General features: G+C 44.6%; 12 protein-coding genes, 1 long non-coding RNA gene and 2 pseudogenes across 22 annotated transcripts; 9 read left to right on the top strand and 6 right to left on the bottom strand.

The window, feature by feature from the left end:
• Nucleotides 1-2502: 2502 nt before the first annotated feature.
• Nucleotides 2503-4816, bottom strand: LOC147906356 (uncharacterized). Its single transcript, XM_087378730.1, has 7 exons — nt 4686-4816; nt 4465-4515; nt 4161-4358; nt 3949-4054; nt 3500-3541; nt 3343-3399; nt 2503-3183 (listed from the first exon to the last, which is right to left on the bottom strand). The coding sequence occupies exons 1-7, from the start codon at nt 4814-4816 to the stop codon at nt 2503-2505; spliced, it is 1266 nt and encodes a 421-aa protein (XP_087234856.1).
• Nucleotides 4817-110587: 105771 nt separating this feature from the next.
• On the bottom strand, nt 110588-112386 carry LOC147906355 (putative aquaporin NIP5-1). Its single transcript, XM_087391191.1, has 5 exons — nt 112291-112386; nt 111681-111905; nt 111294-111488; nt 111005-111066; nt 110588-110828 (listed from the first exon to the last, which is right to left on the bottom strand). Exons 1-5 carry the CDS (start codon nt 112384-112386, stop codon nt 110618-110620), a joined length of 789 nt encoding a protein of 262 aa, XP_087247317.1. The 3' UTR covers nt 110588-110617.
• Nucleotides 112387-141055: 28669 nt separating this feature from the next.
• On the bottom strand, nt 141056-143164 carry LOC147906354 (uncharacterized). Of its 6 annotated transcripts, none has more exons than XM_087384325.1 (8): nt 142753-143164; nt 142551-142644; nt 142352-142473; nt 142037-142213; nt 141857-141955; nt 141669-141744; nt 141483-141547; nt 141056-141405 (listed from the first exon to the last, which is right to left on the bottom strand). In XM_087384325.1, the coding sequence occupies exons 1-8, from the start codon at nt 143056-143058 to the stop codon at nt 141361-141363; spliced, it is 984 nt and encodes a 327-aa protein (XP_087240451.1). In that variant the 5' UTR covers nt 143059-143164; the 3' UTR covers nt 141056-141360. The 6 variants fall into 6 exon arrangements, with proteins under 6 accessions (XP_087240451.1, XP_087240457.1, XP_087240458.1 ...); XM_087384331.1 differs by having other exon boundaries at nt 141483-141532; XM_087384332.1 differs by having other exon boundaries at nt 141057-141342.
• A 9510-nt stretch (nt 143165-152674) lies between these two features.
• On the top strand, nt 152675-153186 carry LOC147906353 (uncharacterized; annotated as a pseudogene).
• Nucleotides 153187-173636: 20450 nt separating this feature from the next.
• Nucleotides 173637-181227, bottom strand: LOC147906352 (oligopeptide transporter 4-like). Its single transcript, XM_087384315.1, has 7 exons — nt 181210-181227; nt 178537-178968; nt 178342-178439; nt 177648-178211; nt 177140-177392; nt 176825-177007; nt 173637-174263 (listed from the first exon to the last, which is right to left on the bottom strand). The coding sequence occupies exons 1-7, from the start codon at nt 181225-181227 to the stop codon at nt 173637-173639; spliced, it is 2175 nt and encodes a 724-aa protein (XP_087240441.1).
• A 21209-nt stretch (nt 181228-202436) lies between these two features.
• Nucleotides 202437-214196, top strand: LOC147906351 (uncharacterized). Its single transcript, XM_087384305.1, has 6 exons — nt 202437-202626; nt 203395-203685; nt 204662-204796; nt 207146-207202; nt 207328-207462; nt 213925-214196. The coding sequence occupies exons 2-6, from the start codon at nt 203416-203418 to the stop codon at nt 213988-213990; spliced, it is 663 nt and encodes a 220-aa protein (XP_087240431.1). The 5' UTR covers nt 202437-202626; nt 203395-203415; the 3' UTR covers nt 213991-214196.
• Nucleotides 214197-228954: 14758 nt separating this feature from the next.
• Nucleotides 228955-234502, top strand: LOC147906350 (uncharacterized). The gene is made up of 2 exons (XR_015540876.1): nt 228955-229459; nt 234063-234502. It is a non-coding gene; the product is annotated as an uncharacterized LOC147906350 (long non-coding RNA).
• A 43525-nt stretch (nt 234503-278027) lies between these two features.
• On the top strand, nt 278028-882620 carry LOC147906348 (uncharacterized). Its single transcript, XM_087391025.1, has 31 exons — nt 278028-278147; nt 297815-297898; nt 315039-315110; nt 315220-315279; nt 359703-359948; nt 360402-360488; nt 365741-366034; nt 401326-401397; nt 402079-402258; nt 438065-438254; nt 460083-460181; nt 460278-460576; nt 460738-460798; nt 460911-461254; nt 473416-473579; nt 488810-489572; nt 507316-507388; nt 565053-565165; nt 565443-565511; nt 565611-565730; nt 686381-686566; nt 730870-731098; nt 783512-783603; nt 784049-784177; nt 836310-836415; nt 837105-837293; nt 837377-837499; nt 880553-880633; nt 880792-880960; nt 881481-881592; nt 881792-882620. The coding sequence occupies exons 1-31, from the start codon at nt 278028-278030 to the stop codon at nt 882398-882400; spliced, it is 5535 nt and encodes a 1844-aa protein (XP_087247151.1). The 3' UTR covers nt 882401-882620.
• Nucleotides 696374-696992, top strand: LOC147906349 (uncharacterized). The gene is made up of 2 exons (XM_087378726.1): nt 696374-696505; nt 696605-696992. Exons 1-2 carry the CDS (start codon nt 696405-696407, stop codon nt 696990-696992), a joined length of 489 nt encoding a protein of 162 aa, XP_087234852.1. The 5' UTR covers nt 696374-696404.
• Nucleotides 882621-899029: 16409 nt separating the features above from the next.
• On the top strand, nt 899030-938834 carry MKK6 (MAP kinase kinase 6). Of its 2 annotated transcripts, XM_087378217.1 has the most exons (8): nt 899032-899305; nt 899672-899756; nt 899894-900028; nt 900114-900338; nt 900533-900715; nt 900818-901041; nt 937218-937263; nt 938251-938834. In XM_087378217.1, exons 1-8 carry the CDS (start codon nt 899043-899045, stop codon nt 938332-938334), a joined length of 1245 nt encoding a protein of 414 aa, XP_087234343.1. In that variant the 5' UTR covers nt 899032-899042; the 3' UTR covers nt 938335-938834. The 2 variants fall into 2 exon arrangements, with proteins under 2 accessions (XP_087234351.1, XP_087234343.1); XM_087378225.1 differs by lacking the exon at nt 899894-900028 and having other exon boundaries at nt 899030-899305.
• LOC147906347 (uncharacterized) lies at nt 922151-923628 on the top strand. Its single transcript, XM_087378715.1, has 2 exons — nt 922151-923113; nt 923602-923628. The coding sequence occupies exons 1-2, from the start codon at nt 922166-922168 to the stop codon at nt 923626-923628; spliced, it is 975 nt and encodes a 324-aa protein (XP_087234841.1). The 5' UTR covers nt 922151-922165.
• A 22848-nt stretch (nt 938835-961682) lies between the features above and the next one.
• On the bottom strand, nt 961683-1035138 carry LOC147906344 (glycosyltransferase-like At2g41451). The gene is made up of 11 exons (XM_087384269.1): nt 1034703-1035138; nt 1012239-1012388; nt 1011822-1011874; nt 1011574-1011682; nt 997398-997532; nt 997265-997309; nt 983396-983583; nt 970799-970940; nt 965944-965990; nt 962598-962685; nt 961683-962423 (listed from the first exon to the last, which is right to left on the bottom strand). Exons 1-11 carry the CDS (start codon nt 1035030-1035032, stop codon nt 962091-962093), a joined length of 1620 nt encoding a protein of 539 aa, XP_087240395.1. The 5' UTR covers nt 1035033-1035138; the 3' UTR covers nt 961683-962090.
• On the bottom strand, nt 1013724-1019265 carry LOC147906345 (uncharacterized; annotated as a pseudogene).
• A 19901-nt stretch (nt 1035139-1055039) lies between the features above and the next one.
• LOC147906343 (guanosine nucleotide diphosphate dissociation inhibitor 2-like) lies at nt 1055040-1088302 on the top strand. The gene is made up of 13 exons (XM_087378208.1): nt 1055040-1055350; nt 1055793-1055855; nt 1055951-1056034; nt 1058297-1058404; nt 1058570-1058742; nt 1065174-1065285; nt 1065438-1065518; nt 1065795-1065857; nt 1065940-1066041; nt 1087301-1087425; nt 1087566-1087776; nt 1087916-1087990; nt 1088102-1088302. The coding sequence occupies exons 1-13, from the start codon at nt 1055264-1055266 to the stop codon at nt 1088150-1088152; spliced, it is 1335 nt and encodes a 444-aa protein (XP_087234334.1). The 5' UTR covers nt 1055040-1055263; the 3' UTR covers nt 1088153-1088302.
• A 30008-nt stretch (nt 1088303-1118310) lies between these two features.
• LOC147906342 (uncharacterized) lies at nt 1118311-1125562 on the top strand. Of its 4 annotated transcripts, none has more exons than XR_015541421.1 (9): nt 1118311-1118497; nt 1121866-1122174; nt 1122395-1122573; nt 1122660-1123120; nt 1123240-1123327; nt 1123450-1123756; nt 1123945-1124033; nt 1124261-1124349; nt 1124901-1125562. XR_015541421.1 is itself a non-coding variant. In XM_087378199.1 (8 exons), the coding sequence occupies exons 2-8, from the start codon at nt 1121925-1121927 to the stop codon at nt 1124267-1124269; spliced, it is 1383 nt and encodes a 460-aa protein (XP_087234325.1). In that variant the 5' UTR covers nt 1118326-1118497; nt 1121866-1121924; the 3' UTR covers nt 1124270-1124882. The 4 variants fall into 4 exon arrangements, 2 of the variants coding, with proteins under 2 accessions (XP_087234325.1, XP_087234311.1); XR_015541420.1 differs by lacking the exon at nt 1124901-1125562 and adding an exon at nt 1124492-1124883; XM_087378199.1 differs by lacking the exon at nt 1124901-1125562 and having other exon boundaries at nt 1118326-1118497; nt 1124261-1124882.
• Nucleotides 1125563-1153433: the final 27871 nt, after the last annotated feature.

Genomic DNA, 1153433 nt, shown 5'->3' with positions numbered 1-1153433 from the left:
TTTAAAAAATTTCCCCATGTTACGTTGGCCCTATGGCCATTGGTTGAGAGCTATCTTTCATTTTGGCCAAAAGGCTCTAGAATGAACTCACTTTTTTCCCAATGCATTATTTAGCAAATATTTCACAAGATAGTAAGAGTTGGAATTTCCATATCGTAAACCAAATGTATCATGAATTACTAATTATCTAAACAACTTGGAAGATCTCAAGAAGTACAACTACAAATGAGCAAGAAATATAATGACCTAGATGTTAATAGCCTGAAGTTGAAGTTTTATGACAAGATATTAAGAGTTGAATCTTTAGATCGTAAGCCAAAAGAATTACGAAATAAAGAATCAAAAACTACAAATGTGACTTTGAAAATTGTTTGAACTTAAACTACAAAGAGCAGGATATATAATGCAAGCTAAAAATCTGGATTTTTGAATATTAAGAGCATGAAATGTAAGGTTTGCAGCATCATCATCGTCGGCTGCTGGTGATCACTAAGATGGACTTACCATTTGAAGCATGATCTAGAGTCCCAGAGGAAACATTTTCAACCCCACGATTCCCTATATGCAGGGAACATGGAATGAGCAAATCTGATACAAAAATTTAGAAGATTAAGCAACCTATAGGAGAGAACAATGAGATAGAGAGCCTTAAAATGATGATTAAGTAAACCTATAAACTCTTGTGTGGTGTGAACGACAATGTCACTAGGAGAGACTTATCACTAGCTCCATGGCTACAAACAAGTCTTTATCAAACATTCTTGGTAGCCCTAGACTAAGAGTCTTAGTAATCTTTAATAGACAAGTATGAATCATGTCTAAAGGGAATGGCCCTCTCACAATTTGAAATCATTTTGAACAATTTCCACGATCGATTCCAATGATTCTCACACTGTAGTGACTCTTCTTGACCCCAACAGCCGCACACAAGCTAGCAATGAACTCCCATGTTGCCTTTTTGGATCGCATCTACTTCACGAGGGAGCCAAAATACATGTCCTCTAATAGCTTATTTCGTGCATCCAAAAGGGCTATTATTTCAGACTTCAACCACATAAATCCCAATGCAATTCTTAGAGGCCAACTCATTAACCGTATCAAGAGAGGCATCTCTTTAGCCTCAACAGAGTTTCCCACACTATTCCCCTAGTGCCCTCTTCAAGCAGGAGATGCATTTGGACATAGGTGGACGAATGTCTGTCACACATGTGAGTGGAGAGATTAGGTTGGGACGTGGGTTACCACGGAGCTACAGGATAGATTAGCAGAGCAAGGCCAACAATAGCACGACGAGGACTCAATGGGGGGAGTAGAAAGCATGGATAGAGGAAGACCAAATGGATGAACACCAGCATGATGAGGGGAAACCTGGGGGTTATGGAAGACATGGATAGAGAGAGCCCAAGTGGAGCACGGTTGCTACTGTCATCGAAGCCCTCAAAGATGAACAAGTGGCATCGTTCAAGTTGACAATGCTCAAAGCCTCTTGACTCATATGAAACATCAGGTGACCACCAGGAAGCCAATATCAACATAGGAAAGGAGGAGGCATGCAAGATGTGAAAGAAAGCACCCGACATTTTATTTGACAGCAACAAAAGTTGTATGCTACATGTTAGTCTGTCACTGTAACTTCTATCCATCTCCAACCAAGCTCTTGGAATAAATGCTCTACTCATGAGCATGAATAACATTAAAGAATTGCAAAGGTCCAATGCAAGGACAGGAAGCTTAGGAGGTGGGAATGGTGATGAGGGGGTGAGCAAGAATGGAGGAAGGAGGTGTGGTGAAGATGGAGGTGTGATGAAGAGGGAGGACAGTCATCCTCACGCGACAAGTGGAAAAGAAGGGGGAATGGGTCTTTCACCATGATGAAAAGCATGTTACACCATGCAACAAGATTGCCTACAGTCAGTTAAATGCACAGTCAGCTAGCAAGTATCAGTTCCACGTATCAGTTCCACATTGCAAGCTCCCTTATTAACTACATTGAACTGACAGTTCGTGGCAGCGTCCCTCCTCTAGAAGAGAGGGGCCATTATTCAAAAAATCAAAGACTTGATTTCCCCCCTGTGCGAATTGAGTGTCCTGCGTGACCACCCTGTGTCCAAGTGCAACTACTCTCTAAGATGTTGCATTAAATTTTACAATTTTACATTTTCGCATCCAAAAACCTACAAAATTTTCTTACTTTTTTGTTTTTATTTACGTTTTTAAAAGTGGATCTTGTAAAGAATCTTTATCCAAAAGTACTTATAAAAATGAATTTGGAGAGGGCACCACTCGAAAATTAATGAAATACATGTCGTTTTAAATTATTGATACTTTTGTGGCCAACACGGGATGATATGTTGAGAATTACCACCCAACAGCTCATTTAACTACTCAACTTCTCATTTCACTTGTTGTATTTTATGTACAAGTAACATTTATCACATATTAATAAAAAATATCATGTTAACCAATCACCAATGAGGTTTTTTATTTTAGAGAACAAATATATCAATTTAAATCATTGGATAAATCAAACGCTTTAAATCCCTCACCAATTCCCGGTCCTGTTGGTGCATCATGGGAGTGTGCCCCCATATTTTTACAAAGCGACGAGCTACTGGCGGCTATGACGGAATCCATGGACGCGGCCTGGAGCACAACAAGCGAGCTCGAAGTTGTCCGATTTGGGCAAGGATCTTGATGCGAAGCCCTCAGCTGCGATCTCACGAGCTGAGGTGAACCGGCAAGAGATCGAATTTGGCAAGCACTAGAAGAGTTTTCAGATGGCAACTTCGATAGCAAAGCTTGCAAACTTCCCATGGAAGACATGCGCACGGATCCTGAGCTCCGTTTCGTCTCCGGTTCATCTTCAGCATTCGGCGAACTCTTGTGGCAAAGTCTCCGTATATGAGCTGATCCAGCATGCGAGATTGACATATCATTGTTGTAGCTGCTCTCCTCCATCGACCAGTCTGTTCGGCTTACATCCTTGACCGATCCACTCCATGGCAAGCGTCGCTCTAAGCTCCTCCGGAACAATAGCTCTTCTTTTTCTTCTTGTCTGCCGTGTCTAATCTTATTCTCGAAGCTTGATTCAGGAGATGATTGTGCTGCTTCTCCCACCAGGCTGCTCTGCAAGCATTTGAACTTCCTTTGTAGCAGGTTCACAAAGTCGAGATCCTCGCGAACCTGCCAGGAACTAGAATCCGTTATCCGAACGTCCGTGAAACACCATATGAATCCCTCTTATAGTGAGAGTGTGGGAGGTATGTTCTCAACTTTAACGGGAGACTCTAATGTTCTTGTAGAAGTGCCAAGAATTGACTATGAAAGCCAACAGAAACTTACGCTCTGGGTCGATCCAAGCTGTATCAGTCCTTCGTGCACAGCTATGACGGCTATCGTCTGCAAGGAGGAAGCTAATTGATATCAACTTGACACAGCTAATGAATCAACCTGTCCGAACCTGGGATGCTGAGCTCCTCCGTTGTATGATGCATACTACCTGAACGCCGGAGTTGAATTGTGCCTTCCATGTACGAGGATGCTGGATAGCCAAACGAGAAAGACAAAGAACCTCGTCAGGTCGCTGATTAGCATCTGAGTTTGGAAACTCAGTGAGATATCTACATGTATGCAGGAAACTGTCGATTTCTACAACAAAACTTGTACATAATCGACAGTTTCCTGCATACTTGTAGACATCACACTGAAAATGCGGGAGTCCGGCATAGCTTAATGCGCAGATATGGACACAAATTCGCAGGATAGCAATATAGGTTATGCGCGTCCAGTAGAATTTAGGTATTTATCAATTAATAGATTAGAGCGTAGGAGCGATTAGTATTAGAACTTACTAGAATCGTACAGTCGACTCTCGACAAGATGAACCATGCCAGAATGAGCAGCTGGCAGATGACAAACGCTTAAAGCGTGGACGTGAAAGCTACTTACCGGGTCGATGGAGCTTTGCCACAACTGCATCACACCATTGCCACGTTCCTGGGGATCCTTGTACACCCATTTGTGCCCATTGTCTGCAGCGACTTTGCCCATCAGCCTGTCCACATACTCAGGCAGCACAAAACAAGCAACGATTATCCCAGTTTCAGCATGGCTGAACGCAAGTCCTGAACCGACAACAGGCGCAGAGATGCTAAACATACCCTTCCCCGTAGTTGTACACTTCATGCGACATTTTAAAGAAGACTTCCGGTTGCAAACCAGTTGTTTCTTCAGTGGAGCTACACACCAAACTGCTGAACGTTTTGCTGCTCACTCCGCCAGACTCAGCCAAAGAGATTCTCGGCATGATCGAAGATGCTCGTGCAAAATCACAGAAACCGTCTTCCCAAACCAATATCCTGCAGGAAAAAATATTGACGGAAAATCAGCATTTGACCTTTATCAGCTCTAAAGATCATGCTTATTTCTTGTCGAACCAATATACTAAGCAGATTCCTGAATTACCAATTCCTTTTGTTCGCTTTGGATCTATCAAGATATCCGCCTATCTCCCACCTAAAAACGCAAAATGACAGAGTCTGATAAATACGTCGAGAGAAGTTGTATAGCTTCATGCTGATGATCACTACCTCGCCACATCCTTTACGAGACACTTCTTCTTCTCTTTGATGAAAATAAGAGCCACATAGGACATTCATGCTCATCCTACACAGAGTGCATCTTACCTAGGCGGAGGAAAGTTCCTGGGTAAGATTCTCCAGAAAACAGCGTATACCCATTGCGATTCCATACAAACGCTTCGCAAGCCTTGCTGCAAAAGGTAGCTCGACAGCGGAAGTCTGTGAATACTGTCCATGAAGGAAAAGATCGTATCTTGTGAGCATGTATGGGTGTGTCACATAAACGAATGGACTCTTCGTTGAGCGCGCGAGCAGTGCCAACAGTCCCTAGTACCTACGTTCGGCCGGAGCAGTCTTTGTGCGTTGGACATTCCCCTCTCTGCTGAGGATTGGTTGAGGCTTTGGGCCCTCATCCCTGACCGGTGCCATGCAAATGCGTGCCACAACACCCGTAGGGCCATAGCATTTCAGAATAGAATTCAAATATCTCAAAGTCTGCACCTGCATAGACAGATCAGTGCATGCATCTTTGACTCTGGTGGAACTCGATATGTTGATTCTTTCGAACTTTTAAGTTTGTAGTTGATTTTTGAATAGATTGAAATTTTACTGGGGCCCAGCTGCAAGAGCACCAAAGTATCTTTCAATTTTAAATCATCCCGCAAATTAAACCTGTAGAGCCCTCTGCCGTTGAGACTGATCTTGGTTATTTCTAAGTCAGAAGCTCCAGGCAAGAGTAGCCTTTCATAGAGCCTCCACACGAGTCCAGACTCCATACATAGTTGTTTGTTATCGGTTCTACTCGCAGGGTTGCGCCATCGTTTTATGTCAGCAATTGTGCACTTAAATTTTTATTGAAGCATCTTCTTGGACGAGACTCCAGACAGAGCACACAGCGTCAACAATTGATGATCCATGATTAAATGGATGGATATGGCAGCGGCCAGTGAGAAGAAGGAAGCCACAACCCACGTCTCAATTGCTGCGATCCGATACAAAAGACTCGGTTGTTCTAATGTTGACCGGGAATTGGATGGATGAATCTGGAGAGGCTGGATGGACATTGTCGTGGCGACTATAAATTGAAGCATCTTGAAAGTTGACAGTGGCGATCAGATCGCAACGCGGTGACAAAGAAAGTAAGCTATTACTGGGTCACCACGTGAACACTAGTGCAACAAGCTGGCAATGATGAAGGATCCTACACTAGTAGAGCCTAATCTATTTTCTCTATTAACTAGAGGTTTGGGAAAATATGGACCATCCGATCTAAAATGCACCATTGGTGAATCTACAATCGAAGCGTTGCTTGGATGGGAAGTTAGAGTTGCTGATAGAAAAGCACCAAATGTTACCTCATCGAGATTGTAATTCTACGGGCAGAATGCAACAAACGTACACATGGCTTCCCTTTGCATCCCCCACCCAAACTCTTCTTTCGTGTTTGCATCCCTCACCCCATGGATGTCTCTCTTCCTAGCCACCAAATTGAAGGTTTTCATCCATAGCAACATATCTCTCTTGCGATCCAAGAAGAAACCTTATCATTTCTTCGATCTTTGCAACATTGTTATAGGTGATCACGAGTCTAAGATGGAGGATGAGGAAGGCAGAGTGTAAACAATGTCTTCACGTCAATGGGAGTGGCATGTGCTGCAAGAAACACAGAAGCATTTCTTTCAATGAGCATCCCTCGCCAGTGAAACACTGGATTAGGTTGGTGCCCTCTTGATGCCATGGCAGTTGGAGCCCTTCTGGGTATAGTCATCGTTGCCGGCCCACAAGACATAGCCTGGTCCATAAGTTCACCTATCCTAGAGTACTAAGTTAACGTCTTGCCACTGCATATTGGAACAAGACAGAGGGCAGAGACCATTTCTTTGTGACTTGCGATGATTGGGACGAATATTTTGCAACATTAATTTTGCGGAAGATGACTTAGCTTTGTCTATGCAATTCCTAATTGCTCCCTAATGTTAAGTCGATTGTTGGAAACGTTCTTAGATACAGGCATTGACTTCGGACCACAACGTCTTGCAAAAGAGTATGGTGGTTTGCAACGTTGATCTTATAGAGGGGTGAATTCCTAAATGGGCTTATAATCTTTAGACTTATAGTAGGGATCATGGGTTTGAAGAAGCTCCGTGGCTTGCCACTGGCTTCCCACTAGAACTATATATTAATGAGAGGTTTTAGCTCAAAAGGGTCAATCATAAACATGTAAACATTGCATGTGGGTTAAACAAGAGGAGTTTTATTAATTCCAATTTTTACGATTTTTCACATACAGAAGGGTATCATATAAAGGGGTACGCACAGATTGAATAGAAAAAGGGTGTGTTTTAATCATTAAAATTCTATAAATAATGGGTTTTACAAATAGGCCTTGAACACATGTGACATGTACAATTTATACATAGTGACCCCCCAAGGGTTTTAGTTACTTGTGCTAGGCCAATTGAAGGATTTTGGTCTCTTGGATTCTTGAGATGCAATAAAGCCGTTGGATGTATGTCTCACTATGTCAATCCTAGGTTGATCCATTTCCTCTTTCACTACACTTTGGCCAACTGCAAGATTCTCCTCTTCCATGCAACATTCTCCTCTTCCATGCTCGAGTATAGCTACTCTGAAAACCTCTAGCCTCTACTTTGGTATCCTCCACTTGCATCAACAATATAGATGTGCTCATATTCACTCACACTTGTATAATCTGGCACCACAACTGCAAGTATAGATCGAGTGGGATGAAATTTGAGACAGTTAATTTGTTGAGTGGTGCTTCTGGAGCTATAGGAGTAAGTTGCGAAATGTGAGAAATGGGTCATTGATAACCTCAACAAGGGGAATGGCAACAACACTTTCACATGTCAAGACTAGTCAATCTCCAAAGGACCAATGTCTTATAAGAGAATCAACATCAGAACAAGATTTTTGGTTGAAAAAGTGAGTTTCTATCTCATGTACTCTTATGTTCTCGAACACCCATTTTAATCTAACAAATGGTGCTTACAAACCGGTTTTGGATGAGGACACACTTGTGTACATCATAATTGGTGATGGAGAAGATGTGAAAGGCCTCGCTTTGCCGTAAGAAGTTCATCGCCTCTAAATCTGTAATTTCTCCTTCTTTAGAAGGGAAACCACCCACTCATTAGTTGGCAAATTTGGTCCAGGTACATTGATCCTCAACCTGAATACTTGGCTTTCTGATGAGAAGCTAGCTTTGATCACAGCATTTTGGATTGTGTACATCGTAATTGGTGATGGAGAAAATGTGGAAGGCCTCACTTTGCATTAAAGAAGTTCATCGCCTCTAAATCTGTAATTTCTCCTTCTTCAGAAGGGAAACCACCCACTCATTAGTTGGCAAATTTGGTCCAGGTACGTTGATCCTCAGCCTAAATACTTGGCTTTCTAATGAGAAGCCAGCTTTGATCATAGCATTTTGGAGATCATGAACCAGACAAATGCCTTTTTCTCTTGGCATCACAATCAAGTTGGAGAGTCTGTGATTGCAGATTCCTTTTGGTTCCAAAATCAATACTGGAAATCGGCAACCATTAGTCATGAGTTCCAATCTTGTAGTGAGTAAAAAATACCAATCTTCTAGCTATAACTGTAAAATTCTCAAATGACGGTGGCAACTAAAGTTGATAAATGGCTATTTCATAACCACGAACGTGGCCCACAAACACAATGCCAACCTTGTATTCTACAAACGAGGTTTTAGAAACATTCCACATGGCCTCTCCCTCGAGATAATGTACCGAGTTGATATTGTACAATGGCACATGCATGATAACAATCATCCATGGTGTCTTCATTGTATCCACTTTCGGCAGCTCATCTATAAGCCAATAATACTATGGATTGTATTTCACTACGTGCCGAGACATGAAAATATAAGCATGCAGTAGAATTGTTTACTAAAAAGTAGAGGAGTATGCAGGTGGTTTTACGGCATGTTTCCTCCCACATGTCTATTGTAGTCTATTCTGCTATTGGAATGGTATCTTTTCATTCCAAGTGTTGTTGCTTTAGTGGAAGCCCATAATGTGCTCTCTACTAGGGTACGTATTATTAATTTGATTGTTGTGTTGACACGGTATGGCATGAAGTCTCCTCTCATATGTTTACATTGATTTATAGATATAATTAGTTGCTTATACTTGAAAATATTGTAGTTTTGAAAGAATCGTGGTCAGCAAAAATCCAAAGCAGGGAGTAGGAGCCTTGCATTGGCTATTGACAGGCATTGACACTTGAATATGTTTGTAAACTATGAATAAATTATGACGAAGGATTAGGAATTCGGATCGATTGTATGCTAAAATCGGGGGCTGTTACAAATCCTACAATCAATTTTGGATGTGGGATATGGTAGTTGGGCATGGGGTTTTGGTGTATCAAAAGCACCCATGGCCATGTCCATAGTAATTTTCTTGTGCCTCTTTGAGAAGCTTTACTATGTGGCTTGACACAAGCTTCCCACTAGTCAATTCTCATAGTAGATAGACTCTCTCTAAGTGGCTACACGTATCGATTCATGCAAGGTCCTTATAAAAGTCTTTTGTCTATGAAACTCTGGGTGCTCCCATTGTCACGTGACACATGAAAATATCTCCCACTACTCTATCCTACAAATTTGAGGCTCCTTATATTATGAAGTGCCTATAAGGTCTGAAAATAATGTCTCATCATTGCATCTAGCACCCGGGGGGTTCAGTCTCAATAAAAGGGGGACGTCACCTGTGTGCATGAACTTCAAGAAAACCCATATATATGGCCCACGTAGGAGGATAAAACACCCCTATTTAAGCTTATAAGGATCATACTATGTCCCCCCCTTGTCTTAAATCTACGCTATTTCTTAATCATGTAGATTATACCATAAGAATTTATCAAATAGCATTATAAGAATGTAAAATATAGACTGTAAGAACGTAAAATATAGATTATTCCTTGATATGGATTATAAGAACGTAAAATATTTGTCAATGGGCTATCCAATCTTATTTTTTACCCCTATTATGGCCCTCTTATGGCCTAAAACTAGCCATAGTTTAGGCTTGGTTTTCTCATACACTTGGTACATGACAATTATAACTAGCCAAATGTGTATGTGCGTGTCCTTTTCATGTGTAATTTGTAGTGTCCTACCCCCTTCCCTAAGATGGCATGTCCCTCTTAACTTAAATTTAATCTTGGGAAAAAGTAAAAACAGCCCCCACCCCTAATGTATAAGCTTATGCCTCATCTAAAAAAAAAACCCTATTGTACACTCACGTTATATCATAAGGTGCCCCTTGTGAATCCCCCAGGATCCAGCATAAGATCAAGGCCCCATGCCTTTGAGAACCCAACTCTATCGAGGTGCTTCCTCACTCTAGTGGCTATTCCAATAAGCAAGTCGATTTAGTTGCTCGTGAAATCTCAATGTGGAAATCTCATCATTGCAAAGCGATTCCTCTATCAAGTTCTCATGTACCATTCTCTCCTTCCACATTTACTGCTCATTGGCTTGATGCCTTTAATCATTTGCTTCCTATGCCAATCATTTGCTCCATCCATATTTTTTAAGAGTAGACTAATTCTTAAGCTTTTACTCACCATTTACAATTCTATGATCATGCTAAGGTTGGTTCTCAAGGGTCATTGTTTGCTTGCGTGTAGCCATTTTTTGTGAGTTTTGGGGAATCTTCTATTTATAGGTATCTTGCATGACCCATAACTTATGCATTGCTCAATGGTATTTGGTAAACTTTGTCTTCAAGTTGTAGTACGCATTCCAAACTTGAACATGATACCAAAAAATTATGGAATAATGATATGGAATGATAACGTTAAGTTATTACAAGTGTTTTGTTGCATGTGAAGCATGCATCCTGAAGACTATAAGATATAGCAATTTATTCAAAAACATCAAAATTTTGTTATGTACATACATGCAACCAAGTAGTCATTCAAAACTACACCATGTGAGCTTCTCCTCAACCCAAGGACACACCTAAATGAGAACATTAGGTATGGGTTAACGGGCCTCCAATGTTGTGCTAAAGTGATGCACACCCATTTGAGGGCCCACTCCATAGCTTTTTTTTTATTTGTTGAAAACCAAAATGGATTGAAAATTTGGAATCCAAAATAGTGGGACTACTGCATGGTGGTCTTAAAACATTGATAGTTGTTGATACTGGTATGTAGATTCACCCTAAAATAGAAGAAGTTGAAAATGCACAATTTGTGTATGTGCAAAGATCTTTTAATAAATATAACACTATTTATAATTTTGAATTGTTTCTTTTTCCATGCACTTGCTTGTTATATGGCAAAAAGCATGCCAAAGGTCATTACATTTCATAATACACATCATCAAACCCAATAGCGTGCCCTTTGGCCTATTTGTGTTTTGAAGCACTTAGGCCACATTGCACTTGTTTGGGATATCTAATTCTACTGAAGTGTATCGCCCTCATCAACATGGAAAGATACATTAGGAGACGATTGGGGTCTCAAAAGGGCCTCATAAGGAATGGATTAAGAAATGGATTAGTCCTAATGAAAGGGCCAAGGTAGGTCCCAAAAAGTCCTAACCCCCCCTCACCTAGGTGGGTTAAGCCCAAAAGTGACCCCACCTCTTACACAACTCTTACTCCTAGGTGGGAACCAAAAAATTCAAAATTCAAGATTTGAATTTTGAATTCCCTCCCTCCTTCTCTCTCCTCCCTCCCTTCCTCCCCCTCCTCACTCCCCCTCCCTCCCTCCCCCTCCCTCCTCCTCCCCCTCCCTCCCTCCCTCCTCCCCCTTCCCCCTCCTCCCCCTCCCCTCCTCACTCCCTCCTCCCCCTTCCTCCTCCTCCCCCTCCCTCCCTCCCTCCTCCACGCCTGCTCCTCTTGTCCAGAAAAGGCTTGGAAAGATCTATATATAATCAAGTTCGATGAGCAGTAGAGAAGGAACGAAAGATGGCAAAAGAACGAGTGCAAAAGATCAAAGAAACGCCTTTGGGATTGAAGGATACGAAAAGAAGGTACTCACATAACATGGATGCATTGGCACCCACTGGTGGTGCTAGAAAGAGGAGAGTCCAGGCTACAAGGTTGGTTATCAAATGTTCCAGTGAAATTACACTCTTTTGTGCTACACTATTTGTGACTAAGTTTTTCTTATGATCCTCTTTAGGAACTTCATGAAAGATGTGATGGGAAGAACGGACAGGGATGATATTGACTGTTCATATGCTCTAGCTAGTTTATTGAAGTCAAGCAATGTCATTGGGATACTAAGGGACCCAAGACACAAGCACCTACATGTGCAAGTTGCTAAAGAGGTGATGAAGGACTTCAAGGATATTGTGGATGCAAAGGAGATGCTTGTAGCTTGTGATATTGTCGGTGTAAGTCATAAAGCTTACACATCTATTTTTAAAATTTTCAAGTCTACTATTTTGGGAAAGTATAAGAAGTCTACAGTGCCCCTACCCACACCTTGGTCTGTGAGATGTGCACGGTGAGAAAACAAACCAACATGCAAGAGAAATGCTTATAGGGTACCATTGCGTAAGGGGCACAATGACTTGGAAGAGTAAAAGGAAATCTGGCTGGCAAACCTTTGAGATGAATGCTTTCAACAATGTCTGATGCTGAGAAACTGCAACAAGTAATGGTCAAATTCTATGGCATGAGAGAAGATGGTAAGAGGAAATCCATTATAGCATTGCACTTTACTTTTCCATTTCCTATATCATGTTTATCCTAACGATTTCTCTCTTTTGTTGTACAGATTGCAATGGAAAGCTCATATTTGTCATCAAAATGGATGAAGCTCAATTGGTGAAAGAACACAAGTTAGAGAGAGTGAGCATCTACATTATGAATAAAGCCTTAGCCTATGTTCAAGGGAATGAATAAGCAGAGCAAGATTTCTTAGTGCAATCAAAGAAAGATATATGGTGGCTTGTAGCATTTGAGACTCCGAAAGAGTGCCATGAGACATTGAAGTGGATTCTTGATAGAACAGGAATCCCATCGATGATCCGAAGGCAACAGCAAGGGCAAACATTGATAGTTAATGGCCATGGAACATTTCGAGTTGAATGGCATCTTGCTGGTGATTTGAAAACCCTCAAATGCTTGCATGGTTATGATACAGGGGCAAATGCAATGAAAACATGCCTTTATTGCATGTGTTCACAATGTAAGCAAAAGGCTGGCTTACAGTGGGAGAATGGCATTCTATCTTGCAACCAAATGCAAGCTCCCAATCATGACAAGAAGGATCCAAAGTGGGATCCCATCTTGCCCATCCCACTTGAGAGAGTACACATATGTACTTTACACGCAGAACTACGCGTACTTGATAAGTTGTATTTGCATCTTGTTTATGCTTGGAATTTAATTCTCCAAGAAGTATCTGCACGGTGCATTGCAAAAGCTAAGAAGTTGCTGTCAGAGATGGGATTCCATCGAGGACATGTCAAACTTAAGGAGGATAAGAAAATGTCTGGGGCAACACAAAAACTTCCTGCAAAAGTGTCGATGGGTGGAGGGAAGGCAAGGAGATTCCTATCGAACCACAATCTCGACAAAGACAAACATACATTGTCTCAAAGTAGTTTGGGTTGGGAATACTAGAAAGCATTGTGTGAATGCACGACCAATAAGGCTTCTCATCCTCAAGTAGCAACTTTGAGAGCTAAAGTATGGACAAAGGTAGATGCATTGATAAAATTGCTTCGCCAGGTTCAAATCAATGAGATGTGTTATGAAAGGTTCAGGATGGCTATGAAAGAGTTTATGCAATTAATGGTGGTGAAAGCATGGGGGGAGTCACACATTACGCATTACATGGTAATCTTGGCACCATCATAATATTTAGCACTTGCTTTATAAACACTTTTTGTGGCTAAAATGATTTTCATCATGTTTGCAGCATATTCTCTGTGCACACGGACCATGGTTTGTACAAAATTGGGGCCCTTTGTCCATTTGGAATACACAAGGCATGGAGAAGTCGCATTATAGAGCCAAGACAGCCTACTTCAAGAACTCAAGGCATGGTGGTGGTGTCACTCGCAGTAATGCATTAATGTTCGATTGACTTTTTAGATATTTACTAGGAAGGACTTTGAAGTCTGAAAAGGCAACAAATATGAAATAAATAAATTGCTTATTTTGACCAAAATTTGTGTACTCTCTTTAATATCTTGCTTATTTTGACCACAATTTTTGTACTCACACGACGTTGGGGAAAGTGGGGACATGGTGAAGGAGGGGGGAGAGAAAGGAGGGGTGTGGGGCAGGGCAAGGGGAGGGGTGGAGTGGTAGCAAGGGTGGGGGGAGGGCGGGAGGGGGGGTATGGGGGAGGGCGACGGGTGTGGGCGGGGCAAGTAGGGGGAGGGCAACGGGGGGGACGGCGATGAGGGTGGGGGGGTTGGAGGGGTTAGGGCAGGGGTAGGGGGCATGATGAAACCCTAGATGTAATTAAAAGTGGTGTCAAAACATGATGGGCCTATATAAAATGTTTAAAAATACCCTAACTCTCATTATTCAATGGCAAGACTGAAGAACACTACTAGACCCATGGAACGCCGCCTCCACCCTTCCTCCTCTAGCTCCACCACCTCCATGGCATTTGCACACACGAACCTATATGGGTCTAGTGGCCCCCTCCCCCGAATCTTGTGAGCCCTCCCCCAACTCTTGTGAGGTCTCCCAAGACTCTCATAATCCCTCTCCCAACTCTCGTGAGTCCTCCCCCAAGTCCCATGAGCCTACTCCCAATTCTCATGAGCCTTCTCCTTCTCCCAAGTCCCGTGAGCCCACTCCCAAGCCCCAAGAGCATGAGCCTTCCCCTCTACTTTCCCCTCTACCTCAACCTCAGCTTGACCCTCAACCTTCCCTTCGTTCTTCCCCTTAGCCTTCCCCTTAGCCTTCCCCTTGGCCTTCCCCTTCCCATGAGAGCACTCCCTTGATCAAGCAACATATCTTTGAGAACCTCTCTTCCCCTCAGCCTTCCCATGAGAGCACTCCCTTGATCAAGCAACATATCTTTGAGAACCTCTCTTCCCCTCAGCTTGACCCTCAACCTTCCCTTCGTTCTTCCCCTTAGCCTTCCCCTCAGCCTTCCCCTTGGCCTTCCCCTTCCCATGAGAGCACTCCCTTGATCAAGCAACATATCTTTGAAAATCTCTCTTCCCCTCGGCTTTCCCCTCCCCATGAGAGGACTCCCCCGCACGAACAAAATGTATTCAATAACCCCCTGGACATAGAGAGGCTTCTTGAGGGCCAACAACCTACTAGGAAGAGCACAATCTTCCCTCTCCCGATGATACATCCCATCGTAGAAATGGTACCTATGCCATAAAGAGGGTAAAGCAGACACCGAGGAAGCCCAATCCCAAAGAAGGAAAAAGCTCAGGACATCCATGAGAGGAGGATTCAAAGGAGGATCAATGTAGAAAAGAGCATCGCAAGAAATTCAAGGCAGACACGAGGCCATGGGACCGTGTTTGGGTACTTGTAAAGCCTCCACCAAGAGTTAGGAAGCCATATAGAACAAAGCCAAGAGTGCGGGCCCTAAGGGAGATTAGAAAAATGCAAAAGACCACCGACAACTTGATCCTGCATGCTCCCTTCCAATGTGTGGTACACGAGAGATAGCATAGGGATACAAGGATGACATGTGATTCAACACAGGAGCTATGGGGGCACTCTAGGAGGCTGCGGAGCAAGTGACCACCACTCTGTTCAAGGACGCCAACTTGTGTGCCATCCATGCAAAGCGCATCACAGTCAGGGACAAGGGCATGGCTCTAGTGAAGTGGCTATGGAGTTGAAGCCCTAGATTCTCTTGTAGCCCACTCTTAGGACTTAGACCACCCGTTGCCCTTGAGGCACTATCTTGTATCTAAGGCCCAAGGGCCGATATTTTTTAATAAAATATATCCACATTCTCTACACTATCGCATTGTTGTGTATTCTCCATGTTTATGAGCCTGAAGTAACCGATCATTTTAATGTGAGTTTTGAATTCTGTCAAATCTTGAAGGAATTTCACTATCGCACAAAAGGGAAAAGTGTCCGAGACATCGCCAAGTCTAGAATGCCCAAATTCACACCACGGCAAGTTTTAGGCTTTCTAGGGTCTTGGCGACATCCCAGACACTTTTTCTTTTTGTGCGACGATGAAATTCCTTCAGGATTTGACAGAAATTAACTTTCGATACCCAAAATTGGTGAAAATAATACTAAATTGGCTAGAAATGTATTAAATTAACACAATTAAAATGATGGAGAAAATATATCATCAACTTAAACAAAATACAATGGAATTCATGACAAGCAACGATAACTTAAAACAAATAATAAGTACATGTAGTCATGTGTCCATTGAAATATCCATTTAAATATATGTTTATATATACAAAAGGCCTCACAGGTTATCTTTCTTCTTGGCTAGTTCTAATACATTGAGAATAGGGGTCTTTGAATCCCCTAGTGGATTCCTAGATATAAATCTAGCCGCAACAGCACTAACATCCTCCTCTCTTGCTGCCAAAGACATGGCCGTTGCTGTCAATGCCCTACCATGAATGTTGCATTGATAGGAGCCAGGCCGTGTACGGCTTTGTCGACATTCTAAGTAATGTTGGAGTATCCGATAGCGCACAACAATGCCTTGCACTTCAGCAGCTCTGAAGGACCTCGAGGAGAAATTTTGCTATGAAAGACCACGATATGCTCTGCGACTTTGCTAAGGTAATGGGCCAAAGAATGATCTCACCCAAATGCGCTGCGAACATTACCCCGTCGAGATGAGAATTCGTCAAGCTCAAACGTGTCCTGCAACAATTCAACAAACATTAAAAGATCAACAAAACAAATTATACCAAAAGAACATCAAAATAAGAAACATTGTTTGAACTTACCACTACAGTGTCGTCGGCTTCTATCCCTTCCTCATTTGCAATGTTTATGGAAGTAGGTGCTGTGTGATGTTCCATTTGGGAGGTGGATGCTTTCTCTTGACCTGTGTTGGAGGTGGAAGCTTTTGCATGAGAGGGTTGTGCACCATATACGAACATGTCTACATCCCTCATTGAAACTAGCATCATCAAGAGAAACTCTTCCATTGTCTGGTCTTTGGAACCTAAAATCCTGGGATCTTTGACACTTGTGTCAACATCGAACCCCAATAGGACTTCGAGTGCCTCATCCTCTCATAGTCCAAAAAGAACCTCTATGTCATGGAGGAATACGTACTCTTCTCCATCGATGATGAGGGGGGACAAGGAACATAATTCTGATTCTGGGTCAACGATCTCTGATGCAGATTCTTGCTCTACTGGGGGCTCTTGAAGTAGGCTCAATGCTTGAGCTGCTTCCATCTCCTCTACTGCATCATCAAGATTCTCTTCCATGTACATGTCTAAGTCTAGTCTAGGGACAACCAGATCAACAGTTCTACTAAGGGGGTGCTATCCAATGAGGCTTCTTCCTCTAAATTTCCTTCTTAGAGAAGGAAGATGAATGTCATCTCCCATGAAAGGAATTTGGTGCATGTATTTCCTGTGATCCCTGCATCTAGGATGTCTTGAACTTTGACTGTCCTAAACCCTTCCTTTGTAAGGTTGTCACAAAAGTGGGCCAAGCGCTTTACAAACTTGGGTTTCTCTACGAATAGGTACTTTATGTAATCTATGGGAACTCATCTCTTTCAAGAGTGGTCAAGTGTATAAGCAAAATTTGAGAAATTATCTTACATGTAAAGGATGAGATCTGAGAAGTCATCCTTGGCTCGCATATATGTGCCTAGGACATCTAAAGTCCTATCAAACACTAAAAATAGCTCTTCCTGTGACGATCTGCAAATGCAGTTCATGAGATGAAGTCATGGAATGTAGTTCTAGCTGAATCCATGGCAAATAGCCAGTTGATGGAGGAAGTAACTATTGAGGATGGGAGTTTCTATGGCTCCCTAAACGTGAAAGTGAGAATGTGATATAAAAAGGGCTCTTACCCCTTAATATATATATATATCAAAACCCTAAATTTTAAAATTAATCATAAAATCCCCCAAAAAAATTTAAAACATTTACCATGAACTGAAAGGAGAAAACATTAAAAGAAATAACATTTTAATTTAATTGTCCATCATCTTTTGAAGCAATAACTAGGATTTAACAGACAAAAAATAAATGTTGCACTAGTCAAATACATTGTTAGCAATCTTCAAAGTTGCAGGAGGAATGAAATTGGCACTATGCATGCACTTCTCCACACGGCGGCTGATCTTACCACCATTTAATGTAAAGTAAAAGGACTCTGACATGCCATCCTCCATGACCAATAGGTGTTCTCGCACATCCCTTAGAGTCCATTGCGATGTGACATTCACATTCTTGACATCTCCTTCTTCAACATCAATAGACAAACTTAGGGGAAGCGACCGGCCATTTGTTTTCTTCCAGCGCCTATACTGAAAAGCTAAATACAACATTTGGCGTGACAAATGGTATCTAATAACCACATTGTCTTTACATGTGTGACATTGAAACACATTAACCTTTTGGTCACCTGACGTGGTTCCCCAATTCATCCCAAGTAAATCTTCAAGAGCATTTTCATCTACATGCTTGCAGGACCACATAGTTTTTGTTCTATGCATATGTATATTCTGAAATAAAGAAGAAAAAATGTGCAGAGGCATAAACCAAGATAACCTTGCCCATTTGGATCCAAATGTAAACTTCATGGCCATGCCCACATCCTTTGCAATCTTGTCCTTGTACAATTGCAATGTCCTCGAGTCCACATTGCTGCAATCTATATCTCGAAGTTGTGGTGGTGAAATGGTTTGCAAACGGCCATAGCTTGATGATGTTGTTGGAGTGATGTATGTTGCACTATACCAATACACATTCTTCATTTGCAAGGAGGCCAACTTCTCCCTGACATGCATTTGCTTACCTAAGTCCTCATGAATTGCAGTGAACTTGCCTATGAATGATTCAACTAGTTCCCACTCCTTGAAGTCAAAAGGGAAAAAATTTGCCACCATCAATAAGAGCTCTTAAAAACCAAACACAAAATTTCCAAATGGACTCATTACACTTACAGGTGAAAAAGGTACATAGATAGAAATGCTCATAGTGTGATGGTATCCTAGATTGATTGAATGATGGAGGAAGTCGCATATCTTTTCCCATGTAAACATGTTGCACTTTTGCAAGCCATCCTTTCTTCCCAAACTTGAACTTCAAGATGCACCCCTTCCACTCATGCAAGATGTCACCTCTCTTGCTCTTGGGAAGCTTATGTGGCATTTAAGCTGTAGGTGCAAGGGATCCACTCATCCAATGCATTTTTGGTGTTGTGGATAACACAAGAGGTCACAGCATTGCATGGTCTTGTAGCCTTGCTCCTCACCATGCTTGCAGAGGTTGCAACAGTAAGAATGGGACTCCTACACAGGGCAATGCAGCTCCAACAAAGGCACAAAAGAGGGAGAAGGAGAGGGACACAGGAGCAGCAAACAGAGGCATAGGAGAGGGAGAAGGAGAGGGACAGAGCAGCTCCAACAAAGGCACAAAAGAGGGAGAAGGAGAGGGATAGAGCAGCAGCAACAGAGGCACAGGAGAGGGAGAAGGAGAGGAACAGAGCAGCTCTAATAGAGGCATAGGAGAGGGAGAGGGGAAGAGAGAGAGAGAGAGAGAGAGAGAGAGAGAGAGAGAGAGAGAGAGAGAGAGAGAGAGAGGAGAGCTCTACCAGCAAGTAGGCCAGAGCAGGAGGGAGCAGAGAAAGAGGGGAAGAGGGAAAATGCATGGGATTTGGAAACACTAATTGGAGGCCCTTTTGAGACCCCATTTCTCCCCTAATGTCAACAAAGAAGAGGAAGTCACAAGCCTACTATGATGGGTGAAGAGGAGGTTGCTGCTTAGAACATAGAAGCAAGGTTGCAAGATAAGGCAATGTAGAACGTAGATGAGGATGCAAGGGGCTGAAGTAATCAAAGAAATACTTGAGAATCCATCTTGACAGAAGTTCTAACATAGAATTAGGGAAACAAAGCCTATGAGCATTAGACTTGTCTAGCCAGGAGAGTATCATGGAAGTTTTTTTTTCCCAAAAATGAGGATGTGTGTGTTTATATTATGTTAGAAAAGAAATGATTACAACTTTATATCTCTTCCCTGGTACACCAAAAAGGGAGGAAGGACATATGATACGAACTAAAGTCAAAGTTATGAGCATAACTTCCAACTGTCAACTTAACAACAAACCAAATGAGAGGAACATTCTTAGACATCATCTTCTTCCTTGGGAGCCACTGTGTCAAGCCAGCAAACTACTCCGAGGATTATTGTGCTTGGATAGCCAGAGGGAGTAGATGGCCTTGGCTAGAGTGGACTCTTCATCAATAGAAAGCATTTGAGCATGATCTTGTTGTGCAGCATCAGGGGCATTATGAGGACTAGGTGATGTCTAGTAGTATCATGTTTTAATCAATAGAGAATGTGAGTTGAGATTGATCATCAAAGGGTAGCAGGAAGAGAAGCAGTAGTAAAGGAAAAGTGGAGCAATGAGTGAAAAGTAATGTCAACTAATCCATACGTAAAATTAAGGTTGGAACATCCTTAAGTGACAAGATTAAGAAATTAAGAGAAGTTTGGTATAAATAACATGTATCAATTGTTATCCATGTCACCCTATCTTATTTGTATGCATTACCAATGAATAACATGTATCAATTGTTATCCATGTGTGTGTGTTACCAATGAATAAAGAAATTAGATAGGGTGACATGGATAACAATTGACACATGTTATTTAATCAGTTGTTAAGAAATTAGATAGGGTGACATGGATAACAACTGATACATGTTATTTATACCAAACTTCTCTTAATTTCTTAATCTTATCACTTAAGGATGTTCCAACCTTAATTTTATGTATGGATTTGTTATCCATGTCACCCTATCTAATTTCTCAATAAATGCTGACACACAAGTGTTATCCATGTCACCCTATCTAGATTAGCATTAATAAAATCTTAGCATCTTCATATTCCAAAGATAATTAAAGGCTGTTAATAATCAATGTCAATCTCAATTTCGAGGAAAGAGAAGTAGTAGTACTTGTACCAAAGAAATTCTTACCATACTCCAAAAATACTAAGGGGGCACTTTGGAAAAATTCATGTGCCTCATAAAAGTGATAGATCCTTGAAGGGCCTAAAATTCATTATATTCTTACCATGGGCCTTATATTTCATCATATATGCTTAAGAAATCCATAAAAGAATATCCTTGATTCCTCAATGAAATTTCGAGTAATAACTAGGAATCCCAAGTAAATCACAACTTTTGGCTATTTTGATAGCATCATAACTTTTGTTATAAATGTCAGGCGGGTTTGCTTCCAAAAGAAAAGTTGAAGCTTATTCATAGATCAACTACTTCTCAATTGGACTATACTACAAACCCTCAAACATAAAGAGATAATCGAGTTGCAAACTAGCTATCCAAAAAATTTTGCAATTTCCAAGCATTTTTTTGGTTGTAGCAAAAACAAAGTTTGGCTAATTTGACAGCACCATAACTTTTTCTATAAATCTCGGATGGGTTTTCCTCCAAAGTAAAATTTGTTTCTTATTTATACCTCTACAACTTCTCAATTGGACTAAGACTATAAATCCTCGAGGATTGAAAGATATCCAAGCTGCAATCTAGCTGTCCAAAAATTTCTACAATTTCAATTCAAGACTCAGGAAATATTGGAGTAAGATAGAGAGTTGGGAAGGCTCCTTAGAAATCCCACTCACCTTGAATATTAAGGTGTCAAAGCTAACAGGTGAGGATGAGTCTTCTCTCCAAGTGAGCAAGCAATAGCCGCAACCAACATGGGCCCTTTCAACAAGCCTTGTGTAGTTGCATGACTATCAAGGGAAGGAGATAGAGCATTGTAGAAGTGGATGATGTGTCTTTCTGCATTCCACTCTATGATTTCAACCAAGAAAGATACATTCCAACAATATATGCATAAAAATAATGCACCTGAGGATTGGAAGCTCAAGTTACAGTTTTAGAATGCAAAGGTAAGGAAAAGGGCTCTGAGTGATCATAGTTTTGAGAAAGAGGTCAGAGAACAAGTCATACATTCCTTGAATGGGCTAGAGTCATCACAAAAATAGAAGATTGACGTACTAAGATGACTCCTATGACCCATTTTTCAGAGATAGAGTTTGGTGGCAGTGTATAAAGCACATCAAGATATGCATGAGTTTGGTGGCACTGTATAAAGCACATCAAGATACGCACGAGCTGTCTCAAATATTTTCTAACAAAAGAAAACATAGAAGCATTCCATTGCAAAACCTATACGAAGAAAAGAAAGCTCTCCTATGCATCTAGCAGATGTGAGCTCAAGTCTTCACACATGGCAATTATCGATATCTCCTTTGACCCATTGGATTCCTCAATGGGCCTCCAACCCATCTCAATAATTGGGATCTCAAGCTATGTTTTGTTGAAATCGATAGTCAGAGTGCTTGAAAGTTCTTCGAATGTATGTAGAGTCATCCAGCAACATCCTATGATGAGGGGAAGCACTTAGCTTCTCCAAGCTTATCGTTTATTGTCTAGAAAGGATACCAAGATTGAGATGGCATGAAACATGTGTCATGTGCTCTTGTTATCCCATGAACAGTTACCTTTGCAAGTGCTATAATGTTTGAAAAGGGCAAGCTTGCCAAAGTCTGAGTATCTTGACCCTACCTATTGGAGAAAGTTGAATTCAGATATGATTAGAGCTTTTGGCAGGTGCCCAAATGACTTTCTTCCTCCTTAGACTATGGCGTTATGGCATATGCTCCAAAGATCCACAAGATCTTCAATACTGAGGCATCTTAAAATTTTTGAGCTACCTGGAACTCCTAGTTTCCTTCCTCTAGTAAAGTACTCACTGAAGAATCCCTTCTCGCTAAGTTCAAAGTAGCCATCTACTAAGGAAGGCTGTGGCTCCCAAAAAGTGGTCTCTCTCACATTCAGGGGCAATGAGCTATGTAGTTATCTAGTTCGTCCACTAGCATGAAAGTTCAAATCCCTCTTAAACTATGTGAGAGCCATCTATAAAACAACATACCATTTCTTGCATTAAAGGGACATGATCTCAACACCCCCCATCTCTAAGCTGGGCCTTCATAATCTTTGTATCATGCCACTACCTCCATCTCTTATCAATAATGTAAATCAAATGTTAGAAGACCCCCTAGTAACATATTAGCAATCAAAACTAGAAAAAATGCTTGTAGTGCTCCTTGAGATTAGAACCTGAGATTATGGATATTTCATCTCTTCTAGTGCAAAGGTAATTTTTATAAGTGATATGGGGGGCAAATTACAGGCCAAGGTAATTACCATGGGAAGACCAACATCCCACTAAGTGAAAAAAGTGTCATTGCTCCTTAAGAAGAACATTAGCCATCTCATGACAGTCGCACATAGGGAAATATAAGGGTCCCCAAGGGGACCTCTCTGTGTGTGTGCGCGCGCGCGCGCGCGTGTGTGTGTGTGTGTGTGTGTGCACGCATGCGTGTGTGTGCACGTGCATGCATGCATGCATGCATGCGTGTGTGTGTGTGTGTTTAGATTAAAAAGTCCCATCAATAATTGTACCATACAATTAATTCCATCAATTGGATAAAAAGTTTAGAAAGAGAAACATATAAGGAAAAAATTTTTGAGACATCTAAGTTGAAAAATCAACTAGAGTTTGCAAAAAATTCTATCAAAATTAAGAACTTTTAATAATATTGAGTTTGACAAACATTATATTCAAAAAAGATGTCGAATCGTCAGGCAGTCTAGGTTCCAAGGTCGGGGTCCACTTACCTACCACCATCCAAACAAACTAGGTGTTAGAACATCATAGTTACGTTTAGGTAGACAGGTAATGCATGTTTTCCCTGACTTGTTCTTTCTTTATCTAGGAATATAGACAACCATATGGATTCTTAGATAATTAAAATAACAATTTAGCCACAAGTGAAGTTTAAGTCACAACTAGAGTAAGGAGCGAATGAGTGCATGGGTTAAGAAGGGATTAGAGGAGGTATGAGATGATTAGTGGACTTGGCATGTGGGATGCTTAAAAAGAAAGTGTAAAGGGAAGATTTCACGAGGTTACATAAAATAATAATTCATAGTTAGGAAAGTATTCATGTGTGTGTGTGTGTGTGTGTGTGTGTGTTCATGTGTAAAGAAACAAGTGTCTATGTGTATGAGATACATTTACTAATCAAATTTTGTGCGTGTGTGTATGTGTGTGTGTGTGTCCTATCAACTACACTACTCAATCAATTTTCAATGTACAAGTAAACCAAATGCAACCATATACCATTTTCCTTAACACTGCATGTGAGAATAATCCATTACCATACCATCCTTTCTAACAATGTGTCAAAGTGGGAGTAAATTTACATACTCACATTAATATCAGTAAATTGCAAAAAAGTACAACAATACTCATGACTAGTCTCCACCAAAAAGTACAATCCTATTTATTAGTAGTTGGAGATAATCTATCGTAGAATACTCCTCCAAGTTGCCAACACCATATCTTCATGCCTTAGATTTCTCAATGTAAACCCGATGGAGAGGTATCCTAACTCACCTAGCACCATCACAACAAAAATGAAGATTATAACAATACATTTTTAATGTGGAATACAGGATTCAGTGCCAGCACACAGTTGTTATCCATGTGACTCTATCTAGATTAGCAATGCACACATCCTAGCATATCAATATTCCAAAAGTAATCAAAGGTTAGTTGCTAAAAATTTCATGGAATATTTATAACATGCTAGAAAAATTCCCAAGGGAGTAACCAAAATCTCCAAAATTCCTTGGGACCTTAAGATAAAGACATTATTCATGAAATGGAACCCTATCATTTCCATATCAATTCTGCAAGATAATTTTAAAAGGGTCCCTAATTCCTACTTCAACATGGTCATTCTATTCATAAGTAGAAATGAATTTCCCCCTAAGGGATGTTGTAATGAATTTAGAATCAATAAAAATATGTATTCATGACTAATCCTTGCATCCTAAATTTCACAAATTAGTCTTAATGTCTCAATGTCCATTCTTGGGATCTACCTTGTCCAACTAAGATTAGTGAAACCATACTCACAATTTCCCTTAAAAGAAGATTCCCCATAAAACCCTAAAGGTATATCTCCTTCTTAAGAATTAATGAAAATGCTCCTTTTTATTAGCATAGCTCAAGGATACTTTCTCACAATTGAACTAATGCTTAGGAAAATAAAAAAGTAAACACATGAAAAAACATTCCTATGGTGCTTGGCCCCTTGGCAATATCACTAAAATGCTTAGAGGCATGAAATAATGCCTCATATAAAACAAGTCAAAGGCCAAATAATCGAAGATCATCTTAAAGGTACAATATTGTAATAGAAGCCCCGTGATAATTTACTTTCCATTCATGCTAACGCATCATGAAAAAAGTTTTGCCATAAAATAGAATTCTATGTGCTCATTTTTGCATTATGGGTCTCTTTTTCCTATCCCATATATCTATCTCTTATGAACTTAGGGAGTGAAAAAATCCACTCTATAACCCAATGAAGCTAATCACTACCCCATGAGGTTCACATCATAAACTTATAGAAATATCCAAGCTCAAAGAGGTCATTCCCTCACAAATAATTACCACAATTACCACTTAAAGAGTCATTCCCTCACAATTAGTTACCACTAACAAGCTTAAAGAGGTAGTTACCACTAACAAAGAGGTCATTCCCTTACAATTACCGCTTGAGCAGTTATAACTTAGCAAATGCTAAATAATGCTCGAATCGAGAATAGAGCTACGTTCTCCACCAGCTGGTAACAGATAATGTCGCTCTATTCATTGCTTAGACAATGAGCTAAGCCCAAAATAGGAAATATAAGGCAACAAGTTTTGCAGGGCTCGCCTCAAGCTTTGCAAGCCAAGTCTTATGAGTAGTATGACTATGAGCATGAGTCATCTTTTGCTCTTTTTGCCAATAGGTATAGTACCAACAAGTCTCGAACAAATGCAGTCCCTTTTGCCTTGGTTCATCTTATTTTGTTGCACCGTGTTTCCATTGCTTGCATTGGAAAGGAAGCGTAAGGTTTTTTCCATGTGGTGCCAGGAATGATCAGCTTCCCTAGTTCTAGGAACTGTGTAGGCGTCACATTGCTCAGCTCAAACAAGAGCTAGAGAACTACAACTACTGCATCGGGTTAGTCTTCTGAGCACTTGTATAGAATCCACCATAGGTCTTTGTCCAAATCTAAAGCTCACTGCTATCACTGTGTCTTATCAAACCATTTGCAAAGGAAAGTGAATACAAGGGGTCATGGGCGGCGAATCTTGGGTGGTCTCTCTTTTGAATACACTCGTTCACATTTTCAACGAGCCAAACATTCAAGCACACGCTTACAATCCTACAGACATTGCTTCTACTCCAAAACTTTGTGTCCCTTAGTGTGATACAACCTCAAGGGAGTACAAATGCTAGCAACGTAGTTGAATGAATAAAAAGGAAGGGACATGGAACGTATGCTTTTGGAGGGCATCAGTGTTACCAAAGATACATCAAACACTTTTGTGTGTAACACACAGTATCTTCGGGTGACAAAAGCTTCCCCAAGTCGAATGAAGTGATGCATCTTCAAGTTTTTGGCAACCATATAATGTTGTGTCTATCATGGTTGCCATCCTTCAACCTTTGAGGGCATGTGGAAGAATATATTTGTCACAAGAACCATGAATCTATTGAAGCAAACTAGGGCCCCCCTCTTTGCAACAAAAAATTTGTAACAGAGTGTATGTGGAACAATTGTTTAACCCAATATATAAATCAGCTAGGCCAGACGAAATCCGAATTCTCAAGGACACACATGGACTATTTCCACAGTCCGAGGCTTCTAGCACCATCGTAGTATGCATTCATTTTGCTGGAACCCAGCACCCATCCTTCAGCATGAACCGTGGGGCACGTAACCCCTTAGAACTTGAAGCAGCTTCTCATCCCGGTGCCTACAATGACCAAAATCCACCTTCCACGTAGGCTGCTCACCAAGTACTATCTTAACAAAAAGTGGCATCTATATTCAACTTGAGCATTACATATAGATACACTATCGAGGGGTTCTCTTCAAACGTGAGTAGAGCCAAGGACCTCTAGACCATAATATACACAATTAATGAAATACATGTCGTATGTTAAATGCCAACCTTATCTCACCTCTAACATGCAAAGATTGAAGGCATAAAAGTAGTAGTCAATTTGCTAGTTGTATGAGCTCCTCCAAATCTACACACAAGTCATTGTCTGCTCAAAGTTTCATCTCCTGTGATTCTTAAAACAATTGTAGTTCCTATTTGAGAGGGGAGGCCGTGAGAGTTTTCATGAGTATAGAACAGTGATAAAGCCAATCAAAAGGAAATCTAACCTAGCAAAAAGACCTCAGTTTGTAGCAATGTTTACATATGCTCAAGGACTTCTGCAAGGTATCGAGTCTACTGATTTAGCTTGAAATTTCTGAGCTACCTCCATTCTCTACCCTAATAAAAGTGTTGGTTAAAAAATCCATTCTCACTAGTCTTTCCCTCTTTGTGAACAAACCAAAGCGTCTTCCCTATTCTCTTAAGCAGTCTTGACTAGACCAAAGTAATCATTTCTTCTTTTTCCTTTACCCTTAAGGTGCCTTTAAAGTGGGCAATTGTGTGTCCTCCATCACATTTAGTGCATATCTTTGTCCTTTCAACTATATCTAGCATTACATACCATATTAGCATGGGACATGGTGTTCTAAAATACCGGTCCTTAGTTCCAACTAGTCCGACATTATATACATCCACCTCCATGTATTTTAATCCATACCAAGATTTCCCTTTGAGTTTCATATTTTGAGCATATAAAAACCATGGCAAGGTTAGTCATTTGTATATCATTTTTAGCCCAACCATGGCAAGGTTAGTCAAGGTGTATGCACACCCAATAACCATAAGGGTCCTCAAGACTACTCTTTCTCATAATGTACGTTGTCCCCATTATTCCATCAGGGGATCAGCCATTAACAAAGGACTTAGTGGTCCAAACCATCTTTACATATAGTTCTTGGTCAAATAAACCATGCATATAGTCTTTCTATCCCTTCCAGTAGATCCAAGGAGGCCTATCATTCAATATCCTTTCAAAACATGGTGAAATTTTCCAAAAAGACCAAAATTTTGTACACTAGCCATACCATCACAATCTAAATATGGTCTTTTGTGAATGTATAAATGACATAGGCAAATGTCAATACAATTTGCATGGGATATAAGAGTATAACATACAATTTCCAATACATACAACCCAAGTCACAACCTCAATCAAGATCAAACAAGTGTGGGCTCTGATAAGCCCATAGATCATAAGCATCCCCAAGGGGATGCGCATGCTCGTGTGTGTGTGTGTGTGTGTGTGTGTGTGTGTGTGTGTGTGTGTGTGTGTGTGTGTGTGTGTATGTGTGTGTGTGTGTGTGTGTGTGTGTGTGTGTGTGTGTTTTTGTGTGTGTGTGTGTGTTTCCCAACCACGTTCTCGCAAGTTTGACACACAATCCGAGTGAGTCCAGTAGTCTGCCCATCACAATGCATTGGGTCAGACTACTGGTTTATATAACAAGGTGTTGGGACGAAGGTTTCGTCTCCTCTCTCAGAAGGTTGCTTGATACTCCAGCTATCATTAAATTTCCTGGTTTTCTCTATCTATGTGGTGTCAGAATGCACTATGCCTTATGGATTGTCCTCCATTACTCCTTTCACTATCCAAATCCTCCTCCAAGTCACATGTAAAATGTGGCCTAAGGTCTACAATGCAGGCCTCCATCATCTTCCATTGATGGATACAATTCATAATGAACAATGTGGTCCCTATACCACACTTTTACTAGGCAAGGAAGGCATTCATATACCCAAGTACTATATAGCCATTCAAGTAGTAGTGGATGATCCTATGAAGAAGGTTGACCAAGGAGCTTCTGTTGGGCCTTTTCCTCGTACACCACCTTCTCTTCCAAGTTTTGATCTCGCCTTTGCTCTAGTACTTGAACCTTTCTAGGCTCATATTATTAGAATCAAGAAGTTCTAACTTCTACTATAGTTTTGGCTCTCAAGTTACAGCAATAATCAGCATTGTAACTATATTTTTTATTATTTACAAAAAACAACGGAGAATCGGTTTCTTTGCTCTTGTAACACTTTTTCATTCAAAGTTTGGAATACATATATCCATATTCATGAGTCAAGTCTCTCTCTCTCTCTCTCTCTCTCTCTCTCTCTCTCTCTCTCTCTCTCTATCTATCTATCTATCTATCTATCTCTCACACTCTCTCTCTCGTGCTCTCACTCTTTCTCTATGGATTACAAACTAGAGTCTCGAATATAGATGAATTTCATTAAATGTCATTATGCATTACAAACTTGCAAGAGTACAAATTGCCTCAACTCAACTAGGAGGCTCCAAAGTTTGTAAAGGATTATCAGGTCCAACATCAGTAAATGGATGGGGAAGGGGTTCACGATCCTTAGGTCCAGGCTCAGTAGTTTGAGGGGTTGGAGGAGGGGCCTCATGTCCAAGTTAATATCCAAGTTCAATGGATCATGGAGGCATCCAAGGTTGGGCCTCACAGTCCTTTAGTCCTATCAAAGGATCCTCATCCTGCTCTGGAGTGAGGTCTTCCATCACTTTTGAGCTCTGTCCCTCATTTAATTTCTTAGAGCTTTCCTCCTCGGTGCTTTTCTCTTGTGGTAACGAGGATGCATATTTAAGGAGATCTATGATCATCCTAGCTTCGAAGTTTAACACAAATTGATCATCATAGCTTTGTTCTATCATCTGTAGAAATGCAAACAAAACTTTAGTTTCAAGTTCTATGTTATATTATGTTATGTATAAATTTTAAATGCATCAATAATGTACTTGCCTCCACTGTATCTCCGACAAAAAAGCCTCCAAAATGTACTTGCTATTTATAAGGACCCTCCATCCATAAGAGTGGGCATCGTATTGTTGTGGTGTCTGTGAACCATCCAGTCGCTTGTAAGCATAAAATTATTCTAATTAATTTTAAAAAAGTACTGAGAGAACAAAGGATTTGATGTCTTATGTCCAAATGCAGCGGTTCAATTGCTCCCAACTTCAATTTTTTTTTTTGCAAAAATCGAGTGCAAAAGATACTCTTCAGACCACTGCAAGTTGCATATGTGAGTGTGAACAACTTTCTACAAAATAAATACTTTGTTATTTTAAAAAATTACGATACTTATTTTATGCATTCAAAAATTCACTTATAGATTGTTCTCTGGATGAGTATATGTAACTGAATTGAAGCAAAAGCATCCTTTTGATGGCAGATGGATACAAGCTAAGCTCCAATGTCGACTTCATTTGACAAATGTGATAACGATTAGCATTTGTGGATTGAAAATAACAATCTAGCTCCTTATGCAATGTACTTACTAATCACTTACTCTGAATGGTAAGGGATGATAATTAGGTTCACAGATTCAAAATTGCAATATGTGGACCACTTCGCAAGCTTGTCCACTGGCTCCCTGGGATCCCTTATTTTAAAGGAGATAGCTGGGTCCACAATATGAACCATACCTTGAATCTCCTCATGTAACTTTTTTTTGAGTAAGCTACAAATCAACAGAGGAATTTAGAATAGTGTTCAAAATAAGTGGTTGTCTAAATCTATATACAAAAAGAAAAACCTACCTAAGTCCTGCAAGGATAACTATATGAGTAACTTGTCCTGCTCTGTCTTTGATTGCTTTGAGACAATCTTCTGTTAGGATAAACTCCTTGATTGACTCTACATCTGCAAAACTTATCCTTACAGCAGGTCCCAGTGTATGTAGACCCTCAAGAACATGTAGCTCTAGCTTTGCAGTATCTAGATTAGTGGATGAGGTATCAAGATGCTTGGTTTCCTTATATTTATTCCTCTGCACCTCCTCGAAGGCTATTTTTACTCTTGTTTTTATTCCATGAGTCACTTGAGTGACTTCCTCTATAGCCACCTCATCTTGTTTTGGCATTCTAGCAAGTGGTATAAGCAAAATGCCTCTCATTTTCATGTCTATCATATCTGTAGCCTTCAGGAGTTTGTTGTATCTCCATCTCACCATCTTTTAAGTGGCGATATCTTTTTCCATGATTGTCACCCTATGGCTATGGGCTGTAAGAAGAAATGTATCCATGAAAAACTCTATGGAAAAAGTCCTCGACAACTACCTGCAATGCCCAAATAGATGTTCTTTGCCACCATTATCCAAGGCCTATAAAGTTCATATCATCAAAAACTTCCCTAACAAGCCTTTGAAAAGGAGTCTTGGTAATGCACAGTCCCATGACTTTTTGGGCCCTTCTTATCTCCATTAAAGTATTGACCTTCTATGTAAATCTTCTCTTTTTTGCTTGTTCGAGAAGATGCATTGGCTTCCCTTTTCTTGGATGTGAATCCTGTCCTCTAGATGTTGCCAATTTTGCTATCGAGGGACCCCTGTCCATCTTCCTGGCAGTAGCCTGCATCCGTGCCATTGGAATTTATGCTAAACTACACATTAGGGAAAAAGGGAGCTCATTTTGGGGCCCTGTAAGAAATTCACTATTTTTTTATTTATTTCTCTCCTAAAAGACCTCAAAAATAGTAAAATATGGAAACGTGGCTCAGAACTATCAGTAAGGACTACAGAACTGTCAGTTCAGAAAGGAATAAGATAATCTTTTGTCTAACTAACACGATTTTGCATTAAATATCTCCTTAGTTTTTTTTTTGTTTCCCGAAGATTCCACATCTCTGTTGCCGACGTGTGCAGACCTTTCATAAAGAATCCACCACTGAACTTAGTGATTGCAAGTTTTCAAAATATTTACATGAATACTGCCACACTTCCACGATTCATGTTACAAAACGACTATGAGATTGACAAGCAAACTTCGCAACCTTAGAAGCACAAAAAATGACCGATACTAGTGAGTCACTATCTCAGAAGAAGCGATTACACCATCTTCACATCGACTTAGAAGAACAATATGCTCCAGCATAAAAAAGACGAAAGGATACAGTGCTGAATGCTCAACTACGAGAAAATATGAGAAGAGAAGGGCTTCAACATATTGACTTATGGTGCGATGGAAGCATATATCCAAAATGTCAAGTAAAAAACTCTACACCTCCTTTTGTCAATCCCACCACATTACTGAGGTTTGCTGATGATGGAAAAAATGGACTTCTTGGTTATATTTCAGCGCAGTCTGCATTTGTAGAAACGTATAAAATGATGTACCTATAAGAAAAGGGGGCCAGGATGCAGGAGATAGCCATTCGTGCAAAATTGGAGCAGCAGTTTCAGAATGAAATTGAGGAGCATTCAAAGAGTAAAAAAGAGTTGACAAGAGCAAGAAAGAAGAGAACCATGCTTGGAGACAGACTACATAGTAGGAAGATTAAAAACATTGCAAATTTGAAGGCTAGGACTAGTGGATGCATGCAAAGAATTCAGGAAGCAAGGTTAGATTGAAATTTATCATTTTGTATACTCAAAAAGGCTCTCAAATGACTATATCTATTTCGTCCATTACCGTAAAACAAGCATGGAGGTGTTGAATGATATAGGCATATTGTGTTGCTACTATAGGAAATTATTGGAGCCTGTAAAAGAAAATATGGATCCGAACCTTCTTCCTGTTAAACAAATGAAAGGATTGCTTTCTTGTGGTGTAGCAAAAGGTTTGATTGAGGAAAAAAAATACAAAATAGTCAAACGCAATGTTGTAGAGGACTTTGTATCCAATAATCAAGTTGATGGCACTACAATATGAGAGGATCTTGATGTTAGTGGAGTTAGCAGGAAGGGATATAGTTCGATTTTCCATGCGATATCCTCAACTTTGAAAGATCAAAGGATTAAACGAGTTTTACTGCCAAATCCAGCAACCGTGTGGAGGATAAAAGGTCATTTGAATGAAAGTATAGATGAGTTTATTGGGCAATATATCCATATTGAAGAAATATTTCATGGTGGTAAAGGAACCACTGTGTATGACCCTTAGAACAATATATTTTTAGATCTACAACAACTTCAAAGAAGAATGGTCGAGTTTTATGGAATAACATTTGAGGAGTGCAAAGGAATTTTGAAATTTGTTATCAAACTGGATGAGTGTGAGGTTGTAAAGGAAAGAAAATGGAAAGGGTTACTATTACATTGATGAATGGAGCACTTGATACATCATTGACTGAAGCGAGTTCGAAGTATTTTAGTGTGCAGTCGGAGAAACACATATGGTGGTTAGGCTCATTCCAGGTATGATCATTTTTTGTTTCGTACTTGATTTTGGTCATTGTTTTCAAATCTGTTATAGTAAGACTTTTGTTTTCTATAATCTGGCAGGTGAAGACAGAAGACCATGAAACACTAGATTGGGTGTTTCACCACACGGAAATACCAAGAATAATCAAAAGACAAGTGCAAGGAGAGAATCTCCATGTTGCAGGAAAAGGTGATTTTCAAGTAGAGTGGCACATGGCAGGGGATCTTAAAACACTTAAGTGCATGTATAACGTTAGTAAAGGAGGCAACTCAAAGTCTCCTTTTCTTTACTACAAAGAATCAGCTCAAGTAATGGATTCCAAATGGTGGAAGAGAGCACCTAATAGTAATGAAGTTGACCCTGACTTCAAGGCCATTCTAGACATTCCACTATGTAATGTTCACATCTGCACATTGCATAGTCTATGTCGAATTATTGAGAAATTGGTATTTTTGTATATTACATTTGCTTGGAAACTCCATCCCGAAAAAAATAGAAAGGATGCTCTTCAAGCATTGGAAAAAGTGTTATCCGATATAGGTCTGCATGGAGGAGATGTTCAAATCACAAAGGATTTTAAAAAGTCTACCACTGGCAAGGAGGTACCAATCAAGCCCTCTATTGGTGGTGTTAAGGCAAGAAGATTCTTGTCTCGACCCAAACACAGTAAGCAAGTAAGGCAAGGTAGAATAGTTTCAAATATTAATTATGGATTGTGGAAGCAAGTCCATAATGCCGTGAAAGATCATGAGGCAGATGGGGAAGCATGAAATGTGAAGGCAGAGGTGTGGAGGTCTCTTGATCAATTCTTCATGTTCTGTGACAAAGTAACATGGACAAAGAGTGATTACAACAACTTTGAAGAGGCAATTAAACATTTTGGGAAGTCAATGAAAGACGCATGAACAGCCTGCAATATAACTCACTACATGGTAAGGTTCTGTCTTCTTCTTTTACTTAAGTGTGATCCTCTTTTTTTTTATTACTTACTATGCATTCTTATGTCTTACAACATATCATCTACAACCACCTTTCCTATTTTGTCAAAAAGTATGGATGCCCAACAATTTGGTCTACCCAAGGCATGGAGAAGTCTCACTACATGGCACGTAATGCATTTTTCAGACACACACAACACTATGGAGGGAGTCAAAAGGCAAATAGCCTGAAGGAAGTCTTCCAATGGTTTTACCGAGGCATACTACAGAGGCTGCATGCTAAAAGAAAAGTTGCTAGCTCCAAAGTCAAGCTTGCTTTTCTTCTAGCCCAAAAGCAAAGACGAAGACAAACTCTAGACAATTCAATGGCAGCAGAGAGACATAGACAATGGAGGGAATCGAAGATATTTAGAAACCATAAATAGACAAGTAAACATGAATAGCAGTTTGTAACTTATTGGTGTTATGTCCACATGTTTTCAAACTCAATCAATAGAATTTTTTTTTGTGGAACAAGTGACTCTTGGTGTTATGCCTATATGATTTGAGACTCCATCAACAGTATTTCTTTTGTGAAACATGTGATCTAAATGTAATACAATTGTTCACAATTTCAATATATTGTTTGTTTAATATTTAATGACACCACTCTATCTATCCCAAGGACTTTGTACAAATCAGTTCATCTTCAACTTATTGTTCATTTATACAAGATCATACTAGACATCAAAGACTTTGTACAAATCAGTTCAACTTCAATATAATGTTTGTGCTATATTTGATGACTAAATCCTATTTCTCCTAGGGCCTGTCGATCGGAACTCTCTTTTTGATCTTGATTCGACTCTTTTTCTTCCTTATTGGCTTGATGTCGACTGTCTGTTTATCAATGCTTGCCTCTATTGCTTGTCTGGGAGGGGTATCCTTTTCTTCAGCTATCTCCACGTGTTCTTCTTCTTGGATTGTGTCACCTGATGCAATCATGGGTGGCTCTCGAAACCTTATGAGCTTGTGTTTTCCATAGCCCTCCAGACATTTGGGCTCCTTAACACCACATGCTAATGCATAAGAAGTGTAAGACAAAAATTAAGAGGCCCTGGAGGCCTGCTTATTCACATAATCCCCAAATATATCTCTGGCAGACAACCTCTCTATCAAAATGATCTTTTCCTTTTGCCATGAAAGATCATGTCCACCTCAAACCCTGGACAAACATTTTAAGAAGTAAACAATGGCTTCTCCATTGTTGCTCAACTGCCTATGGTAAATCAAGATCTTAGCACTGCCTAGATCATGAATATAATGAGCTAGGCTTAACAGTTTGCCAAACCCAACCAGCTTGCTTCCACTTGTTCTTTGGAGGAATGTGTCATCCTCAATTTGTAGCTGCCACATATCAAAAGATTGGAGTGAGACAATACACAACCTACAAAATGTTTAAGCAGAAGACAAAGTATTTGATTTGAAGTAACAAGATCGTACCTTCTCATTTTCATCAGTAACAAGCAGTTCATCTTTCCAAAGATTTATTCCTCTCCCCTCCAGTCTAGCCTCTTCTTTAAGCTTTTCTGTGTATAGTGGACACATCATCAAAAGCCCTCTTCTTCATAGAAACTTTGACAAGCCGTAACTTCCAATCTAGGAAGTATTTGCACACGCTCCGAAAAGGAAAAGTGATTGTGTTTTCAAGCTCTACGTGCCTGTTAAGTTAGAATCATTGTTAGCAATTAGACACTGCCATTGAAGCAAAATAAAGCTCATGGTAAGACCTTTGCAACAAATGGAAAAGCAACGCATGAATGCAATAAGCATGCCAAAAGCACAACTGCATGAGATGACCATAGCACAGTGCATGGCATCCACATAGAAAGCATTAAGGCACATGGAAGAACAAAGCATCATGCATCAAGCTACGTCAAGCGGAGAAGTGAACGCCATTGACATGAAGCATTGAAAAGTAAAATCCATCTTCAGCCCATATGTTTGTAAATCAAGCCTGACCACTTGAGAGTAGCTATGAAAGCACCTAGGGGAGGTATTGACATGTAAACCACACTTGACCACCTTAAGTAGCAATGCATGCACTAAGGGGAAGTGATGGATTTGTAACTCACATCTGACCACCTTGCAGTAGCCAAAGGATCATGGCACCAAGGGGAGGTGTTGAGAGTTGTGGTGCCATGAGCACATAGTTAGAGGCTAAGGTATGGTATAGGAAAGAATTAAAGTAGCCATCCTATGATGTGGACTACATGATGTGGAGATGTGGATTGACAATATCCACAAGGAGAGATGTGGATGAGAGGATCACACAAGTGTTGACTATTCTAAGGGCTCTCTCTATAAGAAGCCTATCTCTTGTATTGCAAAAGCATAGATTTGGAATGGATTGATTCATAGTTGCTCATCATCTCTTTCATGGAGTTTCTTCTATGCTTTGAGCCTCCGTAATCTTCTGCTCAATAAGTTGCACTAGGTTTAGCATGATCTTACATTCTTTGATAGACCTGTGGGATAGGGCTATGGCCACAATTAGTAGGATAAAGTTAAAGCGACGGTCGATGGGATAGAGCTATGGTAAACGACCAGCGGTATATGGTTATGACACTAGGTCAACTTAAGTTTGACTAGTGAGATAGCCTTATGGCATCGAATCAACTCAAGTTTGATTGGTGGGATAGCTGATTGACAGTAATTAATTCAGGCGGAGGGTTAGATACTGACATATGTCAGTTCGATGGGATAGAGTTAAGGCAACAACCGACGGGATAACTTTATGGCATTGGGTCAACGCAAGTTTGACTGATGGGATACGATTATGGCACCGGTCAGCGCAACTTTGACCAGTGGGATATGGTTATGACATCGGTCAATGCAAGTTTGACTGGTGGGATATGATTACGACACCGCTCAATGCAAGTTTGATCGGCAGGATACGGTTATGGCACCAGTCAATGCAAGTTTGATAGGTGGGACACGGTTTGGAACCGGTTGGCGGAATAAGATTTGGCACCGATCGGCGAGATTGGTTCCAACTTAAAACACTAAAAAACATTGAAAACAAGCTTCAAATCCTCCAAAATGATTTTCCAACAAAAAAAATAGTTTTTCTACTTTTCCGTCCAAACCTCTCACTTGCTCCCTCTTTCCTTTGCTACAACTCCACTAACAATCTCCTTGTGCAATGGGTAGATATTGAAGGAAGACAAGTGCAAATGCAAAAACATACCTCCATTCCTTGGCAGCGGTGCCAAAAATGTGGTGTGGTCTTAGTGGTGACTCACGTGTCGTGGGGTAGTTGAAGATATGCCGACGGAGCTTCCTCCGCCGGCTCTGCTTGTGGGAGCAATGCATAGCACGAGCCATCCGCAAGTGTCACTCAAGTGGCCTCTGGATTGTTGCAATGTGGTTTCACATGAGAAAGAGGGAAGGGGAAGAGGGGAGGGGAGAGGAAGAGGAGGGAGAAGGGAGGAGGAGGAAGGGAAGAAGGAGAAGGGAGGGAAGGGGGATAGAGTGACAACTATAAAGGCTCTACAATGGAAATAAGAGGACACCCAAAACACTCTCTTGGAAGAGAAGAGGGAGCTTGTATTCAAACTTGTGCAAACAACAATGAAGACCAAAGTCAACCATTTAGCCTTTTATACAAGCCACCTTTTGAAGAGAGGGCCAACCCTTATCTCTTTATATCACTCTCCCTTCTCATTCTTTTACCATCCTCTTGGGCCCATCTAGCTCCAAGACAAGATCCTGGCTCTACGAACTTGCCATTGTCCCATCAAATCACATCACTTAACCAGTGGTGGCATATTGTTAACCATTTTGTTAATAACAATATATAATTGTGATGCAATAGATAAAAATTATACATTATAATGTCAAACAAATGGATGATTCTCAGACAATTGCTATTGTTAAGGAGATGGTGGATCGTATGAAGGGTCGGCATCCAATGCCTAGGATGATCCTATGAAGAAGATTGATCAAGGAGCTTCTGTTGTGCCTTTTCCTCATCCACCAACTTCTCTTCCATGTTTTGATCTAGCATCTCTCCCAGAATAGCTTTTGTCCTAGTAGTTGAACCTTTCTACGCTCTACAATATTGTTGGAGTTAGAGAAGCTCTACAATAGTTTTGGCTCTAAAGTTACAGCCATAATTAGCATTGTAACTATATTTTTTATCATTTACAAACAATAATGGAGAATCACTTTCTCTAGTATTGTAACAATTTGTGGTTAAAAGTTTGTAATAGATACATCTATATTCATGAGTCAACTCTCTCTCTCTCTCTCTTTGTGGATTACAAACCAGAGTCTCATATATAGATAAATTTTATTAGATGTCATTATACATTACAAAATTCCAAGAGTACAATGTGCCTCAACTCACATAGGAGGCTCTGAAGTAGTTAAAGGATTCTCAGGTTCAAGCTCAGTAAATGGATGGGGAAGGGGCTCACGATCCTCAAGTCTAGGCTCAGTAGTTTGAGGGACTAGATGAGGGTCCTTCTGCCCAAGTTTAGTAGTTAGAGGAGGAAGTTCAGTGGATGGTGGAGGCATCTAAGGTTGGGCCTTAGGGTCCTTTAGTCCTATCAGAGGGTCCTCATCCTGCTCTCGAGTGAGGTCCTCCATCAATTTTGATCTTTGTCCTCGATCTAATTTCTTAGAGCTTTCCTTCTCCCTGCTTTTCTATCGTGGTAATGAGGAGGCATATTGAAGGAGATCTATGATCATCCTAGCTCTGAAGGTTAAAAATTGATCATCATAGCTTTCTTCTGTCATCTGCAGAAACACAAACAAAACTTTAGTTTCCAATTCAGGGTTAAGATTAATGTTATGTATAAATTTTAAATGCATCAATAATGGTACTTATGGGACCCAGTGTATCCTCTAACAAATAAGCCTAAAAAATGTACTTGGTGTTTATAAGGACCCTCCATCCACAAGAGTGGGCATTGTATTGTTGTGGTGTCTGTGAACCATCCAGTCGCTTGTAAGCCTAAAACTATTTTAATTAATTTTAAAAAAGTATTGAGAGGGCAAAGGATTTTATGTCTTACGTCCAAGTGTAGCGGTTCCATTGCAACCAACTTAGATGATTTTTTTTTGTAGAAATCGATTGCAAAAGATACTCTCTTCAGACACCTATAAGTTGCAAGCATATATGAGTGTGAACAACTTTCTACAAAATAAATCATTTGTTAGTTTAAAAATTGAGATACTTATTTAAGGCAATGCAAGTTCACTTACAGATATATCTCTTGATGAGTATGTGTAATTGAATTGAAGCAGAAGCATCCTTTTGATGGTAGATGTAATATAGCTAAACTCCAATGTCGACTTCATTTGACAATTGCTATAAAGATTAGAATTTGTGGATTGAAAATAACAATCTAGCTCCTTATGCAATGTGCTTACTAATCACTTACTCTGAATGGTAAGGGATGACAATTAGGGTCAAAGATTCGAAATTGCAATATGTGAACCACTTCGCAAGCTAGTCCACTAGCCCCCTGAGATCCCTCATTTTGAAAGAGATAGCTGGGTTCACGATATGTACCATACCTTGAATCTCCTCATGTAACTTTTTTTTGAGTAAGCTATAGATCAACAGAGGAATTCAGAATAGTGTTCAAAATAAGTGGTTGTCTAAATTGATATATAAAAATAAAAACCTACTTGAGTTCGGCAAGGATAACTATGTCTATAACTTGTCCTGCTCTATCTTTGCGATAATCTTCTATTAGGGTAAACTATCTCATTGGCTCTACATTTGCAAAACTTATCCTTACAGAACACTATATTAGAGAATTTGGGAATCGCCCAAGTCCCACTTTCAAATTATGGGTTAAGATTTAACCATGTGGCCATATCTTGACCCCTTATTTTAAAGTGGGGCTTGGGAGGACTCCCTAATACAATGTTTAGGGTGGATTACACTACCAATGATTGGATTAAGATTTGACCATATGGCCAAATATTAACCATGTTGGGAATTCCCAAAATATATGAAAATTCCCAAATTCCCTAATATAGTGTTTACAGAAGGTTTGAGTGTATTTAGGCACGTGTGTGTGTGTGTTTGTCTCTTAGTTCTACATGTGCAACTTTAAAGCTCTCCATGGGCAAGTGAAAGCTCTCCATGGGCAAGTCGGAGAATATCTATAGGGTCCTCTAGGGGCTAGCTCATGTACCGCAAGGCTAGGGCCAATCAAGGCAAAAAAGGGGCATATAAAGGCGATGGATAGACCAAAAGCTGGCCCAAAAGGTCCTTTAATTGACAGTTCTAAGCAACTCTTATGCAACATGCATTCTAAGAAGGTAGCACATAAAAACTCCCTCCCTCCCTCCCTCCCTCCCTCCCTCCCTCTCTCTCTCTCTCTGTCTTTGTCTCTCTCTCTCTCTCTCTCTCTCTCTCTCTCTTTGTCTCTCTCTTTTTGTTCTCTTTGTTCTTTCTCTCTCTCCCTCTCTCTCTCTCTCTCTATTCTCTCTCTGTGTGTGTGTGTGTGTCTTTGTGTTTGTCTCACAGTGTTCTCCCTCTATCTGTTTGTCTATCTCTCAGTTCTCTCTCTCTCTCTCTCTCTCTCTCTCTCTCTCTCTCTCTCTCTACACAACATATAGAGTGTACAAAAGAAAGCGATATGGAGGGTTTGGAATTTCCCAACCCTCTTGATCGCTTTCTTTTGTATATCTCTCTCTCATGTCTCTTTGTCTCTCTTTATGTGTCTCTCTCTCTCTTTCTCTCTCTCTCTCTCTCTCTCTCTCCCTCTCTTCCTCCCTCTGTCTCTCTATTTCTATCTTTGTCTCTGTCTCTCTCTCTCTCTATATATATATATATTTGTGTTCTCTATGTGTGTGTGTCACGTGTGTGTACACACCATATAGAGTGTACAAAAGAAAGTAATTAGGATGGTTGGGAATTCCCCAACCCTCCTAATTGCTTTTTTTTGTACACATGTTACTCTCTCTCTCTCTCTCTCTCTCTCTCTCTCTCTGTGTCTCTCTCTTTCAAGCTCTATTTCACCTCAATTGTTTAAACACACATAGTCTGAAAGCCAAAGGGTGTGCCCCTTGTGCTCTTATACAATCAATCTTCTTCATCTTCTTCACTCTTAAAGAGCGAGTCCCTTGTGAGCTCTTACTTGTACAAAGCTTGTAGCTCCTTCTCCATATTCCGTGTTGCTACTAGAGTGGATATTACAAGCATTGCCCAAAATAGATTCCTCCTGCCTCCCTTGCTTTTCAAGATCCTCTAGACATCTCTCCTGCAAATTACTCTCTGCCATTTCTCCACTCCTAGCATTCACCTCCCCCTCACCTCCCTCTCGCTCCTCTTCCTCTTCCTGTTCTCCTCCCCCTCCTCTTTCTCCTTCCATTCCCTCCTCCCCCCGATAACCTGCTCCTGTTTGAATAGAGATAGATAGATAGATAGATAGAGAGATAAAGATAGAGATAGAGATAGAGATAGAGATAGAGATAGAGATAGAGATAGAGATAGAGATAGAGATAGAGATAGAGATAGAGATAGAGCTAGAGATAGATAGAGAGATAGAGATAGAGAGAGAGAGAGAGAGAGAGAGAGAGAGAGAGAGAGAGAGAGAGAGAGAGAGAGAGAGAGAGAGAGAGAGAGAGAGAGAGAGAGAGAGAGAACCTAGAAGCAAACAGATGGATGGGAGCGACGTAGGTGGCAAATAGGTATCATGACAGATGGAGCTCCTTGAGCGAATGGATATTGGGAGGCAGATTTTGTGAGTTATATGGCTATTAAGGCTAATTAGGGAGTCATTCGATATAAATAGTAACTGCTCAAAGGTTTTTGCATCTATTAAATTGTGATTAATAATCACACGTGTGGTATAAATACATCTCAAAAGTAGTGCGAAAGGTCATCATGTCCTCCCCAACAATCCTCATCTTTCTTGTTTGCTTTCCTCAAGAGAGTCACATCTGTCATGCCACCACCACTGTCAAGTTTCCACGCTAGTGACTTTCACGAGTTCCCACCCCACAATGGAAGAGAAAGGTCTCTCTCTGTCTCTCTCATGGTGTGTGTCATGCTACTCTCTCTCTCTCACACATTCTTGTGTATAGGTTTTTTCAATATAAGACAATCATGAAGGAAAGAGAGAATTAGATGTGGAGGGACATGGGGAGGGGGAGGGAGAGGGAGAGGGAGGGGGAGAGGGAGAGGGAGAGGGAGAGAGTGTACAAAAGAAAGAGATATCTGTTTGATTAGGATGACTAATACCAATTATTGAGTATCATCATATGACTATGCAGAGATCAGTATGGTTTATAATCTTGGTTACTAAGAGTTTATATTGCTATTTTGCTGAAGATTTTTACTATCATTTATAAAATATCTTTACTGCCATTTAGGAATTGTGTAACATCTATTGAATATTTTTGGAATTTATGTGCCATGATGAAAATTAATGCAAATCAAGTTGGGTGACATGGATAGCAACTACATGTCAGCATGGAGGCCTATAGCCCCACATTAAAAGGTCCTAGTCCTAACTTACCCTTTTTGTGGATGGATGCAGGTGAGCTGATATGTTTCTCAACCAGATTTACAGCTGAATGAATTTGATAACATTGGCACACTATTTACCACTGGAAGATTGGAGCACCACTTCAAAAATCTACTAGAAATTTAGTGGTTTCCTTTTTTTATAAAACTATTGGGTATAGCATTGAGATTTTGGCTATCAGACAATATTGTTTATGGGTATACCATATCCATTTCAATTTTGATGTAACTGCAACTGAGACTGTTTAGAAGATAGCTTTATCCTTTGACCCAATTATCTAATCCAAGAACTGGTGGCTTGGAAGTTTTGAATATGAGAGAATAATCTCACAAGATTGGGACATCGTATACTCCAATGCAAACTAATATATGGATACTTATTCCACTAATATTTTGAATTTTGCAGTGATAAGATTACTATGGTTTTGATAGATACATCTAGAATGGTCATTACTGGGATGAATAAGGAAAATGGGAGATGAATTTCAGATAAGAATTACAGAAAATAAAAGAGTAACTATTGGAAATATGAAGGGTGGATTAAAATTGATGAAATAACTTTGCATGAAATTATTTGAGGGTATATAGAGATGGATAAGTAAAGGATTCTAAATTGTTTCAAAGATAAGTTTACAGGAATGATTAGAAAAATAGTTGCAATGTAGGTTGAACACACACTAGCCTAACCATTGTGAGATAAGAAAAATCTCATGACTTATGGTTGTGCTTGACATTGGTTAATAGGCCTCCTTGCGGCACAAAAGTCTGATGACCCTCGAATATATGGATCCACTGCCTGCTCCATCACTTGGATGCCAGGCCATAATGACTATGCTGAATAAGAGAGTCCATGACAGAATCATTGCCCTAGACATGCAAGAAATCAAGGAACACCATGAATCCAATAAGTTAATGGTTATGCAACTGTCCATCAATGATTGGCGCAAAATTCTAGTTATTGGCAAGGGAAATAAAGAGAAAATTTTGGAAGTTATCAATCAATTGTCAATGTCCTTGGATCAATTAATGGAGGAGGATAACGTTGCGCTAGTGGAATTTGCTGAGAAATATCATGATACTATGAGGAACCTCTTTATATATTCGAACCTCCCTCCACCAACAGGGCCATTGTACCAAGAAAGTTTGGGGTTCAAATGCTTCTCCCTACTAGAAGGATCTTCCTCCAATACTGCACACCATAATTTTGGGATCTAGAAGGGATTTTAGAAGATCTCTAGGAAACAATTTTCTTAGATCAACTTATCAGCAGCAGTGATGCCAAAGAAGAGTTCCGCACACACATATACCAATCCCTTCTTCCCCCATGAGTGTTGGAAGTAGAGTTATTAGCATATGACAATAGGGTTTGGGAACTCCATGATATGAATTTACTGGCACCTTTTGCACCAAATATGTGGCTACTTTTAGCAGACCTAGTCGATTCATGTAAGACACTGAAAACAGAAGCAAAAAGGCAAGCACAAAACTTTAATATTAGCATCACACATAACCATCCCCTCTCCAAAATTTGCCCAATGTTAGCCTTTGCTATAGGCAAATGCCCTTCCCTGGTAGGAGTGTTTGGGAGATGTAAGAGCCGGTTTTCAAAAGTAGAAAAGAGGACTCCCAAATACTTGAATGATATCTTTAATGTGGGAAGACCATATATAAAATGCAAATGATTAGAAGAAAAGATTGATTACAAAGCATAGCCACTTTGGTTTGATCATGGCATTTGGTATATGCTACATAATCTGCCAGCATTCTTCCCCAACCGACCATTGAAAGCTACTTTCAATTCCTTCCTTTTATTTATGAAGGGAATTTTATTCAGAGCAAGTCTTATTATCTTCCACTTATTGGTTTTTTATCCATTATTATACTTGAGATAAGATCATCATTAAGATTGAGGAGACTAATGGATTTGACCTTTGTATGTATGAAGGTTAGTGACACGGTTGTATTTTGTAAGGCTTCCCTCACTTTCCATTATATGAGGGAATTGGTCCTATCAGCAGCAGTCAAAAATTGGTCCTATCAGGGTACTACTTGTTTGGGAGAAGAATGAACTATAGATAGGTGACACAAGAAGAAGTGATGTCTTATACATGATTTGTGCATGGAGAATGTAATACATTTGCTTTGCTTTAGCTTGGATTGTTTCTTTCTAATGTTGGGTAGTGAGCTTCTATGGTTGAGTGGTGTGTTTTCTTTACTTGATTTGGTTGTGGATTGTAATATCTCTATGGGGTGATACTCTTGCACAATTGAGCAATAAAAACATTATGGTTTCTCTACCTTCATGATGGACCTCAATTGTATTGAAAATCTTCCATGATTCTATTCAAATACTACAAATTTTCCTTGGGGACACCTCAAAGTTATGAGAGGCTACAAGTAGAGGATCCATCCAATAATTTTATGAAGTTTTCCTTCTGGAGACTATGCGTTAGAATTCTACATTGTATATTGTAAACTCATATGTTGTTGTATTGCTTGGTGTGCTTGATAGTATTTCCAATAAGGTTGTATTTGCCCTCCCTTTATATATAATCTAATGCCTTGAATTTTTTGTTTGAGCTTATACTTCATCTACATGGCTATAGCAAAGCTAGCTATTGCTTAACACACTATCAGATTGACATTGTATGGATGGAATAATGTGGGCACATAAAATTTTGACTTAGATGATGATAAGATTTGGTTTTAATGAGTTGGGTGATGATCTACCTATATTGGGAATGACTTGGTTGCCTACTCGTCTCCCCTACATTGAAGCACCACCTTATGACGTGGCAGGATTTCCCTACCCTCTTACTATTCTCTCTTGCTTGCAAGCCTCACTTTCCTAAGTCTTCTCATGACTAATGTGCTATAGCAGTTAGAGTTGCTGTTGCATCTTTACCTTGTTCTACTCTTGATTGCTAAAGGGTTTGCTGCTCGACCTACATCCTCCCCCACTAGATTCCTAGTGCTTATATCTTCAGTACACTTCCCTGTTTCAAGTCACTCAATGGCGACTTCTTAGGTACGGGCCTCTGCATGGCTATGGTTTCATCTTACGTACTATTATTTTCATTGTGCTATAGTCCTCTTACTTGCTGACTGCATCAGTGTTACGTGATTCCATATTGGCTACTAGATGGGAATGTCTATGGACTTACTTGGCAACTGACTGCACGGGATATTCTTTCTGTTCGATGTGTTGTCTCAAACGTGAAGCCTTCTGCTGTTTAGTTTTATTAGCAATGATACATGTATATTATACTCTTTATCTTGTGCTATTGGCCTCTCATGCTTTTGTTGTCTTCCTGGTGCTTAGCTTTTGCGCTCTCATAGCACTAACATGCACTAACATTTACGGTGATGGCTGCTCTATTGCTTTGCTATGTGCACTTACGTACATGGTTTTGGCTTTGCTCACATTACCTTGGCACACAAGTTCCTATCTCCATGACTCTCGCCTGGCTCCCTATTCTCTGGTAGCTGCGTAGCATCTCCCTTGTACTTTTTATGTTTTGGTGTGTTGCTTGGCCACCCTCTACACTCAAGACTACCTACCATTCCCTTCACGTACTCCCTTTTCTTTTCTAGGTGATGATCTACAAGGCCAAACTTGTTGGCATTATTCCTTCTCTAGAATCCCATAGTGAGTGTTTCTTAGCCACTCTAGAGTACCGCACTGGCACTTCGCTGCTGTTCTTCCTCCTCTACGTTGGGTACTCGGTACAACGACTTCAGGCGACATGCACAAACCTCTAGACACCCCTACTCTACAATTCCCTTGCTGCTCTCATTGACTATTATACTCAAAGCTGGCTTGGTTTGCTTCTAGCCAATTTGTTGGCATGGTGACAGATAGTAAATGCTTGGTATATATTGCAGGTACTCTTGCCAACTTTCGGTTAGATTGTTATTCCCATGCATGGACTCTGTCTCCCCCTGTAGATCATTTCTTTCTTACGAGCTTTGCCTCCCATACTTGGTTTTCCCATTGTCGTACTTCGCTGGCGAGATATAACCTCTTCTACATCACAACTATTATGTAGGAGTATGGGAGAGGTAGATTACATAGCTCTGATTTCCGCTTCTACATCTAGCTATTATGCTTAGGATTTCCTCTAGTTGTGCAGACTAGATGGGCTGAAACGCTAGCGAACCTTGTTGGGTTGCACTATATACGTTTGGGTGACTTCTCTACCTAAGTGGTGATGTAAGCCAAAGGCCCCCACATGGAAGGTTCCTTTGATTTAGGCCAATCCCACTAATGTAGGGACTGATTGCCACTGATATAGGGGAGGTGCCTACACCATCCTCTGTGTCTATATAATGGAGGACTTTCCTTCATTCTAATACATGGATTTTGCCTCACTTGTGCTCTCTCTCTTTGTGCCATGATGCATCTCTTCTACCCCACACTCTTCTACATTTGGTATCAGAGCTGGTAGCCTTTGGAGATTTGGTAGTGCCACCTCATCATCTTCTCCATCACCTCCTTTTGAGCTTCCTTCCTTCTTCCTCTTTAGAAATGGCTTAGCTCTGTTCTCCTCATCCCTTGCATCTTTTGCCAAGACCTCCTAGTTGAAGACTCTACCCTATGAACTGATCATTTGGCCCAGAGCATTTCCCCTGAAATGGAGTATATCACCTGTGCTGTGATCTAAGGAAGGTCTGATGAGAAAATCCGCAATTCCGTCTATCTACTCAACCATTGCTAGAGCCCTTATAGCACAAGTTGGTCCATGTCTAGAGCCTATTGTTGGTGAATTTTGAAGGCCAATGCATGCTGGAGCAAGGAGAAATCAAGGAAAAGATAGTCAAAGAAGGTGCAGCTCTCCCAGACAAGAAGGCACACTATTTTGCCTATGCTCTATGTTCAAGCTACCTTGGTATTCATGCTTTAGATTTGCTCAGAAAGCCCTCTTAAACTCTTTTCCAATTGTGTGAATTATGCCCTCCAAGTTGAACTAGTCTTTTGCAAAGCATTTTTGACAGTTTTGAAAATTGGATGCTAGAGTAAATGCTAGCTGAGTGATGTTTGAGGATTGAAGTAATGCTAAATTACAGATCAGGGAATGCAATCTCAGATTGAAATTCAGTTGGGACTGATCTCTTGTCAAAATGAGGTCAAAATGCTAGGCTCTGAAGGTTCTTCTAATGCTAAGCACTTGAAGAAGACTACAAGAAGGACAAAGTTCAAAGTGAAGAAGACCCTAGCCAAGAAACCTTGGGAGAAGCCAACTGGGTATGAATATGCTAAGCAATTAGGCTTTTTTGAATTTATCTCTAGCAATCTACATTTGTATAGTGAGGGAGATTTCTTTGTTCAACAAGATTAGTCATTTTGTAAGAGAGTAGACATTGCCTGAAAAAGGTAAGACCCTTTCATGGCTACTTATAAAATTGACAAGTTCAATGGCCAAGGCTTCTATAAAAAATTTGATAGTTTTGGAACCCACATATTATCTACTGATCCTACCTTATGTAGACATCCTTGTCTTCAAGAATTTATGAGAAATAAACTGAACCATATCCCTCATGTTCCCATTAACCCCTATCCGGTTATCAAGGAATGGTCAAAACTTTGAAAATGGATGTGCATTAATGAGATCAAGAACACTTTAGTTTTATTAGAAAAATTGTCTTAACAGACCTTAATGATCTCTTCCCTCTACATAGATTTAATCAAACACCATAGTTTCTTAACCTTGATATTATGGATGAAATTAGCTATGTCACTAACCACCTTTTCATTTGTGGTCTTGATAAATCATCTCAGACCCCTACCTTCATTCGTAAATCCCTCATTAGAAATGCTGCTCTATAATGACTTAGTTCCTTTGAAGTTTCTCTTTCCTCTATAGATGAAGATCAAGTTGTGAATCTAGTTTCCTCTTTTTCTCATTCACTTAAGATTAACATTCCCACTAGTGTCTTTATCCCATAAATTATGGGCACGTACAAAGTACATACAAACTCCTTTAGATGGCTAACTAATGCTCATAATTATGTATTCTCTAACATCACTGATCCTATCACTAAACTACTTAAAGCCTTGGACATTGGTATCCAAGAGTATAAAGATAGGCTCCATAATGATTAATATACATTTTCAAGAGTGAGGACTAATAATTATTGGATAATTCAAAATCAATATGATTTCCTTGTGAATCTGCCTAAACATATTTACTTTATTTTCACATTTGATGTTACAGGCGAATACCAAGAAAAAGATATGTGCCTTCTGTGGAGTACCCAATCATACTATGGAGTATTGCCACCTAAAAAGGTTTTCTCTACAGCTGCTCTCCAAGAGACAAGCCTAAGAAGAGGAGAGGAATGACTCCCAAGAGAATGAAGCATTTCATGTGAAGAAGAGCTGCATCAACAAATAAAGAAAATTTTGCTGAAGGAAAGACTCCATCAACAAATGAAGAATCAAATTTTGTGGTAGAAGATAAAGACTATGCCTTTTGAGCAACTTGTCTTTGAATTTTTGTTTATCATCACTTGGTAAAATTTTGATGTTCTCTACCTGGAGTAGTACTCCAAAAAGAATTTCATGTGTTTTGTAAATCACCTCTAGTCACCATATGATGTAGGCCATGTGATATGTGTTTGCTCTATCCCATTTTTGTAAACCTTGACCCTTGGGCACCTTTGGTAGCATGAGATCCTAGCCATAGATTTATCCTTGACCACCATGGAGTGGCATGCATGACCACCATGAGATGGCATAAGAAACTATGTGACTAGATGAATCCTTGACATAGAAGAGGCAAACCCTTGAGGGGGGGTATGTTGGAATATGTGTGATCAAGGGCTTGCTAGGAGCATGTGTGCATCCACTAGCAGTCATATGGTTGTGTGTGCGTGTGTGTGTAGAAGAGGCACACTTAGTGCCATAGGCCATGACATAGGTGATGATGTAATGCAAAGGCCCCCACATGGGTTGGTGCCTATGATTGTGGAGTTTCTATGATTTAGGAGTTACCTCCTTTGATGTAGGAGAGGTGCCATTGATTTAGGACACCCTCTCTTCATTTCTATAAAAGAGGGACTTTCCTCTCATAATGAATAGAACACCCATTTGAATATCTCATGTATTCTCACTCACCTCCATGATGAAGCTCTCCTCTCTCCCCAAGTTCCAACATAAGGATGTTGGAATTGAAGACGATGAATTAATCGTACTAGAAGACACATTTGATCCCAAGGAGGCGCTCTCAATGTGCTTTAAAAAAACTATGGATGAGGAGGATATGGATGATGAGACCTTAAATAAGGTCAAATCACAAAAGTTGGAGGAGCATAAGGATATTCAGCCAAAGATGAAGGAGCAAAGGAAAACACAAAGTAGCGTGGAAAGAAGCACTGATCTTTGGACCTATAAAATTTTGGAGGATGATGAGAATATGAAGGTATGCTATCACTATTTTCTCTGCTAGATCTTTTTTATCATGACTTGTATATATTTCTTATTGCTTCTTTTTTGATACTGTAGCTCTATATTGAAGATGATAGTTTTCTGAGAAGTTCCAATGGGAGCCGAGAAAGGGGACTTGGACAGTTGTCTTCCCTTGCATAGTACGTGAAGAAGATGTTGTCTACCAAGATTTTGATATGCCACAGACAATTAAGTAATGAGAGAGAGACATTTGTCTAGTTTTTTAAATGTTTGTCAAAGTTTCTTGGTGGGTACCAGGTAAATTGCCAGAATGATAAAGTTATATTAATTGAGAAATTATCTGCTTTGGACATTTTTGTGGCCCAGGCAAAGAGTACTCAAGGGTAGGGTACTTTTTGACATACACTGCTTACGCTTTAGCACTTGGCATGATTTGATGATTAGGTTTAGAGAGCCGCTTCAACTAGATTCTGAGGCTAAACAGATCGAAGGAGAGCAGATCGATGTAAAAGAAGTACAAGAGTAAACTCAAGTATATTGTATTGTCAAAAGTTACAAAGGACACAAAGACCTACAAGAAAAGATAGTCATCTCAAAATTTATACTCATTTTTTTTGGAAAACATTACAAAGTCTCTGCTTCATTGTTATAAATGTCCATAAGGTTTCCAACCCTATCAATCCACTTGTGATTCACAAAGACCTTTGACTACCTCCACTCTGCGTGTTTCTATGTAGCTATTGAATTATTAGGGATCTTTCTTCTTCTTTTCTTTTGTGCCATATTAAAGGCAAGTTTAACTTTTGATAATGAAACTTTTTTTGGATTTGCAACCTTTGAAGTATATCTCTAAAAAATGGCTGAAAATACTTCTTTGAGACTATTTGCCATATGTGCTTCTCCAAAATGTTGTGTATGTCGAAAAAAAGCATTTCTTGCTGTGTAATGAGACTTTTCCATTCCTTGTGTGGACCATATTGCAGGGCATCCATACTTTTTAACAAAATATGGAAAGTGGTTATTTAGAATATGATGCAATTACAGAAAATATTAAGCCACTATTTTGTAAACCATGTTTGAAAGTACAAACTATGCATACAAAACAAATTAATTCAACTTACCATGTATTGTGTTATATTGCAGCTTGTCCATGCCTTTTCATTGATTTTCCAAAAATTGTTAGCCCCTCTTCTAATGCACGATGATCATTCTTGTTCCATGTATTTTTGTCACAAAGCTAGAAAAGCTTGTTTAAGGATTTCCATACATTTGCTTTAACATTTCAAGCAACACCATCTGCCATATCATCTTTAACTGCATTATGCACATGCTTCCAAAGGCCGTATCTCACCCTAGAGACATATCTTGGTCATCTACCAAGCTTCCCTTCTCTTTGTGGTTCTAATAAAAATATTCTTGGTTTGACTCCACCAATTGATGGTTTAATATGATATGAACATCCTTTCCATTTGAGGACTTCTTGATGTCTGTTATGATATGAACATCTCCTCCATGGAGACCCATGTCCAATAATACTTTTCCTAATGCAACAATTGCTTTTTTTCTACTTTTTTCTGGTCGAAGCTTGCAAGAAAATCCAATATATAAAAAGACAAACTTTTCAATGATTCTACATAAAGTATGCAATGTGCATATATGTACATTGCACAAAGGAATATCAAGAACTACTTTGAATTTAGGATCAATCTTGTCTCTATTAGGATCTTTTCTCCACCATTTAGGATCCATGACATGGGCTAGCTCCTTGGAGTAAAAGCATGGAGATTTTGAATTACCTCCTTTGCTTATGTTGAACATACATTTGAGGGTATTGAGGTCCCCTGCCATATGCCAATCAACTTGAAAATCACCCTTGCCTTCAACAGGAAGTTGCCCTCCTTGAACTTGGTTTCTTATGACTTCTGGTTATTTTTTTATGGTGAAACACCCAAAACAAGATTTGGTGGTCCTTTGTCTTTACTTGAAATTAAGACGAAACTCTATTGAATCATCTAGATCAAATAAATGTAATCAAACAACAATATTTTAAAAAAATGAAAGTTCACTCTTACCTCAAATGCTCCCAACCACCAAATGTGCTTCTTTGATTGTACACTGCAATGCTTTGAGTTTTCTTTTGTGATTGATGTATAAAGTGCCCTATTCATAAGTGTGATGGTCACTCTTTCAATCTTTTTCTCTTTAACAATTTCACATTCATCCAACTTTATGACAAACATAAGTCGTCCTTGACATTCTTTCAATGTGACATTTCTTTAGGAAACATGGTCTTTACACTTTTATTTTCACTAGAACTAGATCCCTTTATCATAAAAACATATAGAATTGCCACTCATTCAATTTTACATAACACAAATTTTCTTCTTCATAGACATCCTTTGTACCCTTGCCATTACCTTTAAAAAGTGTTGAAAAATAATTCCTTTAAGAAACATCCCTCATAATCACTCTCAATGTGATAATATTATACATATATAATTACTTATTAAACACATTTATATCAATATGACAAGAGCTTTCTAGTATTTCAATAGCATAGATAACTAGATATTTATGGAATGTTTCTAAGGAAGTTTAAATTACTATAAAAAAGTATCAACTTGGGCTTATATATCACTCTCATATAATATATGTAATATTTAATACTAAAGATGAAATATTTTTCAAAATATAACCCCATAGATGTCCTCTAATGGGATTTTCTGATAATTTGAGTGGTTGAATGACTATATTTGGACATTGGATGTGAAAGTTATGTCACTTTTAAAAGTGCTATCCATGGTAGTTTCACCAGTGAAACTACCTTGGAAGACCTACTTCAAAGAGGTTTCGTTGGCAAAACTACCTTGATGGCTTACTTCAATGAGGTTTCTTTGGATAAACCCTTTCATAGGCTAGGTTGAGAGAGGATTTTAAATGTCACCCCCTATTAAGTAAAAGTTGTAAGAAGGATCATAAGGGAATTTTCATAGAGAAGTCTACTCTACACATGGGTTTCTTAAAAATCCATCCCATTTTCTTACCATTCCCAGAGATTCATGTAAATTTTTGTGTATAAAATAGATATTGCTATAATACTTGCATATTTCTAAGTGAAACTAGGTTTTGTTCTGATCTATTTTTGCCATATTTTTACATAGTTGGAAGGTTTTTTTTTCTACTTCGCTCAGACGCTCGGAAGATTTCACTCGGAAAATGCTCATCCCTGCACTAGCGGTAGTTAATATCCTAGTGCACAACCAACATCCGAGCTGCAACCAACCAATGCTATTCTACTAGAATGAATTGCATTGTTGCAAAGTGTTATCCTAAAATAGATACATTGCCCAAGTAAACTCTAGAGAAAATTAATAATTCAATAGATTACACACAGATTACATAGATTACATCTCAAAGACTCCTTTCCTTCACAAGGCCAGTTCCACATTGCTTTGAGCAAGTCACCTTTTTGAGCTCCTTGATTATTGTAGGCTCGGCCCTCCTTGCTGTTTTCTTGAAGGGGGCTGGTTCCTTCCTTTAGGGGCCCGACCCCTCCCTTCATGTCGCTTCCTCTTTCCTTGCTTTGAGCTTCCTAGTTGCAAGCTCGGCCCTCTTCTTGCTCCTTTTCTGAAGGGGGATAGTTCCTCCCTTCAAACTCCTTTTCCTCACAGTTTCTTCAATTTGAGCTCCTTGTCTTTTGCAAATTTTTCCCAAATGGCAAATTGAGCTCCAACATCTCCTTTCTCATGATAGATTGCCATATCAGGTAGGAACATTTGATCTGTCCATGACTTGAGCAATGAAAAAGAACATTCTATATATACCAAGATTGCATACACAAACACCCCAAAGCAAAAAATGTGCACAAGGTGGTAGCATGCAAGCCATTGGATGATGCAATGATCTATGATGGGGGTATGGCAGACCATACATTTGGACCCTATTACATAGCAGAATAGACAATGTTCGATTTAACTATTGCAGCTATCAATACCATAGTCTTGCTTTGTACATGATGAAGTTGCTTTGATTACTTTCAACCTCATCCTAAGGATGTGGATGTTCTCCTTCAGCTCCTCCACTCTTTGCTCACTCCATGCAATAGCTTCATCTGATTCCCTCAGCATCTCTTGAAGCTGCTTAAATTACTAAAAAACATAAACATGGGCCATTTCCAAGACTTCCACTCTAGTTTGGAAATCTCTCACAACGACGAACTGGTTTTCAAAACTTTCGAAAGCCATTGCAAGCTCGTGCACAACCCTATCATAATCTTGTTGCAGGTTCTTGTAGCTTACTCTTTGAGCTTCCAATAATGTTTTAATTTAACAATCCCCACAATGGTTGTTGCAACTTACTCCACCGTGGCTGCTCTCTGCATCCTTCTTGGCCTAGAGCGCTGCCTCATTGTCTTCTCAACCCTAGTTGCTCTTTGTCCCATCCTTCCTGGCCTAGAGAGCTACCTCATTGTCTTCTCGACCCTAGCTTCTCAACCCTAGCTGCTCTTTGTCCCATCCTTCCTACCTTGAAGCTCTCTCGCAGCTCCTGCATCATTGGTCTAGTTTCTGCATTCTCCCTTTTTAGTTCCTCCATCATCTAGTCTTTTTCAATGTTTAATGCATTCTGCATGTTTATATATACATATAATAATATATGTATATGTATATATATGCAATATTATAATATTTTAAAAGTTATTGAAGTGATGTTTTCTCAACTATGTGACTAGATAGTTTCCTTTGACAAGTCAAGGACCATAATGTGAGACAAAAGATTTTGATTACATGGAGTTGAAGATTTGAAATAAAGTGGTTGGATAATGCTAATAAGAGAGGAAGAGACATCTCTATGATGATGGTAGCACTTAATACGATAGGAAAACGCTCTATGTTTGGAAAGTGTCAAGACACACCAAGGACCGTAATGTCAGACCAAATATCTACATATATTTATATGTCTGTATATATCCAATTTTATAGAAGAAGTGATTGAAGTGATGTTGTACAAAGCTTCAAAGTGATTGAAATGCTGTTGTACAAAGCTCCAAAGTGATTGAACTGATCCTTTACCAGGACAAGGGCCATAATGTCAGATGAAAGATTTTGAATATCTATATACATCTAGATGTCCATATATTGTAGAAATATCGCTAAAATTTGCATGATCTTCGATACAAGCTAGTGAAGGAACAACGAAGGAACATAGATGGAAAGCCACTATAGCAATGACATTTCTTTAGCCTATTGTCCTAGGGAATATGAAGCCATTTTGCAATGGGTCCCTCGGCAACCTAGGATTGTTGAACAAGTGATTGATCAATTGGAGGAGTTACTTAGTGTTCCATGACATTGACCCAAGATTTTCATTTGGAATATGGATTGATTGCAAGAGGAACTGTGGGAAGGCCTTCAATATTATAAGGACCCACAGATTGTGAATTACATTGCTGAAAGCTCCCACTGTGCTCTATGTTGTGCCACAGTCCTAAAAGGCTTGTGTGAATATAAAGTTCTTCAGAGATGGCACACTTGATCTCTTGGCTCTTTGACTACTCTGTTTTTTTGTTTTTGCCCACTTTTTTTTGGTTTTGACTTCACCCTCAGAACCACTTTTTCATTCCAAGTGAAACCAATTCAAAATGTATAAGAGTAAATCTTGGATATAGATTACTCGAGTTTTTTTTAGGGGATGACCACCCCTCTAATATAGGATAAGTGGTTGCTAGTGTGGTGGTTGGTTGCACACTAGGATATTAACTACCACCAATGTGGTGGTTTTCTTCTATTATAACTAGTATTATTCTACTCGCACATTGTCTTTGCATATCTTTGCTTTAGAGTTCCAACTTATTGACAGAGAAGACTACCCACCTCAATCAAATGATGAGAGGTGGACATGTCAGGTTGTATGAAAGAAGATTGAGAAGGTGGGGCTCAATGAACACTCTCCCTCTTTAAGTGTAGTGTAGACACAACTAAGAGTCCATTATGAAATTCAGCCCCAAATTGAAGCTGCTTAAGTTGCTAAAAAACATCAACATGGGCCATTTCCAAGACTTCCACTCTAGTTTGGAGATCTCTCACAATGACAGACTGGTTTTCAAAACTTTTGAAAGCCATTGCAAGCTCGTGCACAACCCTATCATAATCTTGTTGCAGGTTCTTGTAGCTTACTCTTTGAGCTTCCAACAATGTTTTAATTTAACAATCCCCACAATGGTTGTTGCAACTTACTCAACCGTGGTTGGTCTCTGCATCCTTCTTGGCCTAGAGAGCTGCCTCATTGTCTTCTCGACCCTAGCTGCTCTTTGTCCCATCCTTCCTGGCCTAGAGAGCTACCTCATTGTCTTCTCGACCCTAGCTTCTCAACCCTAGCTGCTCTTTGTCCCATCCTTCCTACCTTGAAGCTCTCTCGCAGCTCCTGCATCATTGGTCTGGTTTTTGCATTCTTCCTTTTTAGTCCCATCTTTTTTTTGGTTTTGACTTCAACCTCAGAATCACTTTTTCATTCCAAGTGAAACCAATTCAAAATGTATAAGAGTAAATCTTGGATATAGATTACTCGAGTTTTTTTTAGGGGATGACCACCCCTCTAATATAGGATAAGTGGTTGCTAGCGTGGTGGTTGGTTGCACACTAGGATATTAACTACCACCAATGTGGTGGTTTTCTTCTATTATAACTAGTATTATTCTACTCACACATTGTCTTTGCATATCTTTGCTTTAGAGTTCCAACACATTGATAGAGAAGACTACCCACCTCAATCAAATGATGAGAGGTGGACATGTCAGGTTGTATGAAAGAAGAATGAGAAGGTGGGGCTCAATGAACACTCTCCCTGTTTAAGTGTAGTGTAGACACAACTAAGAGCCCATTATGAAATTTAGCCCCAAAACTCTATACACCGATCCATGTACTACAAATTTATGGCATACCTAAAAGACTTGGAATGCTCATGTTCTATGTGAGAACAATGTTGAATGACCTCCTCACAAAAATGGACCCGAAGACGAGGTAGGAAAATAGCTACAAGGAGGACATGCTTCATAATTGGTTGTTTGATATGGAGATAGCATATATGGTGAATATTCATTTTGATGGCTATAATTTTTCCTATTCCTTTAAGGGACTTGCAAAGATCACGATGTATGTTTCTTTTGGTAGGACACATGGCGGAGGCTCGATGATGTATACAGTGTCAAGAGAAGGATAAAGAGGACCTCCAATGAAACAACTATGGGCATACAAGTAGGTAGAGAGTACAAAGCAATCGGTGAGAAGCATGTGTGCTGAGGTATATGATAGTTCATCAGATTTGCCTAAAGAGCTAGGAGATGCTTGCTATAGAGAGGTTGATAAGATAGTTGAGAGTTTGGTATTAAAAAAAAGTAAAACTCTTGCAAGCATTTCTTGGACTTATGAACTTTCTCGGACTACAAACATCCATGATCTATGGTGGTCGTAATAACTGATTTTGTGTCGATCTGCATCCATGTTAATACTTAAATTTTTAAAGTGGTCTTGTGGTTGAAATATGACAATTAAAGATAACTAACCTAAAGGGGACTATCTTAGTGTAGCACTATGCAATGAAATTTAGGATAGCATGGAGGTATTGTAGGATAAGTGGTCATGCCAGCATGGTGGTTGGTTCGACACTAGGATATTAATAGGCACCAATGCAGTGGTTTGCTTCTATTATTACAAGATGAATGGATTTGTGGATTTGTTATGGGATTTATTAAAACCAATGCAGTGGTTGTTTGGTAAAAACAAGCATGGGATTTATGGTTTGGAATTTACAAAAACAAGTGTGGTGGTTAGTTTGAGATTTACTAAAAGAAGTCTAGTCTCATATACATTTTCCATTTTCTAGGATAAGTGCAATATTGTTTCCTTTGCAATGAGACTATATTTTCTTAGTACTATCTTAGTCATCCTTGTCCATTGCTCCAAGACACCCCAAGATATTCTCATGCATGTCTAAATAAAATTTGAAGACACTCTTTCCCTTCTTTCATTGTGGCACAGGTTGCATTTGGAACCTAATAACTATTACTAGATGAGAGTACAAAAATGTTTGTGGACTCTTATGTAGTAGTTCGTAATTATGGACTCTCTTGGACATTTTTTTGTACCAAAAGACTCCAACTACTACATCCCACTTCTCATAGGTTGTTTCCCAATTATCCTTAAATACTTCCTTAACCTTGTGCTTAGGTTTTGTGCACTGCAACATAAAGTATGGGTCATTTTCCTCCTTCTCCCTAGAGGTAGCAACAACTACAAAGTTATTGCCCTCTTCCATATAGTTAGTGAGGTCATCAAAACTCTCCCCAAACTATAGTGAGTCATTGTTTGTCTCTCCATCTGAATGTAGAGGAAAAACTTGAACTCACTCCCATGTCTTCATAGTGGCAATGTTCTCACAATCGTTCACGATCCCCTATGATGCATGCAAGGTAGAAACAAGAAATTTTTCTTATTTTAATCAGGGGGTTGTTTAAAAATCCCCATATGTTGTGCAGACCATGAACTCCTTTAATTTTCTCGCGATCATGCCCGCTTCTCCTTTTCACTTCACGGAACACTTTGCATACTACACTATTCTTAAGGCTTTGTTTACTATATGTTGATTGTGCACTTATGGAGAGGTTGGATGTAAGCCATGTCATAGCATCATGGGCATCATTGAGTTTTTCTTGAGGGCATGTCAATTGGTGTTTAAATAGAGCTTGCTTAATAACAACACCACATCCATCATGTTCACCCTTGCCATGGCTAGACCCAAAGAACTTCCACATCATGTCTAGAGCGGTCAAGGATTTGAACCTTGAGACAAAGTAGAATCCACGAGCTAATTTAGATTGAGAAGTAGCACCATCTGACCATACCCTATGTTGTTTTATATTTTTTGCATGGGGATTTTCCTTTTTTCGCCATTCCCAATGCAATAGAAAAGCATGTTGCGCAAATAAGGTGTCATGTTCCCTATCATCTGAAATGTAGAAATGGTATGTGCGTTGCACTAACCTGGACTCTTGTGAGTCAACAACAAGCTAATTGGCATCAGTTGTAGAAGAATAAAGCAAATGACTATACATGATATGTACAAGAATTATTATCTACTTGTTCTACCCAGTGAGCACTTTGTGTCTCATTTTCTTCTTGAAATGAATAATTTTAAGCAAAATCTATGACAAAGACAATAGTGTCATGGGGAAAATTGGCAAGGCATGCCTTGAACTACTTATCCTACCAGTTGGCCGTGAAATTATGAAGCACATATTTTGGGATGGGTTGAAGCACATGACCCATAAGCTCCCTCGGCTAAGTGCTCTTATGTGGTAGTAGCCATCTCTTTTTATCAGATCCTTCAACATTGATATTTTAAAATCTCCTCCATTTTAGAGCAACAAGGTTGTCTTCCCTCATTTCATTTGGACAGACATGAAATGTCTTCTTCTTCAGCTCTAGACTACAATGCTTGCATGTGCCACGAATGCATTCAATGTGGTTTCACTCATGGTCTCCCTTTGGACAAACCACTGGCTTCCACAAAGACCTTAGGCTACATAACCTGCTCTCCCTTACAACACATGGTGAAGATCTAGGCGGCCTGTACAGACTGCACATTCATCGGGGAGACATGGGTATCAATCCCCATGGAGCAATGCTCCAACACGACCAGATCTCAGGTCATTCATAGCTTCCAGGTTAGGTCAAAGTTTATGTGTGTTTTGCAACAACAAACATTTCTATCTTTGAGTTTCAACACTTATTTCATTAATTTTAGACTCATACATCTACATTTGTTCTAATCCTAAAACTCCTTCCCAAATGAAAAGTTTACTTTATGAAAATGTTGTTTGAGAATCAAAAGTTTACTTTTTGGAACTGTCATTTCCATATAATAAATTTCAGAATCTCTCTCTATAATGTTGCCCTTAATAACAATTTAAATTAATAATTTAATAAAAAATAATAGTTTAATTACATTTAAATTAATAAAAGAAATTTAAATGTATGAAAAAATTATTTATATGCATGCATGCATGCATGTATGTATGTATGTATGCATGCATGCATGCATGCATGTGTATATGTATGTATGCATGTATGTATGTATATATGTATGTATGTAGGGCCCATGCATGACATTAATTTACCATAAGAGTCCTCTAAAATCTTCAAGATATCATAACGGTATTAACAAACACCTTCTCAGAGTTTAAAAACTCTAAAATCTGGTAGATAGGGAGTCACACATGATGCTGCACATGCATGCACAGAACGTACATGTCCTTGGTTCATCGATGGAAGGCCATTGATAGATATGGTGGGACCAGTGCATTGCACTTGTCCATGTGGCATGGGCATGCCCATAAGGCTTTTATATTTATATTTATATAGTTAAGGTCCATGCATGAGATTAATTCACCATTAGAGTCTTCTAAAATCTCAAAGACTTAATAACGGTGTGAATAAACACTTTTTAGAGTTTTGGAACTCTAAAATCATCAAGACTTAATAATGGTGTCAATGAACACCTTTCAAAGTTTCAGAAATTAACATCGATATAATCTCAAAGAGCATTATAAACACCTTGCAATGGTTACAAATGTTTTTAAAGATGTGTTTACACTGAGTGTAGCGCACATCTTCAAATGACACATCTTGATGGAGGGAAAAAGAGAGGGAAAGAAGGAAAAGGGAAGGGAAGTGGGAGAGACATGGTATGGAGAGGGAAAGAGAGGGGGAAGCTTTGGGGAAGCAAAGATGGTAAGGGAAGATTGAGTGAGAGAGAGAGAGAGAAGCAAAGAAGGTAAGGAAAGAGAGAGAGAGAGAGAGAGAGAGAGACAGAGAGAGAGAGAGAGAGGGAAGGGGAGGGGAGGGGGAGAGACAGAGGGAAGGGAGGGGTAGGGTAGCTCTCTAGATGCTGTGGCAACAAAAGAAAATGGGAACCCCTTGCATTGCCGCAGGAAGGAAAGAAGAGAAGGGGAAGAGCGAGGGGAGGAGAGAGAGAGAGGAGAGAGAGGGGGAAGAGAGAGAGAGGAGAGAGGGGGGGGGAGAGGGAGAAGAAGAGGACAGGGAAGGATGGGTAGGGTAGCTCTCATGAAAGGAAGATCTCTCTCTCTCTCTCTCTCTCTCTCTTCTCTCTCTCTCTCTCTCTCTCCTCTCTCCCTCTCCCCCCCCTCCTTTCCCTTCCCCCCCTCCTTTTTCCTTCCCACCTCCCCTTCTCCCCCCTCTCCCTCCCTTTCCCCCCCCTTGCCCCCCCTTTCCTTGCTTCCCGCCCCCTCTCCCACCTTTTCCCCTCCCCCCCTATTCCCCTCTCCCCCCCCCTTTCCCTCCCCTCCCCCCCTTTCCCCCTCCCCCCCCTTCCCCCCCCCTCTCCCTTTCGTCCCTTGCCCTTCCCCCCCCCTTTCCTTTCCTCCATTCCATTAATTCCCTTGTTTCCCTACCCTCCCTAAGATAATTTTTTAAGGGCGAATATTTTCCCAAAGACAATTTTAGGAGATTCTCCAAGCTAGTGGCTAATATTTCAATCTTGAAATTTGATAAATTTGCCCAAAAATTAACATAACTTTCTCGTATGAGGTCCAAATTTAGCCCTCCAAGTAATCAAATCGATTAGCATAAGCCATATAAAGTCATCTATAGGGTTAGAATTTTCAAATTCCAGCTTATTAAAAACTTGTGAATGAAGTTTAATTATACTTAAACCAATTGAAGCCTTAAAAATGGTAGCATGGCTAATATTTGTAACTCTACCCCATACCCTAAATCCTAAACCCTAATCCCTATAGCCTAAATCCAAATTCCTATACCATAAACACTATTTCCTAAAACTTAAACCCTAAAACTTAAACCCTAAATCATACCCTAAATCCTAAACCCTAAACCCTATGCCCTATATCCTAAACCTTAAGCCAAAACATAGTATTTGAGGTGTGTTATTCGATCGTGCACATAACCAATGGGCACGATCCTTTGCACATGTGTCAATAAAATCTATGTTAAAGCACGTGCAAAGTATCATGTCCATCGGATATGCTTTTGATGGTCAAAGTCCCCACAAATCCCATTTTTTACTGTGTTATGCACAACTGTCAAAAAATAGTATTTGAGGTGTGTCATTCGAACACGTGCACATAACCGATGGGCATGATACTCTCTACACACGTGAATCCAACCTATGTTAATGTAGGTACAAATTATTGTACCCATCATATATGCTTTGGATGGTCAAAGTCACCACAAACCCCATTTCCCATCAAGAGTTATGCACAACCATAAAAAAATAGTATTTAAGGTGTGTTATTTGTACACGCACATACCCGATGGGCATGATAATCTTCACTTATGTCAATCCAATCTATGTTGAGGTTTGTACAAAGTATCATGCCCATTGGATATGCTTTGGATGGTTAAACACCTGATTTTTCACTAAGTGTTATGCACATCCACCAAAAAAATGCTCTGCGGCGTGTTATTCAAACACGTACATACCCAATGGGCATGATACTTTGCACGTGTATAAATATGATCTATTGTGAGCTATTTGAAAAGTATCATGCCCATCAAATATGCTTTGGATGGTCAAAGTCACCACAAACCCTGTTTTTCACCAAGTGTTATGCACAATCGCAAAAAAATAGTATCTAAGGTGTGTCATTCAAATGCGCTCATACCCAATGGTCCCAATACTTTGTACACACATCAATAAAATTATGTTAAGGCATGTGAAAAATATTATGCCCATCAAATATGCTTTGGATGGTCAAATGCACCACAAACTACTTTTTTCACCGTGTTATGCACAAGGTTGCCAAGAAATAGTACCTGAGGTGTATTATTCGAATGCGCTCATACTAAAAGGGTATGATGATTTACACAAGTATGAACCAAACCTATTTTGAGGTGTGTGAAAAATATCTTTCCCATCGGATATGCATTGGATGGTCAAATGCACCACAAACCCCATTTTTCACCAAGCGTATGCACAACTGCCAAAGAATAGTATTTGAGTTGTGTTATTCAAATGCGCTTTGTACATGCATAAATACAACCTATTTTTAGTTGTGTGCAAATTATCATGCCCCATTGGATATGATTTGGATGGCAAAAGTTGTCACAAACCGCCTTTTTCATCAAGTGTTATGCACAACCGCAAAAAAATAGAGTTTAAGGTGTGTTATTCGAATGCTCACATATTGGATGGACATGATACTTTGCATTCATGTCAATCCAATATATTTTGAGGTCTTTGCAAAGTATCGTGCCCATTGAATATGCTTTGGATGGTCAAACGCGCCATAAATTTCATTTTTCGCTAAGTGTCATGCACAATCGCCACCAAAAAACACGCTTTGAGGTGTGCTATTTGAATGTGCACATACCCGATGGGCATGATACTTTGAAAGTTCCTCAATACAACATATTTTGAGCTGTGTGAAAATTATCGTGCCCATCATATATGCTCTGGATGGTCAAAGTCACCACAAATCCTATTTTCCATCAAGTATAATGCACAATTGCCAAAAAATGGTATTTGAGGTGTGTTATTCGAACATGCACATATCCAATCGGCATGATACTATTGATAAAAGTCAATCTTGCACCAAGTATCATGCACAACTGCCAAAAACACATGTTCTGAGGTGTGTTATTCAAATGCGCACATACCCGATGGGCACGATACTTTACATGTTCATCAATACAACCTATGTTGATCTGTATGAAAAGTATTGTGCACATCAGATATGCTCTGGATGGTCAAAGTTACCACAAACCCCGTTTTTCACCAAGTGTTATGCACAACAGTGAAAAAATAGTATTTGAGGTGTATCATTCAAACGCCCTCATATCTGACAGGCGCTGTAATTTGCATACACATCAATATAATATATGTTGAGGTGCGTGCAAAATATAGTGTCCATAGGATATGTTTACGATGGTCAAAGGTGCCCCAAATTCCATTTTTCACTAAGTGTTATGCAAAAGCGCAAAAAAATAGTATCTAATGTGTATTATTCGAATGATCTCATACCCATTGGGCACAATGATTTGCACATGAGTTGATATAACCTAATTAGAGAGGCATGAAAAATATTGTGTCCATCAGATATGCTTTGGATGGTAAATTGCACCACAAACCCCATTTTTCACCAAGTGTTATGCACAACTGCCAAAGAATAGTATCTGAGGTGTGTTATTCAAATGCACGCATACCCCTATATTAAGGTGCTTGCAAAGTATTAGGATTTTGAAACTTATATTGAGGTGCTTACAAAGTATTACTCCCATCGTATATGCTTTGGATGGTCAAAGTTGGCACAAACCCACTTTTTCATCGAGTATTATGCAGAACCGCCAAAAAATAGTATTTGAGGTGTGTTATTCAACTGTGCACATACTGGATGGGCACGACACCTTGCAATCATATAAATTTCACTTGTGTTGAGTCCTGTGCCAAGTATCATGCCCACCAGATATGCTTTGGATGGTCAAACTTGCCACAAACCCTATTTTTCACTAAGTGTCATGCACAACTGCCAAAAAACACAATCTGAGGTGTGTTATTCGAGCATGCACATACCCAATGGACATGATACTATGTGTTGGCATCAATTTTTCATATTATGATGCATGTAAAAATTATCATGCTCATCGGATAGGCTTTGGATGGTCAATGTTGCCACAAACCCTATTTTTCACCAAGTAATATGCACAACTGCCAAAAGAAACTATCTGACGTGTGTCATAAGAATACCGCACTCATACTTGATGGATATGATACTTTAAGCATGTGAATCCAACATATGTTGAAGCGCATGTAAATTATCATGCCCATCGTATATTCTTTGGATGGTTAAACTTGCCACAAACACCTTTTTTCACCAAGTGTTATGAGAATCTGAGGTGCGTCATTCAAATGTGCTCATACTTAATGGGAACGATACTTTGCACACGTTTTCTATAAGCTGTAATTTGAAAATTCTAACCATATATATGACTCTAGATGGCTTATGTCGACTGATTTGAGTAGTTGGAGGGCTAAATTTGGGTCTTGTAAGAGGAAGTTATGTTAATTTTTGGGTGAATTTATCAAATTTCAAGATTGAAATATTATTAGCTAAACTAGTTTGGAGAAGCTCCTAGATTCTCCTTTGGGCAAATAATCTCGCTTAAAAATATACCTTGGAAAGTTAAGAAAAAAGGGGAATTAATGGAATGGAGGAGAGGGGATTAGAAGGAAGTACGGTCACATTGCACTTGGAAAGTTAAGAAAAAAGGGGAATTAATGGAATGGAGGAGAGGGGATTAGAAGGAAGTACGGTCACATTGCAAGGAAAGTGAGGAGAGGGGAGGGAAGGGAAAGGGGGGAAGGAAAGGGGGGGGAAAGGGGGGTGGAGGGGGGGGGGGTAAAAGGGCAGGGGGGAGATAAAGGAGGAAAGGGGAGGGAGGGCAGAAAAGGAGAAAGGTGGGAGGGGAAAGGGGGGGGGGGGGGGAGGGGAATGGGAGGAGAGGAAAGGGGAATGCGGGAATGGGAAAAGGGGAGAAAGGGGCAATGGGGTGAGGGGAAGTGGGGAATGGGGGAAAGGGGGGACAGGGAGGGGGGAGAGGGAGACAGGAAAGAGGAGAAAGGGAAAAGCGGGGAGAGAGAGAGAGAGAGAGAGAGAGAGAGAGAGAGAGAGAGAGAGAGGTGGGGGGAAGAGGAGCGGGAATTTTGAATTCTATAGCGAGAAGTTTGAATTCCTAGAGGGAAGTATATTGACTCTCACCTCTCTTATAACTCATTTTCAATCACCCTCCCTCTCGTCTTGTTCCCCTTTCTTCCTCTCCCTTGTGTTGCACTCACTTTCCCCTCTCCCTCTCCCTCATGTTGCGCTCCCCTCCCCCTCCCCCTCCCCCTCTCCCTCTCCCTCTCCCTCTCCCTCTCCCTCTCCCTCTCCCTCTCCTTTCTCTTCCCTTCTCTCTCTCTGTCTTTCTCCCCTCTCTCTCTCTCTCTCTCTCTCTCTCTCTCTCTCTCTCTCTCTCTCTCTCTCTCCTTCTCCTCTCCTCTCTCCCTCCCTTTCTTCCCCACCCTTTCAAGTGTCCTCTTGACCTTACAAAGTCAATCAATTGCATAGTATGCCCAAGGGATTACACTGCTGTGGTAACACGATCTCTTCCCCTCCTCATCACCCACCTCTCCCCTCTTATCTAATTAAATTTGTTTTTAAAAAATTATTTCTCCCCTCCCTCTCCCTCTCTCTTTCTCCCCTCTTATTCCCTCTCCCATCCCCCTTCCTCCTTTTTGTGTTAAAATTCTTGCTGTCGTGGTGGCAATACAAGAGACCTCTCCTTCCTTCTCTTCCCCTTTCCTCTCTCCTCTCTCTTCCCCTTCCCTCCCTCCCCCACCCCCCCCCCTCTCTCTCTCTCTCTCTCTCTCTCTCTCTCTCTCTCTCTCTCTCTCTCTCTCTCTCCCTTCCCCTTCCATCTTGCCTCCCCTATCTCTCTCTCCCCCCCCCCTGCTCTCTCTCTCTCTCTCTCTCTCTCTCAAAATTGTAACATCTAATTTGAGAACTGTAACCTCAAAATGAGAACTCTAGAGGAATCTTTCAAAGATTCCCTTCTTTTCATGTGAATTTTACATATTTTTTAAAGAGATGGCCATTTTGCACAATGTCTTTTGACAAAAGACATAAAAACCATCTTTATTTGAAAAAATTTCGACAATGGTTTTTTAGAAAACAGGCATGAAAACCTTTACTTAGAATACAAAATCCACATAAAATACAATAATGTCTCAAAACCATTACAATATGGACCTATGCATCCAATGCAAATAAAAGGACCATGGCATGACATATTTCAAATATCTAATATGCTAGAAATTACATTGCTTCAGAAATATACATGCCATTGATTGTACAAAGAATAGTACTCATCCTCGAATCTTATACCTTCAAATTCACTAGAGCTAAAGATTTGTGGGTTCAAAGTTGTATGAGCCTTCTTCCTCCAAACTATCCACTAGAACATTCTCTGAGTTAACCTAGCCAAGTTGAGATGCCACCCTCTTTCTTGCATGGCATGTCTTGGCTTTAACTTGTGCACTGCATCCAATCAATGTCTCTGGAATCTTTCGGGATAATGTTATGTATTGTGTCATCTTTGGCAATTGCCCTGCTTGTCTCAATTGAAATGCATATATCAAAATATCTAACCCAATTTCTCAGTCAATGATATCATCTACCAAGCTCTACCTTGCTTGATTTATGCAACCAAGCTATATGCTTGGTCAATGATATCATTGACCGAGAGCCAAAACCTTTGAAAGCTCTAAATTATTTGCAAAAACAATGTAAATTTTTTGTAGATTCATATTTTGGTACTTTTGACATAAAAAATGAGCTCGGATGGCCCCAAAACCCTAAAAACGACTACAAACATGGATACCTTCCGATGATTTTTTGAAAATTCCCAGAGAGAAATGCATGTGCCCATGTGCTAGGTCGATGATATCATCCACCTGGTGCACATTTGGTTGATGATATCATCGACATAGCACGTGGGCGTATGCGTTTCTCTTTGGACATTTTTAAAAAATCATTGGAAGGTATCCGTGTTTACAGTCATTTTTAGGATTTTGGAGCCTTATGATGTCAAAAGTACCAAAATATGAATCTACAAAAAAATTACATTTTTCCTCAAATAATTTAAAGGTTTTGACTCACTCAAATAAAAGTTTTCCAAAAAGTTTTCCATTCTTTCTATATGTGATCTAAAAAGTAGGTGAAAAGTCTCGTTTGGACAATAATGAGTAGAACATGCTATTAGCTGCAACAAGTTAGGATAATAAAAGTTATTTTTTGATAAAAATGCGAAGGGCATGGGAAGGTAAAATCTTTAAGACTTTGAGAATATAGAAAATCGAAAGATATTTTGTGATATAGTGGAGGCCCTTTTTAATTTATAAGCATGATGTTTGATGTATGAATTCTGTAAGTTTTTAGTTTTTGACTACGCAAAATATAGCTTTTTTCTAAAAAAGTTATAATTTTAATGAATTTTTTAGGGAATCTAGGGGGAAGGGAGAGGGAGAGCAGAGGGAAGGGCCGCATTGTCGCGACAGTAAGAAATTTAGAAAAAGGAAGGGAGAGGGAGAGGGGGGGCAAGCTCTTCAGCTTGCACTGTGTGTTCTTCCATGGTACAAAGCTGGACTCTACCTCATCATCCAATTGGTCCATGAGGGTGTTGACTAGGGATTCAATGGAAGAAAGCTCATCCTTGAGCTTGGTGAGGAATACTTCCAGCTCTTCAATCCTAGCTCGACATTCCTCCACTCTGTCGAGAGGTTGTGAGGCGACCATAAGCGTGTAGCTATCGCATGCATTGAGTGTGCTTGGGGGAGAGATTGGGAGGCGTGCTCTACCTCCTCTACAAAATTGCTTGTGCCACTTGTGGATGCTGGGCCATTGCATCTAGCAGATGGAGCTCCATTTGATCCAATTGTGAAAGCTGCTCGATTGACATGGTGCTGTAGCTACCTAGGGTTAGATACTGGGGTGCGCTACAAAATTGGAGGGCTTCTGTGAGCCCGGCCCATGGGGACAAAGAGCATCTAGTGATGAAGGAGGTGGTCTCTTGGGGTTGGGTGAAAGGAGGTGGTCTCTTTGGGGGAGGCGATCTCTTGCAGTTGGGTGAAAGCTATTAACATGATGTGGGTAGAAGAGGGGGTTGCTTGAGTGCCTTGGGCTGTGGGGTGGAGGCCAATATGTATAGTATTGTCCCCCAAGAATTCATCAACGTTGATGGAGTCTTGGATGGCAACCTTGCCCTTAGAGTGCGTAGCGGCATGCACAAGATGATATCACCTTCTTAGGAATTCTTAGAGTGTATAGTGGCATGCTTGAGATGGTACTACCTTCTTAGGAATTCATGCAGCTGGCAGTCTTCATACTGGACGTGCAAGTGGATGTCAAGGGGTGTTGAGCGGGACGACTGGAGGGGATGGCACTCGGATTTTTGATCTTGATCCTTTTGGTATGGCCACTATCTCCTCTTCTTCTACTGTAATTGGTCCTATAGCTACTTTGTCGGCCAGCCCATATCCAATCGGTGACTATTGCCCTAGCATGTGGTAGAGCACTTGCATATACAACATGGGGTTGCCTAGGACCTCACTGTGCATCTTGAGGTCTTCCCCCATCTAGGTGCAGAAGTAGTCCACCTAGTTGGTTACCTGTGGTGCTGCCAACCTTACCAGGATGTTGGGCATGACCAATTAATGGTGGTCCATGTGTTTGACCTTTGTCAGCTGCCACTGGAGCACACGTGCTAATCCTCCTTGATGTGTTCCTTAATCTCCTCAACTTCAATAGGAAGGTTTTTGCTCTTTTCCATTTACTTCAGCTTCTTTCCTTCTACAACCAACTTGGTTGTGCATGTCCTTTTTTATAAGCTTTCCTTTTTACTTAGTTGGAAAATTTATAAAGAGAAACTATAGTTTGCATCAAGATAGAAGATCAACTAGATTACCCAATTTAGATAGATAGAGCTTGCATATTGTTTGCTTTCTTTGGTTTCAAGGGCATGAGGCATGTTCAAGGGAGCTTCCATGGCAAGAATCTTACTGTTGGTGAGAATCCCTATAAGAGCTTGGCTATAAAACTCTTTAGATTTCTTGGAGGTTACAAAAGTAGAGATTTGTCTTCTTGTCAAGACATTCCACAAAAAATAAATCAAGTGACCCAAAATAACTTAGAAGCTGGGTGGATCTGGAGCATTGGATTTCTATTCGTATGTAGACGGCTTTTTTTGACAAACATACACCATCTATTGAAAAGCACTAATCACCCACCCAATAAGGTTTATAAACATATCCCACATATATGTTAAGACTCTTTCTCCATATTGTCCATGCCTCATAGACTCCTTTTCTCTTCACCTAAACTGTCAACTCTTCCTTTTTGTGACTCATTATGGTCTTTTTCTCTCAATGCCTCAATGGCTCATAATTTAGCCACCATGGAAAAATTTCAATAGCCCATTTGATAGGCCATGTGGTATATCAATATTCCCTATGTGAACCAAACATTTGACATGCCCATATTTTCCATAGATAAAGATATTTTCAGACAATTCACACACTCCTACCTACCTTTGTAAGAATACATTGTTTTTGCAGAGTCGTCGATGTCTCTTAGTGTTGCAATCATTTCTAATCTCTTTCTCCTTTAGCATGTTCACATGCATTCATACATAATGACAAATAGATGGAAGAAACCATAAAAATGTTAAAGAAATGAGGAGGACAAACAATAAGGATCTAGTCAAATTGTTTTGTCTCATTGGCAATATCTCTATGTTTACTAGAGATTACCCAAAGATTAAACTAGACATAGAGAACCAATAGTCTACAGATACCTAGAAAGCTACCCACAAGATTACAAGATGGCATTAAGAGAGTAGTAATGCAACCCCTTCGACTAATCTCTAGTATAGGGGCTACCAGCCATGTGGGGGGACTATACAACTAATGAATCCATTGTGAAGTGAAAATGTTGAGAACTCTTGTAGGCCAAGCCTTGCAGAAACATTCGTGCCTTGCAATAGTCACCCTAGAGCCCAAGGTCCTATGCTTCTAGGTGGAGCATAGGCTATAAATGATATCTTGCCAAATGGTGACAAAGGTAGCCAAGGGTGGAGCTAGATGCTCACCCATCACCAGACTATAACAACCCAAATGTTCCATGCCATGACACTAGCTACTACCTCCCACATGCTATCCTCTAGAGGGGAATGAGGATCCAAGCTAGAAGGAGGAACTAACTCATGAGATCTATCTTTTGAATGCTCTGACCCTGTATTCAGTAAGTTGGAGGGACCTCATCAATTTAGAATGCATGACCTCCCACAGTTAAACAAGCCACCATCCCCAGGTGAAGTCTCTCTAAAGGCTCAGCATCATGTGGGTCATAATCCTAAGGCTCCCATCTAGATCCTCATTGTGCTATGATAGCTCCGAAGGTGGTGAGGGATCGTCATCTCTAAAACTCTAGCAGATCATCAACAACAACATTGCCCCTCCACCCACATCTACTCCAACCATGGGCCTATGGGCAAGCCTTCGGGCAGCCAGCCAAAAAAAGCAGGAGATCTTCCTCGACCACAAATTAGACCATAGGCATGTCCAAAACCTAGAATGGACCTCCTAGGGCACACCCAATGCCTCTCCCTTGAAGGGGTGCATGTCAAAGAGTCCACATCTAAAGCCTCCTGCTGCCAATCTGTGTGGTATAGGAAAAGAGAGGCACCTCGTCCACCTACTCTATGAGGTTGACCCTGGAAGGACATAACCACTCTTTTGGATCCCACTTGACCTTCCTCAAGGGCCTACCTTCCCAAAGCCAAAGGTGCCATCTAGGGGCATCCTGCTCTAGAATGCTAGGAGGATTGATGGGCCACTCCTTGCCCAATCGGCCCACAACTCTTATCATCTACCAATGAATCCCATCTAGAAGAAACCAAGTTGGTTGCAACCTTGCTGGATCATCATCCTCAAGGGGATCCCAATCTAAGAAAACTAACCCAACCATCTGTTGTCCTTCCACATGTGGAGCCATCATCTTTCCCAAATGATGAGGACTATGACCTACTACCATTAGAAAATTGCATGCATTTGGGAAGGACTATGACCTACTGCCATACCCTATGTACGCTATGGCTCCTTCCCAAATGCTTGATCATCATCCTATGTCCCTCTGCCATACCCTATGTAGGCTCCTCATCATGGGGGAACCCTTCCCTGTAAGGGGGACCTCTAAGAAGATCCATCTGTGTGATTGTTGCCACTGCCACCCAGTGCGTGGGGTGTTCTTGAGAAGCCCTCATTGTAAGAGGAGCTTCCAAGGATCTACATCAAGGGTGAGGCTACGTACAACCAACTTGCCCAAGAGGGATCTACTCTACCTCTCCTGATCATGATACCCAGGCCTCCCAATGCCTATGGCATGATAACCATCTGCCAAGTGACTCGGGCTCTCTGATCCATTTTCTCTATTCATTTTTGTTTTCACTTCTATCAGCAAATTGGCCAAAATCTAAATAATCAGAAAGGAGGCCAAAGCACTTCGCAATGATATTTTGATGACTATCAACTCCCTCTCAGCTTTGTTCCTGCTCATGCTATACTGCAGTAGGTCATAGTCCTTCCCAAATGCATGCAATTTTCTAATGGCAGAGTCCCATTTAAGGAAAGGATCTAGTATCTCTTTGATAACCTCCTATCACATCCTCCTAATGTCTACACAAAATTACAAGGGACAAATTAATATTGTTGAATTTGAAGGGGATGTTGTGGGACCATCCACCACTAATCGATAAGTTGAACTTCTAGACCATAGGCACATGGTCAAAAAGGTTGGTTCTCATTACATACTTGCCCTGCATCGGCCCCACATTAACCAGCCCTCCTCAAATCCATAGAAATGATCAATATGGCTTGCGTCGAAGTTGGAATCCCTCCTTTTGTTGTTCCACAAATACCCTCTAGCCCTTCTTGGTCTAGCTCGACACAATCACTAGACCTTGGGATAAGAGTAGATCCCCCCAAGCTTCCCTCTCGATGCCAATCTGGGGTCTTTTTGGGTGCATCCTATCCCTACAATCCTCTGTAAAGTTTTAATCCTCCTCAATGGTCCAAATATTACCATGCATTTTCAAATGCAAAACTTGTGGTAATTACCCCTCTCGTGATAGTTATCTTGGACATAAACAATTGTATCCCTAAACTCAAAACCATCCATGGTGATTGGCATCGATCCCATGGGCTATCAACCTTAATGATATTCTAGTGGGTCTGGACCCACGGGTTCAAAATATCAAAGAACAATTTTAGCCAGACTGCTCACTATGGATGAACTAGAAGATGCATTCACAAGGCTATGCACAACAACAAGTCCTCAGCTCCCAATGGACTCACAGTGGAGTCCTTGACTCCCAATGGACTCACAGTGGAGTTCTACAAAGCTTCTAGAAGACGATAGGCTAGGACTTCTCCAACATGGTGAATTCTATGATTGAAAGAGGGTCACTATAGAAGCTGAAAAATGACAAAAAACAGAAGGTCTCAGACAAACCCTTTTGTGCACTATCCGATTCATGGATAACACCCACAAACCTTCTATGCCAAAATTGATCCTCTATCATTGCTTCCTTGAGATTTACCATCTCTATCATTGTCATAAATGATAGCAATACATACTGTGACGGAGTGGCAACGGTCTCCATCAAGCCACACAGCAACTTCTTGAAGGCATCCTTATCCCAACACATGCCTTTGGCAGATCCCTCTGAGGTGTCAAGCACACACAAGCTGATTGGAAGTTGTCCCTTGGAGTGACGTGTTAGAAAGCTCTCCCCCTCCATCTCCATGTTCACTTGAATAATTGTCCAAGGAAAACAAGACTGTGATGTAGACTTGTTACCCTCTATTGAACTAATCACCCAATCAACATAGATTGATGCGGCTTTTGGGAAATCAGGTGTGGACTTGCCAACTTGCAGCTTCTCTTTGACCCATGACTCACATGAACCCTTGAAGCTTTGATAAACAATTGAATCAATTTTGAAGTAAGTTGCAAGGGCATCCCATGTTTGATGTTGGGGCGAAGGGTGACGTGAGTTGAACTCCTTGATGAGCGCTTCTTTCAGGGCTCTATCATGCTTAATCTCCATTGCCCGTTGAGACATTTCAATGAAGTCCTTGTCTTTGCTTGACTTGACCAAGACTATTTCTTTAGACTCAATCTCTGCTTGAAGTGCACGTACATCTTTGTCTTCCAATCTTAGTAGACACCTCATATATGTTATTGTGGGATTTCGACCCTCAAGATCACCCTGTTTCACCAATGTCAAAATCCTAATCCATTGTTCGTAGATGTCATCATCATATGTGACCATGTACATGTGTGTCCTTGGTAGCAAAGTTTGCGCCCATCGATACGCTTGCAACTCCTACAAAATTCTATATAAAAAAATCAAGATCATCTTAGACATTCTTCTAATCCAAATCATGTAATAGAGATAATAATGACACTAGTGCGATTCTCCCAGTACCATGTCAAAAGCATGACTTGGTAACTAGAAGAATGGCACTAGCGCCATTCTCACATCAGGGAATTGACACTACTATCGTTTCTTTTACAAAGCCATAAACATTCTTGAAATAAAAAATGCATACAAAACAAAGTTTATTACTCACATCCCAACTTTGTCGATCTTTATGCCCTTTGACAAGGCCTTGGGCTGGTTTCTTTGGTCGTCCGAATGCAATCCACTGTGCCCTTAGGTGTTGTAAGATATCGATATATGGTTCATTTTTCAAAACGGTCTGTGCCTTTATGTTGGCCATTGATGATATCTTACAACTTGCTTCAACTGGTGCATTGACAACAATTCTCGCCTTCCTCCATGTATAGAAACCTTTTCGTTGATTGAAGGCTTCTCCATGTGCTTTAGTTATAAACATCCTTGTAGCATAAATCGAATGCTGCCCTGCGAGAATTCAATAATTATACTCCTTTAACTTTTCCACCTTTATCTCTTCCTTGCACATCGGAGTATTTGTGCCTATGTGGTAAGGCATAAGATATGCACATGTTGCAGGAGGTCATGCATTCATTGCAAAACTCTTGACCAAGTCACTGACATAGCTGAGGGTCAATGTCCTGTACACATATTGGCTTGGTGCTCTAAAGCAATTCATCATTGGGATCAACATCTCAAACTCCAAACCAAATGGGAAGTACTCTACGTACTCCGTCAAGCCTGTCATACTTGTGTCCTTCCTTTCCAATTTCTTTTGTAATGCCTTAAAGTCAACATTTGGCTGGATTTTCTTATACAGGATGATAGTTGCTTTAGATGATTTCTCACCATGTCTTGTTATATGTGTCTCACCACTCCCCATTGCATCACCTCCACTTCCAGTTCCATCAGTGACTATTCCCGTACCTCCCTGTTTTCCTCCTAAAGTTGTCTCTTTGTCTTTAGCCTCTAGTTTATCCCCAATGCTTGTTTTTCCATCTGACCTTATTTCCTTCTCACCTGTTGTTTCCTCCTCATCGGTCTCTCTAGCCTTCTCTTTCAATGTGTTCTGAGACACTTGAGAGTTTGATCCCTCAACATCACTTTTCTTGGTTCTTTTCGAAACTTTTCTACTCTTTTTTATATCTTGCTTTATCCCTTTTGTTACTAAATCAAAGCTTTCTAATATCTGTTGATTGGTATAATTTTCTGGCTCATTAATCTAACCCCTAGATATCATTGTGTCCTCCCCAGTAGCATTCATCCTCGCATGATCAAAATAAGCAGGATCCAATTGATACACATTGCCTCCCAATGTATGAATTTTGAGACAAGGAACGTTGTCTTTCTCGGTATCCTCCATCTCTTTAACTTGTCTAACATCTTCAAAAGTTGTTCCTTGGTGGATGTTCACAAAACAATGCACTTTATGGAGTTTTTGGAGTTCGTTATTGTATATATCCAAAAACCATCCTCTTCCAGAACTAACTCCATCATAAACTGACACCTCTCGAACCTTTCTCTTTCCCTTGCTAGCCATTCTTGCAATGTTCTGTTAACAAAAGGACCAAGGACACAATGAAATGTATAATAGAAAATCATAACTGTAGTAGGAAATATTACAACCACAATGCAACTTCTATTAACAAAATAACCAAGGCAAAGCAACTTATATATGCATTATGAAAAACTACACCAACACAGTAAGCAAATATACACAATATCAAATTTAAGATGGTTATAATAAAGAATGGTATTCGTGCCATTCTCCAACATAATATGATGTTAGAAGAGTGTCACAAATGCCATTGAACACATGGACTGTGAGTTTGTTTAGAATGGCACAAGTGCCATCCTCCGTGAGAGTTTGAGAATAATGCCACTGGTGCCATCCTCCATGATGTTAAGGAGAATGGCAGAAGTTCAATTCATCACATGGCACCACTACCATTCTCCACTGGTGGCATTCTACACAGAGATTGACACAATTCCATATGATCTCTACACAATGGAGACAGTGATCACTACATAGAAGAATGCACATTTGAGTTTAGGATTCCTTATGCATGTTTTCAGGTCACGGTATGAGATTGGCACCACTGCCATTCTCCACTAGTGGCATTATCCACATAGATTGACACAATTCCATATGATCTCTACACAGCGGAGATAGTGAACACTACATAGAAGAATGCACATGTCAGTTTAGCATTCCTTGTGCCTGTTTTCAGGCCATGGTATGAGATTGGCACCACTGCCATTCTCCACTAGTGGCAGTCTCCACAGAGATTGACACAAATCCATATGATCTCTGCACATGTGAGCTTAGGCTTATCAATGCCATTTCTTAGGGCCTAATAAGAGATTGGCACCACTGCCATTCTCCACTTATACAGATGTTTACCCTACTATTCTAGGAGGGGTATTCCAATGATCATAGGAGAGTGGTGTCCTATTCCATTCCACATGTGTGTTTGATGATCTCAGTGTCATTATGTAGTTGCCAGCACGAGATTGGCATCACTGCCATTCTCCGCTAGTGGTAGTCTAGACAAACTGAACCTATAGATTGACATTCCACAAATTTTATTGGCTGCAGCAGGATAATGGCAAAAGTGCCAATGCACATGTGAGTTTAGGATTCCTTGTGCATGTTTTCAGGTCATGGTATGAGATTGGCACCACTGCCATTCTCCACTGGTGGCATTCTCCACAGAGATTGACACAATTCCATATGATCTCTACACAGCAGAGATAGTGATCACTATATAGAAGAATGCACATGTGAGCTTCGGCTTCTCAATGCCATTTCTTAGGGCCTAATAAGAGATTGGCACCACTGCCATTCTCCACTTGTACAAATGTTTACCCTACTATTCTAGGAGGGGTATTCCAGTGATCATAGGAGAGTGGTGTCCGATTCCAATCCACATGTGAGTCTGATGATCTCAATGTCATTATGTAGGTGCCAGCATGAGCTTGGCATCACTGCCATTCTCCACTAGTGGTTTTCTAGACAAACTAAACCTATAGATTGACATTCTGGGGCCTAATAAGAGATTGACACAATTCCATATGATCTCTACACAATGGAGACAGTGATCACTACATAGAAGAATGCACATGTGAGTTTAGGCTTCTCAATGCCATTTTTTAGGGCCTAATAAGAGATTGGCACCACTGCCATTCTCCACTTGTACAAATGTTTACCCTACTATTCTAGGAGGGGTATTCCAGTGATCATAGGAGAGTGGTGTCCGATTCCAATCAAAATGTGAGTCTGATGATCTCAGTGTCATTATGTAGGTGCCACCATGAGTTTGGCATCACTCCCATTGTCCACTAGTGGTAGTCTAGACAAACTAAACCTATAGATTGACATTCCAAGGCCTAATAAGAAATTGATACAATTCCATATGATCTCTACACAACGGAGACAGTGACCACTACATAGAAGAATGCACATATGAGTTTAGGCTTCTCAATGCCATTTCCTAGGGCCAGCATGAGTTTGGCATCACTGCCATTCTTCGCTAGTGGTAATCTAGACAAACTAAACCTATAGATTGACATTCCACTAATTTTATTAGCTAGAGTAGGATAATGGCAAAAGTGCCAATGCACATGTGAGTTTAGGATTCCTTGTGCATGTTTTCAACTCATGGTATGAGATTGGCACCACTGCCATTCTCCACAGAGATTGACACAATTCTATATGATCTCTGCACAGCGGAGACAGTGATCACTACATAGAAGAATGCACATTACCACTAGCGGAGAATGGCAGTAGGATAATGGCAAAAGTGCCAATGCACATGTGACTTTAGGATTCCTTGTGTATGTTTTCAGGTCATCACTACATAGAAGAATGCACATGTGAGTTTAGGCTTCCCAATGCCATTTCTTAGGGCGTAATAGGAGATTGGCACCACTGCCATTCTCCACTTGTACAAATGTTTACCCTATTATTCTAAGTTTAGGCTTCACAGTGCCATTTTCTAGGGCCTAATAAGAGATTGGCACCATTGTTGTTGTAAAGTCCATGTTTGGTACCATAGTGCTTCTCTCCACAAAGTATAACCATTTTCAAGAGCGGAGAGTCCGTGATTCTAGCCATGTAAAGCTCAAGAAATTGAGCAACTTTTCCTTCTGTACCTCGGTCAAATTCTTAATAGATAAAGAGTTTTGAGGCTTGGAAAGTTTGATGATGTGACAGTTTTGTTTCTATGCAGAACCTGTGCTTAAGAGGCACTGTGCTGAGCAGGAGATATCTGTGATCACATGCAGTAGAATAACTGTGCTTGTAGAGACATGTGTGCCACGTGGCTGCTGATGTGACAGCTATGTTCCTATGTAGAGAAAAGCATGCTTCACTGGAGGTTCTTGTGTGCCAGGTGTCAGCAATCTGGAGGAAAAAGGATTGCACAGAAAGAAGACGACGCGATGCGAAACGAATCCTTACGGGCGACGAAGCAACGATGGGTGACTCAGTCACATTGGAACACAGGCGGCAGAGACTCAGCTTCATGTTCACGTTAGAATAGAGGCTGGGCAGGAGAGTCGGTTGGTGACGCGCGTGAGTGTCAAGTCGGTAGTAGCAGCTTGGACAGCTTGGACGTAGGATTCGTGGATCTTCAAGGGCAATGGAGAGGTAGAGGTAGAAGAGGTAGAATGACAGGGAGAGAAGAATGGTGGACTGAGGTGCTGGGGTGGGCTACTGAGCGATGTGGGCAACAGCGCTGCTTTCAGCAGAGCTATGTTTGGAGCATAGCTACGTGGAGCAGATATTCTGCTGTAGATCACGGATGCAGCATGCAGAATCAGGGTGGAATGGTGACCAGTGGGAGCGCCAGTATGAAGAGGTATGAGAGGGTAGCAGAGGAGTAGGAGAGGGTAGGCTAGAAGAGGTTGCTGGAAGGAATGTCGTAGGCTGAGGACTTCCTCCATAAGGATGGCAGGCTGCTGCAGGTAGGCAGCTCAAACTACGAGTTCCTTCCAAGGAGAAGGAAGGATGGAGGAGAAGAGCATGAGGCGAATGGTAGGCTAGAGGAGTAGGAGAGCTTGGCTCTAATACCACATGAAGGTACCAATACCACATGAAGGTACCAGGGTGTGAGAGAGAGAGTAACGGAGAGTTCAAGGAGGATGGACGCAGAGATCCATGGTTGAGAGAGAGAGTATACAAGATAGAAGCAATGGCAAGTTATTGTATTCATGAATAGAGGGCCATTATATAGACACCATGTTATATCCAGGGTACATCATATGTGATGCCACAACAAAATCCATCAAGATCCTATAATCAAGCCATCACCTCCGTGAATCTCTCAATCACACACCACACACCCAGATTTACTCAATCACACCAATCCTTACCCACTTTAGCACACCTACACTTACACACTCCTTATATAGGACTCCAAGCCCACAAGCGCGTGCACACACACACACATACATCAATTTGTCCTTCACCCCTCCCTTTTCGTCTCCTTCCTTTCTCTTTCCCTCACTTTTCTTCTCCTTCTCCTCTTTTGTTCCCTCTGCCTCTCCCTTCTCTTTTTCTCTTTTCTTCTCCTTCTTTTCTCCCTTCTCTTTTCCTCTTATTTCTTCTCCTTCCCTTGTCTTTTCCTCACTTTTCTTCTCCTTCCCTTCTATTTCTGCCTCCTTTTTTTTTTCTTCTCTTTTCCTTCTCTCCTTTTCTCCTTCCCTTCTCTTTTCCTCTATTTTCTTCTCCGGCCCTTCTATTTTCCTCTTTGCTTCTCCTTGTCTCTCTTTTCATCTCCTTCCCATGCCATCTCCTCTCTTTTCTTCTCCTTTCCTTCTCCTTCCCTCTCTTTTCATCTCCTTCTCATCTCTTCTCCTCGCTTTTCTCGTCCTTCCCTTCTCCTTCCCTCTCTTTCTTTCTCTTTTCTTCTCCTTTCTTTCTCTTTTCTTCTCATTCCCTTCTCTTTTCCTCTTTTCTTCTCCTTTTTGTATCTTTTCTTCTCCTTCCCTTCTCTTTTCCTCTCTTTTTCACATTCTACACTATGCATTCTACATTCCCTCTCTTTTTCATATTATGCACTCCACATTATGCATTCCGCATTCCATGTATTTTTCACAATTTGCAATCCCTCTCTTTTCCACATTCCCTCTCTTTTTTGCATTCTACACTCTGCATTCAAGATTCCCTCTCTTTTCCACATTTCTCATTTCACATTCCCTCTCTTTTCAACATTTTGCATTTCACATTCTCTCTCCGTCTGTGCATTCCGCATTCTGTCTCGTTTTTGCATAACGTCTCTTTTTTGCATTCCGCATTCTCTTTCTTTTATGCAATCAGCATTCTGCATTCCCTCTCTTTTTGCATTCCCTATCTTTTCACATTCCATATTCCCTCTCTTTTTGGCATTTTGCATTCCCTCTCTTTTTTGTATTCCACATTGAACTACATTATCTCTATTTTTTACATTCTGCATTCCCTCTCTTTTACACATTCTCTCTCTTTTTTGCAATGCAAATTTCATGTAATTGGTTTTGTTAATTCATCACATATTGATTCAAGTGTTTTTTTCTTTTATTTGTGTCACATCAATGTAATAGATAGGTCTAGTCACATATCATCAAGATCAGAGACTAGCCAGAGATCCATGTATTCATGGCTTGTAGATGAGTCCAGCCTAGTTGAATGAGTTTGGATAAGTAGACATACAACACTAGGCCCTCCAATCTTGTTAGAGACATTGAATGAGCCTTCTCCAATGACTCAAGTGATCAGTATCTACAGTGGCCACCTCATGGTGGCCAAGAGTCACCACCTTAGCACACATCATCAGCATTTCATGGTGATTGGTGATGTCATCATCATCATAGATCAGGGTCACTTTGCAAAAATGGTGGAGACAATGTAGTAGAGTTTGCACATATAACCCTATCTTGACGTCCTATCTCCACATCACCTAATACTCCTTCCACCATAGCCAAAGCCCAAACACGTACACCAAGATGATTGGGAGCATGACATATCCAAGGGATGGAAGAAGAAGTAGAAAATAGGCAAAAGAAGATCAAAGCGGCTTGAACCCACGTACGAAATAGAGGTGCTTTGCCCCTTAGGAGTGATGGGAGGTCTAAAACTAGGCAGTTGATTGCTAGTATTTACATTACAGTATTCTTCTAGCTTTATCAGAATACATTGGTTTGCTCATAGTAGAAATTCATCTAATGTTTTTTATTTGGGTTCGCAACCAATTGAGGATTGGTGGGATTTGATAGAGGATGAAATGGACTATGCATGGAGCCATGGCACGTATGCTATTTTCCAAAAGTAGGACAGGGAGGGAACCACACTTAGTTGGATGGTAGCTGCATGCCCGCATGTAAGTCTTTGATCCTCCTTCATCTCAATCATTTTTAAAATAAATATTTAGTTTTAAATTATTACATGTAACATTCTTAGGGTGGCACAAATGGACTAAGTGACAACATAGCCAAGGGCTTGGGATCAGGAGCTATAGGCAAGGGTTTTGATGAGGGGGTAGAGATTATAGAGATCCAAAGGACAAGGATGAGGGTGATGAGGCTGACAAGGACAATTACTAGAAATTTTTGGTTGACCTGTATCTATGATCTTGTACTACATAGCCATCTTTTGGCCATCTTGTATTCATTTTTATACTACTTGATGTGAGATTTATGTAGTATTTTTGCCATCATGTAGCTATTTTTTGACATGTACCTATTTATTTTGGGCCGACCCTCTTTAGAAGGGAACTATAATGTGACAAATTATAGTGGGGAAGAATGGGGCTGAAATAATCCCTAATCTTCTCCACAAAGAAAAAAGATTATGAAAAGGTAGCATCGGTATTTTCCTACAGACATATCAAGGACAATAGTGGTGATAAGTGGCTGAAGATTACCCATGAATATATTGATATACATAATGACAAGCATATAGATGGATATACTAATGCGTATGTTGATGTTCTCATTGCAACGGACATTTTGACTAACGTACCCATATTTTCAATGTTAGAAAAACAATTCTAGCATAATATATGTCATTATGTATGTCAATAATTGGTTGGCTCCTTGTAGTGCCCAATACCCACAATTGATTTATAACTGCATATCTTATAATGTGATGAACAAATTAGATCATGAGTTCATGTTAGCATGTCCATTGTGAAATGATATAGGAAGGCATATGCAAAACGTTCACCTAACAATGGAGCGAGGTTCCCCTCCTCACTATGTACATATGTGTGTGTGTGTGTGTGTGTGTGTGTGTGTGCATGGGTGCATGTGCGAATGTGCACACATGCGCATGCAGTATGCATGCACATGCACAGGTGTGTGCATGCATGCATGCATGCGTGTGCACATGCTTGTGCTTGTGTCCACATGCATGTGCGAGCACGTTTGCATGCGTGCGTGCATGTGTGTGTGTGTGTGTGTGTGTGTGTGTGTGGAGACTAGATCATGCAATGTTTGGGATTTGGGAAAAAAATGCAACATGTTATATATTGGTAATTGTACTACAAAAGAAAACTTGTCTACACTTTCTTTGGAGATCTGTCTCATCAATGGATTCTCCATCATTCGGTACAATAGAGATGCTCTCTTAGTTTTTTGTTGTATGAAATAGCCACTCTCCTATCAAGGCCAAGTTGGATCAACTCTTGCAAGTTGGATTTATATATGCTATAGACCAAAGTGATTCGATTTTCCCTATTGTAGTTGTGCCTAAGAAAAATGGAAACTCTAAGTCTATGTGGATTATCAAAAATGAAATGCTCAAACAATTCCAAACCCATCAACTCTTGCAAGTTGGATTTATATATGCTATAGACCAAAGTGATTCGATTTTCCCTATTGTAGTTGTGCCTAAGAAAAATGGAAACTCTAAGTCTATGTGGATTATCAAAAATGAAATGCTCAAACAATTCCAAACCCATCTCCCATACCTTATGGAACTTTAGATCAGATTGTAGGCCATGAGATGTACTCATTTATGGATGGTTATAGTGGGTATAATCAGATTCTTAAAGATCAATCAAAGATTGCTTTTATTATAGAGTGGGGTGCTTATGCTACCAAAGTGATGCCGTTTGGATTGAGGAATGCCCCCTCCACTTTTCAGAAGTTTATGGTGGAAACCTTTCAGAGATTACCTCATTGAATTCATTGCAATTTACTTGGATGATTTTTGTGTTTACTCCTCAGATATCGACCAACTGGGATATCTTGAGAAGGTTTTTTGGAGATGCAGAAAAGAGGGTATCTCTTTGAACCCTAGTAAGAGGGTATCTCTTTGAGAGCTCTTTGAACCCTGGTAAGAGTGCGTTTTGTTCTCAGTTTGGTTATGTTATTTCTAAGGATGGAATCAAAACTGAGCCAAGGAAAATAAAAGCCATCCAACAGATGCCTGAACCCCTGAATTTAACTCAATCACGTTCTTTTGTGGGGTTTATCGGTTTCTATCATAGACCTGTTGATCAAGGACTTTTCTAATTTTGCTGCACCATTGTATGAATTGACCAAAAAGGATAGCAAGTTTTTTACTGGGATGCTGAGTTAACTATAGTTTTCAATGATATGAAAAATCAAGCAATGGCCAATCCAATGATCAAACTAACCAAATGGGATGTCGTTTTCCATGTGCATGTGGATGCACTTCTGGTTATCCATTGGGTATTATTTTAATGCAGCTGAATGGTAGACTGGACTATCCTATATATTATGCTAGCAAGTTACTTACACCTATAGATTCAAACTATAGCACCACCGAGCGAGAAGCTCTAGGAATGGTAGACTGGACTAGTATCTTGTATATTATGCTAGCAAGTTGTAATGTGATGATGTGAAACCGTATGTGAGCATAGGGACTGACTCCGAGTAGGAACTGGTTGAGAATTTTGAGCATGGCTTAGATTGGCAACTTGGGGAGATTCAAAGTGTCCTCTCTATGGCAATCTAGTCTACTTTGATCTAGATCTATACCAACCTTCGATCAATGAAAGAGCAGCAAATATTTTTTTTTCTTTGGTTCTTTTTATGTGATGGGTCGAATGCATTGATGTAGAGGCTGATGTGCATGTAGGAAGTGGATTTTTTGGCAAGGCTCAAAAGTGAGTGATACTTGTGTCAAAATGTATGCGTGATGTGACGAGCGCGTTGAACACAAAAAATCGATCGTTTCACCTTTTTGTAGCCGACTTGATCTAGGTCGAGGGGCAAAAGGAGTGCAAATGTGCTCAATGATGATGTGGCAGTCAAGGGGTCACATGTAGTGATGATGTGGCACTGTGCTTAGCAAGAGGTGTGCTTGTGGAGAAGTGATGAGGTGGCATTAAGGTGCACATGAAGTACCTGTGAAGAGGTAACTATGCCTGCAAGGGTTAGTGTGCCACATGGCATTAATGATTGGATTGATGATGTGGCAGTCCATGTGGACTTAGTGACATGGCAAATGATGTGTCATAGATGAAATGGTAGGTGAGTTGGGTCTCTTGATGTGGCACTTTGATGATGTGGCTAGATAAGATGACGTGGATGCCATGTGTTATGGATTACCCTACCACGTGTCTTCTGGTTACCCAACCCTATCCCTTGTTTGACTAAGGTCAAATAAACCTAACTATGGTTAGCTTTAGCCTTATCTGCCACGTGTATTTTACAAAGGTATGAGACCTTAGACTTGGAGAGAAACGCGATGGCTATGCAGAGAAACGGCTGTTGGTGAGCGTTCATGCAGGGTCTCTTGGAGCCGTGAAGCGCTGTTGGAGTGTTGTTGTAGGAGGGTCGGCTGTAGAGAAGTGGCTGTGTCGTATGGAGGCGCTGGGCGGCCGTCACGACATAGGAAGATGTTCCGTCTTACCTTCCATGGCGTAGGTCCGTCAAGGCATTCCGTCGTTTGGAGGAGGCCCGTCGGGCATTGCGGATGGAGCTTTGTTGCAGGAATGTAGTCCGTGGCTGTTAGCAGAGCAATTGATGGACAACGGCTCGTGGAGCATTGCCTTAGTCGGTTGAGCCACCTTGCTGGAGTCGACGGCGCTGTTGAGTTCCTTGTTGCAGGGAAGTGCTTGAGATGCGATGTGGAGTCGCTGTAGTCGTTGAAGACGCTGTTGGCTGGTGAGCGGTCCGTGAAGGAGCTTATATCTGTTGGAGCGTTGGTGGTCCGTCGTCAAGGACTTGTTGTGGCGCTCGTTATTGCAGAATAGTGTCGTAGCGTGCCGGCCGTCGTTTTGGCCGTTTCTTTCGCGGGTGATAGTTGAAGATGCTGGCTGTTGCAGAGAAGGTGTTGCAAGAGCCTTGGTCACAGAATACCATAGGCCTTGGATCCTGTTGTTGGAGAGTCGAGCTAGCACACTGTTGGCCTTTGCTGTAGAGGGCGGCTAACTGCCTGTAGATTGAGAGGCTGTTGGAGTCGGCTTTCTTCTTTGTAGACTGCAAATGTTGAAGAGAGGCTTAGTTGCCTCTTCAGTAGGCCATGACTTGGACCTTGTAGAAGCTTAGAGTAGGGAGTATCTGACCTTGTAGAAGCTTAGAGTAGGGAGTATTTTGAAGACACATGTCTTTCTCTCGTTCTCTCTCGGCTCTTTCTTTCTCACAAATCTCAAAGCTCTCTCTCACACAAATATAAAATAGATCTATCTAAATCTCTCTCTTCAAAGAGAAGAACAACTCTCACTCTCAATGAAATGAAAGTGAAATTTTCTCTCAAAGGAATGGATGAATCTCAATCACTCTCTCCTGAAAGAATGAACGGAAATCTCACACATGAAATGAATGAAGTTCTCTCAACGAAAAAGAACACTCAAGCTCACAATCTCTCTCACACTCTCAGGAATCGCAATGCCTCAGCGAAAGGCAAGGGAGCCGTGATACCATGACAAAATATGAAGAGGGGAGAGGAGAAGAGTGAAGATGAGGAGAGAGGGCACAGCTAGAGAGCACACCATAAATGACTAGTTAGTGTACACTAGATGTAGTTGAAAATGTAGAATACATACAAACCCATTTAGGGTTAGGGTTAGGGCATCTAACCCTTCCTTTATAGCAGTCTATTGGGTTAGTGCTATGCACATATGATCACATGATGGTGCTATGTACATATGATCACATGATGTTGAGCGTGAAATCTCAACAAGGTTTTCTTAATGATAGACATGGGTTTCTTAATGGTTGGTCATACCCATGAAGATATTGATGCATTGTTTAGCCATTTTTTAGAGCAGTTGAAGACAAGTCATTCTCTCACTCTAGCACATCTTATGAAAACCTTCAATGAGTACACAAGCTCATGGCCTGTCCCTTTTATGATAACAAGGGTTCCAGACTTTAAAGGGTTTATTGATGGTTACTTATGTGAAGGTCAAGATAAACTTATTGGACATTCAAAACCAGTGCATTTTCATTTTTTCATGCAAGATGACATTCTAGTAATGCAGTACAAAATGAATCACATGCAAGATCATTAGATGCCAAAGGGTGGTGGCATAGAGTTGTGGAAAAGAGATACTTTAGAAAAACCTTTGTTGCCAGTCGGGGAACCAACAGTGCTTCCAATGTGTGAGTACTTAAAAGAGAGTACTCAAGTGGTGAATGGCATAAAGGACTATATAAAATAGTAAGACAAGCATCACAGTGACAAAGGCTCACTAGATCCTTATTCTATATACATTACGCTAGTGATAAAGTATTGGGAATACATGATCAATGCACTGTCAGAATCTGCATCAATTATGCAAAGTCAAGATGAAACAGACAACACATGGAGTAGAATAGAACACCAGCACAAAAAATGAAGGTTTCATGGGTTTAAAGGTACTAGAAGACCACTACCATGGTCCACAACGTAACAAGCCCAAAGATACATTCCAACCTCTTGAAGATGTAAAAAAGCATGACTTTGTTCTTGTGAGGCCAAGCGACAATATACATCCAATTTGGTTGGGTGAAGACGAGTCAGACATTCAACCAAACACTTCCTCTGAAGAATACAACATGGTATTGATACACTATTGGGCACCATGTTCTTGTAAGAAGCAAGCGAGGAAGAAGTGTATGCAAATTGTTGGGAGAAATTTTGCAATGACAAAGATCTTACATGTTGGGAGCAAGCAGAATCAATAGTATGGAGTTGGACAAATAAAGGAGGGAAGAAGCCCAAGAAGATCAAAATTCCACCTACCATATGTGAGAAAGAAGAAGCGAGCCTAGTAGGGGACAATCAAGTAAACCACAACCTTAGTAGGGGTCGATCAAGTAAATGACAAGAGCGTAGATTGAGCTAATACTGAATGGTCTTAAGGTGTTTCTTTGTTTAAATATTGTCTTGTTAGAACAAGAAGTTTAGCTCATTGTCTTCCTATTGGTTGAATGTTTAAGAGTTACCATTGACAATGCCATGATGATGATAACATGCCATAGCTTCACTCAGGTCACTACTTTAAACAAATGGCATTATATCTTTACACCAACTATTGTATAAATGTGTGGATAAATCAACAAAGGTAACTCTCTTGTATGGTATTGCAATGTTAAATTTGAGGTTTTCATTGTGCATTGCAATGTTTTTCAAGTTTTCATTGTCAAATACTAAATAATTTAAGGTGAGTTATTGTAGGTGGCTTGTGAAATCATGTTGCAATTGAACAAGATTTTGAGTTTATATAAAAAATACTTCATTTCCAAAGTTAATGAAACATCTCACTTAATTTGTCATTAAAATGACATCAATGAGATACAAAAAGATCATATGCATCATTCCCAAAATTAATGAAACACTCTAAATTAATCTATCTAAAATAAAATAACCAAAATTTATAAAATTTGACATTCTTAGTCCAAGAGCCACTATAAATGCAACAACTGACTCTGAAACTTAATGAAACAATGGACACAGCCACAAATCAAAGATCCATAGTGTGACTATGTATGAAACAAGAGATCCATTGTGGTTGAGCCAAGATGAAGATGGGTCAGAAAGTTGAGAAGATTTTGAGGAAGGGATCCAATATTAGTCTAAGAGCCACTATAAATGCAACAATTGACTCTGAAAATTAATGAAACAATGGACACAACAACAAACCAAAGATCCACAGTGTGACTATGTATGAAACAAGAGATCCACAGTGTGACTATGTATGAAACAAGAGATCAATTGTGGTTGAGCCAAGATGAAGATGGGTCAGAAAGCTGAGAAGATTATGAGGAAGGGATCCAAAAATGGGAGAGTCTCAGGTTCTCTCTCCCAATTTCATTTTCCCAAAATATCAAGATTTTCCCAAAATTACTAATACAACATTTTATGACCTTGAGCTTCGTTTCCTACATAGTAGACCTTTCCTAATGACCACGTGATTGTAACAAAGGTCATAGGCCTCAATGAGCTTCATTGTTATTATATACCCTTGTTAACATCCATGAGTTTATCTAGACATGGCTAAAGAGGTCCTTCAGTGAGCATTACTAGGAAACCCTACATACATCATGTAATATGTTATCCCCTCCTTACACATGGGACCTATGTTCCCTTTAAAAAAATAAAAAATGAATGTTATAAAATTTTCGAAACCCTACTATATGTACGATTTAAGAAATTTTTAGATTAAAAAATCCCTTATGTTGAAACCATGTTTTATATCTACATATTTTTCTATGCACCCCTTGAGGGGAACAACCATTTGGTTGTTAAAGAGATCATATGTCTCTCCAAGCAAATTAGAAAGCTAAAAGGGCGGTGGGTGGCAACAAAAGGGGGAGTGACCTAAGATTGGTCAATGGATCAAGAGAAGGGGTGGGAAGTGTGGGTATAGTGAGAGTAGAAAGCTGAGAGGGGGGCTGGTGGTCCAAAGCAATCACAATGTAAAAATGCCCTGCATCACATCCATTCAACAAAACGGGTTTTAAGCACCCCTTATATCTCTTATGTATGTATATTTTATGAAACTCTGCAAGAAAATACAACCCTTTTTTTGAAACTCACATGTTGTCTCACATATCCCTTAGTGACCTACCCGAGGAGGGTGGGCAACATCAAGAGAGGGGTTGGAGAAGTGTGAGAGGGTCATGGGCTAGAGGGATAAGACTATGGCTGAGAAAGGGAGTGTGCGATAGCAAAGGAGGGGCTAGAAGCATGGGTGATTTTTTCATGTTAGTTTTGTTAAGAAGTGACACTACAAGGCATAGACCCTTTTTCGACGAAAATACCGACGCTTTTTACATTAATTTTTTTTTTAAATGGGCACAAATATCGTTATTAAAGTTGTTAAAAGCATCGAAAAAGAACGGTTTCTATAAACTGTCGCTATATAGTGACACTCATAAACATCGCTATATAGCAACACTGATAATCATCGCTATATAGCGACACTGGTAAAGGTTGCTATATAGCGATGATTAATAGGACTTTAAAAAAAGCATTAGTGGGGCTAATGTTTTTTTTTTATAATTACAAAAAAAAAATTATTACAAAATTTCCCTTGCGAAAAGGGTGATACAAAATCGCTCAAATGAAATGATCGAGCAACAAAAGCATATACATGTCGAACATATACAACATTGTTTGTTACAAAATTACCCTTTCTAAAAAGGTGATACAAAATCACTCAAACGAGTGGATATACAAAACAACATACATGGTGAAGTATATGCAAACTGCTACTACTACTACTACTACTACTCATTCGGATCGTCCTCGTCGTCCTCATCCTCCTCCTCGTCTTGTTGGTATGATCCTTGGTCCTCGTGAACTGTGCCTTCTCCTCGACCCTCGTCACGTGCGTCTAATCCCTGGCCCTAGTGATCACTCGCCTCCGGTGATGGGACACTCGAGCTTTGACCCTAAGAGTGAACCATATAAATTGAAAATTAGATTGGAACTTAAAGAATAAAACAATTTAAAAAGTGAGATTACAAGTAGAAGTAGACTTATACCATGCGAGCAGCCACCTCAGCCCAATCGACCGTCGCTCCCATTGCCTCTTGCTCAATAAACCATGGCTTTATTCCTATGCGAAATGTGCATCGCGTCTCTGCATGTGTAGGAAGACGGTCCATCGCAGCTTGCTATGGATCTAATTTACGAGAGTTAGAGTTAGATAAAGTACATGTAATATGTAGTAAAACAAATAGAACAATACATTAAATGAGAAGAAGTAGACTTACCATGGTTACCTCGAACGCTAACCGTCCGCCTGCACCAAAGTGCGAAGTACCTATGGTGTCCAACCGTCTCCTCGCAGCCCTCCTCTGACCCTCGAACATTTCGGGATGGTCCCTATTCTACTTCTTGAAGAACTTCCGATCAACTTTGTCTGCCCAGCTGGGTTTAGCCATCTCCTTTGCAATGGAAGTATGCAAGGTTGATCTACGATGCTTCAAGACCAAACCCATGTGCTCTCACATATAATTCTCATTAAACTCCCAATTTGACGGGTTAGGGTTTTTTTTTTTAAATTCATCGATGACCGCCTGCTTCTTTTGGTCATCTTGAGACCACCAATCGGTAGCAATGTCGCTCTTGAAGTGATGGCTCATCAACTGCCTCATGGTGGCCATCACTGTTTTGCCCTTTCTATCTTCTATTATCTCTCCAGTAGCCGTGATTTGATAGGAGAGATCCTCGTCTTAGCAAGGAGGACTAATGGTAGTGGCAGAGTCAGAGCGACTGGAAGCTGTGCGAGCGCTTTCGGAGCGAGGAGTAGCAGTGGGAGTAGGAGAGGGCAAGGGACCTGATTGATACTGTGTCTCAGGACAAGTGGAGACCTGTAGGGATATGAGTGTGCTGACTCGTCTACATCTCCTGAGTCAGCACAACATAAGCAGCCCCTCCTACTCTTCCTTCCCTTATGATAGGCATGCACATGTGATGACCCCTCGGTCAAAGGGGCACGAGGGGACGGCTTGGTAGTAGGTCCAACCATCGGTGTAGGAGAGGGAATGGTTGAGGTCCTCTAGGATAGCAGAGAGAAGAATCTCGCTACCTCCTCATCGGTCATCTGCGCTACAAACTCGTCGGGAATCCTAACAAACCATGTGCTGCTAGCAAAAGAGTTTCCCGACGGGTAGTCGTAGTGCTACGTCTGAGAGGAGTCGGACTAAGGGTAGTCGTAGTGCTAGGTCCGAGAGGAGTCGGACCAGGGGTAGTCACAGTGCTACATCCGAGAGGAGTCAAACCAGGGATAGTCCCCTTAGGTGTCGCCTGAGAGGAATCAAAGTCCTATGGAGCATAGAGATCGTGATGTCTCCTCTTGCGAGGCTGTCCATACTCGTCGGACATGCGACGTGATCCCATGTCTAATATAGACACAATCACAAAAACAAAAAACAAAAAACAAACATAAGCATAGGCATAGGCATAGGCATATGCAAATACATATGCTTATGATCGAAAGAGGAAAATGAGATGCTCATGAGAGAACAAAAAGAGGGAAAAGAGGGAGGGAAAGTGAAAAAGAGATTGAAAGGCAAATACATATGCTTATGCATGAGCATAAGAGAAAGAGACATATGCTTATGCTTATGCATGAGCATAAGAGCATGAGCATGAAAGAGGGGAAAGAGGGGGGAAAAGAGGGAGGAAAAGAGAAAGAAGAGGGAAAGGAAGAGAGATTGGAAGAGGGGAAAGAGAGGGGGAAAGAGAGAAGAAGAGGGAAAGGAAAGAGGGAAAAAGAGACATATGCTCATGCATAAGCATAAGCATAAGCATAAGAGAATGAAACATATGCTCATGCTTATGCTTATGCATGAGCATAAGAGAAGGAGACATATGCTCATGCTTATGCTTATGCTTATGCATGAGCATAAGAGCATGAGCATGAAAGAGGGGAAAGAGGGGGGAAAAGAGGGAGGAAAAGAGATTCAAAGAGGGGAAAGAGGAAAAGAGGAGAAGGGAAAGAAGAAGGAGAAGGAGACATATGCTCATGCTTATGCATGAGCATATGTCTCCTTCTCTTATGCTCATGCATAAGCATAAGCATGAGCATATGTCTCCTTCTCTTATGCTTATGCTTATGCTTATGCATAAGAGGAGACATATGCTCATGCCTAAGCATAAGCATAAGCATAAGAGAAGGAGACATATGCTCATGCTTATGCTTATGCATGAGCATAAGAGAAAGAGACATATGCTCATGCTTATGCTTATGCTTATGCTTATGCATGAGCATAAGAGCATGAGCATGAAAGAGGGGAAAGAGGGGGGAAAAGGGGGGAAGAGAGGAAGAAGAGGGAAAGAAAGAGAGATTGAAAGAGGGGAAAGAGGGGGGGAAAGAGAGAAGAAGAGGGAAAGGAAAGAGGAAAAAAGAGACATATCTCATGCTTATGCATGAGCATATGTCTCCTTCTCTTATGCTCATGCATAAGCATAAGCATGAGCATATGTCTCCTCTTATGCTTATGCTTATGCATGAGCATATGTCTCCTCTTATCCATAAGCATAAGCATAAGAGAAGAAGACATATGCTCATGCTTATGCTTATGCATGAGCATAAGAGAAAGAGACATATGCTCATGCTTATGCTTATGCTTATGCATGAGCATAAGAGCATGAGCATGAAAGAGGGGAAAGAGGGAGGAAAAGAGGGGAAGAGAGGAAGAAGAGGGAAAGAAAGAGAGATTGGAAGAGGGGAAAGAGGGGGGGGGAAGAGAGAAGAAGAGGGAAAAAGAGACATATGCTCATGCTTATGCTTATGCTTATGCATGAGCATAAGAGCATGAGCGTGAAAGAGGGGAAAGAGGGGGGGAAAGAGGGAGGAAAAGAGGAAAAGAGATTCAAAGAGGGGAAAGAGGGGGGAAAAGAGGAAAAGGGATTCAAAGAGGGGAAAGATGAAAAGAGGAGAAGGAGAAGGAGAAGGAGACATATGCTCATGCTTATGCATGAGCATATGTCTCCTCCTCTTATGCTCATGCATAAGCATAAGCATGAGAATATGTCTCCTTCTCTTATGTTTATGCTTATGCATGAGCATATGTCTCCTTCTCTTTCCCCTCTTCCAATCTCTTTTCCTTTCCCTCTTCTTCCTCTTTTCGTCCCACTTTTCCCCCCTCTTTCATGCTCATGCTCTTATACTCATGCATAAGCATAAGCATGAGCATATGTCTCCTTCTCTTATGCTTATGCTTATGCTTATGCATGAGCATATGTCTCCTCTTATGCATAAGCATAAGCATAAGCATAAGAGAAGGAGACATATGCTCATGCTTCTGCTTATGCATGAGCATATGGAGACATATGCTCATGCATAAGCAGAAGCATGAGCATATGTCTCCTTCTCTTATGCCTATGCTTATGCTTATGCATAAGAGGAGACATATGCTCATGCTTATGCTTATGCATGAGCATAAGCATGAGCATATGTCTCATTCTCTTATGCTTATGCATAAGAGGAGACATGCTCATGCTTATGCATGAGCATAATGCTTATGCATGAGCATAAGAGCATGAGCATGAAAGAGGGGGGGAAGAGGGAGGAAAAGAGGAAGAAGAGGGAAAGGAAAAGAGATTGGAAGAGGGGAAAGAGGGGGGGAAAGAGAGAAAAAGAGGGAAAGGAAAGAGGGAAAAAGAGACATATGCTCATGCTTATGCATGAGCATATGTCTCCTTCTGTTATGCTCATGCATAAGCATAAGCATGAGCATATGTCTCCTTCTCTTATGCTTATGCATGAGCATATGTCTCCCTCCTCTTATGCATAAGCATAAGCATAAGCATAAGAGAAGGAGACATATGCTCATGCTTATGCTTATGCATGAGCATAAGGGGACATATGCTCATGCATAATCATAAGCATGAGCATATGTCTCCTTCTCTTATGCTTATGCTTATGCTTATGCATGAGAGGAGACATATGCTCATGCTTATGCTTATGCATGAGCATAAGAGAAAGAGACATATGCTCATGCTTATGCTTATGCTTATGCATGAGCATAAGAGCATGAGCATGAAAGAGGGGAGAGAGGGGGGAAAAGAGGGAGGAAAAGAGGAAGAAGAGGGAAAGGAAAAGAGATTGGAAGAGGGGAAAGAGGGGGGGAAAGAGAGAAGAAGAGGGAAAGGAAAAAAGATTGGAAGAGGGGGAAAGAGAATGAAAGATTGAAGGAGAAGGAGAAGGAAAGGAGGGAAAAAGAGATTGAAAGAGCGGAAAAAAATAAGAGGGGAAAAGAGATTGAAAGATTATAAAAAGAAGAGAAGGAAAGAGAGGGGAAGAGAGGGTTCCTATGCCCATCACTGTAGCTAGCACTTAAGGCACTAGCTGCAAGCCAATGCAAATAACAAAAATAACAAAAGAGAAAAAGAGGAAGCACTTTCTTACCTGGAATAGTACGTCCCGCTCGATGTTTTGTGGACTGGCCCTACAAAAGAGAGGAAACATACTATTTTTCAAATAACTAGTTAGATGAAGGAGGAGTTTAAAGAAGCAACTTCTCAAAGAGATTGGATTGAGGAGACAAGGAGAAAGAGAAGGAAGAGAAATACAAAAAAGACTAGAAGAGGTGAGTCTTCTATCTTTCACAAAATCTCGTTTTTTGTCTTCAATCCTTTGAAATCAAGCACGAAAACTAGCATATAGCCTTAGCAATACAAGGAGAAACATGCTTTAACACTCACAAAATGAAATCTCACAAAAAATGAACCTACATTATTCAAAGAGACTCAGCTTCTTGAAAAACTTCTTTTCAAGAAAGCAAAGAGGGAGAAGGGTGGAGAGGGAGCACAAGTGTTAAGAGAGGGGTGAGTAGTGGTGAGGAGTGGAGAATAGAGTGGGAGGTCATTGGAAATAGGTGGGAGGAGAGATTATAGCTTACAGTAGATATTGCTAAATAAAGCGCCGTGCGTCGCGAGGTTCGGGTTTCAACCCATAGCGTCGCTATATAGTGACACTTATATTTAAAAGCATCGCTATATAGCAACGGAACATAGCAAATTGTCGCTATATAGTGACAGAACAGGTCAAAACATCGCTATATAGAGATGCTTCAGGACACTTTATGTTTAAAGTTAAAAAATAAGCTCATAGATGCTATTTTATAACTTAATATATTTCCTTGCAACTTATGTTGTGATTTTATAAGTACAGATGGAAGGGATGAGTGGAAGCTCGTCCGATGATGCGCCAATGCCCAGGAGCACAAAGTGGCTTACGGAGAGGTTATATTGTCATTGCACTCATTGTAAGCAAGAAGTACGACATCAACGTCATATTGTCATGTGCCACTTGTGGATGTATGGGGAGGAGCCCGAACCAGTACCCACCATTGGTGTTGCACGTGTTGATGGATTATCAATAAGTCAAAGCTATTTAAGTTTGCGGTTAATACCATTATGGTATGAAACCTTGAGAAAAGATCTTATATTTACACGAAATCTTAAAATAGGATGAGGAGACTGACAAGGGTATGCATATACCTTCACACTTTGAGCAAGACTGTAGTCTCTCGGATGATGACGAGGGTATGGTCAACATGATGGATTCTATTTTTAGGGGCACTACATCCCATGTACACGTGATGTTAGAGTTTGAGGTCAAAATGCAAGAGTTGCAATCAACACAATTGTACGAGGGTGCTAGGATGTCTAAACTACGTGCTTGTCTCTCAATCTTGAATCTGCAACGCAACTAAAGTATGGGTGGTCGGATACAAGTGTCTCAGCCTTAATGAGGTTAGCTCTTGCATTAATTTGACTCATTATTTGGATATTGTTTATTTTGAGAATCATCATGTATGGATTAGTGTACTGAATCATCATTATTCGAAGCCTATGTATGTTTGAATTGTGATAGGTTGCTCTAGAAGATGTTGCCTACACCAAATACCATGCCCGCATCAAGAGATGAAGCAAAAAAGATGCTAACAATGGTGGGTATGGATTATGATACCATCCATGCTTGCCGTAATGATTGTATTCTCTTTCGTCATGAGCATGGAGATTTGGCTAGTTGTCCAAAGTGTGGGGAATAATGATATAGAGATGACTTGCAAGGTGAGCAGATACTGACCGGTAAAGGTCTTGAGACACTTTCCCATCATTGCAAGAATACAGCACATGTTCCGATGCAAATCCATAGCAGAGTTGATGACATGGCATGCATCTCATCAGTCGACTGATGACACATTGAGGATTCCCACAGATTGTGTAGCTTGGAAGCACATAGACAATCAGTGGCCAAACTTTGCGAGGGAGCCATGCAACTTACATCTTGGGCTCGCCATGGATTGTGTGAATCCTTTTGGATTACGCCCAACATCTTGGTCGACATGGCCCATAGTTGTGGTGAATTACAATATCCCACCATGGCTAACAATACAAAAGGGGCACCTCATGCTTGCACTACTTGTGCTAGGGAAGTACAAGGCAAAAAATATGGACGTGTACATGGCACCTTTGATAGAGAAGTTACAGATATTATGGAGAGGAGTGCATGTCTTTGATATTTCCAGAGCTCCTAGACATACCAATGATACTTTGGTCAGGGGTATCTTGATGTGGACCATGCATGACTACCCAAGATATGGAGAGTGCGCAAGTACGTTGTTGTGTCTCTACAAGTATAATGTAGGATTATGCTTTTATGACTCTCTTTTGCACGCATGTCTTATACTAACACATTCATGCACGTGTGCAAGACTTGTTACAAGTGGGTAGCATGCTTGTTCTCTTTGTGGACTGGGTTTCAAATCGCTTGCACGATACTCCAAACATATGAGGAAAAATGTTTATGAAGGACATGCTCGATACCTTCCGCTGGACCATCTCGCACGTGGAGGTCAGCTTGATCCACCACCATTATATTTGAAGGCAAGTGACTAGATTCAAGCTTGGAGGGTGAATGGAGAGGAACGTCCTCTTTGGTATGAAGAGGCTATCGATCTTTCACGAGCTTCCTTATTGGGGTCAGTTACAAATCAATCATCTCTTGGATCCCATGCATATCTTCAAGAATGAGGGGGCTACTATTTGGGCACACTTGGTTGGTTCCAAAGACTCGAGAGGAGTGCGAGAAGACTTTCGTGCTATGAATAGGATGTCTCGTGTGTGGCCCCAAGTACATCCTTCGGGAAAAGTTGTCCTCCTGAAAGCAACGTGGATCCTCTCTACGAGGGAGGAGGCAGCGGTCAAGGCAGACATAACCTCTTTTTAAACACCGACAAGGTGCATCCATTGCTTGAAAGGAGCATTTTTAAAGGACAAGAAGCTTAGTGGGCTCAAGTCCCATGATTGGGACAAGGTCTTACAGGTATTCTAAGCTGTAGAATTAGTGTACCAATAATCATGATGTGTTAGCATAATTATGATTATGTTATATTGTTGACATGACTTCTTTGTTGCTTTGATAGTTCATCCTCCCAATTATAATAAAAGAGTGCTTAGAAGAAGATGTTAAAAATGCTATATTCAAGATCAGTGGTATTGTGAGGTATGCTTACTATCAAATCGCATTGATTGCATTTTCTTCAATTTAAGCTGATTAATCTGTAGACTGATTATGAAAATATCTTACATGGACATGTGAAATAGGTGGATATCTCAAAAAGAGATCTCCATATCGAGCGTGGAGAAAGCTAGGGTGGAATCCATCGAAGCCGTATGCTTGCTTGAGAAGCACTTTCCCTCGAGCATTATGACAACTCAAGTCCACTTGCTTGTGCACATAGTTCATGAGGTGGCTATTGCAGGTACCATTCATAGTCGATGGATGTTTTTTCTCGAGCAGTTTATGAAAACTTTGAAGGGATTTGTAAGACAAAGAGCAAGACGAGAAGCAAGCATGGCAGAGGGATGGCTTGTGCAAGAGTCATTAGTATATATCACGGAGTTTCTTGCATCCACGGATCCCGATATGCCGCAAGCTTGGCATAACAAGGATGATGATCAACATAGGGCTCCACTGGCACACCTCTTGCTAGGCACAGTGCCACATCACACTGCATGTGACCCACAGTGACACATCATCATTGAGCACCATTTGCACTCCTTTTGCCCCTCCACCTAGATCAAGTCGTATCTCTTGATCTAGGTTGAATTTGAGGGTGCTCCAAAAAGGAAAGTCGCTCATTTTTTCATGCTCTACATGCTGATCATGTGTACATTTCGGTGCAAGTTATACTCACATTTGAGCCTTGCCGACAAAGCCACTTCCTTCATGCACATTTGCCTCTACATCGACGCATCTGACCCAGCACTTAAAAAGAACAAAAGAAAAGGAATTATTTGCTGTTCTTTCATCGATCGACGGTTTGTATAGATCTAGATCAGAGTAGACTAGATTGCCATAGAGGGGACGCTTTGAATTTCCCCAAGTTGCCAATCTAAGCCATGCCCGAAATTCCCGACTAGTACCTACTCAGAGTCCAGTCCATACGCTTACATACGGTTTCACATCATTACATTATTTGAAACTTTACGTTCATCAGTTCAGTGAGCAGACTTCAGAGAGTATAGAGGCATTGCAGATTGTTTCAGTGGACAGATAGCACTTGATTTCACACACACATGCCCCCATTGTAAAGCCTATTTGGTTATCTCACAGCATCGTGTACATCATTTCAGCCTTGTAAAGCCTCTTGGCTATTCCCGGCATCATTGCCACAAGCCTTGTAATATAGATCAGATTTCATATATTGTAGTTCTATCTTCACCGATGGTACAGAGATTTCACTTGGCGTAGTCAGTGTATTTGCAGTTAATTCATACAGAGATTTTCACGACACTTTTGAGTACATTTCTTGCACCATGTCTATGACTAGCAACCTCAATTTGGAGGCATATACTAAGTTAGACAACTCCAATTACGGTACATCGAAATATTGAATGGAGACCATTCTTGTACTTCAGGACAAATGGGAGTATGTCGATGGGTCTACACCTAGACAATTGGCTAATCTAGCCACAACTAGCTCTACTCCATCTGTTGTCATAGCACTAGTAACGGGATCTACGACATCTACAGCTACACAAACAGTTTTTGCACCAGTAGCAGATCCTGCCATTGCCCAAGCTCAGGCAGAATGGGATAAGAAAGACAAGTATGCCTATCATTTGATCAAGCAGAATGTGCAAGATGTCATGCTAGGACAGCTCAACACAGTCAAGACATCGAAGGAAGCATGGGATATGTTCGCAGCTCTCTATGAGTCTAAGAACATATCCAAGATTCTCACCCTGAGAAACCAAATAAACCAGAGTTTCCGCAACAGCAGTGAAACCGATCATGCTTATGTACTTCGCATAAAAGACTACAACAATCAACTTCTTGCAGCAGCAAGAGAGACTATGAACCCTGCAGAAATGGTTCAAGTCATTCTGAATGGACTAGGATAGGGATACGAGAATCTAGTCCAGAGTATTGCCATTCAACGACAAATTCCGACACTAGAAGAACTTCAGTCAGTCCTACTTGGTGAAGAACTCAAGACTCAGGCCATTCAAGCACGTAAAGGTCATTCTAATGATCAGGCATTCATAGCTTCAGACAGAAGCAGAAGCAGAGGCAAAGGCAGAGGTAGATCATATCAGAAAAGTGGTCATCATCAACAACAAAATCAAAATTAGCATCGACATCAGCATCATCATCATCCTCAGCAACATCAAAATCAACAAAGAGGAAATCATTCCAACCAAGGAAGATTTACTCGACTAGATTTCTATGATTAAGGCTTAGGTATAGGCTTAACCCACCAGTGTTTTTGGGCATTGGCAAGGACTTTGTATAAGTTTTATGTTTTATGTCAATTGCTTATTACAGGATCCGAGAAGGGAAGTCGAGAATTTCTATGAAAGAGATTGCCACAAGAAGCAGTACGACCAAGGCGGTCAATCCAGCAGTAATCGAGGGAATTCCTAAGGCAGAGGAAATCATCATGGTGGACATTCTAGTCACAGTCATTTTGCAAATGAACATGGTAATATGTTTCTTGCAAGCGAGGAATTGCATCAGACTGATACAGTGTACCCAAACACTAGTCACAATCCCAAAGAGGATTACAGCTATCAAGTCGACCAAGTGGAATAGGATCCTTGGTACATCGACAGCGGTGCATCATCTCACATGACAAATCGTCAAGAATGGTTCACAGAAATGAAACCATTAGAAGGTCAGAAAAATGTCATCTACACAGCAGACAATACACCGAATCCAGCTCAAGGGACAGGCGTTATCCCTATGAACAATTTCACTGGTACGAAAGGATCAGTGAAAGATGTGCTCTATGTTCCAAAGCTCAGCAAGAACATTTTGTTAGTAGGTCAAATGATGGAACACAATTATCGAGTCATCTTCGACAGTGATGAATGCACTATCAGAGATAAATCCAAAACATGTCAGCTAGTAGCAAAAGGTGTCAAGGAAGGACACTTATACAGAATGCTAGCTACAGTACCAGATAAGCATGCCATGTCAGCTCAACTGCAACAGATGCCACTATTTGCAAATGGCACAAGAGATATGGTCATGTCAACTTCAAGTACTTGCTAGATCTCAGAAATCAGAATATGGCAATTGGGATTCCGAAGCTAATGTTTCTTGGAAAAGTTTGCAAAGCATGCTACTTCGGCAAACAAAAGCGAACCAACTTTGTCAAAAGTGCCTCTCGTGCACGAGGTATTCTTGATTTGATACATATAGATGTATGGGGTTATGCCCAGACCTGCAGCATCAATGGTTCACTTTATTACTTGACTTTCATTGACGACTACAGCAGATATTGTTGGGTCTACTTTTTGAAAGAGAAATCTGAAGTGTTTTCCAGATTTCAAGAATTCAAAGCCATGGCAAAAAACCAGACAGGTAAAAAGAACAAGGTCATGAGATCAGACAGAGGAGGTGAATACATGTCTTCAGCATTCATGAACTTTTGTAAAAATCACGGCATTGGAAGATAATTCGCATGTGCAAATACTTCTCAACAGAATGCAAGAGCTGAAAGGAAGAATGGGACTTTAGCAGACAGTGCTAAAGCAATGCTTAGTGAAAAGCATCTTTCGAATTAGTATTGGGCAGAAGCAATAGCCACTGCAAACTATTTGCTTAATCAGCTTCCTATCGAACCGATATAGGGTATGATTCCTTATCAAGCATTCGCTGGACACAAACAGTATATTGTTGTTGGCTTAGACTCATCAAAGTAATTTGTTTCTGACAATAGTCTTCTGAGCCATATAGCCTCACATGCACCTATAGTGAGTGCTCTATATTCTACTTCAGTCGAAGATAAAGAAACAGTTGGTTGTTTGTTTGACAACCATGATATAGCACCTTGACCAAGGAAAAATGCATATCCCTGTGTCAATCTCTTGGTCTCATGATCTCTGGCATAGTCACTATCACAGTATCCATGCAACTGTGGATGACTTCCTTTGTATTCTATCCCAAACTGCTGTCTTGTATCTCTAATGTATCTCAAGATTCTTTTGGCTACATTTCAGTGAGACTATTTTGGATTTGCCATAAACTGTGCTAGTGAGCTTACTGCATAACAAATATATGGCTGTGTGATTGTCAGATATATAAGAGATCCAATGAGCTGCCTGTAGTATCTATCATTGACTGTAGGCTTTTCTGAATCTTTAGTAAGTTTCAAACTCTGTTTCATGGGAGTGGCTGCGATCTTGCAATCTACCCTATGAAACTTCTTTAGGAGACTGTCAACATACTCGAGCCGGACTCATGAATGTGCTATCTGAATCTCTCCAGAACTCAATTCCAAGACAATAGTGCATAAGTCCAAAATCTTTCATGTCAAACTCTACAGATAAGTCTTGGTTTGGTTTTCTTATAAAGCTATCCTTGCTTCCTGTCACAATTAGATCATCTACATACAAAAGTGCAATAGTAATGTATTCCCCTTGAACTCTGTAGTAGAGAGTTGATCTGCATTGGACTTCATGTAACCAAGATCAGCAAAATACTTGTTGATTCTACTGTACCAACTTCTGGGTGCTTGCTTTAAGCCGTAGAGACTTTTCTTGAGATGGCAAACCTTATTCTCCTTTCCTGGTTCAACATAACCTGCTGGTTGTTGCATGTAGACTTCCTCGTCTAGATAACCATTGAGAAATGCATTCTTGACATCGAGCTGATACACATTCCATCTGCTGAGTGTCGCTAGTGATATCAAGAACCGTATGGAATCCATATTTGCTACTGGAGCATAAGTCTCATCATAGTCTTGACCATATTGTTGTGCAAATCCATTTGCAACTAGTCTGGCTTTGTATCTCTGAATACTACCATCTAGATTGTACTTCACTTTGTATACCCATTTGTTTGCTATGGCCTTCTTTCTTGGTGGAAGGTCACATAATTCCCAAGTGTTATTTTTATACAAAGCATCCATTTCTTCATTCATAGCAGTTTGCCATTCTAGCTTGTCTACTGCGTCTTCAAAGTACACTAGCTCTTTTGTAGCCATGATGGTAGTCATAAGAGCATTTTCCTTATTCAAGTTTGCCCTGCCTTGTAGAAAACCTAGTAGAAATGGGGGTTTCTTTAGCATGGCCCTTCTCACCCATTTTTGAAATATAATCTCTCAACGATTAATCCTCATCCCTTACTGAAGACATTCCTACAGACATTCCTCGAAGATTCATCCTCTCATCCCTTACTGCAGACATTCCTACATTGCTTTTATTCCACTTTGTGAAGTGGCTGTCAAAATAGCCACTCTTTTGCAACTCCTCCATGTGCTGTTTAGCAAAAACTACCCAAGCAAACACAAGTGAACTACCTTGCTTAATTGACACTAGGCTAAACTCCTTTACATATGCCCTGGCAAAGGCTGCCATCACCTCCATGTTGGTAGGGCACTGTTTTTGGTAGACTTTATTGTGAAAAGGGATAAAATGTCTATACGCATTAGGACAAACATTGTTGCATTTTATTCTATATAGGGACAGATCTATAGGTGTTTTAAATACACCCAATCACTCCCTCTCTAACATTTCTATCTCCTTAATACTATAGGTCTGCCCCCTTTCTCTGCTCCTCTGCTCTGGTCCAACTTCCCTCTCCCTCCATTGTGGGACCTTTTGGATGAATTCCTTTTGTCCTCTAGCCTACTGCAGGCCTACCCCCTCTCTCTCTTCTCCTTTGCTCTAGTCCAGCTACTCTGTCCCTCCATTTTTCAAAATTTGGGTTGCAGCACCTCCTGTAGTTGGTCTTCTCTCTCTTGCTCTTCTCATTGTTTCTGTGCCTCCTCTCCTGTATCCCCTTATGCTCTCCCTCTACCTTCTCTTTCCTCTCTTGATCTACCCTCGTGGAAATTTTTAGCATGCCTGAGAGATATGCTAGAAAATAACATGCACCATCTTTCTTCTCTCACAATCATTCTAGCTGTTTCTCTCGCCTTTCTTCTTTCACACTCATCCAATTGCTCCTAATAGATTTAAGACTCTGTACATTGAAGGTTACTTGAAGGCCACACAAAATTTGGGAATGTTCTATGGTGATAAGTCTCCATTGGTCTTGCATGCTTTCACAGACATCTTACTCCCATGTTAATACGTAAATGTCTCTGGAAAGACAGTTGGTTTATTCTTAGTGTCAATAATATATGAGCATAATAAAAGCTTCTTGCTTTCAAAGGCTACTGGCCTTCCCTCTTGGAGGAGAGCTGCTCCTACTGCAATGCCCCTTCTGCAAGCACTTCTCCTTCTGGTATAGGTGCTCTTTTCCCTCCTACAGGCACTTTTCCTTCTACTACAACAACTCTTTGCTCTCCTACAGGAGCTTTTTCCCTCTTTCTTTTCCTTCTCATATAGGATACAACTGCTCTTTCCTCTCCTCCAGCTATTGTTTTCCCAACAGGCATGGTTTGGAACACAGTGACACAAGGTGGTAATGCTGTGAGCTCATGTGTTCTAAAGGCATGGTCAGGAAGAAAGTCACACAAGCTAGCAATATTGTGAGCTCTAGTGTGTTCTAGAGGCATGGTCAGGAACAAAGTGACCAAAGTGGCCAAAGATGGCAATATTGTGAGCTCTAGTGTGTTCTAAAGGCATGGTAAGGAAGAAAGTAATAGAAGTTGATAATATTGTGAGCTCTAGTGTGTTTTAGAACATGAAAAATGCATTGGATGACTTGAACTTACAGTTTGACTAACTAGATAGTCATGGAAGGTTTTGCCACGGGTCCACATAAGCTTCCCAAAAGGAAGGACGTATTTCTTAAACTATGTACCTTCCTTGCCTATCTTCTTTACAAGATCCTATTTTAACATAGGAGTGGGATGTAGTGGAATCTTTGATATAACAGACAATGGACTAGTGTCTGTAAGTTATGTGTAGGAATACCTTTTAGTCATGGAAAACGAAATGTTTAGTCCTTCAACTTTATTTGAAATGGTGAAATAGTAGGCAAGAATCTAGAGAAATGCATGAAAATGTCCATTTTATCCCTCGTGCAACATCAAACAATGTGTTTGACTAGTACAAGCTGTCCATAAATTGTAGGTTGGGCATTTTGAAATTTGCATAGGTTTTCTTCGTGACTTGGAGGAAATTAAAAGAATTGATGGTTTTACTATGTGGTTTCATGTCCAAAGTTTTCAGGTAATATGTATAAAGTTTTCATGCCTAAAGTTTTCATGTCTAAAGTTTACAGTTTATACCTATTTGCCTTGCTTGCATCATTAAAGGAGACAATGCCATGATGGTAAGCATCCTATGTATTGATTTATATTTTATGGTCTTTTAATGTAATGTGCTTTGTTAGGTTTGCTAATGTAATGGTTGTTAAATTGATGCAGGAGGCATTTGAGATCACTCATTGGTGCACTATATTAGTCGAGTAGGAGGATACGTTGTGGTCTTCCACATCCGATTTTTAGAATGGCCTACTTAACTACTCAAGTGCATCAAAGTATTGATAGCTTGATCATTGTGATCCACATCACATGGCTTCCCCTATTGCATTGTATCACATTGGCAATGGTGTAAAAAAGCTTTGTGCCAGGCTACCCTGAGAGGAGAGCCTTAATGGTATTAGTATTAGGATCTTACTTGGGGATTTCAAAAGCCTCTTTTTATTATTTATTAGAGGTAGTAAAGAGGAGGACATGCTATGAAGAGTCTTTGTATTTGAATGGAGAGATTATAATACAAAAATGTACATTTTATCACATTCTCTTCCTTGCAAGATACCATGTCATAAGCAATAATTTTGATTGAGTCATGATTGAAACTATGAATGTGTTGTTAATTCACTATAAGGTAATGTCACTTTGAATTGTAGAGTATTGAATACACCACCTCCAAGTTTGTTGTGTAGAGAGGTGAACCTTTTAGATGCAAACTTGTCCCTTTTCCTTCATTTGTATCCAAAGTAATTACAAATTTATGACCACTTCTTGTGACTGATTTTTGAAGTTCTTCTACATTCAATTTGAACATTCGGGGAAAAATAGGGCAGTAGACCATATTTCTCTAGTCAAATATCATAGAGGTACTCATGCTCTCGATTTTGAACTAAAAAAATTTACAATCGGAGTTATAGCGCAAAAGTTATAGCTATTTACTATTCTCTTCATATTCCATGCAAGTAAGTTCTATTACTTGTATATATATTTTTGTAAAAATAATTTAGGAAAATATTATGAATATTCCAAGTTAAAATAATACTCTTTACCAATTTTGGTAATTTTGGTGACCATTTTTGGCAAATGTAGGAGGAATTTGGCCACGGTGCAAAAGGCAAAGTTGATCAGGACATCATGGGGTGTCCAAAAAAGGGTTTGTGCATTTTTGGACACCCCATGATGTCCTAACCAACTTTGCCTTCTGCGCCATGGTCAAATTCCTCCTTTATTTTTGCCAAAAATGGACATCAAAATGGCCAAAGTTGTCAAACTCCTTCATCTACCTCTTCAAAATCTATATTTCTTCATAGGAAATCATGAAGTGCATCAATCCTTCACAAGGTGATATAGTAGCAAACCTAAAAATTAAAATAAAAGATACACGGACATAGCCAACCTCCATGACTAAGAAAACATAGAAAATAAAAATTTTAGATTCCTCTTCAAAATATATATTTTCTCACGTAATGCATCAAATTATTTCAAGGTGATTTAGTGATATGAAATCAAATATTTCATTGACATAGCCAACCTAAAAGGTGGCTCCAAAGGCAAGATAAACAAAGAAAATTAAAATTTACAAGGTGATGTAGTGGAAGATCAAAGTCTTCTGGATTAAATTAAAAATTACATTGACATAGTCAACCTACAAGGTTCCTCCAAAGCGCAAGAAATTATATAGAGAATATATTGCCTAAGGTTCTTACCAGAGCTGTGCTACAAGGCACATAAGTTGTCATATTGACCAACTATCATTTGCTAAGTTACTTTGTGAATATTTTCTTTTCCATGTTTATCTATGTTGAAGTTGATGCATCTCATGGATTTCAATTAGGTAGATGAAGGAATTTGATGATTTGGGCCATTCCAATGTCCATTTTTGGCAAATGTTGAAGGAATTCGACCATAGCACTGAAGACAAAGTTGGTTGGGATGTCATGGGGTGTCCAAAAATGCAAAAACCCACCATGGTGCGAATTTGGCCATGTGGAGGGTGTACAAATGGCCAAATTCGTGCCATGGTGGGTTTTGGCATTTTTGTTGAGATATAACTCCGTCTGTTGACCCAACATGCAGGAATAACATAACAATGAGCCCCCTTTTTGCTACTATTAAAAGACTACAAAACACAGTCTAATTAACGTATATAATGAAGCAAAACAATTTTCAACCACTGCACTGGTTTAGGACAATCACAATTTTAATCACCAGGCTAGTTAAGGACATGTTTAGGACAGTCATAATTTTAACCACCGGGATGGTTTAGGAAACTATCACAGTTTTAACCACCAAGATGGTTTATCCTGGCGGTCTCAACTTCACATATTAGACAATAACAAGTATATTGCTTTTCATTTGTGAATTTCACCATTAGAAAATAATAATATATTTCTTTTCAGTTCTAAATTCCACAATTTAACAGTGGTATATGACCCGAATAGAAGGAAATGAAATTTAACGAATTTAAGTACTAAGAAACACAATAATTTGAACCACCGAGCTGGTCAACAACTAATGTCTATTCAACCACGCTGGTTTAGGACAATCACATAACTGGTGATTGAGCTGAAGCAGCCACGGCTGCATGATGTTCAAACCACCGAGCTAGTTTAGTAAAATAATAATATATTACAAAATTTATTGTTGTTAATTTTTGCTCAACCATGCCACCCAATTGGACAACAACTAATGTCTATTCAACCATGCTGGTTCAGGACAATCACATCACTGGCGATTGAGCTGAACCAGCCTATGGTAGCATGACGTTCCAACAACTGGGCTAGTTTAGGACAATCACATTTAGTCCAAGCCTAGTTTAAGAAAAGAAACAAGTAAACTATCCCAAAGCTCCAATCACAAACAACCACTGGGCTGGTTTAGGCACCATTGACCTGCGTTGTATCTAGCATGTGTGTGATGTGCTCTTCAAACACATTTCATCCTATCTTTCGTACAGATGTCCTTTCTATTTGGAGAAACTCTCGTATTTTCGTGCCAAAATGTCACCACTGTAGCAATGACTTTTGCACCTAGGTTGTAACTCCTTTTCTTGCATTATGTTGAAGCCCATAGACTTCTCGGATCAGGATGATCGTGCATTGCTTCTGCTCTATGTTCAACCGCTAGAGCCACGGTGGCCCTTTTGATTGACAACATCTTCGACATTATGCGCCCAAGCTGTTTCTCCTTTGTTTCAGGGGACACCAACATAGCTAATGTCACCCTCTTTGTAGCTAGTTGATCTAAGCTGTGTACCTCTTTCACTCTTTGTAAGCCATTTCTCAGGTTAGAAAGCATCGCTTCTTGGGCGTTCATCTCCCAAGGTGTTGGTAGGGTTGTAACTCTATGAACTTTAGGGTGCAGGTTAAAGCTTGTGAAGACTCGAGAATGGTAATCCCCTAAATGGCATGATGTTACTGCCTCAAATGCTCCCACCAATCGTGATACCATAGCTCGTGTTCTTTGCTCCGATGGCAATGATCGAATGTGTGCATCTACAACCGCTTCTTGCTATTGCTGTGCAAGGAGTTTTCTTTGTTCTCATTGTTTCTCCCTTTGCAGATGTTGCAAAAGTGTCTAATTCCATTGTTGATTTGATACCATGCCAATGCTTTCCTCGACCTGCACTCTATTCCTTGTGCCTTAACCTTGCTTTTTGGCTTTCTTGTTTTGTAGCCTCTGTCTGCTTCTCTTGCAAGCCATGGCAAGCTGCATATTTCCATTGATTCCATGGCCACGATCAGTCTAGAGAGAGAAGCTAGCTGGTGAGGCAAACAAAGAATAGAAGACAACTTACCCGAAAGAAGACAATGGCAAACCAAAGTCTATGCAAGGTCACATCAAGGTGCGTGCGGGTTGCAGGGCATTTGTTGCAAGGTGAATGCAGGTTGCAGGTACTCAAATCTTCCAAGATTTGATGGGCGCAGATGATTCCGAATGAGCTTATCGTAAATGTATTCATGGATCTTGTAGATGATTCCAGGCATGTAATTTCCTCATAATTTCTCTTATTGATTCAAGTTATTTATTTATTTTTTTGCATCTTTTCAATATAATAGCTATGTTTACCAGTCATTGCCTCTACATTAGAGTCGAGCCAAAGATCCATGTATTCATGGATCTTGTAGATGATTCCAAATCAGCTAATCTCTATATTCATGAATCCAGGCAGCCTTGGATATGTCTTGCTAGACGTCCACTTATGTCTCTCCTTTGAGTCCAAACGGTACGTCATCTCCTAATGGAGGGAGAACCTCATAGTCAGGCATAGTCAGTAGGGGCCGGCATCGTCATCGTAGAAGATCAAGATGAGATCAAGATGTTGTGGATTTGGTTTAGATGATGTGGTAGAGTGCACAAATTAGAGCTTGCCAAACCATTGTGAGACACAGCCTGCTAGTAGAGTCACCTCTAGCCTCATGGGTATGCCCACCTCCATGCCATCTAGTACCCCTAGTGCTACTATATGGCCCATGCCAGCTGCTACAAGAACCACTACCATGCCATCTACCACCATAGGCCCATTGACAACCCTCGAGCTGCCATATGATGTGGATGAGTCATCACACGAGATCATTGAAGATGTTAGAGTTTTGCTAGTTGTATCTCACATGAGGCAGCTCATGGGTGTGACCTTTGATAGAGATAGATCATGGATACATTGCCAAATTGGCATGTATGTATGTATTCATTTTCATACAACCATCTTTTGAAGGGAACTTCTAAAATACATGATGTGATAGTTTTCAATTATAGTGGGGCTGAATAGGACCAAAATGAGCCCCATTCTGTTCCATGAAATTTTTATTTAAACAATCCAAGCATAAGTCCCCAATGGCTTTACTGACATGCATACCAATGGGCCCGCTATTGTTCACTTTTATCGAGGCTCGATGCATATATCGATGGGTCTATTCCAACAAACATAGCCCAGACACACCATTAAACAAAAGTGTATAGCTCAAGTTTTAGTAGGCTAAGATTTCTTTGAGTGAAATTCTCATCAGCTAAAGTACCTCGCAGTTTATCACTCAAGTTTTAGTAGCTTTCTTTGTGTGTCTTTCTCATCAGCTAAAGTACAATTAATTTGAGCTTTCTTTAGCCTCACATGTACTAAAACATTATATTTAACTATTGTTCTAGGCAAGGGTCTTTCAAATAGTGCTACTTTTCTAAGGTCAATGTCTTAATCAAAATATGAATGTGCTAGTGTTTGGGCTTGTTATTGATTGGAGGTTTCATTAGTCTTAACTTGGGATTTTGTTAGTGATTAGTCTTCCCCAAGGGATGCACTCGAGGTTGTTGGCCTATGTCATCATGACTCTTGAGTTTTGCACATATTCTATACACTCACATTCTTACTTATTTGGGCATCTTTGCATTATTAAAGCTACTCTTCCACGATCTGTGAAAATGACCAATATAGCTGGCAATACCTTTTTAGCCTTGTGACATCTGATCCTTGTATAGTGTGTAAACCTCAATCTTGTGTTATTATCCATCAAGTGCAGTTTTCATATTATGGGCATCAAAAAACCTTGCATATAACTTGCATAAGGGCTAATATTTAAACCCGTTCTTATACAAGGGATTGCATGCATTTGAATTTATTTATAAAAACTTGTTTTTTTTCAATTGAAAACCCCCTCATATATGTATATTTATGTGAGTTTTCTAGATTAAAAGCCTCTTATGTTGAACCCATATGCTATGGACGTATTTTTAAGTGGACCACTCGGATGGTTTTTAAAGGTTTCGAGGGCATCCTCTCTTTCACTAGTAGCTAATGGAGATATGATTTTATTGTTTGAAGGCTATAGTGTAGATGATAAAAGTCCCATATGACCATAAAAATCGATTGACATCAAACATAATTTGTTAAAGCATTAAAAACACTACTCACAAGAAGAGGGTGATATTTGTATGCCAAAGCAAGGCGTACATGTATGCATTTTCAATACCTTTCTTCCTTTGCCCGGATGGTTCGAGTTGTTTTACCACCTTGTTTCATTCAACACACTTGAACACAATTCTAAGGAAATTGCCTTCGGCTTAGTGATTTATGCCACCCTTGTTTGTTGACTTTGTCACATTCTAAGGAAATTGTCTAAAGCTTGAGATTCTCACTGATTCCTCTCCTCCAGCTGGATGCTCTTTATAAACCCTAATAAAGCTGTAAGCTGCTGCTCCTACTATCGCGCCACCTATTGGACCGGTGATGTACACCCACAAGTCCTTGTAGTTGTGGGCAGCTACTGCAGGACCCAAACTTCTCGCAGGGTTCATTGAAGCTCCCGATATACCCCTGCGATCTCAGCGTCAAACAATCACACAGGAATCAGAACTGTCTGTGGATGATGGGAAACCATAGCATCACTCTTCACCTGCAGATTGGTCGAATTTGCCCCTAGTATCGAACAATCATAACATAAGCATGTCAGCCGGCGATGTGTTTGAGGCTTCAGCGTCTTCTGGACTCACCCGGCAGCAAGGTTGTTGAGGATTACAGTGACTCCCACGGCTATGCCTGCCAATTCGCCAACCTGCACATCTCTACTATCCTTACATGTGTCGGAGAGTTTCAAAAGTGACTTGTGTACACTGATGAGATTGCATTAAATCTGTGCATATTTAAGAATTTAGAAAGCGTGACAGGCAGACCACATTAGAATGCGTCCAATTGCTTCAAATTATTAGAGCTGAACGCATTGAATGATTTTCATGGCTTTAAGACGTTGAGTTTTTCTCCAGCTAGACGTTAGAGTTTTACAGCGCGGGTATCTGTAGAGACAGCGGTCACCACGAACATAAGGATAGAGGTCAAAACAAACTCCGCGAAGAAAGACTGCCACACAGATCCTGATGGAAGACTTACGCCTCCATGGTGATCGGGCTTAAAAAGGAACATTAGAACGAACGATGAACATATAGAGCCAGAAACCTGAGCCGCGATGTAGAGAGGCACCTGAAATTCGATAACAACGCGTTATTAATAAGAATGAGTACAAAATCACAATGATGTGGCCTTCCAGATAGTTCTAGCACAATACAGTCATGCAAAGTCCAAGACTCCGGAGTTCGGAAATGTCGTCCTACTGAGATACTTTAGCTGCATAAGATAGTTCACCATGGAGCCTCAAGAAGCCGTTCCTATTACCTGTACCCAAGGAAAATGTTTAAATGTCGCGAAGGCAATCGTTATTGCTGGATTTATGTGTGCTCCAGATATGTGCCCCGTTGCTAATATCACTGCCATAACAACTAACCCGGCTCCTGCTGCAAGCCCCATGTACGTAACCTTGCCATTGGTCTTTTCATTCATGATACTTGATCCGGCTGCCCCAAAAATAACTATGAAGGTGCCAATGAACTCAGATGCAAGCTTCCATAAAAACGAAATACCGAGTGTTAGCTCCAAATGTGCTACCTGCTTTTGAGATGAAGCGAAAATTAACGGCACAGCAAAAACCGATTAGACGCATGCATTATCCCGACTTCGGTAAGTTAGCAACCTCGAGATATTGTCTATCAAGTCCGCATAAGATTATCCTATGGCTAAACCTTTGCTCATACCGCATACACAACGTCTTCAGATCCGTGACTATTTCTACCATGCGAACTATAAAATCTAGCTCCAGTACTTGAAAAAAATCCACAGCTAGCTTCGGCTTCCACCTCTTTTACTAACGAAACTGACACAGCAAATACTTTGTTGGAAGTTGAAGGCATCATTAATATTGATCTGGCAGTCTACCAGAAGTAACAACCTTCTTCACAAGGTCTGGAGTCCTGATTGGCCAACTCTCTTTCGAGAAAGATGATGCGCTGCCTAGCTTTGGCTCGCCAGCTTGACCCTCCTCCATTAGTCACCAGCGGGTTTGGTGGAGCAGCAGTACTTCTACGAGTACTTCTACAAGATCAGCGTGCAGCGTCTTTGTAGGCTGAGCTATCCGCGACGATGGTTCGATAACTATCCTGTTCGTAATAAAAGGGTTGGAGGCTTGGAGCTGACGAGTGTCCACTAAGGGGCCGTGGCCCGTAGGGCATGTAAGTATGGAGCATGTCGGGCAAAAGCCTGACAGGAATCCACGAATGAACATAAGAAAAGGCAACGTGCAGGCTGCGATTCTGGAGCCACAATACGCCAAGGCATGCTCACTTACTACGTACCTAGCACCAGTCACTCCGTGACTCTCCGTCAATTGTAAAACTATTATAAAGAGAACAGTATCATTGAAATAACGACAGCACAACTTTTGCATGGCGTCCACCATGACATGCTTTGCAAATTGTTTTAAGCTGCCTTTCAACCCGCGCTCGATGCAACTTTCTAGAGGAATGCTCTTTTCGTCCAAAATGCATTGTTCCCTGAGAACACCTTTTGTGGAGTCCTATGTTCTCCTGTTTATCCCTCTCGCTTGACAAATACTCTCAACAGATGCCAGGTGTGAGACTAGGGGCCGTTTCCAACGTCGAGTCTCATCTCTCCGGCATTTTTTGTTTCTAGCTCGGAGCACCCGGTCACCTCTCTGAGACTGTGCTCCTTATGCTATGGCAACTTTTCTGTCAGCTTTGTTCACTCCAGCGCAAGAATTACAGCCCATGCCATACCATGCTATCTTGCACTCAAGGCATCAGGTAGCAAAGCAACGACTACGTACTGAGATTAAGAGAGGAAGTATTCCCTCATGTGCAGAGGATTTGATAACCTGACAACCCACCATAATAAACGCAAGATGATTCGTTGAAAGGTTGAACGAGCACATCGTCATGGCCCCCTAGTGTAGGTGGCCTTCTTCGATTCCTTTTCTTAATCAAATGCGCATGCGGAATACATTGCATCATTGGTGGGCACAAAATTAGGGCAGGTATGACTCGAGAATAGGTTACGCACGGGAAGAAAATTCAAGTCAAACTAGCTACTACGAGATTAATTTGGCATGTGATTGAGATAAGTAATTGGGCACTCTCTAATGTGTATGTGCGTGCACTCTTGCATGCAGGACTCATGTTTGTGTACCTCCACACATGATGCATGCATCGGGTGCGTGCACGCACACGCACGCGCACGTGCGCATGCGTGTGTGTGTGTGTAAGAGAGAGAGAGAGAGGGAGAGGGTTGCACACATGATGCATGCATCGGGCGCGCGTGCACGCACGTGTGTGTGTGTGTGTGTGAGAGAGAGAGAGAGAGAGAGAGAGAGAGAGAGAAAGAGAGGGTGCGTACATCTGCACATGCATGTACACAAACAATGAAGTGGTACTCATACATATTCACATTTGTGTGTGTGATCCACATCGCTTAAAAGTTGATACTTCCATGAAATTAATACTACATGGAGCATTTATCTTCTATAATTTATTGGATATCATATGTAATTGATTTTTCCACCCTAGTACATGAACTCAACCACTATAGTCTCTCACATTTTAAAACAAAGCATTCTCTTTTCTTTAGTGCTTAGCTAGATCACCTATTTGCTTAGTATTTAAGATAATAATATCTTCCACCATGCAAGAAGTGGTATTCCAAATCAATCTCATAAAAATTTCCCACGCTTCCTTAGGGTTGAAAAGTAATCCAATCTATCTCCTAAAGCTATACTTAAATAGGTGCCCTTTACAAATCCTCTCTTCGATAAACACAACAACACAATGCATCCATAGATGCATTTTCAGACATGTTTACTGAATTTTTTTTTTAAAATGATGGGTGCGTCTATAAGTGTGTCTATAGACTTGCATCTAAAGGTGCATCTATATAACAGAGAGATGCAAGGCACACTTATAGACGCTCTGCAGATTTATTTATTTTTTAACAAAATGATATGTGGTTGAACAGAATGCTATGTGGTTGCAGGAATCCCATTTCTACAGTATGCAATGCAATTCTTACAGCCAACAACATTTTAATTTGCACAATTCCATGCATGTCTATAGCTATTGGTAATTCATTATATATTATTAAACGAGTTAAGGGACGAAGTACTGGAATTTGAAGTGCATGTATTATTGAATGATCATATACAAGCCGACTATTACAATTCTGAATAAAACATTACAACTCCAAAACATTTACATCACAAAGCATTCATTGATAAAACATTGCACAAGAAAATTGAATGCCAAAATAATAATTGGAGTGTATTAATTCACAACCCAAAAAGTGCTTGTATATACATATAGCAGGAAGCCAAGCCACCTGTGGCTTCAAGTACAAACACGAATACTAGCTAGCACTCACTACTTCTAACACTACTTCTATGACTAATCGGAGGCATCCTCGTCCTCACTCCCATTATCACTCCCGCCACCCTCAAAGCCCTCTTTGTCGCCTTCCTCCTAAATATCCCCAGAAGCCTGCAAACCAGGGAGAACATGTATTAATGTATAAAAAATCAAATTTTTATTTACAACATTGACATTTTTAAAGTACTTTTAAATACCTACAAGGGTGCTCCAGTAGCCTGGATATGCTGGCCCTCTGTAATCAACCCCTCATCATATAAGTGCCTCCAAGTATGTCGCCTGCGATGTCCATGATGGTAGGCTATCTCGGCAAGAGTAGGGTAACTACACATGATATCAAGCTGCAAGATGACACAATTTACAGAGGGGTTAGTACAAAGGAACAACCTCCTAAAAAACACATAAACACAATATAATTTGAGATCGATACTTACAAATTGGGCCTCCTATGACGCAATATCCCTTGCTCCATCATGCACGTTTCCATATTGCTCCATTTGGATCCATTGTGCCTCCATGTGTTGTAGACTGAGGTCCTCTTTCACTACCTTCATGGCTTTCTTCCTTTCAAGCTTATGAGAAGTGTGTGGCTGGCCCCTTGATGGTTGTCCTCCCTCTCTCCTGGAAGTCTCGGTTAGTGCCTGCCTCTTAAGCAAAGACCTCTTATTGGCAACAATACTGGTAATCCTTGTCTTTGCCCATTTGTCAGTGAGCTCAACACGTTCTGGATTGGGATACCTCATGCGTATAGTCTTGATGCTATCATCAGCCAAACTTTTTTTTTGCTCTTTACATGGAACAAAGCAATCTCTATAGTTGTTATGAACTGCAGAGCGCATGAAGGATATGACGTGCATCCTGCAAGATGTCGCCCATCTCAGTGAGGTCATAGTAGATCATACCATCACCCTCTAGCATGTCTGCATCTGAATCATCCCCACCCCCAAAGAACTATCCCTCATGCAATCTCGTGATTCTCCTCATGCAATCCCTTATTTCCATCATGCATGCCCTCTTTCCATATGCATATATAAAAGAGTTATGCATATACATAAAAGAGTTATGCATGTACATATGCATAAAAGAGTTATGTTGTATGAAACATATGGCACATTAAATCTTTATTCGTATGAATTTATCATGTGCTTATTGCTTTAAATTTTTAAAGCTTCATGCATGAAGACTCAATGCATGACACTTTCTGCATGACCATCAACTAGAAGGAAGGAACAATGCATTGCTACCTACCCCATCTCATGAATGCTTAAGGCATTGAAAATTTAACTTAGACATGCATGCAAGGAAAAGGAGAAGGAAAGGATCCAGAAAGAGAAGGAGAAGAAGAAGGAATGAGTATGGGAAAAAGGAGGAATGAGTATGAGTTGGATTACAAGTGCATCCATGCATGCGTCAATGCTTGCGTTCTATTTCGTGGAGCACATAAGAAGGCTCGAGAGCATCCTACTTGTGGCAAGGCAAGATATAGAGTAGATTTCAAAACTTTGGATGTGCCTTGAAAGGTTTGCGATATTTTCCCATAATCCCTTACATCCAACATATGTTCAAGTGTAAATCCATTGTAGAGCTCATGTCATGGAATTCCTCCCATTAATCAACCGATGGCAAGTGGAGATCTCTTACAAACACTCCTGCGTGGGAGCATATTGAAGACACGTGGCCAAGCTTCAAGGAAGAACCTAGGAACTTGAGACTTGGATTGGGTATGGACAGTGTGAACCCATTTGGTCTCAAAAGCACCACTTACAGTGTATGGCCAGTGATATTGATGAATATAATCTTCCACCCTCTATGGCAATTAAGAAAGGACATGTTATGTTATCCCTTCTAATTCGAGGGAAACATAAAGTCAAAAACGTGGATGTTTATCTGGAGCCTTTGATTGATGAACTGGATATACTTTGGAGAGGTATCGAGGTGCATGACATGCGCCTCCCTCTTCACTAGACTTCACATGCAACGCAATGTTGATGTGGATGATGCATGACTTCCCAGGCTATGGTGAGTGTTCAAGTAAGCATTGAACTTTTAATTATGAGTAGGCAATCAATGTGGCATTGGAAACCCACCTTGCTTATGCAATTGCATTTATTGTTTAGGTCTCACTACATTGGCTTCATGGCTTGAGGGCATGAAGAAGGTCATTTATGAGAATCACCATCGATTTCTCCCACCTGACCATCTTAGATATGTCCCACCTTGGAATGAAGTCCCCCCACAATCACTCACTGCAAGAGATTGGAAGCAAATTTGGGACCTATCCACAACTCCTCCTCCACATGGCATGAGCCTATAAGGGTTCGTAACTATTGTGTGCTATATTGAATGAAAATAAAGATTGCATGCTAACACCATCTTTTGTTTAGATACTCCATCTTTTAATGGCTACCATATTGGTCCCACCTAAAGATCAATCACTTACTTGATCCCATGGATATCTCCAAGAATGTGGCGTCTACCATTTGGGAACATTTGATTGGGACACAAGATTCCTTGAGCATAAGGGAGGATCTTTGCACAACAAGGATGATGTGTGAAGATTGGCCACAAGAGAGGCCAAATGGGCGTGTCTTTTTATCCCGTGCACCATGGACATTATCAAAGAAAGAGATGGTGGCAGTGAAGCGGGCTATCACTACAATTCATACTTCCACTGGATGCATGGGGTGTTTGAAGGGGGCCTTCACAAAGAGCAAGAAAAGAGGTGTAGAACAATTATACGGCTTGAAATCTCATGATTGGCACAAGATGCTCTAAGTAAGTATGACTTGGCATAATCTCTCTTTCCTTCCAAATTTGTGAGTGTAGAAGCAACTAATCAACCATCGCTCATGTGTTCATTTCATACTACCTACTAGCATTTCTCATAGTGCATCAAAGGACGTGAAGGATTGTATTTACAAGATGGGCAAGCTTGTGAGGTACTTCACACTATACAAAATGTAAGGCATATCAATGCATGATGCAAGGTTTTCATATTGCTAATGTGGTGCACTTTTTTCTTTCTAGGTATGTGAGCTCAAAGGAAATAGATCCCACCATGCTTGAGGATGCTTGAGTTATGTCAGTGGAGGTGGTTTGTTTAGTGGAGGAGACCTTTCCACATTCTATTCTCACAAGCTAACTACATCTCATAGTGCATTTGGTGGATGAGATTGCTATATGTGGCACTATACATGCACGATGGTAGTTCTTCCTCGAGTGCTTCATGAAGATCTTGAAGGGTTTCATGAGGCAAAATGCAAGGCCCGAAGGTAGCATGGCTGAGGGTTGGTTGGTACAAGAGTCACTTGTATATATTTTTGAGTTTCTTGCTGATGTGGATAGCTCTCTCCCATGACTTTAGAGAGATGAAGAAGACCTAAGGATGACTCTATTGTGCCTCAAGGGAAAGGACAGAGCAAAGTAATGGATAGGGAGTTATATAGTATTGCCTTAAGAGGAGATGCAGCAAGTGGTTTATGTTGGCATTGAGAAAACTACTTGCACCATCGTATCAGATGGATGGAAGAATGTTAGCAAGCAGCACTTGATTAACATCATGGTTGTGACGTTCAAAGGGGAGGATTTCCAAAAATTGATTGATATAAGCGGTGAGGCTAAGATGGGAGAATTCATTGCAGAGCAGTTAAGTAGATGTATTGAAGATATCGGTCCTCACAATACTATTCAACTGATTAAGGCTGGGAAAATTATAAATCGTAGATATCGATGTATTTGGGCATTGCCATGCTCGTGCTACTATTTGGACTTAGCCTTGGAGGATTGGTACAAAACACCTGAGACAAAGTTCTTCAAAGTTGATGTGGATGAGGCTCAAAAGGTCGTGTTGTACTTTCTTAACCATGAGCGATTAATAGCCATTTTTAGGAATCATCAGCCTGTGAGTCACGCGCTAGAGCTTCTAAAGCGAGGTGAAACACATATTGGTAGAAACTATATAATGATGGAGTGGTTGTTAAACCAGGAGGCTCTTGTAACCGAGACGCTATTCAGCACAAAAGCCGTAGAGTGGATAGCCGAGGCATACTCAAACAACTCTCATAATGAATTTGGAGACCTAAAAGTGTTGGTTAATAATCCGATGTTTTGGAAGAGGGTGTCCGATGCAGTGGAAGCTATGAAGCCAATTTGGTTTGCAATCCGTAGGTTGGATGTAAAAGGGCCAAGCATGGGAAGTGCTTATATGGCGTGGTGGACTATTGAGAGGGATGTTTTGAAGGAAGATGCCAGGCTAGGCGAAGGTGGATATAGCATGTCTAAATGAACCGCGTTGCAAAAGATGGTGTGAGAATGATGGAATCAACCTGACAACTCTTTGCACCATGCCACCCATATATTAGATCAACAATGGTGGGAATATCGCACAAAGACTGATGTATAGATGATGCAGTCATGGCATGATCTTCTTGGACGTCTCTTTGAGGATAGGACAGAGTATGCCTCTGTAGTTAGGGAACTGTCAACTTTTCAAAATAGAGAAGGACTATGCATTTTTGTTAAAATTGCTCCCATGGAAGGTCACTCCTTTGGATCAATCTTGCATAGCACATTCCCACAATTAACTAAGGGCTTGATTGCAATGTCGCCCTTCACAGAGTTATCACTAAGAGCATCTGCAACATCTATGAGAAAGTTGGCAATTTGCCTAAATAGCCATCTAATGGCAAAGCAATCTAACTCTAGTGCCCATGCGCCCTTGGGATTTGCTCATGTAGTTGTACTGGCATATAATTCTGGTGCTAACCATGGAAATGCCCTAGGAGGAGCAAAAGTTGGGTCTTGCGGATATCGACTTTCGGTCTAGTGGAGGCTTCTTCCCCAATCAATAATCCCAAATGTGACAGACATGTCATCCGTCGTGAAGTCCAGCATGTAGTTGGTTGCTTGCAGATCGGTGTACGCATATCTTTGTTCATGAACTACTTTCAAACCACTGTCAATAGCAGCAGCAATGGACAATCCATGATGACAAAATAACCTTACTTGCAACCTAGTGAGTGGAGAGTTCCAGTCAAAGCGAGGTTCTTCTCTGGGATGTGTGGTCTTAACCCATCTCACATATGTCCTACATCGCTGTGGGAGACACATCAACACATCGTGTAGACTTCCACCATTAAAAAAAGGAGTGATGACCTAGAGCTCTTGGGTGTGTGAGTACCCCAATACTCAACACACAGCTCTATGGACAACTGTCATCGCTAGCTCATTCTTTAGTGCCACATGAGCATGGGCATCATCTCTATTACTCCTCTTGCCAGCATACCATGTTGTTGGCCTAAGACTTGGGACACCCACAACCTGTATCGTGAATACCTTCCGTTCTCCTCCCTTGCCCACTGGTTTGTGCAAGGTCAACGCTTGCAATGGAAAGTGTATTGTGTGGGAGCACAAGATTGACACTCTGTCTATGTTACTAGCCACGTGTTGTGCCCTTTGAACCTCATCACCTCTCAGTGGTTGAGAGGGTATAGAGGCTGGCTCCTTTTCAGTTGTAGCTAGGGACGTAGCCTGCTGCCCATAAGCTGATGTAGCCTTCTTTGCACAACTCTTAGCCACTACGACACGACAATCTAACGCAACGACCCTACTCTTGTGTTTGGCCCATACACCCATCCATTGTGTTAATTTGAAGACATCAAACTCTTGTGCAAGAGTAGGGTCTACATTGCATGCTTCGTTGAAGGGGTCTCTATATTCCAAATAAAGCTACTAACCTAAAGCATGGCAGTTGTCTCCCATTGCACCCGGCTCACAAGGTCATCATGACCTTCAGACTACAACTGGTCTTAGCATCATCAAGAATCCTCCTCTTCATAGTGCTAACTCCCTCTAAACTAGACAAGGTTGATTCCATCTCTCTCCTCCATGTTGCACACCCTAATAAAAAAGCCATCCCAAATGCTTCTCATCACTCTCTTGCGCTCGCCCTTACTTAGCTCTTTCCCTACTTTTTGTTTATTGTCGAAGATTGAGGCCATGCTTGCGAGTACCTCTTGCTGTGTGTGTGCGGAAAGCTTTCTCACTTGACACTAGCAAATAGTTGCAGTTGCCACACAATAGTGAGCAGGCAGACAAGGCAGACATCTGATAATAACTCCTACCCTATGCATTCTTTTTTTTTTTAATTACAAGAAATGCAAACGAGTTATCATGCATTAATGTAAAAGTTTGAAGATTAATTACTTTCAATGCAACAAATGATTCTTTCAATGCATGCATGCAACATGCAAGGTAATTTCTTTGAAAATCTGACCCCCCCCCCATCTTTATGCGGAGGGCCGAGGAAACCTAGTTCCAGGTCGTGGTTCCGACTAGGCCCCTGTCCTATTCAAGATGCGCGACCAGGAACCACTTGGAGAGAGGAGGATTTTTACCTCTTCTCAATCCACTGTTAGTGAAAATGAAACCGGCAGTTGGCATATATCTTGGGGCGGTAGTACTACCACTGGTAATTATTGTATCACTACTAGTAGTAGTAGTACTACCGGTGGTAAGTGACATACTACCATCAGTAGTGCTACTATTCCTGGCGGGAATACTTTTACTACCGGTGGTAATAAAATTATCGACAGTATGGTTAATACTACCACAAGTAGTATAGTGTTAAACTACCACCAATAGTGTTGGTACTACTGCCGATATGTATTTGGTTTCTAGGTTAGGGCCACCTGATAGAGTAAAGGCATGATTGTATATGTGAATGTGTGAAATACATCATCACGACACGTAATCACAAGAAAATTCACATGATTGCGTGAATATGCAATCCTTATCTTTAAGTTTTGTGGAGTAAGGCCCCATACCTTTTTTATCCACCTATTTTAGCCAAACTGTCTCACTATTCTGTATGCCTACTATTTCAGCCCACTATACATGATGGGCATCTAATTCTAGCCCATTATTTCAGCCCAAAGTTAATTTCTCAAACCATTATTTCAGACCAAACTTATCTCAGCCCACGTCTTGTCCACTTATTGAGCCAAAGCTTATCTCAACCCACTTATGTTAGCCAACACTTATCTGTAAGTTAAAACCAAAACTTCCTTCAAACCATATGCACATAAAAAATGTGAACTTTTTTCAAAAGTCTTGGAAATGTAATCTTCTTCCAAAGAAGTTTGACAATGTAATCATATTCCAAAAATTATAAATGGGAAAAATGAACATGGAAGTAATGATAATAGCCCGAATGCAAAAGTTATTTGTATAACACATTCATAAGCAGCCTGAATTAAACACTCATGATCTAATAAGTATCGTAGCAAATTGAAATGCAATGGGTTGAAGCAATGGTGTGGCATTGCAATTGGCTTAAGGGGTTCCACAACCATTGCAATGGGCTAATTTGGGGATCCAATACTACCCATATGATGAACATAAGGCATTAGGACAACTAAAATAAAGCTATTTAAAGGCATGCTGGCCATACTCCAAAAAGCTATCCAAAGCGTGTATTTCAAAATGTAAAAAGAATGTTGAAATGTTAATAATGGGCTAAAAGATAAGTGGGATGACATAAATTTTGGCAAAGATAAGTGGGAGGAAAAAATAATGGGCTGAAAGATAAGTTAGTTTGGGTACAAATGAAGGTTTGGGCTGAAATAATAAATTTGGCTTGACATAGTTTGGGCTGAAATAGTATGTTTGGGCTGAAAGAGAAAGGTTGGGGTGCAATAATGGTTGAAATAATAATCCTGGATGAAACAATAATTTATGGAGAGGTGGGAGCATGTGCAACGTAGGAGTGGTGATCATCCTCCAACCCATGTATCTGTCATCCTCCTACCCATGCACTTATCAATGCTTTCTCAATTTTACATACTTTAACATCAAAAGAGGTGGAAGCATGTGCAGCATAAGAATGGTGATCATCCTCCTACCCATGTATCTGTCCATGCTTTCTCATGCTCATCTTTTCATACTTTAACATCAAAAGAGGCTATAACTTGTGGAAGTGAGAGTGTGAAAAGTTTTACTTAATGCAACCATTTATACCTCTCAGACGGAGTCATATATAAGTCATGTGCTTACTTTGTGACCATATTTGTGAACATAACAGAGTCTTATATAACCACTCATTGCAATCACATATAGTTGGAATATTCAATTGGAACATTGATGAAGGACATAACAGCCCAACAAACACTGTAGGGGTGATGGATGTAACCACTTCCCATAATAAGGAATCTAATATAATGTTAATTAGTCCAATAAGAAAACTAGAAAATATAGTAGTAGTGTATATGGTCATGCTACTCTCTATACTCTCCAATGGTAGCCTCATATAGCCTTTGTTGCATGGTCGTCTTCCTTTTGCACCTTCTTATTTCATTTGGGTTGTTTGGGAATGTACGATTAGGCTATCTATGAACGTCTTTTACAAAAATCTTTTACATTTGTTACCATTAGTCTCATGTTTGTTTGGGCTGAGATGAATTCGCTCAGTGCTCCTACATTCCCTCATTCATTCAATACAACCCATGCACTTGTTGAAATCAAAGCTTGCAAAATATGAAGTTTGCATGCAATACTTCTCCAATCATGATATTTTGTGGTAAACTGTTTGGATTAGCCTGTCAATCAATGTCTATTACAGAGAACTTCTACATTCAGGTGGTTGTCATTAGTCTCATGTTCGTGTGGGCTGAGCTGAATTCATTCTTTGCTTTCATGTTCTCTCACGCTAGAATGAATTCACATACTATGTCTACACTCCCTCATTATTTCTTAAACCCATTGCAATTATGTTTGCTGAAATGTAAGCTTGCAGAATACAAAATATCACATGATGTTTCAGAATCCAAAATATCTCAATGTTTAAGAATCCAAAATATCACTTAATGTAATGGAAGCCATACAATGTTCAGAAACCCAAAATATCACATAATTCCATAATATGGGATCCAACATGCTTTGATTGAGTGGCATCAAAAAAGGAACCCAACATAATGCCAATAAGGAATCCAACTGAATTCCATTGAAAATATTGCAATTAAAAAATCCAGAAGTAGTATTGTCATGCTACCCTATAATGAAAGGCTATTCTTCAACAGTAGCAGCATCCAACCTTTGTTGCATGGCTCGCTTTCTTTTTTGCCTTTCTATTTGAAATGAAGGTGGGTCAAGCAAGGCTTCAGGTGGTGGTTTTGGCCTTCGAGAATGCATTTACTCTCAACACATGAATGTCGTGGACAAGTTTGGTCATCATGCTAGAAAGATGGGCACGTAACATGGCTTCTTTACCTATTCATCATGTAGTGAAAGCACCCATCACACTCAACTTTCAGCAACATTTAACAACATAGCAATTTTAAGACACTTGCAAAAGGCAACCTATGTATGCAATTGCAGTAGTGAGTTGGGCTTGTAGTCCAGCTTTGTAAGCATCTGCATGAATCAAGTAATTGCTTGAGCAAATGCAAGAAAAGATAACAATAGAGCAAAGTGATCATGTTAAATGGATACATCCTTTGAATCTATCTTCTCCATGTCTCGTTCCCCCTACATTTCATCCTCGAGGTGCCAAACCCTTTTGAGACTAGTGCATTTAATGTCATTGGAGACTACTCTATTTTCATCATTACCTACTCCATTGTTTCCTTTTGTGATTTGGTCTTGAGCCTCTACTACTCATAGATCATAGGTCATTGCTTGCTTGGGTGTAGCGATTTTTGGTGAAGTTCAAGGCAATTTTTGTATATAGATACCTTGCCTAACCCATAACTTATACATTGCTCAATGGAATTTGACAAACTTTGTCTCCAAGTTTTACTACACATTCTAATCTTGAACATGAGACCCAAAAAATATGAAATAAAGATTTGGAACAAGACCGTTAAAGCATTACAAGTGCTATGTTGCATGTGAAGAATGCATCTTAAAGAGTATAGGATATAACAATTTATTCAAAAATATAAAAATTGTATTCTATACATACATGCAATCAAGTAATCATTCAAAAGTAGACTACATGAGCTTCTCCTCAACCCAAGGACACGCCTGATTGAGAATCTTAGGTATGGTTTAAGGGACCTCCAATGTTGTGCTAAAGTTACACACATCCATTCAAGGTCATGCTCCATAACTTTTTTTTAATTTGTTGAAAATCAAAACAGATTGAAAATTTGAAATCTAAACTAGTGGGAATACTATGTGGTGGTCTTAAAACATTAATAGTTGGTGATATTGGTATCCTAAAATGGAAGAATTTGAAAATGTATAATTTATGTATGTGCAAAGATCTTTTAATAAATCCAACACTATTTACAAGTTTGTATTGGTTTTCCATGCACTTGTTTGATATATCAAAGATCAGTGCATTTCATCATACATAGCATCAAACCTGATAGCGTGCCCTTTGATCTATTTGTGTTTTGAAGCAATTTATGCCACATTGCACTTGCTTGGGATATCTAATTTTACTAACGTGTATTGCTAAAGGAGAGAAACACTAGTGGTTGAAAATTTTTATACTCTCCTAAAGTTTGAATTTTCACACCTCTCGCTTGCAAGTCTTTGAATAATGCAACCTGCACTACCCAGCAACCTGCACTATAATCCCTACTCATCAACCCTACCCTTGAACATGCACCCAAAATCTCCTACACCTAAGGAGCATCGACATACCCTACCCTTAAACATGCACCCAAAAACTCCTGCACCTAAGGAGCATCGACATTGAGATGTTGAATGCTGAGATGTCCCTTGCAACCTAGAGGACGTGTAGCAGCGGGCGGTGCATAAAAGCATTGAGGTTAGATGACTCGAGTAAGCTATCTTCCATTCATTGCTCGTCTCACAAACTAGTTGGTCTCTATTCTCGGGATTCTAATTTGGCAGTTCAATGATCGTTGCCATGGCATTAATAGCAAGATGCATCTCGTCATGACCTGTAGGACAAGCGAATAGAGACTGCGATATAGAAAAGATGAAAAGCTTGGTCAAGGCACAAGGAAAAGATTGCGAGTCAAGGAAAGCAATGACACGGTATTGAAACAGCAATGGAAGACACTTTTGCAACATTTGCAGAGAGAAAAATGACAAGAAGAAGACGTCTTGCAAAGCAACAGTAGGAAGCAGTTACACAACTACACACCATCGAAACAAAGAACATGAGCATACATCATCTAGCTGCAAAGAGGGTGACATTAGATATGTTGGTATCCCTTGATATGTTGGTGTCCCTTGAAACACAAGACTCTGCAGCCGGGGTTGCCATATTTCTATGTGTTTGTTTCTCCTGCAACAGATGTCCTACCAACTCGTGAAAGGAGAAAGGATTGCTGCCCCCCCTCAATGACAAATTCAGCGAGGTGTGGAAACCGAGATAGGACTCAGGAAGAGAGTTCAGAGTGGTGGAGATCATTTCTGAATCCAGAATGACTTCATCAATGTTAAGCAATTGTTCCCTGAGGTCCTGAAGCTTTGTGAGGTGAGAGTTCATGGAATCTCCCTCCTCCATATTTGGGCTCGGGCACACAATGTCGAAGATGTTATCAATCAAAATTATTAGACAGAGTGGAAGCAATGCACAATCATCTTGATATAAAATAAGATCATCTACAAAAAGTGGACAGGACGCAAGAAGTTGGATTGTCCTAAACCAACCCACTGGTTGTCTGTGATTGAGTTTTTCGAATAGTTTAATTGTTTAGTTTTCAAATCAAACTGGCTTAGACTTAATATGGTTGTCCTAAACAACCCGATGGTTGGAACATCATGTGATTGTCCTAAACCAGCTCAGTGGTAGTTAGTGATTGAGTTTTGAAATGTTTAATTTCTACATAAGGTTATCTCATACTTAATGCAATTATCCTAAACTAAGCCTGTGGTTGAAACATTAAAAAAACCATGGCTAGTTCAGGTCAAACACCAGTTATGTGATTGTCCTAAACCAACATGGTTGAATAAAAATTAACAATATGTTTTGCAACAAAATAACAATATATTGTTATTGTCTAATTGATGACCAACCCGTTGGTTGAAATTGGTGTATTTTTTAATAGGTAAATTATTTAAATTTAATTTTCCATTGGTTCGAGTCATATATCAATTAAATTTCTAAAGTTGATTGCCCTAAGCCAACTCAGTGGTTAAAACATCACCGAGCTGGTTCAAGTCAAATGGCAATTACGTGATTGAAATTGTGGTTGGACAAAAATACAAAAGTGAACAGCAATATATTGTTATTGCGTAATTGCTATATATCACCGAGACCTGTTCAAGTCAAACACCAGTTATGTGATTGTCCTAAACCAACCTGGTAATAGAGCTTATTTTATTTTCTAATAGTTTTGATTAGTTTAATAGACTCTTTTTTATACATACAACAATCTATTACCGAGCGAGTTTAGTTTAGACACCAGTCTAGTGGTTGAAATTGTGACTTTCCTAAACTAGCTTGATTGTTTTTCTTTACTAGTAGCTTGATTAGTTTAATTAATGAATTCAACTATTAGCTTGATTATATGTGACTATCCTAAACTAAAATTATTTTATTTTCCTAGTAGCTTGATTAGTTTACTTGGTTAGCTTAATTATTCGCTTGATCATATGTGATTGTCCTAAACCAAGCTAGTGGCTGAAATTATTTTTTTTAGACGACATTTTTGCACATACTGCATTTTGTTTTGTTTTTTCTCATAGTAGTGCAAAAAGGAGGCTTAATACGGTTGTTTGCGCATGTTAGGAGAGCATGATCAGGACCATCTCATTCGAAAAGATGCACATTGTAGTACCATCCTTCAAATGGACCGATGTCTATTCCAAGTTGGTAGCTCTAAGAGACCATCTAATTCGCAGGCTCAAATTTTGAAGATTAACATTACAGACTCGAGACCATCTAATTTACAAGCTCAAATTTTCAAGATCCACATTGCAGCTTGAAATGTTCTTGAAATGGACTGATACTTTTTCTTGGACAGCTCTAAGATTATGGATGTCCGAAGTTCATTTGGACAATTATAGCCACCAGATATACATCAGCCTTGCATGAGAGCGGTCATGACCATCTAAATTCAAATTGTTACAACAATGTCAAGACCACAGACTTGGATTAGCATTGAGCCGAAATCAAACTGTAAGAACAATAGGAAATCACACTATTAGAATTTCAGAATGTCTAATTATAATGCCATTTAAATTGGTAGTTTGTTTGCCATTGAATTATTATGATCTTGGCTCTAAGGACCGAGAAATTCTCCCATGACAACCATGTAATCGCACGTCATGGGTGGCTGTACGATGATGTATATGACTACCTATGCTAAACTAGGCTACCACCAAGGTGGGTGCTGACTGGAATATTTAATTGGACTCTTCATGTACCACCACTCCTTTCCCCTCATCCCAACAGCCAGTATTACGATTGTCTGATCATAGCAAAATTCAAGGGTGATTTTGTGATTATAGCAGCTATAGCTAACCAGAGTTGCAAGATTTGACGTTAAAAAATGAAGGAAAAAAGAGTGGGAGGGAGGCAAGTCCTGCATCCTAGTTATATAAAGGCCTTAAGCTTGCAAGGGCGTGTGTTTTAATGTTCTTTTTCATGTCTTTTCCATTCACAACTCAAACAAAGCTTACAAAAATTTAAAAAGATCGCATGCAAAGCTCACAAAGAAATATCCCCCCCTTTGCTAGAAATTAGCCAACAGAGACTACGCATAGCGGAAGACTGGTAGTGATGCCCAGGAGCTTACACAGTGTGCATGTGGGGTGTGGAATCACAGACTTCTTAACTTAATCTGCATCAATGTGCAAGCCAGTAAATAGACAATGCTCAGAAACAAATATAGAAGCAACTCTTTATATTTTCGTCCATCCACAAAGTAGGACAAGATACAATACCAAAAGGTCCTACTAGATGTCAAGCACTTCTAGATCTCTGAGCCCGTGTGCTCCACCTCGAGCAAATGTAGACTCTCTGTCTAGAGTGATCCTCTCCTCCTTGCTGTCCGGAACCTCAGCCTAGGCAGGCAGCCCTTCTCAACTTAGTCTGTAGCTTCTCTGTACCTCCTTCACCTCCTGGATATAGGCCTAAGGTAGGTCTAGTGCTTCTCCTATCAATTGGTTGAAGTGCTGCTCCAGAAGATGTATATTGATGATCACAACACCTCGCTGCCCTAGAAGACAGCTAAGGTCCCAACCTCTAGGGAACTCAGTCTGCAACACACCTTCCACTCTCCTTCACCCCTAGTGTGAGGCCCAAGGGAGTGGCTTCTGGCTGCTCCTGTCTACTCCTATCCTTGCTGGATGTTGGATATGAAATGAGCCCTGAGGCCTCTTCTTTTATAGGCCCCAAGGGGGCTAGCAAAAACCGACCATCCTTTCCCATTCTGGCCGACCAGTGGTCTAGCCCTATTAGGTGTCACAAACTGAGGCTTTTTGGGCCCACTCTTCTAGGGCCTTGGCCCTCCAATCAAGGAAAGGACCCAACCCTATATAAAGGTAGGTTCCTGCCTCATAGCAACCTCTTTTGTTGCTCCACCAGGCCTCATATAGCCCCGTACAGCTTTGTACCCTACTCCGTACACATGCTGATGTCAAGATGTCAACGCCACCTATCTTAGGTCTGCACAACCTTGTACCCTGCCGTATAGACAACCCTTGAAGTGCCTCTGACAGGCTGATGTACTGCCCACATGATAGCTCATGTGTTGCCCATGTGGCGACCCCTTATGGCTGTCCTTTCCCAATGAGGTGCTGCCCATGTGGCAGCCCCCTCCCTTACCTTTTCTTTTGGGCACATGCCCTAGGTCTCCCTCCCCCATGCTCTCCTCATATGGGGGCTTACAGATGGGGAGGTGACCTTTCCAACACCCTTAAACATTGCTATTATTATTTTTAGTGTGGTGGCACACTTCTATGTCGAAACCTATCAAATCATGTACTCATAGTTGCACCGATTAGCTTTACATGCAAATGCTTCTTCGTTGGTAGAACTTCATATCCCAATACTTTAGACACGTTTAGCTCACAATCATACAGTCATTCATGTAGCCATCTTACCATTTTTTTATCCAAATAGACTTCATTCTTTTTGGCATTGTTTCCTAATTCCTTCAGCCTATTCTCTAGTCTTTGTTCCCAAAGGTGAAGGATGACCTACAACTTAAGGGAGGGGGAAATGCACATTTATGTACAGGATCTTGTAAAGTTATACTCATTGTATAGACTTCCACTACATAGTCACTATGCTCACACATGCACATACTATGATTTTTTCAGTCTTTCACATATGCAATAAATGAAATCCAAAAACATATTGTACATGCAACCTCTACTTACCTAGTGCAACTTAAGAAAGTTTCTACACAAACAAAGGTAGTGTACAGTAGAGGACAACGTCTACTCTCACCTCATACAAAAGCAGACTTTCGGACATTTGACGAGATCAAAGGCACAACGCAACTCTGACACAACGCAAGAGGCGGGCATTCCTCTCACATAGGATGATGAAGTGATTCGATCTTTTCGAGGAGGTGATCCCGCCTTCGCTTGGGGACTCTCCTGACCTTGATGAGCTCTTGACGAGCCTTCGTCCTTCGTACTTTCCTCTTTCACCCTTTCTCCGCTTTGCACTTCTTCTTCGGAGTCCCAATCTGACCACAAGGGATCCTGCTGATCCAAATCAATGAGAGCTTCGATGAAGTTACTTGCTCTGACTGCTGCTCCAATGGGTTCACTCTATGCTCACTCTGAGGACTTCAAGAACTTTCGTCGCACGTAATGCTTCTTACATTGACTTTGGTCAACCGAAAAGCTTCTTCCAATCTCCTTAAGTACCTCCTAGTTCTCTAACTAGCTACTTCAAGGTATCAACACTACTCGGCATAAGACCTGTCTCCTCCAGGACCCTAGAATACCACTTCACTCTTGCTACTCAAGACCAACAATGTTCCACCGTGATCGCCATAAATTGTCTAAGGGGGGAGTCCTTCCACTTTTGGAAGTGTTACCGGAGGCCTAAGGCCACTAGTACAAGAAGCAAGTAGGATGTGAGAATGAGAGCATGGAATGAGTAGGAGACGATGGTGTGAAGTCTGGACAATGGTGTCCATGATAGAACGAGCAAGGGACGATGGTATCGCCGATGCTGCGTGGTGAGAGCGATAGACGATGGTATCAACGATGGAACAAGGGGGGATGATGGTGTCACCGATGGGGTGAGCACGGTACGAGGGCAAGAGTAATGTGAATGAGCAAGTGGAGCGTAATCACAAATAATCTTCAACATGAATGTAACATAACTCAAACCACACGACACAAGGTCCGTTGTGCTAGGTGAACAAGGATGAAGAGAGGGACATACAAAATGAAGAGGACTTGAATTACGACCAGAGATGAAAAGAAGCATAGTGTATAAGTGCTTAACTAAGAAAATACACCAACAAGACACCACCATACACCAGGCGAGCTCGTGACTCAAGCCGTTCTCTCACTCTCTTCTCCTCAATCATCAAATACCCATTCCCCTTCTTCTCCTTTGCTACCTCATGGAGGGTCCCTTCTCCTTACTGATAATCTTCTTCCGTTCTCCCAATTGATGGTGTCTCCATCCCCCTTAGCCGTTCCACCGCTTCAACTCTTGATGGCTTCAACCACTTCTGGCTCGCCACCTCCTCCCAATTGGTAACATAATTACCCTATGCACACCTCCCGATTGGTCAACTGGTCCATGTGCACAACTAGCCTTCTCACTCCTAGGGGGTGCGAACTAAACTTCTCCATGTGTAGCTCCTGGTTGTTATCACTACTCCACCTATATCTCTTGGCGCTTGAGACTCCTAGTTGGCACAAGGAGCTGCCCTCTGCACAAGTTGTCGCATATATGTATTTTGACTTTTCCACAATTCAAAATCATCTAATACTCTTCATCGGAACCATCTCTTGATCCATTGCAATCGCCCAACACATAAAATGATAAACTAAATTTTTATTTGCTACATTTTACGATTGATGTGTAGCTTAACTGTAGACTAGCACATCCCTAAAGTAGATTGAACTTCACCAATCCAAGTGAGTTAGGAAAATCATGAGATGTGTTTTCACTAGCGCCATTCCTATATTAGTGTTCACACTCGTATCTTTGGCATATTACCCAATCTCTTTGTAGTTGGCACTTCGTCACATTTTGTACACTTTTGTGATACTTAGCACAATTCTCTCTCTCTCTCTCTCTCTCATTCAAGACAATTGCGCACATTGCTACCCATGTGCAATCACATCTGTTGACTATTTTGGCATTGGTTCTTTCGCACATACATCAACCCTCTACATCCTCTTGCCTAATCATGACACATTGTTATCATTTTAGTACAAGCTTGATCTTTGGCATACATTGTTCTCCACATGACTTAGTTCACACAATTCCTAAGTACTCTCAAATCCACACGATTGGATCACACTCCATTTTGAGAGACAAGGATCAGAGTATTGCACATTGACAAGTTTAACATAAGTCCCACAGCAAGAGAGCTCAATCAGAATCCCCATAGTGGCACATCCTCATAGTTCTCTCATGGTTAGAGGCTCTCGACGATACACAGGAAAGGTTTTAGCATAGAGCACTAGACTACCTCTAGCATGGAGCCATATATCCTCACATCATAGTGATGATATATACCAATCATGACTTCAAATGAAATCTGTGAATGAAAGAGAACCTACTTCATTCATTTTTAATTAATTGCTATATACCAATGCGCGATTTCATTTCTCATCTTATTGCTCTCGAGAGATTGGGCACAATTGTCCCATGTGCTATAGTGTGGATTAGCCTTCATATTCTAATCATACATATTTCATGATAAGCCCTCTTCATAGGGAGCGATTGTCTTCAATGTCCATGTGGGTGCTCTATTAAGCACATAGTTGGTGCACACAATTGCATCCAACCAACAACTGTTGGGCAAAGACTTAGCCTTAGGTATAGGCTGACCATTTCCATCAAAGTTTGATTCTTCCGCTTTGCAATTCCATTCGCATAGATGTATAAAGCTCCCAACCGCTAAAGAATCAAAAAATTTCATGGGACATGTACTCACCCCCTATCAATGCAAAGGGCCAAGAGCTTGTTTCTACTCTCATTTTCTAGCCATGGCAAGGGAATGCTTGAAACAAGCAAAGACATCAGACTTGGATTTCAAGGGATAAAGGTGATTAGAGATGCAATTCGCATATGTTTGCATATATCACTATGCCCCACGTGCAACTTCTTGGATGCACCAACAGTCCCATTCTTGGGAAAGGAGAACCGATGCATTTAGCCCAGTAAGTACCACGCTTTATCATGCCAGTACTCATAAGCATCAAGATGATGCAACCCTCAAGATAAGTCTTACAGTAAGTACTATGTTGTTATCATGCCCGTCGTCATACACAACACAATGACCATCAAAAATAACTCTGAAGCCCTTTGAAGAAATGGCTGAGATCTTTTTGATATCTGGAACATACAATATTTCCAACAGTATAACTGTATCTCCCAAAATTGATGTGACTTCCAATTGACCAATCCCTGTCACAATATAAGCTGCATTATTGGCACATGTGACTGTGCCCCTCGAAGATACATCATCCAAGGACTAAAATAACTTTTCGCAAAGGTATTGTGCTCAAAAGCACCACTATCAAAATACCAATCAAACATAGAAGCATAAACTAATAAGCTGCTGTTAGAAAATACCCAACAAAGGGTACACGCAGCGGAAGACTGATAGTAATGCCCAAGAGCTCACACAATGTGGTGTGGGATGTGGAATCACAAACTACCTTCATTATGTGCATTCAATAGACGTGCAGACTCATCAATAGACAATGAACTAGCCAGATAGAGAAACCACCAAAATATACATTTCCGTCCAAAAACTATGGACACAATACAAAAGAGATAGATCCAGAGTCCCACCAATGGTGTGGTCCTCTTATCTTACCACAAGGTCCTCCTATCTGCTGGATATCTCTAGACTCGAGCCCGCGTGCTCCACCTCGAGCATAAGTAGACTTTCCGTCCAAAGATCTCAGCAACTTGCTGCCCTAGTAGACAGCCTAGGCTCAGCCCCAAGTGAGCTCAGTCTGCAGCAACTCTGGCCCTGCTTTGCCTCCTGGATGTAGGCCCAAAGATCAGGCTTCTGCTGCTCCTGCTGCTCCTCTGTTGCTGACTTGCTGGATAGTTGGATAAGAAATGAAGCCACAAGCCTCTCCTTTTATAGGCCTAGGGGCCTGTCAAAAACCCGACCAGTCTGTCCCAATCTGGGCCGACTGGACAGACCAGGTTGGCTGGCCCAACCAACCTGGTTGGCTCAGCCCAACCAGCCCTTTAAGGGCTCACAAAACTAGGACCCTTTGGCCCACACTTCTAGGGCTTTTGGCCCTCCAATCAAGGCAAGGTCCCAGCCCTATATAAGGGCCCTAGCCAGGCCCTTTTGGACTGCTGCTAGGCTGCCCTTTGCTGCTGCTGGAGACCCTATTGCAGGATGTACTCCTGCCCATAGCCTCTGCCATCTGCCCCGTATCTTTCTTCATGCAGGCACCTTCCTGCTGCAGCATCCTTGCCTCCTGCCAGGCTTTCCCCAGCCCCGTACAGCCACGTATGCATACCGTACCCTTCCGTACTGTTGCGCCGTCTGTCCTTGCTGGAAATCCCTGCGCAATCAGGCTGTTGTACGTCCCTGATGTCCACATGTCTGCCCTGTACATCAGGAGATCCACGACTTGCCACGTACCCTTCTTTCTTCTTTTGGGGCACATCCTGCCCTAGGTCTCCCTCCCCCACGCTCTCCTCATTTGGGGGCTTACAAATGGGGAGGTGACCTTTCCAACAGCTGCATCATGCTTCAACAAATTGTAGTGGCATGCGGCAACAAATGCCCACTCATCATGATGTAGCAAGACCAGCAGTATTTGCAAGTCCTTGCTACTGCTTCTTTTTCTCTGAGGCTAAGAGAAGATGAGGTAGCAAAAGTAGCTTGCTAAAACTTTTACCACCCTTTCCTTTGCCTTGGTAACCCATGGCATCCATGGCAAGGCTTGGTCTGCATTGATGAAAGCAGTCCTATTTGAGCGGCTTTGTTTCTCCTGCAAGAGAAAGGCGGCAAGTAATCAAAGGTGTAGTGGTTGGGGTAACCATGGCCACTAACCTCAATGTCGTTGCAAATCCCTGATAAGAACTCAAGCGTACTAGACACAACTTCAGAATCTTGCACAATCTCATCAAGATTTGAGAGCTCCTTTCTTAAAGTTCTTGACTTTCGTGAGATGGGCATGCATGCTATCCCCTTCTTCCATCTTGATATTGTCCAACCACCTACACCAGAAAGTAACCTTAGCCTGATTCCGAATCTAATAAAGATTGCAAATGTATCCCATGCAGCCTTTGCAATCTCGCAAGACCAAATATGGGGTATAATGAACATCTTACAAGATAAGGCAATCAATGCATGTGCATGTGCATCTCTCTAATCGCATCAAATCTGATCCTGTGTGGGAGGCACTGCAGCAGCTAGATGTAATAACAATAGCACCACCCATGGAAGCAATGTAATGGCAGTGGATGCCGAAGAGAGAGGTTTAACCTCTATCTTGTAACAATACCCCAAAATATTAGCAACCAACAATTGACGCACCATGTACGACCACATGGGATAGTTGGTGCCAACATTGCAAGCCAATCATTGTTTTCCATTGCAAAAAAACCCAAAAATAAATGTGTTGTCACGAGGACATGAATTTATGGAACTTTTGATTCGCGACTCCTAATTTACGTGTGACTGCCTTGAGCCTCTGGGGCGTGAGAGTCTGGCCACATGCATGAGACTTGGGAAATTAAAATTTCTAACGGGCCCTTGGAAATTGTGAATGTCGCCTAATTACTAGGCCCTAGGACCAAAGTGTGCAATAGGGGGCCAAAAGGTGGTGTAATTAAAAATTGCTATTTTGGGCATAGGACTCTAAAATCAACACAATACACCTATTTGGCATGCAAGCAAAGGCAAGCAAAAAAGTCGACTTTGCTTTAAAAACTATTTTCTGGACCACAGAAGAACAAGGAGAGACAAGTCACAGGCTGGGAAAGTGCTCCAGAACTATTCTATCACATCGCCTTACTGATTTTTTACTACCAAGGCAATCTCTGGGCTGTTGGTGGGCTGTCAAGGCTACCAAAAGCTTAAAAACGAAATTCGTTTTTATGCCAAGAGCCTCCAGATACGTTCGTTTTTGCTGCTTCTAGGCTGCATAGATGCTGTTGCAAGTGTTGTGGGCTGTTTTGGAGCTAGGCAGGAGCTTCTACAGGGATTTCGATCTGTTTTTGGTTGTGCCAAGGCAAAATCAACTATTCTTTGCAAGATCTAAGGTTTTTCAGCCCAGGTGACCCAATTTCTAAGGATTCTAAGCAAAGGAAGACTAGCTTTTGCCTACTTTTGCCGTTTCCGCACTAGTTGCTCGTTGGTTATTGCGTTTGAGATTTATTCCTCGCCAAGAAGGGTTGGTTTTTGCTATTGGGTAGTGGCCAGGAGGGCTACAGATAAGTGCAACTTGTTTGAAAGTGCTTGGTAGATTACTTGCACAAAAGTTTGGCTGTTTGGGGCTTTTCTACAATTGTTCAGCTGTTTCTAACTAGTTGGGCACTGGGTTGTGCAGGTGCAAGAAGTGCACAGTCAGTCACGCGTGAATACCTTGAGCCTCTAAAGCGGGAGAGTCTGGCCACGTGCACAAGACTTGGGGAATTAAAATTCCTAGTGGACCCTTGGAAATTGTGAATGTGCACCCAATTACAATTCCTAGGATCAAAGTGTGCAATAGAGAGCCAAAAGAGTGATGCAACAGAGAGCCAAAAGAGTGCTATTTTGGGCACGGGACTTTGAGGGCTATAATCTGGACCACAAAAGAACAGGGAGAGGCAAGTCATAGGCTGGGAAAGTACTCTAGGGCTATTCTATCACATCGCCTTGCTGATTTTTGACTACTAGAGCATTTTGTGGACTGTTGTTGGGCTGCCAATGTTGCCAGAATTTTGTGCTAAGAGCCTCCAGATCAATTCGTCTTTTGTTGCTTCCAAGCTGCATAGAGGCTCTGCAGGTGTTGTGGGCTGTTTTGGAGCTGAGCAAGAGCTTCTACAAGGATTTCGACTTGTCTTTTGTTGCTTTTGGGCTGTTGCTGCTGGTTTTGGAGCTTTCCAAGCTTGGGCGACCTCTTCTAAGTTGCTTTTGGGACCGTGCCAAGGCAGAATCAACTATTCTACAAGGATTTCGACTTGTTTTTTGTTGCTTTTAGGCTGTTGCTGCTGGTTTTGGAGCTTTCCAAGCTTGGGCGACCTATTCTAAGTCACTTTTGGGGCTGCGTGAAGGCAGAGTCAACTATTCTTTGCAAGATCTAGGGCTTTCCAGCCCAGGTGAACTGATTTCTGTGGATTCTCAACAAAGGAAGACTAGCTTTTACCTGCTTTTGCCGTTCTTGGACTGGTTGCTGGTTGGTTATTGCGTTTGAGAGTGATTCCTCGCCAAGAAGGGTTGGTTTTTGCTGTTGGACAATGGCTAGGAGGGCTACAAATAAGGGCGACTTGTATGGAAGTGCTTGGTGGATTGATTGTACCAAAGTTTGGCTGTCTGGGGCTTTTCTACAAATGTTCAGCCGTGTCTAGCTGGTTGGGCACTGGGTTGTGCAGGTGCAAAAAGCGCAGAGTCAGTTGATGCCTTTGGGGTTTTGTTGCAAACTTGGTTGGCATGGAAAATGCAAGATTGCCTAGTAATTGGATGCCTATTCGCCATATAAGATTGAGCAAGGATTGCAAGGTGTGCAGGATATTGGAAGTCTATGGGCAGTGGTTTGCCAGTGGAGCAACTTTCAGGAGACCTTGTAAGAAGCCGCTTCGAAAAATATTAAAGAAATACCGCGAGGAGCGCCAACGTTTGGGGCCAATCGGTGTCATTGTTTCTAAGTAGGAGCACTCTAGCTCCCTTTGATAAAAAATCCCCAAGACAGAGCAATGGGAGCAAGAGCCCTAATTCTGGCAAACCGAAATGAGCAAAAAATGGAGGACAAGGCCTTACCAAGCACTCCTTGCAATCCTGATTGCAAATTTGGATAAAGCCCCAGATTTGTGGAGAGCAAATGAGCCAAAAGAAATCCAAAGAAAACCCCACAATTTTCAATTCTGATTGCAATATGCTGTGAATGTACTTAGAAGCCCCAATTTCTCACATTTCCAGCACTCCCAAAGTCAACTTTCTTGACGAACCTGCAAATACAATCTCCAAACTGCAAATGGGAGCTTGAAAAGAGCCTGTTGCAGAAACTCTCAACTAAAAATGAAACCAACAGTGTGTAGCACCGTATGGACTGCTCAACTCAGAGCTGAACTAACAAGCAGTGGCACAAATGACCACGCAATAGTACGAACAGAGGCAGCCAATGATTCCATACAGTGTAACGGACATGAACCTGACCAAACAGTTCAAGGACGTGATTGCACTTGTACAGAGCTGCTGTAGGCAGTCTTGTAGCTGCCAAATAGAAGCGCAAATGCAAAGAAACAGTTGTGACTGGCTGCGCACTGTTTGGCAGCTATTTCCAGTGCAGTTTGGTTGCACAATCAAGCAACAATGTCTTGGAGAGAACTTCAGCAACACCGCGCACGATAGGCGCAACCAACTAGAGCTGAAATGGCGAAGAAATGAGCTGTAGAAATGAAGCCAGGACTTCCAGCACGTCGCAGGTGCAATGCAGATGAGATGAAGCTATTCCAAGAGATATCTCTCTAACAAGTCAACGCAGACCTCTAAAATGGCGACACAAATGCTCAAGGAATAGTCACGGAGCTGTCTAAGCTACGTGGAAGCTTCAACAAGTGATAGGAGCTATGTGGAGCTGAAGTCGAGTTGTAAGCAAGGGGAGCAAACTGGGGGGCAGCTTCATGTGCGCACAAGAACAGGATAGAAGCTGCTCTGAAACCACTGTTGGATGCATTGGAATGGAAGAAGAAGAAGGCAAATCATTGTAGGCTTGTGAATTCCAAGCTTTTGGAAGGCAATTTGTGGTTCAATTGCTGCGCATAGACTGGTAGAGCCCTAGGAAGTCAGTGCCATCTAGGTTAATGATGCCAATAGGGGGAGCAGACTGAATCGCATACTAATCCCTCCTTTTTGGGCCGAATCTGGCCGAGAGTCCTTTTAAAAGGCAAAGGCTTTCCACAGTTTTTAGGGAAAAAAGCATCCCAAAAGTTGAGTTTTCCAAAAAACTGTTAGCTTTTGGAAGGAAAGCAATGTTTATTGGAAAGGAAAGAAATAGCTTCTCTGGGAAAGCTTTTGAAATAAATGTAGCCTTTGAAGGAAGCTTTTGGGAAAAGCAGTGGTTTGTTGGAAAATGCTTTCTAAAAGCAGTTAGCTTTTGGAAAAAAGCACGTCTTTAGGGCCAGCATCTCTTTTCACTTCTACATCAGTCTATACTCTTGGCGCAGTACTTCCATCCACCAAAGTTTCTCCTACAACTATTGCGATTCAGAGAATGTATCTATTACACAGAATTCAACTGATTTCCAGCTCTTCCTCTTCATTGTTTCACCCCTTGCCCACTGGATTTGCTGTTCTAGACATCCCTCTCTTGCTCTCACGAATTGCAGTTCTCCCTCTTTAGGGTCCCATTTCAGATTTTGCTTACCTCTTCCAAGCTCCTAATTTGCGCCAGACTCGTTTGCTCCTATTCCCAGGCAGTTTTCACATTTCAAAGTTGAAATTTCTGCCCAAAACAGCTGATTTCAATCTCTCAGCCTGCAACCTTCCAATTTCAACGATTTGCAGAAATTTCCTATGGCTGAATAGAATCACTCTCCCCAGAACGAAATTCAGGGTGCATATCATGGTATGGACCTATCTGGGACTGATCTATATGAAGATTTGATCACAAAGGACACTTTCAATGATTTCTTGACCACTTTGGATGCGAGATTTGATGGAGTCACTTTGAATTATATATATACCTTTGTAAGGCTAGAATAAGTCCAATCATACAAATTTAGAATTTTTGTTGTTCTAAAGATCAAAAATCTACAAAGAAAATAAAAGAGAAAATGAAAGCGAAGAAAAAAGAGGTAAACAAAAACTTTTATGACAAACAAAAGGAAGACATACTTAGCAAGCAAAGCAACACTTATGTCGTCGTCAGTGCCAAAGCATAAGCAGCTATACTGGAGTCACTTTGAATTATACCCAGTTAGCTTAGTAGGCTGTGCTCCAATGAAGCTTACTAGGCTGGAAAGATCCTGCTCCAATCGACTCTTCTTCCTGCTAAAGATCTGCTACTGCAGAGACTTTCCCTGACATAGCCTCGGCCCCCTTGCTGCTCTGGATGCAGCCCAAACTTGAGGCACAGGATTATATCTGGACCCCCAATGGGGCCTATATTTATAGGCTAGAAGCCCCTAGATCTGTCCTCGATCTGTCTGACCCAAACTAGGATCTACCTTACCAGACCTACAAACTGGGCCAACAGAGTCTGTAGCTGCCAACCAGTCTCCAGCTGTCGGCCGATTGGACTGCCACATGGAAGCAACCTACTGGTTCAAGCACCTCCTGTACTAACCCAACTGCTGTCTGCAGTTGGCCTTCCTGTCTTTTGCAGACTGTGCCTGTGTAGGCCTGACCTGCTGTCCTGCCGTCCAGACAGGTAGACCTGACCAGCACCTGCAGTCTGACAACTTGTCCTAAGCAACCCCTGAGCAGCCAGAAACCACTGCTGCATATGCCGCACCCACTGACTGCACTTCTCTCTTCCAGGGACTGTGCAACAGTTCCTTTATATGCACTGAGATCTGCCCATGTGGCAGCCTTTGGACTTCCGCAAGTGGCCTCACTCTGACACCTAATATGCTGTGGGTACACCTCCCCCATGTCCTCATTTGAGGGCTCACAGATGCGGAAGTCTCAGGTGACCCCTAATAAACCAACATATACACCATACACTTCACATAAATGAATTCTCTGACATGGTATCCGAGCCATTTCTCTGAGGTAGTTGAGATTCTCTAGCAAGACAGACACTGCAGCTTTGACATAATGACCATAAACTCAGTGATGCATAGCAGGGACTAGCTACAATGACATAGTAGCACAGGCCCTTTCGCAAACAGTTGACACAGTACCACAGGCCCTTTTAAAATCTGTTGAGACTCCAAAATCAGCAGTTTTGATTGTCGCATTGTAATAATCAGAGTAAGAATTCTCTGATTATCGTGTAACAATATATCAGTCATCAATCACTGACTTTAATCTTGTACATGGCATCAACAATTTTGATTCCATATCGCTTTGGAGGGCACCTTTAAGACAAGATCCCATGCAGATAGTTTTTAACCACCTGCTTGTTGTTCACAAGCATGGCATGATATGCCCTAAACACTCGACCTTAAAACCCAATGTTCGTTTCAGTCCTTGCAAATTCACCATACATATTATTGGCTGGCAGAGTCTCTATGGGAGGCCGATTGTCAAGTCCTCAAACCCACAGGCTATAAGCATGAGCAGCTCCATAGTTTTTCACAATGTGCAAACAACCACCTGGAGCCAACTACCAAGTCAAAGATCCATTGATCTCTTTTTTGAAAATGCATTCAAAGATCCCTGAAACCAAATATCGTTAGCCCTTCGTTCTTCTTCAAAATCTATAATTGCAATTTGCATCTCTCAAATTTCCTTACATTTCTTCCAAACATACTAAGCCCATTGATTTGGATATGATACATGGCGCCTGAAATTGGCAGACCTTGCATGAATAATGTAAATAATTATTGTCCAATACAAAGAGGCTCGATGTGCATTGACATGTCTTGTAAATATGTACAACCTACATAGTACAGGCCAACTTCAAGGAGTGCAAAGTACACCTGACTGAGAGTGCGTTTTGTCAGAAGAGATATCCATTGACCTTGCTAGCGGCCTCTCTATCAGAACTTCGATCCTCTGTTAAGAGGAATTGCAAGCAGTGTAAACCGGCAGCATTTCCCCTGATAGTTGTATGAAGTACAAAATCTAGCTTTAAGAAGAAAAGAACCCTCAAATCAGATCTCCTTACCTTGATTGAATTTTCGATTTCGTCCAACCGTTTCATGAAAGCACCTCCATAAACAGTGGGATTCTCATATAACACTTCATTCACTGGCGCGTAAGACATCTGTAACGGCCCAAACGAATATTGTAATCCATGACAGTAAGAGCTCAGGAACGAACAAGATAAACTCACAGAATTTCCCACCTGCCAAGATGACAATCCCGTTCCACCTTGCTGCCACGCCCACCCCAGCGATGGAGTCCTTTCAGATAGCGATGTGGGCACATCAACATGAACATCCTCGTACGCTGATTTTCCAGGAACGTGACCTCTAACGGTTCCCTGTTCCCGTCTTATATTTGAAAGAGCCATAAGTACCACCTACAGATGGAAATGGTTGTTAGCGTTAATGCGTGGGGCCACCAATGTCCTTCGAGAGCCATGTTTCGAAGAGACGGGCAGCGGGTTCCGTTCACTTCAAATGGTAGCCCCTGACGCCCCTGTAGGTTTGGCACGCACCTTCCGAAACATTCTGGGGTTAACAATCCCAAGAATCTGTAGATCGTCGCCTGGAGGAGGCCTCCTCTGACTGGCGTTTTCAATCTTTATAGAATATATGCCATAAGAAGCCTGCAAACAACCTGATAGATGGACTCTTATCTACTGGCAACTCAAGCGAGCACAACGTGCAGAACAGCACCAAGCTCAGAATTCATACCTTGCTCGATCGCCACATCGGTGACCAAGGGTAAAAGTATATGCTTCTCCCGCCTAGAAAATCCAAAACAAGGAAGAAAGACTGGCCTTTTAACCTGCATAGGGAAGTTCGTACCACGCATCAGACAGGAAGCAAAAACCGGCATGATCGGAGAACGAAAAATCCAAGCTTCGGAACGCAGTGATACTCCACGATGACCAACCTTGTACACAATAGCATTTGTGGTCACATAGAGTTTGCGGGAGCGAATGTCCTGTCGAACTGCATACCTTCGTAAGGGCAGATAGAGCAACATCAAGATGCCAACACCCCAGGCCAAGATCAACATCAAAGAGAGCAAAACCCATTGTGCAGTCTCGTAACCAAGAATGTTTTCTTCGAGCTCTTCGAAAGACGCCCTGTACAAAATTCGTGCACCGTCCCCGCTTTCTTCATCGTCGTTGTCATGGACGTAAGAGACAGGGTCAGAGAGGAGCTGAGCGTCGAGGCCGAAGCCTGTGTCAGCCATGAATCCAGATCCAAAGGAGATGGCCAGCCAAAAGCTTCATCAAAGCTCTGGATTTTGCATCAGTTCCTTGTTTACAACGCTTTAGTTCATAGTTCTCTAGCCTCTAGCCTCTAGCTTTCCATTTGTAATTTCTCTTGTCCTCCATGAAGGATTGAGGGGCCGTTCACACCACCTGGGGGCCAAGACGCTCTTAAGGAAATGCCCGTGGCACACTTGCGTCGAGGTCCCGATGGCACTGAGCTTCTCTGACACTGAAAGCGATGGCAAGCTCATCGAGATTCCGTGCCATCTTCCAAGCCCAATGGCAACAAGATAGATGAGGACTCCTCGGATGCTCAGATGCAACCTATATCAAAGTGATAATTGAACATAATCAAATAAAATCTATAATAGTAGGGACAAATATAATGGTAAAGGGCTGAAGCAATTAATACCCAATCACTCCAAAACTATAGCTCATAGATTTTCCCAAGTTTGGAAAGGGAAAAGTCATAGCTAAAGGTGTGTCAAGTCAAGTCTAGCCAAAATTACTCATGTCATGTAGGGAAAAAGACAACATAAGGTAGGGAAGTAGAAGCTAGCATAACTGCACAAGAAAGAGAGTAGGGAGTAGTGAATATTCCCAAGCCTTGATGTGGCTATTCAAAGTTACCATCTCGAGTAGGAAACATCCCCTAGATTTGGTCATCAAGGAGGCCAATTGAGCGCTCCACCCCGCTTAACTTTAAGAAAAGAGGCAAGAGCTTCTAGAGCTGATGAAGATGCTCATTCTTCAAATTTTGAGACTTCTAAGAGGATGATCAGTGAAAAGAAAGAATCATAAGGATGAGTACATTCTCAAAACAAGACTCTACCTTCACTATCTTCAAAGCTTCCATAGCATGCACAAGATAGCTTCACTCAATCTCATCAATTTGCTTGTATATTAGCAATATAAAATCTAATGGTCACCACAGTTTGTAGGCCTCTTGAGGACATCATGATGCAACTTTCACTCAAAGGGTTTGAGCAAATGCACCTCTCCTTGGTTTGGGCAAATTCACCTCTAGCAAGGAGCAATGAGGGTGACATTTTGGCTATCTTGAAACAAGGCAGGTTTGAGCAGCAACCTGATAGAGCAACCACCATGCTCCATATAAGCAACATCTAGGGAAAATACCCATAGAATTTATTAGCCAAACTCTTCTTTTATTAAGAGAACTAGCTCATTCCTCTCACCACTATACTATAGTAGCTCAAAGTTGCTCTGAAATCTTTAAGAAAGGACTGCCAAAATTAGTTAGAAAATAGCCCACTATCTCCCCAAAAGTTGGGTAAAACTTGTAGACAAACCACTTCACAAATGTAAACTGAAAAAATAGGAAAAAAGATTGAGGAAATAAATGGAGAAATATTATTGAAATGTTGTCCTGAAACTAGCAAGAGTACAAGCTTGCTGATATCTACTCCAAAAAGTGGAAGGGAACAGTAGCATACTAGTTGCCAAAATAGTATAGTTGCCCAAAAATCTAAAGAGGCAAGGGATTATTCTACCCAAGAAGCCTTTGCGAGCTGCTTAAGCATCCAAAAAATGGATCTAAAATCCAAGAAAGAGTAGGAAGGAGACTTGTAGACAAACCACTATCTCCCAAAATCTTGGTACAACTTGTAGACAAACCAATTCATAAATGTAAAGTGAAAAATTAGGAAAAAAGATCGAGGAAAATATTATAGAATGCTATGTAGAAACCAGTAGGAGTATAAGCTTGATATCTGCTCCAAAAAGTGGAAGGGAGCAATAGCAAACTAGTTGCCAAACAGTATAGCTGCCCAAAAATCTAAGGAGGCAAGAGATTGTGCAGCCCAAGAAGCCTCTGTGGGCTGCTAAGCAGCCAAATAATGGGGCTTTGGATCTTGAAAATCCAAGGAAGAGTAGGAACAAAACTTAGTTCTATCTCCCAATCCCAAAGCGTCAAGGTCAATGAAGGCCATTTGATAAGTAGATGAGTATTTGTTTTGTGAGGTATGAAGGTTAAAATGACCCTGATTTGATTTAAAACTCCACATCAAGAGATGATAAGAATGTGTGCAAACACTCAATGGTGAGGAGTTATTTGCTTATAGCCACAATTCTATAAAGTTCATGCCAAAGATGTGCAAGTAAGGAAAATTTCAAGGAGTTCTCTTAGAATCAGCATTCTAATGCCAAATGGATTGCTTAAGGCAACCTTAAATTAGATATGCACACAAAATGAAAGTATGAACACATGGAATTACAACAAGAATGAGCCTAGTGGCTCACCGAGAACTCTAAGTTATTTCTAGAAAATTCTCAAGCTTCCTTTCCAAGGAATGAAGGTATTCTCTTTTAACTATTGGGTGACATAGTTATAGTTGTCTACAAGGCAGCCTCAGCATACCTGAGAACAAATGAGGAATAAACGGTCCTCTACAAGGCATCTTGATTCTTGCCATCGAATATCCAAGCTCATAAAAGTGTATGGGCTAGGCAAAACTTTGGTTAGCTGGGCAAAATGAGAAAATGGAAAAATATTGAACAGGTTGCATCTCTTAGGATGATCACTACTAGCTGAAGAGTAGCCAAGTCAGCTTATGTCTTTCCTTCTCCCTAAACATTGAGAAGTGTGCTAGACAAAAGTAAAGAAATTTTGTACAATTCAAAGGGAAAATGCCTCAAGAAGCAGTCAAGATAGCACTTGGAAGATTCGTATAAAAATGCTACTTATTGACATAGTTCCAAAACCTTCTTCCAAAAACTGCCATGACTTTGAAACCAAAATCTTGAAGGATTAATCACCATATTTGGCCATCAACTACTCTACCACCCCCATATATGACCATTACAATCCTTTATGGACCAATATTCCTTACAATCACATGTATCTAACCTTAGACCTTGTATATATCCATCCAAGGGTAATAAAGTGGTAGTCTAGTTTTCTTATAGTATCTAAAGGAGGATCTAGTGCGTCTATTCCAACATAGATTTGTATTATCTCAAATCCTTGTAGGGTGGAAATATGGCACTAATATATTCAACTATATCCCCTCGTCATGATATTCAATGCAAAATGGGGATCCAATACCACATAAGGAATTAATAAATTCAAATAAAAAGGATTATGGGCCCAATATAGAGCACATACTCGTCACCATCCATACTTGTAACATATGATGTGAGAAAATGCCAATAATCTTTGCGAGGGTCCTCCAAGTATAAAGATCACAAGGGTCCCAAGGAGATGTGTTTTTAATGAGCAACTAAACGTCATAGGGAAAGTGCTAATGATGTTTGCCAAGGTCCTCAAACTACTGATAACCCCAAGAAATACAAGGGTCCTCAAGGGGATGGGTGTGTGTGTGTGTGTGTTTCCCAGCAACCGCATTCCCACAAGTTTGACACACAATCCAAGTGTGGGTAGCAATCCACCCATCACATTGGATTGGGTCAAACTACTACCCAATAAACATTACACTACCCTCAAATGAAATTCTAATGGGTCTTAAAGCACCCATTAAATATGGTAGTGAATCTAAATTGGTGTTAAAATTTAAGAAGTGAAGAACCTGAGAGGCTCGGCATCTGAGGCAACCACCATCTTCCTAGTGAATGTTTATTTTCTCAAACTGCACAGAGCTTCCTCGAAGAGGGTCCCAGCTACCTCCTCCAAGCTTACTACTTTTGCCAAATCCTTGTATATCCTATGTAAAGCCAGGCACCCCAAGGGTGTGGGAAAGATCTTGTATATCCTTTGTTGCCCATCTCTTACTTCACATTCATAGTTTTGGGACTCCCACACTTTTTACCCAAAAGGCTCAATGTGTCTCAAGGGTCCAATATTCTTCACTGCCAGTTTTTCCATGGCTTCCCACCAATATTGGTCCATAATTTTTGCAAAGGTGGTCCAACCTACTCATGAAGCCTCCGCTTTCCCCATGTTCTTCAATATGGTGAGGAAGGGTATATGTGTTTAAATGCAAATTTCTATACTGGCTTGGGATGGGAAGAAGGGATGATAAATATAAGTTGCATGTCTTGCTAACTAGATTGAATGTTGATTACCTGGGGAGGACTATTTTTTGCAATACCAACTTACCTGCAAAATGGGTAAATGGAGTGACACTCCTCCAGACTAGTATTCTCTCTACCCTTGGACTTTGTGTAAGCTAGTCAAGAAGCAATCCAAACATCATGCGGCTGGCCACAAAAAATGCATTGTGTTATGATCCAAAACCTTCTTCCAAAAACTGCCATGACTTTGAAACCAAAATCTTGAAGGATTTATCACCATATTAGGCCATCAACTACTCTACCACCCCCATATATGACCATTACTATCCTTTATGGACCAATCTTCCTTACAATCACATGTGTCTGACCTCATACCCTCGATAGGATCTAGTGGGCCCCTAGTGGGTCTATTCCATCATAGATTTGTATTATCTCAAATCCTTCTAGGGTGGAAATATGGCACTAATATATTCAACTATATCCCCTTGGCATGATACTAAATGTAAAATGGGGATCCACAACCACATAAGGAATTAATAAAATCAAATAAAAAGGATTACGGGCCCTATATAGAGCACATACTTGTCACTATCCATACTTGTAACAAATGGTGGGAGCAAATGCCAATAATCTTTGTAAGGGTCCTCCAAATATGAAGATTGCAAGGGCCCCAAGGAGATGTGTTTTATGAGCAACTAAATGTCATAGGTAAAATGCTAATGATGTTTGCCAATGTCCTCAAAGTACTAATAACACCAAGAAATACAAGGGTCCCCAAGGGGATGGGTGTGTGTGTATTTTTCCTAGACCGCATTCCCATAGGTTCGTCATACAATCCAACTGTGGGTAGCATTCCACTCATCACATTGGATTGGGTCATACTACTGCCCAATAAACATTACACTACCCTCAAATGAAATTCTAATGGGCCTTAAAGTACCCATTAAATATGTTAGTGAATCTAAATTGGTGTTAAAGTTTAGGAAGTGTTGGATCTCTTTGACCAATCGGTGGAGGATAGCAATATGATGTAATATGAAAGAAGGAAGAGATAAGAGAGAATCGATCTTCTCAAAGAACTTGAGAGGGCTCGAGATCTAAGGCAACCACCATCTTCCTTCATAGTTAATGTTTATTATCTCAAGTTGTGTAAAGCTTCCTCGAACAAGGTTCTAGCTACCTCCTCCAAGCTTACTACTTTTGCCAAATTTAATGTATATCGTCTATGAAGCCGGGCACCCCAAGGGTGTGGGAAAGATCTTGTGTATCCTTCATTGCCCCTTTCTTACTTCACATTCATAGTTATGGGACTCCCACCCTTTTTGGGGCCACACCTTTACCCAAAAGGCTCAATGTGTCTCAAGGGTCCAATGTTCTTCATTGCCAGTTTTTCCATGGCTTCCCACCAATATTGGTCCATAATTTTTGCAAAGGTGGCCAACCTACTCATGGAGCCTCCACTTTCCCCATTTCTCCATATATGGTGAGGAGGGATACAAATGAAATCACCACCATTAGGATTGTTTCCATTCAAGCTATGGGAGCAAATGTCTCATCGTTGACAAGACCTTCTGTTTGTGCAAACCCATAGACTTGTTCTTGATCTTGTATATCCAGTTGGTTCCTATGACCTTGGGTTAGGTTGATCTTGGAACCAAATCCCAATTGTGGTCCCTCTCAATGGATTCCATTGCAAATTGCCAATTTTGATCGTCCTTAACCTGTCAAAGTATCTCAACCCCTTGATCAACTTGACCTGAGCCGTTAGATTGCACTTTACTATAGGCATGTTTCAAAGTCACCTCAGCATATGCACTACCTTAAAACTAACCTTCATCAACATCTTAGCATTTTGCCTCAAAGGAGGCCTTCAATGGGATCCTTGTTTTTGCTCAGGTTGTAGCTGTTGGCTACTCCAACTCACCCTACAAGTTGTGACTAATTTGGCTCACTCATAGCATGTGACACCTTGAGTTTGTTCTACTACTCACTCCTTGAGTGACTTCGCTCAAAAGAGTCAAACTTCATTTGAGTGCTTGAGCTCCTAAATTGTTTGAGTGACTCACTAAGTTCACTATGTGACCTTAGTCCTAAATTAAGTTTTTAAGTGCTTGAGTGTGTGCAAATGTGAAAAAATAGGGAAACGTCAAAGCTACATCTATAATATATAATAAAAATAGGGAAAATGAATTTGTTGAATTGAGAGCATTTAAAACGTTAATAAGCAATCACTAACAACAACATTTGCCATCTATCTTCTGAGATGTAACATGTTGATTACTATTTCTCATCAAACATGCATAATAGACATTTGAATATTATATTTCTAGACTTTTAGACCCAAAAGTTCTCTTTGGAGGAAGATTTAATTGCATCTTCACTCATTAACATATATTTTTTATCAATTATACTTGAAAATTAGACTTGATAGATGCTTTGTAATATGATTCATGACTTGGAGCAATCACCACTTGTAGATGCTTTGTATTGTGATCTCATGACCTTGTTGAGTCATAACCACTAGTCTGATTGACAATCATTTTATGCCCTAATTCTCTTTCATTTCAGAAATACTTTACAACATAGCTCCATGTGAATATACTTCCTTAAACAAACATGTATAAGTATAGAATATTGTAGCAAACTACACTTGTAATCATAGACAATCAACATTCCATGGCCGCTTATAGCCTTCCATACTTGCAAGTGGCTCTTTGAAGCAAAGGCCAAAAAGTTCTTGTCAATGCAAATGCACTCAAAACCAATAACAAAATGGAAGAAATATTACAAAGAAAACAAGGGATAGGTTGTTCCCAAGCTCGAATGGATTCTCATGGCGTGGACTGTTGGTATGCAGAAACTACTCATTATTTCTTTTCCAAAAGGTAGACCTTTGATGTGTTCTAATCACCAAAGGCACATTTCACAATGCAAATAATGTTTCCATTTCATAGCCTTGGTTTGATACCATCAAAACAAAAAGGGTAAACTTTCATGCCATTAAATTCACCAATATCAAAAGCATGAATAGAATGTCATTGGAATATCAAAGTCAATTGCCCCACCTATTAGTCCCCCAAATGAGGACATCAATGCATCTTGACACGGTATGTTGGGTGTGGATTCTATTCCATGGGATAATGTAGGGGGATGAGAGCGGCTACCATGTGCATAGTAGACAAGCTGAAATGTTGATATCAATTATACATCCTTCTTGACCTAGTTCTAGGATAGCCACATGGGCCCCTAAACCCACCTGAGTTGGTTGTCCTAGAAGGCTAATAGGTATAGGCAATTGTTTGCATTGGTTGGTTGGTAGTATAGCAGCAAGTATAGGTCATTTGGGACGAGTACAAGTCGACAATACTAGTAATATTGTTCAATAATGTAGTACAAAAACTGCAAAATGTAGTCAATAGTCCTATAATTAAGACATATTGCCACATCATTTAGTTTTCCAATACTAAAATCCTTATCTAGACATTGGTGGGTTGGCATAGTCTATAAGGTTAGTCAACTACAACAACAATCTAGTCAGCCAAATTGGGGGGTCTCAAGCCCTTTGAAAGGTCCCCCTTAAGATGATATTTATTGGTTCAGTGTTGCAGTAGACATTAGGCTACACATGGTACATATATATAGCTTGTAGGAGAGTACATGTGTGTGCAAGAGGGATTGACATGTAAAGCTCACCCTAGAGTGAGCTCCAAAGCATATGAGAGGCACATAGACATCTAGAGGAATTCTAAAGTAGAGGAATTCCACAGTAGAGGACTCATAAAACAAATCTTGTATTGGTGCCATACCTTAGAAGATGTTTGCTAAACATCTTAGAAAAAATATTCCACACCTATAATGCTCTATGTATCTTCTTATAGATTCACAAGTCCTCAAGAAAAATAAATTAATATAGTTAATATTAGTACTAGTATAGGTTAAAGTCACCTTAATATAGCTCATATGAATAAAACCTTGATTTTTTTAAATTTGTTAATATTTTATAAAAAACAAATAGTGTGGTTAAAATTATCTTAAAATAACTCATATAAATAATAACTCAAACTAGGTATTAGTTTTTTTTAAATAATATTTTTTAAAAAAAATTTAAAAAGTTTTTTTAATAATAAATTTTAATACCTTAATCGAGGAGGGCTTAGCTGAAGGTGGAAGTCTCTCCATTTCTCCCTTGTTGGTTGGAATAGAGAAATTTGACATAATTGACCTTGATCTACTTCATTATTGTCTTGGGCTCAAACTTTGGCAAGAGCAACAAGATGTTCATCTCGTAAGAGAAATATTGCTTGAAGATACTAAAGAGATTCCAAAATGGAGGATTACAAAATGGTAGTCACTCTAATGAAATTGTGGTGAAGTTGAGCACCAAAGATGTTAATTAGCCTTGTTGTAGGTAGACTTGGACCATTATCAACAACTCATCAAGAGTCTATTCTATCTTACCAACTGACATCACCTTCTCAATTTGGTTTTTGTGTCAAACCAGCATGGTATCACCTTCTCAACTTGGTTGTTGTGTCAAACTACATTATGCATCAAGGGAGGCACATTGGAAAGCATGTTGTCATGTGCTTTTGTCCTTCAAGGGTACCAGATCTGGTCGCCATGGACTTGCGATCCCTATTCGTCTAAGATTATCTCCTTTTTTTGAGTCCCCAAGTGCACTTACAAAGTAGACTACCATGCGATTTTTAGAGCCTGGTGGATGGAGATTTGCATCCACTCAAGGGGTGGGCAAGGGCACCCCTTGGGGCCTAGAAAATCCCACTCTAAGAGTTACGTGCCTTTTTTTGGGCTTGTCAAGTATAGCCGATGATTGTTAGGTGCAGTCGGTGCTATTTGTAAGGTGGGCACAGAGTGGGTGAGTTGAATCAGGCTTCCATGAGGCCTCAATTCTAAGTTTGATGCTTCCCAACGCTTATCTCAATATCATGGGGACTGGCTTCAAGGGATATGGTTAAGAGGTGTGGGCAATTGGTTTTGCACTATATAAAAAGTCTAGGACATGCAAACAACAAGCTAACTAAAGAGAAACCTTCTTGCCAGGGCGGCTAGCCCCTATGAGTTGGCCAGTTTTTGTAGTTGGGTCATTTCTCTTTTGCGGGGTTGACCCCCCCTTTTTCTAATAAACTAGTCTATTTGATTTTTTTATAAAAAAGGGAGAAACCTTCCCTCCCATTGCTAACAAATGTGGAAGAGGGTGTGAAGCAAGCTAGTGAAAAATATAAGAAATATGGCTACATGTATGTCTATGTCTTTCTTTCTTGCACAGCCTTCTTGTTCTTCTTCATCAACAATTAGAGCTTGCTACTACTTCTTCATCTTCTTCTTCTTCATCTTCTTCTTTATCAACAATTAGAGCTCGCTATTGCTTCTCCCCTCGTCATAGCCATCTCTACCTCCTTACATCCCCCTTCTTCCCTCCTCGCTGACTCCTCCCCCCTTCCCCACCTCCTCCCCACTTCCCCTCCAGGACCTCCTCCCACAGGAGCCCTTGCTCCTCCATCCGTGGCCTTTCCCATCGCCCCCATCCCTTCTTCTTCCTCACCAATTCCCTCCTCCTTTCCCAAGCATTGGGAAAAGGTGCTCATGTCAGTAGCTTGCACTACCTGGTTGATGCTTCTTCTGTCAGCGCTTCGCAATGGTATCTGGTTGGTTGGCCTCTTGTCCTTGTCTACTTGAATATGAATTGCCTCCTTATGAGCACTGTGATCATGTGGCACAAGTATGGAGAGTTTAGTCCATGATCCGAGGAGGAGAAATAGTTGAGCATAGCTTAAGTTTCCTCAATATTTTGTGTAGTTGCTGGTCATTGGCTCACAGCCTTTCAGCGTCCTCACTTGTACATTTTCTGGAACTAGCAGTTGTCGAGCCGTATTGCTACCGCTCTGATTGTCTTGGCAATGGTGGTCCATCACACTGTAACCTATTTCTTGGACAAATACTTTGACACGCTCATGAAACCGAAGCCCTTGAAAGTTTTTGGACCTAAAAGATTTATTCCCCACCCCATTTATGCCAGCTACTTACTGCTTCTATTTGTAGGGTATTGTGTTGCCCATTGCCCTTTTGCGCTCAGTGGTACATGCCCTTCCTGCTAGCTACTTGTTTCTTGTACTATTAACAATGGGTCAAGTTTGAGGAAGATATGCTAAACTTTCAACGACTAGTACAAGGCTTACAAACATAAAGTTAGTTTCAAATATTTGCCCATTCTATATTAAGAAGTCAACAGGGTAGTTTGTCATCGCTTACATTCCTATCTAGAATACAAATTTCCTTTACTAGCTTTCAATGACTACTTTAGTTGTATGCTCCTTTCTCTGTAAGAGCCTATGTCTGATTCGAAATAGTCTAAAAACTATGCATGGTGCAAGTTGGATTCTTTCTTGTATAGTTCTTTGATAATTTTGCCTAGTGAAGCTCCAGGCCTCAGATAGGTAGATGACACTCTTTTGCTTGTGAATCTTTGGCAAACTATTTCTTGAAACTTGAGGCAATGCCAAATGGTAATCTCTTCACAGGTTTCTCTTTGTCCCTAGGACAGCCTAAATATTCAAGATAATTTAAGGCTGATAGAGCAAGTATTTCCTTGTGTTTGCCTTGGTGTTTCATTTATTTTCTTATTATGGTGTTTCATTTGTTTTCTTATATGTACCAATGGTTTATCTTTGTTCCCTTTTGTTAGCATTAGTTGTTGTTCCTTTCTTTCTTATTTTTCTTCTTCTTTTGGGGTGTGATTGTGTTGTTGAGGAAAGTTAACCTAATCTCTCTCTCTCTCTCTCTCTCTCTCTCTCTCTCTCTCTCCCCCCCCTATTTCTTATTCTTATTTTTTGTTTTGTTCCTTCCTTTTTGCTATCAAAGTTTTTGTTGTTTGGTTAGGATTCCAAAGCTTAATAAGCACTAGGTTTACTCAAGAGTTTTCAAAATCTTTCAAAACCTAGATGGTATCTTATGCTTGGATAATGATGAGAACATAAGTACAGCTTTGCTTACTAAGTTATTTTTGTTTTGATTTTTACTTTCTAATTTATTTATTTAAAATTTTTTATTTTTACAGTTTTATTTCTTATTTTTCTCATTTACTCATGATTTTGTTGAAGTCCCTATCAAACTCCCTTCTTCTTATTCTATACAAAATTATAATTTGTAAAATTGGACATATTCTAGTCTTATGAGGTGTATATAATTTTAAGGGCTCTTGCTTCAACTTGTGGACATTCACATTGTGATGTTGTTGTCTTTGTTACATTAGTCCATGCAACTTGATGGAGCAATGTGCAATTGTTAAAATTTAAAAGAAAATAGCTATGGCTTAAAATAACTAGGCCTTAAATAAAAATGTCATTACAACATTAGAATGAAATACTCTGGTGATGTTCACACTAGTCCACGGCTACTAGATGGAGCAATGTGCAATTGCTAAACATTAAAAGACAATAGTTATGGCTTAAAATAATAGGCCTTAAATAAAAACTACATTATGACATTATAATGAGTTGAAGGTTGGCTTGAAAATTCCTTGGAGGTTCAGCTAGATGCAACACTTCTAACAATTAGGTAGATGAGATATGAAAGGGTACTAGAATGAGGGCTAAGGAAAGTGCACTAAATGCTTTGCTTGAGCAATTCCTATGAATAGTAGTTTTGGGGGAAGCAGAGTCTCTTCCATGAAGAATGTAGTTGATCTCCTTGAAAATAGTTGTAGGCCCCTTAGAATTCATGGGCTCCCTAAGTATAGGATTTTGTGAATACAGCCTTGAAAATAGGCCTACCCTTGGAAAAAAAGCAAAAATAGGATCCACGTAGAATATTATCTATATTGAGGAATATTATCTATATTAAGGAATATTATCTATTAAAAGGGGAGATGTAGAGACAAGGTTATTGTAGAGAGAGAGAGAGAGAGAGAGAGAGAGAGAGAGAGAGAGAGGTACTCCTTAAAGGAGAATCTAGCCAATTTTTCACATGCAACTTTGTGGTGGAGTCAATAGCATCCCTCACTTATAGATTCTCTCTATAGCACAAGGCCAGAGTGCTTGCACAACCATTCTCTTAGACCATGTGCTTTGATGTCAGTTGCAAATATCATCTAAAGAGATGGTATTATCATCATGTTTTACCTACACATTTCTACATTAACTTGAAAGAGAGGATGAGACTTGAAAGAGAGGGAGAGAGAGGGGTAGGGACTCTATAAAAATGCTACAAATTTTTAGCAAAGGGAGGGGCTAATAAGTGAGCACTTGGAAGAAAAGGGGGCCAAACTTTGAAGCTTGAGAGTAGGGCATTGGGGCCACATGGTGAGGATAAGCAGAAGCCCGAGGGGGGGGAGGGTATTGAGAATGGATAGGCTAGAATGGAGAGGCTACAAGTAAGGGCTAAGAGAACAGGGGCCTAAGACAAGGGTGCTAAGGCTATAGTGAGTTAGGGTTGGGGGTGTGAGGGCTAATAGGCTAATAGAGACTAGAGTGACACAGTTGAGTGGTTAGGAGAGAGTGGATTGAGGGCTGAGAAGGTAGTCTAGGTTAGAGTGAGGGTCAAGAGGTAGTGAAGTAGGACCGAACACATAGCTTTGGGCTATTTTAAAAGTTGCATGCCATGCCAAACACAACAAGACAAAGCACCCATAGACGTGCACACATACGCATTTACTAAACTAAATAAAAAACTTACGAGCACGTCTATTTGCATGTGTAGAGACCCGCGTCTAACAACACGTCTATATAGCAGACACGCGCATATAGACACGCATTTAGATGCTTAAATAAATGCTCTGCTTAAAAATTTAAAAAATAGACATATGCATCATTAACCACGTGTATAGACGTGTTTTTAAATGGTCTTATAAACGCATTTATAGATGTGCAAATAGATGCTTCTCGAACAGACAGACACGTATATAGATGGGTTTATGAACGCATTGATAGACGCGCTTTATAGTATTTTTTTAAAAATTTACAGAATGTTGTGTATGTTGTGTGGGTGGTAGCAAGCTAAGGGTGTCCACTTCCGGACCACTTTTGGGTGAGTGTGACACCCACTCGAGTGAAAATACAAAGGTTTTGCTTCGGTCTGCAATACCTCGATCGAGGTATTATCTCCAATGAAAATCACACACGAGGACAACCAAGCCAAGCCGATACCTCGATCAAGGTGCTGGGCTTTTTTCACCGAACCGAGCCTATACCTTGATCGAGGTTTGCTGGCATGCCACCTATACATGCCACATATACCTCGTTTGAGGTATCGTGGCAATCAAGCTACACCTCGATCGAGGTAGTGTGGCATGTCCAGCTATACCTCGATCGAGGTATGTGCCATCCGACAGGGCAGCTGACATACCTCGATCGAGGTATGCTGGACCGATGACTTGGCCGCATGTCGAATACGTCAATCGAGACATGTGGCATCCAGTTGCTGCTGACATACCTCGATTGAGGTATCATGGCATGTCAATACCTCGATCGAGGTACATGTACCGGTACGTATGGGCATGTCAAAATACCTCGATCGAGGTATCGTGGCATGCCTATACCTCGATCGAGGTATGATGGTGTATGTTGCATGTGAAATACCTCGATCGAGGTAGGGAAACCCTAAATTTTCTTATAAAAGGAGAGCGACCCCCCTCATTCTTCATACTTCGATCGAGCTCCTCCTCATCGATCGATTTCGGATTTGTGGAACGTCGACGGAATTACGACAGCGATGGAGAGCGACCGACGGACAGCGACGGAGATGAACGGAGCAGGAGAGTCCAGGTAAGGTTTTTTTTATGTAGCATTTTTTTTTTGCTAAAATTTATTTAAAATTTAGTTTATAGGGATAATTATAAAATATTTCTAAATTTCAAATGCATTTTAAAGTTTTTTTAAAATTTTTGAATTACGATATTTTTTATTTAAAATGTGAAAATGTAAAAATTCTGTTTTTTAAAATCATCTTTGAAAAAAAAGAGATTAAAGTTATTTTTTAAATTAGAGCTATTTTTATTTAAATAAAAAACGTTTAAATTTTAGTTCATAGGAATAATTATAAAATATTTCTAAATTTTAAATGCATTTTAAAGTTTTTTTAAAATTTTTGAATTACGACATTTTTTATTTAAAATGTGAAAATGTAAAAATTTTGTTTTTTAAAATCATCTTTGAAAAAAAAGAGATTAAAGTTATTTTTTAAATGTATCTAAATAAAAAAACGTTTAAATTTTTGTTCATAGGAATAATTATAAAATATTTCTAAATTTCAAATGCATTTTAAAGTTTTTTTTTTGAATTACGATATTTTTTATTTAAAATGTGAAAATGTAAAAATTTTGTTTTTTAAAATCATCTTTGAAAAAAAGAGATTAAAGTTATTTTTTAAATTAGAGCTATTTTTATTTAAATTAAAAAATGTTTAAATTTTAGTTTATAGGAATAATTATAAAATATTTCTAAATGTGAAATGCATTTTAAAGTTTTTTAAAATTATTTTTGGAATTAAGTAATTTTTTATTTAAAATGTGAAAATGTAAATATTTTGTTTTTAAAATTATCCCTTTAAAAAAAGAGATTAAAGTTATTTTTTAAATTAGTGCTATTTTTATTTAAACAAAAAAACGTTTAAATTTTAGTTTATAGGAAGAATTATAAAATATTTCTAAATTTGAAATGCATTTTAAAGTTTTTTTAAATTATTTTTAGAATTACGTAATTTTTTATTTAAAATGTGAAAATGTATATATTTTGCTTTTTGAAATCATCTTTAAAAAAAAAGAGATTAAAGATATTTTTTAAATTAGTGTTATTTTTATTTAAATAAAAAAACGTTTAAATTTTATTTTTAAAAATGATCTTAACAAAAAAAGAAAATAAGAGTTTAAGGTAGCTTTTATGTTATGTAAGTTATTTAAGTTAGTGAAGTTTTTATTTAAATGTTAAAAAGTATATAATTTGTTTTTTTAAAATCATCTATTAAAAAAATTTATAACTGAAGTTTACAAATTACTGAAGTTTTGAATTTAATATAACGTTTAAATTTCGTTTTTAGAAATCATGTATTAAGAACAAGAAAATAAGAGTTTAAAGTAGCTTTTATATTATTTTAGTTTATAGGAATATGTAATCTAATTATAAAATATTTCAAAATTTCAAATGCATTTTAAAGTTTTTTCAAATATTTTTTTAAATTACGTAATTTTTTATTTAAAATATGAAAATGTATATATTTTGTTTTCTAAATTCATCTATTTAAAAAAAGAGAGATTAAAGTAGGTTTTATGTTATTTTTGAAATTGGTGCTATTTTTATTTAAATAAAAAAACGTTTAAATTTTAGTCTTCAAAATTATCTTTAAAAAAAAAAAGAAAATTAGAGTTTAAGGTAGCGGTGTGCATTTATCAATCTTTATGTGGAATATTATGGATTATATAGTTGGTTAAGAGTTGTTTCATAATTTAGGTAGAGTAAGTAGGCTGTATAAAACACCACATGGGCATTATTCCTAAAACACCACACCACATGGGCAAAGACCCCAACACTAGAGTGGTTAGATGCATAAGCGTAATTGGATCTTCTAAATGCATTAGCGCATGGAAAACACATACGTAAATGATTGTCCAAAGGTCTCCTCTCTCCCCAGGCATGGGAACCAAGTGATGATCTATAGGAATGGCCACTAGTTTAGGTGGATTGCCCAACCAAAATAGATACTATTGAAAAGGCCTAATTATTTTCTAGGATATGTCTAGGGTAGCCTAAGAGCCATGTGAAGTTTCATCCCCAATAGGGTTTAGGATCTAGGGTTCAGGGTTTAGGGTTTAGGGTTTAGTCGTGCTAGTAGGAATTGTAAAAATGTACGCATTATACCTTCTACGTGGCGCAAACCAAATCAGTTGGAGACCAAATCTTGCGTGGATGTACGTCTAGGGTAGCCTAAGAGCTGTGTGAAGTTTCATCCCCAACAGGGTTTAGGGTTTAGCGTTCAGGATTTAGGGTTTAGTCATGCTAGTAGGGATTGTAAAAATGTATGCATTATACCTTCTACATGGCGCAAACCAAATCAGTTGGAGACCAAATCTTGCATGGATGTACGTCTAGGGTAGCCTAAGAGCCGTGTGAATTTTCATCCCCAATAGGGTTTAGGGTTCAACGTTTAGGGCTTAGGGTTTAGTCGTGCTAGTAGGGATTGTAAAAATGTATGCATTATACCTTCCACGTGGCGCATACCAAATCAGTTGGACACCAAATCTTGCATTCTAGTACGTCTATGGTAGCCTAAGAGCTGTGCAAAGTCTAATCTCCTACAGATAAGTCCACATGCATATTTCGTTAGTACGTGCGCCATTTTTCATACATAGTCGTGCTAGTAGGGATTGTAAAAATGTACGCATTATACCTTCCATGTGGCGCATACCAAATTAGTTCGAGACCAAATCTTGTGTGGATGTATGTCTAGGGTGGCCTAAGAGTCTTGCGAAGTTTCATCCCCAACAGATAAGTCCACACACGTATTTCATTAGTACGTGCACCATAGCTTTGCCGCAGTCATGCTAGTAGGGATTGTAAAAATATATGCATTGTACCTTCCACGTGGCGCATACCAAATCAGTTCGAGACCAAATCTTGCGTGGATGTACATCTAGGGTAGTTTAAGAGCCGTGTGAAGTTTCATCCCCAACAGATAAGTCCACGCGCATATTTCATTAGTACGTGTGCCATTTTTCATACGTAGTCGTGCTAGTAGGGATTGTAAAAATGTACGCATTATACCTTCCATGTGGTGCATACCAAATCAGTTGGATACCAAATCTTGTGTGGATGTACGTCTACGGTAGCCTAAGAGCCATGCACAGTTTAATCTCCAACAGATAAGTCCACATGCATATTTCGTTAGTACGTGCATCATTTTTTACACCTAGTCGTGCTAGTAGGGATTGTAAAAATGTACGCATTATACCTTCCACGTGGCGCATACCAAATCAGTTCAGACCAAATCTCGCGTGGATGTATGTCTAGGGTGGCCTAAGAGTCGTGCGAAGTTTCATCCCCAACAGATAAGTCCACACGCGTATTTCGTTAGTACGTGCACGAATTTTCTTAGTCACGTTTTTAAAATGTCCTAAAGCACAAAAAAAATTACAACATTTCTACTAATAAACAATTTTTTATTTTACAAACACAACAAATCCCATTGAGAAGACATCGGACATCATGTATAAAATAGAATCTAATACAATGATGTGTATGAATGTGTATACAACCATCAGAGTGAAATACAAAATATGAGTCCATGAAAATTACAATGGTACGGTCACACAGTGAGCCTATACATATCGAATACAAAAATGTGTAATCAACTAGTGATACCCAACAAAAATCAATCTGATCAACTGATGATCCCAAAAAATATGATATGTAATGTGCTACTCCTCAGGATCAGCTCTCATGCCAATAGTTGCAAGTATGCTCTCGTGATCCACCACTGCAAGGCGCCATTGTGGAGTGGATGTCACCTTGCGAGTGTGAACACGACTCAAAGTAATCTTGATCCCAACAACAAGATGAGAATACATGTACGCCTCCTGATCCGCCATGTACTCCTGGAACACAATATAGCGACCACGCCTCTGTATCTATTGAAAATAGTGGCCACATATGATCATGCTATGAGCATTGAAGTGCATCCCATGCCCATCCATTATATCCTCATTCAGCACACTCTTCAGCATAGAGCATCACAACAAGTAATAATCCACACCCTCCTCATTGCCCTCCGAAGCAATAACCGCGAAGATATCACCAATACGCAAAATATCTGTAAGCTGGTCATAATCTCTAGAGGAACTGAATCCTGCATCTTGATCATCATGTACCTCCTCCCAAGGCTGGAAGGGAGAAAGCACTCGCCGTACCCATGGATCGGCCCATGGTATCATGGAGCACCCTCCCCAATCATCATCAATGCATGCAGAGCAAAAACATGCAAACCATCGAGAAAAGATCGCGGGGTGAGACTCACCTATGCTCCTGATGGAATGGAAATCAAGAGTGCCAGGCACAGAACGACAATCAAAAGGCCTAGACCGATCAAGACTCCCAATGTCCATGCACCAAAAATACCGGCTCACCACCCTATTGTCACGCGACTAAAACGAGGAGATAGCACTAGTGGATAAGTGCTGGCTGCACCACCGCACCACATCATGTGCATCCTTGAAGCAATCGGCACTGTGACGCAACTGGTATCGACGCAAAGCACGCTTCATGCAAGCACCTACACCATCGTGCTCTCCCTTACTGTGCCCTGTCTTGAAGTAGCTCCATGTGATCGGAATGCCTGTCTCATGGTGCCATCTGCAGAACCAATAAAACTGTCTAGCGGATTTGAACTGACCACCGCAGCCATCTGACCAGATCCAGCACCGCTGCCATGTGACACCATGATCCCTCAAGAAACTATCATGCAAATGAAGCAATGCTGCACAAAATGGGCATCATGTGATCGATCATCACTAATGTAGAAGTGATACTCTCGCACAATGACGCGTGAGTCCATGGTGCTATCAATGCCATCCACATGAGCCTGTGCATGACGATAGCTAATGTGCACAAATATAGCAACCTGCAATATGGCATTGAAAAAGAATATGACTATTGAAATAATTCAATATAATGAGGTGGGGAAAAAATCAATACTCAATCACACGTCACCTGTTCGGAGAAATGATACTCCGATTGGATCTCATGCTATGCTGCAAAGGTGTAATTCTCTGCAAAGTCCACCACTGAGACAACCACCCCTATAGGAAATGTCCTCAAACATGCACGGAACTGACGATCCTCCCATTTCGCAGTGTGCGAGTGGCGTATGTAGCGGTACAGCTTCCCTCGAAAACTGTCAATGAATACAACACGTGGTGTCTCCTTCCCCACAAGCTACAACCTTCTCGACTGTGCACCACCATCTAATGTCAAGGTACTGTACTCATACTGCTGCCAACGAACCATCTGCACATCACAAGTATCTAGTGCAACTCGTGGCACTCTAGCAAAGAATTCGCGAGGGCTAGTAGGAACCACTCCCCTATGACCATCAAGGGAATAGAATACGTCATACATCAATCCAAAATCCACATGGTAGTGACAACACCATGTGTGACGCTCCTGAGAGCATCGCACAAACCATGGCTTGCATCGCTCAAATGACCTCTGCCCAATCTTGAACTCCAGGTGCGCCTCTATAAACTGAGTGTACAACTCAGTCTGGGTACACTCCAAAAAACATGCACCATGCTCAATGTACACACCGCATGACACCCTCTTCCACAATGCCTTCTTGAACACCGGGGATGCTCTGCAATGCTCCTCCCAAAATTGTTGTATGAAGGACCTAGTGGAATCATCCAACAATCGATCGCTGCGAGGTGCACGACCACTCGAAGCCCAAAGAGCATCAGTCTCACTATCCTCTAGACTCTGCCTCCTAATGATGCCTTCTCACAATGTGCATGGTGCAATCTGAAGAAGACGTGAAGCGGTACACACATGGCCTATCATATGAGGTCTATTAATGGCAGCCACAATAGCACGACGTGCTGCCAAGGCATCATTGGAGTTCCTATGCTTAATAGAAGCCTCATAGAAGCATAGGAACGTCGAACACTACTAAGGACCTCACTAGATACAACCTTATCTCTACATGCACCAAGACCAGCAAGCCTCCTACACTCTACCAAGTCAGGGTGATCAATCAGGGACGTGAGAAGAGAAGACTGCGAAGCTGGCGTGAGGTCACAAAAAAAATACTGCACAATCTTGCTAGTATGACGACAGATAGTGGACTTCGGCAAGTCATGTCATGAAGCAACACTGCTGCTGCAAGGTGGGGCAAGGGGATCAATGGGAGATGGTAGGGTGGACGGGGGAAGGGAAGCACCAAGGGGAGCGAGGGGAGGGGGAGGGGGAGGGGGGAGGGTGGAGGGGGAAGAGGTAGAGATGGAGGCCCAAATGTAGGTGGCTAGGGGAAGGGTGGAGGCTAGAGGTAGGGGAGCGGATGAGGATGGGGGGACAATGGAGGTGGGGGTGGGGGTGGGGGTGGAGGTGGGATGTAGAGGTAGAGGTGGAGGTGGATCAGTGGTGGTAGCGCGAGCTCTAGCTCTAGAGGCTCTCTTGCACTCACGAGCCTTCCACTTGCGCTCCTCGTCAATGAGATTTGGGGGGGGGTTCCTACATCTTTCACGTCTACTAGCTCTATGGCTTTGAGAACCCATTCTCAATGAAAGTAGGATGGAAGGTGTGACAAAGTGATGAGGAGGCAAGAATGGCTAAGAATGGGTGAAATGAACCAAAACGTGGTGTCTTATAGAGAGCCTCAACTCATCCACTAGATTGCTCTTCATTATTATTGGTGGAGAGGTGCTAAGATTGAAACTAATTGGCTAAGTTTTGTACCTTCAAATACCTCGATCGAGGTATGCTATGCCCAGATCATATACCTCGATCGAGGTATTCAATGCATCACGCAGGTATAAACCTCGATCGAGGTACCCCTCGGTCATAGCACATACCCCTCGGTCATATACCTCGATCGAGGTATTGTATGCCTCACGTAGGTCATATACCTCGATCGAGGTATTCTATGTCTCGCACATCATGATGTGTATACATGTGGCTGATGTGGCACCATGCATGGTCATGATGTGGCAATATAGTCTCTTCCATGATGTGGAAAGGTGATGTGGCATGATGAGTTGGCATTCATGAGGTGGTAGATTGACATGGCAAATTGAGGTGGAGGGATTGGTGATGTGGCAAGGTTGACGAGGTATGCCAAGGTGGCAAGGTGTGATGACATGGCTCATGATGTGGAATGATGTGGCACATGTGGTAGCACATGTGGCAATGTAAGGTGACATGGCAAGGAGTGATATCACATATCCTTGATGACATGGCACCACGTGGTCTAACAACGTGGCATGGTTTTAATGACTCAGCCTTCCGCATGGGCAGCATGCACACTCCAAAGGCTTGCCACTAGGGTCGGTGATGCTCTTAGCCTACCTCACCAAGCCTAATACCAAGCCTACCTTGTCTTGGTATTAGGCTTGGGTGCCCTTTTTCCCCCACAAAAGGAAGATTTCAATCTTGGAGGCCATATCGTAAGTTTCCCTTACTCAAATTTAACCAAAATTTTTTCCTCTTATTCATCATGTAGAGGACTAAAAATATTGACATTTTTGAAATTTTTGGTCATGTTTGAGAATTACTAGATTTATTTTTAATATTCTTTGTTGATCCTCTAAGGAGTAAAAGTAAAAATTAAACTTCAATCTTCCTAAATCTAACCGTTGGATTTGGGATTTGATGATTCAACCACACACCTAACCTTCCACCGAATTGGATTTGCTTAATTATTCAAAATACTAAAAAAATGTGGTGTGCTACTCAAATGCATGTATTTTATGACTTTATTTATTATAAATAATTATTTATAATTAGATAAATCATTCAAAAAATTACCAATAAATCAAGTTCAGCTCTACATAATGCAAAGAGACCACTTACAAAGTTTCAATAACATTTAATCTAAAATGAGTGAGAAATTTAGAATTTAATATGACACTCTTTGTTCATGACAAACGTGTGACCACCCTGGAACCATGCCGTGTGACACAAAGAAATTTTGTCTGTGTGCATCGAATTTTCGATCAAACTATACGATTTTGTGCACAATAGCAAGTGTGATGTTGTGTCAGAAGACTTCAAAGACTAGATCGATAGGGAAGTAGGTGAGATTTGCATTTTTGTGTGCTAAAAAGCTTGTTTTTCCACCTCCTAAGGATTGGGGAGTGAACAAAAAGTGCACACCCTTAGCTTGCTACTTCCCGTGTATGCTATATAGTTACAAGAATCCCATTTCCACATTGTATAATTCAATTCTTACAGCCAACCGCATTTTAATTACAATTCCAAATAAAACATTACAACTCCAAAATGCAATAAAATTGAAAGCTCAAAAAGTGCTTGTATGTACATATAACACGAACTAAGCCACGTTATGTGGCTTCAAGTACAAAAAATAAGAGGAGTGTATATACAAGAGGCACGAAGCCAAGCCAGTGGCTTTAAGTACAAAAAAGAGTAGCTAGTACTATTTCTACGACTAATCTATGTTCTCCACGTCCTCGCTCCCTTCCACGCTCCCTCCTGCGCCTCCTTCCTCATCTTCTTACTCGTCGTCTTGTGCACGGGCCTGTAAACAAGGGACAACATATATCAATGTATGAAAAATCAAATCTTTACTTATAATATTGACATTATTTAATTACTTTCAAATACCTCGGGGGCCGCTCTAGTAGCCTTGATATACTGCTCCTCAGTAATCAACCCGTCATGATAGAATTGCCTCCATGTATCTCCTCCACGATGGTGGTGGTGGTAGGCTATCTCGACAGGAGTAGGGTATCTGCCCATGATCTCAAGCTGCAAGACAACACAATTTGTGGAGGGATTAGTACAAAGAAACAACCTCCTCATAAACTACATAAGCAATATAATTTGAGATCGATACTTACAAATTAGGCCTCCCATGATTCAACACCCCCTGCTCCAAAATGCACACTTCCATATTGCTCCATCTGGATCCTTCGTGCCTCCACGTGTTGCAGACTGGGGTCCTCCCTCGCTGACTTCATTGCTTTCTTCCACTCAGGCTTATGAGCGATGTGGGGCGGGCCCCTTGGTGGTTGACCTCCCTCAAGCCTGGCAAGCTCTGCTAGTGCCTGCCTCTTAAGCGAAGATCTTTTATTGCCAAGTATCCTAACAATCTTTGACTTGGCCCATTTATCTGTGAACTGGCGATTGGGGGGGTTAGGATACCTAGAGCAAACAGCAGCGAGGGTCTCATCAGCCAACCTCTTTGGCTGGTCTTTGAAGTGGATAAAGCAATCCCTGTAATTGTTAGCAATTACAGAGCACAGGAAGGCCATGATATCCTTCCCCCATGCATCCATCAAGATGCCTCCTGTCTGAGTGATGTCATAGAATATCGTACCATCACCCGGAGGCACGTCTAAATCATCTGAATCATCATTGTCCCCACTGCCACCCCTCCCAAAGCACTGTGCCATGCATCCCCCACCACTCTCCCTGCTACTATGCCTGCTACCGTGTCGTGTCGAGCTAGTACGCTAGCCACTCGTAGCTGGAGACTACATGGGACTACGTGGACCACTCGTAGATGGAGAATTGAGTCTCGATTGCACAGGAGTACGCCAACGGCTCTATGAGACAGAAGGACCTCCTGACGGCATGGGGGAAGGGGCATAAGATGACATGGGAGATGCCCCTACGTTGTGTAGCCGGCTGGGCTGTGTTGACTCCATTGAGGTGATCTCAGCTGGTGTGGGGTGGTTTGGAGTTTGTAGTGCTGACTCCTGGGGGGTGTTTAGAGTACCCGTCATATACCCATAAAACTCCGTAGGACTAGGAGGGTGTCCTAAAAGGTTATATTAGTCGCTAAAAATAGACTCTCGGAGATTAGGTGAGCCCGAAGCGCTTCCTAGCCTCATGATGAACTGGAAAAAAGAAGAAAAGACGATTACTAATGAGCTGAGAAGAAAGGGGAAGGGAAGAGAGGATTACTGTTGGAGCGCATCTATAGACGCGTCTATTTTTGTGTATGATAGCGCATCTATAGACATGGCTGTCTGTGTCTGCAAACAGGCTAGACGCACGTCTAGACGCACTTGTAGATGCAGTTTTAGACGCACTCTGAGATGCACCTATAGACACGCTCTGACAGACAGACTTTTCTAAAAAGTAGAAAAGGACATTCGCCCAACACAAAAATATAACACTGATACCAAAATCATGCGTTTTTTGGATACGAGAAAGTACAAATCCAAAGAGAGTAAACTTCTAAGAAAGATCAACTACAAAAAGACTTACCTTGGATAGAGGTATGGAAGGTTCTTCTCCTTTTTCAAAGTTGCTTCTCTTCCTTGTTCGCCCTCTTCTCCTTTAAGCTTGGAAGTAAGTGTGGGTGCCTTCCTCTTATGTGTAAGCTTGGAAGTAAGTGTGGGTGCCTTCCTCTTAAGCGTGAAACTGTGGATCTGCTAATAATGAAGCAAGCAAGCTGCGTGAAGTATAAGTAATGTGAAGAAAAGCAAAGTGAGCATGCTAAAAGCAGGTTTAAAAGCTACATCTATAGACACGTCTAATAGCGTGTCTATATATGCATCTAATTACACAGATCAGATGCAGTTTTAGACACGCTTGTAGACACACACCATAGAATGAACAGATGCAATTTTAGATGCACTTTTAGACGTGCACCACAGAACAGACAGATGCGGTTTTAGACGCGCCATAGAGTTCAAAATTAAATATTTGAAGAAAAGCAAAATTTTTTGGGTTGTTTGTTTGTAGGATGTCTTCATCTTCAACAAGTAGCTCCAGTGAGGGTGAATCCCTCTGTATCCACCATCACGAAATGTGGTTGGAGCAAAAAATCAAATGTATGTGTGATCGATGTCGAGGAAACATGTATCGCACATGTAGGATTACACTCAATCGCATTGAATAAGGTCATCTATGAGAATCACCATCAATTTCTCCCACCTGATCATCCTAGATATGTTGCCCCTTGGAATGAAGTCCTCCCACAATCACTCACCGCAGGAGATTGGATGAGAAATTGGGATGGTTCCATGACTCCTCCACCACTTGGCATGAGCCGGTAAGGGTTTGTAACTATTGTGTGCTATATTGGCTGGAAATAAAGATTGCCTGCTAACACCAACTTTTGTTTAGATACTCCATCTTTTATCCGCAGGCATAAGGGAGGATCTACGTACCATAGGGAGGATGCGTGAAGCTTGGCCACAAGAGAGACCAGATGGGTGTGTTTTTTTACCTCGTGCACCGTGGATGTTATCAAAGCTAGAGATGGCGCCGGTCAAGTGCACTATTACTACAATTCGTACTCCCACTGGATGCATGAGGTGTTTGAAGGGAGCCTTTACAAAGAGCAAGAAAAGAGGTGTAGAGCAATTATATGGCTTGAAATCTCATGATTGGCACAAGATGCTCCAAGTAAGTATTTTATGTGCATAATATCTTTTTCCTTTCAAATTTGTGAGTGAATAATTATAAGTAACTAATCAACCACCTCCTCGTGGGTTCAGTTCATACTACTTACTAGCATTTCATGTAGTGCATCGAAGGATGTGAAAGATTGTATTTACAAGATGGGTGAGCTTGTAAGGTACTTTACATGATACAAAATATGATGCGTATCAATGCTCCATGCAAGTTTGAATGCATATTGCTAATATGCTATACTTTTTCATTTCTAGGTATGTGAGCTCAAAGGAAATAGATCCCATCACACTTGAGAATGCTCGAGTTATGTCACTAGTGGAGGTGGTTTGTTTAGTGGAGGAGACATTTCCACGTTCTATTCTCACAAGCCAACTACATCTTATAGTGCATTTGGTGGATGAGATTGCTATATGCGGTACTATACATGCACGATGGTTGTTCTTCCGCGAGCGCTTCATGAAGACCTTGAAGGGCTTCGTGAGACAAAATGCAAGACCCAAAGGTAGCATGGCCGAGGGTTGGTTGGTACAAGAGTCACTTGTATATATTTCTGAGTTTCTTGTTGATGTGGATAGCTCTCTCCCACGACTATGGAGAGATGATGAAGACCTAAGGATGACCTCTATTGTGCCTCAAGGGAAAGGATGCAACAAAGCAATAGACACGGAGTTGCATAATAGTATCAACCTCTATTGCATGCTTAATAGTGATGTGATGAAAAGATGGGTGACAAGATACGAGGATGCAAAGGCAAGAAGACAAGAAGAAAGGGCCCTCTTTCGTACACACCACGGATCTCGTGTGCCATACCCTCAGTATCTAAGAGCACTTCCAAAGGATATTCATGTGGATTGGCTACTTGATGAAATGGAGAAAGCAGAGAAAGACGAGGGGATGCATATCACAATGAAAGAATGGGAGTATGTTAGGGGATGCATGAGCAAGGTCGGTATATAGAATGTTATGCATAAGTTAAGAGCTTTCAATAATTTAGATTGCTTATTTAATTGATTTTTTCTTAGTGTAGTGCACTATGTTCAATGCTATATGGTGTGAGGGTAAGCATTTTCGAACACAATGGATTGATGATAAGAGAAACACACAAGATTGTGGCATCATTGCTAGCTTTGAGGGAGCCAATGGAGCCATGGATGATTATTGTGGCATAATCCAAGATATTATTAAGCTTGACTTTCGATGCTTCTTTGTGTATGTTTTGGATGTAAAGTGGTTTAAGGATGTGGTGGAAAGAGGCCCTAATGCAACAATCAAACGCCATGCAAGTGGCTTTGTAACTATTAACTCCACAAAGTTTTGGCAAAGTAGGAAGGACACACTAGTACTACTGCAACAATGTGAACAGGTACTGTGCACACATATAAAAATACTCACTTTTAAATATTTGATGCAAGACAAATAACATGATTGTATTTGTGTTTGAATTAGGTTGTCTATCAACCAATGGTGGATAATAATAGATGGTGGCATGTCATACCTATTATGCCATGTTGCAAAGTGATGTATAGTACATTTACTAATATGGAGCAATATATGGAGGATGATCATGGCCATGGACGTGATGATGACCGTGATACGAGAGAGGAGGATGATCATGAGATAGAAGATATAGATATTGAGGCCATTACCCATGAGGACAAGCCTACCATTGGTGATGCTGATTTCGATGAGCACATGAGTAGCACAAGTAGTAGTGGGTTGAATGTATTTGTAGATCTAAACACTTGTTTGGATTTTGAAGTAGATAGTTGGCAAGGGTTGATCTCATTGAGGATGAGATTGAACCGTAGCCCATCATTGATATTGGCAAAACTATTTTACATATTGTCTCATTCTCCTCACCTCACTTAATTCTTGTACATGTGGGCTTGCAAAAAAGCATTGATGTTTTTATTAAAATTATGTGCTTTGGTAATCATGGGCAATGTTTGGAAAGTAATGATGTACACCAAAATCTCACTTTTTGTATTCTTTGGTTTGCATCTAAATATGCATCTAATTCCCAGTGTAAATGCCCAAATAAATGCGCTAATACACGTGCAAATAGACACGCTGATAAACACAATGTTAGACGGGCCAGTATTTTCTCAGTTTAGATGCACAAATAGATGTGTTAATACATGCGCAAATAGACGCGTTGATAAATGCAATGTTAGACGGGCCCGTATTTTCTTAGTTTAGACGTGCAAATAGACCTGTTAATACACGCGCAAATAGATGAGTTGTTAGACACGCTATTAGATGCACCCGTAATTCCTGTACTCAAGCAATGCCTATAGACGCGCCCGTTATTTTGCACGTCTATAGTTGCTTTGTGTTGTTGTGAAACACTTGATTGCATGGGAATGTGTTCCGTAGGCATTTGGAACTTGATCAATATTTTGGGAACATTTGGGGCATTGAGATTTTCCCAACCTACATGGAAGCACATTCCCCTTGTTTTGAAATGGGAAACGACATCCCTCGTAACTATAATTTATATCCTATATAATATTCTGCATTTCTTTGATTATGTACATTGCAAAAATCTTCATCAATGTACATTTTAATTGTGCAATTTATGATTTGTGAGGGCCACAAGCTAGAGGGTAGTAGTTAGATTTACTCAAGTCTATGTGAGCCTAGCCCATAAGCTCAATACATAGGTATGAAGCATTCACATGCAAATTCACTCTTTTGGCAAGCAGTCTTCACAACTTTCACTTTGTTAGGTAGCAAGGACAGGCTTGTAAGAAGAAAACAACTTACAAATTTGCTATGATATTGGCCTACATCCATGGGGTCTCTTGTTTTGTGGTTTGAGGTGATGTTTACAGTCAAAGAAATGGTAAAGCCTTTGTACAAAGATTTTTGGAATACCTTGGCAAGCATGAGGTGATTGTTTCCCAACTAAAGAGTTTTGAGTGAAGGCATTCTTGATGTTTCTCCTTTCCATTTTGTAGCTTTGTGCATGCTTATCTCTACCTCATATTGTGATGCATGGCTCTAAATGTGATTGGGAATGTATCCTAAAATAGTTTGGAATGTGTACCCCTTCTGGTGTGCAATTCTCGTCTTAGTGTTTAGTTCAATATGTGTAATTATGTCATGTTAGGAGGCTTTCCTTTGGGTTTTTTCATGATGATATCACTAAAATGCAATAGAAAAGCACAAGATGTAGAAGGGAATGGCAATCTCCTTCAATAATAATTATAATGAGCCTTCAACTGCAACCTTCAACTTTGTAACGTGAAAGCCAACTTGTCACATGGTAAATAAGCACAAGGCAAGCTTGCTAGGTAAACTCATAAGAGGGGAAGGCACATATTGTTTTCTACTTTGCAAATAGTTGGTTTGTGGTCAAAGATTAGGAAGATCACAAGGTTTTGCAATCACAAATTAGGAAGATGATGTTTGCATGAAGTTCTTGTATGGATTGAAGCAAGGCATCCTAGCACATTGGGTCATGTTATGCACAAATTGATAGTTTCCTTTCAACCATGAACATGTTAAATTGATTTCAAATTATATGTGTTGAATGTTGAGGATAAATGTTGTTGCAGCTATTATGTGTGTTGATGATTAATGATGCTTAAGATGTTAAATTAGGAAAAACTCCATTGCTATTGGGGCATTGAGGTTTCTCAGAGAGAAGAACTAGTTTTGTAATTAGTCCAAGTTTGAATGAACTTATCGACTAGGGCTACCTCAATCCTTGGGTTACTCTCATCTTCAAAAAATGTTTGTATCCATAATCCCAAAATAAGATAAATGAAAGGTATGGCCGAGATATTGTGATCAATTAAGCATATGGCTTATTTAAAGCTATCAACATATCAAACTTATACACCATGAGCTAGACAATGATTGCAATCTATTGAAATGTAACATCACTATGATACCATAGCTTTGCAAGAAGTCCATTGGATTATGAGAAGTGCAAAGCCTAGCTTGCTAATGGACATACAAAAAATTGGGGTCACTTTGTTCATTAGCTTAGTTACACTTGATATTTGATGAAATAGAATTTATTTTCGAAAGTGCATGAGTTGAAAACACACACAAGTGAGATTTAATTATGTTCATTGGAATTATTTATTTAATAGAATAATGTTTGTTTGGAGTACATGAATAATAATTACAATGCATGGCATTTCATGGGACGAGGTTAAACGACAGTGGGGCACTAACAGTTGAGAGGCAACTAGGCTGATTACTGCTTAGGAAGCTTAGAAAATAGATGAGCTTGCTAGCTTATTGCAAATTGTAATGGACGTGCTTCAAGCTTGATGATGGTGGCGAGGAAGGGGAGGAATGGTGAGATTGGGCTCCACAACTCCACAAGGGGGAAGAGTAGCTTGGAACACATGTGGGATTCCATTCAGGGGGCGATCAACTTGGAGGGAAACGTAGGCCGAAGGTCAAAGAAGAGCGCCACTACCAGAAAAGAGAAAGTTGAACTAAAGGAAAAGGCTGCATATGGTTAACTTGAGCCCTCATCCAAAGAAGAGGAGAGTCGACGTAGCTATTTCTAATAGCCAAAGGAGAGTTGACATGCAAAAGGATAAAAGATCCTCAATTTTAGGAACCTTGAATGTTGGTTCATTCCAGTTTGTACATGTCTATTCACTCTCACTTTCTCTGCTTTTGTTGGTTGTTGTGAGCAGCTTGACTATTGTCTTATGAGAGTAGCTTGGCTGTTGGCTCCTTCTCTATGGTGGTTGTCTCCTTCTCTATGGTGGTTGCCCAGTCTATGGCTATTCTCTTTCATAGCATAGCGAGTTAACATATGCTTCCCTTCTATCTATGTGGAGGGCAGTGGAAAGGTCCAAGAGTTGTGTATCCAAAGTAGTCAAAGTTGTGCTCGAAAAGAGAGGAGTTTCATGAGGAATATGGTCTCAGTTTAGTGGGAGTTGATCCCAAATGTAAAGGTCGAGCCCACTTCTAATATGATTAGCTTACACAATTTCTCTTTTAAAAATTATACTAACCTAAGGGGAAAAAACTCATGGAGCTGCTATTCTTTAGCTCTTTTTAAAATTTATATAAAAAAAAAGGAATTTGATCAAAGCTTATAGTCAAGTTCATGCATTTTTCATTTTAAAAATAACAAGAATTATAATAAATGTTAAAAAAAGAACCGTTTCCACACTATGAGCTCATACGCTCTATCTAGACAATCATAGGAGCACATGGTTGGCAAACATTGGTACCAATTGGTACGCATGTAGCTAGGCACCATGAGTACTGGATTTTCAGCTTGAAAGAGGAAATTTAAAGGAATAGCGAACAAAATGCATGTTCCATTGCAAAAGACTACTTTTGATGCAACATAATAGTAATACATATATGTTTACAACAGGAGGGGTATATGCGTGTTTCGAACGATCAAAAGGCTGCGGGATCTTTATGAAGCCATGGAGATATGGTAGGGGTGATCACAAACATAGCAACTAACGATTAATTCAAGTCTGGTATGGGCAGTAGTCTGACTTGATTCCGGGGACAGTAGGGCATTGCGCGAGAGGACAATGCTCGCCCAGGTTTTGATCGTTTCCCCACCAGTTCACTTGAATGTTTTCAAGCTGCAAGCAGAAGTATACGGCCACTGCCATGAAGGCTACTCCGGCATCCAGAGCAGCAGATAAAACATAGTTATACCGTCTCCACCAGGCCTTGCGATACTTGAAAACAAAGAAGTTGAAGATAGTTCCCACAATAATCCATGACGTCAAATTTACAGCACTTGCTGGTGGCATCACCGCTGTTGCGCCGAGGATTACAGGCATGTTGATTAAAGGAATCCAGCTTACCTTGGGATAGGCCAAATGAAACAACCATACCACAACAGGGGCCACTAGTCCTCCCAGAAAGAACCAGTTCAGAGCTGGGTATACTCCGTCACTACCAAAAATCCTCCGAGGCCCTACGAGACCCCAAATAACTGAAGCGTCGAAGAAAACGTTATCACCAGGGCATTGCCAAGGGCTGGTCTGTGGAAGTTTATTTTGATCACAAATATTCGTGATTGAATGCAGCAACCACCACGCAACAACCATGTTCACAGTTCCAGCAATTACTGTACCAATCACCTGATCCACTAGCATGTTTAAATCTCTCTCTCTCTCTCTCTCTCTCACACACACACGCGCACACACACACACACACACACACACACACACACACGCATACTCACTATGAAAAGAGATCCTCAAGATGAAATATTAGGTTTGCGTCGATTGCATCAGATATTAGTTAGTTCCGACAATTGGCCGCGACGAGTAAGAAGGGAGGCTTAATGAAAACATGGGAGATTAGTGAAGCGGGGAGGAGGGAGAGTCGAGGTTATCTTGCCATCAACTGCAACGTAACGGTCGCATGGGGAAGAAATTGGCTTGCAAGGTCCTTAATGCCAAGCTTTCGCGAACCTCCTGGTGGTGAGTATGATTTCATGCAGCTTGGTTCCTGAAATCAAGCACAGCTCCTACCTAGTTGAGGTACATTTATGCCTGATCTAGTTAGCTCATCTAGCAACCACCAGGTGGAGGTTTGGGAGACGATTTCCAGCTCATCTTTTGCAATGTTTCTGTTTTTTATCTATGTTGGTAGAACACGACAGGACAGAAAAGGATCCGGGTTCGACTCTCTCACAACAAAGATTATGTGATAAAGTTTTTATCCATGCTCAATTAAACTATCATAGAATTATGGAAAAATTATTGGCATGTGGAAAGATAATCTTGATCATGATTAAATTATGACAACTAGAGGCTACTATGAGAAAGGACTAGAATTAAGGAACATTTGGGGGAAAAAACATTCTCTAAGGAAAAAATTCATTTGGGAGTATCCTTGACTAGGATTAATCTACATGATCAAGACATCATGGAAAAGTTGTGGACATGGGAAAAATTCTTATATATGTCATTACAACATCCTTTTTATCCCTCTTAGCATTGATAGGCAAATTTTAAAATTGTTTTTCAAATTTGGCATATGTTTCTCGTATCAGAAAGATACCATGTATTCACATACTGAACAAGGCATACACAACATATTTTGATGAAACTCTCAATATAACAAGATGAAGTACTAGAGAATAGTTTTTTGCAAAGCTAGACCATAGCAAAAGATTGAATCAATGTTAAATCACTTCTCTAAAAAGGCTTAATTTGCTTTTATTAGAAAGAGGATTCTTATTGGGTCCATAGATCAATTTGATCAAGAATTATAGTTGTAGGTTTGTTGCAAAAGTTTTAATGATGTGATCTTTTTTCACTTCTTGCACTCAATAGCAAAGTGTACTTTTGTTGTGCATTGGACCAAGTGAAATTACATGAGAGACAATGAGCTACATGATTAAAAAATGGAAATCTTTAAAACTAGTTTGTATTGGGACTTTTTTCCAAACTATAGTTTTGATTGTTGGGATCACTATTGAGAATCATGCATGCCCTCCACGCGAGATTGGCACCTAGCAAGAATTGGTATGGGTTAATCTGATAGGTAGAGTTATGGCCGGTTTTAGAGCCCATACATGGATGAGTAGTCCCCTTCCTTCTCATCTCCTAAGGGGCCTTTTGGGGTAGCTATGTGGGAGGTCATGATGGCCTCTCTACCCAAGAGTGCATGTTTGACTAGTTGCAAGAATTGTATAGGCTTATCTTAGGCACAACAAACGTGGTTAAACATGAAGGAGAGGGTTGGGAGTCGCATTGCCCTCCATGTGTTAGATTTTAATCAATCGAAGGATGTAAAATGGTTCTCTATTTTTTTCACACATTATAGGTGATGATCTTATAGATGATGGATGACTCAAATATACAAGTCCACCATGATCGATTGATCGATTCGAAAAACCCAATATGTAGTGTCCATGTTTGAAACATATGTCTCCATGAAGTAGTAATCAACATAATTTCCATGGGACAGCTACTATTATCTTTTAGGATGCGGTCTAGTGGTTAGGGGAGAGGCTGTGATGCACCCCCCCACGACCCTGCTGCCACGTGTGCATGAGTGACTGGATATAAGAATGTTGACGTTCACAGTTTCCGTAATGCCGTTTGCCCGACTGTCTATTCTGATGTCGCTGAAGTTCTAGTCGGACAAACAATTCCATAATGGGTAATTTACAGTAATATACAGCGCTCCTAAATAGCCGTTTGCAGCAGCTCAGTCGATCTTTCAGTTCGCGAAAAACCTATGTGCCTCTTCTTTGCTACTAGACGAATAGTTGAGTAAGTTGCATGCCACTATGCCATTAAACACCACACGCCATGGATTCCCGATGGCTCCATCAGCGACATGAAGACAAGCTGCCTTGAAGGAACTCAAAAAGTAAGGCTATGCTAAAGCCTTGTCTCATTGCTAGTGACAATAGCAACAAACGACTCTTTACAACCAAGGAATTGCTTTTTTGATTCACACGACTCAGAAAACAACGAAAGTTCAAAATGCATGTTACTGTCATTCTGTTTAGAGATTGCGGTTCTAGATTCTGTCCATTTTTTTTCAAAGGTTTAAGAGCCTGTGCAAACGGTAATTTTTGTTACGAGAGAACATGCCACAAGATCAGGCGAATTAGTACAGAAAATTGATTGCCTAGTAAAGCTCACTTCTACTTTCAATGCTATGAGGTTGATCAACTCACCTGCACCAAGAACATCGATCTTGGGGGGATCTTCATGTAGTGGCCTAACTTGAAGTCTTGCAGAAAGGAAACTGCTTGGGTCATGCTCATATATCCATATACTTTGAAGGCGACATTAGCGATCGGACTGTTAGGGTTTATGTAACCCCAAACGTATTCGGTGATAACATTCAGTCCAGGTGTCTGCAAGCAGGGTGAGAATTGTAAAAAATATACAAAGCAAGACAGACAGTCCATTCTAAAAGGAAGAGCACCGGAACAACTCGCGCGGTAGAATAAACACATCCAAATGAAAACCTACAGGAGAAGTCCGACCTGATTTGTGGTGGCAGTAATCACCCCTATGGGTAACGTGAAAACGCCTGCCATAAACCATGCCAGGAGCAAACCCCCGATTGGCAGTTGGATCTTTTCTGCATAGACCTTGCACAGAACTATTGCGATGACGAGAGTTTTGACCAGGAGGACAGCAAACCACCATTGGGGTATATCCGCATACTTTTGCATCAAACGAGTGTGCACGTCGGGTTTTGCCCTCAGGGCAGCCCTGCTGCGTTGCCATATCTCCCTGTGTACAAGAAACTTACGCTCTAATTACGAATTCGATTCTTTCGAGATGGAAATACTTGGGTGTGTGTTCTCGAAGAATATGTCTTTGTATCGGTAATGAAAGAGCATATGAGAAGCAACTTATTCTGCACCCTATTCTGCTACCCTTTATAGGAGGCTGAAATTACATCATTTTGTCTATAATACAATTTTTGGTTTTGCGAAAAAAAAAGAGAGAGCTATAAAATGCTGGAGTCTAGGTAAGGGAGCTCACTTTCCGTAAAAGCAGAGGACATGAGTAAGAGTGGCAGCAATAGTTGCGAAGCTTATCCCGTATGTAAGAGCAAACCACACGCTGAGATGGACTTGACCTTGCTCGTTATACGCAGTCTTATTTAGCTTAAGGCTACTGTCTGTTACGGCGTGAATATCATACGTGCCCCCGTCTTTTGTGAAGAGATGATACGAATAGATGGGAAATTTCTTCGCATTGTAGAGATTGTTCCAGTACGCGATGGGCATGACTATGTAGACGAAGACGAAGAATCCCGCGGCTATATTTACTGTGGCGAAAAAGGGCGAGACGAGAGGACTCTGCAGAAAGGAAGAAATGCCTGCCCAGTCCAAGCTGAGAGCACCCAGACCAAGTCCCCGGTAACCAGAGCCGATCTGTTGCATTGTCACGGAGCGAGGGAAAACCCAGCATACCCACGAGAAGGTTGTCAATATAGTCATGAGATAGCCCGGCAGCAGGTAGTATGTAAAACTAGCAATCATAAATATCACGAAGAAGGAACTGCGGGACAGGCCTCTGTTGCTGTCCTTCTCATGAAGAGTCCTACGAAACACAGAGATGAGAGGATCAAAACACAATTTGCAACATGAGGCATTCCTTGTCGACAAGAGATAGGCCTACGCTTATTCGCGAGTTACAGCGCGCGGCATCGTGGAGGAGGAGGAGGAGGAACCTGAACAAAGAGACCTGGACGAGGGTGCCCGGCCACCACATAAACGCAGGCTCCACTAGGTACTTGCGAAATAACCCAGCCCAACCGTATCCTAGAACCTGCGCCAGCACCACCTCTAGAAGATGAGTATCACTTTGAGAACCCGGCCGGCAAAGGAAGAATTGCGGCGGAAGCAAACAGATCAACAACGTTTACCTGTGTAGAGGTGATCAAGAGCAAGCCAGCTACGAAAGGAAATCTATGGTGGTACAGCGCTATCACGATGTTGACGATGCCAACGGCGTAGGCCGAACCGTTACCGAAAGCGCTGCCGGCGTTGGCAAAGATGGTGATCAAAACGTGCTCCTTGACGTTGAAGGGTCCAGGATTCAAAGAGAAGGAGATTCCCGGCAACCGAATGCGGTAATCGGGGAGGACGGCTGCCATAAAGCGGCCGATGGGCACGCAGGCGACTTGCACCGTGATCAAGGTGATAGTGAGGGGCTGCGCGCGGTAGGAGAAGAACTGGTTGAGGAAGGAGAGGAGCACGCAGGAGAGGATGCCAAGCGTCCACATGCGGAAGGTCCAGACGGGCAGGGAGGGATCATCGAAGGTACTAACGGTGAGGGCAACCTGCTCGACGGGGGACTGATCGTCAGGAGAGCCAGCGAATTCGAGGGCGAGGGTGGATGGTTTGTCGAAGCTGTGGATGTGGGAGAGGTGGGCATCGGGGGAGGGGGAGAGGGGAGGGAGGTGGAGGTTGGCATCGGGAGAGGGGAGAGAGGGAGGGAGGTTTGTGGAGTTGGAATCGTACTCAGAGGGGGAGTCTACGAGAACCATATTGGATGAGCTGTCTAGAAGCTCGAGAGGAGCTCAGGCTATGGCGACGAGCAAGCTGCAGCATCAACGAGGACGACGAAGCTCAGGCTATGGCGATGAGCAGCCTCCTTGCATGCGGCCCGAGTTCACGTCCGTGAGACCTTTTGGCACAATAGATATATTGGCGGCCGGCTCGCTAGCCGGCCACCCTGGGCGGGTATCACACATCCCCCTCTTGTTGTCCTCTCTTGTCGAGTTCATCGCCACTTCCCCATCCTTCGTCCCCTCCTCGCTCCTTTCCACCATTTTCTCTCACCTAGACAATTGATTTTTGTACGCCATCTTTCCAAGGCTATGCCACATGGTGAGAAAATGGTTTTTATGGAAATAAACTTATTCGTGGAGGGCCCATGCTAAATATCGTTATGTTGAACTCAAAAACCATTTTCAACCCCCACAAAGGAGGGACATGATCTCAGAGAACCATTCACATACAGAGCTTACTGTGTTTGTAGGGGAAAAATAGGAAAAAAGGTGGGAACCGCATGCCACCTTAATGTAATAAGGCCTTAAGTTACTTTTAAAAAAAACGAAACTCCCTCTCACTCATAAGCAAATTTTAACTTCACTTCTTGATCTTTCCACATCCTCCAAATCCATAAATTCTTAACTTCTTTAATAATAATAAAAACATCAACATGCCGGCTTTTATTATATAGAAAGGTAAAGATACAAAAAGTGGTCATACAAATAGGCAAACTACCCATGACCTCCACCACATAGGTAAAAGACAAAGATATGATTCTCAGATCCCTCAAACTCATCCCCACCAAGACATACCTCCTTTCCATAGACTAACTCATATTTGCTAGCATTGATTCAGTTAAGACCAGCACAATAGATCCTCTCTATACCCCACCCCTACCCCCACTTTAAGGACTAATTCATTGCAAATACTCCACATCTAAAGAAACACAATAGCACATTCATGTTGCTAACAAGTTGTCAAGGTCAATGCAACCCCTTTGTATAATCACCCAACCTCGGGGGGTTCACTCTATCTAACTATTCTATATCACATGTTTAAGGACTAATTTAAAAGTCCCTTATCTATGAATTTTTCATGACTAAAACACACCCTTTTCTTATTCAATCTGTGAATACCTCCATTAAATGGTACCTCGGGGGGTTCACCTCATAAAATTTTAGTGTACCACATGCATTCAAAAGGAGGGTTATTTTAATTTAAAATTTTAGAAAAAATTGACAGGTTTACAATAAGAAGAGGGGTTTAATAGAAAAAAATCACTTAATTCATAAGTAAAGAGGGGGGTTTTTATTGGGGAGAAAATTTTAGTTGAGGGGTTTTTTAAATACCCCTTGAACGCATGTGATACATAGGGTTTCTAAGTAGTGCACCCGCCAAGAATGGTACTCTTTTGTATGTAAAAATGGTGCAAAAGAGGGACATAAAAACCCCTTCTGTTGACACTACTACACACAGATCCTATTGCAATACTTAAGAACCGACGTTTGCGTGCGCGGGGCGCTAATCGTTGGTATTGGAAGCGGGCTTCGTTAAGGGTCACTACATAGCGATCCTTATCAGATTGGTAATGGTCATTATACAGCGACACTAGGATACTTTTCTATAGCGACATTTTACAAAGATTTTTTTTTCCCATACCGACCTTAAAAGATAGTTTTTCCCAATGATAGATTTTTTTCATTTTCATACATGTTTGATCCTTTGAGTAAATAAAAGTACAAGAGTATGTATATCAAGCCTTTGAAATTCATATATTCATGTCAAGTTTGAGATGAAAAAAATCAATGAAGAGCATTTACATCAACGGCTTCATCCTGAGCCAAGTCTAACGTGCCAAACAAGTCTATCTCTAACTCTATACCGAGTTGATCTCCTATATCATCATCATACTCTAGCATCATACGTTCATCTAAGAGTACTTGATCATCTTCTTCAATAAAGTGTGGTGATTCTTGATGATCGTCATCTTCTTCCTCAATATCGTGATCTCCATCTTTCTCCTGTATGATGTCATTATGCGCATCTTCCTCTTGGCTCATATTGTGATCTTCATCTTCTTCGCTAGATCCATTTGGATCAATTGGATTCGACATTGGTAGTGGCATCTCCATATCCACATCTCTATCTTCAAAAATTTGCTTACTTCGTGGTGCAACTTGGATCACATACCACCATCTTGGATCAAAACGATTCGGATGAAAAACCACCTATATTGAAGATGGGTGCCAAATGCCATCAATTATATATATGAAATTATGCTTAAGTACATGTATCAATGGATCTTTAAAAATGAAAGCTTAGATTAATTAAATCATCAGTATGAACATGCTTACATTGCTTGGGAAGAACAAAAGTATCACTTTCATCGGTCCAAAGTTTGGCGGAGTCTATTGCAAAGAAACCGCTACTATCTTTTCTCACTCTCGCATGGGGACCGTTGTAAATAGTTCTAAACCATTTTACATCAAGAATGAAAATACTAAATCGTCTGAAATTAATTTCATAGATTTTGTGTATGGTTCCACAATAATCCAATTGTGAGAAGAGAAGATTGGTATCCGAAGCACTTGCTTGACTATCTTGTATGAAGTTAGCCATGACTCCACAATCATATGTGACTCTCTTTGAATCGATGCGTTCCACATGAAAATGTCATCCATATGACCATAATGCACTGTACTTTTTGTACTGTAAAAGAGCATCATTAAAACAATAAAGATGCATCTATTTTTATAGCGTATATTGTCACAAATAATTACTTAATTACGTCAAGACATAAGAAACTTACATGCATCATACATCTAGATGATAACTCTCGATCGCGCTTGTTTATTGTCTCTCCATCGCATTCAGCTTTACGTAAAGCCTGTTGTAGCCAATCAAGTGACATGTGAGTGGGGAGAAGGGAGAGATCCCATGGATATGGTTGCGATCGCCTGCACATTACTCTGAATCTCATCCTTGCATTTATTCTTTCTACTTTGGCCGCTTCATATCTCTCAATCCACTTCTGCATCTCCTTACTATTGAGGATACAAAACTTATTGAATTTCTCCATTTACTCTTCGCTCATCTTTCTTTCAATCCCTTTTCCTTGGGGAACCTCGCCAATGATGCGATCATCATCCTTGTTATGCCAAGCTTGTGGCATATCGGGATTCGTGGATGCAAGAAACTCCGTGATATATACTAATGACTCTTGCACAAGCCATCCCTCTGCCATGCTTGCTTCTGGTTTTGCTCTTTGTCTTACAAATCCCTTCAAAGTTTTCATAAACCGCTCGGGAAAAACATCCACTGACTATGAACAGTACTTGCAATGGCCAGGTCATCAACTATGTGCACAAGCAAGTGCACTTGAGTTGTCATTATGCTTGAGGGAAAGTGCTTCTTAAGCAAGCATATGGCTTCGATGGATTCCACCCTAGCCTTCTCGATGCTCGATATGGAGATCTCTTTTTGAGATACCCACCTATTTCACATGCCCATGTAAGATATATTCATAATCAGTCCATAGATTATTTGGCTTAAATTGAAGAAAATGCAATCAATGCGATTTGATAGTAAGCATACCTCACAATACCACTAATCTTGAATATAGCATTTCTAACATCTTCTTGTAAGTTCCCTTTTATTGTAATTGGGAGGATGAACTATCAAAGAAACAAAGAAGTCATGTCAACAATATAACATAATCATAATTACACTAACGCATCACGATTATCGGTACACTAATCCTACAGCTTAGAATACCTGTAAGACCTTGTGCCAATCATGGGTCTTCAGCCCACTAAGCTTATTGTCCTTTGAAAATGCTCCTTTCAAGCAACGCATGTACCCTGTGGGTGTTTGAAAAGAGACAATGTCCGCCTTGACCGTTGCCTCCTCTCTCGTAGAGAGGATCGATGTTGCTTTCGAGAGGATAACTTTTCCTGAAGCATGCACTTGGGGCCACAAACGAGACATCTTTTTCATAGCACGTAAGTCTTCTCGCACTCCTCTCGAGTCTTTGGAACCAACCAAGTGTGCCCAAATAGTAGCCCCAACATTCTTGAAGATATGCATGGTCGAGTGTAACCCGAAAGGATTCACGCCGTCCATGGCGAGCCCAAGATGTAAGTTGCGTGGCTCCCTTGCAATGTCTGGCCACTAATTGTCTATGTGCTTCCAAGATGCACAATCTGCGGGAATCCTCAATGTGTCACTTTGAGAAGTTGCTTCTCTAAACTTCTCGTTCCTCTAACTAGTTATTTGAAAAATGGTATGTTTCCTCTCTTTTGTAGGGCCAGTCCACAAAACACCGAGCGGGGCTATTCTAAGTAAGAAAGTGCTTCCTCCTTTTTCCTTTTGTTATTTTTGTTATTTGCATTGGCCTGTAGCTAGTGCCTTAAGCGCTAGCTACAATGATGGGCGTAGAAACCCTCTCTTCCCCTCTCTTCCCTTATCTCTCCCTTATTCCCTCTTCTTTCCCTCTTTTCCCCTCTTCCTTCTCTTCTTTTTCCCTCTTCTTTCCCTATTTTCCCTTCTTCCTTCTCTTCTTTTTTCCTCTTCTTTTTCTCCTCTTTTCCCCTCTTCTTTTTCCCCCTCTTTCAATCTCTTTTTCCCTCCTTTCCTTCTCTTATTTTTCCCCTCTTTCAATCTCTTTTTCCCTCTTCCTTCTCTTATGTTTGTGCTCTTTTTCCCTCTTCTTTTTCGCCTCTTTCAATCTCTTTTCCTCTTTTCCTCTCTCTTTCCTCCCCTCTTTCCCCTCTTTTAATCTCTTTTCATAAGCATATGTATTTTCCTATGCTTATGCTTATGCATGAGCATATGCTCATATGCTCATGCATAAGCACAAGCTTATGTTTTCTCTCTTTTTCTTTTATGCTCATATGCTCATGCATAAGCATAAGCATATGCTTTCTTTCCTTTTCTCTTATGCTTATGCTCTTTTTCCCTCTTTCTTCTCTTATGCTTATGCTTATGCATGAGTATATGTCTCCTTCTCCTTCTCCTTCTCCTTCTCCTCTTTTCCTCTTTTCCTCTCTCTTTCCCCCCCTCTTTTCCCTCTTTCAATCTCTTTTCATAAGCATACGTATTTGCCTATGCTTAAGCTTTCTCTCTGTTTCTTTTATGCTCATATGCTCATGCATAAGCATAAGCATATGCTTTCTTTCCTTTTTTCTTATGCTTATGCTCTTTTTCCCTCTTCCTTCTCTTATGTTATGCTTATGCATGAGCATATGTCTCCTTCTCCTTCTCCTTTCATTCTCTTCTTTTTCTCTCTCTTTTTCTCTTCTTTTCATAAGCATATGCCTATGTCTATGCCTATGCTCATATTCCTATGCCTATGCCTTTTCATATGCCTATGCCTATGCTCATATCCCTATGCATAAGCATAAGCATATGCTTTCTCAATGTATTCTCTTATGCATTTTTATTCGCTCTTTTTTCTCTTATGCATATTTGGTTATTTTCCCCTCTTTCAATCTCTTTTCCCCTTTTATTTCTCTTCTTTTCCCCTCTCCTTCTCTTATGCTTCTCCTTCTCTTTTGCTTCTGTTTGCTTTCCCTCATATGCTTTCCGCTTCTTACTTGCTCTTGTTTTTTGTTTTTTGTCTTCGACATGGGATCACGTCGTACGTTTAACAAGTACGAAAACCCTCGTAGGAGGAGACATCATGATCTCTATTCTCCAAAGGACTTTGATTCCCCTCACGCAACACCTCAGGGCCTACCCCTACGACTATCGACTCCTCTCGGACGTAGCACTGTGACTACCCCTCGGGGAACTCCTTTGGTAGTAGCCCATGGCTTTGTCGAGAGTCCCAACGAGTTTGTGGCGTAGATGACCGATGAGGAGGCAACGAGATTCTTCTCTCTGCTATCCTAGAGGGCCTCAGCAATTCCCTTGCCTACATCGACAGCTGGACCTACTACCCAGCTGTCCCCTCTAGCCCCTTCGACTGAGGGGTCATCACCTAAGTGTGCCCATCATAAGGGAAGGAAGAGTAGGAGGAGTCGCTTATGTTGTGCTAACTCGAGAGATGTAGACGAGTCAGCACACTCACATCCCTATAGGTCTCCACTTGGTCTCGAGACCCAGTACCAGTCAGGTCCCTTGCCCTCTCCTACTCCCACTGCTATTCCTTGCTCTGAAAGCACTCACACAAACACCACTCGCTCTAACTCTACCACTACCATGAGTCCTCCTTACCCGGTCATGGACCTGTCCTCACAAATCATGGCTCCTGGAGAGATAATAGAAGATAAAAAGGGTGCAGGAGTGATGGCCACCATGAGGCGGTTGATGAGCCACCACTTCAGTAGTGGCATAGTTACTGACTAGTGGTATCAAGATGACCAAAAGAAGCAGGTGGTCATCGATGAATTGAAAGCAAAATACCCTAAGCCCCCAAATTGGGAGTTCAATGAGAATTACATGCAAGAGCGCATGGGTTTAGTCTTGAAGCATCGTGGGTTAACCTTGCGTACTTCCATCACAAAGGGGAGGACTAAACCCAGTTGCGCAGACAAAGTTGATTGGAAGTTTTTCAAGAAGCAGGACACGGACCATCCCGAAATGTTCGAGGGTCAGAGGAGGGCTTTGAGGAGATGGCTGGATGCTGTAGGTACTTTGCACTTTGGTGGAGGTGGACGGTTGGCGTTCGAGGCAACCGTGGTAAGTCTACTTCTTCTCATTTAATGTATTGTTCTATTTGTTTTACTACATATTGCATGCACTTTATCTAACTCTCGTAAATTGGGCCCACAACAAGGTATAATGGGTCACCTTCCTATAGAGATAGAGACGAGATGCGCATTGCACATAGGAACAAAACCGTGGTTTATTAAGCAAGAGGCAATGGGAGCGACGATCGATTGGGCTGAGGTGGCTGCTCTACTCCTACTTGTAATCTCACTTTTTAAACTATTTTATTCTTTAAGTTCCAATCTAATTTCCAATTAATACGGTTTCACTCTTAGAATCAAAGATCAAACGTCCCATTAGGGAGGTGAGCGGTGATGATGAGGGATTAGGCTTACATGGCTTTGATGAGGGCCAGGGATCTCACGCGCAGCTCACGAGGGCCAGGGATCAAGCGCAACTCACAAGGGCCAAGGATTAGGCCAACAAGAGAAGGACGACGATTCGTATGAGTAGTAGTAGTAGTAGTAGTAGTAGTAGCAGTAGCAGCAGCAGCAGCAGCAGCAGTAGTAGTAGTAGTACTTTGCATATACTTCGCCATGTATATGCTTTTGTATATCGGCTCGTTTGAGCAATTTGGTATTACCCTTTTCAAAAGGGTAATTTTGTAACAAACAATGTTGTATATCTTCGACATGTATATGCTTTTGTCGCTTGATCGGTTCATTTGAGCGATTTTGTATCACCCTTTCCACAAGGGAAATTTTGTAATAAAAAACTTTTTTTTGTAATTACTAAATAAAAAACATTAGTGGGGCAAAACAGGGCTTGTTGTGGCCCTATTTAGCTCCACTAATTTTTTTTTTTGAGCTTCTGTTAATCGTCGCTATATAGCGACATTTAACAGTGTTGCTATATAGCGATGTTTACCATCGTTGCTATATAGCAATATTTATTGGTGTCGCTATATAGTGACACTTATATAGCAATTGTTCTTTTCTGATGCTTACAGTGACGTAAATAACGACCTTTGCACCCGTCAAAAAAAAAAAATTGTGTAAAAAACATCGGTACTTTCATCAGAAAAGGGCCTATGCCTTGTAGTGTGAACCCATGTGTTATGATTACATATTTATGAGTGACCCGCCTTGAGCATCCAACACCAGCATCTTCTAATTAGTTTTCAATGATAATCTACTCACCAAACCACCAACTTCCTTATCCCTGTAGCCATCGCACACCAGACCCTTGTGGTAACAACACATGTCCACATCACATGAATAATCCCTTCAGTGCCTACCAACTGCCTCATTCTACCTCTTCATTGGAATGCAAAAGAAGAAAGAATTCCTCCCGGCCAATGGACCTTTCCAAATACTCATAAATCTTATCCTCCACTATTTCAGAGATTACATCAGCCTCCATTTCTCATTCCATTTATCCCAAGGTTTTAAGTAAGCCAAGAAAAAGATATATATAGTCCTAACCATGACCTTCCTCATGGCTGAGGTACCAACCTTCCACTGGTTGATTCTCTAAGTTGAGGATGACATCGAATTTGTTGGCCATCGCATCAAGATATTACCTAGAATTGCATTGACTAGTGCCACTTCCCTATCTGATAACCCATACCAATCTCTCACCCACATTATTAGCCTGCAACATGCCCTTCTATAATCCCACAGATGCATCCAATACTATAGCCCTTTTTTCTATGCCAATCTAGCTGCCTACAAATCAATCCATGCCATGGCCTCATCTTGAAAGTTCACTACCCAACTCCATCAATCCCCCCATTCAAACTTGCAACACCCCTTAACCCAAATCTCCTTTTCATCTCATTAGCCTTCCACAAAGTTTTCACGCATCAATCAACCTCGAAATTAAGTCCAGACCATAAACTTTTAAGGGAAACTGACAGAAAATTTTGAATAGATTCCTCCACCTCCCCACTACCTCGTCCTTTGTTTTGTTCCACAAACCATCTCATTCACTCCACCCATGGGGCTCTACACTCAAAGTTTTTGGGCATGCATTTACACAACAAGGATAGGTTCTTAACATCAATGTCAAGCACCAGTCAACCATTTCCATCCCATGTCACATAATGCCATTGCCTATATTGCCTATTCTCAACCTATATAAAGGCCCTCAACATTTAACATATAAACCCTTGTCTATAGATATTTTTTCCATCATGGATGTAAAATAAAATTAGATCCAGCTTAAAGCTTCAGTTCTCTCTCTCTCTCTCTCTCTCTCTCCCTCTCATTTCCCATTTGACCAAATTAGCGCCAATTTGAATTGAATCTTAGTAGCACAAACGTTCTACTAATGTATAATCATTTCCAAGTTTATTAGCAAAGGTAGTATCAAAGCTAATAAAAGAATCATTTCTTAGAAATAATTAATCATTAAGCTATTCCTCAAAAATCAACTCTAGCTTGTGTTATCACGAAGTGATTATGGGAGAACCCATATAATGTCATTGGCACTTTATAAACTGTTTATTGAAAATGGTATAATTAAATTTTGTACTACATAGTACACACCATTACTTATCTTCTCATGTTTCATTTCATTTCATAGGTAAAATATAAAAAATGGTGATTGTTAAAAACCCTATGTTTGTAGAAGAAATATTACTAAGGGTCAAAATATGGAACCCAATGGTGGCTCATAATATCAACTTTCAATTCATAAATAAAGTATGTTGGTTGAGTATCTAGGCACACTTTTGTATCCCTTATCCTCATACACAAAGATGGGCATATATCCAAGTAAAGGCTTTCATATTTGTCAGCTCTATAAATATCCTTCCCATGAATCTCCTTGAGGCATAGAAATCATATATAAGACTATGCCAAATGAAGCATGCAAATTAACCAATATACTTAATGGAATTCTTGTAATGCTAAATTTCTCATTTTCCCCATCAATTGACACATCATATATGCCATATTTAGTCACATGAGAATTTTTAAGAGTAAATATTGGCTAAGTGATAAGAATAAATTGTAGACAAGGGCACATCGTCAAATACTTGGTGAATTATCAGTAGTTGTTATCATGTTTAACAAACTTTTAGTCTATAGAATACAAAAAAGAAGTTGAACTTTTAGTCTCCTTTGTCATTGGAGAGAAATCCCATACAGAGATCCCAATAAAGGAGAGCAGGTCCATTCACCAAATTGTACTATGATGAACTTTAAAGGGCCTCTCAACATATCCCAATCCATAATAATTAACATCTACATAAAATAAGAAACAAACAAAGGCATAAAGACTAAATGCAAAAACTCATTTAGAAGCATTAATCCAAGAATGAACAAAGCAATAATCTTATTAAAGTCTAAACCATCACTGGAAAAATTGTCAATTTTTCATAAAACATAAGTACACAAGAACATATGCTCATGCTTATATGAAGGCATGAGTATGCATGCTACAAAAAGTAGCATGCCATAGGCATGAATTCTACATGCATGCTTATATGCTAGCATACACAGTACTAAACTAACCCATAACCATGTGATTGTGAACCTACATGCATGGTGTCATTTTTAATTATAACATGCATGTAGCTTGATGAACATTCCATGTTTGTGAGCCCATGCGGCATGCTTTTTTTTGCAATGTGTTTGTAACTTCACACCCATACTAAAATAGCAATGTGTCTTATTTATACCATGTTTCTTTTTGCAATGTTCATGATACTTTAGCATGGCACAAAGAAACATGCAATTTTTAACAGGTTTTATTTGAGCATGCAAAAGCATGCTTTTGCTTTTACTCCCAAACCTCCTTTCTTAGTTCTCTCCTCCCAGTAGACCACCACCAAACCGATCCTCTCTTAATATAGTCCACCTCCCCACTCATGCTCTTCCATCAACTCTTTTGCTATCAACCTATTGTAGACACACATAGTCATGTCTCTTATAGCCTGTGATGCCCTAACATGACTCTTCCACACCCTCTCTTGCTGTTACAGTATCCCTCTTAGCTTTGTACTATCCCCTAAAGGAAATTGCCTATGTAGACTATTCCTCAATCATTCTCTTCTAGCCATGGAGGTTTTTATCAAAGCTATACTTATGTATTAATACAGAATCTTGGTGAAAGTTTATGGACCTAGTTTTTTTAGTTTCACAATATTAAAACATAGTATGCTTTAATATATTTTGAAATTTAAAGTGAAACATGTAAATCTTGGTAAAATTTTATATTTTTTGGCGTAAAAATTTTAAATCCTAGCGAATGTTTCAAACATTAACTTTTATTAGGGCATACACATTTTTGACACCAATATAGAAGTTTCACACTACTACACACGGATCCTATTGCGATGTTTAAGTACCAACATTTAGCGCGCAAGGGGCGCTAATCGTCGGTATGGGAAGCACGTCCCATAAAGCATCGCTATATAGCGACTTTAAGCAAACATCGCTATATATCAATGATTTCTAAAGTCACTATATAGCGATGTTTATCAAAAATGTAAGTGTTGCTATATAGCGACACTGAGATACTATTTTATACATTTTCCACAGAGCTTTTTTTACTCATGTAGGCCTTAAAACTTAGTTTTTTCCAATGACAAAATTTTTTAAATTTTCATACATGTTTGATCTTTTGAGAGAATAAAAGTATGAGAGCATGAACATCAAGCCTTTGACCAAGCAAGTCTATCTCTAACTCTATACCGAGTTGATCTCCTATATCATCATCGTACTCTAGCATCGTACGTTCACCTAAAAGTATTGGATCATCTTCTTCAATAAAGTGTGATGATTCTTGATGGTCGTTGTCTTCTTTCTCAATATCATAATCTCCATCTTCCTCCCGTGCAATGTCATTATGCGCTTCTTCCTCTTGGCTCATATTGTGATCTTCATCTTCTTCGCTAGATTCATCGGGATCAATTGGATCTGGCATTGGTAGTGGCATCTCCATATACACACCTCTATCTTCAAAAATTTGCTTACTTCGTGGTGCAACTTGAATCATGTACCACCATCTTGGATCAGAACGATCCGGATGAAAAACCACCTATATTGAAGATGGGTGCCAGATGTCATCAATTATATATATGAAATTATGCTTAAGTACATGTATCAATGGATATTTAAAAACAAAAACTTTGATTAATTAAATCATTAGTATGCACCTACTCATAGTGCTCGGGAAGAACAAAAGTATCACTTTCATCGGTCCAATGTTTGGTGGAGTCTATTGCAAAGAAATTGCTACTATCTTTCCTCATTGTCACATGGGGACCGTTGTAAATAGTTCTAAACCATTTTACATAAAAAATGAAAATACTAAATCGTATGAAATCAACTTCATATATTTCGCATATGGTTCCACAATAATCCAACTGTGAGGAGAGAAGATTGGTATCCGAAGCAATTGCTCGGCTATCTCGTGTGAAGTTAGCCATGACTCCACAATCATATGCGACTCTCTTTGAATCAATGTGTTCCATGCAAAAATGTTGTCCATATGACCATAATGCACTGTACTTTTTGTACTGTAAAAAAGAATCATTAAAACAATGAAGATGCATCTATTTTATAGCGTATATTGCCACAAATAAAAATTACATCAAGAGGTAAGAAACTTACATGCATCATACATCCAGATGATAACTCTCACTCGCGCTCATTTATTCTCTTCATCGTGTTCGGCTTTACGTAGAGCCAGTTGTAGCCAATCAAGTGACATGTGAGTGGGGAGGAGAGCCAGATCCCGTGGATATGGTTGCAATCGCCTATACATTACTCTGAATCTCATCCTTGCATTTATTCTTTTTGCTTTGGCCACTTCATATCTCTCAATCCACTTTTGTATCTCAGGGCTATTGAGGATACAAGACTTATTGAATTTCTCTATTTGCTCTTCGCTCATCTTTTTTTCAATCCCTTTTCCTTGGGGAACCTGAAGTGACTGTGGAGCACTGTGTGTGCTTGCAGAGGTCAGTGCTGACTGGATAGCTAAGGTGGCACTACTGATGTCAGCAGATGACATGGCAATGATGATGTAGCAGATGATGTGGCACAGGTGATATGGAAGATGATGTAGCTCTGCTGATGTGGCACTAATGATGTGGTTGCCACTATGGTAGATGATGTGGCAGATAAGTATGACATGGCACCGACAGATGATGTGGCAGATAGAGTGCCACATGGTAGTTCAGTGACCAAGCTTGAGGATGACCTTAGGATAAGGTTGGGTTGAGAGTGGGATGCCATGTGGCATTACACAGAGGACCGAAATCTCTAATGATTCTGACAGAATCTTCGGGATTTCGTCATCTTCTCTGTCTTTGGCCTTGCAGTCTGTGAGCTCTTGGAGGAGCTTGAAGGAGATGATGCAAAGGAGATGGCTAGCTGTAGGAGCTTAGCTAAGGCATATGGAGGAGCTCCTGTGGAGGTCTAAGTCGATGGAGAAGCCGCGGTTACTATGAGAGCTTGAGCGCTAGTGGCTGGAGCACGGTGCTCGTTGGAGACCCAAATGGAGATCCGGTTGCGTAGGAGTCTTCTGGGTGCAGGGTCCATCACACAGGTCATTGAGGGCGTTGGAGCTTGGAGCTATCGTTGCTGCAAGCTATGGATGGAACAGTGCTGGAGGTGCAAGCTATTGGATGCACGGGCTTTGCAGGCAGTTGTTGGCTAGTGAAGGTAGAGGTTTGTTGAGGAGCATCCGTTTGTGGTCGGTTGAGGCAGATGTTGCTTGATTGCTGCCATTTGCTATTGGAATGTGTGATGGAGCGTTAGAAGCTTCGAGTGGAAGGCCGTGGGTGGCGTGCAAAGAGGTCGCTCGAGGAGAGCATTTGGAAGCTGCGAGTAGAAGGATTGGCTCGGCCTCTACAACCTCAACTTTGGCTAGCAGCAGCAAAGCAAGAGCAACCCGGTCGAAAGTTGGGCCTTCTCCAAAAGCAACCTTGGCTATGTTTGACTATGGCGAGGCGTGTTGGAGAAGCTTAGTTGTGCTTGTATGTAGAGGCTCGTTGCAAAGCCGATGGTTAGCCAGCCGCATCGAAGCTCCTAATAACTAGAGAACCTTAGATGTCGATGGAGTAGATGCACTTGTAGTAGCCTTTGAAGAAGCCCGAGAGCTGGGAGTGCATGTTTGGAGTAGCTTCTTTTGGATCCTCCCACCTATCTCTGTCTCAGAGATCTCTATTTAATCTACCTCTCTCTTAATGAATACTAAGCTTTCAATGACACTCTCTTTCATAGTAGAATTCACAGCAAAGATCTCTCTCTCTCTTTTACACAATCTCTCATATCACAATGAATGGAAATGAATGAAATTCATGAAAATCTCATGAACATAAGTCTCTCTCTCCCTCACAAGAAACTATCATAAGCACTCAAGCAATGAACGAAAATATGGACGAAAACTATTCAAATGGATGGAAATTTCTCTCATCAAAGGATGGATGAAGATCTCTCACCGGAAGTGGACTCTCATGGAGAACACTCAAGAGAACTCTCAATCTCACAATCTCTCTCACTCTCTCAAGAATTGCAATGCCTTAGCGGAAGGCAAGGGAGCTCTAATACCATGACAAAATATGAAGAGGGGAGAGGAGAAGAGTGGAGATGAGGAGAGAGGGCACAGCTAGAGAGCACACCACAAATGACTAGTTGTACACTAGATTTAGTTGAAAAAATAGAATATATACAAACCTATTTAGGGTTTTTTTGCCTAAAAAACAGTGCTAATTATATTACTTCGAGAACAAGATACAAGAGGTCAGCTTATAGCTGACGGGCTGCGTTCACAAACCGGACGCAGCCCAAAAGGTAGCATAATAGATCATACTCTCACGGAGGGATATGCTGAGTGTGAATGAACAGCCATCGGGGTGGTGAGTAGTGCCACCGAAGGCCCTGCGTAGTCTGCTCGAAGAAGAGGCTCTGTGTGGCCCAAGCCTGGAGGAAGCGTCTCCGCTTCTCCTGACCGGCCCGGGAGTCTCCCTGAATCTGGTCCCACTGGCCTCTGAGGGTATGAATAATCTCACTCCAAATCTCCGCCATGATCTGGGCAGTCGATAAGGAGGTGCCACCGAGGATCTGCGCGCAGCGCGAGGTCCAGATGTGCCATCCTGTAATGCTGCTGATAATCTCCCAGACTGGCTGCCTCTCCCGAACTCCTGTATCAGCCTCTGCTAGGTGCTGTGGGATACCCTCGAGCGGCCCCCACGTCCCCTGTGTGATAAGGAAAGTGGGGTCCTGCTGGCATGCCTCGAACAAGTGATGAAGACCAGGTGCGGTGCTGCACCAACAGAACGCGCCCCAAGTGATCACTCCTAGCTCTGGTGCTGCACGAGCAAGAAGCCCGAAAGTCCACCTCCACACTTCCTGGGCGCGCGTGCAGCTCCACAGGCAGTGTTTTGGTGACTCCTCATCCGCATGGCAAATCTGACAGCAACCGTCCTGGCCTATCTGCCTCAACCAGCTCCCCACTGGAAGACCTTTGTGGGTAAGAAGCCACAGGAAGTATGAGATCTTCCGCGGCCGCCAGCTCTCCCACAAGGCCTTCCAGAATGCCTGCAAAAAGAACCTGGAAATACCCTGTGCGTACCAGCTAGGACGCTGGGTGGGGGGGCGGCTCTGCATCCTCCCGAGAACTCGCCTGCCCAGAGTCGTGCTGTAAGCGAAGAAGGAAGTCGGCCCCTGTCCTGTCACAATCTCTGGCCACCACCACTCTCCTGGGTCCCACTCAAGTTCTGACAAGGCCCGCCCCTCCCAGAGCCAAAGACGCCAAAGCTGCAACTGGTCCTACTCGATACTAGGGTCGGTATGCCAGACCTTCCCCAGAAGGCCTACGACCCTAACCCTCTGCCACGGGAGTAGGGGGTCGATGAGCGCATCCTCTCTCCTGAGTCGTCCATCCCCTGAAACCGCGAAGAAGGCGATAGAGGAGTCATCCAAACGTCCTGCGACCACCAGTGGGATGCCACGGGGGGTGAACTGTCCCAGCCAGTGGGTGTCTCCAGGCATGAGGACCTGAGGCTCAGGTGGAGCCAACCAAGCGGCTGGGATCGCACCGTCGATCTCCGTGCGTCTCGCCTGGACTCCGCGTGCACCTCCAGCTGCGTCTGCAAGATCGGCCATCTCCAGATGTCTGTACGTATCCCTCCAAACTCGAAGGGACCGGGCTGGCCCCCTCATCCAGCCGTCCCACCTGATATGTGATCTCTCCCCCAACTGAAGGCCCTCGGCGTCTCTGACCTGCCCATTCCAGACGAGCGGCTGGCGATCGATCTCCTCCTGACAGCTGGGCTGGGACTGAATGAGACTGAGACGGAGCCGCCTCCAAACCATGAGGAGGCTACGAACGAGTGGGGAGCGGGGCTGAGTGAGCGGGGCGGAAGTGAAGATCCACTTGAAGGACGGTAGCCACTCTCCACCTCGGCGCGGGACACAAGAGCCGACTCCCTGCTGAAGTAACATCTTCCACGTCTGCCCCCCTGGGGTCAAACCGCGGATGATAAGCTTGCCTAACAAGGCCTGACTCTGAAGCTCTGGATCAATGACCCCCAGACCGCCCTCAGCCTGCGGAAGAATGACTGTCTGCCAAGCAACCCTGGCTCTGGTATCTCTATGCCCATCCTCCCCAGACCAAAGAAAGTTCCGAACCAACCTCCTGAGCTTGCCACGCTGGATCTCGAGAAGCACCAACAGGAAGCCACATACCAAGCCGTGGCTAGAAGGACCTGGTTAACTACCAAAGCACGACCTGCAAGGGAAAGCTTAGCAGTGCTCCAGAAAGCCAGCTTCCGTCGGATGGAATCTAGCACCGGGAGAAACTGCTGAGCTGGCGTAATGTCTAGGCCAACCTGGAAGCCAAGGTATCTAGCTGTCTGTCCACGTGGAATCCATCTGAAGCCCAGAAATCGCCCCCACTGAGAACACGCCCCCGGGTCTGTGAGAAAACCAACTGATTTGTTCCAGTTGATTTTCGCACCAGCGGCCGAGCAGAAAACCTCCAGGGCCATCCGCACCCTCTCTAGCATCCTCTCATCGTCCTGGACATAAAGGGCTGTATCATCTGCGTACTCTGAGTCCAGAAGCTCCGTGTCCTCCCGGAGTGGAAGGCGAACACCCCTGAGCCCTGTGGACCTCGCCCGAAGGTAGTAAGTCATGGCCTCGGCGAAGAAGAGAAACAGATAAGGAGCCAGGGGACAGCCCTGACGTACTGATCTCTCCAAGCTGAATCGCTCACCCATCCTGCCTCCAATGATGACTCTGCTGGACGCTGTCCTGTACAAAGCTGAGATACCCTGAATCCAGCCTGCCGGGAAACCTAGCCGCTCCAGAGTCCCCTCCAAAAAGGACCAATCCACGCGATCGTAGGCCTTCTCGAAGTCGAGAAGTAAAATGGCAAGGTGTGATCCGCTGTACTGAGCCCACTCCGCCGCCTCTGAAAAGGTGAAGACATTATCCAGGATACTGCGATCCTGGACAAAGCCTGTCTGAGTGTCATGGACGAGGTCTGGAAGTAGAGGTCGAACTCTGGCACTGATCATCTTGGCGAGGATTTTGTAGGCAGTGGTAAGGAGAGTGATCGGACGCCACTGGCGGATCTCCTGTCTATCTCCTCCCTTCGGGATGAGGCAAATCAGTCCCGAGGAAAGGCTCTCTGGCATCTGACCGCTGCTGAAAATCCCCTGCAGAGCTGCAAGGAGGGGCTGATGGATCTGGTCCCAGAAGGAGGTGAAGAAAGCTCGGGATAGCCCATCCTCACCTGGGCATTTCTGCCCATCAATGGCCATCAAGGCCTCCAACATCTCATCCAAGGTGAACGGCGCCAACAACGTCGCCTGCATGCTAGGCTGGACAAGGGATGGAATGTGCCTCCACACCTCCTCACGGTCACGACTAGCACGAGGGGCAAGTGGCTCCTGCTGGAAGAGGGTCCTGTAGAAGTCAGTGGCCAACCCCAGGACCTCCCCCGGGTCCGTAACAATGTGACCATCCGCTGTCCTGAGACTCCGTAGCTGATCCCCTGCAGCTCTCTGGCCGTGTGTCCTGAAGAACTCCTTGCACATCCGGTCACCCTTCCGGGCCCAGAAGGAGAGAGAGGCGTGATAGGAGAACTCGGAGCGACGCTGGAGGGTCTCCTCCAAGAGGGCTCTGGCTCGAAGGGCCTGGATCCGAAGCTCCTCCGAGCCCGGGGAAGACTGCTGAAGTCGCTGAATGGAGGCGAGGTCCCTCCGAAGAGCTCTCTCTCTGCCCCACCAATCCTGTCGAACCTGTAGGGCTGCGAGCTGGCAGATCTGGCTGGACTCCTGCAGAGCCTGCGCGACCGAGTCTACCAGATCCACGCCCTCCCCCCAGTCTCTGTCCCAAAGACTGCAAATGCTGCTACGGACGTCCACCCTCGAGAAGATGGAATCGGGAATCCTGCATGATCGGGGGGGGAGAGTCTGGGCTGCCGAATCTAATGAAAGGAGCACAGGCGCATGGTCGGAGAGTGTCGTCCCTGGAACAATGCCCGCCTGGCCACCTCTGCTGATGGCCCAATCACTGACATAAAACCTATCAAGCCGCTCCAGGAGTCTGCCTCCTTCCCTGCGGAAGCCCCAAGAGAAGTCCAGGCTCCCGTGCCAACGCCGGAAGGACGGGTCTCTCCAACTGTCCCTCCCTCCTGTCGCGAAGATGAAAGAGTCCCAAGCTGACTGCTCTGCCTGAGCCATACCTGTGAACTCCGGATCTCTACCCTGCTGGTCCTCCAAGGTCTCCAGGTTGTTGAAGTCTCCTCCAACAATCCAGGAATCCATGTCTGGAAGAATCCCTGTAAGTGTCCTCCAGAAGGTGGCTCTGCAACGGAGGTCTGTGGGAGCATAAATGTTGAGGATTCCTATCGTGGATCCCTCCAAATTCAGGCCTACCCAAAGGGCTCGGCCTGGGATCAACGTGCCGTGACCGAAAACTATCTGAGCTAACTGCTCGCACACGGAGGTACAGACCCCCCCGCTCCTCCCCTGTGCGCCGATCGAAGGCTCCCAATAAGTGTAGGAGCGTCCAGGGAGAACCTTCCCGCAGCTGCGGGCATGAGCCGCAGAAAGCTTGTGATCCTGGAGCAGCAGTACATCCAATCGACCAATCACTGCAGGCTGAAGTTCCTGACGCAAAATGAGCTTCCTGGGACCACGGGTGCTCGAAGAGTGAAACCCGTTCACATTCCAGGATACGAGGTGTAGGCTCATGGAGAGGGATGGGGGGCTGCGAACAGCTGTCTGCTCGCAGTCGAAGTCGAAGAAGAAGCAGACATATCGGAGTGGAGGCGCTGCCGCTTGTGAGAAGGTTTGGAGGGGGAGACGGGGTCGTCCTGCCCGTTCTTCAACACCTTCAGCAATGGCGAGAGGCCTCTAGTGCCATGGGCAAATGCTTTCTCGAGCCAGCTCGAGATCTCTGAAGTGGTCATCCCGTAGAAGGTTCGGAGTTTCTGTTGGGACCAAGCTCTGACATCCTGGGGAAGAGGCCATGCCAGGGGGGGTCTGAGGATCACGATCAATCGGAAACGTTTGGCAGCGCAACGCCACCGCAAGCGCACATCGCCCTCGGACCACTGAGTCTCGAGGAGCTGCCCACCGGACGGGCCTATCCAGGAGCAAATCTGGGCGTGTGTCTGCTCTCTGAGAGCCTCCCACACCGAGTCGTCTGTCCAGGTCTCGGTGCCATCGCTGAGGAACGTGAAGGCGAAGCTAGGGCCATCCCTGGGAGCCAAGGCAGCAATCTTCCCATCCGCCCCTTTGCGGAGCATGAAGATACTAATGTCGAGACAAGCCGGGAAGGTCCCAAGGTCGGCCACATCCAGGTAGTCCCAGGGGCCAGATCTGTAAAAGTCTCGCGGGAGCTCTCTCTCCTGGAGCTGAGACCCAGCTGAGTCTGCCACTGAGGGGCTAGCGGGAAGGGAAACCTGCTCCATTGGTGGTACAGACTCCGGGTGTCCTACAAGCGGGGGGGGAGGGGGAGGAGGCTGCGGGATAGGCGACTCGGGCTCCACGGAGGCGACTGGCGGAGAAGGTGGAACGGAGGCTGCACTCGGCTGGGAAGGCGACGGTGCAGCTAACTCTGTAGGAGGGGCGAGGGGAGCAGGGGGGGGAGGGGGATGGGGATGCATCTGGAACTGGGGCTGAGGGGGAGGGGGAGGGGGAGGGGACTGAGGGAAAGGAGGCGGGGGCTGAAACTGCGGGGCGGGCGAAGGGGGGGGAAACTGGGGAGAAGGCGGGGGGGTGGGAGACAGGAGGATCTGAGGCTGTGGAGGGCGGGCTGCCGTCGAAGAAGAAGCTCTCCCAGGTCCCTGGGGCATCTGCCTGTCAGGTCTCTGGAGTGCTGCTGCAGGAAGGGTGACCTCTGCCTCCTTGCCTTTATCCGAGATCTTCTTATTCTTTCCTCTTTTCCTTCGAACCTCGGTCCAACCGCCCACTACCTCTGGCCCAGGCTCCGACTGCCTCGGCTCCTCCTGACGTGGCTGTTCGGGGGGGGGAGGTGGGGGCGGAGGGGGCGAGGGCGGGGAGGGTCGAGACGAGCTGGCAAAGCGTGGACAAGCAGCCGCCAAGTGCCCAAAGCCATGGCACCGCAGGCACTGACCTGGCTGTCCGGTGACTATCATGCTCTGGGTGATACTGCCGGCACCTGTCACGATCTCGATCACTGCAGGGAGAGTCGCAGGGTCCGCCACAGCCACACGGACTCGGGGAGCTCCTGCCGTGGTCACCGCGTCGGCAAAGGTGTCGTGCATAACCCAGCCAAAATGGGAGCCCAAGTCCCTGACAATCGGCCGCAGCTCAGTAGCAAGCCCTGGAAAAACTAGTGTCACTGGGTGGCGAGGTATACGGAACCGAGTATCGAAATCCGCTGCGCTGAAACCACGGTACCACGGGACTATCATGATGATCTTCCCATCCACCGATGTGGGGGAACCGGCAATCAGATTGCTCGCAGCTTTCTCACTGGAGAGTTTGAGCCAGAAGATGCCCCTTCCCATAAGGGCCACCTCCTCAATGTGGCCATCCTCTAGCAAGAGAGTGGACTGGAGCCAGTCCCTGATGGTAGACCTGGAGGGGGAGTGTCCAATGACTCTACCGTAAACAGAGGTACGAGCAAAGTCACTGGCTACCGCCTGAACACGGGATGATTGTTGCTCTGTCAGGATAACGCGGTAGGCATCTGGAGAGGGAGGGTCCGACTGGGCCTCCGGATCCGGGCTGGGGGCCGCCATACCGCCAAGACTAACTGCAAGCTTCCGATGAAGAAAAACAGGCTGCCACCCAAGAAGGGGATGAAGCGGCGGTGGAGCCTGGGGGTGAGGCGGGCGAGGCGAAATGAAGGGTCGGAGGGGTCGAAGCTGAGGGCGGGGCGAAGGCTGCGGGGTGCGGGGAGTACGGAAGGGGGCGAGAGGGCGGGGGGGGGGGGGGGTGAAGTTGGAATGGCGGGGGTGGAGGGGTGAAGCGGGGGGGCGAGGGGAGCGGAATGAGGCGGAGGCGGGTGAAGCGAGGGGGTGAAGGAGCAGCGAGGGGGCGGGTTGGAGCGGGGTGGATGGCGAGGGAGCAGCGAGGGGCGGAATGGCGGAGGTGGGGCGAGGGCGAGGCGGGCTGGAGAGAGAGAGAGAGAGAGAGAGAAAAAAAAAAAAAAAAAAAAAAAAAACGAGGCGAGGCGACGCGGGATGGAGCGGAGGGGGCGGTTAGAGCGGCGGCGAGGGGGGGGTTAGAGCGGAGGCGAGGGGCGGGTTGGAGCGAGGGGGCGGGATGGAGCGGAGGTAAGGGGGCGGGATGGAGCGAGGGGGCGGGTTGGAGCGAGGGGGCGAGGGACGAGGGGCGGGTTGGAGCGAGGGGGCGGATTGGAGCGAGGGGGCGAGGGGCGGGTTGGAGCGAGGGGGCGGGATGGAGCGGAGGCAAGGGGGCGGGATGGAGCGAGGGGCGGGATGGAGCGAGGGGCGGCTGGAGCGGAGGTGAGGCGAGGGGTAGCGGGAGGGGTGGAGGTGGAGGCAAGGGGGCGGGATGGAGCGAGGGGCGAGATGGAGCGAGGGGCGGCTGGAGCGGAGGTGAGGCGAGGGGTAGCGGGAGGGGTGGAGGTGGTCGCAGCGAGGGGGGGGGGGGGGAGCGAGGGGGGAGGTAGGGGCTAACGGCGAGGGGGGGAGGGGAAGCTCGCAGGAGCGCTACGGAGCGACCCTAGACCTCTTCCTAACAACGAAGAGTCCATGCTTCAGAGATAAACCTATTTAGGGTTAGGGTTAGGGGATCTAACCCTTTCCTTTATAGCACTCTATAAGGTTAGTGCTATGGACATATGATCACATGATGGTGCTATGCACACATGATCACATGATGTTGAGCGTAAACTCTCAACATAGTGAACCACCTTCACCCCCATCTTCATTTTGATCCCCCTTTATCTTATGAGCACCTTGCAACAATATTGTAAAGCAAGGATGAGAAAGTTGTGGACTCCTATTGAGGCAAAATGTAATTTCTCATTGCCATTCAATTCTTCCAATATGCCAACGCCAATTGCAAAATACAAAATGCTAAAATATTGAATGTGGCAAGGAATAACTCATTCTTCAATTTATGTATTTGGGAAGGGAAGTGTGCCATGCATGCACTGTGTAGTTATACTTTATATTACATACATATTTTATATATTCATACATGTATTAAACATTTTTAAATACATTCAATCCTATGGTAGTTTTGCTATTTTTTTACAAATTCAAATTGGTTCTTTGACAACAGATTAAGCATCTTTTTTAATATTTGTTCTTTAGCATGAGGGAGTAATCAAGAATGAGAGATATAAGGATGGTGGATCCACGATTAGAAGGAAACACCATATTGTATTCCTAGTTGTTTCTCCTTGACAATTCTACGAGTATATTATTCATTCTATTATGTAAGTTACAATCTGTTACAAGTCCTTATAACATCAACTTCTACGTTATCATAGTCCCATATATGCACTTCAGGAACTTGTTCAGCCAAGGCCTTATTCATATAATTTAGTTTGAAAAAGTGCCAAGTTACATGTTCTTTCATTAGCTTCATAGTAAAAGTATTGCCTCTAAGATATGCAAGGTGATGTACCAAATCTTGCTTCTCATATTGATGATTCTATGTGATCATATTGGCCCTTTTGTTTCTCCCTTTTGTAATCGAAAAAATCAAATACTTTGAATGTGAATTAACGAAAGTACTTCAAACTTGAGCAAGAAAGCTTCTTTTGCGTTTACTCTTTGAGAAGCTTAAATCTTAATGAATCCTACATGAGATTAGCACCTGAACATTTGTAAGGAAATAAATACTACAAAATCAATCACATACATCATACTGAAGTGCGATCATCATTCCACTCTGTGATGACTAAAGATTCTTAACTGTTGCACCTTATGTGAGATGCTGATGATATCAGCAACCTATACATTAGTTATAGAATAAGCTTAACAATTTCAAGGGTAGGTTTGTCAAATCTCAAGAGAGGGCTTGTGTTGATATGAAAGTATTTGGATGGGCATCTTTTTGTAAGCTTTATAGGGGAAGACAATTTAAGAGTAGATTTCTACCCTTTTTCTCGAAAGTAAACCTTTTAAAAGCAAGCATAACCTTGGAGTAGAACCCAAATACCGAAGACATTGCCATAGTGAGTAAAGTGCCAACAAGGCAAACAATCCACAATTGAAGGTTTTCACGTGAACCAAACAAAATCATCGTGGGCACGAGCGAAGGTGGAGGACGATGCTGCAACGAATCTACGGATGATCGCTTCTCCTCCCGCCTTCACCACCATTCCTCCTACGTAAGCGTCCTCTCACGCATTCCCATCGCGCAATTGCACATCTCCTGTCATGCATCCTCTTTGTACACTTCTGAAAATTTTATGGATTGTTACAATTCATGCTGTCATATCTATTCCTCGCAATCCAATCAACAAATAAGGGAGCTTGTACGAGGGATAAAGGATAAGTCCTTGCGCTCACGATGATTGCAAAACGTCTAGTTCCCAGCCAAATTTGCGACTTTCAACTTCGAGACTAATCGGTAGAAACATACATGCAAAGTTGTTCCCACAGACTGGGACATTTATTCACTCTCTCAAGCCGCAGCCCATGACTCACAGAATGTGGGCCACGTCATATTTGGAACATTCTATCTTTTCTGCTTTCCTGTCTTAACACAAAAGAATGGCATGTGCCGGTCCTTTCACCTTCGTCAGTAGACAACGAGGAATTCCACGGCGTCCGCTCAGAAAATGGAAGGATGGGCTTTCAGTATTATAAAATTGTTCTCATTCCAAGCACCGCCTAAGATTACATCGTCAGGAGTCGGATATTTGATGTGCATAACAAGCGTCATTTCTGACTTGATACTCTCATCGTCGATCCGTAAGATAACTACTTGATTCAATAAGAAGAGACTAGAAGGATTGTATGAAGCATGATTTTGTGTCATATAATGCTTCTGTGCGCTCTACCTTTTCGTAAGAGCTAGATGATATCTTTTTTTTATTACACTATCTTTCTAAAAGTAATCTATTAATTCTTTTTTGTCGTACTCTAAATTCCAGGGTGGAAAACTACCATTGGAAATGGCATCCGCTTCACTAGCAACCGGGCTGCATGGTTTCAGAACTCGATCAATTTTCACTATGCAAGATGAGTTGAGCTGTAACAAAAGGAGAAAGGCATGGTTGTCCTCTTACTACAGACATCAATCACACAAGGGATGCAGCTTGCAGGCAGATAACTGTGGCCATAAAGAATTGTTGACGTCTCCAAAAGCACTTCCAGGAGAAGAGCAGCCTGCTGAGAATGATGACAGGGAAGATGATTCATCAGCTAGTAATGACATGTCTGATGTAAGTCAGTTCCGGCTATAGCTTAGGCCACACACTTTCTTAATTGGGATTCAACTAAGTGATGAGCAAATCGTTAACCAGCAGGAATCACTTTGAAGTTCTCCCCTCACGTTGCCCAGTTGACTACTCAGGCTGAGCCTGTATTGTATTGCTTAATGAATGTGTAGAAGAATTGTTAATTTGGGAATGGAAACGAACCCATCAAGTTGCTTTCTACAAAAGGATTGTTGGCTTACTGCAAATTTGTATCTCCTGGGACCAAAGTTGACGTTAACTGAGCTGATTTAGGAGGAAGATAATCTTAGTTCCAAATTGTTCACCTTCTAGACATAAGTAAAGCCCGACTTTGTGCACATAGTGGGACTGGATATATGAGAGGAGCCAACACTTTTGCTCTCATATAGATCTTGGTATTGGCTGTGTGTGTTTTAGCCTTGACAAACCTTAGGGTTTGCCTCTGTGGACTTTTCAATTTACATATGTACCTTCAAATGTCCATTCTTTTGGCAATGCCTATTGTGAAGGTATCACTTGTCTGCTTGTAGTTGTTTCTAGAAAGCTCTCATCTCTAGAATACAGTTTTTGAGGCAAGATGCTGCGGCACTTGGTTGAATCCTCATGCAAAGTTTGAAGGGATGTTAGATACCGATGTAGGGAAGAGAGTGATGTTTCTTATGCTAAATTTCTCTTTGAACCTGGTTTTCTATTGATGTACATGTCTGCAAGGTGAGATGGGATGGCTCAACAATTTACTCAATCTTTGCATGTTTGGTCTGGCATTCTGATGCAAAGGTATTAAATTGAGGGATGCTAAATATGTTGAATGTAATTTTACAGTAGATAGCAGGTCACAGTAACGTGGGAAGGTAAATTGCTGCTCTGCAGATACTTGTAACGTTCGTCGACTTGCTGATTTAACACTCTTCCTACCAAATTGATTATATTGTGTTTGCTGACATCCTTCCTTAACGTGCAGGTAAATGGAGATTTATTACGCAGAAAATTAGAAAACATTATTGGTGAGGATGATGCAACGTTCGGTGGGAAGGAGCTTGCCATGCTTATAAGGAACAAGTATGGAAGATCTTATGATGTCCAGCTTATAAAGAAGGTACCTGCTACATGCTCTGTATTTCCCCCTGCCCTCTCCAAGAAAAAGAAATTTCTATTTTATACCTTGAGAAACAATAAAAGATCAGCTATCCGTGAGGCGCTGAAAAGAAAGAGAAACTAGCTGCCATGCAGATTGCGTCTTCAGGGAGTAGTTTCCAACATTCAATGTGGTGGACTATACAACTAACGGCTCAATCCTTGCTCCCTAATTGAGCACAAGGTTTACATTATGTTTAGCCAGATGTGGATGAGGTTGGCACCTGGTTGAGTCTTATGTTTCCCCATCACAAGGTGCCGCACATTACATGACCACACCAAAAAAGTACTTTTCCACTTTCTTTAGAAGAGTTCCAAGCTTTTTGAGATATCCAATGCCTGGATCTCCTGATGTGCAATTGTTTGCTCCAGTCACCAAAAAAGCAGGAGATTGTCACCTTGATGTGAAAAGCATGCCTCCCCATTGTAAGCCAGGCTGACATGCCCCAGGTGAACATTCGATGTATATGTCTCGCCGGAGAGATGATCTTGAGCGAGCACTGGTAGATCCCCTTAAGCAGTGTGAGATCGTCTCGTGAACTCCCGCCATGGAATAGTAACATGCGCCATCACTCCTTATCTGGTCTAGTCAGGGACCAATGGGGGCTCTCCATGTGCCACAGCTAGAAGGAGATCTTCCAGGGTGAATGTCTGGCTCAAAGTTGAGACCAGAATGTGGAGACAACCTTGTATTGGATACATGCCGCTCGATCCAATGCCTCTTCCGTGAGAAGTCCAAGGGGAGGCTGCTAGACAAAGTCATTTGCCAAGGTGAGTACCATATGATTAGAAAGGCACCTGCACAGTTTGCATGGACTGCCCTGTCAAGCCAAGACCACTCACCAGGGTGTCAGTTGGCCAAATGGGGACAAAACAGGCAAAAGAACAGTGTTGGATTTGGCAAAACATCAATGCCTTTTTTTTTAAATCGTTGACCCCAACCTTTTTGGGGTCAATTAGATTTTTTTGTCAATGTTTGATTTTTATGACCTGGTCAATGCCAGGCTGACCAGGATGGCTCCAGCCTCTCCAGCCTGACAGCAACAATTCTTGCACCCTTCCCTCAGCTTCACCCAGCAGCAGCTCCCTCTCAGGATCCTCTCTAGTCTCTTAGCCCCCTCCATGTCCATTACTTACTTGGGATCCTTTCCCTTCTTTCATCCACACCTTCCCATCCTTCATCCACATACTCCATATCCAAAACTTATATGGGATCCAGTCCTAGCAATGGACAGCCAGCCATATAGCCTTAGCAGATCTAGCCTCTCCAGTGAGGATCCAGAAGATGTATTCAGCGCCCTTCATTGAAGGAAGCCAACAGTTGTATTCAGAGGTCCATTGGTGACTGCCAAGGCTATCAGTAATAAGGATAATAACTAGTATGCCCTTAGTCTTCTATTGTGGAACAACTATGTGCTTACTGTGATGAGTCTTATGCAAGCAAACAGTCTCTCTCTCTCTCTCTCTCTCTCTCTCTTCTTAGCTAGGATTGACAGTACTGCACACAGTAGCTAGTATGGGCACTGTTAGTGAGAGAGTTACGTAAGCTTCATTCCCATGAACTCTAAGACGGGTTCCACCGAGAGTGCCGACAAGTGTTCATCTGTGGGCCTCTACAATATCAGCTACTTTTTCTAACCTTTTGCCTAAGATTTGTTCATTTGGGAGATACTAAGATGTGCTGTCGTTGTTATACTCAATTGTAGCATGGATGAAAAGACTGCGGACTACTCTTTGATTAGCCTGCTTAAGTGCTAGCCATCCCTTTGATTGGATCACCATAATCTCTGGAATGGATGCTCGTGTGTGAGGAGGGGTTAAGGTATGGCCATGTATGAGGCATATGTTTATACAATGATCTACACCTACCAATGCACGATAATGACATCAATGGGGATTCCATGGTAGCTATTCCCCGCTGTGCATGATGGAGTTCATAATTTGCAACCTTGCCGGTGACAACCATCAGGATAAAAAGTCTTTATTCGTTTTACTTTTACAAGATGTGTTTAGGCGTTTTTCAGGATTTTTTATGCAGCCGACACCCATTCTATAAGGTTGAAGCCATGCCAATTCTGACGAAAAATGTTATGTGGAGAAAGATGAAATACTCTGGTAATGCCAGATGGTGTGGGATGGGATTACGATGATATATTCAGGGTTCTTTGGAAGGAGTAACATCCTCTATTTATTTGCAAAAAAACAAGGCAGCAAAGATAAACATTCTTAGACAAAGTCACAAATTAAAAGGCACAAAGATTTGGATATGAGAGGAGCTAATGCATTGTACTACGATTCACTCTTAATGCAGGAGTTCATGGGAAGACAGCTACTAGCAATGAACGTCATGTGGAAATATCGGGAACAGGCATACTTCTACCTCGTGCTGTCTGGTTTGCAATGATTTAGCTGGTTGTAACTGATGGCTTTTTGTGTCAAATCTTAACTTTTCTGCCTTTGTTTACCCAATGAGAATGTGACTGGAATGCACAGCGCTCATTCCCACTCACTGAAGAGGAGTACTTGCTGCACTTGGATGCTGTGGCCGACAATTTGAGGTGTTGGGGTGCTGTTTCCTATATCCGGAACAGTCTTGCCAAAACAAAAGAAAGGCCCCGAATTGGAAAGGTAAGTTTTTATTGTGAGATTGATTCTATGCTTGTTTCTTGGAATAGATATATATGTTAGTGCTCGCAAATTGTATTACCCCTTTTGTCCTTTTGCTCTCCTATCTAGTATGAGACAAAGCTTAGTTTTCTGGACAAGAATGGTTCCTTGCATCTTATATGCTTTTCTTTTGGGAAGAGATCTACAAACCACAAGATTAATTGTCATAAACTTTTTGTAGTACTCACTATGTGCGCGCGCGCGCGTGCAGCAATCTTTCTATGATTGTCTGCAAACTCATTATATAGACTCTGATGTATACTTGTCTTATACAGAGATCTTCTCTTGATGTATTGGGCACATCTTATTTTGGGAAATTTACTCTGCAACATAAAACATCAAAAATTTCAACCCCCCAAAAAAAAACAAGTGTGTGTGTTTGTGTGAGAGAGACATGTTGATGTAAGTGTGCTTCATACTGTCACAAAGTGACCACAATTATAACATCAGCAAATTTTGGAAGATCTGTGCCATAACGCTTTTGTGATCCCTGAACTGGCTGCAGGGGTTATGTTTTTCTTGTTCATGAAACAAGGGGTACGTTTTGCCAATCTGGGTGGAGGATATTTAGTCCATTACACCGCACAAGGTCAAATATATTAAAGGTTGAATTTATGGATCATAGGAACATTGAGAGATGTATTTATGGAACATACCACAAACCCCTGAGGTTATGGTGGGTATCATAAAAATATAGATCAAAACACTGAGGTGGTGAGTGGGTATAATATTCAAGAATAAGCAGAAGTGATAGACTGAAGTCAAAGTGAAAGCACACCCTCGTGAGTGGAACTGGAGGTCTTTCACACCTGCAAAACAAAAATTTTGTCATTTCCTAACATGTACCTTGAATCAAGTGTCGGTCATTAGTAGTTTCAGCTACATGTGGGCCCGACTGGGGCCCCATTGGGAGTCTTAATTCCGTCAGATTGATACTCTGGTGGAAGAGTTGTGAGAGAGTTCCGTGTTTGCATCCGTGTTTGCAGGAGACCTCATGTTGAGGTTCTTCCTTGTGCAAACTGTAGATTGTTGGAGCCTTGAAGCACTTTTCAAGGCTCATTGGAAGGTAGAACAGATCTCGGTGGACGATTTTCATGATTGGTCGAGCAGTCAACCCAAATGGCCCATCCTTGGCCCGTTGAAATTCTTACCACTTTTGCTCAGGCTTCTCAATAGCTTTGAGCCAAAACTCTCTGCCTATAAAGCTTCCACGCTCTCTAGCTCTTTGCCAAGCCATCACTGGCAACAGCCTGCGGAGCACTCATCAAGCAAGCTAGTGGATTTCTCGTGTGGCCCCTCTCCCAACTTTTCCTTGTCCCCCAAGTCCCACCTCGCCAAGATTTTCCCGACCAAGCCGCCTCCAGAATTTCATGCCCTTCAGCTCCTCAACTCCATTCTGCCCTGCCACATTCAGAAACAGTTAACAAGCAACTTCTGCTCCTTCATTCATAGTGATGAAAGCTTTCAAGACAACTCAAACAAATCAGCGATAGAATGTCAATAATGCTTCCTTGGATCTCAAACAATACAGAAGTCTTGTAGGTAAGCCCTTTGAATGACACCCTTTCATCTCTGTTAGATTCCGGAGATCAATGGCATAGTACATCATTCTTGGATTCAATTTTCAACTCCACTTGTGAGGCAAATCAGTCCTCAGCATGAGGACATTTCAGCATTGGTTCAGTCCTGCCATAGTGCGTTGATATCATGAGTTTTTGCCCTGGAGCAAATTGGGGAAGAATAATGTTCCAGAACTGCATTCATGATTTTTTTGCACAGCCCATGCTTGATGCAATTTTGTGATGTCATACAAGACTACCAGTTTGTCCGGACAGCATTCCCTCAGCATGGTAGCTCACATGCTTTTGGTACAGCTCATGCATTCTCTTTAGCAATCAAGGCTATTAGGCCTTCTTGCAGTCAGCTCCTTGATGAGCTTATGACAGATATTCAAACACTCCCATCGAAGATTATGTTACTTGAGCTTTCAGGATATTCAGGCTATTAGGCCTTCCCCATGGAATATGGTCTTCTACTATCATACCTTTTCAAGTTTATGGGCTATTACCACAAAGTAGATCTCTTATCTGCAAGGACCATACTTGCTCCTCCAGCCCCTGATGTTATGCAGTCCTTGGATCCCCCTGCCGACGGTGATCGTGCATTTTTAAATTATCCCCCATTATTCAACAGAGCTTATTCTACTTCTGCATACCTTATGCAGGTAGCACTGTGTCTTGGTTTTGTGACAAATAAGCATCTTCTCAATTGTCTCGATCAATGTCATATCCGTATTTCTCTACAGATCAACTTCACAGTCACAATCAATCAATCTTTGATCTAGGAGGACTTATTTCTTTTTAGCCTAGTTCCATCTTCTCTTCAACCTATTTTTTGGTTTTTCTTCCCAAAGGTGAAGAATAATTTACAACTTATGAGGGGGAATCAAAGGTTAAGTTGTACATGATCTACCCATGTAAAGAGTTTTGTTATATAGTCACTATGCTCAGCACATACCACTTTGATTTTTTTAGTTTTCTTTTTCAGTCTTGGTTGCTATCATACGCCCCCAAAAATCCAAAAAGGTATCTTGTATATGCAATTAAAAAGGGGATGTTAAGAATAGTGTACATTGCACTATTCTAGAGAGGACCATAAGGGAATAGGAATAATCCCTAACCCTAATCCTAACCCTAAGGGATTAATGTGTCACTAGAGGCTGAATATGACAAAAAGGAGCAGTACGCCCCAGAAAATCCAAAAAGGTATCTTGTATATGCAATTAAAAAGGGTATGTTAAGAATAGTGTACATTGCACTATTCTAGCTTGCATTGCAGTCCCCCATAATAGTGACTTCTCCCTTTGGCTTGAAAGCAGTAGCATCGGCCCCAAGCATTGGTGAAATCAGCCTTCTTAGATTAAAGGGTGATGAGATCCACTTTAACTATAGCATACACAGTAAATAGCCAAACAATTAATCACCACAAACTTAATCACAGGGAGCTAGAGCACTCCTACTCAGAAACAAGGACACCGATTGGCCCCAAACGCTGGCGCCCCTTGTGGTATTTCTTTAATATTCATATAAAGCCAAGCGGCTGATTACAACGTCTCCCGAAAGCTGCACCACATGCAAACCACTACGTACAGACTTCCAATATCCTACATACCTTGCAATCCCCTTGCTCAACCTTATATGGTGAATAAGCATCCAATTACTAGGCAATCCTGCAATCTCCTTGCCAACCAAGTGTCCAAAGGCATCCACTGACTGTGCACTTCCTGCACCTACACAACCTAGTGCCCAACCAGCCAGACACGGCTTAACAACTGCAGAAAAGTCCCAGACAGCCAAACTCTGGTGCAATCAATCCACCAAGCACTTTGCATCCCAGAGGCTCAAGGCAGACATGTGTAAATTACGGGAGTCGCAAATCAAAGGTCTCATAAATTCACGTCCTCTTGACGATTGGCCACAAAGTGAGAAGGGTTTATCATGGCTTACTGCTACATATGGGGAATAATACATTGAATTATAATGTGGGATGTAACAATCGGCAAGGAAATATTGTTGCCCTGCTTTGTGCATATCTTGACCCAGATGTGCCTTTCTAAGACATTTATCTTCACCACGTGCACGTTGTTACCTAGGGATTTGTGAATGAGACATTCGAACCTTTCCCGTCCTTGCTTATTAGAGCTTTCTTTGGCATCCAGGCTAAATGTATGCAAGAGTCATCATTGATGGGTCTTTTGCAAGCATCATATTCCTAAGCTTCAGCCAAAATACAATATTTGCATATGCGACACCTAATCCACCAGCTTATTTCCTCCATGGGTAACCATAGCAATTTCAAAAGCATATCTTTAGGGCATGCTGTTGGTCCATGGCCCCAATAGGTTGCATGCCCCTAGGCAGGATATTGGGGTTCCCCTTGTGTGGTGGGATTCAAAGGTGCTGTTATTTTTTACATGCTTCGAGGCATGTCCTATGATCCCAAATACTATGACATCACGAGGAGATATCTCTATCTTTTCAACTATGGTTACATGGATATGAGCAGAGTCATGTGCCATACTTGATACATGAGTCCACCCGACTCAGAGAGAGACTCATGAGGCCCACCACAGGAAGAGTCTTCAACGGTAGGAGATCATTGACTTCTTTCTAACAAGAGAAGTGTTTGGGAGGCAAAGGGCAATGACTTCTTTCTAACATAAGTGTTTGGGAGGCAGCTGGATGCTAGAGACGCCATGTAAGTAGGAGACTGGATATCGGACCTAAAGCTACCATGCATAGGAAACATTTTGTGAACATGCGGATGCCGAAACGGGAATGTTTCGGGAAGGGGGAATGTGGACTCGGAACAGGAACATGTCACATGACACATTATATCGCACATCATCATATGACATGCAAATATAAACACAGAGTGTAAAGGGAACAGGAGAGCTTGAGGAAAGTGAGGCTTACGTGGAGGTAGGAGAGTAGGGTAGAATCTTGAGGAAGAGTGGAGTAGAATGGCGAGTTGTAGGAAAAACAGCTTATTGAGAAGGGGTTGGAGCGGAAGGGCAGTTAGAGAGGCTAGGGGGAATGAAGGATGCAAGCCAAGGGCAGGGGAGTGAGACAAGTTGTAGGAAAAACAGCTTATTGAGAAGGGGTTGGAGCGGAAGGGCAGTTAGAGAGTTTAGGGGGGATGAAGGATGCAAGCCAAGGGCAGGGGAGTGAGGCAAAGTGCTTAGAATGGCACTCCAGGGCTGTTTTACAGCTCGCAGGACATAGGACCAGTTACTACGGAATGGGAATGTTGGATACGGGAACAAAAGTGTTTCATGAAGGGGGAATGATAGGAAACCACGTCATAAGACATGTCATATAAACATGGAGAGAGGGAAAGGGGCATGGGAAAGCTTGAGGGAAGACTGGCTTGCATGGAGGTAGGAGAGTGGAGGGTAGAAGCTTGAGGGATATTGGGGGGAGGGTGGAGTATAGTGGCGGAGTGCACTCATGGAGTGGAGAGTGGAGGGAAAAGAGCTTAGAGAGAATGGGGTGGAGTTGAAGGGTAGTTAGAGAGGCTAGGGGGAGTGAAGAACGCAGGTGAGCGCAGGAGGAGAGTTAGGCAAAACTCAAAAAATGGCACTTTGTAACTGTTTTATAGCCTTCAGGCTGCCATGCCAGGCACCAGATCTCAGAACGTCAAGGAATGGTGTTCCAAAAACTTCTCAGGACGCTGTTCCAGGATTGCTCTACCCACATGGCACCGGGAACGTTTGAGATGTTCCTCATATCCTTGTTGCTCCAGGACGGCGTTGCCTTGTTCCAAGCAGGGGGGACAGCATATTTTTTGGTAACTATGATAGGGCAACTGCCACCAATCACTCACATTCTTTCATCCTTTTGAGAACCCTCTTTGCCACCTAACATAGTACAAATTATTCGCACTCTCTTCCTGCAACTGTTTTTTTTAAAGACCTGCATGCAATCTCGGTATGCTCCACCTCAAATTCTGTGGATTCTACCTCAAAAAACTCTGCAGTCTATTAAACCAGTCTGCATGTTAATGTATCTTCTTCTGCGATCTGCAATGTAAGGCATTTTACAGTGTGCAAACTCCTAGGGCATTTGATCTCCTAGGGCATTCAGTCTCTTGAATTCTGGCTTAGCCTACAATCTGAGTCCTCAAAAAGAAGACATCAGAGTTTCAGTTATGTTGCTGCATCCCCCATAAAGGATGTACTTTGCTACTGGAAAACTCATCTTCTCTCTCTGGTGTCGATGCATCTACTATTGAGAATCATCCTCTCTACTTCTTCATTTAAAGACAGAAATCTGCCAGAAATGTGGCCATCGCTCCTACTTTGTCTCCTTCATAGAATTGTTAATCCTTTGCAAAACAGTCAACTTGGTGGGCACTGCATCTGGGGAGTGGCAAGCAGCAGACACGAGAAGCAGCTGGCTGATGCGGGGAAGGGAGGGGGGGGGGGGGCGGGGGACACGGGGAACGGGAACCCCTGTGGGTTGGGGGAGTCCCATGGAGGAAGGAGAGGGGAGAGCAACACCTGAGAGAGAGAGAGAGAGAGAGAGAGAGAGAGAGAGATGTGCATGCATTATGAGATTAAGCTCATATATAATGAATTTGTCAATGCCATTGCCACATGCGTGTTGAGGTGTGGATCTATTTGCAGTAGTGTAAGTCTTTCTGGGTCTTGGAATTTATACTGATGTTTAAGGAGAAATGGGATAGGTTTTGCTTTTCTTAAGGATGTAAGATAGTTCTTGCACTGTTTTATATTCTTTGAAGTTTGAAAATCTGAGGACAGAGATCTTTGGTTCCAAGTTCTATCTGGAACAGAGTGATTTTGTTGCCCTCGTTTTATTTGGATTTTCCCCTTGTTGAAATGATTGCCTTGTTTGGATCCAGGCGGTAAGCATTTTTATTGACCTAGATGAATCTGGTGGCCGTGCGAATGAGTGGATATATAGATGACATAATGCCAAAAAGAAAAGCCTTCTTGTACAGTATTCTGAAGTGGAAATGTAAATCTGTATTATGTAATTTTGGTCTGCAGAGTTTATACTGCATAGTTGGATCATTTTGGGTTGTGGGAGGCATGAGGGTGTGAATGGAATGTGAACCATAAATTCTGCAAGGGTTTCACTTTATTTTGGTTACGGGGCTTGGCTAAGTGTCATGACATGATTATTTGTATTAGATCCTAGTGGATCATTGTAGGGAATCTGGCAAGTGCCCTATGGTTGTAACATTGTAAATTGTTCAATTGGATATAATAAAATATGCACATATGCATTAAGTCCTAGGATGGTTAGGAAAGGCTAGTATTTTGCATGGGTATTGCATTAAATAATGGTAGGCAAAACAGAGTCATAGACAAAGGGTAGAATAATGGGGTATGCTCAAGGGATGTGTGATCCCAAAAAGCATGAGGGGTTGTATCTTCTCGCATCATGTATGCTATGTGAGTATGGGCAGGGCATTTGCATGCATATGGATTGGTGGCTTGTACTGAGCATTTTTAGAAAGGTCTAGCAAAAATGCACTCACGTGGGCACTCCTTCCACCCCATTTGGAGGGCCAATATCTCTCAATTTTTGCATCATATGCACCCATGAGCATCTTGCATTGAAGTTCGTGACAAGTGCTATAAGAGACTTGATCCTTTTCCTGTGTGAAACCACCATGTGGAAGTTGTTGCAAGGGTCGACACTAGCATGACCATCAAAGTGCAAAACCAAGGGGTGCCCTCCTTCCATCTCCTTTGTTGCATATTTCTCTCTCCCTTGCGTGTCCCTCTCTCCACGATTGTGTGGCAGCCGTAGGGCTAGTCTCTCCCCCCCTCATCACATTAATTTTCCTTCCCCGTAGTGCACTTACGTGGTGCCAGCGTGCCGTGCTACCTCCCTATCATTAAAGGAGCCGTCGTCCCAAGGTAGTTGCCCCCGTTCATCGCCCACGTGGCGCGCTTTGTTGTGGTGTCAGTCGCGGCTATAACAGCAGTTGTCACCTTAGCTAGGGTTGTAGCAGTCCAATTGCGCACAGCGTGCAGTCCCATGAACCACGTCATGTCGCGTGGCGCGCTCGTGAAGTGTCGTGTAGTTGGAGCCGCCCCTCCATGACGATGCATGTCGCCTCTCCAACCACCTGTCGCCTCTGTTGACGCCCTCGTCTATTGACCAAAATCCCCCAACCGCCACCATTAAATGCAATCCCCCCTCCCTTTTTTTTAAATTGTGAGTAAAACCCCCCGCCCCCCCCCCCCCCCCCCGCTCTATATAGGTATTTCAAAAACCCCTCCCCCATTTCTCTCTCCCCATTCTCTCTCCCCATCCTTACATTGCATATGCTCTAAAAAGGAAAAGGGGAAAAAAAAGGGTAATAGTGGAAGAACTAGCTGTGTTATTGTAGCAAGTAGGGTGAAGTGGGCGCTTCATCAAACGGGTGTAGGGAAGTACCACTTTTTCAATTCCCCCTTTTTATCACACTTAAATTCATTTCACACACTTGTAGCTCATCACACGAAGCTTAATTGAAAACTTGATTAGTTTCATTATTCACAAAAACATGGAAGATGATCAAGAATTCACATCTGAAAATGTTCTACAACTCACATTAAACCTCATGGAAACAACACCCTACACCCCTATCTACTAAAACATATTTGATCCATTATCCGATAATCCTCAACCACCTCTTGAACCTCCACCAAAAACACCATCACCACCACACTACCTAGACAATGCAATTCAATAATTTCTTCAAGGATTGTCGTCAATAATAATTGACACAATTCAAAGAGAGATGCCCTAAAAAAGCAAGTTATTTGAGGACCAGGCAGACCCTTCAGAAAAGGCTAAGAGAAGGTTTGATCCTAAGGAGCGACTTGAGTACGACGGGGTTAGGCAATCAGAGAAACTCCTCGATTGGATTAGACATTTTCAATTGTACTTTGTACAATTTGATTGTACGGAAGATGACAAGTTAGCACTAGCTACTCTAAAGGATGTGCTACTTTAGTGGTCTGTACGCCAATGAGAAAGTAGTCCAATCAAGGAATGGTCTAAATTCTTGGAAGAATTAAAGACGACATTTCTCTCGCTTAAATATGAGAAGGATCAAATGTTTAAATGGTTTAAACTGCGGCATTTGATAGGGAGACAATGAGTGAATACAACAAAATTTTGGTGTTTCTCTCTTGAGTTCACAACGAAGATGGAAGAGGAGAAATTATATAGGGTCTTAGACCAATTATCCGACATGATTTGGAACACCTAAGCCCGACTAAGTTAAAGGATGCCATTATAGATTGGTCGAGGCAGTGGAAAGGAAAGTCAATCTTAGAAGGAGAGAAGTAACACATAAGGCATCAACTTCACAAAGGAGACCCTTCATTCGATCAACTAATTCTAAATAGAATGGACGACGTTTTCCTAGGCAAGCGGGAATACAAACAATTAGTAGTAAACCAACAGGGAAACCTACTCTAGGTGGACGTATGAAACTTCCATTCATGTCTCCTCAAGAAAGGGATAGATTGTTTAAGGAAAGAAAATGTTTTTGATGCAAAAAGTCGACACATCATAGATTCTATGATTGTTGTCCGGAGTTAAAGAAGAAGATGGGCGAGACCAATGTATCTAGGGCCTCTCACCCTAAGCAAGAGGGTGAACCTTCTTGTAAAAATTTTGAAAATAATAAAAATGGCAATAATGCTAGTTTGCATAACACCTTTGGTCGACACAGCTTATTTAAGTTACATGGGTACGTTGGGGGTCAATGTATCATCGTCCTCATGGATGATGGTAGTAACTATGATATTATCTCAGATAGGTTGGCTAATATAGTCAAGGCTAGGAAATGGCCTTCAAGGGAGGTGCGTTTAGAGGGAATGAAAAGCAATGTACTTCTAAAGTCAAGAACTTGCTCTTCAAGATCCAAAAGTATGAGGATCGTAGAGACTTCCTTATCGCTCCTTTGCATGAAGTTGATATGATCCTAGGCAAGTCTTGGAGGTATGGTTTCCAACCATCTATGGATGTAAGGAAACATACTTGTACCTTTGAGTACGAAGGTACAACGATCACCTTAAAAGGTGAGCGAGATATTTTCCATATTCTTCTCATATATCATACTAGAGTTAAAAGAGAGATATGTAAGGGACTGAGTTGTAGTGTGATATATGTTAGGAAAGTGAAGCCCGAACATAGTAATTAGGAACGTTGACATTTAGAGTTCCTGAAGCAATTCGATGATCGATTTGATAGTGATGATCGGCATGAGTTGCCTATCTATAAACCTGAAGATCATACTATTGAGTTGATTCCAAGGTCCTCATCTCCATGTAGAGCTCCCTATCGAATGAATAAGGTGGAGCTAGAGGAGATAGAAAAGCAAGTTGCGGACTTGCTACAGAAAGGTCTAAGTAGGCCAAGTAGTTCACCTTTTGCGGCTCTAGTCCTTTTAGTGAAAAAGAAGGATGAAACCTTTAGGGTGTGTATTGATTATAGAGCCCTGAACAAGTTGACAATTAAGAATAGATTTCCTATACCTAGAATTTAACAACTTGTTAGACTCCTTGAAAGGTTCTAGGGTATTTAGCAAATTGGATTTAAAGTCAGGATATGATCAAGTTAGGATGAAGGAATAAGACGTGCATAAGACTGCCTTTAGAACACAAACAAGACATTATGAATTTGTACTTATGTCCTTTGGGTTGACTAATGCACCTGCTACCTTTTGTAGGCTAATGAGAAGAGTTCTTCGACCATACGTAGGAAATTTTATAGTTGTGTTCTTTGATTATATTTTAGTTTATAGCCAAAATGAAGAAGAACACAAGCAACATCTTGCACAAGTGACGGAATCAGTTCATGAGAACCAGCTCTTCCTGAATATAAAAAAGAGTAAGTTCTTTAAGAAGGAAATAGAATATTTAAGCTATGTCATGAATGAAGATGGAATTCAAAGTTGATCCAGCCAAGGTGAAAGTTATAAAGGAATGACCTGTCCCTATGAATGTACATAAATTAAGATATTTCCTTGGTTTATATAGCTATTATAGGAGGTTCATCTTGAATTTCTCTAAGATTGCATCACCACTTACAGATCTTCTTAAGAAGCAATCAATGTATCATTGGGGTGATAGACATTTGAGTGCCTTTGAGAATTTGAAGGGTGCTTTAATGTCTAGCCATGTGTTAGTTTTATCGAACTTTGACAAGCCTTTCTTTGTGATATGTACAGATGCTAGTGGTACATCCATTGGAGCTGTACTAATGCAAGACGGACATCCTATAGCCTTTGAAAGTCAGAAACTTCAAAGTGTTGAACTTAAATATAGCATGTATGAGAAGGAACTATTAGCTATAGTTCATGCTTTGAAGTTATGGAGACATTATTTTTATAGATCTGACTTCAAGGTTGAGACAGATCATCAAAGTATTAAGAATTTGTTTTCTCAGCCAATAGTTTCACCTCTGCAAGTTAAGTGGGTGGAATATCTTCAGGGGTTTGGACAACTTGAGTTAGAATATCAACATGGTGAGGAGAACATAGTTGCAGATGCACTAAGTCGTAGACCGAGTGTAAACTATGTCTCCGTAGTGAGAGAAGAATATCTTAGTGCAATGAAGGATGCCTACAAAGGTGGTAAATAATTTGGGACTATTTATGATGCATTCAAGGAAAAGGTGATTCTTTAGAGGGATATGCAATATCTTCTTAGAGGACGTTTCATATGTGTACCCTCAACTTTTAGATCCCTAGTTTTTGAAGAGATGCATAGTAGTCCCTATTCTAGACATAGAGATATTAGAGGACCATTAATAGGATTGAGAGATATTTCTATTGGGCAGGATTAAGAAAGGACATAACTACTTTAGTCCAATAATGCTTAACTTGTCAAAAAGTTAAGAGTGATCATGGTAAGACACTAGGATTACTTCAGCCACCATTACCCATGCCTAGTGAAAGATGGGAGCATATCACCATGGACTTTGTGTTTAAAGGATACCCTATGGAAGATGGTCAATGGTTCGATGAAGATCACTTGAAGGATTACCCTGCACTTGTTGAAGATTATTTGAAGGCACACAGATGAGGACATCTACTTCTCTAAGAAAGAGGGCATGCCATGACATGATTATTTGTATTAGATCCTAGTGGATCATTCTAGAGAATCTAGTGATTACCCTATGTTTGTAACATAAATTGATCAATTGGATATAATAAAATATGCATATATATGCATTAGGTCCTGGGATGGTTAGGAAAAGGTAGTATTTTGCATGGGTATTGCATTAATTATTGGTAGGCATAAAAGAGTCATAGCTAAGGGTAGAATAATGGGGTATGCCCAAGGGATGAGATCCCAAAAGGCATGAGGGGTTGTATCTTCTCGCATCATTCATGGTGTGTGAGTATGGGCATTTGCATGCATATGGATTGGTGGCTTGTAGTGAGCATTTTTAGAGAGGTCTAGCAAAAATACAATCACGTGCCCCATTTGGAGGGCCAATATCTCTCAATTTCTGCATCATCATGCACCTATGAGCATCCTACATTAAAGTTCATGACACTAAGATAGGATTTTAGTTAGGTTCAAGAAATGATATATCTTGGTAGTAGTTGAGATTGTGTGCACAAGTCAAAAGTTTTTTAGATGTACTCAAATGTACTTTAAGCACCACCCATTTGTCATGTTTAAAATAAATAAATGGCATCTACACAAGGTATAGGTTGATCTACATTATAGTCAAATTAATAAATGATTAGGCAACGGCTAGATATATTTGAAGGGGCACCTAGATGTCTCTATACGAGAGGAGAAGGCTCGCTACATTATTTGAAAATTTCTATTTATATGGCATGTATTCTGGTTGAGCCATCACACAAGGGCATTTAGTTGAATTCTTTGAGTAGTGACAACTTATTGTCACTTAGAAGACTTATGAAGAGATTTTAAGAAAGGGTCTTGTTTAGCTAGGCTTTTACATGTTATGCAGACTAATATTTGGTTGTATGAAGTTGATCATGTCCTACCCATGCAATCAAAATTTAAATTCTCAACACATGTTATATGGGTCACTGGGAGCAAACTTAGTCTTGGGATATAGCATCATGCTCTTTTTAAAAAATGGTTTATTGATATAAGTTTTAATGAATGATGTCCTTATTGTTAACATTTGAAGAGAATATCCATTTCATTAATTTTTCATTATTTTTTTGTTTTTGGGCGTAACTAAAAATTCCTTTGTAAATGAAAAGTTTACGTTCTAAAAATATCCTTCCCAAATTAAAAGTTTACTTTATAGCACTATCCTTTTCACATAAAATGCTCATTTGCTCACACTATCATTTTGCACTAATAATGCTAGTTTTTCTTAACTTATCAATAATTCAAATAAATTAAAATAATTTAAATCCATGGAAAAAATTCTTTCACTTATACAAACTCTTTTTATTTAAAATAAATAACAATCAAGTAATAATTGCATGCATAGTCTGTCACTTTTCTCTCTTGTTTTCTCTCCTCCTTTTGTTTTTCATTTTCTTTCTCTTTTGTCCTTTTATTTCTCCTTTTTTTCTCCACGAGAGATAGCCTCATAAAATTGAATTTTTATGTAAAAAATGATAGCACTCACAATATACACAAAGTTATAATATTTAAATAGAGAAGATACACAAAAGACTCTTTTGTATTCCAAACAATAGCAATAGCTATGCTTATAATTTTATAGTGCCGTATGTTTACAAGAGAATTTATAGTAATGAGTCTTTGTACAAAGGAGTATGACGATCGAGGTGATGAGTACTACCCACATCCTTTCTAACGATTGAATTTCATCTTTTACTTGAATAATTGAATTTTGATTGGTGCCCAAGTTGACAGTTAATAGCACAATGATTGAATTCTACCTTTATAATTATTGAAGTGTAAATGTTCGATCATGATACTCCCCTATTGTAAGATTTGATTTGGTCATCAGATTATTTACCACGTGTTCTCACAATCTGTCACTTGATTGCCATCTGTAATAACTCTTATCTGATCATCATATTCCCTTGTCTTTATTGTTGCTTGAATGGCATTGGAACAAACACGAAGTAATGGGTTTGTTGTTCTTGTTGCTTATCAAGTCCTTCAACCACTCACTTGTTTTATCATATTGCCAAACAATGGACTTTAATACGAAGTTATTATTATGGCAATTTTTCATTTGCACTGTCTCATTCTATTTCCTCCTTAGCGAGCATCCTTGGAAACTATTGTATATACACAATACTTACTTCCAGTATTCTTTTATCAAATACTCCATGTGCATACTATGATTTTTTTTGTGGGTTGCTTGAAACCAAATTATGATTTGGGACCAATTCTCTAATCATAAATTAGAATACAATGTGTTGTTATCCATATTCTTCATTCTTCCTCTTAGCTCATACCATACCACTGTAAATGTCATAGCTCTTCCATGAACTTTGCAAACCAGAACTTCATCCTCTCATATTTATCATTCTGCAACTAAACAATTAACTTCTATTTCTACTTTTGGCATGAACTCTCTCTTTTCCCCAAATGATCCATAAAATGGATGTGGAAGTAGCAATTTAAATTCATTTCCAAAGTCTAAAGTTAGACACATATCGTTACCAACATCTGGCGAAAATAAAATCCATTGTTTATCAATATTATTTTTTTTGCATTTTCTCAAAAGATTGTATCAATTCTTGTGTCTTTTCAATTACAAATGCATTGTGTTCCTATAAAGACGGATATTTTACCATCATTTTGTTTTTTTACCTAATAAAATATTATAAGCCATCTATTTGATACGGGTGGATTCTTATATAGTAGCCCATTTTGGATGCATTTCTTGCCCAAAATTGAAGTTAAGAGACCATAAGGATCTTCAGGTTCCTATTTTATGTCAATAGAATAGTGTTGCCACTACATTACTGGATTTCATCCTTTAGAAAAAAGCATAAGTAATATGGATTGCTATGATTGTATAAAGCTCGTCTAATCATATCTTCTTTCGATTTGAAGCATACTGTACTTTTCTTATAGCCATCAATTTACCTTCCACATCTCATATCAAGTCATCTATCGTCTCCACATCCTTGTGTTTTAGCTCTCTTGAGACCGTCCCTAAAAATCGGATCGATATCCTCGAGTATGTCCAACATACCAGAATCCACCTTCAATCTCATTGAAGATTTGATGAGAAAATAGTATCAAGAAAAATAAGAACATCAATACATTCTTATTCTCTCGTCAGCAGTTATTTGCCTGCATTCTCAAAATTAAAGATAGGTGGCCTTTTGTTGCATGTATACTGTGAATTGCATGCATGTTATACCTTGATTTCTATCATGTGGATGCAAAGAACCAATCCATATGTCTGCAAAGAACTTAAATCCATTGACTAACACTTCATATGAATGTGTGTTTAAAAAGTATGATTCTAGTAGCTTAGATGGAGTAGAAACAAATCAAGGCAATGTTGTTGTATTCTGATCCATACCATCCACAATGAGACACATATACTTGTCTCGATGCAAAATAGCTTGCTCCTTTAATAAGTCCATGATGATGCTATCACTTCTTTTTTTATAATTCCCTTTCCTATGGACCAGGTGCACTCTCAATTGTTCATTTTATACATCACGGTCATTGTACTTTGACACTTTTTGACTCTTTGGGATTTTAATATACCCAAATATTTTTTGTCAAATATTATGCAAAGTATGAGAAGAAGCATGGCTTTCCCTCTTTCCCTTAGTTTTTCCAAAAGAGTCAAATCTCAAGTCCATTTCAGAAGGTGTTTTTTAGTAACCTCTTCACCAATAAGAAGTTTGTGAGTTAAATGGGGTTGAGGCAAAGCAATTCTGTCTATAAAGTCTTCTTAAATTACTTGTACCCTTACAGTTGTGCTTCTTGTTTTTGACTTTTCTATATTACCACGAATGCTAAATCTTGTTTGGCCTTATGAACTAAATCCCAATATGTGCCATGTGATAATCTAGTAATAATGCGATATAGATTTTTGCAAATCCTCTTTTCATTCACAAAAGGGTTGATCTACTATTCTAAACTTGGCCTTTTCTTGTCACTTTTAAGAAAGATAGAGAACCTTGTGGGAAGATTATTCATTTCTTTCACTTCCTCTTCTTTGCCACACATTTTCTCTACATTCTTGGATGTGTGCAAGTCAATAAAGAAAACATACATATGCATTTACAATACTTAAGTTCCTATGCATTGACCATATGCTCTTTATTCACCACTCTTATTCTCTTTGGTTGCTTTTGTCGATTTCCTTGGATTTGCTTTCGCTTCATGCATTTGTATGTCTATTTCATTCCTTGTGTCCATCATTCTTCATCTTTGCATTATCTTCTCCCTCACAATTTTTTGTCAAATTGCATCCATGGCATATTGCGTGATTGGTCAGTTCACAATGAAATTCCAATATCGAATAATCCCTCAATGATTTTATCCTTGCTTTTGATACAATCATACTAGGGCCATTTGCATTAAATGTACTTTGAGAGTGTTGAGAATCTTAAAACTCATCCACCCCTAAGAAAACATCACTCATTGACACAAGTCTCATAATCGAAGGCTGCTAGAAGAACGTTTCTATCATGGAGAATGAGTGACTTATCGTATGGAAAAACTATAGGAGGCAATAATGGAAGTGTATAGGCTCACCACCAGAAGTACCGACTGGTCAGAGAGAGCTATACAACAGCTCATGCACCATTTGAATTGTCATATTCTAGTAATAGCAAATCGTATTCACAAGCTCCACCATTGGGCTCTCAGATGGGAAGCTTTCTAAAACTCCAATATGTAAAACAAGAGTGTGGATGCAACATATCTCTCATTTTTTAGTAGATCTCTCATTTTCGCTAACGAGTGCCTGAGATGACATAGTTCATGAGAAGGAGATGTTTGAGTGTCCCAATAAAACAGAGTCTGATAAAACACATACACAACGTAGTGATGAAAGTCTACCATCATAGTGACACATGCTAGCATCTTCTCACATCAGCAAATACCTTAGCTTTCCCATAGCCAACACCCTGGCTTTCCCATGTCAACCACCCTGTAATCATGTTCCTTGTCTTGAATCACACAGTTGCCCCACTTCACAAGAATCATGTGAATACCAAAAAAAGGTAGGAGTGCATCAACACCCTTCCAAATATCTCCCCTTTACAAGACACATCCAAATTTATGATCACAAGTCTGTGTAGAAGCTCTCACTAAGAAAAATAGGCGATCAAGGCTTGTTGTAGAGAAATACATCCATTATTTCATTGGAGAAAGAGGAATGCTAGTAGTAGATATCATTAGTCATCTATCTACTTAGGAAAAGTCTCTTGGATACAAATTTTTTAGATGAGGAATCTCGCCTACAGCTCGTACATGAGAAAAAACCACTATGTTGCAAGAAGTTCTCATACATGAAGGGGATTCATTATTTCTTTAGCCACCACTAGTTACTATCTCCAATGAATATCCAAGCAGATACTAGAGCATAAAGCTATGGGTAGTGTGAATTCAAATGCTTTAAAACTCGAGTGTAGATTTATGGATAGTGTACTCCTACAAGCCACCTTATACATAAAAGAGTTATTCATTGTTGGGGAAGTATGCGTGTGTGTGTGTGTGTGTGTGTGTGTGTGTGTGTTTAGATTAAAAAGTCCCATCAATAATTGAGCCATACAATTAATTCCATCAATTGGATAAAATTTTAAAAAAAGGGAAACATATAAGGGAAAAATGTTTGAGACATCTAAGTTGAAAATTGCAACTAGAGTTTGCAAAAATTTTGATTAAAATTAAGAAATTTTAAATAATATTGAGTTTGGCAAACATAATCTTGAAAAAAGATGTCAAATCCTCAAGCAGTCTAGGTTCCGAGGTCAGGGTCCACTTACCTACCACCATCCAAACAAACTAGGTGTTAGAACATCATAGTTATGTTTGGGTAGATAGTTAATGCTTGTTTTTCCCAGCTTGTTATCACTTTACCTAGGAATATAAACAACCATATGGATTCTTAAGTGAAGTTTAAGTCAAAAGTGGAGTAAGGAGTGAATGAGTGTATGGGTTAAGAAGGGACTAGAGGAGGTATGGGATGATTTGTGGGCTTGGTATGTGGGGTGGTTAAAAAGAAAGTGTAAAGGGAAGATTTCACGGGGGTACATAAGACAATAATTCATAGTTAGGGAAGTATTCATGTGTGTGTGTGTGTGTGTGTGTGTGCGTGTGCGCGCGTGCGTGTGTATGTGTGTATAAAGAACTAAGTGTCTGTGTGTGTGAGATACATTAACTATCAAATTTATTATGTGTGTGTGGCCCACCCCCAACCCAGAGGGTAAGACCACATGGTAACAAGTAAGCCCGCCGCCATGTGGAACTTACTCCCCACCTACTGATAATAAGTGAATAAAAGTGGATCTATATGATAAGTGTCAAAATGAAAAAAAATTGCCAATAGTAAATGCATAAACAACTTCTGCAAAATAGATATGAAAGTTAGTAAAAAATAAGGTGGATCACAACATGACTAGGGATTATCCATGCTAAAGAATTATCCATTGGCTATGAATTAATTGTATGGCACTAGCCTGACCAAAGGCTAGTTGGGAAATCAAAGTGTGTGTTTAGATTAAAAAGTCCCATCAATAATTGAGCCATACAATTAATTCCATCAATTGGATAAAAGTTACAAAAAAGGAAAACATATACGAAAAAAATGTTTAAGACATCTAAGTTGAAAAATGCAAATACAGTTTGTAAAAATTTTGATCAAAATTAAGAATTTTTTAATAATATTGAGTTTGACAAACATAATCTTGAAAAAAGATGTCAAATCCTCAAGCAGTCCAGGTTCCGAGGTTGGGGTCCACTTACCTACCACCATCCAAACAAACTAGGTGTTAGAACATCATAGTTACGTTTGGGTAGATAGGTAATGCTTGTTTCCCTCGGCTTGTTATCGCTTTACCTAGGAATATAGACAACCATATGGATTCTTAAGTGAAGTTTAAGTCAAAAGTGGAGTAAGGAGTGAATGAGTGTATGGGTTAAGAAGGGACTAGAGGAGGTATGGGATGATTAGTGGGCTTGGTATGTGGGATGGTTAAAAAGAAAGTGTAAAGGGAATATTTCACACGGATACATAAAACAATAATTCATAGTTAGGGAAGTATTCATGTGTTTGTGTGTGTGTGTGTGTGTGTAAAGAAATAAGTGTCTGTGTGTGTGAGATACATTTACTATCAAATTTATTGTGTGTGTGTGTGTGTGTAGAAATAAGTGTATGTGTGTGAGATACATTTAATAATCAAAATTATTGTGTGTGTGTGTGTGAAGAAATAAGTGTTTGTGTGTGTGAGATACATTTACTAATAAAAATTATTTTTGTGTGTGTGTGTGTGTGTGTAGATTTCTATATCCCATGAATCAATTTAGAATAGAATTAAAAAGCTTGAAATAATTCATTTGAAAGAGTTCAAGAGTTGCTCATGTAAATAAGCAAATATTCAAGCTAAACTAGTAGTAATACAACTAAAACAAGGTCATATTATTAAATAAGCAAATATTCAAGTTAAACTAGTAGTAATACAACTAGAACAAGGTCATATTATTAGCCAGAGTAGCCACATCTTTAGCCACCATCACTTGAGGAATGTGAAATATACCTGTCAACCAACTAGAGTGCAACCAAAGTTAGAAATTTGAAACTGTTGTGTGGGTGATATATCCAAACGCCTCCCATTTTCTAGTTATCATTGTCTATGTCACCCTAGGCTAAAAAGGGCATCTCAAATAGAACAAAGAGGTATATATTATTCTTTTGCTTAACGTAGAATCAACGTGATTCAAGAGGCTTATAGAGAGTTAAAAGCATGATCTATAATAGAGAACTACTCAAGGTAGCTCCTAGCTTCACCTTGCCTTGCTAGTTCTATCCCAACAGTGAGTAGATCCAAGTATTTTGCCAAGTCTCCAGCAGGACGACTAGATTTCATACACATATAATGTGCAATCTCATCACTAATGCATCTAAATGCATTTCTCTTCACAGATTAGTCATCTAATGTACGAGAACCAGCAAAATGTTGTCTTATAGGTTCCATGCTCACATGTTTCAAAGTTCTTACTACTAAGGAGTATTTAGCCATAAAGATGTGCCCACATATTGATAGCAACAAGTAGTAAAATGAAAAGAAGTTATAATACAGTAATGCACACAAGGTGTTTAGCTTTGGGGTCGAGGTTAGTAGATAAACAAGCATAGAAGAATTGGATCAATTGCTCTCTACGACTGAGTTAGATCTCCTAGTACTCATCCTTTGGGGCCAACATTCCGATCAATGCTTGATAAGTTGCGAAGTCGTGCGAGAAGTTGGCTTGCGTCCTACCCAATTGAACAGGCGCAAGGCCAAAGAGGCATCTATTTGTGACTTATGTTAATTTTTGGGTGCAACTTGAGGCTGCAAGATAGTTGCAAGTAGATAAAAGAAACGTTTTCCATGGTTCATCTGTTCTGCGTACTAGGAATGACATAAGCCTTCTATCCATGATCTCAAGTCAAACGCCTTGACCACTCAGCCAAATCAGATCCCACTTGATTTCTATAATGATGTTCTGCATAATTTTTCAAACAAAAGTCTTTGAGTGCTCGAGTCATGGCGAGCCTCGGGGCGTGTTGACTTGCAACGGCAAACCCATTTATGTAACCTAAGATCGGTCATAATGAACTTACGTCCTTATGATCTAAGTCTGGCGCTCTTCCAAGTGAGCTTTCTAAAAGCAACAAAGATTCTTTTTTGAAAGGTCAAAAAATAAGTGGGGTAAGGCATTTAAAAAATCCATCTTTAAAAGTCTTTGTTGAAGGAGTCTATCTTTATTAAGAGGACCAATTGAAGAACTATGGCAGAGCAACATACCGTCTTTTTCAAAGGTCTCAATGGGACAAAAATCTTATACATGTTCCAAGGGATTGGATATTGTGCATGGATGACTAAGATGAAGATGGCCCTTCAAAGTGATAAACTTGTGGATATTGTAGAAGGCAAAAAGCAGTGTTCCGTTCAACCAATTGATGAAAATGGAAATCCACGGAGATATTTACAATGCATGGATAAAAGCGACGGTAGAGTGGGAGGACAAAGATCAAGCTACATGAGGATTAATTTTATATGCTTTGAAAGACTCAATATTAGTGGATGTTGAAAGTCTGGAGTACTCACATGAGGTTTGGGATTATTTAGAAAAAACATTTCTTAAAAGAACTACTCAGGAAGTGCTCCATCTTCGAAATACTCTTTCTAGTTTAGATTATAAAATTGCTAATTCTCTTGATGAGAACATCGAGAAGTTCAAATCTATTTTGTAACAGGTGTCTGCTGATGCTGCTGCAGGTGCTCCTATTTTCCAAAGGATCAACATATTGCTATGCTTTTAAAAACTATGAAAGCACCATAGTTTCATACAATTGTCACCGAATTGGCGAACAAGGATAATGTGACTTTTGAATGAGTATGTGATTCTTTAAAGGATTTCGGAGGCTCAAAGCAATAGAACGTATTGGAGAGAAAGCATTGATTCTAAGTGAAAAACGTTTCTTTTACTCTTTCTTAAATAATGAACAAGCTTTATTTGTAGTGCCTAAGTGCTTTGGAGGTTTTCAAAACCATGATGTATGCAATTATTTAAATAAATTTATAACATGTGATGTCTAGTTGTATAGTCGAGAAGGGCATGCCAAGATGCAATGACGTCCTCTAGTGATGGTCAAGCTAGGGCTGCCGCTGCCGCCAAATCCACCCTGCTACATGACATGACAGATGTGGAGAGCATGCAAGAGAATATTGCCGCAGCTCCGACGATGCCAATCATGCACGGAACTAACCTTTGAGGGTGACGACCAAGACATTTTTTATCCTTTCATAGCTTTACATTGCACCTCGAAGGAGAAGACTTGACAGACGGAATGAAAGAGGCAATCGCCATACAACAGTTCCTATCAAAGATCAATGCTGGCACACAAACGAAGAAGGCACCAAAAGCAACAAAAGCAAGTTGGGCTCAGAGGACGATCCAGCCACCGCCGCAAGCCTATAACAGTGCTACAGACACCTGCAAGAGCAATGGAACGGTTAAATGCCAACAAAAGACCTCCAAGGGATGGTAGCCATGTGCGAGTTGCAAGGCAAACCATCTTATGTCGGAGCAGTTCAGAGCGGCAATCACAACTTCTTTAAAGCCCCCCAGTGCCGAGACACATGTCGTGGGAAGCCCTCAGTAGTAGCAAGGCAAGGAGGATCTTCCAAGCCCCCCCCAAAAGAAATGGAGAAAAGCAACAGAGCCAAGGAGCTCACGGAAATGATACACAAGATTGAGAAAGCTTGTCAGGTAAGCATTAAAGTCCACACCGGTCTGCTAAAAGAATTGCAAAATGGCTTAGCTCTTGAATGGTGGTCAGGTACATCCATGGTCTGAGAACCAGGTTGTGGTCTGTGAAAAGGAGAGTGGAGATCCCTTTGACCCTGATCATCAGTGCATCCTCACAAATGGATTTAGAAGCATAAATTTTGTCGATCCTTGCGTTCATGTGCAAAGGTCCGCATTGGTTATTGTCCACATGAAAGTAACTCCGTCGGAGATGTCGATCAACTTTGCTGACTCCTTGACCTCTTGCTAGGCCCTGGCTTCACTCCCTCTAATAATTGTTCCAAGCCGGCGGCGGTTCCAAGCCTGTTCCATCTATCTGGGCTTGCCTCTACCATATTGAAATCTCCCAAAAGGATAGTATCCTTGCCAAGGGCGCACAGCTTCCAAAGCAAAGTTCTCTCCCTTGCCGTGTTTGGAGCATAGTCTGAAAAAATGTTGCACTTTAATTGCTTGTGTCTAAACTCTACTCCAATTCTGCCTTCCCTAGTGAGTTGAGTGGCCTTCCTAGAAGCTTGTCAGATGGGATTCTACTCCTAGAACCGCACCACATCTCCCTTCCTCGTGCTCCGTTATGAACCAAAGAGTTCTACTGTTTATCTGTTTCAAATGCCATCTTAGCTTCTCTCCTCCTACTTTGATCTCTTGTAGCGCTAAAAAATCTAGCTTTAATCCAGACTTGCTCATCCCTCACTTGAAAATGACTGGTTTTAAATCATTGGTCAACCCCTAGGCATTGACACTAAGAAATGAAAAGGTGTTCTAATTGGTTTCTTGTATGATTGTTAACCGTTTTTGCTTCTCTTCTTCTTGAATTGTATTGGGCTTTGCTAGGGGGGAGATTTCAAGCTTATAAAAAGACTCTAGTTCAGAAGGGTTAATCCCGTGAGAGAAATAGATCAAAAGCTTCTGGGAGTTGGGTTGTACATTCAAGTCACCCTTTCAATCTTAAATTTCTCAAATATGAAGCCTGATAAACTGAGGACTAATGCCCTTTTCTGAGCACTGCATTGGGGATTGCCTGCTGGCACAGGATGTCTGGAGGACATTCTTTGCTGGGATGGGGATTACCAAATGGCCAATTTTGTATGCGTTCTTGCATTGTGGTCCTGGGGCTGGTTGCTTTCCACGACATACAGGCTTCTTTGATTCTCAATACTACAGAATAGCTTTATTCAGCCAAAGAGGCTGTGGAAAGTTCACTCCTTGAGGTTTCCTTGAAGAGAATACTACTTGGGATTTAGTTGAAGACCTTGAAAAGCTGAGGAAACATCTGCGAGTAAACATGTCCTGCTCTCCCTTAGTCCTTTATTTCTCTTTCTTTGAAGGATCTTAGAACTCTAAACTCATTACATGGATAATATGTTTAGAATTTAGAGAGGAAAAAGGAGTGAATTTGGAAGTTGGAATGAAAAGTTGATCTGAGGCTCAGTGAAATTGTGGGGTAGGAATGTTTGATTGCCACTTTTATTCTATTGTATTGGGTTCCATGTCAGATGGTTGGTGATGGGCGGTTCTTGGGGAGTCACCTTAGCTCTTGGTTATGGTCAAAAACATTCTGATGCAGCTTCTGTGTTTATTTTGGGCAGAGTATGTCTATTGTGTCAGAGTGAAATCAATTGGTTTTACAAACAGGTTGCTTAGTTTTCAACCTGGATAAGGGGGAGGGAAGAAGAGGAAAGTCTTGGTTTAAGGGTGATCCTTTTTTCTTTCAACTATTTTATGTCAAGGACAAAATTAGCTGCATTTGGTGGGTGGCCTTTGGGGGTATAGCTAATACTATTGACAGATGGGTCAGGGCAACAAAGAAAACAAAATTTTTCCTTACGTCAATTAAGAAAAGAGCAGAAAAATCAAGACGAGAGAGAAGGGAAAAAGTGGATCAAATGAAAGCAAGAGAATCAGACTCTACTAAACAGGGTTAGATCAAGTACAGAGAATGTAAGGAAAACCTTAGAAGAGAAGCAATAGTTGAAGCGCATCAGGCAACCATCTATTCAAGAGAGTGGTGGACGGGCAAAGGCAACAGGGCGACAGGAAAAAACACGCTCAAAAAAGCATTGAGGAACTCAATATGGGGGGCAGACACTAAACAACCAGGACCAGATCCTACAAGCTATAGTGCAACACTTTCAGCAGATACTGAGGGAAGTAGAAACTCCATCTGCTAGGAAGCAAGAAGCAGCAGGGCGGTGCAGTCAAGCCCATCCTAAAGTCATAGCAATATTTGACACAACCTTTCTGGAAAGGGAGGTCACAATGGAGGAACTGAAGGCAGCAGCAAATCAAATGGAAAAGGGGAAGATACCCTTCCAATAGAATTTTTTCAAGTCTAATGGGAGATTTTAAGCCCCTTCCTCATGATGATGTGGCAAGAAACTGTAGAGAAAGGATATCTTGACTCTAGAATTAACCCAGGAATGATTAAGTTACTCCTTGAAAGGGGGTCCGAAGGAGGAGCTCAAGAACTGGAGGCTGCTCACAATGCTGAACACCTGCTACAAATTTGTTTCCAAGGTATTAGCTCTCAGGCTAAAAGGGAAAATGCGGGTATGGACTAGAGAGGAGCAAAAAGGCTTTATATAGGGACGACACATTCTTGAAGCAATCATCACATTGTGGGAAGGACTGGAATATGCAGAAGAGCATGAGAAGGACATTTGCTTCATGAAAGTAGACTTTGACAAAGCCTATGACAGAATGGAATGGAGCTTCATCCTTGAGTCCTTACAGGACATGGGAATTGGACCTGTCTTTAGGAGCTATGTTAGTGCATTGCTACAGGGGGCAAAATCAAAAGTGGAATCTTTAAAGAGATCCATTAGACAAGGATGCCCTCTTTCTCCACTACTCTTCACCATAGTGGCTGACTCACCAGGATGGCTAATTCAAAGAGAAGTTGAAAAAGGGAACATTATGGGCATCTAGCTAGAAGGGAACAAACAAATTGTGTGCCAGCAATTTGCTGATGACACAAACCTCACCCGGGCAAATGACCCCAGGTCAGTAGACTCAGTGTTGAACTGCCTCGATACCTTTTGTCTAGCCTCTGGGTTAAAGGTCAACCACAACAAGACTGGAATTTTTGGCACAAGATCACAACTACCTAACACTTTGCTAGCAATGGGGTGCAAAGTAATTAAAGAGGGTGAGTTTTTCAAGTTGCTCAGAATCCCAATGGGCTTCAGATGCTCAAACAAAAGTAGGTGGGAATGGGTCATTCAAAAAATCAAAGAGGAGATCTCAAAATGGCAATCTCTTCAACCCACACTTGCCAGGAGAAAGTTTGTTCTGAACCACTACATCTACCCTTCAGTAATTTACTTTATTTCATGTTGGTTCCCCTCAAAGAAATCAATCAATTAGATCAATACACTCTTCAGAACTTTCCTATGGGGAGGTGACATGGGGAAAAGAAAGATGGCTAAGGTGCAGTGGAGATTTTTCACAATGCCCAAAGAGAAAGGAGGATTGGGTATAGTTAACTTGGAAATGTCAATGGCAAGATTCATGGCACAATGGATCATAAAGATTTGAGGCACCCCAGACTGACTGGGCTTTTCTATTGAGAAAAAACATCGAGAAACTCAAACCTGCTAGATGCAAGCATTAGAAAGATCTCCCTAGAGGCACAACAGTCTTCAGTTGGGAACCCTTTGTGGCTAAAGGATCCGAATTATGGAAGGGGATGTGAAAAGCGTGGGAACTTCTCAAGCCGAATCTCCTTTGGAAAGGTGTTTCGAGGAAAACAGGAACCTTTTGCAGCCAAGACTCTGTCTTCTTATCGGTCATCCTAAATTTGTTCCCTATAGACAAACGCTCCATCAAAGGGGCCCTCCATCTTTAAACAAAAGGAATTAGATGCTGGTAGGACTTGTGGGATAGACCAAACAAAAAGTGGAAGAGTGATGAGGCGGTAATGACAGAATTCATACTAAACCGGCTCGATGCCAGCCTAATCAAGGAACAACAAAACTTGTGGGATGTGGAATCTCTAGCATGGATGGGAGGAAGGGCCAAGCCTTCAATCAGAGAATTTAGATGGGCAGGGCAAAACCAACTGTGCCCAGCGCCCATCATTCAGGAGCACCAAGAGGAACTAGTCACACATCTCAACCAAAAATGGATAAGATGGGACTCGACTGCAAAATGGGAAAGGAGGTTTGAAAAGATGTGAGATAAGGAAATCCTAGAAAAACAATCATGCTTGCTATGGCTCAGCATGCATAAGGGAGTCTAGACACCGGGTAAAGCCCAAAGAATTGGGCGTGGGGATGGGAAGTGTGCATGATGCAAAAGGAGACAGAGGATATGCCTCACCTTTTCATGAGCTGTTGATATGCAGCCAAAGTATGGAACCTTACGAGAATCCAAATAATGGGTGTTCCTATGCATTATGTGTACCTGCTCTTGGGAGACACCCCATCCAAAGCACCGGGGCACTGGCAAGTACTATCAGTACAAGCGCAAGCGCTTTGGTTGTTATGGACTCAAAGATGTTCTATTCTTCTTTGAAATGATTTCATTGACGTTGCTCTCATGTTACTAACGTGGTGGTTGAATGTAGGAATGAATAAAAAATTGGCAGTCACTCGTAGACCAACAGGTCTAGCTCATGCGGAAGATGCGAGACCTCATGGCAACTTATGCACACAAGCTTGAAGAGAAAGAGAAGGTGCAAGAAATCTCTCAAGGACAACAAGCGTCTCCCCTCCCCACAGAACCAATTGTGATCCCTTGGTCAACGGTACCAAGCGCACCAACCCCCTCTCCTATCTCACTGGAAGGAAGCATCATGTACGTGCAGTACAAGTGACCTGTGGCGCAAACCAATCCAAGAAGTGCTATCTATAGAGTTCATAACAAGAGTAACTTGTAGAGCCAGTAGCGGCGGCTCAACGCTTCGGTTGTATAGAGACAAGATGAACCCCAATGCAATGCGGGGCTAAGAAACACACAGCAGACACATCGAGCTTCAGACACTATTGTTGTATTTATTACCTTTCGTCCTGGCATGTTCATCCCAAAGGAAGAATATTAGATTCTCTAAGCAGTGATGGTTGCAGTTTTTGAAAGGAATAGTTGTATTTACTATAACAGTTCACTTTGACTTTCTAATACTTTTTGGAGGGGAAAAACATGTGATGTCTATGAAAAACCTAGTCATGATGAAAATTCTTGTTCCTGTAAAAGATATATTGAGCAGAAGGCTACTCGAGATGCTTGCAATAATGCTTATCTTGTTCAAGTGAATATTGATGGAATTTTTTCCCAAAATAAAGGACCTTCACAATGTGACTACTTCCTGTGAATTGGATTACATGGCAAAGAATAAAATCTCGTTAACGATAGATTCTGGTGCTACTCAACATATGACACATCATCATCAATGGTTGGCCAATTTTTTCCTTTCAAGTGAGGAAGCTTGTCTATCTAGGGTGATGACACTTCCCATCTGGTTAAAGGCATTGGAGGTCTTCAAATTCAGGTATGCACATTCTACATGGAGTTTTGTATGTTTTAGGGCTACATTGCAATTTGGTTTCAGTATCTAAACTTATGGATATTGAAATTTTTGTATTATTGGATTAGCATGTTTGTCGATTTATCAAGCAAAGTTGCATTCTTGGGGTGGCACCAAGAAAAGTAAGTTTATATGAGTTGATTTTGAATGATCAATTTGCGAATGCTATCACAAGTAAAGGCCAATATTATGGCATCAACGGTTTGGACATGCAAATTTTCAATCAATTTTGGATATGGAAAAACATGATCATGATCTTGTGGATCGTTTATCACTTGGTATGGATGCCACTATGGTTACGTGTGAAGCCACACTCTTGGAAAACATCATCAATCATTTTTCGAAAAAGGTACAAGAGCTACGACAATTTTAGAACTTGTGCATACTAATTTATGTAGTCCTTTTTCTTATTCTCGTGGTGGAGCTCGTTATTATCTTCTATTCATGGATGATTTTTCTCAATATTCATTTGTTTACTTCTTATAAAAGAAATCTGAAGCATTTGAAAAGTTTCGTTCATTCAATAAAATGGTAGACCAAATAGGCCAATTAATGCAGAGACTACAAAGTGATAATGGTGGTGAATTCAAATCTCATGTTTTTTATCAATTCTGTCAAGAGGATGGAATCGCTCAAGAATTTACTATGCCTTATTCTTTTCAATAGAATGGTGTTGCCGAGCGCAAACATCGTACTGTTATGAATGGTGCATGATGTATGCTAATCCATATAGGATTAGGAAATGAATTTTGGGTAGAGGTTGTGGCAACAACAATTTATGTGCAAAATCATCTTACTACTTTTTCACTCTGTCATAAAACACCCATTGAACTTTGGACAGGAAGCAAGCCAAATGTTGGCCATCTTCACGTATTTGGTTGTTGTGCATATGTTCATATTCCAAAAGAACATCGTATAAAGATGAATCTTGTTGCTACAAAAGCCATAATTCTTAGATATTCATCTAACACTAAAGGATATTGATTCATCATGGATATTTCGTCTCAAAAGATTATCATCAATCAGGATGCAATATTCGATGAAGCACACATAGATGCCACAATCTTTTCACAATACTCATGTTACTGAAGCGATTCTATGAGGTTTTCATACTGATATGGATGATCGTTCTCCACTTGTTCATGAGGAGAATTTGGAGCAAAATGATACAAATTATGGTCTTCAATATGATTCTTCAATATGATGATAATGATTCAGATCTTGTAACACAAAACGTGGATAATTTTTTGGATGCTTCTACATTTCGCATCTCAAATTCTACAAAAAGACTTTGCAGATCTTGGAAACTTGCAAAGAAGTTCCTTGAATATCATGCTACTTTATTGATGACCTCCGATCCTTTGACGTATGAAGAGGCTCTTGCATCAGATCAGGCCATTAATTGGCAACTAGCTATGGAGGCTGACTATGCATCTTTGATTGAAAAAGGTACTTGGGAGTTGGTTGATCTTCCAGAAGGTCATAAAGGGTTTTCACAAACTCTTGGAATTGATTATGAAGAGACTTTTTCACGAGTGGTTTGACTTATGAGTATTCGAGTATTGTTGGCATTTACAAATCAGGTTGTTCTTGAAATACATCAGATGGATGTTAAAACAGATTTCCTAAATGAAGATCTAAAGGATGAGATATTTATGGAACAACCACTTGGTTTTCAAGTAAAAGGCAAAGAGTCGATGGTTTGTTGCTTAAGAAAAACCTTATATGGGTTAAAATAGGCGTCACGATATTGGCATAGAAAGATTGATGATTTCTTGATTTCACAAAGTTTTCTACCAAGCGTGGCTGATGCTAATATACATGTGAAATATGTTGATGAATTTTTCATCACAATGGCACTTTATGTGGATGATATCAAATTTGTTTCCAATAATTTGGAATTCATTGGTGAAGAAAAGAGGAAAATCTCTACAGGTTTATGCAAGATCTAGGAGAAATTAGTTCTTGTTTGAGTTTACAAATCAAAAGAGATGGGAAGAATGGATGGTTGCATGTTTCACAACCAAAGTATATTGATGATCTTTTGGAAAATTTTGGTTTAGTGAATGCAAAACCATAGTTGACACCAATGGTAATTGCTTCCAAATACACTACGCTATCAAAAGAGCAATGTCCACATGATGATAATGAGTGGCAACAAATGAAACATAATCCATATGCTAATCTAGTAGGTGGTCTTATGTTCTTGTTGGCGCATGCTACTAGACCTAATATAAGTTTTGTTGCAAGTACACTTGGTCAATTTATGTTAGATCTAGGGCAAGCGAATTGGAAAGATGCAAAGAGGGTATTGAGGTATCTAAAGGAACATTCTAGATCAAGGGTTACACCAAGAAAGAATGTATCAAACTCATGAATCTTAACATTGGATTCATAGATGCTGACTGGGGAGGTTGCCTTGATACATCAAGATCTACTAGTCGAAGTTGTTTCTTTCTTGATAATTCCTTGGTCTTTTGGATGAGTAGAAAGCAACATTGTGTTGCAGTATCAACCACAGAAGCAGATTGTGTTGCAACGTCTTTAGTAAGTTAAGAACTTGTATGGCTAAGCAATTGTTGAAATGTTTGAAGTAGAATCAAAGTGGATGATCAATTCTTATGTGTGACAACCAAAGAACCGTTTCTTTGACAAAAGACGAGTCTTCCTTTCAAAATCTAAGCATATTGATATAAATTATCATTATATCAAGCTTGAGGTAAAGGAGAAGCGGATTAATCTTGAGTATTATGGAACACAACACATGGTGGTAGACATTTTCACAAAATCATTAGGAAAAAGCAAGCATGAAGATCATAAGAGAGTTCTTAGTGTTGCCAAAGGTCATTCAATTCATCTACGACTTAATTTCCAACAGCTTAGTTAACTTTAAGGATGTTAATCAATATTTGGGTGTTTTCCTTTAAATCACTGCAAAGGTTTTTCTCATCCAAATATTGATTAACATCCGGCTAAGTCTACAGGGGGGGTGTTAGTCATTTGCAACCTTAGCTTTTGTAAAGCTATATGCTTTTATGATTTATGTAAAAGCATGATATGCTTTCTCTCTCCATCTCCTATAAAAGGACATTACTTGTAAAAAAAAATTAATGGAATACAATTCTTGTGTTGGGGCTTATCTCTGTGTTTGCCTTCAATTATTTAACAAGAGGAAGATAATACAAGAATGGGAAGTGCAAAATTTTTTGTAGACAACAAGGCATAAATCAACAGTTCTCTACTGCTTACACACGAGGCTAATTGCACCTTCAACGAATCTAAAATATTGTGCGGTTTGGGTCAATGCCCCATCATGGAAAAGTTGGGCACTGATGGTCGTCATGGAACCAAACTTGAAAAGAATTTACATAATGATGGTGCAAATATTCTAGCAAAGTGTTACTCCATTTGGATTATCACGATGCCTTCTTTTAGGGTGTGTTTCAGTGTGAATACAATTAGGTGTGCACAGGGTTTAGGGTTGGGTCAAATGATGTTTCATGGCTATGACACTTTGCACAAGTCTCAAAATAGGTGAGTTTAAGGCCCGTGCAAAGTATCATGGCCATCTAACATCATTTTTCCCATTTACAAATCCCAAACCCTTGTTTTTATAAGTGTGTAATGCTCCTTAGACTGAAAAATAAGGAGTTGGGCTTTGCAAATGGGGAAAATGAAGTTGGATGGCCATGATACTTTGTACAAGCCTCAAAATAGGTGATTTTAAGTCCCATGCAAAGTATCATGGATGTCTAACATGATTTTCCCCACTTGTGAACCCCCAACCCTTGTTTTTATAATTGCGTAATGCTCCTTAGACTAAAAAACAAGGAGTTGGGCTTTCAAATGGTATAAATGATGTTGGATGGCCATGATACTTTGCACGAGTCTCAAAATAGGTGATTTTAAGGCCCATGAAAAGTATCATGGCCATCCAACATCATTTTCCCCATTTGCAGACCCCAAGCCCTTGTTTTTATAAGTGCGTAATGATCCTTAGACTAAAAAACAGGAAGTTGGGCTTTGCAAATGGGAAAACTGATGTTGGTGTTAGATATCAATGCTCCACTCTCCTGTAACTACGCGGGAACCAGCTAACTCTACTTGTAAGCCTCCCATATGAGGAGAAGGCATTTGAGTAGCTAGGTTATCTGGTAGGTCCTGGTTTGGACACCAGATGGGCCATGTGTGACCTAATGGCTAGACGGCTTCAAATAGAGTTGGCACACTACCAACTAGGCTACATGCATGTGCGGGAAGGCATCCCATGAGTGACCGCACTGAGGGTAGACGGAGCATTTCCCGAGGCAGGCCACTCTCGGGTTGCGGGGTCATTTGGAGCCCCAGATGATCCCGGATGGTGGCTCTGGACTGAACAGTGACCCTAGGTCAGTTGCTCTATTCTATGCCACAGTTCTAACGTGTGGTCGGTGGCTATATAAGAGCAAGCCCATAAAGCCCGTATTGGGTCTAACCGACTATGACTGGTGGCTATATAAAGCAAGCTCGTGAAGCCCATATTCATCACTAGCTACAGCAACCCTGATTCCTTAGCATCCAGCCTCCATCCTCTACTGTTTCCAGCACGCCATTGAAGCTTCTCATACAGGAGCGCACGGCTAGGAGGCAGCACCATCTATTATATCAATTTTACAGAAATTAAATTTTTGATTCTCCATACTATCTGCTTTTCTCTCTTGCATATGAGATCCTGTTATCTGTTGAGCACAGACATTGTATTGTTTTCTTACATGGTATTAGAGCCAGGGCTCTAGCAAGAAGATTTGGTAGTGTATTTCTGTTTGCAAGCAAATTGTGAGAGATGGCCCAGCTCGCAAGACTGTGAATCCCACCGTTCGGCAAAAGCGAAAAGTTGGACGGCACGAACTATCCACTCTGGAAGTTCAAGATGAAGACCATCCTAAGCGCATACGAGCTTTGGGATACTGCTACTGGGGTGGACGTGAAGCCGGTTGCGAGACCGCGGATCCGAGACCGGATCCAGCCAATGCAGGACAACAGATAGTACCAACTGCAGATCAGATTCTTGCATGGACAAGAAGAAATGCAAATGTGCTATGTTCTATTGTCTGTAGTGTAAGTGATTCAGTCATGGCATTAATTCAACATGTCACCACAGTGGAGGAGGGGGTGCCTTCCTCACTTTTAATTTCAAGGGAAGTGCTTCCACCTCTTTAGCCTTACCTTTTCCTATAACATGTTGTACTACTACTTCTTGCTACCGCAGGCCTTCTCGTATGATGACTGGAACCTCCTTGAATCTAGTTGACAATTGATCACCCTTATTCTTTGTGCGGATTTCTTCTTGGCGTAAGTCATTGGATTCAGAGCTTTCATCCTCATCATCACCCTTAGACTCACTATCCTTGTCTTCGACATTTTCCTCACTACCCTCTTCTTTGACATTTTCCTCTTCGAAGAAGGTAGTGCAACTGTAATATGTGTCAAAGAACTCAATCTGATGGGGGGTATCAATGACATTTACATTTCTACCTTGGCGTAGCAATTTCTCAGCAGCAAAACCCATTCGATACAATGCTACTTTCCACCCATCATTCAGTAAATTCTTTGTCATCTCTAGTATCACATTAAGATGTATCGACTTTCTGTAATCCACCATTGATGCATCAAGCTTAACCTTATTGTCCTCAAAGTAATGAAGCTTGAGAGTCCTTAAAGGAATTTTGATTAGATTGCCACCACCCCTGCATAAGAAGCACATCAAGAAAGGCTGCAAGACTTGAATGGCAGTGCCTTCCAAGACAGTCATATGATTGCATAGGACTATACCATGGTATACTTTTGAAAGTAAATACCCAAATGCAGATTTCAAACTTGCATACAAGGCATCCCTTTGTGATTCTATCATGAACAGGACCAGTGTTGATCTTTTCTTATCTGCCATAGGACCTTCTATGATAAACCGCACAAGTTCAACTATCTGACACTGCAAGGTCTTGCAATCTATCTATGAAAAATACACATGGCTTCTCCCAAGCATGACCGCTCATTATTATGAAATGCTCTGTATCAATGCCATTGATGTGTGCAAAATTTGTATCATTCTCTGATAGCAAGATATCATAGGAGAAGCTGAATGGAGAACCATCATGTAAAGCACCAATTGCTCTACCTTGGGCAGTGGACTGCAAGGCCTTTTTCTTGATGTCCATATATTTTGTCTCAATAACCTTTGGCATTTTAGCTCTTAGATCCTTTGTTGGTGTGGCATCTGCATCCATTGAAGCCAACCACTTTCTAGCCCATGTCTTATTAAGAAGTTGACCTAGGCTAAGTGCTTTCTTCTTATCCACATCAATTGACTTGCCAGCTAACTCAGCATCAGATTTCAATAAAAACAATAGTGCCAAGAGAGCAACCTCACTTTGAATCATTCGGGTAACCACTTCATCCAAGTTGCTATGCTTGCTCTTCTTTCCAAAGAAGCAGTCACCGCTTAGAATCTTCTTGCATACTTCTTCTGTTATTGCATCTGGAATAAAGCTTAATACTCTCCACCAAACAATAGACGTTGGTTTCATTATTTCTTTCCTCTGAGTTGCAGTGTGCTCTGGTGCTTCAAAGGATATCTTTCCTATTTCATATGCTTGGCAAACATCCACGATGCTTTAAAACACTGAGTCCTCGTGGAAGACAATGCAAGTAACATCCCTGTATCTTGCAACGGTGGTATTCAGATCCTTTGCCTCAACCTTATTACTTGGTACACCTTGTGTATTGCTTACAACACCTTTCAAGCATCTATAGAACCGAGTCCTCTTTGCCATGTACTCAGATGTAGGTCTCCTGCCCTTTACTGTTTGTGGCTTTCCATAGCCCACCCATAACTCCCTTGCCTTTATCAGCATCTCAGAAAGAGAAGAGCTTTTTTTCAACCTAAATGCAGCAGAATTCAGCCTTTCTGATTCTAGAATGTACTTCGAGTCATCATTAAATATGCATACATGACAAATGACCCGTTGAAACTTTTCCATCCACTCAATCGTGGCAAGTTTCCTTTTCTTCCCTCATCAAGGGCGATCCTACAAGCTTCACAAAAGTGTTGCCCATCAATGGGCTCAAACCTGCATCTTTCCAAGAATCTATTCTTTGCCAGCATGTATCTCTTCTCGATGTCAGCCCCATATCAGCTTTGGTATAAAGCCTCTTCACGAACAAAGTCACTCCTTCTAAAGTTCTCAAAAGCATCAAGAAAGTCCACGCGCTTTTGAAATGTGACATCAGGCAATGTAGGATCATCTTCTTGAACTCTCTTAAACGCCATAGGATGAAGAGTGATATTAGTGGCAACTGGAGTTCTTGTTTTCCTCGTATCTTCATAGAATTTGTGTGTAAATGTCTTATCTAGCTTTCTTTGATTTGTGAACAACGAAGCTCGATCAATAAGCATTGTGGCCACGCTGAATTGTGAAAATCCCCAAATGTACCCCTCATCCTCTAGAGGATGTAAGTCTGCCACACTTATAGAAAAGTCTGCGAGACTTGTATCTTCTTGCAGATCCTCCTGATCATCACTATCCAATTTTTCGCCTAGTTTTCAAATAACCTACACTTGAACAATTTGCACGTGGAGTAGGAGTTATCTTGGCTCTCTTTCTGGGAATAGCTGTGGAACTTGAATCTGCTCCACGATCACTCCTTCTTGTTCCTGTAGTTGCAGTAGTCGATGGTGTAGGTACAGTTGGAGATACTGTAGTTACTGCCACATATATTGTAGTTACTCTTGTCGGAGATACCGTAGTTATTACCACAGATATTGGCAGTACAACTTGAGGGCTACATGTTATAGATGGCGTACTTACTACTGCTAAAGGTAAAACACCACCACTTGGAAATGCATCCCACATTTTCTTCAATGCTTCCAAGGCACTAAGTAATTCTTGGGATCCCTCAATTGAATCTGGTAAGGGCTTCAAGAAGTGCTTGTGCATAGCTCGTAACTTATAGATCACATCGTCATTATTCCCTTTGCACAGAATTGTTTTCTTTAATGTTGATAGTTGAGACCATGCTACCATTTCTTACTGCCTCTGGAGAATATTTCACGCTTGACACATTCTCGACAGTGATCACCAAAAAATACTTTGATTTGCACTCCATAAAATACAAAGCACGTTCAAGATATTTGAAAGACACCTTGGAACCGAAACTCAAAGCCATAGTTTTCTGCAAAGCAATCAAAAACAAAAAATGAGAATTATAATGATTTTCAAACTCAAAATATTAAAAAAATTGCTATTAAATTTTAGAAATTAATTGAAATTTCAAAAGTTCAAATATAATTTATTGAAATTTCTAAAGTTTAAATATATTTTTATATTTCTAAATACTATTTTTTAATCTAATATTTTTTTACATAAATAATTTAATTCAAAATATTTTATAAACATGGATAAGAAAATTTAATTTAAACTTTTCAAAATTTTATTTGATTTTTTTAAAATTTTATTTTATTTATTTAAATTAATATATATATATATATATATAATTTTAATTTAATTTTTTTATTTTTTTATTTTTTTATTTTTTATTTTTTATTTAAATTTAAGAGAATGTAATATAATTTGATTTATTTTATTTTGTTTTATTTAAATTTATTTGTATATTTAAAATTTATTTTATTTTATTCTTTTCGTCAATTTTTTATTTTAATTTTTTTAAATTTTATTTATTTATTTAATTTTTATTTTTATTTAAATTAAATTTATTTTTTAATTTATTTAATTTATCTTATTTTATTTATTTAAATTATTTTATTTTTTTATCTTTAAAAAAAAGGACCCAAAGGCTCCCCCCAAGGTCCTTTTTTTTTTTTTTGGGTGGGTGGAGGCCCAAAGGGCCTTAGGGGAGGGGATTAACCCCCCCCTTAATCCCCCCTAACCTGTTGCACATGCAACAGGTTAGGGGGGGTTAATCCCCCCTCCTCCCTCCTCTCCTCCCCGCGTCCCCCTTGCCTCCCGCCTCTGCCCCCCCTCCCCGCCTTCGCCTCCCGCTTCCCCCCTTCCGCCTCCTCGCCTTTGCCTCCCGCCTCCCCGCCTTCGCCTCTTGCCTCCTCGCCTTCGCCTCCCCCCTCCCACCTCCTACCTCGATCCTCTCCTCTGCCCCCTGCCTTCACCTCTCCCACCTCCGTCCCCTCCTCCTGCCTCCCACCTCCCACCTCTGTCCTCTCGTTCGCCTCCCTGCCTTCACCTCCCCCTCGTCCATCCTCACCTCCTCGCTCCCCAGAAAAAAAAGCCCCTCCGTCTCTTCGCTCCTTGCCCTCCCCGCTCTCAAAAGAAAAAGACAAAAAAAAAGGACCAAAGGGTAAGGGGAGGGAGGGAGAGGATTTGCAATCGTAGGGAGCAAGCTGGAGAAGAAGAGAGGAGGGGGAAGCGGAAGGAGAGGGGAAGGGAGGGGAGGGAGGAAGGGAAGAGAGGGGAAGGGAGGGAGAGGGGAGGGGAAGGGAGGGGAAGGGGGAAGCGGGAGGAGGGAGGGGAGGGGAAGCGGGAGGAGAGAGGAAGGGAGGAAGGGAGGGAGTACTTGGGTGGGGAGGTGGTGGAGGAGCTTGAGGAAAGTTGTGAGAGAGAATGAGGGAAGTAGAGCTTTATAGGAAATGGGTAGCTTTTAGGTGAGTCAGCTTTTTTTAGTTCTTTTAGGTTCACTATAAGTAGAACGTTCTTCATTCTCTCTTTCATTTAAAGTTCATTCTTTCACACTCCATGCTTCTCTCCTCTCATCAACCTATTGCAGGATTCTCAAAATTTTCAAAATGTTGCAAGAGGTGAGTTCATTTCCAACCTATTGCGTACACAAGAACTTCTAAGAATCAAGTTTTTAAAAATTTGAATTTTTTTTTCAAATCCGATTCTTTTCTCAGAAACCTATTGCGTACGCAACAACTTCAAAAAACCATCTTTTATATCAAATCTTTTTTCCCACAAATTTTCCTCTTTAGCTCAAACTCTCACAACCTATTGTCACAAATTTCTCTCAAATTCAAACTCTCCTAGCCTATTGGCCACGTAATAATTTTTCCAAAAAAATAAATTAGAAGACAATCTATTACAAATGTCTCTCAAAATCACTCAAACCTCTACCTATTGCGTATGCAACAACTTCAAAACAAAATTTAACCATAAATCTCTCCAAAAACTCTTCTCACGACACTATTAATGTATCAAACTCAAAAAACCATCTTTTGCATTAAATCTTTTTTCCCAGAAATTTCCCTCTTTACGTCAAACTCTCACAACCTATTGTCACAAATTTCTCTCAAACTCAAACTCCCCCAGCCTATTGGCCACGCAACAATTTTTCCCAAAAAAAAAAAAAAAAAACAATCTATTACAAATTTCTCTCTCAATCTCAAAACCACTCAAACCTCCCTACCTATTGTGTATGCAAAAACTTGAAAACAAAATTTAACCATAAATCTCTCCAAAAACTCTTCTCACAACACTTTATTAATATGAGAAATCCATTTATAATATTTTTACTCCATAATATAATAAACTTTCATTAACTAATGTTAAAATATAATTTTGCTAAAAATATATATTGTTAACCTATAAATATTATAGGTTAACATATAAATATATTAATTTAAAAAATATAATAATGAAAATATTTTTGAAAGAGAGGTCTTCTAGCATATGTGCTTTACATAATACTTATTCTTCAAATAATGAAGAATTAGTGAATGTATTTGTAAGGTAGTTCTTAATATGAAAAATCTCTATAATATTCTTCCTGCTATTAACTAGATATTAAATTTAGTTTTAATAAAAATAAAAACTAATATAAATATAACGTAATTATTGTATAGATTTAAATAAATATATATAAATTATTAATATTATACATTAATAACATTTAAAATTATGTATATTATATAGTACTAACCTTTAAATTTTAAAAAGTAGTCAATCAAAGAATTGAATTAATTTAAAAAATAAGAAAATATTAAATTTTACACACGTGCTTTTAGCATGTATGCTTTTCTTCCATGTGTATAATACTTATTAGTCAAAGAATGAAGAATTAGATAATACATTTGTAAGGTAGGTATTTAAAACCATAGAATCTTGAAGAGGTTTAGCATACTTTCTTATCTTTGTTACAGTATGTAATACTTTGCAAAAGCCTGATTTGCACAAAACTATAGTATCATTGAATCCATATCATTTTTCTACTTTAGCAACCACCAGATATCCATGGTATGAATCCATGATATGGAATACATATTTATTCTGAATATTTCTTATCACATACTTCTTCATTTCTTCTGATACACCATGTAGCATGAATGTAAGAAAATATGAATCGGTGTGCTTTTAGTCTATGTACTTGTTCCTAATTAGTAGGATACTTTGACTAGGTAGACTTATAATTACTTAAAGTAAAGCCTTTGTAAAGAATCGTACCTAGTATTGGATAAAACAAAACACTTTGGAAAGCATATAATATATAGTCTATATATATCTAAACTAAACACTTTGGAATGCATATTTTATATAGTCTATATACCTTAAATCTTACACCCTAAATCTTAAATCCTAAAGTTCCCTAAATCTTAGGTTATACAATCTAAGCTCTTAAACTTATATAACAATTCTAATCCCTAAACCTTAAACCCTAACCCCTATAGCTTAAATTCTTAAACCTAATTTCCAGATCCTAAACCCTAGATTCTAGACTCTAAGCTCATGACCTTATATACTAAACCCTAAAACCTAAACCCTAAATCCTAAACCTTAAAATAATAATCATAAACCCTAAACCCTAAATGCGAATCCTAAATCCTTAACCCTAAATCCTAAACCCTAGATCTTAAACCCTAAATCCTAAATCCTTAACCCTAAATCCTAAACCCTAGATCTTAAACCCTAAATCCTAAACCCTTAGCCCTAAACCCTAAACCCTAAAACCATAATCATAAACCCAAAACCCTAAACACTAAATCTTAAATCCTAAGCCCTAAATCCTTAACCCTAGATACTAAACCCTAAACCCTAAACCCTAGCCCTAAAATACAACCAAAATTTAATGATTTTTTTTAATTTGTGCAATAGGTTTGATATATCCCCCAACCTGTTGCAAGTGGAACACCTTAATGGTGCACCCAACTTGTTGCAAAAATCAAGGAATTTTCTTGATTTGTGCAACAGGTTGGATATATCCCCCAACTTGTTGCTCAAGAAATTTCTTGACTTGTGGAACAGGTTGGATTTATCCCCCAACCTGTTGCTTGAGCAACAGATTAGGGGTGACAAATCAAGAAATTTCTTGACTTGTGTTTCTTGACTTGTGGAACAGGTTGGATATATCACCCCCAACCTGTTGCTCGACTTGTGCAACAGGTTGGATATATCCCCCAACCTGTTGCTCGAGCAACAGGTTGGGGGATATATCCAACCTGTTGCACAAGTCGAGCAACAGGTTGGGGGTGATATATCCAACCTATTCCACAAGTCAAGAAATTGCAACAGGTTGGATATATCCCCCAACCTGTTGCTTGAGCAACAGGTTGGAGGATATATCCAACTTGTTGCACAAATCAAAAAAATTCATTAAATTTTGGTTGTATTTTAAGGTTTAGGGTTTAGGGTTTAAGGTTAAGGATTTAGGATTTAGGGTTTAGAATTTAGAGTTTTGGGTTTAGGGTTTAGGGATTAAATGTTTAAAGTTTAGGATTTACGGTGGTTAAGATGTTTTGGTATTAATTGTTTAAAGTTTAGGATGTAGGGTTCAGGTTTAATGCCTTCTTTGCTAGTTTTAAGATAAAAGTTATTAAGTAATAATAAGCTTAATGATTATTTATTGTGTCTTTTTTTGAGTTGCTAATCTATTTTTGTACATAAAACAGGTATTCACCCTAACAGAGGGTATGGATGTGGTGTTATATAAGAAGAATGAAGTGGTGGCTTTTGGACGAATTCATAGTCTTGATCCTATGAATGTGTGTCATTTCCAACGTGGTGGTGAGAGAAGATGTGTAGTGATAATCACCAACGTTGTAAATCCTAAAGTACATTTAAAATATCCACATGAAGACTTTGAAACATTGGGAGATATCTTACAATGTGACATATTTGATATGCAAGCACACAGAACACTCTGGGACCAAGACGAAATTGTTCCAAAGACATACTTTCAAGATATCAAGAAAACTCATTTTGAGGAGAAAAAAGTAGGAGAAGTTTTAGCAATTGGCAACTTTAAGAGCTATGCTCAAAGTTTTCTCTGTATAGTGGAGATAATTAAGTTGACTAGTCCAAGTGTCATTCAAAATGCAATGGATAGTACTTCACATCTAGACGTCCAGAATACTACGTCTCATCTACAAGTTTTTAGTACTTGTAAATGGGTGTTAGCTTTCTTGAAATCAAGTTTGCCCAAGACAGTTTCCTTCAATGTCATGGAAGACATAACATAATATTATCAGAAGAAAAGGACTATAACACAAATGGGATCCAAATTGATAAGAAGCTATAGTAGTGATCAAGAGTATCATGGTGGCATGCTCATAGGTACTAAGGACATTATAGTAATAGATGTTGATGCAGAAAAGGTTTCTTGTGTTGCAAGTGACTCAAATATTCTCACTGGTATAGAAGACTTATCTTGTGTTGCAAGTGACTCAAACAGGCTCACTGGTATAGAAGACTTGTCCTGTGTTGCAAGTGACTCGAACAAGCTCACTGGTATAGAAGACTTGTCCTGTGTTGCAAGTGACTCGAATAGGCTCACTAGTGTAGCAGACTTATCCTGTGTTGCAAGTGACTCAAACATGCTTACTCCTATAGAAGACTTGTCTTGTGTTGAGGATAATAAGATGGGACCACAAAGAAAAATACACTCAAAGATCGATGGGATAAGTGATGCAATAATAGGAATTGATGATATTAGTGACAATGATCATGATGTTACCACTCGAATGCAAGGCAAAGGGGGCAGAGAATTTGAGACTTGTCATGTTGTTCGTAATATTGTTGCTAGCATGCCAGAGAATATAGATGGGAGAATCTTGAGTTACGAAGGAGAAAGAGTTCAACCACAAAATTCAAGAGGCATTGGCAACAAATTGACATCAATGAACATGTCTACTAGATTGCCATTTCTAAGATATTATAAGGCATCAAATAATTCTCAAGCCCACACAGCATTTGATTATAGAGATGAAGATTCAAGGGAAATGGATTCGAGGTTTGATGGTCTTACAACTGGAAAACGCAAGACACTATTTACAAAAAGAAAGTATGTGAGTGTGAAGAGGCGAAGAATCATGGCATCAATTCCAGAACCAAAGAGACATGTAATGTTATCTGAGGAGAATATGGAAAGGATGTTTATGCGAGTTTGTTGCAAGAAACTTTACATTAGAAAAGTTGGAAAAGATGATTGTGCAACCATACATCTTGGTATTTTGAGTAAGACAGCACCTAATAGACATAACTATCTTCTTCAAGAGTTTTCATGCTTTCTTTATCAAGGCACTGATCAAGATTTGAGCACAAGACACTGTAATCCTCATACAACCTAACATGTCCACCTCTCATCATTCTATTGAGGTGGGTAGTCTTCTCTATCAGCATGTTAGAACTCTAGCAAAGATATGCAAAGATAATCTGTGAGCAACGACTTCCATATATGGAAGTTACAAAGTCAATCACAAATACATGGGGTGATGCCACAAGAATCTATGTGAGGACCTACAATTACCCACCTGCAAGTTACTGTTGAGAGACCATCTCAACATCATGTGATCATATGTGCATAGCACTAACACATATAGAGTGCTATAAAGGAAAGGGTTAGATGCCCCCTAAAAGGGTTTTTATATATTCTACATTTTCAACTAAATCTATTGTACAGTTAGTCATTTGTGGTGTGCTCTTTAGCTGTGCCCTCTATCCTCATCTCCACTCTTCTCCTCTCCCCTCTTCATATTTTGTCATGGTATCAGAGCATTCTTGCCTTCCGCTGAGCATTGCCATCTATATGAGAGAGTGTGATTGATTGAGAGATTGATAGATTGAGTGTTATCTTACGTTGAGAGAGCTTCCTCGTTGTTGAGAGAATTTTCGTCCATACTTCCATTCATTGAGAGGGAGAGTTATTCATTCCGTTCAATTCATTGTAAGCTTGAGTGTTCCTTATTTTTTGTGTGTGTGTGTGTGTGTGTGTGTGTGTGTGTGTATGTGTGTGTGTGTGTGTGAGAGAGAGAGAGAGAGAGAGAGAGTTCTTCGAGTGTTCCTTACTCAATCCATTGAGAGTTCTCTGAGATTCATGTGAGAGAGACTAGCGGAGAGAAATTCGAGAGATAGGGATAGATTTCATAGAGAGAAATCCAAGAGAAAGGGATACCTCTCATACTCTGGCCAAACAAGCCAAACAAGTGAGCTCCTTGTTAACTTCATCCCCGTACTGTAGCAACAACCTAACCTTCTACGCCAAGCAATGGCATACAAGGATTGTGCACATTCTTGCTTCATCTCTAACAACTTTACCAACCCTTGATCTAAGGTTTAGTAGCTACATTTCTCTACATTCTCAACTACTCCAATCTTTCACAAGTTCAACACATTCTCAGTAGAATGCCCACTATACATGGGGTCTAGGGTGGATGAGGGCCACTTCTTAGAATCTATATGTCATGGAGAAGCCCCACTCATTCTAACCAAAATCCAACGCAGGGTAGTAGTAGGTATGGGATGTGCAATTGGTGCCAGATGATGAGGTGGTGCCAAAGTGCGCTCTATCAGGTAGAGAAGGAGCAGGACAATAAACTTTCTTATGAGTTTTCTTCTTCTTTGGGAAATATCTAGCAAATTTCCCAAAAATCATGCATATCTATTGACATTGGTCCTACATCTTGCTATCTTGACTCTACCAAAAAGTAGAGCCGTTCGAGTGCTAGAGCATGATGTGGTCATCAAAAATGTTAAGTTTAGAGACAAAGACTGTAACTCAAGGAGCCCCATCTGATCTGATTGCCTCTACCACTGGAGAGGCCAAACTAGGGAGGGGGGGTCTAAATGTAGCTCCGATCATGGCAAGGAGTTAATGGTACACCTCAGAAGACCTAGAGATTTGATAAATAGAAATATCATTCGCTTGTCCTCCTCTATTGGGTTGAATCCAAGAGAGAAGAGCTTAAAGAAAATCTTCTTGGAACCAAGCAATGAGTGGCCAGCACTGAGCATTGTGCTCATGGCTCTAGGAGTGTCAAAAGCCACTTGAAAATATCATTATCTTAATAATCAAACATTGGTAAGGCTTTGAGCAAGGTCCTCAAGTAACACCGCAAGAATCTAGACCCTAATTTGGAATGGGACCCAAGGATGTGTGCAAAGAGTGTGCTAGAGTTCTCAATCTCCATGTCTTTTTCCAACTATTGTAGTTCATCTTTTGAGGAAATACATGTTCGTGTAGCCGGTGGAAGTGGATGAGGATTGACTGGATGGGTTGCCATTTGTCAATGAATGGTGGCAGACTGATCAAATCAATGATAGATCCATTCATCAATTGCAGAGGATGAGGAGGAGAGGAAATGTAAGGGAAGGGAAGGGGAACCTAAGGAAAAACTAAGAGAACCTAAGGGAGAACTGGGGGAACCTAAGGGATAACTAAGGGAGGGGGCTGAGAGGGAGGTGGAGGGATAGGGGTAGAAGGAGTTAGTGGGCTAAGAGGGAGCTAAGAGGAGGTTGAGAGAGAGGGGCTGAGAGGGAGCTGGGCTAGACTGGCGATCTTGAACAAAAAGGGTATGGAAAGGAGATATTCAATGCACAGTTTTGTAGTAGCTGAAAATTGATGCTGTCGAGAATAGTGATGCTCAAGATCCTTTTTAGGTCATGGCTAGCATTATACCTTATCCAAACTTGGTACAGATGGAAGAGATGCATAATAATATTAAGGAAGATATTTAAGAGAAGTTAGAAGGAGTACGTGAAGAGATCCTTATATGCACATGTGTAGAAGGAAGTACAGGAACAAGCTGAAAGGAGGTTCAACTCAAAGAAGCTCACAATTGGAGGACTATTGGATGGCTATAATGTAACAAAAGATTTTGAGCAAGGGACTTTTGAACAACTCATTAAGTTATAATCGGAACTTCAAGTGGTTATCCAACATTTTAGACAATACAAAAACTATTTTCTAGAGGGGGGTTTTAAAAAAGAAATGTAATAACAAGATACAGTGATTTAATAAATGAGAATGGTTGTAAGGAAAGAGGAAAGGAATTATGGGCTTCATGGTTGAGGAGGGACCAAAAAGTATCACTACTTGGGAGTCCATGTGCAAGAACAGAAACCAATAGATTTAGATGAGCTATGATGGGGCAACCAATAGCTTTGCAAGCATTGTATAGCGCACTAGAGCATGTGATGGGGGTAGATAGCGAATCAAAGCTACCAGTAGGACTAGGAAGGGGGGTTTGTACACACAAGTCGTCATCAGATGAAGTCGGAGTAGAGGAGGTAGACCGCAGTCAAAGGTAATGTCAGAGGTACTAAGCTATGGGCCATGAAGGGCGTGGGGAAGCAGCGCTAGAGTATAAGCAAGGTGTGATGGATTAGGATGAAGTGGGATGCATAGAGCAGGGAAGGCAAGAGAACTTGTAGGTGTGGGGACAAACAGAGGTGGCAGGAAAGAGTAGTAGAGACAAGAGGTAGGGAGCATAGTGCAGAGTTATCTGTCATAGTGCAAGTTGGTAGAGTACGAGGCGAGCTGAAGGGTGTGACAGAGGCAAGAAGGAGGGGGTTAAATAGCCAATTAGGCTAGTTGCGCAAGAGAAGAAGGCCACTCAGTGTAGGGGGAGAGGGAGAGTTAGTGTAGCTAGGTAGTTGTACGTCAGTACGGTAGGCCAATGGTAGTAGAGGAGGGAGAAAAGGCGGGGATCAGAAGTGTGGTAATAAGTTGGGTAAAGGGGGAGGAGGTGGTTAACGAGTAATGTAGTTAGGAAAAGTGGTAGTTAGGGAGTAATGTGGCTAGGGGATACTTAGGGGATGTAGTTGGAGTAGCTAAGGGAGAAGAAGTGTGGTTAGGTTATTTAGAGGTTGGGTTAAAGAGTGTAGTTTAGGGTGAGAAAGGGGGGAAGAGAGAGGGAGGGAAAGAGGATAGAGAGAGTGTGTGTTAGGGAGAGATATATATAATTGGAGAGTGAGTGAGAGAGAGAGAGAGAGAGAGAGAGAGAGAGAGAGAGAGAGAGAGAGGGGGGGGGGGGGAGGGAGGGAGGGAGGGTAGAGAGGGGGGGAGGATAGAGAGAGAGTGAAGATAGATAGATAGATAGATAGATAGATAGAGAGAGAGAGAGAGAGAGAGAGAGAGAGAGGATAAATAGAGAGACAAAAGGGAGGGAGGAAAAGAGGATAGAGAGAGGAGGGAGAGAGAGCAAGAGAGAGAGAGAGAGGATAAATAGAGAGACAAAAGGGAGGGAGAAAAAAAGGATAGAGAGAGGAGGGGGAGAGAGAGAGAGAGGGAGGGAGAGGTAGAGGGTAGAGAGAGAGGGGAGAGGATAGAGAGATAGGGTGAGGATATAGAGAGAGAGAGAGAGAGGAAGGATAGAGAAAGAAGAGGGGGGATAGAGAGAGAGAGAGAGAGAGAGAGAGAGAGAGAGAGAGGGAAAGAAGGGCGGGGGTTGGGTAAGAGGAGAGAAGGGAAGGAAAAATAGGGGTAGAATTAGTGAGGGTAGAGGTAGGGTGTGAAGTAGAGACATACCAAAATAAGGGACTAATTGGGAAGGTGGAGAAAGAGTAGGAAGTGTGTGTGTGTGTGTGTGTGTGTGTGTTTGCAAGAACATAACCAGCATTCTATGGCAAGCCAAGTTGGCCATTTTGGGGCTATGATATTCACTATGCAGGTACTAAGCTTTTCTCGAGTCTGCATATTGGCCCAAGCTTGCCTTTAATGACTATGATGGTAGATGGATGGTGATTCAATGCCATGTCAATGGTGATATTTGGGAATTTGCCTCAGTTTATGCTTCACAAACTTTTGCTTCCAGAGCCTCCATGTGGCATGCTATTGCTTCTTACCCATGGCGATCTTGTGCTCTTCTTGGTGGAGACTTTAATAACTCTCCCATGCCTTTTGACAATACTACTCAAAGATCTCATATGATCCCTTATGAAAAGCAATCATGGGAAGAGTTACTCACCACGACACATGTGCAAGATTTATGGACAGCCATGCACACTGGATAAGTGGGCTACACCTATCATCATAATGCCTTTACTAACTACTCGGCTCACCTAGATAGATGGTATTTACTACAGGCTCAGCAATACACAGATTTCTGCCTTCATATTGAGATTGATCACTCCCTTGGTCTCTCTGACCATGCTCCTTTATGGCTGCACATTTAGTTTGGTCAGCCCTGGGATGACATGCCTTTGCATTCCATTCGGATGAAACATATCAATAAAGGCTATTTGCAGCATGCACAATTTCAACAATTGATCTGACATGCCATAATTCCTCTTATAGCCCATGTCCATTGTGATAGTAATTTTGCATGGCAACGCCTTATGGACAGGCTTCAGCATGCCATACATGAATATGGGAGTCATTTTATGCTTGATTGGAGAGCTAAAGTTTAGCATGCTAAAGCAGTGGTTCAGTATTTGACTGTAGTTTTTCAGATGCAGCCCCTTTCTTCCCAACAAATGGACACTCTCGCTCAGTCAAAAGCTCTTTTGCAAGCTAATGACCGACGCAAATTGGCCAAGTGGCAGTTTCGGGCAAGGATGACTCAATTTTTGGATAAAGGATGCTCTTCTAAATCCTTTTTTCAAGGGTTACATGCTTTTAGGAGAAAGACATCTTGCCTCAGAGTCCATAAACAGGATGGTGAATGGACTCGGTCTTTCTCAGAGCTTCAACATGAATGCTTTTCTTACTTTCAGAAGCTGTTTGCACCCCCTAATACTACTTCTTTGCAAGAATTACAAGCTCGGGAGACTCTTTTGCATCATGTGCATCCCATTATCAACCCACAGGAAGCTCTCAAACTGGATATGCCTTTCACTGATAAGGAGCTTGATGATGCCTTGTCTCATCTTAGCCCTGGTAAGGCACCGGGGTATGATGGTCTCACAGTGGATTTTTCTTACACTTTTGGGAGGACCTTAAAGGTGTCATCATGATTAATAACTCTTGGCACACAGGACTACTCCCCTCCTCATGGAAGCGTGGCATAGTTAAACTCATTCCCAAGAGGAAATTGTGTGAGCATCTCATGGATTGGAGGCCCATCACATTGATGCCTGTTGTTTACAAACTCTTTGCTAAAATGCTAGTGCACCGTCTTCATCAAGTGCTTTATGAGGGTTTGCATCCTTTGCAATATGGTTTCGTCCCTCGGAGGCAGATTCATGATAATATTGGCAATGCTCTCATGGCTATTGAATATGCAAAATATTCTGAATAGGATGTTTTTATTATGCAAGTGGACTTTGCCAAAGCTTTTGACACGGTCAACTGGGATTTTATCTCACAAACAATGGCTAAGATGGGCTTCGGGCCAAAAATGGCTAATGTCATCTACTGCTTATATGCTGGCTCTATAGCCCAATGCATCCTTGGAAATCATCTCTCGCAATCTTGGTCCTTAGGTCACTCGGTTCGACAAGGATGTCCACTCAGTGCCCTGTTATATGCCATTGCTACTCACCCACTTCTCTCATACTTGGATCATCTTACTGCACAAGGTCTTCTCACTGGTCTTCAGATTCCTAGAGCCCCTTTTTTTATCGCTCAGGCTTATGCAGATGATTCTTTTTTTATGCAACATAATTCTCCACAGAAGTTGAAGACTATTATGGACACTCTTTCTTCATATGGATTGGCTGCTAGCTTGAATGTTAATTTTGATAAAACTAGCCTCATACCTTTGCATTCATATGATTGGCATGCTCTTCTATGGCCTGGGCACATTATGTAGCCCTATGATGTGGTCCGCCATCTTGGTCACCCTATTGGCTGGCACATCACTAGGAAACAACAGCTAAAGTGGATTTTTGACAAGCTTCATGCCAAACTCCATTATTGGAAGCTCTCCACTTGGCCACTCCATGTTAGGCTCCAGATTGTCCAGTCGATTATCATGGCTTATGTTCAGTATTATTTGCCTTTGATGCATTGGACTTCTCATGACATTTCTGCCTTTATGTCTCATGCTATGGAACTGTTATGGAAAACAAAGTCTTCTGCTAAAGCTCTAAGACTTATGAGGATGACAAAAGTCTGTTCCCCAAGGATGCACGGTGGATTGAATGTGCTGAATATTGTGCACCATGTCTTGGCCAGGAAAATTCCTCTTCTACTCACCTTTTTTCGTCAGAATTAGCCATGGACTCATATGCTTGCAACCATGTGCACGTCCTTACGTACTACTGCACATGGTGCATGGATCACTGATTTTTGGGAGGTCATTTTGGGTAGATTTGTAGGCTCTATCCCGGGTTGCCCTTTTGCTACTTCACTTATTAGCGATTGGAAACAGGTCCTTTCGCATGCTCATTAGGCCCCTTCTGTTTTGTCTCATGCCAATTCCCTTCGGCAAGAAAGTATTTACTGGAGTGCTATTTTTGATCCTCCATTGGCCCTCCAAGAGCCGATTCGGGCATATAATCTCAGCAAATTGGGGATCAGGTGTATAAATGATGTTGTTGATGCTACTGGTCAAATGCTTTCCTTCCCTCAAGCCATGGCTTCTTATCCACTAGCCATGCATCACAGGTTTATTTGGGGAAAAAATGTTGAATTGCTGCAGCCTTTTCTTCCCATCCCTCGTTTATCTAACAGGGACCGATTACACGATTGGCAGTTACACCTGGTGGGCTCAAATTCTCGTCCTGTTACTCTTTCTGACCTAACGGTTAGGGCGACATACTCTTTCCTCCAGTCGTCACCATGGATTCACTTACATGCTAATTCTCTTTGGCATATGGCAAAATCACTTAATTGGTGGCAAAAGAATCTCCGCAATTTATGGAGGAGCAAATTGCCTCTCAAGCAAAAGCTTTTCCTATGGCATTGTCTTACAGGAACCTTATCCGTGGGGGTCACTCTGGCTCAACGAAGGATTGCATCTGCTTCTTGTCTTCGATGCATGGCCCCTTCTGAAACGGTGCCTCATTTGTTTTGGATGTGCTCCAGCACTAAGACCTTTATATGCAAAATTTCCATGTTGCTTCGCCTTCGTTTCCCTAACTCTCCTTTTGGGAAACATTTTTGGCTCTTTGGCAGACTTCCTACAACCTTGGTCCATTACTCTTTATTTTTGTACTGGGTCAGATATTGGGCTTTTTGGACCATATGGCAGGATCACAACATGAGATATTTTGGGAATCCGTTCTTGCAATCTTATGAATATTTCAAACTCTCCCTACGGCAATCTATCTATGATGCTTGCCATCAAGGAGATCTTCCTCAATCATGCCTGGAAATAGTTTCTCTTTGCTTTTGATTTCCTGTTGAGGCTCTCTGTTTTTTGAGACCCTCATGTAAATCTTGCTGATAATATACCTCTCATGGATTTACCAAAAAAAAAAAGAGTGTGTGTGTGTGTGTGTGTGTGTGTGTGTGTGTGTGTGTGTGTGTGTGGTGTGGTGGTGGTGGTGTGTGTGTGTGTGTGTGTGTGTGTCAGTGTGTGTGGAGGCGACGAGTCGAGGAGGAGAGACGACGGCGAGGGAGACGAAGTGTGTGAGAGAAACGAACACGACTCGAGGGTCTCCGCTCATCCCTGCGCTCTCCGTACACGTCCGCGTCACGTTTCTGTTCATCCCTGCGTTCTTCCGCTCGCTCCTGCGTTCTGCCCGTACAACTGTACGGACGCCGTACTTTTGTACGGACGCCGTACAGCCACACCTCTCTTTCTCTGCGTTGCTCCGTCGCGTCTGCTTGCCCTACGCCATCTTCCCCGTTGCACAGCCGTACCACTCGCCCTTTTCCGTACATATAGTCTTGCCTGCTGCGTCAGCCGCCCTTTCCACTTCTGAAATCCGTACAGTCTTTACTCTCCCTGCCTCCTCCTTCATTCCGTACAGCTCGCATCTCTAGCCTATTCTTCGTCCGTACAGCCCTTCTTTGTTCCGCCCTTCCTTCAATCCTGCCCTGTTTCTCTTCATGGAAGATCAGTTCAAAAGCTACTCTCGTAAGGAGTCGACCCGGGACTCCAAAAGACAACAGGTTGATTTTTCTACTACAGATTCGGTCGACGCTCACTATGTCTTTGATATGCTTAAAGATGAATTTCAGTACAGCCGGAAGGAGTGGGCCAAACCTCCCCCGGCCATCAAATACAAGTTGAAGCTTCCATCATTGGTTGCTCCTCTTCGAAAATTCTCTCAGCAAGCAGTTATCATCTTCTTCCCAGGAAAGTTACCTTCAGCAAATGATGTGGCTCAGTGGGTTCAGGCATTGTTGGGAGGCTGCTTTGTTGAACGGGTATATTTTGCTTCTAGGGGTTTTTATGAGGTGCACTTTTCGGATGCCTCATATCGCCAGCAGATTTTGGAGATGTCGCCCCTTTTCTATGGCAGACAAATGGTGCATGTCATGCCATGGTCGCCAAACAAAGATTACCACAGCCTCATTCGACATCACTGCCCCGTATGGGTTGAGGTAGTGGATTTTCCAGACTATATGAGGGCTGAGTTACCAAGTTTGGCAGCCACTTTGGGGCAAGTTGTATGCCCACCCCGCCCTTCGGGTAATCGCAATCGCTTTTGTATTCTTTGGGATACAGATCACCCAACCCCTCCTTCCATTGCGGTAGAAGTGGAGGATGTTCCCCTTGGTGAAAAATATTTTGACTTGAAATGGGGAGTTTTTGCAGGTGCTTGTTTCACATGCCATAAGTTTGGCCACTTAGCCTCACAGTGTCCTGCAGTTCTGCATCAGCTCCCACCCACAGCTATTGCTCCAGAAAATACTCCCCCTCCGACTTATGCCTCGGGGTCTAAGGCAATGCCTACCAAACTGGGTGATGTGGCTCTCAAATCTGTCCCTTCCAAAGAAAATGTACTTCAGGTTTCAGCTAAGCAAAAGGATAAGGGTAAGGGCAAAATTTCAGAATCTCATGTCTCTCCCCAGGGTGCCTGGCAGCAACCCAAAAAGGTATTTGCTCTCAAACCACGTCCACTACAATCTCGCCATTGGGATGCTTCAATTTCTACCCCTGGTCAGACCTCTTCCCCTGCTGACAGCCTTGCTTCTCAATTGTGGGTTGATGTGCTAAAAAGAGGCATCCCTGTATGTGATAATGATGAGGATCATAGAGCTAATGATCCAGGAGCCCAGGTGGATGTTGATGTCATGGCTGAGGCCTGACAGTTTACACTCTATTCTGCCTTTTGGTTTGACTGTACATATCTTTTATGTCTACTTCAATTACTTGCATTACATACAATGTTCAGGGTCTTTGCAATGTCAATAAGTGGAGACTTTTCTGGCATTATGTACATAGAATGCATCCCGATGTGATCTCCTTACAAGAACACAACCAACACTTCTTGGCTGGCCAGCAAGGCCACTATGCTGGTTATGATATTTTTTATGCTGGTACAATGCACTTTTCGGGGGTTTGGATGCTGGTAAAACATGATATACAGCCCACGGTGGCCCACAATGATCCTCAGGGTCGATGGATGGTGATCAGGTGCACCTGGCAGGATACTCTCTATGAAATAGCATCTGTTTATGCCTCACAAACTTCTGCGACTAGAGCTCAAATGTGGGCCTCCCTCAAACAATACCCATGGCTTTCCAATGCTTTTTTGTGTGGAGACTTTAACAATTCGCCTGCCTCCCAAGACAATACTACTCATCGCTCTCACATGATCCCCACTGAGTCCCGACATTGGGAAGATATGCTCTCATCTCTGCATGCAGAAGATCTATGGCTCTCAACAAGGGACACAGATATGGGTTATACATATCATCACAATGCCTTTACTCATTACTGGGCTCGACTTGACAGATGGTATTTGCTGCATGCTCAGCAGTATGCTGATTTTACATGTACATTGCGGATTGATCACTCCCTCCTGCTATCTGATCATTTTCCAGTATGCTTGACATTATCAATAGCACGTCTGACAGATGATATGCCGTTTTTTGGTCATCGCTTGCTCCATGTTAATAGTGCCTACTTGCTTCATCAACAATTTCAGAACATGGTGAGAGTGGCTGTCCGTCCCCTCCTCTTACATGCTCAGGAGGATATGGATTTTGCTTGGATCAGTCTTGCTCATCGCTTACAGGCTGTTATTCAAGACTACGGACGGAGTTACATGGAAAACCTTCGGCTCAAGATAAAATGGGCTCAATCCCACAAGCAGCAAATGGATGCAATCAGTTCTCATAGGCAGCTTACTTCTTCTGAACAGGATTCTTGTGCTTATGCGGTTCATATCATCCATCAAAATGATCTTCGCAAATTAAAGAAGTGGCAAATCCGAGCTCGTATGAAACCCCTTTTGGATAAGGGCTGCTCCTCCAAAGCCTTTTTTAAAAGTCTCCATGCGGATAGGCGAAAGGAGGATATTTGCAGGATCAAGAAAGCTGATGGCACCTGGACCATTTCCAAATCAGACTTGGAATTGCAATGTTCTAGTCATTTTCAGCATCTCCTTTCTTCTCAACCTGATCATTTGATGCAAGTAAATGCAGCCAGGTCTCAATTCCTTATGCATGTTCAGCCCATAGTATGTCGGGAACAGGCCCATGCATTGGAGCAGCCTTTTATGCTTAGTGAACTGGAAGATGCTTTGAGTCATCTACGCAAAAGCAGCTCCCCTGGTTGGGATGGACTGACTGTTGAATTCTTCCGTGCATTTTGGGGTGATCTCAAGAACACTCTCCTTCTAATGATCAATCATGCTTGGGCAGAACAATCTCTTCCTCCATCCTGGAAACATGGCCTAGTAAAATTGATTCCCAAAAAAAGGTTGTGTGAGACGATGGCTGATTGGCGGCCTATATCCCTCATGCCTGTCATTTACAAACTCATTGCTAAAATGATTGTCCTCAGGGTTCGCTTCCTCTTGCAAGCAAGACTTCATCCTAGGCAGTATGGGTTTGTCCCCAGAAGGCAGATCACTGACAATATCTCCAATGCCTTGCTTGCGATTGAGTATGCCAAATATTCTAAACAAGATGTTCTCATTCTGCAAGTAGACATTGCGAAAGCTTTTGATACTGTCCATTGGGATTTCATCTCTCAAACTATGCAAAAATTGGGATTTGGCCCTCGACTCGTCCACATCATTTACTAGCTTTATTCTCACGCCACGGCACAGTGCTTGCTTGGTGGTGGGTTGTCAAGAACCTGGACTATGACTCGCTCAGTGAGACAGGGTTGCCCTCTTAGTTCCTTACTGTATGCCATTGCTACCCATCCGTTACTCTTGCATATGGACTATCTGGCAGATATAGGACAGCTTCATGGCTTGCAAATTCCAGGGGCACAGTCTTTTCTTGCACAGGCCTATGCTGATGATTCATACTTCATGCCAAGGAATTCTCAAAGTGATCTTTCTCGTTTGATGCATACACTGAATGATTTTGGCATAGCTGCTGGACTGCATATCAATTTTCAGAAATCAAAACTTCTAGCTTTGAAAGAAGCTGATTGGCATGCACTTTTTTGGCCAGGCCACATTATCTCTTCCCTTACTATTGTCAGACATCTCGGATACCCCATTGGCTGGAATATTACTCCGCAACAACAGCTCAAATGGGTGCTTCAAAAGATCAACAAGAAGCTGGAATACTGGCATTTGTCCACTTGGCCTCTACATGTTCGACTCCGGATAGTACAGTCCATCATTATGGCATATGTGCAATTTTATTTGCCTCTTCTTCCTTGGTCTTTCAAGCATTTGGCTTCCTATATGTCCCAAGCTATGGAGATATTTTGGAAAAGCAAATCTCATAAAAAAGCTTTGCGACTACTACCTATGCAGTCTATTTGTTCACCCAAGACTCATGGGGGGCTGAATATTCTCAATCTCCAGGTTCATATGTTGGCAAGAAAGAGCACTATGATTGCTGATTTTTTTCAGCAAAAACAACCATGGGCTATTATGTTAGCAGCTATGTGTGGAAACATGGCTTCCCATGCATATGGGCATTGGATTACAGATCACTGGGAAGCAGTTTTATCTTCCTTTCAGGGAAAAATTCTTGGTTGCCCTGTTTCTACTGCTTTTCTTCATGATTGGAAGAGAATTCTTTCATATGCAAAATGGACAGGTGCTTCCTCTCATCATGGTAATTCTTTTCGATTGGAAAGCATCCATTGGAGCAAGGTGTTTGCATCGCCTCTCGCTTTACAGGCACCTATCAAAGCATATAATCTCATGAAATTGGGCATAAGATTTGTTGGTGATGTTGTGGATCAACAAGGCTATACACTTTCATTTCTACAAGCTTGCAGGACATTCTCCTTGGGTCTGCATCATAGATCCATCTGGAGAACACTTTCAACTATGTTGCAGCCATTTGTTCCGGTTCCTCCACTGTTTGCACAGGACAGATTAATGGACTGGAATTTGACTTCCATACCTCCTGCTACCCATACGCTCTCAATACACAATCTGACCTCCTCGAAGGTTTACAGATTTCTTCTTCCACAGCCATGGATTGACAAGCATGCCAACACTCTTTGGAATTTGGATAGGCCTTTATCTTGGTGGCAATCCCGACTCATGAAAATCTGGAAAGCCAAATTGCCATTGAAACAGAGGCTTTTCTTTTGGAGATGTATAGTGGGAGCCTTTTCCATTGGGGTGAAATTGGCAGCATGCCGCATTGCTTCTCCTTTCTGCCCCCGTTGCTCTCATCCCCGCGAGACAGTTCCTCACTTATTATGGTTTTGCCCGCACTCTCGCACATTGATCACTCATGTTTCTCATTTACTGCAGCTTCGGTTCCCTTCTATCAGATTTGGGAAACTTTTCTGGATGTTTGGATGCCTCTCATCTCAGATGTCTCCATTACTCCTTTTCTTTCATTGGACTCGCTTTTGGGTATTATGGACCATTTGGACACAGAGACTGCATTCTAGGATGGGTCAACAGTTTCCTCAGGCATATATTTTCTTCAGAATGTCCCTCAAGCAATCCTTACATGACAGTCTTGCTGCAAGGGATTTGGATGCTACTAGCCTTGAAGTGTTCTCTACTTGTTTTTGAGTTCTTCTATTGGGCTCTCTTTCGGAGTTCTTTGCTAGTGTGTGGGAGACTTCCCATATTGTAAATTTATGAGGATATAAATACAATGGATTTTACCAAAAAAAAATATGTGTGTGTGTGTGTGTGTGTGTGTGTGTGTGTGTGTGTGTGTGTGTGTGTGTGTGTGTGTGTGTGTGTGTGTGTGAGGGCTATAGTAAATTAGAGGGGGCAATGAGAGAATTAGGGGGAAAAAGGAAAACCTGTGTGAGAGATGACAAAAGTGGGAATGATAACACTGATGAAAAGAAATTAACCAACAGTGAGGGTAATTAGTAACAAAACTTGGGAAAAGCTTTTTAAAAAAAGAAAAGGAACAAAACCATTAAAATCAAAGGGGAAAAAGAAAGAGATAAATGATTAAGAAGTAAATGCCATAATAGGGGCTTTCTCCATATCCTCTAGCGAGTGCCAACATTATAGGGGTTAATCCGCAACCTTTAGGAGGGTGGAATAATTTAGACCAAAAAATATTCTCTACCCTCAAAGAGTTGCCTGCCGAGAGAGAGTCCCTGCCATGCCATTCCAAGTGGGATAGAATGTGTTTCCAATCAAGAAGTAGACAAGAGACAAAAGGGCATCCTCTGATCTTGCCTTGGATAAAGCGAAATAAAAAATCCCACTGAGTAGGCTACCAATTCCCAAAGGCAGATGTATGAAGATGTAATAAGAGAGAGCGGATCATGAAAGCCCAAGGCTGATCTCCTTGCATAAACTGTATCATCATTTTCCCTCTGTGAGCAAGTAAATGCATTTGAATGTTGAGAATGTTCAGACCCCCGTGCATCTTTGGAGAACAGAGACGATGCATAGAGAGTAATCTGAGACTTTTCTTGCCGTGTTTTGAACGCCAGAAAATTTCCATGATAGCTGACATAAATGAAACCAGATCTGCCTTAGTGAACATAGTGAGAGGCAGATAAAATTGTATGTATGCTATCAAAATGGATTGTGTAATTCTCAAACGAACATGTAATGGCCAAGTTGCAAGCTTCCAATATTCAAGTTTTGCCCTTAACTTTACTAGCACCCAATCAGTTTTGTTGTGAACGGGTGAGTCCCCAGCCTAGAGGATAACCAAGATGTCAAATGAATTGAGAAGCGGGGACAATTTCCCCAAGCCATAGAAGGTTGTGCCATTCCTGTGCATGTAACGGCAGCAATTTTGATTTCTGAAAATTTACCCGAAGGCCAGCAGCCAATCCATATGTAGAAAGAGCATGCATAATCATGGACAGATCAGCCCGAGTATTTTTTGGAGTAAAGAATGAATCATCAGCATATGCCTGAGTAATCATGCTATGACTGCCAAGAATCTCCAAACCGTGCAACTGGTCGGTGTCCAAGAGGTGATCCAGATATTGAAGCAGTGGATGAGTGGCTATGGCAAAAAGTAAAGCACTCAGGGGACATCCTTGCCTGACACAGCAAGCAAGAGTCCAGGATGGAGAAATATCGCCTGAGAGTATGCAGGCAGCTTCACTATCTTGATATAACCAAGTAATGAGTTGCTGCATTTTTGTGCGAAACCCCAATGCTTGCATAGTCGATGAAATAAAATCCCAATCGAACAGTATCAAATGCTTTGGCAATATCAACTTGCAATAACAAAACATCCTACTGTGTGTATTTGGCATATTCAATTCCAGTGTAGGCATTAGCAATGTTATCGGTGATATGCCTGTGCGGGACAAAGCCATATTGAGCAGGATGCAACCCATCATGTAAAATCCCCTTTAGCCGATCGATAATAATTTTGGTGGTGACTTTGTAAATTACTGGCATAAGAGTGATAGGTCTCCAATCTGCCAAAGACTCACAAATTTGTTTTTTGGGAAGGAGTTTAACAAGACCTCTCTTCCATGTGTTCGGCATTTTTTGATTTTGCCACGCAGCATTCACCATATATAGCAATGAATGCTTCAAAATAGGCCAGTATGCTAGAAAAAATTCGACTATTAAACCATCCCATCCAGGGGATTTCCATCTGCCACATGATTTGATCGCATTTGACAGTTCCCTCTCAGTAAAGGGTTCCTCCAATTCCAAAGCTTGAGTAGGGGAAATGATAGGAGAAACATGTTGCAACAGTAAATTTTGTGCAAGCAAAATCTGTTGCGAGGGAGGAGCTGCAGAGCCAAATTGCTGAGAGAAATGATGCACACATATAGAAACCGTGAAGTAGTCCATGATCCATCGAGCATAAGCACTCTGCAAATTTCTATTTTGATTCTCCTCTGATGTAAACTTTTGAAAAATTCTTTGGAAGAGCAACCTTTATCTGTAAAGGCTCTTTGTCTTGCTCTAGTCTCCCATTTTGCCAGTTTCCTATGATCATTTAGTTTAAGACAATGTCTGGTCTAGCATAGTGTTGTTTGCTCATGCATGGACAACGAACGATGATGACTGAGTTCAATGAGGTCTTGACAAGTGGATTTGGCCTGAGCAATGGTTTCCCTCGGAGTCTTCATGTAAGACTTGCCATAAGCTCTAATCACAACTTGCATTTTAGAAATAAAAGAATCCCAGGCACCATCAACATGAAGATGGCTGCTAGAGGAAAGACAATGAGCTGCTTCAGTAACCATTGCCTTGAAATCAGCATGTTGCAAATAACTATTGTTTATGATTAGATGTCTCCTTTGTGGCAATCTAGCATCTGGCATATTATGAAAAGATAACCACAACCATAGTGGTGCATGGTCTGAATGCACAAAGGCATAGTCAATCCACATTTTGCATGTGAAATCCCCATTTTGTTGGGGAGCGACAGTATACCATCGATCCAGACATGCCTGATAAGCGGAAAGAGCATTATGTTAAAAAGTGTAGCCCGGTGACAAAGGCTGCAATTCCTTCCAAAGGTCAACCAAATCCAGATGCAAAAGTAGTTGAGACCATGCATGCCTTTCAGGAGATAACATATGGTCATGTCTGGAGGTGTTGTCTCCCTGTTGTGGAGCATTATTGAAATCCCCACATATGTAGGCATGATATCTCCACGGATATTGTTGCATGGCATCCCAAATTGCAGTTCTTTCTCTAGAGGACTAAGGTGCATAAACTGAAGCAAATTCAAACACCTCTCCTCTAATAATGCATTGGAGAACAAGCCATCTACCTTTGTTGTCATTTAAAGCAATGACTGGTTGAAGCTCATGTTTGATCTGAAGGACAACCCCTGAGAAAGATTGCTCCCCAGCATAGAAAATATCATATCCACAGTAGTGTCCTATCTTACCTGCATAAATATGTTGGTTGTGTTCTTGTAATGCCACTATGTCAGGCTGAAATCTGTTGATGTACAGCCACACAGATTTCCATTTCCTACTGTCATACATGCCCTGGACATTGAGTGTATAAAATTTGATGTGAGCAGTCATATATGCAGGTATTTATAGTAATGTAACAACTATGTACAGCAACAAAATTTATGAGGTCAGCCTTGCATTTCTATCTCAGAGTCGAGGCCTCGCCCCTGAGAAGAAGTAGCTGCGTGAGAAGTAGACAGCAAAGCAACAACCTCTTCTTCAGGGAAGAGTGTTCTGCTGGCTATTACTACAGCCCATGTAATCCCAATTCCTATATTTATCTCTAGGGTATTTCCGCTAGAAGATGCACCATTCCAAGTGCGGGGGGGTGGAATTCTTCGAGCAGATTTAACTTTTCTTGGACTTTGCCAGCCTTCAATTGAAGGTTGCTGTCCTTTGGTCGAGGATTGAATAGCAGGAGGTGAATGTGAAGTGAGATTCCCATTGGGAGCCACTGGAGCTTTGCCTTTATCCTGACTCCCAGAAGGCTGTCTACTGCTTTTATTTTTGTTGGCAACTAGAGTAGGAGCATCTTTAGTAGGCATGTGAACTAGCAAAGTGGCAGGAGGCATTTTATGTTGATTCATTGGACACTGTGAAGCCATGTGTCCAAACTTTTTGCACTCAAAACAGGCCCCTGCAAATAAACCCCATTTGAGTTTATAAAGGCACTTCCCATGTTCACAGTAATCATACATAACACAGTAATTGTAAATTTTAGTCTATCCAAGTGTCAACCACCCGCTCGACAAAAGCTATGAAGCTATGTAGAAAGCGCTACATATCAGGTAAAAGGAACAGCTGCCAACTATGTGGCCAAGCAAGGAAGCCCGAAGCCCGCAAAAGAAAAGCTAGCAGAGACTTGGGAAACAAATCTATTGATGCTGGACGAGCAAGCACGTAAGGCTAGGTTCGCTCTTGTTCGGGGAGATGAGTACTTGGAGCACAAACAAAACAGAGGTGGCAAATTGGTCGTCGAAGCCAATACCGCAGGGACGTGTGATGTTGCATTGTTGCGGAGTTACGTGTGATGTTGCATTGCTGCGGAGTTGATACCCACTTGCATATTTGAGTGCAAGCCAAAAGAGTAAGCAAAAGGAGTGAGACGGCAGAGAGGAGCACGACGACTATGCAAAACTAGACAGTGGTGGTGGTGAAAGCTACGAAGAGGGGGCGCAATGTAAGCAGATGGACTGTGAAGGTAGGTGAGGCCATGACGATACAGTAGATAGGGAGGTTGGTAGTTGAACCGCCAAAAGTAGTAATGGATACGTACCTCCTCCTTGAACACGAATGTGAAGTTCCCTCGAATGGGTACGAGGCTAAATTCCTTGGCAAATCGTCTTTTCTCTTGCATGGTCTATCATGAGTGCTTTGAAGACTAGCTTGTTGGTTGTTCATTTGTTTTTCTTGGGGCTATTGGGTTATCCAGTGAAGCCCCTCGTTAGTGGTGTTGAATTTTGAACCATGAATGTCTTGTTTGGGTTGATTTCCCAAATTTGCCACTTTGGTTGGGAGATGCCCTGGAGTGTTTGGCACGGGAAGTTGCTCCTCATCAATCCTTTGGCAAGGGCTCACTTTGGGGCTAAGAATTTGCATAGGATCAAGCTTAGGATAAGATTGTTGATGGCTTGGTCCACACGCAACAAGTTTGTTTTGGGGTTGTTCCAAATGTCTAATTTGTGTGCAAAGAGCGAGGTCACTATGCCTACATCTACCCTTCGAAGGTGCAAAAGGAGCTACAGGTTGAAGGGAAGTCTTGGCATGGACTTCCTTAGGAGGCTACTAGGGTGGATCCTCAACAACACATGGAAGAGTTGGCCCCGATGGTCTGATACGATGGTTGGAGGTCTAGTCTTAGAGGGCACCAACTCTGATCCATCTAAAGACGATGGATAGAAGTTGGTTGTGAAGAAAGGAAAGTAGTGGCCATGGAAGCAGGTGGGGGGGGTGAACCAAGCAGTAGTTAGAAAGGATTGGGTTTTCATCATAGTGGTGTGGAGGGCTCTTGTAGTTATGATGGAGTCACTTGCTGCCCTCCATGGGGCAATGATTCTAAAGGCGTCTTGGCTTCGATCCCCCCTCATGATAGCAACCTTTGATGAAGTGTTGCCTTATGGTGCAAATCTCGAAAAAAGAGCTCCAAAAAGCAAGCAGCCATCAAAGATGCGCCTTTGAGAGGTGGAAGTACCTAATGAACCTCCACCCTCTAGAGTAACTTCTAAAAGAATCAAGGATGTGTTGCTCTGAATCTGAAAAATGGATCATGGAGTTGGGGGGGAGGGGCGGGGGGAGGCGAGTAAGTTTGGTCAACACTATGCGATGATTCTGTCATGGAACTTGAGAGGTTGTAATGACCAAGTTAAGCAAAAGGATGTGTGTATATATATAGTATGGGGACTATGTTGTTACAAGAGTTTAAATATTGGAAAGGAGATGCTTTTGTTAAATCAAAATGATGAGGAATTTGGAATACCAAGTGTGGGCTAACGGTACTCTTAGAGGGAGGGGTGGCTATGCCATGTTAGTAGTAAAGAGCCCTGTTAGTGGTAGGGAGCTGCTATGTGATAGCAAGGGACAATTTTTGGCTATGGAAGTATCTTACTCTGGCTATTTGCTTAGTGTTCTATGTATTTATGCCCCGAATGTGTCCACTAAGCAAAGTGGGTGTTGATCTCTCTTAAAAGACAAGTTGTCTAGGTCGAGATGGATGTTAGGGTGGCACGATTGGAATAGTTCTAAGAGGGTTGATGAGATCAATCACATAATAAAAGGGGAGATTGAGAGTGCTCTCAACGGAAGCAAGAATGGAAGAAGGAGAGAGAGAGACAGAGAGCCACACAAGTTTGGTGGGTGCAGAACCACCCTAATCTTCTTTTTCATTCATTTATATATGTGTTTGAGTATTGTACATAACTGGGGTTAAGGCACAGTGACCTTTAACCCCCACAACCTCCCACTTAAAGGACAATGTGCCTTTAAGGGAGAATAACTAGTGAGCATACTATCCAATGCCCATCAATACACGACAATACTCAAACCGCTGACTAGGTAGACTCTTCGTCAGCATATCTGCAGGGTTATCATCTGTATGAACCTTGACAAGCTCTATGCGCTTGTCCTCAAGTACCTCCCTGATGAAATGATACCTGACCTCAATGTGTTTGGTCTTTGCATGAAAGACCGGATTCCGTGCTAGCTGAATAGCACTCATGGAATCACTATGCAATGTCGGTACACCTGTATGAATCCCCAAATCTCCCACTAGCCGATCAAGCCATATAGCCTCCTTGCAACCCTCTGTGGCTGCAACATACTCAGCCTCTGTGGTAGACAAAGCAACGCACTTCTGTGCACGAGACATCCACGACACTGCACCACCTGCAAAGGTGAACACATAACCAGAAGTGGATCTCCTACTATCCACATGCCCTGCATAGTCTGAATCTGTGTACCCAAGTACACGCATGTCTCCTTTACCAAACAAATGCACATCTCCTTGGTACCCTTCATGTACCTCATGATGCACTTAACTGCCTCCCAATGCCTCTTTCCTGGATTAGCCATATACCGGCTAACAACTCCCACTGCAAATGCAATGTCTGGTCTAGTAGCTATCATAGCATACATGAGACTCCCAACCGCTGATGCATAAGGAACCTTGGCCATCATGGCCCTTTCCTCATCTGATTTGGGACTATCTGTATGACTCAGTTTCACATATGGAGGCAATGGAGTACTCACTGCCTTCCCCCCCTCCATATTGAAACGTTGCAATACTTTTGTAACATACTCTTTTTGTGAAAGCCAAAGGAGTTTCCTACTCCGATCACGCGTGATGCGCATACCAAGAATATGACCTGCAAGTCCCAAATCCTTCATATCAAAGGCCTCATGCAACTTGGCTCGAGTCTACATCACAAACTGATACTTCCCCTGTGGCAATGAATGGTCGAAGTAGGTTCTTTTTCCACTCATGGATCTAGCTCATAAGTATTCTTGCTAGCCAATAGCATATCATCCACATATAGTGCCAAGATTATCAGGCTACTATCCTTAGCTCTTTTAGTGTAGAGGCAGTGATCAATTTCACTCCTTCTAAAACCCTGGGACCGAATGAAAGCATCAAACTTCTGATACCATTCTCTAGGTGCTTGCTTAAGACCATAGAGACTCTTCTTCAGCTTGCAAACTAAATGCTCTTTGCCCTTTTCTTCAAAGCCTTCCGGCTGCACCATGTAAATTTCCTCATGCAAATCCCCATGCAAGAAAGCTGTCTTGACATCCATCTGCATAAGTTCCATATCCTCTAATGCCACTAGTCCAAGCATGCATCTAAGTGTGGTCATCTTCACAACCGGAGAGAATATCTCATCAAAGTCCACACCCTTCTCTTGCTTGAACCCTTTAGCAACCAAACGGGCCTTGTACCTAGGCACATCATCACCTGTGACCTTCATTTTGTAGACCCATTTACATGGCAATGCTTTCTTTCCACGTGGCAAAGAAACCAAGTCCCAAGTCTTATTCTTCATAAGTGAACTCATCTCTGATTGCATAGCATACTCCCACTTGCGTTGATCCTCACGCATCATAGCCTCTCTATAGCAAGAAGGCTCCCCGCAATCAGTAAGCATCACATAGTCTACCCCTGGAACAAACCTATCAGGCGGTCTAGACTCTCTAGATGATCTTCTCAAGGGCATTTCAGCTTGCTGTCCCACTTGCATATCAGCCACATTTGGCTCATCATTTCCACCAATAGATGATCCATCATCTACCCTTGATTGTATACCTGTGGGAGTACTTGGTTGTACCATTTCTTGCACATTTGGTGCATGGACAGCTTGCTGCCTATCAACATATGCAGGTGGATTCACATCCTGGAAAGTGATTCTCCTCATTTCCACATCCCTCATGGGTGCCTTATGCATCTTCTTCTCATTGAAGACCACATCATGGCTGCGTATGATCTTCTTTGCTTCTGGATCCCAGAGACGATAGCCCATCTCTCCACTTTCACCATAACCCAGAAAGATGCATTTCCTAGACTTAGGATCTAGCTTCTTTCGAAGCTCTTTTGGCACATGTGCATATGCCTCACACCCAAATATACGCAAATGAGAGTAAGAGGGCTTCTTTCCACTCCATGCCTCTTCAGGAATACCACCATCCAAACTCTTACTAGGTGATCTATTGATCACATGCACTGCAGTCTTCATTGCCTCAGCCCAAAAACCACCAGAAAGACTTGCATTGGAAAGCATGCATTGCAACCTTTCTTGAATGGTACGGTTCATCTTTTCTGCAACTGGATTTTGCTCTGGAGTACGAGGGGATGTGAGCTCCCTCTTAATCCCACGTGTATCACAGAAATGCTGAAAGTCATGAGAGAGATACTCTCCACCATTGTCAGTCCGTAGGCATTTAAGCGTTCTACCTAACTGATTCTCAACCAAGGCCAGCCATTTCTGAAATACCTGGAACACATCACTCTTTCGAGCTATAGCATAAGCCCACACTTTCCTAGTTGCATCATCAATGAATGTCACATAGTATTCAGCCCCGCCTAATGACCGTGTAGGCATGGGACCACATACGTCTGAATGCACCAAATCAAGCTTTTCAAACTCTTTCTTTCCCCTTCTTTTATGGGCTGATTTAGTCTGCTTTCCATAGAGACAATGCTCACAAAATTCAAAATCAGAGAAACTCAAATGCGGTACATAACCCAAACGGCATAAGAGTTTCATTCCATTCTGGCTCATGTGCCCCAACCTGCAATGCCACAAAGAAGTGCTTGGCTGCTCGGTTATTGCAACAACATGATCAAATACCCCTGATACATGTAAGGGATACAAAGTCCCACACTTGGCACCCCTAGCCAAAAGCATAGAGCCCTTTTGAATTTTCCAACTCTGAAAGCCAAAAGTGGTGTGAAAACCAGCATCATCTAGCTGACCCACTGAAATAAGACTCTTGGTCAGCTTAGGCACATGTCTCACATGTTTCAAAACAAATGCAGACCCATTTGCAAAAGAAAACTTTATGTCACCTGCTCCCACTATGTCACATGCATAGTCATTTCCAAGATGCACACAACCTGTCTTTCCACTGTCATAAGTGGAGAACCATTCCCTATGGGGAGTAACATGGAATGAAGCACCAGAATCCAAAATCCAATCCTGGGAATATGCATCATCTGAAGTGGTAAGCAACTCTGCAGATAAAGTAGACATGAAGAGAACATCATTGTCCCTATCATGTGTGACTGCATTGATCTCCTCGATCTTCACTTTTCCTTTGTCCTCCCTTGGACTCTCTTCCTTTTGATTTGCACCCCAATTTGCATTCTTTTTCTTATCCTTTTGCTCTCTTTTCAGCTTGTAGCAATCCTTTTTCATATGGCCCTTCTTGCCACAATGGTAACACTCAATGTTCCGTGCCCTGGATTTACTACGAGACTTCCCTCTTTCTTGGGACTTCCCCCTGAACTGTGATCTGCCCCTTTGCACATTTAAGGCTGCATCCTGCTTGTTGCCATCCATAGACTTCCGTCTAATCTCCTCGGCCAACAAGCTACCCACAACATCATCAAATTTCAGTACTCCACTAGGTGCAGAGTTACTGACAGCTGTACGGAAGGTATCCCATGAGGATGGCAATGAACATAAGAGAAATATTGCCTTAGTCTCCGCATCAAAATTTATTTTCTGAGCCTGAAGCTGGCTGAAAATAATATTGAATTCATTCAAGTGAGAAGCAATGGAGACCCCTTCCTTCATCTGCAGCTCAAACAACCTCTTCATGAGGTAAACTTTATTAGAGGCAGTTTCCTTCTCATAAGTGGCACACAGTTTCTTCCACAAATCTTCCGTAGTCTGCTCATTTACTACTGTGAAATAAACTGACTCTGCAAGATGAAGTCTAATAGTAGACTTTGCTAATGCATCCAACTCATTCCAATCATCCTCAGACATATTTGCAGGCTTAGCTTCAATCCCTGCCAAGGGTTTAATCTGCTTCTTTTGAATAAGCACATCCCTTATTTGTTCTTTCCACAAAGAAAAGTTTGTCCCATCAAACTTTTTAATGCTGAAAAACTCCTTTTCAGACATGGAAGAGGATGCCATAATGCAAATAAAGCAAAATCCCAAATGCTAGTGCCTGCAAGAGAGAATCACACCAAATACTAGGTGCACCCAAATGTGTATGCCACAATAGAGTGAAATATCACCAAAATTCAAAGCTCAAAGCATCAAACGATGCATCTGACTCATGTGCATATACTATGCATCCATATGAGCAAATCTGGCCCAAAAGAAAATGCCAATAAGTGCCAAATGACTCAAGCATAAACACTGTCCACTGCATATGCATCAATAATGTCTCATCCAAGAGAGCATAACACTATCAGTGCATCACCTGCAATGTGTCAAAGCTGTCCCTCAGCATAAAATAGCATCCATGTGCAAAGCGTCCATAAAAATAGCATCCCACAAGGCAATTTGGGCCTATCAGCGCATCCAACAAGGACCGCAATGCATCCAAATGGCCTATAAATCATCCACTGCAACCCAATGCATACCACGAATGAGTGCACACTGCTCAAACTGCAACCAGAGTGATCTGCATAAGGTATGCTCAAGAAATCATAGTCCCACGGTAATGAGCGCTACTGAAAATAGGACCTGAGATGCTTCAAAACATGGGCGCCATCGCATAATTGGACTCAGCAAGAAAATCTGCAAATATCTCTCTTCTGCCAGAACTCCAAAATCCCAACCGATGAGTGAGAAATGGGAGTCAACACTTATCCACTGCCATGTGGCATAAATCTAAGGTTTCAAAACCTTAGTATGAAAAATGCATAACAGAGAGACGAAATCGAATACACAGAGATCTATAACTCTGAAAATCCTCCACCAAATCGCGCAAGAACTGATAGGTAGGGGTTTTTGGGCGTCCGGAACGCAATGGGACAGACGGTTTTGGAAACCGTGGCCTCAATCACTGGGTCCAACACACGGACTGAAAAACGTTTTTGGAAACAGAGCTATCTGTAAACTCCACCGGAGTGCGAATGATGAGCAACATAGAAGTTTTAGGACCTCCTGAGTCCACCGGAACTGACAGATCTGCAAATGGTTGCTCCAAACTTGAGTTCCAACACCCGGGCAAAAAACGCAGAAACTGACACTGTGAGTCAGAAATCCACTGAAATGATCCCGGATTCAAGAATAAAGGTGTTTCCAGGCTCCTGAAGTAATGTGGACACCAAAAGCAAGCAATAGTTGCCTCTACAAGTCAATACGGAGTCTCTGTCATCGAACGGAACAGGGAAAAGCTCAAAAAACGACTTTTTCTTTGAAAGCTCTTAACAGGCTCTCAAAACCACTTCGCAAAGCCAAAGTGACTTTTCCAAAGGTTTCTCCAAAGTCTCTGCACACTCGGATGCAAGTAAAGTCACCCACAAAGCTTCCCACAGAGCTTCTCCTTCCTCCCACAGAGCTGCTGAGCTTCCAAGCATTCACGCACGCTCAGCTAGATCACCCGGGCTCTGATACCAGTTGAGAGTGCTCTCAACGGAAGCAAGAATGGAAGAAGGAGAGAGAGAGACAAAGAGCCACACAAGTTTGGTGGGTGCAGAACCACCCTAATCTTCTTTTTCATTCATTTATATATGTGTTTGAGTATTGTACATAACTGGGGTTAAGGCACAGTGACCTTTAACCCCCACAGAGATTTTGCCATGGTGTATGAGACGTGGGGAGGAGTCACTAGTACCTTATTGATCGTGCTGAAATTGTGCAAGGGAGACGAGTGAGGTGCCTGTGGCTAGCTGTAGGAGACTCACCCTTCCCATGTCTTTTTTTAGTCGATGGAGTGAAAGCACATTAGGGAGATGATCGACAAACTGATTGATGGATAAAGTTATGCTACCTAGTGATATGATTTTGACATATTGCCAACGTGTTTCGAAAGGATTCAAGGGGAATTGTTGGTGAATAAGTGGCGGTGGATGAAGCTTGGTCAAAGAAAATGCAAGAGGTTATAGATGTAACAAGTGCCCTATGAGAGTGAATAGATGTAGTAGGGAGATTATTAATAGACTAATGGATAAAGTTGGGCATTTGGTGAAAAAAATTTGGCATGTTGCCAACGTATATAAAAGGTATTGGGGGGCATTATTGGTGGTGAATAAGCAGTGGTGGAAGCCCCCGGTCAAAGAAAATGCAAGAGCTTATAGACGTAGTAGATTGTAGAGTCACTAGAAGTCAAATGGGGGACTAGATAGGCTTTTCTTCAATCGAAAGCTATGGGAGGCTCTCAATTGTATGGAGTTGGAGAAGTCCCCAAGGCCCAACAGGTCGACAATTGAATTGTATTTGTAGTTCTAGAATGTGATCAAGGAGGATTTGGTGGATATGGCGAATGCTTAAGTCCTTAGAGGGCCCCTTACTAAAGGCATCAATGCAGGGTTGATGAAGCTGTTCCAGAAGCGATAATCCAAATTGAGAGTGGGAGATATAGAGATGCTAAGTAGGGCCACGACTAGAACTTTGTATAGGTACCTGTTAGTATAAGGCTCTTCGTTTACTTCCATTGACACCAAATGGAATATGACAAGGGGACACACTTGGTGGAAGAAAAGGTTTCAAAATGATTTGGAAGTCATGCCAAGTGGGGAAGGCAAAATTCATATTATGGAAATCTCTATAGAACTAGCTTCCAATTAGAGCACGCCTCGAAAGGTGGTTAGAGGTGAACCCCTTTTGTCTGCTATGGATACACATGATCACTCTAACCTGTCAAACTAGACTAGTCAATAGACAAAGAATAGCCAAGAGTAAAAATGGCTTTAGTAGGGCACTTGATCTCTTGTCGAAGATACACTACATCTCCCACAACAAATATCATAAATAAAAACAGTCATTTGAGGACTGTCGTGAACCACTTGGACATCATATTCTTTCTTTCTTTCTCTAAGGTTTGGAACTGGAGGGATTGCATGTAGTCATTGATTGCCAACACACAACACAATAGCTATGCTGAGAAGTATCCCCACACCATAGTACCAACCTTCACTTCAGGCATGCCTATTAGTGCTTGCACGCCAGAAACATCATCAATAGAGAGACAAAAGAATGAAATGCATTTACATGAACCTGCAAGATGTAAAGCCGAATTGAAGGGACAAAGTAAATTGATTTGAATTTGCTCAAGAGTTGCGGACGTGAATGGTTGTCATTGAGTAACCTCAAAGCGCTTGTGTTAGTGAAGATGCACCAAGTTTTCACACTATCAATTGGCTACAATCGGCTGCTGCCAGTTGCCTCCCATGGTCTCTATTAATGGCCAAGTATTGCATCAGATCGATATGTTTCCTCTAAAGCCACTGCTAGAATCTACTTAAAACATTGTGAAATAAAAAATTTCAAAAGAACATGAGCTGTTCAGTCCCACTATAACCTTATGACGCGTGTTTTCCCAACCAGTGTGATCAATTGACGGTGCTTCCTTGCCAACAGGAAGGACTTATTATTTCTCATCTTACTCGAGCTCCATATGAAACTAGAGCGTTCTCTCTGCATTACACAACTTTGATGGAAAATTAATGTAAGTAATAGGTTGCACCTTACTAGCATGTCCTTTGGACGTGCCCATAAGTTGAGAATCATATAAATGAGATTGTCACTTTAGCTAGGGCGTGCCAAGGTAGAAAGATAAGCCGTAAGGCTACGATGTTTATGTTTCACTCTTAGAGCGCCACTTATGAGCTTCAATGATGACAAACAACGTTCTAAACACAACCATCAAGGTCACTACTAATGCCATTTCCAATAAGCTGTCAGTGAGCTGTCAGTTAACCGGCTAGCCAAACTAGAGCAAGAAGTAAGCAGGGATGTCAAGCAATGAGTGACTCATCTAGAATATAGATGGAGGAAACATAGGTAAGGCGAAGACGGGGAGGCTAAGTGAGGGCGTACGTCTAATGGTAGGATTGAATCTTCAGTGCTACAACTCCAATATGTAGAGGCTCGATATGAGCAAGGAGAATATCCATGCACTTTGGGAAAGATGCTTTTGCATTTTGCTTAGCTTCACATCCCCCCCTCTTTTGGACATCCATTGTCTGAGGTTCACATACGTGATTGCCAAGGTAGGACGGACTGGTTGAAGGAAAGCATCCATCAACGAAGGAGTAAATTCGAAGCGCATGTAGAGAAAGTAAATGCTTCCTTGAGGTGCATGGTTTCGAAAAAGAATTTACCGAGAAATAATCATTTTTGGACCAATAAGATCCAACCAAAATTGCACGTATTCAAATTCTAAAAAGGCCCCAAACAAATAGAAATCATTGATATTCCCCGTCAACTATTTCCCCTTCAAACGGTCTTGCAATCCCCGTCAACCTGAGACCTCCGACGCCAGGGATGGATCAGCGGGGACTGATTCCTTGGAGGCCTGCATCAAGTCATTTTCACGAGCTTACTCCCAAGCAGCGTCGAGAAGAAATTCTGCTGCGGCCTTTTTTTGAGGAACAGACGCGGCAGGTCTGTAATGCACCTCGATTGTTCGTAGTGCACATAAGACTGCAAGCAACGTCAAATGAATCCATACGTCCTAGCGTTGCTGAATTTCTGGATACGATTTGAGTATCATGACATGCATCCGCCAACGGTGCTGTCAAATCGTTTCTACGGCTGTTTGCATTTTTCCATGAGAAACACTCGCCAGCCTCGCTGCCTTAGAGAGTCTTGCAAGTACTTTTTGAGCTCCGGCCTTGGCATTCAACGCAAGCAGCACTTGCGATTGATAAACCTTCCTAAGTTCTCAGTTGACCGTTAGCTTAAACACTGAAATCTGAGCTCTCCCAATCCTTTCCTCGCTGTAGCCAAGTCTTGATCCCACACGCACGTAGGGTATCAAAATCCTTCCATGAGGCCTTCCCTTGCCATAGTTTCATAAGCAGTATCTCTATGTTCTGGAAGTGATTCTCTATCGAAGACACAACGTGACATGCTATCGTCGTATTGCCGTCGATTCAATACATTGTCATTTTTTGTCTTTAGCACGTTTTATAAAGTAGCCATGAGACAGACTTCTGAAGGAAAACGAAGCTGAAATGAATTCTTTTCAAATGGTCTTAAATACGAATCAGTTGCTCGTTTGGGACTCCTAGTGCTAAAGATAAAAAATGGAAGTATATTGAAACAATACGCTATGATCAGAACACTTTTATCACAGAGGAGATCTTATGTTAAGGTAGAACGAACCTAGGTTCAGACTGTTGTAACATGGTCGTCAAATGCAACATGCCAAGATGACAAGATCATGATGCTAATTTGCAAATTTAAAGAAGCAGGCATGCCAGATAATAGTAGAAGCTGCAGATCATCTCCATACCATGACGAAGATGGACTTAGAGGAAATGCGGAGCAGTTTGTAATTTTTTTGTAAAAGAAGGCATGATGATTTAATAAGATGCTTCTTTGATATCTGCAGTGGTATGCCTCTTGAAGTTCTAGGATATATAGTGGTTCAATGGGAGCCTCAGTGGGATCTCGGAAGGCCTCTAAAGACCTTCTGAGGATCAGAGATCACGGAGGGAGCAAGAGCAGGGATTGTAAAGATTGACATAGCTATCCCCTAGGAGTGGAGCATAGGAGATGGAGGTCAGGTTTGGCCTATCAGGTGGATGGGAGTCTTTTCAAGTACAGGCATCCACATAGATCCCCATCACCAATTACATACCGGACCACAAGCTCTAAACGAGGTCACACCTGAGTAACCCACCAACAAAACAATTTACTCTCTTGATCTGTTGATGTCCCCGTCTCCACTGTCAAAGCTTCAATAGGTGCACCTTCTTTTGCTTCCTGTGTCATGCAACAGAGCCCGGAAGAAACCTCTTCCCCAGGTGATTGCCATTACGTGGGATAGAGGAGGGGATACCTCGACTTTCACTGTTCAGTCCGGGGGCAGATTATTGAGATTGTAGGATGAGAATGCCGTCCAGGATGCAAGGCTCTAGTATCAATGAGAGTTGTCGACCTCCACTTAGAGAGTATCGGTAATGGATCTTGAAGACTTTGGCTTTATGGCGAGTTTCTGCAATGGGATTCTGGGGAGTGTGGATGGTTACAGCGCTTCATCATATCAAAAAACACATTATCTTCCATGTTACTGTCAGCAATTCCAGGAAATTTCAGATTCATGCAAGAGCATACAGTTTCGTTCTGTTTAGACCTTTGTTGGGTCTGGACGCATGTTGTGCATACTCTGTTGGCTTTCTTCTCTGAGTCCCCTCTAGTTTGGTCTGGTATTTTCAGTCACTTTCTTGGCTTTTCCATGCTGTGCATGGGGTATTGATACCGTGAATCCTTTTTATACTCATCTGTCGAGTTCTTTCACATAGAAGCTTTTTTTTGGAAAAGAAAATATCTACATCAACATTTTCGCTGATAGTTCCCAACAGCTTGACATCTCTACATCTCGTTTTGGAGCTTGCTAACAACTCCTCACCTCCAGCAGCATGTCCTATGAAATACCATTGTATGAATGAGAGCTAGAAGAATAGAGAGATCCATCCTCAAGATCTCTTGTTGTCATGTAACCTGCCACATTGCAAGGGAAGAAGTCGAGTCTGGTGCCAATGTAAACGGTGGAGCTGAATCCTTCAAAGTTCACCCCATTCATATAAATTCCTTATCATAAAGGGGAGCTAGTAGAGACAACGAGGTAAGGCTCTCCTTTTCCTGTGTCGATCCACATGTTCTTCTACACACCTTACCACTGCCCATGCAGCAGCTTTATGTGATGGGCCCCTACTTGCAGTGACAATTGGGAACTATTATGGGACGTGGCCGGCCAGGGATTTTAGAATTGGACACGAGAAACTAAGGTGAATGTGTTGGAAAGGTCACCTCCCCATCTGTAAGCCCCCAAATGAGGAGAGCATGGGGGGGGTGAACCTAGGGTTTGAGTGTCTGTCACATGGGCATCTGATTGGATGCCATGTGGACAAGAGCCAGAAGGGATTGAGTGATAAGATGGGGCTGCTACATGGACAGCATCTTGGCTGTCATGTGGGCAGCACATGTAGAGCTGTTATGAGCAGATCAGAGGGTCAGAATAGTGCAGAAGCATGGCAGATCTGTACGGATTACAGACGCCTGCTGTACGGCTGGTTTCAGGGACATGTACGGAGCTCGGGCAAGAGCCCTAGAGCTGGAACAAGCCTGGAGCAGAGGCAAGATAGTCAGGGACAGATTGCGATGGATCTAGGACATGAAGGCGCACTGTTTGCAGCAGGTTTGGTGGGGCTGGACCCTGAATATATAGGAGGGCTGCAAGGGACTGACCCTGGGGGGCATATTTATAGCCCACACAGGTTGGTCAGGCAGGCTTATATAGGGCTAGGCCCTTGCCTAGATTGGAGGGCCAAAGGCCCTAGAAGTGTGGGGCCAAAAGCCCCAGGTTGTGAGCCCTTATAGGGCTGGACCAGCCACAGACTGGTCGGCCAGTTTGCTGCAGGCTGGTCAGTATTTTTGCCAGCCCTTGGGGCCTTATAAAAGGAGGTCCTTGAGGCCTCACTTCTCATCACTTGGAGCAGCAGTTCAGGAAGCAGAAGGAGCAGCAGATCAGCCACTTGTGGGCCTCTATCCAGAAGGAGACAAGAGAGCTGTAGAGTTGCAGACCTAGCTCAGACTGCTGCCCACCTAGGCTGGTGCAAAGACAGCAAGGTGGAAGGGATCTGGATGGAAAGTCTACAGAAGCTCGAGGTGGAGCACGCGGGCTCGAGTCTAGAGATAGCCAGCAGATAGGAGAAGGACCTTGTGGTTAGATCAGAGGACCACACCATTGGTGGGACTCTCTGGATCTATCTATTTTGTATTGTGTCCATAGTTTTGTTCGGAAATATATTATTTTGGTGGTTTCTCTATCTGGCTAGTTCATTGTCTATTGATGAGTCTGCACATCTATTTTATGCACATAAGTAAAGAAGTTTGTGATTCCACATCCCACACGCACACTGTGTGAGCTCCTGGGCATTACTATAAGTCTTCCGCTGTGCGTACCCTCTGTTGGGTCATTTCTAACATGGTATCAGAGCCCAAGTAGGAGGCTCACAGGTGTGGGAGCCTGAAGGCAGGGACCTTGCTGAAGGACGACCCTGATTCAGACGCTCTTGGAAATCGACTTCCATGACTGGAGGATTGTGCCCTTGCGAGAAGGAGGGTGACTCAGGTTCAGTCAGGTGCGTTTAAAGTTCGCGGTCCAGGTTATCTAGAGATGTACTTTTGTTGCAGACCTTGCCAAAGGAAGGATGGGTTGAAATAGACCCTCAGAGCATGGTGCCTGGAAGACTCCAGGTTGTTCACTCATTATGAGGGGACAACTGGAAGATCGTGATGGTTGGATTGCTGGAGTTCAAAGGCGGGAATGTGACTGAAGGAGGTGGTGCCAGGAGGTGCTACCAAAGATGGACCCTGTGCGGAAGCAGAACTGGACCTGGTGGAGTAGGAGCCACTGGATGAAAAGCCAAGAAAATATATTGACACCGAAAAGTTCCAGAGGACTACGACCAGGGAGTTACTGGAGCATCTTCATCGACATGTTGGCATGTGTCGGTGAGAGGGGGTGTTGGAAAGGTCACCTCCCCATCTATAAGCCCCAAATGAGGAGAGCATGGGGGGGGTGAACCTAGGGTTTGAGTGTTTGTCACATGGGCATCTGATTGGATGCCATGTGGATAAGAGCCAAAAGGGATTGAGTGATAAGATGGGGCTGCCACATGGACAGCATCTTGGCTGTCATGTGGGCAGCACATCTAGAGCTGTTATGAGCAGATCAGAGGATCAGAATAGTGCAGAAGCATGGCAGATCTGTACGGATTACAGACGCCTGCTGTACGGCTGGTTTCAGGGACATGTACGGAGCTCGGGCAAGAGCCCTAGAGCTGGAACAAGCCTGGAGCAGAGGCAAGATAGTCAGGGACAGATTGCGATGGATCTAGGACATGAAGGCGCACTGTTTGCAGCAGGTTTGGTGGGGCTGGACCCTGAATATATAGGAGGGCTGCAAGGGACTGACCCTGGGGGGCATATTTATAGCCAACACAGGTTGGCCAGGCAGGCTTATATAGGGCTGGGCCCTTGCCTAGATTGGAGGGCCAAAGGCCCTAGAAGTGTGGGGCCAAAAGCCCCGGGTTGTGAGCCCTTATAGGACTGGACCAGCCATAGACTGGTCGGCCAGTTTGCTGCAGGCTGGTCAGTATTTTTGCCAGCCCTTGGGGCCCTATAAAAGGAGGTCCTTGAGGCCTCACTTCTCATCACTTGGAGCAGCAGTTCAGGGAGCAGAAGGAGCAGCAGATCAGCCACTTGTGGGCCTCTATCCAGAAGGAGACAAGAGAGCTGTAGAGTTGCAGACCTAGCTCAGAGTGCTGCCCACCTAGGCTGGTGCAAAGACAGCAAGGTGGAAGGGATCTGGATGGAAAGTCTATAGAAGCTCGAGGTGGAGCACGGGGGCTCGAGTCTAGAGATAGCCAACAGATAGGAGAAGGACCTTGTGGTTAGATCAGAGGACCACACCATTGGTGGGACTCTGGATCTATCTATTTTGTATTGTGTCCATAGTTTTGGACGGAAATATATTATTTTGGTGGTTTCTCTATCTGGCTAGTTCATTGTCTATTGATGAGTCTGCACATCTATTTTATGCACATAAGTAAAGAAGTTTGTGATTCCACATCCCACACACATCCCACACACACACTGTGTCAGCTCCTGGGCATTACTATAAGTCTTCAGTTGTGCGTACCCTCTGTTGGGTCATTTCTAACAGAATGTGTGATGGGGGTAGGCAAAGCCTAGCCTAGGGAAGAAGAGGGGCATCTTTTGATGAGAGATCTGTGAATAAAAAAAAGAGCTTTTGGGAGTTGTGTACTTTGTGTCAAAATGTGCAAGTTGGCTAGAGATCTTTTGAGTTAAAAAAGACCTTATATGTAAATGTCCAAGAAGTCCCATACACCACTTGCACAATTGTGCATGGGCCACATCAACTCTACAATCTCTTTGATTGTGGCTTTGTGCTATGCTGCCCTAATCACCTCCAATCAGACCTACGTTCAAGACTTATCTGCCATGGATTGTGTCTGTGAATTAAGATGAGTCTCCCACAAAGTCCAAGAGAGAAGGAATGTTCGAGCAAGGAGAGGACAATGATGGAGATGCCAAAAGGTAAGCAATTATCTCCCTATCCATGAGTGTATATATGCGCCCAAGAGACCAATGCCAAGAGATGGCCCTATTGCTCTCAAATTGATCTTGGTCAACCCCTTGAATCACCCTTGCACATCTTGCTAGCTCGTATATCGAATGCAAACACATAGATACCCATGCAGCGATAGATTCTATTGGCCTACTATTCCAAGCAGCCCAAAGAGTAACATTACCATCTAGAAGTCAGTGCAGACTCCCAATACGGTTGCACATGATTAAAATACTGAAATTCGCAGAGGGACCTTCAATTCCGGTAGCAACAAATACCACCCAGCCTCCCCCCCCACCCCCCTCGGACCCTTCATCCTTGGCCCCCCAAGACCGCCTGTCCCCTCTCCATAGCCCCACTTCGCGTCTTCCCACCCCTCTTTGCTATCACCCGCTGCTCCTATAGTGATTATCCTTACCACTCGCCCGTCCCCTCCACCCCCCGCTCCTCCTCAGCTAGCAGCAGCCTCGCATGGAGCCTCTTCCTCGCGTATCCTCTTGAGTTCAATAAAGAGCATTCTTCACTATGGCACCATATCCATCATTTTTTCCCTTGTGTCTAAATCAAAATAAATTTCACATCATGTTTAGACCACTTTGGGATTCAAACCTTGAGCTAAGATAAAATCCACACACTGATTTAAATTGAAATTAATGTTCTTTGTTGTTCCCGATCCGTGATCGCAGAAATGGACAACAAGTTCCTCTTGATATCTGACACATAAAGAACATCGGACAGCTGCAGTATTTGATCCTTTGTCAGGAATTGTAGCGGGCTTTGGTAGGCAGACCAGTTGACTTCCTCTTGATTCAAGAGCACATGTTCTCAGTAGCCGACATTACACACCGACACCACCTCCTTGTTGGGGGGCCCCCCAGAGGTTCGGTCCCTTGCCGCTGGTAGGAGTGGAGGGGTATGTATATCGGCATCCCAGGCGATGGTCCCAGAGGTATTTGCATAGGGCGAGCTCATTCCAAGTCATGCTGTATGGATGGGTCTTCATGCAGGAGAGGCCCAGAATGGTATCCTGAATGTATACGCACCCGCTTGCAGGTAGTACCAATCGGCGGCTCATAATTGCCTCCCAGAGGTGGACTCGTGGATTGTTGGAGGTGACTTCAACAACCTCGAGTTCATGGAGGATAAGTAGGAAGGAGCCTTTTTTCACAGAGATGACAGCTAGAGAGAGGAGTACCTGGGAGCGGTTTAGTTTTGTGATCATGGCAAGGATCCATGGTACGAGCTTGAGTTTACAGGATTCCGGGCAGCCTGCAATTCTTCTTTGGACAGCGGCGTCATGAAGGGCTGTTGTATCTCTGGAGTTGGCCCAAGATTAGATCCCTTGATGGGTGGGCGGTGTGGGTGGCTGAGAGGATTCAGCGTAGCAGTCAGGAGCGACAATGCCAGGCCCTCAGACGGAGAGCCATCCTTCAAGAGCTAGAGAGAGCACTTTGGCGAGACCTAGCATCTATCAAGCGACTGAAGGAGCAGGTTCCAGGGTCCTAGTGGCTGAAGGATTGCCTAGAGTGTGCATGATTGGAGCTACAGGATTTGTAGGTCCGTCGAACAGACTTCTATTGCTCTTCCCAAGCCAGATGGGTTCAATAGGGCAACATGATGACGAGACACTTTCTTAGATCACAGGACCATGATCTATAGAGATCCAGCTCCAGCGACTCAGGGGACTCACAAGGACACATACACACCGACCCTCGAGATCCTGGAGATGTCCACAGCCTTCACTTGGCCTTACGGGGATGAGGCTTCTGATTCGACAGGAGGAGGAGCTTCTAGACTCTTAAGTTTGTAGATGATACGACTCTCTATGTGGACGGCTCAGCATTCAGTCTAGAGAGGGTTAGAGGTGCCCTACCCATTTACTATGAGGCCTCTGATGCCTGCATAAATTGGACCAAATCTGTTGGTTTTTTCATAGGCTCAGAGGAGATCCAGGATGTTTGAGATTGGGGAGCTGATTTTGGCTTTCAATGGATCCCGAGAGGGGAGACGATGAGGTACCTGGGCTGCCAGGTTGGCATCGACATCTCGGCTGAGATGTCGATGCACTAGAGCTCCGCCAAACTCTCGTTTGCAGGGCGGGCAGTGGTGGTTAACCAAGTCCTTCTTGCCATGGCCTGGTATATTGCCTCTTGTTGGTGTTTCCATTGGGGCTGCATGGGAAAGCTACGACGCTCGGTGCAGAACTTCCTTTGGTCCGGATCATATGGAACGCACAATACTAGAGCCAGAGTAGCTTGGAAGACTGTGATTTTACCTCAGGTGCAAGCTGGATTGGGCATTAGTGATCTGGAGATGTAGAGCAGAGCCCTCTTGGGCAAGCTGGTGGTGAGAGGCCTCACCTCAGGAGCTGAACCCTGAAGCTCTTCCTCTAGCGGGGGCATCTTGGAAACACTTCTCGCACAGGAGGTCAGTGGCAACGATCCTATCGAGTCTCCCTTGACAGGGAAGGGTTCTCCACTGATGAGGAGGCCCTACAAAGTGTGGCAGAGATTGGCAGGAGGACTCATTCGGGCTAGGCCACTTTGCAGAGCCTGACTGCGACTCTATCTATTTGAGAGACAACCATTGATTTGGCACCCGAAGGTCAGAGACTCAGAGGGATTCATGCTAGGTCAGCGGACCCACATTGGCTGGGCACAATGGGACAGTGGACATCCTTTGGGGCTTGGCGGTGGCTTCCCAAACAGATAGTCGCAGTCGGTCACCTACAAGGGACACGTATCAGGATGCTGGAGATTGAGGCGGCACGTATTAGGATGCTGGAGATCGAGGCAGCAATCTTGGATTTGTAGTGGGATGGTTTACGAAGTCCTTGGACACCCCATTGCTGGTCAGGATAGATCTCATGGATAGCAGTACTGCTTTGGATACGCTTCTTTCGTGAGACCCTCGGATCTTGTCAGTCTTGATTTTATAGGGTGGGACCTGGAGGCTCGCTGCAGGCAGAGACAATGTTAGAGGATGGTGGACCTGGAGGATCTAGAGGGGCAGAGGATTAGGATAGTGGGCCGTCGCCTGGGCAGGACGCCTGGGCAGGACCTAGTATATTGATCCCACCATAGTCTTATCGATCCCTGAGGGATCATTGTGGCGCCAGTGGCTTTGGGAGGGCAGATCCTTATGTGACATTCAGTGGGATCCAGGAGAGTGGTTTTGGCCACCCACATAGGGCAATTGGACCGGGTGGAGGTCTCATTCTTTTCTTACACGACTCATGTTGCCTACATCTTGAGGCAACAGCATGGTCCCCCTCGAGAGAAAGTCATTGGCTAGAGCAGGACCTCTCGAGAGGTTATTTTCTGTTTATGGCCTTGCCTTTGGACGAGCTTGCGCCTGCGCAAGATTTCATATTTCTTTTGGTTCTACCCATTGACCCTTGGCTGGGGTAGATGTCGATAGATGGCAAATGCATTGGCTGCGCGGAAGGGGTTGTGGAGACGATCCCCCATTGCATATGAGGCTTCCAAGTTGCACAACGGATATGGTTGGCGTCCCTCAAGATCGTGGCTAGCACATAGAGGATGAGAAGAGACTTCACTTGGGGGATGGTAGGGGTCTCTGGCTTACCGAGGGTGGGCACGCCGTCCTGATTGATCCTGTCTCACCAGATACAGGATATATGGATAGTAGGTTTCCCGGATAGAGATCCATAATGCATCTCAGCCCTCCCATTCACGCCCACCCCTTCTACCGGAGGACAGTGTGTGGGAGACAGTATCCAACATTACTGCTTGGAACATCTGGGTCGCTCGATGCATCTGGTGATGGGAGGCTAGCGGTTTCTCCGACCGCTACCTCAATAGCCATCTAGCAGGATATCATCTTCACTTTGCGCACCATTTGGGAGTGCAGTACTTCAGGTTCGAGAGCGATCAGCGAAAGGCAGGAGCTTTTCTGCCAGACATGGCTAGTGGGAACCTTCTACACCCTTTCTGTGAGGGGTATTCGCTGGATGTATAGACCACGATCTTGGTTGCTAGCTCCTGTTTCGGAATCTTTCTAGGTGGTGAGCCGTGAGATCCAAAAATAGGGGCTATAGCTGGCAACCTTCCTTTCTTTGTATTTTCATCGTCAGCTCCTTTTGGAATCTATTTGTATGGTTTATGCACCCTTGCAGTCTGCCGGCTCTGCCTTGTCCGTCTATCTCGCTTCACCCATTTCATTTGTCCATTTGGCCTACATCACCGTATGCTTGTGCTCACCTTGTGCCTCCCTGACACTATGTACACCAAGTACCACCCACTTCTCACATAGAATATTTGCAAGTAAAACCTCTAGCTATCTAAGGTCCTCAAATTCCTCCTAGTAGTCCTCCTTTTTACACCTGATTATGACATTAAAAATTGCCATTGCAATGACATAATTAGCTTGGAATTCTCTTTTTAATATCTACTTCTAAAGCCCTCATCTCTCTTGGAGGTAATTGAGTCATGATAAAGTCTTTCATAGCTATCTGCTTGTTGCTGATGGAGTACAACCCATACAGCTGAATGAGCAGTTCTTGTCATTTTTGCCTATGGATACTAAGTTGGCCTTGGGAGCAGAGGTCGTTTTCTGTGACCTTTTCTCTAAAGACAAACCTGCATAGGAGGTTGTTAGCTTTGAAAGAAACATTCCTGTCAACCGAAATGGCGTCACCTTCTCAAGAGCTCGAGGTAGCAGAGGACGAAATGCATGCCCCTCTTATGCAGCTGCAATATACAAGGCTCGCCGGGGTTTTTTCTCTATCCCTGCGAGAACGTGTTCTTCTTCTTGCTTTGCTTGCCCAACTAACATCAACTTTACAACCAGAGAATACATAAGAGAGGGTGGCGGCACAAACGGAGGTCAAGGTAGTAGTGACAGAAGCCAAAAATAATAGTATGTCAAATGGCAACAAGAGTGGCTTCTGGGGAAACATGGTATCCTCCCATCACCAAATCATAGTGGGCAACCCAGATGTCCAAGCAGTGTTGTTTGACATTGTCTCCCATATACTATCCTCTGGCAAAGGCATAGGGTGTACATGGGAGGGAGGTGTCGCATCATATGCCCTAATCCTAACCACATGGTAGTCCTAGATCTGGTAGGCTGGAGAGGTTGGATCAATCGAGAAAGCATGGCTCCCCTTTGTAAGCCACGCGACCATCCCCAAAGTAAAGTCTTGTTGAATCCATGGCTCCCCTCTGTAAGCCACGCGACCATCCCCAAAGTAAAGTCTTGTTGAATCCTGTATGTGCTAGCCACAATCCTCAGAGCCATTGACCAAATCCTATGCGCTGTTGGGCTCTCCCAAAGATATTGAGGGATCATCTCTACTACTCTGTATGTGCAGTAATGGCAGCCACCATTCACCCACATCTGCTCTAGCTAGGGCTGATCAAAAAGCCTCCATGCACGATCATCTAGAAGAAATAAGAGACCTTCCACGGCGGTCCACGGTTTGGTCCAGAGGCAACCAAAAACGAGAAATAACCTCCTTGGGAATCTCTTGCTCCACTCAATGCTGCGACCTCAAGGGAGTCCATGCTGTTGCCTCCAATTGAAGATGTCGGCCATTGCATGCCATGTATGAAAGGAAGGGCACCTCCTCAAGCCTGCCCAAGTGCCCTACTTGGGTGGCTTATAACCACTCCCCTGGATCCCACTGAATCTCTCGAAGAGGCTAGCCCTCCCATTACCAGAGTCGCCACCACTGTGCCTCTCCTGTCGTGTCAAGATTGTTCTAGGGTCAATAGTCCATCTCTACCCAATCAGCCCACAACCTTGATCCTCTACCCAATCTATCAAGCCCAAAGCCTCATCATCTTGGAGGTCTCTTGGCCCCACTTGGCGGTGGCAGGAGCCAAGAGATTGCCATAGAAACTGAATCCTGAGATGCACACCTATCCTCAAGAATTGTCCATACCAATGGAGCTTGGGAGCTGTGTAATCCCCACCCACCATGAGACAAGGATCGTTGCATCAATCTTGAGCATCTGTGTGCCTGCCCCCTCAAATGTGAGAGTGCTTGTAGTTGTGCCTCCGCCTCCAAAAAGAGACATCTCCAGGTCCCAAATGACTTGACTGGACTACTATCCCATTGCAACTAGCTAATGTGGGTCCACTGTCCCCGTGTGACCCTCCTGATCCCTAACCTTCGGATGCCAGATGAGTGGTTGCCGCTCCAACCCCTGAGGACAAGTAGAATGGGCCAGAATGAGTCCCCCAGAGATAAGCGTTGCCATATCCTATGGAGACACCTCATCAAGGGGGAGCCCTTTGCTATGAGGAAAGCCTATGAAAACATGTGAGATTGATGCCGCTGTCCTCTTGTGCGAGGTGTGTTTTGAAGAATGAGCTTCTAGGGTTCAGCGCTGGTGTGCGGCCTCGGACCATTAACTTGCCCAATAGGGCTATGCTCTGTATCTCCGGATCAATGAGTCCTAGCCCTCCTTGTGCTTGTGTCTTCCAAGTGACACTGGCTCTAGTATTCCGTGTACCATTGGAGCCTGCCCATAAAAAGCTGCACACGAAGGTGCCTAAGCTGACCCATGCATCCCTTATGAAAGCACCAAGTAGGAGGCTATGTACCAGGCTGTGACAAGGAGGACTTGGTTGGCCACCACCAAGGCCCTACTTGCTAGGGAGAGTTTGGCTGAGCTCCAGTAGAGAAGCTTGCACAACACACACTCAAAAATCGGCGCTATCTACGGCTCTGCTGAAATGTTTACACCCCAACTAGGATATCGCATTGTGGGCCCCCTTGAAAGCCAAGGGCTGTCCCCTAATCATGAAACTCATAAACCTCCTCTGGCGAGGAAGACGACAGACTTGGTCTTGTTGATCCTAGCATTGGAGGCCATGCAGTATACGTCCAAATCCCCTCTGACTGCCTTAAAGTTCATTGCTAAACCCTCTACATAAAGGGCAGTTCCTTCTCAAACTCCAAATCCAGCAGCTCTTGTCAAATCGGGAGCCTCATCTTAGTGAGGCCTAGAGTCTGAGAGCACAAAACATAACCTGACACCTCCACTACAAAGTAGAAAAGAAAGGGGGCAAGGGGACAACCGTGTTGAATAGATCAAGAAAGAGAAAAGGCCTTGCCCATGTGACCACCAATAAGCATCTGGCTAGAACTCCCTACATAAGGGGTTGAGTCCCCTCTGATCCATCTGTTTGAGAAGCCTAATCTTTGCATAGTGCCTTCCAAAAAAAACCACTCCACCTTGTCGTATGCCTTCTCGAAATCCAAGAGAAGGATAGCAAGAGGCAGGGACTTCTATCGAACCCTATCTAGTGTCTCACAAAAGGTGAAGATGCTGTCTAGGATGCTGCGCTTCTGAACAAAACCTGTCTGCGTATCATGAATAATACCCACTAGATGGGGTCGTAACCACAAAATCAAGACCGTCGCTGAGATCTTGTGTCCAACAGCATAATTGGTCTCCACTGGCAAAGATCAGCCCTATCGCCCCCCCCCCCCTTTTGGAATCAAACAAATCCAACTGCGACTCAGAGACTGCAGAAGAGTGAAAAATCTCCTAAAAGGTGAATATGCTCCTAGAAGCACCTAAAGGAGGAGAGTGTTAATCCATCCTCTATGGAGGAAGGGCCTTGATGGACTTCAAAAGCTCCTTATCGATGAAAGGCTCCTCAATCTTCTCCTCATGCTCAAAGAGACCACTATCAGGATATGGGTCCAAACAACCTTCCAAGCTGCAAGTACTTGAGGAGACTCCTCCTTGGATTGTAACAAGCTCCGATAGAAGTTTGTGGTAATATGTAGAATTGAGGGTCAGAGTGCATCTGTCTGCTCACATCTCTCAATATTTGCAACAATTGTGTCCCCGTTGATCGAGGCCCAATGGTGTGAAAAAAACTGTGGTGATTTTGTACCCTCAAAGAGTGATAAGACAACTCTGCAAGAATGGATCTCTATGTCTTGGAGTTGTGCTACATGCATTCGTGCCGATCCGCAAGCCACTAGGAGCCTGAATTATGCTCCTTGAGATTCTCAGTGGAATCTAGGTTGCGTCTCAATGCTCTTTCATGCTCTCTCAAGCTCCTTGCCGCTCCTTTGAATCGCATCTGCTTTGGTGGGGTCTCAAGCTGGTGCCAAATCTCTAATGACCACGTGTTGTATCTTCTCCTTTTGCAATAAGGCATTTGGATGTGGATCCCTTCCTAGGGGAGTTCTCGAGGGGGTTACTCAAGGTGTAGAACAATCGAGACATCATGGTGGATCGCCCTCTGTAGATCGCCTTCTCACCAACATAGAACCTATCCAGCCTCTTTAGAAGTCCATCACGACGACTGTGGCCGAGATCCGTGGTAGGAGGCAGAGTTCTCCAGACTCCTTGGCAGTGTGCGCTTTTTCTTTAGATAATCGTGAAGATAAACTACTCCCACGTGCTCTCTTAGCCACTGGCATCTTCGAGAAAGAGGCTCCACCTTGCTTGTCCTTCCCGAACTCTAGGTGGTTAAAGTCTCCTCCAACAACCCGAGAGTCCACGTCCAAGAGACTCTCCGCCAACCGCCTCCAGAATTGCGCAATCGTAACCCCATCCATACTGCCCTCCCTGTGATTAGCTCACTCTGATCATATACATTCCACTCCCTTGGAGGAGATGGGGCAAAGGATCATCGTTGTTTCCTTTTATAATGGAACATCTCGGATTGATACCAAACAATGAACAATCCATCTATGACTGATATCCCAACAGTCCTAGCAGTCCCGCGGCTCGAAGAAAATAAGAAATAGACTTGCAAAATGTTACTGTAATAGTAGATCTGAAGACTTCGAACAAGAAAACAAAAGTTGTGGCACGGTGTCTGTTTGTGATATGATACCAATGTATGTGAGATCGCTAGCATTAGGGGAGAATTGGGGTCTCAAAAGGGCCTCATAAGGAATGGATTAGGGAATGCTTAGTGGGCTAATGCAAGGGGCTTGGAGGGTCCCAAAGAGGCCTAACCAGCCCACCCTAGTGGGCTAAGCCCACGTTTGAGCCCACCTCTCCCCCCACCAATGAGGGTAGGGGGCCACTTTTTGAAATTTGAATTTCAAATTTTGAATCTCCCTCCCTCCCTCTCTCTCTCTCTCTCCCTCCCTCCCTGTCTGTTGACGTTTGATGCTGAGAACATATGCTCTTGGATAAGAAGAAAATCCATTGGCCATCCTATTGCAGCCCTCTGCAACTCCTAGCAAAGTATCAGATGCTACGGCTAGTGCCCGCGCACGGTTGTTAAGTCCGTGCACTTTCCAACTCTGGGGAGGAGGAGAGAGAAAATAATGCTTGCCTATGAGTGGGAGCCTGCATCACAATCTTGCATTTTTGTGATTTTGAGGGAGGCTTGGAGGGAGATTAGTTAGTATCTGTGCGGCGGCATACCAAGGGCACGACATGCACTACGCCTACCTTATAAGGCCCATTGTATTATGAAAAACACGTCTGCCCCAAACTTGTCTGCACATTGCTGGAGTGTCCAGTAAGTAGCTTCCGTGAGCTGATCCGCTGGCCCCAAATGAATCACTCGCACGGCCAATGCATGTGCCCGGCCTATGTGTGGAAAGACATGCTAGAAGGTAGGTGAATCACCATGAGTAAGCCACAAATCTATCCCTTGGGGTCCCACATAAATCTATCCCTTGGGGCCCCATCCACGTCTCCATCATGCGGTACATTTGTCCATCATGCAATCAAACAAAGACGGGGTCCTCCTCCTCTTCCGTGGAGCCGAAGTGAAAGCCCCAAGTAGAGCGAGTGTGGGAACCAACCACACCGATGGAACGCCCTTTTTGGGGCTGCATGATCAACACCGTCATCTCTAGAGCAAGAGGATATGTGTCCGGAATCTCTAGGTATTTTCATGGTCCAAGCTTCCAAAACTCCCTCGAAAAGGTTGCTAGAGTGAGGCCTCAGACTTGGAAGCTAGGAGAACAAGTGGCTTGACTCGGTATTCTTTGAGGAGGTGGAGTCTTGCAAAGGAGAGGAAGAGGGATGATGATGAGGAGGAAGCATCCGAAACTACTGCAAAGGTATGAGCAGAGGAGGGGAGCGGAGAGAAGGCAGGGGGAGGATGGGAGGAGGAGGAAGCGGCTGGAACTATTGTAAATGGACGAGGAGAAGAGGGGAGCTGAGAGGGGTGAGGGAAGGACGTGTATCGAGAGTGACTATAGTAGGGGTAGGAGGTGGAGGAGGGGAGAAGAAGGAGGGGGGGTTGGGAAGGGAAGGGGGAGGAGGGCAGGCCATTGGAGCAACACGAAGCGATGGGACCTCCAGAGTCCCACTGCTGTGCACGTACAGAGTTTGTTTGAACAAAAAAAAAAGTTTCATCTTTCGGAGCCTGAGGGTGGCCTGTTGTGTGCATCCTACAACCACTGGAAGCTGCCCCGTGCTATGCCCTCACTCGCTTGCAGAGCTTGGCATGCCGCATGTGTGGTTCTTCAAAAGCCTTCTTGCTAGGCTCCACCTTGGTCTAGGCCCCCCAGAAAGCTCTACCTAGGGTGTCTAGGACTCCATCTGCTGTTCGGACTCGTGCTGTGCTCTCTCTAAGCGAGCTTCCCTTTGCTCTTGACGAGGCTGAGTGGGAGCCCTACCCAAATCCCTCCAACAATCACGAGCCAAATGTCCCATCTACTTGTACAGCAAGCGTCGACTTGGTAGACCAGAGATTTCGATGCGCTGCTCTAACTCTCCAATGTTGAGAGTCCCGAGGAGGATCTCCTCAAGTAGGGTCTTTGGGCACTCAACTATCAACCTGAGGTGGGGCACGCTGTCATACGACTGACATTGTTGTTTGAGGTGGCACCTCAAGCATTGTGCCAAAAGCTCTCTTGATGCAAGGTAGGATAGGCCAATATTCCTTTGGGAGCCCTAGGAAGTGAGGGATATGATGAGTTGAATCCGTGTCGTTGACCGTAAACCCATGGTACTAGGGGATGAAATGTACAAGGTGTGGGCCTAGGAGGAGGGGGCTCTACTCCACAAGGGCGAAGGTGGTGTCGGGGGAGCTCAACTAGAGGAGGAAGATGCCTCTCCCATAGATGGAAACCTCCTGGGTCACCCTCTAATGCTAAGCTTGCCTGAATCCAGTCGTGCGCCTGGCTCCTCATGAGAGTGAGACCCACTATCACCCACCACTGCTCTATTCTGGAGAGACTAAACTACTTTCTTCACATCTTGCTTGTCTTCTGGAGAAAGGAGGACCTTAACGGCTTGGAGAGTTGAAGGTGCTACCATTTAAGAACCCTCTTGCTGGACAAAGAGTCGCCACAAGATTCCTTCTTCCAAAAACAAAGCAAAGCGCTGCACCAAGAAGAGGAAGGGAGGGTGGAAAAGGAGGGAAAAGAAAGGAGAAAAGGCTCACAACTATCGATAAGGAGGCAAAAGCCTTCCTATCCTTAATCTTGAGCTAAGAAAAGAAAGCCATGCTAGGCCTCGAGCAGCTCTAGGTGGCTGAGGCTGTTCCCCAAAGAAGGGACAGCAAAAAAGAGGGTCGAGAGGGCCAAAACATTGAGTTGGAGCTTGCATGATCCACCAAACAAAGGCTAGCTCTTCCTGGATTGGACTTGAAGCCAAAAAACCACCCACACTAAGAAATCCTTCTATCTTTTGGGAGAAAATCGAGCTGTGTCATACCAAGAGGGGGATAAAGGCTGCCAAAGGCACAGCCACGAACTAGACTTTGGAGCTCAGCTCAAAGCTGAAAGAGGCCGAATGTGCGTCACCTGGGGAAAGCTGTAGCTTCCAAAACTGTGGCTACCAGTTTTGAAAAGGGGCCAGCCAAGAAACTGCACCAAACCAAGAAACTATAAAGCCAGGTCTAGCTGTAGAGTGCGCACTCCATAGATGCGCACTGCTTGGAGAGGGCGCGGGGATAGGAAACCTCCATGCGGGATGAAGGCTGCATCACAAGCCCATTCCAGGGAGTTGTGATCAGTTGTGGCTGCTTTGAGAGGCTTATCGAGCCTTGAACCAGCAGAGGCCAGGTGCGGGGGAGCTGGACCGGAGAGAGGAATGAGAAGGAGAAGAGGGAAGGAGGGAGGGAAGCTGAGGGAGGAGGCAAGGGGTGCAAATGGGCAGGGAGACGACCTATAAAGAGTGTGAAATTCATTCCTACTGCGTATGTTCCATATTTATTCTAGATATGAGTCTTCCCTGTTACTATGGGATTTACTTGCAAGACATTCGTGACTTGGAGCAATTGAGAGTCATCTTGCTTCTCTTCGCTCTTGTATCTAGTGTTGTGCCTGATTGTGTATGCTCTGTTCATTTGGCCTTGGGTGCATATCAGTGTTAGGCATGACAACATCATATTATTCATCTCAGCCTTGTCATTGCTGTGCTAGGGTCTAAGTGGATTTCAAAGGAAAGGATGATGTGTTGTTGATGCATTTCCTATAGACACAACCTTAGTATCTATTGGTCCGAAGATGCAAATAATTTGTTGGTGAGTGCAGTGTAAGGGATTGACTAGATGGACGAGCATGCAGCACAAATCTGTCAAAATGTTGCAGCACTGGTGATGGATGATTTGCTGATATTTCATCACTTTTAGTCGGGTTGGAATAGCACTATACAGGTTAGGTGAGGTGTCCTATGATTGGGGTTTGGGCGTTTATAGGCTTGTTTACAGGATCTTCAAAATTCTTTTGGAGACTAAGTACTTTTCTTCGAACACCAGCTAGGAGAAGGCTACCAAGTATAGTGGTGTCCAGCATGTAACCTTCCTCAGAGCCCGTAGTTGGGATATTTGAAATTAATGAAACAATTTATGCAGCCTCTACAACATTTTCGCTCTGGATCAACAATACATGAACTCCAGAGCAAGTAGTTGAGATATTTGAAACTAATGAAATAATTTCTGAGCCTCTCCAAGCTTTTCACTGCTGGATCAATCCATGACCTCCAATCTACAGTTGATGCACGAAATAGTCACTGGTGGTATGTAGTATGTATATTGGAACAATGGCTTGGTAGGTATATGTGGGATCTGGCATACAGTGATGCTCTCAGGGGATGAGTGTTGGGAAACAATGGTGGGTGTTGACGGGGGAATTAGTGCAATAAGAAGAGACAAGACTGGAATTATTTTGTGATAGTAAGAGGTAGCTCTCTCTGTTCTATTGTGTCTCCCTGTGTCGGCGCATCTCAAGCAGACAAAGCCCAACATAGAGCTGGTCATGGAAGTGGATCAATCATGATAGTGGACCGAAGCCACTCCCATCCTGGTAGAGATAGTGGTATCGCCCTCGGATCTCATAATGGCCTAGGCAGACGGAGAGAAAGTGCTCCTCTGTCTCAATCACTCGCAGTGTGCATAGCATGCAGATCCGCTGCTCTCTGGGTAAACGTGCTGCTCTTCCTGTCTCAATCCTCAGCTGACAGGATGAAACCCACATCTGCCCAATAGCGATCCTCAGTGCATGCGAGACTCCTCTGTCCTCGAGATACTGGGGTCTGATGATGAACCCCTCCTCTGAGACGCTCAAGAAATGATCACAGTAAAACTTGGTCTTGGTGGGGAGCTTCTGATCCCCCCCCCCCAAGTCCAAGACGTGTGGAGCTGGAGGAGATCTAACCATATGATACGGTTATCTCATCTTGCGGGATCGACTCAGGGGGTGCATCCATACTGTTAAAAATGGAGTTTCCATGGAAATAAAAATGGGATATCAAGATGAAATAAACTCTTAACATAGCTAATGTGGCGCCATATAATGTAAATGCTGTGGAAGAAGAAAATAAGTAAAGGTACAAGTTCTGATTACATCGATAATCTTTTACGTAAGAGTGTCATTGTGAACAATGAAATGCATAGGAGCATGTGTATATGGAAATATGCTAAGGCATTTTATAAAAATTACTGCTCTGCATGAAAAGAGGGAATAGGGGCATGTATTCTTTGCTCATGAGGTATCCTTTTTCCCAAGCTGAGAATAATACTCCTTCCTGTATTTCAGGAAAAGTTACACAGGAAATACAATAGGAGAGACTTGGAAGCAACCCACCAAATGCGAGACAGACGAAGAATGTTAATCTATCATGTAATAGCTGCCATTATTTTCTTTCTTTTTTATGTTAATGTGAGATCCTATTATAATTATGGGAATAATTTACATTGGAAATACATCAAGAGTATATATATATCATTATCATAATCAAGAAAGGTTTATTTTCTCCATTTGCAGTAAATATCTTTTCTGTAGCTCCTTTTTAGCAATGATGATGAATGTTGATGGAGTATCCTTGATAAAGACGTATATTCAACATTGTAGTTGAGCCATAGCTTCAAGTAGATGCTTTTACCTGAAGCAAAATGTTAAAAGTAGATCCTTTCTTACAAATGCTGCATATTTTCCAAGAAAGGTGCGGATGCTTTAGCAGTTGAAATGATCAAAGCATTTAGCGTGGAGATTTCGATCTGCTGTTGTAATTGCAAAGATTACGGGAGGGATCAGCATATTTGCAATTCTCTTCAGAAGAGAACGTTCTATATTATGCTTTCAAAATCAAAACAAGGTCAGCTAATCTGTGAGGGCGCTGACAAGAAGAAGAGACTGGCTGTTTTGCAGCCTGCTTTTAGGTTCTTGTTCACTGTCTACCTAGAGCAAGCCTAGGTCGGGTACAGAACGAAAGATATAGCAAAATGCTTAACAAAGCAAACCGAAAGATGTAGAAAAATTCTTTATATAAATTAGAAAAGCAACAGGAGAGCAAATTTCTTGATGCAGTCTTTCCGGTGGTCGCGTACCATCATAGAGTTAGGGACTTCAGCTCCATGACATCAGGATGGAGCAGGCTACCTTGATTGGCCTGTCGCTATCTACAGCACTAGTGGTAGAGGGAGACTAGAGGAATCGGTTTGCAGGCCTTATAACCCACATGGACAGGTTACTGCATTTTCATTACAGCTTGGAGGCCCCGTCAGTCCCACTCACTTATGTGTAGGTTGGGGAGATCTCATCAATCTGAAACGCATGTCCTCCCTGTGTCAACCAAGCCACCATCCCCCAGGTGTAGTCTCTATGAAGGCTCCGCATACGTGTCATGATCTTGAGGGCTCCCATCCAGATCCTTGCTGCCCTACGACAGCTCCACAGGCAGTGCGGGATAGTCTCTAGGGCACCATTGGAGCAACAATGGCATTGCCCCTCCACTCGCATCTGCTCCAACCATGGTCCAAGCCTCCGTGGGCGGCCAGCCAGAAGAAGTATGAAATCTTCCTCGGCCGCAAGTTGGACCACAACCGCGTCCAAAACTTGGAGCGAACATCACGGGGCACTCTTTGGGTCACCCAATGCCTCTCCCTCGAGGGCGACAAGTCCATCTGGAGCCTCCTGCCCATCCATGTGGTGTAGGAAAAGAAGGGCACCTCATCCACTGGCTCAGCTAGGCTGCCCCTGGAGGGCCAGAACCACTCTCCTGGATCCCACTGGACCTCCCTCAGGGGTCTACCCTCTCACAACCAAAGGCGCCATCTAGAGGCTTCCTGCTTTGAGATACTGGGAGGGTCAATGTGCCACTCCTTTCCCAAACGTCCCACCACTCTGATCATCTGCCCGTGAATCCCATCAAGACTCCCATCCATCTCGGGGTCTCTCTCAGCGAGTGGGTGAAGTAGGCCTCCAGGTCCTACACGGAAGAAGTCGGGGTGCATGCTGCCTCGCTGCATCAACATCCTCAAGGGAACACCAGTACGGGTATATTGCCCCAACCATCTGGTGTCTCTCCAAACGTGAAGTCCTTACCACCAGGACTCAGGAATGGCTAAGTCAATCTCGCCCATCTGCTGCCCTACCCCTCGCAAATGCGCAAGGGCATCAAGCCTTGCCTCTGTCTCCATAGGTAATCTGCTCCAACGGCCAAAGGATCCTACTGGACCACTAGCCCACTGTGCCCAACCAATGTGAGTCCGCTGTCCAAGCATATGTCCCTCCTGATCTCTGATCTCTGGGTGCCACATAAGGGGCTGGCACTCAAACTCCTCTGCATCTGGGCGGATCACGGATGAGACCCCCTGCCAGACCTTGTGAAGGCTCCTCATCAAGGGGGAGCCCTTCCCCGTAAGGGGGGCCTCTGAGAAGATCCATCTATGTGAAGGCTGCCACTGTCCCCCAATGCGTGGGGTGTTCCTTAGAAGCCCTCACTGTAAGAGGAGCTTGCAAGGCTTTGCACCTGGGGTGAGGTGACGAACCACCAACTTGCCCAGAAGGGCCCTACTTTGCATCTCTGGATCAATGACACCCAAGCCTCCCAGTGCCTGCGACATGATCACTGTCTATCAAGCTACTTGGGCCCTAGTGTTCCTCGTGCCGTCTGAACCTGCCCAAAGGAAGTTCCATACCAACCGTTGGAGCTGCCCAATGCAACCTTTGTGAAAGCATCAACAGGAGGCGATATACCAGGCCGTGGCAAGAAGGACTTGGTTTGCCACTAAGGCGCGACTTGCTAAGGAGAGTTCTGATAGAGAAGCTTGCGCCGAACACTCTCAAGGACCAGGGCAATCTGCTGCTCTGCCGTAATGTCAATACCCACCTGGCATCTGAGGTATCTCGCTGTCTAGCCCGGTGGTATCCATCTGAAGCCAAAGTCACTCCCCCACTCACAGATCTCCTGTGTCTCCTCAAAGCCTGTGAAGAAACCTATAGATTTTTTCCAGTTGATCCGTGCCCCCGAGGCCTCATAGTAAATAGCCAGGGCGCTCCTGACTCTCTCCAGACTCGCTGTGGTGCCCTCAACATACAAGGCCGTGTCATCTGCAAACTCCGAGTTAAGTAGCTCCTCCTCCTGTCTGATTGGGAGCCTCAACCCCATGAGACCCGCCACCTGTGATCTCAAATAGTAGCCCGAAGCATCCGCCACAAGGAGATTATCTCCACCCCTTTCCGTTTAGCTTGCTAGGAGATTTTTGACACAGGCTTTCTCCCTCAGTCCTTAGAGCAGGGGGTGGATTTGTTTGATCCCGAAAGGAGAGATAGGTCAGACATCCGACAATGGAGGCCAATCACTCTGCTTGATACCGCATACAAGATCCTCACCAAGGTCTTGAGTTTGCGGTTACGGACCCATCTTACCGACGTCATCCACGACACACAGACTGGGTTTGTCTAGGAGCGCAGCATCTTGGACAACATCTTCACGTTCTGGGAGGCAGTGGATTGGTCTAGGGAGGAGTCACAGCCACTGGCCGTCCTTCTCTTGGACTTTGAGAAGGCCTACGACAGGGTGCAGTGGTCCTTCCTGGAGGGCACTATGAGAAGATTGGGTTTCTCATACAGATGGGTTAGAGGAGTTTTAGCGCTATATGCAGGGAGCTCTAGTCAGATACTTATCGGAGGACACACGAGCGAGGCCTTTCCTCTCTCTCGCTCGGTCCGCCAGGGCTGCCCACTCGCTCCCTTCCTCTGTCCCCCTACTGCACCCATCGGGTCCGAGAGGAGTGATAGGAGAACTCAGCCCGCTGCCGCAACTCCGTGTCCTGCTGCTCGAGACGAGCGCTCTTGAATCTGTCACTAAGCCACTGAGAATCTGGGTCATGCTTCCTGAGCCTCTCGATGGAGGTGAGGTCTCTCCTCAAAGCCTGCTCATGCTCCTGAAGGGTCCTCCTCCGCCTAAGGGCGTGAGCTTGTAGCTCCTCACTGCTCCTCTGAATCGCATCGGCCACCCACGCAGCCCAGCCTTCGCACGGTGTCATATCTGACTACTCCCAAATCCTTGCCATGACCTACTGGATCTCCTCGTCCTGCAGGAGGTCCTTTGGAATACGGACCTCCTTCTAGGGGAGACCTCGGCGGGGCTGATCCAAGTGAAGTACCACTGGAGAGTGGTCATACATCGGGGTACGTGCCAGAATCTCGGTAGATCCGCCTCTGTGTAGTGTCTAGTTCCCAACATAGAAACGGTCTAGTCTCTTTAGCAATGCATCGTGTCTCCTCTGTCCAAAGGAGAAGAGAAGGCTGCCAGGTGTTCTGCTGAAATCTGGCTCCCTCCACGGGTCTCTGCCACTGATCATGAAAATGAACTGCTCCCAGGTGCTACCCTCTGTTGTTGGCATCTCAGAGAATGAGGCGCCGCCCAACTTGTCTTCCCTAAACTCCAGGTTGTTGAAGTCACCTCCAACAATCCAGGAGTCTACATCCAAAAGACACTCTGATAGCCTCCTCCAAAAGGCTGGGCGATGCTTTCTACACGCTGGGACATACACGTTCAGGATCTCAATCCTAGACTCTCCGGTCCGAACTCCCATCCAAACTGCCCGTCCTGGAATGAGCTCGCCTTGATCATAGACCTCTGGAGCCAAAGTCTGTGAGACTGAGATGGAGACCCGTCTGCTCCGTCCTACTGTGGGGGACCACTCCTCTAGACCTGTCCCTAGGAGAAGGTGATGATGTCGTTTGATGTCTGTAGCTGAAAACATGCGCTCCTGAATCATAAGAATGTCCACTGCCCGCCCTACCACTGCCCCTGTAACTCCTGCCGGAGTATCAGGTACTGCGGCTGGCTACGAACATGGTCATGGAGCCCGTGTACGTTCCAACTTACTATGGTCCAGCTCATGAGGAGGGGGGAGTGGGATACAAGGCTCTCCTATGAGTGGGTGCTTGTCCCAGAAAGATTGCCTTGTGTGACTTTGCCGAGGGTTTGGAGGGCAAGTAGTCGGTGTCTGTGTGGCACCGTACTAGGGTGGATACTGGCTCAATACCAATCTTTCATGCCCACTTCATCATGAAGGAGGCTTCCATACTGAATAGCTCCGCACACTTTTGGAGGAGCCAAAAGTATGCCAGCTCCACCTTTGCCTCTAGCGGCAATTTGATAACTCTTGTCGCCAAACCACACACCGGCTCCTCGCGCGTGAAGCTTAGTTGAAGGTTCACCTCCGCGCCATGGGCGTACCAAAGGTCTAGTCCCTATGGCGCCATCCACTTGTCCATCATGAGTATAATCGGATTCCCCAAAATAGCATCGAACACCTCCGGGGACCACTTCTCCAACCTTGTGGAGGCAAATTGAAATCTCCAAACGGGGTGTGTCTGAGATCCTATTGCATTGATCAAACTCCCCTTCCAGGGCTGAAGGACCATGAGCGTTACCTCCAGTGGTAGAGGATATGAGTCTGTAATCTCTAGATAGTTCCAAGGTCCTAACCTCTAGAAGTCCCGCGGTAAGGGACGCCCAGGCTGGAGGTTGGGAGCTACTCATCGGGAGGACGAGCCTCGTCCCTCAGGATCCATCCCTGAACGGACCTGTTGCTGCAATGAGGAAGCAGAAGGGGGCGTCATCGTTCCCTTGCCTGCTGGCAGGGGTGTCGAAGCGGAAGAACTTGCTACTGAGGTGGAGAGGGGGGCGGCGGGAGAGGGAGGGGTAGAGACGCGGGGGGCAGAGAGAGGGGAGCGGGTGGTGAGAGTGACCATAGAAGGGGGGGCTAAGGGGGGGGAACCCTGGAGGGGGAGGGGGAGGTAGAAAGGAAGAGGGGCAGGGGTCTGGGGGGGAGGAGGACGGATAAGGACGACCTCAAGCTCCCCCTGTTGATCAGGCTCGTCGGGGCTCTGGATCGGCTCCTCCACGGCCGCCGTTGGGCTAGCGTTTGTGGCTTCTGCCATCACCACATCTGAAGCTCTTGGGGCTCGCTGCTGCTGCAAGGGTGGATGCGGAGGCTGAACCTCCGAAGCTGGAGGATTGTCTGGCTGGGCGGTGGCCCCTGCCGCTGGGGGAGGTGGCTCCTGTTGTTCCTCCTTCAAGGCCTCTCGGTCAACCCTGTCCCTCTCTCTGCGATTGGCCTCTGCCGCGCTTGCCGGCCTGCTTGCTTGGCTTCTTTTGCTTTTTAACTTGGGTCTAGTGCCCTTCTGAGGGGGTAACCCATGGGGTCTAAAACTCCTGCTGCTCCTGCCTGAGAGGACACCTGAGAGGACACTGGACTTGGGCCTGTTGACTCTATCTACTCTGCAAGGGAGGGGGTGGAGGTGCACGGGGGAGGCCACGGGGGCAATCTCTGGCGAGATGACCTATCTATCTACATCGAAGACACCGGCTTGGTAACCCGGAAATCTCCACCCTCTGGCAAAGTGTGCCCCCCTCAAGGGTCTCGAGAAGGATCAACTATGGGAGGGACTTTGGGCTCTCAACCACCAGTATGATCCTGGGGACTCCATCATCTGCTAGAATTGAGGCGGCCAACTCTGGCGGGGACTCGACTACTATGTCAAATGCTCGACCAATGGAAGGGAGGATGGCTCAATACTCCTTGGGGAGCCCTAGGAAGCGGACTGTAACCAGAAAACATGGAACATGGTGTGTCGTATCCATGTCCTCCACTGTGAACCCATGATACCAAGGAAAGAGGTAAACAAGATGCGGGCCAAGGAGGATGGGGCCCTACTCCACAAGTTTCAAGGCAGTGTCGGGGGAGCTCAGCTGGATGAGAAAAACGCCTCTTCCATAGATGGTGACCTCTTGGATGTGGTTTCCCTCTAATGCCAAACTCGCCTGGATCCACTCTCGCACCTGTCTCTGTGTAGGCGTGAGGCTCACAATTCTGCCCACAAGCGCCTAGTCCTGGAGGGACTGAACTGCCTGCTGTACCTGTTGCTTGTCAGATGGGGAAAGAAGAACCTTGATGGCTGTGGGATTCGAGGGTGCTGCCACAGAGCCCCTTTGGCCAGGCCAAAGGTCACCACCATGATCCTCTTCCTTCTAACAAACACGAATGCTTCTGCTGCTGGTGAAGAAAGGAGGAAAAAACGGGGGGTGGGGTGAAGAGAAAGGACAATGTGGGAGGGCGGAGGCTAATAGGGCGGAAGAAAGGGAGAAGTGAAGGGGGGGGGGGGGGGGTCAGGAAGAGGGCAGAAGGGAGGTGGAGGGGGAAGGAAGCCCGGGGGTGGCGGAGAGAAGGAGGGAGGGGGGTGAAAAAAAAAGGGGGGGGGGGGGGGAGGCGGGGATGAAGGAGTGAAGGGGTGGGAGGGCGGTGAGGAGAGGAGGGGGAGGGAAGGAGGAGGCGAGCGGGAGGTGGAGCGGAGGGTGGAAGGGGAGGTGCAGGCAGGGGGAGGTGCTTGCAGAAGGGGAGGCGTTGGGAGGAGGGCAAAGAGGCAGCGGGGCCGGGCGGCGGCCTAGGCAAAGGGGAGGCGAGGCAGAGCGGCAGCCGAGATGGAGGCGGGGGTGAGGCGACGAGGAGGCGGAGGGGGAGGTAGAGTGGCGATGGCGGAGGGGAGGTAGAGCGATGAGGAGGTGGAGGGGAGGTAGAGCGGTGATGGCGATGGCGGGCAGCGGGAGCAGCCAGGTCCGGGCGCGAGCAGCTCCTTCTTTTGCTTAGACTGTTAAGATGAGATCATGAGGGCTTGATGGAACCTCGTTAAGTGTTCCAATTCTAGAATTGGTTTGGTTCTAAGCCATAGCTTTGAACTCCTTGAACCAGTTGAACACTTTAGATTTGCTTTTCATGAGAAAGAGCCAAGTGAACCTGGAGTAATCATCAATGAATGTGATAAAATATTGATACTCTCTATGGGTTATGACATTCATTGGTCCACAAACATCACTATGAACAATCTGCAACACCCTTTGTGCTCTTACTGAACCTGGACCATCCTTTTGGAATGGTAGGCCATGCAACTTTCCGCACATCCTTCACACACATCATGGGCTGGTTGCTGTAATTTAGGCAAACCCTCAACCATATTATGATTGAACATATATAGCAAAGCTTTGTGATGTGCATGACCAAACCTGGCATGCCATAGCATGTTGAATATAGGGCTGAGCATCATCAAGCTTATAGAGCCCTTGGCTTGCCTCATAAGTGCCTGTAGCCACAATTTCATACCCTTTTCGTGGATCCTTGATCTTGCATTGATCATCCTGAAATTCCATGAGCATGTGCTGATCATGGGCAATGGATGGAACTCCCACTCCTGTGATGTCCTGGGATGCATCATTGGCACAAGTAACTTGTTTGCCAAAAACAGGTTTGATTTCTTCAAATGAGAGGCATCATATGCAACTGAATCCCCCCTGGCACCAAAACTGTCCTGAACTGAAGTAAATACAAAATCTCTTCCCTCTTCTGCAAAATTTGCATGGGATGGTGGAGCATTTTCACTCTCAGATGGTGCAACATAATTACTGCTTGTTCCTTGCCCCTTTTTCTCATTGGCAATCCGTTTTTGGCACTCTGCAATGTAATGACCAGGTTTCTTGCAATAGTTGAATTTTCCCTTCTTCACCTTTGCACATTTTTCTGCATTCCTTACATTTATGTTTGCATTCCCCTCCTTTTTGGGCTGATAAGCATGGCCGGTCTTTTCCTGAAATTTACCCTTTCAATGAGTGGCAAGTGTTTGCTCACTCTGACTAGAGGAACGGGCTGAATTGGAATTTCTCGTTCTTCCTGTAAAAACAAAGCCAACCAACTCCACAAAAGTGAGTGGAGCAGCCCTGATCATAATGGTCAAGGAAGTAACAAACGTATCATATGAGGTAGCCAAACTATTTGAGGGTGATAGAGACCAATTTCTTGTCTTCTAGATCCTCATGAATAGCTGCAAGCTCATCCCGAATGTCAGTAATCTTTGCAATATGCGCTGAAATAGTCTGACCTTCCTGCATGTACAAGTCATTGAGCTTATTGTGCAAGGCAATGCCTCTTGCTTCATTCTTGATATTCCACATACTTTTCAATCTATCCCAAGCTGCCTTTGAAGTCTTGCAAGACTTGATAGTGGACTTAATGTGTGTCTTCACAGACAAAGCAATCAAAGACAAAGCTTGGGCGTGCCTGCGATCAAACCTCTTCTGATCTTTCCTTAGCGGTCACTTGGGCAGTGGCAGTAGAAGCCTGAGTGGTAGCACCAGTAAAGAAAAATGTGCTAGTGCTAGATTTAGCAGGTCTAGTCACATCACCAAGCACAATGTACCATAAGCCCTTTCCAACCAAGATATTCTTGAGTGTAAACGACCACAAAGCATAGTTGGGTCCATCCAACTTATCGACCTCAGTCATGGTACCAAAATGCTCATTGAGAGAGATGATTGCAAACTCAATAATAAAGACAAATGTTCCTGCAAAGAAAAGACAGCAAATGGACAATTGAAAGACCATTGACTGCTATGCAATCCTTTTTTTTTTTTTGTGAGAAGAAATCTTTTATTTCGATGAAATAATTACATTCATAGCTGCTTCAAAACGAAGTAGCTACTACTCAACAAAAGATCTCAGTATAAGCTGTATACACATCCTGATCTATCAAACGAGTCTGAAAACAATCGTAGAATGATTGTTGCAGAGATCGTTTGAAAAAAAGAAAGGATGAAAATAGTGGATCACCAAAGACTCTGTGATTTCTATCCAGCCATAAAGTCCATAGGGTCCAATATCGCACCCATACAAAAAATAAATCAAAACCCTGTCTCTGGGGATGAAATCCAAACAACCAGAAAAATCTGCCAAAAGTGACAGTAGGAAATCGTTGTCGAAGCCTCTGTCTGATGAGAGCAATGAGAGCAGAAGTGTTTGGACAGGACCAAAAGATATGGAGCACTGATTCAGTAGAGTGCGAGCATCGGTGACAAACAGCTGAAGCAATATGTCTGTGTGCGAGTAACTGTCCAGATGGAAAAATGCCAAGGAGAACTCGCCATAGGAAAAGCTGTTGTTGAAGAGGGACTTTGTAATGCCAAAGGAGACGCAGCCTTTTCCTCCCCCACTTCATTGGACGATCCATATAGCAGTCAACTATATATGTTGACTGCTATGCAATCACTGCAATGGCATTCCCTGACAGTGGCTGCTCTGAAATAGCAGAAAATCTGCCCCAAAAATTCTGCTCAAACCTCAATCACTTCCAGGATACAAAATGCAATCAAGCACTATATTTCTGCCCCAAAATTAGTCCTCAATCACAACCAAGCATTGGCTCAAAATGCAATGCCAAACACGGGCTCAAATGCAATGTACTTCTGCTCCAAAAACAGTCTGAATCTCAGCCAAACACTCGCTCACAATGGGATAGCAATATCTTGCTCAATAGGCATCCAAAGTGCATACACCTTCAGCCAACACTGGGCCTCAAAATGCACAACACCTGAGCTGAAATAACCCTCAAATGCAAGACACCTGTGCAATGCCAATTGCAAGACACCTGTGTAATGCACTTTGCTAGCAAGAGGAGCTTGTTCTCCACGACAGAAGTGTGACAGGAGCACGCGGGAATGCAGGGAGGAAGCAACAGGGCTGGAACACCTAGCTCTGATACCACATGTAGGAATAAGAATGGAGATGGATTGTGAACACGAGAAAAGATGTGAACACAAGTGAACTCCAACTGAAATGTTCAACCAAATCAAGTACCATACCATTGTATATATCTCTACAAATTTGGCATCTTCATGGGTTGAGAGTTTGCACGCAGGTTGAGAGAAATCTTGAGAAATAGGAATGGAAAGCAATGTGACTCAGGATATGGTTTTTAGACACCATGATGTCGATACTAATTACCATTGATAATATCGTTGCTATTTGCATCAAAATGAGCGTTGGAAAACTATACAAACATGAACTTTCTCAATTTTTAATTTCCTCAAAATTTTAATGCTTCTCTTTGTTCCAGTTCTTGGCAGAGTTTAAAAGATGACAACATGAAATTTTGAAACCTAGGAACCTTGTTTTAGGGTCCATTTCCTTTTTCTACCACGACCTTGCATCACTGAATTTGGATAGGGTAATGCTAAATACATGGCTCCGTGACTCGTAATGGGACAAGACTCGGTATGAATCTACCTCATTGAGGTCCCAAGCTTTGTACCAATTTTTGTTCGTAAAATAGTTTTGCACGTTCACTTATTTTGAAAAACCCTATCCGGCATGCACTGTGACATTGTGGGTCACGACTTTAGTTTTCCGTCGGCATGTTGAGAATCCATGGTCAAAAGAGGACCAAAATTGATCGAACAATAATCGATCGACCTCTAAATCATGATGGTACAAAGATTCATACCAGGTTTTATTGTATTTGGAGTAGCATCAGGCCTTGTTACCTTGACACATTTGGAGATCTATATGCACAGAGGCTATTGATGACACCGAAGTCCACCCAACTCATGCCTTGGCTAGTAGAGCCTCAAATTTGAGCAATTATGCCCAAAGGAGGCAAAATGCCCAACTGAATGTACCAAATAGTAATGAAATTACATCAATTTTGGGAAATACCCAAAAAATTTACATGTCAAAGGCTTCAATTATGCCAAAGGAATGCAAAAGTCAGAAAAGCCCTAAATTCTAGAAATTAAGGTTTTTGTCAAAAATTAGGGCTTTAAAACATTTAGGGCTTTTCAAAATTTGTTGCAGGAATGTGTCCTAGAAACATTTAAGAGCCCTTTGATCATGAAAGTCCCACAAAATACTGAGTATCCAACATGAAATTTCAAAATCTAACTTTTAGGTTAAGAAACACAGTTTTGAGTGTTTTTCTCATATTTCAGCACTGGATCTTCCAGTAGCAATAGAGATGGAGGCCACAAACTTGTTGAAAAAGGGGTCTAGAGTGAAGTTTTCACGATGAAGAGCTCCAAGACCAGAAGCTTCACCAATGGTAGCAGGTCCAAGCTTGAATTTGTTGAAGAAGAGCAGCTCATGGAGAGGCTAAGGTTGAAAAGAGAACAAGATGAGGATAAAGGAGTGGAAGGGAGCTCAATCATGGAGGAGAGGATGGCTTCCATTTGTAGGGTTCCCTCATCCTCTAGGTTGAGCATGGAGAAGGGAAAGGTAGGAAAGGAGGCTCTGATACCACATGAAGGTGCATGGTGGAGAGGGAAAGAGAGAGAGGGTATAGGCTAGGGAGAGAGATAATGATACTCAAAGAGAGACATAATGAAATGGAAATGAAATAGCAAGAGCAAGCACGAGGAACACTACGGCCCGAGTAGCTTGGCAGGCATTGGGAGGCTTGGGTGTCATTGATCTGGAGATGCAGAGTAGGGCCCTTTTGGGCAAGTTGGTGGTTTGTGGCCTCACCCCTAGTGCAGAGCCTTGGAAGCTCCTCTTATAGCGAGGGCTTCTGAGGAATACCCCATGCATTGGGGGACATTGGCAGCCCTCACATCGATGGATCTTCTCAGAGGCCCCCCTTACGGGGAAGGGCTCCCCCCTAATGAGGAGTCTTCAAGGGTATGGCAGAAAATTGCAAGGGGTCTCATCCGTGCTCCGCCCAGATGCAGAGAGGAGTTTGAGTGCCAGTCCCTTATGTGGCACCCAGAGATCAGAGATCAGGAGGGCCGTATGCTCGGACAGCGGACTCACATTGGTTGGGCACAGTGGGACAGTGGTCTAGTAGGGTCCTTTGGCTGTTGGAGTAGACTACCTATGGAGACAGAGGCGAGGCTTGATGCCCTAGCGCATCTGCGAGGGGCAGGGTAGCGGATGGGCGAGATTGACTTAGCCATTTCGGAGTCCTGGTGGGAAGGACTTCACGTTTGGAGAGACAGCAAATGGTTGGGGCAGTTTTCCCGTATTGGTGTCTCCTTGCGGATGTTGATGTAGTGCGGCAACACGCACCTCGGCTTCTTCTGTGTAGGACCTGGAGGCCTACTTCAGCCACTCACTAAGAGTGACCCTGAGATGGATGGGAGTCTTGATGGGATACACTGGCAGATGATCAGAGTGGTGGGACGTTTGGGGAAGGAGTGGCACATTGACCCTCCCAGTATTTCAAAGCAGGACACCTCTAGATGGTGCCTTTGGCTGTGGGAGGGTAGACTCCTGCTGAGGGAGGTCCAGTGGGATCCGAGAGAGTGGTTATGGCCCTCCAAGGCGGCCTAGCTGAGTAGGTGGATGAGGTGCCCTTCTTTTCCTACACCACACGGATTGGGAGGAGGATTCAAATGGACTCGTCAAGGTGGACCCCTTCGAGGGAGAGACATTGGGTGACCCAGAGAGTGCCCCGAGATGTGCGCTCCAGGTTTTGGACATGGTTGTGGTCCAGCTTGCGGCCGAGGAAGATCTCTTACTTCTTCTGGCTGGCCGCCCACAGAGGCTTGCCCATCGGACCGTGGTTGGAGCAGATACGAGTGAACGGGCAGTGCCATTGTTGCTCCGATGGTATCCTGGAGACTATTTCGCATTGCTTGTTGAGCTGTCGTAGGGCAGCGAGGATCTGGATGGGAGCGCTCCATATGTAGAGTCTTCATAGAGACTACACCTGGGGGATGGTTGCTTGGTTGACAGAGGGAGGACATGTGTTTTAGATTGATGAGATCTCCCCAACCTACCGGATACAGGGTCAGAGCATCTAGAGGATCGCACTCCACGAGGCAGTCCTCCCTGATAGTCTAGCTCCTCCTTCTCCTAAGGAAGATAGTCTTTGGGAGGTAGTAGCCAGCATCGGCTTGGAACATTTGCTGGCTCGCTGCAGTCTTGTGATGGGTGAGCACCGTGTTCCACGCGCGGCTACCCTAGTTACCATATGGCAAGATATCATATACACTCTACGGTCCACCTGGGAGTGCGGGACTCCAGGCTCCAGGGAAACTATGGAGAGGCGTGCTTGTTTCTGCAAGGCTTGGCCTGCAGGTGTTTTCTACATCTTCACTCTACGAGGGATTCGCTGGCTGTATAGTCCCCCCACTTGGATATTAGCCCCAATTCCAGAGATTCCCTAGGCAGTGAGCTGGGGTTTCTTAGGAACAGGCCGGTTTTTCTGTCAGCCTTTTTTGTTTTTTTCCATACTCAGCACCTTCAAGGCTGCTGTCTTGTATGAAATCTTTCAAGCATTAATAGAAGGTTCCTTTCTTTGGAAAAAAAAAAAAAAAGCAAGAGCAATGAGCAAAATGAAAGTACTCACATGTAGACCAAAGAGCTTGTAGGCTTGATACTTGATTGATTTGACACTAGATAAGTACAAACTCTTATATAGAGCACACACAGACATATGAACGCCAATGTGACACGTGGCATCCATAGGACACACTAGACTAGAACTCACTAGAACACATCAAACTGACTCATCTTGACTCCATTTCCTAACGGGGGGTGTTAGGAAATGGAGTCAAGATGAGTATGTTTGGTGTGTTCTAGTGTGAGTTCTAGTCTAGTGTGTCCTATGGATGCCACATGTCACATTGGGAGTTATCCCATATGCATCGGTGTTCATATGTGTGTGTGTGTGCTTTATATAAGATCTGTACTTGTCTAGTCAAATCAATAAAGTATCAAGCCTACAAGCTCTTTGTTCTACATGGGAGTACTTTCATTTTGCTATTCAGTCGAGGATGTGGGGTTCTTCTAGTTCTGCTTCAACCAAGAGGATGATTTTTCTCAGAGGTGGAGAGGCTATCTTTTTTAGAGACCATCACAGGCATGACATTTCATCTTGTCTAGTTTTTCATTTGTTTGGACTCTATTTTACCACTTGTTGTTCATACTTTGGATGATGTATTTTTGCCTTGAGTTTTTTCTCTCGGCTGTTTCTCTCATAGTACCTCGAGCTCGTCTCATCACACGCCTACAGACACTGGGATTTGATCAGGAGATCATTTGGGCAGTCATGGCACTGTATGAGAGAGTCTCAGGCCGAGTTCGGACAGGCGCAGGTTGGACAGATGAGATCTTGAGTACCATAGGAGTCAAACAGGGTTGTCCCTTATCACCGACCTTGTTTGGCCTCTACATCGATGAGCTTGAGACTTTCATGGGGGCGTTCGGAGGGACCGGTTACTCGCTTGCCGGGATCATCATCATGATTCTTCTTTATGTAGATGACGTGGCGGATGCACTGCAGGCTTTTTGTTTATCCCATGATTTGGAGGTCAACCTTGGCAAGACCAAGGTCATGATCTTTAACACCTCTCGAGCAAACATGCAACGGAAGCAGTTTACTTTTACTTTCAGTGGGTCACCAGTTGAGATCGTATCCTCATACACTTACTTGGGGGTCATCTTCTCCCGGCCCGATCTTCACGATGAGACCAACGATGCAGGCCAGACTGAGCAGGGGATACACCTCACTAGCTAGGCTAGAGAGACAATGCTTCCACTCCCACTTCTCTTCGATTCCTTGGTCCGACTAGCCAGTATGTATGGCAGCCCTTGTTGGGGGCCTAACATGTCAGAGATAGAGTGGACACGGGTGGAGTGCCTGCAGATCCTCATGCTCTCACGGATGATCGAGGGAAACCGTCTGTACCACATCACATCATTCAGGCCGAGTTTGGTGCCTCTCCACTCCAGCTAGATGCAGCCTTTCAGACCATTATATATCTACACCGAGTTAGATCATATGGGGACTGCACATCAGGGAGACAGAGGTTGCCATGGTTGGCTCTTGATTCCTCCATGAGGTTGGCAGCAAAGGGAGACGAGCGATGCTGGTATGCACGGACTCACAGATGGTTTGTGAGACTAGGGTTCCACATCGATAGGATACCTTCTTTTCAGTACAGTTTAGATGCCCCTCCGGTACTCCCACCCACCATCCCGACCGGGCCACACACAAACCAGGTCATTCGTGAGAATCTCCTGCAGCTACACACCTTTAGGACCTGGTTGGAACCGAGGGAGCTTCCAGTGAAGCTGAGTTTCTACAGAGATTACTGTCTTTGTATTTCAGAGGAGGGATTCATCACACCACCGGGGTACACTGAGCTTCATATGCCTCACTCACTACGGATCTCCATTGGACAGTTTCGGGTATCATCACACCGCCTCCGCATAGAGAGTGGCAGAGCAGAGGGGATTCCTAGGGAGCATCGCTTATGCATATTGTGCGATTGTCGAGAGATCGAGTCGGAGGAGCATTTTATTTTCAGGTGCCCAGTGTACTACGAGATCCGAGGTCGCTACCACTGCCCCTTCAAAGACAGCTCTGGGCTCCTTTCCAGATTCCTCGCCTACCTAGATCAGAGATGCCTTGCAGCCTTCATTCACAAGGGGGTCCGACATAGATAGTACTTACTCAGGCGCTCGGCCACATCATCAGACACCTCTCAGAGCAGGATCACAGAGTTCTTCCCATCGAGTGACATTGATCGTCCAGTCTCTAGCCGCAGACGTGACAGAGACCTCGACCCGACGATCGCAGCATGATACACGAGACATCGAGGGGACACATAGATCACTCTGGGGGACATCCCGTCATTGTTTAGACCCGGGATACATCCCACGGGAGTCACGGTGGCTCTGGTCTTGCATCGAGCTTCATCCAAGAGACCGAGACGTACAGCACCCCTTGACGGGCACCAGCGTCCCATCACCGGCTATGCACTAGCTAGGGCGACATGACATACGGAGGATTCCGCTCCGCTCCAGTCCTTTTCTTTTCATTGTTACATCCAGATGTATTTGATTTGATTATGTATGATCAAACGTAGGATTCAGCATGGGTGATGATGCTCGTTTCAGTAGCTCCATCCTTACTGTGATTTGTATCAAGTTTTCTTTCAGTCTCATAGACCCATCGGTCTTCCGAAGACTCTAATAAAATTTCTTTCTTCCTTTCTCATACTTAATAGAAGCCTATTTCATATACTAAAATAAAATAAATGCGAGCCTAAGGTTGAGTTGCCTATTCTCAGCTGGGAAACACCAATGCCTTGTGCAAGCTAAGTGTGGGAAGCGGCCCCTTGCCAAGGAAACCAAGCTCATCTCCTTTTACATATATGAACTATTTTTTTGAATGAGATTTTAGGCTATTTATAGTTATCCTCTCATGTGGACTTTTGAAACCAAAACAAGACTGCAAATGGCTAATTATTTGCAAGCTTAGATCCCAGATCAATTGGCTATTTTATTTCTCCAAATTGCATTTACCATTTTATCATTGAGTTTGGTATTCAAGTTGTGCTGGTGGAATTGGTAAGGGTTGCAGTGATCCAAACAAGGTCCTCTGGGATTCCGACCAAGTTTTAAAAATGTCTTTGTGGCTTTATGGACTGCATATTGTTTGCAATGTATTTTGATGTCTTCTTGGGGAAAATGAAGACATGAAAGCATAATAGGTTCTTTTCCATTATTAAAATATATCCGTTTAAAGAAAAGATCACATTTTTCTTGAAGTATTCTATACTGACTCTCACAAAACAGTAGCACCTGAGTGAAAATTTCAAAGTCCGAGTGCGTTTGATGCAAACTTTGAATTTGTTGATTTGAGGGAATAAGGACATTGTTTAAGGTTTATTGTTGCATGACGTATGGGCATGTAGAATTTTTGGGAGCGTTTACGAAAAAGGAGACTCAGAGAACTCTATGATTTTGCTGTGCATGCCTCTGCTCAGGTATAAATTTCTGTAGGATTTAAGATGCTTTTTCGATCTACTTCACCTTACCCAATATTAGCATATCTTTGCAGCACGGACTAATGAGTTAAGATTCATACACATGCAGAATTCTTGGCACTCCATGGAAAAGCAAGACTATGCTACTGGTGTGGAAGTGTCTGAAAAGGTATACAAAATACCTTTTCTTTTTATTTGGTTGTATTTGCACACCAAATAACTTTCAAGAATTAAGATATTCCATTTGAAAGCAAATCAGAGATTTACTACCTGTTTTTTCTTCAAACTCAATAAATTGGAAGGTAGGTGGTTTGTATCTTTAGAGAGTATTTTGTGGCCCTAATGAAGTTTTTGTGTTTGTTGGCCCAACCTGGATCTAGAAAATTTTGACCATTCGAATTAGAGTTCAAGAAACTATTTCTTCCTTATCACCTTGGTAATTTTTTCATCTGTGGCGTACTTGCTTCCCATTTACAGACTTAAGTTTGTGCTCCCCCTTCTTTCTTTTGTTGTTAGATCAGTTTGAAATTGTGAATTTGTCTCCTTTGAAGAAGAAATGACCACTGCTAGTAGAATTTCCCGTCATCGCACTGTTTATCTTGTGCCATTTTTTTCTTTGAAGGCACTGATAGGTGTGCCGGAACACAATGCCTTGTTTAATGTCACTTTCAGGATGGTTCAGCTGCATAAGAGGGAGGTGTTTCATTCTAGACCCAACTAGGCCATGTGGATGCCTTCATGGCTGCCAATCCCTCCATCCCATCACCTATCATAGGCCTACTTAAAATCAAGAAGCAAAACCAATAAGTCCTATTGGCAGAACTGTGCCAATGCTGTGGCCTCCCAAAAAGTAAAGATGTTATTAAAAATGCTACAGTCCTGTACCAAGCCTATCTAGGTGGGCTGAAAAATGTTTGGTAAGAAAGGGGCAACTCTCAGGCTGATGGCCTTAGCTAGGATCTTAATAGTAGATCCAAGCAAGGTAATGGGCTCCACTGTGAAATCTCAAGCCTGTCTCCGCTGCCCTTAGGAATAAGGTGAATCAGCCCCTCTGAAAGTCTGGCTGGCATATCCCGATCTCCATGACGTCTTGAAAAGCTGTGAGAATGCTTGAGCCCATAAGCTCCCAATGAAACCGAAAAAGGATCAGCGCTAAACCATAGTCTCCTGGACACTTGCCTTTCGGCAGAGCTAGGATCTCTCTCAATGAAACCGGAAAAGGATCAGCGCTAAACCATCGTCTCCTAGACACTTGCCTTTCGGCAGAGCTGGTATCCATAGTGAAGGAAACGATCACAACTCAAGTAAGTTCTATCAAGCAGGAGATGACTGCAAATGTCAATAAAGCTGATTTATACATGGAGGTTAAAGAGCAGCAAAGGAGAGTACAAAATAAGATGATACTGTGCATCAGGGGGTTGCAAGATGGATGCAGTGGAGATGGGGAGGAGAGTCTTATAGAAGATAGGATATTATACCTCAAGAAAGAAATATCACAAAATGATTGGGATGAAGACGACATAAGCAATGTTGCTAAAAAAGGAACACAAGCGCAGGTACACTTCAATGAGAGGGCAGCAAGAGTCAAGATTCTCATATAAATACGCAAGCTAAAGGGTACAAGAATTTGGATATCTAAGGAGCTCACTCCAACCCAGCTCAAACAAAGACACATCGGACTCACAAAAGTGAAGGAAGCATGCAAGGAAGGTAAATGGGCAGTCTACCAGGATGGACAAGCTTTAAGATTTCAAAAGACTCTCAGTCTTAAATTGATGTTATCCAAGCCCTTTTTCTAAGATACTATTAGTATTTAGTCATGCATCTAAATAATTGGGCTGAGCTTCCTTGAGCGCTGTTAGGAAATGGAGTCAATTTGAGTGACTTTTAGTGTGTTCTAGAGTAGTACTATACTACTTTATATCCTAGAGTGCCACGTGTCACTATGGGACTTATCCCATATACATTTGACACTTAGAGTGTGTGTGCCTATCCTATAAAGACATTGTACTTTCATTGTCATTTTCATCAAGCCTCATGCCTTTCTTGATCATGTAAGTACTTTGCTTAGTTGTATATTTCTTTCTCGCATTATTTCATTTTCATTATGCTTTCCTAGTCTTGCTTTTCCTTTCCATTCCATTCCATGTCTTGCATCTTCATATGGTATCAGAACTAGACTATCTTCCAAGAGGTTGAGGTAAGAGATTGAGGACATTGAAGCCTCTCTCCCTCATTCCCCTTGGAGGAATGGTTTCTGCCATTTCTTCCTCAGCCCTCCATTTCTCCCTCAGCTCGCTTGTGCCCTTCATTCTATCCATCACTCTTCTCTCTCCTAGCTACCAGCTTTATGGGTTCGCTTTCCACCAACTCTCTCCTTGTGGACAAATTCAAGGGGGACGGATTTCCCACATGGCAAACAAAAGTGCAACTCCTTCTCATGAAGGAGAATGTTTGGGATGCCATCGAAGATGATGAAGCACTTGAGGCATCAACGGAGCTTCAAACATGAAAGATTTGGAAGCAGCACAATTCGAGGGCCATCGCAATCATCGGGCTTTGCCTAGATGATTATTTCACATCGACTTCAAGTCCAAGGCAAAGGAGATTTGGGCACGCCTTGAGAATATATTTGGTAACAAGATCACCAACTCCAAGGTATTTCTGAAAATGCAATTTTATAAGCTGAAAATGGAAGAGTTTGATACTTAGTGCGCATATAGCAAAAATTCAATCTTTAGTTCAACAACTCTCTAATTTGAAGTGTTGCCCGGATGACAAGGACAAAATGGCTGTCCTGATGACAAATATGGAAGGGATTTCTCGCTTTGAGAATGCCCTTGAAGTACTTCGCATTGCATCGACTATATTTGAGGATATGGTGTCTCTTTTGCTTGAAAAGGATCGCTGCAACAAAGAATCTCCATCCTGTTCAGCGGATACTACACAGGCACTTGCCTCCACCCTCCTCTCTAGCTGCCAAGTATCTGTGCGGTCACAAAGTAGTGCCAAAAAACGTATGTGGCCACAAGTCCCACATCCCATGGGCTAGCTCGAAGGATGCCATCTAGCCTCCTCAAACTCCTGATTCCCCTCCCTCGAATGCCTAGGGCCTGTAGTTGGAAAAAAGTCCTTGGTAGCTCTGTCTTCATTCTAAGTCTAGAATGCAGTCCTAGCATGAAATCTATACTCTAATCTAGCCTCCTACATGTCCTGAATTTTTCTCTGGCAATCTACATCCTCTCAACTACCCAAGCACTCCATGGTTCCCTCTGCTCCAATCTCTACAAGGCTACCCAGCTCACATGAGAGGCCCCTCTCTGTGCAAAAGTGCCCCTCTCCTAGTCTCTAATCTCCTATGAATGGTCTAGATCTTGAGCTGTTGATCCCCTCTAAGAGGGTCTCAATTTTTAGATCTCCCCTATGGGCTCTCTAACAGAAACCTCCTAGCATAAGAAGTTAGGAATCCTAATAGTTGGAGGTTCCCCTCTCTGCTGCTCCAAAGGAATGATCTATGTAGGAGAATGATTGGACAAGGTTGTAATGATCTATGTAGGAGAATGATTATCGTCCCACTTTGTAAAAGCCTTATCACTTGGAAGCCAAATGTCACCCACTTCAAGATAGATGAACAAATTATCATATCCTCTGACACGATCAATTGGATTTGTCAAGGTCTTTGGTATTATCAACTAAGATATGCTTATTTCTACCTACATGTTTGCTTGAAATTCATAACTAGTTGCATTCCTATCGTCATTGCACGTTGTAAAAATTCATTATCATAGAATTGTACTCTCTTTATCATGATCATGGCTTTTGTAGAGTCAACATGATTATAATGATGAAACGCCAACAATTCGACCTCTCATTAGTCAAGCTTGTACAAACTTTGTAGCTACAAACCTTGTGATTTGGATTAATAGGGTACTCCATGTGCTTCAGTCGAATAAGCTCCTACAACTGCTATCTACGGCCATAAAGTAACCCAATTATAAGTCTTTGTCGGCGTGGGGACCTATGGTGGGGGGTATAAAAATAAGGAGTTTACGAGAGAACGCCTCCCACTTTCGATCTAACCTGTCAACATTCTCATTGGCATCTGGGGTCTTACCATATCCCTCCTTAGCATCGTAACCCTCATTCGAAGCATCTTGCTAAGGGATGCCCCTAATAGAAGAATCTAATTGTGTCGAGAGAAGGGCATTTTGAATGTGCGCGTGACTCCTTGTAGTCCCTTGGGGCTCACTCCTATGAGTTTGAGCCTGTCTCCCCTGCTAATCTAGCTTCCCAACTACATGCATTACCTTTGCTTAGTAGTCTTTGGCACAAGGTGCTAATTCATTCGAACCCTCCAACCTTGAGTCTGTGAAGATCTTCTCTTCGCCTCTCTCCTCCTAGTAAGTTGTCGGTTCCTCATCAGATTATTTAGGTCGAGTTTGGATCACCCCCACTACAGCTTAATGCAACATTCTAGGTCATCATATGTCTATATCACGTCAAGAGGTATGTGTCAGAACATGAAGTCAAGCATTGAGTGTGTTTTAGCGTGTTCTACTAGGAGTTCTAGTAGAGTCTTATGTGTGAGTGCCACGTGTCATATTGGGGGATATCCCATATACACTTTGGTATTCTAGTGTGTGTCTATCCTCCTATATATGATTGTACTGGTGTGTCACGTCAACACACATCAAGGAGTCTACATCAAGCTTTATCAAAGTGAGTCTTTCCATTTTGGTCTATTGCTCATTTCCATTTCCTTTCACTTTCATTATGTTTCCATTTGAGTATTATCTTCTCTCTCCCTAGCCTACCCTCTCTCTCTCCCTCTCCCTCTCCCTCCACCATGTTCCTTCATGTGGTATCGTTGCAGATATTCAAGCATTCAAATTCAAGCTGAGCTGACCAGGTGACAACTATGTCAGGGAGCTGTCCAGATGACAACCATCTCACCAAGTGACAACTATGTCAGCGAGCTGTCCAGATGACAACCATGTCAGATAGCTGACCAGATGACAACCATGTCACCGAACTGGCCAAGTAACGGCTATGTCAACGAGCTAGCCAAACGACAACTATGTCGGTGAGCGAACAAGGTGACCGCAATGACCATGTCAAACAGGTGACAACTATGTCAACTAGAGATATAAATAACCGTGGTCACTTGCATACTACGGCAAGATCTCTCGTGAGTCCACCTGTCAGAACTATGTCAATGGTGGTGCAGGGGCAGCCAGCCAAGAGCTCACATGGAGAAGATAAATGCACATCGAAGGAGTCAGAGGGCTAAGCAGCGCACAGAGAGGTGCATAGAGAGGTGCACAGCACATGGGGCAATCATATCACCAATTGGGAAGAGGCTGGCAAGTTAGAAGTGGTTGAAGCCATGAAGAGTCCTAGGGGTGGAATGGCTAAGAGACTGAGAGCCACCACCAATGGGACGAAGGAAATAAGATTTTCAGTAAGAGAGAGGGACCCTCCACAGGAGTGGAGGGGATGAAGGGAATGGGGAAAGGAAGGAGGGGGGTATTCTATGATTGTAAGGGGAACAGGAGAGTGACACAGAGGTTTTGGGGGTGAGCTCTCCTAGTGTAACGTTGTGGTATCCTACTGATGTACTTCTCTTCTACTCTGAATACTATGCTTCTCCCCCTCTTTGTTCGCAACTGTAGCTCCCCTTCATCCCGCGTATTCCCCTCTTCATCCCCCTTCACTTGGTATAACGGTCCCTGTGTTATGTGGCTTGAGTTCTCTTGTGTTCATGTTGAAAGATGGCTCTTGTAACTTCGTTTCGCTAGGCTTGCATCACTATTGCACCTCTTGAACTCGCTCGCACCTTTGGCGACACCATTGTTCTCATACATTCTGTCATTGACACCATCGGTGACACCAGTGGCCCTCGCTTACTTGCTCCTCACACCAGTGGCCCTAGGCCTCCAGTAACACTTCGGAAGTGTTAGGACCCCCCCCCCCCCCCCCCCCCCCCCCCCCGATAGTTTATGGCGATCACGGTGGGACATTGCTGGTGTTGAGTAGCACAAGTGAAAGGAGCTAGTGAGAGAACTAGGAGGTACTTGAGGAGAGTGGAGAGAAGACTTCTGACATATCAAACTCGGTACAAGAAGCATGACGTGTGACGGAAGTTCGCGAAGTCCTCAACGCGAGCACAAAGTGAGCCCATTGGAGCGGTAGCTAGAGCAAGTAACTTCATCGACACTCTGATTGACTTGAATCAACAGGAACCCTGGTGGTCAAATCTAGACTCCGGAGAAGAAGAAGTGCAAAGCGGAGAACAGGTGAAAGAAGATGGTACGAAGGATGAAGGCTTCTCAGGGACTCATCAAGATCAAGGCAGCCCCTCTCCTCCTCTTGCAATGATGTCTTCATCAATCACCACTTTTGCCGAAGTGGTGACTCCCTCTGCTCCCGACTCGACCTCTGCTGGGACAAGCTGCTCCCTCATCTGTTATGCATAGGTCCGGGTTCCTAGCTAATCCTTCTTCCACATCTATCCCACTCGGGGGTACTTTTGCTCCCGCCATGCCTTTACCTACCATGAAGGTTTCATCTCCCTTTCCATCCACACCGGCGCTGCCTTTTCCACCACCTCCTTCCTTCCCTACTGCCTACTCATCCATGACTTAAATTCCGTCCCTCTCTTTTCCAAATGCTCTCCCATCCTCTTTAACCCCCACATCTTCTATGTTCTCACCCTTTCCCTCTGCAACACCGAGGCCCTCTACGTATGTAGTACAATCCGGGTACACTTCCTCTATGGCTACATCGTAGTGACTTCCCCATTGTGGTCCTCCACAGGAGGTGTTGTCGGTGCGGTCCCCTCCTCTAGAGCACCCACACTCATTACGGCTCCATCGGGACTTCCTCCAACTCTTGCATCTGCTTCAGCCTCTCGGGTGGGGATGGTAGTTCTCAGTCCAACAGACAGAGCTAGACTTCTCGAGCTACTCAACAAGGTCCACGTGAAGACTCAAAAGTTCAAAGGCCACCTCCATGAGGATGCGGAAGCTCATGTGAGGAAATTCCTCACAGCATGTAGAGCTAAAGGTGTGGAGAATGAGCATGCATTCCTTCACATCTTCCCCTCATCATTGGTGGATGCCGCGGATGTATGGTACAATCAATTTTCCCCTAACCACTTCCAGACGTGGACAGACCTAAGGGAGGAATTCTTAACTCACTTTCAAGTTGGAAAAATTTAAACACATGATTGTCCTGGAGTTATCCACTGATACCATGAAGCTTGGTGAAAGTATCTCGGAGATGTACATGAGGATGAGGGTCCTGGCCGCGAAGATGTCTATGCCATCCAATGACGCCGTCATGAAGGGGTGGTTTTTGAAGGCTTTACCTTCCACCATCGGGTTGACAAACTCCTTGAGCATGCCTCACTACAAGACTTCCTTAGGGAAACGGTGAAGTTAGAACGGTCCCAGTTAAGTTTCGCCTCAACACACAGTCAGACTGCCCAACTTCCGAGAGAAGAGGGCTCCCAAGCTTGGCAGCAACTCAAGAAGGAGTTAGAAGAAATCAAAGACGGTCTGAAAGACAGAACAAGGGGGGATGGACAGTCACCCTTTGAAGCTCAAAGAAGAAGTGGTCTCTGGTGCATCGACTGCAAGGGTTCTGGCCATGGCTACTGGGAATGTCCATCAAAGCGTAAGGTACCCACTCCGACCTCCTTTTGCACATTTTGTGAAATTCATGGACATGATGCCTCCGAGTGTAGGTATCTTAAGCGGTTGAAGAAGCTTTTACCGGAGTATCCGATTGGGGAACCTTTGGTGGCTACAATCAACAGAGCTGCATCAATCACTTCGGGGCCAGTACCCTTAGTTCCAGCCCCTGTGAAGGCACCTGAACCACCTACCCCTCCTACCATTCCACCTCAGCTTCTCCCTTATCCTCCTTTGCTCCAATCTCTTGCTCCCAGTCAAATCGGGTCTGCATACTTCTATCCTCCACCCTACTATGCATAGTATTAACCACCTATGTCAGGGGGTGGATATGGATCCCCTTATCAACGCGGTTGATGGGGTGTGTTCTGAGGTGGACGTGGAGGTGCACGCCGAGGTACCAACTTCCACAGACCAATCATGTGCTACAGATGCGGCGAGTACGGCCACTACCAAGATGACTGTACACAACCGTTTGGGGGACCTTCTTGTATACAGTGCAACACAAATGACCACTACACTAGAGATTGTCCCAATGGCAGAGGGGAATCGACATCGCAAGTCAACATGATTGGTGTAGTAGTGGCAGGGGAGAGTGACAAACCCGATTTGATTGGTGCAGTGTTGGGAGCACCCCATTTGATTGGTGCAGTGTTGGGAGCTGTGACAAGGTCACAAACGAACAGTGACAGTAGTAAGGATGACTCAACATCAATATCGGAGGCCTCATCACCAACTAGTACCAACTCAGTCACTAGAGGAGCATCCCCACCTCCTTCCTCCAAGGTGGATAGTGGGCATAGGAATGCATCACACTTGTCTTCTTCTATAAGTGGATCAGAAAGAACCCAAAGGGCTTCACAGCCATCAAGACCTATCAATAGCTCTAAAAGTACCTTAACCTTAACTCCAAGTGAGCAGTCTATGCCTTCAAGGTACCAGAAGGTGGTCAGGAGTGTCACCAAAGATCTTCAATCTAGTTCTGAAGACGAAGGCGTCACACCTCAGTTCCCCTCCCACAAGTCCAGAATAGTGAGGTTTGCAATGGAAGTGACAACTTTAGGACAAAACTGTGAGAAGGAGTCACAGGCAGGCCCATCCACTTTCCACTCAGGAAGCACAATGAACAAAGAGAAGGAGATGGGGGTGAAGCCCAATAGTGCCCAAGAAAAGGGGAAATGGGTGATGGAAGAGTCACCACAGGAAACATTGATTGAGAATCCAGAGGCACCTTCTCTCCCTCGTGTGAGCTTCGACCTCAGCCATAATCTTGTCGGATGAAGGCCCAAAAGGCTACTGCCACTATCCAGCACTATTCTTTGATTGAAGACTTGATGGATTTTAGGCCCAACATCAGCCTACGACAACTCTGTCTATTGTCTCCACAGATCAAGCATCAGACTATTGCATTCTTGAATTGCATGCCAGAAGGTTTGCAAAGGGGATCTGTTCAAGGCGGGCCCACACCAGAGACAGTAACAGTTCAAGACGGGGTGACACTAGACAATTGCTCAGCCTATGCTGCCCTCACGTGTGAACAAAGTCCCAAACTCACGGTGGAAATCAACAGGGTGGAGCTGAAAGATGTCTTCTTGGATGGTGGGGCAACCGTGAACATCATGCCGAGAGGTACGCTCCAACAACTGGGTTTAAAATTGACAACTAATGTTCATTTTCAAGTGCGCATGGCAGATCAAAGCAAGGTGAAGCCAAAGGGGGCGGTCAAAGGTGTTCACATGAAAATTGGGGGAGTTACATTCCTATCCAATTTTATCGTACTTGATATGATGGAAGGTGAGTAGACATATCCCCTACTTCTCGGTAGACCATGGTTGCGATCAGCAAGGGCCATTCAAGATTGGTCAAGTGATGAAGTTCGGCTGCCTTTGGGATCCACATCCCTAGAGATAGACATGGTGACTGGTAGGGCTCATCACAGACCTGTGGAACTTGGGGAAGAGGATTTTGAAGAAGCAGGGGTGGAGGAGGAGAAATGGGCACTTGGGGATTGGTGGCCCATACAAAAAGAAGAGTTGGCCTATGTGGAGGACTCACCCTTCCAGGATTAAACTTATGCAGCAGCAGCACAAGATGATGGTGAGAGTTTGACGTACTTATTGGAACATGCTGGACCCGATGAGGAAGAAGCTGCCATCTTGGATTGGATGGGGGCCTTGGGATCCTTAGCCATCAATATGGTGGAGTTATGCCCAGAAGAGGATCCTGAAGCCCATCTTAGTACTTCATGGATGGTGCAAGAGGTAAGCGAGGAAGCATCTGCACCTAGTTTGGCTGATCGAATGTATGAACGTATGCCTTTTGGTCTTTCTAATAATTCCCACATGTATCAGCGGATGATGACCGTAAGTACTAGACAAGGTGGTGGAGAGGTCAATGGGGTGCCAAGTCCATGACTCAACAATGGAGACACATGACTCGTACCAGGAAAAAGACCACGTAGTAACAAGAGAGGATGAGGAATCTGATGAGACTATTAATGCCATACATGAAGATGATGATCTGGTTGAGCACAGTGATGGTGCTGAAGGAGACATTGATGGTGATAGTACTGCAGGAGACACTCATGGACCTGCAGACCCACGGGATCCCTCCTATACCGAAGAAGAGGATGACCACATACCGATGGATGTTACCTGAAGGCGGTCGGTGTCGGAGATGACTGTTGGAAGGATTGTTGACTCCATTGCACATCCTATCCAACCTAGGAGGGACCAAGAGGCAGGACAACTGGAAGGAACCGTTCACTTTCGTATTGGAGTCTGGAACTTCAGATGTGACGAGCAAGCCCATAGCATACATAGAGAAGAAGATGTCGCAGACCTTGCCCTACTTGACTTATACATGTTGGAAGCTGACTTTCGAACTACACAAGAGGTTCCCAAAGGTATATATGAGCTGGATGGACTACTGTACAGAGGAATGCTCAAGCAAGAACAAAGAAGCAAAAAGAGAATGGCCCCAAGTGCTGCCTCCACATCTCAACCATTTCAAGAGGACACCCAGCCGTCCTTTCCGAGGTCTTGGATGGAAGAAATAGTAGGGGATTTCCCTTTGGATGATACTTTTGCACACCAAGCATTGACAACAAAGGAACCGGACAACTCCACCTCAACAAGTATACCCTAGGTTGACCAAGCCCGGGATTGGCGGTATCTCAACCGTGGTACAGACAATCAACTCCACATCTCAAGGTAGCCAGTTGGGTCTAGGAGCATGATTATCTACTGCAGTCGATGTCTTTGCTTGGTCATATAAGGATTTAAAGGGAGTACCTGCTGAGTTCATGGAGCATCGCATCGATCTGTATCCAAAAGCAGACCCAATGATCAAGGGACCATATCGAATGAATCCTAGCTATGGCAAAGCTGTCCATGCTGACATTCAAAAGATGGAGCAAGCGGGGTTGATCTACCCTGTTGAATACTCTGAATGGGTTAGTGGCATTGTAGTGGTGCCCAAAAGAGAGACTGGCAAACTCCGTGTTTGTGTCGACTATAGGAGTTTGAACACAGCCACACACAGGGACAGGTTCCCTCTCCCCTTCACTGACAGGGTGCTACAAATCGTAGCTGGTCATGCTCTATACTCCTTCATGGATGGGTACAGTGGGTACAACCAGGTGCGGGTGCGAGAGCAAGATTAGTTGAAGACCACCTTTGTCACCTGATGGGGAACGTATGCTTACCGGATGATGCCCTTTGGTCTGTGCAATGCACCGGCAACGTTTCAACGTCTTGTCACCAAACTCTTTTAGGAGAACATCAGAAAGTTTCTTGACATATTCTTGGATGACTTCTCGGCATTCAATGGTAAGAATGCATCTCACCTTGACCCTGCTGTTCAAACTGATCAGATCATTAAGTTGAGGTGGGTTTTTGATAAGTGCAGAGATGTTAGGTTGTGCTTAAATCTTGACAAGTGCTTCTTCCTTGCCTTGCGAGGGGTTATCCTTAGCCACATTGTCTCGACTAAGGGAATGACTACGGACCCAGCAAAGGTGGAGGTGATAATGACCTTTCCTATTCCTCGCACACCCCGAGAAGTCAATTCCTTTTTGGGACATGTGGGCTATTACAAAAGATTCATCCGGTTCTACGTCGACATAGCGGTGGCGCTGACGGAACTCCTTTGCCAGGAACAGTCCTTCACCTGGTCCGTGCCTCAACAACCGGCATTTGAGAATCTCAAGGACCGTCTAGTGAAGACACCGGGATGTTGTTTTCCATGTACATGTAGATGCAAGTGGACTAGCAATTGGCGCTATATTGGCCCAACCTGATGAAGAGCACAAACTGGACCTACCTGTGTGTTTTGCGAGCAGGCAACTCAACGGAGCAGAAAGAAATTATAGCACCACTGAATGCGAGGGTTTGGGTATGGTCTATGCCATGACAAAGTACCGGCATTATCTCTTGGGCAATAAGTTTATTATCATTACTGATTATCAAGCTCTCAAATACTTGTTGAACAAACCCACGCTTGGGGGCAGATTGAGTAGGTGGATACTTCTGTTTCAAGAGTTTGACTTTGACATCCTAGTGAGAGTAGGACGATTGCATCAACCTGCAGATCACTTGTCAAGGATCTTTAGGTGAAGCAGCCACAGAGTTGATGATGACCTTCCAGATGCGGGCCTCTTTCGTGTCAGTGTCACAGTACCAAAAGATGACTGTCTATTTGTGGTGGATTGCTTCCCACCATGGTATGCAAACATTATACATTTGTTGTCCACAGGTGAGTTCCCCAAAGGACTGACCCCAGCAAAAAAGCGGAGGCACATTGTTCAGGCTAGTCCTTTCAAACTAATTGTGGGTCAGTTGTACAAGCCAGGGAAAGACCATATTTTAAGGCGGTGTGTGCTCCCTCATGAAACACGAGCCATCCTTCAAGAGGCTCACTCAGGATTGGGGGAGGTCATATGGCACCAGAGGCCACGGCTAGAAAGATAATGTGCTCGGGGTTGTGGTGGCCAAAGCTGTTCCAAGACTGCTATGCTCATGTGCGCCACTGTGACTCATGTCAAAGAGGTAAACCAAAGCCTACCCGACGGGTGTACCTTTCCCTTCAACCATCCAGCCCTGTACCACCCTTTTATAAATGGGGATTGGATTTTGTTGGACCAATCTCTCTTGCCACTCAAAGAGGGAACAAGTATGCCCTGATTGCTATAGACTATGGCACCAAGTGGGTGGAGGCTAAGGCTGTAAAGACATGTACCGCTCAAGTTGTGGCTTCCTTCTTGTATGATCAAATCATCTCAAGGTTTGGATGTCCTGTGGAATTGATGAGTGACAAAGGTACCCATTTTCTCAATGATGTCATTGCTGACCTCATCACCCAACTACAAATCATCCACAAAACATCTAGCTCATACTACCCTCGAGCCAATGGCTTGGCTGAGGGCTCCAATCGAACCATGTCTCATATTGTGGGTCGTTTATGTCTCCATTCCTTGGAGGATTGGGATGTTCTACTCCTAGTCGCTCTTTTTGCCTACAGGACAGCATACAAGGCGAGCACTGGGTACTCATTATTTCAACTAGTTTACGGCCTGGAGGTGGTTATGCCCTATGAATACCACATGAAGACCACTAGGGAGCTCCTTCTCTCCCCCCTCGGCGATCCCTCATCAGGGTAGCAGGTTCCTTCTCTTTCCATGGTCAATTCCTCAACTCCAAAAGTTCTTCCCCCTCGGCGACATCAGATCGGACCACCTGCCACAGCTCCACCTTGAGTAGGTCCCACTGTTTTTGTAGCCACTTCCTTGCCCCTTGAAGCTGACTCTCCTCTCAGAGTGAAACGACATGATGGACCACTATATCGTAGCATCCTCGGGACAGTCATTCTCTATTGATGCACACTGGGAGGCACAAAATCAAGATTACGACAAACTCCTTCGTGAGCTCACTCGCACACGCTCTCTCATGGATGTGGAGGAAGAGGATGTTGACCAGGTTGTGACCATTCCGTTGCGCAATGCCTTGACCACCGGCGCTATCAGATCTACAGCTCCTGCATGCGTGCTTAGTTTGGATGCCCTTGCCCCGGTGGAGGATTTGGACAAATTGGAAGATCGTTCCATGGCAGGGATTTTTGAGGAGTTTGGTGGGATCCAGGAAAAAGCAGACAGGTTGAGCTACGGGGACCGCTATGCTTGGGCAAAGCGCTAGCATACTTTTCTCAGAGCACAATCACAGAGTTTTTCTAGCCAACCAGCACAGGTTTTCACCACGCGGACCTATGATGTGGCCGAGACTCGAAATCTAGTGACGTGCCATACCCAACAGAGGATGGGCATGTAGATTACACTTGGTACATTCCTTTCATGTTCAGGATGGGGGTACGACCTACTTGGGTCACCGTAGTCTTGGTCTGACGCAGAGCTTTTGCCAGGAGACCACGACACGTAGCACTCACGGATAGTCAACAACACTGTATTCCTGACTTTATGCTACCATTGTCTCATTGGGTGTTGGGTCCTTCATGATTGTGTGTTGGATTCTCCGATGTATTCTGATGATCTATGATGATGATTGGGGCATTGCTGGTGTTGAGCAACAAAGAGTGAAATGGTATGCTACGATCTTAGGGGAGAGATATCTTGTGCCGAGTAGTTCTGACAGCCTTGAGGGAGCGAGTGAGGGAACAAGAAGGTACTCGAGAAGAGTGGAGAGAAGGCTTCTTGCAGATCAAACAAAATATAAATAGCATTACATGCGAAGAAAGTTTGGAAAATCTTCACGCCAAGCATAAAGGGAACCTATTGGAGCAGTTGCTAGAGCTAGCAACTTCATCAATGCTCTCATTGACTTGGACCAACATGATTCGTGGTGGTTAGATCCAAGTCAGGACTCTGATGGGAAAGAAGTGCAAAGCGAAGAGTAGGTGAAGTAGGAAGTCATGAAGGACGAGGACTTATCATGATCTCATCAAGGTCAAGGTACCATCCCTTCTTCTCTTTCAATTATGTCTTCGTCAAGAGCCACTTCGACGGGATTGGTGACTGCTTCAACACTGACATGGTAAACTGGTTAAGCTACTATTTTGTATGTTATGCACAACCCCAATTTTCTATCAACTCTACCTCTACATCCATTGCACCTCGTGGTTCTCATTTTGCTTCGGTCATGTCCGTAGCACTATCTGTGAATCTTTCACCTCTCTCATCCATGATACCTTTACACTATCTCTGTCCTTTTCTACTGCCTACCCGTCGCACACAACTATTCCGTCTCTTCCATTCCCAGCTGCTCTTGCATCCTCATTGACATCCACATCCTGTATGTTCTCACCATTTGCATTTTCATCAATGGTGCCTTTAGCACCTGTAGTATGGCTATCCCTTGGCCACTCTACACAGACCTTTTTTTTTTCTTCTTCCAAGAAAGAGACTTCTATTAAGTAAGAGAAAAAACCTGCGAGATCAAGCTCAAAGCGGAATACATCATGAAACCATGAGGATAAATAAACCCCCTCAAAATGAGGTGGAAAACCACCAAGGCTGAGGCTGAAAGTTCCACCTCAACCCTGTAAGATTCTCATAGAAGAAAGGAGAATCCTTCCATTCCTTGAAGAAAGAAGCCCTCCTAGCTGAGGCTGCACAAGAGTCTCCCTGCATACTCGTCCATACGGCCATCAAAGTATGTATGGTGTCTGTCCAGATACTAGCCAATGTGTGCAAGGGATGAATCTGAGTTCCTTCCAATGGTGTCTATCCTGAATAAATAAGACATTAATGGAACCCCTAGTAACACCTAGATGAAGCTGATCCCAGATCAGCTGTCTGCAGCGGCGATGTGGGGCGCCACCTAGGCCCTGTATGTTTAAGCTACCAATCCTCATCAACGGGAGGATGTAGAATGGAACACCTTACCCGACCTAGTAGCGGAAACAAACCCCTCAATAGGGGAAGACCTCCTGCTCGAGGAGCAAGGAATGGAACCAAGTGGCAGAAAATCAACAGGGGAAAAAACCTTGCCACTTGACGAAGAAGCCTTGTCAACAGGAAACCCAATCACTCGCTCACCAAAAGTAGAGGGCACAAACTCCTCCTCTAGGAAATATGAAGCATCTGCCAGAGCTGAAAATGAGTTCCTATGAATCAGGCCAGAACAGGTGTGTGAAGGATCCCTTTTGAGGGAAGAGGATCAATAGTGTAAACCATTCCCTTCTCCCTATTCAAGGGAGGAAGTCAGGACTGCTCAAGACGACCCTGTGTTTGAACGGCCGCTGAGACCTCTCTTGCCTGCAGAACGGGGAGAGGGTCTGGCACCGAACCAGATAAAGGTGGACTCGCTGGGTCTAGGGTCAAAGCTGCAACCGGGGAGGAGGTCGAAGTTGAAGCGTCTCGGACTATGTGAGGTGAGATTGGAGGGACAGCCCGAGCTGAAGTAGAGTCAACTAATGCATCCTCGTGAACTAAAGGTGGAATCTGCACACGAACTGGAACCCAACGGGGTGTGGCGGGTGCCCTTGAAGGTCGTGAGGCACCGGAGGCAATAGGTGGCGGTACCAAAGGAGCGGTCAGTCAATCAGGAGCACTCTGGCGAGTAGGAGCTGTACCACCACCCTGAGAAGGACCACCCTGTCGAGGCCGAGGAGCAGGTGCTGGACCTGTACCATCCCCCTGTTGAGGCTGTGGGGTAGTTGCAGTACCAGAAGGCTTCTTGGGCCTTCTCTTCTTCTTGGGGCAATCCGTGGCGAAGTGTCCAATGGTCCTGCATATCCTGCACTGGTCCTGCCTGCCTGCAATCTCTACTCTCTGGCGAAAAAAAGAACCATCCGGGCACTAAAGCATAACATGGTCCATCGTGAGGTTAGGATCCTTACGGAGGACCCTAACTCTAGGTACCCCATCAACCTTGGTTGCCTCTGTTGCAGCCAACAACAACCCAGGGAGGGGGGGGGATCTTAGTAACCATGCCGAAATGCTCCCCAATAACAGGAAGAAGTCGATGGTAAACTTGGGGAAGCCCGGGAAATTTGATGAAGAGCGAAAAATTTTCCTTGTCTGCCTCCACTGGGTCGAAACCAATATTGAAGGCGTCAAAGAAAATCTTCCATTGTCCCAGTTGTAAAAACTCAGCTCTGAGCACGGTGCTCGCAGCCTTTGGAATGTCAAAGACAACCTGGAAAAATCCTCGTCCTAGAAGACGAACATCTAAAAGTCGTGGAGTGAGGTCTGGGGGAAGAGCCGCAAGCATCCAGTCTTTGGCTTGGGATTTGGAAGGGTGCGATCAACGCGGTAGAGCATTCAATCTCTACGTCCTTCTTGAGCTGCTGCAACTCATCTTCAGAAAATATAATAGTTTTCACGGCCGCTGGAGGTGGAATAGGATTGGCTGACGGAATATCCATCTCCAATCGAGGTGAGGAGGCTGATTCGAACACTTTTGAGGCTCCGTCTGCTCCAAAAAGCGTTGCGTGAGAATGAAAGATGGGGGAGACAGGAAGCAAAAGAAGGGGATGGGAAGAGGAGGGGGGTAGAGGAGAGGGCTGAGGTGGGGGGAATAGGGAGCGGGGGAGAGGAGAGGGGGGTAGAAGAGAGGGCTGAGGCGGAGGGTAGGGAGCGGGGGAGAGGAGAGGGCTGAGGTGGGGGGTAGGGGGCGGGGTAGAGGAGAGGGGGGTAGAGGAGAGGGAGGTAGAGACAGGGGGTAGGGAGGGGGGTAGAGGAGAACAGGGTAGAGGTGGGGGGTAGGGAGCGGGGTAGAGGGAGGGCTGAGGCGGAGGGAAGGGCGCGGGGGGGGGGAGCAGGCTGAGGCGGAGGGAAGGGAGCGGGGGGGGGGGGGGAGCAAGCTGAGGCAGGGGGTAGGGAGCGGGGGAGAGGAGGGGGCGGAGGAGGGGGAGAGGGGGCTGAGAGGCAGGGAAGGGGGAGCGGGCTGAGAGGGGAGGGGGCGGGCTGAGAGGGAGAGGAGGAGGAGGGAGGGAGGGGCTGAGGGAGGGGGAGGGGGAAGGGCTGAGGGTGAGGGAGAGGGAGGGAGGGAGGGGCTGAGGGAGAGGGGGCAGCAAGGGAGCGGGGAGGAGCAGCCAGGCTCGAACTTTTCCAACTTCAAGGTCCACAGAAATTCCTCTCTCAGGTGTGCCCAACTACACAGCCCATTTTCAAGCCTCCCAAAAGGAAAAATATTATCAAGAATGATTTTGTGCTCAGAAACGCTGTTTTTTTAATTGGGAGAGACTAAAATGTAATACTATGCCTTTAGAGGGAGTTTGAGACCTAGGAGTCATTGTCTCATCCATGGCCTCTCCACCATATGTCTTCATGGTGCCCACACTTACTGTTGTTCAAACAGGAGGCCCGTCACGGGGTGGGTATGGACCATACTACCCACATGGTTGATGGGTGGTTTTCGAGGAGGTCGATGGAGGACCAGCCAGAGGGAACAACCTTCGAAGACCCATCATATGCTATGGATGTGGGGAGTAGGGCTACTACCAACATAATTGTACACAACCGTTTGGGGGACCATTGTGCACATAGTACAATAGAGACTGTCCCAATTGCAGGGAGAAACCAACATCTCAAGTCAGTACATTGGGGTAGTAGCAACGGGGGAGGTAGACGACTCACATCTGACTTAACTCAGTATCGGAAACGCCTTGTCACCAACCAAGACTACCTTTGTCACAAAAGCCAGTAGAAGTCCGTCCCCAGAGATGTTTTCAAGGAATTCATCCCCCACCTCCTCGGTCGACAATGTGCCCAAGATTACATTGCCCTTGTCTTCTACTAGTAGCGGATCCAGAAGAATATCTTCAGGGACATGGTCATCACGGCTTGTCACAATCTCTAAGAGCGGTACTTTTTTAAGTGACCAGTCTATGCCCTAGGCAGTGATTAAGAGTGTTACCAGAGATATACAATCAAGTTCTGAGGTAGAGGGATGTACTCCTCAGTTCCCTTCCCAAAAGCTCAAACCATGAGGTTTGCAACTGACAAAAGTAGGGTATTGACACAAGGACTGAGCATGGACAAGGAAGAGCAGGCATGACCTTCCATTCTCCCCCACAAGAAGCACATCCAGCAAAGAGGAGGCCAATGAGCCATAGTACTTCAGAAGATAAGGGGAAGAGGGTGATGGATTGCACGCCACAAGGGACAATGGCTGGAAATTCAGATTTACACTCTCGCCCTCCAAGATGCTTTGATCCTCTGAACAGAAGCCAGGAATCTTTGGTCACAAAATTCCATCACCCAGCCCTGCTCTTTGATGGAGGATATAATGGAATTTTGACCCAACATTAGCCTGAAGCAACTATGTCGTCTATCTCCACGAATCACCCACTAGACCATTGCATTCTTGAAATGCATGCCAATAGAGCAAAAGAAGGGACTGGTTCAAGAAGGAGTTGGTCAGGATGGACCAATAGTAAATCATTGCTGAGCTTATGCCCCTCACGTGTGAACAAATTCCCAGGCACACTTTGGAAATAAATGGGGTGCAAGTACAGGATGTCTTCTAGAATGGTGGCACTACGATGAACATTATGCTCAAAGGTACACTGCAATAACTTGGATTGAAGTTTGACAAGTGACGTACATTTCCAAGTAGGAATGGCTGATCAATGGAGAGTGAAGCCTACGGGAGTGGTCAAAGGTGTCCACATGAAGATTGATGGAGTCACATTCCTATCCAACTTTGTTCCCCCCCCCACCCTGAAAAAGATTTTTTTTTTTTCTTGCAAAGAAAGGAACCATCTATTAATGCTTGAAAGACTTCATACAAAATAGCAGCCCCGATGGTACTGAGTATGGAAAAAATAGAAAAAGGCTGAAAGAAGCCAGCCTGTTCGAGAGAAACCCACCAGCTCACTGCCTAGGAGATCTCGGATTATACAAGGCCTGTCGACTGTCATGAGGCGTGCTCGTTTCTGCAAGGCCTGGCCTGCAAGAGTTTTTTACATATTCACTCCGCGAGGGATTTGTGGGGGGACTATACAACCAGCGAATCCCTTGCGGAGTGAATATGTAAAAAACTCTCGTAGGCCAGGCCTTGCAGAAACGAGCACGCCTCACGATAGTCATTCTAGAGCCTGGGGTCCCACGCTCCCAGGTGGGATGCAGGGTGTAGATGATATCCTACTAGATGGCGACTAAGGTAGCCGAGGGTGGAACCTGATGCTCGCCCATCACCAGAATATAACGAGAAATCCGAATGTTCCACGCCGTGATACTGGCTACTACCTCCAACACGCTATCCTCCGGAGGGGAGTGGGCATCTGGGATATCAGGAGGGACCGCCTCATGGAGCTCTATCCTCTAAATGCTCTAACCCTGTATCCGGTCGGCTACAGAGACCTCATGAATCTGGAACGCGTGACCTCCCTCAGCCAACCAGGCCACCATCCCCCATGTGTAGTCCCTCTGAAGGCTCTGCATGCGGGTCATGATCCTGAGGGCTCCCATCCAGATCCCTAGTGCTCTACGGCAACTCCAGAGGAAATGAGGGATCGTCTCCAAAAATCTAGCTGAATAGTAGCGGCACTACCCCTCCAACCGCATTTGCTCCGACCATGGGCCTATGGGCAAGCCTCCATGGGCAGCCAGCTAGAAGAAGTAGGAGATCTTCCTCGGCCGCAAAGTGGACCAAAGACGCATCTAAATCTGGGGCACCTCTGGGCCACCCAATGCCTCTCTCTTGAGAGGGTCCAAGTCGAAGAGTCCATCTGAAGCCTTCTGCCAATCGGAGTGGTATAGGAAAAGAAGGAACCTCATCCCAAAGCCAAAGGCGCCATCTGGGGGCATCCTACTCTTGGATGCTGGGAAGATTGATGTGCCACTCCTTCCCCAAACGGCCCACAACTTTGATCATCTGCCAATGAATCCCATCTAGACTCCCGTCCATCATTGGGTTTCTCTTAGTAAGTGCCTGAAGTTGGCCTCTAGGCCCTACACAGAAGAAATCAGGCTACGTGCTACCTCGCTGAATCATCATCCTCGAGGTACTCCAGTCCGAGAAAAGTGACCCAGCCATGCGCTGTCCATCCACCTGTGGAGTCCCTCCCACCAAGACTCAGGGATGGCTAGGTCAATCTCCCTCATCCGCTGCCCTGCCCCTCGCATATGCGCTTGGAGCTAGGGCTCCAAGCCTTTCCTCTACATCCATGGGTAATTTGCTCCATTTGCCAAAGGAGCAGGCCGGGGACTACTGTCCCACTATGCCCAACCACTGTGAGTCCGCTGCCCAAGCATACATCCATCATGATCCATGATCTTCGAGTGCCAAATGAGGGGTTGACGCTCAAAGTCCTCTCTGCAATGGGGCTAAGCACGAATGAGGGCCCTTGCCAATCTTTGCCAGACCCGATGGAGGCTCCTCATCATGGGGGAGCCCTTCCTCGTAAGGGGGGCCTCTGAAAAGATCCATTTGTGTGAATGATCCCTGTGCCCCCAATGCGTGGGGTGTTCCTGAGAAGCCCTCGCTGTAAGAGGAGCTTCCAGGGCTCTGCACCAGGGGTGAGGCTGCGCACAACCAACTTGCCCAAGAGGGCTCTGCTCAGCATCTCCGGATCAATGATACCCAAGCCTTCCAATGCCTGTGGCATGATCACTGTCTGCCAAGCAAGCCTAGGCTCTGGTCCTGCCCAAACAAAGTTCCGAACCAAACATCGGAGCTGTCCAATGCACCCTATGTGAAAGCACCAATAGGAGGCCATGTATCATGCCGTGGCAAGAAGGGCTGTTTGAGGGGAGGGGTTCCTATCCTTCCGGAGGTGTTACTGGAGGCCAAAGGCCACTGGCATGAGAAGCATGAGTTTTGCAATGCTCTAATGCAATGGATCGTGCAGAGCGCACCGTGCAGTAGTGTGCGAGTGTCGTATGCTATACTGCAGTGAACGACGACGTACGAGTGCACTATGCTAAATGACAATCACCGGTGAACTCCACAACATAAGCAAAATAAGAAAATCCTACACTGGTGAACAATCCCCATATCGGGAAGAGACAAGAGAGATGAGAAAGTGACCGAGTTGGCCAATGTACATATCACTGGACGTGTCCCCAGGTCTCAAGTCGCAAGTCACAAGAATACACAAGTCGCAAATCACCAGAATACACAGGTCTATCCCCATAGTAGACAAAGGGTACACACAAGTCTCTCCACATTCTCTCCTTGGTGAGCTCGTAGCTCTAGCCTCTATCTCTCCTCACTCTCCTCTCTTTCGCTCCCCTGCCGAATGCCGAATGCCCCCCTTTCTCTCTCCCTTCTCCTTCATCTTCATCCCCCGCCTTGGAGGGTCCCTTCTTCGCTGAGAATCTCCCCTCTTTCTTCCCATTGGTCATCCTCTTATCTCCTTAGCTGTTGAGGATAGCCGTTGCGCCGCTGGCTCTCTTGATGGCTTCGGCGACTTCCTGACTCCCTGACTCGCCATCCTGATGGTATAAATTCTCCATGTGCAGGTGAGCTGGTTCACCGCACCTCTTGATGGCTTCGGCGACTTTCTGACTCTCTCACTCGCCAGCCCGATGGTGTAAATTCTCCATGTGCAGGTGAGCTGGTTCACCGCACCACTGCACCACTATATCACTGAACCACTGTGTAATATAAATACTCCTGACTGCTCCATGTGCTAAGCTCACTCTCCGTGTGCGCAGCTCTTGATGACCTGTGGTTGACATGTGTCGACCTGTGGTTGACCTGTGTCGACCTGTGGTTGACCTGTGTCGACCTAAGGTTAACATGTGTCGACCTGTGGTTGACAGCCTCGGACAGTACTCGTGGATGAACCCGTGTGATCGCGTGGCTAACTTGTGTTGACACATGGTCAACATGTGGTCAACAGATGTCGTCATGTGGTCAACGCCTGTCGACAGGTGGTCGTGTGATAAGGTAACAGTTTCCCCCGCCACTATCATTCACCGTCCCGGTGAATAGAAGGGTTGGACGAATCCGTCAAAGAAAAATAAAGATGAACTTTCAAACCATGGATATGGTGATGGAGTGGGAAAAGGAAAGAGTACAGACCATGTGGTTGGCCGTGGGAGTAATCCAAGATTTGTATTAAGTGGAGATGTGAAAAATAAAGTGCTGTATTACAAGGGACAGCATGGAAAATTGCAGAAAAAACTGAGTACAACTTGAGGTAAAACACTGATATTTACAGTGAGGGCCAAACAGCTTGGCAAAATCTAACAGTGCAAAAAAAAACCCAAACACCAACAGCCATGTATCAACTCTTCTATGAGATTACAGAGGGTGGTAAAGTTGCAGCCTGTTCCTCTGCCTTCTCCTCTTCCGCCTTCGTATTTGCCTCTGTGGCTTTTTGCGCATCCCTTTGCTCTGGCTCAGTCATAGGTATCTGTGGATGGGGTGCTGCCTCCTCACACTCAAGCGTGTCCATCACATTTCTCAGATTTTCATACTTGTCTTTATATCGGTGGTATCGCCGGTAGTAATTATCCTTTTGCTCTTGCAAGGTGGACTGGGAAGTCTGGAGGGTGGCCAACTGCATCCGAAGAGCTGTGAATTCTTCCTCCATGGATGAACGCTTCTTTTCCAAGTCAGCCACTCTGGATTCTGATTTTTCTTTGGCAATCTCAGAGGAAGACAAAGACTCTTTTAACTTGATAATCTCCTGGTGAAATCTGGTCACCTCCGTGACATGCTGGCTGTGCAAAGTTGCCAGAGCTGCAGCATGTTGGCTGCGTAAAGATGTCATTGCTGCTTCCCATTCCTGCCTGTGATTATGGAGGCGATCCTCAAGGGCAGCCTTCTGAATATTCCAAGCGATGTCACGCTCATGTATTGCTGAGTCCTTCTCTTTCTGCCACCTTTCCTCCTGTTGTCGAAGTGTCACGCTAGTGGCGCGCTGCTGGGCTGCCTGAGCTCTCTCGAATTCTAACTTTAAATGTTGCTGTTGAGAGAGGAGCTTATGAGCATAACCTGTGGAATTGAAGACCGCTGTCCCAAGCTGCGTGAAGGTGTCATCCATGATACGTTGAGCAAGATGCAGGGACCTTTTCATCCACGCATACCTGTCGCTGTAATTCATCCTGTCCGCCAAATTAATGACGTCCCCCAATTCCTCAAACATGTCAGGAAGAGCTCCCTCTTCCTCGGTTGACAGGTTTCCTGTAGGTGCCAATTTGTCCAAGTGCACAAAACATGTTGGGGCCCTGGAGATCTTCTTGTTCTGTGCGAGGCAGTCCTGCAAGGGAATGGTGAAGATTTGAGTGAGATCCTCCTCTTCCCCACATACTGGTGAGCGTTTTTTGTGAAGGACAGATAGTAGTTGGCTGTAATCTTCATTCTGTTTTTCCACCAGGGAAATATTTGAAAGAGGTGGGCCCGATGAAGCAGCTATGTAAGCTGTGAACATATCATTTTCATGAAGGGGTGGGCAATCCACAGATTTGGGCAGAATCCCTCCCTCAAATACCTCCTCTGATGCTGAAGTGGCCGATGGAGCATCTCCGCGAGAGGGGCTCCCACTCCCGTCTCTAGTCCTGTCTCTGCCTGGGGAGGCTGAAATGTGAAGTACACCCTGGGATGACATCTCCTGAGAAAGCCCATGGGAGTGGGAGTCGGGTCCCAGGCTAAGATTCAGGTCCAATACCTGGTCCAAAACATGGTCAGAGGTCGCCTGAACTGTGGTGATGACTGCATCGGTGAAAGTGATAGGGGGTGAAGACGAAACAGCTGCAGTCCTGCGTAACAATACACCTGTCGAGGAAGTCCCGGGTACAACAGTCGTCGTCACGGGTACAACAGGAGGTGTACCTGGTGCAATCCCTGGAGAAGCCTGGACAAGTGTGACTGATGGAGAGGCAAGTCCTGGCACGGGCACGACTGATGGAGATACAAGACATGTCACTGGTGGTAACCCTGGGGCACCGGTAACAGAATATACTGAAGAAGCTCCGGTGCAGACTTCATGAGGTGGCGCTCGCCTAGGTGTCCTCCTGAGCGAAAGAGGAGAAGAGGCAGTCCCGGGAGAAGGAACACTAGAAGTGACAGTGAACGATGTGGAAAAGAGGGTGATAGAAGGGGAGAGAGATGATGGAGGGAGGCGACCTGTGACAATGGAAGGAGGGTTGGCCTTCCACTGATGAAGTAAGAAGGTGAGGTGGGGCCCACAAGTATAGGTATATGTGCCCCGACGCTTGCGAACTGTGTTACGAAAGGCAGAGTAGAAGAGTGAGGCGAAATCATAGGGAGTAAGCGAGAGAATGGAGTCTAAGGCAGAATGGATCGCCTTGGTGATGAAGAAGTGACCTGGGGCAGAGTAGAAGTGTGTGAACAAATACCTCGCTAGAAGCGCCTCTCGGCTGTTACCCTTGAGAACTTTCTTGCACTCATGTCCTCTGCGATGAGTTTTACAGGTAGACAAGAAGGACAGGAATGTGGGTGAGCCGGTGTGAGGTGGCAAAAAGGGAAGTGTGGGAAGACGGAGATTTGTGGATACGAGACTAGGAGTGAACATGTGACGGGAATTCAAGAATCCGAATGTGTCTGTTGCAAAGTCATAAGACTGAATGAACGCAGTACACATTTGGACATCCACCGGGGGAAGTGTGACATCATCAAACTCCACGAGAGACATGCGGGCTATCTCATCAGGTGACAAGATGCTAGACAGCTTGAGTGTGGGATCGAGGAAAGGTTTGAAAACCACCCGAATGATCGAGGAGGATGAAGCTGGGGGTGGAAGATCACAAGCCGTACTTTGTGGGGCCAAATCACCGTCACCGTTACTGTGACCACTGTGCCCACTGGATGCCTTGGATGGTGTTTTGATTGTACCTATGGGGGGCAGATAGTCAGAGCCTCCATGATCTGAATCAGAGGAACTCGAAAAGGGGGATAGCTCCTCATCCGATATGATAGTGATCCTGTCGGAGGGAGGTGAATCTGCAACTGCTCGAGGTCGTTTCGAAGTGCTTTGTGGTGTAGACCCGGCACCCAGGTCATCAGTGGTGCGCTTGCCAAGTGATGCCATGGAAGATGGGCCCGATCCTATCGTGTGGCCTGCTCGAGCCCGATGGAAGTCAACGAATAAAGTATCGGGGGGTAATCTAGGTTTGAACTTGTGGCGAGAGGCACGGATAGGCATGAACGATGGCGTCGTATGAAGAGGAAAAGAGTACAGAGGGGGTGTCGATGTCGAGGTCTGGAGAGGCAAGGAAGAAGGAGAAGGTGTAAAAGAGTACGGAGGGGGTGTCGATGTCGAGGTTTGGAGAGGCAAGGAGGAAGGAGGAGGTGTTGAGGTCGAGGTTAAGCCCGGAATCTTCTACGAGAGAATACTTTAGCAGATCCACCAGTGCAGGCCCAGGCTTCGATGGAGAGGAAAAGAGTGAGGAAGGGGTGTCAGTGGAGAGGGAGAGTAAAAGGACGGATGTAGACTAGGGGGGAGGAGGGGGGCTGGAGCTAGGAGGGGAGAAGGGGAGATGCAGAGGGTGTAGGGAGGAGAAGGGGGGAGAGCTGCGCAGGAGAGGGGGACGTAGGCTGTGCGCAGGAGAAGGGGGGAAGGGCAGGTAGAGGGAGAGGAGGGAGGTGCTGCGCAGGAAGGAGGGGGAGAAGCAGGGTGGTGAGGATAGAAAGAGAGGGGGGCTGTTGCGCAGGAGGGGAGGGGGCAGGTAGAGGGAGAGGAGGGAGGTGCTGCGCAGGAAGGAGGGGGAGAAGCAGGGTGGTGAGGAGAGGAAAAGAGGGGGGGGCTGATTCGCAGGAGGGGAGAGGAGGGGTGGTGAGGAGAGGAAGAGAGGGGGAGCTGTTTTGCAGGTGGGGAGAGAGGGGTGGTGAGGAGAGGAAGAGAGGGGGGGCTGTTTCGCAGGAGGGGAGAGGAGGGGTGGTGAGGAGAGGAAGAGAGGGGGAGCTGTTTCGCAGGAGGGGAGAGGAGGGGTGGTGAGGAGAGGAAGAGAGGGGGGGGCTGTTGCGCAAGAGGGGAGAGGAGGGGTGGTGAGGAGAGGAAGAGAGGGGGAGCTGTTTCGCAGGAGGGGAGAGGAGGGGTGGTGAGGAGAGGAAGAGAGGGGGGGGCTGTTGCGCAGGAGGGGAGGGGAGGGGTGGTGAGGAGAGGAAGAGAGGGGGGCTGTGTCGCAGGAGGGGAGAGAAGCGGTGGTGAGGAGAAGAAGAGAGGGGGAGCTGTTTCGCAGGAGGGGAGAGCAGGGGTGGTGAGGGGAGGAAGAGAGGGGGAGCTGTTTCGCAGGAGGGGAGAGCAGGGGTGGTGAGGAGAGGAAGAGAGGGGGGCTGTTTCGCAGGAGGGGAGGGGAGGGGTGGTGAGGAGAGGAAGAGAGGGGGGCTGTTTCGCAGGAGGGGAGAGGGCAGGTAGGGACGGGGTGGCGGGTAGTAGAGGGAGAGAAGGGGAAGAGAGGGAGCTGCGTGGAGAGGGAGCGAGCTAGTTGCCAAGGAGAGGAGAGTTGGGAGGAGGATAGTTGGCCACCCAACTAGCGCGCTTGTGAGGGTGGTATGTAAAGGGTGGAGAAACCAATGGAGGGGAGAGAAAGCCAGAAAGCAAATCCGCCAAACTTAGCCTTATCCACCAAAAATAGCATATCCACTAAATGTAGCATATTCGTCAAATTTAGCTTATTGCCAAATTTAGCATATCTGCCACATTTAGCTAAGTGCCAAAAATAGGTTGGACGTGCATAGGATGATGGAAGATGGAAGAAAAGGAGATGAGTGTGACAAAGGTGGAAAGAGAAGGTATTTGTAAGAGGGAGGTAGGGGTTTGGTCATAGGGTGGAAAGAGAAGGTGTTTGTAAGAGAGAGGTGGAGAGTTGGACATAGGGTGGAAAGAGAAGGGTTTTGTAAGAGAGAGGTAGGGGGTTGGACAGAGGGTGGAAAGAGAAGGTGTTTGTAAGAGAAGGTGTTTGTTTTTGAGTTCTTCTATTGGGCTCTCTTTCGGAGTTCTTTGCTAGTGTGTGGGAGACCTCCCATATTGTAAATTTATGAGCATATAAATACAATGGATTTTACCAAAAAAAAAAGTTTGTAAGAGAGAGGTAGAAGTTGGACATAGGGTGGAAAGAGAAGGTTTTTGTAAGAGAGGTAGGGAGTTGGACATAGGGTGGAAAGAGAAGGTGTTTGTAAGAGAGAGGTAGAAATTGGACATAGGGTGGAAAGAAAAGGTTTTTGTAAGAGAGAGGTAGGGAGTTGGACAGAGGGTGGAAAGAGAAGGTGTTTGTAAGAGAGAGGTAGAAGTTGGACATAGGGTGGAAAGAGAAGGTTTTTGTAAGAGAGAGGTAGGGAGTTGGACAGAGGGTGGAAAGAGAAGGTGTTTGTAAGAGAGAGGTAGAAGTTGTGGACATAGGGTGGAAAGAGAAGGTTTTTGTAAGAGAAAGGTAGGGAGTTGGACATAGGGTGGAAAGAGAAGGTTTTTGTAAGAGAGAGGTAGGGAGTTAGACAGAGGGTGGAAAGAGAAGGTGTTTGTAAGAGAGAGGTAGAAGTTGGACATAGGGTGGAAAGAGAAGGTTTTTGTAAGAGAGAGGTAGGGAGTTGGACATAGGGTGGAAAGAGAAGGTGTTTGTAAGAGAGAGGTAGAAGTTGGACATAGGGTGGAAAGAGAAGGTTTTTGTAAGAGAGAGGTAGGGAGTTGGACAGAGGGTGGAAAGAGAAGGTGTTTGTAAGAGAGAGGTAGAAAGTTGGACATAGGGTGGAAAGAGAAGGTTTTTGTAAGAGAGAGGTAGGGAGTTGGACAGAGGGTGGAAAGAGAAGGTGTTTGTAAGAGAGAGGTAGGGAACTGGACAGAGGGTGGAAAGAGAAAGTTTTTGTAAGAGAGAGGTAGGGAGCTGGACAGAGGGTGGAAAGAGAAGGTTTTTGTAAGAGAGAGGTAGGAGTTGGAGAGAGGTAGAAGGAGAAGGATTTTGTAAAACAGGATGAAAAGGGGAGACCGTAGTTAGAGAGAGAAAGTAACACAGAGTGAAAAAGGGAGGCCGCATTTTAAGGGTGGTCATTTAGAGAGAGAGAGTGGCACGGGATGAAAAAAGGTGGTCACACGTAGAGAGAGAAAGTGGCTCGGGGTGAAAAATGGAGGGCTCACTTAGAGAAAGAAAGTGACACTTGGGTGGAAAGAGAAGGACCCATTTAGAGAGAAAAATTGGCACCAAGGGCAGAGAGGAGGAGCCATGTAGAGAGAGAAAGTGGCACTAGGGGCAGAGAGGAGGACCCTTGTAGAAAGAGAAAGTGGCCCTCACTCAGAGGGAGAAGATGTCACCAGGAAGGAGAAGGATTAGGAGGGTGTTTTCTCATTGATCATGGTACCTCTTGATGCGTGACCCATTCATCGGGGCAGGTAGAAGTCTGCCTTCTAAAGTGGCCAAGTAGACTCCGCCACTTGGAATAAGCTTGGCAATGAGAAATGGACCTGTCCAACCACTCACAAACTTAGGTTCGTGTTTGAGAAACTTACTGGAATACAAGAGTACTAAATCTCCGACTTTGAAATTCCTTTTTCTGAGGTTCCGGTCATGCCAAGCTTTTTGTCGCTTCTGCCAAACTTCTTGAGCGAAAATTGCTTCACGTCGATGCTCTGCCAGTGCTTCCAAATCCCACAAGCGTTCCATTGTGCAGGCTTCAAGGTTGTCATTTTTGTCTGGAAGAATCCTGTGAGTGTCAAGATGAAATTCATAAGGCATAACGGCCTCCAGTCCATAGATAAGCTCGAAGGGTGAATACCCAGTACTCGCCTTGTAAGCCGTTCGATAGGCGAATAAAGCAGCTGGAAGTACGTCGTCCCAATCGGCTAGAGAATTTAGGCAAAGTCGATGCACCATCCCGCACATTGTGCGATTTGAGCTCTCAGCTAGACCATTGGCACGTGGGTAATAGGGAGATGAAAATTTGTGAACTATTTGAAGCAGGTGAACTAGTGCAGCAATGGTGTCATTTAGGAAGTGAGACCCTCTATCACTTATCAACTCAACAGGACAACCAAACCGAGAGATGATCTGGTCATATAGAAATGCGGCTACTACCTGGGCTGTACAGTTCTTGACTGCCTTGGCTTCGACCCATTTGGTTCCATAGTCGGTGGCAAGCAGAGCATACTTGTTCCCTCGGCGTGTGGCAAGAGAGATGGGTCCAATGAAATCCAATCCCCAGCGATAGAAGGGAGGCACCGGAGTGAATGGTTTGAGAGGGAGGTACTCACGCCTCGTAGGCTTGGGGCCCGCTCGTTGACATGAATCACATCTGGTCACATGAACATGGCAGTCGCGGAAGAGCTTGGGCCACCAGAACCCTGCTCGCATGATCTTACGAGCAGTAGCATCGGAGGCCATATGCCCTCCACCTATGCCAGCATGTGCCTCTTTAAGAATGGATTGTGTCTCATGTGGAAGCACACACCGTCGCAAGATCTGCAAGCTTGTACAATTGACCTGCAATCAACTTAAAAGGAGCAGCTTGAAGGATCCGTTTGCGTTTCTCTCTTGGAGTTAATCCTGGAGGAAAGCCACCTGTAGACAAGAGGTGTACGATGTTGGCATACCATGGTGGAAAGCAGTCCACCGCAAATAGGCATTCATCAGGTAGTTCTGTTATTCCGAACAAGCCCGCATCGGGTAAGTCATCGGTGATACCACTGGGTGGTTCCCCGGAATGTAACCTAGACAAGTGGTCTGCAGGTTGATGCAGTCTCCCAGCCCTCACCACAATGTCGAATTCAAATTCTTGAAAGAGAAGAATCCATCTGCTTATCCGGCCACCAAGAGTGGACTTATTCAATAAATACTTAAGAGCTTGATGATCAGTGATGATCACAAACTTGTTGCCCAAGATGTAGTGACGATACTTGGTCATGGCATAAACCATGCCGAGGCCCTCCCTTTCTGTGGTACTGTAATTGCGTTCTGCTCCATTGAGTTGTCGACTCGCGAAGTAGATGGGCAAATCAATCTTAGTATCCTGGTTAGGTTGAGCCAGTATAGCACCTACTGCCCACCCACTAGCATCCACATGGACATGAAAAATTACATCCCAATCAGGCTGCCTGAGGATGGGGGCCTTCACGAGGCGATGCTTCAGATCATCAAAGGCTAGTTGTTGTGGGGTGGCCCAGACAAACGATCGGTCTTGATGTAGGAGTTCTGTCAGTGCAATAGCAATGTCGGCATAGAAACGTATGAACCTTCTGTAATATCCTACATGCCCTAAGAAGGACTTCACCTCTTTGGGTGTACGAGGGATGGGCAATGAGATGATCACCTCTACCTTTGCGGGATCCGTGGTCATGCCCTCAGCAGAAACAATATGACCAAGGAGAACACCTCGGAGTGCGAGAAAGAAACATTTGTCAGGGTTCAAACACAAGCGCACTTCTCTGCACTTATCAAAGACCCATCTCAACTTATGTAGATGATCATTTTGTATGGCTGGATCAAGATGGGAGGCCGATTTACCATTAAAAACAGAGAAGTCATCTAGAAATACCTCAAGAAACTTACCGATATTCTCTTGAAAGAGTTTGGTTACAAGTCGTTGAAAGGTTGCCGGGGCATTACATAGTCCAAAGGGCATCATTCGGTAGGCGTATGTTCCCCATTGAGTGACAAAGGTAGTCTTGGGCTGATCCTGTTCTTTCACTCGAACTTGGTTGTACCCGCTATATCCATCCATGAATGAGTATAAAGCATGTCCTGCCACTGTCTCCAACACTCTATCTGTGAAAGGAAGAGGGAACCTATCAAGTCGTGTTGCAGCATTCAAACTCCGATAGTCAACACATATTCTAAGTTTGCCGGTCTCTCTTTTGGGTACAATGACAATTCCACTGACCCAATCGGAGTAATCCACTGGGTAGATTAATCCTGCTTGCTCCATTTTCTGTATATCTGTTTGGACTGCCTTGCCGTAGTTGGGATTCATGCGGTATGGACCTTTAATCACAGGGTCTGCATCGGGATATAAGTCGATGCTATGCTCCATGAAATCAGCGGGCACCCCCTTCAGATCCTTGTAGGACCAAGCAAAGACATCCACAAATTCTTTAAAAAGGTCGGTGACTGCACCTAGAAGATAGTCATGTTCCCAGACCCAAGTGGCTAACTTCAAATGCCTGGGTTGGTCCTCACTTCCAATGTTGAGATACCGCCAGTTCCGTGCCTCATCAACAGGGGCAATGCATTGGGATGTTGAGGTACTTGGTTCACCCATTCTCAGTCCTGTATGTGCTGGAGTATCTTCAAGGGGAAAGTCTCCCTCCACTTCTCTCAACCAAGATGAGGGGTAAGTAACTGAGGGTTCTCAGGCATTGACTGAGATGTAGAATCAGTAGATGTTGCAGATGTTGTGTGCCTTCGATGCCTCGGTGACTGTTTCAGCATGCCCCGGTAAGGTAAGCCTTCCACCTCATAAGTGGTTTCCGGACGGTCTTGAATTGAGGGGTGGTCGGCTTCTGATAAGAAAAGGTCAAGCAAAGTGAGATCGGCCATGTCCTCATCTCTGTATCCGGTATGCACCCTGGGTCCGCCCAAGACCTTAAGCTGTTGGTGGTGATTCTCCTCAAGTTCAGCAATGTCTATGTCACTTTCGTCTAAATCACTATCATCATCAGTCTCGTCTTCATTAGTGTTCCTGTTTTCTCTATCACCATCATTGCACTTAGCAGCACCATGGTTGTACACCGTAGTACCATGGTTGTGCACTGTAATACCATGATTGTACTCTGAAGTACCATTGGTGGGTTGTGCCCTACTAGCCTCGTCCCTAGTAGATCCTTCATTGTATCCTATAGTATTGTCAGCATCATTTTGACCAATGTCCTCCATGTCGGCCACTGGACGATCCTCAATGTTTACTACAGTACCATCATTGTCCTCAGTACGATCTGTGGTGTCCACTATAGTACCCCTAGTGGCCATTCTCTTATACATGTGTGGACTATTGCAAAGTCCAAAGGGCATCCTTTCGTAAACTAGTTCAGCCAGACCCTGTCGTTCTGGGTGGATTTCTGATACTGCAAGTAGGTGTTCTTCTTGATCTTCTTGTTGGCATAGTTCCACCATGTTGACCGCTAATGAGCCCAGGGCTCCCATCCAATCCAAAATGACAGCCTCCTCGTCTTCTTGATCAGCCCGATCCAACAAGTAGGTCAAACTTTCAAATCCTTCTAGGGTTGTCTCCTCATTGATACCTTGGTCACCACCCCTGGGCCAGTCCCCACAGGCCCAATGCTCCTCTTCGACTCCGGCTTGTTCTTCAAAATCCTCCTCTCCTAGTTCTATTGGTATGTGCCTTGCCTGCCCTGTGACCATATCTATTTCGAGGGATGTCGATCCCAGGGGCAATCGAACTTCATCAGTTAACCAATCCTGAATGGCTTTTGAAGACCGCAACCATGGCCGACCAAGAAGTAGAGGGTAAGTTTGTTCATTTTTTGTCATATCAAGGACAACAAAATTGGAGAGAAAAGTTACTCCGCCAATCTTCATGTGAACACCTTTGACTGCACCCATTGGTTTTACTCTGCGTTGATCAGCCATGCGTACCTGAAAGTGAACATCACTTGTCAACTTCAACCCTAGTTTTTGGAGTGTACCTTTTGGCATAATGTTCACAGCCGCCCCACCATCGAGGAAGACGTCCTTCAGCTCCACTCCATGGATCTCCACGGTGAGCTTGGGACTTTGTTCACAAGTGAGGGCAGCGTAGGCAGAGAAGTGGTCCGGTGTAGACCCATGCTGAGCCGGTAATGTCTCTAGTGGTGGCCCACTCGGAGTAGATACCTTGTGTCGACCTCCTGGGAGGCGATTCAGAAATGTAATAGTCTGATACTTGATTTGGGGGGACAATAGGCAAAGTTGTCGTAGAGTGAGGTTGGGTTTGAAACTCATAAGATCTTCAAACAAGGAGTAGTGGTGGACACTAGCATTAGCCTTTTGCAACTTCATCCTCCTAGCCTCTGGCCGAGGGTCGAAGCTTACACGAGGATGTGGATGTAGGTCTGAACTGTGAGTCATTGTCTCTAGTGGTTTCTCTTCCATTACTCCTTTCCCTTTTTCCTGGGCAGAACTAGATCTTGTCCCCATAGCCTCTTCTCTGTTGAGTGCTGTTGAGGACAAAGTGGGAGGACCTACTTGTGCCTCCTTATCCCGGTACTGTCCGAGGGTTGTCACTTCTGTTGCAAACCTCACAGTTCTGGACTTGCGGGATGGAAGCTGAGGTGTGCTACCTTCATCTTCAGAACTTGTTTGAAGATCTCTTGTGACACCCTTTACTACCTCCTGATACCTCAAAGGCATAGAGTGATCCCCCGAGGATGAGGCACTCCCAGAGTTAGTGGTTGACCTTAATGGTTGTGGGCCCTTCGAGTTTGTTTCTGAATCACTATCAGAAGCCAGCATGGGTGGTCTATTCCTGGGCGTACTGTGTACCTTGGAGGAGGAGAATGACCTCGGTGGGGGAACACTTGTCGAACTCATTGGTGCTGAGGTCTCCGGTGCTGACTCTGAGTCACCCTTACATTTGTCACCTTTTGTATGTGACCGTGTCACAGCGCCCAACACTGCACCAATCAAATGGGGATTGTTGCCCTCCCCCGCCACTACTACATCAACCATATTCACTTGGGATGCGGGTTCCACTCTTCTATTGGGACAATCTCTGGTGTAGTGGTCATTTGTGTTGCACTGTGTACAAGAGGGTCCCTTGAACGGTTGTGTACAATCATCTTGGTAGTGGCCGTACTCGCCACATCTGTAACACATGATGGGTCTTCTAAAGTTTGTACCCCTTCCTGCACCTCCGCGTCCACCTCTGAAACCACCCCTTCGACCGCGTTGATAAGAGGGTCCATAGCCACCTCCTGACATAGGTGGTTGGTACGGGGCATAGTATGGCTGAGGATAGAAATAAGGGGAACCAATTGAATTGGGGGCAGGAGCTTGGAGCAAAGGGGGAGTCGGAAGCAATGGAGGTGGCATGACAGGAGGAGGAGGTGGCTCAGATGCTCGTGCAAGAGGGGGAGCAGGAGATACTTCTGCTGGACCAGAAGTTATGGGTACCGTTCTGTTGACTGCAGCAACCAGAGGTTCCCCCGAGGTATACTCTGGAAGAAGCTTCCTTAATCCTTTAAGGTACCTACACTCAGAGGCATCATGTCCATGGATCTCACAAAATGTACAAAATGAGGTAGAAGTAGGTACCTTTCGCTTGGAGGGGCACTCCCAGTAACCATGGTTAGAACCCTTGCATTCGGTGCACCAAAGGCCACTTCGAATTTGGGCCTCAAAGGACGATTGGCCATCCACCTTTATTCTATCTTTCAGGCCTTCTTTGATTTCTTCTAACTCCTTCTTGAGTTGCTGCCATGCGGATGATCCCTCCTCTCTTGGGAGTTGGGTGGTCGTATTCGTTGATGAGGCAAAGCTTAACTGTGACCGTTCCATCTTGACAGCTTCTTTTAGGAAGTCTTGAAGTGAGGCATGTTCAGGGAGTTTATCCACCAACCTTATAGCAATGGAAGGGGGTAATGCTTTCAAAAACCATCCCTTCATAACAGCATCATTAGGTGGCACAGACATCTTTGCCGCCAAGACCCTCATCCTTGTGTACATCTCAGAGATGCTTTCTCCAGGCTTCATGGTGTCAGTGGACAACTCTTGGACAATCATGTATTCGAATTTTTCCAACTTGAAAGTGCGTAAGAATTCCTCCCTTAGGTCTGTCCACGTCTGGAAGTGGTCCGGAGGAAATTGACTGTACCATACATCCGCTGCATCCTCCAATGACGAAGGAAAGATGTGAAGGAACGCATGCTCATTCTCCACACCTTTAGCTTTACATGCTGTGAGGAACTTCCTCACATGAGCTTCCGCATCCTCATGGAGGTGGCCTTTGAACTTTTGAGTCTTCACGTGGACCTTGTTGAGTAGCTCAAGAAGTCTAGCCCTGTCTGGGGGACTGAGAACGGCCATCCCCACCCGAGAGGTTGGAGAAGATGCAAGAGTTGGAGGGGGTCCCAATGGGGCTGTAATGAGTGTTGGTGTTCCCAAGGAGGAGACCACCCCGACAACTCCTCCTGTGGAGGACCACAATGGGGAAGTCACTACTGATGTAGTCATAGAGGGAGTGTACCCAGATGGTAGCGCGTAAGTGGGGGCGTAAGTGGGGGGTCTCGGTGTTGCAGAGGGAAAGGGTGAGAACATGGAAGATGTGGGGGTGAAAGAGGATGGGAGAGCATTTGGGAAAGAGAGGGACGGAGCTGAAGTCATGGATGAGTAGGCAGAAGGGAAGGAAGGAGGTGGTGGAAAAGGCAACACCGGTGTGGATGGAAAGGGAGATGAAACCATCGTGGCAGGTAAAGGCATGGCCGGAGCAAAAGTACCCCCCAATGGAATGGATGTAGAAGAAGGATTAGCTAGGAGCCTGGAGGTCGCAGCTTGTCCACAAGAGGTTGAGGCAGGAGGAGATGGAGTCACCACTCCGGTAGAAGAGGTGGTTGATGAAGACATCGTTGCAGGAAGAGAAGAGGGGCTTCCTTGACCTTGATGAGTTCCTGAGGAGCCCTCGTCCTTAGTACCCTCTTCTTTCACCTGTTCTCCGCTTTGCACTTCTTCTTCTCCGGAGTCCGGATCTGACCACCAAGGTCCCTGTTGATCCAAGTCAATGAGAGTGTCGATGAAGTTACTTGCTCTGGCTACTGCTCCAGTGGGTTCACTTTGTGCTCGAGTTGAGGGCTTCGCAAACTTACGTCGCACGTAATGCTTCTTGTACCTAGTTTGGTCTGCCGGAAGTCTTTTCTCCACTCTCCTCAAGTACCTCCTAGTTCTCTCACTAGCTCCTTCAAAGGTTTCAGAACTACTCGGCATAAGACCTCTCTCTAGGACCCTAGATCACGACTTCTCTCGTGCTACTCAATACCAGCAGTGTCCCACCGTGATCGCCATAAATTGTTTGAGGGGAGGGGTTCCTATCCTTCCGGAGGTGTTACCGGAGGCCAAAGGCCACTGGCATGAGAAGCATGAGTTTTGCAATGCTCTAATGCAATGGATCGTGCAGAGCGCACCGTGCAGTAGTGTGCGAGTGTCGTATGCTATACTGCAGTGAACGACGACGTACGAGTGCACTATGCTAAATGACAATCACCGGTGAACTCCACAACATAAGCAAAATAAGAAAATCCTACACTGGTGAACAATCCCCATATCGGGAAGAGACAAGAGAGATGAGAAAGTGACCGAGTTGGCCAATGTACATATCACTGGACGCCAGGTCACAAGTCGCAAGTCACAAGAATACACAAGTCGCAAATCACCAGAATACACAAGTCTATCCCCATAGTAGACAAAGGGTACACACAAGTCTCTCCACATTCTCTCCTTGGCGAGCTCGTAGCTCTAGCCTCTATCTCTCCTCACTCTCCTCTCTTTCGCTCCCCTGCCGAATGCTGAATGCCCCCCTTTCTCTCTCCCTTCTCCTTCATCTTCATCCCCCGCCTTGGAGGGTCCCTTCTTCGCTGAGAATCTCCCCTCTTTCTTCCCATTGGTCATCCTCTTATCTCCTTAGCTGTTGAGGATAGCCGTTGCGCTGCTGGCTCTCTTGATGGCTTCGGCGACTTCCTGACTCCCTGACTCGCCAGCCTGATGGTATAAATTCTCCATGTGCAGGTGAGCTGGTTCACCGCACCTCTTGATGGCTTCGGCGACTTTCTGACCCCCTCACTCGCCAGCCCGATGGTGTAAATTCTCCATGTGCAGGTGAGCTGGTTCACCGCACCACTGCACCACTGTATCACTGAACCACTGTGTAATATAAATACTCCTGACTGCTCCATGTGCTAAGCTCACTCTCCGTGTGCGCAGCTCTTGATGACCTGTGGTTGACATGTGTCGACTTGTGGTTGACCTGTGTCGACCTGTGGTTGACCTGTGTCGACCTGTGGTTAACATGTGTCGACCTGTGGTTGACAGCCTCGGACAGTACTCCTGGATGAACCCGTGTGATCGCGTGGCTAACTTGTGTTGACACATGGTCAACATGTGGTCAACAGATGTCGTCATGTGGTCAACGCCTGTCGACAGGTGGTCGTGTGATAAGGTAACAAGGGCCTAGTTTGCCACTAAGGCACGGCCCGCTAGGGAGAGTTTGGCTAGGCTCCAATAGAGAAGCTTGCGTCAAATAGTCTCGAGGACCGGGGCGATCTGTTGCTCTGCTATAATATCAATCACCACTTGGCATCCGAGGTATCTCGCTATCTGGCCCCGAGGTATCCAACGAAATCCAAAGGCACTCCCCCACTCTCCAATCTCCCGGGTCTCCTCAGAGCCTATGAAGAAACTGATGGAATTTTTCCTATTGATCCGTGTACGGAAGGCCTCGCAATAGATGGCTAGGGCTCCCCTGACTCTCTCCAACCTCAAAGTGGTGCCCTCGTAAGGCTGTGTCATCTGCAAACTTAGAGTCTAGCAACTCCTCCTATTGTCTGATTGGGAGCCTCAACCCTGTGAGGCTCGCCACCTGCGATCTCAGGTAGTAGCCCGATGCCTCTGCCACAAAAAGGAAAAGACAGGAAGCCAGGGGACAGCCCTGGCGGACCAAGTGAGAGAGAGCAAAGGCCTCGCCCGTGTGTCTACCGATAAGCATCTGACTAGAGCTCCCGGCATAAAGCGCAGAGACTCCTCTGATCCATCTGTCTAAGAAACCCAACCCTTACATAGTGCCCTCTAGGAAGGACCACTCCACTCTGTCGTAAGCCTTATGGGACTGCAAACTCCTCCTGTCTGATTGGGAGCCTCAACCCTGTGAGGCTCGCCACCTGCGATCTCAGGTAGTAGCCCAATGCCTCTGCCACAAAAAGGAAAAGAAAGGGAGCTAGGGGACAGCCCTGGCGGACCAAGTGAGAGAGAGCAAAGGCCTCGCCCGTGTGTCTACCGATAAGCATTTGACTAGAGCTCCCTGCATAAAGCGCAGAGACTCCTCTGATCCATCTGTCTGAGAAACCCAACCCTTACATAGTGCCCTCTAGGAAGGACCACTCCACTCTGTCATAAGCCTTATGGGACTGCAAACATGCGAGAGTCATATTGATGGGGGCTGCCTGGATCTTCAGTAATTTTGCTCCTTCATGTTTCTTCATGACTTGGGGATCAATGGCTTGGCTCTCTTTGTCGGGTCCTCAAATCTTCTATGAGTGGCAAGATGCTTCTTGGGCCATCTCGATTCGACGACACCTTCTTACGTATATAATCCGTTAACGCCTAACTTTCTCTGTAAATCACAGGCATAGGCACACTCACTTTCCTCCCAGCCAACCTCGGTGGTAGCAAAACTCTAGAATAGTCAACAACGTGAAGGCTCCAGCTTGCTAATTACACCAAGCCCCAAAATTCCCTAGATGGATCTAGTATGCCACATGTCTACATTTGAGGGCATCTCCTCAATGCATCATTTACCCCTCTCTTGGGATATCATTGAATCATTTGCCCCTTGGCACATTTTATGCATTTAGACCCCTTAGCCTTAGATCCACCTAGTCTTGTGCCATGTCACCTTCACCAAGGACCTTGACCTTGATTCCTTTTTCGATCATTTACGTGAAGCCCAAACAAATATAATACAAAAATTGATCCTTTAAAGGAAAATGTCCACTGACCCTTCCGAGGTCATGTTGCCTCAACTTGAGCGTAACATTCCTCCCTCTGCAGGCATTAGCGTCCTCGATGATAAAGTCTAGGAACACTCTTCGTAACTGATATACAGATTCCCAGGTAGCTTCTGATAGAGATAAACCATGCCATGCAACCAACACCGTGGGTATCTTCCAATTGCATACTTGCATTGTTCCTCGGTCCAGGATTCTTGTTGGTTTGCATCCTGCATTATCCTCTATCTCCTGAAACAAAACAACACCCTCGATTAGTGAGTCGCCTATATGCAAAAACTTCTTTAAACAAGAAACATGAAACACTGGGTGCACCTTATAACCTTGTGGTAATTCTAATTTATAGGCCACCTTGCCTATTCTATTTAGAATTAACCACGGCCCACAATATCGGGGTGATAACTTAGCATACTCTCCTGCAGTCAAAGACTAAGACTGCGAAGGAACTCTGAGAAAAACTTTTTCTCCTTCCTTAAATTCTCTAACGGATCTGTTTTCATCGGCATATGCCTTACCTCTATCCATAGCTTGGCGGATGTTAGCTCTCGTAAGTGCTAGCATCTCCCGCATGTGAACCACAAAGATCGCGGCACTAGGCACTTTCTAGGGTACTCCAACTGTAGTTGGATTCACTGGTCTATAACCATAGTTCAGCTCAAACGGACTGAACCTTGTAGAGGAATGTTTTCTATCATTGTAGGCAAATTCTAACAGTGGCAACCACTTGTCCCATGTATGTTGCCTCAATGACACATATACTCTAAAATTTGGTTGATTCTTTCCGTCTGACCATCCATTTCTGGATGATCCCCACTACTCATTCCCAACTCAGTCCTTAGTGTCTCAAACACTACAGTCCAAAAATGACTGGTAAATTTGACATCCCTGTCTAACACTATGGATTTGGGTAATCCATGCAAACGAAATATATGTTTAGTAAATAAATCCGCCACTTGCGGGGTACTAACAAACTCTCTAGTTGGAATGAAGTGAACCATCTTGGTAAGACGATCAACTACCACAAGGATAGAATCATATCCACCTTGTGTCATAGGCAGACCTACAATAAAGTCCATGGAAATGCTCTCCCACCTACCTGGTGGTATTTCCAAAGGTTATAAAAGTCCGGGTGGCTTCACCCGCTCTGTCTTACTTACTTGACACGAAAAACAACATGTCACATATTCATGAATATGTTTTTTTATTTTTTGCCAAAAGAAATCTCGCTTCACGAGATCATATGTTTTCTCGGCTCCTGGATGTCCCGCACATGGGCTATCATGGCATTATTGAATGACTCTCTACCTGAGATCATTCTGATTAGGTAGTACCACCTTGCCATTTCTTTTTAGCATACCATCTCTTATGGTATATCTTGCATAAGTTTGGCCTTTTCTAGATGCCAAGTCATCCTTTTTCTCGGGTTTGAATACGTGAGCCTTAGGCCAAAGGCTCTGGACGAACTCGTCCATGAACTCGTCCACCTTTTGAGTTTCTCTAATCTCGGTCATTAGAGTACTCTCTAATACCGTGAAACTCATATTATGCATAATGCGTGACCGCATCTGCAACTTTATTATCCTTCCCTCTTCGGTACCGAATCGTCAAGTTAAACTCCTGCATGAGTTTTGTCCACCTAGCTTGGCGGTCTCTCAAGTCAAGTTGTTTACAAAAATGTTTCAGAGTATCATGCTCAACATCAACATAAAACTCTGATCCATACAAATAATGTCTCCATGTTTTCAGAGCATGGACAATAGCATACAACTCTAATTCATGAGTTAACCAATTTCATTGAGAGGGAGAAAGCTTCTTGCTTTCAAAGGCTACTGGTCTTCCCTCTTGGAGGAGAACTACTCCTACCACAATGCCACTTGCATCGGTTTCAAGGAAAAACGGTTTTTGGGGATCAACAATTTTTAACACCGGTCCTGAGACTACAGCTTATTTTATGGTGTTAAAACTCTCTTGTTGATTATGTCCCCATATAAAAGGTACTTTATCTGAGGTCAGATCAGTCAATGGCGATACTATTTCGGAATATCCTTTGATATGCCTTCGATAAAATTGGACAAATCCCAAGAATGATCGCAAAGCGGTCAAACTCTGAGGGATAGGCCAAGTCAGTATCGCAACCACTTTTTTTGGATCCATTTCACCCCCTCAGGAGTAATAATGAATCCTAAGTATTCAAGTCTTAGCATACACAGTACAGTTTTCTTTTTATTTACATAGAGACTGGCTTTTCTCAAAATATTGAACACTATTCTTAAGTGTTCGTGATGCTCAACAATACTTTTGCTGAACACAAGAACATCGTCAATAAAATGTACTACAAACTTCCCGATATACGGACGTAGTAAATCATTCATAAGCATGACGAATGTAGCTGGAGCATTGGTAAGTCCAAACGGCATTACCAAAAACTCATAATGTCCAAATCTGCTTCTAAAAGCGGTTTTATGCACATCCTCGGCTCTAATACGGATTTGATGGTAGCCACACTTAAGATCTATCTTACTGAAAATTACGGCTCCATGTAATGCATCTAGCAAATCATCGATCCGAGCCATCGGATACCTGTGCTTAATAGTGATATTATTCAATGCTCTGTAATCTATACAGAGGCAAAAAGTATCATCTTTCTTTTTTTTAAAATATCACTGGCGAAGCAAAAGGTGAGAAATTGGGTTGAATCTGCCCTAGCTTGAGGTATTCTTCCAGTTGTCTTCGTACCTCCGCTTCTTCGGTAAAACTTAACCTATAGGGAGGTCTATTTACAGGTCCTGTCCCCGGGATTAGTTCAATCTTATGCTGAACATTCCACTCTGGAGACAACCCATAAGGTAACCCATCCCTAAAACAATCAGAGAACTCCTCTGCTATTTGATCAGCCAACTTGGCCATCTCTCCATTTTGGGTAACATCAGTGCTAGTCAAAGGACCATCAATCGGCTCTACTGATGCTGTACAAAGAAACAGAAACTCTTCTTGAGCTTTTCGAACTTCCATTACGGAAACCAATAGTCCTTGAGGTATATCTTTTTCACCACGTAAGACATATATCACATCATTCATCTTGAATTGATAAATGTGCTTTTTCCAATCTATGGCTAGATTCTTCCTAGAATGCCAAGCCTTACCCAGGGCTATGTCTACATGAGCAAGCTTTGTCATTTCAAAATCAAGCTTCTCAGCATAGTCATGAATTCGAGGTTCCAACTGGGTAATCCTTTGGTCCCATACTTCAATTGAACTTCCGTCTGCCATTCTGATTGTATATGCATAGTCAGATGGGCTAGTCTTTAATTTTAGCCTCTTTACAAGCTTGGAGTTAATTACATTGCGCGTTGACGCTGAGTCAAACAACACAATGACATCATGATTGGCTACTTGCCTTTTCATCTTAATTAACTCCGTATCATTGAAGGCTGTATACCCTGTTGCTGCGGGCTTTGATAGGACATTATCAGATGCACTAGTTACTAGCTTAGCAACAGACATACATAACAAAATAGGTACTGAACTTTGAGAAGATCCCGCTAGCTGAATCTGCATCTGTTCTGCTCTAGGACTTCCCTCCATTTCCACGTCGCATTCTGAGATCACCATCTCAGCTATCCGACGATCCTTATTTCTTGGACAATCTTTCCACTGATGAGGCTGAAGGCATCCAAAACACAAGCCTTCTTAGCATGTTGTATTTCCGCACAGAGCTTGCTCTAGCGAGTTTCTTTCTTACTTAATAGAAGTCTCCTTTTCCCAAAATAAAAATAAAAATCTTACGTATATAATCTGTTAAGGCCTAACTTTCTCTGTAAATCATGGGTATAGGCACACTCACTTTCCACCCAGCCAACCTCGGTGGTAGCAAAACTCTAGAATAGTCAACTTGCAAATTCCACCAAGCCCCAAAATTCCCTAGATGGATCTAGTATGCCACATGTCTATATTTGAGGGCATCTCCTCAATGCATCATTTACCCCTCTCTTGGGATATCATTGAATCATTTGCCCCTTGGCACATTTCATGCATTTAGACCCCTTAGCCTTAGATCCACCTAGTCTTGTGCCATGTCACCCTCACCAAGGACCTTGACCTTGATTCCTTTTTTGATCATTTACGTGAAGCCCAAATAAATATAATACAAACATTGATCCTTTAAAGGAAAATGTCGACTGACCCTTCCGAGGTCATGTTGCCTCAACTTGAGCGTAACACACCTGGTCGAGCCTTGCTCACTAGAGGATGTCCCTATCTCTTGCTACAGACCAGTACAGGCTGATGTGGATACCGCTTGGGAGATTCTTGCCAGTATTACTGCTTGGCAGATTTGGAGGGCTAGATGCACAGAGCCCTTAGACGGATCACAAATACACCCTTCGCACACCCTGGCCAGTATATGGGCTGATACAGTTCACACACTTATGGCCAGTTGGATGAGCATGCAAGGGTCCACTCAGGCAGCCTTTACCAAGAGGGATATATTCCTTAGGGAATGGAGGGGTTTCCGTTTTTTCTCAGAGACTACAGTAGGATTGAGGTGGAATTTTCAGCCTCAGCCTTGGTTTCTTTTCAGCTCATTTTGAGCTGTTTTGTTCTCCTCATGCCTAGCATGATGTATTTCCACTTCAAGCTCACTCGTGTGGGTTTCTTTCATACTTAATAGAAGTCTTTTCATGAAAAAAAAAACTGTAATTCATGGGACTTGTGTTGAAGACACCTCTTGACCTATTTAGAGAGAAAGGATAAATTTTATAACAGTACTCTTCAATTCAATTCAAGTATACAATCTTCATTCACTAAGATTGAATTTTGTGACAAATTGGGCAGCTTCAGATACACAGAAATGCAAACATGGGTATTCATGCCTCACAAATGGTGTCCCGTGATCCAGCTATTTAAATATCGTCTTGTTTATCCTAGATTTATATCCTTATTGGAGTGAAATATGAGAAGGATGCCATAGTTGAAATTGCCATCACTTGCCTATCATCTAGTCTATGTAGGAAAGCAATTTGTTTTTGCAGCATGTAAGAGCTATATTTCAATGTAAGTAGGTATTATTGAGTGATTTAATGTCCCATTTCTCGCTCATCAAATCGTAAGGCACTTTCTAAAAACACAGTATGCAATCGTCTAATCTTCAATGTATTCTCTGATCATTTTATAAAGATTTGAATGTACCCTCCATTTCTGACACCTTCAAATTATTTGATCCTTTGGATTTCTGCTTTTGTTGGCATTTGCACTTCAAGCTTGTCAAAGCCCTTTTTCTATGGATTTCATGGGAAGTCCTGCATTCTTTAGCACTTACATGCATTCTTGTGAAACAAAGGTTTCAAGTCAACAAAATATAGACATTGAAGAAGAGTGCTCAAATTTTATAGAAGAAGTCCAAACATTCGAGAGAAAAGGCTATGAACTTGGTGCAGAAACTATCAACGAAGGGATTTTAGAGCTGAATGCCAAGGAACGACTCCTTGAAAAAGGAAAGGAGAAACGAAGGGAAGGCAGCAAATACACAAAGGAGACGAAAGGACCAAGAAAGCTAAAGCAAGAAGAATACTTAGATTCCACAACAGTAGCACAGGTGGTTTGAATTTTAAAGCCTGTTTATGGCAGCCGTTTTTGTGTCATACTGTTTGAAAACAAGTGTGCATGAATGCTTGAAAACATTTCCTACTAAATAATCAATTTGTAGTAATGGGTTAATTGAAAAAGAAACAGAAGGGCTGGAAGACAGAGGGGTGAATGGTGTTAGGAGGTGAAAAAGCATCATGAGAAATCAGAAAAAAATTGCAAGTGAATGCGATAGCATGGGAGGACCTAAGGATTTTAAATATATATTTTTAATACTCGTTTTATAGGGTCCAAATTGCAAAAATTACAAAAATATGTGTGGGCTAGGAATATTTTATTATGGATATTTGAGTTCTTTCTTCTTAATGAGTGCTTTTCCACAGTAACATTGTGGCAACATGACAAACTAGTATCATATAAAAATTTCATATAGGAGTGTCTTTTTGACTTGTAGGAAGGTATAGATTATATACTTGAGGTGAAGGAGCGGGTTTTGAAATCCGAAAGTGAAAAGTTTGAACTGCAGCAGAGACTTAAGTTGGTATGCTATCTCCTTTGGATGTAGGTTCTTTCATGAAAAAAACTGTTGTTTTTTGGGATCGTCTTTAAAGCGTATATAACATCCGAGTTGTGAGATCAAGTTCATGCAATCAAATGCACCAACATGAAGAGGTCTTCATATAAGTTTTTGAAGATATTTGGAGTAGTTGACATGTGGATGGTATCATTATCCCACCTGAAATTTTGTTCAAAAAGTCTTACCCATTTGTATTTTAGACATGGTCTTGTGAATGAAGGGCACACTTGTTGTAATCCTCATTTATATTCTTGTGAGTTTGATGTAGATGTCTCTTAAGATTGCCTTCCTTTCCTTTTCGTCATCCTCCTTTTGAACCACCGAAGCTCATAGCGTTGGTCATTTTTTAAACTCGTCAAATGACTGCATCACCCTGCCTCTTAGTTAAAGTTATGTGGATTCTCGTGTAGTTTACAATACTTCTTTGAAGTAATTGGCTTGGGTGCCATTGCCTCCATATTTATCTTGCAAGGTATACCTCTATTTATCATTTGTGTGATCAGGATGGTTTCTGGAAGGCCTAAGCTTGGAGTGTCAATCAGAATCGGACACACTTTTAAGGCCTCCTAAGGAGCTTAAGACCTGTGGCAACATATGTGGATCGTAACTATCAATTACCTAACCACAGGTTTTTACAGCCAACTCTTTCAGACGGAGAGGATAACTCCAGCTTGTCTTGTGGCCCATGAGGTCGTTTGGGATCACGTTCTGACGGTAGTCTTGCATGACTTGTGCAGCAGTCTGGAGGATCCTTTCATGGATGAGGAGCTTTGGGAAGCCCTCAAGGCTCTCCTGACTCAGAGGTGTCCTGGTGAGGATGGCTTGATTTGGCCTTCTTTCGAAACTTTTGGGAGATCATCTCCACCCCTTTTTCCGCCTAGCTTGTGAGGAGATCTTTGACACGAGCTCGCTTTCTCAGCAGAGGGTTGATTTGTTTGATCCCGAAAGGGGAGATAGGTCAGACATCTGGCAGTGGAGACCGATCAATTTGCTTGATATTGCATACAAGATCCTCGCCACGGTCTTGAATTTGCGGTTAACGGCCTCATCTTACTGACATCATCCACGACACACAGACTAGGTTCGTTCAGGAGCACAGCATCCTAAACAACATCTTCACGTTCTGGGAGGCAATGGATTGGTCCAGGGAGGAGTCACAGCCACTGGCCATCCTTCTCTGGGAATTTGAGAGGGCTTACAATAAGGTGGAGTGGTCTTTCTTGGACGGTACTATGCGGAGATTGGGTTTCTCAAACAAATGGATTAGAGGAGTTTCTGTGCTTTATGTGGGGAGCTCTAGTCAGATGCTTATTGGTGGACACACAGGCGAGGCCTTTCCTCTCTCTCGCTCGGTCCATAATTGACATGACCGAACCGCTCATGCCATAATTTGGACCTACCATGGTTCCCGTGCATCAACAGAGCGTTGAGCCGATATAGCCCATGCTCCTTGACTCCTTGAGCCACCACCTTTCCATTTGCCGTGGATGTGACATTGACTTTGCCGTTGTCGAATAAGACCGGCATATTGTGCGTGTCCATCTGATGGACAGACAAAAGGTTTTTGCACAAATTTGGTACATATAAGACACCGGAAATCAGCTCCTCGTTTCCTGCAGTTGTGATGAATGGAATACTACGAACACCCTTCATAGGGCATGTCCGGTTATGACCTTGGAATTGGGATGCGTACCTTCCATGGATTTGAACCGCTCCTTGTTGACCAAGCCTCTCATCTTCGAGGAGCTTGGCCCTTTACTTTTGCAGGAAGAGGCTCGGGAAAACTATTTACTCAATCAGACGAGAAGGCTCTCGTGGCAAGGGACAAGCCTGGCAAGGGTAAGTTCAAAGACTCCAAGAACAACAACAAGACCGAGGATGCAGAGAAAAAGAGGTAGATGAAGTGCTTCTACTGTGAAAAGCTTGGTCATTCTGCTAAGGAGTGCCGCAAGAAGAAGGCGGACCTCAAGCGAAAGAAGGAGTCCAAATCCAAGGAGGAGCCAAAAATTGAATCGGCAAATGTCACGACCGGCGCTCTCTTCATCATCATTGAGTACTGCTCCACCTATGCAATCAATGAAGGAAAGGAAGGCTGGTACGTGGACATTGGAGCTTCAAAATACATTACACAGCCCCCTCGCTCCCTTCCTCTTCTTGTTTGTGGCGGAGGATTTGGGCTCCTACTTGAGATCACAGGTGGCGAGTCTCACAGGGTTGAGGCTCCCAACTAGACAGGAGGAGGAGCTACTAGACCATGAGTTTGCAGATGAGACGGCCTTGTACGTAGAGGGCACCACAACGAGTTTGGAGAGAGTCAAGGGAGCCTTGGCTATCTGTGAGGCCTCGGGTGCGCAGATCAACTCGACAAAATCCATAGGTTTCTTCACAGGCTCTGAGGGGACACAAGATTCGAGAGTGGGGGAGCGACTTTGGCTTCCGATGGATCCGCAGAGCCGGACAACAAGATACCTCGGATGCCAAGTTAGTATTGATTATACAGCAGAGCAGCAGATCGCCCTAGTCCTTGAGAGTGTTATGTGCAAGCTTCTCTACTAGAACTCGGCCAAACTCTCCCTAGCAGGCGGTGCCTTAGTGGCAAACGAGGTCCTTCTTGCCACGGCTTGGTATATCGCCTCTTGCTAGTGTTTTCACAAAGGGTGCATTGGGCAGCTCAGCCGCTTGGTTTGGAACTTCCTTTGGGCAGGATCGGACGGCTTGAGGAATACTAGAATCCAGGTTGCTTGGCAGACGGTGCTGTAGGCATTGGGAGGATTGGGTATCATTGATAAGGAGATGCAAAGCAGAGCCCTCTTGGGCAAGTGGTTGTTCGTAGCCTCACCCCGGGTGTAGAGCCTTGGAAGCTCCTCTTACAGCGAGGGCTTCTCAAGAACACCCCACGCACTGGGGGTAGTGGCAACATTCACACAGATGGATCTTCTCCAGGGTCCCCCTTACGAGGAAGGGTTCCCCCTTGATGAGGAGCCTCCATAGGGTCTGGCAGAGATTAGCAGGGGGCCTCATTCATGCTCAGCCTAGATGGAGAGAGGAGTTCGAGTGTCAGCCCCTTGTTTGGCACCCATAGATCAAAGATCAAGAGGGGCGTATGCTCGGGCAACAGAGTCACATTGGTTAGGCATAGTGGGATAGTGGGACCGGCTGGATCCTTTGACAATTGGAGCAGATTACCCATGGAGGTAGAGGTGAGGCTTGGTGCCTTAGTACATTTGCGAGGGGCAAAGCAGCGAATGAGAGAGATTGACCTAGCCATCCCTAAGTCCTGGTGGGAGGGACTTCGCGTGTGGATGGACAACAGATGGTTGGGCCAGTTTCCTCAAACTAATGTCCCCTTGAGGATGATGATGCAGCGAGGCAGCACACAGTCTGGTTTTTTTTGTGTAGGACCTAGAGGCCTACTCCAGGCACTCATTGAGAGAGACCCAGAGATGGATGGGAATCTGGATGGGATTCATTGGCAAATGATCAAAGTGGTGGGACGTTTGGGGAAGAAGTGGCACATTGATCCTCCCAGTATCTTAGAGCAGGATGGCACCTCTAGCTTTGGGAGGGTAGGCCCTTGAGGGAGGTCCAGTGGGATCCGAGAGAGTGGTTTTGGCCCTCCAAGGGCGGCCTTGCCGAGCAGGTGGATGAGGTGCCCTGCTTTAGCTACACCACACGGAACATCAGCCATGGGTGTGGATCTCCGCCTTAGTGGTCCCACCACTTAGCTTTTACTGTATTTGGTTTTTCTTCAATATCATAGACCCGTTGGTCTTTACTTTCTTTCTCCTAGAACACAACATCCCAGCAGATCATGATTTTTTTATTAGGAAACCGAAGGCTTATAGCCCTTGCTTTAAGCGGGTATAGCAATTGGCTCCCCTATCATCCAACTTTGTTCTTAACTATAGAGGAACCAAAATGTAAGCAACCTAGCCAAAACCTCTGAAGTGACCAACCTTTTGCTTGTAACCACGCCATGCCTAAAATGGATTTCAAGTCACTAATGCCTTTGTTGAGCATCTATTGGTGGTACATCTTGTTATAACTACCCTCCCCCCAAAATGTGTTTTGTCTTTTTATAGGGCTTCAAATGTACTTTGCCATTTCCCCAAATGTTCTACTTTTCCTTCGTTTCCAGTCCATTCTGCTGAGGAGTGTAGTGCAATATTAACTGATGATGTATTTGAGGAACCTTATATAAACTCCTTGAGGCATGACACATATATTACTTCTTGAACAGTCATAATAATTCTAACTTTTCTTTCCCCATGTGAACTTGGAAAAGTCGTCGATGATGTGACAAAGTTGAGAGTTTCCTTGTGAATGTCAGTGTTCATACATCAGAGTGAGAGCCAATTTCAACCTTTTTTGGTCTCTCACTAAGCTATCCTTGAATGCCATGTAGCCGACTGTTCCCAAAATGCATCTCTCACTTAAAAACATCCATGGCCTGCTCTATAATGGCCATGTGTTCCACCAATGCATGCACATCAAGCTGCAATAATTGATATGCACAAATTTGCATGTCAGAGAGAATTATAAACATTAAGCTTAGCTATAACCACTTCAAAGTATTTGGAAAGGTCTCAAGTTTCGCACTTGCCATTATGAAAGCTGATGACCTTTTCCTGGTTTTCAATTGTACCAATCGAGAGTAAATCTCTATTCACAGGTCATTCAGGAGCCTTAATCACATTTTCATATGCATCTGTACCTGTTGCCTGTGCTGCACCTATAGCCATGGCTCCATCTGTTCCCGGTGTTGATGTCACAGTTCTACGTGCAGCTCCATCAGCTGCAACTGTTGCAGCAACACCTGGGGGCATTGCCCCCCCATTGTGTCATATATGGGGCTTGAGTACAATATCTACAAGGCAGGAATTCCATTGAAAAAATGCACTGACTCCTGAAATTCATATATAGTAGATGGATGGCCTGTTTATACCTTCTCATGTTTTAGACTTGACTCCCACAACTATCCCAGCTTTGTTCGAAAAAACTGTCTGGTCCTTTTCCTCTCAAATTTTGCAGGGGTATGTCTTAGTTTGAATGCTTCAATGTTTCTAATTATTTAATGTTCTACAACATGACCAAATTTATAATGTACGCTCAGGTTTATATTGCCAGGACCTCTGAGACAGTTTGTGTTTACCTTGTCTCTTGAATACCTCTGTGGAATGATCAAATACCGGTGTTTCTTTTTTCTGAATACACAGGAAATGTTGGAGATAGAACAAAAACAAAAGGAGATAGATGCATCCATTAAGAAACGGGAGGAGGATGAAAGAATGTTGAGAGAATCAGAGGAAAACATTTATAAAGCACAAGAAAAACAGGCAGAAGAAGCCGACGAATTGGAGAAGATTGCACATAGAATAGAACTAGAACAACAGATTTTAGAACAACGGAACCGTGAATGGGAGGCTGTGCTAGCTCGTGACCATGAGATGTTGCTTATGATGCAGCACGACCGTGCTGACGAGGTTAATTATGAGCAACACCTTTGGCAGGTATTCTTTTAGTGCATGGTTTGAGTTTGTTATTCTTTTGATTTTTGGAATTGATAGGATTTTACCATTGCAGCATGTAAAAATTTGACTGAAAGTGGACTTATGTGTCTTTCACAATGGAAATGACTAATCAGTGTTATATCTTATCAGCTGTTAGATCAGCTATTGTGGTTTTGAAATTGTACATCATTGTACGACCTTTCCGTTTGATTTGGAGGTATGTGACAAGGCTTATTTGCTTGAACCTCACCACATATATTGAAATTGTATCCTGGTTTTCTTGTATGTTTTCATGGACCCCAATAGAAAGAAGGAGCCTGCTACCTTAGGTGTGAGTTTTCAAAACAGAGAGACAACTTTCCAAAGCAAAGTGCGGTGGCTCAGTGGTAGAGGAGGTGGCTAGGAAAATGCTACCTCTGTATTTTGTATGTGTTCTCTCATCAAAAGGACACCTTCGCAACTCATTCTCCTTCCCCTACTCTATATGCTTCCACTCCTTGCCTCCTTGCAGTGCATTTCATCTCCTTTCCTCCCATAAACCCACTAGGACCCTTGCATTCTCTTAGACCCTCAGAGCCTCTTTATTATTCTCTTATCTCCATTCAGGAGGTTCTCTTTCTTTCTCAGGCTTTCCCATTCAAGAGTTCCCGACAAGACCCAGTTCTACCATGACCACTTCTTGAGGGTTTCAGAGAGGACAGAGTGACACCAGGCCTCAGTATCCTGAGGACAGATGTGTCTCACACGCACTAGGGTTGCTAGCGGGTCTTATCCCATTAGCTGAGGATCGAGGAAGGGAGAGCCGCACACCTATTTGCAGGCTATGCACATTGGTAGAGGGGGAGGCAGAGGAGCACTTCCTATGTAACTTGCCCCCACCTACTATGAGATCCGAGGACGGTACCACTATTTCTTTCTAGAGGGACAACGGGTTCGGGCCACTCTCCCAGCTAATCCACTTCCATGACCAGGTCTGTGTTGACCTCTTTTTGGTGGAGATGCGGTGACATGAGGAGACCCTATTGTAGCAGATCAGACATCAGAAGATGACAGTACCACAAGAGACAAACTGAGCACAGCGACACGTCACCGACTTCTATGCCCTAATCAGCCGCAGGACACATCGAAGTAGAGGAGGAGGAGATCGCTAACATGAGGATAGCATGGAACTATGGGAAGAGATGATGCGGAGTGGTAGAGCCAACAACAAGGATGAGCATAACATGCTTTTTTTTTTTTGTGGGAAGAAATCTTTTATTGCTGTAGAATAATTACATTCATAGTTACTTCAAAAACAAAGTAGCTACTACTCAACTGAAGATCTCAGTATAAGCTGTATACACATCCTGATCAATCAAACGAGTCTGAAAGCAATCATAGAATGATTGTTGCAGAGATCGTTTGAAAAAAAGAAAAGATGAAAAAAGTGGATCACCAAAGACTCTATGATTTCTGTCCATCCATAAAGTCCATAGGGTCCAATAACGCACCCATACAAAAAATAAATCAAAACCCTGTCTCTGTGGATGAAAGCCAAACAACCAGAAAAATCTGCCAAAAGTAACAGTAGGAAATTGCTGTCGAAGCCTCTGTCTGATGAGAGCAATGAGATCAAAAGTATTTGGACAGGACCAAAAGATATGAAACACTGATTCAGTATAGTGCTGGCATCTGCGACAAATAGCTGAAACAATATGTTTGTGTGCGAGTAACTGTCCGGATGGAAAAATGCCAAGGAGAACTCGCCATAGGAAAAGCTGTTGTCGAAGAGGGACTTTGTAATGCCAAAGGAGGTGCAGCCTTTTTCGCCACCACTTCATTGGGCGATCCATATGCCAAACAGTATTTGCTCTGTGGGAAATCCAAGGTGGAGGTAATAACACTTTATACAGTGATGACACTGTGATATGTGAGAGCTTCAAAGGACGGACGTATAAGGAAGGAGAGCATAAAATCCAATCCTCAAGCCGATTCTGAGCTCCAAATGAGGTACCGGCAAGTACGGTTGGAGCATTGCTGAAATTTTATGCCATAAAGGACGATAGTGAGCTCCCAAACCATACTTGCGAGCAGCCATAGAAAAATATAAAATTGTGCCATCATCCTGAAGTACATCCGCCACAGATGAAATGCCTTTGAAGGAGAGAAAATAAGAACGTCTGGGTTCTTGTATGGCCAACGGAAGGTGGAATACTTTAGACCAAAAAATATTCTCTACCCTCAAAGAGTTGCCCGACAGAGAGTCCCTGCCATGCCATTCCAAGTGGGATAAGATGTGTTTCCAATCAAGAAGCAGACGAGAGACAAAAGGGCAGCCTCTGATCTTGCCTTGGATAGAGCCAAATAAAAAATCCCACTGAGTAGGGTGCCAATTCCCAAAGGCAGATGTTTGAAGATGTAATAAGAGAGAATGGATCATGAAAGCCCAGGGCTGATCTCCTTGCATAAACTGTATCATCATTTTCCCTCTGTGAGCAAGTAAATGTATTTGAATATTGAGAATGTTCAGACCCCCGTGCATCTTTGGAGAACAGAGACGATGCATAGAGAGTAATCTGAGACTTTTCTTGCCATGTTTTGAACACCAGAAAATTTCCATGATAGCTGACATAAATGAAACCAGATCTGCCTTAGTGAACATAGTGAGAGGCAGATAAAATTGTATGTATGCTATCAAAATGGATTGTGTGATTCGCAGACGAACATGTAATGGCCAAGTTGCAAGCTTCCAATATTCAAGTTTTGCCCTTAACTTTACTAGCACCCAATGAGTTTGTTGTGAACGGGTAAGTCCCCAGCCTAGAGGATAACCAAGATGTCAAATGAATTGAGAAGCGGGGACAATTTCTCCAGGCCACAGAAGGTTGTGCCATTCCTGTGCATGTAACGGCAGCAATTTTGATTTCTGAAAATTTACCCGAAGGCCAGCAGCCAAACCATATGTGGAAAGAGCATGCATAATCATGGACAGATCAGCCCGAGTATTTTTTGGAGTAAAGAATGAGTCATCAGCATATGCTTGAGCAATCATGCTGCGACTGCCAAGAATCTCCAAACCGTGCAACTGATCAGTGTCCCCAAGAGGTGATCCAGATATTGAAGCAGTGGATGAGTGGCTATGGCAAAAAGTAAAGCACTCAGGGGACATCCTTGCCTGACACAGCAAGCAAGAGTCCAGGATGGAGAAATATCGCCTGAGAGTATGCAGGCAGCTTCACTATCTTGATATAACCAAGTAATGAGTTGCTGCATTTTTGTGCGAAACCCCAATGCTTGCATAGTCGATGAAATAAAATCCCACCGAACAGTATCAAATGCTTTGGCAATATCAACTTGCAATAACAAAACATCCTACTGTGTGTATTTGGCATATTCAATTCCAGTGTAGGCATTAGCAATGTTATCGGTGATATGCCTGCGCGGGACAAAGCCATATTGAGCAGGATGCAACCCATCATGTAAAATTCCCTTTAGCCGATCGATAATAATTTTGGTGGTGACTTTGTAAATTACTGGCATAAGAGTGATAGGTCTCCAATCTGCCAAAGACTCACAAATTTGTTTTTTGGGAAGGAGTTTAACAAGACCTAAGGCCAGTATGCTAGAAAAAATTCGACTATTAAACCATCCCATCCAGGGGATTTCCATCTGCCACATGATTTGATCGCATTTGACAGTTCCCTCTCAGTAAAGGGTTCCTCCAATTCCAAAGCTTGAGTGGGGGAAATGATAGGAGAAACATGTTGCAACAGTAAATTTCGTGCAAGCAAAATCTGTTGCGAGGGAGGAATTGCAGAGCCAAATTGCTGAGAGAAATGATGCACACAAACAGAAGCAAGCTGTGACCGTGAAGTAGTCCATGATCCATCTGGCATAAGCACTCTGCAAATTTCTGTTTTGATTCTCCTCTGATGTAAACTTTTGAAAAATTCTTTGGAAGAGCAGCCTTTATCTGTAAAGGCTCTTTGTCTTGCTCTAGTCTCCCATTTTGCGAGTTTCCTGTGATCATTTAGTTTAAGACAATGTCTGGCCTGGCATAGTGTTGTTTGCTCATGCATGGACAATGACCGATGATGACTGAGTTCAGTGAGGTCTTGACAAGTAGATTTGGCCTGAGCAATGGTTTCCCTCAGGGTCTTCATGTAAGACTTGCCATAAGCTTTGATCACCGCTTGCATTTTAGAAATAAAAGAATCCTAGGCACCATCAACATGAAGATGGCTGCTAGAGGAGAGACAATGAGCTGCTTCAATAACCATTGCCTTGAACTCAGCATGTTGCAAATAACTATTGTTTATAATTAGATGTCTCCTGTGTGGCAATCTATCATCTGGCATATTATGAAAAGCTAACCGCAACCATAGTGGTGCATGGTCTGAATGGACAAAGGCATAGTCAATCCACATTTTGCATGTGAAATCCCCATTTTGTTGGGGAGCAACACTATACCAACGATCCAGACGTGCCTGATAGGCGGAAAGAGCATTATGTTGAAAAGTATAGCCTGGTGACAAAGGCTGTAATTCCTTCCAAAGGTCAACCAGATCCAGATGCAGAAGTAGTTGAGACCATGCATGCCTTTCAGGAGATAACATATGGTCATGTCTGGAGCATTATTGAAATCCCCACATATGTAGGCATGATATCTCCACGGATATTGTTGCATGGCTTCCCAAATTGCAGTTCTTTCTCTAGAGGACTGAGGTGCATAAACTGAAGCAAATTCAAACACCTCTCCTCTAATAATGCATTGGAGAACAAGCCATCTGCCTTTGTTGTCATTTAATGCAATGACTGGTTGAAGCTCATGTTTGATCAGAAGGACAACCCCTGAGAAAGAGTGCTCCCCAGCATAGAAAATATCATATCCACAGTAGTGTCCTGTCTTGCCGGCATAAATATGTTGGTTGTGTTCTTGTAATGCCACTATGTCAGGCTGAAATCTGTTGATGTATAGCCACACAGATTTCCATTTCCTACTGTCACAGATGCCCTAGACATTGAGTGTAAAACATTTGATGTGAGCAGTCATATATACAGGTATTTATAGTAATGTAACAACTATTTACAGCAGAAAAATTTATGAGGTCAGCCTTGCATTTCTATCTCAGGGTCGAGGCCTCGCCCCTGAGAAGAAGTAGCCACCTGAGAAGTAGACAGCAAAGCAGCAACCTCTTCTTCAGGGAAGAGTGTTCTGCTGGCTGTTAGTGCAGCCCATGTAATCCCAATTCCTGTATTTATCTCTGGGGTATTTCCGCTAGAAGATGCACCATTCCAAGTGCGGGGGGGTGGAATTCTTCGAGCAGAAATAACTTTTCTTGGACTTTGCCAGCCATCAGTTGGAGGTTGTTGTCCTTTGGTCGAGGATTGAATAACAGGAGGTGAATGTGAAGTGAGATTCCCATTGGGAGCCACTGGAGCTTTGCCTTTATCCTGACTCCCAGCAGGCTGTCTACTGCTTTTATTTTTGTGATGAGCACAACATGCACACTAGAGGTCGAGCCCATCATTGCTCTACTAAGAGGAGACCGTCCAAGTTGAGGTGTCACTCTTGATATGGCCCATTGGATATAGAGATCGTGGAGAACACCCCCCACTACAATGAGCAATGGCTCGACAGACGTAGATATGTGACATCTTCTCATCTCATCTCATCAGAGAGCCACCATGGTGCCCGGATATGTATTTGGAGCACTAGCTTTGCATGTCTGACTTTTTGAATAATTTTGAGATTTTTAGCTTAGTACTTAGCAAAGGCCTTAGCGAGCCTTTGCTTCAGCCCACAGTGGCTTGTATGAGTTACTTTATTAATGTACTTTGTCTCATAGGTCCGTGAGGCCTCCCGAAGATGTTAATACAACTCTCCCTCTCTCTCTCTCTCTCTCCGTGACACCTGGACTTGTATCTTTGCACTGGCATATTGTACTCATCCCCCCATTTTGCACCCAGGGGCGGTTTCCTTGCATCTAGTTTACTTTGTATTTAGGCTCAGATTTGACATTATGTACTTTCACTTGCATTGTATTGCGTAGCACTTAGATGATATTTGACGATGCCTCTTCTTTGTGGCACGTTGATTTTGTGCTATCTTGTATGCAGAGTTCTTGATGTCCCATGGGCCCATTTTGGCCTTTAGTGGACAATAATACACTTTCTTTCTTTCTTTCTTTCTCTCTCTGTGGACCTGGTTCATGCACTTGGTACTCTAGCTCTGAGCACTTGATATTTTCATGCCACCCTCATGCTATTTTGCTACTTTTTTGCTATTTTGTACTAGTATAGCATTTTAGTACTCAGCAAGGGCCTTAGTGAGCCCTTTACCCCGGCCCACAGTGGCCTGTATGAGTTACTTGATTCTGTACCCATTCCCATAGGCCCACAAGGCCTCCTACAGACATTAATCTCTCTCTCTCTCTCTCTCTCTCTCTCTCTCTCTCTCTCTCTCTCACCCCCCTCTCTCTCTCTCTCTCTCTCTCTCTCTCTCTCTCTCTCAGCTCCCTCACCCCCCTCGCAGCTCCCTCACCCCCCCTCGCAGCTCCTCACCCCCCCTCGCAGCTCCCTCACCCCCCCTCGCAGCCCCCTCACCCCCTCGCAGCCCCTCACCCCCCCCTCGCAGCTCCCTCACCCCCCCTCGCAGCTCCCTCACCCCCCCTCGCAGCCCCTCACCCCCCTCGCAGCTCCCTCACCCCCCCTCGCAGCTCCTCACCCCCCCTCGCAGCTCCCTCACCCCCCCTCGCAGCTCCTCACCCCCCCTCGCAGCCCCTCACCCCCCTCGCAGCTCCCTCACCCCCCCTCGCAGCTCCTCACCCCCCCTCGCAGCCCCCCCTCGTAGCCCCTCCCCCCCCTCGCAGCTCCTCACCCCCCCTCGCAGCCCCCCCTCGTAGCCCCTCCCCCCCCTCGCAGCTCCCCGCCCCCCCCTCACAGCTCCTCCCCCCCCCCTCTCACAGCTCCTCCCCCTCGCAGTGGCTCCTCTCTCCCCCTCGCAGCTCCCTCGCAGCTCCTCTCACCCCGCTAAGACCCTCCCCCTCGCAGCTCAGCCACTCAGGCCCCCCACCCCGCTCACCCGCTCATCGTGCAGTGGCAGCGCTCGCCATCTCCTGCTTCTCAATGCCGCCAGTTTCCCGTTTTCAGTAATTAAACATGGCCGACGTCGTCGAGCATATTACAGAAGGAGCAACAGCAGCAACATCAATGGCCTCCACGACCGACATGCTGCACTATAGTAGAAGAGGACTTGCATCCTCTTCAAAGGACAGAGCAGTACCCGCACTTGCCGCACTCCCAGTCGCAGGTACACCGGTTTCAGCTCCACTATCTCATCTTCCGCCCAGCGCAGTGCCCGCACTTGCCGCACTCCCAGTCACAGGTACACCGGTTTCAGCCCCATTATCTCATCTTCCACCCATAGCCACCTTGTACCCGCAGTTTTTTTCACCCCTCCCCTCTCAGGTCGCTTCTTCTCCTACCCCTTCTCCAACTTTAGCCTTCCCCTCCTCTTCTCCAACTTTAGCCTTCCCCTCCTCTCCATCCTCGGTACCCGCATTCTCTCCCCCTCTCCAGCCTTCTCCCTCATCCCCGCTACCGACCTTACCGGTTTCACCCCTTTCCCCCTCTCTTTCGCCTTCCATGCCTTGCACTATTTGTCCTTGCCAACACATCCTACCAGAGCTTCAGCACTTTCAGGCCCACCTCCGAGATGCCCTTCAGATACTTCACAGGAAGGACGAGACCATTGCTCTCCTTACAGCTCAGGTTGCATCTCTTACTGATCGAGTGACACAGCAGGACCGGGAGATCTTGTCTATTAGAACAGATCTTCAGGTCTTACAGGCGACTCATAGGACTCTTGCTGGAGAGATTCATGGACACACAGAGCGAGTGCAACAGATCGAGACTCGCGTTCAGCACATAGACACATCTCCCACTACAGCAGTAGCAGCGGTTGAGGAGCGTTTGACCTCCCTTCAGACAGAGGTCCAGAGAGCCACAGAGTGGGTGGATGTCGTCCGCCGTCAGCCATCACAGCCTCAGAGATCGACTGTATCAGCTACATTGGCCGAGTCACAGCAGAGGGCCACAAAGGCCCTCAACATTCGCATTCGTGGTATCTTGCCCTCGGAGACAGAGTCCACGATGACACAGGCTGTGACCTTTGTCTCTCAGACATTGGGAGTACAGGATCATGGCATAGTAGGAGCATATAGAGTCGGGAGAGATCGTACTAGAGAGCAGCCCCTCATTATCAGATTCAGAGATGCCCAGGCACGTCTAGCTGCCCTCAGGAGGAGAGGGACACTCAGAGACCAACCCACAGATTTCCATGGACGAGGATCTGACTCAGATACAGGTTGAGGAGCGCAAGGCGCTCTTGCCTCAGAGAGACGCAGCCCGAGCTCAGGGCAAGTGGGCAGTGATCAGGGATGGCAGACTCATCACAGGCACCTTGAGGCGTGCTCCCACAGTGCCTAGGGATGACAGACCAGCAGATATGGCCCCACCTCCACCTCCTGCTCCGACCGCCTGACGGGACAGGGCTCATGGGACACACCACCTGTCAGATAGTCTACGCATCGCTGTATGGAACTGCAATGGTTCTTTTACAGCACAGCCAGGCAATCTACGGGGGGCTTTCTTTGGGAGAGATATCATCTTTTTCACAGAGACACACGAGAGTCCAGAGAGACCTTTGCCACGAGTGACAGGATATACATGGAGATCTGCCTTCAGACAGCACACTCGAGCATTTGGAGTGAGAGGATCTGGAGGAGTGGCCATTTTATACAGAGAGCATCTCGATCGGATCATCACAGTGGAGAGAGCGGACTCACATGCCCGATTCTTGTGGGTACGCATCCACCGCAGAGCCTCTCAGCGAGATCTCTTTATTGCAGTTTGCTACTTCCCCCCGGCGCAGTCGTTTTATTCTTCCACTGGACCAGGCCAGTCCATATTTGAGGATCTCTCAGCGGACATTGCAGATTTTTCACATCGCGGAGAAGTCATCCTCTTAGGGGACTTCAACGCGCGGACCTCAAACAGACAGGCCCTCACTTATGACTTCATGGAGGATCCGGTCATACTTCCGGCATCTCACAATGATAGCCTCTGTCGGACTTCATCAGACTGCACAGTACAGCCCACAGATCAGGGACGTCAGTTACTGGAGCTCCTCACCTCGCACAGTATGGTCATTTATAACGGCTTGTCCAGGTGGCCACAGTCTTCCATGCCGACATTCTCTTCTGCTTCTGGGCGTGGCACTAGCGTGATCGACTACATCATAGGTCCCCCGACTCTAGTCCCTTCCATCCATAGCCTTACTGTTAGCCCCTTCATGCCCTCTGCCGACCATGCACTCATCCACTTTACTTTGACTCATGTCTCCCATGACCCACCCCCCCCTCGTCATCACGACCGCACATCCTATTATGAGGTTCATTTCGACCACCAGTTCGATGATGTATATAGCCAGAACCTCAGCCGCCTACTCCGTCCTCATATATTAGATGCTCTACCATCCACGCAGGACCGGTGGGAACTTGTACATTCTTCACTCGTTTCTGCTGCCCACATGTCCTTCCCTGCCACGTGTCATTCGTCTAGTCCCCCACCGGTTGGTCTTGTTCCTTGCAACGGTTGGTATGACGAGGAGTGTAAGGAACTCCGCAGGAAACTTCACCTTGAGACCAAGGAGAAGTCTCCCCTCCTTACCGAAACCAAGAGAGACTACAAGTGGTTGGTTAGGCGCAAGAAACGCCAATTTCTAGCCCAGAATGAGGAGGAGCTGAGAAGCTTGCTTTTCAGCTGTGACTCCAAGGAATTCTGGCGAAAATTCCTCCGCTCGAAGTCTCAGAGCCCCCTTACAGATCCACGTGTCTGGTCTGCATATACTTCAGCTCTATATGATGTTCCAGATCAGCCACCCATCGATTTATCCCATTCCCCTAGGCCAGCTTCATCTATTCTTTTCACACCAGAGAGTGTCCGTGCAGCAGTCCACCGATTGAAGAACGGGAGAGCTAAGGATCATGATGGATTGCAAGCGGAGTATGTAATCCATGGGATTGATGCCTTAGATTTTGTTCTTTCCCAACTCTTCAATGAGTCTGTTTGTACAGGCCTACCACAGTCCTGGTTAGGCAATACCATAGTACCTATCCACAAGTCGGGGGACCCTATGGAGCCGTCGAATTACAGGACCATCATGATCGGCCACGTTATGGCCAAGATCTTTGCATCAGTTTTGGAAAGCCGTATAAATGACCATGCCGAGACGACAGGACTCAGAGCCAGAGGGCAGGCTGGATTCCGTAGGGATCATTCGACACTTGACCACATCCTCACACTTAGGGCACTGGTGGAGGAGGCCAAGTCACGAAGGCAACGGCTTTATTGTTGCTTCGTGGACTTCAGGAAGGCATTCGACACAGTTCCGCGATTCAGATTGTTTCAGAGGATTCGCCAGATGGGCTTTAGTGGAGAGATACAGTGGGCTATCATGGCTTTGTATGAGAGGGTCACTGGTCGAGCTCGGACACGTGAGGGGCTCTCAGAGGAGGTATGCAGCACGATTGGGGTGAAGCAGGGCTGCCCGCTCTCTCCCACTCTCTTTGGATTATACATTGATGAGCTAGAGATGTTTGTACAGATGACAGGTGGTGTGGGCTCTACTCTCTCAGGATCCTCCATTCCTATCCTCCTATATGCGGACGATGTGGTTCTCATTTCCTCTACTGCTCAGGGCCTCCAGGCACATATTGAGGCACTCCACAGGTTTTGCCATGATAGGGGGTTGACCGTAAACCTTGGCAAGACCAAGGTTATGGTTTTCAACACCTCTGATCGTATTTACAGCATGGATGAGTTTCACTTCACTTATGACGGACAGCCCATTGAGCTTGTTAGAGAGTACACTTATTTGGGGGCAGTTTTCAGGGGACCGGTCTTCACCATGACATATGCAGCACGAGATAGGATTAGTAAAGGGTATGCTTCGTTGGCTCATCTTGAGCGTCAGTGTTTTCAGTCCCACTTTCAGCATCCCGATACGAAATCCTTGCTTTTTGATACATTGGTGAGACCAGCTGCGATGTATGCAGCTCCTTTCTGGGCAGGAGACCTCGGCGCTGCAGATTGGAGACGAGTAGAGAGGTTACAGATCATCATGTTCTCTCGGCTCATTAGGGCCAAGGCTACAGTTCCGCACGAGATCATACTAGCAGAGTTTGGAGCTACTCCCCTTGCATTGGATGCAGCGTTTCAGTCGGTCATGTATCTGCACAGGGTCAGGGAGTTTGGAGACTCAGCAGCAGGCAGAGCTCGGTTGCCATGGCTAGCACTTGCATCTTCTATGGAGTTGGCACGATCAGGGACCCGATACTGCTGGTACTTCAGACTCACTAGGTGGCTCACATCCCTTGGACTAGACATGGATAGACTGCCTCCGTTCCGATACAGCATAGATGCCCCTCATCTTGAGTTGACTCGCCACGAGCTTAGCCAGGTCACGAGAGCAGACTTGCTGCAGCTTCATACGTATCGCACTTGGGTTTATCCCACGCAGCTTCCGGTGAAGATGGCCACATATCGTGACCACTTCCTTCGGATCTCAGAGGATGGATTTGTCATCCCACCAGGCTATACAGGTACCCACATGTCCCACTCACTGAGGATTGCCCTCGGCCAGCTTAGAGTCTCTTCGCATCAGCTCGAGATAGAGGCTGGTAGGATGCGACGCATGGAGGATGGACGGCGACCAGGCCGAGAGACCAGGATCTGCCCTTGTTGCACCATGGGAGAGGTGGAGTCAGAGGAGCACTTCATTTGCAGATGCCCGCTATATTATGAGATCAGAGGTAGATTCCACTGTCTCTTCACGGATGGCTTTGGACCTCTCTCACGAGTGATGGACTACGAGGATCAGCATTGCCTAGCCCTTTATGTCAGGGAGGCCACTATGCTTCGGCGAGACTACCTCAGAGAGCACAGACCGGAGCGTGATAGAGCCCAGTCTCATAGAGCTCAGACACACGCCATACCAGAGGACAGAGACCAGGAGGAGCACGAGGACGGCAGAGCCCACACAGGACACATGCCTCCACCATGTGGATGTACATATGAGATGGTTTGTAGACGCCGCAGGATCTTGTTACATAGGGGACGTACTCGCCGCTTCATCTCCAGACGATCCAGGATGATGGCAGCATTTCGGAGGAGACTTACTCATGGAGATCTCGCCCCACCAGCCGCTCACCTCACCTTTGCCCAGATTTGTACTCTCATAGCAGGAGGCACAGTCGATGGACAGGATTTCCAGTATTATTTTGGTTCTCAGACTCATTGACACCTAGACTTGTATCTTTGCATTGGCATATTGTGCTCATCCCCCCCATTTTGCATCCGGGGGCGGTCTAGTTTACTCTGTATTTAGGCTCAGATTTGACATTATGTGCTTTCACTAGCATTATATTGCGTAGCACTTAGATGATATTCGACGATGCCTCTTCTTTGGGGCACGTTGATTTTGTGCTATCTTGTATGCAGAGTTCTTGATGTCCCATGGGCCCATTTTGGCCTCTAGTGGACAATAATACACTTTCTTTCTTTCTTTCTTTCTCTCTCTCTCTCTCTCTCTCTCTCTCTCTCTCAGGGAGATCACCAGATACAGAGAGAGATTCCTCAGAGAGCACCGTCGCATCCCTGCCAGAGACCTGGTTATTCATGAGGAGCAGGACGAGGCGCAGGACCATGAGCACAGAGATAGCCCATCTTGCCAGAGAGCACCGATGGTTCCACCCCGAGGATGTACATATGACATGATCCGGCAGCACCGCAGGATGATCTTACACAGAGGCCGTACCCGTCGCTTTATTTCTAGACGACGGAGGATGATGGCAGATTTTCGGAGGAGATTGCTCCATGGAGACTTGGCACCGCCAGCAGCCCATTTGACACTTGCCCAGATCTTCACACTCATGGCAGGAGGCATGGTCGATGGCCATGACTTCCATCATTTCTTTGGATCACAGACCCCTTAGGGAAGACGATGTTCCTCATATTTCATATTTTACATTTTGTATCTAGGCATTTTTGGTACTCTATTTCATTTCATTTTGTATCTAGGATTTTTGTAGCCATTTTTGGCATCTTAGCGGTATTACGATGAGGCCACCTAGTTGGCGCATCGTTGATGATGTATTTTCCTTTCGGATGATTTTGTGTCCCATAGGCCATGTATGGCCTTCCGTGGACCTTTAATAAAATTTCTTTCTTTCTTTCTTTCTCTCTCTCTCGGCAGCACCGCAGAATGATCTTACACAGAGGCCGTACCCGTCGCTTTATTTCTAGACGACGGAGGATGATGGCAGATTTTCGGAGGAGATTGCTCCATGGAGACTTGGCACCGCCAGCAGCCCACTTGACACTTCCCCAGATCTTCACACTCATGGCAGGAGGCATGGTCGATGGCCATGACTTCCATCATTTCTTTGGATCACAGACCCCTTAGGGAAGACGATGTTCCTCATATTTCATATTTTACATTTTGTATCTAGGCATTTTTGGTACTCTATTTCATTTCATTTTGTATCTAGGATTTTGTAGCCATTTTTGGCATCTTAGCTATATTACGATGAGGCCACCTAGTTGGCGCATCATTGATGATGTATTTTCCTTTCGGATGATTTTGTGTCCCATAGGCCATGTATGGCCTTCCGTGGACCTTTAATAAAATTTCTTTCTTTCTTTCTTTCTTCCGTGGACACGTGAGGGGCTCTCAGAGGAGGTATGCAGCACGATTGGGGTGAAGCAGGGCTGCCCGCTCTCTCCCACTCTCTTTGGATTATATATTGATGAGCTAGAGATGTTTGTACAGATGACAGGTGGTGTGGGCTCTACTCTCTCAGGATCCTCCATTCCTATCCTCCTGTATGCGGACGATGTGGTTCTCATTTCCTCTACTGCTCAGGGCCTCCAGGCACATATTGAGGCACTCCACAGGTTTTGCCAGGACAGGGGGTTGACCGTAAACCTTGGCAAGACCAAGGTTATGGTTTTCAACACCTCTGATCGTATTTACAGCACGGATGAGTTTTACTTCACTTATGACGGACAGCCCATTGAGCTTGTTAGAGAGTACACTTATTTGGGGGCAGTTTTCAGGGGACCGGTCTTCACCATGACATATGCAGCACGAGATAGGATTAGTAAAGGGTATGCTTCGTTGGCTCATCTTGAGCGTCAGTGTTTTCAGTCCCACTTTCAGCATCCCGATACGAAATCCTTGCTTTTTGATACATTGGTGAGACCAGCTGCGATGTATGCAGCTCCTTTCTGGGCAGGAGACCTCGGCGCTGCAGATTGGAGACGAGTAGAGAGGTTACAGATCATCATGTTCTCTCGGCTCATTAGGGCCAAGGCTACAGTTCCGCACGAGATCATGCTAGCAGAGTTTGGAGCTACTCCCCTTGCATTGGATGCAGCGTTTCAGTCGGTCATGTATCTGCACAGGGTCAGGGAGTTTGGAGACTCAGCAGCAGGCAGAGCTCGGTTGCCATGGTTAGCACTTGCATCTTCTATGGAGTTGGCACGATCAGGGACCCGATACTGCTGGTACTTCAGACTCACTAGATGGCTCACATCCCTTGGACTAGACATGGATAGACTGCCTCCGTTCCGATACAGCATAGATGCCCCTCATCTCGAGTTGACTCGCCAAGAGCTTAGCCAGGTCACGAGAGCAGACTTGCTGCAGCTTCATACGTATCGCACTTGGATTTATCCCACGCAGCTTCCGGTGAAGATGGCCACATATCGTGACCACTTCCTTCGGATCTCAGAGGATGGATTTGTCATCCCACCAGGCTATACAGGTACCCACATGTCCCACTCACTGAGGATTGCCCTCGGCCAGCTTAGAGTCTCTTCGCATCAGCTCGAGATAGAGGCTGGTAGGATGCGACGCATGGAGGATGGACGGCGACCAGGCCGAGAGACCAGGATCTGCCCTTGTTGCACCATGGGAGAGGTGGAGTCAGAGGAGCACTTCATTTGCAGATGCCCGCTATATTATGAGATCAGAGGTAGATTCCACTGTCTCTTCACGGATGGCTTTGGACCTCTCTCACGAGTGATGGACTACGAGGATCAGCATTGCCTAGCCCTTTATGTCAGGGAGGCCACTATGCTTCGGCGAGACTACCTCAGAGAGCACAGACCGGAGCGTGATATAGCCCAGCCTCATAGAGCTCAGGCACACGCCATACCAGAGGACAGAGACCAGGAGGAGCACGAGGACGGCAGAGCCCACACAGGACACATGCCTCCACCATGTGGATGTACATATGAGATGGTTTGTAGACGCCGCAGGATCTTGTTACATAGGGGACGCACTCGCCGCTTCATCTCCAGACGATCCAGGATGATGGCAGCATTTCGGAGGAGACTCACTCATGGAGATCTCGCCCCACCAGCCGCTCACCTCACCTTTGCCCGGATTTGTACTCTCATAGCAGGAGGTAGAGTCGATGGACAGGATTTCCAGTATTATTTTGGTTCTCAGACTCCGTGACACCTGGACTTGTATCTTTGCATTGGCATATTGTGCTCATCCCCCCCATTTTGCACCCGGGGGCGGTTTCCTTGCACGATACTGCTGGTACTTCAGACTCACTAGGTGGCTCACATCTCTTGGACTAGACATGGATAGACTGCCTCCCTTCCGATACAGCATAGATGCCCCTCATCTCGAGTTGACTCGCCACGAGCTTAGCCAGGTCATGAGAGCAGACTTGCTGCAGCTTCATACGTATCGCACTTGGATTTATCCCACGCAGCTTCCGACGAAGATGGCCACATATCGTGACCACTTCCTTCGGATCTCAGAGGATGGATTTGTCATTCCACCAGGCTATACAGGTATCCACATGTCCCACTCACTGAGGATTGCCCTTGGCCAGCTTAGAGTCTCTTCGCATCAGCTCGAGATAGAGGCTGGTAGGATGCGACGCATGGAGGATGGACGGCGACCAGGCCGAGAGACCAGGATCTGCCCTTGTTGCACCATGGGAGAGGTGGAGTCAGAGGAGCACTTTATTTGCAGATGCCCGCTATATTATGAGCTCAGAGGTAGATTCCACTGTCTCTTCACGGATGGCTTTGGACCTCTCTCACGAGTGATGGACTACGAGGATCAGCATTGCCTAGCTCTTTATGTCAGGGAGGCCACTATGCTTCGACGGGACTACCTCAGAGACCATCAGCACAAACTGGAGCGTGATAGAGCCCAGCCTGATAGAGCTCAGGCACACGCTATACCAGAGGACAGAGACCAGGAGGAGCACGAGGAGGTCAGAGCTCACACAGGACACATGCCTCCACCCTGTGGATGTACATATGAGATGGTTTGTAGACGCCGCAGGATCTTGTTACATAGGGGACATACTCGTCGCTTCATCTCCAAACGATCCAGGATGATGGCAGCTTTTCGGAGGAGACTTACTCATGGAGATCTCGCCCCACCAGCCGCTCACCTCACCTTTGCTCAGATTTGTACTCTCATAGCAGGAGGCAGAGTCGATGGACAGGATTTCCAGTATTATTTTGGTTCTCAGACTCCGTGACACCTGGACTTGTATCTTTGCATTGGCATATTGTACTCATCCCCCCATTTTGCACCCAGGGGCGGTTTCCTTGCATCTAGTTTACTTTGTATTTAGGCTCAGATTTGACATTATGTACTTTCACTTGCATTATATTGCGTAGCACTTAGATGATATTCGACGATGCCTCTTCTTTGGGGCACGTTGATTTTGTGCTATCTTGTATGCAGAGTTCTTGATGTCCCATGGGCCCATTTTGGCCTCTAGTGGACAATAATACACTTTCTTTCTTCTTTCTTTCTCTCTCTATCTCAGCGATCAGATACGAGATCAGCCATGGATCAGGCGACAGATTTCATATCTGGGACACTCGGAGTTCAGGATCATGGCATAGTAGCTGCATATCGAGTGGGCCGGGATCCAGCACGGCACCAGCCACTTATCATCAGATTCAGAGATGCTGAGGCCCCATCTCGGAGTATTACAAAGGAGATCCAGATTGAGGGACCATCCACAGATTCACATGGATGAGGACCTTACAGCTCTTCAGTGGGAGGAGCATAGACGTCTCATGGCACAGAGGGATGTTGCCCGTCGTGAGGGCAAGTGGGCCGTGATCAGAGAGGACAGACTTTTGATAGGAGCTATGCGATCTAGACCGGCTGGAGCCCACAGTTGACGACACGAGGCCTATGGGACACGTAGTCTGCCAGATAGCTTGAGTTTCGCAGTTTGGAACTGTAATGGTTCCCTCACAGCTCAGCCTGGCAACTTACGAGAGGCCTTTTTTGATCAGGACATCGTCTTCTTTACAGAGACCCATGAGAGCCCAGAGAGAGGCTTGCCGCAGGTGACAGGGTATGCCTGGGAGTCTGTCTTTCGACAGCAAGACTAGACGATCAGGAGGAGTCAGAGGATCTGGCGGTGTGGCAGTTCTTTATAGAGAGCATCTCAGATCGATACTCACAGTCATGAGGAGAGACCATCGGGCCAAATATCTTTGGGTACGGATCAGGAGACCCCCCCTGAGAGACTTGTTTATTGCAGTATGCTACTTTCCCCCGAGACAGTCTCGTTATGCCTCAGATGGACCAGGACAGTCACCTTTTGAGGATTTGTCAGCCGATGTATTGGAGTACTCACGCCGCGGAGAGGTCATCCTTTTAGGAGACTTCAACGCGAGGACATCAGACAGACAGGCAGAGATTTTGGACTTTGCTGAGGATCCAGTCTTAGTTCCAGCTGCCCCAGATGAGAGTTTTCCACGCTTATCTTCAGATAGAGGGGTAGAGGTGACAGATCAGGGACATCGCCTATTGGAGCTTCTCTCATCACATGGCATGGTCATTTATAATGGACTTCGACAGTGGCCGCATTCATCCACAGCCACATGTTTTCCCTTCGCGGGTGGTGGTACGAGCGTCATTGATTTCGTCTTGGGTCCCCCGACTTTAATCCCTTTTGTACATAACCTCATAGTCGACCCTTTTATGCCTTCAGCCGATCATGCACGTCTGCACTTTATTCTTACCCAGATTCCTCATGCCCCCCCTTCTAGACATCATGAGCGTCAGCCATACTATGAGGTTCATTTTGACCACCAGTTTGATGATATTTATAGCCAGCACCTGAGTGGTCTTCTCCGTCCGCACCTTCTCGATGCCCTACCCTCCACACAGGATCGGTGGGACCTTGTACATACCTCCATCATCTCGGCAGCCCACAAGTCCTTCCCCGTCACTTGCCACACATCCAGTCCTCCACCAGTCGGTCTTGTGCCTTGTAATGGATGGTATGATGAGGAGTGTAAAGAACTCCGCAGGAAGCTTCGCCTTGTGACACAGGAGAAGTCTCCCCTCCTCATTGAGACCAAGAAGAGTTACAAGCGTTTGGTGCGACGCAAAAAGTGCCAATTTCTAGCCCGGAATGAGGAGGAGCTGAGAAGTTTACTTTTCAGCTGTGATTCCAAGGAATTCTGGAAGAAATTCCTTCGCTTGAAATCTCAAACTCCTCTTACAGACCCGCAGGTTTGGCTTGCCTATACTTCCACTTTATATGATATTCCAGACTAGCCACAGATCGACTTATCCCATGTGCCTAGACCCACCTCCTTTGCCTTATTCTCATCCAATAGTGTCCGAGCAGCAGCTCATCGTTTGAAGACTGGGAGAGCTAAGGACCATGATGGATTGCAAGCGGAGTATGTAATCCATGGGATTGATGCCTTAGCTACAGTCCTCTCCCGTCTTTTTAACGAGTCCATTTGTACAGGTCTTCCACCTAGTTGGCTAGAAAATACCATAGTACCCATACACAAGTCGGGGGATCCTTTGGAGGCGTCGAACTACAGGACCATTATGATTGGCCATGTCATGGCCAAGATTTATGCGACCATTCTAGAAGGACATATAAATGACCACGCCGAGGCGACAGGCATGAGAGCTAGAGGGCAGGCAGGATTTCGTGCAGAGCACTCGACTCTAGATCATATCTTCACACTCAGGGCTTTGATTGAGGAGGCGAAGTCACGTAAGCAACGGCTCTATTGTTGCTTCGTGGACTTCAGAAAGGCATTTGACACTGTGCCGCGTTTCAGACTCTTCCAGCGACTTCGTGAGTTGGGATTCAATGGGGAGATTCAATGGGCGATCATGGCCTTGTATGAGAGAGTCACAGGTAGAGTCAGGACACGGGCGGGGCTGTCGGCGGAAGTACGCAGTACGATAGGGGTGAAGCAGGGGTGTCCTTTGTCTCCGACACTCTTTGGTCTCTATATCGATGAGTTAGAGATGTACATACAGACGATGGGTGGTACAGGTTCTTTACTGGCAGGATCCACGATACCGATTCTCCTCTATGCAGATGACGTGGTTCTTATTTCTTCCTCCCAGCAGGGTTTACAGGCACATCTCCATGCACTCCACAGCTTTTGTCAGGACAGAGGGTTGTCTGTAAACCTTGGGAAGACCAAAGTCATGGTCTTCAACACGTCATACCAGGTTTATAGGAGAGGCGAGTTCTCTTTCACATTTGATGGGCAGGAGGTGGAGCTAGTTAGGGAGTATACATATTTGGGTGCCACATTTAGAGGTCCAGTCTTCACCATGACGCATGCAGCATGAGATAGGATCAGTAGAGGGTATGCCGCCTTGGCTCTTCTCGAGAGGCAGTGTGCACAGTCACATTTTCAGCATCCCGACACGAAGTCCTTACTTTTCGATACGCTGGTGAGACCTGCAGTCATGTATGCTAGCCCCTTTTGGGCAGGAGATCTCAGGGTTGCAGATTGGAGACGAGTAGAGAGGTTACAGATCATCATGTTCTCCAGATTGATCAGAGCGAAGCCCACGGTACCGCATCAGATTACGTTCGCAGAGTTCGGAGCTACACCCCTAGCGCTAGATGCAGCATTTCAGTCAGTTACATACTTGCATAGGATCAGGGCGCTCGGAGACTCAGCAGCAGGTAGAGCACGATTACCGTGGCTAGCACTGACATCCTCGCAGATGTTAGCGGAGAGAGGTCATACTTTTTGTTGGTACCACACACTCTCCACATGGCTCACCTCGTTGGGCTTGGATATGGATAGGCTGCCACCATTTCGATACAGCATAGATGCCCCTCGCCTCCCTCTCACTCGACATGAGCTCAGCCAGGTTATCAGGGCAGATTTGTTGCAGCTACACACGTTTCGCACTTGGGTTCATCCCACGGAGCTTCCTACGAAGATGGCCACATATCGTGACCATTTTCTCAGGATTTCAGAGGATGGCTTCATCATATCCCCAGGATATATCGGTCTTCATATGTCGCACTCACTCAGGATTGCCTTGGGCCAGCTCAGGGTATCTTCCCACAGATTAGACGTTGAGGCCGACAGGATGCGTCGTACAGCTACCGGACATAGACCCAGGCGAGAGACTAGGATATGCCCTTGTTGCACTATGGGGGAGGTGGAGACTGAGGAGCACTTTGTTTGCAGATGCCCTTTATATTATGAGATCCGTGGCAGATTTCACTGTTTATTTGGGCACGGATTTGGACCTCTCTCTCGGATTATGGAGTATGAGGATCAGTATTGCTTAGCGTTGTTCATCAGGGAGATCACCAGATATAGAGAGAGATTCCTCAGAGAGCACCGTCGCATCCCTGCCAGAGACCTGGTTATTCATGTGGAGCAGGACGAGGCGCAGGACCATGAGCACAGAGATAGCCCATCTTGCCAGAGAGCACCGATGGTTCCATCCCGAGGATGTACATATGACATGATCCGGCAGTACCGCAGGATGATCTTACACAGAGGCCGTACCCGTCGCTTTATTTCTAGACGACGGAGGATGATGGCAGATTTTTGGAGGAGATTGCTCCATGGAGACTTGGCACCGCCAGCAGCCCATTTGACACTTGCCCAGATCTTCACACTCATGGCAGAAGGCATGGTCGATGGCCATGACTTCCATCATTTCTTTGGATCACAGACCCCTTAGGGAAGACGATGTTCCTCATATTTCATATTTTACATTTTGTATCTAGGCATTTTGGTACTCTATTTCATTTCATTTTGTATCTAGGATTTTTGTAGCCATTTTTGGCATCTTAGCGGTATTACGATGAGGCCACCTAGTTGGCGCATCGTTGATGATGTATTTTCCTTTCGGATGATTTTGTGTCCCATAGGCCATGTATGGCCTTCCGTGGACCTTTAATAAAATTTCTTTCTTTCTTTCTTTCTTCCTCTCAGCGCACCTCTAAGCTACCTCTAGCCCGTCTCTACTAGCCCTCCTATAGACCGCCTCTCAGCCTGCCTGTAGCAGCACCCAAGAGGAGCAGCGTGCAGCCGCCCCTAGTAGCTGCAGCACATTGCCACCAGTAGCAGCAGTGCACTGACCTCGCCTTAAGCCAAGTTGCCCTTGCTGCCTTCAGGTCGCCTCAGTTCGCAGCAGCCTTAGTTCTCTTTTTTAGTTTTGTACAACCCCAAGCTCCTAGCCCAACTTGGGGGGTTAGCTTTAGCAAGGGGGTTCTCAGATTTGTGAAGGCCACTATGGAGTTTCCCAATACGAAATTGTTTGCCTCTACCCTAGCCAACAAGCCCTCGTATCCTGCTATTGCAGCAACACCCAGCCCCTATGCATTAACATTTAAGTGAAGGATTGGATCAGACCCACAGGAAGAAATCTAGGATTGGATTAGATCCACAGGAACAAATCTATTACCTACAGCAAGAAGTTAGAGAGCTCGGGCTTATGGTTGCAGCTATTGGAAGAAAGGTGAAGGAGATGGAGAGTAAGGACAAGATGGAAATCATTACAAAGAGTGGCCCAGCCTCCCTTCCTTCTGCTCTTCTTTAAAAACTCCCTCAGCTCCAGCAGCCCCTTCCAGCAGGGCGAGATATGCCATGGTTGCAGCTTGAACACCCTCTCCTTATGCACATATATATGAGAGAGAAGGTCTTTTCGGCCACCCCATATTGGACCTAGTAAGCATGAGGTAATTGACAAGGTTATAAGGTCTTGCAACGCTTCCCCACCTACCCCCTAGCTAGTCCCCATAGTTAAGGATTTGGTTCAAACTGAAATGCAGACAGCCAAGCATGAGGTCATTGTGGAGTTTGGAGCAAAGGTAAACAAAGATGATACTCAAGAAGAGATTACGGAACATGAAGCCTGACGGAATAATGCATTAAAAATCAAAATTGGGGGACTCCCGGATGGATGGTACAATGAGGAGGATTCATTCAATGATACCTTAGCCGTGATGGATAATACATTAAAAATCAAAATTGGGGGACTCCCGGATGGATGGTACAATGAGGAGGATTCATTCAATGATACCTTAGCACATGTTAAAGTAGCAATGCCTAACATTGACTGAACAGTAGATGAGGATGACAAGCCTGATAACTCTGATGAAGATGGTGAAGCTACAGTAGTCCGTATTACTCATCATAACGGTCATGCTGTTATTACATTTAACTCACGAGATTTAAGATTCAAGATCCTATGACATTCCTACAAGCTGAAAGGAACTAAGCTATGGATAGTTGAATAACTTACAAGAGCTCAACCGAAGGATAAAGCAGCGGAGTCAGCCAAGGTTAAGGCTGCTAGGAAGGATGGAAAGTGGGCAGTGTACCATGGAGAAAAAACACTCATTAAGGAATTTAATTCAAAACCGAAAGACTCTTAGTCTTAAAATGATGTACGGATGATTATATATATATATATTTTTTTTTTCAGGATATAACTTAGATACTCTAAATAACTGGAGTTGTTTTATGCACTCCTTGGGAGTCGCCATGTGCCTTTCCTAAGGTGTTGTATTAGGTGATTTTTCTATTGTCCCATAGACTTTTTTTGGTCTCCCATGGACGTTAATAGACTCTCTCTCTCTCTCTCTCTCTCTCTCTCAGTACAGCTCTCTCTCTCTCTCAGTACAGCATGGACGTGCCTCCTGAGTCAATCCCACGAGATGAGATCAACCGTATCATACGGTTAGATCTCCTCCATCTCCATATATCTTAGACTTGAGGGGGGGGCGAGGAGCTCCCCACCAAGATCCAGTTCTACTGTGACCACTTCTTGAGAGTATCGGAGGAGGGACTCATCATCAAACCCTAGTACCTCAAGGTCAGAGGTGTCTCACATGCACTGAGGATTGCCATTGGACAGATGCGGGTTTCGTCCCACCAGTTGAGGATCAAGGCAGGCAGAGATGCAAATATACCTAGAGAGTAGAGAATATGCATACTATGCACGATGGGGGTGGTTGAGTCAGAGGAGCATCTTCTTTGTACTTGCCCAACCTACTATGAGATCCGGGGGCGCTACCACTGTCTTTACGTGGAGGGGAGTGGATTTGGCACACTATCGTGACTGATCCATTTCCATGACCAAGTTTGCATTGGGCTCTATTTGAAGGAGATGTGCCAACACAAGGAGACACTACTGTGACAGATCAGAGAGTAGCAGGAGGCGGCTAGACCACAAGACATAGAGTTTGACCGGACGCAGCGTCATGTCACAGACTTCTACACATTTGAGTCAGCTCTAGGACACAACGGAGTAGAGGAGGAGGAGCTAGCTGATATGAGGGCAGCTTGGATCAGCCAAGAGAGCCGGCACGGTGCCACCGAGAGGGACGCGGGGTCACTCTGGACATAGCCCAGAGAATTCAGAGATCAAGGAGACCACACCTCCTGCCACAGTGCGAGATAGCTTGACAGACGCAGATACGATCAGCTCACCAGAGAGCCCAGAGAATTCAGAGATCAAGGAGACCACACCTCCTGCCACAGTGCGAGATAGCTTGACAGACGCAGATACGATCAGCTCACCAGAGAGCCGTCATTGTACCGGATTTCGAATTCTAAGTCCTAGCTCTATGATTGACTCGATTCAGTTTGTACTTGTTTTTTTCTAATTTATTTTTTCCAAAAAAATTACTTCATTAAGTATGAATGAAAACCACAAGAGCAAGCTCAAATGCGGGAGTATATCATATCATGCATGAGGAAAAAAAAACCAGCTCAAGACGAGCTAACAAAAATCCAAGGTGGAGGTTGAAAGTGCCACCTCAACCCTGAAGGAGACTCAGAGAAGAAAGGAGATCCTCTCCAAACTTTGAAAAAAGTACCTCTCTTGGCTGTAGCTACTTTGGAGAATCCCTGCATGCTCTCCCATATGGCCACCAAGGTGTGTATAGTATGCGTCCATATACTAGCCATAGACTAGGAGCGGTGAACCTGAGAAAGACTAGGAGGGGTGAACTCGCGAGCATATTGGTGAAAGGCACATCTAGAGAGATCCTCATATCCTCTTTCACCAATAGTGGAATGTGCTGTCATATCTACACCCTAGCCTCATCTTTGACCCACGTGTTAGGATCTACTTCAATAAGTGAGGCATAAAAATCATTGGCTATGCGCATGATGGCATCAGGATCAGTATGCAAAACCTCATTTAAGTCGATAAGTTGAGTGACACACTCTCTACTATGTCTTGGGCCGTGAGATACAAAAAATTGTTTGTTGACTCTATTACCCATTTGAGTCCAAAAGGACTCTTGTCCATGAAAAGTATACTCTGCTCTCTGATCTAGAAATGACTGCTAAAGGGCCCTTGCTGCAGTAGCAAGGTGCTCCTAAATGCAAGCATCTGTAGGCCGTTTTTGCTCTTTCCTTTGAAGGGCTACCAACTGACGGTGAAGGCCAAGCTCTTATCTAAGTATCTCTTGCTTTTTGCCATTAGCGACAGAATGATAGGAGTCACTAATGCCAGATAGGGCTCCTGCCACAAGTAAAGGGGATGACACTGTACCTTGCATATGGGAAATCCAAAATCTATAAGGCCACCTCAGTGAGATCACATACGAGGCACATGGAATCCTAAGACTGGTAGAGTGACCTCTCCTATGAGGCTCGGAAATCATCAACACCATTGGAAAGTCATATGAAGTGGAGATCCTAGGAGCAATGCAAATAGAACCACCTCTTCCAAAGCCCAATTGTCAACATAAAATCTGTCAATGCATGTATGAATAGGCATATGAGGTCTCTTGTTTGACCATGAAAAATGGAGAGACTGTGACAGAGTGTGAAAAGCATCATCTAACCAAACATCTTTGCTACTAAACTGAAATAAGAAGGCATCCAAGGCTGCTCTCTCCAAGGAATGAATACTTCTTTCTCTACCGCTTTCTTATGAGAAGGTAATGCCATCATTTTGAAGTCACCCCCTATGACCCAATAATTTGCAATGGGGGTCCAAGAAAGAAGTTCCTTCCATAGTAGGATACGGTCTCCTCGGTTGTTAGGGGCGTAAAGGTTAAGAAAACCAACCTTATGTCCCCAATCAAAAGAATGATCCACTGAGCTCTGGAGGGGATAATGATACCATGACCAACCACTAGGGAAAGAACGGAATCTGGAACTGAAATGAATGTCCCTCCCTAGTACCAAGGGTAGGTGACCAAAATGTGTGACCAAAGAGCAATTTACCTGACTTGGAAAAATCTCTGGCATCCATCTTGTGTTCCTGATGGAAGAGAATATCAATGGATCCCCCCGTAACACTTGGATGGAGCTAGGTATGGATAAGCTGCTTGCAACAACGGCGATGAGGTATGCCACTAAGGCTTTGTATTCTCCTACTAACAATCCTCATTTTTAAGAGGAAGTAGCATGGAACGCCTAACCCGACCTACTGGTGGAAATATTCCCCTCAGTGGGGGGAGACCTACACGTTGACGAGCGAGGAAGAGAAGAAAGTGTGGAGGAAAATCCACGGGTGAAAGAATCCGTCCACCTAAAGGAGTTAGATCAAAAGGGATGCCAAACAATTGCATCACCGAAGGTGGTGGGCATGAAGTCATCATCCGGAATGTCTGCTAGATCTGCTAAGGCCAAAAATGAATTCTTGAAGTTCAGGCCTGGTGTTGGGTTATGTAAATGGAGCAGCATCTCGAGCTGCAATCGGGGTAACTACTAAAGCAAGATCCTGAGGTAAAGCAAGGAGAAGCCTCCGGTTCACTAGAGGTATTGAAGACTGGGAAACCTCCTGAGCGATAGCCACTGGAGCTGCAGAAGAAGTGGCAAGGGAGGTCCCAACATGAACAGGAGAAGAAGACTCAATGGGACCACCCACCTGGACAAGAATGTCTGCCGTGGTTTGCAGGGAGTGGCCTCCAGAATAGCGATCGTCTAATTTGGCGATGGTGGAGGTCCGGAGCCCGTCGAAGGACCACAAGTGTTGGTTGTGGAGAGCATGAGGTCGATGCTGGAGGAGCACTCTGTGAGGAGGAGCTCTTGATTGTAACCTGGAGGGTGAGGTCCATAGATGCATGCAAAAAGCGTGGTAGAGTTCTCGAGCTCTACATCTTTCCTAAGCTGCTGGTCAAATCAAGGATGGAAAGGCCGATTCAAACACAATGGATCTCTGTCCGACAATTCCTTGCTGGCGGGAGAACTAAAGGAAGATGGATCTACCGGGAGAAGGAGAAGAGGAGAGTAAGAGGAGGAGGAAAAGAAGGAGATGTTGCAGCAGCCCCAATGGGAGGGGGGGGGGGGGGGGAGGCTAGGAGAGGAGGAGAGGGACTGGGAGGAGGACAAGGATGGGAGAAGGGGTAGGGACAGTGGGGCGGGGCAGAGGAGCCGCAGGGGCTGTGGGGGGGGGGGAGAAGCAGCCCAGCAGGGGTGGGCAGGAGGAGAAGCTCGAGGGGGAGGGAGGAAGTGCCCACGAGGGAGGGGAAGGCAAGGCGGAGGCTGAGAGGGAGGGCTGAGGGTGGAGGGAGAGGCTGAACGGGAAGGCTAGGGGCTGAGGGGAGAGCTAGGGAGGGGCAGCAGGGGGAAAGCCGGGGAGGTGCAGCAGCTTCACTTTTGCACTGCTAGTGCAATTGGGTCAATCACATCCATAAGATAAGCACAAGAGTTGGGTTTGGTGCCTTGTGCTACGCAGATAGTCTCAAGTGTAGTAATCTTTGGACATCTCAATCACGATAGTTGGGGGGAAGGACCCAACTACATAAACATGAGGAGTGAGTTAGGTGTGTTTGCATGGGGGGATCAAGAATGGAGAGCGATATGCCTAAGACAAAGGGCATAGAGTTGCATCAAGCTTGCGAATAGAGGAAGGTTTTGTGAAGAGGTGAAAGCTAAGAGAGAGGCCATTACCAAGGATGGAAGGAGAAGCAAAAGGTTGAGTAGCAAGAGTCGTGTAGTATTTAGCAACAGTCATCCATCGTACAAAGATAGTGAACAATGTTGTAGAGACACTATGTGATCTTTTGCTTCTTGTTAACATAGTAACATTTACTAGCATCATCACCACAGTGCTCACAGAAAGTGATGCTAAGAATCAACCAAAAATTAATCTAATTAAGTGCTGGAGGTGGGAGTGAGTATAGCATCTTTGTAGGAGTGCATAAAGCCCTTCCGAGATTATCACATGGCATTCTTAATTTTTACTACTTGTTGGCAGAGAGAAACTGAAGAAAGAAAGAAAGAAGATTTCTCTTAAAAATAGGTTAAGACTAAGAGTCTTTAGGCTTAACCTTGAAGCCCCTGATAAGTGCTTTGCCATTCCCATAGAAAGCCAATTTTCCGTCCTTCCGATCTTGTTTTACTTTATTGAGTTCCATGGCTCTCTGCTTGAGTTGGTTCAGAGCGAGCCCTTCTGCTATCCATAACTTCGTGCCTTTCAAGTTTTTAGTATGCCTAAGGATCTTTATTTTTGCTTCTTTGCTGCTCCCTTGTACTGTCTTCATGATCCCAGTTGGGTATTCTTGCTGTGGCATTGCTGAGTTTATCCTCTCTTATCTCAAACTATGCCTCAAAAAATCCCCCAATTCTAAGTAGAAAAGCATTAATGACATTACTGAGTTTATCCTCTCTTATCTCAAACTATGTCTCCAAAAATCCCCCAATTCTCTATGATCTCTGCTTGGATGTCATCTTTGTTAATTCTTTTGTCTACTTCTACTGTGATCTTTGATTTTATTGACTACATCTCTGTGGTAATGATATCTTTAACAGGATAAAGCAAAGGTGAAGTAGGAGCTGTATTACATTTGAATAGTGATCCACTGCCCTTCTCATTCTCCATCTCCCCATCCTACCTAACATAGTTTCAAGCGTCTTATGTTTTACTATTTCCTTCTTTCCTCAATCTTATCAATTTTCTACTCCATTAGTTTATGCTTGAGCTCTTGTACCTCAAGCTGTAGTAGATGAATCTTTTCCTCCTGAATTTTCAAGTAGAAGCCCTTGAGCTGAAAATTTATTCAGATCATGAGAAGATCGAGGGAGCAATAGTGAACGGAGGCGAAGGAGTAAGTATACCTTTGGAAGCTATGAGAACCCAGATGGACTCTTCATAACACACACCTCTTCCTTCCTTCTTAGACTGGCTAACCGGTGCACTCTTGGAAGCTTGGTATGGTCATCGGTGCCTATATGCTGTGAATTCCATTCATTGTCTTGCATATTTTTTTTAATGCATGGGGAGAAATCATTTGGTAGCTATTCCCTTTTGGTTGGGAGACGATGGCTAGAGGCTACTACAGTGGTCCATCATTGGGGTATCGACTGAAGAGGTGAGTGGGATAAAAGAGGTGCATCATGGCAAGGAGTGAGAACACATGAGATATAGAAATGAGTGTTCTATTGATTGTGAGAGAGGTGACTTTCTCTTATAAAAATGGGAAGAGGGTGGTCTAGATCATAGGCACCTTCCCTACATCAGTGGCAATCAACCCCTACATCAGTGGGACTGGCCTAAATAAAAGGAACCTCCCATGTGGGAGCCTTTGTGCTTACATCATCACTTAGGTCACACACTAGACACCTCATAGCACTAGGTGTGCTTCTATATCACACACACTTTTTTTTTTTTGTGGGAAGAAATCTTTTATTGCTGTAGAATAATTACATTCATAGTTACTTCAAAAATGAAGTAGCTACTACTCAACTGAAGATCTCAGTATAAGCTGTATACACATCCTGATCAATCAAACGAGTCTGAAAACAATCATAGAATGATTGTTGCAGAGATCGTTTGAAAAAAAGAAAAGATGAAAATAGTGGATCACCAAAGACTCTATGATTTCTGTCCATCCATAAAGTCCATAGGGTCCAATAGCGCACCCATACAAAAAATAAATCAAAACCCTGTCTCTGTGGATGAAAGCCAAACAACCAGAAAAATCTGCCAAAAGTAACAGTAGGAAATCACTGTCGAAGCCTCTGTCTGATGAGAGCAATGAGATCAGAAGTATTTGTGACTCCCCTAGATGCACACATGCACCTTAGAGCAAGCCGTTGACCATAGTTATCCCAACATACCCCCCCTCAAGGGTTTGCCTCTTGCAATGTCAAGGATACATCTAGTCTCATAGTTTCTCATGCCATCTCATGGTGGTCAAGGATAAATCTATGTCTAGGATCTCATGCTAGCAAAGGTGCCCAAGGGTCAAGGTTTACAAAAAATGGGATAGACCAAACACATATCACATGGCCTACATCATATGGTGACCAGAGGTGATTTACAAAAGACATGACAATCTTTTTGGAGTACTACTCCAGGCAGAGAACCTCAAATTTTGACCAAGTGATGATTAACAAAAATTCAAAGACAAGTTGCTTAAAAGACAAAGTCCTTGTCTTCTACCACAAAGTTGGATGCTTCTTTTGCTGATGGAGTTCTCTCTTCAACCAGATATGCTTCATTTTCCTTGGAGTTGTAGTAGGAGCCATTTCTCTCCTCTTCCAAAAGAGAAGCTTCAATATCCACCAAGTTGGATGTACAAGTGTTGCTATACTCTTCATCTAGAAGACTTTTGAGTAAAATTTGTGCACCAAATACCTTTTCAAGTTGCACCCAAACTTCATGTGAAGTCTCACACCCATCTATGTGATGAATGTATGAGTCATAGCAAGGATCTTTTCATATTTCACTATCCATTGTACTTCCCTTTTTTTCAGGATGGTGGACTTCTTGTTCTCCATAATCTTCTTGAAGTGTCAAGTTTTATCGTGGTACCACAACATATCATCTTGATCATGTCACATCTAAGCTCATCACTTAATATGATCTTTTTAGACATCAAGGTCAAGGTAGAGCACACAATGAAAAGTGATGATTTTCTATATATGTCACTTATGAATAAGTACCTTTGGACAACTCCTTCACCTTCTGAAGACATGATATTGAGTAGGTCTTACCACTTGATATATCATTCAAGGGTAGTGTTCTATACTCTTACAACCAGTATCTCTCAACACAAGTCACCTATCTTCAAAATGATAACTATCCCTTTGCAAATGGCACTCAAACATAGACAATGTAAACATCATCACCATAAATGACAAGTACCATGACACTTGTGGAGTCCATTTTTGGAGTCAATACTTAGTCAAACAGAGATCTATTAGTGCAGCCAGCTAAAGCAGATATAGAATAAAATTTTTGACTGGTCAAACCTCTGGGATGGTCAAAGTTTGACCATATTTTGACTGTTTCCCCCAAATCGAACAATCTGAAGCTGGAGGGTGCAATTGAGGCTGTAGAGAAGGGCATTCAAAGGGCTTTCAGAGACAAATGAAAGGCCTAAGATCAGAGAATATCCTCAAGAGGATAGGCGAAAAAACGGGCTGCATTGTGTGTGGGACTCCCGCCTTTTTCGACTGGTCTTTTGCTCTGTTCTCAGCATTCTGTGGACCATTGTCCGCCAAAATTCATCAGCACCTTCCCAAGAGTGTCACCCAGCACGCCCTCAGAGGAATTGACCAGATATGGCTGCAGCAGGCTGAATTACACGAAATTTCCGCGAGCAGTCTAAGTGTTGGCACAGACAGTAGAAGCCTAATTGCGCAGAACCCAACAGTGAAGACATGCGCCTTAACTAGATAAAGCTACAGCCTTATGGCACCTCCAATGGTCAGCCCATAAGAGAGCTCAAACAAAATGAAGGTGATGAAGAAGATGAAATCTTGGGCTCTAGGTGACTCTAGGAGCTAGGTAGGATCGACCTTGCTCTGAAACCAAATGAAGAGGTGAGTGGGATAAAAGAGGTGCATCATGGCAAGGAGTGAGAACACATGAGATATAGAAATGAGTGTTCTATTGATTGTGAGAGAGCTGACTCTCTCTTATAGAAATGGGAAGAGGGTTGCCTAGATCATAGGCACCTTCCCTACATCAGTGGGATTGGCCTAAATCAAAGGAACCTCCCATGTGGGGGCCTTTGTGCTTACATCATCACTTAGGTCACACAAAGACACCTCATAGCACTAGGTGTGCTTCTACATCACACATACTTTTTTTTGTGAAACCAGTAACTATATTATTAACATGAAATCAATGTACATGACATTAGACTCCAAAAGAGAGCCTAATGGAAGAACTCAAAAACAGTCAGAAAACACTTCAAGGCTAGTAGCATCCAAGTCCCTCGCAGCAGAACTATCATATAAAGATTGCTTGAGGGACAATTTTAAGAAAGCATATGCCTGAGGAAACTGTTGTCCCATCCTAAAATGCAATCTCTGTGTCCAAATAGTCCATAGTACCCAAAAACGAGCCGAGTGAAAGAAAAGGAGGAATGGAGACATCTGAGATGAGAAGCATCCAAACATCCAAAAGAGTTTCCCGAATCTGATAGAGGGAAACCGAAGCCGCAGCAAATGAGAGACATGAGTGATCAATATCCGAGAGTGCGGGCAAGACCATAACAAATGGGGAACTGTCTCACGGTGATGAGAGCAACAGGGGCAGGAAGAGGAAGCAATACCACGTGCTGCCAATTTCACCCCAATGGAAAAAGCTCCCACTATACATCTCCAAAAGAAAAGCCTTTGTTTCAATGGCAATTTAGCTTTCCAAATTTTCTTGAGTTGTGATTGCCACCAAGATAAAGGCTATCCAAATTCCAAAGAGTGTTGGCATGCTTATCAATCCATGGCGGTGGAAGAAGAAATCTGTAGACCATCGAGGAGGCCAGATTATGCATTGAAAGTGAACAGGTAGCGGGAGATAAGGAAGTCAGATTCCAGTCCAGTAATATGTCCTGTACAAGCACAGTGAGCACAGTGGAGGAACAGGAACAGGAACAAATGGCTGCAACATAGTTGTAAGTATTCTCCAAATGGGCCTATGATGCAGACCCAAGGGGAATGTCCTGCAAGCTTGTGGAAATGAAAGCATGTAACCATGTTGATCCACAACATCTCCGACAAATCTTATGCCCAATTTCATAAGATTATATGCTTTAATAGGTGCCTGTAAAGCTCTACATCACACACACTTTTCTTTTTTGTAAAATTCAGTGCAGTGTATTTATATTGTCATAACTTTACAAGAGGGAAAGTCTCCAAGATGGAGAGTATTCCACAGATCAGAAGCATAAAAAGAAAAGCTCAATGCAAGATGCATGTATATCACCCTCATGGCAGGCATCATATAAAGATTGCCGCAATGAGGCTCTAAAAGATTCATATGACTTTTGAAACTGACGGCCCAAGTATGCCAGATTATGCTCTTCCCAAATTGTCCAAAGAGCCCAATATCTCACCCATGAGAAAAAGAGTGAGTATTGAGATAAAGGCGTCCTAAATCTGCCAAATAACCAATAATGTTTCCCAAATATGTCACTTGGGAAACGGAGGCAAAGATGATCTGAAATTTTCCCCAGGAGGTTCCGAGTAGACTGGCAATGCCAAAGCAAATGAGGGACAGTCTCTGAAGGAGCGTGACACCGTAAGTAAGTGGGTGAAGCAATGTGACGTTTGGCAAGTGTGATTCCCACTGACAGTGTGCCGGTCATGCATCTCCAAAGAAAAAGTCTTTGTTTCAAAGGCATTTTACACCTCCATAATAGTCGGAGATTCTTCCGCCACCATGAAAGGGGCCGTCTGATATGCCATAGAGTATTAGCATATTGATGAATCCAAGGGGCAGGCTAAAGAAGCTTGTAGACTTTGATGGAGGTCAAAACAGGCAGAGGAATAGGACGAGAGCATGTAGCAGAGGGGTACAATTGCCAATCCATAAGCATGTCTGTGTCAGCCATAGGGGGAATAGGTAGAAAAGGATGCAAGAGATCATCAATTTTCTTCCATATCAATCTGTGATGCATTCCCAATGCATAAGAGGCAGTGGCCTGAGGAAAAGATAAGACATGGCCATGATCATCTACCATGTCATTGATGTATCAGATTCCCAATTTCATGAGATTATATGCCCTAACCGGTTCCTGTAAAGCGAGTGGAGTGTCAAAGATGGCACTCCAATGAATACTTTCTTTCCTCATTGAGTTTGTCCTCGAATGATTATCAGGAGCCCATTTGACTTTAGAAAGCACTTGTTTCCAGTCCAAGTAGAAATTTTCCAATATTCCAATTTATGTTGAAGTCTTTGGAAGATCCATTTTAGCTGCTGCTTCCTAGTGATATACCATCCTATAGGATATCCCAAATGCCTGACTACATCTTTGGAATGCACTATCTGTCCAGGCTAGAGAATAGAATGCCAGTCACATTGTTTTAGGGGAAGCAATTTGGATTTGTCAAAATTGATATGCAATCCCGCTGCTAATCCATACAATGATAATGTGGCCATAAGCATGCGGACTTCCCGAGGAGAGTTCTGTGGCATAAAAAGGAATCATCAGCATATGCATGTGCCAAAAAAGATGCAGCCCCAGGGATTTTAAGACCAGTCATCTGTCCTGTGCTTGTAAGATGATCAAGATACATCAGGAGGGGATGAGTCGCAATGGCATAGAAAAGAGCACTAAGGGGGCAGCCCTGTCTGACTGATCGACCCAATGTCCATGACCGAGATAGATGGCTTCCGAGAATGCACTGGGAAGTAGAGCCAGAATAAAGACAATAAATTGCATTTGCTATCTTGGGACCAATGCCTAACTTTGTCATGGTTTGAGAGATAAAATCGCATTGTAGAGTATCAAATGCCTTAGTGATATCTACCTGCAATATGAGCACATCTTGATTCGAGTACTTAGCATATTCAATTGCAGTCAATGCATTGGAGATATTGTCATGGATTTGTCTTCGCGGCACAAACCCATACTGATGAGGATGAAGGCCCGCATTCAGAGTCCCATGAAGCCTATACACAATCATTTTGGCAATGAGTTTGTAAACTACAGGCATCAAAGTAATAGACCTCCAATCTGACATATGATCACAAAGATTTTTTTTTGGCACAAGTTTAATTATGCCATGCTTCCAGAGGTGCGGCAATTGATTTTCTTGCCAGGCAACATTGATCATTTGTAAGAGAACATCTTTCAAATCATCCCAGAAAGAAATATAAAATTCCACCGTAAGACCATCCCAGCCAGGGGACTTGTATTTGCCGAGATGGGACAATGCATTATCAAGTTCCGTGTCAGTACTACATCACACACACTTTTTTTTTTTTTTTTTTTGGTAAACCCATGAGAGGTTACATCACACACACACACACATGTGACTCCCCTAGATGCACACATGCACCTTAGAGCAAGCCCTTGACCATAGTTATCCCAAGATCGACTAGATCACACATGAGTTGACCTAAATATTAGATAATGGAGGGGCCAAGGACAGACAGATTAAAAGAAGAAGAGTTGTGGACCATCAAGCTAGCAATAACTAATGTTGGAGAGGATGGGATCATGTCTGCTGCCTTGGAATTTGAACAAGACATAGTTAATTGAATGCAGCTGCAACATCGAGGAGCCCACAGCTTAAATTGCGTATGTATCTGCACCTGCAGATGTTGCAGCTTATACTGCAGATGTAGCTTATATTATTTTGGTATCCATCAGTGTCTGAGAATATGGCTCTTAGCATTAAATTCGTCTTCTATCTCTAAAAGCTTTGATGAAGTCATGTAAAATGAGCAGTAGGGCAACTTGATGAAAAAGAACACTTGAGATAACCTATGTTTTGTGTTTCCTCTTATATTGATTCTCTTTTACTGATGTGATAAAAGAATACATTTGTTTCTGTGCTTTCTGATATATTCATGAATTTAAGTAGAAAAAGACTCATAATATACAAGGAGATGAATACAAGACTGACCTGAGTTAAAAAAATTATTGACAATATATGAAAATGATCACCCGGTTGCATCTTTTGTCTTTATCTCTATGCATGATCATTATCTAAGTCGTTGACTTTTTCTCTATGTCAAGGAGGAAAGGCTTAGAAAATCTGAGCAGAAGCGGCTCAAACATACACAACTGTGCCTTGAGGTTTTATTACAGGTATAAATAGCATTACATTACGTTTATTTCTCGAGCACAGTAGCCTTTGAATGTACTACTAATACTATGGTAAAATGCTGCATAACATAAAATATAGTTCATTCAACAGCATAAATTGCTCTTTTGTGATAGAAGTTGTGATACATTATTTGAATGATCAGTTGTGATTGTATTCCCCCAAAGCCTCTAAATTGTGAGTGTCCCATGAATGTACTACTGTTACTATTACTGCATAACATAAAATATTTAGTTCACTCAACAGCATAAATTGCTGCTTGCAAGAGAAATTGTAGTACCTAATTTCAATGAACGGTTTTGATTGTGCTTCCTCAAAGTTTTTGAGTATTTCTCCAGCACACTTTCCTGTGAATGCACTACTATTACTACAGGAAAATGCTTCATAACATAAAATATTTAGTTAATTCAACAGCATAAATTGCTGATTGCAAGAGAAATTGTAAAACCTAGTTTCAATGATCAGTTGTGGTTGTGCCCCCCCAAAGTCTTCCCATGAAAAGATGAGCAACACGTATGGCAAAATCTTTCTGTTTTCCCTGCCATTTTTGCTTTATTTATTGGATGACATGATTTTTGGCTAGCACATTTTTTGTTGACTGTAATTTTTTTTAAAAAAAATTAATGCCTTTTTGTAGCTATATAGTTTGTGTCCATTGTTTCCAGATAGTAAGCTTGGCAGAGAGTTCAGTGCTGTACCAAGTTTCAACAAACTGCATTCTTCCATATAGTGAATGGTGGGAATGGAAGAATCTATTTATCAAAGGAGTAATACAGCCTCTCAGCCTCTCTCAACCTGTGTCATTGGATGTGCTAACTGAGGATGATGTTGATGCAGCTGAGCAGGTTCATTGCCTCGCTCTGTATTGTTTCATTTATTGTCTGTGTTCAAATACACACTCCAAGTTGTCGAATGGTTCCAAAATTACAAATCTCAGAATACAAAATCAAACAACTGAAAACGATGATGCATTCATTTACAACACAATAGGAACAGGTTTTCTTTTATTACACTGATTCGATAACTTTTCCTTTCTACTTTTTTTAAAACTATTTCTCAATTTAATTTGTTTTCCCCTCAATTACTTTGCATAGTCTTGTTTTGTCTAGAATTCAAGCAGTACTAATTTGGATGATCATAATAAAGCCAAAGTAAGAAGTGTTTAGAGGAGGAGTCACTTCAATATAAATAGGCTAAATTGAACCAAATAGTCCTGTTCTCTTCTTTCCTTTTGTTGTTTTCAGAAAAAAAGACTTTTATTAGTATGAAAGAACTGATACATGACGACAAAGAGTCAAGGTATAATACACCATGCGAAGCATGCAAATCCCAAGAAAGTGGCTGAAAATGCCCAAACAAACCAAAGGGGGACTCAAGAAAGAAAGGAATTGTATCTCTATTCTCTGAGAAAACACCTCCTCTTTCCAATTGCTGGTGTGGAAGAGGCCTGGGTCCTTGACCATTTAGCCATCAGTGTATGCACAATATCCATCCATATGCAACAATAAGTCTAAACAGGATGATCTTGTATGCTGTCTAATGCCTCTGTGGATTTAGCCCCCCAAATGTACCAGGATTTTTTTTTTTTTCCCCAAAAAGAGACTTCTATTAAGTATTAAAGAAAACCGTTAGAGCAAGCTCCATACCGGATACACCATGCAATGCATGAAAAGCTCAAGAGCCAAAAAGAAAGAATTGGGGCTGATAGTGCCATCTCAATCCAGTAGAAACCTCCGATAAAAAGGGAGAACCCTTCTAAACTCGAAGAAAAACAGTCCTTCTAGAAGAGGCTGCCCGTGAAGGGCCCTGCATGCTAGCCCAAATGGCTATCAAAGTGTGAATCGTGTCAGTCCAAATACCCATGAACACCTGTGAAGGGTGTATCTGGGTGCCATCCAAGGCCTCTGTACATCTGGCTCTCCAAATGTGCCAAGAGGGACCCCTCTAATCCATGCATCTGTAAAACCAAAACATAGAAGAGTGCCCTCAAGAAAGCCCCAATCTACTCTGTCATAGGCTTTCTCAAAGTCCAGGAGTAGAACTGCCAGCCTCTACCCGCTTTGCATAGCCCACTCAGTGGCTTCCCAAAAGGAAAAGATATTGTCAAATATGCTCCTGCCATGCACAAAGCATGTCTGAGTATCATGGATGAGGTCTGGAAGAAGGAGCTGCAATCGGATGCTGATCGCCTTGGCAAGGATTTTGTATAAAGTGCCCAACAGAGTGATGGGTCTCCAATGGGATACAAAATTCCTGTTGCCACCTTTCGGGATAAGGTGTATGAGTCCCTCGGTCAGTGAGTCAGGCATCTCACCCGAGTCCCAAATGCCCTGCAGGGCTGAAGTAATAGGATCACCTATCATATCCCAAAAGGCTATAAAGAAAGGAGGAGTAATACCATTGGAACCAGGGCATTTTCCCTTATGAAGGGCGGAGAGGGCAGACTTGAATCTTGTGTTGGTAAAGCGTGCATCAAGTAAGCATATCATCTCTGGTGAGACCAACACAGGTAAACTCTGCCAAACTTCCTCTCTAGCCACATCTTTGGCCTGTGTGTCAGGATCTGCGGAAAGGGGGGAGGCATAGAAAGCTGTCGCTAAGTGCAAGACGGTATTCGGATGAGACTGCAAAACGCCGTCAGAGTCAATAAGCTGCCTGACACTCTCTTTACTATGTCTGGGACCAAGTGTAGAGAAAAATTGTTTATTGACTCTCCCTCCCATCTGTATCCAAAATGACTCCCGTGCATGGAAGGCATACTCTGCTCTCTGATCAAGCAATGTCTGCAAGTGAGCCCTTGCCGCAACAAGGCGCTCATGTATCCAAGCATCTGATGGTCATCTCTGCTCCTCCCTTTGCAAGGCTGCCAACTGCTGGTGGATACCAACCTCCCGCCTGAGTACCTCACCTTGCCGAGCACTAGCAACGGAGTGACAAAAGTCGTTGATACTGGCAAGTGCTGTGGCCACATGTGAAGGACCGGCCAAATGTACGAGGATTTGATTTGACAATGATCCCCAACTCATATCTAATGGTGCTGGGGATTATGAAGTGGGAAAATAGTATAGTATCCATATGATAGAAAGGAATGATATGCTTCTAAACCTTGATAGCCCATGATGAGTCCACGCTTTCAATAAAATATGTGAGGCCCAGTCAAGGGCAGCCAGGCTACTGAAACCCAAGTAAGATACATAGTAGTGAAGATGAATTTATTCATAAGCCATGAAACCCCCCAAATAATCATCGCATGTTTGCACTCCCAAAGGCAATTTCGGATAGACTTTGAGACATGTCAGCACCATAGGCATGAAGGTTTTGCTCCAAAAGTCTCCCTCCACTTGTTAGTTGTAATCCCTCCATGGATAGAAATCCATAGGTAAATAGAAATCCTCTTACTCTTGAGAGATGTCCAAAGCCTCCTCTGAAATCATTTCGCAAATCCACAGTAACTTGAACTGTCTCCCGGGGAGATGCTCTGGAGGGTCTTCAGCCTCTAGCTTGAATCTGAAAGTTCCTAGCATCAGTGTGACTGTAACATGGAAAAAAGAGTGGCTCTTGGAATGATCACCTGCAGAAATCCACTCCCACTTCCCAAGACCCCACAGCAAAAATCTAGATCTTGTGATGGCAGCTCCCCCCCCGTCAAGCTCCCCCCCCTACTACCCTTCTGCCCCCCCCTGCCCCCCCCCCCCCCCGGCTGTCCCTAAGCTCCTCTTCCTCACCCTTGCTGCCCTGTTTCTGCCCCGCCCCGCTCTTTCTTCTGCCCTACCTCCTCCTTTCTTTGCCTGCACATCCCTTTTCCCTACGCCACTGCCTTTTTTCCTGCCCCCCTCCCTTTCTCCAGCAGCTTCAGGCAGCTTCCACCTTCCTCTCCGTGCATTCCACCTTGCATTTCATTTTACTTGAAGGAAAGGGAAGGAGATGGAAAGCAGGCACCTGAGTTGATTGATGTGACAAGTGAAAGTACAACACTCATATAGAGTGGACACACACACTCAAGTACCATATGTATATGGGATAACTCCCAAGATGCCACATGGCACTCTCTCACACAAAGACTCGTGAACTAGTTCCTAGTACACACTAGTACACACTCTTTGACTATGATTTCTCCAACATCCCCCCTCGGAGCAAAGAGTGTGAGACCCAACATGCAAGGAGTAGACCGATCCCCCCTCCATTGCAATACTGCAAAGAGGAAGTCCAACTATCCAACACCTCCCGTGTGATTGTGACTTCTACAACCGGCAGTGAGAACCATTCCACGTCACCCCCCCTTACTCTGAACTAGGTAGGAGCCTCGCATAGCCATAAGAGTAAACACCCAATACAATTATTTTTTGGGGACTACCCAGGGCAGAGTACCCTTATTGACTCCAAAGCCACAAAAACATACATCATTTTAGAGGGATTACTCAAGGCAGAGGACCTTTATTGACTTACATAAGAGAAACGAGAATACATATGAGTCGTCATCCTCAATAAGGGTGACATGGGCAGATAGTGCTTGGTCGATGGCTGGAATCTCCTATGGGGTCTCCTCTGCTTCAACCAAGTTGGCATGACGTTGGTCTTGTTCTTTTGATTTCTTTGTGTAGCAATGCGCTTCCATATGGCCCTTGTGCTTACAATGTCTACACGTGGACTTCCATTTTCTGATGGAGGCAAGAGCCTCTTCAGTGCTTGATGTAAAGAGCGGAGATTCTTTGTTCTATCATGGATGAGGAGTTTGTGCCCTCCACCTTAGGGGTCCCAGTCATTGGGATTCCTTCTGATAGGGCCTCCTCCTCAACAGGTGTGGGGATCCTTTCACCTATTGAGTTTCTTGCCCTCAGTAGGAGTGTTTTGGCCCAGGGGAAGCTGGTCTCCTCTACTAGGTCGGGTAAGCCTTTCCACCCAGCATTATCCTGTCGATGAGGATAGTCAGCTAGAACATACAGGGCCTAGGTGGAGTTCCACACCGTCGCCGTAGGCAGCTGATCCGGAATTGGCTTCATCCAGATGTCACTGGAGGTGCTATTGATATCCTTTTTATCCAGGAACACAAGTTGGATGCCAGTGATTGGCCTAAGTCTGGCAAACTTCTTTCAGGACATACCTTCTGGTCGCCTGCTATGGGCACAAGGGGAGGTACTTGCATTTCGGTCTCTCCTTCTATTCTACCCTTGGTTGCTGGTCATGGTATTATCTCCCCCTCTAGAGCTCAATGAATCATTATTTTGATTGGAGGGCGTAAGATTGGCCTTCTCAATCTGTATGCCCCCAACAACAGAGGGGAGCGAGTCTCCTTTTGGAAGGCGTTACTATCTTGGGTCCCCATTGCAGATTCTTGGATCATTGGTGGCGATTTCAACATGGTTGAGTTGCCATCAGACAAAAAGGGAGGCAAACAGGGTGGAATTCATTCTTTGGAGAGGGCAGCCTGGGATGCCTTTCTCTTTGAGTACAGTGGCAGGGACACTTGGTTTGATGATGCCTTTCATGTTATGCCACAGTCACTCCTGTACTCTTGGTCGAACAGGAGAGTACACATGCCCATCCATGCACATATTGACAGATTTTATGTAGACAATTGGGCACTTGACAGAGGCAGATTTGTATGCATTTCTACTGGGGTTACCACCTCATATCATTTTCCGGTGGTGTTGCAGATTCTTGAGCCTCATCGGAGAGGACGCTCTGCTAGTGTTAGGATTTCGAATGCTTTTTATGCAGAGGAGAGCCTCACGGTGGATATTTTACAGATTTGGGTTTCTCACATACAGGGTGGAGTTGTCCGACCATCTCAGGTAGCTGCAGCCTTATTTGGAATTAGTGACTATTATCATATAGTCGCTGATTCCAGGAGATGTGAGATTGGTATACGCTAGCAGTTAGCATCCCTTTAGAGGGAAGAGCAGAAGAGAACCACAGATGCTTGGGTTCAGGAGCGCCTTGTTGTAGCAAGGGCTCATATACAGATATTGTTGGATCAGAGAGAAGAGTATGCCTTTTATGCACGGGAATCCTTTTGGATTCTGATGGGTGGCAGGGTCAACAAACACTTTTTCTCTACTCATGGGCCCAGACATAGTAGAGATAGTGTCTTGCAGCTTGTTGACTTGGACGGGGTGTTACAGTCAGATCCTGATGCCGTCATGCGTGTAGCTTCAGATTTTTTTGCATCCCTTTTTACTGCAGATCTGGACACACAGGCCATAGATGATGCCGGAGAGGTTATTTGGCAGTGTATCCCTGTATTGGTGAAGGATGAGATGTATGTTTCTCTTGATGCACCTTTCACCAATGCAGAATTCAAGACTGCATTACTTGCCCTTTACAAGGGCAAGTGCCCAGGTTCGGATGGACTTACCGCTTCTTTTTTTATTACTTTTTGGGAGCAGATTGGTGATCACATTACATCAGTCCTGCAAGGCGTGTGGGACTCCAGTGAGATGCCTGACTCACTTATAGATGGTCTCATTCATCTCATCTCAAAGGGGGGTAATAGGAATCTAGTGTCACAATGGAGACCCATCACTCTATTGGGCACTTTTTACAAGATTCTGGCGAAAGCCATCAGTCAACGGCTATAGGTTTTTCTTCCAGATTTGATTCATGACACACAGACAGGGTTTGGTCATGGCAGAAGTATTTTTGATAATATTTTCTCATTTTGGGAGGCCTCAGAATGGGCCATGCAGAGCCGCCAGAAGTTGGCCATTCTACTCTTGGACTTTGAGAAAGCTTACGACAGAGTAGACTGGGATTTTTTAGAGGGTACTCTATCTCGCTTTGGTTTTTCAGATGCATGGATTAGAGGAGTATCCTCTCTTTACAAATCAGCCCATAGCCAGGTGCTTATTGGGGGGGTAAGAGGGGACAGATTTCAGATCGGTAGATCAGTCCGCCAGGGATGTCCTCTTGCCCCTTTTTTATTTCTATTTGTGGCGGAAGCTATGAGTATCTACCTTAGATCTCAAGCTGATATTTAGGGAAGAAGAGCTCATGGATAGTGAGTTAGCAGATGACACGGCTGTTTTTTTGGATGCCTCTCCCAGGACACTCACTTCCTTCCGGACAGCCTTGGATTTATTTTGCATGGCTGCAGGTGCACACATTAATTGGCATAAATCCAATGGTTTTTGGATTTGCGATGATGACACCCTGGATTGGGTTAATTATATTGGTTTCACTTGGGTATAGAGGGGTGTCTCCGTCAGATATTTGGGCAGCCTTGGAAGGACTTTTTTATCAGATGCATACAGTCTCGCACGCTATCAAACACTATTTTCTAACTCTAAGCAGATCACAGGAGTAGCACCAAATTTGTTCCACCCAGCCGATCTTGCTGAAGCGTGAGAGCTGACGGAGAAAATCAGATCAGAAACATATGTGAACAGTCCATTCTCCATCTCTCACTAACTCCAACAAGCCCCATCTCCCTAGATGGATCTAGATGCCACATGTCATCATCATAGGGTCTTCCTAATGCAACATTTCACCCCTCACTTGGGAAGCTTTAATTTCCTTTGCCCCTAGGCACATTTCTTGCATTAGGCCCTTAGCCTTAGATCCATCTAGTCTGGTGCTATCAACCCTCACCTAGGACCTTGACATTAATTCCCTCCCGATCATTTACATGAAGCACAAACAAATATATTACAAACATAGATCCTTTAAGGGAAATGTCGACTGATTCTTCTGAGGTCATGCTACCTCGGCTAGAGCGTAACATTCCTTCCCTCTTCAGACATTAGCGTCCTCGATGATAAAGTCTTGGAACACTTAAAGGCAGCCTATCATGTGGAATGATAGTATTTTGGATGAGCATGGCAGACCACTTGGAGCTTCTATTTACATGCAGTGGCCCAGATGGGAGAGGGGCCCTGCATCTACTGCTTGTGGGCAGGATTGTGGGCCTCAGGCCTACATGGAGACATGTGCAAGAGTGGATCCAGGCGAGCTTGACATTAGAGGGAGACCACATCCAGGAGGTCACCATCTATGGAAGAGGCGTATTCCTCATCCAGCTGAGCTCCCCCGACACTGCCTCGACTCCTGTGGAGCAGAGCCCCATTCTCCTTGGCCCGCATCTAGTGTACCTCTTTCCGTGGTACCATGGCCTTATAGTGGAGGACATGGACACGACACCATATGTTTCCCATTTTTCGGTTACGCTTTGCTTCCCAGGGCTCCCAAAGGAGTATCGAGCCATCCTCCCCTCCATTGGTCGCGCATTTGGCACCGTGCTCGAGTCTCCACTAGAGTCGGCCGCCTCAGTTGTTGCAGATGATGGGGTCCCTAGGTTCAGACTGGTGGTTGAGAGCCCAGAGTCCCTCCCAGAGTTGATCCTCCTAGAGACCCTTAAAGGGGACATACTTCGGCAGCGAGTAGAGATTTCTGGATTACCAGGCCAGTGTCTTCGGTGCAGACAGATGGGTCACCTAGCCCCAGAGATTGCCCCCGTGGGCCATGGCCGAGTGCCTCCCCTCCCACCCCCGCAGAGCAGGCAGAGTCAGAAGACCAGAGTCCAACATCCCCTCAGACAGGAGCAGCAGGAGTCCCACCCCCTGGGTGACCCCCTCAGAAGGGGACTAGACCCAAGTTAAAAAGAAAAGAAAACTAAGCAAATAGGCCCGAAAGTGTTGCAAGCAGCAGAGGGCCAGACGCAGAGAGAGTAAGGTTGTCCGCGAGGCACCTAAGGAGAAGCAGCAGCAACATGAGCCCTTATGTGGAGTTCCACCTCCCCTAGCGGGAGAGGCTACCAACCAGCCAGATAATCCTTCCGTGATGGAGATTCAACGACTGCATCCACCCTTGCATCAGCAGCGAGTCCCAGGAGTTCCTTATGAGGCAATGGGGGATGTTAGCGTGATGATCCGCTCCCCCTTCCCCACCTCTGTAGCAGGTTCCTCAGCCTCCCTCCCCTCCCCTGCTTCGACACCCCTGCCAGCAGGCAAGGGTAAGACGATGTCCCCTTCTGCTTCAGCATTAGGCCCATTCGGGGAGGGAGCGAGAGGGATGGGGCTCGTCCTCTTGGTTAGCAGCTTCTAACCTCCAGCCTAGGCGTCCCTTACCGCGAGACTTTTATTAGGAAATGGAGTCAATTTGAGTGACTTTTAGTGTGTTCTAGAGTAGTACTATACTACTTTATATCCTAGAGTGCCACGTGTTGGAAAGGGGGTTTGATCAGTGAAGTGGGCTCTTAGACACACCCCGTTTGGAGTTTCAAGTTTGCCTCCACAGGGTGGAGAAGTGGACCCCAGAGGTATTTGATGCTATTATGGGAGATCTGATTTCACGCATGATGGACGAGTGGATGGGAGCACGGGGACTGGACCTTTGGTACACCTATGGTGCGGAGGTGAATTTTTTCAGCTAAGCTTTGCGCAAGAGGAGCCAATTGTGGTTTTGCGGTAGGAGTTATCAGATTCCCGCTTGAGGCAAAGGTGGAGCAGGCATACTTCTAGTCCCTCCAGAAGTGTGTGGAGCTATTCGGGGTGGAAGTGTCCTTCGTGATGAAGTGGGCACAGAAGATCGGCATTGAGCCGGTATCCACCCTAGTACATCGTCGCACAGACACGGACTATTCGCCCACTCACATAAGGCAGTCATATAAGGCAGTCTTTCTAGAACAGGCACCCACTCACAGGAGAGCCTTGTTTTCTGCCCTTGTCCTCATGAGCTGGACCATAGTGAGTTGGAACATGCACGGGCTCCACGACCGTGCTCGTAGTCAACTGCAGTACCTGATACTCTCCGACAAGAGTTGCAGAGGAAGCATATGTTCTCAGCAGCAGACATCAGACGACGACACTGCCTTCTCTCAAGGAGAGGCCCGGACAAGTGGTCCCCTGTAGTAGAATGGAGCGGAGGGGTCTGCATCTCGATCTCACAGACTTTGGCTCCAAAGGTCTATGATCAGGGCGAGCTTATCCCAGGACGGGCAGTTTAGATGGGAGTTAGGGCAGGAGAGTCCAGGATTGGGATCCTGAACGTGTATGCCCAAGCATGTAGACTCCTGGATTGTTAGAGGGGACTTCAACAACCTAGAGTTTGGGGAGGGCAAACAGGGCGGTGCCTCCTCCTTTGAGATGCGAGCAGCAGAGCGTAGCACCTGGGAGGAGTTCATTTTCATGATCAACAGGCAGAGACCCATGGCGAGAGTCTCTAGACACACAATGGTTTGAAAAAGAGATTTCCTCTTCTCCATTTGAATCTCTTCACAATACAACTAGAGAGAAACCCTATCATGCAAAACAAAACTATCAGGTTGGCCAAAATAATCTTTGAGCACATCCTCTACTTTTATGACTATCCTTTCAAGCATAGACTCTCTCTGCAAACAATTATAAAATCCAAAAGATTCACAAGTTAAATCATAGTAGTGCACATGCTCTGTACGTGCAAAAGGCCGAGAAGAGGGGAATATAGAGATTGATGATATTTAAAACCTAAACTATTTTCGACCTTCATTTCTTCTATGAGAGAGAGAGAGAGAGAGAGAGAGAGAGAGTTTCAGCTGGATACGTGGCAGCCTCCTCTTCTCTTTCTAACAGAGGAGACACAATGGACTGCTTGAGAGACTAGGCCGTTTCTATGTTAAGAATTGGGCACTGCACAGAGGCGGCTCTACCGGGATTTTGGCAGGTACTACAATGTCTGACCACTCTCTGGTAGTACTTCACTTAGATCAGCCCCATCGAGATCTTCCCCAAAAGTTGGTCCGAATTCCAGAGGACCTCCTGCAGGACGAGGAGATCCAGCAGATCATGGCAGAGATTTGGGAGCAGTCAGAGATGACACCGTGCGAGGGCTGGGCTTCATGGGTGGACGATGCGATCCATAGGAGCAGTGAGGAGTTATAGGCTCATGCCCTTAGGCGGAGGAGGACATTTCAGGACCGCGAATGGGGGGCTCTGAGGAAAGACCTCGCTTCCATAGAGCAGCTCACAGAGTAGGACCCAGGTTCTCAGTGGCTTAGCGACACGTTCGAGAGCGCTCGCTTGGAGCTCCAAAACATGGAGATTCGGCGGGCTGAGTTCTCCTATCACTCTTCCCAGGCCCGGTAGGTACAACAGGGGGACAGGATGACGAAGTAGTTTTTTCAGACCACTGGGTGTCTCGATCGGCAGCAAACAGCTGTAGCGAGATCCATAGGGCATCATGCACACGGACTTGCAGGAGATATTAGACCTGACCACAGGTTTTTACAGCTAGCTTTTTCAGACGGAGAGGATGACTCCAACTGGTATTGTGGCCCGAGAGGTAGTTGGGGTTCACGTTCCGTTAGTAGTCTCACAGGATTGTAGGACCCTGGAGGGTGGTTCTGGCCCTCGAGGGGCGGCCTTGCCGAGCGGATAGACAAGGTGCCTTTCTTTTCCTACGCCACACGTATTGGCAGAAGGCTTCAAATGGACTCTTTGAGGTGGACCCCTTCGAGGGAGCAGCATTGGGTGACCCAGAGAGTGCCCCGGGATGTCCGTTCCAGGTTTTGGACGCGGTTATGGTCTAGTTTTCGGCTGAGGAGGATATCCTACCTTTTTTGGCTGGCCGCCGACGGAGGCTTGCCTATCTGACCATGGTTGGAGCAGATGTGAGTGGAGGGTCAGTGTCTACTGGTTTCCTGGAGACGATCCCGCACTGCCTTTGGAGCTATCGTAGAGCAATGAGGATCTAGATGGGAGCCCTTAGAATCACGACCCGTATACAGAGTCTTCAGAGGGACTACACTTGGGGGATGGTGGCTTGGTTGGCTGAGGGAGGACACGCATTCTAGATTGATGAGATTTCCCCAGCCTACCGGATACAGGGTCAGAGCATTCAGAGGATAGCGCTCCATGTGGCAGTCCCTCCGGATAGCCTAGCTCCCCCTTCTCCTCCGGAGGACAATGTTTGGGAGGTGGTAGCCAGTATCACTGCGTGGAACATTTGGGTGGCTCGCTACTGTAGTTTCGTGATGGGCGAGCATCCGGTTCCACCCTCGGCTACTCTGGTCGCCATTTGGCAGGATATCATCTACACTCTACGCTCCACCTGGGAGCGTGGTGCTCCAGGCTCTAGTGTGACTATCGAGAGGCATGCTCGTTTCTGCAAGGCTTGGCCTGCATGAGTTTTCTACATTTTCACTCCGTGAGGGATTCGTTGGTTGTATAGTCCCCCCACCTGGCTGTTAGCCATTGTACCAGAGATTCAGTTGGCAGTGAGTTGGGTTTCTCTGGAACAGGCCGGGTTTTTTCTTTCAGCCTTTCCCGGTTTTTTCCATGCTCAACACCTTCGAGGCTGCTCTTTTGTATGAAGTCTTTCAAGCATTAATAGAAGGTTCATTTCTTTGAAAAAAAGAAGAAGTTGATATGATGAATCTAAGGGTCGTCGAGGCAAAGTCCAACAAGAGGAGAGGCTCTTGAGTTTTTTTGCTTCCATATCTTGAGTTGTTGAAGATCCGTTGTTGTGGTGTAGTGGTGATCATCCTCAATCACATCCCATACATTTTCTTTCATGAGAAGCAGCTGCATCTTAGTTTGTCAAGTGGGAAGCCCCTCGCTCTTGAACTTCTTGACAATGAGGGATGTGGAAAGAGAAGTCATGGTGCTCTTTGAGGCAGATCATTCTTCAGCACTTCTTCTGGAGCAGCCAGGCAGTGATTGAGGCAGTAGGGGTGCAGGCAGCTCTTACATATAGGCTGGAAATGAAGATGGAGACGTCGCCAAGCTTCAAGAGAGCAGGTTGGCCTGCTTATACAAGGAATTGAAGGAGTCTCCATTGACGCTGATCAGAAAAACCAAAAAAATAAAGATCTCCCTTGCTGGCAAGACACCAACAAAGAGGGATGATACACCAAGAGATGAGCCGCTACTCAAACGCTGCTGCAAATAGCACCACATTGATGGCTGCTGCCTCAGCAACCAATCCCTGACTTGCACATGAAGGAGAGCTCCACCAAGGGCTGTTGGTTGCTGCCTGCACCACGCCATCGCCAAACATAGCTGGAAATATGCTGTGGCAGATCTGCATATGCTGCATGACGTCATGATGGGGGTACGAAACATGAGCTCAAGGCATGACACCAGAATATGTGTGGGCAGCAGGAGTGTGAGCTGGAATATGCGTGGGCAGCAGGGATCAAGTGCGGAGCAGCATGGGCAGGGAGAAGAGGCAACGGGCAGGAAGAAGAGGCGGAAAAGGAGAGCCTGAGGCAGACGGGCTGTTGCACGGGCAGCTAGCGGCAAGTTGATGATGAGCAGCTCCTCCAAGTCGGCATCTCGATCTTCATGATGCGGCTAGGGAAGAGATTGAGGGAAGGGCTGCACTTTGGAAGAAGATAGCTTCCGTTTCCGGGCTACCTCACTCCTAAGGTTTGCCCAAGGAAGGGAAACCTAGAAAGGGGACATGGTTCTGATACCAGATGAAGGAAAGGGAAGGTGATGGAAATAAGGAAAGGGAGATAGAAGGAAGGAAGCATAATTTGAAATAGAAATGAAAGGAAATGGAAATGGAAAGAAATGCAAGAAACAAAGGAAATCACTTACATGACCAAAAAGATCCACTTGAGTTGATTGATGTGACAAGTGAAAGTACAACACTCATGTAGAGTGGACATACACACTCAAGTACCATATGTATATGGGATAACTCCTAAGATGCCACATGGCACTCTTTCACACAAAGACTCATGAACTAGTTCCTAGTACACACTAGAACACACTCTTTGACTCCCTTCCTTGCCTCCCTCTCCTGCATTTTTCCTCCTTCAGCGTGCCATCTCCACCTTCTTCCTTCAGGTCCGTCAGTCCCCACTTCTCCTACCTCTCATCCCTCGCCTTAGCTTTCCTCTGCCCCTCCCCTTAGCCTTTCTCAGCCACTTCTTCTCATCCCCTTAGCCTCTCTCACCCCCTCCCCTTCAGCTCTCTCTTTAGCCTCTCTAATCCCCTCCCTTTTCCTCTCTTAGCCTTTCCTTCACGTCCCTCTCCTCAACCTCTCTTAACCCTCCTTTCAGCCTTTCTCTAATTGATGGACGGATCTTCATGTTTGAGTTGGCTTTCCTCCCTTGATATGTGAATGGCTACACATGTAATCAATCCTCGACTTCCATCATCCACGAGAACATGTATTTTCTCAATTTTCCTACCTTCAAATCTCATACCCCACCATTGAGATGCTCAATTATTGGGATAAGGTTTCTTTTAGGTGGATTTTGACTCTCTTGGAGCTGCGAGCATAGTGCTCAAGGCTAGTCCCTGAGCACTTGGTTCCAAGAAGATCTTCTTCAAGCCCTGCTCTTTAGTCTTTGACCCTGTAGAGGAAGACAGGTGGAGAATTCACTCTTCATTAGATTCCTAGCTCTGCCTCAGGTGTACATTGGACTCCTAGCCACATGATTGGAGGTACTTTCGGGCTGGTCACAAAGATCCCCCTCCTTGGTTTACCTTCTTTCGCAGAGGCGATCAAATTGGATGGGGTTCATAGATTTTAGGATCATTGTGTCATATCCTAACATTTTTTATCACCACATCATGCTTCAGCACCTTGATGGCTCTCTTTTTTGGCAGAGAGTCAAGAGTGTGGGCAGGCAGATCAGTGTCACTTACCCCACTTTAGAAGGGTGGGATCTTCTAGCTTCCTATCCTCCTTAAGTATTATTGCTCCCCCCATTAGAACCCGTACATTTTTTGCTTGCTCTATTGATACTTGAGGTGCAGTAAGTTCTATGCGCACCCCTTAGCCTTTCTCAGCCACTTCTTCTCATCCCCTTAGCCTCTCTCACCCCCTCCCCTTCAGCTCTCTCTTTAGCCTCTCTAATCCCCTCCCTTTTCCTCTCTTAGCCTTTCCTTCACGTCCCTCTCCTCAACCTCTCTTAACCCTCCTTTCAGCCTTTCTCTAATTGATGGACGGATCTTCATGTTTGAGTTGGCTTTCCTCCCTTGATATGTGAATGGCTACACATGTAATCAATCCTCGACTTCCATCATCCACGAGAACATGTATTTTCTCAATTTTCCTACCTTCAAATCTCATACCCCACCATTGAGATGCTCAATTATTGGGATAAGGTTTCTTTTAGGTGGATTTTGACTCTCTTGGAGCTGCGAGCATAGTGCTCAAGGCTAGTCCCTGAGCACTTGGTTCCAAGAAGATCTTCTTCAAGCCCTGCTCTTTAGTCTTTGACCCTGTAGAGGAAGACAGGTGGAGAATTCACTCTTCATTAGATTCCTAGCTCTGCCTCAGGTGTACATTGGACTCCTAGCCACATGATTGGAGGTACTTTCGGGCTGGTCACAAAGATCCCCCTCCTTGGTTTACCTTCTTTCGCAGAGGCGATCAAATTGGATGGGGTTCATAGATTTTAGGATCATTGTGTCATATCCTAACATTTTTTATCACCACATCATGCTTCAGCACCTTGATGGCTCTCTTTTTTGGCAGAGAGTCAAGAGTGTGGGCAGGCAGATCAGTGTCACTTACCCCACTTTAGAAGGGTGGGATCTTCTAGCTTCCTATCCTCCTTAAGTATTATTGCTCCCCCCATTAGAACCCGTACATTTTTTGCTTGCTCTATTGATACTTGAGGTGCAGTAAGTTCTATGCGCACCTCATAAGGACCCAAATCCTATGATGGATTTGTTTCAGTCATCTTTTTTCAGTGTACCTTGCAAGTCCCCTTGGCTTTTTTCTTTTCTTTTTTCCTCCATTGGTTTCCTAGTACCTGAGGTGGGGGATAAAGCCATAGTAGCAAATTAGAGTGTGATGAAACGCATCACAAGACCCCAGTATCTGGACTAGGACCAGAAATCCTAGTAGTTAGTCGAGCATTAGTTAGGATGTCACCAAGAATCAAATGTCATTTTCTTATCGAGAGATTTTTACCACATCCAAATCCCACCCAATATCCAATTCCACCAATAAATGTGAAGATGGATTTAGATCCCTCTTGACAACTTGATGTACTAATCTCAACAGATGCACCAACAAAAATAGAAGTTCAATGTAGCAAATGGTGGTAGAATTTGGTATGCCACAAACAACCAGTTTGTATTATATGATTAAGAATTGCAGAAGTCCAGAGAGGCAAAAGCCATTTATGTGGTTGTTAGAATGGGTGTTGTTGCTTACAAAGTATGATTACATGTCTAAAGAGAATTATTCTTTGATACTATCTGCTGAGAATGAGCATTAGTACAATTGGTTTGGAATTATAAATACAAGGATAATGGTAGAGGTATTAAGAAAGGAGAAGTATAGAAGTGTGACATAGTTGAAGCTGAGACAAATGTTGGCTGCTTTGTATGAATACGTTGTGTGAAGATTTTTAAAAACCCCAAACTCAACTTGTACATGTGTACAAGAGTGATGTTCCGTATTGTGGAAAAGTCATGGGAGCACCAGGCTAATCCAAAGCATGGTATCGAGAGTATGACGGGGTTTTGTTGTGGGATGACATACACCTTTCATGGTTGTCTTGAGTTCTTTCTATATGAGGGCATGAGCATTTTTTTGTTGTGGTTGTCTTGTGAATCCACGGGGTTGGGATTGTGTTCATCATATGTGAATGGTCGGTGGCAATTAGATGCTAAATGCTGGTGGCATGCATTTGTGTGCACATAGTCAATGAATATGTGCTTAAGTGCCTTGGTGTATGAAATTGTGGGAATCCTTGGAGAGTGGTAAAAGGCAAAGGTGACGTGGCACTTATAAAAAAGGCATGCAAAGGTGGCTACATGAAGACGAGGCGAGGAGTTTCTGGATGGCGAGGTGACAAGATTGCAGGGAGAGAGAAGACACCGAAGAGCTTCGTGAGCTCTAGAAGGAGGGAGCTATAGGAGAGTCCAGAAGGAGGGAGGCTTGCTGGAAGGGGGCGATACGCTGGCAAGGAGGGGGAGCGTCGCGGATGAAAGCTGGAGAGCTTTAGAAGAAGGATTCAAAGAGCAAGCCTCGAAAAAGCTACAGTGCTTAGATCACATGAAGGCCCGGAATTTGTGAGCGCTCCATGAGCAAGAGGGGAGCATACGAGCTCAGAGGGAGTAGTGGAGATCATTTGTTCTGCGAGCTAGGGTCGCTGAGAAAGGAGGAGGAGAGCCTTGGGAGAAGGTGTGTGCTCCATGAGGAGAAGAGGAGCTGTGGGGCAGCAGTGATCACGAAAAGGAGGTGTGGGAGAAGCGCCGGGTGCTAGGGGACACAGTTGTGGGTCGCTACTATGGTGCAGGGGGAGGTTCCAAAGGCCGGTGCACAGAGAGAAGGAGGGAGTCGAGAGCTTGGACGTGGTAGGAAGGATCATGGTGCGCAAAAAGGGACGTGAGCTCGTGGTGGAAGAGGGAGCCAGGATTGCGTAAAGGAGACCGGGAACCAGAAGCAGGGGAGCTCGTGGAGGGATTCTGGGCTGGTAGAGAGGTGGCGCCACTACAGGAGAGGAGGATCTTGGAAGTTGAAGGCAGAGATGAACAAGAAAGGCGGGCTGCATCATTTCTAGTGTTGTTGATGAACTATGGGGAAATAGTGGTTGTGGCCAGAGTATGAGTTGTATATAGAGGTGTGTAGAGGCCAGGATGTTGAATGAATGCCTTTTGCCTTCTTATAGTGTTGTTTAGTTGTTTACGTGGATGAGGGTGGCTGTGAAGGCGGATTAGGCTCTACTGCTTTTGTCCATCCACGTTTTGGTGCCTCCACGGAGGAATGTCACTTCAGTTCACAAGTGTGAGAGTGGGATTAGAAGTTAGAGAATCAGAGAGGTAAAGAGATGGCTTAAGACTTTCCAGAGTTTTGGGGGTTACCGCATGAAAGTGTCTAAGTTTTGAAACAGGGTGATGCAAAAGCATGGTTACAGATGTTTGTGACCACCTTCAGAAATGCTCAATAGCATGACCCTGAGTATGGTGTGGTCAGAGCTGCTTTCTTGGCACAGTTTTTCTGTGTGAGGAGTCCGAATGAAGTATGGAAGGAGTTGTGCAAAATTCAGCAAAAGGATAGTCAGGATGTGGACCAGTATCTGATCGAGTTTGGTAGACTGTGGAGTCTATGGTGTGAGGCTTTGATTCTTGAAGTACCCCTGTAGATGATAAAGAGAGACCGGTTTGTGGCTGGTCTGGAGCCTACCCTTCATCTAAAGGTGGAGCTGAAGAATCTGGATAGCTTTGAGGAGGCTGTCAGTTGCTCGTGAGAAGGAGTGGAAGGTGAAGCGTCTGAGGCAGTTGGGAAAACAGGAAGAACCGAAGAAGTATGTGAATGTTCCAGAGATGGTGAATGTACATCCTAAGAAAGAAGCTATAGCAATTCCTAAACAGGAGGATTCATTGAAGAAAGATATTCATGAAGCAGTGGAGCTCATGAAGTCTTTAAGCTTGAATTGGATAGAGTCTGCAGGAAGAGGAAGAGGCAGAGGTGTTATGGGAAGGAAGACTGATGCATCATCTGGTTCTGAAGGAAATTCAGCAGATATTGGAAGAGGGAGAGGGTATCCGAGTAATGTGCAATGCTGGAATTGTGGTGAGTGGGGTCATATCAGTCCGCAATGTGAGAAACCAGCCAAAGCTAATGGTGGTATGTATCAGTTGTCTACAGGAATGAATGATAGGGTGATTGACCCTAGTATGCAGATGAAGGATGCAATTCAGCCCAATGTTCATGAAGTCCGTAAGGTCACATTTGCAGAGGAGGATATGGGACAGATTAACCTGTTGGAAATGGAGAAGGGTAAGGTTTTTGGAATCAGCCCTGAAGAGTTTTCAGAAGATGAGGAGGAGGAGGAGGATGGAAGTATTGATGATGTGCAGCCAGTTATGGTTCAGCCTATGATTAGGGAAGTGATGAAGACTCCAGTGTGCTATCTACCATGTGAACAGTTTACTAATTTTTCCTTGCATGTTATCAGGGATGAGGATAAGGGTTCCTGTATGTCTGTTTGTCATGATTTTAATGTGGAAGAGGCCACTGGTCATACTGTTAAACAGGCTGAAACTGATTATGAGCATATTGATTGTACTTCTGACTCTTGGCAGAGAAATCCAGATATGTTGTTTAAGAAGATTATTGATGATGTTGTAGATTGTGAAAGTGATGTTAATGCTGAGGAACCTGATGTGTTTGAGTATGGATATGACTTAGATGATCTCTTTGATTCAGAAATGAGTAATGACTTGCATGTGCCTGTACTTCAGCCAGTCAAGGTAGAATGTGATGATCAAAATGTTACTAATGAAGATACTATGGATGAAGTACATATTGATGATCCGGGTGATGAGTTGGATATTGCAGCTTGTGAGAATTTGGATGATGAGCTGAACTGTATTCTTGATAATGCATTGGATGATCTGTTGGAATTGGCTTCCTTGGAGAAGATAACAAATACTTGCATACCAGCTGTGCAAGAAGGGAGTGATTGTGTGACTGATGATGAGTTAGATGCTATTTTGGATGATGACGTGATAGATTTTGCATGTGTGGTTGCTGATCATAAGATGTATGTTTCTTGTCATGCCCAAGAGAATGAGTCAATTGTCATTAGTGAGAATGCATGTGAGGTTATTGTTGTTGGTCAGGGGGACCAAGATGCTTTGCCTGGCAGTTTAGGAAGCTTAGAGTAGAGATGCCTTTGCAAGATGTGGAGAATCTTGAAGGATCACCAGTGGTCTTGAAGCTGGAGAAACTACAGGGAAGTGGCAATGATGAGTCTACAGTGCATGAAGTTGCTTTGTTTGATGTTGATGGGATGAAGGGAAATGAGTTTATGGTGGATACACCTCATGTTGATGCTCAACATATGGATGAGTGGTCTCGCTATAGTCTTAGTTTGGCAGTTTGTCCAGAGGAAGAGTTGGAAACCAATGATGTACGTTGCAAATTGGATGACCATGAGATGGGAAGTTGATAATCAGATGTTTGTTAATTCAGTATATGATTATGAGTGGGATTCAGATGTGTCAGAGAGGAGTAGAGGTGAGGAATGGTTGTTTCCATCACAAGATTATGTGAGCTGGTATGGAGGAGGAAATGCAATAGTATATATTGATGATGCCATATATAAAGAACCCAGGGGGTTGCTGAAAATGGAAGATCATGACAGGATGTATCAATGGTTATTTGACAGAGGAAAATGCTTGAAGAATTGGAAGGTGTATGCACCAGGATAAATAGTCTCTGTTTGTACAGCTGCTGGACATGAATGTCACAGCAAAAGAGTGGGGTTGCTAAAGGTGTGTGAAGATTTTTGAAAACCCCAAACTCAACTTGTACATGTGTACATGAGTGATGTCCCGTATTGTGGAAAAGTCATGGGAGCACCAGGCTAATCGAGCATGGTATCCAGAGTATGACGGGGTTTTGTTGTGGGATGACATACACCTTTCATGGTTGTCCCGAGTTCTTTCTGTATGAGGGCATGAGCATTTTTTTGTCGTGGTTGTCTTGTAAATCCATGGGGTCAGGATTGTGTTCATCATATGTGAATGGTCGGTGGGCCATTAGATGCTAAATGCTGGTGGCATGCATTTGTGTGCACATAGTCAATGAATATGTGCTTAAGTGCCTTAGTGTATGAAATTGTGGGAATCCTTGGAGAGTGGTAAAAGGCAAAGGTGACGTGGCACTTATCAAAAAGGCATGCAAAGGTGGCTACGTGAAGATGAGGCGAGGAGCTTCTGGATGGTGAGGTGGCAAGATTGCAGGAAGAGAGAAGACATCGAAGAGCTTTGTGAGCTCTAGAAGGAGGGAGGTACAGGAGAGTCCAGAAGGAGGGAGGCTTGCTAGAAGGGGACGATACGCTGGCAGGGAGGGGGAGCGTCGCGGATGAAAGCTGGAGAGCTTTAGAAGAAGGATTCAGAGAGCAAGCTTGGGAAAAGCTACAGTGCTCAGATCACATGAAGGCCCGGAATTTGTGAGCACTCCATGAGCAAGAGGTGAGCATACGACCTCAGAGGAAGCAGTGGAGATCATTTGTTTTGCGAGCTAGGGTCGCTGAGAAAGGAGGAGGAGAGCCTTGGGAGAAGGTGTGTGCTCCATGAGGAGAAGAGGAGCTGTGGGGCAGCAGTGATCACGAAAAGGAGTGTGGGAGGAGCACCGGGTGCTAGGGGACGCAGTCGTGGGTCGCTACTGTGTGGTGTAGGGGGAGGTTCCAAAGGCCGGTGCGCAGAGAGGAGGAGGGAATCGAGAGCTTGGACGTGGTAGGAAGGATCATGGTGCTCAAAAAGGGACGTGAGCTCATGGTGGAAGAGGGAGCCAGGATTGCGTAAAGGAGACTGGGAATCAGAAGCAGGGGAGCTCGTGGAGGGATTCTGGGCTGGTAGAGAGGTGGCGCCACTATAGGAGAGGAGGATCTTGGAAGAGGCAGAAGCTCTTGGATGTTGTAGGAGTAGCTACGGGAAGAGACTGAGGAAGCTGGTTGTCGATTCCTCATAGGAGGGGGACGAGAGCTAGGGGTGGTAGGGAATCGCATCGCTGATGGGGGCCCTAGGAGGTTCCAAAGGCTAGGAAGGTGTGTGAACTCAGAGGCGGGAGCTTCTGCGATTGAGGAGGATTGCGCTGGTGAGTGGGAGGACAGTAGGCGACGATAAGAGATCGGGGGCTTTTGCTGAAGAGGTTGACTGATGCTTGAATGGAGGCTTGGGGACTTGGTTGCGTCTCTGATGTGGCATAGCGTCGCCACTGTGGAGGCTCGGGAAGAATACCTTGGGTGTGAACTTGGGTGTGAAGAGCAGAGCTTCGTAGTGGAATTATGAAGGCCAGAGATCTGTGGGAGCTCCATGAGCAAAAGGGGAAGGATCGGGGGATCTCAAAGGGCAGAGGGGAGCTATAAAAGGAGCGTGTCATTCACTACTGCATGAGGTGGGCATAGAGTGAGGAGGAGAATAGCTATGAGGTAGCTATTATAGCTTGAAGGCAGAGATGAACAAGAAAGGCGGGTTGCATCATTTCTAGTGTTGTTGATGAACTATGGGGAAATAGTGGTTGTGGCCAGAGTATGAGTTGTATATAGAGGTGTGTAGAGGCCAGGATGTTGAATGAATGCCTTTTGCCTTCTGATAGTGTTGTTCAGTTGTTTTAACGTGGATGAGGGTGGCTGTGAAGGCGGATTAGGCTCTACTGCTTTTGTCCATCCAACGTGAATGTGGTAACCTAGCCAAAGAAATCTCTTACACCAACAGGTGTGCTGGATAGTCCATTGAAAGTACCTTTCATAGAAGAAGATTGCAATTCAAAAAGATTGGTTATATAGAGCAGGACTTAGAAGAGTCCTATAATTGGTGAAAGTAGTAGAGGACATTTTGCAATCACCCCTTCGTCCTACTCCTAGTACCAAAAAATGTATGAAGCTCAAATTTACACAAGGAGGATCAAAGCAAGAGGAATTAGCCAAAAAGTAACCGGACATTAATAATCCACCTCCACAAAATGGAGAGCATGGCTTGACAAAGGAGGAACAGAGATTGGAGACACAAGATGCTAAGAGACCCCTACAAAAAAATGGTGGATACCATTAATACAATAGTAGATAAAAAACCAGAAGAGGAACCAAAAGATGTGATTAGGATACCATCACCAGAGACTCCAACTGACAAATAGGGTGTTGATCAAGTAGAATGACTGTGGGAGCTCAACAGTATGTAGCATCAACATCAAGCGGAATTGTTGAAGTTTTAGAGGAGCACGCTGACAAAGTATCCCCCAATCGGTATCTTCTTTTAATATTTTGTCTAGCTACCACCAACAATAGAAAGGAAAATTGCCAAGTGTACAAATTCTTATGGAAGAATTAGACACTAAAAGGTAGTTTCATAAAGCTTTAGGGAAGGTCATGAGAGGTTTAAAAAGGACATGATACATTTTGCTAGAGATTGCCCAAAAATGAAGAAAAGCCCCAAGAAATTTTCTCATGCGGCTCCTCCTCGTCCTTGATAGAGTGTTCCTTTGGCACCCCATACACGTCCAAATCCACTTCGTATCTAGTACCTGCTGCCCATGTTGGATTGCGATTAGAGTTGATGCTCCTCCACCACCTTTAGATCAAGAGGGCTCTTCTCTTGCCTTGGACCCCTCTCGGTTGAGGCTATTGATATTCTAGTTTGGTCACGGCTAGTGATGCCCCATGGCCTTGTTTAGGTTGTGGTTAGTGATGCCCCATACCTAGCCTTGGACAAGGCTAGGGATGATGTCCTTTCAGATACTCTTCCTAGTCTTGGTCTTTTCTCCGTGCAGCCCCCTTCCACTTTACTTCTTTATTCTTCCCTTATTGATCAAGAAAAGGATGTGGCTCTTGCCTCTTTAGCTCATTTGCAGGAAGGGATCTTATGCACTCCGGTGACATGCTTGGCTCAAAGGAGCTCTTTCTCTCCTCTAGTTGATTTTAGAGTGGTAGAGTTTGTGCATCTGGCTCTCCAGATATGCGAGGCTGCTATGCTCGCTAGAATCTCCCAAGAGGTTTCCACAAAGGCATGTACAACCGCTGCAAAAGGAAGGTGTGGTACCACATCCAAAGGACAAGACTCAACCTGATGATGTTGAATCGAAATGGCCCGAGAAGAGTCAAGTCTCTCATAGAATACTCGAGGCCCCATAAGAGAAAGCCAAGCCACTGAGCCTCATGTCATAAAGAATGGGGAGTGGGCAAAGTGACTGAAAATCTTGGCTACCCCCATAAGCAATGCTGAATCGTCTCCAAAGCAGAGAGGTAACGAGGGCAAGTAGGGTCGGCTCCGAAACTGGATCTCCAAAGGTTCACTGCAATCCCATCATGGATAGAAAGCCAAAAGAAAAGAGCGATCTTTCTATTCCTGTGGGATTTCCAGAGTCTCTTCCAGAAGCACCTCTGCAAATCCGCAGTGATACTGCCCATCCAATCTCCTCCTGAAGAAGGAGTGCACGTTTGTATGCTGCTAATAAAAAATGCCTTCCATGGCTCCTGTCCCGGCATAAGTCCCCGCACCACCATCTTGCAGAGTAAAGCTCTGCACTGTAAATCTGGATCAATAATATTGAGACCCCCTTCCTGTGTAGGGAGGATGAGGGTCTCCCAAGCCACCCTAGCTAACGCATCTACTGTGCCATCAAGACCACTCCAAAGAAAATTTCTGATCGGTCTCCTGAGCTGAATGATGCAATCCCTAGAACAGCACCAGCATGAACAAACAAACCAGGCTGTGGCAAAAAGGACCTGGTTGACAACCACAACTCTAGAGGCAAGATCGTTGGCTGAGCTCCAAAAAAGGAGCTTCCTCCTGATGCTCTCCAACACGGGAGCAAACTGCTGCGTGGAAGAAATATCCAAGCCGACCTGGCAGCCCAAATACCTGACTGGCACACCCCTCTGAACCCAAGTGAATCCTATGTCAAGCCCCCAAACTGGAGTGTCCTCGTCACCAAGCAAAATAAATTCAATGCTATCAATTTATCAGCGCCTCCGCCACCAAGCAAAATAAATTCAATGCTGTCCTAAAAGAAGTGAGTGTCTGTGGTGTGGCATTCAAGTAAACTACTGTGTCATCTGCCAACTCAATGTCAAGTAGCTCCTCTTCCCTTCTGATTGGATTAAGGTTGGCCTTCTCAACCTTAATGTCCCCAAAAATAGAGGGGATCATGTCTTTTTTGGAAGAAAATGCATGCGCCAAGGGTTTTGACCTATGATGGTGGTTATGATGATTTTTGAGCCTAATTTGAGACACTCCTTTATTAGTATAAAAATTATAGATTTCTTGTATGGAGAGAAGGGCCTCACAAGGGATGCTTTGCAGATTGGGGGTCTCATTTGCAGGGTGGAGTACCATCTCCTTCACGTTGTGCAGTAGCCCTCTTTGGTATTAGTGATTTTTATAATACTATTACTAGTACCAAAAGACATTAGATTCTCAAAATAGAAGATTGGCCTCCGCCGATGGCAATTAGCAGCCCTATAGAGGGAAGAGAAAACACAGCCTACGGATTCTTGGGTTCGAGAGCGCCTTGCTAGTGCAGCAAGGGCTCATCAGTAGGGTATGCTAGATCAAAGAGAAGGGTATGCCTTTCATGCACGGGGGTCCTTTTGGATTCAGATGGGAGGAAGAGTCAATAAACACTTCTTTTCTAGGTTAGTTGAAAGGAATAGTTAATGAACACTTCTTCTCTAATCTTGGACCTAGACACGGTAGAGAAAGTATGTCTTAGCTTATTGACTCCAACTGGTTTTACAGTCAAGTCATGATGCCGTCGTACATATAGCTACGTTTATGCCTCCCTTCTCTTAGCAGATCCTGACACACCTGCTAGAGATAATGGTAGACACATAGTTTGATAGGGTATTCCAACTTTGATGAAACCAGCCATGAGATTCTCACTTGATGCACCTTTCACCACTTTGGAATTTAGGACTGCACTTTTTGCTCTTCACAAAGGCAAGTGCTCGGGCTCAAATGCGCTGACATCTTCCTTTTTTGTTGCTTTGCGGTACATGGTTGGGGACCATCTTACCTCAAGCTTTGTAGGGTGTTTGGGACTCTGGCACTATGCCTAATTCTTATTTAAAGAAAACCGCGAGAGCAAGCTCAAATGCGGGAGTACATCATGCAATGCATGAGGAAAAAAACAGCTCAAAATGAGCTAATAAAGATCCAAGGCAAAGGCTGAAAATGCCATCTCAACCCTGAAGGAGACTCAGAGAAGAAGGGAGATCCTCTCTAAACTCTGAAAAAAGTAACTCTCCTAGCGGTGGCTGCTCTGGAGGATCCCTGCATGCTCACCCAAATGGCCATCAAAGTGTGTACTATGTCGGTCCAAATACTGGCCATAGTCTGGGAAGGGTGAAGCTGGATACTCTCCATCGCCTTTGTACATCTGGCTCTCCAAATATGCCAAGCTGCAATGCTAGCAAAAATCTCCCAAGACGTGTCTACTGAGGCATGAGCAGCTCTGAAAGGAGTGAAGGGAACAGCCTGGAGGGAACACGACTCTACTGAGTGTCGCCATACAATGAAAGTTGGATCTGGATCATGTCCCTCGAAGAACACCTGTGGGCCAGGAAGAGATAACCAAGCCAATGAACCCCAGGTCATATAGAAAGGTGCTGTATAAAAGATGCTGAAAATCCTAGCAACACCTTTCCAGATCGTCCTCGCCTGTCTGCACTCCCAAAGGCAATGCTGTACTGACTCAACTGCCATGTGACAACGAGGACAAGTAGGGCAGCCCCGAACCTGGATCTCCATAGGTTCACTGCAATCCCTCCATGAATAGAAAGCCAAAAGAAAAGAGTGATCTTTCTATTCCTGAGGGATTTCTAGAGCCTACGCCAAAAGTTCTTCCGCACAACTGCGGAAATCTGAAAACTATCCCAATGTGGCGCTCTCGAGGGCCTCCAACTCCCCTTCGAATCCTGGCAAAACCAATATCAGCTACCGAATCTAGAGTGCCCTCGTCACTAATCCAAAAGCCTGCTGCAATATAAAACAAATCCAAGGCTTTTCTAAAAGGAGTAAGAGTCTGTGGAGTGGCATCCAAGAAACCTATAGTGCCATCCGCCAACTCACTATCTAAGAGCTCTTCCTTGTGTCTCAAGGGATGTCTCAGCCCTAATATATCAGCTTGAGATCTAGTAAAGATACTCATAGCTTCAGTCACAAACCAAAAAGGAAAGGGGACTAGAGTGCATCCTTGATAGACTGATCTAGAAATCTGGACTATTTCCAAAGCCCTCTAAACTGAAGATTCTTCGACATTTCGCTTCTACAGCCCGCGCCAACAGTTTCTTTACTCGCCTATTTGTCGCAAAAGTCCGATGGAATCTTCAACTATATGCCAATTCCTTCTAGCTGTTGGAAAACGTGGGATAGAAGAGATGCATCTTGGAAGAGAAGTGAGAACACAAGATGCAAACCAGAAGTGTGTTCTATTGATTGTGAGAGAGGTGACTCTCTCTTATAGAAATGGGGAGAGGGTGGCCTAAATCAGTGGCATCTCTCCTACATAAATGGAGGCAACTCCTAAATCATAGGCACCACCCCATGTGGGGGCCTTTTTGCATTACATCATCACTTGCGTCATGGTCTATGGCACTAAGTGTGCCTCTTCTACACACACACTTTTTTTTTTGTAAAACCAAGATACTTATATTATAAATATTCATTTACATCCAGGCCGTGCTCAAAATAGAGCTACAGCCCTATCCATCAGAAACAGTAAAAGAAAAGTTGAATACAAGAAACATCCAAATCTTCCTCATGTAAGGCATCATATAAAGACTGCCTTAATGAGGCTCTGAAAAACTCATAAGGATGCTGAAGAGGAGAATTCAGATATGCTTGGATGCGCTGCAGCCAGAGGGTCCATAAGGCCCAGTATTCGTGCTGGAAATCTGAGAGATAAAAAATAGGAGATTCTATCTAGAAGGTCTCTGGAATATGAACAAAACCACAATAGATGCGGAATACTCTCCGATGCAAGGTGACATCTTGGACAGAGAGGTGAAGCTATTCGTCGTTTAGCCAATTTCACTCCCACTGGGAGAATACCAACAATACATCTCCATAAGAATAGTCTTTGCTTCAATGGCATTTTCAACTTCCATATCATTTGCAATCTTCCTTTCCACCAGGCTGATGATTTGTTCAGATGCCATAAAGAATTAGCATGATGGGCAATCCAAGGAGGAGGTAAAATTAATCTATAAGCCTGTATAGATGTCAATGACTGCAAAGGCTTAGAAGAAATGCTTGAACTTGAAGACTGAAGGTGCCAATCTTGAAGTCTGTCACTGCCATTCAATGTCGGAATCGGAACCAGAGGAAGTAGGAGATCAGCAATAGCTTTCCAAATAGGTCTATGATGCATTGCCAGGTTGTATTGTCTACATGCTGCTGGAAAAAGGAGAAGATTTCCTTGCATATCTACAACATCATCAATGAACCGAATACCCATTTTCATAAGATTGTAAGCTCTGATGGGTTGTTGAACAGCAAGGGGAGAGGAAAACACAGCACTCCAATGAATACTCTCCAATCTGAGTGATGATGCTAGAGAAGCAGGATGAGGAGACCATTTGATGTGAGAGAGTACTTGCTTCCAATCCTGAATCAAGGAATTAGAAAATGGACAAGCAGGGATTTTACCTTGAAATTTTCCAAGTACTACTTCCGATGGATCTACTATCCAATGTCCATAAGCTTGTGTGCGCATCTGACCACACAAAATTGCTAGCATAATAGACCAAGGCTGCTCTTGTTGAAAGAATGTTTTGAGCATAGTGATCTTTCTTGCCAACACATGATATTTGATGTTTATTATATTCAAACCACCATGCATTTTGGGTGAGCAAAGCAAGTCCATTTTGAGCAACCGTAAAGCTTTTTTATGAAGCTTGGTTTTCCAAAAAATCTCCATGGCTTGAGACATAAAGGATGAGAGATCTCGAGATGACCAATGTAATAGAGGAAGGTAGAACTGGACATAAGCTAGAACAATAGACTGGACAATTCGAAGCCGTACATGCAGAGGCCATGTGGAAATCTTCCAATATTGTAATTTGTCCTGAATTTTGTTGAACACCCATAACATTTGTTGCTTATTACTGATTTTCCAGCCAATAGGATAACCCAAATGTCTAACTATATTTTCCGGTTGAATAATCTGGCCTGGCCACAGAATAGCATGCCAATCACAAAGCTTGAGAGGCATGAGTTTTGATTTCTGAAAATTAATTTTAAGACCAGCTGCCAACCCAAAATCTGAAAGGGTATCCATCAATAGGCGAATCTCCAATGGACTGTTCTTTAGCATGAAGAATGAATCATCTGCATAGGCCTGCGCTATGAAGGGTCGTGAACCAGAAATCTGAAGCCCCTCTAGCTGTCCAGTATCAACCATGTGATCCATATAAAGAAGCAATGGATGTGAAGCGATGGCATAAAGCAAGGCACTGAGAGGACATCCTTGTCGAACCGAACGTTCGAGAGTCCAAGACTCAGACAAATGTTTCCCTATAAAGCATTGTGCAGTAGAATTTGAATAAAGCCAATATATGACATTAGATAGCTTTGGCCCAAAACCAAGTTTTTGCATGATTTGAGAGACATAATCCCATTGTACTGTATCAAACGCCTTTGCCACATCCACCTGCATGACCAACACATCTTGATCTGAATATTTAGCATATTCCATTGCAATAAGAGTGTTAGTGATATTGTCATGTATATGCCGTCTTGGAACAAAACCATATTGCCTGGGATGAAGTCCATCATGAAGGATATCCTTTATCCGATGTACTAACATTTTGGCAATCAGTTTGTATATCACCGGCATCAAAGTAATTGGTCTCCAGTCATCCATAGTCTCACAAAGAATCTTTTTGGGCACAAGCCTCACCAGACCATGCTTCCAAGCTGAGGGAAGATGTTGGTGCTGCCATGCTGCATTAATAAACTGCAGAATTGGACCCTTCATTTCTGGCCAAAAGGCTTCGAAAAATTCAACCGTCAGACCATCCCAGCTAGGGGATTTATGTTTACCCAAATGCTTAAGGGTTCTACACACACACACACACACACACACAACCATATGACTGCAAGTGGATGCAGACATGCACCTAGTAAGCCCTTGATCACACATATCCCAACACTAGCCACGGGTGGGCAAGGCCATAAGCTACCTTGTGTTCAAATATGAGCCCAAATGCTTGGTGGAGTGAGGCGAAATCACAGAAACTCTAATTGGAAATGGTGCACTTCTCCCGGACATTATACCTCATAGTTTCGCCAATGCTCTCTATTGGCTCTTCTTTGGTATACAAGATTTACTTTTGCATAGAAATCCCCTTCAATAGCTTTTCTAGTTGTGTGAATTCTGACCTCCAAGATGATCTAGTATTCTGCAAGTCATTTTGGCATTTCTTTGACATTTGATGATAGAATTCAGTTCATGTGAGTATTGAGGAGGATTTTCTATCAGTAACACTTTCAGTCAGTAATGCTTTTTCAGAATTCCTAGCTCTTTTTTCTCTTCCAATGCTTCATATGTGAAAGCAAAGAAGAAGAAACAAGCACCTAGATATGTCAATCGGAAGGTGACAAAACCTGTGAAGGAAAAATCACATAAACCATACTATTATTTTGATGCAAAACGATTAGGATTTTCTGAGTTTATGGCTTGCAATATGCACTTGTATGGTTGAGATTCATAACCATTTGTAAGTGAGCAGACACTGCCTAAATATAAAGGTAACACCCTCTCATGGCCACCTTTAAGATAGATAAGTTCAATGGCCAAGGCTTCCACACTTGGCAAATGAAAATCAAATTTGTGCTTATGAAGGAGAATTTGTGGGATTTAGTCAAGCCAGGGAATCAATCATCACAAGAAGGTGAATCCACCACAACCAAAGGTAAAGGGAAGGCAAGTGACTCTACTTCAACCACACGAGCAAATGACACCAGACAGGGCTGCTGCAATATGTGACGTGGATGACACTCCACCCTGCAAATGTGAAACCCATGTCTCCATAGCCTCCTCTACATACAATACATCTAGAATCCTTATGCTAGCAGATCGGCACACTTCATGAGCCTCAACGATCATAAGAACCACCAGAAAGTGATCCAAGGTGGTAAGCTCTGATGCAATACATATTGAACCTCCTTTGTCAAGTTCCCAATCATTAACAATTCAAGTGTCAACCTAAGGAAGAGTCTCCATAGGATTCCTCCAAAAGACACATCTCCGCCCTTGTATAGTGGGAGCATATATGTTGAGAATAGTAGTATTCTCAATCTAAATGATGATGTAAATTGCCCTACTCTCCACTAATGTTCCCTTCTGAATCATGTTTTTAACTGATCTAGCAGAAAGACAAATGCAACCTCTCATCTAGTGCCATCTGTTGGACTCCAAATAGTCCTACTCTGACCCCTGATCAATGATTTGCATCTGTAAATCTTGCCATGCAAGACAGCTTATCTTCTTGAATAAGTATAAAGCTTGAAAGTGACCCCAGGGAGGTGGATCAAAGAGAGTATCAGATACATCATACAGTCCTGTACTCCCACCTCGGGAGGAGATTGGATGGACAGTACTAGATGGATTTTTACTTCAATCCTGATCAGATCTCCCTCCTCTCCTCTTATGGCTGCTATTCTGAAAGCTTGGGATAGCTTCAGAAGTACAATTAAGAGAGTTTCATGCTCCTCTAGTAAAGAAATTGATAGGCAACCTATTATGTGGAATGAAAGCATACTTGATGAGCATGGCAGACCACTAAGCACTTCGCACTATATATAGTAGTCCATTTGGGAGAGAGGCCCTACATCCACTGTGAGATCTTGGAAAGCTTTCAAAAAGATTTCAGAGGATCAGAGAGTTTTTCCAGTTGGTCATCTCAGAGGGAGTGCAGGGAGGATTTATCAAATTGATGTAGCCATTCCAGTGGAGTGGATGAATACATATGATATGCCCCTTACGGATTCCACTTGGTTGGGTGCTTTCGCTGGGACGATATTCCTATTTAGGTTATTGCTTTGCGGGATGCACATGAGGATACCCTGGTTTTTAACGTTCGGTCTAGAGGGAGGATACATATGTCTTTTGATGATAGCCTTCAGGGGGTTCCCTTCCAGCCGGTCAAGATTGCAGGCTATATGGAGCAGGATACAGATTCACAGTGATACCTAGATCTCGACCCTATTCTTTTGGCTCTGGATTCATGGAGACTTTGGCTCTATAGAGGTGTCCCTACCAGATCTTTGCAATGGGACCCTGGAGAGTGGGAGTGGATTGATGAGGGGCACCGAGAGAAGAGCATCCCCTTCTTTCATTAAACTGTTAGATATGCCAGGAGATTTCAGCTTAGTTGTAGAGGTTGGAGGCCCTCTATTCTCCTCATTGGGATAGCTTTCACATCTCTACAGATGTGCAAAAAAACTTTTGGAGGAGACTCTAGAAATCCCTTAGGAATAAAAAAATCACTCTCTTATTTTGGCTTTCTATTCACAGAGGGATTGCGTTGAACATGTGGAGGTCTAGGTTTGGGGCTGGCCCTGCATGTCCTCGTGGCCATTCTGCAATTGAGATAGTTCAACATTGTCTTTGGGGGTGTAGACAGGCGAGGACGATCTGGAGCGTTTTGCAAGGATCTTATGTACTCTCCATATTTCATCCTTCTTCATGACGTGGGGCTCAGTGGCTTGGCTTTCTCTCAGGATGCTCCATTTACTCCTTTCAATGCTGCACATGCTTCGGTAGACATCTCATGGGAGATCCTGGCTAGTATTGCAGCTTGGCATATTTGGAGAGCTAGATGTATAGAGGCATTGGATGGATCCCATGTTCACCCCTCTCAGACCTTGGCCAATATTTGGACTGACATATACATACCTTGATGGCCATCTGGGCGTGCATGCAGGGGTCATCAAGAGCAGCCTTTGCTACGAGGAACACTTTTTTTAGAGTTTGGAGGGGATATCCTTTCTTCTCTAATTTTATTTTAGGGTTGACTTGGCATTTTCAGCCTCAACCCTGGTTATTTGCTAGCTCTTTTTGAGCTTTGATTTCTCTCATGTTTTTATTGACAGGATGTACTCCCGCATTGAGCTTGATCGTCGGCGGTTTTCTTTCATACTTAATAGAAGTATTTTTTTGCAAAAAAAAGGGAAAAAGGAGAGTATGAGAGATCTATAGTCTAGACACTTCCATCCTATGGCTGTTTGGGCCAGTGATGAATTTGTGGTCGTTAAGGCCCCTCACCTTCCATGAAATGATGATGAATAATCTAGACATAGAAGTGAGGAGGTGCCACTGGCAACAACATGGATGTTACTCGAGGAAGGGGAAGCCTACAAACTCTCTCTGACAAAAGGTTACACCTGTTTCAACTGAAAAATGATAGCATCCTCAAGTGAGAAGGTGCTCCATCTCAAAGCAAGGTCCTAAATGTCAAACCAACGTGTCCAAGAGAATTTTTCCATGGACCTTGAAGGACAAAAGAAGCAATACTTATCCTCCAAAGCTTGATCGAAGTACCCACAGACACTGGCAAATTTGAGATCCAACAAAGCTATGGAAAACAAATGCTATGTTCTCTGTATCATTTATCTGAAAATCTTGCTATCAATCTAATCAGGTGTCCATAATTCACTCTTGTAATCTGAACCACCCAAAGTGGAGTGCAGGATACGACCCTCCCTGGTAGAAACTATGGAGCCTAGATACTCCTCCAACTCGCCTAACTGTCTGCAAAATAGTGGGATGGGATCAAGTCTTTGATAGCCCTCTTTCGTAGCACTTGGTGACAAATGAGACCAGAAGGTAGAGGGGAAACCTTTGCCTACCAACTTGTAACCTAGCTTGGAAACACTAATTTGTAGCAATGCATCAAGACTTCAAGATACAGACTGTAGGTTCCTCTCCTGGTATAGGTGCAGTGAGTTTCTAGGGTAAGTACGGGGATGCCAACAATGGAAGGAAATATGGGCTATAACTGTGTCCCTCCATCTCTGCTGCAAGGGTTACCCAAGCATATAACCTATCAAAAATTGTGAGACCACGTGTGCATAAGACCTCTATCTAGCAGAGACAATTCAAGGCTCCGGCAACCGGCAGACTCACACGTGAGTCCTATAAGACATTTCTCATAGGTACAGAAACCATAATAGAGCGACAAGGTTGTCCAGATTGCAATAAGATATGAGAGTGTGAGCTGCTCCCTTGAGTATCCCTCACAATAAGTAACACCACGTGAGATGTAACTGGGGTCAGTTGATCTCAGTCACCCATTATCGGGAAGATAATCCCATCCTTCAGTAAAGATGCAACTAGGATTTCCTGAGGCTACCAGGTGAGAGAAGCACCTCCTATTTCTTGCTCTCACTGTGAAGGAAGGAGGCCACCACTATGACTCTACAAAGGTCTTGTGGTGGCATCATGACTGCGTCCTCTTGGGAGTGCAGCAAGGGGTGGGATCCTCCAATCTCTAACTCTCGCGTTGTAGTGGCCAACTGTGATTCTGTAGGAGACCGTGTCTTTGTAACAGGTGCATGTCACCTCCATCTCTGTATCTGTGTCTGTCTTTGTGTCTTGACTTGATGCTCTCCCTAAAGAGTGACCGTCACAACCTCTGGTGGCCCCAAAGGCATAGTAGCAACTATTGCCTTTGAAGGTACAAGAGGCTCAAGAGGATCATCAAGTATAGGAGGAGAAACAGAAGGAAGGGGAATGAAAGGAATGATAGGTAGCAGAGGCTGAGGAGGCACAAGAGATACAAGAGGTCTAGGTGGAAGAGGAGGCTCAGTAGGGACACATGAAGTCAAGACGGTGGCCATTTGAATGACAGATAACCAATAAAGTTGATGTGAAATACCTCACCTTATACATGAGCACCTACACATTTGCCATAGCATTGCACAGATTCTAAGGATCTCCTCAGCAAGCATAGGAGTTGTAAAGGTGTGGACACATGATATCAAGAGGGGTGGCCACTTGAATGACAAATAATCAATGAAATTGACGTGAGATATGATATACCTCACCTTATATATGTACGCCTACCACATTTGCTATGGCATTGCGTATGGAGGCTAAGGACTTCTTGCATCGCTTATCGAGTTGTTTAGCTGATCGATTTCTTGGTATGCCTTTCTCAAGGAACCTTGGGAAATGCAATAGAAGATTGGAAGTAAGGCTTCTTTTTTAACATGGATTTTCTACCAGGCTTTTTGAACCATATTTATTACATTAAATAGCATTGTAATGTAGTCAACAATGACTAACAAATACTATTTTGTCCATTTATCCTTATATGATTGTCTACAACTTCAACAGCTAAAACAGTCTACTTTGGATTTGTTTTCCACTACTTTTAGTCGTGAACCATACAAGAAGTACAGTCACTCCTCCTCTATAGGATCCTGGAAAGCTTTCAGAAAGCTTCCAGAGGATTGAAAATTGCAAGTAATGAGTCATCTCAGAGGAAGTACAGGAAGGATTCGGTAGATTGATGCAGCCTTCCAGCAGATTGGATCGAGACGGATGATATGCCCACTTCTTGTACCACTTGGATGGGAGCCTTTTAAGATTGGGCATTGCTCTTCAGGTTATTGCTTTGCCACTACCACACGAGGATGCCTTGGTTTTTGATATCTAGATGGGAAGCTGCCTATCTAGATGTTCAAATGATGTTCTTTTGGTGATTGCTTTCCAGCCTATCAGGGTCAATGGCTTTGTGGAGCATGGTGTGGATTCTCAATGGTACCTAGATCTTGACCCACTTCTCTTGGCCTTGGGTTCATGGAGATTTTGGCTCTATGGTGGGTCCGCAATCAAGTATCTATAGTGGAACCCAAGAGAGTGGGAATGGATTGACAAAGGGCACCGAGAGAAGATCCTCCCCTTCTTTCGCTACACGGCCAGTAATGCCAGGAGGTTTTAGATCAGCTGCAAAGGTTGGAGAACTTCTTGAGCTCCTCATTGGGAGATTTTTCAGATTTCTGCTGATTTGCAGAATGTTTTCTAGAGGAGACTCTGGAAACCCCATAGGAATAGAAAGATCACTCTTTTCTTTTGGATTTCCATTCATGGTGGACTGTAGTTAATTTTTGGACTTCCAGGTTTGGGCGGACTCCACGTGTCCTCGTTGTCCCTCTGCGGTGAAATCAGTTCAACATTGCTTATGGGACTGTAGACATGTGAGGATCATTTGGAAGGGGATCGCTAGGATTTTCAGCACCTTTTCCAGGCACCCCTTCTTCATGACTTGGGGTTTAGTTGCTTGGCTTTCCCTTTTTATGCCCGCATATATTTTATAAGAGGCATGACACCTCTTCAGCTTTCTCGATTCGATGACACTTAGTAGAGTCATGCTCTCTAGATGATGTACCAGCCCTGCCTTTTAGAGCAGCACATGCTTCAGTGGATTCCTCCTGGGAGAATCTGGCTAGCATTTCAGCATGGTATATCTAGAGAGCTAGATGCACAGAGGTTATAGACCATCCACCCCCCTCATACTTTGGCTAGTATTTGGACAAATACTATACACGCATTGATGGCCACTTGGATGAGCATACATGGATCTTCGAGAAGAGCCTCCGCTAGGAGAGCTGTGTTCCTTAGGGAATGGAGAGACTCCCCATTCTTCTCAGATTCTACTCTATACGGTTGCGGTGGCATTTCAGCCTCAGCCTTGTATTTTTCCTACCTCATTTTAAGGAGGATCTTTTTATGCTTTTCTCTAGCACTCTAGGTCCACAATGCCTAGCCCTACTCTCGGTTGTGGCTGAATGAAGATGTCCCAAGCCACCTTGGCCCTACCTAGGTGGCCATCCCCGCCTGACTAGATGAAATTCGTGATGAGTCGCTTCACTTGGCTGATGCAATATTTCCAACAAGAGGTTATGTAACACATAGTAGCAAGAAAAACCTGGTTGGCAACCGCGACTCTACTTGCCAAGGATAGCTTGGGCGAGCTCCAATGCAAGAGCTTTGTCTTCATGCTCAAAAGTAGTAATGCCCAATGCCCACTATTGCTTCTCAGAAGTAGTGGTGCCAATTGCTCCTCAAACGTGATGTCCTATGTTTTGTAAAGTAAAAAGAGGAGTCATAAAACTCCGATGTGCAATTTGTAAAAGCTAGTTACTGTTTTTCAACTGCTGGAGTCTTCTCTCTTAGTTTGTGATTTAAGTACGTTGGTGTGATTTGGATGGGTCCACTGTCTGATTCTTTCATCCTAGAAACTTGCAGGCAGCAACAATGGATTACTTGCAAGAGCAGGGCGAATGGAAAGGGCAGGACATAGTAGGAACAAACAAAGAGTTGGGAAAAATTTTGGCTGAACTATTCAGATTTAATGAAAATTCTAAAAAGCCGGTACCACCATCTTTCCTTTCTCAAATGCAACTAAAGCTGGCTGTAGTTGGTACCCCCTTTTCAGGTATGTCTTTTCCCATCACTTATTCTACCTAATGATGCACTTCTTCTTGACATCCATGTTGAAAACTATGTTTTGTAATCAAAAGTCCATAAAGATGTTTTTTGGTTGTGGCATGAAAAATATAATTATCTATGAAATATTGATGCATGGGATCTGATTAGAGTAGAGATCAATGTGCAAAGGAAAAATCCAAGAGAGGTTTGAGTTTGGAAGCTTTTTTATTTGTGCTGTTGGGGCTAGTGATGTACATTAAGGGGATGAAAGTCCACACATAAAATCGTGCTCCGACCTATTCCTTGGTTATGCACATTTAATGAAAGGACGTTAGCTGATATCAATAAAATAGCTTCCCTACCATGATTGTGTTTTTCCTCTTTCTTTAGAGAAGGATATGTCTGTAAAGAAGGAAAATAATGCACAAGAAAACTCTTACCTTTGTTACACAAATCTTGGATTTGTTTTGGAGGAAAATTCTTTTGGTTGCACAAATCCTCACCATATAGGCCACGAAAAAATTCTCTCTTGAAATCCTGCAAGAATAGAAATTCACTCTTTTCTTCTAGCTTTCTATTCATGGAGGGATTTCATTAAACCAGTAGGTCTATGTTTAAGGCAAACTCTACTTATATTTGTTGCCTTTCTACTAACGAGTCTATTCAACATTGCTTACAAGACTGCAGGTAGGCGAGGATCATTTGGAAAGGGATTGCTAGCTTGATGAACACCTTTATGCGTTATCCTTTATTCATGACCTAAGGATAGATAGTTGGATTTCTCTTTAGGGGCCTCGGGTATTTTATGAGAGACATGACTCTTCTTGTGCTCTTTCAGTTTGACGACACTTAGTTGAGTCATGCTCATTGGACGACATTCATGGCTCTTCCTATAGACCTACACATGCCTCTATGGATACGTCATGGGAGATTCTAGCGAGCATAGTAGTGATGTCATCAACTTTTGCAAGATTCTGAGTCTTCTTCTTGTTGACATACATCCACAAGTCCTTAAACATGAGCAAGTATTTGACTTGCGTCTGCTAGGAATGAAACCCTTCACCATTGAATTTCTCAATGGACGAGATCTCTTTTGCCACTAAGAAAATAATAAGCTAGATTGTATTCAAAAAAAGATTATGAACAACATTTTGCAAGGACACTCCTTGTCTCAGAGAATGGACACTTAAAAGATGGCCAATATGGTTTTAGAATGGCAAGTCAACTTTTTAGTTCACCCAAAAGAGAAGACCGTAGAGACCTTAGAAAAAGGAGATAAGGGTCTTCTCATTAACTACCACATGTTAATTAAGTTGCGTATTTGGAAATCCTGCACAAAGGTCTTTTGGGATGATTTCTAGGTCCTCCCTGCACACACATTGGCCAATACAGACAAATACTGTACACACCTTGGTGGCCATATGGGGGAGCATGCAGGGATCTTCCCATGCAGCCTCTACTTGGAGGAATGTCTTCCTCTGGGATTGGAGTGGCTCCCCATTCTTCTCAGAGTCCCCACAAGGTTGAGGTTTCACTTTGAGCCTCAAATTGGATTTTTTATAGCTCTCTTATAGGAGCTTGACTTTGCCCTACTAGGGTGTTAGATTTCTCATACTTTGCATCTCCCTTGAGCTTGCTCTTGGATTTTCTGTCATACATAATAGAAGTATTTTCTTTGCCAAAAAGAAAAGGGCAAAAACTATGCACACTTGTAGAGAAGAGGAAACCATGTCTCCAGTTTCTGAAAATTTTATTGACAATCATGAGCTACTCTATAGTCATCCTTGCAAACAACCCTAGATCTCATTAAAGAAAGAAAGAAAGAATTTCAGAGTATTAGATGCAAGACTAAAGAGATGCTTTAGAATATCAGAGCATCTAGCCTTCCATATGTGTGTTGATATGACGTTCTGAGTCATCTCTGAAATGCACCCTAAGTCAGTGAGGAGGAGGATAGAGCAAGCTGATCCTGATGTAGGCAATTATCTCCCAAATGGTGCTTGCAGCCTGAGACAATGAGGATGGTGGGGCAAGATGATCCTGATGTAGACAGCTGATCATCCCTCTATGACTTGCTAAACGAGCTTTGTCTAGTGCCTATTAGTGTTTATATATGCGAGAGTAACCAAAAGTATAAGGAGATCCAAAAAACTATTCTTCTATCCTACGATCCATTCCATAGATGACTTGAAATACATGTGGAAATGTTGTGCGCTTTCCAATGAGGAAGCTTAATGGGCACCAATATAAGTGGTGAATGTAAATCAAATGACTAATCTTTTTTTTAATCAAAAAGGTTTCTTGATTAAGTATGAATGAAAACCACAAGAGCAAGCTCAAATGCAGGAGCTCATCATGTCATGTATGAGAAAAAAACCAGCTCAAAACGAGCTAACAAAAATTCCAAGGTGGAGGCCGAAAGTGCCACCTCAACCCTGAAGGAGACTCAAAGAAGAAAGGAGATCCTCTCCAAACTCTGAAAAAAGTACCTCTCCTGGCAGTAGATAGCTGCTCTAGAGGATCCTTGCATGCTCTCGGCCACCAAGGTGTGTATAGTGTCCGTTCATATACTAGCCATAGACTGGGAGGGGTGCACGTGAGAACCCTCCATCGCCTCCGTACATTTGGCCCTCCAAATATGCCAAGCTGCAATGCTAGCCAGAATCTCCCATGATGTGTCCACCGGAGTAGCTCTGAAAGGAGTGAAGGGAACATCTTGGAGAGAACAAGACTCCATAGAGTGTCATCGTATAATGAATGCTGAGTATGAATCATGTCCCTCAAAAAACACCTGAGGGCCAGTAAGACATAACCATGCCACTAAATCCCCAAGTCATGAAGAAGGGTGCTCTATGAAAAATGCTAAAAATCCTAGCAACACCCTTCCAGATTGCCCTCGCCTATCTTCACTTCTAGAGGCAATGCTGAACTGACTCAACTACTGCGTGGCATCGTAGACAAGTAGGGTCAGCCCGAACTTGGATCTCCATATGTTCCCTTCACGCATAGAATGCCAAAAGAAGAGAGTGATCTTTCTATTCCTGAGGGATTTCCAGAGACTCCTCCAAAAGTTTTTCTGCACCTCTGCAGAAATCCAAAAAAACTAACCCAATGAGGAGATTTAGAGGGCCTCCAACCTCTACTACTAAGTTGAAATCTCTTGGCATTTTTGACAGTGTAACGAAAGAAGGCGATGCTCTTCTCTCGGTGCCCTTCATCAATCCACTCCCACTCCCTGGGTCCCACTGCAAGAACCTAATGGGGGGACCCATCATATAACCAAAGTCTCCAAGACCCAAGTGCCAGGAGAACAGGGTCAGGATCAAGATACCATTGAGAGTCCTTGTCCCACTCCATGTAACCTGCAATCCTAACAGGATGGAAGGAACCTCCAAAAGAATATCATCTGAAGATCTAAAAAGTTTGCCTCTCGACTGAACATCCAAAACAAGGGTCTCCTCAAGTGCATCCCGCAAGGCAATAACCTATAAAGGAATACCCGTCCCCATAAAAGCTCCCAACCAAGTGGACTTTATGATAGGCATGTCTTTTGTATCTATCCACTCTGTTGGTATGGCTGCTTGCATCCTGACTGTGCATCCTGACTGTACTCCCTCTAAGGTGGCCAACTGATAAGAAACTCTGATCCTCTGGAAGCTTCTTGAAAGCCTTCTAGGCACCTACTGTGGAAGAAGGTCCCCTCTCCCATCTAGACCACTGCATATAATGTGACACTCCTAGTGATCTGCCATGCACATCTAAAATAGAGTCATTCCACATGACTGGCTACTTGTCTATTTCTTCGCGAGAGGAGGGTGGAACTCTCCAAAGAGTGCCTCTGAAGTTGCCCCAATCTTTCAGCATTTTTTGGGGACTACCGAGGGCAAAGTACCCAAGCACACATAGAAATAGATCAGAAACAAAAGTCCCGATCATCAGGTACATAGACTTCTGAATAGAGAGAGAGAGATCTCTGATGTCGGCAGTAAGAGCATGAGTCGCTGTCGAAGCATCATCTTCTTCTTCGTCTCCACTTGTTGCAGCTCCAACCAAGTTGACATGATCCTTGTGTTGTTGCTTGGCAAGCTTCTGGAAGCAGCGGTGTGACCAAGCTTCCCATAGTGATTGCATTTAAAAGGCTTGAATTTTCCTCTACCTTTGCCCTTGGACTACAGTACAGTGGAGTCCTGAGTGTCTGCATACCGTCTTTCATGATCAATAAGCATAGCAACCATATCATGATAATCCATTTGTGTCACACGCAATGCTGGTATGATCTCGCGGTACTTAGAATTTTCCTCAATGCTCGAGAGGAGCACAACAACTTGATCATCTTCCCCTACAAGGGCCTTCAGACTAGCAAGCTAAGTGACAAGGGATTCCATATGATTCAAGTGAGCAAGAAGAGAGTCTTCATGCCTCATTTGCAGCTTGAAGAATTCCTATCTAAGGAATACCTTTGAATTGATGATTTTGTTGCCGAACAATTCTTAAAACTTAGTCCATAAGTCGTAAGCAGTGGAGTCAAAATCAAAGTGATGAATAACGTCATCACCCAACCCCAAACCAATGAGAGAAAGAGCTTTGTCATTTAGATTCTCCCAGTGTGCAATTTTCTTTTCATTTGATTGTGGCTTTTTCTCCTTGCCACGCACAACATTCCACACTCCATCTTTCATAAGTACAAGATGCATCTTTGTTTGCCATGTAGGGAAATTCTTACCATTAAACTTCTCAAATGAAATGGTAGTTGATTTGGAAGACTCCATGGCTGGAAAAGAGTAGAAATGCAATTTTAACTATGGAAAGATCACCTTGATAAGTTCTTCATGAGCTGGAGCAAGTTTGGAACTTCTTCATGGCAGATAGAAATAGAAGGACAGAAATTGTAAAGTTAGTAGAGCAGCTCCAAGAGAATGACGGGCAGAATACGGGCACCAACTTGCGGACAGCAGCTCCAAGAGAAGGTTAGGCAGAAGGAGCAAATGTGGCACTGCAATTGAGGTTGGAGCAGCTACTGTTGGTGGCAGTCCCAAGGCAAAATGGCGAGGGCAAAAGCGTGTCTAGCGGGCAGGCTGTATGGGCAGGCGGGACTGCACGAAAACAGTCCGTACAGTTTGTACAGACTCTACGGACTGTACGGCCTGCTTAGCCAATTTGCAGCAGGCTGGAGCAGTTGGAGGTGAAGCTACCAAGATGACTAATGGCGAGGCAAATGAAGAGACTGTTGGTGAGGCATTTTGGGTTGAAGAAGGGGTAGTTGCTGGCGAGGTAAATCAGCTCCCGTTGATGAGGCTTGGGTAGGAGAAGGAGAGAGCTTAAGGAAGAAGAGAAGAGGGCAGCCTTCCAAGGAGGATGAGATAGAGTAGCTTCATTGGCCTCCCTCACCTCAACCTCTTGGAAGGGAAAGGGAAAGAGAGAGCAGGGCTAGGAACATGGCTCTGATACCGCATGAAAGATCATAGTGGTAGGGAGAGAAGCAAGCTAACACTAGGAATGGAAAGGAAAGATAACAAGCATAATGGAAATGAAATGGAAAGAAAATGAAAGCAATGGACAAGTACTCACATGATACCAAAACAGCTTGATTTTGACTAATATGAAAAGACTGAAGGCTACTACTACTGTCTAGTCCTATTCTTTGATTGAAGACTTGATGGATTTTACTATTATCTCCACAAATCAAGCATCAGACTATTGCATTCTTGAATCGCATGCCAGGAGGTCGCCAAGGGGATCTGTTCAGGGCCGGGCCCACACCAGAGACAGTACCAGTTCAAGACGGGTGACACTAGACAATTGCTGAGTCTATGCTGCCCTCACATGTGAACAAAGTCCTAAGCTCACGGTGGAAATCAACGGAGTGGAGCTGAAAGATGTCTTCTTGGATGGTGGGACAGCCGTGAACATCATGCCGAGAGGTTCGCTCCAACAATTGGGTTTAAAATTGACAACTGATGTTCATTTTCAAGTGCGCATGGCGGATCAATGCAAGGTGAAGCCAAAAGGGGCGATCAAAGGTGTTTGCTTGAAAATTGGGGGAGTTACATTCCTGTCCAAATTTATTGTACTTGATATGATGGAAGGTGAGCAGACATATCCCCTACTTCTTGGTAGACCATGGTTGCGATCAGCAAGGGCCATTCAAGATTGGTAAAGTGATGAAGCTCGGCTGCCTTTGGGATCCACATCCGTGGAGATAGACATGGTGATTGGTAGGACTAATCACAGACGTGTGGAATTTGGGGAAGAGGATTTTGTTGAAGAAGCAGGAGGAGCAATGGGCACTTGGGGATTGGCCCATATGAAAAGAAGAGTTGGCCTATGTGGAGGACTCACCCTTCCAAGATGAAACGTATGCAACAACAACACGAGATGATGGTGAGAGTTTGACGTACTTGTCAGAACATGCTGGACCTGACGAGGAAGAAGCTGTTATCTTGGATTGGATGGGGGCCATGGGATCCTTAGCCATCAATATGGTGGAGTTATGCCCAGAAGAGGGTCCTAAGGCTCATCTTAGTACTTCATGGATGGTGCAAGAGGTAAGCTAGGAAGCATCTGCACCTAGTTTGGCTGATCTAATGTATGAACGGATGCCTTTGGTCTTTGTAATAATCCTCAGATGTATCAGTGGATGATGACGACAAGTACCAGACAAGGTGGTGGAGAGGTCAGCGGGGTGACTCAAAGCCTAGTCCATGACTCAGCAATGGAGACACATGACTCGTACCAGGAAAAAGACCATGGGGTAACAACAGAGGATGACAAATCTGATGAGGCTATTAATGCTATACAAAAAAATGATGAACTGGTTGAGCATAGTGATGGTGCTGAAGGAAACACTATTAGTGATAGTGATGAGGCTACTTGCCTTGAAGTGTTCTCTACTTGTTTTTGAGTTCTTCTATTGCGCTCTCTTTCGGAGTTTTTTGCTAGTGTGTGGGAGACCTCCCATATTGTAAATTTATGAGCATATAAATACAATGGCTTTTACCAAAAAAAAAAAAAAGATAGTGATGAGGCTAATAATGCTATACAGGAAGATGATGAACTGGTTGAGCATAGTGATGGTGCTGAAGGAGACATGCTGAAGGAGACACTGATGGTGATAGTACTGTAGGAGACACTTATGGAACTGTAGACCCACGGGATCCCTCCTATATCGAAGAAGAGGACGACCACATACTAAGTGATGTTACCCGAAGGTGGTTGGTGCCGGAGATGACTCTTGGAAGGATAGTTGACTCCATTGCGCATCTTATCCAACCTAGGAGGGACCAGGAGGCAGGACAACTGGGAGGAACTATTCACTTTTGCAAGATGTCGCAGACCTTGCCCTACTCGACTTATACATGTCGGAAGCTGACCTTTTGACGACACAAGAGGTTACCGAAACTATATATGAGGTGGATGGACTACTGTACAGAGGAATGCTCAAGCGAGCACAAAGAAGCAAAAAGAGAATGGCCCCAAGTGCTGCCTCCACATCTCAACCATTTCAAGAGGACACCTAGCCGTCCTTTCCGAGCTCTTGGATGGAAGAAATAGCAAGGGATTTCCCTTTAGATGATACTCCCGCGCACCAAGCAGTGGGAGTAAAGGACCTGGCCAACTCCACCTCAACAAGTATACCCCAGGTTGACCAAGCCTAGGATTGGTGGTTCTCAACATTGGTACAGAGGACTAACCACGACATCTCAAGGTAGCCAATTGGGAGGTGTAAACCGGTGCTGTGGGGAAGGAATTTTAGTCAGAAGGTGGTGGAGTGGTTGGTTTTCTAAGTGGATAATGACTTGTGGTGGCATTTCTCTGGCACCTGTTCTTTATTGCTATTGAATTATAGCCAAAGGTCTATTGGCTGAAGCCAAGGAGGGCCATCGGCCCATCACTAAAGGCAAGGAAGGAGCGACCTACTGACTCTGTGCAAGTTTGGAGGTACGCTGATAATCAAGCTCTCAATACTTGCTGAACAAACCCACGCTTGGGGGCAAACTGAGTAGGTGGATACTTCTCTTTCAAGAGTTTGACTTTGACATCCTAGTGAGAGCAGGACAATTGCATCAACCTCCAAATCACTTGTCAAGGATCTCTTCAGGTGAAGCAGCCAAAGGAGTTGATGATAACCTTCCAGATGCGGGCCTCTTCCGTGTCGGTGTCACAGTACCAAAAGATGAGTGCCTGTTTGTGGTGGACTGCTTCCCACCATGGTATGCAAACATTGTACATTTGTTGTCTACAGGTGAGTTCGCCAAAGGACTGACCCCAATACAAAAGTGGAGGCACATTGTTCAGGCTGCTCCTTTCAAACTATTTGCGGGTCAACTATACAAGCTGGGGAAAGACCATAATTTAAGGCGGTGCATGCTCCCTCGTGAAACACAAGCCATCCTTTAAGAGGCTCACTCAGGATTGGGGGAGGTCATATTGCACCAGAGGCCACTGCTAGAAAGATAATGCGCTCGGGATCGGGTGGCCCAAGTTGTTTCAAGACTGCTATGCTCATGTGCGCCACTGTGACTCGTGTCAAAGAGGTAAACCAAAGCCTACCCGACGGGAGTACCTCCCCCTTCAACCATCCAGCCCTTTACCACCCTTATATAAATGGGGATTGGAGTTTGTTGGACCAATCTCTCGTGCCACTCGAAGAGGGAACAAGTACGCCCTGATTGCTACAAACTATGGCACCAAGTGGGTGGAGGCTAAGGCTGTGAAGACATGTACCGCTCAAGTTGTGGCCTCCTTCTTGTATGATCAAATCATCTCAAGGTTTGGATGTCTTTGGATAAACCTACTCATAGGTTTTTGCTTTTTAAATTGATACATCCATTGAGGGGTGACAAAGGTACCCATTTTCTCAATGATGTCATTGTTGACCTCATCACCCAACTACAAATCATTCACAAAACATCTAGCTCATACTACCCTAGAGCCAATGGCTTGGCTGAGAGCTCCAATCAGACCATGTCTCATATTGTGGATCGTTTATGTCTCCATTCCTTGGTGGATTGGGATGTTCTACTACTAGCGGCTCTCTCTGCCTACAAGACAGCATACAAGGCGAGCACTGGATACTCACCATTTCAAGTACTTTACGGCCTGGAAGCAGTTATGCCCTATGAATTTCACATGAAGAGTACTAGGGTTATGGCAGAGATAGATGATAACTTGGAAGCATGCACGTTTGAGCAATTATGGGATCTTGAAGCCATGGACGAACATCGCCGTGAAGCAATCATTGCTAAGGAAGTATGGCAGAGGAGGTAGAAAGCATGGCATGAAAGGAACCTCAGAAAGAGGGAGTTAAAAGTTGGTGACTTGATCTTGTTATATTCGAGTAAGTTCCTGAAGCATAAACCTAAGTTCACTAGTGGGTGGACAGGTCCTTTCTACATCACCAAAATTATTCCAAGTGGCGGTGTTTACTTGGTTACCTTGGAAGGAAAAAGGTTAGCAACACCCGTAAATGGATCAATGGTACATAAGTTTTATGTTTAGTAAGCATATCTCTTATGGTGATTCTTGTATTACCCTTACTTTATTTTAACTTTTATTTTTTTTAAAGTGTTACCTCTCCTTCACCTTGGTCATATGATGACAATCTTCTTATTCTTTTCACCTTGTTACCTTTGTCACCTTGATCACCTTGGTTCTGAGGTGACAACCTTGTCATTCCCTTTCACGCTCTTCATTCTGTTCACCCTGGTCATTCCAACGACAACCTTGTCACCCCGCTTCACCATGTTCACTCTTGTCACCCTACTTCACCATGTTCACTCCTGTCACTATGTAATTCCAGTGACAACCTTGTCCTGCTTCACTCCTGTCACTAGGTCATTCCATTCTAGTGGCACTCTTGTCCTGCTTCACCATGTTCACTCTTGTTCACCCTAGTCATTCCTGTCACCCCGGTTCACCATGTTCACTATTGTTCACCCTGGTCATTCCAGTGACAACCTTGTCACCCCGCTTCACCATGTTCACTCTTGTCACGGTGATAACCTTGTCACTCCTGTCACTAGGTCATTCCATTCCAGTGACACTATTGTCCTGCTTCACTCCTGTCACTAAGTCATTCCATTCCAGTGACACTCTTGTCTTGCTTCACCATGTTCACTCCTGTCACTAGGTCATTCCAGTGACAACCTTGTCTTGCTTCACTCTTGTCACTAGGTCATTATTCCAATGACACTTGTCTTGCTTCATCATGTTCACTCTTGTCACTAGGTCATTCTAGTGACAACCTTGTCACTCTTCTTCACTCCAAGGTTCACTTTGTCACCCTACTTCACCATGACCACTCTTGTCGCTAGGACAACCTTGACAGCCTCCTTCACCATGTTCTCCTTGCTTTACCATGTTCACTCTTGTCACCTTGCTTCACCATGTTCACTCTTGTCACCTCATTTCCCATGGCCATTCATGTCCCTTGGTCTTCCAATGATCACCTTGTCATCTCCCTTTGTCTCCATGATCACTTGGTCACGTGGTCTTCCCAGTGACAACCTTGTCACCTGGTCATCCGAGTGACAACCTTGTCAACTCTTGTCACCTTGTCGTCCCAGTGACAACCTTGTCACCTTGTCGTCCCAGTGAGACAACCTTGTCACCTTGTTCCGAGTGACAACCTTGTGGTCCTAGTGACAACTTTGTCACCTTGTCATCCCAGTGACAACCTTGTCACCTCGTCGTCCCAGTGACAACCTTGTCACCTCGTCATCCCACTGACAACGTCGTCACCTTGTCATCCGAGTGACAACGTCGTCACCTTGCCGTCACCTTGGCAATCTCATCACTTTGTCATCCCTGTGACTACCTTGTCACCTCATCGTCTCAGTGACCACCTTGTCACCTCATTTCAGTGACAACCTTGTCACCTCGTTATTCCATGACAACCTTGTCACCCCCTTTGACCATGTTCAACTTAGTCACTTCCTTTTCAATGGGTCCTCCTCTAACAATTTGGTCATTCCAATGACACCCTTGTCACCCTGGGTAAATCATGGTCACTTGCTATTTTTGGAAAAACTTGCTAAAATTGGCGAGCACTCGCTATGTTCAGCAACTCTCTGGCTAATTTGGGATAAAGTTGGCTATTTTTATGCACCTCGCTATTTTTAGCTCACCCCCTCTATTTTAGCCACCACTCCAGCTTTGATGCTTCCCTCTCCTTGTGCCACCTGCTTCAATCTCTCCTCTCTCCTTGCGCCACCTTCCTTCTTTCCCTAACCTCCTCTTCTCTTCCTATGCGCCCCCTTTCTCCCTATCAGTGGCTCTTCCTCTCTTCCTACCTACGTCATCAGCCCCCCCCTCCATCTCCTATGCAGCTCCTCTCCCTCCCTTACCTCTCCTACGCAGGCCCCTCATCCTACCTACGCCATCTTTCCCCCCCCTCCATCTTTTACACAGCTCCCCTCCCTCCCTTACCTCTCCTATGCAGCCCCCCTCATTGCCCTGCAACTATCCACTCCCATTCCCCTAGATCCCACTGCAAGGATCTAATAGGGGAACCTCCATACAGCCAAAGCCTCCAAGATCCAATAGCCAGGAGAACGGGGTCTGGATCAAGATACCACTATGAGTCTCTACCCATCTCCATGTATCCTGCAATCTTGACAGGTTGAAAAGGAGCCTCCAAAAGAATGTCCTCTGAAGATCTGTGGAGTTTGCCTCCTGCATGAACCTAAAAGACAAGGGTATCCTCATGTGCATCCCGCAAGGCTATAACCTGCAGAGGGATACCTGTCCTCGAAAAAGCCCCCAACTAGGTGGACTCAGAAATAGGCAAATGGTCTATATCCATCCACTCCACTGGTATAGCTGTATCTATTTGCTGCATCTTGGCTGCACTTCCTCTGAGGTGACTAACAGAACGAGCTCTCTGATCCTCTGGAAGTCTCCTGAAAGCTTTCCAAGCACCCACCGTGGATGCAGGTCCCAACTCCACCTGGATGCAGGTCCCAACTCCCATCTAGACCACTGCATATAATGTGACATGCCTAGTGATCCGCCATGCTCATCTAGTATGCAATCATTCCATTTGACGGGCTGCCTGTCAATTTCTTCACGAGAGGAGGGTGGAACTCTACGAAGAGTACTTTTGAAGCTGTCCCAAGCTTTCAGAATGGCAGCCATGAGAGGGGAATTAGGAGATCTGAGACGGGCTGACGTAAAGATCCATCTAGGGCTGCTGTCCATCCAATCTCCTCCCTGAGAAGGTGTGCATGTCTGTATACTGCGTAAGAAAAAATCTTTCCAAGGCTCCTGACCAGGCATCAAACCTCTGACCACCATCTTGCAGAGCAAGGCTCTACACTACAAGTCTGGATCAATAATATTGAGTCTCCCAAGCCACCCTAGCTATCACATCTGAAGTGCCGTCTAATCCACTCTACAAAAAATTCCTGATAGGTCTCTTGAGCTGAGTGATACTGCTTGTAAATCGGCACCAACAAGAGCAAACAAACCAGGCTGTAGCTAATAGTACCTGGTTTACAACCACCACTCTGGATGCAAGGTCAAGTCTGGCTGAGCTCCAAAATAGGAGTTTCCTCCTGATGCTCTCCAACATGGGAGCGAACTGCTGTGCTAGAGAAATGCCCTCCCCAACCTGGCATCCAAGATACCTGACGGAGACACCCCTCTGAATCCAAGTAAATCCAATATCAGCACTCCAATCTGGAATGTCCTCATCACTAATCCAGAAACCATTGGATTTGTTCCAATTAATGTGAGGCCTAGCTGCAATGCAAAATAAATCCAAGAATGTCCTGAAAGAGGTGAGTGTCTGTGGAGTGGCATCCAAAAAAATAGTCGTGTCATCTACCAGCTCACTGTCCAGCAACTCCTCTTCCTGTCTCAATGGAAGTCTCAGCCCAAAAATATCAGCTTGAGCTCTAATATAGAGGTCATAGCTTCAGCCACATATAAGAATAGAAAGGGGGCTAGAGGGCATCCCTGTTGGACTGATCTGGATATCTGAAACCTGTCTCCCCTGACTCCAACAATGAGTACCTGGCTACGGGCTGACCTGTAGAAACCCCTCTAATCCAAAAATCTGAAAATCCAATGCGAAGAAGGGTTCCCTCTAGAAAACCCCAATCTACCCTGTCATATGCTTTTTCGAAATCCAAGAGTAGAATTGCCAGTCTATGGCCCTCATGTATAGCCCACTCAGAAGCCTCCCAAAATGAGAATATGTTATCAAAAATGCTTCTGCCATGGACAAAGCCTGTCTGTGTGTCATGTATAAGATCTGCAGGATGGGTTGTAGTCGCGCTTTTGCCAAGATCTTATACAAAGTGCCCAGTAAGGTGATCATTCTCCACTGAGACACTAAATTTTTGCAACCTCCTTTTGGGATAAGATGAATGAGACCCTCTGAGAGTGAGTCCGGCATCTCACCCGAGTCCCAAACGCCCTGCAGGGCTGAGGTGATGTAATCCCCAATTTGATCCCAAATAATAATTAAAAAAGAAGGTGTAAGCCCATCTGACCCTGGACAACTACCCTTATGAAGGGTTGTAAGAGCAGTCCTGAACTCTATGTTGGTGAAACGTGTATCAAGTGAGGCTCTCATACCTCTATCCACCAACATAGGAATATGCTGCCAAATAACATGTCTAGCATCATCTCTGGCCTGTGAATCAGGATCTGCAGTCAGAAGGGAGGCATAGTAATCTGAAGCAATCTGCATGACGGCATCTGGATGTGTCTGAAGTATCCCGTCTGAGTCAACAAGTTGCGAAACACTCTCTCTACTATGTCTAGGGGCGAGAGTAGAGAAGAACTGCTTGTTGACTCTACCTCCGATCTGCGTCCAGAGAGACTCTCTAGCATGAAAGGCATACTGTACTCTCTGATCTAAAAGTGTCTGCTGATGAGCCCTTGCTGCAGCAAGGCGCTCCTGAATCCAAGCATCTGTAGGCCATTTCTACTCCTCTCTTTGAAGAGCTGCTAGCTGATGTCGAATGGCAACCTCTCTCCTGCGAATCTCATCTCTCCTAATACTAGCAACAGAATGATAAAAGCTGCTAATATCAGTGAGGGCTGCAGCCACATCTGACGAGGACGGCTGCCCACCTTGCAGGTGAGAAACCCAAAGCACTGCCTCTCTGACTCCCTCCTCTGCGTAGAAGGCATCTGGAATCCTGATACTGGCAAAGTGGCCTCTTGCTCGAGGCTCTAAAACCACCAAAACAATCGGAAAATGATTTGAAGTGGACACCCCTGCGCTAATGCATTCTATCCCACCTCTGTCCAGTGTCCAATCATCCACATAAAATGTGTCAATCCGTGCGTGGATAGGCATCCCTACTGTCCTGTTCGACCAAGAAAATAGAAGAGACTGTGGCTGAGTGTGAAAAGCATCGTCGTACCAAGTATGTATGCCACTGAACTGAAAAAGGAAGGCATCCCATGCTGCTCTCTCCAGGGAGTGAATGCCACCTTCTCTACCCCCTCTTTTGTCTGAAGGCATTTCAACCATGTTGAAATCGCCCCCAATAATCCAAGAATCTGCAATATGTGACCAAGAGAGCAACTCCTTCCAAAGGAGGACACGATCCCCTCTCAAGTTGGGTACATAAAGGTTAAGAAAGCCAACCTTAAGTCCACCAATCATCAAAATAACCTACTGTGCTCTAGAGGGGACTATGACTCCGTGTCCAATGACCAAGGGGAGCATCGAAGAAGAGATAGAAATGCAAATACCTCCCCTAGTGCCCAAGGCAGGTGACCCAAAAGTATGGCCAGAAAGAAGCTTACCTCACTTACCTCCAGCTTATGCTCTTGGAGCATAAGGATATCAATGGGGCCACCGGAAACACCTAGATGGAGTTGGTTACGAATCAGCTGCCTACAGCGACGATGAGGTATACCACCAAGGCCCTGAACGTTCCAACTAACAATCCTCATTGACGGGAGGAGGAGACCGGGTGAAAGGTCCTACTCGACCTGGTGGTGGAGAAAATCCTCTCCTATGAAAGAGTCCTCCTGTCAAGCGGAGGAAAACCTATTGGTGAAAGAAAACCCACTCCGGCAGAGGGGGAAACCCTGTCCAACCGAATCCCAATAACTGGCTCCCCCAGGGTAGAGGGTACAAACTTCTCTGTCTCAAACTCTGCCAAATCTGCCAGTACTGCAAAAGAGTTCTTGTAGGCAGGAACTGGCATAGGAGTGCGAAGAATCCTTGCACCCGAGGGAGAAGGAGAAAAAACCCCCTTACCTCTATCAAGAGGTGAAGTGTGACTAACAAAGGGAGGGGGCTGATCAGGAACATCAGTGACCTGAAGAAATGGGTTGCCCCTCCTGATGAGCAGGTGGGGAAACTGGGGCAACCACATCTACATCTGCAGGAATATCATCTGCTTGTAACTGAGAATGGTCCGAGGTGCCTCGAATAGGTGGCGGAGTGTCAGCAACCCTCACAGGCATCCAACGGGCTACTGATCGTACTATGCATGCTAAAGAAGAGGGTCCAGGTGTAGGGACTGGTTCCAAAGGTCTTGGGCGAGAAGGGGGGGCTCTGGTAGCGCGTGTAGAAGAAGTAGGACGAGAAGGCGGAATAAACCGTTTGGGCCTTTTCTTCTTCCTTGGGCAATCCCTGGTGAAGTGCCCAAGGGTCTTGCAAATCCTGCACTGATCCTGTCTCCCAGCAACCTCGACTTTCTGTCAAAAAAAGGAACCATCTGGTCGCTGAAGCATAATGTGATCATATGTAATATCAGGGTTAGAGACGATGAGCTTGACTCGTGGCACCCCATCCGATCTGACAGCCTCTATCGTTGAAGAGGGCATGCCAGGGAGGGGGGGGGATCTCTGTGACCAACCCAAAAGTAGCTCCTATGGATGGTAAGAGTCGATGGTAGACCTGAGGAAGGCTAGGGAACCTGATGAAAAGTGAGGTAACCATGCTATCTTCCTCTACTGGATCGAAACCCAAAGTTAAGGGTGTCAAAAATATCCTCCTGGAGCTCAATGCCAAAGGACTAGCCCTGAGTACTGAGCCTGCTGACTCTGGAGAATCAAATACCACGTGGAAGAACCCTCATCCGAGCAGACGAGCATCGATGAGGTGCCCTGCGAGGTCTCCAGGTAAAGCCGAAAGCATCCAATCCCTAGCATGTAGCCTGGAGGGGTGGGAACCATGGATGCAAGCAAAGAGTGAGGTGGCATACTCCTGCTCTGAGTCTGTCTTGAGCTGTTGAAGCTCGTCTTTGGAAAAGGTAACTGTTTTTGCAGCTGGTGGAAGTGGTCGAGGATTGGCTGAATGGGAACCCATTCATCAATCAAGGTGAAAGGGCCGACATGAACACGAGGATGCTCTGTCCATCTGACCACCTACTGCCACATAGAGAAAATCTCTCTCTTGTTGCGTCAGGGGATGAAGAGGGGAGACGGGGGGAGGAGGTGATGCAGAGGTTGAGAAAGGGGTAGAGGGAGGGAAGGAAGGAGGGGCAGCAGGGGGGTAGGGAGAGGAGGGGAGAGGGCAGCAGGGTAGGGAAGGAGGGGCGGGTAGGGGGGGCAGGGGGTAAGGAGGGAGGTGCAGCGAGGGGGTAGGGAGAGGCAGGGAGAGCAGCAAGTAGAGGGGAAGGGAGCGGGGTAGGGAGGGAGAGGTAGCAGGGGTAGGGAGTGAGAGGAAGGCAGCAAGAGAGGGAGGGAGGGGAGCGGGAGAGGCAGCGGGGGGGACAGTAGAGGGAGAGGGAGGGAAGGGAGCGGGAGAGGCAGCAGCGGGTGAGGGGGCAGCAGCCCGGGAGGAGGGGCTGGCAGGGAGAGGAAGAGGGAGGGGAAGGGAAGGGCTGGGAGGGAGGGGAGAGGGGTGCAAGACGGAGGGTAGCAGGGAGCAGCAAGACAGGGAGCTCAGTAGCCTTCCACGCAGGATTCCCAAGGCACTGCTTCTAGGAACTCCCCTGGAGACATTCCACGTCCAAAACGCCCTCGACCAGGCATCACAATGATTTCGGATTAGGATCGTGTCCATCCCTCATAGCGGGCTTCACCCACCTCCTCTCGCAGTGCTTCACCATCTAGTTCTGATCACAGTGGTTTGGACTACTCTCCTCTAGTAGGATCTCATGCTCTCGATGACACCTCCCCTTCTCACCCCACATCAACTCATTCCAGGGTGAAGGTGACCTACAAACTTTTGTTCGATCCTAATCTCTCGCTCTCATCTGTCTTGTCCACCTCGGAGATTGAGGCATGATTCCTCTTAGAGTTTGACAAAGTGGCTTTTCCCTCCGTGGATGGGAAGATGTGCATGACCTTCATCCGATCTTTTGACACGGGTAGCGACACTTTTGAGTTCCTCGGTTCATGACACACTCTTACACCGGCTCTAGTGTCATGTTACCTGCACCTTCCCACCCTCCTAGTCCAGCCCGCTTTTGGGGAGTCACAGTTGCTTCTTTCCTTCCTTGCACAGTGCAAATCTCAACGGAGGGGACACGAGTGTCGTAAAGCAATAGATGCTACAAGCAAGGAAGCCATCATCACTCAATACTTCTTTTCGTGCATATATTCCGCACTAGGGCATTTTTTCATCACTAAAGCTATTCGGCCAGCCCTCACCGCCCTCTTCATCACTTAGCCGTACGACTTTGTTGCATTCTTCTGCTCCTCCTTTTGAAGTACGGGCCGCAAGCGTCAGGGTACACATACTTGCACATGTGGCCCTCATCTCACGTACTTTTTGCATCAGTGGAGTGCAGCCTGCCCTTCCCCTCCAACACGGCTTCTTCCTTCACCTTCGACCTCTACATCTTTGATAGCTATTGCCACTCCCTCATCTTCCTCACTTACTGTTCCTTCCACCTGTTCAGCTTCCCCCACTCTTCCATCTTACTTCCCTACTCGCCATCCTACCTCTGCCCCGCCTCCTACCTCCAGTCCTCCATCCCCTCCTCTCCATCCCTCCCCTTTGACATCCCCCACTTCTTTCACTACTGGGGTGTCTCAGCAGGTGATCGATGTTCTAGATACTCCTCCAGTGGGGTCAGGGGGCCAGGTGCTACTAGTTCTTTCCACAGGCACATGATCAAGATCGGAGCGACTATACTAACATTGCGCATCCCTTCTCCTATATGTACAGTCAGTGATCCCATCATCACCTCCTCCATCCATGATGATTCTGCAACTCCCATAGCCTCCTTCGAGGACCAGTTCATTCTACTTTCCCTGCCACTCATTGACTCTGTGGAGGTACTCTCCCCCTACAGGGCACCACTATCTCAGGCATCTGGTGGTTTTGATCTTTCGTTGGCATTGGGCCTTCGATCTCCTCTCACTGTGGTGGTTTCTCCCTCAGCAGGACAGCAGTCCCCATGGGCAATCCCTCAACTACTATAGTCTTCCCCCTCAGGGCGACATCAGACAGGTCCCTCATCAAGATAGCAGGCTCCTTCTCTCCCCATGGTCAATCCCTCAACTCCTATAGTTTTTTCCCCTCGGTGACATCGGATGGGACCACCTACCACAGCTCCACCTCGAGTAGGTCCCACTATTATTGTAGCCACTTCCTTGCCCCTTGAAGCTGACTGTGCTCCTCTCAAAGCAAACGACATGCTGGACCACTATATCACAACATGCGCGGGACAGTCATTCTCCATTGATGCACAGTGGGAGGCGTAGAATCAAGATTACGCCAAACTCCTTCGTGAGCTCAAGCGCAACGTTCTCCCATGGATATGGAGGAAATGGTAGTTGACCAGGTCATGACGATTCCGTTGCGCAATGCCTTGACCACCGGCGCTATCAGATCTAGAGCAGCTCCTTCATGCATGCTTAGTATGGGTGCCCTCGCCCCGGTGGAGGATTTGGACAAATTGGAAGATCGTTCCATGGCAGGGGTTTTTGAGGAGTTTGGTCAGATCATGGAAAAGACAGACAGGTTGAGCTACGGGGACCACTATGCTTGCGCGAAGCGCTCCATCCACATGGCGTAGAGGATCCTTGATGACACCTTCACTCAGCTTGGTGCAACGCTTCTCAATTCCATGGGACATACTCAACGCATACTATCCCAGATGCAGCACCTTTGACTGGAGAGTGAGCATCTCATGCACACACAACAGCAGGGATGGGAGTCACAGCTTGCAACAAAGGAGGCTTTTTGGCACAAAGACCGAGAAGAGCTTCAAGGGCAACACCACATGGAGTAGGAGGAATGGGAAAAAGAGAGATAGACACTCACATCTGAGCTTACAGCTTTGCAAGAGGAGTATGCTATGGTCGGGAGCATGTGACCGCTGAAAGTTGGATCAGCGAGGTCAAAATAGAGCTTGCAGATATGACAGTGTGCAATGCATCTCTTGAGACATCACATCAATCCATGCAGCAAAACCTTTCCTCTTTGCAAGATGAAGTCAACCTTCTCCAATCGTGCCATGATCATTACCGGTCGTCCTATCATCGATATAAGGGGAAGTATGAGAATTTAAGGAATATCATGGACACCATTGAGGAGGAGAAGCAAGATGATACACGATCGGGAGGATCTGCAGCTCCTTGAGGCTCTCTTGGTCTGACACTTGATCTCCCTTTTTGAGAGCTCCCACTTTTGTATATAGCAGTTTTTGGTTTACTATTCTCTTGGATCGAGCTCTCACTTTGGTACATAGCAGTTTTTGGTTTACCGCTGTCTTGATCTAGCAAGCGGTTGCTCCTGGACACGTTTTTCTTCTTCAGAGATGTATGGTCTTTTTCTCAGTGATGTACATGGACCTTACTACTACATGGCAGATGTGCTTAGCATATATCATCTTTTGATCTTGAGTTGTTTTCATCCACTGTAAGGCCATGAGTATACTCTGCATTCTCTTTTATTTCAGCTTATGTTTCCTCTATCAGGCCGTGAGACATTGTTTTATTCTGTTTCGTGCTATGGAGCCACAAGCTCTTGTAATTTATTTTTAAAAATAAAAAATAAAAAAATTGCAACATTTTACTCTCCTTCACTTTTGGGACAGCCTTGTATTACTACTCTACTACTACTCTTCTAGAAAAGCTTGGCCTCTGCATCATCCATTCACCGAGATGGTGAATGATAGTGGCGGGGGAACTGTTGCAGATATTCAAGTTCAAGCCGAGCTGAATAGGTGACAACTATGTCAGGGAGCTGACCAGATGACAACCATGTCACCGAATTGACCAAGTAACAACTATGTTAGCGAGCTGGCCAGATGACAACTATGTCGGTGAGCGAACAAGGTGACCACAATGTCATCATGTCAAACAGGTGACAACTATGTCAACTAGAGATAGAAATAACCGTGGTCACTTGCGTACTCCGGCGAGATCTCTCATGAGTCCACCTGTCAGAACTATCAATGGTGGTGCAGGGGCAGCCAGCTAGGAGCTCACATGGAGAAGATAAATGCACACCGAAGGAGTCAGAGGGCTAAGCGGTGCACAGAGAGGTGCACATGGGGTAATCATATCACCAACTGGGAGGAGGCTGAGGCTGGCGAGTTAGAAGTGGTGGTTGAAGCCATGAAGAGTCCGAGGGGTGGAATGGCTAAGAGACCGACAGCCACCACCAATGGGACGGAGGAAATGAGATTTTCAGCGAGAGAGAGGGACCCTCCACTGGAGAGGAGGGGATCAAGGGGATGGGAAAAGGAGGGAGAAGGGCATTCTATGATTGCAAGGGGAAGAGGAGAGTGACACGGAGGTTTTGGGTGAGCTCTCCTAGTGTAACATTGTGGTGTCCTACTGGTGTACTTCTCTTCTACTCTGAATACTATGCTTCCCCCATCTTTGTTCACAACTGTAGCTCCCCTTCATCCTGTGTATTCCCCTCTTCATCCCCCTTCATGTGGTATAACGGTCCCTGATGGATCTTGTAACTTCGTTTTGCTAGGCTTGCATTACTGTTGCACTCGCTCGCACCTTCGGTGACACCATTGTTCTCATGCATTGCATCGTTCTGAACATCGTTCTGCATGCACCATCGGTGACACCAGTGGCCCTCGCATACTTGCTCCCACACCAGTGGCCCTAGGCCTCCGGTAACACTTCCGGAAGTGTTAGGACCCCCCCCCCCCCTTCGACAGTGATGATAAGTGGATTATAAATAGTGATGTACTAAATTGGTACAAGGAGGAGGTTGGTCAGAAATCACTTTTGTTTTGCGATGCTAGTTTGGGGGCACTGCAATTTCATTTGCCAGTGCTATAAGAGGAGGGCATGCTTCCTCATCTCTTCTTATTTTGCATTCACAGGGTCGATGCATGGTTTTGGTGGTGGGGGAAGTAGTTTGAAATGAACTTTTCCTCTATCTTGTATTGAGGAGAATCTATTTGATATCATCTGAGGTTGATGATCAGTGAGAAAGTGAACCCCTCTCCTAGATATTCATTTACAAGCCTGAACTGAGCTCTTTAAGGGTCAATGGTTGCTATGGTTTATAACATATTTCGTTCCTGCCTCTCTATACCATAGGCTCCTCTGTGCTGCTTTTTGGAATGGAGGCCATGTTTCAATTCCTTCTATTTATATATCGTACAATCCTTTCAGCCCATGCACTTGCAGAAAAACTGCTCTTAGACATTGCCTAATCTTCTATAAATATGTCCTGCATGTAGTGGAATTCCTCCGTTCTACAGCATAAAATCAGCATCATGTCAAAGAAATGTTGGAAGGGACTGTGTTGAGTAGATCTTTTTGCACCATCGATATGATATTTGTATGGCAATGTATGGAGACTCCTTTTCATATTCACAAAAGAACTTCAGAACTGCAAAGGCATTTCAGGCAAACATGTATCATCCACTTCTGAAGTTAACTCCTCTTTTGCCTTTTGAAAGAAATGTTGACTTTTTCAGGGTGTGTTCAGGAAAGTCCTTTCTGGCCAGGCAGCTGGAGGATCGATTTGGCATTATTCGGATTGAGATTGATAAGGTTATCACCTCAGCAATTGCAGATGCAGAAGCTGGTATGAAATTTTTTGATAATGATGAGTATCATGTCCATGTCTAAGAGTTTCATTTCAACTCTATTGACTCTATATATTTGTGTCATGTTTGTGCAGACGAAACTAGTAAAAATCGAAGTGGGGATGCGAAAGAGCTAAGGTTGGAAGATGTGAAAGCTATCAGTGATGAAAATGTCAGTGTTCCTCAGCCAAACTTTCTGAATTCACCTTCTGAGAAAAAGGATACTTGCAGCAGTCTAGCATCCATCCTGCAGGAAAACAGAGAAGAAGCATTATCAGGAGATTCAGGATCGTGTCAAGGAAACAATAATCTTACAGGCAATGAAAGTCCAAAAGTTTCACCAAAGCTTCTGCTTGGTAGACAAGCTCGTATTGCACTGCTGAAAGGATTGCAGGTATTTGTAGGAATTTAGAGGAAGAAAACAAACAATATGAAGCTCCAAACAAACCTTTGTTGAGCAACAGATAAATATGGGCTAGGGTCTTGATATAATCTAGTCACCTGTATTTAGAGAATGTTTGTTACATAGTATTATCGTGCCTTCCATGCTAGTAGGTGCCTGATGAAGTGATGGTGCAGCTCCTGCTTCTGACTCTTGCATCCCTTGATGAATATGGTATAACTCTGGCCACCTGAAGCTACTCTCTGAGAAAATCCAGTCACATATGCATAAATTTTAAAAAGGTCTAATGGATCTCATCTAACCTTTTTTGTTGCTTTTATGACAGAGATCCTATCACGGGCTGCCTCTCCAAGGGGAAGGAAGAAAAAAGACGAGTCTTTGAAACAGCAATCTCCTAGGCCCAAACAGAAAGAGGATACATTGCAATCTTCTAAAAAGAATCTTAAGTCAAATAACTCCCAGAAAAAGGGATCTAAAGAAAAGATCTTATCGTCTGAAGAAACTGATCAGACAAGCAGGAGAGGAAATATTGGCTTTGTTTTGGATGGATTCCCAGCCACAAAAAGACAGGCTGAAATTCTGCAACGAGCACTTAGTGGCTGCAAAGTTCATGAAGATTTGAACAGAAAACCGTCTTTCGTCTCACTGATAGCTCCACCACCTGCATCCGTATGTAATGACAAATATTCATTTTCTGCACTTATGATTCCTTTCCAAGGATATATAAATTTTCTATCGTTAAAGACATGAAAAGAAACAATATATGGCAGAAAACCATTTTTGTAGGCCATATGGAGCACTGGAGTACTGGACACCACCATAGAGCCAGAGCTGCCAAGGATGACCCATGACAATCAATGGGTGTGAGTCTAGCTACAACCGTCTATCATTGAAACCAACCATTGTGATCATATGAAGAGCAACATCCTCAAGCAGTTTCATAATGGGCTGTCTATCTCTCATCCCAAGTTTGAGGAGGGAAACTGTGAGGGCTGCTCTAAGCTGTCATCAGAATCTGACGATCGCTTCCAAGAAGGGGGGACCAAGGAATCTGGGTGTGGACATTTGTGAATATACATCTTGTGCTTGGGAACCGATCTCTGCCTCTAAAGGCAGTGCACCTCTAAATCTGCTGTATGAAGAAGTCCTTCTCAGGCTCATTGCTAGGAAGGACAACCAGCTTGCCTAACAAGGCTCTACAACAGATGCTAGGATCAATGATATTGAAGACTTCCTCATGTGAGGAAAAAATGATAGTGCTCCAGGCCACTTTGGACCTCATGTCGTGCGTGTCATCAGATCTGGACCAGAAAGAGAGTTTCATAAAAAACCTTTTAAGCTGATTAGTACAAGAACATGAAAAGTACAGTAGCAGAGGATAAGAAAACCTCATTCAGCACAAGGGATTTGGAGGCACAGTTTGGGGGGGGGGGGGACTCCATGGGAGAGGAAAATATGTGGTGAGGATGTCTGCTACGCTCACACTGAAGCTCAAATAGGTGGCTACAAGATGTGAGGAGTCCGTGCAACAATCTGTAGGGTGTGCAAGCTAGAGGGTCTACAAGAGACATCATCACTAGGATCCTATCTAGATAGCTTCGTCTCATTATGGGGATCAACAAGAGGGTCACCAAAACCCTTTTGGTGTGAAACAAGAACCTCCTCCTCCTATAGAAGGGGCCCACCATCCTCTACAATGGTTGCAAAAGCGGTTCGGGCAAAGTGGAATGAGAGGAGAAAATGTACTAGCAGGTCTAGTCCTATGGGCCAATCCCGTGCTAGATGGTAGAATTGCATATAAATCCTTTGTTCCAGATACTAGTGATGCGGCATTAGTTCCAGATACTAGTGATGTCAATCCTTTGTTTGAATGGGTGTCAATGTGGTATCTGTGGAAAGACATGATCAAACAACAGGTTTGGGCTTAGTGTTAGAACTCGAACTCTTGGCACTTGGACTCCCTTTGAGGTAACTATTGCCGTTATTGTAGAGGGGGCAGTTGGGATAGAGGACTCTCGAGGACAGTCCAAATGCCTCAAGGATGCTGTGTAGAAGCTTGAATTGCACTCTAGGAAGGGCACCTTTCTTCCTCTCTTGATGGGGAGGGGGCTGAGCTAAAGAGATGCAGTGGAAACCTCTAGGGAACCAAAATCTAGCTAGAAGAAACACCTACCAATAACTCGATATCCCTGAGATGGAATGTCTAGTCTGAAAAAAGTGCTTTGATGTATCAAGCATGAATCTCGCTTGAGGGATGAGAGCTGAAGACTACCCATTGAGGTGGTCCATGCTCCACATCGATGTCCTCTGGAGGACCTGAGCTTGTCTTCCAGAAAAGATACGATTGTCTCGACGGTGGAACAAGTGAAAATCATGAACACAAGGGGCCCAATGAAAATGGTCCTTGTTATTATTGTAGGAAGCCTAACCATTTTGCTTTCGAGTGCAAGAAGAAAAAGTTGGATATCTCTAAATGTGAGTCTAAACCAAGTGATAAAAACTTTACAGACATAGAAACATACTAGACAAGGAATTGTGAGAAAGCTTTGGCTCTAACGAAACCAAAAAACTTTGATCATTATAATGAGTCATGCATTATTGAATCAAGATCCTCTTCTCATTTCATGCCTCATAAAGAGTGGTATTTCCACCTTGATAAGAGTATTGAAATTGATAATGTTAAGCTAAGAGAAACTAAACTTCATTAGACTAAAGATATTGGTAATATACCAATACAAATGCGAAGGAAAGACATGTAGGACGCACATAATATCTTGTATGTTCTAGGTCTAAATAAGAATATTTGATTTCTTATGTCTCACTCGGCAAAATAAGAGTATCAAGTTCGATGAAGGTAGAGATCTCTTTCTCCTAGTAGGATCTCCAAATTCATCTCTAGAGATCTGTTTGCATGGGTAAAGTGATGCCATAGGTCTTTTAATTTGCTAATCAAGTGAATGTCCAATGTAGGCTTTTTTTTTACAATGAAAAAGACTCCTACTAAGTATGCTCCAGTGGCCAAGATGACCACCATTCGTTCTGTCATCTCTCTTGCTGCGTTTTATGGTTAGCTAGTGTACCAGATGGATATCAAGACCGCTTTCCTCAATGGAGATATTAAAGAGGAGGTCTCTATACATTAGCCCCAAGGTTTTGAAGTGAAGGGACAAGAACACAAGGTATGCAAGCTCAGGAAGGCTCTATATGGGCTGAAGCAAGCACCTCATGCGTGGTATCAGAAGATACATCAGTTTTGGCTGTCTCAGGGCTTCGTAAACACTTATACAGAGCCAAATCTATATGTTCTGCAGCAAAAATCAGAATTGGTCATGTTGGTACTATATGTTGATGACGTCATACTCACTGGCAGTGATTTGCAGCAAATTACAGCAGTGCAGTCCGCATTATGTCACAACTTTGACATGACAGATTTGGGCCTATTGCATTATTTTCCTGGCATTGAGTTTTGGCAGACCCATGATGGGATTTCTATGTCACAGACAAAGTATTCAAAGGGGTTGTTGCAGAAATTTAAAATGGAGAACTGTAAGCCTGTGGCTACTCCATTGGAAAAGGGACTGAAGCTGAGTAAGCATGATACTGCTGAAAAGTTTGATGGCACTTTGTACAGGCAGTTGGTTGGCAGTTTGATATATCTATGCTCCACACGACCTGATATTGTCTATGCCACAGAGCTTTTGAGCCAGTTCATGCATTGTCCCATGATCACACATTGGAATGCAACAAAGAGGGTTCTTAGATATGTCCATGGCACTCTCTCTCTTGGCTTGCATTATGCTTCATATTGTGATCTAGAGCTGGGTGGTTTCACCGACTCAGATTGGTCAGGGGACATTGATGACAAACGGTCCACTACTGGCTATTGCTTCTCATTGGGTTCAGCTGTATCTCGTGGCTCAATAAGAAGCAAGAGCGAGTCTCTCTTTCCTCCAGTTAAGCAAAGTACAAAGCTGCAAATTCAGCCACTACGGAGTTAATGTGGTTAAGGAAGAGCTTTTGCATGACTTGCATCATTCATAGGATGGCGAAGCAAACTCTATCTTCTGTGACAGTGAGAGTTGCATTGCCATAGCCAACAATCCTGTTTTTCATGCTCGCATGAAACACATTGAAAATCATTATCATTATATATGGGATTGTATTTCTGATGGCTTCACTGATCACATTTATTGTCCATTTGAGGACAATGTGGCGTATATCTTCACCGAATCCCTGTCAACAGATCTTTTCTTACAACATCGACATGGCTTGGGGATCAGAGACATTCTCACAATGTCATGGGGAGTTGTGAAGTGATTCACAATGACATTGTTTTCATGTACTCCCATAGGTTGCATATGCATTTGGATAAATTTGTGCAACCATGGTACTTTAGGTACTGCAGGGTACACCTGAGATGTTTCCAAGGTACTTTCAGCCATATCTTTGAGGGGGAATTTGTAAGAGATTACAAAGATATGGTATTGTAGGCATAAAGTCAACCCTATGGTTGACAAGTAGTACTTGGGTACTATATATAGCAAGTACTTGTATTGTTTCATTTGAACATTTCTATTGGAGCTTTCTTGTGTGTGCACTCTTTCTCACTTGTGTTCATAACGTGTCTCCACTTTGTTCTTACAGAAAGGGCTTTCAGATTTTTGGATTGGAGAGGGCTATAAGGTGGATGCTGATGTGGCCTTTTTCAAAGGTCTAAAGACCTTATGGTGACATGTCCTTTCTATTTGGCTTGTGAAGGTCACGGCGTCCTTCTTGCTCATAACCTCAAGTGATCCGCAAATGGAATGCTCCCTTTCCACAGATCAGTTTTGCAAAGGAGCATGACTTTGGAGTAGGGGCAAAGGCTGGCAATTCTTGAAGATACGATTCTTGCTGAGGTTGGCAATTCTGTTGCTAGCATATGTATCTGGACCACCACTCATCCACTGTGATTATCTCGAGAAGGCCCGTAGTTAGGCTAGCAATTCTTGCATATACGATTCTAGAACTTGTAGATACTGTGCTGTCCCTCGTTCTTAGTGCAGACCTTCAGAAACGAGCTCTTTTTGTTCCTTGGCCGCTATTGTACCATTTCCTATTCGAAGAAGTGGTTCTTGCATGATTGGGCTTCTCTCATCTCCATTGACAAAAATTCCATTCCGTTCTAAATTAGAAACAAGGGCTGTTGAGATAACTATTTGGAGTAGCGTAACAACAACTAAAGGCGGCCTCTTCTGACCAGTTCAAGCAGTCCTGGATGGATACAAAACCTTGTCAGCCTCTCCATTAGACATAATTTCATCCACAAAGACACATTCTGCAGCATCGTAGAATCTTCTTCGTTCAGGCATATGATCGTCTTCATTCTTCAGAAATACGCAGCCCCACTCCAAGTTCAACCAACAAAACATTTTTAACTTCGAATTCAACCAACTGGCCTGCTCTGATACCAATGTTATATCTTCTTCCACACCATAGAGGGATTTCTACTAATTGCCTCCCAGCCACGGTTTCCAGTGATCCCCTCTCGTGAGTGATGTTTCCTTTTCCATCACCACAGAGATCTCTCTCTAGAAACCTCCCTCTAGCCCAATGCTTGCAAAGTGGACTCCTGCCTTGGTGCCGTGTGTCCCTCAAGGGACCTTACCTTTTTGGACCTCTCATGGGCTCCCCTTTGCACCTCTTAACTAATGTCTAGGCCTAGGCCTGATCCTAGACCCAAACTCTCTAGGCCTCATAGTATGCAAGCACCGTCAAGCCCTTTGGTTTCCCGCCTAACCATAATCACACCACACGGCTCCGGAATTATGGCTGACGTAACAACCACTATAAAGCATTTCCCTTCAGGAAGATGTCTTCCTTTTGCATTTTAGAGGACTGAGTGAAGTTCAGAAGGTTGCATCAAGCTGTAAGCACCGTCAAGCCCTTTGGTTCCCCGCCTAACCATAATCACACCACACGGCTCCGGAATTATGGCTGACGTAACAACCACTATAAAGCATTTCCCTTCAGGAAGATGTCTTCCATTTGCATTTTAGAGGAGTGAGTGAAGTTTCTTCCTCAGAAGGCTGCATCAAGCTATTGTACAAAAGTTAGAGCCTTCAGCCTATCTTGAGCCCCATTGAAGGTCTCAAACTTCATTGCTGCCCCACCTTCCTTGTAGTCCTTTACCTTCCCTTTGGTTGTCAAATTGTCATAAACATGTGGCTGCAAAAATGGAGGATGCATAACATTCCCTCCAACCTGTCCTGCACTATCACTACCTATTGGAGGATTTGCCAAACCAGCCTCAGGCATACTAAACATATCCGTGGGAGCTCCAAAATTCCCTGACATTCCACCTTTCATTCCTGGTTGCATGCCAATATTGCCATACATTATGTTAGGCATTCCGGATTGCAATAGAGACACTCTCAAGTAATCACTATGTCATCAGGTGTTGACCACATGACAACCATATGTCATACCCAAGACAATGTCCATAACCAAGGGGATCTCCTCTGGAGCTGCGCACATGGAGCAGTGAGTTCCCCACATGGAGCAGTCAGGGCATTAACAGTTGCACATGGCGAAGACGTGTTCAGTGGTGCAATACTTGAGCTCACATGCACATGGAGTATTTACACCACCCAGACTAGAAGAGGCTGGCGAGTCGGGAAGTCACCCGAGCCATTAAGAGAGCCAGGGGCGCAACAGCTATCTCCAATGGCTAAGGAGATAGTAGGATCACCAATCAGGAGAAAGAGGGAAGATTCTTAGCGAGGGGAGGGACCCTCCAAGGCACAAGGATGAGGATGAAGGAGAAGGGGAGGACGGGGGAGGAGGAGAGCATTGAGCATTGAGCATTGAGCATTTGGCAGTGGGCTTGACAGGGAGATTGAGAGAGGAGAGTGTGAGGAGAGATAGAGGCTGGAGCTATGAGTTCGTCGAGAGGAGAGTGTGTGGAGAGGCTCGAGCTACAAGCTCGCCAGTTGTAGCTTTGTGTTCACTATGGGGATAGACCTGTGTACCTTGGCAGCTATGGCCACCTCTTGTGACTTGTGACTTGTGACTTATGACATCGGTTGTCCATTCTGGTGATTTGTGTGCTTCGTCCAACCTGGTCTCTTACATCCCTTCTATTTTTCCTAGCATATGGGGATTGTTCACGACTCTCTAGTACATGATGATTGTTTCTCCTTGCATTCATTTTTTGGACTTCTCATCCCGATGTGACCATCGCCTTGCATTGTGCACTCACACGGTGCGATTCACTACATTACAGCCCATGACACTCGCACATCACTGCACAGTGTACTCAACGTGATCCACTGCATTAGAGCTTACGACACCCATGCTTGTCACACCAATGTCCTTTGGCCTCTGGTAACACCTCCGGAAGGATAGGAACCCTCCCTCAAACAGGCTGCATACCCCTCAAACACATTCCCTTGCATTCCTTGCATTCCAGACTGAGATCCCACCGGGTAGTTTCCAAGCATTCCAGGAGCATCCACAGCTTGGCTAGCCATAGCCTGGAACACCAAACCACCACCAAAATACCATGGATGCAAAGAGGGTTGGGGAGAAGCTTGTTGCCCCTGATTAGCATTTTGAAAATTATTCCCTTGTCCATGTATATCCATACTAGGACCATGGAAAGATTGCTGCAATGGAGCACCTGTGCATTTGGCATTCACTGAGGGCTATCCATTCAATGGCATCACACCAAGTGACTGTTTTCGGACCCTATTAGGCACTCCTGCATGAGAATGCCTCTTTCTCTTCTTAGTCGTCAAAGGAGCCTACATAAACTCAAAGAACCATGGGTCCTGCATGAGCTGTGTGAGTGTTCCCACGACACTCATTAACTGTGCCTTAAACATAGCATCAGCATCTTATGAATCCTCATCCTCTTTTGACCCTTTGACTGAGAGGCACTCACACCAAAAGGATTTACAAATTGTTGTGCCTCAACGTTTTGGTCATCTTGGGAGGCTCCCTCATGAATAGATTGCTCTTCTTGCTCATCTTGGGAGGATTGCCCCTCATAACCAATCATCATTTGTAAGAGACATTTTTGCTGAGTTTCTCTTTTCTATAATCCAATTACAGTCGGCAATACTTCACTAGAGACAATCACAGGCTCACCTCCTTAAGAAAGATGTTGATGTCCCAACAATGGGACCATGAAACCGGACTCCAGGCCAACAAGAGGGCAGTATAATACAACTAACCAGCCAATACTTTCTCATTATAATATTCGACAAATAACTCAAACACAAATTGGGAACGAGAGTGCTCATGCTCAAGAACAAGGACACAGATTGTTGACCCCAAACCCTTGGCGCCACTTTCAGTATTTCTTTACTAATTGGAGAGACCAAAAAATAAGATACACAGTGAATTCAATCTCTCTTGCATTCAATGTATTTCCCACTTTGAGTTGGCCTCAGTATCCCAAGCAATAACCCTGCTGGGCTCTACTCTCACACAGCAGTGGCAACAAGCATCCATCTCTGTTCAAACACCTATATAAGACTTGGAGTTGTTGCTAGCAGGCCATCCAGGGTCACACAACTCCCCTTATTGTGACAGGGTGTCAACGGATTCATTGAAATACCCAACCAATGGGTGAAAGCATAACTGGTATGATCACAACCTTGGAAACAAAGACTTGAACTGCAAGCATCCATGGTGGACCACCCTGCCAACTAAGCCTCTCCAATAGTCGGCTCTCCATGGTAGCTCACAACTGATTGGAGCAGCTCCTTGTGATCAGCCCGTGCCCAAATGTTCAGCTCAAGCTCCAAAATAGTGACCTTGACTGGCCCAAGGGCACATACAGGCAGCTTGTGCTCCAAAACATCAACCAGCAGCAGCTTGTGAATGCACGTATGGACCTCCTTGCAGCCTCATCCAGCCCGTAATCACACACTTTTTTTTGGTAAAATCCATTGTATTTATATCCTCATAAATTTACAATATGGGAAGTCTCCCACACACTAGCAATGAACTCCGAAAGAGAGCCCAATAGAAGAACTCAAAAACAAGTAGAGAACACTTCAAGGCTAGTAGCATCCAAATCCCTTGCAGCAAGACTGTCATGTAAGGATTGCTTGAGGGACATTCTGAAGAAAATATATGCCTGAGGAAACTGTTGACCCATCCTAGAATGCAGTCTCTGGGTCCAAATGGTCCATAATACCCAAAAGCGAGTCTAGTGAAAGAAAAGGAGTAATGGAGACATCTGAGATGAGAGGCATCCAAACATCCAGAAAAGTTTCCCAAATCTGATAGAAGGGAACCGAAGCCGCAGTAAATGAGAGACATGAGTGATCAATGTACGAGAGTGCGGGCAAAACCATAATAAGTGAGGAACTGTCTCGCGGGGATGAGAGCAACGGGGGCAGAAAGGAGAAGCAATGCGGCGTGCTGCCAATTTCACCCCAATGGAAAACGCTCCCACTATACATCTCCAAAAGAAAAGCCTCTGTTTCAATGGCAATTTGGCTTTCCAGATTTTCATGAGTCGGGATTGCCACCAAGATAAAGGCCTATCCAAATTCCAAAGAGTGTTGGCATGCTTGTCAATCCATGGCTGTGGAAGAAGAAATCCGTAAACCTTCGAGGAGGTCAGATTGTGTATTGAGAGCGTATGGGAAGCAGGAGGTATGGAAGTCAAATTCCAGTCCATTAATCTGTCCTGTGCCCGTAATCACACACACAGACCTCCTTGCAGCCTCAGCCAGCCTGTGTGTGCTGTACCAGATCTGTCACACCTTGTATGGATGGCAATCCTAGTTGAAGCTGCTTGTAGGCTTGGAAAATCACCTGCAGCATCTTACTGGCTTCCAACTCCAGCCCGTTGTCAATTCACCATACGAAGCCATCTCCAAATTCCCATCGGCACCCACGATTCTTCCAAGTGATTTTCTCCACGGAGAACCTTACCAAAAGCACCAAGGCATGGGGAACGTGGCATTCCTTTCTTCATTTTCCCCCATTTCCCCCTCTAGTAGGGCATTTTTAAGGGCCTAACCAATGACCCACTTCGGTTCTAAGGGTACTTTCCCCCTCTTGGGATCAAACCCCAAATTCACCCCCAAGACACCAATCCCTAGGGAAAATTTTGCACACCCACATCCCTTGGCCTTGCCCAATTAGTTTTCTAGGGTCTACCCACATGCACGTACAAAGAGCCTAAGGGCCCAAATTGCTTTCTTAAACACTTTCATGTTAGGCACCTGTTTTGGTTGTTTTGACCTCTCCAAGAGGCCAATTTTAGTGATCCAAAAGTCATTTTGGGGGTTTTAGCTTGCTCTAGACACAATGGTGTTTCCAAAAACTACCAAATTCCATACCAAAATGGTAGAAAGCCATTAGGATCCTTGGATGTATCATTTATGACACACTGAAAATTGCTCGAGCGGAAACTTCAAAATGTCAGTTTATATTTTTCACGACTCACGCCCTCATGACAGAGATACACAAACAAGGAGAGTAATAGTTTTTTTTTTGCGCAAAAAGTAGTGCTAATTATATTACTTGAGAGCGAGAGTACAAGAATGCCTGAAGGCCAGCGGGCTGTAATCACAAAATGGATTCACCCCGAGAAGTCAAAAAGCTAAAAACAAGCCTCCTAGGGCATAATCATCGGAGAGTGGACAAACAGCCACAGTGGAGGGGCGTAATGCCACTGAAGACTCTGAGTGGAGTGCTGGAAAAATAACTCCCGGTGGTCCCAGTCGCGAAGGAAACGTCGTCTTTTTTCCTTCCCTGCCCGGGACTCTCCCTGAATCTGATCCCACTGACCCTTGAGCGTGTGAATGATCGTGCTCCAGATATTTGCGAGGGTCTGGGTGGTAGAAGAAGTCTGAGCTCCTACAGTCTGCGCGCATCTGGAAGTCCAAATATGCCAGCCTGTGATGCTCCCTATGATCTCCCAAACTGGGTGCCGAGGCGTCGCTCCTGCATCTGTCTCTATCAAATGCCACGGGAAGCTGTCCATGTATGCCCAAGTGGCCTGCGTGATGAAAAAGACGGGATCCTGTCTAGAGAACTCATAGGCCAAGTGATGTCCCGGCTCAGTGCTGCACCAACAAACGGCTCCCCAAGTGATCGGTCCTAGCTCGGGTGTAGCCCTAGCTAAGATCCCCATGATTCCCTTCCAAACCGTCTGCGCGTGCGAGCAGCTCCAAAGGCAATGGTTCAGGGACTCCTCCTCCTGAAGACACATCTGACAATGCCCCTCCTGCCCCATCTCTCTCAGCCAGCTACCAACTGGAAGCCCCTTGTGTGTCACCATCCAAAGGAAGTAGGAGATCTTCCTCGGACGCCAACTAGCCCAAAGAGTCTTCCAGAAGGTGCGAAGAAAGACCAAGGATATCCCCTGGGCATACCACCTATGTGCCTGTGTGGGTAGCCCACGCTGGAGAGCCCCAAGAGCACGCCGGCCCGTGCGTGCACTGTAAGAAAAGAAGGGGGTAGGGTTCTCTGAGGTCTCCGACGGTGGCCAAAGCCACTCCCTTGGGTCCCACTCCACCTCTGACAAGGAACGGCCCTCCCATATCCAGAGTCTCCAATCCTGGTCCTGCATAATCAGGGGGTCTATATGCCAAGTCTTCCCTTGCAGCCCTACAATGCGAAGGGGCTGCCAGGGAAGCTGGGGGTCGATCACGGCCTCTCTGCTCTGTAGGCGACTGTCATCAGTGATGGAGAAGAAATGTACCGAAGAATCCGAGAAGAGGCCTGCCACCACCAAAGGAATGCCTCGTGGAGTGAACTGTCCTAGCCACCTCTCATCTCCCGGGAAGAGCTGTCCGGTGCCTACGGGAATCCTCCAACATGCAGGGATGGCAGCATCAATCTCCGCTCGAAGGAGAGTAATAGTGATCCCATTCCTTCTACCAATCATGATGCAAGTAGGGAGCCTTCCCTAGTAGTGGGTATACATGGAGGTGGACAAGATTAGTGAGCCCATTCTAGCTAGGGAGATAGCTCTTCCATTATGACAAACAATCAAATCTTGTGAATATTGGAGTATCCTTCTATATTGCATTTTTGTCCTATTACACTATTTCATGTATTGCATTGTTGTTGTTAATCTTCTATTTGTGTGTTACAACTACATATTAATTTAGTACATGCACAAGCGATGTGTAGCACATGATGTACCACTCACAAACAAATGTAGTTCCTTGCACAAGAGGCCACAAACCAGTGGTAATATTTCGTGAGCATATTACCCATCCCTTGAAGCACAAGGAAAAAGTAGAATCCTATATATTACCTAGAGTCCATATATTAATCAACATTACGTCTCATTTTCTTAAGACAATCATCATACAACATCACCTCTAGTTTTACCTTTTGGTAGATAGAGTGTGAGATGTATACAAGGGAAGGGGGTACATCTCTAGTATCACTTTTCTTGCAGACTCAATAGGCAAGCAAAGGGTGTAGATAGAGTGTGATATGTATGCAACAGAAAGGGGAAGTAATCTCTATTGTCACTTTTCTTGCAAACTTGTTGGTCACTTTTCTTGCAAACTTGTTGGGCAAGCAATGGGATCTACCTGTCTTTGATATGATATTGTTTGAATCCACTGGGCTAGATGTGCTAGATCTTGTAGGTCAAGCTAGCAAATCGTCAGGGTTCAAAATTGCCTTACTTTACTTAGTGCGAAGAGATTTGTGGACATTCTTGTTTTTGCAAAAATATCAAACAATGCAATATTATCTAATGATGCACAAAAATTTGCACTCTAAAGGCTGAATATCTATTGTATATAGTAGGTATAAAACCAAACTGTTACGCAATTCAATTGTTCCTTTGTCTTTACTTGCAGGAAGAAGCTATCATCAAACCTGACTACCCACTTGATGGGATGTTATTTTTGGAATCTCTTGAAGATGGAGATGCCCTTAAACAGGCAATGGGGAAGTGCATTGACTCCAAAACAGGGCTAAACTACCATCTAGAACATGATCCTCCTCCAATAGATGATTGCACGTAAGCTCTTTGTCTATATTCGACATACATGCTTTGTTGTTTGATGCCCAAAAAAGATGGACAATTTGCACTTACTTTGCAATATTGTAAATTTTACGAGGATGGCACTTGTGGGACACAAAAGTACTCAATCCCTAATGAGGTCAAACTAATGAGAAATCCTCTATCATTTTTCCCGACAGTAGTCTTATTAAACTTAATAGAATATTGATTTTGTGTAACAAGATGAAGTCATTGTTTTGCTCATAGGAGTACTAAGAGAGAACATAGTGTATATATTTTTTGTTCCCATGAAAGCTACTTCTATTAAGTATGAACAAACCCACAAGAGCAAGGCATGAGAATAAACAGCCTAAAGAGGCCCATAGAAAGCTCCTTAGAGTGAATTGGGAAAAATTCAAGGTTGAGTCTGAAAGTGCCACCTCAACCCTATTGTGGCCTCCGAGAAAAAGGGGGAGCCACTTTATTCTCTTAGGAAAATATCCGTCTTGGCTGAGCTGCCCGGGAGGAGCTAGCCCTACATGCTAACCCAAATGGTCATTAGTGTGCATACCATATCTGTCCAAATACTTGCCCAAGTGTGAGAAGGGTAGACCTAGGATCCATCCAAGGCCTCTTTGCATTTGGCTCTCCAAATGTGCCACATTGAAACACTCACCAATATATCCGAAGAAGAATCCATAGAGGCATGCATGAGCCTGAAGGGGGAAAATGGAGCATCATCCAAAAAGCAGGACTCTACTAAGTGTCAGCAAATCAAAAGAGACCAAGAAGAGTCAGGTCTCTCATAAAGACTAGAGGCCTCAAAAGAGAGAACCAAGCCACTGAGCCCCAGGCCATAAAGAAGGGGAAGGGAACAAATATGCTCAAAATCCTAGCAATCCACTTCTAGACAATCCTTGCCTGTCTGCAATCCCATAGTAGAAATGTTGAATAGGCTACACAACACAAAGCTATTGAGGGCAAGAAGAGTCGGCCCCAAACCGGGATCTCCACAAGTCTCGAGGTGGCTCTGATATCAAATGTTCGGGAGTGGGAGAGAAAAGAGGCATCATCACAAGAGGGAGTGAGAACACAAATGAGCCAAAGCGTGAGTGTTCCATCGACTCCTACACTCCATTGGAGCCGCTTTCGGGTTGGTCACTGAGATTCCCCCTCTCCCTGGGATGCCTTCTTCGGCAGCAAAGGCAGTCAGGTTGGTTGGGGTACCACGGGTTAGGGTCATTGTCTCTGACCCTAACATCACAGATGACCACATCATGCTTCAGCATCCGGATGGCTCTTTCTTTAGATAGAGAGTCAAGATTGTAGGGAGATAAAATCAGTGCAGGACCCCTGGAACTTCACCGGAGATTGCCCAAGGAAGAAGAAAAGGCCTAAAAGGTCCACGAGTGTAGCATCCCATGGACCTACCTCACGACGACCCACTGCACATCCTGCTTCCCACGCTGCTAGACCTTCTACTTCACGCCCTAGACCTTCTGCCTCTCATCCTAGTCCTTCTTCTTCAATGCGTCCAACACCTTCAGCACGCCGTGCTCGAGTCATTCCTTGCTGGGTGCCAGTCAGAGTTGGTGAGCCAGTTACCCTTCATGACACTGCTATTGAGGCCATGGATACCCGGCTATCTACAGGCAAGGGATATTCCTGTCCTTGTTTCTTGTGCTGATGAGATTGCTCCTATCCCCCCAGCTGTTAGCGGGAAGGAGATTGATGAGGTTGCTCCTATACCTCCAGTTGTTCGTGGGAAGGAGCTCCCACCCTTGGATCTGATCATTGCCGAGTCGTCTCGTGCCTTAATTGCTGAAAAGGCTAGAGTTTGTGCTTGGCTTCGCCACCAGCAGCCCCCTTCCTCCTCTGCTCTCCTTTCCACATCTATTGACAAAGGCAAGGGGGTTATTGCTCCCACTCCGCTATCTGCAGTGGTATTATGTCCTCTTGTGCTAGATACATCACACACGAATTCTTTTGTAGTTTTGGCTGACATGGCAGAGTTTGAGATAGAGGAGTTTGTAACCTCTACTTTTGGGGAGCGGGTCATTGAGATTACTGTGGACAGAACGAAAATGAGCTGCTGCTCCTCCCCAACCTTGCTACTGCTCCCCCTCTCTTATGACTGTATGGCCTTCTCTCCCTCTCCCCTCTGCCATACGGCTTGCTCTCCCTCTTCCCTATGCGCTCTCCTCTCCCTCCCATAGCTCCTCTCAGCCTTGCTGCCCTCTCCTCTCTACCTCGCTCCTCTCTTCTCCTCTCTACCCCGCTCTCTCTACCCCGCTCCCTTCCTGCCCCCGTTGCTGTACAGCCGTATGGCCTCCTCCCCGCCTGCACTCTCTTCACTGTCCCCCTCCCCTAGCCTCTCCGCCCTACCCTCTCCCTCTCCGCCTACCCTCTCCTCCCCCTTTCCTCCTTACACCCTCTCCTCTCCCTCCCTACTGCCCCCCTTCTTCCCTTGCCCTCACTCTCTCCCTCCTGCTGCCCCCTTCACCTTCTCCCTTTAGCCCTCACCCTCTCCCTCTCCCTCCTTGCTATCCTCTTTTTTCCTAGCCCTTCCTAGTAGCACTATTGGTCGGACGGAGCTTTTTGTGTTCAAATCGGCCTTCACACCTTGATTGAAGATGGCCCAACCTTCAGGTAATCCTCGCTTGCTTCCACTGGCCGCAAAAACCATCATTTTCTCAAAAGACGAGTTGTAGTAGCTCAAAAAAGATACTGAGCAGGAGAGCTTGACATCGCTCTTTGCTCGCATCTATGGGTCCCACCCTTCCAAGTTACTGCTTGGACAAGATTTCTTCCAGATTGTTTTTGACTCCTCAGAGGTAGCACGTACAATGCTGCAGGCTAGCCTGTTAGCACTGGGCTCCATGAGAATTTTTTTAACCCCTTTTTCTTTGGGGTTCGATCCTGTCAAGGAAGACAGCCAGACGACACCACTCTTCATCAGATTTCCAAGCCTTCCTCAAGTGTACCATCAACTACTACATTCCATTGGAGTGGTTACTAAGATCCCCCCTCTCCTTGAGATGCCTACTTCAGTAGCAGAGGCACTCAAGTCTGATGGGGTACCACGTGTTAGGGTCATCGTTTCTGACCTTAACATCTCAGATGACCACATTATGCTTCAGCGTCCAGATGGCTCCTTTTTCAGACAGGGAGTCGAGATTGCAGAGAGACAAGATCAGTGTAGGATTTGCAGGACCCTTGGGCACTTTGCCAGAGATTGCCCGAGGAAAAAGAAAAGATAAAAAAGATCCACGAGTGCACCTCATAGCTTCACCCGCCGATCGGGACCTTCATCACGACCAGCTCCTACCGCCTCACGCGCTGCTAGACCTTCAGCTTCACAACCAGAACCATCAGCTCCTGGTACTTCTATAGCGCGGATAGGATAGTCAGTACGTCCTGCTTCGGTCCTCCACCGTTGGGTGCCTCTCAGAGTTGGGGAGCCAATACCTTAGGCTACCACTGATGGGGCCCCAAACCTATCTCTTCAAGTAGGAGACATTCCTAACCTAGTTCCATGTGCAGATGAGATTGCTTTTGTCCCTAATCATGTACAGGAGTGCTCACCTAAGGAGAACCTTGCTCCAGAGACTCGTGCCTTGAGAACAATGCTAAAGTCATGGCCGAGGTCATGAAGATTCATGCAGAGGTCATGCAGCGAGAGCCCCTTATTTTCTTACACGTGTGTCTACACCTGGCAGAGATAATGGGGTTATTGGTTCGACGACTCCTTCCGCAAGGCTCCTTCGCACTCCTGCACCAGAGGTACTTTCATTTTCAGTTCTGGTAGACTTGGCTGAGTTTGAGTCAGAGGAGGAGTTTGTACCCTCTACGCTTGGGGAGCACATCTTTTAGACATGCGTGGACAGAGTTTCCCCTCAACAAGTGTGGGTGTGCTTTTCCCAGTTGACTTCCCTCCTCTTGATAGGAGGAACTTTTTGCAGAAGAGGGCTTTCTCCGCAACCAGGTCGAGTAGGATATTCCATCCGGCCTCCTTCTCTCGTAGATGAGGATTGTCAATTGGAACGTTCAGGGCCTCAGAGGTGTACCTCACCACCGCCGCAGGCAAGTGATTCGTAACCAACTTCATCCAAGTGTTACTAGGGGTCCCATGGACATTCTGATAATTCAAGAACACAAATTGGATGTTAGGGATTGTGTCAAGTCAGGTAAGCTTCTTTCAGGCCATACTTTTTGGTCACCCGCCTTGGGCACGAGGGGAGGTACTTGCATTTCTGTTTCTTCTTCTATACTCCCCTTGGTGATTGGACACGGGATCATAGTCCCTTCCAAAGCTCAGTGGATTTTACTTTTGATTGGTGGGCATAAGGTTGCTCTTTTAAACCTATATGCACCTAATTCTAGAGGGGATTGTGTTCTTTTGTGGAAGGAACTGCTCTCTTGGTCACATATTGCAGATGCTTGGATTATAGGAGGCGATTTCAACATGGTTGAAATGCCCTTAGACAAAAGGGGTTGTAGAGAAGGTGGCATTCACTCCCTAGAGAGAGTAGTGTGGGATGCCTTTCTTTTTCAGTACAGTGGCAGGGATACTTGGCATGATGATACTTTTCACACGCAGCCACTTTCTCTCATGTTTTCTTGGTCGAACAGGAGATTGCAGATGCCTATACATGCACGGATTGACAGATTTTACGTGGATGATTGGGCTCTAGACAAAGGTGGTACTATTTGCATTGTAGTTGGGGTGTCCACTTCGGATCATTTTCCCGTGGTTTTGATGGTCTCAGATCCCCATGTGAGGCGATGCTCTGCGAGTGTTAGGATTCCAGATCCCTTTTATGCAAAGGAGGGCCTTACAGAGATAGTGTTGAGGAGCTGGGTATCTCTATTTGCAGGATGGGCAGCTTTCTCCTTCAGACTTAGCCGCAACCCCCTCTCTGATATTAGTGACTTTTATCTTTCCATTGCTTGTATCAGGAGGGGTGAGATCCTCAAGCGTGAGATAGGTATCCGCCAGCAGTTGGCTACACTCTAGAGGGAGGAGCAGAAGAGGCCTACAGATGCTTGGATTCAGGAGCGCCTTGCTGCAACAAGGGCTCAGCAACAATCACTATTAGATCAGAGGGCATGAGACCTATCAGGAACTTCCTATGGAGTGGTTTAGATGGCACCTCAGATGTTGTAGCCAAGGTGGCTTGGGAGACCCTCATTATCCCCATAGGAGGAGGCGGTCTCAATATTATTGACCCGAACTTGCAGTGTATGGCCTTACTCTGCAAGTTTGTAGTACGTGGATTGATGCCTGGACAGGAGCCCTGGAAGGATTTTTCCTCACGCAGCATTCAGTCTTGTGCCCCTTCTCATGGGGAGATTGGTTAGACAGCAGCAGATGGATCTTTACTTCAGCCCATCTGAAATCTCCCCCTTCCCCTCTCATGGCTGCGATTCTGAAAGCTTGGGGCTGCTTCAGAAACACACTGTGCAGAGTTTCACCCACCTCTCGTGAAGAAATTCACAGGCAGTAGTCATGTGGAATGACTCATTTTTGGATGATCATGGCAGGCCACTTGGAGTGTCACATTATATGCAGTTGTCTAGATGGGAGAGGGGACCTGCCTCTACTGTAGGCACTTAGCAGGCCTTTATGAGACTTCCAAAGGATTAGAGACTTTTAGTAGTTGGCCACCTCGGAGGGAGTGCACTCAGGATACAGCAAATACAGGCAACCATTCCACCAGAGTGGATTGACACAGATGACATGCCGCTTATAGAGTCCACTTGGTGAGGAGCGTTTTCAGGGACAGGCATTCCATTACAGATTATTGCATTGCAGGATGCACATGAGGATACCCTTGTCTTTGATGTTCAGTCGGGAGACAGACTTATCGGATCTTCTGATGATACTCTCTTGGAGTTTGCATTTCAGCCTATAAGGACTGCAGGATTCATGGAGTGGGGCAGGGACTCACAGTGTTATCTTGACCCTAATCCTATTCTCCTTGCGTTGGGGTCTTGGAGACTTTGGCTGTATGGTGGTTCTCCTATTAGGTTCATGCAGTGGGACCCATGGGAGTGGGAATGGATTGATGAGGGGCACCGAGAGAAGAGCTTCCCCTTCTTTTGCTACACAGTTAGAAATGCTCGGAGATTTCAACTCAGCAGTAGAGGTTGGAGGCCCTCTAGAGCAACACATTGGGATAGTTTTCAGATTTCCGCATTTGTGCAGAAGAACTTTTGGTGTAGGCTCTGGAAATCCCTCAGGAATAGAAAGATCGCTCTTTTCTTTTGGCTTTCTATTCTTGGAGGGATTGCAGTGAATCTGTGGAGATCCAAGTTTGGGGCTATTGACCCTACTTGTCCTCGTTGTCACATGGCAGTTGAGTCAGTACAACATTGTCTTTGGGAGTGCAGACAGGCGAGGACGATCTGGAAAGGTGTGTGAAGATTGTGGGAGAGAGGGAAGGAGTCTCACTTGTGGCTTTCTCACAATCACAAATGGGGGAATACACACAAAGGTGGAGGCTGAAAACAGTTTTCCTCTTCTTAGTTGTGTAAGCCAAAAGAACTCAAGTACAAAGAAATAGAAGAACCCTATATGTGGGTCTCAAACCAAACTCAACTAACTAAGGTGGCATACTAACTGAGCCACAAACTAGAGTAGTTAAGGATAGCTGTCATCCAGCTATTATTCGTGGGCGGTGTACCAACCGCATCTCCAGCTAACAAGTCGGTGACATAAATACACAACGGTCACCCTGGCATATCACGAGTGGAGCTCGATATCTCAACACTCCCCCTCGAGCTCAATCCCAATTCCTGCACACCAAGCAGGTCTCTGAACTTGCGCAGCTTCTCTGCGCCCAATGCTTTCGTGAATATGTCAGCTACCTGATCCTCTGTGCTGACATAAACTAGATCAATAAGACCTAGTAAAACCTTCTCCCGCACATAGTGATAATGCACCTCAATGTGCTTTGTTCTAGCATGAAAGACTGGGTTCTTTGCCAAGTGTATACTGCTCATGTTGTCACAATAAATGACAACCGGCTCATCTGTAGACTGATGCATATCATAGAGTAGCTTATGCAACCAAGCCACCTCACATGCAGCCATTGCTGCACCCCTGTACTCAGCCTCTGTGCTCGACAAGGCAACTGTAGGCTGTTTCTTGCTGCTCCAAGTGACTGCAGCACTCCCAAAAGCGAACACATATCCACTGGTAGATCGTCTATCAGAAATACTACCAGCCCAATCAGCATCAGTGTATCCATGCAACTGTATCTGAACCCCAGCCTCATAAAATAGTCCATACTGCAATGTGGACTTCACATACCTGAGTATGCATCTAGCCGCATCCAAATGCGGTTTCCTTGGAGCCTGCATAAACTGACTTACCAACCCAACAGCATAGCTCAAATCTGGCCTGGTAATAGTCATGTAAATCAAACTTCCTACTATGCGTCTGTACATAGTAGGGTCTTCCAGAAGCTCACCTGCATCTGTGTTCAGCTTCACATTCTGCTCCAAAGGAACTGAAATAGGCTTACAGCCTGTCATCCCATATTTGGACAGCATGTCCAATCCATACTGCCTCTGCAAGAGCTGTATCCCACTTGGTGATCTAATCACCTCAATGCCCAAGAAATAACGCAGCTCTCCCAAATCCTTCATCTCAAACTTCTGCCTCAATAGCATTTTCACATGAAGGATATCTTCATCACTATCACCTGTGATGATCAAATCATCAACATAAATGACCAGCAGCATAATCCCTTTCTCTGTTTTTCTCACATAGAGTGAGAAATCTGCCTTGGAAATCTGAAAGCCAATAGTGACAAGATACTGTCCTATCTTGTCAGACCATGCTCTAGGTGCTTGCTTCAAGCCATACAAGGCTTTCTTCAACCTGCAAACAAACTCAGGATGAGTAGCATGAACATAACCTGCTGGCTGCTCCATAAAGACCTCTTCTTGCAAATCACCATGCAAGAAGGCATTCTTTACATCCATCTGATGTAAAGACCATCCCTTTGATGCAGCCATAGCAATGGCTGCTCTTACGGTTGCCATCCTTGCAACCGGGCTGAAAGTTTATTCATAATCAATGCCATATGTCTGTGCATACCCCTTGACAACTAATCTTGCCTTGTATCTATTCACAGAACCATCTGCATTGTGCTTGATCTTATAAACCCACTTACAACCAATTGCATTCTTGCCTTTAGGCAAAGCCACCAATTCCCATATAGCATTAGCATCCAAGGCATCCATTTCTTCATCCATGGCTTTCTCCCATTTTTCATTTCCCATGGCTTGCTCAAAAGAAGTGGGTTCTGGTTCCTGTATCACTTTGACCATATAGGCATAGTGAATGGCTGTAAATCCATCATATTTCAGCCTATCCACAGGATACCTGACCCTGGTAGACCTGCGCAAAATAGGCTCACTTCTGGGTGCTCTCAAAACATCCCTGGTCTTCCTTACTCCAGGTGTAACAACAGAATGAATACCCAACTCATCATCAATGCTCTGTTCTGAGCCACTGGATTCACCATCCACATAAGAGTGACCTGCATTCACATCAAACATGGGCTGATCTACCTTCTCTTTTCCTTTTCGTGATACCTGCGTACCACTATCTGCATTGCTTTGAGGGGATTCTCCTGATCTCAATCTGCCTGTCCATGGCGAAGTATGTGAACCACTGGTAGAGGACACTCCAGGTCCACTGATATTTTGTGATTGCTGCTGTGCATTCTGTGCAACATTACCATTTTGTGCATCTACATCAATCATCACATTTACTGGTTTATACCAGCTGCTCATCTCATCAAAAACAACATCTCTGCTCACTGTGAACTTACGTGTAGAAGGGTTATAGCATCTATACCCTTTCTGCTGCAGAGAATAACCAATAAAGACGCACTTCTCAGCTTTTGGATCCAACTTGGACCTCAACTCATCTGGCACATGGACATAAGCAATGCAACCAAAAATCTTCAAATGAGAAATATCTGGTTTCCTACCAGTATACATCTCCTCTGGCGTCATGCCATGTATTGCTGCAGTGGGAGTCATGTTCATTATATAGACTGCTGTAGCAACTGCTTCAGCCCAATAATAATCTGGTAGATCTTTTTCATTTAGCATAGCCCGAGATACCTCTCCAATATGCCTATTTTTTCTTTCTGCAATTCCATTTTGCTGTGGGGTATGACTGCATGAATATTGCTGCTTTATACCATGCTCCTGCAAGAACCTTGCAAACTCATTTGAGAGGTACTCTCCCCCTCCATCTGACCTTAGGCATTTTATTTGCAGGCCTGTTTCCTTTTCAACCATAGCTTTGAAAGCTTTGAAGTGCCCAAACACTTCACTTTTCTTTTTCATAAAATACACCCACAGTTTTCTGCTGAAGTCATCAATAAATGTGACAAAATAGTGACAGCCTCTAATAGATGCAGCTTTTGTAGTCCACACATCAGAGTGGATTAATTCCAATGGCTTTTTACTCTCTTGAACATGCCTAGGAAAAGGTTTCCTTGCCTGTTTCCCAAATTGACAGGCTTCACAAATCTTGTGCATTTCTGCAACCTTGAATTTTGGCAATCCTGCAACAATATTTTGGGCTTGCATTGATTTAAGTCGCTGCATATTAACATGACCAATGCGTTTGTGCCAGATATCAATATCTGCAACTACACCGGTCCCATGTGCAAACATTGCTGCACTCAATTCAGGCATGTCTGCATCCAACGTAAACATCCTGCCCTTCTTCTTTCCTTTTGCTATCAAGCGACCATTATTTTTCATATCCTCAACAAAGCATCCATGAGGATTAAATCTGACCTGCAAGCCCTGCTCAACCATCTGACCAACAGAAACCAGGTTCTTGGTGATGTTCGGGACATGAAATACATCAGACAAGTATTTCTTTTTCCCATCCTGCATAGACAAAGGAATTTTGCCAATCTGCACAATAGGATGTGCAGTATCATCACCAGTCTCCACAAATCCTGGTTTTTCCATTTTTCTTGCATCCTGCATCCATTCAGCGTGACCTGTCATGTGGTTTGACGCACCCGAGTCAACATACCACACATCATTGCTTTCTTCTGCACTTGTTACAGAATTTGTCATATGCTGCACCATAAACAAATGCTCATTTCTGTCATCACCCTGTCTACTAGAGGATGCATAATTGCCTTGCTGCAATTTTCCATTCATAATGTCATTCTGCTTTTTATAGCAGTCCTTAGCCATATGACCCATTTTGCCACAATAGTAGCATTCAATATTGCTGTTTGCATTTTGGCCTCTCTGCCATCCACCACGGCCTCTTTTCTCCCCCTGCCTCTAGAGTTACCACGTCCTCCTGCATAGGACTGGTTTTCTTGCGTTTGCTGCATATTCTGATTTCTACCACGGCCTGCAGATCGGCCTCCTCTACCTCTGCCTCTACCTCTGCCAGCATTTGAGTAGAAGACAGTTTCTTTTGAAGTTCCTGCTGAAGAAGATGCACCCCCATTTCTCTGCTCTTCAGAAATTAGAAGAGCAATCAACTCCTCAAAATCAGGAAAGTTTTCATGGACGGCAATGGATGTCCGGAACTGTGCATAATCCTTTCCGAGACCATTCAAGGTCACAGAAACCAAATCATCATCATCCACTGGTGACCCAATGGAAGCAAGTGCATCTGCAATTTTCTTCACTTTCATGTGGTAGTCATTTATGCTCAAATTTTCTCTCTGCACATTGTGCAACTCCTGTTTGAGTTGCATTTTCCTGGCTTGCGTATTTGTGCTATACATTTTTGACAAAGTATCCCATGCCTCCTTTGGCGTATTTGCATCCTGAATATGCACAATCATGGAGTCCGAAATACTGATAGACAACCAGTACATAACTTTCCTGGCTCTCTCATGCCATCCTTTGAATGCTTGCATTTCCTGTTGACTGGGAACATTAGGAAGAACAGGTTCTTCTTCATTTCCTGTAATGAATTCCCAATAGTCTTTTCCCATCAAGAAATTCGTCATTCTAAACTTCCATGCCTGGAAGTTATTCTTGTCAAGCTTTTCAGTGACAATCTGTGAAAGAGAATCAGATGCCATTACAGAACACTGCAAAATATTCTGTCACTGCAAAAAACACAGCTTTTGCCTCACACGGGCAGATCTGCAAAACTGACGAAAGTGGTATTTCACCACACAGTCACTTCCTAGTGACGATTTCGCATCAACAGGCAACAGGCATGAATCTGCAACTCCCAATATCTCTGCACACAGGCATACGATGCAATTTCTGCGGCACCTTTCCACCAAGTAGCCGCGCAGTGGTCGCACAGCAAAAAACAGGGCCTTTTTCTGAGTGCCTGTGAAGAACTTCCGCCTTCAAAACGGGCCCCGAAACGGCCTCAATTCAGAAAAATAAAGTCACTAAGGGCTTTGCCCACTCCCGGAGCATAAACTGCGCTCTCGCCACACCGCGAAGGGCGTCTCAATCTGAAACAGTGCACTCCTGCACTTCTGGCTGTGCTACCTGCAGAGATTTGCTCCCAAACTCGAAATAGGAAAGCAACACTGGTCCTCTTACCAGGACACCACGAACTGGGCTTGCTTTCTTGAGCTCCTTACCACGAACAAGGCTCTGATACCATGTGAAGATTGTGGGAGAGAGGGAAGGAGTCTCACTTGTGGCTTTCTCACAATCACAAATGGGGGAATACACACAAAGGTGGAGGCTGAAAACAGTTTTCCTCTTCTTAGTTGTGTAAGCCAAAAGAACTCAAGTACAAAGAAATAGAAGAACCCTATATGTGGGTCTCAAACCAAACTCAACTAACTAAGGTGGCATACTAACTGAGCCACAAACTAGAGTAGTTAAGGATAGCTGTCATCCAGCTATTATTCGTGGGCGGTGTACCAACCGCATCTCCAGCTAACAAGTCGGTGACATAAATACACAACGGTCACCCTGGCATATCACGAGTGGAGCTCGATATCTCAACAAGGTGTTGCTAGGATTTTCAGTATCTTTCATACAACATCTTTCTATATGACTTGGGGTTCAATGGCTTGGTTATCTCTTACTGGCCCACAGGTGTTTTTCGAGGGACATGATCTAGATCCAACTTTCATTGTACGACGACACTCAGTGGACTCTTGTTCCCTCCATGATGTTCCCTTCACTCCTTTCAGAGCTAGCTTGCTCATGTCTCAATAGACACGTCTTGGGAGATTTTGGCTAGCATTGTAGTGTGGCATATTTGGAGAGCCAGGTGTACAGAGGCGATGGAGAGTATCCAGGTTCACCCTCCCCAGACTATGGCCAGTATTTGGACTGACACAGTAGACACTCTGATGGCCATTTGGGCGAGCATGCAAGGATCCTCACTTTTTTCAGAGTTTGGAGAGGATCTCCTTTCTTCTTTGAGTCTCCTTCAGGGTTGAGATGGGATTTTCAGCCTCCGCCTTGTTTGTTTATTAGCTTATTTTGAGTTGTTTTTTTTCCTCATGCATTGCATGATGTACTCTCGCATTTGAGCTTGCTCTCGTGGTTTTCATTCATACTTAATGAAGTAATTTTCTTGAAAGAAAATAGATTACTATGGACAAAGCTTCCCTTGATTCAAGTGTGGGAGTGCTTTCTCTAGTTGACTTTCCTCTTCTTGAGAGGAGGATTTTTTCCCAGGAGAGGGTTGTCTCCGCTACCAAGTCGGGTAGGGTTTTTCATTTGGCCATCTCCTCTAGCCGATGAGGATTGTTAGTTGGAACGTTCAAGGCCTCGGAGGTGTACCTCGCAACCGCCGCCATAGGCAGCTGATTCGTGACCAACTTCATCCAGGTGTTACTGGGGGACCCATATACCTTTTATGCAGAGGAGGGCCTTACAGAGGCATTGTTGCGGACTTGGGTGTATCTCACATGCATGATGGGCAGCTTTCACCGTCCGATGTAGCTGCAGCCCTCTCAAATATTAGTGACTTTTATCATTCAGTTGCTTGTACTAGGAGAGGTGAGATCCTCAGGCAAGAGATAGGTATCCGTCAGCAATTGTATGCTCTTCAGAGGGAGGAGCAGAAGAGGCCTACAGATGCTTGGATTCAGGAGCGCCTTGCTGCAGCAGGGCCCAGAAACATTCATTGCTAGATCAGAGAGCAGAGTATGCCTTTCACCACGCCAGAGAGTCATTTTGGACTCAGAAGGGAGGTAGGGTCAACATTCTTCTCTACTCTTGGCCCCAGGTATAGTAAGGAGGTGATCACAGCTTGTTGTTTCCGACGGAGTTTTATAGACACATCCAGATGCCGTCTTGTAGGTAGCTACAGAGTTCTATGCCTCCCTTTTTATAGCAGATCCTGACAGTCAGGCTACAGATGATGCTAGAGTTGTTATTTGGCAACACTTACCTATGTTGGTGACAGGGGATATGATAGTCTCACTACATGCACCCTTCACCAACATAGAGTTCAGGATTGCTTTATCTGCCCTTCAATAGGGCAAGCGTCTTGGATCAGATGGACTTACCCCCTCTTTCTTTATTACTTTTTGGGATCACATTGGGGATCACATTACCTTAGCCCTACAGGGCATTTGGGACTCGGGTGAGATGCCAGACTTGCTTACGGAGGGTCTCATTCATCTTATTCCAAAAGGGGGTTGTAGGAATTTAGTGTCTCAGTGGAGACCGATCACTCTTTTGGGCACCTTGTACAAAATCTTAGCAAAAGCAATCAGCCTTCGTTTGCAGCCTTTTCTTCCAGATCTTATACATGATACGTAGACGGGCTTTGTGCATGGCAGGAGAATTTTCGATAACATATTCTCATCTTGGGCGGCTTCTAACATATTCTCATCTTGGGCCGTGCATAATGGCCATAGGCTTGCCATTCTACTCCTGGACTTTGAGAAAGCTTATGAGACAGGGTAGACTAGGGCTTCTTAGAGGGTACCCTCACTCATTTCGGATTTTTGGATGCATGGATCAGAGGGGTCTATGGCCAATTTATGGACTGATACTATACATACTCTGATGGCCATCTAGTTGAGCATGCAGGGATCCTCCAGAGCAGCTACTGCCAGGAGGGCTACCTTCTTCAGAGTTTGGAGAGGATCTCCCTTCTTCTCCGAGTCTTCTTTAGGGTTAAGGTGGCATTTTCAGCCTCCACCTTCGATTTTTGTTAGCTCTTTTTGAGCTGTTTATTTTCTTCTCATGCATGGCATGTTGTACTCCCGCATTAGAGCTTGCTCTTGCGGTTTTCAATCATACTTAATGAATTGATCCTTTTGGGAAAAAAAATGCTATCTACTTTTGATTTGACTTGCAGATTTGTTGACTGAAAGGAAAACATCAATACTAGATCGACGTTACTTTACCAAGAATGGGATTTAAACAATTCTTCCGATCTACAAATTTTGCTCCTGGTTTCCATGATACATTGATGAAGATAGAATATGAAATTTCTTAAAATCTTGATACTTACAAGAAGAACCCTGCTCTTACCGAAATCAAAAAGTGTAATAGGTTGCCTTGTGCACATAATTATGAGAAATAAGAGAGGTGCTGTGCAAAAATTCTGTCATATAAGCTCAGGGTTCTTTCCCTTTCATCTATGTTGTTCAGCATGGCAAATCATGAGAAATATTTGGCGTGCAAGTTGCAAGTAGGTAATGGGGGAAACCTCCTCTTCTTTTAGACCAATCCCAGTAGATATTTGCTTCTTTCTTGAGTATCTAGGATATTTTTCTACCAGATGGGACTCTTTAGACTGGGTCATGCTTCTTGTCACGCCAAGAAATACCTTGTTTCAACACTGAGCTTCTTTGAGAAGATTCCTCATGAAATGGGCCCTCTTTATCAGACAAAATTCCTTTGCATTCAAATTTAGATCTTCCATCCAACTTTCATCTTAATGCTACCTAAAGTGCAAGTACACCAAGGAGAAGTGTCCTTCAATGTTCTTGATAATGGCATTGGAGTTTTTAACAATATTGTGTAAAATACTGAAAAGAAAGAAAGACGGATAAATTGCATGGTCTTTCTCCATGTAAAGGATAAGGTCTGTTTCATGGGAGAATAGTTTCTAAGGAATTATGAAAATATTTAAGTTTTGGCATCCTTTGCAATATATGTAATCTGCCTTTTTAATCCAAAATGCACAAAAGAAAATATAGATTTTTATTATGTCACACTGTTACTGCTCGTGACCGTTCAATTTAATTTTATGTTACCTTCCATTTAGCTATCAAATATATGTTAAACAGAGGAATTACTGGCCGTTTAAAGCCAACTGAAGAAGTCAGTGCTGCTGGAAAGCGTATTACTGAGGGAATGCTGATTTGGAGATCATTGTTCGAATGGATGCACATATTTTCGAATATCTACCATATTGAGCGTGATGAACATAAAAGAATGAAGTATGAAGATGCTTTCTCTACCATCCAAGGGTTCCTGGATGCTAAATCTAAGGTGTTGGCAGCAGAACATGCAGCAAAAGCTGCAATTGAAGCTGACAAAGCAGCAACACAAGCTTGTTGTGTTGCTGAAAATGCAAGCTTTCAGGCCAAGGAGGTTGCACAGAAGCTCTTCCTTTCTAAACTTGCTGAATTGGAAGCCACTTCTTTACTCGAACGTTCAGGAAATGATCCAGCTGCAAAAGAACTTCTCAAGAAAAAAGTAAGTGAGGCTACAAGCTACAAACTTCAGGAGGCAGCAAAGGCAGTAAAGGAGGCTGAAGACTCGGCTGAGACTGCCAAAACAGCAGCAAAAGATGCCGCTCGTGCTAGAGACATTGCTCAAGAAGCCAGTTTAAGTGTTGGTGTTATCAACCAAGCTAAGGAAGAAGCCTTGACTGCAGCAGAAGCAGCAAAACAAGCAGCATCCAGGGCTATTTTGGCATCGCAGAAAGCTCAAAGCGCAGCGGAAAGTGCATCATCAAATCTATCTGACATCAACTCCTCATTTCAAACCTCCGATAAAAGCATTTTGAAGGAAAATATTTCTGCGTTATCGACTAAACTCATGCAGGTAAGAGCTTCTTATCACGACTAAAAAAACCATCCTGTATGCAGAAAGTAAGAGAACTTTTATTTTTATTCTAACAATCATTGACAAACCTAATCAGGATGGAGGCTGAAAATGCCACCTCAACCCTGAAATAATCTCATAGAAGAAAGGAGATCCTCTCCAAACTTTGAAAAAGGTATCTCTCTTGGCTGTAGCTGCTCTGGAGGATCCCAACATGCTCGCCCAGATGGCCATCAGTGCATGTATAGTATCAGTCCATATACTGGCCATAGACTGAGACGGGTGAGCGTGTGAACCCTCCATCACCTCCGTACATCTAGCCCTCCAAATATGCCATGCTGCAATGCTAGCTAGAATCTCCCAAGATGTGTCTACCGAGGCATGAGCATCTCTGAAAGGAGGGAAAGGAACATCCTGGAGAGAGCACGACTCCACAGAGTGTCGTCGTATAATGAAGGATGAATCTGAGTCCTGTCTTCGAAAAACATCTGAGGTTCAGTAAGAGATAACCATGCCACTGATCCCCAAGTCATGAAGAAGGTGCTTTATGAAATATGCAAAGAATCCTGGCAACACCCTTCCAAATCGTCCTCGCCTATCTGCACTCCCAAAGGCAATGCTGAACTGACTCGACTGCTGTGCAGCTGATTGGCATGCACTTCTCTGGCCAGGCCACATTATTTCTTCCCATACTATTGTAAGGCATTTAGGGTATCCCATTGGCTGGAATATTACCCCTCAACAACAGCTTAAATGGGTGCTTCAAAAGATTAACAAGAAGCTGGAATACTGGCATTTGTCCACTTGGCCTCTACATGTTCGTTAGTGCAGTCCATCATTATGGCATATGTGCAATTTTATTTGCCTTTTCTTCCCTGGTCTTTTAAGCACTTGGCTTCCTATATGTCCCAGGCTATGGAGATATTTTGGAAAAGCAAATCTCACAAAAAGGATTTGCGATTACTTCCCATGCAGTCTGTTTGTTCTCCTAAGACTCATGGGGGGCTGAATATTCTCAATCTTCAGTTTCATATGTTAGCAAGAAAGAGCACTATGATTGCTGATTTTTTTCAGCAAAAACAGCCATGGGCTATTATGCTAGCAGCTATGTGTGAAAACATGACATCCCATGCATATGGGCATTGGATTGCAGGAGAAGAATGACTAAACCCCGAACCATTACATAGTCCACTTTGACACATCCCAAAAGGAAAGAATGTTATAAAAAAATCTTTAGCCATGCGTGAAGCTCGTGTCCGTATCATAAAGAATAAGATATGGAGAAAGGGATGCAATCACAAAGTGATAGCTTTTGCCAAGATCTTATAGGAAGTGCCCAAAATAGTGATTGTCCTCTGATGGGCAACTAAATATGTGCACCTCAATTACTAAATGACCTCAGAGGAAGTGAAAAGAGAATTCAATAGATTGACACAGCCATATCCTTGAATTGGGTTCTTGCAGGTATAGGCCTCACTCACAACTACTTGTCTAGGGACCTTTATGAGAACAAGGATCCCACTTTAGGTAATGAGATTACGAGGATCAGATAGGGATGTCATGGTCCTTGATGTTCATTCTGGGGGTAGATTCTCCAAGTTTAGGGACGATATATTTATGCATAGTCCATTTCAGTGTTACGCTCAAGTTGAGGTAACATGACCTCGGAGGGGTCAGTCGACATTTTCCTTTAAAGGATCAATGTTTGTATTATATTTGTTTGGGCTTCATGTAAATGATCATAAAGGAATCTGGGTCAAGGTCCTTGGTGAGGGTAACATGGCACTAGACTAGGTGGATCTAAGGCTAAGGGGCCTAAATGCATGAAATGTGCCAAGGGCAAATGGTTTCAATGATATCCCAAGAGAGGGGTAAATGATGCATTTAGGAGGAATCCTAGAATGAAGACATGTGGCATACTAGATCCATCTAGGGAATTTTGGGGCTTGGTGGAATTTGTAAGCAGAAGCCTTCACGTAGAAAAAGACATAGAGAGCTTACTACCATCGAGGTTGGCTGGGAGCACAATCCTTGTGCCTATGCCCGTGATTGATAAGAAATTTGTATTTAATGTTTGGTATCAGAGCTATAGGCGATTGGGAAAAGGGGAATTGAGAGAGGTCTTGGGCTTTGGTGTCGAATTTTCGTTGAACGATAGTTTGAAACGAGTTCAGACCTTCGAAAGTCAAAGAACCAGAGTGAGAGGATCGTACCAGTCTGAAAGTCGATGCTTCCCTGGATGATTTGAACGTTGTTACTCTCCAAGCTCGAACAATCAAGTCGCAAGATATGAGGGTGGCGCATGCGTTGGTCACAGTTTATTATCCTTAGGACTCCTTGGCATCGGCGGGGAGGGCAAGTTGTTGTGATATTTGGTAGTTCGTCAGTTGGGTAGCGTTGATGAGCAGCGCACAATGAGAGTTGTTTCCGTAATGACTTAGACTTTGTAGTAACTCTTTAATCAGGCGAGATTAGTGGAGTTACGACTACCTATAGAGAGCTGCTGTGTGGTCACGGGACCTGCTTGCGATATTTGTTGGCGGAGATTTGGTTAACAACAATGGCTGAAGCGTAACATTGCCGATATTTGTGATTGGGTTCTCGTAGTATTTACAGTGTAAACGCTTTCTATTACTTATGCACTCTGATTGAAGGTATCGATATGCATATGCGCTGAAGTGCCACGAAGTGCTTGGTCGTGAGCTCGTGGGAAAGAGATAGACAGTACAACATGTTCGTGGTCACAAGGCAGATCATGAATGCGTGTTGGAACAACCTTACAGGGATAAGTTAATTTCTCGTGCATCAAAAATATGATCAGGAAGCTTTCTATGCCTTCTAAGTTTCGTTGGATGTACTCGTTTATTTGCCTCTGTGTTTGAGTTATTTCAGATTGCAGGAGTTTTCCCTAGCCTAGGGAAAGTGGGTTTTGGTTGCAGTGTGATATATGCCTGGTTAGCTGTAAATTTGGAAGTTGGACTTTTGAATTGTAAATACAGTTTCAAGCAGTGTTTTATTTAAAAAAAAGAATTGAATTTTTTTTTAAAAAAAAAAAAAACACCCATCGACCTAAATGGAAGTAGAAGAAGCAGCTTCTAGGGTGGATCCCGTAGAGTCCGGGAGTCCCGCCGACCCTGCAGGTGTCGCGCCCAGCAGGCCATACACTTTTTTGCAGAATTGCAATGTTAGAAGATGCCTTGCAGCAGATCTTAGCGCAACAATTACAAGCAAATGTAGGGCAATCTAAGCTTAGGAAAATGGTTCATAGTATGTCTACTAGACCGTCTCGTGAAGAGAAGGGTAAAGCTCCAATGGAATCTGAGTCCAGTGTTCATACGGTCGAGCCTAGGAGGGCTAAGGTGCCTAATATTACCAATTATAGGCTAGAAAAGTATTTTGGTCGGATGTCTGACTGTAGTTCCGATATCATTGAGACTTGGTTACACAAATGGGACGAGGCCTTCGCCATTTGTGAAATCAAGAATGATATGAAGAAAATCCGTGAGGCCATATATATGTTTAATGAGGCAGCGGATAGGTGGTGGATAAAACAGCAGAAAGATGGAGTGGCATCCACTACTTGGGAGGGGTTTAAAAAGGAATTTAGAAAACACTTCTTACCTCCTGACGAAGCATCCCGATCTTGGGATCAGTATCGAAACCTTCGTCAAAGAAATTTATCAGTGGCGGAATACACTAATAAGTTCAAAGAAAGTGTAATGAAGGTTGATGAACCTCTACCTCAGTCAATCCAAGTAAAAGATATTATCTTTGGATTGAATGATCAGATCAAGATGGAAGTTCGGGCTAAGTATGCGAACACGCTAGATGAAGCAATTGCCATAGCCCTGAACTATGAGGATGCAAAAGGGAACAAACCAAGTGGGTTTGTGCAGGTTGGGACTCAGTATGAGTACCCGAAGAAAACTGGGTTTAAGAAGAAGTGGAAAGCAGGCGAAACCACTTGAGACTCCTAAATCAAGTACCACCATTGGAATGAAAAGAAAAGTAATGCCAATGGCAGCCTGGGCTTGGTCGAAGTCTTCTTTGAACCTAGAGCAAAGAGAAAAAGCGAGGAGAGAAGGCTTGTGTTTTGGATGCCTTCTGCCTCATTAGTGGAAAGATTGTCCACGAAACAAAGATCATCGGATGGCTGAGATGGTGATCTCAGAATGCGACGTGGAAATGGAGGGAAGTCCCAGAGCGAAACAGATGCAGATTCAGCTAGCGGGATCTTCTCAAAGGCCAGTACCTGTTTTGTTATGTGTGTCTGTTGCTAAGTTAGTAACTAGTGCACCTAATAATGTCATGTCAAAGCCCGCAGCAACGGGGTATACAGCCTTTAATGATACGGAGTTAATTAAGATGAAAGAGCAAGTAGCTAATCATGATGTCATTGTGTTGTTTGACTCAGCGTCAACGCACAATGTAATTAACTCCAAGCTTGTAAAGAGGCTAAAACTAAAGACTAGCCCATCTGACTATGCATATACAGCCAGAATGGCAGATGGAAGTTCAACTGAAGTATGGGACCAAAGGGTTATCCAGTTGGAGCTTCGAATTCAGGACTATGCTGAGAAGCTTGATTTTGAAATAACAAAGCTTGCTCATGCAGACATAGCCCTGGGTAAGGCTTGGCATTCTAGGAAGAATCTAGCCATAGATTGGAAAAAGCACATTTATCAATTCAAGATGAATGATGTGATGTATGTCTTACGAGGTGGAAAAGATATACCTCAAGGACCGTTGGTTTTCGTAATGGAAATTCGAAAGGCTCAAGAAGAGTTTTTGTTTCTTTGTACAGCATCGGTAGAACCAATTGATGATTCTTCGGTTAGCACTGATGTTGCTCAAGATGGAGAGATGGCCAAGCTGGCTGATCAAATAGCAGAGGAGTTCTCTGATTGTTTTACGGATGAGTTACCTTATGGGTTACCTCCAGAGCGGAATGTTCAGCATAAGATTGAACTAATCCTAGGGGCAGAACTTGTAAATAGACCTCCCTATAGGTTAAGTTTTACTAAAGAAGCGGAGGTATGAAGACAACTGGAAGAATACCTCAAGTTGGGGGAGATTCAACCAAGTTTCTCATCTTTTGCTTCGCCAGTGATATTAAAGAAGAAGAAAGATGATACTTTTCGCCTCTGTATAGATTACAGAGCATTGAATAATATCACTATTAAGCACATGTATTCGATGGCTTCCACAACCTCAACTCTCTGCCAAAGAAGAGAGCCATTCAGACATTATTATCATAATATGGTCATCAGATCTATTAGATTTGATGGGGAGATACCCGAGGTCGTCGAGAGCCAATGACCAATCTCAAGTCATGGTGTTGCCTCCAAATGTCATAGATGCCTGATCACAGAGACCAAAGGTTATGACTCTCATGGGTAAGTTGAGCTGAGAACCTCCAGAGAGTCTCAAGAGTGGGAGAAGCCACTACGTAGTACATTGCATGGAATAGTGTAGAGATATATACGGTGATATGGTGGTGCAGGATAGACTAGGACTTAGTCTATTTCAGCATGGTTTGTATGCTCTTGTTGGTGCCACTTTAGGGATTGTATCACTCAACTTAAGAGGCCTGTACGAAACTTTTTATGAAGTGGTCTAGATGGCACAACTGATGTTACAGCCAGGGTGGCTTGGGAGACCTTGATTCTTCCTACAAGAGAAGGGGGTTTGAATATCATCAACCCAGATCTACAGTGCAGAGCTTTACTCTGCAAGTTCGTTGTGAGAGGGCTTATGCCAGGGCAAGAGCCTTGGAGGGATTTTTTAATCAGATGCATATAGTCTCGCACGCCCACTTCAGGAGAGGATTGGCAGGAGAGGATTGGACACACAGTACTAGATGGGTTTTCACCACAGCCCACCTCAAGTCTCCCTCTTCCCCTCTTATGGTTGCTATCCTGAAAGCATGGGCCAGCTTCAGGAGTACTCTTCGCAGGATTCCCCCATCTACTCGTGAAGAGATTGAAAGGCAGCCTATCATGTGGAATGACAGGATTTTGGATGAGCTTGGCAGGCCACTTGGAGCTTCTCCTTACATGCAGTGGCCAAGATGGGAGAGGGGCCCTGCATCTACAGTGGGAGCATGTAAAGCCTTTAGGAAGCTTCCTACAGACCAACAGGCCCAGATGGTTCTTAATCTCAGAGGGAGTGCAGGGAGAGTCCAACAGATTGATGCAGCCTTGCCCTTGGATTGGGTGGACACAGATGACATGCCTATTACTTGCTCCACCTGGATGGGGGCATTTTTCAGATTGGGAGTTCCTTTACAGGTGATTGCTTTTCTTGACCCACATGAGGATGCCTTAGTATTTGATGTTTCTTCGGGGGGCAAGCTGTCCAGATCCATAGGCGATATCTTGTTGGAGATACCGTTTCAGCCAGTCAGGATAGTGGGCTTCATGGAGCATGGCTCTCTTTCACAGTGGTACTTGGATCCTGACCCGCTTCTCCTTGCCCTTGGCTCATGGAGGCTGTGGCTCTATGGAGGTGTCCCAATTAAGTTTTTGCAGTGGGACCCTGGGGAATGGGAATGGATAGATGAAGGGCACTGAGAGAAGGGCATCCCCTTCCAAAAAAGATGACTTCATTAAGTATGAATGAAAGCCGCAAGAGCAAGCTCAAATACAGGAGTACATCATGACATGCATGAAATAAAAAACAGCTTAAAAAGAGCTAACAAAAATCCAAGATGGAAGCTGAAAATGCCACCTCGACCCTGAAACAGTCTCTTAGAAGAAAGGAGATTCTCTCCAAACTCTGAAAAAGGTAGTTCTCCTGGCTGTAGCTGCTCTGGAGGATCCCTGCATGCTCGCCCAGATGGCCATCTGTGTGTGTATAGTATCAGTCCATATATTGGCCATAGACTAGGACAAGTGAACCTGTGAACCCTTCATCACCTCCGTACATCTAGCCCTCCAAATATGCCATGCTGCAATGCTAGCCAGAATCTCCCAAGATGTGTCTATTGAGGCATGAGCAGCTTTGAAAGGAGGGAAAGGAACATCTTGGAGAGAGCATGACTCCATAGAGTGTCGTCGTATAATGAAGGATGAGTCTGAGTCCTGTCCTCGAGAAACACCTGAGGTCCAGTAAGAGATAACCATGCCACTGATCCCCAAGTCATGAAGAAGGGTGCTCTATGAAATATGCAAAGAATCTTGGCAACAGCCTTCCAAATCGTCCTCGCCTGTTTGCACTCCCAAAGGCAATGCTGAACTGACTCGACTGCTGTGTGGCATCGAGGACAAGTAGGGTCAGCCCCGAACTTGGATCTCCATAGGTTCACTGCAATCCCTCCATGAATAGAAAGCCAAAAGAAGAGAGTGATTTATGAGGGATCTCCATAGCCTTTTCCAAAAGTTTTTATGCACCTCTGCAAAAATATGAAAACTATTCCAATGAGGAGCTCTGGAGGGCCTCCAACCTCTACTGTTAAGCTGAAATCTCCTGGCCTTCTGACATTGTAACAAAAGAAGGGGATGCTCTTCTGTCGGTGCCCTTCATCAATCCATTCCCACTCCCCTGGGTCCCGCTGCAAGAACCTGATGGGAGAACCACCATATAACTAGAGTCTCCAAGACACTAGTGCCAGGAGAACAGGGTCAGGATCAAGATACCACTGTGATTGCATGCCCAACTCCATGTAACGTGCAATCCTAACAGACTAGAAGGCAACCTCCAAAAGAATATCATCTAAAGATCTGAGAAGTCTCTCTCTCAAATGAACATCAAAGACAAGGGTCTTTTCATGTTCACCCTGCAAGGCAATGACCTGTAAGGGAACACCCGTCCTCGTAAAAGCTCCAACCAAGTGGACTCTATGATCGGCAAGTCATTTGTATCTATCCACTTTGCTAGTATGCCTGCATCTATCTGTTGCATCCTGACTGCACTCCCTTTTAGGTGGCCAATTGATAAGAGTCTTTGATCCTTTGGAAGCTGTCTAAAAGCCTTCCAAGCACCTACTGTGGAAGCAGGTCCCCTCTCCCATCTAGACCACTGCATATAATGTGACACTCCTAGTGATCCGCCATGCTCATCCAATATAGATTCATTCCTTATAACTGGCTACCTGTCTATTTCTTCGCGAGAGAAGGGTGTAACTCTTCGAAGAGTGTCTCTGAAGCTACCCCAAGCTTTCAGAATGGAAGCCATGAGAAGGGAGGAGGGAGATCTAAGATGGGCTGAAGTAAAAATCCATCTCGAGCTGTCCATCCAATCTCCCCATGAGAAGGTGTACAAGACTGAATGTTGCGTGGGAAAAATCTTTCCAAGGCTCCTGTCGAGGCATCAATCCTCTCACTACAAATTTGTAGAGCAAGGCCATACACTATAAATTTTGATCAATAATGTTGAGACTAGAGACAACGACCCTAACATGTGGTACCCCGTCCATCCTAACTGCCTCTGTTGTTGAAGAAGGCATCCTAGGAAGGGGGGGGATCTCGATGACCATCCCGAAAGCGGCTCTAATGGACGATAACAGTCAATGGTACACCTAAGGGAGGCCGGGGAATCTGAGAAAAAGTGAAAACATCTAGCCATCCTCCTCCACAAGGTCAAAACCCAGCGAGAACGGTGTCAAGAAAATCCTCCTGGAGGTTAGTGCCGGAGGACTGGTCTGGAGCACTGTACTTGCTGCATCCGGGGAATGAAAAACAACCTAAAAGAAACCTCGACCAAGCAAACAAACATCTATGAGGTGACATGCGAGGTCTCCAGGTAGAGCAGCGACGAGCAGTCCCTGGCCTGTAACCTGGAAGGGTGGGACCGATGGATGCGAGCAAAGAGTGATGTTGAGCTCTCCTGCTCTGTATCTTTTTTGAGCTGTTGCAACTCATCTTTTGAGAACGTGATGGTTTTCGTGGCCGGTGGAAGCGAGCGAGGATTGGCTGAAGGCTGGACCATCTTCAATCAAGGTGTGGAAAGGCCGACTTGAAAATTGTTGAGCTCCGTCTGACTAAAAACTGCTTAGGAAGAGGGTGAAGGCAGAGGAGAGTTCGAGAGAGAAGCTAGAAGAGGCAGAGGGAGGGAATGAAGGGTGAGGGTGAGGGTGAGGATGAGGATGAAGGGAGTGGGGATGAAGGAGGATGTTATGCTCCAGCTGAGATAGCATGACCTCGGATAGATCGGTGGGCATTTTCTCTTAGATGACCAACTTTTGTAATAGTTAATGTGCGTAATTAAAATGGTCAAGAGAAGTAACTGCCAAGGTCCTAGGTGAGGGCGGAATGGCATTGACTAGATAGTTCTGAGTGCTAAGGCCTAGGTGCACCTAAATGTGCAATAATGCCAAGGGGCAAGTGGGTTTTAATGTGCCCCAAGAGAGGGGTAAAATGGTGCACCAAGTGGAGAGGCCAAAATGCTGACATTTGGCAAGGAGAACTATCTAGGGAATTGAGGGTCTCAGGGATAAGGATGATGGAAAATAACGGAGAAAAAAGGTACGTAATATGATGCATCAATATCCGTGAGAATTGGCTGGGAGAAATAATTGAAAAGCCATCGCCCGTGACTTGTTAGAACGAAATCCAAGAGAGAATCAGGCGTAATTAGTACTAGGAACGACGAAGGATGTTGACAATTTGGTATCAGAGCTGATGGAAAAGATCGACGGAAAGCTGACGGGCTCATCCTCACCTAGGCCAAGGCAGTGCGTGAAGGGAAGGTGGACGGCCAATTTTGTTTGGTCTTCTGCTACGACGACCGCTGACGGGTGATTGATCTATGCCAAGAGGAGCGTAGGATCTAATAAGGGATAGGAAGTCGTTAAGCCTGGAATTCGTCACGGGATCAGACGTGACGCAGCGGCTGGTAGCAGGTTGAGCGCAGGGATACCGTGGCTTATGAAGCATTTAGTTAGCGTTGGTGGTTCGGCAGTCGACGGGAAAGAAAACCAAGCGGGTTTTTCTAAATCGAAACTGCAGCGCAGAAGGGACGTGGATATTCGTAGGTGAAGGTGTAGGATCTAATCAGCGCACGATCTGGAATCTTTGACGAGCAGCTTGCGGGTGAAAACCTTACGTATGATCTTTGAAGGCCTTAACGCAACTTGCGGGTCAATCGGTCGAACCAGATAGCGAAAGAGGCAGAATCACAAACGGAAGAGCTAGTTCGTGGTTCATGACTGGATGCTGATTCGAAAGTAGATGCAGGAGGGCTTGCTGTCGTTTAGGCGTTGCTTGAACGTTAGGATTGGACCGTATCTACTGTATGCACTGGTGGCTGTAGGGGCAAGTCGGTAGTGCATAGAGATTAAACGACTGCGCACGGTTGAATTAGACGGAGGATCACGCTCCTACAGTGAAGCAGCAGGGGACCAAAAGCAGCCTTTGAGGAGAAATCAGGGAGCTCTTTCCTTCCATACAGTTTTTTTTGTTTGCATATGGTCTTGCTATTTCTGCACCGTAGAAAAAAAAAAAAACCCCAGGAAAACAGAACAGAAGTGAAGGGTGTATATATTGGTTATTTGGGTTCTAGAAAAGACTATTTTTTATAAAAAAAAGAAGAAAAGAAAAGAAAAGAAAAAAAACCCCTCTTCCATTGTGAACCTATGGAAGCAGAAGGACAGAATTCAAGAGTGAATCCTAGTGAGTTTAGAGTACAGTCTACACAACAGATGTCACATCAGACAACACCTACTTTGATTGGTAGGATTTCGATATTAGAGGATGCTTTACAGCAGATTATGAACCAGCAGCTTCAAGTGAACGCTGGTCAAAATGAGATCAGGGAGATGGTGCAAGCCTTGTCGGCTAGACCATCTAGGATTGATAAGGGCAAAGCTCCAGCAGAGCCAGAGCCCAGTATACATTCCTTAGAGCGCGCAAGGGTCAAAGTGCCCAATATCTCTAATTATAGACCGGAGAAGTACGCTGGTCGGATGACCGAGCGCAGCTCTGATGTGATCGAGGTTTGGTTACACAAGTGGGAAGAAGCCTTCGCCATTTGTGAGATTAGATCCGATCTAAAGAAAATCCGCGAGGCCACACACCTGTTTATTGAGGCAGCGGACAGATGGTGGATAAAGCAACAGAAGGATCAAGTTGCTCCAACCACCTGGGAAGGGTTTAAAGCTGAATTCAAGAAACACTTTCTCCCACCTGATGAAGAATCCCGAGCTTGGGATGCTTATAGAAATCTTCGTCAGAGGAGCTTGTCAGTGGCAGAGTACACTGATAAATTCAGAGAATGTGTCATGAAAATAACAGACCCTCTCCCTATGTCGGTTCAGTTAAAGGACTATATCTATGGACTGAACGACAAGATTAAAATGGAAGTTCGGGCTAAATATGTGACTACATTAGATGAATCTATTGCAGTAGCCCTGAACTATGAGGATGCCAGAGGCAGATCTGGTGGATTTGTGCAGGCAGGGACTCAGTATGAGCACCCAAGAAAAGGGGGATTTCAGAGGAAATGGGTTTCAAAGACAAGTGTCTCGCAGCCAAGTGGCCAAACCAAGCAGGTGAAGCCGGTTGAGGGACCAGTAAAAACAAGTACCACCGTTGGGGTGAAAAGGAAAATAACTCCAATGGCAGCCCGGGCTTGGTCAAAGTCCTCATTGACCCCTGAACAAAAAGAGAAAGCTAGAAAAGAAGGATTGTGCTTCGGCTGCCTTCAGCGACATCAGTGGAAGGATTATCCACTGAATAAAGACCGTCGCACGGCTAATATGATAATATCTGAATGCGACATAGAAATGCAGGAGAGTCCCAATGCGGAACATATGCAGATGCAACTGGCGGGACCTTCTCAGAGGTTAGTACCTTGTTTGTTATGTGTATCTGTTGCTAAGTTAGTGACGAGTGCACCTGATAACATCCTATCTAAGCCCGCAGCAACGGGGTATACGGCCTTTAATGATACGGAGTTAATTAAAATGAAAGGGCAAGTGGCCAGTCATGATGTCATTGTGTTGTTTGACTCGGCGTCAACTCACAATGTGATTAACTCCAAGCTCGTGAAGAGGCTGAAACTGAAGACAAGTCCATCTGACTATGCGTATACAGTCAGGATGGCTGATGGAAGTTCAACTGAAGTATGGGACCAAAGGGTTACCCAGTTGGAGCTTCGGATTCAGGACTATGCTGAGAAGCTTGATTTTGAAATGACCAAGCTTGCTCATGCAGATATAGCCCTAGGTATGGCATGGCATTCTAGGAAGAATCCAGCCATTGATTGGAAAAAGCACGTATATCAATTCAAGATGAATGATGTACTTTATGTCTTACGAGGTAAAAAAGATATAACTCAGGGACCGCTGGTTTCCGTGATGGAAATCAGAAAAGCTCAAGTAGAGTTTTTATTCCTTTGCACAGCATCGGTAGAGCCGGTGGATGAGTCTTCGACTAGCACTGATGTTACGCAAAGTGGTGAGATGGCCAAGCTGGCTAATCTTATAACAGAGGAGTTCTCTGAATGTTTTAGGGATGAACTACCTTATGGGTTACCTCCAGAGCGGAAAGTTCAGCATAAGATTGAACTAATCCCGGGGGCAGAACCTGTAAATAGACCTCCCTATAGAATGAGTTTTGCTGAAGAGGCGGAGGTGCGTAGATAACTGGAAGAATACCTCAAGTTGGGGCAGATTCAACCAAGTTTCTCACCTTTTGCTTCGCCAGTGATATTAAAGAGGAAAAAGGATGATACGTTTCGCCTCTGTATAGATTACAGAGCATTGAATAATATCACTGTTAAGCACAGGTATCCGATGGCTCGAATTGATGATTTGCTAGATGCATTATATGGAGCCGTGATTTTCAGTAAGATAGATCTTAAGTGTGGCTACCATCAGATCCGGATTAGAGCCGAGGATGTGCATAAAACCGCTTTTAGGAGCAGGTTTAGTCATTATGAGCTTTTGGTAATGCCCTTCGGACTTACCAATGCTCCAGCGACCTTCGTCATGCTTATGAATGATTTACTACGTCCGTATATCGGAAAGTTCGTAGTACATTTTATTGACGATATCCTGATATTTAGTAAGAGTGTTACTGAACATCGTGAACACTTAAGGATAGTGTTCAGTATTTTGAGGAAAGCCAGTCTTTATGTGAATAAAAAGAAAACTATACTGTGTATGGTTAGGCTTGAGTATTTAGGGTTCATAATTACTCCACAGGGGGTAGAAATGGATTCGAAGAAAGTGGCTACGATACTAACTTGGCCAATCCCTCAGAGTCTGACCGCGTTGCGATCATTCTTGGGATTTGTCCAGTTTTATAGAAGGCATATCAAAGGATATTCCGGAATAGTATCGCCATTGACTGATCTGACATCAGATAAAGTACCTTTTGTTTGAGGACAGAATCAACAGGAAAGTTTTAACACCATAAAACAAGCTGTGGTCTCAGGACCGGTGTTAAAAATAGTTGATCCCCAGAAACCGTTGTTCCTAGAAACCGATGCAAGTGGCATTGCAGTAGGAGCAGTCCTCCTTCAAGAGGGAAGGCCAGTAGCCTTTGAAAGCAAGAAGCTTTCTCCCTCTCAAAGGAATTGGCCAACTCATGAATTGGAGTTGTATGCTGTTATCCATGCTTTGAAAACATGGAGACATTATTTGTGTGGTTCAGAGTTTTATGTGGATGTGGATCATGATACTCTGAAACATTTTTGTAAACAGCGTGACTTGAGGGGCTACCAAGCTAGGTGGGCAGAGCTCATGTAGGAGTTTAATCTAACGATTCGGTACCGAATAGGAAAAGACAATAAGGTAGCTGATGCGTTGTCTCGCATTATGCACAACCTGAGTTTCACGGTATTAGAGAGTGCTCTAATGACCGAGATCAGAGAAACTCATAAGGTGAACGAGTTTGTCCAGAGCTTATGGCCTAAGGCTCATGTGTTAAAACCCGGGGAAAGTGAAAAGGATGACCTGGCATCCAGAAAAGGCCAAACTTATGCAAGATATACCATAAGGGATGGTATGCTAGTTAGAAATGGCAAGGTTGTAGTACCTGGTCAGAATGATCTCAGGCAAAGAGTCATTCGACAATGCCATGATAGCCCGTGTGCGGGACATCCAGGTGTCGAGAAGACATATGATCTCGTGAAGCGAGATTTCTTTTGGCCAAAGATGAAAAAACATATTCATGAGTATGTGACACGGTGTTTCTCGTGTCAGGCCGAGCGGGTGAAGCCACCCGGACTTTTACAGCCCTTGGAAATACCACTAAGTAAGTGGGAGAGCATTTCCATGGATTTTATTGTAGGGCTACCTGCAACACAAGGAGGGTATAATTCTATCCTTGTGGTGGTTGATCGTCTAACCAAGATGGCTCACTTCATTCCGACTAGAGAGCCTGTTAGTGCCCCGCAAGTGGCGGATTTGTTTATTAGACATATATTTCGTCTGCATGGATTGCCTAGATCCATAGTGTCAGACAGAGATGTTAGATTTACCGGTCATTTTTGGACAGCGGTATTTGAGACACTAAGGACTGAGTTGGGAATGAGTAGTGGGGATCATCCTGAGACGGATGGTCAGACGGAGAGAGTCAACCAAACTTTAGAGGATATGCTGAGGGCATATGTGTCATTGAGGCAACATACATGGGACAAGTGGTTGCCATTGTTGGAGTTTGCCTACAATGATAGGAAACATTCATCTACCGGATTCAGTCCGTTTGAGTTGAACTATGGTTATAGACCAGCCAATCCGACTATAGTTCTGCATTACTTGCGTCATGCTCAGGATGGTGACGCAACTCTGATCTTCAGTGACTGTTGGAATACTGAAAGGAAAGAGTAGAGTGGACACAAAATCAGAATACTTGCTTTTTGGAATGAAGAAAAGTGAGGTCCTTAAGTAGGCACCTCATACAAGCTCACTGACATCACTGATGACTTCAGAGCTCCACAATCATCTCCTCAATCTGCTCCTAGATTCTCTCAATCATCCTAGGAGGACTATCCAGGCTGAGTACCTTGACATAAAAAAGAGAGATCTGGAGCATACATAGAGATGATTAAAATGCATAATCTTCATGGGATGCCTCATCTTGTGGAGGCAAAATATCCATGTCAAGGCAAGGTCTTACCACATGGGCAGTGTCTAATGCCTTATAAGATGGTACTATGATAGAACAAGTGGATCTGAAAATCATATCCTTCAAGAGAACAATTATCTTGTCGTCTCCATAGTTGTGTAGAGAAGCATATCTTAGGTATCTGACCTTCATCTTTTTCTTGTACTTGGAGTCAAATAAAAGTGCCATGAGAGGGTAGATCTCTGTATTTGCTTCCTTTTTGGCAACCATTGTCTTGGCAATCTTCAACAAGGAAGTCAGGTTGGCATTTTCATCCTTTGTAGCATAATAAGACATTGCTTTATGTTTTGGCTTTTCACATATTTTGCATAAGCAAGCCATGAGAGGCTCTAACCCAGGTATTGGGTAGTGTCTATCTCTCTTACAAGGCAAAAATAACTGAAAGACTTCCAAAATATGAGCACTTGATGTAGCAAATAGTAGTGACTAGATTTCAAACAATGATGCTTCTTCTTACATGCTTCATAGAAGTGGGTGAAATAAACACTTTCCAATCAAAACCAGGTCTAGCAAGTCAAAACAAAACTGAATCCACACTTGTACTGAAGTTATTGAAAGCTTCAAAAAACCAGAAATGCTAGAGTAGCATTTTATGTAGCATCATCTTCAAAAACTTGTCCAAAACTGTCAAAACTGAAAAGCTGAACTTGGAGGGCTTGTAGCTCACTCTTCAAAGCAAGGAAAAGAGAGCTTTTTGAAGCAAAAGAAAGCTCATATACCAGAGAGGGTCCAGCACAGAGGTTGGACGAAATGGTGCGTACTTTTGCCCGGGAGAGTTGCTACAGGCTGAAACTGAGTTTTGACGATTTCTCCCTCGTTACTGAACCAAATGACCTGAAAAATGGCTCAAAATCTTCGTCTTGAGGTCGCCCATCTACTCCTAAGAGGGCTCAAGCAATGGTGGAGCAGGCAGGGAGTATTGAGCAACAGAAGAAATTCGCTGTTTGGAGAATGGCAGCCACCACAGACGTTTTTTCTTCAATTGCTTGCAGGTGGAAGTTTGCCCATACTAGAGGAGTTTCCAGCTCAGAGGGTTTGGGCAATGGCCGTTTGTAGATGGAGAACCAAGCTCTCAAAGATTTTGGGAAGAAAGAGGAAAATGGAGAAGAAGAAGATGATGATGTGGCAGAAATGGGCTCAAGGGGGATCAAAAGCCTCTGATACCATGTTGGAATACTGAAAGGAAAGAGTAGAGTGGACACAAAATCAGAATACTTGCTTTTTGGAATGAAGAAAAGTGAGGTCCTTAAGTAGGCACCTCATACAAGCTCACTGACATCACTGATGACTTCAGAGCTCCACAATCATCTCCTCAATCTGCTCCTAGATTCTCTCAATCATCCTATGTGGCTCTCCACCACCTAACTGTGCTTGTGGGCACCTAACTGTGCCTCTAGCACTCACACATAGAAACATAAGGTGTGCCTGAGGCATACACCTTGAGATATCCCAACAGTGACAACCAGAGTTGCATTGCTCTTAGAAACAATCTTGTATTTCATGCTCGCATGAAACACATAGAAAATCACTACCATTATGTGCGGGATTGTATCCTAGATGGCTTCATTGATCTCACATATTGTTCCACTAAGGATAATGTGGCATATATCTTCACTAAAATCCTATCAGCGCCTCTCTTCACACGACATCGACATGGCTTGGGGATACAAGACATTCAAACAATGCCAAGGGGGGTTGTAAAATGACATTGTTTTCTTTTGCATTCCCCATAGGTTTCTATATCCACATGTGGATGAATTTGTGCAACCATGACACTGCAGGTGCTTCTGAGATCATTCCAGAGCATTTCAGCCATATCATTGAGGGGGGATTTCTAAAGATATATACAATGATATGGTGATGTAGGATAGACTAGGACTCAGTGTATTTTAGAGTTTTTGTGTGCTCTAGTACTTGGACTATATATACCTAGTACTTGTACTACATTTGGTTGAACATTTCAGTTAGAGTTCACTTGTGTTCACTTCTTGTTCTCTTGTGTTCACAACTCTTCTCCATTCTTGTTCCTACAAATAGTGCCACATGACACTTGCTTTTTCACCCCTATATCAATCTTAGCACCACCCTTTGGAGGTTTACCACACTAACAAATACTAACATCATTGCCCGGCACATATGGACAGTGAACATCAATTACGAAGACACTAGCCAACATTTGGCAAGATATCATTCATACTCTTAGAGATAGATGGGCTAGACTCCAGGGAGAGTTGGATCCCTCTAGGTTTAGGAGGGAGGCCTTTAATACTATATAGGAGCTAGTTCTCTTCATTTCATAGATGGTGGTATAATATGGCATTATAAACCACCGAAGTGGTTATTTTTTCAGCTTTTTGTATGAGTTAACACTACCCATATGAAACGGCCATCCAAAAGGATTTCCTATTGTACCTTCATTGGGAAGATGTATTTTCCTTGGTGTCCGTGTCACTAAGGAGTTTATTAATTGAATGTTTTTTTCTCTAGAAAAAAAGGAATCATATAAAATAATAAAATATCAAGAAGTGCATTGTACTCTAGTTCTAGGATATTGAAGCATCATTTTTCATCATGTGCCTGAATTGTATAATATCGAAGCATCATCCACATTCATGTGCTTGAATTGTATGATAGTGTAATTTCATTGCTCAAACTTTCAATTTTTATTGCAGAAATCCATTGACTCAAAGCCTTTGGAAGTGGAAAATGTTACGAGTTCTAGTCAACATGAACCACAATTTTCTGGTAGATCTCTACAGTCTAATGGTAATTGAACGGATGAAAATAGAAATCAAAGCTTTGAGCTCAATGTTTTTATGAGTTCTGAAAAAGTACTCGTGTGTCCATTTCTTTAAGTATCATAAACACATTACATTGTCAAATCCTCCACATGGATTGGCTCGTTTGGATTTTAGTTATGTATTGCATACTTGATTTTGTGATAACATGAAAATTATGTCAAGTCCATCTGACACGAATATTTTTAATCTTTGTACTAAGAGTTTGTGCCTCGTTCGTTATGTTTATTTCCATTTCTTTGAAGGCTGTAATTTTATCCTTTCTCGTAATAGGATTCTGTAAAAACGGTTTGCTAGTCTCATTAATATTATTCCAAAGGGGAGTTTGCAGAAATTGGATCTCTCAATGGAGGCAAATCACTATTCTTTGGTGAAAAATCTTATTCAAGAGCTATATAAGGTATCCCTTACCCGCTCCGTAAGTGGTACCATAGTCCGAAATGCTGATGTAACATAGTCCCAATACAAAAAACCAATAAAAAGGGACGGTGTCAACCCATCTAAGCCTGGGCACTTGCCCTTGTAGAGGGAGAGTGTAGTCCTAAATTCTAGATTGGTGAAAGATTGCATCAAGTGAAATGCTCATGTCTGGTTTCACGAATGCTAGAATACCCTACCAAACTCTATAATTGGCACCATCTCGGACATGTGTGTTAGGATGAACCACAAATAAATACAAGAAGGGGGCAAGAGGACCGCCCTATCGGACTATTCTAGAAGTTTGAAATCTCTCTCCCCTGTCCCCTTTGATAAGCACTTGGTTGTGGGCTGATTTGTACAAAGAAGACACCCCTTTGATACAAACATCTAGAAATACAAAGTATAGATGCAAAAAATCCCGATCTATATGCCATAATGTTTCTCGAAATCCAAGAATAAAATTGGACTATGTAGAATGGCTAGAGGTTTTTCATTCTACATAGTCTAATTTTATTCTTACATTTTGAGAAACATTATGACATATAGATTGGGATTTTTTGGAGGATACCCATCTATACTTTGTATTTTTAGATGTTTGTATCAAAGGGGTTCTTTGTACAAATCAGCCCACAACCAAGTGCTTATCAAAGGGGATAGTGGAGAGATGTCAAATTTCTAGAATAGTCTGATAGGGCAATCTTGTTGCCCCTTTCTTGTATTTATTTGTAGCTCATCCTAACACACATGCTAGAGATGGTGCCAGGTATAGAGTTTGGTAGGGTATTCCAGCATTGGTGGACTTTTACAAATCTAGAATTTAGGACTACACTTGCCCTCTAAAAGGGCAAGTGCCCAAGCTTAGATGGGAGGGTCTTATCAGTTGGACATCTCAGAGGGAGTGTAGGGAGGATGCAGCCATAATATATATATATATATATATAAAATATGGAGTGGATGGATACAGATGATAGGCCTATTTTGGATTCCACTTGGTTGGGTGCTTTCACTAGAACCTTACAAACACCTTCTCTTTCCACCCTATGTCACTCCCCTACCTCTCTCTTACAAACACCTCCTGTGTCCCATCCCACCTCTCTCTTATAAACACCCTCTCTTTCCACCCTCTGTCACTCCCTCACCTCTCTCTTACACACACCTTCTCTTTCCACCCTATGTCCCACCCCACATGGAGAGTGAGCTTCGCACATGGAGTAGTCATGAGTTTTCATAGTTGCACATGGTGAAGACATGTACAGTGGTTCACTGGTGCAGTGATCCAGCTCACATGCACATGGAGTATTTACATCTCCCTGACTAAAAGAGGCTGGCGAGTCAGAAAGTCACTGAGGCCATCAAGAGAGCCAATGGCGCAATGGTTATCCTCAACAGCTAAGGAGATAGGAGGATCACCAATCCGTGGAAAGGGGGCTGATTCTTAGCTAGGGAGGGACCCTCCAAGGCACAGGGATGAGGATGAAGGAGGGGGGAGCATTCGGCATTCAGCATTCAGCGTTCTGCATTGGAGAGAGAGAGAGAAGAGTGTGAGGAGAGATAGAGGCTAGAGCTATGAGCTTGCTGAGAGGAGTGTGTGTGGAGAAGATAGGGACTTGAGTGATGAGCTTGCGCATGTTGTACCTCTCTGCCCACTATGGGGATAGACCTGCATATTCTGATTCTTGTGGCTTGTGACATGTGGGTGTTGTTTCAGTGATGTGTACTTAGGCCAACGTGGTCACTTTCTCATTCTTTCTGTTTCTTTCGTATATGTGGAGATTGTTCACCAATGCACGATGACCGTCTCTTCTTGCACTCATGTTGTGGATCTCTCATGTGACTGTCATGTAGCATAGTACACTCATATGGTGCGATTCACTGCAGTACAACCTACGACACCTTGCACACCACTGCACAATGCACTCCATGCGATCCACTGCATTAGACCTTACAACACTCATGCTCCTCACACCAGTGGCCTTTGGCCTCCGGTAACACCTTCGGAAGGGAGAGGAACCCCCCCCTCAGACAGTGACCTCAAGTAGCAAGGAGGAGCCAACATAGGCCACGTCGTGGAGCAATCGACGGTACTGATTTTGTGAGAACCCAAGTCGAATTTTAGAAAGCATCTCTCTAAAACCGACTAGTCGAAGAGTCTGAGTAATATTTAAGTCTAGAGACCAAGTTAGAAAGGGTTTTGTCAATTATCTAAGTGTGAGTCAAGTAGGCTAGACAAGGTTGAGCCTTGTTATTCTTAGTGTGTGTAGTGTGTGAAGTGTGTGTGTGTGCGTCTCCTTTGGCATTACAAAGTCCCTCTTCGGCAACAGCTTTTCCTTTGGCGAGTCCTGCTTGGCATTTTTCCATCTGGCCAGTTACTTGCACACAGACATATTGCTCCGGCTATTTGTCACAGATGCCTGCACTCTACTGAATCTGTGCTTCACATCTTTTGGTTCTGTCCACATACTTGTGACTTCATCGCTCTCATTCGACAGAGGCTTCGAGCGAGATTTCCTACTATTACTTTTGGCAGACTTTTCTGGTTGTTTGGTTTTCATCCAGAGAGACAGGGTTTTGACTTATTTTTTGTATGGGTACGCTACTGGGCACTATGGACTTTATGGATGGACAGAAATCATAGAGTCTTTGGTAATCCACTTTTTTCGTCTTTTATTTTTTTCAAACGATCTATGCAGCAATCTTTCTATGATTGTGTTCAGACTCGTTTGATTGATCAAGATATGTATACAGCTTATACTGAGATCTTTAGTTGAGTAGTAGTTACTTCATTTTCGAAATAACTATGAATGTAATTATTTTACAGCAATAAAAGATTTCTTCTCACAAAAAAAAAAAGTGTGTGTGTGTAAGGGAAGCAAAAGCAGGTTGAGGGTCAGCATGACCCGATGCATGATACTCTTGAGGCTCAACTGGTATATGACGTAATGCATGAAGGATTTCCAGATACAAGGAAAGAGGGGAAAGACTCGGTTCCTTCAGTTGGCCTCATGGTTGAGGTTGATGAAATTGTGGATCCAGTCAGAGAATATGCTAAGAATGCAATCATATTATTTTTTCCAGGCCGGATGCCACCTGCCGCAGAGATAGGCAACTGGCTGACACGCACATTGGCTGGCTCTTTTGTTCGTAAAGTACACTATGCAGCCAGGGGCTTTTTTGAGGTTATCATGGTGGATGAGATCCACAGACAAATGCTTTTGGAACATTCACCTCTCTTTTTTGGGCAGCAAATGGTGCATGTTTTGCCATGGTCTCCCACAAGGGACTTTCAGGCTTTAATCCGACACAGATGCCCGGTTTGGGTTGAAGTTGTTGATTTCCCACAATGTATGGCCTCACTTTTGCCTAAAATTGTAGCATCTTTAGGTAAAGTGGTCTGCCCACCACGGCCAAATGGCAACTCAAACAGATTTTGCATTCTCTGGGATACTGATAATCCCACACCGGACTCTTATTCAGTCACGGTGAACAATGTGAACATGGGAAGTGCTTTTTATAAACTCAAATGGGGTTTATTTGCAGGGGCCTGTTTTGAGTGCAAAAAGTTTGGACCTGCTCCTCCAAAGCCTTCTTTAAAAGCCTACATGTGGACAGGCGAAAGGAGGATATTTGCAAGATCAGGAAAGATGATGGCACCTGGACTACCTCCAAATTAGAATTGGAATTGCAATGTTCCAGTCACTTCCAGCATCTCTTTTCTCCTCAAATTGATCATTCCGTGCAAGTGAATGCAGCCAGGTCTCAATTTCTTACGCATGTTCAGCCCATATTGTCTCGGGAACAGGCTCATGCATTAGAGCAGCCCTTCAAGCTTAATGAACTGGATGATGCTTTGAGTCATTTACGTAAAGGCAGCTCTCCTGGTTGGGATGGATTGACTGTTGAATTTTTCCATGCATTTTGGGGTGATCTCAAACACGCTCTTCTTCTTATGATCAATCGTGCTTGGGCAGAACAATCTCTTCCTCCTTCTTGGAAACATGGCCTTGTCAAATTGATCCCCAAAAAAAGGTTATCTGAGACAATGGCTGATTGGCGACCCATATCTCTTATGCCAGTCATTAACAAACTCATTGCCAAAATGATTGTCCTCAGGGTTCGATTCATTTTGCATGCAGGACTTCATCCCAGGCAGTATGGGTTTGTTCCCAGAAGGCAGATTACTGACAATATCTCCAATGCTTTGCTTGCAATTGAGTATGCCAAATATTCCAAACAAGATGTTCTCATTCTGCAAGTAGACATTGCGAAAGCATTTGATACTGTCCATTGGGATTTTATCTCTCAAACTATGCATAAATTGGGATTTGGCCCTCGGCTGGTTCACATTATTTACTGGCTCTACTCTCATGCCACTGCGCAGTGTTTACTTGCTGGTGGGTTGTCAAGAACCTGGACTATAACCCGCTCAGTGAGACAGGGTTGCCCCCTTAGCTCGCTACTGTATGCCATTGCTACCCACCCATTATTGTTGCATATGGACCATATTGCAGATACAGGGCAGCTTCAGGGCTTGCAAATTTCAGGGGCACAGCCATTTCTTGCACAGGCATATGCTGATGACTCATATTTCATGCCCAGGAACTCTCAAAGTGATCTCTCTCATTTGATTCATACTTTGAACAATTTTGGCATAGCTGCTGGACTGCATATTAACTTTCATTAATCAAATCTTCTAGCTTTGAAAGAAGCTGATTGGCGTGCACTTCTCTGGCCAGGTCACATTATTTCTTCCCATACTATTGTGAGGCATTTAGGGTATCCCATTGGCTGGAATATTACCCCGCAACAATAGCTCAAATGGGTGCTTCAAAAGATCAACAAGAAGCTGGAATACTGGCATCTATCCACTTGGCCTCTACATGTTCGACTTTGGATAGTACAATACATCATTATGGCATATGTGCAATGTTATTTGCCTCTTCTTTCCTGGTCTTATAAGCATTTGGCTTCCTATATGTCCCAGGCCATGGAGATATTTTGGAAAAGCAAATCTCACAAAAAGGCTTTGCGACTACTTCCAATGCAGTCTGTTTGTTCACCTAAGACTCATGGGGGGCTGAATATTCTCAATCTTCAGTTTCATATGTTGGCAAGAAAGAGCACTATGATTGCTGATTTTTTTCAGCAAAAACAGCCATGGGCCATCATGTTAGTAGCCATGTGTGGAAACATGATGTCCCATACATATGGGCACTGGATTACGGATCACTGGAAAGCAGTCATGACCACATTTCAGGGGAAAATTCCTGGTTGTCCTGTTTCTACTGCTTTTATTCATGATTGGAAGAGAATTCTCTCTTATGCTAAATGGTCAGGTGCTTCTTCCCATCATGGTAATTCTCTTCGCTTGGAAAGCATCCATTGGAGCAAGGTGTTTGAATCGCCTCTTGCCTTACAGGCTCCTATTAAAGCATATAATCTAATGAAATTGGGCATAAGATTTGTCGGAGATGTTGTGGATCAACACGGTTATGTGCTTTCATTTCCACAAGCTTGCAGGACATTCCCCTTGGGTCTGCATCATAGGCCCATTTGGAGAACACTTACAACTATGTTGAAGCCATTTGTTCCTGTTCCTCCACTGTTTGTACAGGACAGATTACTGGACCAGAATCTGACTTCCTTATCTCCCGCTACCTGTTCACTTTCAATGCATAATCTGGCCTCCTCGATGGTTTACAGATTTCTTCTTCCACCGCCATGGATTGATAAGCATGCCAACACTCTTTGGAATTTGGATAGGCCTTTATCCTGGTGGCAATCACGACTCAAAAAAATTTGGAAAGCCAAATTGCCACTGAAACAGAGGCTTTTCTTTTGGAGATGTATAGTGGGAGCTTTTTCCATTGGGGTGAAAGTGGCAGCACGTCGCATAACTTCCCCTTCTTGCACCCATTGCTCTCATCACCGTGAGACAGTTCCTCATCTATTATGGTCTTCCTCGCATTCCCGGATATTGATCACTCATGTCTCTCATTTGCTGCGGCTTCGGTTTCCCTCCATCAAACTCGGGAAACTCTTCTGGATGTTTGGATGCTTCTCATCTCAGAGGTCTCCATTCCTCCTTTTCTTTCACTGGACTCGCTTTTGGGTACTATGGACCATTTGGACAAAGAGATTGCATTCTAGGATGGGACAACAGTTTCCTCAAGCATATGCTTTCTTCAGAATGTCCCTCAAGCAATCTTTATATGATAGTTATGCTGCGAGGGACTTGGATGCTACTAGCCTTGAGGTGTTTTCTGACTGTTTTTGAGTTCTTCCATTAGGCTTTCTCTTGGAGTCTAATGTCATGTACATTGATCTCATGTTAATAATATAGTCCCTCAAGCAATCTTTATATGATAGTTATGCTGCGAGGGACTTGGATGCTACTAGCCTTGAGGTGTTTTCTGACTGTTTTTGAGTTCTTCCATTAGGCTTTCTCTTGGAGTCTAATGTCATGTACATTGATCTCATGTTAATAATATAGTTACTGGTTTCACCCAAAAAAAAAAAAGTGTGTGTTTCTTTTGGGTGTGTGTGTGTGTGTGTGATTTCGGGTACCGGCCTATATCAAGAAGAATCACAAGGGCAAAAAACAGCTTGTTTTTATTGATGGTGTAGTTTCATCACTGCATCAGTTTTTACAGAGCAACACTTTGAAGCTGGAGGATGTTGTGTTTGATTCTCCTCCACCTTGATATGTAATATTTTACTTGGTTACCTCATGACTTTTCTCTGAGGTTTTACTTGTAAAACTTTTTTCTTGTACTTATTGGTGGGTTTTTACCTCTTTTGAGGTTTCCCACACAGAAAAATAAAGATTTCACTAAAAAAAAGTGTGTGTGTGTGTGTGCAAGTTGTATGCCCACCCCGTCCCTCGGGTAATCGAAATCAATTTTGTGTTCTTTGGGATACAGATCACCCAACCCCTCCCTCCATTGCGGTAGAGGTGGAGGATGTTCCCTTGGGCGAAAAATATTTTGATTTGAAATGGGGAGTATTTGCAGGTGCTTGCTTCACATGTCATAAATTTGGCCACCTGGCCTCACAGTGCCCTGCAGTCCTGCATCAGCTCCCACCTACGGCCATTGCTTCAGAAAATACTTCCCCTCCAACTTATGGTCCGGGGCCTAAGGCTATGCCTAGCAAATTGGGTGATGTGGCATCTAAACCTATCCCTCCCAAAGAAAATGTGGTTCAGGTTTCAGCCAAGCAAAAGGATAAGGGAAAGGGCAAAATTTCAGAATCTCCTGCCTCTCCCCAAGGTGCCTGGCAACAACCCAAAAAGGTATTTGCGCTCAAGCCACGCCCATTACAATCTCACCATTGGGATGCCTCTACTTCCACCCCTGGTCAGGCCTCTACCCCTGCTGATAGCCTCACCTCTCAACTGTGGGTTGATGTGCTCAAGAAAGGCATCCCTGTATGTGATAATGATGAGGATTATAGAGCTAATGATCCAGGAGGCCAGGTGGACCTTGATGTCATGGCTGAGGCCTGACAACTTCTACTTTTACTATGCTTTTTGGTTCGGCTGTACATATCTTCTATGTCTACTTCAATCACTTGTATTACATACACTGTTGAAGGTCTTTGTAATGTCAATAAGTGAAGACTTTTTTGGCACTATGTACATAGAATGCATCCCGATGTAATTTCTTTGCAGGAACACAACCAACACTTCTTGGCTGGCCAACAAGGCCACTTCGCTGGTTATGACATATTTTATGCTGGTACAATGCACTTCTCGGGGGTATGCATGCTGGTGAAACATGATATGCAGCCCATGGTTGCTTACAATGACCCCTAGGGTCGCTGGATGGTGATCAGATGCACCTATCATGCTGATCTTTATGAAATAGCATCTGTCTATGCCTCTCAAACTTCTGCGACAAGAGCTCGAATGTGGGCCTCCCTCAAACAATATCCATGGCTGTCTTATGCCTTTTTGTGTGGAGACTTTAATAACTCGCCTGCCATTCAAGACAACACCACTCATCGTTCTCACATGATCCCCACTGAGCTTCGACATTGGGAAGATATGCTTTCTTTCTTGCATGCAGAAGATTTATGGCTCTCAACAAGAGAGAGAGATATGGGCTATACATACCGTCACAATGCCTTTACCCATTACTGGGCTCGACTTGACAGATGGTATTTGCTGCATGCTCAACAGTATACTAGTTTCACATGTACACTATGGGTTGATCATTCCCTTTTGCTATCTGATCACTTTCCAGTATGCTTGACATTATCTATAGCACGTTTGACAGATGATATGCCTTTTTTTGGTCGTCACCTACTCCATGTTAATAGTGCTTATTTGCTTCATCAACAATTTCAGAACATGGTGAGAGTGGCTGTCCGCCCCCTCCTCTTACATTCTCAGGAGGACATGGATTTTGCTTGGATCAGTCTTGCCCATGCAGGCTGTTATTCAAGATTATGGACGGAGTTACATGGGAGACCTCAGGCTTAAGTTGAAATGGGCTCAATCTCACAAGCAACAAATGGATGTAACCAGCTCTTATAGGCAGCTCACCTCCTCTGAACAGGATTCTTGTGCTTATGCGGTTCATATCATCCATCAAAATGATCTTCGCAAATTAAAGAAGTGGCAGAGCTCGCATGAAACCCCTTTTGGATAAGGGCTGCTCCTCCAAAGCCTTCTTCAAAAGCCTGCATGCGGATAGGCGAAAGGAGGATATTTGCAGGATCAAGCAAGATGATGGCACCTGGACTACCTCCAAATCAGAATTGGAATTGCAATGCTCTAGTCATTTCCAGCATCTCTTTTCTCCTCAGCCTGATCATTCAATGCAAGTGAATGCAGCTAGGTCTCAATTTCTTATGCATGTTCAGCCTATATTGTCTCCGGAACAGGCTCATGAATTGGAGCAGCCCTTTATGCTTAATGAACTGGATGATGCTTTGAGTCATTTACGTAAAGGCAGCTCTCCTGGTTGGGATGGATTGACTGTTGACTTTTTCTGTGCATTTTGGGGTGATCTCGAGAACACTTTGCTTCTTATGATCAATCATGCTTGGGCAAAACAATCTCTTCCTCCTTGGAAACATGGCCTTGTCAAATTGATCCCCAAAAAAAGGTTGTGTGAGACAATGGCTGATTGGCGGCCCATATCTCTTATGCCAATCATTTACAAACTCATTGCCAAAATGATTGTCCTCAGGATTCGATTTATCTTACAAGCAGGACTTCATCCCAGGCAGTATGGGTTTGTTCCCAGAAGACAGATTACTGACAATATCTCCAATGCTTTGCTTGCAATTGAGTATGCCAAATATTCTAAACAAGATGTTCTCATTCTGCAAGTGGACATTGCGAAAGCCTTTGATACTGTCCATTGGGATTTTATTTCTCAGACTATGCATAAATTGGGATTTGGCCCTCGGCTGGTCCATATTATTTACTGGCTCTATTCGCATGCCACCGCGCAGTGTTTGCTTGGTGGTGGGTTGTCAAGAACCTAGACTATGACCCGCTCAGTGAGACAGGGTTTCCCTCTTAGTTCGCTACTGTATGCCATTGCTACCCATCCGTTATTGTTGCATATGGACCATCTTGCGGATACAGGACAGCTTCATGGCTTGCAAATTCCAGGGGCAGAGCCATTTCTTGCGCAGGCATATGCTGATGATTCATATTTCATGCCCAAGAATTCTCAAAATGATCTCTCTCATTTGATGCATACTCTGAATGATTTTGGCATAGCTGCTGGACTGCATATTAACTTTCAGAAATCAAATCTTCTAGCATTGGAAGAAGCTGATTGGCATGCACTTCTCTCGCCAGGCCACATTATCTCTTCCCATACTATTGTGAGGCATTTAGGGTATCCCATTGGCTGGAATATCACCCCTCAACAACAGCTCAAATGGGTGCTTCAAAAGATAAACAAGAAGCTGAAATACTGGCATTTGTCCACTTGGCCTCTACATGTTCGACTTCGGATAGTACAGTCTATCATTATGGCATATGTGCAATTTTATCTGCCTCTTCTTCCCTGGTCTTTTAAGCATTTGGCTTCCTATACGTCCCAGGCTATGGAGATATTTTGGAAAAGCAAATCTCACAAAAAGGCTTTGCGACTACTTCCCATGCAGTCTGTTTGTTCTCCTAAGACTCACGGGGGACTGAATATTCTCAATCTTCAGTTTCATATGTTGGCAAGAAAGAGCACTATGATTGCTGATTTTTTACAGCAAAAACAGCCATGGGCTATTATGCTAGCAGCTATGTGTGGAAACATGACGTCCCATGCATATGGGCATTGGATTACAGATCACTGGGAAGCAGTCATGACCACATTTCAAGGGAAAATTCCTGGTTGTCCTGTTTCTACTGCTTTTATTCATGATTGGAAGAGAATTCTCTCTTATGCTAAATGGTCAGGTGCTTCTTCCCATCATGGTAATTCTCTTCGCTTGGAAAGCATCCATTGGAGCAAGGTGTTTGAATTGCCTCTTGCTTTACAGGCTCCTATCAAAGCATATAATCTTATGAAATTGGACATAAGATTTGTCGGAGATGTTGTGGATCAACACGGTTATGTGCTTTCATTTCCACAAGCTTGCAGGACATTCCCCTTGGGTCTGCATCATAGGCCCATTTGGAGAATACTTACAACTATGTTGCAGCCATTTGTTCCTGTTCCTCCACTGTTTGTACAGGACACGTTACTGGACTGGAATCTGACTTCCTTATCTCCCGCTACCTGTTCACTTTCAATGCATAATCTGGCCTCCTCGACGGTTTACAAATTTCTTCTTCCACCACCATGGATTGATAAGCATGCCAACACTCTTTGGAATTTGGATAGGCCTTTATCTTGGTGGCAATCACAACTCAAGAAAATTTGGAAAGCTAAATTGCCATTGAAACAGAGGCTTTTCTTTTGGAGATGTATAGTGGGAGCTTTTTCCATTTGGGTGAAATTGGCAGCTCGTCGCATTGCTTCCCCTTCCTGCCCCCGTTGCTCTCATCACTGAGAGACAGTTCCCCATTTGTTATGGTCTTGTCCGCACTCTCAGATATTGATCACTCATGTCTCTCATTTGCTGCGGCTTCGGTTTCCCTCTATTAGATTTGGGAAACTCTTCTGGATGTTTGGATGCTTCACATCTCAGATGTCTCCATTCCTCCTTTTCTTTCACTGGGTTCGTTTTTGGGTTCTATGGACTATTTGGACACATAGATTTTATTCTAGGATTGGACAACAGTTTCCTCAGGCATATGCTTTCTTCAGAATGTCCCTTAAGCAATCTTTATATGACAGTTATGCTGTGAGGGACTTGGATGCTACTAGCCTTGAAGTGTTTTCTGACTGTTTTTGAGTTCTTCCATTAGGGTCTCTTTTGGAGTCTAATGTCATGTACATTGATTTAATGTTAATAATATAGTTACTGGTTTCACAAAAAAAAGTGTGTGTGTGTGTGTGATATTGTGTGTGTATGTGAGGGGGGGGGGGGGGTGTGTGTGCATGCGCGCAGATGCTTGCTTGGTATGCAGTGGTGTGTGTGTGTGTGGTGTGTAGGTGGAGCGTGAGCGGAGAACAGATCGCCACAGCCCTCGTGTGTGTGCGTACCCCGTCTGACCGTACACCTGTACGGCAGCCGTATAGGTGCCGTACGTCAGTACGGTACTTCCCCGAGTTTCTGCCTACGCATCCTGCGTGATTTCGCTCCAGCCCTCGTGTGTGTGCGTCGATATCTGCATCTCTAGGCTTCGTTTCGTTTCAGTTCGTTTCAGTTCCATCTTCCATCAGCATCTCGTCTCTCACCCGTAATCAGGCACCAACCCTCTTCCGTACGTCTGTACGGTCACCGTACGGTGTCCGTACATTCTGTACCTTTCCGTACAAGTTCAGCTTTTGTATACTTTTGGGGCTTTCAACCGGAGTCTTCCCTACCTGGTTTTTCAGCCAACTCCTACCTATCCTTTTGCTCTTTCCTTACCAGTTCTACACTTCCTCTTCTCTCTTGCGGGCTTCCTCTGATCTTTCTTTGGGACTGGTTTTTTTGGCTTTTACCACCCTTATACAGGTACTTCATCCTCGAGCTCCTTTTCCTACCGAGTCATGGCAGAGTATTCATATGAAAAAACATTTCAAAAGGAGCGTTCGGCTCCCTGCAAGAAACAAAAGCAGGTTGAGGGTCAGTATGACCCGAGGCATGACACGATTGAGGCTCAACTAGTATATGATGTAATGCATGAAGGATTTGTAGATACGAGAAAAGAGTGGAAAGACTCGGTTCCTTCAGTTGGCCTCATGGTTGAGGTCGATGAAATTGTGGATCCAGTCAGAGAGTATGCCAAGAATGCAGTCATTTTATTTTTTCCAGGCCGGATGCCACCTGCTGCAGAAATAGGCAACTGGCTGACACGCACATTGGCTGGCTCTTTTGTTCGTAAAGTACATTATGCAGCCAGGGGCTTTTTCGAGGTTATCATGGTGGACGAGATCCACAGACAAATGCTTTTGGAACATTCACCTCTCTTTTTTGGGCAGCAAATGGTGCATGTCTTGCCGTGGTCTCCCACAAGGGACTTTCAGGCTTTAATCCGACACAGATGCCCAGTCTAGGTTGAAGTTGTTGATTTTCCCCAATGCATGGCCTCACTTTTGCCTAAAATTGCAGCCTCTTTAGGTAAAGTGGTCTGCCCACCACGGCCAAATGGTAATTCAAACAGATTTTGCATTCTCTGGGATACTGATAATCCCACACCGGACTCTTACTCAGTCACGGTGAATAATGTGAACATGGGGAGTGCATTTTATAAACTCAAATGGGGTTTATTTGCAGGGGCCTGTTTTGAATGCAAAAAGTTTGGACACATGGCTTCACAGTGTCCACTGAACCAACATAAAATGCATCCTGTCACATTGCCAGTCCACATGCCCATTAAAGATGCTCCTACTCCAGTTGCCAACAAAAATAAAAGCAGTAAACAGCATTCTGGGAGTCAGGATAAAGGCAAAGATTCAGTAGCTACCAATGCGAATTTTACTTCACACTCATCTCCTGCTACTCAATCCTCGCCCAAAGGAAAGCAACCTTCAACTGATGGCTGGCAGAGCCCAAGAAAGGTTATTTCTGCTCGAAGAATTCCACCCCCCCGCACTTGGAATGGTGCCTCTTCTAGCGGAAACACCCCAGAGATCAACACAGGAATTGGAATTACATGGGCTGCAGTAACAGTCAGCAGAACACTCTTCCCTGAAGAAGAGGTTGCTGCTTTGCTGTCCACTTCTGAGGCGACTACTTCTCAGGGGCGAGGCCTCGACCCTGAGATAGAAATGCAAGGCTGACCTCATACATTTTGCTGCTGTACATAGTTGTTACATTACTATAAATATCTGTATATATGACTGCTCACATCACCTCTTTTACACTTAATGTCCAGGGCATATGTGACAGTAGGAAATGGAAATCTGTGTGGCTGTACATCAACAGATTTCAGCCTGACATAGTGGCATTACAAGAGCACAACCAGCATATTTATGCAGGCAAGACAGGACACTACTGTGGGTATGACATTTTCTATGCTGGGGAGCACTCTTTCTCAGGGGTTGTCCTTCTGATCAAACATGAGCTTCAACCAGTCATTGCATTAAATGACAACAAAGGCAGATGGCTTGTTCTCCAATGCATTATAAGAGGAGAGGTGTTTGAATTTGCTTCAGTTTATGCACCTCAGTCATCTCGAGACAGAACTGTAATTTGGGATGCTATGCAACAATACCCGTGGAGATCTCATGCCTACATATGTGGGGATTTCAATAATGCTCCACAACAGGGAGACAACACTTCCAGCCACGATCATATGTTATCTCCTGAAAGGCATGCCTGGTCTCAACTACTTTTGCATTTGGATCTAGTTGACCTCTGGAAGGAATTGCAGCCTCTGTCACCGGGCTACACTTTTCAACATAATGCTCTTTCCGCTTATAAGGCACGACTGGATCGTTGGTATAGTGTTGCGCCACAGATTTGGTTTCATTTATGTCAGCTATCATGGAAATTTTCTGGCGTTCAAAACATGGCAAGAAAAGTCTCAGATTACTCTCCATGCATCGTCTCTGTTCTCCAAAGATGCACGGGGGTCTGAACATTCTAAATATTCAAATGCATTTACTTGCTCATAGGGGGAAAATGATGATGCAGTTTCTACAAGGAGATCAGCCTTGGGCTTTTATGATTCGCTCTCTCTTATTACATCTTCATACATCTGCTTTTGGGAATTGGCAGCCTACTCAGTGGGAATTTTTATTTGGCTCTATCCAAGGCAAGATCAGAGGATGCCCTTTTGTCTCTTCTCTGCTTCTTGATTGGAAACACATTCTTTCCCACTTGGAATGGAAAGGCAGGGACTCTCTCTCGGGCAACTCTTTGAGGGAAGAGAATCTCTTTTGGTCTAAGGTATTCCATCCACCTTTGGCCATCCAAGAACCCCGACGTTCATATTTTCTCTCCTTCAAAGGCATTTCATCTGTGGCAGATGTACTTCAAGATGATGGCACAATTCTATCCTTTTCTTTGGCTGCTCGCAAATATGGCTTGGGAGCTCATTATCGTCCTTTATGGCATAAAATTTCAGCAATGCTCCAACCGTACTTGCCGGTACCTCATTTAGAAATTCAGCATCGGCTTGAGGATTGGATTTTACGCTCTCCTTCCTCATATGTCCGTCCTTTGAAGCTTTCACATATCACAGTGTCATCATTGTATAGAGTGTTATTACCTCCACCTTGGATTTCCAACAGAGCAAATACTGTTTGGCATATGGATCGTCCAATGAAGTGGTGGAGAAAAAGGCTGCGTCTCCTTTGGCATTACAAAGTCCCTCTTCGACAACAGCTTTTCCTATGGCGAGTTCTCCTTGGCATTTTTCCATCTGGACAGTTACTCGCACACAGACATATTGCTTCAGCAGTTTGTCACAGATGCTCGCACTCTACTGAATCAGTGATCCACATCTTTTGGTCCTGTCCAAATACTTCTGATCTCATTGCTCTCATCAGACAGAGGCTTCGACAGCGATTTCCTACTGTTACTTTTGGCAGATTTTTCTGGTTGTTTGGATTTCATCCCCAGAGACAGGGTTTTGATTTATTTTTCGTATGGGTGCGATATTGGACCCTATGGACTTTATGGATGGATAGAAATCATAGAGTCTTTGGTGATCCACTCTTTTCATCCTTCCTTTTTTTCAAACGATCTCTGCAACAATCATTCTACGATTGTTTTCAGACTCGTTTGATTGATCAGGATGTGTATACAGCCTATACTGAGATCTTTTCTTGAGTAGTAGCTACTTCGCTTTTGAAGCAGCTATGAATGTAATTATTCTATAGAAATAAAGATTTCTTCTCACAAAAAAAAAAAAAAAAGTATGTGAGGGGGGGGGGTGTGTGTGTGTGGTGTGTGCCTTTATCCTGACTTCCAGAATGCTGCTCGCAAATACGGCTTGGGAGCTCATTATCGTCCTTTATGGCATAAAATTTCAGCAATGCTCCAACCGTACTTGCTGATACCTCATTTAGAAATACAGCATCGGCTTGAGGATTGGATTTTACGCTCTCCTTCCTCATATGTCCGTCCTTTGAAGCTTTCACATATCACAGTGTCATCATTGTATAGAGTGTTATTACCTCCACCTTGGATTTCCAACAGAGCAAATATTGTTTGGCATATGGATCGTCCAATGAAGTGGTGGAGAAAAAGGCTGCGTCTCCTTTGGCATTACAAAGTCCCTCTTCGACAACAGCTTTTTCTATGGCGAGTTCTCCTTGGCATTTTTCCATCTGGACAGTTACTCGCACACAGACATATTGCTTCAGCTGTTTGTCACAGATGCTCGCACTCTACTGAATCAGTGCTCCACATCTTTTGGTCCTGTCCAAATACTTCTGATTTCATTGCTCTCATCAGACAGAGGCTTCGACAGCGATTTCCCACTGTTACTTTTGGCAGATTTTTCTGGTTGTTTGGATTTCATCCCCAGAGACAGGGTTTTGATTTATTTTTTATATGGGTGCGATATTGGACCCTATGAACTTTACGGATGGATAGAAATCATAGTCTTTGGTGATCCACTATTTTCATCCTTTCTTTTTTTCAAACGATCTCTGCAACAATCATTCTACGATTGTTTCAGACTCCTTTGATTGATCAGGATGTGTATACAGCCTATACTGAGATCTTTTCTTGAGTAGTAGCTACTTCGTTTTTTGAAGCAGCTATGAATGTAATTATTATATAGAAATAAAAGCTTTCTTCTCACAAAAAAAAAAGTGTGTGTGGTATGTGTGTAGTGTGCACTTGCGCGGTGTAGTGTGTGTCACCGCGCAAGTGCACACTACACACATACCACACACACACTACACCGCGCAAGTGCACACTACACTACACATACCACACACACTTTTTTTTTTGTGAGAAGAAAAAAGTGTGCTTGGTGGCGAAAGACTCTCCGCAATTTATGGAGAAGCAAATTGCCTCTCAAGCAAAAGCTTTTCCTATGGCGTTGTCTTACAGGAACCTTATCCGTGGGGGTCACTCTGGCTCAACGAAGGATTGCATCTGCTTCCTGTCTTCGATGCATGGCCCCTTCTGAAACGGTGTCTCATTTGTTTTGGATGTGTTCCAGCACTAAGACCTTCTTATGCAAAATTTCCATGTCGCTTCGCCTTCGTTTCCCTAACTCACCTTTTGGGAAACATTTTTGGCTTTTTGGCAGACTTCCTGCAACCCTGGTCCATTACTCTTTATTTTTGAACTGGGTCAGATATTGGGCTTTTTGGACCATCTGGCAGGATCACAACATGCGATATTTTGGGAATCTGTTCTTGCAATCTTATGAATATTTCAGACTCTCCCTACGGCAATCTATCTATGATGCTTGCCATCAAGGAGATCTTCCTCAGTCATGCCTGGAAATAGTTTTTCTTTGCTTTTGATTTCCTGTTGAGGCTCTCTGCTTTTTTGAGACCCTCATGTAAATTTTGCTGATAATATGATCATGGATTTACCAAAAAAAAAAAAAAAAAAGTGTGTGTGGTATGTGTGTAGTGTAGTGTGTGTGTGTGTGTGTGGTATGTGTGTAGTGTGCACTTGCACGGTGTAATGTAAATTTTGCTGATAATATGATCATGGATTTACCCCAAAAAAAAAAAAAAAAAAAGTGTGTGTGAGAGAGCAAGAGAGCTTGGAGAGGAGATCAGGTCGTGAGACAGAGCCCCGTACAACTCCCCCTTCTGCCCGTATACCTGTACGGCTGCCGTACAGGTGCCGTACGTCCGTACGGACAGACCATACGACCAGTCTGCTCGCCCCTGCGCAACCTGCGTAATCCCGCTCCAACTCTGCGTGTGTGTGCGTTGACATCGTTTTCCCTTCCGAAGCCTTTTTTTGTGCCTCCGTACACTTCTGCCACCTCCGTACAGTTCAGCTCGCCTGTCCTCCGTCAGCATCCCTGTTCTCGCCAGGAACCCTGCGCAGCTTTCATCCGTACATCTGTACGGTCGCCGTACGGCGTCCGTACGTCTATACGATTCCGTACCAGCTCAGCTTTCCCGTACAGTCAGACTCCCCCCCCATGCAGCCCGTATATACTACAGCACAGCTCATCATCGTCCGTACAGTTTGGTACCTCTTGCCGTACAAGTTTTGGGGTTTTTCTGCTCCGGCGTCTTCCCTAGCAGTCCTGTGTCTTCCGCCAAAATCTCACCTATCCCTCTGCTCTCTCCTTACCAGTTATACTCTTCTTCTCCTCTCTTGTGGGCTTCCTGTGATATTTCTTTGGGACTGGTTTTTTTGGCTTTCACTACCCTTTTACACGTACTTCATTCTCAAGCTCCTTTTCTTACAAAGTCATGGCAGAGTATTCATATGAAAAAACGTTTCAAAAGGAGCGCTCGGCTCCCTGCAAGAAGCAAAAGCAGGTTGAGGGTCAGCATGACCCGATGCATGATACTCTTGAGGCTCAACTGGTATATGATGTAATGCATGAAGGATTTGCAGATACGAGAAAAGAGTGGAAAGACTCGGTTCCTTTAGTTGGCCTCATGGTTGAGGTCGATGAAATTGTGGATCCAGTCAGAGAATATGCCAAGAATGCAGTCATATTATTCTTTCCAGGCCGGATGCCACTTGCTGCAGAGATAGGCAACTGGCTGACATGCACATTGGCTGGCTCTTTTGTTCGTAAAGTACACTATGCAGCCAGGGGCTTTTTTGAGGTTATCATGGTGGATGAGATCCACAGACAAATGCTTTTGGAACATTCACCTCTCTTTTTTGGGCAGCAGATGGTGCATGTCTTGCCATGGTCTCCCACAAGGGACTTTCACGCTTTAATCCGACACAAATGCCCAGTTTGAGTTGAAGTTGTTGATTTCCCCCAATGTATGGCCTCACTTTTGCCTAAAATTGCAGCATCTTTAGGTAAAGTGGTCTGCCCACCACGGCCAAATGGCAACTCAAACAGATTTTGCATTCTCTGGGATACTGATAATCCCACACCGGACTCTTATTCAGTCACGGTGAATAATGTGAACATGGGAAGTGCTTTTTATAAACTCAAATGGGGTTTATTTGCAGGGGCCTGTTTTGAATGCAAAAAGTTTGGACACATGGCTTCACAGTGTCCAATGAATCAACATAAAATGCCTCATGCCACCTTGCCAGTTCACATGCCTACTAAAGATGCTCCTACTCCAGTTGCCAACAAAAATAAAAGCAGTAGACAGCCTTCTGGGAGTCAGGATAAAGGCAAAGCTCCAGTGGCTCCGAATGGGAATATCACTTCACATTCACCTCCTGCTATTCAATCCTCGACCAAAGGAAAGCAACCTTCAACTGATGGCTGGCAAAGCCCAAGAAAAGTTATTTCTGCTCAAAGAATTCCACCCCCCCGCACTTGGAATGGAGCATCTTCTAGCGGAAATACCCCACAGATAAATATAGGAATTGGGATTACATGGGCTGCAGTAACAGCCAGTAGAACACTCTTCCGTGAAGAAGAGGTTGCTGCTTTGCTGTCTACTTCTCAGGCGGCTACTTCTTCTCAGGGGCAAGGCCTCGACCCTGAGATAGAAATGCAAGGCTGACCTCATAAATTTTGCTGCTGTACATAGTTGTTACGTTACTATAAATACCTGTATATATGACTGCTCACATCAAATGTTTTACACTCAATGTCCAGGGCATGTGTGACAGTAGGAAATGGAAATCTGTGTGGCTGTACATCAACAGATTTCAGCCTGACACAGTGGCATTACAAGAGCACAACCAACATATTTATGCAGGCAAGACAGGACACTACTGTGAATATGATATTTTCTATGCTGGGGAGCACTCTTTCTCAGGGGTTGTCCTTCTGATCAAACATGAGCTTCAACCAGTCATTGCATTAAATGACAACAAAGGCAGATGGCTTGTTCTCCAATGCATTATTAGAGGAGAGGTGTTTGAATTTGCTTCAGTTTATGCACCTCAGTCCTCTAGAGAAAGAACTGCAATTTAGGATGCCATGCAACAATATCCGTGGAGATATCATGCCTACATATGTGGGGATCTCAATAATGCTCCACAACAGGGAAACAACACCTCCAGACATGACCATATGTTATCTCCTGAAAGGCATGCATGGTCTCAACTACTTTTGCATTTGGATCTGGTTGACCTTTGGAAGGAATTGCAGCCTTTGTCACCGGGCTACACTTTTCAACATAATGCTCTTTCCGCTTATCATGCACGTCTGGATTGATGGTATAGTGTCGCTCCCCAACAAAATGGGGATTTCACATGCAAAATGTGGATTGACTATGCGTTTGTGCATTCAGACCATGCACCGCTATGGTTGCGGTTATCTTTTCATATTATACCAGATGATAGATTGCCACAAAGGAGACATCTAATCATAAACAATAGTTATTTGCAACATGCTCATTTCAAGGCAATGGTTACTGAAGCAGCTCATTGTCTTTCCTCTAGCAGCCATCTTCATGTTGATGGTGCCTGGGATTCTTTTATTTCTAAAATGCAAGTGGTGATTAGAGCTTATGGCAAGTCTTACATGAAGACTCTTAGGGAAACCATTGCTCAGTCCAAATCTACTTGTCAAGACCTCACTGAACTCAGTCATCATCGTTCGTTGTCCATGCATGAGCAAACAACACTATGCCAGGCCAGACATTGTCTTAAACTAAATGATCACAGGAAACTGGCAAAATGGGAGACTAGAGCAAGACAAAGAGCCTTCACAGATAAAGGTTGCTCTTCCAAAGAATTTTTCAAAAGTTTACATCAGAGGAGAATCAAAACAGAAATTTGCGGACTTGATCATTACATAACGGTTTCTAAAGATAGCCGTTACATACTCATTGGCGAAGCAAAGGGTGAGAGAAGCTGCTGCTCCTCCCCGCTCCCTTGCTGCACCCTCTCCCTCAGCCCGTCCCTCCCTCTCTCCTCTCAGCCTGCTCCCCCGCCCCCTCCCTCTGCCTGCTCCCTCGCCCCCTCCCTGCTGTTCCGCCCCCTCTCCCTGCCTGCTCCCTCGCCCCCTCCCTATTGTTCCGCCCCCTCCCTTCCTGCTCCCCCGCCCCCTCTCTGCCTCTCCGCCCTCTCCCTGCCTCTCAGCCTGCCCCCTTGCCCCCCCGCCCCCTCCCTTCCTCTCCGCCCCCTCCTTGCCTGCTGCTCCCCCGCCCCCCTCCCTGCCTCTCAGCCCCCTGCTCCCCCGCCCCCTCCCTGCCTCTCCACCCCCTCTCTGCCTCTCAGCCCGCCCCCTCCCTGCCTCAGCAGCAGAGCTCGGTTGCCATGGTTAGCACTTGCATCTTCTATGGAGTTGGCACGATCTGGGGCACGATACTGCTGGTACTTCAGACTCACTAGGTGGCTCACATCTCTTGGACTAGACATGGATAGACTGCCTCCCTTCCGATACAGCATAGATGCCCCTCATCTCGAGTTGACTCGCCACGAGCTTAGCCAGGTCACGAGAGCAGACTTGCTGCAGCTTCATACGTATCGCACTTGGATTTATCCCACGCAGCTTCCGACGAAGATGGCCACATATCGTGACCACTTCCTTCGGATCTCAGAGGATGGATTTGTCATTCCACCAGGCTATACAGGTATCCACATGTCCCACTCACTGAGGATTGCCCTTGGCCAGCTTAGAGTCTCTTCGCATCAGCTCGAGATAGAGGCTGGTAGGATGCGACGCATGGAGGATGGACGGCGACCAGGCCGAGAGACCAGGATCTGCCCTTGTTGCACCATGGGAGAGGTGGAGTCAGAGGAGCACTTTATTTGCAGATGCCCGCTATATTATGAGCTCAGAGGTAGATTCCACTGTCTCTTCACGGATGGCTTTGGACCTCTCTCACGAGTGATGGACTACGAGGATCAACATTGCCTAGCTCTTTATGTCAGGGAGGCCACTATGCTTCGACGGGACTACCTCAGAGACCATCAGCACAAACTGGAGCGTGATAGAGCCCAGCCTGATAGAGCTCAGGCACACGCTATACCAGAGGACAGAGACCAGGAGGAGCACGAGGAGGTCAGATCTCACACAGGACACATGCCTCCACCCTGTGGATGTACATATGAGATGGTTTGTAGACGCCGCAGGATCTTGTTACATAGGGGACATACTCGTCGCTTCATCTCCAAACGATCCAGGATGATGGCAGCTTTTCGGAGGAGACTTACTCATGGAGATCTCGCCCCACCAGCCGCTCACCTCACCTTTGCTCAGATTTGTACTCTCATAGCAGGAGGCAGAGTCGATGGACAGGATTTCCAGTATTATTTTGGTTCTCAGACTCCGTGACACCTGGACTTGTATCTTTGCATTGGCATATTGTACTCATCCCCCCATTTTGCACCCAGGGGCGGTTTCCTTGCATCTAGTTTACTTTGTATTTAGGCTCAGATTTGACATTATGTACTTTCACTTGCATTGTATTGCGTAGCACTTAGATGATATTCGACGATGCCTCTTCTTTGTGGCACGTTGATTTTGTGCTATCTTGTATGCAGAGTTCTTGATGTCCCATGGGCCCATTTTGGCCTTTAGTGGACAATAATACACTTTCTTTCTTTCTTTCTTTCTCCCCCTTCCCTTCACTCCCCGCTCCCTCTCCTCCCCCTCTCACCCTGCCTCGCCCCCTCCTTGCCCCTCCCTCTCCTTCCTCTACCTCTCCCTCTCCTTCCTCTCCTCTCCCTCTCAGCCCTCCCCCTCCCAGCCCACCCCCTTCCAGCTTCTCCTTCCTCTCCCTTTCCTATTCCTAGCCTGCCCCCTCCCTCCCTCTCAGCCTGCCCCTTTCCCCTTCAGCCTCTCAGCCTCTCCCCTTCAACCCTCCCCTTCTTTCCCCTTCCCCCTGCTCCCTCCTGAGAGACATGAGTGATCAATATCTGAGAGTGCGGACAAGACCATAACAAAAGGGGAACTGTCTCTCAGTGATGAGAGCAACGGGGCAAGGAAGGGGAAGCAATGCGACGTGCTGCCAATTTCACCCCAATGGAAAAAGCTCCCACTATACATCTCCAAAAGAAAAGCCTCTGTTTCAATGGCAATTTAGCTTTCCAAATTTTCTTGAGTTGTGATTGCCACCAAGATAAAGGCCTATCCAAATCCCAAAGAGTGTTGGCATGCTTATCAATCCATGGCGGTGGAAGAAGAAATCTGTAAACCATCGAGGAGGCCAGATTATGCATTGAAAGTGAACAGGTAGCGGGAGATAAGGAAGTCAGATTCTAGTCCAGTAATCTGTCCTGTACAAATAGTGGAGGAACAGGAACAAATGGCTTCAACATAGTTGTAAGTATTCTCCAAATGGGCCTATGATGCAGACCCAAGGGGAATGTCCTGCAAGCTTGTGGAAATGAAAGCACATAACCGTGTTGATCCACAACATCTCCGACAAATCTTATGCCCAATTTCATTAGATTATATGCTTTAATAGGAGCCTGTAAGGCAAGCTTCCAATCATGAATAAAAGCAGTAGAAACAGGACAACCAGGAATTTTCCCGTGAAATGTGGTCATGACTGCTTCCCAGTGATCTGTAATCCAATGCCCATATGCATGGGACGTCATGTTTCCACACATAGCTTCTAGCATAATAGCCCATGGCTGTTTTTGCTGTAAAAAATCAGCAATCATAGTGCTCTTTCTTGCCAACATATGAAACTGAAGATTGAGAATATTCAGTCCCCGTGAGTCTTAGGAGAACAAACAGACTGCATGGGAAGTAGTCGCAAAGCCTTTTTGTGAGATTTGCTTTTCCAAAATATCTCCATAGCCTGGGACATATAGGAAGCCAAATGCTTAAAAGACCAGGGAAGAAGAGGCAGATAAAATTGCACATATGCCATAATGATAGAGTGTACTATCCGAAGTCGAACATGTAGAGGCCAAGTGGACAAATGCCAGTATTCCAGCTTGTTGTTTATCTTTTGAAGCACCCATTTGAGCTGTTGTTGAGGGGTGATATTCCAGCCAATGGGATACCCTAAATGCCTCACTTGAAGCTGCTGCTCCTCCCCACTCCCTTGCTGCACCCTCTCCCTCAGCCCGTCCCTCCCTCTCTCCCTTGCCCTCAGCCCCCCCTCTCCCTCAGCCGCTCCCTCCCTTCCCCTCCTCCCCTTCAGCCCGCCCCCTTCCTGCTCGCTTCCTCTCCTCTCAGCCTGCTCCCCCGCCCCCCTGGCCAGGCCACATTATCTCTTCCCATACTATTGTGAGGCATTTTTTTTTTTCCCAAGAAAAAGACTTCTATTAAGTAAGAGAAAAAACCCGCGAGAGCAAGCTCAAAGCGGAATACATCATGAAATCATGAGGATAAATAAAAAACCCCCTCAGAGTGACGTGGAAAACAACCAAGGCTGAGGCTGAAAGTGCCACCTCAACCCTGTAGTAGTTTCAGAGAAGAAAGGAGAATCCTTCCATTCCCTGAAGAAAGAAGCCCTCCTAGCTGAGGCTGCACGGGAGTCTCCCTGCATAAGCGTCCATACGGCCATCAAAGTATGTACGATGTGTCTGTCCAGATACTAGCCAATGTGTGCGAGGGATGAACCTGAGTACCCTCCAAAGCCTCTGTGCATCTGGCTCTCCAGATATGCCAAGATGCTATGCTCGCTAGAATCTCCCAAGAAGTATCCACAGAGGCATGTACAGGTGTAAAAGGAAGGAGTGGTACCACATCCAACGAACAGGACTCAATCCGATGACGTCGAACCGAAATGGCCCGAGAGGAGTCAACTCTCTCATAGAAAACCTGAGGTCCTGTAAGAGAAAGCCAAGCCACTGAGCCCCATGTCATAAAAAATAGGGAATGGGCAAAGTGACTGAAAATCCTAGCTACCCCCATCCAAATCATCCTGGCCTGTCTGCAATCCCATAAGCAATGCTGAATAGACTCCGAAGCAGAAAGGCATCGAGGGCATGTAGGGTCGGCTCCGAACCTGGACCTCCAAAGGTTCACTGCAATCCCTCCATGAATAGAAAGCCAAAAGAAGATAGTGATCTTTCTAATCCTGTGGGATTTCCAGAGTCTCCTCCAGAAGCACCTCTGCTGATCCGCAATAATACCAAAAGTCTCCCAATGAGTAACTCTGGAGGGTCTCCAACCTCTACTACTGAGCTGATATCTCCTGGCATTACTGACCGTGAAACGAAAGAAGGGGATGCTCTTCTCTCGATGCCTTGCATCAATCCACTCCCACTCTCCGGGGTCCCACTGCAAATACCTGATGGGAAATCCCCCATAGAGCCAGAGCCTCCAAGACCTAGTGGAGAGTAGCCGGGGGTTTGGGTCTAGGAACCACTCTGAGTCAGATCCCTGCATCAAAAGACCTACAACCTTGATAGGCTGAAAAGCAGACTCAAGCAAGATGTCCTCTGTGGACCTGAGCAATCTGCCACCATCCTAGACACTAAACACCAAAGCATCCTCCTGTGCATCTCGAAAGGCCAAAACGTGAAGCGGAACCCCGCCTCTCGAAAAAGTACCTGCCCAAGTGGAGGAAGTGAGTGGCAAATCATCTGTGTCTACCCAAACCTCTGGAAGGGCTGCCTCAATCTACAAGATCCTCCCTGCACTCCCTCTGAGATGTCCTGTCAACCTTGATTTGGTCTCCTCTGGAAGCCTGCGGAAACCAAGACCCCATAGATGCAGGTCCCCTCTCCCACCTGGACCACTGCATGTAGAGTGAGGCACACAGTGGTCTGCCATGATCATCTAAGATACTGTCATTCCACATGATGGGTTGCATATCAATCTCTTCCCAAGAGGAAGGAGGAATCCTCCGAAAAGTGCTTCTGAAACTGGCCCAAGCTTTCAGAATGGCAGCCATGAGAGGGGACGAAGGTGACCTGAGGTGTGCTGTGGTGAAGATCCATCTAACACTGCTCATCCAGTCTCCTCCTGAAGAAGGTGTGCACCTCTGTATGCTGCTGATAAAAAAGTCCTTCCATGGTTCCTGCCCTGGCATGAGTCCCCACACCACCATCTTGCAAAATAAAGCTCTGCACTGTAAATCTGGATCAATAATATTGAGACCCCCTTCCTATGTAGGGAGGATGAGGGTCTCCCAAGCCACCCTGGCTAAGGCATCTGCTGTGCCATCAAGCCCACTGCAGAGAAAGTTTCTGATCGGTCTTCTGAGCTGAATGATGCAGTCCCTAGAATGGCACCAACATGAACAAACAAACCAGGCTGTGGCCAAGAGGACCTGGTTGACCACCACAACTCTAGAGGCAAGATCCAGCTTGGCTGAGCTCCAAAAAAGAAGCTTCCTTCTGATGCTCTCCAAAACGGGAGCAAACTGCTGCGTGGTAGAAATATCCAAGCCGACCTGGCAGCCCAAATACCTGATAGGCACACCCCTCTGAACCCAAGTGAATCCTATGTCAAGCCCCCAAACTAGAGTGTCCTCATCACTGATCCAAAAGCCATTGGATTTATGCCAATTTATCTGCGCCCCTACCGCCAAGCAAAATAAATCCAATGCTATCCTGAAAGAAGTGAGCGTCTGTGGAGTGGCATCCAAGTAAACTACTGTGTCATCAGAAAACTCACTATCAAGTAGCTCCTCTTCCCTTTTGATGGGAAGTCTCAGCCCAAAGATGTCAGCTTGAGATCTAACATAGATACTCATAGCTTCGGCCACGAACAAAAAAAGGAAAGGAGCAAGGGGGCATCCCTGACGGACTGATCTCGAAATCTGAAATCTCTCACCCCTTACCCCACCAATAAGTACCTGGCTGTGGGCTGATCTGTACAAAGAGGAAACACCTCTAATCCAAGCATCAGTAAAGCCAAAGCGTAGAAGGGTGCCCTCCAAAAAACCCCAATCTACTCTGTCATAAGCTTTTTCAAAATCTAAAAGTAAAATGGCAAGATTCTGGCCACTCTGCATGGCCCACTCTGAAGCTTCCCAGAAAGAAAAAATGTTTTAAAAAATGTTTCTACCATGCACAAATCCCGTCTGAGTGTCATGAATGAGATCAGGGAGAAGTGGCTGCAATCGGAGGCTGATAGCCTTGGCCAGAATCTTGTAACAAGTCCCCAGAAGTGTGATAGGCCTCCACTCGAACACTAAATTTCTGCTACCTCCTTTTGGGATAAGGTGGATGAGACCCTCTGTAAGCGACCCACGCATCTCGCCAGAGTCCCAAATGGCCTGTAGGGCTGAAGTAATATAGTCTCCAATCATATCCCAAAATGCAATGAAAAAAGACGGGGTGAGGCCATTTGAACCTGGGCACTTGCCCTTGTGAAGGGCTGAAAGTGCAGTCCTGAACTCTGTGTTGGTGAAAGGTGCGTCGAGTAGAACATGCATACCCGGATTCACCAACACAGGGATGCTCTGCCAAATAGCATGTCTAGCATCCTCTCTATCATGTGTCTCAGGATCAGCAGTAAGAAGGGTGGCATAGAAATCTGAAGCTATGCGTAAGACATCATCAGGCTCTGTCTGTAAAACCCCATGTGAGTCAATAAGCTGGGATACACTCTCTCTACTATGTCTAGGGCCAAGAGTAGAGAAAAAGTGTTTATTGACTCTACCACCCGTCTGAATCCAGAAGGACTCCCGTGCATGAAAGGCATACTCTGTGCTCTGATCAAGCAATAACTGCAGATGAGCCCTTGCTGCAGCAAGGCGCTCCTAAATCCAAGCATCTGAAGGCCGTTTCTGCTCTTCCCTCTGCAAAGCTGCCAACTGCTGGCGAACACCAATCTCACGTTTGAGAATATCTCGTCTCCTGGTACAAGCAACTGAGCGGTAGAAGTCGCTAATACCAGAAAGGGCAGCGGCTACATGTGATGGATATGGCTGCCCACCCTGGACATGAGCAACCCATATCTGCAGGGCTGCCTCTGTAAGGTCCTCCTCTGTGTAAAAGGCATCTGGAATCCTGATGCTGGCAGACCGGCCTCTCAAGTGAGGCTCTGAAATAGCCAGCACAACAGGAAAGTGGTCTGAAGTGGAAACCCCAGCAACAATGCATACTGATCCACCTCTGTCTAGTGCCCAATCATCTACATAGAATCTATCAATGCGTGCATGAATAGGCATCTGCTGCCTTCTGTTCGACCAAGAGAACAGGAGGGACTGTGGCTGAATAAGAAAGGCATCATCACATTAAGTATCTTTGCCACAGAAGTGAAAAAGGAAGGCATCCCAAGCTACTCTCTCCAAAGAGTGAAGTCCGCCTTCTCTACCCCCTTTTTTGTCTGACGGTAACTCGACCATGTTAAAGTCACCTCCAATCACCCATGAATCCACAATGGGGGCCCGGGAGAGCAAAGTCTTCCACATAAGGACACGTTCCCCTCTAATGTTGGAGGCATACAGGTTAAGGAAACCAACCTTATGCCCTCCAATCAAAAGAATAATCCACTGAGCTCTAGAGGGAATAATGACTCCGTGCCCAACAACTAAGGGGAGAACCAACTGCGAGGAAACCAACCTTACGCCCTCCAATCAAAAGAATAATCCACTGAGCTCTAGAGGGAATAATGACTCCGTGCCCAACAACTAAGGGGAGAACCGACTGTGAAACTGAAATAGAAGTGCCTCCCCTGGTGCCCAAGGCAGGCGACCAGAAAGTATGACCAGAAAGCAACTTGCCTGACTTGGCACAATCTCTAGAATCCAGCTTGTGCTCTTGAATAAATAATATATCAATGGAACCCCCAGTAACACCTGGATGAAGCTGATCCCGGATCAGCTGTCTACGGTGGCGATGTGGGACGCCACCTAGGCCCTGTATGTTCCAACTAATAATCCTCATCGACGGGAGGATGTAGAGTGGAACACCTTACCCGACCTAGTGGCGGAAACAAACCCCTCATTAGGGGAAGACCTCCTGCTCGAGGAGGGAGGGATGGAACCAAGTGGTGAAAAATCAACAGGGGAAAGAACCCTGGCACCTGAAGAAGAAGCCCTGTCAACAGGAAACCCAATCACTGGCTCCCCAAAAGTAGCGGGCACAAACTCCTCCTCTGGGAAATCTGAACTCTCTGCCAAGGCTGAAAACGAGTTCTTGTGGAGCAAGCCAGACACCGGAGTGCGAAGGATCCCTTGTGAGGGAAGAGGATCAATAGTGTAAGCTATCCCCTTCCCCCTATCCAAGGGAGGAAGTGAGGAATGCTCTCTATCCTATGTCTGCCCAGCCGCAGAGACCTCTCCTGCCTCAAGAAGAGCATCTGGCACCGCTGGATCTAGGGAAGAAGCTGCAACCGGGGAGGAGGTCGAAGCTTCAGCGTCTCGGACTGTGCATGGTGAGACTGGAGTGATAGCTCGAGGTGAAGCAGAGTTCACTAAAGTACCCTCGTGAACTGAAGGAGGGATCTGCACACGTACCGGAACCCACTGGAGAGCGTCGCGTGTTCCTGAGGTAGGTGGGGATCAAGGAGCAGGTGAAGGACCTGTACCACCCCCCTGTCGAGGCTGAGGAGCAGGTGCTAGACCTATACCACCACCAATCTGAGGAGGACCGCCATGCGAAGGTCGAGGAGCAGGTGCTAGACCTGTACCACCCCTCTGTCGAGGCCGAGAAGCAAGTGCTGGACCTATACCACCCCCTGTCCCCCTTGTCGAGGCCATGGGGCGGTAGCTGTACCAGAGGGCTTATTGGGCCTTTTCTTCTTCCTGGGGCAATCCCTGGCAAAGTGTCCAGAGGTCCTACAAATCCTGCACTGGTCCTGTCTGCCTGAAATCTCTACTCTCTGGCAAAAAAAGGAACCATCCGGGCGCTGGATCATAACATGATCCATCTTGAGGTTAGGATCCTTGCAAAGGACCCTAACTCTAGGTACCCCATCAGCCTTGGTTGCCTCTGCTGCAGTCAATGGCAACCCAGGGAGGGGTGGGATCTCAGCAACTGCGCCAAAATGCTCCCCAATAACAGAAAGAAATCGATGGTAAACCTGGGGAAGCCCGGGGAATCTGATGAAGAGCGAGAAGATTTTCTTATCTACCTCCACTGGGTCGAAACCAATATGAAAGGCTTCAAAGAAGATCTTCTTGTGTCCCAGGTGTAAAAACTCAGCCTTGAGCACAGTGGTCGCAGCCTCTGGAGTGTCAAAAACAACCTGGTAAAAACCTCGTCCCAGAAGACGAACATCTAACAATCGTGGAGTGAGGTCTGGGGGGAGAGCCGCAAGCATCCAGTCTATGGCTTGGGATCTGGAGGGGTGAGACCCGAAGATGCGTGCTAGCAACGTGGTAGAGCATTCAATCTCTACATCCTTCTTGAGCTGCTGCAACTCGTCTTTAGAAAAGGTAATAGTTTTCGCGGCCGGTGGAGTTGGAGTAGGATTGGCTGACGGAGTATCCATCGCCAATCGAGGTGAGGAGGCCGACTCTAACAAATTAAAGGCTCCTTCCGCTACAAAAGAAGCTGCGGGAGAAAAGGGGGGCAGAAAAAAGGGAAAGGAGGCGAGGAGGGAGCAGGGGGAAGGGGAGAGAAGGGGAGGGGTGAAGGGGAGAGGCTGAGAGGCTGAAGGGGAAAGGGGCAGGCTGAGAGGAAGGGAGGGGGCAGGCTAGGAATAGGAAAGGGAGAGGAAGGAGAAGCTGGAAGGGGGCGGGCTGGGAGGGGGAGGGCTGAGAGGGAGAGGAGAGGAAGGAGAGGGAGAGGTAGAGGAAGGAGAGGGAGAGGAAGGAGAGGGAGGGGCAGGGAGGGGGCGAGGCAGGCTGAGAGGGTGAGGAGAGGGAGCGGGGAGTGAAGGGAAGGGGGAGGAGAGGGAGAGGAGGGGGCGGGCTGAGAGGCAGAGAGGGGGCGGAGAGGCAGGGAGGGGGCGGGGGAGCAAGGGGCAGGCTGAGAGGCAGGAAGGGGGCGGGGGAGCAGCAGGCAGGGAGGGGGCAGAGAGGTAGGGAGGGGGCGGGGGAGCAGGGAGCAGGCTGAGAGGCAGGGAGGGGGCGGAGAGGCAGAGAGGGGGCGGGGGAGCAGGGAGGGAGGGGGCGGAGCAGCAGGGTGGGGGCGAGGGAGCAGGCAGAGGGAGGGGGCAGGGGAGCAGGCTGAGAGGAGAGGAAGCGAGCAGGAAGGGGGCGGGCTGAAGGGGAGGAGGGGAAGGGAGGGAGCGGCTGAGGGAGAGGGGGCGCTGAGGGCAAGGGAGAAAGAAAGACAGAAAGAAAGTGTATTATTGTCCACTAAAGGCCAAAATGGGCCCATGGGACATCAAGAACTCTGCATACAAGATAGCACAAAATCAACGTGCCACAAAGAAGAGGCATCGTCGAATATCATCTAAGTGCTACGCAATACGATGCAAGTGAAAGTACATAATGTCAAATCTGAGCCTAAATACAAAGTAAACTAGATGCAAGGAAACCGCCCCTGGGTGCAAAATGGGGGGATGAGTACAATATGCCAATGCAAAGATACAAGTCCAGGTGTCACGGAGTCTGAGAACCAAAATAATACTGGAAATCCTGTCCATCGACTCTGCCTCGTGCTATGAGAGTACAAATCTGAGCAAAGGTGAGGTGAGCGGCTGGTGGGGCGAGATCTCCATGAGTAAGTCTCCTCCGAAAAGCTGCCATCATCCTGGATCGTCTGGAGATGAAGCGACGAGTATGTCCCCTATGTAACAAGATCCTGCGGCGTCTACAAACCATCTCATATGTACATCCACAGGGTGGAGGCATGTGTCCTGTGTGAGATCTGACCTCCTCGTGCTCCTCCTGGTCTCTGTCCTCTGGTATAGCGTGTGCCTGAGCTCTATCAGGCTGGGCTCTATCACGCTCCGGTCTGTGCTGATGGTCTCTGAGGTAGTCTCGTCGAAGCATAGTGGCCTCCCTGACATAAAGAGCTAGGCAATGCTGATCCTCGTAGTCCATCACTCGTGAGAGAGGTCCAAAGCCATCCGTGAAGAGACAGTGGAATCTACCTCTGAGCTCATAATATAGCGGGCATCTGCAAATGAAGTGCTCCTCTGACTCCACCTCTCCCATGGTGCAACAAGGGCAGATCCTGGTCTCTCGGCCTGGTCGCCGTCCATCCTCCATGCGTCGCATCCTACCAGCCTCTATCTCGAGCTGATGCGAAGAGACTCTAAGCTGGCCAAGGGCAATCCTCAGTGAGTGGGACATGTGGATACCTGTATAGCCTGGTGGAATGACAAATCCATCCTCTGAGATCCGAAGGAAGTGGTCACGATATGTGGCCATCTTCGTCGGAAGCTGCGTGGGATAAATCCAAGTGCGATACGTATGAAGCTGCAGCAAGTCTGCTCTCGTGACCTGGCTAAGCTCGTGGCGAGTCAACTCGAGATGAGGGGCATCTATGCTGTATCGGAAGGGAGGCAGTCTATCCATGTCTAGTCCAAGAGATGTGAGCCACCTCGTGAGTCTGAAGTACCAGCAGTATCGGGCCCCAGATCGTGCCAACTCCATAGAAGATGCAAGTGCTAACCATGGCAACCGAGCTCTGCCTGCTGCTGAGTCTCCAAACTCCCTAACCCTATGCAAATACATGACCGACTGAAACGCTGCATCCAATGCAAGGGGAGTAGCTCCAAACTCTGCTAGCATGATCTCGTGCGGAACTGTAGCCTTGGCCCTAATGAGCTGAGAGAACATGATGATCTGTAACCTCTCTACTCGTCTCCAATCTGCAGCGCCGAGGTCTCCTGCCCAGAAAGGAGCTGCATACATCGCAGCTGGTCTCACCAATGTATCAAAAAGCAAGGATTTCGTATCGGGTTGCTGAAAGTGGGATTGAAAACACTGACTCAAGATGAGCCAACGAAGCATACCCTTTACTAATCCTATCTCGTGCTGCATATGTCATGGTGAAAACCGGTCCCCTGAAAACTGCCCCCAAATAAGTGTACTCTCTAACAAGCTCAATGGGCTGTCCGTCATATGTGAAGCAAAACTCATCCGTGCTATAAATACAATCAGAGGTGTTGAAAACCATAACCTTGGTCTTGCCAAGGTTTACGGTCAACCCCCTGTCCTGGCAAAACCTGTGGAGTGCCTCAATATGTGCCTGGAGGCCCTGAGCAGTAGAGGAAATGAGAACCACATCGTCCGCATACAGGAGGATAGGAATGGAGGATCCCGAGAGAGTAGAGCCCACACCGCCTGTCATCTGTATAAACATCTCTAGCTCATCAATATATAATCCAAAGAGAGTAGGAGAGAGCGGGCAACCCTGCTTCACCCCAATCGTGCTGCATACCTCCTCTGAGAGCCCCTCACGTGTCCGAACCCGACCAATGACCCTCTCATACAAAGCCATGATAGCCCACTGTATCTCTCCAATGAAGCCCATCTGGCGAATCCTCTGAAACAATTTGAATCGCGGAACTGTGTCAAATGCCTTCCTGAAGTCCACGAAGCAACAATAAAGTCGTTGCCTTCGTGAGTTCGCCTCCTCTACCAGTGTCCTGAGTGTGAGGATGTGGTCAAGTGTCGAATGATCCCTGCGAAATCCAGCCTGCCCTCTGGCTCTGAGTCCTGTCATCTCGGCATGGTCATTTATACAGCTTTCCAAAACTGATGCATAGATCTTGGCCATAACGTGGCCAATCATGATGGTCCTGTGATTCGACGGCTCCATAGGGTCCCCCGACTTGTGGATAGGTACTATGGTATTGCCTAACTAGGACTGTGGTAGGCCTGTACAAACAGACTCATTGAAGAGACGGGAAAGAACAAAATCTAAGGCATCAATCCCATGGATTACATACTCCGCTTGCAATCCATCATGATCCTTAGCTCTCCCGTTCTTTAATCGGTGGACTGCTGCACGGACACTCTCTGGTGTGAAGAGACTAGATGAAGCTGGCCTAGGGGAATGGGATAAATCGATGGCTGGCTGATCTGGAACATCGTATAGAGCTGAAGTGTATGCAGACCAGACACGTGGATCTGTGAGGGGGCTCTGAGACTTCGAGCGGAGGAATTTTCTCCAGAATTCCTTGGAGTCACAGCTGAAAAGCAAGCTTCTCAGCTCCTCCTCATTGCGGGCTAGAAATTGGCGTTTCTTGTGCCTAACCAACCACTTGTAGTCTCTCTTGGTTTCGGCAAGGAGGGGAGACTTCTCCTTGGTCTCAAGGTGAAGTTTCCTGCGGAGTTGCTTACACTCCTCGTCATACCAACCGTTGCAAGGAACAAGACCAACCGGTGGGGGACTAGACGAATGACATGTGGCAGGGAACGACATGTGAGCGGCAGAAACGAGTGAAGTATGTACAAGTTCCCACCGGTCCTGCGTGGATGGTAGAGCATCTAATAGATGAGGACGGAGTAGGCGGCTGAGGTTCTGGCTATATACATCATCGAATTGGTGGTCGAAATGAACCTCGTAATAGGGTTGGCGGTCATGATAACGAGGGGGGGGTGGGTCATGGGAGACATTAGTCAAAGTAAAGTGGATGAGTGCATGGTCGGCAGAGGGCATGAAGGGGCTAACAGTAAGGCTATGGATGGAAGGGACTAGAGTCGGGGGACCTATGATGTAGTCGATCACGCTAGTACCACGCCCAGAAGCAGAAGAGAATGTAGGCATGGAAGACTGTGGCCACCTGGACAAGCCGTTATAAATGACCATACTGTGCGAGGTGAGGAGCTCCAGTAGCTGACGTCCCTGATCTGTGGGCTGTACTGTGCAGTCTGATGAACTCCGACAGAGGCTATCATCGTGAAATGCTGGGAGTATGACCGGATCCTCCATGTAGTCATAAGTGAGGGCCTGTCTGTCTGAGGTCCTCGCGTTGAAGTCTCCTAAAAGGATGACTTCTCCGCGATGTGAAAAATCTGCAATGTCCGCTGAGAGATCCTCAAATATGGACTGGCCTGGTCCAGTGGAAGAATAGATCGACTGCACCGGGGGGAAGTAGCAAACTGCAATAAAAAGATCTCGCTGAGGGGCTCTGTGGCAGATGCGTACCCACAAGAATCGGGCATGTGAATCCACTGTGATGATCCGATCGAGATGCTCTCTGTACAAAATGGCCACTCCTCCAGATCCTCTCACTCCAAATGTTCGGGTGTGTTGCCTGAAGGCAGATCTCCATGTATACCCTGTCACTCGTGGCAAAGGTCTCTCTGGACTCTCGTGTGTCTCCGTGAAAAAGATGATATCTCTCCCAAAGAATGCCCCCCGTAGATTGCCTGGCTGTGCTGTAAAAGAACCATTACAGTTCCATACAGTGATGTGTAGACTATCTGACGGGTGGTGTGTCCCATGGGCCCTGTCCCATCAAGCGGTCGTAGCAGGAGGTGGAGGTGGGGCTATATCTGCTGGTCTGTCATCTCTAAGCACTGTGGGAGCATGCCTCAAAGTGCCTGTGATGAGTCTGCCATCCCTGATCACTGCCCACTCGGGCTGCATCTCTCTAAGGCATGAGCGCCTTGCGCTCCTTAACCTGTATCTGAGTCAGATCCTCGTCCATGGAAATCTGTGGGTGGTCTCTGAGTGTCCCTCTCCTCCTGAGGGCAGCTAGACGTGCCTGGGCATCTCTGAATCTGATAATGAGGGGCTGCTCTCTAGTTCGATCCCTCCCGACTCTATATGATCCTACTATGCCATGATCCTGTACTCCCAGTGTCTGAGAGACAAAGGTCACAGCCTGTGTCATCGTGGACTCTGTCGCCGAGGGCAAGATACCACGAATGCGAATGTTGAGGGCCTTTGTGGCCCTCTGCTGTGACTCGGCCAATGTAGCTGATACAGTCGATCTCTGAGGCTGTGATGGCTGACGGCGGACGACATCCACCCACTCTGTGGCTCTCTGGACCTCTGTCTAAAGGGAGGTCAAATGCTCCTCAACCGCTGCTACTGCTGTAGTGGGAGATGTGTCTATGTGCTGAACGCGAGTCTCGATCTGCTGCACTCGCTCTGTGTGTCCATGAATCTCTCCAGCAAGAGTCCTATGAGTCGCCTGTAAGACCTGAAGATCTGTCCTAATAGACAAGATCTCCCGATCCTGCTGTGTCACTCGATCAGCAAGAGATGCAACCTGAGCTGTAAGTAGAGAAATGGTCTCGTCCTTCCTGTGAAGCATGTGAAGGGCAGCTCGGAGGTGGGTCTCAAAGTGCTGAAGCTCTGGTAGGATGTGGCGGCAAGGACAAACAGCACAAGGCATGGAAGGAGAAAGAAAGGGAGAAAGGGGGGAAACCGGTAAGGTGGGTAGCGGGGATGAAGGAGAAGGCTGGAAAGGGGGAGAGAAAGCGGGTACCGGGGATGGAGAGGAGGGGATGGGTAAAGTCTGTAGAGAGGATGAGGAGGAGGGAGCCTCTGGCAAAGTAGGTAAAATAGGCAACAAAGGGGGGGAAGAGGTGACAGAGGGCTGTGAGAGGGGGAGCAAAAAGGGTGGAGAAGGGGTAGGAGAAGAAGGAGCCTGAGAGGGGAGGGGTGAAAAAAACTGCGGGTACAAAGTAGCTATGGGCGGAAGATGAGATAATGGAGCTGAAACCGGTGTACCTGCGACTGGGAGTGCGGCAAGTGCGGGCACTGGGCTGGGCGGAAGATGAGATAGTGGAGCTGAAACCGGTGTACCTACGACTGGGAGTGCGGCAAGTGCAGGCACTGCGCTGTCCTTTGAAGAAGATGCAAGTCCTCTTCTACTATAGTGCAGCATATCGGTCGTGGCGGCCATTGATGTTGCTGCTGTTGCTGCTTCTGTAACATGCTCGACGGTGTCGGCCATGTTTAATCACGGGAAACTGGCAACATTGAAAAGCGGGAGATGGCGAGCGCTGCCAATGTGCGATGAGTGAGAGAGAGAGAGAGAGAGAGAGAGAGAGAGAGAGAGAGAGAGAGAGAGAGAGAGAGAGAGAGAGAGAGAGAGAGAGAGAGAGAAGAGAGATTTAAAATTAAAAAAAGAAAAGTTTTTATTTTTATTTTATTTATTTAAAAAAAAAAAGGGGGGGCCGGGGGGGGTCGGGGCTGCAAGTGCGAGGGGGGGCGGGGGGGTGAGAGGAGGGGCGCGGGGGGTGGGCGGGGGGGTTGACCGAGGGGGTGAGCGGGAGGGTTTAGGGAGGGGGGTGAGCGGGGGGGCTGCGGGGGCTGAGCGGAGGGGTGAAGGGGGGGGGTTCCAAGGGGTGAGCGGGGGGGCAGCGGAGGGGTGAGAGGAGGGGTGCAAGGGGTGAGAGGAGGGGCTGAGCGGGTGAGGGAGAGACTGAGCGGGTGAGGGAGGCTGAGCGAGGGGTGAGCGGGGGGGCTGAGCGGGTGAGGGAGGGGCTGAGCGGGGGGCTGAGCGGGGGAGGGACGGAGAGAGAGAGACGAAAAGAAAGAGAGAAAGGCAGCGGGGGGCTGAGCGAGGGGTGAGCGGGAGAGGCTGAGCGGGTGAGGGAGAGAGGGAGAGGGGGCTCGCGAGGGGAGGGAGACCTAGGGAAAAATGAACCTCCAGTCTCGCGCGCGATAGAAGACGGAATCGATTGTAGCTAAAGCACAAGACGGTTACAAGAAACTGCAGCTTGCAAAGAGGGAAAAACAGAATTTTGGCTTTGATGCGATAGCTCGAGCTCTCTTCCTCAATGCGATATCGTTCACGGGTGTGCCTGGCTTCAAGAAGAAGGAAATCTTCCGGCGATACAACCTCCGCAATTCTCAAAATTCTCTTCCGTGTGCGAGATTACGCCTTCTAGTAGCACCTTGACGAGTCCCCAGAAAGTCGCAGCTTCTTGAAGAGCTGCCACCGCAATCTCTCAGAGAGAGGGAGGGACGGGCTGAGGGAGAGGGTGCAGCAAGGGAGCGGGGAGGAGCAGCAGCTTCAAGTGAGGCATTTAGGGTATCCCATTGGCTGGAATATCACCCCTCAACAACAGCTCAAATGGGTGCTTCAAAAGATAAACAAGAAGCTGAAATACTGGCATTTGTCCACTTGGCCTCTACATGTTCGACTTCGGATAGTACAGTCTATCATTATGGCATATGTGCAATTTTATCTGCCTCTTCTTCCCTGGTCTTTTAAGCATTTGGCTTCCTATATGTCCTGGGTTATGGAGATATTTTGGAAAAGCAAATCTCACAAAAAGGCTTTGCGACTACTTCCCATGCAGTCTGTTTGTTCTCCTAAGACTCACAGGGACTGAATATTCTCAATCTTCAGTTTCATATGTTGGCAAGAAAGAGCACTATGATTGCTGATTTTTTACAGCAAAAACAGCCATGGGCTATTATGCTAGCAGCTATGTGTGGAAACATGACGTCCCATGCATATGGGCATTGGATTACAGATCACTGGGAAGCAGTCATGACCACATTTCAGGGGAAAATTCCTGGTTGTCCTGTTTCTACTGCTTTTATTCATGATTGGAAGAGAATTCTCTCTTATGCTAAATAGTCAGGTGCTTCTTCCCATCATGGTAATTCTCTTCGCTTGGAAAGCATCCATTGGAGCAAGGTGTTTGAATCGCCCCTTGCCTTACAGGCTCCTATTAAAGCATATAATCTAATGAAATTGGGCATAAGATTTGTCGGAGATGTTGTGGATCAACACGGTTATGTGCTTTCATTTCCACAAGCTTGCAGGACATTCCCCTTGGGTCTGCATCATAGGCCCATTTGGAGAATACTTACAACTATGTTGAAGCCATTTGTTCCTGTTCCTCCACTGTTTGTACAGGATAGAGTACTGGACTAGAATCTGACTTCCTTATCTCCCACTACTTGTTCACTTTCAATGCATAATCTGGCCTCCTCGATGGTTTACAGATTTCTTCTTCCACCGCCATGGATTGATAAGCATGCCAACACTCTTTGGAATTTGGATAGGCCTTTATCTTGGTGGCAATCACAACTCAAAAAAATTTGGAACATTGAAACAGAGGCTTCTTTTGGAGATGTATAGTGGGAGCTTTTTCCATTGGCGTGAAATTGGCAGCACGTCGCTTTGCTTCCCCTTCCTGCCCCTGTTGCTCTCATCACTGAGAGACAGTTCCCCATTTGTTATGGTCTTGTCTGCACTCTCAGATATTGATCACTCATGTCTCTCATTTGCTGCGGCTTCGGTTTCCCTCTATCAGATTTGGGAAACTCTTCTGGATGTTTGGATGCTTCACATCTTAGATGTCTCCATTCCTCCTTTTCTTTCATTGGGTTCGTTTTTGGGTTCTATGGACTATTTGGACACAGAGATTGCATTCTAGGATGGGACAACAGTTTCCTCAGGCATATGCTTTCTTCAGAATGTCCCTCAAGCAATCTTTATACGACAATTATGCTGCGAGGGACTTGGATGCTACTAGCCTTGAAGTGTTTTTTGACTGTTTTTGAGTTCTTCCATCAGGCTCTCTTTTGGAGTCTAATGTCATGTACATTGATTTAATGTTAATAATATAGTTACTGGTTTCACCAAAAAAAAAAGTGGGTGTGTGTGTGTGTGTGTGTGTTTACTAAGGCAGTTCAGCCTCGTCAAGGTCTCCGTACAGCCTCCCTTTCTGTCCGTACACCTGTACGGCTGCCGTACAATGTTCGTGTGCCCATACAAACAGATAGGCTAGGTCTGACATACCTCTGCGTAGCTCTGAACGCAGTTCCGTACCCGTCTGCATCGCCGTACAGTTTTTCAGGAAGACCACGTTCCGTACGTCCGTACAGCCCCGTCTGCATCTCCGTACAGTCCTGTCTGATGTGTACTTCTCCGTACAGATTTCAAGAAGACCGTTTGCATCTCCGTATAGATTTCAAGAAGACTGTCTGCAGCTCCGTACAGTCCTTCTGTGTACTTCTCCGTACAGTCCTGTGTCTTTTCCATACAGTCCTGTGTTTTGCTTCTATACTTCTCCGTACAGTCCTGTGTCTTGCTTGTTGTCTCTATACTTCTCCGTGCAGTCCTTCTTGTCTTGTCATATTTCAATCATGGCTTCAGGTTTATGCTCGAAAAGAAAGACCCGCAGATGCTAAGCGCCGCCCTTTAGAGCCTGCATCACAAGATGATGAACTTACTATGGAAGCTCAGTACGTGTTTGACACCCTTAAGGATGACTTTCAGCAGTCACGACAGGAATGGGGCAAACCAGTTCCAGAGGTCACGTACAAATTGAAATTGCCGTCCCTCGTGAATCCTCTCAGGAAGTTATCTCAAACCATGGTTATAATTTTCTTTCCAGGAAGAATCCCAGCGGCCAGTGATGTCGCACAATGGATTAAGTCCATCCTTGGAGGATGCTTTGTAGAGGGAGTGTATTTTGCATCGAGAGGCTTTTATGAGGTGCATTTATCAGATGCTTCATGCAAGCAGAGGCTACTTGAGTTCTCTCCCTTGTTTTACGGGAAGCAGATGGTACATGCTATGCCTTGGTCCCCAAACAAGGATTATTAAAGTCTTATACGACATCATTGTCCTGTATGGGTTGAGGTTGTTAACTTCCCTATCTGCGTGAAGAGTTGCCTAGCCTGGCTGCTTCTTTGGGACAAGTCATTTGTCCTCCATGCCCTATGGGAAACCGTAACAGGTTTTGCATTCTCTGGGACACTGATACACCTACCCCTCCTTCTATTGCAGTGGAAGTTGAGGGAGTGCAATTGGGAAAAAAGTATTTTGAATTGAAATGGGGCGTGTTTGCAGGAGCTTGTTTTGCCTGCCACAAGTTTGGGCATCTAGCCTCTGAATGCCCAATGGTTTTACATCAGCCCCCTCCCAATGCCTTGCCGCCCCAGACACGGGAAAAGAATGAGAATTTGCAAGCTAAGATAGCAAATAGAAATGGAGCAAAGAATGCCAAACCAATCAATCAGGTGCAGTCACTTGCTGGAAAAGGAAAAGATAAAGAAAAAGAGAAGATGAAGGAATCTGCGGGAACTGATCAGGATGGTTTTCAACAACCTAAGAAGGTGGTTATATTGAAGCAACGCCCCTTTCAATCTCGTCAATGCGATGCTTCTTCTCCCTCACCAGGACAGGCTTCTACTTCAGCTCCTGTCCTTCAAAATTGGGTGGGGGTTTTGAAGAAGGGCATCCCCATATGTGATTCTGAAGAAGGGGAGAATGCTATGTCTTTCATGGATCATGAAGGAATGCAGCCCATGCAGGCAGAGGCTTTGCCTCTCTGATGTCTTGTTTTATTTTTATACTTTACTGTATATACCTCTTTCATGCATCAAACACTTAAGTGCTTTACATACAATGTACAGAGCCTCTGCAATGTCTCAAAGTGGAGGCTTTTATGGAATTATGTACATAAAATGCAACCAGATATTGTTTGTTTGCAAGAGCATAACCAACACTCCAAGGTTGGTCATCATGATTATTTTGGCGGTTTTGATATATATTATGCTGGTACCACTACCTACTCAGGTGTATGCATACTTGTTAGACATGAGCTGGAGCCTCAGTTAGCCTTCAATGACAGCAGTGGCAGATGGATGGTCATACAATGTAATGTCAATGGTGATATTCTTGAGTTTGCATCAGTCTATGCCTCCCAGACTTCTGCCATGAGGGCTTCATTATGGGATTCTTTATGCAGATATCCATGGAGATCCAATGCATTCATCTGTGGAGATTTTAATAATTCCCCTCTGCCAAGAGATAACACCACTTCAAGATCTCATATGCTATCATTGGAAAGGCAGAAATGGGATAGCATGCTTCTTTCTGTGCAGGCTGAAGATTTATGGCTGCTTCTCCAAGGGTCAGTGCTTGGATATACTTTTCATCATAATGCACTTACTACATACTGGGCAAGGCTTGACAGATGGTATTTGTTTTACCCACAACAATTTGTAGATTTTAGCCCATGAGGACATGCAATTTGTAGACTTGCAATTCATCCCCTGCCTTTGCATGCCCATGAGGACATGGATTATGCTTGGGACAGTTTTGTCTCTCGTATGCAGAATGTCATTAGGGAGTATGGCAACTGGCATATGACTAAATGGAGGAATGAGGTTAAATGGGCAAAAAGGACAGCACAACAATTGACTGAATTTTCTCAGTTAAGGCCTCTCTCTGATTCAGAAAATGATTCCCTTTCACATGCTCAGATTAAATTGACTGTTAATGATCAAAGGAAATTGCACAAATGGCAGATTAGAGCAAGAATGAAGCCCCTCATAGATAAAGGCTGCTCATCAAAAGCCTTTTTCTAGGGCCTGTATGCTACTCAAAAGAAAAACTCATGTCTAAGGGTAAGGAAGCTAGATGGCTCTTGGACGCACTCTTTCTCTGATCTCCAAGATGAATGCCAAAATTATTTCCAGAAATTGTTCTCCACTCCTGGTTCCCCATCAAATCAAATGACTGATGCGAGGACTGAATTTCTCCAATATGTTTCTGATATGTTTCTGAAATAGTAGAAATGGATGATGCTCTTACCTTGGAGAGACCTCTTACTGACACAGAACTTGATAATGCATTGTTCCACCTCAGCAAATACAAGTCCCCTGGCTGGGATGGCCTTACAGTGGAATTTTATATTTCTTTTTGGGATGATTTGAAAGATGTCCTCTTGCAAATGATCAATGTTGCCTGGCAAGAAAATCAGTTGCCGCACTCTTGCAAGCATGGCATAGTCAAACTTGTGCCCAAAAAACATCTGTGTGATCATATGTCAGATTGCAGGCCTATTACTTTGATGCCTGTAGTTCACAAACTCGTTACCAAAATGATTGTGCATAGGCTTCACAGGATACTGGATGCGGGACTTCATCCTCATCAATATGGATTTGTACCGCGAAGACAAATCCATGACAATATTTCCAATGCCTTGACTGCAATTGAATATGCTAAGTATTCGCATCAAGATGTCCTTATATTGCGGGTGGATATTGCTAAGGCATTTGATACTGTTCAATGGGATTTTATCTCTCAAATCATGACAAAGTTGGGATTTGGTCCCAAGATAGCAAGTGCAGTTTACTGGCTTTATTTTGACTCTACTTCTCAGTGCATTCTTGGGAGTCATCTGTCTCGGTCATGACATTAGGTCGATCAGTTAGACAAGGCTGCCCTCTTAGTGCTCTCTTCTATGCCATTGCGACCCATCCCCTTTTGATGTATCTTGATCATCTTACAAACACAGGACAGATGACTGGTCTTAAAATCCATGGGGCTGCATCTTTTTTGGCACAAGCATATGCTGATGATTCCTTCTTTATGCCACAGAATTCTCCCCGGGAAGTTCACATGCTTATGACCACTCTTTCATTGTATGATTTGGTAGCGGGATTGCATGTCAATTTTGACAAATCTAAATTACTTCCCATGAAACAATGTGATTGGCATTCTATTCTTTGGCCAGGTCAGGTGGTGCATTCCAAAGATGTAGTCAGGCATATGGGATATCCCATAGGATGGCATATCACCAGGAAGCAACAGCTAAAATGGATCTTCCAAAGACTTCAACATAAACTGGAATACTGGAAGATTTCTACTTGGCCTCTTCATGTCAGGCTCAGAATAGTGCAGTCCATTGTAATGTCATGTGTCCAGTTCTATTTGCCTCTGCTGCATTGGTCCTCCAGGGATATTTCAGCCTTTATGTCTCAAGCTATGGAGATGTTATGGAGGACAAAAACTGATGTGAAAGCATTGAGACTAATGAAGATGGAAATGGTGTGCTCTCCTAGGATGCATGGTTGACTTAATGTCCTCAATATAAGATATCATGTGCTTGCAAGGAAGGCGACTATGCTGCATACTTTTTTCCGCCAACAACAGCCATGGACTTGTATGCTAGCATCCATGTGTGTCAACATGAGGACTTGTGCTTATGGTCATTGGACTATTGATCATTGGGAGGGTGTCATTGGGAGATTTGTAGGGAAGATACCTGGCTGTCCTTTCTCTACTGCTCTGATACTTGATTGGAAACAAGTACTTTCTAAGGTCAAATGGGCTCCTGATAATTACTCGGGAACAAACTCAATGAGGAAAGAAAGTATTCATTGGAGTGCCATCTTTGACATTCCACTCGCTTTAACAACCTGTTCGGGCATACAGTCTCATGAAATTGGGAATTAGATACATACATGATGTGGTAGATGATTAGGGATATGTCTTATCTTTTGCTTAGGCCACTGCTTCCTATGTATTGGGAATGCATCATAGGTCTATATGGAAGAAAATTGCTGATTTATTACATCCTTTTCTACCTGTTCCTCCTGTGGCTAACACAGACAGGTTTATAGATTGGCAATTGCAACCCTCTGCTACATGCACTCATCTTGTTCCTCTTCTTGCCTTAACCTCCATCAAAGCCTATAGGCTTCTTCAACCTGCTCCATGGTTTCAGCAATATGCTAATTCTCTGTGGCATATAAAGAAGCCCCTTTCATGGTGGCGGAAGAATCTCAGGATGTTATGGAGGTGTAAAATGCCATTGAAACAAAGACTTTTTCTTTGGAGATGTATGACAGGTACATTGTCAGTGGGGGTCACACTTGCTAAACGTCGCATTGCATCATCCACATGTTTAAGATGTCAAGCTCCTTCAGAGACTGTTATTCATTTGCTTTGGCACTGCCCGTGTACTAAGATCCTCCTCAGGAGAATTTCAGATTATCTTCGGATCCGTTTCCCGAGTCACAGATTTGGGAAACATTTCTGGCTCTTTGGCAGATTTATGAAGTCTTTGTCTCAATACTCACTATTTCTCTCTTGGGTGCGATATTGGGCTCTTTGGACAATCTGGAGTGAGCATAATTTGGCATACTTGGGTCGGCAGATTCACAAGTCATATGAATCTTTCCGAGCCTCATTACGGCAATGTTGTCACTGAAGTAAAATTCCACCTATCGAAGGATTTTGGCGGAGGTTTTCTCATCGGAGGAAGCTTCCATGAAGCCGAAGTAACTCTATACGGTTGCAGTTAGCATATGATCACACCACCCATGAGACCAGTCTGGCGGGTGTTGATCGTGTGGAGATACCAGGGGGCTTTCGATTTCTTTTTTCCTTCTGTTCTAATTTTTGGTTAAATTTCTAAAGCTTCGAGGTGTGTGAGTTGGATTGGGAGCAAAATTATGCCTTTGGATTGAAGGATTTGAGGTTTTTGAGATTGCAGGAGTTTCCCTAGCATAGGGAAAAGTGGGTTTGGTTACAGTGTGATATATGCCTGGTTGGTTGTGAATTTGGAAGTTGGGCTTTTGATTTGTAAATACAGTTTCAAGCGGTGTTTTATTATTTATTTAAAAGAAAAAAAAAAAACACCCATCGATCTAAATGGAAGTAGAAGAAGAAGCTTCTAGGATGGATCCCGTAGAGTAGGGAGTCCGGCCAACACCGCCATCCTCGCTTTCCTTTAGACATTTTCGCAAAAAACTTTTCAAGAGGATGCTCCTCTAATCCATGCATCTGAAAAACCAAAGCGAGATAGAGTACCCTCTAAAAAATCCCAGTCTACTCTGTCGTAAGCTTTCTCAAAGTCCAAGAGTAGAATGGCCAACAATCTTTGGCGGCTCTGCATGGCCCATTCTGAGGCCTCCCAAAATGAGAAAATATTATCAAATGTGAAAGAAAAACCTGTAGCCGTAGACTGATGGCTTTCGCCAGAATCTTGTAACAAGTGCCCAAGAGAGTGATGGGTCTCCATTGAGACACTAGATTCCTATTACCCCCCTTTGGGATGAGATGAATGAGACCATCTATAAGTGAGTACGGCATCTCACTTGAGTCCCGCACGCCCTGCAGGGATGATGTAATGTGATCACCAATCTGCTCCCAAAAAGTAATAAAACAGGAAGGGGTAAGTCCAACCTGGGCACTTGCCCTTCTGAAGGGCAAGTAATGCAGTCTTGAATTCTGCATTGGTGAAAGGTGCATCCAGAGAAACATACATCTCATCCTTCACCAGTATAGGGATACACTGCCAAATAACCTCTCTGGCATCATCTATAGCTTGTGTGCCCGGATCTGCAATAAGAAGGGATGCAAAATAATCTGAAGCTACACGCATGACAACATCAGGATCTGACTGTAACACCCCGTTTGAGTCAACAAGCTGCGAGACACTATCTCTACTATGTCTGGGCCCATGAGTAGAGAAAAAGTGTTTGTTGACCCTGCCACCCATCTGAATCCAAAAGGATTCCCGTGCATGAAAGGCATATTCTGCTCTTTGATCCAACAATGTCTGCAAATGAGCCCTTGCTGCAGCAGGCGCTCTTGAATCTAAGCATTTGTGGGCCTCTTCTGCTCTTCCCTCTGAAGGGATGCTAACTGCAGGCGTATACCAATCTCACGTCTGAGAATCTCATGTCTCCTAGAATCAGCGACTGTATGATAATAGTCACTAATTCCGGATAAGGCTGTAGCTACCTGAGATGGGCGGACAACTCCACCCTGTATGTGAGAAACCCAAATCTGTAAAATATCCTCCGTGAGGCTCTCCTCTGCATAAAAAGCATCTGGAATCTTGACACTGGCAGAACGTCCTCTCCGATGAGGCTTGAAGATCTGCAACACCACTCGAAAATGATCTAAGGTGGAAACCCCAGTAGAAATGCATACAGATCCTCCTCTGTCAAGTGCCCAATCGTCTACATAAAATCTGTCAATACGTGCATGGATGGGCATGTGTATTATCCTGTTCGACCTAGAATACAGGAGTGACTGTGGCATAACATGAAAGGCATCATCCAACCAAGTGTCTGTGCCATTGTACTAAAAAAGAAAGGCATCCCAGGCTGCCCTCTCCAAAGAATGAATTGCACCGTGTCTGCCTCCCTTTTTGTCTGATGGCAACTCAACCATGTTGAAGTCGCTACCAATGATCCAAGACTCTGCAATGGGGGCCCAAGAGAGTAACTCCTTCCAAAAGAAGATCCGCTCCCCTCTGTTGTTGGGAGCATAAAGATTGAGAAGACCAATCTTACGTCCTCCAATCAAAATAATGATCCATTGAGGTCTAGAGGGAAAAATTATACCATGACCAGCATTTCAACCAAGGGTAGAATAGAGGGAGAGATCAAAATTCAAGTACCTCCCCTTGTGCCCATAGCAAGCAACCAGAAGGTATGTCCTGAAAGCAGTTTGCCCAATTTAGAGCAATCACTGGCATCCAACTTGTGTTCCTGGATAAAAAGGATATCAATCGCACCTCCAGTGACACTTGGATGAAGCCGACGAATCCAGATCAGCTGCCTACGGCGACGGTGTGGAACTCGGCCTAGGCCCTGTATGTTCCAGTTGACTATCCTCATCGACGGGAGGATGCTGGATGGAAAGGCTTACCCGACCTGGTAGAGGAGACCATCTTCCCCTAGGCCGAAACACTCCTGCTGAGGGTAGGAAACTCAACAGTTGAGAGGATCCCCACACCTGCTGAAGGGGAGGCCCTATCAAAAGGGATCCCCATGACCGGGACCCCTAAGGTGGAGGGCACAAACTCCTCATCATCCATGAAATTCGTAAATCTGCCAGTGCCGAAAAAGAGTTCCTGATAAGAAAGTGGCCGAAGAGTGCGAAGAAGACCTGCACTGGGCAGCAAGGGTGAGGGAGAGGGAGAGGGGGCTGGCTGAGAGAGGGAGAGGGGGGGGGGGGGGCAGGTCCTCACGGGGAGAGGAGCAGCTCAAGCTAGCAAAGTTGTACTTTGAAAAGTGAGGCTGGCAGTTCTACTCTTGGACTTTGAAAAAGCCTATGACAGAGTAGATTGGGGTTTTCTTGAGGGCACTCTTCTACGATTTGGATTTTCAAATGCATGGATTAGAGGGGTGGCCTCCCTTTACAGATCAGCCCACAACCAGGTTTTGATTGGAGGGGTAAGGGGTGACAGGTTTCAGATTTCCAGATCAGTTCGTCAAGGATGCCCTTCAGCCCCCTTCCTCTTTATTTTTGTGGTAGAAGCTATGAGTATCTTCTTTGGATCTTAGGCTGATTTATATGGGCTGAGATTGCCTTTGAGACAGGAGCAGAAGCTTCTTGACTGTGAGTTGGCTGATGACACTGCTATTTTTATTGAGGCCTCTTCGCAGTCACTTGATTCTTTCCGAACAGCCTTGGATATCTTTTGCTCAGCTGCACGAGCACACGTTAACTGGCATAAATCCTTTGGCTTTTGGATCAGTGATGAGGAAACTTCAGGCTCGGGAGTTGACATTGGCTTTTCCTGAATTCAGAGGGGTGTTTCTGTCAGATATTTGGGATGCTAGGTAGGATTGGGCATCTCTCCAGCACAGCAGTTTGCCCCAGTACTGGAGAGTATAAGGAAAAAGCTCCTTTTTTGGAGCTCAGCCAAACTCGATCTTGCATCTAGAGTTGTGGTAGTGAACCAGGTTCTTTTGGCCACCGACTGGTTTTTGTGTTCTTGCTGGTGCCAGTCTAGGGGTTGCATCACTCAGCTCATTAGACCAGTCATGAATTTTTTATGGAGTGGACTTGATGGCACGGCAGATGTTGCAGCGAGGGTGGCCTGGGAGACCATTATTCTCCCTACATGTGAAGGGGGCCTTAATATCATTGACCCGGACTTGCAGTGCAAGGCATTGCTTTGTAAGGTGGTGGTGAGGGGACTCATGCCTGGGCAGGAACCTTGGAAGGATTTATTTTTTGGATGCATTCAGGCTTGCACACCAACCTTGGGAGATGATTGGGTGGACAGACCTCGCTGGATTTTTACTTCTGCCCCTCTCATATCTCCTGCCTCTCCTCTCATGACTACCATCCTGAAAGCTTGGGGGAGCTTCAAGAACACTCTTTGAAGGGTTCTGCCCCCTACCCTTGAAGAGATTGATAGGCAGCCGATCATTTGGAATGATAGTATACTTGATGAGCATGGCAGACCACAAGGCATTACATGCAGTGGTCTAGATGGGAGAGGGGCCCCGCCTACACAGTAGGCACTTGGAAGGCTTTCATCAGGCTACCTGAGGATCAGAGGCTACAGTCCGTGAGTCACCTCAGAGGGGTAGCACGCAGGATTCAGCAGATAGATGCAGCCATCCCGGTGGAATGGACAGTTGAGATGCCTATTACTTCCACCACTTGGATGGGAGCTTTTTCGAGGACAGCAGTTCCTCTACAAGTGATCATTCTTCGAGGTCTCGGGGAAGATGCTCTGGTCTTTGACATTGGGGATGGAGGTATACTCTCTAGATCCACGGATGATATTCTTCTAGAGGTTGCCTTTTAGCCTGTCAGGATGGGCTTGCAGTGGTACTTAGACCCCAACCCTCTGCTCTTGCCCTTGGGATCCTGGAGATTGTGGTTATATGGAGGTGCACCTATCAGGTGCTTGCAGTGGGACCTAGGAGAGTGGGAGTGGATAGATCATGGGCACTGAGAGAGGGGGATTCCCTTCTTTTATTTCACGGTTGGTAATGCCAGGAGATTTACTGAACAGTGGGTTGGATTCCCTCCAGAGCCCCCTATTTGGACAGCTTCTTCATCACCGCAGATTTGTGCAGGAATTTTTGGAGAAGGCTCTGGAAATCCCTCAAAAATAGAAGATCACTCTTTTCTTTTGGCTTTCTATTCATGGAGGGATTGCAGTGAACCTGTGGAGATCACGATTTGGGGATGACCCCACTTGCCCTCGCTGTCATTCTATAGAGGAGTCAGTGCGACATTGCCTTTGAGACTGCAGTCAGGCAAGGACTGTTCTCGGTCCGTTGGCAGGTGATAGAGCCCTGCTAATAGAAGTCTCTTTTTGCAAAAAAAAATAATAAGTGGTTTTTTTCCTAGGATAAGGGCTATTCGTTTGGGTAGGATCTCAGAGATGTGATTTGTAGCAGCTATTCTCAGGCCTTGGGATGTAGTGCAAGAGACACTTCTTCAAAGGCATCCCACGTCCATTGAAGAGAGGAGGTGACAGCCTCCCTTTTCAACAACCTTATCAGATCGGTGGTCAGACACACCATTGGGTAGAGACCCAACTTCCCCTGGGGAGGTTTTGCTCAGACCATGGCCAGCACACAAAGAGATTGGTTTTCTTTCACAAAGTTGCCCCCACTTGCTCAAAGATAGAGAGTTCAAGGACTTAGAGGATCTTCGACCATGATAGAGGAGATTAAGGCTGCAGTCTTTGAGGAATAGAGAGCAATTCTTTTTTTTGGCAAAAAAGAGACTAAAGAAAACCGAGACTAAAGAAAACCGTTAGAGCAACCTCCATACGGGAATACTGGATACACCATGCAATGCATGAAAAGCTCAAGAGCCAAAAAGAAAGGATTGGGGCTGATAGTGCCATCTCAATCCGGTAGTGACCTCTGAGAAAAAGGGAGAACCCCTCCAAAATCTTAGAAATACAGTCCTCCTGGAAGACGCTGCCCGTGAAGGGCCCTGCATGCTAGCCCATATGGCTACCAAAGTGTGAACCGTGTCACTCCAAATATCCATGAACACCTGTGATGGGTGTATGTGGGTGTCATCCAAGGCCTCTATGCATTTGGCTCTCCAAATGTGCCAAGAGGAAATCAAAATCTCCCAAGAGGTGTCCACTGAAACATGTGAAGCTCTGAAAGGAATATGTGGTACATCCTGAAGAGAGCACGGCTCTATCACCTGTCGGCGGATCGAGAGTGCCCAAGAAGAAGGCCCAGTAAGGGATAACCTAAGTATCTGAGCAACTCCTTTCCAAAGAGTCCTTGCTTGATTGCAGTCCCAAATACAATGTCGCACCAACTCCTCTACAGAATGACAGCGAGGGCAAGTGGGATCAGCCCCAAATCGTGATCTCCACAGGTTCACTACAATCCCTCCATGAATAGAAAGCCAAAAGAAAAGAGTGATCTTTCTATTTCTGAGGGATTTCCAGAGCCTCCTCCAGAAATTCCTACGCAAATCTGCGGTGATGAAGAAGCTGTCCAAATAGGGGGCTCTGGAGGGAATCCAACCCACTGTTCAGCTGAAATCTTCTGGCATTACCAACCATGAAATAAAAGAAGGGAATCCCCCTCTCTCAGTGCCCATGATCTATCCACTCCCACTCTCCTGGGTCCCACTACAAGCACCTGATAGGTGCACCTCCATATAACCACAATCTCTAGGATCCCAGGGCCAAGAGCAGAGGGTTGGGGTCTAAGTACCACTGCAAGCCCGCTCCATGGTCCACAAAACCTGCAATCCTGACAGGCTAAAAGGCAACCTCTAGAAGAATATCATCCGTGGATCTAGAGAGTATACCTCCATCCCCAATGTCAAAGACCAGAGCATCTTCCCCGAGACCTCGAAGAATGATCACTTGTAGAGGAACTGCTGTCCTCGAAAAAGCTCCCATCCAAGTGGTGGAAGTAATAGGCATCTCAACTGTCCATTTTACCGGGATGGCTGCATCTATTTGTTGAATCCTGCGTGCTACCCCTCTGAGGTGACTCACGGACTGTAGCCTCTAATCCTCAAGTAGCCTGATAAAAGCCTTCCAAGTGCCTACTGTGTAGGCGGGGCCCCTCTCCCATCTAGACCACTGCATGTAATGGGAAGTGCCCAGTGGTGTGCCATGCTCATCAAGTATACTATCGTTCCAAATGATCGGCTGCCTATCAATCTCTTCAAGGGTAGAGGGCGGAACCCTTCGAAGAGTGTTCGTGAAGCTCCCCCAAGCTTTGAGGATGGCAGTCATGAGAGGAGAGGCAGGAGATCTAAGAGAGACAGAAGTAAAAATCCAGCGAGGGCTGTCCACCCAATGATCTCCCAAGGTAGGTGTGCAAGCCTGAATGCGTCCAAAAAAGAAATCCTTCCAAGGTTCCTGCCCAGGCATGAGTCCCCTCACCACCACCTTACAAAGCAATGCCCTGCATTGCAAGTCCGGGTCAATGATATTAAGGCCCCCTTCCCATGTAGGGAGAATAATGGTCTCCCAGGCCATCCTCGCTGCAACATTTGCTGTGCCATCAAGTCCATGCCATAAAAGATTCATGATTGGTCTAATGAGCTGAGTGATGCAATCCCTAGACCGGCACCAGCAAGAACACACAAACCAGGTGGTGGCCAAGAGAACCTGGTTCACTACCACAACTCTAGATGCAAGGTCGAGTTTGGTTGAGCTCCAAAAAACGAGCTTTTTCCTTATACTTTCTAGTACTGGGGCAAACTGCTGTGCTGGAGAGATTCCCAATCCTACCTGGCATCCCAAATATCTGACAGGAACACCCCTCTGAATCTAAGAAAAGCAAATGTCAACTCCCCAGCCTGGAGTGTCCTCATCACTGATCCAAAAGCCAAAGGATTTATGCCAGTTAATGTGTGCCCCTGCAGCTAAGCAAAAAATATCAAAGGCTGTCCGGAAAGAATCAAGTGACTGCGAAGAGGCCTCAATTAAAATAGTAGTGTCATCAGCCAACTCACAGTCAAGAAGCTCCTGCTCCTGTCTCAAGGGCAATCTCAACCCATAAAGCTCAACCTGAGATCTAAGAAAGATTCTCATAGTTTCTGCCACAAAAAGAAAGAGGAAGGGGGCTAAAGGGCATCTCTGACGAACTGATCTAGAAATTTGAAACCTGTCATCCCTTACCCCTCCAATCAAAACCTGGCTGTGGGCTGATCTGTAAAGGGAGGCCACCCCTCTAATCCATGCCTATGAAAATCCAAATCGTAGAAGAGTACCCTCAAGAAAACCCCAATCTACTCTGTCATAGGATTTCTCAAGGTCCAGGAGTAGAACTGCCAGCCTCTGCCCGCTCTCCAAAGCCCACTCTGTGGCTTCCCAAAAGGAAAAGATATTATCAAATATGCTCTTACCATTTTGTATAGAGTGCCTAAAAGAGTGATGGGTCTCCAATGGGATACAAAATTCCTGTTGCCACCATTCGGGATAAGGTGAATAAGTCCCTCGGTCAGTGAGTCAGGCATCTCACCCGAGTCCCAAATGCCCTACACGGCTGAACTAATATGATAACCTATCATATCCCAAAAGGCTGTAAAAAAAGGAGTAAGATCATCGAAACCAGGGCATTTGCCCTTATGAAGGGCAGAGAGAGCAGTCTTGAACTCTATGTTGGTAAAGGGTGCATCAAGTGAGCATATCATCTCTGGTGTGACCAACACAGGTAAACTCTGTCAAATTTAATCTCTAGCCACATCTCTGGTCTGTATGTCAGGATCTGCAGAAAGAAGGGAGGCATAGAAAGCTGTCGCTAAGTGCATGACGGTATTCGGATAGACTGTAAAACACCGTCAGAGTCAATAAGCTGCCTGACACTCTCTCTACTATGTCTAGGACTAAGTGTAGAGAAAAAGTGTTTATTGACTCTCCCTCCCATTTGTATCCAAAAGGACTCCCGTGCATGGAAGGCATACTCTTCTCTCTGATCAAGCAATGTCTGCAAGTGAGCCCTTGCTGCAGCAAGGCGCTCCTGTACCCAAGCATCTGATGGTTCGTCTCTGCTCCTCCCTCTGCAAGGTTGCCAACTGTGGGCGGATACCAATCTCCCGCTTGAGTACCTAACCTTGCCGAGCACTAGCAATGGAGTGATAAAAGTCGCTGATACTGGCAAGTGCTGTGGCCACATGTGAAGGACCGGCTAGCGCCCTGCGTGTGAGAAACCCAAATCTCCAAGACTGCCTCTGTGAGAGTCTCATCCGTGTATAAGGCATCGGGGATCCTGATACTGTGAGACCGTCCTCTCAGATGGGGCTCTGAGATGGACAAAACTACCGGAAAATGGTCGGAAGTGGAAACACCAGGTGCAATGCAAACTGTCCCCCCTCTATCAAGAGCCCAGTCATCCACATAGAATCTGTCAATCCGAGCATGGATAGGCATCTGAACCCTATGGTTGGACCATGAAAACAAAAGTGACTGAGACTGAATATGAAATGCTTCATCTGACCGAACATCTCTGCCACTGAACCTGAACAAGAAGGCATCCCAAGTTGCTCTCTCGAGGGAATGAATACCACCTTCTCTGCCCCCTTGCTTATCAGAAGGTGCCTCAACCATGTTGAAGTCACCTCCAATAATCCATGAATTTGCAATGTCAGCCCACGAGAGCAACTCTTTCCAAAACAGAACACGGTCCCCTTTGTTGTTCGGAGTATAGAGGTTGAGGAAACCAACCTTACATCCGTCAATCAGAAGTAAAACCCACTGGGCCTTGGAGGGGGTTATGGTACCGTGTCCAATGATCAGAGGGAGAATAGAATCTGAAACTGATATGCATGTACCTCCTCTAGTTCCCAAGGAAGGAAGCCAAAAAGTTCGGCCTGAAAGCAGCTTACCTGACTTGGAGCAATCTCTGACATCCAGTTTGTGTTCCTGAAGAAAAAGAATGTCTAGGGAACCACCTGAAACACCTAGATGGAGCTGATTCCTGATCAGCTGTCTGTGACGGCGATGAGGGATGCCGGCCAATCCCTATATATTCCAACTGGCTATCCTCATCGGTGGGAGGAAGCGGGTTGGAATACCTTAGCCGACCTGGTGGCGGAAAAAAAACGCTCCACCAGAGCTGACCTCCTGTCATACACACAATGTCCAAGGGGAGGAAAGTCCACAAATGAGAGAGAGAAAGATCTCTCAAAAGGGATGCCGATAACTGGCTCTCCGAAAGTGGAAGGTACAAAATCATCATCTGGGAGGTCAGAGAGGTCCTCAAGAGTGGAAAAGGAGTTCCGCTAAGCCAGTCCTGGGGAGGGGGTTACGAAGGATACCTACCGAAGCAAGGAGAGAATGTAAGATCCCCTTCCCTCTATCCACAGAAGGAGGCACCTAAACTGGGTCCTGATCAAGAAGTGCTGCGGACGAGGTGCCAACAACCTGGGCTGATGAGGAAGGTACAGCCTGATCTTGGGGTGGAGTGGAACAAGGCTCCTGAACACTAGTCTCCTCCTGAGGCCGAAGCGGTGGAGGGGTGATATGAAGTAGAGGGCCCAACCGCGACCGGAACCCACCATGGGCCAGAGGTGGTGCGGGGTGCAGGGGGGACTCGAGTAGCCCTAGGAGGGGGGGAGCCCGTGTCTAAGGCAGTGCCTATGGAGCGGTAGGTCCTGCTCCTGCTCTCGTTGTAAGCTAGTACGAGCTGGTTGCTTTCTGGGCCTCTTTTTCTTCTTTGGGCCATCCATGGCGAAGTGCCTCGAGGATCTGCAAATCCTGCACTGGTCCTGCCGACCTGCAACCTCAAATATCTGGCGGAAGAAAGACCCATCGGGTCGCTGTAGCATGATGTAGTCATCTGAAATATTAGGGTCCTGGACAATGACCCTAACCCTGGGTACCCCATCCATCCTGACCGCACGGGGGAGGCCACAGGGGCAATCTCTGGTGAGGTGACCTATTTGTCTGCACCAAGGTTCTTCTTTCGCCTTAACAAGCACAAGTGCTCCCGTTGCAAGGAGGAAGAAGAAAAGGAGGGTGAGGAAGAAAAGCGTCAAAGGGGGAGGCGGAGGCAGGGCAGGGTGAAGGAGGGGGCAAGTATAGAAAAGAAAGGAGGAGGGTGGGAGGCGGAGGAGGAGGGAGGGCGAGAAGGCGAGGAGGGAGAAAGAGAGGGAATGAGAGGGCAAGAGAGCGGAGAGGAGGCGGGAGAGGGGGGGGAGCCGATGGGAGTGGAAGAGGCGGAGGTGGCGGGGGGCGCAGGTGGACTAAATGGAGGCGAAGAGGGCTCGCTAGGAAGAGGGGGAATCTCTACTACCACACCAAACCTCTCGCCAATAACTGAAAGAAGCCGATGATAAACTGAGGGGCGACTAGGGAACCTGATGAAAACAAAAACTCCCTACTTGTCCTCTTCAATTGGGTCAAAGCCCAGTTGAAAGGGAAACAAAAAAATCCTCTTGTAGCCTAGAAATAGAAACCCGGCCTGTAGCAGGTCTCTTGTGACGTCCGGGGAATCTAGGCACACCTGAAAGAAACCTCGTCCCAACAAACGTACATCCTGAAGGTGGGGGGCGAGCTCGTGGGAAAGCGCCACAAGCATCCAATCTCTAGCTTGTGACCTAGAGGGGGGGAGCCATGGATGCATGCGAAGAGAGTTGTGGAACACTCATGCTCCAAATCCTTTTGCAACTGCTGCAGCTTGTCTTTTGAGAAAGTGACGGTTCTCGCGGCCGGTGTGTGCGGTAACAGATTGACTGAATGGGAACCCATTCGTCAATCGAGGTGGGATAGGCTGATTCAAACACAAAAAAGAACGCCGTCCGCTTTTCTGAAGCCCAGGAGACCCCTAAAAGAGAATAGGGGTACTCCAAATGAAGGGAGAGGATGAAAGGAAGGTGGGAGAGAGAGGAATGAGCAAGGAGAGGTGGAGTTAGCAAGGAGGAGGGGGGGGCAGCAAGAGGAGAGGAGGAAGGGAGAGGAGGGGAGGATAGAGGAGAGGAGGAGTGGGGGAGGGGGGGGGGGGGGGGGAAGCAAAGAAAGAGCCGGGGGGGTGGGGGTGGGGGGCTGTGCAGGCAGCAGCGTGGGGGAGGAGCTGGCAGCAGCGTGGGGGGGGCTGCAGCAGCGAGAAGTAGAGAAGGGGAGAGAGGGAGGGGAGGCAGGGGAAGCAGCAGGTAGGGGGGAGGAGGCAGTGCGCGGGGGAGGAGGTGGCAGCAGCACAGGGGGGCTGCAGCAGCGCGGGAGGTAGAGAAGGGGAGAGAGGGAGGGGAGGCGGGGGGGGAGGCGGGGAGAGCAGCAGGTAGGGGGGAGGGGAGGGAGGCGGCAGCAAGGAGGGGAGGGAGGGGGCAGCAAGGAGGGGAGCAAGGAGGAGGGCAGTAGGAGGAGCGGGGAGCAGCAGCGGTTCCGGAGGCACAGAGTTTTGGATCAAGAAACAAAGGCTATTGCAATTGCAATCACTACTGAAGTCGGCAGGAAAGGTTGAACAAACAACTGAACTGGTACGCAAGGCGGTGGAAAAGACCGAATAGAGAGCAATTCAAGAGTCACATGTTGCACAAGCTCATTCATGGCTTGGCCATTTTATGAGACATGAGATCTTGCTTTTGGTGGTGGGTACCTAATGTCAGTCCTCATACTCATTCATAATTTGGGGCCACAGGAGGATGCAGAGACAAGAGGTCAGGATAGAGGACTTTGAAGGATGTATGTTTTTTGAGAGTCAAGATAGCACCTCGCTGTCAGAGGAGGTGCCACATTGATCAAGATCCATACATATCAAAGGACAGTCTTGGAGGTTTTGGGCTTTGACTTTTATGTTCTCTCTCTTGCTTAGTAGTTAGATTATGCTCCAACAGAGGACCCTTATGGAAAAGCTACAGCCATTGGATGCTCTCACAATTGAAGAGGATGTGCCCTCACATCAGACTTAAGATTCGTGTGGATGACTTTTCCATCCGGGACACAGTGGTACACAATCATGAACTTTCTCAGATGCAAGCTCTCCAAGGTGCTGAGGAGGACATAACTTTCACAAGGGATGAGGTAGATAGTGGAACCTCAGAACCTATGAGTATCCTAGGCCTATGCTTCACTGGTGTGGAGCACGCTGATGGCTTGAAATCTGTCACAATATTATTGCATTTGTGTGTAGCATGCTGATGACTTGAAATCTGTCACAATACTTTTCCAAAGGGTATCATTCATTTTGTCATTTCTTAAAATACTCAAAAGTGTATGTAAAGTGCCTCCAACGAAGAATATATTTCCCTTATACTACACCAAAATTTAATGACTTCATTGTCTTAGATTATATAAACAGGGCGAGTTTATTTGTAAATCGTGGATGAGCAGTCAGATCGAGAAGTCACCCTTTTTCATTCCACACTTTTAAAACTATGGCGTCAAAAGGTGCATTTGATGAACTGTTATGTTCTTTGCATAACAGTATGCCCTGTTTTTTGTCCAGCATGCTTTAATGTACTGATCAGAAGCAAATGCTTGTTATTGCAGAGAATCTTTGTACACGATGGAAAGAGATTGAGCTACAATATTTGAAGAATTTGAAGGAATGCTTTCATAAACTGCACATGGAAAGGAAAGCAGCCCAAAAATCCTTAAAGGAGGTACTATAGAGGAAAAAGAAATATGAAAGTTTATTAAAAACAGATCATTGTGATTTCGGTAAGAACAGTCAATGATGGCACCAAGTAAGAAATGCAACTGGAATAACGACTTTGATTAACAGATCAGAAAAAATCCTTAAAGGAGGTACTATAATGGAAAAATAGATATGAAAGGCTATTAAAAACAGATCATTGTGATTTCAGTAAGAATAGTCAATGATGGCACCAAGTAAGAAATGAAACTGGAATAACCACTAAATTTGTTCTGATTAAACAGATCAAGGAAACATTTGCTGCATATTTGAATCGACCAGATGAGAGACAGAAAATATTTGATGACTTTCAAGTGAGATCTTTCTTTGCAAACAGATTCAAACTGTGCTCTTAACCAATCCATGTGAGATTTCATGGTGAGGTAATAACTGGATATTGTAAAATTTGACAGGGGAAATACAACAGGGTGGATATTTCCCAACGTCCAACTGTTAAAATGAAAAAGCAGCTTCAAAAAAAAGCAGAAGATGTATTTGTCAAACTCCACTCTATATGTGAAGGGTGCTTCAAGGTATTTCAAACTTTTATTTGATTTCACGAGTTAACAGTGACAGATTTTGCATAGATGCATAGGACTATATGAAGCCAGACACACGGATACATCAGTATGTGTGTGCATTACCTGAAGTACTAAGCTGCTTCTGGTTCTCTCCTCAACAAATCCTTGGCCACACATGACCTGCTCCTTAACTTGTACTCGAGGATTACCAAAAGGCGAGCGACAAAAAGCGAGCGAGCCAAAAAATGCGAGCAATAAAAAACAATAAAAGATTTATAAATCCCCCATTTCAGTAGCAAAAATTAATAACTTATTCAAAAGTCCATATGTTTCCTCAATGCTAGAAGGTTAAATATGCATATAACTTTCTGAGCCACTAACACTAATTTCACATCATCCATGAGATAGTTTGTATGTTCAATTTCCAATTCATTGTTTGTATTGAAGACAAACCCTACAGTAACTGCAATCAAGTTCTCTCTTTCTACTAGAGTAATTGAGATCATCAATGCAACTTTCCACACAGGTGGGGTGTTTCCAAGGACTCCTTGCATGGATTAGTCTAGATTCCATGCATATGTAAATGCTTAGCTTTTTTAACTCTGTTCGCTCTTGGAATGAAACCCATGTTTCTTTGTTACTGGAAAAATATCCTTCCCTAATGATTTATTCTTAGCTTCCACTAATCTAACCAATGCAACAAATTAACCACAAATTCATATTTTGGTACATTAAATTTTACCAGATGGTGCACAAAGACATGATAATCATCTAAAGTACACCTTGCCATTTGATTTGATATGTAACGTGACCCTGTTTGGACTTGTAAATCAAAAGATACAAGGATGTGAAAATGCCCTCTTTTTAGCCAAAACAGGGAACAAGGATGTGAAAATGCACTCTTTTGGGCCAAAATAGGGAGCTCTCTGTTTTGGCCCAAAAGAGGGCATTTTCACATCCCTATATTTTTGCAAGATGTCAACATATGATTTTTTTGGCCCAAAAGATCAGTTTTTAACATCCCTACATCTTTTTATTGTCAAATATAAATGGCATAATGTTACATATCAAATCAAATGACAAGGCATGATTTAGATCAATATCATGCATCTAAAAAAATTGTGTGCATCAGAATATGAATTTTGTGAGATTCTGTCCAATTTTTTGCACCAAGTTTAAAGCAAGGTTTCCCATAATGGGGAGCGAGAAGACACTATCTATTTTGGCAAAAAAAAAACCAAATTTAACATCCTCTACCTTTTAATTGCACTTTGGGGATCACTCTTCATAAACCCATAAAGCATGTGCAAGCAAGCATGTATTAAAAATTACCCCTATTCTTGCAATTTATATTTTGTCATGTAAATGGTTGAACCCATGTATGTGTTTACATTTTAAAATATCTACATATTAAATTACATTAAGTTGCTATTTTATAAATCCCCTCATGCACACAAACAACATGTAAGTCCTCCCACTAAAAAATACCCCTCAATGCACAAAAGTGGTATGTTACATGTTTATGAGTGACCCCCCAGGATAATTGCCAAACCCAAATGGGGTCATGTTACAATAGTCCTTAACTTTAGACTACTCAATTTCAAGAAATGTGACACATAACCACTCTTTTGAATACTTTATATTTCAAGCAATTATTTTATAAAAAACTTAGATTCTTTCTTTGCATGCTTGATTTTCCAATCACTTCAACTAATTGTTGCTCGCTTTTTTGGGCTTGCTCGCTTTTTCTCGCTCGCTCTATTGATTGCCTCCTCTTCTTGCTTGGCTAGCATTTCTACTATAAAAATGGAGAGATATCTCAAATAGCATACTCACTGGGGCCAATCAGATGCATGTGCTATGTGTAACCCCATGCGAGTGTGCAAGTGGTACATGGGTGCGATCACAGATAACTAGAGATCACACTTATGAGAGACAAAGTCGTAGAAGGATGGAAGGCCTAGTGAGTATTCAAAGATCTTTCTCTTTGTAGACAGTTACTTTCTGGAGAAAAGGGGCAATGTCCACTGTTGATTCTCCAAAGATGTAGCTGCAATGAGATCAAATGTTGTTTCACTGAAGTGAAGGGGTTGGTATGAAATATATGACCTCAAGGAACTCGGTGGTGTTACTGTTTCTTCTTGACTTGACCTTCTATGCTGGACACAGCTGAGGAAATAAGCTAGGGGCTCAGATTCATGGGGCTAAAGATGTAATGAATGGGCTGTGGACCTTCGGAAGGATGGTGCTGCAATGACACTTTTGTTGACACAATAAATGGGCCAATTGAGATAGAAAGTACATGATCCTTGCCATGGCAAAGGGATAAAATGGGGTAGAATAGAGATGATGGAATCGAGGAAGCACGAGGGAGAAAATCTGGTGATGAGGGTATATCCAAATAAAAAGGGTGGCCAAGGTGGGGTGGGGTGTTTATTTTTTGCGAGCTCTTTTATTTTTTTGTGAGCTTTTCTGGGGCTGAGCTTGGGGGACTTGATTTTTTTGGTCATTTTTTAGAACATTATATAATACAACTCTTGGGGTTTTCACATGATATAAGAGTCACATATCTTGAGCAACACTTATAACACAACCCTCGATCCGTGATAATTTGAGAAGTAAGGTCAGTTGGCAAGGTTCTAGGACATGGATTTAGAGGAGTGTGAGAGCTCAAGAAAAGAGGGTAAGGGTTTTAAATGGTAGATTCTTATGGGGTTGCATATTCAGAGTATTCTAAACATGCAGTTATCATTGAAGCAATGTACTTATTGAAAGCATTTGACTATTTGGAAGCTTGCACATCTTCAAAGCAATGCAATGATTAGAAGGATGCATTTGTTATATGAAGGTAATCATTTCAAAATTGCATTCTAAAAAAAACCTTCAAATAATTGATCTTCAAACCAATGCAATGACTAATTATAGAAGCATGCCTTCAAAGCATCTTTTTGGTCATGCATAAAAAGCATCGCGTATTTGAAGGCAAGCATTCCAAACTTGCATTCCACACAAGCACTACAACCAAGGCGCGCACACGAATAATGTAATAGATCCTAATCTTGAAGACCTTTTATGTCTCTTTAATCACAAGTGTTGATGACAATGTATGTAATCCTCAAACCATGTCACAATAAAATCATGAAGATACTATTTGGGTCTCTTAAGACCGATGAAAGTCTTTATGCGAACAAGATGACCTAGCCCCACCTAGCTCTTTGGGCTCTCTATGTCATTTCATGAGACAATTATGAAGATACTCTTTGAGGTCTCTATGGACAAGAAGCTAACCTTTATGCCAATAAGGCCTCCTAGTTCTAGTTAAAAGCTGCCAATTGTAAGTGTTCAATAGAAAAGTTAAACCAAAACTATTTAATTATATAGAATTTTGACACTCTAATACAAGAAATAGTTTTGTTCATATCACTCCGATCGTTTTGACTACAAATATGACCATGTTTGGAGTCATATTGACCAAGTTATGGCCAAAATAAGAGTGGCCATCCAATTGAGGGGCTGCGCTAGCGCAGCTCCTAGCCGTGCTTGAGAGGTTAGTTGAACCAATACCCAGTTAATTCAACCCTGGTCTAACCAGATCAGTTTGGTTAGTGTAACCAGACTGTGACCAATCCAGTTACTTTGGTTAGTGCTAAGTTACAGACTAACCAGACCAGAGCCCGTTAGTCTGGTTAGAGTAACCAGTCAGCTACCTATCCAGTTATCCTTTTTTTATAAAAAAGGTGTTACCTGTCATTTTTTGTCTGTCAGAGACAGTCATTTCCTGTCAAAGAACAGTAGAAAATCAGAGTTTTGTAGAAGAAAAAGAAATACATGCCTTTGTGCATAGAGAGGGAAAAACAGATGCATTTTGAGAGTTTTTTTGGGCAGCAGCCAGAAAGGGGTAACACAGAGAATAGATGCTCCATAAGTTGATAGCCAATTTGTGCCAAGAGGTGGGCCTAATTTGAGAGTGCATTACACCTCTTGTTGAGGTACTTTCTTCTTGAACATTTTGCCATAACTTGGTCAATATGACTCTAAACATGGTCATGTTTGTAGTCAAAATGATCGGTGTGATATGAACAAATCCATTTCTTATGTTATAGTGTCAAAATTCTAAATATTTAAAAAGTTCATGTTGAAATTTATTTGTTTCATAAGAGCTTGAACTTATCATGCTATAAATGAACATAATGTTTAGCCAACCATCATTATATATCAATAGTTTGAACATATACACTTGGTAGTTATTAATATTCAATAATTTCAACAAGAGCATAATCAATTATACTAAAAAAGCATCCTTATTAGCTTCACGTGAAGGGAAAGATTGTTCTAAACAAAGACAAAAAAAAGGAGCCCTAGAGCTTGGGCAAGGGCTATGCCAACAGTCGTTCCTTGATCATTTTGTGTACAAAATGGATCAATCATATGGATAGCGAAAATTCAATGAGCTATAAAAAGTTTTTTCAGAGGGAATTCGATAGAAGGAGCTTTGTGGGTCCCCCAATTTCTTTTCTTTTTTTCTTCACTACACAAAATTCTTACTTTGAGGCTCAAATAAAGATAGAAGAAAACCCTTAAGGTCACAAATATGTATGTTTTTAGTGTTCCTTTTCGTGTCTTTTCCATTCACGACTTTCAAAAAGCTCGCAAAATTTTGAAAAAGCTCGCATGCAAAGCTCGTAAAAAAATATCCCCCGGTGGGTGGACACGACTAAATAAAGATAGCAAGAAAACCCTTAAGCTCACTAATATGTATGTTTTTAGTGTTCCTTTTCATGTCTTTTCCATTCACAACTTTAAAAAAGCTCGCAAAAAAATGAAAAAGCTCGCAAAAAAATATCCCTTGGTAGGGTGGGCCCGACCAGCAAGCAAGGAGGGATATTTTAAGGCTCCTTAATTGTGCCAGATGTAAAAATGGGTTTAGAATTAAGAATCCCAATGCTAGACACATCATCATCATTTGGGATATTTTGAGGCTACTTAACTATGCTAGATGTGAAATTGGTTTAATAACGGTGCTCCCAATACTGGACGCATCATCATCGCTCAAGAGATTTGTTTTAATAACATCCATTGAGAAGAATACCACTTGGGATTTGGTGGGAAAAATATTGTGGGCACTGAATGGATCTATAAGGTGATACATCATTGAGATGGGGAAATCTTCTCTCCTCTTCTCTCTGTATCCTTCTAAGGGGAGTTGTATTTTTACCTTGGTGTCTCCATTTCACTAGGGTGTTTTCATTTATGATATTTTGTTTTCTCAGGAAAAAAAATCCCCTTTGCTTTTTGCATGGTATGCACAATGGATTGATTATGAGGAGACCTTTGCTGTATCGTTTCCTCAGTTGGACTTTATGGATGGTACAATTTATGATTTATCAGACGAATGTCAAAATCCTTCTTGGATGGGGATCTCACAAAAGAGGTTTATCTACCCCAGCCCCAAGGCAAATGTATGCAAGATAAAGGAAGCAGTTTACGGATGGACACAAGAACCTTGTGCATGGTATCTGAAGATACATGAATTTGTTTTGTCCAAGGCAATAATCCCAGTGAACCCAATTTGCATGTTCTGCAAAAGACAGATTTAATTCCTAGCAATGGCTTCCATGACCTTGGAAGAAGGGCTAACAGGAATTTCAACTATATATCCTTGGAAAGTTTTTAAGAAAGCATATACAATTTCTGTTCATTCGTGTACAGCCTGTAAACTCTACCATGACCACCAAACTTGTGGACAATTAATCAGAACTTCTACACACCAGTGAGCATATTAAAAGAATGTTCTGAAAATTAGAACAAATAGATATTGTCATAAGAAATTATGGATGAGGAGACCAAGGACACGAGCAGAAAGCAATGCTGGGCAGTGCCGTGACCTCCTGCAACTTGCTACAATAACTCCTAGCCAGAATCACCCTGTCCAGATGACTCACTTGCCATTCAGAGCCGCTAAAATTGCCACTATGTCACCCTCTACAGTGATTTCTTGAGGGACTTATAACCTAGTTGACACATGATATATGTACCAAGCTTGGTTGCCAATCTTTGAACTGATTCCACTCAGCCCACCTTCGTTGACAAATAATATGATCAAGAGTCTACAGGGTTTTGATGCAGACTTTAACTAGCTACATCCATACAATTAACACTTTCTAAAGCTACATACTGAATCCCACGTGTGGAATCAGTTTTGGACACATGTACATGTTCTTTTATGTAATCCCTGATGCAGTAGGGTTTTTTGGGGTGTGGGGCGGGGAGGGGGGTAGGGGGGCCCTAGTGGGAATGTAGAGGTATCTAGTACCCCTGTCAAAATAGGGAAAAATAGAACCCCGTAAAAGAGCTAGAGAAAATCCAAGGTTGAGGCTGAAAATGCCACCTCAACCTTGTGGCAAATTCTGAGAAGAACGGTGAGCCGCTCCATTATCTGAAGAAGACAGTCCTCCTGGTAGAGGCTGCCCATAAAATTTTGGGATTTTAAAGAGGATATTACCATAAATAAAGTTCATGTATAGAAGTTTGGAAAATGCTTGGATATTGGGGAAATTTACTAAGGGAGAAACCTTAAGTAGTCAAATTCAAGGATTAAAAAACAAGACAAGCGTCTTGAAGAAGAGGCTTACTCTGAAAGACACCTTTGATTTGACCGTGCCTCCCCCACCCTCGTTGCCTCGGCATGCTCCTTCCCTGGTGATTACCCTCACTACCTGGCCTTCCCCTCCATCCCTCTCCTCTTCCTCTCAGTTAGCTACACCCTCGCCTAGGGCCTCTTTATTAAGCACCTCGCCAGGCTCAATAGTTGACCCCACTTTCGCGAGCAAGGGCAAGGCAAAGGATCCCCCACTGACCTCTCCTTAGCAGTAGGCCAACACTCTAGGCAGGCAGGACTCACAGCTTCTTTTGCCCACAGTTTCGGGGAGCGGGGGCACGATGATGTATCCGTGGGTCTTTGCATGCGTGCTGGGAGGCCACTACCACGTGAGTTCTGGCGGTCGTGACCTTGGAACTATTTAGAGATCCCGAATTCTTACCCCATGCCCTTGGAGTTGGCCATTCTAGTCCTATAGTCCCATAAAGGGGGCATCAGTGCGGTAGGATCGCACACCATCCTAGTTAGGATCCTCCATTTTGCCTCCACAGTGGTGGAGAAGTGGACACTAGAGCTCTTCAACACGATGATGGAGCACCGGATATAGCGGATGATGGATGAGTGGATGGGAGCTTAGGGCATGGACCTCTGGCTCGCTCACGGAGGTTCTGCATACTTCCAGCTTGGCTTCTGTTCAGCGAAGCCAAGATCAGGCCTGGCTGTAGCAGTGATCCGCCTACCATCAGAGATGGTTCTTTCTTAGCTCACTTCTGGTCCCTTCATCATTGTGTTGACCTCTTTGGTGTAGATGTCTCCTTCATGCAGTACTGGGCACGCATGGTAGGGATCAAGCCAATGGTGAATTTGGTCCTCGTTGGTGCACGGATAAAGATTACTCTCCTCCAAACCTCTGACAAAGTCGCTGAAGTTAGGTTTCTTAGAACAGGCTCCCACGCACAGGCGAGCCTTGTTCACTGCCACCCCTTCCCCAAGAGTTTGACTATGGTGAGTTGGGATGTGCATGGCCTTCATGACCGTGCACGCAGTTAGCCGTCGTAGTATCTGATTCTCCATCAGGAACTGCAGCAGGCTCTAGTAGGTGGACCAGTTGACTTTATCTTGATTCGGGAGCATATATTTTCTACAACAGACATCACATGCCGTCACCGTTGGGAGAGGCCCAAAGGTTTGGTCCCTAGCAGTTGGCAGGAGCAGAGGGGTCTGCATCTCAATATCCTAGGAAGTAGCCCCAAACATTTTTGTGCAAGGCGAGCTCATTCCAAGCCGCGCAGTGTGGATAGACCTTCAAGTGGGAGAGGCTCGGATTGGTGTCTTAAGCATGTACACACCCGCTTGTAGGCAACACTGCTCGGCTTTCTGGCGTTAGCTCATGGATTAACTTCCAAAGGTGGAATCATGGATTTTGGAGGGTACTTAAATAATCTTGAGCTCATGGAGGATAAGCATGGAGGAGCCTCCTTTGCAGAGATGCCAGCAGGGGAGAGGAGTACTTGGGAGCAGTTCTTTTTTGCGATCTGTGGCAGGGACCCTTGGCGAGAGCCTGAGTTTTCCAGGACACCGGGCAGCCTGCATTTCTCCTTCGTCTAGTGGAGGCAGGAATGATGACTGTTGGAGCATCTAGATAGATTTTATATTGGGGATTGGGATCTACTCCATGGTAGCTCCATTAGCATTTTAGCAGGCACCACGATGTTGAACCATTCTCCAGCGGTTCTGCACTTAGAGAAGCCACGTCGCAGACTCTCCCAAAAAGGGGTTCGTATATCAGATGTTCTCTTCCAGGAGTTGGACGATCAACATTGATAGAGATCTCTAGAGACAGCCCAAGAGCAAACCCGAGGAGGAATGGGCGGCTTGGGTGGCTGAGAGGATTCAGCGTAGCAATCGGGAGCTTCAGAGTCAGGCCCTCAGACGGCAGAGAGTGGCTCTTTAAGAGCGGGAGAGATCCCTTCACAAAGACCTTGCATCTATCGAAGACTCAGGGAGTAGATCCAGGATTCCAGTGGCTTAGGGATCGCTTGGAGTGCGCACGCTTGGAGCTGCAAGGTTTGGAAGATCGCAGAGCAAAGTTCTCATACTACTCTTCTCAGGCCGGATGGGTCTAGCAGGGATATAGGATGACTAGATAGTTCTTTCAGGGGCAACAGGGTCCACAGAAACCCAGCTTTCGGGGGTTCGAGACCCACAAGGACACATTCACGTAGACTAGCAGGGGATCGTTGAGATGTCTACAGCCTTCTACAGCCATCTTTTTCAGTCAGAGGAGGTATTGTCCACCACCATTCTGGCTAGAGAGGCAGTTTGGGAGTAGGTCCCCTCAGTAGTTCTGCAGGGCCTCAACTGATAATTAGAGGCTCCTTTCCCAGATGAGGAGTTGTGGAGGCCCTTTAGGCCCTTCTAGCCCAGAAGCGACCTGGTGAAGATTGCCTAACCCCGACCTTTTTTCGATGCTTTCGGGAGCATATCTCCACCCCTCTCAGACTGTCCTGCCAGGAGATCTTCAACTCAGTATCCCTCCCACACTCCCCAACTAGAGGAAGTTTCATACTAAGTGTCGTAGCTGCCCCATGCAGCCCCGATGAAAACACCAACACGAGGCGATGTACCAGGCTGTGGCTAGGAGTACCTGGTTCACCACTAGTGCACATACCACAAGCAAGAGTTTGGTTGAGCTCCAGTATAAGAGCTTCCGCCTCACACTCTTTAGGACCCAACTGATTGCTGCCCTTCCGAAATGTCAATGCCGACCTGGCAGCCTAGGTACCGCGCCGTCTTCCCTCTTAGGATCCAACGAAAGCCAAAATCAGCTCCCCAATCTCGAACCTCCTGGGTGTCCTCCGAGCTTGTGAAGAAACCAACGGACTTGGTCCAATTTATGTGAGCTCCAGAAGCCTCGCAATAATTGGCTAAGGCCCCTCTGACCCTCTGCAGTCTGGCTGCAGAGCCATCCACAGAGCGCTGTGTCATCTTCGAACTGGGAGTCAAGGAGCTCCTCCTCCTACCTAATCGGAAGCCGCATCCCTGTAATGCCGAGTGTCTAGGAGCACATAAAATAACCTAAGGCCTTTGCCATGAAAAGGAAAAGATAAAGGGCCAGCGGCAGGCAGCCCTGCCTCACTAAGTGGGAGAGAGGGAAGGCCTCGCCCCCCAATAATCATCTAGCTGGATCTGCCCCCATAGAGAGCTAATACCCCTCCAATCCATCTCTCCAAGAAACCGAGCCTCTGCATGGTCCCCTCCAAGAAGGACCACTCCACCCTATCATATGCTTCTCAAAATGAAGAAGAAGAACAACGAGCGGTTGCACCTCCTCGCTAGCCCAGTCCACTGCCTCCCAAAAAGTGAAGATGTCATCCAAAATATGATGCTCCTAGTCAAACCCGATCTACGTCTCATGAATGATATCTGGGAGGTGGGGTCTTAGACGTAGACTAAAGACCTTAGCCAAGATCTTGTAAGCGGTGTGTAGAAGGGTAATCAGCCTCCACTGCCAAATGTTTGATCTATCAGTCCCCTTCGAGTGAGGGCTGATTACCCTTCTAGACACCGCCTACAAGATCTTGGCTAAGGTCTTGAGTCTACGTCTAAGACCCCACCTCCCAGATATCATTCATGAGATGCAGACCGGGTTTAACTAGGAGCGTTGTATCCTGGATGACATCTTCACTTTTTGGGAGGTAGTGGACTGGGCTAGCGAGGAGGCGCAACCGCTCGTTCTTCTTCTTCTTGATTTTGAGAAGCATATGATAGGGTGGAGTGGTCCTTCTTGGAGGGGACCATGCAGAGGTTTGGTTTCTTAGAGAGATGGATTAGAGGGGTATCAGCTCTCTATGGAGGCAGATCTAGCCAGATAATTATTGGGGGCTACATAGGCAAGGCCTTCCCTCTCTCCCGCTCAGTGAGGTAGGGATGCCCGCCGCTGGTCCCTTATCTTTTCCTTTTCATGGCAGAGGCCTTAGATTATTTTTTGTGCTCCTATGTTGGGATAAGTGTGATCAAGGGCTTGCTCTAAGGTGCATGTGTGCATCTAGGGGAGTCACGTGTGTGTGTGTGTGTGTAAGAGTTCTAGTGTGAGTTCTAGTCTGTGTGTGTATCTACATACGGTGTGTCTGTGTGGTGTGTGTGAGAGCGACGGAGAGAGAGTGTAGCCTGCGCCGCCTGCTCCAGCCTGCGCCGCCCGCTCCAACCTGCGCCGCCTGCTCCCCCTGTGCCGCCTTGCTCCAGCTCGCGCTGCCCTGCCCTTGCTCGTGCCACCCTGCTTCCGTCTGCTTACCCTACGCAGCCTGCTCTCTCTTCTTTTTCCTTCCTGTTTTATATCTCCTACCTTTCACTTTCTGGTCTCTTCTTCCTCCCTATGGCTTCAGATGCTGCTATCTTAACTACCTATGTGCGCAAGGAGCGCACACAAGAGGTTAAAAGACGCTGTCCTGATCTCACTTCAGACGCAAGTATGGATTTAGAGGCCAAATATGTCTTTGATACTCTCAAGGATGACTTCCTTCAATCTCGCCAGGATTGGAGCAAGCCTGTTCCCCAGGTTACCTATAAATTGCAGCTACCATCCTTGGTGCAGCCACTTAAGAAGCTTGCCCACACTGCAGTCATTATCTTTTTTCCGGGAAAGATACCATCTGCCAATGATGTTGCGCAATGGATTCAGTCCATCCTCGGAGGCTCTTTTGTGGAGGGAGTGTACTTTGCCTCTCGTGGGTTTTATGAAGTTCACCTCACCGATGCTTTGCAGAAACAGCGTGTGCTTGAATTTTCTCCTTTGTTTTATGGCCGGCAAATGGTGCATGCTATGCCATGGTCCCCTAACAAGGACTATCAAAGTCTCATTCGGCATCACTGTCCTGTTTGGGTGGAGGTAGTTAATTTCCCAGACTATATGCGAGAAGAACTGCCCGGATTGGCTGCTGCACTGGGCCAAGTTATCTGCCCTCCTCGCCCTGCTGGGAATCGTAATAGATTCTGTATATTGTGGGACACGGATACCCCTACTCTCCCCTCCATTGCAGTGGAGGTTGAAGGTTTGCCGATGGGGCAAAAGTACTTTGAATTGAAATGGGGAATTTTCGCAGGTGCCTGTTTTTCATGCCATAAGTACGGGCATTTGGCCTCTGAATGCCCTACTGTCTTGCATCCTCCTCCAGCCACTGCCATACCTCCTCCAATGGTTCAGCCAGCTCGTAAGCAAGAGACTATTGGGTCTAAGAATCAGGATAAAAATGCCTCTAAAGCTGGAAAAGTGGCTTCACAAATCCCAGCCATATTCAAAGCCAAGGACAAAGGTAAAGAGAAAGAGAAGGCTCCTGATATTGATGGCTTTTTACAGCCCAAGCGGGTTCTCAGGCAAAGACCCCTTCAATCTCGCCACTGGGATGCATCTACTCCTACTCCAGGCCAAGCTTCTACCTCAGCCACTCCCTCGCCCTTACTCAATTGGGTTGGAGTCCTTAAAAAACATATTCCTGTCTGTGAATCTGAGGAAGGGCTATCTTTTGACCCAGGGAAGCAAGGGCTGCAGCCCATGATGGCAGATGATTAGCACTCTTTGGTTGTACATTCTTGGCCCTTTCCTTTGTATATATCCTCATGCCTGATAAACTTCTCTGTGTTACTTTCAATGTACAGGGTCTCTGCAATCCCTCTAAGTGGAGGTTAGTGTGGAATTATGTTTTAACCAGGCAGCCAGACATTCTCTGTTTGCAAGAACATAACCAGCATTCTATGGCAGGCCAAGTTGGCCATTTTGGGGGTTATGATATTCACTATGCAGGTACTAAGCTTTTCTCGGGTCTATGCATATTGGTCAGACATGAGCTGCAGCCCCAGCTTGCCTTTAATGACTGTGATGGCAGATGGATGGTGATTCAATGTGATGTCAATGGTGATATTTGGGAATTTGCCTCGGTTTATGCTTCACAAACTTCTGCCTCCAGAGCCTCCATGTGGCATGCTATTGCTTCTTACCCATGGCGATCTTGTGCTCTTCTTGGTGGAGACTTTAATAACTCCCCCATGTCTTCTGACAATACTACTCAAAGATCTCATATGATCCCTTGTGAAAAGCAATCATGGGAAGAATTACTCACCACGACACATGCGCAAGATTTATGGACAGCCATGCACACTGGAATTGGGGGCTACACCTATCATCATAATGCCTTTACTAACTACTGGGCTCGCCTAGATAGATGGTATTTACTGCAGGCTCAGCAATATACAGATTTCTGCCTTCATATTGAGATTGATCATTCCCTTGGTCTCTCTGACCATGCTCCTTTATGGCTGCACATTCAGTTTGGTCAGCCCTGGGATGACATGCCCTTGCATTCCATTCGGATGAAACATATCAATAAAGGCTATCTGCAGCATGCACATTTTCAACAATTGATCCGACATGCCATAATTCCCCTTGCAGCACATATCCATTATGACAGTAATTTTGCATGGCAACGCCTTGTGGACAGGCTTCAGCATGCCATACATGAATATGGGAGTCATTTCATGCTTGATTGGAGAGCTAAAGTTCGGCATGCTAAAGCAGTGGTTCAATCTTTGACTGTACTTTTTCAGATGCAGCCCCTTTCTTCCCAACAAATGGACACTCTCGCTCAGTCAAAAGCTCTTTTGCAAGCTAATGACCGACGTAAATTGGCCAAGTGGCAGGTTCGGGCAAGGATGACTCAATTTTTGGATAAAGGATGCTCTTCTAAATCCTTTTTTCAAGGGTTACATGCTTTCAGGAGAAAGACATCTTGCCTCAGAGTCCGCAAACGGGATGGGGAATGGACTCGGTCTTTCTCAGAGCTTCAACATGAATGCTTTTCTTATTTTCAGAAGCTATTTGCACCCCCTGATACTACTTCTTTGCAAGAATTACAAGCTCGGGAGATTCTTTTGCATCAAGTGCATCCCATTATCAACCCACAGGAAGCTCTCAAACTGGATATGCCTTTCACTGATAAGGAGCTTGATGATGCCTTGTCTCATCTTAGCCCTGGTAAGGCTCCGGGGTATGATGGTCTCACAGTGGAGTTTTTCTTACACTTTTGGGAGGATCTTAAAGGTGTCATCCTACAAATGATTAATAACTCTTGGCACACAGGAGTACTCCCCTCCTCATGGAAGCATGGCATAGTTAAACTCATTCCCAAGAGGAAATTGTGTGAGCATCTTATGGATTGGAGGCCCATCACATTGATGCCCGTTATTTACAAACTCTTTGCTAAAATGCTAGTGCACCGCCTTCATCAAGTGCTCTATGAGGGCTTGCATCCTTTGCAATATGGTTTCGTCCCTCGGAGGCAGATTCATGATAATATTGGCAATGCTCTCATGGCTATTGAATATGCAAAATATTCTGAACAGGATGTTTTTATTATGCAAGTGGACTTTGCCAAAGCTTTTGACACGGTCAACTGGGACTTTATCTCACAAACAATGGCTAAGATGGGCTTCGGGCCAAAAATGGCTAATGTCATCTACTGTTTATATGCTGGCTCTACAGCCCAATGCATCCTTGGAAATCATCTTTCGCAATTTTGGTCCTTGGGTCGTTCGGTCCGACAAGGATGTCCACTCAGTGCCCTGTTGTATGCCATTGCCACTCACCCACTTCTCTCATATTTGGATCATCTTACCGCACAAGGTCTTCTCACTGGTCTTCAGATTCCTGGAGCCCCTTCCTTTATTGCTCAGGCCTATGCAGATGATTCTTTTTTTATGCAACATAATTCTCCACATCAGTTGAAGACTATTATGGACACTCTTTCTTCATATGGCCTGGCTGCTGGCATGAATGTTAATTTCGATAAATCTAGCCTCATACCGTTGCATTCATATGATTGGCATACTCTTCTATGGCCTGGGCACATTATGCAGCCCTGTGATGTGGTCCGCCATCTTGGTTACCCTATTGGCTGGCACATCACTAGGAAACAACAGTTAAAATGGATTTTTGATAAGCTTCATGCCAAACTCCATTATTGGAAGCTCTCCACTTGGCCACTCCATGTTAGGCTCCGGATTGTCCAGTCGATTATTATGGCTTATGTTCAGTATTATTTGCCTTTGATGCACTGGACTTCTCAAGACATTTCTGCCTTTATGTCTCATGCTATGGAACTGTTATGGAAAACAAAGTCTTCTGCTAAAGCTCTAAGACTTATGAGGATGACAAAAGTCTGTTCCCCAAGGATGCACGGTGGATTGAATGTGCTGAATATTGCGCACCATGTCTTGGCCAGGAAAATTCCTCTTCTACTCACCTTTTTTCGTCAGAAGCAGCCATGGACTCATATGCTTGCAACCATGTGCACGTCCTTACGTACTACTGCACATGGTGCCTGGATCACTGATTTTTGGGAGGTCATTTTGGGCAGATTTGTAGGCTCTATCCCGGGTTGCCCCTTTGCTACTTCACTTATTAGCGATTGGCAACAGGTCCTTTCGCATGCTCATTGGGCCCCTTCCGTTTTATCTCATGCCAATTCCCTTCGGCAAGAAAGTATTTATTGGAGTGCTGTTTTTGATCATCCATTGGCCCTCCAAGAGCCGATTCGGGCATATAATCTCAGCAAATTGGGGATCAGGTGTATAAATGACGTTGTTGATGCTACTGGTCACATGCTTTCCTTCCCTCAAGCCATGGCTTCTTATCCACTAGCCATGCATCACAGGTTTATTTGGGGAAAAATTGCTGAATTACTGCAGCCTTTTCTTCCCATCCCTCCTTTATCTAACAGGGACCGATTACATGATTGGCAGTTACACCCGGTGGGCTCAAATTCTCGTCCTGTTCCTCTTCCTAACCTAACGGTCAGCACGACATACTCTTTCCTCCAGCCGTCACCATGGATTCACTTACATGCTAATTCTCTTTGGCATATGGCAAAATCACTTGCTTGGTGGCGAAAGACTCTCCGCAATTTATGGAGAAGCAAATTGCCTCTCAAGCAAAAGCTTTTCCTATGGCGTTGTCTTACAGGAACCTTATCCGTGGGGGTCACTCTGGCTCAACGAAGGATTGCATCTGCTTCCTGTCTTCGATGCATGGCCCCTTCTGAAACGGTGTCTCATTTGTTTTGGATGTGTTCCAGCACTAAGACCTTCTTATGCAAAATTTCCATGTCGCTTCGCCTTCGTTTCCCTAACTCACCTTTTGGGAAACATTTTTGGCTTTTTGGCAGACTTCCTGCAACCCTGGTCCATTACTCTTTATTTTTGAACTGGGTCAGATATTGGGCTTTTTGGACCATCTGGCAGGATCACAACATGCGATATTTTGGGAATCTGTTCTTGCAATCTTATGAATATTTCAGACTCTCCCTACGGCAATCTATCTATGATGCTTGCCATCAAGGAGATCTTCCTCAGTCATGCCTGGAAATAGTTTTTCTTTGCTTTTGATTTCCTGTTGAGGCTCTCTGCTTTTTTGAGACCCTCATGTAAATTTTGCTGATAATATGATCATGGATTTACCAAAAAAAAAAAAAAAAGTGAGTTCTAGTCTAGACTTTGATGCCTGTAGTTTACAAACTCATTGCCAAAATGATTGTGTATAGGCTTCATGGGATACTGAATGCGAGCCTTCATCCTCATCAGTATGGGTTTGTGCCGCGAAGACAAATCCATGACAATATCTCCAATGCATTGACTGCAATTGAATATGCTAAGTACTCGCATCAAGATGTGCTCATATTGCAGGTAGATATCACTAAGGCATTTGACACTGTTCAATGGGATTTTATCTCTCAAATCATGACAAAGTTGGGCTTTGGTCCCAAGATAGCAAATGCAATTTATTGGCTTTATTCTAGCTCTACCTCTCAGTGCATTCTTGGGATTCATCTATCTCGATCATGGACATTGGGTAGATCAGTCAGACAGGGCTGCCCTCTTAGTGCTCTCTTCTATGCCATTGCGACCCATCCCCTCTTGATGTATCTTGATCATCTTACAAACACAGGGCAGATGACTGGTCTTAAAATCCCTGGGGTTGCATCTTTTTTGGCACAGGCATATGCTGATGATTCCTTTTTTGTGCCACATAACTCTCCCCGGGAAGTCCACATGCTTATGACCACATTATCATCGTATGGATTAGCAGCGGGATTGCAGGTCAACTTTGACAAATCCAAATTGCTTCCCCTGAAACAATGTGACTGGCATTCTATTCTCTGGCCAGGTCAGGTAGTGCATTCCAAAGATGTAGTCAGGCATTTGGGATATCCTATAGGATGGCATATCACCAGGAAGCAGCAGTTAAAATGGATCTTCCAAAGACTTCAACATAAATTGGAATATTGGAAAATTTCTACTTGGCCACTTCATGTAAGGCTCAGAATAGTACAGTCTATTGTAATGTCCTATGTTCAGTTCTTTTTGCCTTTGCTACATTGGTCCTCTAGAGATATTTCAGCCTTTATGTCTCAAGCTATGGAGCTGTTATGGAGAACAAAAACTGCTGTGAAAGCATTGAGACTGCTGAAGATGGAAATGGTGTGCTCTCCTAGGATGCATGGGGGACTTAATGTTCTCAATATTAGATATCATGTACTTGCAAGGAAGGTGACTATGCTCCATACTTTTTTCCGTCAACAACAGCCATGGACTTGTATGATAGCATCCATGTGTGTCAACATGAGGACATCTGCTTATGGCCATTGGACTACTGATCATTGGGAGGTTGTCATTGGGAGATTTGTAGGGAAGATTCTTGGCTGCCCTTTCTCTACTGCCTGTGATACTTGACTGGAAACAAGTACTTTCCAAGGTCAAATGGGCTCCTGATAATCGCTCGGGGACAAACTCAATGAGGAAAGAAAGTATTCATTGGAGTGCCATCTTTGACATTCCACTTGCTTTACAGGAACCTGTTCGGGCATATAATCTCATGAAATTGGGAATTAGATACATCAATGATGTGGTAGATGATCAGGGCTATGTCTTATCTTTTCCTCAGGCCACTGCCTCCTATGCATTGGGAATGCATCATAGGTTGATATGGAAGAAAATTGCTGATGTCTTACATCCTTTTCTACCTATCCTCCTGTGGCTGACACAGACAGGCTTATGGATTGGCAATTGCACCCCTCTGCTACATGCCCTCATCCTATTCCTTTGCCTGCTTTGACCTCCATCAAAGCCTACAAGCTTCTCCAGCCTGCCCCATGGATTCATCAATATGCTTATACTTTGTGGCATATCAGGCAGCCCCTCTCATGGTGGCGGAAGAATCTCCGAATATTATGGAGGTGTAAAATGCCTTTGAAACAAAAACTTTTTGTTTGGAGATGCATGACCGGCACATTGTCAGTCAGAATCACCCTTGCCAAATGTCACATTGCACCATCCACATGTTTACGTTGTCAGGCTCCTTCAGAGACTGTCCCTCATTTGCTTTGGCACTGCCCGTCTTCTCGGAACCTCCTTGGGAGAATTTCAGATCATCTTCGTCTCCGTTTCCCAAGTCACAGATTTGGGAAACATTTTTGGTTATTTGGCAGATTTATGAGGTCTTTATCTCAATACTCACTATTTCTCTCATGGGTGAGATATTGGGCTCTTTGGACAATATGGAATGAGCATAATTTGGCATACTTGGGCCGCCGGATTCACAAGTCACATGAATCTTTCAGAGCCTCATTGCGGCAATCTTTATATGATGCCTGCCATGAGGATGATATACATGCTTCTTGCATAGAGCTTTTCTTTTAATGCTTTTGATCTTTGGGATACTCTCCATTTTGGAGACTTCCCATCTTGTAAATTTATGAGATTATAAATACAATGCACTGTATTTTACCCAAAAAAAAAAAGTGAGTTCTAGTCTAGTGGGAGAGCGCGATGGAGATCTCCTCCTCCACACAGCCAGCCTTGTCCGTATAGTCTTCCACCCTGATTCCGTCCATACAGTCCCCGTCTGTACCAGTACCTTGCCACGCCTCTGCTGTCTGCTCCGTCTTCTGTACAACTGCCATCAGCTGTACGGATTTCCGTACCACCTTTGCTCACCCTGCCTCTGCCGCCAGTACAAACCTCCCGTACAGCCTTCGTTTGCTGTAGACCCTTCCATACTGTCCTTCGTCCCTGACGTACGGCCTTCCGTATAGGCTGTACAGTCGACCGTACAGCATATATGGAAGACCGTACAGCCCGTACAGTCCCCTGTGCAGCCTCCTCCCTCTTTTATTTTCTCCGCCTCGGCACCTCCCTCTGCCTCTGCTCCTACTCGTGTGTTTCTTTGTCGAAAACATGGTGGTCTGCCTGCCTCTCCTCTCGTCAAATTGGCAAAGCTGGATGGTTCTGATGGTCCTTCTTTTTCACTCCAGCTGGATATTCTTCGCCAATTGTGCTCTGCCTCTATCATAGAAGTTCCCTCATCGAGTTTCCCGCTTGTTTGCTCCTTGGATTCTGCCCTTTTGGTCTCTGGTCTTCGACATGCTCAAAAATTTGGAGTCTGCCTCTACTTTATGGGCAGGGTTTTATCCTCAGCTCAGCTCCATCATTGGGTTGATGTTGCAGTGGGTCTGGACTGTATTTCTTCCTTTGTCTTTCTAGGCAAAGGATTTTACTATGCCCAGTGCTCTTCGACTGAGGTGGTAGAGCACCTTGTCAATGATGTTGGTGTTCCTGGAGCGGGTTTCTTTGCTTATATTATGCCTTGGGATCCACTTTTCGATCCTTCTGCAACACTTCTGACTCACTGTTCGGTTTGGATTACTCTCAAAGCGCTGCCTGTGCCTCTTCTTCAGCATCTCACAACTCTTGCAGCTTTTTTGGGAAGGCCTCTCCATATTCCGAGACAGGAGTTCTTGCAAGCCTCCCGTGATGTTCGTCTTTGCATTCTGTGGGATATGATGTAGCCCGTGCCATCTACTCTGGATCTTGATTTGGGATTTGCTCATCCCCGATGTGCATCGGGCTCCATTTTGCATCTTTCCCCACTGCATGTTATCGGTGCCGACAGGTCGGCCATTTTGCACGTGCTTGCCCTTCCATATCCAGGCCCATACCACCTGCTCCTTCTTCAGCTGTCAAGGTTACTCTCCCTTCTCCTCCGGTTTCTGCTATGGCTTCTTTGATGAAGTCCTCTACTGCTCCGAAGCACTATTGGAGGAAGGTTGATAAATCACAGGCAAATCTTCCCCTTGCTGAAAAAGCTCAGGATTGCACTCTTGTTGAGCACCATTAGTTTCTTTCTATTTAGGATATGGATGTAACCCTTGCAGAGGGCAAATTACAGGATGATATGCATGCTCTCTCTCATGATACTACCCCTGCTCTTATTCAGATTGATCCTCTGAATGAAGCTCAAATGTAGAACCCTATTTCATCAGATGTAGCTTCTTTATCGGAAGACACAGACGTTGAGCTAGCTCCTATGCGTTTGATGCCTGTGCTAGAGCTTTCTTCTGTCAGGGATGCAGAAGTACCTTTTTTATTGGAATCTTTCCATCCCATATACAACAGGTTTTTGACCCTTTGATTCAAAAATTTCGGGTACCAGCCTATATCAAGCCTATATCAAGAAGAATCATAAGGGCAAAAAACAGCTTGTGTTTATTGATGGTGTGGTTTTATCACTGCATCATTTTTACATAGCAACAATTTGATGTTGGAGGATGCTGTGTTTGATTCTCCTCCAGCTTGATATGTAATATTTTACTTGGCTACCTCATGACTTTTGCTCTGAGGTTTTACTTGTTAAAACTTTTCCCTTGTACTTATTGATGGGTTTTTACCTCTTTTGAGGTTTCCCACAGAGAAATATAAAGATTTCACTTTATTAAAAAAAAAATGTGTGTGTGTGTGTGAGTTAGAAGCACACCTAGTGCTATGAGGTGTCTAGTGCGTGACCTAAGTGATGATGTAAGCACAAAGGCCCTCACATGGGAGGTTCCTTTGATTTAGGCCAGTCCCACTGATGTAGGGGCTGATTGCCACTGATATAGGGGAGGTGCCTACACCATCCTCTCACTCTATATAATGGAGGATGTTCCTTCATTCTAATACAATGGATTTCGCCTCACTTGAGCTCTCTCTCTTTGTGCCATGATGCATCTATTCTATCCCACATTCTTCTACATCCTAGACACTCAGCATTACAGGGATGCAGCTTCCAATTAGGCAGGAGGAGGAGCTCCTTGACTCCTAGTTCGCAGATGACACAACGCTCTATGTGTGGATGGCCTTGCGGTGGCGACCAGCATGGAGAGGGTAAAAGGGGCCTTAGCCAATTATTTTGAGGCTTCCGGAGCTCACATAAATTGGACCAAGTCTGTTGGTTTCTTCACAAAAGATTGGCAAGAGGACTCATATGGGCTAGACCATCTTGTAGAGAGGAGGTCGAGAGGCAGGTCTCATCTGGCACCTAGATGTCAGAGACCTGGAGGGATGCATGCTGAGGCAACGGACTCATTTTGGATGTACACAGTGGGACAGGGGATTGGCCAGATCCTTTGGGACATGGACATGACTTCCTAGAGAGACAGAGGCCTGCAAATAGGCCCTCTTCTACCTCCGAGGAGCAGGTATCAGGATGCAAGAGATCGAGGAGGCAATCCCGCGGACTCCTGATGGGAGGGACTATGGAGCCCTTGGACCTCCCATTGCTGGTCAGGACAGTTCTCGCAGACAGGGGTACTGCTCCGAATACACTTTTTTCATAATTCTCTTGGCACCCCCTAGTCTCGTTTCTATCGGGTGGGACCGGGAGACTCATCGCAAGATGAATCAGAGACGGAGGAGGAGATAGAGGTGGACCTAGAGGACCTGGAGTGGCATAGGGTCAAGATTGTGGGTTGCTTGGGCAGGGACATCGATCCCTCCATTATCTTATCGACCCCAGAGGGAGTGGTGTGGCACTTTTGGATTTGGGAGGGTAGACCCTTATGTGACATTCAATGGGACCCAGGAGAGTGGTTTTGGCCCACCCGCATAGGACACTCGGACCAACGGATAGAGGAGGTCTCCTTATTGTTGTATAGCACTCACATCGGGCATCGTTTATAGCTGGAGGCAGCAGCATGGTCCCCTTCGAGGGAGCGCACTGGCTAGAGAAGAATGTCTCGGAAGAGGTCATAGGCCGATTTTGGCCCCGCCTCTGGAGAACAAGTTTGCACCCGGGGAGAATTTCTTATTTCTTCTAGTTGTTGGCGCATGGGGGTTTGCCCATCGGCCCTTGGCTAGAGCAAATGCGGGTAGATGGTAGATGCACTGGTTACGAGGATGGAGTTTGAATACTGTGACATGAAGTTGGGGGTAATAAACTTCACGCACCTCTTCACTTCCTACTGCTTTTGAACTGCCCATGATCCCACCATGCACAATAACAAGTCATATCAAACTGGGATACACTATAACCGTTATTTTGCAAAGTATAAAAAAGGCTCTGAACATGTATCCAGTTCTTGATGAAGACGGAGTATAAAAAGCACTTAAATCATTTAACGTTCTTTCGCCATGAGATCTAACCTTTACCATAAAGATTTAGTGGCCACAACCAGAAGTAGCCGAGATACTCATAGGATAGAAGCACAACAAGAGACAAAATTCCAACATAACAAGCTGTGAAGCTACCCAATTCTGAGAGCTAGATGTAGTACACATGGTGAGCTAATACGCACCAGGAGATGCAACCAGTTACACCAGATCCAAAGAGTATGTGCACCTGTGCAACAGCAAGTAGCCCGTTGTCTCCAAGTTTGTGAATGAGAGAAGAGGCTCTGAGGCATTCACCTAAGATATCACCTAAAGATGGTAACATCCCAAGTGATGTTGTACTCAAGCATAGGGAGAAGGAAAGGATCAGCAGAGGCCATAATCTCAACAAGCCGCGGTCTGCGCCAAAGAGAAGAGCGATACGTTGTTGAAAGAAGATCTTGTGGCTCAACATGACATGAACTGATATATATCGAGGAGTTTGAAGGGGATGATTGGGTCGGATGGGTAGGTTCCGAGGAAACGTTGCACCTCCTTCATAGATACCTTTACAATTACCTCAAAACACTCTCCAAAATATCATAAGACACAGAGACCCATAACTTTCAGCAGAGACATGATATCAAATATTCAAACACATATTGAGATGCGCCTTAAAATGGGCTTCGCTCTGATATACGTTTCATAAGAAACAGAGAAGCGGTCGGAAAGATATGGGCAGTTTATCGGACGGGGGTAAAAACTGCCTGAAAAATAAACAGTCACACACAGAGAGTCATAGATTTTTGGTTTGATATAAGACATAAGATGATGCTCCTTGAAGAGAGCTTCGCACTAATATAAGTTTCGTCCAAATTGGACCATCGAGCAAAAAGTTATGGGCAAAATACTGACAGGGGGTCAAACTGTCATGAAAAACACCTACTCTTTCTATTGGCGCCGACTTGGGAGAATACTACCTCCATGCTTAGACTTCATCAACGATACAAGTCCCATAGAGGTCGTCTAGGAGGGAAGAAAGAGCCCCCTTTGTGGCTTGGGAAATAGATAAGCCATGTATGCGCAATGAGCAGCCAAACAGACAATACTTCTGAGTACTTTGGAAGAGAAAGCAATGGAAAAAAGGGAAGAGACACTCAAGAAAGAGAACCTGAAGTGACCTTTATTACCAATAGAGTGAGACTCCATTTTAATGCAACTCAAAATACTACAAACACAAGGGAGAAGAAGAGGTTTCATACGTACAAGAGGGGAGCGGAATTTCCAAGACTACTCATAGAGAGAGAATGATTTTGAAAAAACAAAAAACCAAACAAAACATATGCTTTCTGAAAGTTGACTTTGACAAGGCCTATGACAGGTTGGAATGGGATTTCCTTATTCAATCTTTGCAAGACATGGGGCTTGGTCCTCCTTTTGTTCTTATGTGGGTCTTTTACTGACAAATGCCTCAGCTAAACTTTGCAAGAATGGTGAAATGAGTCAACCGTTCCCTCTCAAGAGGTCAATAAGACAAGGTTGCCCATTGGCTCCTTTACTCTTTGCCATTGTTCCTAATTCTTTTGGATGGCTTATCCAAAGTCAGGTTAAAGAGGGAACAATCTGTTGGTGTGCCAACATTTTGCATATGACACTAATCTCACTCCAAGGAACAGTGTGCAGGACATACAGGGAGTAATAAACTATCTTGAGGTTTTTTGCAAAGCCTCTGGGTTCAAAATTAATCATGTGAAGATTGGCTACTCCACTCTCAAGGGGAAAGAACTAGTCTTTCTAAAAGACCTGGGTTGTCACAGGATACCCAAAGATTCTATTTTCAAGCTGTTGGGAATTCCAATGGGCTTTGACATTACTATGAAGTTGAGATGGGACTGGTTCATGGACAGATTCCAAAAGATACTATAAATGGAGAGGTTTCCACGCTCACCTTGCAGAAAGGACATTAGTGCTTAATCATAGCATTTATCCTATCTCAAAATTTTATCTTTCTTGCGGGGCCTCCTCAGAGACAAATTTGGGTAGATTCATCAGACTGTGCATATATTTTTTATGGGGAGGAGACTCTTGAATCTCCAAGGTCAAATGGTCCTTTTGCATCAAACCTAAAGAGGAAGGTGATTTGGGGTTACTGATATTGAACAGGAAGCTAGGAAACTCTTTGCTTCTTGGGTGATCAAAGCCATCCTTAACCCTCAAAGTGACTGGACTCATTTTCTTCTCAGAAATATGAGCTTGCTAAGACCCTTTAGAGCTTCTAGGTGGAAGAACTACCATGTACTGTCTGCCTTATGCAACCCTGACCCCTGCAAGGTTATGGGGAGTCCCCTTTGGCAATCCATGTGGAAAGCCTTTGAGGAGATTAAAGCCAAATTATTTTTCTTGATAAAGGATCTTTCATGGCGATAGACTTAATATGGGTTTCTGTTATTTTCAAGTCATCTCATTGTTAGAAAATGAAGTCAAGTTGAGTGTGTTTTAGTGTGTTCTACTAGGAGTTCTAGTAGAGTCTTATGTGTGAGTGCCACGTGTCATATTGGGGGATATCCCATATAAACTTTGGTATTTGAGTGTTTGTCTATCCTATATATGATTGTACTTGTGTGTCACATTAACACACATCAAGGAGTCTACATCAAGCTTATCAATGTGAGTCTTTCCATTTTGGTCTATTGTTCATTTGCATTTCCTTTCACTTTCATTATGTTTCCATTTGAGTATTATCCTCTCTCTCCCTAGCCTACCCTCTCTCTTTCCCTCTTCCTCTCTCTCTCCGCCATGTTCCTTCATGTGGTATCAAATGGGCTGAAGTGTGAGCTCGGAGCAAAGGCTAGAATATATGGGCTGTAGCAACAGCTCAACTTGCAGTCAGAGGTCAGAAAACGGCCAAGAAAAGGCATTGGACCAGCTGGAATAGCATAGATAACAGCTCATGTTGCAGGCGAGGCAGACGGCAGCATTCTTGAGGCATGAATGGCAGCAGCAGCAGACATGGAGTATTCAAAAGCGGGAATTGTCATTGAAAAGTTTTCTGGTAAGAACTTTCCAACTTGGTAAATCAAGTTGAGGCTTTTGCTTATGAAGGAAGGTGTGTGGAAGGTGGTTAGTGGCAAAGACAAGAAACCTGAATCTAATGAAAATAAAATTCTAGTGTGGGAAACTCTCAATGACAAAGATCTTTCTATCCTTTCTATCATTGGTTTGGGTTTGTCTGATGACATTATTCATCACTTGGATTTTGATGACATTGCACATGAATTGTGGGACAAGCTAGAGTGCTTATTTGGAAACAAAAGTATCAATTCCAAAGTATTTCTCAGACATGAATTCTATAAGCTCCATATGAAACATGAATGCTCATTTGAATCATATGTAATCCCTCATCACCCGACTTGCTGCTTTGAAGGCCCTTGTTGGGAAAGATGATCGAATGGTTGTCCTCCTTTCCAGTATTGAGGATATTTCTCAGTATCGTGATATCATACCAACGCTTCGGGTAGCATGGAATATGTCCTTTGATGAAATGGTTGCAATGCTTCTTGATCATGAACAAAGGCACGAGGATGTCCATGAGGAGCATGCATTATATTAGAGGGGAAGAGGCCATTCAAACCTTTGAAATGTTTGTATTGTAAGAAGCTTGGCCATACAGAAGACCGATCCAAGGAGCATGCTAACTTGGCTGCAACTGCCACTAGTGAAGAAGAAGAAGATGACACTCCGACACCAACTTTTGCTCTCACTACTCATCTCCGAAATCTATCCCTCCCTCAGGAGGTAGATGAGAATGATGAATATGTCTTCTAAAATATGTCCATGAGCTTGATGTATATGGGTACTCTGCCCCGGGTAGTTCCCAAAAAATTGAATGTAGTAATCTCTTTGAGTCAATAAAGGTTCTCAGCCTTTGGATAGTCCTCCTAAAATGATGTTTTGCTATCTATGGTGTGTGGCTCCATGTCACCCTGTTTTGGAGCCAGGAGTGGGATGTATTGTGGGAGCCATGTATTGGCTTTGATAGGGTTGCTTTATCAGGTCTGGCCGAGTTCCAGGATGTTGATGTATTCCCAGACCTATGAGCTGGTCATGTAGCCATGCTAAGACATGAGCCTCTGAGTCCTGTTGAGTCTCAAGCCATGAGAGTTATTGGATCAACCTCTAAACATGTTCAGACTTTAGCCTCTGAGTTACTTGAGGTGCACAGATTAGCAATCCGTCATTGTCATGTTATGTTCTTGGTTCCATTCTAGTAGTCTCTCACCTTTCCTTCATGGGGGGGTGTTAGAACATGAAGTCAAGTTGAATATGTTTTAGTGTGTTCTAGTAGGAGTTCTAGTAGAGTCTTATGTGTGAGTGCCACGTGTCAAATTGGGAGATATCCCATATAGAATTTGGTATTCGAGTGTGTGTCAATCGTATATATGATTGTACTTGTGTGTCACATCAACATACATCAAGGAGTCTACATCAATCTTATCAATGTGGGTCTTTCCATCTTGGTCTATTGCTCATTTCCATTTCCTTTCACTTTTATTATGTTTCCATTTGAGTATTATCTTCTCTCTCCCTAGCCTACCCTCCCTCTCTCCCTCTCCCTCTCCCTCTCCACCATGTTCCTTCACTCATCTTGCTGATGAGGAGTTTTTGACTGCTAGTACTTTGTTCCAAAAAGGGCTGCAAGGTTGGGGGCAATTGTGGAACAAAGAGCTCTTCATATGGAAAACTTGGCATGAGATCAGAAGGGAGTTTGCCCTCACCAATCAGCATTAATAGTTAGTATTAAGCAAATTAGATTTGTGGAACAAGGAGGTTCAGTGGAAGGGGGGTAGTGTACAGTAAAGAATTTTGTTGGGTGAATGGTCCATTGTTCTTCCCCATTCCCACCCCTACCTCTGACATTGATGATCTATTCAAGATACTAAATGCCAGATGAAGACTATATGATAGCATAGAAAAGTGGAAGGAAAGGTTCTACAAGGTGTGGTTAAAGAAAATACCAAAAAAGATTTCTGCTCTTCTATGGCGAGTGCTACACAAAGGTGTCTAGTCTAATGTGAGAAGTTTGAATATTGGAAAAGGTAATGGAAAATGCAAGCAATGTCCAGGGTCAAATGAAGATGTATTCTACCCATAGTTAGGGGAACCGGAAATGGGGAATGGAAACGGAAACGTTTTGAGATTTTTGGGAGGGCTGAAACGAGGAAACGCCACGTCAGCAAGGGGGGGATTTAGAAAAGGGGGTTTTGAGATGAGAACACCCACATTTAGAATGCTACAGCCTACAGCCTACCTGTAACTTAAAATATAGTGCATAATACTTACCACAACGTCACTTAGAAGTTAGAACTCAGAACAAGTTACAAATTAGAACTTGGAAGTTAACTTAGAAGGCTGAAAGAGAGGGCTGAAAGAGGGGGCTGAAGGAGGGCTGAAGCCTGAAAGAGAGCTGAAGGAGTGGAGTTTGAGCTTTGAAGGAGGGCTGAAGGGGAGTAGATGATGATGGAGGGCTGAAGCAGCGTCCATGAGAGAAAGGAGTACAAAGGAGTGAATGGGGCTCAAGGAGGGCTGGAAAACCTTGAGTATGGAGAGAGTATGAGGCTGAAGGAGTGAAACATTGCACAGGAGGCCAAAATCGAAATCAAAATGACCAAAATCGGGTTGGCGGCGGATTTTCGAGACCCTAGATGCTTTGTTGTCTGAAACGGGCCATTTCTGTGCCCTGAAACGCGTTTCAGACTGGCTGAGACGTTTCAGCCAGCCGTTTCAGGGTCCTGAAACGTTTCAGACTCTGAAACGCGTTTCAAGATCCAAGCTTCCCTGAAACGGCATTTCAGGCCTGGTTGGGCTCTGAAACGCGTTTCAGCGTAACTGTGATTCTACCTTTTTATTGCTTGTCCCCATGCTAGAAAGGTCTGGAAAATTGTTTAGATGGACACAAGGGAACCCTTATGTTGGAATGCCATTCTTCTAGGGGATGCCTACAGAAACAAGCAAGACAAATGGTCACAGATCAGGGCTCATGCCCTATGGTTCATTTGTCTCTCTAGGAACAATTTTCAATTTAATAATGTTGTTAGTGCTACTGATACTGTCTTTCTTGCTTGGTGGGACATTAAAAAAAGCGACTTGAAGGAATGATTGAAAGTCTCAACCAAGCTCATAGGCTTCTCAACCAAGACCTTGATGAACACAAAAGTAGATGCCACCTGGGTGCCAGAGCCTTAAGGCATTCTAATGAGATGGACACTGATGTTGTTGGTTAACCCCCTGCTGCTGCTAGACAGTTTCCTTCTACTGGACTTACCACCGATACAAGATCCCCTCTTAACAAAGGTCACCCTACTGAAAACTGCTATCTCATTCCTCTGGTTTCCCTACTAGACCTTCTGTTGGGCCCTCTTCTGGTGGACCTTCTACTAGTAGTCACTTTGTTACCTTCTTTGGATTTGCTAGACCTCTTGGTGGATGCTCTACTGTTATTGCATCTAGATTTTCTGCTGGACCCTGTACTGGACCCCATGGTAGCGTGCCTCTATTGGACCCTCTACTGAACCTCTTACTTCAAGCCCTCTATTGGACTTGCTGTTGGACCCTCTAGTGGATTGGCTACTGGTATCTTTGGTGGACCTTCCATTAGATGCGATGTTGGACCCTCTGCCACCACAGGATTCTCTACCTCTGATTTCTCTTATGGTTTCTACGATAGCTCCACTTATCAGACTGCTGGTCACGGTACTGGTTTACATGGAGTTCTCCCTGCTGCTGCTGCTGACAAATCTCAGTAGGCCCAGTTTTCTCTACTGGTGTTTGTGGAATCACAGAGATCATTGCAAATCTGGTTTGATGAGCTGCTGCTCCTCCCCGTGATGCTCTGCTGACCCCTCTATCAGCCCCTCCCTCACCCTCCTCCTCGCTAGCCCCCCCCTCTCCCCCCCCCCCCCCTCGCTGCCCTCTCCCTCCCCCCCCTCGCTGCCCTCCCTTGCTGCCCCTCCTCCACCCGCCTGCTGCCCCTCTTCCCACCCGCCTCCCCTTGCTCCTCCCTCCCCCACCTGCCTGCTACCCACTCCCCTCTCCCCCCCCGCCTGCTGCCCCTGCCTCCCCCCCCCCCGCCCGCCCCCTCCCTCCCTCTTCCCCACCCCCTCCTTCACCCCCGCCTGCTCCCCTCTTCCCCCCCCACCTGCTGCCCCTGCCCTCCCTGCCCCTCTCCTCCCCCCCCGCCCCCTACTTTTCCACCGCCCGCTTCCCTCTCCCCCCCCGCCTGCTGCCCCTGCCCTCCCCACCCCCCTCCTCCCCCCCGGCCCCCTCCTTCACCCCACCCTTCCTAACCAGCCCCCTCCCTTCCCCTCCCCGCCAGCCCCCTCCCTCCCTTCCTAACCCCCCCCCCCTCCTTTCCTCTCCCCCGCCCTCCCTCTCCTACCTAACCCGCCAGCTCCTCTCCGCCTCCTCCCTTCCTAACCCGCCAGCTCACCTCCGCCTCCCCCCCACAGCAGCCTACCTCCTTCTACCCCCCACAACCTACCTCCTTCTCCCCCCCCGACTTCTTTCCACCTCTTCCACTCTCTCCTTTCCTCTCCTGTTCTCCTTCTTCCTGCACTCGTGTTCCAGGGCGTCCTAGGCAGCAGTTTCACAGACGAAGCTTCAGTGTTTGAATCGGCCCTTTCACATCGATTGGCGAATGGATCCCCGCTTAGCCAATCTTCGTCCACTTCCACTGGCCGCGAGAACCGTCATTGTTTTAGAAGACGAGTTGCAGTAGCTCAAGAAAGATGTGGAACTAGAAGGCTCCACATCACTTTTTGCCCGCATCTTTGGGTCAAACCCTTCCAAATCACAGGCTAGAGACTGGATGCTGGCGGCATTACCAGGTGATCTCGCCCCACACCTCAGGGATATTCGACTTTTGGGACATGGATTCTTCCAAGTGATTTTCGACTCCCAGGAGTCCACAGCCCTTGTTCTCAAAGCTAATCCTCTGGCTTTGGGTTCGAGGAGGATCTTTCTTTTACCCTACACCTTGGGCTTCGATCCGGTCGAGAAGGACAGTCAGGTCACTTCATTCTTCATTAGATTCCCTGGTCTTCCTCAATTCTACCATCGACTTCTTGCCACTATTGGAGCCACATTCGGAGTGGTCACTGAGATCCCCCCCCTTCCTGGCATGCCTTCTTCCTCTGCAAAGGCAATCGAAGCGGACGAGGTGCCTCGAGTTAGGGTCATTGTCTCTGACTCTAACACCTCAGATGACCACATCATGCTTCAGCGTCCAGATGGCTCTCTCTTTCGACAGAGAGTCAAGATTGCAGGTAGACATTGCAGGTAGACAGGACCAGTGCAGGATTTGCAGGACCCTTGGGCACTTTGCTAGAGACTGCCCAAGGAAGAGAAAAAGACCCAAGAGGTCTTCTGGTGTGGCTCCTTCACGTACTACCCCAACTGCACCTCCCCAGTGTCCTCTACCACGCACTCCAAGACCAGCAGGAGCAGCGGGGCGCCCTACTCCGCGCACCCCAGGACCACCAGGGGCAGCAGGGTACCTAAAGCCTACAGCACATCTAGTACCATGATGGAGAGCGATCAGAGTGACTCCCTTACCTCAGGAGGATACTTTTGATCCAGTTCAGACAAACGCCATCCAGACTCCAGAGGTGGATGTTGTTGTAGCCCCAGACACTACAGTTCCACATCAGGAGGGGGCTTTAGATGCACTAGCCCCTGTCACTTTGGTTTCTGATCACGAGGGGCTGATCATGAGGGGGCTACCGATACTTCTTTCCCACAGACTGTTCCTGCCACAGTCAGGATGATTGAGGGAGTGTATGCACAGATGAGGACTCCAGGTTCCTCTTCAGCCCAGCCACAGGCCTCTTCAACCCCCAGCTCCAGTTATGCTGATAGAGGCCCAGCAGGTCCCTCTCCTCCATCTTCCACGAGTGCAGGTCTTCTTCGCACTCCTCGGCCAGACTTGCTTCTCAGGAACTCTTTTTCGGCACTGGCAGATTCGGCGACTTTTATGGATGATGAGGAATTTGTGCCCTCCACCTTAGGGGTCCCGGTCATTGGCATTCCTTTTGATAGGGCCTCCCCTCAGCAGGTGTGGGGATCCTTCCACCTGTTGAGTTTCCTGCCCTCAGCAGGAGTGTTTCGGCCCAGGGGAAGCTGGTCTCCTCTACTAGGTCAGGTAAGCCTTTCCATCCAGCATCCTCTTGTCGATGAGGATAGTCAGCTGGAACATACAAGGCCTAGGTGGAGTTCCACATCGTCGCCGTAGGCAGCTGATTGGGAATCAGCTTCATCCAGGTGTCACTGGAGGTGCTATTGATATCCTTTTTATCTAGGAACACAAGTTGGATGCCAGTGATTGCTCTAAGTCTGGCAAACTGCTTTCAGGACATACCTTCTTGTCGCTTGCTATGGGCACAAGGGGAGGTACTTGCATTTCGGTCTCTCCTTCCATTCTCCCATTGGTTGCTGGTCATGGTATTATCTCCCCCGCTAGAGCTCAATGGATCATTATTTTGATTGGAGGGCGTAAGATTGGTCTTCTCAATATTTATGCCCCCAACAACATAGGGGAGCGGGTCTCCTTTTGGAAGGAGCTACTCTCTTGGGCCTCCATTGCAGATTCTTGGATCATTGGTAGCGATTTCAACATGGTTGATTTGCCATCCGATAAAAAGGGAGGCAGATAGGGTGGAATTCATTCTTTGGAGAGGGCAGCCTGGGATGCCTTTCTCTTTCAGTACAATGGTAGGGACACTTGGTTTGATGATGCCTTTCTTGTTATGCCACAGTCACTCCTGTACTCTTGGTCGAACAGGAGAGTACACATGCCCATCCATGCACGTATTGACAGATTTTATGTAGACGATTGAGCACTTGACAAAGGCGGATCTGTATGCATTTCTACTGGGGTTTCTACTTCAGATCATTTTTCAGTGGTGTTGTAGATTCTTGAGCTTCATCGGAGAGGAAGTTCTGTCAGTGTTAGGATTCCAGATGCCTTTTATGCAGAGGAGAGCCTCATGGAGGATATTTTACAGATTTGGGTTTCTCACATACAGGGTGGAGTTGCCCACCCATCTTAGGTAGCTGCAGCCTTATCCAGAATTAGTGACTATTATCATACAGTCGCTAATTCCAGGAGATGTGAGATTCTCAGACGTGAGATTGGTATACGCCAGCAATTAGCGTCCCTTCAGAGAGAAGAGCAGAAGAGGCCCACAGATGCTTGGATTCAGGAGCGCCTTGCTGCAGCAACAAGGCTCATATACAGACATTGTTGGATCAGAGAGCAGAGTATGCCTTTCGTTCACGGGAATCTCTACTCATGGGCCCAGACATAGTAGAGATAGTGTCTCGCAGCTTGTTGACTCAGACGGGGTGTTACAGTTAGATCCTGATGCCGTTAGCTTCAAATCTTTTTACATCCCTTCTTACTGTAGATCCGGGCACACAGGCCATAGATGATGCCAGAGAGGTCATTTGGCAGTGTTTCTCTTGATGCACCTTTCACTAATGAAGAATTCAGGACTGCATTACTTGCCCTTCACAAGGGCTAGTGCCCAGGTTCAGATGGACTTACCCCTTCTTTTTTTATTCCTTTTTGGGAGCAGATTGGTGATCACATTACATCAGCTCTGCAGGGCATGTGGGACTCTGGTCAGTTGCCTAACTCACTTACAGATGGTCTCATTCATCTCATCCCAAAGGGGGGTAATAGGAATCTAGTGTCACAATGGAGACCCATCACTCTATTGGGCACTTTTTACAAGATTCTGGCGAAAGCGATCAGTCTGTGGCTACAGGTTTTTCTTCTAGATTTGATTCATGACATGCAGACAGGGTTTGTGCATGGTAGAAGTATTTTTGATAATATTTTCTCATTTTGGGAGGCCTCAGAATGGGCCATGCAGAGCCGCCAGAGGTTTGCCATTCTACTCTTGGACTTTAAGAAAGCTTACGACAGAGTAGACTGGGATTTTTTAGAGGGTACTCTATCTCGCTTTGGTTTTTCAGATACATGGATTAGAGGAGTATCCTCTCTCTACAGATCAGCCCATAGCCAGGTGCTTATTGGGGGGGTAAGAGGGGACAGATTTCAGATCTCTAGATCAGTCCGCCAGGGTTGTCCTCTTGCCCCTTTTGTTTTTCTGTTTGTGGTGGAAGCTATGAGTATCTACCTTAGATCTCAAGATGATATTTATGGGCTGAGGCTTCCTCTCTGCCGGGAAGAAGAGCTTCTGGATAGTGAGTTGGCAGATGACACGGCTGTCTTTTTTGGATGCCTCCCCTAGGACACTCACTTCCTTCCGGACAGCCTTGGATTTATTTTGCACGGCTGCAGGTGCGCACATTAATTTGCATAAATCCAATGGTTTTTGGATTTGCGATGATGACACCCCAGATTGGGGTAATGATATTGGTTTCACTTGGGTATTGAGGGTGTCTCCGTGAGATATTTGGGCTGCCAGGTTGGGGTGGGCATCTCTCCTTCACAACAGTTTGCTCCGGTGTTGGAGAGCATCAGAAGAAAGCTCCTTTTCTGGAGCTTTTTCTGGAGCTCACCCAAACTTGACTTGGCATCCAGAGTGGTGGTGGTTAACCAGGTTCTGCTAGCCATAGCATGGTTTGTATGCTCTTGTTGGTGCCACTCTAGGGATTGTATCACTCAGCTTAAGAGGCCCGTACGAAACTTTTTATGGAGTGGTCTGGATGGCACAACTGATGTTACAGCTAGGGTGGCTTGGGAGATCTTGATTCTTCCTGCAAGAGAAGGGGGTTTGAATATCATCGACCCGGATCTACAATGCATAGCCTTACTCTGCAAGGTCGCTATGAGAGGATTTATGCCAGGGCAAGAGCCTTGGAAGGATTTCTTTATCAAATGCATACAGTCTCGCATGCCCACTTTAGGAGAGGATTGGACACACAGTACCAGATGGGTTTTCACCACAGCCCACCTCAGATCTCCTTCTTCCCCTCTTATGGTTGCTATCCTGAAAGCATGGGCCAGCTTTAGGAGTACTCTTTGTAGGATTCCCCCGTTCACCCGTGAAGAGATTAAAAGGCAACCTATCATGTGGAACGATAGTATTTTGGATGAGCATGGCAGACCACTTGAAGCTTCTCTTTACATGCAATGGCCCAGATGGGAGAGGGGCCCTGCATCTACTGTGGGAGCATGGAAAGCCTTCAGGATGCTTTCTACAGACCGACAGGCCCAGGTGGTTCATAATCTTAGAGGGAGTGTAGGGAGAGTCCAACAGATTGATGCAGCCTTGCCCTTGGATTGGGTGGACACAGATGACATGCCTATTACTTGTTCCACCTGGATGGGTGCATTTTCCAGATTGGGAATTCCTTTGCAGGTGATTGCTTTACATCACACACATGAGGATGCCCTAGTCTTTGATGCTTCTTCGGGGGGTACGCTGTCCAGATCCACAGACGGTATTTTGTTGGAGGTACCGTTTCAGCCAGTCAGGATAGTGGGCTTTATGGAGCATGGCTCTCTTTCACAGTGGTACTTGGATCCTGACCCGCTACTCATTGCCCTAGGCTCATGGAGGCTGTGGCTCTATGGAGGTGTCCCAATTAAGTTTTTCCAGTGGGACCCTGGGGAATGGGAGTGGATAGATGAAGGATACCAAGAGAAGGGCATCCCCTTCTTTCGTTACATGGTCAGTAATGCCAATAAATTCCAGCTCAGCTGTAGGGGTTGGAGGCCCACCAGAGCTCCTCATTGGGAGAATTTTCAGATTTCTGCAGACTTGCAAAAATTTTTTTGGTAGAGGCTCTGGAAATCCCACCGGATTAGAAAAATCACTCTCTTCTTTTGGTTTTCTATTCATGGTGGGATAGCAGTGAACCAATGGAGATCCAGGTTCGGGAGGTTCGGGGCTGACCCTACTTGCCCTCGTTGCCCTTCTGCTTCGGAGACAATACAACACTGCCTTTGGGATTGCAGACAGGCAAGAATCATATGGAAGGGGATTGCAAGACTTTTCAGCACTTTTGTTTGCCGTCCCTTCTATATGACATGGGGATCAGTGGCTTGGCTCAGCCCCAGGTTTTCTTTGAGAGACATGACTCCTCTTGGGCTCTTCACATCTGACAACACTGTGTGGAGTCGTGCTCTCTAGAGGATGTTCCGGCCACTCTCTTCAGGGCTGCTCATTCCTCGGTTGACTCTCCATGGGAGGTTTTAGCTAGCATTGCAGCATGGCACATTTGGAGAGCCAGCTGCACTGAGGCTATGGAGGGTTCTCAGGTTCACCCTTCTCAGACCTTGGCAAGTACTTGGATAGATACGGTACACACTCTGATGGCCATATGGGCGACCATGCAGGGATCATCTCGAGCAGCCTCCTCCAGGAGAGTTACTTTTCTCAAGGATTGGAGAGACTCTCCCTTCTTTGCTAAGACTTCTACAGGGTTGAGTTGGCATTTTCAGCCTCAGCCTTGGTTTCTTTCTACCTCATTCTCCTGAGGTGTTTTTTATTACATGCCTAGCATGTTGTATTTCCGCACAGAGCTTGCTCTAGCGAGTTTTTTTCTTAATAGAAGTCTCTTTTTTGCAAAAAAAAAAAAAAAAAAAAAAGAATCACAGAGATGTGATGTACCTCCTTTCCTTCTCCCCTTGGGGGCTTGGCTGTTTTATGGAAACAAGACTCTATAACGACTATATCTTTTGATATAATAATATAAATATATACTTTTTTGAAAAAAAAAGAAAAAGAAACTAGAATACTGGAAGTTGGCATTCTACCCACACATCTCTTATGTCATGGCATTGCCTTGAATTTCATGATCTCTTGATTTTACTACAACAGCAGCTACAAGTTCATTTTCCCAGTACTTCCTTTGGCAAGTAATTCTCGTTGTTTGGTTTTCATCCTCCAAGGGAGAGTGATCTTTACCTTATTGGTTTGTTATTGAGCACTGTGGACTCTATGGAAAGACCGCAACCATTGGGTCTTTGGTGATCCCTCCTTGGCTAAGTATCCATTCTTCCTAGCATCTCTAAGGCAATCATTTTACAATTGTCTATATGCACGGGATCTGGATTATCTTGCCTTCTTATCATATGATGATATTTTTTTATGTTTGTAGTTGGATGTCCCCTTCTTTGGGACTGCTTTTTGTAATATCTTCGTACTCGATTTCCTAGCATCGCTTTTGGCAGCAGTGTTGATTATTTGGGAGATATGCCTCTACATCGGACTATGTTTAGTTTTTTAGATGGTGTTGTTATTAGGCACTGTGGTCCTTGTATCATGCCTATAACTCTTACATGCACGATGGGCAGCTTTCCCTATCAGATATAGCTGCAACCCTAATAGATATTAGTGACTTTATCATTCAGTTGCTTGTATCAGAATAGGTGAGATCCTCAGGCGAGAGATAGGTATCTATCTCAGCAGTTGGCTGCTCTTCAGAGGGAAGAGCATGTTGGTGAACTGAAAAGAAAGAGTAGAGTGGACACAAACTCAGAATACTTGCATTATAGAATGAAGAAGAGTGAGGTCCTTAAGTAGGCACCTCATACATGCTCACTGACATCACTGATGACTTCAGAGCTCCACAATCATCTCCTCAATCTGCTCCTAGATTCTCTCAATCATCCTATGTGGCTCTCCACCACCTAACTGTGCTTGTGGGCACCTAACTGTGCCTCTAGCACTCACACATAAAAACACAGGTGTGCCTGAGGCATACACCTTGAGATATCCCATCAAACCCCCCCTCAAGGGAATGCCTCAGGCTATGTCAAGGATACATCTAGTCTCATAGTTTCTCATGCCATCTTATGGTGGTCAAGGATAAATCTATGGCTAGGTTCTCATGCTAGCAAGGGTTCCCATGGGTGTAAGGTAAACAAAAGGGATACAAAAAGACCTTCCAATGATTATCTCCCCTGCATGTACATGCACACAATGTCTGCAGGAGGTACCATGGAGCAAAACATACACATGGCCTACATCATAAGGTGACCAGAGGTGTTTATAAAACACACAAAACACAATAGTTTATTTCATTCATTTTGGAGGACTATCAGGCTGAGTACCTTGACATAAAAAGAGAGATCTGGAGCATACATAGAGATGATTTAAAATGCATAATCTTCATGGGATGCCTCATCTTGTGGAGGCAAAATATCCATGTCAAGGAAAGGTCTTACCACATGGGCAGTGTCTAGTGCCTTATAAGATTGTACTATGATAGAAGTGGATCTGAAAATCATATCCTTCAAGAGAACAATTATCTTGTCATCTCCATAGTTGTGTAGAGAAGCATATCTTAGGTATCTGACCTTCATCTTTTTCTTGTACTTGGAGTCAAATAAAAGTGCCATGAAAGGGTAGAGTAGTTGCTTCCTTTTTGGCAACCATTGTTTTGGCAATCTTCAACAAGGAAGTCAGGTTGGCATTTTCATCCTTTGTAGCATAACAAGACATTGCTTTATGTTTAGGCTTTTCACATATTTTGCATAAGCAAGCCATGAGAGGGTCTAACCCAGGTATTGGGCAGTGTCTTCTCTCTTACAGGGCTTAGAATAACAACTGAAATGTTTCAAAATATAAGCATTTAATGTAGCAAAGTCTTGTGACCAATATTCAATCAATGATGCTTTTTCTTACATGCTTCATAGAGGTGGCTAAAATTAATACTTTTCAATCAAAACCAAGTATAGCAACTCAAAGCAAAACTGAAGCCACACTTGTACTGATGTTATTGAAAGTTTCAAAAAACCAGAAATGCTAGAATAGCATCTTATGTAGCATCATCTTCAAAAAGCTTGTCAAAACTGTCAAAACCAAAAGGCTGAACTTGGAGGGCTTGTCGCTTACTAGCAAAAGTCGACGATCTTCGTGTAATGGCGACGAAACGAGTGCGGCTTTCTTCAATTCCTCTCAGCCAGGGGTTCGCCCCTTCGAGGTGGATCTCCAGCAGGAAGGGTGTGGGAAATGGTTGAGAATCTGAGAAGAACAAGCTTAAGCAAACTTTGGGAAGAAGAGGAAGAGATGGTGAAGAAGAAGATGAAGAAGATGAAGATGATGTGGCAGAAATGGGTTCAAGGGGGATCAAAGGGCTCTGATACCATGTTGGTGAACTGAAAAGAAAGAGTAGAGTGGACACAAACTCAGAATACTTGCATTATAGAATGAAGAAGAGTGAGGTCCTTAAGTAGGCACCTCATACATGCTCACTGACATCACTGATGACTTCAGAGCTCCACAATCATCTCCTCAATCTGCTCCTAGATTCTCTCAATCATCCTATGTGGCTCTCCACCACCTAACTGTGCTTGTGGGCACCTAACTGTGCCTCTAGCACTCACACATAAAAACACAGGTGTGCCTGAGGCATACACCTTGAGATATCCCATCAGAGCAGAAGAGGCCTACAGATGCTTGGGTTTAGAAGTGCCTTGCTGGCAGCAAGGGCTCAGCAACTACAATCACTGTTAGATCAGAGAGTAGAGTATGCCTTTCATGCCAGAGAGTCATTTTGGACTCAAATGTTAGGTAGAGTCAACAAACAGTTCTTCTCTACTCTTGGCCCCAGACATAGTAAGGAGAGCGTTTCATAGCTTGTTGACTCAGATGGAGTTTTACATATACTTCCAGATGTTGTCTTGTAGGTAGCCACAGATTTCTATGCCTCCCTTCTTACAGCAGATCCGGACACACAGGCTAGAGATGATGCTCAAGTTGCTATTTGGTAGCACTTACCTATGTTGGTGATAGGAGATAAGACAGTCTCACTTGATGCACCCTTCACCAACATAGAGTTCAGGACTGCTCTATCTGTCCTTCACAAGGGCAAGTGCCCTGGCTCAGATGGGCTTACCCCTTCTTTCTTTATTTCATTTTGGTTGGGACCACATTACCTCAGCCTTGCAGGGGGATTGGGACTTGAGTGAGATGCCACACTCACTTATAGAGGGCCTCATTCATTTTATCCCTAAAGGATGTTGCAGAAATTTAGTGTCTCAGTGGAGACCGATCACTCTGCTGGGTATTTTGTACAAAATTTTAGCAAAAGCAATCAGCCTTCGTTTGCAGCCCTTTCTTCCAAATCTTATACATGATACATAGATGGGCTTTGTGAATGGCAGGAGCATCTTCGATAACATTTTCTCATTTTGGGAGGCTTCTTACTGGGCCATGCATAGTGGCCATAGGCTTGCCATTCTACTCCTGGACTTTGAGAAAGCTTATGACAGAGTAGACTGGGGCTTTCTAGAGGGTACTCTCGTTCACTTTGGATTCACAGATGCATGGATCAAAGGGATGTCATCTCTCTATAGATCAGCCCATAGCTAGGTTCTTATTGGTGGAGTCTGTTTGAGGGGAGGGGTTCCTATCCTTTTAGAGGTGTTACCGGAGGCCAAAGGCCACTGGCATGAGAAGCATGAGTTTTGCAATGCTCTAATGCAATGGATCGTGCAGAGCGCACCGTGCAGTAGTGTGCGAGTGTCGTATGCTATACTGCAGTGAACGATGACGTACGAGTGCACTCGTACGAGTGCACTATGCTAAATGACAATCACCGGCGAACTCCACAACATAAGCAGAATAAGAAAATCCTACACTGGTGAACAATCCCCATATCGGGAAGAGACAAGAGAGATGAGAAAGTGACCGAGTTGGCCAAAGTACATATCACTGGACTAGTGTTCCCAGGTCACAAGTCGCAAGTCACAAGAATACATAGGTCTATCCCCATAGTGGACAAAGGGTACACACAAGTCTCTCCACACTCTCTTCTTGGCGAGCTCGTAGCTCTAGCCTCTATCTCTCCTCACTCTCCTCTCTTTCGCTCCAGTGCCAAATGTTGAATGAATTTTCCTCTCTCCCCCCTTCTCCTTCATCCTCATCCCCCGCCTTGGAGGGTCCCTTCTTCGCTGAGAATCCCCCTCTTTCTTCCCATTGGTCATCCTCTTAGCTGTTGAGGATAGCCGTTGCGCCGCTGGCTCTCTTGATGGCTACGGTGACTTCCTGACTCCCTGACTCACCAGCCTGATGGTGTAAATTCTCCATGTGCAAGTGAGCTGGATCACTGCACCACTGTACCATTGTATCACTGAACCAGTGTGTAAATGTAAATACTCCTGACTGCTCCATGTGCTAAGCTCACTCTCCATGTGCGCAGCTCTTGATGAGATCACTTTGGACATGATACTCCTGGTTGACCTGTGGTTGACATGTCTGGACCTGTGGTTGACATGTGTCGTTACATGATTGCCTCGGATAGTACTCCTGGATGAACCCGTGTGATCGCGTGGCTAACTTGTGTTGACATATGGTCAACATGTGGTCAACAGATGTCGTCATGTGGTCAACGCCTATCGACAGGTGGTCGTCGTGTGATAAGGTAACAGAGTCATTGGAGACAGGTTTCAAATTACCAGATCAATCAGCCAGGGATGCCCTTTAGTCCCCTTTTTAAAAAAATTTGTGGTGAAGCTACGAGCTATTATCTTAGAGCTCAAGTTGATATTATAGGTCCGAGGCTTCCGTTGAGGCAAGAGGATGAGCTTTTGGATAGTGAGTTGTCAGATGACACAACTGTTTTTTTTTAATGCCACACCACAAACACTCATCTCGTTCAGAGCAGCCTTGCATTTGTTTTGCACGGCAGCAGGGGCTCATATTAATGGCTTTTGGATTAGTGATGAGGACACTCCAAACTGGGGGAATGGCATAGGATTCACTTGGATAGAGGGGTGTTTCCATCAGGTACCTAGGATGCCAGGTTGAGGTGGGCATCTCTCCCGCACAACAATTTGCTCCCGTGTTTGAGAGCATCAAGAGAAAACTCATTTTTTGGAGTTCTACCAGACTAGGCCTTGTATCCAGAGTAGTGGTTGTGAACGAGGTATTATTAGCTACTTCCTAGTTCGTTTGCTCATGTTGGTGCAAATCTAGAGGTTGTCTCTCTTAGCTCATCAGACCTATCAGGAACTTCCTATGGAGCGGGTTAGATGGCACCTCAGACCTATCCCTCATTCTACCCGCAAGGGAAGGAGGTCTCAATATTATTGATCCAAACTTATAGTGTATGGCCTTGCTCTGCAAGTTTACAGTGAGAGGATTGATGACTGGATAGAAGCCTTGGAAAGATTTTGTATTACTCAGCATTCAGTCTTGTACACCATCTCACGAGGGAGATTGGATGGACAGCTCGAGATGGATTTTTTTATTTTCTATTTTTGCAAGAAAAGTACTTCATTAAGTATGAATAAAAACCGCAAAGCAAGCTCAAGTGCGGGAGTACATCATGTCAAGTATGAGAAAAAAACAGCTCAGAATGAGCAAACAAAAATCCCAGGTGGCGGTTGAAAATGCCACCTCGTCCCTGAAGGAGAGTCAGAGAAGAAAGGAGAACCCCTCCAGACTCTGAGAAAAGCAACCCTCCTAGCAATAGCAGTCCTGGAGGTTCCCTGTATGTTCGCCCAAATGGCCATCAAAGTGTGTATAGTATCTGCCCAGATACTGGCCATAGTCTAAGAAGGGTGAACCTGGGAGTCCTCCAAAGCCACTATACATCTGGCTCTCCAAATATGCCATGCTGTAATACTAGCCAGAATCTCCCAAGATGTGTCTATAGAAGCGTGGGGAGCTCTAAATGGAGTAAACGGAACATCCCGGACGGAGCATGACTCCACAAGGTGTCATCGAACAAAGAAAGTTGTGTCTGTGTCATGTCCCTCGAAGAAAGCCTATGGACCAGTGAGTGACAACCAAGCAACTGATCCCCAGGTCAAGAAGGATGCTCTATGAAAAATGCAAATTATCCTAGCAACACCCTTCCAAATCATCCTTGCCTGTGTGCATTCCCAAAGGTAGTGCTGAATTGACTCAACCGCTGAGTGGCATCGAGGACATGTAAGGTCAGCCCCGAACCTAGATCTCCACAGGTCCACTTCAACAATCTTAGATCTCCATGTTCCCCGCTCATGGTTGCCATCCTGAAAGCTTGGGGAAGATTTAGAGGCATCCTTCGAAGAGTTCCACCCACCTCTCGCGAAGAAATAGACAGGCAGCTAGTCATGTGGAATGACTCTATTTTGGATGTGCATGGCAGATCACTAGGAGTGTCACATTATATGCAGTGGTCTAGATGGGAGAGGGGACCTACTTCCACAGTAGGTGCCTGGAAGGCTTTCAGGAAGCTTCTAGAGGATCAGAGGCTCTTATCAATTGGTCACATCAGAGGGAGTACAGTTAGGATGCAGCAGATAGACACAGCCATACCAACAGAGTGGATAGGTATAGATGACATGCCTATCATAGAGTCCACTCGGTTGGGAGCTTTTGTGGGGATGGGTATTCCTTTACATGTTATTGCCATACGGGATGCACTTGAGGAGACCCTTGTCTTTGATGTTCAGGTGTCGGGAGGCAGACTTTTTAGATCTTTAGATGATATTCTTCTGGAGGTTGCCTTTCATCCTGTTAGGATTGCAAGTTACATGGAGTGGGGGCAAGGACTCTCAGTGGTATCTGTATCCTGACCCTATTCTCCTGGTACTTGGGCATTGGAGACTTTGGTTATATGGTGTTTCCCCCATTAGGTTCTTGCAATGGGACCTAGGGGAGTGGGAGTGGATTGATGAAGGGCACCGAGAGAAGAGCATCCCCTTCTTTCATTACACAGTAAAAAATGCCATGATATTTCAACTTAGCAGTAGAGGTTGGAGGCCCTCCAGAGCTCCTCATTGGGTTAGTTTTTGGATTTCTACAGAGATGCAGAAAAACTTTTGGAGGAGGCTTTGGAAATCCCTTAGGAATAGAAAGATCACTCTCTTCTTTTGGCTTTCTATGCATGGAGGAATTGCAATGAACCTGTGGAGATACAAGTTCAGAGCTGACCCTACTTGTTCTTGATGCCACGCAGTAGTTGAGTCAGTTCAGCATTGCCTGTGGGAGTGCAGATAGGTGAGGACAATCTGAAAGGGTGTTGCCTAGGATTTTTAGCATTTTTCATAGAGCACCCTTCTTCATTACTTGGGGATCAGTGACATGGTTATCTCTTACTGGCCCTCAGGTGTTTATCGAGGGACATGACTCAGAATCAACCTTCATTATACGACGACCTTCTGTGGAGTCTTGTTTTCTTTGCACTCCTTTCAGGGCTGCTCATGCCTTGGTGGACACACCCTTCCCAGTCTATGGCCAGTATATGGATTGATACTATACACACATTGGTGGCCATCTAGGAGAGCATGCAGGGATCCTCCAAAGCAGCTACAGCCAAAAGAGGTACTTTTTTCAAAGTTTGGAGAGGATGTCCTTTCTTCTCTGAGTCTCCTTCAGGGTTGAGGTGGCACTTTCAGCCTCACCTTGGATTGTTGTTAGCTCGTTTTGAGCCAGTTTTTTTCTCATGTGTGGCATGATGTACTCCCGCATTAGAGCTTGCTCTTGCGGTTTTCATTCATACTTAATGAAGTAATCTTTTTGAGAGAAAAAAAATTCCACAACCTCAACCTAAACTGGATAGCGATGCCTAATCAAAGATGGATAGTCTCCTATGGGAGACCAAGGAAATACATGCACCATTTTTTGCCCATAATAGAGAGGGGAATACTTCAGAAGCATTTGTTGGTGATGTTTATATGTCATAATAACTTCAAAACACCCCTTGTCAGTGAATGCACTTTTTGAACAAAGCCTCCACCCAAAGTGCATGTCTTACAATTTCCCACATCTGTAGCACTTGGCATGCATCCTGGGAAAAAGGTAATCACGACATTCTTAGCATATAACCTAACCGGATCAACAATATCATCCACCTCTATCGTTATGCCTACGATAGGAGCTGACTCCTTCCAAACCTTGCGAGTGTCTTCCCCTCATGCATAACTTCATTAAAAAACCGTGCCTCATGAGAGACAGGAAGAGGGTCTTCTTGACCCATAGCATGCTCTGTCTTCTTTTTCTGAGCTAATATCTCTTTGTTATAATTTGTTTAATACTCATATGAAACCATCTTTTCACAGCAAGAAAGACCTCCGAAACTGAGCTTTATAACTCACACCAGAGTATATGAATAGCAAGGCCAAAAAGCCCAACAAAGAAGGGTAAAACCCAGTAAAAAATAGTAAAGGAGAATGAGGCAAAACTATATAAAGAAAAGTATGTAAAGAGAGAAAGGAAATATACACAGAAAAACTAACTAGGGCAGCACATGGTAGTTGGAAATCAGGAAGGAAATCCCAAGACTAAAGCAGCAAAACAAATAAAGTGCTGACTAAGGAACACACACACACACACAATTTTTTTTGTGAAAAGTAGTATTGCATTCAAAAGAATGTACATTCATAGCTTCAAAACGACTTTTTTTGTGAAAAAGCAGTATCACATTCAAAAGAATGTACGTTCATAGATTCCCTAGAATGGAGCAGCTATAGTCCAGTTGGGCCATAGAAAGATATCCAAGAGAATGTGCATATTGGAGAGACTCATGCAGGAAGGAACGAAATAAATTATGAACATCCAGTAAAGAGTCTTTTTTTGTGAAAAGCAGTATCTCATTAAAAAGAATGTACATTCATAGCTGTCCTGGAATGAAGCAGCTAATACCAAAAACTAAAAATTATGATAAAATACTTCAAGCTAGGCGAATAAGAAATTTAGGCGAGTGGACCTAGGCGAGCGGTCACAGTTTAGGCGAGCGGACCTAGGCGAGCGATTGTAGTTTAGGTGAGCAGAACAGAGTAGTCTGAGTTCTTTTTTTGTATTAGATCTCTAAGTATAGGGTTCAATGTTATCATTTATACACACAATTTATGAAAACTCCACAGTGACCATCTTCTTCATCTTCATCTTCATCACCATCTTCTTCTCGAAACACAAAGCTTGAAGCTCGCCGGCTCAAGACCCTCCCCTTCGTCACCTCAAGCCTCCCCCTCAAGCCCCTCCCCTCCATCACCTCCACCCAACTCGTCTCCCACTACTAAGGAGGAATTGAGAAGGCCTTGAAATCTCGTTGGTAGATGCAATCATCTCGACTGTGGAATTTCGGCAACAAACGGGCATGTGGTGTCACCTATCTCGCATAAATCTGTCTCCTTCTCTGCCTTAATACACCACCCTCCAGCCGATTCCATGGTTGGAAGTGGCAGTTGCTCGAGAAATTCGGCAGCTCGTTAGAGTCATCACTCCATCATCAGCAGGTGACGACGAGAACACTCCCCTTCTGGACGCATACCACCACCAGCCATAACCCTACGGATGCAAAAAATCAAGCTCACGAATCAACGACACCCCATGGATTCCATGTCATTCCGTCCTCAGGATTCTCCAGGGCGTAGCAGCTACAATGACGGAGCTCGTTTCTGAGAGGATGGATCGCGGCATCTATGCATAGCGTCGGCGACAATCGGACGAAGAGTTTGCATGTTGCGCTAGGATTTGCAGAGCGGGGAGCGTTGCATCACGCCGTGGAGTCCTCTTGGAGGAGGGGTAGACATCCATGGCAAGCAACAGCAGTAGGAGTAGCAGCTGCTGCTGTGCTGGTAGTGACGATCGATCGAGGGATCATCTCCGAGGGGAATAATTCATGGGTTTGTTGCTGCGGTGGAGATCAGGTGCTGAAGGCAAGGTCTGGTTGAAGGCAAGGCCATTTGCGTTGGGCACAAATGGCTCAGCCCAGAGCCCTTTTTTTTTTTTTGCTTTAAAAAAATTTGTGGGGCTGGTTAGGCCGCCAAAAAAGAAAGGGGACTAAGGGAGTACCAAAAAAATGGGAGGGGGGTCAACCATGGGCTCACACCCTCGACCAATGCTAAGAGAGCAAAAACTGGCTAAAGCCAGGTATGCAACTCTTTTAAGGAATAGCTCACCACCGGGGACCTCTCCGCCCACAGGTAGTTTCCTTCCTCTATGCTCCCTTCTTGCTGGACTTCATGTAGTTTGGTGGATCAAGAGTCCATTTGGAGGCAAGGATCATCACTTGGGTGGAGGCAACATAGTTACGCAACTATGTCCTGTCCGAAAGACACGTTCCAAAAGCTTGTTGATTGTGTGGCGTTGGGTTCACAAACTCCATAGCTCATTCAAGCCCACCTAGGAGAGAAAAGAGCACACATACATGGCAGGAGGTGGAGATTATATAGCTTATTGCATGGAGAGTAAGGCCCCCATGGTGGGGAGAAGCCTTTCACTGCCTGCATTCGCGTAGAGTGTGATCGCTCACCTAAACAGTACCCGCTCGCCTAGGTCCACTTGCCTAAACTGTGACTGCTCGCCTAAAAATTTTACCCAAGCTAGGCTAGAGAAATATTTCCAAGAGAATGTGCATCTTGGAGAGACTCATGCTGGGTGGAACGAAAGAAATGATAAACATCCACCAAAGCTGCTTGTACATTCGAATGTTACATGCATGATATAATGACCACAAAGCCTAGCAGAAACACAAGAAAAAGGAGATAGAAGGATCACCAATCATGAGAGAGGGAGGAGATTCCTAGCAAAAGGAGGGACCCTCCAAGGCACTGTGATGAGGATGGAGGAGAAGGGGAGGATTGGGGGAGGACTCAGCATTCGGCATGGGGCATTGCAAAGAGAAAGGAAGAAAGAAAGAAAGTCTATTAACGTCCATTAGAGACCAAAAGGTCTATGGGACAGCAAGAAACCCTCTAGTACATCTGCTTTAGGGAGAGCACTCCCAAGGAGAGTGTGAGGAGAGATAGAGGCTGGAGCTACGAGCTCGCCTAGAGGAGAGTGTATGGAGGAGATAGAGGCTTGAGCTACGAGCTCGCTTGTTGTAGATTTGTGTCCACTATGGGGACAGACCTGTGTACTTTGGCAGCTATGGCTACCTCTTGTGACTTGTGACTTGTGGCTTGTGACACCAGTTGTCCATTCCAATTATTTGTGTACTTCGGCCAACTTGATCATCCTCTCATCCTTTCGGTTTCCCTAGCATATGGGGATTGTTCACGACTCTCCCGTACATGATGATTGATGTTTGTTCTCCTCGCGCTCATTCTTTGGGACTTCTCATCCCGATGTGACTGTCATCTTGCATAGTGCACTCATACGGTGCAATTCACTACATTACAGCCTAGCGCCTTATGGTCCATTTTAGTCCGCCAAAGACATTCCATAACCTTGGACATAAATTTTTCAATACCAAAAAGGCATGAGTGGCACATGAAACTGCACATATGCCATGAGAATGGACTGCACTATTTGAGATAAACATGTACTGGCCGAGTAGATAGTTTCCAATAGTCTATCTTTCGAGAATTTTCTCCGAGAGTGAAGAGGTTGTCCTTTCCTTTCTAAGACCATCACAAGCCAAGCATGAGGTGGCATTTCCAGCACAACAGTCTTAGTTTTTTCATTTTCTCATACATTTTGAGTGGTATATTACAATGGATTTTTTGTGCTTCCCATGATGTATCTATGCTTTTAGTTTCTTTTGTCTTGATTGTTTCTTTCATACTTAATAGGAGTCTATTTCGAGAATATTAAAAATATTTTGGTCATACTTTCTGAGTGGTATATTACCACGGTTTTTTCATGCTCCCCATTATGTATCTATGTCTTAAGTTTATCCTGTTGATTGTCTCTTTTATACTTAATAGGAGTCTATTTCAAGAAAATAAAAAATAGAAAAATTATGTCTTTATATTCTACAACCCTTTGCATTTCTTTGTGATTGCACCTTATGACCTATTTTGTCAAGTTAAGGTGAAATTAGATGTAAGTCTTGCATCATAAAAATGTATTACTTATTCTTATATATTTTTAAATGTATTGCTCATGTATTACAACATTGTTTATGACAGGACGCAAAAGCAACTTGTAAAAGCAATTTAAATACCTGGCTACAGCAAAGGATAGAAGGAATTTCTTGTGTTTTCACCATCTTTGTACAGATGGAGGTACTCTCTCTCCCCCCTTGTTTAAACATGAATATTTCCTTAAATACTTCACATAATGGAATATTGCAACACTCACTAGGGTGGGACGTTTTGGAAAGATATCGATCAAGAGAATGTGGGGTTTGCATGCTTCATTATAAATTATAGATCCATTCAATGATCTAGACATCGCATTTTCCATTTTGGTCTAGGTTGATTGAATGAGCTCGTATGATTCTACGTTGCATTAGTTTGGTCGTGTAGGTCTTAGAGTCCTTCTCAATGATGCAATAAAGTTTTCTTCTATTTCATGTCTATGGGCCACAAACATCCCCATTGTGTACCACTATGTTAGTGACTTTTTCAAAACAAGGCAAGAGAGAGGCTTCATCCTCAAGTCCAAGAAATATGGAAATTGTCCATGAGCCAGAGGTAAAATTCTAGGATCAAGGAGACTTTTTTTTTTCAAGAAAATTACTTCATAAAGTATGATTGAAAACCGCAAGAGCAAGCTCAAATGCAGGAATACATCATGCTATGCACGAGGAAAAATAAAACAGCTCAAAAGGAGCTAATAAACATCCAAGGCAGAGGCTGAAAATGTCACCTCAACCCTGAGGGAGACTCAGAGAAGAAAGGAGATCCTCTCCAAACTGTGAAAAAAGTAACTCTCTTGGCAGTGGGCTGTTCTGGAGGATCCCTACACGCTCGCCCAGATGGCCATCAGAGTGTGTATTGTGTCGGTCCAAATACTAGCCATAGTCAGAGAGGGGTCAACCTAGGTACCCTCCATCGCCTCTGTACACCTGGCTCTCCAAATACGCCAAGCTGCAATGCTAGCTAGAATCTCCCATGATGTGTCTATTGAGGCATGAGCAGCTTTGAAAGGAGTACAGGGAACATCCTGGAGGGAACAAGACTCCACTGAGTGTCGCCGTACAATGAGACCTGGATTTGAATCATGTCCCTTGAAGAACACCTGGGGGCCAGTAAGCGATAACCATGCTACTGAACCCCAGGTCATATAGAAACGTGCTGTATGAAAGTGCTGAAAATCCTAGCAACACCTTTCTAGATCGTCCTTGCCTGTCTGCACAACCAAAGGCAATGCCGTACTGACTCAACTGTTATGTGGCAACGAGGACAAGTAGGGTCAGCCCCGAACCTGGATCTCCACAAGTTCACTGCAATCCCTCCATGAATAGAAAGCCAAAAGAAAAGAGTGATCTTTCTATTCCTAAGGGATTTCGAGAGCCTACGCTAGAAGTTTTTCTGCACAACTGCAAAAATCTGAAAACTATCCCAATGAGGGCTCTGGAGGGCCTCCAACCTCTACTGCTGAGCTGAAATCTCCGGGCATTTCCAACTGTATAACGAAAGAAGGGGATGCTCTTCTCTCTGTGCCCCTCATCAATCCATTCCTACTCCCCTAGGTCCCAGTGTAGGAACCTAATAGGGGAACCACCGTATAACCAGAGTCTCCAAGACCCAAGCACAAGGAGAAGAGGATCGGGTTGAAGAAACCGCTTTGAGTCTGTGCTCCACTTCATGAAACCTGCAATCTTGACGGGCTGAAATGCAACCTCTAAAAGAATATCATCAAAAGATCTGGTAAGTCTGCCTCCCGACTGAACATCAAAGACTAGGGTATCCTCATGTGCATCTTGCAAGGCAATAACTTGTAAAGGAATGCACATCCCTGAGAACGCTCCCCACCAAGTGGACTCTGTGATCGGCAAGTCATCTGTGCCTATCCACTTTGCCGTAATGGCTGTCTCTATCTGCTATATCCTAACTGCACTCCCTCTGAGGTGGCCAATTGCTACGAGTCTCTGATCCTCTAGAAGTCTCCTAAAGGCCTGCCAGGTGCCTACTGTAGAAGCATGTCCCCTCTCCCATCTAGACCACTGCATATAGTGTGACACTCCAAGTGGCCTGCCATGGTCATCCAATATCGAGTCATTCCACATGACTGACTGCCTATGAATTTCATCACGAGAGGCGGGTGGAACTCTGCGAAGAGTGTTTCTGAAGCTACCCAAAGCTTTCAAAATAGCAGCCATGAGAGGGGAAGGGGGAGATTTGAGATGGGTTGAAGTGAAGATCCATCTGATGCTGTCCATCCAATCTCCCCCATGAGATGGAGTACAAGATTGAATGATGCGTGAGAAGAAACCTTTCCAGGGCTCCTCTCCAGGCATCAATCCACGTACTATGAACTTGCAGAGCAAGGCCATACACTGCAAGTTCGGGTCAAGAATATTGAGATCTCCTCCTGTGGGGACAATGAGGGTCTCCCAAGCCACCCTGGCTACAACATCTGAGGTGCCATCTACAACATCTGTGTCTATCCACTCTACCATAATGGCTGCCTCTATTTGCTGTATCCTAACTGCACTCCCTCTGAGGTGGCCAATTGCTTAGAGTTTCTAATCCTCTAGAAGTCTCCTAAAGGCCTGCCAGGCGCCCACTGTAGAAGCATGTCCCCTCTCCCATCTAGACCACTGCATATAGTGTGACACTCCAAGTGGCCTGCCATGGTCATCCAATATCGAGTCATTCCACATGACTAGCTGCCTATGAATTTCTTCACAAGAGGTGGGTGGAACTCTGCGAAGAGTGTTTCTGAAGCTAGCCAAAGCTTTCAAAATAGCAGCCATCAGAGGGGAAGGGGGAGATTTGAGATGGGCTGAAGTAAAGATCCATGTGATGCTGTCCATCCAATCTCCCCCATGAGATGGAGTACAAGATTGAATGATGCGTGAGAAGAAATCTTTCCAGGGCTCCTCTCCAAGCATCAATCCACGTACTACGAATTTGCAGAGCAAGGCCATACACTACAAGTTCGGGTCAAGAATATTGAGACCTCCTCCTGTGGGGACAATGAGGGTCTCCCAAGCCACATCTGGCTACAACATCTGAGGTGCCATCTGAGCAATACAACCTCTAGATCTGTAGTAACAAGAGAAAACGAACCACGCAGTGGCCAATAATACCTGGTTCACAATTACAACTCTAGATGCAAGGTCAAGTCTGGCAGAACTCAAAAAGAGGAGTTTCCTCCTAATACTCTCCAACACAGGAGCAAACTGTTATGCTGGAGAGATGCCCACCCCAACCAGGCATCCCAGATATTTGACGAAGACTGGAGAGTACCCTATGTCAATCCCCCAGTTTAGAGTATCCTCATCATTGATTTCAAAAGCCATTGGATTTGTTTCAATTAATGTGTGCACATGCCGCAATGCAAAACAAATCCAATGCCGTCCTAAATGAGGTCAGTGTCTTTGGAGTGGCATCCAAAAAAACAACCATATCATCTGCCAACTCACTCTCTAAGAGCTCGTCCTCCTGCCTCAATGAAAGCTTGAGCCCTACAATATCAGCTTGAGCTCTAATGTAATAGCTCATAGCTTCAACCATAAATAAGAACAGAAAGGGGGCTAGAGGGCATCCCTGGCGGACTGATTTGATAATCTCAAACCTGTCCCCCGTGACTCCACCAATAAGAACCTGGCTATGGGTTGATCTGTAGAGGCCTGATACCCCTCTGATCCATGCATCTGAGAAACCAAAGCGAGTAAGTGTGCCCTTCAAAAAGCCCCAATCTACCCTGTCATAAGCTTTCTCAAAGTCCAAGAGTAGGATAGCCAGCCTGTGGCCATTCTGCATGGCTGTTGACTCTGTGCCAACATGGACTTAGGTAGAACAGAATGTGTGTGTAGAGTAGCGGCAAAGCTCTGCTTGTACTTGCATAAGGCTAGAAATAATCCCTCTTAGAAATCCAACTTGCAAGTTCTACATGCAACTCCTACATGCGAGTTCTACATGCAAGTTCTACATACGACTTGTACATGCGAGTTCTACATGCAAGTTCTACATATGACTTCTACATACAACTCCTACATGTAACTCCTACATGCAAGTTCTACATGCAAGTTCTACATACGACTTCTACATGCAAGTTCTACATACGACTTCTACATGTAGAGAGAGAATGTGTTACAATTTCTACATGCAGAGAGAGAAGCTCTCCAACTTGTATAAATATGCCATAATGGAATGAAGCCCACGCTCTTTGGGACATTGTGTTGAGTTCTACTTTGGTATTCCAAGCAATTGTCTCAAGTGTCCATGCTTCCTTGCACTCCACGTCCAAAAGCATGTCCTAATCTTGCAACTCCTCCTCCCTCTCCTCCAACCTTGCAACCCATCCTCTCCCTCTCCTCTTCCCTCTTCCTCCTTGCTTCTCCTCCTCCCTCTTCCTCCTCCTCCTCCTCCTCTCTCCTCCTCCCTTCTCCTCCTCCCTCCTCTCCTCCTCCTCTTCCCTCCTCTCTCTTCTTTCCCCCATGCTCTTACACCTTCTTCCTCTCCCAATCCTATGCTCCCCCTAAACCCTTAGTTCCTCAACCCTTAATCTCTATGATCTATGAGGGAGACGAGTTCTCCACCATGTACTCTACCCTGAACCTTGGAACCTCTTCTAAACTCTGGAACCTCCTTCTAACCCTGGAACCTCTTCTAAACCTTGGAACCTCCTTCTAACCCAAGAACCTCTTCTAAACCTTGGAACCTCCTTCTAACCCTAGAACCTCCTTCTAAACTTTGGAACCGCCTTCATTACTTCAACCATGATGATACACGTTTCTTTTACACATGCATGCACTATGTTTGCTTACCACACTTAAGCCTACGTCTCTCACCGGAACACGACTCGAGGTCCTAAGCTACACGTATACTACAAACGACAACCCCGATATATCTGTAGGTGACAAAAAGCCTCGGAACCTTGCATACTGAGAAAACCTTGCTCTTCATACGGAAGCCGTAGGAAAGAGTTAACATTTGGCAACGTCTCAAGTAACGAGTAAACATACACAGGTATGTGTAAAAAACAAACTACTTCGAAATTTCATGAACATAACACTCAAGGGCAAGGAGAGTAAAATTTTTTTCCATTTCTAGCCAAACATATGAACCCCAAGCATCAACCTTGGGTTACTACTTTAAGAAATTTTCTTTATTCCTTAAAAAGAAGCCACTTGATAAACAATTAGGCTAGGTAGTGGACACTCGTCCGCTTTTCCCTTCAATTCACAATCTTGGATCTTCCCAAAAAATCCTATTAAATCTTACTAGGATGTCCTTGATTACGGGAAGCATCAGTCCTCCATGACTAGGGAACTGATAGACTGACAATCCAGAATCGAGACACCGCAGTCAGGGTGAATGTGGGAACGGGAGCTTTAAAACCAATCGTGCCTAGAGCGTTGGATGACACATCTTCCACGACAATCTCAAGCAAATCAGCTCCCCTGCAACAGCATGCCATAGTGGGTGACTCACAAAGCAATCTCAAACATTGGCAACCATCGACAACTGCCATTCATTAGACCCCATCTTCTCACAGATAGATGCTAAGGGGCTACAGGTAGATCCTCCACTCCCACATGAAGAACCAATCGATCTAGAAATGCCCTTCTTTATGGCTGACCTCGAGTGGGATAATGAATCTGAAGAAGGTACCCATACCAATGATGACTCAGATTTTCCTTGGGACCTTGAAACAAAGGTTGAGAATGCTGAAATTGAAGATCAAATCTTTGATAATGACTTAGCCATTCTGCATGCCCTAATGGCAGTCGAGGTCCCAAAAGTTGAACCTCCACAATTGAATAACAGCAAAAGATCCCGCAAGAAAGCTGAAGGAGGAAATCACAGAAAAGCCAAGGCCGAGCACTTCAATGAATTCGAACGAGTCCAAACAAGGATCGTCGAATTGTATCTTGCAAAGTCAGCTCCCTCAAAATCAGAACCACCGCCTCTTGAATGATCCCCTGAGGGACTGGAAGGAGTATGCGCAGCAAATGAACCCTTACTTGGAAACACCTTACCGGTGAAAAAGTTACCCCACAGTTCCCAACGTAAGAAGTTTCGAAAATATAAGCCACATGTACGGATGAAGCTCGATCAAGAGACTTCAGAAAAAGACAGTCAAGAAGAGCCTAACAACTTAGTAAATGCAACTATGCCACCCAGTACACATGACACATGTCAGGCTCGTTCAATACCATCAGAGGTTGATCTTCGAGAAGTGCCGGAATACTTCAAGAATTACACAAGTGGCAGTGTGACGATAGCAATGCTAAGACCACTAAGAGAATCTAAAGTTCAAGAAACCGATAGCATTGGAGAAACTCCAATCTATGAGGGACCGGCAAAAACATGCACAATAAACCTCGCTCTTGAAGGGGAGGAAGAAAAATTGGTTTTCATTGGGAAACAGCTTCGACAAGAAGATGAAACCAAACTCAAAGTACTCCTAATGGAATATCGTGACTGCCTAGCATGGTCATACAAAGAGATGAAAGGAATTTCACCAGAAGTGGCAGTACACACGATACCTATAAGGGAAGATGCTCACCCTAAGGTATGTGGACCTTATCGCACAAATCGTAAATATGGCACCATGGTTTATGACGAGCTGGAAAAACTCCTAGATGTCGGATTCATCTACGAGATAGAGCACACTGATTGGGTTTCATCCATCATCATTGTGCCTAAATGCAACAAGAAGCTCAGAATATGCATCAACTTAAAAAATGTGAATGCCGCCACAATTAGGGATCACTATCCCCTACCCTTAACAGAAACAGTGTTGGAAAAGGTGGCAGATTCAGAAATATATAGCTTCTTGGATGGCTTCAGTGGCTATAACCAAGTGCAAATTGCTCCTAAAGACCAATCAAAAACAGCATTTGCTACAAAATGGGTAATTTTGCATATAGAGTCATGCCATTCGGCCTTTGTAATGCCCCGGCCACATTCCAGCGAGTCATGTTCACAGCCTTCAAGTCATTTTTGAATAAGTTTTTACAGGTGTTCTTGGATGATTTGTGCATCCATTCAAACAAACAAGACCACTTCAAATGTCTTGAAGCAGCACTAATCAAATGCAGGGAGTATGGCATCTCCCTCAATCTAACAAAATGCCAATTCATGGTCACCCACGGAGTTATTTTGGGACACATCATCTCTCAACATGGGATTGCAACTGACATGGATAAAATCAAAATCATCATGGAATTACCTCCTGCTTGCCGGCTATTATAGAAGATTTATATTGCGGTATGCCATGATAGCGAGACTACTTTACAAATTATTAGTGGATTTCTTATGGACTGAAGAGTGCGACCAAGCCTTTGAGCTTTTAAAGTGGTGCCTAGTCACATCTCCCATCCTTATATCTCCCAATTGGGATATTGATTTTCATGTTCATATTGATGGATCCAAGTATGCAGTTGGGAGTGTACTTTGTCAACCTGGTGAACATAAGATAGAGGCACACATTTTGTCAATGAGGTAATCCAAGAACTCTTGTCTGGCTTCATGGTAATCCATAGAAAAAGCACACCCTACTACCCCCAAGGGAATGGACAGGCTGAATCCACCAACAAATTAATATGCATTATCCTCACCAAGGTAGTAGAACCACAACGTTCTGATTGGGTAGAGAAACTGAATGCAGCCTTATGGACATACAGAACCACATTTAAGGTCAATACAGGAAACACATCTTTTCAATTGGTGTACGGCCTTGAAGCTGTGCTCCCACTCGAATTTGTAATACCAAGTCTACGCATAGCAGTACAGGAATGCATGGGAGACCATGAATCCTTGCAAGAAAGGCTCTATCAGTTGGAGAAGCATACAGAGACAAGACTAGTTGCCTACCATGCCATGACAACAGAAAAACACAGAAGAAAGGCATGGTTTGACAGAAAACTGAAAGCTAAAGACATCAAGGAAGGCGACTTAGTCCTGTTATACAATGCCAAAGTACACAAGGAAAACTGAAGTATCTAGGTCAAGGACCCTACCGAGTACGAAAGATGAATCCCATCGGAGCTGTGCTGCTAGAAACATTGGATGGAGTCCAATTCAACACAATAATAAATACGATCCGATTGAAGCGCCACTACATCAACACGCAAGCCATCCCCGACAAAAACGAAGATTTGGGAAACCAAGTCTTCCTTGGTTAGGATTAGATTGTATCACGAGAACTCACTTGCATATGTACGTCTTCACACATATAGGTAGCATCAATCGATTTTAACATAGGGCTCAGAAGTGATGCCTGAGTTGTAGCTGCCCTATGAAAATCCCAGCAATAAAAAAAGCATATAGTTAGTCCATACCTAGCTACTAGGTCACGTGCACTCACACGCTTTCGATTAGACACATAGATGATTACATGAATAATTGTACAACACACTTTCATTCCACACTCTCAACGCATGTATAAAAATAAGATCTCTCACACACACACAGAAAGGTCATACCGACATGCCAACCAATATAATGATCAATGGTACACCACATGCACATGGATGCAGGTTTAGAAAAGATGTCGCCACTAAAGAGGATGCGCAGAAAGAGCCCACCGCCTCAACCATGAGACCCACTCCAGAGTTCATAGCCATCTATATCCTCTTAATCACGGTGATCACAGTCATTCGTGGTCCAGAGCGATAGCTCCGAAGAGGATTCAGTGCATGACCAAGAAGAACAAATGCCACCCCAGTCACCAACGGCCTATACAACCATTGACGGGGCCCAGTCTCACTGGAACTTGTTTGGCCACCCACATCGACTTATGCTCTTTTCTAGGAAGCAACATCTTACTTAGAGCAAAGGGGTCTAGGCAGTTTGCACGAGAGCCTAAAATCCTTGGAGGACAGTCCTACAATGACCACATACATCAAGGACTTTCTCCATTCTTACCACTCCAGCAATGCAAAGGTTGGCAAGTACGGTACAATTACTGTACATCAGAACCCACTAAACATTATCCTCGACAGTACAGTCATTCACAGGGCTTTCTCACTGTCAACACAAGGTGCCAAATATCCTAAATGGCCTACCGATGCAAAGTTTATCGAAGTACAGTCTCTCCTCACCAAGGGCACAGTGATCCATAGAGACGGCATATTACTTCGCAGAATCCTTGACCATCGCCTCAAGGAAGCAGCACAATTCCTATCCACAATCCTGGGGGTTAAGTGCGGCAAGAATCGATCCCTTCCACTCTGCAGATTTGTTTTGCTGAGTAGGAAGCTAAAACAAGACTGGGTCCAACACTTAGTCATCTTCTTTACAAAGAAACTAGATGGTTCTTTAGGCCAAAAATGTAAAATTCCACACTTATTGGCTATAATCATAAAAAAGAACTACAAGAAAGAGAAATGACACTGCCCGAGTCACCAAATCCAATTGAGGAGTTGGACATACCCTTCTCACCAATATGGGAGCCGTCACCAACTTCTCCTACTATCACATTGATAGGTGCAGCTGCCTTAGAAGAAATATCTATTCTGGAGGTTAGGATTGCGGAATCGCCCCAAGAGATGCTACAGCTCGGTGCACACTGCAACCAATATATCTCTAACAACAACAGCAACCAGAGCCCGAGGCAAGATCGGCACCAGAACCTGAGAAAAGATCGGTACCAGAGCCTGAGGCTACATCAGTACTAGAACCGCCCATCGACGCCATGCCAGTCGATGAGCCACAAGAGGAGCTAGTGTCATATCAGCAGTATGACTATTGTATACAAGGGACTGAAATACCATTGGAACAACCTCCCCCAAGTACTACAGAATCATCGAGCTGGCTACATGGGCACTACTTGTATCAGCAGTATCGCCACTAGAGCCTGAGAAAAGATCGGCACCAGGACCTTAGAAAAGATCGACACCAGAGCCTGAGGCTACATCAGTACTAGAACTGCCCATCGACGCCATGCCAGTCGATGAGCCACAAGGGGAGCTAGTGTCAGATCAATAGTATGACTATTGTACACAAGGGACTGAAATACCATTGGAACAACCTCCCCCAAGTACTACCGAATCATCGAGCTGGCTACATAGGCACTACTTGTATTAGCAGTATCGCGAGACCTCATCAGTGTCTGTCATTCTCCAACATCAAGCTAGCCAAATGATCCAAATGTTAGAACTATTCACTAGCTTGGCCAAGGAGGAATATGCAAGAGAATTGGAAAGACAGACTGTAACAGAAATCGAAGACCAGTTCCAGGCAATCGCCATAGAGGTCAAGGCACTTTGGGCGCAGATAGATGAGAAGGAGGTAGAAGAAGTGCACATGAACCAAGCTCTCCAAGCTCAAGAGAAGGCAGTGAGGGATGTGACCTCCAACCTCCACCAAAATCAAACAAAGCTGACAACAGCAGTACAAGTAACGGCAATCCTACATACCTACTATAACTCCTTGACATCCGCACATGCTCAACAGATGGAGGTAGTGGCACAAGCTCGACTCACTCTAATTCACAAAGAAGAAGAGCTCCAGGATTGCAAAGACAAGCTTGAAGAAATAAAACAATCTTTGGCAGTGCGTGCCTTCAGCATTGACGAGCTTACAAGGGAATGCAGAATCTTAAAGGATCAACTTGCTACTGCTCAAGAGGCCAGCACTTCATAAGTACAAGTCTTGGACCAATGGTCCAATACCACTGAAGACATTCCTCAACAGGAAAAGGTCACCTTGCAAATGAGAAGCGTAAGGAGGCATATACAACCATCTACCATCAATACAAAGAAAAAATGAATGAGATGCACTCCCAAAAGATAATCATCTCTAAGCTTGAAGTCCAATTGCTAGTGCACAACAATGAGGCATTGGAAGACAACACCAATGAAACCCCACTTCAATGCACAACGGTGGTGTACCAAGAGCTTGTGGTTGCTCTACAAGGGAAAGATCACCTCAACACACGCGTGCTTATCCAATGGAAGCAACTCCAAATCAGGATCATATCTGCTCATCCAACAATCAAATGGGAACGTTCCATTGGGACCAAAACCCTGCGCATAATTTGCCAAGACTTGCCCGAAGATGAGAAAAATATCTTCTGTCTGTCTACACATGCCGGGTTTATGACACTCAGGACGGATGCTTTCATTGCATATGTCTGCCTCATGGGTAGTCCTCCCCTCAGGGTTATTGCAAGTTTGTTGCCAATGCTACAAAGGCCATCCCTATTATTTGCAAGGCACGACATAACCGACATCCCACCCATGCAACTGATCATCCCATCGCACCAGCAAAAAGAAGTGTCGGAAGATGACACGGCCTATCTCACATCTAACTTCCCATATCTAACCACTCTTTCTCCCAACATCATAACCTCACTTACCCTTGCTGCTACCACCCTCTTAACCTTCCCCGAGCTCCATCCTAACATCTATTCCCTCCATCGTCTCTTTGCTCATGCCTCTCACCATTTTCAACTAACCCAACAGTCACAAACTTATGATCCTCTCACACCTAGCTTTTTTCCCTCCCTTGCTAATCCTACCCTTGAGGATTACCAAGTTGCTCAAACCATTTGCCCAGTTCTTTCCCCCCCTCCCCTCTGCTCCCCCTTTTGCAACTAACACTCTGCCATATTTCTCCCCCATGTCCCCAGATTCTCTCCCTGCCCCGTCATCACCTCTGACACTACTTGTGCTTCCATCAGCAGAAAATGACACAGTCTTTGATTTTGAATATCAAGATCCAGATAATCCAATTCGTACGCCCATGCCAAGTTCCAATGATGGGTATGATTTTGATGAGATACCACTTCCCAGTAACCCCATCAAGGAATTTTGGAGCAAATATCCTGATATGAAAACTTGGGGTGGATGGACCCTAGAACTTTCCTACCAACCTTCATCAGCGTCAAATTAGTGAAGGTTGGATTAGCAAGTTGGATCCACAACCTGATTGGCGCCGCCCCAAGCTCTTTGATGTAATCTTCTTGAAGGAGTACTTACAGGCACCTCCATGTCTCAGAACCCATCCCAAGTTCTATGCAGTTCCACGGCGTAAAAAATGGGAAGCCGACATACACACTTTGGCTGAAGATCGAACCATTAATTGGCCAATGATCGAACCATACTCTGATGTAGAATGGAATAATGGTCCAAGCACTTCAACAGCATGAGCAAATAATGCGCGCCAACATTGATCGCTTTCTTCGCCTAAGTGCTATATTCTATAAAACATTGGAATTCATTCTGGAGGTCCCATGTTACCTCGATTCCTATTTGCCTCCACTCAGTTTCAATCCCAATGAACGGGTCGATGCTCAAATTACAAGCCGACTCTATCAAAGAGTGATCTTCTTAGAAGCACGCCACATATCTCTGTTCGAGCAAATGGTGGATATAGGCTACCTGACAATTGAGCAAAAATTGTATGGTACCAAGGATTTACAATAGGATCGACTGGCACGACACAAGTTCCACAGCCACTGGATTAAAGGCATGGCAACCCAGGTACATGCTCGCAATAAGCCATAACCCGAGGGCGGGTAATAAAATGGATCCGGGAGTATGTTGACTCTGTGCCAACATGGAATTAGGTAGAACAGAATGTGTGTGTAGAGTAGCGGCAAAGCTTTGCTTGTACTTACATAAGGCTAGAAATAATCCCTCTTAGAACTTGCATGTTCTACATGCAAGTTCTACATGTAACTCCTACATGCGAGTTGTACATGCAAGTTCTACATACAACTTGTACATGCGAGTTCTACATACGACTTCTACATACAACTCCTACATGCAACTCCTACATGCGAGTTGTACATGTGAGTTCTACATGCAAGTTCTACATACAACTTCTTATGCAAGTTCTACGTGTAGATAGAGAATGTGTTACAATTCCTACATGGAGAGAGAGAAGCTCTCCAACTTGTATAAATACCCCATAATGGAATGAAGCCCACACTCTTTGGGACATTGTGTTGAGTTCTACTTTGGTATTCCAATCTCAAGTGTCCATGCTTCCTTACACTCCACGTCCAAAAGCATGTCCTAACCTTGCAACTCCTCCTCCCCTCTCCTCCAACCTTGCAACCCATCCTCTCCCTCTCCTCCTTCCTCTTCCTCCTCCTCCTCCCTCTTCCTTCTCCTCCTCCTTTCTCCTCCTTCTCCTCCTCCTCTCTCCTCCTTTCTTCCTCCTCCTCCTCCTCTCTCCTCCTTCCTCCTCCTCCTCCTCCCTCCTCTCTCTTTTTTCCCCCATGCTCTTACACCTTCTTCCACTCCCACTCCTATGCTTCCCCTAAACCCTTAGTTCCTCAACCCTTAATCTCCATGATCTACGAGGGAGACAAGCTCCACCATGTACTCTACCCTGAACCTTGGAACATCTTCTAAACTCTGGAACCTCTTCTAAACCTTGGAACCTCCTTCTAACCCTAGAACCTCGTCTAAACCTTGGAACCTCCTTCTAACCCTGGAACCTCTTCTAAACTCTAGAACCTCCTTCTAATCCTTAAACTCCTCCTAAACCCTGCAATCCCCAAGGAAGGCGAAAGCCTTCATTACTTCAACCATGATGATACACGTTCCTTTTACACATGCATGTACTATGTTTGCTTACCACACTTAAGCGTACGTCTCTCACCGGAACACGACTTGAGGTCCTAAGCTACACGTATACTACAAACGACAATCCCTATATATCTGTAGGTGACAAAAAGCCTCGGAACCCTGCATACTGAGAAAACCTTGCTCTTCCTATGGAAGCCGTAGAAAAGAGCTAACAATGGCCCAGTCCAAAGCCTCCCAAAATGAGAAGATGTTATCAAAGATGCTCCTACCATGCACAAAGCCCATCTGCATATCATGGATAAGATTTGGCAGAAAGGTCTGCAGACGAAGGCTAATAGCTTTTGCAAATATTTTATACAAAGTACTCAGCAAAGTAATCGGTCTCCACTGAGACACTAAATTCCTCCAACCCCCTTTCGGAATCAAATGAATGAGGTGTTGGGATAAATGTGATCAAGGGCTTGCTCTAAGGTGCATGTGTGCATCTAGGGGAGTCACATGTGTGTGTGTGTGTGTGTGGAGACTGTGCCTCACTTGTTTTGGCATTGTCCGTGCTCTCGTGAGTTTTTTAATCTGCTTCAACAGCGCCTGCGAGTGAGATTCCCATCTATTCTGTTTGGGAAGTTCTTCTGGCTATTTGGGTTTCATCCATCCAGACCAAAGTTTCATTTTTTCTTTGTTTGGGTTTGCTATTGGGCACTATGGACTTTATGGACATATAGGAATTGTAAAGTCTTTGGTGATCCTACTTTCTCTCTGTTTGGCTTTTTTAGGCGTTCTCTGCAGCAATCTCTCTTTGATTGCTTGCAAACCTGCTGCATAGATCATGAGGTCCTTTTGGCATATACTAAAATTTTAAGTTGATGTAATTGTAGCACCTTTTTTTTTTTTTTGGTAAAAAAAGAGACTTCTATTAAGTAAGAAAGAAATTCGCTAGAGCAAGATCTGTGCGGAAATACAACATGCTAAGCATGTAATTAAAAAAACCTCAGAAGAATGAGGTAGAAAGAAACCAGGCTGAAAATGCCAACTCAACCCTGTAGAAGTCTCAGCAAAGAAGGGAGAGTCTCTCCAATCTCTGAGAAAAGAAGGGAGAGTCTCTCCAATCTCTGAGAAAAGCAACTCTCCTAGAGAAAGCTGCTTGAGAGGATCCCTGCATGGTTGCCAAAATGGCCATCAGAGTGTGTACCATATCTGTCCAAGTACTAGCCGAGATCTGAGAAGGGTGACCCTGAGAACCCTCCACAGCCTCAGTGCATCTGGCTCTCCAAATGTGGCATGCTGCAATGCTAGCTAAGATCTCCCATGGTGAGTCAACCGAGGAATGAGCAGCCTTGAAGAGAGTGGCCGGAACATCCTCTAGAGAGCATGACTCCACAAGGTGTCATCGGATGTGAAGAGCCCAAGAGGAGTCATGTCTCTCAAAGAAAACCTGGGGCCCTGAAAGAGTGAGCCAAGGCATTGATCCCCAGGTCATATAGAAGGGGAGGCGAACAAAAGTGCTGAAAAGTCTTGCAATCCCCTTCCATATGATTCTCGCATGTCTGCAATCCCAAAGGCAGTGCTGTATTGTCTCCGAAGCAGAAAGGCAACGAGGGCAAGTAGGATCAGCCCCGAACCTGGATCTCCAATGGTTCACTGCTATCCCACCATGAATAGAAAGCCAAAAGAAGAGAGTGATTTTTCTATTCTAGTGGAATTTCCAGAGCCTCTGCCAAAAATTTTTCTGCAAGTCAGCAGAAATCTAAAAGTTCTCCCAATGAGGAGCTCTAGTAGGCCTCCAACCCCTAGAGCTGAGCTGGAATTTCCGGGCATTACTGACCGTGTAACGAAAGAAGGGGATGCCCTTCTCTCGGTGCCCTTCATCTATCCATTCCCATTCCCCAGGGTCCCACTACAAAAACTTAATTGGGACACCTCCATAGAGCCACAGCCTCCATGAGCCTAGGGCAATGAGAAGCGGGTCAGGATCCAAGTACCACTGTGAAAGAGAGCCATGCTCCATGAAGCCCACTATCCTTACTGGATGAAATGGTATCTCCAACAAGATATCTTATGTGGATTTGGACAGCCTGCCCCCCAAAGAAACATCAAAGACTAAGGCATCCTCATGTGTGTCATGAAAAGCAATCACCTGTAAAGGAACTCCCAATCTGGAAAATGCCCCCATCCAGGTGGAGCAAGAAATAGGCATGTCATCTATGTCCACCCAATCCAAGGGCAAGGCTGCATCAATCTGCTGAACTCTCCTTGCACTTTCTCTAAGATTAAGAACCATATGTGCCTGTTGGTCTGCAAGAAGCTTCCTGAATTCTTTCCATGCTCCCACGGTAGAAGCAGGGCCCCTCTCCCATCGTGGCCGTGGTGACCCGGGTTGATGATATTCAAACACCCTTCTCTTGTAGGAAGAATCAAGGTCTCCCAAGCTACCGTGACTATAACATCAGTTGTGCCATCTAGACCACTCCCATAAAAAGTTTCGTACGGGCCTCTCGAGCTGAGTGATACAATCCCTAGAGTGGCACCAACAAGAGCAAACAAACCATGATGTGGCTAGAAGAACCTGATTAACCACCACCACCCTGGAAGCCAAGTCAAGTTTGGCTGAGCTCCAAGAAAGGAGCTTTCTTCTTATGCTCTCCAACACCGGAGCAAACTATTGTGAGGGAGAGATGCCCACCCCAACCTGGCAGCCCAAATATCTGACAGTGACGCCCCTCTGTACCCAAGTGAAGCCAATATCATTACCCCAATCCGGGGTATCACCATCACAAATAAACCATTGGATTTATGCCAATTAATGTGTGCACCTGCAGCCGTGCAAAATAAATCCAAGGCTGTCTACAAGGAAGTGAGTGACCTGGGGGTGGCATCCAAAAAAACAGCCGTATCATCTGCCAGCTCACTATCTAGGAGCTCTTCTTCCCGGCGGATAGGAAGCCTCAGCCCATAAATATCAGCTTGAGATCTAAGGTAGATACTCATAGCTTCCGCCACAAACAAAAAAAGAAAAGGGGCAAGAGGACATCCCTGGTGGACTGATCTAGAGATCTGAAACCTATCCCCTCTTACCCCTCCAATGAGCACCTGGCTATGGGCTGATCTATAGAGAGAGGATACTCCTCTAATCCATGCATCTGAAAAACCAAAGCGAGATAGAGTACCCTCTAAAAAATCCCAGTCTACTTTGTCATAAGCTTTCTCAAAATCCAAGAGTAGAATGGCCAATCTCTGGCGGCTTTGCATGGCCCATTCTGAGGCCTCCCAAAACGAGAAAATGTTATCAAATATACTTCTGCCATGCACAAACCCTGTCTGCGTGTCATGAATCAAATCTGGAAGAAAAACCTATAGCCACAGACTGATGGCTTTCGCCAGAATCTTGTAAAAAGTGCCCAATAGAGTGATGGGTCTCCGTTGAGACACTAGATTCCTATTACCCCCCTTTGGGATGAGATGAATGAGACCATCTGTAAGTGAGTTTGGCATCTCATTAGAGTCCCACACGCCTTGCAGCGCTGATGTGATGTGATCACCAATCTGCTCCCAAAAAGTAATAAAAAAGGAAGGGGTAAGTCCATCCGAACCTGGGCACTTGCCCTTGTGAAGGGCAAGTAATGCAGTCTTGAATTCTGCATTGGTGAAAGGTGCATCTAAAGAAACATACATCTCATCCTTCACCAGTACAGGGATACACTACCAAATGACCTCTCTAGCATCATCTATAGCCTATGTGCCTGGATCTGCAGTAAGAAGGGATGCAAAATAATCTGAAGGTACAGGCATGACAGCATCAGGATCTGACTATAACACCCCGTCTGAGTCAACAAGTTGCGAGACACTCTCTCTAGAGAAAAAGTGTTTGTTGACCCTACCACCCATCTAAATCCATATTCTGCTCTCTGATCCAACAATGTCTGCAAATGAGCCCTTGCTGGCATTAACGCGCTCCTGAATCCAAACATCTGTGGGCCTCTTCTGCTCTTCCCTCTGAAGGGACGCTAACTGCTGGCGTATACCAATTTCACGTCTGAGAATCTCGCATCTCCTGAAATCAGCGACTGTATGATAATTGTCACTATTTCCGGATAAGACTGCAGCTACCTGAGAAGGGCGGACAGCTCCACCCTGTATGTGAGAAACCCAAATCTCTAAAATATCCTCCGTGAGGCTCTCCTCTGCATAAAAAGCATCCGGAATCCTGACACTGGCAGAACGTCCTCTCCGATGAGGCTCAAGGATCTACAACACCACTGGAAAATGATCTGAGGTGGAAACCCCAGTAGAAATGCATACAGATCCTCCTTTGTCAAGTGCCCAATCGTTTACATAAAATCTATCAATACGTGCATGAATGGGCATGTGGATTCTCCTGTTCGACCAAGAATGTGGGAGTGACTGTGGCATAACATGAAAGGAAATATCCAACCAAGTGTCTCTGCCACTGTATTGAAAAAGAAAGGCATCCCTGGCTGCCCTCTCCAAAGAATGAATTCCACCCTGTCTGCCTCCCTTTTTGTCTGATGGCAACTCAACCATGTTGAAATCGCCATCAATGATGCAAGAATCTGCAATGGGGGCCCAAGAGAGTAACTCCTTCCAAAAGAAGATCCGCTCCCCTCTATTGTTGGGAGCATAAAGATTAAGAAGACCCATCTTACACCCTCCAATCAAAATAATGATCCATTGAGCTCTAGAGGGGGAAATAATACCATGACCAACAACCAAGGGGAGAATAGAGAAAGAGACTGAAATGCAAGTACCTTCCCTTGTGCCCATAGTAGGTGACCAAAAGGTATGTCCTGAAAGTAGTTTGCCTGATTTAGAGCAATCACTTGCATCCAACTTGTCTTCCCGGATAAAAAGGATATCAATAGCACCTCCAGTGACACCTGAATGAAGCTGATTCCGGATTAGCTGCCTACGGCGACGGTGTGGAACTCCGCCTAGGCCCTGTATGTTCTAGCTGACTATCCTCATCGATAGGAGGATGCTGGATGGAAAGGCTTACTAAACCTAGTAGAGGAGACCATCTTCCCCTGGGCCGAAACACTCCTGCTGAGGGCAAGAAACTCAACAGGTGAGAGGATCCCCACACCTGCTGAAGGGGAGGCCCTATCAAAAGGAATCCCCATGACCGGGACCCCTAAGGTGGAGGGCACAAACTCCTCCTCACCCATGAAATTTGCCGAATCTGCCAGTGTCGAAAAAGAGTTCCTGATAAGCAAGTCTGGCCGAGGAGTGCAAAGAAGACCTGCACTCGTGGAAGATGGAGGAGAAGGACCTGCCAGGCCTCTATCAGCAGAACTGGAGCTGGGTGCTGAGGAGGCCTGTGGCTGGGCTGAAGAGGAATCTGGAGTCCTGATCTGTGCCTACACTTTCTCGGTCGTCTTGACTATGGCGAGAACAATCTGTGGGGAAGAAGTGCCTGTAGCCCCCTCGTGGTCAGCAACCAAGATGACTGGGGCTGGTGCATCTAAAGGCCCCTCCTGATGTGAAATTGTAGTGTCTGGGGCTGAAGCAACATCCACCTCTAGAGTCTGGAAGGCGTCTGTCTGAACAGGATCAAAGGTCTCCTCCTGAGGTAAGCGAGCGGCTCTGATAGCTCTCCACCGTAGTATTGGATGTGCTACGGGCATTGGGCACTCTGTTGCCCCTGGCGGTCCTGGGGTGCGCGAAGCAAGGCGCCCTGCTGCTCAGGGTGCTGGGGAGGTGCAGTTGGGGTAGTACGTGAAGGAGCCGCACCAGAAGTCCTCTTGGGTCTTTTTCTCTTCCTTGGGCAGTCTCTAGCAAAGTGCCCAAGGGTCCTGCAAATCATGCACCGGTCCTGTCTACCTGAAATCTCGACTCTCTGTCGAAAGAGAGAGCTATCTAGACTCTGAAGCATGATGTGGTCATCTGAGATGTTAGGGTCGGAGACAATGACCCTAATACGAGGCACCCCATCTGCACTCACTGCGTCTGCCGAGGAAGAAGGCATGCCAGGAAGGGTGGGGATCTTAGTGACCACCCCGAATGACCACTCCGAATGTGGCTCCGATAGTGGCAAGCAATCGATAGTAGACCTGAGGAAGACCAAAAAGTCTAATGAACAGTGATGTGACCAGCCTGTCCTTCTCCATTGGATCGAAGCCCAAGGTGTAGGGTAAAAGAAAGATCCTTCTCGAACCCAAAGCCACGAGATTAGCTTTGAGAACAAGGGTTGTGGACTCGTGGGAGTCGAAAATCACTTGGGAGAATCTACGTCCTAGCAGTCGAATATCCTTGAGGTGTGGGGCGAGATCTCCTGGTAACGCCGCTAGCATCCAGTCTCTAGCCTGTGATCTGGAAGGGTGTGACCCAAAGATGCGGGCAAAAAGTGATGTAGAGCCCTCTAACTCCACATCTTTCTTGATCTGCTGCAACTCGTCTTCTGAAAAAATGACGGTTCTCGCGGCCGATGGAAGTGGATGGAGATTGGCTGAATGGGGATCCATTCGCCAATTGAAGTGAAAAGGCTGATTCCAACACTGAAAAAGCTCTGTTCGTGAAACTACTGCCTAGGACACCTTCGAACACGGACGCAGGAAGAAGGAGAAAGGAGAGGGTAGGAGAGCGAGTAAGGAAAGGAGATAGGAAGGGGGCGGGGGAGGGGGAGGTTGCAGGCGGAGAGGGAGAGTGTGGGAGGGGGGGAGAGCGGGGGAGGGGGCGGGGAAGGAGCAGCGGGGGAGGAGATGTAGGGCGGGGGAGGGGGCGCGGGAGGAGAAGGGGGTGGGGGAGGGGGCGGGTAGGAGAAGGGGCTGGGGGAGGGGGCGGGGTAGGGGCAGCGGGGGGGGGGGAGAGGAAGGGTGGGGAAGGGGGCGGGGGAGTAGAAGGGGGCAGGGGAAGGGGTAGGGGCAGCGGGGGGGGAGAGGGAGAGCGGGGGAGGGGGCGGGTTAGGGGCAGCGGGGGGGGAGAGGGAGGGCAGGGGAGAGGGCGCGGGAGAGGGAGATCGGGGAAGGGGGCGGGGGAGGAGAAAGGGGAGAGAGGGAGGAGGGAGGGGGGGGAGGGGAGGGAGAGGGGGGGCAGCGAGGGTGAGGGAGAGGGAGGGGGCTGGCTGAGAGAGGGGGAGGAGGGGGGGCAGGTCCTCACAGGGAGAGGAGCAGCTCGAGCTGAGTGTATTGTCCTATCTCAAGCACCTTATTTTGAGGTTGCTACTCATATAATATAATCAATCAAAGATTTCACCAAAGTGTGTAGAAGAGGCACACTTAGTGCCATAGGCCATGACACAGGTGATGATGTAATGCAAAGGCCCCCACATGGGGTGGTGCCTATGATTGTGGAGTTCCTATGATTTAGGAGCTACCTCCATTGATGTAGGGGAGGTGCCATTGATTTAGGCCACCCTCTCTCCATTTCTATAAAAGAGGGACTTTCCTCTCATAATGAATAGAACACCCATTGCAATATATTTTGTGTTCTCAATCCTCTTGCCACAATGCATCTATTCTTCCCCACGTTCCAACATTTGGTATCAGAGCCTTAGGTTCTAGATCTAGCCTAGCCTAGCATTAGATGCTATCTCTAGCTTGAATTACTAGTTTTTTCAAGCTTCTTCATCACCTCCATTTCTTCCCCTCTTCTCCCCCAAATTTGTGAGAGCTTGTTCTTTGAGTACAGGCCCGCCATTTGCAAAACCCTTTGAATTGGATCTTTTACCCCTTGGGGCACACCTTTGGCTTAGAGCATTCTCCAAGATTTGATCCCAGTCGCCCGTGGTGATCCAGACAGAGTGTGCCGATTGTTCATTGAATTATGCACCTACAAAGCAAATGGCAACCTGCCCTTCAAGCACAAGTCGGGCGACACTACAGAGCTGCTGATGAAGTTTGAGCTCATTTGATCAAGTATTCAAGGAGAAAGAGACAAAAAACCAGTCGAATTTGCTAAGCTTGGCTATGGCGACATGACAAACAATTGCCCGATTCTTCTGCTGTGGATTCAAGTTGATATATAAGCTTTCATTATGCACTGAAAGCCCCTTGAAATCTGCTACAAGCTGTGCAAATCTTGGGCTCCAAATTTTCAGTTTGATAGTTGAAGATTTTTGACTGATTTCTGATGATAATGGTTGACCAGTCAACTGTGTGATGGGGTGTTTTAGTCTTACTGCTCATTTATTGAGTTTTTCAGTTGATCATAACTTTGGTTGAGTATAAACATCATTTGGGAATTATTTTTCAAAGGATTATGAGAGTTTTGTGATGATACATAGCCACTTGTAAGAGTATAGACACTTCTTATTTAAAGGTAAGAACTACTCAAATGGCATTCTCTTATGAATCACAATATGATCAAATGTCCAATATGGAGCATGAATATTTCAAAAATCTCATGAAGACTTTCATCAACAACAAAGACAAATTGAAGTGCTCAGGACAAGGTGTGAACAGACATGCCAACATACATGGAGATGAGCATGTATGGTATGCATATGGTGAGACAAACTTTATTGAATCAATATTCTCCTCTACAATCATGAAATCTATGATCACTCATAGTGGTGAACAAATGGATGCAAATATTGATGACTATGTTTCAAAGTATGTTTCCTCTTGGAAATGCTTTGTACTTCTCAAGTACAACATTCTTGATGATGAGATATTCTTGGTGCTATCATTGAAAAAGGGAGATCTACTCTCTTCACATTTGAATTTCATGTCAACCTCTTTGGCAAATGACAAAATGCATATGGATGTCAAGATCAACATAGAAGGTTTCCTCAAAGCTTTCAAGATGAAGAATGATACTCATATTTCTTGTGAGTCTTTTCAACACGAGGCATCACATTTGGACACCGGAACGCTTGAAGATGATCAAGCATTTACAAAGAATGCCAAGGCAAATTTGATTGAGAAAACTCCATCAACAAATGAAGCATCAAACTTTGTGGTAGAAGACAAGGACTTTGCCTTTTGAGCAACTTGTCTTTGATTTTTTTGTTTATCATCACTTGGTCAATTTTTGAGGTTCTCTGCCTGGAATAGTACTCCAAAAAGAATGTTATGTGTTTTGTATTTTGTAAATCACCTATGGTATCTGGGCGGATACTATACACACTTTGATGGCCATTTGGGCGAACATACAGGGAACCTCCAGGACTGCTATTGCTAGGAGGGTTGCTTTTCTCAGAGTCTGGAAGGATTGTCCTTCCTTCTTTGACTCTCCTTCAGGGATGAGGTGGCATTTTTAGCCGCCACTTGAGATTTTTGTTTGCTCATTCTGAGCTGTTTTTTTTTCTCATGCTTGACATGATGTACTCCCGCACTTGAGCTTGCTTGCGGTTTTTATTCATACTTAATGAAGTACTTTTCTTGAAAAAAAAAAATCACCTTTGGTCACCATATGATGTAGGCCATGTGATGTGTGTTTGCTCCCATGGTACCTCTTGCAGACATGAGAAACTAGGTCCACACAAAGGCCTATGATTAATCCTTGTACATGCAAGAGAGAGAACCATTTGGGGGGGTCTATCCCATTTTTGTAAACCTTGACCCTTGGGCACCTTTGCTAGCATGAGATCCTAACTATAGATTTATCCTTGACCACCATGAGATGGCATGAGAAACTATGTGACTAGATGTATCATTGACATAGCAAGAGGCAAACCCTTAAGGAGGGGGTATGTTGAGATAAATGTGATCAAGGGCTTGCTCTAAGGTGCATGTGTGCATCTAGGGGAGTCACGTGTGAGGCACACTTAGTGCCATAGGCCATGACACAGGTGATGATGTAATGCAAAGGCCCCCACATGGGGTGGTGCCTATGATTGTGGAGTTCCTATGATTTAGGAGCTACCTCCATTGATGTAGGAGAGGTGCCATTGATTTAGGCCACCCTCTCTTCATTTCTATAAAAGAGGGACTTCCCTCTCACAATGAATAGAACACCCATTGCAATATCTTTTGTGTTTCCCCTCCTCTTGCTACAATGCGTCTATTCTTTCCCACTTTCCAACATGAGGTCCTCTGTAAGTGAGTCTGGCATCTCGCCCGAGTCCCAAATACCAAGCAAGGCTGAAGTAATGCACAAGTAAGTGCTGCCAAATAGCCACTCTAGCATCATCTGTGGCCTGAGTGTCAGGATTTGCTATAATAAGGGAGGCATAGAAATGGGTGGCAACCTGCAAGACAGCATCCGGATGTGTCTGAAGAACTCCGCATGAGTCAACAAGCTGTGAGACGCTCTCATTACTATGTATGGGGCCAAGAGTATAGAAGAACTGCTTGTTGACCCTACATCCCGTCTGAGTCCAAAATGACTCTCTGGCATGAAAGGCATACTCTGCTCTCTGATCTAAAAGCGACTGCTACTGGGCTCTTGCTGCAGCAAGGCGCTCCTAAACCCAAGCATCTATAGGCCTCTACTGCTCCTCCCTCTGTAGGGCAGCCAATTGCTGACGGATACCCATCTCATGCCTGAGGATATCACCCCTCCTGATATGAGCAACTGAAAGATAAAATTCGCCAATACCAGAGAGGGCTGTAGCTAAGTCTGACGGAGAAAGCTGCCCATCCCAAGTCCTCAACACTATCTCTATAAGGCCCTCCTCAGTATAAAAGACATCTGGAATCCTAACACTGGCAGAACAGCCCCTCACATGAGGATCTAAAACCATCAGAATCACTGGAAAATAATCTGAAGTGGACACCCAGCTGCAATGCTAACTTTACCACCTCTATCAAGAGACCAATCATCCACATAAAATCTATCAATACGTTTATGGATAGGCATCTGTAATCTCTTGTTCGACCAAGAAAACATGAGAGAATGTGGCTGAGTGTGAAAAACATCATCGTGCCAAGCATCCCTGCTACCACTGTACTGAAAAGGGAAGGCATTCCAAGCTACTCTCTCTAGGGAGTGGATACCACCTTCCCTAGCACCCCTTTTGTCTGAGGGCATTTCAACCATGTTGTGAAATCTCCCCCTATAATCCAAGCCTCTGCAATATGTGACCAAGAGAGAAGTTCCTTCCATAGAAGGACATGATCCCCTCTAGAATTGGGTGCATAAGGGTTTAAAAGACCAACTTTTTGCCCACCAATCAAAAGTACAATCCACTGCGTTCTAGAAGGGACTATGATCCCGTGTCCAATCACCAAGGGGAGTATAGAAGAAGAAACAGAGATGCGAGTACCGTTGGTTCATGGATTGAACAATGAGGCAAAGGTGAATCACAATGAACACATCTTTATTCATGAGTGGTTACATATATAGGCAACTGCCTCCATGTTGGTAGATCCCATATCCACAATCATCTCCATGATTAGCTCAATCAGTTACCTCCTATGATCACTCCAAATCCACACATCACACCAACCTGACATACCTAACTGCCAAGTTACTAGAACCTTCTAGCACACCTACACTCACACACTCCTAGCATAGGACTCCTAGCCCATAGGCACACACACACACATACACCAATTTGTCCTTCATTCCCCCCCACAAATTGATGACCTCATCCCTCAGTAGTAGTACATGGGATGCTCCATGGCTTGCCCACCATCATGTGGCAATACACATGGCCCCAACCTATGACTCACTCCTAGGACTCTTGGTTTACAACTGGGAGATAGACAATGACTATGTATGGAAATCCCCATGAGTCCAATAAGAAAAAATCTCAAACAAAAGACTAACAATCATTTAAGATGGACTATCCATGGCAGAGAACCATTATTGACCTCGCACACAAATAACTTAGAAAACATATGGGTCATCACCCTTGTCAAAATTGACTTGGGTAGTGTAAGCAGTGAGAGCTTTAACATCCTCTGGTTCTTCTTCTTCTTTTGTCTCTAATTCTTCCACAAGGTTGCTGAACATTCTTCTTTGCATAGCATTCTTTTTCAAAATGTTCACGTTTTCCACAAAAGTTGCACTTCATTTTGCTCTTGCCCTTGAAGTTGCTTTTGGCCAAATATGCCCCATGTTCTTTGTAGTCATTTCTCTGTTTGATTTTCCTTTCCTCTTCCAAGAGGAATGCCTCAATTTCCACCAAACTAATCTCTGATATATTAGTGAGTGTGGTGACAATAGTGCCATATTCCTCAGTTAGGCTTCTAAGTAAGATAGCAATTACAATGTCTTCATCAAGATTAAACTTGATTCCAGATAACTGAGTCAGTATGCTCTTCGTGGAATTGAAATGTGAAGAGATGGATTCTCCTCTATCCAATTTTAGATCAAAGAATTTGATGAGCAAGCTAAACTTGGAACATCTCCCCTGTGCTCCAAAAACATGCTCAAGATGAATCCATGCAGCATGAGCAATCTCACAGCCATCAATATGGTGGATAAAAGAATCACTCAATCCAAGAGCAATTATGGCTAGTGATTTTTCATCCTTAGGGAGCCATAAAGCTTCTCCTTCCCTAGTTGTTGGTTTATTTTCTTTTCCATTAGACACCTTCAAAATCCCCTATTTCATGAGAATAAATTTCAGTTTGGTCTACCAAGTATGAAAACCCTCTCCCTCAAACTTATCTATCTTGATTTTGGAGGCCATTTGGGAAGGTCTTACCAATTTAATGGCAGTGTCTAATCCCTTTACAAAAGATCAGTCTTTTTGAACAAAGAAATCACCTTCACCATATAGATGCAAATTGCTGGATAAAAATTAAGAAAATCCTAGTTGTTTGGCATATGCATAACCAGCTGGCTTCTCCTAAATCCTCTTAACTAGGATCTTCTTTACCTTGTACTTTGTCCTTCTTGTAGTCTTCTTCAAGTGCTTAGCATTGGAAGAGCATTGAGAACTTGGCATGTTGTCAAGAAATCAATACCAACTGAACTTCAAATACCATTCTCTGAACTGAAAAAGCAATCTCTGAACTGTACTTTAACCCCACTTTATACCTCAAGTATAACCTTAGCATTTAGTGTAGCATCAAACTTCAAGAAATGTCTTGAAATGCTTGCAAGGAAATAGAGGAACCTTGGAGGCTTGATACCTCACTCCGCATAGCTTCAAACTTGGGGCTTTTGCTGCACAACTAAAGATACACAGGAAGAGTAAACTCAATACCAATCTTAGGCGAAATGGCGCGTCACATCACCCGAGGCAGCAGCATCTTCATCAACTGAGAAAGCCATGTCTTCTCCTAAATTGACTGTTTTTTCGTCAATTTCTCCCTTGATACTAGACCAAATCACTTCATATTTCTATTGTGGGTAGCTCTAGTAGTTGTCCAGCCATGGCTAAGAGGAATTGCAAAATGAGATACTACAGTGACCAGCATTGCAAGAACTTCGCAAAGGAGACAGAGAAGCGGCGCGTGAGAATGGCGATGAATTGTGACAATCCCTCTGGTCAAAGAGGTCGCCCAGGCATGAGGGGAGTCCAGTTGAGAGGATTTCTTAATCCATTGCTTGGATGAAGAGAACTCAGCTTTCCAAGGTCACGGTGGAAGAAGGAAGGATGAGAAGCATTTGGGGAAGAAGAAGGAATCTTCTTGGAATCTCGTGGATACTCTTCCTAGGCACTAGGATTATCAGCAAGCTCTGATACCACATGTTGGTTCATGGATTGAACAATGAGGCAAAGGTGAATCACAATGAACACATCTTTATTCATGAGTGGTTACATATATAGGCAATTGCCTCCATGTTGGTAGATCCCAGATCCACAATCATCTCCATGATTAGCTCAATCAGTTACCTCCTATGATCACTCCAAATCCACACATCACACCAACCTGACATACCTAACTGCCAAGTCACTAGTGCTAGAATATGAAGCCAAGTTGAGTCAGTTTGGTGTGTTCTTGTGTGAGTTCTAGTCTAGTGTGTCCTATGGATGCCATGTGTCATATTGGGAGTTATCCCATATGCATAGGTGTTCATATGTGTGTGTGCGCTCTTGCATAAGAGCTATACTTGTCTAGTGTCAAATAAATCAAGTATCAAGCTACAAGCTCTTTGGTCTACATTTGAGTACTCTCGTTTTTGTTCATTGCTCTAGTCATTTCATTTCCATTTCATTATGTCTCCTTTTGAGTATCATTTCCTCTCTCCCTAACCTACCCTCTCTCTCTCCCCCTTTCCACCATATTCCTTCATGTGGTATCAGAGCCTCCCTTCCTACCTTCCCCTTCTTCTTGCTCTATCTAGAGGATGAGCGAAGCCCGCAAATGGAAGCTCTCCTCTCCTCTAAGGTAGAGCCTCCCTTTCCTTAGCCTCGCCATGGTTTCTCACCATCAAGTACTCCAGTGTCCTAGTGATTGCTCTTAGTCCTCATTTGTGAGTTCAACTCACTCCTGCGTCAGTGGTTCTTCCTTGGCATTGGCGGACATTCCTCGTTTGGTCGCCAAAAACTTGTTTTGGAGCAGTCCAACAGCTGGTTTTTTACCTTTTGAGGTCCGATTTTGACGTTTTTTGACATTTTGGCACTGCCCAAACATAAACGACCCTATCCCACACCATTTCGAGGTTTTTTTTTTTTTTTTTTGTGGGGATTTTTTGTCCATACATCTGTATGGATGTCCGCACGTACGTCCATACGTCCGTACAGGCCTCTGCAAGCAGATGCGCGATAGTGCCAGGAGTCTGTACAACTTGTCAGAAGGCGATTCCGAGCAATTTTAGGCTACTTTTTGGCATTTTTTGCTCAGATTTGGACTCCCGTGACCTCCACCAGTGATTTGAGCTTCTTGAGCTTACCCACAAGTCATTTCGAGTGTACCAACACTCCGATACATTGACTTGAGGCTTCCGACAGCAAGGAATACTCTTTTCATACCTCGTCATCTCCAACATTGCGATATTGCAGTGTTTGACTGTCCCGAATAGTCAAATATCATTTCTCTTATCTCGGTACACTTCGGTGACTCTCCGATCGGCACATTGAGAGTCATGACGTGATCTCCCTTGGTAGCTGCTCCTATGGCCTTCATCGACACATCATTCGAGGGCATTCTCGCTTGGTTCTTGACCAACATACCTCTTTGCATCAGGATATGCACACTCTTGTGTGGCAGCTACTTCGGACATATGAATTCTCTGCCCTTGCTATGCATAAAATGAATGAAATATATCTTTACTACTTTCTTGTTTGAGTCAAGGGTACTTTGCCCTAGGTTGTCCCTCAGAATGAATGCAAATAAATCATGTGTGTTGAGTCAAAGGTTCTCTGCCTTGGATAGTCCTCCTAAAAAGATGTATTTTCCTATTTTGTTTTGGTGTGTGGCTCCATGTCTCTCATTAGCTCCTGGAGCCAGGAGGGGATGTACTGTGGGAGCCATGTATTGGCTTTGATAGGTTTAGAGGGGAATGTATTGTGGGAGCCATGTATTGGCTTTGATAGGTCTCGTTATCAAGCCTGGCCGAGTTCCGAGATGTTAGACCTATGAGCTGGTCAGTAGCCATGCTATAACGTGAGCCTCTGAGCATGTTGAGTCTCAAGCCATGAGAGTGCTTGGATCAACCTCTGAACACGCTCAGACTTTAGCCTCTAAGTTACATAGGGTGCATAGTTTGATGACCGTCATTGTCATGTTCTGTTCTTGGTTCCATTCCAATAGTCCCTCACCTTAGACCATCATTGTCATGTTCTATACTTGGTTCCATTCCAGTATTCTCTCACCTTACCTTCATGGGGGGATGTTAAAATATGAAGCCAAGTTGAGTCAGTTTGGTGCATTCTAGTGTGTTCTAGTGTGAGTTCTAGTCTAGTGTGTCCTATGGATGCCACGTGTCATATTGGCAGCTATCCCAAATGCATAGGTGTTCATATGTGTGTGTGTGCTCTTATATAAGAGCTGTACTTGTCTAGTGTCAAATAAATCAAGTATCAAGCTACAAGCTCTTTGGTCTACATGTGAGTACTCTCATTTTTGTTCATTGCTCTAGTCATTTCATTTCCACTTCATTATGTCTCCTTTTGAGTATCACTTTCTCTCTCCCCAGCCTACCCTCTCTCTCTCCCTCTTTCCACCATGTTCCTTCAACTAGAACATTCTAGCACACCTACACTCACACACTCCTAGCATAGGACTCCTAGCCCATAGGCACACACACACACATAACATCAATTTGTCCTTCAAGTACCTCCCTTGGGCACGGCACACACACACACATACATCAATTTGTCCTTCAAGTACCTCCCTTGGTGCCCAAGGCAGGTGACGAAAAAAGTATGGCCTGAGAGAAGCTTACCCGACTTGGTACAATCTCTAATATCCAATTTGTGCTCTTGAATCATAAGAATATCAATGGGTCCCCTAGTGACACCTGGATGAAGTTGGTTATGAATCAGCTACCTACGGCGGCGGTGAGGTACACCCTTGAGGCCCTGAACGTTCCAATTGACAATCCTCATCTGCGAGAGGAAGAGGCCGGATGGAAGATCCTACCCGACCTGGTAGCGGAGAAAGCCCTCTCCTGCAAAAAGTTCCTCCTATAAAGAGGAGGGAACTCAACCCCATGGGGATAGCACACCCACACCTGCTGAGGGGAAAACTCTGTCCACAGATGTCTGAAAAATGTGCTCCTTGAGCGTGGAGGGTACAAACGCCTTTGCCTCAAACTCAGCCAAGCCTGCCAGAACTGAAAATGAATTCCTGCGAGGCACCTTTGGCGCAGGAGTGCAAAGGAGCCCTGCAGATGGAGTGGAACCAATAACCCCCTTACCTCTGTCAGGTGTAGACAGAAGTGCAAGAGAACGAGGGAGGTGTTGCATGACCTTGGCCTGGTGCTGCATGACCTCGTCCACAACTTTGGCATTATTCTCAAGTCAGGCACGGGGCTTTGCCCTAAGGATCTCCCCAGGTAAGTGCACCTGTACATGAACACTTGAAGGTACAGAAGCAGTCTCATCTGCACACATGGAACCAGGACTAGAATGTCTCCTGCCTGAAGAGACGGGTCCATGGCACCATGAGTGGTAGCTTGAGGTGGAAGTGGCTCCCCAACTCTGACAAGCACCCAACAGGAGACGACAGAAATAGGACCTACTGACTGTCGTGTCCGTGCTGAGAAGTAGTACCAGGACGAGAGGCTGAAGGTCCTGGCTGCACTAAAGAAGAACCAAGACGAGAGGCTGAAGGTCCTGGTTGCACTGAAGGTACAGCAGCGCAGGAAGAGGTAGGAGCTGGCCATGAGGAAGATCCAAGTCGGGTGGATCTATGAGGCGCACCTGTGGACCTTTTAGGTCTTTTCTTCTTTCTTTTCCTTGGGCAATCTCTGGCAAAGTGCCCAAGGGTCCTGCAAATCCTACACTGGTCCTTTGTCCTTGCAATCTCGACTCTCTGTCTGAAGAAGAAGCCATGTGGGCGCTGAAGCATAATGTGGTTATCCGAGATAGGGTCAGAGACAATGACCCTAACACGCAGTACCCCATCCGACATGACTACCTCTGCTGTTGAGGAAGGCATCCCAGGGAGAGGAGGGATCTTGGTAACCATCCCAAAAGAAAGCCAACTGCCAAACCATAAACTGAAAGGGCTTGCATCAAAGCAGAAAGATCAGGTTGAGTATTCCTTGGAGTAAAGAAAGAATCATCAGCATAGGCCTGAGCAACCACGATGTGATTTTCATCCAGTTCCAAACCATGGAGAGAATCTATAGCCACTAGATGATCAATGTATTGTAGCATTGGATGAGTAGCAATAGCATACAGTAAGGCACTAAGGGGACAGCCCTGATGAACCAAACTACGAAGAATCCATTTTTCAAAAATGTCTTCAGAAAGAATACAAGCAGCATTGCTATCCCTGTAGAGCCAATAAATAACCTGCTGCATTTTTATTCCAAAGCCCAAGGATCTCATTGTTTGCGAGATGAACTCTCAAAGGATGCCCAAAAAAAGTAGATAGCATTGGAGAACCCTCTCCCAATCTTTGACACAGGGAAAGTAGGACTTTTGCAAATTTCGATGAACTTGCAGAATTCATGACACAGATTAATAAGATTACAGCAGAATAGCCTAAGGAAGATGCTAGCAAAGAAGCCAAAACTACCCCCAGCCACTCCAGGTGTGCTAGCCCTAGCAGAACTAATGAACAGCTAGAAGCAACAGAAGCACCATCAAAGACTCAGGAAAAGAAAGAAGAAACCGAGACTGTGGATCCAGTTGTCACTTAGGGAACATTGATTGACCTCAATGCTTCACATACCTTCAAGGTGCACTTGAAGGAGTATTTTTAGTAAAGAAGGGTTCGTGTCCCTGACTTTTTGAGAAAAAGCCTCTCCATCGGAAGTGCCAAGTGTTGAAGGCATAGCCTCCACCCACATGGACACTAACCATGGGATAGGTTAAATACACCTTTGGTAAGAGGGAGTTATTTAAACAAGGTAGTGGGATCGTTTTGTAACTATAGGAATAGTTGTAACTGTCCCTAATAGCACTCCTTAGTGGCCTAATCCACCACATAATGTTTTTGACTAGGACTGTTACATTTTGAAACTTACTGTTGCCTTCTAATCTCGGATGGCTATATAAAACCTTGTATCATTTCCTGTTGAGAGTTTGTGTTGTTGAGTTGATGTGTTCTCTGCTAAAACATAATATACAAGAAGCATACTACCTTTAGCAAGACTTCCTCTCTGCCCTTTTTATATCTCGTGATAGTCTTTTGTAGTCTGATTACTTTTCGACTATACTCCGACTACTGGCACCTTGTTGTCGGCTCCAATGGAATGTAAAAGTCAGTGGTACACCTGAGGAAGGCTGGGAAATGTGATGAAAAGTGACGTCGTCCAGCTACCAAGGAGACTTTTCATTCTGATATCTTTAAGACTAGTATGCTGATCCCCCACTGTCATTCCTCCCTCCCTCCTACATCACCTCCCGAGGCGGCTCCTTCGGCCACCTCGAGGGAGGCTCTCGACACATGCTCTCGGGGATGCACAGGCGTCCCTACTATCATTCGAGTAACAACCGGGGAGGTAAAGAGCGCCGCGTCTAGCACGGATTCTGACTTAGAGGCGTTCAGTCATAATCCTACACATGGTAGCTTCGCGCCACTGGCTTCTCTCTCTCTCTCTCTCTCTCTCTCTCTCTCTCACAGGACAGAGACCAGGAGGAGCATGAGGAGGTCAGAGCTCACACAAGACACATGCCTCCACCCTGTGGATGTACATATGAGATGGTTCGTAGACGCCGCAGGATCTTGTTACATAGGGGACGTACTCGCCGCTTCATCTCCAGACGATCCAAGATGATGGCAGCTTTTCGGAGGAGACTTACTCATGGAGATCTCGCCCCACCAGCCGCTCACCTCACCTTTGCTCAGATTTGTACTCTCATAGCAGGAGGCAGAGTCGATGGACAGGATTTCCAGTATTATTTTGGTTCTCAGACTCCGTGACACCTGGACTTGTATCTTTGCATTGGCATATTGTACTCATCCCCCCATTTTGCACCCAGGGGCAGTTTTCTTGCATCTAGTTTACTTTGTATTTAGGCTCAGATTTGACATTATGTACTTTCACTTGCATTGTATTGCGTAGCACTTAGATGATATTCGACGATGCCTCTTCTTTGTGGCACGTTGATTTTGTGCTATCTTGTATGCAGAGTTCTTGATGTCCCATGGGCCCATTTTGGCCTTCAGCGGACAATAATACACTTTCTTTCTTTCTTTCTCTCTCTCTCTCTCTCCTCTCTCTCTCTCTCTCTCTCTCTCTCTCTCTCTCTCTCTCTCTCTCTCTCTCTCTTTGTTGCACTATGGGGGAGGTGGAGACTGAGGAGCACTTTGTTTGCAGATGCCCTTTATATTATGACATCCGTGGCAGATTTCACTGTTTATTTGGGCACGGATTTGGACCTCTCTCTCGGATTATGGAGTATGAGGATCAGTATTGCTTAGCGTTGTTCATCAGGGAGATCACCAGATACAGAGAGAGATTCCTCAGAGAGCACCGTCGCATCCCTGCCAGAGACCTGGTTATTCATGAGGAGCAGGACGAGGCGCAGGACCATGAGTACAGAGATAGCCCATCTTGCCAGAGAGCACCGATGGTTCCACCCCGAGGATGTACATATGACATGATCCTGCAGCACCGCAGGATGATCTTACACAGAGGCCGTACCCGTCGCTTTATTTCTAGACGACGGAGGATGATGGCAGATTTTCGGAGGAGATTGCTCCATGGAGACTTGGCACCGCCAGCAGCCCATTTGACACTTGCCCAGATCTTCACACTCATGGCAGGAGGCATGGTCGATGGCCATGACTTCCATCATTTCTTTGGATCACAGACCCCTTAGGGAAGACGATGTTCCTCATATTCCATATTTTACATTTTGTATCTAGGCAATTTTGGTACTCTATTTCATTTCATTTTGTATCTAGGATTTTTGTAGCCATTTTTGGCATCTTAGCGGTATTACGATGAGGCCACCTAGTTGGCGCATCGTTGATGATGTATTTTCCTTTCGGATGATTTTGTGTCCCATAGGCCATGTATGGCCTTCCGTGGACCTTTAATAAAATTTCTTTCTTTCTTTCTTTCTCTCTCTCTCTCTCTCTCTCGGATTACGATGAGGCCACCTAGTTGGCGCATCGTTGATGATGTATTTTCCTTTCGGATGATTTTGTGTCCCATAGGCCATGTATGGCCTTCCGTGGACCTTTAATAAAATTTCTTTCTTTCTTTCTTTCTCTCTCTCTCCCATCGCCGCTCTGCTCTCCCCTCGCAGCTCCCCTCTCCCCCTAGCAGCCCCTCACCCCCCCCTCGCAGCTCCCCTCTCCCCCTCGCAGCCCCTCACCCCCCCCTCGCAGCTCCCCTCTCCCCCCCCTCGCAGCTCCCCTCTCCCCCTCGCAGCCCCTCGCAGCTCACCCCTCCCCCCCCTCGCAGCTCCCCTCTCCCCCTCGCAGCTCCCCTCTCCCCCTCGCAGCCCCTCACCCCCCCTCGCAGCTCCCCTCTCCCCCTCGCAGCCCCTCACCCCCCCCTCGCAGCTCCCCTCTCCCCCTCGCAGCCCCTCGCAGCTCACCCCTCCCCCCCCTCGCAGCCCCCTCTCCCCCTCGCAGCCCCCCTCTCCCCCTCGCAGCCCCTCGCAGCTCACCCCTCCCCCCCCTCGCAGCCCCTCACCCCCCCCTCGCAGCTCCCCTCTCCCCCTCGCAGCTCCCCTCTCCCCCTCGCAGCTCACCCCTCCCCCCCCCGCAGCCCCCCTAGCAGCTCACCCCTCCCCCCCTCGCAGCCCCTCACCCCCCCCTCGCAGCTTACCCCTCCCCCCTCGCAGCCCCTCGCACCCTCGCAGCCCCCCTTCGTAGCCCCTCCCCCCCCTCGCAGCTCCCCCCCCTCACAGCTCCTCACCCCCCCCTCACAGCTCCTCCCCCCCCCCTCACAGCTCCTCCCCCTCGCAGCGGCTCACCCCGCTCAGACCCTCCCCCTCGCAGCTCAGCCGCTCAGGCCCCCCACCCCGCTCACCCGCTCATCGCGCATTGGCAGCGCTCGCCATCTCCTGCTTCTCAATGCCGCCGGTTTCCCGTTTCCCGTAATTAAACATGGCCGACATCGTCGAGCATATTACAGAAGGAGCAACAGCAGCAACATCAATGGCCTCCACGACCGACATGCTGCACTATAGTAGAAGAGGACTTGCATCCTCTTCAAAGGACAGAGCAGTACCCGCACTTGCCGCACTCCCAGTCGCAGGTACACCGGTTTCAGCTCCACTATCTCATCTTCCGCCCAGCGCAGTGCCCGCACTTGCCACACTCCCAGTCACAGGTACACCGGTTTCAGCCCCATTATCTCATCTTCCACCCATAGCCACCTTGTACCCGCAGTTTTTTTCACCCCTCCCCTCTCAGGTCCCTTCTTCTCCTACCCCTTCTCCAACTTTAGCCTTCCCCTCCTCTCCATCCTCGGTACCCGCTTTCTCTCCCCCTCTCCAGCCTTCTCCCTCATCCCCGCTACGCACCTTACCGGTTTTCCCCCTTTCCCCCCTTTCTCCCTCTCTTTCTCCTTCCATGCCTTGCACTGTTTGTCCTTGCCAACACATCCTACCAGAGCTTCAGCACTTTCAGACCCACCTCCGAGATGCCCTTCAGATGCTTCACAGGAAGGACGAGACCATTGCTCTACTTACAGCTCAGGTTGCATCTCTTACTGATCGAGTGACACAGCAGGACCGAGAGATCTTGTCTATTAGAACAGATCTTCAGGTCTTACAAGCGACTCATAGGACTCTTGCTGGAGAGATTCATGGACACACAGAGCGAGTGCAACAGATCGAGACTCGCGTTCAGCACATAGACACATCTCCCACTACAGCAGTAGCAGCGGTTGAGGAGCGTTTGACCTCCCTTCAGACAGAGGTCCAGAGAGCCACAGAGTGGGTGGATGTCGTCCGCCGTCAGCCATCACAGCCTCAGAGATCGACTGTATCAGCTACATTGGCCGAGTCACAGCAGAGGGCTACAAAGGCCCTCCACATTCGCATTCGTGGTATCTTGCCCTCGGAGACAGAGTCCACGATGACACAGGCTGTGACCTTTGTCTCTCAGACATTGGGAGTACAGGATCATGGCATAGTAGGAGCATATAGAGTCGGGAGAGATCGTACTAGAGAGCAACCCCTCATTATCAGATTCAGAGATGCCCAGGCACGTCTAGCTGCCCTCAGGAGGAGAGGGACACTCAGAGACCACCCACAGATTTCCATGGACGAGGATCTGACTCAGATACAGGTTGAGGAGCGCAAGGCGCTCATGCCTCAGAGAGACGCAGCCCGAGCTCAGGGCAAGTGGGCAGTGATCAGGGATGGCAGACTCATCACAGGCACCTTGAGGCGTGCTCCCATAGTGCCTAGGGATGACAGACCAGCAGATATGGCCCCACCTCCACCTCCTGCTCCGACCGCCTGACGGGACAGGGCTCATGGGACACACCACCTGTCAGATAGTCTACGCATCGCTGTATGGAACTGCAATGGTTCTTTTATAGCACAGCCAGGCAATCTACGGGGGGCTTTCTTTGGGAGAGATATCATCTTTTTCATAGAGACACACGAGAGTCCAGAGAGACCTTTGCCACGAGTGACAGGATATACATGGAGATCTACCTTCAGACAGCACACTCGAACATTTGGAGTGAGAGGATCTGGAGGAGTGGCCATTTTGTACAGAGAGCATCTCGATCGGATCATCACAGTGGAGAGAGCGGATTCACATGCCCGATTCTTGTGGGTACGCATCCACCGCAGAGCCTCTCAGCGAGATCTCTTTATTGCAGTTTGCTACTTCCCCCCGGCGCAGTCGTTTTACTCTTCCACTGGACCAGGCCAGTCCATATTTGAGGATCTCTCAGCGGACATTGCAGATTTTTCACATCGCGGAGAAGTCATCCTCTTAGGAGACTTCAACGCGAGGACCTCAAACAGACAGGCCCTCACTTATGACTTCATGGAGGATCCGGTCATACTTCCGGCATCTCACAATGATAGCCTCTGTCGGACTTCATCAGACTGCACAGTACAGCCCACAGATCAGGGACGTCAGTTACTGGAGCTCCTCACCTCGCACAGTATGGTCATTTATAACGGCTTGTCTAGGTGGCCACAGTCTTCCATGCCTACATTCTCTTCTGCTTCTGGGCGTGGCACTAGCGTGATCGACTACATCATAGGTCCCCCGACTCTAGTCCCTTCCATCCATAGCCTTACTGTTAGCCCCTTCATGCCCTCTTCCGACCATGCACTCATCCACTTTACTTTGACTCATGTCTCCCATGACCCACCCCCCCCTCGTCATCACGACCGCCAATCCTATTATGAGGTTCATTTCGACCACCAGTTCGATGATGTATATAGCTAGAACCTCAGCCGCCTACTCCGTCCCCATCTATTAGATGCTCTACCATCCACGCAGGACAGGTGGGAACTTCTACATTCTTCACTCGTTTCTGCCGCCCACATGTCCTTCCCTGCCACGTGCCATTCGTCTAGTCCCCCACCGGTTGGTCTTGTTCCTTGCAACGGTTGGTATGACGAGGAGTGTAAGGAACTCCGCAGGAAACTTCACCTTGAGACCAAGGAGAAGTCTCCCCTCCTTACCGAAACCAAGAGAGACTACAAGTGGTTGGTTAGGCGCAAGAAACGCCAATTTCTAGCCCAGAATGAGGAGGAGCTCAGAAGCTTGCTTTTCAGCTGTGACTCCAAGGAATTCTGGAGAAAATTCCTCCGCTCGAAGTCTCAGAGCCCCCTTACAGATCCACGTGTCTGGTCTGCATATACTTCAGCTTTATACGATGTTCCAGATCAACCAGCCATCGATTTATCCCATTCCCCTAGGCCAGCTTCATCTATTCTTTTCACACCAGAGAGTGTCCGTGCAGCAGTCCACCGATTGAAGAACGGGAGAGCTAAGGATCATGATGGATTGCAAGCGGAGTATGTAATCCATGGGATTGATGCCTTAGATTTTGTTCTTTCCCGTCTCTTCAATGAGTCTGTTTGTACAGGCCTACCACAGTCCTGGTTAGGCAATACCATAGTACCTATCCACAAGTCGGGGGACCCTATGGAGCCGTCGAATTACAGGACCATCATGATCGGCCACGTTATGGCCAAGATCTTTGCATCAGTTTTGGAAAGCCGTATAAATGACCATGCCGAGACGACAGGACTCAGAGCCAGAGGGCAGGCTGGATTTCGTAGGGATCATTCGACACTTGACCACATCCTCACACTTAGGGCACTGGTGGAGGAGGCGAAGTCACGAAGGCAACGGCTTTATTGTTGCTTCATGGACTTCAGGAAGGCATTTGACACAGTTCCGCGATTCAGATTGTTTCAGAGGATTCGCCAGATGGGCTTTAGTGGAGAGATACAGTGGGCTATCATGGCTTTGTATGAGAGGGTCACTGGTCGGGCTCGGACACGTGAGGGGCTCTCAGAGGAGGTATGCAGCACGATTGGGGTGAAGCAGGGCTGCCCGCTCTCTCCCACTCTCTTTGGATTATATATTGATGAGCTAGAGATGTTTGTACAGATGACAAGTGGTGTGGGCTCTACTCTCTCAGGATCCTCCATTCCTATCCTCCTGTATGCGGACGATGTGGTTCTCATTTCCTCTACTGCTCAGGGCCTCCAGGCACATATTGAGGCACTCCACAGGTTTTGCCAGGACAGGGGGTTGACCGTAAACCTTGGCAAGACCAAGGTTATGGTTTTCAACACCTCTAATCGTATTTACAGCACGGATGAGTTTTACTTCACTTATGACGGACAGCCCATTGAGCTTGTTAGACAGTACACTTATTTGGGGGCAGTTTTCAGGGGACCGGTCTTCACCATGACATATGCAGCACGAGATAGGATTAGTAAAGGGTATGCTTCGTTGGCTCATCTTGAGCGTCAGTGTTTTCAGTCCCACTTTCAGCATCCCGATACGAAATCCTTGCTTTTTGATACATTGGTGAGACCAGCTGCGATGTATGCAGCTCCTTTCTGGGCAGGAGACCTCGGCGCTGCAGATTGGAGACGAGTAGAGAGGTTACAGATCATCATGTTCTCTCGGCTCATTAGGGCCAAGGCTACAGTTCCGCACGAGATCATGCTAGCAGAGTTTGGAGCTACTCCCCTTGCATTGGATGCAGCGTTTCAGTCGGTCATGTATCTGCACAGGGTCAGGGAGTTTGGAGACTCAGCAGCAGGCAGAGCTCGGTTGCCATGGTTAGCACTTGCATCTTCTATGGAGTTGGCACGATCAGGGACCCGATACTGCTGGTACTTCAGACTCACTAGATGGCTCACATCCCTTGGACTAGACATGGATAGACTGCCTCCGTTCTGATACAGCATAGATGCCCCTCATCTCGAGTTGACTCGCCACGAGCTTAGCCAGGTCACGAGAGCAGACTTGCTGCAGCTTCATACGTATCGCACTTGGATTTATCCCACGCAGCTTCCGGTGAAGATGGCCACATATCGTGACCACTTCCTTCGGATCTCAGAGGATGGATTTGTCATCCCACCAGGCTATACAGGTACCCACATGTCCCACTCACTGAGGATTGCCCTCGGCCAGCTTAGAGTCTCTTCGCATCAGCTCGAGATAGAGGCTGGTAGGATGCGACGCATGGAGGATGGACGGCGACCAGGCCGAGAGACCAGGATCTGCCCTTGTTGCACCATGGGAGAGGTGGAGTCAGAGGAGCACTTCATTTGCAGATGCCCGCTATATTATGAGATCAGAGGTAGATTCCACTGTCTCTTCACGGATGGCTTTGGACCTCTCTCACGAGTGATGGACTACGAGGATCAGCATTGCCTAGCCCTTTATGTCAGGGAGGCCACTATGCTTCGGCGAGACTACCTCAGAGAGCACAGACCGGAGCGTGATAGAGCCCAGCCTCATAGAGCTCAGGCACACGCCATACCAGAGGACAGAGACCAGGAGGAGCACGAGGACGGAAGAGCCCACACAGGACACATGCCTCCACCATGTGGATGTACATATGAGATGGTTTGTAGACGCCGCAGGATCTTGTTACATAGGGGACGTACTCGCCGCTTCATCTCCAGACGATCCAGGATGATGGCAGCATTTCGGAGGAGACTCACTCATGGAGATCTCGCCCCACCAGCCGCTCACCTCACCTTTGCCCAGATTTGTACTCTCATAGCAGGAGGCAGAGTCGATGGACAGGATTTCCAGTATTATTTTGGTTCTCAGACTCCGTGACACCTGGACTTGTATCTTTGCATTGGCATATTGTGCTCATCCCCCCCATTTTGCACCCAGGGGCGGTTTCCTTGCATCTCGTTTACTCTGTATTTAGGCTCAGATTTGACATTATGTACTTTCACTTGCATTATATTGCGTAGCACTTAGATGATATTCGACGATGCCTCTTCTTTGGGGCACGTTGATTTTGTGCTATCTTGTATGCAGAGTTCTTGATGTCCCATGGGCCCATTTTGGCCTCTAGTGGACAATAATACACTTTCTTTCTTTCTTTCTTTCTCTCCTCACATCATGCACCTCCTCCACGGCTTCATGAGGTAATGGCGGAGGGCTACTATCACCATCACTCCATGCATCCGTAACGGTCCCTCTTGAAGATCCCACCTCATATCGCAGACGCTTCGCCTCCTCGTGGCGAGCATAGGGCAACATATGCGGGTGTGGCACTGCATCCTGTATCAAATTAAAACGGGATCATAACTCAAACATATGAACACCCATAGGTATCTCAATCGACATCCTCGGTCGCACATTCGTGTTCACGGGAGCCTCCGTCTTGGTCGTCCCATGGAGTGCATCTTTTAGCATCGACGAGTTCCTCTTTCGAGAGTGCCTGGTTTGGGTCGACTTTCCGAATCTACCCCCGTGGCTCAAAAATGCAGTGGAGAAGTTGGCCACAATTCTAGGCTGAGTCCTCATGGTCCCGCATGCTACTGAGCGCAAGCGTGCCTGGATTCTATGGGATAGATCTCAAGATAAGGAGTCGAAGAGGATCGCACTGCTGCTCACAGTCTCTCTAAGCGAATCAAGGAAGTGGCAAGGTCTGCAGGGGCCTGCCAAGAGAATTTCCTTAAAGATGCTTACAGAGCTATTGCCCAATAGAAAAGATGGGAGGGTCCAAACGACAGAAGAGCTGAAAGGCATCTCAGTGGTCTCTTGGAATGTGTGAGGCTGCTACGACCTCAACAAACAGAAAGGCTACATGATGGTCATTAAGAAGCTTAAGGCGAAGATTATTCTCCTTCAAGAGGTTAAGTGTAGATCCATAGCTCTGTTTTGGTTTGCATGCAAGCAGCTCAGGTTTGAGGTGTTCGTGAATTGCCCTCGCCATGGGAGAGGGGGTACAGCAATTCTAATCTCCGGCAATTTGAATTCAGTCTTGTTAGCGTCCGATGATGAGGGTAGTGTTCTGATTGTCAAAGTAAGAGATGCTGGGATTTCCTTCACGGTTGCAAGTGTGTATGTGCCAAATGACTCAATCCTTCGTGCTGCTTGCTAGAAGACCCTCAAAGAGCAGCTTTCCAAGGACCACTTCCTCGTGGCCAAAGACTATAACTTCGCTGAAAACTCGGACGACAGAACTCACCCGAACTCCATCAGATCAGGTGAAGAAAAAGATGCCTGGGAAAACCTCTGCCTTACTCATGGGCTGGTGGACTGTAGAGAGCTGGTGGATGGCGCCCTACTACGAGGGCTTCCGAAACATAGCGCACCAAGTAGAAGCCCCTCCCCACACGAACTTCCCCACATACCCGTTCGGGGGCCTAGGCCAGGAACTATTCGAGCTCTTCTGCACTGGGGGCCCTTCCTATGAAGAACAACTAGACACCTCCTCTTGCCAGGCGTTCCAGCTCCGGTTTAACGTCATTGACATGCAACTCGCACGCTATTGCATGCTTCTTCCCAGTCTCAAACCACGTATTTGAGGTCGCTTCTCTAGCACGACACGCCACCAATGCCTGGAGCAGCTTTTTGGCTTCACCTTCCTCGAGGGGGGAGAAGCCCGCTTGGAGCTTCTTAGACACCACCTCGAGATATGACGTGTTGTCTTCATGGGTTCCCACATTCTTGTCTTTTGCAGCCTCCTCGGAGCATGCGCCATGCAGAGCACGTTCTACACTCTCACTCATCTCATCTATCACTTCCACTCGTGCTCGCTTCACTCCTATATTACCTACGACATTAGGCCACGTGGGTGGCATGCAAAGGGCTCACTCCGTTAAAATCTTGACTTAAGGTAGTCAAGAAAACCCCAAGTTAAAGGAGTGCTTCTTGTAAACAAAGGAGGTTGGAGCCATGACAACAAAAATGAAGTTTGGTAGAACACATATGTAAACGTGCCCTTACATGTATACATCCACATCTATCAATGTGTGTGTCCATACACATAGCGAGAAGGAGAGTGAAAGTGGAGATAGCTATTTCCCTCAAGCAAGTGTAATGTGGCCAAAGTTGATTCAAAATACAAATAGGCCAAAGGGAATGCTATTGTGTTTGATGCTATATATTACGGAATGCAATTACCTTTGACATGCTTATGAGCCATATAGCAAGGAATTGCCAAGAAAAAGAACCAATACAAAATTGTAAATAGTATTGGATTTATTAAAAGATATTTGTACATGTACAAACTACACATTTTCAAATTCATCCATTGTAGGGTAAATCTAGATACCAATATCACCAACTATCAATGGTTTAAGACCACCATGTAGTAGTCCCGCTAGTTTAGCTTCCATTTTTTCAATTGGTTTTGGTTTCTAGGAAAACAAGGAAAAGGTATGGAGCATTCCCTCGAATGGGTGTGCATAATTTTAGCACAACATTGGAGGCCCCTTAAACCACATCTAAGTCTCAATTAGGTGTGTCCTTTGGTTAAGAAGATCACATAGTGTAATTTTGGGTGATTACTCGGTTGTATGTATGTGTAGAACAAAATTGTGATGTTTTTGAATAAATTGTTATATCCCATACTCTTCAGGACACATGCTTCACCTGCAACATAACTGTCTTATTTTAAATCTTTATTCCATATGTTTTTGGTCTCATGTTCAAGATTGGAATTGTACTACAACTTAAATTGTGCCCCCTTTGTAAAAATCTACATTCCATACACTTGCATACTCCATAGAGGATTCATGGTCATCTTCATTATGTCTTTGACTTTGTCTTTGTCTTCCTCCTCATCCTCATCATCATTGCCCATGGGCCATCTCCTTCTTGAGCCTCTCTTTGAGAGGTTTCAAATGGTTGGGTGACATGCCTTTTATGCATTTTCGCATATAGGGCATAGAACATGTAAGATGATAAGCCCCATGAGAAAGATAATGCTTTTTAAATTTTAATGTAGAGGCTCATTTAGATATGCTATCATGATTATATTTCATGCTATGATACACTGCTCTATTGATGAAGAGGCTCATAAAACTGACAAGGCATGGTGGCGTGTCAAACCTGTATGCTCAACTATCATGAGCTAAAGGTTGTTTGTTGTGTGCATGGCTAAACATCCATCAACATGGGATGTAGCATTTGTCATATTAGGCTCATCAAGAAGGAGCTGACAGCAAGAAAGCCTAGAATCCTAAAATACAACTAAGAATGCAAAAGATACCCCTAAGGCATATGCGATGCCAAATGTTGATGTCGGGATAGATCTAAATTCTTAGATCCAACCACTAATCTACAACAATTACGGACTGTATACTGCAGTCATAAGTGTATGTTGAAACACTGAGTTTCCCCAAGTTGCACTAAGGCTAAGCCTGATGATGTCCACTGCACTGAGGCAGGACTGCACTGATGCATAAATATCCTCATGCTGAGGAATGATCTACTGATTGGATGTGGTGACGGATCCAAGCATGATACACATGGACTGAAAAACGTTTTTGGAAACAGATTTGTTTGTAAACTCCACCGGAGTGCAAATGATGAGCAACATAGAAGTTTTAGGTCCTCCTGAGTCCACCAGAACTGACAGATCTGCAAATGGTTGCTCCAAACTTGAGTTCCAACACCCGGGCAGAAAAACGTAGAAACTGACACAGTGAGTCAGAAATCCAATGAAATGATCCCAAATTCAAGAATGAAGGTGTTTCCAAGCTCCTGAAGTGAAATTGAGACCAAAAGCAAGCAATAGTTGCCTCTACAAGTCAATACGAAGTCTCTGTCGTCGAACGGAACATGGAAAAGCTTAAAAAACGACTTTTTCTTTGAAAACACTTAACAGGCTCTCAAAACCACTTCGCAAAACCAAAGTGACTTTTCCAAAGGTTCCTTCAAGGTCTCTGCACACTTAAATACAAGTAAAATCACCCACAAAGCTTCTCCTTCCTCCCACAGAGCTGCTGAGCTTCCAGGCATTCACGCACGCTTAGCTAGATCACCCGGGCTCTGATACCAATTGAGAGTGCTCTCAACGAAAGCGGAACGGGAGAGGAAGAGAGAGAAACAGAGAGCCACACAAGTTTTTGGTGGGTGCAGAACACCCTAATCTTCTTTTTCATTCATTTGTATATGTGTTTGAGTATTGTACATAACCGAGGTAAAGGCACAATGACCTTTAACCCCCACACCTTCCCTTGAGCGAACCCATCTGATAGTGAAGAGCTTGTGTATAAGTGAGTGTAAGGATAAAGTGTAATCCCACTCCAAAACAATGGCAGATTTGTAAAAGAAGACTCGACATATTAGAAAGCTTTGGTGAGTTCATTGATCCCCTTTCTCATATGCCTTAGAGGATATAAATGACACTAGTTGATATGAAAAACCAATGCTTCTGCCAATCGATTAGACGGAATATATTCCCACAACATTTCTCCACTAAGGCTGCCTTGTGTGTTGACATGCAAGGTGTCTTTAAGTAATAGCCCACACTATTTATCCACTTGCAAGAAAGGAAACAAAGAAAATGAATGACGTTAGTTGATGTGAAAAACTAGTGCTTCTGTCCATCAGTTGGAAGTAATATGTCCCTTGTTACAATAGAAACACCCCTGACCACATGACGACAGGCGTCGACCACCTGTCAATAGGCGTTGACCACCCGTCAACAAGCATTGACCACATGACGACAGGTGTTGACCACGTGTTGACCATGTGTCAACATAGGTCTATCACACGACACGAGGAGTTGATCACATGGGTTCAACCAGAGTACTATCCGAGGCAACCATGCGTCGACACATGTCAACCACAGGTCAACCAGGAGCATCATGCCCAAGGTGATCTCATCGAGAGCTGCGCACATGGAGAGTGAGCTTAGCACATGGAGCAGTCAGGAGTATTTACACTTACACAGTGGTTTAGTGGTTCAGTGGTGCGGTGATCCAAATCACCTGCACATGGAGAATTTACACCATTCTAACCAGAAGAGACTGGCGAGTCAGGGAGTCAGGAGGTCGCTGTAGCCATCAAGAATCAAGGGCGCAACGGCTATCCTCAAAAGCTAAGGAGATAAGAGGATGACCAATGGGAAGAGAGGGGGAGATTCTCAGCGAAGAAGGGACCCTCCAAGGCGAGGATGAGGATGAGGATGAGGGCTCCTCAGGGACTCATCAAAGTCAAGGCAAGCCCCTCTCCTCCTCTTGCAACGATGTCTTCATCAACCACCTCTTCTGCTCCATCTGCTTCCGCCTTGACCTCTGCTAGACATAGCTCCAGGCTGCTAGCTAATCTTTCTTCTACATCTATCCCACTTGGGGGTACTTTTGCTCCGGCCATGCCTTTACTTGCCATGATGGTTTCATCTCCCTTTCCATCCACACCGGTGCTGCCTTTTCCACCACCTCCTTCCTTCCCTATTGCCTACTCATCCATGACTTCAACTCCGTCCCTCTCCTTCCCAAATGCTCTCCCATCCTCTTTAGTGCCCACATCTTCTATGCTCTCACCCTTTTCCTCTACAACACTAAGACCCTCCGCATATGTGCTACCATCTGGGTTCACTTCCTCTATGGCAACATCAGTAGTGACTTCCCCATTGTGGTCCTCCACAGGAGGTGTTGTCGGTGTGGTCTCCTCCTCTGGAGCACCAACACTCATTACAGCCCCATCGGGACTCCCTCCAACTCTTGCATCTTCTCCAGCCTCTTGGGTGGGGATGGCCACCATTCTCAGTCCTGCAAACAGAGCTAGACTTCTCGAGCTACTCAACAAGGTCCACGTGAAGACTCAAAAGTTCAAAGGCCACCTCCATGAGGATGCAGAAGCTCATGTGAGGAAATTCCTCACAGCATGTAGAGCTAAAGGTGTGGAGAATGAGCATGCGTTCCTTCACATTTTCCCCTTGTCATTGGAGGATGCCGCGGATGTATGGTACAGTCAATTTCTCCCTGACCACTTCGAGACGTGGACAGACCTAAGGGAGGAATTCTTAAGCACTTTCAAGTTGAAAAAATTCGAACACATGATTGTCCAAGAGTTATCCACTGACACCATGAAGCCTGGAGAGAGCATCTCTAAGATGTACAGAAGGATGAGGGTCTTGGCGGCAAAGATGTATGTGCCACCTAATGATGCTGTCATGAAGGATGGTTTTTGAAAGCATTACCCCCTACCATTGCTATAAGGTTGGTTGATAAACTCCCTGAACATGCCTCACTTCAAGACTTCCTAAAAGAAGTTGTTAAGATGGAACGGTCGCAACTAAGTTTTGCCTCACCAATGACTACAACCACCCAACTCCCAAGAGAGGAGGGATCATCTGCATGGCAGCAACTCAAGAAGGAGTTATAAGAAATTAAAGAAGGCCTGAAAGATAGAATAAAGGTGGATGGCCAGTCATCCTTTGAGGCCCAGATTCGGAGTGGTTCTTTGGTGCACAGAATGCAAGGATTCTAGCCATGGTTACTAGGAGTGCCCCTCCAAGCGTAAGGTACCTACTTCTACCTCATTCTGTACATTTTTTGAGATCCATGGACATGATGCCTCTGAGTGTAGATACCTCAAAGGATTAAGGAAGCTTCTTCCATAGTATACCTCGGGGGAACCTCTAGTTGCTGCGGTCAACAGAATGGTACCCATAACTTCTGGCCCAGCAGGAGTACCTCCTGCTCCCCCTCTTGCACGAGCATTTGAGCCACCCCCTCCTCCTGTCATGCCGCCTCCATTGCTTCTGACTCCCCCTTTGCTCCAAGCTCCTGTGCCTAATTCAATTGGTTCCCCTTATTTCTATCCTCAGCCTTACTATGCACCGTACCAACCACCTATGTCAATAGGTGGCTATGGAACCCCTTATCAACGTGGTCAAAGGGGTGGTTTCCGAGGTGGACATTTTGTTCCCAACATCAATCGATAGAGAAGGGACTATGGGGACAAGACCCACTGCCCAGGCGAAAGGGAAAGGAGTGATGGAAGAGAAACCACGGGAGACAATGACTCAGAGTTCAAACGTACATCCGCATCCTCGTCTAAGCTTCGATCCTCAGCCAGAGGCTAGGAGGATGAGGTTGCAGAAGGCTAATACTAGTGTCCACCACTACTCCCTATTTGAAGATCTTATGAGTTTCAAGCCCAACCTCACTCTACGACAACTTTGTCTATTGTCCCCCCAAATCAAGCATCAGACCATCACATCTCCCAGGAGGTCGATAGAAGGGATCTACTCCGAGTGAGCCAACACCAGAGACATTACTAGCTCAGCATGGGTCTACACCGGATCACTTCTCTACCTATGCTGCCCTCACTTGTGAACAAAGTCCCAAGCTCACCATGGAGATTCATGGAGTGGAGCTGAAGGACGTCTTCCTTGGTGGTGGGGCGGCTATGAACATTATGCCGAAAGGTACACTCCAAAAACTGGGGTTGAAGTTGACAAGTGATGTTCACTTTCAAGTACGCATGGTTGATCAACACAGAGTAAAACCAATGGGTGCAGTCAGGTGTTCACATGAAGATTGGCGGAGTAACTTTTCTCTCCAATTTTGTTGTCCTTGATATGACAAAAAATGAACAAACTTACCCTCTACTTCTTGGTAGGCCATGGTTGCGGTCTTCAAAGGCCATTCAGGATTGGTCAACTGATGAAGCTTGATTGCCCCTTGGATCCACATCCCTCGAAATAGATGGCACATACCAATAGAACTGGGAGAGGAGGATTTTGAAGAACAAGCCGGAGCCGAAGAGGAGCATTGGGCTTGTGGGGACTGGCCCAGGGGTGGTGACCAAGATATCAATGAGGAGACAACCCTAGAAGGATTTGAAAGTTTGACCTACTTGTTGGATCGGGCTGATCAAGAAGACGAGGAAGCTGTCATTTTGGATTCATTGGGAGCCCTGGGCTCCTTAGCCGTCAACATAGTGGAACTATGCCAACAAGAAGATCAAGAAGAACACCTACTTGCATTATCAGAAATCCATCCAGAACCACATGCACAAAATCTAGCTGAACTAGTGTACGAAAGGATGCCCTTTGGACTTTGCAATAGTCCACACATGTATAAGAGAATGACCACTAGGGGTACTCCAATGGACATCACTGATCGTACTGAGGACAATGATGGTACTGTAGTGAACATTGAGGATCGTCCAGTGGCCGACATGGAGAACATTGGTCAAAATGATGCTAATAGTACTCTAGGATACAATGATGGATCTATTGTATACGAGGCCGGTATTGCACAACCCACCAAAGGTACACCAGAGTATAATGATGGTACTACGATGTACAACCATGGTACTGCTGAGTGCAATGATGGTCATACAGAAGACAGTAACACTAATGAAGAAGAAACTGATGGTGATAGTGCTTGACATTGTTGAACTTAAGGAGAATCACCACCAATAGCTTGAGGTCTTGGGGGGATCTAGGGTGCATACCGGATACGGAGATGAGGACATGGCGGATCTCACTTTGCTTGACCTTTTCTTGTCAGAAGCCGATCACCCCTCAGTTCAAGACCTTCCGAAAACCACTTATGATGTGGAAGGCTTACGTTACCGGGGCATGCTGAAACAGTCACCAAGGCGTCGAAGGCATACAACATCTGCAACATCTACTGGTTCTACATCTCAGTCAGTGCCCGAGAACCCCCCAGTTACTTACCCCCCATCTTGGTTGAGAGAAGTGGAGGGGGACTTTCCCCTTGAAGATACTCCAGAACATACAGGACTGAGAATGGGTGAACCAAGTACCTCAACATCCCAATGCATTGCCCTTGTTGATGAGGCACGGAACTGGTGGTATCTCAACATTGGGACTGAGGACCAACCCTGGCATTTGAAGTTAGCCACTTGGGTTTGGGAACGTGACTATCTTATAGCTGCAGTCACCGACCTTTTTAAAGAATTTGTGGATGTCTTTGCCTGGTCCTACAAGGACCTAAAGGGGGTGCCCGCTGATTTCATGGAGCATCGCATTGACTTATATCCGGATGCAGACCTTGTGATTAAAGGTCCATACCGCATGAATCCCAACTATGGCAAGGCAGTCCAAGCAAATATGGAGCAAGCAAGATTAATCTACCCAGTGGATTACTCTGATTGGGTCAGCGGAATTGTCATTGTACCCAAAAGAGAGACCGACAAACTTAAGAATATGTGTTGACTATCGGAGTTTGAATGCTACAACACGACGTGATAGGTTCCCCCTTCCATTCACAGATAGAGTGCTGGAGACAGTGGCAGGACATGCTTTATACTCATTCATGGATGGATATAGCGGGTACAACCAAGTCCGAGTGAAAGAACAGGATCAACCCAAGACTACCTTTGTCACTCAATGGGGAACATACGCCTACCGAATGATGCCCTTTGGATTATGTAATGCCCCGGCAACATTTCAACGACTTGTAATCAAACTCTTTCAGGAGAATATCGGCAAGTTTCTTGAGGTATTTCTAGATGACTTCTCTATTTTTAATGGTAAATCGGCCTCCCATCTTGATCTGGTCATATAAAATGATCATCTACATAAGTTGAGATGGGTCTTTGATAAGTGCAGAGAAGTGCGCTTGTGTTTGAACCCTGACAAATGTTTCTTTCTCGCACTCCGAGGTGTTCTCCTTGGTCATATTGTTTCTGCTGAGGGCATGACTACGGACTCCGCAAAGGTAGAGGTGATCATCTCATTGCCCATCCCTCATACACCCAAAGAGGTGAAGTCCTTCTTAGGGCATGTAGGATATTACCAAAGGTTCATACGTTTCTATGCCAACATTGTTGTTGCACTGACAGAACTCCTATATCAAGACCGATCTTTTGTTTGGGCCACCCCGCAACAACTAGCCTTTGATGATCTGAAGCATTGCCTCGTGAAGGCCCCCATCCTCAGGCGGCCCGATTGGGATGTAATTTTTCATGTCCATGTGGATGCTAGTGGGTGGGCAGTAGGTGCTATACTGGCTCAACCTAACCAAGATACCAAGATTGATTTGCCTATCTACTTCGCCAGTCGACAACTCAATGGAGCAGAATACAATTAGAGTACCACAGAAAGGGAGGGACTTGGCATGGTTTATGCCATGACCAAGTATCGTCACTACCTCTTGGGCAACAAGTTTGTGATCATCAAGCTCTTAAGTATTTATTGAATAAGCCTACTCTTGGTGGCCGGTTAAGCAAATGGATTCTTCTTTTTCAAGAATTTGAATTCGACATTGTGGTGAGAGCTGGGAGACTGTATCAATTTGCAGACCACTTGTCCAGGTTACATTCCGGAGAACCAGCCAGTGGTATCACGGATGAATTACCCGATGTGGGCTTGTTCAGGGTGACGGCACTACATGATGAATGCCTGTTTGTGGTGGACTGCTTCCCACCATGGTATGCCAACATAGTACACCTCTTGTCTACAGATGGCTTTCCTCCCGGTCTGCTGACTCCAACAGAGAAACGCAAGCGGATCCTTCAAGCTGCTCCTTTTAAGTTGATTGTAGGTCAATTGTACAAGCTCGGGAAGGACCATATCTTGAGACAGTATGTGCTTCCCCACGAGACACAATCCATTCTTGAAGAGGCACATGCTGGCATAGGTGGAGGGCATATGGCCTCATATGCTACTACTCGAAAGATCATGCGTGCGGGGTTTTGGTGGCCCAAGCTCTTCCGCGACTGCCATGCTCATGTGACCAGATGTGATTCATGTCAACGAGCAGGCCCCAAGCCTACAAGGTGTGAGTACCTCCCTCTCAAACCATTCACTCCGGTGCCCCCCTTTTATCGCTGGGGATTGGATTTCATTGGACCCATCTCTCCTGCCACATGCCGAGGGAACAAGTATGCTCTGCTTGCCACCGACTATGGAACCAAATGGGTCGAAGCCAAGGCAGTCAAGAACTGTACAGCCCAGGTAGTAGCCACATTTCTATATGACCAGATCATCTCTCGGTTTGGCTGTCATGTTGAGCTGATGAGTGATAGAGGGTCTCACTTCCTAAATGACACCATTGCTGCATTGGTTCACCTGCTACAAATAGTTCACAAAATTTCATCTCCCTATTACCTACGTGCCAATGGTCTAGTTGAGATCTCAAATCGCACTATGTGCGGGATCATGCATCGTCTTTGCCTAAGTTCTGTAGCCGACTGGGATGACATACTTCCAGCTGCTTTATTCACCTATCGAACTGCTTACAAGGGGAGTACTGGGTATTCACCCTTCGAGTTGGTTTATGGATTGGAGGCCGTCATGCCTTATGAATTTCATCTTGAGACACACAAGATTCTTCTAGACAAAAATGACAACTTTGAAGCCTGCACAATGGAACGCTTGTGGGATTTGGAGGCACTAGTAGAGCATCGACATGAAGCAGTTTTTGTTCAAGAAGTGTGGCAAAAACTACAGAAAGCTTGGCATGACCGGAACCTTAGAAAAAGAAATTTCAAAGTTGGAGATTTAGTACTTTTGTATTCCAATAAGTTTCTCAAACACAAACCTAAGTTTGTAAGTGGTTGGACAGGCCCATTTTTCATTGCCAAACTTATCCCAAGTGGCAAAGTCTACTTGGCCACTTTGGAAGGCAGACTCCTACCTGCACCAATGAATGGGTCACGCATCAAGAGGTACCATGATCAATGAGGAAACACCCTCCTAGTCCTTCTATATACACTCTTACCTTCTCCTTCCTGGTGACATCTTCTCCCTCTGAGGGCCACTTTCTCTTTCTACAAGGGTCCTCCTCTTTGTCCCTGGTGCCACTTTCTCACTCTACATGGGTCCTCTTTCCACCCGAGTGTCACTTTCTCTCTCTAAGTGAGCCCTCGATTTTTCACCCCGTGCCACTTTCTCTCTCTAAGTGCGACCTCCCCTTTTCATCTCGTGCCACTTTCTCTCTCTAAATGAGACCACCCTTTAAATGCGGCCTCCCTTTTTCACTCCATGTCACTTTCTCTCTCTAACTACGGTCCCCCTTTTCATCCTGTCAGAAACCCCTTCTCCTTCTACCCTCTATCCAATCCCCACCTCTCTCTTACAAACACCTTCTCTTTCCATCCTCTGTCCAACCTCACACCTCTCTCTTACAAACACCTTCTCTTTTCAACCTATGTCCAACTTCCACCTCTCTCTTACAAACACCTTCTCTTTCCACCCTATGTCCAACTCCCACCTCTCTCTTATAAATCCCTTCTCTTTCCACCCTCTGTCCAACCTCCCACCTCTCTCTTACAAACCCCTTCTCTTTCCACCCTCTGTCCAACCTCCCACCTCTCTCTTACAAACATCTTCTCTTTCCACCATATGTCCAACTCCCACCTCTCTCTTACAAACCCCTTCTCTTTCCATCCTCTGTCCAATCCCCACCTCTCTCTTACAAACACCTTCTCTTTCCACTCTCTGTCCAACTTCTACCTCTCTCTTACAAACCCCTTCTCTTTCCACCCTCTATCCAATCCCCACCTCTCTCTTACAAACACCTTCTCTTTTCACCCTCTGTCCAACTCCCACCTCTCTCTTACAAACCCCTTCTCTTTCCACCCTCTGTCCAACCTCCCACCTCTCTCTTACAAACACCTTCATTTTCCACCCTATGTCCAACTCCGACGTCTCTCTTACAAACCCCTTCTCTTTCCACCCTCTGTCCAACCTCCCACCTCTCTCTTACAAACACCTTCTCTTTTCACCCTCTGTCCAACTTCGGACTAGACATGGATAGACTGCCTCCGTTCCGATACAGCATAGATGCCCCTCATCTTGAGTTGACTCGCCACGAGCTTAGCCAGGTCACGAGAGCAGACTTGCTGCAGCTTCATACGTATCGCACTTGGGTTTATCCCACGCAGCTTCCGGTGAAGATGGCCACATATCGTGACCACTTCCTTCGGATCTCAGAGGATGGATTTGTCATCCCACCAGGCTATACAGGTACCCACATGTCCCACTCACTGAGGATTGCCCTCGGCCAGCTTAGAGTCTCTTCGCATCAGCTCGAGATAGAGGCTGGTAGGATGCGACGCATGGAGGATGGACGGCGACCAGGCCGAGAGACCAGGATCTGCCCTTGTTGCACCATGGGAGAGGTGGAGTCAGAGGAGCACTTCATTTGCAGATGCCCGCTATATTATGAGATCAGAGGTAGATTCCACAGTCTCTTCACGGATGGCTTTGGACCTCTCTCACGAGTGATGGACTACGAGGATCAGCATTGCCTAGCCCTTTATGTCAGGGAGGCCACTATGCTTCGGCGAGACTACCTCAGAGAGCACAGACCGGAGCGTGATAGAGCCCAGTCTCATAGAGCTCAGACACACGCCATACCAGAGGACAGAGACCAGGAGGAGCACGAGGACGGCAGAGCCCACACAGGACACATGCCTCCACCATGTGGATGTACATATGAGATGGTTTGTAGACGCCGCAGGATCTTGTTACATAGGGGACGTACTCGCCGCTTCATCTCCAGACGATCCAGGATGATGGCAGCATTTCGGAGGAGACTTACTCATGGAGATCTCGCCCCACCAGCCGCTCACCTCACCTTTGCCCAGATTTGTACTCTCATAGCAGGAGGCACAGTCGATGGACAGGATTTCCAGTATTATTTTGGTTCTCAGACTCATTGACACCTAGACTTGTATCTTTGCATTGGCATATTGTGCTCATCCCCCCCATTTTGCATCCGGGGGCGGTCTAGTTTACTCTGTATTTAGGCTCAGATTTGACATTATGTGCTTTCACTAGCATTATATTGCGTAGCACTTAGATGATATTCGACGATGCCTCTTCTTTGGGGCACGTTGATTTTGTGCTATCTTGTATGCAGAGTTCTTGATGTCCCATGGGCCCATTTTGGCCTCTAGTGGACAATAATACACTTTCTTTCTTTCTTTCTTTCTTACAAACACCTTCTCCTTTCACCCTCTATCCAACTCCCACCTCTCTCTTACAAACCCCTTCTCTTTCCACCCTCTGTCCAATCTCCCACCTCTCTCTTACAAACACCTTCTCTTTCTACCCTATGTCCAACTCCCACCTCTCTCTTACAAACTCCTTCTCTTTCCACCCTTTGTCCAACCTCCCATCTCTCTCTTACAAACACCTTCTCTTTCCACCCTCTGTCCAACCTCCCACCTCTCTCTTACAAACACCTTCTCTTTCTACCCTCTGTCCAACTTTTACCTCTTTCTTACAAACTTTTTTTTGTAAAATCCAGTGTATCTATATTCTCATAAATTTACAAGATGGGAAGTCTCCCACACACTGACATTAGACTCCAAACTAGAGCCCAATGTAAAAAACTCAAAAATAGATAGAGAACACTTCAAGGCTAGTAGCATCCAAGTCCCTTGCAGCAAAACTGCCATATAAGGATTGCTTGAGGGACATTCTGAAGAAAATATATGCTTGAGGAAACTGTTGACCCATCCTGGAATGCAGTCTCTGAGTCCAAATGGTCCATAGTACCCAAAAGCGAGTCCAGTGAAAGAAGAGGAGGAATGGAGACATCTGAGATGAGAGGCATCCAAACATCCAGAAAAGTTTCCCAAATTTGATGGAGGGAAACCGAAGCCGCAGCAAATGAGAAATACGAGTGATCAATATGCGAGAGTGTGGGCAAGACCATAATAGATGAGGAACTGTTTCACAGTGATGAGAGCAACGGGGACAGGAGTATACATTTTCTACCACTTTCGATGTGAGCATAGTACATGGAGTGCTCATTTTGCAAAATGTATGGCAATTTGGCGTTCCAGATTTTCATGAGTCGTGATTGCCACCAAGATAGAGGCCTATCCAAATTCCAAAGAGTGTTGGCATGCTTATCAATCCATGGCGGTGGAAGAAGAAATCTGTAGACCTTTGAGAAGGTCAAATTATGCATTAAGAGCGTATGAGTAGCAGGAGGTAAGGAAGTCAATTTCCAGTCCAGTAATCTGTCCTGTACAAATAGTGGAGGGACCGGAACAACTGGCTGCAACATAGTTGAAAGAGTTCTCCAAATGGACCTATGATGTAGACCCAAGGAGAATGTCCTGCAAGCTTGTGGAAATGAAAGCATACAACCTTGTTGATCCACAACATCAGCAACAAATCTAATGCCCAATTTCATGAGATTGTATGCTTTAATAGGTGCCTGTAAAGCAAGAGGCGATTCAAACACCTTGCTCCAATGGATGCTTTCCAAACGAAGAGAATTACCATGATGAGAAGAAGCACCTGTCCATTTTGCATATGAGAGAATTCTCTTCCAATCATGAATAAAAGCATTAGAAACAGGGCAACCAGGAATTTTTCCCTGAAATGTGGTCATGACTGCTTCCCAGTGATCTGTAATCCAATGCCCATATGCATGAGACGCCATGTTTCCACACATTGCTGCTAACATAATAGCCCATGGCTGTTTTTGCTGAAAAAAATCAGCAATCATAGTGCTCTTTCTTGCCAACATATGAACTTGGAGATTGAGAATATTCAGCCCCCCATGAGTCTTAGGTGAACAAATAGACTGCATAGGTAGTAGTCGCAAAGCCTTTTTATGAGATTTGCTTTTCCAAAATATCTCCATAGCCTGAGACATATAGGAAGCCAAATGCTTGAAAGACCAGGGAAGAAGAGGCAAATAAAATTGCACATATGCCATAATGATGGACTGTACTATCCGAAGTCGAACATGTAAAGGCCAAGTGGACAAATGCCAGTATTCCAGCTTCTTGTTGATCTTTTGAAGCACCCATTTGAGCTGTTGTTGTGGAGTAATATTCCAGCCAATGGGGTAGCCTAAATGCCTCACAATAGTGTGGGAAGAGATATTGTGACCTGGCCAGAGAAGTGCATGCCAATCAGCTTCTTTCAAAGCTAGAAGTTTCGATTTCTGAAAATTGATTTGCAGTCCAGCAGCTATGCCAAAGTCATTCAGTGTATGCATCAAGTGAGAAAGGTCACTTTGAGAATTCCTGGGCATAAAGTATGAATCATCAGCATATGCCTGTGCAAGAAAAGACTGTGCCCCTGGAATTTGCAAGCCATGAAGCTGTCCTGTATCTGCAAGATAGTCCATATGCAACAGTAGCGGATGGGTAGCAATGGCATACAATAAAGAACTAAGAGGGCAACCCTGTCTCACTGACTGGGTCATAGTCCAGGTTCTTGATAACCCACCACCAAGCAAGCACTGCGCTATGGCCTGAGAATAGAGCCAATATATGATATGGACGAGTCGAGGGCCAATCCCAATTTATGCATAGTCTGAGAGATAAAATCAGTGGACAGTATCAAATGCTTTCGCAATGTCTACTTGCAGAATGAGAACGTCTTGTTTAGAATATTTGGCATACTCAAAAAAAAAAAAATTCATGAAAAAGACTTCTATTAAGTAAGAACAAAAACCCGCGAGAGCAAGCTCAAAGCGGAATACATCATGAAATCATGAGGATAATAAAAAACCCCCTCAGAGTGAGGTGGAAAGAAACCAAGGCTGAGGCTGAAAGTGCCATCTCAACCCTGTAGTAGATTCAGAGAAGAAAGGAGAATCCTTCCATTCCCTGAATTTGGCATACTCAATTGCAAGCAAAGCATTAGAGATATTGTCAATGATCTGCCTTCTGGGGACAAACCCATACTGTCTAGGATGAAGTCCTGCTTGCAAAAAGAATCGAACTCTGAGGACAATCATTTTAGCAATGAGTTTGTAAATAACAGGCATGAGAGATATAGGCCTCCAATCAGCCATCGTCTCACACAAGCTTTTTTTGGGAATCAATTTGACTAGGCCATGTTTCCAGGATGGGGGAAGAGATTGTTCTACCCAAGCATGATTGATCATTAGAAGAAGAGTGTTTTTGATATCACCCCAAAATGCGCGGAAAAATTCGACAGTCAATCCATCCCAACCAGGAGAGCTGCTTTTGCGTAGATGACTCAAAGCATCATCCAGTTCACTAAGCATAAAAGGCTGCTCCAATGCATAAGCCTGTTCCCGAGACAAAATGGGCTGAACATGCATAAGAAATTGAGACCTAGTTGTATCCACCTGCATCAGATGATCAGGCTGAAGAGAAAGGAGATGCTGGAAATGACTAGAACATAGCGATTCCAATTCGGATTTGGAAGTGGTCCAAGTGCCATCATCTTTCTTGATCCTGCAAATATCCTCCTTTCGCCTATCCGCATGAAGACTTTTAAAAAAGGCTTTGGAGGAACAGCCCTTATCCAAAAGGGGTTTCATGCGAGCTCGCATTTGCCATTTCTTTAATTTGCGAAGATCATTTTGGTGAATGATATGGACCGCATAGGCACAAGAATCCTGTTCAGAAGAGGTAAGCTGCCTATGAGAACTGATTGCATCCATTTGTTGCTTGTGAGATTGAGCCCATTTCAGCTTGAGCCTGAGGTTTCCCATGTAACTCTGTCCATAATCTTGAATAACAGCCTGTAAGCGATGAGCAAGGCTGATCCAAGCAAAATCCATATCCTCCTGAACATGTAAGAGAAGGGGACGGACAGCCACTCTCACCATGTTTTGAAATTGTTTATGAAGCAAATAAGCACTATTAACATGGAACAGGCGACGACCAAAGAAAGGCATATCATCTGTCAAACGTGCTATTGATAATGTCAAGGATACTGGAAAATGATCAGAGAGCAAGAGGGAATGATCAACCCAAAGTGTACATGTAAAATCAGCATACTGCTGAGCATGCAACAAATACCATCTGTCAAGTCGAGCCCAGTAATGAGTAAAGGCATTGTCATGATATGTATAACCCATATCTCTGTCCCTTGTTGAGAGCCATAAATCTTCTGCATGCAGGGAAGAGAGCATATCTTCCCAATGTCGGAGCTCAGTGGGGATCATGTGAGAACGATGAGTTGTATTATCTTGAGTGGCAGGCGAGTTGTTGAAGTCTCCACACAAAAAAGCATTGGACAGCCATGGATATTATTTAAGGGAGTCCCACATTTGAGCTCTAGACATAGAGGTTTGTGAAGCATAAACATATGCTATTTCATAGAGATCAGCCTGCCAGCTGCACCTGATCGCCATCCATCGACCCTGAGGGTTATTGTAAGAACCGTGGGCTGCATATCATGTTTGACCAGCATGCAGACCCCCGAAAAGTGCATTGTACCAGCATAAAAAATATCATAACCAGCATAGTGGCCTTGCTGACCAGCCAAGAAGTGTTGATTGTGTTCCTGTAAAGAGATCACATCGGGATGCATTCTATGTACATAATGCCAGAAAAGTCTCCACTTATTGACATTACAAAGACCCTGAACATTGTATGTAATGCAAGTAATTGAAGTAGACATAGAAGAAATGTACAGTCAAACCAAAAAGTAGAGTAAAATATAAGTTGTCAGGTCTCAGCCATGACATCAACATCCACCTGGCCACCTGGCTCGATGATCCTCATCATTGTCACATACTGGGATGCCCCTTTTTAACATCTCAACCCACAATTGAGAAGCAAGGCTGTCAGCAGGGGTAGAGGTCTGACCAGGGGTAGAAGTTGAAGCATCCCAATGGCGAGATTGTAACGGACGTGGTTTGAGAGCGAATACCTTTTTGGGTTGCTGCCAAGCACCCTGGGTAGAGGCATGAGATTCTGAAATTTTGCCCTTTCCTTTATCCTTTTGCTTAGCTGAAACCTGAACCACATTTTCTTTGGAAGGGACAGATTTGGATGCAACATCAGCCAGTTTGGTAGGCATAACCTTAGACCCCGGAGTATAAGTAGGGGAAGGAGTATTTTCTGGAGCAATAGCTGTAGGTGGGAGCTAATGCAAAACTGCAGGACACTGTGAAGCTAGGTGGCCAAACTTATGGCATGTTAAACAAGCACCTGCAAAAACTCCCCATTTCAAATCAAAGTATTTTTCACCGAGGGGAACATCCTCTACTTCAACCGCAATGGAAGGAGGGGTTGGGTGATCTGTATCCCAAAGAATGCAAAAGCGATTAAGATTACCCGAAGGGCGGGGTGGGCATACAACTTGCCCCAAAGTGGCTGCCAAACTTGGTAACTCAGCCCTCATATAGTCCGGGAAATCCACTACCTCAACCCATACAGGGCAGTGATGTCGAATAAGGCTGTCGTAGTCCTTATTTGGCGACCATGGCATGACATGCATCATTTGTCTGCCATAGAATAAGGGCGACATCTCCAGTATTTGCTGACGATATGAGGCATCCGAAAAATGCACTTCATAAAAACCCCTGGAAGCAAAATATACTCCTTCAACAAAGCAGCCTCCCAACAGTGCCTGAACCCACTGGGCCACATCATTGGCTGAAGGTAACTTTCCTGGGAAAAAAATGATAACTGCTTGCTGAGAGAACTTTCGAAGAGGAGCAACCAATGAAGGCAGCTTCAACTTAAACTTGATGACCGGGGGAGGTTTGGCCCACTCCTTCCGGCTCCTCTTTCTTACAAACACCTTCTCCTTCCACCCTCTATCCAACTCCCATCTCTCTCTTACAAACCCCTTCTCTTTCCACCCTCTGTCCAACCTCCCACCTCTCTCTTACAAACCCCTTCTCTTTCCACCCTCTGTCCAACCTCCCACCTCTCTCTTACAAACACCTTCTCTTTCCACCCTTTGTTCCACCTCCCACCTCTCTCTTATAAACACCTTCTCTTTCCACCCTATGTCCAACTCTCACCTCTCTCTTACAAACCCCTTCTCTTTTCACCCTCTGTCTAACCCCCTACCTCTCTTTACAAAATCCTTCCCTTTCCACCCTATGTCCATCCCCTACCTCTCTCTTACAAACCCCTTCTCTTTCCACCCTCTGTCCAACTTCTATATCTCTCTTACAAACACCTTATCTTTCCACCCTCTGTCCAATCCTCACCTCTCTCTTACAAACCCCTTCTCTTTCCATCCTCTGTCCAACCCCCTTACCTCTCTCTTACAAAACCCTTCTCTTTCCACTCTCTGTCCGACTCCCTACCTCTCTCTTACAAAACCCTTCTCTTTCCACCCTCTGTCCAACCCCCTATCTCTCTCTTACAAAACCATTTTCTTTCCACCCTCTATCCAACCCCACCCCCAACCCCACCCCTCTCTTACAAACACCTTCTCTTTCCACCCTCTGTCCACCCCTACCTGCCTCTTACAAACTCATTCCCTTTCTACCCTCGACCACCTCTACCTCCCTCTTAGAAACACCTTCTCTCTTCTCTCTCCACCCTATGTCACTCCCCCACCTCTATCCTAAGAATATTGTCTGTCTCCACTCTTGGTAACACTCATCTCTTTCTCTTACCAAAACCTACTCTTTCCATCTTCCATCATTCTGGCGATGTACGTCCAACCTATTTTTAGCACTTAGCTAAATTTGGCGGATATGATATTTCTGGTGGATAAGTTAAGTTTGGTGGATTTGCTTTTTGGCTCTCTCTCCCCTCCATCGGTTCTCTCCACCCCCTTACACACCACACTCAAAAGCACTATTTTGGCGGCCAACTATCCTCCTCCCAGCTCTCCCCTCCTTGGCAACCAAGCTCCCTTCCTCCCTCATCAGCCCTCCCCTCCTTGGCGGCCAAGCTCCCTTCCTCCCTCATCAGCCCTCCCCTCCTTGGCGGCCAGCTCTCTCCCCCTCCACGCAGCTCCCTCTCCTCAGGACAGCCCCCCCCCCCATCCTCCCTCTCCCTCTACCCGCCACCCTCCCCCTCCTGCGCAACAGCCCCCCCTCCCCTCTACCTGCCACCCTCCCCCTCCCCCTCGCCCTCCCCCCTCTCCTGCCCCGGCAACAGCACCCCCCCCCCCTCTCCCCTCTACCTGCCACCCTCTCCCTCCCTCCTCTCCTGCGCAACAGCCCCCCCCCTCCTCCCTCTCCCTCTACCCACCACCCTCCCCCTTACCCCCCTCTCCCCTCTACCCGCCACCCTCCCCCTCCCCCCTCAATTGCGCAACAGCCCCCCCCCCCCCCCTCCCCTCTACCCGCCACCCTCCCCTCTCCCGCGCAACTCCCCTCTCCCCCCTCTCCCTCTACCTGCCTACTCCTCCCCCCCCTCTCCCTCCTCTCCTGTGCAACTCCCCCTCTCCCCCTTCTCCAACGCAACCCCTTCCCCCTCTCCCTCTACCTGCCTACGTCCCCCTCTCCTGCGCAACTCTCCCCCCCTTCTCCTCCCTACACCCTCTGCATCACCTCCTCTCCCCTCCTTGTACCCTCTCCCTTTCCCCCTCATCATCCACCCTCTCTTCCCTCCAGGCTACCTACGTCCCCCCTCTCCCTACACCCTCTGCGTCACCCCCTCTCCCCTTCTTGTATCCACCCCCTTTCCCCCTCGTCACCCCTCCCTCCCTATCGCTCTACATCCGTCCTCTTTCTCTACCTCGACAGCGACACCCCCTCCTCACTCTTTTCCTCTCCATACGATGCATGGGCCTGCATTCGTGGCTCTGCTAAGGAATTCTCTAGTAGTAGATTCCGGGCTCCTATCTTGTTAACCTCGACATCAACACCTTCTCCTCCCTCTTTGCCTCTCCAGACCTCGACATCGACACCCCCTCCTCACTCTTTTCCTCTCCAGATGACGCCATTGTTCATGCCTTCTCGTGCCCCTCGCCACAAGTACAAACCCAGATTACCACGAGATACTCTATTCGTTGACTTTTATAGGGCTCGGGCATGCCACAGAATAGGATCTGGACTACCCTCCATGGCATCACTTAGCAAACGCACCACGGATGACCTGGGTGCCGGGTCTACACCACAGAGCACTTCCAAACGACCTCGAGCAGCTGCAGATTCACCTCCCTCCAACAGGATCACTATCATATCAGATGAGGAGCTATCCCCTTTTTCGAGTTCCTCTGATTCAGATCATAAAGGCTCTGACTATCTGCCCCCCACAAGTACAATCAAAACACCATCCAAGGCATCTAGTGGGCACAGTGGTCACAGTACTGGTGGCGGTGATTTGGCCCCACAAAGTACAGCTTGCAATCTTCCACCCCCTACTTCATCTTCCTCAAGCTGTCCAGCATCTTGTCACCTTTCCTTGATCATTCGGGTGGTTTTCAGACCTTTCCTTGATCCCACACTCAAGCTGTCCAGCATCTTGTCACCTGATGAGATAGCCCGCATGTCTCTCATGGAGTTTGATGCTGTCACACTTCCCCAGGTGGACGTCCAAATGTGTACTTTTATTCAGTCTTATGGCATTGCAACAGACACATTTGGATTCTTGAATTCTCGTCATATGTTCACTCTGAGTCTCGTATCCACATATCTCCGTCTTCCCACACTTCCCTTTTTGCCACCTCACACCGACTCACCCACATTTCTGTCCTTCTTGTCTACGTGTAAACCTCATCGCCGAGGCCATGAGTGCAAGAAAGTCCTTGAGGGAAACATCCGAGAGGCGCTTTTAGCGAGGTATTTGTTCACGCACTTCTACTTTGCCCCGGGCCACTTCTTCATCACCAAGGCGATCCATTATGCCCTAGACTCCATTCTCTCCATCACTTTCTACGATTTCGCCTCACTCTTCTACTCTGCCTTCCGTAACACAGTCCGCAAGCGTCGGGGAACATATACATGTACTTGTGGGCCCCACCTCACCAGTGGAAGGCCAACCCTCCTTCCATTGTCATAGGTCACCTCCCTTTATCATCTCTCTCCCCTCCTATCACCCCCTCTTCCATCTCTTTCACTGTCACTTCTAGTGTCCCTTCCCACGGAACTGCCTCCTCTCCTCTTTCGACCAAGAGGGCACCTCGACGAGCGCAACCTGATGTAGTCTGCCTCGGAGCTTCTTCAGTATATTCTGTTACATGTGTTACAGGTTTCCCATCAGTGACATGTCTTGTATTTCCATCAGTCACTTCGCCAGGGCCCGTGCCCGAACTTGCATCTCCATTAGTCACACTTGTTCAGGCTTCTCCAGGGATCTCCAGACTTTCAGTAGAAGGGATTGCACCAGGTACACCCCTCGTTGTACCAGTGACGACGATTGTTGTACCAGTGACTTCCTCGAAACGTGTATTGTTGCGAAGGACTATAACTGTTTCATCTTCCCTCCCCACCACTTTCACCGATGCAGTCATCACCTCAGTTCAGGCGGCCTCTGACCATGTGTTGGATCTGAATCTTACCCTGGGCCCTGACTCCCACGGGCTTTCTCAGGGGATGTCATCTCAAGGAGTACTTCACATTTCGGCCTCCCCACCACGACCACGACAGGGCAGAGACAGGAGCAAAGACCGGAGTGGGAGCCCCTCCCGAGGAGATCCTCCATCAGCCACTTCAGCATCAGAGGAGGTATTTGAGGGAGGAATTTTGCCCCAATCTGTGGATTGCCTACCCCTTCATGAGAATGATATGTTCACAGCTTACATAGCTGCTTCATCAGGCCCACCTCTTTCAAATATTTCCTTGGTGGAAAAATAGAATGAAGATTACAGCCAACTCCTATCTGTCCTTCACAAGAAACGCTCACCGGTATGTGGGGAAGAGGAGGATCTCAATCAAATCTTCACCATTCCCTTGCAAGAATGCCTCGCACAAAACAGAATTATCTCCAGGGCCTCAACATGTTTTGTGCACTTAGACAAATTGGCACCTACAGGAAACCTATCAACGGAGGAAGAGGGAGCTCTCCCTGACATGTTCGAGGAATTGGGAGACGTGATTAATTTGGCAGACAGGATAAATTATAGCGATAGGTACGCCTTCACGCAGCTAGGGACAGCGGTCTTCAATTCCATAGGTTATGCTCATAAGCTCCTCTCTCAACAGCAACATTTGAAGTTAGAATTCGAGAGAGCACAGGCAGCCCCACCGAGGTGACACTTCGGCAATAGGAGGAAAGGTGGAAGAAAGAGAAGGACTTAGCAATACACGAGCATGACATCGCTTGGAACATTCAGCGGGCTGCCCTTGAGGATTGCCTCCACAATCACAAGCAGGAATGGGAAGCAGAAATGACAATACTACGCAGCCAACATACACAGTAGCTCTGGCAACTTTGCAAAGCCAGCATGTCATAGAGGTGACCAGATTTCACCAGGAGATTACACAGTTAAAGGAGTCGTTGTCTTCCTCCGAGATTGCCAAGGAAATATCAGATTCTAGAGTGGCTGAATTGGAAAAGAAGCATTCATCCATGGAGGAAGAATTCATAGATCTTCGGACACAGTTGGCCACCCTCCAGACTTCCTAGTCCACCTTGAAAGGGCAAAAGGATCACTACTACCGGCAATACCACCGGTATAAAGCCAAGTATGAAAATCTGAGAAATGTGATGGACACTGTGACGCCAAAAATTGATATTTTTAATTTGGCATTGGTATTGTTTTTCTCTATGTTTGATAAGAGTTTGAGTATCAAGTGATAGCCTATGGCTCTCACTTATTTCTATTTTCTATGATATTGTATGGGATTGAGAGGATGAGTGGAATGGCTCATTGTAAATACCATAGGTATGAATTATAAATACCTTGGTATGGGGTGAGAGTTATTTGTGTATGGGATATTATGAGTTTTTTAGAAAATAGGAAGAGTGAGTCATATAAAGAGGTGGGCTCATGTCCATGTGTTTCAATAATATAAGAGAAGCCACATGCCAAGCGTGTGGAAGGCATGTGGAGGAGTGTGAAGTCAAGAGTAATCCTTCTAGAACTCCTATGTGGAATAAGGAGGATGTGGACATGTGGAAAAGAGAGGGTCCCTATGGGCTCCATGTGGGGAGACTCTTGACTTTCTCAATATTTTAAGAGTCTTGAGCATCTTTTGATGGGACACATGATAAGAGTAGCCAAAAAGGACATGGATGGTGACATACGTGCTTATGTATTGATGGGGAAAGGAATCTACAGGCAACAATTGTAAATGGGTGAAGGAGGGTAACAAAATCTTTATAAAAGGAGCCCTCCTCTCCCTTGTTCATCAATCTCTTCCAACATTAGGCCTCATGTTGCCGTAGCTCTAGTCTCTCCAAGCCTCTTCCATGAGCCTTCTCTCCCTCTTGTAGATATTATCTTATGTAGACTCTTGAGTCCATCTCTCTCTAGTTTATTCTCTCTCTATGAGTAGTCGTGGAGCTTCCGCTTCCTCTTGTATGTATGAAACCTCTTCTTCTCCCTTGTGTTTGTAGGGTTGGATTGGATTCTCACTCTATTTGTAACGAAGGTCACTTCAGGTTCTCTCTCTCTTGAGTGTCTCTTCCCTTTTCTTTCTTTCAAAGCCTTAAAAGTTCTTTCTATTCGGCTGCTCACTGTGCACACATGGTGCATCTGTTTCCGGAGCCACCATGCAAGCTTCTTACCCTCTTTTAGGCGAAATCCATGAGGGGTGGATCGTTGATGAAGGTGGAGTCTTGAGGGAGCATCCTGCTCAGGCGAAATTAGCCTGGGTGGAGGACAGTTTTCATGACAGTTTGACCCCCTGTTAGTGTTTTGCTCATAACTTTCTGCTTGGTAGTCCGATTGTAATGAAATTTATATCAGCGTGAAGCTCTCTTCAAGGCGCATGTTTATATATGATCAGATCTTGAATCAGATACTGCTGTAAAAAGTTATGAGTCTCTGTGTCTGACAGTCTGTTTTCATGACAGTTTTTACCCCCGTCTAGTAAACTGTCCATAACTTTTTGGCCGCTTCTCTGTTTCTTACAAAACATATATCAGCGCGAAGCTCTCTCTAAGGCGCATGTCTCTATGTGCTTAGATCTTGAATCAGATACTGCTGCAAAATGTTATGAGTCTCTGTGTTTGACAGTCTGTTTTCATGACAGTTTTTACCCCCTTCCAGTAAACTGTCCATATCTCTTCAACCGTTTGTCTGTTTTCAATGAAACTTATATCAGCGCGAAGCCCATATCAAGGCGCATCTCTTTGTGTGCTTGAATCTCTAATCTCTACTGAAAGTTATAGGCCTCTGTGTCTAATGACAGTTTGTAGAGTGTTTTGAGCTAAGTGTAAAGGTGTCTATGAAGGAGGTGCAATGTTTCCTCGGAATCTACCCATTCGACCCAATCATTCCCTTCAAACTCCTCGATATATATCAGTTGATGTCATGTTGAGCCGCAAGATCTTCTTTCAACAACGTATCGCTCTTCTCTTTGGGGCAGACCGGCTCGCTGAGATTATGGCCTCTGCTGATCCTTTCCTTCTCCCTATGCTTGATTACAACATCACTTGGGATGTTACCATCTTCATTCTCATCTGAGGGAGGAAAGTATGGTGTGGTATCTTGGCATAAAAGTTTCTTTCTAATGTCCTATTCTCAATGATAAATATCTTTGGCAGTCAATTCGAAAGTAGCAGGAAGTGAAGAGATGCGTGAAGTTTATTACCCCCAACTTCATGTTCACAACACGCTTGAGGCTGAAGAGGAAATACCCCATCCACAGCTATGAGCAAAAGGCCACAGAGGAACATCCGAAGGCGGAAGAGGAGAAGGCTAATAATGACCTCTCTCAGTAATTTGATACATGGGTTTTTGGTTTTTTGCACTGTTAGATTTTTGCCAAGCTGTTTGGCTCTCAATGTAAATATTAGGGTGTTTTATCTCAGGATGTATTCAGTTTTTTTTTTTTTTTTGGGCAATTTTTCATGCTGTCCCTTATCAAGTAGCAGTTTATTTTTCCAATATCATTTTAATATAAATTTTGGAATTACTTGCACGGCCAACCACATGGTCTGTACTATTTTCTTTTCCTCCTCCATTACCATATCCATGGTTTGTCAGTTCTTTTTCTTTGATGGGTTTCTCCTCCATTTTCTATTCACCAGGACAGTGAATGATAGTGGCGGGGGAAACTGTTACAATAGAAACACCCCTGACCACATGATGACAGGCGTCGACCACCTGTCAACAGGCATGACGACAGGTGTTGATCACATGTTGACCATGTGTCAACACAGGTCTATCACACGACACGAGGAGTTGATCACACGGGTTCATCTAGAGTACTATCTGAGGCAACCATGCGTCGACACATGTCAACCAGGAGCATCATGCCCAAGGCGATCTCATCGAGAGTTGCGCACATGGAGAGTGAGCTTAGCACATGGAGCAGTCAGGAGTATTTACACTTACACAGTGGTTCAGTGGTGCGGTGATCCAGCTCACCTACACACGGAGAATTTACACCATTCTGACCAGAAGAGGCTGGTGAGTCAGGGAGTCAGGAGGTCGCCATAGCCATCAAGAGAGCCATCGGTGCAACGGCTATCCTCAACAGCTAAGGAGATAAGAGGATGACTAATGGGAAGAAAGAGAGGGAGAGATTCTCAGCCAAGAAGGGACCCTTCAAGGCGAGGACGAGAATGAAGGCGAAGGTGGAGAAGGGAAGGGGACATGGAGCATTGAGCATTTGGCGTTCGGCACTGGAGCGGGAAAAAGGAGAGTGGGAGGAGAGATAGAGGCTGGTGCTACGAGCTCGCTAAGGAGAGAGTGTGGAGAGACTTGTGTGTACCCTCTGTCTACTATGGGGATAGACCTGTGTATTCTTGTGACTTGCGACTTGTGACCTGGAGACATTAGTCCAGTGATATGTACTTTGGCCATCTTGGTCACTTTCTCATTTTTCTTGTCTCTTCTTGATATGGGGATTGTTCACTAGTGTATGACGAGATTTTCTTATTTTGCTTATGTTGTGGAGTTCTCAAGTGATTGTCATTTAGCATAGTGCACTCGTACGTCGTTGTGCACTGCAGTATAGCATACGACACTCACACACACTACACGGTGCACTCTACGCGATCCATTGCATTAGAGCATTGCAACACTCATGCTTCTCATGCGAGCGGCCTTTGGCCTCCGATAACAGCTCCGGAAGGATAGGGACCCCTCCCCTCAAACATCCCCACACCATTTCTCCACTAAGGGTATCTTGTGTTGATACTGAGGGTTTCTCTTCGTAATATCCCACGCAACTCCTATATGAGGACTTTTGAAGGGTTGGGCTGTAAAACTACATCGATGTCACAGACCGATGATACAAATTTTTTGGGTTGGGGTGGACTCTTCTATGGAAAGATAGAAACCATGGATTATTTGGTGATTCAACTCTAGCTAAGCACCACTTCTTCTGAAAGCCCCCCGGGTGCATAAATCTTACGAGCAAAAACCTATGAGCAAGTTTATCTGAGAGTGTTTTTCAAGAGATTTAAAAAATTGTATTTCTTTAGGAAGCACAGTTTTTACACTTTTATTTTCACTAGAACTAGATCCCTTTATCATAAAAATATATAGAATTGTCACTCATTCAATTTTACATAACATACATTTTCTTCTTCATAGACATTCTTTGTACCCATGTTATTAATTAAAAAAAGTGTTGAAAAATAATTCCTTTAAGAAACATCCCTCATAATCACTCTCAATGTAATAATATTATACATATATAATTACTTATTAAGGTCTTAATGGTGCGAGAGAGAGAGAGAGAAAGAAAGAAAGAAAGAAATTTTATTAAAGGTCCACGGAAGGCCATACATGGCCTATGGGACACAAAATCATCCGAAAGGAAAATACATCATCAACGATGCGCCAACTAGGTGGCCTCATCGTAATACCGCTAAGATGCCAAAAATGGCTACAAAAATCCTAGATACAAAATGAAATGAAATAGAGTACCAAAATTGCCTAGATACAAAATGTAAAATATGAAATATGAGGAACATCGTCTTCCCTAAGGGGTCTGTGATCCAAAGAAATGATGGAAGTCATGGCCATCGACCATGCCTCCTGCCATGAGTGTGAAGATCTGGGCAAGTGTCAAATGGGCTACTGGCGGTGCCAAGTCTCCATGGAGCAATCTCCTCCAAAAATCTGCCATCATCCTCCGTCGTCTAGAAATAAAGCGACGGGTACGGCCTCTGTGTAAGATCATCCTGCGGTGCTGCCGGATCATGTCATATGTACATCCTCGGGGTGGAACCATCGGTGCTCTCTGGCAAGATGGGCTATCTCTGTGCTCATGGTCCTGCGCCTCGTCCTGCTCCTCATGAATAACCAGGTCTCTGGCAGGGATGCGACGGTGCTCTCTGAGGAATCTCTCTCTGTATCTGGTGATCTCCCTGATGAACAACGCTAAGCAATACTGATCCTCATACTCCATAATCCGAGAGAGAGGTCCAAATCCGTGCCCAAATAAACAGTGAAATCTGCCACGGATGTCATAATATAAAGGGCATCTGCAAACAAAGTGCTCCTCAGTCTCCACCTTCCCCATAGTGCAACAAGGGCATATCCTAGTCTCTCGCCTGGGTCTATGTCCGGTAGCTGTACGACGCATCCTGCCGGCCTCAACGTCTAATCTGTGGGAAGATACCCTGAGCTGGCCCAAGGCAATCCTGAGTGAGTGCGACATATGAACGCCGATATATCCTGGGGATATGATGAAGCCATCCTCTGAAATCCTGAGAAAATGGTCACGATATGTGGCCATCTTCGTAGGAAGCTCCGTGGGATGAACCCAAGTGCGAAACGTGTGTAGCTGCAACAAATCTGCCCTGATAACCTGGCTGAGCTCATGTCGAGTGAGAGGGAGGCGAGGGGCATCTATGCTGTATCGAAATGGTGGCAGCCTATCCATATCCAAGCCCAGCGAGGTGAGCCATGTGGAGAGTGTGTGGTACCAACAAAAAGTATGACCTCTCTCCGCTAACATCTGCGAGGATGTCAGTGCTAGCCACGGTAATCGTGCTCTGCCTGCTGCTGAGTCTCCGAGCGCCCTGATCCTATGCAAGTACGTAACTGACTGAAATGCTGCATCTAGCGCTAGGGGTGTAGCTCCGAACTCTGCGAACGTAATCTGATGCGGTACCGTGGGCTTCGCTCTGATCAATCTGGAGAACATGATGATCTGTAACCTCTCTACTCGTCTCCAATCTGCAACCCTGAGATCTCCTGCCTAAAAGGGGCTAGCATACATGACTGCAGGTCTCACTAGCGTATCGAAAAGTAAGGACTTCGTGTCGGGATGCTGAAAATGTGACTGTGCACACTGCCTCTCGAGAAGAGCCAAGGCGGCATACCCTCTACTGATCCTATCTCGTGCTGCATGCGTCATGGTGAAGACTGGACCTCTAAATGTGGCACCCAAATTTGTATACTCCCTAACTAGCTCCACCTCCTGCCCATCAAATGTGAAAGAGAACTCGCCTCTCCTATAAACCTGGTATGACGTGTTGAAGACCATGACTTTGGTCTTCCCAAGGTTTACAGACAACCCTCTGTCCTGACAAAAGCTGTGGAGTGCATGGAGATGTGCCTGTAAACCCTGCTAGGAGGAAGAAATAAGAACCACGTCATCTGCATAGAGGAGAATCGGTATCGTGGATCCTGCCAGTAAAGAACCTGTACCACCCATCGTCTGTATGTACATCTCTAACTCATCGATATAGAGACCAAAGAGTGTCGGAGACAAAGGACACCCCTGCTTCACCCCTATCGTACTGCGTACTTCCGCCGACAGCCCCGCCCGTGTCCTGACTCTACCTGTGACTCTCTCATACAAGGCCATGATCGCCCATTGAATCTCCCCATTGAATCCCAAGTCACGAAGTCGCTGGAAGAGTCTGAAACGCGGCACAGTGTCAAATGCCTTTCTGAAGTCCACGAAGCAACAATAGAGCCGTTGCTTACGTGACTTCGCCTCCTCAATCAAAGCCCTGAGTGTGAAGATATGATCTAGAGTCGAGTGCTCTGCACGAAATCCTGCCTGCCCTCTAGCTCTCATGCCTGGCCTCGGCATGGTCATTTATATGTCCTTCTAGAATGGTCGCATAAATCTTGGCCATGACATGGCCAATCATAATGGTCCTGTAGTTCGACGCCTCCAAAGGATCCCCCGACTTGTGTATGGGTACTATGGTATTTTCTAGCCAACTAGGTGGAAGACCTGTACAAATGGACTCGTTAAAAAGACGGGAGAGGACTGTAGCTAAGGCATCAATCCCATGGATTACATACTCCGCTTGCAATCCATCATGGTCCTTAGCTCTCCCAGTCTTCAAACGATGAGCTGCTGCTCGGACACTATTGGATGAGAATAAGGCAGAGGAGGTGGGTCTAGGCACATGGGATAAGTCGATCTGTGGCTGGTCTGGAATATCATATAAAGTGGAAGTATAGGCAAGCCAAACCTGCGGGTCTGTAAGAGGAGTTTGAGATTTCAAGCGAAGGAATTTCTTCCAGAATTCCTTGGAATCACAGCTGAAAAGTAAACTTCTCAGCTCCTCCTCATTCCGGGCTAGAAATTGGCACTTTTTGCGTCGCACCAAACGCTTGTAACTCTTCTTGGTCTCAATGAGAGAGAGAGAGAGAGTCTATTAACGTCCGCTGGAGACAAACAGGTCTATGGGACAGCAAGAAACCCTCTAGTACATCTACTTTAGGGAGAGCACATGGCAGCTCCCAAGGAGTGTAAACGGAACTCCCAATTTATTTAGAGTACCTACATAATAGTCTGAAAGAGTAATCAGCCATACATCAGTTTAAGACTGAGAGTCTTTTGGACTCTTTGAGTAGAGCTATGCCTTCAGGGTAAACTGCTCATTTTCCATCCTTTCTGGCAGCCCTGAATTCATTTCCCTATACTTGAGTTGAGCTTGTATAAGCTCCTCAGCTATCCATACTTTGGTACCCTTCAGCTTGAAACGCATATCTTTTGACTTTAATGTAAGGATGGCATTTTATAGTGCATAATAGAAGGTGGCCTGGAGTCGTCACCATCCTGCTCATCATCATCCGTCCATTCAATGTTGGGCAAGCCTGCTTTTATCTTGTCAATATTTCACTATATGTGTCCTCCTCTTTGTACCAATCTTTTGGGAGTCCCCCTATTCTAATCTTCAGCGCATTATCACATCTAACTTCATGTTAACTGAAGTCGAGCCTTTACCTCTGCCAGTTCCAATCGGAGCTCTCACTACTTGTCAATTGTAGAGTACCGAGTCCTGATGGAGGTTGAAGGAGTTGAGGGGGACTTGGAGAAGAGGGTAGGCCAGTCCATAATTGGCTGTCTGTAGACCCCCCTACATGAACCTAACCCCCGAGTTGGGTTGGGGGTTTAGCCCAACTCGGGGTTAGGGTTAGTTTGATGTTGACGAAACTAGGGGGGGGTGTTGTTGACGAAACTAGAGGGGTTGGGGAAGCTGCTGTTGACTATCATGGCTCGCGGCGGCTGCTGGCTACTACTGGCGGTTACTAGTGTGTGTAATTTAAAATGGACCTAGTGGAGTGAATCCTATTGGAAAAAACTACATGTTTTATATCTGACCTAGCCTTGATTATATATATATATATATATATGTATGTATGTATGTATGTATGTATGTATGTATGTATGTATGTATGTATGTATGTAATCCTAGCAAAAAAAGCTACATGTTTAATACTTGACCTAGCCTTGATTATGGGAAAATCAATTTATGGTAGTACATGCCTTTGGATCAGTTTGACAAAACCTATACATCAAGTCTTATTTGAATTTTTTTGAAACTTACATTTCTTGGTTTGTGTACAGATTGAGAGGTTCCTTCACACAAGCTGCCTATTACATGAGTACTACTTCAAAGAATCTAGCTCTAGTATTAGAGATAATTTCAAATGTGTGTCAAACCTTTCCACTCCTATAAGCAAGCAAGCAAAGATTCCACCTATGCCTGGTTGGCTTCCTAGTATCGGAGATATTTTTCCAAAATTTCATCAGGTGTGTGTGTGTGTCTCTCTCTCTCTCTCTCTCTACGCATGTGTGTGTATCCTTTGATCATTTTGAGCCAAACAATTAAGAGCAGTTTGAAAATCAGCTTGCTCATTGGAAGATGCGCATTTCATGGGAGATCTTCCTATGACCCAGCTAGAAGTGTTCTTTCACTGTTTTTAGTTTTCTTGTGCTCCCTGTTTTTTAATAGAGCAGCCACCATATGCTTTCGTTTAAGTTTTATTAGCATATGATTAGTAGTTGTCTCACTTTCTAGAATATAATTTTTTCTTAATGGAGGGAAAAAGTGTGTGCATCCTTGGTCTTTTACATACTATAATTTTTCTTATGACCTGGATGCTTTTTCCCACCTATATTCTCTTGAATGTTCCTTTTTGACCTTTAGTCCTGGCATATACATCCACATACAAGCCTCTTCATGCATGTTAACTCTCACTGCATGTCCCCTTGCATGTTTGTTTTGATAAGACACTTTTGTCCATTTGCATAGGAAGTCTCTTTTTCTAGTAGCTTCACATTTGGCTTTGTTTCTTGATCTGTCATCTCTGTTGTATGTTCCTAGCTTCACAATTAGCTTTTTCTCCTATATCTGAAATGCCTCTAAACCTCTTTCAAGATTGTGTGACAAGTCCAAAGGGGACTTGATCCCATGTAGAAATGCCATGTAGAAATGGTTGATTAGTATGTAAGAAATAATGACTAAGGTGCAAAGGAGCTCGATACTATTAAGGAGTGAGCACTCTTGGAATGGCTAGATGGTTAGGGTGTGGGACCCTTGATAAACGAGTCCATCGGGGTGGATCCACATCAGCTGTTATGGCACGTGGCTCACTTGTGGTGTGACACATGTCACCTAATGGTGCCCTGTGTTGGTATGGTATCAGTGGCATGGGATCTGCCAATATATTGGCTCATCGGGAGAAATATCCAAGGCACAAGCATGTAGATAGATCTAGTTAGAGGTGCAAAGCACAACAGGCAGCCTGCAAACTTGGCACACGTGCAAAGACGATGACTGACAATACAATATCCACGATTGGCAATGCCTTTTATAGTACACATGGATTAGGCAATGATGGCATGGTAGAAGGTAGTCACAAATCCAACATTTGGCCGGACAAGTCTACTCTTGAATTAGTAGATGCCCTACCAAAAAACATGTTGACACCTCCAAGGTTAGAGGGCTACTAATTATTCCTGAGAAGGAGGGTGTTGAGCTAAAATTAATCTCGCCTTTGCACAAGACAAGTGGCAAGTTCAAAGGGGCCTTAATCTCACATAGAAGTGAGTTGATTAGGATGTAAGGCATATAATGCCTAGGAAGCAAGCAGCCTCATAAGCCATCAACACATTTGAAAGCTCATCCTGTTTCAATTCTTAGGCGACCATAGGCCGCCGCTATTACCTCCTTGATTTTTTCTATCACAAATTCCTTCTTCCTTCAACTATTCACAACCCTTGACTTATGCTTGCTCAGGCAGCCGTCACTTGTAGCTTGACTGCATAGCGGTAATCTTTTTGTTCATAAGGAGCCGGATCCCCTAGATTCCTGGGGATCAGATTCTTAGCTAAAGATGATGGGGATGGACTTTTTAACATTTTCCATATTTCAGAGACTTGAGGTTAAAGTTTCACTTTCCTTGCTACCTCTCTGGGGATGGCTTATGGGCTTGCCCCGAGTTCTGAAGTGAGGGATCCCAGCATGGCTAGGCAGTAGAATTGGGTTCAGCTTTCTATTGGGTCTCCTACAAACATTAGCTTAGAACTTTATCTTCGTTTAACCTTATTTCCTTCTCCCTCATCCTCAAAATGAAGAGAAGCATTGCAGCTCCTCCCTGTGTCCTCCCTGCTGCCCCTTCTCTTAGCCTCTCCTCCGTCCCTCCCTCAGCCCCCCCTTGCTTCCCCGACCTCAACTCAGCCCCCCTGCCTCCTCCCTTACTTCCCCGGACTCCCCTCAGCCCCCCGCCTCCCCTCCTTGTCCCATCCCTTCCCTTTCATCCCCCCAACTCCCCTCCCTGCCCCCTTTCTTCCCTCTCACTCTCAACCCCCCCGCCTCTCCTCCCCAGCCCCTTTTTCCACTTTCAGCCCTCCCACCTCGCCCCCTCGCTTCCCTCTCAGCCCCCCTGCCCCCCTCTCAGCCCTCCCCCCTTTCTCTGGCTCTCCCGCCCCCCTCTCAGCTCTCCTTGTCGCCTTTCTACCTCTCCCACCCCCTCTCATCTTTCCTCCCTCCACTCAGCCTCTCTTGCCCCATATTAGCCCTTCTTGTTGTACTCAAAGTTTATGGCGACCCACCAAGAGTCACACCTAGGTCACGTCATGGTCACCTCAGCAACATGCCAAGTTGTTAGACCTTGGTCATACCTAATCGCAGCGTGTTCACATATGTTCACATCTTGGTCACTCTGGAACTTGACCTGGACATGACTTGGGTATGACGGAAGCAATACATAACTGAAGAGTGCCAAACCTCAACCTCGACTCACCATGGTCAAAGTCGATCAGAGGGAAGTACTCGCGCAATGGTACATGGGATACACCTATTGGTGCACATGGGAAGCAGTCCAACAGTTAAGAGGTATAGGTGGTGCACCAACCCTTGCAACCAACTAGTGTCAGGAGCGCATGGAATAGATAGGAGAACACATGGAGCACGGGATTCACTGACCCAGAACAGGCTGGAGTGTTGCGGAAGCCATCAAGGACAGAGTGGCCCACAAACGGTGGAATGGCTAAGGATGGCTAAGGGTGCAAGAAGACATCCAATAGGAAGAAGGAGAGGAGATTGGCAGCAGGGGGTGGAGCAGAGGAGGAGAAGGTGAAGAGGGGGAAAGGGGAGAGGGAGAGGGACATTCTGGCAGGGGTGAGAGGCGTGAGTGAAGGAGTGAGAGGCTAGAGTCAAGAGCTCGCCTCGTGTGTATCTTCTGGGGGTGTATTAGTCATCTTGCTTTCTAATGAGTTATGCTACTCTCCATCTCTGCTCGCTACTCTAAAATCTCTTTCCGTTGTGTTCTCCTCCCCTCCTCTCCCTTCACCTGGTACAACGGACCTATGTCATGTGCTTGAAGTTCTTGCCGTTCATGTCGAGGGTTGGCTTTCATGATGTTGTTCTGCTTTGGTCTTCTTCTTGCTCACATCACTTCAGCACTTGTACCGCTTGCACATAGTTGACACCATCGACAAGCACTCGCCTACATACCATCAGTGACACTTATGGCATGTCTTACTCGCTTCTCGCACCAGTGGCCCTAGGCCTCTGGTAATACTTCCGGAAGTGTTAGGAACCCCCCCCCCCCTCAGACAGTTTATGGCGATCACGGTGGGACACTGCTGGTGTTGAGTAGCACGAGTGAAGTGGTGATCTAGGGTCCTAGAGAGAGGTCTTATGCCGAGTAGTTCTGAAACATTTGAAGGAGCTAGTGAGAGAACTAGGAGGTACTTGAGGAGAGTGGAGAAAAGACTTCCGGTAGACCAAACTAGGTACAAGAAGCATTACGTGCGACGTAAGTTTGCGAAGTCCTCAACTTGAGCACAAAGTGAGCCCATTGGAGCAGTAGCCATAGCAAGTAACTTCATCGACACTCTCATTGACTTGGATCAACAGGAACCTTGGTGGTCAGATCCGGACTCCGGAGAAGAAGAAGTGCAAAGCGGAGAACATGTGAAAGAAGAGGGTACTAAGGACGAGGGCTCCTCAGGGACTCATCAAGGTCAAGGCAGCCCCTCTCCTCCTCCTACAACTATGTCTTCATCAACCAACCGGAGTGGTGACTCCATCTGCTTCCGCCTCAACCTCTTGTGGACAAGCTGCTACCTCATCTGTTATGCATAGCTCCGGGCTCCTAGCTAATCCTTCTTCTACATCTATCCCATTGGGGGGTACTTTTGCTCCGGCCATGCCTTTACCTGCCATGATGGTTTCATCTCCCTTTCCATCCACACCGGTGTTGCCTTTTCCACCACCTCCTTCCTTCCCTTCTGCCTACTCATCCATGACTTCAACTCCGTCCCTCTCTTTCCCAAATTCTCTCCCATCCTCTTTCACCCCCACATCTTCCATGTTCTCACCCTTTCCCTCTGCAACACCGAGACCCCCCACTTACACCCTACCATCTGGGTACACTTCCTCTATGACTACATCAGTAGTGACTTCTCCATTGTGGTCGTCCACAGGAGGAGTTGTCGGGGTGGTCTCCTCCTTGGGAGCACCAACACTCATTACAGCCCCATCGGGACTCCCTTCAACTCTTGCATCCTCTCCAACCTCTTGGGTGGGGATGGCCGTTCTCAGTCCTCCAGACAGAGGTAGACTTCTCGAGGTACTCAACAAGGTCCACATGAAGACTCAAAAGTTCAAAGGCCACCTCCATGAGGATGTGGAAGCTCATGTGAGGAAGTTCCTCACAGCATGTAGAGCTAAAGGTGTGGAGAATGAGCATGCGTTCCTTCACATCTTTTGTATGGTACAGTCAATTTCCTCCAGACCACTTCCAGACGTGGACAGACCTAAGGGAGGAATTCTTACGCACTTTCAAGTTGGAAAAATTCGAACTCATGATTGTCCAAGAGTTATCCACTGACACCATGAAGCCTGGAGAAAGTATCTCTGAGATGTACACAAGGATGAGGGTCTTGGCGGCAAAGATGTCGGTGCCACCCAATGACGCCGTCATGAAGGGGTGGTTTTTGAAGGCTTTACCCTCCACCATTGCTATAAGGCTGGTTGACAAACTCCCTGAGCATGCCTCACTACAAGAATTTCTGAGGGAAGCGGTGAAGATGGAACGGTCCCAGTTAAGTTTCGCCTCAACACCCGCCCAGACCGCCCAACTTCCGAGAGAAGAGGGCTCACAGGCATGGCAACAACTCAAGAAGGAATTAGAAGAAATCAAAGAAGGTCTGAAAGACAGAACAAAAGTGGATGGACCGTCACCCTTTGAAGCTCAGATAAGAAGTGGTCTCTGGTGCACCGACTACAAGGGTTCTGGCCATGGCTACTGGGAATGTCCATCGAAGCGTAAGGTACCCACCCCGACCTCTTTTTGCACATTTTGTGAAATTCATGGACATGATGCCTTGGAGTGTAAGTATCTTAAGGGGTTGAGGAAGCTTCTACCGCAGTATCCAATTGGAGAACCACTGGTGGCTACAATCAACAAAGCTGCACCGACCTTTTCAGGGCCAGTACCCCTAGCTTCAGCCCCTGTGAAAGCACCTGAACCACCCACCCATCCTATCATTCCACCTCCACTACTTCCTAATCCTCCTTTGCTCCAAGCTCCTACTCCTAGTGAATTTGGGGCTCCATACTTCTATCCTCTGCCCTACTATGCACAGTATCAACCACCTATGTCAGGGGGTGCATATGGACCCCCTTATATCCGCAGTCGACGGGGCGGGTTCCGAGGTGGACGTGGAGGCAGAGGTACCAACTTTGGCAGGCCCATCATGTGCTATAGATGTGGCGAGTACGGCCATTACCAAGATGATTGTACACAACCATTCGGGGGACCCTCTTGTACACAGTGCAACACAAATGACCACTACACCAGAGATTGTCCCAATGGCAGAAGGAAATCAACATCGCAAGTCAACATGGTTGATGTAGTAGTGGCGGGGGAGGGTGACAAACCCCATTTGATTGGTGCAGTGTTGGGAGCTGTGACTAGGTCACAAATGAAGGGTGACAGTAGTAAGGATGACTCAACATCAATATCGGAGGCCTCATCACCAACTAATACCAGCTCAGTCACTAGAGGAGCATCCCCACCTCCTTCTTCCAAGGTGGACAGTGGGCACAGGATTGCATCACCCTTGTCCTCTCTTGTAACTGGATTAGAAAGGACCCGAAGGGCCCCACAGCCATCAAGACCTATCAATAGCTCTAAAACTACCTCAGCTCCAAGTGAGCAATCTATGCCTTCAAGGTACCAGGAGGTGGTCAGGACTGTCACCAAAGATCTTCAATCTAGTTCTGAAGATGAAGGCGTCACACCTCAGTTCCCTTCCTACAAGTCCAGAATAGTGAGGTTTGCAACGGAAGCGACAACTTTAGGGCAAAAACGTGAGGAGTTGCAGGCAGGTCCATCCACTTTCCACTCAGGAAGCACAATGAAGCAAGAGAAGGAAAAAGAGGTGAAGCCTAGTAGTGCCCAAGAAAAGGGGAAATGGGTGATGGGAGAGTCACCACAGGAAATATTGATTGAGAATCCACAGGCACCTCCTCTCCCTCGCATGAGCTTCGACCCTCGGCCAGAAGCTCGAGGGATAAAGGCACAAAAGACTACTGCTACTGTCCAGCCCTATTCTTTGATGGATGACTTGATGGATTTTAGGCCCAATATCACCTTACGACAACTCTGTCAATTGTCTCCACATATCAAGCATCAGACTATTGCATTTTTGAATCGCATGCCAGGAGGGCACCAAAGGGGATCTGTTCAAGGTGGGCCCACACCAGAGACAGTAACAGTTCAAGATGGAGTAACACTAGACAATTGCTCAGCCTATGCTGCCCTCACATGTGAACAAAGTCCCAAGCTTGCAGTGGAGATCAATGGGGTGGAGCTGAAAGATGTTTTCTTGGATGGTGGGGCAGCAGTAAACATCATGCCGAGAGGTACTCTTCAACAATTGGGTTTGAAATTGACAACTGACGTACATTTTCAAGTACGCATGGCGGATCAACGCAAGGTGAAGCCTATGGGGGCTACAAAGATGTAACTCCAAGAACCAGCACAGTGGTCTCTCGAAGACAACCTTGAATTCTGGGTGATCACAGGTTATCAAGCCAGAGATTGCATTGAGGTGATGCTCAGAATGATAGACTGCATCTCATTATTACACAAAAAACCAGCACGGTGGTCTCTCCAAGCCAACCTATGATTTGCATGGGCTGCAGGTAAAGATGCAGCAAAAGGTTGCATGATGACAGATGGTCAAGCCAGAGACTGTGCTGCAAAAGTGTTCAAAATGATAAATTGTTTCTAATTATTACACCAAGAACCAACGTGGTGGTCTCTCCAAGCCAACCTTCAATTTTAATGATCTGCATGGGTGCAGTGCCCACTAATAGGTGGCAAAGCTGCGGCAAAAGGCTGCATGATGATAAGTGGTCAGGCAGCTTAGGTTAGAGACTGCGCTACGCAAAGTAGTGCATAGATGCTGTGTGTCGAGCTATGCGGTGTCCAGAACAAATAGATTGTTGTGTCCAGAAAAGGATCCTGAAGCCCATCTTGGTACTTCACGGAATGCGCAAGAGGTGAGCCAGGAAGCCCCTCCACCACCTGGTTTGGTTGATCTCATGTACAAACGGATGCCTTTTGGTTTTCTTAATAATCCCCACATGTATCAGCGAATAATGTCCGCAAGTCATAGTTACGTTGAAACGCCGAAACGGCACATCAAAGTCCCAAAACGCCGTTTCGGCCATCCCAGACCCCCCGAAACGTGAAACGGCCCCGAAACGCGAAACACCGTCTGAAACGGCGATCCGAAACGCCGAAACAGCATCTGAACGCCGTTTCAGACCTGAAACGCGCCGTTTCGGGTCTTTTTTTTTTCCCCCCAAGAAAAAGACTTCTATTATAAGTAAGAGAAAAAACCCGCGAGAGCAAGCTCAAAGCGGAATACATCATGAAATCATAAGGATAAATAAAAAACCCCCTCAAAGTGAGGTGGAAAACAACCAAGGCTGAGGCTGAAAGTGCCACCTCAACCCTGTGGTAGTTTCAGAGAAGAAAGGAGAATCCTTCCATTCCCTGAAGAAAGAAACCCTCCTAGTTGAGGCTGCATGGGAGTCTCCCTGCATACCCGTCCATATGGCCATCAAAGTATGTACGATGTCTGTCCAGATATGTCTGTCCAGATACTAGCCAAAGTGTGCGAGGGCAAAAACACGAAAAAGAGGGCAAAAACACGAAAAAACGCCGCCGCCGTCGCGTGTTTTCGCCCTTTTGCCTACTGCTCTCTCCCTCGATTTCTTGCCCACCTGGTTCTCTCCCGAGTCTCGAGTCCCAGCCCTACGAGTGGCTGCTCTTTTGGACACCCGGCTTTAGTCACTGGTGAGCACATTTCCTTTCTCTATGCTTCTCTTGCCTCAAACAGCTTGCTGTTTTTTGGCTGCAACCATTGATTCTTGGCTTTTCCCTTTGAAATTTGATCTATTGCAGCTTGTACAAGTGCTCTTTTTGCTCATGGATATGGCTTCACAAAGCGTTGTCCCTCAGCAAGAGAAGGATTTCACCCAATCGGATTATTGGTGGAGCAAAGTTGATTTGGTAGGCAAGTATGACTCCAAGAAAGGAGGAGCTCGCAAGTTTAGATGCAGATGGTGTGGATTGGAGCGAGGAGGGAACCCTGATAGGGTCAAATGTCATCTTCTTGGCATTAAGGATGGGGGGATTGGGCTATGCTCCGTAATCTCACCACAAGAGAAAGAAAGGTTGCAAAGAGAGGTTGAAGTATTGCCCACTACAAAAAGGGCAAAGACAATGGCTTCTACTGGTGTAGGAGCTTCTTCAGGTGCTCATGCAGCACGTGTTCAGCAGGCCACTGCATTTCGGAGTCCTCTTCCCTCTGCTACTACGGCTTCTTCTTCTGCGAGTGCACATGGAGCTCCTGCTAATATTCCTGCTACATCTCGGTCTACTTCACATAGGCAGGGCAGTCTTTACATATCATGGCATCTGCAAAGGAAGGCACAAGTAGATGCAGCTGTGGCCTGATTTTTTTACTCCAATGGGATTAGCTTCAATGTTGCTAGATCACCCTACTTCAAAGAGATGGTGTCAGAAATCAAAACATTTGGATCCACATATACCCCTCCCACATTTGATGCTTTGAGGGGCAAGCTTCTAGAGGATGAGGTGGTGATAGTTAAGCAAGCTATCGAACCTGTGAAAGAGAAATGGGTAAAGTATGGGGTAAGTTTGGTTGCAGATGGATGGAGTGATGTGCGAAGTCACTCACTAGAGGATATCCTTGCATATTGTAGGGGATCTGCACTCTACATACACTCCATAGAGTGTGGAGTGCAATAAAAAACAGCAACTGTATTGATGCAAATGTGGGCAGATGCAGTGGAATATGTGGGGCCGTCTAATGTTTTGCAACTTGTTTCAGATGGGGAAAATACCAATAAGGCAGCAGGTGCATTATTGGAGCAAAAGTATCCTCATATCCAGTGGAGTGCTTGTGTAGCACATTGCTTGAATAATTTATTGAAAGACATTGGCAAATTGGATTGGGTCAAGAATGTTATTGACAATGGAAAAGAGGTGGTTAACTTCATCACATGACATAATTTTTCTCTTGCTTTGTACCGTAAATTTGCCAACAAGGAGCTTTTGAAGTATGCAGAGACAAGATTTGCATACAACTTTTTGATGCTTCGCAGGCTCCTTGAAATGAGACCTGCACTGAAACAAGTTGTGGCAAGCCCAGAGTGGGATGCATGGCCCACTTCTAGGCAGGCTCTTGGAATTTATTGTTATGACTTGTGCATAGGCAGTGATGAATTTTGGGCTGATGCATCTCACATTGTTGATCTATGTGTGCCTATTGTGAAGTTGCTTAACCGAGTTGATGGAGATATGCCTTTTCTTGGTAAGGTGTATGAGGGGATGGATCGGATGATTGAGAATATCAGAGAAATAGAAAAGGATCCCCAAAGGTTGAGAGAATTGGAAGAGTTGGCTGTGAGCAGATGGAATCAATATTACTCTCCCATGCATGCAGCTGCCTTTGTGTTGGACCCGGAGTTTCAACACAAGGCAAGTGCACAACAGAATGAGAGGTTGTTCGTGGTTGGAACCTCACTCTTCAAAAGATGGTGCCAACTCCTGATGGACGGCGGAGGATAAAAGACCAGCTTGCCAATTATCGCAATAAGGAAGGCATGTATGGATGGCCAGATGCACAGCATGATAGGTAATATTAACTCATTTTAATTTTCAGATTTTAGGAACTTGTAATTTGTTATTTAATACAAAATTAGAAATCTGAAATTTATGAATTTTGGAATTTCAGATTTCGAGTTGGGGCTGTTACATGGTGGGAGGATTATGGAGCTGATTCCCCCGAGCTGCAAAAGCTTGCCATCCGCATTCTAAGACAAGCTTGCACCTCCTCTTCTTGTGAGCGTTTGTGGAGTAGCTTTGCCCATATCCACACAAAGAAGAGAAATCGTCTGCGAACGCAACGGGCCAATGATCTTGTCTTTGTTAATGCAAACTTGCGTTTGCTTAACAAGATGAGACATGAGTATACGCATGACAAATATATTGGATTTCATAGCCCAGATGATGCCCACTCACCTGATTATGATGATTTGTTAGTAGAGGAGAATGATGATGAGGAGGAGGAGGAGGCAGAGGTTGAGTCTCAGGATAAGGATGAGGATGAGCTTATTATTTGATCATATATGATATGATCCTTGATGTAGCCTTTTTTGGGTTTCAGGCTTTCAGCTTTCTTTTTGTTACTATGACATTTGGGCTTTGAAAGCTGAATTACAATTTATGAATCATGATTGGTCTCTTAAATATCATGAATCATGAATCATTTTTCCATTTTGTAACTTGTTATAGGATTTATAAATTACCCCACCTTGCATAATTGAAATTTGCATTGTGTGATTGGTAATTGGTTGAACAATGAAACTTGAATCTCCAAAGTTCAAAGTTACAATCAATATTAATGGTACTAGGTAGAGCTATAGCTTATTGTGCACTTTTTTTGAAGGTAGAGCACTCTAAATGTGTGTATGCATTACTCTAAACCCCCTTGATGACGTGGCGTTTCCCCGTTTCACCCCCTCTCAAAAATCCTGAAACGTTTCCGTTTCCGTTTTCGTTTCCCCGTTTCTCGTAACTCTGCCGCAAGTACTAGACCAAGTGGTGGGGAGGCCACCAGGGTGACTCAAAGACAAGACCATGAAGCAGCAATGGAAGCAATGGAGGCACATGACATGGATGCCTCACACCAAGAAAATGACCATGGGGTCACAACGGAGGAGGAAGAGGATGCTATGCAAGAAGATGATGAGCTGTCGGAGCATAATGATGGTACTGAAGAGAACACTCATGAATCTATGGAAGAAGAAGATGACCACATAGATCATGGGCTGGCTGAGCACAATGATGGTATTGGAGAAGACACTCATGGATCTGCAGAAGAAAAGGATGACCACCTACTTACTGATGTCATTCAGGCGGTGCCGAAAATGACTCTTGGAAGGGTTATTGAATCCATTGTGCAACCTGACCAACCTAGGAGGGGTCAAGAGACCGGACAACTTGAAGGAGCCGTCCACATTCACACTAGAGTCTGGAACTTCAGACCTTCAAGGCAAGCCCACAGCATACAGGGAGAAGAAGATGTGGCGGACCTTGTTCTACTCGACTTATATATGTCAGAAGCTGACCCCCCAATGACACAGGAGGTTCCCGAAACTACATACGAGGTGGTTGAACTACCATACAGAGGAATGCTCAAGCAAGCACAAAAAGGAAAGAAGAGAATGGGCCCAAGTGCTGCCTCTACATCTCAACCATTTCCAGAAGACACCCAACCGTCCTATCGAAGCTCTTGGATGGAAGAAGTAGTGGGGAATTTTTCTCTGGATGATTCTCCTGCGCACCCAGCAGTGGGAATAGAAGAACCGAACAACTCCACATCAGGAAGCATACCTCAGGTTGACCATGCCAGGGATTGGAGGTATCTTAACATTGGGACAGAAGACCAACCACGAAATCTTAAGGTAGCCAGTTGGGTCTGGGAACATGACTATCTCCTTGCTGCATTGTCTGATTTTTTTCAAGAGTATGTTGATGTCTTTGCCTGGTCATATAAGGATTTAAAGGGAGTACCCACTGAGTTCATGGAACATCGCATCGATCTATATGCGGAAGCAGAGCCGGTGATCATGGGACCATATCGCATGAATCCTAACTATGGCAAGGCTGTCCATGCTGATATTCAAAAGATGCAGCAAGCAGGGTTGATCTACCCTGTTGACTACTCCGAATGGCTTAGTGGCATCGTAGTGGTGCCCAAAAGAGAGACTGGAAAACTCCAAGTTTGTGTCGACTATAGGAGTTTGAATACCGCCACACGTCAAGATAGGTTTCCTCTCCCCTTCACTGACAGGGTGCTAGAAACCGTAGCTGGTCATGCTCTCTACTCCTTCATGGATGGATACAGTGGGTATAACCAGGTTCGGGTGTGAGAGCAAGATCAGTTAAAGACTACCTTCATCACCCAATGGGGAACTTATGCTTACCGGATGATGCCTTTTGGTCTATGCAATGCACCGGCCACGTTTCAACATCTTGTCACCAAACTCTTCCAAGAGAACATCAGAAAGTTCCTTGAGGTATTCTTGGATGACTTCTCTGTGTTCAATGGTAAGAATGCTTCTCACCTCGAACCTGCTATTCAGACTGATCACATGAGTAAGTTGAGGTGGGTTTTGATAAGTGCAGAGAAGCTAGGTTGTGCTTGAATCCGGACAAATGTTTCTTCCTCGCCTTGCGAGGGGTCCTCCTTGACCACATCGTCTTGGTTGAGGGAATGACCACGGACCTAGCAAAGGTGAAAGTGATATTGACCTTGCCTATTCCTCGCACACCTAGAGAAGTCAAGTCTTTTTTGGGACACGTGGGTTATTATAGAAGATTCATCAGGTCCTATGCCGACATAGTGGTGGCGTTGATGGAACTCCTTCGGCAGGAGCAGTCCTTCAACTGGTCGGCACCTCAACAACTGGCATTTGACAACCTCAAGGATCGTCTAGTAAAGGCACCCATCTTGCGGCAACCTCAATGGGATGTCATTTTTCATGTGCATGTAGATGCAAGTGGGCTGGCGATTGGGGCGATATTGGCCCAACCAGATGAAGAGCAGAAACTCGACCTACCTGTGTACTTCGCAAGCAGACAACTCAATGGAGCAGAAAGAAACTATAGCACCACTGAACACGAGGGCTTGGGCATGGTCTATGCCATGACAAAGTATCGGGACTATCTCTTGGGCAGTAAGTTTATCATCATTACTGATCATCAAGCTCTCAAGTACTTCCTGAGCAAACCAACGCTTGGGGGGAGAGTGAGCATGTGGATTCTTCTATTTCAAGAGTTTGACTTTGACATCCTAGTGAGAGCAGGCCGATTGCATCAACCAGCAGACCACTTGTCAAGGATCTCTTCAGGTGAAGCAGCCATAGGAGTTGATGATGACCTTCCAGATGCGGGCCTCTTCTGTGTCGGTGCCACAGTACCAAAAGATGACTGCCTGTTTGCTGTGGACTGCTTTCCCCCATGGTATGCAAACATTGTACACTTATTGTCTACAGGGGAGTTCCCAAAAGGGTTAACTCCAGCACAAAAGCGGAGGCAGATTGTTCAGGCTGCTCCTTTCAAACTGATCACGGGTCAACTATACAAGTTGGGGAAGGACCACATTTTAAGGAGGTGTGTGCTCCCTCATGAAACACAAGCCATCCTTCAGGAGGCTCACTCAGGAATGTTGGGGGGAGGTCATATGGCACCAGAGGCCACTGCTAGAAAGATAATGCGCTTTGGGTTGTGGTGGCCAAAGCTATTCCAAGACTGCTATGCTTATGTGCGCCGCTGTGACTCATGTCAAAGAGGGGGGCCGAAGCCTACCCGACGGGAGTACCTTCCCCTTCAGCCATCCAGCCCTGTACCACCCTTCTATAGATGGGGATTGGATTTTGTTGGACCCATCTCTCCTGCAACTCGAAGAGGGAACAAGTATGCTCTGATTGCTACTGATTATGGCACTAAATGGGTGGAGGCTAAGGCAGCGAAGACCTGCACTGCTCAAGTTGTGGCCTCATTCTTGTATGATCAAATCATTTCTAGGTTTGGATGTCCTGTGGAATTGATGAGTGACAGAGGTACCCACTTTCTCAATGATGTCATCACTGACCTCATCACCCAACTGCAAATTGTTCACAAGACCTCTAGTTCATACTACCCTCGAGCCAATGGTTTGGCCGAGAGCTCCAATCGGACCATGTCTCATATTGTGGCTCGGTTATGCCTTCATTCCTTGGCAGATTGGGATATTTTACTACCAGCTGCTCTTTTTGCTTACAGAACAGCATACAAGGCTAGCACTGGATATTCACCCTTCCAGCTAGTTTACGGCTTGGAGGCGGTTATGCCCTATGAGTTCCACATGAAGAACCACTAGGGTCATGGCAGAGATGAATGATAACTTGGAGGCATGCACACTTGAGAGATTATGGGATCTTGAAGCCTTGGATGAACATTGTCGTGAAGCGATCCTTGCTCAGGAAGTCTGGCAAAGAAGGCAGAAAGCATGGCATGACAGAAATCTTAGGAAGAGGGAATTCCAAGTTGGCAGCTTGGTCTTGTTATATTCCAGTAAGTTCCTGAAGCATAAACCCAAATTTGTCAGTGGCTGGACAGGGCCCTTCTTTATCACAAGGATTATTCCCAATGGAGGGGTTTATTTGGCCACCTTGGAGGGCAAGAAGTTACCAGCACCTGTAAATGGCATACGGGTAAAGAAGTATCATCCACATTGATTCTCTCTCTTTGGATAAGGATTTCCATTCCTATTAGTTGAATTTTTATTTATTCAAAAAAAAAAACAACAACAACAATGTATTCCCTTTCCTAACCCTGTCAAGCTTCTACTCTCTGCCCAGTTGCACTCTTTGGTGGGAGATGAATAAAAACTGAGTTTCTCCTTCTCTGGCAAGACGGAAACAGACCTTGCTTTCTCTGGCAAGACGGAAACAGCCCTTGCCTTCTCTGGCACACACTTCTCCTTAATCCCTCTTCACCCCTGTCACTCACGTTGAACCTCTGTTCACCCATGTTCACCTCCAGGTCACCCTGTTCACTCCTAGGTCACCCCTGTTCACTTCTATGTCACCTCCCCATGTTCACCTCTCTGTCACCCATGTTCACCTTCAAGTAACCCCTGTTCACTCCTAGGTCACCCCTGTTCACTTCTATGTCACCTCTCTATGTTCACCTCTCTATCACTCATGTTCACCTCCAGGTCACCCCTGTTCACTCCTAGGTCACCCCTATTCACTTCTATGTCACCTCCCTATGTTTCCCTCTCTGTCACTCATGTTCACCTCCAAGTCACCCCTGTTCACTCCTAGGTCACCCCTGTTCACTTCTATGTCACCTCCCCATGTTCACCTCTCTGTCACCCATGTTCACCTCCAGGTCACCCCTGTTTACTCCTAGGTCACCCCTATTCACCCCTATGTCACCTCCCCATGTTCACCTCTCTGTCACCCATGTTCACCTCCAAGTCACCCCTGTTCACTCCTAGGTCACCCCAGTTCACTTCTATGTCACCTCCCCATGTTCACCTCTCTGTCACCCATGTTCACCTCCAGGTCACCCGTATTCACTCCTAGGTCACCCCAGTTCACTTCTATGTCACCTCCCCATGTTCATCTCTCTGTCACCCATGTTCACCTCCAGGTCACCCCTCTTCACTCCTAGGTCACCCCTGTTCACCCTTATGTCACCTCCCCATGTTCACCTCTCTGTCACCCATGTTCACCTCCAAGTCACCCCTGTTCACTCCTAGGTCACCCCAGTTCACTTCTATGTCACCTCCCCATGTTCACCTCTCTGTCACCTATGTTCACCTCCAGGTCACCCCTGTTCACTCCTATGTCACCTCCCCATGTTCACCTCTCTGTCACCCCTGTTCACTCCTAGGTCACCCCTGTTCACTTCTATGTCACCTCCCTATGTTCACCTCTCTGTCACTCATGTTCACCTCTAGGTCACCCTTGTTCACTCCTAGGTCACCCCTGTTCACTTCTATGTCACCTCCCTATGTTCCCCTCTCTGTCACTCATGTTCACCTCCAAGTCACCCTTGTTCACTCCTAGGTCACCCCTGTTCACTTCTATGTCACCTCCCCATGTTCACCTCTCTGTCACTCATGTTCACCTCCAGGTCACCCCTGTTCACTCCTAGGTCACCCCTGTTCACTCCTAGGTCACCTCTGTTCACTTCTATGTCACCTCCCTATGTTCACCTCTCTATCACTCATGTTCACCTCCAGGTCACCCCTGTTCACTCCTAGGCCACCCCTGTTCACTTCTAGGTCACCCCTATTCACTTCTATGTCACCTCCCTATTTTCCCCTCTCTGTCACGCATGTTCACCTCCAAGTCACCCCTGTTCACTCCTAGGTCACCCCTGTTCACTTCTATGTCACCTCCCCATGTTCACCTCTGTCACCCATGTTCACCTCCAGGTCACCCCTGTTCACTCCTAGGTCACCCGTGTTCACCCCTATGTCACCTCCCCATGTTCACCTCTGTGTCACCCATGTTCACCTCCAAGTCACCCCCGTTCACTCCTAGGTCACCCCAGTTCACTTCTATGTCACCTCCCCATGTTCACCTCTATGTCACCCATGTTCACCTCCAGGTCACCCCTGTTCACACCTAGGTCACCCCTGTTCACCCCTATGTCACCTCCCCATGTTCACCTCTCTGTCACCCATGTTCACCTCCAAGTCACCCCTATTCACTCCTAGATCACCCCTGTTCACTTCTAGGTCACCTCCCCATGTTCACCTCTAGGTCACCTATGTTCACCACCAAGTCACCCCTGTTCACTCCTAGGTCACCCCTGTTCACTCCTAGGTCACCTCCCCATGTTCACCTCTCTGTCACCCATGTTCACCTCCAAGTCACCCCTGTTCACTCCTAGGTCACCCCTGTTCACTTCTATGTCACCTCCCCATGTTCACCTCTCTGTCACCTATGTTCACCTCCAGGTCACCCCTGTTCACTCCTAGGTCACCCCTGTTCACTCCTATGTCACCTCCCCATGTTCACCTCTCTGTCACCCATGTTCACTCCTAGGTCACCCCTGTTCACTTCTATGTCACCTCCCTATGTTCCCCTCTCTGTCACTCATGTTCACCTCCAAGTCACCCTTGTTCACTCCTAGGTCACCCCTGTTCACTTCTATGTCACCTCCCCATGTTCACCTCTCTGTCACCTATGTTCACCTCCAGGTCACCCGTTGTTCATCCTTGGTTTCACCCTTGGTTCATCCTTCCTTCAGCCTCATTCACCCCTATGACACACTCGTCCACTGGCCTATACAAGAGAAAATAAATTTCAAATTCAGATTTTCCCACCTTTTTCATTCAAATATTGCCTCTTGCCCACACCGCTTTTTCTCTCACCTACCACCTCCCATCAAGGCTATATTTAGCCGCCAAATTCAGCGTAGGTCCTTCATCTCACCTCCCAATTCCGACCAGTGCTATATTTAGCTAAACTCAGCGTGGATCCTTGGGATCAGCTCATCCATCGCATCTTACAGCCCACTCATGCTATTTTTGGCTTACCTTCCTAAATTTGGCTCTCTTTGGTTGTGTATTTGTAGCTGCCCCCCCCTCCAACGAAACCATACGCAGCTCCCTCCCCTCCATCAGCAAATTCTCCTGCAGCCCCCTTCCATCAACGATAGCAGCCCCCCTCCCTCCATCAGCGAATTCTCCTGCAGCCCCCTTCCATCAACGATAGCAGCCCCCCCTCCCCTCCATCAGCGAATTTCCCTGCAGCCCCCTTCCATCAACGATAGCAGCCCCCCCCTCCCCTCCATCAGCGAATTCTCCTGCAGCCCCCCCCTCCCTGCAGCCCCCTTCCATCAATGATAGCAGCCCCCCCCCCCCTCCCCTCCATCAGCAAATTCTCCTGCAGCCCCCCCTCCATCAACGATAGCAGCCCTCCCTCCATCAACGAATTTTCCTGCAGCAGCTCCCTCCATCAACGAAATCTCTTGGCAGCTCCCTAGCAAGAGCCTCTCCTTGGATCGCACCAACCAGGTGCAGCGCAATCTCCTTGCAGCCCATCTCGCACCCTCTTCTTGGATCTCATCACTCCTAGCAGCACCCTCTCTTTGATCGCATCTCTTCCGGCAGCCCTTCTTCTAGTTGCGCCTCACTTTCCCTGGCAGCCTGCAGCAAATCGCCTCTTCCTTGTGGGCAGCCTAGAAGGGTCCTTGGAAGCACGGTCCTTGGAGCGCTTCTCCCTCTTGGACAGCCTGCTGCAAATTGCCACCTTGCTGTCCTCTCGAACTCAGCTCCTTCTTCTGATCTGCCCTTCTCTGCTCTACTCCGTGCTTCTCCATCAGCTCCCCTTCTAATCGCCATCAGCTCCCCCTCTTGTTATCACCCGCCCCACTCTCTCGTTATCTCTCAGCAGGCCTTGCCAACACCTCGACAGCAGCTCACCTTCCTCGTCATCAGCTCACCTTCCTGCTTCAGCTCCCCTTCCTCTCATCATCTCACCTTCTACTTCATCATCAGCTCCCCCTTCCTTTCCTGCTTCCTTTCTAGCCTCGTCATCAGCTCACCTTCTACTTCATCATCAGCTCCCCCTTCCTTTCCTGCTTCCTTTCTAGCCTCGTCATCAGCTCACCTTCTACTTCGTCATCAGCTCCCCTTCCTTTCCTGCTTCCTTTCTAGCCTCGTCTTCAGCTCACCTCTTTATTCAAAATCAGCTCCCCTTCCTTTCGTGCCTTCCCTTCTTGCCTCGTCATCAATGCCCCTTCCTTTCCTTTCCTTCTTGCCTCGTCATCAGCGCCCCTTCCTTTCCTTTCCTTCTTGCCTCGTCATCAGCTCCCCTTCCCTTCCTGCTTCCTTTCTTGCCTTGTCATCACTCACCTTCCTGCTTCGTCATCAGCTTCTACTTCACCTCTTGTTTCTTCTTCATGCTTGAGAAGAAGCCCAAGTATAAGCCACGGTTGCCCAGAGATAAGCTCTTCACCCCTTTCTATACCGCCATGACGTCTCAAGCAGCCTCTGCAGTGCACATGACCTCACCCATGCCTACAGCCTCTATAGCGGGGCCGACTACATCAGCTAGGCTGACTTCATCAATAGAGCTAACTTCATCAGCAAGGCCAACTTCATCGGTAGGGCCGACTTCATTAGTGATGCATCCCCATCTTGGTCCGGACATCACTATCATCTCGGATGGAGAGCCACTGCAATCAAGACAGTAGCGGGGGGTTCTTTTCCACTCTCAGAGCTCCAGTGCCTCTTCTTCTGACCATGGGGGCTCAGATTACACCCCCTCTGCATGGAGACCACATTCAGAAGGGTCGGGTGGGCCAACAGAGATACAGAGCCCTTCGATAACCACCCCTCCTCTCTCCCACATTCGGGTTATGTTTAAACCTCTTCTTGATCCAAACCTTAAACTATCCTCGGTGTTGACATCTTCAGAGATCCAGACCCTGTGTCTAACTGAGTTCGACAAGGTCATCTTCCCTCCTGTGGATGTGGAACTGTGTACATAATTCATCAGATCTTATGACTCTGTCACAGACACTTTTGAGTTCATGGGCTCCAGGCAGCTTCTCACACCCAATTTGGTCTCACAGTACATGGGGCTCCTTGCTCTCCCTATTCAGCCTCCTTCCGACGATTCACCACATCTCCTTTCATTCCTTTCACAGTGCAAACCCAACAGGAGGGGATATGATTGCAAAAAGGTTTTGGAAGGTGGAAGCAGAGAAGCAGTGATAACACGCTACTTCTTCACTCGCTTCTATTCAGCACCCGGGCATTACTACATCACGAAAGGTATCCGTCCTGCTCTCAATCTCTTCACCATCACTCAGTATGCTTTTGCATCCCTCTTCTATTCAACATTCCGGGCCACTGTTCGAAATCGCACATGTAGAGGCACACACACCTGTACTTGTGGACCTCACCTCACCTATTTCTTGCACCAGTGGCAGGCTGCAACGCCTGCACTTTTTCCTCCACCTTCACATACTTCATCTTCTTCTCACCGTCCACCTTCCGCCCCTATGATCCCCCACTTGAGATCAGCTCCACTGGCTCTTAGTGCGGCCCCAGCATCCTCGGCCTCTGCTGCATCAGTCTCTGTCCTCTCTTCCTCTCCAATCTCCATACCCACTCTTGCTCCACCCACATCTGCAGCACAGGTTTCTGAGCCATCCCCTCTTGGGCTAGCCTCTGGAGCTTTGTCATCTGTTTCTCATGCAGGAGTCGCCTCTCTATCCATCCCCTTCGAGGCAGATTTTGATTTCCCTGATGATGTTCTTCCGGTCACTCCCCTGCCCTCCTTAGGTCTCAGCTGCAGGAGCCCTTTTGAGACACCACCCACCATGGCATGATATTACCACTTACCTTCCCCGCAGTCATGACCATTCCCCCTCTGATCATCTCATCAGGGTCAGCAGTAGGGTGCAAAGATACGCACATTGGCCCCACAACTCAGGGGGATTCATCGACAGAAGTTATGGCAGCAGGGACCTCTGCCTTGGGATCTCGTGATGGAGAGGCATCAGAGCGACACAGGTTATTGAACTTGAATCTTACTTTGGGAGCCACTGGTGACGCGAAGACACCACCCCGGGTGTCTTGACGACTGACCCCTGAACCGAGTATGGAGGCTGCTAAACAGGACCTACTGGAAACTCGACCTGGCGAGGTTATTTTTGCTGGGAGTGAGATACCTTTTCAAGATGATTGTCCTCCACTTCCTCAAAATGATATGTTGGATACCTACTTCGCATCCTCCTCAGGAGATCTATTCACCCATGAGGCCCAGATAGAGGAACAGAGCCAGGAACACAAACGACTGCTGTATGCATTAAAGCGGAAGCGGTCTCCTGTTTGCATGGAGGAGGAGGACTTGGACCAAATTTTCACACTTCCCTTGCAAGAGACAATTGCTTCCAACAAGAAAGTATCCCAAGCTCCGAGCTATTACCTAGACATCGACACACTGGCTCCAGTGGCAGCTCTCGAGGACCCAGAGCAAGAAGGGATGAAAGCAGCCTTCAAGGAATATGGCGAACTCATTGACATGGCTGACCGAATGACCTATCGGGACAGGTATGCATGGGCTAAAATATCCCTTCATATGGCTCAGCGCATTATAGATGACAGCTTCATTCAGATGGGTGCCTCCCTCTTTAATACTACGGGTCAGGTTTGCAAGCTTCTGTCACAGAAGCAACACCTCCGCTTGGAACATGAGAAGCAGGTAGCCAGCATGCATAAAGAATGGGATACAACATTGCAGGTGAAAGAAGCGGAGTGGGGAGCAACTCTACAGGCAAGGGAGGCTACGTGGAAAACTCAGCAGGACCGAGTTTCAGCAATGTCTTGCAGCGAAGGAGGCAGAGTGGACAGCCAGCAAGAAAGTTTTGGAGGACAATCATTCAGCCCAACAGGCTGAGATCCAGAGGGAGCTTGCAGCCCTACAGAGGACAGATACACCTCACTGGCAGAGGATAAGCATACTGTGGATCAACAGGTGGAGGTGGTGCGGAGTCAGATGAAGCAGATTCTCGAGGAGGAGGACCATCTCCAAGTTTCACATTCCAAGTTGCAGGACGACTTCCATGGGCTGCAAGCTGAAAATGCTGCTCTCAAATCTCGATGTGATCATTATAGGTCTGGCTACCACAGATATAAATCCAAATACGAGGACATCCGCAACCTCATGGACACAGTCGAGAAAGAGGCAAGGACCAGCCCCGGAACATCAGCACACCCACCACACCCACCCCCTCCCCCTCCCTGACCTTCATCCAGCAAGCAGTAGCTCCTAGATCTTTTAGTTCGGCATTTCTTGTTGTGAGCTCTGTACATTTGGATTCTGCAGTTCTCATGTAAATAAGGAATTTTGGAGTTGTATGGCCATGAGCCAGTTTTTTTCAGTTTTACAATTGTAAGGCCATGAGCCCTTTCTTTTCAGTTTTGGGATGTCAACCACAAGGTCACTTTCTTATTTGTAATTTATACTTAACTTTCTCTCACACAAACCCTCAGTCATTCATCGGGACGGTGAATGATAGTGGCGGGGGATCTATTGTACTCAAAGTTTATGGCGACCCACCAAGAGTCACACCTAGGTCACGTCATGGTCACCTGAGCAACATGCCAAGTTGTTAGACCTTGGTCATACCTAATCGCAGCGTGTTCACATATGTTCACATCTTGGTCACTCTGGAACAGACTTGGACATGACTTGACCTAGACATGACTTGGGTATGACGGAAGCAATACATGACTGAAGAGTGCCAAACCTCAACCTCAACTCACCATGGTCAAAGTCGATCAGAGGGAAGTACTAGCGCAATGGTACACGGGATACACTTGTTGGTGCACATGGGAAGCAGTCCAACAGTTAAGAGGTATAGGTGGTGCACCAACCCTCGCAACCAACTAGTGTCAGGAGTGCATGGAATAGACAGGAGAACACATGGAGCACGGGATTCACTGACCCAGAAGAGGCTGGAGTGTTGCGGAAGCCATCAAGGACAGAGCAGCCCACAAACGGTGGAATGGCTAAGGATGGCTAAGGGTGCAAGAAGACATCCAATAGGAAGTAGGAGAGGAGATTGGCAGCAGGGGGTGGAGCAGAGGAGGAGAAGGTGAAGAGGGGGAAAGGGGAGAGGGAGAGGGACATTCTGCCAGGGGCGAGAGGCATGAGTGAAGGAGTGAGAGGCTAGAGTCAAGAGCTCGCCTCGTGTGTATCTTCTGGGGGTGTATCAGTCATCTTGCTTTCTAATGAGTTATGCTACTCTCCATCTCTGCTCGCTACTCTAAAATCTCTTTCCGTTGTGTTCTCCTCCCCTCCTCTCCCTTCACCTGGTACAATGGACCTGTGTCATGTGCTTGAAGTTGTTGCCGTTCATGTCGAGGGTTGGCTTTCATGATGTTGTTCTGCTTTGGTCTTCTTCTTGCTCACATCACTTCAGCAATTGTACCGCTTGCACATAGTTGACACCATCGACAAGCACTCGCCTACGTACCATCAGTGACACTTATGGCATGTCTTACTCACTTCTCGCACCAGTGGCCCTAGGCCTCCGGTAATACTTCCGGAAGTGTTAGGAACCCCCCCCCCCCCCCTCAGACAGTTTCCCCACCTTCCTTTCATCTTTTCATGTCCCCTCTCAGCCTCCCCCACTCCCTTAGCTTCTTTCCTAGCCTTTCCCTCTCCCTCTCCCTCTTTCTCGCTTATCCCCTTCTTTTCCTCCTTATTTCTCTTATTAAGTTTGAGACCAATGGATCTTTATCAGTTTCGGGTCGGCCTTCCGCCCTTGATTGACGAATGGCATCTACCCATTCAAGCAATCCTCACCCACTTCAACCAGTCATGGGAACGATTATCTTTTCCAAAGACGAATTGCTGCTGCAGCTATAAAAGGACGTGGACTTGAAGAGCTCCACAACTCTTTTTGCATGCTTTCATGGATCCCATCATTCCAAGTTATAGGCTAGGGATTGGATGCTTGCAGCTATACCTTCAGAACTCGACCCCTGCCTTTCATATGTTTGTTTGTTCGAAAGTGGTTTCTTTTAGGTGGATTTTTTGTCTCCAAAGGATGTGAACACTGTGCTCAAGTGTAGCCCCCTAGCATTGGGGTCTAGGAAGATCTTTTTGACACCTTTTACCTTGGGGTTTGATCTTGTGAGGAGGACAATCAGGTCACATTGCTTTTGATCAGGTTCCCTGGCATCCCTTAGATTTATCCTCGGTTCCTTGCCATGATTGGAGCCTCATTTGGATGGTCACAGAGGTACCCCCCTCCCTAGTTTGCCCTCTACTGTAGTAGAGGCGATCAAATCAGATGGGGTTCCACCATATTGATGAATAAGGAACCCAAGGCTACCATTTAGTCTAAGCTAACAGCTTCATCTTCATCTAGGGTGGCTTGATCCAACAAGTAGGTGAAGCCCTCAACTCCCTCCACGGCCTATGCCTCATCACTGTCATCTTGGTCACCTCCAATGGGTCAATCCCCAAGTGCCCAACGCTCCTCTTCTACACTTGTTTCCTCTTCAAAATCCTCTTCCTCTAGTTCTATCGATCGGTGCGAGCCTATCCGGTAACCATATCTATTTCCAAGAATGTGGATCCTATGGGCAACCGAACCTCATTTGTGGACCAATCTTGAATGGCCTTATCCAACTATAGCCATGGTCTACCAAGAATTAGTGGATAGGTTTGTTCATCTTTCTTTTTTTTTTTTTGCGCAAAAAAGAGACTTCTATTAAGTAAGAAAGAAACTCGCTAGAGCAAGCTTTGAGCGGAAATACAACATCATGAAATCATGGGGATAAATAAAACCCCCTCAAAGTGAGGTGGAAAACAACCAAGGCTGAGGCTAAAAGTGCCACCTCAACCTTGTAGGAGTCTCAGAGAAGAAAGGAGAATCCTTCCATTCCCTGAAGAAAGAAGCCCTCCTAGCTGAGGCTGCATGGGAGCCTCCATGTATACTCATCCATACGGCCATCAAAGTATGTACAGTGTCTGTCCAGATAGTCTGTCCAGATACTAGCCAAAGTGTGCGAGGGATGAACCTGAGTACCCTCCATAGCCTTTGTGCATGTGGCTCTCCAGATATGCCAGGATGCTATGCTCGCTAAAATCTCCCAAGAAGTATTCACAGAGGCATGTACATCTGTAAAAGGAAGGTGTGGTACCACATCCAACGAACAGGACTCAATCTGATGACGTCAAACAAAAATGGCCCAGAGGAGTCAAGTCTCTCATAGAATACCTGAGGCCCTGTAAGAGAAAGCCAAGCCACTGAGCCCCATGTCATAAAGAATGGGGAGTGGGCAAAGTGATTGAAAATCCTGGCTGCCCCCATCCAAATCATCCTCGCGTGTTTGCAATCCCATAAACAATGCTGAATAGTCTCCGAAGCAGAGAGGCGACGAGGGCAAGTAGGGTCGGCTGGATCTCCAAAGGTCCACTGCAATCCCACCATGGATAGAAAGCCAAAAGAAGAGAGTGATCTTTCTATTCATGTGGGATTTCCAGAGTCTCCTTCAGAAGCATCTCTGCAGATCCGCAATGATATCAAATGTCTCCCAATGAGGAACTTTGGAAGGTCTCCAACCTCTACTACTCAGCTGAAATCTCCTGGCATTACTGACTGTGTAATGAAAGAAGGGGATGCTCTTCTCTAGATGCCCTGCGTCAATCCACTCCCACTCTCCAGGGTCCCACTGCAAATACCTAATGGGAACTCCCCTGTAGAGCCAAAGCCTCCAAGAGGGTGGAGAGTAGCCGGGAGTGTGGGTCGAGGAACCACTCTGAATCTGATCCCTGCACCAAAAGACCTACAACCTTGATAGGCTGAAAAGCAGACTCAAGCAAGATGTCCTCTGTGGATTTGAGCAATCTGCCACCATCCTGCACAGTAAAAACTAAAGCATCCTCCTGTGCATCTCGAAAGGCCAAAACCTGAAGCGGAACACCGCCTCTTGTAAAAGTACTTGCCCAAGTGGAGCAAGTGAGTGGCATATCATCTGTGTCTACCCACTCCTCTGGAAGGGCAGCCTCAATCTACAAGATCCTCCCTGCACTCCCTCTGAGATGTCCTGTCAACTGAGACTTGGTCTCCTGTGGAATTGGACCATTGCATGTAGAGTGAGGCACCAAGTGGTCTGCCATGATCATCTAAAATACTGTCATTCCACATGATGGGTTGCCTATCAATCTCTTCACGAGAGGAAGGAGGAATCCTCCGAAGAGTGCTCCTGAAACTGGCCCATGCTTTCAGAATGGCAACCATGAGAGGGGATGGTTTGTTCAATCTTTGGTCATATCCAAGACCGAAAAAGTTGGATAGGAATGTGAGTCCATCAATCTTCATGTTACCACACTTTTGACTATTCCCATAGGCTTAAATGTACGTTGATTAGCCATTCATACTTGGAAATGGACGTCACGTGTCAACTTCAAACCAAGTTGTTGCAGAGTACCTTTAGGCATGATGTTCATGGCTATACTACCATCCAGGAAGACGTTCTTTAGTTGCACCCCATTTATGTCCACAGTGAGCCTTTCTTCACACATGAGGGAAGCATACGTTGAGCAGTGATTTGGTGTCAGTCCATTGTGAATCAGTCCCTCATTTGGTGTGGGTCCACCATCCTGAACAGGTCCCTTTTGTCGACCTCCTGGCATGCAGTTGAAGAATGCAATAGTTTGGGTGCTTGGGCTAGTATTACAGCATGGCATATTTGGAGAGCCAGATGTACAGAGGCTTTGGAGGACTCCCAGGTTCACCCTTCTCAGACTATGGCCAGTATCTGGGCAGATACTATACACACTTTGATGGCCATTTGGGCGAACATACAGGGAACCTCCAGGACTGCTACTGTTAGGAGGGTTGCTTTTCTCAGAGTCTGGAGGGGTTCTCCTTTCTTCTTTGACTCTCCTTCAGGGATGAGGTGGCATTTTCAGCCGCCACCTGGGATTTTTGTTTGCTCATTCTGAGCTGTTTTTTTCTCATGCTTGACATGATGTACTCCTACACTTGAGCTTGCTCTGCGGTTTTTATTCATACTTAATGAAGTACTTTTCTTGCAAAAAAAGATCTTGCCATTCTGATGATCCTTCCTCTTTTGGAAGCTTGGTGGTCGAAGGTTATTATGGTGCAAAACTTAACTGAGACCCAACCATCTTCACTCTGCTTCCCTCAAGAAGTCTTGTAGTGAGGCATACTCAAGAAGTTTGTCAATCAATCTTATGGCAATGGGCCAAGTAATTCCTTCAAGAACCACCCCTTCATAACAAAATCATTAGGTGGGACGAACATCTTACTCTGAGTACGTTTTAATGCTCTCTTCATGCTTCATGATATCTGTGGACAACTTCTCTAGCTTCAAAGTTCGCAAGCATTCTTCCCTTAGTTCCGTCTAGGTTTGAAAATGATCACGGGGATTTGACTGTAGCATACATCAGCCACATCCTCCAAGGATGATGGAAATATTTGACTATAGCATACATCAGCCACATCCTCCAAGGATGATGGAAATATTTGTAAGAAGGCATGCTTGTACTGCACACCTTTAGCTTTACAATTAGTGAGGAATTTCCTTACATGAGGTTCCGCATCCTATGGAGTTGGCCTTTGAACTTCTGACTTTTCACATGCACTTTGTTGAGTAACTTAAGAAGTCTAGTTTTATCGGCAAGAATTAGAACCGCCATGGCTGAGGTGACACCCCTACCCACTCCAAGGGCTTGAAGCAGCAACAAGAGTTGGAGGGTGTCTTGATTGAGCAACAATAAGTGTGGGTGCCACAGGAACGTGTGAGTGTGTGTGTGTGTGTATTATTGAGCTCTGCTGTTCACCCTCGTTAGGAACCCTGCGTAGCCCCGTCCGTACGGTCGCCGTACGGTGTCCGTACGTCAGTACGGAAATTCGCGTCGGCTCTGGTTCTCCTCTGCAAAGCTCCGTACATAGCCCCGTACCTTTTGCGTTGTCCGACTTTTTCCTGAAGGTCTTTCCGTACGTCCGTACAGCTGCCCATCTTTCCGTACAAACAAGTTTCCCCGTGCCTTGTCTGTATTTCCGTGCCGTCAGACTTCTTTCCGTACAGCCCGTGTGTACATCCGTGCAATTCAGCGTTGTCCGTACAGTCCTGTACTTTTTACCGTACAAGTCTCGAGTTTTTGCTCTGGTGATTTTCCGTACAGTCCTGTGTTTCCGCCAAAATCTTACCTTTTCTTCTGAAATATAGTTCATCTTGGGTTTTTTATTGTTTTTTTCCCTCTTTTCCTTCTACAAAATTGTTTACTATCTTCTCTCGACCTCTACATCCCTCTTTCCCGTCTATCTCCTTACCAAATATACTGGTTTTGAATAGCAGCACCTCCTTGCCATGACAGATTGCCAGCTCCATCCAGGCCAAAGCTGAGAGATCCGGTAAGGCTTTTTTGAGAACCAGCTCGAGCTGCTGCTCCTCCCCGCTCCCTTGCTGCACCCTCTCCCTCAGCCCGTCCCTCCCTCTATCCCTTACCCTCAGCCCCACCCTCCCTTCTCCTCCTCCCCTTCAGCCCACAGCCCGCTCCCTCTCCTCCCCCTCTCAGCCTGCTCCTCCGCCCCCTCCCTGTCTGCCTCTCCGTCCCCTCCCTGCCTCTCCGCCCCCTCCTTGCCTCTCAGCCCGCCCCCTCCTCTCCCTCTCCTCCCCCTTCCCTTCAGCCCCCCCTCCCTCTCCTCCCCCTCTCAGCCTACTCCTCTGCCCCCTCCCTGCCTGCTCCTCCGCCCCCTCCCTGCCTCTCAACCCGCCCCTTCCTCTCCCTCTCAGCCTGCACCGCCCCCTCCCTGCCCCTCCCTCTCCTTCCTCTCCCTCTCCTCTCCCTCTCAGCCTGCCGCAGCCCCCTTCCTCCTCCTCCTCTCCCTCCTCTCCCTCTCCTCTCAGCCCGCCCCCTCCCTGCCCCTCAGCCCACCCCCTTCCTGCCTCTCCTTCCTCTCCCTCTCCTCTCCCTAGCCTGCCCCCTCCCTCCCTCTCAGACTGACCCCTCCCCTTCAACCTCTCAGCCTCTCCCCTTTACCCCTCCCCTCCCCGCTCCCTCCTCACCTCCTTTCCCCCCTATCTCCCGCAGCATTTTTTGGAGCGGAAGGAGCCTCCAAATTGTCAGAGTCGGCCTCCTCACCTCAATTGGCGATGGATACTCCGTCAGCCAATCCTACTCCACCTCCACCGGCCGCGAAAACTATTACCTTTTCTAAAGACAAGTTGCAGCAGCTCAAGAAGGATGTAGAGATTGAATGCTCTACCACGTTGCTAGCACGCATCTTCGGGTCTCACCCCTCCAGATCTCAAGCCACGGACTGGATGCTTGCGGCTCTCCCCCCAGACCTCACTCCACGATTGTTAGATGTTCGTCTTCTGGGACGAGGTTTTTTTCCAGGTTGTTTTTGACACTCCAGAGGCTGCGAGCACTGTGCTCAAAGCTGAGTTTTTACACCTGGGACACAGGAAGATCTTCTTTGAAGCCTTTCATATTGGTTTCGACCTAGTGGAGGCAGATAAGAAAATCTTTCGCTCTTCATTAGATTTCTCGAGCTTCCCCAGGTTTACCATCGACTTCTTTCTGTTATTGGGGAGCATTTTGGCGCAGTTGTTGAGATCCCACCCCTCCCTGGGTTGCCATTGACTGCAGTAGAGGCAACCAAGGCTGATGGGGTACCTAGAGTTAGGGTCCTCTGTAAGGATCCTAACCTCAAGATGGATCATGTTATGATCCAGCGCCCGGATGGTTCCTTTGTTCGCTAGAGAGTAGAGATTTCAGGCAAACAGGACCAGTGCAGGATATGCATGACCATTGGACACTTTGCCAGGGATTGCCCCAGGAAGACGAAAAGGCCCAAGAAGCCCTCTGGTACAGCTACCGCCCCATGGCCTCGACAGGGGGGACACGAGGGTGGTACAGGTCCAGCACTTGCTCCTCGGCCTCGACAGAGGGGTGGTACAGGTCTAGCACCTACTCCTCAACCTTCGCATGGCGGTCCTCGTCAGGATGGTGGTGGTACAGGTCCAGCACCTGCTCCTCGGCCTCGACAGGGGGGTGGTACAGGTCCATCACCTGCTCCTCGACCCCCACCTACCTCAGGGGCACGCGACGCTCTCTAGTGGGTTCTGACACGTGTGCAGATCCCTCCTTCAGTTTACGAGGGTACATTAGTGGACTCTGCTTCACCTCGAGCTGTCCCTCTAGTCTCACCTCGCACAGTCCGAGACACTGAAGCTTCGACCTCCTCCCCGGTTGCAGCTTCTTCCCTAGATCCAACGGTGCTAGACGCTCTTCTTGAGGCAGTAGAGGTCTCCGCGGCTGGGCAGACACAGGATAGAGAGCAGTCCTCACTTCCTCCCTTGGATAGGGGAAAGGGGATGGTTTACACTATTGATCCTCTTCCCTCAGAAGGGATCCTTCGCACTCCGGTGTCTAGCTTGCTTCATAGGAACTCGTTTTCAGCCCTGGCAGATGGTTCAGATTTTTCAAAGGAGGAGTTTGTGCCCGCTACTTTTGGGGAGCCAGTGATTGGGTTTCCTATAGACATGGCTTCTTCTTCAGGTGGCAGGGTTCTTTCCCCTGTTGATTTTCCGTCACTTGGTTCCATTCCTCCCTTCTCGAGTAGGAGGTCTTCCCCTGTTGAGGGCTTTGTTTCCGCCACTAGGTCGGGTAAGGTGTTCCACTCTACATCCTCCCATCGATGAGGATTATTAGCTGGAACATACAGGGCCTAGGTGGCATCCCACATCGCCGCCGTAGACAGCTGATCCGGGATCAGCTTCATCCAGGTGCTAATGGGGGTTCCATTGATATCTTATTTATTCAAGAGCACAAACTGGATTCTAGAGATTGTGCCAAGTCAGGCAAGTTGCTTTCTGGCCATACTTTTTGGTCGCCTGCTTTGGGCACCTGGGGGGGCACTTCTATTTCAGTTTCGCAGTCGGTTCTCCCCTTAGTTGTTGGACATGTAGTCATTATTCCCTCTAGAGCTCAGTGGATTATTCTTTTGATTGTAGGAAACATGGTCGAGTTACCATCAGACAAAAAAGGGGGTAGAGAAGGCGGACTTCACTCTTTGGAGAGAGCAGCTTGGGATGCCTTCCTTTTTCACTTCTGTGGTAGAGATACTTGGTGGGATGATGCCTTTCTTATTCAGCCACAGTCCCTCCTGTTCTCTTGGTCGATTAGGAGGCAGCAGATGCCTATTCATGCACGCATTGGCAGATTCTATGTAGATGATTGGGCACTAGACAGAGGTGGATCGGTATGCATTGCTGCTGGGGTTTCCACTTCAGACCACTTTCCTGTTGTGCTGACTATCTCAGAGCCTCACTTGAGAGGCCGGTCTGCCAGCATCAGGATTCAAGATGCCTTTTACACAGAGGAGGACCTTATAGAGGCAGCCCTGTAGATATGGGTTTCTCATGTCCAGGGTGGGCAGCCATATCCATCACATGTAGCCGCTGCCCTTTTTGGTATTAGCGCCTTCTACCGCTCAGTTGCTTGTACCAGGAGACGAGATATTCTCAGATGTGAGATTGGGGTTCGCCAGCAGTTGGCAGCTTTGCAGAGCGAAGAGCAGAAACGGCCTTCAGATGCTTGGATTCAAGAGTGCCTTGCTGCAGCAAGGGCTCATCAGCAGTTATTGCTTGATCAGAGAGCAGAGTATGCCTTTCATGCACGGGAGTCCTCCTGGATTCAGATGGGTGGTAGAGACAATAAACACTTTTTCTCTACTCTTGGCCCTAGACATAGTAGAGAGAGTGTATCCCAGCTTATTGACTCACATGGGGTTTTACAGACAGAGCCTGATGATGTCTTACACATAGCTTCAGATTTCTATGCCACCCTTCTTACTGCTGATCCTGAGACACATGATAGAGAGGATGCTAGACAGGCTATTTGGCAAAGTATCCCTGTGTTGGTGAATCAGGGTATGCATGTTCTCTACTCGATGCACCTTTCACCAACACAGAGTTCAGGACTGCACTTTCAGCCCTTCACAAGGGCAAGTGCCCAGGTTCGGATGGCCTCACCCCGTCTTTTTTCATTGCATTTTGGGATATGATTGGAGACTATATTACTTCAGCCCTGCAGGCCATTTGGGACTCTGGCGAGATGCTCGGGTCGCTTACAGAGGGTCTCATCCACCTTATCCCAAAAGGAGGTTGCAAAAATTTAGTGTCCCAGTGGAGGCCTATCACACTTCTGGGGATTTGTTACAAGATTCTGGCCAAGGCTATCAGCCTCGATTGCAGCCCCTTCTCCCTGATCTTATTCATGACACTCAGACGGGATTTGTGCATGGCAGAAGCATTTTTGATAACATTTTCTCTTTCTATGAAGCTTCAGAGTGGGCCATGCAGAGTGGCCAGAATCTAGCCATTCTACTTTTGGATTTTTAGAAAGCTTATGACAGAGTAGATTGGGGTTTTTTGGAGGGCACCCTTCTGCGCTTTGGCTTTGCTGATGCTTGGATCAGAGGTGTTTCCTCTTTGTACAGATCAGCCCACAGCTAGGTACTTATTGGTGGGGGGGTGAGAGATTTCAGATTTCGAGATCAGTCCGTTAGGGATGCCCCCTTGCTCCTTTCCTTTTTTTGTTTGTGGCCGAAGCTATGAGTATTTATGTTAGATCTCAAGCTGACATCTTTGGGCTGAGACTTCCATCAGAAGGGAAGAGGAGCTACTTGACAGTGAGTTGGCAGATGACACAGCAGTTTACTTGGATGCCACTCCACAGATGCTCACTTCTTTCAGGACAGCATTGGATTTATTTTGCTTGGCGGCAGGGGCGCAGATAAATTGGCATAAATCCAATTGCTTTTGGATCAGTGATGAGGACACTCCAGTTTGGGGGCTTGACATAGGATTCACTTGGGTTCAGAGAGGTCAGCCTTTCAAGTATTTGGGCTGCCAGGTCGGCTTGGATATTTCTACCACATAGCGGTTTGCTCCCGTTTTGGAGAGCATCAGGAGGAATCTTCTTTTTTGGAGCTCAGCCAAGCTGGATCTTGCCTCTAGAGTTGTGGTGGTCAACCAGGTCCTCTTGGCCACGGCCTGGTTTGTTTGTTCATGCTAGTGCCGTTCTAGAGACTGCATCATTCAGCTCTAAAGATCGATCAGAAACTTTCTTTGGAGTGGGCTTGATGGCACAGTAGATGCCTTAGCTAGGGTGGCTTGGGAGACTCTCATCCTCCCTACACAGGAAGGGGGTCTCAATATTATTGATCCAGATTTACAGTGCAGAGCTTTACTTTGCAAGATGGTGGTGCGGGGACTTATGCCAGGGCAGGAACCGTGGAAGGACTTTCTTATTAGCAGCATACAGAGGTGCACACCTTCTTCAGGAGGACACTGGATGAGCAGTGTTAGCTGGATCTTCACCACAGCACACCTCAGATCACCTTCGTCCCCTCTCATGGTTGCCATTCTGAAAGCTTGGGCCAGTTTCAGAAGCACTATTCGGAGGATTCCTCCTTTCTCTCGGGAAGAGATTGATAGGCAACCCATCATGTGGAATGACAGTATTTAAGATGATCATGGCAGACCACTAGGTGCCTCACTCTACATGCAGTGGTCCAGGTGGGAGAGGGGACATGCATCATCTATGGGGTCTTGGAAAGCTTTCTGCAGGCTTCTAGAGGAGACCAAATCAAGGTTGAGAGGACATCTCAGAGGGAGTGTAGGGAGGATCTTGTAGATTGAGGCAGCCCTTCCAGAGGTTTGGATAGACACAGATGATATGCCACTCACTTCCTCCACTTGGGCAAGTACTTTTACGAGAGGCGGTGTTCCGCTTCAGGTTTTGGCCTTTCGAGATGCACAGGAGGATGCTTTAGTTTTTAGTGTCTAGGATGATGGCAGATTGCTCAGGTCCACAGAGGACATCTTGCTTGAGTCTGCTTTTCAGCCTATCAGGGTTGTAGGTCTTTTGGTGCAGGGATTAGATTCATAGTGGTTCCTAGACCCAGACCCCAGGCTACTCTCCACCGGGTCTTGGAGGCTCTGGCTCTATGGGGGAGTTCCCATCAAGTATTTGCAGTGGGACCCCGGAGAGTGGGAGTGGATTGACGCAGGGCATCGAGAGAAGAGCATCCCCTTCTTTTGTTACACGGTCGATAATGCCAGGAGATATCAGCTCAGTAGTAGAGGTTAGAGACCTTCCAGAGTTCCTCATTGGGAAACATTTGATATCACTGCGGATCTACAGAGGTGCTTCTAGAGGAGACTCTGGAAATCCCACAGGAATAGAAAGATCACTATCTTCTTTTGGCTTTCTATCCATGGTGGGATTGCAATGAACCTTTGGAGGTCCACGTTCGGAGCCGACCCTACTTGCCCTCGATGCCTCTCTGCTTCGGAGACTATTCAGCATTGCTTATGGGATTATAGACAGGTGAGGATGATTTGGATGGGGGTAGCCAGGATTTTCAGTCACTTTGCCCACTCCCCATGTTTTATGACATGGGGCTCAGTGGCTTGGCTTTCTCTTATAGGGCCTCAGGTATTCTATGAGAGATTTGACTCCTCTCAGGCCATTTCGGTTCGACGTCATCGGACTGAGTCCTGTTCGTTGGATGTGGTACCACACCTTCCTTTTACAGCTGTACATGCCTCTGTGGATACTTCTTGGGAGATTCTAGCGAGCATAGCATCCTGGCATATCTGGAGAGCCAGATGCACAGAGGCTTTGGAGGGTACTCAGGTTCATCCCTCGCACATATGTACAGACACCGTACATATTGGCTAGTATCTGTACAGACACCGTACATACTTTGATGGCCGTATGGATGGGTATGCAGGGAGACTCCTGTGCAGCCTCAGCTAGGAGGGCTTCTTTCTTCAGGGAATGGAAGGATTCTCCTTTCTTCTCTGAGACTACTATAGGGTTGAGGTGGCACTTTCAGCCTCAGCCTTGGTTGTTTTCCACCTCACTCTGAGGGGGTTTTTTATTTATCCTCATGATTTCATGATGTATTCTGCTTTGAGCTTGCTCTCGTGGGTTTTTTCTCTTACTTAATAGAAGTCTCTTTCTTGAAAAAAAATATACTGGTTTTTTTGCTTCCACTACCTTTTTACAGGTACTTCATTCCTGAGTTCCCTTTCTTACAAAGCTATGGCAGAATATTCATATGAAAAAACGTTTCAAAAGGAGCATTCAGTTCCCTGCAAGAAGCAAAAGCAGGTTGAGGGTCAGCATGAGCCGATGCATGATACTCTTGAGGCTCAACTGGTATATGATGTCATGCATGAAGGATTTGCAGACACGAGGAAAGAGTGGAAAGACTCGGTTCCTTCAGTTGGCCTAATGGTTGAGGTAGATGAAATTGTGGATCCAGTCAGAGAATATGCTAAGAATGCAGTCATATTATTTTTTCCAGACCGGATGCCACCTGCCGCAGAGATAGGCAACTGGTTGACACGCACACCGGCTGGCTCGTTTGTTCGTAAAGTACACTATGCAGCCAGGGGTTTTTTTGAGGTTATCATGGTGGATGATATACACAGACAAATGCTCTTGGAACATTCGCCTCTCTTTTTTGGGCAGCAAATGGTGCATGTATTGCCATGGTCTCCCACAAGGGATTTTCAGGCTTTAATCCGACACAGATGCCCGGTTTGGGTTGAAGTTGTTGATTTCCCACAATGTATGGCCTCACTCTTGCCTAAAATTGCAGCATCTTTAGGTAAAGTGGTCTGCCCACCACGGCCAAATGGCAACTCGAACAGATTTTGCATTCTCTGGGATATTGATAATCCCACACCAGACTCTTATTCAGTCATGGTGAATAATGTGAACATGGGAAGTGCTTTTTATAAACTCAAATGGGATTATTTGCAGGGGCTTGTTTTGAGTGTAAAAAATTTGGACACATGGCTTCACAGTGTCCAATGAATCAACATAAAATGCCTCATACCACTTTGCCGGTTCAAATGCTTATCAAGGATGCTCCTACTCCAGTTGCAAATAAAAACAAAGGTAGTAGACAACTTTCTAGAAGTCAGGATAAAGGCAAAGCTCCAGTGGTTTCCAATGGGAATATTTCTTCACATTTACCTCCTGCTATTCAACCCTTGACCAAAGGACAGAAACCTCCAACTGATGGATGGCAAAGTCCAAGAAAAGTTATGTCTGCTCGAAGAATTCCACCCCCCCCGCACTTGGAATGGTGCATCTTCTAGTGGAAGTATCCCAGAGATAAATACAGGAATTGGGATTACATGGGCTGCAGTAATAGCCAGTAGAACACTCTTCCTTGAAGAAGAGGTTGCTGCTTTGCTGTCTACTTCTCAGGTGGCTACTTCTTCTCAGGGGCGAGGCCTTGACCCTGAGATAGAAATGCAAGGCTGACCTCATAAATTTTGCTGCTGTACATAGTTGTTATATTACTATAAATATCTGTAAATATGATTGCTCATATCAAATGTTTTACACTCAATGTCCAGGGGATGTGTGACAGTAGGAAATGGAAATCTGTGTGGCTGTACATCAATAGATTTCAGCCTGACATAGTGGCATTACAAGAACACAACCAACATATCTATGCAGGAAAGACAGGACACTACTGTGGATATGATATTTTCTATGCTGGGGAGCACTCTTTCTCAAGGGTAGTCCTTCTGATCAAACATGAGCTTCAACCAGTTATTGCTTTAAATGACAAAAAAGGCAGATGGCTTGTTCTCCAATGCATTATTCGAGGAGAGGTGTTTAAATTTTCTTCTGTTTATGCACCTCAGTCCTCTAGAGAAAGAACTGCAATTTGGGATGCCATGCAACAATATCCATGGAGATATCATGCCTACATATGTGGGGATTTCAATAATGCTCCACAACAGGGTGACAACACCTCCAGACATGACCATATGTTAACTCCTAAAAGGCATGCATGGTCTCAATTACTATTGCATTTGGATTTGGTTGACCTTTGGAAGGAATTGCAGCCTTTGTCACCGGGCTACACATTTCAACATAATGCCTTGTCCTCTTATTAGGCACGTTTGGATCGATGGTATAGTGTAGCTCCACAACAAAATGGGGATTTTACATGCAAAATGTGGATTGACTATGCCTTTGTGCATTCAGACCATGCACCTCTATGGTTGCGGTTATCCTTTCATGATATGCCAGATGATAGATTGCCACAAAGGAGACATCTAATCATAAACAATAGCTATTTGCAACATGCTGATTTCAAGGCAATGGTTACTGAAGCATCTCATTGTCTGTCCTCTAGCAGCCATATTCATATTGATGATGCCTGGGATTCTTTTATTTCCAAAAGCAAGTTGTGATTAGAGCTTATGGCAAGTCTTACATGAAGACTCTGAGGGAAACCATTGCTCAGGCCAAATCCACTTGTCAATACCTCACTGAACTCAGCCATCATTGTTCGTTGTCCATGCATGAGCAAACAACACTATGCCAGGCCAGACATTGTCTTAAACTAAATGATCACAGGAAACTGGCCAAATGGGAGACTAGAGCAAGACAAAGAGCCTTTACAGATAAAGGTTGCTCTTCCAAAGAAATTTTCAAAAGTTTACATCAGAGGAGACTCAAAACATAAATTTGCAGAGTGCTTATGCCTGATGGATCATGGACCACTTCACGGTCACAGCTTGCTTCTGTTTGTGTGCATCATTTCTCTCAGCAATTTGGTTCTGCAGTTCCTCCCTCACAACAGATTTTGCTTGCACAAAATTTACTATTGCAACATGTTTCTCCTATCATTTCCCCTACTCAAGCTTTGGAATTGGAGGAACCCTTTACTGAGAGGGAACTGTCAGATGCAATCAAATCATGTGGCAGATGGAAATCTCTAGGATGGGATGGTTTAACAGTCGAGTTTTTTCTAGAATATTGGCCTATTTTGAAGCATACATTGCTATATATGGTGAATGTTGCATGGCAAAATCAAAAAATGCCGGACACATGGAAGAGAGGTCTTGTTAAACTCCTTCCAAAAAAACAAATTTGTGAGTCTTTGGCAGACTGGAGACCTATCACTCTTATGCCCGTCATTTACAAAGTCACTACCAAAATGATTGTTGATCGGCTAAAGGGGTTTTTACATGATGGGTTGCATCCTGCTCAATATGGCTTTGTCCCGCGTAGGCATATCACAGATAACATTGCTAATGCCTATGTTGGAATTGAATATGCCGAACACACGTAGCAGGACGTTTTGTTATTGCAAGTTGATATTGCCAAAGCCTTTGATACTGTTCAGTGGGATTTTATTTCATTGACTATGCAGGCATTGGGATTTGGCACAAAAATGCAGCAACTCATCACTTGGCTATATCAAGATAGTAAAGCTGCCTGCATACTTTCAGGGGATATTTCTCCATCCTGGACTCTTGGTTGTTCTGTCAGGCAAGGATGTCCCCTAAGTGCTTTACTTTTTGCCATAGCCACTCATCCACTGCTTCAATATCTAGACCACCTCTTGGACATTGACCAGTTGCACGGTTTGGAGATTCTTGGCAGTCATAGCATGATTGCTCAGGCATATGCTGATGATTCATTCTTTACTCCAAAAAATACTCGGGCTGATCTGTCCATGATTATGCAGGCTCTTTCTACATATGGATTGGCTGCTGGTCTTCGAGTAAATTTTCAGAAATCAAGATTGTTGCCATTGCATGCACAGGAATGGCACAACCTTCTGTGGCCTGGGAAAATTGTCCTCGCTTCTCAATTCATTCGGCATCTCGGTTATCCTCTAGGTTGGGGACTCACGCGTTCCCAACAAACTGATTGGGTGCTAACAAAGTTAAGGGCAAAACTTGAATATTGGAAGCTTGCAACTTGGCCATTACATGTTCATTTTCGAATTACACAATCCATTTTGATAGCATACATGCAATTTTATCTGCCTCTCACTATGTTCACTAAGGCAGATCTGGTTTCTTTTATGTCAGCTATCATGGAAATTTTCTGGTGTTCAAAAAATGGCAAGAAAAGTCTTAGATTACTCTCTATGCATCGTCTCTATTCTCCAAAGATGCACGGGGGTCTGAACATTCTCAATATTCAAATGCATTTACTTGCTCACAGAGGGAAAATGATGATACAGTTTATGCAAGGAGATCAGCCTTGGGCTTTCATGATCCGCTCTCTCTTATTACATATTCACACCTCTGCCTTTGGGCATTGGCAGCCTACTCAGTGGGATTTCTTATTTGGCTCTATCCAAGGCAAGATCAGAGGTTGCCCTTTTGTCTCTCGTCTGCTTCTTGATTGGAAACATATCTTATCCCACTTGGAATGGCATGGCAGGGATTCTTTGTCGGGAAACTCTTTGAGGGCTGAGAATATTTTTTGGTCTAAAGTATTCCACCCTCCTTTGGCCATACGAGAACCCAAACGTTCTTATTTTCTCTCCTTCAAAGGCATTTCATCTGTGGCGGATGTACTTCAGGATGATGGCACAATTTTATCCTTTTCTATGGCTGCTAGCAAATACGGCTTGGGAGCTCATTATCGTCCTTTATGGCATAGGATTTCAGCAATGCTTCGACCGTACTTACCGGTACCTCGTTTGGAACTTCAGAATCGGCTTGAGGATTGGATTTTACGCTCTTCTTCCTTTCTCACAGAGCAAATATTGTTTGGCATATGGATCGCCCAATGAAATGGTGGAGAAAAAGGCTGCATCTCCTTTGGCATTACAAAGTCCCTCTTCGGCAACAGCTTTTCCTTTGGCGAGTTCTCCTTGGCATTTTTCCATCCGGCCACTTACTCGCACACAGACATATTGCTCTGGCCGTTTGTCACAGATGCCAACACTCTACTGAATCTGTGACATTTTTTGGTTCTGTCCACATACATGTGATCTCATTGCTCTCATCCGACAGAGGCTTTGAGCGAGATTTCCTACTGTTTCTTTTGGCAGATTTTTCTGGTTGTTTGGTTTTCATCCACCGAGACAGGGTTTTGATTTATTTTTTGTATGGGTGCGCTATTGGACCCTATGGACTTTATGGATGGACAAAAATCATAGAGTCTTTGGTGATCCACTATTTTCATCCTTTCTTTTTTTCAAACGATCTCTGCAACAATCATTCTACGATTGTGTTCAGACTCATTTGATTGATTAGGATGTGTATACAAATTATACTGAGATCTTTAGTTGAGTAGTAGTTACTTCGTTTTTTGAAGTAACTATGAATGTAATTATTTTACAGCAATAAAAGATTTCTTCCCAAAAAAAAAAAGTGGGTGCCACAGGAACATATGGTAGAGAGACTGATGAGACAATGCCTTTGGCTTAGACCCTGAACGTTCCAACTGACAATCCTCATCTGCGAGAGGAGGAGGCCGGATGGAAGATCCGACTCGACCTGGTAAGAGAGAAAGCCCTCTCCTACGAAAATTTCCTCCTATTAAGAGGAGGGAAGTCAATTGGGGATAGCACACCCATGCCTGTTGAGGGGAAACTATGTTCACAGATGTCTGAAAGATGTGCTACCCGAGCATAGAGGGTAAAAACTCCTCCTTTGCCTCAAACTCAGCCTAGTCTGCTAGAACTAAAAATGAAGTCCTGTAAAGTACCTCTAGCACAGGAGTGCGAAGGAGCCCTGTGGAAGGAGGAGTGGAACCAATAACCCCCTTACCTTTGTCAGGTGTAGACAGCCGTGCAAGAGAAGAAGGGGGGTGCTATAATAACCTTGCATGGTGCTGCATGACCTCGACATGAATCTGCATGACCTCGGCCACGACTTTGGCATTGTTCTCAAGCAAGGCACGGGTCTCTTGCAAAAGGTTCTCCCTAGGTGAGCACTCCTGCACATGAACACGTGAAGGGGTAGGAGCAATCTCATCTACACATGGAACCAGGACAGGAATGCCTCCTGCCTGAAGAGACGGGTCCGCAGTCCCATCAGTGGTAGCCTGAGGTGGAACTGGCTCCCCAACTCTGACAGGAACCCAACGGGGGACGATCGAAACAGGACATGCTGACTGTCATGTCCGCTCTGTAGAAGTACTAGGACGAGAGGATGACGGTCCTGGCTGTGAAGTCAAAGGTCTAGCAACGCATGAAGTAGTAGGAGCTGGACGTGAGGAAGGTCCAGGTCGAGTGAAGCTATGAGGCACACCCATGGATCTTTTAGGTCTTTTCTTTTTCTTTAGGCAATCTCTGGCAAAGTGCCCAAGGGTCCTACAAATCCTACACTGATCCTGTCTCCCTGCAATCTCGACTCTCTAGAAGGAGCCATCTGGACGCTGAAACATAATGTGGTTATCTGAGATGTTAGGGTCAAAGACAGTGACCCTAACACGCGGTACCCCATCGGACCTGACTACCTCTTTTGCTAAAGAAGGCATCTCAAGGAGAGGGGGGATCTCAGTAACCACCCCAAAGGTGGCTCCAATGGAATGTAGAAGTCGATGGTACACCTGAGGAAGATAGGGAAATCTGATGAAGAGTGACATCGTCCGGCTGTCCCCCTCGACAGGATCAAACCCCAATGAAAAACAGGTCCTGGAGCTTAGTGCTAGCGGGCTAGCCTAAAGCATTGTATGTGCTACCTCCGAGGAGTTAAAAAGAATCAGGAAGAAACCTCGCCCAAGTAGACGAATGAGGTCCCCTGCGAGGTCTCCAGGTAGAGCGGGAGCATCCAGTCCCTGGTCTGTAACCTGGAAGGGTCGGACCCATGGATGCGAGCAAAGAGCGATGTCGAACTCTCCTGCTCTGTATTGTTTTTGAGCTGTTGCAACTCGTCTTTTGAGAAAGTGATGGTTTTCGTGGCCGGTGGAAGTGTGTGAGGATTGGCTGAAGGCTGGGCCATCGTCAATTGGGGTGTGAAGGCCGACTCGAACAAAAAGGCTCCGTCCGACCAATGCTAGGAAGGGCTAGGAAGAGGAGAAACGAGGATAGAAATAGGAATAAAGAAGAGTAGGGGGGGGCCTAAGGGAGGGGAGGGTGAGGGCTAAGGGGAGAAAGGGGGAAAAGGGAGGCTGAGGGGGGGAGAGAGGCTAGGAGAGGGGGCAGCAGGGGGCGAGGTGAGAGGAGGAGGCAGCCTTGAGAGGGAGAGAGAGGGGGAGTTAGGAGGGTAGGGCGGAGAGGGAAGGGGGAGTAGATGGTAGGAGGAGAAGGAGGGAGGGCTAGGGAGAGAAGGCAGAGAGGCTAGGGGATAGGCAAAGAGGGAAGGGGCTAGCGGAGGGGCTAGGGAGTGAGGACGAGGAGAAGAGAGGGTGTAGAGGGTAGGCGGAGAGGGAGGTAGGGCTAGGGAGAGAGGTCAGAGAGGCTAGGGGATAGGCAGAGGGGCTAGGGAGAGAGGGCGGAGAGGCTAGGGGTAGGTGTAGGGGCTAGGGAGTGCAGACGGAGAGGAGGGGGTAGGCAAAGAGGTGAGAGGAGGACCGTACGGCTGAGGAAGAGGGAAGCGGGGCTGAGAGGAGAGGCTGAAGGGGTACGGGAGGGAGAGGAGAGGGCTGGCAGAGGGGAGGAGATGAGTCGAGAGGAGAGGGAGGGCCGTACGGCTGAGGAGAGGGAGGGGAGCAGCATAGGTCGGGGAGGAGCAGTAGCTCCGAATCACAAAGCAGAGTCTTGAATCCAAGATCTAGAGTCTCTTTTAGAGATTGGTGGGCTGAGAGGACACTCTCCCTCCAAGGTGGACTCAACAGGACCGTTCCATCTTCATGGCCTCCCTCAAGAATTATTGCAGGGAGGCATGCTCAAGAAGTTTTTTTTTTTTTTCAAGAAATTTACTTGATTAAGTATGAATGAAAACCACTAGAGCAAGCTCAAATGCAGGAGTACATCATGCAATGCATGAGGAAAAAGCAACTCAAAGTGAGCTAATAAAGAACCAAGGAGGAGGCTGAAAATGCCATCTCAACCCTAAAGGAAACTCAAAGAAGAAAGGAGACCCCCTCCTAACTCTGAAAAAAGTAACTCTCCTGGCAGTGGCTGCTCTAGAGGATCCCTGCATGCTCGCCCAAATGGCCATCAAAGTGTGTACTGTGTCAGTCCAAATACTGGCCATAGTCTGGGAAGGGTGAACCTGGATACCCTCCATCGCCTCTGTACACCTGGCTCTCCAAATATTGCTCAGGAAGTTTGTCCATGAGTCTAATAGCAATGGCAAGGGGTAAGGCCTTCAATAATGACCCTTTCATGATAACATCATTAGGCATCGCCATGACCCTCATTTGCATGTACATTTCAGAAATGCTCTCTCCAGGCTCAATAGTGTCTGTGAACAACTCTTGAACAATCATTTGCTCGAAATTTTTCAACTTGAAGGTCCACATAAATTTCTCCCTCAGGTCTTCCCAAGTCTAGAAGTGATCGGGAGGAAAATGACCATACCACACATCCTCTGCATCCTCCAAAGAGGAAGGAAAGATGTGAAGAAAAAGCATGCTGGTTCTCCACCCCTTTGGCCTTACATGCTATGATAAATCTTTTGAGATGAGCTTCAATATCTTCATGGAGATGGCCCTTAAACTTTTGGGTTTTCACGTGGACTTTGTTCAGCAACTCAAGAATTCTCCCTTTGTTTGTGGAGCTTAGAGCTGCCATGGCTGAGGCAACACCTTTACACAAACCGATACTTGAAGTAGTTATTACAACCATTAAAGGACTTGCCAATTGAGCCGTTTCGGCACCACAAGGCCATATGGCTGCAAGGGCATGGGTGAGACAAGGAGCCCTGATGAAGACCACAATGGCGACGTTACTACTGATATAACCATGGATGGTGCTGATGCTGAAGGTTCTATTGCTGAAAAGTAGAATTTGAGAGTGCTGAAGGCGTTACGGATGCCAAAGTAGACTAGGAGAACATAGGGGATGAAAAGGAGGGTGGTTCGCCAGGTGGTGCTGAAGACACCATGGACACAAATGTAGGGGGTGAAAATATAGAAGGTGGGAGAGTCAATGATAATGGAAGAGCAATTGATAGAGGGTGTGACAGAGTGGAAGCTATGAATGATGGGTGAGCAAGGAAGGAAAGGATATTGCAGCGGAAGGAGGAGGTGAAACACTCATGGAAAGTAGGGACATGACCGGAGCAAAAAGAGAACCAAGAGGTGCCATGAGAGGCTAGATTAGGGAGAAAACCGAGGTTGTGCATAAGAGATGGCATAGTACCTGGTCCTGGATGATCGCTGTATCCTACAACATGGCTTCTTGTAGGGTGTTCTTTTTCATGCGTGCATGATGTATTTCTACCTTGAGCTTGCTCTCGCGGGTTTTGTTCATACTAAATAGAAGTCCTTTTCTTGAAAAATACATAAAACAAATAGAATAGATCTTCTTGGAGCTCCGATGCAATTGATTACATGAATCTTTGAATGATTTCTGTACATACAAAAGCGTCTCCCCATTGTTCTTAGACTCCCTCACAGGCTGAGGTGGCATTTTCAGCCTCAACCTTGGATTTTTATCTAGACCTCTTATAGGAGTTTGATTTTTTCCTATTAGGGTATTTGTTTTCTCATGCCTTGCACAAAAGCGGATCCTCATTGTTCTCGGACTCCCTCACAAGGTTGAGGTGGCATTTTCAGACTCAACATTGGATTTTTATCTAGATCTCTTACAGGAGTTTGATTTTTCCCTATTAGGGTATTTGTTTTCTCATGCCTTGCACGATGAACTTTTCCCTCGACCTTTGCTCTCAGAGTTTCTTTCATACTTAATAGAAGTTTTTTTTTGTTTTGATGCGATACTAGAGATCCAACTCAATTTTATTATCTGAATATTATGCCACTCTTAATCTAACTAAATTGCATTTATTAGTCAGATAACTACCGATGGATGGTTTGTAAAATTATGCATTCACAAGATTCCTAATTAAATTGGCAAACATATGTTTGCTTGATATTGCAGTTTACTAGTATAACAAACTGTCCTATAAATGTTACCTATAAAGAACTATTTTGTGATCTAGAAACTCTTCTTTTCTATTAGGTTCTAGAAAATGCAATTGTGGTAGCCAACAATATTTTCAAGGCAACTAGCCAACCGGCACATGTGAATGATGGTACGGTGGGGTCGAAGTTCACATCAAAAAACCCCCAAAAGAATGTTGAGGCAATTTTAAAAAAGGAAACATTACAAGGAGAGAAAATGGATCTTTCTGTTGCAAAGGCGATACAACAAGACGTTGACATTCTATTTTCACGTTTTCAAATGCTAGGTCTCTCTCTCTCTCTCTCTCTCTCTCTCTCACACACACACACATTTTTTTTTTTTTTTTTTTTGTGAGAAGAAAGCTTGTATTTCTATATAATAATTACATTCATAGCTGCTTCAAAAAACGAAGTAGCTACTACTCAAGAAAAGATCTCAGTATAGGCTGTATACACATCCTGATCAATCAAACGAGTCTGAAAACAATCGTAGAATGATTGTTGCAGAGATCGTTTGAAAAAAAGAAAGGATGAAAATAGTGGATCACCAAAGACTCTATGATTTCTATCCATCCATAAAGTCCATAGGGTCCAATATCGCACCCATATAAAAAATAAATCAAAACCCTGTCTCTGGGGATGAAATCCAAACAACCAGAAAAATCTGCCAAAAGTAACAGTAGGAAATCGCTGTCGAAGCCTCTGTCTGATGAGAGCAATGAAATCAGAAGTATTTGGACAGGACCAAAAGATGTGGAGCACTGATTCAGTAGAGTGCGAGCATCTGTGACAAACAGCTGAAGCAATATGTCTGTGTGCGAGTAACTGTCCAGATGGAAAAATGCCAAGGAGAACTCGCCATAGAAAAAGCTGTTGTCGAAGAGGGACTTTGTAATGCCAAAGGAGACGCAGCCTTTTTCTCCACCACTTCATTGGACGATCCATATGCCAAACAATATTTGCTCTGTTGGAAATCCAAGGTGGAGGTGATAACACTCTATACAATGATGACACTGTGATATGTGAAAGCTTCAAAGGACGGACATATGAGGAAGGAGAGCATAAAATCCAATCCTCAAGCCGATGCTGTATTTCTAATTGAGGTATCAGCAAGTACGGTTGGAGCATTGCTGAAATTTTATGCCATAAAGGATGATAATGAGCTCCCAAGCCGTATTTGCGAGCAGCCAAAGAAAAAGATAGAATTGTGCCATCATCGTGAAGTACATCCGCCACAGATGAAATGTCTTTGAAGGAGAGAAAATAAGAACGTCGAGGTACTTGTATGGCCAAAGGTGGGTGGAATACTTTGGACCAAAAGAGATTCTCTACCCTCAAAGAGTTGCCCAAGAGAGAGTCCCTGCCTTTCCATTCCAAGTGGGATAAAATGTGTTTCCAATCAAGAAGCAGAGAAGAAACAAATGGGCATCCTCTGATCTTGCCTTGGATAGAGCCAAATAAAAAATCCCACTGAGTAGGCTGCCAATTTCCAAAAGCAGATGTATGAAGATGTAATAAGAGAGAGCGAATCATAAAAGCCCAAGGCTGATCTCCTTGTAGAAATTGCATCATCATTTTCCCCCTGTGAGCAAGTAAATGCATTTGAATATTGAGAATGTTCAGACCCCCGTGCATCTTTGGAGAACAGAGACGATGCATGGAGAGTAATCTGAGACTTTTCTTGCCATGTTTTGAACGCCAAAAAATTTCCATGATAGCTGACATAAATGAAACCAAATCTGCCTTGGTAAACATAGTGAGAGGCAGATAAAATTGTATGTATGCTATCAAAATGGATTGTGTAATTCGCAGACGAACATGTAATGGCCAAGTTGCAAGCTTCCAATATTCAAGTTTTGCCCTCAACTTTACTAGCACCCAATCAGTTTGTTGTGAACGGGTGAGTCCCCATCCTAAAGGATAACCAAGATGTCGAATGAATTGAGAAGCAGGAACAATTTCCCCAGGCCACAAAAGGTTGTGCCAGTCCTGTGAATGTAAGGGCAACAATTTTGATTTTTGAAAATTTACCCGAAGGCCAGCAGCCAATCCATATGTAGAAAGAGCATGCATAATCATGGACAGATCAGCCGGAGTATTTTTTGGAGTAAAGAAAGAATCATCGGCATATGCTTGAGCAATCATGCTGCGACTGCCATGGATCTCCAAACCGTGCAGCTGGTCCGTGTCCAAGAGGTGATCCAGATATTGAAGCAGTGGATGAGTGGCTATGGCAAAAAGTAAAGCACTCAGTGGGCATCCTTGTCTGACAGAGCAAGCAAGAGTCCAGGATGGAGAAATATCTCCTGAAAGTATGCAGGCAGCTTCACTATCTTGATAGAGCCAATTGATGAGTTGCTGCATTTTTGTGCCAAAACCCAAAGCCTGCATAGTCGATGAAATGAAATCCCACTGAACTGTATCAAAAGCTTTGGCAATATCAACTTGCAATAACAGAACATCCTGCTGTGTGTATTTGGCATATTCAATTCCAATGTAGGCATTAGCAATGTTATCAGTGATATGCCTACGCGGGACAAAGCCATATTGCACAGGATGCAACCCATCATGTAAAAACCCCTTTAGCCGGAGCAACAATCATTTTGGTAGTGACTTTGTATATTACAGGCATAAGAGTGATAGGTCTCCAGTCTGCCAAAGACTCACAAATTTGTTTTTTAGGAAGGAGTTTAACAAGACCTCTCTTCCATGTGTTTGGCATTTTCTGATGTTGCCATGCAGCATTCACCATAGATAGTAATGGATGCTTCAAAATGGGCCAGTATGCTAGAAAAAACTCGACTGTCAAACCATCCCATCCAGGGGATTTCCATCTGCCACATGATTTGATGGCATCTGACAGTTCCCTCTCAGTAAAGGGTTCTTCCAATTCCAAAGCTTGAGTAGGGGAAATGATTGGAGAAACATTTTTCAACAGTAAATTTCGTGCAAGCAAAACCTGTTGCGAGGGAGGCGCTGCAGAGCCAAATTGCTGAGAGAAGTGATGCACACAAACAGAGGCAAGCTGTGACCGTGAAGTAGTCCATGATCCATCAGGCATAAGCACTCTGCAAATTTTTGTTTTGATTCTCCTCTGATGCAAACTCTTGAAAAATTCTTTGGAAGAGCAACCTTCATCTGTGAAGGCTCTTTGTCTTGCTCTAGTCTCCCATTTTGCCAGTTTCCTGTGATCATTTAGTTTAAGATAATGTCTTGCCTGACATAATGTGGTTTGCTCATGCATGGACAGCAAACGATGATGACTGAGTTCAGTGAGGTCTTGACAAGTAGACTTGGCCTGAGCAATGGTTTCCCTCAGAGTCTTCATGTAAGACTTGCCATAAACTCTAATCACCATTTGCATTTTAGAAATAAAAGAAGCCCAGGCATCATCAGCATGAAGATGGCTGCTTGATGAGAGACAATGAGCTGCTTCAGTGACCATTGCCTTAAATTCAGCATGTTGCAAATAACTGTTGTTGATGATTAAATGTCGCCTTTGTGGCAATCTATCATCTGGCATCTTATGAAAAGATAACCGCAGCCATAGTGGTGCATGGTCTGAATGCACAAAGGCGTAGTCAATCCACATTTTGCATGCGAAATCCCCATTTTGTTGGGGAGCAACACTATACCAGCGATCCAACCGTGCCTTATAAGCGGAAAGAGCATTATGTTGAAAAGTATAGCCCGGTGACAAAGGCTGCAATTCCTTCCAAAGGTCGACTAGATCCAAATGCAAGAGTAGTTGAGACCAGGCATGCCTTTCAGGAGCTAACATATGATCGTGGCTGGAAGTGTTGTCTCCCTGTTGTGGAGCATTATTAAAATCCCCACATATGTAGGCATGAGATCTCCACGGGTATTGTTGCATAGAATGCCAAATTACAGTTCTGTCTCGAGATGACTGAGGTGCATAAACTGAAGCAAATTCAAACACCTCTCCTCTAATAATGCATTGGAGAACAAGCCATCTGCCTTTGTTGTCATTTAATGCAATGACTGGTTGAAGCTCATGTTTGATCAGAAGGACAACCCCTGAGAAAGAGTGCTCCCCAGCATAGAAAATGTCATACCCACAGTAGTGTCCTGTCTTGCCTGCATAAATATGTTGGTTGTGCTCTTGTAATGCCACTATGTTAGGTTGAAATCTGTTGATGTACAACCACACAGATTTCCATTTCCTACTGTCACACATGCCCTGGACATTGAGTGTAAAACAGGTGATGTGAGCAGTCATATATACAGATATTTATAGTAATGTAACAACTATGTACAACAGCAAAATGCATGAGGTCAGCCTTGCATTTCTATCTCAGGGTCGAGGCCTCGCCCCTGAGAAGAAGTAGTCGCATGAGAAGAAGACAGCAAAGCAGCAACCTCTTCTTCAGGGAAGAGTGTTCTGCTGACTGTTACTGCAGCCCATGTAATCCCAATTCCTGTATTGATCTCTGGGGTGTTTCCGCTAGAAGAGGCACCATTCAAAGTGCGAGGGGGTGGGATTCTTCGAGCAGAAATAACCTTTCTTGGGCTCTGCCAGCCATCAGTTGAAGGTTGCTTTCCTTTGGACAAGGATTGAGTAGCAGGAGGTGAATTTGAAATGAGATTCGCATTGATAGCTACTGAATCTTTGCCTTTATCCTGACTCCCAGAATGCTGTCTACTGCTTTTGTTTTTGTTTGCAACTGGAATAGGAGCATCTTTAGTGGGCATGTGGACTGGCAAGGTGACATGAGGCATTTTATGTAGGTTCAGTGGACATTGTGAAGCCATGTGTCCAAACTTTTTGCATTCAAAACAGGCCCCTGCAAATAAACCCCATTTGAGTTTATAAAAAGCACTGCCCATGTTCACATTATTCACCGTGACCGAATAAGAGTCCGGTGTGGGATTATCAGTATCCCAAAGAATGCAAAATCTGTTGGAGTTGCCATTGGGCCGTGGTGGGCAGTCCACTTTACCTAAAGATGCTGCAATTTTAGGCAAAAGTGAGGCCATACATTGTGGGAAGTCAACAACTTCAACCCAAACCGGGCATCTGTGTCGGATTAAAGCTTGAAAGTCCCGTGTGGGAGACCATGGCAAAACATGCACCATTTGCTGCCCAAAAAAGAGAGGCGAGTGTTCCAGAAGCATTTGTCTGTGGATCTCATCCACCATGATCACCTCAAAAAAGCCCCTGGCTGCATAATGTACTTTACGAACAAAAGAGCCAGCCAATGTGCGTGTCAGCCAGTTACCTATCTCTGCAGCAAGTGGCATCCGGCCTGGAAAAAATAATATGACTGCATTCTTGGCATATTCTCTGACTGGATCCACAATTTCATCAACCTCAACCATGATGCCAACTGAGGGAACTGAGTCTTTCCATTCTTTTCTCGTATCTGCAAATCCTTCATGCATGACATCATATACGAGTTGAGCCTCAAGAGTGTCATGCACCGGGTCATGCTGACCCTCAACCTGGCTTTGCTTCTTGCAGGGAGCCGAGCGTTCCTTTTGAAACGTTTTTTCATATGAGTATTCTGCCATAACTTTGTATGAGGGGGAGCTTGGAAATAAAAAAATCTGTAAAGGGGTAGTGAAAACCACAGGAGTATCCACAGGAAGCCCACAAGGGAGGGGGAGGAGAGTATAGCTAGTGAGGGGAAAAGTAGAGGGAAAGGTAAGATTTTGGTGAAAAAAACAGGGCTGTTCGGGAAGGCAACGAAGCAAAGAAACCCCGAAGGCTTATACGACAAGAGGTGCTGGGCTGTACGAACTACGACAAGCTGTATTGAAATATGCACAGGCTGCACGGGGGGAGGCTAACTGTACGGAAATACAGTGCAGGTACGTAATCGTACGGTCGTACTGACGCCGTACGGCGAGATCGTATAATGTACGGACGAAACTACGAAGGGTACTTGGCAAGGACGAAATACCAAACACCTGGATGAAATACCGTGGACTATACACACACTCCAAGGGGCTGTACGAAAGGTTACGGAAGAGCAGCAGCAGAAGCACGCCTGTACGGAGCAGCTGAAACGGCGCTAAGATCTGTACGAAAACTGCCGTACGATGGCTGGAGGGCACCGGACACTGATGGGCTGTATATACACTTTTTTTTTTTAGTAAATCCAGTGCTATATATTTATAATATCAAAACTTTACAAGAGGGAAAGTCTCCAAAATGGAGAGTATTCCACAGATCAGAAGCATAAAAAGAAAAGCTCAATGCAAGATGCATGTATATCACCCTCATGGCAGGCATCATATAAAGATTGCCGCAATGAGGCTCTAAAGGATTCATATGACTTTTGAAACTGACGGCCCAAATATGCCAAATTATGTTCTTCCCAAATTGTCCAAAGAGCCCAATATCTCACCCATGAGAAAAAGAGTGAGTATTGAGATAAAGACGTCTTAAATCTGCCAAATAACCAAAAAAGTTTCCCAAATATGTGACTCGGGAAACGGAGGCGAAGATGATCTGAAATTTTCCCTAGGAGGTTCCGAGTAGACTGACATTGCCAAAGTAGATGAAGGACAGTCTCTGAAGGAGCATGACACCGTAGGCAAGTGGGTGAAGCAATGTGACGTTTAGCAAGTGTGATTCCCACTGACAATGTGCCAGTCAAACATCTCCAAAGAAAGAGTCTTTGTTTCAAAGGCATTTTACACCTCCATATTAGTCGGAGATTCTTCCGCCACCATGAAAGAGGCCGCCTGATATGCCACAGAGTATTAGCATATTGATGAATCCAAGGGGCAGGCTGAAGAAGCTTGTAGACTTTGATGGAGGTCAAAACAGACAGAGGAATGGGACGAGAGCATGTAGCAGTGGGGTACAATTTCCAATCCATAAGCCTGTCTATGTCAGCCACAGGGAGAATAGGAAGGAAAGGATGCAAGAGATCAGCAATTCTCTTCCATATCAACCTGTGGTGCATTCCCAATGAATAAATGGCAGAGGCCTGAGGAAAAGATAAAATATGGCCATTATCATCTACCACGTCATTGATGTATCTGATTCCCAATTTCATGAGATTATATGCCCTAACCGGTTCCTGTAAAGCAAGTGGAGTGTCAAAGATGGCACTCCAATAAATACTTTCTTTCCGCATTGAGTTTGTCCCCGAAAGATTATCAGGAGTCCATTTGACTTTAGAAAGCACTTGTTTCTAGTCCAGTATCAGAGCAGTAGAGAAAGGGCATCTAGGAATCTTCCCTACAAATCTCCCAATGACAACCTCCCAATGATCAGTAGTCCAATGGCCATAAGCATTTGTCCTCATGTTGACACACATGGATGCTATCATACAAGTCCATGGCTGTTTTTGACAGAAAAAGGTATTGAGCATAGTCGCCTTCCTTGCAAGTACATGATATCTGATATTTAGAACATTAAGTCCTCCATGCATCTTAGGGGAGCACACCATTTCCATCTTCAGTAGTCTCAATGCTTTCACAGCAGTATTTGTCTTCCATAACAGCTCCATCGCTTGAGACATAAAAGCTGAGATATCTCTAGAGGACCAATGTAATAAAGGCAAGAAGAACTGAACATAAGACATTACAATAGACTGGACTATTCTGAGCCTAACATGAAGTGGCCAAGTATAAATTTTCCAATAGTCCAATTTATTTTGAAGTCGTTGGAAGATCCATTTTAGCTGCTGCTTCCTGGTGATATGCCATCCTATAGGATATCCCAAATGCCTGACAATCTCTTTGGAATGCACTATCTGACCAGGCCAGAGAATAGAATGCCAGTCACATTGTTTCAGTGGAAGCAATTTGGATTTGTCAAAATTGATATGCAATCCCGCTGCTAATCCATACAATGATAATGTGGCCATAAGCATGCGGACTTCCCGAGGAGAGTTCTGTGGCATAAAAAAGGAATCATCAGCATATGCTTGCGCCAAGAAGGATGCAGCCCCAGGGATTTTAAGACCAGTCATCTGTCCTGTGCTTGTAAGGTGATCAAGATACATCAGGAGGGGATGAGTCGCAATGGCATAGAAAAGAGCACTAAGGGGGCAGCCCTGTCTGACTGATCTACCCAATGTCCATGACCGGGATAGATGGCTTCCGAGAATGCACTGAGAAGTAGAGCCAGAATAAAGCCAATAAATTGCATTTGCTATCTTGGGACCAAATCCCAGCTTTGTCATGGTTTGAGAGATAAAATCCCATTGTACAGTATCAAATGCCTTAGAGATATCTACCTGCAATATGAGCACATCTTGATTCGAGTACTTAGCATATTCAATTGCAGTCAATGCATTGGAGATATTGTCATGAATTTGTCTTCGCGGCACAAATCCATACTGATGAGGATGAAGGCCCGCATTCAGAGTGCCTTGAAGCCTATATACAATCATTTTGGCAATGAGTTTGTAAACTACAGGCATCAAAGTAATAGGCCTCCAATCTGACATATGATCACAAAGATTTTTTTTTGGCACAAGTTTGATGATGCCATGCTTCCAGAAGTGCGGCAATTGATTTTGTTGCCAGGCAACATTGATCATTTGTAAGAGAACATCTTTCAAATCATCCCAAAAAGAAATACACACACACACCCCTTCTCTCTCACACACACACACCCCTTCTCTCTCTCTTACACACTTTTTTTTTTTTTGGTAAAATCCAGTATTTCTCTCTCTCTCTCTCTCACACACACACACACACACACACACACACACATTTTTTTTGGTGAAATCTTTGATTGATTATATTATATGAGTAGCAACCTCAAAATAAGGTGCTACAATTACATCCGATGAAAATTTCAGTATATGCTAAAAAGACCTCATGATCTATGCAGCGGGTTTACAAGCAATCAAAGAAAGATTGCTGCAGAGAACGCCTAAAAAAGCCAAATAGAGAGAAAGTAGGATCACCAAAGACTTTACAATTCCTATATGTCCATAAAGTCCATAGTGTCCAGTAGCGAACCTAAACGAAGAAAAGATGAAACTCCGGTCTGGATGGATGAAACCCAAATAGCCAAAAGAAGTTCCCAAATGGAACAGATGGGAATCTCGCTCGCAGGCGCTGTCGAAGCAGATAAAAAATCTCACAAGAGCACGGACAATGCTAAAACAAGTGAGGCACAGTCTTCGAAGAAGTAGAACATCTGTGGCAAAGTGCAAGAGCAATGTGTCGATGAGCTAATAGCTGTCCAGATGAAAACACTCCCAAAAGAACTCGCCAAAAGAAAACCTGTTGTCGAAGTGGTACTTTATAGGTCCAAAGTTGTTGTAATCTTTTCCTCCACCACTTGGCTGGGTGATGCATTCGCCAAACAGAATCACCTCTCTCTGAAACCCAAGGTTGAGGCAAAAGGATTTTATACAATGCAGGTACAGTAATCTGAGATAGCCTCAAAGGACGAGAAAAGGACCCTGGAGAAGTCAAAGTCCAATCTTCCAGCCGGTCCTGGAGTTCCAAAGGAGGAATCGGAACAAAAGGCGAAAGCATAGAAGTAATTTGTTGCCACAAAGGACGATAATGAGAGCTCAATCCATATGTAGTGGCTGCTAGAGAAAAGGGGAGCACAGTACCAGCATCATCTATAACATCAACAACTGAGGTGATGCCTTTAAACGAGACAAAGTAGGAACGTCGAGGTTCCTGTAAAGCCAAGGGAGGTTGAAAGACTTTCGACCATTGAATGCTTTCAGCTCTCAAAGAATTCCCAAGCCAAGATTGCCGTCCATTCCATTCCAGATGAAAAAGAACATGTTTCCAGTCAAGAAGCAAGCAGGAGACAAAAGGGCAGCCAGGCAAAGTGCCATTAGTGCAGCCAAAAAAGAAATCCCAGTGATCGAGTTTCCAATGACCAAACGCAAAAATACTGATATGAGTGACCAAAGTCCTAATCATAAGAGCCCAAGGCTGATCACCTTGCAGAAATCGCAGCAACATTTTCCCCCTGTGGGCAAGAATATGCACATGAATATCCGTGATGTAATCCACCATGCATCTTGGGAGAACAAATGTGATGCATCGAAAGCTGCCTAAGACTTTTTCTGCCATGTTTGGATCGCTAGAAGATTTCCATAAAGACAGACATGAAAGATGTAAGATGTGCCTTAGTGAACATGATCAATGGCAAGTAAAATTGAATATATGCAACAAGGATGGACTGCACTATTCGAAGACGTGCAAAGGCCAGGTTACCAGTTTCCAATACTCAAGCTTTTTCCGAAGCTTAGCCAAAACCCAATCAGTTTGTTGTCGGCAAGTGAGTTCCCACCCCAAAGGGTAACCAAGATGACGAACAAACTGAGTGGGTGGAATGATATCCCCGGGCCATAATAGACTATGCTAGTCTTTGGAATGCAAAGGGAGCAGCTTAGACTTCTGAAAACACACACTTTTTTTTTTGGTAAGAAGAAATATTTTATTGCTATGAAATAATTACATTCATAGTTACTCCAAAAGCAAAGTAACTACTACTCAACTGAAAATTTCAGAGTATAAGCCATATATACATCATGATCAATCAAATGAGTCTGAAAGCAATCATAGAACGATTGCCGCAGAGATCGTTTGAAAAAAACGAAAGATGGAAAAGTAGGATCACCAAAGACTCTATGATTTCTATCCATCCATAGAGTCCAAAGTGCCCAGTAGCGCACCCAAACAAAAAATAAATCAAAACCTTGTCTAGTGGGATGAAAACCAAATAACCAGAAGAACCTACCAAAAGTAACAGTGGGAAATCTCGCTCGAAGCCCCTGACGAATGAGAGCGAGGAAATCACAAGTATGTGGACAGTGCCAGAAAATGTGAGGCACAGATTCAGCAGAATGTAGACATTTGTGGCAAACAGCCAGGGCAATATGTCTATGTGCGAGTAACTGCCCAGATGGAAAAATGCCAAGTAGGACTCGCCAGAGGAAAAGCTGTTGCCGAAGAGGGACTTTATAATGCCAAAGGAGATGCAACTGCTTTCTCCACCACTTTGATGGGCGATCCATATGCCAAACAAAATTGGCTCTGTCAGAAACCCAAGGAGGAGGTAACAACACGTTATACAGAGAAGGCACTGTGCTATGTGAGAGCTTCAAAGGACGGGCTGAAGAAGAGGAAGAATGGAGAGTCCAATCCTCAAGCCTATCCTCAAGTTCCGAACGAGGTACTGGCAAGAAAGGTTGAAGCATTTCTGAAATTTTGTGCCATAAAGGACGATAATGAGCTCCCAAACCATACTTGCTAGCACCCGCAGAAAAATATAAAAGAGTGCCATCATCCAGAAAAAGATAAAAGAGTGCCATCATCGTGAAGTACATCCGCCTGGGTTCTTGTATAGCCAAAGGAGGGTGGAATACTTTGGACCAATAAATATTCTCAGCCCTCAAGGAATTTCCCAACAAAGAATCCATGCCATTCCATTCCAAGTGGGATAAAATATGCTTCGAGTCAAGAAGCAAACAAGAGACAAAAGGGCAGCCTCTGATCTTGCCTTGAATAGAGCCAAATAGAAACTCCCACTGTGTAGGCTGCCAATGCCCAAAAGCAGAAGTATCAATATGCAACAAAAGAGAGCGGATCATGAAAGCCCAAGGCTGATCCCCTTGCATAAACTGCAACATCATTTTCCCCCTGTGATCAAGTATATGCATTTGAATATTGAGTATGTTCAAACCCCCGTGCATCTTTGGAGAACAGATACAATGCATAGAGAGTAATCTGAGACTTTTCTTGCCATTTTTTGAACACCAGAAAATCTGCATGATAGCAGACATAAAGGAAACCAGATTTGCCTTAGTAAACATGATGAGGGGTAGATAGAATTGTATGTATGCTATCAAAATGGATTGCATTATTCGCAAACGCACATGTAATGGCCAAGTTGCAAGCTTCCAATATTTAAGTTTTGCCCTCAACTTTGTGAGCACCTAGTCAATTTGTTGAGAACGAGTGAGCCCCCAACCTAGAGGATAGCCAAGATGTCAAATCAATTGAGAAGTTGGAACAATTTCCCCAGGCCACAAAAGACTATGCCAGTCTTGACATGCGACGGCAATAGCTTGGATTTCTGAAAATTCACATGAAGACCAGCACCTAAGCCATATGTAGAAAGAGCCTGCATGATCAATGAGAGATCGCTTTGAGTATTTTTTGGGGTAAAGAAAGAATCATCAGCATATGCTTGAGCGATCATGCTATGGCTGCATGGAATTTCCAATCTGTGCAACATACCAGTGTCCAAAAGGTGGTCCATATATTGAAGCATTGGATGAGTGGCTATGGCAAATAGTAAAGCACTGAGGGGACAGCCTTGCCGAACAGAACAACCAAGAGTCCAAGTTGTAGAAATATCCCCTGAAAGTATGTAGGCAGCTTTACTATCTTGATATAGTCAATTGATAACTTGTTGCATTTTTGTGCTTCCCAAGGCCTGCATTGTTTGTGAAATAAAGTCCCACTGAACAGTATCAAAAGCTTTGGCAATATCAACTTGCAATAGCAAAACATCCTGCTGCATATATTTGGCATATTCTATTCCAACATAGGCATTAGCAATGTTGTCTGTGATATGCCTACGAGGAACAAAACCATATTATGCGGGATGCAACCCATCATGCAAACAGCCTTTTTTCCGATCAACAATCATTTTGGTAGTAAATTTGTAAATGACTAGCATAAGCGTGATAGGTCTCCAATCAGCCAAAGATTCACATATTTGCTTTTTTGGAAGGAGTTTAACAAGACCTTTTCCATGTGTCTGGCATTTTCTGATTTTGCCAAGCAGAATTCACCATATGCAGCAAAGTATGCTTCAAAAGAGGCCAAGATTCTAAAAAAAACTCAACTGTAACACCCTCCCATCCTGGAGATTTCCATCTACCACAGGATTTGATTGCATCTAACAATTCCCTTTCAGTAAAAGGTTCCTCCAATTCCAAAGCTTGAGTAGTGGAGATAATAGGAGAAACATGCTGTAAAAGTAAATTTCTTGCAGACAAAACCTGCTGTGAGGGAAGATCTACAAAACCAAATTGCTGAGAGAAATGATGTACACAGACAGAAGCAAACTATGACCGTGATGTAGTCCATGAACCATCAGGCATAAGCACCCTGCAAATGTTTGTTTTTAATCTCTTCTGATGCAAGCTTTTAAAAAATTATTTGGAAGAGCAGTCTTTATCTTTGAAAGCTCTTTGTCTTGCTCTGGTCTCCCATTTAGCAAGTCCTATGATCATTGATTTGGCGACAATGCTTAGGTTGGCATAGTGTTGTTTGCTCATGCAAAGACAAAGGACGAAAGTGATTGAGTTCAGTGAGGTCTTGACAAGTCAATTTAGCCTGAGTAACAGTTTCCCTCAAAGTCTTCATGTAAGACTTGCCATAACCTCTAATTACAACTTGCATTTTGGAAACAAAAGAATCCCATGCATTATCAATATCAAAGTGGCTCTGAGAAGACAGAGATTGACATGCTTTAGTAACCATTGCCTTGAAAGCAACATGTTGCAAATAGCTATTGTTCACAATTAGATGTCGCCTTTGAGGCAGTCTATCATCTGGCATATCATGAAAAGATAGCCTTAACCATAACGGTGCATGATCTGAATGCAAAAAGGCATAGTCAACCCACATTTTGCATGTAAAATCATCATTTTGTTGCGGAGCTACACTATACCAGTGATCCAAACGTGCCTGATAAGAAGAAAGGGCATTATGTTGAAAAATGTATCCAGGTGAAAAAGGCTGCAATTCCTTCCAAAGGTCAACCAAATCAAGATGAATCATTAATTGAGACCATGCATGCCTTTCAGAGATTAACATATGAGTATTTCCTTATGTATTGTCACGCTGTTGTGGAGCATTATTGAAATCCCCACATATGAAGGCATGATGTCTCCATGGATATCGTTGCATGGCATCCCAAATTGCACTTCTATCCCGAGAAGATTGAGGTGCATATAGAGAAGCAAATTCAAACACCTCGCCTTGAATGATGCATTGAAGAATAATCCATCTGCCTTGATTGTCATTTAAAGCAATAACTGGCTGAAGCTCATGCTTAAGCAAAATGACTACACCTGAGAAAGAGTGCTCCCCAGCATAAAAGATATCATAGCCGCAGTAATGACCTGTCTTTCCTACATAGACATGTTGATTGTATTCTTGTAATGCCACTATATCAGGCTGAAATCGATTAATATACAGCCACACAGATTTCCATTTCCTACTGTCGAACATCCCCTGAACATTTAATGTAAAGCATACAATGGAAAAAGCACGTACACAGTTGGAGGAGCTCCCCGTCTGCAGCTGCCTGCCACCGCCTGTCGCCATCACCCAGCCCCCTTGCACTTCGCTCCCTAGCTACCTTGGCTGTGCAGGCCCCTTGGCAGCACTTCGCTCCCTTGCTGCCTTGGCCGCGGAGGCCCCTTGGCAGTGCCCAGATCAGGTCGCCCTGTGTCCTGCTGCCTCGGTCGCACAGGCCCCTTGGCCCTGCGCCCTGCTGCCTCGGCCGCGCAGGCCTCTTGGCAGTGTCTAGCCCAGGTCGCCCTGCTGCCTTGGCCACACAGGCACCCTAGGCAGCATCCTGCTCAGGTCCCCCCCCTGCTTCAGCCTGAAATTCGCGCCCCCCCCCTTCAGCATGCTGTCTTGGCCTCGCCAGGCCGCCTCTCTCCCTTGTTGATTGCCTGCCCCTCTCTTGCTTCAGGTTGGGTAGTTTCAGGGCCCTCTCCGGGACTGTTCGACTCGTGTTCCAGGGAGCTGAGATCCTAGGCTGTTTCCAGGCATTGGCGGAGCTGTCTGCTTCAGCATTGAGCGACCTGTTTGCATCCCACGTAGGCTGAAGATCGGAGCATTCATTATACATGTTTCTTTTAGGGGATTTACTTGTGGTTGGTTGTGAGTTCTTGGTGGGTATTTTCAGCAGAGGTAGCTCTTCCCCTCAGGATAGCGCAAGCTAAGACAATGGAGGACACTAATGCCACTCCCATCGCCGAACCTGAGGAGATTGAAGTCACAGTTTCCTTTCCTCCTGACATTGTGTAGATGATTGAGGTAGCAGAGGAGGGTTTTCGTTCGACACACATCATTGGCTTTCTACCCGGTAGAGGCTAATAGTTACGTGATTGGGTGTACACCAGCATGGCCTCTTTGGGTGTCTCAGTTACGGTTTTCCGATTGCTTGGCAGAGGGTACTTTTCTTTCCATGCACCATGTGCAGTAGTACGTAAGGACGTGCACATGGTTGCAAGCATATGAGTCCATGGCTGCTTCTGACGAAAAAAGGTGAGTAGAAGAGGAATTTTCCTGGCCAAGACATGGTGCGCAATATTCAGCACATTCAATCCACCGTGCATCCTTGGGGAACAGACTTTTGTCATCCTCATAAGTCTTAGAGCTTTAGCAAAAGACTTTGTTTTCCATAACAGTTCCATAGCGTGAGACATAAAGGCAGAAATGTCTTGAGAAGTCCAATGCATCAAAGGCAAATAATACTGAACATAAGCCATGATAATCGACTGGACAATCCAGAGCCTAACATGGAGTGGCCAAGTGGAGAGCTTCCAATAATGGAGTTTGGCATGAAGCTTGTCAAAAATCCACTTTAGCTGTTGTTTCCTAGTGATGTGCCAGCCAATAGGGTGACCAAGATGGCGGACCACATCATAGGGCTGCATAATGTGCCCAGGCCATAGAAGAGCATGCCAATCATATGAATGCAAAGGTATGAGGCTAGATTTATCAAAATTAGCATTCAGGCCAGCAGCCAAACCATATGAAGAAAGAGTGTCCATAATAGTCTTCAACTGCTGTGGAGAATTATGTTGCATAAAAAAAGAATCATCTGCATAAGCCTGAGCGATAAAGGAAGGGGCTCCAGGAATCTGAAGACCAGTGAGAAGACCTTGTGCGGTAAGATGATCCAAGTATGAGAGAAGTGGGTGAGTAGCAGTGGCATATAACAGGGCACTGAGTGGACATCCTTGTCGAACCGAACGACCCAAGGACCAAGATTGCGAGAGATGATTTCCAAGGATGCATTGGGCTGTAGAGCCAGCATATAAGTAGTAGATGACATTAGCCATTTTTGGCCCAAAGCCCATCTTAGCCATTGTTTGTGAGATAAAATCCCAGTTGACCGTGTCAAAAGCTTTGACAAAGTCCACTTGCATAATAAAAACATCCTGTTCAGAATATTTTGCATATTCAATAGCCATGAGAGCATTGCCAATATTATCATGAATCTGCCTCCGAGGGACGAAACCATATTGCAAAGGATGCAAACCCTCATAAAGCACTTGATGAAGACGGTGCACTAGCATTTTAGCAAAGAGTTTGTAAACAACAGGCATCAATGTGATGGGCCGCCAATCCATGAGATGCTCACACAATTTCCTCTTGGGAATGAGTTTAACTATGCCATGCTTCCATGAGGAGGGGAGTACTCCTGTGTGCCAAGAGTTATTAATCATTTGTAGGATGACACCTTTAAGATCCTCCCAAAAGTGTAAGAAAAACTCCACTGTGAGACCACACACTTTTTTGGTAAAATCCAGTGTATCTATATTCTCATAAATTTACAAGATGGGAAGTCTCCCACACACTGACATTAGACTCCAAACTAGAGTCCAATGTAAAAAACTCAAAAACAGATAGAGAACACTTCAAGGCTAGTAGCATCCAAGTCCCTTGCAGCAAAACTGTCATATAAGGATTGCTTGAGGGACATTCTGAAGAAAATATATGCTTGAGGAAACTGTTGACCCATCCTGGAATGCAGTCTCTAAGTCCAAATGGTCCATAGTACCCAAAAGCGAGTTCAGTGAAAGAAGAGGACGAATGGAGACATCTGAGATGAGAGGCATCCAAACATCCAGAAAAGTTTCCCAAATTTGATGGAGGGAAACCGAAGCCGCAGCAAATGAGAAATACGAGTGATCATTATGCGAGAGTGTGGGCAAGACCATAATAGATGAGGAACTGTTTCACAGTGATGAGAGCAACGGGGACAGGAGGGGGAAGCAATGCGGCGTGTTGCCAATTTCGCCCCAATGGAAAAAGCTCCCACTATACATCTCCAAAAGAAAAACCTCTGTTTCAATGCCAATTTGGCTTTCCAGATTTTCATGACTCGTGATTGCCACCAAGATAGAGGCCTATCCAAATTCCAAAGAGTGTTGGCATGCTTATCAATCCATGGCGGTGGAAGAAGAAATCTGTAGACCTTCGAGGAGGTCAAATTATGCATTAAGAGCGTATGAGTAGCAGGAGGTAAGGAAGTCAATTTCCAGTCCAGTAATCTGTCCTGTACAAACAGTGGAGGGACCGGAACAACTGGCTGCAACATAGTTGAAAGAGTTCTCCAAATGGACCTATGATGTAGACCCAAGGAGAATGTCCTACAAGCTTGTGGAAATGAAAGCATACAACCTTGTTGATCCACAACATCAGCAACAAATCTGATGCCCAATTTCATGAGATTGTATGCTTTAATAGGTGCCTGTAAAGCAAGAGGCGATTCAAACACCTTGCTCCAATGGATGCTTTCCAAACGAAGAGAATTACCATGATGAGAAGAAGCACCTGTCCATTTTGCATATGAGAGAATTCTCTTCCAATCATGAATAAAAGCATTAGAAACAGGGCAACCAGGAATTTTCCCCTGAAATGTGGTCATGACTGCTTCCCAGTGATCTGTAATCCAATGCCCATATGCATGAGACGCCATGTTTCCACACATTGCTGCTAACATAATAGCCCATGGCTGTTTTTGCTGAAAAAAATCAGCAATCATAGTGCTCTTTCTTGCCAACATATGAACTTGGAGATTGAGAATATTCAGCCCCCCATGAGTCTTAGGTGAACAAATAGACTGCATAGGTAGTAGTCGCAAAGCCTTTTTATGAGATTTGCTTTTCCAAAATATCTCCATAGCCTAAGACATATAGGAAGCCAAATGCTTGAAAGACCAGGGATGAAGAGGCAAATAAAATTGCACATATGCCATAATGATGGACTGTACTGTCCGAAGTCGAACATGTAAAGGCCAAGTGGACAAATGCCAATATTCCAGCTTCTTGTTGATCTTTTAAAGCACCCGTTTGAGCTGTTGTTGCGGAGTAATATTCCAGCCAATGGGGTAGCCTAAATGCCTTACAATAGTGTGGGAAGAGATAATGTGACCTGGCCAGAGAAGTGCATGCCAATCAACTTCTTTCAAAGCTAGAAGTTTCGATTTCTGAAAATTGATTTGCAGTCCAGCAGCTATGCCAAAGTCATTCAGTGTATGCATCAAGTGAGAAAGGTCACTTTGAGAATTCCTGGGCATAAAGTATGAATCATTAGCATATGCCTGTGCAAGAAAAGACTGTGCCCCTGGAATTTGCAAGCCATGAAGCTGTCCTGTATCTGCAAGAAGATAGTCCATATGCAACAGTAGCGGATGGGTAGCAATGGCATACAGTAAAGAACTAAGAGGGCAACCCTGTCTCACTGACCGGGTCATAGTCTAGGTTCTTGATAACCCACCACCAAGCAAGCACTGCGCTGTGGCCTAAGAATAGAGCCAATATATGATATGGACGAGTCGAGGGCCAAATCCCAATTTATGCATAGTCTGAGAGATAAAATCCCAGTGGACAATATCAAATGCTTTCGCAATGTCTACTTGCAGAATGAGAACGTCTTGTTTAGAATATTTGGCATACTCAATTGCAAGCAAAGCATTAGAGATATTGTCAGTGATCTGCCTTCTGGGGACAAACCCATACTGTCTAAAATGAAGTCCTGCTTGCAAAAAGAATCGAACTCTGAGGACAATCATTTTAGCAATGAGTTTGTAAATAAAAATCATGAGAGATATAGGCCTCCAATCAGCCATCGTCTCACACAAGCTTTTTTTGGGAATCAATTTGACTAGGCCATGTTTCCAGGATGGGGAAAGAGATTGTTCTGCCCAAGCATGATTGATCATTAGAAGAAGAGTGTTTTTGAGATCACCCCAAAATGCGCGGAAAAATTCGACAGTCAATCCATCCCAACCAGGAGAGCTGCTTTTGCGTAGATGACTCAAAGCATCATCCAGTTCACTAAGCATAAAAGGCTGCTCCAATGCATAAGCCTGTTCTCATAAGAAATTGAGACCTAGCTGTATCCACCTGCATCAGATGATCAGGCTGAAAAGAAAGGAGATGCTGGAAATGACTAGAACATAGCGATTCCAATTCGGATTTGGAAGTGGTCCAAGTGCCATCATCTTTCTTGATCCTGCAAATATCCTCCTTTCGCCTATCCGCATGAAGACTTTTAAAAAAGGCTTTGGAGGAACAGCCCTTATCCAAAAGGGGTTTCAGGATTTGCCATTTCTTTAATTTGCGAAGATCATTTTGGTGAATGATATGGACCGCATAGGCACAAGAATCCTGTTCAGAATGATATGATCCTCATCATTGTCACATATTGGGATGCCCCTTTTTAACACCTCAACCCACAGTTGAGAAGCAAGGCTGTCAGCAGGGGTAGAGGTCTGACCAGGGGTAGAAGTTGAAGCATCCCAATGGCGAGATTGTAACGGACGTGGTTTGAGAGCGAATACCTTTTTGGGTTGCTGCCAGGCACCCTGGGTAGAGGCATGAGATTCTGAAATTTTGCCCTTTCCTTTATCCTTTTGCTTAGCTGAAACCTGAACCACATCTTCTTTGGAAGGGACAGATTTGGATGCAACATCAGCCAGTTTGGTAGGCATAGCCTTAGACCCCAGAGTATAAGTAGGGGAAGGAGTATTTTCTGGAGCAATAGCTGTAGGTGGGAGCTGATGCAAAACTGCAGGACACTGTGAAGCTAGGTGGCCAAACTTATGGCATGTGAAACAAGCACCTGCAAAAACTCCCCATTTCAAATCAAAGTATTTTTCACCGAGGGGAACATCCTCTACTTCAACTGCAATGGAAGGAGGGGTTGGGTGATCTGTATCCCAAAGAATGTAAAAGCGATTGCGATTACCCGAAGGGCGGGGTGGGCATACAACTTGCCCCAAAGTGGCTGCCAAACTTGGTAAGTCAGCCCTCATATAGTCCGGGAAATCCACTACCTCAACCCATACAGGGCAGTGATGTCGAATAAGGCTGTGGTAGTCCTTATTTGGCGACCATGGCATGACATGCACCATTTGTCTGCCATAGAATAAGGGCGACATCTCCAGTATCTGCTGACGATATGAGGCATCCGAAAAATGCACTTCATAAAAACCCCTGGAAGCAAAATATACTCCTTCAACAAAGCAGCCTCCCAATATTGCCTGAAGCCACTGGGCCACATCATTGGCTGAAGGTAACTTTCCTGGGAAAAAAATGATAACTGCTTGCTGAGAGAACTTTCGAAGAGGAGCAACCAATGAAGGCAGCTTCAACTTAAACTTGATGGCCGGGGGAGGTTTGGCCCACTCCTTCCGGCTGTGATGAAATTCATCTTTGAGCATGTCAAACACATAGTGAGCGTCTACAGAATCTGCAGAAGAGAAATCCACTTGCTGTCTTTTGGAGTCCCGGGAAGACTCCTTGTGAGAATAGCTTTTGAACTGATCTTCCATGAAGGAAAACAGGGTGGGATTGATGAAGAGGCGGAAGCAGAGCAGAACTGTACGGACAGTGAACGAGCTGGAGATGCAAGCTGTACGGACTGTACGGAAGGTACAGATTGTATGGAAGTACGGAAGGACTATGGGGGTTGGGTCATACGGAAGGCGTGAAAGTACACAGAAGCTGTACGGAAAATAGAACGGGAAGGAGCTGCTGACGCAGAACAGCAGGGCAGATTGTATGGAGCAGGACGAAAGGCAAAGAAAAGGTCGATGTAAGCTGTACGGGAAAAGCGGGAAAAGACGAGCAGATATGGCGAGGCTTCACCGAGAAGAAGAACGCTGTCTGTACGGTGTCCGTACAGCTGTACAAACAAGGAGCGGAACTGAGCGAATTCCTGACACGGACCTGTACGAGAACTCAAAAAGGCTGCGCAGCAACCTTCACGACCTCACCACCGATCTCCTCTCCTCCATCGCTCCACACCACACACTTTTTTTTGTGAGAAGAAAGCTTTTATTTCTATATAATAATTACATTCATAGCTGCTTCAAAAAACGAAGTAGCTACTACTCAAGAAAAGATCTCAGTATAGGCTGTATACACATCCTGATCAATCAAACGAGTCTGAAAACAATCGTAGAATGATTGTTGCAGAGATCGTTTGAAAAAAAGAAAGGATGAAAATAGTGGATCACCAAAGACTCTATGATTTCTATCCATCCATAAAGTCCATAGGGTCCAATATCGCACCCATATAAAAAATAAATCAAAACCCTGTCTCTGGGGATGAAATCCAAACAACCAGAAAAATCTGCCAAAAGTAACAGTAGGAAATCGCTGTCGAAGCCTCTGTCTGATGAGAGCAATGAAATCAGAAGTATTTGGACAGGACCAAAAGATGTGGAGCACTGATTCAGTAGAGTGCGAGCATCTGTGACAAACAGCTGAAGCAATATGTCTGTGTGCGAGTAACTGTCTAGATGGAAAAATGCCAAGGAGAACTCGCCATAGAAAAAGCTCTTGTCGAAGAGGGACTTTGTAATGCCAAAGGAGACGCAGCCTTTTTCTCCACCACTTCATTGGACGATCCATATGCCAAACAATATTTGCTCTGTTGGAAATCCAAGGTGGAGGTAATAACACTCTATACAATGATGACACTGTGATATGTGAAAGCTTCAAAGGACGGACATATGAGGAAGGAGAGCGTAAAATCCAATCCTCAAGCCGATGCTGTATTTCTAAATGAGGTATCGGCAAGTACGGTTGGAGCATTGCTGAAATTTTATGCCATAAAGGACGATAATGAGCTCCCAAGCCGTATTTGCGAGCAGCCAAAGAAAAAGATAGAATTGTGCCATCATCGTGAAGTACATCCGCCACAGATGAAATGCCTTTGAAGGAGAGAAAATAAGAACGTCGAGGTACTTGTATGGCCAAAGGTGGGTGGAATACTTTAGACCAAAAGAGATTCTCTACCCTCAAAGAGTTGCCCAAGAGAGAGTCCCTGCCTTTCCATTCCAAGTGGGATAAAATGTGTTTCCAATCAAGAAGCAGAGAAGAAACAAATGGGCATCCTCTGATCTTGCCTTGGATAGAGCCAAATAAAAAATCCCACTGAGTAGGCTGCCAATTTCCAAAAGCAGATGTATGAAGATGTAATAAGAGAGAGCGAATCATAAAAGCCCAAGGCTGATCTCCTTGTAGAAATTGCATCATCATTTTCCCCCTGTGAGCAAGTAAATGCATTTGAATATTGAGAATGTTCAGACCCCCGTGCATCTTTGGAGAACAGAGACGATGCATGGAGAGTAATCTGAGACTTTTCTTGCCATGTTTTGAACGCCAGAAAATTTCCATGATAGCTGACATAAATGAAACCAAATCTGCCTTAGTAAACATAGTGAGAGGCAGATAAAATTGTATGTATGCTATCAAAATGGATTGTGTAATTCGCAGACGAACATGTACGCTTCACACCACACACCGCTACCTCTCTCTCACACACACACACACCACCGACGCAAGGACCGTGTTGGGAGGCGGCAACGGCACGTCGGGGGAAATCTAATCACAAACATGTACACACACACACAGAGTTGGACAACAGCATGAGCATACCGTCTCTCACTGTGAGACCACACACTTTTTTTTTTTTGGTAAATCCATGATTATATTATCAGCAAAATTTACATGAGATCTTCCTCAGTCATGCCTGGAAATAGTTTTTCTTTGCTTTTGATTTCCTGTTGAGGCTCTCTGCTTTTTTGAGACCCTCATGTAAATTTTGCTGTGAGACCACACACACACACACACACACACACACACACACATCTTTTGTAAGAGGAAGTATATTATTGTAAGAAAATGTACATTCAAAGCTGCTCGAAAACACTGATGGCCATTTGGGCGAGTATGCAGGGTTCCTCCAGAGCAGCTAGAGCTAGAGAGATACTTTTTTCAGAGTTTGGAGAGGATCCCCTTTCTTCTCTAAGTCTTCTTCGGGGTTGAGGTGGCATTTTCAGCCTCCACCTTAGATTTTTGTTACCTCTTTTTGAGCTGGTTTTTTTTCTCATGCATGGCATGATGTACTCTTGCATTAGAGCTTGCTCTTGTGTTTTTCATTCATACTTAATGAAGTAATCCTTTTTTTTTTTTTGGGGGAAGGAGTAACTTCTACCCAAAACCAAAAATAGTGAAAGAAAGCTTCTAACTGGGCCAGAGGAAGATCTCCCTGGGCATATGCATCCTAAAGCGATCGATGAAGGGAGGATCAGAACACAATAAAGATCCACAAAGGAAAATCCAAATAGGTGAGAGTTTCAGGCATGATATAATGACCATAAAGCCCAGTAGAGACAGCATGCGGAAAAGCAATCATAGTCCGGTGTAGAGGAAGACGTCCCCAACACACACACTTTTTTGGGGTGAAATCCAGTGGTCATTATGTTACCTGCAAGCTCATCGACAGAGAAACCCGCTACCCCACGCATGACAAAGAAATGATGGCTATTGCATTGTTTGCGCACATGGAAGCATTATCTTATGGACTGGCATTTCACTGTTTACACAGATAATGTGACCACATCCTACTTTGTTATACAGCCCAAACTAACACCAAAGCAAGCAAGGTGGCAAGGCTATTTTGCCAACTTTGACTTTGAGATAAATTACAAGCCCGGGAGAGAGAACATAGTGGTTGATGCTCTGTTTCTGCGGCCATACAGATGTTATGAGGGGCTACCCTCCTTGAAGAAATGAAGCAAAGTAATGCAAGCAACCCTCTAGCAAAGCAAACCATGCAGCAAGAGTCGAAGTGTTCGCATGTGGAGATTCGGGATATTGTCATATACTTCAAGCAAGAAAAGGGACAGCCAGTTACAAGTATCAGAAGATGCCATTATATGACAAGAAGGCATGATAATCTAAGTCTCGAGCATGTACACACAAATTTTTTATTTTTTATGGTTGAAATCCATGTCACACTATCCTCTAGACTCTGCCTCCTAATCATGCCTGCTTGCAATGTGCGTGGTGCAATCTAAAGAAGACATGAAGCAGTACACACATGGCATGTCATATGAGGTCTACTAATGGCAGCCACAATAGCACGACGTGCTACCAAGGCATCACCGGAGTTCCTATGCTTAATAGAAGCATAGGAATGTCGAACACTGCTAAGGACCTTGCTACATACAACCCTATCTCTACGTGCACCAAGACCAGCAAGCCTCCTACACTACGTGATCAATCAGGGACGTGTGAAAAGTAGACTGCGAAGCTGGTGTGAGGTCACTAAAAAAAGACTGCACAATCTTGCTAGTACGATGACGGATAGTGGACTTCGGCAAGTCACATCGTGAAGCAATACTGCTGCTGCAAGAAGCTGGGGCAAGGGGATCAATGGGAGATGGTAGGGTGGAGGGGGGAAGGGAGGCGCCAAGGGGAAGGGGGGGAGGGGGAGGGGGAGGGGGGCGGGGGAGGGTGGAGGGGGAAGAGGTAGAGGTGGAGGGCAAAATGTAGGTGGCTAGGGGAAGGGCGGAGGCTGGAGGTAGGGGAGCAGATGAGGATGTGGAGGGGGGGACAATGGAGGTGGGGTTAGGGGTGGGGGTGGGGGTGGAGTGATTAGTAGTACAAAAATCAGCTCCAAAGAGGATAAATGCAATTACAATATCAGAAGATTTCATTGTAAGACAAGTAAACAGAGTACTTTATTTGAGAAATAGCAAGGAAATCATAAAAGCAAGAACACACACACTTTTTTAAATAAAATGAAATCCATATTTCTTTATATTACAAGAAGCGATTCCCAAAGAGAGAACTTGCCATTACAAAACATCAAAAAAATGCAATATAGGACAATTAAATACAGGAATCTATCTGATGCGCAATGAGACAATCATAAAAGGATTGCCTGAGTGACATCTGGAAATAGGAGAAATTGGAGTTTCTAAAGACTCTATGATTCTTGTCCCTCCAAAGAGTCCAGAGGCCCCAATATCGAACCCATGCAAAGAAAAGATGAAAGTATGGCCTCGGTGGATAGATGCCAAATATCCAGAAGAGCTTGCCAAAGGAAGCAGTAGGGGATCTGGCTCGGAGACGCTGTTGTAACAGAAGCAGATAGTCACAAGTGACATGGCATTGCCAAAATAGATGGATCAAGGATTCCCTAGGAACCAAACATCTGTGACAGACAACAAGGGCAATATGTCATCCGAGACCAAATGGAATAACCCCTAACATTACATTCCATAGAAAAACCTGTTGGCAAAGAGGCAATTTACAGCTTCAAAGAAATCGCCATCTTTTGTGCCACCACTTGGCACAACAATAGACCAAATCTGATTTCGCTCATCTGAAATCCAAGGTGGAGGCATCAAAACCTTTTACAAACTGGCCACTATGATATTAGCCAATGGCAAAGGGCGAGTGCCCAAATCTTGGCAATGCACCACCCAATCTGTAAGGCGACAAGAGAGCTCTAATTGTGGCTCTAGTAGGAAAGAATGAAGCATTCAAGAAAGAGAATGCCAAAACTGTCTATAATGCAGCCCCAAAACCATACAGTCTGACTGCCAATGGAAAGGAGATCAATGTACCATCCAAATGTATCAGATCACCCACCAATTTTAAAAGCATGGTAGAGGCAAAAGTGCAATCCTTATCTTTTCCATCATTGTGGCCCAAAATAAAATCCCATTGATTTGGATGCTAGTGCACAAAAGCGAAAATAGTCAACTGTGAAATCAAATGGCGCATCATAGCCAGCCCCCCATGGTCATGGCTGATGAAATCTATGGGAACAGTCAAGGGTATTAAGATGAATATTGGTGGTGTGACATTCATGTCCAACTTTGTCGTCTTGGATATGACCAAGAATGTGTTGGAATATGAAGCCAAAGTGAGTCTAAAACGAGTGTTCCAGGTGGTCTAGGTGTGGTTTTATAGTCTAGTGAGTCCTAGACATGCCACGTGTCATATTGGGAGATATCCCATAGACATTGTGACTTTCTAGAGTCTAGTGGCACACTATATAGTGTTGTACTTGTCTATTGTCTATCACATCAATCAACATCAAGCTCTTTTGGTATCATGTGAGTACTTGTCCATTGCTTTCATTTTCTTTCCATTTCATTTCCATTATGCTTGTTACCTTTCCTTTCCATTCGTAGTGTTAGCTTGCTTCTCTCCCTCCCACTATGATCTTTCATGTGGTATCAGAGCTATGTTCCTAGCCCTGCTCTCTCTTTCCCTTTCCCTTCCAAGAGGTTGAGGTGAGGGAGGCCAATGAAGCTACTCTATCTCATCCTCCTTGGAAGGCTGCCCTCTTCTCTTCTTCCTTGAGCTCTCTTCTCCTCCTACTCAAGCCTCATCAATGGGAGCTGATTTACCCCTTCTTCAACCCAAAATGCCTTGCCAACGGTCTCTTCATTTGCCTCGCCATCAACCGTCTTGGTAGCTTCGCCTCCAATTGCTCCAACCCGTTGCAAACAGGCCATATAGCCCGCTGTAAGCAGGCCATACAGTCCGTATGGATTGTTTTTGTGTAGTCCCATCTGCCTGTACTAGCCTGCCCACCTGCCCGTACACTTGTTGCTCCAGCCTCGAAATGCGTGCCCAACAGTAGTTGCTTATGTCCTCGCCATCAGCCTCAGGATTGTTGCCAAGCTGCTGCTCCTATGCCCGACATTCTCTTGGAGCTGTTTCCCGCAAGTTAGTACCCGTATTCTACCCATCATTCTATTGAAGCTGCTGTCCTTCTACTTCTATCTGCCATGAAGAAGTTCCAGACTTGCTCCAGCTCATGAATAACTTATCAAGGTGATCTTTCCATAGTTACACTTGCATTTCTACTCTTTTTCAGCCATGGAGTCTTCCAAATCAACTATCATCTCGTTCGATAAGTTTAATGGTAAGAATTTCTGTACATGGCAAACAAAGACGCGTCTTGTACCTATGAAAGATGGAGTGTGGAATGTTGTGCATAGCAAGGAGAAAAAGCCACAATCAGATGAAAAGAAAATTGCACACTGGGAGAATCTGAATGACAAAGCTATTTCTCTCATTGGTTTGGGGCTGGGTGATGACGTTATTCATCATTTTGATTTTGATTCCACTGCTCACGACTTATGGGCTAAGTTTGAAGAATTGTTCGGCAACAAAATCATCAATTCAAAGGTATTCCTCAGACAGGAATTCTTCAAGCAGCAAATCAAGCATGAAGACTCTCTTCTTGCCCACTTGAATCATATGGAATCCCTTGTCACTCAGCTTGCTAGTCTGAAGGCCCCTGTAGGGGAAGATGATCAAGTTGATGTGCTCCTCTCGAGCATTGAGAAAAATTATAAGTATTGAGAGATCATACCAGCATTGCGTGTGACACAAATGGGTTATCATGATATGGTTGCTATGCTTATTGATCATGGCACACGGTATGCAGACACTCCGGACTCCATTGTACTGTACTCCAAGGGCAAAGGCAACGGAAAATTCAAGCCTTTCAAATGCAATCACTGTGGGAAGCTTGGTCCATTGAGGATCGTTGCTTCCAAAACCTTGCCAAGCAACAACACAAGGATCATGTCAACTTGGTTGGGGCTGCAACAAGTGAAGACGAAGAAGAAGATGATGCTTCGACACCGACTCATGCTCTTACTGCGGACATCAAAGATCTCTCTCTCTCTATTCAGAGGTCTATGTACCTAATGATCGGGACTTTTGTTTCTAATCTATTATTCCTACAGCTTGATGTATTTTGGGGTCCTCTGCCTTGGGTAGTCCCCCTAAAATGATATGTATTGAGTGGTTGGTTTTCATTGAGTCTAAAGGTCCTTTCTCTTGGATAGTCCTCCTAAAAATATGTATTGGTTTTCCTATTTTGGTATGTGGCTTCCTAACATGTCCTGTTATGAAGCCAAGGGGGGATGTACTGTGGGAGCCATATGTATTGGCTTTGATAAGTCTCAGTATCAGGCCTAGCCGAGTTTCAGGATGTTTGTATTCCTAGACCTATGATCAGGTCATGTAGCCATGGTATAACGTGAGCCTCTGAGCATGTTGAGTCTCAAGCCATGAGACTGCTTGGATCAACCTCTAAACACGCTCAGACTTTAGCCTCTGAGTTACATAGGGTGCACAGTTTGATGACCGTCATTGTCATGTTCTGCTCTTGGTTCCATTCCAGTAGTCTCTCACCTTGCCTTCATGGGGGGTGTTGAAATATGAAGCCAAAGTGAGTCTAAAATGAGTATTCTAGGTGGTCTAGGTGTGGTTTTGTAGTCTAGTGAGTCCTAGACATGCCACTGTCATATTGGGAGATATCCCATAGAGATTGTGACTTTCTAGAGTCTAGTGGCACACTATATAGTGTTGTACTTGTCTATTGTCTATCACATCAGTCAACATCAAGCTCTTTTGGTATCATGTGAGTACTTGTCCATTGCTTTCATTTTCTTTCCATTTCATTTCCATTATGCTTGTTATCTTTCCTTTCCATTCCTAGTGTTAGCTTGCTTCTCTTCCTACCACTATGATCTTTTAGGATGAACAAACCTATCCTTTACTTCTTGTTGGACCATGGTTGCGGTCAGAAAATGCCATTCAAGATTGGTCAACAGATGAAGTTTGGTTGCCCTTAGGATCCACATCCCTGGAGTAGATATGGTTACGGGAAAGGTACGGCAACCCATTAATTAGGGAAAGAGGATTTTGAAGAGCAATCTGGAGTGGAAGAGGATCGTTGGGTTCGTGGAAACTAGCCCATTGGAGATGACCAAGATGGAGGAGAGGAACCACAAGTTGTTGAGGGTTTTGAAAGATTGACCTACTTGTTGGATCATTATATCCCAGATCAAGATGAAACTGTTATCTTAGATTGGATGGGAGGCTTGGGATCCTTGTCCGTTAATATGGTGGAAATAAGTTAGCCAGATTGTGACAACCAGCCTCCAAGTGGGAGGGTACAAGAAGCAGCAAGCCCTAATACATCTCCATGCCTTGGTTTAGGTGAACTTGCCTATCACACTATGCCCTTCGGTCTCTGCAACAATCCTCACATGTATAGGTGGATGGTCTCCACAACTATCTAGGAGTGTGGTGCTGAGATCACTAGCATGACTAGAGCAAACAAGCAGGATGACACACGACATGGGTGGCACCCAACCTCAAGAGGCAGGTCCAATCTTGACACACGACGTGGGCATCACCCACCCTCGAGAGGTAGGTCCAATGTTGACACACGACATGGGTGGCATCAATCCTCCAGAGGATAGTCTAATGTTGACACGGGACATGGGTAGCACTAACCCTCAAGGGGGCCATTCCACATCCATTTCGGATGAGAACACTGATGATACTAATAGGGACACAAAGGACATGGAGAGTACTAGATGGGTGGATGACTATTCTGATCAGTCAGATACCGAAGTTGGGCCTGACCGCAACATGACTACTGCTGGCTAGAGGTAGATGATGTGGGAACTGACTCCTCCAAGGACTAGCACTTTTAGGCATGATGCTGGACATACTGGGAACCAAGAGCAGCAAGAGAACCCAGGAGGAGTAGTTTGCATACACACTAGAGTCAGAGCTCTCTTGAGAAAAGGGCATTCTTACCTTGTACCGAAAGAGGAAGATGTCAGGGACCTCACCTTCCTTGACCTGTACCTATTTGAGGCATATCTCACTACGACAAAAGATGTACCCGAAACCACATATGAGGTGGAAGGATTATCATACCATGGAATGCTCAACCAAGCTCAGAAAGGTAAGATGAATTCTTTCTCTAAAGCCTATTCTACATCTTAACCAATTCTGGAAACCATACCAGTATCCTTTTCTCAATTTTGGTCGAGGGAAGTGAGCAGGGACTTTCCCCTCAGAGACACTCCCGCACATGTAGGATTTGGAGAACCAGCCACCCCACATCCACAAGCATACCCCAAGTGGATTAGGCGGTACCTCAACATCGGGATCGAGGATGACCCTCAACATTTGAAGGTAGCAAGTTGGGTCTGGGAGCATGAATACTTCTTGGTGCTTTAACTGATTTTTTCAAGAAATATGTAAATGTCGTTGCTCAGTCATACAAAGGTTCAAAGGGAGTACCAGCTTGGTTTATGGAGCACCACATCAACCTATACCCATAAGGTAGACCCAGTGATCAAAGGCCCATACCGCATGAACCCCCACTATGGCAAGGCGGTCCAAGCTGACATTTAGAAAATGGAACAAGATAGGTTGATATATCCCGTGGACTACTCTGAGTGGGTCAATGGAATTGTAATCGTGCTCGAGACGGAGATGGGCAAGCTCCGAGCGTGCGTTGACTATCAGATTTTAAATGTTGCCACAAGACAAGATCGGTTTCCCCTTCCCGTCACTGATAGGGTGTTGGAGACAGTAGCTGGTCATGCTCTATACTAATTCATGGATGGGTACAGTGGGTACAACCAGGTTCGGGTCAGGGAACAAGATCAGTTAAAGAATACCTTTGTCATCCAATGGGGGGCGTATGCCTACAAGATGATGCCCTTTGGCCTGTGCAATGCATCGGCAATATTTCAACGCCTGGTCACCAAACTCTTTAAAGACAATATTGGGAAGTTTTTTGAGGTACTTTTGGATGATTTCTCAGCTTCCAATGGTGGTGTCCATCACATTTCGAAGGTCCTCATACTTCCCCTTGTAGCGGTGATATTTCAATCTGTACAGGTCACGCTCTGATTGCAAAGTAGTATGCTTAGTCTGGAGGGAAAGTAGCTCTGCATGAACAATGCCTCTAATACGGAGTGCCACTTGTGGATATTCTTACGATCTTGCTCTTGAGCCTCAAGTTGAGACTCCAACTCAGTGATCCTCTACGCTGATGCAGCGTGTGAAGTGGCTAGAGAGCCATGGATGGCTTGGAGTACACTTAGGTCCTGCGCCAGCTTCTCGCGCTCTGTTGTATGTGTGCATTGAACTTCTTGGAGATGAGATTCCCTTTGATGCAGTCCCAGTGCGTGTTGTGCTTTCAGCTTGTCCATCTCCATGTTAGAGGTTCTCTCCTTGTCGTGGAGTTGTTCTATGTATTGCTGCTCCTAAACTCGTGCTTCTTTTTCCTTCTCTAACTTCAGATGTTGCTTTTGACATAGGCGCATTTGTGTATGGCTTGTTGCATTAAAGAGAGCAGCCCCTAACTGGGAAAATGTGTCATCCATGATATTGTTGGAATATGAAGCCAAAGTGAGTCAAAAATGAGTGTACTAGGTGTCTAGGGGTGTTTTATAGTCTAGTGAGTCCTAGACATGCCACGTGTCATATTGGGAGTTATCCCATATACACTATGGCTTTCTAGAGTCTAGTGTCACACTATACAATGTTGTACTTGTCTTGAGTCTTCCGATATGAGTCAACATCAAGCTCTTTGGTATCATGTGAGTACTTGTCTATTGCTTTCATTTCCTTTCCATTTCATTTCCATTATGCTTGTTATCATTCCTTTCCATTCCTAGTGTTAGCTTACTTCTCTCCCTACCACTATGATCTTTTAGATATGCTAATGTAAGTGCAACGACCTTTTAGCCCAGGCATACCTGTCAGTGAAGGACATGTGATCAACCATATTTATAATGTTGCCTAGCTTCACAAAGCTAGCCTACATACCTTTCTGCTCCACTGGTTCCAAGGTGGCCACATGTCCCATATCATCTAGCTCGATGTAGAGCGGTTGTTTCTTGTCAAGGTCTCATGCAGAAGGATAGTGAATATCTAGTCGACGTCCTCCTCTTCAAGGTTCATAGGAGACCTTTTTCGTTTCATCCCACTGAGAAGACGCCTGTAATCTTCCTCTTGCATACTTGTCTGTGCCACCGTGGAGAATGATTGCCTAGATGATGAAGCTAGATAAATGGACATAATATCATTCTCATGCATGAGTGGACACTCCATAGACTCCAGCAAACAACCACCCTCAAAGATATAACCTAGAATAGAGTCGACTTGTGTCGCAGCACTGGTACATGTGACATCGAAAGTACTAGGTGCAGCATAGCTAGTATGTGGTCGACAGTAAGGAGGCATGGGAATGGAGGCCAGCCGGGGAGGGATAATTGGGGGGCCTGTATCTGTGAGGAGGGAATCAAGAGTGCGCGTTGCCTATGAATAGTCCCATTATTGCTCATGCCCAATGTAAGAGTGAGATCAAATGAATGAGTGGGCTGTGGTGTACTGGTGGATCCAAGCTTTAGAGATGTAGCAGAGCCCTACGGTGCGCATGATGTAAGGACTTGTGAACCATGGAATGAATCTGCACCAATCAGATCATCCCTCATGGAATGGCAAATCAAGTGGCTCTAGAGTATCCTCTCCCTCCCAATAGTAGCAATAATGGAATATGTGACCATGCTGACCACTGAGGAGACCACTGTGAGATGAATGGATGAGGCAACCCAAGAAGATGCCAAATCCTCTTAGGAAGCATCCAGCAAAAGAGGTCGACTCGCGACCTGTGCAAAAATGACCACCAACTAGGCATCTGAAGCACATGAAGTAGCTAGGTCCACCTGAGAAGAGGCATGAAGGAGAGGTGGTGGTGTGTTGGATGTAGCACTGAGGGAGAGAGGCTAAGATGCTGGAGAGGAAACAATGGCATTGGCAGGGGAGGTGAAAGAGGGTGAGGATGAAGATGCCACCCCAGAAACAGAAGGGGTCGGGTGGTTAGATGGGAGCCTTGCTGCCACAATAGGAGGAGGGGGTGCCTGCCACTAATGGAGAAGCCGGGTAAGAATGTGTCCTTCTGTGACGTTTTCGCACAGTGGCATAAAAGGTGGAATGAAACAAAGAGGCAAAGCCAAAAGGAGTCGCGGTGAGGAGGGCATTCAATGCCAGGAAAATACTCCGTATGATAAAGAAATGGCTAGGCGTGGAATACAAACATGCAAAGAAATACCTGGCCTGTACCTCCTCTCTTCTCTACCCTTCCACAGCTTTTTAGCAATGTTCTCCCCTTCCGTGCCACTTACAGCCCGTGAGAAAGGATGTTAGGATCTGAGACTCACCATAGGTAGGGCTGAGTAGCTAGAGTGGGAAGATGCAAATATGTAGACACTAGAGTTGGGGTTAGAATGTGGCAGGAACCCATAAGCTCAAAGGTATCCAAGGACATGTCATAACTCCGTATGAATGTTGTGCACAAAGGAATGTCCCCAATGGAGGAAAATCAATACTATCAAACTCCGTGAGCGCTAGTGCCTCAATCTCCCATGTAGATAGGACAAATGAAAGATGGAGAGATGGATGTAGAACTGTCTTAAAGACCACCTGGAGCCTTGAGGGATGCTCATCGTCACTGGATGCCGCTACTTATCGTGGAGTAGGGGAGGGTGAATATTCTGAGCCCCCATGGCCAGAACTGGAATTGCTGGCATATCTGGAGATCCAGATGCACAGAGGCTATGGAGGGTACTCAGGTTCATCCCTCGCACACATTGGCTAGTATCTGGACAGACATCGTACACACTCTGATGGCCGTATGGACATGTATGCAGGGGGACTCCCGTGCAGCCTCAGCTAGGAGGGCTTCTTTCTTCAGGGAATGGAAGGATTCTCCTTTCTTCTCTGAATCTACTACAGGGTTGAGATGGCACTTTCAGCCTCAGCCTTGGTTTCTTTCCACCTCACTCTGAGGGGGTTTTTTATTATCCTCATGATTTCATGATGTATTCCGCTTTGAGCTTGCTCTCGCGGGTTTTTGTTCTTACTTAATAGAAGTCTTTTTCATGGAAAAAAAAAAGAACTGGAATTGCTAGAGGAAGTGTGAGAATGAGCTGCAAGATGATCTCGGTCCTCATCGAAAATCATTGTGATGCTGGGGACCGATGGAGCATGTATAGCAAAAGTACCCGGTGTAGCAGAAGTATATTGTGGAGTAGAGGTACCCTATGTAGCAGAAGTATATTGTGGAGTAGAGGTACCTTGTGGAGCAGAAGGATCATGTGTAGTAGAGGTACCCTATGCAGCAGAAGTACCTTTTGCAGGAGAAGTACTCTGTGCAACAGAATTACCTTGTGCAATAAAAGTGCCATGTGCACCCTATGCAGGATCTAGGGCAGTAGAAGGATCATGGGTAGCAGATGCACATAAGTCTTGGTCCTTTCGGGGCGCTATCCAGATGTAGGGGAATTCATGGAGTTGCTTGGCTGGGTGGCATGTGTCACTGGAGAGGCACATGAAGGGGATCCCTAAGAAGTCATCTTTGCATAAACGGAGTAAACATCTTATCTTTGGGCAGGCGAGGTTTGTATTTGGTGCACTTCTTTGGCATAAAGAGTGAGGAAAGATTCTGCAAGAAGAAGGGGACCTTGTGGAAGGTTAGTCCAGGAGAAGAAGAGGGGTGGCTATTGGAGGGGCTGAGGTGAAGTGGTGGTAGAAGATGGAAAGGGCCAGAAGGAGGGGAGGTTCGTAAGAAAAGGGTGGGAGTTGTAGGAGTAGAGATGGCACAAGGGGGGTTGTGCAGGAAAAGGATTGTAGGAGTCGATATTGTGCAAGGGGGCCTTGAGGAGGGATGGAAGGAGAGGAGTACGCCTCCACCACAAGAAGGAGGCAAGGGGAAGGAGCGATTGGATGGTGTGGAGAGGAGGATCGATTGCAGAGGAAGTGGAGGGGAGGATGAAGGAGGAGGCGATGGAGGTGGTGAAGGAGAGAGGAGATGGAGGAGGGGGTTGTACCAGAGGGAGGGCTGTGCCCTAGAGGGGGGGCAGCCAGCTGAGAGGGGATAGGCGAGAGAAGCCCGAGGCATGAGAATGAAGGTGAGGGGCAGGAGGCGATGAGAGAAGGGGGGTGTGGTTGTTGACGAGGAGGGAGGAGGGTGATGAAGGGAGAGGGGTAGGAGGTGGTGCATCCAAGAGGAGGTTGCAGGGAGGAGGGTTGAGTGAAGGGGTAGGAAGGAGGAGGAAGAAGGGTAATGGAGGGCATGGGGGAGGGTGATGAGGGAGGGGGGTCACATGGGAGAAGGAAAAAGGTAGAGAGGCACAAGATGAGGGGGATTGCAAGGAGGAGGGCGATGGATGGAGGGAGGGGAAGCTGAGGTAGAGCTGAAGGTAGGAGCAGCCAAAGTTGCCAAAAAAGCAACTTTGCTAAAATTAGTGTGAAGTTGCTAACATTAGCGCGATGAGGAGAGGCACTCACAGGGCGGGGAGGAATGTAGAGAGAGGTGGGAAAGAGGGAATAAAGAGGGATGAAGTTAGAAAGAGATGAGGGGTAGAAAGAGAAAGGGGTTTTAAGAGAGTGGTGGTGGGGTGGAGAGAGAGTGTGCTTGTAAGAGAGAGGGGATGGCTCAAAGCTAGAGGACATGAATTTACCTTTTACATCCACCACCGAGCCTAGAGGATACCGAACCTCCTTCTTCATCCACCACTAGTGCTAAAGGACACCGAGCCTCCTTGTTCACTCCACCAAAGCTAGAGGACACCGAGCCTCCTTGTTCACTCCACCAAAACTAGAGGATGCGGAATGACCTTTTGACCTTGTGGAGAGAGATGGGAGTGTGACCAGGAGAGAGAATGGAGTTGTGCATCATGGAGGGAGAAGATAAATGTCATCATGGAGAAAGAAAGAAAGAAAGAAAGTGTATTATTGTCCACTAAAGGCCAAAATGGGCCCATGGGACATCAAGAACTCTGCATACAAGATAGCACAAAATCAACGTGCCACAAAGAAGAGGCATCGTCGAATATCATCTAAGTGCTACGCAATACAATGCAAGTGAAAGTACATAATGTCAAATCTGAGCCTAAATACAAAGTAAACTAGATGCAAGGAAACCGCCCCTAAAATGGGGGGATGAGTACAATATGCCAATGCAAAGATACAAGTCCAGGTGTCACCAGGAGAGAGAAGGCAAATGTCACCAGGAGATAGTAAGGAGTGTTGGAATATGAAGCCAAAGTGAGTCAAAAATATGTGTTCTAGGTGGTCTAGGTGGTGTTTTATAGTCTAGTGAGTCCTAGACGTGACACGTGTCATATTGGGAGATACTCTCTAGAGTCTAGTGTCACACTATATAGTGTTGTACTTGTCTATTGTCTATCACAACAGTCAACATCAAGCTATGAATACATTGTGAGTATTTTGGTTATTGCCTTGCACTTGTACTTTCTTTCCTTTCCATTCTGCCTTTCATTATCCTTTCCATATTTCCATTCCGTTCCTAGCTAGCTTCCATGTCCTTTCATATGGTATCAGAGCCATGTTCCTAGCCCTGCTCTCTCTTTCTCTTTCCCTTCCAAGAGGTTGAGGTGAGGGAGGCCAATGAAGCTACTCTACCTCCTCCTCCTTGAAAGACTGCCCTCTTCTCTCCTTCCTTGATCTCTCTTCTGCACGCCATGATCTGCCATCTCTCTTCTCCTTCCTTCAGCTACATCTTTCTACGACCTGCGGACTATGTTCTGCTTCTATCCGGAGATAGAAGCAGAATCATGGCTTTTGTGTCTTCAGCAAAGTTGTAGAGGACCTTGAGTACTACAAATTTTGTTTTTACATCATTGCAATCCGAATTTTCTGTGAAAAGTTACAGCCCTTGCAAGAAGTGACGAAATTTGTTTCTATGCGCGAATTTTGTTCTGGAGCTCAATGATTTGACAGCCCAAGCATGATGCAGCCAGCTCAATGTGGAGCTGTCAATTCTCTTCATCGTTGACCTCTAATCCAGCCCGCCATTTTCTCCTTCTGCTCGACATTCTATTGGAGTTGTGCTCTAAGCTTGATGTGAGCTCCAAACACTTTCCAACTTCTCTGATTACCGCCCGATTGTCCTTGGTGTCCGAGCTCCACTTTTGACCGACTCTCCAAGTCCTCATGACACCTCTGGCCTATACTTCGACATCGGTGACTCTCCCTTAGCCATTTTGAGAGTCACTATGTGAGTGCTCCATCTAGCTACCCCATGGACTTTACCGACACATCTTTTGGGGCATTCCTGCCTAGCGCTTCTTCAACATCGTCATTGTCTCGCAGGGATGTGCACACGTGTGCAGTGGCTACTTGGAGGACCTCTCTTATCATAAGAAATCTATTTTTTAATTACTACAACTTGATGTATTTTGGGGTCCTCTGCCCTGGGTAGTAGTCCCCCTAAAATGATATGTATTGAGTGTTTGGTTTTCATTGAGTCTAAAGGTCCTCTGCCTTGGATAGTCCTCCTAAACAGATGTATTGGTTTTTCTATTTTGGTGTGTGGCTTCCTAACATGTCCTGTCATGAAGCCAAGGAGGGATGTACTGTGGGAGCCATGTATTGGCATTGATAGGTCTATTTGTTTATCAGGCCTCGCTTGAGAGTTCCAGGATGTTGGTGCATTGGTCTCCTAGACCTCTGAGTTGATCATGCATCCATGCATGATGAGCCTCTGAGCCATGCTAGATGAGCTTTCTATGTTATGCTCACTAGCCTCTGAGCCATGCTCACTTGCCTCTGAGATTGTGTGGGAGCCATGTCTAGTTCTAGATCGGCATGCACAGGTTTGATGACCGTCATTGTCATGTTCTATTATTGGTTCCATTCCAGTAGTCTCTCACCTTGCCTTCATGCGGGGGTGTTGGAATATGAAGCCAAGGTGAGTCAAAAATGTGTGTTCTATGTTTCTCTGGATGCACCTTTCACCAATGCAGAATTCAAGACTGCATTACTTGCCCTTCACAAGGGCAAGTGCCCAGGTTCAGATGGACTTACCCCCTCCTTTTTTATTACTTTTTGGGAGCAGATTGGTGATCACATTACATCAGCCCTGGAGGGCGTGTGGGACTCTGGTGAGATGCCGGACTCACTCACAGATTGTCTCATTCATCTCATTCCAAAGGGGGGTAATAGGAATGTGAAGATAGTGGGAGAGAGGGAAGGAGTCTCACTTGAGGCTTTCTCACAATCACAATGGGGGAATACACACAAAGGTGGAGGCTGAAAACAGTTTTCCTCTTCTTAGTTGTGAAAGCCAAAAGAACTCTAGTACAAAGAAATAGAAGAACCCTATACGTGGGTCTCAAATCAAACTCAACTAACTAAGGTGGCATACTAACTGAGCCACGAACTAGTGTAGATAAGGATAGCTGTCATCCAGCTATTATTTGTGGGCGGTGTACCAACCGCATCTCTAGCTAACGACATAAATGCACAACAGTCACCCTGGCATATCGCGAGTGGAGCTCGATATCTCAACACTCCCCCTCAAGCTCAATCCCAAATCCTGCACACCAAGCAGGTCTCTGAACTTGTGCAGCTTCTCTGCACCCAATGCTTTCATGAATATGTCAGCTACCTGATCCTCTGTGCTGACATAAACTAGATCAATAAGACCTAGTAAAACCTTCTCCCACACATAGTGATAATGCACCTCAATGTGCTTTGTTCTAGCATGAAAGACTGGGTTCTTTGCCAAATGTATACTGCTCATGTTGTCACAATAAATGACAACCGGCCCATCTATAGACTGATGCATATCATAAAGTAGCTTATGCAACCAAGCTACCTCACATGCAGCCATTGCTGCACCCCTGTACTCAGCCTCTGTGCTCGACAAGGCAACTGTAGGCTGTTTCTTGCTGCTCCAAGTGACTGCAGCACTCCCAAAAGAGAACACATATCCACTGGTACATCGTCTATCTGAAATGCTACTAGCCCAATCAGCATCAGTGTATCCATGCAACTGTATCTGAACCCCAGCCTCATAAAATAGTCCATACTGCAATGTGGACTTCACAAACCTGAGTATGCGTCTAACCGCATCCAAATGCGGTTTCCTTGGAGCCTGCATAAACTGACTTACCAACCCAACAGCATAGCTCAAATCTGGCCTGGTAATAGTCATGTAAATCAAACTTCCTACTATGCATCTGTACATAGTAGGGTCCTCCAGAAGCTCACCTGCATCTGCGCTCAGCTTCACATTCTGCTCCAAAGGAATTGAAATAGGCTTACAGCCTGTCATCCCATATTTGGACAGCATGTCCAATCCATACTGCCTCTGCAAGAGCTGTATCCCACTTGGTGATCTAATCATCTCAATGCCCAAGAAATAACGCATCTCTCCCAAATCCTTCATCTCAAACTTCTGCCTCAATAGCATTTTCACATGAAGGATATCTTCATCACTATCACCTGTGATGATCAAATCATCAACATAAATGACCAGCAGCATAATCCCTTTCTCTGTTTTTCTCACATAGAGTGAGAAATCTGCCTTGGAAATCTGAAAGCCAATAGTGACAAGATACTGTCCTATCTTGTCAGACCATACTCTAGGTGCTTGCTTCAAGCCATACAAGGCTTTCTTCAACCTGCAAACAAACTCGGGATGAATAGCATGAACATAACCTGCTGGCTGCTCCATAAAGACCTCTTCTTGCAAATCACCATGCAAGAAGGCATTCTTTACATCCATCTGATGTAAAGACCATCCCTTTGATGCAGCCATAGCAATGGCTGCTCTTACGGTTGCCATCCTTGCAACCGGGCTGAAAGTTTCTTCATAATCAATGCCATATGTCTGTGCATACCCCTTGACAACTAATCTTGCCTTGTATCTATTCACAGAACCATCTGCATTGTGCTTGATCTTATAAACCCACTTACAACCAATTGCATTCTTGCCTTTAGGCAAAGGCACCAATTCCCATGTAGCATTAGCATCCAAGGCATCCATTTCTTCATCCATGGCTTTCTCCCATTTTTCATTTCCCATGGCTTGCTCAAAAGAAGTGGGTTCTGGTTCCTGTATCACTTTGACCATATAGGCATAGTGAATGGCTGTAAATCCATCATATTTCAGCCTATCCACAGGATACCTAACCCTGGTAGACCTCCGCAAAATAGGCTCACTTCCAGGTGCTCTCAAAACATCCCTGGTCTTCCTTACTCCAGGTGTAACAACAGAAGGAATACCCAACTCATCATCAATGCTCTGTTCTGAGCCACTGGATTCACCATCCACACAAGAGTGACCTACATTCACATCAAACATGGGCTGATCTACCTTCTCTTTTCCTTTTCGTGATACCTGCGTACCACTCTCTGCATTGCTTTGAGGGGATTCTCCTGATCTCAATCTGCCTGTCCATGGCGAAGTATGTGAACCACTGGAAGAGGACACTCCAGGTCCACTGATATTTTGTGATTGCTGTTGTGCATTCTGTGCAGCATTACCATTTTGTGCATCTACATCAATCATCACATTTACTGGTTTATACCAGCTGCTCATCTCATAAAAAACAACATCTCTGCTCACTGTGAACTTACGTGTAGAAGGGTTATAGCATCTATACCCTTTCTGCTGCAGAGAATAACCAATAAAGACGCACTTCTCAGCTTTTGGATCCAACTTGGACCTCAACTCATCTGGCACATGGACATAGGCAATGCAACAAAAAATCTTCAAATGAGAAATATCTGGTTTCCTACCAGTATACATCTCCTCTGGCGTCATGCCATGTATTGCTGCAGTGGGAGTCCTGTTCATTATATAGACTGCTGTAGCAACTGCTTCAGCCCAATAATAATCTGGTAGATCTTTTTCATTTAGCATAGCCCGAGATACCTCTCCAATATGCCTGTTTTTTCTTTCTGCAATTCCATTTTGCTGTGGGGTATGACTGCATGAATATTGCTGCTTTATACCATGCTCTTGCAAGAACCTTGCAAACTCATTTGAGAGGTACTCTCCCCCTCCATCTGACCTTAGGCATTTTATTTGCAGGCCTGTTTCTTTTTCCACCATAGCTTTGAAAGCTTTGAAGTGCCCAAACACTTCACTTTTCTTTTTCATAAAATACACCCACAGTTTTCTGCTGAAGTCATCAATAAATGTGACAAAATAGTGACAGCCTCCAATAGATGCAGCTTTTGTAGTCCACACATCAGAGTGGATTAATTCCAATGGCTTTTACTCTCTTGAACATGCCTAGGAAAAGGTTTCCTTGCCTGTTTCCCAAATTGACAGGCTTCACAAACCTTGTGCATTTCTGCAACCTTGAATTTAGGCAGACCTGCAACAATATTTTGGGCTTGCATTGATTTAAGTCGCTCTATATTAACATGACCAATGCGTTTGTGCCAGATATCAATATCTGCAACTACACCGGTCCCATGTGCAAACATTGCTGCACTCAATTCAGGCATGTCCGCATCCAACGTAAACATCCTGTCCTTCTTCTTTCCTTTTGCTATCAAGCGACCATTATTTTTCATATCCTCAACAAAGCATCCATGAGGATTAAATCTGACCTGCAAGCCCTGCTCAACCATCTAACCAACAGAAACCAGGTTCTTGGTGATGTTCGGGACATGAAATACATCAGACAAGTATTTCTTTTTCCCATCCTGCATAGACAAAGGAATTTTGCCAATCTGCACAATAGGATGTGCAGTATCATCACCAGTCTCCACAAATCCTGGCTTTTCCATTTTCCTTGCATCTTGCATCCATTCTGCATGACCTGTCATGTGGTTTGACGCACCTGAGTCAACATACCACACATCATTTTGTTCTTCTGCACTTGTCACAGAATTGGTCATATGCTGCACCATAAATAGATGCTCATTTCTGTCATCACCCTGCCTGCTAGAAGATGCATAATTGCCTTGCTGCAATTTTCCATTCATAATGTCATTCTGCTTTTTATAGCAGTCCTTAGCCATATGAACTATTTTGCCACAATAGTAGCATTCAATATTGCTGTTTGCATTTTGGCCTCTCTGCCATCTACCACGGCCTCTTTGGCTCCCCCTGCCTCTAGAGTTACCACGTCCTCCTGCATAGGACTGGTTTTCTTGCGTTTGCTGCATATTCTGATTTCTACCACGGCCTGCAGATCGGCCTCCTCTACCTCTGCCTCTACCTCTGCCAGCATTTGAGTAGAAGACAGTTTCTTTTGAAGTTCCTGCTGAAGAAGATGCACCACCATTTCTCTGCTCTTCAGAAATTAGAAGAGCAATCAGCTCCTCAAAATCAGGAAATTTTTCACGGACGGCAATGGATGTCCGGAACTGTGCATAATCCTTTCCTAGACCATTCAAGGTCACAGAAACCAAATCATCATCATCCACTGGCGACCCAATGGAAGCAAGTGCATCTGCAATTTTCTTCACTTTCATGTGGTAGTCATTTATGCTCAAATTTTCTCTCTGCACATTGTGCAACTCCTGTTTGAGTTGCATTTTCCTGGCTTGCGTATTTGTGCTGTACATTTTTGCCAAAGTATCCCATGCCTCCTTTGGCGTACTTGCATCCTGAATATGCACAATCATGGAGTCTGAAATACTGATAGACAGCCAGTACATAACTTTCCTGGCTCTCTCATGCCATCCTTTGAATGCCTGCATTTCCTGTTAACTGGGAACATTAGGAAGAACAGGTTCTTCTTCATTTCCTGTAATGAATTCCCAATAGCCTTTTCCCATCAAGAAAATTCGTCATTCTAAACTTCCATGCCTGGAAGTTGTTCTTGTCAAGCTTTTCAGTGACAATCTGTGAAAGAGAATCAGATATGCCATTATAGAACACTGCAAAATATTTTGTCACTGCAAAAAACACAGCTTTTTGCCTCACATGGGCAGATCTGCAAAACTGACGAAAGTGGTATTTCACCACACAGTCACTTCCTAGTGACGATTTTGCATCAACAGGCAACAGGCATGAATCTGCAACTCCCAATATCTCTGCACACAAGCATACGATGCAATTTCTGCGTCAACTTTTCATCGACCCGCAGAACAGTGGTCGCACAGCAAAAACAGGGCCTTTTTCTGAGTGCCTGCGGAGAACTTCCGTCTCCAAAACGGGCCCCGAAATGACCTCGAATCAGAAAAATAACGTCACGAAGAGCTTTGCCCTTACCCGCAGCATATACTGCGCTCTTGCCACACCGCGAAGGGCGTCTCAATCTGAGACAGTGCACTCTTGCACTTCTGGCTGTGCTACCTACAGAGATTTGCTCCCAAACTCGAAATAGGAAAGCAACACTGGTCCTCTTACCAGGACACCACGAACTTGGCTTGCTTTCTTGAGCTCCTTACCACGAATAAGGCTCTGATACCATGTGAAGATAGTGGGAGAGAGGGAAGGAGTCTCACTTGAGGCTTTCTCACAATCACAATGGGGGAATACACACAAAGGTGGAGGCTGAAAACAGTTTTCCTCTTCTTAGTTGTGAAAGCCAAAAGAACTCTAGTACAAAGAAATAGAAGAACCCTATATGTGGGTCTCAAACCAAACTCAACTAACTAAGGTGGCATACTAACTGAGCCACGAACTAGTGTAGATAAGGATAGCTGTCATCCAGCTATTATTCGTGGGCGGTGTACCAACCGCATCTCCAGCCAACAAGTCGGTGACATAAATGCACAACAGTCACCCTGGCATATCGCGAGTGGAGCTCGATATCTCAACAAGGAATCTTGTGTCTCAATGGAGACCCATCACTCTTTTGGGCACTTTTTACAAGATTTTGGCGAAAGCCATCAGTCTACGGCTACAGGTTTTTCTTCCAAATTTGATTCATGACACGCAGACAGGGTTTGTGCATGGCAGAAGTATTTTTGATAATATTTTCTCATTTTGGGAGGCCTCGAGATGGGCCATGCAAAGCGGCCAGAGATTGGCCATTCTACTCTTGGTGGACTTTGAGAAAGCTTACGACAGAGTAGACTGAGATTTCTTAGAGGGTACTCTATCTCGCTTTGGTTTTTCAGATGCATGGATTAGAGGAGTATCCTCTCTCTACAGACCAGCCCATAGCCAGTTGCTCATTGGGGAGGTAAGAGGGGACAGGTTTCAGATTTCCAGATCCGTCCGCTAGGGATGTCCTCTTGCCCCGTTTCTTTTTCTATTTGTGGCGGAAGCTATGAGTATCTACATTAGATCTCAAGCTGATATTTATGGGCTGAGGCTTCCTATCCGCCGGGAAGAAGAGCTCCTGGATAGTGAGTTGGCAGATGACACGGCTGTTTTTTTGGATGCCTCCCCCAGGACACTCGCTTCCTTCCGGACAGCCTTGGATTTGTTTTGCACGGCTGCAGGTGCACACATTAATTGGCATAAATCCAATGGTTTTTGGATTTGCGAGGATGACACTCCGGATTGGGGTAATGATATTGGCTTCACTTGGGTATAGAGGGGCTTCTCCGTCAGATATTTGGGCTGCTAGGTTGGGGTGGGCATCTTTCCCTCACAACAGTTTGCTCCGGTGTTGGAAAGCATCAGAAGAAAGCTCCTTTTCTGGAGCTCAGCCAAACTTGACTTGGCCTCCAGGGTGGTGGTGGTTAACCAGGTTCTTCTAGCCACAGCATGGTGTGTATGCTCTTGTTGGTGCCACTCTAGGGATTTTATCACTCAGCTTAAGAGGCCTGTACGAAACTTTTTATGGAGTGGTCTAGATGGCACAACTGATGTTACAGCCAGGGTGGCTTGGGAGACCTTGATTCTTCCTACAAGAGAAGGGGGTTTGAATATCATCGACCCAGATCTATAGTGCAGAGCTTTACTCTGCAAGTTCGTTGTGAGAGGGCTTATGCCAGGACAAGAGCCTTGGAAGGATTTTTTTATCAAATGCATACAGTCTCGCACGCCCACTTCAGGAGAGGATTGGACACACAGTACTAGATGGGTTTTCACCACAGCCCACCTCAGGTCTCCCTCTTCCCCTCTTATGGTTGCTATCTTGAAAGCATGGGCCAGCTTCAGGAGTACTCTTCGCAGGATTCCCCCATCCACCCGTGAAGAGATTGAAAGGCAGCCTATCATGTGGAATGACAGGATTTTGGATGAGCTTGGCAGACCACTTGGAGCTTCTCCTTATATGCAGTGGCCAAGATGGGAGAGGGGCCCTGCATCTAAAGTGGGAGCATAGAAAGCCTTCAGGAAGCTTCCTGTAGACCAACAGGCCCAGATGGTTCTTAATCTCAGAGGGAGTGCAGGGAGAGTCCAACAGATTGAAGCAGCCTTGCCCTTGGATTGGGTGGACACAGATGACATGCCTATTACTTGCTCCACCTAGATGGGGGCATTTTCCAAATTGGGAGTTCCTTTACAGGTGATTGCTTTTCTTGACCCACATGAGGATGCCTTAGTATTTGATGTTTCTTCGGGGGGCAGGCTGTCCAGATCCACAGACGATATCTTGTTGGAGGTACCGTTTTAGCCAGTCAAGATAGTGGGCTTCATGGAGCATGGCTCTCTTTCACAGTGGTACTTGGATCCTGACCCGCTTCTCCTCGCCCTTGGCTCATGGAGGCTATGGCTCTATGGAGGTGTCCCAATTAAGTTTTTGCAGTGGGACCCTAGGGAATGGGAATGGATAGATGAAGGGCACCGAGAGAAGGGCATCCCCTTCTTTCGTTACACGCTCAGTAATGCCAGGAAATTCCAGCTCAGCTCTAGGGGTTGGAAGCCTGCCAGAGCTCCTCATTGGGAGAACTTTCAGATTTCTGCTGACTCGCAGAGAATACAGCACTGCCTATGGGATTGCAAGACTTTTCAGTACTTTTGTTCGCCTACCTTTCTATATGACTTGGGGATCAGTGGCTTGGCTTACTCTTTCAGGGCCCCAAGTATTTTTTGAGAGACTTGACTCCTCTTGGGCTCTTCACATCCGACGACACCTTGTGGAGTCGTGCTCTCTAGAGGATGTTCCGGCCACTCTTTTCAGGGCTGCTCACTCCTCGGTCGACTCTCCATGGGAGATCCTAGCTAGCATTGCAGCATGGCACATTTGGAGAGCCAGGTGCACTGAGGCTTTGGAGGGTTCTCAGGTTCACCCTTCTCAGATCTTGGCCAGTACTTGGACAGATACGATACACACTCTGATGGCCATTTGGGCGATAATGTAAGGATCATCTCGAGCAGCCTCCTACTTTTCTCAGAGATTGGAGAGACTCTCTCTTCTTTGCTAAGACTTCTACAGGTTTGAGATGGCATTTTCAGCCTCAGCCTTGGTTTATTTCTACCTCATTCCTCTGAGGTGTTTTTATTACATGCTTAGCATGGTGTATTTCCACACAGAGCTTGCTCTAGCGGGTTTCTTTCTTACTTAATAGAAGTCTCTTTTTTGGAAAAAAAAAAAAAAGTGTGTTCTAGGTGGTCTAGGTGGTGTTGTATAGTCTAGTGAGTCCTAGACGTGCCACATGTCATATTGGGAGATATCCCATAGACATTGTGACTCTCTAGAGTCTAGTGTCATACTATATAGTGTTGTACTTGTCTATTGTCTATCACAACAGTCAACATCAAGCTATGAATACATTGTGAGTATTTGATCCAAGCTATTTCCATCCATTGTGAGACAGGAGGTTGTTAGCCTTGGGTTAGGCTAACTTGCACGTGGTCACCAAGCATCGATCTCGGCTCGGAGCAAGAAGCAGTGGAGGCAGTTGAGCACCTGTTTTGCAATGAGAGGTGCAATTGATTCCAGCAAATCAACCTATCGGCGAGTAGGAGTTGGCGCACCGAGCGCACACTCAATTAGAAGGCGGTCCTTTAGGTAGAAATGTTGTAATAAGTGAGGAAGAGAAGAGAGAGCAGTGTGCCGAGTTCTCTTCCTCTTACCTGAGTTGATAGGTTAGGGAGTGTTCATTGCAAGCCGAGACGGCTTGGTTGTATCAAGTGACTTTGATTCAATGATTGAGCAATTTGTATCTCCTTGGTTCTATTTTGGTTGCAATACTTCACTAAGTGTTAAGTGTGCATAGTAACTCGGTATTCTTCCCTCATCACATGGTTCTTTTTTGTTAGCTAGCCCTAGCCTCCGAGTGTTAATCATTGGCACACGGAGCACACCTACCTTAGGATTGCAAGAGCGAGCATCTTCACGAAGCGCAGCACCGGATTGGGAATTAAACCGAGTATTTTTTAGTTATTCGGCAGGTGAGGTCAAAGACATCAACATTTTGGCGATCTTGCTAGGGAAGGTTAAGTGAATTGCGAGTTGACAAGCTATCAGGGTAGGAAATTTAGAGACCGAGTCGGTAAGCTAGTGTTAGTGAAAAAAGGAGAGAGTTCATGATAACCTGTGACCACAGTTTTTCCATACGTTACCATACGCATATTGCATATGGGTACGGAAGTATGATTGGAGTATGAATCAGCCCCTGGGGCTGAATCATACGTGACCCTAATTTTTAAAAAACAAAAACCAGGAAAATATACATTGTACACATTTAATTGACAAAGAGCTACACCCATACCTTTATGAAAACTTTTTTATCAGTTACTCGACTTTAAAATTAATACAAGTTTGAAGTTAAAATTTTAACCCCGTCCCCCCCCCCCCCAAAAAAAAGCCAAGTAGGATTGGTCGTACCATACACGTAAGGAATAATTATTTCATACGCGTATGATTCAGCCAACCATACACGCACGGACCCAACTATGCTCGTGACGAAGCAAAACAATTGTTGGCAATCGTGGGTTACTATAGAAATTTATTCAAGTAACTTCAGGAGAGTGGCATCAACTGGTAGAGTGCTTGAAGACCGGGGTGTGGAACACAGAAAGTACATGGCGGATTGCTCTTTGATTGCTTTTTGACTTAAGCAATGGATGACACACGTTCGGAGAGAGGAAGAAGGTATGTGGCTAGACGTGAAGAATATCTAAACTAGAGGCAGTGGTTACATCCAACTATGCGAGGCAAAGCAGGTCTCAAAACCAAAGTTCAATGCCCGAAGGAGATTGGTAGGGGCAGCTGTCCAACAGGAGCAATGAGCATGAGAAGAGAGACTCAGCTATGCTACCCTAGGGGTGGAAGTTGACTACTATGCAAAGCCATGAGGTCAGAACAATGGTGTCGGGCCGAGGCATCCCAGAAGATTGGCAGGTGAAGGCCCGTCGTGGCAAATGGAATCCGAGCACTCGTCTACAGAGAGTTTAGATTTTGATCGAATGGCCATCTCCTTGGTGGAAGAACAAAATGAACGCAAAGAACATCTTAGAGGTAGCAAGAACGTCTTTGGCGATACTCGGCTATCATACCCGAAAGAACACACAGGAAGGTATGAAGCCAGAAGACAGGCTATGGTGGATGGACAAAGAATCCATCATCATGAAGGCAGGCGTGCTTCTGATGGAGAGAGACACCATTGTAGATATGAGGTGAATGAAGAACACCTAATGCAGTTTGCCTGAGTTCCTCTCATAACACATAGAGAACCTGTTCACCCGACATGTATACGTCAAGTTGTACCCATGAGGCCTAAAGACAGTACAAGCCAAGTTAGAAGTCTACAACCACCTCATAATGATGGCGACGAAAGGTGGAGAGTGAGTGAGTCAGTTCTTCTGAGGCCTACTCGGGTTTTGGGGCGGAAAAGTTTTAGTTTAACTCCAATATCAAGATAAAGTCCAAAATTTTAAAGGAACAGATGATGAAGATACTTCCAGTCATTTGCAGAGTTTCTCGCGTGTTTGCCACATCAATGGCACAACTACATGCGAAGCGTCTATGGATTATTTTCCATGTATCTTAATTAAGAACGCTCAAAGGTGGAGCCCTGCTCTCTTCAGGATGTACCACATATTCCTTTCAGAGCTTCACATGTTTTAGTGGACACCTCTTGGGAGATTTTAGCTAGCATATCCTCTTGGCACATTTGGAGAGTCAGATGCACAGAGGCCTTGGATGACACCCAGATACACCCATCACAGGTATTTGGAGTGACACGGTTCACACTTTGATAGCCATTTGGGCTAGCATGCAGGGCCCTTCACAGGCAGCCTCTTCTAGGAGGACTGTATTTCTTCGAGTTTGGAGGGGTTCTCCCTTTTTCTCGGAGGTTGCTACTGGATTGAGATGGCACTATCAGCCCCAATCCTTTCTTTTTGGCTCTTGAGATTTTCATGCATTGCATGGTGTATCTCGTATTCCCGTACGGAGCTTACTCTAACGGTTTTCTTTAATACTTAATAGATGTCTCTTTTTTGCAAAAAAAAGAACACTCAAAGGTGGTTCAATTAGTTTCCAATTAGGTATTTCCCCCATTCTTATGCCAGGTTAGAAGCTTTTGCAAAGGTTCTGATAGGAGATTAATGAAAAGGTCATGAGAACATTATTGATCTGGAAATCTTAAACTTGTCACCCCTTACCCCTCCAATCAAAACCTGGCTGTGGGCTGATCTGTAAAGGGAGGCCACCCCTCTAATCCAAGCATCTGAAAATCCAAACTGTAGAAGAGTGCCCTCAAGAAAACCCCAATCTACTCTGTCATAGGCTTTCTCAAAGTCCAGGAGTAGAACTGCCAGCCTCTACCCACTCTGCATAGCCCACTCTGTGGCTTCCCAAAAGGAAAAGATATTATAAAAAATGCTCTTGCCATGCACAAAGCCTGTCTGAGTATCATGGATGAGGTCTGGAAGAAGGGGCTGTAATCGGATGCTGATCGCCTTGGCAAGGATTTTGTAAAGAGTGCCCAAAAGAGCGATGGGTCTCTAATGGGATACAAAATTCCTGTTGCCACCTTTCGGGATAAGGTGAATGAGTCCCTCGGTCAGTGAGTCAGGCATCTCACCCGAGTCCCAAATGCCCTGCAAGGCTGAAGTAATACGATCACCTATCATATCCCAAAAGGCTATTAAAAAAGGAGTAAGACCATCTGAACCAAGGCATTTGCCCTTATGAAGGGCAGAGAGAGCAGTCTTGAATTCTGTGTTGGTAAAGCGTGCATCAAGTGAGCATAACATCTCTGGAGTGACCAACACAGGTAACTCTGCCAAACTTCATCTCTAGCCACCTCTCTGGCCTGTGAGTTCGGATCTGCGGAAGGAGGAGGAGAAGCAGGAGGGAAGGGAGGGGGCAGCGAGGAGGGGAGCAGGAGGAGCAGTAGGAGGAGTGGGGAGAGGAGGAGCAGTAGGAGGAGCAGGGAGAGGAGGGGAGCAGGAGGAGCGGGGAGCAACAATAGGACCTGGCAATTCCAACTGAAGATACTAAGTTTGAATGGAATGCCAAGTTAACTATGAAGATGCAAGACATGGAATGGAATGGAAAGGAAAAGCAAGACTAGGAAAGCATAATGGAAATGAAATAATGCGAGAAAGAAATATACAACTAAGCAAAGTACTTACATGATCAAGAAAGGCATGAGGCTTGATGAAAATGACAATGAAAGTACAATGTCTATATAGGATAGGCACACACACTCTAAGTGTCAAATGTATATGGGATAAGTCCCATACTCTAGCTTTTTTCTAAGCGCGCGCACACACACACATACACACACATTTTTTTAATAAAAAAAATAGTGAAAGTACACACTTTTTCTCTCTCTCTCTCTCTCTCACACACACACACCATGTTTCTAACACCACCAAATCCTTAGTGCCTCAAACATTGCAGTCCAAAAATGACTGGTAAATTTAGCATCTCTATCTGACACTATGGAATTGGGTAACTCATGCAAACAAAAAATTTGACTAATATACATATCCGCCACTTGTGGGGCACAATAGACTCCCTAGCTCGAATGAAGCGAGCCATCTTGGTAAGACCGTCGACCACCACAAGAATAAAAGTGACACATGGCACTCTAGGATATAAAGTAGTATGATACTACTCTAGAACACACTAAAAGTCACTCAAATTGACTCCATTTTCTAACACCCCCCCATGGAGGAAAGGTGAGGGACTACTGGAATGGAACCAAGAACAGAACATGACAATGACGGTCATCAAAACTGTGCATGCCGGTCTTGAACTAGACATGGCTCCCACACAATCTCAGAGGCAAGTGAGCATGGCTCAGAGGCTAGTGAGCATAACATAGAAATCTCATCTAGCATGGCTCAAAGGCTCATCATGCATGGATGCATGATCAACTCAGAGGTCTAAGAGACCAATGCACCAACAAATAGACCTATCAAAGCCAAAAACACATGGCTCTCACAGTACATCCCTACCTGGCTCCAAAGACTAATGAGGAACATGGAGCCACACACCAAAAATATAAAAGAAATACATCATTTTAGGAGGACTATCCAAGGCAGAGGACCTTTATTGACTAAACACACATGATTTATTGCATTCATTTTTGGAAAACACCCCTAGGGCAGAGTACCCAAATATCTTATGCTTTAGAAAGCAAAATCATGATCTCCATCATCCTCTAGATGCGGGAGACAGACTGTAAGAGCATGATCCTGTGTCGGTGGGTCATCTTCGTCTGCATCATCACTAGTGGCGGATGTCACCCAACTGGCATGATCCTTCGATTGTTGTTGAGCAAGCTTCTAGTAACACCTTATTGAGCAGTGTAAGGCTCTATGTATGCATGAGAAATGATGAAAAGGCTTCCAAGTGGCTCATATGGTCACAATCCAAGACATTCGATAGCTCTCATATTATTTGCATTTTGATATATTTAAAAAGGATCCATTAAACTAAGTTCATCTACGGATGCGTCAATTTTACGAGCAAAAACCTATGAGCAGGTTTATCCGAGCGTGTTTTTCAAGAGATTTAAAAAATTGTATTTCTTTAGGAAACATGGTTTTACACGTTTATTTTCACTAAAACTAGATTCCTTTATCATAAAAATATACAGACTAGTCACTCATTCATTTTTACATAACATAAATTTTCTTATTCATAGAGATCCCTTTGTACCCCTGTTATTACCTTAAAAAAGTGTTGAAAAATAATTTCTTTAAGAAACATCCCTCATAATCACTCTCAATGTAATAATATTATACATATGTAATTACTTGTTAAACACATTTATATCATATGGCAATATCTTTCTAGTGTTTTTTTAGCATAAATAACAAGATATTTATGGACATGTTTCTAAAGAAGTTTAAATTACTATAAATAAGCATTAAATTGGGCTTATATATCACTCTCATAAAATGCACTTAATATTTAATACTATATATGCAAGATTTTTCAAAATATAACCCCTTAGATGTGCTCAAATGGGGTTTTCCAATCAATTTGAGTGGTTGAATGACTATATTTGGATATTGGATGTGAAAGTTATATCACTTTTAAAAGTGCTGTCCAAGGTAGTTTCGCCAGCGAAACTACTGGCAAAACTACCTTGGAAGACCTACTTCAAAGGGGTTTCGCTGGCAAAACTACCTTGATGGCTTGCTTCAATGAGTTTCTTTGGAGAAACCATTTCATGGTTGAGAGAGTTTTTCAATGTCACCCCCTATTAAGTTAAAGTTGTAAGAAGGATCATAAGGGCATTTTCATAGAGAAGTCTACTCTACATGTGGGTTTCTTCAAAAGCCATCCCATTATGTTATAATACTTTGCATATTTCTAAGTGAAACTATGTTTTCTTCCGATCCATTTTTGCCATATTTTTGTATAGTTAGAAGGTTTTTTTTTCCTTCACTCGGACGCTCGGAAGATTTCGCTCGGAAAATGCTCGTCCCCGTTCACCTACAAAATATTATTGGATGATAAGCGGCATTGTTTTTATTGTTGAACTCCTTGTTAGTGATACAAGATTTCAAAAAGAGAGAGGAGCACTGACATGTCATGTTGAGAAAAGTACTTACAATGTACATGCCAATGTTCATCCCAATGAGACTAACTCATTGAAACAAAAGATTTCTACAGGGGTTAAAATCATAGCTTTATGTGCATGTACATCTTTCACAACCTATACCATGATGTGTGGATGCAGCAACCAAGGCTTGTAGTTATGCTAATGAGTTAGAGGCCTTAATGGAAGGAGCAAGACAACACATGGAAGAATGGACAGAGAAATCAAATAAGGTATTTTCCACATGAGATAAATGATCAAATTTGGCAGATTCACTACTTTTTAAAGCTACTATTCATACCAAAATTTGTAGTTCTATCTTATACACTAAATTCAAATTATTCAAATCAAATAAGGTATTTTCCACATGTAGATAAAGGATTAAATTTGGCAGATTCACTACTTTTTGAAGCTACTATTCATACCAAAATGTTTAGTTCTATCTTATAAACCAAATTCAAATCATGCAATGTGATATATATGATGAGAGGCTAGGTGTTTTATTGTAAAATATGATTAAAAATGCCCGTTTATCTTTTCCTGATGTATTATTCATGCATTGATCCTTCGTCCTTTGGAGAGCCAAGAGCCGTGCCATTTTTGTTCTCATAGAAGTACTTGGAGGATCGATGAGATTTCTAATATTTTACCATTCTAACAAGAACCATATGTACATAGGCAATGGTTAAAGTTACTGAAGGGGTCATCGACATCATACTAGAGGCCATTGAAGAAGGAATTCCCTTGTGGTACTATATTTGCCTAAGTGGAGATCAACTTTACATCGACGAGCATCAACTTGTAATGGTATTGCATATTTGCTTATTTATGATTATTTTAAAAGTGTTATAAACTCATCACAAGTAACTCAAAAAAGCCTTAATAATTTGTAACGCAAGAATTGGCATATAAAGATGGTGAATAAACCTTTGAACCTATTATTACTTCTACTTATAAGAGAGACTCGCTCTTGCTTCTTACTGAGCCAGGAGATACAGGCTGAACCCAATGAGAAGCAATAGCCAGTAGTGGACCGTCTGTCGTCAGTGTCCCCTGACCAATCTGAGTCGGTGAAACCACTCAACTCTAGATCACAATCTAAAGCATAATGCAAGCCAAGAGAGAGAGTGCCATGGACATATTTTAGAACCCTCTTTGCTGCATTCCAATGTGTGATCGTGGGACAATGCATGAACTGGCTCAAAAACCCTAAATGCATAGGCAATATCAGGCCGTGTGGAGCATAGATATATCAATCTGCCAACCAACTGCCTGTACAAAGTGCCATCAAACTTTTCAACAGTATCATGCTTACTCAGCTTGAGTCCCTTTTCCAATGGAGTAGCCACAGGCTTACAGTTCTCCATTTTAAATTTCTGCAATAACCCCTTCGAATACTTTGTCTGTGACATAGAAATCCCATCATGAGTCTGCCAAAACTCAATGCCAAGACAATAATGCAATAGGCCCAAATCTGTCATGTCAAAGTTGTGACATAAAGCGGACTGCACTGCTGTAATTTGCTGCAAATCACTGCCAGTGAGTATGATGTCATCTACATATAGTACCAACATGACTAATTCTGATTTTTGCTGTAGAACATACAGATTTGGCTCTGTATGAGTGTTTACGAAGCCCTGGGACAGCAAAAACTGATGTATCTTTTGATACCACGTACGAGGTGCTTGCTTCAGCCCATATAGAGCCTTCCTAAGCTTGCATACCTTGTGCTCTTGTCCCTTCACCTCAAAACCTTGGGGCTGATGTATATAGACCTCCTCTTTAAGATCTCCATTGAGGAAAGTGATCTCGACATCCATCTGGTACACTGACTAACCATAAAACGAAGCAAGAGAGATGACAGAACAAATAGTGGTCATCTCGTTCACTGGAGCAAAAGTCTTCCCATAATCTATCCCCTCCTCTTGTACATACCCCTTGGCAATCAAACGAGCTTTGTATTTCTTAACTGTGCCATCTGAATGGTAGTTCACCTTATAAATCCATTTCGTGCCAACCACATTTTTCCCAATGGGCGCATCAACCAAGTCCCATGTGGCATTCTTCTCAATAAATTTAATCTCAGCTTCCATAGCTTTCTGCCATGCCAGATTATGCTGAGCATCCTTGAAGCTCCGAGGCTCATTTTCAGCTTCCATCACTGAGGTCATTAAAGCAAAATTGACCTTTTTTTGATTTATCTGAGTGCTGCTGGTTTTCCCCAAAGTAGGTTGATCCTTAGCATTTTGAATGGTCAACCTTGCCCAACGTGGAATAGATTTTTCTGCTGCACCTTTGAGGCTCCATCAACATCTTTAGTGGCCTCATGACGTTGATAATGCCTCCAAATATGAGGCTGTCTATTCTCATTAATTAGGTGCAAATCTGAAACATTTGAGGGAGAGCCATCCTCAACATGTGGCAAGCTATCTGAACAATGAGAAGAAGAAGGGGAAGCATCAAGAGATTCCATCTCATCATCCTCAAACTGGATGATGTCCAAAGGAGTGTCATCGTATTGGCAAGTCTGCACTAGCGGGCTGCGTGCACTCATTCTCAGCAAAGAGAACATCTTTGCTGATTATTACATTCTTGGTAGCGGGATTATAAAGCCTGAATCCCCTGCTTTTAATGCTATACCCCACAAAAATGCATTTGACACTCTTGTCATCAAGCTTTGTCCGATGTGCATCTAGAACCAAAGCATATGCCACTGAGCCAAAAACTCTGAAATGACTAACCTTTGGCTTAAAGCCATACAGAGCCTAAAAAATTTGGCATTCCTTGAGTCATATTATTGTTATACATGTAGGACAATGCCCTGTGATGGACATGTCCAAACCTGGCATGCCATAAATCAACCTGGAAAGTGTTTGCTACAGCCAATACCCTGAGCATCAAGCTTGTATAAGCCTCTGTCATATGTGCCTATTGCTACAATTTCATACCCTTTCTTTGGATCCTTGATCCTGCATTGGTTATCTTGAAATTCGATGAACATATGTTGATCATGGGCAATGTTTGAAACTAAAATCACACTAACCCATTATCAAGCTGAATAGGAACGTGCCCAACTCCGATGATGTCTTGAGAAGCATCATTGGCACATGTAACCTGCCTGCCATGAACAGGTGTGATGCTCTCAAACCACTCCTGGCGAGGAGTCATGTGCTTAGTAGCACCACTGTCAATATACCATGCATCACTTGCAACAAGGGAAGCATCCCTTGATTGATTTTCAGCATTCAAATCCCCTTGGCATTCTTCTTCTCATTAAATGCAGCAAACACAAAATCTCTATCACCTTGGGCAAGATGAGCATGTGCATCTGAAGCACGAGTTTCAGTGGGGGCAACAAAATTACTGCTAGAGCTGTCCCTTTGCATTTTCTTTTCATTGGCAGTCCTTTTCTGACACTCTGCGATGTAATGTCCTGGCTTCTTGCAATAGTTGCATTTGCCCTTTTTCTGATTTTTGCTTGAGCTGCTTGCATTCCCCTCCTTGGGCTGAGTTCTATGGCTGTGTTTTGGCTCAAACTTTTTCTGAAATTTGCCCTTTCCACCCATGGCAAGCGCTTGCTCACCCTGACAAGAGGCTTGGGCAAAATTTGAGCATCTCTCCTCTTTCTGCAACAAAAGCCCAACTAACTCATCGAACGAGAGTGGGGCTGCCTTGAGAACAATGGTCAATGAAGTGACGAATGTGCCATATGAGGGTGCTAAGCTATTGAGAGTAATAGAGGCGAGCTTCTTGTCTTCTATTTCCTCATCAATACTTGCGAGCTGATCACGTAGATCAGTGATCCTGGCAATATGATCAGTGATGGCCTGGCCTTCCTACATGTTGAGATCCTTGAGTTGATTTGTCAAGGCAATGGCCCTTGCCTCATTCTTAACATGATACATGTTTGCCAATCTTTCCCATGTTGCCTTTGCATCCTTGCACGACTTGATAGTCGTCATAATGTGCCTCTTCACATTTGTGGCAATCAAAAACATTGCTTGGGCACTGCGGCAATCAAACTTCTTCTGCTCCTCCGTCGATGCTGTGGGACTAGCAGGAGGGGTTGTAGCAGACTGCTGTCTACCTATAGTCTGACCCGAAGAAGCTGTGCTAGATATAAACGAGCCTGCTGGCCTCACCTCATCCCCATTGATAATATCCCACAAGCCCTTACCGACCAATATGTTCTTAAGCTGAATGACCACAAGGCATAGTTTGGTCCATCCAGCTTGTCACTCTCGGAAAAATTGCCAAAACTGTCTGAAAGAGTCGACATGATGCAAAATGGGATACCCACAAGCTGCAAATGTACCTGCAAAAAGAATTGCAAGTCCCAAAAGTGCAACGGGCTGCAAATGTGCCTGCAAATCCCAAAATAATACTGGCTGCAAATGCAAAGTACGACTGGCTGCTCTGAAATGCCACTGACTGCACAATGCAATCACTGCAAAAATGGCATCAACCAATCACTGCACTTTGCTGCAATCTGAAGTGCAATCCCAAACTGAAAATGCACAACCCAAATCTCAAATAGCGCACCCACGAGTGCTCAAATGCATCCAACGGAGCTTAAAGGCATCCACGACTATAAAGTAACTGCAAATGCACCCAACAATGCAGAGTATCTGCAAATGCACCTAAGAGTGCAAGAGTATGGGCTGCAAAAACAGTCCCGAAGCAAAATACACAGCTCAAAACACTTACTGAAAGTGCACCTTGGCCGGAACCACATGCAAAACAGTTCACTGACTGTGTGGACAAGCTAGAGATGACAAAGGAGTTGAAGTAAGCTGCTTGGAGCTGAATGAAGCTGTCGGGAGTACTTATGAACACAATACACGTGTAGGGTATACAACCACCCAACTAGGTCATCAAACGAGAGAGGGGATGCCCTGAGCATAATCATCAAAGAGGTTACAAATGTGCCATAAGAGGGAGCAAGCTGTTAAGAGTGATAGAGACTAATTTCTTGTCATCTATTTCCTCATCAGCAGTAGCTAGCTGATCTCTGAGATCAGTGATCTTTGTAATATGCTCTGTGATTGTCTAACCTTCTTGCATCTTCTACTCCTTGAGCTTATTGGTCAATGCAATGACCCTTGTCTCATTCTTGACATGATACATATTTGCCAACTTTCCCCATGCATCCTTTGCATCTATGCAAGACTTAATGATTGTCATAATGTGCCTCTTCACTGATGAGGCAATCAAGAACAAAGCCTGGGCATTTCTACGATCAAACTTCTCCTGCTCCTCCAAAAGTGCTAGAGATGGAGCAGCAGTAGAAGTAGTGGCATAAGTAGTAGAACAAGTGGCAGGAGCAGTAGAAGTGGTGGTAGAGGATGAGCTAGTGCTAGATGCAATAGGCCTAGTCTCATCACCACTCACAATATCCCATAAGTTCTTGCCAACCAAAATGCTCTTGAGCATGAATGACCACAAGGCATAGTTAGATCCTTCCAACTTATCACCCTCAGTCATCATAATACCGAAGCTCTCATTCTGAGACATCCTGACTGCAAAAACAACACTGAATACAAATACACCTGCAAAGAAGAATGCAACTAAACGGGAAGTGCCTCTGATTTCTCTGTGCAATCACTGCACGTATGGCATCAAACACTGCAAAGTGGAACTCACTGCTCTGCAATCAACCAATAGAATGCACCTCAAGTGTAAATGTGTACATGTGGGCTCACCAAAAGATCCCCAAATAGACCTGTACGCTAGAAGCCAAAAAAGTTGTACATCAAAGAAAAGATGTATGCCAAAGAAAAGATGTACGCCAAAGAAACATGTACGCCAAAAAAGTGCACAGGCCAAAGACCGGACTGCAACTGTGCGAACGGGCAGCTGGTATGGAAATGTACGGACAGGCAACTGGTACAAACATTCATACGAAATATACGACGAACTGTACGGCAGCTATACGAAATCCGTACGAGATGTACGACAACTGTATGGGCTGCTGTATGTCTGTTGTACAGGCTGGAGCAAGAAATGTATGGCAACTCAAAGAGCCCACGAAAGTGCTCCCACAAAAGTGCTCTGAACTCCACGAGCAGGTGGAGATGACAGGAGCAACACACAAGGACATCGGTGAACTTGCTAGGTGAACTGGGTACTAGTTGATGGCACGTGGTGGAGAGGGAGAGAGAGAGTGAGAGGGTAGGCTAGGGAGAGAGATAATGATACTCAAAGAAAGCCATAATGAAATGGAAATGAAATGACTAAGCACTGTTGAACAAATGAAAGTACTCACATGTAGACCAAAGAGTTTGTAGTTTGATACTTGATTGATTTGACACTAGATAAGTACAGCTCTTATATAGAGCACACATACACATATGAACACCAATGCATATGGGATAACTCCCAATGTGACACGTGGCATCGATAGGACACACTAGACTAGAACTCACACTATAATTCACTAGAAGTGGGACTTTGGATCTCTCTTTTATATTGTGTCCATAGCTTTGGATGGAAATAAATTATTTTGGTGTCTTCTATATCTGGCTGGTTCATTGTCTATTGATGAGTTTGCACATCTATCCTGTGCACATAAGTTTAAGAAGTTTGTGATTCCATACCACACTATGTGAGCTCCTGGGCTATTCTATCAGTCTTCCGCTGTGCGTACCCTTTGTTGGTCGATTTCTAACATGGTATCAGAGCCGAGAAGGAGGGTGACTCAGGTTCAGTTAGGTGCGCTCAGAGTTTTGGTCTACTGAAATGGATGCATGGCCAACTCAGAGGTCCAGGAGACTAATGCACCAACATCTGCAACTCACATGCCAGGCCTGATAAATAGACCTTTCAAAGCCAATACATGGCTCTCACAGTACATTCCCCTCTTGGCTCCAGGGACTAATGAGGGACATGGAGTCACACACAATAAAATAAACAAATGAATACATCATTTTAGGAGGACTATCCAAGGCAGAGAATCTTTATTGACTCTACACACATCATTTATTGCATTCATTTTTGGGAAACAACCCAGGGCAGAGTACCCAAATAGAACATGTTTAGAAAATATATGGATCATCATCTCCATCATCCTCTGGAGGGAAAGTTTCAGCAGTAAGAGCATGAACTTGTGTCGGAGGTTTGTCATCTTCATTGTCACTAGTGGCAGTTGCAACCCAACTGGCATGGTCCTTAGTTTGTTGTTTTGCAAGCTTCTGGTAGCATCTGTCCTCCGTATTGTTAGGAAATGGAGTCAAGATGAGTCCCTTTTTTTTTTTTTTGGGCAAAAAATCGACTTCTATTAAGTAAGAAACTAGAGCAAACTCTGAGCGGAAATACATCATACTAAGCATGTAATAAAAACACCTCAAAAAAATGAGGTAGAAAGAAACCAAGGCTGAGGCTGAAAATGCCAACTCAGCCCTGTAGAAGTCTCAACATGGAAGGGAGAGTCTCTCCAATCCCTGAGAAAAGTAACTCTCCTGGAGGAGGCTGCTCGAGAGGATCCCTACATGGTCGCCTATATGGCCATTAGAGTGTGTACCGTATCTGTCCAAGTACTGGCCAAGATCTGAGAAGGGTGAACCTGAGAAGATGAGTCAGTTTGGTGTGTTCTAGTGTGAGTTCTAGTCTAGTGTGTCCTATGGATGCCGCGTGTCACATTGGGAGTTATCCCATATGCATTGGTGTTCATATCTGTGTGAGTGCTCTATATGAGAGCCGTACTTGTCTAGTGTCAAATGAATCAAGTATCAAGCCTACAAGCTCTTTGGTCTACATGTGAGTACTTTCATTTTGGTTCATTGCTCTCATCATTTCATTTCCATTTCATTATGTCTCTCTTTGAGTATCACTAACTCTCTCCCTAGCCTACCCTGTCTCTCTCTCCCTCTCCACCATGTACCTTCATGTGGTATCAGATCCTACCTTTCCCTTCTTCTTGCTCTACCTAGAGGATGAGAGAAGCCCACAAATGGAAGCCTCACCATTCTTTGGAGATTTTGGAGGAGGTGATCAACATCGAACATCAGCCCAAAATGCCTCGCCATCAGCTACCCCTTCAGCCTGGACCTATGCCTCACCATCAGCTGCAAATCAGCCGTACAGCCTTACGGACTGTATGGGCTGGTGCGCCATACAACAGGCCTACTGGTCTGCCATACCAGCCCTCCGTACGAGATGTCTGTACAACCATACCAGCCCTTTGTACTGCTCACGTTGCTGCCTGATTGCCGTACCGAGCTGCCTGTACACTCCTACCCAACTATTCGTACCAGCCATACACCCTTGCCCAACTGTCCGTACCAGGCAACCTCGAAATGCGCACCCAAATCTGCCTGCTCATGACTCCGCCATAGCTTGCATTCTTTGCTACCTTTGTCCTCTCTACCACATCATTTGCAGCTGCCCTTTTGCCCTCGATTGAAGCACCATTTGCAGCTGTCTACTGCCTCAAAATACGCGCCATTGCTCCTGCTCATTGCCTTTCCAATTGTGCGTGAGCTATTGCAAGCTGGTTATTCTTTTCAGCCTACTGGATTAGCTACTTTGAGGTTGATACCATGGAGCCTCGTCCTCGTGGAGAAGTCACATCATCTAGGGAGAAAGCATTGGCTCTTATCGGTGTGAGGTTGGATAACAAATTACTTCATCACTTTGATCTCACTGCTTCAGCCATGGAAATCAAAGCCAAGCTCGAGAATCTTTACGCCACATCTACAGGAGCTGACCGCCGACGAGATTTATTTGTTCTATTGAATGATCTATCACTCTCTGAAGTGATAGATAATGGTTAGTAATATTTGGGTGCACTGCCGTGGGTTGTTTCCCAAAAATCAATGAAATAAAATGAATGGTTGAAGAGTCAATAAAGGTTCTCTGTTTTGGATAGTCCTCCTAAGAATGCATTTTTTTTATATTTATGGTGTGTGGCTCCATGTTCCCGGTTAGTACCTGGAGTCAAGAGGGGGATGTACTGTGGGAGACATGTATTGGCATTGATAGGGTCTAGTTATCAGGCCTAGCACATGAGTTTTAGGATGTTGGTGCATTGGTTTTCTAGACCGCTGAGTTGGTCATGCATCCATGCTAAGACATGAGCCTCTAAGTCATGTTTGGGCATGTGAGTGCTCAGCCTGACCTCTGAACCATGCTCAGACTTCAGCTCTGAGTTAGCATGAGAGCCATGTCTAGTTCAGACATTGCCTAAAGTAGTAGATACCGTCATTGTCATGTTCTGTCCTTGGTTTCATTCCAGTAGTCACTCACCTTTCCTCCATGGGTGGGTGTTAGGAAACAAAGTCAAGATGAGTTAGTTTGGTGTGTTCTATTGTGAGTTCTAGTCTAGTGTGTCCTATGGATGCCACGTGAGTTATCCCATATGCATTGGTGTTCATATGTGTGTGTGCGCTCTATATAAGAGCCGTACTCAAATCAATCAAGTATCAAGCCTACAAGCTCTTTGGTCTACTTGTGAGTACTTTCATTTTGATTCATTGCTCTAGTCATTTCATTTCCATTTCATTATGTCTTTCTTTGAGTGTCATTATCTCTCTCCCTAGCCTACCCTCTCTCTCTCTCTCTCTCTCTCTCTCTACCATGTACCCTCACGTATGACCAAGCTTTTTACAAATGTACGAGTTGGTACGGCACAGTATGCAAGGTTTTCTAGACCGCTGAGTTGGTCATGCATCCATGCTAAGACATGAGCCTCTGAGTCATGTTTGGGCATGTGAGTGCTCAGCCTGACCTCTGAACCATGCTCAGACTTCAGCCTCTGAGTTAGCATGAGAGCCATGTCTAGTTCAGACATTGCCTAAAGTAGTAGATACCGTCATTGTCATGTTCTGTCCTTGGTTTCATTCCAATAGTCACTCACCTTTTCTCCATGGGTGGGTGTTAGGAAACAGAGTCAAGATGAGTCAGTTTGGTGTGTTCTATTGTGAGTTCTAGTCTAGTGTGTCCTATGGATGCCACGTGAGTTATCCCATATGCATTGGTGTTCATATGTGTGTGTGTGCTCTATATAAGAGCCATACTTGTCTAGTGTCAAATGAATCAAGTATCAAGCCTACAAGCTCTTTGGTCTACTTGTGAGTACTTTCATTTTGGTTCATTGCTCTAGTCATTTCATTTCCATTTCATTATGTCTTTCTTTGAGTATCATTATCTCTCTCCCTAGCCTACCCTCTCTCTCTCTCTCTCTCTACGATGAGGCCACCTAGTTGGCGCATCGTTGATGATGTATTTTCCTTTCGGATGATTTTGTGTCCCATAGGCCATGTATGGCCTTCCATGGACCTTTAATAAAATTTCTTTCTTTCTTTCTTTCTTTCTCTCTCTCTCTCTCTCTCTCTCTCTCTCTCTCTCTCTCTCTCTACCATGTACCCTCATGTATGACCAAGCTTTTTACAAATGTACGAGTTGGTATGGCACGGCATGCAAGGGTAGCAGTCTCGAGGGCAATATGGAGGCCTGGTGGGCAGGTTGTACGGCGCTGGAACAGTCCGTACAGCCCGTACAGAGTGTACATCCTGTTTACGATAGGCTATACAGCTTGTTTACAGGCTAAAATAGTAGCTGACAGCGAGGCATATATACCGGCTGAAGGGGTAGCTGATGGCGAGGCATTCCTGGCTGATGGTCAATGTTGATCACCTCCTCCAACAGATCCAAACAATGGTGAGCCTAAGGGAAGGGAACTCTATTTTGAACATGAATTCAAGTTGAGTGTGTTTTGGAGTGTTCTACTAGGAGTTCTAGTAGTCTTATGTGTGAGTGCCACGTGTCAAATTAGAAGATATCCCACATACACTTTGGTATTCTAGTGTGTGTCTATCCTATATATGATTGTACTTGTGTGTCACATCAACACACATCAAGGAGTCTACATCAAGCTTTAACAATGTGAGTCTCTCCATTTTGGTCTTTCCATTTCCTTTCACTTTCATTATGTTTCCATTTGAGTATTATCTTCTCTCTCCCTGGCCTACCCTCTCTCTCTCCCTCTCCCTCTCCCTCTCCACCATGCTCCTTCATGTGGTATCAGAGGCATTCTCCCTCCTCCCTTTCTTTCTTCCTCCATCCTTCCTTCTCCTAGTCTTTTCCCTCTTGCTCCTTGCTCTTCCAAGGGATTGAGGTGAGAGATGCCCAGAAAGAGGAGCTACTCTCCCTCTTTCCTCTTGGAAGGTAGTCCTTCTTCCTTTACCCTTAGCCTCTACATGACCTGCTGCCTATGCTATTCCCGCTGGTCTGATGACTTTTCTTGGTTGTTTTTGCCCAACTGCAGGCTAAGCTGTTGCTATAGCCCAGATTATTCTAGCCTTTGCTCCCGAGCTTGCACTTCAGCCCGTATTGCTGCAACATTTGAAGCAGACATGGAGTACTCCAAAGCGGGAACTGTCAGTGAAAAGTTTTCCGGTAAGAACTTTCCAACTTGGCAAACCAAGCTGAGGCTTCTGTCTATGAAGAAAGGTGTGTGGAAGGTGGTTAGTGGCAAAGACAAGAAACCTGAATCTAATGAAAAGAAAATTGTAGCGTGGGTAACTCTCAATGACAAAGGTCTTTCTATCATTGGTTTGGGTTTGTCTGATGATGTTATTCATCACTAGGATTTTGATGACACTGCACATGAATTGTGGGACAAGCTATAGCACTTATTTGATTTCAAAGTGTTTCTTAGACAGGAATTCTTTAAGCTCCATATGAAGCATGAATATTGTCTTAATGCTTATTTAAAATCATATGGAATCCCTCATCACCCGACTTGTTGTTTTGAAGGCCCCTGTTTGGGGAAGATGATCAGGTGGTTGTCCTCCTTTCTAGCATTGAGGATATTCCTCAGTTTTGTGATGTCATACCAGCGCTTCGAGTAGCACGGTATATGTGTCCTTTAATGAAATGGTTGCAATGCTTCTCGATCATGAACGAAGGCACAAAGATGTCCATAAGGAGTAGGCATTATATTCCAAGGGTAAAAATCCTTTCAAACCTTTCAAAGGTATGTGCTACAAGAAGCTTGGCCATACAAAGGACCGTTGTATTCAGAAGCTTGCCAAACAACAATCCAAGGAGCATGCTAAGTTGGTTGCAGCTGCCACTAGTGAAGAAGAAGAAGATGACACTCTGACACCAACTTTTTCTCTCATTGCTCATCTCCAAAATATCCTTCCCTCATGAGATAGATGAGGATGATGAATATGTCTTCTAAAAATATGTCCATGAGCTTGATGTATATGTGTACTCTGCCCTGGGTAGTCCCCTAAAAATTGAATGTAATAATCTCTTTGAGTCAATAAAGGCTCTCAGCCTTGGATAGTCATCCTAAAATGATGCTATCTATGGTGTATGGCTCCATGCCCCCTGTTTTGGAGCCAGGAGGGGGATGTATTCTGGGAGCCATGTATTGGCTTTGATAGGGTCTCTTTATCAGGCCTGGCCGAGTTCCAGGATGTTGGTGTATTCCTAGATCTATGAGCTGGTCATGTAGCCATTCTAAGACATGAGCATCTGAGTCATGTTGAGTCTTAGGCCATGAGAGTGCTTGGATCAACCTCTGAACATGCTCAGACTTTAGCCTCTGAGTTACTTGGGGTGCACAGATTAGTAGTCCGTCATTGTCAATTTCTGTTCTTGGTTCCATTCATGTAGTCCCTCACCTTTCCTTCATGGGGGGGTGTTAGAACACGAAGTCAAGTTGAGTGTGTTTTAGTGTGTTCTAGTATAGTCTTATGTATGAGTGCCACGTGTCATATTGGAAAATATTGCATATACACGTTGGTATTCTAGTCTGTGTCTATCCCATATATGATTGTACTTGTGTGTCACATCAACACACATCAAGGAGTCTACATTAAGCGTTATCAATATGAGTCTTTCCATTTTGGTCTATTGCTCATTTCCATTTCCTTTCACTTTCATGTTTCTATTTGAGTATTATCTTCTCTCTCCCTAGCCTACCCTCTCTCTCTCTCCCTCTCCCTCTCCCTCTCCCTCTCCACCATGTTCCTTCAAACTCTACCTTGAAGGAGGAGAGGGTAGCTTCCATTTGCGGGCTTCCCTTATTCTCTAGGTAGAGTAAGAAGAAGGGGAAGGTAGGAAGGGAGGCTCTGATACCACATAAAGGCACATGGTGGAGAGGGAGAGAGGGAGAGGGTAGACTAGGGAGAGAGATAATGATACTCAAAGAAAGACATAATGAAATGGAAATGAAATGACTAAGCAATGAACAAATGAGAGTACTCACATGTAGACCAAAGAGCTTATAGATTGATACTTGATTGATTTGACACTAAACAAGTACAGCTCTCATATAGAGCACACATACACATATGAACACTAATGCATATTGGATAACTCCCAATGTGACATGTGGCCTCCATAGGACACACTAAGCTAGAACTCACTAGAACACACCAAACTGACTCATCTTGACTCCATTTCATAACACTAGTGAGAGCCTTGGGGTTGGTACAGCCTGTTGTATGTCCCTGGTGCAGTACGGATCAGTTTGTACAGTTTGTACGGACTAGTTTGTACGGACTGTACAGCCTGTTTGCAGCGGGTTGGAGCAGTTGGAGGCGAGGCTACTAAGGCAGCTAATGGCGAGGCAAAAGAAGCGGCCGTTGGTGAGGCATTTCTGGCTGAAGAAGGGGTACTTGATGCCGAGGTAGATTGGCTCCAAGTCATCTTCGAAGGTGAGGCTAAGGAGTGGAAGGGTGATCAATCATGGAGGAGAGAGGAGCTTCCATTTGTGGGCTTCTCTCATCCTCTAGGTAGAGCAATAAGAAGGGAAAGGTAGGAAGGGAGGCTTTGATACCACATGAAGGCACATGGTCGAGAAGGGAGAAAGAAAGAAAGAAATAAATAAAGAAAGAAAGTCTATTAACGTCCACGGAAGACCAAGAAGTCTATGGGATAACATGAAAACCAATTAGTCCATCAGCTTAGGGAGGGTAGCTCCTAGGGAGTGCATAAAGCAGCTCCATTTATTTAGAGTACCTACATTATGACTTGGAAAGAAACATAATCAGCCATACATCAGTTAAAGACTGAGAGTCTTTTGGCTTGGATTTAAACTCTTTAATGAGTGCTAGGGAGAGAGAGAGTGATACTAAAAGAGAGACATAATGAGCTGGAAATGAAATGACTACGAAGCAAGGAACAAAATGAGAGTACTGAAAGATCATAGTGGTAGGGAGAGAAGCAAGCTAACACTAGGAATCAAAAGGAAAGATAACAAGCATAATGGAAATGAAATGGAAAGAAAATGAAAGCAATGGACAAGTACTCACATGATACCAAAGAGCTTGATGTTGACTAATGTGAAAAGACTCAAGACAAGTACAACACTATAAAGTGTGACACTAGACTCTAGAAAGCCATAGCATATATGGGATAACTCCTAATATGACACGTGGCATGTTAGGACTCACTAGACTATAAAACACCCCCTAGACACCTAGAACACTCATTTTTGAATCACTTTGGCTTCATATTCCAATGCCCCCCCATGAAGGCAAGGTGAGAGACTACTAGAATGGAACCAAGAACAGAACATGACAATGACAGTCATCAAACTGTGCACCCTATGTAACTCAAAGGCTAAAGTCTGAGCGTGTTCAGAGGTTGATCCAAGCACTCTCATGGCTTGAGACTCAACATGCTCAGAGGCTCACGTTATAGCATGGCTACATGACCAACTCATAGGTCTAGGAATACACCAACATCTTGGAACTCAGACAGGCCTGATAACGAGACCTATCAAAGCCAATACATATGGCTCCCACAGTACATCCCCCCTTGGTTTCATAACAGGATATGTTAAGAAGCCACACACCAAAATAGGAATACCAATACATCTTTTTAGGAGGACTATCCAAGGCAGAGGACCTTCAGACTCAATGAAAACCAAACACTCAATACATATCATTTTAGGGCGACTACTCAAGGTAGAGGACCCCAAAATACATCAAGATGTAGGAATAATAGATCAAAAACAAAAGTCCCGATCATTAATAGACCTCTGAATAGAGAGAGAGATCTCTGATGTCGGCAGTAAGAGCATGAGTCGGTGTCGAAGCATCATCTTCTTCTTCGTCTTCACTTGTTGCAGCCCCAACTAAGCTGACATGATCCTTGTGTTGTTGCTTGGTAAGCTTTTGGAAGCAGCGATTCTCGGTGTGACCAAGCTTCCCATAGTGATTGCATTTGAAAGGCTTAAATTTGCCTTTGCCTTTACCCTTGGAGTACAGTACAGTGGAGTATGGAGTTTCTGCATACCGTCTGTCATGATCAATAAGCATAGCAACCATATCATGATAACCCATTTGTGTCACACGCAATCCGGGTATGATCTCCCAGTACTTAGAATTTTCCTCAATGCTCGAGAGGAACACAACAACTTGATCATCTTTTCCTCTACAGGGGCCGCCAGGCTAGCAAAATGAGTGACAAGGGATTCCATATGATTCAAGTGAGCAAGAAGAGAGTCTTCATGCTTCATTTGCAGCTTGAAGAATTCCTGTTCGAGGAATACCTTTGAATTGATGATTTTGTTGCCGAGCAATTCTTCAAACTTATCCCATAAGTCGTGAGCAGTGGAATCAAAATCAAAATGATGAATAACGTCATCACCCAACCCCAAACCAATGAGAGAAAGAGCTTTGTCATTCAGATTCTCCCACTGTGTAATTTTCTTTTCATCTAATTGTGGCTTTTTCTCCTTGCCACGCACAACATTCCACACTCCATCTTTCATAAGTACAAGATGCATCTTTGTTTGCCATGTAGGGAAATTCTTACCATTAAACTTCTCAAACGAAATGGTAGTTGATTTGCAAAAAAAATACTTCTATTAAGTAAGAAAGAAACTCGCTAGAGCAAGCTCTGAGCGGAAATACAACATCATGAAATCATGAGGAAAAATAAAACCCCCTCAAAGTGAGGTGGAAAAGAACCAAGGCTGAGGCTGAAAGTGCCACCTCAACCCTGTGGGAGTCTCAGAGAAGAAAAGGAGAATCCTTCCATTCCCTGAAGAAAGAAGCCCTCCTAGCTGAGGCTGCACGGGAGTCTCCCTGCATACTCATCCAAACGGCCATCAAAGTATGTACAGTGTCTGTCCAGATGTCTGTCCAGATACTAGCCAAAGTGTGCGAGGGATGAACCAGAGTACCCTCCATAGCCTCTGTGCATCTGGCTCTCCAGATATGCTAGGATGCTATGCTCGCTAAAATCTCCCAAGAAGTATCCATAGAGGCATGTACATCTGTAAAAGGAAGGTGTGGTACCACATCCAACGAACAGGACTCAATCTGATGACATCAAACCAAAATGGCCCGAGAGGAGTCAAGTCTCTCATAATATAGCTGAGGCCCTATAAGAGAAAGCCAAGCCACAGAGCCCCATGTCATAAAGAATGGGGAGTGGGCAAAGTGACTGAAAATCCTGGCTACCCCCATCCAAATCATCCTCGCCTGTCTACAATCCCATAAACAATGCTGAGTAGTCTCCGAAGCAAAGTCTCCGAAGCAGAGAGGCAACGAGGGCAAGTAGGGTCGGCTCCGAACCTAGATCTCCAAAGGTTCACTGCAATCCCACCATGGATAGAAAGCCAAAAGAATAGAGTGATCTTTCTATTCCTGTTGGATTTCTAGAGTCTCCTCCAGAAGCACCTCTGCAGATCCACAGTGATATCAAATGTCTCCCAATACGGAACTCTGGAAGGTCTCCAACCTCTACTACTAAGCTGAAATCTCCTGGCATTACTGACCGTGTAACGAAAGAAGGGGATGCTCTTCTCTCGATGCCCTGTGTCAATCCACTCCCACTCTCCAGGGTCCCACTGCAAATACCTAATGGAAACTCCCCCGTAGAGCTTAGCCTCCAAGACCTAATGGTAGTTGATTTGGAAGACTCCATGGCTGGAAAACAGTAGAAATGCAAGTATAACTATGAAAAGATCGCGTTGATAAGTTCTTCATGAGCTGGAGCAAGTCTGGAACTTCTTCATGGTAGACAGAAGTAGGACAGCAGCTCCAAGAGAATGATGGGCAAAATACGGGCACCAACTTGCGGGCAACAGCTCCAAGAGAATATCGGGCAGAAGGAGAAAATGGCAGGCTAGAGCAGAGGTCAACGATGAAGAGGATGTACAGCTCCACGTTGAGCTGGCTACATCATGCTTGGGTTGTCAAATCATTGAGCTCCAGAACAAAATTCGCAAGTTGCAATCAATCACTTGAGTATCACAGAGCTGCTACTCCTCCCCGTTCCCTTGCTGCACCCTCTCCCTCAGCCCGTCCCTCCCTCTCTCCCTTGCCCTCAGCCCCTCCCTCTCCCTCAGCCCCTCCCTCCCTTCTCCTCCTTCCCTTCAGCCCACCCCCTTCCAGCCCGCTCCCTCTCCTCCCCCTCTCAGCCTGCTCCTCCGCCCCCTCCCTGCCTGCTCCTCCGCCCCCTCCCTGTCTCTCCACCCCCTCCCTGCCTCTCAGCCCGCCCCCTCCTCTCCCTCTCCTCCCCCTTCCCTTCAGCCCCCGCTCCCTCTCCTCCCCCTCTCAGCCTGCTCCTCCGCCCCCTCCCTGCCTGCTCCTCCGCCCCCTCCCTGCCTCTCAACCCGCCCCTTCCTCTCTCTCTCCTCTCCCTCTCAGCCTGCACCGCCCCCTCCCTGCCCCTCCCTACCCCCCCCTCTCCTTCCTCTCCCTCTCCTCTCCCTCTCAGCCTGCCGCAGCCCCCTTCCTCCTTCTCCTCTCCCTCCTCTCCCTCTCCTCTCAGCCCGCCCCCTCCCTGCCCCTCAGCCCGCCCCCTTCCTGCCTCTCCTTCCTCTCCCTCTCTTCTCCCTAGCCTGCCCCCTCCCTCCCTCTCAGCCTGCCCCCTCCCCTTCAGCCTCTCAGCCTCTCCCTTTTACCCCTCCCCTCCTCGCCCCTTCCCCCGCTCCCTTCTCACCTCCTTTCCTTTTTTTCTACCCCCCTTTCTCCCCTAGCATTTTTTGGAGTAGAAGGAGCCTCCAAATTGTTAGAGTCGGCCTCCTCACCTCGATTGGCGATGGATACTCCGTCAGCCAATCCTACTCCACCTCCACCGGCCACGAAAACTATTACCTTTTCTAAAGACGAGTTGCAGCAGCTCAAGAAGGATGTAGAGATTGAATGCTCTACCACGTTGCTAGCACGCATCTTCGGGTCTCACCCCTCCAGATCCCAAGCCAGAGACTGGATGCTTGCGGCTCTCCCCCAAGACCTCACTCCACGATTGTTAGGTATTCGTCTTCTGGGACGAGGTTTTTTCCAGGTTGTTTTTGACACTCCAGAGGCTGCGAGCACTGTGCTCAAAGCTGAGTTTTTACACCTGGGAACAGGAAGATCTTCTTTGAAGCCTTTCATATTGGTTTCGACCCAGTGGAGGTAGACAAGGAAGCTTCCCCAGGTTTACCATCGACTTCTTTCTGTTATTGGGGAGCATTTTGGCGCAGTTGCTGAGATCCCACCCCTCCCTGGGTTGCCATTGACTGCAGCAGAGGCAACCAAGGCTGATGGGGTACCTAGAGTTAGGGTCCTCTGTAAGGATCCTAACCTCAAGATGAATCATGTTATGATCCAGCGCCTGGATGGTTCCTTTTTTCGCCAGAGAGTAGAGATTTCAGGCAGACAGGACCAGTGCAAGATATGTAGGACCATTGGACACTTTGCCAGGGATTGCCCCAGGAAGAAGAAAAGGCCCAAGAAGCCCTCTAGTACAGCTACCACCCCATGGCCTCAACAAGGGGGACAGGGGGGTGATACAGGTCCAGCACTTGCTCCTCGGCCTCGACAGAGGGGTGGTATAGGTCCAGCACCTGCTCCTCGACCTTCGCATGGCGGTCCTCCTCAAGATGGTGGTGGTACAGGTCCAGCACCTGCTCCTCGGCCTCGACAGGGGGGTGGTACAGGTCTATCACCTGCTCCTCGACCCCCACCTACCTTAGGGGCACGCGACGCTCTCCAGTGGGTTCTCAAACGTGTGCAGATCCCTCCTTCAGTTCACGAGGGTACATTAGTGGACTCTGCTTCACCTCGAGCTGTCCCTCTAATCTCACCTCGCACAGTCCGAGACACTGAAGCTTCGACCTCCTCCCCGGTTGCAGCTTCTTCCCTAGATCCAGCGGTGCCAGGCGCTCTTCTTGAGGCAGTAGAGGTCTCCGCGGCTGGGTAGACACAGGATAGAGAGCAGTCCTCACTTCCTCCCTTGGATAGGGGGAAGGGGATGGTTTACACTATTGATCCTCTTCCCTCTCCTTTGCACTCCGGTGTCTGGCTTGCTTCACAGGAACTCGTTTTCAGCCCTGGCAGATGGTTCAGATTTTTCAGAGGAGGAGTTTATGCCCGCTACTTTTGGGGAGCCAGTGATTGGGTTTCCTGTTGACAGGGCTTCTTCTTCAGGTGGCAGGGTTCTTTCCCCTATTGATTTTCCGCCACTTGGTTCCATTCCTCCCTCCTCGAGCAGGAGGTCTTCCCCTGTTGAGGGGTTTGTTTCCGCCACTAGGTCGGGTAAGGTGTTCCACTCTACATCCTCCCGTCGATGAGGATTATTAGTTGGAACATATAGGGCCTAGGTGGCATCCCACATCGCCGTCGTAGACAGCTGATCGGCGGGGATCAGCTTCATCCAGGTGTTATTGGGGGTTCCATTGATATCTTATTTATTCAAGAGCACAAACTGGATTCTAGAGATTATGCCAAGTCAGGCAAGTTGCTTTCTGGCCATACTTTTTGGTCGCCTGCCTTGGGCACCAGGGGGGGCACTTCTATTTCAGTTTCGCAGTCGGTTCTCCCCTTAGTTGTTGGACACGGAGTCATTATTCCCTCTAGAGCTCAGTGGATTATTCTTTTGATTGGAGGGCATAAGGTTGGTTTCCTTAACCTATATGCCTCCAACATTAGAGGGGAACGTGTCCTTATGTGGAAGAATTTGCTCTCCTGGGCCCCCATTGTGGATTCATGGGTGATTGGAGGTGACTTTAACATGGTCGAGTTACCATCAGACAAAAAAGGGGGTAGAGAAGGCGGACTTCACTCTTTGGAGAGAGCAACTTGGGATGCCTTCCTTTTTCACTTCTGTGATAGAGATACTTGGTGGGATGATGCCTTTCTTATTCAGCCATAGTCCCTCCTGTTCTCTTGGTCGAACAGGAGGCAGCAGATGCCTATTCATGCATGCATTGACAGATTCTATGTAGATGATTGGGCACTAGACAGAGGTCGATCCTTGGGTTTCCACTTCAGACCACTTTCCTGTTGTGCTGGCTATCTCAGAGCCTCACTTGAGAGGCCAGTCTGCCAGCATCAGGATTCCAGATGCCTTTTACACAGAGGAGGACCTTACAGAGGCAGCCCTGTAGATATGGGTTTCTCATGTCCAGGGTGGGCAGCCATATCTATCACATGTAGCCACTGCCCTTTCTGGTATTAGCGACTCCTAGACATAGTAGAGAGAGTGTATCCCAACTTATTGACTCACATGGGGTTTTACAGACAGATCTTGATGATGTCTTACACATAGCTTCAGATTTTTATGCCGCCCTTCTTACTGCTGATCCTGAGACACGGGATAGAGAGGATGCTAGACAGGTTATTTGGCAGAGCATCCCTTTGTTGGTGAAACCGGATATGCATGTTTTGCTTGATGCACCTTTCACCAACACAGAGTTCAGGACTGCACTTTCAGCCCTTCACAAAGGCAAGTGCCCAGGTTTGGATGGCCTTACCCCCTCTTTTTTCATTGCATTCTGGGATATGATTGGAGACTACATTACTTCAGCCCTGCAGGGCATTTGGGACTCTAATGAGATGCCCGGGTTGCTTACAGAAGGTCTCATCCACCTTATCCCGAAAGGAGGTTGCAGAAATCTAGTGTCCGAGTGGAGGCCTATCACACTTCTCGGGACTTGTTACAAGATTCTGGCCAAGGCAATCAGCCTCCGATTGCAGCCCCTTCTCCCAGATCTTATTCATGACACTCAGACAGGATTTGTGCATGGCAGAAGCATTTTTTATAACATTTTCTCTTTCTAGGAAGCCTCAGAATCTAGCCATTCTACTTTTGGATTTTGAGAAAGCTTATGACATAGTAGATTGGGGTTTTTTGGAGGGCACCCTTCTATGCTTTGGCTTTACTGATGCTTGGATCAGAGGTGTTTTCTCTTTGTACAGATCAGCCCACAGCCAGGTACTGATTGGTGGGGTAAGGAGTGAGAGATTTCAAATTTCCAGATCAGTCCGTCAGGGATGCCCCCTTGCTCCTTTCCTTTTTTTGTTCGTGGCCGAAGCTATGAGTATCTATGTTAGATCTGAAGCTGACATCTTTGGGCTGAGACTTCCCATTAGAAGGGAAGAGGAGTTACTTGACAGTGAGTTGGCAGATGACACAGCAGTTTACTTGGATGCCACTCCATAGATGCTCACTTCTTTCAAGACAGCATTGGATTTATTTTGCTTGGCAGCAGGGGCACAAATAAATTGGCATAAATCCAATGGCTTTTGAATCAGTGATGAGGACACTCCAGTTTGGGGGCTTGACATAGGATTCACTTGGGTTTAGAGGGGTGTGCCTACCAGGTATTTGGGTTGCCAGGTCGGCTTGGATATTTCTTCCACGCAGCAGTTTGCTCCCGTGTTCGAGAGCATCAGGAGAAAGCTCCTTTTTTGGAGCTCAACCAAGCTGGATCTTGCCTCTAGAGTTGTGGTGGTCAACCAGGTCCTCTTGGCCATGGCCTGGTTTGTTTGTTCTTGCTGGTGCTATTCTAGGGACTGCATCACTCAGGTCAGGAAACCGATCAGAAATTTTCTTTGGAGTGGGCTTGATGGCACAGTAGATACCTTAGTAGCCAAGGTGGCTTGGGAGACCCTCATCCTCCCTACACAAGAGGGGGGTGTCAATATTATTGATCCAAATTTACAGTGCAGAGCTTTACTATGCAAGATGGTGGTGCGGGGACTTATGCCAGGGCAGGAACAGTGGAAGTTCTTCCAGAGGATTGGGTAGACACAGATGATATGCCACTCACTTGCTCCACTTGGGCAGGTACTTTTACGAGAGGCAGTGTTCCGCTTCAGGTTTTGGCCTTTCGAGATGCATAGGAGGATGCTTTAGTTTTTAGTGTGCAGGATGGTGGCAGATTGCTCAGATCCACAGAGGACATCTTGCTTGAGTCTGCTTTTCAGCCTATCAGGGCTGTAGGTCTTTTGGTGCAGGGATCAGATTCAGAGTGGTTCCTCGACCCAGACCCCCGTCTACTCTCCACCGGGTCTTGGAGAGTTTGGCTCTACGGGGGAGTTCCCATTAGGTATTTGCAGTGGGACCCTGGAGAGTGGGAGTGGATTGACGCAGGGCATCGAGAGAAGAGCATCCCCTTCTTTCGTTACATGGTCAGTAATGCCAGGAGATTTCAGCTCAGTAGTAGAGGTTGGAGACCTTCTAGAGTTCCTCATTGGGAGACATTTGATATCACTGCGAATCTACAGAGGTGCTTCTTGAGGAGACTCTGGAAATCCCACAGGAATAGAAAGATCGCTCTCTTCTTTTGGCTCTCTATCCATGGTGGGATTGCAGTGAACCTTTGGAGATCCAGGTTCGGAGCCGACCCTACTTGCCCTCGTTACCTCTTTGCTTCGGAGACTATTCAGCATTGTTTATGAGATTGCAGACAGGCGAGGATGATTTGTAGCCAGGATTTTGAGTCACTTTGCCCACTCCCCATTGTTTATGACATGGGGCTCAAGGGGTTGGCTTTCTCTTACAGGGCCTCAGGTATTCTATGAGAGACTTGACTCCTCTCGGGCCATTTTGGTTCGACGTCATCAGATTGAGTCTTGTTTGTTGGATGTGGTACCACACCTTCCTTTTACAGATGTACATGCCTCTGTGGATACTTCTTGGGAGATTTTAGCAAGCATAGCATCCTGGCATATCTGGAGAGCCAAATGAACAGAGGCTATGGAGGGTACTCAAATTCATCCCTCGCACACTTTGGCTAGTATCTGGATAGACAATCTGGATAGACACCGTACATACTTTGATGGCCGTATGGATGAGTATGCAGGGAGACTCCCGTGCAGCCTCAGCTAGGAGCGCTTTTTTCTTCAGGGAATGGAAGGATTGTCCTTTCTTCTCTGAGACTCCTACAGGGTTGGGGTGGCACTTTCATGCTCAGCCTTGGTTGTTTTCCACTCACTTTGAGGGGGTTTTATTTATCCTCATGATTTCATGATGTATTCCGCTTTGAGCTTACTCTCACGGGTTTTTTCTCCAACTTAATAGAAGTCTATTTCTGGGGAAAAAAAAAAAGAAAGCCATAGTGTATACGGGGTAACTCCCAATATGTCACGTGGCATGTCTAGGATTCACTAGACTATAAAACACCCCCTAGACACCTAGAACACTCATTTTTGACTCACTTTGGCTTCATATTCCAATAAGTACTCATATGTAGACCAAGGAGCTTGTACCCTGATACTTGATTGATTTGACATTAGACAAGTACAGCTCTTATATAGCACACTAGGCTAGAACTCACACTAGAACACACCAAACTGACTCAACTTGGCTTCATATTCTAACACATTTGAGCTATCAACATGCTCACTGTCACACCTAGGAGTTGGAAATGAGTCCCTCTCACCATCTGGGTTCTCACCATGTCTCCCCTTGGCATCACATCTCTCCTTAGAAGCATCCTGCTGAGGGTTGTCCTTGATAAGAGAATGTAGTTGTGCCGAGGAAGAAGCCTCATTTTGAATGTGCACGTGAATCCTTGTAGTTCCTTGGGGATCACTCTTGTGAGTCTTCTCCTCTCTCTTCTGTTGATCTAGCTGCGCCCAATCACATCCTACACATGTACCTTAGTAGTTTGCGGCACAGGACACCACTCTATCCAAACACTCTTGCTAAGCCTCTGTCGGTGTTTCCTCTTTGGATTACGGTTTGTTGTTCACATGATAAATAGGTTTAATGCTCCACCTGTTAGCCCCCAATGGAGGAGAGAAATAGGGCTTGACATCTTTCTATGTAAGGGAGTAGATGGTGTCACATTGGCACCTATGGGAATTGAATGAGGTTGCCCCTGTAGAGGAGTGTGGGGTAGAAGAGATGCATCATGGCACAAGGAGTGAGAGCACAAGTGAGGCAAAATCCATATATTAGAACGAAGGAATGACCTCCATTTTATAGTAAGAGAGGATGGTATAGGCACCTCCCCTAAATCAATGGCAATCAGCCCCTACATTAGTGGGACTGGCCTAAATCAAAGGAACCTCCCATGTGGGGGCCTTTGGCTTACATCATCACTTAGGTCACACACTAGACACATCATAGCACTAGATGTACCTCTACAACACACACTTTTTTTTTTTTTTTTGGGGTAAATCCATGAGAGGTATATTATCAGCAAGATTTACATGAGGGTCTCAAAAAACAAAGAGCCTCAACAGGAAATCAAAAGCAAAGAGAAACTATTTCCAGGCACACATGTACCATAGAGCAAGCCCTTGACCATAGTTCTCCTAACATACCCCCCCTCAAGGGTTTGCCTCTTGCAATGTCAAGGATACATCTAGTCTCATAGTTTCTCATGCCATCTCATGGTGGTCAAGGATAAATCTATGTCTAGGATCTCATGCTAGCAAAGGTGCCCAAGGGTCAAGGTTTACAAAAATGGGATAGACCAAACACATATCACATGGCCTACATCATATGGTGACCAGAGGTGATTTACAAAAGTCATGACATTCTTTTTGGAGTACTACTCGAGGCAGAGAACCTCAAAATTTGACCAAGTGATGATAAACAAACATTCAAAGACAAGTTGCTCAAAAGGCAAAGTCACACCGGAGATGATATGCTCACTTGATGCACGCTTTACCAACACAAAGTTCAAGAGTGCTCTCTCCGACCTTCATAAGGACAAATGCCCTGGTTCCAATGGTCTTACTCCTTTTTTTACAGCCTTTTGGGATATGATAGGTGATCATATTACTTCAGCCCTGCAAGGCATTTGGGACTCGGGTGAGATGCCTGACTCACTGATCGAGGGACTCATACACCTTATCCCAAAAGGTGGCAACAGGAATTTTGTATCCCATTGGAGACCCATCACTCTTTTGGGCACTCTATACAAAATCTTGGCCAAGGCGATCAGCATCCGGTTGCAGCCCCTTCTTCCAGACGTCATCCATGATACTCAGACAGGCTTTGTGCATGGCAGGAGCATATTTGATAATATATTTTCCTTTTGGGAAGCCACAGAGTGGGCTATGCAGAGCGGGCAAAGGCTGGCAGTTCTACTTCTGGACTTTGAGAAAGCCTATGACAGAGTAGATTGGGGTTTTCTTGAGGGCACTCTTCTACGGTTTGGATTTTCAGATGCATGGATTAGAGGGGTGGCCTCCCTTTACAGATCAGCCCACAGCCAGGTTTTGATTGGAGAGGTAAGGGGTGACAGGTTTTAGATTTCCAGATCAGTTCGTCAGGGATGCCCTTTAGCCCCCTTCCTCTTTCTCTTTGTGGCAGAAGCTATGAGTATCTCCCTTCGATCTCAAGTTGAGCTTTATGGGTTGAGATTGCCCTTGGGACAGGAGTAGGAGCTTCTTGACTATGAGTTGGCTGATGACACTACTATTTTTATTGAGGCCTCTTCGGAGTCACTTGATTCTTTCCGGACAGCCTTGGATATTTTTTGCTCAGCTGCAGGGGCACACATTAATTGGCATAAATCCTTTGGCTTTTGGATCAGTGATGAGGACACTCCAGACTGGGGAGTTGACATTGGCTTTTCTTGGATTCAGAGGGGTGTTCCTATCAGATATTTGGGATGCCAGGTAGGATTGGGCATCTCTCCAGCACAGCAATTTGCCCCAGTACTAGAAAGTAAAAGGAAAAAGCTCCTTTTTTGGAGCTCAGCCAAACTCGACCTTGCCTCTAGAGTTGTGGTAGTGAACCAAGTTCTCTTGGCCACCGCTTGGTTTGTGTGTTCTTGCTGGTGCCAGTCTAGGGATTTCATCACTCAACTCATTAAACCAGTCAGGAATTTTTTATGGAGTGGACTTGATGGCATGGCAGATGTTGCAGCGAGGGTGGCCTGGGAGACCATTATTCTCCCTACTTGGGAAGGGGGCCTTAATATCATTGACCCGGACTTGTAGTGTGTTTGAGGGGAGGGGTTCCTATCCTTCCGGAGGTGTTACCGAAGGCCAAAGGCCACTGGCATGAGAAGCATGAGTTTTGCAATGCTCTAATGCAATGGATCGTGCAGAGCGCACCGTGCAGTAGTGTGCGAGTGTCGTATGCTATACTGCAGTGAACGACGATGTACGAGTGCACTATGCTAAATGACAATCACCGGTGAACTCCACAACACAAGCAAAATAAGAAAATCCTACACTGGTGAACAATCCCCATATCGGGAAGAGACAAGAGAGATGAGAAAGTGACCGAGTTGGCCAATGTACATATCACTGGACGTGTCCCCAGGTCACAAGTCGCAAGTCACAAGAATACACAAGTCGCAAATCACCAGAATACACAGGTCTATCCCCATAGTAGACAAAGGGTACACACAAGTCTCTCCACATTCTCTCCTTGGCGAGCTCGTAGCTCTAGCCTCTATCTCTCCTCACTCTCCTCTCTTTCGCTCCCCTGCCGAATGCCGAATGCCCCCCTTTCTCTCTCCCTTCTCCTTCATCTTCATCCCCCGCCTTGGAGGGTCCCTTCTTCGCTGAGAATCTCCCCTCTTTCTTGCCATTGGTCATCCTCTTATCTCCTTAGCTGTTGAGGATAGCCGTTGCGCCGCTGGCTCTCTTGATGGCTTCGGCGACTTCCTGACTCCCTGACTCGCCAACCTGATGGTATAAATTCTCCATGTGCAGGTGAGTTGGTTCACCGCACCTCTTGATGGCTTCGGCGACTTTCTGACTCCCTCACTCGCCAGCCCGATGGTGTAAATTCTCCATGTGCAGGTGAGCTGGTTCACCGCACCACTGCACCACTGTATCACTGAACCACTGTGTAATATAAATACTCCTGACTGCTCCATGTGCTAAGCTCACTCTCCGTGTGCGCAGCTCTTGATGACCTGTGGTTGACATGTGTCGACCTGTGGTTGACCTGTGTCGACCTGTGGTTAACATGTGTCGACCTGTGGTTGACAGCCTCGGACAGTACTCCTGGATGAACCCGTGTGATCGCGTGGCTAACTTGTGTTGACACATGGTCAACATGTGGTCAACAGATGTCGTCATGTGGTCAACGCCTGTCGACAGGTGGTCGTGTGATAAGGTAACAGTTTCCCCCGCCACTATCATTCACCGTCCCGGTGAATAGAAGGGTTGGACGAATCCGTCAATGAAAAATAAAGATGAACTTTCAAACCATGGATATGGTGATGGAGTGGGAAAAGGAAAGAGTACAGACCATGTGGTTGGCCGTGGGAGTAATCCAAGATTTGTATTAAGTGGAGATGTGAAAAATAAACTGCTGTATTACAAGGGACAGCATGGAAAATTGCAGAAAAAACTGAGTACAACTTGAGGTAAAACACTGATATTTACAGTGAGGGCCAAACAGCTTGGCAAAATCTAACAGTGCAAAAAAAAACCCAAACACCAACAGCCATGTATCAACTCTTCTATGAGATTACAGAGGGTGGTAAAGTTGCAGCCCTCTGCCTTCTCCTCTTCCGCCTTCGTATTTGCCTCTGTGGCTTTTTGCGCATCCCTTTGCTCTGGCTCAGTCATAGGTATCTGTGGATGGGGTGCTGCCTCCTCACACTCAAGCGTGTCCATCACATTTCTCAGATTTTCATACTTGTCTTTATATCGGTGGTATCGCCGGTAGTAATGATCCTTTTGCTCTTGCAAGGTGGACTGGGAAGTCTGGAGGGTGGCCAACTGCATCCGAAGAGCTGTGAATTCTTCCTCCATGGATGAACGCTTCTTTTCCAAGTCAGCCACTCTGGATTCTGATTTTTCTTTGGCAATCTCAGAGGAAGACAAAGACTCTTTTAACTTGATAATCTCCTGGTGAAATCTGGTCACCTCCGTGACATGCTGGCTGTGCAAAGTTGCCAGAGCTGCAGCATGTTGGCTGCGTAAAGATGTCATTGCTGCTTCCCATTCCTGCCTGTGATTATGGAGGCGATCCTCAAGGGCAGCCTTCTGAATATTCCAAGCGATGTCACACTCATGTATTGCTGAGTCCTTCTCTTTCTGCCACCTTTCCTCCTGTTGTCGAAGTGTCACGCTAGTGGCGCGCTGCTGGGCTGCCTGAGCTCTCTCGAATTCTAACTTTAAATGTTGCTGTTGAGAGAGGAGCTTATGAGCATAACCTGTGGAATTGAAGACCGCTGTCCCAAGCTGCGTGAAGGTGTCATCCATGATACGCTGAGCAAGATGCAGGGACCTTTTCATCCACGCATACCTGTCGCTGTAATTCATCCTGTCCGCCAAATTAATGACGTCCCCCAATTCCTCAAACATGTCAGGAAGAGCTCCCTCTTCCTCGGTTGACAGGTTTCCTGTAGGTGCCAATTTGTCCAAGTGCACAAAACATGTTGGGGCCCTGGAGATCTTCTTGTTCTGTGCGAGGCAGTCCTGCAAGGGAATGGTGAAGATTTGAGTGAGATCCTCCTCTTCCCCACATACTGGTGAGCGTTTTTTGTGAAGGACAGATAGTAGTTGGCTGTAATCTTCATTCTGTTTTTCCACCAGGGAAATATTTGAAAGAGGTGGGCCCGATGAAGCAGCTATGTAAGCTGTGAACATATCATTTTCATGAAGGGGTGGGCAATCCACAGATTTGGGCAGAATCCCTCTCTCAAATACCTCCTCTGATGCTGAAGTGGCCGATGGAGCATCTCCGCGAGAGGGGCTCCCACTCCCGTCTCTAGTCCTGTCTCTGCCTGGGGAGGCTGAAATGTGAAGTACACCCTGGGATGACATCTCCTGAGAAAGCCCATGGGAGTGGGATTCGGGTCCCAGGCTAAGATTCAGGTCCAATACCTGGTCCAAAACATGGTCAGAGGTCGCCTGAACTGTGGTGATGACTGCATCGGTGAAAGTGGTAGGGGGTGAAGACGAAACAGCTGCAGTCCTGCGTAACAATACACCTGTCGAGGAAGTCCCGGGTACAACAGTCGTCGTCACGGGTACAACAGGAGGTGTACCTGGTGCAATCCCTGGAGAAGCCTGGACAAGTGTGACTGATGGAGAGGCAAGTCCTGGCACGGGCACGACTGATGGAGATACAAGACATGTCACTGGTGGTAACCCTGGGGCACCGGTAACAGAATATACTGAAGAAGCTCCGGTGCAGACTTCATGAGGTGGCGCTCGCCTAGGTGTCCTCCTGAGCGAAAGAGGAGAAGAGGCAGTCCCGGGAGAAGGAACACTAGAAGTGACAGTGAACGATGTGGAAAAGAGGGTGATAGAAGGGGAGAGAGATGATGGAGCGAGGCGACCTGTGACAATGGAAGGAGGGTTGGCCTTCCACTGATGAAGTAAGAAGGTGAGGTGGGGCCCACAAGTACAGGTATATGTGCCCCGACGCTTGCGAACTGTGTTACGAAAGGCAGAGTAGAAGAGTGAGGCGAAATCATAGGGAGTGAGCGAGAGAATGGAGTCTAAGGCAGAATGGATCGCCTTGGTGATGAAGAAGTGACCTGGGGCAGAGTAGAAGTGTGTGAACAAATACCTCGCTAGAAGCGCCTCTCGGCTGTTACCCTCGAGAACTTTCTTGCACTCATGTCCTCTTGCGATGAGTTTTACAGGTAGACAAGAAGGACAGGAATGTGGGTGAGCCGGTGTGAGGTGGCAAAAAGGGAAGTGTGGGAAGACGGAGATATGTGGATACGAGACTAGGAGTGAACATGTGACGGGAATTCAAGAATCCGAATGTGTCTGTTGCAAAGTCATAAGACTGAATGAATGCAGTACACATTTGGACATCCACCGGGGGAAGTGTGACATCATCAAACTCCACGAGAGACATGCGGGCTATCTCATCAGGTGACAAGATGCTAGACAGCTTGAGTGTGGGATCAAGGAAAGGTTTGAAAACCACCCGAATGATCAAGGAGGATGAAGCTGGGGGTGGAAGATCACAAGCCGTACTTTGTGGGGCCAAATCACCGTCACCGTTACTGTGACCACTGTGCCCACTGGATGCCTTGGATGGTGTTTTGATTGTACCTGTGGGGGGCAGATAGTCAGAGCCTCCATGATCTGAATCAGAGGAACTCGAAAAGGGGGATAGCTCCTCATCCGATATGATAGTGATCCTGTCGGAGGGAGGTGAATCTACAACTGCTCGAGGTCGTTTCGAAGTGCTTTGTGGTGTAGACCCGGCACCCAGGTCATCAGTGGTGCGCTTGCCAAGTGATGCCATGGAAGATGGGCCCGATCCTGTCGTGTGGCCTGCTCGAGCCCGATGGAAGTCAACGAATAAAGTATCGGGGGGTAATCTGGGTTTGAACTTGTGGCGAGAGGCACGGATAGGCATGAACGATGGCATCGTATGAAGAGGAAAAGTGTACAGAGGGGGTGTCGATGTCGAGGTCTGGAGAGGCAAGGAAGAAGGAGAAGGTGTAAAAGAGTACGGAGGGGGTGTCGATGTCGAGGTCTGGAGAGGCAAGGAGGAAGGAGGAGGTGTTGAGGTCGAGGTTAAGCCCAGAATCTGCTACGAGAGAATACTTTAGCAGATCCACCAGTGCAGGCCCAGGCTTCGATGGAGAGGAAAAGAGTGAGGAAGGGGTGTCGGTGGAGAGGGAGAGTAAAAGGACGGATGTAGACTAGGGGGAAGGAGGGGGGCTGGAGCTAGGAGGGGAGAAGGGCAGATGCAGAGGGTGTAGGGAGGAGAAGGGGGGAGAGCTGCGCAGGAGAGGGGGACGTAGGCTGTGCGCAGGAGAAGGGGGGAAGGGCAGGTAGAGGGAGAGGAGGGAGGTGCTGCGCAGGAAGGAGGGGGAGAAGCAGGATGGTGAGGATAGAAAGAGAGGGGGGCTGTTGCGCAGGAGGGGAGGGGGCAGGTAGAGGGAGAGGAGGGAGGTGCTGCGCAGGAAGGAGGGGGAGAAGCAGGGTGGTGAGGAGAGGAAAAGAGGGGGGGGCTGATTCGCAGGAGGGGAGAGGAGGGGTGGTGAGGAGAGGAAGAGAGGGGGAGCTGTTTTGCAGGTGGGGAGAGGAGGGGTGGTGAGGAGAGGAAGAGAGGGGGGGCTGTTTCGCAGGAGGGGAGAGGAGGGGTGGTGAGGAGAGGAAGAGAGGGGGAGCTGTTTCGCAGGAGGGGAGAGGAGGGGTGGTGAGGAGAGGAAGAGAGGGGGGGGCTGTTGCGCAGGAGGGGAGAGGAGGGGTGGTGAGGAGAGGAAGAGAGGGGGAGCTGTTTCGCAGGAGGGGAGAGGAGGGGTGGTGAGGAGAGGAAGAGAGGGGGGGGCTGTTGTGCAGGAGGGGAGGGGAGGGGTGGTGAGGAGAGGAAGAGAGGGGGGCTGTGTCGCAGGAGGGGAGAGAAGCGGTGGTGAGGAGAAGAAGAGAGGGGGAGCTGTTTCGCAGGAGGGGAGAGCAGGGGTGGTGAGGGGAGGAAGAGAGGGGGAGCTGTTTCGCAGGAGGGGAGAGCAGGGGTGGTGAGGAGAGGAAGAGAGGGGGGCTGTTTCGCAGGAGGGGAGGGGAGGGGTGGTGAGGAGAGGAAGAGAGGGGGGCTGTTTCGCAGGAGGGGAGAGGGCAGGTAGGGACGGGGTGGCGGGTAGTAGAGGGAGAGAAGGGGAAGAGAGGGAGCTGCGTGGAGAGGGAGCGAGCTGGTTGCCAAGGAGAGGAGAGTTGGGAGGAGGATAGTTGGCCACCCAACTAGCGCGCTTGTGAGGGTGGTATGTAAAGGGTGGAGAAACCAATGGAGGGGAGAGAAAGCCAGAAAGCAAATCCGCCAAACTTAGCCTTATCCACCAAAAATAGCATATCCACTAAATTTAGCATATTCGTCAAATTTAGCTTATTGCCAAATTTAGCATATCTGCCACATTTAGCTAAGTGCCAAAAATAGATTGGACGTGCATAGGATGATGGAAGATGGAAGAAAAGGAGATGAGTGTGACAAAGGTGGAAAGAGAAGGTATTTGTAAGAGGGAGATAGGGGTTTGGTCATAGGGTGGAAAGAGAAGGTGTTTGTAAGAGAGAGGTGGAGAGTTGGACATAGGGTGGAAAGAGAAGGGTTTTGTAAGAGAGAGGTAGGGGGTTGGACAGAGGGTGGAAAGAGAAGGTGTTTGTAAGAGAGAGGTAGAAGTTGGACATAGGGTGGAAAGAGAAGGTTTTTGTAAGAGAGAGGTAGGGAGTTGGACATAGGGTGGAAAGAGAAGGTGTTTGTAAGAGAGAGGTAGAAGTTGGACATAGGGTGGAAAGAGAAGGTTTTTGTAAGAGAGAGGTAGGGAGTTGGACATAGGGTGGAAAGAGAAGGTGTTTGTAAGAGAGAGGTAGAAGTTGGACATAGGGTGGAAAGAGAAGGTTTTTGTAAGAGAGAGGTAGGGAGTTGGACAGAGGGTGGAAAGAGAAGGTGTTTGTAAGAGAGAGGTAGAAGTTGGACATAGGGTGGAAAGAGAAGGTTTTTGTAAGAGAGAGGTAGGGAGTTGGACATAGGGTGGAAAGAGAAGGTTTTTGTAAGAGAGAGGTAGGGAGTTGGACAGAGGGTGGAAAGAGAAGGTGTTTGTAAGAGAGAGGTAGAAGTTGGACATAGGGTGGAAAGAGAAGCTTTTTGTAAGAGAGAGGAAGGGAGTTGGACATAGGGTGGAAAGAGAAGGTGTTTGTAAGAGAGAGGTAGAAGTTGGACATAGGGTGGAAAGAGAAGGTTTTTATAAGAGAGAGGTAGGGAGTTGGACAGAGGGTGGAAAGAGAAGGTGTTTGTAAGAGAGAGGTAGAAAGTTGGACATAGGGTGGAAAGAGAAGGTTTTTGTAAGAGAGAGGTAGGGAGTTGGACATAGGGTGGAAAGAGAAGGTGTTTGTAAGAGAGAGGTAGGGAGTTGGACAGAGGGTGGAAAGAGAAGGTGTTTGTAAGAGAGAGGTAGGGAGCTGGACAGAGGGTGGAAAGAGAAGGTTTTTGTAAGAGAGAGGTAGGGAGCTGGACAGAGGTGGAAAGAGAAGGTTTTTGTAAGAGAGAGGTAGGGAGCTGGACAGAGGGTGGAAAGAGAAGGTTTTTGTAAGAGAGAGGTAGGAGTTGGAGAGAAGGTAGAAGGAAAAGGATTTTGTAAAACAGGATGAAAAGGGGAGACCGTAGTTAGAGAGAGAAAGTAACACAGAGTGAAAAAGGGAGGCCGCATTTTAAGGGTGGTCATTTAGAGAGAGATAGTGGCACGGGATGAAAAAAGGTGGTCACACTTAGAGAGAGAAAGTGGCTCGGGGTGAAAAATGGAGGGCTCACTTAGAGAAAGAAAGTGACACTTGGGTGGAAAGAGAAGGACCCATTTAGAGAGAAAAATTGGCACCAAGGGCAGAGAGGAGGAGCCATGTAGAGAGAGAAAGTGGCACTAGGGGCAGAGAGGACCCTTGTAGAAAGAGAAAGTGGCCCTCACTCAGAGGGAGAAGATGTCACCAGGAAGGAGAAGGATTAGGAGGGTGTTTTCTCATTGATCATGGTACCTCTTGATGCGTGACCCATTCACCGGGGCAGGTAGAAGTCTGCCTTCTAAAGTGGCCAAGTAGACTCCGCCACTTGGGATAAGCTTGGCAATGAGAAATGGACCTGTCCAACCACTCACAAACTTAGGTTTGTGTTTGAGAAACTTATTGGAATACAAGAGTACTAAATCTCCGACTTTGAAATTCCTTTTTCTGAGGTTCCGGTCATGCCAAGCTTTTTGTCGCTTCTGCCAAACTTCTTGAGCGAAAACTGCTTCACGTCGATGCTCTGCCAGTGCTTCCAAATCCCACAAGCGTTCCATTGTGCAGGCTTCAAGGTTGTCATTTTTGTCTGGAAGAATCCTGTGAGTGTCAAGATGAAATTCATAAGGCATAACGGCCTCCAGTCCATAGACAACCTCGAAGGGTGAATACCCAGTACTCGCCTTGTAAGCCGTTCGATAGGCGAATAAAGCAGCTGGAAGTACGTCGTCCCAATCGGCTAGAGAATTTAGGCAAAGTCGATGCACGATCCCGCACATTGTGCGATTTGAGCTCTCAGCTAGACCATTGGCACGTGGGTAATAGGGAGATGAAAATTTGTGAACTATTTGAAGCAGGTGAACTAGTGCAGCAATGGTGTCATTTAGGAAGTGAGACCCTCTATCACTTATCAACTCAACAGGACAACCAAACCGAGAGATGATCTGGTCATATAGAAATGTGGCTACTACCTCGGCTGTACAGTTCTTGACTGCCTTGGCTTCGACCCATTTGGTTCCATAGTCGGTGGCAAGCAGAGCATACTTGTTCCCTTGGCGTGTGGCAGGAGAGATGGGTCCAATGAAATCCAATCCCCAGCGATAGAAGGGAAACACCGGAGTGAATGGTTTGAGAGGGAGGTACTCACGCCTCGTAGGCTTGGGGCCCGCTCGTTGACATGAATCACATCTGGTCACATGAACATGGCAGTCGCGGAAGAGCTTGGGCCACCAGAACCCTGCTCGCATGATCTTACGAGCAGTAGCATCGGAGGCCATATGCCCTCCACCTATGCCAGCATGTGCCTCTTTAAGAATGGATTGTGTCTCATGTGGAAGCACACACCGTCGCAAGATCTGATCCTTCCCAAGCTTGTACAATTGACCTGCAATCAACTTAAAAGGAGCAGCTTGAAGGATCCGTTTGCGTTTCTCTGTTGGAGTTAATCCTGGAGGAAAGCCACCTGTAGACAAGAGGTGTACGATGTTGGCATACCATGGTGGAAAGCAGTCCACCGCAAATAGGCATTCATCAGGTAGTTCTGTTATTCTGAACAAGCCCGCATCGGGTAAGTCATCGGTGATACCACTGGCTGGTTCCCCGGAATGTAACCTAGACAAGTGGTCTGCAGGTTGATGCAGTCTCCCAGCCCTCACCACAATGTCGAATTCAAATTCTTGAAAGAGAAGAATCCATCTGCTTATCCGGCCACCAAGAGTGGGCTTATTCAATAAATACTTAAGAGCTTGATGATCAGTGATGATCACAAACTTGTTGCCCAAGAGGTAGTGACGATACTTGGTCATGGCATAAACCATGCCGAGGCTCTCCCTTTCTGTGGTACTGTAATTGCGTTCTGCTCCATTGAGTTGTCGACTCGCGAAGTAGATGGGCAAATCAATCTTAGTATCCTGGTTAGGTTGAGCCAGTATAGCACCTACTGCCCACCCACTAGCATCCACATGGACATGAAAAATTACATCCCAATCAGGCTGCCTGAGGATGGGGGCCTTCACGAGGCGATGCTTCAGATCATCAAAGGCTAGTTATTGTGGGGTGGCCCAGACAAACGATTGGTCTTGATGTAGAAGTTCTGTCAGTGCAATAGCAATGTCGGCATAGAAACGTATGAACCTTCTGTAATATCCTACATGCCCTAAGAAGGACTTCACCTCTTTGGGTGTATGAGGGATGGGCAATGAGATGATCACCTCTACCTTTGCGGGATCCGTGGTCATGCCCTCAGCAGAAACAATATGACCAAGGAGAACACCTCGGAGTGCGAGAAAGAAACATTTGTCAGGGTTCAAACACAAGCGCACTTCTCTGCACTTATCAAAGACCCATCTCAACTTATGTAGATGATCATTTTGTATGGCTGGATCAAGATGGGAGGCCGATTTACCATTAAAAACAGAGAAGTCATCTAGAAATACCTCAAGAAACTTACCGATATTCTCTTGAAAGAGTTTGGTTACAAGTCGTTGAAAGGTTGCCAGGGCATTACATAGCCCAAAGGGCATCATTCGGTAGGCGTATGTTCCCCATTGAGTGACAAAGGTAGTCTTGGGCTGATCCTGTTCTTTCACTCGAACTTGGTTGTACCCGCTATATCCATCCATGAATGAGTATAAAGCATGTCCTGCCATTGTCTCCAACACTCTATCTGTGAAAGGAAGAGGGAACCTATCACGTCGTGTTGCAGCATTCAAACTCCGATAGTCAACACATATTCTAAGTTTGCCGGTCTCTCTTTTGGGTACAATGACAATTCCACTGACCCAATCGGAGTAATCCACTGGGTAGATTAATCCTGCTTGCTCCATTTTCTGTATATCTGTTTGGACTGCCTTGCCGTAGTTGGGATTCATGCGGTATGGACCTTTAATCACAGGGTCTGCATCGGGATATAAGTCGATGCTATGCTCCATGAAATCAGCGGGCACCCCCTTCAGATCCTTGTAGGACCAAGCAAAGACATCCACAATTCTTTAAAAAGGTCGGTGACTGCACCTAGAAGATAGTCATGTTCCCAGACCCAAGTGGCTAACTTCAAATGCCTGGGTTGGTCCTCACTTCCAATGTTGAGATACCGCCAGTTCCGTGCCTCATCAACAGGGGCAATGCATTGGGATGTTGAGGTACTTGGTTCACCCATTCTCAGTCCTGTATGTGCTGGAGTATCTTCAAGGGGAAAGTCCCCCTCCACTTCTCTCAACCAAGATGAGGGGTAAGTAACTGGGGGGTTCTCAGGCATTGACTGAGATGTAGAATCAGTAGATGTTGCAGATGCTGTGTGCCTTCGATGCCTCGGTGACTGTTTCAGCATGCCCCGGTAAGGTAAGCCTTCCACCTCATAAGTGGTTTCCGGTCGGTCTTGAATTGAGGGGTGGTCGGCTTCTGATAAGAAAAGGTCAAGCAAAGTGAGATCGGCCATGTCCTCATCTCTGTATCCGGTATGCACCCTGGGTCCGCCCAAGACCTTAAGCTGTTGGTGGTGATTCTCCTCAAGTTCAGCAATGTCTATGTCACTTTCGTCTAAATCACTATCATCATCAGTCTCGTCTTCATTAGTGTTCCTGTTTTCTCTATCACCATCATTGCACTTAGCAGCACCATGGTTGTACACCGTAGTACCATGGTTGTGCACTGTAATACCATGATTGTACTCTGAAGTACCATTGGTGGGTTGTGCCCTACTAGCCTCGTCCCTAGTAGATCCTTCATTGTATCCTATAGTATTGTCAGCATCATTTTGACCAATGTCCTCCATGTCGGCCACTGGACGAGATCCTCAATGTTTACTACAGTACCATCATTGTCCTCAGTACGATCTGTGGTGTCCACTGTAGTACCCCTAGTGGCCATTCTCTTATACATGTGTGGACTATTGCAAAGTCCAAAGGGCATCCTTTCGTAAACTAGTTCAGCCAGACCCTGTCGTTTTGGGTGGATTTCTGATACTGCAAGTAGGTGTTCTTCTTGATCTTCTTGTTGGCATAGTTCCACCATGTTGACCGCTAATGAGCCCAGGGCTCCCATCCAATCCAAAATGACAGCCTCCTCGTCTTCTTGATCAGCCCGATCCAACAAGTAGGTCAAACTTTCAAATCCTTCTAGGGTTGTCTCCTCATTGATACCTTGGTCACCACCCCTGGGCCAGTCCCCACAGGCCCAATGCTCCTCTTCTTGTTCTTCAAAATCCTCCTCTCCTAGTTCTATTGGTATGTGCCTTGCTTGCCCTGTGACCATATCTATTTCGAGGGATGTCGATCCCAGGGGCAATCGAACTTCATCAGTTGACCAATCCTGAATGGCTTTTGAAGACCGCAACCATGGCCGACCAAGAAGTAGAGGGTAAGTTTGTTCATTTTCGGTCATATCAAGGACAACAAAATTGGAGAGAAAAGTTACTCCGCCAATCTTCATGTGAACACCTTTGACTGCACCCATTGGTTTTACTCTGCGTTGATCAGCCATGCGTACCTGAAAGTGAACATCACTTGTCAACTTCAACCCTAGTTTTTGGAGTGTACCTTTTGGCATAATGTTCACAGCCGCCCCACCATCGAGGAAGACGTCCTTCAGCTCCACTCCATGGATCTCCACGGTGAGCTTGGGACTTTGTTCACAAGTGAGGGCAGCGTAGGTAGAGAAGTGGTCCGGTGTAGACCCATGCTGAGCCGGTAATGTCTCTGGTGGTGGCCCACTCGGAGTAGATCCCTTGTGTCGACCTCCTGGGAGGCGATTCAGAAATGTAATAGTCTGATACTTGATTTGGGGGGACAATAGGCAAAGTTGTCGTAGAGTGAGGTTGGGTTTGAAACTCATAAGATCTTCAAACAAGGAGTAGTGGTGGACACTAGCATTAGCCTTTTGCAACTTCATCCTCCTAGCCTCTGGCCGAGGGTCGAAGCTTACACGAGGATGTGGATGTAGGTCTGAACTGTGAGTCATTGTCTCCAGTGGTTTCTCTTCCATTACTCCTTTCCCTTTTTCCTGGGCAGAACTAGATCTTGTCCCCATAGCCTCTTCTCTGTTGAGTGCTGTTGAGGACAAAGTGGGAGGACCTACTCGTGCCTCCTTATCCCGGTACTGTCCGAGGGTTGTCACTTCTGTTGCAAACCTCACAGTTCTGGACTTGCGGGATGGAAGCTGAGGTGTGCTACCTTCATCTTCAGAACTTGTTTGAAGATCTCTCGTGACACCCTTTACTACCTCCTGATACCTCAAAGGCATAGAGTGATCCCCCGAGGATGAGGCACTCCTAGAGTTAGTGGTTGACCTTAATGGTTGTGGGCCCTTCGAGTTTGTTTCTGAATCACTATCAAAAGCCAGCATGGGTGGTCTATTCCTGGGCGTACTGTGTACCTTGGAGGAGGAGAATGACCTCAGTGGGGGAACACTTGTCGAACTCATTGGTGCTGAGGTCTCCGGTGCTGACTCTGAGTCACCCTTACATTTGTCACCTTTTGTATGTGACCGTGTCACAGCGCCCAACACTGCGCCAATCAAATGGGGATTGTTGCCCTCCCTCGCCACTACTACATCAACCATATTCACTTGGGATGCGGGTTCCACTCTTCTATTGGGACAATCTCTGGTGTAGTGGTCATTTGTGTTGCACTGTGTACAAGAGGGTCCCCCGAACGGCTGTGTACAATCATCTTGGTAGTGGCCGTACTCGCCACATCTGTAACACATGATGGGTCTTCTAAAGTTTGTACCCCTTCCTGCACCTCCGCGTCCACCTCTGAAACCACCCCTTCGACCGCATTGATAAGAGGGTCCATAGCCACCTCCTGACATAGGTGGTTGGTACGGGGCATAGTATGGCTAAGGATAGAAATAAGGGGAACCAATTGAATTGGGGGCAGGAGCTTGGAGCAAAGGGGGAGTCGGAAGCAATGGAGGTGGCATGACAGGAGGAGGAGGTGGCTCAGATGCTCGTGCAAGAGGGGGAGCAGGAGATACTTCTGCTGGACCAGAAGTTATGGGTACCGTTCTGTTGACTGCAGCAACCAGAGGTTCCCCCGAGGTATACTCTGGAAGAAGCTTCCTTAATCCTTTAAGGTACCTACACTCAGAGGCATCATGTCCATGGATCTCACAAAATGTACAAAATGAGGTAGAAGTAGGTACCTTTCGCTTGGAGGGGCACTCCCAGTAACCATGGTTAGTACCCTTGCATTCGGTGCATCAAAGGCCACTTCGAATTTGGGCCTCAAAGGACGATTGGCCATCCACCTTTATTCTATCTTTCAGGCCTTCTTTGATTTCTTCTAACTCCTTCTTGAGTTGCTGCCATGCGGATGATCCCTCCTCTCTTGGGAGTTGGGTGGTCGTATTCGTTGATGAGGCAAAGCTTAACTGTGACCGTTCCATCTTGACAGCTTCTTTTAGGAAGTCTTGAAGTGAGGCATGTTCAGGGAGTTTATCCACCAACCTTATAGCAATGGAAGGGGGTAATGCTTTCAAAAACCATCCCTTCATAACAGCATCATTAGGTGGCACAGACATCTTTGCCGCCAAGACCCTCATCCTTGTGTACATCTCAGAGATGCTTTCTCCAGGCTTCATGGTGTCAGTGGACAACTCTTGGACAATCATGTGTTCGAATTTTTCCAACATGAAAGTGCGTAAGAATTCCTCCCTTAGGTCTGTCCACGTCTGCGGAGGAAATTGACTGTACCATACATCCGCTGCATCCTCCAATGACGAAGGAAAGATGTGAAGGAACGCATGCTCATTCTCCACACCTTTAGCTTTACATGCTGTGAGGAACTTCCTCACATGAGCTTCCGCATCCTCATGGAGGTGGCCTTTGAACTTTTGAGTCTTCACGTGGACCTTGTTGAGTAGCTCAAGAAGTCTAGCCCTGTCTGGGGGACTGAGAACGGCCATCCCCACCCGAGAGGTTGGAGAAGATGCAAGAGTTGGAGGGGGTCCCAATGGGGCTGTAATGAGTGTTGGTGTTCCCAAGGAGGAGACCACCCCGACAACTCCTCCTGTGGAGGACCACAATGGGGAAGTCACTACTGATGTAGTCATAGAGGGAGTGTACCCAGATGGTAACGCGTAAGTGGGGGGTCTCGGTGTTGCAGAGGGAAAGGGTGAGAACATGGAAGATGTGGGGAAGAAAGAGGATGGGAGAGCATTTGGGAAAGAGAGGGACGGAGCTGAAGTTATGGATGAGTAGGCAGAAGGGAAGGAAGGAGGTGGTGGAAAAGGCAACACCGGTGTGGATGGAAAGGGAGATGAAACCATCGTGGCAGGTAAAGGCATGGCCGGAGCAAAAGTACCCCCCAATGGAATGGATGTAGAAGAAGGATTAGCTAGGAGCCTGGAGGTCGCAGATTGTCCACAAGAGGTTGAGGCAGGAGCAGATGGAGTCACCACTCCGGTAGAAGAGGTGGTTGATGAAGACATCGTTGCAGGAAGAGAAGAGGGGCTTCCTTGACCTTGATGAGTTCCTGAGGAGCCCTCGTCCTTAGTACCCTCTTCTTTCACCTGTTCTCCGCTTTGCACTTCTTCTTCTCCGGAGTCCGGATCTGACCACCAGGGTCCCTGTTGATCCAAGTCAATGAGAGTGTCGATGAAGTTACTTGCTCTGGCTACTGCTCCAATGGGTTCACTTTGTGCTCGAGTTGAGGGCTTCGCAAACTTACGTCGCACGTAATGCTTCTTGTACCTAGTTTGGTCTGCCGGAAGTCTTTTCTCCACTCTCCTCAAGTACCTCCTAGTTCTCTCACTAGCTCCTTCAAAGGTTTCAGAACTACTCGGCATAAGACCTCTCTCTAAGACCCTAGATCACGACTTCTCTCGTGCTACTCAATACCAGCAGTGTCCCACCGTGATCGCCATAAACTGTTTGAGGGGAGGGGTTCCTATCCTTCCGGAGGTGTTACCGAAGGCCAAAGGCCACTGGCATGAGAAGCATGAGTTTTGCAATGCTCTAATGCAATGGATCGTGCAGAGCGCACCGTGCAATAGTGTGCGAGTGTCGTATGCTATACTGCAGTGAACGACGACGTACGAGTGCACTATGCTAAATGACAATCACCGGTGAACTCCACAACACAAGCAAAATAAGAAAATCCTACACTGGTGAACAATCCCCATATCGGGAAGAGACAAGAGAGATGAGAAAGTGACCGAGTTGGCCAATGTACATATCACTGGACGTGTCCCCAGGTCACAAGTCGCAAGTCACAAGAATACACAAGTCGCAAATCACCAGAATACACAGGTCTATCCCCATAGTAGACAAAGGGTACACACAAGTCTCTCCACATTCTCTCCTTGGCGAGCTCGTAGCTCTAGCCTCTATCTCTCCTCACTCTCTCTCTTTCGCTCCCCTGCCGAATGCCGAATGCCCCCCTTTCTCTCTCCCTTCTCCTTCATCTTCATCCCCCGCCTTGGAGGGTCCCTTCTTCGCTGAGAATCTCCCCTCTTTCTTCCCATTGGTCATCCTCTTATCTCCTTAGCTGTTGAGGATAGCCGTTGCGCCGCTGGCTCTCTTGATGGCTTCGGCGACTTCCTGACTCCCTGACTCGCCAACCTGATGGTATAAATTCTCCATGTGCAGGTGAGCTGGTTCACCGCACCTCTTGATGGCTTCGGCGACTTTCTGACTCCCTCACTCGCCAGCCCGATGGTGTAAATTCTCCATGTACAGGTGAGCTGGTTCACCGCACCACTGCACCACTGTATCACTGAACCACTGTGTAATATAAATACTCCATGTGCTAAGCTCACTCTCCGTGTGTGCAGCTCTTGATGACCTGTGGTTGACATGTGTCGACCTGTGGTTGACCTGTGTCGACCTGTGGTTGACCTGTGTCGACCTGTGGTTAACATGTGTCGACCTGTGGTTGACAGCCTCGGACAGTACTCCTGGATGAACCCATGTGATCGCGTGGCTAACTTGTGTTGACACATGGTCAACATGTGGTCAACAGATGTCGTCATGTGGTCAACGCCTGTCGACAGGTGGTCGTGTGATAAGGTAACATAGTGCAGGGCATTGCTTTGTAAGGTGGTGGTGAGGGGACTCATGCCTGGGCAGGAACCTTGGAAGGATTTCTTTTTTGGACGCATTCAGGCTTGCACACCTACCTTAGGAGATGACTGGGTGGATAGCCCTCGCTGGATTTTTACTTCTGCCTCTCTCAAGTCTCCTGCCTCTCCTCTCATGACTGCCATCCTCAAAGCTTGGGGGAGCTTCAAGAACACTCTTCGAAGGGTTCCGCCCTCTACCCTTGAAGAGATCGATAGGCAACCGATCATTTGGAACGATAGTATACTTGATGAGCATGGAAGACCTCTGGGCACTTCCCATTATATACAGTGGTATGGATGGGAGAGAGGCCCCACCTACACAGTAGGCACTTGGAAGGCTTTTATCAGGCTACCTGAGGATCAGAGGCTACAGTCCGTGAGTCACCTCAGAGGGGTAGCACGCAGGATTCAGCAGATAGATGCAGCCATCCCAGTGGATTGGACAGTTGAGATGCCTATTACTTCCACCACGAAGATGGGAGCTTTTTCGAGGACAGCAGCTCCTCTATAGGTGATTGCTCTTCGAGGTCTCAGGGAAGATGCTCTGGTCTTTGACGTTGGGGATGGAGGTATACTCTCTAGATCCATGGATGATATTCTTCTAGAGGTTGCCTTTCAGCCTGTCAGGATTGCTGGTTTTGTGGACCATGGAGCGGGGTTGTAGTGGTACTTAGACCCCGACCCTCTGCTCTTGGCCCTGGGATCCTGGAGGTTGTGATTATATGGAGGTGCACCTATCAGGTGCTTGCAGTGGGACCCAGGAGAGTGGGAGTGGATAGATCATGGGCACCGAGAGAGGGGGATTCCCTTCTTTCATTTCACGGTTGGTAATGCCAAGAGATTTCAGCTGAGTAGTAGAGGTTGGATTCCTTCCAGAGCCCCCCATTGGGATAGCGTTTCATCACCACAGATTTGCGTAGGAATTTCTGGAGGAGGCTCTGGAAATCCCTCAGAAATAGAAAGATCACTCTTTTCTTTTGGCTTTCTATTCATGGAAGGGTTCCAGTGAATCTGTGGAGATCATGGTTTGGGGCTGATCCCACTTGCCCTCGCTGTCATTCTACAAAGGAGTCAGTGCGACATTGCCTTTGGGACTGCAATCAAGCGAGAATTGTTTGGAAAGGAGTTACTCGGATACTCTGTATTTTTCATACTTCCCCTTTCTTCATGACTTGGGGCTCGGTCGCATGGTTATCCCTTACTGGGCCCCAGGTGTTTTATGAGGGTGAGCCTTCTTCTTGGGCACTCTCGATCCGCCGACAGGTGATAGAGCCCTGCTCTCTTCAGGATGTACCACATATTCCTTTTAGAGCTTCACATGTTTCAGTGGACACCTCTTGGGAGATTTTGGCTAGCATTTCCTCTTGGCACATTTGGAGAGCTAGATGCATAGAGGCCTTGGATGACACCCAGATACACCCATCACAGGTGTTCACGGGTATTTGGAGTGACACGGTTCACACTTTGATAGCCATATGGGCTAGCATTTAGGGCCCTTCACAAGCAGCCTCTTCTAGGAGGACTGTATTTCTTCGAGTTTGGAGGGGTTCTCCCTTTTTCTCGGAGGTGCTACCGGATTGAGATGGCACTATCAGCCCCAATCCTTTCTTTTTGGCTCTTGAGCTTTTCATGCATTGCATGGTGTATCCCGTATTCCCGTATGGAGCTTGCTCTAACGGTTTTCTTGAATACTTAATAGAAGTCTCTTTTTTGCCCAAAAAAAAAAAAAGGCAAAGTCCTTATCTTCTACCACAAAGTTGGATGCTTCTTTTGCTGATGGAATTATCTCTTCAACCAAATTTGTCATAGTCCTCTTTTTCTCATTGCAAAACTTTTCAGAGTGATTATTCTTTCCACAATATGAGCAAGGTTTGATTCTATAACAATCCTTCTCAAGGTGATTGTTCTTCCCACAGTGTTTACAAGCCTTGTACTTGCTCTTTGAAAACTTCACTGCAAGTGCCTCTGTATGCATTTTGCCCATTCTTGAAGTGTTCTTTCTTTCCTCTTCTTGTAAGGCACTAATGATGCCTTCTAATGAGGGTTGAGGAAGATGCTTCAAAGTAGTAACCACATTGTCAAAATCCTGAGGCATGCTCTTTAAAAGCACTGCCATAGCATCATCCTCAATAATGGGGGAATTAATTGAAGCTAGTTGTGTCATAATACTTCTCATAGTGTTGACATGGGCAGCAACATTATCTCCCTCCATTTTAAGTTCAAAGAACTTAATTTTCAGATTTAATTTGAAAGTATGAGAGCTAGCACCAAACAATATGTCTAACTTGTGCCATGCTTCAAAAGGGGATTCCAAATCCGAAATGTGGTGTACATAGTCATCACCCAAACCTAATGCAATGATGGCACAGGTTTTCTCAATTCTCTTTGCATCTGCAAGTGTAGAAGTAGAGTCAGTGTCTTTTCCTTTACCTTTTGTTGTAGTTGATTCACCTTCCTAAGAGGTTTGAGTTCCTTCCTTGACTAATTCCCATAGATTTTCCTTCATAAGCATAAACTTTATCTTCATCTGCCGAGTATGGAATCCTTGGCCATTGAACTTGTCAATTTTTTAAGTAGCCATGAGAGGGTCTTACCTTTGTCAGGCAGTGTCTACTCTCTTACAAAATGACTAATTTTATGGAACAAAGAAATCTCCCTCACCATACAAATGTAGATTGCTAGAGATAAATTCAGAGAATCCTAATTGTTTAGCATATTCATACCCTATTGGCTTCTCCCAAAGTTTCTTGGCTGGGGTCTTCTTCACTTTGAATTTTGTCCTTCTTGTAGTCTTCTTCAAGTTATTGGCATTAGAAGAACCTTCAGAGCTTGGCATTTTGACAAAAGATCAGACCCACCTGAATTTCAAACTGAAAATGCATTCTCTAACTGTACTTAGGCATTACTTCAATCCTAAAGCATCACTCTAGCATTTACTCTAGCATCAAATGTCCAAAACTGTCAAAAATGCATTGCAGTAGACTAGCTCAACTTGGAGGAACCATTCACACAACTGAAGAAGAGTTTGAGAGGGCTTTCTGTGCAAAACTAAAGCTTGAATACCCAAGTTCGTTCACCACAGAGCATTGCTGAAATAGTGCGCCTTCTTGTCTGGGAGAGTTGCACCTTCGTTGACTGTCTTTTCTCTGATTTCTCCTTGCTCCAATAAGCATTGGCCTTCGAAACTCATCAGCAGCAGGCTCTAGGCATGGACCAGCTTGTGCTAGGAGGGCTCAGGTAATGGTTGAGCAGAAGAGCAGAATTGCGCGTTTTTCCATCTCAGCTTGCTGGAATCAGCGCGGGTGGAATACACCATATCTAGGGAAATGCTCTAGGCTAGAGGAGCGTCCCATAGTGTTGAAACTCCAGTTGGAAGGGCTTTGCAAAAGTCGCAAGGAATGGGGAGAACAGAGCTAAGCAAATTCTGAGAAGGAAGGAGGAAGAAAGCTCAAAAAGAGGTGTTGGAGAAGATGATAAGGTGGCACTACCAAAATGAGTTCTACAAAGCCTATCAACTCTGATACCAAATGTAGAGGAGTGTGGGGTAGAAGAGATGCATCATGGCACAAGGAGTGAGAGCACAAGTGAGGCAAAATCCATATATTAGAATGAAGGAATGACCTCCGTTTTATAGAAAGAGAGGATGGTGTAGGCACCTCCCCTAAATCAGTGGCAAATAGCCCCTACATCAGTGGGATTGGCCTAAATCAAAGGAACCTCCCATGGGGGGACCTTTGGCTTACATCATCACTTAGGTCACACACTAGACACATCATAGCACTAGATGTGCCTCTACAACACATATACACACACATGTGACTCCCCTAGATGCACACATGTGCCATGGAGCAAGCCCTTGACCATAGTTATCCCAACAGCCCCATGGGGCAACAACAACTATACACACTTCTTGGATTAGATTTAGGGCAGCCACATGGGACCACCCTAGTTAGCACTTAGGGCTTACTTTATGGCGTGTGGAAATTTAGAGAACATCCTCAACAAAGGATGTAGCACATGAGACTCGTGGAGGTGCCTTACCTTAGCAGAGTTTTCTGCAAGTGTTGGTACAATTTTTGGAGCTCCTTTTGTACCGATTTCTATGTCTATTTATGAGATCTTTTGGGCTGTACTTCTGGAGTGTTCTTTATCCCAGATATTCAAGTGTGTTCTATCTACTTGTGTGTACATATGTGTTGAAGTGAGATACGATGTGTGTTGTACGTGGCATATCTTCCATACTAGATGTTGCATGTTCTTAGTGAGCCATTTTAATTGCAGGCCACTGTAGCGGTTGGTAATTAACTACCAACCCGATGGATTCTTGGGTGCCACCTCAGACGCCACCTCGCCACCCATGGCAATGGCAATTAATTATGACGTGGTTGGTGATTCATGAACAAGATGCCACTATCTTGGTAATTAACTGGCAATTAACTGTGGTAATTAGCTGCACTCTGCTGAGCATGCAAGCCCAGTGTGACTGGTAATTAATTGCACTCTACTTATCATGCAAGCTCGGTAGGCCCTCATGGTCATGCGCTTTTCAATTGTGTAATCTGCGAAGTGCTGCTCGTGCATTCCGTGTGGTGAACAAGTGGCAAGTAGTGGGCATGGGCATAAAAGTCATCTCCGGTGGTGTCTGCTCCTCGGAATCGTAGAGGGAACATGCATACGTGTGCCACACATCTGGATCAGTGATGGCAATAGGTGACTTCCCCTCTGATAGAAACTCCCATCCAGTGGTCGAGTCGCCTCCTTGAAAAGATCTGACAATCTCGTCCATCCTATGTGTGAGGAAGGCCTGCCTCTTACGACATGTCAATCGTCGAAAGATCTTATGTGTCTTGGGTGGTGTCAAATGACACAAAGCCCACTCCTATATTAGGTGGGCTCTCATCTCTCTGCACTCGTCATCGAACCAAGAGTTTTGGGGCATCTTCCCATCTCGGATCTGCATGGGTCAAGTCGTGGGAAATGATCTGGTAGCAGCATCATGTACCACAGAGACAAGGGTGCCAGAGGCGCTAGCGAGGTCTGCTATCTCTCGAGTATGTGGTGAAACTGACTAAGCAGGGGGCGGACTCTGACGCCAATCAATCCCTCCCGAAGCTCCTTGTAGAATGACGTCTCCGTGCTCGAGATCACTGTTACGCCGCCGCAGCCGCGTCGTTGGTGTCAAGGGATCGGGAGGTCCTTGCGAGTGTGTGCGCATGCATGCCTACTTGGAAGATAACAACCACAGAATTTGCTGCCACGACTATCGGATGAGGTTCTTCTTTCTGGAATTTTTGCACTCGTGTAGGCCATCTTCTGGTGGTTCTAGTGATGCCCTATAGGCCATGGTATGTGCCTTGTAGGCATAAGTGTAGGCACTTGTAGTGTTAGTGCCTTTTAGGCCACATAGGCCACTTAGTCCTATGTGACACCTAGGACACTTAGTCCTAGGTCTAAGTACAGCCGTACTATTTGTACCGTACAACCGTACGTTGGATTCAGCACACATGATCCGTACAGCCTCCGTACAGTTGTACATGATCTGTACAACTACCATACAGCCATACATTCTGTCAGTACAGATCGCGGGATTTCAGTACAGGTTTGACACGGGTGAATTATTCGCAGTATATTCTAAAAATTTTGGGCTTTTTGAGGTCTTTTGCTTTCCTCATCCTCCTCCTACTGTTTGAAATCCTTCCCAAGCCATTTCAACAGTTTGGAAAGCCTACATCTTGAGGTCTATACTCTAGGAGGACAGGTGCACTTTTGCAGTCAATTTGTGGACAGCAAGTCCTATTTCTGCAGTTGCAAGCCTTGAGGCTATTTTTTGGGATTTGGTGTGCAATGTAGTACATTGGGTCAAGTTGCAGGACATTGAGTCACATTTTGCAGGACATTGAGTCACTTTTGCAGGACATTGAGTCAGATTATCATACATTGGGTCACATTTGTAAAAATTTCAGTAAAATTTGGGGCTTTTCTACATTTGCCCTCTTTTTTGGCCTATTTGCCCTCATTAAATTTGGGGCTTTTGCCAGATTTGCTGTTTTTTGCAGTGAACATTGCCTGTCATAGTCACATTTGGGTCAGATCTGCATTTGCCCTTTGATTTGGGTCAGAAATTTGCAGATATTTACTGTCATTTTTGGACAGCCAGCTTTTTGCAATGATAGCCTTGAGGCTTTTGGGTTTTCAGGTCTTTTCTAGGGTATCACATTTGCTATGGCTGGGAACAATCAAGATTTATTTGGAGTTCTTCGTGAAGATGATAAGTTGGATGGCACCAACTATCCGATGTGGTCTTATCTCATGAAACATATTCTTGTTGCAAAGCATTTGTGGAATATTGTTTCTGGGGCTGATCTGAGGCCAGCCAATGCTACAGTGGTTGCTTCTACTGCTGGTCCTTCTGCAGGGGGGACTCCTCCTGATGCCTCCTTCTCTAGCACTGCTGCTGCTGCTCTTTCAACTCAAGAACAGTCAAGATGGGATGCAAGAGATGCAAATGCACATTCATGCATTGCTTTATCATGCAAGAGAATCATTATTCCACACATATGGTCTTGCAGGACAGCAAAGGATGCTTGGGATAAATTGGCTTCTCTCTATCAGATTCGCGATGAAGCTCGTGTTGCATATTTAAGAAGGCAATTACAGGAAGTCAGTATGAATGAAGGTGAGTCAATGGATGCATACTTGACAAAGGTCAAGGACCTCATGGAACAGCTTGCCAACATTGATGCGGTGGTGCCAAATTCACAGCTTGTTAGTACCACATTGAATGGACTGCCAGATACATATCAAGTGTTTGCTACAACCCTTCGATTAGTGGCCTTGGGTAATCCAGACCACTATTCTTTTGATCAAGTAGTTACTTTGCTTTTGCAGGAAGAGCAAAGTAGAGCTAATAGACAAGCCACTATTCCTGATCATGCATTTGCTTCACAGCAGACAGGAAGAGGCAAGGCTTCCAAGCCTATGGGCAAGCCAAAATCTGTGCATAGCAGCTGCAATTTCTCCCATGCATCTAAAAATACAGCAGATAAGGTAAAGAAGAAAAGATGCAACTATTGTCGCAAGCCTGGACATGACATTTCAGAATGCAGGAAGCGCATTGCTTCAGAGGAAAAGAAAGCAGGATTGATAGTTAATGCCTCTCATGCTATTGAATCCCATGAGCCAGAAGATGCTTCACATGCACATGCTCTTCAAGATGATTGGGCATGGGCTGTTCATTGCTCATTTGATCCATCCAAAGCTGATGCATTCTTTACTGTTAATGATGCTCAGTCCTGGTACTTTGATAGTGGTGCTTCCAAGCATGTCACATCTTGCAGACAGTTGTTTCATTCTTTAGCTGATGCACCTCGAGGGGGAACTGTTACATGTGCTGATAATGCTTCATATGGTGTAAAAGGAGTTAGAGATGTGCAGCCCACATCCATTTCAAGCCATCCTGTCACTCTGACAAATGTTCTTTTTGTGCCTGGCATTGAAGTCAACTTGATTTCAATTTCAGCAATTGCTACTTCAGGTTTCAGAGTAATTTTTGATGGCTACAGATGTCTAGTTTATGATCTTCGTGATGATAATGCCATAGTTCTCATTGGCACTTTACAAAAAGGGCTTTATCACCTTGATCATCATTCAGCTGCACTTTCTATTGAAGCATTGGCTATTTCAGATTCACAGCTTGCTGAAAGTCATCTTTGGCATGAGAGAATGGGCCATCTCAATTATAGAGCTCTTGCAAAGCTACATTCACAACAGATGGCAACTGATGTACCTCAAACTCACACAGTTTCCAAACATGTGTGTGAGGGTTGTCTTTTGGGTAAGATGCATCGATTTCCTTTTCAAAAGAATTGTCCAAAACTCTCACAAAGGAAATTGCAGCTAGTGCACAGTGATGTCTGTGGCCCAATGAGGACAAATGCCATTGGGGGGTACAAGTATTTCATGACTCTCATTGATGATTTCACAAGATATTGCTGGATATATCCTTTAAAAGCCAAATCTGAAGTTTTCTTATGCTTTCAGAGATGGCTGAATATGGTTGAGAATGAATCAGGATGCAATCTTGTCACCCTCAACACAGATAGGGGGGGAGAATATATGTCAAAGGAGTTTGATGCATTTCTGTCTTCACGGGGCATTATTCACTCATGCACTACTCCTTACACTCCTCAGCAGAATCTTGTTTCTAAAAGGAAAAACAGGTCCACAATGGAGATGGCCAGATGCATGCTTAAGGCCAAGTCTTTGCCCAATAAATTTTGGCTTGATGCAGTAATGTGTACCAACTATGTGCTGAATAGATCACCCACATGGGCATTGAAGAATATTACACCTTATGAAGCATGGAAAGGCAAGAAGCCTTCACTTTCACACATGAGAGTTTTTGGGTCTCTTGCATATGTTCATGTACCATCTCAGCTGAGACATAAGCTTGATGACAAGGCAATCAAATGCATATTTATTGGTTACAGCTAGGAGAGCAGAGGATATCGATTATATCAACCAAATACTGGGAAGATTATTGTCAGTAGAGATGTGATCTTTGCTGAACATTCAGCTTCTCCTCTTGTGGACTGCAAAGCAAAGCCAGATGTTGACATGTTTGATGCCTTTGAATCTTGGTTACCTCTGCCATCATCAGAAGAGGATTTTGACCAGCAACATGAGCCTCCTGCAGGCCCTCCACTAAGCAATAATCAGCGACAACCTCATGCTGATTTGCAGGCTTCTCTTCCGGCACAAAATGATCCCACTACTCATGATGCAGTCATTGAAGAAAGAGCTGTCAATAGACAGCAAAGGCAAGTTCCCAGATGGCTTCTTGATACATTGAGGGACAGCAAACAAGATCAGCCTTTTGCTGCCCGGACAGGAACAGACATCATGGTCACTTTCTTGAGTTTGCACTCTTTGCTACAGCTTGCAATGAAGAGCCTCTGTGCCATAAAGATGCTTTTGACAGCAAAGAGTGGATGGATGCAATGAGAGCTGAGTTACAATCTATTGCCAAAAATGACACATGGGAATTAGATCGACCGTCTTGTTGCAAAAGGGTATGCCCAACAACAAGGCATTGACTTTGAGGAGACATTTGCTCCCACATCCAGGATTACTACCATTAGATGTGTCATTGCCATTGCAGCCCATCATCATTGGCAAGTGCACCAACTTGCACACTTACTATCCCTTGGTTTTCATAATAGTCCTACAGAACCCACTCTTTATGTCCGTGGGAGTGGATCTGATTTTTTAGTGTTGATTTTATATGTGGATGATATGCTCATCACGGGCCCAGATACTTAGCAAATTGCAGCTTTCAAGGCTGATTTGCAGCAGATTTATGACATGTCAGACATGGGACGGCTCCATTATTATTTGGGCATTCAGTTTGCTCATGTTGAGGGGGGTATCATGATGTCTCAGTCCAGCTCATGATGGGAGCCCACCATGTGATATCACTCTTTATCAGCAAGCTGTTGGATGCCTTATTTATTTATGTCACACCAGACCTGACATGTAGTATGCAGTATCTCAGCTCAGCAGATTCATGCACATGCCCAGCTCATAGCATTGGCAGGCAGTGAAGAGAGTCTTCAGATATCTCAGAGGCACTCAAGATTTAGCCCTCTTCTATGGTGATCAGGGTTCACTTACCATGCATGCTTACACAGAAAGTGACTGGGCAGGATTTTCCGACACCAGAGTATCACATACTGGCAATTGTTTTTTGCTTGGCAATTCATGTATCTCTTGGCTCAACAAGAAGCAGCCAACAGTTGTCACGTCTAGCTGTGAGGCTGAGTACAGGGCAGCTTTCACCGCTACAGTAGAGTGTGTTTGGCTTTGACAATTACTTACAGGTCTTGGTATTTGCCAGACATCCTCCACTATTGTCTACACTGACAGCCAGAGTGCTTTGGCCATTGCGCGTAACCCAGTGTTTCATGCGCGTACCAAGCATATTGAAGTTCACTATCATTATGTTCGGGAGTGGTTGTCAGCAGGAGACATAGAGTTGTTCTATCTTCCCACAGAGGACAACATAGCAGATATGTTTACAAAGGCACTTCCTCGTCCCAAGTTCGAAGTCTTCCGACAGGCTTTACACTTGGTTCCCTTTGTTACATGATCTGACATCCCTTGTACATTCATAGGTAGCTATATCCTTTTGGATGAACATGTGCCACCATGACCAGAAACTGCCAGGTATTCTGAGACGTTTCCAGAGTACTTCAGCCCATCTTATGGAGGGGGGTTTATTTTCTGCATGATTTTGTATAACGTTCTCACTGGACTTTATTCAGGATTATTGTATTTTTGTCTATTAGAAGCTCAGTATTTTGGGAAATCAAATCTTGCAATTTGAATTATCATCTATTTTCACTTGTTAGCATTCTACCAAGACATATGTGTAGGTGACATTGTCAATTTTACTCTTCTTTTTCTTTTTAAGAAAAGCAAGGTAGAAACTGAAACATATGATTCCCTGAAAGTCATTAAGTTTTTTTTCTGCATGTTAGGATCCTCCACAACCTCTTGGATTACAACCCCTTCCCAACCTTGGCATTTGGCACTATCGAATACTTGAAGAGCTAGTCAGAATCTTCCGAGCAGATTGTCCTGGAGGTGTGTGACAAGTGACCTTTGCAATTATTGTTGAGCAATTTGGTTGATATTTTGACTAGTTATTTGCAGAATAAAAAACGAAAAAACAATTCAAGCAGCTCAATTTGTTAAAATCATAAAAGTATCATGCAATAATGTGTTTCATGTCATGCTAAATGTGACAAGAAAAGCTCCTAAAAACCTTTACATGAAAAACTGGAACAGCTGCATATCTTCCTCACAAAAAGAAAAGGACAGGATTTTAATCAGACTCTCAGATCTACATATTGTCAACACTGATAACCCTTGAGCATCATAGTGACCCACATAAGGAGCCATGAATATTAATGCAAAAACTAAATTTTAATTCTGTGCTGCTGAAAGACCCCGATATTCAATTACAAGGGAGAAAAATATATACAATATTATGGGTGTGATAAACTAGTAATAAGTGAGAGTTCTAAGGACTTAATCTGAAAAATCATGTATATTTTTAAACATGGAAAATGAAGGGTTAGAAGCATATAATTTTCATGGACTAGGGTTTGGTATCCAGCCACTCTATTGTCATTGTGAGGAATTGTCATTGTTGATGTGTGTTTTATGCTTATGCTTTCAACGAGCAACATTCATAGATCATAGGAATGCAGGTACATGTTCCATAGTTCATCATTTTTTTTAAAAACTTAAATAAGATTTAAATTCTCCAGGATATGTTTCATGGAAAAAAACATCCGAAGAAGTCTCCCATGCCATTGAACTCGTCCATAATGCTTGCAAGAATGACCTCACTTTGTCGACAATTCCTCGGATTCCTGGTACTAAACATAGACCCGGTGGACCATTTGAGGTTTGGAAAGACTACACTGAAGAAATCATCAAGGTATTAAAGTTTTCAAGTTTCATGATTTTTGGTTGAAAAAAAAATCCCAGCTGTGGACTAACTTTCTAAATGACTGCCAGCTTTCTACAGCAGCAGCAGACAAAGCAACAACTGAAGTGATAATCATAGATTGGCGCTCATTGTTGATTTCCTTGTCAGATATGCACTACCAAAACTATATCTCTTCTGCAACTGTGGATGACATTATTGAAGCCCACATTTGTATAAGCTCTCTCTCTCTCTCTCTCTCTCTCTCTCTCTCTCTCTCTCATTGTTCTCTCTTTCTTTCTTTTTTGCAAAAAAAAAAACGACTTCCATTAAGTATGAAGTACAAAACCTGTGAGAGCAAGCTCAAGCGAAAATACATCATGTAATGCATGAGAAAAAACACTCCTCAAAAAGAGGTAGAAAACAACCAAGGTTGGGGCTGAAAATGCCATCTCAACCTTGCAGTAGACTCACAAAAGAAGGGGGAGCCCCTCCACGCTCTACAAAATGTAGCCCTCCTATCAGAATCTTCCCTAGAGGACCCCTGCATGCTCACCCATATGGCCATCAGTGTATGTATAGTGTCTGTCCATATATTGGCCAAATTGTGAGAATTGTGAACTTGTAATCCATCCAATGCCTCTGTGCATCTGGCTCTCCAAATATGATTGTTCTCTTTTTCTCATAGCATGATATTTATTTTCTCATCTAAGACACCAGCCTTGGGTATGGGTGCCCATATTTAGCGGCCCCAGTCCATAACTTTCACACACACACACACACACACACTTTTTCGTTTTTTGCGCTAAAGCATTAGTATGAAGTGAGGTAATCAGAAAAGAGAGCATAAGTGTTCATTGGGCTGACACTACTCCAAAAAAGTAAGCAAAAGTATGGCCTTGCGAGCTATCACATTAGTGTGAATGTTTAAGATATTCAAGCCCCCATGCATTTTGGTTGAACAAACGTAAATATAAATGAGAATCCGAAGCGCCTTCCGATCAATTTTAGTGCGCCAAAGACAATCCATATCCCTTGAGATAGTTCTCTATATGTGAAAAAGACCAAGGGATAAGTGGCAAATGAAATTGCACATAGGCCATGATAATAGACTGCACAATTCGAAGACGCACATGTAATGACCATGTAGATAGTTTTCCAATAATCAATCTTATGAAAAAGTTTTTATAGTATCCAAAGCCTTTCCTGTGGTAATGAAATATGAAAACCAATAGGATAGCCTAAATGACGCATGATTTGAGTAGAGGGAAATACAAGTCTAGGCCATAAAATGTGATGCCAATCACACTCGTGCCATGGTACAAGTTTGGACTTTGCAAATTTCACTCGTAATCCAGCTGCAAGACCAAACAAGTCAAGAGCCCACATAAGATGCTGCATATTCGATTGTGAATTCTTGAGAAAAAAGGAGTCATTTGTAGGCCTGACAGACAGAAGGAGCACCTCCAAGAAAATGAATACCATGCAGACACTGGTGCAAAACTAGATCATCCATATACATCGGGAGTGGATGAGTGCAATGGCAAAAAGTAAAACACTGAGGAGACAACCCTGGCAAACTGAGCGTCCCAAAGTCCATGGAGAAGAGAGGGCATCAAATAAAAGACATGATGCAGTGCCACCCTCATAAAGCCAATAAACCACTCTTTGAATCTAAGGTCCAAAGCCCAACCGGTGCATGACACGAGCAATAAAGTCCCATCTAACAGTTCAAAGGCTTTTTCAATATCTATCTGCTTGATCAAAACATCCGGATGCATGTATTTGGCATATTCAATACCAATATGGGCATTTGCAGTGTTATCCATGAAGGAACATGTAGCAAGCTATCTCTAGGAATGGAAAGGAAAGATTGCAAGCATAATGGAAATGAACTCAAATGGAAGTAGGCAATAGCAAAGAGCCAAAATACTCACATGTAGATAGGTTGATGTTGGCTGATATGAAAAGACTCAAGACATGTACAACACTATATAGTGTGAGCCTCTAGACTCTAGAAAGTCACAATGCATATGGGATGATCTTCCATATGACACGTGGCACTGTCTAGGAATCACTAGACTATAAAATAAGTCCTAGGGACCTAGGACACACAAGTACACTCACTTTGACTTCATATTCTTTTTTTTTCTAACATCCCCCCATGAAGGAAAGGTGAGGGACTACTGGAATGAAGCTAAGAACAGAACATGACAATGATGGAGTCTATTGCTCTGTGCACCCCAAGTAGCTCAGAGGCTCAAATAAAGCATGGCTACTTGACCGAACAAATCGGTCTTGGGAAATGCACCAACATCTTGGAACTCGGCCAGGCTTGATAGAGAGACCCATCAAAGCCAATAGAAAGGCTTCCACAATACATCCCCTCCTGACTTCATAGCAGGACTTGCTAGGAAGCCACACACCACTCATAAAGGAAATAAAACATCATTTGAGGAGGACTTTCTAAGGCTGAGAACCTTTATTGACTCAAGGACACAAGACTCAATATTACAAGCATTTTTGGGGGACTACCTAGGGTAGAGTACCCAAGCATACGATCATTAGGTACATAGGCCTCTGAATGGAGAGAGAGATCTCTAATGTTGGCAATAAGAGCATGAGTCGGTGTCGAAGCATCATCTTCTTCTTCGTCTTCACTTGTTGCAGCCCCAACTAAGTTGGAATGATCCTTGTGTTGTTGCTTGGCAAGCTTCTGGAAGTAGCGATCCTCAGTGTGACCAAGCTTCCCATAGTGATTGCATTTGAAAGGCTTGAATTTGCCTTTTCCCTTGGAGTATAGTACAGTGGACTCCGGAGTGTGTGCATATCGTCTTTCATGATCAATGAGCATAGCAACCATATCATGATAACCCATTTGTGTCACACGCAATGTTGTGTCACACGCAATGCTGGTATTATCTCTCAGTACTTAGAAATTTCCTCAATGCTCGAGAGGAGCACAACAACTTGATCATCTTCCCCTACAGGGGCCTTCAGACTAGCAAGATGAGTGACAAGGGATTCCGTATGAGCAAGAAGAGAGTCTTCATGCTTCATTTGCAGCTTGAAGAATTCTTGTCTGAGGAATACCTTTGAATTGATGATTTTGTTGCCAAATAATTCTTCAAACTTAGCCCATAAGTCGTGAGCAGTGGAGTCAAAATCAAAATGATGAATAACTTCATCACCCAACCCCAAACCAATTATGAGAAAGAGGTTTGTCATTCAGATTCTCCCAGTGTGCAATTTTCCTTTTATCTGATTGTGGCTTTTTCTCCTTGCCACTAACAACATGCCACACTCCATCTTTCATGAGTACAAGATGCATCTTTGTTTGCCATGTAAGGAAGTTCTTACCTGAAAACTTCTCGAACGAAATGGTAGTTGATTTGGAAGACTCCATGGCTGGAAAAGGGTAGAAATGCAAGTGTAACTATGGAAAGATCACCTTGATAAGTTCTTCATAAGGTGGAGCAAGTTTGGAACTTCTTCATGGCAGACAGAAGTCGAAAGACAGAAACTGTAAAATCAGCAGAGCAGCTCCAAGAGAATGATGGGCAGAATACGGGCACCAACTTGCGGGCAGCAGCTCCAAGAGAATGTCGGACAAAAGGAGCAAATTGCATGTCACATCAGTATGGGCATGCTAGAACTGTCCTTACTATACAGAAAAGTCCGTCCAGCATGTACAACCTGTACGGCCTATTGTACAGCCTTGGTGCAGTACGGATCAGTCCGTATGGCCTGTATGGCTTGTTTGTAGAGGGCTGGAACAGTTGGAGGCGAGGCTACTATGGCGATGCATTTTGGGTTGAAGAAGGGGTAGTTGTTGGCGAGGTAAATCAGCTCCAAGTCAGCTCCTGTTGATGAGGCTTGGGTAGGAGGAGAAGAGAGCTCAAGGAGAGAAGAGGGCAGTCTTGCAAGGAGGAGGAGGTAGAGTAGCTTCATTGGCCTCCCTTACCTCAACCTCTTGGAAGGGAAAGGGAAAGAGAGGGCAGGGCTAGGGACATTACTCTGATACCACATGAAGGAACATGTAGCAAGCTATCTCTAGGAACGGAAAGGAAAGATTGCAAGCATAATGGAAATGAACCCAAATAAAGTAGGCAATAGCAATGAACCAAAATACTCACATGTAGATAGCTTGATGTTGACTGATATGAAACAACTCAAGACAAGTACAAGACTATATAGTGTGAGCCTCTAGACTATAGAAAGTCACAATGCATATGGGATAATCTTCCATATGACACGTAGCACTGTCTAGGACTCACTAGACTATAAAATAAGTCCTAGGGAGCTAGGACACACAAATACACTCACTTTGACTTCATATTCTAACAATCCATAATCTGTCTATAAGGCACAAACCCATATTGCACATGATGCAAGCCTGAATATAAATATGTGATATACACAATACCAACATTTTTGAAATGAGCTTGCAAACCATAGGCATCAAAGTGAGTGGCTACCAATCTAACAAATACTTGCGTAAAGGCTTCTTGGGAATCAGAATAGCAAGCCTTTTTTCCAAGCAGAAGGCATAGAGTCAGAGAGCCAGGCATCATTGATCATGTACAGTAAAACAGGGCTGAGTTCACCCAAATTTCAACAAAGAAATCCATTGTGAGGCCATCCCAACCTGGGGATTTGGAGCCTCCCAATTTAGATAAGGCTTCTTTCAGCTCTTGATCTATAAATAGCAATTCCAACATGGGTGCCTCATATTGAGAGATAATTGGATGGACATGACGAGAAGAGCATTCACGGCATCAACCTCCACTGGCGAAGGAGGAGGGGCAGCAAACAAAACACTATAATAATGTTGAACTGCATCATCAACTTGCTACTTATTCATCTTCTACAAACCATCCGGGTGCAATAGACAATACAAGGAATGCATCCGTCGATAGTTGTGTAAGCTTTTGAAAAAAGCCTTGGAAGAGCAGCCAGTATCCTTCATGGCTTTTTGACAAGAACAAATCTATCATTTCCTTAACTTTCTTTGATCATTCTATGCCAAGAAATGGAGGGCAGATCGAAATTGAGATTGCTCTTCACAAGATACTCGATGTTTCTGTACAGCAGTCGTAAAATGCTGAATTTGGGCCTTTGCATCAGCCAGTTAGTATTTGCCCTATCCTTTGATCTGCATACTGGAGACAAAACAAGCCATTCCTAGTCCACATTCACTAGAGTACACAAAGCAAGCCTGGTAATGAGTCCCTTGACCATAACTGAAAAAGGGTAGTGCGTCAAATAGGAATTGTTAACCAGCAAAAGTCTTTTATAGGGAAACAACACATCATGCACTAGAAGGCCAAAGAACAAAGTCATAAAGACCGGAAAGTGATCCGATAGACGCAATGAATAATCCAAATACATATAACAAGTCATAAAATTGCACCGCGTGGACCATGTACCATCGATCCAATCAAGCCCAGTAGTGAGTGAATGCATTGTGATGACATGTGTACCCATGAACATCGGGCATATGATATCTCCACAAATCACAAGCATGGAAAGAATCAACCATTTGAGTCCATGCATCCCATTCTCTCTGTAGCATATGAGACCAATGGGTAGTATTGTCATCATTGGTGGCAGAATTATTAAAATCCCCATAAATGAAAGAATTCCCGCAAACAACAGGGATAATCAGCCAAACGATGCCACATTCCAGCCCGAGCCACAGATGTATGCGAGGCATAAACTGAGGCAAATTCAAAAGTCCCCATTTATCATGCATTTGACAATAATGTAACACCCACGTGGGTCACTGTATTCCAACAGTGGCTGCAGTCATGAGATGAATTAACATGGCAAAACATGAGAAAGAAGAGCGGCCAGCATAGAATATGTGAAAACCCCCAAAGAAATCATCATGGTCCGTGAAAGAGTGCTGATTATGCTTTTGTAAACATACGACATGTGGCATTTGAGAAATGAGGTAATCCCAAACTGGCCTCCTTTTATTTATATTACAGAGGCCTTTTACATTGTACAATAAACACTTGAGCAGTATGTAAATATGTACAATAAACACTTGAGCAGTATGTAAATATGTATAATGAAAGATGTGTGAACGGAAATTTCAAGACTCAACCTGCACGGCTGCACCAGGATGTGGCAAGCCAGCATATCCATCAAAAGCATTCCCTTGTTTCTTAGTTGAAATAGGCGGAGAAGAGGCAGGATTGTCAAGTGATGTAGCAATCATATGTGATAAGAATAGTGAGTTCGAATGAAACACTATAGACCCAAGGCTAGCAACCCCAAAAGCATCACCCAAAGGGGCCTCCTTAGAGGTGGAAGAAGTCTCCGTCCAACTTTTACTAGCCAGAATTCCAGGCTTAAATGATTTCTTAGGCTCTTGCCAATCTGAAGATGATGATGCTTCCGCACCCCCCCCCCCCCTCCCAAACTGCTATTTTATGCACCGATTTGAAAGTGAAAGAAAGCATTTTGGCTTTACCCTTGTACTTGTCTTAGGAGGGGTTGCAGCCCCGGAACCATGAGTACATGGCATAAAAACTAGCCGTGGCAAAGAAGTTGCATTAGGAGCAGTAGACACACGAGGAGGTTTCAGTAGAAGCTGAGGGCACTTGGATTGCATGTGCCTATTACAATAGAGACCCCAAGCAGTTACTAACCTCAAACGTTGACCACATGTCAATTATGCGTGACATTTGTCAACCACGGGTTCATCTAGGAGTACCATATCCGAGGCGACCATGCGTCGACACATGTTAACCACAGGTTGACACATGTCAACCACAAGTCAACCAGGAGTACCATGCCCAAGGGGATCTCATCGAGAACTGCGCACATGGAGCAGTCAGGGGTATTTACAGTTGCACATGGTGAAGACGTGTACAGTGGTTCAGTGGTGCGATGATCTAGCTCACATGCACATGGAGTATCCACCCTGACTAGAAGACGCTGGCGAGTCAGGGAGTCAGGAAGTTGCCGGAGCCATCAAGAGAGCCAGCGGTGCAATGGCTATCCTCAATAGCTAAGGAGATAGGAGGATGACCAATCGGGAGAAAGGAGGGAGATTCTTAGCGAAGAGGGGACCCTCCAAGGCAGGGGGATGAGGATGAAGGAGAAGAGGGGAGAGAGCTTTGAGCATTCAGCATTCAGCATTCGGTGTTCAGCATTGGAGCGAGAGAGAGGAGAGTGTGAGGAGAGATAGAGGCTGGAGCTACGAGCTCACCTAGGAGAGAGTGTGGAGAGACCTGTGTGTAACCCTCTGTCCACTATGGGGATAGACCTGTGTATTCTTGTGACTTGTGACTTGCGACATGTAGGTGTTGGTCCAATGATATGTACTTCGGCCATACTTGGTCACTTTCTCATTTTTCCTGTCTCTTTCTGATGCTCATGTTGTGGATTTCTCATGTGACTGTAATTTAGCATAGTGCACTCATACGTCGCTATTCACTCTGTAGTACAGCCTACGACACCCGCACACCACTGCAAGGTGCACTCCGCGCGATCCACTGCATTAGAGCATTGCAACACTCATGCTTCTCACACCAGCGGCCTTTGACCTCCAGAAGGATAGGAACCCCTCCCCTTAGACAACTTATGGCAGGGTCCTAGAGGAGAGAGTTCTTATGCCCAGTAGTTCTAATACCCTTGAAGGAGCGAGTGAGAGAACTAGGAGGTACTTAAGGAGAGTGGAGAGGAGACTTCTGGCCAACCAAACTCGATACAAAAAGCATTACGTGAGATGGAAGTTCACAAAGTCCTCAGGAAGAGCACAAAGTGAATCTATTGGAGCTGTAGTCAGAGCAAGTAACTTCATCGAGACTCTCATCGATTTGGACCAACAAGATCGATGGTGGTTAGATCCCGACTCCGGAGAAGAAGAAGTACAAAGCGGTGAAAGGGTGAGAGAAGAAAGTACTAAGGACGAGGGCTCCTCAGATGTGCATCAAGGTCAAGACCCCCTTATCTCCTGTTGCAACGATGTCTTCATCAGTAGCCACTACAACTACTTCAACAGGAGTAGTACTCACTTCAGCACCGGACTTGACATCCAGTGGTCACGCTGCCATTTCGTCTGCCATGCATAACCCTTGTCCTTCGAGTCTAGTTTCTACATCCGTGACACCTGTGGGTTCACCTTTTGCTCCGGTCATGCCCCTACCGTTCATCTCTACCCTTTCCTATTGCTTCTTATCCATCCTACATGGCTTCGACCCCTTCCTTCTCCTTCCCAACTGTCTCTGCATCCCCATTGACCCCAACGTTCCCCATGTCTTCACTATCTACTTTTGCAACAGTAGTGCCTGTAGTACCATCTATCTCCACTATGGCTACATCAGTAGTAACTGCACCAGTGTGGTCTCCTGCCCCGGGTGTTGTCTCATCAGCCACTCCACCATATGTCTCCATAGTACCCATATTCAGTACTGCTCCATCGGGAGGCCTTTCTGCTCTTCCTTCCGCCTCAGCTCCTAAGGTAGAGCGTGGTGGTTCTCAGTCCTAGAGAAAAATCTAGACTTCTTGAGTTAATAAAGTCCATGTGAAGACTCAGAATTTCAAAGGTCACCTACGTGAGGATGCGGAAGCTCATGTGAGGAAATTTCTCACAGCATGCAAAGCCAAGGGTGTGGAGAAAGAGCATGCCTTTCTACACATCTTTCCTTCGTCATTGGAGGATGCAGCTGATGTATGGTATAGCCAATTCCGGCTGACCATTTTCAAACTTGGGCAGCTCTAAGGGAGGAGTTTCTACGGACTTTCAAATTGGAGAAGTTTGAACATATGGAGTTGTCCACTGACACCATGAAGCCTGGGGAAAGCATCTCTGAGATGTACACAAGGATGAGGGTCTTGGCGGCGAAGATGTCTGTGCCACCTAATGATGTTGTCATGAAGGGGTGGTTTTTGAAAGCATTATCCCCTACCATTTCTATAAGGCTGGTTGACTAACTCCCTGAACATGCCTCACTTCAAGACTTCCTAAAGGAAGCTATCAAGATGGAATGGTCACAATTAAGTTTTGCCTCATTAATGACTATGACCACCCAGCTCCTAAGAGAGGAGGGATCATCCGCATGGTAGCAACTCAAGAAAGAGTTAGAAGAAATTAAAGAAGGTCTGAAGGATAGAATAAAGGTGGATGGCCAGTCTTCCTTTGAGGCCCAGATTCGAAGTGGTCTTTGGTGCACAGAATGCAAGGGGTCTAACCATGGTCATTGGGAGTGTCCCCATGGACATGATGCCTCTGAGTGTAGGTACCTCAAAGGACTAAGGAAGCTTTTCCCGGAGTATACTTCAAGGGAACCTCTAGTTGCTACAGTCAACAGAGCGGTACCAATAACTTCTAGCCCAACACCAGTATCTCCTGTTGCTCCTCTTGCACGAGCATCTGAGCCACCTTCTCCTCCTATCATGCCGCCTCCATTACTCCCAACTCCCCCTTTGCTCCAAGCTCTTGCACCCAATTCAATTGGTGCCCCTTATTTCTATCCTCAACCTTACTATGCACCGTACCAACCACCTATGTCAGCAGGTGGCTATGGCCCCCCTTATCAACGTGGATGACGGGGTGGTTTCTGAAGTGGACGTGGAGGTGTAGGCAGAGGTACCAACTTTAGAAGACCCATCATGTGTTACAAATATGGCGAGTATGGCCACTACCAAGATGATTGTACACAGCCGTTCGGGGGACCCTCTTGTACACAGTGCAACATGAACGACCACTACACTAGAGATTGTCCCAATGGAAGAGTGGAACCCACATCCCAAGTGAATATGGTTGATGTAGTAGTGGCGGGGGAGGGCAACAACCCCCATTTGATTGGCACAGTGTTGGGGGTTGTGATACGGTCACAAACAAAAAATGACAAATGTAAGGATGACTCAGAGTCAGCACCGGAGATCTCAGCACCAATCAGTTCGACAAGTGTTCCCCCACCAAGGTCATTCTCCCCCTCCAAGGTACACAGTACGCCCAGGAATAGACTGAAAGCTCATAGTGGTAGGGAGAGAAGCAAGCTAACACTAGGAATCGAAAGGAAAGATAACAAGCATAATGGAAATGAAATGGAAAGAAAATGAAAGCAATGGACAAGTACTCACATGATACCAAAGAGATTGATGTTGACTGATATAGTAGACAATAGACAAGTACAACACTATATAGTGTGACACTAGACTCTAGAAAGCCATAGTGTATATGGGATAACTCCCAATATGACACATGGCATTTCTAGAAATCACTAGACTATAAAACACCCCCTAGACACCTAGAAAACTCATTTTTGAATCACTTTGGCTTCATATTCCAACACCCCCCCATGAAGGCAAGGTGAGAGACTACTAGAATGGAACCAAGAACAAAACATGACAATGACAGTCATCAAACTGTGCACCCTATGTAACTCAGAGGCTAAAGTCTGAGCGTGTTCAGAGGTTGATCCAAGCACTCTTATGGCTTGAGACTCAACATGCTCAGAGGCTCACGTTATAGCATGGCTACATGACCAGCTCATAGGTCTAGGAATACACCAACATTTAGGCGTGATAACAAGACCTATCAAAGCCAATACATATGGCTCCCACAGTACATCCCCCCTTGGCTTCATAACATGACATGTTAGGAAGCCACACACCAAAAAATAGAAAAACCAATATATATTTTTAGGAGGACTATCCAAGGCAAAGGACCTTTAGACTCAATGAAAACAAAAAATTCTTAATACATATCTATTTATGGGGACTACCTAGGGCAGAATACGGACAGCAACTTGCGGATAGCAGCTCCAAGAGAATATCAGGCAGAAGGAGCAAATGGTGGGCTGGAGCAGAGGTCAACGATGAAGAGGATGGACATCTCCACGTTGAGCTGGCTGCATCATGCTTGGGCTGTCAAATCATTGAGCTCCATAACAAAATTCGCGAGCAGAAACAAATTTCGTCACTTCTTGCAAGGGCTGTAACTTTTCACAGAAAACTCGGATTTCAATGATGTAAAAACGAAATTTGTGGTACTCAAGGTCCTCTACAACTTTGCTGAAGACACAAAGCCCTGATTCTGCTTCTAGATCTGGATAGAAGCGTCACATCTTCCGTAGGTCACATAAAGATGTAGCTGAAGGAAGGAGAAGAGAGGTGGCATGGCGTGGAGAAGAGAGCTCAAGGAAGGAGAGAAGAGGGCAGCCTTCCAAGGAGGAGGAGGTAGAGTAGCTTCATTGGCCTCCCTCACCTCAACCTCTTGGAAGGAAAAGAGAAAGAGAGAGCAGGGCTAGGAACGTGGCTCTAATACCACATGAAAGATCATAGTGGTAGGGAGAGAAGCAAGCTAACACTAGGAATCGAAAGGAAAGATAACAAGCATAATAGAAATGAAATGGAAAGAAAATGAAAGCAATGGATAAGTACTCACATGATACCAAAGAGCTTGATGTTGACTGATGTAATAGACAATAGACAAGTACAACGCTATATAGTGTGACACTAGACTCTAGAAAGCCTTAGTGTATATGGGATAACTCCCAATATGACACGTGGCATGTCTAGGACTCATAGACTATAAAACACACCTAGAACACTCATTTTAGACTGACTTTGGCTTCATATTCCAACATAGACCACCCTTGCTTGCTTGTGATAGTGATTTAGAAACAAACTCCAAGGGCACACACCCTTTTTTTTTTTTTTGGGCAAAAAAGAGACTTCTATTAGGTAAGAAAGAAACTCGCTAGAGCAAGCTCTGAGTGGAAATACAACATCATGAAATCATGAGGAAAAATAAAACCCCCTCAAAGTGAGGTGGAAAACAACCAAGGCTGAGGCTGAAAGTGCCACCTCAACCGTGTAGGAGTCTCAGAGAAGAAAGGAGAATCCTTCCATTCCCTGAAGAAAGAAGCCCTCCTAGCTGAGGCTGCACGGGAGTCTCCCTGCATACTCATCCAAGTGCCTCATCTTTGGGTGATCACTCTATGCCTTTGAGGTATCAGGAGGTGATAAAGAATGTCACGAGAGATCTTCAATCCAATTCTGAAGATGAAGGTAGCACAACTCAATTTTCGTCCCGCAAGTCCAAATCTGTGAGGTTTGCAATAGAAGTGAGAACCCTCGGACAACACAGGGAGATTGAGCCACAAGTAGGTCCTTCCACTTTTTCCCCAACCACACTCAACAAAGAAAGGGAGATTGGGGTAAGACCTAATCATGCCCAGGAAAAGGGGAAAGGGGTGATGGAAGAGACACCTCCAAAGACAATTACTCACAGTTCAGATGTACATCCACATCCTCGCGTAAGCTTCAACCCTCAGCCAGAGGCTAGGAGGATGAGGTCGCGCAAGGCTAATACTAGTGTCCATCACTACTCCTTGTTTGAAGATCTTATGGGTTTCAAACCCAACATCACTCTATGACAACTTTGTTTGTTGTCCCCCCAAATCAAGCATCAGACCATTACATTTCTCAACCTCCTCCCAGGAGGTAGACATAAGGGATCTACTCCGAGTGAGCCAACACTAGAGACATTACCGGCTCAGCATGGGTCTACACCAGACCACTGCTCCGCCTATGTTGCCCTCACTTGTGAATAGAGTCCCAAGCTCACGTGGATATTCATGGAGTGGAGCTGAAGGACGTCTTCCTTGATGGTGGGGCGGCCGTGAATACCATGCCGAAAGGTACACTCAAAAAACTGGGATTGAAGTTGGCAAGTGATGTTCACTTTCAAGTACGCATGGTTGATCAATGCAGAGTGAAACCAATGGGTGCAGTCAAAGGTGTTCACATGAAGATTGGGGGAGTAACTTTTCTCTCCAATTTTGTTTTCCTTGATATTACCGAAAATAAACAACTTACCCTCTACTTCTTGGTCGGCCATGGTTGCAGTCCACAAAGGCCATTCAGGATTGGTCAGCTGATGAAGTTCAGTTGCCCCTGGGATCCACATCCCTCAAAATAGATATGGTCACAGGAAAGGCAAGGCACATACCAATAGAATTGGGAGAAGAGGATTTTGACAAACAAGCAGGAGCTGAAGAGGAGCATTTGGGCTTGTGGGGACTGGCCCATGGGTGGTGACCAACATAACAACGAGGAGACAACCCTGGAAGGATTCAAAAGTTTAACCTACTTGTTAGATCGGGCTGATCAAGAAGACGAGGAAGCTGTCATTTTGGATGGATTGGATTGGATCCCTAGCCTCCTTAGCCGTCAACATGGTGGAACTATGCCAAGAAGAAGATTTCGAAGAACACCTTAGCACTTCAAGTCGAGTATCGGAAGTCCACCAAGAACCATATGCACAGGGTCTAGTTGAACTAGTTTACAAAAGGATGCCTTTTGGTCTTTGCAATAGTCCACACATGTATCAGAGAATGGTGTCAAGGGGTAGGGCACAAGGTAGTGCAGAGGGTACTACAGTGGACACCAATGATTGTACCAAGGACAATGATGGTACTGCAGTGAACACTGATAGTAGTCCAGTGAATGAGGGAGGTAGTGCAGTGAACATTGACAGTGATACAGTGCCCGACATGGAGGACATTGGTCAAAATGATGCTACTGCAGTGAACACTGAAGTGAACACTGATGGTAGGCCAGTGAACGCGGGCGGTAGTGCAGTGAACATTGATAGTGATACAGTGCCCGACATGGAGGACATTGGTCAAAATGATGCTGATGGTACTATAGCCTACAATGATGGATCTCCTATATACGATGCCGGTATTGCACAACCCACCAATTGTACTCCAATGTACAACGCTGACACTACGGAGTACAACCATGGTACTGCTGAGTACAATGATGGTCATACAGAAGACAATAACACTAGTGGAGAAGACATTGATGGTGATGGTGATTTAGAAGACAATGACACATACATTGCTGAACTTGAGGAGAATCAACACTAAGAGCTTGAGGTCATGGGGAGACCTAGGGTGTGCAAACAGGATACGGAGATGAGGACATGGCCGACCTCACTCTGCTTGACCTTTACGGTGATTTAGAAGACAATGACACAGACATTGCTGAACTTGAGGAGAATCAATACTAAGAGCTTGAGGTCATGGGGAGACCCAGGGTGCATACCGGATACGGAGATGAGGACATGGCCGACCTCACTCTGCTTGATTTAGAAGACAATGACATAGACATTGCTGAACTTGAGGAGAATCAACACTAAGAGCTTGAGGTCATGGGGAGACCCAGGGTGCATACCGGATACGGAACTGAGGACATGGCCGACCACCCCTCAGTTGAAGACCCTCTGGGCTTACCTTACCGAGGCATGCTGAGACAGGCATTGAGGCATCGAAGGCACACAACATCTACCGACTCTACATCTCAGCCCGTGGATGTGCCAGAGAACCCACCAATTACTTATCCCCCATCTTGGTTGAGAGAAGTGGAGGGGGAATTTCCCCTTGAGGATACTCTAGCACATACAGGACCGAGCATGGGTGAGCCAAGTACCTCAACATCCCAATGCATTGCCCCTATTGATGAGGCATGAAACTAGCGGTACCTCAACCTCGGCATTTGAAGGTAGCCGCTTGGGTCTAGGAACATGATTATCTTTTGGCAGCAGTGACATATCTTGTTAAAGAATTTATGGATGTCTTTGCCTGGTCCTACAAAGATCTGAAGGGGGTGCCAGTTGATTTCATGGAGCATCGCATCGACTTATACCCGGATGCAGACCCTGTGATTAAAGGTCCATACCGCATGAATCCCAACTATGGCAAGGCAGTCCAAATAGATATACAAAAAATGGAGCAAGCAAGATTAATCTACTCAGTGGATTACTCGGATTGGGTCAACGGAATTGTCATTGTACCCAAAAGAGAGACTGGCAAACTCAGAATATGTGTTGACTATTGGAGTTTGAATGCTGCAACACGACGTGATAGGTTTCCCCTTCAATTCACTGATAGAGTGTTGAGACAATGGCAGGACATGCTTTTTACTCATTCATGGATGGATATAGCAGGTACAACCAAGTCCACGTGAAAGAACAGGATCAGCCCAAGACTACCCTGGTTAACATGTTACAAATAGTTCACAAATTTTCATCTCCCTATTACCCCACGTGCCAATGGTTAAGCTGAGAGCTCAAATCGAACAATGTGCAAGATCATGCATTGTCTTTGCCTCAGTTGTTTAGCAGATTGGGATGACATACTTCCAGCTGCTTTATTCGCCTAGCAAACGGTTTACAAGGGGAGTATTGGGTATTCACCCTTAGAGTTGGTCTATGGGTTGGAGGCTGTCATGCCTTACGAATTTCATCTTGACACCCACAGGGTGCTTCCGGACAAGGATGACAACTTTGAAGCCTGTACAATGGAACGCTTGTGGGATTTGGAGGCATTGGCAGAGCATCAACGTGAAGCAGTCTTCGCTTAAGAAGTGTCGTAGAAACGATAAAAAGCATGGCATGATTGAAACCTCAGGAAGCTGGAGTTCAAAGTTGGTGATTTAGTACTGTTGTATTTGAGTAAGTTTCTCAAAATTAAAAGTTTGTAAGTGGTTGGACAGGCCCATTTTTCAATTCCAGGCTTATCCCAAGTGGAGGAGTCTACTTGGCCACTTTGGAAGGCAGACTCCTACCTACACCAATGAATGGGTCACGAGTCAAGAGGTACCATGTTCAATGGCGAAACAACCTCCTCCCCCTTGTATATACACTGTTGCCTTCTCCTTCCCCCGGTATCACCTACTTGATTGTCACTTTATCTCTCTCTACATGGGTCCTCCTCTTTCCACCCGGTGCCACTTTCTCTCTCTAATTGGATCCTCCTCTTTCCATCTGTGTGTCACTTTCTCTCTCTAAGTGAGGACTCCCCTTTCCACCCCTTGTCATCTTCTCTCTCTAACTTCAAACTCCCCTTTCCACTCCGGTGTCACTTTCTCTCTCTAAGTGAGGACCCTTTTCACCCCACCCCTTGTCACCTTCTCTCTCTAACTTCGAACTCCCCTTTTTACTCCGGTGTCACTTTATCTCTCTAAGTGAGGACCCTTTTCACCCCACCCCTTGTCACCTTCTCTCTCTAACTTCGAACTCCCCTTTCCACTCTGGTGTCACTTTCTCTCTCTAAGTGAGGACCCTTTTCACCCCGCCCCTCGTCACCTTTTCACCCCTTTCCACCCCGATGTCACTTTCTCTCTCTAATAGAGGACTCTCCTTTTTGCACAGGTGTCACCTTCTCTCTCTAGTGGGGACTTCCCTTTCCCATGTCACCTTCTCTTTCTTAATGGGAGCTTCTCTTTCCACCCTGTGTCCATTCCCACCTCTCTCTTACACTCTTATAAACTCCTTCTTTTCCACCCTCTGTCCAACCCCCACCTCTATCTTACAAACTCCTTCTCTTTCCACCCTTTGTCCAACCCCCACCTCTTTCTTGAAAACACCTTCTCTTTCCACCCTGTGTCACTTCCCCACCTGTCTCTTACAAACACCTTCTCTTTTCACCCTATGTCCAACCCCCACCTCTCTCTTACAAACTCCTTCTCTTTTCACCCTCTGTCCACCCCCCACCTCTCTCTTACAAACACCTTCTCTTTCTCTCTTACAAACACCTTCTCTTTTCACCCTCTGTCCAACCCCCACCTCTCTCTTACAAACTCCTCTTTCCACCCTCTGTCCACCCCTACCTCTCTCTCATAAACTCCTCCTCTTTCCACCCTCTGTCCACCTCTCGCCTCTCTCTAACAAGCACCTTCTCTTTCTACCCTTTGCACAGTCCCACCTCTCTTACAAACTCCTCTTTCCACCCTCTATCCAACCCCCACCTCTCTCTTACAAATATCTTCTCTTTCCATCCTATGTCACTTTCCCACCTCTCTCTTACAAACACCTTCTCTTTTCGCCCTCTGTCCAACCCCCACCTCTCTCTTATAAACTTCTCTTTCCATCCCCACTTCTCTCTTACAAACTTCTTCTCTTTCCACCCTCTATCCATCCCACCTCTCTCTTACAAACACCTTCTCTTTCCACCCTCTATCAATCCTCAACCTCTCTCTTACAAACACCTTCTCTTTCCACCCTTTGTCACACCCCAACTCTCTCTTATAAAAACCTTCTCTTTCCACCTCTTGTCACCTCCCCATCACCACGAGAGCGCTTCCACGCTATTTTTAGCACCTTCGCTAATTTTGGTAGATTTGCTTTTTGGCCCTCTTTAGACTTCATCTCTCTATCTCCTCTGTGGTTCTCTCTACCGCCCCCCTTTTCACCATAGCCATCATACTCTAGTGGGCTATTTTTAGCACCCTACTAATTTTAGCTTTCTTGCTTTTTGCCAACTTTCCTCCCTCTTATCCCCCTCTTCAGTTCCATCTCCCATCCTTGCACGCCTCCTTCTTGCGCCATCATCATCTCTTGAAGCATCGTCTCCCTCCAGCTCCTCCTCCATTCGCTCTATCCATCACCTCCTCCTTCGATACGCATCTTCACGCAACCCCTCCATCCAAGCCTTCTCCTTGCAGGCAGCTCCTTCTTCGCACCCACCCCTGGCTTTAGCCTCTCCGTGCGGACAACCTCCTCCCTCCCTCGCCAACTCTCCTCTTCCGCCCCCCCCCCCCCTCTCCTCCCTCATCGCACCCCCCTCTCCGTCCTCCCTCATTGCACCCCTCCCTCTACCTCTACACCCGCCCCCTCCCTATACCTCTACACCGCCCCCTCTTGGCTACCTACACCCCCCTCCCGGCTCTCTCTACGTATCCTCTTCCGGCTCCCTCTCCTTGCCACCCTCCCTCTCCCTCTACGCGTCCCTCTCCCAGCTCCCTCTACGTATCCTCTCTCGGCTCCCTCTCCTCACCACCCTCCCTCTCCCTCTATATGCCCCCCCTCCCGGATTCCTCTACCCGCCACCCTCCCTCTCCCTCTACGCGCCCCCCTCTCTCTCCCGCTACCCCCCTCCCCTCCCCTCCCACTACCCTCTGTGCCTCCCGCTACCTCTACCCGGCCCTCTACCCGCCTCCCCCCGCTACCTTCTACACACCTCCCTCACCCCCCCCCCCCTTCCCTTCTACCTACCTCCCCCGCTACCCTCTCCACCCCCCCCACCCCCCCCCCCCCCCCCGGCTCCCTCTACCGGCCTGCCCTCCTACCCTCTACGGCCCCCTCCTTGTACGGGCTTCCTTCCCAACGTCCCCTCGGCTTCCTCTACCTCTACATAGCCCCCTCCCGGCTCTCCAGGCATCCTCGTCATCCCCCTCTTTTGGTTTTTCCCATCACACTGTGCCCTTCCGGCAACTGGGCCTGCTTTGGTGGCTCTTGTAGTGGATTCTCTCCTACTACGGGATCCTCCCTTGTTAACCTCGCCATCGGTTCCCCTCTTCGCTCCTTGCCTCTTCATCCCCTTGTTCAATGCCATCGTTCATGCCTGCCCGTGCCCCTTGCCACAAGTACAAGCCTAAATTACCTCGAGACACTCTTTGTGGACTTTCATTCGGCTCGGGCAGCTCGAGGAATAGGATCAGGACCACCCTCAATGGCATCACTTGGCAAATGCACCACAGATGACCAAGGTGCTACCTAGGTCTACACCACAGGGCACTTCCAAACGCCCTCGAGCAGCTGCAGATTCACTGCCCTCCAACAGTATCACAATCATATCTAATGAGGAGCTATCCCCTTTTTTGAGTTCCTCTGAATCTTCGGATCATGGAGGCTGTGACTATGTGCCCCCCACAGGTACTTTCAAGGCAACATCCAAGGAATCTAGTGGGCACAATACTGGTGGTGGTGATTTGGCCCAACAGAGTACAATTGGCGACCTTCCAGCCCCTAATTTATCCTCCTCGATGCTTCGGGTCGTCTTCAAACTGTTCCTTGTTCCCACGCTCAAGTTGTCTAGCATTTTATCTCCTGATGAGATAGCCCACATGTCCCTCATGGAGTTTGTGGAGTGACACTTCCCCCTGTGGACATCCAAATGTGTACTGCTTTTATTCAGTCCCATGACTTTGCCACAGACACATTTGGCTTCTTAAATTCCCAACATATGTTCACTCCCAGTCTCGTGTCCACTTAAGAAAATGTAAGACTAAGACTAAGGGCCTAGGCCCATTCATTCGCTAAGTACATGTATTGCTAAGGTTCAAGCCATCGCAATTGGTTAATTGGCTGAGATGTACGGAGGAAGTATTTCTTTGTACGGACTATTTTGGCACGTTTATAGAGGCAGCTGTGCAGGCTGTACGGTTGATTTGGCTTGTATCTCGAGATCCATAGCTGGCTGAACGCTCTTCCTCTCCTTCCCGTGATCCTGCTGTTCCCTCTTTCTCATTCCAGCTTGTTCTCTCTTCAGCCTCTCTTCAGCCCTTCTGGCTGCTCATTTCTCTTGCTAGCCTTTGCTCTCGATCCTGCCCTCAGGAGATGAATCCTTCTTCATTTGCTACTCTGGTTCATGGCTGCGGGTCATTGTGCACTGCTGGGGGCCTGGATAGGGGATAAGTGCGAGGGTAGAGCTCGCTCCTCTTCCAAGGACAACGGGTCTTGGAAGCAAGAACCTGAACGCATCCAATGTAGACCACCCTGCCAACTAGGCTTCTCCAAAACACAGCTCACAAGCTGAGTAAGTTAAAGAGGAGACAACCAACTTGTCTTGGTCAATCAAAGACATCAACCAAGCCCATACACGAGCTACAGCAATTCAACAGGCAAGACCATCAGCCCTCTGCATCTGGCACAACAGAAAGAAGCCACCCAAACAAGGTGCATTCACTGCCCGAATGCTGCCCATTTCATGGCTGTACAAGACAGTTAGCAGGCAGCAACCAAGCATGATCAGCCGTACACAGCCACCACATGCTGTCAGTCTGTACTCCTGCAAAGGTAGCCCGTGTAGGCCCTACACACAAAACATGCTTTCTCCATACAGAGATCCTGCGAGAGCCTATAGTGTAGCTTCAAGCTCAGCGCCATACATCCATGCTGATATCGTCCGTACAGCCATATAGACTCCGCACGTGCAAGCCTTTAATGCTATGCCAATCATACGTACACAGCCATACGATCCGTTCCATAGCTGTCATGGACTAATCACATGCAGTACAACCGTACCTTGCAGCCTGTATACTTTCGTACTCTCTCGTACAGCTCTCTACATCCTGTTGTCCATGCACACAGCTCTATACAAGATGACCAGCCCTGGAACCTTTCGGTACGGTGCTTGATAGCCCCTACGTGCAGCCCGTATCGTGAACCAACCTTGATCGTGAATCCTCTCCCGCTCCACGCACTTCGTCTACGTAGCTTTTTTACCTAGGTCCTTCCTTAGAGAACCTTACCAAAAGCATCAAAGCATGGGGAAATGCCACATGGCATTCCCCCCCTCATTTGCCCCTCTGGTGGGGCAACTGCTGTGCTGGAGAGATGTCCAATCCTACCTGGCATCCCAAATACCTGATAAAAACACCCCTCTGAATCCATGAAAAACCAATGTCAACTCCCAAGCCTAGAGTGTCCTCATCACTGATCCAAAAGCCTAAGGATTTATGCCAATTAATGTGTGCCCCTGCAGCTGAGCAAAAAATATCTAAGGCCGTCCGGAAAGAATCAAGTGACAACAAGGAGGCCTGAATAAAAATAGCAGTGTCATCAGCCAACTCATAGTCAAAAAGCTCCTGCTCCTGTCTCAAGGGCAGTCTCAGCCCAAAAACCTCAGCCTGAGATCTAAGGAAGATACTCATAGCTTCTGCCACAAAAAGAAAGAGGAAGGGGGCTAAAGGGCATCCCTGACGAACTGATCTGGAAATCTGGAACCTGTCACCCCTTACCCCTCCAATCAAAACCTGGCTGTGGGCTGATCTGTAAAGGGAGGCCACCCCTCTTATCCAAGCATCTGAAAATCCAAACCGTAGAAGAGTGCCCTCAAGAAAACCCCAATCTACTCTGTCATAGGCTTTCTCGAAGTCCAAGAGTAAAACTGCTAGTCTCTGCCCACTCTGCATAGCCCATTCTGTGGCTTCCCAAAAGGAAAAGATATTATAAAAAATGCTCCTGCCATGCACAAAGCCTGTCTGAGTATCATGGATGAGATCTGGAAGAAGGGGCTGTAGTCGGATGCTGATCGCCTTGGCAAGGATTTTGTAAAGAGTGCCCAAAAGAGTGATGGGTCTCCAATGGGATACAAAATTCCTGTTGCCACCTTTCGGGATAAGGTGAATGAGTCCCTTGGTCAGTGAGTTAGGCATCTCACCCGAGTCCCCAATGCCCTGCAAGGCTGAAGTAATATGATCACCTATCATGTCCCAAAAGGCTATAAAAAAAGAGGGAGTAAGACCATCGAAACCAGGGCATTTGCCCTTATGAAGGGCAGAAAGAGCAGTCTTGAATTCTGTGTTGGTAAAGCGTGCATCAAGTGAGCATAACATCTCTGGGGTGACCAACACAGGTAAACTCTGCCAAACTTCATCTCTAGCCACCTCTCTGGCCTGTGAGTTCGGATTTGCGGAAAGAAGAGAGGTATAAAAATCTGTCGCTAAATGCATGACGGTTTCCGGATGGGACTGCAAAACGCCGTCAGAGTCAATAAGCTGCCTGACACTCTCTCTACTATGTCTGGGGCCAAGTGTAGAGAAAAAGTGTTTATTGACTCTCCCTCCCATCTGTATCGAAAAGGATTCCCGTGCATGGAAGGCATACTCTGCTCTCTGATCAAGCAAGGTCTGCAAGTGAGCCCTTGCCACAGCAAGGCGCTCCTGTATCCAAGCATCTGATGGTCGTCTCTGCTCCTCCCTCTGAAGGGCTGCCAACTGCTGGCGGATACCGATCTCTCGCCTGAGTACCTCACCTCGCCGAGCACTAGCAACTGAGTGATAGAAGTCGCTGATATTGTCAAGTGCTGTGGCCACATGTGAAGGACCGGCCACCCCCCCTGCATATGAGAAACCCAGATTTCCAACACTGCCTCTATGAGAGTCTCATCCGTGTATAAGGCGTCTGGGATCCTGATACTGTGAGACCGTCCTCTCAGATGAGGCTCTGAAATGGACAAAATTACCGGAAAATGGTCGGAAGTGGAAACATCGGGTGCTATGCAAACTGTCCCCCCTCTATCAAGAGCCCAGTCACCCACATAGAATCTGTCAATCCGAGCATGGATAGGCATCTGCACCCTATGGTTCGACCATGAAAACAAAAGTGACTGAGACTGAACAAGAAATGCATCATCTGACCAAACATCTCTGCCACTGAACTTGAACAAGAAGGCATCCCAGGCTGCTCTCTCAAGGGAGTGGATACCACCTTCTCTGCCCCCTTTCTTATCAGAAGGTGCCTCAACCATGTTGAAGTCACCTCCAATAATCCATGAATCCGCAATGTCAGCCCACGAGAGTAACTCTTTCCAAAACAAAACACGGTCCCCTCTGTTGTTCGGAGCATAAAGGTTGAGGAAACCAACCTTACGTCCGTCAATCAGAAGTAAAACCCACTGGGCCCTAGAGGGTGTTATGGTACCGTGTCCAATGACCAGAGGGAGAATAGAGTCTGAAACTGAAATGCATGTAGCTCCTCTGGTTCCCAAGGCAGGAAGCCAAAAAGTCCGGTCTGAGAGCAGCTTACCTGACTTGGAGCAATCTTTGATATCCAGTTTGTGTTCCTGAAGAAAAAGAATGTCTAGGGAACCACCTGAAACACCTGGATGGAGCTGATTCCTGATCAGTTGTCTGCGACGGCGATGAGGGATGCCGCCCAATCCCTGTATATTCCAACTGGCTATCCTCATCGGCGGGAGGAAGTGGGTTGGAATACCTTACCCGACCTGGTGGCGGAAACATAAGCCTCTACCAGAGCAGACCTCCTGCCATACACACGAGGTCCGAGGGGAGGAAAGTCCACAAGTGAGAGAGAGAAGGATCTCTCATAGGGATGCCGATAACTGACTCTCCAAAAGTAGAGGGTACAAAATCATCATTTGGGAGGCTAGAGAGGTCCTCCAAAGCGGAAAAAGAGTTCCTTGCTGCCTCTCTCCCCACTCCCTGCTGCTCCTCTTGCTCCCTCCTCGCTGCCCCCTCCCTTCCCTCCTCGCTGCCCCCTCCTACCTGCCCTCTCCCCCGCACTGCCCCTTCCCCCGCGCTGCAGCCTCCCCCCCTGCGCTGCAACCTCCTCCCCCCCCGTGCTTGCTGTTGCTCCCCCTGCGCTGCAGCCTGCTGCTCCCCCCCCGCTCCTGCTGCTGCTTTCCCCCCGCTGCAGCCTACTGCTGCTTCTCCTCCCTTCTCCTTCCCCTCTCCTCTACTCCTTTTCTCCCCCTCTCCTCCACTCCTCCTCTCCCCTATCCTCCCCTCCTCTTCCCACCTCCCCGCTGTCTCCCCCTGGTTTTTTCTTCTCTCTCCCTTCTTCTTCACCCTCTCCTTCATCTGGATTACCCCTATTCTCCTATAGAGGTCTCCTGGGATTCAGGAAAGCGGACGGAGTTTTTTTTTTTGTGTTTGAATCGGCCAACACACCTCGATTGACGAATGGGTTCCCATTCAGTCAATCCGTCTCCGCTCACACCGGCCGCGAGAACTCACTTTTTCAAAAGACGAGCTACAGCAGTTGCAAAAGGATTTCGAACATGAGTGTTCCACGACTCTCTTCGCACGCATTCATGGTTCACATCTCTCCAGGTCACAAGCTAGAGATTGGATGCTGTCGGCGCTTCCTCAGGACCTCGCCCCCCACCTCAAGGATGTTCGTTTGTTGGGACGGGGTTTCTTTTAGGTGTGCCTAGATTCCCCGGACGTCACAAGAGACCTGTTAAAGGCCGGGTTTCTACTTCTAGGCTATAGGAGGATCTTTTTGTTTCCTTTTCATGACCCAGTTGAAGAGGACAAGAAGGGAGTTTCTGTTTTCATCAGGTTCCCTGGTCTTTCCTCAGTTTATCACCGGCTTCTTTCAGTTATTGGCAAGAGGTTTGGTGTGGTGGCAGAGATCCCCCCTCTCCTTGGCGAGCCCTCTTCGGCTGCTGAGGCGGTTAGGATGGACGGGGTACCCAGGGTTAGGGTCATTGTCTAGGACCCCAATATTTTAGATGACCACATCATACTACAGCGACTCGATGGGTCTTTCTTCCGCCAGAGATTTGAGGTTGCAGGTCGGCAGGACCAGTGCAAGATTTGCAGATCCTCGGGACACTTCGCCAGAGATTGCCCAAAGAAGAAAAAGAGGCCCACAAAGCAACCAGCTCGTACTAGCTTACGACAGAGAGCTGGAGTAGGACATACCGCTCCACAAACACGGCCTTAGACACGGGCTCCCCCCTCTCCTAGGGCTACTCGAGTCCCTTCAGCACCCTGCGCCACCTCTGGCCCACGGTGGGCTCCCGGTCACGGCTAGGCCCTCTACTCTAGTTCACTCCTCCACCTCTTCGGAGGCTATCCCCTTGGAGCCTCAGGAGGAGACTACTGTTCAAGAGCCTTGTTCGACTCCACCCTTGGATCACGCTGTACCTTCCTCAGCAGCGCAGGTTGTTGGCACCTTGTTTGCACCACTTTTTGATCAGGATCCAGTACATGTGCCTCCCTCTTTGGATAGAGGGAAGGGGGTTTTACATTCTCTTCCTGCTTCGGTAGGAAGCCTTCGTACCCCCTCCCCAGGACTGGCTCAGCGGAACTCTTTTTCCGCTTTGGAGGACCTCTCTAGCCTCCCAGATGATGATTTTGTACCATCTACTTTTGGAGAGCCAGTTATCGGCATCCCTGTTGAGAGATCCTTCACCTGTGGACTTTCCTCCCCTCGGACCTCGTATGTATGGCAGGAGGTCTGCTCCGGTAGAGGCTTTTGTTTCCGCCACCACGTTAGATAAGGTATTCCAACCCACTTCCTCCCGCCGATGAGGATAGCCAGTTGGAATTGGAATATACAGGGATTGGGCGGCATCCCTCATCGCCGTCGCAGACAGCTGATCAGGAATCAGCTCCATCCAGGTGTTTCAGGTGGTTCCCTAGACATTCTTTTTCTTCAGGAACACAAACTGGATATTAGAGATTGCTCCAAGTAAGCTGCTCTCAGGCCGGACTTTTTGACTTCCTGCCTTGGGAACCAGAGGAGCTACATGCATTTCAATTTCAGACTCTATTCTCCGTCTGGTCATTGGACACGGTACCATAACCCCCTCTAGGGCCTAGTGGGTTTTACTTCTGATTGACGGATGTAAGGTTGGTTTCCTCAACCTTTATGCTCCGAACAACGGAGGGGACCGTGTTTTGTTTTGGAAAGAGTTGCTCTCGTGGGTTGACATTGCGGATTCATGGATTATTGGAGGTGACTTCAACATGGTTGAGGCACCTTTTGATAAGAAAGGGGGCAGAGAAGGTGGTATCCACTCCCTTGAGAGAGCAGCCTGGGATGCCTTCTTGTTCAGGTTCAATGGCAGAGATGTTTGGTCAAATGATGCATTTCTTGTTCAGTCTCAGTCACTTTTGTTTTCATGGTCGAACCATAGGGTGCAGATGCCTATCCATGCTCGGATTGACAGATTCTATGTGGGTGACTGGGCTCTTGATAGAGGGGGGACAGTTTGCATTGCACCCGATGTTTCCACTTCAGACCATTTTCCGGTAATTTTGTCCATTTCAGAGCCTCATCTGAGAGGACGGTCTCACAGTATTAGGATCCCAGACGCCTTATACACGAATGAGACTCTCATAGAGGCACTGTTGGAGATCTGGGTTTCTCATATGCAGGGGGGTGGCCGATCCTTCACATGTGGCCACAGCACTTGACAGTATCAGCGACTTCTATCACTCAGTTGCTAGTGCTCCGGCGAGGTGAGGTACTCAGGCGAGAGATCGGTATCCGCCGGCAGTTGGCAGCCCTTCAGAGGGACGAGCAGAAACGACCATCAGATGCTTGGATACAGGAGCGCCTTGCTGTGGCAAGGGCTCACTTGCAGACCTTGCTTGATCAGAAAGCAGAGTATGCCTTCCATGCACGGGAGTCCTTTTGGATACAGATGGGAGGGAGAGTCAATAAACACTTTTTCTCTACCCTTGGCCCCAGACATAGTAGAGAGAGTGTCAGGCAACTTATTGACTCTAACGGCGTTTTGCAGTCCCATCCGGAAACCGTCATGCATTTAGCAACAGATTTTATTCAGGATGGCTTCATTGATCTTACATATTGTTCCACTGAGGACAATGTGGCGGATATCTTGACGAAAAGCCTATCAACGCCTCTCTTTACACGTCATCGACATGGCCTGGGGATTAGAGACATTCAAACAATGTCAAGGGGGTTGTAAAATGACATTGGTTTTCTTTGTACTCCCATAGGTTGCTATATCCACATGTGGATGAATTTGTGCAACCATGGTACTTTAGGTACTTCCGAGATCATTTTAGAGTACTTCAGCCATATCATTGAGGGGGGATTTGTAGAGATATACAATGATATAGTGGTGTAGGATAGACCAGGACTTAAGTCTATTATGTGTGTTAGTGCTTCGACTATATATACCAAGTACTTGTACTTCATTTGGTTGAATATTTTAGTTGGAGTTCACTTGTGTTCACTTCTTGCTCTCTTGTGTTCACAATCCATCTCCATTTTGTTTCTACATCAGCCACAAATAAATACAAGAAAGGGGCAAGGAGACATCCCTCATGAACTTAGCTGGAAATGCGAAATCTATTCTCCCTTTCTCCTTTGAGGAACACCTGGCTGTGGGCTGATTTATATGAGGATAAAACTCCTCTAATCCATACATTTGAGAATTCAAGGTGTGCAAGGGTACCTTCCAAAAAATTCCATTCTACTCCATCATATGTCTTTTCAAAATCCAAGAGTAGAATGGCAAGGCGCTAGCCACTTTGCATAGCCCAATGTGAAGCTTCCCAGAAAGAAAAATATTATAAAAAATGCTTCTGCCATGGCCATGCATGAAGCTAGTCTACATATCATGGATAAGATCAGAAAGAATCGACTGCAAACACAAACTTATTGCTTTGGCCAAAATCTTGTAAAAATGTTCCCAACAAGGTGATGGGTCTCCATTGGAAAGAGACCCTCTGTAATTGAATCAGGTGTTGTACGAGAGTCACATACGCCATGTAGGGATGAGGTAACATGGTCCCCAATCATGTCCCAAAAAGCAATAAAAAAGAGAGGTGTCATTCCACAGGCATCTACCCTCGTGAAGGGCATGAAGTGCAGTCCTGAATTTCATATTGGTGAAGGGGCATCAAGTAAATTTGTCATATATGGTCTCACCAATACCAGATCACTCTGCCAAACCATATGTCTGGCATCATCTTTGGTAGATGAATCAAGATCTATTGATAGAAGGAAGGCATAAAAGTCTGTAGCAATCTGCATGATGGTGTCAGGATTTGTCTGCAAAACCCTGTCATAGTCAATAAGCTGAGGCACACCCTCTCTACCATGTCTTGGGCGGAGAGTAGAGAAAAAGTGCTTATTGACTCTTCCTCCTATCTGAATCTAGAAGGATTCCTGTGCATGGAAGGCATAGTATGCTCTGTGATCTAGCAAGATTGGCATATGAGTCCTTGCCTACAGCAAGGCGATCCTGAATCCAAGCATCTGTGGGCCTTTTTTGCTCTTCCCTCTGGAGGGCTGCTAACTGTTCGCAGAGCTCCTCTCCTGCTTGAGAATCTCATGTCGCCCGGTGTTAGCAATCGGTATGTTTAAAATCACTAACACTAGACAAGGCTATTGCAACATGTGAAGGTAATGACACTCCACCTTGCAAATGAGAAATCCATATCTGTAAAACATCCTCCATGAGGCTCTCCTCCGCATACAGTGAATCTAGACAGTGCCTCTCATGAGACTCAGCAATCATTAAGAACCTTTGAAAAATGATCCGAAGTGGTAATCCCTGGTGTAATGCATACTGAACCTCCTCTATTAAGTGCCCAATCATCAACATAGAATCTGTATATCCATGCATGGATGTGCATTTGCAATCTTTTGTCTGACCAAGAGAACTAGAGCGAGTGTGGCAAAGTGTAAAAGGTATCGTCTTTCCATCTATGCAACTGTATTGAAAAAGAAAGGCATCCCAAGTTGCTTTCTCAAGAGAGTAAATGCCACCTTCTCTCCCCCTCTTTTTTTCTGAAGGCAACTCCACCATGTAGAAGTCACCTCCAATAATCCATGACTCTACAATGGAAGCCCAAGAGAGTTCCTTCCTTCTAAAAAAGGATATGATCCCCTCTGTTGTTGGGGTCATAGAGGTTGAGAAGTCTGACCTTATGTCCACTAATCAATACGATTATCCACTGTGATCTAGAGGGCATAATGACACCATCTCCAACCACAAGGGAAAGAAAACAATCTAAAACTAAAATGCATGTTCCCCTCCTTGTGCCCAAAGTAGAAGACAAAAAGTATGACTTGAAAGTAATTTACCAAACTTTGAGCAATCTACGGTATCTAGTTTGTGATTTTGAAGACAAAGAATATCAATAGCGCCACCAATGACACCTAGATGAAGCGGATTGCGAATTAGCTGCCTTTGATGGTGGTGGGGCACAACACTGAGGCCCTGAATGTTCCAACTAACAATCCTCATCGGCGGGGGGAAGTAGGATGGAACACCTTACCCAACCTAGTGGCAGAATTAAACCCCTCTGGGATAATGGGCCTCTTGGCATTATGCGTGAGCGAGACTAGGGTAGTCCTCAGGGGAAAGAGCCCATATCTCCTCACCATAGTCCGCGAAGGTAGAAAAAGAGTTCTTGTGAAATATGCATGCCGCCCGAGTGAGTAAAATCCTTGTACTCAAAGGAGGAGATGAGGCAAAAGCCCACCCTGTGCTTGGAATTAATGAAATGAGTATGGAAAGCAGAGGAAGAATGGGACTTCTCTGATGAGGGGCCAGGACCTTAAGAAATATATGTAGCACTGGTCCTAACCATGACTAGATCCGGTACAATGGTGGCCGCGACTTGAGAGGGATCTGGAGTCTAGAAAGCTGAAAAAGAAGGGAAAATAATGTGGTCATCCGAAATGTTCAGGTCAGAGACAATAACCCTAACCATAGGCACCCCATCCGATCTGATTGCCTCTGCCACTAAAGAGGGCAATCCAGGGCCGGGGGATCATAGCGACCACTCCAAATGTGGCTCCGATCGTGGCAAGGAGTTGATGGTACACCTGGGACAGACATGTTAATCTTATAAATGGATATATCCTCTACCTATCCTCCTCTTTTGGGTCAAATCCAAGAGAGAAGGGCTTGAAGAAGATCTTCCCGGGACCAAGCGCTAAAGGGTTGGTATTGAGAACATTGCTCACAGATCTAGGAGAGTCAAAAGCTACCTGAAAGAATCCTCGTCCCAATATGATCCAATATTTTTTAGGAGATGCGGGGCAAGGTCCTCAGATAAGGCCGCAAGAATCTAGTCCCTAGCCTTTAATCTAGAAGGGTGGGACCCATTTGATGTGTGTGAAGAGTGCTGTCAAGCTCCACGTCGCAGATCTTTGGAAAAGATACACATTCTCGAAGTGGAACATGATTGACTGGATGGGTCATCGCCATTCGTCAATCAAAGGTGGAAGGCTGAATCAAACTGTTGAAGGATCCATCTGTCGTTTGCAGAGGACCAATTGTGGATCCCACAATTGCCACCACTAACACTAGTAAGGCGAGTGATTAACCCATTGTATCATCCCAATAAACAGGAAATACCAGAAAGTTCAAATTAACAGCCAATAGCAACGTAGTTAAATGCCTGAGAGGGAGGTAATCATGGAAAATGTCAAATATTTGACTAGATCCATAAAGAAAAGTCTTTATTTGAGCGAAAATGCTGCTTTAATATTAGAGGTACTTGCATCGACTGGCGTCAACACGAGGTTTGTTCTTGATATTCATGGTTTTATCCTTATAGGAAGGGCCCACATCATCCTGTCCCGGTTCCTATGGGTTAGCTTCATAGGAAGGGTCCTCCGTGTCCGTCAGACCCAATTCGGGAACCTCTCTGCCTTCCAAAGGGGCCTCCACTTCCGAATCATCTCCGGAATTCGGGAACCTCTCTGCCTTCCAAAGGGGCCTCCACTTCCAAATCATCTCTGGGCGCTAATGACCTTGGCTGTCTCGAGGAGCTTTCCCTGGCCTCGGCTGTCTCGAGGAGTTTTTCCCCTCACCCTCCATTGGCCTTTTTCCCTTGTCTCCGGTATTCAGCCCCATTATGGTAGAGCCTGGAATACTAAGGGAAGAGAGGCTAAGAGAGGGACTGAGAGCTGAGAGGGGGACTAAGAGGGAGAGACTGATAAGGGGGAGAGGCTAGAGGAGGCTGAGAGGCTAAGAGCTGATAGGGGAAGAGAGGCTAGGGGAGACTAAGAGGCTAGGGAAGAGAGGCTAAGAGAGGGACTAAGAGGGAGGGCTGATAGGAGAGAGAGGCTAGGGGAGGCTGAGAGAGAGGGTGAGAGGGTAGATGGGCTGAGATTGAGAGAGGCTACGTGAGGGTAAGAGAGAGGATGAGAGGGGAGATGGGCTGAGATTTAGGCTACTGATTTTTCGAACTGTTGACCCAACTTTGGTCGAAGCATATTCTCTAATTAGGTTCTGCATGCCAAAGAAAAACGATCCCATGCCCAATAATTTTTTTTTCCCAAGAAAAAGACTTCTATTAAGTATGAAAGACCCTCCCCAAGAAAACTCAAGGGAGAAACGACATCATGCCGTACATGAAATACACCATAGATGGGCCAAAAAAAACTCCTAATCAGAGCAATGAAACAACCACAGTTGAGGCTGGAAATGCCATCTCAACCCACTCCGAGAAAAAGGGGAGCCACTCCATTTCCTAAGAAGAGGCTGGAAGAGGCTGCCCGTGAAGACCCCTGCATCCTCACCTGTATAGCCATCAAGTATGTACCGTGTCTGTCCAGATGTTTGTCCAGATACTGGCCAAGGTGTGAGCGATCTCATGCCTAACTGTATCCACAGAGGCATGCAAACCAGTCTATTAATAAGACCGCTAACCATTCTGCTGAAGGCGTGTTGCTTAAGGTAAGAATTGTTGACCACTAAAAGCCTTTTGTGGTAGCTGCTCATCATGCACTGGGAGGCCAAAATGCAAAGTGATAGATACCAGAATTTGATCTGATAAGCACAAAGAATAATCCTAAGCAATCTCACAAGTGAAATCATCATATTGCCTTGTATGGATCATCTACCATATTGAGTGATGATGAAAACTGTATCTAGTAATAGCAGGTATAAGATGCTGCCACAAGTCACAAGCATGCAAAGTATCAGACGTGTTCTTTTCGCAACATGTGAGATCTATGAGTAGCACTATCCTTAGTGGCAGGGAAATTGTTGAGATCCCCACATAGGAAAGCATTTCCCCTCCAGGAATAATCAGCCAAATGATGCCACATCTCAGCCCGAACCGCAAATGTATGAGAGGCATAACCGAGGCGAATTCACACACATGCGCGCGCACACATCTTTTTGGGTGATATCTATTTGTTTTTATATTACAAGAAACAGTCCCCAAGAATGGGACATGTAATTACAACATCAAAAGATCGCATTGTATGGCAAAAAAGCAGGATAATCAAGATCTCGCACATGTAGGCAATCAAAGAAAGATTGCGGTAGAGATGCCGAGAAGAAGTGATACTTAGCCAAGGATAGGTTACCAAAGACCCTATGGTTTCGGTCCTTCCATTGAGTCCCTTGTGCCCAATAACGAACCCAATGAAAGGAAAGATCAAACCCTTACATGACAGGATGAACCCCAAACAGTTAGAAAAGCTTCCCAAAGCGAGCATTAGAGAAACAGGCCTGAAGTTGCTGCTGTAACATTAACTAAAAATCACGAGATTGAAAGCCACACACACACACACACTTTTTTTTGGGTAATATCCAGTGCAGTATATTTATATGCTCATAAATTTACATGATGGGAGGTCTTCGAAATGGAGAGTATCCCAAAGATCAGAAACATAAAAAGAAAAGCTCTATGCAAGAAGCATCCATATCACCCTCATGGTAGGCATCATATAAGGATTGCCGCAATGAGGCTCGAAAAGATTCATATGACTTGTGAATCTGCCGACCCAAGTATGCCAAATTATGCTCACTCCAGATTGTCCAAAGAGTCCAATATCTCACCCAAGAGAGAAATAGTGAGTATTGAGACAAAGACCTCATAAATCTGCCAAAGAGCCAGAAATGTTTTCCAAATCTGTGACTCGGGAAACGGAGCTGAAGATTATCTGAAATTCTCCCGAGGAGGATCCTAGAACACGGGCAGTGCCAAAGCAAATGAAGAACAGTCTCTGAAGGAGCTTGACATCTTAAACATGTGGATGGTGCAATGCGACGTTTAGCAAGTGTGACCCCCACTGACAATGTGCTTGTCATACATCTCCAAAGAAAAAGTCTTTGTTTCAATGGCATTTTACACTTCCATAACATCCCGAGATTCTTCTGCCACCATGAGAGGGGCTTCCTTATATGCCACAGAGAATTAGCATATTGCTGAATCCATGGAGCAGGCTGAAGAAGCCTGTAGGCTTTGATGGAGGTTAAGACAGGAAGAGGAACAGGATGAGTGCATGTAGTAGAGGGTTGCAATTGCCAATCCGTAAGCCTGTCTGTGTCAGCCACAGGAGGAACAGGTAGAAAAGGATGTAATAAATCAGCATATAGACCTATGATGCATTCCCAATGCATAGGAAGCAGTGGCCTGAGGAAAAGATAAGACATAGCTCTGATCATCTACCACATCATGTATGTATCTAATTCCCAATTTCATGAGATTGTATGCTCGAACAGGTTCCTGTAAAGCGAGTGGAATGTCAAAGATGGCACTCCAATGAATACTTTCTTTCCTCATTGAGTTTGTCCCCGAGCAATTATCAGGAGCCCATTTGACTTTAGAAAGTACTTGTTTCCAGTCAAGTATTAGAGCAGTAGAGAAAGAACAGCCAGGTATCTTCCCTACAAATCTCCCAATGACAACCTCCCAATGATCAGTAGTCCAATGACCATAAGCACAAGTCCTCATGTTGACACACATGGATGCTAGCATACAAGTCCATGGCTGTTGTTGGCGGAAAAAAGTATGCAGCATAGTCGCCTTCCTTGCAAGTACATGATATCTTATATTGAGGACATTAAGTCCACCATGCATCCTAGGAGAGCACACCATTTCCATCTTCATCAGTCTCAATGCTTTCACAACAGTTTTTGTCCTCCATAACATCTCCATAGCTTGAGACATAAAGGCTGAAATATCCCTGGAGGACCAATGCAGCAAAGGCAAATAGAACTGGACATAGGACATTACAATGGACTGTACTATTCTGAGCCTGACATGAAGAGGCCAAGTAAAAATCTACCAGTATTCGTTTATGTTGAAGTCTTTGGAAGATCCATTTTAGCTGCTGTTTCCTAGTGATATGCCATCCTATGGGATATCCCAAATGCCTGACTACATATTTGGAATGCACCACCTGACCTGGCCAAAGAATAGAATGCCAGTCACATTGTTTCAGGGGAAGTAATTTAGATTTGTCAAAATTGACATGCAATCCCGCTGCCAAACCATACTCTTCGCGGCACAAACTCATACGGATGAGGATGAAGTCCCGCATCCAGTATCGTGTGAAGCCTATGCACAATCATTTTGGCAATGAGTTTGTAAACTACAGGCATCAAAGTAATAGGCGTCCGATCTGACATATGGTCACACAGATGTTTTTTAGGCACAAGTTTGACTATTCCATGCTTCCAAGAGTGCAGCAACTGATTTTCTTGCCAGGCAACATTGATCATTTGCAAGAGGACTTCTTTCAAATCATCCCAAAAAGAAATATAAAATTCCACTGTAAGGCCATCCCAGCCAGGGGACTTGTATTTGCTGAGGTGGAACAATGCTTTATCAAGTTCTGTGTCAGTAAAAGGTCTCTCCAAGGTAAGAGCATCATCCATTTCCACTATTTCAGAAACATATTGGAGAAATTCAGTCCTAGCATCAATCATTTGATTTGATGGGGAACCAGGAGCGGAGAACAATTTCTGGAAATAATTTTGGCATTCATCTTGGAGATCAGAGAAAGAGTGCGTCCAAGAGCCATCTAGTTTCCTTACTCTTAGACATGAGTTTTTCTTTCGAGTAGCATGCAAGCCCTAGAAAAAGGCTTTTGATGAGCAGCCCTTATCCATGAGGGGCTTCATTCTTGCCCTAATATGCCATTTGTGCAATTTCCTCTGATCATTAACAGTCAATTTAATCTGAGCATGTGAAAGGGAATCGTTTTTTGAATCAGAGAGAGGCCTTAATTGAGAAAATTCAGTCAATTGTTGTGCTGTCCTTTTTGCCCATTTAACCTCATTCCTCCATTCAGTCATATGCCAGTTGCCATACTCCCTAATGACATTCTGCATATGAGAGACAAAACTGTCCCAAGCATAATTCATGTCCTCTTGGGCATGCAATGGCAAGGGATGAATTGCAAGTCTGATCATTTGCTGGAAATAGTGATGTCGGAAATAAGCTTGATTAACATGCAATAATCTACTGGAAAGGGGTGGCAAATCATCCAGAGGCATGCCAAGCTGCAAATTCATCCACAATGGGGCATGATCTGACAAGCCCAATGAGAAATCTGTAAGGAGACGAGGGCTAAAATCTGCAAATTGTTGTGGGTAAAACAAATACCATATGTCAAGCCTTGCCCAGTATGTAGTAAGTGCATTATGATGAAAAGTATATCCAGGCACTGACCCTGCTGTAAATGAGATAAACTTGACAATACAGGCTCCCTTCGTGACTTGACCCTTTTGTAGATGAAGTCCTTGATGCCTCTGAAGCTACCTTGGGTGAGGGGAGTGTGGAAATGGGGCTGGAATGAGAACAGCTTAGAAAAACAGCCTGTAGGCTAGAGAGAGAAAGCTTTTATGGAGTGATAGCTGTAGAGAGAGAGTGCCAATGCTGATCCCAAGGGAGGAGATGTAAGAGAGGAGCTGCTGCTGTTCCAGAGGTGCACAGAAAGGCAGATTTCTGCAAGGGAAATGGGCTGGAACAGTAGAGAGAGAAATTATGCAGTAGAGAGAGAAATACTGCAGCAGGAGAGAGAAAGGGGCTGTGGCTGCTCCAGGCTAGGTGAAGGAGAGAGGATGCTGCTGCTGTTCCAGAAGAGCTGAGAGGGGGCAGACTTCTGGAGAGGAGGGGCTGGAACTGTAGAGAGAGAATGTGCTGTTGTAGAGAGAGAATGTGCTGCTGAGGTGAGAGAATGGCCTAGGAGAAGCTGGCTGCACCCAAGGAGCTGGAGAGGTTCTGCTGCATCATCCAAAAGGAGGGAGAAGAAAAGTGACGAATTTTTCATGTAGGGAATGAAGGGGAGTGCATAAAGAATCCCATAATGAAGCCCTCATGGCAGAGGTCTAGGAAGCATAGACTGATGCAAACTCAAGAATATCACCATTGACATTACATTGTATGACCATCCATCTGCCACTGCTGTCATTGAAGGCTAACTGAGGTTCCAGCTCATGTCTAACCAGTATGCATACACCTGAGTAGGTAGTGGTACCAGCATAATATATATCATAACCGCCAAAATAACCATGATGACCAACCATGGAGTGTTGATTATGCTCTTGCAAACAAACAATATCTGGCTGCATTTTATGTACATAATTCCATAAAAGCCTCCACTTGGAGACATTGCAGAGGCTCTGTACATTGTATGTAAAGCACTTAAGTGTTTGAGGCATGAAAAAGCTATATACAACAAAGTATCAGAATAAAACAAGACATCAGAGAGGCAAAGCCTCTGCCTGCATGGGCTGCATTCCTTCATGATCCATGAAAGACATAGCATTCTCCCCTTCTGCTGAATCACATATGGGGATGCCCTTCTTCAATACCCCCACCTAATTTTGAAGGACAGGAGCTGAAGTAGAAGCCTGTCTTGGTGAGGGAGAAGAAGCATCCCATTGACGAGATTGAAGGGGGCGTTGCTTCAATACAACCACCTTCTTAGGTTGTTGAAAACCATCCTGATCAATCCCCGCAGATTCCTTCATCTTCTCTTTTCCTTTATCTTTTTCTTTTCCAACAAGTGACTGCACCTGATTGATTGGTTTGGCATTCTTTGCTCCATTTCTATTTGGTGTCTTAGCTTGCAAATTCTCATTCTTTTCCTGTGTCTGGGGCGGCAAGGCATTGGGAGGGGGCTGATGCAGAACCATTGGGCATTCAGAGGCTAGATGCCCAAACTTGTGGCAGGCAAAACAAGCTCCTGCAAACACGCCCCACTTCAATTCAAAATACTTTTTTCCCAATTGCACTCCCTCAATTTCCACTGCAATAGAAGGAGGGGTAGGTGTATCAGTGTCGCAGAGAATGCAAAACCTGTTACGGTTTCCCATGGGGCGTGGAGGACAAATGACTTGTTCCAAAGAAGCAGCCAGGCCAGGCAACTCTTCACGCATATAATCCGGGAAGTTAACAACCTCGACCCATACAGGACAATGATGTCATATAAGACTTTGATAATCCTTGTTTGGGGACCAGGGCATAGCATGTACCATCTGCGTCCCGTAAAACAGGGGAGAGAACTCAAGAAGCCTCTGCTTGCACGAAGCATCTGATAAATGCACCTCATAAAAGCCTCTCGAAGCAAAATACACTCCCTCTACAAAGCATCCTCCAAGGATGGACTTAATCCATTGCGCGACATCACAAGCCGCTGGGATTCTTCCTGGAAAGAAAATTATAACCGCAGTTTGAGACAACTTCTTGAGAGGATCCACGAGGGACGGCAATTTCAATTTGTACGTGACCTTTGGAACCGGTTTGCCCCATTCCTGTCGTGACTGCTGAAAGTCATCCTTAAGGGTGTCAAACACGTACTGAGCTTCCATAGTAAGTTCATCATCTTGTGATGCAGGCTCTGATAGGCGGCGCTTAGCATCTGCGGGTCTTTCTTTTCGAGCATATGTACAAACATCCAAACCTGAAGCCATGATTGAAATATGACAAGACAAGAAGGAAAAAAAGAGCGTATAAACATAGGACTGTACGGAGAAGTACAGAAACAACAAACGTGTACGGAGTTGCAGACGTGGTCTTCCTGAAATCTGTACGGAGATGCAAACGGGACTGTATGGAACTGCGAGCAGAACTGCACGGAGGTACGTCCACCTAACCTATACGAAATTTGCAACCTAGGTTTGTACGGACGTACGAACAGCGTGCGAACGCTGTACGGGGACCGTACATGTGTATGGACAGAAGGGGGAGGCTATACGGAAACCTTGACGAGGCTGAACAGCAGAGGTCACACACACTTTTTTTTTTGTAAAACCAAGATACTTATATTATGAAACATTCATTTACATCCAGGCCATGCTCAAAATAGAGCTACAGCCCTATCCATCAGAAACAGTAAAAGAAAAGTTGAATACAAGAAACATCCAAATCTTCCTCATGTAAGGCATCATATAAAGACTGCCTTAATGAGGCTCTGAAAAACTCATAAGGATGCTGAAGAGGAGAATTCAGATATGCTTGGATGCGCTGCAGCCAGAGGGTCCATAAGGCCCAGTATCTGATCCAGTGGAAGAAGAGAGAATACTGTGACAAAGAAGCTGATAGTTTGCCATACATCCAGAAAAACCTGTAGAATCTGTGTGCTGGAAATCTGAGAGATAAAAAATAGGAGATTCTATCTAGAAGGTCTGTGGAATATGAACAAAACCACAATAGATGCGGAATACTCTCCGATGCAAGGTGACATCTTGGACAGAGAGGTGAAGCTATTCGTCGTTTAGCCAATTTCACTCCCACTGGGAGAATACCAACAATACATCTCCATAAGAATAGTCTTTGCTTCAATGGCATTTTCAACTTCCATATCATTTGCAATCTTCCTTTCCACCAGGCTGATGATTTGTTCAGATGCCATAAAGAATTAGCATGATGGGCAATCCAAGGAGGAGGTAAAATTAATCTATAAGCCTGTATAGATGTCAATGACTGCAAAGGCTTAGAAGAAATGCTTGAACTTGAAGACTGAAGGTGCCAATCTTGAAGCCTGTCACTGCCATTCAATGTCGGAATCGGAACCAGAGGAAGTAGGAGATCAGCAATAGCTTTCCAAATAGGTCTATGATGCATTGCCAGGTTGTATTGTCTACATGCTGCTGGAAAAAGGAGAAGATTTCCTTGCATATCTACAACATCATCAATGAACCGAATACCCATTTTCATAAGATTGTAAGCTCTGATGGGTTGTTGAACAGCAAGGGGAGAGGAAAACACAGCACTCCAATGAATACTCTCCAATCTGAGTGATGATGCTAGAGAAGCAGGATGAGGAGACCATTTGATGTGAGAGAGTACTTGCTTCCAATCCTGAATCAAGGAATTAGAAAATGGACAAGCAGGGATTTTACCTTGAAATTTTCCAAGTACTACTTCCGATGGATCTACTATCCAATGTCCATAAGCTTGTGTGCGCATCTGACCACACAAAATTGCTAGCATAATAGACCAAGGCTGCTCTTGTTGAAAGAATGTTTTGAGCATAGTGATCTTTCTTGCCAACACATGATATTTGATGTTTATTATATTCAAACCACCATGCATTTTGGGTGAGCAAAGCAAGTCCATTTTGAGCAACCGTAAAGCTTTTTTATGAAGCTTGGTTTTCCAAAAAATCTCCATGGCTTGAGACATAAAGGATGAGAGATCTCGAGATGACCAATGTAATAGAGGAAGGTAGAACTGGACATAAGCTAGAACAATAGACTGGACAATTTGAAGCCGTACATGCAGAGGCCATGTGGAAATCTTCCAATATTGTAATTTGTCCTGAATTTTGTTGAACACCCATAACATTTGTTGCTTATTACTGATTTTCCAGCCAATAGGATAACCCAAATGTCTAACTATATTTTCCGGTTGAATAATCTGGCCTAGCCACAGAATAGCATGCCAATCACAAAGCTCGAGAGGCATGAGTTTTGATTTCTGAAAATTAATTTTAAGACCAGCTGCCAACCCAAAATCTGAAAGGGTATCCATCAATAGGCGAATCTCCAATGGACTGTTCTTTAGCATGAAGAATGAATCGTCTGCATAGGCCTGCGCTATGAAGGGTCGTGAACCAGAAATCTGAAGCCCCTCTAGCTATCCAGTATCAACCATGTGATCCATATAAAGAAGCAATGGATGTGAAGCGATGGCATAAAGCAAGGCACTGAGAGGACATCCTTGTCGAACCGAACGTTCGAGAGTCCAAGACTCAGACAAATGTTTCCCTATAAAGCATTGTGCAGTAGAATTTGAATAAAGCCAATATATGACATTAGATAGCTTTGGCCCAAAACCAAGTTTTTGCATGATTTGAGAGACATAATCCCACTGTACTGTATCAAACGCCTTTGCCACATCCACCTGCATGACCAACACATCTTGATCTGAATATTTAGCATATTCCATTGCAATAAGAGTGTTAGTGATATTGTCATGTATATGCCGTCTTGGAACAAAACCATATTGCCTGGGATGAAGTCCATCATGAAGGATATCCTTTATCCGATGTACTAACATTTTGGCAATCAGTTTGTATATCACCGGCATCAAAGTAATTGGTCTCCAGTCATCCATAGTCTCACAAAGAATCTTTTTGGGCACAAGCCTCACCAGACCATGCTTCCAAGCTGAGGGAAGATGTTGGTGCTGCCATGCTGCATTAATAAACTGCAGAATTGGACCCTTCATTTCTGGCCAAAAGGCTTCGAAAAATTCAACCGTCAGACCATCCCAGCCAGGGGATTTATGTTTACCCAAATGCTTAAGGGCTTCCTCCAGTTCATCATCTGAAAAAGACATTTCCAGCATTGAGGCTTTTTGCGAGGAGACAATGGGAGAAACAAGCTCAGTAAATCTGTTACGAGCCAATGCAACCTGAGGTGCAGAAGAAGAAGGCTGAGAATAAAGGAGCTGAAAGTGATCCAGACATTGTTTTTCAAGCTGAGAGAGAGATTGGGTCCAGAGACCATCTGATTTCCTTACCCTCATGATAGATTGGCTTTGCCTATGTGCATGTAAGTTCCCGAAAAAAGATTTAGAGGAACAGCCCTTATCTAGCATGGGTTTAACTCTGGCCCTAATCTGCCATTTAGACAGCTTGCGTTTGTCATTGGCATCAATTATAGAGGAAGCACAAGATAATAAATGCTGTTCAGAATCAGATAGAGATCTTTGATGACTAATCTGTACAAGATACTGCTTGTATGATTTTGCCCACTGGATATGCTGTCTGGTTTCTGCCAAGTACCATCTTCCATATTCCTTGATGACATTTTGAATACGATTTATGAAAGAGATCCAAGCAAATTCCAGATCCTCCTGAGCATGGGATAGCAATGGCCTGCAAGCCAGTCTGATCATATGCTGAAATTTTTCATGAGAAAGATAGAATTGATTAACCTATAAATTTCTGACTGAGGAGAGCTGCAAGTCATCCAGAGGCATACCAAAAGAAAGGGTGAGCCAAAGTGGAGTGTGATCAGATAGTTGTTGTGAATAATCAGTCCACATCTGACATGTATATTCATCATATTGCTGAGCATGAATGAGATAAAATCTATCAAGCCTGGCCCAATAATCTGTGAAAGCATTATGATGATATGTAAATCCCATCACTGAAGGATGAGTTGCTGTCCATAAATCTGCAAATCGAAGTGATGATGTCATGTGTTCCCATTGCTGGATTTCAGAGGGCAGCATATGTGATTTATGCGTGGTATTGTCCTTCCAGTGAGGAGAATTGTTGAAATCACCACAAAGTAGAGCATTAGAGGACCAAGGATATTGCTTTATGGAGTTCCACATTTGAGCTCTGGAAGCTGAATTTTGAGAGGCATACAAAGATCCTATTTCAAAAATCTCTCCATTGATCATACATTGAATAATCATCCATCGTCCACCTAGATCATTATATGCTATCAAGGGTTGCAGATCATGTCTGGCTAAAATGCACAGCCCAGAAAATTGTTCCGATCCTGAATAGAATATATCATATCCTGAAAAAAACCCATGCTGTCCAGCAAAAAAATGCTGATTATGCTCTTGGAGACATACAACATCCGGATGAGTTGTATTTATATAATGCCAGAGAAGCCTCCATTTATTCTGGTTGCAGAGGCCTTGTATATTTTATAGGAAAAACATTTAAGAGAAACACTCATGAAAATATATACAAGAGAATGATCGGTCCTCCAAAAGAGCGGGAGGCCTCAAGCCTCTGCCATTGCCACAGGGTCTTGCTGACCCTCAGCTTCCATTTCCCTGATAATATCATCTTCTTCACAAAGGGGAAGACCCTTCTTGACTGCATTGACTTGAAGAGGTAGAAGATTGACCTGGAGAAGGAGCAGAGGCATCCCAATTACGAGATTGGAGAGGTCTTTGTTTGAGAGGCACCGTCTTCTTTGCAGTCTGCCATCCCTCATGAGAAGGTGAAATATTTTCTCCCAACTTGCTTTTACCTTTATCCTTATTTTGAGCTGAATTGGCCTGACTCCCTGTATGAACTGAAGGCTTTGGTCCTTTAGCTTCAATCTTTTCCACATATGTCTTCTGACCTCCTTTATTAGATGGCAGAGGAATAGCAGCTGGAGGAGGTGGATGAAGGATAGAAGGACACTCCGAAGCAAGATGCCCAAATTTGTGACAAGAAAAACAAGCTCCAGCAAAAATGCCCCATTTTAAGGTGAAATATTTCTTGCCCAAATTAACACCCTCAATCTCAACTACAATAGAAGAAGGGGTCGGTCTATCAGTATCCCATAATATGCAAAAACGATTTTTATTACCTGTTGGACGAGGGGGACAGATCACTTGCCCCAATGTCATAGCTAAACCTGGAAGCTCTGTTCTCATATAATCTGGAAAATCAACCACTTCAACCCATACAGGGCAATGATGCTTGATGAGGTTCTGATAGTCCTTATTGGGGGACCAGGGCATGATATGCACCATCTGGCGACCAAAAAATAATGGAGACATTTCCAGCATCTTTTGTTTTGTCAAAGCATCCAAAAGATGAACTTCATAAAATCCTCGGGAGGCAAAATAGACTCCTTCTACAAAACATCCACCTAGGAGAGAATTCACCCATTGTCCCACATCATTAGCAGAGGGAATTTTGCCTGGGAAAAAGATGATAACTGCAGTTTGAGAGAGCTTCTTCAAAGGTTGCACAAGAGATGGCAGCTTCATTTTGTAAGTGAGTTCCGGAGTAGGTTGAATCCATTCCCTTCTGCTTTGTTGAAAATCATCATTCAGCATATCAAACACATAAGAAGCATCTTCAGAAGAAGGAGCTATGAGAGAAGAGGCTTCCCTTGATTGTCTTTTGGGTTCAGGAGAGAGGGCTCTCTTGACATAGTACTTATTTGCTTCTGCCATGGAGGCTAAGGGATTTAACAGATATCAAACAGGGAGATTCGGACAGGGACGAAGAAAGGCTCACAGGCTGTACGGACGCTGGGAAGAAGCACTGTACGATCAGATTGGGAGATTATAGGAAAAGACTGAGAAACTGTGCGGGATCACCAACGGGCTGTACGGGACAACGGACAGTCTGTACGGAAGAGTTGAAGGACTGTACGGAATAATTAAAGGGAAAAATACGAACGGACTGTATGGGCTTTGGGAAGGAAGACTGCAGGTAAGAAGTGACGAGCAGGGTCGAACGGAGCAGCGATGGAAAGGTAAACAACGACGGCCGTACGATGGTACGGACGAAGCAACGGGCGCCAAACTCTGATGGACGACGATGAACGATGCTCACCGTACGTCCGTCGCACACCCTCTCTCACACACACGCTCACCGTACGTTCGTCGCGCTCTCTCTCACACACACACACACTTTCACCCTCTCACACACACACACACGCAGAGGTCTCACACACACACACAGAGGACTTTACACTTAAAACAATAAATGAAAATTGAGATAAAGAAGACATGAATCAAAGGGAATGGTGACAAAGTTGGGGAACTTTTGAGGAAACCACCAAAAAAGGAGATGTGGATGAAAGTTTGTTGGATAAACTATCATTTCCATAACAGCCACTGATCGTTCCCTCTATTTTTTTGACTTGAGCTACAACGATACGAAAACCTCTGTTTATGAATTGAGAGATACCAATGCAATCACAGGACAGAAGGGTATTTGAACTACTGCAAGTACAATTGCTCACCTTAGATACACTATGCACTAAGCAATTTTCGAGACTTCGATATTTTCACAACTACCTGTGGAAGATGTCTCCATAATGTGTTGAAACTGTTTTCCAGCATTAAAAGGAGCAAGCGAAGGAACCGTTGGCGTGATAAATCTCAACAATTTTCTCAGTACAAGGCTTTGGTTTGACTCAGGTAAGACTCATATTTCGCAATAAATCCTTGAGAAAATAAAAGAACATGCAAGAAGTGAGTTTTATGCACTAGTACTAAGAATCATACGACGAGCAACCATTCAAAAAGTCTTGGAAGAGAACTCAGGGATCCCTTTCTCTGGCACAATCCATCCTCAGATATTCAGATTACTGGAGTCGATTTTGGAATGAGTATGAAGAAGCTATTTTATACCATGCTTAGTGATGAAAGTGGGATGCCATGGCAAAGCCTACTAACATATCTTTGCAAGAGTTCAAGTCTGGAGATAGCTTTACGCAAGTCATATGCAGCTATATCTGGAACCTTGTAAGTAGCATGCTCTTTCTTAATCAAGAACATCTGCGCCAGCAATGAAAATATGGACATTTGCATAATCGTTGTTTGTATGTAGCCATTTCTCTTCCATGAACTGAGTGGAGGCATATAGTGCTGCTAACATGATCCGTTTTAATAGGTTCAATCTGAGTGCCAGTTTAACGTTTATTCTTTTGTGCATAAGGCTACAAAGTCTAAAATCCTTACGTTCTTAATTTAGCTGTCAAGAGTCAGATAACTGTTTCAAGGCATCAGATACTCAAGGCCTGAAATCTTTGGATTAAAAAACAATTAATTTGGTCAGACATATTTCATAGAGATTACAAGTTAGTTATGCCCTGATTTCACAACTAAGATTACCCTGACAAAAGTGAGTGTGTTTAAAAGGGCTTGGAATGGTTGTTATTGCCAATATAATCATTCACGTCGTTGTGAGACCCTCTTGCTGGAGTGTTTATTATTCAAAGTTCCTCCATTGACCATCTGACGTTCTATTCTTGTTCCTTTGAAGGTGTGTCAATCTATCTCTCAAGCCACGAGAATTTCTGCAATTTATGTATCCTTGTGGGATTGGAGGAGCTTTAGAACAAGGCTGCCAAGCATGGTCTTTACAGGATTTTGAGGTATATAGCAACCCTCTATATATCTATATACATTGACTAGTGGTTTCGTCTCATCGACCCTGTGTTAGCCATGTCGGGTTGATGAAAAGAGAAGACGCATCTTCACTTCTAATTTGAAGAAAAATATCTGAGAACTTAAGAGAGATTCAAATATTTTAGAAGGGAATCGAATCAATCCATAAAAATTGTCATTCTGCAGGAACTGATGGAAAAACTTAAGTATGAACGAAGGCAGAAAGAATGTGTTGACGCCAGTGGGATAAAACCCCCTGAAAGTCAAGCAAGCGATTCGGACAATTGCGTAAATAGTACTGGAGCACACAGAGGATCTGGATTCAGCGACCAGACCACTATCACCCTTCAAGATTTCTTACTGCCAGCCACAGATGAGCGGGACTACGTGGATCATCCAAGCTTGGATGAAACTGCGCTTTCAGCGTTTTCAAGCTCAGAATTGAGTAATCAAACTGAAGATAAGCATCCGCTGAAGATAGTTGAGGTCGGCAACAAAGAAATTCATGAAACAGCTATTCGTGACGTGTTGGAGGGTTCTGAATTTAGTGAGCAAGCAGCTGCTACGATGGAGGATTTCTTGGTTGCTTGTGATGAACAGTTGGGTTCGGAAAAAGAGGAGGATACGTCGAATGAAGGCAGGCAAGATGAGAGAGCAACTGAATTGGCATTCAGCTTGGAAGATTTGTTGAAGACCAGCGCTGCTGCATATTTCCTTTCAACTCTTCAAGCTACATTTGGCAGTAAGACCGTGCTAGTGATGTCCAGGAAGAATGATCAGCAGCCTTCACGTTAGTCAAAGAAAAGTTGCTTTCATAAGAAAAGTTCTCTTGCAACATTGTGCATAGACACAATTACCGCCTTAATGGTTTAGCAACGTGGATGGCCTTAGTGTGTACTATATGTTGGACACTCAATAGCCAATTTATAGGCTTTCCATTTTAAATAATGTAAAGTTGTGGACTGATCATACTATACCTTCCTATATCCATTTAGATTGGTGGAAACTACCACAAAAGGGCATTGAACCATGATTTTAATAGACACCATAAAGCATCATTCAAAAACTAAGAAACCGTAAATGAATAAAGCAACATAATGCATAGTTCTTACGATTGTATAGGCCTCACATGTACCCCTATGAAGGCTCGATGAAAACTCCAAAGGACCAATCAAATGGTTTAGTTTGAAAACAATAAAATTATCACTTTTTCAATATTTATCAAGAATTGTTATCTGCATGCCAAACTTATATATCTTTTCATTCTTTCTAAACCTTCTAAGTGAATTTGTGATATACATTATCCAAAAAAATTCTCAAAATTTTTCATCCATGGAAAACAAACCCTATAAGATGACCTAAAGTTTGCGAATGTTTTACACCTATCTATCATGTTCTATAGAGAGAAGACTATGAAAAATGGTATTCTTCCATATCAAACTAGTGGGTTATTTTTTGATTTTAGAAGACAAAATAGCATATGAGAGAGTATGATCCCGATGCATGGAATATTGGAGGGTACCGTAAATGCTTCTCCAATTCACTAAAGAAGAAACAATAAAGTGCAAAGTAAACTTTCATGTTACGTGGTGCAATGTAACTATAGTTGATAGAGGTATGCCATTGTGCATTAATATAGAAGTATGCAAATATTTACCTCTAGATGCATTTTCCTATGTATGTCAAGGACAAGGGAACATGGATTCTCTAGACTTAGTAGATGAATTATTGGATGTATTTGTTGTGTTTGATATTTTATATGTGGCCAATTTGGTGGATGCTTCGATGCGGATAGAGGAAAGCTCAACAGCAAGGAGGATGGGACAAACAGACAAAGAGAGATCTCAACCATGTGTATGATATTGAGGTGTAAGTGACAAATAATAGCTTGTGGCTCCTCTAAAACAACCACATGGTCAATTTGAGCAATAGATGAGCAATCTGTCTCAACAATGAGCTGCAAATTGACCATAGGTCTATTTGGAGCTCATTGCTCCTCCAAAACAACTGTATGGTTGATCTGTTTAATTGTTGAGCACTTGGACCAAAATTTCATAAGCACTTGATTCAAAGTGACCACATGCTCGTTTTAGAGGTCTTTGCTCCTTCGAAATAAACACATGGTCAATTTGAGCTACTATTGACTAAAGACCCTACAAATGACAAATGACACGAATTCCAATGTAGAAAAAGCATAAAAGATGACAAATGACTATGTGGGGGTTAAAGGTCACTGTGCCTTTACCCCGGTTATGTACAATACTCAAACACATATATAAATGAATGAAAAAGAAGATTAGGGTGGTTCTGCACCCACCAAAACTTATGTGGCTCTCTGTCTCTCTCTCTCTCTCCCTTTTCCATTCTTGCTTCCGTTGAGAGCACTCTCAACTGGTATCAGAGCCCGGGTGATCTAGCTGAGCGTGCATGAATGCTTGAAGCTCAGCAGCTCTGTGGGAGGAAGGAGAAGCTCTGTGGGAAGCTTTGTGGGTGACTTTACTTGCATCCGAGTGTGCAGAGACCTTGGAGGAACCTTTGGAAAAGTCACTTTGGCTTTTCGAAGTGGTTTTGAGAGCCTGTTAAGTGTTTTCAAAGAAAAATTCGTTTTTTGAGCTTTTCCCTGTTCCGTTCAATGACAGAGACCCTGGATTGACTTGTAGAGGCAACTATTGCTTGTTTTTAGTGTCCACTTCACTTCAAGAGCTTGGAAACACCTTCATTCTTGAATCTGGGGTCATTTCATTGGATTTCTGACTCATTGTGTCAATTTTTGCATTCTTTGCCCGGGTGTTGGAACTCAAGTTTGGAGCAACCATTTGCAGATCTGTCAGTTTCGGTGGACTCAAGAGGTCCTAAAACTTCTATGTTGCTCATCATTCACACTCTGGTTGAGTTTACAAACAGCTCTATTTCTAAAAACGTTTTTCAGTCCGTGTGTTGGACCCAGTGATTGAGACCACGGTTTCCAAAACCATCTGTCCCATTGCGTTTCGGACGCCCAAAAACCCCTACCTATCAGTTCTTGCGCGATTCGGTGGAGGATTTTCAGAGTTATAGATCTCTGTGTATTCGATTTCGTCTCTCTGTTATGCATTTTTTATTCTAAGGTTTTGAAACCTTAGATTTATGCCACATGGCAGTGGATAAGTGTTGACTCCCATTTCTCACTCATCGGTTGGGATTTTGGAGTTCTGGCAGAAGAGAGATATTTGCAGATTTTCTTGCTGAGTCCGATTATGCAATGGCGCCCATGTTTTGAGGCATCTCAGGTTCTATTTTCAATAGCGGTCATTACTGTGGGACTATGATTTCTTGAGCATACCTTATCCAGATTACTCTGGTTGCAGTTTGACCAGTGTGCGCTCATTCGTGGTATGCATTGGGTTGCAGTGGATGATTTATAGGCCATTTGGATGCATTACGGTCCTTATTGGATGCGCTGATAGGCCCAAATTGCCTTGTGGGATGCTATTTTTATGGACGCTTTGCACATGGATGCTATTTTATGCTGAGGGACAGCTTTGACACATTGCAGGTGATGCACTGATAGTGCTATGCTCTCTTGGATGAGATATTATTGATGCATATGCCAGTGGACGGTGTTTATGCTTGAGTCATTTGGCACTTATTGGCATTTTCTTTTGGGCCAGATTTGCTCATATGGATGCATAGTATATGCACATGAGTCAGATGCATCTTTTGATGCTTTGAGCTTTGAATTTTGGTGATATTTCACTCTATTGTGGCATACACATTTGGGTGCACCTAGTATTTGGTGTGATTCTCTCTTGCAGGTACTAGCATTTGGGATTTTGTTTCATTTGCATCATGGCATCCTCTTCCATGTCTGAAAAGGAGTTTTTCAACATTAAAAAGTTTGATGGGACAAACTTTTCTTTGTGGAAAGAACAAATAAGGGATGTGCTTATTCAAAAGAAGCAGATTAAACCCTTGGCAGGGATTGAAGCTAAGCTTGCAAATATGTCTGAGGATGATTGGAATGAGTTGGATGCATTAGCAAAGTCTACTATTAGACTTCATCTTGCAGAGTCAGTTTATTTCACAGTAGTAAAAATGAGCAGATTACGGAAGATTTGTGGAAGAAACTGTGTGCCACTTATGAGAAGGAAACTGCCTCTAATAAAGTTTACCTCATGAAGAGGTTGTTTGAGCTGCAAATGAAGGAAGGGGTCTCCATTGCTTCTCACTTGAATGAATTCAATACTATTTTCAGCCAGCTTCAGGCTCAGAAAATGAATTTTGATGCGGAGACTAAGGCAATATTTCTCTTATGTTCATTGCCATCCTCATGGGATACCTTCCGTACAGCTGTCAGTAACTCTGCACCTGGTGGAGTACTGAAATTTGATGATGTTGTGGGTAGCTTGTTGGCCAAGGAGATTAGACAGAAGTCTATGGACGGCAACAAGCAGGATGCAGCCTTAAATGTGCAAAGGGGCAGATCACAGTTCAGGGGGAAGTCCCAAGAAAGAGGGAACTCTCGTAGCAAATCCAGGGCACGGAACATTGAGTGTTACCATTGTGGCAAGAAGGGCCATATGGAAAAGTATTGCTACAAGCTGAAAAGAGAGCAAAAGGATAAGAAAAAGAATGCAAATTGGGGTGCAAATCAAAAGGAAGAGAGTCCAAGGGAGGACAAAGGAAAAGTGAAGATCGAGGAGATCAATGCAGTCACACATGATAGTGACAATGACGTTCTCTTCATGTCTAGTTTATTTGCAGAGTTGCTTACCACTTCAAATATGATGCATATTCCCAGGATTGGATTTTGGATTCTGGTGCTTCATTCCATGGATTCATTCCATGTTAATCCCCATAGGGAATGGTTCTCCACTTATGACAGTGGAAAGACAGGTTGTGTGCATCTTGGAAATGACTATGCATGTGACATAGTGGGAGCAGGTGACATAAAGTTTTCTTTTGCAAATGGGTCTGCATTTGTTTTGAAACATGTGAGACATGTGCCTAAGCTGACCAAGATTCTTCTTTCAATGGGCCAGCTAGATGATGCTGGTTTTCACACCACTTTTGGCTTTCATAGTTGGAAAATTCAGAAGGGCTCTATGCTTTTGGCCGGGGGTGCCAAGTGTGGGACTTTGTATCCCTTACATGTATCAGGGGTATTTGATCATGTTGTTGCAATAACCGAGCAGCCAAGCACTTCTTTGTGGCATTGCAGGTTGGGGCACATGAGCCAGAATGGAATGAAACTCTTATGTCGTTTGGGTTATGTACTGCATTTGAGTTTCTCTGATTTTGAATTTTGTGAGCATTGTCTCTATGGGAAGCAAACTAAATCAGCCCATAAAAGAAGGGGAAAGAAAGAGTTTGAAATGCTTGATTTGGTGCATTCAGACGTATGTGGTCCCATGCCTACACGGTCATTAGGCGGGGCTGAATACTATGTGACATTCATTGATGATGCAACTAAGAAAGTGTGGGCTTATGCTATAGCTCGGAAGAGTGATGTGTTCCAGGTATTTTAGAAATGGCTGGCCTTGGTTGAGAATCAGTCAGGTAGAACACTTAAATGCCTACGGATTGACAATGGTGGAGAGTATCTCATGACTTTCACAATTTCTGTGATACACGTAGGATTAAGAGGGAGCTCACATCCCCTCATACTCCAGAGCAAAATCTAGTTGCAGAAAAGATGAACCGTGCCATTCAAGAAAGGTTGCAATGCATGCTTTCCAATGCAAGTCTTTCTGGTGGTTTTTGGGCTGAGGCAATGAAGACTGCAGTGCATGTGATCAATATATCACCTAGTAAGAGTTTGGATGGTGGTATTCCTGAAGAGGCATGGAGTGGCAAGAAGCCCTCTTACTCTCATTTGCGTATATTTGGGTGTGAGGCATATGCACATGTGCCAAAAGAGCTTCGAAAGAAGCTAGATCCTAAGTCTAGGAAATGCATCTTTCTGGGTTATGGTGAAAGTGGAGAGATGGGCTATCGTCTCTGGGATCCAGAAGCAAAGAAGATGATACGTAGCCATGATGTGGTCTTCAATGAGAAGAAGATGCATAAGGCACCCACGAGGGATGTTGAAATGAGGAGAATCACTTTCCAAGATGTGAATCCACCTGCATATGTTGATAGACAGCAAGCTGTCCATGCACCAAATGTGCAAGAAATGGTACCACCAAGTACTCCCACAGGTATACAATCAAGGGTAGATGATGGATCATCTATTAGTGGAAATGATGAGCCAAATGTGGCTGATATGCAGGTGGGACAGCAAGCTGAAATGCCCTTGAGAAGATCATCTAGAGTGTCTAGACCACCTGATAAGTTTGTTCCAGGGGTAGACTATGTGATGCTTACTGATTGTGGGGAGCCTTCTTGCTACAGAGAGGCTATGATGTGTGAGGATCAACGCAAGTGGGAGTATGCTATGCAATCAGAGATGAGTTCACTTATGAAGAATAAGACTTGGGACTTGGTTTCTTTGCCACATGGAAAGAAAGCATTGCCATGTAAATGGGTCTACAAAATGAAGGTCACAGGTGATGATGTGCCTAGGTACAAGGCTCGTTTGGTTGCTAAAGGGTTCAAGCAAGAGAAGGGTGTGGACTTTGATGAGATATTCTCTCCGGTTGTGAAGATGACCACACTTAGATGCATGCTTGGACTAGTGGCATTAGAGGATATGGAGCTTATGCAGATGGATGTCAAGACAGCTTTCTTGCATGGGGATTCGCATGAGGAAATTTACATGGTGCAGCCGGAAGGCTTTGAAGAAAAGGGCAAAGAGCATTTAGTTTGCAAGCTGAAGAAGAGTCTCTATGGTCTTAAGCAAGCACCTAGAGAATGGTATCAGAAGTTTGATGCTTTCATTCGGTCCTAGGGTTTTAGAAGGAGTGAAATTGATCAGTGCCTCTATACTAAAAGGGATAAGGATAACAGCCTGATAATCTTGGCACTATATGTGGATGATATGTTATTGGCTAGCAAGAATACTTATGAGCTAGATGCATTAAAGGCCAAGTTGCATGAGGCCTTTGATATGAAGGATTTGGGATTTGCAGGTCATATTCTTTGTGTGCGTATCACGCGTGATCGGAGTAGAAAACTCCTTTGGCTTTCACAAAAAGAGTATGTTACAAAAGTATTGTAGCGTTTCAATATGGAGGGGGGGAAGGCAGTGAGTACTCCATTGCCTCCATATGTGAAACTGAGTCATACAGATAGTCCCAAATTAGATGAGGAGAGGGCCATGATGGCCAAGGTTCCTTATGCATCAGCAGTTAGGAGTCTTATGTATGCTATGATAGCTACTAGACCAAACATTGCATTTGCAGTGGGAGTTGCTAGCCGATATATGGCTAATCCAGGAAAGAGGCATTGGGAGGCAGTTAAGTGCATCATGAGGTACATGAAGGATACCAAGGAGATGTGCATCTGCTTTGGTAAAGGAGACATGCGTGTACTTGGGTACACAGATTCAGACTATGCAGGGCATGTGGATAGTAGGAGATCCACTTCTGGTTATGTGTTCACCTTTGCAGGTGGTGCAGTGTCGTGGATGTCTCATGCACAGAAGTGTGTTGCTTTGTCTACCACAGAGGCTGAGTATGTTGCAGCCACATAGGGTTGCAAGGAGGCTATATGGCTTGATCAGCTAGTGGGAGATTTGGGGATTCATACAGGTGTACCGATATTGCATAGTGATTCCATGAGTGCTATTCAGCTAGCACGGAATCCGGTCTTTCATGCAAAGACCAAACACATTAAGGTCAGGTACCATTTCATCAGGGAGGTACTTGAGGACAAGCGCATAGAGCTTGTCAAGGTTCATACAGATGATAACCCTGTAGATATGCTAACGAAGAGTCTACCTAGTCAGCGGTTTGAGTATTGTCGTGTATTGATGGGCATTGGATAGTATGCTCACTGGTTGTTCTCCCTTAAAGGCACATTGTCCTTTAAGTGGGAGGTTGTGGGGGGTAAAGGTCATTGTGCCTTTACCCCGGTTATGTACAATACTCAAACACATATATAAATGAATGAAAAAGAAGATTAGGGTGGTTTTGCACCCACCAAAACTTGTGTGGCTCTCTGTCTCTGTCTCTCTCCCTCTTCCATTCTTGCTTCCGTTGAGAGCACTCTCAGACTATATTAGAGCCTTCTGAGGAGGACTCACAATTTTGGTGGTCATTAAATGATTAGTGTATTGTGAGTTGAGTCATAGTTGTGGCTCCATGACAGCTAAGTTATGACTCAATGACTCTTTGTACTTGGGCTCAAATCGACCACCCCTCCAAAATGACCATGTGGTTAACTGGTGGAGCCCAAGTATTGAACAATTATTGAGTCATAACTTGGCTACTATGGAGCCACAATTGTGAGGCTTTAGCTCTCAAAACACTAATCCTTTCTTGATCGGCACAAATTTGAGGCCTCACTCACAACGCTCTTAGGCAATTGTCATTTTTTGTGCTTTTACTACATCGAAATTTGTGTCATTTGTCATTTCTAGGGTTTTAGTTATCAAAACATTGGATGTAATGATATACTTGTGGATCCATTGTTATTTTTGAGCAATGTTTTTAACATTAGAATTTGTATCAAATTCTTTTTTGAGGCTCGATACAATGGATTTTGAGTGGTTTTTCTATGTTGGAATTTGTGTTGAATTCATTTTTTAGGACAATGTTGCAGAACTTAAAAAGAGACTAAAAAGAGACTAGGACAATGTTGCAGAACTTAAAAAGAGACTAGGACTAAACTTAACTCAACTAAAGTTAAAGGTAAATTGAATTGCTAGAAGAACTAGAATGTAAACCTACCTAAACTAAAAGTTACTAGAATCTAAACCAAACTAACTAAAGTCAAAGCAAAATTTAAAAGCTAACACTATGGGAAGTGAATCAAAGCTTTCCCAAATCCATCACCCTAATCCCATCTCTCTATCACTCATAGCAGGTAACATCCCATCAATTCCATAGCTCACAACTTTTTATGCTCTATCCCATCACTCACACTAGTCACTCACACTAGGCAGTATCCCATTACTCACTAACCTCTACAGCCAATCGCATAGTCTCTACATCCCATTACTCCATGTACAATCTCTACGCTCAGCCACAGCAAGTTTCTACTTAGCTATCACCCTCATGCGATAAGTCTTATACACTCTACATTACACAATCTCTATGCTTTTGCATGATATCTATGCTTGGTCAACAGGATTTATGGTCATCTTTCTCCTAATCTCTTTGTCCCATCGCTCCACCCTCTACGCCTCTACGCTCAATGATCTTTCAACCAAGGAGGAAGAAATGAGGACAAAGAAGAAGTAGATTCAAGAGAAGGAGAAGAGGTAGGTTTTTGTGTTTTCCTTCTTCTCTCCCTTCTAATTCTCTTTAGTTTTCAAAGTGTCTCGACATGTGAACTAGCTTCATAGTTTTGGGAATAAGAAAGAAACAAGGAATAGTGAAAGGCATATGGACAAATACCTAGAACTCTTATTGGTGTGATTGCTCTCTAAGTGCTCCATATCCCAGCACGTCTACAAGAAACACTCTCTTTTGGTTTTGAGATGTTGGGTCTCCCTCCCTCTCTCTCTCTCTCTCTCTCTCTCTCTCTCTAGGTTCTAGGGTCATTCCCATAATATAGTATACTGGGATGTGTGGAGTGTAGCACAGAGCTGTTGTATCCAAGCCATTTGGGCTGTATATTGGGCTGTGTAAAGCACATCACAGAGCTATTGTATCGAAGCCATTTAGGCTAAGTAATTTCTGGAATATTTATATGTCTGTATGTTGATTTTATAAGCTTATTTTGATTTTTTCAATGTATGAATTTATATATTTGATGTTACATGTCTGATTTTATATGTCTAGCTTTACATGATTCACTATGATTTTTAATGGTTTATTATGATTGTACGTTTATATGTTTATTATGGTTTATTATGCTTATATGTTTATTTCAAATCTGACTATGATCTGCTTAAATCTATTCAGGTTTGTTTGAATCTACTTTTTCTTGAATTTACATTTGTTCAAAATTGTTTAAATCTATATTTAAACGTGTATTTCAAATGTATCTAGATATAATTAAACCAGACAATTTGGTCCCCGATTTAGTACATGTGGAAGAGATGAAAGCAGGATTACAATTGTCTATCCACGTCAATAGCAAGCTTGAAAAGAATACACGCCCAAAATCAATCGCTAGGTGGCGAAAGAGGCAGCAAAGGAGGAAAGCAGCAAAATGGGATCGAATTCATAGGTGGTGTTTAGACATATTAGAAAGACTAGAGGCAAAGCCATCCGGAGCGGTAGCCATCCCTTGCTCAATCATCTTCAAGTTTTTTCTTCACATTTAAAAGGGACAAATTTTGGAAATTTTAATTTTAAATTTTATTTTCAAATTATAGAAGTAATTCAAATTTATACTGCTTAATTTGGACCACATGCTTGATTCGAGCCTAAAGTCCCAAGGGTTGATATCCTTGGGCATCAACTCTTGAGCAGTTGATCTCAAATTGACCATGTGGTGGATTTAAGCCCATGTAAGGGAATGTTGTTGCCTATCCTTGTGCTGAAGAGAACAATGATGAGGTAGCAAGGGAAGAGAGGGAGAGTGTGGAAGTTAGAGAGTAAGGTGGCCCCATGTCAACCTCACAGCCAGGATTACCAAAGGTGTCAACCCTTGGCACTAGCACTCAAATCAATTACATGGTTTTTTGGAGTCCTTGAAATTGATGAGCACGAACAGTTTAGATGGGGACAAAATGTGAGCAACACTTTGGCTCAAAAAATATCCCCCTGACCACACAACCACGCACACACCCTTCGAGCACTGATAAACTCTTTTACCCTAGATTACAAAATACTTTGTTACCTCCCCCAAGGCAATGGCATATTATACCAGCCCATTAACATAAGAAGTGTGCATGCTTGGAGGTGTGCATATATAGTGGAACCCCCTTAACCCCCTTTTTTCCCCCCGCTTTTTTGTTCCTCTTTAATTTATTGTATACTAATGATAGTTAATTCTTGACTATACCCAACCCCCTACCCTACTCTTTCTCAATCTAACCTTCTTTGTAACTAAACCCAACCCCCTACTGTAACTAAACCCTTTGCCACCACCCTTCACCACTCTTGCTTGTTATGGCTTTGCTTAAAGTCACTTTCCTTTGAAAGGCTTTCCATTGCTCAACTTCCTTTTACACACTAATGAGGTTTATAATTTCCCCCATTTTTAAAATTATGGATTGATTATGTAGTACTTAACCTTTTTTACCTTTTTTGTGTTACATTCTCCCCTTTTTTTCACTCTTAGTTGTCCTTTGCACTCACACACAAGACAAACCCCTTAACTAATATCCCTTAAACCACTCCCTAAATACTCTTTAATGATCCAACCCCTAACAATCCCTCCCTAACACACTACCTCGTGCTTGGCTATTCATTGCCTTGCATGTTCATGTTCTTCACTGCCAAACGGGTTGTGCTTCTTGATCTTAAAGCACCGCACCTCCCTTGCATTTACGTACAACCGCTGAGCCACCCTCCCTTACTTATACCCTCCCCTTATCGCAGTTTGTCACCCTGCTCATGACGTCCTTCTACCTTTCCTTAGTCCCTTATCAGCTCGACAACCTCCCATGGATCTTCCTCTTTAGGCTATAGCCTTCTCTCCTCTACAAGGTTAACGCCTCGCCTCCTGCACCATTGAATATGTCAATTCCATAAGGTTCCTCCCTACCACTTTTGCCTCTTGCTTCGTAGCACTTTCTTTGGTTCCATTGTGTCGAGTTTCTTCTTTGTAGCCTTTATTTTCACTTGATTCCCTTCATTAGGATTTGAGAACGTGTTATACCTTTTAGCATCTTTACTTTTGCTTGCATGCATTTGGTTGTGTTGTGCCCAAGCTTCCCGTGTAGCTGATGATTGTATCGACCTTGCACTTTGGTTGTCTGTCACCTTGCAACTTGGTGCTACTTTTGCTTGGCTTTTGGTCACAAGCTTTCATTGCCTTTAGTTGTTATGGGATGCTTCTACTCTTTAGGGTTGTTCTAGCAGCGCCACCTTCACCTTGTTTAGCTCTTTTACTTTCGATGGAACTCTTTAAACTTATGGGTGATACCTCTTAATCGTCTGGCTCTTATTCGCCACCTTCAATACATGATTCTTCATGAGATAATGGGTCAGGACCTGCTACGGCATAGCGGGCATTAGTGGATTTCTTCGGCAAAGACTTAGATGGATCAAGACTACAACCAGTTCCGTCCTTGATTCCTTCTCCTATGTATCCTTTAGGACAATTGCATAATTAAGCTCCCATTTACTCGTTTTCACTACATGTGGCCGCCTGGCTCAGTTTCTCTTCTGTGTACTTCTTGGTTCCCCCACACAGTCGGATGTGCCAACCCATTAGCTGGTGTTCGGAGTTTCGCTTGACTTCTTTGTGTCTCCATATGATGCTTTGCAAGTGGTTCACTTCTCTGCTCCCTGACATATTACTTTTGCCTTGCTTCGTTTCAATGCCCCCCATCGGTTCGTAGATCTTCACAACGCTTCCTTGTACTTCTTGGCGATTGGCAAGATCGTGAAACTAAGGCATCTCATTTTTTATTGAACACAGCCACCTTCATAGCTTCACCCATGAAAGGCACACGCTTTTCTTGCTCCACAATAAATGTCGGGTCATAGCAACTGGGCTTTATTCATTTATATATAAATAAATAAATTTATTAGTTAGCTTACCCAAGGCTTTGTTGGCTTCTCACCTTGTCTTAACTAGCTCGTTCCCATTTACTTTACAATTTCTTTTTTAGCTTTAGTTATTGCGTCCTTGTGGTTGCTTTTGCATGGCTAATGTAGTCGCTGCATGCTTTTATTTACAATTATATAAATATACGATTGTAAATTGATATTTACTTATTTAGTTCTAGTTGTTTTCTCAGTATGTCTATTGCAATTTTATTTTGTAAAAAAAATTTTATGGGCTTCTTTTTGCAGTTCATTTACTTCATTTTGTTAACTTTTATATATATATATATATATATAATTGTATATATGTAAACTTTTTCTATTACTTTAGGCACTCTATTGAGTTTTTGCTAGCCTTGATTACTTGAGTTTTTTAAGCCTTATATATATATATATATATATATATATATATATATATATATATATATATATATATATATATATATATATATAATGGTTTACTTTATGACTTCTTTTTAGTTGCTTAGCTTTAGATTTTTTATAATTTGTTGTAAAATTTTCTTTTTGTATTATTTTCCTTTATTCCTATTTATTTCCTTTTATAGTTCTTTAAGATCCTTGGAGGATCATTCCCCTTACCCTACTAATTCCTTAAAAAAATATATAATAAGAGTTTATCCTTTTATCCTCTTAAAGTTCAGTCTTTTATTCCTTTTAAAATTTATTAGGAATTTTTTCATATATATATATATATGGCATAAATATATTCTGGCATACATATAACAAATAGATAAGTTTTTCTTAATATTCCCCCCTTTTTTTTGTTTATTTCCCCTTTAACCCCTGTTAAAAATTACTAGTTAATTGCCATGGGTGAGGATTACCCCCCAGTTTTAATGATGGGTTCCCCATGTGATGTACCCTCCATGAGGTTCCTCTTTGTAATTAGTGCTTCTAATTTTTACCTCTCTATATTTTCTACTTTTTTAATTAAACTTTCATGGGAGTGGATTTTCCCCCTAGCTTTAATCCTTTTAATTTATTTGGCCCTTAAGTACACACTCATCATGGACAGGGTTTACCTTCTTTAGTAATTTTATCACTTCCTTGTAGTTCTTTAGAATTTTAACCCTTGCTACTTTCTTACATTTCGTTAAAGCTCCTTTTCATTTTAGAATTCTAAAAGGTGTGTTCATGTTCTTTGGTAAAGCGATGACAAGCCTGGGGACACAGGCATTACTTGTCTACCCAGATTCAACTTCATTGTTTTAACAACTGGTTGGTTTGGATGGTGGAAGTTAAGTGAACCTTGACCTCGGAGCCTGGACTACCGGATGGATTCTATACTTTTGTAAACCTACCTTATTCGGTTGTCATACCTTCGAAATAAAATTATATCTTATTTCTTTTAAATGTTTAAATCTCCATATTTGAATTATTTTTAAATTTTAATTGTTTAGTTTAAGGCCAATGTATGACTGAATAGATTGTATGGTTCAATTATTGAGGGGATAATGAATTCTAAACACACACATTGCTCTCCCTACTAGCCTTTGGTCGGGGGCTAGTACTATACAATTGTTTCACTTTAGTAATGGCTTCTCTTTGCTTTGGTATTCTGTAGTTTCTCTTGTCCTTTTTTACAGGGTCGAAATCATCTCCTTACCAAGAGGTATTCAGTTGATTCTCTTGTCCCCTTATTCAGGGTTGGAGTTGTCTCCTTACCAAAAAGTATCTGGATAACTCTCCTCTGTAATAATATACTTCTTAATGATTGTTTAACAGTTTGAATCCCCTTAGTGTGTCAGTCATATGACATCTTATGGTGATTTTTCTTCCTTGATTTATTACTATTGAATCTGATGCGCAAAGCTTAGATGAAAGTACACTTCGGATTACCTTTTCTATCAAGCCCACTTATGACACTTACTTCGTCAACTCCTACAAAACACTTCTATTATACTAGGAAATGTCTTGTAATTTCTCTTGTATCAATTTCTTTGGTGGGGAGTAAGTCCACATGGTGGGCTTACTTCCCACCATGTGGTCTTACCCTTTGGGTTGGGGTTGGGAGACACACACACACATTAATCTTGCTTGATAAGTTTTCTCATTTTCACACACACACTCTCTCTCTCTCTCTTTCACTCGATCTTCTCTTCACACACACACACACACACACACTACCACCCCTCTTACCTCTTTTTACACTTTACACACACACACACACACACACACACACACACTTTGAATGGAAGACTCCTACTTTACACACACATATCCCCCTGACCACACAACCACACACACACACACCCTTTGAGCACTGATAAACTCTTTTACCCTAGATTATAAAATACTTTGTAACCTCCCCCAAGGCAATGGCATATTATACCAGCCCATTAACATAAGAAGTGTGCATACATAGTGGAACGTTCCCCCTTAACCCCCTTTTTTCCCCCCTGCTTTTTTGTTCCTCTTTAATTTATTGTATACTAATGATAGTTAATTCTTGACTGTACCCACCCCCCTACCCTACTCTTTCTCAATCTAACCTCCTTTGTAATGAAACCCAGCCCCCTACTCTAACTAAGCCCTTTGCCACCACCCTTCACCACTCTTGCTTGTTATGGCTTTGCTTAAAGTCACTTTCCTTTGAAAGGCTTTCCATTGCTCAGCTTCCTTTTACACATTAACGAGTTTTATATTCTCCCCCATTTTTAAATTATGGATTGATTATGTAGTACTTAACCATTTTTATCTTTTTTGTGTTACATTTTCCCCTTTTTTTCACTCTTAGTTGTCCTTTGCACTCACACACAAGACAAACCCCTTAACTAATATCCTCTAAACCACTCACTAAATACTCCCTAATGAACCAACCCCCTAATAATCCCTCCCTCACAGACTACCTCGTGCTTGGCTATTCATTGCCTTGCATGTTCATGTTCTTCACCGCCAAATGAGCTTGTGCTTCTTGATCTTAAAGCACTGCACCTCCCTTGCATTCACGTACAACCGCTGAGCCGCCCTCCCTTACTTACACCCTCCCCTTGTTGCAATTTGTCACCCTGCTCTTCTCCCCACTCACGACGTCCTTCTACCTTTCCTTAGTCCCTTATTAGCGCGACAGCCTCCCATGGATCTTCCTCTTTAGGCTGCAACCTTCTCTCCTCTACAAGGTTAACGCCTTGCCTCCTGCACCATTGAATATGTCAGATGAACGCCTCCCTTAACTAGCTTACCCAGTTGAGGCCGAATCTTATCCATGGGCACCTCATAGCAAAAAGGCTCTTTAGTGGACTCTCGCCACCCTTTCCTCTCTGAAACTTGGGCTCTTCTTGTGATATTAACATATGAAAAGCCTGCACTCATACGAATTGCTACTGCCTCTGGTTGTTTGTCCTTAGTGCTCTCTCGCCTGTCAGCTGAGACATGCAAATCACTTTGGCCAGGCTCTTGACCAACAAACTTCACCTCATTGTCAATGCACTTAGACATCAATGCACCTCACCACCAAGACAACCTCGAGACTCGTTCCACCCACCTTGACCCGGTTGCTTGTACCTCACTTCATCCCTTGGGGTGAGTAGACAACCACCCACCCTTGGCAATGTAGTTGACATCGCAACTCTGAGGGTGTTTACACACTCTGCCCATTTTACTCGAGGGATGGGGTGTGCTTACACACAGTAGGAAAGAAAATGTCACGAGTCTTATGTTTGTCAGCGGCGGGTAGGCTTTTGCCTATTGGTTGAACTCTTGTCTTCATCTAGTGGGGTCCATGGTTCATAGCTTGGGAGGGGGAGTTTGAGTGCTTGAGCTTTTGTTCACTCACTTTTTAAGGATCCAATCATTTTCTATCAGCTAATGCCCACTTCATCCCACACCCCAACTCGCTTTAAATAAATTCAATTTAGTCGAGCTGGCCGCCTTTGCTAATGCTGCATTGAGCTAAGCTATGAGCCCTCAATTACCCCCCCTCACGTTGCCATGCTTGCCTCTCAGCGCCACTTCCTCCTCCCATACAGCTTCCCTCTGCCTCACCATTTCCCTCCACTCTCCTTCTCCACTCCTCTCTTCCTTTGCTTACCCGTCGATGAGCCTGCCCTCACCCTCGTCCCTCCCCTCTATGTAAGAGGCAGCCAAGAACCTTTCGAATACGAAGCCTCTAGAATATCTTCCACCACCCTTCCTTTTCGCAACTCGTGGAATATCTCCCACCACCTTTGTATTAAAATTTGCCCTCTTAATCATGTCTTACTCCTCCCCCACAAATTCTCATAAGTATTTTTCCAATACCTATTGGATCTACTCTCCTACTCCCTCATCCTCAATATAATTATTAATGTCTTTAGATCGGCCCCTTTTCATCTATTAACCTAATTGTTGCGTTGCCTCTCGCCTCTCTCCTCCGTACTGCCTCTCTCCTCTTAGAGCTCCCTCTCTCTCCTCCACTCAGCCGTCTCTTTGCCTACCTCTCCCTCGAGTCTCCCTCCCCCTCATATACTTGCTGAGGGCGATGGAGGGAACCTTTTAGAAACTGACGTGTTGGAACTCTCTCGAAAGGAATCCTTTAGAATCTATTAATTCACCATCAACCTTAACCCCACCTTTTCTCAACTAATACCAATGCGATTTTTTTTTCTCATCGTACTACTACTCGGCCTCTACCAATAGTAGGATAATTTGTTGTAGACGAGGAGCAGAGGAGCCAGCTGCCAAAGCGAATGCACTCCTCGACAACTAACTTTGGAGGGGAAGCAAGGTCAAAGTCACAAGACGGGACTCCTAACAATTTGGACTACAAGCGGGTTTCGCGGCCCTTGCTTGTTTTCTCTTCTTCTTCTTCTTCTTCTTCACAGCTGCTGCTGTTGCTGCTGCAGAATCATAACCTTCATCATATCCACAACGCCATGAAGAGAAGAGAGACTCCCCGTCAGCAGCTCAAGCTTACCGTGCCCGCCCAGGAAACACCCATCTCAGACTTCCTGTATTCTCTCTTTCCTCCCCTGTTTCTTGCTTTTTCTTGCATCTGCTCAGCCTGCAGTGACCCCCAAACCTTCCACTTTCGTTGTCCCCAGATCTAGGGACTATCCTGCCTGCAAAGTGGTCCTTTTATCTCAAACCATCCTTTTGGCCTTTGCTTCTCGTTCTAGTTGTGGTAGCGCATTGTTAGTCAGCTCGCTGTCCTAAACATCTTCTCAGTTAATTTCTCAGCTGCATCTCTTTCGCACCGTCTAGAGAGTCGCGGAAAGGATGCGCTGAGCTCGTCGTGTCGTGGAGAATGCATTTTTATACCATCGAGTTCGGTGCTCCGTGTCATCAGTTGACTCTAGCTTTTTGATGCCGTTAACAGGACCGCTAGCGGGACTTTCCGTGATGGAGATCTTCTTCTTAATCGAGAGGGTTTGAGAGTTATCTCGCAAGCGGCAACAACATCTGTAAGTATCACTCCAATATTGCTGCAGAGCATCAAGCTAGGCTTTGCAGAGCCTAAGTTATACTCGACCACGAGGATGTTAGTGTATAGCTTGCATTCATTCTGGAAGCCACATATAACGGTAAGATCCCTGTCCAGCCTGCAGTTACCCAACCTCCCGATACAACTTTCACGTTAGAAGATCTGGAAACAGTGAGAGTCATCGGAAAAGGTAGTGGAGGAGTTGTCCAACTTGTTCGACATAAATGGACCGGCCAATTTTTTGCGTTGAAGGTTGTGATCCCGCGGCTTTGTTTTTCCTGATCAAAGAATTTCAGTTGGATAACGGTTGATCACTCATAGTCGGCTCTCTCCACAGGTCATTCAAATGAACATTCAGGAGACAGTTCGCAAGCAGATTGTCAGAGAGCTCAAAATCAATCAATGCTCGCAGTGTCCATATGTGGTAGTTTGCTATCATGCGTTCTACAACAATGGTGTCATCTCCATAGTGTTGGAGTACATGGATGGAGGCTCTTTGGCTGATGTTATAAAGGATTTTCGAATTATACCGGAGCAATACCTGGCTGTCTTATGCAAACAGGCAGGACAATCGTACCTATTGTTGTTCTCAAAAAGCTCTGAATCGGATGCATCCTGGACAAATGCCGCAATTTGTGGCCAGAATTTGAAGACTAATTCATGTTGCTTTCTCCTTTTGGACGCTTTTGAGAAGCTGCAGCATTTTATAGTCTTCTATCAATATTTTATTAAATATAGGCGTTGGTGTCGCTGCAGGTCTTGCAAGGCTTGATCTACCTACATCACGATAGGCATGTAATTCACAGGGACATCAAGCCTTCCAACCTATTATTAAATCACAAGGGCGAAGTGAAGATCACAGACTTTGGTGTTAGTGCGATACTCACAAATTCTATGGGCCAGCGTGACACGTTTGTTGGCACGTACAATTATATGTCGGTAGGTGCTCAGGAAGCAGTGGTGGGGTTTGCTAAAAAAGCATTTTGTTGCTGTTTTGTATTCTGCACAGCACTGACGTCTGGTTCTCTTCTTGCTATGCAGCCAGAGCGAATTAGTGGAAGCACATATGGTTATGATAGTGACATATGGAGCTTAGGGCTGGTAATATTGGAGTGTGCAATAGGCCGCTTTCCGTACTTGCCCCCAGGCCAGAATGAGGGCTGGCTGAATTTTTATGAGCTGTTGGAAACTATTGTTGAACAGCCTCCTCCATGCGCTCCGCATGATCAGTTCTCACCTGAGTTCTGCACCTTCATTTCAGGGTGGTAAGTATCGTATCCAAGGTCACAAGTATTGTTACTTAAGGGCTCTGCCAAAATGTTTTAGCTGGTCCATGAACTCTCTTCCTTAGTTCAGCAAGTCCGTGCTCATTAAGTCTAGTATTGTAAAGACGGGGGGTGCCATTTTCATCCGTTTTGATTGCTTGCTTGCTTGCTTTTGTGCTTCTTTGCTCAGAACTGTAAAGTCCTGAAATATTGCTTCCGAGCCTGTTACCAGGGTAGAGTTGTGAAATAGAGGAGCTGATGGTGACGCTGGTTATCATTGAAACCGACGAGGGGTCAGTATAAGGACTGCTCAAGAATGTGACTTTTCACTACTTTGCGTTCAAAGCAGGGCTGTGTAAAGGGGATTGTTATTATCTTGAAGATCTGCCCATAGAGGGACATTAATTAGCTTCTACCTGCTCGCTCCCTGCTGCCATCTTTTCCCCCACCTCAGCTCCTTCTCAGCCACCTCTCCCCCTGGCCTTCACCTTTGTTCTACTCTCCTTACCCACCCTTCAGCTCGCCTTTTCCCTCCTTGTAGCGTTGCCATGGTTTCATTTGCAGGTCCCCGCCCTAAGTTTGGATTTCGCACGAGTTTGCTGTTGTTGTCCAAAGGTTTGGAGCTGCCCGTGGAACTCATTCGCAGGTCACAGGAGCGCCACTGCTGGTGCCATCAGCTTGCATAGCCGCCTAGCTGCTGTTCAAGCAGCTGGGCGTTGTTCTGAGTGTTTCCTTCAGCGGGCCGTTTGTTCACAGCTGGAACCGAAGCTTGCGCCCAACTGAAGTCCTTGAAGCTGTGTTGCAACTGGCTGGTGTGCTCTTTTCGGTGAGCCCTACTGATTGTTGTAGCCCTTCGGAGCTGTTCGAAGTACAAGAAGGTTAACAGCTCATGCTGTTGGCCCATTGATGTTCGTGCATTTTTGGAGCAACATCTTGGCTCCATCTATGCCCGTGCAGCTCTTGGGCCTGCTCACAACTGTCTTTGGGCTCTTCTCTTGGCCTGAGGTTGTTTGTTGGCCCTGGACAGCCTTTTCTGGCAGCCAATTGTGGCAGGTGCCTTAATCATAGGTCCCTTCCTTGGGAGGACCTCTTGTAAATGGCACTTTTCATTCAGCTCTTTGGGTGTTTTTTGGAGGTGTTCCTGCAGCTTGAAGGAGTTTGCTTTTGGAGCCGTCTCTCTTGGTGTTGTACTTGCCACTGGGAGTAGCCCACAGCTAGCAGTTGTTTCTCTTGGTGTAGTACTCACCACTAGGAGCACTCTCTCTCCTCGCTGGTTGTGGTTTTTTTTTTGGGGGAGGGGCAGAGGGCCTGTGCCTTTGTGCCATTGCTGAGAGCTCTCCTTTTTACTGGTCCTTTCCAGTCAGCCACTGGGGGTTGTTCGAGAGGGCCTCAATCCCCTCTTAGCCCCCCTTTTATCTTTATCTTTTTGCCTTTTCCCTTTCGTTCTGGCAGTGCAACGATTGTGTTTTTTCTTCTGAAGAACAAATCTTGGTGGTGACCGCCAAGCCGTTAAGATTATTCTCTCTCTAGAAGACAAACATCAGGTGAAGAAAGCAGTCCAATCACTCAAGGACAGAGCAATGATGGGTAGAATGGTTGGCCTTACATCAACAAGGAGCCAGCTTTGTGATTGGATCCAAGCGGGCTTAGCATTGGATGGTGACCATACTCAGGAGGTTATTATCTATGGGAGAGAGGTTTTCCTTCTTCATGTGAGCTCCCTTGACACCACCCAGTCTCGTGGAGCGAAGCGCGCTCCTCTTGGGTCCTCATCTTGTCTACCTCATCCCTTGGTACTAGGGGTTTTCAGACAGTTGAGGACATGGATTCAATGTCTCGCTTCTCGGCGACTCGTCGATTTTTGGGACTCCCGAAGGAGTATCGACCCATTCTTCACTCCCTAGGAAGAGCCTTTGGCACGGTGGTGGAGTCACCACCTCTACTGACAGTGACAATGGTAGCTGAGTGTCTAGAGACTCTTCTAGAGGAGATCTTTCTTTTTTTTTTCGCAAAAAGTAGTGCTAGTTATATTGCTTGAAAACGAGAGTACAAATAGGCCTAAAGGCAAGCGGGTTGTAATCACAAAACGGATACAGCCCGTGGTAACAAAATAATTACAAGCCTCTCAGGGTATAATCATCTGAGTGTGGACAAACAGCCACGGTGGGGGCGAGTAATGCCACTGAAGACTTTGAGCAGAGTGCTAGAAGAAAAGCTCTTGATGGTCCCAGTCGCGAAGGAAGCGCCGTCTCTTCTCTTTCCCTGCCCGGGAGTCCCCCTGACTCTGATCCCACTGGGAGTCCCCCTGACTCTGATCCCATTGACCCTTGAGCGTGTGAATGATCGTGCTCCAGATGTCCGCTAGGGTCTGGGTAGCAGAAGAAGCCTGATCTCCTAGGGTCTGCGCGCATCGGGAAGTCCAGACATGCCAGCCTACAATACTCCCTATGATCTCCCAAACTGGATGCCGAGTCATTGCTCCTGCATCTGTCTCTGTCAGATGCCAGGGGAAGCTTTCCATGTATGCCCAGTGGCCTGTGTGATGAAGAAAATTGGATCCTGCCGAGAGAACTCGTAAGCCAAGTGATGTCCCACCTCGGTGCCGCACCAGCAAACGGCTCCCCAAGTGATCGGTCCTAGCTCGGGTGCAGCCCTCGCTAAGATCCCCATGACTCCCTTCCACACTGTCTGAGCATGCAAACAGCTCCAAAGGCAGTGCTTCAGGGAATCCTCCTCTTGAAAACACATCTGGCAGTGCCCCTCGTGCCCCATTTGCCTCAGCCAGCTCCCAACCGGTAACCCCTTATGGACCACCATCCAAAGAAAGTAAGAGATCTTCCTCGGCCGCCAGCTTGCCCATAGAGTCTTCCAGAATGTACGAAGAAAGACCAAAGATATCCCTTGGGCATACCAGCTATGTGCCTGGGTAGGTAGCCTGTGCTGGAGAGCCCCAAGAGCACGCCTACCGGTACGCGCGCTATATGAGAAGAAGGGGGTAGGGTTCTCTGAGGTCTCCAGTGGTGGCCAGCGCCACTCCCCTGGGTCCCACTCCACCTCTGTCAAGGAGCGGCCCTCCCAAATTCAGAGTCTCCAGTCCTGGTCCTGCACAACCAGGGGGTCCATATGCCACGCTTTCCCTTGCAGCCCTATGATGCGAAGGTGCTGCCAGGGAAGCTGGGGGTCGATCACAGCCTCTCTGCTTTGGAGACGGCTACCATCGGCGACGAAGAAGAAATGAATTGAGGAGTCCGAGAAAAGGCCTGCAACCACCAAAGGAATGCCGCGGGGTGTGAACTGCCCTAGCCACCTCTCATCTCCTGGGAGGAGCTGTCTGGTAATCATGGGAATCCTCCAACCTGCAGGAATGGCAGCATCAATCTCCGCTCGTTGAGCCCAGATCCCATGTGCCGTACCTACTGCTGTTGCCAGCTCGTCTGGGTCCAACTGGCTATAGACGTCCCTCCAAACCCAGAGCGAGCACGCAGGCCCACGCGCCCAGAGCGCCCATGGGATATGGGATCTCTCTCCAAGTTGGCGACCTGTATCATCTGTCACCTGGCTGCTCCAAATCAGGGGTTTTCTGTCTATCTCCTCTCGGCAGCTAGGGGGAACCTGGGAGAGGCTGCGCCGCAGCTTCCTCCAGACCGAGAAGAGACTGCGGAGGAAGGGGGAGCGGGGCTGAGTCAGCGGGGCTGAAGTGAAAATCCACCGGATAGAAGGCTGCCAATCACCCCCTCTCTGGGGGATACACACGCTGAGACCATGCTGAAGCAAGAGCTTCCACGTCTGCCCTCCTGGGGTTAGACCGCGGATGACTAATTTGCCAAGTAATGCCTGACTCTGAAGTTCTGGATCTATGATGCCAAGACCGCCCTCTGTCTGGGGGAGAATGACTGTCTGCCAGGCGACATGGGCTCTGGTGGTGCCGGAACCGTGTGAGCCAGACCATAGAAAGTTTCACACCAGTCTCCTCAGCTGGGCTACGCACGATCTCGAGAGGCACCAGCAGGATGCCACATACCAAGCGGTGGCTAGAAGGACCTGATTGACCACAAGGGCCTTGCCTGCCAGAGATAGCCAAGCCATGCTCCAGAAGGCTAGCTTCCGTTGTATGGAAGCTAGGACCGGTAGGAACTGCTGAGCCGGCGTGGTATCCAGCCCTACCTGGAATCCCAGGTAACGTGTCGTCTGTCCTCTAGGGATCCAGCGAAACTCCACGAAAATACCCCACTGTGAGTTGGCTTCCGGATCCGTACGAAAACCAACTGACTTATGCCAGTTGATTTTCGCCCCAGCGGCTAGGCAGAAAACCTCTAGAGACAGTCTCACTCGCTCTAGTGACTCAATATCATCCTGCACATACAGGGCCGTGTCGTCTGCATACTCGGAGTCCAGAAGTTCTGCATCGTCCCTGATAGGGAGGCGCATCCCTTGAAGACCAGTGGTACGAGCTCGTAGGAAGTGAGTCATGGCCTCCGCAAAAAAGAGGAAGAGGTAGGGCGCAAGCGGGCAGCCCTGACGTACCGAGCGCTTGAGGGTGAATCTCTCCCCCATCCTGCCATTGATGATAACCCGGCTGGAGGCCGATCTGTAGAGGCTAGCGATACCTCTAATCCACTCGTCCGGGAAACCGAATCGAGAAAGTGTGCCCTCCAAGAAGGACCGGTCTACCCTGTCATACGCCTTCTCAAAGTCAAGGAGGAGTATGGCTAGGTGCTGGCCACTATGCTGGGCCCACTCCGTCACCTCTGAGAACGTGAAGATGTTGTCCAAAATGCTGCGATCCTGGACAAAACCAGTCTGGGTGTCGTGGGTCAAGTCGTGTAGTAGGGGTGGGATGCGGCTACTGATCATCTTGCCGACGATTTTATAGGCAGTCGGAAGGAGGGTGATAGGGCGCCATTGTCTGATCTCCTGACGGTCCCCCCCTTTGGGGATGAGGCAAATCAAGCCTGTTGCAAGGCTCTCTGGCTTCTGTCCGCTGGAAAAGATATGCTGGAAGGTTGCAAGCAGGGGCTGGTGGATCTGCTCCTCGGGGCCTGGAGAAGACTGTTGCATCCGCTGTATCGAGGCAAGGTCTCGTTTGAGGCCCCTTTCCTTCGCCCACCACTGCTACCTGACCAGAGTCGCCTCCTGCTGACATATGAGGCTAGACTCGGCGAGAACTTGAGCTACTTGAGCTGCCATATCCCCCATGGGGTCCCAATCCTACTCCCACTATCCACTATCCTGCTGCGAACCGCTGCTCTGGAGTAGATGGAGTCTGGGATCCGGCACGAGCGGGGAGGTAGGGAACGAGAGGCTGAGTCCAGGACTAGGATGACTGGGGCATGGTTAGAGAGGGTCGTCCCTGGAACCACCCATGACTCTCCACCTTTGCCTATCGCCCAATCACTGACATAGAAACGGTCCAACCGCTCCAAAAGTCTGCCTCCCTCCCTTCTGTAACCCCAAGAGAAGTCCAAGCTCCCTGTCCATCTGCAAAAGGAAGGCTCTCTCCAACTGTCCCGACCTCCCATAGCGAACAAGGAGTCCCATTCCGCCTGCTGCGCTTGAGCTATATCGAGGAACTATGGGCCCCGTCCCTACTGATCCTCTAGAGCCTCAAGGTTATTGAAATCCCCTCCTACAATCCAAGAATCCATCTTTGGCAGTAAGTCTGTCAGAAAGCTCCAGAAAGCGGCTCTCCGTCTAAGGTTGATCGGGGCATAGATATTGAGGACGCCGATGCATGATCCCTCAATATTGAAGCCCACCCAAAGCGCTCGACCTGGGATCAAGGTGCCAAAACCACACACATGCTGAACTAGAGAAGCGTCGATGGAGATACAGACACCTCCGCTCCTCCCCTGCTCGCCAATCGAAGGTTCCCAGTAGGTGTGGGAGCGCCTTGTGAGGACCTTCCCACACTTACTGGTCTGAGAAGCCGAAAGCTTGTGTTCCTGTAATAGGAGCACATCTACCCTTCCCACCAAAGCTGGCTGGAGCTCTTGTCTGAGCACCATCTTCCTGGGGCCGCAGGTTCTTGATGAGTGGAACCCGTTGACATTCCAAGAGACAATGCATATACTCATGAAGAGGAGAGATGGGCCACAAACAGCTGTGTGCTTGCGGTTGATGTCGAGGTGGTCGGAGGATGTCCGGTGTGCAGACGAAGGCGCCTTTGTGAAGGTTTCGAAGGTGAGGCCGGATCATCGGACCCATCCTCTAAAACCTTCAGCAGAGGGGAAAGGCCCTTCGTACCATGGTAAGCTCTCTCTAATCAACTCGAAGCCTCCGCCAGGGAAATACTGTAGAAGCCCGCTACCTCTGAGGTCCTCCAAGGGCGGAGCCCTTCCGTGTAGATCCACTCCAAAGGCGGTCGAATGATGACCAAAAGGCGGAATCGTTTGGCACTGTGGCGCCATCTCAGACGAACATCACCCTCCTTCCACTGCTGCTGAAGAAGCTCCGCTGCTGTGCTGCCAATCCAGTCCTGTACCTGCTCCTGGGACTGATCACGAATCGTCTCCCAAACATTTTCATTCGTCCATCGCTTATTCCCGTCACTAGTGATAGTGAAGGAATAGCTAGGACCATCATGGGGGGCGAGGACGGGCACCTTACCATGCGCCCCCTTTCGGAGGAAGAAGATGCTGATGTCTAGGCTGTTGGAATATGGAAGCAAGAACTAGAAATTAGAAAACTAGAAGTGAAATAATAACAAGATTGAAAGACAAGAAGTATCTTGAGAAGAGTGTAGACAAGACACAAGCTAGATAGATAGATTGCAATGATGTGACCCATGAATATATGGGCCAAAGTACGAGACATAAAGCAAGAGTGCTTATGGGATAATTGTAGAGGTGCCACATGGCACACACTCAAGACACAAAGACTAGACTAGACTTAGACAAATGTATAGTACACTTAGTGTGCACTTATCTCCAACACCCTTCTTAAGTGGACACTGTTGGGGTAAAGGCTCTATGGCCACCCAAGTACAGTTAGTACACTTAGTACTTTATTTGTTAAGTACACTAAGTACACCGTACTTAGTGTTGTAACCTTATCCTTTCATATAAAAGCTTCACTGTGTGCTAGGGGAGGTACACACATACGTTTTATCCCCACACTTCTTGTGTCTTATCCTGCTTGTGTGTGTCGGTGTGCTCTCACTCTCCCCTTTCACAACTGGTATCAGAGCCTTGCATCCAATCCTCACCAGCCCACTCAAAGTGGTGGAGGCGGAAGACCAACTTGGGCTGTCCCGTGACCCCTTCTTCCTCGTCCATCTGCTGCTTCACTGTGTCATCGCCAGCCTTGCACAGGCCCCTACCAGCCTCGTTGATGAGCCATCGCTAGGCACAGCCAAGGCAGCACTGCCACGCCTTCAGACAGCGCCGTCAGCGCGCCTTCAACAGCTAGCGCTACGCTAGCAGCCTTTGAGGCCGTTCGTCGCCAGGGCCAGGGCCACCGGCGACGCCAGCGCCAAGGCCACCGACGCCAGCCAGCGGCCAGCGGCCACCAGCGACGCCACCAGCAGCTACCAGCGCCAGCCAGCGGCCACCAGCGACGCCATCGGCACCACCAGCGCCAGCCAGCGGCCACCAGCGATGCCATCGGCGCCACCAGCAGCCACCAGCGACGCCAGCGTCGCCACCAGCGCCATAGGCGCCAGCAGCGGCGCTACCAGCGCCCCAGGCGGCGCCAGCAAATCCGCCATTAGCGCCACAAGTGGCCACAGGTGCAGGTCCTTGCCATCGCCATCGCCGGAGAGCTCGGAGACGTTCATGATCGTATAGCAGCCCGCTTCACCCGTTTTTTTGGTTCCTTCTGTTGTCAGTGAGGTAGATCTGCAGATCTATGCCTCCTATGTGAGAGAAATTCTCATTTTTTTTGAATTGTGGAATCAAGGGGCTTTTGTAGCCACAGCCAAGCATTGGCTTATACACGCACTTATTTGCGTATATCCTCCTGATTGGAGTTGATTTGTGCAAGGATTTGATGCATTTTATGACTTACGGGACAGTGGCAGATGCGTATGAATTGGGGCTTTTGACATTGTTATGCATATCGTGTTGGGGGAAACACCTAGATGCTTTATGTGATCAGTGGAGCTTTGGGAAAGCGGTGTATGCACTAAAATCTTCAAAATTGGCTTCTAGTCAAGGGGCTTTTGCCTCATTCAAGTTCTAAACTGTGTAACACAGTTATAGAGGCAAGAGAAAGTCTAATTCTGACGGTTTTGGACAGTTATACAGTCAATTTCTGTTGCTGTACTAGAAAGTACAGTCGGGTACTGTCCGGAGTCAATTTTTGGACTGTAAACAGTCACTTTACTGAAGTTTAAAGTGCATAAAACAGTGCTGTTTTCACTGTTACAGCAGGGACATACATTGTGTCAAATCAAGGTACTGCTGTACTGTACTACAGAGCCTCAATTAATGCATTAAGTATTACTTTTCTGGATCTGCAGCCGGCAGGAAACAGACAGTATTTACTGTTAAGTGGGAGAAAATTGCAGGAATTAACTTTTGAGCACAACTACAAGTGCATCTGTGCACTTAGTTTGCAGGGAGTCAGGCACCCAAGTGTGGGTTATATTTCTTGCTGATTGTAATGGCTTCATCCTCGGAATCTTCTCTTCTCAATATTAAAAAGTTGCAGGGTGCTGCTAACTACCCAATGTGGAAAAAGATGGTCCTGAATGTGCTAATTCTCAGGCAGTTTCATGCTCCTATTATACACAAAGGTGTGAAGCCCACTGGCACATCTGATGATGCTTGGGCACTAGCTGATCTGTCAGCAAAGTCCATAATTGAATTGTCACTCCATGAGAGTGTTGTTTGGAATGTGGATGGTGAAAAAACAGCCTGGGGTGTGTGGAAAAAGCTACAGGACACATATGAGCAAGAGAGTGTAGCCACAAAGATATATTGGCTGCACAAGTTCTTCAATCTGAAGATGAAGGAAGGGACCTCCATGGATGCACATCTCAATGAGTTTAATTCAATTGTCACTTAACTTGCAAATAAAAAATATGTGGTGGATGAGGAAACCAAGGGTATGGCACTCTTGATTTCTCTTCTTGAAAGTTGGGATACATTCACCACAGCTGTAACAAATGCAAACACTTTCATAAGTTTTTCAGATATCACAGGGCTGATTTTGCAAGAAGAGCAGAAGCTGAAAGCTCAAGATGCAGTAAAGCCTAACAATGCCTTAAATGCAAGGGGGAGAAGTCAGCAAAGAGGCAAATCTCAGGAAAGGGGAAAAGGGAGGAGCAAGTCCCGCTCCAACAAAGATGTTGAGTGCTACTACTGTGGCAAAAAGGGACATACTAAAAAGCAGTGCTTTAAACTGAAAAATGATAAGAGAGACAAAGCCAAAAATACTGATGCGTCAGATGCAAAAGCAATTGTACCAGTAAGCAATGGCAAGAGCAGTGTGAAGATTGAAGAGCTTCATTCTACACACGGTTATGACAGTGAGGGAGAGGTTCTATATCTCTCTACTTTGGATGCTCATTCTCTCCATGCAGGAGATTTTGCAGACATGCACTCTTGGATCATTGACTCAGGTGCCTCATTCCATGTTACACCTTACAAAGAATTGTTTGTAAGATATGCAGCAGGCAGTAATGGAGTTGTTTTTCTAGGGGATAATCATGCATGCAGTATTGTTGGTATTGGAGATGTCAGGCTTGTATTTGCTGATGGTACTCAGCTTATGCTTCACAATGTTAGGCATGTACCCGAAGTCAAGAAAAATCTGATTTCTACTGGCATGTTGGATGACGAAGGTTTTGTGACCAGCTTTGGTCATGGTTTTTGGAAGGTCACCAAAGGTGCCCTGGTTGTTGCCAGAGGCTCTAAGGTTGACACAATGTATACTCTTCATGCTAAAGTATGTAATCATGCTGATATTCATGCCACCGACCTGCCGAATATTTCTATGTGGCATAGCCGGATGGGACATATGAGCATAAGTGGAATGGAGCAATTGGCTCGCCTTGGCTACTTACCGTCTCTTAAATTTTCTGATTTAAAGTTTTGTGAGTACTGCATATATGGTAGACAGTTACAGTGTCCTCATAAAAGGAGATTAGGACATAAAGATGCTCAACTTGAGCTTGTGCATACAGATGTGTGTGAGATGCCTAGTCCTTCACTTGGAGGTGCATGGTACTTTGTCACATTTATAGATGATTCCACAAGGAAGGTGTGGTTGTATCCTCTTTGATTGAAGAGTGATGTCTTTCCAATGTTCCAGAAATGGCTTGCTATGGTTGAGAACCAAACAGGCAGAACACTGAAGGCTTTGCAGTCAGATAACGGTGGGGAGTATATGTCTAATGCATTCAATGCATTTTGTGATGCTAGAGGTATTAAAAGAGAACTCACTGCTCCTTACAGTTCAGCGCAAAATGGCACTGCAGAGCGTATGAATAGAACCATACAGGAAAAGTCTCGCTCTATGATGTCACATGCTGCTTTACCTCATGGATTTTGGGCTGAAGCTGTAAAAACTGCAGTACACCTCATCAATAGGTCACCAAATAAAAGACTAGATGGCAGAGTGCCAGAGGAGCTTTGGACAGGAAAACCTCCTTCCTATAAGCACTTGAGGGTCTTTGGCTGCACTGCGTACGTGCATATACGCAGAGAAAATCGCAGCAAGCTTGATCCTAAGTCTCTTAAATGCATTTTTCTTGGATATGGTGACAGTGGTGAGATGGGTTACCGCCTATGGGATCCTGTGAATAAGAAGCTAATACGCAGCAATGATGTCTTATTTGATGAGTCATGTATGTTTAAGGCAGCAGATAAGCCTTCTGATGCTTCAGAGGTTGACATTGATGACTCGGGACATCCTGTACAATTCAGGCAGGCTGCAAATCAGCCACAACAGCAGCGTAATCAGCCAATGCATGATGCTGCAGCAGGTCCAAATGGACAGCTCGCAGTGGCGGAAGATGTACTACGGGACATGCCACCTTTGGAAGACCTCCCAGGCATAATTCTGCAGCCTGATCTACTAGAACAGCAACCTGTTTTAGGTGAGCAGCAAGTTGGACAGCAAGACCAATGGGTCCGAAGGTCCACTAGACAAATGAAACCGCCAGACAGATTTGTTCCAGGAGCAGATTTTATTATGCTTACAGATTGTGGAGAACCTTCCTGTTACAAGGAAGCCGTGCAAATGCATGATAAAAGGCTATGGGAACTAGCCATGAAGTCTGAAATGGACAGTCTCCATAAAAATGGTACTTGGGAATTGGTGCAGTTGCCTAAGGGCATGAAAGTACTGCCATGCAAGTGGGTGTATAGATTGAAAGTCACACTTGGAGCTAAGCCAAGGTATAAAGCCAGGTTGGTTGCCAAGGGCTTTAAGCAGGAGTATGGTGTTGATTTTGATGAGATCTTTTCTCCAGTGGTTAAGATGACCACACTCAGGATTGTACTTGCTTTGGTTGCATGTGAGAATTTGGAATTATGCCAAATGGATGTGAAGACAACCTTTCTTCACGGTGATCTTCATGAGGAGATCTACATGCAGCAGCCAGAAGGATTTGCAGTTAAGGGCAAGGAGTCACTTGTATGCAAGCTTAAAAAGAGCCTTTATGGGCTGAAACAGGCACCAAGGGAATGGTATAAGAAATTTGATACCTTCATGAAGTCCCAAGGTTTCAGGAGAAGTGATGACGATCACTGCTTATATACCAAAAGGGCTGCCAATGGCAGCTTAATCATTCTCATTTTATATGTGGATGACATGCTTATTGCTGGTAGAGCTCGTAAGGAGCTTGATGACCTTAAGAAAAGATTGCATGAGGCATTTGATATGAAGGACCTTGGTGATGCAAATCACATACTGGGAATGCGGATACGGAGAGACAGGGGACAGCGTTTGTTGTATTTGTCTCAGACCGAATATATTGGCAAAGTATTGCACAGGGTTCATATGGAGGGGGGGAAAACCCTTAGTTCTCCATTGCCTCCGTATGTGAAACTCAGTGCAATGGACAGCCCACACTCAGATGCTGATAGGGCTAAAATGGCCAAGATTCCGTATGCTTCAGCTTGTGGCAGTCTCATGTATGCCATGGTTGCCACCAGACCTGATATTGCGTTTGCAGTGGGAGTGGTTAGCAGGTATATGGCAAATCTAGGCAAGAAGCATTGGAATGCAGTGAAAGGTATTATGAGATACCTGAAGGGCACACAGGAGTTGTGCATATGCTTTGGCAAGCGAGATGCAAAGGTGCATGGTTATGTGGATTCAGATTTTGCTGGTCATCCCGATAACCGGAAGTCTACTACCGGTTATGTTTATACATTCACTGGAGGTGCAGTATCATGGATGTCAAGGATGCAGCAGTGCATAGCCTTGTCTACTACGGAAGCTGAATATATTGCAGCCACAGAGGCATGCAAGGAGGCCTTATGGTTATCTCGGCTAGTGGGAGATTTGGGCATTACAGGTGATATTCCATTGTTGCATCGTGACAGTCAGAGTGCTATTCAGTTGGCACACAATCCTGTCTTTCATGCAAAGACAAAGCACATTGATGTGAAGTATCACTTCATCAGGGAGGTGATGGATGATAAGCTGATTCAGCTTGTCAAGATTCACACAGATGATAATCCAGCAGATCTGTTGACAAAAGGCTTGCCTGCGGAGCGGTTTGCACATTGCCGACAGTTGATGGGTATAGGTTGAGCCTCATTTATTTTTACTTGAGGGCATATTGCCTTTAAGTGGGAGGTTGTTGGGGTAAAGGCTCTATGGCCACCCAAGTACAGTTAGTACACTTAGTACTTTATTTGTTAAGTACACTAAGTACACCGTACTTAGTGTTGTAACCTTATCCTTTCATATAAAAGCTTCACTGTGTGCTAGGGGAGGTACACACATACGTTTTATCCCCACACTTCTTGTGTCTTATCCTGCTTGTGTGTGTCGGTGTGCTCTCACTCTCCCCTTCCACAGACACTAGGAGTAAGACAGAAAGACAAGACTAGAAGACAGACGTAAAGACTAATAGACTGAGAGACAAGATAGAAGACATGACAGACAAAGATCCTGAGACACCCCTCCTCGAGTGATATCCTCATATGGGTCCACAAGGGTAGGGACAAGATGGATCTAAAACAAAACACAGTCAGATTGATAGACAAATAGACAGACAGACAAGACTAGATAGACATAAGACTGACTGTAGACAAACAGAAAGACCAAGACACTAGAACCCCTTGACCTACATCATCGGTGGTCAAAGTGGTAGACAAGAAATAGAAGTAATCAGAAAGCCCACTTCTCATCATATGAGGAAGGAACAACAGGATCTGCTGATGGAGATGTTGCAGCAACATGAGCTGCGGTAGATGCAGGGGCTGATGTAGAGGGTTTGGAGTAGCAGTCCTTCTCCCGGTGATTGTCACGGCCACAAATGGTGCATGGATGAGCCTTGAAACAGTCCTTCTCCATATGATTAGTTTTGCCACAATGGGTGCAAGGCTTTCTTACCTTAGAACTTCCTTTCTTTGCTAAAAATGCAGTGTCAGTTACCTTTCGTTGTTGAGTTCTTTCTTCCTCTTGGAGAGCATTGATGATACCTTCAAGAGAAGGATTATTGTGATACTTGAAGGTAGTGACAAGAGTAGCATAGGTGTCAGGTAAGCTTTTGAGAAGCACATCAATAGCAATATCTTCGGAGATGGGGGACTTCACTGATGCAAGCTGAATCATAAGACTGCGAAGATAATTGACATGAGAGGCTATAGTAGCTCCCTCCTGCATATGTAGATCAAAGAATGAAATCATAAGTGCAATCTTAGAGTTTTTAGATCGGGGTCCAAAAAGGGTATCCAAAGTGATCTATGCTTGAGAAGCAGACTGTATGTTGGAGATGTGATGAATGTAATCATCTCCAAGACCGAGCAAGATGATAGCATAGGCTTTGTCGTTCTTGGCAGTGGGAACATTAGTGACAACTTGCTCAATGTCGGAATCTTCGGGAGCAGCACGGTGAACAACGTCCCAAAGACCTTCTTTCATAAGATGGCACTTGATTTTGATTTGCCAAGTATGAAAGTTGGACCCATTGAATTTGTCGATAGACATGAGAGAATGAGAGGAAGATGCCATGTGGGAAGGTCTTACCTCTTGCTAAGATGCAAGGGCAGTGTCTATTCCCTTACAATATTGCAGAAATAAATGAAAGGAGAGATCCAAGAATCCGGTTCTCTCACCACTTTGTCAAGGCCATAGCATGTGACAGCCCATCGAAGCAGGAGGAACCAGCAAAAAAAAAAAGAGGAACTGCTCAGCAAACTGAAAGAGGCAATGCACAGTACCTTAATCCCAGGCATAGGCAGAGGCAGAGGCGCAAAAAGGAGCGCGGTCCAGGAGGTGCAAGCAGCGCGAGCTCCAAGGCAATGCCATAGGGAAGACGTGGGCAGCTCTCAGGCGATCTCCGTGCAGTCACGAACAGATGGGGCAGATCTCCGTGAAGATGGCGCAGATCACGAACAGCAGCTGGAGAGGTACGGCCTGTGCAGGTACGGATTCCGTACAGTCGTACAGACTGTACGGACAGTCTTGACTGTACTTCAAAATGTTCATTCGTTGATGCAGGTGCAGGAGCGACAGCAGGAGTGGGAGCTACAGCAGGGACAGCAAGAGCAGGAGCTACAGCAGCGCCAGATCTGTGCAGATCTGATGCGCAGATCTGGCAGAGAGCGGAACTGCGCAGCAGATCTGGCGCGCAGATCTGGCAGAGAGCTGGCGGGCAGATCTGCAGCGGCAGCAGGAACAGCAGCAGCGTGGCAGAGAGATGGCGGGCAGATCTGCAGCGGCAGCAGCGTGGAGAAGACGGGCAGAAGATGAAGATGGCGACCAGCTGAGCGAGGGAGAAATCTGAGAAGAGGCAGCTATGGCTACAGCAGACTGAGGGGAGAGAAGAGGGATCAACCTTGCTCTGATACCATGTTGGAATATGGAAGCAAGAACTAGAAACTAGAAAACTAGAAGTGAAATAATAACAAGATTGAAAGACAAGAAGTACCTTGAGAAGAGTGTAGACAAGACACAAGCTAGATAGATAGATTGCAATGATGTGACCCATGAATATATGGGCCAAAGTACAAGACATAAAGCAAGAGTGCTTATGGGATAATTGTAGAGGTGCCACATGGCACACACTCAAGACACAAAGACTAGACTAGACTTAGACAAATGTAGACTAGGGAAATAGTACACTTAGTGTGCAGTTATCTCCAACATAGGCATGCAGGGAAGGAGCCAATACCAGCTGCATCCAAGTAATCCCAAGGTCTTGCTCGATAGAACTCCAAAGGTAGAGCTCTAGGAGCTGCCCTTGGGTGGGGGGACGAAGATGAGGAGTCAGAACCAGAAAGAGGGGTGCTGGTCGTCGGAAGAATTGGGGTGGTGTTGGCCGTCTGCAGGGAAGGGCCTCTCCCCTCCACCGGGCCAGGGGGGGTAGGCGCGGAGAAGGTCTATGCTAGCTTCGGGGTCGCAGGAGGAGGGGGGGTCCTCGGGGAATCATGCTCGAGGGAGAGGGGAGGGCTGAAACCAAAGGTGTCGGGGGGGGTCCCGGAGGGGGGGGAGGTAGGGGAACCAAGGAGGAGGGGGGAGGAGGAGGGGGGTGGGGTGAAGGATGAAGAGGAGGCTGGCTGACCTTCTCCTTCCCTTTCTCCTTCCCCTTACCGGGCTGCTGCTGATTGGTGACCTCAGGGGTCTCCTGCTGGAGAGGGGGCTTTTTGGTTATTGTTTTGTTTCCTTTCCGTTTCCTTTTGACCTCAGTCCAGCCTTCCCCTTCTGGAGGGGTTGTCGATGCCTGGTGGGGGGGATCCTGAGTTGCCTGGCTGGGGGCCATCGGAGGTTCTGTCCTCATGAAGCGAGGGCAAGAGCGTGCCTGGTGTCCGAAGCCGTGGCATCTTAGACACTAATCTGGGCGACCAGTGACCATAATGCGTTGCGTCACCACACCTGTGTCCGTCTCAATCTCGAACTCCGAGGGGATACTCTGTGGATCTAGGACTGCCACTTTGACGCGTGGCACCCCTTGGGCTGCCGCCGCATCAACGAAGGTGTCTTGCATGAGCCAGCCAAAGTGCGCCCCCAAGTCCTTGATGATCGGGCGAAGCTCTGTTGCGAGGCCTGGGAAGATGAGGGTAACTGGATGGCGGGGGATGCGGAAGCGGGCATCGAAGTCCGCTACATTGAAACCCCTATACCATGGGACCATAAGGATGATCTTCCCACCCACAGAGGTAGGGGACCGTCTGACCATATCGCTCGCAGCCTGCACCGAGGAGAGTTTGAGCCAGAAGATACCACGTCCCATGAGTGCGACCTCCTCAATGTGACTGCAGCCAGGCCCTGATGTCTGCTTGTGAAGGGGCGTAGCCAATGACTCTTCCATAAACGGAGGTCTGGGAAAAGTCATTGGCAGCCTGCTTCACCAAGGAGACCTGATGCTCTGTCAGTGTTATGCGGTAGGCTGAAGGAGGGGGGGTCCGTCTGGGGCACCAGTTCCGGGCTTACGGCCACCATACCGCACCGACAAACTGCGAAAGCTCCAAAAGACGGGGGAAAAGAAACGGCAAAGGCGAGGGAGGGAGAAATGGAGGCGGAGGAGGGGAAGGAAAGGAGGAGGGATGGAGGCGCAAGAGGAAGCGGAGGGAGGAGAGACGGCAGCGGGGAGAGAGAATGGCGAGGGAGGGGAAGGAAAGGAGGAGGGAGGGGGTGGCAGCGCGGCGCGAAGGCGAGGAAGGGGAAGGAGGAGAGGCGGGGGTGTGGCAGTGCAGCGCAAGGCGGAGGCGGGTAAGGAAGGAGGAGAGGAGGGAGGGGGGGTGGGCAACACGGTGCATAGGTGGAGAAGGGGGAGGAAGGGAGGCGGGGGTGTGGCAGTGCGGCGCGAGGAGGAGGTGGAGAAGGAAGGAGGGGCGGAGGGAGGGTGGCGCGGCGAGAGGAGGGGGAGGAGGGGAAGGGGAGAGGGGGCCGTGCGGCGCGAGGGAGGTAGACGGGAGCAGGGGGGGCTAGGAGCATTCGCAGGAGCACTCTCTTTTCTTAGAGGAGATCTTTCTACCTTAGATGGTAGCAAGTTCAGGCAGCACATTGAGATCTCGGGGCTGTTAGGCAAGTGCTTACAGTGCAGGCAGATGGGATATTTGGCTTGTGACTGCAGGAGGGGTCTTGGTAGGGATCCCCTACAGCCTCATCAGGAGCAGAGGGCTGCTTGTCCAGACAGGGTACAACGGAGGTAGGGACTGCATATGGAGTCCTCGAACCCTGGGTAGAGCCTTTTGGAGTGACGTGGACCAAGGTCAAGCACAAAAAGCCCAGCAAGTAGGCTTTGAAGAACCGCAGATGACATCCTAGACTATGAGAGCGTGCGAGGGCAGAGCGGGAGGCACCCCCCGGAGCCCTCCATTCCCCCTCTGGCTGCAGCCTCCTCATCACAGCCGCAAATCTCCCCCTCTCATCTTCAAGATACTGCTTCTTCGTTGAAAGCATCCTCAAGCAGCTTATCTGCCAATGTGACGACTGGACAGTTGTTTTTTAATCAGTGAACATTGTTCAGCGTATGCAGTCAATGAAGGAAAAGAGGGTTGGTATGTTGATAGCGGCTCGTCATGGCTGAGTTCGCCCTTCACCTCCGAAGTGCCGATAGAAACTCAGTACGAAGACTTTGTATAAGTGGATGCTCAAGTATGTGTGGGTGTGTGGATTTGTATGTGTGGGAGCATACTTTTATACTATGGTCTACACCCACTGTTGGGCGCTGATGACGTCAGTGGGGATGTCATAGTAGCTAGTCCCTGCTATGCGTGATGGAGTTTATGGTTTTCAATCTTATGAGTGTAATGAAGGTGGGAAAAAGATGGATTTTAAGGGGGAAATAGATGGGAGAATAGTAGGGAAATGTGGGAACTGTGGGGGACTATATAAGTCAACCCAAAAGGATTGTAAGGGGCTATTGATTTGACGTCTAATCCACTTCTCCTTGCTTCCTTCATCACTTGTGTACTTCCAGCCTTGTTCTCTCTACTTCCCTCCCCTATTCCTTCTCTATCTCCCCCTGCCTTCCGTGGCTTTCTCTCACTTCCCCATTCACCTTCACTACATTGGTATCAGAGCCCCGACTCTGGCACCTTTGTTTCCAACAGCTGCGCCTTGGCGTCTATTACTAGCAAGCAAAGACTCGTCCGTTGAAAACCAGCTTTCAGGAGGAGCTCGATCGCTCTACTCAAGCCCTGAATCAGTTGCTCAACCCCATCAGCCCCTCAGCTGTCAGCTAGGCTGCATAGCGGGCGCACGTCCGCCCGTTAGCACCGTCAGCCTCTCCGTTCCGTTCATGCCTTGTTCCGGAAAGGCCGTTCCATCTATTTGCATATCTACAGGAAGTTTTCCCTTTGTCCCGTCCAGCCCGTTTCGTCACGCCTAGCCTTGTTCTGTGCGTCTACATCCCGACCTGCATTCCGTCCGTCCAGCACTTTCCGTGAGCATACCATCCAACACATTTCCCCAACCGCCGTCCACATGTCTCCCTCCCATTCTATCTGCCCGTCCGCTCCCATGCGCCACCTGTCTACTCGTCTCGCCGCCCGTTCCGTGCGAGTCTGTGCCTGTGCGCTGCCATCCACGCCCACCTGCAAGCCTTAGCCTCTAAGGTTGGGATTGGTTGGTTGGTTAGGTTAGTTTAGGTCTGGTTAGGTCTCGCTAGTTAGTGGATTGGGTTACTTTGGCTGGGTTTAGTTAGGTTAGTGATTGGGTAAGGTTAGGTTTAGTCAGTTTGGCTTAGTACTAACTAAGGTTAAAGGTTGGCTTAGGTTGGTCTAAGACAGTGTCCTAACAGTCCTAAAGGTCTAGGCTAGAACTGTACTAACTACCCTAGGTGTCTTAGTTGTCCTAAGCTTCCCCAAAAAAAAAAAAAAAAAACTCTTTTAGGGTACTCCTATAGCCCTATTCTGGGCCTTTCTTAGCCACCTTCGTGGCTCATTTTGAGCCCCGTTTCCAGCCTCTTCACCGAGCTTTCTTCGAACCTCTTCAACGACTGCTACTGACACCTCTCCAGCCTCTACATCGAGCCTTCGACACTTGGCACATTTTCCTCGTGTCACTCATGGCACCCAGGCGTGCACCTCGGTCGGATGAGTCATCTCAGCACGGTGACGATGTTGCTCAGCCGGAGCAGATGCCGGTCACAGAGGGTGCATCTCTTTCACAGCCAGTTTCTGCTATGCCTACCGACACACAGTTTCTAGATGCATTGGCCTCGATGCTTCAGGGGGCTTTTCAGCAGTTGGGGCAGCAGCTCACCACTTCTATGGCTATGCACGATACAGCTATCACCCAGATGGGTAAGAACATTGGGCAACAGATCACTACCGCCATCAGTATGCACGATAAGGGTAAGCAGCCCGCACCCCAGCACGGGGATCAGTCGGATAGCCAGGGTGATTTTTTTGACCCACACAGGGGATTTATGGCTGATGGCCGTCGCACTTATGATGTTGGTTCTATGCATGCACCCCAGCATGGGGATTATGTTGATTCTGGTGATGCCTTGCCCGTGCCGCCGAGCACTTCTCTTATTGATTCCAGGCCTCCATTTGGCTCGCATATTTCATTGGCTGAGCCGTCCATTTTGGGCCGGCCCATTGGCACATTTTTGCCAACGGCGAGCATGCTTGGATTGGGTGTTGGGTTTCAGGGCAGTTGGGAGAGGGGCCAGTCCTCTTCTCAACCTTTTTCTATGCCACCCACCCACCGAGATGTTTATGGCAGGCAGACTCAGCAGGGATTGCATGCTTCGATGACACCTCCTGTTAATACATTCAGTCAGACTCAGCGTGCGTATCAGGGAGGTAATGCTTTCAGTCAGACGCACTTTATGCATCAGGGGAGTGGTTCTCCTAACCAGCATGATGCTGGAAGTGGGCAGCATGCAAACATGGATGATATGCTTTCAGATGCCTTACGTTCATATAGGGCTTTGCCTGAGGATGTTCGTAATGAGATGCCCTTTTCACAGTATGTGAGCTTCAAGCGTGAGTATGCTGGTAGTCACTATAGGAATAACGCAGCCAAAGATGTGAAAGATAAAATCTCTGTGCATAAGTTTAAGGGTGACACTCGCACTCCCAATGAGTTGGAGGAGTGGCTCACGAAGCTTGAAGATTATTTCCGCTTCTACCCTAAGAATGATGAGGAGAGGATCATTTTTGCTGGCATGCATTTACAGGATTATGCACATACATGGTGGCGTTACATGCGAGAGTCACCTCAAAAGCCTACCACCTGGAAACAGTTCAAGGAGCTTATGGTCACGACCTTCGTCTCGGCCCTGATCCTTGAACAGTACCTTGCTGAATTCTATGCACTATCACAGACGGGTACGGTCCAGGAGTACTTGCAGCGTTTTTGGAGACTTTCTTTGTTTGTACAGGATATTTCTGAGAAAGGGAAGTTGCTGCGTTTTATACAAGGCTTAAATCCCTCTCTAGCTGCTGATGTGAGAGCTCACAATCCTCTAACCATTGAGCGAGCAGCCCAGCTTGCTGAGGTGTTTGAGCCAAAATATGCTGGCAAGTACAAGCATGTGTCACATAGCTTCTATGGTACTGCTTATGATGCTGACAGGAAGACAAATTCTGCTGATTGGATTGATAAGAAACCAGCAGCTGCTTCCTTCCCACGATATCCAACAGTTTCTGGAAGTAAGATGCCATATGCAAAGCCATACAGGCCCATGGATGCAAAGACAGGTGTCAAACCCAGTGCTGGTTTTGACAAATCAGAAGTTAAACAACATTCCAGAGCCATAATGGACAGTAGGAAGAAGGCAAATTTATGCTTTAGGTGTGGAGAGAAATGGACACCTGAGCACCGAGATGTGTGCAAAATGAAGAATGTCAGCTGAGCCAAACTCAGCATGATAATTGAATTATCTGATGATGATGAAGTGGCTGATGTAGCAGACCCCCATGATGTCTCTCATGAGGAATTGACAGGAGCTCATGATGCAGATGAGTCTCCTGACACAGATGCCACAAAGGGGACTGTTTTTCCTTTTGATCCGGGTGGGGCTATTGAGCAAACCTCTCATGTGATGCATGAGATTGATATTCAGCCTACATGTGGCAGGAAAGGCCGTAAGCCAACACTCTCTGTGTTGGAGCATCAACCTACAATGCCTTTTCATGTCAGAGGTGATGCTAATGGTAATGTTCCTGTGGATGATGAACAGATTTATTGGGATGCCCAGTCTACACTGTATACCATCTCACTACATGCCTTGATGGGTGCCAAAAGTGCTGACACAATCAGGTTGAAGGGAATGATTAATGGCAGATCTGTCCATGTATTGGTAGACAGTGGTAGCACTCACAGTTTCATTAATTGTAGAACATTGCAAAGATTGGGATTAGTTGCTATAGAGATAGACCATGGTCTGAAAGTGGAGATTGCGAATGGACAGCACATGATCAGCAGACATTGTTGCCAGGATGCCAGGATCAAGTTTTCTGATCATTATGAGTTTGCAGGTGATCTTTTGGCATTGGATATGGGGCCCATAGATGCTGTCCTAGGTTGTGATTGGCTGAAATCCTTGGGGAAAATTAGTATAGATTTGAATGCTTTATCTCTTGAGTTTTGCCACAAGGGTAGAATTGTTACATTGCAGGGCATTGTGAATCAGAAATTACAGGTCATTTCAGCAAGGCAGCTAGCTAGGGAGCTCAAGAACGAAAGTGCCATTTATGCATTGAATGTCTCTGTACCTCAGGAGGGTGGTATTCCCCATGTGGATAATTGTGAAATGCAGAAATTGCTCTTAGAATTTGGGGATGTGTTTGCTGATATGCCATCTCAGTTGCCCCCAAAAAGAGATGTTGATCATGCCATAGTTCTGGAACATGGCAGTAAACTAATAAACAAGGCCCCGTATCGACTTTCTAAGGTTGAACGGGAAGAAGTGGCAACACAGGTGCAGGATTTACTTGAGAAGAACTTCATTGATCATAGCACCTCGCCTTTTGCATCTCCAGTACTCCTGGTGAAGAAGAAGGATGGCTCTTTTCGCATGTGCATTGATTACAGAGAATTGAATAAGACCACCATTAAGAACAGGTTTCCTATTCCCAGGATTGATGACCTGCTGGATGAACTCAAGGGTGCTCAGTATTTCACGAAGATTGATTTGAGGTCAGGTTACCATCAGATCAGGATGAAAGAGGGTGATAAATATAAGACTGCCTTTCGTACAGAAAGAGGATTATATGAGTTCAAGGTGATGCCTTTTGGTCTGACTAATGCACCAGCCACCTTCCAGGCACTCATGAACAAGATCTTACACCACCTTCTTTTCAAATGTGTGCTGGTATTTTTCGATGACATTCTCATTTATAGTAAGGATGCACAGGAACACATTGACCATGTCCGACAAGTGCTAGAAATCTTGAGGATGCATCAGCTTTATGCCAAGGCCAGCAAGTGCACATTTATGGCATAGGAGATTGAATATCTTGGTCATGTTGTAAGCAGGCACGGAATCAAGGTAGACCCAACTAAGGTGAAATGCATTAAGGAGTGGCCGCAGCCACAAAATACCACGCAGCTCAGAGGTTTCTTGGGTCTTGCTTCTTTTTACAGGAGATTCATTAGGCACTTCGCCAAAAGGGCTGCCCCTCTCACTGATTTGCTGAAAAAGGATGCCTTCCAATGGTCAGAAGCAGCACAACTCAGCTTTGATAACCTCAAGGATGCCCTTAGCAATGCACCTGTATTGGTGTGCCCTGATTTCTCACGGTCTTTCATTATTGAGACGGATGCCAGTGGCAAAGGTTTAGGGGCTGTCCTAAGACAAGAGCATGGTGTGATTGCTTTTGAGAGCAGGAAGTTTAATGCCAGGGAAATGAATTATCATGTTTATGATCAAGAGATGCTGGCAATCTTGCATGCTTTTGCAAAATGGCACCACTACCTGTACGGTAGCAAGATTAAGGTCAAAACGGATCACAGGACACTCAAGTACTTCTTAACGCAGCCTAATTTATCCATGAAGCAGAAGAGATTGCTGGCTGCAGTTCAGTCCTATGATTTTGACAATGAATATAGAAAGGGGAAAGAGAATGTGGTTGCTGATGCCTTGTCCAGGATGTGGTCATGCAAACTGTCTGCCATTTCCACGCTTCATCAGGAGTGGATACTTGGGATTCAGGAGGAATACATGCAAAATTCTGATGCAGCCCCTATTTTTGTGGAGTTACAGAGTCCGTCCAGCCAAGGACATGTTCGATTTCAGCTCCGTGTTATGGTGCAGGGACAGAATTTATCTTGTGCCAGACTCCAAGTACAGGTTGATGGTATCACAGGAAATGCACTCATCCCCTATGTCAGGGCATACGGGTATCACAAAAACATATGAAAAAGTCAAGGAGAGCTTTATTTGGGATGGTTTGTGGCGAGATGTGGTTAAGTTTGTCAGTGAATGTTTGCCCTGCCAACAAAATAAAGTGGACAGCCGGTTACCCGCAGGCCTTCTACAACCGCTACCCATTCCTGAAGGCAAATGGACTCACATTGCCATGGACTTCATCACAGGCTTGCCTTCTACAGATAAGGGTTGGGATAGCATATTTGTGGTGGTTGACAGGATGACTAAGCAGGCCCATTTCATACCGACTAGGACTCGGTACTCCGCTTCACAGGTTGCCTGGCAATTCATTGAGTATGTGTTCAAGCACCATGGTTTTCCTCAGGAGATTGTCAGTGACAGGGATGCTAAATTTATGGGTCACTTTTGGCAGGAGTTATTTGCTCCAGTTGGTACTTCCCTTGCGCCTAGTACTGCTTATCATCCACAGACGGATGGACAATCAGAGAGGGTGAACAAGTGGTTGGAGGAGTATCTAAGGCATTACTGTCATGACACGCAGAAGTCTTGGGACAAATGGTTACCATTGGCTGAATTTTGCTACAACAGCACCAAACACCTCTCTATTGGCATGAGTCCATTCGAGGCTATGTATGGATGCAAAGTGGGAATGCCTTCCAGGGTTGCAGACTTGGCTGTGAAAAATCAGCAAGCAAGGAATGATTTGGAGAGTATGAATGCCCTTCTGCAGTTGGCTAAGAGGAATATGCAGGATGCCCAAGCCAAGCAGAAGTATGCGGATGAACAAAGGAGGTACTTATCTTTTGAAGAAGGGGATTATGTGCATTTACGTCTCCATAAGAATTGATATTCCTCGCTCAAAGGTAATACCAACACAAAGCTTGCCCACAGGTATTATGGCCCCTACAAAATCATCCGCAAAGTTGGGCAGGTAGCATATCAGTTGGAACTACCCAGTACCTCCAAGATCCATAATGTTTTCCATGTATCCTTGCTGAAACCACATGTCGGACAGCATGTCCAGGTTCTTCCTGAGTTGCCTCCTATGGATGAAGAGGGCCACATAATCTATGTGCCGGAGCAAATCAAGGGCTTCAGAGATCATGTACTCAGGAACAAAGCCTACACAGAATACCTCATCAAATGGAAAGGTTTAACGGAAGATGAGAATTCTTGGCAACCCGAGAGCATTGTGCAGGACTACCCCTATCTCCTACAGAGCTGATCAGTTTCTGTTGTATCCTTCTCATCCAGGGCAGCCTCTTGGAAATTTTGAGGGCAAAATTCTTTGGGAAGGGATGGCTGTAATGAAGGTGGGAAAAAGATGGATTTTAAGGGGGAAATAGATGGGAGAATAGTAGGGAAATGTGGGAACTGTGGGGGACTATATAAGTCAACCCAAAAGGATTGTAAGGGGCTATTGATTTGACGTCTAATCCACTTCTCCTTGCTTCCTTCATCACTTGTGTACTTCCAGCCTTGTTCTCTCTACTTCCCTCCCCTATTCCTTCTCTATCTCCCCCTGCCTTCCGTGGCTTTCTCTCACTTTCCCATTCACCTTCACTACAATGAGTGACTATCGTGAGATTGAAACTGCACTATGTTGTGTTTTAAGAGGATGAGTTTCTTCTCAGGGAATTCGATTTCCAAACACGTAGCAACCGAGAGAGAGCACACATTCTATGGACGTATATTTCTTCCACAACTCTCCCAATCATGAGCGGGCATCATCAGCCAATGATTCAGCCCATACAAGAGTGGAAATTCATATTTGCAAAAGCAATCTCAAAAAGCATACTTGGAAGACATCTTTTCTGCATACCTCGCGTTGAATTCAATTGTGATATGATGGCTCTGATACCAAATGACACGACCCGCAAGATCCCTCGGTGGCAGGGGCACAGAGTGTCCAGGATCTACTCGGAGCAACACAGCATCAAGACCTGGGGGATTCCTCAGCCTCTTGCCCCTCCCCTTCTCCTTGACTCGAAGCCTTGAGCAGTGGCGGAGCCCCCCATTCCCCGTCTGGCTGCAGCGTCCTCATCACAGCCGCAATTCTCCCCCTCTCATCTTCAAGATACTGCTTCTTCGCTGAAAGCATCCTCAAGCAGCTTATTTTCCTAGCTTCCAAGCCCGAAGCCCCACCTTGGGCAACCCTTGTCGAGGGAATTCTGGAGGATCGGACCATGGAACTTCCTCAAGATACCAGACGAGTGTCCCTTGCCTTGGAGATGACAGTTATGATTTTGTAGTTTTGCAAATAGGGCTCAATCGGAGTGGTTGGTTCTTGCACTTGCTTCTTCATTCAACTTTACCTCCATAAGAAAGGAGAAGTAGATCTTTACTTTGTTTGTGTTAGAAACTCACTGTGCCCACCTGTGAGCCCCCGATTTGAGGGGACAAGGGGCAGTGAGAGGTAGGAGGGCTGGGGAGAGAGAGAGAGAGACTCAGGCCGGCATCATAGGCAACCAGCACACGGGCTGGTTGCAGTCTGCAACAGCAGGAATAAAGGGGCTCTAGGCCTCACATAGAGGCACCAGGAGTAGCATTGACTGGCTGCCCAGGGCGCCCTTAAATAAGGGCCTGTGGCTGGCCAAGTCGGCCCAACCAGGGCCACCGACCAGGGCCAACCCTGGTCGGTTTTCTAGGGCCCATGTGGTCGGCCACCAGACAGGGTACCAACCCTGCTGGTCGGTCAACTCAAGGGGCCTGGGCATTGCCTATAAAAGGCCTACTCCTCCATTCATTCCAGCATCCAGTGCTAGAGTGAAAGCCCCTCTCCAAGGCTGTGTTCAGCACTCAGATCTGTAGCAGTTGGTGAGAGAGAGAGTCCATCAATATTCTCCAGCACTTTACTGTGTTTTGTACTGCTCCCTTGGAGCTATTTTTCTGCCCACCATCTGGTGGATGAAAATACTCTCTTTCTCTCTCCGTCCATATTTATTTCTGAGAGAGTGTTTGTTTGCATCTGCGATCATCTATCTGAGTTGAGTGTGTGTAAGAGTTGGAGAGATCTTGGGTGGACGTTTGAGTGATTCATTCCCTCTTGATTTCTAACATGGTATCAGAGCCATAGGCTCTCAACTCTTCTTCATCAAAGCACTCTCTGAAGGAAGGAGTCCCTTGGGAGAAAGGCGATTCTGTTTTCAGCTCAGGCTAGCACAGGAGGTCAGTACATATTTTGCTAGCACGGGAGGTCAGTACATCTTTTTTTTTGCTTCAGTTTTTCAGTTTGCTATTCACCGAGATGGATCAGCGTTCAGAAGCCTCTACACCCATTGCTCGTCCTTCCTCCTTCTCCAGTCATCTTCCTTCTTCATTTATTTCCAATTTTGGTGAAGCTGGAAAGCTCGATGGGACGAACTATCCAATCTGGAAAGTCAAGATCCGAAGCCATCTGTTGGCACGGAAGCTGTGGAAGATAGTGATTGGGACCGAGGAGAAGCCGGAGGACATTGTGGACAAAAGAGGTGAAGTTCTATTTGAAGCAGATGCGGATGAACTCAGTGCATGGGAGGAGAGGGATGCTCAAGCCTTAGCAACGCTAATTGACACGACAGCAGATGCTGTGATTCCTCATATCCAGTTGGCAAAGACGTCTTCAGAGGCGTGGGCCATATTGAAGGAGCTGGATGAAACCGATAATACAGCCCGTATCATTAGTCTTCAGCATCAGCTTTATAATCTTGATATGAATGAGGGTGAGTGTGTGCATGACCATCTGACAAAGGTGAAAGTTGTGCGGGACCAGCTCGCAGCGGTTGGTCAGAAGGTGGACTCGAGTCAATTGGCGTTGCTCACACTCCACAAGTTGCCACGGAGTTTCAAAAGTTTTGTGACTACGGTCACTGCGGGTCAACGGACTAAGCCAATCACCTTTGAGGAGCTTGGCCCACTCCTGCTTCAGGAGGAGGCTCGAGAGAAACTCTTTATGCAAACCAACGAGAAGGCATTAGTGGCCAAAGACAAGCCTGGAAAAGGCAAGCCAAAGGAGTTCAAGAAGTCAGAGAATGCTAACCGAAACAAGAAAATAAAGTGCTTTTACTGTGAAAAGCTTGGCCACTCCGCCAAAGAATGCCGAAAGAAGAAGGCGGATCAGAAGGGGAAGAGAGAAGCCAGGAACAAAGAAGAGCCCAAGAATGATTCTGCCAAAGTGACGATTGGACAGTTGTTTTTTAATCAGTGAACATTGTTCAGCGTATGCAGTTAGTGAAGGAAAAGAGGGTTGGTATGTTGACAGCGGTGTTCTCGTCATGGCTGAGTTCGCCCTTCACCTCCGGAGTGCCGATAGAAACTCAGTACGAAGACTTTGTATAAGTGGATGCTCAAGTATGTGTGGGTGTGTGGATTTGTATGTGTGAGAGCATACTTTTATACTATGGTCTACACCCACTGTTGGGCGATGATGACGTCAGTGGGGATGTCATAGTAGCTAGTCCCTGCTATGCGTGATGGAGCTTATGGTTTTCAATCTTATGAGTGACTATCGTGAGATTGAAACTGCACTATGTTGTGTTTTAAGAGGATGAGTTTGGGAATGTTCCTAAATTCATCTAGGTATGCCCTCTCTTTCTTCCTACTTCTCAACTGCAGCAAATCTAGCTCTCTAAAGAGCCTAGATTCCCTAACCAGCCCAGTCTCACGCGCCCCCACACAGCCAATCACATGAGCAACCCAAGCGTGGGAAGTTATAGGTGAGAAATGATCCATCCTCATATCTCTTGCTGTAAGCATTTCTTATCGCCCACCCTTCTCAAGGAATTCGATTTCCAAACATGTAGCAACCGAGAGAGAGCACACATTCTATGGACGTCTATTTCTTCCACAACTCTCCCAATCATGAGCGGGCATCATCAGCCAACGATTCAGCCCATACATGAGTGGAAATTCATATTTGCAAAAGCAATCTCAAAAAGCATACTTGGAAGACATCTTTTCTGCATACCTCGCGTTGAATTCAATTGTGATATGATGGCTCTGATACCAAATGGCACGACCCCGCAAGATCTGACCCTATCACTAACCTAGAGGCTAGAATCTCGTCCTCAACCCAATCAGAATAATAGCGCAGGCGCCTCGATCCTCTCGACCACCCCCAAGCACGTGGGCTACAGCTCGCCTCATCCATAGGCCCATATCTAACCCAAGCATCTCATACCACCTGATCCTGTCTAGAGGACCGTTGATACACCACCTATGATCCGCCATGTAGATGGCTAGAGTCTCGGCCTCGGTCCAAAGCCCCATCCATAAATTGAGGAGCGCTCAACGGAACTACACAATAGCATTGGCCCTCCCTCTATATAGAAGGAAACCCGCTATAGATAGCACAATGCTATGAATAGCTCCCTCCATATAAAGCGAGCACTATATATGAATCAATCTCTATATATAGCAATCTCGGCTAAAAATAGCCATCCAGCCGTATGCTATCCTGTAACCCACGTTCACCTGCTATCCAACCCTAGGTACACCATGCACATGACACTACCTGCTCCTCCTAGCCCCCTAGTAGCCACACAGGCTGCTGTTTCCCTCCACACAGATCGCGGGCTGCTGCTCTTCCTGCTGTAGGCCATTTGCAGGCATGACCGGCTCCAGGCCCATCGGGCCAGCTCGACACATCTCCAAGGACCTGTTGGAAATAGAGGATAGAATCACTCACTCCTCACACTTCCGATCGCAGCTCAAACAACACTCAAAGAGAAGGGGAAAGAAAGATAGCAAAACTCAGATATATATTCATCCACAGATGTGGGCATACAAAAGCTCAAAGATGAGCATACAACCAGCCACGAGATGCTGGACCAACTCTTGAGTCTACTCCTCTCCCTGTGCGCTTGCCGGTGCAAGGCAGGTCTGTGCAGGCGATGAGAAATGAGGGAGGAGTGGAGCCCTTTTTATAGGAGGGCCTGCTGCCCGCAAAATGGCCGACTAGGCCAGTCGGCTGCAGCCAACTGCACCGACCTCTGAAGGGGCCTAAATGGCCGCCCCTTGGTCGGTTTTAGGGAGCCTCCTAGCCTATATAAGGCCCCATATGTTGGGCCTTTGTGCTGCTGCTGGCTGGTCCTGGTACTGCTGCATATGCCCGCGCATGGTGCTGGCGCAATCCTCCACGCAGGCTGCTGGCGCAATCCTCCACTCAGCCAGGTACCCTCAGCCCTACAGTCTCCTGCCCCTTGTCCCATCCAATCGGGGGCTCACAGGTGGGGCAGTGACATTTCTAACAGGACCCCCCGAGAAATCCACAGGGGCGAATCTGGGAGCACCTGCAAAGAGAAACATCAGCCCTAAAAAATTTGAATTTTTAAATCACAAAAAAGAGAGCGGTAAATGACTTTAAGGGGCTGAAGGACCTGCAAACAGAAACAAAAGGGGAAAAATTCAGATCAGCAAACATGGGTCTCAAGTGAAGAGATTCAAGGCTGCAAGAAGGAGCTAAGACATCAAAACAAAACACCAACAGGAGGCTTTGTAGAAGACACATGGGGCAAACAAGCCCTAGATAATGCCATGGTAGCTCTCTCATCATCAGGGACAGCTCACAAAGCGACAAATGAGGTATTGGTCTGCCTCTAACAAAATATGCCTTGCATTAATTGAGAGGACCGGCAGTTTGGACGCCACCAATGTGGCTCTAATGGCTGAGAAGGCTCATGTAAACAAGACACTCAATGAATTCAAGAAACAAGGAGGAAAAATACAAGTGGAATGGAGGAAAGAAAAGGCAAAGTGTGAAGAGTGGGAAAAGAGAAAGAAGGGTGGGAAACCGAAAGAACCAACCTCCAAGACAAGGTACACACATTAGGAACTGAACTACAGCAAATGAGAGACGCAACAACCTCAAAAGGGGGCTGCAAAGCCATGGAGGAACTTTGAGTAGAAAATGCAACCCTCAAGAGAGAGAGATGGTTGCCATGGCTGCCATGCAGGCCACAATGAATGGCAAACATGCAGAAATTGCACAACAGATTACTAAAGGGAAAGAGGAGATGCTTGAATGGACAGTAGTGGTTAAAAAGGGGGTAGCAGCCCCTAAGAAGGAATTCATTTCTCAGGTTCTCTAGGAAGAGAAAAGGAGGTCCAGCAAAGCTCTGAACGTGTTGGTTAGAGGCTTGACAGTAGGACACGTTGGTTAGAGGCTTGACAGTAGGAGATACTCCATTGGCAGATGCCCAAAGCTTTGTTCACCAAGATGGGTGTCAATCTCTGATGAGACAGCCTGGAGGGTCAATCTCGCATGTGAGAAAGCCTGGAGGGTAGGCAAGGCAGAGACACCCACAAGACCTATAGTGCTGAAACTCTGGACTGCCATGGATAGATCTACTGTCATGAGTATGAGAAGAACTTTAAAAGGAACGAAGATATACTTGGATGATGACCTCACTCTCCTACAGCCGGAACATAGGAGAGAGGGAATGGTACGAGTAATGGCAGCAAGAGAAGCAGGAAAATGGGCTGCCTACAGAGATGGCAAAGTGATCATTAGAGAAAGAGTAGACAGAGGGGAGAAAGAGGATGGGGAATTATGATGGTGTCAAGCCCATGAGACGTGTGCACACACCAGCCTGAAAATGGCAATATAGAATTGAAATGGCACACTATGGTCTGACCCTGGAGGTCTGTCAGAGACATACAGTAATAGAGATATGATCTTCTACAGTGAGACACATGAGAGCCGAGAGAGAGGGCTGCCCACAGTAACAAGATACACATGGGAGTCAGCTCATAGGAGGGAGTTGAGGAGAGATGGCAGACCTCGCCAGCGCCTCTGACACCCTTGTCTCTGTGGTACATGATGCTGCTACCAGATCATTTCCCACGACTTGACCCATGCAGATCCGAGATGGGAAGATGCCCCAAAACCCTTGGTTCGATGACGAGTGTAGAGAGGTGAGAGCCCACCTAATATAGGAGTGGGCATTGTGTCATTTGACACCACCCAAGACACATAAGATCTTTCGACGATTGACATGTCGTAAGAGGCAGGCCTTCCTCACACATAGGATGGACGAGATTGCCAGATCTTTTCAAGGAGGTGACCCGACCAGTGGATGGGAGTTTCTATCATAGGGGAAGTCACCTATTGCCATCACTGATCCAGATGTGTGGCACACGTATGCATGTTCCCTCTACGATTCCGAGGAGCAGACACCACCGGAGATGACTTCTATGCCCATGCCCACTACTTGCCACTTGTTCACCACACGGAATGCACGGGCAGCACTTCGCAGATTACACAATTGAAAAGCGCATGACCATGAGGGCCTACGGACCGAGCACTTTGCACATGGACACGAGGTCCTAGCTCTGGTCCTAACACAAATGTTCAATCGGGCTGTGCACCACGTTCTCCCACCTGCTTGGAGCACTACCATTATTGTATCGATACACAAAGCTGGAGACCCTATGGAGACTAGGAACTACTGTACCCTCATGATCGGTCATACTTTGGCCAAGATTTATGGATCAGTTTTAGAGAGGGAGCTCAGCAGCCACACAGAGGCTCGTGAACAGTGTGCATTAGGGCAGGTAGGATTTCGGAGACAACACTCTACCCGTGATCACATTTTCACTGTGAGGGCTATCATTGAGGAGGCGAGGTCCAAACCAGAAGATCTACACATGCTTTGTAGACTTTCGGAAGGCTTTTAACATTGTCCCACGGTCCCGCATGATCAAGAAACTGCATGAGCTACAGATTCCAGAGACACTGATATGGGGGATCATGACCCTGTACGAGTCAGTCATAGGCAGAGTTCGCGTTCTAGGTGGTCTATCGGATTGGGTCGAGAGCACAATCGGAGTGAAGCAGGGCTGCCCCTCTCACTGACCCTCTTTGGGCTTTACATTGATGAGATCACTTCCTTCATAGACCGCGTGGGAGGTGAATCCGATCTCATGATACATATAGTGCTATACGCCGATGACATGGTCCTTATCTCCTTTTAGCAGAGGGGTTGTAGAGACACTTGGATGCCCTAGAGGTGTTCTGCAGAGAGAGAGACCTAACAGTCAACCTTGGGAAGACCAAGGTTATGGTCTTCAATACCTCACATGCAGTGCTCTGTCGACTCAGCTTTACTTATCGAGATGAGCCCGTGGAGATAGTGCAGTCCTACACCTATTTAGGAGCAGTCTTCACAGGACCCCTTTTCACTATGACACATGCAGCCCATGCACAACTCACATGGGAGCGAGGTACTCTAGCCCGATTGGAGAGATAGTGCTTCTAGGCACACTTTCAGGATCCACCGACAAAGTGCTAGTTCTTCGATACACTAGTGCGGCCGACTGCCATGTATGCAGCATCCTTCTGGGGATGCGACCTACCGATAGCAGAGTGCAGGAGATTTGGGCGGCTACATCTCCCCTGACTCCACCAATAAGAACTTGGCTATGGGCTGATCTATAGAGAGTTGACACCCTTGTGATCCGTGCATATGTGAATCCAAAGCGAGCGAGGGTATTCTCTAGAAATCCCTAGTCTACTCTGTCATAAGCTTCTCAAAGTCTAGGAGTAGAATGGCAAGCCTATGGCCATTATGCATGACCCAGTCAAAAGCCTCCCAAAATGAGAAGATGTTATCGATGATGCTCCTATCATGCACAAATCCCATCTGCGTATCATGTAGAAGATTTGGTAGAAAGGGCTGCAGACGTAGGCTGATTGCTTTTGCTAAGATTTTGTACAAAGTTATCGGTCTCCACTGAGACACTAAAATTCATGCAACCCCCTTTTGGAATAAGATGAATGAGGCCCTTGTGACTATTGGATCTAGGATGATTCAGAGTAAGCCCTTAGTCCCGCATGAGATAGTACAAGTAGAGTTCGCCATGACATCACTACAGACTGGTGCCATCTTCCAAAGAGTGAGATTCATTCATAGAGTCTAGGACTTACCCCAGAGGAGTATGACTAGCTGAGAGCGGGGCGGACACATGGTATGCATGTATATTCACATGGTTTGCTAGACACGGGATTCAGATGGATAGGCTCCCTCCCTCAGTACAGTATCGATGCACCCTCTGAGTCGATTCCACGAGATGAGATTAACCATATCATATGGTTAGACCTCCTCCAGCTCCACACATCTCGGGCTTGGGAGGGAGATCATGAGCTTCCCACCAAGACCTAGTTCTACCACGACCATTTTTTGAGAATCTCGGAGAGGGATTCATCATCAGACCCCAGTATCTCGAGGACAGGGGAGTCTCACACACACTAAGGATCACCATTAGGCAGATGCGGGTTTCATTCCATCGGCTGAGGATTCAGACGGGGAGAGCAGAACGTATATCGAGAGAGCAACGGATCTGCATGTTATGCACTCTAGGAGAGATTGAGATAGAGGAGCACTTTCTTTGCCCCTACCCAGCCTACTACGAGATCCGGTGGCGATACTACTGTCTTTATCAGGATGGGAGTGGGTTCAGTTCACTGTCACAATTGTTCCACTTCCATGACCAGGTTTGCATCGGGCTCTATCTACTTGAGGTGCGCCGCCATAGGGAGACCTTGCTACGACAAATAAGGGAGCAGCAGAGGAGAGGATTAGACCACAGGATCCAGAGGCTGACCAGACACTGCGGCATGTCACAGATTTCTATGCATTTGAGTCAGCTCTAGGATATAGTGGGGTGGAAGAGGAGCCATCAGATATGCGGGCGTTATGGATTGCTGAGAGAGGATAGTAGAGGCTACTGGGTTTCGATTTTGAGATCCTGTCCCAGTCCTTGCTCTCTTCTAACTTAATATAGCACATGATATGACACGACATGACATGATATGATACGACATGTTTTGTATTTGATTTTTCTTGAGCTATTGAGCTCTTTATTTCAGCATAGTATCAATAAGGGCCTTAGCGCACCCTTCGCTCCAGCCCTTTGTGGCTTGTACGAGTTTTTACCCTTTTGGTGTTTTCCACACTTTGTTCCATAGGCCCACGAGGCCTCACGCAGACGTTAATATATCTTTCTTTCTTTCTCTCTCTCTCTCTCTTAGAGAGTGTCGTAGTTGTAGCACTTGAGCTTGGAGCTCCATCACATTTGCTACCTAAATGGCCCAACCATCGTAGGGGGCTCTTCAGCCATTGCTAGATCACTGCTACGGCTTGCTGCACCTTCTCCTCTTGTTGTGCCTGAGCCTGTAGTGGACTCCTGAACCTGTCTGGAGACGGGGGGTGGGTCCGAAGGATAGGGTCTACTGGAAAATCAAAGAAAACAGTCCCCTCAAGCATTTGTGGTCAACCTGTGGGGGCTCCCTCAGCCTACTACTCTTGAGTCGTGGGAACTGCCGAGGGTCTCACACTTTGTAGCCGATGGCTTGCTCACCATCTGCGGTTCTTCGCAGATCAGTCAAATCAGGGCTGCATGGAGATAGATGGGCCTGTTTTTGGTGACATAACACCTCCGAGAGGTCCTCAGCTGGGTGACACTTTCCAGCAAAAGCACCACTCTTGGAGCCTGTTTCGAGTCATTTTTGGAGCTGGTCGCATGGGTTTTTGTTGCTGGCACGCATTCCAAAACAGGCTGCCCTGTTTTGAGTGCTCCTGGAGCTGATCTTGGGCCTGGGCACAGTTTTTGCTGCTACAGCACACAGTTCTAGGCTGGGCACACCTTTTTTTTGCATGCAGCTCCTGTTTTGAAGTGATATTCAGCCCTGTTTTGGCATATACTTGCTGCACCATTTTCAGTTGTAAAACACTCAGCCACAGGTCGTTTTTGACCAAAACAGCAAACAAACCATCACAATTTTTGCAAGTACAGGCCTGATTTATTCAGTTCATGCATTGGCAGTTGTGCTGCCCCAAAATAAGAGATTTTCTGGTCTGTTTTTGTGACATTTTTGTCACATATCGAGGTGTATTTACTGACCTATATCAGGGATACTCACTGGGTAAGGGATCAGAATTTTTTCCTTGCATTTGGACCCTCCTTTGCTCGCATTTGTTGGCCCTCGTGCCACTGGGTTTTGGCTTTTCAGGTAAACGAGTTTTCAATGGGGTAAAGTGCATTTTTGAGCAAAGCATTGGCTAGTTTGGGCAGAGATTTATCAATGTGCAATACACTTCCCAGTAAGGGAAACTTATCCATCGAGGCCATGAGGGATGCCAGTTATAACACCTCTATATCTGTCCTGCTTACCCTCTCAGTTGTTGTTATGAAAGGCAGATTAGAGATTCCAGTTTCAGCCCAAAATTTTGAGAGGCCACGTTTGGCATTTGGGATATGTTATTGAGACAGCTTTACAAGCTGACCCCCCACCTGCTGATTTTGAACTTAAAGGCCCAAATATGAAAAAGGAGGGGGATCATCTACTTGAAAGAGAGCCTTGATGATGGTCATTTTCACAGCTTCTGAGAATATTGGTCAGGATCAGTAGAATTGAGGAAATGAGGCAACTCAAGATTGGGGGAAGCAGGGTCTGTCTTGATGAATGTGGAAGGGCAGTGAGGTGGTGCTTGGCAGAAGAGGGAGAAAGGTGACTGCAGAAGTAGGTATTTGGGCATGTCTCAAGCACGTTAGGCAAAGCAGGAGGGTTCTGGCAGTCAGGTCGTCTTTTAATTGATGTGCAAGATGAGGATGCTTTTTTTGTAATTGATGTGCAAGATGAGGATGCTTTTTTTGCAAGATTTCTATTGATGTTGGTAATGTTGCTTGAAATTTCAATGGTAATGTAATCATGTCCCTCATATTCTCGGTAGTGGATTTGATGTTTGTAGAAACATCCTCATTCGGATTTTCTTGCTTGCAACAGTATCCAGAAGGAACCCAAGAACAGGCTATCAGTTGGAGAACTGCTGGTTACTCTCTCTCTCTCTCTCTCTCTCTCTCTCTCTCTGCTCGCGTGTGCATGCATGTGTGTTTTTCTGTCTAGCTAGTAGCTAAGCATGTATGCTCTCTCTCTCTCTCTCTCTCTCTCTCTCTTGCACGCATGTGTTTTTCTGTATAGTTAAGCATGTATGGTGCCGGAGTGACTGCATATGCAGGTGTATAGTGCCTCTGAATACATGTGAAATCTGTATGAAGGGAACTTTCTGCCATCTGTTAAAACTTATAATTACAAGTGGAGGATGAGCATGGCTAAAAGAACAATAGGGATAGGAAATATACAACTCACTTGGAAATACTGCAATCAAAACTGAACTTCTTGCCATGTAGTCCTTCTGAAAGCTGAGGCTTCGTTTTTATCCCCAAGCTTGTTTGTAGGATAGCCTGTGAGAGGCACAAGCCTTTTAATGTCCGAGTTTGGGTCAGTGTCACAAGAAACGTTTCTAGATTTTGGCAGGCGTTTCGCCTAGAAACACATTAAAATACTGTAATTTATGTATATTATATATATTTCATAAATAATACTGCATCTAGGCTTTAGCAAGGAAGGGTAGAATAGAGGGTTTAGCAAGGGAGTAGGGTAGAGGGCTTAGCAAGGGGATAGATGGCTTAGGCAGCAGGCTGGAGCATGGAGTGGAGGCTGGAGTAGAGGGCTTAGGCTGGGTAGAGTAGAGTTTGCTGGCAGCAGAGCAAGCAAGGGAGAGGCGAATTGAATCGGCGCAGAAAAACAGTATAAAGAATATATTTTGTACCCAGAACGTTTCACCCTAAATGCAACGTTTCGCACGTTTCTAAGAAAAGTTTCAGGCAGAAACATTTCTACACGTTTCGGATGCCTGAAACATGTTTTCTGGTCACACTGGATTGGGTTACATGTCATTCTGGAGCATTCTTTTTGCTGTTTAGAGGCTACATGTATGGAAACAGAGCTTAAATAATTTGTATTTCTTGTGTATCAGAATCATCCATTCATCAAGAAGTACGAGAGTCAAGGCAACAACCTGCTAGCAAATTATATCAGGGATTGGTCACCTATTGCCTAAACATCGTGTCAAGATATTGTAGCATAATTTCTGAAAGCTGTTTAGGACTTCCATTTGTCAATGGTTTTCATGATAATTTTTGGAGTACTTCAGTGTGATATGGCAGGACTGTGCCATTCTTTATACCTCATTGTATGTGCTTGTCGTTCTTGCTCATACCACTTGTTTAAGTTGCAAGGAGTGATTTAGCTGGAAATGGTCCTTTCGCTTTATATTACAGAATCGTGTTTATCCTATAGACATGAGTAAGGCATCTTTGACTCTGATTTCTTTTACTTTGTAATAAGGATGTGGTATTATTAAAGCTAGCTTGCCAGGATGTGAAGTTTTTAAGAACACTACAAGAAATCTTCTGAGGCTCATTTGCTCCTTGTAAGCTGGCCCAGTATGTTGTTCCAGTGCTGTTGTTGCACATGTACAGGTTGACTATGGGGACACGTTGTAACACTGGAACTTGAGAAAGAGGAGTTGTGGATGTGATTAAATATCTTAGTTTTATAGTGCGAGAGTTAGGAGAGGCACGGGTGAGAGGTGAGAGAAGTTCAATAACATGCCCCAGGCCCTTCTGATTAAATTTAGTTTCTACATTGCCCTAGTTGTTTTTACGTGTTATACATAGGTAGTTAAGATTACATTTTTTGTCTTTATGGTACGTTGACAGGGCAAAGTCGATTGTATGTATTTGTGCATGAATACTAAGTATTTCATGTAGAATTGTAAAAATGAACAGTTTATGGATCTGTTTGTACATGATAATCTACCAAATCAATGATACATGCATGAATATTGCCCGGGAATATGGATCTGTTTGATGTACAACATCTTATGTGAAGGGATTTCTCGAGGGCAATGCTTCCTTTTGTGTGTAACAATGCTATGATGCATGTAAGGAAGACTTTGAAAATTTGAAAGCCAAAACCCCAACTCACCAAAGGGAATGCTAGTGTTTATTTGTAACTATCGAATTGTTACAAGTGTCAATTGCCAATTGGTTGAGCATGCAATTTCACAATCCTTACAGTTCAGATGATACTAGACCAAACGACCCTATGAGAGCTTGCTGGATTGCATAATTGATAGTGTGCTTAAGGCAAGCAAAGTCTTAGGGTTAAATCGTGTAGTATCTCATTGTCATGTATCGTTTGCCTAAGACACGAGTACAAGGCCTTTGTACCTATAAACAACGCACTTCCTCCTGCTAGGAGAATGCTTAAGCAAGCTAGAAAGATATCTCTGATAGTAATGGCTTGATCTATCCAAGTTCATGTGCTAGTACATTGTACCAAAATCCTATGAGATGAGAGTTCATATGTAATATCTAGACAAAATGGGATGTCTTGACGAAAATGGGTAATGATGTATACTTATTGGACTCTAGCTATGCCATTCCATCATGACCCTCTATGATGAGTTGCTTGTATGCAAACATAGGTGCCACCCTTAGACACTTCTCTTGGCCTAGAGCAAATCCAACTAGGCCTCCAGTAATATGCGTTGTGCTTGTTAATGTGCTAGTGTGGAGAGCTAGAGTCAGTCCTCTTGAGTTACAACACATGCAAGTTTCATTATGATGTCTTGTGTCTTTCCGTAGCCTCTCGTTGTGTGCGTGATGCCTTGCTCCTATGTTCCATCTACCTCCCAAAAATGAAGTGTATATAAAAAACTTGGCAAAGCATAATAGTGTCGCCATGGTTGTCAACTTTTCCATACCTCGAAAAGAAATACTAGTTTGCTTTATAGATTTAATAATGGCCTTTGTAACAAGCCTATTGTAATACTTCCAAATGGGTTTGCTTGTGTATGATCCTTCACTTGCAAGTTTCCATTTCAAGTAGGATCCTAAAAATTCTATTTGAGTAGATCATCGTGTCTTCTAGCTCTCTCTCCCTCTCTCTCTTTCTCCTCTTCTCATTCCTTCTCAACTATGGACTTTTTTCCTTGATGCACCCAACATTCCTTTCTAGATATATCCCTTGGGAAAGTCACATTATGTAGTGGGTGTGAGATGTAATGCAAATTACAACACAAATTGTGAAAGAAGATTGATTGAAGTAGGTGAAGTTGAATAACGAGGTTCATTGTACTTTACATTGGCTTGATAATTGTAAGGTCTCATGCATTTAATTGCAATCCAAGTTGCTTTAACTCTCCTTCCTACATAATGATAGTCAATGGCATCAATGGCATTTTACATTTAAGACTTTGTATCTCAAGCACCCCTTAGAATTACCCTTGGATTTGTCCCAATTCTCCAAAGGTACAAACCCAAGTGGGTATCCAAACGCAAGTGTTGACTTCATAGTTGACATTTATAGCTCACAAGTTGGTGGAGGATTGAATTGAGAAGTTGGAAACTTTTTTGGGTAAGATGGATAGATAGACATACGTTTAAATTGAATGAGGAATTGTTTGAGATTTAAAAAGATTGTTAGAAGGAATTGCCACGATATTCACAAAAGGACTAACTAGTTAATAGTCATTTAATAATTAACCCTTTGTAAGACAACAAAAACAAATAAATGGTGAGGAAGACAAACCATTTGAATGAGTGTCCTCAAGAACTCTAAACATGAGCTTGAAACCTGTGGAATAGTATCCAAATCATTGATGAAATTTGAAATGATGAACAAAAATTGAACCATAGAGCATGTAGAAAAGGAGCTTCCATATTAGGAACTTCATGTGAAAAAGTTGCCTTATAATTCAAAGGCCTCCCATAGTATTTCTTAAATGAAGAAGGTAATAACGGGAACCATATTGGGATTAAAAGGAAAGGGTGCGTCCTACTTCATGAACTTAGTAGAACGATCCCCCATAAAAGCCTTAAAAAGTTAATCGAATTGATAGTTTCCCATGGAATAAATAAATTCTAAGGTTATCGGCATTCTGAAACAACTTTGTGGCTTTGTCAAGTCGAGCTTGCACATTGCACAAATGATAGAAACGGGTGGTAAAAATAGCATAATAGTGGGCCGGCCTTCATCTTACAAGAGTAATGTATCCCACTCAGTTAGTAACTAACTTGCATGTGCCTTGATAAAGATTGCACATATTAATGCTAATGGTTCTATATTGGGCTTCTACCAAAAAATAGTAAATTGTAATTAATACTATATACAATTGCATCTTTGGCAAGAACATTGAAACAATTGCACTTTGAAATAATAAGGCCCTTAGAACACCTCAAAGACAATAAGCTCTTTGGTATAGTAATGTTGAAACGGCTAGAGACTGTTCAAAAATAGTATATCAACTTTGAGGGGATAGGTAAAATAGTGGCTAGTAGATAATGCCAATAGAAGCCAAGCTTTCTTGACCTCATCATGGTGGGGATAACTAGTTGGATATACCTAGAATGAATTAGCCTAGAAATACCATCAAAGATCAAGAGCCTTTTGAACTCTTATCACAAAAATCATATTTGGAAGTGCCTGGGCTTCTAAGGTGTATGCACTCAAACAACTACAGATTTAAACATGTGCATCAATGCCGTGTTGGCATTTTAAAGCTCTTTTTTTGCCATTCAAGGCTATGAGTTGGTCCTTGAGCTCACGAATTTGCAATGAGCATCATCGTTGGATACTCCTATCAACTAAGTGTCCATGGCCAATGTCTCATCATTCATTTGTAGCTACCCTTAGGGCTAGATTATAAGCAATGATAGCTTGGCTCATCACCTTGTCAAGCACATTCAGACTACAACATCTTGTACTTTTGCTCCCATTGTTTCATAGCAACATGCCATTCATCACAAACACATATCAACAAAACCAAAGAAAGTTGAATTCTTGTATAATAAGTTCCATTAGGCTAATTTACCATTCAAAGTGGGTTTATTTACTACATAAAGTAGTGCTTGATGATTCACAAGAAACCAAAAGAAGCTACCTAATCAATAGTGCTAGAATGAGGACATTTGAATAACTTGTTTCCACTATGCCAACCATTGTCTTTTGTCAATTGCATCAAAATATTGTCAATGGCAATATTCGAGGCATCTATGACATGGAACTCCAACGACAATTTGACTACGTTTATATTGGGTCCAAGACACTATCCTCTTAGCCATGAATCCACTCAAATGGAAATCTTATTGGTCAATTGGTACAACAGGTGAACCACATGTGCTAGTAAGGACAAAGAAGCTAGCTATACAATCTCACATCCCCTAGGAGCTTGCAAAGTTCTCCCAAATTTTGGGGATATCGCAAACTCTAGTTGACTTTGATCTTTTTTTCATCTATTGTGATTTTGGATGCAAATCCCACATAGCCAAGGAGTATACCTCTCTTCACTACAAAAGCACACGTTTCCAAATTCAAGCTTAATTTGGGTGTCGACAATTGGCCAAAGATTGTCCCAATCTTTGTATATTCCTTCTTGGTCTCTTAGAGACTATCGTTGTCCAAGGTTACCCACATGGAAAGTGCCAAAACATCATCAAAATTTTATTGAACTATGCATTGAGAAGCAACAAGAGCGGCCGGTCTTCATCCCAAGCACATTGACAAAAGAAGTCTTCCCCTTGTCATTAGGGGCCATATGGACGTGATATTGTCACCACTAAAGCAATTCAAAAAGGAAAAATCTCGTGCTCAGCAAGCGCATCCAACACAATATCCATGAGCGACAAATAGTTTTGGTTTACCTTTTAGGTTTCAAAAATCCACACAAACTCGTAATCTTTTATTCTTCTTAGGCACAATTAAAATAGGCAACGACCATGTGACTATATCAATAGGGTAAAACCATGGCTATGATGATGCATAATTAGGCAAACAATAAGATCACAATTAAGAAGGGGAAGAAGAATATAGGTTTCTAGATGGGCGAAGCAAGAGCTACTCGACCCCTATATGTCAAAGGGATAAATTGAATTGAAGGGATGGATGATGAAGAGGAGGATGCAATTGTGCGTAAGAATCCTTCATTAGTTTCAATTTTTTAAATTGTTGTGTTGAAGATCAACAACTGTTATTAGATTTGAGCTATGTCAACAACATTTGAACAAGATGTATGTGGAGTTGTTTAGGTCTAAGGAAAGGCTAATGTGGAGGACCTCAATGACCGAATAGAGTTGATCACCATGGATAAATTAGAATCCATTGGGTAAAGAAAGATTTCCTAATGGATTTAATCTAAGTGATTACATAGATCCTAAAGTGGTCCATCTTAGTGTGGACTTGAGACCTAAATTTAAGAATAAAATGATCCAACTTCTACAATCCTATGAGGATGTTTTTACATAGAGTTATGAAAACATGAATGGTATTATCAACTCGTTCAACAAGCATCAAATCAATGCAAATGGTATCATCAACGCATTCAACAAGCATCAAATCAATGCGAAATAAATGGAATCAAATATGATCTAGATATTTCTTCCATATTTAAAGCAATGAACACCATGTAAAAGGTCATACTTACCATCTGAATCTCTAAGCCCTATACCCAATGCAACCTGTTTGACCACACAATGTTGGTTGGTGGAAAACAAAGATCGCCTCATATTTGTGATCACCAACTCCTTTCGAGTCATATTAGAGAGTATGTTGATTCTTGAACTTCCGTCACAAGGACTACTTGGGTTAAGTTTTGCCCTTGGATCTAGATGATCACTTTTAGAATGACCTCGTCCTAATTCTTGGGGGGTTGGACTTGGTAAGCATGACTCCTTCGTAGCTCTACCATAATTTGGGAATTCCAAAAGTTAGACTCTTCTTGCTCTTGTTCCACAGGGGCTTAGAATCCTCCTCAATCTATCATATTACTTCTTCCTTATAATTGGGTACAACTCCCACCCATGGTCATATTAATTTTCATAGTTTGCAGGTCTTCCTGGAGAATATACTCTAATGTGGCTTTCCATAGTGAATTCTCAAGAGATGACAAGACGAGGGAAGTTCAGGTTTTGAAAAGAGGTGTTTCGGCACTTTTGGCATTAGAATAGGTGATTTGGATTCTAGCTCTATCGATCCACTTGGGCTAGATCTTGAATTCTCTGATCCTTTATCTTGAGGCATAGTACCTTGTTCTAAATTATTCAGAGGAGATGACAATCTCCTCCTGCTTAACTTTGTATTTGTCTCGATTTATGGATTCCCTTTTTCATAATAACTATCTTTGAGTAAGGTGAATGAGACTTTCTACTTTTGGGATTACAACCAAGTCACCAAGAGTGCCCCATTAGAACCAAATCCATTTTCAAGGGTTCAACTACTACCATGTTGCTTTTGGGCTCCTTAGATGCATCTCATTCCTTAAACTTGCCTAGCAGTTCTTGAAGTTCTACTTGATGTTTTAACCATAAGGGATTTTCATATAGGCAATGTCCACTCAAATTAGTGGCTTATGATGGTCCACCAAATGTCTATCGAGGCATACTGGCATTAAATTGATTTTACAGGTTTATGACCTTAGTTGAGAGTTTATTGCCCTTTGACCCCCAATCATTTTCATTGTAAAAACACTTTTTGTGTTTTTTTGGATAGTTGCATAGATGGCACATTGCTAGTATTCAACTTGCATTCTTCTCTATTATGCCCTCTTTTCTACATTTTCCACACCATACATTGGGTCAACATTTGAAATTGCTTTCCATGCCTCCTTGCCTATTTCCAAAGGCCTCCATAATTAGGTCACCAACTTCATATTGACCTTTTTTAAAAACTTCTTCTCATCCTCGAGGACTCTTTCTTTGTTTTCATTTCTAATTCATGAGTCTTTCTATCTTATTTCTCTTCTTTTCCTCCCTTTCTATTTAAAATACATTAAATTTTATATATATTCATTACTATGAGGATATTTTTGAACTTTCCCCATGATTTGAGCACGACTAGTTTATTAATAGTTCCTTATTGAGACAATGGTCTTTTTTCACTTGATTTGTAAGGGCTTAGAATCTATTGGGATAGTCTACTATTGACTCCAGCTTTCCTTACTTTTTATGGTGTACAACTTTTGCAATTGGTATACCATTGTATCATCTTCCCAAAAATGCTCCAAGGAAGCATCTTTTAGAGTATCCCATGCACTGACATGCATATTTCCAAAATATGTCCTCTTTGATAGTAGAAAGTCCCAGTGTAGCCTCATATTGGGTAGAGTTCTATGACAACAAATAAGCTCTCACACACACACTTCACAATTACCACGTGTTAAGTCTATTGTACTTAGCATGGGCTTGATATACGTAAGGTCTCATGCATTCGATTGCACTCCATGTTGCCTCATCTCTCCTTGCCAATTAAATCCAATGGTGCTTCACATATGCGATGTTATATCTCAGTGGATTGCACCTCTTAGAATTACTCTAGGGTTTTTCCCAATTATCATAGACACAAACCTAGGTGGCTATTCTAATTGGTGTTGACTTTGCTATCAACCATCCTTTAAACACACACCTTTACTTTGTCCCACATCTAGATTTACTTGTAATCGTAGAAAGCATGTTTTCAATAAATCACTTCTGACAAAAGGTCTTTTTTATTTTAGCACATCTACTACTTCTCATTTAGAGTTGGATACACATCTTATTTGTATTCTAGTAGAATTCTCATTGCATTGTGGGAATCCAACCAAAGGTCCCTAAATAACACTCCCCCCAATTTTGGTTCCCCAATCATCATGGGATTACAAATCCACCCTTCTGTTGTTGGGCAAGGTGCATATTTAGAATTCTCCCTTGTGGATCAAGTTGGTAAGCAGCGACATTGTTAAACTAACACATCTCTTTCACTATTCAACCCAACGCATACATATCCACCTCTTTCTTACTTGGACATCATTCTTAGGATTGTGTAGTTCAAGCACTATCCACCTATTCAACTTCCTTCTCTTTCTCATATTGGAGATTGCAAAGTATATTTTCTTCCCTCCTTCAACTTGATACTTATGGTAGATTGCATTATAAATTTTCTAAGAGACACAAGTGGGCTAAGTTAACAATCGTTATCCATAAGTTTGTATATAAGCTCATTTCTTCTAATTTGGCATACACATTATTTTTGCATCTATGTGTCCTCCTTTTTCTTTCAACATGCTCTAAAAGCCATTTCAAGTCCTTGCAATGTTAAGGCAACAAGTTATTTTATCACAAAACATCCTTTCATCCTTTAGGTCCTTTGTAGCTCTACTTTATAGATTTGAATTGTTTCAACCAATTGTTCATTTTGAGCAATGTAGCTTAAGTTATGCTTTGTGAAAGTCAAATTTTCTTTGATTTTTTTGGGTGTTCACATTTTCAGAGAGAGAGAGAGAGAGAGATAGAGAGATAGAGAGAGAGAGTTCTATAGATTTGTGTAGAAGAGATGAAGAAGATATTGTGGAGGTCAAGGAATAATAGATAGAGAAGCTCCTCCCTTGAGCATCGACATGGGATTTCATTGGCTCTATGATGACTTCATGCAATCTCCAAGGCACATTTAAGACTGCGAGGCACATTTATAAGTTCTATAGGTTTTAAGACCGAAGTTTGGTACATGGAAGAGCTCTTATTCTTTATCCAAACTCACTTATCAACACGCTAGCCGATAAGAGATACAATACAATAGTCAAGGAACTCCCATAATCAATCTACTTGCCTCACCATTCAAGCTACCTTCTAAGTCTCTACACTACTATAGCAGTTGGGCAACATCCAAGAGCCCATAGCTCTTCGTAATAATTAAGACCTTAGGCATCACTATAGCCAACTATGTCTGGTTTTCACACAACAAGTCTATGTCATCACGTGATATTTTAATACCATGTGATACTTTCCTATTACCATGCGGTGTTTGATTATACCACATAGTGTTTTACTTTTTCTATGTGGTATACTTAAACACCGCACTCTGTGTGTGTGTGTGTGTAACACGCTTTTAACAAAAATTTATATTGTCATGCTGTCATAATACATTATGTTTTTCCCAAGAATCCAGTGCTCTTGATCAAGCTTATGTTACTTTCAAAAGAAACGATAAGGACAACGACGTGTTCAAGAAATTAATAAATCTTCATATAATATGTGAGTTTTATTATATCATTCTAAAAGTTATCTTATGTCAATTGTGCAGCTCGCTCTTACTGAGACTTTGATCAACTCACATTTAGAAATAAAGTAATTTATGAAATCTTTTCGATTAGTAGAGAATAGTCTGTTTGATTTTTTACATATAAGATCCTTTAATGCTTCTAGTTATAAAACTATAGAGTTTGATGTTTTACTTTTACGTTTCTAGTAGTTAGTAAAAACTATAGAGTTTGATTTTTTATTAGTTGATAGGAGATAGTTGCATAATATAATCTTTTATAAGTAGACTATAGTGTTTGAATTTTGTTTGTTGATAGTTGCATATAATGTTTTCTAAGTAGTTTAATCTTGATAGTAGCATATTGTTAAAAAATTTGAAATGATTTTATACACATAGCAAGGTTTTTTTCAATACATTGAAAATCTTTCTTTCATCTTTTGATGTTTATTTCATAATGTTGCAAGTGATACCAATCTATTATATGTAATAATTGCTTAAACATCTCTCTAAGAAAATATTTATGTGCAGGAGGTTGCTTATGCTCACATTGGTAGAACTTGCCCATCATTGAATGTATTATATATATTTCTAATGTAAGAAATAATATCTTCCTGGAAACATTTGTGAGGCTCGCTTATGCTAGCCTTAATAAGCTCATCCATAGGTAGCCAATTGTGAGGCTCGGGCATGCAAGCCTAGATCAACTGACAAATTATGCATGTTAGGAATCTCGATATGTGTGTGTGATATCGAATATACAATTATTTACTACTATTTTAGATATTAAGACACACGATAAGGCATTGCATGTGGCATATTTATCTACATCCGCTTCTTTAAAGAGTAACATTTGTCAATACATTATATAATATACATGTAATATATATTTTTTGAACCATGCAGTATATATATACATGAACAAATTAAGAATGTGTAGGTTTTTCATGTGACAAGAATAGAGAAATTTAGAAATAAAAATAAGTGCTAATATATGTATCACGCTTCTGCAATAGTGTGTGTGAAATACAAACATTCATCACCAAGGCATGATGTTGCAAAGGATCATAGTGTAGATAGCTGCTTACTCAAGAAAGAGTGGGATGTCGAAAGAGGCCACCCACCATCCAAGGCCTATTTTCAATAGATTATCACATCTTTAACTATCTAGTTCCCTTGGGAGGGGACAAGATGATTGGATGATTTCTCTCTCTCAAGATCTAGCTGGCTTACATGGAATGTTATAGATATAGTAGATGTAAAACTTAATGGAGGAAAACTAAAGTGGACTTTTTAAAGTGCCATGAGTTACATGATATAAGAAGACATGGAAATTTGTGTTAATGGATATTAATTATAAAATTATTTAAATGTTTCTCTTCTATCTTCACAACAATCATGGCTTCAAAAAAGCAACGTCAAAATCTTGCAGAGGCATGGGATTATCTTAAGATGTTAGTCAATCAAAAGTGGAGATGAAACATTTGCAAAGAATGAGTAAACACTTCTTAAGCAATTAGCAGAAGCAAATCAAATAGTGTTAGGGCTAGGAGCCAAGAGAGTCATAGCTTAGGACCTCGGGTCGTATTCCGGTGAGAAACGTAGGCTTAAGTGGGTAAGCAAACATAGTGTATGCATGTGTGAAAGGAACGTGCATCATCATGGTTAGGGTAATGAAGGCTTTTGCTTTCATTGGGAGTTAAGGTTTAGAAGGAGGTTCCAAAGTTTAGAAGAGGTTCCAGGGTTCAAAAGGGGTTTAAGGGTTAAAAGGAGGATCTAAGGTTCAAGGTAGAGTACATGGTGGAGAACTCATCTTCCTCGTAGATCATGGAGGTCAAGGGTTGAGGGACTAAGGGTTTAGGGGGAGCATATGAGTGGGAGAGGAAGAAGGTGTGAGAGCATGGGGGGAAGGAGAGAGAGGAGAAGGGAGGAGGAGGGAGGAGGAGAAGGGAGGAGGAGGAGGGAGGAGGAGGAGGGAGGAGAAGGGGGGAGGAGGAGAGGGAGGAGGAGAGGGAGGAGGAGGAGGAGGAGGAAGGAGGAAGGAGGAGGAGGGAGGAGGAGGGAGGAGGAGGAGGAGGATGGGTTACAAGGTTGAAGGAGAGGGGAGGAAAAGTTGCAAGGTTAGGACATGCTTTTGGACATGGAGTGCAAGGAAGCATGGAAACTTGGAGACAATTGCTTGGAATACCAAATTAGAACTCAACACAATGCCCCAAAGAGTGTAGGATTCATCCCATTATGGGGTATTTATACAAGTTGGAGAGCTTCTCTCTCTGCATGTAGGAATTGTAAGACATTCTCTCTCTACATGTAGAACTTGCATATAGAAGTTGCATGTAGGAGTTGCAAGTTGCATGTTGCATTGCATGTAGAACATGCATGTAGGAATCACATGTAGGACTTGCATGTAGAACATGCATGTAAGAATCACATGTAGGACCTGCATGTAGAGAACATGCATGTTGAGGACTCCTAAGAGAGATTATTCCTAACCTTGTGCAAGTACAAGCGGAGCTTTGCCGCTACTCTACTAGTAGGAGAAGTTGGTGACGGCTCCCATGCTAGTGGTGAGAAGGGAATGTCCAACTCCTCAATAGGTTTTCATGACTGGGGCAGAGCCATTTCTCGGGGCTATTTATTGATGATTACAACCAATAAGTGTGGAATTTACACTTTTGGTCTAATGAACCATCTAGTTTTTTTGTGAATAAGTTTTGGATCTAGTCTTGCTTTAGCTTCCTACTCAACAAAACAAATGTGCGGAGTGGAACTGCACTTAACCCCCAAGATTGTGGATAGGAATTGTGCTGCTTCCTTGAGGCGAGGGTTAATGATGGTGGAAAGTAATATCCCGTCCCTATGAAACTTTGTGCCCTTGGTGAGAAGAGGCTATACTTTGAGAAATTTAGCATCGACTAGCCTTGTAGGGTATTTTGCACCTTGTGTTGGGAGTGAGAAGGCCCTTTGAATAATCGTACTGTCGAGGATAATGTTGAGTGGGCTCTGATGTATAGTGATGGTGCCATACTTGCCAACCTATGCATCAATGGAGTGGTAAGAATGGAGAAAGTCCTTGATGTATGTGGTCATTGTAGGACTGTCCTCCAAGGATTTTAGGCTCTCATACAAACTACCCAGGCCCCTTTGTTCTAAGAAAGATGTTGTTGCATTGGAAAGAGCATAAGTTGATGTAGGTGGCCACACAAGTTCCACGGTCTAAGCCCCGTCAATGGTTGTGTAGGCTGGTCATGACTCGGGTGGCATTTGTCCTTCTTGGGTTTCCATGTCATGCACAGAATCCTCCTCAGAGCTATTGCTCTGAAGTACAAATGCCTGTGGTCATCGTGGGTGGTTGAGAGGAGATAGATGGCTGCAAACTCTAAAGGGAGTCTCGTGGTTGAGGCGGTGGGCTCTTTCTTTGCATCCTCTTTAGTGGCGGCATTGTTTTAAAACCTGCATCCATGTTCATATGGTGTACCATTGATCATTAGATTAGTTGGCATGCAAGTATGACATTTGTGTGTGTATTGTGAGAGATCTTATTTTTACACATGCTTTTATAAGGATGGGTGTTGTGATTAGGCGCCACTTTAAAAGCTCAAAGGCTTGGTTGCACTCTTCTGTCCATAAGAATTCCACTAATAATTTGTAAAGTGGTCTGGCTATCATGGCATACTGCAAGATATATCTTCTATAATAGCTGGCATGTCCCATAAAGTCCTGTCCACCGTTGGAATTTGTAGGAGGCGGCAATTCCATGATGATTTTGATTTTGTCCATGTCAGTTGCAATCCCATGTTGAGAAAGATATGTCCCAAAACAACTCCGTGGGTGACCATGAACTGGCATTTTGTTGGATTTAGGGAGATGCCATATTCCCTGCATTTGATTGGAACTTCTTTAAGACATTTGAAGTGGTCTTTTTTGTTTGAGTGGATGCACAAATCATCCAAGAACCCCTGTAGAAACTTATTCAGAAATGACTTAAAAGCTGTGAACATGACCCTTTGGAATGTGACCGGGGCATTACAAAGGCCGAATGGCATGACTCTATAGGCAATGTACCCCATTTTGTAGCCAATGCTATTTTTGATTGGTCTATAAGAGCAATTTGCACTTGGTTATAGCCACTAAAGCCATCCAAGAAGCTATATATCTCAGAACCTGCCACCTTTTCCAACATTATTTTTGTTAAGGGTAGGGGATAGTGATCCCTAATTGTGGTGGCATTCACATTCTTTAAGTTTACGCATATTCTTAGCTTCTTGTTGCGTTTAGGCATGTTGACAATGGATGAAACCCAATCAGAGTGCTCTATCTCATAGATGAATCCGACATCTAAGAGTTTTTCCAGTTCATCATAAACCATGGTGCCATAATTTGGATTTGTTCAATAAGGTCCACATACCTTAGGGTGGGTACCTTCCCTTATAGGTATCATGTGTACTACCACTTCTAGTGAAATTCCTTTCATTTCCTTGTATGACCATGCGAGGTACACCTCTCTAGGTTGATGCCATCTTTTAGATAGTGACTTTCATCCATAGAGTCTGGGACGTACCCCATTGGAGACTTTCGAGGTGGCTTATACTTTTGAAACTTCTTACGTTGGGAACTATGGGGTAGCTTTTCTAGTGGCAAAGTATTCCCAAGTAAGGGTTCATTTCCTGTGCATACTCCTTCAAGTCCATCAGGGGACCATTCAAGAGGAGCTGGCTCAGATTTTGAGGGAGCTGGATTGGCAAGATACAATTCAACAATCCTAGTTTGGACTTGTTTGAATTCATTGAAGTATGCAGCCTTCGCTTTGCGGGGTGATATCCTCCTTCAGCTTTCTTACAAGATCTTCTGTTGTTATTCAACTTTGGAGGTTCAACTTTAGGAAGCTCGACTGCCATTAGGGCATGTAGAATGGCTAAGTCATTATCAAAGATTTGATCTTCAAATTGAGCATTCTCAGCCTCAGTTTTGAGGTCCCAAGGAAAATTTGAGTCCTTATTGGTATGCGTACCTTCTTCAGGTTCATTATTCCACTCGAGGTCGGCCATAAAGAATGTCACCTCTAGATCAATTGGTTCTTCATGTCTGAGTGGAGGATCTACCTGCATGTTCTTAGAATCTATCTATGAGAAGATGGGGTCTAATGAATGGCAGTTGTCAATGGTTGCCAATGTCTGTATCCAATTATTGACATTGCTTTGTGTATCGCCCTCTATGGCATGCTGTTGCAATGGAGCTGATTTGCTTGAGATCGTCGTTGAAGGGGTTTCATCCAACGCTCTAGGCACAATTGGTTTTATTGCTCCTTTCCCCACATTGACATTGAGTACGGTGTCACAATTTTGGATTGTCAGTCTATCAGTTCTCCAATCATGGAGGACTAATGCTTCATGCAACCAAGGATGCCCAAACAAGATTTGATAGGATTTCTTGGGGAGATCCAAGATTGTGAATTGAAGGGAAAAGGAGACTCCTACAAATTTTGTTGACACACCATTCAATATTCCCAAGGGTTTTGCTCGTGAATCATCGGCAAGGCGTATGTTGAAATTAGCCTTTTGCATTGGTGGGAGACCCCATTCATCATAGAGCTCCTTGGATAGGGCATTTACACCTACTCCACCATCCAGTATGGCCTGGACTTCATCGTATGCCTTGTGGATCAAAGGCCCAATGATGTTGCATATGTCATCTCTCTCACCCATCTGCACATGGATATCTTCTATGTCTTCGATAGGTGGAGGGGGATTTGGGAGTTCAATCCAGCCTTTGAAACTCTCCCATAGATTGGGACAATTCCATAATAGGATTCCAATGGGAATTCTGTTGTTGGAATAGAGGCTCGAGTACAATATCAATACTCGGTGGGGCCAAGGAAGGGATTGGATCTTACATTTTATTCTTAGCCTCAAATTGAGCTTGTTCCTTTTATACCCATTGTTGAAGTGCCTGAAATCGAGCCTTCTCCACTTCTGCATTTGGGAATGGAGCTTCTTTTATTTGAGGCTCGGGAGCTGATGTGGATGAGCTTGGCTGCTCGCGGAGGTGGAGGCACTTGTGCTTTCTTTTGAAGAAGTCATCTTGATTGAATTGGAATATTAGGGTCCTTGGTGGCCTCTTTTTACTAGTGTGTAATTACATTGACAGGTTGTGATATTATGCTTGCCGGCCCTAGACTTTGATGGTCCACCCCAATAATGCCGATTGGGACGTCAAGCTTAGCCTCAGTTTGTTGTGGGAACTTATTTTTCATGGGCAATCCATACATGCATGGCCTATGCCACAATCTCTACAAAGTGGTTGGAAAGTAGCGGGCTACCACGATGAGGGTACTCTGCGATCCAGTGATTTTCTCCACAACCGTAGCACTTGATTGGTGCTCAATATGTATTCAGCAAAAATTGATTCGCATAGACTGGTATTAAACCTTCTGATCCTTCCACATAGTACACTGAGTACTTAGCTTCATACTCAAATGGCGAATCCACTTCCTCGGCTTGAAGTAGTTGTATTGGAACTGCTAGAGGAGCTGGATTTGGCGCTCTTGGATATGGTCATGGATTTGGATCCCTGAGTAATTACGGAATGCCTAGAGCCCATGATTGTGGTATGGCCTCTAGGTGTTCCATGGCCTGCATCATTTCTTCTTTTAGCTTCATGGTCATGGCCTCTAGGCGATCTTCATTAGACGTTTTGGCAGTGGACTTGGATTTTCCCTTTTTAGAGCGCTTATCTCATGCATTGGATCTTCCATCATCACTGCTGGTGTTAGAGTCAGCCATGCCATCCTCGATGTCAATGGCTATCGCATGAGCAGCACTGAATGTTTCGTAAAACTACTAATCTTTTTCTTGTCTTTGCGGATTTTCTTCCTTAGGCCTGCAATAATGAACCAGGCCATGAGGTACTTAGCATCGGGGCATGGGTCACATTTTGCAATTAATCGTTTCATCTTGCTCGCGTACGTGCGTACACCTTCTCAGCGATCTTGTTCGAGCTTGCTTAGTTGGAGAGCAGGATCATCTTGTCGTCTCTCCGTTTGGAAGGACCTCTTGAATTTTATTTGCAGCAGGTCCCATGTGGCTCTTTCTTCCACTAGGAGGTCTAGGTACCATTCTGAGGCTTCATCGGTTAAGGCCATGGGGAACCAGGTGACCTTGCTTTCATTAGATTGATCTCCACCCGCTCGGCATGCAACATTAAAATGCTGGAGGAATCGGGTAGGATTGCCCCTACCATTATCTTTGAGAAGTTCGAGTTTGCCTAGGGGGCACTTGCCTTGATTGTTATTATTGTTGCCAAAATTGTTACGATTATTAAAGAAATTGTTCCCCTCCTCTTCGAGTTCAAGATCCACATCATCACGATGGCGCCCAGCCATGTTGTGTTGTGGAGGAGTCAAAAGGATTTCCTGAATTTCAAGGGGAGAATTGGGGTAGAGGGTTGTTGGAGGCGTTGGCTGCAGTGAAGTTGTATGTAGATTTGTTGTCAGAGGCGTTGGCTGGAGCGTAGCTGCATGCAGATTTGGTGAGAGGTGGAATGGGTGTCTATTGCAAGTACGGGTGTTGATGTAGTTGTGTTGGGGGGGTAGAGATAGGGGGGTTGGTGGAAAGAGGGGGGGGTGGTGGTGGAGGGGGGAGGGGGGGGGGGGGGAGGATGGTGGAGGGGGGGGATGGTGGAGGGGGGGGGGGATGGAGGGGGAGGTGGAAGGGAGGGATGGTGGAGGGGGGGGGGGAGGGGGAGGCGGAAGGGAGGGAGGGGTGGTGGAAGGGTGGGGGGGGGGGGAGGGGGGGGGATGGAGGGGGGAATGGTGGAGAGGGGGGACGGGGGTGTGAGGAGGTGGAAGGGGGGATGGTGGAGGGGGGGGAGGATGGAGGGGGAGGTGGAAGGGGGGATGGTGGAGGGGGGGGAGGGGGAGGTGGAAGGGAGGAGGGGGAGGGGTGGAGACTTGACGGACGGAAAACTTTGACAGAAATTCAAAGGGAGGAGGAGATGGTCACCTGCAATGCTCTCCAAGTATTTCACGATCTAACAAGACTGTTGAGGGTGAATGGACGGTGGGTGAATGGCTAGGCATTAGGAAAGAAGGGAACTCATTTTGGGGCTATCTAAGAAATTCACGATTTACCAATTTTTGTTGCACTCAAAATATGGGAAATGCCATAAAATACGAATACTTAGTGCTAAAATGTTAGTCTAGTACTCAGCCTTCACATTAAAGACATGTATAAGATTCTTGATTTTTTGTGCAGTATTTGATAATTCTGACATCGCCAGTGCATCCGGAGCGGGCCAAAACCCCCAAAGCGACCTTGGAGACACCGAAAACCGACGCTCGGAGACCCAGAAAACCCAATGCAAAAAAGAAGAAAGAAAAACAACATTTGGTTGCAAAATGAGAGATTTCTTGAAGAAGTGTCTGTCAACACTCAAAACCACTTCGATTTTCAGCATGATTCATCATTCCTGGTTGTTTTTTGTGACTTTTGACACCATGCAGTCCTTAGCAATCTTCCAAATTATCTTCCTACCAACTCAAAACACAAACATAAAAAGCAAGCTTCAAATGATCAAAAATGCTTTCCAACAGAAAATGACTCCTGCTTCTTTTTTCCGTCCCAACACCAACAGACACTTCTTCACTCTTTCCTCTCCTGCAACTCCACTATCAAAGCTCCAAGTTAAGCTTGAAACAATGAGCAATGGGTAGATGACGAGAGAAGGCAAGTGCAATACCTTGAACTCCCCGGCAGTGGCACAAAAAATGTGCTCTCAACAGTGACTCATGTGTCGTGGGGATCTTGAAGGAAAGTCGATGGAGCCTCCACTCAACTACTCCTTGTGAGCGCAATGCAAGGCACGAGCCATCCGCATGTGTCACTCAAGCAGCTCTCGGATTGTTGCAATGTGTTTCCACGAGAGAAAGAGGGAAGGGGAGAAGGGGGAAGAGAGGGGAGAAGAGAGGGAGAAGGAGAAGGGAAGAGGAGAGTGAAGGGGGATGGAGTGGCAAACACAAAGCTACTACAAGGGAAACAAGAGAACACCCAAAGACACTCTTGGAAGAGAAGAGGGAGCTTGTATTCCAAACTTGTGCATACAACAATAATAAAGACGAAATTCAACCATTTGGCCTTTTATACATGTCACCTTTTGAAGGGAGGGCCAACCCTAATCTCTTTATACCACTCTCTCTTCTCATTCTTTTACCATCCTCTTGGGTCCATCTAGCAATCCTGGCTCTATGGACTTGCCACTATCCATCAAATCACATCACTTAATCAACGGTGGCATATTGTTAACCAATTTGTTAACAGGAATTGTTAACCAATCTGTTAACAGGAACACTCTCAATTTCTTCCTAGATTAAGAGATACGGCTTGATCAAGGTGGAGGGGCAAAAAGGATGAGATGGCACTGTGGTGATGTGGCAGGTGGATCCACATGCAAAGTGTGCCTAGCAAGGGGTGTTCCTGTGGAGCACTGATGAGGTGGCAGCTAGGTGCACATGCAGTGCCTAGGAAGAGATTACTGTGCCTGTGGAGGGGTTTTGTGTCCCACGTGGCAAGTTAATGTGGCAAACGACTTGGCATGCTAATGTGGTAGATGAGTCACCGTGCTGACGTGGTAGTTTGTCTAGTCAATGCTGGTGCGACATGTGCAGACGTGGCTTTGATGACATGGCAAGTGAGCTGGTGGTCAGTGATGACATGGCAAGACTGTATGAATATGCTGATGTGGCAAAGACATGTGTCAAATAAGCTGACGTGGACTATAAGGTGATGTGGCAAATGCCTAATGCGCCACATGGTAGCTTGTGGACTCAAGCCAGTGGTTGGGTAACCCTATCTTCAAAGAGTTAGATGATATTCTGCCATGTGTCACTGAGGAAAGATACGAAAAAGATGCCGAATGAATCTTTGTAGATTCCATTGTCGTCGAATTAGATTCTATCGCAAATCGCTCTCTGAGTGTCAAATTTTCATCGGGCAGCTCTTGAGTTCATAGAGGTTGCCCGTGTACTGAGTCGTATGTTGGAGGATTTTGGGCTTGGGTGTGAAGGCGCGTGTTATGTGTTTAGAGCCGGTAGTTGCAATCAGCCTCTGTGCTAGGAAGCCGTTCGTGGAGCCATCCCATGTGCTGTAGTAGGAGCTCGGTGTACCTTGGTTGGCTATTCGTAGATTGGGCTGCGTGAAGGTCATTGAAGTTGGATGCTGTGGAAGTCAGCTACGTGCTGGATTGTGTGTCATCGCCTTAGTTACTTGTGGGCGTTTTGTCGGTCAGGCATTTGTCAGAGGTTGCCATTGATTTTGTTGAAGATAGGGGTTGGTGGTGCTTCGTGATTTGTTGGACGTTAGGCTGGTTGTTAAAGCTAAAAGCGCAGCAATCCAAAGACTGACAACTGTTGAAGAGTGGGTGTCATTGCAGTAGCTTTCTATGAAGACTAGGTAGGTTGTGGAAGTTGTCGGGATTCGCTAGCTCGTTGCTTGTTGCATTGCAGGGCTGGAGCCTTTCCCTTACTGTAGGAGCTACTAGTGCAGTCTGAGATGGAATTGGGGCTGGTGTCGTGTTGGTTGCTGCATGTAGACTTCCTCGTCTAGGTAACCATCGAGAAAAGCATTTTTGACATCTAACTTATATGGTGACATGGACTCATGACATGGCAGATGGGTTTCCACATGGTAGATAAGGCTGAGCTAGATGGGTGCCACATGTCAATTGCGAGGGTGTTACTAGTGTGACAAGTAGGATTTGCCTGATGACATGGCTAAATCAGTTGTGATGATGATGTGGCATCGGATAAGGCTTGATGACATAGCACAATGCCACGTGTTCCCTTCTAAACCAATCCTGTGACCTTAGGATAAGATAAGCCATTTGGTTGGAGGGCCATGTGTCGTATGGAGAAGGTCAAACAGAATCTAAAGATTCTTGATGGAATCTACTAGACTCTATCGTGGTCGCCAAGCATGGGTTACCAGTTCCTTGCGTTGTATTTCGCGGTGCTTGAGTCTTGTTTATGCGGAGACGTTTGCAAGACGTTGGCATTTCGAGTGGTCGTCAGTCCCCATCATTGAAACTACGTATGGTTCGTTGGAGCTGCGCCGGTAGTGGTCGCTGGCTTGGACATCGTGGGTTGCAGCATTAGGAGCTTCCGTCGATCAATGGAGAGGCTTGTGTAGGTACTGCTAATGGAGCTACTGTGTGATGGAGAGATGGCCTTGATGGCCTGCTTGGCTGGCTCATGAGCTCGCTGGAGACTTGCAAAGTCGCGGTGAAGGTGTCTGCCAATTTGTGGCAGTAGCAGCTGAGTTGTATAATAGTTGCCGTCGCAATGTGTATGGCTATAGCTATTGTGATGCCATTGAGCTCGTTTGCGTAGTTGCTAGAGCTTGTTTAGTTGATGGAGCGTCGTCGTTGGAGGTCTCGTAGAGCTTGGTTGCTTGTTGCTATCTCCTGTTTGGTCGTCTTTGCATGCTGAGTTGCTTGCCTTAGTCGAAGAAGCTCGTACGTCCTAGATGCTTTTGTTGAAGGCTTAGTTGTCGATGCAAGATTAGTGTTGATTCTTTGCTTGCAAGAGAGTCGCCTCTGTTGTAGAAGTCGCGTAGACTCTGCTGCTTCTTTTGCTTAGTAAGACATAAAGCTTTGAAATTCGACTATCTTTTGAAAAAAAAATCTTCAAAGAACCTTACCACTCAAGAATGAGGTCCAATAAAAAAACTCACTTGAACCAGAATCTCTCTCACGGAATGCACTCACAATGGTAGAATAAGATCTCTCTCTCTCATCTCAAGAACAATCTCACAAAAATTTCAGAAATCTCTAGAACTCTCCCTCCGAAGCTTCGAAAGCTCTCTCTTTCTCTTTCAAAGACATAAAACTCAGAAATCTCAAGAATGAATCTCTCTGAATGAATCTCTCTCTCAAAAATCTCTCAATGGAATGAGTAGTTGACGAAATTCTCTCAAAGAAATGAACGGAATTGAACAAAAAAAAATAGATGGAATTCTTTCAAATGGGTGAAAATTCTCTATGACTCAACGGAAGTGAAAGAACACTCAGTTTACTCTCAATCTCTCGATTTCTCACAATGATCACAATGCCGCAATGAAAGGCAAGGGAGCTCTGATACCATGAGCAAATATGGAGAGAGAAGAGGATAAGAGTGGAGATGAGGGGAGAGGGCATAGCTAAAGAGCACACCACAAATGACTAAATGTACACTGTATTAGTTGAAAATGATGAATATATACAAACCCCTTAAGAGTTGGAGCTCGGGTTAAGGTTAGGGTTTCCAACCCTTTCCTTTTTAGCACTCTTTTGGGTTAGTACTATGCACATATGATAACATGATGTTGAGATGAATCTTCAACAAAGGAATGACAAACATTAGATATCCAACATGTGGAGGATAGACAAATGTACCCTTATGCCTTGATGAGGACAACTGTCATATATCCTTGTGATCAAAGTACCCTAGCCTCAAGATGATAGCGCGCACACAAACTAAGTCCAAGAACTGAGATGAGACTCAATCTAATACTCTATGTGCCAAATTTTCATCAATACGATGGCGTCTCAAGATAAGAGGTGAACTAAATTGTTATAAAAGGATAATGGCAAGTGATTTAACTTGGACAACTTGGCAAAAGCCAAGAAGGAAGAACATATCCCCGTCCTAATTTTCACAAGTGCACACTTGAGAGGGAGCACCTACCTCCTACATCATCACTGAAGAGATCTTTCTTATGATTTGATGCTCGCCTTGTGATTAACCTGAAGCCTCTATTCATATGAAGATGTGTGAAATTGAGTTTGAGAAAAATGGTGAACCCCTATATGAAGACAAGTTTGGGAGTCAAGATTGGATGACATGTGCAAGTCCAAGAATCTCACTCACTATCAAGTCACCTTAGTGTCAACCAGGAATTTTAATGTCGTCTCATAAAACATGATTTGTAACAAATTGTTAGAGAGAATTTTGAGGAAAGGAGAGGCCTAGGAGAGTTGTCTAATCGAGGAGCTATTGATTGGAAGCGAGTATGCGAGAGCCTCTTCATCTTGTACTTAAGGAATGCAATGATGGGATTGGGAAACTTCGAGCATATGCACAAACGGTCGAGCAACGTGGTGAAGCATGAAACTTGGAATTTAGAGCTAAAAGCCAAGAGATGGCCTATTGCGACCCCTCAACATAGGTCACATTATGGACTAGTTGGAAACATCCAAGATGAGGCTTCTTGGAAAATACCTAGTAGTTGGATGTGCTAAAGTGGCTTGTTGGACAAGCTTGGCAAACAATTATCCTATCAACATTTAAGCTAAGGTGGCTTGGCAAACAATTATCCTATCAACATCCTAAGGTGAGATTAGCTACCAAGTTTTTTGTACATTGCCACACCCCAAGCTTAGAGTCCTAGAAGTTCTCGTTCAAAGTCTACCCAAGAACACCTCAAAAAGGGAGGAGTTCAACCTTCTCATAGAGGGATTTTCGTGGTGATCCCCACTCTGAGAAGGGATCCCCAATGATGTAGAGGTTGAAGGGGGTGTGCATGCATCTTTGTGCGGGTCTTACCAAAGCAAGCCATAGTGCCAAGAGGAGATCAAGCGACCACCTCTTGGCGCCCCGCCGCCCCCCAAAAGAAAAAGAGATAAAGATAAAGATAAAGATAAAAGGAAATACTTATATGAAGATTGAGCCACCACCTCTCATTCAAAAGCCTGCACTTCAAACTTGAAGAAAAACCTAGAGGCAAGAAGCAAGTGGATGGACACAACACCACAACAGCCCAACCCGCTTAGCTCAACAAATGGAGTGTCTCAAGGTTTTGAAGCCCTTGCAAGGGTCAAACAATAGATACATGAGATCAAGACAAGCATCCTAGAGGCTTGAAAGTGAAACTTCAGGAGGTGAATGAGGTGTACAACGTGGACATGACAATTCTCCAAGATTGGAGCGACCTCTCAAAGTTCGCCACCTTGCCTACCATTCCAGGGGGGGGGAGGATTGGACATTGGGTTATATGCCCTCAAGTCTTCTTTTCTCGTCCCTAGCAATATCAAAGGACTTTCAGATGATTATCCGCCTAACTTGCTACAATGGCAAATGATCGAAGTAGTTGGGAGATTAAGCAAGGGTTGGAGCATCCATCAGTGCCCTCACAAAATAGCTGATATTGCATCAAAATTTTGTTTCCCAATGAGATATTGCATCAATTTAATTGCATATTAAGTTTTTCTTTTCCCGGGTAATCATGCCACAGGAAATATACTTGAAAGGCATCAAAATCGATGTTCGAATGTTGTTATCATCAGTAGCAGAAAATACTAACATTGTGGGAGAATATATATTGATGCTACATACAACTTCATCGGCCAAGTGCAAGGCAGAAGAAATAGGCACAAAATGCTTTGAATGATATTTGGATCACCTTTACAAGAGGCACATAAGAACAGATTGAATGAAATATGGAGCAGAAAGTAACCTCAAGACATTGAATTTTCCCTCCATCCTTCAAACCCTCACCTTAAATGCTTGGCAGGCTTCCTTGAAGAAGCCTTCACTTAAAAGAGAGGGTTTGCAGTATTGTTTAATAGGACTTCCTTAGTCCTGTCCTGAAAAGCAGCCTCTGTTCTTTCAAAACACAAGGCTTGCCCTCCAGAAAACTAGGGGGCTGGAGGGGGTATTTTGAAATAACCCAACATCACTTAGATTTTGAAGCAAGAATATAATATTTTACAAACACATCACCTAAGAGAACTCGACTGCCTCAAATATTCATTCACATGTTCACTCCAGGAAAAATCAAACGTAGGCGATGGTAAAGGAGGCAGTGCAAGGTCAGAAAGTTCGCCAGTGATAAGCAGCTTTCTCATGGATGATTCATTTTCACTGCTCTCTTTTTGTTCATTCCTGATGGGATTTTTTGTAATGTCAGAAATTAATGGCCGACTTGTCCCAGGAGAATGAGATACCGATGCTGAAGACCCCTTTTCGGAGTTGGACTTCTCACGGTAAGCCTGACCTGCAGATGAAGCATCACTGAAGATGCCTGCCTCCCTTAAACCCTGGACTATTACCTGCAGAAGACCACAACCCTTTTGAGAATGCCTCCTAACCATGAACTCCTCCACCAGCCAAAAAACATATAATGAATTGGGCCAGATGGTCACAGGATTACATGTTTCCTGTCATTCTCTAACCTTCAAAATAAAAAGAGCTTTAGAAGACATTGTTACAACTGCCCAACTCACCATTGGAGCATAGATGCGAGTCAAAAGACCCTTCCTCATTAATTTCAAGTTCAGCTCCTTGTCAGTCCAGACTACCCTGTCTCGATACCTGCAAGTTAACATCAATTTTTACTTATTCCCTCTCTCTCTCTCTCTCTGGTGCGTGTGCCCACGCATGCACACCTTTTTTTTTTTTTGTAAAGCAGATATTCTATTTAGAAGAATGTACATACATAGCTGTCCAAAGTGGAACACCTACTACTCAAAACTAGAACCAATAATAAAAGCCTTCTAACTGGGCCAGAGGAAGGTCTCCAAGAGAATGAGCATCTTGGAGGAAGGTCTCCAAGAGAATGAACATCTTAGAGAGACCAATACAAAGAAGATAAAAAATAAGGACAAATATCCACTAAAGAGTGCTTATACAGTCGAATGGTGCGAGCACGATACAACGACCAGAAAACCCAATAGCAACACCAGGAGAAGAAGTGAACATAGTCCAGCATAGCAGCATGTATACTAAAGAACCCAAACTGCTTGCCAGCAAGAGGACAGGTCCAAAATAGATGTAAAACAGTCTTCTCGCATACGAGAACAAGTAGGGCATGCTGAAGAAGCGATACGCCTGGCAGCCAATAAACATCCAACTGGTAAAGCCCTACCAAACAGTGCCATAGGAAAACCCACTGCTTACTGCTGCAGATGTGCCGAAGAGAAACCTTCCACCAAGAAAGAGACTTGTTTAGATGCCAAAAGTGATTTCCATGGTCCTGGATCCAAGGCCGTGAAAGTAATAAATGATAAGCCTTCTGGAAGCTCCCGATCAAACTTCCAATCCAATAAAGGGAGAGTGGAAAACAGGCGAGGAACAAGCTGAAAACTTTGCAGCAATGTAGAAATAATGCACCAAATAGACATGTGATGCAACCCCAAACAATACCATCTCCTGGCCTGTGGAAAGGGAAGAGTGCAGCCCCGATCATCAACTACATGCGCCACTGTAGAAACACCGAATGATGCAGAAAATACGCCTTTCGAGGCTGTAAATGAGATAAGGATGAGCAGACCCGGCTCCAGTGAAAACTCTGCAACCAGAGGGTGTTGCCAGGATCTGGAGGCTGACCAGACCAATGTAAATAAGCCAAAAGCTGCTGCCAATCATGAATCAAGCAAGAAAAAAGGGACAGCCAGGAATGCGACCACAAAAGTCCAAAATAATATCAGAATAACGGAACCCAATGGCCAAAAGATTCTATGTGGAGAGAGGTAACTACACCAAAAAGCAAAAGATTCCATGGCTGATGCTGCTCCAACAAGTGATCAAGAGTGTGGCCTTGCAAGCTAGCAAATGAGTATGAAGATCAAGAATGTTCAAACACCCATGCATCCTAGGCAAACAAACAACACACTTTTTTTGGGGTGGAATCCATGTATGTTTATATTACAAGAAGCAGTCCCCAAAGAGGGAACGTGCAACTACAAGTATCAAAAGATTTCAATGTAAGACAAGTAGAGGCAATCATTAAAAGATTGTCTAATGAACATAGAGACAATCATAAAAAGATTGCCTGAGTGACATCCGGAAATAGTGAAACTTGGAGAAAGTGGAATCTCCAAAGACTGTTCTGATTTCTGTCTTTCCACAAAGTCTAGAGATCCCAATATCGAACCCAAGTGAAGAAAAGATGAAACTCATCCCTTCGTGGATAAATCCCAAAAAGCCAAAAGAGCTTGCCAAAGCAATTAATAGGAAATCTGGCTGGGAGATGCTGCTCTAGTAGAAACAGAAAGTCACTAGTCATAGGGCAATGCCAGAAGAAATGAAGCAAGGAGATTCCCTTGAAGCCAAGCATCTGTGACAAACAATAGGAGCAATACTACGTGCTAGGAGTTGACAAAATGGTATAACCAAAAGCATCACCCGCCATAGAAACACCTGTTGACGAAGAGGCAATTTACAGCTCCAACGCTGTCACAATCTTATGTGCCACCACTTAGCATTATGATTCATAGAAAAAATCTGATTTGCCCAATCTGAAATCCAAGGTGGAGGCATCAAAACCTTATACAAACTGGCCAACGATACATTAGCCAACAGTGGAGGATGAGTGCTGGAATCCTGGAGATGAAGAGCCCAATCTATAAGACGATATGAGAGCTCTCACTTTGGTAACTGGTAAGAAAGATTCAAGCATTTGAGATAGAGAATGCCAGAAAGGTCTATAAAGCCACCCCAAACCATACTGTCTAGCTACTAATAGAAAAGACGTTAATGTAATGTACCCGCAGGGTGAAGCAGCAATGACATGGAATGAATTCAAAAGCTTCAAAAACATTCCTTCCACAAAACTTCCACCAACTTTGCTTAAGGGAAGTCTTTGCTTGTAAATCTAGAGAGAAGCAAACTTTGCTCGAGAAATATTTCATTGTAAGCCCAAAGAGAAGCAAACTCAGAAATACTTCGGGGAACTTAACGCCGCCCAATAATTCAGGAGGTGGATCTTTTCAGCCCAGTGCAATTAGATTCCATAGTCTAGCTTGCTCTTAAGGTGTTAAGCCACTAGAAGCATCTCGGCAATGTAAAGAAGCATCTGGATCGAAAGGAAAGGAGTTTTCAGCCCTTTGATTCCAAGAGTGAAACTCCCATAAATCTAGATCAGAAATGGATTGATTGAGCATTGGCCACAGATTCAGGTGAGAAAGGCAAGACCACAGGAAATCGAGAGGCATTTGTCCCGCTGCCCACCTCCCCCCCCCCCCCACGACCCTCACTCCTCATCACGTATCAGCTTAAACAACTTCACAAATCCTTCTCAAGACCTGAATCGCTAAGGACCACCTCCAGCCTCAAAGATAAAGATCCCAGCCTTCAGAGACTCCGGAATTTCCGTCAAACAGGATGAAACCTTAATTTCTGTAAATAAAATTCAAGAAACTACCGATTTTCAGTCGTTGATCAATGCCACAAAAAACAATGATGTATAATTTAATTTCCATTGCTTTTTACATCAGGGAAATCATATCTTCAGCTTGCAGGATGACACTGAGTGGCACATGGGGAGGGGTAATGAAGACAATGTAAGAGGGCTTCAAAAAGTTGATCTCTCTCAGTGGTTCTTCCACTTCAGTCCCAAATTTTAGCACAAGAATGAAGGAGTGCTGTACAATGTGCATAGAAAGATGGGAGAGCTTCCGTGAAATGCAAGAGGCTATCAAAAAGAAAATGAAGCATTCGAGAAGATAATGGATGAGCAAGCCTCCAAAAGCATCACAGAGCTTACGCTGAACATAAAGGTGCTAGAAAAATGTGAGTGCTTCAGAAATGTTGAGTGAACATCTAGATGAAAAGAGAGTATGTGGAATATACCAACGCCGCATCTCATCCTCTGTGGCAGTTGAAGCAATGATAAAAGCCTGTTGACAGACAAATCAGCAATCGTAAGCAATGCCTTTCTTTTCTTAACAATTGCAGCTTCCTATTCCCAACAGTTTCAGTGCAAGACAAACAACGATCATAAGAAACAGCTTCCAATCAACAAACACGGTTGATAACATTGATTATCAAACAATCCAACCATAAGAAATGGTTACTCATTAGTTAAGTTGCATGACTCTGACCAGATTTTGGCATAAAACACCAAAAATCTGTCAGCTTCATTACATATGAAGATGCATCATTGCCCAAGCAAGCTGTTACACATTATAAGAACCTGCTACCAAGCAGCAGTGACAATACATCTGAGCCAGCATGTTGAGCACATGTGCATTTTTTTAAAAGCTAGTTTCTTTTCAAGATATAACAAAACTAAACTCAATAATGAAATACCTCAAACATGGTATACAGCTTTGAGGTGAAACATATGGCTATTTAAGTCCACTATCTATAAACCATTCATCCTACTTTCAAATGCATTATTTACAAGCCCACAAGCGTATGCTGATATGAAGATAATTGGACATTGCTATTGCAAAAAGAGCCAAATTTCTTATGTGTGTATGTTAAGGTGCTGATCCTTTCAAAAGCAAAATATGCAATGTTGGTACAGTAGTTGAATATTGTGACTGGAACAAATGGCATATAACTGCAAATAAGTAGCTAGGATGCTCAAAAGGGATGATGCTCTACTAACTTTTTTATAAACACCACTCACAATAATGACTAGAAAGTGGCAAAGACTTTGATACAGTCACAATCCTAATTCATGGAAGCTGTCAAAGCTGACCTTTAAATCAGCACATAGAATATATCCAATCTCACTAATTAGAATTTTTTGAAGACAAACAAGTGGACAAAGGGAGAGAGAGAGACAGAGCGAGAGAGAGGTAGGTGGAGAGAGAAGAAGGCGGCCGCGCGCCGGGGGGGGACACGGGAAGCTATGGGGAGACTGACAAAAAAAGTGGGTTTAGAAGCAGAGAATAAAAATTAAAAAAATAGGAAAAACTTAGTAAGCAAAGTTATGCTTATGTTTGCATCCATACCCAAGCTTAAGCTACCATCTAGGTTTCAAAAGATTCCAGAATCTCTTTGATAAACCCACTACTTACTAAGTTATAGGGTCCCAACCAAGCAACAAAAACTATGACAACAACAACGATTGCGCGTGCATATGCACGTGCGCGTGTGTGTTTGTGTTTGTGTGTGCACGCATGTGCACACACGCACTGGTGTGTGTGTGTGTTTGGAAAGCAGCTATGTGATTCACTTGGTGATTGGAGGCCGATCACGCTCATGCCAGTCATTTACAAGATCATTGCCAAAATGGTGGTTGATCGGATTAAAGGTTATTTGCATGATGGGTTGCATCCCTCCCAATATGGCTTTGTTCCACGTCACCATATCACAGATAACATTGCCAATGCTTATATTGGGATTGAATATGCCAAATACACGCAGCAGGATGTTCTACTCTTGCAAGTAGATATTGCAAAAGCCTTTGACACAGTTCAATGGGATTTCATCTCGCAAACTATGCGAGCTTTGGAGTTTGGACAAAAAATGCAGCAAGTTATTTACCGGCTTTATAGAGATAGCAATGCGGCTTGCATTCTTTCTGGGGATATCTTTGATGAGTGGACTCTTCGTTGTTCGGTCCGCCAGGGATGCCCTCTCAAAATCTAGGCATTTGATAGGCAATGGTGCCAGCTGTAGTGAGCGATTCACCTCAAGGCTGCCCTCCCAAACGAATAACTGCAAGATACAATGATAGACTAAACAACTCTCATTTCCCTAAGCCCTAATTGGTAAGGGTGAAAAGTCAAATGCAATTCTTTTCTCTCAATCTAGGCATTTGATAGGCAGTGGTGCCACGTACTCGTCCATATTCTTTGCCTAGTATTTCCATGGGATAAGAGGGGCAAGCATAAGGTGTCCCTTCTCTATGGTCAACCATAGAGGGATGTTGCAGTTCACCGAAACTACTGGCCATGTTGACCAAGATATTGAGCATAGTCCAAAGGCAAGCCCGAGATGCAAGTTGTGTGGCTCTGTTGCAAAGTCCGGCCCTATTTCTCTATGTGCTTCCATTCCTAACCTCCTAGGTCTATCTCTTCTCATGCCGAGAATCACTCCCTCCTCTTCTTCTCTTGGGCATGACTCACCTATGTTCAGCCTGGTCACAAGTCTTGAGTACTCACTTTGTCAGACTGTGTGTCTTTCTTTGGTTCCTAAGCCTTGTTCAAGTCAACCTTGATAATTAGCCTACGAGCACGGGTCCCACCTTGGGATTAAAGTGATAGGGGGAAAATCGTGTATGAAGAGCTTTCACAAAAGAAGCCCATGTTCTAGGATGCTCTCACCATATGGCCATGCCTTCATTGAAATGGGCAAGAGCTGACCTGATGATATACAATGGTCTCGACAGAAGGCCATCTTTCGGTGGGCTCACTTGTTTTCCACATGGAGGGACCAATGTAGTTGACTATCACATGGGCTTACTTGTTTTCCACATGAGGAGGGACCAATGTCTTCCACTAGGTCATACAGAAGAGCATCGTGACCTATAACCACTCGAAACCCGCCCATTCATCTTCAGGCCTACCACCTCAAAATCTCCAGTGCTGGTTAGACTGGAGAGTCGAGAAGAAAGGATTTTGTATGAACATGCTCAAAGTCAAGAAGAATGGATTTTGTATGAACATGCTCAAAGTATGAAAACATTCGGTCTAGTCTCGCTAGTGATGCATGCCCTCTAGTCAAGCCTGCCTACACAACTGATTTACTGGGTGAACTTAGACCTCTGAAAATGCGACCCAAGTATATATAGGACCCTACCATCCCAACCAAGGTTAAATAAGTTGTGTTGAAGTTCAGCCTCATTCGGATTGAATTTGGCTGTTTAACAAATCAAACAGTACAGGCACGAACAAATCAAACACTACAAGCACGAACAAGTCCACATTTGCATTTGCTGAGGCGTTAACCACTTATGCAGGTACTGTCAAAAACAAGTCCAAAGAATGGAGTAGCAAACAGCTCAAGTTAGACGAGGAGGATATAGGTTCGGCACCAAGCCAAGGAAGCTCGGAGACGTGATTGACTCGATGTCCGGCTCCGTCTTCAAAATAATGATCTTGTAAAGAGCAAGAGTATGGTGGCATGACCAAGTATATGCCAAGTAAGAAAACACGGTAGCAGCGGACGTGCTCAGCCGAAAGGGCCCTGTGGCAGCAGTTTTGATAGTCAATGAGACCATGCTACTAGGCATGCATAACCAGTACCACGACACCAAGGAGTTTGGTGTGTATTGGTTCAAAGCTATGACCGATGACAATCCATCCACTACACAATTTGATAGTAGATGCACACAGAGGCATGCAAGATACCTTGAAAAAGATGAAATGATGGTATTATTGGTTACAAACGTCTCCAAGAGTGCCAGATTTGCCAAACGGTAAAGGTAGGCCATAGCAAGTATGACACACTCCTAACGGGAGCACCCGCTTCAAAGGGAATAAAAAATGATGCGCCTTATCATCATTGACTAATTAAGTATGTATGTTACGCTGGATCTTGGGCTCACCCACTACCTGTGATCTGCTGGTCCATATGATCTGGCTGGTAAAACTCTGTGATCATGCTCTGGATAGAGTCTAGCTATGTGTGCCCTGACCTCAATCTCTGCATCCTGAGCAAGTGCTCTCTGTGTTAACGTATCTCATGGATGAAGGTAGCGAGGCATCTCTAATCTGGGTAAAAGAGGAAGCTGGAGAGGGGCCTCCTCTTACTCAATCTTGTTGGCAATCACACAAGGTACACATGCAGCTCTCGCGAGGTATGCCCTCAGCAAGCCACTCTCAATATAGAGTCCATGCGATGAGACAAGGAACTGTCCGATGAATAGCCTCAACAAATGTGGGAGGTGGATCCAGGCATATCTTGGTGGATCAATGAAGCCCTCCTTTGAAATCCTGGTATAGAGTTAGCCAAATCAAAAGTTTGCAAGGGGAAGAGCTCGGCTTAAGCTCGTCTCCTTTCCATAATAGCCCCTAAGGATACAACCTTAAAATCCGAGCACTACACAAATCATTCCATGATAAAGCATTGTCTGACGGCACACATGATGTCTGTAGATTATAACATTCAATGATATCAACAGTCATAGGGTTGCACAACTATTGGCACTAATCTTGTGTATGATAACATAGCTCCTCCTCTTTGTGTCATTGTGTTTTGGAATGTACTAATGTGTGGATAGCTCACACTGGCGGTGCATTAATGGGTAACCCATTTATAACTGTATGCTCTACCTTAACTCTTTAATGACCTTTAATCTATAAATCGAGAGAAACCTATACACAAGCCTTAAAGGTTTGCAGCCTTACATTTCAAGGTTTTCCATGCACTTCCTTTTCACAGGAAAAGAGATAACACAAATCCAACAGCATACCTCTTGAGTTATACATAGCAGAATTATAGACTTTAGCAGACAACTGTCTGTTCGGTTATCAATAAATTTCATGCGTATGAATAAGTGAACCCAGATGAAGACTTCCAAATTTGCTATGTGTTGATTCTTCGTGTTAAACACACATTCAAGTGAGCTTTCAATAGGTCATCAACTCACTGGTAGCCTAAAAATGTTTTCTGCTGAGCGATTTGCATTAAAGTACATGTCTAGAGTTCTGCAATATCAACATAAAACATGGAAAAGTAACAGGGGTGTAGCTTTTCATGACCTATTAATCTTTGACAAAAAAGCTCAAAATTTTGGAAGAACACTCACAGCACGATCAAACTCAAGCATAAAACAGCGTTTAACATCCTCCTTTGTAGGCTTGCATCCACAACGATCTCTCCTTGATGTCAAATCTGAGAAGCGTGTATAGGTGTAATGCAAGACTGCTGCCTCCTCCAATTTTATCTCCCTGACCACATTCACATTTAATATTAGAACCTCCTTCAAATGTATTCAAATCGTCATTACACTTGAGATATCTAAAATGTACATACTTCAAAAATTCTTAAATGAAGGCTGAAACCAAAGAAGTAAAAAACTCCATATCTCAAAGAGCCCAACAAGGGCAAAACTAGTTTTCTACGAAACCATAAAAAGGCACAGAACAATAAACAGCGATTCACATGCAATCTTCTGTTTGCACTGAAAGCTCTTGATACTGATCCCAGGCACACTTTATGTTGCTAAGATGAAGAAAATCCCCCCCCCCCTCCCCTCTCTCTCTCTCTCTCTCTCTCTCTCTCTCTCTCTCTCTCTATTTTGTTGACGGTGTTGAGCTCATAGGATGTGTGCACATATCGGACTGAAAATAGCAGTATGGAATTGTAATGGCACATTATGGTCTGACCCAGGGGGTTTCCTGTAGACATATAATGATAGAGATATGCTTTTCTACACCGAAACACATGAAAGTCTGGAGCGAGGGCTGCCTACAGTGACTGGATACACATGGGAATCAGCTCACAGAAGAGAGTTGAGAAGAGATAGCGGAGTCCGAGGCTCCGGTGGAGTGGCTGACAAGGCCTTTCGTTGTAAAGTTACGAACAGCCATAGATAGATCCACCCTCATGAGTACACGGGCAGCACTGAAGGGGACCAAAATCTTTCTAGATAATCTCATACTCCAGCATAGAAGGGAAGGAATGGTGTGGGTGATGGCTGCAAGACAAGAGGGGAAATGGGCAGTTTACAGAGATGGCAAGGTGATCATTCAAGAGAGGGCAGAAAAAGAAGTATGAGATGCAGGAGAAGGGGACAGCACATGACGGTGTCTGAACGATGGGGCGAGTATGCAAAACAAATTGAGGATGGCAGTGTGGAATTGTAATGGCACCCTCTGGTCCGACCCAGGGGGGTTCTTGGAGACATACAATAACAGAGATGTGATCTTCTACACCGAGACACATGAAAGCCCAGAAAGAAAGAAAGAAAGAAAGTGTAATATTGTCCACTAAAGGCCAAAATGGGCCCATGGGACATCAAGAACTCTGCATACAAGATAGCACAAAATCAACGTGCCACAAAGAAGAGGCATCGTCGAATATCATCTAAGTGCTACGCAATACAATGCAAGTGAAAGTACATAATGTCAAATCTGAGCCTAAATACAAAGTAAACTAGATGCAAGGAAACCGCCCCTAGGTGCAAAATGGGGGGATGAGTACAATATGCCAATGCAAAGATACAAGTCCAGGTGTCACGGAGTCTGAGAACCAAAATAATACTGGAAATCCTGTCCATCGACTCTGCCTCCTGCTATGAGAGTACAAATCTGAGCAAAGGTGAGGTGAGCGGCTGGTGGGGCGAGATCTCCATGAGTAAGTCTCCTCCGAAAAGATGCCATCATCCTGGATCGTCTGGAGATGAAGCGACGAGTACGTCCCCTATGTAACAAGATCCTGCGGCGTCTACAAACCATCTCATATGTACATCCACAGGGTGGAGGCATGTGTCCTGTGTGAGCTCTGACCTCCTCGTGCTCCTCCTGGTCTCTGTCCTCTGGTAAAGCGTGTGCCTGAGCTCTATCAGGCTGGGCTCTATCACGCTCCGGTCTGTGCTGATGGTCTCTGAGGTAGTCTCGTCGAAGCATAGTGGCCTCCCTGACATAAAGAGCTAGGCAATGCTAATCCTCGTAGTCCATCACTTGTGAGAGAGGTCCAAAGCCATCCGTGAAGAGACAGTGGAATCTACCTCTGAGCTCATCATATAGCGGGCATCTGCAAATGAAGTGCTCCTCTGACTCCACCTCTCCCATGGTGCAACAAGGGCAGATCCTGGTCTCTCGGCCTGGTCGCCGTCCATCCTCCATGCGTCGCATCCTACCAGCCTCTATCTCGAGCTGATGCGAAGAGACTCTAAGCTGGCCAAGGGCAATCCTCAGTGAGTGGGACATGTGGATACCTGTATAGCCTGGTGGAATGACAAATCCATCCTCTAAGATCCGAAGGAAGTGGTCACGATATGTGGCCATCTTCGTCGGAAGCTGCGTGGGATAAATCCAAGTGCGATACGTATGAAGCTGCAGCAAGTCTGCTCTCGTGACCTGGCTAAGCTCGTGGTGAGTCAACTCGAGATGAGGGGCATCTATGCTGTATCGGAAGGGAGGCAGTCTATCCATGTCTAGTCCAAGAGATGTGAGCCACCTAGTGAGTCTGAAGTACCAGCAGTATCGGGCCCCAGATCGTGCCAACTCCGTAGAAGATGCAAGTGCTAACCATGGCAACCGAGCTCTGCCTGCTGCTGAGTCTCCAAATTCCCTAACCCTATGCAAATACATGACCGACTGAAACGCTGCATCCAATGCAAGGGGAGTAGCTCCAAACTCTGCTAGCATGATCTCGTGCGGAACTGTAGCCTTGGCCCTAATGAGCCGAGAGAACATGATGATCTGTAACCTCTCTACTCGTCTCCAATCTGCGGCGCCGAGGCCTCCTGCCCAGAAAGGAGCTGCATACATCGCAGCTAGTCTCACCAATGTATCAAAAAGCAAGGATTTCGTATCGGGATGCTGAAAGTGGGACTGAAAACACTGACGCTCAAGATGAGCCAACGAAGCATACCCTTTACTAATCCTATCTCGTGCTGCATATGTCATGGTGAAAACCGGTCCCCTGAAAACTGCCCCCAAATAAGTGTACTCTCTAACAAGCTCAATGGGCTGTCCGTCATATGTGAAGCAAAACTCATCCGTGCTGTAAATACGATCAGAGGTGTTGAAAACCATAACCTTGGTCTTGCCAAGGTTTATGGTCAACCCCCTGTCCTGGCAAAACCTGTGGAGTGCCTCAATATGTGCCTGGAGGCCCTGAGCAGTAGAGGAAATGAGAACCACATCGTCCGCATACAGGAGGATAGGAATGGAGGATCCTGAGAGAGTAGAGCCCACACCGCCTGTCATCTGTATAAACATCTCTAGCTCATCAATATATAATCCAAAGAGAGTAGGAGAGAGCGGGCAACCCTACTTCACCCCAATCATGCTGCATACCTCCTCTGAGAGCCCCTCACGTGTCCGAACCCGACCAGTGACCCTCTCATACAAAGCCATGATAGCCCACTGTATCTCTCCACTGAAGCCCATTTGACGAATCCTCTGAAACAATCTGAATCGCGGAACTGTGTCAAATGCCTTCCTGAAGTCCACGAAGCAACAATAAAGCCGTTGCCTTCGTGACTTCGCCTCCTCTACCAGTGCCCTGAGTGTGAGGATGTGGTCAAGTGTCGAATGATCCCTGCGAAATCCAGCCTGCCCTCTGGCTCTGAGTCCTGTCCTCTCGGCATGGTCATTTATACAGCTTTCCAAAACTGATGCATAGATCTTGGCCATAACGTGGCCAATCATGATGGTCCTGTGATTCGACGGCTCCATAGGGTCCCCCGACTTGTGGATAGGTACTATGGTATTGCCTAACCAGGACTGTGGTAGGCCTGTACAAACAGACTCATTGAAGAGACGGGAAAGAACAAAATCTAAGGCATCAATCCCATGGATTACATACTCCGCTTGCAATCCATCATGATCCTTAGCTCTCCCATTCTTCAATCGGTGGACTGCTGCACGGACACTCTCTGGTGTGAAGAGACTAGATGAAGCTGGCCTAGGGGAATGGGATAAATCGATGGCTGGCTGATCTGGAACATCGCATAGAGCTGAAGTGTATGCAGACCAGACACGTGGATTTGTGAGGGGGCTCTGAGACTTCGAGCGGAGGAATTTTCTCCAGAATTCCTTGGAGTCACAACTGAAAAGCAAGCTTCTCAGCTCCTCCTCATTCCGGGCTAGAAATTGGCGTTTCTTGCGCCTAACCAACCACTTGTAGTCTCTCTTGGTTTCGGCAAGGAGGGGAGACTTCTCCTTGGTCTCAAGGTGAAGTTTCCTGCGGAGTTCCTTACACTCCTCGTCATACCAACCGTTGCAAGGAACAAGACCAACCGGTGGGGGACTAGACGAATGACATGTGGCAGGGAACGACATGTGAGCGGCAGAAACGAGTGAAGTATGTACAAGTTCCCACCGGTCCTGCGTGGATGGTAGAGCATCTAATAGATGAGGACGGAGTAGGCGGCTGAGGTTCTGGCTATATACATCATCGAACTGGTGGTCGAAATGAACCTCGTAATAGGGTTGGCGGTCATGATAACGAGGGGGGGGTGGGTCATGGGAGACATTAGTCAAAGTAAAGTGGATGAGTGCATGGTCCGCAGAGGGCATGAAGGGGCTAACAGTAAGGCTATGGATGGAAGGGACTAGAGTCGGGGGACCTATGATGTAGTCGATCACGCTAGTACCACGTCCAGAAGCAGAAGAGAATGTAGGCATGGAAGACTGTGGCCACCTGGACAAGCCGTTATAAATGACCATACTGTGCGAGGTGAGGAGCTCCAGTAACTAACGTCCCTGATCTGTGGGCTGTACTGTGCAGTCTGATGAAGTCCGACAGAGGCTATCATCGTGAAATGGTGGGAGTATGACCGGATCCTCCATGAAGTCATAACTGAGGGCCTGTCTGTCTGAGGTCCTCGCGTTGAAGTCTCCTAAAAGGATGACTTCTCCGCGATGTGAAAAATCTGCAATGTCCGCTGAGAGATCCTCAAATATGGACTGGCCTGGTCCAGTGGAAGAATAGATCGACTGCGCCGGGGGGAAGTAGCAAACTGCAATAAAAAGATCTCGCTGAGGGGCTCTGCGGCAGATGCGTACCCACAAGAATCGGGCATGTGAATCCGCTCTCTCCACTGTGATGATCCGATCGAGATGCTCTCTGTACAAAATGGCCACTCCTCCAGATCCTCTCACTCCAAATGTTCGAGTGTGCTGCCTGAAGGCAGATCTCCATGTATACCCTGTCACTCGTGGCAAAGGTCTCTCTGGACTCTCGTGTGTCTCCGTGAAAAAGATGATATCTCTCCCAAAGAATGCCCCCCGTAGATTGCCTGGCTGTGCTGTAAAAGAACCATTGCAGTTCCATACAGCGATGCGTAGACTATCTGACGGGTGGTGTGTCCCATGGGCCCTGTCCCATCAAGCGGTCGTAGCAGGAGGTGGAGATGGGGCTATATCTGCTGGTCTGTCGTCTCTAAGCACTGTGGGAGCACGCCTCAAAGTGCCTGTGATGAGTCTGCCATCCCTGATCACTGCCCACTTGCCCAAAGCTCGGGCTGCATCTCTCTGAGGCATGAGCGCCTTGCGCTCCTCAACCTGTATCTGAGTCAGCCATGGAAATCTGTGGGTGGTCTCTGAGTGAGAGAGGGCTACCCACAGTGACAAGATACACATGGGAGTCCGCCCATAGGAGGGAGCTGAGGAGGGATAGTGGGGTACAAGGATCCGGAGTTATGGCTGTTCTCTTCACATCACATCTGAGGCCACTCCTATCTATGATACGAAGGGAGGGAGCTGAGGAGGGATAGTGGGGTACAAGGATCCGGAGGTATGGCTGTTCTCTTCACGTCACATTTGAGGCCACTCCTATCTATGATACGAAGGGAGGAGCATGCACGGCACATGTGGATTCGTGTTCAGTTACCAGACACACAGCCGACCTTCATTGCAGTGTGTTACTTTCCCCCAAACACATCATCTTTTGTGCAAACGGGCACAGCCCATATGAGACTATTCATGATGACATCACAGAGTTCTCCAGAGACGGGGGGACTCTCCTCCTTGGTGACTTCAATGCACGTACTGGGAACAGACAGGTGGGCCTGTTAGATTTCGATGAGGATTCCCTCATAGTAATTGGAGATGGATACAACAGAGCTGGGGATCGTGAGGCAGTCAGCAGATGCAGATGCACCACTAACAGCATATGGAAGAGGAGACATCTACTCGAACTGGAGGCTATACATGACTTGATCATATATAGCAGTCTCTGAAGATGGCCATCATCTGGCGGGCTCACATGTTTCCCACATGGAGGGGGGAGTAGTACGGTAGACTACCTGCTCGGTCCACTAGCATTTGCCCCACGGATACATGATTTTACTGTGCCGCCTCCATTCAGAGCCGACAACTCATATCTTACCTTATGTATATCGGTCACCACGCCAGCCATGAGGAGGGCCCCACCACCCACTCGCGTTCAGATTCATTTTGATCGTGCTCTTGATTCGGTGTAAATGAGCCACCAGGCTTCTGAGCTTCCAGTACTACTTGGAGATGGAATGGACCTCGCACATGCATCAGACACCCTTATATTAGTGATACAGGATGTTGCCACCGATATACAGAAGGTAAGATGTTGCCCTTTCCCACGACATGATCTACATGTGTTCCACACGGGAAGATGCCCCGAAACCCCTGGTTCGATGATGAGTGCAGAGAGATGAGAGCCCACCTTACACGTGAGCGAGCACTTGGACATTTGATTTCACCAACGGCACAACAGATCTCACGCCGAGTGACACGGCGTTAGAAGCGGGCTTTCCTCATGCACAAGATGGATGAGGTGATCAGTTCCTTTCACAGGGGAGATCCTACTACGAGATGGAGGCTCTTGTCAGAAGGGAAGTCACCCATTCCCATCACAGATCCTGCAGTCCGGCACACATATGCTTGCTCTCTATATGATGTCCGAGGTCAGGCACCACCTGATATGTCCTCTATGCCCAGACCCACCACATGTCATTTGTTTACTTCGCAAATTGTGCCAGCTGCCCTTCTTTAGCTCCATGACCAGTGATCACCAAATCATGAGGGGCTACGCACTGAGCATTTTGCGCATGGACAAGAGATCCTGACCCCGATCTTAGCACAACTTTTCAACCATGCCGTATGCCATGGCTTCCCACCTACCTGGAGCACCACTACCATAGTACCGATACACAAGCCAGGTGATCCCATGGACACTGCGAACTACTGCACTCTTATGATTGGCCACACTTTGGCTGAGATATATGGGTCAGTACTAGAGAGGGAGATCAGCCTGCAGGCTATTATTGAGGAGGCGAAGTCGAGGCATCAGAAAGTCTACACATGCTTCGTAGACTTCCGTAAGGCATTTAATACTGTCCCACGCTCTCGCCTTATCAGGAGGTTACAGGAGCTACAGCTCCTAGAGATCATGATTTGGGTGGTCATGAGCCTATATCAATCTCTCAGAGGGAGGGTACGGGCTCTAGGAGGCCTATCTAGGTTGAGAGCACTATCAGAGTAAAACAAGGCTGCCCCCTATCACCGACTCTTTTCGGGCTCTATATCGACAAGATCCCTTCTTTTGTCAATTGACTAGGTGGAGAGGATTCGCTCCTGGCTGACCTGATGGTGCAGATATTGATGTACGCCGATGACATAGTCCTCATATCATCCTACAGCAGAGGGACTGCAGAAACATCTAGAGGCTCTGGAGATGTTCTGCAAAGAGAGAGACTTGACAGTTAACCTTGGGAAGACCAAGGTTATGATCTTCAACACCTCGCGAGCAGTGTCCCATCACCATAGTTTCACATACTGTGGCGAGCCTGTGGAGATAGTGCAGTCTTACACAGCCTGACTAGAGAGGCGATGCTTCCAGGCACACTTCTAGGACCCCCCGACGAAGAGTTGGCTTTTTGACACGCTGGTGAGATCAACTGCCATGTATGTAGCACCTTTCTGGGGGAGTGATATTTCAGCACGACTGAGTGGAAGAGATTTGAGTGGCTACAGGTGACCATGGGATCCAGGATAATTCGGAGTAAACCCTCAATCCCCCATCAGATTATACAAGCAGAGTTTGCCATGACCCCTCTCCAGGTTGATGCCATCTTTCAGACAGTGACTTTCCTTCATGGCCTTACCCCAGTGGAGACTACCGAGGTTAGCATTAGAGTCCTCCAGGCGACTAGCAGAGAGCAGTGTTCATACGGCATGGTACGCACGGATATCCACGTGGTTTGGTAGTCACGGCGTTCAAATGGACAAATTTCCTCCCTTCCAGTACAGTCTGGACGCACCACTCGAGATGATCCCACGAGATGAAATCAACGGTATCATACGGTTGGACCTCCTCCAGCTCCATACATCTAGGACTTGGGGAGGAGAGGAGCTCTCCACCAAGATCCACTTCTACCATGACCACTTCTTGAGGATCTCAGAGCACAGTCTTGTCATCAGACCTCAGTATCTCGAGGACAGGAGAGTCCCACATGCATCGAGGATCGCCATTGGTCAGTTACGAGTCTCATCACATCAGCTGCGGATTGAGGTAGGGAGAGCAGCAGGCATACCCAGAGAGCAAAGGACTTGCACACTATGCCAGATGGAGGAGATCGAGACGGAAAAGCATTTTCTATGTGTCTGCCCAGTCTACTATGAGATCCAAGGACGATATCACTGCCTCTTTCAGGAGGGGCATTGCTTTGGTCCACTCACATGGCTGATACATTTTCACAATCAGGTCTGTGTTGGGCTCCACCTGATTGAGATGCATCGACGGAGAGACACACTGATGCAACAGACCAGAGAAAAGCATGGACTAATGCTTTTCGTCACCGTTGACAGATCACAAACTTTTGTTACAGACTTCCATGCATCTGAGTCAGCTGCCGGTGTGGTTGAAGGAGAGGAGCTTGATGAAATGAGAACATCATGGATTAGCAGTATTAGGCACAATCTCCGAAGAAGCTATACATCTGTGGCAAAGTGCAAAAGCAATGTGTCGATGAGCTAATAGCTGTCCATATGAAAACACTCCCAAAAGAACTCGCCAAAAGAAAGCATGTTGCCGAAGCGGTACTTTATAGGCCCAAAGTTGCTGTAATCTTTTCCTCCACCACTTGGCTGGGCGATGCATTCGCCAAACAGAATCACCTCTCTCTGAAACCCAAGGTTGAGGCAAAAGGATTTTATACAATGCAGGTACAGTAACCTGAGATAGCCTTAAAGGACGAGAAGAGGACCCTGGAGAAGTCAAAGTCCGATCTTCCAGCCAGTCCTGGAGTTCCAAAGGAGGAATCGGAACAAAAGGCGAAAGCATAGAAGTAATTTGTTGCCACAAAGGACGATAATGAGAGCCCAATCCATATGTAGTGGCTACTAGAGAAAAGGGGAGCACAGTACCAGCATCATCTATAACATCAGCAACCGAGGTGCCTTTAAACGAGACAAAGTAGGAACGTCAAGGTTCCTGTAAAGCCAAGGGAGACTAAAAGACTTTCGACCAGTGAATGCTTTCAGCTCTCAAAGAATTCCCAAGCAAAGATTGCTGTCCATTCCATTCCAGATGAGAAAGAACATGCTTCCAGTCAAGAAGCAAGCAGGAGACAAAAGGGCAGCCAGGCAAAGTGCCATCAGTGCAGCCAAAAAAGAAATCCCATTGATCGAGTTGCCAATGACCAAACGTAGAAATACTGATATGAGTGACTAGAGTCCTAATCATAAGAGCTCAAGGCTGATCACCTTGTAGAAATTGCAGCAACATTTTCCCCCTGTGGGCAAGAATATGCACATGAATATCCGTGATGTTCAATCCACCATGCATCTTGGGAGAACAAATGTGATGCATCGAAAGCAGCCTGAGACTTTTTTTGCCATGTTTGGATCGCCAGAAAATTTCCATAAAGACAGACATGAAAGAAGTAAGATCTGCCTTAGTGAACATGATCAATGGCAAGTAAAATTGAATATATGCCACAAGGATGGACTGCACTATTCGAAGATGAACGTGCAAAGGCCAGGTTGCCAGTTTCCAATACTCAAGCTTTTTCCGAAGCTTAGCCAAAACCCAATCAGTTTGTTGTCGGCGAGTGAGTGCCCAGGGATATCATTCCACACACACACACATAACCCACAAGCAGAGATCATGCACAACTTTCAGTGCATATCATGAGCAGGCCACATTACACACTAATGGCAGTACTTACTGGACATGTGAGTTGGTCATACATAATGGCCTGTCTAGACAGCCAGGATCAGAGCGATTAACCTGTAACACTCATGGGAGCGGCCACAGCACTGTAGATTATGTCATAGGGGCTCCAGCTTTTGCCTCCTAGATCTCCAGTCTCACAGTTTTATCCACTCATGCCGAGAGCCGATCACTCACACATCTGTTTCCACCCAGTCTTACCCCAACCTATCCCACCACCTTTGCCAATATGACTCGACCATTCTCGAGATCAGATCTATGGTAGCGACTTAGCCACATTCTAGTAGACATGAAAATCAGCCCACTCTCAATGCCAAAGTCCACCTCCTCACTTGGTCTATTAACATCGCCACATAACACTCATTCCTTTACATGGTCAGGTCATTGTGGAAACCCACTGAAGGGTCCATTCCCCAAAATAGTTGGTATGATGACAAATGCAACACTCTTAGGCAACGCTCGCACTAAAACCAAACAAGAGCACCTGACAAAGATCAAACAAGCAGAGAGTACCGATGCTTGGTGGGGTGCAAGAAACGACAGTTTTTGGCTCACCATGACCAGCGTCTTCTGAATATCCTGTATGGTAGTAACTCCTAAGAGTTTTGGATAAAACTCTTAGAGCCGCATGCCCCATCTAGGACTGGTCTTTGAAAGACATATGACAACACTCTATATGATGTCCCCAACAAGTCCAGTTAGCCATCTCAGATATCTGCGTCCCATCAGCTTCACCTCTTAACGACCTCGCAACTACCAATAAAGAAGCTTCAAAATGGTAGCGCCAAGGATCATGAAACCAAAACACTTCACTCGTGACTAGGAGATACTTGCACAAATCCTGGCCAAGCTATTTAATGAAGCCTTCTGTAAGGGCTTTCCTACAACCTGAACTATCAACAACATCGTATTGACCTACAAAGCAAGAGACCCTATGGACACTGGTAACTATCAAACTATAAAAGAAGAAGATGACCTTAGCCAACTCTAAACGCTCGAAGGAGAACTAGCCAAATAGAAGCTCTAAAATTAGAAAAGCTACGAAAAGTAAGAAAGCTAGCTTTTAGAAATCAAAAAGCTAAACTAAGTAGTTGGGATTAATTAATAAAAAACAATCAAACCCAACCTAGATAGCTTTTAATAAATAGAAGTAAACTATATAATTACAAATTAGTCTTTCTTCACAAGTTTTCCCCCATGCACACGATCAATTAACATAAGGCCTAGAATAAGCATATTATTCTAGGTTTGCTAGCCTGCAAGAAAACTCTGATTAACCCCAAGCTGAAACCAATGGTTAGGTCTTGATCTAGTGTGCATGTGAGTGATTTGGGCCAACCTGTAGAATCTAAGAAAATACTCAAAAGATATCTGGTCTCGCAGATTACATCCGCAACAATCTCATTTTGGCCTCATTATCCAAGCACCATTGCCTAAGACACCAAGGTTCACCCCCAAGGCCCTATATGAAGATGTTAGGAATCTGGTACGACATCGGACATGCTCATAATCCAATTTCAGGAGTAGGATGATCCAGTAACACCAAAAAAGCCTTACAGCAGAAAATAATTCTAACAAGTGAGAAATCCACCTCATGCACTAGCTTTCAACATCTTATCACCCACGGTGACTCGATGATCACGGTAAGAAGTCTTCGATGATGAAAACCATGGAAATCAGTACCACTGAAACTGATGATGATCTACCCATAGGATTTGCTGACAAAGATGACCAGCGGCATATAAAGTACTATGAAAAGAACTCACACAAGAGCTCACACGTTGATTGGTACCATATGCACGGTAAACAATAATAAATAAATGAGAAAAATGAATTTGATCCCATGGAATACAGTACGCATGTCACACAGATGACCTATGTGGCCAACAATTTCTTCACATAATCAACAAAAGTGCATTTGATAGAATGCACATTTGCAATGCACCCAAACACTGTAAGATGCTTCACTATTCGTTTGATCTTTGTGACACCAAGTCTTCCTAAATTAAACATCAATTAAGGTATTGAATCAACAGCAGCACCAAGGGACTTAGCCTCAAAGGGTACCACATATATGAGTGCACAAGCTCCAAAACATTGTATGCCCTTTCCTCGAAATTCTTCCCAACAAAAAACTCTCCAACTCTCCCAGACCGAGAGGAGATCCCAAGCTCCCCAACGTCTTAAGTGTATTCCTCCCTCATCTCACCTTCTTCCAGCAGCCCACCGCATTATGACAAAGATGGGCAACTTCATATACTTCTTAATTCATAAATCCCTTTTTCTTTAAATTTAAGAAGATGGATAGTGGTAAATTTCATTTATCAAATAAAACAAACCTATAGATAGATAGAGAGAGAGAGAGAGAGAGAGAGAGACACACACACACACACACACACACACATAAAAGGGACCTGGAATTTCACTAAAAGACCACTCCATGCTTGAAGGAGAAGCTCCAATCCATAAGGCCTCTACTTTCGCACCTTTCACAAAACCAATGATAAAGTATCCTTACTTTGGTGTCTTCATATAGTTATGCCATCTGTGTGCACCATTTGGTCGAAGGTGATCTTGAACACGTGCAGCAGATTTTCCGTTCCCATAGGTCAAAAAGTAGTTTGGATTGCCTCGAGTAGCTTCTTTGTATAAACCAAAGTAAGTTTCTTTGGTCACATGATCATAATTTTTCTTGAACATGGAAACCTGAAAGTAACACGAGCCACAGTGCAACAAGATACAATAGTCAGTACCATCCATGGATACTCCATTGCACCCTTCCAATGTAAAATAATTGTACACTCTGTCGAGCTGCTTCCATGAGCCTCTCAAAAGCTGTCTCCTCTTAACAAACAAACAGACAAACTACTTTAACTTTGAAATTCTGGCATAAATCACTACAATAATTGATGCAAGTGTTAAGACGGATGCATGCCAAAGATGTGAGAACCACCCACCTGCTACAAGCAAGAAATTCAAACAAAGCAAACAGCTTGCAACATATACAGACATTAATCTGTTACAATAATGTTTTAATTGAAGCAAGCTTAGCTACATAAGCCAATATCTACAGCAGATACTATAACTTTTGTTCTATTTCTAAATGGAAACCTTTATTAACCAAGAGAACTTCAATATATTGTGAACTACCTCAGCTCATAAATATGCCACTGCTATAAGCGACGAACAATGCCATATCATACTCAAGCTCTTGGAAACTTCTAGAAAACAATGTATTACGTCCCAAGCTAGCTGTAGTTTGCTAGTACCTAGTTTAGGTGAATATTGCATAGGAGGGATAGTTAGTAAGTTCTTATGGGTAAGCTCCTTAGGGACATGCATTCTTGCGAATCATATCCAAGGAGTTGAGGCCACATGAGAACATTGGCCCTCACTATTTGGCTATCAATTATCAAAGAACGATGTTGGTTGAGACTCGAGAACTTTGTTTAGATTCGTCAAGACAAAGCAATCGTGATGTACATATTGACCTCCCTATAGTGTTACCAGAAACGTTTCGTGAACCACGCTTCACAAGTCTCGTTTCGAAATGCTTTTAGGATTTTGCCTAGAAATGTTGTCACGAGGGCATGATTTATGGCACATGCATGTTGGCCTGACCCTAGGAAAATAAGGAGCGTGGTCAAGGGTTGCTTGATGTGCTAGAACTCCTAGAAATTGTGCCTTGGGGTGAATTTTGTAGTTTGGACCAAGAAGGGGTCAAAGAAGCTTAGGATCCAAAGTTGGCCATTGGTTGGGTCTTTAAAAGGTCCCACTAGAGGGGGCAAAAGGCAAATGGAGGGGGGAATGCCACATGGCATTTTCCATCCTTAGATGCATTCAGCAAGCTTCATGGTGGAGGAAAGGGATGGGAATTCACGTTTTTCATGTACCGGAGCCAACGGAGAGACTTTGGACGCACGAACGGGCTGATTTTGATGCTTTTTGGCACACAGATCTGGTTGGCCTGACTCGCAGCCTAGCCCGAGGTTGTTTTCAACCTTCATTAATTTGTCGAAAATGCCTTCTCCATTTTGACGCTTTTTAACGCACGGATCTGCCTCGTGGACTGCGCACAGCAGTTTTGGATGTTGTGGCTGTTTGGGAGTCCGTATGGGAGGCTGGGCATCCGTTTGCAGCTCCGTGGGCTGCTAGTACAGAGAACAGCCAGCACAGGAATTAAGGGCTGGCTGCTTCAAAGCTTGAGGGCCTGGCTGCTCACAGGGCCAAGTACACAGGCCACGAATCACTTCCTGAAGGGGCTGTTCTCGTTCTATTGTCTCTTTCTTTCCCTTTTCCCTCAGCCATTGCTGTTGTATGAGCAGGCTAAGCTGATTTACAGGCATGGCAATGCATACTTGGAGGCTGAATTGCTCAAGCTCGTGTATGAGCTCGTTTGAATGCTCCTTGATTGACCAGGATAAGCTGGTTGTCTTCTCTTTATCCTTGCTCAGCTTGTGAGCTGTTTTTCGAAAGGCCTGGTTGGCAGGGGTAATTCACAATGAATGCTTGCAGAGGTTGTTCGTGCTTCTGATCACCGGGGCAGCTCAATTATGCTTTCACCCATTGTTTGGGTATCCCACTGGATTAGTGGTCACTTGTGATTGTCTAGGGAGCGTGTGGCCTTGTTTGGGCTGTAAGTAACAGCTCCCATATTAAATGCAGGTGTTTGCACGGAGTATGGATGCCTATGGTCACATGGGTGTGAGAGCGGAGCCCAGCAGGGCTAATGTTTGGAATTCTAATGCCTACTGAGAGTGGAAGATGCATTGAATGCAAGTGGGATTGAATTCATTGTGTATCCTATTGGTTGCCTTTGGCTAGTAACATGTTCCGTGTGGGAATATGTTTTTGGTTTCTCCAAGAGATGGGTCACATGCAGGCAAGGGTTGCTAGGTGGACATGGCAGTCCTGGACAGTGGAGAAAGATCCTGATGACACATTGAGGATTCCCAAAGATTGTGCAGCTTGGAAGCCATAGACAATCAGTGGCCGGACTTTGCAAGGGAGCCACACAACTTACATCTTGGGCTCGCCATGGATGGAGTGAACCCTTTTGGGTTACGCTCGACATCTTGGTCGAGATGGCCCATAGTCTTGGTGAATTAAAATATCCTACCATGGCTAACAACAATAAAGAAGGGACACCTCATGCTTGCACTGCTTGTGCCAGGAAAGTACAAGGCCAAAAATATGGCATGCATGTCTTATACTAACACATTCATGCACACGTGGAGGACTTGTTACAAGTGGGTACCATGCTTGTCTTGTTTGTGGACCGGGTTTGAAAACACTTGCACGATACTCCAAACATATGAGGAAAAATGTTTATGAAGGTCATGCTCGATACCTTCTGCTGGACCATCTCGTGCATGGGGGCCAGCTTGATCCACCACCACCATATTTGAAGTAAAGTGACTGGATTCAGGCTTCGAGGGTGAATGGAGAGGAGCCTCCTCGTGGTGCGAAGAGGCTATTCATCTTTCACGAGCTTCCTTATTAGGGTCAGTTACAAATCAATCATCTCTTGGATCCCGTGCATATCTTTTTTTTTTTTTCCATGAAAAAGACTTCTATTAAGTAAGAACAAAAACCCGCGAGAGCAAGCTCAAAGCGGAATACATCATGAAATCATGAGGATAATAAAAAAACCCCCCTCAGAGTGAGGTGGAAAGAAACCAAGGCTGAGGCTGAAAGTGCCATCTCAACCCTGTAGTAGATTCAGAGAAGAAAGGAGAATCCTTCCATTCCCTGAAGAAAGAAACCCTCCTAGCTGAGGCTGCACGGGAGTCCCCCTGCATACCCGTCCATACGGCCATCAGAGTGTGTACGATGTCTGTCCAGATACTAGCCAATGTGTGCGAGAGATGAACCTGAGTACCCTCCATAGCCTCTGTGCATCTGGATCTCCATATATGCCAGGCTGCTATGCTCGCTATAATCTCCCAAGAAGTATCCACAGAGGCATGTACAGCTGTAAAAGGACGGTGTGGAACCACATCCAACGAGCAGAGCTCAACCCGATGACGTCGAACCGAAATGGCCCGGGAGGAGTCAAGTCCCTCATAGAAAACCTGAGGTCCTGTAAGAGAAAGCCAAGCCACCGAGCCCCAAGTCATAAAGAGTGGTGAATGGGCAAAGTGACTGAAGATCCTGGCTATCCCCATCCAAATCAATCTCGCCTGTCTGCAATCCCATAAGCAATGCTGAATAGACTCCGAAGCAGAAAGGCAACGAGGGCAAGTAGGGTCGGCTCCGAATCTGGACCTCCAAAGGTTCACTGCAATCCCTCCATGAATAGAAAGCCAAAAGAAGATAGTGATCTTTCTATTCCTGTGGGATTCCTCAGGAGGAGACTGGATGAGCAGTGTTAGATGGATCTTCACCTCAGCACACCTCAGATCACCTTCATCCCCTCTCATGGTTGCCATTCTGAAAGCTTGGGCTAGTTTCAGAAGCTCTCTTCGGAGGATTCCTCCTTCCTCCCGGGAAGAGATTGATAGGCAGCCCATCATGTGGAACGACAGTATTTTAGATGATCGTGGCAGACCACTGGGTGCCTCACCCTACATGCAGTGGGCCAGGTGGGAGAGGGGACCTGCTTCTTTTTTAGGATCTTGGAAAGCCTTCCGTAGGCTTCCAGAGAAAACCAAGTCAAGGTTGACAGGACATCTCAGAGGGAGTGCAGGGAGGATCTTGCAGATTGAGACAGCCCTTCCAGAGGCTTGGATAGACACAGATGATTTGCCTCTCACTACCTCCACTTGGGCAGGTACTTTCTCGAGAGGCGGGGTTCCACTTCAGGTCTTAGCCTTCCGAGATGCACAGGAGGATGCTTTGGTTTTCAGTGTCCAGGATGGTGGCAGATTGCTCAGATCTACAGATGATATATTGCTTGAGTCTGCTTTTCAGCCTATCAGGGTCGTAGGCCTTTTGATGCAGGGATCAGATTCAGAGTGGTTCTTAGACCCTGACCCCCAGTTACTCTCCACCGGGTCTTGGAGACTTTGGCTCTATGGAGGAGTTCCCATCAGGTATTTACAGTGGGACCCTGGAGAGTGGGAGTGGATTGACGCGGGGCATCGAGAGAAGACCATCCCCTTCTTTCGTTACACGGTCAGTAATGCCAGGAGATTTCAGCTCAGTAGTAGAGGCTGGAGACCCTCCAGAGTTCCTCATTGGGAGACTTTTGGTATTACTGCGGATCAGCAGAGGTACTTCTGGAGGAGGCTCTGGTGTGCACCTCTGTATGCTGCTGATAAGAAAGTCCTTCCACGGTTCCTGTCTTGGCATAAGTCCTCGCACCACTATCTTGCAAAGTAAGGCTCTGCACTGTAAATCTGGATCAATAATATTGAGACCCCCATCCTGTGTAGGGAGGATGAGGGTCTCCCAAGCCACTCTGGCTAAGGCATCTGCTGTGCCATCAAGCCCACTCCAGAGAAAGTTCCTGATCGGTCTTCTGAGCTGAATGATGCAGTCCCTAGAACGGCACCAACATGAACAAATAAACCAGGCCGTGGCCAAGAGGACCTGGTTGACCACCACAACTCTAGAGGCAAGATCCAGCTTGGCTGAGCTCCAAAAGAGAAGCTTCCTTCTGATGCTCTCCAACACGGGAGCAAACTGCTGCGTGGTAGAAATACCCAAGCCGACCTGGCAGCCCAAATACCTGATAGGCACACCCCTCTGAACCCAAGTGAACCCTATGTCAAGTCCCCAAACTGGAGTGTCCTCATCACTGATCCAAAAGCAATACTGGAAATCCTGTCCATCGACTCTGCCTCCTGCTATGAGAGTACAAATCTGAGCAAAGGTGAGGTGAGCGGCTGGTGGGGCGAGATCTCAATGAGTAAGTCTCCTCCGAAAAGCTGCCATAATCCTGGATATCGTCTGGAGATGAAGCGGCGAGTACGTCCCCTATGTAACAAGATCCTGCGGCATCTACAAACCATCTCATATGTACATCCACAGGGTGGAGGCATGTGTCCTGTGTGAGCTCTGACCTCCTCCTGCTCCTCCTGGCCTCTGTCCTCTGGTATAGCGTGTGCCTGAGCTCTATCAGGCTGGGCTCTATCACGCTCCGGTCTGTGCTGATGGTCTCTGAGGTAGTCTCGTCGAAGCATAGTGGCCTCCCTGACATAAAGAGCTAGGCAATGCTGATCCTCGTAGTCCATCACTCGTGAGAGGTCCAAAGCCATCCGTGAAGAGACAGTGGAATCTACCTCTGAGCTCATAATATAGCGGGCATCTGCAAATGAAGTGCTCCTCTGACTCCACCTCTCCCATGGTGCAACAAGGGCAGATCCTGGTCTCTCGGCCTGGTCGCCGTCCATTCTCCATGCGTCGCATCCTACCAGCCTCTATCTCGAGTTGATGCGAAGAGACTCTAAGCTGGCCAAGGGCAATCCTCAGTGAGTGGGACATGTGGATACTTGTATAGCCTGGTGGAATGACAAACCCATCCTCTGAGATCCGAAGGAAGTGGTCACGATATGTGGCCATCTTCGTCGGAAGCTGCGTGGGATAAATCCAAGTGCGATACGTATGAAGCTGCAGCAAGTCTGCTCTCGTGACCTGGCTAAGCTCGTGGCGAGTCAACTCGAGATGAGGGGCATCCATGCTGTATCGGAAGGGAGGCAGTCTATCAATGTCTAGTCCAAGAGATGTGAGCCACCTAGTGAGTCTGAAGTACCAGCAGTATCGGGCCCCAGATCGTGCCAACTCCATAGAAGATGCAAGTGCTAACCATGGCAACCAAGCTCTACCTACTGCTGAGTCTCCAAACTCCCTTACCCTGTGCAAATACATGACCGACTGAAACGCTGCATCCAATGCAAGGGGAGTAGCTCCAAACTCTGCTAGCATGATCTCGTGAATTGTAGCCTTGGCCCTAATGAGCCGAGAGAACATGATGATCTGTAACCTCTCTACTCGTCTCCAATCTGCAGCGCCGAGGTCTCCTGCCCAGAAAGGAGCTGCATACATCGCAGCTGGTCTCACCAATGTATCAAAAAGCAAGGATTTCGTATCGGGATGCTGAAAGTGGGACTGAAAACACTGACGCTCAAGATGAGTCAACGAAGCATACCCTTTACTAATCCTATCTCGTGCTGCATATGTCATGGTAAAGACCGGTCCCCTGAAAACTGCCCCCAAATAAGTGTACTCTCTAACAAGCTCAATGGGCTGTCCGTCATAAGTGAAGCAAAACTCATCCGTGTTGTAAATACGATCAGAGGTGTTGAAAACCATAACCTTGGTCTTGCCAAGGTTTACGGTCAACCCCCTGTCCTGGCAAAACCTGTGGAGTGCCTCAATATGTGCCTAGAGGCCCTGAGCAGTAGAGGAAATGAGAACCACATCGTCCGCATACAGGAGGATAGGAATGGAGGATCCTGAGAGAGTAGAGCCCAAACCTGTCATCTGTATAAACATCTCTAGCTCATCAATATATAATCCAAAGAGAGTAGGAGAGAGCGGGCAACCCTGCTTCACCCCAATCGTGCTGCATACCTCCTCTGAGAGCCCCTCACGTGTCCGAACCCGACCAATGACCCTCTCATACAAAGCCATGATAGCCCACTGTATCTCTCCACACTGAAGCCCATCTGACGAATCCTCTGAAACAATCTCAATCGCGGAACTGTGTCAAATGCCTTCCTGAAGTCCACGAAGCAACAATAAAGCCGTTGCCTTCGTGACTTCGCCTCCTCTACAAGTGCCCTGAGTGTGAGGATGTGGTCAAGTGTCGAATGATCCCTGCGAAATCCAGCCTGCCCTCTGGCTCTGAGTCCTGTCGTCTCGGCATGGTCATTTATACGGCTTTCCAAAACTGATGCATAGATCTTGGAGTCACAACTGAAAAGCAAGCTTCTCAGCTCCTCATTCCGGGCTAGAAATTGGCGTTTCTTGTGCCTAACCAACCGCTTGTAGTCTCTCTTGGTTTCGGCAAGGAGGGGAGACTTCTCCTTGGTCTCAAGGTGAAGTTTCCTGCGGAGTTCCTTACACTCCTCGTCATACCAACCGTTGCAAGGAACAAGACCAACCGGTGGGGGACTAGATGAATGACATGTGGCAGGGAACGACATGTGAGCGGCGGAAACGAGTGAAGTATGTACAAGTTCCCACCGGTCCTGCGTGGATGGTAGAGCATCTAATAGATGAGGACGGAGTAGGCGGCTGAGGTTCTGGCTATATACATCATCGAACTAGTGGTCGAAATGAACCTCATAATAGGATTGGCGGTCGTGATAACGAGGGGGGGATGGGTCATGGGAGACATGAGTCAAAGTAAAGTGGATGAGTGCATGGTCGGCAGAGGGCATGAAGGGGCTAACAGTGAGGCTATGGATGGAAGGGACTAGAGTCGGGGGACCTATGATGTAGTCGATCACGCTAGTACCCACGCCCAGAAGCACAAGAGAATGTAGGCATGGAAGACTATGGCCACCTGGACAAGCCGTTATAAATGACCATATCGTGCGAGGTGAGGAGCTCCAGTAACTGACGTCCCTGATCTGTGGGCTGTACTGTGCAGTCTGATGAAGTCCGACAGAGGCTATCTACTTCTCCGCGATGTGAAAAATCTGCAATGTCCGCTGAGAGATCCTCAAATATGGACTGGCCTGGTCCAGTGGAAGAATAGATCGACTGCGCCGGGGGGAAGTAGCAAACTGCAATAAAAAGATCTCGCTGAGGGGCTCTGCGGCGGATGCGTACCCACAAGAATCGGGCATGTGAATCCGCTCTCTCCACTGTGATGATCCGATCGAGATGCTCTCTGTACAAAATGGCCACTCCTCCAGATCCTCTCACTCCAAATGTCCGAGTGTGCTGCCTGAAAGCAGATCTCCATGTATACCCTATCACTCGTGGCAAAGGTCTCTCTGGACTCTCGTGTGTCTCCGTGAAAAATATCTCTCCCAAAGAATGCCCCCCGTAGATTGCCTGGCTGTGCTGTAAAAGAACCATTGCAGTTCCATACAGCGATGCGTAGACTATCTGACGGGTGGTGTGTCCCATGGGCCCTGTCCCGTCAAGCGGTCGGAGCAGGAGGTGCAGGTGGGGCTATATCTGCTGGTCTGCCATCTCTAAGCACTGTGGGAGCACGCCTCAAGGTGCCTGTGATGAGTCTGCCATCCCTGATCACTGCCCACTTGCCCTGAGCTCGTGCTGCATCTCTCTGAGGCATGAGCGCCTTGCGCTCCTCAACCTGTATCTGAGTCAGATCCTCGTCCATGGAAATCTGTGGGTGGTCTCTGAGTGTCCCTCTCCTCCTGAGGGCAGCTAGACGTGCCTAGGCATCTCTGAATCTAGTAATGAGAGAGAGAGAGAGAGAGAGAGAGAGAGATGTAATACCGTCTTCGGGAGGCCTCACGAGCTTGTGAGATAAGCTACAATCGCTGAGTAACTCATACAAGCCACTATGGGCTGACGCAGAGGGCTCACTAAGGCCCTTTGCTGAGTACTATACTAAACTAAAACTCAAAGCTCAACAGACAAAACTAGTACTCAATCTCAGAGTCGAAATACATACCCAGATTCCATGGTGGCTCTTCTGTGAGCTGCAAAAATATCTCGTCTCTATGTCTGCCGGGTCGTCTCTCTGTGTTGGGGGGCGCGGACTCCATGATCTCTGTATCCGGTGGGCCATGTTGAGAGTGACGCCTCTGTTCGGGCGATCCCCTCCGCCAGAGCTGTGATGAGCTGAACCTCCATCGTGCATGTCCACGGAGAGAGAGAGAGAGAGAGAGAGAGAGAGAGAGAGAGAGTTAATGTCTATGAAATGCTGGAGAGAGAGAGAGAGAGAGAGAGAGAGAGAGAGAAAATTAATGTCTACGAAAGGCTAAAGGGTCTTTGAAACTAAAAAGAACCAAATACAAATGAGAGCTAGGGGGGGCCGATAAATGGGCATCTATGCCCAAAAAATACATACATCGGTCGTTGCGAGGGAGGGAAAAAGCCACAAAGGGGAAAACAATGAGGGGGAGCCCTTGTTCATCTACCATTGGTAAGCTATCCGTCCATATGATTGGAGCTATGTATCCTGTCTATGGGACCAACCCCACTGGAAGGTTGAGGAGAGACAAGAGGAGCTCATCTAATAGTGGCTCTGGATCTGATCAGGGCTGGCATCGAGGAGAAAACTAGCGATGAATCATTGTTGATGCTCGGCTTGTCCAGGTCCCTTCCTCCTCCTTTGTGGTCTCTATGCGGTGGCCCGCCGTCTAGCAAGTGCTATCGTCACTCTAGTGGTCTATCTCCCCACATCAAAAAGAGAGGATATGTTGCAGTGCTCTTGTGGGTGTCCACCTGGGATCGGGAATGTTGGGTCATGCACTCTAGCTCTCTGCTATCTCTAGTCCCCTCGTGTCCTCGGCTTGGGTCACTGGAGAGAAAATCCATGATTGTGTTGTGACCGTCAGCCCCTCATGTTCTCTTCTCTAGGCTCGTATGAGCCGATCTCTGTGTCTTTAGGCCTCAAGAAGGAAAGTGGCCACACATAGCTGATTAGGATGTGCTAGGAACTTTTTGAGTGGGGAAAGATCGCTACTGAGTATACAATGATGTTGTCCATGGATCTTGTAGTGCACAGGGACTTTAAGTGCAAAGTGATCATTTGTCTCGGTCTCTGACATATCACATAAGAGTACAGATCCATCTCTCATGTGGGATGCCCTCATCACGTCTTGTCTCAACCCGTAGTCTGTGTGAAGATATCCAAAATTGATCAATCGAGATCGTCAGTGCATGTGGGAGATGAATCTGGGTGTACCCAAGCGGTTTGGTAAACAACTACTCTAAGAAAAGTTGAGTTTAACCGAAAGCGCAATAGGTACTAACCAAGCTTGTATATGTGGAGCTGCAAGAAATCCTCTTTGATGACTTGGTTCACCTCCAATGGTAATCTGTCCATCTGTGGTCCCCACCCTTGGATCACCCTCTACTCTAGTGCCATTGATAAAGTTACGGCTAGCCATGGCAATCTGTGCCGTCCGGTTGTCGTGGTACCAAATTCCCTGACTACGGAGATTAGTGACCACCTGGAAGATTGCATCGAGCTATAGAGGGGTAGCCCCAAACTTTGCTAGTATGATCTGATTTGGGACAGTTGGCTTGCTGTGGATCATCAAAAACTTAAAGTCTCTCTATATGGGACCACTCTGTCTCCGATAGGTCTGTCCCTCAAAAGTGACTGACGTACGTCTGAGCTGAACCAACGAGCAAATCAAATAGAAGAGACTTGGTATTAGGGTTCTGAAATGCAACCAAAAACTGACGTACGAGTCTCGCTAGTGTGGCATACCCTCTGTTCAAACGAGACTGCATGGCTGGTGTAATCGTGAAGATCGGGCCATGGAGATGACACACCACATCCTTCATTTCTTGATGCCATGTTTTCCCACTTCTGTTGGCACTCACTTCAACATGGCCTTGGAGACCCTGGGTATCGAAGATGCCTGTGGTGGTTTCAGCCCTAGCACGCTCCCAAAACAGTCTTCTAGAGATTGGTGTGCTTGACCAGAAGGTGGAGGCGACACAAATACATGGACAGTGCCTTAGATGCAAACATTGGCCACTTGGCCAAATCCTCTTGCCATTTTTCAGCTCGCCGTCATTCGAATAAGGATGTGGATAGGAAGAACCCAAAACCATTGGCCCCACCTCCCACCCCAACACACACACACACACACCCATGTGCCCTCTCTCATTGTTGAGGTGCCTAGCAACAACACAATGGTAGAGGGCTAGACACAAGTTATAGAAAGATAAAAGGGAAATATGCTAATCGAAATGCACGTTGCAAAGCAGGCTTAAGGGACACCTCTTTCCCTCAATCCCAGGTTTCCCCTAACCATGCCTTATGATAACGGCCTAGTCCCTCCTACTGTTGTCCCCCCACCCCTAATCCTCATCCCCCCCTATCACCAATTTTGCCTCCTCTGAGCTGCATCTTCATCCTCATCCCCCTCTCCTCCTCCCCCCTTCCCTTTTCGTAGCCTTTTCCAGTTCATTTGCCTCATTCCCCCTAATTCCTCTCCCCCTACCCATATCCCTCTACCTCCCCCTACCCCCGCCCCCTGCCCCCCCTTGGACTCTTCTCATGCTCCCATGGAGTGTCTTCAAGCCTGGCAATTCCTCCCAATACGAATTCCTTGCCCTTGGACTCCAGATTAACACTTTCTCTAGGACAGCCTCTCATGCACCCTTTTTGGTGCCTTGGCCCTAGAACCTACTTAGCTGCAATGCCATATCTCATGCCTTTCTTTTGTAACTGCCAAAGTCAATCTATTGAGAGTGCATCTGTGCTCCTAGCCACTTGTGTTGCGAGGGTAAAATTTTCCCGTTGAGGGCTTCCTCTCCTACAACTGTTTCATGGTATCTTGAGCAATTATACCTTTGTAAGACTAGAATATATCCAATCATACAAATGTAGATTTTTTGTTGTTCTAAAGTCCAAAAATCTACACAGAAAATAAAAGAGAAAATGAAAGAGAAGAAAAAAGAGGTAACAAAACTTTTTGAAAACAAAAGGAAGACATACGTAGCAAGCAAAGCAACACTTATGTCGTCATCGGTGCCCAAGCATAAGCAGCTATACTGTGTTTCTAAAGACCCGCGGAGTCTCTTGAGCAATTATGCACACAAGTGGCTGCAGCACAGGCTCCGTAGCGCCTACTAGTCTACTACTTTGTTGGAGGAAATTTCAACAATCTAAAATTCATATAAAACATATCAGCTGCATACAAATGAAATCATACATTAAACATATGACCTCTTATGGGCATGAGTCACATTGTGGATGATAAGATGTGTAATGATATCAAACAATGAGCATCATAGATGACAAAGATTCAACAGTCAAAGTATGAACAACTATACACGATATAATGAGAGCTGATCACTGATAATTTATACGACTCTTATTTACAGGATACCCTAAAAACTTTGTTCCTTCTAAGGGAGATGACCTCTTGCAACACCTAAGGGACATGATTGCTAGTCAAAAAGCATGTAAGAAAGATCACCCAAAGAAAGGAAAATGAAAAAAAAAAAAATATATATATATATATATATATATATATATATATATACACACACACACACACACACACAGTGTTCACACACACACATACCTAGATGAATCCAGGAACATTCCCAAACTCATCCTCTAAAAACACAACATAGTGCAATTTCAATCTCACGATAGTCACTCATAAGATTGAAAACCATAAACTCCATCATGCATAGTAGGGACTAGCTACTATGACATCCCCACTGACGTCATCAGCGCCCAACAGTGGGTGTCGACCATAGTATAAAAGTATGATCTCAAACATACAAATCCACACACACACACACACACACTCTCTTAATTGTTTTTTTAAGGATTTTTTTTGGGGATGCATCTCACTATACGAGGCGTCTATATATTCCTCAAATGCCTCTGATGCAAGGGGTGTGACTCGGATCCAACAATACCACCGCCAACGCCACTTTAAGACTCACACGGCTTGTCAAGAGAAAGCTCCTCATCACCATCAAGACCTCTAAACATGAGCAAGCTCTCCCACGCAGCTTGGCCTCCATTGAGCGCTTTATAGAGCGGCAACCCCGTGGTTGGTGGATTAGCATGAGCAGGTCGCTGGAAATAGAGCTTCACACCATTGAGGCCTCCAAGCAAAGTACTCCTTCCACTCAAGCAGGGGCCATGTGGATGCAGCAGGGAGACAGACTAAGATCGAGAAAGCCTATTCAACTCGAGCCCATAAGAGGTTATGGAGTATTTTACAACTAGCTCTTTCATATTGAATCATCCTATCTGTAAGTGATGTGACCCTACAAGCACCCCCATACGTGCCTCTCCAAAGGTGATGAGGGGGATGGAGGCTCAGTTTACAGATCAAAATATGTGAGGCATTGCAGGCTATTTCAATCTACAAGTGTCTGTACAGGCATCTTCTATTGTATTATAGATAGAGCTATCCCCTACTCGTGGCAGCTTGCACATTCTCACAAGAAGTGAGCCAAGAACCCAGTGTAGCATCCTGTAAGTGGCTAGTTATTTCAGCTAAATACTTTCCATAAGCCACTGCCCATTACTATAAAGGTTTCTTTGTTCTTGTGAGACATGAGTGACAACAAACCTGCAACAATTTGGTTACCTTCATATATTTTGCCTCAAGTCAAAAACAGATGTCTTAAGCAGTTTTAAAGTATCAACAGTATCACCAAAAAATTTAGAATAATAAGTATTATCCACTTAACCAAGACACACAGTCCCAAAATTTAAAGCTTGAAATACTGTAAAAACAAGTAACAGCATGATATAGAAGGTCATTGCATATTCCCAATATATTATATGCAACTCCACATTGCTCACCTCACTAAAAGGATCGCTTATGTCGTCTCGCTCGATTGCACTCTCCTGCAATTTTCAAATGAAAGCCTCAATCTAAAAAAGGCATGATGTGACAATAATTGTGATAGGAAAGAGGTATTTACAATTCACTTACGTAGTTTGGGAAGACTACCATGTCCACATCATTTTCAACATCTGCCAATAACCGCCTTAAAGAGTATTCACCAGCACCAGCAGGATGAAGCAACTCATCTGTGTCAAGATGGATGATCCAATCCACGCCAACTTCCTATACACAAACCATACATTGATCTCTCTCTCTCTCTCTCTCTCTCTCTCTCTCTCTCTCTCTCTCTGCTACCGACGTTGGCACTAGAGTCTTCCATATGACTAGCAGAGAGCAGGCTTACACATGGTATGTTGGAATGGTCACCTCCCCATCTGTAAGCTCCCATATGAGGAGAGCAAGGGGGGGGTGAACCTAAGCAGAAAAGATAAGGGAGGGGGCTGCCACATGGGCAACACCTCACAGGGAAAGGACAGCACATCAGCCTGTCAAAGGCGCCTCAAGCGCTGTCTGCACGGGCTGGAACAGGCCCCGAATAGTGGCGGACAGGTGGCGCAACTGTACGGCTGCATGGCGGGGGTATATGGGCAGGCATAAGGCCTGCAAACAGGCCTGCAATAGGCACGGGAATGGGCAAAGGAAGCAGCCCAAAAGGGACTGCCAAAGGCCCGTATAAAGGGTTGGACAGCCAACCAGGTCGGCCAGCAAGCAGACTGGTCGGCCAGTCTGGTCGGCCAGGATGAGGCTGGCTGGTCAGTCCATTCAAGGGGGCCTTGTGCCCTATAAAAGGAGGGCTTCCATGCCCTCTTTGATCATTCCTTGGAGCAGCCCTCAGGACAGCATACAGGAGCAGCAAAGGGGGAGCCTTAGGCCTACATTCAGGAGGACAAGGTGACCCAGGAGAAGCTGCAGACTGAGCTAGAGTGGCAGCCCACCTAGGCTGGCTTCCAGACAGCAAGGTGGAAGGGATCTACATAGAGAGTCTACATACGCTCGAGGTGGAGCACACGGGCTCAGAGATCTAAAAGCGTCACGCTTGTAATAGAAGGACCTTTTGGTATTGTATCCTGTCCTAGTTTCTGGACGGACAAAAATATGAAGTGTTGCTTCTATATTTGTCTTTGAGCATTGTCTATTTACTGGCTTGCACATCTATGCACATAAGTTAAGAAGTTTGTCATTCCACACCCCACATGCACACTGTGTGAGCTCTTGGACATTACTATCAGTCTTCCACTGCGCGTACCCTCTGTTGGGTAATTTCTAACATGGTATCAGAGCCCAAGTAGGAGGCTCATAGGTGTGTGAGCCTGAAGGCAGGGACCTTGCTGAAGGACGACCCTGATTCAGAAGCTCTTGGGAATCGACTTCCACAACTGGAGGATTGTGCCCTTGCGCGAAGGAGGGTGACTCAGGTTCAGTCAGGTGCGTTCAGAGTTCTGGTCTACTGAAGTTTGAGCTTGGTTGACTTTGCTGTGTGGTATAACAGCAGAGATGTCCACCGCTACAGCCTCTTCAGCCCCTACTCTCCCTTCCTCCTCCCCCAGTTTTCTCTCATTCACTATCCCTAACTTTGGAGAATCTAGGAAACTAGATGGGACCAACTACCCAATCTGGAAGGTGGAAATCCGGAGCCATTTAGTGGCTCGGAAGTTGTGGAAGCTGACTACAGGAGTGGAGGCGAAGCTGTAGGACATGGTGGACAGGCAAGGGAAGACACTCATGGCAGTAGACAGAGAGGAGGTCGAAGCTTGGGAAGACAGAGATGCCCATGCCCTGGCATTAATCATTGGGACTACGATGGACTCTGTGCTTCGACATATCCAGATGGCCGAGACGTCAGAAGAGGCATGGGTCACTCTGAAGGATCTATACGAGACAGACAACACCTCCCGAATTTTGCTTCTCCAGCATCAACTCAATAATCTTGATATGGAAGGAGGAGATACGGTACATAGCCACTTGACAAAGGTCAAGGTGGTGAGGGATCAACTGGCGGCAGTTGGTCAGAAGATAGACTCATGCCATTTGGCCTTGATGGTACTCAGGAGGCTACCTCGGAGTTTCAAGAGCTTTGTTACGACCGTGACAGCAGGACAGAGGACCAAACCTCTAACGTTTGAGTTGGGTCCATGACTGCTACAAGAGGAAGCTCGTGAGAAGCTCTACATCGACGCCAAAGACGACAAGGCGATGCTGGTGAAGGATTACGCTAGCAAAGGTAAGGGCAAGCCTAACGGTGGCAAGTCCAAGAAAGACGACTCTGATGACAAGGAGACTTCCAAGAGGAAGCACAAGAAGAAGTGCTTCTATTGTGATATGCCAAGACATTTTGCAAAGGACTGCAGAAAGAAAAAGGCGGATCAGAAAAACAAAAGGAAGGAATCCGACTCAGATTCAGAGGGAGAGGCCAAAGCAAATGTGGTAATCGAAGAGTTGTTCCAGGTGACATCACCAAGTGTTACCATGGTCAAATATGTTGACCAAGAAATCACAGTGAGGATGTCTGACATAGAGATGTGGGTCGACGAGGACTCGGATGTCTTTGTGAAGGTGAAGGACAGCATGGAGCGCTTGGTACCTTCCAGGTGCGTGGTTGTTGACACTAACACGAGGGTGGATTCCAAGAGTTCATGATCCAGGTTATCTGGAGATATTCATTGGTTGCAAACCTTGCCAAAGGAAGGACGGGTTGAAACAGACCCTCAGAGCGTGGTGCCTGGAAGACTCCATGTTGTTCACTCATTATGAGGCGGACAACTGGAAGATCGTGACGGTTGGATTGCTCGAGTTCAAAGGCAGGAACGTGACAGAAGATGGTGGTGCCAAGAGGTGCTACCAAAGATGGACCTACATACCAGGATGGTGTGCAGAAGCGGAACCAGACCTGGTGGAGCAGGAGCCACTAGATGAAATGCCAGGAAAATATTTCGACATCGAAAAGTTCCAGAGGACTACGACCAGGGAGTTACTCGAGCATCGTCATCGACGTGTTGGCATTGGGCCTGGATGTGTCGGTGAGAGGGGGTGTTGGAATGGTCACCTCCCCATCTGTAAGCCCCCATATGAGGAGAGCATGGGTAGGGTGAACCTAGGCAAAAAAGATGAGGGAGGGGGCTGCCACATGAGCAGCACCTCACAGGGAAAGGACAGCACATCAGCCTGTCAAAGGCACCTCAAGGGCTGTCTGTACGGGCTGGAACAGGCCCCGAATAGTGGCGGACAGGTGGCGCAACTGTACGGCTGCATGGCGGGGGTCTATGGGCAGGCATAAGGCCTGCAAACAGGCCTGCAATAGGCGCAGGAATGGGCAAAGGCAGCAGCCCAAAAGGGGCTGCCAAAGGCCCTTATAAAGGGTTGGTTGGACCAGCCAACCAGGTCAGCCAGCAAGCAGACTGGTCGGCCAGGAGCCTTAGGCCTACATTCAGGAGGACAAGGTGACCCAGAAGAAGCTGCAGATTGAGCTAGAGTGGCAGCCCACCTAGGCTGGCTTCCGGACAGCAAGGTGGAAGGGATCTAGATAGAGAGTCTACATATGCTCGAGGTGGAGCACGAGGGCTCAGAGATCTAAAAGCATTAGGCTTGTAGTAGAAGGACCTTTTGGTATTGTATCCTGTCCTAGTTTCTGGACGGACGGAAATATAAAGTGTTGCTTCTATATTTGTCTTTGAGCATTGTCTATTTACTGGCTTGCACATCTATGCACATAAGTTAAGAAGTTTGTGATTCCACACCCCACATGCCCACTGTGTGAGCTCCTGGGCATTACTATCAATCTTCCACTGTGCATACCCTCTGTTGGGTAATTTCTAACATGGTATGCATGGATATCCAGATGGTTTGGGCCAATCACGGTATCCCGATGGACTGGCTGCCCCCCTTCCAGTGCAGCATGGACGCACCTCCCAAGTCGATCCCTCAAGAGGAGATTAACCGTATCATACGGTTAGATCTCCTCTAGCTCTATCATCTCGGACTTTGAGAGTATCGGAGGATGGACTCATCATCAGATCCCATTACCTTGAAGATACAAGAGTCTCACATGCACTGAGGATTGCCATAGGACAAATGCGGGTCTCGTCACACCAACTGGGGATCGAGGCAGGGAGAGCTACAGGTATACCTAGAGAGAGCGGATCTGCAGGTTGTGCACACTAGGCAGTTGAGACTGAGGAGCATTTCTTACGTGTCTGCCTAGCCTAATGAGAGATCCGGGGACACTATCACTGCCCCTTTCAGGAGGGGCATGGCTTTGGTACGCTCTCCTGAATGATCCATTTCCATGATGAGGTTTGCATTGGGCTCTATCTAATCGAGATGAGACGACACAAAGAGACACTACTAGGACAGATCAGACAACAGCAGGCATTGACAGCGCCACAAGATGCTGAAGTAGACCGATCACAGCAACATGTCACGGACTTCTATGCATTCAAGTCAGCCCTAGGCCACAGAGGGGTGGAGGAGGAGTTAGCAGACATCCAAGCAGCATGGGTCAGCAGAGAGAGACGACACAATGCTGTCGAGTGAGACATGTAGAGTCCACGCCTGATATGGGGAGTGACCAGAGCACGCAGGATGGAGGTCCGACCCATCTTCGCCCTCCTTAGAGGAGACAACTCGATACATCACTGTAGATATAGCTCTTCAAAGATACAGATGTCGAGGATACCGAGCCCTCCGCCACATCGAGAGACAGCCCAACAGACACAGATCTAGGATATCTTTGCAGGCCACCAGAGAGCCCACCAGAGTGCCGGGTTTGGGCTACTGAGTCTCAGCTTTCTCAGTTTTTCAGCTCCAGTTTTGTTTTTGACATTTTGAGCTACATAGTTTAGCTTAGCATAGCACTCAGCAAGAGCCCTAGCCCGGCTTGTATGAGTTTCTTTCCATTTGTCAAGCCTCTATAGCTCCTCCCCGTCACCTCTCCTTGCTGTTACTCTCCCCCCCCTCTCCCCCCTTCTCTCTCTCTCTCTCTCTCTCTCTCTCTCTCTCTCTCTCTCTCTCTCTCTCTCTCTCTCTCTCGTAGCCTCTGCGCCACCTCGTAGCCTCTCCGCTCTACCCCCCCCCTCCCGTAGCCTCTCTGCTCTGCCCCCCCCCCTCCCGTAGCCTCTGCGCCACCCCCCCCCTCCTGTAGCCTCTCCGCCCCGCTCCCCCTCTCGCAGCCTCTCCGTCCCCCCTCCCGTAGCCTCTCCGCTCTGCCCCCCCCCTCCCGTAGCCTCTGCGCCACCCCCCCTCCCATAGCCTCTCTGCCCCGCACCCCCTCTCGCAGCCTCTCCGTCCCCCCTCCCGTAGTCTCTCTGCTCTGCCCCCCCCCTCCCGTAGCCTCTGCACCACCCCCCCTCCCGTAGCCTCTCCGCCCCGCTCCCCCTCTCGCAGCCTCTCCGTCCCCCCTCCCGTAGCCTCTCCGCTCTGCCCCCCCCTCCCGTAGCCTCTCCAGCTCCCCCGCCGCCTACCTCCAGCTCCCCCCCGCTACCTCCTCCCCGCTGCCTGCCTCCAGCTCCCCCCCGCCGCCTGCCTCCAGCCCCCGACCTGCTGCCTACTCTCGCTTGCACTTGGCCTGCTGCCCCGTGGTCTGAGGGCCCTTGTCAGCTGCAAGCCTTGGCTTGCCACTGGCCCTGCGCAGGCCTGCGCACCCCTACAGCAATGCTGAACAAGATCTGCCTCTACAGGAAATCGTGCACCTAAAAAAGTCCTACAATGGCCCACAAACCCAAACAGTCTCCGAAGCCAATTGTGGGAGACATCACAAAGCGCATCTCCAGGAGTGGATTAGCAATTGACAGCCAACCAGTCCTAAAAACATCGGGTGCAACGGGCACCAATGCAGTTCTTTCTCCCGCAGCCATCATCTCTACTCCGACCACTGCCTCCCCCACCAGTGTACCAAATACCCCCGTTACCACCGCCCTCAACCTCCCCCCCACAGGCGAGGGTCACAGTTCCTCACCCCCCACACAGCTCCCTTTTGTCTCCACCACTCTTATGTCCCCCCTTCCCCTCACCCAGCAGCCTTTCTCCACTACCCTGCCATATACAACCAGCCTATCTCCCACGCCCCCCCAGCCCTACGCCATGTCCCAGTTCGCACCCCCCGGGTCCCACCTGAGACGATAGATTACATCTTTATGGAGCTACATCGACTACGGGATCATACCGTAGCACAAGATCAGCTTATTCAGAGCATTCGCCAGCAGATCACTCACCTCCGTCAGGAGGCTGTCTCTCTCACTGCTACAGTCATAGCGGCCCCGCGCACTACACCAGAGGTGGAGGAGCGGATCGCTACCATCCAGACTGCTATTGCGGAGACTACCAGATGGGTGGACGTTGTGAGACGGGCACCTAAAGCACCAGTCTCAGCCACCATCGCTGAGCAGAAACAGAGGACCAGTAAGGCTCTCAACATCCGAGTACGAGGTATCCCCCGCGTAGTTTTACTCACCCCCTTAGCGGACGCGACTGCTTTCGTGACCTCTACCCTCGGCCTCGCCGAGCATGGGATCGAGCATGCATGGCGCACAGGACGGGACCCCACGCACCCACAGCCACTCATCATCCGATTCAAGGATACTCAGGCTCGACTTGCAGCACTCAGGCAACGTGCTACACTACGGGACCACCCTACTATCTTCATGGATGAGGATCTCACACCTATGCAAGTGGAAGAGCGGCGCACCCTGCTTCACCAGCGAGATGTAGCCCGTCAGGAGGGGGAGTGGCCTGTCGTCCGAGATGGCCGCCTATTAGTTGGCCCCCGCCGCCGAGCCCCACCAGGTACTCCAGACACGCTAGCAGGCTTCCCCCCCAAATAGGGAGACATGGTCTATGAGATTCAGACTCAGCACACAGTACCCTTAGCATGCACCATATGGAACTGTAATGGTACCCTATGGTCTGACCCTCGGAACTTCTCAGAGTCATACACTGGACGCGACATCGTTTTCTATACAGAGACACATCAGAGCCCCGAGCGCCCTCTCCCCTCGGTCAGTGGCTATACCTGGGAGTCAGTATTCTGTGAGGAGACCAGATATACTGGGGGGGTCCAACAATCAGGCGGAGTTGCAGTACTTTTTCGTTTAGCACTCACGAGCTTGATGTACATGATTAGAGGGGATGTCCATGCCCGTTACCTATGGCCCCGATTTCAACGCCCCTCCACACGCGACCTCTTTATTGCAGTCTACTACTTTCCTCCTGAGACGTCACATTTCGCACGGATGTTACGTGAGGATACGGGGGTATCCCCCTATTTAGATCTCTACTCAGACATTGTGGAGTTCTCCAGAAGCGGAGAGGTCCTCCTAGTTAGGGATTTCAACGCAAGGACAGGTGCACATCAGACATCACTCCTGGACTTCCACTCAGATCCGGTCCTATTACCTGAGATGGACACAGAGGACTCGGGCTTCCCCCACTCCTCGGCCGACAGTCGCGCTCCCATTACCGCGTATGGGCAGGCTCTTTTGGATCTTGGACATATACATGATTTGGTCATCTACAATGGACTAGACCGGTGGCCTGTCGCCTCCGGTTTCACATGTTTCCCACATGGCGGAGGAGCCAGTGTCGTCAACCACATTTTGGGATCTCCTGCTTTAGCCCCACAGATCACTGACTTCCGTACTGCACCCTTACCCCCAGGAGCCGACCACACTTACCTGTTCTTTCATATCCTTGCGCCTCGAGCCCCTCCCAGCCACACCCCGCACTACACTACCTATCATGATATACACTTTGATCATAACCTCTCACCTGATTACTCAACCCACCTAGCCTCCCTCCTCATACAAATAGACACCATACCCTCTCTAGATCACCGAGCCGCCCTTATCACCCACTCCCTTCACAATGCAGCCCGCCACATTTTTCCTTCCACTACTCGGTCCACCTGCCCTCCACCCGCTGGCTCCACCCCTTGCAATAGCTGGTATGATGACGAGTGTAAAGCATTACGCCGCACACTCCGACTCACGACCCAGCGGAACGCTAGGGCCAACCCACATCTCACCAGGGATATCGTCGACTAGTCCGTCGCAAGAAGCTAGCCTTCCTGCGCCAGAATGAGGATACACTACTGAACATTCTGTTTAGTAGCAACTCCAAGGATTTCTGGAGGAAATTCCTAGAACGCCGATCCCCCTCCCCCCTCACACACACTTCCCTCTGGCACTCCTACGCACGTATACTCTATGATATCCCTGATCAGCCTCCTCCCGACCTCTCAGCCACCCCCCGCCCCACTTCTTGCACCCTCTTCACAACCTAGGGAGTCACCCACGCAGCGCTTAAGCTTCACAACGGCCGAGCTAAGGATCATGAGGGCCTATGCACAGAGTTTGTTGCCTATGGCATCAAAACTCTAGCCCCCATCCTGGCAATGTTGTTCAATGAAGCTGTCTGCCACGGGTTCCCCAGAGCTTGGACCCTGAACACTATCACACCCATCCACAAAGCAGGAGATTCCATGGATCCAGGGAATTACAAGACCATCATGATTGGACATGTTATGTCCAAGATCTATGCATCAGTGTTAGATGGCGAGGTCAGTGCTCGCGCAGAGGTTCAGGGGCTCAGGGCATCCGGACAAGCCGGTTTCAGAACGGATCACTCGACTTACGATCATATTTTTACACTTAGAGGGATCATTGAGGAGGCCAGACACAGGAGACAGAGAGTATATTGTTGCTTTGTGGATTTTTGCAAGGCATTCGACACCGTTCCCCGCGCCCGACTCGTCAGACGCCTGCAGGAGTTAGGCTACGACTCGGAGGTTATCTGGGCAGTAGTAGCTCTCTATGAGCGGGTGACGGGCTAGGTCAGGATTGGCACCAGCTGGACCCCAAAGATCACGAGGACTATCGGAGTCAAACAAGGATGTCCCTTCTCACCGACTCCATTTGGCCTCTACATCGACGAGCTCGAGACCACCATCAGGACACTCGGAGGTGCGGGCTGCTCTCTTGCGGAGGCTGTCATCCAGATTCTCCTATACGCAGACGATGTAGTACTACTATCCTCTTCTGCTACTAGTCTTCAGCGACACCCGGATGGACTTCAGGTCTTCTGTGATACACATGACTTGAAGGTCAACCTTGGGAAAACCAAGGTGATGATCTTCAACACTTTCACACCCGCTATGCACCGAGAGCAGTTCCTCTTCGCCAGCGACCCTATTGAGATAGTTGACTCTTACACATACTTGGGCATTGTCTTCTCAGGCCCGATCTTCACGATGCGCATGGCCATGCAGGCCAGGATCAGCCGGGGCTACGCCGCTCTTGCCCGGCTAGAGCGACAGTGCTACCACTCCCACTTCTAGGACCCGCGGACCAAGTCTCTCCTTTTTTATTCTTTGGTCCGCCCAGCAGGCATGTACGGTAGCCCGTGGTGGGGAGCCGACCTTTCAGACACAGAGTGGGCTCGAGTCGAGCGCCTACAGAAAATAATGTTTGCTCGGATGATCCGCAGCAAACCATCGGTACCACACCAGATCATTCTAGCAGAGTTCGGCGCCTCACCCCTACAGCTCGATGCGGCTTTTCAGGCTATCACTTATCTACACAGAGTCGGGGATTTCAGCTCCTCCTCCGACGGTCGCCTCCGCCTACCTTGGCTAGCCCTATCCTCCTTTATGGCCTTATCCGTTGATGGGGACCAGCGATGCTGGTATAGTCGTCTTTCGAGTTGGTTCACCCGACTGGGCCTCGACTTAGACCAGTTACCTCCTTTTCAGTACAGCCTCAACGTTCCACCATCTCCCCTCTCCCCCACTGACCAGGAGGTCAACCGGCTCATTCGAGCAGATCAGCTCCAGCTCCACACCTGGCGGACATGGTTTCTTCACCCCGAGCTTCCTGTGAAGCTCGACTTCTACCGTCGACACTGCCTCCAGATCTCACAGGAGGGCTTCATCACACCTCCGGGTACACACAGCTTCATCTACCACATGCGCTCCGGATCTCCCTCGGTCAGTTTAGGGTTTCGTCACACCGATTACGGATCGAGAGCGGAGGCGCAGAGGGTATCCCACGAGAGGGCCACCTTTGCCCACTTTGCGACTTGCAGGAGATCGAGTCAGAGGAGCACTTTGCTTTCAAATGTCCTATCTATTATGCCATTCGAGGCCGGTACAACTACCTCTTCCGCGACGGATTCATCCCCCTCCCACACATGCTACAGTTCTCGGATCAGCGATGCCTAGTCGCTTTCTTACATGATATGACTCACCACCGAGATACCTCTCTCCGAGCACGGCGACACGCGCAGCACACACAACGTGAGGACACCCAACGGCCCATCACTGATTTCTTCCAGTCACAGGATACCTCTCCTCAGTCTAGCCGACAACGCGGACGTGAGCCAGAGCCAGAGCCACGACAGTTGCACCAGCGAACAGACTCACACATCCAGGTCCGTGACATCTCGTCTCTGCTCTCTGCCCACCCCACCGGGGTTACCGTTGCCCTCATCCATAGGGCCACCCGCTGCCCCCAACAACCGAGCTCGACTAGGCCGCATGACGTCAAAGGCCAATCATCTATCGCAGGGTTTTTTCCGGCCCCCCATTTGACGGCCCCTCTATGATTGGTCTCTCATGATCACCACCTGCACATATATATTGTATCTCCCCCCTCTGCCCCATTTTTGGTGCCCCCCCGTTATTTTTTGTATCATCTGGAGGTAGACACATATTTTTTGTATCAGGACTAGACACACCGTCCTTCATAACCTCTTTTTTGTAGAAACGGTTGGCTGGCCCGTTTTGAGACCGCCACCATTATGCTCATTGTATCAGTTATCTTTAGTCTCATAGACCTTCACGGTCTCCTGAAGACATTAATAAACTCTCTCTCTCTCTCTCTCTCTCTCTCTCTCTCTCTCTCTCTCTCTCTCTCTCTGCATCTGAGTCAGCCCTTTGGGAGGCCGAGGGAGAGGAGCTTGATGAGATGAAACCATCATGGATCCGCACTCACCAGACGAGAGGCGTGTACTCCACACACGACACGAAGAGCGACCAGAGCACGCACGATCGAGGTCCAGGCTATCTGAGCCCTCCTCAGAGGAGACCGCCAGAGACGAGGCATCACCCTCGACGTGGTCCATCAGATACAGAGGCCGAGGAGACCACGTCCTCCGCCACCTCGAGAGACAGCTTGAGAGACAGATATACGTGAGCTCCTCACATCCCATAGAGAGCCACCTTGGCACCTGGATATGTGGAGCCTATGCATGCTCTTGGAACATTAGCTCTCAGCAGCTGTCCTTTTGCTATTTGCTACTTTGCTATGTTGTTCACTAGTTAGCATTTTAGCTTTCAGCAAGGGCCTTAGTGAGCCCTTTGCTTCAGCCCATAGTGGCTTGTATGAGTTACTTTTGGTTTTGCACCTTGTCTCATAGGCCCACGAGGCCTCTTGCAGACGTTAATATATCTTTCTTTCTTTCTTTTTGTGTGGAGACGATAGTACCGCAGGAGACTAGGATAGACAGAGCACATCGACATGTCACAGACTTCTACGCATTTAAGTCATCCCTAGAACATAGTGGAGTGGAGGAGGAGGAGGTAGCTGACACGAGAGCAGAGTGGATCAGCGAGAAGAGATGACACGGAGCTACAGAGCTAGAGATACAGAGACCACGCACAATACAGAGGGTGACCAAAGCACATAGGATGGAAGTTCAGCCTATCTCAGCTCTCCTCAAAGGGGACCGTCTGAGCCAAGGTGTCACTCTTAATATGGCCCATTGGATATAGAGATCACAGAGACCAGGCCTGTCACGGGGACGTGAAGTTATGAACCGTGACTAACTTTCGCTTTGGGGACTAGCCCAGGGGAAGAGACACTTCCCAGAAGTCCCTAGGTGAACACACTAGGCCTACTTGCTAGGGGCAAGGCAAGGTTTAGAGGGGTCTTAAAGTTAGGCCCAAGGAAACCAATGTTTCATTGGTTAGAAGGGGTTAGGATTTTAATGTGAGGGGCAAACCAATGTTCCATTGGTTTGCAAGGGTTAGAGCTTTAATGAGGGGGCCACGTGGCATTCCCTCATGCACACCTACCCTTTTGCTCTCCTTCCAAGGCTAAGGTACGTTTTCTATTTGGATTATTCCTTCTTCACGCATTTCGAGGTGAAGGGGCACGCCGTACGAAGTCCAAGGAAGACTTGATGCCTTGCATTTCTTGGCCTGCACACATCTCGAGGCAGTCCGTACGGCTGTACGGACTGCAGGAACGGCATTGAAGGAGTATGTACCTGCTGTACGGGCTGTTTCACGACTCCCAAGGCAGGTTGTACGGACATTAATCTACTAGCCGTACGGTCACTAATTTGCTGCTGCTGCTGCTGCACAGATTCCATAAGTGCTGCTGTACGGATCATTTGGCACGTTTTTCCAAGGCTCATAATTGCAGTACGAAGCTGTTTTTCTTGCTGTACGGACTATTCAACGCAGGCTGTACGATGTTTTCACGTTGCACGAATCCCAAGGCCATAATTGCACATTGTACGCAGCACTTGCTACTATTGTACAACCTTTGGCTATTTGTATGGACGGATTTCCAGATTGTACGGGCTGTTGTGCGGTTGATCGTACGATTCCTTGTGCACACCCCAAGGCAGGTTGCTGGCTGACCGCTTCTCTTTCCTGCCCGTGATCCTCTTGCTCTTTCTCTCTCTCTGATTCCAGCTCATAATTCCTCTCTTCCTTTCCCTCTCCTAGCTGCCTGTTACTCCTGCTAGCCTCAACACTGGATGTGTCGCTTCTGGAGGTGTTTCGGAGCTGGATTGAAGTCTGTTGAAGCTGGTTTGGGTTCTCTAGTCGCTATCCCTTTCATGTGATTGCATTTGGTGATTTTTGGAAGCTTATTGTTGCTTCATCTGTTGTTTGGAGCTTCCTCTGGACCTTACAGGCTTAAGCAGACACTCAGTTACAGAGGGTGTGCCTGGGAGAGTGCCAAAGGGGCAGTGTATTGCATTTGGAATCCTTGAGGCTGCTTGAGCATTTCGGGAAGTGTATGGATGCCTGGTCATTAACAGTTGGTTACAGTCTTTGTGGAATGCTTGGATACGGTTACAGTTGGTCATGGACAAATGGTGAATGCCTTAGCTTTACCTTGGCACTTGGGTGCTAGTGTGTGCACTAGGATGAAATGCAGTTTATAGCCAAGGTTTGGCTTGGACAGTGGAATTGCCCGTGGGGCAGAGCACAAGGGAGAGCCCTTGTTGTATGTACCAATTTCATTCCTAAAGAAATAAATAAATACCGGAAGGGGCACCAAGTGTTTGGGGCCAGTGTGGTGTCTTGTACTTGGTTTCATTAAGCAGGGGCACTCTAGCCTCCATCCAGTTATTTCTCAAGTTGTTTCTAAGGGGTATTGTTTAAAGGTAAGTGGTTGGAAATGATGCAATGTGGCTGTGAATAATGAAAGTGCAATGCAAGTTATGGTCTACTGCCCTTTAGGAAACTTAAGGCCTGTTACAAGGCCCCTGCCACAGCGAGAGACGTCCCAATAGACACAGATATGAGATACCTTTACTCGTCATCACACAGACACCATGGCACCTGGATATGTATTTTGAGCACTAGTTTTTGAGTGTTTTGAGATTTGTTTTGAGATTATTACCATTAGCGTAGCACTCAGCAAGGGCCCTAGAGAGCCCATACTGGCTTGTATGAGTTACCTTTCTATTTGTACTTTGTCTCAAAGGGAGGAGGCCTCGATGCAAGAGAGATCTTAGTACCCAAGCAAGTTTGTAGTCAATCACCAATCCTGTTTGATGAATCGTGAAAGAAGGACAACAGATTCTTCCTGTGGCAAACCACTTAAAGCAGAAGCACATGCTGCGGGACAAGACTACATCTTCACGAGATACAAGTGCAACTCCATGCAGAAAAATGCACAAAAGTCTTGTGCTAAAATGAGACACCAGGCTGAATCTATAAACTGCCTGCCACAGGCGCCAAAGACTATGAGTAGAAGACTCTCCTATACAGCTCGTCATGCACTCTCCTGGTGGAGGTTAGATGCAAGCCATATTTCATACAGGCTCCTATTTCTGACCCAGTCTTGCATCACTTACTTTATGCAACAAACATTACTAAAATATACTTTCTTTCAAGCACTGAAAATGGGTCTATTTTGACTGATATGTGTTACCAGCTACTGTACTCTTCCAAAAACCAAACAAGTAGGCTAAGCCAACAAAAAAGGGAGACGTACTTCCTAAAATATATATGCATATGAATGAAAAATATCCTTACCCTCGCCATAACAATTGCCATCTCCATATTGAGCGATTGTTTGACAAATAGCTCATAGTTGCAAGGCCGAAAGAAAAAACTTGACAGCCAGGTCTCATTCCAGATGCGGCTGCAGACATTCAAAACTCACATCTTTTTAAAAAAATTGAAAAAAAAAATCATACCTTATCATAGAAACACTTAGAAAGTACATGAGAACAAAAACATATGCCTTCATTCTCGACAAAGCCGTATGAAGGCACAAAAACCTTTTTGCTTGTTTCTCTTCCAACTCTTTAGTGCGAAAGACAAGTTTCACACCCTGCAAAACAAGAAGATGACAAAAGTACAATAGTAAAACGCATATGTAAAGTAATCATTCTCATTTGGCCTTTTGTCCTGAGCTTCATCAAAATTAGCATGCAATAGAGGTGAAAACTTCAGCTTATGGCACCATTGTAAGAAATCCCAACGTGATGCATTGAGCGAAAAGAATTGTAAATAATTGTTGGCCATATGAGAATGACTAACAAGGATTATTTTGATCCAATAAGATTATACACAGAAGACTCTAGTAGAAAGGAAGACTATATCCAAAAGATGACCTCCTTATTGCAATTAACACTTGCAAGCTGTACGCATCAATGATGTCAAAAGACCTGAGAAATCTTAAAACATTTACTTACAGGAATGCTTGCTAGGACGGTTGATACATTTGCAGAGGAGGCTTTGCCCTCCACAAACAGAAAGAAATTTGTAACACCAATAACTCTATGATAAAAAAGCCACGGCAGGATCTGATCCAAGCCAGCAGACGTGCTTGTCGTAATGCATATCTGTGAACAAAACAAAAACACGAGATTCATAAAAATGTTATCGAAAGACAATTCTCTCCAAATACACTTGCAATGCCTCACCATAAACAGCATCCAACCTTTGAATTAAACAAAGACGTTTCCCGGTTTCATGGCTTCATCTAGCTCTACTGTCTGAAGTAGCTCAGTTTTTTTGAAAAAAGACAGTCCTCCTTGCACTTCCAAACTCTCATTTGCCTTTGCAAATGCTCTATGTCAAATGTACTCAAGGACACCATTTAGAAGCTCCAAATTGCACCACTCTTCAGAAATGCTTTCTATGACAAGTGAAACATTAACTATGGTCTTTTTGACCCACCCCCCAAAAAAAAACATTGACTATGGCAGCCTTGCCCTCCACAAACAAAAGGAAATCTGCCATATGATCATTAAAATGCTAGGGATGGACCCTTGGTCTTCCTTGTGTCTTCTCAAGGAGAGAGGAGCACTATTTTCCAATAACCTAGCAAGAGAACTTAAGGCACCAAAAATAGTCCTATGTAATACGTCTGTGAGAACACCTTCCATAAACTCTTCGTAAAATTCCCGCCACACACAACTGCAGCATCCAGTTACCACTCTAGGTTCCAAATAGGCGTACTTTATGTTAGCCTGCATAGCACATGCTTCACTAAGAACCATAGCCCATGTTACAAGCCCCATAAATGACAGGAGAAAAGAGTATTCATCCCAGGATTCGATAAGCATAGCAGCCAGCCATAAGACAGGCTACCTCTTAGATCCACCAATTTGGTCGGCTCGTCAGACTAGACCTGTTTTGATTTCATGTTGGATGAATGAAACAGACTGCTTCTCAGCCACCCCCTAAACACAGGAGAAGATTATGTTGCCTGAGATCACAGACCCTTAGATCCTATAGCCCACAAGTGCACACAAGTCGAACATAAACCGCGAGCACATCTGGAATAAATAGCCAAACTAAAGTATATCCACTGTATTCCAAGATGGCCAGATCTCTGGTACAAAAGTTACCCCACATGGACAGCCATGCTGCTGCTCCAGTGCTAGATAAATGAAATTGGCCTTGCCATAAGTACCGAAAAGAAACCACATGCAAGTCTCGAATAGACAGCCAAAATTAAAAACATTCACTGCTCCAAAATGGACAGGTCTCTCGTACAAAAGTTACCTCACAATGTACTCCACGTGAACAGCCAAGAGGCTGCTCCAATGCGTACCAGAACTAAGGCAATGGTCTGCTGCCCTTTGCTCCTCATCCTCCTGCTGTTTGGCCCCTGAAGGCTACGAGTCCCTGTTCTCCCTTTATATAGAGGAGGGCTGTCCCTCTTCCCTCCTTCATCTCGCCAACCTAGCCTCAGATCTAGCAGAACAGCTGTCTGCTATGAATCTAGAAACATGCACAAACTCATCCTCTGAAAAACAAGACACTCATCCATAAGGTTCAAAACTCCATCTTCGCATAGTAGGAACTAGCAACTAAGGCATCCCCACCAATGTCATTAGCTCCTAATGGTGTAGTACAAACAGATGCTCTCACACATTTACACATACCCACACACACAAACACGGGAATCCATTGTACAAGGATCTTTGGACTGACTTAAAAACTGTGAATAATATACTTATATGCTCACATTTCTTGTCACATGCACCCCTGCACTTGGGTGCAAAGTGACACACTGGCTACATCGACAAGTGTGTAATAGTTCCCTAATAGGAGATCTTGTCGTATGCTGTGACCCCTTTGTAAGCCCTTGTCCAGGGACAGTCAGGCACAAGCTACGCAAGTCAGTCTCTCAGCCTTAGGTCAAGTCGGAAGACCAGTCCTTGTTCACTAGTACCCACTAGAGAACCATAGGGTAGTGTTTCCGTCTTAGGTTTAGGGATAGGTTTAGGTCCAGCCTAGGATAGAAGCCTTTCTCGGCCCCCTGAGGGCTGGAACAAGTGAAGAGAATGGTAGGGGAAGGGCTGCCTTTATAGGCTACCCTGCACCCCTCCCTAGGCTGCCTTTATGGGACCTAGGGCTGCCATTTATGGGGCCTAAGACTGCCTTTATGGGGCCAAGGGACCAGCCAACCAGCACCAAAAGCCCTACAAATAGGGGGCCTCTAGGCCCTCTTTCCTCATTCAGTTCCCCCCCTCCTTCAGCCTCCTACAGCTCCTCCTCAGCCCCCTCTGAACAGCCTGACACTCACCCATCAGACGGGGAGTCGGGACAGCGAACGGAGTAAGGTTTGGGGTTTGTTTCAGCAGCTCTTTTCAGTTATCTTCTACAATTAGACAGCTCATTCTCAACTAGGAAGGGCAAATTTAGTGGGTTGGGAGGGGGGCTTTAATTAACTTAAACTAAATTTATCTTACCACCCCTCTCCCAACCTTAAGGCCCCCCCACTCCCAACCTGCGGCACGAGCCGCAGGTTGGGAGGGGGGCCCTTTAAAATTAATTAATCTTAACTCCCCTCCCAACTTGCGGTGCACGCCACAAATTGGGAGGGGGGGCCTTTAAAATTAATTAATCTTAACCCAAAATCAGTATAAAAATACTGATTTAAATTTAAAAGTGTGAGCATATGTGTTTGAATTTAAAAGTTGAATTCAATTTTTAAACTTAAACATTTAAATACATATTTATTTATTTATTTAAATTTAAAATATATGTTTATTTATTTTATATATATATATATATATGTATGTATGTATGTATGTATGTATGTATGTATGTACACGTATACATATAGATATGTATACATATATATATGTACACCTATACATATATATGTATATATGTAGATACATACATACATACATACATATACATATACATATACATATGTATGTACATATACATATGTATGTACATATACATATGTAAATGTTTAAATATACATATACACATGTATGTACATACACACACACACACACACACACATTATATATATGTTTAAATATTTAAACATACATACATACATATACATATACATATGTATGTACATATACATATACATATGTATGTACATATACATACATATGTATATGTACATACATATGTATATGTATATGTACATACATATGTATATGTATATGTATGTATGTATATATGTATGTATGTATGTTTAAATTTAAATTTTAAATTTTAACATTTATATAATGTGTGTGTGTGTGTGTGTGTGTGTGTGTGTGTGTGACGATCTAAATGTGTCTGTGTGTGAGAGAGAGAGAGTGTGTGTGAGTGAGAACTCCGAGAAAGAAAGAAAGAAAGTTTATTAAAGTCTTTGGGAGACCGTGAAGGTCTATGAGACTAAAGATAACTGATACAGTGAGCATAACGGTGGCGGTCTCAAAACGGGCCAGCCAACCGTTTCTACAAAAAAAAAGGTTATGAAGGACGGTGTGTCTAGTCCTGATACAAAAAATATGTGTCTACCTCCAGATGATACAAAAAAGAAGAGGGGGGGAGATACAATATATATATGCAGGTGGTGATCGTCAGAGACCAATCATAGAGGGGCCATCAAATGGGAGGCCGAAAAAAACCCTGTGATAGATGATTGGCTTCTGATGTCACGCGGCCTAGTCGAGCTCAATCGTCGGAGGCGGCGGGTGGCCCTGTGGATGAGGGCAACGGTAACCCCAGTGGGGCGGGCAGAGAGCAGAGACGAGATGTCATGGACCCGGATGTGTGAGTCTGTCCGCTGGCGCAGCTGTCGTGGCTCTGGCTCTCGCTCACGTCGGCGTCGTCGGCTAGACTAAGGAGAGGTATCCTGTGACTGAAAGAAATCAGTGATGGGCCGCTGGGTGTCCTCACGTTGTATCTGCTGCGCGTGTCGCCGTGCTCGGAGAGAGGTATCTCGATGGCGAGTCATCTCATGTAAGAAAGCGGCTAGGCATCGCTAATCCGAGAACTGCAGCATGTGTGGGAGGAGGCCGAATCCATCGCGGAAGAGGCAGTGGTACCGGCCTCGAATAGCATAATAGATAGGACATCTGAAAGCAAAGTGCTCCTCCGACTTGATCTCCTGCAAGTCGCACAGTGGGCAAAGGCGGCCCTCTCATGGGATACCCTCTGCGCCTCCGCTCTCGATCCGTAATCGGTGTGACGAAACCCTAAACTGACCGACGGGGATTGGGAGCGCATGTGGTAAATGAAGCTGTGTGTAACCCGGAGGTGTGATGAAGCCCTCCTGTGAGATCTGAAGACAGTGTCGGCAATAGAAGCCGAGCTTCACAGGAAGCTCGGGGTGAAGAAACCATGTCCGCCAGGTGTGGAGCTGGAGCAAATCCGCTCGAATGAGCCGGTTGACCTCCTGGTCAGTGGGGGAGAGGGGAGATGGTGGAACGTCGAGCCTGTACTGAAAAGGAGGCAACCGGTCTAAGTCGAGGCCCAGTCGGGTGAACCAACTGGAAAGACGACTATACCAGCATCGTTGGTCCCCATCAACGGATAAGGCCATAGAGGAGGATAGGGCTAGCCGAGGTAGGCGGAGGCGACCGTCGGAGGAGCTGAAATCCCTGACTCTGAGTAGATAAGTGATAGCCTGAAAAGCCGCATCGAGCTGTAGGGGTGAGGCGCCGAACTCTGCTAGAATGATCTCGTGTGGTACCGATGGTTTGCTGCGGATCATCCGAGCCAACATCAGTATCTGTAGGTGCTCGACTCGAGCCCACTCTGTGTCTGAAAGGTCGGCTCCCCACCACGGGCTACCGTACATGCCTGCTGGGCGGACCAAAGAATCAAAAAGGAGAGACTTGGTCCGCGGGTCCTGGAAGTGGAAGTAGTAGCATTGTCGCTCCAGCCGGGCAAGAGCGGCGTAGCCCCGACTGATCCTGGCCTGCATGGCCGGGCGCATCGTGAAGATCGGACTTGAGAAGACAACGCCCAAGTATGTCTAAGAGTCAACTATCTCAACAGAGCTGCCGGCGAAGAGGAACTGCTCTCGGTGCATAGCGGGTGTGAAAGTGTTGAAGATCATCACCTTGGTTTTTCCAAGGTTGACCTTCAAGTCATGTGTATCACAGAAGACCTGAAGTCCATCCAGGTGTCACTGAAGACCAGTAGCAGAAGAGGATAGTAGTACTACATCGTCTGCGTATAGGAGAATCTGGATGACAGCCTCCGCAAGAGAGCAACCTGCACCTCCGAGTGTCCTGATGGTGGTCTCGAGCTCGTCGATGTAGAGGCCAAATAGAGTCGGTGACAAGGGACATCCTTGTCTGACTCCGATAGTGCTTGTGATCTCTGGGGTCCAGCTGGTGCCAATCCTGACCTAGCCCGTCACCCGCTCATAGAGAGCTACTACTGCCCAGATAACCTTCGACTCGTAGCCTAACTCCTGCAGGTGTCTGACGGGTCGGGCGCAGGAAACGGTGTCGAATGCCTTGCAGAAATCCACAAAGCAACAATATACTCTCTGTCTCCTGTGTCTGGCCTCCTCAATGATCCCTCTAAGTGTAAAAATGTGATCGTAAGTCGAGTGATCCGTCCTGAAACCGGCCTGTCCGGATGCCCTGAGCCCCTGTACCTCTGCGCCATCACTAACCTCGCCATCTAACACTGATGCATAGATCTTGGACATAACATGTCCAATCATGATTGTCCTGTAAATCCCGGGATCCATGGGATCTCCTGCTTTGTGGATGGGTGTGATAGTGTTCAGGGTCCAGTCTCTGGGCAACCCGTGGCAGACAGCTTCATTGAACAGCATTGCCAAGATGGGGGCTAGAGTTTTGATGCCATAGGCAACAAACTCTGTGCATAGGCCCTCATGATCCTAAGCTCAGCCGTTGTGAAGCTTAAGCGCTGCGTGGGTGACTCCCTAGGTTGTGAAGAGGGTGCAAGAAGTGGGGCGGGGGGTGGCTGAGAGGTCGGGAGGAGGCTGAGAGGTCGAGAGGGTATGGTGTCTATGTGTCTGAGGAGGGAGGCTAGGTGGGCTAAGTAATCAGGTGAGAGGTTATGATCAAAGTGTATATCATGATAGGTAGTGTAGTGCGGGGTGTGGCTGGGAGGAGCTCGAGGCGCAAGGATATGAAAGAACAGGTAAGTGTGGTCGGCTCCTGGGGGTAAGGGTGCAGTACGGAAGTCAGTGATCTGTGGGGCTAAGGCAGGAGATCCCAGAATGTAGTCGACGACACTGGCTCCTCCGCCATGTGGGAAACATGTGAAACTAGAGGGGGCAGGCCACCGGTCTAGTCCATTGTAGATGACCAAATCATGTATACGTCCAAGGTCCAAAAGAGCTTGCCCATACGCAGTAATGGGAGCGCGACTGTTAGCCAAGGAGCGGGGGAAGTCCGAGTCCTCTCTGTCCATCTCAAGTAATAGGACCGGATCTGAGTGGAAGTCCACGAGTGATGTCTGCTGTACACCTGTCCTTGCATTGAAATCCCCGACTAAGAGGACCTCTCCGCGTCTGGAGAACTCCACAATGTCTGCGTAGAGATCTAAATAGGGGGATACCCCCGTATCCTCACGTAGCATCCGTGCGAAATGTGACGTCTGAGGAGCAAAGTAGCAGACTGCAATAAAGAGGTCGCGTGTGGAGGGGCGTCAAAATCGGAGCCATAGGTAACAGGCATGGACATCCCATCTAACCACGGATATCAAGCTCATGAGTGCTGAACGAAAGAGTACTGCAACTCCGCCTGATCCTCGGACCCCCCCAGTATATCTGGTCTCCTCACAGAATACTGACTCCCAGGTATAGCCACTGACCGAGGGGAGAGGGCGCTCGGGGCTCTGATGTGTCTCTGTATAGAAAACGATGTCATGTCCAGTGTATGACTCTGAGAAGTTCCCAAGGTCAGACCATAGGGTACCATTACAGTTCCATATGGTGCATGCCAAGGGTACAATGTGCTGAGTCTGAATCTCATAGACCATGTCTCCCTATTTGGGGGGGGAGCCTGCTACCGTGTCTGGAGTACCTGGTGGGGCTTGACGACGAGGGCTAACTAATAGGCGGCCATCTCGGACGACAGCCCACTTCCCCTCCTGACGGGCTACATCTCGCTGCTGAAGCAGAGTACGCCGCTCTTCCACCTGCATAGGTGTGAGATCCTCATCCATGAAGATAGTAGGGTGGTCCCGTAGTGTAGCACGCTGCCTGAGTGCTGCAAGTCGAGCCTGAGTATCCATGAATCGGATGATGAGTGGCTGTGGGCGCGTGGGGTCCCGTCCTGTGCGCCATGCATGCTCGATCCCATGCTCGACGAGGCCGAGGGTAGAGGTCACGAAAGCAGTCGCGTCCGCTAAGGGGGTGAGTGAATCTGCACCGGGGATACCTCGTACTCGGATGTTGAGAGCCTTACTGGCCCTCTGTTCCTGCTCAGCGATGGTGGCTGAGATTGGTGCTTTGGGTGCCCGTCTCGCAACGTCCACCCATCTGGTAGTCTCCGCAATAGCAGTCTGGATGGTAGCGATCCGCTCCTCCACCTCTGGTGTAGTGCGCGGGGCCGCTATGACTAGCAGTGAGAGAGACAACCTCCTGACGGAGGTGAGTGATCTCCTGGCGCATGCTCTGAATAAGCTGATCTTGTGCTACGGTATGATCCCGTAGTCGATGTAGCTCCATAAAGATGTAATCTATCGTCTCAGGTGGGACCTGGGAAGGTGCGAACTGGGACATGGCGTAGGGCTGGGGGGGCGTGGGAGATAGGCTGGTTGTATATGGCAGGGGAGTGGAGAAAGGCTGCTGGGTGAGGGGAAGGGGGGACATAAGAGTGGTGGAGACAAAAGGGAGCTGTGTGGGGGGTGAGGAACTGTGACCCTCTCCTGTGAGGGGCAGGCTGAGGGCGGTGGTAACGGGGGTATTTGGTACACTGGTGGGGGAGGCAGTGGTCGGAGTAGAGATGATGGCTGCGGGAGAAAGAACTGCATTGGTGCCCATTGCACCCGATGTTTTCAGGATTGGTTGGCTGTCAATTGCTAATCCACTCCTAGAGATGCGCTTTGCGATGTCTCCCACAATTGGCTTCGGAGACTGTTTGGGTTTGTGGGCCATTGTAGGACTTGTTTAGGTGCACGATTTCCTGCAGAGGCAGATCTTGTTCAGCATTGTTGTAGGGGTGCGCAGGCCTGCGCAAGGCCAGTGGCAAGCCAAGGCTTGCAGCTGACAAGGGCCCTCAGACCACGGGGCAGCAGGCCAAGTGCAAGCGAGTGTAGGCAGCAGGTCCCTACTGAGGAGCAGCAGCAGGTCAAGGGAGATTCGAGTAACACGGAGATGCAGTTCTAGACAGGCGAGGGAGGGGGCAGCGAAGGAGGAGGCAGGGCAACGGGTGTTGCAGGTCCAGGCAGTGAGGTAAGAGGCAGTGCAGGCAAAGGAGGAGGCAGCGTGGAAGAGAGATCCCGTGCTCCCACGTTGCAGCTGCTTGTTTGTCCCTCAATTTGACGCCCTGGAGGTTCCCTTTGACGCCCATTTTTTGTTCGCACAGTCGGGGAAAATCCGTACAGTTTTGCCGTCAGAAAATTCGAGGGGAAAAAAAAATCGTACTGTCAAAAATCCATACGATTTAGTCCGTACAGCCAGGAAAAATCCGTACAGTTTTGTCCGTACAGTTATTGGAGGCCAATCACGCATGCCAGTCATTTACAAGATCATTGCCAAAATGGTGGTTGATTCACTTGGTGATTGGAGGCCAATCACCCTCATGCCATTCATTTACAAGATCATTGCCAAAATGGTGGTTGATCGGATTAAAGGTTATTTGCATGATAGGTTGCATCCCTCCAAATATGGCTTTGTTCCACGTCGCCATATTACAAATAGCATTGCCAATGCTTATATTGGGATTGAATATGCCAATACACGCAGCAGGATGTTCTACTCTTGCAGGTAGATATTGCAAAATCCTTTGATACAGTTCAATAGGATTTCATCTCGCAAACTATGTGAGCTTTGGAGTTTGGACCAGGAAAAATCCGTACAGTTTTGCTGTCAGAAAATTCGGGAAAAAAAAAATCGTACTGTCAAAAATCCTTACGATTTTGTCCGTACAGCCAGAAAAAATCCGTACAGTTTTGTCCGTACAATGATTGGAGACCAATCACACTCATGCCAGTCATTTACAAGATCATTGCCGAAATGGTGGTTGATTCACTTGTGGTGATTGGAGACCAATCACGCTCATGCCATTCATTTACAAGATCATTCAATTTTACTAAGGCAGATCTTACATCTTTCATGTCTGTCTTTATGGAAATCTTCTGGCGATCCAAACATGGCAGAAAAAGTCTCAGGCTGCTTTCGATGCATCACATTTTTTCTCCCAAGATGCATGGTTGATTGAACATCACGGATATTCATGTGCATATTCTTGCCCACACGGGAAAAATGTTGCTGCAATTTCTGCACGGTGATCAGCCTTGGGCTCTTATGATTAGGACTCTGGTCACTCATATCAGTATTTCTACGTTTGGTCATTGGCAACTCGATCAATGGGATTTCTTTTTTGGCTGCACTGATGGCACTTTGCCTGGCTGCCCTTTTGTCTCCCGCTTGCTTCTTGACTGAAAGCATGTTCTTTCTCATCTGGAATGGAATGGACGGCAATCTTTGCTTGGGAATTCTTTGAGAGCTGAAAGCATTCACTGGTCAAAAGTCTTTCAGTCTCCCTTGGCTTTACATGAGCCTCGACATTCCTACTTTGTCTCGTTTAAAGGCATCACCTCGATTGCTGATGTTATAGATGATGCTAGTACTGTGCTCCCCTTTTCTCTAGCAGCCACTACATATGGATTGGGCTCTCATTATCGTCCTTTGTGGCGACAAATTACTTCTATGATTTCGCCTTTTGTTTCGATTTCTCCTTTGGAACTCCAGGACCGGCTGGAAGATTGGACTTTGACTTCTCCAGGGTCCTCTTCTCGTCCTTTGAGGCTATCTCAGATTACTGTACCTGCATTGTATAAAATCCTTTTGCCTCAACCTTGGGTTTCAGAGAGAGGTGATTCTGTTTGGCGAATGCATCGCACAGCCAAGTGGTGGAGGAAAAGATTACAGCAACTTCGGGCCTATAAAGTATTGCTTCGGCAACAGGTTTTCTTTTGGCGAGTTCTTTTGGGAGTGTTTCCATCTAGACAGCTATTAGCTCATCGACACATTGCTCCTGCACTTTGCCACAGATGTTCTGCTTCTTCAGAGACTGTGCCTCACTTGTTTTGGCATTGCCCGTGCTCTCGTGAGTTTTTTTATCTGCTTCAACAGCACCTACGAGCGAGATTCCCATCTGTTCCGTTTGGAAAGTTCTTCTGGCTATTTGGGTTTCATCCATCCAGACCGGAGTTTCATCTTTTCTTCGTTTGGGTTCGCTACTGGGCACTATGGACTTTGTGGACATATAGGAATTATAGAGTCTTTGGTGATCCTACTCTCTCTCTGTTTGGCTTTTTTACGCGTTCTCTGCAGCAATCTTTCTTTGCTTGCTTGCAGACCCACTACATAGATCATGAGGTCTTTTTAGCATATACTGAAACTTTCAGTTGATGTAATTGTAGCACCTTATTTTGAGGTTGTTACTCATATAATATAATCAATCAAAGATTTCACCCAAAAAAAAAAGTGTCACGATCTGTGACGTATTCCTTTCTCTATATCTTAGACTTATGGATGGTTTGATGAATGGACACTTGTGGAAGGGTATGCCCTTTTTCAACGGGACACTTCCTATGAGGCACAACCCTTCACAAGAGACACATTCTATTAAAGAGACACTACCATTGTAATGTACCCTCTCATCAAGGGTCACACCCTTCACAAGGGGTACACACCTCTTCATAAACATACACTTTGGAGTACACACCTTTTCATGTGTGACTCCACTCTCTATATAAGAGAGGCCCAACTGTATGGATGACACACTACAGACACTAAAGCAATACAAATATTCCTTGTTCTCTCCTATTTCAGTCTCCTTTCTGTTCCTTAGCACATTTCTAAATATAGTAAATCTAGGATTTCTTACATTGGTATCAGAGCAAATTTCAGTCCTGCCTGTAGGAAATGCCCCCCACCTTCTAGCCTATATGATACCTCTACTTCCACTAGAAGGAGATCCACGTACGTTGTGCATGGAAGAGATGGAGAGAATGAGCGTAAAAATTTTTAGCACCTACCTCACCTAAGTCATCAGTGGCCTCTCCATTTCCCTCACCTCAATAGTTGATGTGAATGGACACGACAAAGATCGTGTCTTTTGATGTGCTTGGGCTGTCCCAAATCCAAGGGACGTACCTTTTTCACCGTTGGAGGCACCTTTTGATGAAGAGTTTTTGACTCCTCACCCAAGGGACACACCGTGAAAAAGACACACCTTTTCTTGTGGGGACACCCCTCTTTAAAACAAGGATACACCCTTCATGAAAAGGTACACCTATTCCAAGGGTCATACCCCTTAGAATAGGCACACCCTTTGACACCAAGCACCCACTTATAAAAAGGTACCTAGAGGGCCAACCAGCCTTTCACCCAAGGCCTAATCCTAGACTACCCAAGGGTTCATAGAACCCACATTTTAATTATTGGTAACCACCACCCAGCAATAGGCACCTCAATCGCAAAAAAAAATCAAAACGCGATCTGCTCCGCCTATTTTCTGTCGTACGTGATTGTGCCATCTTCTTGTAGGAAGCCGTACCCTTTGTCAGGCCTCCATCTTGCACAGATCTCGATTGCCTGCATCAGCCGACTCCTTTGCATACCTGCCTACAAGACCTCTTCTTTCGAACAGATCCCCTTTGGAGCTTCTATTGTCACCTTTGCTGCCTGGATTCTGCAAACAAGATGTTGGTGCCAGAAAATTCGCCCATTTTTCCTTTCCTGCAAATCACCTCAGCCAGTCCCTCTCTTCCAAAAGACCTTGCCTCTACAAATAGATCGAGCCGCAACTGGTTGATCGTGCTATTGCTGGCGACATATCTGCCCACAACCGGACTGTTTGGTCACTGATTCGACCCCTGCTACAGCAAACCCTAATTTTAACTTTGGGAGCCTGAAATTTGTCTTCAACCAACCTCGACATCAGGACCTCCTTCAAATTGCAATTGATGCTGTACCCTTTCCAGCCCAAAGCCACTGCTGGTACACTATTTTCAGCAGCAAACTGACAATCATTCGTTGGTGCTAGGTGGCCTATTTCCTTCCTTCTTTGAGGACGTTCTCTCAACACATATTTGCTGTTTTCCCTTTTCAAACATTACAGCAAATGAACATCCCCTCATTCAGAAATGGAAACCCCTGATAACACCCCTGATATCCCTTCAAGGATACGTCAAGGCATCACCTATCACTCAATACCGTGTTCAAATTGCGCAACCAGCCCACTTTGGAGCCTTTGCATCGTGGGTCTTTTGTGTCACGTGCCCTTCCAGTGACTTGGACCACATCCTATATCTTCTGCGGGAGGCACCTCAATTACACTACTTCCTCAGCATAGTCCAGGTTGAGTTTCACAAGACATGTAAATACCCAGAACCCGATATTCCACACGAGTTTGCTGTCCATCTTTGGAGAGACTTTTACCCCTCAGTTTCAGCATCTCCAAGGTACTCTCCACCTCCTTCAGCTCACAGATATCCACCTGAGCAAGTTTCACCTTCCCCAAGACAATATTTACACTCTGAAGGCACTCCTTTTCCTGGATATCCTCCTCTTCCAACAGCAGCTCCTTACCCTTTCTCAGATCCGTGTACTCTGCAACCAACTACTGTCCTCTCACGAGCAGTAACACCAATTTTGGCATCACCAGTGTTGCCTCCTTCAGGACCTCCTTTGCCAGCTCAGATCCATGTACTCTGCAACCAATTACTGTCCTCTCACGAACAGTAACACCAATTTTGGCATCACCAATGTTACCTCCTTCAGGACGACCTTTGCTAGATTTCCACGGGTGGTTCCATCGTGCCTCGCCTGCCCCATCCAACACGAGCAATCTCAGGAAGCAGCCCGGATCTTCCTCTAGGAATGGTACAAACTAGAGCACAGTCTCATGCTCTTCTCACAAGGACCTCAGATATGTCGAACCGCTTGCGTCTAACCTCTCCGGAGATAAGCGACTCTAATCCAAAAAAGACCCATGAAGTAAATATACATGGCGAAGCATTACTTCAACTTCAAATTTCTCAACTTCAAGATAGCATTTTCGATCTGGTCCACAAAGTCCAGCAACTCCAAGATTCTCGCGAGTCGCAGTAACACACATACAAAGGATGACGTGATGCCACCCGACGACTATGTGGACCCGATTCCACCAAAGGTAGAAAACGTTGAACTTTGTGTCCTCTACCGCTTACTTCAAGCTTCCAAAACTAAAAGACTTGACATAAAACTAGCGGAAGCCTACACTAGTCAAGGAAATCGCCGAATAGTTGACCAGTGGCTCGCTAAAATGCGCATGTACTTTGACACTGTCAACCTCACTGAAGGCAAGAAGATTGCCTTGGCAGCCTCCCTCCTCAAAGATACAGCTTTTCGTTGGTAGCAACGACGCTTAAAGGACGGCAAAAGTGTGTTAACTTGGAAACGTTTTGAACACGTGCTCTGTAGCACCTCAACCTGGGTGGTATTTACTGGCATGCAAAGTAGCGCACCCATCCCATAAGTACGTTTTCAAATAACACACTTGGGAGTGTGTTTTTTGACAGTTGTGCATAACACTAGGAAAAAAACGGTGTATAATGCATGATCGACCATGCATAGCATATCCGATAGGCATAATACTTTCCACACACCTCAACCTAGGCGGTATTGAGTTGCACGCAATGTGGCGCACCCATCCGATAAGTACTTGTTCGCGGATAACACACTTAGGAGCGTGTTTTTTTCCGGATGTTAATCACACTGAGCCAAAAACAGTGTTTGATGCTTGATCAACCATGCAAAGCATATCAAATAGGCACAATACTTTACACGCGTCTCAACTTAGGTGGTATTTACTTGCATGCAAAGTGGCGCACCCATCCCATAAGTACTTGTTCAGATAACACACCTGGGAGCGTTTTTTTGACAATTGTGCATAACACTAGGGAAAAAATAGTATATAATGCGTGATCGACCATGCAAAGCATATCCAATGGGCACAATACTTTGCACACACCTCAACCTAGGTGCTATTGAGTTGCATGCAATGTGGGGCGCCAATCCAATAAGTACTTGTTGGAATAACACACCTAGAAGCATGTTTTTTTCCGGATGTGAATCACACTGAGGCAAAAACAGTGTTTAATGCTTGGTCGACCATGCAAATCACATCTGATGGGCACAATACTTTGCACAGGCCTCTATTCAGGTGGTATTGACCTGCATGCAAAGTGGCACGCCCATCCCATAAGTACTTGTTCAGATAATACACCTGGGAGCGCGTTTTTTGACAGTGGTGCATAACACTAGTAGGAAAACGATGTATAACGCGTGATCGAGCGTGCAAATATCCAATGGACACAATACTTTGCACGCGTCTCAACCTAGATGGTATTGACTTGGGTACAAAGTGGCGCACCATTCTGATAAGTACTTGTTTGGATAACACACCTAGGAGCGTGTTTTTTGATGGATGTGCATCACACTATGGCAAAAACGGTGTTTAATGCGAGAATCGACCATGCAAAGCATATCAAATGGACACAATACTTTGCACGCGCCTCAACCTAGATGATATTTACTTGCATGCAAAGTGGCGCACCCATCCCATAAGTACTTGTTCAGATAACACACCTGGGAGCGCGTTTGTTTACGGTTGTGCATAACACTAGGGGGAAAACAATATATAATGCGTGACCGACCATGCAAAGCATATCCGATGGGCACAATACTTTGCACGCACCTCAACCTAGGTGGTATTGAGTTGCATGCAATGTGGCGCGCCAATCTGATAAGTACTTGTTGGAATAACACACTTAGGATAGTGTTTTTTTACGCTTGTGCAACAGTTCATACTTGCCAATGTGGACTTCCAAGCACGCTTGCTGGAGATCGATGATTTGACTGATGATGATTGCCTCCATGCTTTCATCTCACGCCTAAATCCCTCGTTATGCATTAATGTCCTCAAAGCAGACATCGCCACCACTCCTGGCGCTATTGCTTATGTAGAGCGCATTACAGATTTCCTAAACACAGGGAAGCAGAGTTCTAACAAATCACAGAACTCTACTTTGGCCAAGGGTACTCGCCCTCAAGATAACTCAAAGTTCAGAAAAAACTCGGGTAATCAAGGTCATCGACAATCTCAAGATCCCAACAAGTCTCAGAAATCGTATGTTGGATCCCAACAGAAGCACTCCTCTAAGGATCGTGCCTCTTCCTCTCAACAAAGTCATGACAGTCATCAGCAACACAAAGGTGTAGCCTCTGACAAGAAGAACAGCTCCATCACAAAAGGACAGCTCCATCACAAAACGACTTTGTACCATCTGCACTGACGACCATAGATGGTTCGGTTCAATTGCCCAAAGCGACCCAAGCAAAATTCCAATATGGAACCTAGCACTTCCCAGGCAGAAGATGCTACTCCTGCGTAAGACAAGAAAGGCAAAGCTGTTCAAATGGCAAATACCATCCACATGAGCCATGCCAGCAACCCCGAACCTTCCCTGGCCACTCAAGTTCTTTGCATCCAAGGATCGATTCGTGGAACAACAGTCACTATCCTCATCAACAGTGGCTGCTCTCATAATTTCCTAGCTAGTTCTATTGTCGAAAGACTTCGGTTGACCACCAGTCCTAGTCCCATGGACTATTAGATCGAACTCGCTAATGGAGCTACCTTCTTGTGCATCCAACATTATACAAACAAGTTGAATTTTCACATCATGCCTCTTTCCCGATACGATGTCATCCTCGGACGACAATGGCTCTACGACTATGATCCATCAATTGGTTTTCGCAGCCATACTATCCAGTTTGTCCACCAGGGAAAACTTATCGAGCTAACTGGTTCTAGGAACTCTCCTTCAACTCCAGTTGCCTCCACCTTACAAGTAAAGAAGTGGGTTTGTAAACGTCAAGTAAAGACTGCACTTTTGTTGGCTACGGCAGTTGAGGAGACACCGACAAAGGATCCTCCTGAGTACCTCAACTAACTCTTTTTCCAACCTTACCTGGATATTTTCCCACAGAAATTGCCAAAGCAGTTACCAACTCGACGACCAGTGGATCATCCAATCGAACTTATTCCCGGTAGTAATCCACCATCGAAACCTCCTTATCGGGTTTCTTACACTCAAAATGAAAAAATCCAAAGACAGGTGACCGAACTACTCGACAAAGGTCACATTCGGCCTAGTAGCAACCCTTTCGGATCTCTTGTGCTACTTGTGGAAAAAAAGAATAAGTCAATGCGCCTCTACATTGACTACCGAGCCCTCAACAAGCTCGCTATCAAAAACAAGTATCCATTGCCTCGCATTGATGACCTTTTCGATCAACTTCTGCACGCAACACAATTTTCAAAGATTGATCTTCGTTCAGGTTATCATCAAATCTGCATATGAGAAGGCGATGAGTACAAGACAACTTTTCGAACAAAGTACGGACACTATGAATATTTGATCATGCCTTTTGGGTTAAACAATGCCCCGGCCACATTCATGACACTAATAAACGACATCGTCAGGCCTTGGCCCTTTCCTGGATAAGTTCGTCATCATTTACCTCGATGGCATCCTTGTTTTTAGTAGATCCTTACGTGAGCACAAACAACATCTTCACCAAGTTTTTGAAGTTCTCCACGCAAATTCTCTCAACATCAATGTTGAGAAGAGTGAGTTCTTCAAAACCCAACTCGAATATTTGGGACATGTTATTTCAGCCCAAGGCATCTCTATGGATCCCAAGAAGGTCGAGGTAATCAAAAACTAGCCTACTCCTAAGAGCGTTCATGGTATCCACTCTTTTCTCGGATTGACAAACTTCTACCATAAAAAGGTCTACCAGTTTTCCAAGATTGCAGCTCCAATGTCCAAATTATTGAAAAGCACGGCAGCTTTCTAGTGGCTTCCCAAAACAAAGTATAGTTTCCAACAACTCAATCAAGTACTCACTACCACACCTGTTATGGCTATTGCTGACCCAAACCTTCCATTTGAAGTCATGACCGACGCTTCCGACATCGCTACAGAAGCAGTCTTTATGCAAGAAGGCAAAGTTGTTGCTTTTGACAACCATAAACATTCGGATATCCAAACCAGATACCCGGTTTATGATAAGGAGTTTCTTGCCATTGTACATGCTTACCACTCTTGGAAACATTCTCTCATGGAAGCCGACTCGGTGGTAAAGATAGACCATCACTGTCTAAAGTATATCTTTACTCAGCCAGTAATGAACGCTCGTCAAGCACGCTGGGTTGAGTTTCTGGCCAACTTTCACATGACCATTGAGTACATTCTCGAACTACGCAATGTAGTTGCAGATGCTCTTAGCAGGTTAACTCTAGCATCAACTATGGTAATCTCTACATTCTCTGTGGATGTTCCGAACTCGTTCAAAGGGAAGTATCTCAATGATAAAGACTTCAGCACAGCAGTACAAGTTCTTTCGAAAGATCAACCTTCTACTTCCGAACAGAAGATCTTCTCATCCTATTCTTATACGGACGACCTTCTGTATTATCAAGATCGCGTCTATGTACCACATTGTAATGAAGGCCAAAAGTGGGTCAAGTTAGTGGGGGTTAGGATAATTAGTATTTGAGGGTGTTTGCTAGATAGAGAGGTCTAAATAGCTAAGGGGGTACTATATAAGTACCATCCTCTCATGTACTTGGGCACTTTTTGATGTGACATCTAATCCTATCTACTCTCCCTTCCTCCTTCCTGTCTACGCTCACTCACTCTCTCTCTCTCTTCCCTACTCCCTCTCAATCTCTCCCTCTCTTTCCTACCTCATTCTCTCTCTCCTACTGTTTCCTCTCCCTCTTCCCCTCTCTCTCTCTCCCTTCTGCTCCTCTATCCCCTTTCTCCAAATCTGTCCCTACCCCGTTCTCTACATTGGTATCAGAGCACCCTTTTCTGGCACTTTTGTGCTTCCCTTTCACCCTTCAGTCATTGAGCTGCTGTCCAACTGTGAAAATTGAAGGGCACATCCACAAGCTTTCATCCAAGTGCAATTGCAGAAGCCACCAGTGCATGCAGCAGACACGGTCCAATCCTGACGATCAGTGCTGACGTTCGTACATCTACTTTCGAATCAATGTCTCCCTCTCTTTCCTACTCCCTCTCAATCTCTCCCTCTCTCCTACCTCATTCTCTCTCTCCTACCCTTTCCTCTCCTCTTCCCCTCTCTCTCTCTCCCTTCTGCTCCTCTATCCCCTTTCTCCAAATCTGTCCCTACCCCCTTCACTACATTGGTATCAGAGCACCCTTTCTCCAAATCTGTCCCTACCCCCTTCTCTGCATTGGTATCAGAGCACCCTTTTCTAGCACCTTTGCGCTTCCCTTTCACCCTTCAATCGTTCAGCTGCTTGTCCAACTGTGAAAATTGAAGGGCATAGCCACAAGCTTTCATCCAAGTGCAATTGCAGAAGCCACCAGTGCATGCAGCAGACACGGTCCAATCCTGATGATCAGTGCTGACGCTCCAAGCAACGCCTAAACGACAGCAAGCCCTCCTGCATCTACTTTCGAATCAGCAACCGGTCAAGAACCACGAACCAGCTCTTCCGTTTGTGATCCTGCCTCTCTCGCTATCTAGTTCGACCGATTGACCCGCAAGCTGCGTTGATGCCTTCAAAGATCATACGTGAAGTCTTCACCCACAAGCTGCTCGTCAAGGATCCCAGGTCGTATGTGAGGCCTTCACCTGCTAGCTGCTCATCAAATCGTCAACCCCTGCAGTTGACCTCTCCCGCGACACCGCCCGCAGCCCGTCGTGAAGCCACCCCGCTGCCCTCGTCGCGCCACCTTTCTTTTTTTTCTTCCCTACCTTAGACCTTAGTCCAAGTTCCTAACTAGGGTTAGTCTGTTAGGTTAGGTTCAGGTTTGGTTAGATAGGTCAGGTTTAGTTAGTTGGGTCGGTTAGGTAATTGGGGTTTAATTAAGGGGTTAGGTTAGTGGTCAAGGAAACCCGATTTGAGCTAAGTTTTATTAGGGTTGAGTTATACTAACCAAAAATGTCTTAGTGGTCCTAAGTGTCTCAGCAGTCTTTAGGTTAGAGTCCTAACTGTCCTAGGTGACTTAAGTAAACCCCCCCCCCCCCCCAAAAAAAAAAAGGCAAGAAGGACAGCTCTTCACAGCCCCTTCTTAGGGCCTTTTACAGCCCCGTTTGGGCTCTTTTGGACTCCATTTTGAAGCCTCTTCATCAACCTTCCTCTTGAGCTTCTGTGGCCTTTAGTCACATGTATTGGGCAAAGTGTTTGCCTTGTGTTTCTCAAGTGTTGAGAAAATGGAGGGTGAAAGCTTTCCTGGTAGACAGAGGGGGAAGTCTTGTTGCAAAGGCCATCCATGCTTGCTGCATGACTTCTATCAAGGATGGTAATGATTGATTCGAGGAGCATGATTTGCTGATAGGGAAAAGTGTTTCAGAGGTTTCTTCCGGGCCCAGTTGCACGATACAAGAAGCGAAAGAAGGTGCACCTATTGAGGCTTTTATGGTGGAGACGGGAACATCAACAGATCAAGAGAGTATATTGTTTTGTTGGTGGGTTACTCAGGTCTGGGCTCATTTAGAGCTTGTGGCCGGTATGTAATTGGTGATTGGGATCTATGTAGATCAGCCACAGGTTACTCGGTTACGGAGGTTGCTAGAGTGACGACAGGTTGAAACAGACCCTAGGAGCATGGTGGCAAGAACCAGGCTGCCCTTAGATTCTAAGGGAGACACCTAGATGAACTGAATGTTTGTACAAGCATTGCTCAAATACACTGGCATGTTCGTGATCGAGAATCATGGTACCATGGCCTGGTACTTGTACGGTGTACCTATGGTCCGGCGTGGCTTACCTTGGTTCGGCTAGACCTGAAGGAAAAGGAGCTGCAGGTTCAAGGACCAAAGATCGTCGACATCTTCCCACTTGTTCTTTGAGGGCTTCTCTATGGAAGCTGATGGGCAGTTGCATCGACATGTGAGTGTTGGCACAAAGTTAGGTTGTTGCGAGGGGGCATTGGAGGTTAGAGGTCAACTGAGCCCCCAAATGAGGAGGACATGGGGGAGTGTAACCTGTAGTAGAATTTTGGGACCCATGTGGGTAGATCTGACTAAACATGGCGGCTGCCATGTTGGCCGTGTACGGAGCTGCTGCAGCAGGGCATGCAGAGGGCAGCGAAGCAGTACAGCATCCATACGGCCGCAAAAAACAGGAGGTATAGGGCCATTCACAGGCTAATGGCTCGCCAGCAGCAGCATATACAGATGACTGAGCAGGTGCATGGCTGCAACACGTGCAGCATCAGGAGCAGCAGTCCTTAGGGGCTATTCATAGGCCCAAGTACAAGGTCATCAGACTGCAAGTCTGGTCGACAGTACAGGTGGACATTCACAGATTGCACAGATTAGTCGGCAGCCTGCAGTCAGCAGCTCAGGCTGTGCACTACGTGGCCAGTCCTGTCGGCACCTGCCATGTGGCAGTCCAGGCAGCTGAGAGCTGCAGACTGGTCGGCAGCGACAGACTTGGTCGGCCCAATCTGTGGGTGAGATCGGGTATACCTTACGATGGGCCAGCCAGATCAGTAGGGCATAAGCCCCCCCATTGGGGCCTTGGCAATCATTAACAGCGCCTCGCAATTGGCTGCATTGCAGAGCAACAGGGAGGCCATCGATCATCCATAGGTGCCTCAGCATTGCCTCAGTTCCAGCAGCAGGGAGATCCAAGGATTGTGACGAGCACTCAGTCTATAGGGCTTCATCAGGAAGAGAAGCAGCGCTCAGAAAGGCACCACTAAAGGCAACCCCCTGAAGCTCTTGGTGAGCATGCAGGCTGACAGAAGATTGAAGGTGTGAGGAGGAGGTAGAAGACAGCTCTGAAGGTGCCAGGGGTCCACATCTAGGCAGTTCCTTAGGGGGTAGATAGTGGCACACTGAGCACGCTTTTGTATCAGATTTTGTCTATCTTGGAGCACGTGTTTTGCTGTATTACTCTACAGTATACTGTACAAGATCTGTGTCTGTAACTAACTCTATATACAATTGTGTGCACAACGTAAAGGAGCAAGATGATTTTACCATTGTGTGTTAATTGGGCTACATTTCTATACATTCTTGCACTGGGAAGTGTTGGCTTCAGCAAGCAACCTCTGTCCCTGTCTCCTAGCAAATCAAGCCAAGAGATATTATTCACTTGGCCCTAAACACCAAAATGAGAGCATCACGATGTAGGTTTTCCATCGATAGAACCCCATAACACAAGATAGAACATTTGAGACAATGTAAGAAGCTGCATTGCTTCTATTCTCCTTAAGAGAGCACGCCATAGAAATGTCCTTATAAGAAACTTAAGAGGACGTTCCTTTTCCTATAAGCTTTTCTAAGAGTTCATTCCATCTTGGCCATATCACCTTGACCTTTAAGCAGCCTTGCCACAAGACCAACCTTCTAATAAAGGCTACCTTTGACTATCAACCTAATAGCCCTCACGGCACACCTCTACCACATGCAATACGCAGTAATTCGGCGGCGTACCATCACCATGATCATGGTACCAGCGACTGTTAGACACATCATTATTGGACCAATGTACCAATTAAGCGGAAATCCAATCGGCTATTCGAGCCGCTAACCAGCTTGTTACTAGCCAGCCTCCACCATCGCCCCCCGTTCCCATGAATTAGTCAAGTTGCACGCAAGGACGCAGACCGAATGTTTGCCTATTATTTTCGCAACGGGTTCAGAAATCGCTGACTGGCGTCACGTTGTCTTCTGATGTACACGCGTACTTTGCGCATCAATAGATCGAACTTTGACAGAGGAGGCTCTGAGAGTTCGAAAGCGATCACGTAATCGTTTGGCATATAGATGGATCGATTGGGGCGTGAGATCACAGAACATTATAGCAATAGTGGTAGCATTTCCTACACTTTACAAAGTCCGAGCCGTTTGGAAGTTCCCTAATCTAGCAATCAATATGTATTCCACGTCGTTGATGACCCAAAACATTTCTAGCTGTTTTGAATAGATCGGAGCGATGTTTCGTCATCCGCCGTCAAGATCGTCATTCAGAACGAGTTCAAATTCTGAATTACGATCAAAACTGAGCGAAAACTCACAAATTGCAACAATGAAACAAATCGAATGGTCTAGTTTCTTAACGTTTGCCCGGTTCTGATAAAGAAGAGACCAACTTTGAAGCCCAGCAATACAGCAATGAGCAGGGATGTGATGAGGGAATGCGAACCTTGGGGTGAGGGTCGTTGAGAATGCGGTACTGCCAGCCCGGATGGTAAGGGAAAGTGGGCGAGGTGCTACGGTGCAAATGATCGGAGCAGTCGGTGCTGGTGACGGAATGCCCATTAGTGGGCGAGCTGCCGGAGGCACCGGGCAATTTGGAATCGTCGCCGCTCCAGCGGCTGATGGAGGCGGGATCGTTGAGCTCGCCACGCCACTGCAATGCGAAGGCAAAAGCGGCGAGGGCGAGGGGGAGGAGGGTGAGGAAGTAGAGGATGCGGAGGGGGAAGGGGGAGGACGAAGGGGGAGGGGAACCACGCGATCCATACAAGCCGGCCATGCCTCTCTTCTTCTTCTTCCTCCTCCTCTTCTTCTTCTTCTTCAAAGTAGTTGCGAACTAGCTTTCACTAAAAACAAATATAGCAACAATCTGTCCCCTTCTTTTTCAAAACACACCTTCCAAAGCCACACCATACGTTGTCGCTTCTTCAACGCCAAAACACTAACATTTTTCCCACAAAAACACCAACGCTAACATACTCATCCTCCCTAACACAAACACACCCCCCCTCCCTCCCACGTACTTTCCAAAGCTAGAGAATATCATTGGCCTGCCTTAAGGTAGCCTATATTGACTTTTTTGGTCTTAAGAAGCTAAAATTCACTAATTTTTGAAATATTTCTAGCTTTTTTGTGATTTGTTTAGGCTCCACTTTTTGGCATGCCATGTGGGTAGCCTTAGCAACGGTTCGAGTCTTGCAAAGCTAAAAATCCTGATTATTTCTATTTGTTCGGGTGAGAATTTCCTATTACTACTCTTTATACACTCTTTCCTTTTCATGCCTCCAAAGTTATGCTCTCTCTTAAGCATTTCACTCACCCACACGCAGGCCTAATGAATGATAGATATATATCATTCACCTTGTTCTTCCCCCTTTCTCTCTTGTTTCTATTTTGGTCCCCTTTTTTCTTGGCCACTTAATATCATTCCAACTTTTTCTCCATCTTTTCCTCTTCACGGCAGGCCACTTGAAAGTGGTTCAACTTGTTTTTGTAAGTTATCACTTCTTACAACTATTAGGTAGTCCCTAAGAAAGGTAAAACCTTATAAGGTAGTCAACTAAATTGCATATACCCTAAAATTCATATTAGGTAGTCCCTAACAGAGGTAAAATCTTAGCTTTTTTTACCACTATAGCAAGTTAACCAGGGTTGGTAGGCAACGTAGGGATGAGACCTAAATGTATGCCCATCAAGCCTATTGCAAGATGCCATGGGTTTGGAACAAGGCAATATATAGGGGGCTATTAATTGGCATTCTTTTTACAGGAGTAACTTCCTATGACCTGGTACACGGAGGGAAACAAAGCTTGAGCTACGATCTTTTTTCCTAACTTTTGTTTCTTTTTCCCACAAAGATTGTTGGTATACATTTTCACAAAAGATCTTCACAAGGACTGCCAACTTCCTATGGAAAGCCTGGACGGCGTGCCATATCAATCAATACAATTTGATGTGGGATTAAGATCTTGGGAGGGTCACTGATACAACGCCTCACATGCTGCTAGCTAACATAAGTTATTAGGAACTCCTTGATTGTAAGTGAGCAAGAAAGACATCTAGGAGAAAAGTGATAGATTTCACTGTTGAGAGATATGCTACGAACAAATAAAAGCTCATGGAATTATGCAATTACCATGTCACATTCACGTATCTTATCGTATTTTAAAGCCTATTAAGGTATAGCCTTGATTTCTACAAGGAAATCTAAGCTTGACACTCCATTAGAGCTTTGATAACCAAGTGAGCAAAAAAGACATCTAGGAGAAAAGTGATAGATTTCACTAATGAGATATATGCTACCGATAGATAAAAACTCATGGAATTATGCAACTACAACGTCACATTTCACATATCTTATCATATTTTAAAGCGTTACAACTTTCTTAAGGTGTAGCCTTGTTAAGGTCCATTGAGCAACTATGTGTTGAAAACACCATCATGAGCTCATGAAGAATATAAGGCTTCAAGGCAATCACCTACTTACATGCACATTCAGAGATGAACTAGACATAGTCTCCTAGAGAATATTAAGATCTTTATATCACAAACAGTGATGAAGGTTGCAAAATTCCAATATAAACTTATAGTTATATTTACTTGATGAACAAAGCCATGCTTACTAGGGCTACCTCCTTGTGTTATTAATCATTGTCAAGCCTACCTATGCAATCTCCACCATTTGACAACCTCCCTGTCCAAAGCTTATAACGTCAAAAACATAGCATGATAAGCCTACCTATGCAATCTCCACCATATGACAACCTCCCTACCCAAAGCTTACAACATTTGAAACATAGCATGATAAGCCTGCTTATGCAATCTCCACCATATGACAACCTCCCTATGCAGAGCTTATAACATCTAAAACATAGCATGATAAGCCTGCCTATGCAATCTCCACCATTTGACAACCTCACATCTAGATCTTAGAACAACTAAAGCATAACATGAAAAACTTAACTATTATGCAATAATAGGGATAGAATGCTATAAGAAAAGCCAGGAGCTAAAAAAGGACATAACCCAAATTTAATATGCACAATGTGGCTCAACGGCAGGCTGGCTTTTCATTTAAGATCAACATCTATGAATCTATCATGTGGCGCTCACAAAAAAAAAACTTGGGTCTAGACTGCCTACCATGAAAACATACTATAGGTCATTTTTTGTAACCAATCTTTGAAATCTCCTCCTAGAACAAAACCCTTAGAAGGGCCTCTCGACCACCTATCATTTTCTTCTAACAATTTGCATGAGGTGTGAGTTGGGTCTCTTCCATAAGAGCCATCAACCCACACAAAAGATTTAAATCTCCTCTTTCCAATTGGGAATACTTTTAAAATGGAATCCAATGTCATCACATACCATTTTTTACAAAGGCACACTCCAAAATCCATGTGTCACACCATGATCACTTCAATGATGCCTATCATCCCTCAACAAATCTAACGTGGCAAATCATCACTCCTCCTCTCAATTTCTTTGATGATTGGGAAAGGGTCACATGATACCCCACCCTTTCTGTTCAGAGTGTCTTCAGACAAGTGAAAAACACAAACATATCTCCACTCCTGACAACAAGGTGCTAGCAGTCGGAGTATAGTCAGACAGTAGATGGACTATAAAAGACTATCACGAGATGTAAAGAGGACAGAGAGGAAATCTTGCAAAAGGTAGTACGCTTCTTGTTTTTTATGTTTTGACAGAGAATACATCAACTCAACAACTCAAACTCTCAACAGGAGCTAATACAAGTTTCCGCGATCAATCCGACTGTTATAAGGCAACAATAAGTTAATGTAATAATAGTCCTAGTCAAAAACATTTTATGTGGTGGATCATGCCACTAAGGAGTGTTGTTAGAGATAGTTACAACTATCTCTACAGTTACAAAATGATCCCACTACCTTGTTTTAATAACTCCCTCTTTTTAGAGGTGTATTTAACCTATCCCATGATTAGTGTTCACGTGGGTGGAGGCTATGCCTTCAACACCTGGCACTTCCAGTGGAGAGGCTTTTTCTCAAAAAGTCGGGGACACAAACCCTTCTTCACTGAAAATACTCCTTCAAGTGCACCTTGAAGGTATGTGAAGCATTGAAATCAATTAGTGTTCCCCGAGTGATAACTGGATCCACAATCTCAGTTTCTTCTTTCTGTTCCTGAGTCTCTGGTGTTGCTTCTACTCCTTTGGGTTGTTCATTGGTTCTGTAGGGGCTGGCACACCTGGAGTGGCTGGGGGTAGCTTTCACTTATGTGCTAGCATCTTCCTCTTGCTAATCTGCTCTAAGCTTAGGAATCTGGGTCTTGAATTCTGCAGGGTCATTGAAATTTGCAGAAGTTCATGCTTTCTCTGTGTCAAAGATTGTGAGATGGTACTCCAATGGCATTTGCTTTTTCTGGGCATCCTTTGATTTTGCCCTTAGCTCATAAGCCATGGCGGCATATGCAACCGATGCAAAAGCATCGTATGGTCGTTTTGCTATAGTAAACAATCTACCCTTCAAGGTATTCCACATCTCTTGGGATGTCCAGACCAGCTAATTTTTCAACTTAGAAAATTCATATTTGCTAAGGAATACGCTGTCTACCTCATCAGCCATTTCCTTGGGTTGATGTTCAACATGTTGGACTGCATGAAGTTGCTGCTATAACAAAAGGTTTTCGATTTGAAGGTCATTTTGATTTGCTCCCATACAGTCGAGTTGAACAAAGAATTCATCTTTCATCTCTTGAAGCCATGCTGTCATAGTCGGCATGCAATCCTGCTGTACCTTGACCTGTGCTGTCAGCTTTGCAATATGTCTGTTGTTGTGCTCTGTGGACCTTGCATATTCGTCCTGAAGTTCTGTAATTTTGGCCTATGTACTGGCAAGCTGTTGCTGCAAGTTAGAATGCTTGATCATGAATTCCTATGCTGCCTCCTTTTCTTTCTGGAGCTGTTTGACTTGCTGCTGCAGTGTAGCTTGTTCTCTCTATTGTTGGTCAACATAATATTGGAGTACGAGCAAGGCATTACCAGCTTGCATGGTTGACACCTCTGTGTGTGGTGCGAATACCGGTTTGTCCTTCACAGAGTTTCCAGCAAGTTGAGCTTGCGGATTGGAGACAAATTCTCAAATTGGGACTTGGGAGGTGAGTTGAGGAACAAACGAGCCACGTCGTCCTCAGGATTTGAGCCATGTTTCCTTCGGCATCTGTGCTTTAGCGCATTGATTAAGCTTGATTTTTTTTGGCAGATTTATGTGGTGTTTGTTGAGGGGGGATCTCCTCCTTTACTAGTGGCGTGTCCCGTAGTGTTTCGGCCAAGGACTTATTGTATACTGCTTGTAAGGCCTCATCCTCCGAATACTAAGCTGCTTGCAAATCTTGCACTGTTGCAGCCTTTATTTGTATGATTCTTTGTTGTCTTGCTCTGTTCTATCATGCATGTGCTTTTTTCTATCTTCTCTGTGTTGTATAATGACGTTTGGCACTTCTTCCTTGTTTTGTGCTACAAATTCAAACAAAGCTGTGATGAATGGTGCAATCTTTGAATGTGCATTTGATGTAGTCAAATCTTTCTTTGCTATCTCCCCCATGAGATGTGTATGCAATAGGTGAGCCCAGCTGATTCATGTGCCCTTTTCTATTGCATGAAGTACTGCATATGAATCTCGGCTCATTGTGTTGGGCTTCACCAACAGCTGCATTCTCTCTAAATACCATGCCAGTTGTTGGCGGCGGCCTGTATCTTGTACATTACTCACAAAGAAATAATTATTATGTGTTTCAGGCAGTCCAAATTCTTTATACATCTCACTATCGACATCTTTCTTGTAGGCAACTTCCTCCCTAAGAAAAGGTAATTGAAAAACCTCGGAGGTAATCTCTGGTGTCACCATGAGATTGTTGCTCAACATACCTCTCGATTTCTGGAACGCTTCATATTGTGGGAGAGGATCTTGCAGGGCCTTCCAGGATGTCTATGGTAGACTTGCATACTAAAGTAGGCCTATCTCCATTTTTGGTTTTTGTTGAGGTCCAGAGAAACCTTGAAGCTTGTGAAAAAACTGACCATCACAATCTGCTTCTTTAGCGGTGGCTGGGGGGGGGGGTTCATCATCGGACTCAGTCTCCTCATTCTCTATGATGACAATTGCCTTCTTTCCGTCTGGGCTTGTTCGGGGACTCTTTCTTGCGGGAGTCAGGGACTTTTTGTTTCTACCCATCTCGCAGCTCAGTGAAGGAGCTCAAGTGACGAATCCTGTGTTTCGGAAGGATAGGGAGTTGTAAGGTGCAAACTACATTTTGGAGCCATTTGAAGGAAAGCTTGAGTGCAGAAGCCGTCGTTCACTAGGCTTGTCTAGAGATTCACAGGGAGTTTCGCATGTGCTAGACTAGCAGTATGAAGCGGTGATTGGATGTGTGTATAATCCACCTCCCATCCCTCCTTGTTTATATGAGTGTGCATGATGGGGGGCGTGGGTCGGTGATGCTCCTTCTCGTGGTGAGGGCATCGTTTGTGTGAGTTGCCTTGTCGATTTTTGTACCATTGATGCTATGTACATCTGGGCGTTGATGAGTCGGTGTGGCTAGTGTAGTGTGTTCTGTGAATTGGCGGGATGAGGGCAAAGTGAGGTCGGATAGGTGGAGTGTAGTTGGATTTTGTTGCGATGCTTGTGGAGAATCGGAGTCGGACTCCAGGGTCGGATAGGGGGCAGACACGATGGTCGGATAGATGTCAGAATGAGGTGGGCGGATTGGATGCAGGACTGAACATGCAAACAAGTTGTTAGACCTCAGTCGTACTCCAAAAAGGTGAAAAAGACACTTGCGGCGTGTGTGCAACGGATCGGAGTTAGATTTTCTTAATGTCAACTATATGGAGCTAGCCAATCTATCTTCATCCCAATTGTAAAAGTTGCTCCAATCTAGCATTGATGGAGTCTTCTGGTGAAAGTTTGTTGTCAATTGCTACTCTGAGACTACCTACAACAAACTCCATGGGTACCACTACTTCACAACCATACACCAATCTGAAAGGTGTTAACCTTGTGCCCACCTTGTGTGTTGTCGTGAGTGCCCAAAGCACTGAATCTAAATGCTGATCCCAATCTTGCGGGTTATTAGCAATTGTTCTTCTGTGAACCTTTTTCATGAGCTTGTTGGAGCTTTCTACCAATCCATTGGCTTGTGGGTAATATGCTGCATCTTGGTCATTTTTTTAATGGTTTTGTTAATGAAATGGGTTCCTTTGTCAGATACAATCTCAATGGGAACACTAAATCTGGTTACAATATTGTGATACAAAAAATGTGCAACTATTGTAGCTTTGCATGTCTTCAATGCCACAGCCTCAACCCATTTAGTGCAATAATCAGTAGCACCAAGAATATATTGATTACCTGAGAATTTGGCTGGAGGTTTGATTGGTTTAATAATGTCCAATCCCCACTTTTGAAAAGGTCCCAATGGAAGAATGGGCTGATGTGGCATTCTGTCACTATCCATCCCTTTGACATGACAAGCATGATTTGGCATAATTGTGTGCATCTTTTAATACTGCAAGCCATCATAATCCAGCCTGCAAGACTTTCTTGCTCGTGATATCACCTGAGAAGTGGCCTCCTATTGGCCCTCCATGTGCCTTTGCTAACACAGCTTTTTGCTCATGGTCTTGGACACACGTCTGATGACCTGGTCAATACCTCTTCTATACAGTACTCCTGCAATGATAAGGAAAGGTCTGCTTTGTAATACTAACTTTTTCCTTTGATCCCTATTCAAAGTTTTTGGAATCAGTCCATCAGTAAGGAAAAATAACATCTTGTCATACCAATTTGGTGGTTCTTCTATCCTTACCATAAATATACTTGCATCAGGGAGTTCATCTGGGATGCTAGTTGGAGCTTCTCCTGATTAGAGTCTGCTCAAATAATCAGCTGTGGCATGCTGTTTTCTTGGTCTATGCACCATAGTGTAATCAAACTCTTGTAACAAAAGCATCCATCTGGCAAGCCTTTCTGTTAGTTACTGTTTATTTACCAAATAAATCAAATCTTGGTAGTCAACATGAAAATTCACCTTATTAGCCAGTAAATAATGTCTAAACTTATGCAATGCATAAATCATACCAAGTGCCTCTCTTTCTGTAACTGCATAGTTTCTTTCATGTTTGGTTAAGATCCTTCTTGCATAGTACACAGGTCAGAACCATTTTGGTGTTTTCTGTTGCATTAGTACTGCCCCAACTGCTGAATCTGAAGCATCCACAAATACTTCAAAAGGAAGAGACCAATCAAGGGGTTGTAGGATAGGTGCCACTATGAGCATCTTTTTCAAGATGTTGAATGCATCTTCTTGAGATCTTCCCCAGACGAATGGTTCTGTAACTCTAGTCAGCTTTGTGAGAGGATAACAAATATTTGCAAGGTATCTTAGAAATCTGCAATGCCATTTGATTTGGCCTAGAAATTTGAAGTTGTTTGATGTTTTTTGTGGCTTTTGCACTTTGAATTGCTAGAACCTTGTTAAGATCAATCTCCATTTCTTGTTGTGAGAATATATGTCCTAGTAGAATTCCTCTCCTAATAGCAAAAGCACACTTTGTTGGATTTAAAATGAGACCAGCAAATCTGCATCTAGCAAAGCATAATGCTAAGTGATTTAAGTGTTCCACCATTTTTCCAAAAACTGAGAAATCTTCCAAAAATACCTTCCTGAAGGATGTGAGGTACTCTGCAAATACCTCTTGTATATATTTTTGAAAAGTAGATGGGGCATTCTTCAGTCCAAAAGTCATCACATTTGATGCAAACACACCCCATTTTGTGACAAAAGCAGTTTTATTTCTGTCTTTTGAGCCATTCTGATTTGGTTGTACCCACTAAAACCATCAAAAAAACTGTAAATTTCATGTCCTGCTACAGCATCAAGTAATGAATCACAAAATAGAAGTGGGAATGGATCAGTGATAGTAGCTACATTTAACTTTCTATAGCCTATACAGATTCTCAGTTTCCCATTTTTCTTTGGAACAATGACAATAGGAGATAACCATGTGACATGTGTCAGATGATATATGAAACCAACTCTTAATAGCTTGTCAATCTCCTCTTTGACCAGCTTGGCATAATTTGGATTCATTCTATATTTGCTTTGTATGATTGGTACTGCATCAGTCTTCAAATTGATTCTATGTTGACAGAATTTAGGATCTACCCCTTTCATATCAGTGTAATGCCATGCAAAAATATATTTGTACTGCATTAGCAATTCTTTGAGTGCCATTTTAAAAGGTGGTGAGAGATTTGAACTTACCATGAATGTTTGTGGGTTGTCATTGTTGCCCAAGTTCATTTCCTCCAAGTCATCCTGGTTGACCTTGGCAATTTTTTGCATATGTTCTTCAAACTGTATTGCTGCCTTCATGATTGCTTCCTCTACTGACTTAGAAGTGATTTCCTCTAGTATATCATGTTTGTTTGCATTAGTGTCTTCTGTTGTATTTTTTTCTGTGAAAACCTGATCCGACTGGTTTTTGATTTTGTTTTGTTCTGCAGCAGTCGGGGATCTGTGCCGAAATGTGGTATCTGCTGATTTGAACCTATATATTGATCAATAATCGTAATAACATCAATCTCAAAAATAGGATAAATAGTGGGGTTCCTTCTGAGGAAAATTTCTTCCATCTTCATCACAATCTAGAATCATATTGATTCCCTCTGCTTGTAGTGGCTGTGTTTTTCTTGGAAAACACCTTCTTGAGGATAGGTTGATTTTAATTTTCTTTTTCCCTTTCCTGATAGTTATTCTCTTTGAGCCCTAGTCTTGCTTGACCTTGGTAGCTCTTAACCATGGCCTACCCAATAGCATTGAGTAAGCATAATCTTTTTCCTCCATTTGGAGTACTACAAATGTGACTGTGTATGTGAGTCCCATGATTGTAATCTCCTGCCCTCTCAGTATCCCAAGAGGTTGAATTCTCCTTTGGTCAGCCATCCTCACCTGAAATGGTGCTGGAACCAATTCATTGCAGCAAAATTTTTTGAATAAATCTTCTAAGAGGATATTGACACCTGAGCCTCCACCAACTAGTACTTCTGGGATTCTTTGCCTTTTGTAGTCTACATCAATGAGTGGTACTTGGTAGTCCACATCTTCCACTATTAATGAGTAAATATCGGGAATTTCCTCTTCATCATTACTTGGTTTTTGAGCTTGTGTTAGATGTGATTCTTCTAGATGCAATCTCTTGCAAATTTGATGTTTGAAAGCTCGAACCAAGTTCAGTAGTTGATCAAGAGTAATTTGTACCTTGGAGTCCATTAACTCTTGGAAAAAGAGTGTGTTGTCCTCATTTTGCATGCTAGTGTATTTCTTAATCTCTTGTAGTAGTAGCCTTACTTCCTTGAGTTGATTTGGCCCGGATCATAGTCCGTGGTTCTGTTTGTTCAGCTATAGTCTTTAATTTCTGGGAACTTCTACGCTGTTCTGATCGGAAAGTTTGTTTTCTATTGTGGAGTGGCATTTTGACTTGAGTAAGTATTTTGTGAATGTGGGATCTTCTCGAGAAACTGTCTTGATGGATTGCCATTGCATTGTAAATTTGTAGCATGATTATTGCATTGTTGTTGGTGTGCAGGCGGACGGTTGTCAACGAATCTGTTGATACTGCATTATCCCTTTGTTTTTGTTATTCCATTGTTCTTTTTTGACATCCTATGATGTGTTGTTCCGTAGTACTTGTTGCAATTCTTTGTTTCTTGTCTCAGTTTGATTTGGCCAGTTCATTGGCCTAGCTATTTCCCTTGCCGCATCTCCTAGCCCAGGTAGTGGCTTTGTATTCTTCGATCTTGTAACTGGCAAAGCCTGAACATTTCTTTGATTGCGTTGATTGTTGTGTTTGTACTCTTGATGGATGGATCTAGATAGACCATATGTACTCTTGGTGGAGGCTGTTGCTGATGATTTTGATTGTTTCTTTCATCGTATTGAATAATGGGTATACCTCTCTCTTCCCTGTGCTTGCACCAAAGCTCACACGGTTGGCCTTGCCTATGGCCATCCATACCATGGTAGGTGCAAACTTGGTCTTGCATTTGCCTTTGGTTGTTGATTTGGCCGCCTTGGAGTTGCATTTTGATATCTTTGTTGTGGTGGTCTTGCCACTGCTATTTGATTAGTAGGTATTGCTGGTGCTTGATTATGTTGATGTTGAATGTAAGGTGGTACTATGCCTCTGTAATTAGGGTTGTACCAGCATCTTTCTTTGTCGTGATTGTCCTTTTTGTAGAATTTGCATGGAACTTTTTGTTGTTGTGGGGGTGGCTTTAAGCTTTGTAGCTGGTCTTTAATCATCTTCTCCAACTTCGAGATTTTTTCTGCTGTCTTTTTTGATGTGGAATTTTCTTTCAGCTTTTGTGTTTTGTCTTTCTTCTTTTTCTTTGAGTATTCCTCATCATCCTCATCATATTTTGATGAGTCATCTTCCTCATCTGTATCTTCATCTGCTTCACTATCTGTGTCTGTCTATGAATCTGAATGACGTTTCTTTTTTGTCTTTTGATGCTGTACCAAGTCCTCTCTGCTCGTAGGCAGCTTCCACCATATTGCTAAAATCATTTGCTCCACCAAGTTGGTCCCTGCCAGCTACTGCAATTCTCAACTCCTTATTTCATACTTTGCAGAAATAGTCTTCCAATTGCTCTTAGGTAGGTCTTTGATTTTCTATTAGCCTTCTGTTGAGGTTTCTAAACATCTGTGAATAGTCCTCAACCATGAGATCTTTCTGTTTCATTGTTCTCAGCTTTTTCAAAATGTCCTCTAGTGTTTTCTCTTTTTTAAAACGACTTAAGAAAGCAATCTTTAATTCATCATAAGTGTTAAAATGTGCAATACCATACTGCATAAACCAATTCATTGCTTTACCATTGAATGTCGCAGCAAATTGCTCCTTTTTTGTCTCATCTGGCAGTTGTCCAAATCCACTAGCTGTCCACCTTGTCTCAAATTGCCCAACATGGCTGTCAGGGTCTTGAGCTTTCTTGCTTGTAAACTTTGCAGCTTTGACCAATGGGTTCTGCATTTTGTGCTGAGCATGAACTTGAACTTGAACTTTGACAGGCTTCTTTTTATTCTTCTTTGGGGGTGGTGGGAGAGGATTGAAATTCAATTGCTTCCTTGCAGTCACAAAGATACTGGTTGCAATATTAGTGGCAAGTGTTCTTTGGAGTAATTCATGTGTTGGAGTGGATAGCACTAACCTTTCTAGCTCAAATTTTGCTTCATGCACTTCCTTGCTGTGTACGGAATTATCAGAGGAACTTATCCCACTAGGAATATAATCAGGGTTGTGAAAGATATCCTCTAGATCATCTATTTGGGAAGCAGCCTCTACTCGAGCTCTATTTCATGTAAAATATGCTATACCGATATGGCAAGGTGATGTTTCCTCTCCGAAGCTATCCGAGTCGTTCCATGAAAGAAAAAGGAGATGGAGAATTACAATAGCTTACCGGGTGGTAGAAATGAGGTGCTGTCAGCTAAGCTTTGCATGCTGTCCTGATAGTAGAAGTGTAATTTTGATGTTGTGATCTTCTTTGCCGATTTTGATGTACTATGCTTGTTTTGGTACATTGTTGATGTTGCTACCGTACATCGCTTTTCCAATAGGAGTCTGACTGTCAGCCACCTTTTGATTGTTGATGCGGTTGTTGGGGTCTTGCTATTATGAGAATTGGAATTATCCCATTAATTTAATCCTTCAGTATTTAGTTTAGTGAGATCCAGCATTTTTGTCACGCAGCTAATGCATGTGTGCTCACTATTATGCAGTGATGCATGTGTGCTCCTACATGGCTGGATATACGATTGCGGGCTGTATGAGTGTGTAGCATTGTGTGCACCACTTACACGATGACGATATGTGTAGCATGTGTGCACCATCCATACGATTTTATTCATATGTAGCATCAGGTACACCATGAGATGGTATGTATCGCATGTGTGAACCATTCATCTGTGATTTATTGATTTCGCATTGCTATAATACTGAAAGGTTGATTGATTGTGGTGATTAATTCCAAGGTTATCTTATGCTTGAAATATTTCATTACTATTGATCGTGTGAATCCAGGGGAAGAGTAATTGATCAGCGATGGCATCTGGCACTTGATGGAAGCACTTGTTATTAACTTACTCTATTTGATGTTTTGTGTGATTGCATTTTCTAAAAGATTTTAATGCATCTACAAAAGAGATATTACTTTATCGTATTGTTGTTTGAAGTTCATAATATTTTGGTTTTTTATGCCAACATGTGTTGATCATACCTTCAAGTGTCTCATCATTTTGCTTAAACACCTAAGAATCCTTTACAGGTTTCGCTTGGTGGAAGTCCCCACATGTAATAATGTCAATATCCCCATATGTAATAATGAAATCATAAAAGTATTCATATTTAATAATGTCAATTATCCTCAAAGTATTATGTGTAATCCCTTTCAATGTTCACATACGCAAGTCGGCAAAGTTAGTTGTTGTTTTCCCCATTAGAGATCTTTCAAGGAGTTGAACTTGCTAATAAAGTGATGTGAGAGCATGTAATTTTTATTTTAATAGATTTGCAAAGTTCTTTTATTGGTTGGCAAGTGCAATGCAAAATATATAGTGGTTCCATTTATGTTGTAGGCTACTTTACCTATATATGCAAGCATGAGAACTTTGGTAGTTGTAAATCTATGTCCCCAATATGGTGGTTGTAACGTCTAAACAACCCTTGCACAATAAGCAGAACAAAAATATTTTGAAAATAAAAACCACACATGTTAATTAGGGCAAGGGGGCAAGGCAATCAAGGCCAGCAAACTGCAAGGCACACACTTGACCCTGACTGACAAAACCATAAACAAAAATAATAATAATAAATTTGAAGCCAAAACTCACCAAAAGCGGGCCGACGACAAAAGCGATAAATAGTCAATTGTGAATTAGATGAAGTAAAATAGTAGTGGGGTCTATTTTTATATGCCCAGTCCAAAAATAATTTGCATTTACTGTGTAGTAATCATGACGAATTGCATGCCTCGACATGGCACCACGTGTCAAACATGCATGCCTTCATGACTCCGCATGATAATGGAATTTTACCACACAATATATCCAATAAACCATGTGGTGTGTTAGACATACTGCATGATAGGAATCCAATCAACCGCTTTCCTACAAGCTGGCAAAAAAAAAACATGATTTTTGGGGATTTTGAATGTTTTAAATGTTTTTAATAAAAAAAGACGTATTTTAAAAGGAAAAAAAGTTCTTTAAAAAACCATGCCATTGGTTGAGTGCCTCCACATGCTATCCCAACTTCATTTGTCATCCATAGTGGCCCATTTTCTACAAAATCACTTGTTATGTCCTCTAATCAATCAACAACTTGAGCTAATTTTTGTCAACTAAGTATTATGAACATTCTAATGCTAGAAGCATGTTTCAGTGATCCATCATACGATTTCGTATAATATTATGTAACTGATAATCAGCTCTTTCCTCACACGAAAACATTCTCAACTTTCTAATCAGTTCCAATTAATCCTAATTGACAATCAAGTCAAAGATAAAGACATATAGGCATGGAAGTCATCAAGAGATGTGACACTATAGAACATCCAACTTCAAAATATGAGAATGCAATCAATGAAGATGTTACAAAATATGCCAATCTACATTTTTGGCATGCACATATTTGGATGGAAGGCATGTTAGTGCAATACATTTGCCAACTACCATGGCACCTTTTCATCAACATATGGCAATTTTATATCAATATAGTGGCAACATAATCTATTCAAAAGATGGAAGAATGCACAATGATTTACAATGATGTGATCACCATCCTCTAAGAAGATCCAAGAAACAACAAAAATGAGCAACAGAAAAAATTAGTACTTCATCAACTTTTTCAAATGTCAATATTTATGCTAATCTCAAAGAGAATTAGCACCAATCACTTCTTGGATCAATAGATATTGCAATGACTTAAGTTTCAAAGACAAAGTGCATTGACGTTTCATGAAGGGACCATGCAACATATCAATGTACATCATGAACAATAGTTGGATTTATTCACTATTGAATATGAAGATAGCAATTGCAAACATACTTATAAATCTTCACATTTCATAAAATTGGCACATGCTGAGGATAAATTCAAGCATCACATCAAATGTGACAAAGAAGACTGTTTAAAGAGCGTTAACAGAAATTCCCCAAAATTTCCTTAGAATCAATAGCCAATGAACATCGCATCAATTTTAAAATTTCCAGATAAGATTTTGTTGCTTGCTTTCTTTGATAACAAATGTTTATGGACAATCCTCCAAGCTACACCTACTACCTTTATGGTGAGACATAATTACAGTTGGTCACATAGCAACAGTTAACTCACAAATAGCATGAATTCATTCACATGTGATCATTCATTCACAGATAAGTACATTTCATTCACATGTGATCAAATAGTAGCAGTTCACTCACATGTGATCAAATTCACAGATGTGACAACATTTCACAATAGTGATTAAATAGCAACAATTCACCAATGTGGCAACATTCGAGACATTCCATCATAATATTCATTCATGCAAATCCATATTCTTGTCCCAAAGACAATATAACTTCACTCCAAAACATGTTAACAATTGATTCCATATCAAATGCACTATTTGATGCCATAGGACAATAATTTCAATAATAGGAATCATCAGATAGCTTGATGTCACATTTTTTGTGGTTCAGAATAAGCAAACATGGTATATTTCTTTTTGTATTCCATTCAAGCTTCGTTAGAAAAAGAAAAGTATAAAAAGTTGCTAACATGACCATAAGGCCACCTTTCCTTGATAGGTTCATCTTTCTTTGACATTAGACTATGACTTAAGATAGGAAAATGATTTTTTTGTTGTCCTTTGTATGATGTTCCACTACATTTTCACTTTCATAAGTTAGATACTACTCCAAATTTGTATTTTTCCACTTTTACAAATTTCCTTTCCAAAAATTATAAAAGCAGTTTGTAAAGCACACTATATCTAGTGTAATTAAAGAGGGGGGGTTTAGACATACGGTGAGTCACACTTATCATAACGCCATGTCCCAAAAGACACCAATCGACTAAAGTGAAGAAATCGTATCCACATGATTGTATAGAAGCTTGGTTCCTTTCATTGAGCTTTCATTTCAAGACATTGTACATATTGTATAGAAATCTTGTGTCCTCCTCCTCTTCTTCAAGAACTCTCACCTCTATAAAGTCAATACCTTGTCTAAAATCTATTATGCCGACTTGGCAAATGCCATATAAAGTTGACCATTAGATTGCCAAGGCTAGATGAATTCAACAAATACCATGCCATATAAAGTTGACCATTAGATTGCCAAGGCTAGATGAATTCAACAAATACCATGCAACCTATTCAAATCCTACATCAAATTAGGTAAACAAGCCATTAGCCCTGTGTATAATGTGTGGATCCTCTCTACCTCATCTTTGAAGAGCATCTGCTCTTCAATTATAATAATCCACATTATGTATAAGCTAAGTTACCTCTTACCTTTCTAAAATTTGGCATCATAAATGATCTCTTTTACTTATTGGTAACAAATGCATCATGGCATCCAAAGTTTCACCACATTAAAAAAAAGCATCTCCTCTTCTACCTCATCTTTGAAAGCATCTCCTCTTTAATTATAACACTCCACATTATGTGTACACTAAGAGATATCTTACCGTTCCAAAATTTGGCATCATAAATAACCTCTTTTACTTATTGGTAACAAATGCATCATGGCGTCCAGAGTTTCACCACTAAAAAAAAAAGCATGATAGACTTGAGAGGCCATTCACATGAAATAGTAATGACTTGCATGAGCACAAGTTCCGTAACGACACATTCCCCACTGCAAGTTTATCTTTAACCAATCCATTGTTGGATCAAAAGTACGACCCTATCAACAATGAGTGCTTGCAAAGATGCAAATGGTCCTTCCGTCTTTGCACAATTTGCATTGCATCCCAAAGGCTACCTTCCCCAACTCAAATAAGACTATATTAAACCATGCAAGCATGAAAATGTCCATATGCATAAACTAAATTTGGCAAAGAATAACCTTTGGAAACTTGTGCCACCTCTTGAAGGTCTCATCTCACCCCAATCTTTGTTCATTCACATTGCCACGCCTCCTTTGCTTTTATCAATACCCATGGTGCCTTTCATAAAATCACCTTTTATCATATGTTTCCATAAACTTTTTGAATATATGCATTGGGTCCAGTAGATATGTCACTTTATGATGCCTCTGATAAGGAAGAGAGTAAAATGTGGAAATATGTTGCATGCCAGGTGGAGGTGTTTCGACTTCTGGATCATGCCAAAGTCACTCCTAATCACCAAATCTCATGACTGGAGGAATAGGAGCTAGTTCCCCAAAAGATGGATCGACTTGATATGGATGGCCCATAGGAAGAAACCACCTGTGCTTCTCATATACCATCTTTGAAATATTTTTTGAGTACTGGCTGCACAAACTATCTCCACAAAGGGGACATGCATTGTATCCAAACACTTGGAGACCTATTAACATTATGGGACAAAAGAAAGTAGTCTTGATAAGTGATAGAAGAACACCATCAATCGCAAAACAAACAATCACAAATTGATTTTGGTGAGTTGGGAGGACTCTTGACATTTTGTACCTAAGCAATCATGCAATTTGGGATAATCATGCATGGTCCACATCAGAATGCCTTTTACTTGAAAATGGCGTTGACCCAAAGGCTTTGAAATATCATAGACCTACATGCCATTCCATAAAATTTGCAACTCATCTACCAAAGGGGCTAAATACACATCCACGTTCTTCACCTTGTGCTTGCCTGGCATGAGTGACAACATCAAATGCCCTTTCTTTATGTTCAGCCAAGGAGGAATGCTATAGATTGTGATTACTACTAGCCACGTTGACCATGATGTGGATTGATGTCCAACTAGATTAACACCATCCATAGCCAATCCAAGATGCAAATGTGGAGGCTCAAGCTCAAACTCTGGCCACTTCTTTTCTACGCGCCTCCAAACCTTTCCATCCACATAGGGATCCTTAAGGTTCCATTCGTGGAGCGGTTGCAGGCATGCCAATCCATAAGTCCAGCTAATGATCCACAACGAAATAGATGTGAGATGTGTGTTAAGATGGGCATGTGTTGTAGGACCTTTCCTGGAATATTTTGTCCTTGTGTGTCTTGCCGGTATCAAGATGCACCACATTGGGGACAAGTTGTAGAGTGCTCATATGTTCCTTTGTAAAGGATGCAATCATTGGGACATGCATGAATTGACTTGTAATCCATTCCTAATGATTTAAGCATTTTCGTTGCGTCTTGTCGAGAATTGTGTTTCCTTTTTGAAGTATTATTTGAAGTAACTTGAAACATCGATCCATTCAATGAATTCGAAGCCAATGCATGTATATTGAAATTACATGCAATGAGACACTACTTGAAGTACATCAAAACTCTTACCGAAATAGGGACGAAATGCTAGTCTCTGACCATCCATAGGTTGCTTGTAAATTTAAGATAAGAAGAATTGTTGCAAGACAAGATTTTCTTACCCCTTCATATAACATGGTGCTTGCTTCACGTCGTAAGCTTTCCTCTTGAGGACTCATGTTATCCTTGCTGATCTCTTAGACATCTTCATCTCTTTCATTTTGATGAAGGAGCTTCAAAGTAAGTATTTATCCTTTCTTGCATAATTTCATCCTCATTTGGTGCATCCTCCTCTTCATTGCTTGTATCATGGGATGAAATCCGATAGTTAACGAAACGATAAACAGTCTAAAGGGCATTGTTTTAATATAGCACTGTCCAACTTGTGGATCAAAAATAGGACACCAAGGAACAATGTGGCTTCATAAGATATAAAAAATCACGGATCTTATCTTAGCACATTAATGCTATGTCCCATTTTTGTACCAAAGGAAGGACTCATCCAATAATGTACATGTACCAAAAATATGACCAGGCTTTGACACCCCTAATCCCAACCCTTCCTCTATTTCTTTGTTGAAAAGCCATGTGACAATCATTATCTTAAAAACAAATTCTATTTCTTCATCTAAATACTAGAAAGAAGAAAGTCAAGCAAAAATGAAACAAAGAAAAGCCTTATATCTAAGCTTTAATAGCCTCAAGTCCCTAATCAATCCCTAGGCCAAGAGCTAGGCACAAAGCATAGCTATAAGCTCTAATGGCAACAAGTAATTAAAACCAAACCTCACCCTAACATATGATGGTGTGTCCCAGCGACCTCAAGACAAATCATCAATTGACACGTTCTTGCTCGAAAAGAAAGGAAATATCACGATCATATTATACAAGGCATATTGTGGACTGGATTTGCAAGGATTTGTACCATTTTGAGAAGCTCACTATTACGCAGTGCATGACTTACCTGGAGGGGAATCCTACATCGCAAAATGGTGATGTTGCTTAGTTGCATTCAATTTTGCAAGTGGCTTTGATGAGCATGGGTAAAATAGCAAGCTATTGTAAAGTGAGCTGCCTTTGAACAACAAGATACCATGTCAGTTTCCTCAAAGGAAGATGAGTGCATTTCAAAAGAACAGTCCAACAAAGGTAAAAAATGTGGAAAGAGATAATTCATAGGAGCATATAGTATGCATGCAAAAGAAATGGGAAATGCAATGACCACTAGAAACTCTACTTAGACCATCTAAAATCAATCTATTATAGTTGCGATGGTTGAGATGAAAATAAAAATTATAAGGGCCTACAAGTTCTCAAGTCAACACTTTAATAGACCACACGAAAGGCCATAGGTTACCAAAGCAAATAGTTTAGTTGACCACTAGCATTCATTACATCTAGAATGTTAGAGTTCACAAACCAAAACCTATATCATGGTAGTAGCTTGTCATGTTCTAATTTGTGGCCTATTATTAGTTGTGTTCTTTATGTTCAAATCAATATTTTCTCATGTTTAAAATTGCTACTTTAAATATTTTATGCTCGTAATCTATTGAGTTACTTTGCTACAAAGTATCCATAACGTAACTTGGATAGTAACTTCAGTTTGAAAAACTAACCTATTCTCGTATTTAAAACACGCTTATCCTTTTAGAGCCTAGGTGACTCCCCCTTTCATTGTCCAAGCTAAACCGAGGCTTGGGGAGCAATCTGGATTTCCCAAAAAACCAGCTACTAATGAACCAGGTTCGAAATTTGATGCCCAATTGGTTTGCAAATGAGGGTGTTCTTAAAAGAGGTATTTGGAAAATATGGTCAAAAGCATCGACTAAGGGCCTTAGCACATGGATGGGGCTAGCATGGGTTTAGGATGGGAATATTTTTGTCATCATTACTCCCATCCTACACCAAGTGGTCTAGGATGGATTTAGAATGGGAGTAGCCACTTTTTCCCCCATCCTGGACCATGGCCTCTAGACCCTCGCAACCAGAATGGGTTCCCCTTTTTTAGGGATTCAAAAACATGGAAAGATGACATGTGTCCTTGTCCCCACAAGGTCCCCACCTCTTAAACACATGAAATGATGCCATGAGTACTCTTCCTCCTAAATTCATCCCTAGTTCTTTTTTTGTTAGCACATGGTGGGATGGGAATAGGATAGAAATATGCATGGGACCACTTGGGACCACCTTTTCCCATTCCCATCCTATTTATTCCCATGTGGTAAGCCCCTAAAGAGGGTAATTAGTGTGTCCATTAATCGAGTAATATACTGTCGTGCCCGTCTGCAGATTCCTCGACCGCCTAAACCGGCGTTCCTTTAGACTTGGTATTCCAACGAGCAGATTTACGTCTTGTGACCCTCGATCTGCTCAATCGCCCACTACCCACTCGAGATCTCCAGCCATCTCCCTCCCGATCCGAGCTTTTAGAGCTGCCCTTTACTGCCACTTGCAATATCTGAAAAGCAGCTGCCATGGATGAAGAGTACGACGTTATCGTGCTCGGCACGGGTCTGAAAGAATGCATCCTCAGTGGGCTTCTCTCTGTTAACGGTCTCAAGGTTAGTGCGCCTTAAACAACGCACAGATAAGTTTACCATGTCCGGTTACAAACTGAAAATTTCGATCAAAACGTGTTGTGTCAACCAAACGGTCATCTTCTGGTTGGGAGTCATTTGTGAGCACGTTTGATGACAAGAATAATCACTTTTAGTTGGCCAAAATCTTACTTTGGGTTCGATCGTCAGGGCTCCCTCTGCATGCCCTTAATTGTAGATATCTATCGACAAAGCGCTTTTACTGATCGCTTGTTCCTCGATTCTAGCACGTTGCAGCCTGTTTGTGAAGTTCTCAAGGATGCGTTTTTTAAACGGAAAATAGAGGAGCTTCATGCCACTTTTTGCTTTTTTTTCCGTGGCAAGTTGATTTTCCAAATTCTCTGATGTAAATTCGCGTTATAGATAAATGGGCCGCTTACCTTATGATTTGATTATGAAATGAAAGGTTCTACACATGGATAGAAATGACTACTACGGTGGAGAGTCAGCATCTCTTAATTTGACACAGGTATGTTTTTGGAGTGGATTTGCGATCGTTATTATCAGCTTTTTGCCCATGTTGAATATAGTTGTTTCTGACAACTTTTAGTTTCTCTTCGGTAGTTGTGGTCGAAGTTTAGAGGAAGTGGCACTCCCCCCTCACATTTGGGTGCAAGCAGAGACTATAATGTGGACATGGTTCCTAAGGTATGTTGAAACTTGGGTTTCATTTTGCGCACATTTATTTCTCATGGTGGGTCTTTCAGATTAAACGTAGTAGATTGAAGTTTCAAATGGCGTAATAAAAAATGACTTTCGAATTGCTAAATGACAAGTCAGTAGACCTTTTGCTGTAACAGGCGACCAAAACTTCTTACGTATTTCACGTCTATTTGAAGCTTCCTCTTTACCTCAAAGAACATAGCATTGTGAAGCCCTTGGCTCAAATTTTACTTAATACTACAAGAATAAGATCTTCATGTCCTCACATTAGTAGCTTGGATGAAGGAAATACACTCTCATTTCTCATTTTAATTGCGAGCCTTCACCATGACGGAGTCTGCTATTCATCTCTTGATTTCGAAAGATATTGACTGCAATGACATTTGTATATGCTAAGATGGATATGTGCATGTGCAAGAGTCTACCTTCAATGTAGGCCAGTGAACCCTACCGAGGTAGTGACTGATGTCGTCAGCATTGTTCTGATCACGCTTTTCTACAAGTGCCAGCAGTCTGCCAATTATCTATGAAGTTCTGAAAGGTTTCAGACATTTGTACACAGCTATGCTTGGCATGTGCACGCGTGAGAGTGGCTACGCGGCAGTGCCTACTTTCAGTGTACGCTAGTGATGAACTGTAGTGTCTGATGTAGTTAGCATTTCTCTGATTACCCTTTTCTTGAAGTGCTACTAGTTGGCCATTCATCTTTGCAGTTCTGAAAGGCTTTCCCTGTAAAGTACAAAGCTATCCCGGGCGTGTGCATGTGTGAGAGTGCCTGCGCCCAACACTTGGCTAATGATGAAATTGATGTGGATGGCGTACAAGCTAATTTCAGGCGAAATCCCCTGATTCAATTGGATACCCTTGCGAATGACTACTGTGGATTTAAAACTGCACTTTTAGTTTTGCTTGATGATTTTGGGAATGTTCCTTGATTCCTTTAAAAATCTATAAACTGCCTCTTGATGTCCAATATAAATCCAAAATGCCTATCAAACAAATACTTGAAATGCATGATGAATGAAATGCTGGACTTTCCACTCAGCAAGATGAGACTTAGCAATAGCTATCACTGCTCATTTCATATGTCGGCAATGTGTGTTACCCGGGAACATCAAACTGCATTATGTAACACCTCTTTTTCTTTCGTGTTTGAATCACTTAGAAGCTTTGGGCCTAGTTCACCTCCCTTTTCTTAGCACTAGATCAAAGGTAAGATCCTGACTGGAGGAGTGCTTTAACAGGAGTTAAAAGTTGCATAGGCTATCTCTTAGTTGTCATGATTTTTTAAATCTCTCTCTTTTGGTGTACTTTGCACTTTGTCCCATAGGCCTGCGAGGCCTCCCATGGACGTTAATCTCTCTCTCTCTCCCCCCCCCCCAGTCACCCTCCGACCAAATGCCCCCTGCCCCTTGGCCCTCTCCTCACCGCACTCTCCTTACTTTTCTCTTATAAAAAGTCTCCTATAGAATTCTCACTTTCAATAAATGAGGCAGTGCCTAGGAGCTTTTACGCTCCCTTGATTTTCCTCCCCTCCAATTATGTTTGAAATCGGATTGAAGTCATGCGAACCTATGAGTAGGTATTGCCCTATGAAATGTCGTTTTGTTTTGGTTGATTGATTGCGTTCTTCTTTTATAGTCAGGAACCTTAGAATGGCTTTATTTAGTGCCTTCTCTCTCTCTCTCTCTCTCTCTCTCTCTTCCCCCCCCCCCCCCCCCCCCCCCCAACTATACTCCACCTCCTACATAAATTTCACAACATGAGTACTGATGCTCTTTTGAATCACCCTCCCCTCCAATTCATTCTTTTTGTCGATTTGAAGTTATGTGAACCTAAGTGTAAGGTGATAGTTCCCACGAAATGGCCTTTTGCTTTCCCATAAAAGCTTCATGAATTTGGAACTATCGGGCAACTTTTTTAACGCCTCGGGAACATTTATGTAATTTCTATTTTATAGCTTCTCCCATGTGATCACGAGAAAAGTCAGATCCGCTTATAATACCTAGTTTGGGGCCGAGGCTTGATTTAGAGTTGGAGGGGGGCCATTATATGCAGCGGGGTGTTAAGGTGCATGTGCCAGTGCCTCTACTTCATTTGGCTGACACTCTGAATCCTTTTCTAGCCTCTGAACGAACCATTCCACACGTCAGCATTCCTTGGCATGATGACTAATAAAGGAAATTCTTGTTAGCACATTTAGCTTCATTTCATAGTATTGAACTCAGCATCTGTCCTGCCATGTAGTTTATGATGGCAAATGGAGCTCTTGTACGGGTTCTGATCCACACTGATGTGACCAAATATCTAATGTTCAAGGCAGTCGATGGAAGCTATGTCTTCAACAAGGGGAAGGTAGGATTTTTGCAAAACCCAATATTTCCTTCTTTAAGTTTTGTGATCAATTTGGCCAGTATTGTCTCGGATGAAGTTGTCTGTTTCTGGTTCAGTAAAATGCTTGCAAGGTGTCTTTTCTGTGCCTATTCCATAATGTTAATATATTTGCCTGATTTGTCACAGATACACAAGGTCCCTGCAACAGATGTGGAGGCCTTGAAGTCACCTTTAATGGGCCTGTTTGAAAAGCGTCGAGCTCGTAAATTTTTCATTTATGTCCAAGATTATGAGGAAAATGATCCAAAAACTCATGAAGGCATGGACCTCACTAGGGTGACTCCAAGAGAGATTTTTGCGTAAGAATCTACAGCTGCTGCTCAAGATTTTTGTTTCTTTCTTCTTAGAATTTGATTACTGGCTTATTTCATACAATTATGCTGCTGCCATAGGGTCCATGCTTTTGGTTTTGTGCTTGCACGTCTTCTATTTAATCCTTGTCTCTCTTGTATGTCGATGAAATGTATGTTAGAAATGACCCAACAGAGGGTACGCACAGCGGAAGACTGATAGTAATGCCCAGGAGCTCACACAGTGTGCGTGTGGGGTGTGGAATCACAAACTTCTTAACTTATGTGCATAGATGTGCAAGCCAGTAAATAGACAATGCTCAGAAACAAATATAGAAGCAACTCTTTATATTTCCATCCGTCCACAAAGTAGGACAGGATACAATATCAAAAAGTTCTCCTACTAAATGTCAAGCACATCTAGATCTCTGAGCCCGTGTGCTCCACCTCGAGCATATGTAGACTCTCTGTCTAGATCCCTTCCACCTTGCTGTCCAGAAGCCAGCCTAGGTGGGCAGCCCTTTCTCAGCTTTGTTTGCAGGCTATGATGTACCTCCTTCACCTCCATACGATAGGCCCAAGATAGGTCTTACTGCTGCTCCAATCTGCTGACTCTTGGCTGCTCTAGGTGATATATGATCACAACACCTTGCTGCCCTAGAAGACAGCCAAGGTCCAGCCTCTAGGGAACTCAGTCTGCAGCACACCTTCCACTCTCTCCTTCACCCCCAGTGTGAGGCCCAAGGGAGTGGCTTCTGGCTGCTCCTGTCTGCTCCTGCTCTTGCTGGATAGTTGGATGAATTATGAGGCCCAGGGCCTCTCCTTTTATAGGCACAAGGCCTGGTCAAAATAGCGGACTGATCAGCCCTATTTTGGCCGACTCAGTCTGGCTGAAAACCGACCTGGTTGGCTGCCCCTACCAGCCCAACCAGGGCCCTATATAAGGTCTTTGCTAGGCCCTTTATAGCCTTGTTCCAGGCAGGGACCCAGCCCTCTTGACCAGCCTAACCGAGGCCTGGTTGGCTGGCTCAACCAGCCCCAACCAGCCCTACTGTTGGCTGACCTGTTTGCTGATCTGTCCCGCCATATTCATACGCCATCTTTAGGGTATGTTGCAGGCCATGTGCCTACCCACATTCCTTGCCAGATATAGCTCACCATGTAGGCGCCTGTACCCCGGGATACCCCGCCATCTTGTGCTGCTCTAGATCTGCCTCTTCCAGGCCAGATCTATGCCATGTATGTACCGCCATGTGTTGCAGCCACTTTGATGCCTCCAGGTACTTTCCTTTTTCTCTCTGATCTCTGCCCCCATGGCAGCCATCTTGCTGCCCATGTGGCCATCTCTCAGGACCCAGGGCCACCCCCCCCATGCTTTCCTCATATGGGGGCTTACAGAGGGGGAGGTGACCTTTCCAACAATGTATGCTCTAGAGAAGGACCATTTTCACAAATGTGAAAGATAATGAAGATGAAATACATTTTATAAAAGAGATTGGAGAATAGTTGCCCAAGGATAGACAGCAAAGTCAAGGAGAACAGCAACTGCATGATGCCCATAATATGCAGTCATAATTTGTTGACTCAATGGAAAAGGTTACACATGCCTTTCATGACATCCAGCCCTGTGATGAGCAGCTAATTAACGTGCGACAGTTGCACACTTGCAAGTAACACAGATTATGCATGGTTGCTAGACTCAGGTGCCAACAAGCAAGACATGAAGGAGAGATTGGTTTCTCTATCTTAACTCTACCAAGAAAGGCATATTGGAAGTGGCAGATAGCTAAGTCTATGACATTGTTGACAGTGGGTCCATTTTTATGCAGCCCAAACATAAGAAGAAAGTGAAATGCCTTAAGGATGTTGGATAAACTAAAATCTGCTCTCCATTTCAGGCATGTGTGACTACGATATGGATGTAATTTTTACCAAGCATGGTTGCATCATTAAAAAACAGGTTAGCGGGCACAAGCTCAGGGAATGGAGGTCTTTATGAATTTAATGTTATGAAATGGAATGTATAAATGGCACTGAAAAAGATAAACGACTATACTTGGTAATTGAGACGACTTGTTCCTTGAGGCTGCTACCAAATTTTATATGAACCCCGCACAAGGCACCGAACCATTGAGTGCATACTCACCATTGCACCATGGAGCCATTAGCTCACCCTTGAGCAATAGAGGTCATAGGGAAGAAACTTGGCGTGACTGTAGATCAATTAACCTCTGCATCCAATACCACAGAGGCTCCCATCTAGGAGGGTTGAGTCGACGTGGCTTGCTAGAGGAACCACGATCAGTATCCATATTGAGCCTCCAATATATAGCTATAGTCCACAACTATATTAGCATACATACCCCATTCCCTTTTAGATCTTTTTCCAGATATAACACCCTTGCTAGGATTACTCATCCCACCCTCTTGACTTGACCCACGAAGGTCACCCTTGACCCATAGGTGCGTCACTAGCTAATCGGGGTTAGATAGGGATGTAAAGTTCTTGCTCCTTCAGATATGTACCTCAAGCTAGGGAAGCTTTTCTTTAAACTCTCCCAAGTTGAACCTTCATGTGGCCTATCTTTTCACTTAATATAATACTTCACAATAATCCTATTTTTGAGTTGTTTTTTGTCTTTTGTCTAGAACCTTTTCAGGTTCATGTTGAACATAGGTCAAATCCACCAACTCTATCGGGTCTTTAGGAGATACTAGACTGTCCCCATCCTCAATTTTTTCTTTGAGTCTACTCAATGAACCTTGATATTGGATGGACATTCGAACTTATAAGCTTCATCATTGAGTTTCTGAATGATGCAAAAAGGACTGCAATACGGGAAAATCTTTGGATACTTCCTAGTACTTGAAGTCTTAGAATCATGATACAATTACGTGCCTTCTTCAGGAATCCCTGGGGTAAGTTTCTGATCTGGATTAAACTTTGCTCTACACTTTTTATGGAATCATTAGTTTGTGCTAACACCTCTTGCATATTTGTTAAGAAATGTTTAGCTATTTTTACCTTAATACTCTGAAGGCCTAAGTCCATGAGTGATGTGGGTTGGTATCTATACATAAGCATAAATGGACTAAATACTGTACCCGAATGCTTAACACCATAATAGGCAAATTTCATTATTAGAAGGTACTCTCGCAATCCTTCATAATCCTTCATAACTTGATGCACTCTCTTTGTTTGCCCATCAAATTGAGAATGATCTACTAAGCTTATGCTTTAAAGCATTTTGTTTTATTGATTCGACATTGTTAATATTTTACCACATAGTCGTGAGATGCACTTCTACTCTTCTCTGATAATATTCTGCTTAACCAAATCATAGGTCTTTTGCATACAAGGATGACTTGCACTAGGGCTGTTATCCCTAGCAGTTACACACACTTTTCCCTTGCGGAATAACAGTCCATTACGGATTGCATACTGATTTCGAAACTCATTCCCAAAGATAACATTCTCACTATCTTGAGAATCCCTTGTTAGAAATGAACCAACAGAGGGTATGCACAGTGGAAGATTGATAGAATAGCCCAGGAGCTCACACAGTGTGTGTGGGGCGTGGAATCACAAACTTCTTTAACTTATGTGCGTCAAATAGATGTGCAGACTCATCAATAGACAATGAACCAACCAGATACAGAGCTACCAAAACAATGTGGATAACCTTGTGGATCAATTAGCAGGTGTTCAATATTTTACTCAAATTGATGTAGATGTTTATAAATTAGGTTTAGAAAGAGGTATGGGCATTATGCATTCCTAGTTTTATCATCCAGTCTGACTTGCCACCTTCCAACAAATGATGAATGATATATTCAAGCCTTATTTGGGCAAGTTTGTGGTCGTATTTTTGGATGATATCTTACTTTATAGTAAAACATTGACACAACATGATATCCAGCTAAGAAACTAAAGAAAGAAAAATTATATGCCAAAGAGTCTAAATGCGAGTTTTTGAAGCGTGAGATCTTGTACCTTGGCCATATAATCTATGCTGATGGGATTCATATAGATGGTACCAAGGCTAGAAAGGTGTTGGAACGGGCTATGCCTCAAATGGTTAGACAAGCTCTGTCTTTTCTAGGCTTTTACAATATCTTTTGAAATCGTATTCTTAGATAGCTCTCTGATTAACAAAATTTCTCAAGGAAGGACAAAGGAGCAACCCCTGTGTAAGTTGGAATAAATATAGTTTCGAGACTTTGAGACATCCAGTTGGTTGTACCTATACTAGGCACTGTAGATCCTAACAAGCCGTTTGTGATTGAAATAGGTGACTTTGCTATCGGTGCTGCTCTATTTCAAGAGGGGAGACTAATTGCTTTTCAAAGTAAGAAGTTGAATGATGCTTGAATAAAGTTTTACACACAAGAAAAAGAACTATATGGAGTAATACTTATGGAAATATTATTAATATGGCTCGACTTTTGAGGTTATAGTTGATCGTGAACCCCTTGAATATTTTTACAACAGCCTCACTTGAGAGGAAGAAAGGCTGGACGGATGGAGTTATATAAGAATTGATTTCCAGATTAGATATAGTAAAGTCTGTCGAAATCAAGTAGCAGATGCTTTAAGCAGAATTGAAAAGTGAATTTGCTAAGCTTTGATTTCTATCGTTCTCTGAAAGGACAACGCAAGACCAATAGGTATTTCGGTCAAATCAGGCAAAAGTCTAGAATGATAGCTTTAGAGTGGATAGGGATGTTGGAAAGGTCACCTCCCCATCTGTAAGCCCCCATATGAGGAGAGCCTGGGGGAGGGAGACCTAGGGCAGGATGTGCCCAAGAGAAAAGAAAGAGAGGGGGCTGCCACATGGGCAGCACCTCACAACAAAGAAGAGAGAGAGATGTACCTGGAGGCATCAAAGTGGCTGCAACAGATGTTGCCTTTGTGCAGGAGAGATGGCAAGGGCAGCATGCATTGGATCTGCCCTGGCAAGAGGATTCTGATGAGCAGCAAGATGGCGGGGTATCCTGGGGTACAGAAGCTTATATGGCAAGCCACGTGGCAGTGGGTGTGGGCAGGGAAAGACCTGAAGCAGGCCCTGCATGTGGCGCAACCTGCGAAGGGAGCCAGCACCTTGGTCGGCTGTTTGGAAGGATGATAGGGCTGGTCATAGCCAGCCTATCAGGCCTGGAACAGGGCTGCACAAAGGGGGGGCTGGAGCCTGCATATATAGAGGGCATCTGCCCTAGAAGTGTGGGCCAAAGGCCCTAGAGATGAGAGCCCCACAGGGGCGCTTATAGGGCAGGCCAGGTCAGGGCCTGGTCGGCCTGTTTGGGTCAGCCAGAGGCAGCCTGACTGGTCGGTTTTTTGGAGCAGGCCTTGGGCCTATATAAAGAGGCCATTGGGCCTCATTCATTCATCACCTGGAGCAGGCAACACAGAGCAGACAGGAGCAGTACTTAGGGATTCCTTGGGCCCATTTCCAGAGGGTGAAGGAGATCTAAAGGAGCTGCAGACTGAGCTATGCGGGCTCAAGTCTAGAGATAGCCGGCAGATAGTAGAAGTACCTTGTGCTAAGATCAAAGTACCACGTTCTAGTAGGACTTTGGATCTCTCTCTCTTTTGTTGTGTCCAACACGTGTGTATTACTGTATTTGAGTTCTGGTTTTGACTCCACATTCTGGCTGGCTATCTTCTGCATCATGTGCACATGTTCATCTGCAGTTTAGAGTACTCTCATATGGCTGATCACCATGCATGCTATAGCTCTTGTCACCTTCATTGTGACTCTATCAGATATCAGAGCTCTTGTCACCTTCAATGTGCCCAGTCACCTTCAGCGCGGCTTTATCACCTTTAGTGTGATCTACCATCTTCAGTATGGTTTATTGTTGCCGTCCATATGGTGGTTTCGACATAAGATTTTCAAAAAGACAGATCTAGTAGGATTTGGAGGGGTTTGTGCCAAAAAGGAAGAGGTCAAGTATATATGGGTTGATTTAGGACGAGTGTCAAAGGGAAGGGCAGAAAGGTGCACTACTCGATGAGAGCTGTTGGGTGAAAAAGGGTCACGGGGGGGGGGGGGGGCAGGGATGGCTTAGGATAGAAAAAGTGGCAACGCGAGGAAGATAGTGGCAGTCAAGGAAGGAGAGGTGTGCTAGTGATTAGTATTTGGTGTGCAAAAAGACTCCCATGCCCATGCACTTTTAATGACTGAAGTAAACAAGCCTCCATAGAATGTGCTGTGAAAGCAGACTTAAGTGTCCACCAGCTGTTTTTAAAGTGTTATGGTCTCGAATCCCAATTCAAGTCAGTTGGATGATCCCTCTTCTTGAAATTGACTTGAAGGTGCAAAACAAGAGTGAAACTCATTCTGATAGCTCTAGTGGTGGTTCTCCTCTCCACGTAATGAAGCCTTCTGTGTGTCATCATTTGTTGTAGTAACAAGCAGATGGGTTGTGTCATAAAACAGGAAATATGGGTTGGATGAGAATACTGTTGATTTTATTGGCCATGCTTTGGCCCTGCACCGGGATGATGCTTATCTTGACGAACCTGCTTTGGAGTTTGTTAAGAAAGTGAAGGTACGTAGTATTGTATAAATTTCAATGTCTTTTTGATTTGTTTCTTTTAGGCATTCAAGAGTTCTCTGTATACTTTGTGTCAACAATCTTGAAGTTCATGGCATGCACTTTGAATAGATGATTCTAGAAGTCTTTCTATGATGTTATTGCAGCTATACTCTGAATCATTGGCTCGATTTCAAGGAGGCTCGCCTTACATCTACCCATTGTATGGGCTTGGTGAATTACCACAGGTGAAGTTGTGTTCAATTTTTTGTGTTTTTGTCTCGTATCCTTTTTGATCGTTTTTCTATTTTTGATTCTCAATTTAGGTACCATTTTCATAAATGCTGTGTGTGCGTTTGCATACACATATTTTTCTCTATTCTTGCAAGTTGCATTGTCTCCAATAATTTTCAACTTGTAAGATGGGATATGGAGGTATATTTATTCATATTTTTGTTCATGCATTGGCTCGTGTTAAAAGCCGAGGGAGATTTCCTCCTTAAAAGTTTCCTTCGCTTTGGCAGGCATTCGCTCGGTTGAGTGCCGTCTATGGTGGCACATACATGCTATCAAAGCCAGAATGCAAGGTGATTCTTCCCCCCTACCCTTTAGTCCAAGGTGGCATCATGATAGATTCGTGTGATTGATCTTATTGCAATGCCTTTGCAGGTGGAATTTGATGAAGAGGGGAAAGTGTGTGGTGTTACTTCTGAGGGGGAAACTGCAAGGACAAAGAAAGTGGTTTGTGATCCATCGTATCTTCCAAACAAGGTATGATCTTGCTAACTGTACCCACCAAGAAAGCCATGGAAGGCAACATGCTGGCTGTATTTCATTGGAACGTTGGATTACCACCAAGAAAGCCATGGAAGGCAACGTGCTGGCTGTATTTCATTGGAATGTTTGGCTGTATTTCTTTGGAATGTTTTGTCATCTGTAGAAGGTAAACTCTCTCTCTCTCTCTCTCTCTATGTAGCACCATTAGGTTCACGGGATGCTTGATTCCCATAGACCACATTTTATTGTGGGAACACCATCTCAGTCTCTCTAGAGAGTTTGTAGCCTATACTAAATAATAAATTTCAAATGACCATTGATTATTGAAATCAATGGCTTCATTAGGTGTAATACATCACTTGACATAGGTCGAGGACACCTTCCCATAGTGCTATGTTGCTCATCTTTACTCTAAATGCCTTTACAACCAACCTAGTACTTTCATTTGGTTTGACACTCTCACTAGTAAGTTTCGTCTTCACATTGGATTAGATCACCTCCTTTATAATTCAATCATTGGAGAAAGAGAGAGAGAGAGAGAGAGAGAGAGAGAGAGAGAGAGAAAGAGAATTTTCTTGAATCATGTATGTATATGTCTTCACTTGGTAGAAAGTCAAAAAGTCTCCCATAGCTAGGGAGGGATCAAGAAAGAAGACACTGTCACATTATGATGTGAATGTTTTTATGGTTGCCAAAGTCATAACAAAGCCACAAGCCAGTGTGATGAGGCAACCTAATTTTTGAAGTAGGCTATTAAGGTCTCATCAACCCTGTTTAAAAGTCAGAACTGGTGTTCAGGGTGGCGTAAGAAGCAACAATGTCTTATGTGCCCTGAACGAGAACTCTTTAGTAACTCCAAAGAATATTGGTTGAAGCTCTTGGAAAGGAGATCACTGTGCCTCCTCTAGGGCCCTAGTCCTGTGCAAATACACTATATGACATTTCTAACCAATCCATCCCAACCTTGAAGACATGCCCCGTCCCACTACTTTCACACTGTCAACATCTCGATGTCACAGAGGGCCTTGCTTGTGGGTGTGAGGCTAGAGTAGATGAGTGAGGGCCTGTGTTGTGGGTGTGCCCGCCCCCGTGAGGGTAGTTTAGGTTTGTCACCATGTGTCAGCCAGACTTGGAGGCATAGGGCAGGCTACGTGACAGTGTGGCAGCCTCCTGTAGGGCTGCAGGCAGCGGCAGCCTGGTCGGGGTTGTTGGGCAGGAGGAGAGGCTCTCCTTGGGCTGTCTTTGAGCCCTTTATAGGGCAGTGTGGAGTGCAGGGCAGTCGGCCATGTAGGCGCATTGGAGTTGGCCCTGACCAGCCCCTTGGAGGGAAGCTACCAGGCCCTTTTATAGCCGACCCCCTGCCCTAGATGGCCCACCCTCCCTTTGCTGGTCGGCCATCTAGGGCAGGGGGTCGGCTATAAGCCCTCCTGCTGGTCGGTTTTTTAGGGAGGGGCTGGAGGCTATTTATAGTCCCCCCCTCAGCCCTTCTCCACTCACTGGAGCAGCATAGCCAGCCCTGTAGAGCAAGGCCTGGAGCAGGGTTTGGAGCAGTTCTTCCACCCCTGTGCGCCTCCAGTGGTTAAGGCTGTTGAGCTGTCCTGTGGAGCTCTCGAGCAGTACCTCTGAGGAGAATGGACCAGTTTTGAGAGACTATAGGTCATGGTGCTATCTCACATGATCTAAGGGGAAGAGGTGCACTTTGCAGAAATTCTCGTTCAAGATCATCACCTCTCTGGACCTAGTGAGACAGCTCCGCTGGATTGGTATAGGTTGACAGATTGCCGTGGAGGGCCCTCTCATCATCTATGTAGCTTCAGTAGAGGAAGATGAGCAATGTTGGTATGGATGGGTCTCTAGATTGTTCCACTTGCGGGGCATGGACATTGATCATTTACCGCCATATAGTACTCACTTCATACCCTCTTCTTGTGCAGTTGAGACAGCAAGACATTCATAAGATCATTCAACTCAACCTACGTCAAGTATACCTCCATCAGGCTGGATATCCCCCTTGCAGCCCCCCTCATGACCAAGATGGCCTTCTACCAACAGCATTTTCTGCATTTGAGCGAAGATGGCTTCATCTAGACATTTAGGTATCTATAGACTTATCTTTCTCATGCAGTATGGGTTTGTCTTTGCTCTATGTGTGGTCTCTATGATTCGGCTCCACTGCTCCTTGTCTCCTCTTTCCGTTAGTCCTCTTCTCCATTGTGTCCCAGACCCCTGTGCCGACGGGAAAGTCCGTGATATGCCTCTGTGTCTAGTCTAGCTTTCGCACTGTCTCCTACTGTCTGATATGTCTCAATAGTCTTTCTTTGTGTCATCGCATTTGATCAGGCAAAAGCTGATGTAAACTTGGTCATGAAAGTGGATTAATCAAGATAGTGGTCCAAACTCGTGCCTCTCCTAGAAGACAGGGATATCATCCATTAATCTTGTAGTATGTACAAGTAGTAAACTAGCAATGTACGAAACTATCCTCACTTCTCTCTTGCTCAATACTAATTGCAACTGCAAAATGATGCACTCAATACACAAGTGATGCTGTGGATGTGAGTGAGAGAATCAGAGGGAGAGAAATGTATAGTGGACCTCTGAACATGAATATATAACTGAAATGTATGAATGCCCGAAGGGCTGAATATAACTGTTTGGAGGGGCTGAAACCCTCATTGCAAAACTCTATAGACTAGACTACCTAGAGGAGGTGAATCCTGACTAGATCCTTGTAGAGGCTGAGGCACCCTGTTGGTCTACTGTGGGGAAGCATGGCTATGCTGCTCTGAAGGCTTGAAGGCCCGAGGAGTGGATGTGAAGTGAAGGCCAAGGGGGCTGCTTTTACAGGCCTCCTTGGGCGTCAAATTGACTGACCAACATCCTTTTTGCTGACCGACCAGGCTGCTCCTATCCGCCGACCTGCTGCTGCCGGTGGGCCGACTTGCTGATGTGGCAGTTGACCCTGCCACATGGCACTGCTGACATCATCACTGCCATGTGGCTGCCTGTGACTCGCTCCTGCACTGGACCTACGCTGCTGACGTCTGCATTTGCTGGCGAACTGTGTGGCAGTCCCACATGGCAGTTGTTGAGCTGGCTGCCTACGTGGACTGCTGTTGAGCTGGCTGCCCCAACATGGCCACCGGTTGTCAAGGCCCTTGACATCCCCTTCTGTTGAAACTCAAACTAGGGACCTCCCGTCGTGCTGATGGAGGTGACTAGCTGTGGTATACGTGGCTTATAAATCTTGATCTGGATACTTGGTTCATGAATCCAAAAATGGTTGCTAAGCTCATGAATCCGGCAGGATATGCAGGTACTGAATTCTTGGATCTACTGCTAACTTCTGGTAAGGATGGGTGCTGTGGGTTAATACTCCAGGATGATGCTCCATGTGGTTTTCCTCAATACATTTAGGTGATAGGGACGGAGGAAGATTGGATTTGACAGAGGCATCCTGGTGTTGGTGTAACCCTCTTGCCTGCCGTAATACTGTGTCTTGTGGGTGCTGGTCTCGAACCCCTTGAATGACAGATATCAAAGGTCGAGGCAGAACACCCTAAATCCAATAGATGAACTTGGACCCATGGCTTGGGATTGTGACATCCAAGCCTTCGTGCTGATATTCTGGCCGGACTTCGAACTAGTGCCACCATTGTGCTCTAGGATGACGTTCGCTGCCTGAGTAGGTGCGACTCTGAGTGGCCGACTGTGCTCCCACCCTAAGATCTTCAGAGTGGTTGAAGCTACCTGCATATTGCTCTCTATCTGCTGCCTTGGAAATGCACCATTCAAGGTCATTGGTTCTGTAGGCGTAAGAGGCAACTGATCCTTTTGAGCTGCTTTGGTATTTGAGCTGCTTTGGTAGAGATGATGTCCTCGGAATTCTGACATGATGTCCTCGGAATTCTAACCACCAACCTGTCCATAAAACTAAAACATATTAGGAAACTGATGAGGCTCCCCCTTCTGCCGAGCTTCAAGCTCCTGTATGACTACTGAGGTTGTCCCTATAGTCTGCTGTTCATCAAGCTCTATGATGATGGAGGTTTTTGAAACTGTTGTTGAACCACTTGACGCAGCTCCTTCGATTAGAAGCTTCTGGTAATGCAGGCAATCTTACTTAATAGGCCCGGCACATGACAATGGAAGCAACGGTTCTCTTTGGCATAGAGTGCTTGCGTCGCTTTATCTAAGTACCTACCATAGCCGTTGCTATCCTTTGCCATCTAGCTCTTCTTCTACTGCCCATTCCCACCATCACCTGGTGTGGAATCCTGGGACTTCTGTAAGAAATCCTAGATTTACTATATTTAGAAATGTGCTAAGGAAGAGAAAGGAGACTGAAATAGTAGATAGCAAGGAATATTTGTATTGCTTGAGTGTCTGTAGTATAGGTGTAGTGTGTCATCCATACAATTGGGCCTCTCTTATATAGAGTGAAGAGTTACACATGAAAAGGTGTGTACTCCAAAGTGTATGTGCATGAAGAGGTGTGTACCCCTTGTGAAGGGTGTGACCCTTGATGAGAGGGTGCATTACAATAGGAGTGTCTCTTGAATAGAATGTCTCTTGTGAAGGGTTGTGCCTCATAGGAAGTGTCCCGTCTGTGAGGGAAAGAGTGAGGGAGTGGAACAAAGGAGACAGAGAGAGAGAGGGAGACACAAAAAGTGTGGGTGTGTAAAAAGTGTTGAGCCACACCACAAACTCATAGGTTTTATTAGGATTAGGCTTTCACCCTATGACTGTCTTAAGACAGTCATAGGTGTCATAACATTTTAAAGGGTGGCAATGTGCCTTTACCCCAACAACCTCCCACCTAAAGGCTAATGTGCCTAAAGGGGAGAAAAGAATAAAAATTACAGCAATATACAGTTACTGTATACAAGACCATAAAATAAGAATGGTCTCATCCTAATCCCATGATGTGGCGACAATGTGCAAACCGCTCTGTAGGCAAGCTCTTAGTGAGCGAATCTGCAGGATTATCATCAGTATGCACCTTCACAAGCTCAAGTCGCTTGTCTTCCAGTACCTCCCTGATGAAATGGTATTTCACATCTATGTGCTTGGTCTTCTGATGAAAGACCGGATTCTTTGCCAACATGATAGCACTCTGACTATCACAATGCAAAACTGGCATATCTCCTGTAATGCCCAAATCTCCCACCAGCCGAGTAAGCCATATTGCTTCCTTGCAAGCCTCAGTGGCTGCAACATATTCAGCTTCAGTGGTTGACAGTGCAATGCATTTCTGCAACCGAGACACCCATGATATAGCACCTCCTGCAAATGTGAAAATATAACCGGTAGTAGACTTCCGGTTATCTGCATTCCCTGCATAGTCTGAATCTGTAAAACCATGCACCAATGCATCTTGCCTACCATAGCATATGCACAAGTCTTTGGTTACCCTTGAGATACCTCAAGACGCCTTTCACTGCTTCCCAGTGCCGCTTGCCTGGATTTGCCATATACCTGCTGATGACTCCCACGGCAAAAGCAATATCCGGACGAGTGGCAACCATGGCATACATCAAAGAACCAACTGCAGATGCATACGAAACCTTGGCCATCTCAGCCTTATCATCATCTGATCTGGGGCTGTCCTTACTGCTGAGTTTTAAATGAGGAGGCAATGGGGTACTAATAGACTTCCCCCCCTCCATTTTAAACCTCTGCAGTACTTTGTCAATGTACTCCTTCTGTGACAGAAACAAAAGTCCCTTGGACCTATCACGAATAATCCGCATACCAAGAATATGGTTTGCATCACCCAAGTCTTTCATGTCAAAAGACTTATGCAGTTGTTTCTTCAAAGCACTAATCTCCTGCTGAGATTTGCTGGCAATTAGCATGTCATCCACATATAGAATGAGTAGCATCAAACTGCCATCCTTTGCCCGTTTGGTGTACAAGCAATGATCGGTTTCACACCTATGATACCCTTGGGACTGCATGAAGGCATCAAACTTCTTGTACCATTCTCTTGGCGCCTGCTTGAGTCCATACAAGCTCCTCTTGAGCTTACACACAAGCTGCTCTTTCCCTTTAACAACATATCCCTCTGGCTGACTCATGTAGATCTCATCATGGAGATCTCCGTGAAGAAAAGCAGTCTTCACATCCATCTGACATAAATCCATGTCCTTATGAGCAACAAGAGCTAACACTGCTCTCAAAGTAGTCATCTTGACTACAGGGGAAAAGATCTCATCAAAGTCAATGCCCTTCTCCTGCTTAAATCCCTTGGCAACCAATCTGGCCTTATACCTCGGTAAAGCATTTGAATCCACTTTGACTTTGTAAACCCACTTGCACGGCAAAACCTTTCTGCCTGCAGGTAGCTGCACCAAGTCCCATGTATCATTTTGAAGTAGAGAGTCCATTTCAGATTGCATGGCTTTCTCCCACTTCCTTTTCTCTGTTCTTCCCATAGCTTCCTTGAAGCTGGAAGGCTCACCACAATCTGTCAGCATGATAAAATCAGCCACATTATTGGCTCCTGGAACAAACCTGTCAGGAGGCCGTTGTACACGGGTGCTCCTCCTAACAAAATGTTCCGGATTAGGCTGCTGTCTAGCCTGTTCGTCATGCATGACGGGTGGCTGTACCACCATATTTGGCTGTTCTACAGCCCCATTTGCTGGCATATCCAGTGGTGCATCATTGGCAAAATTGTCTGGCTGATTTTCAGCTTGTATACCCTCTTGAACAGGGTTATCTACAGCAGCCTGCTGCTGCATATTAATGGGCATTCTTTGCTGTCCGACATGATCATAAACAACCCTCCTGTATTCCACGGGTTGCACGGGTTCCTTGTGTACACTATCCTCTTTAAAGATGACGTCATTGCTGCGTATAATCTTCCGTTTGACGGGATCCCATAACCTGTACCCCATTTCACCTTCATCACCGTAACCCATGAAGATGCATCTGAAAGACTTTGGCTCCAGTTTGGTGCGCAGTTCTTTGCGTATATGAGCAAAGCACTCGCAGCCAAACACACGTAAGTGCTTATATGAAGGTGGCTTGCCAGACCACACCTCCTCTGGCACTTTCAACCCCAAAGACTTGTTCGGCGACCTGTTAATTATGTGAACTGCTGTTTGCACGGCTTCTGCCCAAAAGCCATGGGGCAATGCAGCATAAGACAACATACATCGAACTTTCTCCTGAATAGTTCGATTCATCCGCTCACTCACACCATTTTGAGATGCATTATGAGGGGCTGTGAGTTCCTGTTTAATGCCCTTAGCTTCGCAAAACTGTACAAAAGCATGTGACACATACTCACCCCCATTATCGGATCTGAGGCATTTCAGCTTGCGTCCTGTCCGATTCTCAACCTGAGCGACAAACTTCTTGAAAGCATCTAAGGCATCGCTCTTATGCTTCAAGAAATAGACCCACACTTTGCGTGTGGCATCATCAATAAAAGTAATGAAATACTTTGCACCCCCTAGTGATAGCTGTGGCATCTCACACAAATCAGTGTGCACTAGATCAAGCGGTGCTCTATTCTGGGGAGTTCTCCTCTTATGAGGAGTCATAGAATGCTTTCCGAAAATGCAACGATCACAAGTAGGCAAATCTGAAAATGAAAGAGATGGCAGATAACCCAAACGTGAGAGTTCTTGCATTCCTTTAACGGACATGTGTCCCAACCGGCTATGCCACAATGAAACCTTTGGCAGCTCGGTTATGGCAACAACATGATTACCTACACTGGAAACATAAAGAGGGTACAAGGTATCACTCTTATAACCCTCAGCCACTACAACCTGGCCATCAGTAATCACCCATTTGGAATCCCCAAATGTGGTGTGGTAACCACTGTCATCCAGTGCTAATCAGATTTTTCTTGATTTGCGGCACATGGCGAACACCATCAAGCATAAATATGCGTCCATCAGGGAATACTATCTGTATACTGCCAATCCCTGCAATCTGACATGCATAGTTGTTCCCAAGGTGAACAACTCCATGAGTACCTAGTAAACCACTCCCTATGAGGAGTAACATGAAAAGCAGCTGAATCCAAGAGCCAGGTGTGCATGTCATGGCCATCAATAACCAATGTATGTGCAATTACAGCAGAAGAGCATAAAACATCATGTCTGTCACTGTCACTGTCCTCTGCTGCAACATTCACTGCATCCAAGTCATCTGCCTTGGCCTTGCCCTTGCCTTTGCTTCCACTGCCTGCATCCTTTGTCTCAGCCTTCTTGGCTTTCTGATCCCGTATAAACTTGAAGCACTTAGACTTCACATGTCCCTTCTTGCCACAGTAAAAGCATTCAATATCCTTTTTGCCACGGGACTGACTACAGGATTTGGACTTGCCAGCAGATCTCCCCTTCTGCTGAGTCCTACCTCTTTCTTGTACCTGCAAAGCATTGGAAGACTTGCTGCCCATATTATTCTTCCTGCTCATTTCCTCCATAAGGAGAGAGCTCTCCACATCAGCATACATAAGAGTGACATTTGAATTAGACAGGGTGGTCTTGAAAGTGTCCCAACTCTCAGGGAGGGTACACAACAAGAAAGTAGCCTTGAACTCCTCATCAAGGTTCAATCCCTGTGCAATAAGCCGTGTAAAGATTGCATTGAACTCACTCAAGTGTGAGGTCATAGCTGTACCTTCCTTCATGCGAAGGTCAACAAGCTTCTTCAACCAATAAACCTTACTGCCTGAACTCTTTTGGGCATACAACTCTTCTAGCCTCTGCCATAGGCCATAAGAGGTCTTTTCAGCCTGAACATTGAACACAAGAGAATCAGTGAGAGTAAGCATAATAGCAGCCCTTGCAGACAAATCAAGCTCCTCCCACTCATCATCTGCCATCCCAGATGGCTTGACACCCTTCACCCTTATGGGCTTAGAAATCTTCTTTAGCAGAAGTACATTCAAACACTGTTCTGCCCATAATGCATAATTGTGTGCCCCTTCCAATTTCTTTATGTTCAGAATTGAAGATTCACTTCCCCCTGATGCCATATCAGATAAGGAAAGTACCTGACTCCCTGTAAGTCAAAAAATGACTAAATAAAATTCTGATTTCTCAGAAAACCTGCTCTATCAAGAGCCAGGAGCACTCACAATAGTGCTGTTTTTACTGTCAAAAATTCTGCAGCAAAACAGAAAAATTTCCCTCAAGTCACTGTACCTTCTGACACACTGTACCGTGCTCAAATAGGCATAAAACAGTAACTTCAGAATGCTGCAGCTGTTCCACAAGTGCTTTATCAGTGCATCATCATCTGACGAAGCACAAAACACTGCTGTCCTGGACACTTCTCCCACCTCAGATGAGGTATTGGACTGATTTTATATGCATAAACCACTTGTCATACACTGTTTTGTCCACTGAAAAAGGCTCCAAACACCTCAGCCTGTCACAAAACCTGCAACAAAGTATGGGGCAAATCCCAAACAATCACCCTTCACCCAAGGGGATAAAAGGCATTTGAAGTTCTCAAACAGTAACTCAAGTGCTCACAAGCAAAATCTGGGCAAAAGCCCCTTGATTAGACACCTGTACCAAGTGAAAAACACCCTCAACACTGAGGTAGCATACAAAATACAGCGCTCTCCTGGCACTTTTACCTGACAATGTAATGCATAAACGGCCCTGTGTACACAGTAACAACACAGATCCCAACGTACAAACACTGAAGAGAAAACCTTTTGAGCACTGTCAACGATGGACAGTTAGGGACCGAGTAAACTCGATGCGCCCTGGCCAAGCGTGGCTCAACTGAGATTTTCTAAGTGCTGTACACAAAGTAAAAAGTGACCTGCAAAGAAATGTCACTGAATACACTGCGGAAACAAGACCAATGTGGGCACCCTGGCTCCACACTGCCTCAAGGCATACACTGCATACACTTCCAGGCAAAAGCCCTTTGAAATTGTCACCCGAAAGCTGAGATTTGCACTCAGCAAAAGCATAAAAGCCCTCTGCAAAATCAAGGCGTCTGACCTTCCCGAAACAAAAAATTGTGCAACCACCACACACTGTGGCACTAGTCACCTCAAGCACGAGGGACACGAGTGTACTTGCTGTACCTCAAACACAGTTTTGAGAACTGAAAAATTCCGGGAATTAAGAGCAGAGTGCTCTCTGTTTTCCTTCTTCCCTCAAAAAAAAATCTGTGCCTGCTGTACCTGTTGTACCTGCGCAGGGTACCTGCTGTACCCTATACCTGCGAGGGCACAAATCCCAAAAAAAAAAAAATCAAACCTCCTATCGCCGCGTCCGTACGGTACGGCTGCCTGTGTGCAGCCGGCTGCTGCTGGTCACGCGACCGTACAGCCGGTACGAAGGCCTGTACGGATTCCGTACAGCCGGTACGAAGGCCTGTACGGATTCCGTACAGCCGGTACGGCTGGTTGTACGGGTCGCGCCGGTACGGCTGCCCGTGTGCAGCCTGGGTGCGCGCCGGTGCTGCGCGCTGGCTGCGCCTACCTGGTAGCGGGTAGCAGCTAGCAGCAGCTAGCTGCTGTTGCTGCGGCTGCTCGCGCGCAGCTGCTCCTGCATGCTGCTGCCGCGCCCGCACGTTGCTGCGCGCCTGCTCGCTGCTGCCGCGCACGAGGCCCGAGGGGAGAGGGAGGGGTAGACCGGAGTGGAGAGGGAGAGGTAGAGGCTCTGATACCAGTTGTGAGGGAAAGAGTGAGGGAGTGGAACAAAGGAGACAGAGAGAGAGAGGGAGACACAAAAAGTGTGGGTGTGTAAAAAGTGTTGAGCCACACCACAAACTCATAGGTTTTATTAGGATTAGGCTTTCACCCTATGACTGTCTTAAGACAGTCATAGGTGTCATAACATTTTAAAGGGTGGCAATGTGCCTTTACCCCAACACCGTCGAAAGGGCATACGCTTCCACAAGTGTCCATTCATCAAACCATCCATAAGTCTAGATATAGAGAAAGGAATACGTCACAGATCGTGACATCCCCTCCCACTCCAAAATAAGACCCTTGTGGAGATAATGAACTGATGTAGAAAATATCACGGTAAATTCTGAAAATACTACTGTAAAATTTCAGGGTACTGTTGTAAGTCTTCATCATATTGCCAAGTAGCGTTGGAGTCGTCTAGATCTCGCCAAAGAACAAGAAATTCCATGATAAGTCGAGGTCGAGTCTCTCGCTGTCGATGGTCCAGAATATGCTCAGGAATAAGGAGAACATAATCGTCTTTGATTCCTTGAACATAATCACCTGCAGGAGGAACTGCTTCATCGCCTGGAATGTACGTCTTTAGCCAAGAAATATGAAATGTCAGATGGATGTTTGTTGGCAGAAGGTTGATACCGCTCTTGCGCTTTTCGCATATGATCGATGACTTGGAGTAGAATGTCTTGCATTTCTTGAACCAGTTGATCAGCTAGGGCCACTCGATGTTGAAGTACAAAATTCGTTGGTACAATCGAAGTGTGTCCATAAGCTGCTTCAAATGGAGTCATGCTGATGGCACTATGGAAAGAGTTATTATAAGCAAACTCAAGGAGTGGTAGATTTCTTCTAGAACTGAATATAATGTTGAAACATTTCTTCTAGAACTTGGTTGACTCTTTCAGTCTGGCCATCTGATTCTGGGTGGTAGGCTGAACTGAACAGTAGAGTTGTTCCCAAAGATTCGAACAGTGAAATCCAAAAGTGACTGGTAAACTTAGGATCTCTGTCGGATATGATATTCTTGGGCAATCCATGGTGTCGGAAGATGTGTTGTATGAAGAGTTTGGCGATGTCCGAAGCCTGTGCACTGCTTTTGCAAGCAACAAAGTGTGCCATTTTGGACAATTGATCAACAATTACCATAATCTGATTACCTCTGGAGGATCGTGGTAGTGTTGTAATGAAATCCATGGAGATACTTTCCCACCTTTCAGTTGGAACTGGAAGAGGCTGAAGAAGTCCTGTTGGAAGTCGTTGGCTTGCTTTCATTTGTTGACAAGATAGGCAAGATGTAACCATTTTGATGACGCCGCTTTTCATCTGAGGCGAGTAGTATGTTGCACGGAGTAACCTATAAGTCTTGTTGATGCCTGGATGGGCAGCATAAAGAACTACATGATGCTCTTTTAACAAAAGACGTCGAACATCCTTGTCATGTGGTACACAGACACGATCTTGATAATATAGAAGGTCGTCCGTATAAGAATAGGATGAGAAAATCTTCTGTTCAGAAGTCGAAGGTTGATCTTTTGAAAGATCTTGTACTGTGCCGAAGTGTTTATCATTGAAATACATCCCTTTGAATGAATTCGGAACATCCACAGATAATGTAGAGATTACCATAGCTAATGCTAGAGTTAACCTGATGAGAGCATCTGCAACTACATTGCGTAGTCGTGGAATGTACTCAATGGTCATGTGAAAGTTGGCCAGAAACTCAACCCAGCGTGCTTGGCGAGCGTTCATGACTAGCTGAGTAAAGATATACTTCAAAGAGTGATGGTCTGTCTTGACCAGCGAGTCGGCTCCCATGAGATAATGTTTCCAAGAGCGATAAGCATGTACAACGGCAAGAAACTCCTTATCATAAACCGGGTATCGGGTTTGGATATCAGAATGTTTATGGCTGTCAAAAGCAATAACTCTGCCTTCTTACATCAAGACTGCTCCTGTAGCGATGTCGGAAGTGTTGGTCATGACCTCAAATGGAAGGTTTGGGTCAGCAATAGCCATAACGGGTGTGGTAGTGAGTGCTTGTTTGAGTTGTTGGAAACTATACTCTGTTTCGGGAAGCCACTAAAAAACTGATGTGCTTTTCAATAATTCGGACATAGGAGCTGCGATCTCAAAAAACTGATAGACCTTTGTATGGTAGAAGTTTGCCAATCCGAGAAAAGAGCAGACATCATGAACATTCTTAGGAGTAGGCCAGTTTCGGATTACCTCGACCTTCTTGGGATCCACAGAGATGCCTTGAGCTGAAATAACATGCCCCAAATATTCAAGTTGGGTCTTGAAGAACTCACTCTTCTCAATGTTGATGTAGAGAGAATTTGCGCGGAGAACTTCAAAAACTTGGTGAAGATGTTGTTTGTGCTCATGTAGGGATCTGCGAAAAACGAGGATGTCATCGAGGTAAACGATGACGAACTTATCGAGGAAAGGCATGAAGATGTCGTTCATTAGTGTCATGAATGTGGCCGGGGCATTGTTTAACCCAAAAGGCATGACCAAACATTCATAGTGTCCATACTTTGTTTGAAAAGCGGTCTGGTACTCATCGCCTTCTTGTATGCGAATTTGATGATAACCTGAACGAAGATCAATCTTTAAGAATTGTGTTGCGTGTAGAAGTTGATCGAAGAGGTCATCGATGCGAGGCAATGGATACTTGTTTTTTATAGTGAGCTTATTGAGGGCTCGGTAGTCGATGCAGAGGCGCATTGAATGTGACCTTTGTCGAGTAGTTCGGTGACCTGTCTTTGGATTCTTTATTTTGAGTGTAAGAAACCTGATAAGGAGGACGGTGGATTACTGCCGGGAATAAGTTCGATTGGTTGATCCACTGGTCATCGAGGTGGTAACTGCTTTGGCAATTTCTGTGGAAAAATATCCAGGTAGGGCTGGAAAAAAAGGTTGGTTGAGGTATTCAGGAGGATCCTTTGTTGGTGTCTCCTCTACTGCCGTAACCAATAGAAGTGAAGTCTTTACTTGACGTTTCCGAACCCACTTCTTTACTTGTAGGGCAGAGGCAACTGGGATTGAAGGAGAGTCCCTAGAACCAGTCAGCTCAATAAGTTTTCCCTGGTGGACAAACTGGATAGTATGGCTGCGAAAACTGATTGATGGATCATAGTCGTAAAGCCACTGTTGTCCAAGTATGACATCGTACCGAGAAAGAGGCATGATGTTGAAGTTCAACTTGTCTGTATAATGTTGGATGCGAAAAGACAAGTTTTTGATCCTGGTGTTGCACAAGAAGGTAGTTCCATTGTTCCTCCTTACTTCTGTGCCAACAAGATTGCTTGCACTATCCAAAATTTTTGCTTTTGTCTTGTGGAACCTCACCTCATGGTCAAGGTCAGTTATGGAAGCAACTGATAGCAAATTTCTCTTGATTTGTGGAACATCTCCATTCAAATTTCTCTTAACATCTCCATTCACAGAAACAAATGAAATTAGCGAGTTCAATCTGATAGTCCATGAGACTAGGACTGGTGGTCAACCGAAGTTTGTCGACCATAAAACTAGCTAGGAAGTTATGAGAGCAGCCACTGTCGATGAGGATAGTGACCGTTGTTCTACGAATCGATCCTTGAACACAAAGTACTTGAGTGGCCAGGAAAGGTTCGGAGTTGCTAGCAAGGCATGGTATTTGCCATTCGAACAGCTTTGTCTTTCTTGTCTTGTGTTGGGGTAGCATCTTCTGTTTGGGAAGTGCTAGGTTTTATATTGGAATTTTGCTTTGGTCGCTTGGGACAATCGAACCATCTATGGTCGCCTGTACAGATGGTACAAAGTTCTTTTGTGCTGGAGTTGTTCGTCTTGTCAGTGGCCGCACCTTTATGTTGGGGATGACGGTGATGACTTTGTGAAGAAGAAGAGGCGCGATCCTTGGAGGAGTGCTTCTGTTGGAATCCAGCATACGATTTCTAAGACTTGTGGGGATCTTGAGACTGTCGCTGACCTTGATTTTCCGAGTTTTTTCTAAACTTGGGGTTATCTTGAGGGCGAGCACCTTTGGCCATAGTAGAGTTCTGTGTTCGATTAGCACTCTGCTTCCCTGCGTTTTGAAAATCTGTAATGCACTCTGCGTAAGCAATAGTGCCAGCTGTGGTGGTGATGTTTGCTTTAAGGACATCAATGCGTAACGAGGGATTTAGGCCTGGGATGAAAGCATGCAAGTGATCATCATCAGTTAAACCATCAATCTCCAGCACCAATGTGGTGAACTGAGAGATGTAGGAAGACAGGGAGCCTGTTTGCTCCAACTGTTGGAGTTTTGAACGTGCTTGGAAGTCCGCATTGGCAGGTATGAACTGCTTACGGAGCACGTGTTCAAAACGTTCCCAAGTTAACACACTTTTGCTGTCCTTTAAGCGTCGTTGCCACCATAGAAAAGCTGTATCCTTGAGGAGGGAGACTGCCAAGGCAATCTTTTTGCCTTCAGTGAGGTCAACAGTATCAAAGTACATGCATAATTTTGCGAGCCATTGGTCAACTGTTCGGTGATTGCGTTGACCAGTGTAGGCTTCCGGAAGTTTAATGTCAAGTCTTTTAGTTTTGGAAGCTTGGAGTAAACGGTAGAGGACACGGAGTTCAGTGTTTTCTACCTCTGGTGGGAATGAATCCGCATAGTCGTGTGGTTACGTCACGCCATCCTCTGTATGTGTGGTACTGCAAGAATCTTGGAGTTGTTGGACTTTCTGGACCAAGTTGGAGATGTTGTCCTGAAGGTGGGAAATTTGAAGTTGCAGTAGTGTTTCGCCCTGTACGTTGACTTCAGGGGTCTTTTTTGGACTCGAGTCGCTGATTTTCGGAGAGGCTGCACGCGAGCGTTGCGACATATCTGAGGTCCCCGTGAGAAAAGCACAAACTTGCACTCTAGTTTGTACCATTCCTGGAAGAAGATTCGGGCTGCTCCCTGAGGTTGCTCATGTTGGAGGGGGCAGGCGAGGCAGGATGGAACCAGCCGTGGAAATCTGTCAAAGGAGGTCCTGTCTGAGGTAACACTGGTGATGCCGAAATGGGTTTACTGCTCGTGAGAGTACAGGAGTAGGTTGCAAAGTCCACGGATCTGAGAAGGGATAAGGAGCTGCTGTCGGAAGTGGAGGATATCCAGGAGAAGGAGTGCCTTCAGAGTGTAAATACTATCTTGGGGAAGGTACAACCTGTATAGGAGGATATCTGGGAGCTGAAGGAGGTGGAGAGTACCCTGGAGATGTTGAAGCTGAGGGGTAAAAGTCTCTCCAAAGATGAACAGCAAACTCGTGAGGAATATCGGGTTCTGGGTATCTTCATGTCTTGTGGAATACAACCTGGACTGTGCTGAGGAAGTAATGTAACTGAGGTGCCTCACGCAGAAGGTATAGGATGTGGTCCAAATCACTAGGAGGGCACGTGACACAGAAGACCCACGATGCCAAAGCCCCGAAATGGGCTGATTGTGCAATTCGAACACGATATTGTGTGGTAGATGATGCCTGAGGTGTCCTTGAAGGGACGGGTGAATTACCAGGGGTTTCCATGCTTTAAGGAAGCGTCTTTCATTTGCTGTAATTTGATAATAAGCGTCAAAAGAGAATCCTTAGAAGTAGACTGGAAAGAATCCACCTGGCATTGATTTAATCTGCCAATTTGTTGCGTAGAAAAGGCCTGCAGATCTCTGTCCGGAGGTCCAATGTTGCTGTCTTTGCAAGTCCACGTGGCTGTGTGAACCAGAAATAGGTGCCTGGTAAGACTTTCGAGGCAGATAGCAGCATTGGCAGAGGCTGGATGCAGAAAAGACAGATTTCCTGCGTTGATTTCAGAGAACAAGTGCCTGTGGGGTGCAAGGAGCAGATCTCGGCCTGGCTGGTCAGGATTGGAAGGCAGCAACAGGGCGCTTTTCACTGGCTGTCTGCATCGCGATAGGGAGCTGAACCGCTGCTGATCTGGCAGGTAAGGTGGCGAATAAGAGGCTGCGGCTACCAAGGCTGGATTGTGATAGAGGGCTGGCGAAACAGGCTGTGGGCTATCAAAGGCTGATTTGTGGCAGCAATGGCAGGGAGTCTGGCGCTGATCTAGCGCTGCAGGGCTGGCAGGAAACCAGGGCAGCAAACCGGCCGGGGGGGGGCCTGCATATGGCGTCGAAAGAGAGCTGCGTAAGGAGGCGAGCCTGCTTGACGAAATCCATACGGGTGTCAAAATGGATCGTCCCTTTTTTTTTTTCGTTTGTGGCTGCTTAGGTTGGGTGGTTGCCCAAAAAATTAAAGGGTGGGTTTATTCAACCCTTGGGTAGTCTAGGGTTAGACCTAAGGTATGGGGCCAGGGTTAGACCTAAGGTATGGGGCTGGGTTTTTCTTTTTTAGCCCCTCTAGGTACCCTTTTTTTATAAGTACTTGGTGCCAAAAGGTGTGCCTATTTGAAGGGGTGTGACCCTGTTTTTAAAAGGGGTGTCCCCACATGAAGAGGTGTGTCCTTTTTTCCACGATGGGGTATGTCCCTTGGGTGAGGAGTCAAAACTCTTCATCAAAAGGTGTGTCCGATGGTGGAAAAGGTGCGTCCCTTGGTTTTGGGACAGCCCAAGCACATGAAAAGACATGATTTTTGTCGTGTCCATTCACATCAACTCGTGATGTGAGGGAGATGGAGAGGCCATTGATGACTTTAGGCAGGGTTGGAGCTAAAAATTTTTACGCTCATTCTCTCCATCTCTTCCATGCACAATGTGCACGGATATCCTTCTAGTGGAAAGAGATGTATCAGATAGGCGCTAGAAGGTGGGGGCCATTTCCTACAGGCAGGAGCGAAATTTGCTCTGATACCACTGTAAGAAATCCTAGATTTACTATATTTAGAAATGTGCTATGGAAGAGAAAGGAGATTGAAATAGCAGATAGCAAGGAATATTTGTATTGCTTGAGTGTCTGTAGTATAGCTGTAGTGTGTCATCCATACAATTGGGGGCCTCTCTTATATAGAGAGTGAAGAGTCTCACATGAAAAGGTGTGTACTCCAAAGTGTATGTGCATGAAGAGGTGTGTACCCCTTGTGAAGGGTGTGACCCTTGATGAGAGGGTGCATTACAATAGGAGTGTCTCTTCAATAGAATGTCTCTTGTGAAGGGTTGTGCCTCATATGAAGTGTCCCGTCGAAAGGGCATACCCTTCCACAAGTGTCCATTCATCAAACCATCCATAAGTCTAGATATAGAGAAAGGAATACGTCACAGATCGTGAAAACTTCTTACTGTTGGCCTGCTTGGATCCTTGACCCTTGTGCATGAGCTCAAAATTCTGAGCAAGCTCATATGCACACTCATAATCTTGTGCACAGCCCATGGAGAAATTTGCTCAGCTTCTGACTGTCCTCCAGTTGCAATTGTATAAACACCTGAGTGATTTATTGGCATAATGATTAACCATCTCGGTGGTAGGAACCGTGATTGAAGATCTTTCATGAATTCCGTCCAGCTGTAGAAAGGTGTCTCCTCGTCTGCATCATAGTGGTCCCGCCACTTGAGCCACTAGGTGACCGCCTTGCTTGTGAGGTGCATGGATGCTAGGATGCACCGCTAGTTGTCCTTCGTAGGCATCACTTAAAAATAACTTTCAAACTGATTGAGCCATGAAGTCATCACTAAGGGTTCCTACTTACCATCGGACCGTGTGAAGTTGAGCTTCCCTGGGAAGGAGGGCTTGGCCGGAGGTGGAAGTCTCTCCCTCCCCCCCCCCCCCCGGTTGGTCGGAGTAGAGAAATGAGAAGCTGCTGCTGGCCAGTCTCGTTTTTCCTTCTCTTCTCAAGCGGTATGTTCTCGGAGCTTCTTGGCCTCCTGAGCCTTGCGGTCCCGGAGTTCCTTGGCTTCCCAAGCCTCTCGATCATGTTCTTCTTTTGCCTCCCGAGCTAGCCTTTCACGCTCTCTGGCAGCTTGCTCACGATCTTCCCGCCCCTCCTAAAGCTGGGTCATGGAGGGCCTCGGACTCTGTTGTTGCTGCATCTGCATCATAGCCTACAAAATGGCTGTCATGGCAGACTCTGTGGTGGGGGTGGTGGTTGACACACTGAATCCTCCCCTCTTGTGCTAGACTGCTTGCTGGTGCTCATGGTGTCCTTACCGGATCTTGTCTGGACCATAAACGAAACGATTGGAGCTGTGCCTGACTGACCTGAATCTCTTGATTCCGGGAAAAAATTTTCCCCTCTTTAGTGTACGCCGCAAGGTGTAAAGACCTACAGATGAAGACGGGAGATGGAGTAAAGGAGGGAGTAGCTAATGGAGTATGGTGCTACCACTAGTCCAGCGCAAGGACAAAATATAAAAATACCAATGTAGCGGGAGATAGACTATCCTCTTTCTTTCTCCTGCTCAATACTAACTGCAACTGCAAAATGATGCACTCAATACACAAGTGATGCTTTGGATGTGAGTGAGAGAATCAAAGGGAGAGAAATGTATGACCCAAAGGGCTGAATACAACTGTATTGAGGGGCTGGAACCCTCACTGCAAAACTGTATAGACTAGACTACCTAGAGGAGGTGAATCCTCACTAGATCCCTGTAGAGGCTGAGGCACCCTGCTGGTCTGCTGCGGGGAAGCCTGGCTCTGCTGCTCTGAAGGCTTGAGGGCCTGAGGAGTGTATGAGAACTGAAGGCCAAGGGGGCTGCTTTTATAAGCCCCCTTGGGCCTCAAACTGACCAACCAGCATCCTGTTTGCTGACCGACTGGGCTGCTCCTGTCCATTGACCTGCTGCTGGTGGGCCAACTTGCTGACGTGGCAGCTGACCCTGCCACGTGGCACTGCTGACATCATCACTGCCACGTGGCAGCCTGCGGCTGGCTCCTGCACTTGCTGATGTCTGCTGCTGCTGCTGCATCTGCTTGGCAGACCCATGTGGAGCTGCTGATGTGGCTACCTGTGTGGCAGGCCATGTGGCTGCCTACATGGACTGCTGCTGAGCTGGCTGCCTGTGTGGCAGTCCAGCATTGCCACTGGCTGTGGATGCCCGTGAGATCAGGCTGAGATTTGGCAGATTCAAGCTATGGACATCTACAAACATTTTTATGGACCAGAGGAGCAGGGTGATGGGCAAGTGCACGAGTGCTCCGTACGCCAAGGACTTTGTTTCAATTTAAAGCTTGAGAATGTAAGCGCAGCTTTGCTTTGTAGGTTATCTTTATTTTTATTTGTCTCATTTACTTGAAGTTTTTTTTAAAGTCCCTTACAAACTCTCGTTTTTCCTTTGTTCTTTCGCTTGTTTATAGAAATTTTAATTTGTAAGGTTGGATATATTCTAGTCCTATGAAACTATACCAGATTTAAAGCCAGATATTCATAACGATTGCTGTAGTCCCTTTCACAGCTGCTCTGCTCACAAACTCTACAAAACCATTGTGCTCTGGAGTCTCCCCAGCTGCATGTACTTTCATGTTTATATCTCTTTTTCATCATACACCTTTTGTAGTGGAACTTGCCATTCCAAAGTATTCACATTATCCATTTGTCTCTCCTTATTTCCATATTTGCCATCTGTTTTGCCACTAGAGCAGGCCTCCTCTGTTAAATTAGTTGAATGGTGTCTAAGGTCTGATGCCTACTCATTAATCAAGATTTCAAGCAGCACAGCTTGTGTGTCCTATCAACTAGATTTAGATGCTCGTTTGGGAGAGACTAAAATAAAATCGTTTAGACTTCACAAGCAGTTGTAGGTTGAATGAAGAGATTTGGACTACTTTTTGATTAGCCTTCTCCTTTAGTGCTAACCTTCGTCATGGCTGAGTTTGCCCTTCACCTCCGGAGTGCCGACAGAAACTCAGTACGAAGACTTTGTATAAATGGATGCTCAAGTATGTGTGGGTGTGTGGATTTGTATGTGTGAGAGCATTATTTTATACTATGGTCTACACCCATTGTTGGGCGCTGATGACGTCAGTGGGGATGTCATAGTAGCTAGTCCTTGCTATGCATGATGGAGTTTATGGTTATCAATCTTATGGGTGACTATTGTGAGATTGAAACTGCACTATGTTGTGTTTTTAGAGGATGAGTTTGGGAATGTTCCTGGATTCATCTAGGTATATACAGCTTGTGTGCCTTTGAGCATAGTTCCTATAATACTGAGTTGTTGCATGGGAGACTTCAATTTATTTTACAGTGCTGGAACAGTCTCAACACGTTCCATCTGTTGTTCCTTGAAGTACAGCATGTGCAAGAGCCAGAGAGAGCTTGGAGAAACTATAAAGTCTCAAGAAAGAAAAAACAGATACATTTAGATGGCTGCTGCAGTAGACACGGCTGCAACAGCTTTCCGCTGATTGCCACCATCTTTTTGGCCTGAATGTTCGGACAGTTATGTGTTTTGGGAGTGCTTGATTTGGTTCTGATAGATAGCTCTTCCTGCTCTCAAGTCTTGCGTGATAGATAGCATATTCTCTCTTCCTACTCTCAAGTCTTGTGTGATAGGGCATTCTGAAGCTATTGTGTTTTGTGTCAGAAGATATTGCTGTGATTTTGTGATGTTAAATGTGAAAAATGCCTCCTGTTTTGTCATTTAGTAGAAAAATACTGGCGAGTCTTGTCTTTTTGCAGGTAAGGAGAGTCGGAAAAGTTGCTCGAGCAATATGCATAATGAGTCATCCAATCCCTAATACTAATGAGTCTCCATCAGTTCAAATCATTTTGCCCCAAAAGCAATTGGGACGCAAGTCTGATATGTACGATTTCTTCTAACTGTATGTTTTAGATGGTTTTCTATCCTGTATGTTTGGTATTTTCATCTGTGATAATATCACTTCAGCTGTAGCATAGTATGAGAATGGCAAGATAACAAGCTCCTCTTTTGCCCGATCTGTAGGTATGTCTTCTGCTGCTCATACTCACACAATGTGGCCCCCAAGGGTAAATTCATTGCCTTTGTTTCGACAGAAGCTGAAACAAACAGGCCTGAGGCAGAACTGCAACCGGGGATTAATCTCTTGGGACCTGTCGATGATATTTTTTACGACACATACGACAGATTTGAACCTGTAAACGAACCTTCATTGGACAACTGCTTCATATCCAGAGTGAGATTTTATATGTCCAAACTTTTTATGTTGGTCTTTTGAAATGTTTCTTGCAGTTTGAATGATAATCAAGGCAAGGTGTGAATAAACTGTTTTAGGAAGAGGATATTCATAACATTTTATTACATATCTGAATCAGAGCTATGATGCAACGACCCATTTTGAGACAACTGTGCAGGATGTTCTTGCACTTTATACCACCATAACTGGAAAGGTAATTGCTTTCAGGCTGGATTGAGACTGTTGCTGAATGTTAGTGTTGGACCTTAAGGTGTCTCATTCTGAAGCGTTTCTTGACATTACTTGAGATTGTGATCTATTACAGGTCCTGGACTTGAGCGTTGATTTAAGCGCAGCAAGTGCTGCCGAGGAGTGATATTTACACATTTCTTCTGTCGATGTTTTCTGAATGTTTTGAGTGTTTGTGTTATGTGTATTTACCCAACTGGAACTCTACAAATCTGTAGATAGTTCTATTGATTCCATGCACATTCGAATCATTCCAGTCATAAGCACCATTCCTCAAGTGTGTTCCGCATTTGGAGTGATGCTCTAGTGAACTCTCTCTCTCTCTCTCTCTCTCTCTCTCTCTCTCCCCAAAACAAAAAAAAAAGACAAAGGGAAAAAATAAAAAAGAAAAAATAATAGTAATATAAATAAACATGTAAAGATGCGTGATGTTGAATTTTGAGTTTAGAAAAGCGATTGGTTATACATTTATCTCTAGTGCTTGCTGAGATTCACGTGATTGTAAAAGATGGTACAACTATCATATTTAGACATGGAAGAGGGACATTTAGTGTTGATGCTATGAGAGGAGTCAATTACATCTCTATGAACGAATGCCCACGTGTGTGTGTGTGTGTGGAGACTGGTGCTTCAATCTCAGGATCGTGTTTGCTGTGTTACTGTTATCTGATATCACGGTTGCATCTTTATATAAGATCTTGTTGTCTCGTCCTTGGGTTTCCCTTCATGCCGATTGCATTTGGTTAATGGCACGCTCCTCTAAGTGGTGGCAAGTCGTCATCATGTATCTCTTGCCACTTGTCGACGATGCTCGTCTTACAGGAGTGTATGCCGCATTTGTTGTGGTATTGCCTAGAGTCTCATGATTTCTTGCTGCTGCAACACCGGCTTCAGGCTTGTTTCCGCGGTGATTCCATTGGGAATAAATTTTGGCTATGAGGCAAGATATGATGTTCTCTTTTATTGGATTCATTATTGAGCACTATGGACCTTACGAAAGGAGTGCAATCAAAGGGTCTTTGGTGATCCTTCTCTTGTCAAATATTAGCTCTTTCGGGCATATTTACAGCAATCATTTTATGACAGTGTACATGCACAGGACTTCGATTATATGATGAGGTCTTCTAAGACTTGTAGCATATTGCCTCTTTCTTTGGGACTATTTTTTGTAATATAAGGACAATTGGTTTTTTACCCAAACAAAAAGTGTGGAGACGGAGAGTTGAGGTCCTTGGGTGCAACCCCACAAGCTAGCCCTCTTAAGGCTGTACCAACTTAGTTGCCATCGTGATAGGGCATTGCTGTGTCGTGTAGCCTCTCAGGGTGCTTGCCTTTGCTACATTCATGTTTGTGACTCCCTTGGGGTTTCTTTTCTTGTGAGTGTAATCTTGCTCTAGAGTATCACAGGATCCTTCATGGCTCCTTTTCTTCTCCTTGTTCTCATTTGCCCTCTTCTAGTTGCCCATTTTTCTTTTGTTGTTACTATTACCTACGGTGTGTATGTGTGGTTGAGTTGAGGAAGGGTGAGATAAGGTGGATAAGTGTCATCCTAAGGCTATCTTTAATGAGGTGTTACATTATATGATTTGTTTAGTTGTAACTTCTACAGACATTTGTTTCTCAGACAAAGATATCAATTGGAAAGCTTCAAAGGAGTTTGTTGCTAAAATTGTATGTGATTTGAAGGAAAAAGCACCAGTATTGGAGATGCCAGACAAGTAGTCTCAGCCATCTATTATCGAGCAAGGCGAATCTTCAAAATCTAAGGAGAGTGCACAAGAGCTAAGCATCTCGTCAGATTCTAGTGCAGGGCTAGCTAAAGTATGGAAAATTATTCACAAATATGCAAATCAATTTGACATTTGTTAAGTTGATGCGGATAGCTCCATATTGTCGTGATTTCTTCACTCAAGTCGACAAAGAAGTGCCAATGATCACCATCAAAGTCAAAAAGCAGACCATACCAGGTGTGATAGTAGATGGTGGTTCCAGAGTAAACTTTATTTTTGAAGAAATTGCTAAGAGATTGAAATTGAATTCCTTCCAACCATCTCTCTTCCGGATCACCATCAAAGTCAAAAAGCAGACCATACTAGGTGTGATAGTAGATGGTGGTTCTAGAGTAAACTTTATTTTTGAAGAAATTGCTAAGAGATTGAAATTGAAGTCCTTCAAACCATCTCCCTTTCGAGTATGCATGGTAGAGCGACGGCCAGTTGACCTAAAAGGTATGTTACAAGAGGTCATTTCTATAGGTGGTATTTATTATACAGTTAGTTTTATTGTAATTGCCATGGAGCAATGTGCCTATCCGATTTTGTTGTCTTAAAAGTGCAAAAGTGCTCCATGATTGGGTTCGAAAGAAATGATCATCAAAATAGATAACCAAGATGTTTGCATTCCTACAAATCATTAGAAGATTCCAAGCATTTTTTTAAGCCTAAGGATTTGGAAGTTACAGATCTGTTTCCCTAAGATGTTGAGTCATAATTGATGGAACTATAAATACATCTAGGGGTGAGATTGATATTTTCCAACGGCTGCAGACATAAAGCAGAAATTGAAAGTCGAGCAGATTACTAATCAAAAGGATCTATTCCCAAGTAACTTCACTAAAGACATTGAAGGAGAAAAGGAGCTAGCCGAGATACCAATGACAAGACTCGACACTAAACAGTTAGTACCAGAACCAACTCAAGAATTGAATCTTGGAATAGGAGAAAAACCTACAATTATGGTGTTCCTTCCGAGTTGTGTCAATATAGAATACCTTGTGTGCTAGATGCCAAACCAATTTGACAACAAAGGTATAGGTTGAGACCAAACTATGCTAAACAAGTGAAAGTTGAGTTAGAGCAACTTTTGCGTGCTGGCTTTATTTATGCTATTGACCGCCGCAGTGAGTGGTTATTTCCCATTGTGGTAGTGCCAAATAAAAATGGTAAACTCTGAGTATGTGTGGATTATTGAAATTCGAATATGCACAAACTATTCTACTATAATTAGATCACTGTGGCTCCAAAAGATTAGTCTAAAACTACCTTTATTACAAAATGGGGTGCCTATGCAACCTGAGTGATGCCTTGTTGAAAGATCACGCTCAACATCATGTGATTACATGTGAATAGCACTAACACATATAGAGTGCTATAAAGGAAAGGGTTAGATGTCCTAACCCTAACCCTAAATGGATTTGTATATATTCTACATTTTAAACTAAATCTAATGTACAGTTAGTCATTTGTGGTGTGCTCTCTAGCTGTGCCCTCTCTCCTCATCTTCACTCTTCTCCTCTCCCCTCTTCATATTTTGTCATGGTATCAGAGCTTCCTTGCCTTTCGCTGAGGCATTGCGATCCACGTGAGAGAGAGTAATAGATCGAGATTGATTGAGAGTGATTGAGTAAGCATCCTTTCATTCTGTTGATGAAAGAGAAAATTTCGCCCATTCATTCCATCCATGAGAGAGAAGTTTTTCATTCTTTGTGAGCGTTTCCGGAATGAGAGTTGATTGATTTTCTCGTGGGAGATCCATTGAGAAAGGTATAGAGCTTAGTCTTCATCAAGCATTGTTTGCATTTGGAGACAATTGTACTTTTCCATCAGTTCTAGGGAGAGGGAGGCCTAGTCCGCCTTTTCACATATTTTCAAGAGCGAGCTTTAGAAGCTCCATAGTCTCTAAGGGCGACTCTACAACAAGCAAAGGAAAGCATCTATAGCCTATCCATCAATTTGCAACATATCAACAACATCCCAGCAGAGTAAGGATCCTAGCACTAACGTAGATGGCAGAGTAAGGCTCACACACAGCTCCGCAAGCCTGCAACGGCTTCACAACCTCCTTTATCGACTTCGTAGCAGACTTCTCCAGCCCGGATCTACAGGTGCTTGAGAATAGTCGGATCCAGCGTCCTCCATCAACCTAGCTCTTTGCCATACGTAGCTACGTTTCGCGAGCGACCTCCTGTGACATAGGCATTCCACAACGAAGCCTTGCCACCGTGCTCCAGCCGGCCCACGCTCCAAGCCACAAGCTCCCTTCGACGGCCAGCCACAAAGGTTGCCTCTCCAACGACGGCCGACAGCTTACCTCTGCCTAAGGCTTAGGCAACGGGCCGCTCCATTGATGGCTCAACGGCCCAAATCTGCAACTACTCCAATGCCATACGCCGCTCCAGCGCTCCTCCACGATCTCCTATCTCTACGACAATCGTCGGATGGTCATACCCAAAACAGCGGAACGACTCACAACGAAGCCTTGCCACCGTGCTCCAGCCAACCCACGCTCCAAGCCACAAGCTCCCTTCGATGGCTAGCCACAAAGGCTTCCTCTCCAACGACGGCTGATAGCTTACCTATGCCTAAGGCTTAGCCAACGGGCTACTCCATTGACGGCTCAATGGCCCAAATCTACAGCTACTCCAGCGCCCTCCGCCACACTTTCTCCTATCTCTGCAACAATCTTCGGATGGTTATACCCAGAACAGCGCATAGTTCTGCCAAGCAGTGCCACTACCTTGTAGAAGGCTGCCTACAATAGACAGACCGTCGAACGTCCGCCTCCAGCACGCAAAGCCCTCCGCCCACGAACTCTCACGACGAGTTGCCTCCAACGCCAAGCGGCACACACATCAAGTAGCCTCTACAACGGAGCTCACGGCTCCCTCCTGCATCACAAAGGCCCATGCAAGCCGCCTCCCAGCCGACTCGACAATTGCATCTATCTCCTACGAAGGATCTCGCTCCCGCAATGAAGGCTACCCCAAACAATCGGCTTTACAGAACTCCAGCCCACACAGATCTCAACCAAATCGACAACGGGTCAAACGACCTCGTCCATACTCTGCTCCAACCCGCCTCCTCGATGAAAAAAGAATCTCGTAAACGACGGAATCTTCGTGGTTTCGAGTGACATGTGGCGCTCCATTAACCAAAGACACCGTATCCTTGGGGCTAGGCGTACTTATCCACACGTGGTCACCACAGGCAACTATGGTCAAGAGACTGCCACGTGGTAGACTTATCCCCAATGCCACGTCAATAGCATCTTGTTATTGCCACGTCAGCACTCCACCCTATCGAGTGGCCATATCGCCTACCACGTAGTCAATAGTTGACCAGCCAAAGCTAAGTCATCAATGCCAGTTCATTAGTCAAAGTCAACATTGCCACATGGCACATAGTCCCCTGTCAGGCACAGTTACCTCTTGCAATCATAACAACTTCTTACGGTATTTTTTTTGGCGTGTTTCGGCTCCACTGGCACATCCCTTGGCAGACACACCCCTGCATGTGACCCTGAATGCCACTTCATCACTAGCACTCCGCTCCTTCATCTAGATCAAGTCGTATCTCTTGATCTAGGAAGAATTTGAGGGTGCTCTCAAAAGGAAAATTGCTCGATTTTTCATGCTCTACGTGCTTGTCACATCACAAGTATCACTCACTTTTGAGCCTCGCTAACAAATCCACTTCCTACACGCACATTAGCCTCTACATCAACGCATATGACCCAGCACATAAAAAGAACCAAAGAAAAAGAAATTATTTGTTGTTCTTTTCATCAATGGGCGGTTGGTATAGATCTAGATCAGAGTAGACTAGACAGCCATAGAGGAGATGATTTGAATTTCTCCAAGTTGCCAATCTACGCCTTGCCCAAAATGCCTTGCCCAAAATTCTCGACTGGCTTCTACTCGAAGTCAAGTCCCTACGCTCACATACGGTTTCACATCATCACATTACCTAAAACCTGACGTTCATCACTTCCGTGAGCAAACTTTAGAGTGTTCAAAGACATTGACCGATTGATTAGTAGGCAGATAGCACATGATTTGATTTCACACACACACATGCCATCATTGTAAAGCCTATTTGGCTATTTCACGACATTGTGCACTTTATTCCAGCCTTGTAAAGCCTCTTGGCTATTCATGGAATCATTTGCCACCAGTCTTGTAATTCAGATCGGATTATATATTGCAGTTCTACCTTTACCGAACAGTGCAGGCTTCACTTGCCACAGTGAGTGTTTTGCAGTTGATACAAATAGTGATTTTCACGACACTTTGAGTACATTTCTTGCACCATGTCTACGTCTAGCAACCTCAATCTAGAGGCATCTACTAAGCTAGACAACTCCAATTACGGCACATGGAAATACCGAATGGAGACCATTCTTGTACTTGGGACAAATGGGAGTATGTCGATGGATCTACACCTTGACCATTGGACAATCCAGCCAACAGTAGCTCTACTCCACCTATTGTCAGAACACCAGCAGCAGGATCTACATCGGGATCTCCAGCTACACCAACAATTTTCACACCTGTAGCAGATCCTCCCATTGCACGAGCACAGGCAGAATGGGATAAGAAAAATAAGTATGCATACCCTCTGATCAAAGAAAAATGTGCAAGATGTCTTGCTAGGACAGCTCAACATCGTCAATACATCATAAGAAGCATGGGTTATGTTCGTAGCTCTCGACGAGTCCAAGAACATTTTCAGGATTCTCACACTGAGAAACCAAATCAACCAGAGTTTTCGCAATAGCAATGAAATCGATCATGCTTACATACTTAGGATTAAAGACTACAACAATCAACTCGCAGTAGCGATCATGCTTACGTACTCAAGATTAAAGACTACAACAATCAACCCGCAGTAGGAGAGACTATGAATCCAGCAGAAATGGTTCAAGTCATCCCGAATCGACTAGGAGAGGGATACAAGAATCTAGTCCAAAGTATTGCCATCCAACGTCGGTGTGCTCTCTAGCTGTGCCCTCTCTCCTCATCTCCACTCTTCTCCTCTCCCCTCTTCATATTTTGTCATGCCCTTCGGCTTGAGAAATTCCCCATCGACTTTTCCTTATGGTAGAAACTTTCTGTAATTAACTCACTGAGTTCATTGCCATTTATTTGGATGATTTCTGTGTCTATTTCGTAGATAAAGACCATTGTGTGAGTTGGTATACTGCTCAGTCATGTCATTTCACAAGATGGTATACACACTGAATCAGGTGAAATTTGAGCTATCCAACAGATGCCAAAGTTGGAGAGTTTAACTCAATTGCATTCTTTTGTGGGCTTTATTAGTTTCTATAGATGCTTTATTGAGGACTTTGCCAAGATTGCAACTCCATTTTATGAGTTAACAAAGAAAGATGCCAAGTTTGAATGGACCGTCAAGTTGTCTATGGTTTTCCATGACTTGAAAAGCCAAGCAGTGGTTACACCCATTTTGAGGCAACCGAGGTGGGATGCCATTTTTCATGTGCATGTGGATGCTTCTAGTTATGCATTAGGCATTATCTGTGCATGACTTGAAAAGCCGAGAAGGGGTTATGCATTAGGCATTAGACATTATGCTTCTAGTTATGCATTAGGCATTATCTTATCTATGGTTTTCCATGACTTGAAAAGCCGAGCAGTTGATTACACCCATTTTGAGGCAACTGAGGTGGGATGTCATTTTTCATGTGCATGTGGATGCTTCTAGTTATGCTCAACGAGATGGTCAGTTAGATTATCCAGCATATTATACCATTCGGCTATAAAATTCGACTAAGTCTAGCTATAGTTCCATTGAGCGAGAAGCTTTGGGTATGATGTTGAGTGTGCAAAAACTAAGGCATTATTTACTCGGCAACCTTTCTGTGTTTTATGTTGATCATCATGCATTGATTTATCTCATCAACAAAACTATCATTCAAGGATGCCTCATATGTTGGTGGATGCTTCTTCTATAGGAGTTCATTTCTAAGATTATTCATAAGCTTGGGAAAACTAATGTAGGAGCTGACTGTTTTTGTCCAGACTACCTACCTTGAAATATACTCAAGGAGTCACTACTACTAAACTTCGAGCTCTTTACAGTTGGTTACTGTGAACAAGAATATGCCAAGTGGATGGATTATTTGTCAAAAGGCACATTTCTTGATACTATGTCCCATGATAAGTGCAGGCAATTGGCCTTGAAGGCTTGGAAATTCACTTTAATTGGTGGACACCTTTATCCCCATGTGCAAATGGTGTTCTTCGTCGATGGGCCACAGTGAGCAATAGTTTTGCAAGAAGCTCACTCAGACCCGTCATGACAAGGAAAGTTTTGTAAGGTAGGGTCATGGTGGGAAACTTTGTTTAAAGATTCTTAGACAAAGTGTATGCACTGTGATGTGTGTCACTGCACTAGACGTCTATTGCCAAACCAGTTTATGCCATTACAAAGATGGGGTTTGAATTTTTTTTGTCCTTTTAAACCTACCAGGTTCACATAGAATAAATAAATCATAGTGGCTACTGATTATGCTACTAAGTGGACAGAAGTGAAGACACTTCATGATAACTCGGCTCGGAGTATTACTACGTTTTTCTTTGATAATATAATTTGCAGATATAGATTGCCCTATGCATCTTGTCAGTGATCAAGGATCACATTTCCTTAATGAAGTTATGCAGTTGTTAAAGTCTGAGTTCAAAGTTATGCATATAGTTTCCACTACTTACTATGCTCATGGTCACAATGGTGAAGCCAAATCAACTAATAAGATGCTCAAGTTGATACTGACTAAGACAGTGCAATCACATAAGAAGGATTGAGATACTAAACTTCTTGCAGCACTTTGGGCTTACCAAACTGCTTATAAAGTTACTACAAATTAACTCATTTCCGTGTGGCATTTGGATTGGAAGGAGTAGTTCCCTTTGGAATTTATAGCTCCTAGTGTCCGTGTGGCAACCAAGCATTAGTTAGATGAATCCAAAGCAATCAAGGTGAGATTGCATTAGCTAAGCCACCTGGATGAACTACACCTCCAAGCAGCTTGATCACATTAGGTGATTCAGTGCAAAAGGAAAGTATGGCATGATAAGCATATTGTGCCTAAGCACTTGGATAAGGGTATGCTCGTATTGTTGTATAATGCTAAGTTGGGACCCTTAGAAACAAATTTCAAACTCGATTGGAATGGGCCCTACAGGTTGATTGAAGTCTTTTCTATGGGACAGTAATAACTTGAGGATTTGCAAGGAAATGTGTTCCCCGAGTTATATAATGGGAGCAAAGTGAAGCTTACCAGAAGTAGGTTCCTCAATCACACATAAATTGGTTGCAAGTCACTCGGTTGAAAATGTCTTGGTGAATGTTGTGCCAACACGAATGCCAGTAAAAGCTATTTAGTCATAGCCAAAGGATGCATGCATGCAAACATGTGACAGCTTGAACGTTATGGGGACATTAATTTAGGATGATCATATCCAAGAAGGGGTTGTTCCACTTAATCATGTAGTCATTCAATTGATGGGACACCCAATTTTAGATCATGTTCGTCTGCACTTAGCTTTGGATTTCCATTGTCTTCATCATTTGCTTTAACACTCTCTTGCAGCCCTTTTTCTTTCTTCGTCTCCTACAGCCCTTTTGCTTTCTTCATCTCCAACTGTTTTCCTACCCTTTCCATTGTCCCTACCTTTTGTTGCTATCCAAATAGTATTCATGATCACGGAGGAGCGCAGGGTATGGATCGATCGCCCCAGCAGATGTGCAAGGCACATTCTCACGTTTCACTTCTGCACCCCATCAAAGATTTTGGTAACGACATTGTGAAAGAAATCCTGATGAGCAATAAGCTCCCAAAGTTTGCAAGACTACCATTGCAAAGTCTGGGATAAAGCACTAGTAGAGGAAATTCTGGACTCATATAATGCTGAGGATCACAACGTCATCGTGGAGGATGCCCATGTTTGATTGATTTCTGAATTGTTGGAGGAGGTTTTTTGGAGAGGAAGGCACCGGCAATTCCAAGACAATTAGCATCAACTGATTGTTATGATGCTTATTTGGATGAAGGCATATACTCAAGCTTGCAGGGATACTTGATCAGTAAGGCATTTGATGAAGTATGTAGATTCCTATCAGATTTTATTGGCTTGAAGAAAAGTGTGGGGTATGTACCACGACAGTATGTGGCTTGACTAGTTGCGGCTCTAGAAGATGACCTTGCTGTGGACTAGTTTTCTATCTTTGATAAGTCTTTTGAATCACAACTAAAGGCTGTTAGCAAAGGGCAAACCCATTGCAAGATCGGACCTCATCTTTGCATGCTGCACTACAAGCTCACGTCTGATTAGGTACATTGGACTGAATATAATTCACACGTCTGGTGGAGGCACATCTGGAACCAAGGATAGTGAGTTACACTCAAAAAAGCAAGGCTCTGAGAAGCATGGTTACCGCAGTGATATGGGGAATGAGGGAAATGATGGTGGTCGAAAGACTCCGTAGGGGAATAATGACAAGGGCCCTCCAAGGAGCAGCTGGTAACAACAGGGACAGATTCTACTAAGGGTACAGACAAGGCCGATATCGAGCAACCATTAGAAACACCGATTGAGAAGCAGAGGTAGCTCGACCATAAAACTTGCAGAGTAATAGTGGGAGCTCCAACCAGTACCCTCACTCTTCCACTCTACGAGTCTTACCCCTTCTCGAGCCCTTCACACTTGATCCTATGTTGACGCATGACAATCATTAGGATCGTAATGCCACCGAGTCACAGTGGAAAATCTTAAGGGAGAATATGGTCCATGCCACCCAAGCTCTGGATTATCTAGCCAACCACTAGCTCCCTCCCCAAGTCTTGGATCATATTCCTCCAAATGCAATACCGGGAGGAGCTAGTTTGGTTCTTCAAAGAGCATATAGCTAGGTTCAGGTAGGCACAGAGTGACCTTACCACCTAGTGCAACAATTTATAGGAGCAGCTCGGTAGCAGGAAGGCGGTGTATGATGAGCTCATCAAAAGTTATTCCCTATCGAGCTAGAACCATACCTAGCTACAAATGAACCACAACAATCTCAAGTGCGAGGTGGACAGGTTGCACACTATTAAGGCCAGGTCCCAAGACAAGATAATCAACATCATAGCATCCAACTTGTAGTTTCAAGACTCTGCTTGAGAACATACAAAAGTCAAGGATTGACCCAAAGGCACTCTAGGTTGCACAGGCAGAGGTTGAGGTGCTACAAGCAAAGAACACAAGGCTCTGACAAGTAGTTGAGGAAGCCGAGAGCCTAAGGGAGAAGAATGCTTAGTTGAAACGGAAGTTGGAGGACTATGCCCAACTTTAGTCTCTGATCTGGCTACTCCAAGCACCTGACAAGCAGCCGTCAAAGCCGCCCTAAAGATGATAAGGACAATTCAGCAACATGCAACACTGGTGTGCGTCACTTGTCTCAATTCACTCACATAGGTCGCTTGGAGCAAAAGCTTGTAGGAAATGGCGGCACTTGAGGCATCAAGACAGTGGAAGAAGTGATGGACCAAGCTTGATTACTATTGGATCTGACGGGCCAAGCGGACACTACATCGCATAGGGATGTGGGTATGCAGACCCACAACAGTTTTGCAGAGGCGGGAGTATAGGTCTCATTTTTGGTAGACCACAGCTCTAAAGTGGAGACTCAAACATCCTCCGAGTAGGTTTTGGATGCTAAGCCTATTTTACCATGATAGGATCTCCTTAATGCTGTGCTGGTAGCCGAAGTTTTGCATCGAGGATGACAATATTTACATCAAGGCATGCTAGGGCCTGTCCAACCCAAGATCCATGTTTATGATCAAGCCATACATGGCCTTAATCATTTTGTCAAGGAACGAGCAACGCACCAGCACAACATTTTCAAGGTTGAGCGGTGTTTGATTGCTACTTGCATTTGCTAACTCCCCCAACCCTCTAAGCCCCAGGTTCCATCATATTATGCATTGTTATTGCAGGAGTTAGAGAAGCTAATAAGTAGCCACACCACCGAGGTAGCGACAATGTGGAATAATATCCATGATTTATGTAGGTATCCTCTCACAAAGTGGCAAGGGCAAGGTCAATGGTATGCGACTCATTTTGATAGCACGCTAGGCATCTCCAGTTCGGTCGAGGACCCCATCATCGAGCTGTGGTCAGTGGACTGGCTAACTCACCTAGATAGGCCACCACTTAACATCAGCTCATTGTACATATGGCCTCCCCTCAATCAGTGGCAAAGGTTCCTTATGCTCCAGAGTCATCCCTTGAGCTCCAAAGTCACCCTTATGCTCCAAACTCATTCCCTCGAGCTCCTGCACCTGCCAAAGTTGGCCCTCTACTGCACCTGATATACTTGCTATGCCGTAATGATGTCGCGATCCCATGCAATGACCCCGTGGTTTCAACCCTTGAGCCTCTATATTCAAGCAATGACTCGTGCCTACCACTTTGGAATCGTGAGGACCATAAGTTGAGGTGAAATGTTGGCTCTCAACTTATGGCCAACAAGAGGAAAAGGAACTTACCAGTACAGAGGCGAGTATGGTTCCTATAGGCAATGGATCGAGTGTCTCATTGGATGGAGTGAGCAACCACGGGCCATGTGGCTTAGTTAAATTTTGAATTTCAAGCACCAATAGTAGTACGCGGTGAAGCAAATTATTTAGGGTGATCGACCAATGACAAGCGATGTTGTAGGGAGTTGGGCGCGCCATCTTTTAGAAGGCGGTTGTGTAGTCTAGGAAGGCTTTTGTAACAGGAAGAAGGAGAAAGGATGTGTAATAGTATAAGTGCATGCTCCCCTCTTGTTGTCTCTGTGCTAACATGGACTTAGGGAGCACATAATGTGTGTGTAGAGTAGCGGCAAAGCTCCACTTGTACTTGTATAAGGCTAGGAATAATCTTTCTTATGAATCCTCAACATGCATGTTTTACATGCAAAACCTACATGTGATTCCTACATGCATGTTTTAAATGCCAGTCCTACATGCGATTCCTACATGCATGTTCTACATGCAACTCCCTACATGCAACATGCAACATGCAACTTGCAACTCCTACATGCAACTTCTATATGCAAGTTCTACATGTAGAGAGAGAATGTCTTACAATTCCTACATGTAGAGAAAGAAGCTCTCAAACTTGTATAAATACCCCATAATGGAATGAAGCCCACACTCTTCGGGGCATTGTGGTGAGTTCTACTTTGGTATTCCAAGCAAGTGTCTCCTAGTGTCCATGCTTCCTTGCACTCCACATCCAAAAGCATGTCCTAACCTTGCAACTCCTCCTCCCCTCTCCTCCAACCTTGCAACCCATCCTCTCCCCATCCCCATCCCCCCTCCTCCTCCCTCCTCCTCCTCCCCCCTCCTCCTCCTTCCTCCTCCTCCTCCCTCTGCTCCTCCCCCCTCCTCCTCCTCCCTTCTCCTCCTCCCTCCTCATCCTCCCTTCTCCTCCTCCCTCCTCCTCCTCCTCCTCCCTTCTCCTCTCTCTCCTTCCCCCATGCTCTTACATCTTCTTTTCTTAACCCTTAGTCGCTCAACCCTTGACCTCCATGATCTATGAGGGAGACGAGTTCTCCACCATGTACTTTACCCTGAACCTTGGATCCTCCTTCTAACCCTTAAACCCCTTCTAAACCCTGGAACCTCTTCTAAACTTTGGAACCTCCTTCTAAACCTTGAATCTCCCTCTAATCCTTAAACTCCCAATGAAGGCGAAAGTGTTCATTACCCTAACCATGATGATGCATGTTCCTTTCACACATGCATACACTATGTTTGCTTACCACACTTAAGCCTACGGTCAATGCTTTTAGCTTGAGTCTTGATGGCAAGGCTAGACAATGGTTTAGAGCCTTAAACCCTGAGGAGAAAATAAATTGGGACACATTGCATAAATCTTTCATTGTGGGATTTGCCCCTAGTGGTCCCAAGTGGAGCCCGCTTAACCAGCTTTATGAGATGAAGCAAAAGGACACTGAGTCCTTGAGAGACTATATCGCTAGGATTAAACATCTGAACTCGCGATGTGACCCCACAAGAGGACGAGTGATGTGCAGCTTCTGCCACACTTCCTCATAGGGCTGCGAGATGCTAAGTTGCATGATCATTTGTTTTCTATGAATCCCACATCATTTGAGCTATGTAGCAAAATGGTGATACGCCTAGGTGATAACATGAGGGAGAATCCCCAAAAGGATAAATCCTTAAGCTCCTCTGATATGTCCCAGATAATAAAGGCTTCAATGTTAGAAGTACCTAAGGATGCAAGCATGACGACCAAGGTGCTAAACATGGAAGAGTTGGCCCCAGATCTATTAAACAAGTTGAGCCAACAATGGAAGATAGAAGCACCAAAAGATGCCCCTAGAAACCCCCATCTATTTCCACAAAGAGATAACATATGGTGTGGGGTATGCATTGGGAATCATCCCACTAAGGAATGCCCTCGTCTTAGAGCCAAGCTAGCACTCTATTGTGCCCATTGTGTTCATTGGGGAAATCATGACACATCCCAATGTCATTATCCTAGGGTGATCCTCAACCCATGTATCAAAAAAGGCAGCATCTACCATCGCTTGCACTACCCAATCCATCTAATTAGGCACAATTCCAATACAAGGAGCCACATCAACTGATTAAGGGCAATTTAGGGCTCAAAATATTCCATTACCCCTGCCAGGATTGGGACCTCAACCAACACCTCCACGAAATACTCCCCTAAATCAAGTGTTGGTGGAAGAGCTACCTAGTGATTGGGGAGACCCCAAACCTACCTTCAATGGAAACAAATATCCCCAAAATGGTGACAATGCAAATTGGTCCAACATATAAGTCACTACATTATACAAGATGGCCAATACATTTTGGTCTACCAAACGGCACCAATTTCTCAAACAATGGGAGATAGGAACAACTTGACCAAGGCACAGCCCATTAAATGCCATATGTCACAAGGGCCACACCCTGCCAATGAGTGTCCATATAAGGGGCAATCTAAGCAACCAATCACATGTGCACCAGTGTCTAATACACCACCGCCATTGTGCATTGGGTGTGGTGTGGACCATCATTTTGATGAGAAGGCCATCTAAGTCCACAAGCCTTAACTTGTTAAGCATTGAGAGAGGCCAAGTGTCATCAGTATCCTTGAATGTAATCACAAGGTTGCAAGCTAAAGCTCTTAATAAAGAGCTTCGCAAACAAGCCAAAAGGGATAAAGCTAGCACGTCACAACCTAGAGAGCAACTGAATCAACACAAGTAAGCACCAAGGGTGCAATCAAGATCGGGAAGGGAAAAAATAAAGTCATCCAAGATGGGTCGGATGAAGATATAGCCTCTCTAGCAACATCATCTTCCTCTAGTGATACTCTCTCAAACGATACCAGCAACAACCAGCTGCATGAGGCAAATGAGGCAACGACAACGGCTTCAATCCATGGCCAAGCTACAACACCTAAGGTCACGCAGTGAGTATCCCAACCCATGGGTGGGGAAACAAGGTCTCACCGAGGTGCATAAATTGGAATGCAAGTGCCAAGACAAATGCTAGGAAAAGTGGGGAAGTCTCGACTGAGAGAGTCCTTCCTTGGTAGTTAGATTAGCTGATAGAGGCATGGCTCATCCCATAGGAGGACTCAAGGACATCAAAACCTTTGGTCTCACATATCGGGCATGCCTTGTTGTAATGGATTTCCAAAACAACCCTGGGTATGAGGCTATACTAGGGAGAACTTCCTTGCATATGGTAGAATTGATCCATGATTGCGCTCCAACAACATTTATATAAGGGAAGATCAACAAGTCATGATTGATCTCCAAACATGGAAGGCTCACACTAGGTCTGAAAATTTATTTGCGGCTGAATCGGATACCACCGATAGGTATGTGCCAGTAAAGCAGATTAAAAAATATGAGAAAGAGGACAATGAGAAGAGTCTTGATGAACCTTGGTGTGCTCCTTTACCAAAACTAGAAGACTCACTTAATTGAATGCATACATTGGTGTCAATAGATCTACCAACAACTGCTAAGGGCACTTAGACAATGTACCTTGATGATGAAAAAAATAACTCCATTACACCTTTTTACACTATAAGAGTGGTACTACCTAATCAAATTGAATTAGGAATTGACAATGCCCTTGATCCTAACGAGATAGATATGACTCCATCTCAACTTTGGGTAGAGCTAACATTAGCAGGTGAAACATGCCGAATACACACCATGGTAGATTGGCGAACAAGTAAAAAACTCATCTCTTGGGAGACATTAAAACATCTCGGCCAAGTACGCCTTCAAGTATGTGATTTTGAAATTCAGTCCATAGAGGGTACCTCTATTAAGGTTATTGGTTCTTTAATGTTGAATGTTTCCTTGGACAATCACTTTGTGCCTTGCAAGTTTTTTGTAGCACCTACAGGTACCTTAACGGAATCAGCTATTCTTAGTAAAAGTTGGATCCAAGACACTTACAAAGGGTTATTTGGTGATGAATCATCCCATCAAGATGCACCAATCTCTAGCCAAGGATCAACATCAGCAACTACTTCCACCTCCCCACCTCGACAAGGACACCACCATGGAAGAAGATGAAGACAAAAGGTAACCAAGCAAATATGGGTCCGAAAGGATCTATTGAAGGCTCAAGGATACTTGGAGGGTGAAACATATTTTTGGATTCCAAAGAAACCTCAAAATTTAAAGCCACCCCCTCCTCTAAACATCAAGCCTCACCATTGCCAACCACCCCCTCATGTAAACAAAAAACCTCAACATCAAAGAAGAAGATGACGCCATCCAACAAGGAAGGTACATTACCAATGGGTTCCCACAAGACTACTCGAGGCCCAGGGATATACCTTATAACTCTTATATATGGGTACCCAAGCCTCACCAAAGCAATAAATAGCCCATCCATGCTTGCCCTAAGCCTCAATGTATACCATCTCAATCACAAAAGTAGGAACAAAGCCCAAAATCTATCAATACAAAAGCATCAGTGAGTGTAGATGCACTAGTAGTAGTCACACAAGAACCTACTCTGCAAAGATGCCAAGAATAGGAAGAACCTACTTGCAAGGACAAGGGAAAAGCACCAATGTAGGAGGATCATACGCAAAGGAATTCACCTACCTCCTCTTGAGCAGTTACACAAGAACCTGTCTAAAAAAGGGAGATAGTAACACAAGAACCTGCTCAACCACAAGTCTACCAAAAAACATGTCAATTTATTACATCATCTTTAAGGCAAGAACCATTGGCAATAACACAAGAACCTGTCTTGAAAAAAGAGATAGTAACACAAGAACCTGCCAAGACAAAAGATAAATCCACATTGGGAGCCACACAAGGACCTTCCTTACTCAGAAATTTGGCATTCATCATCAGGGTAGCTATGTAAGAAGTGGCCACACAAGTAATGGACATCACAATGGAAGTCCCACAAGAAGAGCACAAGAACCTTCCAATGTGAACAACAAATTATCTTCATCCCTGACAACTTTCTCAACTGAAACTTGGGCTCAACAAAAGAAAAAGATCTTTGAGACATTGCAATCCTACTCACATTTGATACATAGAACATATATCACTTTATTACAGTGAGTATCATAGAAGTGGTACATGTGGGAGATTAAAGTGTGTGTTCGATTTTATGATCCCATCATAATTGAACGATATATTTAATTCAATCAATTGGATATAAATCAAAATGAATAGCAAATAATAGACCCTTACAAATTGCTAGAGAATAGAAGTAGATTTTGTAATAATTCCAAGTCAGAGAATGGTAAGAAAAGGTTATTAAACTGGTAAATAAAATGGCTAAAATCACACAAGTACATGTATATAAATATTTTCCAACAATTCCAAGTGGTAAATCCATCCGGCAGTCTAAGATCCAAGGTCGGGGTAAACTTACCTGCCACCATCCAAATAAAACTCAGTTTAAGAACATCACAGCTTTATATGGGTAGACATGTAATGCATGTTACCTGCGTGTTATAGCTTTACTTGGGATCAAGACTTCCCGTCGATATTCAAGAAATGGAACATTACAAAGGATGATGAAATCTATTACATTAATGTTTTTAAATTAAGCAATCAACACAAGGAATATTAATACATGCCATAAAGTAGTATATTCTATTATTTAAAAATTCTCATCAAATACAACTCTCCATTAACAAGTATGTTTGAAACTTTTATTATTGAATATATACCATGGACTTTTACCATATATATATATAAATATAAACATTATAATGCAATTTAATATGGAGTGGGGTAAGTATATCCAAAGCAAAGGAGCAAACCGACTAGTCCAAGATTAAGGAAATATATACAAATAAATAAATGTATGTATGTATGTATGTATAATTATATATAACACTATATAAGAGATAATCTCGTTACAAGTATACATATATAAATAAATAAATATAAATATAATATAAACACACACACATATATATATAACACTATATAAAAGACTATCTTGTATGTAGAATATGTATTGACAGCCATAGTGAGAGGTATAAGCCACATACACATTCTAAAAGAGGTCGTAGGAGAGCTACAAGCCCACACATATCAGAAAAAAAGAGAGAGAATACAAAGGAGTAGTCGCACTCAACCAAGAGACCAAGGCCATGTTGCCACATGAACGATTCAACCTATGTGCAGCTTACTATTGACAACATAAACTTAGAGCTTCAACACCAAAGATGTTCCAGAAAAGACACGAGTGCTAGTTCGTATGACTATCATCCACCAATTGATCAAGAAGATTGAAATTTGCCTAGCACAGTCGCAAGTACAACAAAGGAAATGTTACGAGACTTGAGAGCGGGCAGCATGAATCCAAGAGGCTCATTGCGAACCATGGTAACCACTGGCAAGCTAGCAGAGGAGGTCAACAAATGTGTTGTAGTAGATACGAACCACCTCCAACCAACATTGCTAACCTCTTCGTTAACCCGTATTAATTAGGATAACCGTATCAAACGAACATATTCTAGGAATAGAATACCCTACAAACCATACTGCAAAGATAGTGTGTTGGTCTAGAATGCATACTGCAATGGATAGTATGTATGCTCTAGACAATGTCATGGCACACCTTCCACGACTCATATGTGTGAATACCTAGCGTAAAAGATGCGTAAAATCCGAGAGCCAACAACAAACATATGGAGTGTGATCATGATGGGGGAAGCTGACTAGTTATATTAACTAAAATGGGCCAAGCCAACCAAGGCTACATAGCTACCTTGATTATCTACAACCCTCAACTAGTGCAACAAATTACTAGTAATGAAATATGAGAAAACGTGTTGGCGTTCTGCTACAAAGCTCCAGAGATGGCTAGAGGCAATTATGTCATCTTGAGTAGACTACATCCATAGGAAGAAGCAAGGCATTTGTGTGGTAGCCAAAGTGCCTTGAAAGTGCAAACGCATGCACATTATGAGCGAAAAATGGAGAGCAAGACATATGATTACATAATAGTTGGAAAGTTGCCATGTAGGGCTTAAGTTTAGAACATCGTAATACACAAATCTCAAGCTTGGCATTAAGGAGGTTCATGTGGAATACCACAACCATTGAGAATTTAAAAATCAGACCACCAGGTACATACCTTAGAGGTTGTCATCCCTAAGAAGTAGCCTAGGGTCTACCCTTAAAGGGCACTAGTTTTGATATCCATAGTATCTACCCTCTTTTGCAATAAGAGACATCCTTAGAGGGCACTGGTTTTGATATCCATAGTTTCTACCCTCTTTGCATCTAGATGGGATCTAGATATAGTACCCTAATTTTGTTATGTAAGTGCCTCGCTCTATTTTCAATTAGCTTCTGTAATGCAACATTGGCTACTTATTGTTGATATTTCACCTACATTCATGTTTGATAAGCACAATTATAATCTCTAGCATGCTAAACCACACCTTTTTCAATCATAGAATAAGGCATGTTAGGGATCACATATAGGTTGATGCTCTGATCGTACATTTATGATGGCATTAAGAACTAGTCCACTAATTACTTTCATCTTTTGGGGATCCCATTAATTCCCTTGGACATGGTTCCCAAAGTGGTCTACAACCCTCTTTTTGCAATGAGAGAAGTCCTTAGTAGCAAGCAAGGGCATTACTTTTGATATATATCTTCTACCCCCTTTGCATCTCTATGGGATCTAGATACAATACCCTACCTTTGTTATGTAAGTGCCTCCCTCAGTTTTCAAGTAGCTTCTATAATGCAACATCAGCTACTTATTTTTGGTATTTCCATCTACATTCATGTTCAATAAGTACAATTATAATCTCTGGCATGATGGACCACAATTTTCAATCATAAAAGAAGGCATGTTAGGGGTCACATATGGGTTGATGCTCTGATCATACATTTATGATGGTATTAAGAACTACTCCATGCACATTGTATGAAGACCAATATCATCTATGGTAGCTAAATTATGACCGAGTTTGTGGTAGTTTAAGTCATAGTTTTGAAACTTATGATGTAATGAAAATTTGAGTGTGCAAATACAAAAACTCCCAATAATTTTATGGGTCATGTTATGCCATATTGCACACATGCAAGAAATGTATCTTTAAATACTATTAAGCTAGAATATTGGGGCAGTTTTTTTTTACTATTGTTTCTCTCTTACATAGTGTGCCTACTTGCATATAGAAACTAACTCTCTTTAAAATCATTGTTTTTTCTTTTAGGACATCCTACAATATAGATATGTAGAAATCCAATGGAAAATATTCTGTTATTAGTCATGCAATGTGAAATTGACTAAATGATAAATAATTCCTAATTCATTACTATTACCTACATTCAAGTGTTGGATCTAATTACCTAATCACCTAAAGCAATAGGGACTTATCAATGGAAACCACCTTTTTAAAGATCTATAAAAATGATAGCTTGGATTTTTATTTAAATAATGTTTTGAAAACCCCTTTAAGTTAAAATGTTCAGTGCAAAAAAAGTGACATAAATCATCATTGAAAACTAAGAATTGATCTGTTTAGTACAGTACAATACTAACCTAGTAAACTTTATAGTACAATGAAAACTAAGAATTGAGTTGTTTAGTATCATACAATACTAACCTGGTGCATTTTGTTATTGTCTTGAACCTTTCATATGATATAGCCTCTCTAGTTTCTTATTGTCTTAGACATTTCATATAATATAGCCTCTCTATTTAGCAATATAAGGAAAATTTGATGTGATATAAAGCAAACAAAGAACTATTCATTTGCAACATTGTGTGTGATGTGAGTGATCCAAAAGCACAACCATAATACTATTATTTGAAAGAATGTTCATTTTCATCAAAATGTTACTATGACAATCACTTCCTTGAAAACATCTCCAATGAAATATTCTATACGATGTGCTATGAATGATTTTAGGTTTTATTAAAATAGAATTTGCATGAAAGTTTTTGTTGACAAGGCCACATCACATTTAAAACAATAGAAAATGTAATCTAGTACAGTGATAATTGAATCAAAATCTTCCAAAGTTTCAAAATCATAATCCAAAAAAGACATAAACAAAGGAGCTTTCGTCATGGCTTATTTTAGCAATATGTTGCACAAGCTTGGAGCTCCTTTCATTTGTGTCAAATATCAAACTATAGACTTTATGCACACATTCAAACACTTTGACACTTCCATATAAAAATTCAAGCTATAATCCTAGAAAACTATTCAAAGTATGGTCTCATTTTGGGATATCAAAAGCATGGTACAAGTAAATTTTAAATGTCACACGTCTTCACGAGAATTCCATAAAAAGTACCAACATTGAAAAGGCTCACAAAGGAGAAGGCAAAGGGGATATTGAGCATTGTGGTCATTGGTAGTTGTGGTGAATGCAAGAAAAAGAATCAAATTTGCAAGGGATTATTCCATATGAGAAAAACGCTTCTCATTATTTTGCTCTTAACAAGGGTTTTACAAATGAATGATGGAACTTTATAAAGTAATTTTCATAGATAGACTCCATGTGATGTATTGGCCTTTCATAATCCAACCATATACCTACTTATTACAAAGACACATTATGGTCTCGTAGATAGATCATTTGAAACAAACTTAATTGGATATGTTACTCGAGTAACGAAGCCTATGATACATTTGATTGGAAAAACAACAAAAAGTTAACATCGTTTTCTTTTTAATACAATCCATGACAATGCTTTATCACAAACAATGAAATGCATCAAATCACTTTCACATGGTGAAAGTAATGTAAGCCAACATACAACTTCAATGGCTCAAAAGGGAAGGTCAATTCATGTGTCACAGAAAATTAGGCAATAGAATCTTTGATGGATATCAAAATGGGCCATATCATTACTAAATTATAATGTGTTTTTAACATGCCATTAGTGAAGATATTTTCTATAAGGCATGATAGTTTATTTTGTTGTTGAGATTGAAAGTGACCTTTTTACCTTATTTTGTTGTGTTTAAAATTGTGTTGATTCATAAAACTTGGCAATGCTATGCATACAAGTTTGATACGCTTGCACACGTCATCTTCAATAAGGGACAAAAAGGTGAGTTCAAGGGGTTATGATTAGAAGACCATACATGAACATGCATTCAAGAGCTAATAATACAAGACCGATTTACATCTAGCTACCTACTAGATTCCTTTCTCCTTCTAAAATTTCACATTATTTGATTTTTGAGTTAAAATGTTCCTTGTGAATACTTTTGGGTGCTTACTGAGAGAAGATGTGTGGGCATCACCACCGTGTTTAATATTAGTTATGAGATCTTTAATAGGAAAAAATGTAATAAAAGGCTTGTTTGCATTAAATTAACCCATCATACTTATTACAAGCTTGACTAGACATTCACATTTGCATATAAATGTCTATATTCATGACCATAATCTCACATGCATACACGTGGAACACACGCGCACGCACACACATGCGTGCACGCATGCATGCATGTATGGATGCATGCATGCACACATTCACACATGCACACGGGATGCATACTCACATGCACACATGTGCTCAGCGGCATGCATGTGCATGCGCATGCACATGCACATGCACACCCCCCACGCATGTGCATGCATGCACACATGTACACATGCACTTATGCATGCATGTGCATGTAAACACGTGCATACGTGCACATGCACGTACATGTACATGTGCACACACACACACACACACACATGCATGCCTATGTGCACAATCATGTTCGAGCATGCACGCATATACGTGTGCACGTTGTGCACGCACACATACATGCATACATGCAACAAGCACAAACACACACACACACATGCGTGTGCGCTCACACATAGAGGCACACATATGTGTGCCCATGCACAGACACACACACCTACATGCATACATGTAGATGTGCATGCGCACGTGCGCGCATACACACACATCCATGCACATGTAGTCATAGATGAACACCCTCTCACACACATAGCTCACAAATGAAAACACTCTCACATATGGACACATGCACATGTGGACACACATGAACACACATTCTCACATATGGATACATGCATGGATGTGCACATGTATGTGCATGGATGCACACATGTACCCATGCATAGATTTACATCCATGGGTGTGCACCCATATTCCCATGTACATGCATTCCCATATACATGCATCAATGCACACGTGTGACCATGTGCCCACATACATGCATGGGTGCATACATGTATCCATTTGCACACATACGTGTATGTGCATGCATGCATGCAAACATATAGAAGTACATGGATATAGTGTTGAAGGACTTATGCTAGGTGTATTTATGGATAGGTTGAATATCATCGAGCTATTATATGAGGTCCTCTTGAGGTCTTGTCCAAGACTTTATAGAAATGTGGCCTAAAAGCAATCTCAAGGCAACATAGGTGTTTCTATAGAGGTACTTTTAGATTATTATGCTTGACTTTATAAATTCATTATGGCCCCTTTTTGGGGGTGTGATTTGATTTTTTTTTCACTCAAATAACATGAATCATAGTGATGTAATAATGTCTAAGATAATAAGATTTGCACCCAAAACTATACCAACTCCAGCAATTAAATAACACAATTCTTCTTGGCTTCCATCATCATTTTAGAACGCATGTCTCCCTAGCACATACAATTATGTGGACAAAGTGGGAAGGAAAGTGGGGGGAAAGCTGAGGGATATCTACTATCATGAATCCTAGATATTGAATTTTGCTTAAATAATTTCCTCTCTATAACATTGATCATTCTCATCACTTGTGCTTTGTTTTGATTAACACTTCAATCCTATTGCATACCTATTTGATGGTCGCAATTTGTATTAAATATGAGCAGTTAAAGTCTTTAAAGAATTGATATATCGTCAAATGTTTTGAGGATAAATACATTATGGAAATAAAATGAAATGGCTAGGGATACCATGCCTCACCCAAGCAACAATGTGAGCCAAAATACGTATAGTCATGTCTCTTACTAAAACGTAGGATTGTTAACAATTGTTTAACTATTATGACTTGATTGTAATACTTTATTTCGTAGTAGCTGTTTTGGGGTGAGAAACATGTATCATGCAAATTAACATTGATGGATTAAGCGTTTGGCTTGGTAGACAAATTTTGATGGTCGACATTCCATCCATATAGAATACAAGAGGTCTACAGGTTGTCTGTGTGCACACGCGTGTGCACGTGCATACACGTTAATGCACGCACACGCACACACACATAGTGACACACACTGTGTGTGTGTGTGTGTGTGTGTGTGTGTGTGTGTGTAAGTCAGGGAAGAGAAAAAATAGAACATTATAGAGTAAAGGAAGTGCTTGAGTGAGTAGGTCAAAACACCTACGAGAATGTATTAAAAAATATGTAAGAGTTTAATTGACAAGGAATGCCAATAATGTTCTAGCAAAAAAAATAAAATGCAGACAAAATTAAAGCCGGTGAAGTCCTGGCAAGCATCTTTTTTATTGAAGAGGAGAATCTACATACCTACCACCATCCAACAAGAGAACTTGATAAGAACCAGGTTAACTTAAGTTGGGAAGACAGGTGTCATAAACACTCCTGCCTTGTTATAGGGGTCACAATAAATTAGAAACTTAGCCATAAACTTAACCAGCACTATGTAAAAAAGTATTCTAAGTGTAAAAAGATGGGTATATTCGAGTGTGGATTTAGTAGAGTGAATAAAGTAAAAGGTTAGGTTGCGTATGTAGGTGTATAGAAAATATTTTGGTTATAAACCAACAGGTGTATGAATTCTTTTTAAAAACGTGGAGGAACTAATAAAGGAAAGAAAAAATGAGGACATATAAAGGTAAGAGCGAAGGAAAATTAAGAGGGACTTTATTTATGTTAGAAAGAAAGGCGGGGGAAGAGCTTGGAAGGAAATAGTTAGATGAGTAAAGAAATAGTAGGTAGGGGAGTTTTATTTGGGCAAGTAAGGGAAAGTGATAATTTAGGACGTGATAGGTAGAGATGTTTAATAAAGAGACTAGAGTAAAAAATAAGGGTGGGGAGGGAGCGAAAGATGATAAGCCCTATTACTTACTTAGGGCTAGAGGGGGGAATTAAAAAGTAGGTGGATTAAGGGAAGGGAGAGGCAAAAAAAGGAAGGAGGAGAGGAGGGGGGGGGGTGTAAAGGAGAGGTAGAAGCAAAAAGGATTAAGGGGGGGAAGAGAGGGGTATTTAAAGAAAGGTAGATAAGTAAACAAATTTAAAAAGAACTAAGGAAAAGGGGGGGGGATTAAGAAATAACAAGTATTAAGAGATATAAGAACTTGAGAGTCCATTGGGAGTGTGCAGAGGTGAAGGCATCATCGATGGAGGAAGGTACGGGGAAAGATAGTCATGGGAGTCGTGTCGAGAGCCACGCCACTCGTGTGTGTTTGAAGGAGCGGGACTAGTAGTTCGGGGGTAGTGCAGTAGTAGAGGTCTTATGAGAGTTTGGAGCAACAGAGGTCGCAGCTAGGCAGAAGTGCAACGGCGCAGTCGAGGTACTTAGAGCAATAATGGAGAGGCGGTGCAGTAGTCGAGGCTTGGAGGCTGGAGCAGCAGTGATTATGCACAAGCGGGAGCTGCGGGACTATAGAGCCAGTCTACTAGTCTAGAGAAGGAGAAATGCGGGAGGTCACTAGCATAGGGGGTCTCGGGTGGGAGTTGACTAGTAGGGAGGCATGGTAAACGCGGGCCCGCAGTTCATGGAGGCTCTCAGCAGAGACTAGGATGAAAGGATAGGGAGGCAAGGTGAGACTCGACTTAGAGTAGGAGTGCTTATATATGCTAGGGAGTCTAAGTCGGGGAAGGGGGTCGAGAAAGAGAGTCGGGGAAAGGGTAGTCGGGTTTTGGGATGGTTAGGGAGTAGTTAGTGGAAGGTTTTAGTACTAAATGAGTTTAGTTAGGGACGTTTAATTAGAGGGGGTTAGAAGTAGGCTAGGACCATTTGAATTACTAGGAAAAAAGGTGATGAAATAAAACAACAAGGTGAATTTTTTAATTAAAAAAAGAGAAATGAAGGATGGATAGAGGTAATAGAGATTGAGATACATGTATAAAGGAAAAACTAGAGGATATAAAAAGAGTTTAAAAGTTACATCTTTTAATTGAAAAATTAAAAACCGCAAGGAGGGAGAAATTAAAAAACAATGTTTAATTAGTGAAAAAAAATTAGGGAGAAAGGGGAGGATAGAAATTTAACAATTGAGAGGGAGAGATTTAAAAATTGCTTAAATAGTGAGAAAAATTTAGGTTAAAAAAGGATAGAAATTGGGAAAATTCAAGGGAAGTAGGGGGGAATTTAGGATATTTGAAAAAACCAAGGAAGGAGACATTAAAGAATTGTTAAAATAGTGATTCAAGGGAAGTAGGTGTGGAAGGGGGGGGGGGGAGAGAGGTTGTAAGGTGGGAAGAGAAAAGGAACCAGGGAAAAAGGGAGGAAGGGGTAGGAAGTGTGTGTGTGTGTGCGTGAGAGAGAGAGAGACACAGAGAGAGAGAGAGAGAGAGAGAGAGAGATATAATCCATGATTACAAATTTAGTGGGTCTTGTGTCTAGAGCAATAGTGATGTAGCTATTGTATGGATTAGAATTATTGGTCTCCTTGTTTTCACCTAGGCCAATTTTTAGCTTTTTTGCTATGCATATTTACATATACTTAGTTTTTTAGTTTTGTTCGCATTTTGTTAATTGAGAAAACTTTTAATATTATATAATGGAGATGGCTATTTTCAATGGTAATGATAAATTTGTTACATTAGAAACTTTCTCTCAAAGTTGTTCAAGCAGCTTGGAAATGCCCACAAAAAGGTATTTGCACTAGTAAGTGGTTCTAGAAATCAAATTTATTTTATAGATGGAGATGTACTTTATTGATACCAGATAATTGGAATCCCTTTAGCTACACAATGATCATTGTCTCTATCTTAATTAAAGATTGCTAGATAATGTACTATAGAAAATTCTATATTCACTTATGCTAATGGGTAATATGGAATCATCTTTGTAGAAGATCAAAACGGATCTTGATGTTAAAGTTCCAAAAAATGTTTTTGGAATTCTTTTCGATTGGGGGACATATAGACTACAACACCATTTTTAAAACCTAATTGCCTTTAATACAGTATATGTTCATGGATATAATTATTTATAATTTCTAGGAAGTTTAGGATATAGGATACTCAAATTGGGCTCAAATTTTGAAGGTCATTTAGCAATGCACAAGATATGAAATATCCAAAGTAAATTACCATGTCCCTTTTGTTTAATGCAAAAGCTTATCATATTCTCTATCAAGCTCTTTGTCCCTAGTCAAGGCTTTCAGTCATTGAATCATGCATGTCACCCTTCACCTTGTGTAAAGGCCCTAAGTCCCCTCTCCCCCCACAAATCCACATTGAATCATGCATGTCACCCTTCACCTTGTGTAAAGGCCCTAAGTCCCCTCTCCCCCCACAAATCCACATGTGTCACGAGGAGAGGCTTAGAAGCTACATGGTAAACATAATTTTAAGAACTATTTGTAAGTGCACTTTGTGTAATGCTTATGTGGGCAGACAAGATAGGCCCTAAGTCCCCTTTCCCCGTGTCACGAGGAGAGGTTAGAGGCTAGAGAATTTTAAGACCTATTGGTACGATCAATGTTTTGCATGCCAAAGGCAAAGCCATAGAGTTTGTTTTGGGTTCTCTTACTATGGGAATTGTGCAAGGGCCTTAAATGAATGCTATAATAGAAGGATAACTAAGAGGGGATCTAAGAGTTGTCATTATAAGGGTGAGGTTGTGAGATCTCCTTCGACAAGCCTAGTGAAATTTCCACCTTGTTGTAATGCTTATGTGGGTAGACAAGAGAGGCCCTTGAGACGAGGTAAGAAGTGCTTGTTTTGTGGGGGCAATTTATGGAGAGAAAATGCGTACCTTGAGGCTACTCAAAATCCTCTTTTGTGCATTTGGGGCTTGTAGGATGTGATGGTAATTGGTTTCCAAGAGATTCCAAAGAACAAGAGGAGGGAGGAGGGTGAAGAATGAACATCAAGGTCGTCTTTAAGAGGTATCTAAAGTCCCATAGTAGGAAAGGGACCAAAGGTTTAAAAATTCCACTGGGGTCATGATGATTGGATTACATGATCAGATTTTGGGCAGCCCACAAGTCCGCCATTTGGCATAAATCTAAGTGTATGCTGTAATGAAAGACAGAGCCCAATTAAATACGAAAAGGATCCGAGAAACGGTGCACCTGCAATTAAAATAACAATCATCCCAGTGATGATCATCATCATTGATGCTGGTGGAGCTAGTTTTTTATAAGACAAAATACGGCCCCGCAGTTAAATTTTATCATCAGAGAGTTATTGGCGAGTGATGTGATATGGGCAGGGAGAGACCAGAGTACGGCTGCAAATGGGGGGAAATTGGGGCAATTTTGAAAGAAACGCCCGAAAGATTCGCGCGGATGGACGGCTGCGATGGAGCGTGCGCGTTTGGACGGCCGGCGGCCGCCGGGCCCAGCCGCATGCCAGCCTGCACCGGCAACGGAAAGTCAAAACCAGTACCTGGACTTTAATAATGTCGTCTGATAGGTACATATTCTTTGCTGTTGTCCACGTCAGCTGAGTGGCCCACGTGGACGACTCCTCGGGAGCCCAAGGAATATTTTCCCCTCCCCCCCCCCCTCCTTTCCATATCAAAGTATTTTGCCCTCGGTCCTGTCACCCAACCTTCTCCCAAACCTAATTGCTGATACCCCACCTAATGTGCGGTGCACTGCATGGGTCAGGTAATGGCAAGTTTATTGGCCTCTCGCTGCGGCAATGTTCTTAGAGATGCTGCATTTGTGTGACATAGGAAGTGATGATGTTAGCACTCTTGTCTATACAATCACACATTTTGTGGTGTGAGTTTAAGAGTCATATGAGTTTTCAGTTTTGAACGTTCCCTGAGGGAAGATTTGCGCAAGTTGAAATGGAGGACAATACAAAGGTGCCTCATGGTTTACAATCACTTAGGCTCTCCAAAGACTCACAATGCGTGAAGTTGGTGTAATTGAATAGCAATTGATCATCTTCACATATCAAACATACAAAATGATGGTTCAATTGCAAAATGGATGTAGTTCCTTATTATGATGAGCCTTGCACAAAAGAAACAAGCTTTTGCATTATTGAGTGGTATAAGGTGACAAGGTTGTCATCCTTGTACTTCGATGGAGGTATCCTAATCCCATGATGCTTTAAAGAAGCAAGCTCCAATTGTACCCACCCATCTTAAATGGACGTATCTTGTGTTGAAAAGTTGGAGGGCTATGCTTAGATCAAGTTAGAACTTAGAATGCACACTGCATTCAAGTGAGATTGATAAGAGTGTCACAAGATCACTATCACACAAGATCACTATCATGGGGAGTAGTAGATATTCCAACCTTAGCTTGGAGCATTAAGAACATCAAGGAGGTAGTGTTCGATCAATTGATGTGATTATGAGAGAACTCATTGATAGTCTTTGTTTACACACAAAGACTTAAAAATCGATAAACAACCATTAGCAAAAGGACCGCTTTGCAAATCTCCGATGGATCAATGGTGCCCCAAAGTTATGTGGCCAAGCTGCTTAGTACTTTCTACGAGCATTTAGCCATCGAGCTCAAAAAACCATGGATGCTTGTTTCCCTCATGTGCGTGCCCTATGGGCTACGAAGGCGAGTGCGAGCAATGAAGGCAAATGCGAGCACAGTGGTAGGCAGGGGGTAGGTAAGGTGAGCAAGCTCACCAAAGCAATGTTGTAATGCCAAGAGTTGAAAGGTCGTAAAAGTCCAGGTTTTTCAAACACAGGAGTCCTTTTCTAGTGGAGTCCTTATTTACAACGCCCACTCGCTTAGTCATTAATTAATCAAAATGTGCTTTGCAATACTTTAATTAAGGGGTGTGTCGTCTTCATCAACTCTTCTTCTCACCTTGGTCTTCCTTTCTAAGTGTTCGTTTTTGCTCTCTGTTCTGCTCTGCGGCTTCTCTGTGGTTGGATCCATCGCCTTCCCTGCTCGGCTCCTGCAGACAAACGGATCGTCTCCCTGCTTTGTTTTGCGGATTGATCACAACATCAACGACATACCTTGCTCTGCTCCTCTTCCGAGGTCTCCTCTCGACTCCATTCTACAGATATCGCGCAATTAGAGCGCCTCAGGGCTTTTCCTTCCTTGTTCTACCGATTTCCTGTTCGCTTTCAACCCAGGGATCTCGACCTCCTACCCGCCCTTGCCAAAGTGTCCCCGATCTTTGAAGCTTGTCCTCCGTCTTCGCTACAGACTTGAACACGCCTACAGTCAGACACTATCCCTTGAAGATCTTTATCTTGCATCTGAGTCACGCTTTTGGGTCACAATGCGACTGGTTGTACTCTGTCGCCTTGTGGTCAATTACATCCATTTGGCGTGCAGAGGCAGTCTCATGCTCCAGCGCCGCAAAACGTAGGGGCTCAAAATCTGTAATTCAAGCTCCGTTTTCTAAAGGTTTGTCTCGCCTCTAGAGTAGTTCCTGCCAGATTTGTTGTATTTCGCTTTAACGGAGAACATCACAGTGTTCCCCGCCCAGGACTTCCCCCGTTCCAGGGCCTGCCAGCGCACTCTGCCTACCTGTGATTGTTTGTTGGTTCCGTCGAGCTCAAGCACTCTAACCCCTTCCAACTTTTATCGCACAAATGCACATTGTTTTGCCTTAGTCATGGCAATGTTTGTTTGCAAGCAATCTGAAACGTACTCTTAGAACCATAGATCTTAAATGTCGACGTTACCATCTTACTTGCCAAGCTGTAGACTCCTGCCCAAGGCATGTTCACACGTAAGGTCTTTGATTGGATTAATAATTTTTAGCTAGTGCTGATGGATGGCATACCTTTCATCAAGTGGTTTCTTTTGACTTAAATGTTTGGTGCTGTATTGTGTTCTCTCATTGGGCGAGACTCAGGATTTACAGACAGGGCACCCAAAAGTTGTATCTCCAAAAATGTATTCAATTTTCCCCTAGTAAACGCACATGGATTAATATCGTGAGGAGTGCTGTTATAATCACTTCGGTGAAGGCTGCTACAGATTGAACTTGGAGTCGTTGTTGGTGCGGGCTCTGAGGCTGGCATTTGTCTTCTCTCTTCAGTCCTGCCAATAGAGTTGTTGGGGGTTAAGTATGGAATAAAGGCTTTCAACGAGATCACACAAGAAGTTAAGCATAATTATGAGCACAGTATCCAGTGTTCTTCTCGCAAACCTAGACAGGGTCAATACCTTGAGAAGTGCAACTTGTGTCATAGATTGAATTTGACCTTCATGTTAGATCCCCTGGGCATTAAGTATGGGCTTGTTAACGAGACTCTATTGTCTTTCCAAGGAGTTGATGAGCTTTCAAGGAGACTGCACAATAAAGTTGCATGATAATTGAACCCGTTTTTCCCTAGTATTGAGCTAATTGAGTCATTGTTTAATACCTTGGGCAAAACTTGGTATGAGACAGAAATATGAGGGGTTTTTTTTTTTTGAAATCTCAGTTCAGCACTCTTTGTATACTGTTATCAGTTACAGTACATCAACCTTCTTGTTCAGTGTCTTTTACATCTTCTGCTTCTGTTCCTGATTGAGTCTCTCCCTCTGTTTTCCGTTGCCCTTTCCATTTGACATAATGAACTTTTCAAATTGTGGTCCTGTTCCACGGCCGCAGCCTCCTGCTGTTTGCATGTATCTCCCTCTGCCCCCAAGAAAAGGACATATACAGTCTGGCTCTTCTGCTTATTAAGCTCCCTTTAATGTTTCCATCTTCTCTTGATTCCCCTTCTGTTCCTCTTGTTGCTCCTTTGTCTACTACTCTCACCCTCCTTCTTTTACCATTGTTTTTTCTTCCTTCTTCCCCTTGTACCTTTCCTCCAGTTGCAGCTTTGAGATGCTCAGGTTTCTTTCCTACTCATGTTTACCTCTCACCTCCCGTTATTCGCTCTTCACTTTTTCTCCTCCTCTCATTATGTTATTCTCATCAGCTCATAAAACTACTGTTTCTCCTCGGAAATAGCTTGCAGGTAAGCTTTCATGTTGCTTTTTGAAATGCTCTGCCGTCTCTTCCTTCTCCTCTCTCTTTTCCTTGTTTACCTTTTTTCTATTCCTCCCTTGTACTTGTGTCCATTCATTGTCCCTTTACTCATTTTCCTCCTCGGATCATTATATAAAGCCTCTTGTTCCTGCCCATCAGCTCATTAAACTACTGTTCCTCCTGGGAAACAGCTTCTAAGGGCTTTTTGCAAGATTACTGTCCTCCCTGAAGTTCCAGATATTTTGCTGTATGAGGATTCTAATCTTTCTGACAGACGTTGACACCCACCTATCCATCATAAATGTGGCAATAGGTTTTTATAAGTGGCTTCTCCTTCACTGCTACCAATTTGGAAACGTGTCACCTGGAGTACAAACAGAACATCTGAGTTTGTTGTATTGTTGTTTAAAAAGGAAAGGGCCTTTTCCTAATAAAACTCGAGAGCAATTTTCCACCCCTTGATAAAATAATGCAAAAATGAATTTATCCTTCAAAGGCTGAAGGGATTCTGATACCGTCTTACACACTAACAAGATTTGCAGGATTATCTTGCTTGGCATAAGAACATTGAGATGAACGGGTAGGAAGCTCTATATCTGAAGCCATGTTGAATCATGACTGCCTAAACATGCATAAATTCAAAAGCAAGAAAGGTTATGTAATCTTTTACAAATCAGGGGGGGAAGACACTGAACTGGCCCCCACTATGTGCAAGCCCACATAAAGTCTGTCAATTAAGTCTACCTTAACATGCTATAAATCAAATGCAAAAAGTCTGTTTACCATTTTTTCAAATAAATCAGGAAAATGAGATTACAATGACTCTCAATGTGAGCATCTTGAACCAAATGAGTATGGTAATCATTTGGGAGTTTTGTTTTGCTTATTAAGCCCTTCCCTTGCAATAGTGGTCAATGAGGCATGGTTTTACAAATGGCTAATATCCAGCCCTTGTCGGACTGGAGTGTCGGGTCAATTTGTAAGCTGTGTGCTGTGTAAAATTTGCTTCCATAGATTTTGCATATCATTGTATGGTTATTAAGCCCTCCCCTTGCAATAGTTGTCAAAGAGGTATTACAAAAGGCTAACATGCAGCCCTTGTCGGGTTGAAGTGTTAGGTCAATTCGTAAGCTGTGTGCTGTGTGAAATTTTCTTCCCATATGTTTTGCATATCATTGTGAGATATGGAAAAGTCAAATTGGTCTTTGACAATATTCTACTAGATTTGTTCACCAGCATCTGAATGCTATGAGTCATATACGGTAAGGCATGTGAATTTCAAGGACGTAGGTTCAGCAAAGTGTAACGTTGGAATTGATATGATGAAAGATAGGGCAGAGATGCTGTGTATGAAGTTGTGAAATAAATACATTGCCGCTGGCCAAACCTCCTAGAAAGCTCATATCAATGATAAGTACACTGTTTCTTTCAGGCTGGGCTGGAGGATGTTTGCGGTGCAGTAAACAAGAACACCATGATTGGCTGCCTTCAATGGTGCATTCTTCCGTCGTGACAGTGCCAATGGATGGGGAAGAACAACCTGTATTTCATGATTTTCTTGGTATTGCTGGTGAAAGAGAGGACGTCAAACAGCCAGAAGTCATAAACTTGGATGCTACAAAAGGCCCAAGAAAGGTTTCAGGAACTGTTGAAGAAGTAGAGGGGGAAGCATCAACAAGAGCATCATCTATAAACAGTGGTCGGTTTGAGGCGTGTTCTGCTCCAGTTGTTACTTTATCAGGTTTTTTCTCTTCGGCTTTCCAAACTTCAAAGACTGAATCTGGTAGTCTTGTAAGCTGATTGGTCTGATTACTAATGTTGTATCAAGATGGTAGTGGATGTGGCAATTTTGTGCCTTCCTCAAATGTGAGAAGCCTTCTGCAGGCAAGGTAGGTCTGTTGCCTACTTGACCCAGGCAAACTGGGCACATTGTTTTAATGATGGGATAAATGTTTGTACAGAGCATTTGTCACGTGTGAAAGAGACGGGAGTTCAGCATCTTGGAAATACAAGTGCAATCTTCAAGGCTGAGGTTGATAGTAGGCAGGGAAAGAGGAGGGACATTACAACCAGTAGGGATTCTTTGCAAGAGCAGTTGCAGATGAGCATGGAAGCGTTGGATAATTCCCGTCTTCTTAAGGTAAATTGACTTGTATTGTTTTCGTGCTTCATTTTTTGTGGTGCAATTCTTTTCCTCATTGCCCTTGTCTCCTGCTTTTCTGAAAGGCCTCGCGCCTTGAAAGACAGGATGATAGGAAAAGCAGGCATCAGAATGTGGGTGTGGATGATCTACACTTAACCATGCAGCCTCCTCGTTTGTCGTCAAAAGGCCCGAGTCCACATCCTTCATCAGTTATCAAGGCAGATTTTCCTACGGTTGTTTCGAAGAAATGGGACAGTTCAAGGCCTGTTTCTTTTAATACAGGGATATTTGGACCAACAAGAACTGGTCATTTAGGTCTACAGTCAGATAAATTAGCTGTCAATAATTCTAGAGAGAATCCTCTAACACCAGTTTTGCCTCTCCCTCCTGCTGATGAGGGCTCAAGGACTGGGCTCAAAGGTTCAGGTGTTGCAAATCTTCTCAATAGTGGTTCTGGTAACCCTGCTATGGGTCCAGGTCCTTTGCCTGGAAGGTCAAAGTTGTGGTCTCAAAATGCTGGTTCAGAATCTACCTTTGTAGCAAGGTTGGTCCCTTTCCCAGTTATATATTATTTTACATCATATGAAACTATTATTTCTGGTTCATTATACTAAAAAAGCTTCTGCTTATAGACTACTCTCTGATAAAAATGCAATTGTGCAGTCAACAGACAAAAACACCACCGAGTCGACAACTGACCATTTTTTATGCTGGACAGGCCCATGTCTTTGATGATGTACCTCCTGATAAGGTGGGCAGTAATGTCTTATTGTGTGTACATAGCTGCTTCTGCTACAGAGATTTGTTTTTTGGGAATTTGTTGGAAGTGCCTTAGTTATTCTCTAATTGAACTGTGTCATACTGTCAGGACAGGCTGAGGCAATTATGACCTTGGCTGGCTCAAGTGGTAGGTCTTGGTCCACAATTTATTCTCCTCGGACAAAAGCGAGTTTACCTTTGTCAGCAAGTGAAGGCTCCCTCTCCAATTTTGATAGGGAAAGAGAGAAGAGTGCAAGTAAGGCCAGTGCTGCAAATGGTTTTAGTAGCCTTGCTTTGACTACAGATATCCACAATTCAGCACAGCTGGGACAAGGAAGCAGTCATGCAGGGCACAGTAATGTGCCTGAGGCCAATTTTGGTCAGTTGTCTGTGTGGTCCACTGATATGCAGACAGCTACAGGTTCGTATAATGTTCTCCTTTCCTGCCGAACAAGTTCTTTATAGGGGTTTCTTTGCTAGTACAGTATCTTGCACAAGCCATGAAAATGTCTTGCAGGCTGCAATGTGTTGTATTAAATTATTTTTGGTTCTTGAAAAAACAAGTTATTCTTCCAGACAGTTATGACTGAATTGAGATTTTCTGCACAGATCGCAGCGGCTTGTGCTCAAAGAAACAAGAAGGCAGAGAAATGCCCTTGGTGCATGTGTCTACCGGTCCCGGCAGGGCTGGAAAGGAGGTAAGGGACTAGTCACTAGTATGTGTGATACGTAATGCAGTGACTCATAAGACCTATAGCTAATCTTCATGGTATTATGTATCACGGGATTATCTATGCATTTGGATGATAGATCACACAATGATGCTTAAGACCTAGGTAGCCAATTTGCAACCTTATTTATGGAGTGGAAGGTTTTCCTTTTCTTGGAATGCTGTCTTAGTTGGTTGCTCTGCGTTTATGTGTAGCTGATCTGATTGGAGGGAGGATTTCAGCTTTGATGTACTGTGAAAGCAGCAGTTTTGCACAATTCTCTCTCGAGGCCCACCAGACAGAGGTTGGTAAGACAGCAATTTCCAAGAGTGTCAACAGTGGCCTTTTTAACTCCATCGTGCATTGGATACACAGTGATTACTGATGAGCAAAGTAGAGAGTGTCTGTAACCCATATTAACTGGTGTCCTCTTCCACGTAACACAGAATTCCTTGGTAAGCCTAAGCCAGGGAGCTTTTGTGGGGTATGGTGTGAAGGTCTTGAGATGCATGCTTGGTTCCCATGGTGTAGTGTCCTGAAGGTCAACTTTTGGATACACATTTTATGGTTTAAGGCGTTTGAATGCTATTATCAATGAAGTTTTGAGTTGGATAATGCTGGAGGCAGGTGTGGGCTGTTTTAGAAAATTTTGTTAGCCCACTACTGTGACAGTCCCCTTATTTAACGAGATTTTTTGGGGGTACGCTGTTGCTATGTGACATGTCTCTGTAAAATGAACCTTTCCCACAAGTTTATGCCCAAAAAAAAAAAAAAAAAGAGGGGAAGAATCTCTCTCTCATCTTTTCTTGGTAAACTACCAGTAATAGCTAATAATCCTTGTTTCTGTGAAGCTAGTTTCGTGATATGGGTGAATGCTGCAATTGTCTGTCATGGGACTCACTTCCTGGCTTGGTCCAAGTGCTTGAGTAAAATGCATGTTCACGCCTCTCACCAAAGATGCTGAAGCATTACGGCTGGTTTCTCTAGCTGAAAGAAAGCTTGGCCACAGGTATAGAGCAGCTAGCTTCTTTCTTGTAGAACAAGGAAAAATCTTTTATTTTTTGCCCTAAAGTTTGCAGCATATCCTTAAATGTGGGAGATTTCACTGCTGCTGTGGGCTCTGTCATCATGGTGTATTAGCAACATGCATGTTCAGCTCCTATAAAAGATTATAAGTTTTTTCACACTAGCATTTTCCATTTGTACCCATCTTATGGTAAACTTCATGGTGACATTCCTCAGTGATTGTCTGTTAAGCCGCAGGGTGCCATTGTGAGTACTTCTTTGAAACTTCGCCAAGGATTTTCTCTTTGCTTAATTCCATGTGTGATATCCAAGGATGATGCTTAGGAAAACCAGTAAAAACTCACTGGTAGCTAAGCATATGGATAATTATCCATATCTGTTGTCAACAATTATTCTATAAACCTTATCAAATCTTTGCAGGCAAATTGATTGGTTATCCTTAAATTCAAAATACATTGAGTGCTTATTGCAGTATTCAAGTTTTTTTATTTGATTATCCTATACATTTGACTTCCGAAGCAGACGAAGTGAATATGTCCCCTGTTTTCTGTTTAAGCCTTATTGCTATGACCAAGGGAAGGCGTATGGTGTGTATTTGGGAATGCATTTATTTCAACTAAAGTCATATGCTGAGTATTTGGGAATTCAAACCTACAAACTGGTGAATCAAATTTCCGTTTACAATGCTTAGCATTGACTGTAATTATAATGATACACAACTTCTATGTGCCTCCCTCAATTCTCAAACAACTATGGTAATCTATGTTTAAACATATATACCATGCTCACTTTCATCCTTATCCCAAATTAAAAGCGCCCAGGGCTTCAACCACTTTTAGCAGCAGCACTTTGCCATGTGGGATGCATTGAGGGCCCATTGTTCGTAATGTATGCTTCTGAGACATTCACATACATATGCCATATTCTTTTCTTTTTCAAGAAGTACATATGCCATATTCAACTTCATCCTTCAGGAATTCTCAAGATGCCAAGACACCTACTAGCAGCAGAAGACACTGATAAAGAATCTAGATTGTCTAGGAACAAGGGCACCAACAAAATCTTCTATATTTATTTATTTTCAAGAATTACCATGTTCAATTTCATCCTTATATAAGAAAAACGTGTTTGTTATGTACGCATTTGAGACATACATGCTTCGACTTACATCCTTCTAGAATTCCCAAGATGCCAAGACAATTCCTAGCCACACAAGACTAAGATAAAGAATATAGATTGACTTAGGAACAAGGACACCTATAAAATCTTCTATATTTACTTATTGTGAAGAATCATGTGTCACCCAATGGTTATGCCATGTGTTATGCAAAGGGAAGTTTTGTTCTCCTTGCTCTTTCCTCATTCTTTGCAATGTGGGAAACAATCTTGGCATGCCTCTTAAACTCTTGGCTTAGTCGGCTCCCCGTCGTAGATCTGCCCATTGTGCAAAAGTATGGGCTAGCTCCTTGCACATCAATGCTCACCATTAATCCTTGGTTGCTATCCTATTCTTAGAAGGTTGCTTCAGTTCTTAGTTGACACCCCAGCATGGACAACTCTCAGATGGAAGGGGAATGTTGGGCAAAAGTTTCCAGCTTTATGCTCTCTGAAACTCCCCCATGCAACGGGAGTTGAAATCTGAGGGCACTTGCAATTTGGCAAACCCATTGAACTTGGAACCTCTAATGTATCGAGGAGAGACATCAACACTCGATGCTTTGGATGTTCTACACTTTGCATTGTCGATGGCTATTCTAGAGCGCTTGCTTATGGATCCATTAAGCTCAAGGCAGAGTTTGGATGAGAGGGCTATTCGATCCTAGCAATTTTTCAGACCTCTATGAAGATGTTCTCAAGGTTTAATGTACAAAGCATTTGTTTTCTAAAGGAGAAGCTCAAGCATCTCAAGGTTCTTGCAATTGGTCTCATGTGATGGACTACAAGTGAAAGAACAAGCTATGCCAATGAAAGCTAAGGGTATTGCAAAATACTGTCAAGATATCATCTGGGGGCATTTCTAGACCTTGGTCAAAAGCTTCTAGAGGGAGAAAGCCCTTATAGATGTGATGCATAAAGAGAGAAAATCCTTACTAAATGCCATGAATACATAATTAAAATCTTTATTGCGTGCCATGGGAAAGGTACCCATACTATATGGGTGGTTGTTCACTTCGCTCGTGTTCTTATGCACTGTAACTCTCTATGAAAGGAACTGATAGTGCAAATACCTCAAGACATGATCTTGGGCAAAAGGTCTCAAAGGTAGAAAATGCTTGCTAGATGTGATTCTTCTTGCCTAATGTGGTGCATAGAGAGATGCTCCTAGGAAATCCTTACTAGGTGCCATGGCAAGAGTAAGAAGGTCAATGCTCATGTATACATAGTTCATAATGCAAAGATGCCCACACTATTTGGGTAGTGTTTTCAATTTTCTAGTGTGTTCTCTCATGCACTCACTCTTAGTGTCCATGCTCCTTCAACTCTAGCAATGTGTGACAACATGCTCTAACCTTGTAATCTCTTATCCCCTACTTTCATTTCCTCCATCCCTTGCAACTGTCACCTCCTCTCTCTCTATTGTATATTTCTTAGATCTACTCCCCCCCTTAACTCCAAACCCTCTCTCCATTGATCTACTCTCCCCCTTAACTCCAAACCCTCTCTCCATTGTATATTTCTTAGAGCTACTCTTCCCATTAACTCCAAACCCCATTCTTCTTTTACACTCCCTCTCCCACTTTTAATCTATTTTTGCAATCCTAAAACTCCTAGATTAAACTTCTCAATCCTTGTACCCTTGAAAAGGACTAGCTCTCCACTAGAGCTTTCAAGGTTCTCTCTTTTCTAAACCTTACAGCTTGTCTTGAATCGTACAACCTTTTTCAACCCATAAACCCCAATGGAGGTGGAAAACTTCCTCAACTTTAGTGGATAATACTTCATCTTTTCTTGAGCTCATGCAAGCATTGTTTCCAATGCTTTAGCTACATCTCATAATGGAATACGACCCAAGGCCCTATGTGACATTAAGACACATAAGCTACAACAAATGACATGAACTAGTAGGTGGTTAAAAACTTAGAACACGTAAACATGAAAATAAGTAACAACATTTTGACACCATTATCGAGGGGATTAGCACCTAAAGCAAAAATGGATCATGAATATAACACACACACACGCACGCACATGTATGCATGCTAATTGATTTATTACTCACGTGATAGAAGTAAGAAGATGCTTTTAATATAGCCACTTTTTGGAGGAAACTCCAAGGACCTAGCATCAACACAACTAGATGGAAAAATCAAAATGTAACAACTCTCCATCCATGCTTACTCGGGCACATTTACGTACACATGTAGATATCTGAGTAAAGGGGTATTATCAGTTCGGGAATTCTGTCACCATCAGCAAGCATAAGAGAGTAGATAGGTCTTAGTAAAGAAGGTGAGCATAACTTTTTGTGTAAATTTTCAAAAACATTTACATCTCTTACTAGATTTCGAGCTTGAGTCATCACATTGAATTACATACATACATGCATGCAGAGAGAGAGAGAGAGAGAGAGCGAGAGATGTATTATCATCTTGGGAAGGCCTCGCAGGCCAATGAGACAAAGTACAATCCAAGGGTAACTCATGCAAGCCACTGTGGGCTGAAGGAGAGGGCTTGCTAAGGCCCTTGCTGAGCGTTATGCTAAACTCAAACTCAAAACTAGTACTAATAGAAATCTCAAGGTCAAAATCCAAATCAAAATACATGGCTGGGTGTCATAGTGGCTCTCCTGTGAGTTGCAAAGATATCTCAAATCTATGTTTGTTGGCTTATCTCTCACTGTGGCAAGGGGCGTGCTCTCCATGATCTTTGTTACTCTTGATAATATCAAGAGTAACGCCTTGGCTCGAGTGGTCCCCTACCAGTAAAGCTGGGATGGGTTGGACCTCCATCGTGCATGCTCTACTCCGTCTCTACATCATGCATCGTCTCTGTATCTCTAGCTCCACCCAGAGAGAGAGAGAGAGAGAGAGAGAGAGAGAGAGAGAGAGAGAGAGAGAGAGAGAGAGAGAGAGAGAGATTCTTGAAAAATCCCATTCAAATGCTATGAATGTGTACCAAAAGGGATTTCACTACCAACACTAACTATTAAAAGCCTTAAAGGCACATCGAATAATTAGAAAGAGGTCTACCAAAATAAAAGGACCTATTTTGGAGTTGGGCTCATTAGTTAATTGTTGTCAAACTGGAGACTCGGTAAGCTAGTGACCCATGCTTAGATTTTGTCTCTCCTAATCTCTTTCCTTAGACCTTACACTTTTGGGGCTATTGATATTCTAATTTTGTTCACATCTAGTGATGCCTGACCCAATTCAATTGGTGGCCAATGATGCCCGTGGCCCAACTAACTAGAGGAAAGAAAAAAACAAGCAAGCAAATGAAAGAGCACAGATGGTGAATAATACAAGCCTGGAACTTGCAAAATCTGAAATTTTCAACTTTTAACTTTTTTTGAGATCTTATAAGGAATTACATGCAAAAAGTGTTTGTTTCAATTTTGCAGAAGGGAGATATTTTCTTCAAAATCAACCCTTGTGTGTGGAAAATTTATTTAGAGGCACACAAAGTCCTTGCTAGCATCAGTCAAACCTAGCTAGTGTCTCTCTAGTGTCATAGGATGTCCACTAGTAACGAATCCTTTTAAAACAAGTTACACCATAAGGGAACAGAGCATATGGGGCAACCCCTACAAAAAGATAAAAAAATTTAAAGGTGAGGGCATAAAGTGTCAATTATTTGGAACTTTTAAAACATTGAATCCCAAAAACTTAGACTCACAAAAGCTCTAGGTAGAGATAAAAAGAACTTGCATTATGAATAATATGTGTATTTAGAGGACCAAAGTACAACCTATGCAACAAGGCATCCATGAAATGGTATGTCTAGATAATGGGGACTCAAGAAATTCAACGCTTTGGAATATACTTGTTGGAAGACTCCTTTCCTCACTTGATTACCTCATCCTAACTAATGCCATAAACCCTAAGGAGATTTGCCTAGTTACCAAACCCCAAGGGAATAAATACTGTGGTCTATGGTAATTTTCAACAAAGCTAAGTTGCTAGGATCCCTTTGTGCCAATTATGCATGATTTGAAGCATGCTATTACCTTAGTTTGAGAACTCAAGCAAGCATTTTTACACATAAGGATGGAGTTGGCTTGCCAAAGAAGTTCTTGAAATCTTTTGAGTATTTGTTTCCCATAGTGTTGCTTTGTTGATGTAAGGTTCTTTAATTGAAATCCTTTGATTGAGGGCAAGTCTATTGAATATAAATGATCCACCAATGCTATCGGTGAAGTAGTATGGCTCAAAAGATTAGACTTTAAACTTAAGATTTCATCAAGAGATCCTACTATAGTCTATTTAAACAACATGAGCATTATTCACTTAGCAAAAGTTCCAGTATTTGCTACTAGAAAAAAACATATTAAAGTGGATTATTACTTCATTTATGAGTGTTGTCACTTTTTCTCTCAATTCCAAGTTCTGAGGGTGTTGGTCACCTACGTTCATGTCATTGCTCATTGTAGTGTTGGTCACCTACGTTCAAGGTTGAGAAAAGGAGAGCTAGTCTCCTTCACATACTCATGGGATTTAGGGTTGAGGAGGGGTGAACACAGGTGAGCAAGAGGAGGAGGAGGAGGAGATGGTGGGTGAAAGGGTATGTGCTTGGGTTGGAGTGGGAGGTGTGTGATTGGTGGAGGTGTAACAAGTAGACATGAGGGGGTAAGGTGGGAAGGCCATAAGGGGATGTGGGGAGAGTGCAGTAAGGCATGTGAGGACCACAATGACCAATGAGCCACTTTTGTAGTCTTACTTTCTTAGCAAGAGTTAGATGGTGTCAATAAAATATATGTGAAAATGCATATTTAGCACTCCAAAGTGTCTTGCAATAAGAGAAGAATAGTTCTCCTTTACTAATTGCAATCTCTAGTAGCCATGTGGTATACCTAGTTTGTCGACTTTGTAGAGGTGTGACTCCCTAACTTTGTAGTCTAGAAAAGGCGGAATGTTTCCTTCAGTGGGATGCTAAATGTTTCCTTCAATGGGATGCTAAACTAGCCACTAGTAGACATGGACAAAATCTTTGTATCTAAAATAAGGGTCTAGCTATAGACAAGAACAAAAAAACATTGCATGTACTAGGGGCATAGACAAAACATTACATGTATTAGAGGCCTAGACAAATAGTCTTCCTGTCTATTTTGATAGCCAAGTTTGTACTTGATGATGACGAGAGACTACTTAAGATCAGTCAACCACTTAACATGCCCCAAACCTGACTCAAATTTCTAATGGAACTTTGGGTGTTTGAAATTCTGTAGAAGCTGATGGTCGGTGTGGACAATAACCTATGTACCAAGCAAACAGTGTCCCCAATGCTTGAGTGCCTAGAGAAATGCATAGATCTCTATATCATAGATAGGATAGTTTAAAGTAGCATCAATTAATTTGAACTAAAGTAATCCACTAGATGGCCATATTGGGAAAGAATAGTCCTGCTAGCATCAGTACTTACATCAGCTTCAACCTTAAAAACTATTGCTTCTATAAGGAAATCTAAGAGTTGGAGGAGAGGTCAGCTTGCTCTTGAGAATGGCCATGCCTTGTCCTAAGCAGCACCCGAAACAAAGGGTTTCTTTGCCTTGGTGGGCTAGAATAGAGAATAGAGAAGCTTTGCAAAATCCGTAGTGTGCTTCCTACTACTTAAATTGAAATCTTCTTGCCTGAAAAGTACCTTTGAGTAAATACATATAGCATCCATGCAAAAGGGTTTGAAGATATCATTCATGGCCCTCATGAAGGTTGTTGGACCATTATTAACTTCAAAAGGGACAACCACCCATTCCTAAAATCCTTGACTTGTTTAGAAGGTTGTCTTCCATGTGTCAATAATCTTGATCTTAACTTGGTGGCATCCACTTTTGAGGTCAAGCTTGGTGAAGATGCATCCAAAGATCATCAATCTAGGGAAGAGGACATCTATTCTTAATAGCAATCTTTTTCAAGGCTCTATAATCAATGCAAAGTCATAGACAAATCTGATTTAGGAACAAGGAATGCATACTTAGAGGAGGATGCCTTGATGTAGCCAAGGCCCAATAGCCCTTGAAGCTTGCTATTGATCTCCTCATTTTTTAGTGGGATGCTCTTATAGAGAGGCATATCTAGCCATGATCCACTAATCTATCAGATAGGAGACATCGTGGAGGCTTCCAAAGAGATGGAACTTGTTACATTAAATAGTAGCTAGAATAGAGGCTAAAAAGGACATACAATAGAGGCTAGAATAGGTGCTCTATAGAGAAATCATTAGTGCTATGGTATGTTGGGGCAAATAGATGTTGGGGTAAGAATAGAGGTGGTTATAGCTATAGTAGATGTGGTAGGATGGTATGCAATCGATGCAAATGCATATGTTGAATGTGAGAAAATGTACAACAATAAGATGTGAAAATATTGGGCCTTTCTAAGTAAGGTACAATTCCCCTTGGCCTCCACCTCCCCTCGCCCTTCTTGTTTCCTTGCTCCTTTCAATGCTTTTTCTTTCTTCTAGCCCTCTCATCCATATTTCTAACCTACCTCTTACCCCATCGCAAACATGTCATTCATTTTATTATAAGTAGAGTTACGCACACTCAGCCTCACATGGTTTCCTCAGTTCTTAGACTCCACTTCCATGATAATGGTGATTATTGCTAGGCTGAAGGAAAATTTTTCGTCAATGTTTGACAAATTGGCGGATATTCTCCTTGGCCATGTACATTACTAATCTATCATCCTTGTAATCCATGGGGACAACATCACTTAGGACTTGATCCTAAAAAGCACTAATAGGTAACTTGACAAGACATTGTTGAGTAAATGTCAAAGGCTGACCTTTGTTCATCCATGGCAAAGTGTCTGGATGAGTGAGTAGGTAGATGAAGCTTCTTTGCAAGCTTAGCATTGACCCACATTTTTTTACTTTATTGTTAAGAAAAAAGGATGTCAAACTTTACTTTACCTAGCGCTTAGTGATGAACAATGATTCCATGTTATGAGCATGAGTGTTAGAAGCTTGAGAAAAGGTTCTAATCATGAGGTTTTTATTAGGATATGCCTTTGTCTTCTTCTCCAATTGATCTTTAAATTGTCCATGTCAACAACGGCACTTTCTTTGCTTCTATATTCTTTCTTAGTATGACCAAGCTTGTCACAATAGTTGCAGTGCTTCTTGGAATTGTACTTGGAATCTTCCTCTAGAGGAAGCCACTTCTTGGATCTGCTATGGGTGGTGCTACTACTACTAGTTGGACTTGTCAAGGGTTTTGGTGAAGAGGATTTGTTGAAATCTCCTAGTTCGTAGGACTACTTCCTCTCAACTCTCTCTATAATAAAAAACTTTAATTCATGGGTTGGTTGGGGGAAAGAGATCCACCTCATAGTCGATGTGGGAAAGGATCCCCCAAATGTACTTCATGTTGAGTTTGTCCTATCCATCTTCTATGTTTGTCTTCAGCATGATTTGATGGAAACTCTCTACGTATTATGAGATTGGCTAGCCTAACTTAGGCCTAAAGAATTTCCATATATGTAGCATCTTTCTCTCTAGACCCACTTTGGGTTGAGGCCCAATGATCTTGATTGTGGCTAGATAAACCTTATCTTTTTGAATAAAGGGTTGGACTAAAAGTAGAGACTAAGGTTCTTGAGTCATTGTTCGAACTTCTAAAGGTTAGGAGTGCCATAAAGGTCTTTCAAGTCTAGGGATACATCCACCTTAAAGCATTTAGATAGGTGGAAACCAAAGCCTCCTTAGACTTACCTCCTCCAAGAGATCTACCTAAAGTGTTAGGATGTGGAGCCTAAATACGGGTTCCACTATTAGGAATTGAGTTGAGCCCTTGCAAAGCTTGAGTGGCTTGAGATATTTTTGGGAAAGTTTTTGAGAAATTTGCAAGCCCAATTCACTCGTCTTTGAGGCCTTCTCTTCTTCAAACTTGGACATTTGCCTTTGGAGACCTATATGTCCATCTTGAAGAAGTTGTTGGGGCATTGCAAGCCCCATCCTTGGAGAGAGAGAGAGAGAGAGAGAGAGAGAGAGAGAGAGAGAGTCTATGGAAATAGAGAGATAACTTCAAAGAGAAAGAGAAAGATAAGAGTGGCTATGCACAAAATGGGAAGACAAAGGAAGCCCCTTCTTCCAAAACTAGCCAATGATGTCAATGATCAATATGATACTAGCCCAAATATGCTCTCAATAACCCAAAACAATTGATTGAACACAAAAATAAACTAGAAATGCAACACTATTTTGCAAGAAAGGGGGACAAAATGCTCAATACAAGCTAGAAGTTCCATTGTGCATAGCAAACTAGCTAAATGAAGAAGAGTAATTGCAACAAAATGAGTCATAAGACCTAAAGAATATGAGAAGGAACTAAAACAACAACGTGAGAAATATCTTGAAGTAGTAGACAATAATTTAGAGTTGGCCATCTATATTGCAATGATTTTGCATTACGCCCCCAATACCTCTATTCATCCTTATAACTAGCATCCATTAATGACCTCAAAGTCTAACTCATGCCACCTGGTTGCCTATTTGCACCTGCTTTTGTCTCTGCATCCACTCCCCTCTACATGCACAATGCAGTGTCAACTGTCACCAACCGACTGCATGGTGTACATGACAACTTGGAAGATTCTCCTTCTAAGTGTTGATCTATCTTTGTCAGATTCAAATGTGCATCATTGGCTATGTAATAAGGTTTAACTTTGCTACCATTGTAAAGTTCACGAAAAACTCAGCCGTCCAAATCCTCAATCTGAACAGTATCAATCCTCAATCTGAACAGTATCATTTGAGAAAACTTCAGTCAATCTATAGAGTCCATTCCATCAAAACTTGAAATTGGTTTTAATAGGCCCTATTTTTGGCACGTACAACAACATAAGCATCTCTTTCTCAAGATGCTTCAGTCTAATATGACAATCATGCCATGTTTTCTTGCACCGTTGAATGACCTACTGTGACTAGGTTGCTTGGAGACGTAGTTCATCCAAGTGGGCTAGCTGATGCAATCACCCCTTGATTGGGTCTAGTTCACCAAGATGGTGTTTGGCTCTGCAATACGAAGACTCAATACCACAAACTTGAGAGGAACAACTACTTCTAGCCCAAACACTATCCAAAATGGTGTTAAATTAGTAGTGACCTTGTATGCACTGTGGTAGGCCCATAATGCAGCATGTAACTTAGTATTCCAATCACTTTTGTTAGATAGCATGGTCTTAGTGAAAATGAGTTTAACAATTTTATTAGTCGATTCAGCACCACCATTGCCTCAAGCATAGTATGTGACACAGTGTGCATGATTTTAAACTCAACATTGAGTAACTGCATGACTTCATTCATAAAATGAGATCCCTGATCACTGACAATATGAATTGGGCATCCATATCTACAAATGATATATTCAAGAAGAAACTGCACTGTACTTCAAGTGAAATTGTCCCAAAGAGCTTTAGTTTCAACCCACTTAGTAGCATACTCAAAGGCAACAATAACATATTTCTTATGTATATGTTGAGTTGAATTAAAAGGACAAATAAAATCCAATCCCTATCTCTAAAAAGCTTCCCATGGTCAAGTAGGCTACAACGGCATACGTTGATTTGGCAACAACTGACCAGTTCGTTAATGTACATCACATTGTTGACATTTCTTACTTGCATCTGCAATAAATATTTCCCACCACAACCCAACTTGCAATACTTTGTGGGCTATAAGTTCACCTTGGAAATGTCCACCAGAAGGTCTCGAGTGAGCTTCATGTAATACAACATCTCGTTCATGAGGAAGAACCCATCGGCGTAACACTCCATTTCACGTTATCGGTTAATTGTCCACCAATCAATGTGTATTTCCAAGCCTTCAAGACTAATTTCCTGCATTTATCATGGGGCATGTGTTCAAGAAAGATTCCTTGAGATAAATAGTCTACCAATTCAGCATACTCTATCTCAAGAAAATCAACTACAAGTAGATCTACATCAAGCAACTCAACAACCACTCTACAAGTTTCTTTAAGTGTGGGTAACCGAGATAAACAATTAGCACCAACATGAGCTTTACCAAGTTTAAGAATAATTTTAAAGTTGAACTCCTATAGTAAGAGCATCCAACGAACTAGTATCCCCAGGATAATTGTCTTATTACTCAAATACAATAAGGTCTAATGATCAACATAAAAGACAAATGGATTCCCAAGTAAATAATGTCTCAATTTTTGAACACTGAAAATCATGCCAAGATCCTAGGGCGCCAACTCAATATGTAATATGTGACTACCCTCGTCCAAAATCCAGGGTATGGGGGGACAAGGCCTATACATAATATGCATGGATTTCCAATATGCAAGGGAAAAATATGAAAATTTCATGTCCTGCCTCCCACAAAATATAAGGTATGTACCTTGAAAAGTATGCAAGATTTTAAGATTTGTACATATTTTTCATAATATGTGAGGCCAAAGGGGGGGGGTCTTTTGGATAAGGGGGGGTAGAACAAAAATAACACTAAAATATGGAAACCCATCTCCTTAAACGGAGTTGGTGCCCTAGGGCCAAGATTCTCTCGCTCAATAGTACTACAATTGGATTCAGTGGGTGTGAGTATTCTACTCGCATAATAGACTAGATAATCAAGCCTGCCATCCGGTTGAGCCAATGTAATACCTAGAGTATAGCCTGAAGCATCCACAGTACATGAAAAATAATATCCCATCTTGGTTGTCTAAGTATGGGAGTAGTTATAGCTTGGTTTTAAGTTCATGAAAAACATTTGACACTTGATCTGTCCACTTGAATTTGGTATCCTTCTTTGTCAACTCATATAAAGGAGCTGTAATTTTGGCAAAATATTTTACAAATCTTCTATAGAAACTTATGAAGCCCACAAATGGTCTTAGGTGTGTCAAGTTAGTGGGTTCTGACATTGCTTGAATAGCATGAATCTTATTTGGCTTAGTATGAATGCCTTCTTTGGAAATTACATGACTGAGTGATACACCAACTCGAACACAAAAGACGGACTTGAAGATATACCTACCAGATGACATCGTTGAAAAAATTTCTCCAAAAGACCCAAAGGATTGTCCTCTAAAGATTAAACACAAAAATCATCTAGGTATATAGCAATGAATTCTGTTAGGTAGTCACAAAAAATTTCTACCATAAATTTTTGAAATGTTGAAGGGCCATTTCACAAACCAAAAGGCATCACCCAAGTAGCATATGCTCCCCACTCGATGATGAATGCAGTCTTAGATTGGTCTTCATGTGCCACAGTAATCTAGTTGTGCCCACTATAACCATCCATGAATGAGTACATCTCATGTCCTATATCTTGATTGAAAATTCCATCTGTAAATGGTATTGAAAATGGGTCTGGTACTATTTAAGCATTTAATTTTTTGTAATCCACACAAACATGAAGCTTGCCATTCTTCTTAAGTACCATGACAATTGGAAACCAACAATCACTGTGACCAATTGCATAAATAAATCCTACCTGGATAAGTTGATCCACCTCTACCTTGACCTGCTATTTGGCATATTTGGGATTCATGCAATACCTTTATTGGCAAATGGGTTTAGCATCCAAAACAAGTGGAATTCTATGTTGAAGTGGAACTCCTCAAAGATTAGTATAAGTCCATGCAAAGACATCTTTATAAGCCACAAACAAATCTTTGATGGAGTTGATCCACCAGTGTCGAGTTAGCATTGACAATGACCATGCAAGGATTGTCTTCTGTACCGAGGTTGAGTTCCTGTGTTGACTTAGAAATCAAATGGTCGGTACCGAGTCGAGTGATGGCAATGGGTGTTTTGATAATTTCCCTTTCACCCACATTATCTTCCATGAAATCAATCGAATACATATCCTTCTATATTGTTAGCTGTTCAGCCTCCATTTTACATTTTATATCAGTTGCTACTTGATATGTGTTAAGTTCACCAATGGGAATGCCTCGCTTGAACCCTCTTGGTTCAATCATTAGACTTGACTAAGGGCATTTCATTCATATGGACAAACTCGACTAAGGATGTACTCTCGCCTTAGTGATGGCCGGACCTGACTAGGAAGATCAATTATTCATCTTCCTATCCTACTCTCTGCTCTCGAGGGTCTGCTTACCTTCCTTTTCACCCCTCTTTGTTAATTTCCTATCCCTCGTTAATAGCACTCTGGGCTCTTTTAGCTCTCTCACTCTCTTCTCTGCTATCTCAACCTCTCCACTATTTCACTCGCTACTCGTAAACCACCTTCTAAATTTGCAAGTGCAATAATTACTCAAGCCGCTACACACTATTGGACCACTGCTCATGTTCGTCGATTGTGTTGCATCAAACCCTCGGTGCTCTAGAAAGTTAGCCAAAGAGAATTCCTGGTTCCAAAGAAATGGGTCGGCTCACGTACACCACTTCTCTCGTTCTAGGTAGCTCGACCTGTGCAACCGGTCTATCTACTTGTAGCTACTTGCTATCTTGGTAACTCGGATACTCGATGACTCAGCATACTATAATATTCCTTTGGTTATTTCTAGTGAGTGCTCCTATGTTGGCCTAACCCAAGGGCTAACATCCAAATGTAAAAGCTATATGCCAAGCCTATAATGGACCATTTTAAAAAATTCCTAAAATTTTCATGGATTGTTATAGAAGGAACGGTTACTAGAGTAATACCTATAGGAAAAGCCTATATAATGCTACTAGGATGAACGTAGGTCTATTTAGATAATTGTGCATTAGTGCCTCCTCCAACACAACCTATTCAAGTGAAGTAGTATGCCACAAATTCACCACAATATAGTTCAAGCCCTATGAACCCATAGCATTCAACCAAACTTTTAAGTCTTAACCCATGTCTATCTTAAATTCACCACGATATAGTTCAAGCCCTGTGAACCCATAGCAATCAATCAAACTTTTAAGTCTTAACCCACTCTCAAGTTGCAAAAGTAAAGCTTAAGCAAATCTTGTTTCATTCTACACTTGAGGTTATAACTAGTCCAACTATAGAGACCTTAACTAAGAATGTGTAGTATAAGAATATAGGGACCTCAACCAAGAATGTATGGACCTGGAGTAGGAATGTGCAATCTAACCCCAAGAATCCTCCCCTAAAATCGACTCTAAGTATACAAACCATAGAGTCCCAAAACATGGGATCAAAGGGCCATAGTGGAAGCCAAAATCCAACCAGTCTTCCTCAAGGTCAAGATCTGGTAGGTATTGCTTTGAAATTTAGATCCACAACCAATTCCTCTGGCCTTCAATCTTAAAATGAATCGAGGATTACCAAAAAGCAAGCAAGGAAAAGTGAGCGAACCAAAAAAAGTGAGCAAGCCAAAATAAACAATTAAAAAAAAACAATAATAGATTAACAAATCCTTATTTCAGCAACTATCTAAGTTCTTCAAAAGTCCATGAGAGAGTTGGACCTACATCATTGCCAAGGCATCATTAGTAAAAATGCACCCTATCTTCGCTCACTTTTACTAATTCAATTTTTTATAATCCTCCATAATCAAGTTCTCTCTCTCCACCAACATAAGTGAGATCACCAATGAAATCTTTCACACAAGTCAAAAGTTTCATAGGACTTCTTGAATGAAATAGTCCACATTACATGGATGTGCAAATGCTTGGTTTTTGAAACTCTATTCACTCTTGGAACAAAACCCATGTTTTTCTATTTGCAAAAAAACCCTCCCTAATGAATCACTTTTACATCCCACCAATCCAACAAAATCTAAAGAGTAAGTACATCCCTTTCTTTTGGAACGAATTAAATTCCAAAACAAATCAATCTTTGCTTATAGAAATCAATGGTAGAAGCCAAAATAGACAACATATTGACATGGTCCCTATTAGATAAACTTTCCTCTAGATTTGATGCAAGAAATCGGCCAATTGTTTATTAAATTCACATTTTGATACATGAAGTTTTACTAAATGGTGCAAAAGGTCATGATAATCATCCAAATCGTGCCTTACCATTCGTTTTGATATGTAACATGGACCCATTTGGATTTGTAAACCAAAAGATATAGGACGTCGATATTCTCATCTTTTGGGCCAAAATGCGCTCCCTGTTTTGGCCCAAAAGATGAGAATACCGATGTCCTATATCTTTTGATTTACAAATCCAAATGGGGTCATGTTACATATCAAAACAAATGGCAAGGCACGATTTAGATGATTATCATGACTTTTGCACCATTGAGTAAAAATTCATGCATCAAAATGTTAATTTAATGAAATGTTTACTAGTTTCTTGCACCAGATTTAGAGAAAGGCCACTCATAATAGGAGCATGTTAGAAGTCTATCTATATATTGGGATAAAAACAATCAAATGTTTTTTATACAAGTTCTTGTGATGAAAATATATAGAACACTTTTACCAAGGTAGACTTTCAATAACATGTTATGATCATGTGCGATGTTGAAGTTTTTATTGAATGATGCACTTCAACTATATAGTACTTGTTGGTAGCCAAAGAAGTTCTATGCAAGCTCATCTCATGAGAATAAATAGCACTGTCACTAATTTAGACTTACAAGCTTATGTTATAATCATCTTCAAAATTATGGTGATACTATAAAGCTTTATTAACGATCAGTATACATATAGTGAGGTTATGTTTTTCTCAATTGATGCACTTCAACTATATAGTACCTGTTGTTGATAGCCAAAGTATTTCTACTTATGCTCATCTCATAGAATATAGAACACTATTACTAGTGTGCACTTGCAAGATTATGTTATAATCATGTTCAATGTTGAGGAAGCACTATAAAGCTTTATTAATGATGAGTACATACATACAATGAGATTATGTGTTGGTAGCCCAACCATTTATGCTTTGCTCACTTTTTCTCGCTCGCTTATTTGGTCCTGCTCCTCGACATTGCTCGCTTGATTGATTGCCTCGAATGAATCTAGGGGTTTAGATCAATTGAAAAATCAATTGGGCCTAGTGCCCAAACTTATACCTCAAAATATCAAAGTCAACACGAACCCATTGATGGGTTTCTTGAACCATGAATAGAAAAAGAGAATAGTCTAGGTTAAGATCTAGTAGGTATGCTTAAAAGCAAGACACCCACAACCAATTCCTCTAGCCTTGGATCTAAGAATGACTCTAGATCAAGTGAAAAATCAATCGGGCCCAGTGTTCAAACTTATACCTCAAAATATCAAACTCAACGAGAACCCATTGATGAGACTCTTCTCTTTTTCTATTCACAATTCAGAAACTAGAACTATCCTTTTGACTCAAAACTAGCACATGTCCAATGTCCATGACTATGATATAGGCCATGATGTTGTCTTTAGACATTTCTCAATTAGTGCAAAGTCTATTGTGAGGCATGAAGCAAAGAATTAGAACCCATTCCCACCTTGCTTGTTTGACATCGCTTTGATGAACACTAGGAAAAATTAATCAAAACCATGTATCTGTGCGAATCCTTTTGCCATGAGCCGAGCCTTGTACTTATCCAATGTGTCGTCGGATTGTACTTGGTCTTGTACACCCACTTGGTGCTGATTAGCTTGTGTTTTGGTGGTTGATCCACAAGGTCCCAAGTTTTGTTCTTCATTATGGAGCCATACTCCGCCTGCATAGCCTCCATCCACCTATCATCACCCTGTGCCTCTTCACTTGGGTTCATCAGCACGGATCACCTCTGTCATCAAAGCATAGTTGACCAAGTGTTCCTACGCCCTTCTTTGCTCCTCTAATCTCTCGGACCGGTGGTGTTCGGATGGTTCTTCCTCAATGGCTGGAGGTTCTTTGCCATCCAAAGCTGCTTTACCCACTTTGGGAATGGTCACTGCCATTGTGGTTCTGTAGGCTCTTCTTCCTCTTCTTTATCTTGAATTCTCCCAAGCACCGTTGGGGGAGTTTGGTCTACTGTTGGTGGTTGTACTGGATGGATATCTTGGTCCTAGTTGTCTGGGAAGGAATTGATGCAGCTATTCTGAGAAGACCACATCGCGACTTACTATTACCTTCTTGGTAACAGGGTTATAGAGACGGTAACCCTTCGCCTCTTCACTGTAGCCTAAGAAAATACATTTCCGGCTTTTTGGTTCCCATTTGGTCCTATTAGCATCAGGGACATGCACAAAACAGTCACATCCAAAAACTCTGAAATGTGCAGCTAAAGGTTTCTTACCAAAAAAGGCTTGCAGTGGAGTCATCCCATTCACAACCTTCGTGTAGCTACGATTCAGAATGTAAACTGCCATGTTACATGCTTTAGCCCACAAAGTCTTTGGCAAATCTTTCCCTTTCATCATACTCCTGCCCATTTCACAGATGATGTGCATCTTGCATTTTGCTACTCCATTTTGCTGTGATGTATGTGGCGGGGGTTTCTGCCTCTTGATCCCGTGAATTTTGCAGTAACTTTCAAATTCACTTGATGTGAACTCACCACCTCTATCTGATCTCAACTTCTTCACCTTCCTCCTCGTTTCTTTCTTGACCATTACATGCCATTCTTTGAACCTACTAAAAGCCTCATGTTTAGTCTTCAAGAAGCATATCCATATCCTTCTACTGTAGTCGTCGATCAGTGTCATGAAGTAGTAGGAACCACCCAAAGCTTCCATCTCCATCTTTCTGCAGACGTCCATGTGAACGAGCTCTAGAGGAGCCTTTGCCCTGCTTGCCTCTTTAGGAAAGGGCTACCGATGTTGCTTGCCCATCATGCAAGCTTCACATACATCGGGTAGATCTGTAATTTCTGGTAGGTCTGCAATCATTCCACTTTTATGCATCTCCTTTAAAGAACTAAGGTTTAGATGACCAAACCTCTCATGCTAAAGCTTAGTGTTCTTCACATCAGCTCGAGCGCGGATTTTTGTTGTGTGTATTCAGTGCCGTAACAAGACCATCGTACTTTGGTGGGAGAATCTGTATGCACCTTCATGCTAGATTCTCACTGGTGATGGTGATGCTAATCGCAGTCATATGATGGTGTAGATTCGTCACCCTGATGATGAACTTCTCTGCCGCTTGAGACTCAGACAATTTCTCGTTCGCGAGTTGAGTCTCCAGATTCTGAATCCGTGTCTGATTCGTGGTCTCGTACTGATTTTTCAAGACCGTCCATGCCTCCTCCACTGTGGTGATGTGTTGAATTAACGCCATGAAGGAAACACTTACACTGCAGACAATAGAACACAACGCATCTGCATTTCTTCTTGTCCACACGAGAATCTTATCCGCAGTTGGTACTATCTATTGTCTTGCATTAGCTAGATCCGGTATTCCAACTGGCTTCACATCCACCCTAGTAGTAGTATCCCAAAGCTTGTATGCGCTTAGGATGGTCTTCATCTTGAACTTCCAAAGTGGATAGTTAGTGCCATCCAACTTTTCACTTTCATCGAACGGTGGGATTCGTAGTCTTGTGGGCTAGGCCATCTCTCACAATCTGCTCGCAAACAGAAACACAGTACCAAATCTTCTTGCTAGAGTCCAAGCTCTGATACCATGTAAGAAAACAATACGTCTATGCTCAACAAATAGCATGATCTTGTATGCAAGAGAGAAAACAAATAGTATGGAGAATCAAAAATTTGATTACTATAGAACTGATACAATAGATGGCGCTGCCTCCCAGCCGTGCACTCCTATGAGAGAAGCTTCGATGGCATGTTGGAAACAGTAGAGGATGGAGGCTAGATGCTAAGGAATCAGGGAAGCCAGTGATGAAATGGGCTTCACGGGCTTGCTCTTATATAGCCACTAGTCATAGTCGGTTAGACCAATTGGGCATGTTACCTTTCACAATTTATGGGGACAAGTTGAACCATCATATTCTATAATTGAGTCTTACTTCCTTGCATTTCCCCCTTGGCTAGCTAGTGTCCTATGAGCTTCAAAACCTTTGTCCCCCTCTTTGCCCCACTAAGTATTCTTAAGGATCACTTTTGTGCCACCCAAACATTGTATGCCTTCCACCTTAATCCTTTGGTACACAAGAGGATCAATGGTGAACACATATAAGTGGATTAACCTTCTAAGTTTGCACCAAGTGCAACTCTAGACAACATTTGTTTGCTATGGTGGCATGAATATTGATTGCATAATGTAGTCTTTTGACCAAGAAAGCGACTTGGATAAATTTACCACTCACATAAGGAAAGACACTTTTTCTCAAAGACTCTATGACTCATAAAACCAATGAATTCCTATTGAAAGGGATTCAACACAATGTGTAGTCTAATTTCCATCCACCCTAACAAACAATGCACAATTACACCATTTTCATGAACCACAGTTATGATGCAATATGCATATGTTTCAAAATGCTATAGAAAGAATCAAATCAGCTCTCCAAGTTGGTTGCAAGAGTGCTTATATGAGTGTAGTTGTACCTATTATGGCCTAACAAATTCCTCACAATCCTCATATGCATGCATAATTCTCATACTCCACACGATGTGTAAAGGTTATGTCCTCTCATGCCTTTTGGGTTGGCACCCATAGCCATACCCATTATTCTAGCCTTAATTGATGACACTTGGTGCCTATCATTTATTAATCTGATACCTGTGCATCCTACCCATCCTAAAATGTTCCTAGAACATACATGCGTGAGTGGATATCCTTATATATAATTGGCTAATATAGTGTATATTTTTTGTATGGCCCATAGGGTAAATAAAGATGCCCTACATGTGTGAGTGCATATATTTATATATTAATTGGCCATTATAGTGTACATATTTTGTTTGGTCCATAGGGTAATCTATAGATTCCCAATGTCAATCCTATGAGATCATCATACAAAGTCTTGCTGTGACATGCCATGTTGCTCCATACATGTGGTGTTTCCACAGATTCAAGGAATGAACTATTGCCAATAACTCTTTCTCATAAGTACTATACGGAAGTTCATCTCCTTAAAGCTTTTGACTCTCAAAGGCATGGGATGTCCTTCTTGCATCAATAGGAATCCCCTATCAATTAAAGCCACATTAATTAATTTGTCACTGGTGGGAGGGGGGCACAATGTCTTTTATATAGGCCGATTAATGGTAGTTAAAAGCTAATTAATGGTGAGCAATTGATGATTCTAGAAGCCACATGAGTGGGTAGCTTCTTGGAGAAGCTTCTATAGGCTCCTATAAAGAGCTAGGGTCGATGGAGGCAAGGAAGGTGAAATCTTTTTCTACGTAAATTAAAGTCATTGATTAAAGTTTTACATTAGGTTAATTTGACGGTAGAGGTGATGGGCTTAATTAATTAATGAGAAACGAAGCAGAAGTAAATAGTAGAGGCACGGGATGTCCTCCTTACATCAATATGGCTACAATGGAAGATGAACTAGCATCCTTATGTACAATAGATAAAGGCTTCTCAAAATTGGGTAAAGTCAATATACGAGTAGTCTCGTCAATACAACCTTCAAATCTTCAAAGGCATTGGATTGACTATTGCTCTAATGATAAAAAAATTTATTCTTCATTAAGTCTATATGTGGTGAATTTTAAAGAAATTATATATGAATCATTGGTAATAATATCATAAACCAAGGAAGAACTATAGTTCATGCATTATTCTTAGGAATAGGTTATTCCTTAATCACTCTTACTTTTTGTGGGTCAACCTTAATCTTTTATGCATTAGTCACGCTTACCTTCTATGGTTCAACCTTAATGCCTTCTATTTTAATCACATGAGCAACATAATCAACCTCTATCTTATGCATGCATGCATATGTACACACACACACACACACACACACACATGCATGCATGCATATATAGATAGATAGATAGATAGATAGATAGAGAAAGAGAGAGAGAGAGAGAGAGAGAGAGAGAGAGAGAGAGAGAGAGAGAGAGAGAGAGAGAGAGAGAGAGACCAATGAGAAAATCCATGGAAACATGTTTCCAAGGCCTAGAAGGAATTGGCAAGAGCCCTATGGTATGATGAAATTTTTCACATCATGGTTAATATGGGGCCAATAAAAGTATGTTTGCAAATACATACCAATCTTTAGCACTCTCAATTGTCTTAAGAATCATGTTGTTTTATTAATTGCAATCTCTAAGCACCATGTGTTACACACACTTTGTCTAGTTTGTAGAGGTATAAATTAGAGATCTAGACAAGTCGTCTGCATGTCTATTTTGACAACCTAGGTTATACTTGATATTAAGGAAAAACTGCAACATATAGTGGCCCGCATGACATGCCTCAGATCGCAATGAAACTCTGGGTATTCAAATATTGTAGAGGTTGATGGTCATTATGGACACTGACCTCTATACTAGAGGATTATCATATGTAGGCTAATTCAAAGTAGCATTAGCTAGTACTGAACTAAAATAAGCAATGCATAGACCCCTTAATTGTATTGGTCCTAGCATTATCTAGGACTAAACTAAAATAAGCCACTCAATGGTCTTTCTAGGAAAGAATACCCCCAATGGCGTAAGTACTTGCATTAGCTTCAATTCAAAAACTTTGCTATTATGGAGAAATCTAAGAATTAGAGGAGAAGTCAATTTCATCTTGGGAAGCAAAAGCACATTAGATTCTATTCACTTCTTGACCCAAAAACCTTTTGATTGACTACTATTCCCCTCCACTCCATCTTAATTAACCTAAGACATCTTAATTAACCTAAGGTATCTAAGTATTTCCCTATCTCTGCAAATCTCTTCACCTTCGCCTCCCTCCACCTTCGTTTGCCTCCCATTCGCTTCTCCCCTTTGCCTCCCTCCACCTTCCTTTGCCTCTCCCTCCACCTCTCCCCTTTTCCTTCCTCCACATGCCTTTGCTTCTCCCTCCCTCCTCCCCCTCGCATCTCACTCCTCCCACTACTCTCCCTCCCCCCTACCTTCCACTCTTTCATCCCTTTCTCTTCCTGCTGGTTTTTGAGAGGCTTTCACAGTTCTCATCAATCTACATGTCTACACTCCATCTCCTCCTTTTATACTAAGTGGCAGATGCTTCTAGATGTGGAGGATTCTAGAAGAGGCCATAGCTATGCCTCCCCCCCTCTGCCTTACATTAATTGAACAGATGCCTATTGCCTTATGTTGCACCCCCTCCTATCGAAACAAATTAATTAATACCCACAAATTCAATCTGGGGGTACATATTTGCCTTTTCCTTTGTGAGATAGAATAGAGGATAGATAAGCATTGCAAAATCCTTGATGTACTTCCTATGGCAATTGGTCAAGCCTTAAAACCCTCTCAACTCATAAACATTAGTGGGAGTAGGAAAATTCATGATTGCTTTTATTTGTCATTGTCGATGGAAACAACTTCTTAGGGAATGAAAAAACAAGGGATGAAAGAATAAAGATGTTAGATTGAAGAGTGTACAAGAAGCTCTATACTTACACAACACAATGCTTCTTGGTTGGAACCCAAAATAATCATTCATCTTATACTTTCAATGAACAGATGAATCCAAAAACTCTTTGTATTATCTCAGAGGACTAATAGGTTCACCACTACTATGTTTGTTGACTTACAAGATTCAAGACTTAAGCCTCAACACCACTAATGACCCTAATGATCACCAGATGGACTAAAGTGCATACTACTACAAATATGAGAGTTGACTCTCATTGCATGAGACTATGCCATAGCACAGGGCCAAAAGAAAGTGTCGCATCACCTTCTATCCTAAAATATAGAGACTACCTCATTCCAATTGGATTACCACATTTGAGCCAATTTGCCATGTTGTCGTCGGGCAACTCCAAGCATCATTTCATATAGTTCTAGAGTCGCCCATCTTGACTAGTTATTGAACCAATCTCAACCTTAGACTAGCCATTCATATTAGGCCTAGCAATGCCCCCCATCAACATTTAGCCAACATTCTCCCCCTAAATGTGAATGGGGATAGAACTACAAAAAATTCAATGAAAAACTCCTAAATTTTGTACTCAACAAATGAGTAGTTGCACAAACATCATCACCTGCCATAAGAAGAGACTGTGTCGGAAAAAATCTGAACAAGTGCCATCAATACTAGCTTAGTCCTACAGCCAAAACTGAACCATTCATCAAAGAAGGGGTGCAAAGGTCATATTGACTAGTTTCTAATAGGCGTAGGCCTCCCATTAAGATGCACCATAAAGTTTCTAAAATGCTTAGTCAGCCATGGCAAAACCAACCACTTCATTTGACATCAAATTCTCCACCATATAAGCTTTCTCCTTGGAATTCTTCAATTATTTGTCTCATTGTTTCTTGTAATAGTATTTTTCTACATGACCTTATATTCCACAAATTTTCAAACACTATTGATTTTGAAATCATTCTATCAAGATTTACCTCTATCCTTCACGGTGTATGCAATCTCAGCACCCTCTGTTAGTTCCTCAACTCTTCTCTCCTCACTCAGCAACATAGAAACAATGTCGTGAAAGGCAAGAGCATCCAAATTTACTCTTAAGATTGTCACTAAGTCAACATAGCATGATGGTAGACTAGGTAAGAGAATCGCTTTCTTATCATCATCATCAACCCCACATCAATGATTGCATGTGACTCAAATGTGTCCCCAAGGACTCGCTCTCACCCATGTGCAAGGAAAATAATTCTTGTTTCAACACTATCTTATAGTTATTTACCTCATCATGCTCAAATTTTGGGGTATAGCCTTTAAAATGTCTACATGGTAAAAGTAGTTGGCACACCCTAGCATCCCAAGCTTTAGTTCCCATAACCCAATGGCAAACCCTTCTTTATTAAGGACAATGGGACTAACAATTCCATGACAGAAAGTCAATCACTATAGGCTTATCCACTTTGGACTAGCTCTCCATGTCTTCAAGATTGTGGTGTGTCCTTTGCTTAAATTTTCAAAAATCCTTACATCAACTTGATGAATCAGATACCTTAATCAGACTCTTAGACACCAACACTACTCTCGAACACTTCTTAATTGTTTCATAAATCAAAATGTGGCTAGCTTTGATACCACTTTTAGATTGAAGAGCATGCAAGACGTTTTACACTTACATAACATAGTACTTCTTAATTGTAACCTTAAGTAATCACTTAGCTTATACTTTCAATGAACACATGAAATAGTGAAAGAGCAAGAGATAGCTGATACTGTAAAAGACCCAAAAAGTCCTCATATTATCTTAGACACATAGGATCACCACTATTATGTTTGTTGCCTTATAAGGTCCAAGACTCAAGACTCAGCACCATTGCATCAAACTAGGCCATAGCGCAGGTCCAAATGGAATTGTTGCACCACTTTCCCTCTTAAAATATAGAGGCCTACTACTTCTCCACTTGAATAATCACATCTAAGCCAGCTTGCCATGTTATTGCCATGCAGCTCCAAGCAATGTTTCATGGAGTTCTAGAATCATCCTTCCTCCCACTTAGTGAACCACTTTTAACCTAAGACTAGCCATTCACATTAAAACCCCCCATGAATGTTTAGCCAACAAAACTCACATTTCTTTGGATCATGTGAAGAGAGTGTTAAACAAGGAGAGAAAAGAATTGATGAGGATGATCAAGGTGGACCTCAAAAGTCTTTGAGTATATGAGAATGTCATCCATGTAGATGGTGACAAACTTGTCCATGAAAGGCCTGAAGATGTCGTTCATGGCCCTCATCAAATTGTTGGACCATTGTTCACTCCACAAGGGATAATTGCCCATTCAACAATTTCTTACCTTGTGTTGAAGGCTACCTTCCATGTTTCATCATCCTTGACCTTGACTTGATGATATTCACTTTTGAAGTCATGCTTGGTGAAGATTGTAGGTGCTTGTAGTAGTTAATCCTAGAGGTGATCAATCCAAAGAAGAGAATATCTACTTTTAATAGAAGTCTTGTTCAAGGCCCTATAATCATCAAAAAGTCTAAAAGACAAGGGATACACACATAGTGGAGGATCGCTTGATGTAGCCAAGGACCAATAACTTGATGTTTCCTTTTCATCTCCTCACGCTTCTCTTTTAGAGAGGTTTTTTGTGGAGAGAATTCCCAAGGATTAAGTTTATTACATGCTCTAGTGATCTGCCAAGTGGGAGACCGTGTAGATGCTAATGAAATTTTTTGCATCAAGGGGACCAAACAGTAGGTGGAATAAAAGTTGAAGCAAAATGTTGTCATAGATCTGTTGAAGAGGGTATATTAGAGGCTATAATATATGTTGGGGCAAGGGGAGAGGTGGCTATAGCTATTGTCAATGCTAGAGCATATGTTGTAATAGGATGTGCAACAAACGTTGCAGTTGTACTAGAGGTTGAAACTGTAGCATGGTATGCAACAAGGTTTGCAGCAAAGGTATAGGTAAGGCAAAGTGGTAGAGGCTAGACAGGGTATGCAATAGATCTAAATGGAAATACTAAATTTGGATATAGTAGAAAGACACGAAAAGGTTGAGATTTCTTAAGTAGGGTACAACATTGCTTAGAAAAGATAAGGAAACTTTTGGCTGGGCTATCGGGAAAATGTTCTTCCATCTTTGACAACCTATAGATATTCTCCTTGGCCATGTACACTACTAAATTGTCATATTAGTAAGGCTTTCCCAGTATAATGTCCCCACAATTCCATGAGTACAACTTGTAAAGGACTTGATCGTTGTCCCTTTGGATGTTGCCTTCAGCAATGTACACTATTGAGTTGTCATGTTGGTAAGGCTTGTCCAAATTAATGTCCCCACCATCCATCGATACAACATCATAAAGGACTTGATCCTTGTCTCTTTGGATGCTAGCATGGAATTCTTCTATAGTGGCTATTTATCGTTGGTCTTCTATAGTGTCTCTTTGCCTTTAGCCTTGAAACTAGCCAAAACTTTTCCTATGGAAAGTTTCTCTTGAAATACATCCTCATGGTGGGATTATATTTATTGAGGACATTAATTTCCATGCAAATATTATAATATCTTGCTCCACCTTGTCAAGACAAATACAACTATGCAATCTCTTTTTTCTTGTTTGTTAATGCTACATCATTTTCCACTCATCAATTTGATGCTAGGATTGGCCTACGAAGAGGATATGCTACTGAGGGGACTCTAAGGTGGATTATTGAGTGTTTAGAACCCTAATTAGGTCATTGTTAAGTGGTGTTTTTACAATGCATGATGGTTTTTGCTAATTCAATTAAATTAGATCACTTTCTACTCATCTTTGTCTTTGCTAGCCATGTGAAATTATTACAATATCACTTTATTGAAGTGTATGCACAATATAGACTCCCCAGTCTATGCATCACATAAAAAGCTCATTTCTAGGATTAGAGAAATGTTTTGTGATATTCCTAGCATGTAGATTGTTATTTAGCAAGCCATGTTGTGTAGATCCTTTGAAGCAATCCATGTTATGAACGAACTCAATAAGAATTGAGAATAATCAAGGTTTGGCATTACTACTCTAAGGTGTTCCACAATGGTGAGAATCTCCCATATCCATTGACAATGAGAAAATATAAACACCATTATATATCATTTTTTAGCAATCCATGTTTTGAATAAAGCAATAACATGGAGAACATGAAAACTTTGCATCACTTCTCCAACACATTCCACAACTAGAAAATATAGACACCATTATATATGACCCCCATTCCAATTTGAAGAAAATACCATGCTCTCCCTAATAGCAAGGTTGAATGGTCATAAAATTTTAGGATTGTTGTGTTTCTTGATTTGAAACTTCTAACCTACAGCTGTGCTATGTAGATTTCTCATAATTGTTGCCACCAATGATGAGGCTAGAGTCCTATGGAATTCCAACATTTTCCCTATCTTATAATATAGTTATTTTGTGAACTCTCACTCTTAGTGTTCATGCTCTCTCAATGCCATTAATGTGCATGTGATAGACAACATGCTCTAACCTTGAGTCCCCTATCTCCTTCTCACCCCTCCAGCCCATGCAATATCCAACTCAATCCCTCTCTCCCTACTCTTTGTTCCTTAGGTATATTCTTTCCCTTATCTCCAAAACCATTCTACTTTCACAATTTTTCTCTCCACTCTTGATCTCCTCTTACAACCCTCAAACTTCTAGGCTTCTCAATCCTTATCCACCTCAATTAATGAAGGAGGCTAGCTCTCCATTCTCAACCCTACCTCTTTCAAATAACATGGCCCTACAACATTAATTTACCCTTAAATCCCCAATGAATGTGAAAACCTCCATCAAATCCAAACGACACTTCATGTTCAATTGAGCTCAAGAAAGAAGAACTTCCAATGCTTTAGCCTACATCCCTAAAGGGGAATAAGACTTGATGCTCTATACTATATTGTGAACACATAAGCTATAATGAGAAACATAACACTTGTAGGTCACTAAAACCTCAAAATATATGAAAATAAAAAAATTATAGCCTTATGATTACCTATCTATCAATCATCCAATAAGCTATCTATAGAAATCCTTTATCTTTTGTTAACATCATAATCTATTCCTCCATGAGAGTTGCTACAATCTTGCAACCTTGTATATGGAAATTTTATCATACTCTCAACATACTTGTGTTTAATCACGAATGTGAAAATTGTATCCCTTCAAAATTTTATACCTGGAGGTTGCATGAGTCCAATATCTTTCATGTCAAAATTCTATCAGATCAATCTTTCTTTAGCTTTGTGAGAGTGATGAAATATTCATTGTTTCCTATTACCATCAAAAGTGCAATGGTTATGTTTTACCCTTGAACTTTCTAGTAGAGTGTATGATTCGTACAATATTTTTTGTGTTTGAATTGGCCAATTTTTAAATATCAACTTTTGGGTGTGTATTGTGGAATTGAGTAACTTTAATATCTACATCGCATAGAATAAGGGTTACTCTTACTGGGAGTAGAAATCAAGAGTAACTACTACTAGGAGTGGAAATCAAGAGTTACTACTATTGGGAGTGGAAATCAATGCATGAGGCAACCATCAATTGTAGAGAGTATTTGGATCTAGGACTTGGAGGGCGCTCAATACATTCTTGGTTTTGATAAAATTTTCTTTATATTTATCCCTAGAATATGGTTGATATGCAAGATGCATGGAATTGCATTGCATGGTACAATGCCGATTTCAAACCTCCTAGTTATAATGCCTTGTATGTTATGATGCATGTTTCAAACCTCCTATTGTATGGTCTGATTTAGGTTTCAAACCTCCTACTTATAATGCCTTGTAGACAACTATACTAGACAAAGCATAGTTCACATCACAAAATATTTTTTCAGCTTGCATAAATACGAGACATA

Source organism: Dipteris shenzhenensis, chromosome 1 (assembly GCF_047967505.1).
Source record: "Dipteris shenzhenensis isolate YYH24624 ecotype China chromosome 1, Dip_SZ_1.0, whole genome shotgun sequence".
NCBI lineage: Eukaryota > Viridiplantae > Streptophyta > Polypodiopsida > Gleicheniales > Dipteridaceae > Dipteris > Dipteris shenzhenensis.
The sequence above is the reverse complement of the archived record's forward strand: the minus strand, read 5'-3'. Positions and strand labels throughout refer to the sequence as shown.

Coding starts and splice junctions, on each gene's coding strand:
- LOC147906354 (XM_087384325.1), bottom strand. CDS start 143,058: ATGGCTGACACAGGCTTCGGCCTCGACGCTCAGCTCCTCTCTGACCCT. Junction 142,474..142,550: donor CGATGTGGCGATCGAGCAAG/GTATGAATTCTG, acceptor TCCATCTATCAG/GTTGTTTGCAGGCTTCTTAT. Junction 141,548..141,668: donor CAAAACGCACTCTCAGTCAG/GTGTACTTTGCA, acceptor TATTCATGCAAG/GTCTGCCAATTTCAGGCGCC.
- LOC147906343 (XM_087378208.1), top strand. CDS start 1,055,264: ATGGATGAAGAGTACGACGTTATCGTGCTCGGCACGGGTCTGAAAGAA. Junction 1,056,035..1,058,296: donor ATGTGGACATGGTTCCTAAG/GTATGTTGAAAC, acceptor CCTGCCATGTAG/TTTATGATGGCAAATGGAGC. Junction 1,065,286..1,065,437: donor AGTTTGTTAAGAAAGTGAAG/GTACGTAGTATT, acceptor ATGTTATTGCAG/CTATACTCTGAATCATTGGC.
- LOC147906351 (XM_087384305.1), top strand. CDS start 203,416: ATGGCATCCGCTTCACTAGCAACCGGGCTGCATGGTTTCAGAACTCGA. Junction 203,686..204,661: donor CTAGTAATGACATGTCTGAT/GTAAGTCAGTTC, acceptor CTTAACGTGCAG/GTAAATGGAGATTTATTACG. Junction 204,797..207,145: donor ATGTCCAGCTTATAAAGAAG/GTACCTGCTACA, acceptor CTCTTAATGCAG/GAGTTCATGGGAAGACAGCT.
- LOC147906348 (XM_087391025.1), top strand. CDS start 278,028: ATGGATCAGCGGGGACTGATTCCTTGGAGGCCTGCATCAAGTCATTTT. Junction 460,182..460,277: donor AATTGCAGATGCAGAAGCTG/GTATGAAATTTT, acceptor ATGTTTGTGCAG/ACGAAACTAGTAAAAATCGA. Junction 731,099..783,511: donor TTCACGTTTTCAAATGCTAG/GTCTCTCTCTCT, acceptor GTGTGGATGCAG/CAACCAAGGCTTGTAGTTAT.
- LOC147906355 (XM_087391191.1), bottom strand. CDS start 112,386: ATGGAGGAGGGTCAAGCTGGCGAGCCAAAGCTAGGCAGCGCATCATCT. Junction 111,067..111,293: donor TCTCTACAGATACCCGCGCT/GTAAAACTCTAA, acceptor AGAGATGTGCAG/GTTGGCGAATTGGCAGGCAT. Junction 110,829..111,004: donor CTCAACAACCTTGCTGCCGG/GTGAGTCCAGAA, acceptor CTGAGATCGCAG/GGGTATATCGGGAGCTTCAA.
- LOC147906352 (XM_087384315.1), bottom strand. Junction 178,212..178,341: donor GTCCAGGTCTCTTTGTTCAG/GTTCCTCCTCCT, acceptor TGTGTTTCGTAG/GACTCTTCATGAGAAGGACA. Junction 174,264..176,824: donor GATCGATGTTCTTGGTGCAG/GTGAGTTGATCA, acceptor CTAGTGGATCAG/GTGATTGGTACAGTAATTGC.
- LOC147906344 (XM_087384269.1), bottom strand. CDS start 1,035,032: ATGGCCGGCTTGTATGGATCGCGTGGTTCCCCTCCCCCTTCGTCCTCC. Junction 997,310..997,397: donor TGGTAGTCTTCCCAAACTAC/GTAAGTGAATTG, acceptor TGAAAATTGCAG/GAGAGTGCAATCGAGCGAGA. Junction 962,424..962,597: donor CTCGCATCTATGCTCCAATG/GTGAGTTGGGCA, acceptor GGTCTTCTGCAG/GTAATAGTCCAGGGTTTAAG.
- LOC147906342 (XM_087378199.1), top strand. CDS start 1,121,925: ATGGTGCATTCTTCCGTCGTGACAGTGCCAATGGATGGGGAAGAACAA. Junction 1,122,175..1,122,394: donor TCCAGTTGTTACTTTATCAG/GTTTTTTCTCTT, acceptor ATGTTTGTACAG/AGCATTTGTCACGTGTGAAA. Junction 1,123,328..1,123,449: donor ATGATGTACCTCCTGATAAG/GTGGGCAGTAAT, acceptor CTGTCAGGACAG/GCTGAGGCAATTATGACCTT.
- LOC147906356 (XM_087378730.1), bottom strand. CDS start 4,816: ATGGACAGTATTCACAGACTTCCGCTGTCGAGCTACCTTTTGCAGCAA. Junction 4,516..4,685: donor AGGAACTTTCCTCCGCCTAG/GTAAGATGCACT, acceptor TTGCGTTTTTAG/GTGGGAGATAGGCGGATATC. Junction 3,542..3,948: donor GGCAAAGCTCCATCGACCCG/GTAAGTAGCTTT, acceptor TTGGCTATCCAG/CATCCTCGTACATGGAAGGC.
- MKK6 (XM_087378217.1), top strand. CDS start 899,043: ATGCACTCCTCGACAACTAACTTTGGAGGGGAAGCAAGGTCAAAGTCA. Junction 900,339..900,532: donor TGGCTGTCTTATGCAAACAG/GCAGGACAATCG, acceptor GTGTCGCTGCAG/GTCTTGCAAGGCTTGATCTA. Junction 900,716..900,817: donor GCACGTACAATTATATGTCG/GTAGGTGCTCAG, acceptor CTTGCTATGCAG/CCAGAGCGAATTAGTGGAAG.
- LOC147906347 (XM_087378715.1), top strand. CDS start 922,166: ATGCATGAGATTGATATTCAGCCTACATGTGGCAGGAAAGGCCGTAAG. Junction 923,114..923,601: donor TTGCATCTCCAGTACTCCTG/GTGAAGAAGAAG, acceptor TGTTGTAAGCAG/GCACGGAATCAAGGTAGACC.
- LOC147906349 (XM_087378726.1), top strand. CDS start 696,405: ATGGTGCCAACTCCTGATGGACGGCGGAGGATAAAAGACCAGCTTGCC. Junction 696,506..696,604: donor CCAGATGCACAGCATGATAG/GTAATATTAACT, acceptor TTGGAATTTCAG/ATTTCGAGTTGGGGCTGTTA.